At 46.1% G+C, this 1153433-nt stretch overlaps 1 protein-coding gene and 1 long non-coding RNA gene across 2 annotated transcripts; one reads left to right on the top strand and one right to left on the bottom strand.

Moving 5' to 3' along the window:
* Window positions 1–309299: 309299 nt before the first annotated feature.
* On the top strand, window positions 309300–1021575 carry LOC138285869 (LHFPL tetraspan subfamily member 7 protein-like). Its single transcript, XM_069226352.1, has 3 exons — window positions 309300–310770; window positions 566734–566872; window positions 1020003–1021575. Exons 1-3 carry the CDS (start codon window positions 310531–310533, stop codon window positions 1020227–1020229), a joined length of 606 nt encoding a protein of 201 aa, XP_069082453.1. The 5' UTR covers window positions 309300–310530; the 3' UTR covers window positions 1020230–1021575.
* LOC138283494 (uncharacterized) lies at window positions 367624–492946 on the bottom strand. Its single transcript, XR_011201273.1, has 4 exons — window positions 492894–492946; window positions 376776–376896; window positions 371482–371621; window positions 367624–368920 (listed from the first exon to the last, which is right to left on the bottom strand). It is a non-coding gene; the product is annotated as an uncharacterized lncRNA (long non-coding RNA).
* Window positions 1021576–1153433: the final 131858 nt, after the last annotated feature.

Genomic DNA, 1153433 nt, shown 5'->3' with positions numbered 1-1153433 from the left:
TGCCACCAAAAGCCTGACAGAAACAGAACACAGAAAACGAAAGACTCACCAACAGGTACATAGAGGGGTCCGCCCCCGCCATGGAACCGGAACTTCATGTCTTCCCGATGCTCTTCTACGGCATGGTCCTTCGGAACACCAACACTGACGAAGACGACGACAGTGAGTACAGCTGCCTAGCACACAAGGGAGGGAGGGACACATGCACAACACACACCATTCACACACACAACATACACACAACCAGCTGCAGAGTAAAACTAATGTCACGGGACCCACGTCTAATTAAAACAAGAACCACATTGTTATTTGATGCCAACAGCCACCATATTGCCCATGCGAAAACAAAAACATTCGTCAATGTTCAGAAAGGGCCAATGGCCAGTCCAAAGTCCAAAAGGCTCACATGGCCACAGGGCACAGTCCAAGGCCCAACTTGACTCCTGACTATCCGGACTGCACTGTGCAGGGGCATCATGTTGGAAATGGGCAGGCACCTCAGAGGAGGTAGGGGAGGGGCCACCTCAGCCTACTGGTTCTGGAGGGGGATCTATGCCCAATTGTCCCTGGTGGGTGGCCTACATGCCCTCTGCTAGAGGTGGGGGCTCCTTGCCCACTGCTGGTAGAGGTGTTACTGTGGCTGCCTCTGCTGGAGGTGAGGGCTCCTTGCTCACTGCTGGTGGAGGTGTTACCCTGGCTACCTCTGCTGGAGGTGAGGGCTCCTTGCCCACTGCTGGTGGAGGTGTTACCCTGGCTGCCTCTGCTGGAGGTGAAGGCACCTTGCCTACTGCTGGAGGAGGAGGCCTCTTGCCTCTCTTTGCTGGTGGAGTGGGAACCTTGGTTTTCTTGGGTGGTGGAGTGGGTACCTTCCCTTTCTTGGGTGGTGGAGTGGGAACTTTCCCTTTCTTGCCTCCAGGACTAGGAGGTGCCTCCACTGCCCCGTCTCCTGTCCCTTGGTTTTTACGACCCTATTCCTCCCTTTTTGAGGCGGAGGTGTGCTCACAGTAGGAGTGGCAGCCATCACACTCTGGGGCCCCTTTGTGCTAGCAGCTGAGGATCTGATGGGAGCAGTGGCAGACTGTTCGGCTGAGGTGCTGTGCTGGGTCGTTGGGACCCCGCTCTTACGGGCAGGATGGGGGTGGAGGTGGAAGCAAGAGGTCAAGATGGGCAAGGAAAAGCTTCTTAGGTACGTTGGGGCGGGATGTGGGAGTAGGGATGGGAGTGGAGGTTGAGGGAGTGGTTGTCGGAGGTGTACGTCTGCTGGACTTGGGTGCAGGTGCATGGACAGTGTACGTGTGTGAGGTGGATGGCTGTTGGGAGTCTGAGTGCGTGCGTTTGTGTCTTTCAGGAGAGGGGCAGACAAGGTGGGAGAGGACAAAGGGGAGGCGTGAATGGATGTTGTGAAGGTGTCTGCAAGTGAGATGTGTGTGCTACATTATGTGGTGATGGTGGTGGTGGCTGTTGATGCAGTGCATGCAGGTGTGAGTGCGGATGTGACTGTGAGGGAGGAGGGGGAGACAGTGGAGGCAGTGAATGTGGTTGTGTGTACAACTGTCTGTTGTTTGTGTGAGTGCTTGTGACCTGAAGTGTGTTTCCTGTGTTTGACTGTGCTACTCTTGTCTGATGTTTTGTGTGTATGCTTGTCTGTATGTGTGCATGGGATGGGTTGGGGTTGAGGAGACTGGGACTGGGAAGTGGTAGTTGGAGGGGGGACGGTAGGAACAGGGACACTGGCTGCCATCAGAGAAGAGGCCAGAGCCTGAAATGTTCTCTGTAGGGCCGCCAACCCACTGGGGATGCTCTCTGGAACACATTGCATTGCTGCATCTGGGATGCCAGCCCCTGGATGGCATTCACTATGGTTGACTGCCCTACAGAGATGGATATCAGGAGGTCAATAGCCTCCTCACTGAGGGCAGCAGGGCTGACTGGGTCAGGGCCTGAGGTGTCTGGGGCGAAGGAGATGCCCACCCTTCTGGGTGAGTGGGCACAGGCAACTCGGTGGAGGGCTACTGGGAGGGCAGTGCTGGTATGGGGGGTGGCTGCTGTACCTGTAGATGGGGTGGTTCCAAAGGTGTCCGCCACCACCAGGGAACTTCCATCGGAGGAGGTATCAGAGTCAGTGTTGTCACCTCCTGTCTCCGCTGTGGTGCTCCCCTCGCCCTCTGTCCCACTGGTTCCCTCAGTGTCGGTGGACTCTGCCTTCTGGGTTTTGTGGGATGCAGCTCCCTCAGTCGCCGGTGCCTCTGCCCCTACGCCAGATGATGCTAATGCACACATGGACAGGAATACATAAGAAATAGGGGAGAGAGAGAGAAAGGGAGCACTGGTTCAATCACAGCACCAACACCACAGATGGCATACATATTACCTTCACACACAGGGGCCACGATTGGGCACTATGCATTGCACTGGCATTCCGTTGGCTAGGTACCACAGCAAGATGAGAGCCAACCACCGCCAACTGCACCCCTCCTGGGACCCACTAAGCCCTGTCTGACCTGGATTGCCACCTAGCTGGAATACAAGATTTTGCTATTCACCCATTTATCTTGTGCTGGACCACGCAGCAATGTCTGAGCTGGCGTTAAGGGGCACCCACTTACTGAAACCCACCACCTGGATCCCATGACAACCAAAAACAATGGTTGTCACGCTCACTGTACTCATCCCCTTGTGGCTGCTGTGCTGACCTCAAGCACCCATCCAGCTCTGGGTAGGCCACCGCCAGTATGCGGGCCATCAGTGGGGTCAGGTTCAGACGGGCACCCCGCCCTCGTTGGGAGGCCATCCCCAGCTGGGCCTCCGCGGTCTTCCGGGTCCAGCGTCTCAGGTCCTCCCACCTTAACCTACAGTGGGTGCTCCACCTGCTATAGACCCAAGGGGTCTGCATGTCCTTGGCAACAGCACGTCACAATCCCTTCTTCTGATGGGCGCTGACCTGCAGAGGTAATACAGACTGGAGGACACCATTAACCAGACAATCTGGCCTGTCACACATATGGCCCACAAATTACATGTCCATCTCCATTGGCACACACATCATCCGGAGCTCTGCATGTACACTACCACCAGACATACCCCACACCTTGTCACATGCATCGTCCCCATGGTGTACTCACCTGTTGGTCTGGAGGCCCATACAACTGTCCATACAGGGGTAGGACCCCATCCGACAGGTGTTCTAACTCCTCTTAAGTTAAGGCAGGGGCCCTTTCTCCTGGGCCATGGCAGGATTCAGACACAGGTCACAGCAGCACAGGCAGTGTAGGTGTTGTCCTGTGTTAAGTCAGGAATCAAGTGAGGTTATAGATATAAAAGTGCGGTCACGCCTGCGGCGGTGTACACCGTCACCACCGCCGGTGATCCTCATTGGATGCTGTACTCCATAGACCCCCGTTTAGCCAATGAGGAATAGCACGGCGGTGAAAGACCATCTTCCGCCATGATGCCCAATGCTGGTGGAGTTACATCACCTCCACCTGTCCATACTTACAGGACAGGTGGTCACCATTTCATGGTGGTGGACAACAATCAGAAATTTGAAACTGTGTCATTGCTGTGAATTGTACATACATTGCCATTCACATCATCAGATTACATACATGTCCAGTTGCACTGGGCTGGTGGATTCATTGTCAGGTTGTGATACTTTTCACACTCTTGTGTCCCTTGGATACTTACCACTGCGGAGGAATAGGAGGAGGAGGCACGCCACCATGTACAGACCCCTTGTGGACTTGGCTATACTGGAGGAGAGCCATGTAATACTGACCTATAAACTGGACAGGGCCACAATCACAGAGATGTTTACTCAATTGGAGCCTGATCTGCTATCAGGCCCCCGTCATCCCACTGGGATCCCCCCTCTTGTGCAAGTTCTATCAGTGCTCCATTTCCTGGCAACTGGTTCTTTCCAAGTGACAGGGGGCTTGGCAGCAGGAATGTCACAGCCAATGTTCTCAATCGTGCTGGCAAGGGTTTTGTCTGCCTTGCTCAAACACATGTGCAGCTACATCACTTTCCCCCAAGTGGAAGATTCGACCACTGTGAAGGCTGGATTCTATGCAATGGTACATATTCCCAATATTATTGGGGCTATTGATGGAACACATATTGCATTTGTGCCCCCCGGCACAATGATCAGGTGTTCAGGAACCAGAAGAGTTTCCACTCACTCAATGTGCAAATGACGTGCCTGGCTGACCAGTACATCTCCCACATCACTGCCAAGTATCCTGGGTCGGTGCACGACAACTTCGTCCTGGGGTATAGCAGCATCCCAAATGTGATAGCACAATCACAGAGGCACAGGTTGTGGCTGATAGGTGAGCCTGAGTCCCCAGCCAAGATATTATTATTATTATTATTAGAAATTTGTAGAGCGCATGGCTACCCGGAGGCCTCCCAGCGCTAATGCAGGACCTTTGAACAGATAAAGCTGACAGACTATAAAGGAAAAAGAAAGACCTTGAGTTTTTTATATGAAACTGAAGTTCTGAGTTTTCTGATCGAAGCTCCGGTAGTAAAGTATTCCATAGGTGATCCGTCTTGAAGGGAAACGACCTGCCTCTCCATCTCACTTTATTAAACCAAAGTGTATTGATCAAAGAGGCGGAGGAAGATCTAAGTGATCTCTGAGGGTTGTAAGGAGTTATAATATGCCTAAGAAAGGCCAGACCCCTATTGTGGAGTGCAAGATTGCACATAACAGGCGGCTTTAAAGTTAACGCGCTGTTCTATAGGGAGCCAGTATGGGGAACACAGAGCAGAGTTTGCCGAGTAGTGTCTCGGGGTACATGTTAGAAGGTGGGCAGCAGCAATCTGCACCTCCTGTACTCTCTTTAGCACATAGGAAGGATAACTGAAGGACAAAACATTCCCATAGTCTAGGCGAGACAGTATCAGGGCCTGGACAATGAGCCTTTTTGCTGCAAAGGGAAGGAATGTGAAAATCTTCCTATAGGTCCTCAATAAGTAAAAGCAAGTGGCCACCAGTTTCTTCGAGTGGCATTCCATTGTGAGGCGAGAGTCCAGCCAAAAACCGAGACTCTTTATATCATGTTTGGGCAGGGGAAGGTCATTTAGTCCACCTGAGACTAAGGCAGGGGGCTTCAAGCATTAAGAATTTCCTACCAACATCAGCTTTGTTTTTTCCTCATTTAGCTTGAGTTTGCTGTTTGCCCTCCATTTAGCTACATTGGATAGGCATGAAGAGAGAGTGGCAAAATGTGAGAAACATATGTCAGTGTATGCATTCTGGAATTATACCCATTCTGCCTTCTGGAGTAATCCCCCATACAATTGTGTAAGGCTAAAGCTTGTCCCTCAATTCTTGCAGGTGACTCTGGCTACCCAAACCTGACCTTTGTGAGGAATGCCAGGACAGGAGCCGAGAATCGGTATAATGATCCACATGGGCGAACCAGACAAATCATAGAATGTACCTGCGGCCTCCTGAAGGCCAGGTTCAGATGCCTCCTTCTGACAGGTAGATCCCTGTGCTATGCCCCTGAGAAGGTCTGCCAGACAGTTGTAGTATGCTGCATGTTGCACAACCTGGCCCTCAGATGACATGTGCCTTATCTGCAGGAGTAGGAGATTGGAAATGCCCCTGTGGAAGCAGTGGACCTTGAGGACAGTGAGGATGAGGAGGCAGAGGATGAGGATGTAGACAACAGAACATCAGTAATACAGCAGTACATCCAATGACACACAGGTGAGACAGTGGAACTGACCATTCCTCTAGTTTTTAATGTTTTCAGTGTGGCTGTAGCAGGATGGCAGTCGCTTCCTTTGCATCTCAACTGACTGTCACCTATGCCTTTTCAATTTACAGATGTTGGTGTTATTACAACTGTGTACTGATGTGATGACTACAGACGGCTACAGGTCAATATTTGTATGCTATCACACATTCAGGTCAATTGTACAAGATGTAACTGTGAATATAATTGCAAATTTTCATCACATAAAGCACTATCACTCAAGTGGTGTCTAAGGGTGTTTATTGTAGTGACATATATAGAAGGAATAGTGCAATGGAATAGGGTGATGGTAGAGGTAAGTCCAGGGTATTGGTCCAGCCTGTTTGTAGCACAGGTCCAGTGTCCAAGGGGCCATAGGAAGGGGAGCAATGGCAGTTCAAGGTGGACAAGGTGAGACAGTGGAACACAAGGGGGGCATTCAGGAGGGTCTCATTTCCTGGCGATGGTCTTGGTCTTGGCAACTGTCTCTGGCATCTGTCTAGGTCGCAGGGACCATTTGCTGGTGGTTCACCTTCTGCCGGGGGAGGGGTGCTGGTGGCCTATGGGTCCTGTGGCAGGGCCTCCTGCCCACTAGCTGCAGACGATGTGGTGGGCTGTTCAGTTGACTGTCTAGTGAAAGGGGCCTGCTGGTGGGCTGTATATTCCCTCGTGATGTTGATCATATCAGCCACCACCCCTGCTATGGAGACCATGGTGGTGTTGAGGGCCTGCAAATCTTTCCTGATACCCTGATGGTGTACCTCCTGCAGCCGCTGGTTCTCCTGTATGTTGTTAAGAATCTGGCCCATCCTGTCCTGGGATTGTTGGTAAGCCCCCAGGACATTAGTGAGTGCCTCCTGGAGAGTTGTTTCCCTGGGCCTGACCTCCCCCTTGAGCACAGCTGTCTTCCAAGTGTCCCTGTCCCCCTGTGCCTGTGTCCCCTGAACGGTGTGCCCACTGCCACTGACCCAAGAACCTTGATTGTCTTAGCTGTGAGGTGGGGACTGGGGTCCCTGTACAGATGGGCACACTGCTGATTTACGTGTCCTGGGGACAGAGGTGTGGGGACGTTCGGTGGGTGCTATGGTGTTGGATACTGAGGGGGGAGGCTCTGTGGTGGACTGGGAGTGGGCTAGGGTGGCCAACTGACCAGTGGTCCCTGATGGGCCAGGCAGGTCATCCAGATCCAGAAGTCCAGAGTTACTGTCATCACTGGGGACATCTTCTGTTAGGGGACTGGATAGTCGTGACACCTCCTCACCACTGGGATTGGCTGGGGCACCTGTGGGGATGTAAGTGATGTTTCATGCTTCATGTCTCTGACACATTCTTCATCCCTAGCTTACCCTATATCATTGCTGTTGCCCTGCCACCTTTGTCTGTGTACGGTGATGTAATGTGGGATTGTCAGTTCTCCATGCTGTGCCTGCATTGGTGGTGGGTGTACATGCAGGGATGTGAGGGCTGTACATGCATTGGTATGGCATGCAGGGCCTGGCATTGAGGTTAGTCACATGTGTAGGTGCACTCTATGGAATGGGGTGGAGTGATGGAAATCAGGGTGAGATGGCATGCAGGCATGGGGGGTGATAAGTAGTACATTTTGACTCACCAGTGTCCAGTCCTCTGACTACTCCAGTGAGTCCCTCATGATGTAGGATTGTCATGACTTGCTCCTCCCATGCTATAAGCTGTGGTGGAGGAGGTGGGGGTCCACCTCCAGTCCTCTGGATGGCGAGCTGGTGCCTTGCTGCCACAGAACGTACCTTTACCCATAGGTCGTTCCACCTCTTCCTGATGTCGTCCCTTGTTCTTGGATGCTGTCCCACGGCGTTCACCCTGTCCACGATTGTCCGCCATAGCTCCATCTTTCTGGCAATGGATATTTGCTGTCCCTGTGCTCAGAAGAGCTGTGGCTCTACCCAGACTATTTCCTCCACCATGACCCGCAACTCCTCATCTGTGATATGGGGGTGTCTTAGTGGGGACATGGATGTTTTGTGGTGTGTGTTGTGCAGAGGGTGTTGAGTAATGTAGTGGGGTGTGGGATGTGCAGTGCCTGATGGATGGATGGCTGGTTGTGGTGGGTGGGTGTAGTTGCCTCTGTGATTTGCGTGGCTAGGTATTGCAGTCTTTTCGTGTTGACAAAAGTTTGTGTGTAATGTGGGTGTGTGTTTTATAGTGCTGTGGTAGGTGGATGTGGTGTTTGTATGAGTGTCAAATGTGTGATTTTAGTTTTGGCCAATTTTGTGTTGTTTTGTATTTGGGTGGTCATTCTCACCATGCCGGTGTGTACCGCCAATCTTTTACCGCCGTTAAATGTTCGCCGTGGTGATTCGTGGGACATAATGTGGTCGCCGTTGTTTTGTTGGCATAACGGTATGGGTGTTCATACCAACACTTTACCACTGACCTTTGGTCTGGCGGAATTGTGTTTGTGGCAGTATTCTGTCGGTTTCATGTGTGTTTGTCATAATATGGCAAACAGATGTTCACCTCCTCGATGGTATGTTGGCGGCCGTCACCGCGGCTGTAAGCGGCATTTACCACCAATGTCATAATGACCACCAAACTGTCTAACAGTTGTGTTGAGATATGTATATCTTTGTTTTTATGTCAAAACCAATAAACACATTTTTTTTTTAAAAGGTTGCATTTTGTACACTTTGCACATTAGGTTGCTTAGTAGATGACCCTTAATGTTAAACATTTTGCTGTTAAATTTAAATGTTGTATTCATTAGAGTTCTTTAGAACTAATCTCATCATGTGTCACTCAAAGCAGGAAAAAATTCATAATCAACTGCTCCTGTGACAGGACTCACTAGCCTCCTTTTGGGCACTTGTTCTATACCAACGCTTTGAACTTGAGAAAGTTGGGATTGTGGCCATCTGACTATATCCTTTTTCAAAATCTCATTAGACGTATTCTTGAAGGATTTGAGTGTGGCACTTTCAGTGGACTTGAAGAATGACATGGGATGGAGAAAGTGATCTGAGGTATGCTTACATCAGAGCTATGTTTTTGGGCTGTCTTAGGCCCACAGGGAAGACTCTGTTAACAGGACCAGACTGGGAACCAGAAGTGCCCTGACAAATGTGATCTGGCCCTACTTCCTTTCTCCCATTCTCTATCTCTATCCATCCATCAATCCATCCATCCATCTATCCATCCGTTCCATTTGTTCTCCTTCTTTCCTCTCTCTCTTCGATTCTTGCGCTCTGATCTCACTCCTCTTTTTGTCTCCCTCTCTCTCTCTTTCCCTCCCTGATTCCTCTTGCCTCTATCTATCCTTTGCTTTGCTGCTGCAATTAACCTGAGGGAGCTGGCGAAAGTGACAGAGGTGCCTGCAGCAGCCTTGGGGCTTCAAAAAACAGTCTTGAATGGCTTCAGCCTCTCAGGGAAAAGCCTGAAGGGGTAAATGGCTAGTCTTGCCCTGTCTGTCAATGGCTAAACAGGGATCATCCCTTCCCAGGACATGACCCAGTAAGTGCTGGCAAGTGGAAAAACATTGGCCCTCATTATGACATTGGCGGTAAGTCCCGCTTACCGCCATGCCGACTGCCGCCAACATACCGCGACCACGGCGGTGTAGCGCTAACCATGTTATGTCCCACACAGAGCACTCCATCACTATATAGACACACACACAAGTCCGCCAGCCCAAAGGTCAGTGATAAAATGGCGGTAGCAAAACCCACATCGTTACGCCAACAGAACTACGCCCACAACATTATGACCCACAAATCACCGCAGCAGACATTCAACTGCGGTAAACCATTGGCGGTGCATACTGCCGCGCTCAAAATACACACACACATACAAAACAACACCACATTGAACAATTCAAACTACACATACCTGACACACATACACACACCACACCCACACCACTATAAAACACACCCACACTACACACATCCCTTTACAACTAACAACATTTGCAACTCGAGAGAGATACAGCAAGAGCACCCACACAACTAGAGCCACAGAACACCATCACCAATACACCATCCACTCACCTCACAGAACACACCCCAACACATCACCCCACACACCCTCACACACACCACTGACACTATACCCATGGCACCACAAAGACACCCCAGGTTCTCAGAGGAGGAGCTAAGAGTCATGGTGGAGGAAATCATCCGGGTAGAGCCACAGCTAATTGGATCACAGGTGCAGCAGACATCCATTGCAAGGAAGATGGAGCTAAGGCGGAGAATCGTGGACAGGGTCAACGCCGTGAGACAGCACCCCAGAGCAAGGGATGACATCAGGAAGAGGTGGAACGACCTACGGTGTTACGTACTGCGCTGGACTTCTCACCTCTGGATACCGAGTTGGCAAATACACCAGGTCTTCTACAGGTTCTGGATACTCCCAGATAAGGGCGACCCCTGCTAGAAGTCCAGTGCAGCTCGACAGGCTACGCCAAAGCAGACCGTACCCTCCAGAAGGAGTCCCAGAGGGAAAAAAAACAACACTGGGGAAAAACCTCAAACAGGAACTCCTGAAGAAAAAACAAGAAAAAACAGGACTTGACAACAGGAACAAAAATAGGCAAAATCTCCCAAGGCAAAAAGCAGGAACAAAGAACAGGCAAAATCTCCCAAGGCAAAAACAGGAACAAAGAACAGGAGCGAACAGCACAACCAGAAGGAAGTGTTTGCAACGCAAGGTAGAACAAGACTGACTGACTTACATACTAAGAAAAGGGAAGGGACATCACAGGAAAGGGAAAGAACACCATCTTGAATTGGGAAGAGCCCATAGACAAGAATAGGAAAAAGAAAGTGGTAGAAAAGAAAACCAGAGCATGCTGGGACAAAACAAGAAGAAGACAGAATGGACACAACATGGACAGAGACAGGAAAGGAGACCAGACAAACCCACCACCAACAACAAAAAAGAAGAAAAAAGTGCTACAGGTAAGTGTAGCGTGACCGGGAGCGGAATATATGCTTCCCAGGATGTGTAATCAAAAAACACGGGGAACGGCGCTCTGAGTGTTGGCAGCGCGTTCCATCAGCGAGGACAGAAAGAGATGCCGCGTCTAAGTGTGGCGTTACATACGGGGGAAGGTGCGTTCCGTGGTTGCAAGACACCAGATAGCTGCACAGAGGACTGGCAGTGGACCCCCACTTCCTCCCCCACAACTAACAACATGGGAGGAGCAAGTACTGGCAATACTGCATCCTGAGGGCATGGCAGAAGTAGCAGGAGGACTGGAGTCTGGTAAGTCAACTCACTATTTCTATCACCCCCCTACCTGCATGCCATCACATACCCCCACCCTTACCCTCACCCTCACTCCCATCACTCCACCACCTCCCACACACCCCACCATCACAACCCACCCATCCCAATACCCAGCACTGCATGCAACAATAATGCATGGACACCACTCACAGCCCTGCATGGACACCCATCACCACAGCATGCACACTAGGGAGAATCACCTAGCCCACAAAATAACTACTCACACAAGGCAAAGCTGACAGGGCACTCACAACCATAGAGGCCAACACACTCATGCACAAAATGTCACATGCAGAAACAATAACATTGCATTTACATCCCCACTGGTCCCACACCCAACGTCACTGGAGAGGAGGTGCCAGCAACAACCAGTCCCCCCCCGAAGAAGCCCACAGTGATGACAGCAGCTCTGCTCACCTGGATCTGGATGACCAACCTGGCCCATGAGGGACCTCCGGACAGTTGGTTATCCAGGCACAGTCCCATACCACCACAGAGCCTCCCCCCTCAGGAAACACCAGCACAGCACCCACCCAGCGGGCCCATACCTCTGTCCCCAGGACACGTCAATCCGCAGTGTGTCCACCACTACAGGGACTCCAGGACACCCCACAAATACAGGACGATCAGGGACCTGGGGTCAGTGGCAGTGGGCACCCGGTTCAGGGGGCAGAGGAACAGGACAACAGGGAAGCTGGGAGGACTGCTGTGTGACAGGGTGAGGACAGGCCCAGGGAATTGACTCTCTACGAGGCACTCACCAACATCCTGGGAGCATACCGCCATTCCCAGGAGACAATGGGCCAGATACTGGCCAAGTTGCTGGAGACCCAGCGGCTGCAGGAGGGACAACCTGGGGATCAGGGAGGACCTGAGGGTCATCCACACCACCTTGATCACTATTCCAGGGGCGCTGGCAGACATGGCCAAGACCATGAGGGAGGCAGTGGCACACCAACGGGTCCCTGACAGTAGCCACACCAATGAACAGCCCTCCACCTCCGCTGACTCTAGTGGACAGGATGCCCCACCACAGGAACAACAGGCCACCAACACCCCTCGCCCTGCAGAAGGAGAACCACCCCGCAAACGGTCCCTGCAATCCAGGCAGAAGCCAGAGAACATTGCCAAGACCACCCGCCAGGAAATAAGACTCTCCTGAATGTCACCCTTGTGTCCCACTCTGTTACCCTGTCCAACTTGAACTGCCATTGCTCACCTTCCTATGCCCCATTGGACAATGCACCTGTGCTACAAATAGACTGGAACAATACCCTGGACTTTCCTCTATCATCACCCAAGCCCATTGCACATCCCCATTTAATTCTCAGCAATTAAATAAACACCCTTTGAAAAAATACAAGTATGTAGTATGTCAAATGATTTAAGTATGTATTTGTTTAACAATCTGTAGACATTGCAATTAGACTGTACAGTAATGTATACATAGGTATGACCTGTATTTTTCTGCAGTCAACACACCAGGAGCCAGAGTAAGGCACAGATATCTGTGAATAGACATGTCAAAGGGTACAGTAATGGCCATAATAGTGGGAACAGCAGCCTGCCAGTGAAAATTTACAACACAAAACTGCAATGGAAGGTGAAGTTACAGTGTCTTACCTGTGTGTCACTGGAAGAATTGTCAAATGTTAATGTTCTGTTGTCCACATCCTCATCCTCATCCTCTGCCTCCTCTTCGTCACTGTCCACAGGCTCCACCGCTGCCACACGCCCATCTCGAGCCTCATCCTCCTGCAGAAAAGGCACCTGGCGACGTAAGGCAAGTTTGTGCAACATGCATAATGCCATGATGATCTGGCACACCTTCTTGGGTAAGTAGCACAGGGAACTACCTGTTAGATGGAGGCACCGAAAGCTGGCCTTCAGAAGGCCAAAGGTTTGCTCTAATTCTTCTTGTTCGCCCATGTGCCTCATTGTAACATTCCTCTGCCCTTGTCCTGGGATTCCTCACTGGGGCCAGTAGCCATGAGAGGTTGGGGTAACCAGAATCACCTGCAAATATCAAAGTATACCTGGTAGCCAGACACTAACCCTTAGGGCCAACCCGACACCCATATACCAACATACACTGGGTGGGGACCATGGGCTCACCTATTAGCTACCGGTGGCTCTGGTGTTGGGCCATTAAATTTGGGATGCTGCTATTCCTTAGGATAAAGGCATCATGCACAGACCCAGGATACTTTGCATTCACATGGGAGATGTACTGGTCCGCCAGGCACACTATCTGCACATTCATAGAGTGAAAGCTCTTTCGATTTCTGAACACCTGTTCATTTCTCCGGGGTGGGGGGGGGGACAAAGGCAGTATGTGTACCATCTATTGCCCCAATAATGTTGGGGATATGTCCCATTGCATAGAAATCAGCTTTCACTGTGGCCAGATCCTCCACCTGGGGGAAAACAATGTAGCTGTGCATATGTTTCACCAGGGCACACAACACTCTGGTCAGTACGTTTGAGAACATTGGCTGAGACATTTCTGCTGCCAAGGCCACTGTCACTTGGAAGGAGCCAGTTGCCAAGAAATGGAGCACAGATAGGACTTTTACAAGAGGGGGGATCCCAGTGGGATGACAGATAGGTGAGATCAGGTCTGGCTCCAATTGTGCACACAGCTCTTGGATTGTGGCCTATCAATTATGTAGGTGAGGATAATGTGCCTGTCCTCCATTGTTGCCAAGTCCACCAGGGGCCTGTACACGGGGGGATGTCTCCATCTCCTATTCATCCTCAGCGGTTGTAATCTAGGGGGCAAAATTATGAGCATCTGGTCAGTTTCCGACATTTCCTCAATGTACAATGCATTCCATGTTGTGACAGAAACAGTATGTTGATGTTTAGCCCCAAAATGTGCTTATGTCTGCTGTGACGCAGTTAGGTGCCATGGCCTGCCCCCCCTGAAATGGCAGATGTCTGTCCTGTGTGGATGGACAGGTGGAAAGGAGGTAACGCCCCTGATGTTGTGCGCCGTTGCGGGAGGCGGTCGAGTACCTCCGTGCAGCTCCTCATTGGTTAACATTGGGCCCTATTGGTTCAAGTAGCCAATGGTGATGTACGCCGGCGGTGACGGTACGCACTGCCGCGGATGTGACCGCCATTTTCTATCTGTTTACTCACTTGCTACCTGACGTTCAACAGGAGAGGACCTACACTGGAAGTGCTGCTGTGACCTGTGTCGGGAACCAACCATGGCTTGAGTCACTGTGGAAAGGGCCCCTGCCTTCACCGCTGCGGAGTTGGAGAGACTAGTGGATGGGGTCCTACCCCAGTACCGAATGCTTTATGGGCCTCCAGACCAGCAGGTGAGTACACTGTGAGCACGATGCATGGGGCATGAATGCATGGAGTGCTGTGTGTGAAGGCCTCGTGTAAGGGGAGGGTGGTTGAGGGGTCCTGGGCAGCGTGCTGCATGTATGGTGGGCAATGTATGTGCATAAGGGGATGGGAGGGATATGTTGGGCCATGAGTGTAACAGGCCGGACAGTATGACTGATACCATTTTCTATTTTTATTTCTCTGCAGGTCAGCGCCCATCAGAAAAAGGGTATATGGTGTGCCATCGCAAAGGACGTGCAGACCCTGGGGGTCTACGGCAGGCGAAGCACCCACTGTTGCAAATGGTGGGAGGACCTGAGATGCTGGGCAAGGAAGACAGTGGAGGCCCAGCTGGGGATGGCCTCCCAATGAGGAAGGGGTGCCCATCGAACCCTGACCCCCCTGATGTTCCGCAAACTGGCGGTGGCCTATCCGGAGCTGGATGAGCGCTTGAGGACATCACAGAAGCCACAAGGGGGTGAGTACAGTTCCCAATATAGTACTTGCACGTGGTGTGGTGGTCTCTGGGTGGAGGATGTGCGTCTGTTGGTGCCCCTAGGCCAGTCCCGACATTGCAGGGTAGGTTCCATGTTGGGCAGGGACTGATGAACTCAACCTCCAAACAAGCTAGTGGGCATCCACTACTGGGCAGGGCTCTGTGGGTCTCAGGTATGCTGCAACTGGTGTTAGGTATTACTGTCCAGGGCCTGGTGACTAGCATTGTGACTGGTAGTATATTGCCTAGTGCGTAGGGCTGTCCACTGTGTGTTGTGTACGCCAACGGTGGTGTTGTTGCTGGCATTGACCAAGTGTATCCTCTGTCTCTCCCCCCCTTTTGTTTTGTCATCCTGTCCTTCTGTGCACTAGCATCATCTGGCAGAGGAGCAGAGGCACCGGCGATGGAGGGAGCTGCATCCCACAGGGCCCAGGAGGCCGAATCCACAGACGGTGAGGGCACCGGTGGGATAGAGGGTGAGGGGAGCACCACGGCAGAGACAGGAGGGGACAGTTCTGAAAGTGATACCTCCTCCGATGGAAGCTCCCTTTTGGTGGCGGACACCTCTGTGGCCACCCCAACAACAGGTACAGCCACCACCCCCATACCAGCACCGTCCTCCCAGCAGCCCCTCAGCATGTTTCCCGTGCCCGCTCACCCAGGAGGGTGGGCATCTCCTTTGACCCAGGCACCTCAGGCCCTGCCCCAGTTAGCCATGCTGTCCGGAGTGAGGAGGCTATTGACCTCCTGCGATCCATCTCTGTTGGGCAGTCAACCATTGTGAATGCCATCCAGGGCCTGGCAGGGCGTTTGCAACATACAAATGCGTTCCTGGAGGGCATTTACTCTGGCATGGCGGCCCAACAGAGATCATTCCATGCTCTGGCCTCCTCCCTGATGGCAGCCATTGTCCCTGTCTCTAGCCTCCCCTCTCCAACTTCCTCCACCCAGTCCCATTCCCCTGAACCCCAACCTATCCCAAGCACACACTCAGACCAGCATGCACCCAAGACAACACACAGGAGTGGCTCAGGCAAACACAAGCACCACACATCATCCCACAGGCACTCACACAAACACCATCCAGATGCAGAAATACCAACATCAACTGCCTCCACTGTGTCCCCCTCCTCCTCCTCCTCGTCCACCTCTCGCTACACTCACGCCCGCATGCACTACATCCATGCCCACTGCCTCCATCACCATCACGCCTATTAGTACACGATCCTCACTGGCAGTCACCACCCCCACATCCATGCACACGTCCCCTGTGTCCTCTCCCACTGTGTCTGTGTCGTCTCCTCCCAAAGTACACAAGCGCAAGCACTCAGACACCCAACAGCCAACCACCTCACAACAGCATCCAGCCCATGCACCTGTACCCAAACACAGCAGACAGACATCTCCTACAACCACTCCCTCTTCCCCCACTCCCAAACCTTCACCCTCTTCCCGCCCCAGTGTCCCTAAGGAGCTTTTCCTCTCCACCCTTGACCTCTTCCCTACCCCTCCCCATCCCGTCCTTCACGTCATGCCATGGTGGGCAGAACCCAGGCCAGCACCTCAGACACCAAATCCACGGCCACTGTAGTTTCGGCAGCTACTGCAGGTGTGAGAGGCTCCAAGGAGACACCCATCAGCACTGGCAGTGTGCCTACACCAGCTGCCAAGGGGAAGGGTAAGGATGTACCACCAGCTGCCAAAGGCAAGGAGGCACCACCACACAGCAAGGGAAAGGGGGCACCACCACACAGCAATGGTAAGGGCAGGGAGACACCACCATACGGCAAGGGCAAGGGCAAAGGGCCGGCCCCAGCAGGCAGGAGGGACAGGAGGCCTGGTGCTATGACAGAATATGAGCCCCCACCACCAACCATGGCACTTCAGCCGTCCGAGGCTGCAGGGGAAGGGCTGGAGCCTTCCCCCACCAGTGGCAGCACTGCCACCTGCACCGCCATCAGCACCTCCATATGCACTGCCACCAGCACCATCACCATCACCAGCAGCAGCAGCCCCAGTGGGTACACGTCTGAGGCTGCAGGGGAAGGGCTGGAGCCTCCCCCACCACTGGCAGCACCTCCTCGTGCACCGCCATCAGCACCGCCACATGCACCGCCACCAGCACCACTGCCAGCAGCAGCAACCCCACTGGGCAGCCATCCGAGGCTGCAGGGAAAGGACTGGAGCCTCCCACCACCACTGGCAGCACCGTCACATGCACCGCCATCAGCACCACCACATGCACCACCACCAGCACCACTGGCAGCGGCAGCAGCCCCAGTGGGCAGCCATCCAAGGCTGTAGGGGAAGGGCTGGAGCCTCCCCCCACCACTGGCAGCACCCACACCAGCACCGGTACTGCCACCACTGTGCAGCCGTCACCGCCGGCCGATGGATTGTAGTCCTGCCTCCAGGGAGTATTATGCATACTGCCCACTGCAAATCTTGTGGGTCTGACACCCAGGTGAAATACTGTGACCTTGCACTCCCAAAAATCTGCATCACAGGCACAATGCGCCCTCCAGAACCAGTGGAAGAAGGCATCCACTCACCTCCCATCCACTCACTTCCTCCTTGCCAGGATGAAGCACACTGGGCACAAGGCCCCCTTCAGAACCAGTGGAAGAAGCCATCCACTCACCCCTTCCTTGCCAGCATGAAGTACACTGGGCACAAGGCCCCCTCCAGAACCAGTGGGGAAGCCACCCACTAGAGAGACTGTGGCTTTGCACTCCCCAGGACCAAGCAGTGGGCAAACCACCCACTAGAGAGACTGTGGCTTTGCACTCCCCAGGACCAAGCAATGGGCAAACCACCCACTTGAGAGACTGTGGCCTTGCACTCCCCAGGACCAAGCAGTGGGAAAACCACACACTTGGGAGACTGGGCCCCTGCACTCCCCAGGACATCGCACAGGGCATGTAGCCCCCTCCAGGAGCAGTGGTGTTGTACCATCTTCCGGCTGAGGTGTCCCCCCAATTCCCCGTCCCCCTGAGGTGCCTGTGTATTTGTGACCTGATGCCCCAGCAGTGTTCTCTTCGCGTTGATGCAGGAGTCAAGTGGGGCCTTGGCCTATGTGATGTGGCCCTGTGGCCCACGTACATTGTGGACTGGGCAGTGTCCCTCTATTTGCATATCTGTAAATACTGTTTTGAATTTTGAGGATGTTTTTCTGGATTTTTATATTATTACACTCACTTTAATCGCTTCCTTTTGTCCTTGAATTATTGGGGGTGGGGGTGTTGCATGTGTGTGTCACTTTCTTTTTCCTCCCCCTCCCCCTCCCCTGTGTGCTAGGCAGCAGTAATCACTGTGATCGTCGTCGCCGGCGTTGGTATTCCTGGTGTAGGAGGAGGTAGACCAGCATGGGGAATGTCTGCAGTTCAAGCTCCATGGCGTCGTGGTTCTTCCTTGAGTCTCCAGAGGTGAGTCCTTTGCCTTTTGTGTACTGTTTCTGCTGTGCTTTTATTGTCCTTGGTACCGCCCCCGAAAAGGTGGCGGATAGGCCGGTCATAATAGAGTGGGCGGTAGATTGTCTTCCGCCTGGCTGTTGGCAGATACTGCTGCGGTGCTTGTTGCTACCACCGTGGTGGTCGGTGTGTTAAAGTGGCTGTCTGTATTTCCGGTTTCCGCCATGGTCATAATTCCCTTTTTTTACTGCTGGCTTCTTGGTGGTATTACTGCCGGTTTATCACCGACGGTCAGGGTTGTAATGAGGGGCATTGTGTTTATGTTTGTCACTTGTCACTTGTCATCTCACTAAGAAAACAGGATCATCAGAAATTCTGGTAACACTATGGACAATCATGAAATTCCTGCAACTTGTACATCACATATGTGTAGCCAAGTGCCCCTTGCCTCAGGGGTGCTGAAGGGAGTGGCAGGAATAGGAAGCACGCACTGGTCTGAGAGGCATTAGTACATTTGATAGTTTCTATTCTTGCCCTTATTTGTACTCTTATAAGAAAAATTGAGCTGTGTGTAAGGCCTCTGAGTAAGACATACATTCAACCCTGTTTTGAAATTAGTAGCTAAAGGCTCTGTCATATTATTTCTGTGACCTCTAGTACTTCGATGAGTTGATGTGCATGGCCTGCAGGATCATTGATTTGTGAAAATGATGTGAATGCGTTTTTTGATCTTAGGTTATCATTAGGTGCATACATAGTTGATAAAGATTGACTACATATGACACAGGTCACAATTAAATCTGAAACTCAGGCATCTATATTAAATACTATAACTTGGTAAAGAGTACCATAAGGTACTAACTAGTTTTTAATCAAAAGCAATCTCTATGAACAAATTATATAATTCAGTCAAATAAAATACTAACAATTAGCTGCTTTTTGCATTTTTAGGAATTTCAAAGGGTCCACGTTTAGTTTCAAACTGTCTCAGTTTGAAAAACTGAAATTATTTAAAAAATTGAAGACTTTCAGCCTTTTCAGATCTGATAAATATTGATTTTTAGATACTTTTTGTAAATGTTTATGATATGTTTATCATATGTTTAAAATGAAAGCTAAGACTACAAAAGCAGCTAATTGTTTGTTACAATTCTTACAACCCCTATAATTTAAAACATTACTCTGAAGTATAGCTAAATAGTTATATTATGTTTTTTGTTGTATGTTAATGTTAAACCTCACAGCCATAGGGTGGTCATCCCCCAACCTTTTGCCTGCCTCCCTCCACTTTTCTGACACTGTTTTTGCTGGTTTTAGGACTCTGTGCACTTTACCACTGCTGACCGGAGCTCAAGTGCATATGCTCTCTCCCTTAAACATGGTAACATTGGTTCATCCCCAATTGGCATATTTGATTTACTTATAAGTCCCTAGTAAAGTGCACTACATGTGCCCAGAGCCTGCAAATTAAATGCTACTAGTGGGCCTGCAGCACTGATTGTGCCATACACATAAGTAGCCCCTTAAAAATGTTTCAGGCCTGCCATTGCAAGGCATGTGTGTGCAGTTTCACTGCCACTTCGACTTGGTATTTAAAGGTTCTTGTCAAGCCTTAAACTCCCCCTTTTCTGCATATAAATCACCCCTAAGGAAGGCCCTAGGTAACCCCTATGTAGGTAAAAGGCATGACATGTACATATGTGTTTTATATGTCCTGGTATTGAAAAACACCTAAATTCGTTTTCCACTTCTGTGAGGCCTGTTCCTTTCATAGACTAGCATTAGGACTGTCCTCATATACTTTTTGAGTACTAGATTCTGATCTGAAAGGGGTAACCAGGTCATATTTAGTATGGCCAGAATGGTAATAGAAAATCCTGCTTATTGGTGAGGTTGGATTTTATTTTACTATTTTAGGAATACCACTTTTTGAAAGTGAGCATTTCTCTACTCTTAAACCCATCTGTGCCTTACAGCCTGTCTCCAATCAACATCTGATCTGTGCTGGTTGACACCTCCCTGGTGCATTTCACCGAGATAACCACAAACACAGGACATTCAGTCACATCAGCATTCATATACATACTGATTGGGTCTTCCTGGGCTGGAAGGGTGGAGGGCCTGACACTTACATTTCAAAGGCCAGTGGCCTGCCCTCACACAAAGGACTGATAACCCTCCACAGGGTCCCTGGCAGACAGGACTGGGCTGAAAGGGGAACATGTGAACTTCAAAACCACTCTTTGAAGTCTACCCCACTTCAAAGGCATTTTTGGGTACATGAACAGGGTCTCTGACCCCACCAACTCAGACCCTTCTGGACCTAAACCTGCACCCTGTCAGAGGAGCTGCCTGGCTGCCCACAGGAATCATCTGGACTGCTTTGCTGAGAAGGACTGCTGCCCTTCTGTTGTCCTGCTGCCCTGCTGGCCTCTGACTTTGCTGGAAGGACTCTGCCTTCCCTGGAAGTGATCTCCAAGGGCTTGGATTGAGATTGCCTCCTGTATCTGAAGTCTCAGGGTCAACAAAGACTTCACCTCTTCAAGAAACTCCTTGTGCATCTAGAATCGATGCAATGCTTGCAGAAATGGATGCAAAGCCTGCACGGCTGACCAGAATGACGCACACTGACTTCCCAACTGGAAATTCGATGCACGGTCTGCCTTGCGACAGAGAACTCAATGCATCGCTTACCGGATCGATGCAGCACCTGCACCTTCTTACAGTGCATCAAGGATTTTCAACACATGGTCCCTGGGTGTCAAAATATCCCCGCTTCCCAGTGAGGAACCAAGACTGCGCGCCGAAAAATGATGCAAACCCGTGCAGCGTGGAAAGTAACAAAGCACACCTTTTTCCACCCATCTCAACCTCTGCGGTCTCCATGCATCATTATTTTTTACTCATCCCAGGTACTGTGTGTAACAAAGAAACAACTGTTTATTTCTAAAGATTGAGACTCTTTTAAACCTTTTAAAAGTGATATTTCAACTTGTGCTTATTGGATCTTTGTCATTTTGACCTTATTTTATTCAGATAAATACTATCTATTTTTCTAAACCTGTGTGGTGTATTTTTGTGGGGTTTTCACTGTGGTACTGTATGACTTATTGCACTAATACTTTAAACATTGCCTTCTAAGTTAAGCCTGACTGCTCAGTGGCAAGCTACCAGAGGGTCTGCACAGGATAATGTGGATTGTGTTGTGACTTACCCTGTCTAGAATTGTGGTCCCTACTTGGACAAGGGTGTATACCACTGTCAACTAGAGACCCCATTTCTAACATTGGTGATCAGCGGTGAGGATAGGACTTGTGTTTATCCTGTGCTTTACAATAGCTACGTGTACACTACCTATCCACACTTAAAGGTCAACTTGATTTGTTTTCTTTCTTGCTACAATTTTCCTGCTTGACATTCTTTAATCAATCCTATACATCATGTCTCTGGCTGGGTCCACAAGTGGAGCTGGGGAGTTTGACCTGGCTAAGCTGAAGGGATACACAGTTAACCAGCTGAAGGGCTTACGCAAGGGAATGTGGGTACCCACCGGTGGAGCCTCCAAGAAGAAGTATCAAAAGGTGCTGAGGGCCTAGGCAGAAGCCCGCTCACATAAGCATGGTGAGTTGGGGGAGCAAGTGGATGGCTCTCCCGAGGAGCTGCCAACAGCAGTGGGGGATGACATGACTGAATTTGTACCCCCTGTGAAACCAGGGAGCAGTGACTCAAATCACAGCCTGACTGCAGAGGAAAGGAGGGAGGAGAGAGAATTCCAGCTGCAGTTGGCAAGATTAAAAATAGAGGCAGAGGAGAGGAGAGCTGAAAAGCAGGCTGAGGCTGAAAGAGCGTTAGCCGAGAAGAAACTTATCTTGGCTCATGAACTGAGTCTGAAAGAGCTGGAGCTCAAGTCTAGGCAGTCTGAGTCCAGCAGTGATGGTGGCAGCATACTTACAGGACCTGCTAGAGATAAAAAGGTTTGTATGCCCAAGGATTTGGTGCCAAGTTATGCGGTGGGAGATGACATTGATAAGTAGTTTTCTGCCTATGTAGTTGCACTGAGAGCACATGGAGTTCCTGAAGAGCAGTGGGAGGCAGGCTTGTGGAAACATGTGTCCATACTTTGGAGGGACACACTTCTTACACTAGAGGTTGGGGACCAACCAAGTATGCCCCTATGAAAGCCATTTTGATTGCCAAATTTGGACTGACCCCTGAAAAGTATTGCCAAAGATTCAGGGACAGTAGCAAGCTCCCCAACCAAACCTGGGCAGACTATATTGATTTTTCCATAAGGCACTGAATGGCTGGGTGTGGGGCAGCAAAGTCAAAGATTATGTTGGGTTGTACAATTTAATTCTGAGAGAGCATATGCTCAGTATTTGCTTTGCAGAAGTGCACCAGCACCTAGTTGACAGGAAGCTGACTGATCACAGGAAGTGTGCTGAGGAGGTGGACCTCTGGGCTAGCACCAGAGTGTCCAAAAAGGTATGTTGGGTGGACACCCACAAAGGTGGTGAGGGTTCCTAATACAAGAAAGAGGGGGTAGAAAAACTTAAAGATAGGGAGTTCTCTAAAGGCCCCCAAAATAATTCCCAAGGGAATAGTGGAAACCAGTCCCAGTCTGATTCCAAAAAGGATTATTTGACCATAAGATAGGGAGGTTTGTACCCCAATGTGCAGAGTGCTCCAAGTATGGTCACTCTAGGGGTGACTACAAATGTCCAAAGAGGGCAATACCTCCCACTGGTGGGCAGACACCTGGGTTGGCAAGTGTAGCGCTCGGGAAGGAGGTAGTCCCAGATAGTTTTAGGGAACAGACAGAGTTAACCCTAGTGTCCCTGGGGAAAGCAGAAATAGTGCCAAAAGCCCACATGCCTGCCAATATTTCTAAGTATAGGCAGTGGGTCACCATTAATGGGTAATGGGTGGATGCTCTGCGTGACACAGGAGCCAACATGACTACTGTCAGGGGTCAGCTTGTGTCAGCAGAGCAGGTCCTACCAAACACATTCCACCAAGTCATAGTCGCTGACAATCGTGAGAGCCATCTACCGGTAGCTCTGGTTCCCTTTGAGTGGGGAAAGGGGTCTCTGGTACTCTGAAAGTTGCTGTGAGTCCTGCCATGCTTGTAGATTGTCTGTTAGGCAATGACCTTGAGCACACTACCTGGAAGGAGGTAGAGTTCAGGTCTCACTTGGAGATGATGAGATTGCCTGAGTGGGTCTGCAATACCATATGGTCCTTGGCTGCTCGGGAGGGAAGTAACCGGAAAATACATTTCTGCCCTGGGTGACTTACCTGAGCTTGCTGGCTGGCTAGTTGGGTGGGCCAACCAGGGAGGAATTCTGCAAGGCCCAGAAGGAGTGTCCCACTCTTGAGGGCTTGAGGCAACAGGCCACAGTCCAAGCAGCAGGTGAAGCTTCTGGGGATCACTTTATCTACTGGGAGAATGATCTCCTTTACAGTGAGCCCTAGGCTCAGGGTACTGTAGTAGCATGTGTGCTGGTGGTCTCCCAGTGTTACCGGGCCTTACTACAGGGCCTGGTTCATGACATACCCCTGGCAGGACATTTAGGGCAAGACAAGACCTTTGCCAGGCTTGTCACCCACTTTTATTGGCTCTGAATGCGGACAGTCTCAGATACATTCTGTAGGTCCTGTCCCACCTGCCAGGCCAGTGGGAAGACAGGATAGAAACTAAAGGCTCCCCTGATCCCATTTCCCATCATTGGCACCCCCTTTGAAAGGGTGGGCATCAATGGCATTGGTCCATTTGACCCCAAAACTGCTCTTGACAACAGGTTTATCTTGGTTTTGGTGGATCATGCCACCCCCTACCCAGAGGCAATCCTCTGAGGATGGAGACTGTACAAGGAAATAGTGTCTGACAGAGGCACTAACTTTATGTCTGCATACTTGAAGTCCATGTGGGATGCATGTGGTGTAACCTACAAGTTCACCACAACCTATCATCCTCAATCCAATGGTCTTGTTGAGAGATTTAACAAGACCTTGAAGGGCATGATCACAGGCCTGCCTGAGGCCATGAGGCGTAAGTGGGACGTCCTCTTACCATGCCTTCTCTTTGCTTATAGAGAAGTACCCCAGAAGTGGGCAGGGTTCAGTCCCTTTGAGCTTCTCTATCTGTACCCTGTTAGAGGACCTCTAAGCATTGTCAGGGAGGGGTGGGAGAAAGCTTCCAGAAAGCCCCCCAGCATGTGGTCAACTACATGTTGGCCCACTGCAAGCAGATGTACCGCTTCTGGAAAAAGGCCAAGAGCAACCTCGAGGCCAGTCAAGAGGTTATGAAATGCTGGTATGACCAGAAAACACTCTGGTGGTGTTTCAACCTGGAGACAAAGTGTGGGTTATGGAACCAGTAAAGCCCAGAGCTCTCCAGGATCGCTGCACTGGTCCATATGAGATCAAGGAGCTTAAGGGGGAGGCCACTAACTTAGTGGACCTCCAGTCCCCTAGGAAGCCGCTAAGGGTGCTCCATGTCAACAGGCTGAAGCTTCATTTTGAGAGGTTTGAAGTCAGCATGCTCCTGGTGAAAGATAAGGTTGTGGTCTGTTGTTTGACCTTTAGCTGACATTGGAGAGGTGTTCGACATTACCATGTTTTCTATGCTGATGATGCTCAAATTATTTTTTCTCTGTCCTCTACTGAGGGCAATTGTGGCTCCAAGTTAAGGCCCTGCCTAACAGCAGTGGTCCACTGAATGAAAGACAAATGTTTATGTTGAATGGCAATAAAACTGAGGTTCTTGTGGTGGGTAACCGTCAGGTTGGCCTGAGGATTTAGGCCCTGTCCCTACTCCTAAGTAAGTCATAAAAGAATTGAGTTTTTTGGGGCAGTAGAACGAGGATGGATTCCCAGAATAATAAAGTGTCTACCACGTGTTTCAGATTTCTGGGGCATCACCCTGTTTTGGCTTAATAAACGTTTATATGTGTATTAATAACATCACACCTGGACTTTGGAAACTTTCTAGAAATGGGATTCTGAAAGTCTTTATTGAATAGACTGCAAACTGTGCAGATCCCCGCTGTCAGACTTCAATGCCATGTCCCTTGGCATGTCTCAGTTTCCTTCTGCGTGAGTTTCACTGGCTGACCATTGAGAAACTGATCAATTTCAAAAGGACTGGCCTTTGTGTACAAGGCTATGACTCAGTAGGCTTCTAATTTCATAAACTGTCTGGTCACCCAAAATGTCCCTAATTGCTCCTTACAATCATTCAGTATGGTGCTCGTGGTCATCCCTTGGGAGAAATTGGTCAGGCGTGGTGGGTTGGGGGGGTGATCTTTCAAATATTTAAGCCCCAAATTATGGAACGTGAAGACTTGCCTATTTTAGTCATTTTATGGTACTCTTTCTAATCTGTCTGTGTAAGCACTGGGAAGCCTTCTTTGGGCAGCAATGTGCTTTACAAATTTTAAAAAACAAAAAAAACTTGTAGGACTTCTTGGCATCAACCAGAAGCACCTGCATACGTCATGGCGGGTGCTCCTCCACTTATGCATATGAGGCCAATGAGAATGAAGGTAAACACCATATTCATGAGCCTTAGAAAAAAAGGCCTGATGCCATTAGGCTTCAAAGACAAATAAATGTTCCTGATGGTCTAAACCAAGAGCCCTGGGTGCCTGCATAAAATTATAAAATGAGTTAGTTACGGGATGTATCAGTGGGTTGTGTCAGTGAGAAAATTGGAATAAACCTTCTGGATTAGAATCATGCACATCAGCTGTGACTATGTCCAAGAGACAGAAAATTGGTAGTAGTGCATAGTTTACTAGACACTTCTACCCTCTACTCCACCGGTCTAGTAGTCCACCGTGAAACACACATCACTGCAGGGTTGCAGCAGAAGGAACAATTTTGATTCTGTGCACATCACACTAGAATTTGAAAGGAAAGTCCCAGGAGTGAACACCAGCAGGCCAGGAAGTTGCAAGAAGTGAAAAGCTTATCCTGGAATTAGGAACTTGGAACTAGGTGGATGCACTAAAGGAAAGAACCACAGTTGTTCGCAGTTTTGCTGTTGCTGATGTGAATTTTCATTTTCTTCGAAGCATGGAAAAATGTGCTGTCTCCAAAATATGTCTCCTTGCAGGGACAAGAAGATCACATTGGGTTTGGTATGTGGTTTGGGCCCTAATGAACAAGCCTCATATGTGCCAAGCAGGAAACCTGTTATGGGGTTTGAAGCAAGAATGAGCTCTAGCAGTTTTGATCTACACTAAAGAGGCAACCAACACTTCTCCAATACTCAGTTTTGATGCCTACCCACACCATAGTAGACAAGAAGTCAGGAACTGCCCACTGCCATCACTCAAAGATCCTGCATGGAAGTTGCAAAGAGATGCCTCTTTGTTCTGAATTGTCACAGATATCAGAAATATTGAATCTAATTCTCCAAGCGATTTTGCGCTTTCAGCAGTGAACTTGTCCAGGGAAACACAACAGGTCAGGAACTGTGTTTATTGGATCTTTTAATGCTGATGGGGCATCCAACATTAGAATTACAGAGGAACTCACAACGAAGGTTCAGAGGTCAGGAAGTTAGTGGAAAAATGGAAAGGGGCATTCACAAGGGAAGCATAAAATAGAAGTGACTGCATATGAGGAATAAAAATTGAGGCACCTGGAATGCAGAGGTTGAGATCGTTAGATGCATTGAGGATTGGGGTCCTGAATGGGGTGTGCACAGGAGAGGGTGAGTTAAGAATGGTAATAGAAAAAGGAAACAATGCCAAATTGGTCAATAGATGGATAAAGCCAAGTGGAGAAGAACTGCAAGGAATGCTTAACCACAGTCACCATTTACAGTGCAACCACATTTTGTCAGCGCCTAATCAGCTTTATCTTTCTAACCCACTAGTGTATTTATCAGATTTAGCTGTCTTTTATCAACAAAGCTACTTGGTCCAAAGTAAACTTAGAGTGGGCTTTGTGTCTACCATTTGATCATAATTTGATGGTTTTCATATCTATCTTGCTTCGAACCTCCCTTTTCAGTTTTCTTTGCACTTGTTTTTGTGCTTGGCCCACCCAGAGATCATTTTGGTCTCACAGTGTTTTGATTAAATGAGTTGTATCCTTCCACTGCTGACATCAGAACTACTGCATATGAAGGATAATTTCCCTCCCTCCCTGCTCCCTCTCCTTTCCCCAACCTGTTCTGTATATGAACAAAATTGTGCCCCCCCGCCGAGACCGCTTTCCCCCACAGCCGCCTTTTACTCCGAATGCTGCTGTATCTGTGGGCAACTACCTTTAAATCGTTTGCAAGCCATTCCAATATAGTCCCCTGTGTGTCTGCATGCATCCGCTTGCCACCGTTTATATGTGCATATGCATGGAAGTCATCTTGCAACGCTTTCTGATGCAAAGGTAAAAAAAAAGTATTGTACTAGAGCTTCATTGCATGTGCAAAACAAACGTATTTGCAGTCGACTAGTTTTAATTCTGTTGTTATGAGCAAGAACAAATGCTTTTCTTTTTTTACCAATGATTGCTTTATTATGCACAGATTATTTGCTTGCCTTCCTAATTTGTTCTACCTACTTCTACCTGTTAACATTTTATTTCTACTTCTGTGCATCTCACTATTACTCCAATTAAGTCTGTCTTCTAGTGAATGCATCATTATTTTTAAACTGGAGTTGCTGCCCTATTATGCAGAAACAAAATTAGATGTCCTGTAAAATGGGAATCCCAAAGAAATCCCCCTGCATTGCATTTATAAATAAAGGCTATTAAGAAAAACATTATGGCCCTCATTACAACCCTGGAGGTCGGTGTTAAAGCGGCAGTAATACCACCAACAGGCCGGCAGTAACAAAAATGGGATCACGACCACATCGGAAACCGCCAACAGAGACAACCACTTTAACACACTGACCACCACGGCGGTAGCAACAAACACCGCGGCGGTCATCGCCAACAGACTGGCGGAAGACAATGTACCGCCCATAACATTACAACCCGCCAATCTGCCAGCTTTTCCGGGGCTGTACCAACGCCATCAAAAGCACAACGGAAACAGCCTTTGGAAGGGAAACCACTCACCTTCCGACAATCAACGAAAAACCAGGACGCCATGAAGCCCGAGCTGCAGGTCCTCCCCATGCTGGTCTACCTCCTCATACACAAGGAATATCACAGGAGGTGGCGGTGACGACCACGGTGAGTACTGAACCTAGCACACAGGGGAGGGGGGAGGAAAAAGAGATTGACACACATGCAACACACAACACCCCCACCCCCACCCACAACACCATACACACAAACACATGCCTCAACATTACATTTACACCCCGTTAGCCCCTGGAAGAACGCAAGGACAAAAGGAATTTAGTTAAATCAGTGATATTTTAGAAATAGGCAGGTATACTTAAAGAATAGAAAAACAATATATACAATTATTTACAATATGTACAGAAGGCCGTACACTGTCCTTTGCAAATGTCCGTGGCCTACTGGGCCAAAAATCATGGGCCAAGCCCACACTTGACTCCTGCCGCAATACGGAGAGAACACTGCAGGGGCATCAGGTCAAAAACACACAGGCACCTCAGGGGAACGGGGAAGGGCGGGGGCACCTCAGCCGGAAGATGGCACTACGCCACTGCTCCTCGAGGGTGGCTCCATATCCACAGCGATGTCCTGGGAAGTGCAAAGCAATAGTCTCTCAAGTGGGTGGTTTCCCACTGCTTGGTCCTGGGGAGTGTAAAGCCACAGTCTCTCAAGTCTCTCAAGTGGGTGGGTTGCCCACTGCTTGCTCCTGGGGAATGCAAAGCCACAGTCTCTCAAGTGGGTGGGTTGCCCACTGCTTGCTCCTGGGGAGTGCAAAGCCACAGTCTCTCAAGTCTCTCAAGTGGGTGGGTTGCCCACTGCTTGCTCCTGGGGAGTGCAAAGCCACAGTCTCTCAAGGGGGTGGCATCTCCACTGGTTCTGGAGGGTGCTTTGTGCCCAGTGTGCTTCATCCTGCCAAGGATAGGGGAGTGGATGCATTTCTCCACTGGTTCTGGAGGGGGCGTTGGGCCCAGTGTGCTTCATCCTGCCAAGGATAGGGGGAGTGGATGCACTTGAGGTGTGGCAGTTCACATTCCCTCACCTGGGTGTCTAAGGCACGAGATTTGCAGGGAACAGGTAGGATGATACTCCATGGACGCAGTGCCAAACTCCATCCTGCGGCGGCTAAGGCTGCATACTGGTGGTAGTGCCGGTGCTGGTGGGGGTGCTTCCAGTGGTGGTGGGAGGCTCCAGGCCATCTCCTGCAGCCTCGGACAGATGCCCACTGGGGATGCTGCTGCTGACAGTGTTGTGGCAGCGGCGGGGTAAGTGGCGGTGCAGGTGGCGGTGCCTGTGGCGGTGCTTGCCGCGGTACAGGTGGCGGGGCTGTCGGTTCTGATGGTGGGCACCAGGCCCTCACCTGGAGCCTCGGAGGCCTGAAGTGCCCTGCCTTGGCTTTTCTGCCCCTTCCTCACCTTGGCAGATGCTGCTGGGACCTTGGCACTGGCAGCCTGAGTTTTGGAGGCGGCCTTGCTGGGTGGGTCGTGCTCCTTGGCCGTGCTGCATGCTGGCCCCTTCTTCACCTTGGCAGGTGGCGGAATCGGTTGGTCCTTTGCAGGGATCAGTGGCACACTGCCTGGCCTGACAGATGCCCCCTTTGATCCTCTGGGAGTTGCAGTGACCACAGCGGACGCCGACTTGGTGGCTGAGGTGCTGGCCTGAGATCTTGACACCCTGCCCCGAGGGGAAGGACGGGTGGGGGGGTGGATAGGGAAGATGTCAACGTTAGCCAGGAAAAGTTTTTTAGACACACTGGGATGGGAAGATGGAGAGGGTTTGGGAGTGGAAGAAGAGGGAGTGGTTGTAGGAGGTGTCTGTCTGCTGAGTTTGGGTGAAGGTGCATGGGCTGGATGCTGTTGTGAGGTGGATGCCTGTTGGGTGGGTAGGTGCTTGCGTCTGCGTACTTTGGGAGGAGGGGTCACAGACACACTGGCAGAGGACACAGGAGACGTGTGCATGGTTGTTGGGGTGGTGGCTGCTAGTGAGGGGTGTGTTGTGATGGGCGTGCTGGTGATGGAGGTAGTGGATGAGGATGTAGTGCATGCAGGTGTGAGTGGAGACAATACTGGGATGGAGGTGGACGATGAGGAGGAGGGGGACACAGTGGAGGCAGTGGATATTGGTGTGTGTGCATGCGCATGGTGCTTGTGTGAGTGCCTGTGAGATGAAGTGTGGTGCTTATGTTTGCCTGAGCCACTTTTGTGTGTTGATTTGGGTGAATGCTTTCTGAAGGTGTGCTTGGGATAGGATGAGGTTGAAGGGATTGGGACTGGCTAGAGGAAGTTGGAGGGCGGAGGCTAGACACAGGGACAATGGCTGCCATCAGTGCTGATGCCAGAGCCTGAAATGCTCTCTGTTGGGCTGCCACACCAGAGTGAATGCCCACCAGGTATGCATTTGTTTGTTGCAAATGCCTCTCGACACCCTGGATGGCATTCACAATGGTTGACTGCCCAACAGACAGGGATCTCAGGAGGTCAATGGCCTCCTCACTGAGGGCAGCAGGTTTGACTGGGGCAGGGCCTGAGGTGCCTGGGGCGAAGGAGATGCCAACCCTCCTGGGTGAGCGGGCACAGAAAACCCGCTGAGGGGCTGCTGGGAGGGGGGTGCCGGTGGGGGGTGGTGGCGGCTGTACATGTTGTTGGGGTGGGCACAGAGGTGTCCGCCACTGCCAGGGAGCTTCCATCGGAGGAGGAGTCGCTGTCTGTGGTCTCCCCTCCTGCCCCCGTCATGGTGCTCCTCTCGCCCTCTGTCCCACTGGTGCCTTCACCCTCGGTGGATTCGGCCTCCAGGCCCATGTGGGATGCAGCTCCCTCCATCGTCGGTATCTCTGCTCCCTCCGACAGATGATGCTAATGCACACAAGGACAGGGTGACAAAACAAAAAAGAGGGGGGAGAGGATACACTCAATGCCAGCAACACACCACCGTTGGCGTACACTACACACAGGGAGCAGCCCTATGCACTAAGCCATGCACTACCAGTTACACAGCTAGTCACCAGCCCATGGAGTACAATGCCTAACGCCAGCATCTGCACACCAGAAACCCACAGGACCCTGCTCAGTAGTAGATGGCCACTTACACTATTGGGGTAGGATTACTGCAGAGCCTGCCCAACAAGTGACCTACACTGCCATGTTCACCCTGGCCTAGGGGCACCCACAGCCCACATCCCCCACCCAGGTAACACCTTAATGCGCGCAAAGTCATGATTCTGAATCTGTACTCACCCCCTTGTGGCTGCTGTGATGCCCTCAAGTGCCCATCCAACTCCGGATAGGCCACCGCCAGGATGCGGAACATTAGGGGCGTCATGGTGCGACAGGCACCTCTTCCACATTGGGAGGCCCAGTGGGAGGCCAGCCCCAGCTGGGCCTCTGCCGTCTTCATTGACCAGCGGCGCAGGTCCTCCCATCTCTTGCGGCAGTGGGTACTTCACCTGTGAAAGACCCCCAGGGTCCTCACCTCCTTGGCGATGGCACCCTAGTTCAGGATATTTAGCGAACATGTGAACGTTAACGGCTTGTGGGCATGAGGTACGTGGATGTTGAAGTTAATTGTACCATTTTGAGTTTATATGAGATGTTATAAAAATTGTACAACATACAAAATAATTCTGCTGTTAGTCAAGCAGATATGAAGTATACTGAATTCAGTGGTTCAGAACTGACTTAATTTATTAATTAGCTTGAGTATTTTTTTGTACTATTAATACATTAGGTGATATAGTCAGCAACAGTAATACTTAATGCCAGCAGATTCTATGAGTAGGTAATTAGTCCCTGCTGTGAACACACAGGACTTGGCTTACAAATTATCCAACTTTTTAGACGATAAAATCTCTTCTATTTGCAATTCGCTAGCGTCTCCAATTGAGAATATACCTTTGTCCAAATACTCTATGGTTGCCCTGTCTGATCTACGTATTGAGACTCCCTATTCAGGATCTTTTGCTGTTGAAGGGGAAAAACAGGCAAATTTACTGGCCAGCATTCCTTGTTTGAATCAGTTGAGCCACTTTCACTAAAGCATTTGATCTCTATCCCAACCTTTGTATTGTCTGGCTCCCCTTTGGGTCCCATACCTCCGGACTGTTGCAAAGCCGCTATTACAGTTCTGCAATAGCTCACAAATAAGTGCTATTGTTCTGCCGGATTGGAAAAATGACTTGATTGTCCCTTTATTAGAAACCCCCCCCCCCCATAAAAACCGAATGCTGACTTGTCCGCTTTGTCTAACATTTGATTCTTATCCATGTTGCCTTTTGCTATCAAAATTCTCGAGAAGCATGTTAACCAACTCCTGTCAGTGTGTTTGGATCAAAATCAGTTCTTTGAGCTGGTTCTTGTGGGATTCTGACCACTACATAGCACAGAGACTGCTTTGCTATCTGTGGTTGATGATTTACGAAAGCTGGAAGACCGGGCAAAGCCAACAGCACTTCTGCTGCTAAACCTACCTGCAGCCTTCAATACAGTATCTAAATTAAGAAAGAGGGGTATCAGTGGGAAGGCACTTCAGTGATGTAAATCCTGTTTTAAGATTAGGTCTCAAGCCATATATTTACTTCCTTTCATCTCACAATTAAAGACACTGAACCCCAGTTGCATCCCCTGATGTCGGCCCAAAGCCCGACACTTTTCAGTATATTTATTTGTTCTTTGGAACAACTTGGAAAATCTTCTGGTCTCAACTACATGAACTATGCAGTCGACAGACAATTTATTATTGCCACGGACAAATCGCTCACTGCCCCTTTCAAGCAAATTCATCAGTGTATGACTGCTGTATCATCTTGGCTGTAGCTTAATTTACTAAAATTCAACTCTGAACAAATGGAAGTGGTTTGGATAAATCACACAGGTCCTCCAAGCCTTAACCTGCATTATCTTTGGCCTAAGGCTTGTCCTTCCACCTAGTCACAACAGCAGCTGTAAAAAGAAATCTAGGTGTTTACTTTGAGCCATAGTGTTCTTAAGAAAAGCAGATCACCCATCTTGTCTCCACTTATTCCTTCCTCCTGAGGATTATAATGAAGATTCTACCTCTGCTGCCGCAGTGTCCATCGTGTGGTGATCCTGGCAACTATTTTGAGCTGGCTGGATTACTGTGACTCTGGTTTGTGGCATGTAGAGACACATGCTTTACACACTTGTGCCATCTAGTGTTGGACTTGGATGTGTGCAAGTTGGTTTTCTTCCAAAAAGTATTTTAAAACACCAGTGATATATGATTCCACCTACTGCTGGTAATGCTCCTGGGCATCGGCTTCGTTGTTAAACTGTTGTTTCGCCAGCCTTGGTTTCAGACTTGTCCCTCCGAAGACCCATTGCTCAGATTACAATTGGCTTCCGATTGTGGGTCGAAACGTCGATAGCCTACACCCAGTTCTTGGTCTGTACTGACCTCCTGATCCTCCCCTCAGGGATGGTTTATGAACTATTCTGCTATTGTTTCAGACTGACTGTTTAAAAATGTATCATGAATCTCAATGAAGTAAGGCACTGAAGGACTGTTGAAGATTTTGAATAATATATTTCGATTCTTACCTTTTCACAAGACCTTTTCCAGCACTTAGTTCTTTTCTCAAGGAGCAACCTTTATACTCTTATATTGTGTATAAAATATTTATGTTTAATCAGAATGTGTTTTTGCGTCCTATACCCATATCCCTATATCAAGGTTTTTCCCAAGGCCTCCCCTCCCCATATCAAGAATAGGGCACTACTTCCCTCTACAATATGCTGGACCAACTTCCCTCACCCTCAACGTATAACCCTTATCCGGAGGTCATTCAGAGCTACCTTCTTCTCATTATCAAAAGTCGTTCTCCTATAACATTCTTTGTATACCCACCCCCCTCATTTATTTAGCTTATCAAGGGGAGGGTTATTCCCCACCCCAGAAGAAAACCACCTACATGACTCCTTCCTGGTGATATGGGACAGAGCAGTGAGAGATTATTTGACTGTTATCAGACCCGCCTACTAGTATAACGATGCCGCACTACAGTTACATCACAGAGCGAGTGTGTTCTCCCCTCATAGATCTGTTATAATAAGATATGGTTTGAGACCCCGCTTGTATTACTTTATGGTAACCATCTCTCTACTATGAAGATATACAGTACTGGTGATAATAGTTGTAAGCCAGGAAAGTAAATACCTGCTCAAGTTGTTTAGTAATTTAACGTGTGTATGTAACAGATCACAAAAAGTATGTGTCAAATAAGCCTAGAGGAGCTAAGATTAAGATTGGTATACATTTCTTTTTGTATGCTGTTTAAAGTTGTGAAAACAATAAAAAAGTACAACACAAAAAAATAAATAAAAGAATGTGTTTTTGATTTAGTGTCTGTATTTTTCTTTACCTCTTCCTGGAAGTATTTCTATATATTATCGTTACAATTCATCTAACATTGTTTTTGTATGAATTGCTGCTTGATTCGGGGGCCGCCTGTTAAATGTACCACACCAAGGCTGAGAATCACCTTTGAGAAGGTTGAGCATCACGCACCTAGGCCCATCATGAGGACTCAATCCGTTTTCTGCACAAATTTCCTAGTACCCTACATCCTCCCAGCCATTGGGCCCACATTGTCCTCAAAGCCAGCATCAAAGTCAAGACCTGGGGAGCTGAACACCAGCTCGGTGATACCAGGACAATGGCCGCCTTCGGCACCCAAACCGCTTCTTCCACCGTTTCTGAGGAACGAGAACCCATCCTCCAGTGCCTTCAAGAGGAATTTGACATTTGCCAGCAGCGAATACTCATTCATCCTGAGACCGGGTGATCGTCGCTCAGCCATCTCCTAAGACAAAAGACCCTGTTCCTCCCCCCAAAAAAACAATCCCCAGTTGGAGTCTGTTCCCAAGAAGCCTCTCTGCTATGATAGAGGGACCTCTCCACCGTCACTGTTACCTAGTGTTTCCACCTCCCTCTCCTCCTCCTCCTCTACGTCTCCCTCCCCACAACTTCTATGCCTCCCTCCCCACCTATAGCAGTAGGCCCCTCGCCTGATTTTTTGTTATTTGAGGTGATAGTCCTAGGTCTCCATATGAATCCATATATGCCATTGGATCTGTGCTCCCAGGACGACTATAATGTTGATGCCCCTGGGGATACCAACCCTGGCCTTCCCCATTGGCCATCACTACTGCTTACCATGGGGCCTTTCAAATGGCAGACACCTTTCATAAAGTGGAAATACATAAATATCAAGAGGAGGATGACTTCCTCATGCAAATCCTCTCCTCCACTTAGAGGTCCTTGCAATACTTGCCCATGTTAAAGAGTATGCTTAAGCCCGCTCCCAACATCTTTAAAGAACCAGTAAAGGGCTGAGTGCTCACACCTAGGGTTGATAAGATTTATAAACCATTCCCATCTGACCCTCCTTTTATCAGGGGTCAACTTCCACCTGATGCCATGGTAGTACACAAAATATGTCAACATACAAGGCACTGGGGATGCACCCTCTCCACACCAGGAGAGTAAAAAGATAGCTGCAGCAGGGAAATGCGTTGCTGTCCCGTCTGCACCCAACAGTGTCCCTCGGTTAACTCCTCTGGTACAATGGGATTCACTGGGAAAAAATGGAGGAGTTTCTTCAACACCTCCTGGACCAGTACAAAAAAAGGTGCAGGAACTGATAGCTGAGGCAAGACCATATCCAATATAAACATTTGGTGTGCCCTAGATGTGGCAAGTACCGCTGTCTGTGGTGTAAACACCAGTGTCGTCCTCTGCCGCCATGCCTGACCTCATTTTTCTGGTATTAAGCTAGAGGAGCAGCACCATTTGGTCAACTTGTTTTTTTTATGGAGAGCACCTGTTCGTCCTGCAAGTTGACCAGATTAGAGAAAGTAAAGGAGTGCACTGAGCTGGCAAAGGCCATAAGTACCTTTTGACCCCATCTACTTTGGGCTCCTTTTGCCACTCACAGATCCGTGGAGAGGCCAAAACCACAAAGCATCCACGGATGTCCCTGGGTGACTACAGCAGCATACACCCTCTCAAGGCTATTAGAGGGGAGGGGAAAATTATAGCAATGGTAGAGGCAAGGGCAAAACCCCAAAGGGGCCTCATCTGCCAAACAGTGACATATCCTCCCTCAACCATCTAACACCTGTCGGGTGAAGACTCCAAGGTTTTCTGTCCAACTGGATGGAGATCATCTGGGATCATTGGGTTCTCAACATAATAGCGGGGGGTTCTGCCTAGATCTCACATGTACACCACCAAACATTTGTCCCCCCCCCTTAGACATTCACTCTCCCTGGAACATCAGGTCACTGCTTCAAGAGGAGATGCATTTGCTACTCGGCAGTGGAGTCATAAAACCCGTGCTGCCACATCAACCTGAAAAAGGGCTATACTTCGTCATTCCAAAGAAGGTTGGATCACAAAGGCCTATTCTAGACATCAGGCCCCTCAACAAGAACATCCTGTCAGAATGCTACCATATGGTGGGTACTCAAGGATGTCATTCTTCTGCAATAGAAGGCGACTTCATGATCTCTTTCAACCTGAAGGACGCCTTCTTCCACATCCCCATATACCTTGCACATCGCCGGTTCCTCCCGTTTGCAGTAAGGTTGGCATTATTAGTTTAAACTGCTGTCCTTTGGCTTTTGGGTTGAACGCAGCTCCTGGGGCGTTTACAAATTGTCTTGCTGTGGTAGCCTCATACCTCCGAAGAAACAATATCCATGTCTTCCCTTTCATAGAAAATGGGCTGATCAAGAGTGCAATGGAACAGCAGTGTTAGAGCACACACAAGCCACCATACATATCATGCACAGTCTAGGCTTTATCATCAATACCACAATATTCTCATCTCCAGCACCTTCAGGTCCAGCCCTTCATAGCAGCAACACTCTGCTCTGTCATGGGGAAAGATACAATTAAAGAACTTATTTTATTGTTATATATACAGAATGAAAACACAATCATACAAATCAAAAAGAGTCCCCATCGCAACACCCTAAAATAGAAGGACAGAAAAAGTGCAAAGATCAAGTGCTCGTGTTCAGAATAAGAAACCAGAGATAACGAATCTCATATCCATCTAATATAACAAATACTAAAACATATATAAAGCCTGTTGGTTAATTTCTGCATTCAACCAATCCTTAATTCAGAAGGCATTAAATTGCCATTTTGGGCCTTCATCCATACAGCAACCAACAACAGGCTAGAGCATCATCGTCGATGTTTCGACCCCCTTTACGCTCTTAGGAAAACTCAAAAGCTCCTCCACGGGTCATCTTCAGGACTACACGATAGGGACCCCACTTAGTCCAATTTAATTTGTACCATCTTATTTATCTCCAAGCAGAGTTTACCAATCCAGATCAATCTTGTCACTCATTGTGAATTAATTCCCAAGGGTACATCTCCCATATTATTCCTTGAATAGTCCCTGTTTCCTTATGGCCATTAATGTCTCTCCTCCCCAGATCCCGTCATTATTTTGATCGTACTGTTTGTTATTGTAAGACAATCTGTTTGTTAATAATGTGGTCTCCTATGGGGACATTGTAGTTTATGTAATGAAGTTTCCACCCAGTCCCCTGGGTTTATTTTGGGTTACCCTTTGTGGTTTGTAATATATACTGTCATGGGGAAAAGCAGACCCCCAGCCCTGCAAGGGTCCAAATTTTCCAAGCTCTGCTCCCTCTTTTGCAGCTGCATTGTCTGGTAACAATCAGAAAGGACATGCACCTCTTTGGCATGATTGCTTCATGCATTGCTATAGTCCTACATGCCAGGTTACACATGCTCCAGTTTCAGGAGTGCGTAGAGCTCACTGGTCGCAAGGGGATGGTCATTGGGAGGATCTAATGTTGATCTGGGGTCCTGTTTATTGCACTCTGCAGTTGTGGAATATCACTGGTTGGGGGACACACTTAAAGGAGTTAAATGTTCGAGGTGTGTGGACGCCCCATCAACAAGGTCTCTCCATCATCCACCTGGAGTTGCTACTTATCCAGCTAGCCCTCAAACCTTTCTTCACTCGCATCCAACACAAGGTGTTACTTGTTCACACAGACAACACAACATCCATATTCTACTTACAAAATCAGGACAGACCACACTCTCTGCAGCTGCCTGCTCTAGCCCAGGACATTTGGTGGTCACACAGTTCATCTAATGATAGACACATACTGGGAGTGAATAACGATTTTGCAGACCTCCTCAGCAGGAAGCAGCATTAAGTTCCCAAGTCTGAGCTCCACTCACAAGTCTTATTCCTGTACTTCCATCATTGGGGTTTTTGCGACTGCCAAAAATGCAAAATGCCCAAACTTCTCCCCCCAGGGTCACAGACTCAGTCCATGGTAATGCACTATGAATGAACTGGTCAGGGATATTTGACCTCCATTTTGTGAGCCTCAGCATCTTGCCTGTGTCCTAATACAGCCCAGTGTTCAAGAATTGCTAAAAGACCTAGGTAAGGAGCCCACAGACATTTCTGGGTAAATAGTCATATTTGTTCAAAAGTGTTTTTTCAGCTACCCATGCCTGTTTTACTGTTGACTCTCTGTGTTTCAGGCAGCTTGACCTATTAAAGTGGTGTTTTTTAAAACAAAAATTGCCATGATTGTGTGAATGACCTTTCTAGTTTGTGGCCCATGACTTCATAACCCCCCTCCCCTTTTCTAAGTAAAAAAGGCTGCATACATCTTGCAGAGTGTGTTTTAGGAGACTGTTTAGAAACTGTCTGCTCCCCCTGTTTTTTGCCTTAAAAAAGCCACATTTCAGAGTCCACGACAAGCAGTATTCCAGTGTTTGTTTTTCAACAGTCTCTCCATTACCTGTAAAGTAGACTCTGCTGGCTTGGAAGTGTGGGTTCAGCCTGTCTGTATCCACGGAGATTCTGAATAGGGCAGCAGCTGCCTCCTCCCTGGCCACAGGGACTGGACCTCAGTTAACTTGCTCCCTATATAAGTTGCTATTGGTTGTTGCATATGTTGTTGTGATAGGTTGTTGGGAGCTGGTCTTTCCATTGGTTTCTGGTTCCAGGGTTGGGGCTGTGATTGGTGGATAGGGCTGAGATTCTGATTGGTTGCTGGTTCTAGGGCTGTGATTGGTGGATAGGGCTGAGATTCTGATTGGTTGCTGGTTCTAGGGCTGTGATTGGTGGATAGGGCTGAGATTCTGATTGGTTGCTGGTTCTAGGGCTGTGATTGGTGGATAGTGGTGGGAATCTGATTGGTTGTTTGTTCTGGGGCCGGGGCTGTGATTGGTGGTTAGGATTAGGGGTATGAATGGTGATTAGGGCTGGGTTTCCCATTAGTTGTTTGAATCAGGGTTACAAATCGGATTGGTTAGGGTTGGGACCAGGTTCCTTCTGGCCAGTAGGGCTATTCAAGCCTAGGACTCAGGGCGTCTCAGCCCTGGCGTCGAGGCCAAGGGCAGTTGTCTGTTTGGGCCTGTTTGGGGCAGGTACGGCCTAGGGCCAGAAATCCTGCCCAATTCTCTATTGACCAGGAATGATTACAGTCCCTACACATCCGTCAACATGCAAACACATTATCTGCAAAGACATCCAACTCATGCATCACAAACTGACCACAGACAGATTGCAATGTCTCATCACCCAACACAATACCCATTATACAACACATACACACATATCCTCCACCACTACAACAGTCAAACACCTGCATTCTCACAACAAAGACTACTCTGTCCACTCCCACTAACACAACCTGCCATCACCCACACAACACAAAACCACACTATACATTTCTCTCAGCCTTCCAGATACACACTCCCTGTTCATACTAACCAACAACACTATCCTCTGTTTGCTCCACACATCCCACCTTTCATCATAACAATGCCCAAACCCAGCCTTCAAACACACCATCTACAAACACCCTTCCTCTCTCTTCACCAATTACACACAACCATACAATCCCCACACTTCACTCCACCACACATATTACCTCTTCCAGTCATCACAACTAACAATAACTCCCCTGACACACATTCATCCCCTCTTACACACCTCATACATTTATCTCCAAAAACATCAACACCTCCTCTAACACTCTAATTCCACTCACCAGCACTAACTCACATACAAATCCCTCACCAAAAACAACTACATCAATATCCCCTCTCACTATTCCACAAAAACAATGCAGACCACTCACATCAGCACATCAAATCAACACAAACTTTCATTATACTTATCGCCACATCCACTCCCACCCTCAAGACTACACAAAGAATACATGTCCCGTCCTATCTTTACCCCTACTTTTTCACTCTTCACAAACACCTACCACGAGCACCCCAATCCAGCATCTTTCATCCACTCGCCTCTCCTCCATTGCACAATTTAGAGCATTACATCATGATCCACATACTCCTCCACCACCCCTAATCCATACTCCATCCACACTAAACAGATGCAAACAAAATAAACAACATGCCACTTATAACAACCTTGCATTGCCTTGTCTATTACATAATAAGACTACGTTGCAAAACTCAGTACACTCTTCATGTCTCTCTCAGCCACCAAGTCCACCACCCACACACACAGACCCAACAAAATGCCTCCTTAACCTGCTGGAAGAGGAACACTATATTGAAAAGCAAGAGTATTGTGAGCCTCACACAGTTATCACAACTATCACTCCTGCTTCAAGCTCATATTATACTACTTACCCTTCTCCTAAACAAAACAACACCACCACTAACACACCTTTTCTAAACTGCCAGCTCATAAATGCTCGATCACTCTAAAAAAATAAGCACCACATCTACGACCTGCTCAGACACACAACCTGACTTACTATTCATAACAGAATCTTGGTTGGGAGATGGCATGGCCCCGGTGTTGCACAAAGCCCTTCCTCCGGGCTATCAAAACATCACACAAAACCGTATAGGCAAAAGAGGAGGAGGACTAGCTATCATATTCAAACAGGCAATAAAGCTCAGTAAAACAGACAACATTTCCATAAAAGGTTGTGAAGCCCTCCTCACCAGATGCCACCCTACTCTAACTTCCTCCTGTAACATTCCCCTCGTTTACAGACCTCCACCTCACAACTCGACATTCCCAGATACTTTTCTACACAGTCTCAAACCTTGTTACACAATACTCCAACCTATGCATTCTTGGGGATCTAAACATTTGGTTTGACAAACCCAATATGCCCCATCGAAAAGCTATCACCACTGGCCTAGTCGAATTGAACCTACATCAGATTGTATCCAGTCCCACACACATCGCTGGACACATCCTAGATGTCATTTTTGCTAAGCCTGAACTAGTTATCGTTCATAGCATCAAGCCAATCACATGGTCAGACCACCATTTGATAACTTTCCGACATAAAACTTCACAAATCAACACATCCCACAACTACTTACATACATGCACCTATCGACCATGGAGAAAACTCAATTTTGATGACTTAGAAACACAACTAAGAGCCAACACAGATCTAGATACAATTAATTCTGTTCCAAAACTTTGAGTGGCTACAGGAAGCTTTTGATATCCTAATACCACTCAGAAAAACTAAACACAACAAAAGAAAACCAACACCTTGGAGAAACACAGAACTTAAAAAGATAAAGCAACATATCAGAAAGTTGCAGTGGACCTGGCTCAAAACAAACAACAGTCAAGACAAACTGCAGCTACACAAACTTAATAGAATATACAAATCATCAATCAAAAAAGCTAAAAAAAAAGTTACCACTCAGACAGAATTCAAAATGCTAAATCTACAACAAAGGAATTTTATAAAATTCTCAATTAATTTTGAAAACCTACATGCATGGAAGGAAGTCATCCCACTACTCAAGATTTCACAAACAAACTGGCAACTCATTACACAACCAAGGTAGACACATTGGACTCCTATTTAAAACAGAAGAAAACCATCAGCACCAACCCCTTTCCTAAAACACCCTCTAAGAATAAACTAACCCAGCCTCTACAGTCCTTCCTACAAATATGCCAACGTGAATTTATGGATTTGGTCAAAGCAAGCAGGCCTTTCCGTTGCCTTTCTGACCCTTGTCCACCACAAATCATCAAGAACATTACATTCTTTTATCTACTTCTGCTGCCACACCTGTAAGAAGAATCATCAACAACTCTTTAACTACAGGACCTTTTCCTGTAGACCTGAAAAAGGCATGCATACAACAGTTATTAAAGAAAACAAACCTAGACCTGCAGGACCCCAACAACTACAGACCAATCACAAAGGGACCTTTCCTAGGCAAACTGATAGAAAGAGAAGCATTCTCCCAGATGTCACAATTCATTGAACACAATTCTATACTTTCAGACTTCCAAACTGGATTACACCCAGGAAGAGGTACTGAATCGGCACTCATAGCAATCTGGGATGATCTTAACAACACAGTCGACCGCAATAGAGTTGCTGCACTACTTCTCTTGGACCTCTCGGCTGCCTTTGATACGGTTGGCCATGACACCCTAATTCAAAGACTCCACGAAGCCAGCATACAAGGGACTGCTCTCGACTGGATTACTTCCTATCTTCAAAAAAGATCTAATATCATCTACTCGCCCTCCTTCTCGTCCAAACCGTACCTCACAAAAGCAGAGGTCCCCCAAAGATCAATCATCTTACTTTTGCTTTTCAACATCTACATGATATCATTGCCAGAACTGATCAATGATTTTCATCTCACATGCTACAACTATGCAGATGACACACAAATACTACTTAAATTAGAATGCCCCAAAAACATTGAAAACTCAGAAATCTTCAGATGCCTCAGAGCCATTGATCAGTAGATGACCTGGAGCCAAACTAAATACCTCCAAAAGAGAAATACTCATATGTGGTGACTGGAAAAGTTATGACCCTCTGTGCGTCTAGCCTGACAATTGTGGACCACCTCCTCAATTATCCAAGGAAGTTAAAAACCTTGGAATCACCATGGACTCCAAGTTAATTATGTGGACAAATTAGCACGAAAAAGCTTCATCACCTTGAAGCCTCTATGACGCATCTTCTCCCACCTCGGATTTCCACACAAGGTGCAAGCTACTATCTTGCTTGTACTATTCAAACTGGGTATTGCCAATGGCCTCTACCACGGATCATCTCTACCTATTATAAAAAAACTACAACATATTCAGAACTCCACAGCCAGGCTACTATTACATGTAAAGCCGTGAGCCCACATCTCCCCTGCCTTGAGAGCACTACACTGGTTACCCGTTGCCAGAAGATGCACTTTCAAGCTGCTTTGTATCACCCACAAAGCTATACATGAAACAGGACGGCTTTTTATCAGAAACAAAATAACCAAATACATCCAACAAAGAAACCTCCGCTCAAGATTTGCACCCCGCCTTAGAACACCACCATTCAAGAAAAAGACTATAGTTGGTACATCCTTATCCGTTCAAGCAGCCAAACTATGGAATTCATTACCCCCAACTATAAGAGCCACAGGTAACTTTCTTGTCTTCAGAAAACTACTCAAGAGTTGGCTCTTTCCTTCATAACCACCATATTCGAACAACTATGGACTGCATATGCCTATGTTGATAAATATGTTTTCTGATTATGTGTATATTTCTAGTTATGTATAGTTCTTTAGAAAATATGTATCGCTACTATGTCATAGCAATAAAATACACACACACTCTTTAGACCTGTTTAACTAAGCATATTTACCCATGGTTCTAAATATGTATTGTATGTACATGTATGTGTGCATATGTGTGTGTATTCATGTGTGTATGTGTGTGTTTGTATGTATATGTATATATCTGTATGTATGTGTGTATGTTGTTCTGTGCTTGGCATGTTCGTGGGTCATTGCATGGCTTCTGGGTGGGTTGTTATACAAGATATCTATGAATCCCTGCTCTCATCTTATATCAAACTTATCTACCCATCATCATATGTCATGTCTCTATCAATCTATCCTCCATTCCAACTCTGACTCATCCCAAATCCATTCTACTACTTTCATCTCCTAAATAACTCTGCCTAAGCTCTTCCCTCTGCTTCCACATCTAACTCACCAAACCTCACTTTACTACCATGACCTCCCAAACAACCCTACTAAATTCACCCTCATTTATCTCACCCTGCTACTATGATCTGCCTAACCTCTTCCACAGACTCTTCCCTCATCCACCCCCCTTTACTCATCCCAAGCCTAAATCCTATTACCATAGACTCCCAATTAACACTTCAAGATTCTTTCCTCCTCCACCCCCATTACTCCAGTCAATCTAACTAACAACCTCTCATATCTGCGGCTTAAATTAACTCATAATAATACTAAAACTGTACTAATCCATCACTAATTCTTGTTGGGTTCCGGAGTAGCCTGCTACTTGCCAAAAAGTGATTTGACGCCTCGTCAGGGGTAGTAAGCGCTATATAAATACTTTTACAATACAATACAATACAAATACCCTTTTTCTGGTGGGCTCTGACCTGGAGGGAAAAGACAGCAGAAATGGAAATCACTCACCCGTCCAGACCATCATACTCATTGCCCACCAGTTCCCACCCATGCCCTGATGCACATACACTGACCACCTTACATGCTGCACTCTGGCCAGGACACCTCAGCACCCCCCAATATGTGGCTTACATTCACAGCACTCCATACATTCATGGCCCACGCATCATGCTCACAGTGTACTCACCTGTTTGTCTGGAGGACCGTAGAGTAATGTGTACTGGGGTAGGACCCCATCCACCACTTTCTCCAACTCCTCTGTAGAGAAGGCAGGGGCCCTTTGCCCAGACACATGCGCCATTGTCCCTTGCAGACACAGGGCACATCAGCACTTGCAGTGTAGGTCCTCTCCTGTTGAAGGTCAGGTAGCAAGTGAGTGAATAGTTAGAAAATGGCGGTCACCTCCGCGGCGGTGCGTACCGTCACCGCCGGCGTACATTGCCATTGGCTCCTGGAACCCATAGGGCCCAATAATAACCAATGCGAAGTTGTGTGGCGGTCATCGACCGCCTACCGCGACGGCACACAATGCCAGCGCAATTACCTCATTTCCACTTGTCCCTCCTCACAAGTCAGGCAGCTGCCATTTCAGGGGGGCACAGGGCATGGCACCTAACTGCGTCACAGCAGACATTGGCACATTAACTGAATTTTGAGTTCACATACTGCTTCTGTAAAGTAAATTATTCAACATTAGTGCCAAAGATGTGGAAATATGACTCTCTGCTCACCGTTCTCTTCCACAGGCTTCAACTGCTGAGGCAGCATGTGAGATGGCGGCATCCTCCAGTGTAAAGACCCCTGGTGGACCTGGCGACAATGGAGGACAGACAAATTATCATCACACACAGACTTGATCGTGCCACAATCCAAGAACTGTGTGCCCAATTGGAGCCAGACCTGATGTCAGCTATCTGCCAGCCCACAGGAATCCTCCTCTAGTGCAGGTCCTGTCAGTGCTCCATTTCCTGGCAAGTGGTTCCTTCCAAACAACAGTGGCCATGGCATCAGGGATGTCTCAGCCAATGTTCTCCAACGTGTTGACCAGAGTGTTGTCTGCCCTGCTGAAACACATGCACAGCTACATTGTGTTCCCCCAGGTGAATATTTTGGCCACAGTGAAGGCTGACTTTTATGCCCTTGGACATATCCCCAACATCATTGGTGCCATTGATGGTACACATGTAGCATTTGCCCCCCTCCCCGGAGAAATGACAGGATTACAGGAATAGAAAAAGCTATCACAGGATGAATGTGCAGATGGTGTGTTTGGCGGACCAGTACATCTCCCATGTGAATGCCAAATATCCTGGCTCTGTGCATGGCGCCTTTATCTTGAGGAGTAGCAACATCCCATATGTGATGGACCAACTCCGGAGGCACCGGGTGTGGCTAATAGGTGAGCTAAAGGTCCCCACACAGTATATGTTGATGTCTGGGTATGGGATTGCCCCTAAGGGTTAGTGTGTGTCTAACAGTTGTCACCCTATATTTACAGGTGACTCTGGTTACCCTAACCTCTCATGGCTACCGACCCCAGTGAGGAATTCCAAGACAAGGGCAGAGGAACGTTACAGTGAGGCACATGGACGTACAAGGAGGATTATAGAAAGAACCTTTGGCCTCCTGAAGGCCAGGTTCCGGTGCCTCCGTCTAACAGGTGGCTCCCTGTACTACTCACCCAAGAAGGTGTGCCAGATCATCGTTGCATGCTGCGTGTTGCACAACCTGGCCTTGAGACTCCAGGTGCCTTTTCTGCAGAAGGATGTGCCTGGAGATGGTCTTGTGGCAGCAGTGGAGCCTGTGGACAGTGAGGAAGAGGAGGCAGAGGAAGAAGATGTTGACAACAGAACAAATATTATACAACAGTACTTCCAGTGACACACAGGTAAGACATTGTAACTGCACTTAACATTTCAGTAACCTGTTGGACATTGACAAGGCAGCCTCTTATCCTATGTCTATGGCCACTGACTGTTAACTTTGGATTCTCTATTTTCAGATCTGTGTGCTCCATTCTGGCTCCTGCTCTATGTACTGCTGCCCACCAAAGGTCATCCTGTAGTATATTTTACTGTACATATATGTTGCAATGCTTTGATAATGTTGTACTAATACATTTGTGAATCATTAGACTGACTCCAGATTAGTATTTGTTTTAAGGGTATTTATTAAGGCACTAATAAGTATTGCTGTATGTGCCAGGGGCTGGGGTGATGGTGGAGGAAAGTCCAGGGTAGAGTCCAGACTCTTGGTATCACAGGTGCATTGTCCAAGGGGGCATAGGAAGGGGAGCAATGGCAGTTCAAGGTGGACAGGGTAACAGAGTGGGACAGAAGGGTGACTATCAGGAGAGTCTTATTTCATGGCGGGGGTCTTGGCAATGTTCTCTGTCTTCTGCTGGGATTGCAGGGACCGTTTGTGGGGTGGTTCTCCTTCTGCAGGGGGTGGGGTGCTGGTAGCTGTTGGTCCTGTGGCAGGGTCTCCTGTCCACTAGCGCCGGCGGAGTTGGAAGGCTGTTCCTCGGTTTGGCTAGTGTCAGGCACCCTTTGTTGTGCCACTGCCTCCCTCATGGTCTTGCCCATGTCAGCTAGTACCCCTGCAATGGTGACCAGGATGGTGTATATTTTTGTTAGGTCATCCCTGATCCCTAGGTACTGTCCCACCTGCAGCCGCTGGGTCTCCTGCAACTTGGCCAGTATCTGGCCCATGGTCTCCTGGGAATGGTGGTGTGCTCCCAGGATGTTTGAGAGTGCCTCGTGGAGAGTGGGTTTTCTGGGGCTGTCCTCCCCCATCGCACAGCAGTCCTCCCAGCTTCCCTGTTGTCCTGTGCCTCTGTCCCCTGAACCGTGTGCCCACTGCCACTGACCCCAGATCTCCGATCGTCCTGTGTTTGTGGGGTTGCCTGGGGTCCCTGTAGTGGTGGACACACTGCTGATTGGTGTGTCCTGGGGACTGTGCCATGGGCCCGCTGGGTGGGTGCTGGTGTTTTCTGAGGGGGGAAGCTCTGTGGTGGGTTGGGACTGTGGGAGGGGAACTGACTGTCCAGAGGCCCATGATGGGCCAGGTTGGTCATCCTGATCCAGGCGTGCAGAGCTGCTGTCGTCGCTGTGGGCCTCTTCAGGTGGGGGACTGGATGTAGCTGGCACCTCCTCTCCGGTAACGCTGAGTAGGGGTCCTGTGGGGCTGCAAATGCATTGTTAATGTATCTGCGTGGGCCATATTGAGCATGGGTGTGTTTCCATCTATGATTGTGATTTCCATCTATGATTGTGATTTCCCTGTCGGCTTGGCCTTGTGTGAGTGGTGATTTTGTGGGCTGAGTGAGTCTCTCTACTGCGCATGCTGGGGTGATGGGTGTCCATTCAAGTCTGTGATGGGGTCCATGCATTTGTGTTACATGCAGCTGCTGTCATCACTGTGGGCCTCTTCTGTGGGGGGACTGGACATAGCTGGCACCTCCTGTCCGGTGACATTGGGTAGGGGTCCTGTTGGGATGCAAATGCATTGTTATTGTATCTGTGTGTGCCATCTTGTGCAATGGGTGTGTTTCCCTGTATAAATGTGCTTGCACTGTCGCCTTGGCCTTGTGTGATTGCTGATTAGGTGGGCTGGGTGAGTCTATCTAGTGTGCATGCTGTGGTGATGGGTGTCCATGCAGGTCTGTGATGGGTGTCCATGCATTGGTGTGGCATGCAAGGCTTGGTATTGGGATGGGTGGGTTGTGATAGTGGGGTATATGTGAGGTGTTGGAGTGATGGGGCTGAGGGTAGGAGTAGGATTTAGTGATGGCATACAGGTAGGGTGGGAGGGATGAAGAAGTTCAGATTTGACTTACCAGAGTCCAGTCCTCCTACTACTCCTGCGAGGCCCTCAGGATGCATGACCGCCAAGACTTGCTCCTCCCATGTTGTTAGTTGTGGGGGAGGAGGTGGGGGTCCGCAGCCAGTACTCTGTACAGCAATCTGGTGTCTTGCAACCACGGAACGCACCTTCCCCGTAGGTCATTCCACCTCTTCCTGATGTCATCCCTGGTTCTTGGGTGCTGTCCCACGGCGTTGACCCTGTCCGCTATTCTCCGCCATAGCTCCATCTTCTTTGCAATGGATGTCTGCTGCACCTGTGATGATTTCCTTCACCATTACCCTTAGCTCCTCCTCTGAAAACCTGGGGTGTCTTTGGGGTGCCAAGGATGTGGTGCGAGTGATATGTGTGAGGATGTGTGGCGTGATGTGTGGGGTGATGGGTTGTGGTGTATGCTGTGATGTGCGTGAAGGGTGTATGGGTGATGGTGTTCTGTGCCTCTGATTGAGTGGTTGATCCTTGCTTGTCTCTCTCTGTTCGCAATCTTTTTTTTCGTGGAAGGGGTTGTGGGTAATGTGGGTGTGTATTTTATAGTGGTCTGAGTGTGTGGGTGTGGTGTGTGTATGTGTGCCAGGTGTGTGTAGTTTCAATTGTCCAATGTGGTGTTGTTTTGTAAGTGTGTGTGTATTTTGAGGGCGGGGTGTGTACCACCAATGGTTTACCACGATTGAAAGACCGCCGCGGTGATTCGTGGGTTGTGATGCTTTGGGCGTATTCCTGTTGGCGTAACGGTGTGGGTATTGCTATTGCCAGTTTATCACTGACCTTTGGTCTAGCGGAATTGTGTGGATGTCTGTATAGTGGCGGATTTCTATGTGTGGGTCATAATACCCGTGGCGGATTACCGCCGCTGTCACGGTATGTTGGCGGCCGTCAGCATGGCGGTAGGCGGCATTTAACGCCAGGGTTTTAATGAGGGCCTACGTTTGGAACATTAAATATCCCACACGAGAGCCATGAAGGGTCAGTTCAGTATGTTGTACCACAGTCCTAAAAAAACTAAAATTAACATATGCAAAGCACAATAGCGTCTCGAGAACTAACCATGCAAGGAGTGACGTCCCAGCCCTTTCATAACCATTAATTAAATCCTAAGAGAGCATTTAACAGTCAATCTACTAAACAAACATTGCGGTAGTTCTTTATTTTAATTTAGACATGTATTTAATATATTTGTCTATAGATAAATTACACATTTGCATCTTTTCTGTAAATGAAAAAGAGGCTCTATCCATGACTCCACGCTTAACAAATAATGCATTTCCTTCTACATATTTCATCATTTGCAAACTTTTATTTAAAGAACAAATTCCTACATCTTCTACAGCACTTAACGTATGTAAAATTAGTAAGTTATTTTTAGTAGCTAAGGCCTCTTAAACTATTGTAACTTACATTTGAGAGGTCAAAGCCCCCTAAAAACATTTAAACTTTAAATTTAGCAATAGGTTTAAACCTATTATCATTTACATGTTAAACTCATCAAGCTTACATGGTGCGTTAGGGTTAAGTAATGTTTTTTAGTGCTTAGAAGTCGTCTCCGTTCTGCGTAAGCACTGCACAAAACAACAAATAAAATAAATACAATCATACCTAAGTATATGAAAATAACCCTGTTTTAATTTTTACTTGCTAATGGAATGAGTGCTTTCACACTGTTTTCAGACAGAAATAACTGGACGCTCGAAAAGTGTTGTGATTCTGCAACATTTCACTGTGATTGCAGATGCCAGCAGGTTTTGTGGTGGGTTACAAGGTGAGGCCATCAGTTCACAATAGGGAGGACAAGTCCTTTTAAAGATCGATCTAGTGGGAATGGCGTCTGCTGTTTAAAACCTGGGTATGAATACAGTCTAAGTGTGGCAACCTTCAAATTGTGCCTTCTTAAAAGCAGACAGTACGGAGAGGCGGCTTTTTGATAGTCCTTTCACTATTGATTATGAGTCATGCTCCGTTGGAATGCATAGAAAAGCAAAGGCAGTTTGCAATCACCATAGGCCTGATGTACTAAGGCCTGATTTATACTTTTTGGGGCAAAACGTTTAGCACCAAAAGGTTTAGCACCGGCTTGCACCATTTCTGTGCACCAGCCGGGCACCATATTTATGGAATGGTGCAGGCCGATGCAAAGGGTAGGCTAGTGTAAAAAAAAAATGACATTAGTCGGGTGGGGCTGGTGGTATGGAAGAAGGGGGTTTTTGCACCCAGTAACAAAAATGACTCTAACCTGCCTAGAGTCATTTTCTGACGCAAAACCATCCATACCACATGACTCCTGTCTGAGAAAAGACAGGACTCATGCCCACCACCACAATGGCCAGCACAGGGGACCAGGGTCCCCTGGGCGTGGCCATTGCACCCCATGCAATATATGGGGGCCCATTTCAGGGCCCTTATGGCACTTTAAAAAAAGAAAAAAAAATACTTACCTGTACTTACCTATACTTACCCCCATCCTCCGCTGTCCCTCTGGTTTGGGTGAGGGTGTACCTGGGGCCTGGGAAGGGCACCTGTGGGCCTATTCCATTATTTGACCCCCCCATGCGTGATTTTAGCACGGCAAATAAATATGGCGTTAAGGCCATAGAGTCATTTTTTGCACGGGAACGCCTACTTTGCATCTCATTGACGCAAAGTAGGTCTCTATGTCCAAAAAATGACTTTAACTCATAAATTTGGCGCTAGACAGGTCTAAAACCAAAGTATAAATATGGAGTTAGTTTTGTACCAAATTGGAGTAAAACAAATGGCGCAAATTCAGAGCAAACAGAGTATAAATATGCTCCTAGCAGTCTTGTGAGGGATAATTCTGCACCAACAATTTGCGAACTGTTTAATTATGTGATGTGACCTATGTTCTAATAGGGGAAGTTACAAAGTATCCTGCTACAGAGGGCTGCAGAATGGCTTGCCTTATGAATAATAATTAGGGAAGTCACTATTTGTAACCCCCGTTATTAGTTAAAAACACAGGGATGGTGGTCCTGCAAGGAATAGCAAACCACTAGCCCTGTATTGGCAATCCCAAACTGGACACTTTTTTAAAAAAATCAGCCCACTTTCTTAAAGGAACTGGTGTTCTTTTAAAAAATGTTACCCATTTGAGAAGTCATCAAGAGAAGATTATTGCCTATTTCCACAGAGGCCACATGACACAATTTTTAAAGTGGAAGTTGTCCAACAGGGACAGTTCTTCTTTGAAAATTAGTTACCACCTCCTTTGCGATGTTGGTGACTTTTCAAAGGTTCGCAATTGCAGACACAACCTGTGATAAATCTCATCGTGAATCACAATTATGAGAAGATGCCATTGTCATGCCTCCGAAATGTGATACAAAATAAGTAACAAAGTGCTTTTACAGGTCGCATATGGCCCATCGACCCGTTTGAGACTGGTAAAATGCATTTCACTATATACCATCCCTATTTTGCGAGTTGGTAGCAATTAATGACTTGCAAAATAGGGTTTGCGAGTCCCTATTATGTAGGAGGGAGTATAAAGGGTGTCCCTTCCTAATAGCGAGTCTCATTGGTATGTATGAATGTTTTGCGACCGGGAAAGCGGTTGCAAAACATTCAAACTTTACTGACTCCTTGAAGAAGGCAGTCACCCATTCGCAAATGGGAAGGGGTCCCCAAGAGACCCCTTCCCCTCTATGAATGGGGGTGCCAACATTTTGTCAGAGCAGGCAGTGTTCCCACAAATAACTACCCATTCTAAAAAAACAGAAAAGAAAACTTTTCATTTTTATTTTTGAAATGCATCCAGTTTGTCTTTAAGGAAAACAGGCTGCATTTAAAAAAAAACAGCTTTATTTAAAAAGCAGTCACGGACATGGTGGTCTGCTGACCCCAACAGGACACCATCCCTGTGAGTGCTGGTCATTCCCAATGGGTCGCAAATTGCGACCTGCCTCATGAATATTAATGAGGCAGGTCCATTGCGACCCACTTGGGAATCACAAACAACGTCTTAGACACTGTTGTGCATCAAAACAATGCAAATTGCGAGTTGCAAACTCTGAGGGTAGTACATCTGGCCCAAAACTCATTTTGCAATTTGGTAGGGCGTTTCCAAATCTTAAAGGAGGGTTTTACAGTGGAAAACACACTTTTGTGGTCCCAATCATGTTATTTTGTGAATGATGTAGTTTCCAACCACAACATACTTACATACATCTATCCCCTAGATTCCTTGGAATCGGACTTTGCAGTGGCACAAAACCTTAGCTTTTGGAGAACTATTTGGTGATGATGCAAATAAGTGATGTGCATGTCTCAGAAAGTAAGAATACATCACACATTTGGAAAGAAAACTAGATACATTTTCTAGGTGTATGCATACAGGGCACCTTGTAATGGATTATTATGCAGGATACTCAAAAATACTTTAGAAAGTTTGGCATAGAGAGTTATTTTGCCTTTACCGTTGTTGCAGTAGTTTATTATGTAAAACAAAACACCAAAATCATTAGGTATAAGTTTTAAGCACAAGTTTGTAGTGATTCTGAAAATTAACCAATTAAACTACCATAAGGGGATGTTTCTGTTAGAAATGGGGTATCTAACTGGCAGTGGTTCGCACCCTGTCCAGTCCCTGTCTAGTCAGGGTAAGGAAGCCACACAGCTAAGATAACCTCTGCTCACCCCTTTAGTAGCTGGGCAAAAGCAGTCAGGCTTATCTCAGAGGCAATGTGTAAAGTATTTGTACACACACACACACACACTGTAACACAGTGAAAACACCACAAAAGTACTCCACATCAGATTAGAAAAATAGCCAATATTTATCTGAGCAAAAAAAGACCAAAACGACAAAATATCCAACATACACAAGCAAAGATATCACTTTTAAAAGATTAAATGTAACTGTAGTTTCTTGAATTCAATGAAGCACTTGACTGAGGTAAAGTACCTGAGATGCGTCAAAAACAAAGACGATGTGGACTGCAGGGGAGGTGATGCATCTGTTCCTTACTGTTGCAGGAGAGGTGATGTGTCAGTTCCATACTGCTAGGCAGGGGAGGTGATGCATTAGTTCCTTTCCGTAACAGAGAGGTGATGCGTGGTTTGCGGCATGAAGTGCTGGTTCATTACTGCTGTGTTGTGCTGATTAAGAAAATGGCACCCAAGGATAATGCGTCGGTGATGCGTCGGAAGTCAAGCCGTGATGGGTCGATCTCACAGCGATGAAGCAAGCTCTGAGACGAAGTCAGGGTGGTGCGTCACAGACTGCATTGATGTGGTGCTCGAACCCCATGCAGCGGGGGTTCTTCTAACGCGCTGCTACAGAAAGCTAGGGCCTGCTTTGAAAACTGTGCTTGTTCCATCAAGCGGGGACATGCTCCGATGCAGGCAGTGGTGATGCAGTGAATCCTTCCAGTGATGCGTTGGTTCAAAATGACGCAGTGCGTCAATGTGTGGATTTTATCTTGTAGCACCAAAAACCTCCATCAGGGGACCAGACTGGATTTGGAACCACTTGGCAGGACAGGGCTCTTAGCAGAGGAGCCCAGGTGCTGGAAGATGAAGTCTTTGATATCCCGGAGACTTCCTAATAGGAGGCAAGCTCAACTCAAGCCCTTGGAGAACCTTGAAAAGCAGGATGTAGAGTCCAGTCCTTTCACTCCCAGGTCAGAAGCAACAAGCACCAGGCCAGCACAACAAAGCAATAGGCAGAGTGGCAGTCCCTCCTACAGCATCCAGCTCTTCTTCCTGGCAGAATGTCCTCAGTCCAGAAGTGTTCTAACTTCGTGGGATCAGAGGTCCAGTACCTATACCCATTTCTCTCTTTGAAGTAGGCAAACTTCAAAGAGAAGTCTTTGTTGTGCACAAGACTCTGCCTTTCCCTGCCCTGGCCCCAGACACACTCCAGGGGGTTGGAGTCTGCTACGTGTAAGGACAAGCACATCCCTATTCAGGTGCAAGTGTCAGCTTCTCCCACCACTCTAGGCCAGGAAGAACCACCAGGATGTGTAGGGCACACCTCATCTCACTTTGTGTGACTGTCCAGAGTGAGTTCACAAACAGCCCAACTGTCATCCTGACCCAGATGTGTATTCCACAGCCAGGCAGAGGCCCAAAGTGGTTACGCAAGAAAATACCACTTTCTAAAAGTGGCATTTTCAAGCTCACAGTTCAAAAAGCCAACTTCACCAAAAGATCTGTTTTTAAACTGCGAGGTCAGAGATCCCAAACTCTACACCGCTATCTGCTCCCAATGGAAATTACACTTAAACTATATTTCAAGGCATTCCCCAGGTTACCCTATGATAGAAAGAGTCCTTGCAATAGTGAAAAACAAATGTATCAGTATTGCATTATCAGGACATGTAAATCACACCAGTACATGTCCAACCTTTTAAATACACTGTGCCCTGCCCTGGGGCTGCTAGGTCCTACCTTAGGGGTGACTTACATGTAGTAAAAGGGAGGATTTGTGCCTGGCAAGTGGGCACACTGGTCAGGTTAAAATGGAAGTTTAAAACTGCCCACACAGACACTGCAGTGGCAGGTCTGAGGCATGTTTACAGGGCTACTCCGGTGGGTGTCACAGTCAGTGCTGCAGGCCCACTGGTAGCACTTGATTTACAGGCCATGGGCATACTAGTAAATCAAAAGCAAGAAGACAGGGGAGACCACGCCAAGAGCTGACAGGTCAAACAGTTTCCTTCTGCATTGATGAAAGCATCCTTTAACTTTTCCTTGATTTCCCTGCCCTGGCCCCAGACACACTCCAGGGGGTTGGAGTCTGCTACGTGTAAGGACAGGTACATCCCTATTCAGGTGCAAGTGTCAGCTTCTCCCACCACTGTAGGCCAGGAAGAACCACCAGGATGTGCAGGGAACACCTCATCTCACTTTGTGTGACTGTCCAGAGTGAGTTCATAAACAGCCCAATGTCATCCTGACCCAGATGTGTATTCCACAGCCAGGCAGAGGCCCAAAGTGGTTACGCAAGCAAATACCACTTTCTAAAAGTGGCATTTTCAAGCTCACAGTTCAAAAAGCCAACTTCACCAAAATATCTGTTTTTAAATTGTGAGGTCAGAGATCCCAAACTCTACCCCGCTATCTGCTCCCAATGGGAAATTACACTTAAACTATATTTCAAGGCATTCCCCAGGTTACCCTATGATAGAAAGAGTCCTTGCAATAGTGAAAAACAAATGTATCAGTATTGCATTATCAGGACATGTAAATCACACCAGTACATGTCCAACCTTTTAAATACACTGTGCCCTGCCCTGGGGCTGCTAGGTCCTACCTTAGGGGTGACTTACATGTAGTAAAAGGGAGGATTTGGGCCTGGCAAGTGGGCACACTGGTCAGGTTAAAATGGAAGTTTAAAACTGCCCACACAGACACTGCAGTGGCAGGTCTGAGGCATATTTACAGGGCTACTCCGGTGGGTGTCACAGTCAGTGCTGCAGGCCCACTGGTAGCACTTGATTTACAGGCCATGGGCATACTAGTAAATCAAAAGCAAGAAGACAGGGGAGACCACGCCAAGAGCTGACAGGTCAAACAGTGTCCTTCTGCATTGATGAAAGCATCCTTTAACTTTTCCTTGATTTATGATCAAAACTCATAAATGTTTTAATGTAATGGGATTGTTTCACAGAAGTTTTGAAATAAAAGGGTTTATTAATATTTACAAATCCACCTTGGGCACAGCAGTTCTAGAGAATGTTGTTGTTCGTTTATACAGGGACCCCTATCTCCAAGGAACAGCTACATCCGAAAGTGAACATCTACATAACTCAACCACAGAGACTCTGTAGCACAAAACATTACACACACACACACCTATTCATATACACACAGATTTCCCATAGATCTTATGTAGGTGCCAGATGTTCAACGTATGAATACCCTGTTTTCTCCCACATCACATTGTCCCATCACAAGCCATTTGTCCCCTCCTCCAATCTGTTCTCTGGTGCCTCCCTATTTCGCAACAACTCCTTAATGCCCACTCTCCCAGTCAAGTCATAAAAACTTAGCTCAGGTCATGTATACTTTGATTCCAAAAAGGTAACAAGCAGCTCCTGAAATGTAACACAAACAACAGATGGTGCTTTCATCTATTTTTACAGTGTTTTTCCAGATTTTAAAAGTGGAACATTTTAGAAATGGTAGCAGCTATTTACCTGTACGACAGGTTATGTAGTAAATTTTCTCTGCTATTTACTTGCCCGCTGGATAAATAGTAGAATCTTTAGCCTGTAGCCTTGAAAATAGCAGAGAAACCACACTTTTTACCCAGCCCCTGGCTAAATAATAGAGAGTCTGCACATTATTAGCTGGCAGCCAGTTAAATAGCAGAAATATTTCAGTATTTTACTGACTACTGGCTAAGTAGTAGAGATTCTGCACTGTTTGGCCACAAGCATGTAAAGAGCACAGACATTTCACTACTTACCTGGTCACTGGCTAAATTGCAGAGTTTTTGTAATATTTTTGACTGCAGACAAGCAAACAAACAACTTAACTCATTAAACACCTGCTGGCAAAACAGCAGATCTGTACAATTCTGGCAGCAGCCATGCAAATAGCAAATAAACATTAATATTTTTGGGCTGCTGGTTAAATAGCAGAAATTACATATAATTTGTCCATTAGCCTGGAGGGTTGCAAAAAGATTTCAATATTTACCTGGCATCTAGCTAAATATGAAAAATTATATACTGTATTGCCAGTGGACATGGAAATAATAATAATAAAGAATAATAATAAAAATGTAGCTATATTTCCCGAAATCTGCCGGGACAGCTGGTGAAAAAACGGTGGTGATTAGCATGTGTGAGTTATATACACCATCTGGTGTGCAGTGACTTGCCCCCTATGGATCCCTTCGCTGACGATCACTACAAGCCTGTGGTGTGTATTCGTTTTGCACTTTTTCACAGCTGCGTATCAATCAATCAATCAGTTATAGCATTTGTAAAGCGCACTACTCACCCGTGAGGGTCTCAAGGTGCTGAGGGGAGGGTGCTGCTACTGCTCAAACAGCCAGGTCTTGCGGTGTCTCCTGAAGGTTAGCAGGTCCTGTGGTTGTTGCAGGTGGATAGGAAGGGTGTCCCATGTCTTGGCGGCGAGGTGAGAGAACAATCTGCCACCAGCGATCATTCTATGGATGTGTGGAAAGATGGCGAGGGCAAGGTCAGCAAAGCTGGCGGGTCGGGGTGTAGAAAGTGAGTATTCTGTTGAGGTATTCGGGTCCGGTGTTGTGCAGTGCTTTGTGAGCATGGGTGAGGAGCTTGAACGTGATTCTCTTGTTGATGGGGAGCCAGTGAAGGTCTCTCAGGTGGGCTGTGATGTGGCTGTGGTGGGGGGGTTGTCCAGGGTGAGGCATGCGGGGGTGTTCTGTATGCGTTGCAGTCTTTTCTGGAGCTTGGCCGTGGTTCCTGCTTAGAGGGCGTTGCCGTAGTCCAGTCTGGTGCTTACAAGGGCTTGGGTGACCGTCCTTCTGGTTCTGGTGGGGATCCATCTGTAGATCTTCCAAAGCATGCAGAGGGTTTTGAAGCAGGAGGAAGAGACGACATTGACTTGTTATGACATATAGTGCTTCATGCCCCGGGTGAGGCGTCATCTCGCTTGGAGTGGACGGATTGAACACTAATCCACATGTTTTGGACCATGACTGGAAAGTGGAAAGGCACTTATTGCAGTGTAGACTTTTCCCAATATGTCTCTGGAAGAACATTGATATTTGAATGGTAAAGCTGGATTTCCAGTGCCCGCTGAGTTCGACATCACGCCCTGCAGATGAGGTTAGTGACGCGCAGTGTTCCTAAGGCTGCCTTCCTGAGAGGGTCATGTGGAGGGAGGGAGAGCTGCCTCACAGAGTGCACAGTTATGCCGCAGGAGTGGGAGGCAGTGCCAGTGTGTGATGGGAGGCAGCGCCAGTGTGGCAGCGAGGGAGGCAGCGCGCTAATGTGGGAGACAGCAGCACCAGTGCGTGAGGGACAAGGATGTAGCTGAGGGGGAGGTGTTTGGGGTGTAACACACCCCTCTAATAACTATATTTTCTGATAAATAGTTGGGCAGAGGAGCTTTCAGTTGAATATGGTGAGGTGTGTCAGATTTTACCACAGATTTTCACATACACACTGTCTGACAGTCTGTCAGAAAGTCTTCAAAAAATGTTGGTTATTTTTTTTGACAAAATCTTCTGTTTTCTCTAATTTAGTAACCCTTCCAGTCTGAATTCCACTCCCTTTCCAGTGCACCTTAAGCCCCTCTTGTGTGCAATCCTTCTTGTATGATGTTTTTATCATCAAATGCCAGTCTGATTGTTGAGAATCTGAACCTCACACCCCCACACCCTCAATGTCACTGACCAAGGTATGCCCCTGGTCTGGGAGGCAGCGCCACTGGGCCAGTGTGGGAGTCAGTGCCAGCGTGTGATGGGAGGCATTGCCAGTGTGGGCATCAGTGCTAGCGTGTGATGGGCGGCAGTGCCTTTATTAGTACCACTGTGTGGTGGGAGGTAGTGCCAGTGTGGGTAGCAGCACCAGGGTGTCATGGCAGTCAGCATCAGGATGGGTACCAGTGCCAGGGTGTGATGGGAGGCAGCCCCAGGGTGGATATCAGCTCCAGGGTGTGATGGGAGGCAGCACCAATGTGGGTACCAGTGCGAGTGTGTGATGGGAGGCAGTGCCTGTGTGGGTACCAGCGCCTGTGTACCAGCACCAGGGTGTGATGGGAGGCATCGCCAGGGTGTGATGGGAAGCAGTGCCAGTGTATGATGGGAGATAGCACCAGTGAGGGTACCAGTGCCAGGGTGTGATGGGAGGTAGCAGCAGGATGGGTACCAGTGCCATGTGTGATGGGAGACAGCGCTTGTATGGTTACCAGCGCCTGTGTGTGATGGGCAGTAATGCCTGTGTGGGCACCAGTGCCAGAGTGTAATGGGAGGCAGCACCAGGATGTGATGAGAGGCGTTGCCAGAGTGTGGTGGGAGGGAGCGCCAGGGTATGATGGGAGGCAGCGCCACAGTGTGATGGGAGGTAGCACCAGAGTGTGATGTGAGGCAGCGCACACGCACGGCCGACGGTGCCAAGGCGACGGAAACCCTTCTGCCTCTTGCTGCATCATGAGGGGACAAACAGCCTCGGGATGAGGCCACTGCCACTCTGTGAAGTTCTTGCCGAAGGAGACTGTTTACAGCGGAAACCTCTTGTTTTTCCAGCATGTTTATTTGTGCAAGTGTGACCTCTGTCTCTATACTAAGGGTGTTTTACAGCGCAGGCACACATGCCAATAGACCCGACTCAGACGGGAGACTCCTGATTTTTAGAACAAAAATGAATACAGTTTGGCTGTCTCCCACCTGAAATTGCTTCCAGCTCTCATAGAAGTCAATGTGTGAAATACATTCTCCCGATTAGTGTTTCCCTGGTCTAACTAGTTCTGGTCACCCTGCTACTGGTTTCCTGAATCTGGGTTTTTCGTTGTAGTCAATCCTGACCCTGGTCTTCCTGCCCCTGCTCCTGGCTCATCCTTGTATTAGCCCTTCCAGGGCTTCCTGATCCTGGTACTACTGATCCACATTCTGATCCTGCTAACCTGCCAGGCTCTACCTAGCCCTGTTGTCCTGGTTCTCCTAGGGCTGGCACCCCTAGTCTTCCTGGTTTGGGTTATCCTGATTCTCCTTGCCCTGCTCCTTGTGGTCCTCCTAGTACTGCCTCCACCAATCCTGGTCCTTCTTATTAGGTCCTCTTGGACTGGACCTGGTCATTTTGGTCCCCGTGGCTTTCGTTGTCATGGTTTCTGTTGATCCTAACCAGCCTGGCCCTTATACCCCAGCTCCTAGTCCTCCTGCTCCACTTGGAACTTCAGGTCCTAGTCCTTTTGTTCTAGCCTCTCTGGTACTCCTAGCCCTGTTCTTGATCCTGCTTATTCTGGAACTCCTAGTCCACCTAATCTCCCCCAACTGATTCCTGGCGTTAATGGCCCCACTTCACCAATGCCTGACTGTTTTTTCAGGTCCTCTTCCAATATGTCATGTTTCTCTTTGCCCTGGTCCTCCTGCTTGATATCATCTTGGACGTACTTGTCCTCTTTATCTTGATCTTCCTTGTTCAGGTCATCCTGTTCTTAGTTGTTCTTAGCCATCTAGTTTGGTCATCATGGCTCCTGTCATCCTGGCCTTCCTTGTTTTGTTCCTCCCTTACCTCCTCATCCTGTTCTTGTTGGTTGGAATGCCAGGTCTTTATACTCTCGGCCTCTGTGAATTACACTTCCTTTTCCCCTCGATTGTGGTGCCACTGGCTCTCATTGCCCTGGTCCTCATAACTCTGGTTGCCAGGCCATCTCCTCTTTATTCTTCGGGTTCTGTTCTCCTAGTCTTCCTCACTCTCAATCTGGTTGCCTAGCAAAGATCTTTCCATTTCTGGTCTTCACAATCAGTGTTCTCTTACAGGTGGTGTGCTCACTAGGCTTGATCCTTTTGTTTCTGGTCCTCCTTGCACACATAATCTGCTTGATTCTGCTTTCCTGTTCCTTTCAGGACCCCCTTCGTCTAGCTCTGTATTTTCTTTCCTGATCCTCCTTACCATTGTCCATTTAAATTGGTTCTTCTGATCCTTCTCAGTGTGTTCATCTGATTTCCAGTACACCAGTTCCTGGTCGTGCTGGTCCCCGTGGTCTACCTGGCCTTCTTAGGCCTTGTCCTATTAGCTCTTGTCCTTCTGCATTGGATTAACTTTGTACTCCTGGTCCCTGTGCCTTGTCCTCATAGTCCTTCTAGCACTGCATGTAATGGTCTGGGCCTTCTTGGTTATAGTTCTCTTTGTTTGGGTCCTTCTGAGCCTCGTCATTTTGGTCCACCTCCTGGACATCCAGAATGAGGCGGGTGGCTTTGACTGTTTTGGTTCTGTTTTGGTCCTCCTGATCTTCCTCACCCTGGTCCTTCTACCCCCATTTCCTAGTCTTTCTGTTCCACTTGGTACTCTAGGCCCTGGTTCTCCGATTATGGTCTCCCTGCCACTCCAAGGCCTGTTCCTGGTCTTATTGGTGCTGGTCCTTGTATGTCCTTGTTGCTCTGGTCCTCCTGGTATTGTTGGTACTGACCTGCTTGTCGTCCTTGCTTATTCTGGCCCCTGGTCCTATTGGCCTGGATCTTGTCTTTCGAGCTCTGGTCCTGATCCTCTTGGCCCTGATCTTCCTGCTGCTTGTCTTTCTGCTGTTACACAAACTCATCATGGTCCTACGTTATCTGGTCTCTTGGGCCGGGCCATCCTGTTGCTCATCTTCCTAGGCACCCTGTTCCTAACCCTGTGGCCTGGACCTCCAAGCTATGATCATCCTGGTCCTGATGTCCCTGGTCCAGATCCTCCTTTTCCTCTTCACCCTGGTCCTTCTAGTTCTAGTACTCTAGGCCCTGATCCTCTTTTCCCTGATCTTCCTGGTCCCCTTAGGCCTTTGTTTCCTGATCCTCTAAACTTTTCCTTCTGACTCCGCCTGTTTGTGTCCCTGGTCTCAGCTACCTGGCACTCCAGTCAAGGTCGTGCTGTTTTTGCTTTTCATAGCCCTAGTCCTTCTCGAGATTCTGTGACTATTGTCCCTGATCTTCTTGGTCATGTTCCTTATGGTTTGGGTTCTCCTGGACCTAGTTCTCCCGGACCTGATCCACCTGCAATCCTAGTATTGGACTCCTTGGTCCTGGCTCTTCTTTTTCTATTGTGCTTGCTATCATAAACTTTGTCTTTTAGCCATCATGGCCCTTCCTGGTTCCCCAAGTCTTGGCCCATCTGACCCTCTTCCTTTGCCACCCTCTTTGACCTTGTCACCTTGTACTGGTTCTCCTCACCGTCAACCTCTTAGCCCTGGTACTGCAGGTCTTGGTCCATCTTGCTTCTCATGTCCTGGCACCCTTAGGGGCATATTTATGGAAAAGTGGTGCATCACTCATGATGCACCACTTTTCTACCACCCCATTGGGCCCCCTAATGACACCATGTGTGCGCTGTGTTTGCAATATGCTGCACCATGGTGGTCGTGTCCAAATTAGTGTCATAAATGATGGCGCTAATGTGGCAGGGAGGCCCATTGTTTTCTAAGGGAGTGTCATCTTAACATCTGCCTTAGGCAGGCATTTAAATGACGCTAAAAATGGCACAGTGAAATCTAGTAAATTTCACTGTGCCATTTTTCTGGGCCTCCCTATGTGGGAACGTCCCTCTTGCATACATTATGCCTGGTGCAGGCATAATGTGGGTCAAGGGTTTACAAAGTGGTGCAATGCTTGCATTGCGCTACTTTTTAAATATGACACGTGGTAAATGCCACCTTAATGCCACATTTGCGTTAAACAAATGATGCAAATGTGGTGAAAGGTGGCGCTAGGGGCATCATAAATATCCCCCTTAGTTTTTGGAATGTCTTTGTTCTCTGGGATCTGTTCCTTGCCTATTTAGTTATACCGGTACTGCAGCCATTGATCCAGGTCCTGTTGATTCAGCTACTCCTTGTTCTAGTTTTCCTGAGCCTAGTTATTTTGGTCCTGGTTCTCCTGCCCATATTTGGTTTTCCAGATGATGCTTCTTTACTTAAGATCCTCCTCACTCTGATCCTGATACTTATAACTATTACTCTGTACCACCTGCTAATCCGAGCCTGTGTCCCCTGGGTTCTGATCTTCATGACCCTCTAGGTTCTGTTTTTAGTTCTCCAGGTCATGATCTTTTTAGTTTACCTAGTCCTCTTGTTCTGGCCTTCTGAATGCCCTTGGTACTGCTCCCTGCAATCTTGCTTATCACCATCCTGCTTAACCTAGTATGCCTCAAGAAAGGGGTGTTAAGTTAGGGATCCTATATCAAGCAAGTTAGTATTAAAAAATGAGAGGTGCCAACACAGGGGAAACACCCAATCCCTTAAGGTTAAAAACCAAGCAGAAAGAAGAAACAATGCGTGGCAACTCTCTCATCAAAGAAAAATATTAACAAACAATTGTCGAACAAAAACACAATCCAAATTTAATTAAGGTTTGATGTATCATGTTAGACAAATACCTAACCGTAGTAATACAAATATAACCTAATAGTTTAGTTACAGCCCAATAAATTTAAACAATTGAAAAAACAGCAACTGAAAAATCTTTCCATAGTGTTGAAATAATGTTTCGGTGTAATTATTGCAGCTTGATGACAAATTTTCAGCCAACACGTGTTTCGTCAAGGGAAATCTCCTATTGAATTCCCGAACGACTTCTTCAGGGCTATAATTTACAAGCACAAAGCAAAACATTTTAAGAACCAAAATGCTCCAAATTTTATAATTTAAAAATGTGTTGGGGGAACCCTGAAACACCCAGTGTCTCTGCCAGACACTACACCAAGATGGCAAGTGCATCAATTAATGACATAAGGCATGCAACACACTAATAAAATTCTGCCAAAGTGCTCCTTAAACAAAACCCACAGTAGTGTTGTGCTTACACACATTTAAATAACACCAAAAGTGCCAACTAGAAAACCTCCAATTAACAAAGATATATCACCCCACATGCTGAAAAGAATGACTCTCTTCAGAAATACAAACAGGAAATCTCAAATACCTTTTATTTAGACCACTCTCAGAAAATCAATATTAGCCAACCGTTATTAAAGCAATGGTCAATATAACGGTAATCTAACACAAAAGACAAAAAAGAAAAGAAACAGGCCAAGTGATCTATTAAAATTCGGTTGCCACTAAGTGAGCCATAAAGCTCCGAACTTATCATCTCCCAAACGGAAATTTCGACGAAGACCCAAATAAAATACCTTCCGTCCAGAATCAAGAAGAAGAAATGTACACCCGTCTGCTATATCAAGCCGTAAACGAAGTTAGAGGAGAAAAGCTCTGAGTACCGAGTGTATACATAGATACTGTGCTGTTGCAAGCTCATAAGCGCACACAGTTCTACCAGAAAGTCAAAAAATCCAGCATTCCCAACTTACCTCCAACTCATAATGATGCCGTATCAGCGTTATTCTTGCACGGAACCGCTACGACGCGAGTGCGCGTCTCCTCCGTCCTCCGTCCCTCTGGTCCAGGTCAATTTGCACAGGCCCTCATAGCCCTTTTTGTCATAAAGGTCAAGGGCCTCCTGTTCCTTCTAACTTTGATCCTTCTTTTCTTTGGGGCTATTGACAACTGGGTCCAGATCCCTCTGTTCCACATCCTCCTAGCCCTCCTGATCCCTCTCACCCTGGTCCTGGTACCCCTAGTGTTGTTTGTCATTGGTAACGCTGGCCCTCATAGATTAGGTGTGCCTAGGACTGGTTCGTCTTGTCCTAGTCCTCATGGCATTATTCATTCTAGCCCTCCTATTTGTTCAACTCTTGGCCCATATTCTCCTACTTTTCATCCTCCTTCTCCTACTGATTCCTTCCCCAGAGCCCCCTCGACAATGACTTTAGTCAGGTACAGCCTCCAAGCCTATCACACAGATTTATTTTGGCTTCCAGATTTCTTTTGAGAGACAGCACTGTCAAGTACAGAAATGATTGTCCAGTAGAGACAGGACCCTGCCCACTTAAAACACTGCATGACATGGTTAAAATCAAAGCTACCATTCACATGCATTACTTACCTATCTCCTGCTGTCACTTTCAAATTACACAAAAGCCCCAATTCAGGGTCTCACTCAATTTACCTCCTTAAAGTTCACCAAAACACTGTACCACCAACCACCAATTACCTATTGTACATGTACACCAATCGGTTGCCTTAAGCTTGTTAAATGCTGCTGTGTCGCAGATTTGAAATACTAAGCAAGCACAATCTCCCATAAACAGAAGCCCAAAAAGAGCCCAGACCTAAAAAATAATTAAAAGAAGCTTCATGAACATTAAAACAAAACAATGTATTGTGATGAGAACATTTATATATCATGCTTTAAAACCATAATCAGTATTCTTTGCTGACAGACAAATATTCCCTGGCTATTTTTTTTTACAAAGTATTGTACATTTGTATATGTACTTACTTTCAAATACTTCATACATGTTGCGACCTCATTACAAGATGGCTACCACCCTACCATTGCCTGCAGTCCCTTTTTACTTTATAGCCAGCTAAATAAAGACCTCCTTCACACTATTTACCCAGCCGCTGGTAAATTTGTTCATCATCTCTACTATTTAGTCTATGACTGGATAAACAGCAGATATTATGTACTTTTTTGACGGCTACTGGGTAAATAACAGAGATGTTGTACCATATGTCTGATGGCCAGGTAAACGGATAATTCTGTATTCAATTGGCTAGTATATACAGAAAGCTAAAGGCTGTAAATCACATCAGAACTGTGCTAAACATGTGAATCAAGTGAGCCTGCCTTCCAGCAGAGTTTGTTAATGTGGGGATTCAACCCCAATAAACCTTTAAAACGAGCATTGGCAAAGTCAGTAGGTCTGTCTTTAATACACTATGGCATGCAAACACTGGTATATCTTTATGCAACCTGCTTCTTTTGTGGGTCTCATTTTGTATGCCCTATTTTTCATTCCCCATGTATCTGTTAGCATGCATTAGTGCAACAAAACAAACAACCTGGCTCTGTCAATGCTTGTTTTAATTTACTGTTGTAAAATGGCCATCGGGCCACGTTGGAACATTTAATCAAAAATAGCAAAATGTCTACCACTTTGCTACGACACATGCACATGTATCGGTGGCCATCTTGGAATACCATTTCTTTATTACAAAACACATTCCGAAATGGCTGCTCATGCATCTACAGTCATTGTCATCCCCCACCAGTGCTCATTATGATACTTTTTCGCCTTGTGCTCCAGAGTTCCTCAACTTTGAGGGAGAAATCGCCTGGGACAGGCAATGCAAATCTAGTTCAGAAAATCATACTTCATGTTCCTAATGGTATAGATTGCATTCTTCTGTATAACTGATAATAATGTGAATGCCGATAATATCATTAAGATTACTAGTGGTAGTTGGGTCTCCTGTTATTTTGTCACTTGAATAAAAGAGATTATTACATATTGAGGTACAATTACTTTATTTCAAGCAATCCTGGCTTCTGCATTTGTCTTTATAGAAGAACCTGTGTAAGCAAGGTATTCAGACATTTACATCAGGGGCAGATAATCCTGTGATGCAGGTCTTATATAATGGTGGCTAATGCTGAAATACCTTAGATTCTGCAACAGGGTCAGCCGTGTTGATGTGTAACTGTCTCTGAACAAAGCGGCTTGTGGGGAATTCTGATTGACTTGTAGAGGCAGATAATGTAGAAATGTGGGAACGCCAAATGAGTCTGCTTGTGCGTGCGGGGCTACTCTAAAGAGGTCGCTAATGCGATTGAGCGGGGCAGGCATGTTTGCACCGGCAGTCAAAACTGCTTTGCCCACTGTGGCAGTGAAAGTTACCCAACTGTAAGGGGCCCCTTCCAGTGTGGCGATTCAACCCTCTCATCAGGTGGTTAAGGAGCTATCATGCCCAGCTGACTACAAAGGTTGTACCCCCTGTACAAATGTGGTCCACTATTTTGCCATATTGCAAAGTATTCAAAGAGGGATTTAAATCCTACCTCAAGGGACACAGATGAAATGAGAACACACCTTTCCCAGAAGCTTAATCAGTGCATTTAAGTGGGCAGGAGACTGTCATTTTGCCGCCCTATACAGCACTGCCAATGCAAGCACTTCTTAAATTTATGTGAACCAATAAAGGATTTGAAGGCACTCAAATGTTACCCCTATTACAGTGGAGAGTAAAGCAATAGATTGGAGCTCACCTTATCAGCATTACTGAGGTTAAGTATTCCTGAGAACGTGAAGTCCACAAAAAACCCTACAATAGGGGTTTTGTATCCTCTCCGGTAAGATCACATATCTTCTCTTTTCTTTTTTTCCGGCACCTCCACCTTGTGTACATTTTAACCTAGGAATATAAACTTTAGTGACTGAAAAAGAGACTGCGATGCCAAGTTGCGGTGCCATTTATTTTCTTAATAAGAAACTCTCCCCATCTATAATTTGTGTAACTAGTTCTATTTTTCCTTACATTTTAGCACATAACAATACAGTATTATGGGTCAATGATTTGTTTGACATGAGGTTTGGCATCTTTTATCACTAAAATAAATGCATTCACTTTGGACAAGCTTACACGGCTATCATTTCATAGCAATTCTGAGAAACCAGCCTGAGCAAAAATTGAAATATCTTGCACTTAATGAAACTGGCACACCTATAATGCATGGTCATTGCACCACTATCAAGCAGTCTGGGGCGGTTCCTCTGTAATAGCGGAGGTGCGCCGCCCCCCTGCTCAGAGTCAGCCAGAGAAAAAGAAAATGATAATAAAACATTTTTATTATCATTTGATTTTTGACTGACTGAGCCGATGGAATGCAGGGCGGGGCGATGCCACGGCAGGGAGGAGGAGTGGTGAGAACCGTAAGTGCACATGTCGGTTTGGCCGGCCGTCTTAGTATGGCCAAACCAACATTTACATTTCTCCTACCCAGCTGTGTTAATCAGCCTGGAGGAGAAAAAGGCACAGGCTCCCTTTGCCTGAACGTGAGTTAGATTAGCCCACTCAGGCCAATCCCAGCGCTGCTCTCATGCTTGGGACAGCATGAGAGCAGCATTTGCCTGTTCTTGTCGCCCATGCCCGAATGAGAGGAGCACCGAGGTGGCCGGCAGCGGCAGGTTAGTCTTTTTTCAAAATTATTAATCCCCTAACTCTCCCCCCCGCCCCTCAGCCCCACCACTTTAGATTGGCGGCAGCTGCCACTGCAAGCAGTGCTATGTGATCTCTATTTAGGCCTTGTAGAAATCCCTCACGTGACGTTTGCTAATTGTTACCTTTAGATGGTAAATGACTCATTTCTGTGACTGAACAAGACGCATTTCCTTGAGTGGTCAGAACTTTTCCTGCACTCTCAGTTTGCTAGTATACGTTCTATCTGTGACCCTCACTAAACATCCCCTGCAGTTCATTCATTCTGCATTTTCTCTCAGTCCTACCTGTGCATCTTCTGTTACTGTCATTGAAAGGTCTATCGTATCTCAGTGCTCCCTAAATAATTAAATCCTGATGGTTTTCTTGGGCACAAGTTATTACATCCTCGAGCATGACTGCAAGGAGATAGGTTACACCTGGAGTCAGACTGAAAGAAAAGCCCAGGACAGAGGTGGCTGGAGAGTCCTGGTTCATGGCCTACACCTCAGGAGGGGTAGTAGACATAAGTAAGTTATTACAGGGTTCACCTCCCACCTGCAGCTCTAAAGCTGAGAAAGGGAGTTTGACTCACCGGATGCAGTTTGTGGTTTCGGGAGGGTCGGCATTCCACAGGATAAGTCTGAGATATGCCACAGATAGCGCTTTACATAGAAGAGCTACCCCAGGCACTATCTGGTTGAAGACTTACAGGTCCTGGCTTAAGCCCTTTGCAATGGCAGTCTCAAAATGTGCACGTTTGATTCTTTCGCTCTACTCTGCAACTACCAAAACTTCACCTTAGTATGAGGCCCAGGACTCCAATCATAATATCAAAGGAGGATTCAACTCCCACTGGCATGGAAACACTTTACCTGCAGCACAGAAACATACTTAGGTATTTCTTACAGGTGAACAAATAGTAATATTTAGGGAAACGCACTCTCACTATGTAAATAAAGCAACTGTTTATATGAACCCTCTTAAAAAGTTATTCCTTCGCAAACCCATGGATAATAACCAGGGCACAGAACTGTCACTGATCTACTGGCTCTGCAAAGACAATAGTTTTCAGACAGTATCCTTGGATAAAAAGGAAAAATAAAAAGGAAGACATCCAACCATTGTCCAGGCATATTTCCTCATAATACATTTTTAAATGTATTGTTCTAAGCCAGCTGGACCCATGTAATCATAATACAAGACAAATAAGCATGCATATTTAATGTGGGATAAAGAGCCTGGGGCACTTACTCAGCATTTATAATGTGGAAGAATGAAATATCACTGCATTTGGCAAAGACCTGAGGACATTAGCCACTATTAGATGTTGTCAGTAATTACAAGTAAATTGATGTACTTCTTTATTTAAAAAGGAATGAACACATGAGGAGGATCTCAGTGCATAAATCATTATTGCTTGAATGCAATACATTACAAACACGCCAGACCACACTCAGCTCACCAAAGAACAATAGGCAATGCACCTTAAAATGACTCTCTGCAGCAACAAGGCCCTGTTCATCTTAACCAAATTCATCTGACATAGGGCAAAAAGAAGCTTAAAGAACAGGGGGCCAGATGTAGCAAAGTATTTGCACGTCGCAAACGGCGAAAATCGCCGTTTGCGAGGTGCAAATACCTCTTTGCTATGCAGAAATGCATATTGCGAGTCGGTACCGACTCGCAATATGCATTTCCGACTTGCAAATAGGAAGGGGTGTTCCCTTCCTATTTGCGAGTCAGAGTGGTATGCAATACCATTTGCGACCGCATACGCGGTCGCAAATGGCATCGCAGTTACCATCCACTTGAAGTGGATGGTAACCCACTCGCAAATTGGAAGGGGTCCCCATGGGACCCCTTCCACTTTGTGACTGGACCCACAAATATTTTTTCAGGGCAGGGATGGTCCAAGGGACCACTCCCTGCCCTGAAAAAATACCGAAACTAAAGGTTTCGGTTTTTTTTTAAGTGCAGCTCGTTTTCCTATAAGGAAAACGGGATACACTTAAAAAAAAAAAACTGCTTTATTTAAAAGCAGTCACGAACATGGAGGTCTGCTGACGACAGCAGGCCTACATGTTTGCGAGTGCCTATACTCGCTATGGGGCCGCAATTTGCGACCCACCTCATGAATATTCATGAGGTGGGTCATTGCGACCCCATAGCGAGTTGCAGTCGGTGTCTGAGACACCGTACTGCATACCAATTTGCAAGGTGCAAAGTGCGAGTCGCATGGACTCGCACTTTGCACCTCGCAAATTTTAAATTTGCTACATCTGGCCCAGGAAGTCATAAAAGTGTCATGTGCCCTTTGTGTGCCGCACAAGCAGCTGGCTGTCCTCTTCCTGCATCTGCCTCTCTTCTATTGGAAATAACATTGTTATCCCTAAGTTATTGGCTAGTAGCTAGTCACAAACGTGAACCGTGGGGCCCACTTGGAAAGCTGTTTGTAGCTGGCCAATTTCCTCACCTCAAATGCCACCTCTGTTCATCTTTACCTATGCAACATCAACAAGATTTGGCCCAACATCTCATTCCACTCAAACAAGCCCATACCTAATGATCCAGCCTAAGCAAAGCAGAATATTGCAACACAATTGTCAGCCTCTCTTTTGTTGAAATTGGCAAAGGGGTCAAGAGCAGTATTCAATAAATAGTAGGCCAAGAAGTTACAAATCGCTGGTTCATTATTGGTTCATTGACTTCACATAATACTATTTCCTCACATTTGCAAAGGAGCAGAGTAAAATAACCTAGGATTCCTTCAGTAATGTTGAGTTAAGAGACCAGCACTGAATGCCTGCCTAACAGCAGTAAATGTGGTAATACACAAGACATTTTGCCAGATGAGACTGCTGATGCTGGAAGTGACATCTTTATGAGTATCTATGACTACTCTTTGGAGTGCAATACATTCCGCACCCCTTAAGAGAAACCATCTATTCACTATACACAGACCTTACTGGACACCGAAAAATCTGGCAAACCTTGGAGATCAAGAGAACAAAGTTTGCTTGAAGTGTGGTGTGGAGATGGCCGATGATGTGCATAATTGTTGGCAGTGTTCCACAATCCAGCGTTTTGGACAGTGGCGGACGGCAGCTTTAGGAGGGAGGAGGGCGGGCGGGGCACACACACACACACACACACTCATTCTTTCACACACAGACACGCACGCACATCCATTAACAACACTCATACCATTCAAACATGCACGCACCAAACATTCATTTTAAAACATCACACACACTCATTCTTTCACACACGCACGCACATCCATTAACAACATTCATACCATTCAAACATGCACGCACGCACCAAACATTCAATTTGAAACATCACACACATACACACACGCACTTACCTTCGGCCTTCAGGTCCCAGGAGGGTTGGGACTGCTGCCTTCTCTCGGGAAGGCAGCAGTGACAGCCTCGTCACAGAGTGGGATGGGGTCAGTGAGACTGCTGACCCCACCCAACTCTGTGACGAAGTGTCACTGATTGACACTCGCCCTGGGCGCTTCAGGGCTTAAACTGAAGCGCCCAGGGAGAGTGTCAATTGGTGACGCTTTCCTCGTCACCCAGGGGAGGGCCTCGAGGCACCTTTGCTGGGCCGAGGAGGTCACGCCCATAGGAGCTGTGATCTCCTCAGCCCAGCAAAGTTCAGCTCAGGCAGCCAGGAGTCTGCCCAAATCGCGCATGTCTGCTCCTGGCTGCCTGACCTGAACATGAAGAGTGTCTGTCAGGCTGACCTTTGTTCAGCCTGACAGACACACTTCATGGGGGGCAAAAGGTGGGGGGGCGTGGCCCCTCCGCCCTAAAGGACGGGCCGCCACTGGTTTTGGAACAAAGTGGGTAAGTCTCTGTCGTATGTAATGGGCAGATACATTAAGGTAAACTTAGCACTGGTGATTTTTGGAATCACATAGGGTGATGGGTCCACGTTAAGGCTACATAAGAAACAGAGAGCACTTCTATTCACCTTAGGTCTGCTTGCATAGTGGGAGATTTGCTTGAAATGGGTATCTGGTTTATCACCGGGTTTGAAGAATGGTAATTTATGCTCAAAGATTTAGTAAACTTGACAGTAAATGTGTGTCCACTAAAAGGTCAGAAATGTGGGGAGTAATGGAGGAATGGTGGCTGGGAAGGACAGAAGCATTCAATAACCTACAAGGGAGCATTCCGGTGTCCAATGATTACGACTCAAGAACCAACATGTAAGGATACTGGGGCCGACTCAGTATCCTGTCAAATGTTCGAGAAGGTCTTGACAAGGAGAGGTGGTAAAGGATAAGAAAAGGGCGCCAGTTTCAAATAGTGCGTCACCTGAGTTTGTGCTTTCAGTCACAATGAGGACATACAAAAAACTGGTTCCCTGCTGTGTGTGCCTCTCCATCTTCATCACCTCAAATGCCACCTCTGCCAAACCCTGCCTGTTCAATATCAGTAAAATTGGGAAAACATCTTAGTCCACTCCCCAAGGATTTTTATCTTTTGATCTTTGTGCTAGCCATATGCAGACTAGATTACTGCACCAAGATCCTTACTAGACTCTCATAACGTTCCTTTCCCCCAGTCAAGATAGCGCTCAGATTTAACACCAATACTTAGAGCTACTTCCACTTCCTTTCTTCACCATGCTGGGGGGTTCTCAAATCATAATAATACAGTGTAATGATTTCTCACTTTGGACATGCTAACTACTCGTGCCAATGAACTGCAAGTTCTCATAGACCATCATATTCAAATCAAATCAAATCATTAACATTTATAAAGCGCGCTACTCACCCGTGCGGGTCTCAAGGCGCTAGGGACCTCAAACCGTATGCTCACAAACCAGAACATCCTTACCACTACCAAACCTCCTTTGCCTGCCTAGAGCCTGTTTCCTAGAATGTCCGCTGCTCTGGATTTGAAGTTGTCTGCTCTCTGCCCACCTTCAAACAAAATAATAATGGCACCTTATAAATAGATTTATAATGCATTTCTGCACGTTCTCGCCTACTGAAATAACAGGCGTTACTATAACCCTATTAAGTGGTTGCTTATCCTTGGATTGACAGAAGACTGAAGGGCTAATTTAGAGTTTGGCAAATGAGGTAGTTCCATCAAATATCGTCTGTAAAACCATCTTCCGTCATGGAGTTCCGTCCGCATAATTTAGTGTTCGGCACTTTCAAGCAGAAACTCAGTTAAACCACTGTCAACTCTGACGTTTTTTTCTTCCTCCATCAGAGCAATAATCCTGCAGATACAGTGGATGGAGTAACATCAGCCACAGCTTTGGTTGCTGTATTTGGTCTTCCCTTTCCATTAACATACATATGGTAGTGCCACCTCAACAGCTGGGATGGCAAAACAAACTAAAAGAAGATCACAAATCAGCAAAAATAATCTCCATTATGAATCTGGAGGTATGTTGCTGCTTTTGCAATGCATCGGGGTGTACCTCGCTATGGTGGAACAGGAGGAAGTCAATCACCTCAAAAGTGAATGTATGTTCTAATTGTTGTCTTTTACTATGCAAAGACATGCATTTTATTTTGGGTTCTAAACCATACCTTGCTGCTTTCTTCGATGCATTGCAGGTTGGATACACAAACCAAGTTTAAGGGGGTAATCTGGCCTTTTTTACATGTACAATATTAGCTGAGTTTCTGAATATAGGTAGCATTTTATTAAGTGTTTAAAATGTTACCCATCATTAATTAAACCATCATTTTATACTCTGCACATATAAGGCCAATAAAATTAAAATTTAGAGTATTTACTTTTCAGTACATCTTTATATATTTAAATCGCTTTTTATGTATTTTGTCATATGTTATCACTGTATTGTTCATTACTTTAATATGTTTTATGTAATTGAATTCTGATTTTTCATATGCTGGTCAACAATCCTTGTATGTGTTATTTAGATATATTGCCATTTTTCTTTCCATTTCTACAAAGGGGAATTTTCTGGTTTAGCAGTTCAAAAAAACTATTTGGTAAAATATTCCAATTCTACTTATGCATTGTTTATTAAAGGTATGTAGTCATTGTTAGCTGATGAAATTATTATTCTACCCAACTGGGGGTACTCAAATTATGGTGAGTGTTAGAAATAACCATATTTTGACTAGTATTCCCAAATATGTTTTGCCATTACTGTTTTTGTTGGCCTTGCAACTCTGTGCACTTTTTCCCCATGCTAGCCAGTGGTAAAATGACTGCACTCTTCCTTTAAACATGATGTAATTGGTACACCCGATTGGCACAGTTAACATACCTCAAATTCAGTAGTATATGGTGCAAAGTGCACCTAGTTCTGTAGGTTAAATGTCAACAATGGGCTTCAGTACCCACTGTGCCTCCCACTGCAGTCCCACAGGAAACCCCAACCCAGACCTATTGTTGTAGCCTGACTCTGCATTTTATAGCTGCCTTTTCGATCCATCAAGAAAACCCTTTGGATAAGCATAAACCTACCTTTAAAATATTAAGTAGACCTTAACACCCATACAACAAGCTACCTGTCATTTAAAAGTATGGCAGGTAAAGGTTTAATGTTAAACATTTCATTACTACGAAAGGTCCCCAAAAGCTATTTTCACTGTAGCAAGGCTGGCTGCTCCACACAAAAACACTAGAGTACATTGCTACACTTAATAATGCTAAATGTGTTTTGGTAGCAGCTACAAAAATAATTTAAGGACATTTTTATATTATTTCGAATTCCGTTTTAATGATAAACTCAGATTTTGATTAATCTATTAAGGAAAAGGCACTTTTAAAAAGTTACTTTTTCCCTGCCTAAAAACTTTGGAGGCCTTTCTGCCAGGATCCAACTGTCACCTAACTGCTCAAAGCTCCCCTCCCACTGGTATTGGTGCCAGCTGACTAGAAGAACAATAGCGCAGGGAGGCCCAGGTGTGAGATACATCCACCTACGATAGGGTAGTCATCCATTTAAGCTAATTTACTTCTTGGACTCAGCCAGTAGGCCATCCTGTCAAGGGAAGTACATACAACACCTCCCCACACAAAAGTCCTTTGTCCCTGTTATGGGAGTATTTCACATCTCAAGTGGCTGTTCTAACAACTTTCCTAAATGTGGGGCACTGTTATTCGGCTCAAGCTGCAAAGGGCCTCAATCTTTTCCTGTAATGCAGACTGCAGTCCCTTTAAATCCCCAGCTGTTAAACTTTTCTTGCAGTGGTTCTTTTTGATGAGGGCTGACCTAATGAATACAAAAAAGGTACAAACAACTAACAATGATTTCAGAATTATTGGCAAGAGAAATAGTTTTCATTTTAATAAAAACAATTGTCAGGACCAAAATTGTTTTTGTACAATTTTTGTATTCTTAATCATCCTTACACCTTATACCTTACATTTAGGTCTTTCATGCATACATCTGAAAAAATAGGTACAAATTAAGAAATCATTTTTTATATTTTATTGAGCATTTTACATTTTGAAATAAGTATGTTACAACATACTTTTTTCTAATTTGTTGTTACATTTATTGATGTTTTTGTCATCTGCGTTTTAGCAAAATAAAAAAAAAATCTGATTTTCAAAATGATAAGTAATGATTTATACTGTTTTTAGTCATTTGAAAGTTGTGAAGTGTATTCTAGTCTGATAATATTTAATAAATCATCTAGCACAACTAGGACAATAACATAACAATCATGATTTAAAAGTGTCTTTGGTAACTCTTCGAGGAGGAGAAAATTGAATAATTAGCATACAGCAATTGTAATAAAAACAATTGGAATTACTTTTACCTAAATGTAGGTTACAGATTAATAGTAAAAAATATGTTTAGCAAAATCATTTAAAGACATGAGTTAGGACACATCCTGGTGGACATGCCCAACACTTGGCTAATCGAGCGTGCGGACCATTTATTGGGTGGAGCAAGTAGCCTCTAAGGCTGGATGCTGCACCACGGGCAACCACTTGTTGTCCTGGAAACACTGCCAGCGTTTCAAAGCTTACCTGCATCTTTCTGTCCACTTGGCATCTTTGGCGTCCTATGCTCTTCGTTGGAGTCAGTGGGTTGTCGCCGTGGTCATCGCCCTGTCTGCATCAGGTCCCGTCGGGCTTTCATTTCCCCTGTTGCCTGGTTGGAAGTCGCGTGCCCTGAAAGAAAGAGAAATTACACAAAAATTGGTAAAGTCTGAAACTTTCCTACTTGGATAAAATACTTGGTGACACTTATCTGATGGATTCCTTGTGAACTGATTTCTTGGAAGTATTCTGTGTACTGGATTCCTAACAAAACAAATGACATTTGATTATTCCTCATTCACAGTGCAGACTCTACCACGATAAAGCATGATATGACGTACTGCACATAATTTGGAACTGACATGTGTATGAGTATGTGATGGAAAGTTATGCCACTGTACATGTAGAAATGTACAGCATGCAAACTCCGTCACAGAATGTGTGCACCAGCTACCAATTGAAGATAGACTAGCAAATCTGGTTACACTGAGTTAAAGTGTCTGTCTTCAATGATGGAAACTTGAAGCATCCTACATGTATATTATTTATTGGGTAGTAATAATATCTTTACCTGGCCTTATGACACACACAATTCATGCAAAGTTGTGTCAGTATTTAGTTGGGTCAATTAGAAACACACTATTCCTCTACACCTGCACAAAGTCTAACTTACTAGTACTAAAGTTAGACTTTTGAACTAAGTTTAGACTTTTAGTATAAGATTAGACCAAAAGTCTAAACTTAGACCATACATCTAACTTTACTTGTAGGCTCTCTATTTCAGAGTGGTAGTCCATTCTTAAAATAACCTTTTTAGTATTATTCATGATATATTTAGAATGAGGGAGGTAGTAGTTGTCCATCATTAGATAAGCACAAATAGGTTTGCCATCTAGGAATGATTTTTCTAAATGCACCCAGACTGGTAGGTAGTTTGACCCATCAAGGACCAGTTAGTGCCCTGTTTAACCATAAATGCTCTTTGGTGGTTCTAAAAGTGAGGGCTGGCTTATGCTACCTTTACCTTTAGAGAGCCTGAGGGTTTTTAGTGAGATTCTTGGTTTTTCGTCTTGCCATAAAAATTATTTGAAGGTATTGTCAATTTTGGCTCAGAATTTGGCAGAGATTGTCATAAGAAGGATACTGATTAAATAATTAACTAGAGGGGTAATCATCATTTTAAGGGATTTGGCCCTTTGTCACCATGAAAGAAAAGTCATCAAAAAGTTTGCTGATCTTCTTGAGGGTGGATTCTTCGTTATGTTTTAAAGTGGTAATAAGATAATTTGAGAATTCTATCCCTAAGTATTTAATGCAACCTGGTTGCCAAGCAAGGCCTGACTTGCCCAAAAATGTTATTTTTTCCAATGTTATTGAGAAGTTTAACTCAGACTTTTCTCTATTAAGCATATAGCTTGATTCCTCTGTGAATTCCTCAATTGATGTCATTAAATCAGAAATGGAAGCAGAGGCGTCTTCGGTAGTAATTAAAATATCATTTGCATAGGCAGTTATTTTTATGGTGGTATTACCAACCGGTACACCAGATATCCATTCATTTTCTCCTAATTAATAGAGAAATGGCTCTAGTGCTAGGAGGAAGAGGGGAGGCGAGAAGAGGCAGCCTTCGCTGGCTCCTTGCTTCAAGGAAAATGTGTTAGGAATAGTAACCCCGGCTCCCACTCTAACGACAGGGTTGTGATAGAGTGCCATTATCATTCGTATCAAAGGTTCACCCAAGTTAAATTTTTCAAGGACCAAATTTAAATAGTGCCAATCTACTTTTATCAAATGCTTTTTCTGTGTCAAGGGTGATTGCTACTGTAGAGGTGTTTGATAGTTTGGCTTTTTTCCATTTTTTTAACACAAACTTTATTGCATTTTCTTGTTTCTTAAAGGCAAATGTATCACCATAATTGAGCTGATATGCATGAACAAGAGCAGTTTCAGCAGTGTCACAGGCAAAGAAACAAATCCCTATGCAGTTGAAGTTTGTGGGAGAGAAATAACAATGCAATATATTCTCAAAAATGAGCAAGGTGAACCACCCCCCAGCCTCCTTAAACTAGGCATTGCCACTTAATAACAAGCATGTCAAAAGCCATACATTTGTTAATTTGGTGCCATTACATTGGCATGAGCTTAGGGGAGGTCAGGGGCAGTTGAGATAATATGATGTGATAGGGATCCCAGTATGGCCTAGGCGCTATGGTGGTCATTACGAGGCTGGCGGTCTTTAGACCGCCAGCATCACGGAGGTGAGCACCTCCTGTCCGGCGGCAGAGTGAGTCCGCAAGCGGTATTATGACCGGGCAGACCACCAGGCTTTGCATGGCGGTCGCACGGTCATGAAAACCCTGGTGGTAATGCACCCAGCGACAGGAACCTTCATTCCTGTCGATGGCACCCTCCTCCCACACATCCACTCACATGCACACACCCTTACCCCCACTTCCACGCACATTCATGCACCTTCCACCCCACATCCACGCACATGCACGCACCTTCCCCACCCAACCGCACACAACCATACACACAACCCCACTCGCACTCACACATATGCACCCCCTTCCCCAATCATGAACACCCCCATCCCCCACCGCATCCATTCACACACTCCCCCTCTCCACATTCGTTCACACACCCAGACACCACATCCATTCACGCACCCAGACACCCCTATTCACACACATACATGCACCAAGACATCCCCATTCGCCCACATACACGCACCCAGACACCCACATTCGCACACATACACGCACCCAAACCACACACATGCACTCAACATCCCTCTCCCCTTTCGGACGATCAACTTACCTTTTCCAGTGAGGTGGTTGTCTGGGAGGGTATGGGTCCTGGCATTTCCACTGCCACACCACACTACCGACAGGACTCCGCCATGTCGTACTGCATATCGTAATATGGCGGGCGGAGTCTTGTTGGCGTGGCAGTGCTGGTGGTAGAACCGCCTCTCTTCCTCCGTCGGCCAGGTCAACGGGGTCGGATGTCCTACCTAACTCAAAATACGGTGGTCTTAGGACAGGCGGTTTGTTGGCGGCAGCGGCTTCTGCGGTCTTGGAAAAAGACCACTGAAGTCATAATGACCACCTATGTGTTTAACGTATGTCTATGTATTGTTTAGCTTCCTTTGTAAGATATGGCAGAGAGACTTTGTAGCGGGTTGGGGTACAGCAGTCTAACAATTTGTGTTGTCTAAACCTTTAAAGGATTCCAACATGGCATCCCATTCCAGTAATATGGGTCTTTTCCATAGGCCATGATACTCTTCGCGGCATAGTGCAACACTCTCCTCTAGGCCTCATGTCTCCACTTCTTCCCACCACTGGGAGATCAGTGGCGTGGAGTGTGATTACCAATGTCTCGTCAGGAGGCGTTTAGCCAAAAATAGTGCCAAATCAATAAAACCTGAAGTCACTCTAGTGTTCTTGGGTCTAGGGAAGGGGCCAAGTATAGAACATACTAGTGTATGCCATTGATTCAGATCAGTGAGATCTGAAAGGATAGCAGTAATACCTCCCAAGCAGGAGGTAGTATGGGGCAGTCCCATAGCATGTGTAGCAGGGTAGCGTCTGGTGTTCGACATCGTGGGCAAGGCGAAGGTGCAGTTGGGAAAATGGTGTGTATTCTGTGTGGGGTGAGATAAGCTTGATGTAAAATGACAAATTGTATAAATTTTAAACTTGAGTTTCAGAGATTGTTCGGTGATACTCTATCAGAAATTACCATTCCTTGTGACTTAGGGTCTGTGCTAGGTCCACGTCCTATTTGGCCCTTGAAGTGGTCAAAGAGGTCTGTGAATGCGCATGAATGCCCTGATAATGCCATTGAAATAAGTGACGACCATGCCCCATTATGTGTATAGCCCAGAGTAATTGTTCTGGGGTAGGTTTGGTTCCTTCAGGGGCCTAATGGTGACAGATATAGTAGGTAATACTGGCATGGGCATAAAATAGAGTATCTAGTAGGCCTTGTGTGGGTGGAAAGTCGGTGTGATGCAATTGACTGCCTTCCAATAACAAATCACCCATTGTTTACACTCCACTCTGTACCCAAGGCTGTAGTGTACGTACTGTAAGAGTCCCAGAAGCAGTAGGGAGGCCGATCAATGGTTTATTTGGAGCTTAAGGCATTTGGGGAAGGTGTAATGTAAGGCCAATCTCCAACAGGAGAGGGTGCTGCTCAGCAATAGAGGGCCGTCTGTAGGGAAGGAGGAGCCTGGGCACATCATACTGTGTAGTTTGCCTTGTTTAAACATAGGGATAGTATAGACAACCTCGGGCAGGTTGCGGCTGGCTAGCCAGTAGGAGAGCCATTGCAGTTTTCCTATGATACTGTAAGACCTGAAATCAGGAGCACCGATTCCTCCTTTGTCAGGGGGAGCTTAAGCTTGGAAAGGGCAACTCTATGGGATAAATCAGTTAGGAGAGTGTTCAACATTTTAAAGATCCAAATAGGGATGAGTACCCGGATAATCACGAAATAAAGTAAGCCAGGTAGCAAAACCATTTTAGCTAGGGCCAATATTCCCACCACTGATAATGGTAAGGTAGTCCAGAAGTGAACCTGTGACTTGAGGGTCCTGACAGTTTTAAGAAGGTTACCTTCTAGTACACTGAGTGTCTCTCTGTAAAGTTGGACTCCTAGGTAGTGAAACGTCTGGCCCATCACCTGTAGAGACATTTCCCCAAATGGCAAAGAGGGCTGGTTGTAAAGAAAAAGCATACAATTTATTTACATTAATTTGGAGGCCAGAAAGGGATGCAAAAATTGTGAAGTGTCTAGCCACATCTGCTAGGTTCAGGCGGCGGTCTTTACTGTATAAAATCATATCATCAGCATATAATGAAATTGTATGTGCTGTGGGTCCAATTGGGATACCCCATCTTTGGGAATCTTGCTGTATCCACTGTGCCAGGTGCTCCAGTGCCAAGACAAAAAGAAGCGGCGACAGAGGGAAGCTTTGTTGTCTGCCACGCTGTATCAACTAAGGAGCAGAAATGTGTTGGCCTGTCTGTGCTCGTGCTGTGGGAGCATTATAAAGTAATTTTACATACCAAATATATTCTGGAGGAATGCCATAATGTTCAAGGGTGACAATCATAAAATCCCAGCTTAGCGTATTAAATGCTTGTCTTAAATCTACTGAAATACATCCCGCCCATCTGAGTCGCCCACGGCAGCATCCATAATGTGGTGCAGCCGACATATGTTAAGTAAGGTATTGAAATTGCGAACAAAGTTGCACTGATTGTTGTGAAGGAGTTTGGGAAGCATGGGAAGTAAGCAGCATGCCAGGAATTTACTGAAGATTTTGCATTCAGTATTCATTATAGAGAGGGGCCTACAAGAGGACATGCCAGAGGGATACTTCACTGGTTTTAATAGGGAGGTGGCCAGTGTTTGGGCTGTGGTGAAAGGCAAAGTACCCGTGTCCAACAAGGATTTAAAGGTTGCTCCATTAGTGGGGCGAGTTGGGTAGCAAAGGTAGAGTAGAACTCTGTGGGGAGGTCGTCCACTGCAGGGGTCTTGTTCCTGGCTAAGTCCTTAATTGCTCCTCAGATCTCCTTGGCTGTGATATGAGCTGTCAGCTCATCTCTCTCTTTGACTGTCACCCTGGGGATGGTCAGGGCATCCAGAAACCTTGGATTGTTTCTCGATCTGCAACTGGTGGGGAGGGGGCTGTCTAGAAAGTTAAATAGAAATCAAGGAATGCCACATTTGTGTCCAGTTGGGAAGTGACTTAATTCCTGTGTGGTGTAGTGATAGAAAGGATTGGGGTGGCCATGGGTTGGGGTTTTATTAGACAAACTAGTAATGCCCCTAATTTATCGGCTTCGGTATGTGTCCTCAATATGTACGCCCTATAATCCCCTGTGAGTAATCGCTCCAATCATTCCATAAATTCTATCTTGGAATCTTGTAACTTGCCTGTGTGTTCCTCGTTATTGGCTGCTCCCCTCTTTAGGGGTCCCAGACTTTCCTCCACTTGGGTAAGCTCTCTAAGGATAGTTTTCCGTGCTCCTACTATTGTACTTCTGGATGTGATATGTATCACCACTTTAAAAGCCTCCCATTCTGTTAAAACAGATGAGGTGGAGCCAGTGTTCTCTGTGGATTAAGTATCTATGGTGGTAGCCAGTGTATTACGAAAGGCCGAATCTTCCAATGACATGGGCTGGAGACGTCAAGTGGGGATGGGGACAGGTATGCATCCCAATGTGATTGCTATTTCTAAAGGATTGTGATCAGAGAGGGTTTTTCCCAAATACGTTCCATGTGTAACATTGGATTGGAGTGGGGTTGTGCACAGTGGCGGTTTCTTTGTGAGGGTGCGGGGGCACCGCCCCCCTGTTTGTTTGCCACATTAAAAAGTATAATAAAACTGTTGATGCATTCCATTTTTTTGCCGGAGAGCGCGACTTGCCCGGTCAAAGAAGTTCCATGAGTGGGGGTGGCGGAGCCTCCGCTTGCTCTGAGCCGAGGACTGAGCCTGTTTATAGATTTGCAGGTGCCGGGCCTCCTTGGGGTGAAGTGCGCATGTCTGTTTGGACAGATGCCTTGCTCCGACCAGCCAGACATGCACACTTTATCCCTCGCGAGGCTCTGCTATGTGGGAGCTCGGGGGATTGGTACCAAAACCCCCAAGGCTCCATGTGAGCGTTGGCAGCCCCTTTCCCAACCAATCCTCATGTTGATAGAATAGTGGGATGGGACCAACATAGGCCTGAGGGTGGTGAGTTGATGAGGTGACTTTGATAACTACTAACTAGTGGCGCACACGAGTCACGGCTGGAGTGGAGCATGAGGTGCTGCGTGGTCTGTGCTGAAAGCGCTGGGACCTGACGGTGAGTGTATTTAAACTTTAGTCCCTGGTCTTTGAGCTTTAAAAAGTGGATTTGATGTTCTTGTGTATTTTTGAAGTGGCTCACTGTGTAATGTACCAGAAAATAACTTTCTTTATTCTGCCTTATCGTGCTATGACAGACCTACCCAGGTTAATTTCCCTTAACACCGCCCATATCTAATAAACAAGAAAAACCATTAAGTCATCAAATGCATGTGATGTTTGCATATGCGGGCGCATATCCATTAGGGGGACATACAGACTCAATGGTCTCAGCGGTTGCGTTCTGCTATCACTCTCAATAAGTCTTAGCAAGCAGCAAGGTTATCAACAGCTGTACCCAAAGAAGGCTCACTCAGGAAGCAAGATGGCTCCATTACCAGTCCATCACCATTGTAAGTGATTATCATGCATTACTTACATCAGTTCCATGCAGTGTAATAAAACGGCACTATTAACACTACGTCAATGTAGGATACTCAATTTACCAACCTCAGAAGGATTGAAGGCAGAGTCAGCCTTGACACGATCCAAACTCGTGACATCTGTTCACCATTTTTGTAAGCAGGGAACATTCAGCTCACAGAGCCATCCTCCCTGCAATCAGCATTAGTCCTAAAGAGTTATTGTTAAATATGGCAATAGTTGTAAATACGAATGGAGATTTTCTTAGCTTTAGTGAAAGAAAGTCTTGATTGGATTAAGCACACTGAGGCGAGTATTATCCTATCTTCTCTTGCTTTATTTTGAATAGCAGCCAAGACAAAAACTACAAATCCCAAGAAACCTAGCTGGTAAACTACTGAAATATGTCATACAGGAAATAACCAATCAGAATAACAGGTAAGTATAAACATCCTGACTGAGAGCAACAAGTCCTCTTTTCTTGCAGAGCAGTTAATCCACTCTGAATAAGGGAACAATCAGAAGTAAAATAACACATGCCAACAGAACGAAAATAAGGCTTCAAAACGATAAACAATATTAACAGTCTTTTCATCGAGGTCTGGATGAAAAAGGGAAAGATGGAAGTCCTGAAGTAGAGTCTTCTTCTGCATAAAAGAAGGTGTCTCAGTCGAAGCATCATGGTGTCGTGAAGGAAAAACTTTAAGACGTCTGGTTGGTAGAGGTAGATGTACCTGCTGAAACAAAGGGAGGGTTAAATGCAGGAATAAAGTGGTGGGATAATACTCGCCTCTGTGTGTTTAATAAAATCAAGACTTTCTTTCACTAAAGGTAAGAAAATCTCCATTTTATTACAAACACGGAGGCTCCTATTATGCTAGTTCAAAGCATAGAAATCACTGAACTGGCAACATGAGAAACAGGCTTACAATAAAAAGTTCTAAAAGTTGAAACATTTGACCAATCTGCTGATTTGAGAATGCTGACCGAACTCAATCCTGCCCAGAAGGCCTTGGAAGCCATAGCTCCCCTAGTGGAATGGGCCCCAAAAAGGGAAATATCAATGCCAGCCAAGTTCATAATCAATTTCACCCAACGGGCCAAAGTAGTGGACGAGACAGGATTGTGAGGGGACCTGAAGGAGACGAGGAGTTGAGTTTCGGAATGCCTTCTCAAATCTTGTGTTCTTGATATATATTTTTTCAAACAAGTTCCTACGTGTAAATTAGCATAACCAGGAAAGTATGGGTAAAAAACTGACATTAGATTAGTCTTTGTCCGTCTTCGAACCTGGAAGAAAACACCTTGAGGAGTATATTGTACAGAAGTTACATCCAAGGCTCTAACATCAGAAATGCGTTTGAGAGAAACTAGACAGAGGAGAATGGTAAGTTTAGCAGAAAGAAATTTTAGAGATAGAAGAGAATTTGATTGTTGAGAAAGAAGAAACTGTAAAATCACATTGACATCCCACATAGAATTATACTTAGGTAAAGGAGGTTTGGCAAAACGTACTCCCATTAACAGTCGACAAATTAGAGGATGTTCGCCAACAGGCTTGTTGTTGACTCGATCATGTTCAGCGGAAATCGCGGACCTGTACATATTCACCGTTCTGTATGCTTTGCCCTGGGCTGCCAGGGAGGCTAAGAAATTAACGATAAGAACTACATCCGCTGAAGAGGGATCGGCACCCCTGACCAGACACCAACTATGCCAGACTGACCAGGCTGACTTGTAAGCTTTAGTTGTGCCGGGAGCCCAGGCTTGACGTATGAATCTAACAGCTTCCTGCGTAATTCCTGGGGTTCTCCAGGCAGACCTGAAACCATCCATGCAACTAACTGAAGTAAATGGTTGAGTATCAGATCGTGAGGTTGTCCCTGGGGATTTAACAAAAGAGAGGGAAAGAGAGGAAGAAGAACAGGGAAGTCTACTAGTAATTCGAGAGCTGAGGGGAACCAAGGCTGTCCCTGCCAAAGGGGAGCAATCAATAAGATTCTTGTGGATTGACGGCGGACCTGCGCCAAAACTCTGGAGATTATAATGAAGGGAGGGAAAGCGTAATTTGTTTGGTTGGACCAATCCTGTTGAAAAGTGTTGGTTGCCAAAGCTTGAGGGTCTGGTCGCCAACTGTAGAATTGAGGGATTTGAGAGTTTAAACGAGAGGCAAAGAGATCGACAGAGAACGGACCGAATTTGGAAGAGAGATTCTTGAAGATAGAAGGGTGAAGACGCCAATCGCTGGAGTCTTGGAGGTACCTGGAGCACCAATCTGCGATTGTGTTCAAAGTTTCCCGGAAGATATTCCGCTCGTAGGGAAATTTGATTTTGAAGACAAAATTCCCACAGACTTTTTGCTAGCTCGGCGAGGGGTTTCGACCGAGTACCTCCCAGATGATTTATATACCGAACTGCAGAAAGGTTGTCCATCCGGAGGAGAATAGAACATCTTACCCTGTCTTTGGCGAAGGTTTGGATCGCAAAGGAACCTGCAAGAATCTCTAAACAATATATGTGCAGAGATGACTCCTCTCTTGACCATAAACCTCCAGTCGAGAATTGAGCACATCTTGCGCCCCAACCAGTCCGACTTGCATCGAATTCTAAGACAAGATCTTGTGCTGTAGAGAATATTGCCCGGCCATTCCAAGCGTCTAGGTGGTCGAGCCACCATTGGAGTTCGATCCGGGACTCGTGATCTAGCAAAAGTAGATCTTCGTATCCGAAACCTTTGCGAAGATGGCGAATTTTTAATCGTTGAAGCGCTCGATAATGAAGAGGGCCTGGAAATATGGCCTGAATAGATGAGGCTAGAAGACCGATTATGCGGGCCAGACCTTTGATTGTAAGTTGTGACTTGTTCAAAACTGACCGAATTTCCTTTTTAATGTGGGAAATCTTTTGAGCTGTAAGGTGAAGGTGAAGAGTAGCCTTGATGGAATCTATGAGAAACCCCAAAAACTCCATTTGACGGGACGGAATAAGGTCGGATTTGTCTCTGTTGATGAGGAATCCTAGGCTCTGAAGGAGGGAAATGAAGGTGTCTAAGTGTTGTATTAGTAAAGATTTGTAAAATGACGAAATCGTCTAGGTAGACTATAATCCTGACCCCATGCACTCTCATGTGCGTTACCACTGGTTTTAATACCTTGGAAGGAAGACATGTGAAGCGATAAAATTGGTCCTTCCATTGTAACTGAAGAAATTTCCTGGAGGACTGATGAATAGGGATGGAGAGATAAGCGTCTTGAAGGTCCAAACAAACCATCCAATCGTTTGTCAATAGCGCATCCCGAAGATGGAGAATAGTTTCCAACTTGAAGTGATGATAAACCACAAATTTGTTGAAAGACCTGAGATTGATAACTGGACGACATTTTTTGTTCTTTTTTTTAACTAGGAATAGCGTACTGGTGAACCCTGAAGGGTGAGGGGAGCATAGCTCTATTGCTTGTTTGAGAATGAGAGAATAAATCTTGTGAGAGATCAGACAGTCTTGTTATTTGGAAAAAATTAAGGGTTTTGGAACACAATGTTGGATTGGAGTGGAATAGAGTTCTAAACAATAACCTGAAACTGTCTGCAGAACCCATGTGTTAGAAATGGGGTTTTTGGTTGGCAGTCAGGTTGCCCTCTGTCCAAGCAAGAACCCTCACTCTAGTCAGGGTAAGTCACACACAATCCAAAATCAGCCTGTGCCCACCCTCTGGTAGCTTGGCACGAGCAGTCAGGCTTAACTTAGAAGGCAATGTGTAAAGCATTTGTGCAATAAATCATACAACACCATAGCATAACACCACAAAAATACACCACGCAGTGTTTAGAAAAATATATAATATTTATCTGAGTATCTTCAGGTCAAAACGATCAAAGTTGCAATATGAATTTGTAAAGATATCACTGAAAAGTGATATAAAGTGTCTTAAGTCTTTAGAAAGTAAACAAAGTCTCTTTCAAACACAAAGTACCTGGTTTCTGGTGGAAAATCTCCTCAGAGGGTCACAGGAGAAGAGATACGTGGAAAACTGGTGTGTGCGTCGATTTCTCCTCAGCACACACGCACTTGCGTCGTTATTTTCCACGCGGGGAGTCGTGCGTCGTTTTCCGGCGCGCGGACAGTCTCTTTCTGTGGTTCGCGGGGAGTACCAGATGTCCCTGGTCTGTGCGTGGATTTTCCTGCTTGTTTTCCGGCTGCGCGTCGTTCTGCGGGGCTGTGCGTCGAAGTTTCGATCTCACGGCAGGCGTCGCGTCGATTTCTCCTGGGGAGTCGGGCGGCGTTGTCCTTGCGAGGCCGTGCGTCAAAGTTTTGATCTCACGGCAGGCGTCGCGTCGATTTCTCCTGGGAAGTCGGGCGGCGTTGTCCTTGCGAGGCCGTGCGTCAAAGTTTCGATCTCACAGCAGGCGTTGCGTCGATTTCTCCCGGGAAGTCGGGCGGCGTTGTCCTTGCGAGGCCGTGCGTCAAAGTTTCGGTCGTCCCGAAGGCGTCGCGTCGATCAGCGTCGGTGTGCGGTGTTTTTCTTGCCGCGGAACAAGCTGTGCGTCGAAAATTTCGGCGCACGGAGCGTCCAAGTGGAAGAGAGAAGTCTTTTTGGTCCTGAGACTTCAGGGAACAGGAGGCAAGCTTTATCCAAGCGCTTGGAGAGCACTTTTACAGCCAGACAAGAGTTCAGCAAGGCAGCAGGCCAACAGCAAGGCAGCAGTCCTTTGTAGAAAAGCAGACAGGTGAGTCCTTTGAGCAGCTAGGCAGTTCTTCTTGGCAGGATGTAGTTTCTGGTTCAGGTTTCTTCTCCAGCAAGTGTCTCATGAGGTAGGGCAGAGGCCCTGTTTTATACTAAGTTGTGCCTTTGAAGTGGGGGTGACTTCAAAGAGTGTCTAAGAAATGCACCAAGCCCCCTTTCAGTTCAATCCTGTCTGCCAGAGTCCCAGTAGGGGGTGTGGCAGTCCTTTGTGTGAGGGCAGGCCCTCCACCCTCCCAGCCCAGGAAGACCCATTCAAAATGCAGATGTATGCAAGTGAGGCTGAGTACCCTGTGTTTGGGGTGTGTCTGAGTGAATGCACAAGGAGCTGTCAACTAAACCTAGCCAGACGTGGATTGAAGGGCACAACAAGATTTTAGTGCAAAGAAATGCTCACTTTCTAAAAGTGGCATTTCTAGAATAGTAATATTAAATCCGACTTCACCAGTCAGCAGGACTCTATATTACCATTCTGGCCATACTAAATATGACCTTCCTGCTCCTTTCAGATCAGCAGCTGCCACTTCAACAGTGTATGAGGGCAGCCCCAATGTTAGCCTATGAAGGGAGCAGGCCTCACGGTAGTGTAAAAACGAATTTAGGAGTTTTACACTACCAGGACATATAACTACACAGGTACATGTCCTGCCTTTTACCTACACAGCACCCTGCTCTAGGGGTTACCTAGAGCACACATTAGGGATGACTTATATGTAGAAAAAGGGGAGTTCTAGGCTTGGCAAGTACTTTTAAATGCCAAGTCGAAGTGGCAGTGAAACTGCACACACAGGCCTTGCAATGGCAGGCCTGAGACAGGGTTAAGGGGCTACTGAAGTGGGTGGCACAACCAGTGCTGCAGGCCCACTAGCAGCATTTAATCTACAGGCCCTAGGCACATATAGTGCACTCTACTAGGGACTTATAAGTAAATTAAATAGCCAATCATGGATAAACCAATCAATAGTACCATTTACACAGAGAGCATATGCACTTTAGCACTGGTTAGCAGTGGTAAAGTGCCCAGAGGTCAAAAGCCAACAACAACAGGTCAGAAAAAGTAGGAGGAAGGAGGCAAAAAGTTTGGGAATGACCCCGTCAAAAAGCCAGGTCCAACATGACCCCCTACCAGCCTAAAGCCAGGGGAGAACAATCACTATCCTGATGTACTTCCCTGTTTGAGGCGTCAGAACAAGGACCCAGGCCCACAACAGCAGGGGCATACTCCAGTTCTTCACCTTCCTGACTCCAATTGGATCCCTCTGTCCATACTCTCAGGGCCCACTAAGTCAACCCATGGGGAACCTTTCTCCTTACCTGCGGATCCCATCTGTGCAGCACCTAACCTTACTTTGCTCACAGATGTATCCCAGGAGCAGGATAGTACCACCATGACCAACACAGTGGTGTTGCCCACTCTACCCCCAGGGTGTGACACTTGTCCCCCCCCCCCCCCAGGGATAACTCTGTCCACCCGGACAGCAAGCCACAGGGGTTACTGACAGCTGCCAGGGATGAGAGCCAGGCCCCAGGCCTCTCAACGCTCTCCCACCACTGTGGCTGTGGGGAGTGGGGGGCGGTAGCCCCAGGTGCTGGGCACCCTTTAACCACTCTCCCTTCCACCAGGTCAGGGATGACAGCCTGAACCTGGTCCTCCCCTCTGGGGCTCTGTACCCTCCCTCCTGGAGCGGTACCCCCAGAGTCCAACATGGTCAGGGTGCTTATAGAAGTCGCCCTGTACCATTCCTCCACCAGTGCAGGGCTGTTAACCTGCAACTGGCCCTCCAACCTGGGGTCTGTACCTTCAGGTTGGACTAGGGCCCGGGGTGAGGCTTCCCTCCCCCTGCCCTCCCTTCTGGGGTCCAGCACCCTCCAACTAGGAGTGGCCTCCTCAGAAGACAACATGGTAGGGGCACTGTTATCAGTAGCCCCTCCCTCCAGGTCCGGGGGAACACCCTGAACCTGGTCTTCCAGCCCAGGGTCTGTACCCTCAGACTGGATCACTGCCTGGCAAACCAGGACTTTCTGGGAGGCACACCTACCCCCCACCAGGTCAGAGTTTAACCTCTGCACCTGACCATTCACCTCAGAGTCACCACCCTGAAGTTGAACAATTGCCTGGCACGCCAGGACTTCCTGGAGGGCACACTGACCCTCCACCAGGTCAGAGTTTAACCTCGGACTTTGGCCATCCAACTCAGAGTCACCACCCTGAAGTTGAACAATTGCCTGGCACACCAGGACTTTCTGGGAGGCACACCTACCTCCCACCAGGTCAGAGGTTAACCTCTGAACCTGGTTCTCCAACCCAGGGTCACCACCCTGAGGTTGAACAATTGCCTGGCACGCCAGGACTTTCTGGGGGGCACACCTACCCCCCACCAGGTCAGAGTTTAACCTCTGAACCTGGCCATCCAACCCAGAGTCAACACCCTGAGGTTGGACAATTGCCTGGCATATCAGGACTTCCTGGGAGGCACACCTACCTCCCACCAGGTCAGAGGTTAACCTCTGAACCTGGGTATCCAACCCAGAGTCACCACCCTGAGGTTGAACCATTGCCTGGCATACCAGGACTTTCTGGGGGGCACACCTACCCCCCAACAGGTCAGAGTTTATCCTCTGAACCGGGTTAGCCAACCCAGAGTCACCACCCTGAGGTTGAACCATTGCCTGGCAGGCCAGGACTTCCAGGGAGGCACACCTACATCCCACCAGGTCAGAGTTTAACCTTTGAGCCTGGTTCTCCAACCCAGAGTCACCACCCTGAGGTTGGGCAATTGCCTGGCACACCAGGACTTTCTGGGAGGCACACCTACCTCCCACCAGGTCAGAGTTTAACCTCTGAACCTGGCCATCCAACCCAGAGTCAACACCCTGAGGTTGGACAACTGCCTGGCACGCCAGGACTTTCTGGGGGGCACACCTACCCCCCACCAGGTCAGAGTTTAACCTCTGAACCTGGCTATCCAACCCAGAGTCAACACCCTGAGGTTGGACAATTGCCTGGCACAGCAGGACTTCTGGGGAGGCACACCTACCTCCCACCAGGTCAGAGTTTAACCTCTGAACCTGGGTATCCAACCCAGAGTCACCACCCTGAGGTTGAATCTTTGCCTGGCATGCCAGAACTTCCTGGGGGGCACTCTCACCCCCCACAAGGGACACACCGTCCCCAAGGGCCACACAAGAGTCTGGTTGGCGCAGGTCTCCCGACCTCTGCCCATCCGGCAGAGTCTGGGTTTCCCCCAAACCAGAAACAGTTTCACCTGGGTCATTCCTGGGGGGCTCTGCTCTCAGAGCTGACCCCTGACTCTCAAGGTCCTACACTGAGGTCTGGAACCCCCTCTCAACCCTATGTCTGGACTTCTGCACCCCCTCACTAGGAGTGGTACTGCCAGACACCAGAACTGTTGGGATGCTGGCTACAGTCACCACCCCCAAGTTCTTCTGACACTGCGGGGCTTCCCTCAAAAGGTGGCCCTACGGTACAGGCTAGGCTTCCCTCCTGGTGTTCCCTCATGGAACCCTCTAGGACCTGGGACCTACCTGGGACACTACAATCCTCTCCCACCTCACTTGGTTGGGAACCACCTAGACCACTCCCTTCATGAGCACCCCCAAATGCCTCTTCAGACTCCCTGGTACTCACCCAGAAGTCTGCCTCCATTGTAAGCTCCCTGGGGTCAGAGAACTCACACTCCACCTGGTGTTGGCGTAGCTCTGGAAAATAAGGACCAGACATATGCTCTCCAGCAATTACATCACTCTGCCCTTCACATGTATTAACCACAGTACCCTTCACCCAACCATCCAGTAACTCAGCCTTGGAAAAGCACTCTACATCACCCTCCTGAGACTGGTGAGACAGTATCTGCCTGTCTCTGACACTCAACCCATACTCTTCTGGGATGTCTCTACACTCTATATCCAGGATGTCCACCAGGGGGGAACCCTTTTCTCTGTCACTCTCTGCTAGAGTCAGTAAAGTGTCCCTCCCCCCAGTAGATATATGACTCCCTGTGCCAGTTCCCCAATCCTTCTCAGGGACCCTGTGCATAACGGGAACTACCTCATACTCTTGAACCACCTGGGGTGTGTCAACTCCCTTCTTCAAGTTGGGCACCACATCTCTGGGCTTGTGCCCTTCTTCAGCAGTACTAGATGCAAGATTTTTGCTGCCACCATCTGAACTGGACTCATCCCTTCCGGCCTCCAGTTTCAGCTCTTTACAGCTCAGCTCTTGAGCTGCAACCTTTTCTTCTTCCAGGGCTAAGAGTCTTTTTGCCTCAACCCTTGTAAGATACTCCTCTAATTGTTGCTCCTGTCGCCTTTGACCTCGGAGCCATTCATCTATCTCTGGGTCTCTTTCCTCATCTGAGTAGTCTTCCTCCTCATGTGAGCAGTCTTCCTCCTCATGTGCGTAGTCCTCCTCCTCATCTGAGGGGTACTTAGTCATTTGGTTTCTTGCTGCCTCTCTCTCTGCCCATCTTTCCTCCCCCCAGATTATGTAGTTATGTAGCATCTCCGCCTTAGTAGATCTCCTTGCTACAGGAAGGCCCCATTTTCTGCAAAGCTTCCTTAGTGAGGTGGTCAGTACGAACAAAGAATGAGTAGGTAAGTAATCCCATTCTGATAAGATCTTACCAGCAAAAAACAAAATCCAAAGTCCAAAATATCAATAGTATATCCAGGAGGACATCAGAGAATCAAAAGCCAAAAAAGATGAAAAATCAAGTTGACCTTCAACTGTGGGTAGGTAGTGAAATACTTAGCTACTGTATGTCACTGCACAAACACAAGTCCTATCCTCACCGCTGATCACCAATGTTAGAAATGGGGTTTTTGGTTGGCAGTCAGGTTGCCCTCTGTCCAAGCAAGAACCCTCACTCTAGTCAGGGTAAGTCACAAAAAATCCAAAATCAGCCTCTGCCCACCCTCTGGTAGCTTGGCACGAGCAGTCAGGCTTAACTTAGAAGACAATGTGTAAAGCATTTGTGCAATAAATCATGCAACACCATAGCATAACACCACAAAAATACACCACGCAGTGTTTAGAAAAATATATAATATTTATCTGGGTATCTTCAGGTCAAAACGATCAAAGTTGCAATATGAATTTGTAAAGATATCACTGAAAAGTGATATAAAGTGTCTTAAGTCTGTAGAAAGTAAACAAAGTCTCTTTCAAACACAGAGTACCTGGTTTCTGGTGGAAAATCTCCTCAGAGGGCCACAGGAGAAGAGATACGTGGAAAACTGGTGTGTGCGTCGATTTCTCCTCAGCACACACGGACTTGCGTCGTTATTTTCCACACGGGGAGTCGTGCGTCGTTTTCCGGCGCGCGGACAGTCTCTGTCTGTGGTTCGCGGGGAGTACCAGATGTCCCGGGTCTGTGCGTGGATTTTCCTGCTTGTTTTCCGGCTGCGCGTCGTTCTGCGGGGCTGTGCGTCGAAGTTTCGATCTCACGGCAGGCGTCGCGTCGATTTCTCCTGGGGAGTCGGGCAGCGTTGTCCTTGCGAGGCCGTGCGTCAAAGTTTTGATCTCACGGCAGGCGTCACGTCGATTTCTCCTGGGAAGTCGGGCGGCGTTGTCCTTGCGAGGCCGTGCGTCAAAGTTTCGATCTCACGGCAGGCGTTGCGTCGATTTCTCCCGGGAAGTCGGGTGGCGTTGTCCTTGCGAGGCCGTGCGTCAAAGTTTCGGTCGTCCCGAAGGCGTCGCGTCGATCAGCGTCGGTGTGCAGCGTTTTTCTTGCCGCGGAGCAAGCTGTGCGTCGAAAATTTCGGCGCACGGAGCGTCCAAGTGGAAGAGAAAAGTCTTTTTGGTCCTGAGACTTCAGGGAACAGGAGGCAAGCTCTATCAAAGCCCTTGGAGAGCACTTTTACAGCCAGACAAGAGTTCAGCAAGGCAGCAGGCCAGCAGCAAGGCAGCAGTCCTTTGTAGAAAAGCAGACAGGTGAGTCCTTTGAGCAGCTAGGCAGTTCTTCTTGGCAGGATGTAGTTTCTGGTTCAGGTTTCTTCTCCAGCAAGTGTCTCATGAGGTAGGGCAGAGGCCCTGTTTTATACTAAGTTGTGCCTTTGAAGTGGGGGTGACTTCAAAGAGTGTCTAAGAAATGCACCAAGCCCCCTTTCAGTTCAATCCTGTCTGCCAGAGTCCCAGTAGGGGGTGTAGCAGTCCTTTGTGTGAGGGCAGGCCCTCCACCCTCCCAGCCCAGGAAGACCCATTCAAAATGCAGATGTATGCAAGTGAGGCTGAGTACCCTGTGTTTGAGGTGTGTCTGAGTGAATGCACAAGGAGCTGTCAACTAAACCTAGCCAGACGTGGATTGAAGGGCACAACAAGATTTTAGTGCAAAGAAATGCTCACTTTCTAAAAGTGGCATTTCTAGAATAGTAATATTAAATCCGACTTCACCAGTCAGCAGGACTCTATATTACCATTCTGGCCATACTAAATATGACCTTCCTGCTCCTTTCAGATCAGCAGCTGCCACTTCAACAGTGTATGAGGGCAGCCCCAATGTTAGCCTATGAAGGGAGCAGGCCTCACAGTAGTGTAAAAACGAATTTAGGAGTTTTACACTACCAGGACATATAACTACACAGGTACATGTCCTGCCTTTTACCTACACAGCACCCTGCTCTAGGGGTTACCTAGGGCACACATTAGGGATGACTTATATGTAGAAAAAGGGGAGTTCTAGGCTTGGCAAGTACTTTTAAATGCCAAGTCGAAGTGGCAGTGAAACTGCACACACAGGCCTTGCAATGGCAGGCCTGAGACAGGGTTAAGGGGCTACTGAAGTGGGTGGCACAACCAGTGCTGCAGGCCCACTAGCAGCATTTAATCTACAGGCCCTAGGCACATATAGTGCACTCTACTAGGGACTTATAAGTAAATTAAATAGCCAATCATGGATAAACCAATCAATAGTACCATTTACACAGAGAGCATATGCACTTTAGCACTGGTTAGCAGTAGTAAAGTGCCCAGAGGTCAAAAGCCAACAACAACAGGTCAGAAAAAATAGGAGGAAGGAGGCAAAAAGTTTGGGGATGACCCCGTCAAAAAGCCAGGTCCAACACCATGGGTCTGCTGTTATAATCTGCCAGTTTGTCAGAAATAATGCTGTCCGGCCTCCCACCAACAATGGACCATAAACAGGAGGGCTTACCTGAGTTTTGTGTGCCTCTGGATCTGAAGCCACGTCTGAAGGAACAATACCTCTGTGGGTAGAACTGTGGCTTAAATTCCTGCTGATAGGAAGTGGAGCCTCTGGTCTGGTTGACCGCACCCCTATGGGTGTATCGGCCGACAAAGCGGCTCCTGCCTTTGCCGGCTCTTCCAAAAACATGTGAATGAAAAATCTTCTGCATTGAAGATTGCCCTTTGCCCATAGAAGTAAAGGTTTGAACATATTTGCTAAGCTCCTTGATAAAGGAGTCCCCAAACAACAGACCCTTGGCTTCTGGACCCATCTCTTTGGAGGCGAGACTGTTGAGTTTAGGGTCAATTTTCAGTAAAAGGCTTTTGCGTCTTTCCTGTGCCATAGAGGCGTTTGTGTTGCCAAGGAGGCAAATCGCCCTTTGGTGCCCAATTGGAAAGGATGACCGGGTCAACCTTCTTGCCCTCCATTCTGGCTGCTTCAGCCAAATCCAAAATTCTTGTGAGAGGACCAGAGAGATCCAGCAACCTGTCCTGGCAGTTGGTCCAGGCCCTGTCTACCCCTTTCTTGGGATCTTTTCCAAATCTGGTAAAGAACATTAACATGTTGGGATCAATAACAGGAGTGGCTGTAATGTTGCTGGGGAGGGAGGGTCTGGGGCATTCCGATTTGAGTCTGTTACGCACTAATTTATCTAAAGGTTGTCGTAAATTTCTTGAAACATATTCTGCCACATGATCACAGGGAGTCCATTCGGTGGAGTTAGGGTGACGGATAAGCGATGGATCAAACATTGGTTGACCCGCAAAATCCAATAAGGAATTATTTTCATTTGATTTAGATTTAGATGACTCTCCCAATAAGTTTAGAGAAGTTTTACGCCTCTTCTCCACAGGCCCTGACCAGATCATTATGCCTGGATCATCCTTATCCGTGTCAGAATCACCCATGTCGTCATCTGTGTCTCCCAGGTTAGTGATCTGGATGGGGAAAGTGGCATTGGAGGAAGTGGACGGTTGGTTAGAAATATCTTTCGACGGAGAGTCAGAGTTAATGGCGATATTGTATGCCTTTCTTTTTCTTGACTTGGAAGGGGTAGAGGTAGAATCCAAAGACAATAGTTTTTTGACGGAGGCTTCAAATGTCTTAGAGAAATCAGAAATTGAGTTGGAAACCGCCTTCTGAACAGAGTCTTGAATAAAAGAATCTAAATCCTCCTTGAATTGCTGTGCGTCTTCATCTTCAGAATAATTTTCCATTGTGGGAAAAAAATCTTTTAAGTAATTATTTAAATAATAATATAAATTGTAAAATGTAAAAGGTAATTGCCTGATATCTATAAATTAGCAGGTTTAAAATTGAGGAAAAACTGAGCCAGGCAATGGGAATGAGAAATTAAAAAAGGGCTTTGAAATGTTGAAAAACGGTTGGGTCAAAGGAGGGAGAACAGCTGAAGAAAAACAGCTGATTTCCTTGAAGCGAAAGCAAGGAAAGAGCTCACCAGGTGCAGAGAGTTGTTTGATAGCGGTCGCGCTTGAAAAAGCGTGACCGCGGTGAGGAAACAGCTGAGGAGAGACGCGCTGTGCCGGCAAGCGTTTGAGCTGCCAAACGCTGCCGTGTACAGCGCGCGCGCCGAGGGCGTTCGGTTTAGAACGCCAGGAGCGGGATAAATGTAGAATTACCGAAGGTTAAGAAAACAGAAGAAAACAAGCGGAAGGAAATATTCGAAATAGCGTGAATACATTAAGATAAAGTAAAACATGTAATAAGACAACGAATAACAGCATTAAAATTTACTAATAATCTGAAGAAGAAAGATAGTACTTATCTTGACTGCGAGCAGCAAGAAAAGAGGACTTGTTGCTCTCAGTCAGGATGTTTATACTTACCTGTTATTCTGATTGGTTATTCCCTGTATGACATATTTCAGTAGTTTCCCAGCTAGGTTTCCTGGGATTTGTAGTTTTTGTCTTGGCTGCTATTCAAAATAAAGCAAGAGAAGATAGCATAATAGGAGCCTCCGTGTTTGTAATAAAATCACATTCCTTAAATGCATGGGCCGGCTACAACATGTGCTGGGTGAGTAAAGTGCAGTATATCACACACATTAGACATTGAAATGGCACTGCATGTACAGCTTTCATCAAGGTATATAAATGCACATCACACACAATAAAGTGTTGTGGCACACGTGATATAAAATGGCACGGAACGACTCCAGTAAGAGATGGAACGACAGGGCTCAGTTCCAGTCACTGCTGCTGTCTCCGAGCCATGGGAGCTCTCTCCGAGGGCAATGCCAAGGCCTAGCTACAGTGACTTAACATTACAAGAAGTACTCTGCCCACAGGGTGCAAGGGACAGAGCTTCCGCTGTTGTTATGGTGCTTGCTGCACGGTTCCTCAGTGCGACACAAGCACTGCGGGCTTACAACAATCAAAGTCTAAACCTTGAAAATATATCAATATCACTCAAATTCGTTGAACAGCAGACTAGGCTGTGCATACCTCGCTCTGCCATGCTGCCCTGCACAGTTATAGGTGCTAACATGAAGTAACATCAAGGATTGGTGGGAGACGTCCAGTGTCTGTGTCCTTTGCACTACTGCAGTGACTGACGCTGTGTAACCTCAGGCCTGAGTGAAAACTCACACTGAGTTGACCCCATAGTCTGGGGTGCAATCAACAACACAGCAGAAAATACTGCACCATAGCAGGTACTTTTATGAATGTTCACCACTCTGCATCCTGGGAGACACTTCGCTTTAACCAAAAGCTAGTAATATAGCTCAGTGAGCTGAACCGTTGATCCTGTCACAATGCAATGTATCCTCGGTCATGAGTTGCAAATGTGCATGTGGTATTTCCAGCCACTTATGAACATTTCATAACAGTCAGCTAATTATAGAGGCAAGTGTGCAGCTGATGTTATACTAATATTTCTCTTGTGAATGTCAGATTATGTTTAATGACTTCAGCTCTCATAAAATATCTTGTCACCTTTGTAATTCTAAACCGTGCGACATGTAATATGCTGGTTTCAAACAATCACATTCTCTATGTGGATTCGGAATGAAAATAAACCCTCAAACATTGTGTATTGATGCACACTCGGAAACATCAGGTTCACATTATATTTGGGCCTACATTTAACAGAAATATTGCTTGTTGTTGGCATCCACCCCTCATAGAGTGACTGGCTGAGTGACAAGTATGAATGATCAACTGAGTTAATCCTTAGGGGAGATTGACTACTTGAGTTATGAGTGAGTGAATAAGAGAGTGATCATCCAAATTAATCTTTGATCGAGCGAATGTGTCAATGAATGGGTGAGTATGGCAGTAGGTGAGTGAGTTATCAGTGAGTGGCTAAGTAGAAGAGTGACTGGATCGATAAGTGATTGCATGAGTGGACAAAAGGATGCCTGAGAGAGTGAGTGACTGGGAACCTTTTATGAAAGAGAGAGCGAAAGAAAGACTGTGTGTGAAAGAGTGTGTGGGTTATTATCACCAATTGCTCTTTAGAGGCCATACAAGCATCGTAGGCAAACAGTGCTGGTTGTAGAGGTACTGTACTGTAACATTTATATAGTGCTTACTACCCCTGTGTAGGGCACTAATACTGTCTAAGCTGTACTTTAGGGAGGGGGAGGTTGGTGGTCATTAGCTAAGTGGAGCTTTCAATACTGCCTATAAACAGCAGCTTAGCAGCTCCTGTCAATCTTTTTTCAATTTGTTCTTGGGAGGAGGACCTAACCTGGATCCCATGTTTGTCCATTAAGCTTGCTTGCTTTGCTCGCTACATAAAAGTAATGCCCAACGTTTAGGCCCCACCACTTTCAAACGTCACCAGCCACCACTGGTTGTGCATAGAATCCTATCAATTCGTGTATGGAGCAAATGTGTGGGAGAGTAATAGGAATACCCATGCATGCCAGCATTGCAGTTGTGCCAATCATTAAGTGACCATCACTCCACCCATTGTCGTAGGGCTTCAGCTTGATGTATTGAGGCAGCAGCTGGAAGAGGAGGGTGTGATCTATTGAGGTCTAAGTCTAGTATTGCTTTATAACCCACGCCTAGTAGACATGGGTAATGTGTCCAGTCCACTAAGGTTGCAGATAGGTGAGCTAGGAAAGTGTCTTGCTCTAGGATGTGTTATCAAGTGTACCGCATAGTAGGACATATCTCCCCCGTCTATCAACCCTAGTTTCCACTGCTGTGAGGGGGATGCCTGCTTTGGTCCATTCTGCTGCCCCAAGTGAAAATGTTGAATAAGACGTGTGAAAAATTTGACCTCTCCATTTTTTGCAAATTTTGGGGGCTTTCCTGGCCATGAGGTGGGTTTCCTGCAAGCACACCACATGCGCTTGGCGACGGTGTAATGGGCCAGGATCCTGTACCGCTTCTGTATGGATCCCATGCCTCTGACTTTCCAGGTGATTTATGTTATAATCATGCAGTACTGACATTGGTAATGGGTAGGGATAAAAATATACATGAAGATCGGAGTCTTAAATTGAAATTAATTAAAATATAATTGTGAATTGATGATGTCACATTCCCATAATCAAGATGCAAAGCATAATGGCCCTCATTCCAACTCTGGCGGTCGGTGATAAAGCGGCGGTACTACTGTCAACAGGCCGGTGGTAACAAAAATGGAGTCATAACCACAGTGGAAACCGCTCAGAAAGACAGCCACTTTAACACACCGACCACCAGGGCGGAATCAACAAGCACCACGGCGGTAACCGCCAACAGCCAGGTGGAAGACAATGTACCGCCCACTCTATTATGACCGGCCTATCTGCCACCTTTTCCGGGGTGGTACCAACGACATCAAAAGCCTGACGGAAACAGATCTCAGAAGTCAAAGGGCTCACCTGTGGAGACTCAGGGAACAACCACGACGCCATGGAGCCCGAGCTGCAAGTTTTCCCCATGCTCGTCTACCTTCTGCTTCATTATGAACACCAACGCCAGCGAAGACGACCACGGTGAGTACTTCCGCCTAGCACACAAGGGAGGGGGGAGGAAAAAGAGAGTGACATACACACGTAACACACACCCTCCCACCCCCAACACCATACACACAACCAGAAGCAGCAACATAACATATCTGCCCCGTACCCCTCAGGAATAACGCAAGGACAAAATGATTCGAAGAAAGTGAGTGTAATACGATAAAATGCTATGAATAAGTGCATCAAAATCCAAACGTATACACATATTTACAAATGTAGGGACACTGCCCACTCCTCAATGTCCGTGGGCCACAGGGCCACAACATATAGGCCAACGCCCCACCTCACTCCTGCAACAACACGGAGAGAACACTGCAGGGGCATTAGGTCCAAAATAGACAGGCACCTCAGGGGGATGGGGAGTGGGGCAGCACCTCACCCGGAAGATGGCACAAAACCACTGATCCTGGAGGGGGCAACATGCCCTGTGCACTGTCCTGGGGAGTGCAAGGCCACAGACTCTCAAGTGGGTGGTTTGCCTACTGCTTCGTCCTGGGTAGTGCAAGGCCACAGTCTCTCAATTGAGTGGTCTGCCCACTGCTTGGTCATAGGGAGTGCAAGGTCACAGTCTCTCAGCTGGGTGTCAGACCCACAGGATTCGCAAGGGCCAGGCCGCACAACAGCCCATGGATGAAGGACTACACACTATCCGCCGGCAGTGACGACTGCTCAGTGGTGGCAGTGGTGATGGTGGCAGTGCTGGCAGTGGTGGGGGGAGGCTCCAGCCCTTCCCCTGCAGCCTCGGACGGCTTCCCACTGGGGCTGCTGCTGCGGCCAGTGGTGCTGGGGGCGGTGCTGGGGGGAGGCTCCAGCCCTTCCCCTACAGCCTCGGACAGCTGCCCACTGGGGCTGCTGCTGCTGGCAGTGGTGCTGGTGGTGGTGCTGGCAGCAGTGGGGGAGGCTCCAGCCCTTCCCCTGCAGCCTCGAATGGCTGAACCACTATGGTTGGTGGTGGGGACTCCGAATGTCCTTCCTGCCTGCTGGTGCAGGCCCCTTGCCCTTCCTGTCAGCAGCCGGGCATTGCTCCTTGCCCTTCCCTGTAGCAGCTGGGGTGCCTCCTTGCCCTTCCCTGTAGCAGCTGGGGTGCCTCCTTGCCCTTCCCTGTAGCAGCTGGGGGTGCCTCCTTGCCCTTCCTTGAAGCAGCGGGGGATGCCTCCTTGCCCTTCCTTGAAGCAGCTGCTGGTGCCTCCTTAGCCTTCCTGCAGCACCTGGTGCAAGCACCCTTTCGGTGTGGCTGCCTGGTGCCCTGTATCCTCTCCCACCTAGAGTAGCTGTTGACACTACTGTGGCCGTGGACTGGGTGGCTGAGGTGCTCACCTGGGTTCTGACCCCCTGGCCCGACGTGAAGGAAGGGGGGGCGGAGTGGTAGGGAAAAGGTCAACCATGGAGAGGAAAAGCTTCTTAGGGACATTAGGACGGGAAGAGGGTGAAGGTTTGGGAGTGGAGGAAGAGGAAGTGGTTGTAGGAGGTGTCTGCTGATTTTGGGTGCAGGTGCATGGGCTGGATGCTGTTGTGAGGTGGATTGCTGGTGGGTGTCTGAGTGCTTGCGTTTGTGTACTTTGGGAGGAGAGGGCACAGACACAGTGGGAGAGGACATAGGGGACGTGTGAATTGATGTGGGGTTGGTGACTGCCAGTGAGGAGCGTGTAGTGATAGGCGTGATGGTGGTGTTGGTAGTGGATGAGGATGTAGTGTATGCAGGTGTGAGTGTAGACGCAACTGGGAGGGAGGTGGATGAGGAGGAGGAGGGGGAAACAGTGGAGGCAGTGGATGTTGGTATGTCTGCATCTGGATGGTGTTTGTGTGAGTGCCTGTGGGATGATGTGTGGTGTTTGTGTTTCCCTGAACCACTCCTGTGTGATGCCTTGTGTGCATGCTGGTCTGCCTGTGTGCTTGGGATAGGTTGGGGTTGAGGGGAATAGGATTGGGTAGAGGAAGTTGGAGGGGGGAGGCTAGAAACAGGGACAATGGCTGCCATCGGAGAGGAGGCCAGAGCCTGGATTGTTCTCTGTTGGGCCGACCATGCCAGTGTGAATGCCCTCCAGGAATGCATTGATCTGTTGGCCCCTGGATGGCATTCACAATGGTTGACGGCCCAACAGAGATGGATCGCAGGAGGTCAATAGTCTCCTCACTCAGGGCAGCAGGGCTAACCGGGGCAGGGCATGAGGTGCCTGGGGCGAAAGAGATGCCCACCCTCCTGGGTGAGCGGGCACGGTAAACACGCTGAGGGGCTGCTGGGAGGGCGGTGCTGGTACGGGGTGGCGGCTGTACCTGTAGTTGGGGTGGGCACAGAGGTGTCCGCCACCACCAGGGAGATTCCATCGGAGGAGGTATCACTGTCCGAAATGTCCACTCCAGTCTCTGCCGTGGTGCTCCCCTCGCCCTCCGTCCCACTGGTGCCCTCACCGTCTGTGAATTTGGCCTCTATTTCATGGGGGGGGCAGGCCATGGCACCTGCGTCACAGTACACATAAGCACCATTTGGACCTATCCAACAATATACTGTTACAATCACAACATGCAATGAAGTGTAGTGTTTGGAAATATGAGATGCGGACCAGCTGCTCACCGTTTTGCCCCATAGATTGTAACGGCTGCGGATGAATAGGAGATGGAGACATCCCCCGTGTACAGACCCCTGGTGGACTTGGCAACAATGGAGGACAGGCACATTATCCTTACCTATAGACTGGACAGGGTCACAATCCCAGAGCAGTGTGTCCAATTGGAGCCTGACCTGATTTCTGCTATCCATCAGCCCACTGGAATCCCCCCTCTTGTGCAAGTCCTATCTGTCATCCATTTCCTGGCAACTGGCTCCTTCCAAGTGACAGTGGGCTTGGCAGCAGGAATGTCATAGCCAATGTTCTCAATAGTGCTGACCAGAGTGTTGCCTGCCCTGATTAAAAACATGCACAGCTGTATCATTTTCCCCCAGGTGGAAGATTTGGCCACAGTGAAAGCTGATTTCTATGCAATGGAACTTATCCCCAACATAATTGGGGCAATTGATAGTACACATATTGCATTTGTCCCTCCCCCCCCGGAGAAATGAACAGGTGTTCAGAAATCAAAAGAGCTTTCACTCAATGAATGTGCAGATAGTGTGCCTGGCGGACCAGTACATCTCCCATGTCAATGCAAAGTATCCTGGGTCCGTGCATGATGCCTTTATCCTGAGGAATAGCAGCATCCCCTATGTGATGGCTCAACTCTAGAGGCACCGGGTGTGACTAATAGGAGAGCCCTGGTTCCCACCTAGTGGATGTTGGTGTGTCGGTATAGTGTGGGCCCTAAGGGTTAGTGTGTGTCTAACAGGTGTCCCTCGATATTTGCAGGTGACTCTGGTTACCCCAACCTCTCATGGCTACTGACCCCTGTGAGAAATCCCAGGACCAGGGCAGAGGAATGTTACAATGAGGCACATGGGCAAACAAGAAGAATTATAGAGAGGCTATTCCGCCTCCTTAACGCTTGGTTTCGTTGCCTCCATCTCACAGGTGGTTCCCTGTGCTACTCACCCAAGAAGGTCTGCCAGATCATCGTGGCATGCTGTATGTTGCACAACCTTGCCTTACGTCGCCAGGTGCATTTTCTGCAGGAGGATGAGGCTGGAGATAGGCATGTGGCAGCAGTGGACCCTGAGGACAGTGAAGATGAGGAGGCAGAGGATGAGGACAACAGAAGTGCAATCATTTGTCAATACTTCCAATGACACACAGGTAAGACAGTGTAACTTCACTTTTAATTGACAGTTTTGTGTTTGACATTGTCACTGGCAGGCTGATTTTCCCACTTCTATGGTCACTCACTGTACCCTTTGGCATCTCTATTTGCAGATATTTTTGCCCCACTATCACTCCTGGTGTGTTGACTGCAGCCAACTACAGGGCATTCCTATGTATACATTACTGTACAGTTGTATTGTAGTGTTTATACCTTGTTAAACAAATACATAGTTAAATCATTTGACATACTCCATCATTGTATTTTTCTTTCAAAGGGTGTTTATTTAAGTGCTAATAGGTAGAGGGGGATGTGCAATGGGCTGGGGTGATGGTGGAGGAAAGTCCAGGATAACATCCAGTCTATGTGGATCATAGGTGCATTGTCCAAGGGGGCATAGGAAGGGGAGCCATGGCAGTTCAAGGTGGACAGGGTGACAGGGTGGGACACAAGGGTGACATTCAGGAGAGTCTTATTTCCTGGCGGGGTCTTGGCAGTAGTCTCTGGCTTCTGCCTGGATCGCAGGGACCGTTTGTGGGGTGGTTCTCCTTCTGCAGGGGGAAGGGTGCTGGTGGCCTGTTGTTCTTGTGGCCGGGCCTCCTGTCCACTAGCTGCAGCGGAGGTGGAGGCCTATTCATCGGTTTGGCTAGTGGTAAGGGCCCGGTGGTGTGCCACTGCCTCCCTCATTGTGTTGGCCATGTCTGCCAGCAACCCTGCAATTGTGACCAGGGTGGTGTTTATCTCCTTCAAGTCCTCCCTGATCTCCAGGTACTGTCCCTCTTGCAGCTGCTGGTTCTCCTGCATTTTGTGCAGTATCTGGCCCATCGTCTCCTGGGAATGGTGGTATGCTCCCAGGATCTTGGTGAGTGCCTCCTGGAGAGTCGGTTCCCTGGGTCTGTCCTCCCACTGTCGCACAGCAGTCCTCCCAGCTTCCCTGTTGTCCTGTGCCTCTGTCTCCTGAACCGTGTGCCCACTGCCACTGACCCTAGGTCCCTGATCGTCCTGTGTTTGTGGGGTGGCCTGGGGTCCCTATAATGGTGGACACACTGCTGATTGACGTGTCCTGGGGACAGAGGAATGGGCCAGCTGGATGGGCACTGTGCTGGTGTTTCCTGAGGGGGGAGGCTCTGTGGTGGTATGGGACTGTGCCTGGGTAACCGACTGTCTGGAGAGCCCTGATGGGCCAGGTTGGTCATCCAGATCCAGGCATCCAGAGCTGCTGTCATCACTGTGGGCCTCTTCTGGGGGAGGACTGGACGTTGCTGGAACTTCCTCTCCAATGATGTTGGCTGGGGGACCTGTAGGGATGTAAATGCAGTGTTATTGTTTCTGCGTGTGACATCTTGTGCATGGGTGTGCTGCTCTCTAAGGTTGTTTTTGCCCTGGCAGCTTTGCCTTGTGTGAGTTGTTATTTGGTGGGCTAGCTGTTTCCCTCTAGTGTGAATGCTTTAGTGATAGGTGTCCATGCAGGTCTGTGATGGGTGTCCATGCATTGGTGTTGCATGCAGGGCTTGGTATTAGGATGGGTGGGGTGTGTGGGAGGTGGTGGAGTGAAGGGAGTGAGGGTAAGGGTAGGGGTATGTGTCAAAACTCCAACTGCGTGTGGGTACCATCGCTCATTTGTGTGTGGGTGCAACCGCTCATTTATTGCAGCCACCCTGTTTGTTAGGCCACAATCCCTTTATGGCAGCAGTCACCTGCCCTGGCGATCGGGCCATTGGTGGTTTCATTGTTCCCAACATTATCCTTGAAAACTACTGAAAGCTGTCAGGAAGCTGAGAGGGACTTCATTTCCCAGCTTTCCTTATGACAGCCATTTTGGGTGTGATCAGGCTATAAATAGCTGCCACACCCTTTAACCGTTGCTTCCTATTCTGGATTCCTGCAGTGAGCTGTTGTCTTCCGTGCTGCTGTCCGAACCCGTACAGACTTGCCTATTTTATTGCGAGCGGCCGGCTCGCGGCGGTGAGAACATTCCTTTTCCGGGCTCCCTTGCCGTGAACTCCGTATTCGGATTCTTTGAACAATTGGAACGCTTTGATGATGTTGCTTAGCAACATCGTTTCACTCTATTGTTTCATTATTTCAGAGTAGCGATTTCTCTGTGTTTCTCATTTTAAAGAAAGCTCGCTACATGAATGTTTGGATTTCAACGCTGTTCAGTGAAATGTGTTGTTTACCTTGCGTGGTGTCACGCTGATGCAAGCTGTGAAGTTGGGAAAAACCAGTGATATTGTATCTTGGGCCCAATATTGGTTTATTAATATTTATTAACATCTTGTTGTGTAATTTTCAGCCAGAAAACAAAAGGACCATTTACCAATTTTACACAGTACGAGAGACATTGAACAAAACTCTAGTTTTCAGATTGTTTTTAGTAATTCATAAAGAAAAAACCAATAGGTTTTATTGAGAGAGATTCTCGTTTGGGTTTAAAGTCCTTGTTTTGCGAGACGCATTGTTCTGTGAGCTTTCCTGGATTTCTAGTGTAAGAATAGTGCAAGTCTTCATGCCACAATTCCCTTAGAAGGAATTAGCTTCTTTGTTGACATTTTGAAACTAGCTAGATTATTGTGAGGAAGTGATTTATTGTTGCATAATCGTTTATTGTATTCTTGTATATTCTGTATTAACCTTTTCCCTTTCAGATCTCCCTCCAAGCTGATCCTTCCCGACTACCCCTTCCCCCGGCTGCGCCCCTCCAAAGTTCAACGCCATACCGGCATCTGACTTGGTGTTGCCTGGAGGTGGGCTCATTTATCAGCATCGTGCAGATCCCGAGAATTTGGGCCGTCTGACAGTATGTGATGGCATGCAGGTAGGAGGGTGATAGTAATAGAGATTTGACTTACCAGAAGCCAGTCCTCCTCGTACTCCTGCCAGGCCCTCAGGATGCATAATTGCCAAGACTTGCTCCTCCCACGTTGTTAGTTGTGGGGGAGGAGGTGGTGTCTTGCTGCCACGGAATGCACCTTCCTCCGTAGGTCATTCCACCTCTTCCTGATGTCATCCCTTGGTCTGGGGTGCTGTCCCACAGCATTGACCCTGTCCACGATTCTCCGCCATAGCTCCATCTTCCTTGCAATGGATGTCTGCTGCACCTGTGATCCGAATAGCTGTGGCTCTACCTGGATGATTTCCTCCACCATGACCCTTAGCTCCTCCTCTGAGATCCTGGGGTGTCGTTGTAGTGCCATGGGTATAGTGTGAGTGGTGTGGCTGAAAGTGTGTAGGGTGATGTGTTGGGGTGTGATGTAAGGTGCATGGATGGTGTATAGGTGATGGTGGTGTGTGGCTGTGGTCTTGTCTGTGGTCTTGCTATCTCTCTTGTGGCACTTGTTTGTAATCGTAAAGGGTTGTGGGTAATGTGGGTGTGTGTTTTATAGTGGTGTGGGTGTGTTGTGTGAATGGGTGTCAGGTGTGTGTAGTTTGAATTCTCCAATGTGGTGTTGTTTTGTTAGTGTGTGTGTATTTTGAGCGCAGTGGTATGTGCCACCAATGGTTTACCGCCATTGAATGTCCGCTGTGGTGATTTGTGGGTCATAATGTTGTGGACGTAGTTCTGTTGGCGTAACGGTGTGGGTTTTGCTACCGCCAGTTTATCACCGACCTTTGGGCAGGCGGATTTGTGTGTGTGGCTGTATAGTGACGGATTGCTATGTGTGTGTCATAATATGGGTAGCGGTGATCCACGGCAGCGGAGGTATGTTGGCAGCAGTCAGCATGGCAGTTTGCGGTACTTACCGCCAATGTCATAATGAGGGCCAATGTATTTCTAATACAAGGTCCAACGATATAACTTCTTTAGACCAAAACTGTGAACGTTAACAGAAAACAGCATGACAGTGTGTACAATCTCCTTTGAGGTACATGGCGCGCAGTTCGTGGATATGAGGTAGAGGTAGTTATATTGTCAGGGGCTGACATCTACCCGGTCCCAGACCCATAGTCTTGGGAGGCATCCTAACAGAGGATGATGTCTCGTGTGGTCCATGCTCAACAGTGAAGGAGTGAATGAAGGAATAACATTGAGCACACTGGACTGGATCAGAGCCCAAGTTGCAGTGGGACAGTTAGTGCTTGTGTATTATGAAGAGATGTTCTCCACCAGGTGGGTCAGTCATGTAGTTAGAGATGGCATGTGGGTAAGGGATTGCCATGTAGGAATGAGCAACATATTGATGTGTGGGTGTATGTGCACAGCACCCCAGAGAGTAAGGAGAGTGCCTCCAACAAGAAACCATGTCAGCCTCCAACAAGAAACCATATCATAAGGGTGGTGGGATTAATTACCGAACAGCCGCAGTGGACATACCAGGCGGGCTCCCCATAAGGATTAGAACCTTAGCCCATCAGGTTGTCAGTCATTTGTGGGGTGATTGGGGAGAACAACGCCAAACTGCCATCTGAGGCTGAGGCACTGTCCTGAGAGGAACTGGGACTGATGGTTGTGTGGATGGTACGGAAGGAGGTTACTGAAAGGATTGCTGCCTTCTGGCCTACAAGGGCTTGTTGATGGGATGGAATTGTGCCTCTGCCTTTGGAGTAGGGTGGTTTCCTCCGCTGGTTTCGAGGTGGGTGCTGAGTGGTTGACACCGTTGGCTGTGCAGGCTTAGGTCTGTGGCTGTCAGGGAAGTGGTGTTCAATCCAGTCCCATGTTTGTTCCGGGCCCTCAAAGAAATAGGATTGCCTTGAGCCTCACCGGGAACAGGAGAGCATAGGTAAGGCCTGCAGTGTGTAGCTGATTTTTACCTGCTTGAAAAGAGGCTCGGTTATGCTGCACCATATGTGTATGGTCAGGGAAAACAGAAACCCAGTCATCGTCCATTAAGATGGGTATCTTCTCATGTGCTTTATGGAGAATTGTATTCCTGTCTTTAAATATGAATGCGAGCTACAATTGGACGCGGGCGGAGCACCTGGGTCAGTTCTTTTGGTTGAGACTCGGTGAGCCCTTTCAACCATAAACAGGTCAGAAAGGTCCTCTGGTACTACCTTAGTACAGAGCCAATGCCTGATGTACTGTGTGGCATTGGATCTCTCTCAACCCTGCGGCATGCCATTAATTCTGATATTATAACGGCGCACCTGCCCTTCTGCGTCTTTGGCGCGGTTCTGTTGTATTTAAACCTATTATTGTAGGGGTGTGGTATCAACCATTTGCTCTTTTTGCCATGGAGATAAGGAAGTTATGGTTGTTTCCGCCATCTTGACCCTATCTTTCACCTTGTTGTGGTCATCTTTGAGGACAGTAAGATCTGAGGTGAGAACTACTAAACACTGCTCGATGGCCAGTCCTGAGTCTCGGATTTCTTGTAGGATGATATCTAGCTTGCCGATACATGGGTTTGTCAAAGTAGGTGAGATACAAAGATTAGCCCTCAGATGGTGGAGATGGAGCTTGTGGTTCTATTGTGGGCTTAATTGCTTTTGCTGTAGTGCAACCCATTGTATATGAGCTGGGATGGCATTACGTGTAGACAATCTGGCCATCTGCAGGTGTGGTCCTCAGGTAGCTGGTGACAGTGGGAGCCCATAGCAAGCATAGCAGTGCTAGCAGCAGGCTGATGGGGAAACGTTTGCTAGAGTTCAGTAGGAGACCGTAAGGGGGGGGCACAACGTAGGCACTGTCTTCAGCAGTTGCTTAGTAACGGCTTTAGGGTGTACCATACATTAGTCATTTGCAGCATGATGTTATTATTGAGGTGACAGTCCTATCTGAGGCAGCCCAGGATGAGAAGCACTTTGCCAGGTGAGTATGTACGTGTGGCAAGCTGAAAGTATTAATTCAGGGCTGTAGAACAGAAAAACACTCTGGGCCTAGTGTATTTAGTGTCTGCAGAGTGTCAAGAAGACCATCAATGGGGGGGTCTGCACCATCCCTCGTGCATGGGCCTTGGAGGGCAGGGCGTCAATCCAATAGACACTTCACAGCTTAATGTGGAGGTGGTTTGGGGGGGGGGGCATGCATGATATGGCAGAGCCTGAGTTTCGCAGTAACCTTGAGGATAGTGCCTGTGATAGTCAGATTTTATACTTGTAGACAGATGCAGCCTTAAAACCATGCTCGCTGCATCTCCACCGCCTGGCATGCGACGGACTGGTTGCTTAGGCATAAATGTTAAGGGAGCACCATGCCCCAGTTTTTGAGTTTCTTGGGGGGTCCAGCCAGTGTTATCTTGCAGCACTTAATGGGCAGTTGATAAGAAAATGGCGTAACACTGCGACTCGAAGCAGCAGCGCCGTAGGGGTTCACCTCAGGGCAGGTCGGGGCTTCTAGCAGGCCCACAGAGGACACCGCTCGACACCATGTCCACGACCGTCTACTTGGGAGTTCTCTGGGTAGGTCCGGCTGGTGGTGCCACCTCAGAGTATGTCTCTCCCCCACGCTATAGACTGTCAGGTCATGTCCCCCGGGAGGGCTCACCGGGTGTGGGTGTTGTGCAAGTTCTGTTCTTTTCCCTTTGGGCAGTACCTTCAGGAGTCAAAGTCGTAGCCCCATTCCTCCTCTAATTTCGGAGAGGAATTATAGATGCAGTGGTCAGAGTTGGGCTCCTGTCTCGGCCCCCAGCTCATAGAGACAACGATTCGCTCTGGGTCAGTGCTGCTGTAGAAGGCCGAGACACCACACGTTCAGGCCCGACATCACCGAGTGCATGTAATGGATTAGGTGCCCATCAGAACTGGGGGTGGTTCAGGGTACGGGATGGCTTAGTGTTGAGCTAGATAGCAGTAGATGAGCGTTCCGGGCTAAGGAACTCAGCAATCATGCTTCCTGTCAGAGTCACCAGATCCTCGGGGTCTGTGCACGTTCTCAACACTTCCACCACAAGACAGCTCCAATACTCTGATTAGAATTATTACAGAGTCTAAGCGAGTCCAAATGGGGAAAAGTGGATTAGGAAGGGGAACAGCTGGGAAGGAGACCTTTAGGAAGCAAAAGGTTAAAACACACAATATCAAGATTATATCATATTAATCAATACTAGATTATAACTCTAAGCATTTTCGTTCTGAGATTATAGACATCCTAAGTATGGACTTAAAATAACTAGGCTTCAAGAATACTGGATACCTGAGAAGGAATCAAGGAATGGTTAATTGCAATGTTCAGATTCAAACATTATCTTTTGCACGAAGATCAGGAAAAAACATCTGCATAATTTCTAAAACATCTTATTAACCAGTTTTGAGGAACTTCTTATATACATACTATATCACATCTAGAACTCTAGCATTTTGTTTTCTCAAAATTGTTGGAACATGAATTGTGCACCTTGTATACTTTCACAAAGGCTGTAAATACCATAGAATGATTGTGCACCATCAATAACATAAGTTTAGACTCGAGAAATAAATCACGCGTCTTGCTGACTAGAAAGCCACCTTGTAAATGCCATGAAGAGGCAGCACATTATGAACACCGTGTTAATAAACACAAGAAAAGAATCGTGCTTCCTGCCGATTTGAATGTCACCATAAAAATGCCAGGAAATGGTAGCGCACAATGAACAGCATGAATTACACACGAGAACTGAATCGCGCGTTTCGCCGATTCGAATGCCACCATGTAAATGCCAGGAAATGGTAGCACACAATGAAGAACATGAATTACACACGAGAAATTAATCGCGCATCTCGCCGATTCAAATGCTACCATGTAAATGCCAGGAAATGGTAGTGCACAATGAACAACCTGAATTACACACGAGAAATTAATTGCGCGCCTCGCCGATTCAAATGCCACCATGTAAATGCCAGGAAATGGTAGCGCACAATGAATATCAAGGGTTAAAGCACGAGGGGTGAATCGCGCGTCTTGCCGATTCGAATGTCACCATATGAATGCCTGGAAATGGTAATGCACAATGAATATCAAGGGTTAAAGCACGAGGAAAGAATTGCGCGTCTTGCCGATTCGAATGTCACCATATAAATGTCTGGAAATGGTTACGCACAATGAATAACATGAATTAAACACGAGTAAGGAATCGCACGTCTAGCGGCTTCGAATGTCACCATATAAATGTCTGGAAATGGTAACGCACAATGAATAACATGAATGAAACACGAGTCAGGAATTGCGCGTCTAGCAGATTCGAATGCCAGCATGTAAATGCCCAATGAAACATCAAGCGCACATTCACACGTACAGGGGTCACAAGATCTTATCATGATAATTAGGCCCAAGAACTCGAAATCCTTTGAGAACGGAGTTGGGGGCCCAGCCCAACCTCATTCTTACCGCCCTGATCAAGAATCACCACGCGAAGTGAAAGGGCGAGGCCTGGAAGATCCAAGTAGGCCTCCGGAACAGGAGCTCAGGAAGTTGCTGCTGCTATGCACCGGGACCTCTGAATAGTGAGCACGTGGAGCTGGGCTGGCTCCCTTTTATAGAGTCTTAGCCCAGCCCACCAACCACACCTAGGCATGCTGCAGGGAAACTTCTAGAAGGCCCTGGAAGGGGACCACACCCCGACACAGTCTGAAAGCCTGCAGCAGTACATTACATGTGAACAGTATTTATATGCATGTTGAACATAAGTCTTCAGGGTGGATCTCTGCAATGCAAAAGGTTAAAAAATATTATATCAGCACAATGCATCAATTATGTTAGCTTGAAATCATAAGGTTTTTGCATTCTGGTCGCCCGTAGAGCGCGCACTACCCTGATGTTGACACTTCTGCCATCTCCCCTAGTTTGGCTTTCTTCAGTATTCTTGTATTGTCATTGGATGTTCTGTTCTTTAGAAATCCAACGTGTAAAGGGTGGATTAGTTTTGATATGTATTTTTGAAGCCTGGTGGAAAATATCATAGCATAGATTTTGCAGTGTAGGTTAAGTAATGAGATTGGTCTGTAGTTTTATTGGAAGCTTAGTGTCTTTCCCTTCGTTAAAGATCACAGTTACGATGGCTTCCGCGAAGGTGCCTGTGACTTGTCCAGTATTGGCAAAGTGGGTATAGAATTTTAATAGAAGTGGGATAATTCTTGTGGAGAAAGATTGAAAGAATTGTGCTGTTTATCTGTCCTGGCCAGGTGTTTCAGCTATTTTGAGCTTTTTGATAGTACTGGCTATTTCCTCTTTTGCTATTGGGCCAATAACCATTTCCATTTTTTCTTATGTTGGTTTGGATAAGTTGGCCTTATCTAGATGTACCTCATAATTCTTGTGATCTATTGATATGCTGTTTATATAAAATTCCTTGTAAAAATCTTTGAAGATATCAGAAATTTTATTCAGGTTAGTGTGGATGAGACATTTGTTGTCTTTAATTGCGTTTATGGACTATCTTTGTAATCTGTGTTTCAAGTACCCTGCTAGGGTTTTGTCCTCTTTGTTCACTTTCCATAGTCTAATGCCTTTTTTGTTTATTGACCCAGATACCTGCTCTACTACTTAGAATTTTGATGTATTTGTATTTTTTCTCTGCACTCTTGTATAGTATATGTTTAGTGTTAGAAGTGATTGGCACTGCTCTAATTCTATGATTTGTTACTCTAGCTCCACGAGTTTGCTGTTAGCCTCTTTGTTCACATTAGAACTAATTCTATTAATCACACCTTCTAGTGTGACTTTAAGTGCTGCTCATCTAGTGAGATCAGAGGAGTCATTTTCTTTGCTTTAACTATGGAAATTCTGTAAGGATTCTTCAATGATTTGCACATTATGTTGGTGTTTAAGTATTTCATCACTGAATCTCCATTGCGTGTTTTGTGTCCAGTAAAGTATCAGTGATTGACAGAGTGATCCACAAATGCTCGGAGATCACCTTTGGTTCAATTGTTGTTTAGTCACCCCTTCTATTAGAGTGTCCCGACAATAGTAAGTGATCTACTCCAGAGTATGAGTTGTGCGGGGTTGAGTAAAAGGTATAATCCCTTTATCTGGGTTTTATGTTCTCCAAGCGTCAATTAGATTGTGTCTAGATCACAGGTTCTTTAGGGTGTTATGGCTTTTGTCAGGGCGGCATGTACATTGCAAATTTCTATCTAGTCTAGGATCCATGGGAGATTTAAATCACCTGCAAAAATAGCCATGGCATTACCTAGGATTACTTTAAGCCAAGACGAAAGATCTTTACAGAAGGTGGGATCGTCAGCAGTGGCATATAGACATTGACCACAAAGAAGACATTATTGTTATTGTTACATTTTGAGATAATCCATCTCCCTTGTTTATCAGAATGATTGGACAACAGAGCTATATGTGACTTCTTAAAGATCAAGGTTAAGACGCCAATTTTCTTCCCAGCTACGGAGGAGCATGCCACGTCACTAAATTGATTATTTCTGAGTGATGAGCTGTGTGTGGAGTCAACTTTGGTTTCCTTGAGTAGGATGATGTTCCCCCATAGTTTGTATAAGCAGTCCATGATTTAACTTTTTTTTTAATACAATGGTTGATCCCTTTTATTGTTGATATTATCTTTATATTCTGCTTAGAGTTAGTCATTAGTGTACATCCTGGATTTCATAGCTCCCTTGCGTGACATCGTGGATTTAGCTAGAACGTTGTGGTGTTATGAGAGGGAGAAAGTTACGTGTATAGTGTGGCTTACTTAATAATTCGTGATGATCAGAAGTTATAGTATAACAGAAACAAATGCAGGTCCAAATGTTGTATCCCGTAATGTGAGGACATGCTTAAAGTTGAGTTCTGTTATGTCCATTTTGATACTGAATTCTCACTCGTATGAGGTAGTGCTTTCTTTTGAAAGTGTAGACAAATCATAATGTTAATGATAAAGGTAAACAATAGCAAATCAAGAGTAAATAAAACAAAATGATCAAACAAACCCTCCCATATATCAGCCCTAGCCCCCAGCACCCAAGTATACAACAGGGATGAAGAGAGGAGAAAACACACCCACAGGGAAACGGATAGTCAAGAGCACAACAATGAAAAGTAAATAATATTATTGTCAGAAAAGGTGTACAAACAACATATCATAAGACCGTTATAACAGTAATGACTAGGAGTAATTAGGTCTCAATTAGATGAATTAAGTTATTTCCCAGTTTGCATTTAGAAACATGCGTGGCTGATATGGAAGGACTTCCTAGTAGGACTTCTGTAACCATGACACAGTGGTCATAGAACAAACAGTCTGACTATATGCATATTTGGTATAGGAATAGTATTCAAATCACCTGAGAAACCATAAGAAGGCATGACATACTGTATCAAAACATTTTGAGTTATTAAAGTCTCTCACATTTAGTTTTTATGGAAATCATTAGACCTTATTTGCACAGACAGCTAAGATATTGTAGTAACTAATTTCCAATCTGCTATATACAGGTGATTGCTCGCAGAAGAGTGTGTGGGCTAGAATACCTGCAATTTTAAGTACTAAGACACCAAAATAAGTCTTGAAGATCATTACAGTTTCTTCTTGGTGGACATGATCCTCTCGATAAAGGCGACATTAAGAAAGTGAAAGTGGAGACCGTTGGTTGAGACATTTCAGCATGTGGAAGAAGGAGATAATTGGTCTTGAGTGATTTTGTGGTCATTATTGAGTTACTGTTTGTTTGCTGAGGATGCAGCCTTGTGCGATTAAGTGTCAATCTCTGACTCAGCTTTGTCATCCAGGAACTTTGTGAGGACATTATGGTTGGTGAAGATGTGAGTCATATCCTGAATTGTTACTTGGCTGGACCTGCAAAGGAAAACTGACAGTTTTCCTTTAGTGTTGGGTGCAGGGCAACAAAGCCTTTCCTCATCTCTATTGTGGACTTAGAATAGTCTTATAAAATGAAAACCTTGCTACCCTTCCCTTGTATGTGATTGGGTTTCTTTATGAATACTAGTATATTTTCCACATGTTGATGGCGAAGTGGTTTACATACAAATGGGTGAGGATGAGTTTGGTTAGGGAGCTTCCTTGTTCATACTCTATGCGCTATCTCAAATTCTAGATCTTTATCAAACACAATGTCTATGTTTTGAAAGAACCACTTTACTAAGAGCAAGATGCACGGCCCTTGTGCTTCTTCTGGGATGCCAAAGATACAGAGGCTCCCCTGCCTCTTCCTGTCTTCCAAAATGGCAAGTTCTTTGGATTGAGACTGAGATGTGAAATGAAGGGTTGACATAGTTTTATTGGATTTGATTTTGGAGTCCTCTAGATTACTAATTCTATTTTGGGTTTCTGTAATCCTGCTGTTGATTTGTTTGATGTCAGTTTGGATGGTTCAGATTTCATTCTGCATTGCCTCTACTTATCTTTTGTGGATTTGGCCAGATTGTGAACTTCTGCTAATTCCTTGAGGATCATCTCAATTGTAGCATTAATGTAATTTTTGTTTTTGAGGAGTGAGTCAGGTTTGGGTGGATCTACTTGACCCGTTTCAGACTTGCTTTGGTTTCTATGTCTCCCGTGTTGTGTCAGGAATGTCCCACTGAGTGATCTTATGAATCCTGTCAGGGGGTATGTGGATGTTATACTATCCCACCTGTATTTGAATCTATGTTCCCATGTATGTGGAGGATAATGGCTGTGGGCAGAGCTGTCAAAAAGCAATCGAGTAGTCTTGAGTCAAAGGGTAGCTATTTTCAAGGCAAGTGAAAGCACTGTTAGCACTTTCAGCACTATCAGTCAAGAGAAAGAATGCTGTGCACTTAAGTGGAGCCGGGTGTTAATTTCTGAGCTGGCAAAGTGGTAGGATGGTTGTTGACACCTGATTATGCATGATATTACAATATTACCATATTAGGTAGTAAACCACTCTGCATTGGTAGGCACTGTCAGCTACGTTAGCCAAGAGAAACAGTGGTGTGCACTTATCAGAAAGTAAAATGTAGCTCTAGTAGGTCTTAATCTTGGGCCAAGCATTCCTTGACTCCCACCATGGCAATCGATTTTCAAACCACTTTCATTTCAGTTCCAAACAGTGCTAGATGGGCTACTTGGCTCCAGATGGTCTCAATTTTTGACAAGACATTCCCTGCCACCACACTCGTTAGACAGTTTTTGAACCACTCTCTGATTTTTGAACCACCATCTTTGCATTTACTGTGCAGTGTGCTTGGTTCCTTGTTTCTTTATCAGTATGTTCAATATGCTCAATATGTTAGCTGATCATTCTGTTTTGTGTTACTGGCAGCCATTTTGGATTGCTACAAGAGAGTTTTGTACTGCCTGAGGAGGTATGTTTTGCAATGTTTGCACTGTTTCAGGATGATGCCTCTGAGGACATTGGTCACTGATCTCTAATCACTAATCACATGTTTACTCAGCGCAGTGGTTGCAGTGATGGCAGGCCACCATTTTAGACTGATTCAAGAGCGCTTACATAGATTAGACACATTGCATGTGGAAGCATGTAAGAAGTACAAGCCAATGGTGACAATTATAGTCAATACTTCTATGCATCAGACAAATGCAGCACGGCCAGCACAATGGGTAATACCTTCCTTTGGTATGTCTCAAAGATGTGGAGCCATAGATATCGCCACAGTTGTCGCTCTAGCGCAGGTCATACAGTTGCTTAAGAAAAGCCACTCAGATACAGAAATTCTTATTTTGAATGGTGTAATGTTATTTCACTTAGTCATTCGTAAGTTTCAGTTTGATTTCAGTTCAGAGATTCAAATGCTATAAGTCCCCATAAAGTGTGTCAAGCTCCACTGCTGTTGCCGCTGCCACTTATTAGTGGGCACCCGGTTGGAGAGTGTTTCTACGTTTCAGCTGATTGGAGAGTCTTGGGACCACAGTGTAGATTAGAGCGTCTAAGCTTCTGAGCACTTCTGAGGAACCATCCTCATTCAGTTATTCGTACGGAGTCACCGAATGTATATCGATTTACTGGTTTCTTAACTCCATGCAATGCGTATGGGGCCTTAATTTGAGTTTTTCCGATAGAAGTTCCATGCTGCCTCGCTAGTGCTACCTAGCAAAACCATACCAAAGCAGATGGCAGACCGGGCAGCACTGAGGACGTGGCTTTTTGTGTTTAAATGACCATTGGTCTGTACAAACTAGTTTCAACAATGAATGATGAATAAAATGCTTTTATACCAACACTGAACCAAAATGTAAAAACGTCTTGTCAAAGTCTATCACAGGTGATTCTGCCTTTATAAATCATACATGACTTCTAACACCTCTTCCAAACCCAACAATGCCAGAGGAAGTCCTCTTCAGTTAAAATATATGCTTTTATTTTATTTTTTGAGGAATAAATAAATGTGTTATCATTTGTGTATGTGTTTTGATGAAATGCTTGTTTCAGTTTTTTTGTGTATTATATTGCAGATCAAATCACCAACAATGTTTAGGACTGGGTCCCTGGCTGCCACTAAGGACTGAGTAGGGGTCCCTGGATTCCAATAAGGATGCCCGGGGGGTCCACAGGTTTCAGTAACGATAAGGTGGAGGTCCACAGAAGTCAAAAGGTTGGGAACCACTGGTCTAGACCTAAAGGCAATTTGTATAGATAAACTGGACAGTTGCAGGAAATGGTTTTTGAAGCTTGCTGTATCCCTGTAAGTTAGAAGTGAAGGTGAGCCTTGTAGTTTTGTTGTCTTAGGTATAATGAGAACAGGCCCGGTACTTTTATGACTCTTCACAGGTCATAAACAGCAGGTTCAGGACTCTTGTGATTTCTCCACAGGTCTAGGATTGTTTTGGAGTGGGTGGCTGGAGATGTCACATTTATGCCTGGCACGAGCTTGTGGTTGGAAATGGCCCCTGGTCACATCCTAAGCAAAGTTGTAAAAAGTTGCCTAACCGTAATCACTTTTGGACCTTTCAAGATGATGAAAGTCTTCATCCACATTAAACTTTGTCCATGAAGGCTGGGAATGTATTTGTGGAGTGTACTATGTAAATCCTACTGTCTGTTCTCCCACAAATAACAATGAAATATTTTTTTTACAGATCTGTTACCCACAACAAGCTCAGAGACAGAAGCCTCTTAGAACAAATGCTGATTTTTAGAGCAACCAGACAGTGGATACACAAGGGTAGTTGTGATATCATGCTTTCACCATTTAAAGTATAATATGTAAAACACCAGCAGACATAGCAAGCATTTTTGCAGAATCCAACAAGATTTCACACTATGATATCACCAAAAGGCCAACTTTGATTGAGGACGGTCAGGCTGGGGGAACAAAAGAAGGCTTGAGTTCTGGGTGTTAGGTACATCTGGTTGCATCAGGGTAGGCCTCATTTGTGTAATTCTAGTTCCTGGGCCAATGCCACAGGCCATCCTGTCAAGGGTACTACAACTCTTCAACATCCCCAATGGCTTTTGTCACAGTCCTGGGAAGACGTTCAAACCTCAGTCACGCCTACTGAAATGTATTGCTATAGCAAAATTCTTGCTTTCCAAGGAATTCTGACATTGAAAAGGTAACTTGTAAATAAAAGTTAAAATGTGATATTAATGCAATTTTACTTTGAGTTTTCATTTCTAAAGTGAATAACTACAACAGCAGGTACTTACAATTTTTGTTTTTGTTCCAAAAACAAGATTCTCATTCTTAAATGTAATATTGTAAATTAGTGATTTCCTAAAGAACAGACAGCCTTGATACATTATAGAAAGATATTGGATTTTTTCAACTTTGTTTATTGATTTAACATCATAACATAACATATATCATACAGCACATGTCACTAGTCCGGGCATAATCAAACATGACATTAATTCAATGAGTATGTTGTAATCCTGAAGTATACAAAACCCGGACTTTATTGCTGGTTCCACCACAAGTTCCTTATTGTATTGTATTTGTTCATACACCCTCTCAATTTTATAAGCCTAGTCCTCTGCTTTCTCGCAATAGTCCATCCCATAAGACTACTTCTTCAGTGAAGGTATATGATCACCAGTGCCTGGCAATATCCCTCCTAGCCACTAGGAATCCCAATTGCAATAAGTATCCTAGTGGCCCTCGGTCGTCCCCATTCATCCGTAAGTCCCAGTGTCATTCTTTTGGGATCAGGTTCTATTGCCCTACTCACCATCTTAGAAATTGCGTTGTGTATGCATGACCAGTATCTCGGAATGACCAAGCATTCCCAGATTGTATAATAAAAGGTGTCCAGGACCTCTCCACATCTTAGACATTGCGGGTCCGTACCAGGTTTTATTTTACTTAATCGGGATGGGCTATATTACCCCCAGTGTAGACATTTCAGCTGGATGAGTCATGAGGTCCCTGGGGCCACTTTAGCCTCTGTTCAGTCCATATCATCCAGATCATCCACATCTTGGGACCATCTGTATCTTAACTACAGGAAGTGGGGCAGTTTATTATTCACTACAGTACTGTATATCCTAGAAATGCATTTATCCTCTAGACGCTCCCAAGACCCTAATGGGTTGTGGTTGAGTGAAATCATGGGCATGGGCCTCCAATGTGTGTTTTATCTGAAGACAGTGATGGAATTGCTTCTTTTGCAAATCATGTGTCTGCATGAGATGTGTGAATGAGGTCCCAGCCCCAGTGGTGTCTCCATGGCCCTGTGTCCTTCTGTGTGTGGCTACAGATAGTATCTACCCTGGCTGAGCTACAGTTTATCTTGTTAGTGTACAAACGTGTGTCAGAACAGGGGTAGCTACATTTGGTGTTGTAGTGAGGACATAATATGGGATGGGTGCAACAGCACGCTCCAAAAAGAGCTATATTTACTGAATGCATAGGCCTGGCTGCTCCTCAAGGTATTGAAATTGGCAGAGAGACACCCAATCACTGATGTCATCCTGATTTCCTGCTCCACCTGAGTGGACACCTGAGGAATAGCAGTTCCATGTCTTTGTTGTGAATCTAATAAATACAAAAAAAACATTAAATATTATTATATTTTTTAAATAAGCTTAAAAATATTACAATGTACACAATTTAAACTACAGAATAAAATACAGTAGCTGGTTTATTTAAAGTACAGAAATGCAAATGTGTTCAACAAATCCATTTTAGGTGCACTGTAGGTATGCAAAACATTGGATGTCAAAAAGATTTACTATACTTGTTACCAGTTTCTGGCCTTAAAGAAAACTTCACATATTCAAACTTTTTAATGAAAAAGAATTCGATTTGTTATTGAGGTCTGCTAAATATTTTTTGTTTCTTTCTAATATGCACCCCTTTAGTACCATAAGGCAGGTTGTATATTTTCAAATAAATAAACCTTCTAAATGCTATGCTAACACATGCCCTTACATTCAAGAAAAACTCAGGGCCTCATTTTATTTTGACAGTCCTAGGACCACTTGAATCGCAGCGACGGTCAGACTGCAGCACTCCTGGCAGTCTGACCGCCACATTACAACCCTGACGGTTGGACCGCCAGTGGACAGCCATCACCCCCTGGAACGAGGTTCCCGACAGGCTGACAGCGGTTGGACTCTTAGTCCCGTCATGGAAAGGATGGCAGAAACACAGTGCAGGGTGCACATTCCAGAGGTGCTGTAGTGCTATGGTATTGGCCTCAGTTCGACCAATAGCATAGCACTGTCCCCGCCAGTCTGATCGGCAGGAACATTGTAATATGATGTTCCCACCGGTGAGTCCGGCGGGAACATCGTAATATGACCAGAGGGGAGACAGCCGGTATGACAGCTGCCTCCTCCCTACGAGTTTGGCGATCTGAGTTTTCCGACCATCAAACCCATAATGAGGGCCTAAATGCTATTTGGAGTGTACCATGACTTGCTGCTGGACATGCAAATCATGTGTAACATTTATTTTTTTAAGTTAAAATGATTTTGAAGCACCAACGAATACTTTTCAGTAAGTATTTTAAAAATGATTTTGAAGCACCAACAAATACTTTTCAGTAAGTATTTTAAAGACACACACCAATGTTATGTTCCAAGACATTGTATAAACATTACATTCTGATTCCTGAGTTTATGCTTCCCCAGACCAAACACTCATAAAAATGCAAACCAATTGGCTGACATGTGAATCCTACACCTTGTAGTCCCCTCTGTCAACATTTTCTATACACTGATCTACACATGTATGATCCCTTGTCTGTGTGTGTGATAGAAAGTGCTCCAACACCATATACTTGTAAGAGAGGTGCTATAAAACAAATGAAATACATGTGAGAGTGGGGCTATGGAGAGATGAGAGGCACTGTTAGAGGGTGATAGTAAATGAATCACTGAATAACCCGAATAAAGATTGTTGTATCCTGGTGCACTATAAGGTCATTATTAACTGTGCTTTAAAAACTAATATAATTGAATATTTTTTGAATGTGTTGTAGAATGCATCTTTTTGAAATTTTTCATCAATTTTCTTGGGGTGGGAGAATGGAGAACTGCCTAACCCCATTGTAGTGGCTAGGCGAGCTCGATGTGCACCCTGAGGGGGCCGGTCTGACAACATTTGCCGGGCTGCTTTGGTTTCCCTATCCGACTGTGTTACCAAGGAGTGGAACGGTAGAATGGATAAAGGAAACAGAGACAGACAGAAAAGATAGAAAAGAAAGAAGTACTAGCATGAGAGGTTCTGAACAGGAAGGGTATGAGCCAGGGAGGAAAAAATGTAAACAAATGCAACCCTGAGGAGAAGGAAGAAAGAGAAAAGAGACAAACAGGAGGCATATGTGAGGAGGCATGTGCATAGGGGAGGAAACGAGTAAGGATGCAGGATACTCAGCTGACTGGGCTGACAGAGTCAGAAGACGATAGGCCCGACGAGGGAGAGGAGGAAGAGTCTGACATGTGGTCTGAGGAGTGATGGATTGCTCCAGAGGCAGCCCAAATGGACTGACCTGCTACAATCCAGTAGTGCTGTGGCCTAAGCAGGTGTGTTGGAGGTGGGATCATAAGAGTGGGTGTGAGTACTGAAATTAACATTAATAATTATATTTTACGCAATCATACTTATGTATTATTATAGGAGATGTTTAACGATGAAATGAATGTGACACATAATGTGCATTCTTTATTGGCCAACATCAAGTGCAAGGCCTGCACATGCACTTTATAAATAATGCACTAACGTTGTATTGAGAACCATGTTTCTTTAAAAGCATTTCTCTGTCAAATGAATAGTTGAAATAATATGAGTAATTCTTGTTTTCTGCTGGGCCTCAAGCAGACAAGGCCACAGCGAGAAGTTATCTAATTACCAATTTTCTAGCTACTGTTACATTTGTGTGATTTCACGTCTGCTGAATAACAGGTTCCATTGATTGAATTGCACATCAGTCTGAAGTTATGTTTCTAACTCATGTTTTTCTTCCGAACACGTGATGTAAATCCTGCATTCTCTGTTACCACTGTCTAACAGCATATTTGAAATGTGCCGAACAAAAGAGTCTAGTGAATGTGGATGGAAGGAAGAGTGGGATGATAAATTTAGTATCGTTTGGAGTTACATAAATGGAAGAAGACCCAATCACACTGCCAATTTTAAGCGTAACTTTTCTAATGCATTGCCAATATCTAATGTTTTTGTAGCTGGATGTTCTTTCTTTGCCTGACATTTCTGACAAATAGCAAATGTGCAGTGGTTTTAATTTAATGTTTAGGTGCTGAGGAGTTGAGAGTCATTTTTTGACAGGCTTCTTATGAAGCCATTCTTCTTTCATACTTTGCCACTCACCTTTGATGATCTGTCACTTTGACACTTCATGCCTTGCCAGATAGTCTACTGACGTTTTGGTACTTTATTATTTTCTGAGTTTACTTTACCTGTTCAATGCTGAACTAATGATCTGATGGTTTAGTAATCTTATCGACCAAATTCTAAACTGTCCCCCTTTTTCCCTGCTCCTGTCCTTATGCTGAAGCTGCTGTACCCAAGATGAAGCCAAAGCTATTTTGCTGATATCCTTAGGGATAGGTAATATGAATGATCTGTGCATTGCTGTTTTTCAGGTACCAACTGCTACTGTTTTGATACTGCTGCTGGTTTGATAGCGCCACAGCTAGATGTTTTCTAAATTAGTGTTACTAAATACTAAAACATTTGCATGAAGCTCAACATGCTAATGCTAATCTGAAGTTAGTGAGGTGTTTTTCTCTATACCTATGATCTGATGTCATTTAATTTCTGAACAAATGTATGTTATTTCTCTTGCTCAAATATTGCTGCTATTAATTAGTGTTTTCGCCATTAAAATTGTCGTTCTTATTGCTTTGTTTAAGTTGAGATTCTTTACAAGGTTTGGACAACCTGTGATGTTTCTTTACTTGTACCATTTGGTATTGAGACTAATTTTCGTGACTTTAGCATTGTTAATATAGGGAAATAAACATTTTAATTGATACTAAAGGTGTGATTATTCGTGGCCAAATGGATCATGGTGTGTTCTTTACTGACTCTCTAATGATTAGTATTGTTTAATACTGTTGTGCTTTATGACTGCTAACAATATTAATTTAAACGAATCAAAAGATTCAGCGATCTTAAGCAAAGCTGTCCGCTTAATATTACTATTAGTATAACAAAATAGATAAGCCAAAAGCACACTAACATGGGTAAGGGCAGTCGGGGAATCATGCCAGGTGGTCTATGCTGCATGTTAGACCTCCCACCTAATGAAGTAACTGCTCAAGGGATATGTTTACCCTGTTTCTAAGAAGAAAACCATGTAAGGCAATTAAGGCAAACCCATGGCTCAACAGAGTATTTCCTGGTTATAATGGTTAACTTCTCTGTTGAGAACTCCTGATTGGGCATGTCACCCAAAGCGACCCTAGTTTAGTGGTGCCGTGCGTGTGTGTTTTTACTTAATGGCCAGGATGTGGGTTTAAATTCCCCTGCGAAACCACTCCCGGTTCATTGGGCTGCTGGTTATTGGGGTTTAAATGTGTGGAAGGACTAGTGTTATAGGAATTATCTTTAAGAAAGGGAGGCCATTCTGTCAAGACAGACATGATTTATTTATTTAAGATTTAATTTTCCCTTATGCCTTACTTACGTGATAACTTGTTCTGTTTGAAATGGGATTCAGCAGTGGGACTGTTACTCTTATTGTGTTGTGGTCATCAGACATATATATATATGTACATAGATATTGACAAAATAAATGGAAAGATTAGCCATTGTGTAGATCCTGTATTGACTCTTTGGTACCCGACCTACCACACTATTTTACTTCTTTTTTCTTATTTTAGCTCCTCTTCTTTAATTGTGATCTTTTTTTAAAGTTTTTTGTTGTCTTTGTTCCTTATTAGTTATAACAACTTAGATCTGATTTGTTTGCCAGTGAGTATGTTACTGCACACTCTTGTAAGTATGAAAGGGAGAGTGTGACTTTTTTGTCCCTGTTCATGCGTATTGTAGAATTGTTAATTATGGAATAGCTGGTATAACTGTATAACCTGTACTTATGTGTGAGCTGTAGTTTGGAACGATTGACACGCCCGTACTCATACTTACTTCTATGTAAACCATTGGACATATAGAGCCTTATTACGAGTTTGAGGGTGAGTTGACCACCATGGCAGTGGTGGTGGTCAGACCACTGTCAGGTTGGCAGTGGGACCGCCGTACGACGAGTTATGTGGGCCTATGCAGTAACGACCGCCATGGTTCCGCCAGCACCACCACGGTCATGAGAAAGTGCAAACAGGCTGGCAGAGACAGTGTTTCCGCCGGACACATTACGATGTTGCACACTGCCAATGTGACCGTGGCAGTCCAACCACCATGTCTCAGCAGGCAGAAACCGAGAGTATAAAGGGAGACACTCATCTCCAGGCAGCTTTACACATCTAATGCCGCCATAGAGCCCATCATACACACCCTGGCGCTGCTGGTCATCATCAAAGGAGACCAAAAATTAACCCTGTTGCGGACGCCAGCAACCATAAGTACACACACCTACATCTGAGATTAGCTGATTTACAGATCGTAGCGTCGTCGTCCACATCATATGGGGGGAACGCTCCAGGCAGCAAGTACACTTGGCATTGTGTTGCGTGTCTGAACCAGATACCATGGTGGACACATGCACAGTCACAATACGCCCCCTTTTTGCAGGTCATCACACTGCACCACAACACTACACCAAAAACATACGGCCACACATCTCAGGCATAGGGACAGTGAAGGCTACACAACTTTCTCATACACATCACCAACAACACACAAACATCACACATACAAATACAACTCACACACCCACATTCCACACAGGCCACGGACTGTCATCACATATAACATACATATGTAACAATGTGGCATTAAAAACAAACAACACCACCATTAAACAACCCTGCAATGGGCACACACTTCAGTAGAAGGACAATGGCATGCACAATACACAGAGAGACAAATAGACAAACGGCAATATCAACACAATACTTGCACTATTGGTATGGGGGTACCAGGAACACTCAGGGAAGGAGGATGCACTGGGACACATATATTTTGCATATGCCCATAAAACAACATGTGCACAGGAAAGGGTCCTACATGTGTCTCAGGGGCAAACAGTACTATACCCAAATGGCACGGCCGTCTGAACAATGTGAAAGTACAAGTCTACAAAACGCATATGACTACAAATGCATGGGGCATACCCCTACAGGAACCAGCTGCAAGGGAAACACAGCTAAATGGACACATGCACAGGCAACCACAAACCAAGCTAGCACAATTGAACACATTCCATGTCGGCACTAACAAAACTCAAGCTGACACACATCAGATGAATACATGAGCCATTTCAGGGAACACGTCCAACACCTTGCATGCTCACACTGGACAACACAAGATGAAATACTCACCATAACAAACACCACACAATGCCATGACACCACCATTGCATTCACACCCACATATACATACACTCAACATATGCCTTCCTCTTGCCCACAAAGTAAGATAATGCAAACAATAGCAAGAGGAGCAGAAAGCAGGCTGAAACACACACAACTGTAGGCACACAACACAAGTCACTCAGGAACAAAGTTATGGTAATAAAGGAATTGCAGGACAAATGTTTACCCAAACCAAAACAACTTTTTTGGTTTATTAATTAGGAGATTCAAAAAAGTCCAAAGCCATTGGGCAGTCCATATCAGCCATAATAAAACAACACAGTGTTGTGCGTAAACTTGACTCCCAGCTGCCATGGAACCTCCTCGGGAAGGGGCATCAAGGGGTCAGGCATGCACCGTAGGGATTATCCAGGTGGTGAATCAGATTTGGGAGGGGGGGTTTGGGCTTGGGGGAGTGGTCTTCTTCATGGGAGGGGTGGGCTTCCTTTTGTGGGGAGAGGTGTGGGTACTTGCAGGGGGCAGGGGAGGCCTTGGAGGTGGAAGGGACAGGCTGGGAGCTGGGTGGGGGCCTCTTGGGTTTGGGACAGGGTGGAGGAAACAGGGGGAAGAGCAAGGCCAAACAAAAAAACATTCTTAGGAACACAGGGACGATCATCAGAAGGGGGTTGAGATTTGGAGGTTGAGGGGGTGATTGTAGGCTGTGTAGGCGTGCATGCTTCTGGGAGGTAAGCTTGTGTGTGGAGGGTGTCTGTTGGTGGGTGAGTCAGGGAGTTTATGTGTCTTGGGTTTGGGGGGGTGGAGGTACTAGGGGGTGCCGTGTGTCAGGAATAAGGCCATGCGCGGTCCAGGTCTCGCCCGAAACTCCGCTGCGCGGCTCTGCGGTGCTTTATGCGCACCACTTGTCATCCCCCCTTGTTCAAAAAGTGCCCATCAGCGTCGTCTGCCCCGTGGCAAAGCTCATAGACTGCAGGTTCAGGACATTGGTGAACAAGATGCACTTATCAGTGCTATTCCATGAAGGGACTACAATTCCCATGTTTTTAGAGGCAGTAGCCATCTTGGGGTGTGGCAGGCCTATAAAGACCAGCCACACCCAAGCACGTTGCTCACTATTTTGAAGACTTCGATGCAGTCAGACTTCGTGGGGGTTTCTCTGAAGAAGAGCAGAGTTCCTGCATGGCAGAGTGACATCCAACCCAAGTATCCTTGTTTCCATGGTGCATTCAAAAACGAGTAGGTCGTAATCGTAGCGATAAGGCCTTGATGAACCCAATTTTGGAGGAAGTAGTTACTTCCAGAAATAAAGCGCCCCTTAGCACAACGAACAAAGGGGGTCATTACAACATTGGCGGTAAAAGGCGCTTACCGCCGTGCAGAAGACCGCCAAAACACCGCGGCGGCGGCGGGAGCCCGCCACAGCTATTATGACACACATCTCGGAATCCGCCGAAAGTCAGACACCCACACAATCCCGCCACACCAAAGGTCAGCGATAAACATGCGGAAACAAATCCTCCACCTCCACGCCAACAGAAACACGCCCATGCCATTATGACCCACGAATCACGCGGCGGTCTTTCAACCGCGGTATTCCTTTGGCGGTACACACCGCCGCGCTTAAAATACACACACAGCTCCAAAACACCGCCACATTGGCCAATTACAAATACACACACCTGATACACATACAAACAACACTCCCACACATCTAACACAATATAAAACACACACCCACATCACCCACAAACCCCTACGACAACATTACCGAGAGAAGGCCAGAGAGAGACAGCACAGAATAGAGAACCCCATCACACAGAGGCACACTACACCATCACCCACACAACACCCACGCACAAAACACCACATACCACTACACTCACCACACTCATCAACACATACACCACCCCACACCTCACACACACCACCCCATGTCACGCCAAAGACACCCCCGCTTCTCTGAGGAGGAGCTCAGGGTCATGGTGGAGGAAATCATACGGGTAGAGCCACAGCTATTTGGCTCACAGGTACAGCACACATCCATAGCCAGGAAGATGGAGCTATGGCAACGAATAGTCGACAGGGTCAACGCTGTGGGACAGCACCCAAGAAATAGGGAGGGCATCAGGAAGAGGTGGAACGACCTACGGGGGAAGGTGCGTTCAACGGTATCCAGGCACCACATCGCGGTACAGCTCCCCCACAACTAACAACATGGGAGGAGCAAGTCTTGACCATCTTGCATCCTGAGGGCCTCGCAGGAGTCGTTGGAGGAACGGACACTGGTAAGTCAAATCTTAACTACCATATCCCCCACCCTACCTGCATGCTATCACACACCCACACCCTCACACCCTCCCCTATCACCCCAAATCCTCAATAATCTACCCATAACACCAACCACCCATCCCAACCCCAAGACCTGCATGACATAACTAAGCATGGATACCCAACACTAAAGCATGCCCACTGCACAGACCCAGAACACCCCCCCCCAACCATCAGCACACAAGCCCCCACACAGGAATGCCTGCACTGGGGTACACGCACACCCAAACATTGCACACCATGAAACACACACATGCAATAATCATGTACTCATACCCCCGCAGGAACCCGAAGGAACGTCACCACACCAGAGGGTCCAGACAACACCACTCCACCCCCAGAAGAGGCCCACAGTGACGACAGCAGCCCTGCCCTACTGGATCTTGATGACCAGCCCGGACCATCGTGGGCCTCAGGACAGTCGGTTCCCCTTGCCCAGCCACAGCCCAACACCGAGCTTCCACCCTCTGGGAACACCAGCACAGCACCCACCCAGCGGGCCCATACCTCCCTACCCAGGACAGGTCAATCAGCGGTGTGTCCACCACTACAGGGAACCCAGGCTAACCCACCACCCCAACAACAACAGGGACCTGGGGGCAGTGGTAGTGGGCACACGGTCCAGGGGACGGAGGCACTGGAACACAGGGGAACTGGGAGGGCTACTGTGCGACAGAGGGAAGACAGGCCAAGGGAACCCACTCTCAACGAGGCCCTCTCCTCCATCATGGGAGCATACCACCACTCCCAGGAGACGATGGAAACGGTCCTGGACAAGTTGCAGGAGACCCTGCGCCTGCAGGAGGAGCAGTATTTGTGGTTCAGGGAGGAGCTCAGGACCATAGGCTCCGCCCTGGGCACCATTGTAGGGGTCCTGACGGACATTCAAAAGACCTTGAGGGACACCGTGGCACTCCAAGGGGCCCCTGACACTAGCCACGACGATGAAATGCCCACCACCTCCGCCGGCGCTAGTGAACAGGACGCCCTGCCACAGGACCAACACACCAGCACCCCACTCCCTGCAGACGGACAACCACCACGAAAGCGGTCCCTGAGATCCAGGAACAGGACAGAGCAAGATGGCAAGACCCCGCTAGGAAATAAGACCACCCTGATTGTCCTCCCACTGTCCCACTTTGTTACCCTGTCCAGATTGGAACTGGCCCAGCTCTACTTCCAATGCCCAGATGTGCAATGTACCTGTGAGACTAATAGACTGGACTCTGCCATGGACATTCTTCCACCATAACCCATCACCATTTCACAACCCCCCTTCATTTTTTAGCACTTAAATAAACACCCTTGAAACACCAATAAAACTGGAGTCAGTCTATAATTTTGAAATTTGTATTGTCAATTACTGTGTCCAAAAGGGTTACCCATTGGAAGGCCAACATACCAATGTCACACATCACAAGCCCTTCAAGGGTGCAAGCTGTTGACACGTAGGTTACCACATTTGTGAAACTGAAATGGAAGGGGACAACTCAGTTAACAAATAGTGAGTGAAATGTAGGTACAGGATAGAGGTAGACGTGTGAAAGTTAATGTAATGTTAAACATGAAAATGTACTCACCTGTGTCTCACTGGAAATATTGCTGTATGACTGACTCCCGGTTGTCGTTTTCTTCTTCCTCAGCTTCATCCTCATCACTGTCCACAGGCTCCACAGGCTCCACAGCTGCTACAACACCGTCATCTGGATCATCCTCCTGCAGAAAAGGCACCTGGCGTCGCAATGCCAAGTTATGGAGCATGGAGCAGGCGATCATGATGTCGCACACCTTCTTCGGTGAGTAGAATAGGGACCCACCTGTCATATGGAGGCACCTGAACCTGGCCTTCAGGAGGCCGAAGGTGCGTTCGATCACCCTCCTAGTCTGCCCATGGGCCTCATTGTACCGTTCCTCTGCCCTGGTCCTGGGATTCCTCACTGGGGTTAGTAGCCAGGAAAGGTTGGGGTAACCAGAGTCCCCCAATAGCCATATACGGTGCCTCTGGAGTTGACCCATCATATCAGGGATGCTGCTATTCCGCAGGATGTAGGCGTCATGCACTGAGCCAGGGAACATTGCATTTACCTGAGAGATGTACTGGTCTGCCAAACAGACCATCTGGACATTCATGGAATGATAACTCTTCCTGTTCCTGTACACCTGTTCACTCCTGCGGGGGGGACCAGAGCTACATGGGTCCCATCAATAGCCCCTATGACGTTGGGGATATGTCCAAGGGCTTAGAAGTCACCTTTCACTGTAGGCAAATCCTCCACCTCAGGGAAAATGATGTATCTCCTTACGTGTTTCAGTAGGGCAGACAACACTCTGGACAAGACGTTGGAAAACATAGGCTGGGACATCCCTGATGCCATGGCCACAGTTGTCTGAAATGACCCACTTGCTAGGAAATGGAGCACTGACAGCACCTGCACGTCAGGGGGGATTCCAGTCGGATGGCAGATCGGTGACATCAGGTCTGGCTCCAACTGGGTACATAGTTCCTGGATTGTAGCACGGTCAAACCGGTAGGTGACGATGATATGTCTTTCTTCCATTGTCAACAGGTCCACCAGCGGTCGGTACACCGGAGGATTCCGCCATCTTCTCATATGTCCCAGCTGACGGTGCCTAAGAAGGACAACAGCGAAGAACCAGTCACTATTCCTCCAGGTATGTACCCACTGTTACACACAAGACTACACCAGACACAAAACCCTTCCTGTATGTGTGTTGAGTATAGGCCTAGCTATGCGTGACGCAGTAGTAAATGAAGCCATGTGGGCCCCTGAAATGGCGGCTGCCTGACCTCTAAACTGGGACAATGGGATTGTGGGGTAACTGCGCTGGCGTTGCACACCGTCGCGGTAGGCGGTCATAGACCGCGGCGCAATGCTGCATTGGTTCACATAGGACCCTATGGGTCCAAGGAGCCAATGAACAGGTGCGCTGGCGGTGATGATGTGCGCCGCCGCGGACGTCACCGCCATTTTCTATCTGTTCAATCACTAGATACCTGACCTTCGACAGGAGAGGACCTACACTGCTAGTGCTGCTGTGACCTCGGTCTGGAAGCGACGATGGCTGCTGCGTCTGGGGAAAGGGCCCCTGCCTTCACTGCACAGGAGTTGGAGAAACTTGTGGATGGGGTCCTCCCCCAGTACACGCTACTCTACTGTCCTCCAGACCAACAGGTCAGTACACTGGGAGCACGTTGGATGGGCTAGGCCGGGGTGGACAGGGCTGGGTGGGAGAGGGAAGGGGGCAGAGTTCTAAGAACAGAAATGCATGGGGATGAATGGGCCACATGGCCAGAGTAGGGGGGGGGACACTCACATTGACGGTGCAGTTGGTAATGACTGTTCCTCTTTCCTTGTGCATGTCATGTAGGTCAGCGCCCACCAGAAGAGGGACATTTGGCGTGCCATCGCCAAGGAGGTCCGGACCCTGGGGGCCCACCAGAGACGGGGCACCCACTGCCGGAAGAGATGGGAGGACATTCGCTGCTGCAGCAAGAAGACGGCGGAGGCTCAGCTGGGGATGGCCTCCCAACGTGGGAGGGGTGCCCATCGCACCATGACCCCCCCTGATGTTCCGGATCCTGGCGGTGGCCTACCCGGAGTTGGATGGGCGCTTGAGGACATCACAGCAGGCACAAGGGGGTGAGTACAACCTCATTCTGTGGACTTTGCGCGCAGTAGAGGGGTCTGGGTGGGGGATGTGGGCTGTGGGTGTCCCTAGGCCAGGGCGAGTTAGGTAGGCAAGGCCCCTCCGTAATGTAGGCCATGTGGCACTCTACTCCAGCTCAGAACAGTGGCAAGTTGAGGTATAGTTGCCCCTTTGCCATCCATGTGCCAGATTTCTACCATTGCCATGTAGGCCATATCCCAGAAATTGCATGTGCAGAGGGCAGGAGCACTGCGTAATGCATGGGGCTGCTGCGTCTGTCTTGTCCGCCAACGGTAGCGGTATGCCATGCACTAAAACTCTCTTTCTTCTGTCTCCCCCTCTTTTCCTGCTCTCCCTGTCCTTTTGTACATCAGCATCATCAGGCGGAGGTACAGTGGCACTGTAGTATGAGGGAGCTGCATCCCACATGGCCATGGAGGGCCATACCACAGACTCTGAATACACCAGTGGGACGGAGGGCGAGGGGAGCTTCACATCGGCCACAGGATCACCAAGCAGCGACACGGACTCGTCCGCCGATGGGAGCTCCCTTGTGGTGGCGGCACCATCTGTGCCCCCCACTTCAACAGGTACAGCCGCCACCCCCCCTACCAGCACCGCCCTCCCAGCAGCCCCTCAGCGTTCGCCCCGTGCCCGCTCACCCAGGAGGGTGGGCATCACCTTCGCCCCAGGCACCTCAGGCCCTGCCCCAGTCACCCCTGCTGCCCTCAGTGAGGAGGCCATTGACCTCCTCAGGTCACTCACTGTTGGGCAGTCTACCATTGTGAATGCCATCCAGGGTGTAGAAAGGGAGTTGCAACACGGTAATGCATTCCTGGAGGGCATTCATTCTGGTCAGGCTGCCCTTCAGCGAACCCTGCAATCTCTGGCCTCAGCACTGATGGCAGCCATTGTCCCTGTGTCCAGCCTCCCCCCTCCAACCTCCTCCACCCAGACCCAATCCCCTGTACCCCAGCCCATCCCAAGCACACCTACAGACCAGCATGCACACAAGTCAACACCCCAAAGTAGCTCAAGCAAACATAGGCACCACACACACCACAGGCACTCACACAAGCATCACACCCATACAGACACAGCAACATCCACTGCCTCCACTGTGTCCCCCTCCTCCTCTTCTCCCTCCTCCCTCCCAGTGTCGTCTACACACACACCTGCATGCACCACATCTACAGGCACTAGGACTCGCACCAGGACACCCAGCACCACAAGCCGCTCACCTGCACTCACCACCTCCACTGCCATTTACACGTCCCCTGTGTCCTCTCCCAGTGTGTCTGTGACGCCCCCTCCCAAAGTACACAAACGCCGGCAATCACTCACCCAACATCCATCCACCTCACGACAGCCTCCAGTACCTGCACCTGCACCCAAAACAGCTAAAATGACACCTCCTACAACCACCTCCTCTTCCTCCACTCCCAGACCCCCTCCAGCTACCCATCCCAGTGTCTGTCAGAAACTGTCCCTCTGTCAAATTGACCTTTTTGCCCCCACCCCCCCCTCCAATTCATCAGTCCCGTCGTAGCGCCTCAGCCAAAAAGCCTCCAGTACCAGTGGTGCGTGTTCCAGGTTTTTGGAGTGCACCGTCCACCAGGGCAGGCAGTAGGACCCGGAGCCAAGGCACTGTCAGCCCACCCCCTGTAAAGGCTCTGAAATTGGAGAGTGGACGACGGGACCGTGTCAAGACTCCTGGTGGGACAACAAGTGAAATGGGATCGAAGGCGATTGGTGAGTCAGCTGTAACTCCAAAGAAGGTGGGGAAGGTCCCGAGGAAGTCTCCCCAGCCTGTTGTGAGTGTCACGGCGGAGAAGTGCGCCATCATTTCCGGCGGTCCAGACACAACCGCCAGCACCATCGTCACTGGTCAGGAGACCACCGCCAGAGTCAGTGCCCAGGAGGGCCCAAGTATCGTTACTGGTTAGGAGACCACCGCCAGAGTCAGTGCCCAGGAGGGCCCAAGTATCGTCACTGGTCAGGAGACCACCGCCAGAGTCAGTGCCCAGGAGAGCCCAAGTATCGTCACTGGTCAGGAGACCACCGCCAGAGTAAGTATCATTACTGGTCAGGAGACCACCGCCATAGTCAGTGCCCAGGAGGGCCCAAGTATCGTCACTGGTCAGGAGACCACCGCCGGAGTCATTGCCCAGGAGGGCCCAAGTATCGTTACTGGTCAGGAGACCACCGCCAGAGTCAGTGCCCAGGAGGGCCCAAGTATCGTTACTGGTCAGGAGACCACCGTCAGAGTCAGTGCCCAGGAGGGCCCAAGTATCGTCACTGGTCAGGAGACCACCGCCAGAGTCAGTGCCCAGGAGGGCCCAAGTATCATCACTGGTCAGGAGACCACCGCGAGAGTCATTGTACAGGAGGGCCCAAGTATCGTTACTGGTCAGGAGACCACCGCCAGAGTAAGTGCCCAGGAGGGCCCAAGTATCGTTACTGGTCAGGAGACCACCGCCAGAGTCAGTGCCCAGGAGGGCCCAAGTATCGTCACTGGTCAGGAGACCACCGCCGGAGTCAGTGCCCAGGAGGGCCCAAGTATCGTTACTGGTCAGGAGACCACCGCCAGAGTCAGTGCCCAGGAGGGCCCAAGTATCGTCACTGGTCAGGAGACCACCGCCGGAGTCATTGCCCAGAAGGGCCCAAGTATAGTTACTGGTCAGGAGACCACCGCCATAGTCAGTGCCCAGGAGGGCCCAAGTATCGTCACTGGTCAGGAGACCACCGCCGGAGTCAGTGCCCAGGAGGGACCAGGATCCCACAGCCCCGCTGGGCGATGATGGAACGTCAAGCCATACACCAATGTCCAGTGTGGAGTTCGTCATGCCACACACCAATTTCCAGTGTGGAGTTTGTCATGCCACACACCAATGTCAGTATCCGAACCGCCATGTCAGAGCACCGCTGAACAAGGCCAAGACCGCCATGGCAAAGCCCCGCTGAACAAGGCCAAGACTGCCATGGTGAAGACCGCTGAACAGGGCAAAGACCGCCATGTCAGAGCACCGCTGAACAGGGCAAAGACCGCCATGTCAGAGCACCGCTGAACAAGGCCAAGACCGCCATGGCAAAGCACCGCTGAACAAGGCCAAGACCGCCATGGCAAAGCACCGCTGAACAAGGCCAAGACTGCCATGGTGAAGACCGCTGAACAGGGCAAACACCGTGTGGGTATGAATAGGCCGCCACATCAGGCATCCTTATCCCATGTGCAGCTGGGACAGTGACAGGACAGGAACTTTCACGGGGAGACTCATCCAGTCTGTGCACCAGTCCCACCCAGTACCAGTTGAGAACTGCATCTACTTGCGATAATGTGGCTTTGCACTCCCCAGGATGGCACAGTGGGAAAACCACCCACTGTAGAGACTTGTGAGACTGTGGCTTTGCACTCCCCAGGATAAAGCAGTGGGCACCCCACCCACTGTAGAGACTTGTGAGACTGTGGCTTTGCACTCCCCAGGATAAAGCAGTGGGCATGGAGCCCCGTCGTGGATCTGGCTTTGCAGTCATCTGGCTGAGGTGCCCCCCCTTCCCTTCCCCCTGAGGTGCCTGTAGTGTTTCAATCTGATGCCCCGGCAGTGTTCTCTCGGATTTTGGTCAGGTATCTATTGTGAGCCTCGCCCATGCATTTTTGGACAGTTGGTGCACGGACATTGTTGTGTACACATCTGCACTACTTCTTGTATTGTATATATAATTATGACAGATTTCGAGATATAAATCAGTATATTTTTGTATGACATGTATATTGGCACATTACAATGTTTGACCGCAATTCGCTTTGTGTATTCATTCTTCCGGGGGGATTGTGGGTTGTTAATGTGATTTTTGTAACTGCATTGGTGTGTATGTTGTGATATGCGAGGGTGGGGGTGGGGGTATTTGGTGGGTGTCCCCCTAACTTTTGCCTCCCCTCTCCCCGTGTCGTAGATGCAGTACTCACCGGTATGTTCTGCGCCTACGTCGCTGTTGTTCGTAGAGGAGCAGAAAGACAAGGGCAGGTAGGATTTGGAGTTCCGGCTCCATGGAGTTGTCGTTCCTCGTGGAGTGTGTTCAGGTGAGCGTTTTCCCATAGCAAAAGCTGTTTCCGCCGTGTTTTTATCCACGGTGAATCCGCCCCGGAAAAGGTGGCGGAATGGTGTGTTGTGATACTGTGGGCGGTACATTGTGTTCCGCCTGTCTGTTGGCGGTGACCGCCGTGCTGTTTGTCTGTACCGCCGTGGCGGGCGAAGTGTTAAAGTGGCTGTCTTTGTTGGCGGTTTCTGCCAGGGTCATAATTCCGCCGGCCTGTTTGCGGTATTTCCGCAGCTTTAACGCCGTCCGCCAGGGTCGTAATGACCCCCAAAGTGTTTTCAGTTTCCAGAGTACGGCGGCCTTGGTGCGACTATCAAAGGTGTTTCAGTTCACAGATGTAAAGCGCTCTTGGCACGACAATTCAAGCGCTTCAGTTCACAGATGTAAAGCACTCTAGGTGAGGCAATTCAATCGCTTCAATTCACAGATGTAAAGCGCTCTTGGCACGACAATTCAAATGCTTCAGTTCACAGATGTAAAGCGCTCTTGGCACGACAATTCAAGAGCTTCATTTCAGAGATGTAAAGCACTCTTGGCACGCCAATTCCAGCGCTTCAGTTCACAGATGTAAAGCGCTCTTGGCACAGCAATTCAAGCGCTTCAGTTCACAGATGTAAAGCACTCTTGGCACGGCAATTCAAGCTCTTCAGTCCACAGGTGTAAAGCACTCTTGGCTCGGCAATTCAAGCGCTTCAGTCCACAGGTGTAAAGCGCTCTTGGCACGACAATCAAAGTGATTAAATCCACAGGAGTAAAAGGTTCTTGCCACAACAATCAGAGTGAATCAGGCCACATGAGTAAAAGCGCCCCCTTAGCATAATAAGCGTAGCGCTTTAAGGCAAGACAAGTAAAAGCGCTTCCTGGTATTATAAGTAAAGCGCTTCAAGTTCAATGAGTAAACTCTTTTCTGCCTTTATAGTTGTGAATGTGAAAGTAATTTTGGAGATAAGCAAATCATAGTTTTCCTTGTTCTTTGGAAAGCTTAATATGTGAAAAGCATATTTAATTCTTTGAGATTTTCTAGGTCGTGATCAAAGGTTTATGTTATGAACGGATAGATGTTACAGGATTGATATTCTGAGTATAAACATAGTCCAAAGCTCTTGCCATCTCTTGGTTCTGAGGTCGTAGTTTATTCTTGTTCCATGTTTCAAAGAAGGGGCTTTGCCCTCATTTCAAAAGGGGTCTCCATCTGATATCTCGGAGACGCATTTAGTCAAGAGTCTATTGATGAGTTACATTTCTATGAATGAGTAAATGCATATTTGTTCTAACCTTTTCTTTTCAGATCTCTCTCCCTGCTGTTCCCTACCCTAATTCCCTTCCCCCGACTGGCTTCATCATAACTCTGTGCTATAATAGCTTTCTCAGTTGTTGACGCCGGAAGGTGGGACTTTTGTTCAGCGACATGCAGATCCCAAGGAGTTTATACTATCCTTTTGGTCTGTACGTGAGCTGCGCAAAATGGTTACCCTAGATACCCTTATGCAAGTAGTCACCCAAATGCAAAGGGATTTGACAGACTCAAAATAATGTTACAGCTGATTTAGTGAATAAAGTAACTCAGTTACAGAGTAAGGTGAATGGTTCTGAATCTGAGTCTCGTCCTACGCCTTCCGCACCTACTAACATAGCTGTGAATGTGCCGACATAGATTCCTTTAGCTGCACCAGAGAGGTTTTCTGGGGACCCCAATAAGGTTAAAAATGTTCTCACACAGGTGGAACTACATTTTACTTGTCGGCCTAGTGCCTTTCCGGATGCACAATCTAGAACTGCATTCCTTATATCATATCTGAATGGTGATGCAGCTACTTGGGCAGTGCCATTAGTCTGATTAGACAGTCCTCTTTTATATAACTGGCGTCGTTTTGTAGAAGAATTCGTAAAGGTTTTTGACAGACGCACAATCACTATGTCTGCAGACAAAGAGCTACTAGAATTACGTCAAGGAAATAAAGACCTGATAACGTATTTGTCACACTTCAACCGGTTAGTGGTGGAAACCTCTTGGCCTGAGGAAAAAAGGTCAGCAGTATTTTATCAAGGGCTAAAAGATTAATGAAAAGACGTATTGGCCCAAGCTGAATCACAACCAGAAACTTGCACTGATTTAATTAATCTAACCCTACGGATAGATCACAGACTTTCTGAAAGAAAAGGAGTAAGGAAAAAATGGGAAAAAACAAACTGGCGAATGGAAAGATCCAGGCACTTTCAATTGTCTTCATATTCTATGATAAAACCAATGGATATCGGAACTGTTCGCCCACCACTGACCAAAGAGGAGAAAGACATGCGACAAAAAAAAGGTCAGTGTCTGTATTGTGGGAAAAAGGGTCATTTCGTAAAAGAATTTCAAAAGAAACCCAAAGGTAAAATTGACCCAACATTTGTGACTAAGAAAAAGATAGTGGTTGCTTTGGAAAATTCACAGGAAAACTATATTGCCCAAGAAAAAACTAAGGGGACCTCTTGGGCAAATTGACAATCCCTTCAGTGTGCTCTTGCACAAATCGTTATGTCAAACATTTCCGAATTTTAGTACAAGTGACATAATGTAAAAAAATACATAATGTACAAGTTCTAATTGATTCAGGGGCAACAGGAAATTTTGTGGACCAACAAACTGCACTAAACTTGCATATACCCAGTGTCAAGAAAAAGGTTCCAGAAGCTGTGTATGCAGTTGATGGTAGTGAGATGGCAGGAGGCCCCGTTACTAAACAAACCTCACAAATACAAATGATTTGCAAAGATGATGAGAATCAGAACCACTGTGAGATAATTCTCTTTGATATAATCCAAGCACCTCAATATGGTTTTATTTTAGGAATGCCGTGATTAATGTTACATAATCCTTGCATAAACTGGCGCAACCAGGTTTTGCGTTTTTCTTCTTCCAGTGATATCAATGCTCTCTCAGCATAGATGTACACAAAATGTAACACTTAGGGCCTCATTACAAGTTTGGCAGTCGAATGACTGCCAAACAACCAGTAGCAGTTGGACTGCTGCTCTCCTGGTGGTCTGACCACCAGATAACAACACCGGCAGTCGGACTGCCATGGGACCGCAGGCACCGCCGGGATCATGGATCCCGATGGGGTAGCGGCGGTCAGTCACTGCAGTGCCCATGGCAGCACCGTTGTGCTGATCATGAGTCCACTTTCCACCAGCCTTTCCATGGAAGTTTCATCGCCATGGAAAGGCTGGAGGAAAGCCAATGCTGAGGAGATCTGGGGGAGACCTTCACTGCCCAGACCAATGGCATGGGCAGTGCAGGGCCCCACCTACCAGCACCCTTGAGCTGCAGACAGTGCGCACTCCGAGAGTGCTGTTGTGCAATGGTATTGGCATTGGCTCAAGGCCAATACCGTGGCATTGTTTCTACCGGACTGACCAGCAGAAACGTCGTAATATGGTCAGCCTGCTGGAAACATCATAATACGACTGGGGGTGAGGCTGCAGGTATGGTGACAACCTCACCTCGCGAGTTTGGCAGTCTGTTGGCCGGACTGTTAAACTCATAATGAAGCCCTTAATCATATTTCTTAGTCCTCCCAAACAGGAAGAATGTATTTCAGAAGGATTGCCATTGGAAACCTGGCACTTCCCAGTTCTAAGTAAAGACAGAGAACTGCGAGTTTGATGGATGGGCATGGGTCTCTTTTTGGTGGATGACCTGCATCTGCCAAGCTTGAAATGCTTCTGACACATTCACTTGTGACAACTCTGAGTGCCTGTAGGTGAATTCACAAGCCACACTGGGATAATCCCATTTATTGTTGTGAATCTGTGTCCATATTTAATCAAAACAGTTTCCCAAAATATATATCACTACTAGTGGGCCTGCAGCACTTATAGTGCTATCCACATAAGTAGCCCCTTAAGACATGCGATAGGCCTTCCATTGCAGCCTGAATGGAGTTTAAATTGCCAATTTGAGTTGCCAATATAACCCCCTTGTCAAGATTTAAACTCCCGTTTTATTACATATAAGTCACACGTAAGGTAGGCCATATGTAGCCCTTAGGGCAGGGGGCACTGTAATTAAAAGTTTGGACATGGAGTTTAAAGTTTGACATGTCCTGGTAGTGAAAAACTCCTAAATTCATTTTTCACTACTGTGAGGCCTACATGTCCCATAGGATACCATTGAGCTGCCTTATTACATTTAATATGTGCTAACTTTTGATTGGGGACAGATTAGCATGTCATGTTTTGTTTCGATTAAATTATAATTAAACATCCTCTTTAATGGAAAAGTATGATTTTTAAATTACTATTATGAAAATGCCACTTTTAGAACGTTGGTATTTTCATGCCCTCTGCCATTTGGTGACTGCAGTCTCCCCCTGGGTCACATGACTGGGTATAGTTTGCAGTTAGACTTTGTGAGTTACTCCCAGGTAGTCACACAATAGAGAGATTAGGTGTGCCTGAATGGACCATCTACTGGCGGGATGGGGTGGCAGAGCTGAGCACAGGCCCATTTGCAAATGAATAGGCTTTATGTACTCTGCCTTCTAACAAAGGGTTTGTCACCACTACTTTGTCTCTACAGCCAGCTTGGAGCCTGAGCACGGCAATTGGAAATTCCCAGCACTTAAAAGAGAAACATGAAGAAACTTATCACACATCCAAAAAAGCACCAGGTATGACCTGGGGTCCACTATTCAGTTCTAACCTCCTCCCCCCAAGTGGTGGCTTTCCAGTCCTGGACCCTTGATGGTGGTTCTAAAGGTGCCCAGTTAGCAAAATCCAAAACTTGGGAATTATTTTTTTGGGCTACTCTAAGAACCTAAGGAAGACTAGCACCATCCTGCTCGTTTACCCTCCCAGGGTGCATCACCGGTCAGCCTGACTTCACGGTAGCTCTTGCTACGTTCTTCTCTGCAGTAGCAAATGCTGATCAGCTGTCCTTCACCAAAGGGGATACAGATTCCTGGAACACTTGTTAGCTGTAGCTTCCTGCCTCGTCCCACTGGAGAGTTTCAACTTTCCTAAAAGTGACTAAGTCCAAACATAGAAATCTTTACCTCAGCTTTGTACAGTGGCTCCTTTACATACGAAGGGCACCGCCTGTACCCTTGTCCCACTGAACTTTGCCTTCTCTGAACATTTGTCTTGAAAATTCTTCTAAGTCTGATGTTATGCGCCGACCGGGCCCAATCCACTTCTTGTATCTGACCCGGTCTTGCGTGATTAGGTGTCCGCAGTTGGCGCTTTGATATTTAAGGCACTAGTTTATACTAAAAGAATTAAATTCATAACTCGGGTTCTGCTGATTGGACTTTTGTCATTTTGGTGTCAAATAATGTATTAAAATGTACTCTATTTTTCTTAATTGATGTGAATTTTTTCTTATGCTGTGCTATTACTGTTTGTGTGCTGCATAAATACTTCACACATTGCCTCTAAGTTAAGCGTGACTGCTTTTTGTGGCAAGCTATCTAGGGTTAAGCACAAATTAATTTAGTGACTTTTTGAGGTTCACCCTGCCAGAGATGGTGGCATGGCTAACACCCTAGTCAAACGACAACCCAAATTCTCACACAGGGGTATTCCTAATTTCTTATCACATTAAGTGAGTGAAAACAAAGAAATGCTTTACACAAAATGTCAGACTTGGAAAGCTGAATCCCTGATCAGTCCTAGGCCATACATGTATGTTTATAAATACTAAAATCGTCATGTGAGTAAGGCCCCCATTATGACATTGGCGGTCCCACCACGGGACCGCCAATGCCGCGGGGAGGACACCACTGCTATGTCAGTGACGCCCCCACCCTATTACAATGTTCCCACCGGGCTGACCAGCTGGAACATTGTAATAGAGCATTCCTGCTGGTCAGTCTGGTGGGAAAAATGCTATGATATAGGACTCAGCTCCCTTAAGGGAGCCGAGACCTACACCGTAGCAGAGAGGGGGCATGGCCAGTTCATGGGCCCCCTGTGGCCCCCAGCACACCCTTACCGCCAACCTTCCCTTTCCGGTCAGACCGCCATGGAAAGGCTGGCGGTAAGGGGAGTTGTAATCAGCCAGGCGGTGCTGAGTTCAGCGTCACCTTGGCTGAGTATAACTCCAACTGCTGCCAATGCGTTGGGAACCATGTTCCTGGCGTAGTCAGCAGTCCCCTGGCGAGTTCGCCCACCAGGGTTTAATTGGCAGTCGGACTGCCTGGAGTGTGGTGGTCAGACCGTCAAGGTGAGTGTGTTGGTCCTAGGACCACCCGCACTCGTAATAAGGCCCTAAATCTTTTACGAGCTCGGAACTCGATTTTGTAAATTCCAAAAACTGGTTTTCCTCTTATAAAAAACTATCTGCATGTGCATGTCAAACTTACAATTATCTTTCTGGATTGAATCCTCAGAAACTATCACAGACTCCTCTGTTCTGCACTGGTTGAGTATGTTAGAGTATCATATGTTAATTTACATGCAGACTGCTTGTCAAATACAACACACCTGTCAAATAAATACTAAAATATACTCAACCCTCACTCTGGGCACAGAACATAATGTGCCGCACTTACTGTTCAGCTCAGACTGAAAACACACACTACCCCCCTACTGTTTACAGATACCAAATAGACATCCTTACTTACACACATGGGTATGTGCACTAATGCTGAAAATATATAGTTATATAATGGACACTTATCAGAAACAGATTGGTGCTGATATGATCCAAATTGCTTCATAAAAGCAGAACAAGAAAATTCACTGTAAAAATATTTTACAATTGGTTAGGATTATAATAAAAAATAATTAGTCTAAAAGCTCGGGAAATTTAGAGGTTAAGGTACCAATACTATCTAAAATTGCCATGAGTCACTGATTAGGAATGAAAATACAAATTTACTGAAAGATAAAGATGTTTATTTATTTATACTGAGTTTTATGAAGCACTGACTCGTCACTTTGGCGATCCCATGGTAAAGAAATAAAAGAAAAATAACTCTGTTTAGGTGGTTTGAATCCTATCCGATGTGCAGACATTTCCCTAAAGCCTTCATTCTTCAGTCACTCTTCTAATATATATACATAGAAGATGAATTGAGAAGTTCAGTTTCCTGAACTGGAGATAGCTGCTTGGTGGATTCTAAAAGTGGCGGGGCACTGAATGAAAAAGCCAGCACCTCTGAAATGAAGGCGGGTGTTGCAGGATTTTTACTTTTTTGTTAACAGTCTATTAAATTCTGTGTCTCCGTTTAAAAAAGTAGTGTAGTAAATCAAATGGGGCTTGATCAAAGCATCGTATCATTGCTGCCTTTAAACGAAGATGTTCACTAAGTCAGCTTTTGGATTCCTGAAAATCAACCGAGCAGCAATTTACACTTGTTTTTTAGGTAGTGATGTAAACAAGTGTAGCTGTGAAAAAGTAAACTTCCACTCACCGAGCTTCTGGGAACTGCACATAGCTTTTAATTTATGCAGTGATGAAAAGAGGCCTGGGCTAATGGTGGCCCCACCCCAGCCCCCAGACACTGCCAGAACCACCCAGAGAGAGGGAGGAATAGGGGCGGTGATGAACAGCTCCCCCTTAGCACACTTCTGCAAGCTGCATATGCTCTCCACTCCTTGAGGACAGCCTTCCAAGGCTGGAGCTTGCTGCCACATTCCTCCCCCAACACAACCTCTCAGCACCACCCACTCTCACATTCACACTGTAAGCAAGTCCTGGCCCTGGAATTTCACTTGCAAGAAGTTCTGCGGACTCCACATTGGGCCACAACATTAGATCCCCATGGCAGATTTGTTCAGATCTGCTAAATCAGGCCATGCCCACCGGTTCTGACGTCACTACACTGGCCTAGACCTTTAGGGTGAGTGAAACATTGCCTGTCACATTTGTTGAAGTACCCATTCCACCCCCTTCCCTCACTTTAAACAAACACAACCTTGTCTGGTTCACTGTGAGCAACTGCCCCCTTTAGCCTTGACCTGCTCCGAGTGCTCCTTCTCCTCCATGAATAGTAGGGCAATGCTCCTAATGCTCCTTCACATCAGCCACCAGTGCCTCACAGGCGTCTGAGGGTGTTCCAGAGTTCAAACTCCTGGGCTCCTAAGGATCTTCAAACATGTGTTAGTCTCTGGAATGAGCACACAACTGGTGCCTGGTAGGGATGTGGTGATGAGCAGTGCTTAATTCGTGACACTGTTTTCCAGGGCTCAGCACCTATCATGGGATTACACCACATGGTGGTGCTGTGTGCCTATTCTGCTGAATTTATTATTGCAGAGTTTACAACTGATAAAACTAGCACATATGTAATGCTGGTACTGGCCTTTGGGAGCAGTGGCAGGGCTGTTGGTGGTGCCAGCTCCATTGGATCCCTATGACGCGCCTTGGCCCTGGGACTTACAGTTTTACATATTAAGCACTGGTGGTGAGTCACCTTTGAAGGTACATATGGTCTTTGTTCCAGGATGCTTTGGCATTGATGTACATTATAAACATTATTCTGAACTCTATGAGTCAGCAGAGTGCTCTTAAGGTTGCTTGAAATTGATTGACATAGCTTTGTCTCCGTATGTACAGGGATATTTTTTATGCCTGTTTTTGCATTTTTTGAAGCATAATGGTAAGCTGGGGAGACTAGTAAATACCATATAATTATAGTTCAGGCATTCCAGCACCAGAATTACTAGCACTAGCACTGTTCAAAGATTTGTTTGCTTAAAGCAGTAGAATTTTCTATCAATGAGATTGTTGAAAGTGTGTGACACCTGAATTGATTTGATGAATTAATTTGAGCTCAGCATCAACCAGCAATGGCAAAGCCAGTTGGTCTGGCACTGGCTGCCAGACTTTCAGCTTCCTAAATGCTTGTTTTGTTATGTTTTTTTCAAAACGTTATTGTTGGGGAAGCTGCAGGGCCTCATCACTCTAAAACAAACAGTTGTTAAAGGCAAACATATTTCTGAGGCTCAAACAGCTTTCATTGCCACTGTACGACCTGGCACTGTGGTAAACAACTTTTTGTGTGGATGTGTCCCTCGTGAAAGGGCATAAGGCCTTCACACACAGTGAAATTAGCCAACGATTGAAGTGGGTTTACCCACTGCTCCATGTTTTAGTGGGTGGAGTTAAAATGTGAATGACACATTAACAAACCAATGGATGAAGGGGGTGGTCTGAATCTGGACAAAATCAGTGTCTATTTGGAGCTCTATGTGTTGCAAGCCAGGTATTTGTTTCCGGAGTTGCATGTAGATGCTGGATAAAAGAGAGGAAAAGGGTAAGCCCTGTGGCACACTGAAGGGAAGAGCTTTCGGTATCTTTAAGTTACGTTTGTTAATGTAACAGCAGGCCAAGACAGCCCTCCTCTCCGTACATAGCTCCAGTCCGCTCCAGCCCCAACCACCACCAATCGAATCCTCTGGCCATCCGCATTCTCATTACACAACACAATAGCTCTAATGCACGAGAACGTCGCGCTCTGGCAACATACAACCAGGCACACACCAGACTGCATTTTTTGGATGAGAAACGCAGAAGATCCTTTGCATATTTGCTGGCTCAAATTGTGCAGGGGTGATCAAATACAATCAAAGGGCTTCCATGATGCCCCTGCTTAAAACTTGAGCTTATACTCAAGAACGTTATACTCTGCCATGTAATAGGTTGCTGGGAGTTCCAAAGGAATCAATGCCTTTTAATTGCCTTCATTAACAGAGACAAGAAGGTATTCTCTGATATCTGTCAGAGATTATTCTTTCCCTCATAGTCTCTGTATCCAAGCTAGTGGTGAAAGATGTGGTTTGTTTCATGTATTTTAGAGAGTGTCTGATAACTTATCTTTCCAAGATTTTGCTTGAGTACAAGTGGTTGGAAATTGATTGGTAATGGGAAAGAACTTGGAGGCTCTGTTTTTTTCTTGAGGTAAGTGATGATCGATCTGGGATTACACCCCCTGAAGAAAGAGACATATGTTAGATATGTAACATTCACTGAGGGAATACTTTTTCATGCATGCTTCTGGGCATCGTTCCATGAATATCTTTGGAGTTTTATTTCCTTGACTAGATATGTAGATTTCTCCTCCATTTTAAGATTAAAGATGTGAGAGTAGATTGGAGTGCTGGTGCTGAGGGTGAGGGGTGGGAGGATATGGCCAACACAGTTAAAATATTGTACTGTTAGCAAAGGCTTCATGGAGGTTAATGATCTTTCTTTCAAAGAAAAATCCACAGATCTTTATTGTGTTGCTGGGATGTACTATGTGAGCCATTCAGAACTTTGTGGCTTAATAATACTTAGAAGATACTGAAGATTTTTATTTTTTCGTTTGGGGCTGCCAGGATGAGTTTGACAAGATGGGCCATTTTATATACTTTGTGGCATCCTTTCTTCTGAATACTGCACACAGCCTTGCCTGTTTCTGATGCAGAGGTGCTCCTTTTTACTTTCTAGATAATGGCATTTTCTTTTAATTTTGACTGGCATACTTTACCTCCATTTAACAAAGGATTTATTCCAGGAATCTTTTCCTCAGACAAATGAGAGCCACTATATCCAGTGTATGACTCATTTTGTAATTTAAGGTGTCAAGTGCGATCACTGGATGGGATTGAATTGATGTTTTTTGTGTCAGCTGCTTTGTAAACTTTGTTATATTCCTATTTGCATAATTGTTCAACTGCCTGGTTGCAATAAGATTCCGATATAGGTTGTTGTGAGGATAATGCAGGTATATGAGGTTCCAGAAAAGCAGTGTTATTGGCGAGTAGCAAGAGCGCACTTGGAGCTACACATTTAACACCTCAGATTCAGTATTATGAATGAATCCCAGATCTAGAGTGCGGCCAGCTGTGTGAATGTGAGCCAACCACCAACTTGAACCAACTTTAATGACATGGACGTATCCCTCTAATGTCTTATTTCTGTTCAATTATCAGGATATGTTCTGTCTGGCTTTCTGCCCACACATTGAATAGTGCCATATTGTTTTAATATCTTCTTTTTGACGCCTGTGTTTCAGCATAGAAAGAAAAACAAAGAAATTAAGGGGCATATTTATACTCTGTTTGCGCCGGATTTGCGTCGTTTTTTTTTACGCAAATCCAACGCAAAACTAACTCCATATTTATACTTTGGCGTTAGACCCGTCTAGCGCCAAAGATCTTGGAGTTTGCGTCATTTTTTAGCGTGGACACCTTCCTTGCGTTAATGATATGCAAGGTAGGCGTTCCCTTCTAAAAAATGACTCCGAGGCATGTGCGCCGTATTTATACTCCCGGGCAAAAATGACGCCCGGGAGTGGGCGGGTCAAAAAAAATGACGTCCAGCCGCTTTTGCGTCATTTCTTAACGCCTGGTCAGGGCAGGCGTTAAGGGACCTCTGGGCTCGGAAGGAGCCCAGAGGTGCCCTCACATGCCCCCAGGGACACCCCCTGCCACCCTTGCCCACCCCAGGAGGACGCCCAAGGATGGAGGGACCCATCCCAGGGAACTTAAGGTAAGTTCAGGTAAGTATTGGTTTTTTTTTTGTGGCATAGGGGGGGCTGATTTGTGCCCCCCTACATGCCACTATGCCCAATGACCATGCCCAGGGGACAGAAGTCCCCTGGGCATGGCCATTGGGCAAGGGGGCATGACTCCTGTCTTTGCTAAGACAGGAGTCATGTCAATGGAGGGTGGGAGTAAAAAAAAATGGCGCTAATCGCGTAGAGGCAGATTTTTTGCCTCAGACCGACTTGCCCCATTCTTTGACGCCCAAGCTCCATTTTCCCCTACGCCGGCGCTGCCTGGTGTGGGTCATTTTTTTGGCGCACACCAGTCAGCTCCACCGGCTAACGTCATTCCATAAATAAGGCGCCCGCATGGCGCTTTGGAATGGCGTTAGCCGGTGTTAAATTTTTTGACGCACAACTGCGTTGGCTCAGTTGTGCGCCAAAAAGTCTAAATACGGCCCTAAGTACACACAACTTCCAGACGATTACTCATGTGCCAGGGGTTTGAATACATTGTAAATAATACCACATACAATGGTCAATGTGTGATGTTTATTGCCAACTGCTATTGATCTAATGCATGGTCAACACATTTTATTGGTACAAAGTCACAGAGGATTCATGGGGGTTCTCTTATCCGAGGGGAGGAAGTAAATGAAATTGCATGCTGTAAGAGTACCATTAAATATTGTGATATTGGAGGCTAAGGTGGGGGAACTATTTGGGTTGATAACATAGTAACACTTTGTGTAATTATGCATGCCAAGGAGAAGTATAGGCCTTTGATTCTACAGCATATATGCAAATGAGATTTAGGTGGGGTCTGGAGAGACAAGCTTATGTTGTTTCAACTACTGAAATCCGCCTCACCTGGAAGGTCCATTATAGAAGGCTGAGCTGGGAATCCATAGCCTACATGGTGCTACTATGCACAAATCTAAACTGTGTAAACACTGATGTTATAGTCTTAACATTGACCTAGTAGAAGGGATTTGTTGTCCAAGGAAACTTTTCAAGCATAAAGGGTGGCAGACAGCTATAGAAGAAAAGTCACAGAAAGTTTGCCGAATTTAAAATACAGATGTAGAGCAATCAACACAAGGGATGTTGAAAGCAAAACTTCCGTTCGCCATTTTTATCAATGTTGTGCGTAAACCTGCACAAAGACTTACTACCCTCCGAGACTGGCTGGCCGTTCCCAGGGCAGAAACCTCGTGAGGCTCTCTGATTCGAATCTAGACAATGCAAAGTAACATTCTAGTACTGTGTCTCTCACCCTTTTGACTTTTGTGGACCCCACAGAATCATTACTAGAATCTGGGGTGCACCACTGAATATTTTTTGGAATCTGTGGCCCCTACTGAGTCATTACTAGAAGTCGGGGACCCCACCCTAAGCAGATTCAGTGATTTGACCTGCAAAAAAATACACCAAAAAACAGAAACGACAGTTCATCAAAACAAATGAATAAATATTGTATCTAATTCGCGAACAAATATTTAAAAATACTACAATTTAATGCACTAACACTCCCCCCACAAATAAATCTGAGAATACGGTCTTATTTTTCAGCCTCTAGTTCCGAATTCCTTCGCCTTTTATAGTATTTGCGTGTTGCTTCTTTATGTATATACACTTTATTAATCTGTTAACATTATTTACCTTTCCAAGCCGTGGATTACACCGAGTGGGTTTTGCGGAACCCCAGGGGTTCAGGAACAGAGGTTAAGAACATCTCTTCTAACACAAAAAGTGATGGCAGGTTCACAATTTTTTCTTAGCGTAGCGGACCTGCAGTTGCTGTGTCATTTAACATCCGCAATTTCTACTAGCATGAAAGCTCGCCCTCGGCTATCGGCAGTGCTTAATTTGTAAATAAAAAGGTGCAGTGCCCAAAGCCCTCCTCTTAAACACGTGGCTGCTGCAATTAAATTTGCGAGCACGGAATACTGAGGCAGGGTAATCCTGATGCCAATTTGGGTTTCTTTACTCCATGAACAGGCACTCCCTGCCCCTCCAGCTAATTTTTGCAGCTTTCTGCTGTCTCCCATTGTGAAGCATTTCCGTCTGTCCCGTGTGTTTTTGCTCGCAGTAAATGCTGAGGCAGAAAAATAAGCGCCAGCCATCAAAAATAAGTGCCGGCGCTCAGCACCGGAAACAAGCACAAATTAAGGCACTGGCTATGGGGAAAACATTTGTTTGCGGGTTGTGTGTATATATTTAAATACATTTAGTCGCTCGCCCAACTATAAATCAGATGAGACTTAAAATACGCGATGAGCTATGAGTAAAAATATCACGATAAAACGATGACTATTTTCTTTAGGCTTGCCTTTGTTAATTATTTTGCCAGTCACAGTTTTTTTTTTTTTTTAGGAAGCATCTAATTAAATAACTCTATGAAGGACATTGCTTTCAGAGCCTGAACAGGGTTGCACTTTAGGTCAATACATAACTATGTCTCTGCTTTACCCGAAGCGCCCTCTAGTGTACTAGAAAGATATACACCGGGTGCTTGTTGAAGCTGTTTATATTTCGCTAGTATCCCAAGAAAATGAATGCTATATTTCTGAATGTATTACGGTGTAGAGCTACAAGGGCTCCCCCCACCCCCTAATGTGCTGAGGGCTCCTCACGCCTTTGATATCGCACATTTATTCATTCATTGGCCTTGGGCAGAATAGTGGCCCCTTGAATAGTTGGGGGCTCCCGGATGGTTGGGGGCTCCCCTGCCGAGCAGGGGATGTAAGGCTCTGCATTATGTGCCTAGTTTGAGAGGAGTCAAACACTGTGCCCGAGAGTGATGGCGCTGGAGTTTTGAAAACAACGTCAGGAGATCTGATAACAGAATCTCCATCCTCCTGTGCGCCAGATCTGAATCACCGCCTTGGCAGTTAACTCTGCTGCATTTTGAATCATTCTGCACGGCTATGGGTATTTCACCGCCTTGAGCGGAGCCACGTGGTGGTGAAAACACTGGCGTAAATTCCGACAAGGCCAGTGGCAGGTGATAGAAATTCCATCTACAAATGTGGGTTCCGGCAACGTAGACTAAAAACCCCTTCGCTGCCAGTCCTTTTCCCCCTCTTGTGCCGAGCCTTTTTTTGGCTATTTGGGGCAGTTCGCGCTTAGGCCCTCATAACTTTTTGTTCACATAAGCTACCCACGACAAATTTGCGTCCTTTTTTCCCAACATCCTAGGGATTCTAGAGGTACTCAGACTTTGTGGGTTCCCCAGAAGGAGGCCAATAAATTAGCCAAAATAGAGTGAAAATTTAGTTTTTTTCAAAAAAATGGGAAAGAGGGGCTACAGAGGAAGGCTTGTGTTTTTTTCCCTGAAAATGGCATCAACAAAGGGATTAGGGTGCTAAAATCACCAGCTTCCCACTTTTCAGGAACAGGCAGACTTGAATCAGAAAACCCAATTTTTCAACACAATTTTGGCATTTTACTGGGACATACCCCATTTTTACGATGTTTTGTGCTTTCAGCCTCCTTCCAGTCAGTGACAGAAATGGGCATGAAACCAATGCTGGATCCCAGAAACCGAAACATTTCTGAAAAGTAGACAAAATTCTGAATTCAGCAAGGGGTAATTTGTGTAGATCCTACAAGGGTTTCCTACAGAAAATAACAACTGAAAAAAAATATTGAAATTGAGTTGAAAAAAACTGCAATTTTTCTCTATGTTTTACTCTGTAACTTTTTCCTGCAATGTCAGATTTTTTAAAGCAATATACCGTTATGTCTGCTGAACTCTTCTGGTTGCGGGGATATATAGGGCTTGTAGGTTCATCAAGAACTCTAGGTACCCAGAGCCAATAAATGACCTGCACCCTGCAGTGGGTTTTCATTCTATACAGGGTATAGAGCAATTCATTTGCTGAAATATGAAGAGTAAAAAACAGCTATCAAGAAAACCTTTGTATTTCCAAAATGGGCACAAGATAAGGTATTGAGGAGCAGTGGTTATTTGCACATCTCTGAATTCCGGGGTGCACATACTAGCATGTGAATTACAGGGCATTTCTCAAATAGATGTCTTTTTTACACACTCTCTTATCTTTGTAAGGAAAAAATGTAGAGAAAGACAAGGGGCAATAACACTTGTTTTACTTTTCTATGTTGCCCCAAGTCTCTCGATAAAAATGATACCTCACTTGTGTCGGTAGGCCTAGCGCCTGCAACAGGAAATGCCCCAAAACACAACGTGGACACATCCCATTTTTGGACAGAAAACAGAGGTGTTTTTTGCAAAGTGCCTACCTGTAGATTTTGGCCTCTAGCTCAGCCGGCACCTAGGGATACCTACCAAACCTGTGCAGTTTTGAAAACTAGAGACCTAGGGGAATCCAAGATGGGGTGACTTGTGGGGCTCTGACCAGGTTCTGTTACCCAGAATCCTTTGCAAACCTCAAGATTTGGCTAAAAAAACACATTTTCCTCACATTTCTGTTACAGAAAGTTCTGGAATCTGAGAGGAGCCACAAATTTCCTTCCACCCAGCGTTCCCCCAAGACTCCAGATAAAAATGATACCTCACTTGTGTGGGTAGGCCTAGCGCCTGCGACAGGAAATGCCCCAAAACACAACATGAACACATCCCATTTTTTGACAGAAAACAGAGGTGTTTTTTTCAACGTGCCTACCTGTAGATTTTGGCCTCTAGATCAGCCGGCACCTAGGGAAACCTACCAAACCTGTGCATTTTTGAAAACTAGAGACATAGGGGAATCCAAGATGGGGTGACTTGTGGGGCTCAGACCAGCTTCTGCTACCCAGAATCCTTTTCAAACCTCAAAATTTGGCTAAAAAAACACATTTTCCTCACATTTCGGTGACAGAAAGTTCTGGAATCTGAGAGGAGCCACAAATTTCCTTCTACCCAGCGTTCCCCCAAGTCTCCCGATAAAAATGATACCTCACCTGTGTGGGTAGGACTAGCGCCCATGAAAGGAAATGGCCCAAAACACAACGTGGATACATCCCATTTTTTGACAGAAAACAGAGGTGTTTTTTGCAAAGTGCCTACCTGTAGATTTTGGCCTGTAGCTCAGCCGTCACCTAGGGAAACCTACCAAACCTGTGCATGTTTGAAAACTAGAGACCTAGGGGAATCCAAGATGGGGTGACTTGTGGGGCTCTGACCAGGTTCTGTTACCCAGAATCCTTTTCAAACCTCAAAATTTGGCTAAAAAAACACCTTTTCCTCTCATTTCGGTGACAGAAAGTTCTGGAATCTGAGAGGAGCCACAAATGTCCTTCCACCCAGCGTTCCCCCAAGTCTCCCGATAAAAATTGTACCTCACTTGTGTGGATGGGCCTAGCACCCACAAAAGGAAATGGCCAAAAACACAATGTGGACACATCATATTTTTTCACAGAAAACAGAGGTGTTTTTTGCAAAGTGCCTACCTGTGGATTTTGGCCTCTAGCTCAGCCGGCCCCAGGGGGGACAGAAATGGCCTCAAATAAATTTGCCCCCTCCAACCCCTCTGGTGAGCAACCTTTGCCTACGGGGTCGCTCCCCTTGCGTGACGGCGCAAAAAAAAAGATCCCCGGTGCCTAGTGGTTTCTACCTCCCTTGGGGGCAGATTGACCTAAAATCACCTGATTTTCCCCCAAGGAGGGCAGAAATGGTCTAAAAAAAATTTGCCCCTCCAGGGGAGCGACTTCTCTAAAAAAAAAAAAAAACAAACAAAAAAACACAAAAAAGAAATTCGCCCTGTCGCTGAGGTTTCTGCCCCCCGAGGCAGATCGCCTAGTAACAATAGGCTGATCTGCCCCCAGGGAGGGCAGAAATGGCCTAAAATAAATTTGCCTCCCTCTCCTCCCCCCCCGGGGAGCGACCCTTGCCTACGGGGTCGCTCCCCTTACGTGACAGCGCAAAAAAAAAGATCCCTGGTGCCTCGTGGTTTCTGCCCCCCTTGGGGGCAGATTGACCTAAAATCGTCCGATCTGCCCCCAAAGCGGGCAGAAATGGCCTAAATACAATTTGCCCCTCCAGGGGAGCGACCCTTGCCTAAGGGGTCGCTCCCCATCTGTAAAACAACAACAACAAAAAAATCCCCGGTGCCTAGTGGTTTCTGCCCCCCTTGGGGGCAGATCGGCCTAATTAAAATAGGCTGATCTGCCCCCCTGGGGGCAGAAATGGCCTAAAATAAATTTGTCCCCCAGGGGAACGACCCTTGCCTAAGGGGTTGCTCCCCTTACGTGAAATTCACGAACAAAAAAAAAAACTCCCTGATGTCTAGTGGTTTCTGTCCCCCTTGGGGGCAGATTGGCCTCATAAAAATAGGCCAATCTGCCCCCAGGGGGGGCAGAAATGGCCTAAATATAATTTGCCCGGTATGGGAGCGACCCTTGCCTAAGGGGTCGCTCCCCACCTCTAAAACAAAAAACAAAACAAAAACAAACAAAAAATAAAAAAAAATATCCCTGGTGCCTAGAGGTTTCTGACCCCCCTGGGGGCAGATCCCCCTAATAATAGGCCGATCTGCCCCCAGGGGGGGCAGAAAAGGCCTTAAAAAAAATGGCCCCCCTGGGAGCCACCCTTGCTCAAGGGGTCGCTCCCTCATGCCAGTTTCCTTTTTAAAATAAAATCCCTGGTGTATAGTGGGTGTTTTGACAGCCGGATTGCTTGCAATCCGGCTGCCAAAACGCAGAGAGAGACTTCAAAGGGAAGGAAATAATGTTCCTTCCCGTTGAAGCCTCTCTCGGACTCCCCCACGTGATCAGAAGAGAAATGCAAAGCATTTCTCTTCCGATCGCGGTGGAAGCTGAGCTTCCAGCGCGATGGGAGGAGGTCCTGTGACAAAGAGTGCGCGATCGCGCGCTGACATCACGGGGATGGGGGGGTCGGGGATGGAAGGTGAAGGGCTTCCACTTCCATCCCTGCCTTGGGGGGATGGGGGGAACCCCACAGAGGGAGCGCTAGCTCTCACTCTGGGCTGTGTGCCCAGGACGTAATGGTTACGTCCTGGGCACAGCAGCACTGTGCCTCAGGACGTAACCATTACGTCCTGGGCACAGAAGGGGATAAGGGCAAGGGCACATTATCAGTACTCATATTTCTAGTTTTCTTAAGTTCATTGAGTTAACAACCCCCAGAATCTTTTCCCTCTCACCAGGAGTCCCTGACTTCTAGTAATGACTCAGTAGGGGCCCCAGGGATTAAAAGAACCAGCAGGAATGTGATGAGGGAGAAAAGTGTCTAATGGTGGATGAAAGAGGCATGAGGTGCAAGTACAATTAGGCATCGTTGATATTTGGCACACCAACGCTTGATAGTGCAGGCTGCAGGCTTCTGAGCAAAACTTTGGGCCCTGTCACTTCTTCTTTTATAAATTAGGCACTGTGTTGAGGAGTCTGGGTGAAACACACTAGATCCATGGAATTACCACGGACACCCAAGCTGAGTAGGAGCTCCCGTCATGTTCCGCGGCTAAGCCATCGACGCAGAGGGAGGATGCGCATCAGGAGCTGGATGCGCTATGGCTGTGCCGTGGCTTGATTGATTGGGAAACCGCTGGGGAAAGCGTTAGTTTCCCATAGTTTAGGCGAAACGCCGCAACGCATGCACTCCGGCTGGAACCTGGACACCGCCCGGCGCTCCGCCAGACGCACATCTGTCCCTGTGCCAGAAGCGACCTTCGGGCTGCTCGGAGGTGTAGCAACGCCCCCAGTGAAGACGGCGAGCCGATCACGCCGTAAGGAGAAGGGAGGCGAGGCATGGGTTGGGTTCAGTAGGTGGACTGTAGAGGGGGGAAAGGTGCTTCCTCCCACAATAAATTTATTTGTAAAGAAACAACAAGGGGGAAGGAAGGAAAAAAAAAGAGAAGAAAAAGACAGAGAAGCTCCAGTTTTTGCAGAACTTTGGAAATCTATATTTCTGGACATTAAGTCATTGTTAGGATCCAGTAACTGCTAAGGAACCTTCATCTCTTTTTAGGGGGCGCTAACTAATGCCAGACTTCCTGGTAACTTTACTCGAACATCCCTGAGCAGCTACAGTAGCAGACTGTCCAGCTACGGGCACAGCTGCGTCTCTGACTCTCCGGCTAAGAACATAGAAACATAGAAAGAGGCTCACGGTGCTTAACGCATGGGACAGGGGGCAGCATTCATTAACAATGCTCCGATCTCTTTGCAAACTACTGGGCAATGAACGCCTTGTTTCAAGGACAATATGACAGAACTTCAAGGCTAAGTGCCTAATTCCCTTTGATAACCCAACAAATATGGATTTAAATGCAAGCACTACTCCACCGGCAGCTACTGACTCAACTCTTAGCCTCGCCTGCCTCACAGCATATCACCTTTGATGATGGATACGGCAGATCTTAGTTCCTGCTCTGTGTTGAAGAGGACCACAAAGGGGGCCAATGGAGAGCAGGACCTGAACTTAGTTAATAATCCTAGAATGGTTTCTAATCTATCATCAAGCTCTAACTGTGAAATTAACTGCAGTAAAACCCAGGATACGGGTTTGACACTTAAGCAGCTATATCCCCTGTTAAATGGTGGGGATGGTAGGGGGTTCAAAGATGCTATTTATGGGCCGATGAATGACTTCATCCCCATCCCCCTGGCAGGCAGCCTTCTCTCGGTCTCGCAACATGGCTCAACCGTATTTCTGTGGGAGAGACTACAACGGGGTCCCTTGCAAATGTTTTCGTAAGTAGGTCCCTCCAGCTGGAACATGAGCAAGAGAGACTACAGCCAGACCCTCCGCCTCAGGAGCATAGAGACAAAGCTGGCACTGGCATCCCTTCAGAAACGTTGCTCCTCCAGATTCTAAGTGAACTGAAGATTTTGCAAGAAGAAGCAAATCAGAGAACGGAATCACAGCTAAATTCAATTTGCAGCAATATACAGCAACTCAATTCTCGCATTAAGGAGGTAAAGCAGCGAGTTTCTGATCTGGAGGATGTTCGTTCTCACTTAGTGCCATCAGTTGCAAAATGTCAAGTAGATCTTTTGGACTTGCAGATACGGTTAGATGATGCTGAGAACCGTTCACGCAGATCTAATTTGAGATATATGTGGGTGCCTGTAGGGCGTGAAAATGGGCAGACTGTCACAGACTTAATCACCGATCTCATCACACAACAAGTTCTTTCAGAGCCAATGGATAAACATCTAGATCTCTCTTATGCAGGCCCATCAGGTCCCTGCAGTACAGTATCCTAACGCAAAATACCCTTGAAATATACGGGTAAACTTTGGTGGCTTTCGCATCAAGGAACGCATCTTGCAGCAGGCAATCAAGAGTAAAGTACATCAGAACCCCGGTGACTTTACTTTTAAAATGTTCCCAGAAATGTCTGCTGCTGCTGCTCATCGGCGGAGAGAACTGAAGGGGATGATCTCTGCATTTCAAAAAGCCGGTGCTCCAGCAGGACTAATGCAACAATCTAAACTCAAAGGTTTTTTCAGGGTCACTCGAATATAGTTCATACAGTTGCTGCTGCTAAGACTCTTTTGCATTCAATTCAAAATAAGGGTCAGTTAGGGTGGAAAAAAAAGGGAGGCACACTGTATTCAGACTGGTGTCTCGTATAGAAATTATTGTTTTTTCTAGGTTATACATCGCACACCACTTTGGCACTTCTTTTCCAATCCCTCTGCAGTCTATGGTGACTAGGGGGCCATGCAAAGGCGCCCGATCACGGGAGAGGGGGTCAGGGGGCGGGTGGTGGTCCCGGATTTCCCAGATGGGAGGGCCCCAGGTGTTGGCCACCAAAGGGGGGAGGGAGGTCTAGGGGGTGGGGCGTCAGGGAAAGTAAGAGGAACGAGATCTCTCTACACCACACAAGAATTTTGCTATGTAGAATCAAGAGTAGCAAAGTTCACAGTGTAGATTATAGTACCTAATGCAGGCCAGGGCCATAGCTTTCTGGCAGGTCTAGTCTGTCTATTTCTTAGGCAGTCTATAAAAAGAATCCAATGGTAGGGCCAAACCCTTTATTAAGAATCGTTTCTTGGAATGTCATTGGGTTAAATAATAGGAGGAAGAAGGGTGCAATCGAAGAACGGATTAAAACATTAAACCCCTCTGTAATTCTATTACAAGAAACCCATATTTCAGCTAAAAAAATCAGGGGCTTTATTATGTTTAAAAAAATCAGTCGATCATAAGGTGGTTGCCGCAGCCCCAGCCGCTCACAGAGATGCTGTGGTTTTCCTAGCCAGAGATTTGGGGGCTTGGGTTCTTGATTTTCTTAGTGATCCAGATGGATAGTGGTGCTGGGTACACTGTCAAGTTTATAAGGTAAGATTTACCTTTGTGAGCTTTTACGTACCTTTGACGGATGATCCCGGTCTGTATGTGGAACTTTTTCAATCCCTTTTACAGCTCCCAGGTAAAATTATTATCAGCAGGGATTTTAACTTTCTTCAGGACCCATAAATGGATTCTTCAGTAAAGGGTAAAAACCTAAGGTTGCCAAAATCGTTAAGTATTACGTCAGAGTTTTGTTGCTATGTGACCCTTAGAGAGTAAATGCTCCAAATAAGAGAGAGAGAGTATACTTGTGTCTCTAGCAGATTTAAAAGTGCCTCCCGTATTGATTTCTTTTTGATATCCAAAACAATGCACTTTACGAACCAATCTGTATTGCATTCAGGTCTTTTGGACCATGCTATCCTTATTTTGCGAATGTTTTTTTCTCCTGAATGTGGCATGCTTCAGCATAGGAGGTGGGTTTTTGATCAACAACTTCTCCAAGAGAAGGGGTGGGTGCAGGCCTCTGGAGTTAAATTGGGGAATTCTTCAAAAGTAATCGGGGTTCTTCAACTCCGTCTATGGCCTGGGACGCGTTTAAGGCTTTATTTAGGGGCACTGTAATCACTAAGGGGGAAGCAGATAAACTCTGTGAGGAACAACAAAGTTGGGCTCTGGAAGCAGCAGTTCAGAGGAGCCTAGATATCTATCTGTGATCTCCTATGGATAATAATAGAAAATCCTTTGAACTCGCCAAGCAGGCACTGTCCGATGGTTTTGTGAAGAAGGTCAATATAGGATACCAGGCCCATAGACAGAAGGTATATTAAGGAAAGCAATTTCATAGGCAGATTCCTGGCCTGGCAAACTCGGGACCAAGTTGCTAGTAACATGATACATGCAATGAGATGCCTTATCACGGGGAAAGATATACTGAGTCTAGGGCAGTGGGAGAAGTCATGTTAGAACATTATAGACAACTCTATAGCCAAACCCAGCATATTGACCTCAAGATTATTAGGGATTTTTTGGGGAAATTAGATATCCCCACTCTGTCAAAAGAAGACGGAGGTGCCCTCTCAAAGCCATTTACGAAGCTAGAACTTCTCGAGGTGGTCAAAATCCTCCCCATTGGGAAAGCTTTCGGCCCTGATGGTTTCTCGGCTGAATTCTACAAAATGTTTATTAATGTATTTGTAGACGATTTTTTGTCTCTAATTAATAGCCTGTTAGAGGGCAGGATTATCCCTAATTCTTGTCATATGGGGAATGTTTTCAGTTTTCCCCAAAAAAATAAGGATAAAGAAGACCCTAATGAATATTGCCCAATTTCACTTCATAAAATCATTATGAAACTCCTGGCTAACTGGCTTAATGGGGTTGTCACTAACTTGGTACATCCCGATCAAAATGGGTTTATCGCTGGCAGACAGCTCGCAACCAACACACATTATCTGGCCGAGGCTTTGGACTATTTTGCCTCCAATAAAATCCCCGCTATCATTCTTTTATTTGATTCTGAAAAAGCTTTTGATCTAGTAGTTTGGGATACACTGTTTGAAATATTATCTAGATTCAGGCTTCCCCCCAGGTTTCTGCACTAATTCAAAGGATGTATCAAAACAGAAGCCAATATTATAATCAATTCTGTAAGCATTGGTCAGCTCCAAGTTTGGCATGGAACCCGTGAAGGGGTCCCCTCTCCCCTATTCTCTTTGCTCTTTTTATCGAACCGTTAGCTATTACAATTGGACAGAACAACCGGATTCATCCCCCTTTGAAGTCAATGGGGAAGATCAAACTCTACGCAGATGATATTATCATGTTTCTGGATGAGGAGCGGGGCTCTCAGGAGGAGGTTTTTAATGTTTTTTTCCAAATTCGAGCAAATTGGCAGGTATAAGGTAAACAGGAATAAAAACAATATTATCCTCTGTGGCACTGCTCCCAATAGATTAATTCCTGAATTATCGCTCTGCCTGAATGCTAGGCTGAAGAGATACCTTGGGATACATTTTTCATCCGATATAGGAGATCTGTATGATCTCAACTACACTCCCTTGCTCTTGAAAACCCAGGTGTTGCTTGCACGCTGGGGATCATTTCCGCGCTCTATTCTTGGTAGAATTGCGCTGATCATAATGTCTATATTACCACTATTTAATGTTTAGTTTTCTGTCACTCCTTGTGCATTAACGTCCGCATTTTGTAAGAAATTAGATTCTATGTTTAGCTCATTCATTTGGCACAATCAAAAGGCACTTATTGCACTAATTACGCTATTAATTGATAGAGGGTGGGTTGGCATTAACGAACTTGAAAGATTATTACTTCGCTTTTTTTGCGTACTATATGGCCAATTTTAAAGCCATACAGTCCACAGACAGCCTTTTTATTCAGGATTTTTGTGAATTAATTTGCAGGGAGCGTGACATAAGGAATCCTGCAATATTCGTGAAATCCCCCCAAAAAGTTCAATATAAGATTTTTAAATGGTTTTTCAGAAAGAAGTATATCTTTATAGAAGATATTCAATTCCGTAGTTGAATTTTTTTACCCCTCTTTCACAGCTGACGTTGCGGTCTGGTTCTCACCTTGACTCAGAGATAGCGAGGAAATGGGAATATGCTGCATTCAGGAAAATTGGTGACTTTCGCGTCAATGACAGCTGGGAAACGCTCTCAAACATTTGGACTGCGGTCCAAAATGATTTTTTGTTGATGGGATCATACAGTATCATGCTCCATAGCCTTAGCGATCTGGACACCGATCTAATCTATGACACACAGACATTAGTTAAAGAACTGGCAGACCCCTTTGGGGCAAGGCGAGGAGGTGCGTGGAGAAGGTTCTTTATGGAGGGAAAAAAAATGGACCCTTGGGTAAAAGCAGCGAGAAAATGGGATAGGCTAGAGTGTCTGGAATTGACAAGGGATTGCTGGGAGAAAGTTAATCAATTACATTTCTGAGTACTCAGGGGCGCAAATTGGCATTGTATGATATTTTCCAGTAAATGGCTGCACTATCGCTCCCCGCAAGCATTGTCCCGGATAACCTCCAGTTGCCCCGATGTCTGTTTTTGCTGCCAAGCAGAAGGCACAGCAAACTGGACGCATGTGAATGGCACATGCCGGCTTATCCAAGATTACTTGGACAGGGTATTTAATTTGTTAACAACCACCGTCCAGATTTCCATAATTCCTAGAATTTGTTTTTTTGTCCTGAGTTATGGTCCCGCGGCAAGGCTTCGATGTAGGTGGGCAAAACAATTTTCTATTGCCACTGCAATCGCCAGATCTCTTTTATTGAAAAACTGACGCTCCGTGCAGATTCCTGCTTCTGTAGAATGGCTGAATAAAATGGTTTTGGTCAGAAATCAGGAAATGTGGTATGCAAAGAGAGTGGGTGGGCTCAAGATGCTTTCCCAAACCAGGGGCTAATGTTTCCAAGACAACTGATAGTAACTATATTTAGGTCAGATAATAAAACTTGGGGTGTTAGTTAGATTGACTGCATTAAAAGGGTGCTATCACTTTGGAAATTTTGTATATGGTAAACTATGTACCAGAAACTGGTTATGTTATTTTGCTGGATCTCGGTAGAACTAATAAAAAAAAAAGGAATTACCACAGATCTCGTAATCCTGATGAAACCGCTAACTTCATCATTGGCATTTGCCTAGAACTCATAAATGAAGCTAGATGGACCACTGGTCCAGCTTTATTTCAGTGGATTAATGACCACATGTTGGCCGATGGAAAAGCCAGGATGTCCACCATAGGGGCAAAGCCTAATACGGCAATTCAACAGCAGGAATTGAGGAGAAAGGATCTGCCGTTATGTGACAAATTCACTATTGCCACCCTCCGTAATGCAAATGGTTTGTCTAATGGCGGTGAGGTAAAACGTCAGTTTGTTAGTGGTGCAGTAACTCTGTTGAAGGTGTTGTACAATTTCAGTCTGTTTTTGGCAGGGTTTTAAGTGGGATGAAAAAATTGGGGGTCTCTAACATGTGCACAGCCTAAGACGCATAGTTGGGAATACCTTCCCAGGGGAAGGGCATATATAATTGAGCGCATAGCTTAAAACTTGAAAAGTAAAATCATGTGCTTCCCACAGTGCCACTAAACCAGTATTTTGGCACCTCTCTGGGACCTTTCATCAATGAAATATCAGAAAGTAATGAACCTGCACCTAAACCAAGTCGTACCTGTTGACTTTGCCAATTCTTGATACTAGTATCAGGTAAATCAGTGACAATGATGATTTTATTGTAAATAACTGGAATTAAAAAATGTTTCTATTTTGAAAGTATGGGTGATTTAAACATTAGAGGGTCTGTCGGAGTGACAGAAGCTTTCAGAGTGTCTCCAGCACTCTGTTCTTCCAGTCACATCACTTTTCTCTCTTATCTCTTTGTTAGCCACCCATGCCCCTTTTTCACTACATTTTTCACATCCCACACCTCATCTCTTTCTGCAGCACACTATTTTTACTCTGTTCTGCATGTACTTCCTTGTATTTTCTTCACTTCACTGTCCCTACACACAATTCACCCTCTCAGCTGTTAGCACTGCTTTTTCTTTTACTTTTGCACTGTCAATATTTCAATAGCTGTGTACCTCCTTCACACACTTTTGCCTATAATTACTATTTTAAGTTGCACTGTGTGCTCTTTAGAGAGGCCAAGGATAGGATGAACATGTATTCTAAACCTCTTTATAAAATCGCTGGTAGGCACTGTGAGAAATTCACACTGCCTCAGTCTGAACTTCAGAGCTCTCAATTGTGGCCCGATATAAACAAACATACACCTAGAGAAGACTCTGTTCACATTAAGCAGTATAGAAGGTTAATATGCATGAAAAACATTACAACATTTTTGCAAAAGCAAACGCTTTTAGAGAATAGAAGATTAAGAAAAATGTGTGAAACATAAGCATTAACTACTATACTGACATGGATTACCTTTACGGTTCTTAATCAGTCAGTACTTGTACAGCACAACCCAGTCACCCTGGGGGTATCTGGGCGCTGGGTTACGATGTCTTCATCAAAAAGCTTGTTCTTGAGTTTCTTTCTGAAATCCGCAAGGGAGGGTACTGTTTGGAGGTGAAGGGGAAGGTCGGTCCATGCATTTGCGCTGATGTTAGACAATGATTGGCTGCTTCTGTGATGAATGTAGGGGGTGCGTGCTAGGGCCAGCGAGGAGGAGCGCAGGAGTCTGGTGGGTTGATAGAAACCAGACCCTTATCCTGGAGGGCCGTGTAGGCGTGCGCAAGGATCTTGAACTGGCATCTCTTCTGGATTGGGAGCCAGTGGAGGTTCCTGAAGTAGGTGATGATGTGTGTCTGTTATGGATGGTCCAGGATGAGTCTAGCCACTGCATTCTGTATGGTCAGGAGCCTTCTGAGGAGTTGGGTAGGAATATCGGAGTAGAATGTGTTGCCATAGTCGAAGCGGCTGGTGACTAGGGCCTGGGTGATGGTCTTTCTGGTGCTGATTGAGATCCATTTGAAGATTCTGCAGAGCATGTGGAGGGTGTGGAAACCGGAGGAGGCAACAGTGTTGATCTGTTGCTTCAATGTCAGTTTGCTGTCAAGGATGATGTGGAGGTTGCGTCGTGGTCTGTTGGCACGGGCGTGGGTCCTTGTTCTCCTGGCCACCCGCTATGGTCCCAAATGGATGTGTTTCCCCCGAAGATCAGTACTTCTGTCTTGTCGGAGTTTAATTTGAGGCAGTTGGCTTTCACCTAGTTGGCTATGTTGAACATGACATCGCAAAGTTTGTTCTTTTGGTGGGTGTGTCTTTGGTGAGCGAGAGCATGAGTTGAGTTTTGTCTTCATAGGATATGATGTTAGGACCATGGGATTTGATGAGGACTGCTATGGGTGTCATGTAGTTGTTGAACAGTGTGGGGCTGAGGGAAGAGCCTTTGGGTATGCCGCAGTTGATGTTCTTGAGTTTGGAGGAGATGGGAGACAGACGGATGCATCCTGTGAGGATGGAGGCATTTCATTTGAGGGTGTTCTCCTGTATGCCGATGCTATGGAGTCTGTTAATGAGGGTGTGGTGGAATACAGTGTTGAACACAGCTCCAAGGCTGCAGTCTCCATGCAGTCAAGGAGGGCTCTGATGTTGTCTGTGTCTGTGATCAATGATGTTACCGTACTGTCGTTGGCTTGGAATCCTGATTGGGAGATGTCAAGCAGGTTGTTATGTTCCAGGTATTCAGTGAGCTGCTGGTTAATGGCTTTTTCAAGTACTTTGGTGGGGTAGGGTCTGATCTCTGGAGGTTTTCATTTGTCTGGGAAGGATGCCATGGTGATGGATGTGTTGAGGATGCAGTAAGTTCCATGCTGATTCTTTTGGATCCAAGGTTGTAGAAATGGTGTGGGCAGGGATCGGTGGACTGGATGGACGACATGGTGGTCAGTGTGGTGAGCTGGGTCCATGTGATGATTGTACTGCAAATGTTCGTTGGCTGGTCGAGGTTGTTGAAGTTGAGAACTGTGGGTTAGGGGTTGATGTTGTTGTAGATAGAGGCGATCTTGCTGTGGAAACAATCTGAGACGATGTTGCAGAGTTCTTGTGAAGGATGGATTGTGTTCTGTGTGGCTGCTGCGTTTGAGTATTCCTTAAATTTTCGCAATCCTTGCTTTCTTACAGTCATTGCTCATTCAATCCGTGTTTTTTTTCCCTGTAAAGTTAGGAACGTCATTATAGGGCCAATAAGGGGCCTGTTTCAATGCCCCTTTTAAACTACTGACGGGTCTGAGACATGGAGGGACTCGGCCCACTTAAAGCCCTGGTGCTTGGTGAGTTGAAGTTTGAGACTATGGTCCCAAATAAGGGACCCCAAATGAAAGTGCCATATTTATCACACCAGATAAAGTCCAGTACTGAAAGGATAAGAATTAATTAGGTTTGATAAATAGCGTTGATTATGGGTTTGATCTAAAAACAAGCATAACAAGCACATTTTTAGTGGGTGTCTGCAACAAAATCTGAATGTCCTGCTATTTATCAGGAATTTATCCTCCAGTAAATTCTGATATGTTTAACCTGCCATAATTTCTTTGAGGAAAATAATGGGAGCATAGAGTTTTTGCTGCCACGGTCTTATTCCAAGTTTGATGGTGATGGGCAAACCTAAATTATGTTAGCCTTGAAGTAACCATTGTGTATGGTCCTAATGAGATATAGGGCCTCCTTATGTGTCCGTCATGGAAGCGGTGGTGGTCAGACCACCGTCAGATTGGCCGTCAGACCATTGTGTTATGAGTCATTGGGGCTTATGGAGCAAAGACTGCAGCAGTTCTGCCGGCACCGCCAGGCAGGACAGACTGCCATAGTCAGGAGGCTTCACCAGTAGCCCAGCGGAGCCTGTATTTCTGCCAGACCAATTACGAGGTTGCACACCGCCAATGTGACTGTGGTGGGCCAACCACCTTATCTCAGAAGGCAGTAATGGACAGTATAAAGGAAGATATTCATCTGCAGGCAGTCTCACTCATCTGATGCCGCCATGGAGCCCATCACACATGTCCTGCCGCTTCTGATGGTCCTCAAAGGTGCAGGAACCCAGTGCCACCATGGACACCACCGACCGTAAGTACACACACCTACCCATCTTAGAATGCTTAATATTGGTAGTAGCACCGTTGTACACATCATGGGGGGGCATGCAACGACCACCAAGTAGACGTCACATTCCATACACAGTCTGAAACATACGTCAGACAGACACATTCACAATCACAATACGCCCCTTTTGGAGAGCTCAATCACACTGCACTGCAACATCACATAAAAACACACAACCACACATCTCTGCAACAGGGACAGTGAAGCCTACACAACATTCACCCACACGTCACCTACTACACACAAACATCACGTATACAAAAACAAACCACAAACTCACATTCCACACAGGACTTTCATCATGTACAACTCACAAATGTATAAAATGTATCAATGTGTCATGAAACACAAACAACGCCACCATTAAACAGCCCTACAACGGACACACACATCACAGCACAATGGAAGCACAATGGCATGCACAATATACAGAGAGAAAATTAGACAAAGAGAACTATGCCTACAATACCCACTCAATTGCGGTGGTGGCACCAGGAACACTCAGGGAAGGAGGCTGCATGGGACTCCTTGCAACTGCCCACTATGCAACATCTGCACAGTACATGGCCCTACATGTGTCTCAAGGACAAACAGTACTATACACAAATGACATGCCCATCTGCACAATGTGGAAGTGCAAGTCAACAAGCACAAACAACTCCAACTGCATGGGGCATAGCTCTATAAGAACTAGCTGCAAGGGACACACAGACAAATGGACACATGCACAATCTAATGCAAACAAAGCTAGCACAACTGAACACACTCCATGTCTGCACTAACAAAACTCAAGCTGACACACATCAGAAAAATACATAAGCCATATCAGGGGATAAGTCTGACACCATGCATGCTCACATTGGGCAACACAAGATGAAATACTTACCATAACAAACAATACACAATGCCAAGGCACCACAATTGCATGTACATACACATATACATACACTCAACATGTATCCTCGTTTTGGGGGACAATAGCCCTGCCCACAAAGTCACACACTGCAAACAACAGCAAATGGAGCTGCAAGCAGGCACCAACACACACAACTGTAGGCACAAAACACAAGTTACTCAGGAACAACAAAAAGGTAGGAAAGGAATTGCAGGAAAAACATATATCCAAGGAAACAAACTGTTTGGGTTTATTGAACAGGAAATATCAAAGCCCAAAGGCCATTGGCCGATCCATAGAAATGTGCCCTAAAGTAGCACAGTGCTGTGCCAAACTTGACTCCCACCTGCCATTGAACCTCCACAGGAAGGGGCATCAAGAGAGTAGGAAGGCATCTCAGGGATTATCCGGGGGTGGGGAATGGAGGGGCCGGATTGGATTTGGGAGGGGGGTTGTGCTTGGGCTTGGGAGAGGTGGTTTTCTTCTTTGGAGGGATAGGCTTCTTCTTGGGAGGGGTGGGCTTCTTCTGAGGGGGTAAAGGTATGGGTGCTTTGAGGGGGGCAGGGGAGGCCTTGGAGATGGAATGGACAGCCTGGGATGTGGGTGGGGCCTCTTGGGTTTGGTGCAGGGGGTGGAGGAATAGGGCAAAGCTCAAGGCTAAACAAAAACATTTTCTTAGGGACACAGGGACAGTCATCAGGAGGGGGTTGGGATTTGGCGGTTGAGAGTGGTTGTATGTTGTGTTGGGATGCATGTCGTGGGTGTGTGCTTATGGGAAGTCTGCTTGTGTTTGCTTGTGTTTGGTGTGTGTCCGTTGGGTGGCTGAGTGTAGGCATTTGTGTGCCTTGTGGGCCTGGGAGGCGGAGGTGGAGGGGGATGCAGTGGTGGCTGGGTGTGATATCCTGTCTGCACTTGGGAGCACTTCCTTGGATATGTACCTATTTTTCAGTGTTTCTTCACAATTGGTTTGATTATTGTGGTAATCTATAATAAATGTTGTTGTATAAATTTAGTACTGGGGAAAAAACAGATTATTTTTGACAGAATCACCACTGTCCGAAGCAAAGAATTGATTGATTGATTAATTGGAAAAAAATTCTGCCTGATTGCAAAAATAAATTTTGAATGAGTTTCATGTGAATGTCTGCCATTCCCTGGATGGCATTCACAATGGCTATCTGACCCACAGAGATACTTCTCAGGAGGTGTTAGAAATGGGGTTTTTGGTTGGCAGTCAGGTTACCCTCTGTCCAAGCAAGAACCCTCACTCTAGTCAGGGTAAGTCACACACAATCCAAAATTATCCTGTGCCCACCCTCTGGTAGCTTGGCATGAGCCGTCAGGCTTAACTTAGAAGGTAATGTGTAAAGTATTTGTGCAATAAATCATACAATAACACCATATAGCACCACAAAAATACACCACACAGTGTTTGGAAAAATATAGAATATTTATCTGGATAATTGTAGGTCAAAACCAATGAAGATGCAATGTGAAATTGTAGAGATATCACTGAAAAGTGATTTAAAGTGTCTTAACTCTTTAAAAAGCAAAGTCTCTTTCAAGCACAAAGTACCTGGTTTACAGTGGAAAATCTCAGCAAAGGGCCGCAGAGATACGTGGAAAAAAGGTGTGTGCATCGATTTCTCACCTGCACACACGGACTTGCGTCATTATTTTTCATGCGGGGAAGTCGTGCGTCGTTTTACGGCGCGCGGACAGTCTCCTTCTGTGGTTTGCGGGATTACCAGATGTCCCAGGGTCTGTGCGTGGATTCTTCAGCTTGTTTTCCGGCTGCGCGTCGTTCCGGGAGGCTGTGCGTGGAATTTTTGTTCTCACGGCAGGCGTCACGTCGATTTCCCCTCTGGAAGTCGGGCCCCGTTGTCCTTGCGAGGCCGTGCGTCGAAGTTCCGGTCGCCCCGAAGGCGTCGCGTCAATCAGCGTCGGTGTGCGCCAATTTTCTCGCAGCGGAGCAAGCTGTTAGTCGAAACTTTCAGCGCACGAAGAGTCCAAATGAAAAAGATAAGTCTTTTTGGTCCTGAGACTTCAGGGAACAGGAGGCAAGCTCTATCCAAGCCCTTGGAGAGCACTTTTACAGCCAGACAAGAGTTCAGCAAGGCAGCAGGCCAACAGCAAGGCAGCAGTCCTTTGTAGAAAGCAGACAGGTGAGTCCTTTGAGCAGCCAGGCAGTTCTTCTTGGCAGGATGCAGGTTCTGGTTCAGGTTTCTTCTCCAGCAAGTGTCTGATGTAATAGAGCAGATGCCCTGTTTTATACCCAAATGTGCCTTTGAAGTGGGGGAGACTTCAAAGAGTGGCTAAGAAGTGCACCAGGTCCCCTTTCAGTTCAATCCTGTCTGCCAGGGTCCTAGTAGGGGGTGTGGCAGTCCTATGTGTGAGGGCAGGCCCTCCACCCTCCCAGCCCAGGAAGACCCATTCAAAATGCAGATGTTTGCAAGTGAGGCTGAGTACCCTGTGTTTGGGGTGTGTCTGAGTGAATGCACAAGGAGCTGTCAACTAAACCTAGCCAGACCTGGATTGTAAGGCACAGAAAGATTTAAGTGCAAAGAAATGCTCATTTTCTAAAAGTAGCATTTCTAGAATAGCAATATTAAATCCGACTTCACCAGTCAGCTGGATTTTGTATTACCATTCTGGCCATACTAAATATGACCTTCCTGCTCCTTTCAGATCAGCAGCTGCCACCTCAACAATGTATTAGGGAAGCCCCAGTGTTAGCCTATGAAGGGGGCAGGCCTCACAGTAGTGAAAAAACAAATTTAGGAGTTTTACACTACCAGGACATATAAACTATCCAGGTACATGTCCTGCCTTTTACCCACACAACACCCTGCTCTAGGGGTTACCTAGAGCAAACATTAGGGGTGACTTATGTGTAGAAAAAAGGGAGTTTTAGGCTTGGCAAGTACTTTTAAATGCCAAGTCGAAGTGGCAGTGAAACTGCACACACAGGCCTTGCAATGGAAGGCCTGAGACAAGGGGAAGTGGCTACTTAAGTGGGTGGCACAACCAGTGCTGCAGGCCCACTAGTAGCATTTAATCTACAGGCCCTAGGCACATACAGTGCACATTACTAGGGACTTATAGGTAAATTAAATAGTCCAATTGGGTATGATCCAATGTTACCACGTTCAAAGGGAGAGAGCATATGCACTTTAGCACTGGTTAGCAGTGGTAAAGTGCACAGAGTCTAGAAACCAGCAAAAATGAGGTCAGAAAAAGAGAAGGAGGAAGGCAAAAGTCTTGGGATAACCCTGCAGAAGGGCCATTTCCATCAAGAGGTCAATAGCCTCTTCACTGAGAGCAGCAGGGGCTACAGGGGCTTGGGGCGGAGGTAACTGCAGCAAAGGAGACGCCCACTCTCTTGGGTGAGCAGGCACGGCCAACTGGGTGGGGAGCAACAGGGAAGGCGGTAATAGAACCGGGGTGGTGGACCAAGATGGCACTGTGGGATATCCCGATGGTTCCACCACCACTAGGGAGTGGCCACTGGAGGAGTAATCCGATGATGAGGATGTTCCAGTCTTCCCCGTGGCACTCCTCTCGCCCTCTGTGTCCATGGTGTCTTGACCCAAGGTCCCATGGACCGATGCTTACCCACTTAGCTCGGCCCCCTCTCCTTCGCTTACTTGTGCTACAAAGACAAAGAGGAATAGGGCCATCACATGTCCATGAACACACTTGGACAACAACTCTGATTAGCAAACATGTTCATGATGTCAAGTAGACCCCAGGAACAAACTCCACCTAAGTAGACCATACATGGGCCATACCATACGCATGCATATTATCTGAACTGGCAACAGTTGCCAGCAGGAAAATCAGGAGCTCACAATACTACAATTGAATGGCTGAAGTTGTGCAATCACCATAATCAGTCAACCATTTGGAGACAACATCACCCACAAAGCGTTGCCCCCTGGAGCAGACTTCAGTCACCTATTGGCATACAAATGTAGAACAATGCAAAGTTAATTCCCACAGATCCCACACAAGGCTATGCACACATCCATTTGTCACATACACCATCACCCTACAATAAGAAACCATCTACAGTTTACACCTCACCAAGCGATTATTGTCCCAAAAGAGACAAGGAGGTAGTATCAATGTCTTACAGATGGGCCACACATGTGGCATGGAAATGAATACTGCAGATATCATGTCCAATATGTTAGGGAGAGGTGTCCCTCCAAAAACAACACAATGAATCAACAACCACTAATGTCTGGCACACCTTACAATGACACTCTGAGTGCTTCAGTAGAAGTCATCAGTCCTTTACATGTTGGAGAGACACAGAAGTAGCAAGGACTTCTAGGAGGCCCACAACACGTTGCCCAATGGGAAGCTACATCACCATCCCCATCATGGTCATGCAAACCCAGTTGTCTGTGGATGTATGCCTGTACCCAAAGACTTGTGTCTAGAACATAACTGTAAGTCACTCCATGATGCTTGCCAACAGTCAGGGCACATACCTTATCCTTTACACATGTGCAGCACATTTTTCCACATAATGCTACATCAAGTTCAAAGATATTCAGATTGTGGCTCTGAACCTTAGCCCTACCTGTCATGTTCCTCATTGCTACTACAGTAGGGCATGCCAAATAATATGCTATGATGCCTGAGGGTATTGTGTGAGCAAATGAACAGTGGTGACACACTCCTCTATATGGCACAACGTGAGATGTAAACCCATTGAAATGTCCTATTCCACAAACAGTTTGGCATACACAGATAGGTGAGGGACTACAGACATCATCCCACCAACATAGGTAGACCATCCATGAAACTTCAGCTTACAAATGTTTCCTAAAGAGGAAGGGACACATGCTGACATGTAGGCACAAGGAATGTTGGCAACAATGATGGCACATAATTCATGTCAAAAGAAATTCCCCACTTACCAAGGGAAAGTAGTGATCAATAGCTGTACACAAAGAACAGTGTAAGCCCCGTCACATGTATGTTGAACACCTCCAAAATTACAGACTACAGTGAGGCAAAAGCAACCACATTACACTGAGAAAACATGCTTCTGGGTGGCAGATGCCAACATACACATTTACACAGATGTATGGCTGAGGACAGTGATCCATCACCTACTTCCCTGAGGACTGGAACACTGAGGAGTAGTGGCTTGTTGGTTAGAAATTACACACACTACAACAAGAAACGGTGTATGATTAACTGTACACAGCCATATGTGGTCTTTTCCGAGCAAGTGGTATGAGGATTCCACCCATATTTTTCCTAGTTCCATGCTCCAATAGGCAAGGCATATCAATACAGAACACATGATATGTCAACACAAACCTCACTCAATCACTTGGCAATGGGACAGGCAAGAATATGCCCTGTACTTACCCCCTTGTGGCTGTTGTGCTGCCTTCAAATGCCCACCAAGCTCTGGATAGAACACCACTAGAAAGCGGGCCATTGGAGGGGGGTTCATGGTCCAATGGGTACCCCACCCATGTTGGGAGGACAGCCCGAGCTGGGCCTCTGCGATCTGCAGGGACCAGCGTCTCAGGTCCTCCTACCTTTTTCTGCAGTAGGCGCTCCACCGGCATTATACCCCCAGGGTCCGCACCTTCTTGGCAATGGCTCTCCATATCATTTTCTTTTGATGGCCATTGACGTGGATGGATGCAAAAGACAAACAAAGAGATCATGAACACAAATATCATCACAAATGGTTCGGTCACAGACATGCCAGTTACATCAAAATATAACTTTCCTACATTGTCAATATTCCCCAATTGTGACAAATACAAGCCAATAAGTACAGGGACATGACTTAAGGCACACATTTTCCAATCTGCAGATCAACCCATGACCCTGCTCATGCCCTACAATGACTAGGCAGGCTTACTGACATTTGTGGGATGTGCCTTAGCAACCTAAATGAGATATGAGCCACTATAAGACACATCACACCTCTCTGGCTTCTGCAAGGTTGACTCCTTAGGCATGACTGGACCAACACATTCACATTCTGTAATGATAACTCTCTGCATACAGTCCCTACAGGCTACTGCCAGAGTACAAACTTCAAAATCACAAATAGGTAAAAATGGAAGGACTGACATGGAGGGCACAGAAAGTGTTTACCCTGTCCATGTGTGGACATTTGCTATAAACAATACAGACTCATGCCACTTCAGGGGGTGGGGGTCTGTGGTATCTACCTGTACCACAGAACATGCTTTCAGATAGTTGTGTCTATCCTGCAGAACCGGCATCCAAAAACAAAAAGGCATGCCATGAACAGTTTCTGCTATGTGAGCAAGCTACAGAAACATACATCATGTTCTCCCTGGAATCAGCAGACTGTCTGCACTGTGGGACTGTCATTTATGCAATAAGCAAGCACAGGACAAATATGACCTGTGTGAAGGTGACAACAGGGCTGTGGGAGTAAGGTACCTGTTAGTAGTCAGGGACACACATTGACAATGATAACAAGTGCACATGTGGACTAGATCAGTAACTTATCTCTGGACCCATTCCTAATCTGAGCAAAGGAATGAGCCATTTTTGGCAGCACCTTACAACGGAGCCTCATATTTGCCACATCACAGGATCTGTTCGTGTACAGGGAGTGGGCACAGTGCCACAGTTGCATAACCACAGAGACCCCGTGCAAGCCTAGACTATGACCCATGCTGGGAGATACATGTGACAGGCGCTGGTCTCTGCAGGCTGAGCAGTCAGAACATATATGAAATCTTGTTTCATTCACCTCAATGCATAACAGTACATCATGTAGCCACTAGCAAATTGGTATTTGGAGTGTATGGCAACACGGAGGACAGAGACAGTAATGCCATGAATTACAAACAACAGTCTACCAAGGGCAGATGTGCAGAGATATCTGTGGCAACATACACAAAGCTCACATTATTTGCAACTGACTCATACAAGATGCATGCTCAGCTCATGCTTTTATGCACATATATATAGTCTCACATATGCAACATTATTGAGGAAAGAGATATAAGTGGATGACTTTAATGTTACCTCACCTAGTTATGTGCATCCAACACAAGGTGGATATTGGAACACAATTAACACACACACTACAACATGACTGAAGTGAACATATGGCATTGGCCACCAATACACGGACATTGAGTCTCCCATTGATGGCACGCAGACCACACCTATAGGCACATGAGTACTCGATCTGCCACACATGGGCACATTCTAGCATGTGAGGAGGGAAAGGATGGTTAACTACAGAGAAAACTGTGCACATGTGACACTTACCTGCTCCTCTGGTGCACCATAGAGCTGTTCATAGAGGGGTAGGACCTCAGTAACCAGCTTCTCCAACTCCTCTGGTAAGAAGTCAGGGTCCCTATCACCTGCTGGACGTGGCATGTGTGCTCCCAGAAGTGACACACAGCAGCTCGGTAGTGGAGGTCTTGCTGTCAGCAGTGTCAGGAGTCAAGTGAGGGATTTAGCACACCACGGTGGCAAGTTCACAGTCGTCACCACCGGCAGACACAGCCATTGGCCCGCGATCGCCACTGGCAACAATGTTAGCCTATGGTTGTGTCCACCACGGTTGCAACTGCCTACCGCCATGACGACTTCCGCCAGCGGTCGCCAGTAGAGTAGGTCAGGCATCCACCATTTTGGCAGCCTGAAAATGCAGGATTGGGTTATTAACACTGTGCCACACAGCAAAAATTCTGTCTTATTATGTAGGTCCCACCACTCAAACACCATTGTTGTATGTTGCAGGGCACAGATGGTAATTCACAGTGGGGCACAGTCTACTCCTGTTAATGCTAATTTTTGTGCTTGGTACATTCAGTCACATTCCAAGGGACATTTGTGATGCACAATTTGGATTTAGGTCCACTTACATGTGGTCTACAAGTGTGGCAAAGCAAGGGGGTAACATGTGAACCTTGTGTCATTGACAGCTGTGATGTGTACTGTTTGCCATGACCATCTCTAATAATATGTCATGTCACATGTTAACCTGGACATGCATCATGTATGTTGCTGTGGACACAATGACTGTCAGAACTCATTTCCTGTTTTATTCAGGTACCAAGAGAGAGGGAGGATGTGACAACCACCTGTCTACCGTCCCCTACTAGACCTACAGGCCATGGAACAAAGACATTTTACTCCATGTCCTTAGGAGCATGCTCATTGCCGTGAGAGAGGTCCCAGCGTACTGGTCGTCGCCTTGGAAGGTGCCTGCTTGGAGCAGGGGAGTGACTCTATCACTCCACAGGAGATTTATTCAGACCTTCTGGTGCAGGATGAAGACAGGGAGTCCCCAGAGCATGCACACCATGGAAACTGTTGCAGTTGCTGACTTGGAGCTGAGGTTGCTGAAGAAAAGTGTCTCTTCTAGACACTTTGTTGCAGTTACAGCTTTTCTTGGAGCAGGCTGCGGTTGATCCGAGGTCAGAGGATGCTGAAGTTGTTTCAGAGGATTCCTGAAGGAAACTTGCAAGCAGAATCTGAAGAGAACCCACAGGAGAGACCTCAAATAGCCCTGAGAGGGGGATTGGCTACGTTATCGGGTATGGACCTATCAGGAGGGGTCTCTGACGTCACCTGCTGGCAATGGCCACTCAGAGCCCTCCAGAGTGCCCCCACACCTTGCAAAGCAAGATGGCTGAAGTCTGGGACACACTGGAGGAGCTCTGGGCACCACCCCTGGGGAGGTGATCGACAGGGGAGTGATCACTCCCCTTTCCTTTGTCCAGATCCCGCCAGAGCAGGAGAGAAGGGGTCCCTGGGCCGTTGTAGACTGGCTTATGCAAGGAGGGCACCATCTGTGCCCTTCAAAGCATTTCCAGAGGCTGGGGGAGGCTACCCCTCCCCAACCTGTAACACCTATTTCCAAAGGGAGAGGGTGTAACACCCTGCTCTCAGAGGAAATGCTTTGTTCTACCTTCCTGGGACTGGGCTGCCCAGACCCCAGGAGGGCAGAACCCTGTCTGTGAGGTGGCAGCAGTTGCAGCTGCAGTGCAAGCCTCAGAGAGCTGGTTTGGCAGTACTGGGGGTCCATGGTGGAGCCCCCAGGATGCATGGAATTGGCTCCCCAATACTAGATTTGGAATGGGGGGACAATTCCATGATCTTAGACATGTTACATGGCCATATTCGGAGTTGCCATTGTGAACTACATATAGGTATTGACCTATATATAGTGCACGCGTGTAAGGGTGTCCCCGCACTCACAAAGTCCGGGGAAATGGCCCTGAACTATGTGGGGGCACCTTTGCTAGTGCAAAGGTGCCCTCAAATTTAGTAACTTTGCACCTAACCTTCAGCAAGTGAAGGTTAGACATATAGGTGGCAGTCCTGTGTAAGGGGTTGTCTCTCTATGGGTGGCAAAAGAAATGCTGCAGCCCATATGGATCTCCTGGAACCCAATACCCTGGGTACCTAGGTACCATATACTATGGACTTACAAGGGGGGTCCAGTATGCCAATTGAAATTGGTAAATGAAGTCACTGGCCTACAGTGACAAATTTAAAGGCAGAGAGAACATAAGCTCTGAGGTTCTGATTATCAGAGCCCCAATGACACAGTTACGCTCTACACAGGCATACACATTAGGCCACAAACTATGAGCACTGGGGTCCTGGCTAGCAGGATCCCAGTGAGACAGGCAAAACCCAATGACATATAGGTTTTTATCTATGAGCACTGGGGTCCTGGCTAGCAGGATCCCAGTGACACAGTAAAAACACACTGACACACACTCACAAACAGGCCAAAAGTGGGGGTAACCATGCTAGAAAGAGGCTACGTTCCTACAGTGATGTTGGATGACTTGGTTTTGGTGTGTTATAAGGCTCAAACTGGTGACCATTCACTTCTCTGTTTGCTTATTCTACAGGACATTTTCTGACAGGGCCCTTCCTGTCTGTGGTCCTGGGGACTGTACCTCTATATATCTACCCTGATCCAAAATGAATCAGGCATTCTTGGCTCTGACAGTCCAGACATATGGACAGCCCATGTGCTTTATGATGCAATAAAATGTTTGGTGTGACTAGACACTTGTAGTAATGTGTTTGTGTGTGTTGTAATCCTTAGCAGGACACTGTACTTGTAGCACATCCCTCCTTGCTCTAGTATCTTGTGTCTTCATCATTTGCTTCACATGCTCTTACATCTCTACATAGCAACAATTGAAACAGTAGCAAACAGACACACACATTGTGAGAGGTCGGTTTATGGAACATTTGTGCATAAAATGACAATGGGGCATGATGGAAAAGGAAATTGAAGGGTTCAGCCATGGTTGTTTTAATCATTAGAGTAGATGCCACAGCATTGTAAGTCCAAAGTGCAGTGTATCCCTCCAATAGGAAATGGAAGGTGGTTGATGAACAGTCAACGAGTGAAAATGTGGCACACAAAGGAGTTCTTTCAGGAACAAGTCACTTGTTGGCAGTGGTTGGTATCTGGCCATCTGCACCTCCTGAATTCCTTGCTGGACGTCTTCGCTTGTGTGGGGGTTGAGCTGTAGCTACAGAGGCAGGGGTGTCTGTGATGGGTTTTTCCTCTGACAGAGCCTCCCTTCCAGTGGCTGGCACTGATGGCAATGGCCTGGTTTTGCTGTGCCAAAGGAAGGGGTAGAGTGTTGTTCACGATCTCTGATCAGGGTACTGCTAATGTCCCTCAACACCCCTTTTAGGGGGGCCAGGTTGGTATTGGTGGCCTCCTACTGCTCATGCATATCCCTGTTGATATCCCAAAGGACTCACCTGGACTGCTCTGCGGTGAAGGATTGCTACCCTGCTGTTGCCCTGCTGCCTTGGTGGCCTCTAACTTTACTGAGAAGTGCTCTACAAGGGCTTGGATTGAGCTTGCCTCCTGTTTTCTGAAGTCTCAGGATCAAAAAAACTTTGGCCCTCATTATGACATTGGCGGTAAATCCCACTTACCACCATGCTGACTGCCGGAAACATACTGCCACTGCAGAGGATATCCGTTCACCGTAAAATAACACACACACACACCAATCCGTCACTATTCAGCCACACACACAAGTCTGCCACACCAAAGGTCCGTGATAAACTGGCGGTAGCAAAACCCACACCGTTACACCAACAGTACTACGCCCACAACATTATGACCCACGAATCACCACGGCGGACATGCAATGGCGGTAACCATTGGTGGTATATACCGCTGCGCTCAAAATACACACACATAAACAAAACAACACCACATTGGACAATTCTAACTACACACACCTGACATACATACCCACACCACTATAAAACACACATACATATTACCCACAGCCCTTTACGACTACAAACAATTGCCACGAGACAAACCCTACGACCACAGACAAGACCAGAGACACACACCACCTACACCTATACACCACCCATACACCCCACATCACACACCCTAACACATCACCCTACACACCCTCATCCACAATACTCACTCAACACCCATGGCACCACAACGACACCCCAGATTCTCTGAGGAGGAGCTAAGGGTCATGGTGGAGGAAATCATCAGGGTAGAGCCACAGCTATTTGGAGCACAGGTGCAGCAGATATCCATTGCTAGGAAGATGGAGCTATGGCGGAGGATTTTGGACAGGGTCAATGCAGTGGAAAAAACCCCTACCTGCATGCCATCACATACCCCCACCCTCACCCTCAATCCCATCACTCCACCACTTCCCACACACCCCACCATCACATCTCACTCATCTCAGTGCCAAGCCCTGCATGCACCACCAATGCATGGACACCCATCACAGCCCTGCATGGGCCCATATCACTAAAGCATGCACGCTAAAGAGAACCAATCATCCCACCATACACCAACGTACACAAGTAAAAGCTGCCAGGGCAATAACAACCATAGAGGGCAACCCACCCATGCACAATATGTCACACACAGAAACAATAACACTGCATTTACATCCCCACAGGTATCCCAGCCAATGTCACTGGAGAAGAGGTGCCAGCAACATCCAGTCCCCCCACAGAAGAGGCCCACAGTGATGACAGCGACTCTGTTGGCCCATCAGGGACCTCCGGACAGTCGGTTACCCAGGCACAGTCACACACCACCACAGAGCCTCCCTCCTCAGGAAACACCACCACAGCACCCACCCAGCGTGCCCATACCTCTGTCCCCAGAACACATCAATCAGCAGTTTGTCCACCACTACAGGGACCCCCAGGGCACACCACACACCCAAGACAATCAGGGACCTGGGGTCAATGGCAGTGGGAACATGGTTCAGGGGACAGAGGCACAGGACAACAGGGAAGCTGGGAGGACTGCTATGTGCCGGTGGGAGGACAGGCCCAGGGAATCGACTCTCCAGGAGGCACTCACTGAGATCCTGGGAGCATACCAACATTCCCAGGATACTCTGGGCCAGATCCTGGACAATGTGCAGGAGAACAGGCGGCTGCAGGAGGGACAGTACCAGGGGATCAGGGAGGACTTGAAGGCCATTAACACCACCCTGGTCTCCATTGCAGGGGTGCTGGCAGGCATGGCCAACAGTATAAGGGAGGCAGTCTCACACCAGCGGGCCCCTGCCACTACTCAGACTACTGAACTGACCTCCACCTCCGCTGCCGCTAGTGGACAGGAGGCCCCACCACAGGACCAAAAGGCCACCAGCACCCCTCCCCCTGCAGAAGGAGAACCACCCTGCAGACGTTCCCTGCGATCCAGGCAGAAGCCAGACACTATTGCCAAGACCCCAGCCAAGAAATGAGACTCTCCTGATTGTCGCCCTTGTGTCCCACTCTGTCACCCTGTACACCTTGAACTACCATTGCTCCCCTTCCTATGTCCCCATGGACACTACGCCTGTGCCAAAAATAGACTGGAACTATACCCTGGACTTTCCTCCATTATCAACCCCAGCCCATTGCACTTCTCCCTTTTCTTCACAGCACAGCAATAAACACACTTTGAAAAAAAGATGGCGTATGTCAAATGATTTCAGTATGTATTCGTTTAACAAGGTTTAAACATTACAATTCAACTGTACAGTAATGTTTACATAGGAAAGACCTGTAGTTGGCTGCAGTGAACACACCAGGAGCGATAGTGGGGCAGCAACATCTGCAAAGAGTTGCCAAAGGGTACTGTGAGTGGGCATAGAAGTGGGAAATCACAGCCTGACAGTTGCAATTTGAAACAAAACACTGACATTGAAATGTGAAGTTACACTATCTTACCTGTGTGTCACTGGAAGTATTGTCGTATCACTGCTGTTCTGTTGTCCTCATCCTCTGCCTCCTCATCTTCACTGTCCACAGGGTCCACTGCTGCTACACGGCCACCTCCAGCCTCCTCCTCCTGCAGAAAAGGCACATGGCGTCTCAAGGTAAGGTTATGCAATATGCAGCATGCCACGATTATCTGGCAGACCTTTTTGGGTGAGTAGCACAGGGATCCACCAGTCAGATGGAGGCACCGAAACCTGGCCTTCAGGAGCCCAAATGTACATTCAATGATCCTTCTAGTTCGCCCATGTGCCTCATTGTAATGTTCCTCAGCCCTTGTCCTGGGATTCCTCACAGGGGTCAGTAGCCATGATAAGTTGGGGTAACCTGAGTCACCTGCAAATATCGTTGGACAACTGTTAGCCACACACTATCCCTTATGGCCCACACCATACCCATACACCAACATCTACTGGGTGGGAGCCAGGGCTCACCTATTAGCCACACCCTGTGCCTCTGTAGTTGGCCCATCACATTTGGGATGCTGCTAATCCTCAGGAAAAAGGCATCATGCACCGACCCAGGACACTTAGCATTGACATGGGAGATGTACTGGTCTGCCAAACACACCATCTGCACATTCATCGAGTGAAAACTTTTTTGATCTCTGAAGACCTGTTCATTTTTGCCAGGGGGGGAACAAATGCTGTATGTGTTCCATCAATTGCCCCAATTATGTTGGGGATATGTCCCATTGCATAGAAGTCAGCCTTCACCGTGGGCAAATCCTCCACCTGAGGGAAAACAATGTAGCTGCACATGTGTTTAATCAGGGCAGCCAACACTCTTGTCAGCTTTATTGAGAACATTAGCTGTGACATTCCTGCTGCCAAGCCCACTGTCACTTGGAAAAAACCAGTTGCCAAGAAATAGAGCACTGATAGGACTTGCAGAATAAGGGGAATCCCAGTGGGGTGACAGATAGCAGATATCAGGTCAGGCTCCAATTGGGCACACAGCTCCATGATTGTGACCCTGTCAAGTCTGTAGGGGAGATAATGTTCCTGTCTTCCATTGTTGCCAAGTCCACCAGGGGTCTGTACACAGGGGGATGTCTCCATCTCCTATTCAAGTGTATTAGTGGCATAGGTCCTATATGTACAATTGTGATCTGTGATGCAGTTATGATCCATGCACTGCCCCACTCACACCCCCCCTAGATTGGGCCTCCGGACCAACAGTTGAGTAGACTGTGAGCACGATGCATGGGGCATTAATGCATGGAGTGCTGATTGTGAAGGCCTCGTGTTGGGGAGGTTGGTGGATGGGCCCTGGGCAGCCTGCAGCATGTATGCTGGGCCACGTCTGTGCAAAAGGGAATGGGAAGGACTATGGTGGGCCATGAGTGTAACAGCCAGGACGGTCTAACTAATACCTTTTCCTGTGCACATTTCCTCTGCAGGTCAGCGCCCATCAAAAGAAGGGTATATGGTGTGCCATCGCCAAGGACGTGAAGACCCTGGGGGTCTACAGCAGGCAGAGCACCCACTGTTGGAAACAGTGGGAGGACCTGTGATGCTGGGCACGGAAGACGGCAGAGGCCCAGCTGGGGATGGCCTCCCCAGGAGGAAGGGGTGCCCGTTGAACCTTGACCCCCTTGATGGCCCCCATACTGGCAGTGGCCTATCCAGAGCTGAATGGGTGCTTGAAGGCATCACAGCAGCCAGAAGGGGGTGAGTACAGTGCCCTTCATTACTACTTATGCATGGTGGGGTGGTATCCGGTTGGGGGATGTGTGTCTGTGGGTGCCCCTAGGCCAGGCCTGACATTGCAGAGTAGGTTCCATGTTGGGCAGGGATCCGTAGTAAAATTCCTCCAACCTAGCTAGTAGGCATCCTCTACTGGGCAGGGCTGTGTGGGTCCCAGGTGTGCTGCAGTTGGCGGTACATGTCCCTCCCCATGCCCTGGTGACTGGCAATGTTACTGGTAGTGCATTGCATAGTGCGTAGGGCTGTTCCCTATTTGTGAGTGTGCTGTGTACGATTACGGTGGTGCTGGTGCCGCCATTGACCCAGTGTATCCTTTGTCTCCCCCACCACCTTTTTGTTCTGTCATTCTGTCCTTATGTGCATTAGCATCATCTGGTGGAGGAGCAGAGGCACCGGTGACGGAGGGAGCTGCATCCCACAGGACCCAGGAGGCAGAGTCCACCGATGGTGAGGGCACCAGTGGGATGGAGGGGAGCACCACAGCACAGACAGGAGGGGACAGTTCGGACACAGATACCTCCTCCGATGGAAGCTCCCTGGTGGTGGTTGACACCTCTGTGCCCACCCCAGCTACAGGTACAGCCGCCACCCCTGTACCATCACCACACTCCCAGCAGCCCCTCATCGAGTTGCCCGTGCTCGCTCATCCAGGAGGGTGGGCATCTCCTTCTCCCCAGGCACCTCAGGCCCTGCCCCAGTTAGCCCTGCTGCCCAGAGTGAGGAGGCTATTGACCTTGTGAGATCCATCTCTGTTGGGAAGTCAACCATTGTGAATGCCATCCAGGAGCTGTCGGCCCAATTGCAACAGACCAATGCATTTCTGGAGGGCATTCACACTGGCTTGGTGGCCCAACAGAGATCAATCCAGGCTCTGGCCTCCTCTCTGATGGCAGCAATTGTCCCTGTTTCCACCCTCCCCACTCCAACTTCCTCTACCCAAACCCAATCCCGTTCCCCTCAACCCCAACCTATCCCAAGCACACAGGCAGACGAGCATACACACAGGACAACACACAAGAGTGGCACAGGCAAACACAGACACCACACTTCATCCCACAGGCACTCACACAAACACCATCCAGATGCAGACATACCAACATCTACTGCCTCCACTGTGACCCCCCCTCCTCCTCGTCCTCCACCTCCCTCCCAGTTGTATCTACACTCACACCTGCATGCACAACATCCTCATCCACTACCTCCATCACCAGCACACCTACCAGAAGACACACCTCACTGGCAGTCACCACCCCAACATCCATGCACACGTCCCTTGTGTCCTCTCCCACTGTGTCTGTTCCCCCTTCTCAAGGTACACAAACGAAAGCACTCAGACACCCAACAGCCATCCACCTCACAACAGCATCTAGCCCATGCACCTGCACCCAAACACAGCAGCCAGACACCTCCTACAACCACTCCCTCTTCCTCCACTCCCAGACCTTCTCACTCTTCCCACCCCAATGTCCCTAAGTAGCTTTTCCTCTCCACCCTTGACCCCTTCCTGACCCCTCCCCCCCATCCTTCACGTCTGGCCAGGGTGGGTAAAACCCAGGCAAGCACCTCAGCCACCCAGTCCATGGGCCCAGTAGTGTCCACAGAAACTCGTGGTGGGAAAGGATCCCGGGCAACAGGCAGCCACACGGAAAGGGTGCCTGCCCCAAGTGCTGCCAGGAAGGGTAAGAAGCCCTCCCCAGCTGCGGCCAGGAAGGTCAAGGTGCCACCCCCAGCTGCTGCAAGGAAGGGCAAGGGGCCACCCCTAGCTGCTGCAAGGAAGGGAAAGGAGCAATCCCCAGCTGCTGCCAGGAAGGGCAAGGGGCCTGCACCATCAGGCAGAAAGGACAAGGGGCCTGGTGCTGGGACTCAGTCGGAGCCCCCACCAACAACCATGGTGGTGCAACTGTCCGAGGCTGCAGGGGATGGGCTGGAGCCTCCCCCCCCCCACCAGCAGCAGCACCACCACCATCACCACCAGCAGCAGTGGGCAGCTGTCCGAGGCTCCAGGGGAAGGGCTGGAGCCTCCCCCCCCACCACCAGCAGCAGCAGCACCACCACTAGCACCACCAGCAGCAAAGAGCAGCAGTCCGAGGCTGCAGCGGATGGGCAGGAGCCTTCCCTCACCACCACCACCAGCACCACAACCAGCACCACCAGCAGCAATGGGCAACCGTTCGAGGCTGCAGGGGATGGGCTGGAGCCTCCCCCCTCCACCAGCAGCAGCACCACCACTGAGCAGCCGTCACCGCCTGCGGACATTCTGTAGACCTGCCTCCATGGGCTGTTGTGCGAGCTTCCCCCTGCAAATCCTGTGGGTATAATACCCACCTGAGAGACTGTGACCTTGCACTCCCCAAGATCTGAATCACGGGGCTCGATGCCCCCTCCAGAACCAGCGGGTATGGCACCCACTCACCCCATCCTCTCCGCGACGAAGATCACAGGGCACGATGCCCCCTCCAGAACTAGTGGATATGGCACCCAATCACCCCATCCTCTCCAGGATGAAGATCACGGGGCATAATGCCCCCTACAGAACCAGTGGTAAAGACAACCACTTACCCCATCCACTCCAGGATGAAGATCACAGGGCACAGTTCCCCCTCCAGAACCAGTGGGTATGGCACCCACTCACCCCATCCTCTCCAGGATGAAGATCACAGGGCACGGTGCCCCCTCCAGAACCAGTCATAAAGACTACCACTTGAGAGACTGTGGCCTTGCACTCGCCAGGATCAAGCACAGGGCATTTTGCCCCCTCCACAGCATGTGGGCAAGTCACCCACTTGAGACTCTGTGGCCTTGCACTCCCCAGGATCAAGCACAGGGCATGTTGCCCCCTCCAGGGCATGTGGGCCAGTCATCCACTTGAGAGACTGTTGCCTTGCACTCCCCAGGACAGTGCACAGGGCATGTTGCCCCCTCCAGGACCAGTGGTGTTGTTCCATTTGCCAGCTGAAGTGCCGCCGTTCCCCGTCCCCCTGAGGTGCCTGCCTATTTTCAAACTGATGCCCCTGCAGTGTTCTCTCAGTGTTGTTGCAGGAGTCAAGTAGGGCCTTGGACTTTGTAATGTGGCCCTATGGCCCACGCACATTGAAGACTGGGCAGTGTCCCTTGTTTGTACATATGTATATACTTTTAAATAGAATTTTCATATTTCTACTTTATTTATATTATTACACTCACTTTCATCTATTCCTGTAGTCCTTGCATTATTCCTGAGGGGTACGGGGTAACTATGTTATGTTACTGCATCTGCTTGTGTGTATGGTGTTGGGGGTGATGCGAGTTGCGTGTGAGTGTCACTCTCATTTTCCTCCCCCCGTGTGCTAGGCGTCTGTACTCACCGTGTTCGTCTTCGCCGTCGTTGGTGTTTGTGGTGGAGCAGGACGTAGAAAATCGTGGGGAAGATCTGCAGTTCGGGCTCCATGGTGGCGTGGTTCTTTCTTGAGTCTCCAATGGTTAGTCGTTTCCCTTCTGAGTAGTGTTTTCGCCAAGCTTTTGATGTCGTTGGTACCACCTCGGAAAATGTGGTGGATTGGCCTGTCATAATACAGTGAGCAGAACATTTGCTTCTGCCTGGCTGTTGGCGGCTACCGCCCTGGCGGTCATTGTGGTAAAGTGGCTGTCTGTCTGCGCTCTTTCCAGCATGGTCATAATTTGGCCGTATTACCGCCGCTTTATCACCGACCGCCAGGGTTGTAATGAGGGCCTTCATCTCTTCAAGGGAGCTCCTTATTCGCCGAAAATTGATGCTGTGTTGGTGGTTTGTTTTCCAGAAACTTGGCCTCCTGGCATTACCAGTCAGATCACTCGCTGTACTACAGAAACTTTACAAATGGTTTCCTCCCAGGTGACTACACTTCAATAGAGAATTAAGACACAGGGGCGGTCATTACAACATTGGCGGTAAAAACCGCTTACCGATGTGCAGAAGACTGCCAACACGCCCGCCGCGGCCGCGGAATTCCGCCACAGCTATTATGACCCACAGCACGGAATCCGCCAAAATTCAGACACCCACAAAAGTCCGCCACACCAAAGGTCAGTGATAAACTGGCAAAAACAAATCCTCCACCGTCACACCAACAGAAATACGGCCACACTATCACAACACACGAATCCATGCAGCGGTCTTTCAACCGCGGTATTCCATTGGCGGCACACACCGCCGCGCTCAAAATACACACACACTTACAAAACCGCTATTATCCTCCTTGACCTGAGTGCGGCATTCGATACAGTTGACCTAAACATCCTCATAGACAGATTGCGAGGATGTGGAATTGCCGGAGTCGCACTAGAATGGATTTGCTCATTTTTACATGGGAGGTCCTTTCAGGTACTCGAGAGAGAGTATATCTCCAGGAGCACCTTCAGTAGTTGTGGTGTTCCTCAGGGTTCGGCTCTAAGTCCATTACTTTTTAACATCTATATGCGGCCACTAGCAGGAATAGTTGAGCCATTCGGACTGAACCTGGTATCATATGCAGACGATCCGCAACTGATAGTCTCCTTTTCCAATGCCCGCTCAGACATGGGCACAGCACTAGGTCCCTGTCTGAAAGCAGTTGCATCCTGGATGTCTGAAAGTAAATTAAAGCTCAACGATGATAAAACTGAAGTTATGTTTTTCGGAAATAAAATGCCCTTAATCAATTCCAGCCTACTGAGAGGGGTGCCTACCCTCCCGCCCCCTAAATGTCTTATTAAAAGCTTGGGGGTATGGTTGGACCCTCTCCTCTCAATGGCCCAACATGCGAATAGAATAGCAGGAACTGCATTTGCTCTGCTAAGGACCTTGAGGAAGGTTTTAACTATTTTACCGTTTTCAGCCAGAAGAATGGTTATTCAGGCACTGATAGGCTCTTGGATTGACTAAGGCAATGCCTTGTTTATAGGTTCACCGAGATATGTGATTCAAAGATTACAAAGGGTACAAAATGCAGCGGCTCGTCTGCTGCTAAATATTCCTAGACAGCACTCGATACGGACAGGAATCGCTTCCCTACACTGGCTCCCTGTAGCGGAAAGGATTCAGTTCAAGACCCTTTGTCACATTCATAGATCCATATTTGATCATGGGCCTGAAATGCTGAAAACATTGGCACAGGTCTATATTCCAGCCAGGCTACTTAGATCCTCCTCAGCTAATCTGGCCATAGTCCCAATAGCGAGGAAAGCCAGATGGGGAGGAAGATCACTAGCATACCAAGGTGCTTTGCTTTGGAATAATATCCCTCTCAAGATGAGAGCAAACCCTCAAGAGATGTCGTTTAGGAAGGATCTGAAGGCTTGGCTATTTAAAAAAATGTAAATCTCCTGTATAAACATAAACAGTATGTCACCGCCATGGCAGTATAAGCGCTACGAGGCCGCTGGGCAGTTAGGCGCTATATAAACCATTATAACATAACATAACATAACATAAAACACTACCACATTGGACAATTCCAAATACACACACCTGATACACATACACACACCACTCCCACACACCCAATACAATATAAAACACCCCCCCATCACCCACAAACCCCTACGACCAGAATCACTGAGAGAAGGCCAGAGAGAGACACTACAAACTACTACCAAGCATCCACAGGCACACAATACCAGCACCCACAGAACTTCCACGCACCTCACACAACACACCACTACATATCAGCACAATTATCACCACACACACCACCCCACACATCACCCACACCTCCCCATGGCATGGCAAAGACACCCCAGGTTCTCTGAGGAGGAGCTCAGGGTCATTGTGGAGGAAGTCGTCTGGGTAGAGCCACAGCTATTCGGAGCACAGGTGCAGCAGACCTCCAAAGCTAGGAAGATGGAGCTATGGCGAAGAATAGTGGACAGGGTCAACACAGTGGGACAGCACCCAAGAAGTAGGGATGACATCAGGAAGAGGTGGAACGACCTACGGGGGAAGGTGCGTTCGGTGGTCTCAAGACACCACCTTGCGGTTCAGAGGACTGGCAGGGGACCCCCACCTCCTCCCCCACAACTAACAACATGGTAGGAGCAGGTCTTGGCGATTCTGCATCCTGAGGGCCTCTCAGGAGTAGATGGAGGAATGGACTCTGGTAAGACAAAGCTTTACTATTACATCCCCCACCCTACCTGCATGCCATAACATACCCCCACCCTCACCCCCATCACTCCAACTCCTCACAATGTCCCAATATCACAAACCACCCATCCCAACACCAAGCCCTGCATGCAACAACAAAGCATGGACACCCACCACCAAAGCATGGCCACTGCACATACCCATACATCCCCCTAAACCGCCATCACACAAGGTTCCACACAGGAATGCAAGCACTGGGGTACACGGTCACCCACCTATTGCACACCATGCCATACACAGATGTAATAAACATCCTTTTATACCCCTGCAGAACCCCTACCCAACGTCACTGGACAGGAGGGTCCACACATGTCCACACCACCAACAGAAGAGGCCCACAGTGATGACAGCACCTCTGTCCAACTGGATCTAGATGACCAGCCCGGCCCATCGGGGACCTCGGAACAGTCGGTTCCCCTCACACAGTCACAGGCCACTACAGAGCTTCCTCCCTATGGAAACACCAGCACAGCACCCACCCAGCGGACCCATACCTCTGTCCCCAGGACATGTCAAGCAGCAGTGTGTCCACCACTACAGGGAACCCAGGATAACCCACTACCCCAACAACAACAGGGACCTGGGGGCAGTGGTAGTGGGCACACGGACCAGGGGATGGAGGCCCAGGAACACAGAGGAACTGGGAGGGCTGCTGTGCGACAGGGGGAGGACAGGCCAAGGGAACCCACTCTCCACAAGGCCCTCTCCTCCATCATGGGAGCCTACCACCACTCCCGGGAGATGATGGCAACGGTACCGGCCAAGTTTCGGGAGACCCAGCGCCTGCAGGAGGAACAGTATTTGGGCTTCAGGGAGAAGCTCAGAACCATCAATTCCACCCTGGGCACCATCATAGGGGTGCTGAAGGAAGTACTAAACACCAGGAGGGACACTGTGGCACAACAAGGGGCCCCTGACACTAGCATGGACGATGAACTGCCCACCACCTCTGCCTGCGCTAGTGGACAGGAGGCACCGCCACAGGACCACAACACCAGCACCCCACCCCCTGCAGATGGAGAGCCACCCCACAAACAGTCCCTGAGATCCAGGACAAAGACAGAGAACGATGCCAAGACCCCGCCAAGAAATGAGACCACCCTGAAAGTCATCTTTCTGTCCCACTTTGTCACCCTGTCCATCTTCAAACTGCCCCAGCTCCACTTCCTATGCCCATTTGGGCAATGCACCTGTGAGAAGAATAGACTGGACTCTCCATGGACATTCCTCCACCATACCCCCTCACCATTTTACAACCCCCTCCAATATTTATCACTTAAATAAACACCCTTGAAGCACAAAACAATCTGGAGTCAGTCTGTGATTTCGAAATTGTGTATTAGCAATTACAGTGACAAAATGCTCTTTCAATTGTAATGTCAACATACCTATGTCACACAGCTCTAGTCCATGAGGAAAAAACGCAGATGTCACACTGTGGGACCCACATCTGTGAAATCGTAAGGGAAAGTGACAACTCAGTGACCATACACTGGGTGAAAACGACAGACAGTAGAGAGGTAGTATTGTTAAAGTACATGTAGTAGGCAGGTCTGTATTCTTACCTGTGTCTCACTGGAAATATTGCAGGATCACCGAGATCCTGTTGTCCATGTCCTCTTCTTCTGCTTCCTCGTCTTCAATGTCCACAGGCTCCACAGATGCAACAACACTGCCATCTGGACCATCCTCCTGCAGAAAAGGCACCTGTCGTCGCAAAGCTAAGTTGTGAAGCATACAGCAGACCACGATGATCTGGCAAACCTTCTTTGGTGAGTAAAATAGGGATCCACCTGTCATATGGAGGCACCTGAACCTGGCCTTGAGGAGGCCGAAGGTCCGCTCTATAACCCGCCGAGTTCGCCCATGGGCCTCATTGTAGCGTTCCTCTGCCCCTGTCCTGGGATTCCTCTCTGGGGTCAGTAGCCATGACAGTTTGGGGTAACCAGAGTCACCTGCAAATGGTGAGGGAGAAAAGTTCGACACACACTAACCTGTAGGGATATCCACAGACAACCATTCCCACTGTCTTGCTCCCAGGTGCTCACCTAATAGCCACACACGGTGCCTCTGGAGTTGACCCATCACCTAAGGGATGCTGCTATTCTGCAGGATGTAGGCATCATGCACTGAGCCAGGGAACTTGGCATTCACATGGGAGATGTACTGGTCTGCCAAACACACCATCTGCACATTCATGGAATGATAACTATTCTGGTTTCTGCACACCTGTTCACTCCTGCTGGGGGTACTAAAGCCACATGGGTCCCATCAATGGCACCTATGACGTTGTGGATATGTCCCAGGGCATAGAAATCACCTTTCACTGAAGGCAAATCCTCAACCTGAGGGAAAACGATGTAGCTCCGCATGTGTTTCAGCAGGGCAGACAACAGTCTGGACAACACGTTGGAAAACATAGGCTGGGACATCCCTGATGCGATGGCCACTGTTGTTTGAAATTACCCACATGCAAGGAAATGGATTACTGACAGCACCTGCACTTGAGGGTGGATTCCTGTGGGATGGCGGATAGCTGACATCAGGTCTGGCTCCAGCTGGGTACACAGTTCCTGGATAGTGGCATGGTCAATCCTGTAGGTGATGATCACATGTCTTTCCTCCATTGTCGACAGGTCCACCAGCGGTCTGTACACCGGAGGATGCCACCATCTCCTCACATGTCCCATCGGACGGTGCTTATAAAGGACAACAGCGAGCACAGAGTCAACCAACTCAGAGGTACGTACCCACAGCTTACACAGAACACGAATCATAATCCGAAAAGTGGCCTGTATGTGTGTTGAGACTAGGCCTAGGTATGTGTGACACAGTTAAAAATTAAGCCATGTGGGCACCTGAAATGGCGGCTGCCTGACCTGTAAAGTGGGACAATCGGATGTGAGGTAACTGCGCTGGCTTTGTACACCGTCGCAGTAGGCGGTTGAAGACCGCGGCGCAATGCTGCATTGGTTAACATTGGACCTATGGGTCCCAGGAGCCAATGACGATGTACGCCGGCGGTGACAGTACGCACCACCGCGGACGTGACCACCATTTTCTATCTGTTCAATCACTCGATACCTGATCTTCGACAGGAGAGAACCTACACTGCAAGTGCTGCTGTGACCTCGGTCTGGAAGAGACAATGGCTCGAGTGTCTGGGGAAAGGGCTACTGCCTTCACATCGGAGCAGTTGGAGAAACTTGTGAATGGGGTCCTTCCCCAGTACACGCCAGTCTACGGTCCTCCAGACAAACAGGTAAGTACACTGGGAGCATGCTGTATGGGCTGTGCCTGTGTGGAGTGGGGTGGATGAAAGATGGGGGGGGGAGATTGAGGCGTGCATGAAATGACGATGAGTGCATGTGCCACAGGGCAAGGGTAGGGATGGGGGCAATGACTGTGACGGTGCAGTTGGTAATAACTTTTCTTTTCCCCCTGTACAATTCATGTAGGTCAGCGCCCACCAGAAAAAAGATATTTGGCGTGCCATCGCCAAGGACGTCTGGACCCTGGAGGTCTACCACAGACGGAGCACCCACTGCTGGAAAAGATGGGAGGACATTCGCTGCTGGAGAAAGAAGGCGGCGGAGGCTCAGCTGGGGATGGCCTCCCAACGTGGGAGGGGGTTGCCATCGCACCATGACCTCCCTGATGTTCAGGATCCTGGAGGTGGCCTACCCGGAGATGGATGGGCGCTTGGGGGCATCACAGCAGCCACAAGGGGGTGAGTGTGCACTCACCCTGCTGAGTTTGCGTGCAGTGGAGGTGTCTGGGTGGGGGAGGTGGACTGTGGGTTTCCCTAAGCCAGGGCAAGTTTAGTAGGCAAGGTCCCTCTGTAAGTCAGGCCATGTGGCACCCCACCCCACCTCTGTAGAGTGCCAAGTACACCTAGTCATGCTCTTGTGTCATCCATGTGTGCAGATGTCGTCCATAGCCTTGTAGGCCACACCACAGGGATTGAACAGTGGAGCCCAAGTGCGCAGCGCAGTGCAGGGGGCTTCTGTGTCTGTCGTGTCCGCCAACTGTAGCGGTAATGCATGCACTCAACATGTCTTTCATCTGTAATTCCCACCCCCCCTTTTTGTGGTCTCCCTGTTCTTGTGTGCATTAGCATCATCAGGCGGAGGAGCAGTGGCACCGGAGCAGGAGGGAGCTGCATCCCACATGGCCCTGGACGGCGACACTACGGAGTCTGATTTCACCAGTTGGACGGAGGGCGAGGGGAGCTCCACGGCGTGGACAGAAGCTGACAACAGTGACACGGACTCATCCTCTGATGGGAGCTCCCTTGTGGTGGCAGCAACATCTGTGCCCCCGCATCTACAGGTACAGCCGCCACCCCCCTACCAGCACCGCCCTCCCAGCAGCCCCTCAGCCTTTGCCCCGTGCCCGCTCACCCAGGTGGGTGGGCATCACCTTCGCCCCAGGCACCTTAGGCCCTGCCCCGGTCACCCCTGCTGCCCTCAGTGAGGAGGCCATTGACCTCCTCAGGTCCCTAACTGTTGGGCAATCTACCATTTTGAATGCTATTTAGAGTGTAGAAAGGCAGTTGCAACAAACAAATGCATTCCTGGAGGGCATTCATTCTGGTCAGGCAGCCCAACAGAGAGCTTTTCAGACTCCGGCCTCAGCACTGATGGCAGCCATTGTCCCTGTCTCTAGCCTCCCCCCTCCAACTTCCTCCACCCAGACCCAATCCCCTCTACCTCAGCCTATCCCAAGCACACCTTCAGACCAGCATGCACACACGTCATTTTTACCAGTGCCAACATTTCCCAGGTTTAACATCATTAGTACCACTTTAACACCCAAACACACTAATGAATCACTGACAGGTGATCAGTCAACTTTTGCAAAGAGCCTTGCACAGCAAAGCAACATGCATTGCTGCTGTTTTAGTAACTTTCGATCCGTTTGAACTATAAACAATATTTTTGTTACAATCTGCAAGTAATGCAGCAGATGATGGATTACGTAGGGAATGTGGCCAATCCATAATTATGCGGAAAACGCTACAACTCAACCATTTATCTGGCCATTTAATTCCTATGGGCCAAGTAAGGGTCATTTTTTGGCTAGGAAATATCAGGGATTTTAATTGAATTTCATAATGAAGACCTAAGTGCATACCTAATTTGTTGAAGAAGTGCCCCTGCTCAAAGCTTTCCTCATAAAGCCAGCACCAGCGCATAGAATACCAAGGCTGCATATTCTGTAATCGACCTCATGCCTTTTTGTTCCGACTTCCACACACTCTCTGCCTCTCTGTCACTCTCTTGCAGGTTCGTGCATTCTGTATTTATGATGGGTTTTCCGTCCTTCTCTTCCTCATTTCTCGGTTATGCTTTTTGCCTCTTTTGACAGGGAAATGTTGGGTGTGGGAAAAAATGGCAGTCCACAAAAATGAATGCCGATGAGCTCCACCGGCCCCAAAAATGAGTGCTGGTGGCCCCCACCGGCTCAAATTAAGCACTGCCTAAGTGATGAGGTAAGTCACAACCCTTTGTGTGGGGTCCACTCTTGATGCCTCTGAGATCACAACTAACAAGGCTATTAGTCATGTAAATAACTGCCGCGGCTGACGTGGGCTGTGCACAAACAAAGAGGGAACAACTTTCCCCAGATGAGACATTGAGGTGTCTTTGCGATTTACGGAGATTTTCATGCATTTTAAACGAAAACTGACCTTGGGCAGATATTGAACTCGGAATTGTCTGTAATTATTAACATTGCTCTGCATTGGCAACATTTTTTCTCAGGGCTGTTTTTCACAACACAGCACGATCCATTCCTTCAGTAGCGATTTATGTGACAGGCTTCTGCTGCTTGTATTTTTTTCCATCTTTAGCGCAGACGGGGAGACTCTGCCCTTTAAGGTACAATGAAGAGTGTGATTTGTGGCTTTACGTGGTTGTCCCGCTGCTCTGCTCGATAACACCCCTTGGGTACTTGACTATTATAGAGGCGCCCTTGTGCATATACACAAAATATTCGTAACTCCTACCAAGTACTGACGAAACCAATATGCGTGGCGGTTTTGTGAATGAAAGTGAATATTTATTGACTTTGTGTGTGGTTGTGTGAATTATTGAATGATGCATGAATGGCTGCATGGGCTAGGCCGAATGCATGGCTGCATGGGGTATAGGGGGCATAAAGAATGGATGATGCATGGATGTATTGGGTAGATGAATGGGTGAATGACTGAGATTGACGACGAGGGCGGTGGATTGTGTGTGGTGATTGAAGCGCCTGGGCGTGGAGAGTGTAGTTTTGGAGCAATCACAGTGTATGGGAGCAAGGGCAGTATGTGAGGGAGCCTTCCAAAGAGGGGTAATGTATGGTGGCAAGGAGATTGTATGGATGTAAAGAGCAGGGGCAGTGTGTTTTGAGCAAGTTGAATGCGGAGAGGGCAGAGTGCGTAGGCAGTGCTTAATTTGTAAATAAAAGGTTTGTTGGAAATCAGGCAAGGGGTCGGTGGTGGGCGTTTGTAGGAAGCTGGTGTTTGTAGTCAGTGGTGTGTAGTGGGTACCTAAGGTACTTACATCTTATATCAGGTTCAGGTATCCTCTATTAGTGAAGTGTATGCAGTGTCTAGAAACCAGGCTCTCTAGAGGTAGCTGTGGATGAGCAGCCAAGGCTTATCTAGGAGACATGCAAAGCTCATGCAATACCACAGTAGTCACACAGCACTTACACACATGAAAGAATACACTCAGTGTTACAAAAATAAAGGTACTTTATTATGGTAACACAACACCAAAATTACTATAGAGGCAACACTCCCTTAGAAGGTAAATAATAAACAAATTATATACACTAGTTGTCAGAAATAGGCATAAGAATAGTTAGAAAACAGTGCAAATGGTGTAAAACACAATAGAGAATAGTGGACGTAGGGGGAGCGCAAACCATATACTAAAAAAATGGAATGCGAGAGCGTCACCCCCACCCAGGTAAGTGGAGTGTGTAGAGGGTCGCTGAGGGTACCAGGAAACACAAATGTAAGTACCACAACATCCCCCTGCAACCAGGAAAGCAGGAGTAAATGACTAGAATTTTTCCCAGAACACCCACCTAGAACAAAAGAAGAGAATTCGAAAACCCAGAGATGACTGCAAGAAACCCACGGTGGATTCCTGAAGAGGAAGGCCTGTGGAAAGAGGGGACCAAGTCCAGAAGGCACAGCAGAGTCCAGTGGGTGCAGGAGCCCCTACCCACCGAGCTGAGGATAGCAGGAGTTGGTGGACAGTGAGGATGAAGAGTCAGCACTGCAGCCCTGGAGCGGGTGTCGAGTTCCTGGAGGATGCAGGTGATGTCTCATGCCGGAAAGGAAGATTGCAGTTAGGTTTGCGTGTCTGGATTCCACCAACAAGCCTTGGCACAGGCAAAACTCATGGTTGGTGGAAAGTGGTGCTGCTGGGGACCTGCAAGGCCCAGGAGAACTCAACCCAGAAGGGGTAGACAGAGGGGGCTCTCATTGTCGCAGGCATAGGCAACACTCACAGGAGTCCAACAGGATGGCGACACAGAAGGTGCAAGTGGAGCCCACGCAGCACTATGAAAAGGAGTCCCTTGCTGCAGGAGAGTCACTCAGGGAGCTGTAAGTCGCAGGAAGGAGTGCTGGAGCTATATGAAGACTGAAGACCCCTTGAAAGAAGTGCCAAGAAGCCTTGGCAGCTGCAAAGGACGGGGTGCACGGGAGAAGTGTCCTGTGCTGGAAGGCAAGGACTCACCTCCACCCAAGTTAGACAGCTGGTAGAGAGGACCGTCTGGACCACTTCCGACCACCACCCATGTTGTAGGATCCAAGCAGCTCAGCGGGAGAGGGGATCCATGCAACTGGTCGTCGTTGCTGTTGGTGCCTACAGATGCAGGGGAGTGACTCCTTCACTCCAAGGGATATTCCTTCTTCTTTCCTGTGCAGACTGAAGACGGGCTGTCCTCAGAGGATGCACGACTGGGGAAATGTTGCAAAAGCTGGAAGGAGCAGATGAAACAATGTTGCAGGCGAAGTCTTTGTCCTTTTTGTTTGAATCTTTATTTAATTTTCAAAGAGAGAATACAAATACATTTCTTGTACGTCAGCTATTGTATGGGCATTAGAGTTACAACATCTTGGGTGTATCATTTTTACATTCCTTTGCCTTCCAGTTCTTTTGGTTGGTAGTAAATCCAGTCTCTATTAGCAGTTAGGATGTACATTCAGAGCTAAGGTGACAGTTTTGAAGACTGTGATATATCATACGCCACCAGTCTGCGGGGCGGTTATCAACGTGAGATGGAGAATACGTCATTGATTCTGTTCATTAGGTGGCTGTTGCACATCACACAGTAAGGGAGGTAAGATTCAGCATAAATTTCATATACAACAACAATACAGTAACATAACAAGAACTTTGGCTACCGCCTGCCCCCAGTCACCCACTCCACCCCTCTCCTTCCATAGACCATCATGTTTGCTCTCTGCCATTCAATCGAAGCACACCGGCACGCCACTGTAAGCCCCCATATCGCTTGTCCCACCCAGACCCACCCCCATAGGGGGTGAGTGTCCGGCTCGCCACCCAACCAGGGCGTTATCAATCCACCCCTTCCAACCAGCCAAGCTCCCCTCCACCAGCATGGTCAGCGCATGCGCCGCATCTGCGTCAGTCATTACTCCTGTTCCTAGAGTTCCTGCAACATCGCGTCCCAGCTAGAGGCCAAGGGAAATTTCAGCAGTCCCAGGTGATCTTTCCTCCGCCCATATCCCAAACGTCCTCCTCCATGCTTCTATTGAAGGGGGTTCTGCAGATTTCCATCTCTTGGTGATGAGCCGCTTAGCCGTCAAGAGGCCCAGGTCTAGAAATCTTGTGGACACTTTATTGCTTTTTTAGTTCTGGGAAAAAGGCCCAGATACATGCCTCCCATGTGGTTAGCTGCGGGCGTGTCGTGCACTCAGACAGCTGTGCCGACACTGCACACCAATAAGTACCTAGTGAGAGCCATAACATGTGCAGCAGATTGGCCGCCACTAACACGCATCAAGGGCATGCTGCATTTGTGCGCTGAAAGTATTGATTAATATTCGCTAGTATAAGGTATGACCTATGTAGGAAATAGAATTGGATCAGACGAAAGTGTGCATTGTGCGGGTCCTTAACGTGGCTTTTCAAGGCAGCTTCCCATTCCTTATCCCTATAGGGCCTATCCAGATCACCCTCTCAGGCAGTCTGCAGCGAGGCATAGGCATGTACAGTGTGTGATCGGAGCGCGCCTGTGATCCATCATACTAAATGGCTACCATGTCCCATAACATGTAAGTATTGTATCAGAAGGTGCATTGGTGGTTCAGCGGATGTGTCCCCCCAGTGTCGAGACAGCGACGCTATCAGGGAATTATGTAAAAGGAACTGTCCCGGCGAGAGGTTCATCTCCTCCACCAGTGCGTCAAATGGGGTTAGCATCCCCTCTGTGTATAAATCCCCCAACGTGTGCAAGTCTGCAGCATGCCAAGGCTCTGGCGAAGTCTTCGTCTTTGTTGCAGATTGTCGGATCCCGGAGAGTCCAGATGCAGTTTCTTTGGTCAAACGTCGAAGTAAGGGATGCAGAGGAATCCTGCTGGAATCTTGCAAGCAGAATCTGAGGAACCACCCAAAAGAGAGAACCTAAACAGCCCTGAAAGGGGGATTGGTCACCTAGCTAGGTGACTACTGTTGGACCTGGCTTTTTGACAGGGTCATCCCCAAACTTTTTGCCTCCTTCCTCCTATTTTTTTCTGACCTGTTGTTGTTGGCTTTTGACCTCTGGGCACTTTACCACTGCTAATCAGTGCTAAGGTGCATATGCTCTCTGTGTAAATTGTACTATTGATTGGTTTATCCGTGATTGGCTATTTAATTTACTTATAAGTCCCTAGTAGAGTGCACTATATGTGTCTAGGGCCTGTAGATTAAATGCTACTAGTGGGCCTGCAGCATTGGTTGTGCCACCCACTTCAGTAGCCCCTAAACCTTGTCTCAGGCCTGCCATTGCAAGGCCTGTATGTGCAGTTTCACTGCCACTTCGACTTGGCATTTAAAAGTACTTGCCAAGCCTAGAACTCCCCTTTTTCTACATATAAGTCACCCCTAATGTGTGCCCTAGGTAACCCCTAGAGCAGGGTGCTGTGTGGGTAAAAGGCAGGACATGTACATGTGTAGCTATATGTCCTGGTAGTGTAAAACTCCTAAATTCGTTTTTACATTACTGTGAGGCCTGCTCCCTTCATAGGCTAACATTGGGGCTGCCCTCATACATTGTTGAAGTGGCAGCTGCTGGTCTGAAAGGAGCAGGAAGGTCATATTTTGTATGGCCAGAATGGTAATACAAAATCCTGCTGACTGGTGAAGTCGGATTTAATATTACTATTCTAGAAATGCCACTTTTAGAAAGTGAGCATTTCTTTGCACTTAAATCTTTCTGTGCCCTTAAATCCACGTCTGGCTAGGTTTAGTTGATAGTTCCTTTTGCATTCACTCAGACACACCCCAAACACTGGGTACTCAGCTTCACTTGCATACATCTGCATTTTGAATGGGTCTTCCTGGGCTGGGAGGGTGGAGGGCCTGCCCTCACACAAAGGACTGCCACACCCCCTACTGGGCCCCTGGCAGACAGGTTTGAACTGAAAGGGGACCTGGTGCATTTCTTAGACACTCTTTGAAGTCAAACCCACTTCAAAGGCACAATTCAGTATAAAACAGGGCCTCTGCCCTACCTCATCACACACTTGCTGGAGAAGAAACCTGAACCAGAAACTACATCCTGCCAAGAAGAACTGCCTGGCTGCTCAAAGGACTCACCTGTCTGCTTTTCTACAAAGGACTGCTGCCTTGCTGTTGGCCTGCTGCCTTGCTGAACTCTTGTCTGTCTGTAAAGGTGCTCTCCAAAGGCTTGGATAGAGCTTGCCTCCTGTTCCCTGAAGTCTCAGGACCAAAAAGTCTTCTCTTTTTCATTTGGACTCTTCGTGCGCCAAACATTTCGACGCACAGCTTGTTCCGCGGCAAGAAATACGCCGCACACCGATGCTGATCGACACGACGCCTTCAGGGCGACCGGAACTTCGACGCACGGCCTCGCAAGGACAACACCGCCCGACTTCCAGAGGGGAAATCGATGCAACGCCTGCCGTGAGAGCGAAACTTCGATGCACAGCCCCGCGGAACGACGCGCAGCCGGAAAACAAGCAGGAGAATCCACACACAGACCCGGGATATCTGGTAATCCCCGCGACCCACAGAAAGAGACTGTCCGCGCGCCGGAAAATGACGCACGACTTCCTCGCGTGAAAAATAACAACGCAAGTCTGTGTGTGCTGGGGAGAAATCGACGCACACACCATTTTTCCACGTATCTCTTCTTCTGCGGCCCTTTGCAGAGATTTTCCACTCCAAACCAGGTACTTTGTGCTTGAAAGAGACTTTGTTTGCTTTTTAAAGACTTAAGACACTTTATATCACTTTTCAGTGATATCTTTACAAATTCATATTGCATCTTTGATCGTTTTGACCTGCAAATAACCAGATAAATATTATATATTTTTCTAAACACTGTGTGGTGTATTTTTGTGGTGCTATATTATGGTATTGTATGATTTATTGCACAAATGCTTTACACATTGCCTTCTAAGTTAAGCCTGACTGCTCGTGCCAAACTACCATAGGGTGGGCACAGGCTAATTTTTGGATTGTGTGTGACTTACCCCGACTACAGTGACGGTTCTTTCTTGGACAGAGGGCAACCTGACTGCCAACTAAAAACCCCATTTCTAACAACCACCTATCAGGAATGGGCTCTAACATCACCTGTCTGGCCACTCAGATGCTCACAGAGTTCCCTGCCAACCTTGGATTCGAACCAGGGAGCCTCTGGAGGAGCTCTGGGCACGACCCCCGGGGTGGTGATGGACAGGGGAGTGGTCACTACCCTTTCTATTGTCCAGTTTTGTGCCAGAGCATGGAGTGGAGGTTCCTGAAGCGGTGTAGACTGGTTTATGCATGGAGGCCACTATGGGGGTCATTATGACCCTGGCGGAAGGTGGAGAAGTGGCGGTAAGACCGCCAACAGGCTGGCGGTCTTTTTTTTTGTATTATGACCATGGCGGTTACCGCCATGGTCATCCACTGCTTCTCCGTTCCGCCCGCTGGGCTGGAGACCTGGGTCTCCAGCCCGGCAGCCGTCACTATACCGCCGGCGGTATTTGGACCCGGCTGACCGCCATGGATTTCATGCAGTTTGAAACCGCCATGAAATCCATGGCGATGAGCACTATCAGTGCCAGGGAATTCCTTCCCTGACACTGATAGGGGTCTCCACCACCCCCCACCCCCACCCCCACCCCGACTCCTTCCCCTACCCCCCCAACACCCCTGCCACCCCCCAAAGGTGGCAGGACCCCCCTCCCCACCCCGACCCCAACATAACATCACTCATACACACACGACACACACGCAGGCACCACCAACACCCATACACGCACACACACCGACATACATGCCAACATCCACACACACAGTCAGACACGCACACCCACATTCAAACATACACGCACACATCCATACAGACATACCTACAGACATACACGCACTCATTCCCAAACACACAACACCCCCGCAAGCACACTCGCACTCACACACCCCCTCTACATACACACATGCACCCCCCCATGCACGCACACAACACACAACACACCCCCACCCTTCTCCCCTCATGGACGATCGACTTACCTGGTCCGACGATCCTCCGGGAGGGGACGGAAGCCATGGGGGCTGCTCCGCCGACACCACACCGTCAACAGAACACGGCCACGGCGAATCACAGGACGTGATTCGCTGGGCGGTGTTCTGTTTACATGGCGGTGGAGGTGCAGCAACCTCCACTTCCCCGCCACCCGTCAGTATTGCTGTTGGCAGCTCTCCGTCCGTAAAAGGACGGAGAGCTGCCAACGGTCATAATAGGCCGAGCGGCAAACCGCCACCACTGGCGGTTTTCCGCATGGCGGTCCCTCGGCGGTCTTGGAAAAAGACCTCTGAGGTCAAAATGACTACCTAAATCTGCTCTTTAAAGCAAACCAGTGGCTTGGGGAGGCTACACCTCCCATGCCATGAAACACCTATTTCCAAAGGGAGAGGGTGTAACACCCCACTCCCAAAGGAAATCCTTTGTTCTGCCTTCCTGGGCTAAAGCTGCTTAAGCAACGGGAGGGCAGAAACCTGTCTGTGAGGTGGCAGCAGCTGGGCCTGCCTGAAAAACCTCAGAAGACTGTGGAAGCAATGCTGGGTGTCCTCTAAGGAGCCACCAGAGTGCATGAAATCATACAAACAATACTTGCATGTTTAATACCAAACATGCCTAGGTTCGGAGTTACAATTATGTAGCTTGACATAGGTAGTGACCTAAGCCCAGTACAGGCGTAAAATGGCATTTCCTCACTCACAAAGTCCAGGAAAGTGGTTCTGGAGTTTGTGGGGGTATCTCTGCTAGTGCAGGGGTTCCTTCACACACAGGTACATACACCCTGCCCTCTGGGCTGAGAGGGCCTACCACAGGGGTGACTTATAGTGACCTGGTTCAGTGACCCGTAGTGAAAACGGGTGTATGCACCCGGTTCATGCAGACTGCAATGGCAGGCCTGCAGAACCCTGTGAATGGGCTCCCTATGGGTGGCAGAATAACTGCTGCAGCCCATAGGGATCCCCGGAACCCCAATGTCCTGGGTACCTAGGCACCATATACTAGGGGCTTACCTGGGGGCACCAGTATGCCAATTATAGGATGAAATACAGAGTTTTGGGAAAGTGAGCATAATCACTGGGGTCCTGGTTAGCAGGATCCCAGGCAGAAAAGGGGGTAACCATGCCGAGAAAGAGGGTACTTTCCTACAGCGTTTTGCGGTCACAACAAAGGACATACTGTCTGGCCTTTTTCTATAGACCCGGCCACCAATAGCATTTTTGCAATAGTAGCTGCCACACCTGCATGGGCAGATGCAATCCCCTCATGCACTGCTTTAATTATTTCTTGTCTTTGGTCTTGGTTGGGGATCACAGGATTACCCACCCCTAGTATGCTGACAAAGTAATATTTTGAGCACTTATATGGTAGGAATATTAAGTGGGATATGCCTTTGGAAAGGGCTTGCTGTCAGCAAAATCTTTCACCGCAGCCTGACTTTTATCATCCAATCTTGTCTTGGAACAAGTAACCACTGCAACAGAAGCCATAGCAACCGCTGACTTTACTGCTTTACCAGCCCAAGTATTTCCAACAATGTGTATTCCAACATGTTAGTGGCCTATGGTGTGTACAACATGGGCATTTGGTAGCGTCTCCTTTAGATTTGCTACCTTCCCCCACAGGAGCCTGTGTTTAATGGTGCTCCCTTTTGAGTGACTGAATTCATTCTGTTGCCAATAATGAAAGTATTCATTGAAGGACTAGACACAATAGTACAAATCACATGCCATGTGTGCTCTTATGCTTGGATCTGTAAGTTCCAGTGCCATCAGGAGAGCTTTAAGCTCGGCCAGTTGTGCAGGACCCTAGGGTCTGTGTGTATGTGTTCTGAGGGTGGAACTGGCCATATTCTATTACACCACTCACTGCTGTGCAAGCAGCAGAGAACTGGTGTTTTGTGCCTACTGTCGGTTGGGCTTAACTATCTGTGTAAATGATTATCTGATATTGGTCAAGTGGCAAAATGTTAGCAGGCGTGTGGCATTCCAGTGCATATTTGAGGAACTCTTGTGTCTGTAATTTAGGGTCAAAAACATCATCAACACCAGTGGATGTCAGAGAGGTGGCCCATTGTATCCAGCGCGAATGTAACGCTTTTGCATTTGGAACGCTGGCTTTGGTAATTGCTTCAAGGGCCTGTATCAGGGTCACAACCAAAATGAGTTTCCTCTTTAATGACAGCCATCTGAACAGCAGTTACAATCTTTACAATGGGAGCAAAGTGTTGTTCAGGTATGGAGTATGGGTGTGATTTGTATGCTATTGGGACAGTGTCACCTTCATTGAATGTTACATAAGTGAACCCCATGGCACCAGCAATTACTCTGATGACAAAATCTGTTTTATTGTCCCATCTGAGTAAGTGTTTTGCTTCCAACATGTCTTGTTGTAAAGCTCTGAGAATGTGTGTGTGTTCCACTGTACAGAATTTTCTTGTGGAATCTGGACATTTCAGATTCTACAGTGGTTTTATGCACTGTGCATAATCTGGAATATAAATTCTGCCAACATTTAAAAAGCCCAAAAATGATTGCAGCTTTTTTATTGTGTTTGGTGGTTGTAATTACACACACTTGTTTAGAAAGGCGGCACTAGGCTCTTTCCTTCATCTGACTACTTGTATCCCGAACACAGTACACTGAGTAAGGCAATTTTTGTTTTCTTGAAATCGAATTTGTAGTCAAATTCTTATATCCCACCTGTATGGTACACCCCTCCTAGGTGTTGGACCAGGTCATCGTCCGTCAAGTAAATATCGTCAACATAGGACAATGTATCAGGGTCAATCTTTTGCAATATAGAAGTTACATGTGCTGGAAACAGTCCAGGACTGTTTTTCTACCCTTGGTGTGAAAATTTCCTTTGTGAGCCTAATGCGCTGAAGGCTATCAACTCCCTGCTTTCAGGTGCTATATTTTGGCAGAGGAACCCATTTGAAATAATTAGGGTCATTTGTACTTTTTGCACGTTAAATTATTGATAAGTGCTGTGAGAATTTTGTAGTGCAAACATGCGTGTGTGACTCTTCAAATGTCAGTAATCTAAGACTATTCTGTACAAATGGTCCGACTTTGCTACGGGAATAAAGAGTTATTTTTAGGAGATAAATAGAGTTCTTTCACACCCTAGTACTCAAGTTGTGTGAGGATTTCTCTCAGAGGTGCTTTAGCTTCATGTTTAATTTGATATTGTTGTGGTAATGGAGCAGATCTTACAAGTATTACGTGGTAGGGGAATCCCTATCCCAACTGACATGGTTGTGATACAGTGCAGGAGCTTGTGCCAAAGCCCATTCTACTGCGCAGGCTTCTCCTAATTCCCTAGGATCAAGAGGTGAGAAAGAAGGCGTAATAACTTCTTCTCCGAATGGAAAATTGTGTGTACATTCTAGTGACCAATCCTTTTTTGCCAATAGGATATCATAGAACTGTTCCAGTTTTTCCCAGAATATTACTTTAATTGTGTGCTAAATGTCTAATTCGAGTTGCAATTTCAGTTTGTAAACACTGTCGGAGATAAACAAGCATGTCTGCAGTTTCGACTTCTAAATTGTTGTTAGTCCTGTTGCATCCAGCAGCCCTTGAAGATTCCGGCGAACTGTTGTGACCTCTGCTGCACTGTTTAGCAGAGTCAGTGCTCACTTCCTGTTCTTCATTAAAACTCTTAAAATGCGTGACATTTCGGGCCAAAATAGCTGCCACCTATTTCTTTTTGAACTGCGCTTTCTGTTGGCGAGGTCTCGCTTTCTTTTTATGGAAGTTTCAGCCGAGCGTTGTGAATCTTTTCTTGGTTTCACATACTACCTTCGTTGTTCAGAATGCCCACCTCTTGTCTGCTGAGTCCTAGAAGGAACGAGGTTGGCGCGTATTAATATATTGGTATCTATCAGGAGTTTTCAAATTTTCTCTATTTCTGGACAGGGAGATTCTTCTCTTTGTTTAACATCCTCTTTATTTTGCTTTTGTTTATCCCACCGTTTTTTAGGCCACTCAGCCACTTGCTTGATAGAGTCCTTATTAGATTTACCTTGTAGTGGGGTTTTCTAGGTCTGGCTCTCTGACTATCCTGATCTATACTACTATAGGTCTTTGCAATAATCTTTGGCAGCTCACATTCCTGATCCTGTAACAGAAAATCCTGGATCCGCTGGTGTACTGCCAGAGCAACTGCCTTTCCTTTAAGGTTGCTTAAAATGATTGAGGACACTGTAGCAAAATTGCCTATTAATTGCATCCCCAAATCCAGAGACAGAGCAGGCCCATACTCATCTTGAATTTGTTTTAACACTTATGGTAAATTTGCAGGTGTCAGTGTACTGTTGGAGGTAGTATAGAGAGCAGCAAATACTGTCCCCCATGTTGTGCAGTTGTCTGCTGAGGGAACCATCCCAAACAGCAAGCACACTGTGAGAATTTGGTGTTTATCTTGGGGTCCCATATGGAGAAATACTGCTATCAAAGCGTTAATTTTCTTAGCTACCCAAAATGGAATGTCTTCACGTTTGGAGGTACTTTATCCATTATTGAGTGCACTGTTGCATGGTTGACGTCTGCTGTTGCCACATGCGGTTGCGCTTGAGTGGCCGTTGCTGGGGCGGTGTTTAACGTCAGCATTACAAATGGAATTAAACGTCTGTATATTTCTACTAGATTAGTGTATAGGCAGCATATTTCTGCTACCGCCATTGTATCTATTTGTCGGTGTGGTGCATACATGGACAACTCTGTCCACACAAGACCCAGGACCTCCTGACATTCAGAAAACACCTCAAGACATGGCTTTTTGAGCAGTAATCGGCATGCTCCCACCCCCCCCCCCCCCCCCAGCACCTTGAGACCCTACCGGGTGAGTAGCGCGCTTAATAAATTTTTTTGATTGATTGGTTGATTGGTCCATCATTACTTAATGGACCTTAATGGATCTAGTCTAACATTCTGTTAGATATGTGGTAGGGTGCCATCAAGCCAATTCTGGTGTTCTTTATAAGAAAGAGATATTTCTAAATGTGCACAAGGTCTGTATTATGCGGGTGCATTTGCTGGATTGTAATGATGAAATGTATGTGTGTTCCCATCTGCTGCTGGAAATGTGACCCATGAGTAAAAAGAATTATGTTCTGTAAGCTGCGTGTGCCTCAGCCACAAAGGTTACTTCTCACTCCTCTGTGAGGCCATGTTGCAATAACTACATTGTGAAGGGGGAGTCTCGTATTGGCTTCAATTGTGATCCTATTGCAGTCTGCCATTATAATAAAAGTAATAATGTAATACCTTGCTCATAGACAGATACATCAAGTGGGAATAATCCTCTTAAAAGGTTCAAGCTTGAACAACCTGCAGCTAACAGTCGGCACTACCTACTTAGCTGAGGAGGATGTCCCTAATACCACGGACGTCTCTGTCTACAGTAATTAGGTTGCCTATACACGTAGTGAGACAGAGATACTTGGGAGATCCATAAAAACAGTGCCTAACCAATGTTGGCAGTGCCATGTTGTGAGACTGTCATGTAAATAACGAGACTGCTGAGCTCTGGACGGCAGCACCACTGAGTACGGGGAACTGAGTCCAATCCAAACCGTGTGGCAGCTGTCAGCCTAACCCTTTCAGCTAACTAACAGCACCTCACAGATACCATAGGAAAAAGTGGTTTGTGGCAGCCCATTGCATGACACTCTTAGACCCCTCGGGGAAGTAGTGGTGGAAACAGATCATGCCCCATGTGGGCCTGCAGCACTGGTTGTGCCACCCACTTCAGTAGCCCCTAAACCTTGTCTCAGGCCTGCCATTGCAAGGCCTGTATGTGCAGTTTCACTGCCACTTCGACTTGGCATTTAAAAGTACTTGCCAAGCCTAGAACTCCCCTTTTTCTACATATAAGTCACCCCTAATGTGTGCCCTAGGTAACCCCTAGAGCAGGGTGCTGTGTGGGTAAAAGGCAGGACATGTACATGTGTAGTTATATGTCCTGGTAGTGTAAAACTCCTAAATTCGTTTTTACACTACTGTGAGGTCTGCTCCCTTCATAGGCTAACATTGGGGCTGCCCTTATACACTGTTGAAGTGGCAGCTGCTGGTATGAAAGGAGCAGGAAGGTCATATTTTGTAAGGCCAGAATGGTAATACAAAATCCTGCTGACTGGTGAAGTCGGATTTAATATTACTATTCTAGAAATGCCACTTTTAGAAAGTGAGCATTTCTTTGCACTTAAATCTTTCTGTGCCCTTAAATCCACGTCTGGCTAGGTTTAGTTGACAGTTCCTTTTGCATTCACTCAGACACACCCCAAACACTGGGTACACAGCTTCACTTGCATACATCTGCATTTTGAATGGGTCTTCCTGGGCTAGGAGGGTGGAGGGCCTGCCCTCACACAAAGGACTGCCACACCCCCTACTGGGCCCCTGGCAGACAGGTTTGAACTGAAAGGGGACCTGGTGCATTTCTTAGACACTCTTTGAAGTCAAACCCACTTCAAAGGCACAATTTAGTATAAAACAGGGCCTCTGCCCTACCTCATCACACACTTGCTGGAGAAGAAACCTGAACCAGAAACTACATCCTGCCAAGAAGAACTGCCTGGCTGCTCAAAGGACTCACCTGTCTACTTTTCTACAAAGGACTGCTGCCTTGCTATTGGCCTGCTGCCTTGCTGAACTCTTGTCTGTCTGTAAAGGTGCTCTCCAAAGGCTTGGATAGAGCTTGCCTCCTGTTCCCTGAAGTCTCAGGACCAAAAAGACTTCTCTTTTTCATTTGGACTCTTCGTGCGCTGAACGTTTAGACGCACAGCTTGTTCCGCGGCAAGAAATACGCTGCACACCGACGCTGATCGACACAACGCCTTCAGGGCGACCGGAACTTCGACGCACGGCCTCGCAAGGACAACACCACCCAACTTCCAGAGGGGAAATCGACGCAACGCCTGCCGTGAGAGCGAAACTTCGACGCACAGCCCCGCGGAACGACGCGCAGCCGGAAAACAAGCAGGAGAATCCACACACAGACCCGGGACATCTGGTAATCCCCGCGACCCACAGAAAGAGACTGTCCGCGCGCCGGAAAATGACGCACGACTTCCTCGCGTGAAAAATAACAGCGCAAGTCTGTGTGTGCTGGGGAGAAATCGACGCACACACCATTTTTCCACGTATCTCTTGTTCTGCTGCCCTTTGCAGAGATTTTCCACTCCAAACCAGGTACTTTGTGCTTGAAAGAGACTTTGTTTGCTTTTTAAAGACTTAAGACACTTTATATCACTTTTCAGTGATATCTTTACAAATTCATATTGCATCTTTGATCGTTTTGACCTGCAAATAACCAGATAAATATTACATATTTTTCTAAACACTGTGTGGTGTATTTTTGTGGTGCTATATTATGGTATGGTATGATTTATTGCACAAATGCTTTACACATTGCCTTCTAAGTTAAGCCTGACTGCTCGTGCCAAGCTACCATAGGGTGGGCACAGGCTAATTTTTGGATTGTGTGTGACTTACCCCGACTACAGTGAGGGTTCTTTCTTGGACAGAGGGCAACCTGACTGCCAACTAAAAACCCCATTTCTAACAACCACCTATCAGGAATGGGCTCTAACATCACCTGTCTGGCCACTCAGATGCTCACAGAGTTCCCTGCCAACCTTGGATTCGAACCAGGGAGCCTCTGGAGGAGCTCTGGGCATGACCCCCGGGGTGGTGATGGACAGGGGAGTGGTCACTACCCTTTCTATTGTCCAGTTTTGTGCCAGAGCATGGAGTGGAGGTTCCTGAAGACGTGTAGACTGGTTTATGCACGGAGGGCACTATGGGGGTCATTATGACCCTGGCGGAAGGTGGAGAAGTGACGGTAAGACCGCCAACAGGCTGGCGGTCTTTTTTTTTGTATTATGACCATGGCGGTTACCGCCATGGTCATCCACGGCTTCTCCGTTCCGCCCGCTGGGCTGGAGACCTGGGTCTCCAGCCCGGCAGCCGTCACTATACCGCCGGCGGTATTTGGACCCGGCTGACCGCCATGGATTTCATGCGGTTTGAAACCGCCATGAAATCCATGGCGGTGAGCACTATCAGTGCCAGGGAATTCCTTCCCTGACACTGATAGGGGTCTCCACCACTCCCCACCCCCACCCCGACTCCTTCCCCTACCCCCCCAACACCCCTGCCACCCCCCAAAGGTGGCAGGATGCCCCTCCCCACCCCGACCCCAACATAAAATCACTCATACACACACGACACACATGCAGGCACCACCAACACCCATACACGCACACACACCGACATACATGCCAACATCCACACACACAGTCAGACACGCACACCCACATTCAAACATACACGCACACATCCATACAGACATACCTACAGACATACACGCACTCATTCCCAAACACACAACACCCCCGCAAGCATACTCGCACTGACACACCCCCTCTACATACACACACGCACACCCCCATGCACGCGCACAACACACAACACACAACACCCCCCCACCCATCTCCCCTCATGGACGATCGACTTACCTGGTCCGACGATCCTCCGGGAGGGGACGGAAGCCATGGGGGCTGCTCCGCCGACACCACACCATCAACAGAACACGGCCACGGCGAATCACAGGACGTGATTCGCTGGGCGGTGTTCTGTTGACGTGGCGGTGGAGGTGGAGCAACCTCCACTTCCCCGACACCCGCCAGTATGGCTGTTGGCAGCTCTCCGTCCGTAAAAGGACAGAGAGCTGCCAACGGTCATAATAGGCCGAGCGGCAAACCGCCACCACTGGCGGTTTTCCGCACGGCGGTCCCTCGGCGGTCTTGGAAAAAGACCTCTGAGGTCAAAATGACTACCTAAATCTGCTCTTTAAAGCAAACCAGTGGCTTGGGGAGGCTACCCCTCCCATGCCATGAAACACCTATTTCCAAAGGGAGAGGGTGTAACACCCCACTCCCAAAGGAAATCCTTTGTTCTGCCTTCCTGGGCTAAAGCTGCTTAAGCAACGGGAGGGCAGAAACCTGTCTGTGAGGTGGCAGCAGCTGGGCCTGCCTGAAAAACCTCAGAAGACTGTGGAAGCAATGCTGGGTGTCCTCTAAGGAGCCACCAGAGTGCATGAAATCATACAAACAATTCTTGCATGTTTAATACCAAACATGTCTAGGTTCGGAGTTACCATTATGTAGCTGGACATAGGTAGTGACCTAAGCCCAGTACAGGCGTGAAATGGCATTCCCTCACCCACAAAGTCCAGGAAAGTGGTTCTGGAGTTTGTGGGGGTATCTCTGCTAGTGCAGGGGTTCCTTCACACACAGGTACATACACCCTGCCCTCTGGGCTGAGAGGGCCTACCACAAGGGTGACTTATAGTGACCTGGTTCAGTGACCTATAGTGAAAACGGGTGTATGCACCCGGTTCATGCAGACTGCAATGGCAGGCCTGCAGAACCCTGTGAATGGGCTCCCTATGGGTGGCAGAATAACCGCTGCAGCCCATAGGGATCCCCGGAACCCCAATGTCCTGGGTACCTAGGCACCATATACTAGGGGCTTACCTGGGGGCACCAGTATGCCAATTATAGGATGAAATACAGAGTTTTGGGAAAGTGAGCATAATCACTGGGGTCCTGGTTAGCAGGATCCCAGGCAGAAAAGGGGGTAACCATGCCAAGAAAGAGGGTACTTTCCTACAGCGTTTTGCGGTCACAACAAAGGACATACTGTCTGGCATTTTTCTATAGACCCGGCCACCAATAGCATTTTTGCAATAGTAGCTGCCACACCTGCATGGGCAGATGCAATCCCCTCATGCACTGCTTTAATTATTTCTTGTCTTTGGTCTTGGTTGGGGATCACAGGATTACCCACCCCTAGTATGCTGACAAAGTAATATTTTGAGCACTTATATGGTAGGAATATTAAGTGGGATATGCCTTTGGAAAGGGCTTGCTGTCAGCAAAATCTTTCACCGCAGCCTGACTTTTATCATCCAATCTTGTCTTGGAACAAGTAACCACTGCAACAGAAGCCATAGCAACCGCTGACTTTACTGCTTTACCAGCCCAAGTATTTCCAACAATGTGTATTCCAACACGTTGGTGGCCTATGGTGTGTACAACATGGGCATTTGGTAGCGTCTCCTTTAGATTTGCTACCTTCCCCCACAGGAGCCTGTGTTTAATGGTGCTCCCTTTTGAGTGACTGAATTCATTCTGTTGCCAATAATGAAAGTATTCATTGAAGAACTAGACACAATAGTACAAATCACATGCCATGTGTGCCCTTATGCTTGGATCTGTAAGTTCCAGTGCCATCAGGAGAGCTTTAAGCTCGGCCAGTTGGGCAGGACCCTAGGGTCTGTGTGTATGTGTTCTGAGGGTGGAACTGGCCATATTCTATTACACCACTCACTGCTGTGCAAGCAGCAGAGAACTGGTGTTTTGTGCCTACTGTCGGTTGGGCTTAACTATCTGTGTAAATGATTATCTGATATTGGTCAAGTGGCAAAATGTTAGCAGGCGTGTGGTATTCCAGTGCATATTTGAGGAACTCTTGTGTCTGTAATTTAGGGTCAAAAACATCATCAACACCAGTGGATGTCAGAGAGGTGGCCCATTGTATCCAGCGCGAATGTAACGCTTTTGCATTTGGAACGCTGGCTTTGGTAATTGCTTCAAGGGCCTGTATCAGGGTCACGACCAAAATGAGTTTCCTCTTTAATGACAGCCATCTGAACAGCAGTTAAAATCTTTACAATGGGAGCAAAGTGTTGTTCAGCTGTGGAGTATGGGTGTGATTTGTATGCTATTGGGACAGTGTCACCTTCATTGAATGTTACATAAGTGAACCCCATGGCACCAGCAATTACTCTGATGACAAAATCTGTTTTATTGTCCCATCTGAGTAAGTGTTTTGCTTCCAACATGTCTTGTTGTAAAGCTCTGAGAATGCGTGTGTGTTCCACTGTACAGAATTTTCTTGTGGAATCTTGACATTTCAGATTCTACAGTGGTTTTATGCACTGTGCATAATCTGGAATATAAATTCTGCCAACATTTAAAAAGCCCAATAATGATTGCAGCTTTTTTATTGTGTTTGGTGGTTGTAATTACACACACTTTTTTAGAAAGGCGGCACTAGGCTCTTTCCTTCATCTGACTACTTGTATCCCGAAAACAGTACACTGAGTAAGGCAATTTTTGTTTTCTTGAAATCGAATTTGTAGTCAAATTCTTATATCCCACCTGTATGGTGCACCCCTCTTAGGTGTTGGACCAGGTCATCGTCCGTCAAGTAAATATCGTCAACATAGGACAATGTATCAGGGTCAATCTTTTGCAATATAGAAGTTACATGTGCTGGAAACAGTCCAGGACTGTTTTTCTACCCTTGGTGTGAAAATTTCCTTTGTGAGCCTAATGCGCTGAAGGCTATCAACTCCCTGCTTTCAGGTGCTATATTTTGGCAGAGGAACCCATTTGAAATAATTAGGGTCATTTGTACTTTTTGCACGTTAAATTATTGATAAGTGCTGTGAGAATTTTGTATTGCAAACATGCATGTGTGACTCTTCAAATGTCTGTAATCTAAGACTATTCTGTACAAATGGTCCGACTTTGCTACAGGAATAAAGAGTTATTTTTAGGAGATAAATAGAGTTCTTTCACACCCTAGTACTCAAGTTGTGTGAGGATTTCTCTCAGAGGTGCTTTAGCTTCATGTTTAATTTGATATTGTTTTGGTAATGGAGTAGATCTTACAAGTATTACGTGGTAGGGGAATCCCTATCCCAACTGACATGGTTGTGATACAGTGCAGGAGCTTGTGCCAAAGCCCATTCTACTGCGCAGGCTTCTCCTAATTCCCTAGGAACAAGAGGTGAGAAAGAAGGCGTAATAACTTCTTCTCCGAATGGAAAATTGTGGGTACATTCTAGTGACCAATCCTTTTTTGCCAATAGGATATCATAGAACTGTTCCAGTTTTTCCCAGAATATTACTTTAATTGTGTGCTAAATGTCTAATTCGAGTTGCAATTTCAGTTTGTAAAAACTGTCGGAGGTAAACAAGCATGTCTGCAGTTTCGACTTCTAAATTGTTGTTAGTCCTGTTGCATCCAGGAGCCCTTGAAGATTCCGGCGAACTGTTGTGACCTCTGCTGCGCTGTTTAGCAGAGTCAGTGCTCACTTCCTGTTCTTCATTAAAACTCTTAAAATGCGTGACATTTCGGGCCAAAATAGCTGCCACCTATTTCTTTTTGAACTGTGCTTTCTGTTGGTGAGGTCTCTCTTTCTTTTTATGGAAGTTTCAGCCGAGCGTTGTGAATCTTTTCTTGGTTTCACATACTACCTTCGCTGTTCAGAATGCCCACCTCTTGTCCGCTGAGTCCTAGAAGGAACGAGGTTGGCGCGTATTAATATATTGGTATCTATCAGGAGTTTTCAAATTTTCTCTATTTCTGGACAGGGAGATTCTTCTCTTTGTTTAACATCATCTTTATTTTGCTTTTGTTTATCCCACCGTTTTTTAGGCCACTCAGCCACTTGCTTGATAGAGTCCTTATTAGATTTACCTTGTAGTGGGGTTTACTAGGTCTGGCTCTCTGACTATCCTGACCTATACTACTATAGGTCTCTGCAATAATCTTTGGCAGCTCACATTCCTGATCCTGTAACAGAAAATCCTGGATCCGCTGGTGTACTGCCAGAGCAACTGCCTTTCCTTTAAGGTTGCTTAAAATGATTGAGGACACTGTAGCAAAATTGCCTATTAATTGCATCCCCAAATCCAGAGACAGGGCAGGCCCATACTCATCTTTAATTTGTTTTAACACTTATGGTAAATTTGCAGGTGTCAGTGTACTGTTGGCGGTAGTATAGAGAGCAGCGAATACTGTCCCCCATGTTGTGCAGTTGTCTGCTGAGGGAACCATCCCAAACAGCAAGCACACTGTGAGAATTTGGTGTTTATCTTGGGGTCCCATATGGAGAAATACTGCTATCAAAGCGTTAATTTTCTTAGCTACCCAAAATGGAATGTCTTCACGTTTGGAGGTAGTTTATCCATTATTGAGTGCACTGTTGCATGGTTGACGTCTGCTGTTGCCACATGCGGTTGCGCTTGAGTGGCCGTTGCTGGGGCGGTGTTTAACGTCAGCTTTACAAATGGAATTAAACGTCTGTATATTTCTACTAGATTAGTGTATAGGCAGCATATTTTTGCTACCGCCATTGTATCTATTTGTGGGTGTGGTGCATACATGGACAACTCTGTCCACACAAGACCCAGGACCTCCTGACATTCAGAAAACACCTCAAGACATGGCTTTTTAAATAGTAATCGGCATGCTCCCCTCCCCCCCCCCCCAGCACCTTGAGACCCTACCGGGTGAGTAGCGCGCTTAATATCATTTTTTTTATTGATTGGTTGATTGGTCCGTCATTACTTAATGGACCTTAATGGATCTAGTCTAACATTCTGTTAGATATGTGGTAGGGTGCCATCAAGCCAATTCTGGTGTTCTTTATAAGAAAGAGATATTTCTAAATGTGCATAAGGTCTGTATTATGCGGGTGCATTTGCTGGATTGTAATGACGAAATGTATGTGTGTTCCCATCTGCTGCTGGAAATGTGACCCATGAGTAAAAAGAATTATGTTCTGTAAGCTGCGTGTGCCTTAGCCACAAAGGTTACTTCTCACTCCTCTGTGAGGCCATGTTGCAATAACTACATTGTGAAGGGGGAGTCTCGTATTGGCTTCAATTGTGATCCTATTGCAGTCTGCCATTATAATAAAAGTAATAATGTAATACCTTGCTCATAGACAGATACATCAAGTGGGAATAATCCTCTTAAAAGGTTCAAGCTTGAACAACCTGCAGCTAACAGTCGGCACTACCTACTTAGCTGAGGAGGATGTCCCTAATACCACGGACGTCTCTGTATACAGTAATTAGGTTGCCTATACACGTAGTGAGACAGAGATACTTGGGAGATCCATAAAAACAGTGCCTAACCAATGTTGGCAGTGCCATGTTGTGAGACTGTCATGTAAATAACGAGACTGCTGAGCTCTGGACGGCAGCACCACTGAGTACGGGGAACTGAGTCCAATCCAAACCGTGTGGCAGCTGTCAGCCTAACCCTTTCAGCTAACTAGCAGCACCTCACAGATACCATAGGAAAAAGTGGTTTGTGGCAGCCCATTGCATGACACTCTTAGACCCCTCGGGGAAGTAGTGGTGGAAACAGATCATGCCCCATTCTCTCAGTTACACAAGTCTCAAACATGCAATGTTGAAACAAATGCCTTCTATGAAAAAAGACATGAAGTGTGATTATAAGGATGATGAAACCAGACACTATTACAACGATGAACAAGAAAGTGAAACATAGAAACAGTCCCACCATATTTGTCACAATAGCATTAATTATATTCCTACACACACTATTAAGATTCCTACAAGAGAGCAAGTAGCAGTGATAGCCCTAATCCACCCTTTTAGTCCCGGAAGTGCAGCGTAAGCCCCATACATACCTGTGTTGTAGGTAAAGGAGAGGTTGGTTAGTGTGCCAGAAATCCTCCTCTGCAAAGTCGACGGGTAGCATAAGATGGTGATCTGACTGGCATGTCCCCTCTAACGATAGTAAGGCAGCCTGATGTTTTATAATACACATTGTGTTATTCTAGGAACTGCCCTGATGTGACATGTCCCTTTCTGTGTAAGGAAGACATTGTATTCTGAGCCTGCAATAACTGGGAACTTGTTATATGTAACCTTGATGTGAGCACAGAATGAAATGTTGTGTAAAGAAATGAATAACAGCATTCTGCAGAGAAGGACAATAGGTAAGAATTATAAAACATCACCTCTAAAATGGTGCCTTGCTAAAATAATAAAAGAAATAAAATGCCAAGTGACTTAGTGAAGGGTCACAGGTCTCAGGCCTAAGCTAGAATAGGCCAAAACAAATGTGAGCATGTGTTTAACAATTAACCTCATGACTCTCTCTCCATTGTCGGTTCAATAGTGCAATGTGGTCTAAAAATCCTGCAGTTAATGTTGCTGCAAACTGATTAAAAACATGTTCAAAATATACATGAACACAGATAAAAATGTCTACCCTGACATGCCAGGCTTACTAAGAGCTAGTCAAATTATGTAACAGGACAATTTACAACTTTAGAATTGATACAAAAAAGCCATTAAAATAACGAAAAAGTAAAATATCAGATCAGTGACAATAATCGTGATCCTGTAAAAAAAATTCCCAATATCTTCAAATCTACATGCATTTAGAGAGATCTCCATTTCGGCAGATGACAAGTTAAACGGTTTGGTCAGAAAGAAGGCGAGGGAGCACTCGTTCCTGGGCTTCAGCCAGTGGTCCAGCCAAAGTAGCAGCACCCCATTAAATGTCAGGTGCAATAGCATCTTGCCCTACTTGATTTACAAATGGTGGCTCATAGGGAGCTTTTTACAGCAATCGCAATCTCAATGTGCACATCTGGTGATGTGCCCTCATCGAGAACAACAACAGACCTGCATCCAAAGAAGGTGCGCAGGGCATAGCAAGAATCTAATGTACAAAATGCACAACACATCGGAATGATAATTTACAAGAGGCAAGGTAACAGTGTGATTTCTCTGCATAAAAAACGGTACCAACTGCATGACAGTATGCATGAGAAATCAAACCTGGAGGTCACGGGCAGTAAAAATTTCAAAATAACACCCATGCCATGGGAGAAATCTTCCATGTCAAGGAGGTCATTTTGTTGCTTTATTCTCAAAATAAAAATCACGCATTGGGATTTCCTTTTTTTTAATTAAAAAAAGTTGAAAGTTTGACCTGCGGCTCTGTCATGTTGACAGAGCCATCCATCAACCATTCAATGCAATTACAAGTACCACCTTGGCGGACGTTCCCATATATGCAAGAGATGTCAGCTGGGTTGGTGGACATCGCAACATTTGGTGAACAGTTACTCTCCCAAGGCACTGGAGTAATTTTTCATGCCCAAACTCAAAATCAGGCCCTACATTTGTGGAGAGGGCTAAACAGAAAGAAGCTCTTGTTTCACTCAAGGATAATAAGGCTCATACTCTGTGTCTGAAGACATTTGTTGTGGGAAGCAGTGCATTGTTGCAGTGAATGCAAATGGATGTGGTCGGGGTGCCTTCTTGGAACAGCACAACTGCAGAGTGAGTGGATTGTAGTTTAAGGATCCAGGGCATTAGGTGAATCAGAGAAAAATTACCCCATTACTGAAAGAGAATTTTTCACATGCACCTTGTCCGTACGGCATTTCCATATGTTTTTGTTACCAAGATATATCACAAGCCTTTGTTATCAAGATAGGTCACAAGTCTCTGGTAGACATGCTTGTGCCAACGGTGAGAGACTAAGGAAAGGCTAAGGAGAATTGTCATGGGAGAGTGAGACCCTCATCATCAGCACTCACCAAGTAAATTCCAAAGAAGAAAGGAATGAAAAGGGCATCATGCAGCAACAAAAGTATGGTGTGTCTCCCCTCCTCCAGCTGGTTCTCTAACTGCCATAGAAATATGAATGATTCTTATGTGATACAATTGGGTTTGAGCTTGCTTGTAGTTAGATGTTTTCTGGTAACTAGATTGGATGCGAGCCTTAGAAAGCGGCAGCATGCTGCGAAATGTGTTTTTAATGACCTCAGGTTCATTTCTGTAAATTACTTCAGCTCTTTCACTTAATCTTATATTGGTGAAATAATCATAACTTTGAGGTTGTGTCTCCAGTTTGGATTTTTTCGAGTATACAAAGCAACTTGAAGTTGAGATTGAAGTCATTAATCTTTAAGATTAAGGCCTGATTTAGAGTTTGGCGGAGGGGTTACTCAATTACAACGGTGACAGACATCCCGTTAGCTAAAATAGAAATCTCATACAATATAATGTCTTCCAAAATATAAACCTCATTGAGATCTATATTTCGGCGGAAGGGATATCTGTCACCATTGTGACGGATTAACCCATATGCCGAAATCTAAATCAGGCCCTAAATCTTGACTTTGGAGAAGGACTCTTCATGAAAGTAATGAAGACTGATTTTGAAAGAAATGTTTTCAAATTCTTGGTTTACAAAATAAGATACCATGTAGTAATGTGCTTCGTGTAAGGTGCTCCCCTTGAGTAGTGCATACCATAATAAGTATACACCTGATGTATAGTTTTGGTATCAATGATGCCTCAGACCTAATAAAACAGTGATTGATGGTCATTGTACATTGCTCCTGCTTTTGCTAACAGGACTTCATTGCTCCAACTCCTGTAGCCTGTTTCAGTCCATCCTGGCCTCTACCTGCCTCATCATGATTCCACACACAGGTACTCACAAACAGTTCCACGCGACCGACCCCTGGTTTCTGCTGTCCATTTTGGAACTTAAGGCTGTTTTGATAAATTCTTCTTCCATGGATGTCTGCTAATGATAGATATTAGAGACCTCATGGCGATCCTGGTATTAATTGAGGATCAAAACAGCGTTGACTGATTTTACAGCAGAGCCACTTTTGAATAAATTATTTGTTATGATAGGCTGTGTTGTTCTTGGTACTTCGACACACAAGATGATCATATTTATTACATGCATGCGTCACTTATGAAGGCCCACTGAGCAGGTTGTTCTGCAGTAGCACTCATAGAACTATTTTTGTGACTTTAATTGTTTAATTGATTAAAATTGTCATTTGACTGTACCTAATTTCTGCATATTGCTTGAACTAGGACCTCTGTTCCTTTTTCTACCTATTGCCGTAGGCCCCTGGCAATTATCTGATTTCTGTTGTGTTAGAAACAAACTCATAAATGCTGGTTTCACTCTCAATGCATGATCAATCTGTCACTACCCAGGTGACTATGGTATGCTTTCCCTGCCATGGACATCCCTTCACCCCTGCTCTGCTTACTATTAGGGTTTTATTGTCCTCCAGTGGTGAGAGTGGGGTTATGTGCCCTTGCGGGTATTTCTCCAGTATTTTTCCAGTACATGCCTTATCTATGGTATTCGGGGTTGCTGATGAGTCCACCAGTGCCTTTAAAGGGATTAAAGGGAGAAGGAGCCACAATTGTCTTGATTTACCTGGAGGTGACATATAGTGAAAACTAGCCATGTGTTCCCCCACTCTAAATTGGGGCGGGCGAACACATAGCCAAACCTCCGATGGCCCTTATTCCTTTGGGATGCTGGAGGTGTATGTAGGCAGTACAGACGGAGTAGCTTCTGTCATCTACATACTCATGTTCCACCCGACTCTACGACTCTAAATGAGGTGTTCAGAACTTCGCTTTAGAGAACCCCCTCTGCCAAAGACTCAATCTGGCCTTTAAGTAAATATCTTAAGGAATTCCACCTTTGAAGTGTGGTCCTCCGCAAACAGCATAGAATTGCATAAGTCCCAGACGGGACATCAGTCGGTCCTTGGACAGAGGCTCAGAAGGTTGCAAGCAGCATTAACAAGGCAACCTTTGGGTTGGATCCCATCTTTAGAAATAGTACGATTTCAATATTCCACACTGTCAGACCTGACTCAACAGCTAGGCCCTTGTTTGACAAAGCTTAAAGAACCATTTGCAGTCTCCAGCCATGCTGTTCCATGTAAACACCAAAAACAGCATATCATCTTGAAAGGAAAAAGCAGTGTCAATCCATCCAGAGTCTGTTTCATAATGTGTTGGAAAAAGGAGACAGTGCTTGTGAGACTGAAAGTCATCCAGTTATATTGGTAAATACATTCCAAAGTCATGAATTCCATCAAACAGGTCGGTCCCTCTGCCAAGACAACCTGATGATAGGTGCTGGTAAAGGTCAGAATTGAAAACCTGCCTGTGCCTGCCAAAGTAGAAATCATTTTATTCATATTAGGAAGGGAATGGCTATCAACCCCTATTGCACTGTTTGGCAGCCGGTCAAAATGACCAATGCACCTACCCCTATCACCTATTGCAGTAAAAGTAAAGCAAAAATGTTAAGCTAAAATTTAGTCGTTCCATGTGTGCACTTATCACAGCACCTGCCGCCAAATAACAAACCCCAGGGGGATTACAAATGGAAAATATTTTGATAGTGCACCACTTATAGATATATCATAAAGTCCAGAAATTATATAACGTCACATTGTTGTCTTCTTTTTATTCAACTTTTTCTTGAAACATATTCATAAAAACATCAGCCAACGCGTTTTGTCCTCAACACAGGACTTCTTCAGGGCTGTAATACAATGAAAACAATGTCCTCAATACGACAAAAAGTACAGTAAATGAATACTCAAAGAAAAAAGTGCTCTTTTTCTAAAAATATAAAGAAAAAACAAACCATCCTAAACAGTGCAAAAAACAACATAAACCCCAATAACAGAAAAAAGAAAAGAAAAGGCAAGGGACACTCACATTCAATATTAAGCACTAGAACAAACATATGTACAAACTAAATATATGACAAGGAAAACAGCAATTGTTGCTTCCTTTCACATCTAATTACAAATATATACATAACCATATATCCAAAGACAAAGAAAATATAAACACAAAAAACATTAGCCATAGAAAAACATAAGATATATATACATACATATAACATCAAAACATGTACAACACATTAAAAACTAACTCCGTGAGAGACAATAAAAAAAATTTAATTTCAAGATTATCAATAATTAAATATAGAAATAACACCAATATTTATTTCCATAACAGTCTTTGCTATCCATAATACTACTAGTTGCATAATGTTAGATGGGCCAACCAACATGTGTATACACACATGCTGATAACTAATAAATATATTAACACTCAAATTGGCATAGATAACAATACCCTAACTAAAGAAATGGAAAGTTCATACCTTGTATGTGTATAACTTTTATGGTTGTCACCAAAATGAATATAAGGGTCAATCTAGTTCATATGATATAGCCTAAGTGTGGGCCAACGTGCCAAAAAGGCAAACAAAGAAGATAACAACAAGTACCAAGGCTGAGCGCTCAAATAAAAATAACAGAAGTTACTCATAGTAAACAAAACACCTGCACGATAATCACCGCCATTACACACCAACGGTGTATATAGTTATTATATTTTGGCCAGTATGGGCAACAGAATAGGAGTTACAGGTCATTTTGCCCATGTTGTTAGTAATAATAATCTCACTGGAAATGCCATATGTCAACTGCTTACCTCTGTAGATTCAATAGTATCTGCACATGAGCACAACCGTAGCGTTCAACACCGTACAGATAAGGCCAAGGTGCCAGCCAGACCTACCAAAACGACAAAGCAAACAGATAACACCAAGACCAAACGCTCAAGACCTAATGACAAATAATCTATCACAAAAGTTCCTAATAATGTGAAAAACGTGCAATAACCACCGTCGTTACACAACAATGGTGTATGTAATTTCTATATTTGAAGCACTATGGGCAGCAGAACACGAATTACCGGTCATTTCGCCCATGTATCTATATTAATAATCTCACCCCAGACGCTGTGTAACAATTGCTTACCTTTGCATGTTATGTTTCATCTGCATGTACACACAACCACAGCGTTCCATGCCGTAACGGCAAGTGAAACCGAGCAAGCATCAATGCTGTGGTTAGAAACAGAGCCTGGCTCCCCGATAGGTCCAGCGTATACGAATGTTACCATAGCGACCAAACTACTTGAAGACGTGTGAAAAGAGAAACACCAAAGTGGCGGTCATTTTGTAATGGCAAAGAATGACCTATTTACACTTATGGATAGAGTACAGGGATAGTGCTTCCCGTTGAAAAGTATAGCGCTCACTATTGTTGTATGTCAATAATCCCATAGATTTAGAAGCTAAAATACAATAAAAAGCACAAAAATAATAGTAAAGAACAAAAATCGAAAAAAAACACTAATCCATTACTCAAAATCAAGAGGAAATGTGCCAACTGTCCCAAAAGGATAAATATTATACACATAACAACAAAATATTCCAAAAGCCAAATATTCATTTTGGAAGCCTTAAATAACTTCAATAACCAAAAAACACAAATATGATCATACCAGCACACAAGAACCAGTGTATACAGATATCCATCATATCTATATGAAATCACCATGGATAGGATAGCCGTAATTCCCAAACACCAACAACTACAGAAAATAATGTAATTCCTCATCAGTATTATGACCCATATCAACGGCCCTTAGGTGGCAAATCCATGCTGCCTCTTTGCATCGTAGGGCCAATTCTCTATCACCCCCTCTCACGTTGGGAGATGCCTGGTCCACTCCATGAAACCAGATCTTGCAATCATCAGGGTGTAGTTCCATCATGTGGAGTGCCAATGGATATCTAATCTCCTTGTTTTTTATAGCCCGAATATGCTCCTGTATCCGAAGTTTAGGGGCCTGATTGTACTGCCCACATAGATTTTACCACAGTTGCTACCAACAATATAGATATAATTACTTTTTTAGCAATTAATGAAATATCTAATTTCATATCTTTTGCAGTATTATAACAAAAGTTTTTTTTAGCTTATCAACACCAAAACTACAAACATTGCATTCATGACATATAAAAAATCCCTTCGGACCTGTTGGTAGCCAAGTCAGCATTCTGATCGTGGTGATATAACTAGGACACAGATGATCTCTGAGTGTACAGCCTCTCCAGTAAGTGATCTTTGGTTTCCTGGTCAAAAACTTGCCAGTACTAGGGACTTCCATCAACAAATGCCAGTGTCTATAACGAATCTTATAAGTATCATTGCTCAATGTGGAGTATTGAGTGACAAATGACAAATGCCTAGGCTTGTCATTCCTTTTGTTCTTGTTGGTTTCAAGTGTAGTGCTTCGCTTTACTGTGCCAATATGTTTTTCTGTATTCCACAGTATAAGGGCCGTTGATATGGGTCATAATACTGATGAGGAATTACATTATTTTCTGTACTTGATGGTTAAACAATTTGTTGGTGTTTGGGAATTATGGCTATCCTATCCTTGGTGATAACATATAGATATGGTGGATATCTGTATACACTGGCTCTCGTGTGCTGGTATGATCGTATTTGTGTTTTTTGGTTATTGAAGTTATTTAAGGCTTCCAAAACGAATATTTGGCTTTTGGAATACTTTGTTGTTATGTGTATAATATTTATCCTTTTGGGACAGTAGGCACATTTCCACTGGATTTTGAGTATAGGATTAGTGGGTGTTTTTCGATTTTTGTTCTTTACTATTATGTTCGCGTTTTTTCTTGTATTTTAGCTTCTACATCTATGGGATTATTGACATACAACAATAGTGAGTGCTACACTTTTCAATGGGAAGCGCTGTCCCTGTACTCTATTCATAATTGTTAAGCAGTCATTCTTTGCCATTACAAAATAGCAGCCACTTTGGTGTTTCTCTTTTCGCGCATCTTGAAGTAGTTTGGTCGCTATGGTAACATTCGTATATGCTGGACCTATTGGGGAGCCAGGCTCTGTTTATAACCGCAGCGCTGATGCTTGCTCAGTTTCACTTGCCATTACGGCATGGAACGATATGGTCGTGTGTACATGCAGACGTAACCTAATATGCAGAGGTAAGCAGCTGTTACACGGCATCTGGGGTGAGATTATTAATATAGATACATGGGCGAAATTACCAGTTATTCGTGTTCTGCTGCCCATAGCGTTTGAAATATAGAAATTACATACACCATTGTTGTGTTACGACGGTGGTTATTGCGCGTTTTTCACATTATTAGGAACTTTTGTGATAGATTATTTGTCATTAGGTCTTGAGCGTTTGGTCTTGGTGTTATCTGTTTGCTTTGTCGTTTTGGTAGTTCTGGCTGGCACCTTGGCCTTATCTGTACTGTGTTGAACGCTATGGTTGTTCTCATGTGCGGATACTATTGAGACTGCAGAGGTAAGCAGTTGACATATGGCATTTACAGTAAGATTATTATTACTACCAACATGGGCAAAATGGTAGTTGCCCATAGTGGCCAAAATATAATAACTATATACACCATTGGTGTGTAATGGCGGTGATTATCGTGCAGGTGTTTTGTTTACTATGAGTAACTTCTGTTATTTTTCTTTGAGCGCTCAGCCTTGGTACTAGTTGTTATCTTCTTTGTTTGCCTTTTTGGCAGGTTGGCCCACACTTAAGCTATATCGTATGAACAAGATTGACCCTGATATTCATTTTGATGACAACCATAAAAGTTATACACATACAAGGTATGAACTTTGCATGTCTTTAGTTAGGGTATTATTATCTATGCCAATTTGCGTGTTAATATATTTATTAGTTATCGGCATGTGCGTATACACATGTTGGTTGGCTCATCTAACATTATGCAACTAGTAGTATTATGGATGGCAAAGGCTGTTAAGGGAATAAATATTGGTGTTATTTCTATATTTAATTATTGATAATCTTGAAATTAACTTTTTTATTGTCACTCATGGAGTTAGTTTTTAATGTATTTTACATGTTTGATGTTATATGTATGTATATATATTTTATATTTTTCTATGGCTCATGTTTTTTGTGTTTATATTTTCTTTGTCTTTGGATATATGGTTATGTATATATTTGTAATTAGATGTGAAGGGAAGCAACAATTGCTGTTTTCCTTGTCATATATTTAGTTTGTAAATATGTTTGTTCTAGTGCTTAATATTGAATGCGAGTGTCCCTTGCCTTTTCTTTCCTTTTTTTCTGTTATTGGGGTTTATGTTGTTTTTTGCACTGTTTAGAATGGTTTGTTTTTTCTTTATATTTTTAGAAAAAGAGCACTTTTTTCTTTGAGTATTCATTTAATATACTTTTTTATCATATTGAGGACATTATTTTCATTGTATTACAGCCCTGAAGAAGTCCTGTGTTGTGAACGAAACCCGTTGGGTGATGTTTTTATGAATATGTTTCAAGAAAAAGTTGAATAAAAAGAAGACAACAATGTGACGTTATATAATTTCTGGACTTTTATGATATATCTATAAGTGATGCACTATCAAAATATTTTCCAATCCCCAATGCACCTTTTAGACAGCGAAGATATATAAATAATTACAGGTCCTGAGAACTCCTAAGAAAATCCCTACTAATGCAACCTAATAAGACAAAGAGGACAATAGAGGAGGTTCACATACATACATGGGCAAAAGTCCTCCAGAGTACCTTTCAACTTACTTCTATAGGACAAAGGCAATTCCTCACTCCATGCATGATGTGAATAGCACCCTCTTTTAATATTATGCTGTGTCCAAAATTCCTGTATCTTTCTAGCTCATTTGTGAAAACATTACTAATCTTGTGCAAAGCTTTTACGTAGACGTTATTCTCCTCTCCATTGGCACCATTAAGACACCTAGGCTCCTTAAAACCCACCTTCCATCATTTATGTAAACTGTGTCAGCCCTGTGATCTACCTTAATCCTCTTCTTGTCTTGATGTGGCCAGCTCAGACTGGATCGCCCCTTTCTGCCACCTAGATCTTCCCCCATCCTACCCTGTTTAAAATCAATATCAACCCAGAAATAGTCTAGTTTGTTTATCCTGTGTCCAGTGTAACTAGCTGATTTTATAACAGCTGAGAGTAATTTCCTCTCTCTCCACACCTCTTCAACAAGATTCTATCCAAGGATAGAAAACCAAGCACATAAGTCTACCGTAACACGTACTTGTTGCCCATCTAAGAAAATTGGGACCCCTGGATATAGCTGCACTTAAATCTCTGATGGGTTTTCAACCTACAGCATCAACATCCTTCTCTTGAGAGATCATGTTGATTTTCCCTCTTCTACAAACTGCACCAAACTGCCCCTACTATTTGCATCTATTGCAATATTTGCCCATGTCTAGGCAATTTTTTAGTTTCTGTTATGTCCTTTAAGACCACACATGTGGCATGACATTTGAAACTTTATCTTTATCAAAGTTTACATATTTTTTATTCATATTGAGGTTTGAAAACATATGACTTATACTAAAAGCACGATTTTACTGTCAGACAATATGACCTCCAAGTGTCCAAAATGTTTACAACCATGACATGCTTGCTATGTAACATTTACAGTAAAGCTGAAAACTAGAGCCGCCAACCAGAGGCAAAAACATAAACATTCAAACAGAATTTTCTTAAGGTGTGCTTTCATCTTCAATGGACGTCATCTATTGCCTTGTTTACAACGCCCCACTTACGCTCATGGACCCTAGGAAAGAAAACTTTAACCTCTTAAGTGCGGGCGTCGGCCACTTGCCGACGCCCACACACCCTCCCTGGTGCGGGTCACGACCAGTGGCCAACACCAGGAAGGGCACTAATAAATCCTCGGGTGCGTCGCACCCGAGGATTTTTTTATTTTTTTTTTACTCCCCCCGGGAGACACGGAAGCTACTGTGTCTCCCCCCGCCTCCCACCCGCCCCTTTGTGACGTCAGCGCGCCTTACGAGACGCCTTACGAGGCCTTCCTGAAAGTGTTTCCTGGCCCCCGGTCGCAGCTGTGCTGCGATCGGGGGCCAGGAAACACTTTCAGGTTTCCTGGCTCCCCCGATCGCAGCACAGCTGCGATCGGGGGGGTCAGGAAACATTTTGAAAAGGCCTCGTAAGAAAGGGGAGAGTCTCCCCTTTCTTACGAGGCCTTCTGAAACGGTTTCCTGGCCCCCGATTGCAGCACAGCTGCGATCGGGGGCCAGGAAACCCCACTAGACACCAGGGATTTCACTTTTGGGGGGCGGCCCCCCCCAGAAAACGGGCCGCCCCCCCCCGGCATAATTTTTTTTTATAAAAAAAAAGGTAGGTGCCCCCTAGGGGGGGGGGGGCATAATCGCGGCCCCCCCCCCCCCCCCCAGGGGATTTTTAAAAAAAAATATATAAAAAATAATGAAATGACAGGGGGTCGCCCGTGGGCAGGGTGACCCCCTGTGGGGGCAATTTTTTTTTTAGATGTTGTAGGGTTTCCCTGGGGGCCATTTTGGCCCCCAAGGAAACCATACAGCAACTAAAAAAATATATATGTATATATCTATATATATATATCTATGTAGATAGATATATCTAGGTACATGGATATATCTATAGATATATCTATGTAGATATATATATATATATATTTATATATATATATATATAGGTAGATCTGTATCAAAGAGATTTATAAAGCGCGCTACTCACCTGTGAGGGTCTCAAGGCGCTGGGGGGGGACGGGGGGAGGGAAAGGGGCTAGGAGGTTCACTGTTCAAAAAGCCAGGTTTTGAGGCCCTTCCTGAAAAGAAGTAGGTTTTGGGTCTTGCGAATGTGGGTTGTGAGTGCGTTCCATGTTTTGGGTGCAATGTAGGAGAAGGATCTGCCCCCGGTGGTGGTGTGTTTGATGCGGGGGACAGAGGCGAGAGAGAGGTCAGCTGAGCGGACGTTTCGTGTGGGGGTGTGGAAGGTGACTCTCGTTGAGGTAGGCAGGGCCTGTGTTGTGGAGTGATTTGTGTGCGAGGATGAGGATCTTGAAGGTGATCCTTTTGTCAATGGGGAGCCAGTGGAGGGATTTGAGGTGTGGAGAGATGTGTTCGTGTCGGCAGAGGTCGAGGATGAGTCGTGCTGCTGAGTTCTGGATGCGTGTAGTTTGCACTTGAGTTTTAGAGTGGTGCCGGCGTAGAGGGCGTTTCTGTAATCAAGCCTGCTGCTGATGAGTGCGTGAGTGACAGTTTTTCTGGTCTCTGTGGGGATCCATTTGAATGTTTTTCAGTATACGGAGTTTGTTGAAGCATGAGGAGGTAAGAGCGTTGATTTGTTGGGTCATAGAGAGGGAGGAGTCTAGGATGATGCTGAGGTTGCGTGCGTAGTTGGCGGGGGTGGGTGCAGGGCCTAGCGTGGTGGGCCACCATGGGGGGTCCCAGGTTTTTTTGGTGAGGGCCAAAGAGGATTATTTCGGTTTTGCTTGAGTTGAGTTTCAGGTGGTTGGCTGTCATATATACATCACTTTTGTCAATATGTGTGTGGTTTCCCTGGGGGGAAAAGGGTCCGACTTGTCTAGTGGCAGTTTTAGTGCCATAAAGAAGCGCAGAAGGTTTATATGCCTACTGCAAAGAGCACATCTGTATTTTATGTAAATAGCTGAGTACATTAGTAAAGTCTATGGAGAGATGAAGGGCACTTTTGCTGGGTGGTAATGAGGGAATCCGAGGAGGAGGGAGTGGAAGCACCAATAATGATTGTTGGACTGGGCGCAGGAGGTGCTAAAGACTGTGACGAATGGTATGTGACAAGGTGTTTTTTGAGTGTCTTGAAAGTACGTGCTGATTGAGGGAAGAAGCGCAGGTAAGGTGGCCTCTACTGTTGCACGTATCTCACACACACCATCGATTTTGTGACTGTCTACGTAGGCTAGTGTTTTAGAGCAACAGTTTAGCCAATAGCAGAGATGGCATCTTGATGGATGACTGCTGCCTGCACTCGGGTTATAGAGGACCGCTCTGACATAGGATCAGAGACTGAGACATCAGATACTGAGACAGCATCTGAGGGATAGGACAATGGCGCAGACTCTGGGAGTGATTTTTCAGTCAGAGGAGTCCCATTCGAAAACTCCTCTTCCAGTACATTATGAGGGAGGTGATGAGGACAGTCCTGCTGTCCCTTCGCAAGCTGTTCGTGCAACTGGGTAATAGTGGGTTAGGCCAACCCAGAGAGCAGGTGAATGCGGTGGCAAGCAGAGAGAGAGTGCTCTCTTGGGAGCTCACCAATTTAGTTCAGCCCCAAATTCCACCACCCAAATCATATTGTGGAGACATCAAAATTGTCTATGGCAAAACAAACTGGTTTTGTAAGGCAGGCACCTGTGTTTTTGGTCCTGGATTCGGCGGCCATATAGAGAAACACACTAAACCCAAACATTTCTGGAAACTAGACATTCGGGGGAGTCCACAGAGGTGTGACTTGTGTGGATTCCCCAAAGTTTTCTTACCCAGAATACCCTGCAAAGCTGAAATGTTGAAAAAAAACTCTATTTTTCTCGCATTTCTGTCACACAAACTACAGGAATATGCTGGGATCCACAACATTCCTACCACCCAGTGACTCCTCACCTGTCCTGATAAAAACACTACCCCACTTGAGTGCCTACACCTAGTGCCTGTGTCAGGAATGGATCACCCCAGGGTCAACAGCTGCCTCACGTAAGGACCAACATTGACCGTTGTGTGATCTATTCCTGTCGCAGGCACCAGGCCTAACCACACAAGTGAGGTATCATATTTATCAGGAGACTTGGGGGAACGCCGGGTGGAAGGAAATTTGTGGCTCCTCTCAGATTCCAGAACTTTCTGTCACCGAAATGTGAGGAAAACTTGTTTGTTTAGCCACTTTTTGAGGTTTGCAAAGGATTCTGGGTAACAGAACCTGGTCCGAGCCCCGCAAGTCACCCCTCCTTGGATTCCCCTAGGTCTCTAGTTTTCAGAAATGCACAGGTTTGGTAGGTTTCCCTATGTGCCGGCTGAGCTAGAGGCCAAAATCTACAGGTAGGCACTTCTCAAAAAACACCTCTGTTTTCTTCCAAAAATTTGGATGTGTCCACGTTGCGCTTTGGGGCGTTTCCTGTCGCGGGCGCTAGGCCTACCCACACAAGTGAGGTATCATTTTTATCGGGAGACTTGGGGGAACGCCGGGTGGAAGAAAATTTGTGGCTCCTCTCAGATTCCAGAACTTTCTGTCACCGAAATGTGAGGAAAACTTGTTTTTTTAGCCACTTTTTGAGGTTTGCAAAGGATTCTGGGTAACAGAACCTGGTCCGAGCCCCGCGAGTCACCCCTCCTTGGATTCCCCTAGGTCTCTAGTTTTCAGAAATGCACAGGTTTGGTAGGTTTCCCTATGTGCCGGCTGAGCTAGAGGCCAAAATCTACAGGTAGGCACTTCTCAAAAAACACCTCTGTTTTCTTCCAAAAATTTGGATGTGTCCACGTTGCGCTTTGGGGCATTTCCTGTCGCGGGCGCTAGGCCTACCCACACAAGTGAGGTATCATTTTTATCGGGAGACTTGGGGGAACGCCGGGTGGAAGAAAATTTGTGGCTCCTCTCAGATTCCAGAACTTTCTGTCACCGAAATGTGAGGAAAACTTGTTTTTTTAGCCACTTTTTGAGGTTTGCAAAGGATTCTGGGTAACAGAACCTGGTCCGAGCCCCGCGAGTCACCCCTCCTTGGATTCCCCTAGGTCTCTAGTTTTCAGAAATGCACAGGTTTGGTAGGTTTCCCTAGGTGCTGGCTGAGCTAGAGGCCAAAATCTACAGGTAGGCACTTCTCAAAAAACACCTCTGTTTTCTTCCAAAAATTTGGATGTGTCCACGTTGCGCTTTGGGGCGTTTCCTGTCGCGGGCGCTAGGCCTACCCACACAAGTGAGGTATCATTTTTATCGGGAGACTTGGGGGAATGCCGGGTGGAAGGAAATTTGTGGCTCCTCTCAGATTCCAGAACTTTCTGTCACCGAAATGTGAGGAAAACTTGTTTTTTTAGCCACTTTTTGAGGTTTGCAAAGGATTCTGGGTAACAGAACCTGGTCCGAGCCCCGCAAGTCACCCCTCCTTGGATTCCCCTAGGTCTCTAGTTTTCAGAAATGCACAGGTTTGGTAGGTTTCCCTATGTGCCGGCTGAGCTAGAGGCCAAAATCTACAGGTAGGCACTTTGGAAAAAACAGCTGTGTTTTCTATAAAAAAAATAGGATGTGTCCATGTTGTGTTTTGGGGCATTTCCTGTCGCGGGCACTAGGCCTACCCACACAAGTGAGGTATCATTTTTATCGGGAGACTTGGGGGAACACAGAATAGCAAAACAAGTGTTATTGCCCCTTATCTTTCTCTATATTTTTTCCTTCCAAATATAAGAGAGTGTGTAAAAAAGACGTCTATTTGAGAAATGCCCTGCAATTCACATGCTAGTATGGGCACCTCGGAATTCAGCGATGTGCAAATAACCACTGCTCCTCAAAACCTTATCTTGATCCCATTTTGGAAATGCAAAGGTTTTCTTGATACCTCTTTTTCACTCTTCATATTTCAGCAAATGAATTGCTGTATACCCAGTATAGAATGAAAAACATCTGCAAGGTGCAGCTCATTTATTGGCTCTGGGTACCTAGGGTTCTTGATGAACCTACAAGCCCTTTATATCCCCGCAACCAGAAGAGTCCAGCAGACAAAACGGTATATTGCTTTCAGAAATCTGACATCGCAGGAAAAAGTTACAGAGTAAAACATAAAGAAAAATGGCTGTTGTTTTCAGCTCAATTTCAATATTTTTTTATTTCAGCTGTTATTCTCTGTAGGAAAACCTTGTAGGATCTACACAAATGACCCCTTGCTGAATTCAGAATTTTGTCTAGTTTTCAGAAATGTTTAGCATTCCGGGATCCAGCATTGGTTTCACACCCATTCCTGTCACTAACTGGAAGGAGGCTGAAAGCACCAAATATAGTAGAAATGGGGTATGTCCCAGTAAAATGCCAAATTTGTGTTGAAAAATTTGGTTTTCTGATTCAAGTCTGCCCGTTCCTGAAAGGTGGGAAGATAGTGATTTCAGCACCAGAAACCCTTTGTTGATGGCATTTTCAGGGAAAAACCACAAGCCTTCTTCGGCAGCCCTTTTTTCCCATTTTTTTGGAAAAAACTAAATTTTCACTGTATTTTGGCTATTTTCTTGGTCTCCTCCAGGGGAAACCACCAACTCTGGGTACTATTAGAATCCCTAGGATGTTGGAAAAAAAGGACGCAAATTTGGCGTGGTTAGCTTATGTGGACAAAAAGTTATGAAGCCCTAAGCGCGAACTACCCCAAATAGCCAAAAAAGGGCTCAGCACTGGGGGGGAAAGGCCCAGCAGCTAAGGGGTTAAGGTCAGCTTCGACTCCGCTATCCAGCACCTTTGCCGTATGACAGTGGATTTCCTTCCAAAATGTTTGCATATAAATGCATTCTCAAATGTATATATTGTCATGCCCACTGAGACATCACATCTCCAAGATTGTTTTGCATATAGCTGGGTCCAAACTGAGGTGGCAAGGTGAGCAAAAGAAGGATGGGATGGGACGGGATGCAACCCTGAGCGTTTGCCAGTGACTAGACAAATTGCAAGCATTCCTTCCTACACCTTTTGTCTGTTTCATGTATCACCTGAAGAGCCATGAGTCTGCAGTGACATGGGTCCTGTGCTAACTGTGCCACTGGAACCAAGCTGGTGAGCCCATAACTAGGGAGAAACCTGTCCTGATTTGCTTGCATTCCGCTTTAGGGTGGATCTGGACTGGCAGTCAGGCTGCAGTGTGCCCTTGAGACGCAAGGTCGAGACTGATTTGTATATGGCTGGGTCCAAGCTGAGGTGACATGCTCAGTAAAAGAATGATGAGTTGGGATGCTACCCTGAGCAATTGCCATTGGCTCGACAAATTACAGGCATTCCTCCCATCACAAGCCAATTTTTCAGTAAATGCGTAATTTCCTTATGCTATCCTTTCCCAAACAACCACATAGAATTGGCACTTAATTGAGTTCTATCAGGAATGACATCATCCTAACCTATTTCTGAGCATTTTAGTGACAATATTTCAGCAATATTTAATAAAGCAGCTTGCCAGCAGGCATTGCAGTCCTCTCTGCCCTTGCCTGGTGTAGGGATAAGGTTAATTTCTGACTCTCGCATTGCAGCTTTCACTGCTGTTGCCTGCTAAACTGAACTAAACAGGGATGCAGAGGCTTGATGTAAGAATTGCCCTACAACATAATCAACCACCTGCTGATAGACAGGCCTTACTCAGAAAAGGCCCCAAAGAGAGTGCACAGAACAGACTTGTAGAGATCAGTTAAGGTCAGGTTGAAGACTTTTGTAGATTGGAAGCATGGTGATAAAACAAAGGCAGGCTAGCGCTCTGGTGGTAGAACAGCAACCAATGGGACACTTTCAGGGTCAAAGTTGATTCACTTCCGGCTTATAGTAGTAGTGTCAGTACCAGAGGGATACTCAAAAAGTAACACATTCTTCCACATTCTTCAGTGCATTGATGGGAGGAAGTCAGGTAAGTGTTGAGCATGACACGTGATGATATATTTTCTCATTGCGTTGCATGCTGATTTATGTTATGCCTCAGTTGCTCAGCTTTCAGTCCTGAGATGCTTCCGACTCTAGAAGGTTTGCAGCAGTGACAGACTGAAACACTGGTTTCACTTTCTTCTTCCTCTTAGTCCCCTGAAGTAACCAGACTATTCCTATTGTCTTAAAGTTTAATGATAGATACAGGTTGAAAGGAGAGAATTGGGGCTCACTCCAGGACATCACATTCTCACTTACTAACACCTGCTGAGAGCAATAGAAAATGTTTTATAGAAATAGGTTTTGAACCTAGGCCTGAGGTTTTATTTGGATCCATGTCTCTGCTAGCCATTAATGTTTCTGGAGGTTCTATCAATCCGTCTACTACAGCTTGCTATAGTGATGGCATTTGGATGGACTCAAGATAGTTGCAAAGTGCATCCCATAGGTCCTATCATTGGTATATAGTTGCCATTATAAGGAGACAAAGAGTTCTCTTTTGGCCTTGGCTCCCATTCATAATCTTGAATTTCTGAGCTCATAGACCAACCGCATCCTCAACCCCTCCCCATCCAGATTCAAGAGCAACCACAGCACTGAAACCGCACTCCTAGCAGCCACGGATGACATCCATACTCTACTGGACTGCAGCGAAACAGCAGCTCTCATCCTCCTTGACCTCTCTGCCACCTTCAACATAGTCTCCCACACCACCTTGTGCACCAGACTACACGATGACGGCATCCACTGCAAAGCCCTGGAGTGGATCCGCTCCTTCCACATTGGCCAAACCCAGAGAGTCAGGGTCCCACCCTTCACCTCGAAGCTGATGGAAAGCAGATGTGGAGTTCACCAGGACTTCTCCCTGACCCCCACCCTCTTCAACATCTACATGACGGCGATGACCAAGATCGTGAGACACCACGGGTTCAATATTGTCGACGATACACAGCTCATTCTCTCCCTCACCGATGAACCATTAACAGCGGAAAAGAACTTTCACAACGGAATGAAGACAGTCACCGACTGGATGAGAGACAGCTGCCTCAAGCTCAACTCAAACAAGATGGAGATCTTCATCCCCTGCCCAACCACTACTGCCTGGGATGACTCCTGGTGGCCCTGTGCTCTTGGAACTGCCTCATCTCCTACCGATCACGCCTGCAACCTCTGCATCATTCTCGACTCGTCACTGTCCATGGCCTGCCAAGTCAACGCCGTCTCTTCTTTGTGCTTCCACACTCTCCACCTGATCCAGAAGATTTTTAAGTGGATACCCACTGATGCAAGAAGGACAGTCACCCAAGCACTCGTCAGCAGTAAACTCAACTATGACAATGCACTCTATGCCAGAATCAACAGGAAACTCCAAACTAGATTTCAGAGACTACAGAATGTCATGGCCTGTCTGATCCTGGACATCCCCCGCCTAGGGTGACCACCCGTTGGTAATTTTGAGGGACTGCCTGTAATTTCACCCTGCCGTCCGTTGTCCGTGATGAAAGGCTTAACGGACAGAATTTGGCTGTGATTTTAGCCTTTCATCTAAAGGACAAAATGTAATTAGGTCCGATCAGTTTCCCCAGTTGGATTCAAGGAAGGGAGTCTCCTGTGCTCTGAGCAAGGGAGGGGCAGACAGATAAGAAAAGGCCTTCTTGCCAGGGTATCTCCTTCCTTAAAGAAATGCAAATGTACACAACTGGTAAATCTGCAAATGTAAAGGGGCTTGGGAACCTGCATTGACTTTAATCAAAGGAGCCACTTGAAGCTTTCTGATGACAAAGGTATTTTCTTTTAGAGAGGAACTGTAAGGGTGTTCCAAGGTAAGCTGTGGAGTGTTTGGTTTTATTGGACTGTTATTAAAAAACATGTTAGTACTAGGTATGAACTATATGTTATTCAAATCTGTATTTTAGACAGACTTTTTTTACTTAACCAAAATGAATTTGCACATTTTGTAGTAGCGTATATTATGATGTGTATAATGCATGTTAAAAATAAGGATTTACACAGTCACCTCGGTACTTCATAGTACTAACAAACATTGGCAAAGCCAATAGGTCTTGTCTACGCAAGAGTTATTGGCTTTGTCAATGTGTTTTAGCCATGTTATACACCTGAGTGGCGGCTGTTCAGCATCGCTAAAAGTTAGTGGCATAGTGGTGTAGAGTGGAGTGCACTGGGGTACAGTGCAGTTGTTTAGAGTGCATTGGCATGGGGTGCAGTGGTTTAGAGTGCAGTGGCATGGAGTGACGTGGGGCAGAGTAGAGTGGCATAGAGTGCAGTGAAGTGGAGTGGCATACACTAGAGTGGCAGAGAGTGCAGTAGTGAAGAGTGGTGCTGTGGCATAGAGTGCAAAATAGATGCGCATGGCATAGAATGCAGTGGCGTAGAGTAGTGCAGAATAGAGTATAGTGCTGTAGAGTGCATTGGCTTAAAATGGAATGATGTAGAGCAGAGTGGCATACAGTGCAGTGGCATAGAATGTAGTAGTACAGAGTAGAGTGGTGTAGAGCACAGTGGCGGAGAGTGCAATATTGCAGAGTAGAGTGTCAATGCAGTGGTGTTGAGTGGTACAGAAAGCAGTGGTGTAGGGTACAGTGGGGCAGAGTAAAGAGCAGTGACGTACAGTGTAGTTGTTTAGAGTGCATTGGCATAGAGTGTAGTGGCATAGAGTGGCATGGGGCAGAGTGAAGTGGCATAGAGTGTAGTGGAGTAGAGTGGCATACAATAGAGTGGCAGAGAATGCAGCAGTGTAGAGTGGTGCAGTGGCATAGATTGCAAAGTAGATTTGAGTGGCATAGAGTACATTGACATAGAGTGGTGCAGAGTGGAGTAGTGTAGAGTGATGCAGTGCAGTGCAGAGTATAGTGCTGTAAAGTGCAGTGACGTGGAGTGGAGTTATGCAGAGTAGAGTACTATAGAGTGCAGTGGAATATAGTGTATTGGTGCAGATTGCAGTACTACAGAGTAGAGTGGTGTAGAGTATAGTGGTGGCAAGTGCAGTGTTGCAGAGTAGAGTGTCAGATTGCAGTGGCATATAGTGCAGTTGTTTAGAGTGCATTGGCGTAGAGTGCATTGAAGTGGAGTGCAGTGGTTTAGAGTGCAGTGGGGCAGAATGGCATAGAGTGCAGTGGCGTAGAACAGATTGTTTCAGAGTAAAGTGCAGTGGCATAGAGTGGATAGGTGTAGGGTAGAGTGCAGTGGCATAGAATGCTGTGGCGTAAAGTAGATTGTTTCACAGTAGAGTGGAGAGGTGCAGGGTAGAGTGTAGTTGCCTATAGCAGCATAGAATGTGATGGCATAGAGTAAAGTGGTGTAGAGTGCCTTGGCATAGAGTAGTTTAGAGTGACGTACAGTGTACTGATGTAGAGTGCAGGGCTATAGAGTTTAGTGTTACAGAGTAAAGTGCACTAGCATAGAGTATATTAGCATAGTGCTATGGTGTACAGTGCAGTCTTGCAGAGTGGCATAGAGTGGAGTTGTGAGTACTAGATTGGTGTTGCCTAGACAGGAGTAGTATAGCATGCAGAGACGCAGAACGCATTGGTGTAAAGAGGCGTAAAGTGCATTGGCATAGAGTAGAGTGGTACAGAGTAGAGTAGAGAGGCGTAGTGTGGCCATGTAAGGTGTCTAAGATCATGGAATTGTCCCCCCATTCAAATCTGGTATTGGGGAGCCAATTCCATGCATCCTGGGGGCTCCACCATGGACCTCCAGTACTGCCAAACTAGCTCTCTGAGACTTGCACTGCAGCTACAGCTGCTGTCCCCTCACAGACAGGGTTCTAAGAACTGATAGCGGCTGTGGTTTCAGCCATTGAAAAGAAAATTTCCTCTGCAGAACCATCAGCAGATATTCTACAATCGTTGACCCTATTGCATAATTCATCCTGAGATGAAGGCATGAGGTCCTGTTGTAAGGTAAGGCATAGAGCTCGGAAAAGTGGGCCACCCATCTTTCAGGCTGGATGTGCATACTAACAGTATCGTTGCCCCCTCTGTCTAGCGGCCAACAGCCTCCAAAAAGACCTATTATCTTGGTTCTGGATTGCATTCAGCATCCTCTGCCAAATATCATGTTCCCAATCTTTCTTGGCTAGTTCCAAAGCCTTGTTATGCCTAAGTCTAGCATTCCTAATCGCCCCCTGGGAGTATGTTTCGAGGGCAGATTTTAGATTAAACTATGGATGAATACAGTCCTTATTAAACCATTCTTTTGATTGAGTATAATCGGGGGAGTGCCTAGACGTGATTTCCTTGTAAAAAATGTCCTGTAGGATGCTTGCCATTTCTGCATGGATACTTAAAATTGGAATGTTACCAGCCTCTTGCTCATCAAAACTGGAGAAGAGTTTTACAAAGGATGAGTAGAGTTCCTTGACCAAGTATGGGTTTGACATTACATTTAGCCAGCTGATGCGGGTTTGTCTATGATTCAAAAGAGGACTCGGAACGTCAGTGATCTCAGAGCTCTGAACTCTCCTAAACGCGTGACTGGTTAAAGTAAGACTTAGAGGTTGTGATCACTATCATGGCGGTGTTCTACCTTCATATGTAGAGTACTTGACCAAAGCCTAATATCCACTAGGAAACAGTCAATGGTGCTGGAAGAGGTTCCTCGCTTAAAAGTGGGGGCATTGTGCCAACAGTTATTATTATCCAAGAAAAGTGCTGGAGCATCCCAGTGTTCTTCTACCACTCCCCTGCCCATATCAGAAAGAGAGATTCAGTTTCAAGGAAGTTGAGTGCACTAACTCCACTATCACTTTGTCGACAATGACCCGCCCCCCCGAAGATACAGGGTGCCTGGCTGGAATGGCAAGACGTGGCAGTGTTTTGTCCCTTTCTCTTCCACTCCCCCTTTCCTTTTGGGACACCTGCCGGAGTTTCTGTGTCCACCAGGAAGTGCCAAGAGGTGTTCCAGGAGGTCAGGGGGCATACCATCGCCCCTGCAGACATCCTGCTTTTCAGGTGAGTGGCCCGTCTCGACATTTAAACACTACTAACACACACATTAGGCCATAAACTATGAGCACTGGGGTCTTGGCTGGCAGGATCTCAGTGAGACATGCAAAACACACTGACATATAGGGTTTTCACTATGAGCACTGGGGGTCCTGGCTAGCAGGATCCCAGTGACACAGTAAAAACACACTGACACACACTCACAAACAGGCCAAAAGTGGAGGTAATCATGCTAGAAAGAGGCTACTTTCTCACACCATTACATTGCACAGACATACAGTTTTTCAAATAAAACTATACAGTGCTCAGACGATGTTGTGTGGGGATTGCATCACCTAATGCAATGATTTGTTTTAATCATATAAAAGTATTTGTTTCCAGTACATTTCAGAATTAACAAAAATGGGCTTCATTTGTACTTCTAATTCTGATATACTGTGAAGTTTATTTAAATCTTGTCATGTGATAGAAATAACTCTTTCCTAACCCCAGTATTCAGTAAGATTGTCACATAAACCCTCTCACTTTGAGGTCAGAGAAAGAAAAGTAAACACTAAGGGCCAGATGTATCAAATGATTTTGCACTCGCACACGGCGAAATCGGCCGTTTGTGAGTGCAAAATCGTGGTCTGCAATGCATCAAAGGCATTAGCAGACCACAAAATGAAAATCGCAAAAATTTCGATTTTCAGCGTTGCGACCTGGATTTTGCGAATCGCAAATTGCGATTCGCAAAATCCAGGTCGCAAGGCTATTCTGCAAAAAATCGCAAATTGTGATTTTTTGCAGAATGGTCTTTTGCACATGCAAAATACCATTGTCTGCAACCAGGTGGTAACCTGGTGCAAAATTTAAAAATGCAGTAAAACTGCATTTTTAAATTTAATATGTAAAGCACACATGCCCTTTTGGCATGTGTGTACTTTGCATTGTAAAAAAATTGGGGTGCCGGAGAGGGGGCCTTAAGCCCCCAGCACCCTGCCCTTTTGCATTTCCCAAATTGCGATTTCTGGTTCAGAAATCGCAATTTAGGAAATGCAAAAAATTGGGCCAACAGGCCATAGCTGCAATAGCTCCTAAAAATCGCAATTACCGAATCGCAATGGGCCAGAATCATACATCTGGCCCTAAGTTCCCATGGAAGACACAGCCTGACATTTGACCTTGTTCTTTGAATGCACAGAAAATGTGATGCGATAAGAACAAGATTTACAGGCCTGTTTACAGAAAGGGAGCACTTGGAAGGATAGTGTAATTAAGGTTTGGGCAAGGGAAGGGACAGACTCACGTTGCATAGCCTAAAAAAAATAAAGCTAGCAAACTGAAAGCAACGATATGTGCCAGTGGCAAGCAGCGGGCGGAATGCATTCCCGTGGAAGCTCTATTAAGGTACTTAAAGTGACAGCCGTGGGATACTTTGTAGGGAAAGTCCAGTATTTTAGTCCAGTACTTATCTTGCAGAGGTGTGGCCACATCAATAACCCAGGTAGGATGACGAGAAGACCTGGAGTGGTCTCATTGTTGCAGGAAAGTTCTGTACACCCATTCTATCAGTTTGCCACCAGTCCTATGGTGTAGAGCCTCTGGCACACCTCATGAAGGGTTAGTGCTAAGTGGCAGACATGAAATAGGGCATTTAATGATGGTTTAAAGGGGTTATAAGTAAGTAGTTGACCAGGGAGAAGATGGTAGTCTGCCCCAAGGGTTTGGAAATTTAGTAGCTCACGGTCCAGAAACAAATTCCCCAATTTTAAGACACCTGCAGCATGCCACTGAAGCAGTTGCTCTGAACACAGCCGTCCTGTGCAAGTGGGAAGGCTTAGCAAATATAGTGCAGGAGCACAGGGTTTCTTTGTGTCAGTGAGTTTACAGGTTCTAGCAAGGCAAGAGAATGCTGTGCAGGATAACCCCGCATGGTGATCCGTAGAATGGTCAGTAGGAAACAATGAGCAGTGCAGTAAGACATCCTTATAAGTCTTTACGGATAAACCCCATCTCATGCAGGGGTGGCGGGTAGAAAGCCAGCGAGGCACCCATTGGACCTGTGCAGCTGAATAATAGCGTTCTAAGTCCAGAAGGCCTAATCCACCTTCAGTCATGGGTAGCTTTAGAGTGGAAAGAGCTACCTGACTGTGCCCCAGTGACCAAATCAAATGTGTGGCATGTCTGAAAAAGGAAAGAATGATGAGGAGGGGAAGGTTTGCAAAATAATACTATCATCGGATAGTACACCATCTTCACTAGTGCCATGTGGCCCTCTAAAGAAAGCAGAAGAGAAGACCAAAAAGCAAATTGGGCTCGAAGGGGCCATTACGCTCTGCCGAGATTTCCATCCTGCAAATCAGTGGGAGAATGGTAGATATTGATCACTATGGTCCTCATTATGAACTTGGCGGCAATCACCGCCGACCCCCGTGCTGGCAATGAACAAAAGACCGCCAGTGGTGGTGAACTGCACACCGCCGTATAATGATGCCAAAAAGACAAACCTCCAAAAATCTTGCAGCCTCCACCCACCGCCAGGGCCAACGACGGCAGAAAGGCAGTACACCTCAGCCCACCACCACCATGCAGACAAATCCCCCGCCCACCAAATAATGATGCCCAAATCAGCTTGACGGACAGTGAATGCTGGATGACCATTGGCGGTACGGACCACCACAGGCAGCAATGGGACCCGCCAACAACAAATGCACACATTGGCATGTTCGAAAACCACACACCTGACACACATCCACAACACTATAAAACACACACATACACACCACACAACCCTTTTCAATGCCAATAGCATAACAGATAGTGACAACACGCATACACTGAACAAACCATCACACAAGTCACATACTCAAAAACACCACCAAAACCCATACATTGCATACCCACCATCACAAGCCACACACCCAACCACACAACAGCACCCTCACCAATACACTTACAACACACCACCCACAACACACACCATGGCACCCCCTAAGCACCCCACTTCACAGACAGGGAGCTAAGGACCATGGTGGACGAAATACCCAGGGTTGAACCACACCTATTCGGGGCACAGGTGCAGGAGACACCCGTGGCCAGGAACAGGAGCTATGGCAGATGATTGTCAACAAAGTCAACACAGTAGGAAACCATCCACGCACAAGGGAGGACATCAGGAAGAGATGGAACGACCTGCGCAGGAAGGTCAGGTCCATGGCATCCAGGCAGTAAAGAAGACTGGTGGTGGTCCCCCACTTCCTCCACCCGAATACACCGACTGGGAGGAGATGGAGGACTGGACTCTGGTAAGTGAAATTCAATACCTTAACAGTCATCACATCTGTAATGCATGTGTCACCCCGTCCCCTCACCACCACCAGGACCCCATCCCCTACACAGTCCACAACACCCACACACCCACATCCAAGTCCCCTGCATGCCCACAATCCCCCCCAAAAAATCACCACCCAGCCCCCTGTGCACAGTCACCTACCCCTGCATGGAATCCCATTGGCGCTACAGCACCCACAATGCACCTCCACCCACCTCACAAAATGCACCTAAATGTACACAAAGGGACCTTGCATGCCACTACATGAGAATTTAAGCCTCAATTAGCGCTGACCAGAGCTGCAATTGACAAAAAAGTACAGGACACCCACATCTCTATTCTCTTACACATAGGCTCCACCACCCATGCCACCCGGACTGAGATGTCAAGGAGTGCCAGTCCTCCACCTGAAGACAGATGCCCCACTCAGGAAAGTGCAGAGGGAAGTCTGGAGACAGAGAAAATCCCTGGCCCATCCCACACCCCTTGACAGTCAACCTCCAGAAGCCCCACTCAGGACACCACTGACACCCATACCACTCAGCCACTAACCTCAGCTCTGCCCAAACAACCCCACACCAGTGTCACCAGGCCATGGAGTGGCTGCCCACATGTACAGAAGCCAGAGTCTCAACCCACCACCAGGCAGGATGATGAAGGGCCAACTGCAAGTGAAACTGCAATACCTGTGCAGGGGACACAGGCACAGGGGGCTAGGGCCAGTGGGACGGCTTCAGTGGCCCTTGGGGGTGGCCAAAGGATGGATGCAGCAGTCCAGGAGGTGCTATCTGAGGTACTGGGAGCATACCACCATTCCCAGGACAGGATGGGCCAGATCCTGGCCACCTTGGAGCAGAATCAGAGGCTGAAGATAGCACACCACTAGCAATACGGCAGGGCAGTATTTCCCGCCATGTTCATAATGACCACCTATGTATGGAAAGGTAACTGGTTCCCAGTTCAATCTGAGGTCTAATAGTATATAAAGGGGAAAACAATGCCAGATGTTAAAGAAACACTAATTACATTAAAAAAAAAAAAACATTGTTTGTGCTATTTACATTTCAAATATTTTGAAGATTCTATATGTACTTGACACCTAAAGATAACTCAGATCACTAGTTTGGCTTTTGCTCAATTTCAAAACCATTTTAAGACATGGACAAAGCGGGTAATTGCCTTGTACAACCTTGCAAGGTGTCTGGCCCCTGCTAACCCCTTCACAAGCATGAACAGCGGACCATTGCAACAGAAGAGTTTGCCTAGGTGGGTGGGTGCTGCTTGTTCAACCACTTGACAGTGCCTCTTCTATTTCTCTCCTGTCTGCAGAGACAACTCCTGAGGTACCCAATACCTTCTGATAGTCTTGGTGGAACCATTTTGTCTGATTTTAGGAATTGTTCCACCATTTGATCTCAATTTCATCCTTCTCTTTAATTATCTTTGATTGGTAGACCAGGCTCCCAGATCTGAGATATATGTAGAGTCCCAGACTTACACTCTAGTGCTGTGAGACTATGTAGTGAATCCTTTCTTGTTTTGATGGGAAACAGGAGTTAGCTTAGCCTTATGGCTTGCGGACCTGTGGCCCCGTCACCTACTGACTTTTATCCTACTTAGCTTGCTCTGTTTTAGTGCAATTATTTAATTATATGTTTCCAAGATGGCTGCATTGTTTCTAGTTAGGCCAATGTTTTAGTTTCACGTTATCAGTGCCACCGCGCTGAGGCGCCAATATCAAGCAACAAAGATAAACAAACTGTAGGTATTCACATTAGGTACTTTCCCTCTTCACACCTTCGAGGGAATTATTTACATAAATTGCCGTCCCAACCATGTCTTGCTGTCTGTTGTTTGGGAAAAGACCTACGTCAGGGGTCCGAGCAGAACTGCATAAATGCACCTTACTTACACAGATAGTAAGAGGGATTCCGACAAGATGCTGACAAGATGCCATTGCTGCTATCGATGCTGCACGTCACCTTGACACCGAACCAGTCTTTATGTCCTTACGGAGTCTGACCTAGAGACATCATTCCAAGGTAATGAGGGTTGTGTGGCTCTTCTCATGGACATGGCATTGTCAAATTAGGTTTAACACACCTAGCTCTCTTTAGGCTAGAGATTAGGTTCCTCATGCTAGGGTACTAGGACGTATTCCATATTTCATGTAATTTTATGTTATTGCAAGATGGTGGGGGTCTTTGTATTAATGACTCTCGTCTTTATAATTTTTTTCTTGCATTGTTCATTATATTTATCATTGCAGCCCATGCAACGTATTGTAGCTTGCAGTTTTGTTAATAAAACCTATTGAAGCTTTACTGCATCTCCTTCATTGCCTGTGTTTGATTGAGACATGTTGTTTATGTGAGAAAGGGGTAATCTCAGTTTAACCACGACACTCCCTGAGATGTCACACTCTTGAGTCCATGTGTAAAGGCTGCCACAAATCACCTTTTACTGTTTGGGTTTTTGGTGAGGTGCTGCTTGTGAGCCGGAAGGGTTGGGGCGACAGTTGCGACTTGTTGTAGACTAGCATAGTCGCCCACAAACAAAAGCACTGTCATCCTTAAACCAGCAGTCTTGCCTAGAGCAAGAGTCAAACTACAACAACTACAGACAAGTTGTGGGTACCTCATATCCTGACATTAGGTGTGAGACTGCCGCCCACACCATTTGCCCTGCCTCATTAAACTTTTTTTAGTTTGAAAGTCCATGGGCTGTTGGGGAGAGCCAGATGTTTTTGTTCAATTTGTTTAAACTAGCATAAGGTTAACTGTCCTACTGTTTCCCAAACTGTTTGCCAAGGGTTTTAAAATGCTCAGAAACATAATCCAATTTTTTTTCTTACTTTCTCCTTAAGAAAGATTGGGTAGATTTGGGTAGGGGTGATGGCCTTGACACAGTGATGAAGGGCATTAATTTATTAATGAACAAGGACGTAATGTGATACCTGAATGTAGCATAACAGGATGCAATCACAAAAAGACCACATTGAATAAATAGTGCTATGTTAAAAAAGTGTAAATAAATGCAATGATAATGTAATGGGGTATGGCCTTTCTTGGGTGTGTCTGTAAAAAAGACGTTTCTTCTTGAATTTTTGTCCTGAATTTTGACCATTTGTCCTGAATTTTTGTCCTGAATTTTGACCCTTTGTCCTGAATTTTTTACAGTCCTGTCCAGAATTTGCCTCAATGCCAGGTAGTCACCCTACCCCTGCCACAGCCACATCTCTGCCCACCTGAGAGACCTACACCCCGTCAACAAACTAGTACCCCGTCAACAAACTCATCACTTTCAAGCTCCTGGACATGCATACAAGGCCCTTCACAACATTGGACCTGCCTACCTTAACCACCGCCTCTCCTTCTACACACTCTCTAGGCAACTCAGTTCTGCTCAACTGGCCCTCACCACCATCCCCAGGATCCGGAAGAACAGGGCTAGAGGAAGATCCTTCTCCTACCTCGCCGCTAGACCTGGAACAAGATGCCGCTCCACCTCAGGCACTCCTGCTTGCTGGCTCAGTTCAGGAAGAACCTCAAGACCTGGCTCTTCTACTGACCTGCGTCCCTCAGCTAGCATCTAAAGACAGCCCCAAGAGGTGCTGCCGAGCCTCTATCATTACCCAAAAGTCAGTATATATTCACCTCTGCAAATTCAGGTGTGACTCTCCAATGTTTAACACCAAAAGTGCTGAGGGCACATCTTGAAGTTTCTACTTGTGTTTCATGGTTTGTGTAGACTAGACCAATCACAGTGTTCTTGCTGGAGTTCATTAATTTAGGACCTTGTATTGTGTTCCATCACTCTCTGTGCTATGCACTGCGTCTCCCTCTTCATATATGCAGCTGTGTGAAAGGGTTGCATTTTTTCAATGCCCTGTGCACAGATCATCCCCTTCATCTGGGCCTCTCCGGCAGAGACTAGTGACAATCTAAGTGACTGTCTTGCTGGCAGTCTAATCTATATTTTAAGTAATCCCCTCAGAAGAGAGTGGTTTGCTAGCATCCCATTTACCCTAGGTGTGTACTCAGCAGTTTGCTTCAATTTCTCAATTGTCTATCTGCCTCAAACCACACTGGTTTCAGATGCCGTGGCTCACGTTTGCCTGGCAGACGTCACTTGGATCATGGAGCAGTTTGGCATCAGCACTCACCTTTAGGAACAGATTTGTAGCAACAGTAGTCCAAATGAAAAAAGATCTGCAAAATGGATATGGTTTACATCAGTAAATTCATTTGTTATGATTGGCTGTAGCGCCCTGGCTAGGTGCTCCAAAGCAGACTGGGAGCCTGGGCTGGCTCTTTCCAACTCGGCAACACAGTGCTGAGTTGGAGAGAGCCTTTGTGTGCTGAGACAACCAGCTAAACACACAAGCGCACTGAGGGGAGTGCTCTGTGCACTCCCCTCACTCTCATCACCCCCATGGCCCCGCCCCCTTTAAAAATAAAACAATGATAAATATGGTTTATTATTGTTTTATTTTGAAAGGTCTTGCAGCTCTTGCTGCTGGCGGGGGCAACACTTCTCCGCCCTAATGGAGGAGCCGCCCCTGCTTATATTTCCGCACAAGTACAAGTTATTTTAAAAGGAGGCAGTAGTAACATTCATAGTTGCTCCTTGGTGAAACCCAATTATAGCCCTGGCTGTACAGACGTGTTGATGTTTCGACCTGACAAGATGTGAAGATGGGGCCAAACTAAGCCTCAAAAGCAGGTCTTCATCAGGACTGGAGAAATCTTCAAGATAGGGAGAAATCTAACAAAATAAGGTCAAATGCCAATAATACTGTCTGTGTGTGGGTCAAAGTCCACCCATGATTCACAACTGCTCATCTGGAAATAACATCCACTGCTGAGCTCAAAGAAGTAATCATGAAATTAGCATGGACACACTAGCACCTAAGTAGTGGTGAAATAATATCAGACTTGAGGTAGACAATTGGTGACGCTTTCAAAGGAAAATCATACAATCTTGCAGAACCATTCTGCTGATATCATAGAAAACATAAAACTGGAAAAGGATTTTTTAAATATTTGATATCCATACCCAAGGTCTAAAATCATCATGGCAAATACAAAAAGAAATTAATCAAACAAACTCACTGAAACAGTGCGGTTGAGTTGAAAACCTAAACAATTTAATCCGGCCTCTTTTTTACCAAATAAACACCAGCTCTGAAAGACTAAAGAACAGGAACTATTCCTCCAAAGTCAGAATGTGATATTCCTTAAATTATTAAATAATAACAAGCGGCCTCCTTGCCAAGTTGCTTAACTCCTTGTGAAGCTGTAAATCTGTTACCACAGCAGCTCATAGAGCGTTGTGATTGATGGCAGTGATAAAGCCTTCATTGCGTCCACGTGCACGTAAAAGCACAATCAGAATGCTGCATTGATGTAGTATGTCTGTGCTGTCAATCCGAAGGGAATCCTCTTAACCCCTCGGATGCCGGTACAAGCTGGCCTTGTCCATGGCCACGGCTGCCGTGTGCTGAGGACGGGTCCAGCTCGTCCTGCACCCGACTCATGTGGGGAGCGCATAGGCAGAGGCATGAAAGGAAAGGAAAGGCCTTTCCTTTCATGTCTCTGTAGGCATTTCTGCAGCCCTATCGTGAAGCGATCGGGCTGCAGAAATGCTCATTAGACACCAGGAATGTTTTTTTTTATATTTGTGCATAAGGGGAGTGGCCCCTTTGGCAAGGGCCGCTCCCGGGGGGGGGGGGGATTTTTAATTAGGACTTTTTTGCCCCCCTGGGGGTACGTCGGCCTACTGTGATTAGGCAGAAACCCCTAAACACCAGGGATTTTTTTATTTATTTATTGTTCACATGTGGGGAGTGACCCCTTAGGCAAGGGTCGCTCCCCTGGGGGGGCAAATTGTATTTTGGCCATTTCTGTCCCCCTTGGGAGCAGATTGGCCTACTGTAATTTTAAGGTCAGTTTCACGCAAGGGAAGCAACCCCTTAGGCAAGATTCGCTTACCTGGGGGGGGGGATATTTTAGGCCATTTCTGCCCCCCATGGAGCAGATCAGCCTATTTTTATTAGGCCGATCTGTCGCCAAGGGGGGCAGAAGCCACTTAGGCACCAGGGATTGGTGTGTGTGTGTTTTTTGTTTAGGGGGGCATCCCCTTGGGCAAGGGTCGTTCCCCATGTGGGCACGTTACTATTGGCTATTTCTGCCCCCCTTGGGCAGAAAGCCCACCAGAGACCAGGGAAGAATTTTTTTCCCCAAAAAAATAGGGTGGGGATACGGCTACACCCCCACCCCAAATGAATGGGGACAAAGTTGTGCTGCCCACTGGTGGGCAGACAGGGCAATTACCCCTGATCCACTCCCCGGGGGGCAGAAAGCCTACTGGATGCCAGGGAATTAAAAAAAAAATAATAACGGGGTGGTGGCTACCAACCAGTATGGGCATGGTTATTCCCCCACCCCAACTGAAGATGGTAACAGTCTTTCAGCTCTTCCCCCGCACACTAAAACATCTTATCCCATGGCAAGCAAGAGGACAGTTGATTATTTTGGGTTTTGGTTTTACATTTGGGCAATGAGAGCTTGTCTAACTCTCAAAATCGTCCCACTTGGAATGGTGAGGGCTGCACTTTTTGGACTTTGGGATGCTACCATGTAGAAAAATCTACGAGACCTAGACACATCTGAAAAGTAAACATCTGGGTGGTGTGCTTCACATGCACCCGCACCATTTTCTTACCCATAATGCCCTGCAAACCTTCAGCTTTGCTGGAAATCACACATTTTCCCACATTTTTGTGATGGAACCTTCCGGAATCTGCAGGAATCCATAAAATTCCTACCACCCAGCATTGTTGCATCTATACCGACAAAAATTCTGCCCCACTTGTCAGCCTAAAAATGTTTTTTTTCAAACTGCCCTTTTGGACCCGCTTTGGTTCCCCCTCATTTTCAACATGTTTTTGGTTCTTCCCTGTCACAAAAACTTAGCCCACCTACACACCGAGGTATCATTTTACCGGGAGACTGAGGGGAACTTTGAATGCTAGGCCATTTTTGCTAGTGCGGTGATTCCACACAAAAATGTGGGAAAAATTTGATTTTTTAGCTAAATTTGAGGTTTGCTGAGGATTCTTGGTAAGAAAACACTGGGGGATCCATGCAAGTCACACCTCCCTGGACTCCCTTGGGTGTTTAGTTTTCAGAAATGTTTGGGTTTGGTAGGTTTCCCTAGATGGCTGCTGAGCCCAGGACCAAAAACGCAGGTGCCACTGCAAAAACAGGTAGTTTTGATAATTTTGATGTGTTCATATAGTGTTTTGGGGCATTTCTTTTCGCGGACACTAGGACTCCACACAAGTGAGGTACCATTTTTATCGGGAGCCCTGGGGGAACGCTGGGTACATGGAAGTTTGTGGCTCCCCACAGATTCCAGAACTTTGCAGAACCAAAATGTGAGGAAAAAGTTTTTTTTGCCACATTTTGAGGATTGCTAAGGATTCTGGGTAACATATCCTGGTGAGAGCACCACAAGTTACCCAATCCTGCGTTCCCCTAGGTGTCTAGTTTTCAGAAATGTCCTAGTGTTGGCTGAGGTAGAGGCCAAAATCCACAGCTAGGGACTTTGCAAAAAAAAGGTCTGTTTTCTTTGGGAAAATGTGATGTGTCCATGTTGTGTTTTGGGACATTTCCTGTTGCGGGCACTAGGCCTACCCCACCTCTCAGATTCTGTCACCGAAATGTAAGGAAAAATGTTTTTTTGCCAAATTTTGAGGTTTGCAAAGGATTCTGGATAACAGAACCTGGTGAGAGCCCCACAAGTCACCCCATCTTGGATTCCTCTAGGTGTCAATTTTAAAAAAATGCACAGGTTTGGTAGGTTTCTCTAGGTGCCGGCTGAGCTAGAGGCCAAAATCCATAGGTAGGCACTTTGCAAAAAACAGGTCTATTTTCTTTGGGAAAAAGTGATGTGTCCATGCTGTGTTTTGAGGCATTTCCAGTCGCAGGCACTAGGCCTACCCACATAAGTGAGGCACCATTTGTATCGAGAGACTTAGGGTAATACTGGATGGAAGGAAATGTGTGGCTCCTCTCAGATTCCAGAACTTTCTGTCATCGAAATGTGAGGAAAAAGTGTTTTCGCCAAATTTTGAGGTGTGCAAAGGATTCTGGGTAGCAGAACCTGGTAAGAGCCCCACAAGTCACCCCATTCTGAATTTCCCTAGGTGTCTAGTTTTGAAAAATGTATAGGTTTTGCCAGGTTTCCCTAGGGGCCGACTGAGCTAAAGGCCAAAATCCACAGCTAGACTCTTTCCAAAAAACACGTCAGATTTCAATGTAAAAATGTGATGTGTCCATGTTGCGTTTCCTGTCGCGAGCATTAGGCCTACCCACGCAAGTGAAGTACCATTTTTATCGGGAGACTTGGGGGGACACAGAATATAAGAACAAATGTTATTTGCCCTTATTCCTCTCTACATTTGTTCCTTCCAAATGTAAGACAGTGTGTAAAAAAGACGACTGTTTGAGAAATGCCCTGTAATTCACATGCTAGTATGGGGACCCTGGAATTCAGAGATGTGCAAATAACCACTGATTCTCAACACCTTATCTTGTGCCCATTTTGGAAATACAAAGGTTTCCTTGATACCTATTTTTCACTCTTTATATTTCACCAAATGAATTGCTATATACCCGGTATACAATGAAAACCCATTGCAAGGTGCAGCTCCTTTATTGGCTCTGGGTACCTAGAGTTCTTGATGAACCTACAAGCCCTATATATCCCTGCAACCAGCAGAGTCCAGCAGACATAACGGTGGAGAAAAAGGGCTGTTTTTTATCTCAGTTTCAATATTTTTTTATTTCAGTTGTTATTTTCTGTAGAAACACCTTGTAGGATCTACACAATGACCCCTTGCTAAATTTAGAATTTTGTCTATTGTTTAGAAATGTTTAGCTGTCCGGGATCCAGCATTGGTTTTATGCCCATTTCTGTCACTAACTGGAAGGAGGCTAAAAGCACAAAATTAGTTAAAATTGGGCATGTCCTAGTAAAATGCTAACATTGTGTTGAAAATGTGATTTTCTGATTCAAAGCTGGTGATTTTGCCACCACAAACCTTTTGTTGATGACATTTTCAGCGTAAAAAACCACAAGCCATCTTATGCAGTCCTTTTTTCCCATTTTTTTAAAACACATTTTCCCTGTATTTTGGATAATTTCTTCGAGGCCTCTAGGGGTACCCACAAACTCTGTGTACCTCTAGAATCCCTAGGATGTTGGCAAAAAAGGATGCAAATTTAGCATAGGTAGCTTATGTGGACAAAACATTATGAGCGCCTAAACGGGAACTGCCCCAAACAGCCAAACAAATGCCTGGCACCTAAGGGGGAGTGGCCTGGCAACGAGGGGGTTAAAGAAATATGGTGAATTAATTATTGGCAGTATACACAAACTGCCCGAGAGTGACTAGAGATAAAATTTATGACAACGTTGATTAGAAACCATCGCGACTCCATGGGTGGTATGTAAAAGTAAACTACTTACTGTGCCCCCATGTGTAAAACAGCTCACAGCATCTCCAATATCACAAATTAAATGGTCCCCTGCTCTCCCACAATCCACCACAATCATAAGAACCTTCTATTGGTGGAAGATTGTTGGTGGACAACATGCAGGTCGATAAGAGGAAGCCTAAACCCATGTCATTTGTTAAAAAACATATTTAACAATAACGGCAGACACATAAACACAAGATGTATGGCTGGTATACATTGCATAAGCCAGCTTTACACGCTTAACAAGAAATAATACTACGGGCATATATCTCCCATTACTGTCACTACCTAAACCCATGGGATTTGTTAAAAAATATGTCATTAGTTAAAAACAATGGCAGACAGATAAACACACAATGTATGGCTGGTATTCATTGAAATCTTGCATTCTATCTCAGTGAACAGAGTCTGGTCACTATGGACATTACGGGGTTCATTACAACTTTGGCGGTCTATTGGTAAGACGAGTCACACACCCAGGACTGCCAAAACACAGCCAAAATCCTGACACTGCCAGGACTCAGGACGGCGGGAAAGAGGCGGTTCCACCACCAGCACTGCCAGCCCGCCAAAGATCCTCTGAACCAATTACGACCCACAATGACAACAGCGGTTCTTCCATGGTGGAAAACCCATGGTGGTGCACACCACGGCGGTCACCACAGTAAAAGACTACACCACATTGAAGAGTTTGAATTCCACACACCTGACACACATCCACACACCCGACACATCTACATACTGCACTATAAATCACACCCCTTCTCACACCACAATCATTTGCAACCAGAACGTCACACAGACACACAGAAGACAGAGCACCATTTAAAAATACAGTACCATAGAATAGGCACCCCTCCATATTTAAGATACCAGTCATCCCACACCTGCACATCATACACATCACACAAATATTTAGCCACACATTATACAATACCTGTCAGCCACTCACAACAGAGCACCCACACCTCATCACCTGTTTTTGTTAGCTTTTCGTGACGTCCACCACTACCATGTCCCCACAAAAACAGCCCAGCTTCACTCACAATGAATTGAGGGTTATGGTGGACGATATCATCAGAGCAGAGCTGCACCTATATGGAGCCCAAGTCAAACAAACCTCAATTGCCGGAAAAAAGGGAGATGTGGCAAAGAATAGTCGACAGGGTGAATTCTGTCGGCAACTATCCACGCACAAGGGAGGACATCAGAAAGAGGTGGAACAACATCAGGGAAAGGTACGTTCCTTGGCCGCCAGGCACCAGCTGGCGCCCCTCAAGGCTGGCGTTGGGCCCCTCCAAGTCCTCCCCCAACATTCACATCATGGGAGGAGAAGGTCTTGGACATCCTGCATCCTGAGGGCCTGACAGGAATACCTGGGGAACTGGAGTTGGGTAAGTCACAACACTGAAAATGTCACCTTAAAGTTCCATCTTGCATGCTTACTTCTCACCTGTTGACATCTTAACAGCCAACACACTCACCACCCATGTGTCAAACTGTCCAAATACTCCTCCTTGGCATTCAACATGTAAAGTAAAGTCACCTGGGGGCACAGTGTCTGCGAATGGAATGGGTAGTACAGGGAGCTCACAATGGTGAGGACAGACTTCAGTAATATGGGCACCCAGTTAAAAGAATCAGAAGATTCCCTTGCGGTCCTCTAAATGGAAACTGCTTATCTTTGAAAACAAGTTAAGGAGCTTCGCTCTACCGCGGAGATCCTTGGAGCAAAACTCAAAGATCTTGAAGGTCACTTGCAGAGCAAAAACATGCACATGTCAGGGAGGGGTACTGGAGAGAGCAGAGAGCCCAGTTGTTGATCGCTCTGTTGAACACTTTGGGGGTCATTCTGACTCCCGCCGGCCGCGGTAACCGCAGGGCTGGCGGGAGCCGCCAGAATACCGCTGCGCGGTCAGAAGACCGCTGCGGTTATTCTGAGTTTCCCGCTGGGCGGGCGGGCGGGCGACCGCCAGAAGGCCGCCCGCCCGCCCAGCGGGAAACCCACTTCCACGAGGATGCCGGCTCAGAATGGAGCCGGCGGAGTGGAAAGGGTGCGACGGGTGCAGTTGCACCCGTCGCGATTTTCAGTGTCTGCCTGGCAGACACTGAAAATCTTGGTGGCCCATGCCATTGGCATGGGCACTGCAGGGGCCCCCAGGGGCCCCACAACACCCCTTACCGCCATCCTGTTCCTGGCGGCCAAAACCGCTTGTATCTTCAATTTCACGGATTGCAATGTAAACCTGCAAATGACATACAGTGCCCCTCCAGTCAAATATGAGAATGCATCCATCAGTTTCTTTCCAGACTTCCTACTCCGTGTCGAATGGCTGTGCCTGCAGCTTCCTGAAACGTGCCCTCCAAGACCAGGGTTTCAAGTATGCCATGCTATTCCTGGTGCAACTGCAATTGGGGCAGCTGAGAAGACTGGGCACATCTCCACTCCTGAGGAGGTCTGGACTGGCACGACAGATGAAGGCAAGCTGGTGGGATGTGACCCAAGAACCAATCCAACCAACAGCACAGGAAATGGGACGCCTTGGCTCCAGGAAATCAACCGACTACCCAACAACCTAGGCATGGTTTACCGCAAAGCAAAGCTATGGAAGCAGACCTCGCCTGGAGCAACAAAACAAACACAGCATTGGTCCAACAGAGTGGGATGACGAAGAATGCAGCCACGACTTGTGTGACTTGTGTGATTATACTGTGATTATACTGTTTTGAAGCGAGGAGGACCTCTGCTTGCTTCCTTTCTTTTCTCTCTCCCCTCTTCCTTTCCTCTATACTTAGGATGCTGGCCCGATGCTGATGCTGATATAGCCAATCAAGTTATCCATGCAGACAATGGACCAATGGTAACAAGTGAGCATGCTGAGTTGGAGAGGGCAGGTGGGGGATTGTTTCTGGTGGGTGCCACTTTTACCCTTTCTTTTTGGACCATTTTGGGGTGAAAGGTACTCTGGAATGTTGGTGGTTGGCAGTTCAAAGCCCGCTATGCAGGAAGGCAGAGAGGTAGGGAGGAGGGCTACAATTTAATGGGTTCTGTTTGTATTTTTTTGTATTTGTTTTTTTTTGTTTTTGACGGTAAGATTATCCTGTTGCATGGTAGGGATTCACACATGTTCTTATAAGCCCCCTGGCATATCAGGACAGGGGGCGAGCCACTATGCAGCTTGGCTTCTTGATTTTCCACACGCATAGATAATCCATCATATAGGTCCAAAATAAAGTTCCTCTCCTGGAATGTAAATGGCCTTGTAGATAAGATTAAATGAAGTGCCATGATGCAGTACATTAAGCATCCTAAACCTGATATTGTTCTCCTCCAGGAGACCAATATGATGGGCAACACCTGTTGTGTACTGGATAGATGGGGATACAAAATTGCCAAACATTTGGGATATACCTCGTGTTACACGGGAGAGAGGATCCTGATATGTAAATAACCCCATTCATTATCCACCACACATAGTCAGACGCCCAGGGGCGCTAAGCTGCTCTGACTGGGAGCTGGGAGGGAATGATGATAAAAGTGTTCTCAGACTCTTGCAGGGAGTCTGCTTTTGCAGAACTGTGCCTTTGGACAACAGGATGTCAGAATGCAGGAGCTGCACCATTTCTGCCAAATCGGTACTATCACAACAAAATACCTGATTAGCTCACAGTGCCTTACTTATCCTCTGAACCTTATGGAGGGCAAGTGATTGTGGCAACCCAAAAGGCAGGGCACTCTAGCCTCCTCTCTCAGAGAAAAATGCAAAACAGTTCAGTCCTTTTCATACATTACCTCAGTCATATATATCCATAGCAACAGTAAAAAAGACACAATGAAAGGACAAAATACACTTGTTGCAACTAACATAGTCTAATACGAAGCAAATTACAATACTGTCAATAACTATGAAAATCAGAATAGAAGTTAGAAAACTGTATACCACAAATAGTGCCATCATACTTCAAATCTAGTGGCCTGGGCCTACCCTGTAATTGTATGTGCAGGAAGACTTATTATTATTTATGATCTCTGGGAGTGGAGAACCCAATATCTCTCTGCATGTCCCTGAGGTCCTCTGTTCCCCAGACGTGCCAGCTCTGCCGGAATCCTCCTCTCTAAAAATAAACCTTACGGGACCTAGCTTATAATGTTAGTTTGATACAGTGAAAAGATACTATGTTATGTCTTTAGGAGCCTGGGAACGATTGGTGAATGGACACGAAACAACACCTGGCACTTGTTGTGCCCACTGAGCAGTTGGAACTCAGGAAGGTGGCTGCACAGGAAGTGAAATTACAGTCTGTTTCAAAACAATGGCACAAAAGCAAAAATGTGCAATGTACAACAATGCAAGGCAAAGACATTGCGATTTCTACGGCGCTAAAAAATTAGGCATAACTATAATGAGTCCAGGCACAGGCCTTATGACTTCGCCCCATGGATGAAACAGCAATCTAACACATGAATGAAATTAAAAATAAATTAATAAGCCAAGCAATCTCAACGCAATAATAAAAGCGTAATATAAAAAATTATAAAGACTATTTACAAAGGGCCAGAAAGAGACTTTAGAAAAACTAGCCAAATTAGGTGGGGTTGGAGGCACCCAAGATCTCTTCCACCAAGTGAGTGGTTAGTAAATCCAGGACGAATTCCGTCTCTGCAGGCGATTGATAAACAGCCCCATTCAGTAGCTCAAGAGAACAAATATGATCTTCATTAACAGCTGATGCTGAGGAAATGGCCAGTTGTGCTGCCTCCTTGTTATATAAATTTGAGATGAGTAATCCTGGTGCCATTGCACCCATATCCCTGGTGGGAAGAAACTCATACCAAGCATCTTGAAACAAGTGCAAGTTCATTAGACAACTTCGGAAATGTGTATTTACGGGGCTCATCAACCGATTTATGTCCATAAGGACAGGAGGTTGCAGAACAAGGCAGATATCCGGTGCCCAGTCAAAGGGACACCACAGGCAGTGGAACACGGGTTGAACACAGGCCAGTCGGATTTGACAATGACCAGTCAAAGTTTAGTTTCTGAAGTAACGGGGCTCCGAGCCGCTGGATCATGTGCTTACGGCACAGCTGGATTGTTGGCAGGTCAAGCATTAGAGGGCTTTGGGCAGGCACATCCATTGTGGAGTAACAAAAATAGGACCAAAATGCCAAAGATGAGGAATAACACCAAGGGAATGCCTCCAAAATATTGGAAAATAATGAATGAATGAATGAATGAAAGCCAGTATAATTCCAAAAATATGCTGGAAGGAACTGAGCAAGCCAGTGCCTATGATTTAAAAAAACAAAAAAAGTGATATGCCGGCAGTATTGGAAGCATTAAAGATGCATTTAACTAATGTGCCAAAATGTAATGGGAGGTTTGTAGATAAGAGTGACTTACTTCATTAGATGTCCTTGCGACTTGAAATTCAAAAGTATATCTAGCCGGAGTTAATGCTACCTCTTTTTGAAACAATAAGGCTTTGAGTCTGCTTAGCTTATTGAAATCTACCTTCAAAGTTGGAATGGAAGGCCATAATGAACTATCAAGAACTGCATGTGTGAGTGGGAAAAGGATGTTATTACAACATTTCACTAGTTGGGAAACCGGAACAATATAGGGGATCCCAGCTTTCATTCCGCAACAGTCCTGATCATTTAAAATTGGAACAGACGCATTACAGGAGCCGTGAAAGGTAACATGTTTGCACACAAGTGAGTGGCCAACAGAAGAGTCACACTCATTTCCAGTAAGGAACACTTCCCTACCCAGTCATTCACAATGATATTCAAAGGGGAGTGACCATAAGTTGTGGATAAAGCTCCCTCCCAGGGTCTCATATCTACCCACGGGGAAATGTTTCATGCAAGAAATGAACTAGAATGTTGAAATAAGGAGCAATATTACTCCACATATTAGCCAAACTGTGGATGGTGTTTCTGCAGTGGTAAGAGGTAGCTTGTCTAAGTTCTCAATATGAAAAGTTACGTATGTAGTGTTTTTTTGATCCATTAGCCCATTGTTTATGGGTCAGATTCAATGGCAGAAATAAGTGACTCAAATTAAGGTACGCCAATGTATGTGACCATTTTTAAGGACCTGAAGTGTCCAACTAATTGCACAATTGATCTAAGCTGACTTTGCCATGGTACAATACAGATATAGCATTTTGCATAATCAATGACAGATAACACAACATTATTCAAACTGTAAATTCGAGAAGAGAATGTGTTAATGCTATTATCAACAACAGCAAGTACTTCAGCCAAATTATCTTGATCAATTTGTTTTAAAAGTGCAGCGACTTTCATTGCAACAATTTCCAAAATCCAATATAAGTTGCATAAATAAATCTTTTTGAATGAATAGACCCAGGACCCAACAAGAAATCAGAGAGGTCCATGTACTCCAATGGGAGAAAAAGATGTTGTTTTACTGCAGACAGTGTGGCATGTTCTAACCATTGTTGACATACCTTCCCCACTTGAATATGTGGTGACTATGTCTGAGTGTTGAGATGGGGAATAACGAGGCCTGGCCTGCTTGCCTTGAACCCTTGTGAGGAATTTACAAAATGAGCATCACAACCATTTGTGCCCTGTGGCCACAATAACCACCTGTTTGGGCCTGCAAGTGTAGAGTTAAAAGTGCCATTTTCTACCATTTCATTGCGCTGTTCTTCAGTGTAATTTAACCCCTTCGCTGCCAGGCCTTTTCCCCCTCCTGTGCCGAGCCTTTTTTTGGCTATTTGGGGCAGTTCGCGCTTAGGCCCTTATAACTTTTTGTTCACATAAGCTACCCACGCCAATTTGCGTCCTTTTTTTCCAACATCCTAGGGATTCTAGAGGTACCCAGACTTTGTGGGTTCCCCAGAAGGAGGCCAAGAAATTAGCCAAAATACAGTGAAAATTTCGTTTTTTTTTTTAAATTGGGAAAAAGGGGCTGCAGATGAAGGCTTGTGGTTTTTCCCCTGAAAATGGCATCAACAAAGGGTTTGCGGTGCTAAAATTACCAGCTTCCCAGCTTTCAGGAACAGGCAGACTTGAATCAGAAAACCCAATTTTTCAGCACAATTTTGGCATTTTACTGGAACATACCCCATTTTTACGATTTTTTGTGCTTTCAGCCTCCTTCCAGTCAGTGACAGAAATGGGCATGAAACCAATGCTGGATCCCAGAAACCGCAACATTTCTGAAAAGTAGACAAAATTCTGAATTCAGCAAGGGGTAATTTGTGTAAATCCTACAAGGGTTTCCTACAGAACATAACAACTGAAAAAGAAATGGAAATTGAGGTGAAAAAATCTTTAATTTTTCTCTACGTTTTACTCTGTAACTTTTTCCTGCAATATCAGATTTTTGAAAGCAATATACCGTTACGTCTGCTGGACTCTTCTGGTTGCGGGGATATATAGGGCTTGTAGGTTCCTCAAGAACTCTAGGTACCCAGAGCCAATAAATGACCTGCACCCTGCAGTGGGTTTTCATTCTATACCGGGTATACAGCAATTAATTTGCTGAAATATAAAGAGTAAAAGATAGCTATCAAGAAAACCTTTGTATTTCCAAAATGGGCACAAGATAAGGTGTTGAGGAGCAGTGGTTATTTGCACATCTCTGAATTCCGGGGTGCCCATACTAGCATGTGAATTACAGGGCATTTCTCAAATAGACGTCTTTTTTACACACTCTCTTATATTTGGAAGGACAAAATGTAGAGAAAGACAAGGGGCAATAACACTTGTTTTGCTATTCTATGTTCCCCCAAGTCTCCCGATAAAAATGATACCTCACTTGTGTGGGTAGGCCTAGCGCCCGCGACAGGAAATGCCCCAAAACACAACGTGGACACATCCCATTTTTTGACAGAGGTGTTTTTTGCCAAGTGCCTACCTGTAGATTTTGGCCCCTAGCTCAGCCGGCACCTAGGGAAACCTACCAAACCTGTGCATTTTTGAAAACTAGAGACCTAGGGGAATCCAAGATGGGGTGACTTGTGGGGCTCTGACCAGGTTCTGTTACTCAGAATCCTTTGCAAACCTCAAAAATTGGCTAAAAAAACACATTTTCCTCACATTTTGGTGGCAGAAAGTTCTGGAATCAGAGAGGAGCCACAAATGTCCTTCCACTCAGCGTTCCCCTAAGTCTCCCGATAAAAATGATACCTCACTTGTGTGGGTAGGCCTAGCGCCCGTGACAGGAAATGCCCAAAACGCAACGTGGACACAGCACATTTTTTTAAAGAAAACAGAGGTGTTTTTTGCAAAGTGCCTACCTGTAGATTTTGGCCTCTAGCTCAGCCGTCACCAAAAAATTAGCCCTGGCGCCTAGAGGTTTCATAACAATAGGCCGATCTGCTCCCAGGGAGGGCAGAAACGGCCTAAAATAAATTTGCCCCCTCACCCCCCACCCGGGGATCGACCCTTGCCTACGGGGTCACTCCCCTTGTGTGACGGCGCAAAAAAAAAGATCCCTGGTGCCTAGTGGTTTATTGACCTAAAATCTGCCAATCTGCCCCCAAAGCGGGCAGAAATGGCCTTAATACAATTTGCCCCTCCGGGGGAGCGACCCTTGCCTAAGGGGTCGCTCCCCATCTCTAAAAAAACAAACAAATTTAAAAAAATTTAAAACAAATTGCCCTGGCGCCTAGAGGTTTCTGCCCCCCCCGGGGGCAGATCCGCCTAATAACAATAGGCCGATATGCCCCCAGGGGGGGCAGAAATGGCTTAAAATAAATTTGCCCCCCCACCCTCCCTGGGGAGCGACCCTTGCCTACAAGGTCGCTCCCCTTGCGTGACGGCGCAAAAAAAAGATCCCTGGTGCCTAGTGGTTTCTGCCCCCCTTGGGGGCAGATTGACCTAAAATCGGCCGGTCTGCCAGAAATGGCCTAAATTAAATTTGTCCCTCCAGGGGAGCGACCCTTGCCTAAGGGGTCGCTCCCCATCTCTAAAAAAACAAAAACAAAAAAAAAAATCCCCTGGTGCCTAGTGGTTTCTGCCCCCCTTGGGGACAGATTGACCTAAAATCGGCCGATCTGCCCCCAAAGCGGGCAGAAATGGCCTAAATACAATTTGCCCCTCCAGGGGAGCGACCCTTGCCTAAGGGGACGCTCCCTATCTGTAAAACAACAACAACAAAAATAATCCCCGGTGCCTAGTGGTTTCTGCCCCACTTGAGGGCAGATCGGCCTAATTAAAATAGGCTTATCTGCCCCCAATGGGGGCAGAAATGGCCTAAATATAATTTGCCCCCTAGGGGAGCGACCCTTGCCTAAGGGGTCGCTCCCCACCTCAAAAAAATAAAACTAAACAAAAAAAACAAAAAAAAATAATTAAAACACAAGAATACAAATCACACACAATAAGTGTGGGGAATTCAGGATCTGTATTTTCTAGCGCTAAAATCAAAGCTTTTAACTCAGCTAACTGCACAGTGTGAGATTTCTGAGGTTGGAACTTACCTTCCAACATAATACCATGAATTGAGGTGCACGCAACCGAATATTGGTGTTTAGTCCCTTTAGCAGGTTGAGCCGAACCATCACTATAAACTATACATTTATACAGTTCAAGAGAAAAAAATAAATCTGTGGGTATGGGGTAAACATGCTCATGTTGCATAAATTATTGTGTCTGCAAAAATGGGCCAAAGACGAAGGCCCTCATTATGACCGTGGCAGTGATAACTCCCATGGACAGCCAATGTACCATACCAATGGCCACGGCGGAAACAACAGTCACCACGGCGGTAGTCAACAACAGCCAGGCAGGAAACAAAATACCGCCCACCATATAATGACACACGAAACCGCCACCTTTTCTGGGGGGTATCAATGCCAACAAAAGCCTGGTGGAAACAGAGCTCAGAAGTGAAAAGACTCACCATTGGAGACACAGGGAAGAACCACGCCACCATGGAACCTGAACTGCAAGTTTTCCCGATGATCTTCTACGTCATGCTCCACCTGGAACACCAACGCCGATGAAGACGACAACGGTGAGTACAGCCGCCTAGCACACAAGGGAGGAAGGGAGGAAAACAAGAGTGACACACACGCGCACAACACACACCATACACACACACACCATACACACAACCAGCTGCACACGTAAACCAATGGCACACAACACACGGCATAATAAAACAAGGACCACAATGCTGGAGTAACGACAATGTATTAGCATAGCAAAATCCACCAACACACCAAATATATACAAATGTCCATAAAGGGCCAATGCCCAGTCCAAAGTCATGAGGGTACACGAGGCCACAGGGCACAGTCCAAGGCCCAACCTATATCCTGACACATCTGGAGAGAACAATGCAGGGGCATCATTTTGCATGTGGGAAGGCACCTCAGGGGGATGGGAGCCACCTCAGCCGAATAAGGGAACATCCCCACTGGTTCCGGAGGGGGCTCCATGCCCATTGCTTTGTCCTGGGGAGTGCAGGCCACAGTCTCTGGTGTGGGTGACTTGCCCACTGGTTTTGAAGGGGACTCCATGCCCATTCCTCTGTTCTGGGAAGTGCAAGGCCAAAGTCTCTGAAGTGGGTGAGTTGCCCACTTGTTCTGGAGGGGGCTCCATACCCATTTCTCTGTCCTCGGGAGTGCAAGGCCACAGTCTCTGAAGTGGGTGACTTTCCCACTGGTTCTAGAGGAGGCTCCATGCCCATTTATCTGTCCTGGGGAGTACAAGGCCACAGTCTCTGAAGTGGGTGACTTTTCCACTGGTTCTGGAGGGGGTTCCATGCCCATTACTCTGTACTGGGGAGTGCAAGGCCACAGTCTCTGAAGTGGGTGAGTTGCCCACTGGTTCTAGAGTGGGCTCCATGCCCATTGCTTGGTCCTGGGGAGTGCAAGGCACAGTCTCTGATGTGGGTGACTTGCCCACTGGCTCTGGAGGGGGCTCCAAGCCCATTTCTCTGTCTTGGGGAGTGCAAGACCACAGTCTCTGAAATGGGTGAGTTGCCCACTGATTCTGGAGGGGGCTCCATGCCCATTTCTCTGTCCTGGGGAGTACAAGGCCACAGTATTTCAGGTGGGTGACTTTTCCACTGGTTCTGGAGGGGGTGTTAGGGTTTGTGCACAGCAAAGAGCATGTCCCCTCTCACTGCACTAGTGGGTTCTGTAATAGCTCCCTTTTAAACTTACTATTCAAACCCTTTCTTGTTATCTCACCTTCCCCCCCCCTTAGGCTTCTGTGTATGTTGTTTAATGTGCTGTTTTGTTTACACATTGGGCCTTGCTTTTACCAAGGCTTCTTTAAAACACTCCTCCTTAGGCCATGTGTTAATTCAACTCATTTGCATAATAACTGAAACTCTGCACACCTTTCAAGAACATGTGCAGCATGTGAGGACCACACCCAGCCCTTCAAACCACACCCAGCTCTTCGAACCACACCCAGCCCTGTCTATAAAAGGCAGCCCCCGAGCCTCACCCAGTGCTTGTGCTCGTCTACCTCCCGCTTACCTGAGAACAGATCCCTCGGCGCTGGCACTCCTGCTCTCTACAGACTTTCATTGGCTTCAATGCGCGCAGCTGCTGGCTCTTCCTTCTTCTGGTTTCCGGTTCCTCCTTGCCTCAGCCTCTCTCCTACAAACAACCTGCAAAAGAGAAAGAAGACAAGGTTAGACTGATCAGTATCTCTTGCCAGCAACAAGTAAGTGCAAAACTTTTTATTACCTGAAGGAACTTTGACAACAATTTCTGGATTCGTGTGTGGACGGTTTGAAGCAAGATACCTTCCACGAACATTGTGATTCAGGCTCTTTGTTGCAAGAATACCTTGCGGAGCTTTGTGAAACAAACATTGTTTTTTTTTTATGGAACTTTTAAGAATCGAACAGTGGAAACCATTAACAGCAAGGCAAACAGTAAATCAAGGACTTGCACAAATTACATGCTGTATTTTGATGTAAAAGTACAGTATTTGTTTTCCAAAAGATTCTGGAGATATGGGAAAAGTGAGTCTGCTATTGGGAATTTAGGCTTTAGTTATATTAAGATGAATGTTTGATATTGGTAATTCTGATAACGGTATTTGTTTAATGTTTTAGAAGCTTTACAGTAATAGAAAGCACATCCCAGAGCAGTAACACATTCCAAACCTGGAAACTCGAGACCAGGATCCAAGAGGTACTTTTAGAAGAGAATTTCTAATAAATAAAGGGATAGTCAGGAACCCATTTAGGAATAGGTTGCACTTATCTGTTCTTTGTTTATGTTTCATTAGGCACCAGTTTCTACGGAAGTCAGAAAGGGCCGCAGATTTGTGCAGCACTTCAACAGTGGAAACGCAAGAACAGTGTTGTCTCTCTTTTTTTATTTTATCCACTTCCCCCCTACCCTTGAGCTTCTGTTCTTAGTGCACTGTGTTAAAAACTAGTGTGCTGGAACAAGCAGTTTCAGGGTGGGGTCGGATTGTCTTCAACCTCCATCAGAACTGAACAAGAACTCAGGTGAGCTGGGCTTTGACAGAAGCACAAGCCTTAAAAAAATTCAGTTCTGGTGGACGATGAATACTGGGGAAGAAATAGAGGGCATTGACGTCACGGATATGGCGCAGGCCCTAAATGAGGACTTGGCTCATAATGAATCAGTGTCTGGCATCTTACAACATATGCAAGAGGAAATAGAGAGATTAAAGATGGAGAATACCTCTTTAAAACAGGATTTAAGCAGGTATAAATTTAGGGGATCTCAGTGGAACACAGCTTTTACGCCTTTGTTTAAAACCACCTCAGAAACAGGGGCGCCATCAAAACATACAACTTTGCCTCCCCCAGTTGAGGTTACTGTTAATGTTCCTAATGCTGTGCCCTTAGCAGCACCTGAACGTTTTCATGGAGATAGTAACAAATTCCATGTTTTTATCCATCAATGTCAATTACACTTCGTTTGTAAGCCACAACAGTTCCCTACTGATGCTACGAAAGTGGCATTCGTCTTGTCTTATTTGGGTGGCACAGCAGCCAATTGGTCAATTCCTTTCGTGGATAGAGATGATCCCATCCTCCATAATTGGAATCAATTTAAACGTACCATGACCAGCCTTTTTGCAAAACACACTTTCATGCAGGCAAGTGATAATGAGCTTTTAAATCTTAAACAAGGTAACAAGGATTTATTGACCTATCTCACTAGTTTTAATCGTTTACTCACCGAGACACAGTGGCCAGAAGGAAAGCGTGTCTCCCTTTTTTATAAAGGTTTGAGAGACGAGTTAAAAGACGCGCTGGCTCATATCGTTGATTTGCCAGAAGACTATTCGGACTTTGTAGATTTAGTTGTGAAATTAGAACATAGACTAGGAGAAAGAAAGGGAGATAAATACAAACTGGAATCACGGTTAACTTTTATTAAACACGAGAAGAAAGACACAGATAATAAACTCCCTGAACCTGAGCCTATGCAAATAGGGACACTCAGAGGTCCACTCACATCAGAGGAAAAAGAAAGAAGGAGAAAACTTCAATTATGTTTATATTGTGGCAGGGCAGGTCACTTTGCCAGAGAATGTCCAGTAAAGCCTAAAACTCCACAAAAGGGTGCTGTTTCCTCCACCTCCTCAACTGAATCGGGAAACGATTAAGCTCGACAAGGGGAGAGGTTACTTGTTCGAGAAAACATCTTAATCAAACCTCTAATGCTGCAGCCTTCATGGTACCGCACATTCCTAGACATTTCATAATTCAGGTCGTTTTAATTGTTACTACCCAAGTGAGGCATTCTCTCCCTGTCCTACTGGACTCAGGCGCGACAGGAAATTTTGTGGATAATAAGTTAGCTGAAAACTTAGGACTTCCTATGTGCCTAAAGCCTTGTCCAGAAGCAGTATGTGCAGTGGATGGGTCAGAATTGACCTCTGGATTAATCACAAAACAAACAAGTCCACTTGTTATGGTCTGTCAGAACGGGCACACAGAGGTGATTAGCTTTGATCTGATAGATACTCCTAATTTTGGTTTGATTCTCGGGGTACCCTGGTTAACAACTCATAACCCAAAAATTGACTGGGTGAATAGAACTGTTACTTTGGATTCCTCTTTCTGTAGAACCAATTGCTATCAAGAAGCAGGTACAGAACAGAGCACAGTATTACACTGTGCTAGTGTTACACAAGATGAACCAAGTCTCCCTCCTGAATATTCTGACTTTAAAGACGTCTTTGATCCAGTAAAGGCTAGTGTGCTGCCCCCACATCGGTCTTATGACTGCCGTATAGATCTTATCCCAGGGGCCCCTTTACCTAATAACAGAGTATATGCTTTGACTGACGAAGAAACCAAATACTTAAGAACCTACCTAGATGACCTACTACAGTCTGGGTTCATCCGTCATTCCACATCTCCGGTATCATCTCCACTCTTTTTTATCCCGAAGCCGGATAAATCCCTGCGCGCGTGTATCGATTATAGAGGACTAAATAAGGCTACAATAAAGAATAAATATCCTCTTCCTCTAATACCTGTGTTGTTGGATCAATTAAGACATTCTACTGTATACACTAAACTAGATCTGCGGGGAGCTTACCACCTGGTCCGAGTAAAAGAGGGGGATGAGTGGAAGACAGCTTTCAAGACAAAGTTTGGTTTATTTGAGTACACAGTAATGCCCTTTGGGTTATGTAATGCCCCTGCGGCCTTTCAGTTCTTTATAAATGAGGTCCTACACGAATTCCTGGACGTTTGTGTCATAGTATACATAGACGACATCCTCATTTACTCTAAGAACTCAGAAGAACATACCCAACATGTTCGTGCAGTATTATCAAAGTTAAAAGAAAATCATCTTTTTGCTAAGTTAGAAAAGTGTACTTTTAATGTCAGCAAGGTGGACTTTTTAGGATACTGCCTGTCACCTCAAGGAATAACTATGGATGTAAAGAAAATCAGTGCTATTGCTGATTGGCCAGAACCATCCTCTGTAAAAGATATTCAGAAATTTCTGGGTTTCGCCAATTTTTATAGGAGGTTTATTGCACATTTTGCAGACATTGCGGCCCCAATAACTACCTTGTTGCGGAAAGGGCAACGATTTCTTTGGACTGATGAGGCGGCACACGCCTTTCAACTCCTAAAACAAAAGTTCACTTCAGCCCCAATTCTGAAACATCCTGATCCTGACTTGCCCTTTTTTGTTGAAGCGGATGCTTCACAAGTAGCTTTAGGAGGAGTTCTCTCTCAACGAGATATAGTAGATGGCCAGTTACATCCTATAGCCTTCTATTCCAAAAAGTTATTACCAGCTGAACAAAATTACACTGTGGCTGAAAGGGAACTACTAGCTATCAAAGTAGCCTTTTCAGAATGGAGGCATCATTTAATGGGAGCCAAGTACCCAGTTACAATCTTTTCTGACCATAAGAACCTACAGTTTTTTGGATCACTTAAAGCACTAACACCACGTCAGATGCGCTGGTTAAATTTTTTTAGCACATTTGACTTTGTTATAACCTATAGACCAGGTGCACAACAAATTCAATCTGATGTGTTATCTAGATACGGACATACCTCAGACATGAAACAAGATAAAATAGGAGAACCCATTATTCCTCCCCAAAAGTTTTTGGCACCAGTACAACAGAAGGATTTCATCACAGATCTATATAATGCACACATGCAAATAGCACCTCAGGATTGGTTAAAGGATTCCCATAACACAATACAACGAGGTTTATTGTATCACGACAACATGCTGTTAGTGCCCACCTCTGAATTACAAACACAGGTGATAATTTGGCATCACGCCTCACCATTGGCAGGTCATCCTGGTTGGGTAAAAACCCTGGAAAATGTGCAAAAACACTTTTGGTGGGACACTATAAGAAAGGACATTAAGCAATTTGTCACTACCTGTCCAATTTGTGCAAGACATAAATCTTCTCATAAGGCCCCTGACGGCTTGTTAATACCAATGCCAACACCCAAGCAACCTTGGCACACTGTGAGCGTAGACTTTATTGTAGGCTTACCACCTGTAAAATCCTTCACAACAGTGTTGGTTATAGTGGATTTTTTATCTAAAATGGCACATTTTGTACCATTACGGAAATTACCCACGGCGGCAGAATTTGCCGATATTTTTATAAGGGAAATTGTGCGTTTACATGGTTTGCCAAGCAAAGTGGTGTCAGATCGAGGGAGCCAGTTCAACTCTAGATTTTGGAAAAAATTATGTGAAAAACTGAAAATAGATGTGGCATTATCCACTGCTTTCCACCCAGAGACAGATGGACAGACTGAACGACTGAACCAAACCTTACTTCAAACGCTACGTTGTTTATTGGCTGATTATTCTAGTGAATGGTTGGAAGCTCTCCCTGTAGCGGAGTTTGTTTATAATAATACTGAGCATTCAGCTCTACTTTGCTCACCATTCTATTTCTTGCAGGGGTATCATCCAAGAGCTATACCCATTTTGTTAGAAGAGTCCCTGTTGCCTACAGTAACGGATAGACTAACGAGGTTAGGTGACATACAAGACAAAGCCAGGAAACATTTATTAAAGTACAAGGAAAGCATGAAAAGACAAGCAGACAAACACAGATCTGAGGCCCCAATGTATAAAATTGGTGACAAGGTATGGCTCTCCACAAAGAACCTAAACATAGAGGGATCCCGAAAGCTGCAACCACGTTTCATTGGACCCTTTAGTATAACTGCCATAGTAAACCCGGTAACAGTAAAATTAGATTTACCAAAAGAATATCCAGTACATACTACATTCCATGTGTCCTTGCTTAAGCCGTACAACCCAAAAACCCGACCTGAACCACCACCTCCACCCATACCAATTAAGGGAAATCTAGAATATGAAGTGAAAAGCATAAAAGACTCAAAAAGAATTAGTGGACGTCTGTTTTATTTAGTAGAATGGAAAGGATATGATGAATCTGAGAATTCATGGGAACCAGCATCATATGTACATGCCCCACAGCTGATTAGACGGTTTTATTTAAAAAACCCAGGAAAACCCCGTCCTGTAGGAGGGCCTTTGAGGGGGGCAACTGTTAGGGTTTGTGCACAGCAAAGAGCATGTCCCCTCTCACTGCACTAGTGGGTTCTGTAATAGCTCCCTTTTAAACTTACTATTCAAACCCTTTCTTGTTATCTCACCTTCCCCCCCCCCTTAGGCTTCTGTGTATGTTGTTTAATGTGCTGTTTTGTTTACACATTGGGCCTTGCTTTTACCAAGGCTTCTTTAAAACACTCCTCCTTAGGCCATGTGTTAATTCAACTCATTTGCATAATAACTGAAACTCTGCACACCTTTCAAGAACATGTGCAGCATGTGAGGACCACACCCAGCCCTTCAAACCACACCCAGCTCTTCGAACCACACCCAGCCCTGTCTATAAAAGGCAGCCCCCGAGCCTCACCCAGTGCTTGTGCTCGTCTACCTCCCGCTTACCTGAGAACAGATCCCTCGGCGCTGGCACTCCTGCTCTCTACAGACTTTCATTGGCTTCAATGCGCGCAGCTGCTGGCTCTTCCTTCTTCTGGTTTCCGGTTCCTCCTTGCCTCAGCCTCTCTCCTACAAACAACCTGCAAAAGAGAAAGAAGACAAGGTTAGACTGATCAGTATCTCTTGCCAGCAACAAGTAAGTGCAAAACTTTTTATTACCTGAAGGAACTTTGACAACAATTTCTGGATTCGTGTGTGGACGGTTTGAAGCAAGATACCTTCCACGAACATTGTGATTCAGGCTCTTTGTTGCAAGAATACCTTGCGGAGCTTTGTGAAACAAACATTGTTTTTTTTTTATGGAACTTTTAAGAATCGAACAGTGGAAACCATTAACAGCAAGGCAAACAGTAAATCAAGGACTTGCACAAATTACATGCTGTATTTTGATGTAAAAGTACAGTATTTGTTTTCCAAAAGATTCTGGAGATATGGGAAAAGTGAGTCTGCTATTGGGAATTTAGGCTTTAGTTATATTAAGATGAATGTTTGATATTGGTAATTCTGATAACGGTATTTGTTTAATGTTTTAGAAGCTTTACAGTAATAGAAAGCACATCCCAGAGCAGTAACACATTCCAAACCTGGAAACTCGAGACCAGGATCCAAGAGGTACTTTTAGAAGAGAATTTCTAATAAATAAAGGGATAGTCAGGAACCCATTTAGGAATAGGTTGCACTTATCTGTTCTTTGTTTATGTTTCATTAGGCACCAGTTTCTACGGAAGTCAGAAAGGGCCGCAGATTTGTGCAGCACTTCAACAGTGGAAACGCAAGAACAGTGTTGTCTCTCTTTTTTTATTTTATCCACTTCCCCCCTACCCTTGAGCTTCTGTTCTTAGTGCACTGTGTTAAAAACTAGTGTGCTGGAACAAGCAGTTTCAGGGTGGGGTCGGATTGTCTTCAACCTCCATCAGAACTGAACAAGAACTCAGGTGAGCTGGGCTTTGACAGGGGGTTCCATGCCCATTTCTCTGTCCTCGGGAGTGCAAGGCCACAGTCTCTGGAGTGGGTGACTTTCCCACTGGTTCTGGAGGGGCTCCATGCCCATTACTCCGTCCTGGGGAGTGCAAGGCCACAGTCTCTGAAGTGGGTGAGTTGCCCACCAGTTCTGGAGGGGGCAGCCCGCACAGCAGCCCCTAGAGGGTGGCCTACATGGCGTCCGCTAGTGGTGGTGGCTGCACTGTGGTGGTGTTTGGAGGAGCCTCCTGGGCAGCCTCTGCACTGTCCGATGGTTGCACTGTGGTGGTGGTTGGAGTAGCCTCCTGGGCAGCCTCAGCACTGTCCGATGGCTGCACTGTGGTGGTGGTTGGAGGAGCCTTCTGGGCAGTCTCTGCACTGTCCGATGGCTGCACTGTGGTGGTGGTTGGAGAAGCCTCCTGGGCAGCCTCTGCACTCACTGATGGCTGCACTTCGACAGCTGGCGGTGGGGGGCCCTTGGCAGCTGGTGGTGGTGGTGTCAGCCTAACAGCTTCCGCTGGCGTAGATTGCCTCGTCTCCTCCTGTACATGGGTCGTGGATCTTTTATCCTTCCTTGCAGGGGTGGATGGGCTCTTCCCCTCTCTGCCTGGTGGTGCAGGCTCCTTCCCCTTCTTCACAGGTGTGCAGGCCCCTTTCCCTTCTTCACAGGTGGTGCAGGCCCCTTCACACTCTTCCCTGGTGCACCAGGCCCCTTCACACTCTTCCCTGGTGGTGCTGGCTCCTTCGCCTTCAGGGATGGAGGTCTGGTATCCATCCCACCACGAGTATGTGGTGCTACCAGTGTCCACGTGGACTGTTTTGGCTGAGCTGCTGGGCTGTGTCCTTAGTACTCAGCCCATACGTGCAGGATGGGGGAGGGGAAGGGAAGAGGTCAATTTGGGAAAGGAAAAGCTTCTTAAGGACGTTGGGGCAGGAGGCGGGAGGAGTAGTGGGAGTGGAGGATGAGGGAGTGGTTGTTGGAGGTGTATGTCGGATGGACTTGAGCGCAGGTGCATGGGTAGTATGCTGATGTGAGGTGGGTGGCTGCTGGGTGTGTGAATGCTTGCGTTTATGTTCTTTAGGAGCGGGGAAGGACACGGTGGGAGAGGACACAGGGGACACATTCATGGTATAATGTGGAGGTGCCTGCTAGTGAGGTGTGTGTTCTGCTTGGTGTGGTGATGCTGGTAGTGGATGCTGATGTAGTGCATGCAGGTGTGAGTATGGACGTGAGTGGGAGGGAGGTGGTGGAGGGGAAGCGGGGGAGACAATGGAGGCAGTGGATGTTGTCATATCTGCAAATATATGGTGTTTGTGTGAGTGCCTGTGGGATGAAGTGTGGTGCTTGTGTTTGCCTGTGCCACTCTTGTGTGTTGCCTTGTGTGCATGCTCGTCTGTATGTGTGCCTGGGATGGGTTGGTGTTGAGGGGAGTGGGACTAGGAAGAGGTAGTTGGAGGGAGGACGGTAGAAACAGGAACAATGGCTGCCATCAGAGAGGAGGCCAGAGCCTGAATCGATCCCGGTTGGGCCGCCAATCCACTGTGAATGCCCTCCAGGAATGCATTGCTGCATCTGGGATTGCTTTGCTGCTATGGAACGTACCTTCCCCCGTAGGCCATTCCACGTTTTCCTGATGTCGTCCCTTGTTCTTGGGTGCTGTCCCACGGCGTTCACCCTGTCCACGATTCTCTGCCATAGCTCCATCTTCCTTGCAATGGAAATCTGCTGTACCTGTGCTCCAAAGAGCCAAAGAGCTGTGGCTCTACCCTGACAATTTCCTCCACCATGACCTTTAACTCCTCCTCAGTGAAATGGGGGTGCCTTTGTGGTGCCATGGGTGTTGTGTGATGTGTGTTGGTGAGGGTGTGTTGGGTAATGTGGTGGGTGTGTAATGTGGAGTGCGTGAGGGGTGTATGTGTATGATTGGTGTATGTGTCTAGCTGTCTCTGTGCTTTTCTTCTCAGTCTCCTGGTAGCAATTGGTGTTTGTTAGGGGTTGTGTGTGTGTGTTTTATAGTGGTGTGGGTGTGTGTGTGGGTGTGGTGTGTGTATGAGTGTCAGGTGTGTGTTTTTAGTATTGGCCAATGTGGTGCTGTTTTGTATGTGGGTGTCCAATCTCAGTGCGGCAGTATGTACCCCCAATGATTTACCGCTGTTGAATGTCTGCCGTGGTGATTTGTGGGTCACAATGTGATGTGTGTTGTTCTGTCGGTGTAACTGTATGGGTGTTGGTCTCTCCACTTTATCCCTGACCTTTGGTCTGGCGGATTTGTGTATGTGGCTGTATTCTGTCAGATCGGTGTGTGTGTGATAATATGGTGAACGGATATCCGCCGCGGTAAGTTGACAGCTGTCAGCATGGCGGTAAGCGGGATTTACTGCCAATGTCATAATGAGGGCCAAAGTCTACATATGTGGCTGTTAAAGATGTGGCCCACTAAATCCACCTAGGATGCAGGTCTTTAGCGTTTGGAAAGCTAGCTTTTGCAACAGCCTGTAAGTCTGGAATTGGTGTAACAACAATTATGAGTTTTCCTTATGTAAGAAGCCTTTTTTTTAGGTTGGCCATCTGCACCTCAGTCAGCCTTATCTCAGTGGATGCAAAACCATTTCTGCATTGGAATATAAAAGTAATTTATATGCAATGGCACGGTTTCACCCTCTTGAAGGAAATGTAAGCAAACCCAATGGCACCCGCAATTATGCAGATGACAAGGTTTGTAGTGTTGACACGTGTATGTCAATGTGGTATAGCAAGTAAGTCAGATTATATTGATCTGGAGTATGTCAGTGTGGTCAGATGTCCAATGTGAACTGGAAAAATCTGCATGTATTAATTAATACAAAGGTTTTATGTGTCCAGCAAAGTCAGGAATGTATGTTCTGCCAAAAGTAAGGAAACGCAAAAGCAATAGAAACTTCGGGAGAGTATTAGGTGGTTTTAGGAGTGCACACTTCTCTAGGAAGTTAGGTGCAAGGCTTATGCCTTCATTTGTAAGTTCATATCTCAAGAATATGACACTTTAAAATGCAATGTGAGATTTCTTAAAATTACATTTGTAGCCAGTGACAGCAAATCCCAAATAATACAATCTACTCTGGTTAAGTGTCCGTTAGGTAGATATCATCTACATAATACAATGCATCTAGGTAAATATCATTAAGAAGTGACACTATAAGGGCAGCAAACAGTCCTGGACTGTTCTTGTACCCCATGGCCAGTCATGCAAAGCGATGCTGGAAGCCAAGCGCAGAGAAGGCAGTTAAGTCCCTACTCTCTGGTGCTAGATTTTGACTGAAAAAAACATTGGAAATATGAAAGGTTATTTTGTATTTTTTATGGACATTATTATTAATAAGTGCCGTTCTGTGTGTATTTTGTATTGAAAAAGTGTGTGTATGACTTTTCAAATGTCTATAGTCTATTACCTTTCTGTAGGAATGATCTGGGTAGGAAAAAGTGGATTGTTCATTTGAGAGATATAGGGTTCAATTACTCCCTGGTGCTCCAACTGGGATAGGATGTCCCTAATGGGAGCTTTAGCATCCTGATCAATAGTATATTTTGGTTGCGCTTGCGAGCTGGACCTTAAGGGGATTATGTGATAAGGAGAGTCCTTTTCCCAGCCTACATGATTGCGATATAATGTTGGGGCTTGAGCAAGAGCCCATTTCACTGCATAAGGTTGTTTGATTTCCTCAGGAAAGAAGGAAGGATTACTACATCATCCCTGTGGGGGACGGCGGACAAACTCTGGGAGCCAATCAACCTCCACTAAGCAAATGTCATAGGTTAATGTTAAATAATCTCAGACAATTACACAAATAGGCCTCATGACAAGTATACATTCCACCCGTCTTCATGACTTACTGTTGTCCGACCTAGGATCCCTTCTGCTCCAGTTGCTAGAGGGTAAACTGTTTTTGGGGGGTGATTTCAACTTGGTGTTATGTGAGGAGCAAGACTGTTTACCTCCGAGATAGATACCAACCTCCCGTCACCCACTTCCAGACTTTCTCACAGCCTTTGGCCTGATAGATCCTTGGCAGACCTACAACCCTAATATATGCTTCACTTTTCACTCAGGGCACACAGCAGTCTCTCTTGGATCGATCACATCCTAACCCTCAGACATCAACTCCACCACTATTCAGAAGTCCAACACTTGGCCAGGGGCATCTAAGGCCAGTCTCTGATCTGGATGACCTTTGGCCCTTGCATGAGTCCTGACTAGAACAAAATCATACTTAACTCCCTGGCACCTGTGTCAGGGAGGGTATTGTAGAAGCAACAGGCAACTATTTCACCAAAAACAAGACTTTGTTTGACTCACCACAGACCCTTTGGAAACAATCATTACAGGGCAGGCCGTCTCCTAGATAATGGGCCACAAAAGGGACAAGCAAGCTCAACTTGAGAACCTCCTGGAAGGAGAATTCCAGGAACTCAAAAGGGATCTTGTGTCCCAAGACTCCACCAACACCTGACACCCTTTGTAGCTAAATCAAAAAGAATACAGAGATGAAGCCACTAAAGCAGCCAAAGTGAGTCATTGAGCAACGCAACACCGCCCCCATAAGGTTGATGACAAAGCGGGTAAACTCCTGGCTGGACAAAAAGGAACAGGCAATTTTTTGGGTGTCAAAGGTACAGTCGATCTCTGAAACACTAGTAGGAGACCCACATTATGTCCATTTATTATAGTCAGATATACTCCCTAGTGGTTACTACCACGGCTGGAGGATGCTAGGAAATTCCTTGCCGACATCCAGAGCCCAACCATTGATCTGACTGACAGAGCTTTCTTAGGTGATGAGTTAACTGAGGCCGAGATTATACAGGCAATATGGGATTTTACCCCAGGCAAAGCCATTGGCCCAAACAGTGTGCCAGCCGAGCTCTATAAATTAATAGCCCCAAAACTGGCCTCTTACATGCTGCATATGTTAAAAGGCTGTAGACATCTCAAATCCCTACCCAGGTACAAACGCCTGGCCACTATTGTGGTCATAAGCAAGGAGGCGAAGCCCCCCGAGCACTGTGCCTCATATCGGCCTATTTCACTCCTCAATGGCGAGGTAAAGATTCTGGCCAAGGTGTTGGCGTCCCACTTGCTCAAGGTAGTCACCACTCTGGTCCACCTGGACTAGTCAGGTGTCATGCCATTCTGCAGTACCACTCTTAACTTGGCTCCTTCACAGGGTGATGTGTCAGTCTGACAACTTTCAGGAAGATGCCCTAGTGCTTTTCTATGATTTCAAAATGGCATTTGACATAGTGGAATGGCCCTACATGTTCGAAGTCCTGTTCTGACTTGGTTTTGGCCCATGCTTCACTAGGTGAGTGCATTGAAGCTGCTTTGTATGAACCCATTGGCCCAGGTGAGGGTGAATGGGGTACTGTCCCGGGTCTTTTGCATTAAGCATGGCAGCTGTCAGGGTTGCACCTTGTCACTGCTGATCTTTGCCCTTATACTAGAGTCCTTGGTGACCAGGGTTAGACAGGAACCTTTGGTCAGAGGTCTGTACTGCTATGATAGCCGGGAAGACATAATATTGTTGTGTGCGTACAATAGCCTGCTATACGTTACAGACAACATCAATATGCTCAGTAAACTCACGAAATAATCACCACTTTTGGCAGTTACTCGGAATACACTATAAACTGGAGAAAATCGCTGATGTACCTCCTATGGGGCCAGGTCAAGAGCCCTGACTGCCTCGGGACTGTGAGGCAATAATAGTCACAGAAGGGTTTCGTTTTTTGGGCATATATATCACTACGGAACCCGAGGTTTTCTACATCAAAGATCTCCTACCGCCGTTAGATAGGTTAAAGCATGATACTGAACACTGGAAGTCCCAACTCCTCCTTTTCTGGGCAGAGGGGCACTCTTTAAAATGATGTCCCTTCCTCGTTTTTTGTATGTCCTGCAGAACACACCATACCTGGTGCGTGCTTCCTATCTCAAGACTATTGAGAAAGAACTTAGGACACTGCTTTGGGATGGGGGCCTGGCCAGAATTGCACTGCATAAACTCACCAGAGGGTGGTATGACAGGAGGAAACCCCTGCCAGAAATCCAGAAATACTATTGAGCGGCACAGCTTACCGCCATAAACAGTTGGGCTCACCTTCCTCCCGATGAACCTGCATTTTGCATGGACAGATTCATTATGCAACCCTGAGGTTATCTCAGGGTCCTTTATTGCTCCCGCAAACACTTCTCCCTTTCTGCCCCTGTGGCTACTGTGGTTACCATTTGGCTTAGAGCTCTGAAAGTGCTGGAATGGGAGGGTAAAATTACACAAGCTACACTCATATGGGATACTGCGGTGCTGGGCACCGTGGGCACACAGCCGGGATTTGACAAATAGGACTTAATCGGTTTCTCCGAAGTGGGACCCCAAGGAGACATCATCCCATGGTTGGACCTCCAATGCACCTATCAGCTAGTTCCTGCTGAGGTGTTTCTTCACATCTAGATACATCACTCCATCAGGGAGCACCGTTCCCCAAGGCAATACTGCCTGAGTGCTCACCCTTGGAAGACCATCTATTAGATGAACATATGCCTAGGAACGCGACTTCCCGTACATATAAAAAGCTACCGAGCAATACTTCTGACACTCTGCAACAGTTGAGGGAGCAATGGACCCAAGATCTTTGGGAGCAGGGGGATGATGATTGGGCAGAGTCTCTAGCATCCTCGCAGAAGGTGGCCATAGGGGTGGGGTTTCAATTGGTACAGTTAAAAATATTACATTGACCATACTATGCGCAAACCACACTGTTTAAAATGGGTAGAGTGGTGAAGGAAAGTTGTTGGCGTGGGTGTAGGCAACCAGGCACATTCTATCACAGTATGCGGGACTGCCCTGCAATTCAAGGTTTCTGGGCAGAGGTGGTAGAGTGTATGGATGAAGTAAACTGGAGTTCACTGACCGTCTCTGCACATTGGTGTTTCCTTAATATCTGGAGTGCGACGAAGTTGTATCGCATGATGTAAATATGGTGGACACTGGGACTAATGTTTGCCAAATGAAACATCACAAGACTGTAGTATATTGGCTGACAAGGTGGTGTATGAGGGACGGGGGTCCCACTAAAAATGGACAAAAGGGAATTGTAATTTGGTTACTCGGAAATGTGTAACTGTATTTACTGATTCAAGTATGTGCCCAAACCTTCAGTCTTTTCTGGATGCAATGAGGTTTTCTTTATTCTGCAGTCACTCCCATGACTGGGAATGGATCCCATGTAAAAGCGTGCAACCGCCGAAGAAGCTTGCAATTGTTAAGTGTGCTGATCATTAATCTGTTGAAGATGAAGGGCCAGATGTAGGAAGCCTTTTGCACGTCGCAAACTGCGAAAAACGCAGTTTGCGACGTGCAAAAGGCCTTTAGCGATGCAGAGTCACATTTTGCGAGTCGGTTCCGACTCGCAAAATGTGATTCTGACTCGCAAATAGGAAGGGGTGTTCCCTTCCTATTTGCGACCACATCGCGATGCTGTGTTGCTTTGTGACCGCGAAAGTGGTCGCAAACCAACTCGCAGTTACCATCCACTTGAAGTGGGTGGTAACGCATTCGCAAAAGGGAAGGGGTCCCCATGGCACCCCTTCCCCTTTGAGAATGTCGCTGAAAATATTTTTTCAGAGCAGGCAGTGGTCCATTGGACCACTGCCTACTCTGAAAAAATGAAACCAAATGGTTTCATTATTTTTTTGAATTGCAACTCGTTTTCCTTTAAGGAAAACGGGCTGCAATAAAAAAAAAAAAACTGCTTTATTAAAAAAAGCAGTCACAGACATGGAGGTCTGCTGTCTCCAGCAGGCCACCATCCCTGTGAATGCAGGGACTCGTTTTGGGGTCGCAATTTGCGACCCACCTCATTAATATTCACGAGGTGGGTCTTTGCGACCCCATAGCGAGTCGCAGAAGGTGTCTGAGACACCTTTCTGCATAATATTTTGCGAGTTGCAAATTGCGAATCGCTATGACTCGCAATTTGCAAGTCGCAAAATATTTTTTTGCTACATCTGGCCCGAAGTGTCCAAAGGTACTACTTTCAATAGCAAAACTGCTAAAGTTACTGTTTTAGTCCCTAATTCTAATTTGAGCCTGTATGTGTCCCCAACTGCTGAATTCTTCATGACCTAGTTACAGGATCTTGCAGACTTATAAGCAGTGCTAAATTTGTAAAACACTGATTACCGGTGCCCAAAGCTTTGTCCCCAAAAATGAACGCCGAGGGTCCCCAGAGGCCGGCCTCCAGCTCCAATGAAGCACTGTTTACAAGTGCAAGCAACTGAAAATAAAAGATAGCCTGGACGGACAAGATATGGCTGTCATAGACATTTACATGGTTTATGGATTGACAAGAATTGTGAATGGTTCCTCTCTAAATACTGTTACAAAATCTATGTAGGGAATTGTCCCTTACCTGGGTTAGGATAGTGCTTTCGGCAGCTTCTGTCCAGGATTATCTCCGTCTCCTGTAGGTCAGTGTTACTGTTTTCTTTTTTGTACCAGAGAAATTATTAAATTATTAAACTACACAGATTTTTTTGGCACATAGTTCTCTTAACGATATTAAAGCCTTCCCAATCCAAGATGGTTTCTCTTTTCAGGTCATATCCTTTACTTCAGTTAATAATCCTTAGTGGGCGAGGGGGAATTCAAGCATTGGTTGGCGGTAATAATAAATGAGTGCCAGGACATTAGGTATTTTTAGATTGAAGGGGTATGATTTGCTAAAGGAGAAGATGTGTTCTCTGATATGATATGTGGGCAATTTGCAGAGATACAATAATAGGGATTAAGACAAACATGCATGTGACTTAGAGTAAGCTGTCCTTAGAGGACGCATACAGAGGATTGAAAGGAAGTAAAGAGTCATTTGAAAGAAAAAGGAGTCTAGAACAAAAAGTTTTAAGTCAAACTCAGTTTTCATTATGAGTTTTTTAGGAATATTGTGAAGGCTATTTGAGACTGCTGCAGACCTGTGGAAAGAAATAGCATTATTTGCATATGTTGCCACACCATTGTAATTCATAAGAACACCAGTGCACACGCATGACCATCACCAGCAGGTAAACAGAATAAAAAAATGGTTTCATTTTGCCATAAAATCCAAAGGAAGGAAAACAAGAACCAGGAATGTTGTATTTACAAAGTTTGTGCTAGAGGTGTGCCTCCTTTTTCCCTCTGATGATCAGGGCAGGATGGAGGAAAACAGTCAGTTTTAGTGATTTTGTGTAAAGTAGTGCTTCCCAGGGCAGGTAGCACTGGGGCTGTCTCTAATCTGGAGCACCCACAACATAGGCGCAACATAGGCACAACATAGGCACAACAGTGATATGTGGGATTTGGATCCGGTTGTCATTCAGCCTTCCTGTAGCACTAATCACAGAAAAGGAAAGGCCCTGCTTAGAAAGTTCCTGAGCTGAACAATAGAAATTGCAGTCTTAGCCCTCACACTCAGTACCAAACCTGCAATGCTCAGGGAAACTAGTAATCAGCAACCCCTCCCACCAAGGCCCATTTCTAAGGGGAGCCATGTCTTAATTTTTACTAACTTCAGTGACTGGCCTGGTGCGCTACCTCCCTACTTTGCTCTCTATGCAGGGTATTGTGTCCCTCTTTGTGTTTCCTCCACGGAGCCTACTCTCTGTTTACGTTTAGCGCAGAGCACACTTGTGCCCTTAAAGTCACATGCAGACCTAGCTTCAGTGATTAGAGAAGAATATTTGAAAGAACATTTTTATTGTAGCAGGGAGATCTCAGGCATGTGTTGCTGTATGTGGAACAGCACAGTTTATGAGGTCAAACAGGGACCAGATTACAGACCCCTGGGTGTGATGATGGGCAAAGGGGTATGAGGTTAGGGCAGCACTATTCGGTGCATTGCTAATTTGGAATTGGAACAAATGTATTAATCGCTCCTTCATCAAAAATGGAATTCCCTGTCACCAGTAGGGCCTACCGCCATGGTTGCCGTGACGTTGCTAATGCCATGGAAACCATGGCAGTAGGCCAGCTCATAATGCCGCCGCCGGTACTCTGTGAGTCGCAAGGTCAGAGATTGATATCTCCGGCCTGGTGGCTCATACCGCCATGACGGTATGAGTGCAGAGGATCTGGCCTGGCAGTTCGGGCTGGACTGTTCCCATAAGGAGCAGGGTCAAGACTGATTTGCATATGGCTAGGTCCAAACTGGGGTGGTGCAGTGAGCAAAAAAACCGATGCATTAAACCCAGATCTGTGACTCAGGGTGAATGTTCGATTTGTTCAGCATTCCGTTCATCATCTGTTCTTTTTGCTTCTGAAGTGGATGCGGGTAAGGCAGCCTCATTCAACGTGCAGGTAGGCACTGTGGGTGGGTATCTCCCGGAGAGGATATTGGCAGCATTAAGGGCAGATCTGGTGAAGTGGCGCCATTCAGTCCTGTCTCTTTTTCCAAGCTAACTCACACTGATTTCTGCATCGGATCTGGGGCCCCGTTAACAGAGATGCTTCACCAAAAACTTCAGGATTATTTTTCATGTCCCTTGATAGGGCTGAAAGCTGTGTGGAAAGCACAGAGGCTTTCACTTTGTGTTCTCTGCCATTACAATTGTTAAGGGCCCCCAAGAGATTGGGCTTCTTCCTGAACTGTGGGGGCTGCTGGGACTTTTGTTACGCCTCTGGTGTAACATGATAATATTTAAACAATCCGTCCAAATCTTTCTCCATCTTTACACAAGTTGAGATACTGAGAACTATTTTCCCACCTGGTTTGTTGTTCACTCTTAGGGATCTCTCCTAGTCAACTGAGAGTTACTAGGTTTGTGGCAATAAGCCTGTGTGTGGTTTCCCTAAGAATGGTCTGGATATTACTACCTTGGATATGATGCTGGCATTTCCACACACAACCATCCACCTTGCATGGGAGAAAGAAAATATCATTATTAGAGACTGCATGATTCATTGGTATCTCGATACCCTGCTGTGGAATGTGCCTATCCCTACCTGAAACTCATCGCTTTGCTAAAGCACTGCTCTTGAGTTAATAACTGCCAGATAGGGGCACAAAGCACTGTGATCCTACAGATCCACATGGCTCTCAATTTCATTTTAACTGCTACGGGTAGGATCCAAACCCCAGCAGCAGCAGCAGGAACTGCAAAATGTTTATAGAAACAACATAATAAACTCAGTTTATTATGCTCTCTCTATAAAAGTGGGCGGGACCATGGGCGTGACAAGAACAGAGAGACCTTTGTAAACCTGTCAGTCTTGGGGTGGTTTTTCCTGAAAACTTTTCCCTGCTTGCCTCCATTTTTCTGGACTTTTGCTTCTGTTGGTCCTGGTACTCTGGGCACTCCACTACTGCTAACAAGTGCTAATGTGCTTGTGCTCACTCCCCTAAACATGGCATATACCTGACTGGCATATTTAATTTACATGTAAGTCCCTTGTAGAGTGGTATATCATATACTCAGGGCCAGGAAATTAAATACTCCGAGTGGGCCTGCAGCACTTATTGTGCCACCCACACAAGTAGCACTTTAAATCATGTCTCAGGCCTGCCATTGCAGCATGAATGCAGTGTCCTACTGCCATGTCAACTTGCCATTTAAAACCCTTTGCCAAGCCTTAAAAATCCTGTATGTTACATACAAGTCACCCCTAAGGTGGGGCATAGCATGAGCAGCCAACATGGCAGACGCTCTTTAATTGAGCTCTGCTGCTCACCCCACTTACCCTACAATTATCTTCCCAGGTGCCCACCATCAGCACACCTAACCAACCTTCCTGTATTTGTTGTTACCATCGCTGCCTCCAATGATGAAATTGCTGTTGCGGGAGGCCACGGCAAAAGGCTGAAGGCAAGAATCACCAAGGCCGAGAATCACTGAGGCCTGAGAATGGTGCTATGGCCTACGAAGTTCGAGAACAGACGGGACGCTATGAGTATATTGACGTGACTACTGTCTATTGTTGGCAGCCGTGAGTAACAAGCTTAGTGGAGCATGGGGCCATGGAAGCGCTAAGCACTGGAATGCTTTGCTGTGACCTGGTGGATTGTGCAGCACTGCCAGGGGAGAAGTTTGACTGCCACAGTGGCCTTTGACTGTTAGGCTGAAGGGATCCCCCTCTTGCCGTGGTTCGGAGAGGCCCAAGTGGGGTGGCTAAATCCACAGGTGCGTGGAACTGGTGCTTGGCACTGTGGCTCTGCCTCCTCACGGTGCAAAAGAACTAATAAGCTGGCACGTGGTGGGCCACTGCATGTGGAGTGGGTGCCAGCATCTGTTGATTGCTCTAATTTCGGAGACATGCAGCAGAGGGTGTCTGCAGCTCACTTGAGGCTAATACGAATACTGGAAGCCTCCATACTGCCAGGTCCCCACACCTGGAGAAGGAATGACGCTTCTGGAAAGGGACATTGATACCGCCACTCTGGCCACCGAGGTACCAGCAATCATTCACATTTAACCAAGGCACCAGCAATCATTTATACTTGCCTGCCTTGACCTCATGAGTCAGGAACAGGCAGGGGGCACACATGCATAGATTAAAGCGACCACTCCAACACTGACACAGAGTCGGGTACTGTGGAGAACAGGGAGGTTACATTATTGCCCTAGCTGCTGGCCCCACCTGCTAATTCCCACCAAAACTGTTGATGGGGCCATCACTCTCTCCATTGTGAGGGCTGCTCGTGCTACTGCACCCAGGGGACTTGGCTGGTGCTGGTAAGTGGGCCCTCTCACCTACAACTACACTACTATTGTTGGACCTAGTGACTGGTGCCTGCATATGGCTCCATCCACATGGGCTGCACCTTCACCGAGCCCACTAGCACCTATGCTACCTTTGCCCTGCTGGACGTATGTAGTAGCTGTTAATGCGCTTCTGGGGCTGTTATACCTTGGACTGGTCAGCCAAACTAGGGAACAATAGGCAGACCAGATGCAGTCACACAGGGGGCACCATCGAGATCCCCCATGGATCACAAACTCCTGGCATCCTTGGATGTTGCTGCTCCCCTTCTTTCTTTAAATGACAAACTTGACCCTGTCCTGGCAGCGATGGAGAAGATTGAAACCACTCTGGAGATCACGCGGACCTCCCTCAAAAACAAAATAGACACGGTTACAACAGATTTTATGCTACTTTATGCAGACCATTGCAAACTTGTAGACAGGGTACACTCTGATAAGTTAACCATAGTGGAGCTTCAGCCAAAGACCCATGATATTGACTCTTCTTTGTATAAGCTGACTGAGCACAACGTGGCCCTCGTGGCCACGTGTGTTCTGTGCGAGCCACTCACCTGAATTCCAGGCATTCTGATGGGACGATGACAATTCCTCTATCCCGGTGACGACTAATGTGACCACGATGAAGAGTACATTGCCCTCTTGCAAGTCTTCAAGGGGAGGGAAGATAAAAAGAGAAAATACCAGATTCTGCTTTGTGGACTGTAGAATCAGTCTGCTGGACCCTGGACTGCATGTTGTGTTGGGCTTCAGGACTTTTAATTTCTCAAAATACTGGGTTCTTGTTTTTAGGATTCTGGGCTGCAAAATAATTACTTCATTAATACATTGAACATGCATAAACCATTATACATAGCATAATGTCAGTTATTGTTGACGCATTGCGCATACGTTTCTGTAAGGCTGAACAAGCCTCTTCATCTTTTTACAATACTTTCAGAGCCTCTGAAGCAATGTCTAAACTCAAAAACAATCATCTTGACTAAAGGGCTTCTTTGGGTTCTGGTGTAATCTCTTGCCAATCATAGTTTTGATAAACTTGCTCTATTTGCTCTCAAGTCTCTCCAGTGGGTGGTTTGCCCACTGCTGTATCCTGAAAGGGGAACTTGTGAACTTCAAAACCACTCTTTCAAGTCTCCCCCACTTCAAAGGCATTTTTGGGTATACAAACTGGGCCTCTGACCTCCACCAAATCAGACACTTCTGGCCCTGAACCAGCAACCTGTCAAGAGGAACTGCCTGGCTGCCCAAAGGACTCATCTGGACTGATTTGCTGAGAAGTCCTGCTGCCCTGCTGTTGCCCTACTGCCCTGCTGCCCTCTAACTTTGCTGAGAAGTGCTCTCCAAGGTCTTGGATTGAGCTTGCCTCCTTTTTTCTGAAGTCTTAGGGCCAAAAAGACTTAGGCCCTCATTGCAACCCTGGCGGTCGGTGTTAAAGCAGCGGTAATACCGCCAGCAGGCCGGCGGATAAAAAAATGGAATCACAACCATGGCGGAAACCGGCAACATAGACAGCCACTTTAACACTCAGACCGCCATGGTGATAGAAACAAACACTGCGGCGGTAATCTCCAACAGAGAAGCGGAAGACAAGGTTCCGCCCACTGTATTACAAGAGGCCTATCAGCCATCTTTTCTGGGGCGGTACCAACGCTATCAAAAGCACGGCGGAAACAGGACTTGGAACGGTAACCATTCACCTCTCTACACCGAATGAGGAACCAGGATGCCATGGAGCCCGAACTACAGGTCCTGCCCATGCTGGTCTTCCTCCTCTTGTATCAGGAGGAGGAAAGACGCCGTCGATGGCCACGGTGAGTACTGCACCTACAGCACAGGGTAGGGGGGAGGGAAAGAGAGTGACACACACACGCAACATGCAACACCCCCCACCCCCTTCCTCACCCACAACACCATACACACAAATACATGCAGCAACATTACATATACACGCCCTCACCGCCTGGAAGAATGCGAGGACAAAAGGAAATTATTGTAACGAGTGTATTCAATAAAAATCAGATAGGGCAATTTCAAAAATCAGTATACTGTATACAAATATGTACACTAACTACACAAGTCCGGATATTAATCAAATCGTTGTCCGTGGATCAGTGTCCCAAAATGCATGGGCGAAGGCCACACAAAATACCTGACTTGAAACAGAGAGAACACTGCAGGGGCATCAGATGGAAAATAAACAGGCACCTCAGGGGGAGGGGGGGGGCACCTCAGCCGGATGAACGGACGACGCCACTGCTCCACGAGGGGGCTCCATGCCCACTGATTGGTCCTGGGGAGTGCAAAGCCACAGTCTCTCAAGTCTCTCCAGTGGGTGGTTTGCCCACTGCTGTATCCTGGGGTGTGCAAAGCCACAGTCTCTCAAGTCTTTCCAGTGGGTGGTTTGGCCACTGCTGTATTTTGGGGAGTGCAAAGCCATAGTCTCTCAGGTCTTTCCAGTGGGTGGTTTGCCCACTGCTGTATCCTGGGGAGTGCAAAGCCATAGTCTCTCAAGTCTTTCCAGTGGGTGGTTTGCCCACTGCTGTATCATGGGGAGTGCAAAGCCACAGTCTCTCAAGTCTTTCCAGTGGGTTGTTTGCCCACTGCTGTATCCTGGGGAGTGCAAAGCCACAGTCTCTCAAGTGGATGTCAGTTTCCACTGGTTCTGGAGGGGACATTGTACCCAGAGTGCTTCATCCTGCCAAGGACTGAGGTAGTGGATGTATCTCTCCACTGATTCTGGAGGGGGATTTGTGCCCAGAGTGCTTCATCCTGCCAAGGACTGAGGTAGTGGATGTGAATCTCCAATGGTTCTGGAGGGGGCTTTGTGTCCAGAGTGCTTCATCCTGCAAAGTACTGAGGTAGTGGATGTATCTTTCCACTGGTTCTGGAGGGGGCTTTGTGCCCAGAGTGGTTCACATGCAGTGTGGTAGGTCCCATTCCCTCACCTGGGTGTGTGTGCCACGAGATTGCTTGGGAACAGGTAGAATGATACGCCATGGAGGCAGAGACACACTCCACCCTGCTGCGACTTCGCCTGCCACCTGCAGGTACAAACAGTGCTGGGAGTCATGCCTCATGGACACTGGGCAGGGTCCAGGACGTCTCCTGCAGCCTCGAACGGCTGCCCACTGGGGATGATTGCCATGTCAGCTGTGGTGGCACTGTCTGAGCATGTCGCGGGGCCGGTGGCGGTGGTTGCAGCGGTGTTTGTGGCGGAAGTGCTGGCGGTGGTGCATGTGTCTGCACCTGTTGAGGGACACAGCAGGACGTTTCCTGCAGCCTCGGATGGCTGCCCGCTGGGGATGATGCTGGGGACTGTTGTTGAGGCAGCACACGTGCAGGTGGCGGTTCTGGTGGCGGTGTTGGTGGCGGTGCAGGTGGCAGTGGCGGTGTCCACTGCCGTACAGGTTGATGTTGTGGTTGACAGAAGGGGTGACTCTGGTCCCTCAGCCAGAGCCACTGTGCCCTGTCCTGACCTGCTCTTCGGCTTGTGTCCCTCCGCCACCTTTGATGTTGCTGCTGGTGTCTTGCCACTGTTCCTTTTTGGTTTGGAGGAGCCCTTGCTTGCTGGTAGGTGCGGCTTCTCCCTCTGGCATGTGGGCACCTTCTTCACCTTGGTAGGTGACGGAATGGCCAGCTCCTTGACCTCGCTAGGTGGCACACTGGCAGCCCTGATGGGTGGCGCCTGCGATGAGACCAGAGTTGCTGGGACCACTGTGCTTGAGGATTTGGTGGCTGAGGTGCTGGGCTGGGCTGGGACCTGGACAGCCTGGCCCTATGGGAAGGACGGGGGGGAGGTGTAGGGAAGAGGTCAGTGTTAGCCAGGAAAAGTTTAATGACACACTGGGACGGGAAGATGGAGGGGGTTTGGGAGTGGAGGAAGAGGTAGTGGTTGTAAGAGGTGTACGTTTGCTGAATTTGGGTGAAGGTGCATGGGCCAGAGGCTGTTGTGAGGTGGATGACCGTTGGGTGGGTGTGTGCCTGCGTTTGTGTAGTTTGGGAGGAGTGTTCACAGACACACTGGGAGAGGACACAGGGGATGTGTGAATGGTAGTGGGGGTGGTGAGTGCACATGAGCGGTGTGTGATGGGCATGCTGGTGTTGGAGGTAGTGGCTGAGGATGTAGTGCATGCATGTGTGAGTGGAGACAGGACAGGGAGGGAGGAGGTGGGCGTGGAAGAGGGGGACACAGTGGAGGCAGTAGATGTTGGTGTGTCTGCATGGGGATGGTGCTTGTGTGAGTGCCTGTGGGATGTGTGGTGCTTATCATTGCCATGTCCACTCTTGTGTGTTGATGAGTGTGCATGCTGGTCTGATGGTGTGCTTGGGATAGACTGAGGTACAGGGGACTGGGTCTGGGTGGAGGACGTTGGAGGGGGGATGCTGGACACAGGGACAATGGATACCATCAGTGCTGATGCCAGAGCCTGAAATGCTCTCTGTTGTGCCGCCTGGCCAGAATGAATGCCCTCCAGGGATGCATTTGTTTGCTGCAATGCCTCTCAACACCCTGGATGGCATTCAAAATGGTAGATTGCCCAACAGTGAGAGATCTCAGGAGGTCAATAGCCTCCTCACTGAGGGCAGCAGGGCTGACTGGGGCAGGGCCTGAGGTGACTGGGGCGAAGGAGATGCCCACCCTCCTGGGTGAGTGGGCACGGGAAACACGCTGAGGGGCTGCTGGGATGGCAGTGCTGGTAGGGGGGTGGCGGATGTACCTGTTGATGGAGTGGGCACAGAGGTGCCCGCCACCGCAAGGGAGCTCCTATCATAGGAGGAGTCGCTGTCGCTGGTGTATGCTCTTGTCCCCGTTGTGGAGCTCCCCTCGCCCTCCGTCCCACTGGTGCATTCAGACTCTGTTACTTCACCCTCCAGGGCCATGTGGGATGCAGCTCCCTCCTGTTCCGGTGCCACTGCTCCTCCACTAGATGGTGCTAATGCATGCAAGAACAGGGTGACAAAACAAAAAGGGGGGGAGACCGAAGAGACACATGGTCAGTGCACGCAACACCACTACCGTTGGCGGACACAACACACAGGGAGCAGCCCTATGCACTAAGCCATGCACTAACAGTGCAGGGGAAAAGCACATGCCCAAGGGGGACTCCATCTAGACCCATTTCATGCACAGCTGGAACCCATGGGAGCCTGACTAGGTGTAGAGGCCAAATACCACCTTTAGGGTTGGAGTGGGAATGAGGCTGCAAAACAATGGATCTACCTTTGCGCGTCTGCACTGGCCTAGGGGAACCCACAGGCCACCACCCCCACCCAGAAACCTTGTCAAGCATGCAGAGTCAGCAGAATGACAGTGCACTCACCCCCTTGTGGCTGCTGTGATGCCCTCAAGCACCCATGCAACTCCGGATATGCCACCGCCAGGATCCGGTACATTCGGGGGGTCATGGTGTGACGGGCACCCCTTCCAAGTTGGGAGGCCATCCCCAGCTGGGCCTCCACCGTCTTCTTGCTCCAGCAGCGCAGGTCCTCCCATCTTTTCCAGCAGTGGGCGCTCCGTCTATGGTAGGCCCCCAGGGTCTGCACTCACTTGGCAATGGCACGCCAACACCCTTCTTCTGGTGGGTGCTGACCTAGAGGAAAAGTGAAGTGATAATGGATGTTACTCTCCCGTACAGTTCTTCTCATGCATTGCCTAAAAACCTCCCACCCTGGCCCAGACATACATACACACACACTATCCTCACATGCTGGCCTGTCTCCCCCCCCTCTTCCATCCACGACACTCCATACAATCATGTGCCATCCACCATGCTCACAGTGTACTCACCTGTCTGTCTAGAGGACCGTACAGTTGCGTTTACTGGGGGGGGGGACCCCATCCACTAGTTTCTCCAACTCCTCCGAAGTGAAGGCAAGGGCCCTTTCCCCAGACACTGTAGCCATTGTCGCTTCCAGACACAGGTCACAGCAGCACTTGCAGTGTAGGTCCTCTCCTGTTGAAGTTCAGGTATCAAGTGAGGGAACAGATGGAAAATGGCGGTCACGTCCGCGGCGGTGCATACTGTCACCGCCGGCGTACATCGTCATTGGCTCCTGGAACCCATAGGGCCCAATGTTAACCAATGCTGAATTGCGCCGCGGTCTTTGTCCGCCTACCGCCACGGTGTACAACGCCAGTGCAGTTACCTCATTTCCCCTTGTCCCACCTTACAGGTCAGGCAGCCTCCATTTCAGGGGGCCACATGGCAGGCCAAATAACTGTGTCACACCTATTTAGGCCAGGAATACGGACAGAAAAAGGCACATAGAGAAAATGTAACGTTTTTGCAAAACAGCATTGTGATACCTAAGTGTTGTATGACCCTCTGCTCACAGTTCTCCTCCATAGGGCACGTCCGCTGGGGCAGGTGATGAGATGGCGGCATCCTCCGGTGTACAGACCCCTGGTAGACCTGTTGACAATGGAAGACAGACACATTAGTATCACTTACAGACTTGATCGTGCAACAATCCAGGAACTGTGTGCCCAGTTGGAGCCTGACCTGATGTCAGCTATCCGCCATCCCACAGGAACACCCCCTCTAGTGCAGGTCCTGTCTGTACTCCGTTTCCTGGCCAGTAGGTATTTTCAAACAACAGTAGCCATGGTATCAGGGATGTCCCAGCCAATCTTCTCTAAGGTGTTGTTTAGAGTGTTGTCTGCCCTGCTGAAACGCATGCGCAGCTACATCGTTTTCCCTCAAGTGGAGGATTTACCCACAGTGAAAGGTTACTTCTATGCCCTGGGACATATCCCCAACATCATTGGGGCCATTGATGGTACACATGTGGCATTTGTCCCCCCCGCAGGAATGAACATGTGTACAGAAACCTGAAAAGCTCCCATTCTATGAATGTGAAGATGGTGTGTTTGGTAGACTAGTACATCTCCCATGTGAATGCCAAGTATCCAGGCTCAGTGCATGACACTTACATTTTGAGGAATAGCAGCATCCCTTATGTGATGGGGCAACTCCAGAGGCACCGTGTGTGGCTAATAGGTGAGCCTAAAGTCCCCACACAGTTTCATTTGCTGTGTGGGTATGGGAGATTCCCTAATGTTTGGAGGATGTCTAACAGTTGTCCCTCGATATTTGCAGGTGACTCTGGTTACCCCAATCTGTCATGGCTACTGACCCCAGTGAGGAATCCCAGGACAAGGGCAGAGGAACGCTACAATGAGGCACATGGGCGAACTAGGAGGATAATAGAGTGCACCTTCGGCCTCCTGAAGGCCAGATTCCGGTGCCTCAATCTGACAGGTGGCTCCCTATACCACTCACCAAAGAAGGTGTGCCAGATAATCGTGGCCTGCTGTATGTTGCACAACCTGGCTTTGTGACGCCAGGTGCCTTTTCTGCAGGAGGATGGGCCTGATGCTGGTCTTGTGGCAGCTGTGGAGCCTGTGGACAGTAAAGAAGAGGAGGCAGAAGAAGAAGATGTAGACAACTGAAACAACATCACCATTCAATACTTCCAGTGAGACACAGGTAAGAAGATGGAACTGCTTCCCACATCTCATGCTATTGTAGGACCTAGCATAAATCTACCTTTTTACCTCTGCGTATGGACCCTGACTTGTCACTTTGGCTTTCCATTTCACAGATCTTGGTCCCAAATTGTGCCCTCTGCTATGTTTATTCCTGGCCTACAGCTGTGTAACATTGGTATGTGATCAAGTACATTGACATTGCTATATTCTAGAGATTTTGCAATTAGACATTTGTGAAAGCACAGACTGACTCCAGATTGTTTGGTGATTCAAGGGTGTTTATTTCTATGCAAATAAGTGGAGGGGGGTGTGAAATGGGCTGGGGTGATGGTGGAGGAATGTCCATAGCCGAGTCCAGTCTCTTGGTCTCACAGGTGCATTGTCCAATGGGGCATAGGAATTGGAACTATGGCAGTTTAAGGTGGACAGGGTGACAAAAGTGGGACAGAAGGGTGACATTCAGGAGGGTTTTATTTCCTGGTGGGGGTTTTGGCAATGTTCTCTCTCTTGTTCCTGGATCTCAGGGACCGTTTGCGGGGTGGTTCTCCTTCTGCAGGGGGTGGGGTGCTGGTGGCCTGTTGGTCCTGTGGTGGTGCCTCCTGTCCACTAGCGCTGGCGCAAGAGGAGGGCTGTTCATCGTCCAAGCTAGTGTCAGCGTTAGTGTGACACTGTGTTCCTCATGGTGTTGACAAGGTCTGCCAGCACCCCTGCAATGGTGACCAGGGTGGTGTTAATGGACTTCAAGTCCTCCCTGATCCCCAGGTAGTGTTCCTCCTGGAGCCGCTGGGTCTCCTGAAACTTGGCCAGTACCGTGCCCATGGTCTCCTGGGAATGGTGGTAAGCTCCCATGATGTTGGAGAGTGCCTCGTGGAGTGTCGGGTCCCTGGGCCTGTCCTCCCCCTGTCCCACAGCAGTTCTCCCAGCTTCCCTGTTATCCTGTGCCTCTGTCCCCTGAACCGTGTGCCCACTGCCACTGACCCCAGGTCCCTGATTTTCTTGGGTTGGTGGGTTTGCCTGGGTTCCCTGTAGTGGTGGACACACTGCTAATTGACGTGTCCTGGGGACAGAGAGATGGGCCTGCTGGGTGGGTGCTGTAGTGGTGTTTCCTGAGGGGGGAGGTTCAGTGGTGGTTTGGGACTGTGTCAGGGGAACCAACTGTCCCGAGGTCCCTGATTGGCCGGGCTGGTCATCTTGATCCAGGCGTGCAGAGCTGCTGTCATCACTGTGGGCCTCTTTTGTGGGGGGACTGGATATGTCTGGCACCTCCTGTCCGGTGACGTTGGGTATGGGTCCTGTTGGGGTGTAAATGCATAGTTTTAGTATATGTGTGTGCCATCTTGTACATTGGGTGAGGTACCCTCTACTCCTGTTCTTGCATAATTGTGTTAGCCCTTTTGTGATAGTTGGTTTGGGTTCTGTGTGGGTATCTGTATTGGACATGCTTTGGTGACGGTGGTTCATGTATAGGTGTTGCATGCAGGGCCTTGGTATTGAGATGTGTGGGTTGTGATAGTGGGACATATGTGAGATGATGGTGTGATGGGAGTGAGGATAAGGGTGGGGGTATGTGATGGCATGCAGGTGGGGTGGGGGGGGATAATATAGTTAAGATATGACTTACCAGAATCCAGTCCTCCTGCTACTCCTGCGAGGCCCTCAGGATGCAGTATTGCCAAGACTTGCTCCTCCCATGTTGTTAGTTGTGGGCGAGGAGGTGGGGATCTGCACAGCAATCTGGTGTCTGGATACCAGGGAATGCACCTTCTCCCGTAGGTTGTTCCACCTCTTCCTGATGTCATCCCGTGTTCTTGGATGCTGTCCCACTGCATTGACCCTGTCGACGATTCTCCGCCATAGCTCCATCTTCATCGCAATGGAGGTGTGCTGCACCTGTGATCCGAATAGCTGTGGCTCTACCTAAATGTTTTCCTCCACCATGACCCTGAGCTCCTCCTCAGAAAACCTGGGGTGTCTTTGAGGTGTCATGATGCGGTGTGGGTGATGTGTGAGGTGCTGTCTGTTGTGATGTGTGGGGGATGTGTTGGTGTGTGTTGTTTGAGGTGTGTGGATGTTGTCTAATTGATGGTGTTGTGTGTTTGTGGATGCTGGTGTTGTGTTTGCTAATCTCTCTCTCTGGGCTTCTTTAAAATTTTAGGTTGTAAGGGTTTGTGGGTAATGTGGGTGTGTGTTTTATAGTGGAGTGTGTGGGTGTGGTGTGTATATGTGTGTCAGGTGTGTGTATTTTGAATTGTCCAATGTGGTTGTGTTTTGTAAGTGTGTGTGTATTTTGAGCGTGGCAGTGGGTACCGCCAATGGATTACTGCGGTTGAAAGACTGCTGCGTTGATTCGTGGGTCGTGATAGTGTGGGCATATTCTTGTTGACGTGACGGTGTGGGTTTTGGTATCGCCAGTTTATCACTGACCTTTGGTGTGGCAGACTTGTGTGGGTGTCTGTATTGTGGCAGATTCCGAGATGTGGGTCGTAATACCTGTAGTGGAATTCTGCCACTGCAACGGTATGTTGGCGGCCTTCAGTACGGCGGACAGCGGGATTTACCGACAGGGTTGTAATGAGGGCCTTAATCTTTTCAGGACACTCCTTGTGTGGTGTAAATCGCGGTACACAGCCTGCCCGAAATAACGCACAGCTGTCATCGCCGAACCGGAACAACGCAACCTCTCTTCCCGAGTGAAGATTCCATGCAGCGCCTGCCTTGTGACAGAAAATTAGACGCACAGCCCTACCGGATCACCGCACAGCCAAACCGGAACGGCACAGCCGATTCCCTGAGTGGTAAATCGACGCAGCACCTGCTGTGCAACAGAAAATTCGACCCACTGCCCTACCGGATTGATGCAATGTCTGTGACTCCTTCCAGGACGCTCAGGATTTCCCTGCATCGTCCATGGGTGTCAAAAAGATCCCTGCATCGCAGTGAGGAACCAAGACTGCGCGCCGAAAAGCGACGCGAGCCCCTCGCAGCATGGAAAGAAACAACGCACCGTCTGTACCATATCAGAAAATCCAACGGACACCGTCTGTGGTCTCCGTGCGTGTTATTTTTGACACAAACCAGGTACTTTGTGTAATCAAGAGACAACTGTTGATTTCTCTTTAGGGGCAGTGGTTGGGAGAATGCTGCCAGCGTCTCCATATTCTTCCTGGTTTTTTTATCCCAGAGGCCTCTAGTGAGGATTTCTGGGTTACTGAATACTTCAAAATGGCAGCTCCACATACCTTTAACATATTTTCCCAATCTATTGTAGTGGCTAGCAATTTCCTGGAATTTATTTCCTGCTCTAACAGTGTGAAAGACCCTTTTCCTTTCTGCTCCCTGCGTTTTAACACTTCTTTGTTCCTGTAGGTGTGCATTCTCGCTTCTGTTGCCTCCAGCTATTTCTGCATTGATTTCCTTAAGTAGTTTTTCTGCTTTTACTGTCCCCTCTGCCTTCTGGGGTCCTGCCTCTGGTTACCATCTACCTGGAACATTCCTACCATCAGGAGCTTTTTGCCCTAGGGCTTTTAACTTCTTGGGACGCCTTCTGAAAGGCACCATCTACTTAGGTGCTTTTAGGTGTCGGAAGCATTGTGACTACTGGAAGGAGTGGCTCTTACCTATAGCAGACCAAGACAATAAAAAAACCTAGGCTACTCAAGGAACCTGGATTCAAATGTTGCTCATGGAGCGGCCATTTTCTGAAATGCCTGACAGATTGAGATGCCCAAATATTGGCCCTGAGTCAGATGTCATGGAAGCCGAACAGACTGTGCAGATTGATCTAGCCCAAGTCTTAGTCCAGACAGTCCAGCAACATTGTGAAGAGAACTTACATCAGTTTCCGATGAGTTTTTGGATTCATAAACAGTTTTTTTTGCCTTCTGCCCAGCTCTTTTTTCACAAGAAAAGGCAAAGGTTGGGACATTTGATTAGTTCCTTATCTGGCCCAGCATTAGCTTGGACAACCCCTTTAGTAGCAACAGAAGATCCATGTTTATCAGACTATTCAACATTTCTAAACATGTCAAACAAATATTTGAGACGCTCAATCTTCAGTTTTCTGCCAAGGAAGCCCCATGTGACATCCAGCAGGACAATCAAGATGTTCTATCCTACATAACCTGTTTTTACCAGTTAGCGGAAGAGACCGCCTTGGTTGAGCAGACTCTGGTTACCCTCTTTCACAGAGGTCTTATAGAAGAAATCAAGGATGAGCTAGTACACTCAGTCTGAGACAAGACCATGTCTGTATTAATGGATCCGTCATTAACTACTGAACACTGAATATGTGATCGGCGATCCAAGAGACATAGGTCCGGACTTCCCTTTGGTCAAAGGTTATCTGAGTACCAGTCCGGAAAGCAGAGGCCACTCCTGAAAAATCAATCACCTCTCCAAGAGAGGAACCTATGCAAATGGGGATAGCCCGAGGAACTCTTTCGGAAACTGAAAGAGAACATAACTGCAAACATGGACTATGTCTATACTGTGGTTCACCTGAGTATCTGATCCGTACCTGTCCAGTTCACCCTTGTGAGGTCTTGGGAAATGCCAGCTCCTGTCCTTTTTAAAAAGGGGAAAGGATGGAGTATATTCTATCCCTTTGATTGGTTTCTTGGGAGACATGCAAGCTTCATTGTTCCTTTTACCCATGCAGCTGGAGTTACCTAATGGGCAAACTGGGCCCCCTATTTATACTTTTTTAGCGCCACATTTGCGCCGCTTTTTGACGCAAAAACGGTGCAAACTTACAAAATACAATTGTATTTTGCAAGTTTGCGCCGCTTTTGCGTCACAAAAAAACACAAATGCAGTGCTAAAAAAGTACAAATATGGGCCTGAGTGTATACCAGCCCTCTTGATAGAGGAGCTAGTGGAATGTACTTGGATTCCGACCAGGCTCAGGAAAAGAATATCTTATGGGTCACTGTGAAGACTCTAAAACAGGTATAAACCATTGATGGTACACCTCTGGCCTTTGATCCTACTGAGGAGATGACAATACGTCTAAAGCTAACCTACAGGAAACATTGTGAGATTGTGTCATTCAACCTAATTGGAACTTCAAATCATATATTGATATTAGGAATTCCATGGCTGATCCATCCTATTCCTTTTATAACCATATCCCTGTCTTCTCAGTTTTGTCACCAGTTTTGTTTTGCTAATGAATACTACCCGACTCCCAAAGAAGTTCCAAAGAATCCCGGATACAACAGTAGTTCAATCAACCTCCTCCAACGGCTTCCTGCACTTTTTTAGAAATTTAATTTATTGCAATTTTTAATCATGAAAACAGCATTACATCATAAAATACTTTTGTATTATGTGTGACTCCGGTTGATGAAAGTCCAACCAAGCAAATTGAAAAAATAAAAGACATGAGTAGTACCTTTATGGCTAAAATGCCAGTTCATTATATGTAGTTATCACATAGTAAATGGTTTTCAGCATATTTGTTGGACATGGCCCTTCTTAGGGTATTTCCCTGAAACATTTTCCTCAGGACCTCATGTGAGCCATTGATCATGCCTTCTCAGGGTCATGTTCAATCTCTCAGCATGATCACACTCCTTCCACATGGCCTGCATGTAGGCCGACATGCAGTTCGTGCCACTATCAGACACCACCTCCTTGGTGAACCCCGCTCAGGTATAAATCCTCATCAGGGCCTTTGCCACTGCCGGTGCAGTCTTGGTCTTCAGAGGGATTGCCTCTGTGTATCGAGTGGTATGATCCACCATGTAAACCTGTGCCTGGCGGCCGTCTAGGGATCTATAGGCCATACAATGTTGATGCCCACCCTCTCAAAGGGGGTGTCAAGGACGGGCAAGGGGCTTAGGGGAGCTTTAAGTTTCTGCCCTGCCTTGCAGGTCATACAGGTCCTGCATAATGCACCTGAGGACACCCTGAGTCTGGGACAATAAAACTGAGGAGCAAGCCACACAAAGCTCTTGTTCCAGCCAAAATGTCCTGCCAAGGGAAAGTCATGGGTGAATTCCAGTAGAAAGGCCCGATCACACCGGGGGGCCAGGAGTCCCAGGCTCATTGTACAGAAGATCGTCCTCCCAGTAAAGGTGATTAATCACAAGTTCATCACCGGCTGCTTCGGCTTCAGCTTACTGCCTCAGGCCCTTGAAGGTGGGGCACTCCCTTTGTGCCCTATAGAACTCCTCCCTGGTAGGGCCTCTTTTCACTTGCCACTCAGCAAACTCGGGTAGAGCACCAGCAGGAGCAATGTACTTTTCAGTGGACGCTGGGGTGGCCGTGGCCTGTTCCCCATCCATCTTACTGTCTTACTGGAGGTACATTCTGAGGCAGGTATCCCCTGTCCTCACCCTCTTCCTTTCTTAGCAGGGGGCTGAGCCATTGTTCCAGACTCCAGCCCCTTCTGGCTCCCTTCTCGGGTAGCCATGGACCGTGTAGTAGTACAGATCCAGTTGGGTAGCCCCAACATCTCTACATGAGCCAGGAGCTCAACTTCTTTCCAGGTAGTGTGCTCCAGGTCATTACACAACAGACAAGCCACTGGCATGGCACTGCTCATGGTGATCTTTAACAGGCCCAAAATCCCCCCGTTCAAATGACACCTGGGCCACTAGGAAATGACCCTCTCTGGTGTGAGCCACCACCACCAAGTGGGTGGCTTAGAGAATTACCTGCTGAATTACCCAGCTGACTCCTTACCATAGTCATGCTGGTCCCTGTATCCCTGAGATCCTCCACCCCTGCCCATTGATGGTGACCCTCTGCCTATACATTGCTATATTATCAGGCACTTGGATCCTGGGAACCAACTCACTGTCACCCAGGGACACTAGAGTAATACCACTAACCTTGTAGTGTCTGTACCCGTAACACTCATATCACCTAGGGGTCTTTGGCAGCGGACTCTTGCCCAACCCTGAGTGGGCCTTACACTACCCTTAGAGAACCCCCTGAATGGTGGAGCAGGAGGTAGGTGGAAGGTAGGCAGGTACGCATGGGTGTTCCATTCCCAGTAGTGAAGAACCTACACATGGGTTTTTCCCTACCTAGGAGATTGGGTCTTTCCATAGGTTTTGTTGGTGCTCTATTAGTAGTCTTAGGGCCCTGGACACTTTCCTACGGCAAGTACAGTGTGAAAGTTTGCGGGCCCTTCCTACATATGTAAGGAAGTGGTGCTAATTAGTGTGTACTGAGCCTGCCATTGCAGGCCAGTGTGCACGCGCTTGCATAATAGTGTTTTAACATGGGTCCAGCATGCCATTTCAGGCCCATGTGTGCTCATACACAATGGTGTTCTAACATGTGCCCAGCCCACCATGCCATTTCAGGCCTGTGTGTGCGCTTGCACAATGGTGTTTTAACATGTGTCCAGCCTACCATTGAAGGCCAATGTGTGCTTGCACAATGGTGTTTTAACATGTGTCCAGCCTGTCATTGCAGGCCTGTGTGTGCGCGTTTGCACAATGGTGTTTTAACATGTGTCCAGGCTGCCACCACAGGCCAGTGTATGCGCACTTGCAGCAAGGGTGTTTCTAACCGTTGTGAAGATTATTCATGTGTGTCCTCACTACTTCTGAGGGTTGTTTTCCCCATAGGCTAACATGGAGGAATGATTGAAATCACTCCCAACTGCAATAGTGGATTGCAGTGGGGCAGCCTCATGATGTTTCCTATCATTGGATTCGCAGTGATAACGCCCTTCCCATGGTAAGGGTAATTTTGTAATTAAAAGAGGAGAAATTCCACTTCTGGCATTTCTCTGCTCTATAAAGTTCGTTGTGTGCCTTTCTGCCTGGCTCCAGTTGATACCAGAGGTTGGGGGAGCACATCTGTACATTCCCCATTGACAGCTATAAACAATGGTCATGCAACTGAAATGGCAGACCTCTGCCATTTGAGGGCCTGGCTGGATAGATTGGAGGGAGAGATTTTGACACTTGGCCTCTGGGCGCCAGATCATTGCCCCATTAAAGATTAAGATCTGCATTTCACGACCTCATGGCAGGTAGGTCTGAAATTTAGGGGAGACATCTGTGGTTCAAGGAGAGAACCTTTGAACCACCCACATCTTCAAAGGCACACTACAGTATAACCACAGATGCCATACTGCAGCAGGGTAGAGGTACACTTGCAGGGACATGGAACCGGAGACCCAGGACCATGTGGTGTACACTACCAGAGTATTGCTGCCCTTGGAAAGGACCGTGCACCCTTCCTGAATCGTGGCTGGTGTGGGCAGACTGACTGCTGCTGTGTGGCACCCTGAAGTGTGTTCTCCAAGGGCTTGTCGACTTGCCCACTGTTCTGTTGTGGAGATCTCAGGGACATCAAAGACATCCTGCGTGGGATCCACACTATCTGCTTGTGACACCCAGAGAGTGGTGCCCCCATAAGTGCTCACATCATATACTGGGTTCCAACTGATAGCACAGAGTAAGTGTGAAACTACAGATTGTGCCTGGAGTCGAGCCCCCAAATCATTGGCCGCATCTAAGGAGTGTGGCTCCCGCATCGTGAGGCTTCACCACACGTAAGCGTCTTGTTTGTGGTGAGCAGATTCACTGGTTGCGGTACCCCGCATGGCCTCCTTCATCGATCATGCTGCATCTCTCTCGTGCTTCACCCTGACTGCATGCTCATTGTGTGCGGTGCCCGATGCACAGATTGTGAACTTCACAGGTGAGGGCGTAACCGTAGTAGTGCCTCATTCTAACTCGTGCAGCACTACTGAACTTGTGCCTATGTGTGGGACCGGAACTGTCTGGTGCGACCAAAATCAACACGCAGTGGACATTGTGCCTCATTTCCAGGTAGGTACTGAATTTGCATCTTATCAATTTTGTCTGATTGGAACTGTCTATTGAGACTCATTTCATTGCGAACCAGGCATTGTGCCTCACTTCTCAGGAGGCACTGGATAGGTAACTCTTCATCGTATGTGACTGGCGCTGTCTAGTGTGACTCGTATCAACATGCACTTGGTGTTGCAATTATACAGAATAGAGGTGCACCACAACAATTATATACACAAAGGATTCCCAGTCAGAATCCAAATGTATTTAGTCCATCACTTTATTTTCTTGTAGTCATTCTTATAAAACATTACACGTTCACAACAAAGACAGCCAGTGCATAGCGTCCAAGAGAATGGACTTCTTCAGGGCACAATCAGGTTCAATATTCATGTTTCCTCTTCAAATTCACAAAAATACCACCACTCGTCATCACACGATGATTGGTGTGTATGCATTAACTCGCATAACAGCCCAGTTGCTTGCACCAAGAATGTCACAAGACATCCAATATTCTACCGACATCCATCAATCAAGATCCAAAAGCATATAGATTAAAACATGTTTATATTTATGTTTAAAAATCGTGGGGCGCAATCCACCCCATACCGGTACTTAAATTGGTGTCGCAAGCCACAAACAGAGACACACTCCTCTGTCTCCCATGCAGGGAAATGAAGCAATGGGCGTTGTGCCTCATTTCAAGGGAGGCATGGAATTTGCAACTCATTGATGTGTGTGAAGTCGGAATTGTCTGGTTCGACTCAAATCATTGCATACCAGACATTGTATCCGGATTGCCTGGGTGCAACTCTGATCAGTGTTTAGCTGACAGGGTGCCTCTACCTTCCGAGAGTTTACCTGCTACATTCCCCTCTTCGTCAATCGTTCCTTTTGGGCCCTCTGAGTGGCTCACTACCTGCCCTTCGCTCACCCGGCCCCCAATAACAGTGTGCGCCAGGTAGTATTGCCTTGATCAGGCCTGGGTGATGAGACAAATTGACTGGGCTGGAGGAACGCTTCTGAGAGTGATCAGAAGTGGATAAAGAGATTGCGTGATCCCTTTCTCCCCCTGCCCTCCCTGGTGCTTTGAAGAACTGGGCTGGTGCCTAAACAAACTATTGCCCTAAGCCTCTTCTGCTCCGCATCCTGTGGGTGAACTTCCTGAGTGGTGGCCAATCCCCTTTTTGTTTATCAACTGCCTCCTAATCAGTCCTCCTACCTACCCCCACCTTCTTCCCTAGGACCTCAAATAAGTGCAATTCTGGCGCAGAGCGGGCTCATCTTGGGGGTGTGTGATCTCTTTCTAATCAGCCGGTGAGGGGTAGTCAGGGTGAGACAGAGGGTGAAGGAGGGTTTGGGCCACAGGATCTGCATTGAGCTACCAATTGACCAGCTTGATATCAGTTTCATCGCATTAAAGTGCTGCATGCGTGTATGGGGGGGTACATGTGTGCTTCAAACAAACCTGCCTGATATCCATAGCATTGCATAGCGGTGCTGAGTGAATGTGTGCATGTGGGAGTGCCTGCATGAAGACCACCTGCCTGTGATTACATCGACCCACAGTGCTGCTTTACACGTTGATTTCTTACCATCGGAATACTATGTTGTACCTTGCTTCCAACCGTGCAGCCTTGGCCCACAGTGCTGCTAAAAGGATTGTTATTAACTGTGTATACATATTCTTGATATCATTGTGATGTGGGGCACATCCTATAACTGTGTGTGGTGTTGCATTATATTAATTTCCAGGGCGGACCTAGTTCTGACAAGGTTTCGTACCGCATACGGGTGCTGGTGGAGTAACGTAGGATTTCTTCCAAGTGTACTTGCTACTGATGTCATTTTAACATAGTTGGCATAATATGGTTAGTAATATTAACAAGTGTGATTTATGCCCAGAAGTTCATGATTTTTATGTTGTGCTAATGTGCGTATTGAATACAAACTGTGTTTACCTACCACACGTGTGAAGTCTCTTTTGTGACACGCAGGGCCTTATTATGACCCTGGTGGTCTAATGACAGCCAGGGTCATGGTGCCAGTCGGACCGCCGCCAATGGGGGGGTAGCACCATGGTGGGACCGCCAGCACTGCCAGTTTTCCTCCACAGGACGTTCTGGCGGTGCTGGCAGTCCAAATCCACTAGGGCTGCCCTGCAAGCAGAGCCGCTCTGGGGATTATGGTTCCTCTCTCCCTCAGCGGTTTCATGGCGGTAACCCCTCCATGAAAAGGCTGGTGGAGACAGGGAGCAGGGTGCCCCGGGGGGGGGCCTGCACTGCGCATGCACTTGGCACGGACAGTGCTGGGGCCCCCCTGGGTAGCTCAGTTGCAAAGTTCACTTTCTGCTTTGCAGAGAGTGAACTTTGTGACAGGTGCTGGTGGTCCCTACACACTACAACATTACCGCTGGCTGACCCAGCAAGAAACTCATAATGGGGCAAATGGGGAGGCGGCCGCACTGGCGGCAACCTACCCGTTGGGACTTCAGTCGATGGGCCTTTCCGTCTGCAGAAGTTGTAAGGACCCCCTTAGTGTATTTATTGCGTAAGAGTGCTATGCCAATGCCTTACACATTGCTGCTGTGATAAGCCTGACTGTGCAGTGTCAAGGTTCCCAAGGGTGAGCCCAGGTTATACAGTGAGTGTAATCACCCACCCCTGATGGGTGTGGTAGGTTCTGCCTGGCTTGAGCCCCACCACAGCCAACCAGATCATGCCGCCTCCGACAATATTTCAATAGAAAAACAATGAGCTGAACACTTCGCCCTCCACCCTCACTCGCACCCAAATGCATTCACCAATATAGTCCAGCTGTCAACATCCTGCCAGAATATCATAGAAAGGTATGAACTGTCCCTGCTTATGCAAGACTTAATCATCAATAACCAACATATGCAGCAAATATGAGGGGAACATCAGTCAGAGTCCAAATGTATAAAGGTTGGAAGGTCACATCAAGCATCATTGAGCATCATCAACCTGTCCCTTGAACTGCTGCAGGAGGGTGTCCCACAACATAGCTATAGGACTTTGCATAGTCCACAATATTCCTCCCTACGCTGCTCTGAACTGTCGGCCAAAACCCCTTGACAAACTTCTTCGCTCCATCTCAGTATGGGAGGCGGAGAGAAGGGCTTCCTGCTCTTTATCAGACATATGCTAATCTCTTTCGGAAACTAAGAAGTGTCCTTATCACCACTTCAGGAATTTGATTGTGCCTAGAAGTGTCCTTACCACCACATCCCATTAGAACCAGGAGCTGTTATTCCCTTTAGTCATATTTATTCTCTGTCTGAGTCAAAGAAGGAGGCCGTGAGGCAATACTTTAAGGAACACCTTCAGAATGGGCTAATAACTTGATCCTGCTTGAATGTTGGGGCTTCTATGTTTTTTGTTAATTAAAAGACAAACATCTTAAGAGCTTGCACTGACTTTATGTTTAAGTAAGATTACCATTGCCCCTTATCAAGGATATATTAGAATTTGTTTAAGGTGCCTGGATTTTCACCAAACTTTACCTTCATGGGCACACCATCTACTGCATTTTAACAAAGGGGGTGAGTGGAAGACAGCTTTCAGAACCTCTCTCGGACACTTTGAGTATCTTGTTATGGCATTGGGATTGAGTAATGCCCCAGCAATCTTTTAGCATTTTATGGGCCATATATTTGCTGATAAACTAATCAACTTTGTAGTAACCTACTTATATGGCATCTTGGTTTATTCATAGGGCCCTACACATCACCATAATTATGGCTGTCAAGTCCTCGAAAGGCTCTGTCAAAATCAGTTATTGTGCAAACTAGAGAAGCGTGAGTTTGATTAGCCCAAAGTATAATATCTAGGCTTCTGATTAAATAACACAGGTATGTCTTTGGACCATTGGAAAATATCTGTCAAACTAGACTGGTCAACTCCCTTTAACATGAAAGAAACAAAGTGCTTCCTTGACTTTGCTAACTTTTACGGAAAATGTATTGGGAGGTTTGCTCTATAAACCAGCGATATCACCTGAGTCCCTAAAAAGGAGATGCTTTACATTAGCTTTTGGTGGGATGCTAAAGCTGCCTTTATTAAGTTGAAGCTATCTTTTACTGAAACTCCGATGCTAATCCACCTGGACACTTAAAATAAATTAATTGTAGAAATCAATGCCTCTGATTGTGCCACAGGGGCTGTTCTCCTGCAACAGCAGGATGACTTACAACCTTAAACATCGTGCCTTCTATCTATCACACATTCCATCTGAGTCAGAAAGGGACTATTAAGTTCTGGAGCAATAACTTCGGGCCATGAAGATGGTCTGTGTTGAATGGGTGAATTTTCTAATTGGGACCAGAGACGCCTTTGAAATACGGACATATCACTGTAATTGCTAGTGTCTTTGGACTCTGAAAGGCAGAAACAGGTGACAAGCCTGCTGGGCCTATTTCCTCAACCAATACAACTTTTTTGTCACCTACATTCCAGGCAGCAAGAATATATTGGTGATGCTTTCTCGTTAATATCCTGGATCACCACCCTTTTTCAATCACAGTGTCCTCTTACCACAATGAACCATTGGAGTTACTCAAACCTTTCTTGACAGAATATTCCAAGATCTCCATGAAAGGCAAGACATTGTAACATGGACAACTCAGGAAACAAGCCAACCTATTGTTCAACGGGAAGCTCTTTACATACTCACCAAGCTACTCAGAATCGAAGCACTTAACATATGTCATAACTCTCCTATTGCCGGTCACAGAGGCATTAAATCTACCTTTGAACTTTTACTCTGCTCTTTCTGGTGGCTTTCAGTCCAAAAAGACACAGAACTTTATTTCAGCTCCTGTCAAGTCTGTGCTCAACATACACCTTCTCGCAGCAAACCTTCTGGGTTGCTTCACTCTTTACCAGTCCTTCCTGAACCCTGGCATACTGCATCTACTGACTTCATGAATGCCCTTCCTCCTTCAGGTGGGAATCGAGTTATCATGGTGACAGTTGTTTCCTTTTTTTTTAAATGATTCACTTCACAGCTCTTAAACAACTATCTTCAGCTAAAACCCCGGGTCATATATTTAAGCAAGAGATTTTTCGCCTTCATGGGCTACCTCAAGTTATCATTTCAGACAGAGGCCCTCCATATGTTTCCCTTTTTTGAAAGTTGTTCTGCAAATCTTTTACAGATTGGTGTGGCTCTATCCTCTAGTTTTCATCCACAGACTAATGGGCAGATGGAGTGTTTGAACCAGGGTCTCGAACAATTTATCTGTTGCTTTTGTAGTTCCTCACAGAGTGACTGGTTCACATTTTTGCCCTTGCCTGAGTGTTTTTATAATAACTCTTTTCATAGCTCCACCAAGTCCACACCTTTCTTTTGTCTTCACGGTTTCATGCTCAAGCTTTCCCTTCCAGTTCTCAAGCTTCTCTTTTTGTTCCTGCAGCAGCTAATTTCTTTTGCTTTCTCAATACGGATTGACAATGCTTTCTATGTAACCTGCGTCCTTCTAAGTAGAAGATGAAGGGCATTATTTATACTCTGTTTGCACGGGATTTGCGTCATTTATTTTGGCGCAAATTCCACGCAAACCTAACTCCATATTTATACTTTGGCGCTAGACCCGTCCAGCGCCAAAGTTATGGAATTTGAGTCATTTTTTGTATGTGAAAACCTACCTTGCACTAATGACATGCAATGTAGGTGTTCCCGTGCAAAAAATGACTCTAAGGCATGCAAGCCTTATTTATCCTCCGGTGTCAAAATGATGCACAGGAGGAGGGCGTCCTTAAAACAAGGTGCCCAGCCAATTTTGCACCATTTTTTAACGCCTGGGTCAGGGCAGGTGTTAAGGGACCTGTGGGCTCATTTCTATGGTGGGAGACCATGGAAGTAGTCCACAGGTGCCCTTCTCTGCACCCAGGGACACCCTCAGCCACCCTCGCCCACCACTGGAGGACACCCATGGATGGGGGGACCCATCCATGGTGAGTGCAGGTAAGTGAAGGTAAGTATAATTGTTTTTTTAAGTGGCATAGGGGGGCCTAACTTGGGACCCCCTACATGCCACTCTGCCCAACGGCCATGCCCAGGGGACTTCTGTCCCCTGGACATGGCCGTTGGGCAGGGGGGCATGACTCCTGTATTTGCTAAGACATGGGGTAAATTCCATTGGGGTTGTGCGCCAAAAAATGGCGCTAGTCTGGTTAGATCCAATATTTTTTACTCTAACCTGACTTGAACCATTGTTTGGCGCACAACCCCTAGTTTTCCCTTTGCCTCCGGTTACCATCAATTATTTTGACACTAACCAGGCCGCAGTGCCGGCTAATGTCATTCCATAAATAAGGCGCCCGGCTGGCGTGTTGGAATGGGTTTAGCCGGCTGTAAACCTTTTGACGCAAATCTGCGCTAGCACTGATTTGCGTCAAAAAGTATAAATATGGGCCAAAGTCCTTTGTTGATGCCTATCAGCGCCCTTCTGCTTACTGTCTTGGAGGATATGGTGTGACCCTCTTTTAGATTCCTGCTTAGTCATCCTTCTCGGAGCAAGTTCAAACCCTACTACTATGGTACTTTTAAGATTCATCAAATTATAAATCCTGTTGCCTATAGGGTCCAGCAGCCTTTGCCCTGAAAATCCATCCTGTGTTTCATTCTTCACAGTTGAAATGATATCAATGTGATCCTTTTCATCACTTTTTTCCTCAACCTCCTCCACTCATGGTGAATGGTGCACCTGAGTTTGAGGTCCAGGAAATATGTGATTCATGTTTTTTAATGAAGAAGCTTCAGTTTTCCAACCGCTGGAACAGTTCTGCACCGAGTGAACATTTCTGAGAAGATGCTTCCTCTGTCCATGCCCCTGTCCTGGTTCGCTGTTTTTTTCCACTTGTTTCCAGATAAATCCGGTGCTTCGGGGAGGGGCATAATGTTGCACCAGTGTTTGTACGGCGACAACTCCAGCATTGCTTAGGGGTGGATGGCTCACCTGTACCATCTCCTGTGCATCCATTCTTCTCCTTGGAGGGTTAGGGGTTGATTAGGAGAATGCTACCAGTGTTTCCATCTTCTTCCTGGTTTTTCTTACCAGAATCCTCTAGTGAGGATGTCTGAGTTATTGAAAAACCCAATCCAAAATGGCTGCTCTGCTTACCTTTAACATATTGTCCCAATCAATCATGGAACTAAGCACCTTTCTGTGATGTACTTAGTATTAAAGGCCTTTTTCCTTTCTGCTCCTTGCATCGCAACACTTCTTTGTTCATGTAGTTGTGTTTCCTTGCTCCTGTTGCATCCAGCTGTTTCTGCAATGATTTTCTTAAGTTATTTTCCTGATTCTCCTGTCTCCCTCTGTCTCCCTCTGCCGTCTGGGGTCCTTCCTCTGGTTACCATCTACCTGTGACATTCTTTGCATCAGGAGGTTTTTACCTTATAGCTTTTTCCTCCTTGGGACTCCTTCTGGATGGCACCATCTGCTTAACTGCTTTTAAGTGTCAGGGCATCATGGCTACTGGAAGGGGTTGCCCATATCTCTGGAAGACTTAAAAGCTGGGCTACTTGGGTCACCCAAAGTAAAAGGCTGCTCACTCAGCATCAATCTTCTGAAAGGCCTGACGTTTGTGGTATACCACTTTACTAAGGACCTATAAGTAAATTAAATATGCCAATCAGGAATAAGTGGTTAACCATGGTAAAGTGCATAGAGTCCTAAAGCCAACAAAAACTAATTCAGCAAGAAGTAGAGGGTAAAGACAAAAGGTTTGGGGGTGACCTGACAGAAAAGGATAAGCCCAACTGTTTTTTTGTGAAGGGGAATGTAAATTAGCAGACCGAGTTAGGAGGCTGTACCCATGACCGTTCCTTGCTCACATAGTAGATTGGGCTAAAGCATATTTATGCACTTTCTGATCATCTATGCTCAATTGGAGGTGGCAGGCCATTGGGGAGAAAGAAGGCAGAGGGTGAGAAAGGGAAACCAATTGAAAAAGGTATTACAGAAAGAAAGCAAAAAGATGTATAGAGAGGCAAGAAGACAATGAGCAGGCAAAAGCATTATGGAATTGTGATTAAAAGCAATTTGGTAGGTAAGCTGCTTGTGCCCATCTGAAGCAAGGCGCCTTGGGCCTGGGCCCAGCTCTCTCATGCTTAAAAGTGGCCCTGGGTGTACCTATACTTTGATCAGTTTTTCACTGTAGCTACTTAAGGCAACACCAAATAAAATGAATGCTCTTATATGGGCGTTCTGAACACATACACACAACACACACAGCCTAGCTCTCTCTTTTTCTAGCTCTCTGTCTCCCCTCCTCTCTATAATGTACTGTGTCTTGAAAAGTTATGCTTAAAGTGATTGCACTAAGGACTGGGGATGTTCTGTAATACTGATTTAGCACTTTAGGCCGCCTGGAGTCGCCTCGAAGCACTGTTTGTGATAGGGGAGGTGAAATTAGAAACTAGGAGATAAAGAGTGAATTATACACACCCAAACATACAACAGTATGCTACTTTTATGGTTTATATTGGAGACTTGTATGTAGGGTACTTGCACCATGTACTAGACAAACACACACTCTCTCCACTTGTACTGTGGATTTGGGAATGATATACGGCGCTTGTCCTGTGCGTTAGCGGGTATGAGTGGGGGGTCTCAAAAGAATGACACTGCCCCCAGACTGTCCGCTGCCCCCACACCCTTTGTGTGACGGTCCTGAGTAGTATGTTCTGGCTGCCCTCCTCTGCTGCCCACCCCTCCTCAGGGGTAGTAAGCGCTGTATAAATGCTATTTCATACTCACTGGCTTCCAGCCCTGGGGCTAGGGGGCATCTGGCTGCTTACTGGGAATTTAATCACTTGCTTCTTTGATCGCTTGTCTGTCTAGTGTTCCAGTGGGACTATCTGGAGGGGAGGGGCTGGCAGTGTGACACCGCGTACTACAATACCACCAGTGACGTAGCACAAAATGACGGGGCTCCCTGCAGGATGGGATGAGGAGACCCTGGGTCTACTGTATCAGAGAGATATTAATTGGCCTTCGGCTGAAAGGGCCCCCTTGAAGCGATGGGGGTCCCCGGGGGTTGCCTGCGGCGCCTGCGTTACGCCGCTGAATACCACCCCTCTCCCTGGCAGCGAGTACTAACATATCGGAGTTCGGCTTTATGTCCACCCGAAGCCTTGAGCTGGGGGCGGGCGAGTCCCTGAGCGCAGCCACCACGGGCTATCCGTGTGTTGCAGCTCAGGGTGGCATCGCACTCTTAGTGTGCACGGGTACCTGTGTGCCCATCCTGCCAGCGCTGCTCTGTGTACATCTGCCACCGCTGCTGACACCGACCTCTTAGTGTGCACTATACGTCGTGTGCACATTCTGCTCGCGCTACAGTTTGCACAGCTCCTCATGTGAACCCAGGGTCGTCACCCACTGGCAGCCGAGGTGCAGTGGACACTAGTATACGTGTGAAGAGCATGCCAGCCATGCCCTCTGCCTGGTCCGTGGTGTGGCTTTAAACCTGAATGCAGAGTTCACGCCCCTGCCCCAGCTCCCGGTGTCACTTTTGCTTATAGCAGCGCCCATCCCCGCCCTGACACCTTGTTATCACTCTGTATGGCTGCTGCTTGCGTCCTGGCTGTCTCTGGACAGTCTTCCTTCACTGCCCTGTGTGTGGCACCTGGTTTTTCGTTGTATCTGCGTTCCCCATCCTCCCTGCCTGGAGCACCCGCCACTCATGTCTTGTAGCTAGCTACTAGTGTGACTGTGTTTGTGGTTGCATCCCTGTCTGTTTCTGAGCAGCTCCGGACCCTGCCCCTGCCTCCTGGTGTGACCCTGTATCTGTGCTTCCATTCCTGTCTGTTTGTGAGCAGCCCCTCACCCTGCGCCTGTCTCTTGGCGTGACCCCTGCATCTGTGCTTGCATCCCTGTCTGTTTCTGAGCAGCCCCTCATCCTGCGCCTGCCTCTTGGTGTGACCCCTGCATCTGAGCAGCCCTCACCCTGCGCCTCTTGGTGTGACCCCTGCATCTGTGCTTGCATCCCTGTCTGTTTCTGAGCAGCCCCTCACACTGCACTTGTCTCCTGCTGTGACTTCGTAACTGTGCACTTGCACTTCTACATGTCTCCAGGGGGCCTCTACCCATTGCCCTGTCTCCTGGGGTGAGGTGTGCTTGCACTCCAGCTTGCCGAGTAGCCACTCATTCCTGCTCTGTTTCCTGGTGTGACCCTGTCTGTATCTGTCTGTCTGGGGTGACTGTATCCGTGCTTGCATCTCTGCCTGTCTCCGAGAAGTCTCTCACCCTGTGCTGTCTCTGGGGTGACTGTGTCTGTTTTGCAGTTCTGCCTGTCTCCGGGAAACGCTACTCCCCGCGCCTAGCCCTTTGTGACCCTGTATCTGTGCTTGCAGTTTTGTCTGTCTCCGTGGACTCTCACATTCATACCCTGTCTCCTGGAGTGATTATATCTGTGCTTGTAGTCCTGCTGTCTTCGAGCATTCTCTGCCCTGTCTCCTGGTGTGACCCTGTATCTATGCTTGCAGTCCAGTTTGTCTCCGCTAAGTTTGTCATCCCTGCCCCATCGCCTGGTATGGCTGTGTCTGTTCTTGCTGTTCCGTCTGTCTCAGATGAGTCTTTCATTCCTACCCTGTCTCCTGCTCTGACCCTGTATCTGTGATCGCAGCCCCGTCTGTATCCGAGGAGTCTTTCATCCCTGCCCCATCTCCTGGTGTGACCCTGGATCTGTGCTTGCAGCTCTGGCTGCCTCCGAGGAGCTCCCTCTCCTTGCACCTAGGTTGATGCGACCCTGTATCTGTGCTTGTATCTCTGCCTTTCTCCGAGGACTCTCTCATCCCTGCCTTATCTCCTGGAGTGATTATATCTGTAGTTGCAGTCCTGCCTGTCTCCGAGCAGTTCCTGCCCTGTCCCATAGTGTGATCCTGTATCGGTGCTTGCCGCCCTTTCGAGCCGTCTCTCATCCCTGCCCTGCCTCCTGGTGTGACCCTGTATCTCTGTGCTTGCAGCTGTCTGCCTCCGAGAAGCCTCTACTCCCTGCGCCTAAGACTTCGTGATCCCGCATCTATGCCTTCAGCTCCGCCTGTCTCCGAAGAGTCTCTTATCCCTGCCCTGACTCCCCATGGGACTGTATCTGTGCTTGCAGTCCTACCTATCTTCGAGCAGTCTCTGTGCTGTCTCCCGTTGTGACCCTGTATCAGTGCTCCGGTCCTTTCTGTCTCCGAGGAGTCGTTCCTCCCCAAGCCAGGCTCCTTGTGTGACGGTATCTGTGCTGCATCTCTGACTGTCTCTGAGGAGTCTCTCCTCCCTCCTCTAGCTCTGTGACACCCTGCAGCTGTGCCTGCAGCTCCGCCTCTTCGAGCACTCTCAGCTCTGCCTGTCTCCAAGCAGTCTCTCATCCCTACCCCATCTCCTGTTGTGACTGTCTGTGCCTGCAGCTCCGCCTCTTCGAGCACTCTCAGCTCTGCCTGTCTCCAAGCAGTCTCTCATCCCTGCCCCATCTCCTGTTGTGACTGTCTGTGCCTGCAGCTCCGCCCGTCTCCGAGGAGTCCCTGCGCCCGGCTCCGGTCGTGACTGGAAGGATGTCTCTGCGCTCTCCGCTTCCAGCATAGCCTGCGCATTTCCCGTCTGCGCGCACTCCTGCTCTGACCCGCGGCTGTGCTCACGTGGGCGCTAGGATGTGCAAGTGGTGCTGGCAGTGAGCGCAGCGCTGCCTCCTGCACCCCGGGCTCGGTGTACTGCCTCTGTGTGCACAGTCCCCCCTTGAGTGCAGTTCCCCAGTCTGCGCACTCCTGGAGTGACCTGCCTGTGCTGATGGGGATGCTGGTCCGTCCCGGGGTTCCGTGCCCGCTCCTCTGGCAGTGATCAGCCCGCGCCCTGAGGCGGCGTGCACCGACCCCTGTCCCCAGGATGCTGGGCTGCGTGGGATGCTTCTGGGTGCTGCTGTCCTCCTGCCTGGTGGCGGTGTGCAGCTTCAGCTTCCTGTCCCCGGCCTGGATCGTGAAGGGGGGCAGCAGCCTCCACAACCGGGAGCCGGTGAGCTTCGGACTGCTCTGGAACTGCCCGCACACCCCAGTGGTCCAGATTTACCAGTGCTACACCTTCGGGGGGCTGGCGAGCTTCAACCGGATCCCGTCCAGCTCCTGGCAGGTAGGCAGGGGGCCGGGTACACCCTGTTCTGTATGAGTGCGGGACGGAGTGAGAGCGCCTAGAGTGCCGGGCGCGTGTGCAGTGCCCAGTGTCCGCTCGCTGACCAGACATATACAGGGCACTCTCACGGCTTTAAGTGGGCCCTAAAAAGCAGGTGCTGAAACGGGTCTCTACCGGGCTCTCCATTTTTGCCCTCACCATCTGGGGAAAAAAAATCTCAACTGAGCAGCAGTACCTCCCTGCGCTGCCATTGAAGTAACTTCAAAGATACTCGTTATAGTTCTTTCACAGTCTCATCATTCCAGAACTCAAGCATTTTCAATATTTCATACAAAGGAGCCATTCTTGTTACTTATTTATCTCATTGAACTTATAACCAGTGACAAAGCCAATAGTCCTGACATACTGTAGGCGTAATGCACTTACTGTATGATATCTCTGGATGTATAGACACTGTGCCAAGCACAGATTTTAGCTGATGTGTTTTATGTCACGCCCTTAATTACATCGAGTACACCCCTTTGAGAGACACCCCTTTTTTTCATCCCACTTAGAGCCCTGGGCCCTCTATTTTCATGGCAGTGTGCATGGGCACTGCTAAGTGCGTGTAGGGTGCCGAGTGCATTAGGGTGCTGGGTACCTTTACATTTCAGGGTGCACATACGCAGCTAGGCGCATGTACGGTACAGAGTGCCTGGGCACCGCTAAGTGCTTGTACAGTGCCGGCATATTCACAGTACCGAGTGCTTGTCCATCGTGTGTGAGTGAACATTGCTAAGTGCCTGTCACTGCAGATGGGATGTCCAAGGCCTGGCACACGCACCGTGGTATATCCTGCGGTTACGGGGTTCTGTGCTGCTCGCCACCTGTGCTTCCGTCAGTCCCTGGGCACAAGTGTACCACAGCTCCGAGGGAGAGTACTGGCCGGTCTGCGCCGCTCCCCCTGAGCTGTCCAGTGTCCAGCGAGGACTCGCACAGCGATTAACGCACGGCTACTCAGGAGGAGCATCTACAGCGCCAAGAACGCCCCCATTCATCATCTGGCGCCTCTGTACATGCTCCTAGTACAGAACCGAGTAAATGTACAGCCCACAATGTAAACGATGCATTCCTCTGTTATTTTGGGTGGTTTATCTGGGACCCGTAAAGTGTTGGGATCACCTATAGTCTCTCCTCCCCTCAACGTCCTGCATTATTTGTTTACGTTTCTATCTGTGCAGAGTATTGTGGAATAAAAGGTGCACAACTTTAATTCCGGATTTCGAAGCCGTATTCAAAAGTAACATGGTATTCTTTGTGCTAGTCTTTAGGCCTCTGACTTAGAATAAAAAACAAAGGGTGCGAGTGTTTCACAAAGCACCCAAAGGGGTGCAGGGGAAGCAAACGGGGGTACTTTAGAATATCAGAATTGCTTCCAGTAGAAATGAAATACACATCTGGATGGTGCAGTGAATTATTAATGACTGACGGGGGTCCAGCATTTCACCAGGACAGTACTGCTACTTGTACTGAACCCCTAGTTTCCAAGCTGCATGTTGTCCAATAATGGGGAGTGATGTAACTTATACAGTACTGCTACTTTTCCATGGTGCTTGCGGTCCAGGTATAGGGATGTAATGTTACTTATACAGTACTGCTACATTTCCACGGTGCATGCGGTCCAATAATAGGGAGTAATGTTACTTATACATTACTGCTACTTTTCCATGCTGCACGTGGCCCAGTAATAGGGGAGTGCTGCTACTTCTACAGCACTGCTACTTTTCCAAGGTTTTTGCTGTAAAATAGTAGGAGTACTGCTACTTTTACAGTACTACTACTTTTCCATGGTGCATGCGGTCCAGCAAAAGGGAAGTACTGCTCCTTTCACAATACCACTAGTTCCCAGGTGCATGCGGTCCAATAACAAAGAAGTGCTGCTACTTTCAGAGTACTATATTTCCATGCTGCATGTGGTCCACTAATGGGGGAGTACTGCTACTTGTACACTACTGTTACGGTTCCATGGTGCATGCGGTCCACTAATAGGAGTACTGCTACTTTTACAGTACTGCTACTTTTCCATGGTGCATGCGGCCCAGTAATAGGGAAGTACTGCTACTTTCACAATTCCACTAGTTCCCAGGTGCATGTGGTCCAATAATAGAGAAGTGCTGCTACTTTCAGAGTACTACATTTACATGCTGCATGTGGTCCACTAGTGGGGGAGTACAGCTACTTGTCCAGTACTGCTACGGTTCCATGGTGCACGCGGCCCACTAACATGAGCACTGCTACTTTTACAGTACTGCTACTTTCCCATGGTGCATGCGGTCCAGTAATAGGGAAGTACTGCTACTTTCACAATTCCACTAGTTTTCCATGGTGCATGTGGTCCAATAATAGAGACGTGCTGCTACTTTCAGAGTACTACATTTCCATGCTGCATGCGGTCCAATAATAGGGGAGTACTGCTACATTCCCAGTTCTGGTACTTTTCCATAGTCCATGCGGTTAATAATAGGGGAGTGCAGCTACGTTCATAATACTACTAAATTCCCATGCTGCACGTGGTCCAATAATAGTGAGTAATGTTACTTATACATTACTTCTACTTTTCCATGGTGCACGTGGCCCAGTAATAGGGGAGTGCTGCTACTTCTACAGCACTGCTACGTTTCCAAGGTTCTTGCTGTAAAATAGTAGGAGTACTGCTACTTTTACATTACTGCTACTTTTCCATGGTGCATGCGGTCCAGCAACAGGGAAGTACTGCTCCTTTCACAATACCACTAGTTCCCAGGTGCATGCGGTCCATTAACAAAGAAGTGCTGCTACTTTCAGAGTACTATATTTCCATGCTGCATGTGGGCCACTAATGGGGGAGTACTGCTACTTGTACAGTACTGTTACGGTTCCATGGTGCATGCAGTCCACTAATAGGAGTACTGCTACTTTTACAGTACTGCTACTTTTCCATGGTGCATGCGGCCCAGTAATAGGGAAGTACTGCTACTTTCACAATTCCACTAGTTCCCAGGTGCATGTGGTCCAATAATAGAGAAGTGCTGCTACTTTCAGAGTACTACATTTACATGCTGCATGTGGTCCACTAGTGGGGGAGTACTGCTACTTGTACAGTACTGCTACGGTTCCATGGTGCACGCGGTCCACTAACATGAGCACTGCTACTTTTACAGTACTGCTACTTTCCCATGGTGCATGCGGTCCAGTAATAGGGAAGTACTGCTACTTTCACAATTCCACTAGTTTTCCATGGTGCATGTGGTCCAATAATAGAGAAGGGCTGCTGCTTTCATGGTACTACATTTCCATGCTGCACGCGGTCCAATAATAGGGGAGTACTGCTACATTCCCAGTTCTGGTACTTTTCCATAGTGCATGCGGTTAATAATAGGGGAGTGCAGCTACGTTCATAATACTACTAAATTTCCATGCTGCACGTGGTCCAATAATAGAGGAGTACTGCTACTTTTAAATACTGGTACCTTTCTGTGGTGGATGCGGTCCATTAACAGGGAAATGCTGCTACTTATACGGTACCACTTTTCCATGATGTATGTGGTCCAATAACAGGAGAGTACTGCTACTTTAACAATACCGCCACTATGGTGAATGCAGATAAGTAATAAGGTACTACTGCTACTGATACAGCATTGCCACTGTTCAATGGTGCATGCGGTCCATTAATAGGGGACTACTGCTATCTCTGCAGCACTGCTACTTTTCCATGGTGTCTGCGGTCCAATAATAGGGGAGTAAAATTACTTGTACAGTACTGATAGTTTTTCATGGTGCATGCGGTCTAACAATAGGGGAGTACTGTTACTTTCAACAAACAGGTATTTTTCGATGGTGTACCTGACACAATATTAGGGTGCATTGCTACTTACAGAGCACTGAGACATTTCCATGGGGCGAAAGGCCTGAAACTAGAGTACTGCTACTAATACACTACTCATACTTTTACATAGTGGGTCAAGCCAATAAAATCTTAGGCAGCAGCACTAGGGCAGTGCTCTCACAGTTGCAATGTTACAGCAACACCGCATTTAGTTTTTAGATGCACTCTGTGAATGCTTCGGCAGGTCTGCTACTTTTACTAGTTAGGGCAGCCTACAAACAATACAGGAGTACTCCTGCATTACACAGTGGATTTGGTCTACCAATGTTACGTTTAGTAGATGGGGATTGTATAAAAAATGTATCACAAAATGTACCACTACTTCTATATTTAAATGGTAGGTGTAGTCTCGATACAGTAGGGATGCATTATTACTTTTACTAGAAGGGGCCGTATAAATAATACTTTAGTACTTCTGCATTTAAGTGGAGAGTGTAGTCTAGGTATAATAGGGATGTACCATTAATTTTACTAGGCGGGGATTGTATAAATAATACGGTGGTACTCCTTTATTTAGATGACAGACGTAGGCTAGATATACTAGAAATGTACTATTACATTTACTAGGTGGGGGTTATGTAAATAATGCAGCAGTACACCTACATTTAAATGGTGGGTGTAGCATAGCTATAGCAGGGCTGCACTATTACTTTTACTGGATAGGGGATTGTATAAATAATTCAGCGGTACTGCTATTTTTAAACAGTGGATTGAGTGTACGTATAGTATGGATGTACAATTTATGAATTAGGTGAGGTTTGAATGCGTAATACAGCAGTACTCCTACATTTAAATGGTAGGGTGGGTGTACTGTAGCCACAGTAGGGGCGTGCTATTACGTTTTCAAGGTGGGGGCAGCCTATAAATACTACATCTGTCAGTACGCCTACATTTACATGGTGGGTGTAGTCTAAGATTCTAGGGCTGTATTATTATTAATAATTTTACTAGATGAGGTATTGTAAAACTATACACCACTGCTCCCACATTTAAATGGTGGCTGTAGTTTAGGTATAGTACCGCTGCACTATTACTTTTACTAGATGGGGGATTGTATAAATAAAACAGCAGTACTGCTGCATTTAAGTGGTGGGTGTAGTTTAGACATACTAGCGCTATTCTATTACTTTTATTAGATGAGGGAGGCTGTACATAATACAGCACTACTCCTACATGTACATGGTGAGTGTGGGCTATGAAAGCCAATGTCGTACTGCTCTATTTAAATGTTGAGTGTGGTCTATAAACCCATTGCAGTACTTCTGCATTTAAATGGTGGGTGTGGAATATAAACCCATTGCAGTCCTGCTACATTGACATGATGGGTGTGGTCATAAAACCCATTGCAGTACTGCTACATTTACATGGTGGGTGTGGTCATAAAATCCATTGCAGTCCTGCTACATTTACATGGTGGGTGTGGTCTATGGAATTCATTGTAGTACTGCTACATTTGAGTGACAGCTGTGGCCTGTCTATCCTAGGACAGTGCTGTTCCTTTTGCCTGGTGGGTGCAGTGTTACCTAGCAAAGTACTGCTGTGGTGACGTTGTAGAGTCTGTCTAACTAATTCCTTTGGCTGCACTGTACCATGGCAACTTTGGTGCAGTTTATGAATAAAAGGACAGTAGTGGTATTTTGACTTCGTACTTGGTGCAGTATGAAGGTATCACAGCAGTAATGCTGATTATACATGGGGAGTTTCGTCTCCGTGTGATAGGACAGCACCCATACCTCTACCTGATGGCTGAAAAGTATCAATATTAAGTCACCCTAACCCGTTTGCGGGCGGGTGCGGTTTTTAAATAATAGGGGAGTGCTGCTACGTTAGCCTAATCGGAGCAGCTTATAAAAGCGTTACTCCAATTCTTTTATGTGGCCCCTTTACATGCTGGAGTGCGGTATAATAACAGGGTACAGCTCCTACTCTCGCCTGGCCGGTGCAGTTCATAAACAACAGACCGCGTCGCTTTTTATACACGATTGGTGCGGTCTGCGTTCCGTATGACAGCACCACTCTTTTTACACGGTGGGTGCAGCCCACGTTACCTGCGGCAGGACCTCTTCTTTCACACGGTGGGTGCGGCCTGTAATGTGGGCCCCCACCCGCTCCGCTAATAACGTAGACCCTACTCGCATCTAGGTGCTCAAACGGGCTGCCGGGTCAGCAGTCGTATCTTTATTTATTAAGTCGGGCTTACGCCCGCCCCCTTGCCCTCCGAGGGCAACAACGTATAGGAGAGCCCGGGTGGCTCTCAGCATAGACCACGTTACCTGCGGCATCACAGCTCCTTTTACACACTGGGTGCAGTCTATAAATCCAAGGTTACTGCTTCTGCTTTTGCCTGATTTATGCAGTTTACAAATAAAAGGAAATAATGCTAATTTTAGGTGGTGGGTACAGTCTAGTAATACTTCTTCCTAACTTTCATTAGGTGAGTGCAGTCAATAAATAATGAGGCAATACTACTTTTACAAGGTGGGTGTGGTTATAAGCCCCAGGGAAGTAATGCTACTTTTGCAAGGTGGGTGTGGTGTGTAGGTTCCGGGGAAGTAATGCTACTTTTGCAAGGTGGGTGTGGTCTGTAGGTTCCGGGGAAGTACTGCTGCTTTTCCATTGTGGGTGTGGTCTATGAGCCCTAGGAAAGTACTGTTACTTTTCTATTGTGGGTGTGGTCTGTAAATCCCAGGAAAATATTACTACTTTTTCATTGTGGGTGTGATCTGCATGTCCCAGGGGAGTACTGCTACTTTTACATATTGAGTGCAGTCAATAGTCTAGTACTGTGGTCTAAATATCCCAGACCAGTCCTGTTCTTTGTGCAAGGTGGGTGCAGTATGCGTTATCCAAGACAATGCTACTACTTTTACACTGTTGACTCTGTCCAGTAACTGATAAGGACAGTTACTGCTGCGTTTAAGCGAACGGCACAGTTGTAATACTGACTAGGAAAACCAAAAAAGCAAAGGCACAAAAGTGAAGAGTGGAGTGCCTGAACTAAATCCAGCCACTGGTAACTACCATGACACATACCAATCCATCATTTTTTGTTTGTTTTGTGCACTGGGCCCCTACAGTCAGGGACCAACCTTAAGCAAATCTGTTTTGGTCCTGCACTAATAGAAAACGTCAGTCTGAGCTGCTTGGCAGTGCCCTCTCTGAACAGGAGCAAAAGAAACCCAGAGAAGTCCGTGTTGGCTTTATTGAGTCACATAAGTAACATGCAGCATGTGTCCTGTGGCACTGCGAACGTGGGACCTACGTCTAGGCATGTGTGTTGAAATTAGAGAATCTTGCTGAAAAAAGCAAACACGTTCTGGAACCAAAACTGATTTAATTCTGTGTGGTTGGCCCCTGCCTGTAATGCCATAGCTGATCTAAACAATACATTGGACTGAAGCCCAGAGTAATTATTAATGGCTGAGATCAGTTCAAGTATTCAATCCATCCCTTTTTGTGATACCCAAGTCTCACTAAATGAAATATATTGGTCCCAAGTTTGTTGCACCATAGGACCCAGGAGGCACATCATGGATGTGACCCAACAAGGAAGAAGCCAGTCTTTTTCCTGTTTAGCAGGGGCCAATAGTGCTGAGCTTTCTGGCCTGTCTTTTTTGGCAGGGTGCTAAGACTGATCTGTTTTCTATGTGTTCGGTCCCTGACTGTATTGGCGCAGAGTAATGCACCCAATACACTCAGGGACCAAACACCAATTACCAATGGGTAACATCATGGAAACATTCCATACATCACTTCTTCTGCTGTGTATGCCAATCTCCCTACGTTGGAAAGCACTGCAATGGCACAGGAAAGCTACAAATGATGCATTAGAATGCAAGCTAGACTAATTACCAGTGGCTTAAATTAAGTCAAACATTCCGTCTATCACTCTTTCTACCAAGTGAGTCTCTTCGAGCAGGCTGGTTACGCCCAGACGTCAGTGCAAGCTCAATGTGCAATTAGAATCAAGTTGCACATGAATGACAGGCCTAACAAGGCCGAAATGGGTTCAAGAGGGCTTGTGCTCCCATTTAAAGGGATGTGGTGTAGGGGTTCAGTCTCGACTGTCCCTTTTATGGCAGTGCCAAGACTGATTTGCATCTGATTGGTCCCTGCCTGTACTGGCACGGTAAGTTAAAAAGTAATGGATTGGAATGAGACCCACAATAATTACCATTGGCTGAGGTTGATGGAAGCACTCTATCTGCTGCTGTTTGTTGACTAGGTAAAGTAAGGTTCAGTCAAAGTGTTGATTATGGTGGTCCTGCTACTTTTACTTTGTTAGCTTAAGTCTAGGCTCTGATGGTGGCAGTCCGGTTACTTTTACTTGGTGAGGGTCAGTCTAACTGTTGATTAAGGTAGTGCCACTATAGTTATTTGGTGAGGTAATGGCTAGTGGTAAGATTTATCGTCTGGCAAACAAAGTACAGCGTGTCAGCGTGGCAAATGACATTACCTCTGCCACCCTGATGGACTGTCATCCACCATATCTGGAGATGTCTGCTGGCCCAGCAAACATCTCTGTACATTGAAAGGAACCGCTGTCACATAGGTTCCTTTCAATGTACAAAAAGTTTTTGTTTATCAGAAACAAACTCCAAAAGTTGGAGTTTGTTTCTGAGAAACAAAAAGTGATGACGCCCCAGGAGTGGGCGTCATTAGTTATCTTTTTCCTGTCCCTCACAACCAGGATTTTCCTGGTGGTGTATGACAGAAAATAAAAAGATATTACACCATCCGTACTACATAGGGCGGGTGGTGTAATGCCCAGTGGAACAGAGGCCACCAAAGGAAGAATTCTATCGACAGAGCCAACAGGGTCCCAATCTCAGTATACCTAAGGTACCCATCTCTACACGAGGCAGGTAGGCAGAGGGTTTGCTGGCAGGGTACCCTGGCGTGTGTGCCATGGAGTACCCTGTACATAAAGCTCTAAATCAGGCCCTCGGTGTTGACTGAAGTAGTTCTCCTATTTTTGGTTGGTGAGGTTCAGTCTAACCGGTGATTAAGGCAGCCCTGCTACTTTTACTTGGTGAGGTTGAGTCTCACTGTTTACTGTGCAGATTTACATTTACTTGGTGTGGTTTAGCCTAACTGGTAACTAACTGGCAGTTATGATACTTTTGCTTGGTGAGGATTATTCTCTAGCACCTCCCTGCATGATCGCAACTGAGAGGGAGCAAAATGCAGGGGGTCTCTGGGGTAATTATTACTCTATGTGCTTGGGTTTCCAGGAGTAGGGGGCTGGGACAGGGGATTAGAGGAGAGGCACAGGACAGGGTGCTGAGGTCTTGGCTCTGAAAACATCACACTGGGATGCCCAACTATCTGCTCGATGATGTGGTCATCTCTGGCAAGGTCTGAGTTGGGCTAGGACAGGGGGTTTGCCTACCGGACATTTTACCCTGTTCATTTCGCTGCAGGACTTCTGGGGTGATGACAAGGGGACGGGTAGGCTAGAAATCAGTCGAGACAGTATTGCAAGGAAATACAAATAAAAGAAAGAATCATTTATTGCCATGCTCTGAGATGTTAAAGACCAATGACCGATGATTAGATGTCACCGGAATGAATGGCTGATTATCGACACAAAGGAACTGACCTTTGACCTTTTTTTCTCTATATCGTCACGGAACTCAGTAACTTGTAAAACTGTAATAGTATCGCAGAGGGTATCTTATCCTATATTACTTGTTCGTATAATTAGAAATGAATTATGGAAGGCTTGGGGCATTAGAGCGGTGAACAAGACATAAAGGGTGTCCGAGCATCAGGAGACTAGTTTAAATGCAGCACGTGATATGAAGCGTGATATAAAATACATGCTATCATTCAAACTTTATCATGAGGAGAGGAAGACCACGGTCAAGCAGACTCCAGTCATTGTAATAAAATGGAACCTGGACCCGAGCCACGCGGAAAGCAAAATTAGTTTTGAAGTTGCTTGTAATTCAGAGTGAGCGATTTCATCAGTTTTACTTCCTCGCCTTCCATTAAAATTGTTAATATGATTAGAGTAGCTGGCTGTCGGCGCTGGCGCTGCCAATCTCGCCACTGAGTTATGTCCGAATGTCTCATGAGTTTTATTCATTTCGGGACAGTTTTTTGCAGAAGTAATCTGATATAATATATAGCTTGCTCCCTAGACATTATGGAGCATAAACATGCACGGGGTGGGGAATATTTGTGAAATTTACAAGTCCACCCTTCGGTAACAAGCACTGGCAAAACCAGTCTACCTGGTAATTGGCTACCAGCCTTTCGGACTTTTCAATGCTCTTCTTGTGGTGACATATTTTTTGTAAAACGTTATTGTTGGGGGAGCAGCCAGGCCCTCGCCAATATAAAAGGAGTAGGATAGAAGCAAAAATATTGTTGTGGTCTCAAAAAGCACATTGCCATGATAGTGCCTGGTACTGAAGGGAATCACTTTCGCCATTGAAGTGCCATAATAGTGGCTGCCACTGAAGGGAATCACTTTGTGTGCAGAAGTGCCATAATAGTGCCTGGCAGTGAAGGGAATTACTTTGTGTGTGGAAGTGCTCCTTGTGAAAGAGCAGAATGCCGTCACTCACAGTGAAGCTAGCCAATGGCTGAAGCGTGCTGACCCCCTGCCCCATGCTGGATGCGGTAATGGGCAGAAGAAAAATGTGACTAACACAACCACAGACTAATGGATGAGGAGGGATTGCCTGAAAGCCCCTATTAGTATATTACACATGCAATTTCAGTAAGATCAAAAGAGCTCGGCTAATGCCAGACCTAATAAAGAATTGTGCTGAGGAAGTAAGAGTTATCAGTATACAGCTCTCAAGTGGCGAATGGTATTTACTTGATATAATCTACAGCTTCAAGCATTGTAAAAGCATGAATAAACGTGCAGCTTTCAGGGTAGTGAATGCCTGGGGTATCCACAAGCCCACCTCCTGATGATCACAGGCCTGTTCTGAGGAATCTGGACTTAGAAACATGCAATCTCGGGTGGTGACTGTTATTTTCAGACCTACCCTGAGATAATATATAGCATATGCCCAGGCATTGTAAAGGTATAAGCATGCTGCTTTTAAGTTAGGGAGTGCTCAGAGTATTTACGTGCGTACCCTAAAGAACTAAATTATATATTCAGAGGCATTAAAAAGGTATGGGCGTGCATATCTCAGATAGCAACCGGTTGGGTTTTTCACTGGAACATTATCCAATTATGATTATAGATCCTGTTCACAGACATTACAGGAGTATAAACTGGTAGCTTTCAGGGAAGTGGATGCCTTATTTACAGACCTACCACAAGAGAGTAAATGGCCTGTTCCCTACCATCATACGAGTAGTCTAGACATGCAGCTGTCAGGGCGATGCATGCATTGGTTATGCCTGGGATAACACACTGTCTTATGAAGTTACAACTATGCTTCTTTTAGAGGCGAATGCGTTGTTTACTTACCAACCCTAAAATATTAAATGCTTTTTGAGGTATCATAGCAGTATAAACATGTAGCTGTCAGGATGGTGAATGCTTCAGTTATTTACCTGCTGTAAGAAATAATTTCTCTGCATTACACGCACATAACCATACAGCTACCATGACAATACATGATTTGGTTATTTACACACATACTCTGAGATAATATAGACGTGTTCCCGAGCATGAGCGGTGTATAATCATGCAGTGCTCAGCTTGGTGAAGGCATTGGTTGACAACAAACATTTCACAACATTGTACTGCCTGCTCCCAGGCATTATAGAGATCCACCAATGCATCTTCTCTCAGGGTGGTGAATTCTTTGTTATTTACAGACCATCCCTGACAGTGCACAGTCTGCTCACAGACAGTCTCAGTGTGGTGACTGTACTGGGAAGTTGACATGTTTGGATTGTTATGTTATGCTATGTTATGACGATTTGTATGGCACAGCTAATGGCCTATGAGGGCATCCAGGCGCTGGAGCAGGAATGTAGGCCGGCGGTGCTCCTAATTGAACAGCCAGGTCTTCAGTTTCTTGTGGAAATTGAGAAATGAAGTAGCAGTTCTGATGTTTTGAGGAACTTCATTCCAGAATACCAGAAATGGCATATGATATCATATGGTGATGTGGTTTATATCAGATTGAGACTTGGAGAACTGTCAGAAAGACTAGAATTACTATCACCCATTGTGGGTAGAGGTAGGACAGACATTGTTTACTGTTTCTGTGATCCGAACCCTGCTCGTCTGAGGAAAAACAGCAGCCCTGATCCTCGGTGACCTCTCGGCACCCTTCAACACCTTATTCCCCCCACACGCTGATAGAAAGACTAAACCACGTTGGCATCTAAGGGGATGCACTCAGATGGATCACCTCCTTTCACACTGGAAGAACACAGACGAGCCACCTATCACCTTTCACCTCCTAACCAAAGATTATTGTCTGCAGTGTCCCCCAGGGCTCATCCCTCAGCCCTACTCTTTTCATACATGATCCCGCAGGCCAAAATTGCAGATCTCATAGTCTCAACATTATATCCTACACAGGCAGCACTCAACTCATCCTCTCGCTCACCGATTACCCTACTATCATCAGGACCAACTTCCACAGATGCATGACAAGTATAACCTAATGGATGAACAACAACTGCTTGAAGCTGAACACTGGCAAGAGGGAAGTCCTGATCTATAGCAAAAACAACCACCCACAGAACGACTCCTGGTGGCCATCAGACCTGGGACTCGCACCCACAACCTCTGAGCATGCCAGAAACCTTGGAATCATCGACAACAAACTCACCATGAAATCACAGATCAAAGCCGTCTTGTCCGCCTTATTCTTCAGTCTGCACATGCTACGTAAGGGCCCTCAAGACCTGGCTGTTCGAATGAACCCCGGTACCGGCAAGCACCTGGATCTGCATACTGTATCGGGTGATTAGCTGCACTATATAAATCCTGATTGATTGATTGATGTGTCGGGCTATGATTTGAGTCTCCCATCTTGTTATTCGAGATGTCGGTTTTCAGATGATGAGTGCCAATGGCTACATCTAATATTGAGAGGAATGGCCTATTATATGGTTGGGATGGGGTAGTTATTATGTCCCACCCATATGTTGAGGTGATTGTGAGGCTCTTTTTGGTTAAAAGTCCCCAGTTTCGCAGGCTGCCTGTGTCTGTCTTCTAAGCATGGTGTACTGGTTGGGACTGTTCTATAGCTCTGGACCTGAAGTGCACTGATAGGAGGGATTATCATTCATGTGTTCTATACCAGGGCTAGTGACTGATGTAATTATTTCATGAGCAATCATGTTTTTATGTTCCCGGATGCTTCACATTTTGGCTTGCAACGAATTCTAGAGCTCAAAAACTTGTACTGAAAAAGTGGAGCCTCTATGCCTTTCATATTGTAAATCAATATGATGAGCTGTGGTGCTAACCTGTAATGGATTGTTCTATTTTTATTCTCATGGCTTAAACTTCATTTATAGGTGTAGTGGTCCCATTCTTTGAGAGGTTCTGTGGGTGATGCATAGTACTTTGAACATTGACTGTTTAGCGACAGGTAACTATTGGAGTGTTTGCAGGACTGGCATCCTCTGTTATCTGTGATTAGGGTGGAGTAGGAGTCTTGCAGCAGCCTTTTAGATCCGTTGTATTTTATGTGTGATTTCACAGGGGGCGCCAATGTAGAGGCTATTGCCATAGTCAGCTTAGGACAACTTCGGAGCTATCGTACCATATGAGCAATACCTATTTTATCAATTCATATGGCACATCACTTTGAACTATAATACCTTTTAGGCAGTAGGACTTTTCATATTAAGACTGCCCACAATGCAAGGCGCTGTACACCAAGAAAAAGCAGGACAAAGCGAAAGTGTCAAACGCGACATTGAGACATTTGGCAGCGCTAGCCTTAGTGCCTCTTGAAGCATCACAAGCTAGAGAAGAATTCTGGAGTTTTTATCCGACCATTTTCTCTAGAAGGCTGGTAGGGCTGTGCTCCGGACAGCCGCATTTCAGGTCACGTGTGCCAAGAAGGGCTCCAAACATCATGGGGCACTTGCTGAGACGGTAGTGCCTTAGAAGTCTCACAGGCCTGGGCGCTCACCATGCCCACTCGAGACATACTGGGAAGGCACACAAGATCTCATTTATATTTTATTGCACCTTCCCATGTGAGGATTATGCAAAAGAGCCACATAAAGGTACTGCAGGGATCACGAGAGAGGGGCTCGGCAAAGCCGCAGTAAACAACGATTATGGTTTTCCTTCATCTCTGAGCGGGGTTAATCTCTTCACAAATTACTCTTTGAAAACCATCTAGAGCTTAATTAGCATTTTTCATTTTCTCCAAGCAGGGCCTTCGGTCCTTCTCAATATGACACACGTCCTTTTCTTTTTTAATTCTTGCTTATAATTCCGCCCGCCATTAGGTATTTTTTTTCTAAAAGCCGCAGTACAGAGCATCACTGCTGAACGCTCTTAAAATGTGCCCAGAGCTTACATAGTGCTTATTGCAGGGCGTTACTCTTTTCTGCTCTCAATTTCCCCAGGTCAGAGAACAATGGCACATGACAATTACAATAAGTTATAAAATGTGCTTTATTTGAAAACTGTAAAGGATGTAAATAACCATCCACCAACCAAGGAGGATATTTTCCTATGACTGAGTGATTGACTGATTGATTGATTAGTTGATTGATTGAAAAACATATGAAGCGCCCTGATACCAAAATGGCTTCCTGGTTCTGACGGTACCATACAATAGATCGAGGAGAGAGTACAAGAACAGATGAGATTGAGGGCCTTGCTAAAGGAAAGGTGTTATTGAACTTGCCTTAACTCTACATTGAGGCTGGGCTCCTACTAATCTAAGGTTTACCCTCTTTTCATCAACGAGGGACTTTGAAGCCTCCGACTTTAAACTGTGTCTGGCTTGTAGAAATAAATTCAATTGCACACGTGACAATAATACAAAAATACAAAAAGAAACCTAGTCTTAATACAGTAATCAGATTATATCATATACACATATTATACAGAAAACAAGTTGAATAACACAGTTGAGACATTGAATCATGGCGGCTTCGGCTTAAAACACGTTAGCGATTAAACACGTGCGGTCGGCGTTTTAGCGTACTCGCATCACTAAGAATATAATTAACCGTAAGTCCTGATGAAATCCTGGGGGTACTCCCTGGATGAAACACGTGTTGACAAAGGGACTAAAGACAAAGACAAAGGGATTAAAGATAAAGGACAAAGGGACTAAAGACAAAGACAAAGGGATCAAAGATAAAGATAAAGGGACTAAAGACAAAGACAAAGAGACTAAAGACAAAGGGAGAAGAGAAGAAGCGACTGGATGGGATATCATTTGGCAACTTAGAACCAAACCAAATAAGGATACTAATTTGGATTGATGGACATAAAATTTGGGACATTGGATAGACATCAAATTTGGGACATTGGATAGGACAACAAAGAAATTATACATTTTGTGTAGAATTTTGGGAAACCTAGGTAATAGGGTAGTATTCAATGGATGTCTCAACTGTGTTATTCAACTTGTTTTCTGTATAATATGTGTATATGATATAATCTGATTACTGTATTAAGACTAGGTTTCTTTTTGTATTTTTGTATTATTGTCACGTGTGCAATTGAATTTATTTCTATATTTTGACAATAGGTGGTTGTCGTTTTAGGGTTTTCAGAGGGTGTAACCTTAGCCAGCTGCACCGTGAGACTTAAATGAGATTCAAGAGTATAGAAATAGAGTAGGGAGCGCTCACTACTCATCACTCACCCTCTTTTTGTATGTATGTGTCTGGCTTGTAATGGATTCTTTTTGTTATGCTTGATGTTTTGACAGAATGGAAAGCTTTATGTATACGTCAGAGGCATTTTAACTAAATTCATTGCCTTATAAGCATCCAACTGATCATTCTGCAGGCTTAAGACGCATGATCATATTGTTTCAAGGAGCATACTGTGCGAACAGCTGAGTTCGGCATTCTTTGAAATTTGTGCCGGACATTTGTTGAAAAGCCTAGGAAGAGGGTGCTACATTACTCAGATTTATATAGCATGCAAGCAGAGATAGCTATAGGATGCCTCTTTTTTAGAGGACAAAGGAAGTGACTTGTATGAAGTAGCTAGAACAGTACAGGGCACTTATTTGAGGATAGAAGGAGAGAGCTGTGTCAATCATAATTCCAAGGGATTTCACCATTGATGGTGTAGAGAGATGGAGGCCCATGCTCACGGGCCAGCTTTTGATTACCAGTGGTTTAGTTTTTTTCCCCAAAGATAGCAAACTTATTAGCATTACGTTTTAAAGAGTCTGTTATAAGGTTTGAGGCTACCCAGCACTGAACTGTCTTCAAAAAAATATTGAAGTGAGATGAGTGACGCTTTTGAATATTGATCAAAGATCCATGTCCAACTCCAGAAGTAATTGTCACTTCCTCTGAATAAAAGGATGATAGCTTAACCTTTGATGTCATGACATAGAAGAAGGAGTTTATCCAGTCATGTACCTTTCCCTTCATGCCTATTTCAACAGGTCCTTTGATGAGGATTTTATAATCAACAGTTTCAAAAGCTGCAGTGAGATCCAAACGGATCACTACTATGGCCCTGATCTACTGGCTCTCTTAATTCCTCCAATGCTACAAGCAGGGCGCATTCTGTTCCCCCCATTAAACTGAAAACTGGATGGATATGATTTCATATAAAAACTATTTAATGGAATACCATTACTGAGAAATGATTTCATCTGAATAGTTTGATGGAAATTTTCAGAATGAATGGAATTTACCTTTTTGTAGAAACCAATTAATAGTATTTCTTTTTGGTCGAAATTGGGTTTTGAATGCGTATGTTTCAAGTGTAAATGCAATGTTTGCAGATCTTATTTTCAGAAACAGTTTTGTTGAGAAATTTATTTCAGTGCTTCACTTCAGAGAACATTACGGCACATTTATATATTTTAACTTGTCAAACAATTACTTCGGATGCTTTTAATTTGCTGACCCATCACCGCCTGTAAACACCATCCATCATTGACCTCTCACAACCCCTAAAAACTATCAACACCTACCCCCTAACCCCTTCACCACACCTAAACTACACTCATCCCTGAAGCATAAAAGCCCTTTCTACCCCAAATATCAACCATCCCTTAACCATAAAATCACCCAGTACCCCTAACTCCATCCATTTCTGAACCCTAAAACCTCCTTTCTACACCTAAGCCCTGTCCATCCCATATCCCTTAAAATATTTCAGCCCACCAAAACTCAACCCATCCCTGAACCCTAAAAAACCCTCACCTCACTAGCCAGCCAATGCCCATAAGTACTCCTCATCACCCTAAACTACTAATCTCTGAACCCTAGAAACTCATTTCTACATCTAAATTCCACCCATCCCTGAATCCTTAAAACCCCTCACCACCCTGGACTCCACCCCATCCTGAACCCTAAAAACTCTTCACCCCCCAAACCGCTACCCATAATTCAACCTTAAAAACCCTCACCAGCCCTATACTCTGCCCATCCATGAACTCTAAACACCTCAACACCCTTACACTCCAACCATCCCTGAAACCTAAAAACACCTCATACTCCTCACCACCCCTACACTCCACCCATTTCTGAACCCTCAAAATCAATTTCTATGACGGAACTCTGTTATTATTCCTGACACCCATAACCTCTCATCACTGTAAAAATTACCCTGAACTCAAAAACCACACAGTAGTCCTAAACTCTAACCAAGTTTAATCTAAGTTTAGAGTTTCCTCAACATTATCTTTCCTTTAAAATATTTCCTTTAACTAAACATCTTTTTGTATTTCCTTAAAATTGTCTTTCTTTATGGTTGGTTTTCCATGATTTGGTTTCCTCCAATGAGTTTTCTCAGTTTTTGTTTTCCATTAATTCACACACATCACTCTAAAACCAAACTAGAGGGTCTGATTTAGATGTTGGCAGTCGCACTGGCAAGCCATGTTGGCAGCGGACCTGAGAAGAGCCCCAAGTCAACGGTCTTCTGCCTGCCGTATTTAGATGTATTGCGGCTGACCTGAAGACCGCCACAAAGGAGTTCTCATCCTAGCTATCAGGCAGGCGATTCCCGCCAGCCGCATTCAGATGTTACAGTTGGACAGGCGGTGTTCTAGCAGCAGTTCACTGACAGAGGGAGGACATCGATGCACCCAGTGGACATTGGTCTATGCCATGGCCATTGAATAGAGTAAGTCTCTCACACACACCCACACAGACACACACTAACCTTCACATATGCGTTCCCCTGCATCACACAGGGCACAACACACCACATAAATACCATCATCCATTGCCATTACACTACAACTCAACACCTACATGCCACAAACATACATACATGTACTTCCATCACATAACATACACACACTAGTGGTACTGCACACACACATGACACAACCACAAAAACCAACACACTCATTTACACAAACACATGAACACACAAGCACAACTACACACATCAAAACAGCGACTGCCACACAACAACATGCACCTGAATTCTGCATGCAGCAACACAACATGCACAACAACAGACACAACCATATCACCCCCTACTCCTCCCTCCACCTCATCCAACCTATCACATCACCTATACACATACTGACTCAGACACACAACTCAAGCACAACATGACAGGTCCCATTGCAATGTGCACACATCGGCACAGTTGACAAGTGTTGGAAATAACCCTTTTTGCAGGGTTATCACCAAACTTTCTGCCTTCCTTCTCCTATTTGTTCAGGTCTGTTTTTGCTAGTTTATTGTCTCTGCGCACTTTACCACTGCTAATCAGCGCTAAAGTGCAGGTGCTCCCAAGGTAAATTGTATTGGTGATTGGTTTATCCATGGCATTTTTGATTTACTGGTAAGTCCCTAGAACAGTGCACTTCAGGTGCCCAGGGCCTGTAAATGAAATTCTACTGGTAGGCCTGCAGCACTGGTTGTGCCACCCAAATTAGTAGTCCTGTAAACATGGCTCAGACCTGCCAATGCAGTGTCTGTGTGTGCAGTTTTAAACTGCCAATTCGACTTGGCAAGTGTACCCACTTGCCAGGCCTAAACCTTCCCTTTTTATACATATAAGGCACCCCTAAGGTGGGCCCTAGGTAGCCCCATGGGCAGGGTGCTGTGTATTTAAAAGGTAGGGCATGTACTGGTGTGTTTGACATGTTCTAACAGTGAAATACTGTCAAATTTAGGGTTCACTGTTGTAAGGCCTATCTCTCATAGGTTAACATGGGGGGCTGCCTTTAAATAACTGGCCTATCTCTCATAGGTTAACATGGGGGGCTGCCTTTAAATAACTTTAAAGCACATATTCCCTTTGAGAGCAGATAGAAATCTGGAGTTTAGGTTCTCTGAACTCACAATTTAAAAATACATCTTTCAATGAAGTTGGTTTTTGGATTGTGAATTTGAAAATGCCACTTTTAGAAAGTAGGCATTTTCTTGCTTTAACCATTCTGTGACTCTGCCTGTTTGTGGATTGCCGTCTGGGCCAGTTTGACAGTTGGGCTGTTTACACTTCCCCTCTAGACAGTGACACAAAGGGAGCTGGGGTGTAGCCTGCATATCCTGATGAGCCATCGGAGCTAGAGTGGAGGGAAGAGTGGTTGCTCGCACCTGAAAGGACTGTGCCTTCCCTCACACAATGCAGTCGCCAACCCCCTGGTGTGTGTCTGGGGCCTGGCCTGGACAAGGAAGGATCTTGCAAACACTTGAGACTTTGCTTTGAAGTTTGCCAACTTCAAAGGCAGAAAGGGGTATAAGAAGATGATCCAAAACCCCAGATTTTTAGAATCTTGGTAGAACCAAGAGGAACCTCTACCCAGAAGAAGAGCTGAAGAGCTGGAGGAGGAGTACTGTCCCTTTGCTGTGTGTCTTTGCTGCACTGGCCTGCAGTTACTTTTTCTGCCTGGAAAGAGTTCAAAGGGTGAACTTTACTGTGTGTCCTGCTTGAGAAAGTTCTTCAAGGGCTTGGAGTAGAGCTTACCTCCTGTTGGAAATATCAGGGATATCAAAGATTTCCGTTTCCTCTTCCTACAACAGTGGGAACTGTGTGTTTTGTGCTGTTCAAGGAGAAAAGCCACTGCGATGCCATCAACAACGCCGCTGGCCTGCACGGTGTCCTGCCGACGGCGCATGGAGCAGCACTGCCCCGCTTCGAACCATGACCCTGGTCTCACCGACGCCATCATTGGATGACTTCACCGAGCCGCTGCTCGCACCACGACCTGTGGGCCTGAACTCCGGCATCGCCTGCTCACACCGCAGCCTTGGCATCCCTGACACTGCTGCTCCTGCTGACACTGGCTCCGCTGCCTCCACCTTGGCCTGTGGACACCACTCGTGTGGTGCATGAAGCACTGTCCCGCACCGCAGCCCCGGTCCACCAACACCAGCACCATCGACTCCAGTGTCATCACTAGGCATCCCTGCCTGCACGTGGCATGTGTAACCAAATAAAGATGTTTACCCAATGATCACCCTACCTGACCTGGGTAAGGACATATGTATACAAAAAACAATTGGTCAAAGGCTGGGAAAAATTACTCAATTATCTATCAAGAAGAGTGCCAAATACTCTTTTTGAAAACATAATTTCTTTATAAAAACAATGTATTTATTCATTAATGTAGCTGTAAAACGAAGGGAATCTGATACAAAACTGGCTTACACACTTAGGTGAACAAATAAACCATATAAACCTCACACTAACATCATATCTACAAAATGTACAAATATATACATATAAACATGTAGTCAAACATACATTGACAATAAAACATCAACAAAAGAGTCCCAACTCAATAGCCCCCTTTGGGGGCAGTGGTACGAGGAATACTTAGAAACGAAATCCACTTGAAAGCGGTGGTCGTGGTTAGTTAACCCAATAAATGCAGCACCCAAATCAACACTTTCTTGGGGTTTCTTGCATTGTCCAATTTTTGGAAAATCATTTGTACTTTCTACCAAGACCTGGCGCAAATCACAAGGTGTCGACGCGTGGCACGTGGCATGTGGACACTGCTTGTGAGGGTCACAAAGCACCGTCCCGTCCCACACCACTTGGGCCTACGGATGCCGTTGGACGGCGTCACCAAGCTGCTTCCTGCACCGTGACCTGTGGGCACCGCATGTCGCATCATCCTGCATCGCACCGCAGCCCCGACACCATCCACACCAGTGCTCCTGCATTAATCAGCCCAGAATTCAATCTGCAACGCGTGTGACTTCAAGGGCCCGACGACTTCAGCACTGACTCCAGAACCGTCACTGCAACGCTAGCAACACCTCTCTCTGGATCTCATTGCGAGGATCACGACGCCCTGTACTGTTTGCAGGTCTTCCCCACACCATAGCTGGCCTGCAACGCATGCACGGCCGGCCTGAACTGTTGGTTTTGTTGATCACGACACGTGATAGCCCAAGGTGGAGCTATCGACTTCAAGGAACTGTATTTTTGAGTACATCTTGCAGAATTCACATTTTTATTATTGTATGTTGGATTTTTATGGTATTTGGTCTTATATAGATAAATATTGGCTATTTTTCTAAAACTGGGTTGGTGTCCTTTTGTAGTGTTTTCACTGTGTTACTGTGTGTTATGTGAAAATGCTTTACACATAGTTTCTGAGATAAGCTTGTCTGCTCGTGCCAAGCTACCAAGTGGGTGAGCAGGGGTTATCTGAGTGGTATCTCCCTTACCTGACTAGAGTTAGGGTCCCTACTTGGACAGGGTGCAAACCGACTGCCAACTAGAGACCGCATTTATAACTACAAGTGTGAATGTACCATCATTCTGGTGCCAACATTCATATGGCAATGAATACTGGCACCATAATGACAGTTGTGTATGTGTTCGATGTGTGTTGTGTACCAGTGTGTCCCCACCTGTGCGTGGCCCACCCATGTCCCGACATATGCATGTCACAGTAATTAAAAAAAATTATTGTAACATGTATATGTCTCCATTGGTCCCGTGCCCATGTGCAGTGATCCCCCAATGTACACAGCCAGTGGGGGTTGCCTACCCTCGTATCCAGCGACAGGGTAGTTGTGTTTTCTCTGGAGTCCCGTGGCTGCAGTGACAGAGGGTCCTGTTCAGTCGTGTCTAGCCTGAAATGGAAGTTAAATCTGAAGAAAAGGTGAGTTTTCACCTCCTTACCCCCAATCTGCCAACTCAGAAGTAGAGGTCGGACCGCCACTTTTTGCTTGGCAATATAGCATATCCAAATCTGGTCAGCAGTAGGTGTGGCTGGAGTCCCACCATTAGCCACTCTTTTCTATGGCGACGTGGCGGTGGATGGGATTCCTTGGCAGAGTCGGGTGGGTTGAAGTCCATGGGACCACCAACATTTAAACATGGTGAGTGGTCTGTCATGGCGGCAGACAGGTTTTCAGTCAAAAACCTACAGCAGGACTGTTACCGTTAACATCTAAATCAGGCCCTGAGTTGTCAAGAATGTAATTCGCCTCCAGATATTCTAAAATCTTTTTGGTCACCACTTCCTCAAAGACTTTTCTGAAACATCTTGTGTTCCTAATAAAGGGGGTTGGGGAGTCACTAACCCCCTTTTTCAGGCATCATGCCAATTGCAAGTAAGGCGGAAAGTACTGACTGAATTCTATAATTTCATTCAAACTTGCTTTTAGAAATTAAAATGCTCATTTATTATAAAAGAAAGATTAAAAAGTTATCAAATTGCCCTGAATATTAAGTCCATACCTCTGACCCCCTTTAATTGAGTGTTTGAAGCCACTGTTGTGGTAGATTGTTGAAAAAAGCACAAGGTAGGCTGGTATGCAGTGACATTATGGAAGAGATAAGTAAGGAAACTTAAGTGGTGTCGTGTCTTGACATCCACGAATTAGTCCGCTACCAAAAGAAATGTGGCATACGGCCTAGCTTTCACACCGGTACACTACAATGATCACAATCTATTTTTGAAAACAGCACATGCCATTATGGTGTTTAGGAGATATCTTCTGTAGCGTCTTCATTGTTGAAAGAATGTCTTTTATTTAAGATTGTCTACATGGAACTACATCACTTTTAACGAGTGTCAATTTACCTCAGCATTTTAGAAAGTGTTGTGTCAGTTGTTGAAAATTCACTTTTGTATTGTATCCACAGTCATCTGGGCAGACTAAGACAACAAATAAGCATGTTTTATAAATGCCCATCAAGATAATCGGATGAAGTTATTGGCCTTGCAGAACAACACACATTAATGCAAATAACTCTTCTGTAGGAACTTTTGCCATTTTTCTCTGTACAACAGTTGTGTTCAAATGTGCACCAGTGATTTTGCTTGTGAGTTACTTCAAGAACCTAAAACATGAGAATTCAAATTAAAGATATCCATTGTGATTCAGTGGCATGTTTAACAAAGGCGAGTTACCTTACATATATATTGATGTTAAGAGGAACCAGGCTCAGGACTACCAGGTTGAGGATAATGTTTTGCCTAACAGAGCAGTTCTTAACCTTTTCACTTTTGTGGACACCCACTTAATCATTTCTGGAATGTGGGGATCTCCAGTGAACAAGAATCCAGGAACTCCCACTGAGACATAACTGCAAGCCCGGACTGTGGCCTAAGCCAGTGGATCCCAACCTGTGGTCTGGGGACACCTGGGGTTCCACAAAGCCTCCTTAGGGGGGGTCTTTGACTGCTTAGAAAATGACATAATATTAACAGATTAATAAAGAGTATATAATTAAGGTGGCTAAATGTAAAATTGAAAATGTACTCATACACTTAAATGTCAAGGAATTTGAAATTGGAGACTAAAAATTAAATTAGTATCCTCAGTCTAATTCGTGGGAGCAGCACAGGCGCATCAAACAGGATATAGTATGATTGTATGGACAATGTGTGGCTTCAATTGAATTAAGAAAAGCTCCAACCTTCCTATTAAAACTGTTATTTTGTATTTATATTTGTTTGCAAATTAAATAAAATGTGTTCTCATTTGTGTATGTGTTTGATGAATGTTTCTGTATTTTTGGTGTATTGTTTTGTTGTTCACATCATCAACAATATTTAGGACGGGGTCCCTGGCTTCCAGTAGTGACTCAGCAGGATGGTCCCTGGATTCCAATAATGATTCAGTGGGGGTCCCTGGGTTTCAGTAATGATAAAGTGAGGTTCCACAGAAGTTAAACGGTTGAGATCCACTGGCTTAAGAAATTTTGATGATTTGCACCTCAAAACAATGCACACAAATGTAGAAACAAGCATTTGTTAAAGGAATGCAAAGATCATTATTTTTTTTTAATTCACAAATATAAAAAATCAAAATTTTGATTTTATTGGGAAGGGTGGATCTTTTATACCTTCAGCTGAGGCCACTCTTCGTCCGTACCATATTCCGTTTGATGTACTTGCACTGCTCCTACTAATCAATCTGAGGATACCAACTTAATTTTTGTTCGTCCATTGCAAATTTCTTTATACTGACAGAATGTTTTCAATTTTTTTATTTTACTTCCTTTTAGTTTATTATTCTGGTATTATTTAATTTTCTAAGCTGTTACGGATCCCCTATGTAGGCGCTGTGTACCCCAGGGGTCCGAGGACCATCGGTTAAGAACCACTGCTGAATCTGCATATACCTTCCCATATGTTATCTTCTATTTTAAAACTTAGGTGCTCATTACTGGGACTGCCAGACTCACGGTGGCGGTCAGACCACCACCAAAGCAGTGGTCCGGCCTCCACATTATGACCCTGGCAGAGCCGCCACAGTCCGACCGCTGGCACTGTCCGGTTGCCGCCAGTCGAAAGCCTGGTGGTGCTGGCAGTTTTGATCCAACAAGGCAGCGCTGCAAGCAGTGCTGCCCTGGGGATTACCACTCCCTTCTCTTCCGCCATTTGCATGGTTGACCAACCTCCATGCAAAGGCTGGTGGAGACGGGGTGCCTGGGGCCCCATGGGGGCCCCTGCACTGCTCATGCACTTGGCATGGGCAGTGCAGGTGCCCCCGTGGACAGCCCCGTTGCGCTTTTGCCCTAATTACGGGCAGTGAAAAGTGCGAAGGGTGCTGTCGCACCTGACGCACTGCAACATTGCTGCTTGCTCGATTACAAGCCAGCGTCAATGTTGTGGTGAGTTTCCCGCTGGGCCAGCTCATAATTCTGCCAGCAGGTGGAAAACCAGAGTGGTGGTTTTCCGACCCAACGAGTTTTCCGACCCAAAGAGACAGGCAGCCTCCGCCGCCCGTCAAACTCTTAATAAGGGCCTTAGAATCCATAGTATTCCCTTGAGGAATCTTCAAGCCCCAATTACGCAACAAAAAGTGGAATCCATTGCTGGCAAATCTACAGGTTCTCTGCCATTTCCTGCATGCTGCCGAACACTTTTAAAAGAAGTATGGGAACTCAATCTGGAAAACCAAATATAGTTCAGAAGAGATCCTTAAAAGTGTCCAATCTGGGGAAAAATTTTCCTTGAGAAATCTGTTTTCAGAGGATTCAATAAAGCCACAAACCCCTTTCAATGTTCAACCTAGTTCTGATGTACCATGTTTCCAAATTTTGTATGTAGTTAAAAATGAATCTTGTCACTCAGGAGAGTTGGACATGTTACAGGGGGGTGGTAAAGTTAACCCTCAAAGTAAACATACTGGGAGTAAAGGGAAAAGGAACAAGCTTAAAATATGTAGAAAGATTTAAATTCGGTAGAAAAAGCAACTCCAATTCTGCCACCTAACACTTGTAATTAGATTTGCCGGGGTTCTTCCGAAGGTGTGCATTCTAATACTCTGGAAATAGCAATCATACAATTTTGAAAGTCTCTATCAAGCTCTTAATCCAGTACACATTGGATTGGTCCCTGGAATTAGGTAATGGTCAGGCCGATGTAGCTCCTAAGAAGGGCCGTCTTCACTGGAACTCTAGTGATATAAATTTGTTCAATGGAAATCTTTCAGGAGGTTTGGTGTTAGACAATGACAAGGACGACAACATAATTTCAGAGTTCGAGAAATGTATTGCTATGTCTTGAAAAAAGCACAACGATGAAGAGACTGTGGTAGTAAAGATGTCACAGATACAGAGTTTTCCAAAAAAATCAATAAGTGAACAAGGAAACAGTTTTTGTATCAAATGGAACTGCGGAGCAGAGAAATTCAGGCTTTAAGGGAAAAAAGAAAGACATTACCTCCCTTGCCAATGGAAATTACATGATCAAAACTGGATTGACTTTCATCAAGCCTCAGCTACAAAATATTCTCGACAATAATGGAGGCTCGTGTTCTTGAGTTGCAGGTCAAAAAGAAACTTTGGTTATTTCCATTTCTCCATTGACATGATCTGATTACATCGCTCAACTATATGCTGCAAATACAAATGACCAAGCTCAGGTTCTGTCTCCTGACCAATATATAACACTAACCCAAGATTCTAAGGACACCCCGACAATTATGCAGATTATTGAAAACATAAAAAGTGCCAGATCTTCTGAGCTATAAGTCCAGATCATGCTCCAGTACTATTCTTGAAAGCTAACCCAGAATTATAGGGAACGGTGTTAGCTCCATTATACAAATACTGTTATAATACAGGATGTATTCCTAATTCGTGGAAAAGAAGTATAATGATCCCACTGCTGAAAAAGGAGACAGATCAAGTCCAAGCAACTACAGGCAAATTGCACTACTTGATACAACTGGGAAGATTTTTACAAGAAGTATTTCAGATCATTTGCAATACTGGGCTTTTTAAAAAGAATTCATTCCTTTAGAACAATCTGGTTTTAGACCTAAGTGTTCTGTTGTTCACAATATTGCTGTTGTTCAAAGATGAATTGGTAAATATGTACATTTTAAATCTCAGATGATTTATTCTAGGTTTATTGACGTTTTTACACCTTTGACGGAGTTGACAGACCTCTTTTATGGAAACAAATACTTGCTGATCTGGGTATTCACTCGAATCTCCCAAGAGTAATAACTGCACTCCACAATTCTACATGGTGGAAAGTTTTGATGGATGGATATAAGGGGTTAACCAGCAGATACAAAACAGAGAATGGATTGAAACAGGGTTTGTGTATTGGCAAAACTTTTATTTTCACTCTTTGTATGATCTTCCCTGACAATTTAAGAAACTTAGAAACTTCCCCCCTAGATTGGAAAGTCCTTGCATCTTTTAATGTATGTAGATGATGCGGTTTTATTTGATTTGGCTCCAAAACGGCTGCAGGGAAGCTTGGAAGAACCCTTTATTCACACAGAACAACATCACCTTAAAATGAGTAACACTAAACCTAAGATATTAGCTTTCCTGGGGAAAAAACAGAGTACATCTCATAGTCGTTTTTAGAGTGCTGAGAAATTAGAGCAAGTTAATTTTTACACCTATCTTGGCAGACTTCTCATAACCTTGACAGCAAGCAACATTTTATTCAGAATGGTAGTAATGCACTAGCTATGCAGGCGCATTAAACACATTTTATAAATCTAATAAGTGTGAAGATATTTTACACACTAGAAATCTACATCTAATTTAAACTATGCCCAAAGTATATACCTATAGTAAAGTGGTCTCGTTTTAATGTTTCTGAGGGGAAAATCCTACTGCCATTCCTGTGCAGGCCTTACTCTTAGAACTAGGCCTTGCCAGTACATTTGCTATGGCAATTGCAAAACTGATAATATGGGCATAAAGCCTAATGCATGTGGATGAATGATCGCCCAGGGAACTATTAAGACAGGAAGTCTTATCAGTCTTGCATAAGTAGGACTCCTTTACACTGGATTTGCAATTTGCATTAAAAACTGGGTTGTACCTTATCTCACTTGGATTCATGGTCCCCTGGCAGATGCATCTATATTTAAGACAGGCTATCCAAAGATTAAATTTTGCATCAGATATGGAACACTGTGGTAGCCTGGAAAAGTAATCTGTGGTACGAAGCAGGATTATTTGTCCCTGTCCCTTGATCATAGTTCTTACAAAGGTAATAGGCTGACCAGGAATGTGACCCTTTCAAATGTCATCTCTGCAATAGTGGCAATCAGGCTCTGAATCATGTTATCTTTATTGCCTGGCATTTGTTGAACCTGGAAAGCAGTATTTAACACTCTTGTATTGCAGATACAATTTAACTAACATTGATGATTTTTTTCACTTCATTCTGTCTTCTCCTAATGAATATGTGTGTTTTAATCTTTTTAAAAATGTTAAGAATTTTATTGAGCTATTTTAACAGAGATACTATAAGCTTTGTATTTTTATTTAGTATAGTTTTATGATTCGATTGTTGATCACTGTTGGGGTCTTAATCAATCTTGAATAAACTTTGAATGTGCATATCCCTTCCCTGTGAACCAGAATTTCTTCTTTTTGGGAGATCCAGCACATATTCACTACATTGCATCGAAATCGAAACCAACTAAGGGAATTATGGGTTCAGAAGGACCTGCAAGTGCAAGTATAGAGGAATGTGCATTTCAATATTACGTTAAGGATATTCCTGATTATCATTTATCTAAATGGAAGGAATCACGTGATTGGTTGGGAAAGAATAGAATATAACACAGAAAGTTATCCCTGGGTGTCAGGGGGTGGGAGTTTGCACTGGTCAGATTCTACAGCATTTTAAAACTTGTCATCCTAGTAAATGTAACATTTTCCATATTCAGAAGGTAGACTTTTTGACTGTGTGCTTTCTCGGTGTTGGGTTTGCTGATAAGAGTCAACACAAGACATCTCCTGCTTTTCTACGGGAGTTGGAGGTTATAGCCACTGAGACGTCTATGTTTTGCTGACCCCGCCTACGATGCGCAAAGGAAGAATTAAGTGGAGACTTACAGTTCGCATAGGTTGTTGGTGAGAGGAGGGACCAGTCCTTGTTGAAGATGGTCGGAAGTTATTTGAGTTCAACACAGAGCCTTAAAGAGATGGCACTTCAATAATAGTAATAGTCCTATCATTATTTTTTGTAATCATATTGATAATAATAACGATTGCATCTCAGTAGAATAGGTTAACACACGGCTGCCTTCTCTAAAGGCCCTGGTGATCAGGGAGATTCGTCAAGTCTAAGGGACCCCTAAAACCGTACCTACATCAACATCTGTTCTAAAGAAACTCTTTGTTTATGTTAGGATGTGAGAAAGTGTAGTATGAAAGTGAAGATATTCTTTGGTTGTTTCCAGCATAAACTCAAAATGGTTAATTCACCTACAGGACTTAACTGTATAGAAAGTAAAGAGTTTCTATATTAAAAAATATTTTTTTACGGAGTGTAATCACACAGCAGTGAGATGAGGCACGTCGCACGACATGCTTCTTTGTACATCATCCCACCCACACCACCAAAACCGAGCAAAACAGTGCTAGGGTACACAATAAGAGAATGTGAGTGGTTTTTTTAATTCCATTAAGACGGCTTTCGTAGTATGCTTGGAATTTGACCGTATTGACCTCTTGTAGGGCTAATATTCCTTATAATAAGCTGCTTTCAGTTAAATAGCGCAGGATCCATTAGTTGTCCAATTTCAATGATGAAGCTACTTCTATTACACGCGGTGACTACAGGGCCATATTAGTCCACATCCCTTTTTTTCTTTTTAAATTTGTATTAGGGAGGCAGAAATAATGAATCACATAGCCAACCACTTCACAGTTTTGAACACCATGCAACCCTGCTCCACGGGTAAAACCAATTACCTGGGATACAATTAAATCCAAATGCTCCAGCAAACAATACCAGCAAAAGAGCTCGGGGGGAGCCCACATAGCAACATGTGTTGCTGGTGAGGAGTGAAGCATGCTATGATGAAGCATGCTGTGTATTGTGGGTGAGTGGTCAGCATCCTTTTCATAACAAACCTCAGACTTCAGCAGCATGAAGGTCCCTTGTATTATTCACAGCTGAGGCCAGGGGACCAGTATCTTCGGTGGATTATCCATCCCTTTATTGCCTTGCACCAGGTCGAAAAATGAAATACTTTTATTTATTATAGCCACTCTCTGGCTGTTATCGACTTTGTGAACTCCTTGCACATTATTCATCTATGTCAGGTACACAAAATTCATTATGATCCCCGCTTGTTATGCGGCATCCAGACATCCTTTCTCACTTCCATAATTATGAAAATGAAACCTGTGATAGATGAGCTCAGGGTTTCACGAGTTAATCAGACGGTGGATCCAGGGGCTCTGCGTCCTGCCCCTTGAAGTATGAGGAGGATTGTGGAGAAGATTGATATTGCAACAAGGTAGCCTGATTGCCACAACATATAGACTGTTCATCATTACAGATTGGTAGCCACAGCATAAAAAACAGTTTATTGAGTAATTACCTCATTTTGCCTCTAATCTTAGAAAGCTGCAACCAAATAAACTAGTGTACAGTAAGCTGGAGAGAGCAGCAACAACAGTCCATGCTGAAATAATGCAAAGAGATGGGGAGACTCTCACACACTCTTGATTTTTAGCGTGTAATTCTATGAGCATCCATCACAAATGCAGTTGTAATTCTTAAGCAGTAATTTTACATCCAATATGATTGATGGCACAGGTAATTCTTGGACTGCGAAATGACCATGTCATTACGTATAATTCCCTAGGGATTACATTAGAAATCTGTGTCCATGCACAGATTTCTGCATGTCATAATCAAATTACAGAAGATTTAGGGCCTCATTATGAGTTGGGCGGACAGAAAACTCCTGATCTCAACTGCCGGAGCTATTATGGGTTTCCTGCTAGATCTGCGGGTGCCTAGTGCATGGGCAGTGCAGGGGCCACTGCACCTGTTCTCTGCCAGCCTTTTCATGGTGGTGTTACTGCCATGAAACTGCTTGCAAAGAACGAGGTCATAATCCCCAGGGCAGCGTTGCTTTCAGTGCTGCCCTGGCGGATTAGGACCTCTGACACTTCCATCCCGCCAGGATTCAAGATCCTGGTGGAAGTTCCAATGTGGCAGTTGGACTGCTGCATTGGCGGCCGTCCAGACCACCACCCGAGTGTGGCAGTCTATAGCCTTAATGTATTGGAGAAGTCATGTATACAGTTTTGCATAACAGAACACATATAAATGAAACTTTGGCATGCAGTTACATTTTATGGGAGCTGTAAGACATTAGGTTTCTTTATTGTATATCAAGTCGTGAAACTCTTCGAATAAGAACAATGGTTGTTATTGGAATAGTGAAACATCACTTTACGGTATGGGTGTTTCCAATATCACACACAATTGCAGGGTAGATGCATTATGTTCTTTAGTTCAATGCAGAGCAGCAACCAACGTTGCTAGGCTGCGTTGCGCAAGGGGGTGTAAGCAATGCGCAGCCATATTTAATTTTAAAAAATGGCCTGGTGCTGCTCACTGCCCCTGAGCTGGTGCACTAACAGGCTGCCTAGGTGCAGAGGTGTGTAACTCCTGTCTAGCGTAGGATGTGTGAAGGAAGCATGCTCTTCTAGTACAAATTCCTATTCCTGAACAAATTCTGAAACATTGGACATATATGTCTGGTCTGCTGTACAGTTCATTACACATACAACTAATGGAATGTTTGGAGAAATTATGACTTTTCTCTTTGTTAGCACCTGCTTAAAAGAGGCATTCATTTTTTATAGAAAGTCTGATTTGACTATTTTTGTGTAGATCCGGCTGTGTGCCAAAAACTATGAGTTCTTGGACAGATCCACCCAAGTAATGCCCCCTGGAGGCAAAGTGGAAAAGGGCAGTGCAAAGACCTATTGTACTGATAAAAGGGCACCTTTCCAGTGTAAAAGATGTTTTCCACTGGAAAGTAAGAGTTTATGTCGCTTTGTGGGTTGCGGTACCAACACAAAGGGCCTGATAAGGAGTTTGGTGGCCGGGTTACTCCGTTATAAAAGAGACGGATATCCTGTCCACGGTTTTACGATCTCCACAGGCAAAATAGGATCATAATTCGGCAGACAGGATATCCCTCAAGTTTGTGACAGAGTAACCCCCTCAACCAAACTATAAATCAGACCCAACTGTTTATTTAATCACAGCTCTGGGTGAGAAGGCAAACAATGAGGAATACTTCATTTGTCCTGAGGTAGTGCATTCACAAGAGTAGAGGGTTTGAGGGTAGTGCATGACGTTTATTTGCACTGGTCTATAAAGTGTATTTATGTCATATAGCCATTAAATGGTATTTTAGCCCTTCCAGGAATACTTCTGAGACGGCAGGAGGTGGAGAAAACTAAGAAGAGTCTATTTTTTCATACAGAGATAAGGTTCCCTTTGTAAGACTAAACATGCCCTAGTTTCTAGGCGCACTTCCATTATCAGCATGTGGGTGCTAGCGCCACCTAGTGATGAGACTGGAAAGAGCTTTTAACAGTGGGAGATAGAGCTTGGCATCTTCATACACACCACTTCCCCTGCGGGGGTGCCTTTATAGAAAAGCGATTCATAAACGTTTTGTTTTTATCTGATTAGTGGTAGATAGTTGGGAGGGTGTTGGTAAATGAAAGACAGCTTCCAGTCTAGAAGTCACATAATTAACACAAGCAACTTTATTCTGCTCTTACGTCCTTGGGCTCTCTTAGGTTCCAATCTATGGGAAGCTTCCACAGTACAGAGAATACAGGAGCAAAAGAAGGCAGCACTGGGCAGGTTAGACTGATTCAAAGAAGTCCCATCAGGCCTTGTGGCTGAGTGCACACGGCTTTGGAAGAAGTCTCAAGAGTGTAATGTTTGTATCTCTGAGAGGAGTAAGATCGAGCCTCAGTGCTGAAAGAGGCGGCCTCTTTCGCTTTACCTGAGGCTTCTCATCTGGCCACTTGGCATCCTTCTCCTCCTCAGCAGTCTCTCACAGTGGGTCGGGGCTAGTGTCAACCACAGAGGAGAAGAGCTTGAGGGCCTTTTAGTTTTTAAATGCAATAGAGGGCACACTCGTGAGTGAGTTAATCTCTACTCTCTGGAGCAACCAAGGGAGTCAACAGAGTGAACCCTCGGGCTCGCTTCCAGGCAGAGGCATGCTCTACCACCTAGAGCATCGAATCAGCAGCATTGAGGCCAGAAACAGAAAGTTCTCAGCCACAATGTGCAACAGCATCATGGGACACCTGCACCCAGGCAGAGAGTGAGACCTGATTGACAGTGCAATTGAGTAACTAGGCCAAGAGGGAGCTTTGACTCAGTGTGCAACAGCAGCTCGGGGCACCCACACCCAGGCAGGGACTAAGACCTGAGCAACAATGCACATCTGAGAAACAAGATCAAGAAAGGGCTTGGACCCAAAGTGCATCAGCAGCAAGGGACAAAGAAACCCAGGCAGGGAGTGAGACCTGACTGACAGTGCAGCTGAGTAACTAGGGCAAGCGAGAACTTGGACCTAATGTGCAACAGCAGCTTGGGACACCCACACCCCACCAAATAAGACCTCACAGACAGTGCAACTGAGAAACTAGGGCAAGAGAGGGCTTGGATCCAATGTGCACCTGCTGCGAAGGACATCCACACCCAGGCAGGGAGTGAGATCTGACCGATGGTGCAACTGAGTAACTAGTTCAAGAGAGGGGCTGGCCCCAATATGCAACAGCAGCTCGGGACACCCTCACCTAGACAGGGAGTGAGCCCTGACCGACAGTGCAACTGAGTAACTGGGGCAAGAGGGGACTTGGATCCAATGTGCAACAGCTGTGCAGGACACCCACACCTAGGCAGGGAGTGAGGTCTTACTAACAGTGCAACTGAGTAACTAGGGCAAGAGCGGGCTTGGACCCAATGTGCAACAGCAGCTCTGGATGCCCCCACCCAGGTAGGGAGTGAGGTCTGACTGGCAATACAACTGAGTAATTAGGCCACGAGGGAGCTTGGATCCAATGTGCAACAGCAGCTCGGGACACTCCACCAAGTAAGAACAGACCGACGGTGCATCTGAGTATCTGTGGCAAGATGGGCTTGGATCCAATGTGCAACAGCAGCTGAGGACACTCACACCCAGGCAGGAAGTGAGTCCTGACCAACAATGCATCAGAGTAACTGGGGCAAGAGGAAGGTTGGACCCAATGTGTAACTTCCTGTCTAGAGTAAGTTGGTCAGTCCTCACTCGAGGCAGGGAGTGAGACCTGACCAACTGTGCAAGTGAGGCAAGGGAGATCTTGGACCTTGAAGTTGCCCCCTTTCTCTGGAAAACCAGATCCAGTTGAAATAATCTGTCAGGTACTGGTGAAAGGTTAGTCACATAACCAGGCAGTAACAACTACAGAAACAATTTCCAGTGCTGCCTTAAGACGGTGCCAGTACCCAAAGCTTGAGACTCAGAGCGAACCGATGTAGAAGGTAGCTGTATCAACAATTCTGACTAACAGTTTTCATCTTTGTCATTTTTACATATAATTAGGAGTGCAGAAACAAGGCTGTTTGACATAAGGGCACTTGGTATCCGTTTGGTAGACACAACTATGCGGTAGGTGAATGGCTATGGTGTGAGTGTACTGAGAAGTCACACAAAAATACACTTATATCTTGACGTACATGGCCACCGTTACTCAGTGATCTGTGGTCTGTGCCTGCCAATGTTTGGGCTGTTGTGTAGCTTTGTGAGGCGTCACACTTGTCATGCTTCCTTGTTGAGACATTTCAGGAAGAGTAGCATTTTCTTGTTTTGGAGGTTTTGTGCAGTCTAAGGCATGCTGTAGGAGCTGTTTTTTGCTGCGTAAGGAATTGTATTTTGGAGCACTGAGCCTTGTAGTGTGTTTTAGAAATTACATGAATTGGTCCTGCAGTCAGGCTAAAGCAATTCACATAATATTTCTTGGCGCACACGTACCCACCTGAAATATGTCATGTTTGAGCCCAATTGGCTTGGTGTTCATGCGCCTACAATTTGTGGCAGAGCGAACACTCGGACGAGTGGGTGTGGATCTGCACCTGGTAAAACCGTGGTCCCCAGGGCAGGGTCTGCGGGAAAACTCACAGTCCAGTCCATGCTCTGTCCTCCCCAACACCATGAGGGGGTAGGCAATGCTTCCTGAGAGAGGTCACGGTCTACCATGGTCCAGGACATCTGTACCACCTCATGTGGATATTCCTCAGGTAATCCAGAATCTGCATACTTATTCCCCTTTCGAGGACCTATAACTTGTAAAGGACAGATTTAGATGCAGGGATACCAGCAAGAAGCAGAGATTCAGGCCCTGGGCTATGTTCGCTCTTACATCTAACCAATGTGTAATGGAAATCTTTGTGTATTTTGGTTAATGCCTGTGGTGGGTGTTGTGAAAACGGGTGTGGGCCATGCCATGAACTGCAGAACCCATTGATGGATAGAATGTAGCATGTTGTGTGTGGTTCTTTGGTGTCCTATCATACTGCAGTGAGGTCTCTGAGTCTGCAAGTTGTGGGTGGTCACAATAAGGTTGTTATAAAGTGGGAAAATTGGGGAGGGCCTTGCAAGCTTCCTATGAACAATGGCCTGTCATCGGCAATTGAAGTGTTGTACATCTACTTTGGTTTGTCAGTGTCATGTGGGTGTCACAGATAAGTGCTTGTAAAGGCTCTGTGCTGTACTGAACAGCAGTATGTTTGTTGTGGTTTGTTCAAAGGGAGGGAGCTATGAAAGGGCGGTGGGACGTTGCCTTCTGTAGAACCCGTTCACATGGGAGTGTACGACAAGGGTTGTGAACGCTCTATAGATGGCTTTTTGCCTAAAAAAAGCAGGTGTGGTCTGTAGGTCTGAGTCTTGTGAATAACCCCAATGGAAGGGATGGGCTTTTAGGACTTACCTTTGCACCCCAGTCTGTGATTAGCGAGTTCTGTATGTGGATAGCGGTCACTTATTGTTTAACGATTAATAGAAGGCGGAGAAGCAATGCTGTGTGAATGTGTGGACAGAGATGGAGGTTGCGAGGTTTGCGAGGTTCAGGGAGATGCTGGGAGGCGGTGGTCTGGTAAGGGCTGAGTGATGAGGTGCAAAGTTATGAAGGTTTGCGCGACAAGGGCCCAACCAATAATTTATGTTGAAAGCCCAAGGGTAGGCCAGGACCTTTCACATTGTTTATCCTCCTTGGACCTGCCTGAAGTTTGAGGCTTTGACAGGCGCCTGTTCTGCGGAAGACTAGGTGCACAATAGAAATTAGCATATACAGAGCCGGTGGGATCGGGGACACATGTGTGGCTGAAATTGGAGACACATGTGTGGCTGAAATTGGCAGCCTTTGCCCATTTATCAAACCGCAGGCACCAATGCGTTCTAATATGAAATGCAGAACATTTATTTTACTCATTAATAACGGCCTTTTAATGTGCCAACCAAGCATATCGCCCCTTTTACTATAAAAGGCTGCCATTTTGAGTATTTTTAAAGATATTCCCCCCTTAAAATGTGAAAAGAATTTAGAGTGAGGAAAACAACTTTTAAATGTTATTTTTTTCACTTTTCCATTTTCGGTAAATTCTAGGTTATTATTTATTTTTATAGTGCTCATATGGTGAGAAAGTCGCTTCAGAACATTAAAAAAACAACACATGTCCAAGCTCTTCATCTTGTCTGAACAGAACTGCTCCAGTGCTGTGGCCTGGCCCCTGACAGTAAACTGGTGAAGATGCCGCTCCTGGCTACATTTACTTTTCAGCTGCTTGTAGCTCGGGCTCCCAGTTTTATGGTATTTAATTTTTTGACATTTATTTTATCCATGTTTAATTTGAGTTTTGTGGAAAATCTATGATGAAACTAGTATATTTCCACATTTATGTAGCCAATAAATGTATACTGATAGCTGAACGCTTGCCAGGCTTCAGTGATATGAATAACCATACGGACGCTATATCAATATATTCATATGAAGACATGCATATTTTAGTATCAACTTCGAACACATCTGCTGTTTAAGCCTCATTAGGGCATTTCTCTCTTTTTAACTGCTTTCCCTATCATTCTGCATAGCTACTGGCCTAGCAGTCATTAATAATAGCATTTAGAATCACTAGAAAGAAATCTAATTTCTTGTCTTATTCATATTTAAAAATAGAGACTGTCTGTATTTATCTTTAAAAATCAGTCAAAATGGTAACCTGGGAGCCTTACTTGTAATGCTACTAGTGCAACATCCGGCCACAAGGAAGGGATTACTAAAACTGAGGTCTAGAAATGATCAGTTTATCAGTACCAATGAACGACCTTAGTCATGTAACAAGATGATAAATGGTTTGCCTTTTCATTCAGAAAACAATATCCCCTGGATGCAGTTATGAAGGATTTTTTTCTGAATCAATGCTGAAGAAGCAATATTCAAACTTTCATCAAAGAATACGCCTATTATGGCATGAGTTTCCTGTTCTGGCATCAGAATACTTCAACAGACAGTAGCACTTTAAATAGACCATCGACCAAAGGTAAATAGCTCTCAAAGATGTTAATTGTTTTTATCAGCATTGGGTATATAGTGTGGACGTAACTCTATGCTCAAACAAGTAACATTATATTGCAGCAGGAGTGTCTCATATCGCAAGCATGCCTTGTTTTGCCTGAGACAGCATAGTGTACAGGGACGGGACAGGTGATACCAGCAGCATGCAAACATCAGGCCGTGACCGAGGCATGAATCTGGACTTCACTAGACAGTGCACTCTGTCCATTGCTTATTTAGATTTTGAGGGGCGGTACAATTTGCAGTTTGTGAAAAATTGCAATAGTGTTTTATTTTGAGCATAAAGCTTTTGGGGAAGTTCTAATGGACTTTAAAGTGGATGTTTTTCCACTTTGTTGTTTTAGATCTGGTGTTAGCCAAGAACCTTTGCTTCTACCACAAATATACATATAACATTCTTATATGGCCTTTCAGCCAGACCTCTGTTCTTTGTTCTGTTGTTGTGGCATTCACATTCCACTTCCACTTTCTGCAACAAACAGCATGGTGCAGTGGGTCAACCACCTTCAGTCACTGGCTAACTTCACTGTGAGTCATTACCTTTCACAATGAAAACAGCCACACACAAACGAGTTCCCTCAAATGCCAGGGACTGTGATTTTGAGACCAAAAAATGCTTTTAGCCAATATTGTTTTATATTGTAAAATTCATAGTAGTTCCCACAACAAAAAAGTATTACAAATACCATGACAAAACAGACCAGCCAATGCCAGACCTGTTGGCTTTGCCAATGCTTGTTACTTCTCATCTACTAGACAGCGCATGCACTGTCTGTTGCGAGATGTATTGTCTGCTTTCACTGGGATGTATTGTCAGCTTTCACTGGGATTACAGACCACCAATGTCTTACCTTTGGTTGGCTTCATTGTCACTCTCATTTGCGTGCTTCTTATTTGTTAGCTTGTGTGGGCTCTACTTTCTTTCATGCAGTTTTCCCTCCCCTGGAGCATGGATGCATTACTTGCACCCCTCCACTCCTCACTTTTCAAGTGCTACTTTTTTTTAAGCACTTTATGAGTGCCTCGTGTACTTCCCCACTGTTTCACTCATGCTGCTCTTTTTATACCCATATGCTTCTCCCCTCAGATCCAAGTTGTGATCTCTCTTGTGTGCTTCCCTGCTCCATGTCCCTCACTCATCATTTGCTTACTGCGCCGTGCCTTCCTTGTTGCTTTCCCTCACCTGCGCTGCCATGTTATTTTACTGGCCGTACTGTTGCTTTCCCACCTCAGTGATTCCTTCCCCCACCATGTTTACACTACTTTCTCATTTTGCTTATTGATCCAACACGCATCTATGACTAAAACCATTGGCAAAGCCAACAGAACCCATAGAGATGGCCTATTGGGTTTGCCAGTGCTTGTTGTAGCTTGCTGCAGCATTGAACTTGTTTTGCGTTTCGCTTTTTCTTAATTGTGCTGCAGGACTCCTACTGCTGGTACTGGTCAGTGGCATGCCCTGTCAGGTGTTGATATGTTGTTGCAGGGACGCCTGGCCTTGGGTAGGGCTTCAGTTCCAGTCAGGCCATAGTTATCATGCAAGACATGCAAACCATGAGCTCAGCGACCGGCTGGACATCACGTGACGTACAGTATTGTCCGTCCAGGGTTGCCTTTTCCCCGCATGGCGTCTTTTGAAAGCGAGGCATTCAGCCCAGAGAGAGCCCTCCTTTACCAGCCTCACGCTCTATTTACCAATTCCAGCCGCGCGCTGCTCCTTCCTCTGTGAGCAGAGAGCTCTGCAGGTGACGTGTGTAGCATCAACCGAGTGTCGAGCTCGCGCTCACCAGTAAACACATCCTCTGGAGTAACATCGGTACCTAGATCCTAGATTTAATCCCCTACCCCGGACCTACAGTCATGTTTGACCCTTACACCCTTTAAATAATCACACTATATCCCCTTATCCGAGCACCTGCGTGTAACAGGCATATCTTGCGTTATCTGCCACAAAACCAAACATCACTGCAGCATTCGCCATAGATTATGGTTCTTTCGGATCCATCCGAAATAGCATCCATATTAAGAAAGCGCTTCGAGGCGATGTAGTTGGCGCTACGCAAGTAGCAATAAAGCAGCTATAGAGAACTCAGCGCCACACTTATTATTCAACTCCCCCCGTTCCCCCCACCAACCCCCGAAGTATCGTCAGGTTCACCGAACCGCGCTCTGACAACTCTTATGCCAATAGTAACAAAACATTCCAAGAGCTTAATCTGAACCAATGGCTGCGGGCGGGAGGAGCGGTCTGGGGTGCGCACCGACGCTCATTTTTGGGAACTTGGACTTATTTTTCATATATTGACCGCTAGCAGGAAAGGAAAAACCTACAAACGGAAAAGGAAGAGGATGCGAAAGACGGGAAAGCAGGGACCTATAACAATGAGACAAAGGGGCAGAAGGGCCTGGCTGTGGATTAAAGAGGCATGAGGTGAATTCAACACTATGCAACCTTCCCTTGTATTTGGCGCGCCGATTTTTACCAGCACAACCTAAGCAGAGATTTGCAGGCAGGGGATTAGCTTGGTCAGTAAAATTGCTTGGTGGGTTGGGGGCTAAGAGGCAGTGGAAAGCGAGAAGAATGTGGATTGGTAGGGGTACTAAGAGAGGGAAAACTTGTTATGTAAAATTACCAGTATTTTCGACTACTTTAAAAACTGAGAGGGGAAGAGTGTTACCTGGAAAAATCTGGAAGACATCTCAGCATGCCCGACTAAAAGCAGCTGTACCCTACCATTTATCAGAAAAGTAATTTATTATGGAGGTGTAGCCCCCTCCCCCACACCCAAAGCTACTCCCCTAGAGATTTGGGTACCATCACTCATCCTTTTACAAATGAATCACTGGTTACCTGATAATATTCACTGCTTCAGTACACTTTTTCATGTTACTGACATCATTCATTGCAATTAAACACATATTTCCTTGCACAGGAGTAGCCCCGAAGGACTCTTTTGTCCTGGGATTAACATGTTTGTCAGGTGACAACTGGAAGTATTTGTTTTATTTCCGGTAGTACTGAAGATTACACACAAAATAAAGACATTCATAGATCAGATAACATGGCTCATTGCAAACCGACCAGTCTGCTCTGTTTGCCCTATTCTCCTGACCATCTGTGCTGGAAGAAAGACACAATTACTGTGTTTTTTGTTTCTAATACAGTACAGTCGAATTGAATAGCCTTTAGATCAGCACAGAGGGATGGATGCCCGAATAATAAACATGAAACTGTTTCACCTCTGTATGTATAAATATAAACTATATGGACATTATGGACCATGGTCAGGTTAGAGGCAATAGCTGGGAGTAAAATATTATGAGTAAATCTATTATCGCATGACATCTTCGGTGTCCTGGCTACCAGGATGGCCACCCTACAGTGCCTATGTGACACTGTTTCTGACAAGAGACAATTTAATATAGGACATAGGCAGCTAAATCACACACTTTTTTTTGGCAGGCTGGTGCCAGTTTTGTTTTTATTATTTTTTTAAAGGCATTCTTTGCTGGTAACACACCCGACTTTTAGGAGTAGGGTATTTTTATTAGAAAAGGGTTTTTGGTAGCGGTGCCCAAGCCACTGATAGCGTGAGTCAGGCTAAAATGTGATGCTCTGTTCTTCTTGGATCTGCAAGCGCAAAATGAGGTGAGCTTTTACAGAGACCATGTGGCCTAATGGCTACAGCTGCCGACCATATAACACGAGGGCCAGGTTTGAATATTGGCCTAAATTCAACATCCTGTGGAACCCACCAAATTTCTCTATGCTGAATTTTTTTTATAACATGTCTGTTGTCAAGCTCTCTTTTGTCACCTGGCAAGGTTGTGCTCTGTAAAACTGACAAAAATAAAATGTGGATTCTGACTGATGCCCAGGCACTAATTTCATTCTCCAAGAATTAAGGGAAAAACCTCATTAAGCTTTGCTGTCAGAAGAATATGTATCTAGTGGCTCAAATCCAGAGTGTGAAACTGGAAAATCTGGGGTCACTCCTGGCTTGACCAAATAGTGTGATTCTAGGTATATATTTTATTTCACCGAGCCTCTTCTTTGTTCATTATCATATAAGATAACACCTTCAAATAGGAGAATTCAGGATGTGGGATGTACAAAAAACTCTTTGGTGTTTGAGTGAACAACCTATAATATTACAACATCCCTAACAAGAATGTAGGCCACTTATAGGGCACACACAACAGTTGACTTGTCTCCTAGTTCACTAATACTATTGCCGTCAGTGCAGGGTCAGGAATGTTTCTGGGTTTATGTTTAAAAACTCTCACATTCAATAAATATCTGTCAAATAATCTAACGTATTATGGTAAAACTCTTCCATGTGTTATAGAAAGACTCTTTTTTAATTTTGAAGACACCTTATCACATTCTGACTTGATCTTTGTTGCATGATTTACATGCCAAATGTTTTTAAGGCTCAGCTCATGCATGGGCTTCCAGAGCCGACCCTTGGCTCAGCAGTGCTTCGCTTTCCCTGTTGATCTGTTGGCCCACCCACCTCCAGCTTTTAGTGGGCTGCGCGAGAAGCCATTTTGTAAAATTGTCACTATGAAGATGCTCTCACTTGATGCATCCATAATGCCTACAATTCCTTTTGGGTCATGGTCAAGTTGTATGAGACAGATCGAAGTGGGCATGTTGTGGATAAGGCAATATGGATATATGTCAAACTGGGATGCTGTTTATGGAGCTTTCCAGGTAGAGTAGTGTAAGATGACTGTCAATTTTCATATGATGGGTGGCTATCAATTGCCGTGTTGAAGTCACAACTTGGAAGCGGTATGCATGAATGTGGCATTTGTGTAGCGCAGAGATAAAAAGGCAGTGGAGTGCTGCATAGAAGGATGTTTGCTAGAGAACAGCTGATGTAGACGGTGTAAGCTGCATGCTGGCTACAACGTAAGAGATTGTTTACGCCACGAGATAGCAGAGTTGAGTGCAGTTTCCGTTTGTTTCACCTCAGAGCAGACACTGTTTTAGAGACCGATGGGTGGAATTCAACATTCCTGGGTATACTTAGGGCCCCCCCTTCTTCTCAGAAGGAGAACTACTCATGCAGTATATCTGAGAGTGGTGTGTGTTGCCTACTCTCCTGGATGAGAGGCAGACTCAACAATAAATGGAATTTCCTCATACTTCACTGCACAGAGTCCCCTTAAAATAATTTCACTTATTGGCAGTTAAAAAAATTATGGGCCTCATTTACGAGAAGTTGGTGCATCGGAATTAATGCACAATGAAACAGTTTTCTTGCCCCAGCCCTGGACCCCTTAACAACGCCATTGTAGCACTGTATTTATGATACAGTGCTCTATGGTGCACGTTTCCACAGATAGGTCAGAAATTCTGACGCATCTGTGGCACTAAACTGACGCATTTCTGGACTAGCGTTAAAAAAAATTATGCTTCTCCAACATTGAATGGAAGGCTCCATTTTAAAAAGCTGTGTGTCAGTTTAATGCCTGCTCTGAACAGGTGTTAATTTTTTGAGGCAGTGAAGTTGCAGAATGACACAGTGAAATGTAGTAAATTTCACTGCACCAGCATTTATGATGCAGGGATCAATGGTGCACATTTCGACAGATGGGTCAGAAATTCTGATGCATCTCTGGCTCTAAATTGACGCATTGCTGGATTACTGTAAAAATATGATGCTACTCCTGCAATGCTTGGAAGACTCCATGTTAAAAAGCTGTGTGTCAGTTTATTTAACGCCTGCTCTGAGCAGGCGTTAATTTTCTGACGCAGTGAAGTTGCAGAATGACACAGTGAAATGTAGTAAGTTTCACTGCGCCAATTCTGCATGGCTTTTAATGTGGGAACCCCCACCCTCCATACATTATACCTGACACAGGTATATCGCGGCGCAGGGCTTTACAAACTGGTGCAGTGGTCCAATTGCGCCAGTTTGTAACTGTGGCACAGTGTAGGCCTCTGCTTGCGCCACCGCAACATCACAAAAAAGTTACCCTACGGCGGCGCAAGGGACTAGTAAATAAGCCCCAATGTTTTTTCATTATTCGTCTATGGTGTAAAAGTATATGTTTCTCAGCATTCCAATTTAAATGTTCTTTCAATCAAAACCGCTCCGTGTTTCGCAAGAGCACATCACTTTAGTATAATATGTAAAGTGATGTTGTATCGTGCCATGAGGAATAGAGATGATGCGCCTGTGAAACCCTGAAAAAGGAGGGAGGTTGCTGTCCCCAAACACGTCGTGTTGAAACGCAGCTGTTTCGATGGAAAGGGCTTTTAAATTGGAATGCTGAAAAACATATTTTGTACCATAGCTTAATAAAGAATATATTTTGAAACCACCAATAATTGAAATGGTTTTCGGCGGAGTGTGTGTGGTGAAAAATGTCACCACCCGAGGGCTGGAGTATGAAGAAATGGAATTCTATGGTTGCCCGTTACTACTCCCTTCACCTGCCCCACAGTCGACTTCCGAGCATTTTAGAAACTGCAGAGTGTCGGCGAAACGTAATAAAAGTAATTTGGTGGAACTCGTCTCCAGTTTCTACTTTGTCTCCAGCCACTGTAAGGAGACCAGATTGCCAGAGGGATCCGGAAGGAAGGGCACGCTGGTCAGTGGGGCGGGTGGACCGGTCCTAGCTCCCCGGGGCATGTAGCTCGCTGAGATTGTGCCTCCTGAAGGAGGGAGATTGATCGTGCATGTTTGGTTATCAGAGGTTGTTGGAGCAATCCCTCACAGAGATGGAAAGGTGAGGCGGAGAGCTGTAGACGGGTGATCAACCTGGCAGGATGAATGTATTGGCTGAACGTGTGAAGGTCACGCAGTTACCCCTGCTGGCTAAAAGTTCGCATTTGTCTACAATGACTCATTTCCAAAAGAAAAAAAAAATGAAGATTGCACAGTTCAAGTATGTGAATTCCATTATATTCCCAGCCTGATGGTGGGGTACAGTGCACGTGAAAGAGGAATAGTGAGAGAGGATCGTTGCCTACCTGGGGGTGTTACCCACACACCTAGCCACACTGATCAGGGGCACAGGTGTCACCCGCTAAGGTTCCACTTATTCAGTTTATGGAGGTAGACCGGTGCACACAGACCTCTCAGTATTTCTGACAGTAATGCAATGACAAGTCATGATGCTGCGTTACGTCTTGGAAGAATGAAGCGGCTCTTCTGCTGTTACTTGTTGCAGAGAGCGCTTAACGTGGACTGATGCAAATAATAGGGAAGGGACGCATGGGGTTCCCTTTAGTTTGAATGTATTGAACTCTGGGCCAATAGCTCACATACAAAAGTTAGTGCAATTATGTTATTCTTGAAAATAAATGTTGCATCTCATCACCCAATATTAAAGCACAGAATTTTCAATGTATGTCCATGCACATTATGTAATTACCGATGTATGTGTGCGCATTACTTATATCTTTCAACCCCTCGTCAGGGGTAGTATGCATTATATAAATACAATTACAATTAAGTGCCTGCAAAAATCCAAATATGCATAAAAATGGTATCCACATTGTTTGTTGAATGTCATATTACAGAACCAGTAGTCTAGATAATGCTCTATTACGTACCAGTGATCTTCATTACTCCTGGTCCTGTTGTCCTCGTTCCATTCATTACTAGTGAGATAACCCTATCTTGCTGACAGAAAAAAAGAACAAGGAATGCTGGGAACCCTACCCTCCTACCCCCTCCCACTGGGAGTACATAAGGGGCACTTACCTAAAATTCCACTAGAACTGCCAAGCCCACTGAAAAAGATTGGGCGTCCGTGAAGAAGGGAGGGTCGTAATGAATAGGATGAGGACAACAGGACAAGAAGTAATGAAGATTACTGGGAAGATATGGAGCATTACCTCCAGGTACCTCCTGTCCTCGTCCCATTCATTACTAGTGAGCATACCCAAGCCAAGAATCCAGCCTTCAGGAAAAAAACAGCCCCATGAAGAAGGCCACCTCAGAAACAAGGAAAAGCAGCACTTCAAAGGGAAACCACAGACAGCCCAGAAACCACTGTGGAGTACATCGACCAGGAAACGCTTGGCAGAACCCCCAGCAGGGGCAGGGGAAGATGAGCGACAAAGAGAATTCCAAACAGTGACCAAACAGCCAAGAGAGAACCCACCAAAAAGTCAGAGACATATTCCACCGGGACCACAAAACAATCCAAGAGGACCCCAAACTGGAAGGAACTGCAATGGAGAACTCCAATCCACAACAGGGACACTCCAAGGAACCGAGAAAACCCCAGTCAGATGTAGCTGAGACAAAAGAAGAGAGGCAAAAGAAAGGAAAAGCTGGGCAAGCAAGAAAGACCCCTAATAGGACACAAACCCCCCAAGTGAACCAGCTAAGCAAACAGGGGGACAGGGGAGAAACACCAAACCAGGCTCCAGACTGAACCATCCCAACTGCAGAGGACCCCAACGACTAAAGATAAGGGGGAACTACAGTGAAGAGAGGCCAGCTGCGAGACATGCCAGGCACACCACCAACACAACCACACAGGAGGGAACTTGTAAAGACAAACCACCAAGACCCCAAGAAGGGGCAGGCAAAACACCAGAACCAGAAACGTGGAAACATCACCCAAAAAACCAGCAGGAAAGCCCAAGCAAACAGAGAGGCCAAAATAGGCCCCCTGGAAGACCTAGCGCAGACACGGAGCACCCAGGGCGAGCCCCAAGACAGGTGGGAGCCCACGACTGTCGCAGAAGAGAGACAGACACTGAACAGGAAGGAACACCACAGAGAAACCCCACAGGTGAAAAATGGGGTAACTGGACCCTCCCTCAAAAAATAGCCCCTATGGAAAAGAAAAAGAATTAACATCAGGTGGCCAGCCCAAAAGACAGCCGAAGAGGCCCACAAAAGAAGAGAGAGAGAGGCACTAAACCGGTCTCTGGAGGAGAATAGGGAGCAAGAAATACCAGCCACAAGGCCTCCAAAACCATCAAAAGGCCACGCACACCCCACGAGTCAGAACTCCAGGTGGGAGAGTAGAAAGCTTCCCTACCCCTCGCCGAACAAGCAGAAGAGAGCCAACACGGGCGCACATCCCCTGACAAAACAGGAATCGCCCACAGGGACCCTACCTGAAATTGGGGAGGACCCCGGCACTAAAGCAACACACCCACAAGGGTGAAACCAAGTCCTGGGCAGACGCTCAGACACAGGAGAGCCCATGGCCAAAACAAAGATCCCAACACACCCCTGGAAGCCGGTAGGCAAGCCGGGTGTCAGAAAAGGGGGAAAACACTGTAATCAAGGCCCAAAAAAAGAGAAAGCCATGGTCCTCAGAAGACACACCTCAGGTGTACTGATGGACCAACTGACTGACTGCCAAAGGCACAGGTTCAATGCAAATTTTAAGGCGAAGTACGGAGAGGAGAACACGCTTATTGGTGAGCCCAGGCTCAGCTCGATGGTGGTGTGACTGGAGCCACCACAGTGGGTTCAGACATAGGTCCAAGCAAGGGAACCTCCACCCCCAGGAAGGAAAGTATAAAGGGCATTGGTTGGATTCGAACCCCTGAACAGGGGTAGCCTGCACCACCAGAGGCACCAGAATGTGCCACTGATGTATAGCTCAATGATGTGGCAAAAAGAGGACAAGACCGGAAGAAACAAACAACAGAATGGTATGAGGACCAGTCCGAAAAGAAACAAAGGAGACTGACCTACACACTGTCCGAGGGAGCTAAAATCGAGACCCAGAAGCCCGCTCAATAGAAAAAAAGAAACAAACCCAGGGCCCCAACACACCATGCCTGGCCAGAGATTAGCCGGGAGTAGCAGGAAGATGAGCAAAACACACACCCAAACCCGGACCAGAAGCCTGAATCTCCATTGCTAGGCACTGACCCCGCAGCCAAGAGACGAAATGGTACCTCTATATGACCCCCCCACGAAACATCATTTGGGCTGCTGCAGAAATGTGCCAGGGGGAGAAGGGTGACAGTGTGGCGCACAGGTGACTGATCTCCGACGCCACACAACCTATTCCGCTATGGTTGGACCACTAGGCGCAAGCTGCCGGGGTGCATGGCATTCGCACTGCTGGGCATGGCAAAGGCCCCTGCGAATGGCAGGCCCCCGAGTTGGGAGGTCCCGACGGGGTGGAACGAAAGAAACCCATGAAACCTTGGGACGCAGGGCGGCCAGGCAGTGCAGAGCAGAAAACAGAAAAGCAGACAACCCTAACCTGAAGAGTGGCAGGCCCCCGGGGGGAAACACGGCACACTAAGACTTGTGCAAGCAGCAGGACCATGACCGGACCTCACAAGGCAGCATGGAACCGAAGCACACATTGCCTAACTTCCGGATGTACAGGAGGCCCGAAAACGCAGGCCCTTCTGAACAGCATGCTGACAGCAGCCCCGCCCAAAGTAGGCTAGACATCAGCCGGGAAGAAAATGTACCCGACCTGGCAGAGCCACACCCATGGATGGTGGGGAGCCACAGGTCTCACAGGCTGCACGGTTGTGTGCAGTGCAGCCAATCAGAACCAGGACCAGCAAGCCACAAACATAGGTGGTAAGCTGGACCAGCTAACCCCAGAAGCGGACTGCATAGGCAGGAATAGCCCATGCCAGAACAGCATGGCAGAAGAAGAACCTGCCAAAAAACGCCCGTAGCCTACCCCTCAATCCAGGCCCATAACGCACCAAGGCCATGTGCATCCACAGCACAGCAGGGCCCTGTGTCCCCCTCACCACAACAAGTAGAGGACAAGGTCACTTGCTGGAAAGGCAGCAACGATCCTGCCCCGCGGGGGCCTCCGCTCAAGGTGCACTAACCACAAACAGGCACCAGTAATACTCACCACGAGGAAGCAGCAGCACATGACCACCTGCGATTCAACGCCCTGACACCACCAGCAACAGCAAGGGCACCTGGCCACTCGTTGCACAACACCACTCCCTCCAAGCTACGCAGGGAGGGAGGTGGGAATCCAGCCAGCAGACACCCCCGCCCAGGTGGGATGCTGGCTGTGACGAAAAACGCAATCCAGGAGGAGCCCCAGCCCTGCAAGAGCCACCATCCTTCCTTGTGCAGAACATCCTGTCGGCAGACAGAAAAATGAATAGATGGAATTCTGGGTAAGTACGCCTTATGTACTCCCTTTGGGGGCGAATAGGGTTCCCTGCATTCCTTGTTCTTTTTTTTCTTTTGGTGAGATAGGGGTATCTCACTAGTAATGAATGGGACAAGGACAGGAGGGACCCGGAGGCAATCCCTAGTAGAGCCCTGAGGATGAGTATATTCACATCCCCTACCTTCACAAGGATGAGGGTCATGCCTTTATGAGTCACGTTGCAGCCCCAGTGTGGTAATACGGGATCTCACCATAGCCAAAGTAATAGCTGGTGCACCAAATCACTGGTCATAGGTTTAGTGTGGGCCCAAGGGAAATAGGCTCCATGTGCAGGGATGAATTCACAATTTTTTTTTGCACTTGGTCAGAATGGATACCGTTAGCTTTATGTCACTCTAGTGCTCCTGTTTCAAGGCTTTCACTTGTTCTGAACATATGCATCTTGCCACCTGGTGAAGGGACAGGGCACTGCTGCACTACAGATAAATATTCCCCTGAACAGGAACCATTTGTGTATTGAAACCTGCTCAATGGAAGTGCCTTCCCGTATCTGCTATGAGCTAACTGCTCATAGCAGATGTGTGACCGAAAGGACTCATGACACCACCTTTACTCATCAGAGTAGTCACCCACTGTAGCTGTCCTAGGTGGATCACCAGCTGACCCTCTCTGGTATCAGAACTTGCGATCCTGGCACCGTGCGCTTCCTACAGTCTTCAACATCAGACTCATAGGAGATGAGCAAAGTTTGCCAAAACCACGTCAAACATCTTCTGTTGGGCTTGGAAGACTATGTTTCAATTTTTTTTAATTGTTCTGGTCACATCAACACTGCAAATTACTTCCTTAAAACACAGGCCAATCCTGCAGGCATACAGACACTCTTTCATTGCTGTTCTTGAGTAGTGTGTGATAACATCGGTTCAAGTTTAGTTACTAGCATTTCAGGAATCTGCCAATGTGAAGGACCTCGTTTACACACGAGTAATCAGAGAGTACCAAAAAGATATAATGAGAATTGATTACCTTATTTCTGAATAGCACATGCGTGGTTGGAGGAGTTATTTAAGTAAGAGGAAGAATATATTCTAGAAATTCTGTAATCTGAATTATTTAATTCTGTGCTAAAGATTCTCAATGTTTGTGTTTTCTGCTGAGGAGAAGCAAACCAAGAGTTATTGCACATAATATGAGCCTCTGGCCTTGCCATAAAATCCCTAGCAGGAGCATAACTCATTTTGCAATCTAGTAGTGCCAAGTTGATAAGGACTGTAAAAACCTTATCTGTGCTTCCACCCCCAGAATACTAAGTGTGGGTCACCTGCAGCATTCTGGTAGAGCATGAGAGGGAAGTGTGGAGATGCACTGGGAGGAGAGACTAGACACAGGGCCATAGCTATCAACAGTTGAGTGGATGCTGTGGCACCGGGGCCCCAGGGCATTAGGGGCCCAATGTCCCAAATCACGTCTGTATTTTACTGATCAGCCCCTGGATGGGAGCCCATTTACTTGCCTGCTTCAGGGCCAATGGCACCATTGTGCCCTTTCTCACCCTGGTGTGCCTTCTCATTCCTTTTGTGCTTTTAACAGTATTCTCACTGTTCGGTGTCTTTCCACTTTTGCGCCTTTATGCGCTCTCTCAGTCTTGTGTCTTCGCTTCTTTTGTTACCTCGCCACTCTCTCTCACACTTCTGTTGCCTTTTTGCTCTTTCTTGCTATTTTTCACCCTTCTATTGCCTTTTTGAGTTTGTGTCCCTTTGTCACTATCTTGTGCCCTTTTGTCACCCTTTCGTGTCTTTTTGCTTTTTCCACCCTTCTGTTGCCATTTTTTGCCGCCCTCACTGCGTTTCTTCCCTCTCACCTTCTGCACCACTCTCTCCCCACTCCTTACTTGTTCCTTTCTGCACTGCTATTCCTGTCTGTGCTCCTGACAAGCCCCACTCACCACCCTCTTCGCCCCTCCCCCCCTGACTGTGCCTACTTAATGGCAGCCGCAGCGCGGACCAGCCATTAAGCAGGTGCCCAGGTCCTGACTTTATTTAGATACCTGGTAGAGACACTCTTGGTCTGGCTCTAGCACCTTGAAGCTCCCACCTCCTCTCCTGCTCACGGTCTCTCTTATGCATGTGCCGCCTTTTGCTCTTCCTTTCTCTCACACTTTTGCCTCTCACTCGCTGCTGTTAGGTTGTCATTTTGCCTTTATTTGGCTTTCCTGTGCATTACTCTTGCTCTTTGTCATCCTTCTTGCCCTTTCCCCTTTCTCACCCTTGTGTGCATTCTTGCTCTTTTTGTGCTTTTTTCTCTCTCTCACCTTTTCGTGCCTTTTTGCTCCTTTTGTTACCTTTCTGCTCTGTCACCCTTCTGTTGCCTTTTTGCCTTTTTTTGCTTTCTCACACTTCTATTGCCTTTTTGCTCCTTTGTCACCATTTTGTGCCTTTTCGTCACCATTTTGTGCCTTTTTGCTCTTTTCCACCCTTCTTTTGACTTTTCTGCCTCCCCTCAATCCCCTTCCTGCATCCCCTCTCTCTCTCCACCACTCATGTGTTCCTTCCCGTGCCGCTGCTTCTTCCTGTGCTACTAATAAGCCTCGCTCCTGCATTCCTCTCCTCCTCCTGGAACCTACTTAATGCCAGCTGCAGTGCAGACGTGCTGGTGGTGTGTCAAAGGTGTACCAAATGCAAGCTCATCTGTCCCCTGTGCACCTGAACTGTGCCAAGCGCCGCAAACCCTGGTCCTCAAGCCATTCTGCAGAGCTTCTCTGATTTCTGAAGCTGGGGCACCCATCCACTTGCCGCTGCCGTGCCGCACCACACCAGGTAGAGAGAGTTTGCTTGTACCCATTGCTGCTTCTCTTGTAACACATACTCTGTCACACCTACACCACCCATGCAACCCAACCCACAAGCAGTGTACATCCTGCACCCACCCACAAACACGCCCTCCAAGACAAAGTATTATGAAAGCTCCTCAACACCGCTCATTCAGCAAACATGCTACAGATCTCTGGGATATCCTCGACAATAAAGCCCCAGATCTCCTCTTCCTTTCAGAAACATGGCTGATCTCTGAGTCAGGACCCAACTTCACCACGGCTATCCTAGTGGGATACAAGCTTGCACGTCAAGACTGCCAACACAAACCAGGAGCCGGAATCACTATAATATTTAAAGACACCTTCAGCTACACTAAAACCACAGACACTGCAACCCCCTACATTGAGCACCTACATTTAAAGCTAAAAGCATCAGCAACATACACCCTGAGCGGAACCCTCGTCTATTGATACTGGGACCCCAAGCCACCTCCATTGACAACATTGCTAACTTCATCGGCCCCCTCAGCATCGATTCAAACACTTACATCCTCCTAGGAGACTTCAACTTCCACCTAGAAGACAAAAGTGGCATCAACACCACCGGACTTCTTGGGAGCCTAGGGAACCTAGGACTGACACATTATTTCACTGGGCCCACACACACACACAAACCCCACTAGACACAACTTCGACCCTGTTTTCACTTCCACCAACAGCATTTAAATCACCACAGGGGATTGGGCACTCTACTGGTGGTGCGACTCAGAGATGGCCCGCGCTCCAAGTGTGCAGAGTTCACCGGAGAAAGAATGGAGTGTGCTAGTTGGTCAAATGGGAGGTCTGGGGGTCTGCTGCTTCACGGCAGTGATACCGGGTATTGGGACCACATGTGGTCTACGCTTTGTGCCTGATTATTCCGTAAGGGTTCTGCGGTAAGGTGCTGGAAAGCTCTTCGATAGTTGCTGCCTGACCAGGGGCGAGAGCCTATAAGGTCCTTTGACTTTTGATAGAGTAGCTGTGGGTCTGTTACCTGGTAATAATGGAAGCACTAGGACCTGCTTACAGGAGAAGGGGCATATGCTTACTGTTACTGGTTGGAAGCGTCTTCTGTGGGCTTGATTATGGGAAAAAAATTGAGCTTGCTGCTTTGTATTTGTTGTTGGAATGTAGCTTGGGGATGGGTCAGTTTATGGGGACTGGAAAAAGGGGCTCTGTCTGGGTATGGTAACGGATCTCTTCGGTGACTGTCTTATGGCTGTGTTGGCTCTCAGGAATCTAGTATGCATTGGTGACTCTAAAGGGAGTCTAGATTTTAGTGATGGGGAATTTCATAGCTGTCTGGCTTGTGTTGGTGGAGAAGCCAATCGTCGGACGTAGAAGGGGATAGATCCCATCAATGTCTGGTTTACAACGACCGAATCGCACGGGGATGGGGATGATGGATCAAGTGCGAGTTTGGCTCAAAGTGATAGTGGTTCCGCTGCACATTTCTGATAACATCTTATATGTCACACTTTGTCTACCTATCACCAAATGTCATGTCTCTTTCAATCTCCATTCCCTCTGACTCATCCCAAATCCATTCTACTACTTCCATCTCCTAAATAACCCTGCCTAAACTCTTCCCTCCTCTTCCACATCTAACTCACCCAAACCTCACTTTACTACCATCATCTCCCAAACAACCCTACTAAATTCTCCCTCATTTATCTCAACATGCTACTATGATCTCCCTAACCCTTTCTACAGACTCTTCCCTCCTCCATCCCCCCCTTTACTCATCCCAAGCCTAAATCCTATTACATAAACTCCCATTTAACACTTCTGGATTCTTCCCTCCTCCACCCCTCCATTACTCCAGTCAATCCAACTAACAAACTCACATATCCGCGGCTCAAATTAACTCATAATACTAAAACTGTACTCATATTTCCCTATACTAATCCACCACTATTTCGTTTTGGGCTCCGGAGTAGCGTGCTACTCGCCGAAAAGCACTTCGATGCCTCGTCAGGGGTAGTAAGCGCTAAATAAATATTATTACAATACAATTACAATACAACCACCCTGCTCACCTGGACCACCCACATCACTATCCAATTCCAAATCAATATCCTCTGCCTAACCAATGCTGCCACCGCAAGCATGGCCACACTCAACTGGAGTAACATCTGAGAATCCAACTGGCTACACACCCTGCATCTGAATTAACCATCTTCTACCAAAGCTCTAAACAGCGATATCAAAGATCTGGATGAGTAGATCACAAAATGCACTGACTCCCTGGCACCTCGTAAGACAACACACAGAGGAGAACATGGAAACAGGAGAACATGGAAATAGGCCAACTGGTACACTGAGGATCTTTGTGCAACAAAACAACACTGTAAACAATTGGAAAGAAGATGGAGAAGGAACCACCTAGAAAAAGACAAAATGACATACAAGGCAGCCTTGAGACGCTACCACCAACAAATAAAAGAAACCAACACGAACGCCCCAGCAGAGTGCATAAAAAAGCAGCTCCAAAAGTGACAAAAAAACCTTCGTAATCATCATATACTTCATTTTACCGACTGTCACCACAAAAAGCATCACTCACTTCCAAGAACTATGTGACAACCTTTTGGAATCATCAGCAAGAAAATTGAAGCCATCTTTAACAACTTTGAACCCCAGTGTAACCCATGCACCCTCACCCCTAGCCTATCCATAAACCACCATGGAAAGTCCATGACTTCCTGGGAAACTATTACCGAAGAAGAAACAGCTAACATCATGAGGACCATCCACTCCGAGGCACCAAAGGACCCCTGCACCACCAAATCTACTAAATGGGCACCACTCCTATCAGCAAAGTCCTCACCCACATACCGACCAGCTCCATCACCTCTGAGACGTTCCTGGATGCCTTGAAACACCCAATGGTCAACCCATTGCTAAAAAAAAACCTTGGCAGACCCCACACAACTAGCAAACTACTGCTCGATCTCCCTAGCTGGCCAAGGCCATGGAAAAAGCCATAAACAACAAACTCTCTCAGTGCCTCACGCACACCAGGTCTTAGACACTACGCAATCAGGTTTCCTGCCCAACCTCAGCACCGAGACTGCCCTCATCGTAGCAACTGAAGACATCAGGCTAATCCTCAACCATGGAGATACAGCGGCCTTTATACTGCTTGACCTCTCTGCAGCTTTAAACATGGTCTCTCACACCATCCTGATCAGAAGCCAACACTAAACAGGCATCCAAGGACCTGTCCTCCACTGGATCTGCTCCATCCTCACAGGAAGAACACAAAGAGTCAACCTGCCATCCTACACGTTGGAGGCCAATAACATGTTATGAAGAGTCCCCCAAAAGTAATCTCTCAATGCAACATTATTTAATGTATATATGACTCTGCTGGCGGATCTCATCAGATCACGTAACATCAACATACTCTACTATGCAGATGGTGCTCAACTGATACTCTCCCTGTCAGTCAAGCCCCCCACTACAAAAAACAATTTTGCCACCTGCATGACCGTGGAAACCACTTTGATGAAATCCAACTGCCTAAAACTAAACATCAGACAAAACTGAAGTGGTGATCCTCAGAAGAAAAGTCTCTGCTTTGGACTTCACCTGGTCGCCAACTGACTTCGGCCCTTCACTCACAATCCGTGCAAGAAATCTTGGAATCATCTTAGACAGCAAGTTTGCCATGACAACCCAAGTAAACGCAGTGAGCTCCACTTGATCCCACATCCTTAGGATGCTGCGTAAAATCTTCAAATGGTTACCAGAGAACACCAGGAAATGGTTACACAGGCCCTGATTATCAGTAGACTTGACTACAGCAACACACTCTGTGCAGAAACCACCAATAAGCTCTTGAAAGGGTTCCAAACCATTCAAAATGCAGCAGCAAGATTCATCCTCAATCTACCTCGTCTCACTCACCTCACCTCACATGTCAGAGAACAGCACTGGCTCCCAATCCACAAACACACGTAGTTCAATCTGCTCACACACACATACAAGGCACTACACAACACTGGCCATGCCTACCTTAACAGCTGCATTCACTTCCACATACCTCTCAGACACCTTCGCCCACTGGCACGCATGCCCCTCCTCCACAAAGTCAAAGCCGAAGGCCACGCCTTTTCCTATATCTCCCCCCAAGCACAGAACGATCTCCCTCGCCACACCAGAGCCTCCTCATCACTTTTAGAGTTCCTTAAGACATGGCTCTTTGACGATCTTCACCAAGGAGACAGCTGCCTAACCCGCCTGCAAAGCACGTGGATGCCGTCAACGGTGACTAGCGCGTTATACAAATACATATACCATAACATAGCTCTACTGACCAGAGATTACCTTCTCATGTGAAGAATTACGCTGTACAGCGTATTTGATCTACTGGTACCAGTTGATTTTTTTTCACACCAAGACTGCTATGGATTTTTTCCTCAAGCTCAATTTGCTACATTGTTCTTGCTTAATGATCATTTACTTTGCAACACTGCTTTCCAGATTTATTTATTTACGGCCTCCTTCCCTTACTCATTGATAGCGGCATTGGTGGCCAAGTTTTCCACACAGTGTATCAGTGATTTAATCATTTAACAATGTTTTTGTCAAGATAACATTTCTCCGTGATGGCCTTTTAGGATGGTTTCTCTTATGCTGCATAAAACAATCTATTGGAGGCTTATTGTTAGCTGGGATAGGTGACTTTATAGGCAATGTTCTGGGTTGCATTTAGCAGTATAATGCTGGGAATTTTGTGTAGCACTTGTTGACTGTCCACATACAGGAGAACATCGCCGATCCCCTTTTTAATGACAGTGCAGTCCTTGCAGGTGTCTGCTGTGTGCTGCTGTCGGATGCTGTGCATGGTCCCGCTTTTATTGAATCTCTTTCAAACGTGGTAGCTAGAGTCCCCAGAACTGCTTGTGACAGAATCAAGTGCTACTGTTAACAAAGATGTCTTTGCCTGCCCCCATTGTTGAGTAGAATGAGAGTCAATCATGCTTGGTAATTTATAGTTCTTACTTTTGTAGTGTTTGGTTTCAAATGTTTCACTAAATGAATGTGCGTTGTTTCTTGAGCTGGTGACAACAAAGCTCATTTTGAACTCCTCTGGGTACATTTACTATGTGATTTTCTGTTGTTTATTACAACAGTCATTGGTATACCTCACACAAATAGACCATGGCTAAAGCGCTGTAGGCTCATCAGTCCATGCCAGTAGTGCTTGGCACCATTACAAATTTGGCGTGCGCCCATTAAAACTCACAGTGCAATCCCAGCTAAAAATCTTTCTACTTAAACTGTGTAAACTTGCTGTTGATAAATACCATAGATACTCACACACATTACCCCAGGGGACAGAAATTTTAGTCTGTCTTTTGTACACATTGGTGCCAATAGGGTAGTGATGGGGGCGAGTAAGGTGAGGGGAGAGAGGCATGTACATGGTGTGGTCTGTGAGTCATGGAGTTACATGGCCCAGTATCGATGAGGCCTCCCCAATTGACACTTCACCTCTTCCCAAAACACACGCACTCCACCCCACCTTAGGCAGACACAAAAAAATTACATTTCTTTTGGGTTAGGGTTTGGGAAACCCTGGCCGTGTTTTATTAAAAGCACAAAATTTGCAGTTAAACACAAAACCTTTCCCATTATTATATACTGTAATCCTTCATACTTATAGCTTTATTTACATGTGTTGATGGCAAGCCTCAACAGGGACGCTAATACATCAGATTTCCTAACCATATATAGACGTGTTCCTGTGTATCCACAATTTCGGTCTTTGAGTGAGATAATGACTGGTCCCAGTGGTGTCTCCTGCTCCTGAACTTCCCTTTCCTGTCAATGCACCTGGGGTGGGTCCCTTCTTAGGGAAGGACCCCACCCACCCGCATACCCTCCCAGGGTACGCCTGTGCAGGGGGCCCACTTGCCCACGAGGATACCTACCATGGGCACCGCCTACACCCATCATTATCCCACCCAAGGGCCAGTGCTTGCTCTGCCCCCAATGCGCCTATACCCATGATTGGCCAGAAGGACCAGGTGTCAGCATTCACTTCCAACCCCCGCACTCCTGCAACCTCCATTCAACTTGCTGCAAGCACCCTTCAGAGGGCCCCATGACATGGCTGTTATGTTTATCTAAGGAAAAGGTATGCCTTATAGGGACCCAAACTGTCCCACCAATCATGACCTCACCCTCCACAAGCCAGCATATTTCACCTACTATCTGGCCTCCCCCGATCAATCACCCTAAGGCAGGCGGTGAATCAACCAGCCCAGCAGACCCTCTAGGAACATCTCGTTACTGATCTTTGACAAATTAAGTCTGTCCTATAGGAAGAAACATTCATCTTTTATACAGCCATGAGGTATGAACAACAGCCTAGGCGACCTGAACAACTTACCAGTTTTGTTATTTATTCCCTTCACTGAGTCATTTAAAGCCCTGACCAAGTTACCTCCCCTCCACTGTAGCCTTGGAATGATGTTAGACCATGCATGCACAATGTGCAAAAACTTCTTTGCAAGCCACCCAATCTCAGAGATCAAGACTTTGAACAGATACTTCCAGACAATGTGCACCAAATCGTTGCCACTGAGATGCATTACAATGAACCCCAGGGTTGTGTACCCCGTGGGTAACGTTTTGTCCAGCAAAGCTCTCAAATGGGCCAAATGCAGCCTTCCTCGACCATAAAAGGACAGGTGGTAATCTGCCTGCTGCGTCCTGACTGCAAAACGAACTGCAAAATAAACATCTTTAGTGCAATCCACATACAAATAGCTCAGAACCAGCACTTCTGTACTTCTTGTTGCCTGCGCGATGACAGGGGTCACCAAGAAATCCAGCAGTTGACTTGAATCTCCGTGCCCACCACCTGTGTCCATAGGAGAGAAAAAGTGGAGAAAAGACAGGGATTAGATGTAGTGGCTCCAACATGTTCAATCTAACATAGCGATTGTAGCAATCCGAGGACCACCTGCCAATTTTTTGCACTGCTGAGCTCTTGAGCCCCATTGCTGCTATTACAGTGGCCGCACCTATCCTAAAGGAGTGAGAGCCAAACTCAGCAGGGTTCTACCGCGCCGCCCGTAGGGCCCCATTAAGTATTCTGCAGAACTGAAACTTGGTCAAAGGAGTCCCATCAGCATGAACCAGGAGGGACCTCCCATTTCCCGGGGCCGACGAGCTAGAAATGACAAAAGGTTACTCAAGGGGCAATATGCATTACCCGGGGCCATGAGTAATAGAGTGTGGTCACCCCTACCAGCCTGGTATGCCTTGGAGTGGGGGATATTAATCACCAGGGACCCCTCCAACCACTAAATATGTGCCAGCTGCGAATCCCCACCAAAATCCCTCTTGTTTTTGGCCACTAACTCTCTCCCGCTGAGGGCACCATAGCAAGCCAGGGTAAATGCCGCCCTAATGAGGTGGACCTCATCCGGTCACCTGCAGATGGCCCCCATTTTTGCAAAAAAGAATATTGCCGTGTTGTGTTATCTGGCACAGGACTGAAATGGAGGCAAACCAATCCACCTCCCGTACGTGCCCCAAGAACTTGCAATATGTTTAAAATGCCCCATCATAGGCACGCTTGGTCCTGGGTGCTAAGCTGGCTGTCTGATAAACTTGGATACCAAGCCACCACAGATTGTCTGGGAAAGGCAAAGGGGACTCCATTGCTCCTGGGTGATGGAACCTGAAAGCCTGCATCTTGAAATGAGATAATGCATCAGCAGCGTTTTCAACATGCCAGGAACATGTTTGGCTTCAAACAGGACATTTAGCCTTGTATACTGCAATACAGTCCCCTTTAACAACCTCAGAATCATTTTGCATGTTGCTGCCTGTCGAATGATGCATTCTACTACTGTCATATTGCCTGGTAAATTGAGAAACCTCTTACCCAGTTTACCCGTATTTCTTTCTCTTTCTTTTTGCAAGGCTAATGGCCACAGTCCCTTGAGTGAGAACGTTCCCTGCAGCGCTTAGCCTCCACTCTTTCGGGCTTATCAACAAGCAACTCATAAAAGTCTAAGTATGCCCCCTTCCAAATTTTTACTTTTACATCCATTGAAAAATGCCTGCCCAGCTGTTCATGCTCAAACCGTACATCGCCCAAAACCATGGCCGGTAATTATGTCCCCGTACATGAATCTGTGGGTTCCCGTGTAGAGGGAGCCATCACCTTTGCAGTTGTGCCCCTGGGTGTACAGCCCACTGAACACCATGCCTGATGCTGAAGGTACTTGCGCCACTGGCTGGGGGTGGCCCACCAACCCCTGTCACAGGGGTGACCCTGACCGGCCCCACCTGACTCCCGGACAGGGCTGCAGAATTGACCGGTGACATCCCACTAACCCCAGCAATACCCACTACAGACATGGCACTCTCCTGTGTACCCCTACTAACCATACTGACAAAGTGTGCAACCAATTGCCTAGCATTCTCCAGATCATCAACAACACCGACAAGGAACCCCCAAAAAGGGGGGCAGACAACATCCCCACCTTGGAGAGCCAAAGCAACACACTGGGTAAATTAGCTACCAAGTCTGGTTGGCCAGAGCCCACCGCAGGTGTAACCCCAATTGCCATATAGTTGTCACCATTCTGGACAATATCAATGCCAGCCACAGGCCCCATTACTGCTGTGATATTACCTTGAGGCACCACTTGGCCTGAGTTATCTGCCACCAGGGTCTGACCCACCATGCCACTTCCACTCTGACACAGACCTGGGCCCCATTGTTCTAGGGTTAGCTGCTGACTGTATCAGAGAATCCCCCTGTTGTGTACCCTGCCCCCGGGCCATCTTCAGAACCGGGGGAAATGCCACCCTCAGAGCCACACCTGGCCTTCTAGGCCTCTCTGCTGGCTCTGCTGACTCTGCAGGCATGTTGCACTGGCTGGCAGAAGTCTGCAGCCTCATCAATGCAAAAGCCTCATCCATGGTGTCCATTCCACGCTTTAATGCCTCCAGAACCACCTCAGTGCACAGGTGCTTAGCACCTTTCCGCGCATCACAAGGCATTGTCGGAACGTAAACAAGGGGTCCCAAAGCAAGCACAAGACAGTGTAGATAAAAGCCTGACCCCACAAAATTAAACCTGCAGCCTACCAAACCTGCAGCCTACCAACCTGTGTCCTTTGACTAACACACCTAAAGGCTAGACTCACCTCCTAGGACACACACCTCAAAAATGGCAGGACACAAATGCCCCAAACAATGCCACTATACTAGGTATATTGCCTTCTCACAGCAACACAATAAAACACGTACAGGCCCTTTATTCAGAGACTACACAGACTCAGTAACCATGAACTGCCAAGTGCACCAGGATCCCAGATACTAAAAATGATGGGGCTGTTTTGGCCCACAAAGAAATCCACCCTACCCAGCAAAAAAACACTTTAGACTTGGACTCCCAAATACCTTCTCACATGCAACAGCAGCGACCCCCTACAGGTGCTGCCACTGGTCAGGTGAGACACCCTCTAGCCCACGGGCAGGAGAAGGCTTGTTCTGCTCAAGGTATCTGCAGTGTGCGGAGTGGAGCACACTGAGTCTTGGACCTGAAGGAAAGGGAAACAAAAAGGAACAAAAGAAAATCATCAGGTGAAAAATAAAATCCCTTGTTGGGTGCGATGTGTGAGTGTGGGGATTTCACAAGGTGACGAGTGGGAAACAGAGACACCCTCGCAGCTTCTCAGTGCAGGGGGTTTGGCACAATCACAAGTGCTATCAGTGCCACAACCTTGATAGGACACAATCACCTCCTGCTTTACTGCGAGGCAGTGAGGCAGCGATGCATCACACTGCCGGCCCCCGGCTTCAGGCCCGGTGAAAACCACCGTATGTGCTGTTCCTCTAAGTTGGGGGGAGCCTTTGCCATTTTTAGAGTTTCTTTCCACTGCCCTCTAACTTAAGCCCCTCGTCTCAAGACGAGTCAGAGATTTGACAATACTTTTATGCTGTATCTCAGTTGCTATCTCTTTCTCACACACTGAATCAAGCCTTCTCTGCTTGCTATTTTTACCGTTAACGAGTTAAGTATACATGGAAGTAACAACTGTTGAACTGGAATGATATGGAATCTTAGGCCTCTCAGTCTCCTCATGTCTTTAGACTCTTATCTGTAAATATTAGGAGTGCTTAGAAATATGAGGCTTGATTTGGAGATTGTGGGTACTCTTTTAAAAAAGTGATGGATATCCTGTCCGCTGTATTACAATTTCCATAGGCTATTACGGGATTGCAATATGGCGGACGGGATATCTGTCACATTTGTGATGGAGTAACCCCCTCTGCCAAACTCTAAATCAGGCCCGTAATCATTTACGTTGCAAGTGCTACAACAAACCCTTGACAAGTCCTCCCCAACAAGGTGTGTAATCCACTGAGGTGAACAGCCACAAACACTCAACCTCCACTGCTAGACATGGGACAGTGGGAAAGTTTTAGCCATGAAATTCGGAGACATGCACCAGATGTCACACAAGTGATGCAAACAAGCACCTATATTTTTTTAGTAATTTACTTTCCAGCACAAAGTTTGTTTTGCACTAAAAAGTAGTCTGAAAGTAACACAAATCAGTGCCAAGCACTGCTTTTCATTACTTAGCATCACGGGGCTTTTCCATGGATGAGTGTTGTTCACATGCAACTACCCATAGATTTTTAAGTAACCCTACCTACCAAAAATTTGAGGCAGGGTTTTCAGTCAAAATTTAACGCCAATTGAAATAAGGTGTTAAAAGGAGAAATTTTTTCAGTTCTCCTTTCTTTTCCAACTTCGCATGTGTGCTGCACTGTGCAGTACACATACAAAGTAGGAAACGTTTTCAAAGTTGCCTAGGCATAGTATTTTCTACTGGAAGGGAACCCTTCTGGTATAAAGCCTATGTTAGACTCATGCACACACCCTTGCGCTATGGTGCAAAGCTGTGTGCGTGGTGCTCAGCAGCAAAATTCTGCACTAGTGCAAAGGAGAGAGGAAGAGAGGGCTATATCTTTGTAAATATGGCACGCTTCTACTCTCTCCCTGTCCCACAATGCAGAGCAGCATTGCTGACTGCTGCACTGCATGGCATTGGGTGACACATTGGTAAATCTGGCTCTTGATGTTTAATTCTGGCTAAGACTTTGCAGTTGTGAACTCTGTATTTACGTTCTGGGCAGCTTCAACAACAGAGTAGCCCCCTAGTCTCACCATCTATCCACTCACATCCCAGTTGTGTAATGAGCAAGATGCAAACTATGGGACCAGAAGTCATGTTTTTTATTAATCTGTGCCTTCCCTTATGACAAACAGTGGGCAATCACTTTCTGAACATATTGCTTTGCTCCTTTTTTTTAAACAAAGACAGGACAAGCATAAATCAATGAAAACACTGGTCGTAAGTATATGGTAAGAAAATAGGACTGTAACCAAACAATCATTTGATTTTACCCATAGGGGTGAGAACACCCAGTCTCCTAGTCCACTCACTGAAACGTGTTGTAGTGAAAACGTATGAAATTTGAAATAAGGAATCCTGTACAGTGATGTTGGTATTCCTGTTTCACCCAATTGGTAATGGACAAACAAATCATGTCCTTCCTATGCATTTGTTCTTTTAATTGCTTATGTGATAGAGATGGGTGAACCACTGAAGGCTCGAGCCAGGTGCCTTGCTCTAACTAAGCTCTAGATTATCTTGGATCCTCAAGTCCAAACAAACCGAGCCTTTATGTGGCTGGCACCATTCTTAAACTTCACATGGCAAGAATTAATGACAAAGAATTAGCTTTTGATATAAAATGAGAGGTGAAAAGAGCGGCTCATCTAGTAGCTGAATTGCACAATGTGAAACTAGAAAACCTGCCTTCCTCGTGTAACCAAATTGCCTGATCCTAGACAATTATTTTATTTTACTTTGCCTCAATTTTCTTCACTTTAAATGAGAGCACCTTTAAATACATGAGTTCAGTGTGTGCATTGTACAAAACATTCTCTTTTGATCGTTTTAATAATCTAGAGCATTGTTAGATGTATAACAATAACCTCACTCACAAAGAGGGTGCACATGAAAACTGACTTACCTTTTGGTTCGATAATGGCATTGTCATGGGGCAAAAGGAGGCTTGAAAGTTTCTAATTTCATGTTTGAAAACAAACACTTTTAATACATGCCTCTCAGTGCAGTGATATCATTTGATGTACTAAGGTAAAAAGCTTCCAAAGTTTAAAGAAATACACTCTTGAATTTTGAAGAAACTTTATCACATTTTTACATGTATGTTACACAATGTGTTTAAACATGAAGATGTTCCTAAAAATAAGTGGTATAGGACACCTTCTGTGCTTCTTTTCCTTTCCTTCAGTTAAGATGTAAACAAATGCTTGCATGCTTAACATATTTCTGAATGTTAAACCTCAATCAAGTAAACATCAGTCCAATGCGGCTGTAAGACAAGGGGCCGCATGTAGAAGTCAGGAAGGCCGCCACCGTCCAATCAGGCCGTACAACGAGTATCCCTGATATAGATGATAACATACACAAACAGTTTGTCCCTTGGTGTAACTCATCTCATTGTCATTGGAAGAATAAAATTGTGAATAGGCCCAGCTGCTTGCACCTGAAGCTCTGCTGGAAGTTCTAATTCCAATGAGTAGTGTAACTGGCACAAAAGTAAACTTTGTTCAGGTTTTGTACCTCTGTTGCTTGTGACGAAACATATTCCCTTCTCCTGTCATTCTCTGGTAAGAAGTGTCATATTACTATTCATTCCCCATTTTCTATAGCAATACTGTACCTAAGGTGTAAGTGCACTTTACAAATAACCGGAGAAATACAACTCAATTAAGGAAGGAGAAACAATAGAAAGTAAAGTAAGAGGAAATGTGACGATAAGGCACTTAGGCAGATTATACAGAACAGCCAGTTAAGGTGGAGCTGTAATAGATAGGTTTTCAGTAGCTTACTGAATGTGAACAGATCCGGTTGGATTCTGAGTGACAGCTGGAGGGAGTTCCAGAGGCAAGGCCTACCACTGGTGGAGGACTGTTTAGTGTCAAAGAAGTGTCCAAGGTCAATGTGTGAAGGTGAAAGCCCTTGCTCTGAAGCAGTCTCTGTCCTTCTCACTCTCCTCCTCTTCAAGAAAGTGGTGATCCATTATGCCAACAGGTGTGATCCCTTTCACCAACACTCAGAAGAAATAGCCAGTAGGGCATGGGTACCCACAAACATTTTCCCAGGGGCCAAAAAGTTTGGTCTGTGATGTGCCCGAGGGGCGCATTGATGCCAGGGGGTGGCGGTTGGGTGAGGAGTTGGGAGATTGGCAGTAAGGTAGGGGTAAGCGAAGGGAAGGATATACTTCTAGTGGCTAAATTGAACAATGTGAAACAAGAAAACCTGGGATTAATCCCAACTTCCCCACTTTTCCAAATTGTGGGCCAGATGTAGCAAAGGGTTTTACCCATTTTGTGTCTATGGGAAAATGTGTTCGTACATATGGCCCTGTGTTATCCTATGCAATTGTTTAATTTCACCTTCCATCCTTTTACTTTATTATCATATATGAGAGGATCTCGAAGTGCATGATTTCATGGTGTGCACTGTACAAAACCTGCTCATGTGTTTGATTTATTAAACTATAATGTTGTTCATGTCTAATAGGAACCCAGGCCACCCAAAATGTGATGACAACTGACTTGCCTCTTTAATTTGCCATTGGCGTTGTTGTCAGGGTGGTGGGAAGAATTAATGTTTTTAAATTCATGTTTGAAAATGATCACTTTTAAATCACTTCTCAATACGCTGATATAATAAATTGCATTAAGGGGAAATGTCCCTGCATGTTAACTAAATGCACTTTTTTTTATTAAAGATGACTGTCATCTTTTCAAACTTTTGCTTCAAGACGTCTTTAAAAATGAAGGTGTTTCTAAAGTTAAGTACAGGACTCCCTCGTTGCCTTCTTTCTCTAACAACAATGAAGCTTGAAATAATCAATTGCCTGTCTATTTAATATTTTTTATTGTTAGTGCTGAATTGAGTAAACAGCTGCCCAGTGCTCCTGTTGCCCAGGGGACCACATGTAAAGGTCACAGGGGCCGCATGCGGCCTGCAGCCACACTCTGATTTTCCATGCACTAGGGAGTCCATCTGCGACAGGACTGCCCAACACCCTTGAAGAGAATGCTTTCAGCCCTCACGTCATGTGTCGAAGGATACTCCTTTGTGAAGAGCATGCAAACTCTGCAGTATCCAGTCATAATTTGTATTTTTAGTTGTCTGACATATTTAGGATTGTGAATACACTTTGCTTCTTCCTTGTTCATGCATAGTGTTTGGGACGGTTGCGTTGGTGCTTTTGGTTGATTGTTTCAATGGTAGTTGTGTTTCACTATGTTCAAAAAGACGTGTTTCACTATTTCCAGAAATCGGTGAAGTTTGGATCAGATTTTACAGGGGATGACAGTGTCTCTGACGCATGGCATCATGTACAACATAAGCCCACTAAAGCATCACATTTTCTAAAACCTTTTGAAGAAACTGATAAAGGACACACAAATTGTATGACGTACTGACCAATATCAAGTCTATCAAATTTCAGTCAAAATGTGGAAGGGGAGCTGACTTGCTAATTATAGGAAATCTCATTGTCTATGAGCAACAGTTAGGTTTCAGACCAGGAAGAGGAAATTAAATCACTCTGAAAGGAATCAGACAGGAACATCTTACCAAGCATATTCATGCTTCTTGAGTTTTCAGAAGCGTCTGACACCGCCAACCATGTTTCTCATCTCAAAAGGCTAAAGGTCAGCATCTGGAAAATTCTTCTGATACACTTTCTAGGTAAGTTCTGGGGAAACATCATGTACATTTTCAATTATACATAGAGGCCACTGAGATTCTTAAACATCTGAAGAACTACTTTTTAATTAACCAAGCATATCAAATGTCTTCACCACATCTACCAATAGATGAAACAGAGCTTTTTCTTTGTATATGTAGCAAAACTGATAGTTTATTTCTGGGTTTGGTTAAACCTGATTCCTGCCACTCTAAGGGGCTTGTAACCCTGGAGCTCATTTCAGAAAGGAAAACATGTGAGATCAACCCAGATCTTAGATTTGCACCCCAGGTCAATAGAGTGGTAAAGGGTGTCAGTTTCCAGCTATCCCATCTTCTTGACACGCCCAGATTCCCTTAAACCCAGCACAGAGTGGAGCTAACCAGAACCTTGGTAATGGAATGCTTTGATGACTGCAGCATCGCCTACACTGGATTACCCAATACAGTTATAATCAGAGTTCTGAATCAGGTAGCCGCTTATGTGTCAATTTCTGGAAACTGAACCATGTGGCAGATTGTATACACCACACATAAAACCTAGTGGTATAGAAACTGGCAGTGTCACCACACTTCTCCAGAGCTCATAGATCAGTCACTTCCGATCTGATATTCAGTGACAAGGGTTCAATTGACTGAAAAAAGGAGGCAGGTGACTGGGACTACAGAAATCCAAACTCCAGAAAGGTCTAAATACTAGCTTTAGAGCAGACCCCAATTGCATGCAATTAAGTAATCTCCTGGAAACAGAACTGCTGTGTCTGGCATTAGACTGAGAACCTTCTACAAAGAGGACAGTTGCTGAAGATTACTTGATAGGAAATCCTTCTTCACTTCCGGTTGGAGTCTGTTGATGCATGTCAGATTTCCACTAATTCTGCTCTATACCCAGCACTCAGAAGTGTCCTCAAAACCTGTTATAACTGATAATGAGTCCGTTACCATCACCGAGAAGAGATGACCACTCCAGATGTCTTGTATGGGGAGATAACCCATCATGAAATCCTGTCACCCCCTAGGTATCTTGGTCTCACAGAGGAGTTAATCTCCTCCAGTTAGATCTATAGAACATCCACTACAGCTGTTGCCTGTAGGAGAAATAAACTTGCCTTAGCAAGAACAATCTCTCCAGCCAGTGGATACAATCCTAGTACAAGATGTCTGACAAGGTCTTCCAAGTGATCATATACCTGATTCATTGGTGGATGTGATAACAAGAGGAATGAGGAAATGTCTGTCCTGTGAAACTGAAGGAAAGCTGTGACAGCGCAAGCAACGTACACATAGATGCCAAGGCATTTATCACAGCTGTACCGTGCATGCATCTTAAAAGGCGCATCATTAGGTCATTTGAATAAATATTGCTTTACAAGAACGGGTCCAGATACACACTTATCAATATAAATCCATGTACACATAAGGTACAAAATGAGTGCAAAACAGAGAAAGAGTTCGGATTCATAGTCACAATGGCAAGATGATATTCTTTGAAACAGTGATAGAGCAATTTAGCATTGGTAAGATGGGCAGTTTTGCATTCCACATTAGCCCTGGCCAACCAGCGCAAAATTAGTTTTGCACGGACTGATCAGTGGGAAAATGACATTTGCTAACTACAAATTACATTTTGCACTAATCGATCGGTGCAGGTGCTGGTGCAAACTTTTCCGGTGAACAGTGAAAAACTGCCGAGTCAGTGGTGCAAAGCATGCAGCCTGACCAAGAGCCTAACTTCCCTCAAAAACAATTTTATGTTGAAAGAGTTAAACAATCCAATCAATTGCAGTGGGACTAATCCAACCAATTGCAATGTGAAGTTAAATGGCACGCCCGTGAGATTTCACAAACTACAGCCGCTCAGCGCTCAACTGAATGGAATCATTCATTAATTTAGGAGTTTTGAATAGAGTCAAAAACATAATCTCTTGGGACATTCGTTGTAAAGGGTTTTCACCGAATAAAGGCACCAAGCAGAAGTCTAGGTCTTAACATTTTCAGCGGGAACCGCCTACCATCCAGCCTCATGGTTCCAAGCAGAAGCCGAGAAGAATGTCAGTCTCTGAAGCCCGTGTCACCTTCAGGCAGGGTAACATGGGCTACCCAAGACAGACACCTCTCAAAAGTTGTTTAACAGCCACTGATGCGTGAAACCTAAAGTGCAAGAGAGTCAGCGCGGGCCTTTTGTGGAAAAACAAAACTTGCCTTTGGGATAACGTGACTTTTCCAAGTCCATGATTTCACGCAGAAAAGAGCCGCGCCCAGTCTTCAAAAGACATCTTCTTTTTTGACTGCGTGTTTGTGGCTATTCGGGTGTACTTCTATCTCAGCATGTTGTGATCCTGTCTGCGTCTTCTGTGGGTTTGTGTCTGTTTCTCTCTCTCAAGTGTGAGCTTGTGCGATCTTTTGCCTGTGTTTTTGTGAAATTCAAGCTTGTACGTTTGTCTATCCGTGTGCGCTATACGGTGGGTGTGTCAATCTCTCTGTGTGTCCGTGTGTGACAGCGCGCGAGTATTTAAATTCGTTGGCTAACCAAAAAATATTTCTCCGCAACTTTTGCAGCGCTAAACACATCGAAAGGCGCCATAATAGAGTCACTCCAAAGTGAAATACCTAGTCCTACCCTTCGCAGCTCAGGCCCATGTGCCAGCTTGATGCCTTCTAGTCACACTGCGGACGGTCGTGCAAACGCGCTGTTAAAAACAGTGATTATTTGTCAAGGAAAGGCTGGCGGTGTCCAGTGTTTTCTCAGAAGTCCATCAGCGCCGCTGAATGTCTTATTTTTCCAATACCAAGGCTATCTAGTGCTGATTTCACTTCCTGCCTCTTTCATCCACCACCAGCCACGCCCTACCCTTTTATTTCACTCTTGCCAGCTCGTTTTCATCCCTGCTTTCTTCCTTTATCACCGTTTATCTGAGTTTATTTCATCTTGCTTTCATCCTTTGCCTGCTTCTCACTCTTCTTCTGGGAGAAAGTCTGATGATGGAAAAAAAATAGGTCTCAGTCCCCAAAAAGAATGCTGCTGGACCCCGCCTGCAACCACCGGCTCAAATTAAGCACTAGTTAAGACGTAGCTCGGACAACACAATTACAGAAGAGACTCGTACGTATCGCGGGTGCATGAAGATATATTGTCAAACATTCTAATGGAGTCAGAAAGTTAAACCGGGCCTAGACGGCGGCCGCGTGCCGCGGTTTTGATGTCGAGCCGCGGCACAGCACGCAGTCCGGCTTTGCCTCACCCCAGGCCGGGTACTTCTCGTTAAGAGGCGGTGATAGCAGACCGTCCAGCAGCTAATACTGCCTGCAGCGCGGCACCTAATTAACATTTCATTAACCAGGGGTTTACGTCTCCTGATGGAGGCCAAGCTCGCGCCATTGATGTGCTAATTCTCTCTTCCCTACCATTTTTCTTTCTCTTTCACCGCCATCCACCGCCCCCTACATAAAACAGCATCATTAGCGCCCCCTCCCCGCCCCAACCCCCGACTTTCTGAGGCAGCGGGCCCTTTGCCCTCCACATCCCTTCTAGAGAGGACACGGTGTTTAGTTAGCTCTTGTTTTTATTACAATAACTCAAGTTGGTGAAGCATGGAAGGAGTGGCGGACGGCGATGTGTGCCCCTTTTGTGGGAGCAGCTGCCGCGCATCCCCAATCACCGCACAGCCCCCCTGAGATTGCACGTATGTCACCATTAAGTGCTGACTATATCAATCAGAGTCGTACGGAAAACACCACGGGGGCGGAAGGGGGGATTCAAGAAGGTAATAATCGCATGTGGTGTACCTTATTGTGCGATAGATGTCGGCAGGAGCGCGGCTCGGCTCCGGGTCTGGGAGGGCCATGAAGTACCACGGATGGGTCACCAAGACGAGTGGGGGACCAGGAAAAAATCAAACGGTCTAATGGAAAGGCCGTGCGCCCGGCGACCATTGCATAATGTGCATGGTGGTTCTGTGCACAGGCCATGCCCCCAGGGGCGTAACACAGACCCCTGCAGGCTCTGCAGCGCAGGAGGCTTCCAACTCATCAGGGGTTCCCAAACCATTCGGAGGGGCCACATTCTGCTCAAGACCAATGAATATCTGTAAGATATGAGAGAATCCGACTCCTTCACATTCTCCAGGGGGGCACAATCATTTTACATTACACCACTGCATGCCATCCGCCCGTTACCTGCTATGTATGGCCATATCCAGAGCTGTGCACAAGCAAGAACATCTTTATATAGGGCATGTCTGGAATGCATAAGCTGTGAAATTAGGTGTGCTACAGTATGTTAGCTCACTACACAAGGAGGGTCAGGTCTTCCTGTGAGTTCTCTGGTTTGCCCACCTCTAGCGCTGTGCCTCAGAACATAATAGTCCATTATTTATCCTACCCACACACAAGCATATAGATATTGTATTGTAGCAGTGCAATAGTGCCATATGGCTGGGAATATGTTACGCTTTCAGTAACAAATTCAAATACCTTTTTGGCTAAACGATTCATGTCTTTGACTAAAGTTCATGCTATCACTAATCGAAAGTGAGAGAAAATCACCCAGTCACGTTCTCCCAAACAGTAAACAATATCACGCCATAATAACTAGGTTGAGGGAGTTATAAAGCAACCAGGATCATTCGTCCAAATGGGGTTTATTGTTGAGCCTAACCTCTCATTAGATTCACCGGATAAATTCCTCCAAAAATTGGAATAGACGCCTCACCTGCTAAATAGTGGCATGCTTCATCATCAACTGTTGAGCCACGTCCCGGTAAGATGATACTACCGGGGTGGACTCAACCAAGAACTTTTGCGAGTACTATATAAAATGTCAACTGGACAATAGCAGGGGTCCAGATCATACTTAAAAATACCTATTGGTATATCCCAATAATTGTTCTTTATTTTAGTGTACCAAAGGTATAGATAAAACCAAGTCATTTTTTGTTTCCTATGCGTTAACTATGCTCCCTGGAAACATTAATCCAGAGCCAACATGTTTCAGCCCTCTCTAAGAGCCCAATCTGATCTAGGGGCCTTCACCAGCGCCAATAACAACTTTCCCTGCCTTGCACACCAAAGCGTCATTCATACGTGTGAGGCCTATTGCTCTCACTTGATTTTAATTTTAAGACGCCTTCTCTTTTTAAAGTACCCTGTCCGTGGGCTAGCCATAAATTATGCATGTCTGGCGGAGTTACGGTCCTGTAGTCACACATTCGTCAAGAATCATGCACCACCATCAAACCTATAGTCACCGTCACAGACTGCCGATTTTTTGAGTAGCACTTTGAAGTTTTTTAAAAGCACTTTAAGCAAAGTGTGTCACTACTCAAACATGTTCTTTATTAATTTGTCATCTGCCACTGAAACCTTGTTTGTTCAATTAACAATTACATGAATTGTGTTTTTTACGTAGCACACACTACTGCATATTTTCTTGTTATGTACTACTGTGAATAAAAAAGAATCCTGGTAGCTCAGTGTTATCCATTTTATAAATTTTACAAATATGAAATGTAGCGATATCCCTGCAAGGATTCAACACAATGGGCCTCATTTCGAGTTTGGTGGATGGAAAACTCTGCCCACCAAACTCCTGACAGGGTGTCCACCACCTACTCAACGACTTCCCCACCAGAGTCATTAAGAATTTCCCGCTCGGTTGGAGGGTGGAACCTAAGTTTCTGCCCTCTGCCCTAGCATGAAACAGGCTAAATAAGTATCTCCAGCTTGTAATTCAGCCAACGGAAATGCTGTAGCCAGCATGGTGCACCAGCACCCTTGGAATGTTCACTGTCTGCAAAAGCAGACCGTTAACATTGCAATGCTGCTGGGCGGGGGGGGGGGGCTGCACTCCCAATGCCAATTGCATGGGCAGTGCAGGGGCCTCCCTGTGGCCCCTGCACCTGCTCTCTACCAGCCTTTTCATGGTGGTGTTATCACCATGAAAAGACTGGCAGAGAACAAGGTCGTAATCCGCAGGGCAGCGCTGCCTTGATGGATTTGGATCTCTGCCACTTCCAGGATCCAAGATCCTGGTGGAGCTGGCGGTTCCCTGGTGGCCGGACTGCCAGGGTTGTTATGTGGCAGTCAGACTGTCCAGACCACCACCGCGAGTGTGGCGGTCGTAAGACTGCCACACTCATAATCAGGCCCAGTGTCTTGCCAGTTACACATAGATTCTTGCAAAAGGCATTTATACCCCTTTCCATAGCTGCAGGAAATTGGAGTCTGGGGTGTAGCAGCACCCCCAAAATAACCGTACTGGAGCTCAGAAGGTGAATAATCGATAAAGATGCATTTCAGTTTTATTTTTATGTTGTCACATTTGCTGTGTGCTCATGTACAGAGGTTAAATGTCAGGCTCTGTCTTCTAACAAATTGCTGCTTGTTCTTTTAACCCAGAGACTGGTGTTTACTTTTCTTTCTCTGACCACAAAGTCAGAGGATTTTGTAAGGTGAACCATGTGACAATCTTGCCTGTGGACAGGAAGTGTGAAAGAAAAGGCTGCATGGTGTTGACTCTTTTTCTAATACACAACAAAATGTACATACCTGTGAATGAACAGTACAAACATTTCAAAATATACCAGCAGTTAGTAAAGCACAAATAAAGCAGACATTTTTTTGTAATTCTGAATGTGATGGAAGCAGAAATTTTAATAGCAGCAAAACAAATCAAGATATTTATCTTGGTGATGTGCAAATGATAACCATTTGCTAAAACTTGATTTGCTACACTTGTTCTTTGCGAAACAATTGAATTTTTCACAGTCCCTGTGACTACAGTGATATGATACTGATGGCAGCACACCCACTCGGAAATGTTCCAGCACCACTGCCATCTTCATACACATTAATGTCACTTGAATTAAGTAGGAACCATAGAGTGTTCTTTATTTAACACTATATAGGGCCTGATAACGAGTGTGAGCCACACTCGTGGTGGCTGTTGGACCGCCGCGGTTGTGGCAGTCTGCCGGCCACGTTACGAGGTTGGCTGGCAGCCCTGCCAACCTACCCCTATCTCCGACAGGATCTTAGATGCTGATGGGCTGATGGTGGTGGAGGTAGGAATCAGCCAGGGTAGCTCTGAAGTCTGAACCACCCTGCTGATTACAACCAGGTTCCCCACCATCCTTTTCATGGTGGCCTCACTGCCATAAAAAGGCTGGTGGAGAACAGCTCTAAGAGCCACAGGGGGGCTCTGCACTGCCTATGCACTTGGCATGGGCAGGGCAGGAGTCCCCCTGCCCAGCTTCCTCGCAATGCTCACTGTCTGCTGTGCAGACAGTGAACATTGCATGAGTGATGGTGCTCCCTGCTGGCGGCAGCATTGCTGCCGGCTCGATTATGAGCCAGAGACAATGCTGCCGCCACATTCCCGCTAGGCTGACAGCCCTTGGTTGCCCGTCAGCCCAGCGGTAAAGTCGTAATTGGCCCAGTCAGGAGGTAGCCAGTATGGCGGCAGCCTCCCCGTCGGAAGTTTGGCATACAGGTCATCCCATCCGCCGAACTCGTGATCAGGCCCACAGTCAGGATGCAACATTTCTTTTGTTGATGTTTATTTAATTGATATTTTTCATATAACTCCCATTTTAGGAATGGCTTCACTGCAGCAATAAAATAAAGTGGATTACTGACATAATGTCGAGTAGAATACTATTGTGACACATAAATAGTGTGTCGAAGATATTGATGGCACAAATATTGTTTCCCTAAGCTTATAATGGTAAATACATAAATAATGAAAAAAAATCATTTCACAATAATATAGTTAAAAATAATACAACATTTTGTGTGTGTATATATATATATATATATATATATATATATATATACTACATTTGGAAAGGAGATTAGGGCTATGTCACAAAGATTTTTAGAGAGAGGGATAGCCATAAAAATTTCTTATTGATGCGCAGAATAGAGTGAAATGTAAGGCAAGAGAGGAATTGCTTTTTAAGAATTAGTATGTTAATGAGTACACAGCAATAAGTAGATCCCCATCCAAGACTCTTTTTAGAATATAATCACTAACATCTAGCATTTAAGAATATTTGCAACGTAACTGGCATGTTTTACAACAAGATTAACACATTAAAGGGGAAATTGGCCAACATCCACAAATTACATATCGGAAGACTTGCTCGTTAGGAGATCATCTAACTAAGAGTCTATTTGTTAAAAATAAGAAAAAAGATAACACATTGTGGTTGACTAAAAAGAGCATGGGATTTTGGAAATGTGGTCACTGTAAAGTCTGCAAATATGCTGTAAACATGCAGAGTTTCCAGACATTTGAAGGAAGAAAGTGCATGATGAGAGCCAGAATTACATGTGAAACTGAATATGTGATTTATTTTATTGAGTGTGGATGCCAGAAGAAATATGTAGGTACCACTATTCACAAACTAAAAATCTGTTTTTTGCAACATCTTAGAGCTTCAAAAACCAAGATAGACCCTATTCACTGGCTAAACATTTCTGGGACACCCATGAAGGAGAGTGTAGTACTTTAACCTTCCATAGGATTAGATCAATCAAATTAGGTCCCAGGTTGGGTGATAGGACGCTAGAATTCAGACGGATGGAATCAAAGATGATTTTATTGCTTGGTTCAGAGAATCCTTGGGAACACAATCTTGATGCCAAACTATATGTGCATTTATGAAGGAGGCTGTGGATAGTAGATTCCAATAGAACCTTAGGGAAAAAGGGACTCGCTAGATGTGTGTACACAGACTCCTTCCATATATAGACTTGATATATTGGTTATACGTTCCAGGATACATCAAGGTTGTTGTCTGCATGAATATTGCACCTAAATGTCTTATATGTTGAAAGTAGAAATCATGATTGCTGATACTGTGGATATGATTTTCTATTATATATTTTTTAAATTTTGATCTCACCTTTTCTTCACACGGCAATTTATCTATTGTGTTTTTTTTTGTTTAATTAAGACACAATTTTTCTATGAGGCTACGTAGAGCTTATTGGTGCAGACAGTTGAATGTGGTCTATTACTATTTATGTACATTAGGGAGCCAAATATGATATGTATTATCATATACATTGCAATATAAGCATGAGATCACCTTTGCTGAAGGAAAGACACAATGTCACTTTAAAAATATACTATACATATCAAAATATTGAGACAGGTATATCATCTGAGGATAGAATGCCATAGGCCATGCAATTGATTGGTTAGTACACCTTCAATTCTCAGGATAAGATTATGCATTTGTCACTTTACTTTTAATAAGTTGTGGTATTCAAATATACATGTAGAAAAAAAGAAATAAAGAAAAAACTATGATTTTATATTTATGCATGTATTTGAATTGATAGATCAGACATTGAAGATACTTTAAATGTGATCTATAACATGACTATATGGTATTTATTTATTTATTTACTTATTTATTCATTCAATTCATATCATGACCCATCCGATAATAGTAATGTGCACAGTATATTTGATATATATGCTATTATGTGACCATTGGGGAATATGAGTAAATATGATATAGGATGACTATCTATGAGACATTATATATGTTATAAGATGGCCGCTCCATATATCTGCACCTTGTAGCAGTAAGAATAGATAAGGGATAAATGATATTTGAGGAGGTTTCGATCATGGGGGGAGTGTCCAGTAGAAGGCGTTTGCCGAAATGCGTTGACATTCCAGTTTTGCTTGGGAGTAGCACTGTATTTGCACTTTATTTGGAATAAAACAGATGAACATCAATGAATGGCAAGATTGTCTTTTTTACGTGGTGGCAGCTGTGAAATCATATTATGGTGCAACCGTATGATGAGTGAAATCTCATTATTTTGGAATATATATATGTATATATATATATATATATATATATATATATATATATATATATATATATGTAGTTTAAAATAGTCAATCTTGAATTTTTATACAGAATATAAATATAACGTATATTAAATACATTAAGTAACATTTAATACTGAATATAGATATAATTATATAAACCTACACACATAAATACATGTGGTTGTGTGTTCATATATACATACATATAAATAATATACCACTGTTATAAAAAATATATTTTACATTATATTAATTTTTTGTATTTTTTCCAATTTATTACAATAAAAAGCATATACATATCTATATATACATATAAATATATAAAGCATAAAAAGTAACAAAATCAAATACAAAACATTAAGGGCCAGATGTAGCAAGGCTTTTACGCCTCGCAAACAGCGAAAATCACTGTTTGCGAAGCGCAAAACCCACATTGCGATGCCCATTCCCATTTTGCGAGTCGGTAACCTGGTTGCCGACTCGCAAAATGGGACTGCGTGTCGCAAATAGGAAGGAGTGTTCCCCTTCCTATTTGCGAGTCACATCGCGATGTAAGATTGCTTTGTGACTGCGAACGCAGTTGCAAAGCAATCTCAGTTACCACCAGTGTCCCCATGGCACCCCTTCCCCTTTGTGAATGGCCTTGAAAACATTTTGTTCAGAGCAGGCAGTGGTCCTATGGACCACTGCCTGCTTTGAAAAAAATGAAACTGAAACGTTTCATTTTTCATTCTGTAATGAATCTGGTTTCCTTTAAGGAAAATGGGCTGCATTACAAAAAAAACAAACTGCTTTATATAAAAAACAGTCACAGACATGCTGGTCTGCTGTCTCCAGCAGGCCACCATCCCTGTGAGTGCTGCGACTCGCAAGGGGGTTGCAAATTGCAACCCACCTCATTAATATTAATGAGGTGGGCCTTTGCGACCCCCTTGCAACTCGCAGATGGTGTCAGGGACACCATCCTGCATCCGGCATTGCGACTCGCAATTTGCGTCTCGCAATGCCGGAATTTCCTACATCTGGCCCCAAATAATTTACCAAAATAATTAAACATAAATGAACAAAAACACACATTTACTAAACAGTAAACAACATATGTACAAATAATATACAATTAAACACATAATGAAATATGAATATTACATACATTTAAATAATATTAGGAAAACATTAAAGCCTGGGAATAATAGATATACCATTCCCTCTCCAACCTGTGCAACAGTAGAGAAAGGTTTGGACTTTGGAGGGGTACAATTTACTATTCAAACTCCACTCTGTGTAACATTATGGAAAATGTTGGATTTCCGAGGGATAAAATTTACTATCTCACTCCAATCTGTGCATTAGTAGGGAAAGTGTTGAACTTTTGTAGGGTAAAATTTACTATTCCCACTCCAGTCTGTACAACAGTAGGGAAAGTGTTGGACTTCAGAGGGGTTCAATTTACTATTCCCACTCCAGTCTGCTCTACAGTAGGGAAAGCATTAGAGTTCGGAGGAGTAAAACTTACTATTCCCACTCAACCCTATACAACAGTAGGGAAGGTGTTAGTCTTAGGAAGGGTTAAACTTACTGTTCCAACTCCAGCCTGTGTAACAGTAGGGAAAGTACTTCACTTCAAATGCATAGTATATTTTAATAAACCTATTAGCTGACCAGAAATGTAAAACTTTTATTAGGAAAGATTTGTATATAATTAACTTTCCATCCTCTACCCCTCGAAACCCAGCAACCCACACCTAATATATAACTAAAAAAATAGAAATATTACACAATTTACATAATTAATAATCAATCAAATAAATAATAAATCAATTACTACTTAATTAACTTACTACTCTATAACCCTACAAATCCAACAAACCACACCTAATATATAACTTAAAAATATAATTATGTAAATTACATACTTAGTAATCAATTGAACATTTATTATTACATTCATTAATTATTACTTAATTAACTACCCATCATATACCCCTATAAATCAAGCAATCGCCACCTAGTATATAACTGCAAAATATAATACCTACACAATTTACATAATTAATATTCAGTTAAATGATTAATAATACATTTCTAATTAATTGTTAATTAATTATTCTTAATTAACTTCCTACCATGTATCCCTACAAACCTCACATCATGCTACAGCACTATAAATTACTATTAAAAATTATAAATCACTTGAAATTACAAGCTATATTTAAAAATATTGCCAACAATTATATAAACAATATTTAACAGATAAAATTAATATATCACCTAAAATGCATATAGGTCATTAAAAAACGATATGTTTTACAACCAAATTATAGAAAACAATATTAACAACACAGATATTCTTGAAAACGATACTACTTACTTTAAAAAATCGCTATTCTTGTCAACGATATTTCTGCATCACGATATTTTTGTATCACAACATTTTTTTCGGATAATCCTGTAACTTGATATTTAAAACTCGATATGTTGTGCAAAGACCAATAAAGCAACCCCATTTATTTACTTTACTTGATGAGGAAAAGACATCCTTTTTCATTTGTTTCCATCATTTCACTGCCATTGACTCATCACTACTTGGTGATGGGAGAATACATTCCCTATTTTATGTTGTACAGTATAGGGAGTGTTACAGGACTCCATGCTGTTATAAGTGGATTGGTAAAGAGGTGATAACATAAGCTACCATATCTGTTGACTTCACATCTATACTCACAAACACTTGAAATGTCTCAAATCATTGCTACTTAATATGCAATGAAAGTCATGAGGCTGAGAGAGTGAGGCCCACGGACCCACAATAAGCATTAAAATAAAACAAACAAATGTTTTTCCAATTTTGAGTGGACTTTATGTGGGGTAGGGGATTCCCCTAGTTCACCTTTTCTAGAAGGGCCCTGGCAGGAGTACACATAGATGTAACATTGCATAGAGGATCATATGTGGCAGTGATGTGCAACATATATATGAGGACCTCTTTGTACATCGCTTTGCCTATGGAATAATGACCCATCAACCCTCACTCTTCTAACAGGCCAGCACTGTTCTCCATACGACTGTTAACTCAGTGCCATCTCTCTGCTATCTCACAATGTTCGCACTATTTGCCCATTGTCAAGATTTTTGTTTTGGCTTGCAGGTCCATGTAGCTGCGGCTATAACTCAAAAAGTGAGGATGCAAGCGAGCCCAATTAACCAGAGCTCCAATTGCTAGTTCTTAGATGGAGACCAAACTTGTCTTTGCTCTCTAGGTGGACGTGGATAAACAGTCAAGGCCTAGATCAAGGGAGGTACTGATGGGCCACAATTATCACAGCTGCAATAAAAAATATCAATCTACAGCTACTGTTGTGTGCATTCATCCATATTTTTTTTCACAGTTCATCTCTCCATACTTAACGTTTTGTTAAAAAATTAAGCTAACGCTAGTACAATTCTGTATCTATTTAACTGCTAAATGTACACTCATACTTAAATGCCTGACAGACCTCCATGCTTTCAATACCTACAGATGATAAATTAGCAGACTTGCATGAACACATGCACATTTCTGTATACACCTTGTGCATGTCTACAGATATTTAAGCCTCATTAGGAAATGTTATCTCTCTTTTTTTAACTTGCTTACCTGTTAATCCGCACAGCGTATGGCCTCTCAGTCATGACTGACAGCATTAAGAATCATTCAAAATACAACCTAATTTGCATTTTTCTCCAAGTTTAAAAATAAATACGGAAAGGAAAATAGATGTTTTTCTGCCTATATTTATCTGTAGTAATAAGTAAAAATTGAAAACTAAACTAGGAGTCACATATAATGTTCTCAATCTCTAGATGGACACAAAGAAAAGCACGAACTTGCAATGAAATGCAAAGTATCCTAAATGATACAGTTACAAAACAATTATTAAGAGTAATTGTGGCTTTTAAACAATCTACAGTCATAATCATTGCGACCTCGATTAGTACCTTTCGAAATGGAGTACTCTGTAAAACCTCAACTCAAAATGTAAGCTTTCCCCCTGGGTTTGGGGTAGTGTCAGTGGTCCCGCATTGTAACTTGCACAAATATTGACTTCCACTATACCATCAACGTAGTTATAGACAGGGAAGTGAAGATTTACTAGTTTACTCCACATCTACTTTGACAATATAGGGCTAGTTAATAGTGTGGTGCTGATATTGATGCAGATTAATAATAAAGCATCCATCTAATAACTCCCCACCTTCTGTCATACAAGCATGTGATGGGAGCCCACATTTTCATAGGACTTGCCACAGACAACACGGGTCTCTCTCAATTATTGCAACAAAAGCAAATTAAACTGAAGAAAATAGAAAAATTGCAATAACAAATATAAAACTTGGTGCAGTGATTAAGGTGATCGCCCTGCAGTCATCATTCAGCTCCCCTGCACTTGTAGTATTAGAATTTTTGGACATCAGTCCTCTGGTCTCTGGTGATGGGGAGAGAGGACTTCAAGATGTCGGCATCACTGGTCCTTTTCGGCTGTCCGTGTGCTGCCATGCAGTTAAGGTGAGTAGCAGCTGAGTTCCAGTACAGACTTCAGGCTTATTCTCAACCAACAGTAATAATGTAACACTAAGCCCCACAGCCAGGAGTCACCAGCAATAACAGGGACCACATTGGTCTAGGTCTGAAAAGGAGCCTGTTTTTTAATTTTGCCCTGGATATAATACTTAGTAATCTTCAAGGCCGTTTTCCACATACATGTTTTTTGTTTACCATATAATGACACCATCATCACAAAACATTTTTGACTGGTGCTATCACATGTCCATGGTGATAAGTAACGTAGGGCTTGGTGCAAGCCTCAAGTGTAATAAGAATATTTACGCAGATTTGTTGTGGTGCTTTTTGTTGTGGGAATATGTTTTTTGTGATGTTTTTTATGCTGCATTTACCACCTGTTATTGTTGTGCTGTACTTTCATTGTTGCACTAGGCTCTATTTTGACTGTTGTTTTTGTTTTACCCTGTTATGCTTTTGTTGTGCCGGTATTCTACTTTGTGTGATGTAACTGTTTTGTGTTCAGTTGTGCTCTTTAATTATTTTCGGGAGTTCAAGAAATAGTGCTACATTTCCAGCCAAATGGGGCACTGAATAGTAAGTTATCTGAAATAATGCATACAATAGATAGGCCTTATAGTCTATTACACCAGTTTGTAGTTAATGCACTAAGGGCAAATGACGTCTTTTGGTGGCATGAGACTGTACACAAAATATTAGCCATTATTCTTTGTTAGAAATGGGGTTTTTGGTTGGCAGTCAGGTTACCTCCTGTCCAAGCAAAAGCCCTCACTCTAGTCAGGGTAAGTCACACACTATCCAAGATTATCCTGTGCCCACCCTCTGGTAGCTTGGCACGAGCAGTCAGGCTTAACTTAGAAGGCAATGTGTAAAGTATTTGTGCAATAAATCATACAATACCACCATATAGCACCACAAAAATACACCACACAGTGTTTAGAAAAATATATAATATTTATCAGGATAATTGTAGGTCAAAAAGAATAAAGTTGCAATGGAAAATTGTAGAAATATCACAGGGAAGTGATATAGAGTGTCTTAAGTCTTTAGAATGCAATACAGTGTCTTTCAAGCACAAAGTACCTGGTTTCTGGTGGAAAATCTCCTCAGAGGGCCACAGGAGAAGAGATGCGTGGAAAAAGGGGTGTGTGCGTCGATTTCTCCTCAGCACACACAGACTTGCGTCGGTCTTTTCCACGCGGGGAAGTCGGGCGTCGTTTTCCGGCGCGCAGACAGTCTCTTTTTGTGGATCGCGGGGATTACCAGATGCCCCGGGTCTGTGCGTGGATTCTCCTGCTTGTTTTCCGGCTGCGCGTCGTTCTGCGGGGCTGCGCGTCGAAGTTTCGATCTCACGGTAGGCGTCGCGTCGATTTCTCCTTGGAAGTCGGGCGGCGTTGTCCTTGCGAGGCCGTGCGTCGAATGTTTGGTCTCACGGCAGGCGTCGCGTCGATTTCTCCTTGGAAGTCGGGCGGCGTTGTCCTTGCGAGGCCGTGCGTCAAAGTTTCGCACTCACGGTGGGCGTCGCGTCGATTTCTCCTGGAAAGTCGAGCGGCTTTGTCCTTGCGAGGTTGTGCGTCGAAGTCTCGATCGCCCCGAGGGCGTCGCGTCGATCAGCGTCGGTGTGCGGCGTTTTTCTCGCCGCGAAACAAGCTGTGCGTCGAAATTTTCGGCGCACGGAGCGTCCAAGTGAAAGGAAGAAGTCTTTTTGGTCCTGAGACTTCAAGGAACAGGAGGCAAGCTCTATCCAAGCCCTTGGAGAGCACTTTCACAGCCAGACAAGAGTTCAGCAAGGCAGCAGGGCAACAGCAAGACAGCAGTCCTTTGTAGAAAGCAGACAGGTGAGTCCTTTGAGCAGCCAGGCAGTTCTTCTTGGCAGGATGTAGTTTCTGGTTCCGGTTTCTTATCCAGCAAGTGTCTGATGAGGTAGGGCAGAGGCCCTGTTTTATACCCAAATGTGCCTTTGAAGTGGGGGAGACTTCAAAGAGTGGCTAAGAAGTGCACCAGGTCCCCTTTCAGTTCAATCCTGTCTGCCAGGGTCCCAGTAGGGGGTGTGGCAGTCCTTTGTGTGAGGGCAGGCCCTCCACCCTCCCAGCCCAGGAAGACCCATTCAAAATGCAGATGTATGCAAGTGAGGCTGAGTACCCTGTGTTTGGGGTGTGTCTGAGTGAATGCACAAGGAGCTGTCAACTAAACCTAGCCAGACGTGGATTGTAAGGCACAGAAGGATTTAAGTGCAAAGAAATGCTCACTTTCTAAAAGTGGCATTTCTAGAATAGTAATATTAAATCCGACTTCACCAGTCAGTAGGATTTTGTATTACCATTCTGGCCATACTAAATATGACCTCCCTGCTCCTTTCAGATCAGCAGCTGCTACTTCAACAGTGTATGAGGGCAGCCCCAATGTTAGCCTATGAAGGGAGCAGGTCTCCCAGTAGTGCAAAAACGAATTTAGGAGTTTTACACTACCAGGACATATAACTACACAGGTACATGTCCTGTCTTTTACCTACACAGCACCCTGCTCTAGGGGATACCCAGGGCACACATTAAGGGTGACTTATATGCAGAAAAAGGGGAGTTCTAGGCTTGGCAAGTACTTTTAAATGCCAAGTCGAGGTGGCAGTGAAACTGCACACACAGGCCTAGCAATGGTAGGCCTGAGACAAGGAAAAGGGGCTACTTAAGTGGGTGGCACAATCCGTGCTGCAGGTCCACTAGTAGCATTTAATCTATATGCCCTAGGCACCTGGAGTGCACATGACTGGGGACTTATAAGTAGATTAAATAGTTCAATCAGGTATGATCCAAAGTTACCATGTTTACAGAGAGAGAGCATATACACTTTATCACTGGTTAGCAGTGGTAAAGTGCGCAGAGTCTAAAAACCAGCAAGAACAGTATCCAAAACGAGGAGGGAGGCAGGCAAAAAGTTAGGGGTGACTACCCTAAGGCTGTCAGGTCTAACATGTGTCCCCCCCAGCTGAAAGTGGGGAGAGCTACCCGACCTCCTGGGAGCTCTCATCGCTAAGGCGGAAGTACCTGGAGAGACCATCAGCATTGGCGTGGTCAACCCCTGGGCGATGTTCCACCGTAAAGTCCATCCCCTGTAGGGAAATGGACCACCTCAGAAGTTTTGGATTCTCACCCCTCATCTGCATGAGCCATCTGAGGGGCCTGTGGTCTGTCTGAACTAGGAAGTGAGTCCCAAACAGGTAGGGCCTCAGCTTCTTCAGTGCCCAGACCACAGCAAAAGCTTCTCTTTCAATAGCACTCCACCTCTGTTCCCGTGGTAATAGCCTTCTGCTAATAAAGACTACCGGTTGATCTTGGCCCTCCTCATTTAGCTGTGCTAGGACTGCCCCTATGCCATGCTCTGAAGCGTCTGTCTGCACGATAAATTCCTGGGAGTAGTCAGGGGCCTTGAGCACGGGGGCCGTGCACATGGCTTCCTTTAGGGCGTCAAAGGCTTTCTGACAAGCCTCTGTCCAATTCACCAACCTAGGTTGCTTCTTGGACGTGAGTTCTGTCAAGGGGGACACAATGGTACCATAGCCCTTGACAAACCTGCGGTAGTATCCGGTGAGGCCTAAAAAGGCTCTCACCTCAGTCTGGGTTCGAGGTGGTTGCCAGGCCTTGATAGTTTCGATCTTGGCCTGGAGTGGCTGCACCTTGCCACCACCTACTAGGTGTCCCAAGTACACCACGGAACCCTGCCCAATCTGGCACTTACTAGCCTTGATGGTCAGGCCTGCCTGTTGCAGGGCCTGAAGCACCTCCTTGAGGTGGAGCAGGTGTTCCTCCCAGCTGGAACTGTAGACAGCTATGTCATCCAGGTAGGCTGCACAGAAGGCATCCTTGCCAGCCAGGACCCCGTTAACCAACCGTTGGAAGGTAGCGGGGGCATTTTTCAATCCAAACGGCATCACCCGGAACTGGTAATGGCCGTCAGGGGTGGAAAAGGCGGACCTTTCCTTAGCCCCCTCAGTCAGGGCGATCTGCCAGTACCCTGAAGTAAGATCAAACGTACTCAGGAACTTGGCAGCGCCTAGCCTGTCCACGAGCTCATCAGCTCGGGGGATGGGGTGAGCATCAGTCCGTGTGACTGAGTTGAGACCCCGGTAGTCCACGCAGAACCGGAGTTCTGGCTTCGCGCCTGGGGCAGTAGCCTTGGGGACCAACACCACTGGGCTGGTCCAGGGACTACTGGACTTCTCAATAACCCCTAGCGTCAACATCTTGGAGACCTCCTCCTTGATGCTGGCCTTCACCTTATCTGACAACCTGTAAATTTTGTTCTTCACAGGGAGACTGTCACCGGTGTCAATATCATGAACACAGAGGTGGGTCAGTCCCGGAGTAAGGGAGAAGAGGGGGGAGAACTGCTCCAACAGCTCATAGCAGTCTCCTTTCTGGTTTAGAGTCAGGGAGTCAGACAGAATGACCCCGCTTACGGACCCATCACCTTCTTGGGCAGAGAGGAGGTCCGGGAGAGGTTCACTCTCCTCTTCCATTCCTTCATCTGTGACCAGAAGCATGTTGATCTCCGACCTCTCAAAATGAGCTTTTAGTCGGTTCACGTGGAGCACCCTTAGGGGGTTCCTAGGGGTTTGGAGGTCCACTAGGTAAGTGGCCTCCCCTTTCCGCTCCTTTATTTCAAAGGGGCCAGTCCAGCGGTCCTGGAGAGCTCTGGGCTCTACTGGCTCCATTACCCACACTTTGTCTCCAGGTTGAAACTCTACCAGAGTGGCCTTCTGGTCATACCATTGTTTCATCACCTCTTGACTGGCCTCCAGGTTACTTTGGGCCTCTTTCCAGAAGCGGGTCATCTGATTGCGGAGGGCCAACATGTAGCTGACCACGTCCTGAGGGGGTGTCTTTGGAGCGTTCTCCAATCCCTCCTTGACAATGCTTAAGGGTCCCCTGACGGGGTACCCATAGAGAAGCTCAAAGGGACTGAACCCTACCCCCCTCTGGGGGACCTCTCTGTAAGCAAAGAGAAGGCATGGTAAGAGGACGTCCCATTTACGCCTCATGGCCTCAGGGAGGCCACCAATCATGCCTTTCAGGGTCTTGTTGAATCTCTCCACAAGCCCATTAGACTGGGGGTGATAGGGTGTGGTGAACTTGTAGGTTACACCACACGCATCCCACAGATGCTTCATGTACGCGGACATGAAGTTAGTGCCTCTGTCAGACACTATCTCCTTGGGGAATCCCACACGGGTAAATATCCCCATCAGGGTTCTGGCTACCACCGATGCAGTTACGGTCCTCAGAGGGATTGCCTCTGGGTACCGGGTGGCATGGTCCACCAAAACCAGGATAAACCTGTTGCCTAAGGCAGTTTTGGGGTCCAAGGGGCCAACAATGTCGACGCCCACCCTTTCAAAGGGGGTGCCAACGACAGGAAGTGGAATCAGGGGGGTTTTAACCCTCTTTCCTGCTTTACCACTAGCCTGGCAGGTAGGACAAGCCCTGCAGAATTTGTCTGAGTGTGTCCTCATTTTGGGCCAGTGAAAGTGGGTGACAAGCCTGTTGAAGGTCTTGTCTTGTCCCAAATGTCCTGCCAGGGGAATGTCGTGAGCCAGACCCAGTAGGAAGGCTCGGTAACATTGGGGGACCACCAGCACACGTGCTGCCCCAAAGACCGGAACCCTAAGCTCACTGTAGAGGAGATCATTCTCCCAATATAGGTGGTGATTGCCAGAGGCGTCACCTGCTGCCTGGTTTAAGGCTTGTTTCCTCAACCCTTCTAGAGTGGGACACTCTTTCTGCGCCTTGCAGAATTCCTCCCTGGTGGGTCCACCCTCAACTTGCCAGCCAGCAAGCTCCGGTAAGTCACCTAGGGTGGCAATGTCTTCCCCAGTTGGCTCGGGAGTCTCCTCCTCAGGAGCCCCGTCAGCCACTGTGGGAACTTCTGGGGCCGGTTTCCCGCGCCCCTCGCCCCTCCTCTTGGCAGCTCCCTGGGCCATCGTTCCAGGCTCCAGATGCCCTTGACTTCCCTCTCGGTCAGCCATGGACCGGGTGGTCATGCAGACCCACTCAGGTAACCCTAACATCTCCAGGTGAGATCTGAGCTCTACTTCTTTCCAAGCAGTATGCTCTAGATCATTGCCTAACAGACAATCTACAGGCATGGCAGGACTCACAGCTACTTTCAGAGTACCAGAGACCCCCCCCCACTCAAAGGGAACCCGAGCCACCGGTAGGTGACTCTCGCGATTGTCAGCGACTATGACCTGGTGGAATGTATTAGGGATTATCTGCTCTGTGGACACCAGCTGACTCTTGATAGTAGTCATACTGGCTCCTGTGTCACGCAGAGCCTCCACCTTCTGCCCATCAATGAGGACCCACTGCCGGTACTTGGAAGTATTTTTAGGCATGTGGACCTTGGACATCATTTCTCCTTCTCCCAGGGACACTAGGGAAATCTCTACCTGCTCCCCAAAGCTAGTGGGGTCCATCTCCCCCCCGAGTGCTACACTAGTCAACCCAGGTGCCTGTCCGGTAGTGGACGGTGCCCTCTTGGGGCACTGTGGATCGCCCTTGTAGTGACCATATTGGTAACACTCCATGCATTTGGGGCTAGATTTTCCTGACCTGTCAAATGTCCCTGGTTTCTTCCCAAATTTGGAAAAGGAAGGGTTGCCACCCCCTCCCTGGGAATTCTTTTGGGGGCCTTTAGAGAGTTCCTTATCTGTAAGTTTATCTCCCCCCTCTTTCTTCTGTTGGGAACCCTGACCACCTTTGTGGGAGTCCCCCCCAGGTACCTTTTTGGACACTCTGGTGCTAACCCAGAGGTCCGCCTCCTCAGCAAGCTTCCTGGGATCAGTCAGCTTACTATCCACTAGGTGCTGGCGCAAATCGGTATAAGTAACATTAAGCATATGCTCTCTCAGGATCAAGTCATATAAACCTTTATAATCTTCTACTTTGTTGCCCCGCACCCATCCATTCAGTGCCTTACTAGAGAAATCAAAGAAATCTACCCATGTTTGTGTGGTTTGTTTGGTGCTGTCCCTGAACCTCTGACGGTATCCCTCAGGGGTCAGCCCAAACTTGGCAAGTAAAGTGGCTTTCTGGAGTGGGTATGTGTTTTGATCCGGTGGATCCAATGTGAGAAGTGTGTCCCTCCCCAATGGCGGCACATAACCCCACATAGCTACCCCCCATTGCCCTTCAGGAACCTCATGAGCCCTTAGTGCAACTTCATAAGCAGCTAACCATTTATCTATGTCATCTCCCACCACAAAACTGGGCACCACATTTTTGGGTATACGAACCTTCTTTTCTCCAGCAGGTCCTGTCTGTATGCTGCCACCATTATTGCTGGATTCAGACTGTCTTGCCTTGATCTCCAGCTCCTTGAGACTCAGTTCATGAGCCAACAATAGTTTCTTTTCAGCCAACGCTCTTTCAGCTTCCACTTGTTTGGCTGCTCTTTCAGCTTCTGCTTGTTTGGCTGTTCTTTCAGCTTCAATCTGTTTGGCTGCTCTTTCAGCCTCAGCTTGTTTGGCTTCTCTTTCTGCCCTCCTCTCCTCCTGTTGTGCCTCAATTTTCAGTTTTGCCATTTGCAATTGGAACTCCCTTTCCTCTCTCCTTTCCTCTGCGGTCAGGCTTTGCATGGAGACACTGCTCCCTGGTCTGGAAGGGTGCACAATTGCAGTGGTAACACCATCCATAGATAGTGAAAGTCCTTCTGAGGGGCCATTTTCTGGCTCCTCTTCCTCATCATCCTCTAAATGGGCTTCTGCCCAGGCCCTCAGCGCCACTTGAAAGTCCTCCTTTCTGGAGGCCCCTTGGGTGGGTACCCTTAATGCCCTGCAGAATCCTCTTAGTTGTTTGACCGTGTATGTATCCAACTGGACTAGGTCAAAGTCCCCTGTCTGAGACCCAGTCAGAGACATGTTGAGTGAGGATTTAGTTTTTGAAAATTGTCAGGAAAAAACGGATTTTCAAAAAGAGATAAAAACCAAGTTGACCTTCAACTGTGGGTATGTAGTGAAATACTTAGCTACTGTATGTCACTGCACAAATACAAGTCCTATCCTCACCGCTGATCACCAATGTTAGAAATGGGGTTTTTGGTTGGCAGTCAGGTTACCTCCTGTCCAAGCAAAAGCCCTCACTCTAGTCAGGGTAAGTCACACACTATCCAAGATTATCCTGTGCCCACCCTCTGGTAGCTTGGCACGAGCAGTCAGGCTTAACTTAGAAGGCAATGTGTAAAGTATTTGTGCAATAAATCATACAATACCACCATATAGCACCACAAAAATACACCACACAGTGTTTAGAAAAATATATAATATTTATCAGGATAATTGTAGGTCAAAAAGAATAAAGTTGCAATGGAAAATTGTAGAAATATCACAGGGAAGTGATATAGAGTGTCTTAAGTCTTTAGAATGCAATACAGTGTCTTTCAAGCACAAAGTACCTGGTTTCTGGTGGAAAATCTCCTCAGAGGGCCACAGGAGAAGAGATGCGTGGAAAAAGGGGTGTGTGCGTCGATTTCTCCTCAGCACACACAGACTTGCGTCGGTCTTTTCCACGCGGGGAAGTCGGGCGTCGTTTTCCGGCGCGCAGACAGTCTCTTTTTGTGGATCGCGGGGATTACCAGATGCCCCGGGTCTGTGCGTGGATTCTCCTGCTTGTTTTCCGGCTGCGCGTCGTTCTGCGGGGCTGCGCGTCGAAGTTTCGATCTCACGGTAGGCGTCGCGTCGATTTCTCCTTGGAAGTCGGGCGGCGTTGTCCTTGCGAGGCCGTGCGTCGAAAGTTTGGTCTCACGGCAGGCGTCGCGTCGATTTCTCCTTGGAAGTCGGGCGGCGTTGTCCTTGCGAGGCCGTGCGTCAAAGTTTCGCACTCACGGTGGGCGTCGCGTCGATTTCTCCTGGAAAGTCGAGCGGCTTTGTCCTTGCGAGGTTGTGCGTCGAAGTCTCGATCGCCCCGAGGGCGTCGCATCGATCAGCGTCGGTGTGCGGCGTTTTTCTCGCCGCGAAACAAGCTGTGCGTCGAAATTTTCGGCGCACGGAGCGTCCAAGTGAAAGGAAGAAGTCTTTTTGGTCCTGAGACTTCAAGGAACAGGAGGCAAGCTCTATCCAAGCCCTTGGAGAGCACTTTCACAGCCAGACAAGAGTTCAGCAAGGCAGCAGGGCAACAGCAAGACAGCAGTCCTTTGTAGAAAGCAGACAGGTGAGTCCTTTGAGCAGCCAGGCAGTTCTTCTTGGCAGGATGTAGTTTCTGGTTCCGGTTTCTTCTCCAGCAAGTGTCTGATGAGGTAGGGCAGAGGCCCTGTTTTATACCCAAATGTGCCTTTGAAGTGGGGGAGACTTCAAAGAGTGGCTAAGAAGTGCACCAGGTCCCCTTTCAGTTCAATCCTGTCTGCCAGGGTCCCAGTAGGGGGTGTGGCAGTCCTTTGTGTGAGGGCAGGCCCTCCACCCTCCCAGCCCAGGAAGACCCATTCAAAATGCAGATGTATGCAAGTGAGGCTGAGTACCCTGTGTTTGGGGTGTGTCTGAGTGAATGCACAAGGAGCTGTCAACTAAACCTAGCCAGACGTGGATTGTAAGGCACAGAAGGATTTAAGTGCAAAGAAATGCTCACTTTCTAAAAGTGGCATTTCTAGAATAGTAATATTAAATCCGACTTCACCAGTCAGTAGGATTTTGTATTACCATTCTGGCCATACTAAATATGACCTCCCTGCTCCTTTCAGATCAGCAGCTGCTACTTCAACAGTGTATGAGGGCAGCCCCAATGTTAGCCTATGAAGGGAGCAGGTCTCCCAGTAGTGCAAAAACGAATTTAGGAGTTTTACACTACCAGGACATATAACTACACAGGTACATGTCCTGTCTTTTACCTACACAGCACCCTGCTCTAGGGGATACCCAGGGCACACATTAAGGGTGACTTATATGCAGAAAAAGGGGAGTTCTAGGCTTGGCAAGTACTTTTAAATGCCAAGTCGAGGTGGCAGTGAACCTAGGCCTGAGACAAGGAAAAGGGGCTACTTAAGTGGGTGGCACAATCCGTGCTGCAGGTCCACTAGTAGCATTTAATCTATATGCCCTAGGCACCTGGAGTGCACATGACTGGGGACTTATAAGTAGATTAAATAGTTCAATCAGGTATGATCCAAAGTTACCATGTTTACAGAGAGAGAGCATATACACTTTATCACTGGTTAGCAGTGGTAAAGTGCGCAGAGTCTAAAAACCAGCAAGAACAGTATCCAAAACGAGGAGGGAGGCAGGCAAAAAGTTAGGGGTGACTACCCTAAGGCTGTCAGGTCTAACATTCTTGTTCTAGTGTACTATAACTGTAGTAAACCCGAATATAAAGGAACATGAAACCACGGATACCACACAGGTATGCACCAAAAAATTACACCTTTTCACAACATACACACTGCAACACTCAAACACAATACACACCTCTCTCTCTCACACACACACACACACACAACAAATGTATTTTGTTATAAACAGTTGAGTGCAGGTGTTCTCAGCTGGGTATGGCAAGCGTCTGTCAGAGTTCATCAGGACTTTTTACATAAACTTAGACAAAAACGCACACACACTCTCTCCCTCTGTTTGGAAAGAATTCAAAAATGTTTATTTCACAAAATAATACGCTTTCTCCCACCTAATACTCCTACCAATCTGCATTCCTCTCCCTTTCCACAGCTTCTTAAGCCTCTCTGTGCACCTTGCTTGTTATATAATGTATTTTAACATTCTAAAACAGTGTGATTGTCGGGAAATATAAAGCTAACACCCCCCCAAACATACTGGCCAAGCTACACCCCTAAAACTGGCTCACATATCAACACACTACAATAAAAACAGAGACTCATAACAGAAAACACAGCACACAAAGAAAGACATGCACAGATTGGCAGTCATATCAGATACACGTGCGTGCGCACACACACAAATACAGCACATTAACCCCTTGGGTGCCTTGGACGAGCTGGTCTCTCCCTCGGCCACAGCGCTCATGTGCCGAGGACGAGACCTCCACTGGGCCTCCCACCCACACCCCCGTCAGGGATGGAAGAGGAATCGCGATGCGATCGGGCTGCAGAAATGCCCACTAAACACCAGAAAATGTGTGGTTTTTTTTTGTTTGTGTAGAAGGGGAGCGGCCCCTTAGGCAAGGGCCGCTCCCCGAGGGTGCAAATAATTATTAGGCCTTTTCTGTCCCCCCAGGGGCAGATTAGGCTGATCTGCCCCCGGGGTGCAGAATCCACTAGATACCAGGGATTGTTTTTGTTTTGTGTCATAACGGGAGCGACCCCTTAGGCAAGGGTCGCTCCCCAGGGGGCAATAATTTTGTTAGGGGTATTTCTGCCGCCCCTGGGGGCAGATCAGGCTATATTGATTAGGCCGATCTGCCCCCGGGAGGGCAGCAGCCACTAGACACCAGGATTTAAAAAAAAATGAAATTGGCATAAGGGGAGCGACCCCTTAGGCAAGGATCACTCTCTAGGGGCCAATTTTTTTATTAGGCCTTTTCTGCCCCCCCCGGAGGCAAATCGGCCTATATTGATTAGGCCGATCTGCCCCAAAGGGGTGCACAAGCCACTCGACACCAGGGATTTTTGTTTTGTTTAATTGATAAGGGGAATGACCCCTTAGGCAAGGGTCGCTCCCCTAGGGACCAAATTGTTTTTAGGCCATTTCTGTTTTTATGAAGCCAATCTGCCCCTAGACACCTGGTGAGTTTAAAAAAAATGAAATTGGCATAAGGGGAGCGACCCCTTAGGCAACGGTTGCACCCCAGGGGGCAATTTTTTTATTAGGCCTTTTCTGCCCCCCTGGGAGCAGATTGCCTATTTTTATTAAACCACTTAGACACCAAGGATTTTTTTTAGGTCAGTTTCATGCAAAGGGAGTGATCCCTTAGGAAAGGGTTGCTTCCCTGGGGGGAGGCAGGGTGCAAATTTATTTTAAGTCATTTCTGCCCCCTTTGGGGGCAAATCAGCCTATTTGAATTAGGCCGATCTGCCCCAAGGGGGGGCAGAAACCCCACCAGACACCAAGGAAGATTTTTTTTTTTAAAAAGAGGGTGTGGATATGACCATACCCCCACCCCATATAAATGGGGACAAACTTGTTGGGCAGATGGGGCAATTACTTGTGAGGTATCATTTTTACCGGGAGACTGAGGGGAACATTGGGTGGTAGGAAATTTGTCCCGGTGCAGTCATCCCACAAAGAAATGTGGGAAAATTTGATATTTTTGCTAAATTTGAGCTTTGCTGAGGATTCTGGGTAAGAAAACACTGGGAGACCCATGCAAGTCACACCTCCCTGGACCCCCTTGAGTATCTACTTTTCAGAAATGTTTGGGTTTGGTAGGCTTCCCTATATGGCTGCTGAGCCTAGGACCCAAAACGCAGGGGCTCCACCGCAAAAACAGGTAGTTTTGTATTTGATAATTTTGATGTGTCCAGATAGAGTTTTGGGGCATTCCTTTCCGGGGCACTAGGCCTACCCACATAAGTGAGGTACCATGTTTATCAGGAGACTTGGGAGAACGCTGGGTGGTCAGCGAAATGTGAGAAAAAGGTGTTTTTTAGCCAAATGTTGAGGGTAACAACCTTGTGAGAGCCCTACAAGTCACCCCATCCTGGATTCCCCTAGGTGTCTAGTTTTAAAAAATGCACAGGTTTGGTAGGTTTCCCTAGGTGCCGGCTGAGCTAGAGGCCAAAATCCACAGCTAGGCACTTTGCAAAAAACACGTCAAATTTCAATGTAAAAACTGTGATGTGTCCATGTTGTGTTTCCTGTCGCGAGCATTATGCCTACCCATGCACTTGAGGTACCATTTTTATCAGGAGACTTGGAGGAACACAGAATAGCAGAACAAGTGTTATTGCCCCTTGTCTTTCTCTAAATTTTTTCCTTCCTAATGTAAGAAAGTCTGTAAAAAAAGACACCTATTTGAGAAATGCTCTGTAATTCACAGGCTGGTATGGTCACCCCGGAATTCAGAGATGTGCAAATAATCACTGCTTCTCAGCACCTTATCTTGTGCCCATTTTGGAAACACAAAGGTTTTCTTGATACCTATTTTTCACTCTTTATATTTCAGCAAATTAATTGCTGTATACCTGTTACAGAATGAAAACCCATTGCAAGGTGCAGCTGATTTATTGGCTCTCGGTACCTAGGGTTCTTGTTGAACCTACAAGCCCTATATATCTGCGCAATCAGAAGAGTACAGCAGACGTAACGGTATATTGCTTTCAAACATCTGAGATTGATGATGAAAGTTACAGAGTAAAAAAACAGATGTTTTTTTCACGTCAATTTCAATCTTTTTTTTATTTCAGCTGTTATTTTCTACAGGAAACCTTTGTAGGATCTACACAAGTTACCCCTTGCTGAATTCAGAATGTTGTCTATTTTTCAGACATATTTAGCTTCCTGGGATCTAGCATTGGGTTCACACCCATTTCTGTCACTAACTGGAAGGAGGCTGAAAGCACAAAAAATAGTAAAATGGGGTATGTCCCAGTAAAATGCCAAAATTGTGTTGAAAAATTGTTTTTTCTTATTCAGGTCTGCCTGTTCCTGAAAGCTGGGAAGATGGTCATTTTAGCACCGCAAAGCCTTTGTTGATGCCATTTTGAGGGAAAAAACCACAAGCCTTCTTCTGCAGCCCTTTTTTCTCATTTTGTTTTAAACTAAACGAAATTTTAGCTGTATTTTGGCTAATTTCTTGGTCTCCTTCGGGGGAACCCACAAACTCTGGGTACCTCCAGAATCCCTAGGATGTTGGAAAAAAGGACGCAAATTTGGTGTGGGTAGATTATGTGGACAAAAAGTTATGAGGGCCTAAGTGCCAACTGCCCCAAATAACCAAAAGGGCTGGCACCTGAAGGGGAAAAAACCTGGCAGCGAAGGGGTTAAATACACACCATGCACAGCACACTTGAAACAATTGCACACCACTGATGTACAGTCCGTCCCAAACACTCCGTATGCTCATACCGCATACAGCACAAACTGGAATAAATGCTTCCCTCTCGCAGCGTGTTAGGCGAGTCCCGTTGGTAATGCTCCTGACGGGGTATTTCTTCAGGGAAAATACAGACTTTTTAATCTCTGACTTTTACTTCTTTAGTAGATATATTATTGAAAACCGTGTCGGGAAACTGAGCACGAAGTGTCACATGGATGGTGTGTGTGAGGCGGCTGCGTGTGGGGGTGGAGCAGGAGATTGGAAGCCTAGAGGCAGAGTAGAGGAACATTTGGGATTTCATGTTTTTCCAATAGTATATTATCGGAAAAGAATAACAACCATCTGAGGAACTAATCAGCTCTTTACGCTTTTGCCCCAACGCTGGTGAATCAACTTGTATCGCACACACCATGGGGTCAACGAGTGCAAATATCTCATAGGGACAGACATTAAACAGCACCGGTATCTCTGGGGACAGAAATGTACTACAAGCTCGGAATATAGAAATCCTACTCATCTGTAGGGCACATGCATCTTCCGGTTCATGCCTTTCACCTTATATCTTTCACACATAGCTCTTAAGGTGCTATGCTTTGACATTTTCATTTTTGTGCGCACATATACTAGGGCTCATCTCTTAGGCTATAGAGGTATCTTACCCATGCCCCACTTCACATAGTGTAGTTTTCACTCAAACTATACTTCCTTGGGGTTCACGGGAGGAAAGTGCCCCAGAAACCCTCATCAGCATTTATGACACTACATTGGAGAGGGACACACTGTACCTTGTCACCATGAATAACTCCTGCACCACTAATATTATGCATACCGACATGGGGGCACGTACAGGATATGCAAAAACTATGGGTCAAGGAAAACAAACAAAGCAGCAAAAAGGCGTAAGAAATTTGGCAAGAAAGGACATACATTAAAGTCCCAACTCAAGTTTTTGGAGGGATGGTAATTCCAAGTAGTTTACTGCACCTGGTAATTATCGAGTGCAATAAACTCGAACACCCTAAAATTTTCCCTATGTCATTATCAGCAGGGTACATCTATCAATACTTTCCTGGGGGGAAATGGTAATTACCTGCACCTGGGGTATCCATTGTTGTAGGCCTCCAATTCTGTGTTTTATGCCATGTTCCTTGTTTCAACTTGCAATAGGAGGTACTTACTGGACCTGGTAACTATCTCATTCAGTGGTGTCCGTCTACACCCTTGTGCAAGTTGATGGAAGGTCAGTCAAGGCTCCTTGAAACACTCCATTGTTAAAGAAACCCCAGTAAAACATCTGCTAACTTCACCTCCTCACAATAAATTTGCCATGGTTGAGTATAGACTTAAAAAAATGCATTGCCAACAAAAAACCCATGCACATTAAACAAGAGAAACTGCTGACCCCCGTATCGAGCCAACTTTCACTAAGGATCCAGTACCAAAACTGCCACACTTCCAATCTTGGATGACATTAACTTCCTACTGGACACTAGTGATGTCTTCTTTCTTAACATTTTTCATAAATATGCGGTGTTCAATACGAATACCAGCAGAAGCTCATCCCCGGTATGCAATCGTGCACATGCTTCAAAGGGGATGTCCAAGGATGACTCTTCTCATTCTTACCATATTTGGGCAACAATCACCTTCAAATCTGATCAGCTCTAGTCATGCTAGGTGCATCCAGGAATCGACCAATCCACCCTGGGTCTATGCTGTTCAACATTTGCAAGGACGCACTAAGAATGTTGATGTAGGAAGGTTATGTAGGTAATCACCAGCATGATGACAAAGCCCAATTTTATATGTATAGCTACAAATTTGATCTCCATAGAATGTCTATGCCTACATTTTAATAAAAGGTTTAGCTAGCCTTTGGAAATTGATGCTAAATCCACAGAAAAGCAGCAAACCTCATTAGAAGACTTCTTGATTTCGAAGTTAATGTGAAATGGGTTTCTCAGGTCTACATTGGTGGCTTCACACTCATCCTGGCTGATGAAGCAAAACCGCTGTGTTGACAATCGACAACCATCTGTCCATGAACTCACAAATCGCAAACACTGATCAAGCTGCAAGAAATTCCCTTCACTAACTGAAAATACGTAAACCTTTCCTGCATCCTATAATCGTCACCACTGTTGGCCACTGTCCTCTCTCACTTGGACTAATGCAACTCCGTTCTCTCATTTTACTGAAAACAAGGGAACCCAAGGGTACCTAGGAACCAAGGGTGGAAGCTATTTTAAAGGAACACAAGCCCCTACAAAAAGCATAATTAGTTTCAAATCATATCAATGAATTTACCACTGACACAATGTCAAAATCTCAATTTCTTTAAAAAAACATATTTATGAACAATCCAAAATAGAGGATAGTGCCAAAGAGAATTGTAACTTAGTTACTCATGCAGTTTCAAAGTCACATTTATAAGCATTATTCTATGCATGTCACAATACACAAAACCACAAACCAGCCCTAGCAGGGTTGTCTCCCGCTCCCTATATATTCTGGGAGGTACAAATGGAAGCCCCCCTGCTCCAATCGTTTTGATAGGTTAAGTGGGCAACACATGATATTTTTCATGAGGTCAGCATATCATTAATATGCCTTTGTTACTCACTGCCACCTTTTATGCTGCTGTATCTCAGGCATTGAATTTGAAATGTTCTGATGACCCCCTAAATTGTAAGAGGATCGAAATGTCATCAACCCCGCACACAGACCCTTAATTGTATATGTAACTTGATAGGGCTGGTTTGTGGTTTTGTGACATATATGGAATATTGCTTATAAATGTCACTTGGAAATTGCTTGAGTAAATAAGTTCAAATTCTTTTTGGGACTACCCACTATTTTGGATTGCTAATAAATGTTTTTAAAAAAAAAGAAATAGACATTGTGTCAGTAGTAAATTCTTTGATATGAATGGGGATTAACTCTGCTTTTTGCAGGGACCAGTGTTCCTTTAAATAACTCCATTCTCTCAGGCATTCAAAGTTTCTCATTCGAGCCTATGAAAACAATTCTACATTTAGTGTTAGGCTGATCGTTTGGAACCAGGATGTGTGGCAGCACCTTGTCAGTTCTGGAAGACCGTCATTAGGTTTCTATAGAATCCATGATAAGTTTAGATTAGAAACCAAAACAATTCAGATCCTGTAAACCTAACATGCAATCTTTCATTTGGAAGTCACTAGCAGTTGACCTAAGATGTTCAAATGACTTTTTCCACTTCAGTAAAAGAGCAAAAACATACCTGTTTGGTCTACCCACATTCATGTATCTCCAGATAATCTTTCCATCTCTTTTGGCTACCGTATCCCTCTCCACTTTCATTTTTAAATTGAGCCCCTTCTTTTATTTCCTGTTTTTTCTAAACTCTTTCTACTCTAGTCACTCTGCTATCTCTCATGTACCCTCTACTCTAGTTGTTGGTCCCCCTTCATTTCCTTAGCTTTCATTTCCAATTTCAACTTCCCCATATATCCCTGTCTCAGATTCAACCTCTCCCCCTTTTACTATTCTCAGATCTGTGGTTCTTTATCCCCTCCACTGGCAACCCTGCGCCTTCTCAACTCTGTTTCTTTGTTCAAAATCCCACCCATTGGCGAACAGACATCACTTACCATATTAATCTTTGATGTCTGTGAATCTTTGCCGCTGTTGAATTCTTTATCTCTTTTTAATTGTATAATTTACTTAGCATTTGATCATCCTATATCTTTGTAGGATGGTGCTATGTGCCCCCATTTTGTTCTGATATACAGAGTGCTGATACACGTGCAGACATGAAATAAAAGGTCACAAGACTTGAACGTTTCATCAACATACTCTAGTAGCTACCCAGTGTTAACCACTTCAGGGGGGGGCGGTGGGTCAAGGGGAAAGGAAGTGTAAGACATGACCTCCCATTTCACTTAGGCATTACACAAAAGGTATCCTACAATTTATATTGCCACGGATTGGCAAACCTATAATTTAATGAAGACTGATTGGCCATATAAGAAAAAAGCAATTGCCTTTCGTGTTAAACACCCCTCCCACTCTGTTAGTGGCATGCTTCATCATTGGCTCTCACCTTAGTTCCTAAAAACCAGTATGGACTCGACCATTTTAAAGGGAGCACATTGGATAATTTCCTAGCGGGATCTTCTAGAAAAATTAAAATACCTTGGAACACCTAAGTATTCATTTCTTGATGATGTTCCTGGTATGATTGAAAAAGATCCAATTAGTGAGGAAGTTTATGGGAATTCATGGCCGTACACCCTCTGTAGTGTCAACATGTTTCAGTCCTATATCAGTGGCCCTGGTGTTTTGGGCTTTCATCAGGATTACGTTTTTTATGCCCTATAATTCTAAATTTTAAAGTTAGTCAGCTTGCCTAACTAGGTCGGTTCTATTTCTTCACAAACCCCCAAATAATTAGTATTCAGAAACTTCTTGTGCTGATAAACTTTGACATAAGCCAGGCAGCTGTTGCTTACCGTTTTCTCCACAACTCAAAAGTGAGCTGCAGTCAAACTTGTTGAATGTCCTTTCTTTTTTTATTTTCTTTATGGCACCATGTCCCCTCATGAAACTTTTTAAATTAAGAGCCGCATTGGTGAGGCATGGCCAAGATGGCGACTGGGACAAACAGTGGGACGGACTTATTTTGAACAGCTGTGCACTCTCCCGCCGCCCAGCACCATTTTGATGTTTAGCAGATCCATCCCTACCTGCGTAGGGGGCAATGGATGATAGATGGAGCTGGCGGGCAGAGCATGGTATTGTGGGGCTACACAGGTCCGATGGTGGTCTGAATGGCGGGTCTATGGGCTAATGTGAGCAGTGGCTGCATTCTTGCATGCCTGTCTTACTGGACTGCACTTCTGGGCTGGAGTTGTGAGACTGCAGAGCTGCGGCAACTGGCCTGTGCTGTGTGGTCACCCTCAGACGGGACAACTTTCTACCCCCCAGATGCCCCACCAGGATTTGGAGCCAGGAAAAGAGACCTGCAGGATGTGAATGTGGCATGTGCGGAGGGGCAGCCTGAGTGATTCCCCGCCCCCCCCGGATGCCTTATTTGTATTCAACATTAGGGACTGAGCAGCCACAACAGAGGACCACAAGGTGAGATTGTGGCCTGAGCTGCATGGCAGCTGGGGGTTTGGGCAATCTCCCCGCCTGGACTCTTCAGCTGAATTCTGCACTGGGGAGCTGCGGCAGAGAGTTGTGAGGTGAGACTGGTGTCTGTGCTGCACAGCAGCTACGGGCCTGGACAATCTTTTACCCTCTAGACACCTCGCCGGTATTCAACTCCAGGGGGCTGAGGATCACAAGATAGGACTGCGACCTAAAGTGAGCCGGCTTTGTAGGCCCCATGATCTTTCTTTACAAACTTTCCCCCTACAGATGCCTTGACATCAGGGACGATCCTGGACCTCATCCTGACTTCTTTTATTGCCCCTCCACCTTGTCAAGAGCGGATGCAGGGGTGGTGACAGCGGAGAAGTGCGGCTTTCACTGGGGGGGGGGGTGGATTGTAATCTGTGGGATTTAGCCATCCCCCACAGTGCTGAAGTTTGCCTTGCCACTGCCTGTAGCGGTAACTACCAGAAGATCCCTACCAACAGCGAGGTAAGTGCACACTGCTAGGGTGGTAGAACCTTGTCCCGCCAGTTCATCTGTGAGGTAGGGGACTACATAGAGCACAGACATTGATAGCTCAAATGAGGCCTTACACAGTTTGACCAATTATGAGGCCCTTGAGCTTAAGATGCACGGGGGGCATAAATGGGGTGCTGGACCTTCTACTACCCTCCCATATCCCCAACCAGATGACCTAAGAGGCATCCAGACACAGGGGGGAGCCCCCATTCGCTTCCACTCCTTACACAGCAGGAGACATGGAGGGCACTGCTGCTCTTGCTGGGGCCACATGGGCGTACAGGCCATCAAAGATGTCAAGACCACATTGGAACCCAAGTCGGATGCCCAGCCGATAGAAATGGGCCTGCTGAGGGCCGACAAAGTCAAAATGCTGGAAGAATGGAATGTTATGAATGTGTCTTAGCAGGCATGAGGCCGTCGATGGCAGATATGCAGTCCTAACTAAAGGTCATACAAGCTGAAGTGATTTTGCTACACAACAGAGCAGACGACAAGGAAGGCCAATCACACTGCAAGAACATTCCCTGTGAGAGCAGAGGACCCCAATGCAGACGTATGTCTTGAGGACTGGTTGCTCAACACAATGGTGGGAGGCAAAAGATCTACCTTCATCTTGGCTGAAACGGCCCACCGGGTCCTTGGCTGGGCACCTCCCCTGGTGGCTTCGGCCAGACTGCTGGTGGAACGTGTCTTTAATTACAGAGACCGCAATCATATCTTACAAGTTACTTGCATGAATGGCCCCTGGCAAGTAGATAACAGTCCAGTGAGCAGCTATCAGGACTACATGGCGGATGCCCAAACCTGGCTGGGCTCGTTCATGTTGGTTAAACAGAAACATCACCAACTAGGTCTATGATATTCTCCCATGTTCCCAGTCATATTACGTGTCATAGACTTTGGACATACGCTTTACTTTATGATACCGATAGAGGCCTGGGAGTGACTGGAATCAAAGGAAGTGACCCCACTGCCATGTGACTCACTATTGCCCAGCAACGGGCAACACCAGAAGCCAAGATGATGGAAATACAGAACCCCACAGGCAGGCCCATAGAGGAACAGGCGGTGAAGGAGAATGCACAATTAATAGTTTAACTGGCGCCCCATCATAATCAGTCTGTGAGTTCACCTGACCACACAGAGAACTCCCCAGAGAGGGAATTAGCCTTTGCTCTGGAAGATATCTCACTGGAACTCCAGTCCCCTGCTCTCACTCCCATTACAGTGGATCAAGTGATCTGAACTGTGGTGCCCTTTTTTTCATATCTGTATACCAAGGCCATGTGCTTGTGTGAGGTGGGGATCTATCTGCTGTTATACCATAGGCGTGGAATGGTTACAGCTCCTTACCACACATGGATATTCCACTCCCCAGTTTTTAAAGGAAACCTTTACTTTTGTTGTATTGTACAGTTTATATTTGGTCCGGGGCTTGTTGCTGTCCTGACCTTGGGATGGGAGTTAGGGTTTATGTTATTCCCTTGTTTTTGTGTTTGACCCAACAACAATACATGTGTTGATATGGGGGGACCTGGGAGTACCAGTGGGTATAGGGGGCCTCGCTGATTGGAAGGGTGGTGGAAAGATAACACGTGGTTCATGACAACAGGCTTAACAGATTCTCGACCCACATATAACATTATGACCTGAAATATGCGGCGTGTGGCACGACCTAGATGCTGCCACCAAGTATACTCTTATTTGAAACACCGACAGATCCACGTAGCATACTTAAGGAAACCCAATGATGGCCATGGAACTCCTTATGTTTGGCTGCCATAGAGAGGTGAGATAGCTGGCAACTAATATCCAGCATATGCAAGTGGGGTGCTTCTGTGGGTGGCATCAGCAGTACCGTTGGGGCTCACATGCAAGACAGTGGATCACAAAGGGCGCTATGTGGTAGTCAAGAAGAGGCTAGAATGTGCATCAATAACTAGCGATGCTGTATGCTGCCAATGTTGGTCCGTCCCAATTCCCAGCCATAGTAGCCCACACAATGATACATGACCTAAATGCTCTGAGTATATGGGGCAGAGACTTCAACTGTGTGCAGAACACTAATCTGGATAGATAAATCCCCCTGCTACATGTCACTCCACCAACAAGAAGTGCACACACCTTTGTAGTTTGGTTACAACACAACCACCTGACAGACGTGTTGCTCCATGCACCCCTTCGCAAGTGAATATTCTTTCTTTTCCCCATATCCATCAATTGCACGCCAGAATAGACCTTCTTCATTGCAACCCTGACATGGCCTGTTTTGTTGCAGCTATTGAATATCTTGGCAGCATGCTCTCAGATCACAGCCTCCTCAAGATGACGATACATTGGGGCAGACAATGAACACCCTTCCCTACCTAGTGATTACACATGATGACACATTTCGTGAGTCTATAGTCACATCACCCAAATTGCTTTGAGGAAAATGTTGGAACAGCATCCTTGTGATGGGTGAAGTGGGGTGCCTTCAAGGTGGTCATGTGGGCACTATGTATTAGGATTGAATATGGCATGAAACTCAGGCCAGAGAGAATACTATTCGTGAAGCAGAGGTGCAGGCTGGAGAAGGCTTAGGGCCTGTAGATAAAGTAGCCTATTTTAGGGCAGATTACAGGGCCCAAGTGGGTAGGCTTGGGAAACTGGATTATGCAGAATATGTAGCCACACAACTTGTGGAAGGTGAGAGAGTAGTTTGTATACTGGCTTGGCTGTCTGCTCTCAGAGGCTGACTGACCCCAATTGAATGCTATCAGAGCAAAGACCGGAGACATTCTAAATGCAGAAGCAGACATTAACACAATCTTCCTCAATTACTACAGCTCTCTATATCAGGAGGGGGAGAGACTCCCTGCAATGCCAGTCTCGTGATGAACAGCTCACGGTGGACTAAGTCCGATTTTTGATAGACCAAATGGCATGCACAAAACCCCAGGGACAGATAGGCTCTCTGGAACCAAAAGGACCCTAGTGTGTATGTCCAGAGGCAGACTTTTACAATATGGGGATGGCCTTCCAGGAAATTGAGCGGTATTGGACAGATGCTGTGGTAACACTAATGGGCATCATGGGAGGTTACCAACAGCTGAATGCCCTACACGGTTTACTGGGTCTGGCATCCTGTACAAGCAAGAACTAATATGTGACAAGGTTTGTAGACCTAGAGCATATCCTGTTAAAACGCTGAATAGCAATGACTTGGAAGTTCACCATGCCCTCCTAATGTCAAAGTGGCTTAAAGACCTTTTCAAATGGGGGACTCCGGAGACCTCTGCCTTGCGCTCACATCCACCACAGCAGGGAGCAGTGACACAATAAGATGCCAGGGACAAGTATTTCGACAAACTGGTGGCGAAGGCAGACGAACAGCTATCTTGGGGATCTGCATTCATCGGCTGCCATGCTCCTGTGCAGTTGGTAGTGGGCGTTGAGTTTACCGACTCGTGGCAGGTGACACAACATGTATGACCGTGGGCTGGACATTGGTGTCTTGCTTCTCACCACTTGACATGGTGACTATAGCACCTCCTTTCTTATTCTGTCTCCACTCCATGGACCCGCCGCACCCTCCCCATTTCCAGTGACCGACAATGTGACACAGTGAGGGTTAGTGCTTTTCCAGAAAGAGGCACTAGACAGGTTTCAGACAACTGTTCTCATGGGTTAAGCCTCGTTTGGGGGAAGGAGAATTGTTATTACTTATCACATAACGCTGCAGTAGCTCTCACGCAACAGACACCCGTGCGCTCTAACCCAACTACCTACTGACTACATAGGCCCTGGGCAACAGAAAAGAGGACTGAATGCTTTTGGGAACCTGAGATGAAGAGGACCACACGATGTAGATATGAAGCATAATATGCAATGCATGATATGTACTACTGTACCATGAGTTGCTCAATGTCCTCCGTGTATCTGAATATAAGATGAAAACTCAATAAAGAACTACTGTGCAAAAAGGTGCATTGGTGCGAGGCACTCAAGTCTCTTAGTTGTATTCTTGTATGATACTACAACTGGAGACCCAAGACCACTGGAATCCCCCTTACAGCCTCCATTTTTAAGCAAATGCCACCTAACCAATTTAATTAAATTCAAAATAATTTATTGGTAATTGAATAATTACAAGCTGGCCCTCTGTGCGTGTGCATGCATACCGATACATGTGCCCCCATTATGTATATCTTTATGGTTTTCCTTTTACTTTACTAAAAACGATTCAAAAGAAACACACATTGGGAAAGTCAATAGCTCTGTGGTCAAATGCAGACTTTTTTGTTTTGCCAGTGCTTGTTTTTCCTGGGGTTTGGAACCCCACCTGCCAATTGCAGGTCTATATCTATGAATTTGCAGCTGGTCACAAGAATATGTGAAAGAATCCTGCTGCATGAATATTGATGAGGCAGGATTTTTTCAAATTCTGGTGACCAGCTTCATTGCGCTGTAATGGATTGATACATCAATGGTATACATCGCTGAAGTAGTTTGATTTACCTGCTAGCCGTGGTATTAGGCTTCAACTTAATGGTCACATAGTAGTGCACTGAAGTGCAATGTTATGTCAAGGTTCTGGAAGGGTACTCATTGCCATGTCGCTATGGGAATACAAAAGACCCTTTGCTATGCAAGGGAAGAATCTTCCACCTGCAGTGCAAACTAAAAATGAAAGTCCCCTGTTCTGGCATTTGAGAAGGGAACCACAGCCTGGAGAGGCATGAATCTCGAGCAGCATGCTGAACCCTTCTTCACTACCCCTCCTGTCTACCCCGTCTACTACTACTGAGGGATTCTATATTGACTCCTCTCCCGAAAGCACTGTGTCTGCCTCTACATCATGAACGATCGCTTGACATAACTGCCTTCTAGTGATATTAGGCATAGATCAGAGCTAGTTGTAGGGCAGATGACAACTACCAGATAGAACATGCTGAAACCTGCAAAAATGAGGCCACAGCACACATCCCAATCCTTGAGCATTTATAAGCTGTACCACGGAACTACTAAAGTTTTGTGGCATACCAGTGCTGCAGGAGATGCTTCAGCAGGAAAAGCAGTGCGCTAAACTGGTGCCTGAAGAGAGGATGGAGGCAGAGCATCACAGAGCAGCCAGAGAATGGAGGCAAATCTATCTGGTGGAAGTAATCACAGCGTGAGGGGTTGTCTGAAGAGCTCTGAGCACTCACTCTAGTACAATGCTGGCAATTTCTTCCATATTGCGGGTAGCCATGGCACAATGGTGTTTTTGGTAGTATGGTGGTACTTCTTGCCGTACTGTGGGTATCCATTGCACTGTGGTGGCAATTCACGATATTTTGAGCATGCATGGCATAATAATGCCATCCCCACCATAATGCTGGCCCTGGCTTAATGATGTTAATTCCGGGCATCCATGGTACTATGACACCAAGGCACAAATGTAAATCATTTTCAATGCATTAAAGATTAAGCAGGCTAACCAAAGAGCGGTGCAAGTGAACATATACAATATGTCCGCTAATGCACATGATTAGCTAACCCTTTCTTTCAAAACCAAGTACAGAGATATCTTTACCAATGGCTAGGATTTGAAGAGGAGGCTGGGAAAAGTGAACCTGTTGCATTAGTAAGTGGTTGTTTAAAGTGAAATGGTGCAAATGGCACAATACAAAGCATTGATCAGCACTGAGATGGGACCTGGCCAATAATAGATGCAGCTCACAGCACAGGTACCTTGACCAAGCGGCATACAGGTGTGCTATATATAAATAGTCCTGCTACTCTGAGTGACTAATGAAAGGGAACGTACCAGAATAATGTGCACTAAATATCATCTGCGTCCTAAATATTTTTGACAAAAATATCGCAGCCACCGTAGTAAATAATGTAAATATTAAATCCACACCCGACGGGGAACTATAGTTTGGAATACGATATTTAGGGCACGTATTTAAGGGAGATGATAGTGCTAATGATAATTTGACATACAACCTTATGGAAATGTTCAATGACGTAACAAACTCGGAACGGTGGCTTGATCTAAGGTGGCTACCCAACCGGTCTCAGCCCCTATTTACAGCTGGACCCTGGGCTACAAGAAAGTTAATACCCATTGACTTGAATTATTGGGAGGGAAGAAAGCAATCCCACCAAGGAGTGAAAATACAAGCACCTTGGGACTGGCGGGAACAGATGGGGCAGGATGGAGCTCTGGAGGAAAGGCGCCTAGTGTCGCGAGCCCCAGATGGCTCATGTCGCTTTGCTGTTTGCATCTCGGAGAAGAAGAAGCTTTTTCCACCGACCTATGCGCTGTGTGCAAAAAACATACATATATATATAAATAAATCTGGTCTTTGGCCATCTGGAGTTTTTTGCTTCAATAATTACTTTTTCAATTTCAAAATCAAGAAATGTGGAAACGAACACTGACTTGAATGGTGTTAATTTTCAATTCTGCGATCCTGTGTAACTGCGTTCAGCTCACTCAAGTACAGTTCGTCTATAGAATACCATAGCAACAGGTCTAGATTGGAATTGCATTACTGAAGGTGTAAATTGGATGGAACCATTTTTCAAGACTGTGAAAGGAGTCACTGTGAAAGTGAAGATCTTTAGGAAAGTTGCTGCGGACTGAAGGATGGGCCTAATGTTCAGACCCATGTTCAGAACCACACAAATTACTTAGAAATGCTAGTAAGACACAAGCTGCTCTACAGTGCTTGATAGGCTCTGCTCAGGTTGGGAACAGTGCTTCCTGGGCTGCTGCCCTCGAAGAGGAGAGCAGTGGAATGTATCTGCATCTCTGTTCACTTCTGTAGATGAAGAGAGATCCCAGGATAGGAAGGAAGTTGTATGGGTAGCTCTATTAAGAGGCATAAATGGCCCAAACGTTCGTGGGTGTGCAGGAGGCAACGCTTAGGAACAACCTGAACATTTTAGGGACATGTCTTGTGGGGCTGCATACCGTTTGAACTCTCGTATATTGGAACAAACGGGACAGTAACATCTATTGCTATAGTTCTCCAACATGCTAACCACAAGCAAATAACTGTGAGTATACTGCAACTTAGGAAACTGTATCCGGCAAGAATAAACAGTGAAACTCAACATTACACTTTTCAAACTACTAAGCACACTATCACACAATAGGACTCATTTACCAGACCCTATCGCACAGTGTCACTGGATTGTCACTTTTTTGACGCCGTGGTTGCGCAGTGTGCCAGTCCATATTTACAAGGCCACGCAAAGCCACATTGTGTGGCTTTTCATGGCCTTGTAAATATGGACCCCTTTCACGCATAACACTGCGTGAAGGGGGCGTTCTATGGGTGTTGCTTGGGGTGTTCCCACGCAACACCCATGGAACCCGAAGGAATCTGACGCATTCCCAGATTTGCTAGTATGGGAATGTGTCAGATTCCTAGGCTACCTCTTGTGGCATAAGAATGATGCAATGGGGAGAAATATCTTTATTTCTCTCCATGTTTTCTTTTTTCTATGTGTGTTCCAGAATGTAGCACACATAGAATGAGGAAAACACCTCTTGTGATTGTTTTTTGTGCAGGAAGGTATCCCTTCCTGCACAAAAACAATCATCATCGCAATGCAGGCATCCTTGCACCATGGCAGCAATTTGTGCGCCAGCGCATGGGGAGAGGACAGAAATGCACTATATCTTGTAGATATGGCACATTTATGCTCTTTCCCAGTGGTGCAGGGTGGTGCAGCAAGGCACTTGCTGCATCGCCTGCTCCACGGCCCTTGTGAATGAGGCCCAATGTGTCCACATGGCTCGATGTCTTTATGTGTGCTGTGAATTAATTTGTATCCTAAACAGCTAATATACGAGCTTTAGTTCTGATTTTTCACCTTTCTAGTCAGCAAAACTAATTTGGAAGTTCAAGCTTTTAGTTCTTCAAATGGTAGCCTGTAAGTATTCATGTCATACGCTTTCTAGCACGCTTTATTATACACTGTCTCTAGACTAAAAGAAAAGTTCTGTATGTTATCTGTTTGTCCATGTTCTGAGGATAAATGTGCATGTGTGACTGAACATTACGCACAATGAAGCAGCAATTAAGAACAGACAAAAAGGCAGGCCTGGCTCAGAAACACTTTGAAGAAGAGAAACTACTTCCCACACTCACCCAGCCATCCACCAAATGACAGCACAACAACTATTCAGTAGCCTCTTGCTAACAAAGTCTTCATGGATTTTCTAAGGGTGTCTGTTTCTCGATTATCCCAACTTCAGTGTCTGGGTTTTCACCCTCCAGTCACAGAATGCAAGCAATCACCTTCCACTGACTGGAGAGGCTATCTTCACTCCGATCTGGTGCAATGCTACCACAGTGGCATCCAAATGGCTCCCTCTTTGCTTTTCTAATCAATACTGCAAGCCCACTTTAGCATTTGCAGACCCTCATTTACATTATTTACCCCACATATTTTGTTTATGTTGCTACATTTATGAGGATACTGATTCCTGCAAGTGCAGGTTAATGTTCTTGATATTTTACTACATACATCCAGCTATTACTATATGATTTCATCCCCTCTGCTTAGCTGCCCTTGCTGAACTGGTGGTTTACAGGCAGCATAGCAGAAGACAGAATGTTTGACTGCTTCTACTGTCTATCAAAAGTACCTAATAGAACACTATCTCAAGTGCAAATAATGCTGTCCTTTCTACAGTTTTGCATCCTCAGATTGCATTGTCTCAAAAAACCTCCTCTATTTTCATAAAACCTGCATGAAAAACTGACCTTGAATTAAACCAATTATCGCCTCTCCTTTTTTCTTTCGAATGCCTCTTTCTTTACTAATCCATCCTCTGCATGCCTCCTCTCTCTGAGCACAGCCTATTGTAATCCGGATGCATTATTACTTTAATTTGATGTATTTCTGCAAATTGTCACACCTCATTTCCAAGACCAAAACATTTCTTTTGAATGCCATACCCTTGCATCTTAGAATACCTAAAGTCCTATAGCTTATCTGTTAACCCCACCAACCATCTGAATGAAGGCACATAACCCCCCGATAATGATCACACCTAACCCCTATAATTTTTTTTTAAATAAATCTGTTTATTGATTTTTGTGCAATAGATATATAACAACCGCTTAAGGTCTTATAAAGACATGTGTTGGTGACAACAAATAAAGCGATCATCAAACTCGACAGCCCCAAGACGAAATCGAGAAAAAAAATACAACATTGTAGCCCATAACTGAGGTGCATTAGTAATCATCATATTGGGAGTCCAATATCCACGGTCCCCAGATCTTCAGGATTCTTTTTTGGTGCAGCCCCGCAATTTATATATTTCTTTTTCTGTTTTGCAACAGAAGGGCATTCCCCAACTCCTAATAAATTAATTTACTAAAAAGAAACTGCAGTAAATGCATGGAATAAAATAAATCCTTAAAATCACAAAAATAATCCCAACACCACTTAATTAACTAACCTTTGGTTCCGGAGCAGTGTGCTGTCTGACATAAAACATACATCTGTAATAAGTGCGTCTAGACGTTGATGTGCACAGAAGCTCTCTATTTTGGCACACATATTAGGAAAATGAATAAGTTCTTTACTTGAGAGACTTGCCCATATTCAGGAGACATACTTTGATGCTCATCATAGAGCAGCAATGCCTCCTAATTAATATGAAGATGTCAAATACTTAGTTTTCCCATTGTCTTTCAGACTTCCACACCAAGTGCAAGGAACATAATTGCTGGAGTCAGCAGGTGTTGCTTCTTGTTGTGCACGTCACAGAGTTCGTATTATTTCTATACTATTTAGAGTAAAAATAAATGTTGTTGGTGGGAAGATCGCTGCCACCAACCAAGATCGCCATGCGCTGACAGTGCTCCAGCACTGCGGGGTCAATAAACCCCCTAAAATCAAGCAAAATCCTGCAGACGGCAGGGCTCGTGGTATGCCCGGAGCCCCATAACCCTGGGAGAACTGACTCAGCCCTCGGTGGGGTTGGCCAAGGGCCGCAAGTGATGAACAAGCTCAAACCACCTCTGGCCAAAATGGTGGGCTGAGCAGAGTGGTCCTGATTGCAGCGAGGCGCCCGATGTGCGAGGGCCCCTGCTGCTGCCACCTGCCTCTCTGTCTGCCCCCGATGGGGCTGAGGGACAATACTGAACTGCGGCTGCGGCTGGGGGCGGCGATCCAGTCACTTAGCTGAGGTTGGAGGGGGATGCACGGGGACATGGTAAACGGCGCCCTTCACACAGCCTGCACTCTGCGGCCTGCACTCCACGGCCGGCACTCCGCGGCCAGCACTCCGTGGCTGGCACTCTGTGGCCTGCACCCTGCACCGGGGCACCCCCCCCCCCCCAGAAGGAAGGAGCAAGAGGGACATGCGATCTGCACTCGGCGGTGCCCCCAGAAAGTGTTGGGCGGCACCAATAGGTAGGCAGCTGGCACCAGAGAAAAACACCAGGAGGCTCCCCAGGCAGCGGAGGTAACACGTGGGGCCAGGGGACCCACACGAGGAGGCCGGACAGCAGAGGGGACAGACGCGGGCAGGAGAGAGGTGAGGAGTGGTCTCCCTCTGCCCAGAGCGACTCTCAGACAACAAATAGCTGGAACACCACCGGAGCCCCCAAAGTGGCAGAAAAAACAGGAACCGCTTGAGGGGGTTGCGGCCGCACAGCTAGGACCTGAGGCCACCTATAACAACATCACCACAGCTGGGAGGGAGGCTCCAACAGCGGAGGAGGAGTGGTGAACGATGCCTCGCAAGACTGGAGTCCAGCGGATACTCCTAGGAACTGGAAGAGGAAAGAACTACCAGACTGCAGTGGGGCCAAACGATGAGCTGGTTCACGATACAGGGAGCCTCTGGATAAGGTAAGAACAGCAGTGAAGGTCCCAGGGGCAGAGTGGGGGCCTCAAGAGTGATTTGGGCACATCCAAAGGGGTGAATGGAGGAGCACCTGGGGGAAAGCGCAGACCAGTGAGAGTGACATTGTGAGGGGACGGCCGGGGGCCGCTCAGCACTAGCACTAACATGTGCCCTTAAAAGAGAGATACAGAAGATGGAGACCATGGTCAAAGGCCGCACTCTCAAGCAGCAGCAAACAAACAGCCTGGAGGGAGGCGGCGAGGGACTCCTCTCAGGACAGGGATGGAGGAACCTCTGGAGAGGACTTAGGTCCGGGGACAGAGCCCTCACTAAGAACCATCATGGTGGCCCTACTGGACCTCCGGGGTTCCATTGCTCCCCTGGAAGTGAAGCTAGATACAGTTCAGATCAATATTAACCTCCTCTGGGCTGACATGGGCATGATTTCTGTGAAAGTAGCAGCAGCAGAAACCCAAATAGGTGGCCGACAGGCTACAACAAAACGATTGGAGGAGCAGGTCCAGTCACTCACCAAAAAGAGTGAAATAATGGAAGCCAGGCTTGAAGACCAGGAGGGACGATTCCGAAGGAATAATGTGAGGGTGGTAGGGGTGCCGGAGGGCATGGAGGCCCAAGCACAGACTTATTTGTGGAGGAGTTAGTCCTAAATAAGCTCAAGCCAAACCACCTGTCTAACTTCTTCTCGGTGGAAAAGGTGCACAGGGTACCTGGCCCCCCGCCCAAACCAGGAGCGCCACCGCAGACAATAGTCCCCAGGATCCTTAATTACAGAGACAAAGATGCCATACTACAGGCGGCTAGAACCTTTGGGAACCTGCGGCAAAACAACGCTGTAATCCATTTCTTTCCGGACTTCACCCTCTAAATACAGCGGCAACAGAAAAATCTTTGAGGAAGTTAAAAGAGCACTAAGGGCCAAGGAACTGAGATATATGATGTTATTTCCAGCGAAACTAAGAGTGGAAGCGGAAGGAAAGACATGGCACTTTGGCACCCATGAGGAGGCGTGGGACTAGCTGAAGGGCTGGAGGCCTGGACACAAGCTGGGTACTGGAAGGAGAGCTTGCTCCAATGGCGCAACAGGTGCTGGAACCTGGACCGTGTGGGAAGACTGGAAAGCGCCCACTGCCGGAAGAGGACTGAGAACAATCTGATTGAGCAGATACTGAAGTGACAAGATGCCTTCACACGGGGAGGACTGGGGTGGGGGGGCGTCTTGACTCATAGCAACCAGGGCAATGGCAAACAGCCAGGGTAAAGGGGGGAGACATTGGTTGTGACCTCACATTTGATCCGTTGAGCGACGCCTCAAGTTTTTTCAGGGCGACAGGTGCCCTGCAAGTTGGGGGGTTGGGCAGTTCAGAGCTCACGGCGCAGAGTAGCTGGGAGGGGGGGAGTTGCGAATGCAAGCGGTTTCAAATAAGGATTTAGGGATAGTCATGTTTTCAGTGCCACACATTGGGGGCATTTGGGGTACACATAGCGCAGTTCAGCAGGAGGACTCTCCCTGGCAGGGGATAGGAAGACACATCGAGAAGTGTGAGGGCCAGACTCTATATAGACTAAACAAGATGAGATGGTTGGTCCGGTATGCAACTTGACCATATGGTCATGGAACGTCAATGAGCTGGAGAGCAGGATTAAACGCACGTTGGTATTACAGCACATAAAGCATCACTCCCCAGACATGGTCCTACCTCAGGAAACACACTTAAGAGGGAATCACTATAAGGCACTGGATAGATTTGTTTATATCCTCAAAGCGCACGCAGGGTACACAACTGACACCAGGTGAGTGGGCATCCTAGTGAAAAAAACAACACCCCTGATCGTCCATCAGTTGTGGCATAACCACATGGGCCACTACATGGCTCTCTCAGGCTCCTGGGAGGACACTGCGTCCAGCCTATGCTCAGTGTACATTCCTCCTCAACTACAGGCAGCGACCCTCATGGAGGTGGGGGCTCTGTTACTACATCTACCCACTGGGAACCATATTTTGGGTGGCGACTTGAATCAGGCCATGAACTCGGAGCTGGACAGATCTGGGACTTCGGGGGGGGGGGGGGGGGGAGGCCTGCGATCCCTTTCCCAGGTTCCCAGGGCGCTGGACCTGACTGACCTTTGGAAGGAAGGCAACCCACATGTGAGACAATACACATACTTTTCAGCAGCCCACGGCAGTTTCTCCAAATTGGATTACATCTTCACCCAGTGTGCTAACACTCACCAGTTTTGCAAAGCGACTATACATGCAAGGGGTGTCTCTGACCTCTCCTCTGTCGAGATTAAAATACTGGGCCCACAACGTGACTATACACTAACGGGCAAACTGGACGTCTGGGGTCTGAAGGAGCCTGGGGTTAGAGAGAATCTGCGGGAGGGAGCATCCCTTTACTTTGCGGAGAATCAGGCTACAGTAGAGTCAGGTGGAGCTTTATAGGAAGCCTTCAAGACAGTCTTGAGGGTACAAGCACAGGCGGCCCTTGGGGTAACAAGGAAGGAGACGCTGCTAGCATGCACTACCATAGAGAAAGACATAGTCAGCCTGGAGGTGACAGCCCTGGCCTCCAACAGTCCAGAAGACTGTCAGAAATTGCAACTGAGACAATCAGAGCTGAGAGCTCTGGCAGGGAACCAGGCCAAGCAATATGCTATAGTGGTCCAGCGTAGGCTATACGATGTGAGCCACAAGCAGTAAGGTTGTTAGCATGGCTCGAGCGGAGGGACAGAGAGCGCACATGTGTATTGAGGGTGGAGAATTCAGAGCGGGGCACACAAACGATTGCGGCAGCCATAGCGCAGACCTTCGCAGACTATTACGAAAACCTGTATGCCACTATGACGTAAATGTCCGCTGAGGACTGCAAGGATTTCCTTAGGGATATACAGCTACTGGTACTGACGATGGAAGACAGAGATGCACAGGAAGCCACTATGACGCAGGAGGTAACTCTAGCGTTACGATACTTGCAGACGGGGAAGGCCACGGGTCCCAATAGGATCCCATTTGAACTGTATAAGGGAATGGCCAACGTGATTGCCGGTCCACTCCTGGGAATGTTTAAGGAAGCCAGGGACATCAGCTGTTTGCCGGCTGACCAAAGGGCGGCAACAATTGTGGTGATTCATAAGGAAGGGAAACCCCCGGAGGTGGATAGCTCATATAGACTGATATCCCTCCTCACTATGGAAGCTCAGGTGCTGGCCAAAGTGCTAGCCAATAGATTGGGGGGGTGTAATAGGACACCTAGTGCATCCAGATCAGTCAGGCTATATGCTGGACAGAAGCACAAGAGTAAATCTTAGGTGCTTATTTGGGGTTCTGCACTTAACAGTACAGAGGGCAGATCAGGCTGATCTGATGCCGTTGGACACCAAAATAACGTTTAACTCTCTGGAGTGGAACTACATGTTTGCGGTTCTGGAGCGACTGGGGTTTGGGCTGCTGTTCTGTAGGTGGATCCAGCTGCTGTCTGCTGCCTCTGCGGCGCAAGTGAAGGTCAGTGGAGTAGTGTCACAGGAGTTAAAGCTGGGGAGGGGCACTAGGTAGGGCTGCCCACTATCCCCCCTGCTCTTTGCTCTGGCACTGGAGCCATTGGCAGCATGGATCCGTCAGGACCCTTTGATGCAGGGCAGCCAAACATCAGGAGGCTGGGAGGAACGTATATCTTTATATGCGGATGATATCCTGTTATACGTCTCACGGCCCTCACTGACAATAGGCAGGCTCATGCAAATATTTGGAATCTTTGGCGACCTTTCAGGATATACAATAAATTGGTCCAAGTCAGTGGTATATTCCCTGGCGGGAGGGTAACCCAGCCTCCAGGGATACTGTGGAGCTCTGGTGGTGACTGAGGGCTTACCCTACTTAGGAATATATGTAACCAGGGACCCCGGGGACTTCATGAGAAAAAACTTGACTGTTCAATTGGAAAGACTTAAGGGAGATGTGACACTCTGGCGAGATCTCCCTTTGACCTTGATGGGAAAAGCAGCGCTTTATAAGATGATGAGCCTGCCACACCTCCTCTATGCCCTACAAAACACCCTGTATAGTATTCCGTGTGAAGTGTTTGGTACAATCACATCGGAGGTGCGGAGATTGCTGTGGGGGTGGGGGACACTGAGGACTGCCCCCTAGAGAGGGGAACCAACGAGGGGGGATTGGCAATACCGGGCATTCAGAAATACTACTGGGCAGCGCACCTTTGGTGGTCAACGACTGGATGTTTGGGGACCAACAGGATCCGGGATATAGCCTAGAAAAACATCTGATGGGACCAGGGGGGCCTGAGGCCCTGTTACAAGACAGTCGAAAGGAGCGGGAACTGCCGTCCCACACGAGGGCAGTGACCCGGGCATGGAGAGAGACAACTAAACACCTGTGGTGGTGGGGGAAGCTCACTGGTCTTACCCCGCTGTGGCACAGTGACTAGTTATCCGTGGTAGGAGGCCTAGCGGGATTCCGGACATGGGAGACAACTGGTGTAGAACACTTGAGGGATGTGTGGAGGATACAGGTGTTTGTTGGCTTCGAAACACTTAGAGAGGAGTACGCTCTAGCTCCCAACGGACATTTTTGATACATGCAGCTAGGGCACGCACTAAGGAGGCAAATACGGGAAGGGGAAAGCCTGCCGGATGCTTCTCCGTTGGAAGATCGCATCCTGCTGGAGCCACTTCATGGACCGAGTATTTCTGTAATCTACAAAAAACAAATTAATAATTCCCCTGACCCACTGCGTAATTTGAAGGAGAAATGGGTAACAGACCTGGGGCCATTAGAGGAGGAGGAGTGGGGAGAGGCCATTGGTAGTGCCAGGGACATAGCCATTAGGGCTAGATCCAGACTGGTGCAATTTAAAATCATCCATAGAGTATACTAACCATGTACTATGCTATTTAAGATTGGCAGGGTAGAAAATCCATGCTGTCTGAGGCACTGTGGCGAAGATGGTCCATTCATGCATATATTATGGGAATGTCCTCGCATGAAGGAATACTGGACAGGAGTGGTGGAGGAGCTGTCACATTTCACTGCGCTGGAAGTTCCGTTAGATCCCAAATAGCTAATCCTAGGAATATCAGGGGAATACACCTGGCCTAGATACACAGAAATATGGCTGAGACTGGTAGCTGGAGTAGCGAAACGTAATATTACAAGGCCTGGGGTAGCGCGGTTACCCCACAGGTGTCGGACTAGCAACATGACTTGGACTGGTGCCAGCGGGTGGAGAAGGTCATATATGAGGGTAGAGGCTGCCTGAAGAAATAGGAAAAAGTATGGGGGGCCTGGGCAGCTGCTCGGGTTCTCCGGCAGAGACTGAGGCATGTGAGAGTGAAGGGAGGGTAGACGATGAGGTGGGGGAACATTCACTTTTCGGGACAGGCAGAGGTTGTGTGAAGGGCCAAAAAACAACTGTATGATATGCCTTCTATAATGAGTCATGATGTTAGGTAACTCATGTATGTACCCTTGATGCATTGCTTGAAGCGAAAATATGAACCCTGTTTATGCATTGCTTGATGTGAAAATATGAGCTCTGTTTATGGTTTGAAAAAACAATAAAAAGAAGTTATAAAAATAAATGTTGTGGAGATGTACTGATGCTTTACATATTAGTAGTTTAACAGTGCATTTGCAATCTGCATAGGGGTCGAAGGTGACCTATGATACAGGACAATAGAATTACCAACTGTCCATTGTTTACACAGACTGTACATGGTGGTACTACGAAGAGTATTTGTCCATAATTTTAAAACTGTTTATTTGAAATGGCCCTTTCTGCAGCATTATCTGCAAACCTTTTGTCTTTCTCCTCCTATTTTTCTGACCTTCTCTTTGTTGGTTTTAGGACTCTGGGCACTTTATCACTGCTAATCAGTACTAAAGTGCATGTGCTTTTTCCCCTAAAAACTTACGCCCATATTTATACTTTTTTAGCTCTGCACTTGTGCCGCCTTCTGACGCAAAAACAGCGCAAACTTACAAAATACATTTGTATTTTGGAAGTTTGCGCCGCTTTTGCTTAAAAAAATGACGCAAATGTAGCGCTAAAGAAGTATAAATATGGCCTTAGTATTTTTGGCTTACACCTGTGAGGCATATTTAATTTACCTGTAAATCCCTTGTAAAGTGGTGTACCATATACCCAGGCCCTGTAAATTAAATACTACTAGTGTGCCTACAGCACTGATTGCACCACCCACAGAAGCAGCCTTTCAAACCTGTCTCCCGGTTCGGTCCACCGATGCTTGCCACAGCTTCTGACTGGGATACTCCCACTGCAGCCAAGGTACCATGGCCGAGCGGGAGAAGAGTGACAACAGTTGCGCAGCAGTATTCTCCTGATGTTGGGGATCCTGGCAACACCTTCCCGCCACGGACGACCCCAGGTGTGACGACATTCCACCACTGTAATCCGCGGGGTCCCAGAGGGGTCTGGACATGTTGAGGGTTGAAGACTGCCCCGTGTTGCTAAAGGAGGCAGCATCTGGGTTTGGAAATTGCTTTCACCTTCCTTGAGTGTGGAGGACCTCGTGAGGTCTCCCCACTGACTCCCACCAGTTGCGTTCCCGCGTCAACACAGACCTTGGGGGAGCGCTGGTTCTTTGCTGGTGGTATTTTGAAGGAAGTCTTAGATGGATGTCTCTCCCTTCCCCCCGTCAGGAGGTTACCACATCCAAAAGCCTGGGGAGTTACTGTATTCCTCATAGTAGGCTCAAACAGACAGCCACTTCAACACACCGACAGCCACGGCTGTAGCAACAAGCACCGCGCTTGTAACCGCCAACAGCCAGGCAGAAGACAATGTACCACCCACACTATTATGACACACCTATCCGCCACCTTTTCCGGAGCGGTACCAATGACATCAAAAGCACAGCGGAAACAGTACACAGAAGGCAAAGGACTCACCCCTGGAGACACAAGGAAGAACCACGACACCATGGAGCCCGAGTTGCAGGTGTTCCCTATGCTCATCTATCTCCTTCTTCACTATGAACACCAACGCCGGCGAAGACAACTACGGCGAGTACTGCTGCCTAGCACACGGGGGGAGAGAGTGACACACACACGCAACACCCAACACCCCAACACCATACACACAAACAAATGCAGTAACATTACATATCCACCCCGTACCCCTCAGGAATAATGCAAGGACAAAAGGAATTGATTAAAGTGAGTGTAATAATATAAAATTGTAGTAAATCGTGCTTCAAAATCAAAACAGTATATACATATATACAAATGGAGGGACACAGCCCAGTCCACAATGTCCGTGGGCAACAGGGCCACATCTCATAGGCCAAGGCCCCACTTGACTCCTGCAACAACACAGAGAGAACACCGCAGGGGCATCAGGTCAAAAATACACAGGCACCTCAAGGGGACAGGGACCAAGGGGGCACCTCAGCCGGAAGATGGTACGACACCACTAGTCCTCGAGGGGGCTACATGCCCTCTGCGATGTCCTGGGGAGTGCAAGGCCACAGTCTCTCAAGCGGGTGGTCTGCCCACTGCTTGGTCCTGGGGAGTGCAAAGCCACAGTCTCTCTAGTGGGTGGTCTGCCCACTGGTTCTGGAGGGGGCTTTGTACCCAGTGTGCTTCATCCTGGCAAGGATGCGGTGAGTGGATGACTTCTTCCACTGGTTCTGGCTTTGCGCCCTGTGATGCAGCACTTGGGGAGTGCACGGTCATAGTCTCTCACCTGGGTGTCACACCCACAGGATTTGCAGGGTCCAGGATGCACTACAGTCCATGGAGGCAGGACTACACACTGCCCTCCGGCAATGACGGCTGCTCAGTGGTGGCAGTGGCGGTGCTGGTGTCAGTGCTGGCAGTGGTGGGAGGAGGCTCCAGCCCTTACCCTCCAGCCTCGGATGGCCTCCCACTGGGGCTGCTGCTGCTGGCAGTGCTGCAGGCACTGGTGGCGGTGCTGGTGTCTGGAATGCCAGTGGTGGGGAGAGGCTCCAGCCCTTCCCCTGCAGCCACAGACAGCTGCCCACTGGGGCTGCTGCTGCTGGTAGTGCTGCAGGCAGTGGTGCTGGTGGCAGTGCTGGTGTCCGGAATGCCAGTGGTGGGGGGAGGCTCCAGCCCTTCCCCTGCAGCCTCGGACGGCTGCCCAGTGGGGCTGCTGCTGCTGGTAGTGCTGCAGGCAGTGGTGCTGTTGGCGGTGCTGGTGTCCGGAATGCCAGTGGTGGGGGGAGGCTCCAGCCCTTCCCCTGCAGCCTCGGACGGCTGCCCAGTGGGGCTGCTGTTGCTGGCAGTGCAGCAGGCAGTGGTGCTGGTGGCAGTGCTGGTGTCGGGAATGCCAGTGGTGGGGGAGGCTCCAGCCCTTCCCCTGCAGCCTCAGACAGCTGAACCGCCATGGTTGGTGTTGGGGGCTCTGAATCAGTCCCAGCACCAGGCCTCCTGTCCTTCCTGCCTGCAGGGGAAGGCCCCTTGCCCTTGGCAGGTGGTGGTGCCTCCTCCCCTTTCCCCTTGGCAGCTGGTGGTGCCTCCTTGCCTTTCCCCTTGGCAGCTGGTGGTCCCTTCTTGCCTTTCCCCTTGGCAGCTGGTGCAGGCACACTGTCAGTACTGATGGCTGGTTCCCTGGAGGAAAAGCTTCTTAGGGACACTGGGGCAGGAAGAAGGTGAAGGTTTGGGAGTGGAGGAAGAGGGAGTGGTTGTTGGAGCTGTCAGTCTGCTGTGTTTGGGTGCAGGTGCATGGGATGGATGCTGTTGTGAGGTGAATGGCTGTTAGGTGTCTGAGTGCTTGCGTTTGTGTACTTTGGGAGGAGGGGGCACAGACACAGTGTGAGAGGACACATGGGACGTGGGTATGGATGCAGGAGTGGTGACTGCCAGTGAGGGGTGTGTAATGATAGGCGTGATGGTGATGGGTATAGTGGATGAGGATGTAGTGCATGCAGGTGTGAGTGGAGACGCTACTGAGAGGGTGGTAGATGATGAGAAGGAGGGGGACACATCTGGATGGTGTTTGTGTGAGTGCCTGTGGGAAGATGTGTGGTGCTTATGTTTGCCTGAGTCACTCCTGTGTGTTGTCTTGGGTGCATGCTGGTCTGAATGTGTGCTTGGGATAGGTTGGGGTTGAGGGAAATGGGACTGGGTTTAGGAAGCTGGAGGGGGGAGGCTAGAGACAGGGACAATGGCTGCCATCAGATAGAAGGCCAGAGCCTGGATTGATCTCTGTTGGGCCGCCATGCCAGAGTGAATGCCCTCCAGGAATGCATTTGTTTTTTGCAAATGGCCTGCCAGCCCCTGGATGGCATTCACTATGGTTGACTGCCCAACAGAGATGGATCGCAGGAGGTCAACAGCCTCCTTACTCAGGGCAGCAGGTCTGACTGGGGCAATGCCTGAGGTGAAGGAGATGCCCACCCTCCTGGGTGAGCAGGCACGGGAAACTCGCTGAGGGGCTGCTGGGAGGGCAGTGCTGGTACAGGGTGGTGGTGGCTGTACCTGTAGTTGGGGTGGCCACAGAGGTGTCCGCCACCACCAGGGAGCTTCCATCGGAGGAGGTATCACTGTCTGAACTGTCCCCTCCTGTCTCCGCTGTGGTGCTCCCCTCACCCTACGTCCCACTGGTGCCCTCACCGTCTGGATTCGGCCTCATGGGCCATGTGGGAGGCAGCTCTCTCCATCGCCGGTGCCTCTACTCCTCCGCCAGATGATGCTAATGCACATAAGGACATGGTGACAAAAACAAAAGGGCGGGGTAAGAGACAAAGGATACACTTGGTCAATGGTTGCCCCAACAACACCGTTGGCGTACACAGCACCCTCACACAGAGAACAAGCCTACGCACTATGCGATGCACTACCAGTCACAATGCTAGTCACCAGCCCAAGGACAGGAATACCTAACGCCACTAGCAGCATACCTGACACCCACAGACCCCTGCCCAGTAGTGGATGCCTACTAGCTTTGTAGGAGGTGGTGCTCATCAGCCCAAGTCCAACATGGGACCAACACTGCAATGTCCGGCCTGGCCCAGGGTCACCCACAGTCCCACATCCCCCACCCATAGACCACCCCACCACGCGCAAGTGGTAGATTTGGAAACTGTAGTCACCCCCTTGTGGCTGCTGTGACGGCCTCCAGCTCCGGATAGGCCACCGCCAGTATGCGGAACATCAGTGGGGTCAGGGTTTGACAGGCACCCCTTCCTCATTGGGAGGCCATCCCCAGCTGGGCATCCGCCATATTCTGTGCCCAGCGTCTCAGGTCCTCCCACCGTTTGCGACAGTGGGTGCTCCGCCTGCCGTAGACCCCCAGGGTCCACACGTCCTTGGCGATGGCACGCCATATACCCTTTTTCTGATGGGTGCTGACCTGCAGACAATTAAACATAGAAAAAGGTATCAGCCATACCGTCTGGCCTCTTACACTCATGGCCCACCATAGCCCTCACATCCTCTGACGCACAGACATTGCCCACCATACATGAAGCACACTGCCCAGGACCCTTCCACCAACCCCCCTTACACGAGGCCCTCACCCACAGCACTACATTCATTCATGTCCCATGCATTGTGCTCACAGTGCACTCACCTGTTGGTCTGGAGGCCCACACAGCATTTGGTACAGGCAGCATTGTAACCGCACTGTGCAGTTTTTAAAGGCTTTTAATATAAATAACATAAGCCATAAAATTCATCCGACTTATTTCACAAATCTTTATGTTACCTGTTTATTATTACGTTGGACAAATCAGTCTTTTGATTTGACCACTCATTTCGAAATTCCCCTTTTTTTCTCTAACTCTCTTCTCTTGTATCTCTCTCATGGCAGTCGTGGTGAAGTTTGATAGCTGGACACGTGGGTTCTAGAGTTGTTTTGCAGAGTAAGTTACTTAGAGGATGAATACGCAATGGCTGAATGAATGAAAACAATGATATAGTATGGCACTGTGAATTGACCTTTGGACTATGTTCCTGGAATTGTGATTGGAAAAGATGGGCCTAAAAGCAAGTTTTGACTTTTGAGCAACTTTCTCAAAGAGGATGAAGTTGTTGGCCTTAATAAGAGGTTGTGAAGGCTGTTATAAGGTGGTCTTCTTTGCTGCATGGTGAAGAGCTTTGCAGCTTTGTGATTGGCTTTGGTGTGTTGTGCATGTCATACTTGTGAGACGGCTGATCATGCTGTAAGGTCATTGTTGCATGATGCTCGGCTTTGTTGTGAAGTTGTCAGCACTATAGCAAGGGAATGTAATTGCTTCATTGCAAGGTAATTGCTTTGGTGGTGTGGTAGTCACTTGTTGCAAGTCGGATGGCTGTGTTCTGGGGTGGTCGGCTGCAGCAATGTTGTTGGCATTGTTGAAGATGTTAATTAAGTGTATTCCAGAATAAAGGCTTTTGACTAGAAAAGCATCAGCATCCTGATGTGGGTTCTTAAGATCTGGAGAAGGCTTTTGTCAGAGGAGTGTATGTCATATCCAGATTTGTGGCAGTGTAATTTGTTGTTGAGGTAGTTTATAGGGAACTACAGCAGGGATTTTAGTGTCAGCAAAATAGCATACCGGTAATCCTACCCCACTTATAGCCCGGTAGCAGTGTTCTGGATCAATCAGAGGTGGGAGGTTGGCTGTCTGGACACTCCAGGGTGGAATGAGTTAACTTAATTGGGAGTTGAAGGTGGACTACTTCTATGAGGTGGCTCTGAGAGAGGAGGTGTCCGAGAGATGGAAGTAGTGGTGGACCACCAAGGACATCTGGGAGTCAAGGGTGACTTTGGAGTCAGGAATGACTTCTATTTTTTTTATCCGCCACCTTGATGTGAGGGGTTGGGAGGAGGTCGTTGATTGATTGAGTGTAGGGGGTTGAGTTGGTTGAAGGGTGGTAGTTTGCTTGGTGTCAAGCAGCAGACATTACACCATTCTTGTAATGGCTTTCAAGAAACTCCCTGTTAAGCCTGGGCTAATACAATCAGGCATGTTTCCTGGGAATGTCAATGGTTTCGCATCCTTGTGAATTCAACATCATTAGCAGTGGAGTGAGCGAATTAATCAGCAGTTATACAATAGCGATCTGTTCCAATAAGCTGTATTGCAAAGGGTGTATCTAGAGACAGCAACCTTGGCGTTAGTCCTCTCCCCTCCATGGTGAGAAATAAGTAGGGGAAGGAAATTGGTGGAACCCTTACTTCAGTGAGAGGAACAACCAATGAAAGGAGACTTCCTCAGATATCTGGTTTGCAACTTTCCCCCTAAGTAAGTGTGTTATGATATTCTGATCCTAGGCAGGGTGATGATTAGTCACATTTCGATTTATGTGATCTGCACACTAAGAGTCCCACAGGGCATTTTTCCACATTAGTGGGATTGCAGGGCATGGTTCCATATTTGTGGGTGACCTGAAGCACACTTTCTTGGTGGCGGTTTTTCTGGTCCTGATTAACTTTTGGTGGATTACCTCTCTTACATTTCAACATTAGCTGAGACTGGTAACTATTATCCTCCTAGGCTATTACCTATCATATGTGTCTTTGCTGGTGGATTTCCTAACACACCTTTCCTTCTTGGTTGGTTACCTTGAGTGCTTTTCATTTAGGTGGTTTCCTAGCATGTGTTTACCTGTTCTCTGGAATGTATCTCACTATTGGTTGGTTCCCGGGGATGTGATTCTCTTTTAGTAGTATATCTGATATGCATGTTACAATGTATGGCGTCTCTACATTGAATCCTAGCACAGGTCAAGGCCTGGTTGGCATATTCCCGTTGGTTATTAACTAGATGCATTCAGCTGTTGCTGAGTCACCTGATGTACCATTTTCTGTTAGTCGGTTATCTGACTCATGTTTCCCAGCTGGCATTTTACCTCTGCAGGGGCTCCCTCCTCCTTTCCCTGTTTGTGTTTACTTGAATTGTGTTCACTCTGGCAGAGTACCGTGGGGAACAAGAGACTCTCCTAAGCGACAGCCTCCAAGCATATACCAAGAGAATGTAGTAAAATGTTATAGTGTTACGTCTTCTATAAAACAGGCAAAAGAGGGAAAAGCAGGCTATGTATATGTTTGCTACGTTTTTTATTCTTTAAGGAAGTCCAGTTACACATTAAGGTTTGCTCAGTACTGCTATGTATTATTCAGACAAAAGAAAATAGTTTTTGAATTTTACCAGTGCAGACATTCATTTATTTACATTTATACTATTGCTTGACCTCCACAGATGGGTCTGCAAAATTTACATTTTGTCCTGGTATTTTGCTCAGAATTTTGGCAATCACTATCCAGAATTTTGGACTAGATGTATGAAGCATTTCTTCTGTCAGAAACAGACCGATTTGCAGAATGAGCTGTTTACTCCTGCAAACATGCTTTTTGTGATGTGCAAACATTAAATTGCTGTTCCATAACTTGTTATAGAATCACAGTTTGGGTTTGCAAACAAAAACAGAATTGCTATTTGGAAGGGGCGTGTTCAAGACACTCTATCTGAATAGGGAAGGTGAATGGTATGTACTAATGTTTTGTGACTGAAATGCGAATGGAAAGCATTCACACTTTACCACCAATTAAAAGTTGATGGTAACCATTCACAAATAGAAAGGGATTCCCTTGGGACCCTTTTTCACTTTGAGTATGTTTAAAAACATATTTTTGAGAGCAAGCAGCAGTCCCATGGACCATTGCCTACGCTTAAAAAATAAAAATGAAATATTTTATTTTTTATTTTTTAACACATTTGGCTTTCCTTGGAAGACGGCTGACCCAGTAGGTCACCATCACTGTGATGGCAGCAAATCCTAGTGGGTCTCAACCTACCTCATTAATATTCATAAGGTAGGGCTATTTGAGACCCGTCAGGAAATGGCATTTTGGAAATCAGGGCCAGAATTCACTCTAGTACATTAGTAATAACAATTACCAAACTGCGATTTGCAAAAAAACGCTATTTGGTAATCACTATTACTAATGTTTGTGGGTCTAGCCTTTGGCTCCAGACCAGGTGGTCACCCTTCAAGGCAACCAGAGAGCAGGTTTTATCACAGCTTATTTCAAGGCAAAAAATGAATGGGGTGCATATGCCCTCTCAGATTAGTGAATGCATTTGGAAAGATGAAATGGGAAGCATTCAACCCGAAGAAAGGGGCGGACAGAGAGGAGAACACCAGGTTTTAGTCCGTTTGCGGTAAAACCAACAAATAACTTACAAAAAAACTTTGAACAAATTGATTTAAATAAAATGCATTTTCAGTACATCTTTTCGAAGCAGTTGTATCTGAGCCACTTGATTCGAAAAATGTTGTTTTCAAAGGAAGCGATCCTAATTTGAAACCATTATTATTGATTTGTGGGATGAGTAGTTCATTTGGACTTGGTTTAAGTGAATTGCGAACATTGGGTTGAGCACTATGCGCAACCTGGGGCCAAATTATGGATACACTCTGTGCCAACAAAATGGAGCTGTGCTCTCATTTATCAAGAAATCATGCTGTCTACAGCGCTTGCACTAATTCAGTGACTCTGCAGGCATGCCTGGTCTGTCTGTTTATTCCAAATGGCATTTCCCCGGTGGGCTGGAGCCATTAAAAGACGTTTTTTGAAAGCAGAGGGCCGCTGCTGGTGCCTCTGCCACTTTCTCCAGTTCCCTCGGTTAATTACAGCATACACAGGAGGGTGCTGTGAAAGAAAGAGAGAAAAAGAGCGCGGAGAGAGAAATTGCAAGAGAGAAATGAAAACAGAGGAAGGAAATGAGACTGGTTTCAGTCGCGGCGCGCTTCGCTCGAAAGGAGCGGGGAGGGTGCGGCACGTGGGGTTGGGGGATAGAGGGGTGGTTGGGCAGGGCACCTAACATTTAATAAAATATAATTTGAAAAACGAAACACTTACCTTTATGGCACGGTCTCGTGCTGCACTCATATTCCCTCCTAACTGCACACACAGGCACAGGCTCCCAGCCTGCCCTGTGGCCAATTCTGACGCTGCTCAAAGCAGCGTCAGCATTGGTTGGGAGTGCCCTGGCTGGGCGCTCCCAAGCAGACTGGGATCCTGTGCAGGCCCTCTCAGTTGCCGGGCTGGAGAAAGCCTACCGCACATGTGTGTTTGGCTGGCCCGACCCGGCCGGCCAAACATACATGCGCAGTGAGGGGGAGTGTTGAGCACTCCCTCTCACAGATCCTCACCCCGGATGCCCTTCCCATTTCACAATGAGGGGATAATAAACATAGTTTATTATCCCCTCGTTGTAAAAGGTTTGCAGTTTTTGCTGCTGGCGAGGGGGTGACGCTCGGAGGAGCCACCCCTGCCTGGTTTGAGTATTATTTCCAGGGCTACATTTGATTCCCAGTCTGGTCCTGTCTGCATGTTAGTGCATCTTCTCAGGACTTTGCTGTTTGCAAGCACAGAGCTGTGACCATCATTCCCTGTTTCTGATTAGTACTGTCTATATTGCCTGCACTACTTGCGTAGTTACAGCATGCAGTGAACACAGCAACTAGTGCTCGATTCAGTTCTGTATCTGTGCACTGTGTATCACTGTACAGTACATTGGTTGAGGCCTGCTGGCTGGCCCCATCACCCTGCATATACCACGGATAGGTGTTTAGTGTGGACACTTTGCAGTTAGCTCACAGGGACCTGTGAGTGCCATTAAAGTACAAGGCACTATTCATCCACAGAGCAGCTTGTGGTAAACAGTGGTTCTGTGTATTGCAACACACCATGACCAGGTATTTGCTGAAGGGAGGCACTGGTTCACCTCCTTAGCAGACAAAAAGGGTGCACTGCTCGGGGGCCATGGCTGGCATACTGGCTACCGAACCATTTGCCATCTTTGGGCACCCTTGAACACAAGCACCCAAATAGATGCTTTGGGTACAGAGATAAAACATATACTTCACTGCCACTGAAGTTGAAGAGGAGCGGGAAAGGGCACTAGTCCTGCACCTGTCAATGGCAGACATCTACAAACTGTCCCTCACAGTGCAAAAGGCAGAGCCCCCACATACCTACACCAAGATGGTCACAGTACTCAACACCTATGTTGAGCCGACGGCGAACCCTAATTATGATAGATTCATCTTGTAACACGCCCATGAAGAAGTGGAGCAGTCATTGGACTTATTCCATGCCAGGATCAAAGACCTTGCCAGTACCTGCACATTCAAGAATGAGTTTGAGGAGATATGCACGCAAGTCTTCCGGGGGGAGTGCCCTCCATGCTAAGGAAGCACATTCTACAGGTGCCAGGGATGCCACTCAATGCCATCCTGACATTGGGTTGTTCCAAGGAACTGCTGAAGGCCTGAGCCTCACATATGTGTTGCACAAGCCTCTAAAAGCTGAACCTGTCAACCTGTTCCTGCCAAGGAACTCCACTGATAACAGCAGACATCGGCTGCTGTCGAAAGAATCCTGTGGTTACTAATGAGGTCCAATCCATCGACCAGACAAGTGACCTGTGCGGGGCAAGACATGCTCTTCCTGCAGAAAACCCAATCACTTTGCGAAGGTATGCCGGTCAACCTGAAACCCAAAGGATAGCCACAGAAAAACCTGAACTGGATGACCAGCTCCGCAGGGAAAGCAGACGAGGAAGGCGGAATAGATGACATGTATGATAACAACACTGAAGGGGCAATTCACACAGTACTGCTGTGGAGCACATCCACCCACTGACCCAGTCACCACTACAATGCCAAATCACTGTGGGATCCACCAAGACAAAGGCCATCAGAGATACTAGAGTACACCTAATGACCAAGGACACCTCCGAGACCATATGCGCTCAACCAGTTCTTGGCCTGGCGAAGGCCAGAGTGTATCTGTGCAGACAAAAACAGCTGGTGGTGGTGAAAAAGTGATTTTCAACAATTGCACACGCTCATCAGATGACTACAACCATAGTCTAAGTCACCCTGGGGGGTACTGGCATGCTGCTGTGCTGCAAAGACCACGGAAGAGCTACGGCTGGTTCAGTTTGCATTGAAAAAATTTGTTTTCAAGGGAAGTGATCCTAATTTGAACCCATTACTATGGATTTGTGAGATTAATCATTTATTTGGACAGGGTTTAAGTGAATTGCCAACATTGGGTTGGGCACTAAGCGCAACCTGGGGCCATATTATGGATATGCTCTGTGCCACAGGCAGGTGCAGAATAGAGCTGTGCTCCCATTTTTTAGGAAACCATGCTATCTACAGTGCATGCACTAACTCAGTGACTCTGCCATGAACTTGGAAGATATTCTGGCAGAACTCAAAGATTTGTTCGAGGGTACAGGGTGCATGAAAGGCAAGACTGTCGCCTTCCACATTGAGCAATCAGTGTAACTCGTTGTCCTAAGACACCAACGGGTAGCCTTTCTCTTTAGACCCAAAGTGGGGACGCAGATTAACAAACTCAAGAAAGAGGATATTATTTAGAAAGTTGAAGGTCCCACACTATTGGCATTGCCCATTGTTGTTACCAAGAAACCTAAGCAGCCGGAAGAGGTGAGACTGTGAGCAGACATGCGCCTGCTAAATATGGCCATCAAAAGAGAAAGGCACATCACCACCATAGTGGTCAAGAAAGACAGTGAGTTTAGTGGAGCTGGGTGACTTTCAAAAATGGATTTCCGCTCTGGATACCATCAGTTGCACCCTGCACCATGGGACATTAGCACTTTCTCCACACATGGGCTCCCATTGCTACAAACAGCTTAACTTTGGGATATTGAGGCCAGCCAAAGTATACCAGATCACAATGCAACATGAGCTTTCTGGACTCCCTGGAGCCATAAATGTATGTGATAATAATTTTGTCTATGTCGCCTCCCTTGAGGAACACAGTGACATGCTGAGGCAGGTACTCCAGAGACTCTGAGAGAACTGATAATCTACAGAGAGAAAAGTGAGAGCTTCTCTGTTTCTTTGGGTACCAATTCTCAGCTGCCTGGTGGCCCCTGACCCTGCCAAAGAATGCAACATCAAGACAGCTCTGGCCCCATCATGTGTATCGGAAGTTCACCATTTTTTAGGGATCGTGAATTGCTGTGGACAATTCATCAAAGGCCTCACATCCCTAACACTACCCTTGAGAGAGCTAACCAAAGCTGCTGTGATGTGGAGGTGGGGGAGCTCTCCATGAAGATGCATTCCAACTGACAAAGAAAGTACTGTCAGCTGACCCCCCCCCAGTGTATTTCCATCCCCTCAAAGCCAGCGAGCTGTAGATCGATGCCAGCCCCATGGCACTAGGGCCAGTACAGACACAAAAGCAGGAGTGTGGGGCATTGGCCTCTCTTGCTTATGCAAGTAGAGTGCTCACTCCCCCTGAGCAGCATTACTCCAAATAGAGCGAGAGGTGATTGCCATCCACTGGAGGTGCCACTGTCTTCATCTCTATGTGTTTGGGCACCCTTTTGTGGTGTGTAACCACAAAACAGTGATCCACCTCTTGCAGGGATCATCATCGAAACCTCCGCCATGCATGGAAAATGGGTCTTCCAGCTGCAGGCTACGCATTCAAGGTGGAGTATGAGTCAGGTTCCCAAAATCCAACAGACCACTTGTCCAGGCATCCCCAGGCAGCAACGTGGCCAGAAGAACAAGAGGTGCAAGAAACGGAAGAGGACATTGGGTACATAAGTGAAAGATCCCGAACACTTCCTATGTTTCTGAGTTCCATTGCAAAGGCTAAGCTGCAGGACTGCTTACTGATGAATCATACAGAAATGGCCACACCCAGTGGGATAGACAGTGGACCTGGGAAGCCCCGAAGCTATTAGAAGCGCTGTAGAATGTGAACCATGAACTGGTTGCAGAGGCAGAAAACTGTCTACTTTGTGGTCACTGCCTGGTAATTCCAAGCAGCCTGGTGATGCAGGATATACAACTGGCCCAAACAGGTCACCAAGGCGTGGTGAAGACCAAGAGTCATTTAAGAAGCAAAGTGTGGTTTCTGTCATTGGATGAGCTAGTGGAGATAGCAGTCAGAAACAGTGTTACTTGCCAAGCTACTGACAACCTGATACGAAGGCCACCATAATCACAGAAGCCGGGCCTTGGCAACTGTGGGTCTCAACCCGCATGGATTTTGGTACACTCCTTGATGGACAGCACATGAAGATCGTAATGTATGACTACTCAAAATATCCTGAAATGAAATCTTACCCAAGTTGGAAAAAGTGATGGATACTCATGGCTTGTAACAAGAGCTGAGGACTGACAATGAATCTCGATTTCAGGGTCAGGAAACGGCTGAGTATCTGAAATCATGAAACATCGTTTGCACAAAAATAACACCAAGATAGCCAGAAACCAGTGGCAAAGTGGAACATTTTGTACATTTAACAGTGGGCCATCCACTCCTTTCTGAGGGACTATCGTCAAACACCCCATACCACCACTGGAAAGGCTCCAGCTAAGCATGTATGGGATGAGTTGTCAAATATGTCATTCCCAACCACCCGAGTTTGGTGTCAATGACCATTGAACACCACCAGCCTTTCAGAGGCGTCAACGGAACAATGCTCACAACTGCATTCAACGAAAAGCAAAGCTGCAAAATATTCAAGTTGGAGATGGTGCGCTTGTCAAGTACAGGTACCCCAGTAACAAGTTCAGAATGTCTTGCGACCTTGAGCCATGGATAGTGATTTGTCAATATACCATGATAACTCTAAGGCGAGGTAAGGAATAAGTCACCAGGAACCTATCCTTTTTCAAGAGGTACTATGAGAGTGAGTCTGATGAGACCTGAAAACTGGGGGTGAGATACTTGTAGGCCGCACAGAACCCAGTCTGCCCCAAGCAGGACATTGTTGCTACTTCAGCAGCCAGCAGCTCCGAGTTGACCGGTACAAGAGGGACTCGGTCACAGTACCAGATGAGGAACAATCCAAATCTATTGATTCACTTAGAGGATTTCCTAGTATGTGTATGTTTAAACTGTTGATCAGGAGATGAACATTGTTGTGTGATGCTGAATGTGATAGTGTGGCTCACTCCCAAAGTGAAGGGAGTATTCCACTCTTTTTGGGTGGTTTGGAATGCTACCCCCAGAGAACAGGATGCACAGTGGTTACACCGGGATATGACGTGTGAGCTAAAAAAGAGGCTGCAGACTTTCTGGGATGGCAGTTCTAACCTGTGTGTGCACATGATTATGCAGCTATCACGCTTACCGACATTGGAGCAGGGATGCAGGCTGACACACATCAGACCCTGGTGCATTGCACCAGCTGCACCACCGGTAGCTATGCCCTTGGGTTGAAGGCCATTGGTCCTGATTATGTTTAGAAATCCTAAGCCTGCACCTGCAGGTTTGCTACTTCCCAGAGGTGCAGATTTGAGACGTCTTGGAATTCACAAAATGTTTCCAATATTATGCCACATTCCAGCATAATCCTGAAATAGTTTTAAGAATTCCATTTTCTTGTGTAAAAATATAACTGAAGCTTTGCATGAGATTTTTTTCTTCACGGTCTCCTCAAAGAAAACCCTTCTCCTACACCCCAGTCCAACCGATTCTGTGGGGCGTTCCCTTTCTCTTTCCGCCTTGGAGAGGGATTTACCTCCACAGAAGCAGATGTATTCACCCAGATGCTTCTATTACTAAATTAATAACAAGTGGAACACCCGCTTTTGTAAACTGCACTAATGAATTGAACAATATGCATATGTCAAACTTACATGTACAAGTAGGTTGTGGAACAAAGTCCAATATTTTGAGTTATTTAGGAAACAGAGAGGAATTCTAACGATTGTAGCAGACACCACCCACACTTCATCTTTCCTTTTGTGATCCAATGCACAAGTTGCAGACTTCATCAAATGCCCACATGTTTGAGATAGATTTCTTTTTTTCTACAGACTTCTCTGCCATTACATTCAAGTGACCACGTAAAAAGTCCACCCTAGACCCTGTCCATTCCCTTTCATCTTAATGCAGCAACAGGTGGCAATTGGCAAATTTGTTGGAAATTTCATCCAAGCAGTTACAAATAATTTCTCCTAGAATTGGTTGCTGGCATACAGGTGTTTGGATAGCTTCTGAACAGGAGGCATAGGTGGGGGTAGGGCTTGTACACTTACCAGTAAAGGCAACATACATTGCCACACCAAGGACTCTATACTCTGAGGTACGTGCTGTGAGAGTTTCTAAGAGAATTCTGAAGTAAAGGCCCACAATCAGGACCAGGTGGAGACATTCCACAAGGATACAAATAGACCATGGGGGTGTTTGGAGTAATTGGCACTACAATGCAATAAGTTACAGTCAGAGGCATCAACACTACTGGAACACCAGCAATCAAGGATTTTGTTACAGCTCTGTAGATATTGTGTAACCGGCTGGTGAAAGGGTGTCATGAGATATCACAGTCACCTTTGTGAAAGGAAAGTATTAATGCCCAGCACCATCCTGGAGACCTGCATCTGACACTTTTATGAGACACAGTGTGCTACCACTGTAGTGGTCATGCAACAGGTGCATGCCCCCAAGTGGAGCTATTCACATTTCCAAATTCTGTACAATTGCATTTGTTGTGGCACATCACTTGCACATTTTTGAGGAGCCATTTGTGTGTGTGTGTATCTGTATATGGGTGTGTGTGTATATAAATATATATATATATATATATTCACTTAAAAAAAAAAAGATTATAGGGACATTATAGTTGGGTTCTGAATTTACTTACACAAAACCAGAGAAATTCAGCAATTATAGTTAGAGGTATTTCAAATAATTATAACTTGCAAGCAAAGGTAACTATAACTTGTGCCCCCGCCATGCCCAGTTCTTTGTTCAATAATTTGACTGCTAATGTTCCATTGGTATTTTTATTGACGTTATAAAAGTTGTCATGAGTGCTGTAATATCTGTAGTAATTAGCAATGCATAGGGATGCGAGCTACAGTTACCTTAGGCCACGAGTTGTAGTTACTTCTAATAACTCTACCTAGAACTGCAGAATTTCTCTGGTTGTGTGTGAGTAAGTTCAGAACCTAACTATAACGACCCTGTAACCTTTGGTTTTTTAAGTGAATTTCAATGTTTTTTTAAAATTCTAGTTCCTAACTATATCGTCCCTGTAACTTTTGTTTTTTCAGTGAATTTCTATGTTTTTTTAAAATGTAAAGCAATTTTCATTAGTATACGTTAATCCATCCACCGCCATGCGTGGCCAAAGACCGTGCGCGGTGAAGGTTAGCTGCAGGGCATGGCTTACCGCCAGTCCCTGCAGCCAACCCCCCTAACAACCCAAAGCCACACTGCTCATGGCTTTTGGCTGTGTGCGGCAGGAGTTGACCGCAGCGCCTGTCTCTCTGGGTGTGAAAATAGGTGTGAAAGGGTGTCTCTGTGTGTAAGAGTGGGCGTGAGAGTGCCTGTCTTGATCTAAGAGTGGGTGTGAGAGGGTCTATGTGGATGTGATGGTGGGTGTGAGAGTGTCTGTCTGGGTGTGATGGTAGGTGTAAGATGGTGTCTCTAGGTGTGACAGTGGGTTTGAGACTGTTTCTGTGAGTGGGTGTGTGAGTGTCTGTGTGAGTCTGTGAGTGTATGTGTGAGAGGCTGAGTGGGTCTGTGAGTGAGTGCGTGATTGTCTGAGTGGGTCTCTGAGAGGGTTCCTGAGTGTCCCAGTGGGTCTGTAAGTGGGTGCTTGAGTGTATGAGTGGGTCTGTGCATCGGTGCATGAATCTCTGAGTGAGTCTGTGAGTGGGTGCACAAGTGTCTGTGTGGGTCTATGAGTGGATGCGTGAGTCTCTGAGTGGGTCTGTGAGTGGGTGTGTGAGTCTCTGAGTGGGTCTGTGAGTTGGTGCGTGAGTCTTTGAGTGCATCTGTGAGTGGGTGCATGACTGTGTAAGCGGGTCTGTAAGTGGGTGCGTGAGTGTCTGGGTCTGTGAGTGAATGCGTGAATCTCTGAGTGGGTCTGTGAGTGTCTGAGTGAGTGTCTGAGTGTATCTGTGAGTGGGTGTGTGAGTGCTTGTGTGGGTGTGTCAATAGTAGTGTGAGTGACTCTGCCACAAAGGAACCTCAACTGCCCTTTTATCCAACAATGCATGAAATATCTACCCAAGGGGAATTCTTTCTACCTCCTTGGGTAAATGTCCAGTAGGTACTCTACACTACAGCTGCACAATGAAACACAAGGAAATGTCATCAGTGACCTTGTGTGTGTTTGGCAATGTGATTGTTCCTCATGCATCTTTCTTCAGAATTCTGTGATAACGTGAATCCCTCTATAGAGAGGCCAACGAGGCTACAGAGATGTAAATCTCCACCAAACCAGGGTCCTCCCTCTTATCTTTATGAAGTAAGTGCTTCTATGTTTTGTGGAGATGTCCTCATATTCCTCAGCATCAAGAACATGTCATCAAAATCGGAAGGAAACACACTGGGGTGCCTTTGGGAAGCTGTCCATCATCCTGGCAAAAAGGGGGGAAGACATATGCATACTACTAAGGTAGACAGTGTGGGGCAAGCAGGTGCAGTTTCAGGGTGATTTACCTATTTGCATAGTCTTAGCAATTTAAAGGGAGAACCATGGGGAAGGGGAGCTATGCGGCCCTCTCTCCCCAGGCCGATTTCGTCTCCTGGGAACTCCATCCCCCAGGCCCTGCCTCTATTCAATGAGAGAGAGGGGCAAGGCAGCCTCCCTCCCCTGGCTCACTTTGGCCCCGGGGACCCCATCTCCCACCAGGCCCACCTCTATTCAGTGGGTGAGGGGGGTCCATGGTCCTCTTTCCTCAGCCTATTTTGGCCCCAGAGACCCCATCCCCTGGGGCCTGGCCTTAAGTAAATGGAGGAGGGGCCTGTGCACCTTCACTCCTGGGTCTGATTTTGACCCTGGAGACCTCATCCCCCAGGACCCCACCATATTTCCTGGGTGTCCTGCAGGGCACCCAGTGTGCAATGGAACCATGGGGGGAGCCTGAAGGCCCCATGGTTGCAGCCGGGTCTGCGCCTCCTGCTGGAGTCGGCATTGCTTTTTCACACAGGGAGCTACTAAACATGCAGCTCCCTGTCTGTAAAAGCAAGTGTTTCCTCTGTTTCCTTGCCAGCATCTCTGCAGGCAGGAAAACAGAGGAAACCTCTGCTTCCAGCGGGTGAGAGTACTTTGACAGCTCTCGCCCGCTGGAAGCAGAGTGTTTGTCTGACTTGGCGGGACCTGCTAAAGCTCCTGCCAAGTCAGAGCAAACAGCTATGTCTTGGGTTGGGCACCCTGGGACAAAGCAGGAGCCAGCCCTGGGGGTGGCAGTCCCCAGGGCCATTATTGGCTCCACGAGGGAGAGCCACGGTGCCCCCTCCAGTGTTTCAATAGCTCTGGGGAGGTGTTGGTCCCCTGGGCCAGCCATGGAGCCCTTCATAACTTAATGTAAACCCCGGGGAGTTAACGGTCCTTGGAGTTGTGTGGGGGGGCACCCTGCCCCCCCCTTAATTGATCAAATTGCCCCAGGGTTGGCAGTCCCCAAGGCTGTGGGAGGGCCATGTGGGCCTCCTGCATTCCTTTCACATTTAGCCCCGGAGAAGTGGCGATCCCCCGGGGCTGAAGGGGAGGCCGTACGGGCCTCCCCCACTGGAAATTAATGTTTTGTCCCAGGGAGGTGGTAGTCCCCTAGGTGCAGGGGGCTGCACAGCCCCCTGCACATTTCTCTGTTATCGCCCTGGAGAGGTGGCAGTCCCCGGGGCTAATACAAGCCCTAGAAGGGGAGGGGCCCATGCGACCCCCCCTCCTCTTTCAATCCCTCAATGTCCCCAGGGCCTGGCCCACCCGGGGGCAAAATAAAACAAGGGCTGAGGACCACCCTTTTTTATGTCAGGATAATCTGTGGATCTTGATACACCAATTTTTCCGAGATTTAAAAAAAATGCTTTTTAGCCCGGGCGGCATCTGTAAGGGACCCCTAGACAAAAGCTAGGGGCTCAGGGTGACCCAACCCTGGCCCCTTTTTTCACTTTTTAACTGGGATTCGGCTGAAGCTGAGTCCCAAGATGGCTACCAACACTTCCTTGATGAAGTGTTGGCAGCCAGTCAGATATCAGCCCAGGGAGAGCTGGATCCATGAAGAATCCATGTCCCTAAATATCTATATAGTTTACCTTCAATATCTCTAAAACTACTGAACTGATTTACACCAAATCACAAAAAGCACTGTTTCTGGACTAAGAGCTAGCTTTCTGCCAAATTTGGTGTAATTCCGTCCAGTGGTTCAGGCTGTAGTTGTGTTCAAAATCCCTATGGGAAAATGCATAGGGAGAACAAATTTTAGGACCCGCCCTTTTTCTTGCCCCCCCCGACTTGATGGATAAACCCTGAAACTTTCAAGACAGCAGCTGAAGTGACCAAAGTATACGTTTTAAAAATATTGTGAAGACTCGTCAAGCGGCACCAAAGTTATTGGCAAAACAAAAAACACTCTTCATATGGAAACTAGGTCTTAACTCTATAAACCACCTACTGGCGACCACCAGTATGTAATAAAAAAATATATATAAATAGATATATAGTATATATATATATATATATATATATTTACATATATATATATATATATACTTTTTATCTATTTATATAGTATATATATATATGTATATATATATGTGAATCCAACAACTACTCCATCCTAGGAGCCCCCAACCCTACAGGGCGGCTTCGGCTGACGGGGCGGAGATCCCATTGAAACATACAACAAGAAAAGAAATGCAGAGGCCCAACTGCTGAAACATCCCATGTTTTTATTTTCCAGTGTCAAATAGCACCATGCTATGTCATCTGACACGTTTCCACTTCCACAATACAGCCTTGATCACAGGTGAGTCGGTCCACAATGCATAATGAAAACTTCCTTTTAAATTCAGGCTGGCACATGACTGTTGTACTGACAAGCGTCCTTCAATGACCATAGTTAATCATGTAATGACAGTCACCTTGTGTCCCCCCCTCCTAAAAATAATTCCTGGAGATACCACTGCCAAGCTCACTTTCTTATTTTGCATAGATAATCCCCTCATTCTTATTACACCGACCGAAAATGCACGCTTTTGCCAGCAATTTGCAAAACTTGTGCAGTTGTGCAGATTTCCGCACTAGTACTATTTAACTTCTGCACCTGTAAACCTGGGTTTTTCACGTTGTGACTCACGCCCCTCCTGCATCCGATCTGGAAGGCTCGCGTTGGGGCCTTTCATTCCTGCTGAATAAAGCTGTGGCCCCGGCTTTGCCTGACAGGCTGAGAGTTCGCGGATATTACACTCTGAATGGCTTATGTGGGGGCAGAGGAAGGATTTGGGCCATGTGAACTTCAGGAGGTCAAGCCTCTTGGTGATTTATGATGCATTGATCCCCAGGTCAACGAGGTCCCTTTAATCAGTGTCAGGGAAGGGGGTGGGGGGGGGGGGCGTAAAGACCAGGAGGGTAAAAATCGATGAGCAATTGTCAGAGCTACGGAGAAGCAAGTCTTGTAGTGAAATTGGGAGCACTCCTCACAGGTGGGTGCTTCGAAAGGTAACCGGTAGGGTTGTCCCTTCCCGGCTGTAGCTAGCGGCCTTTACCGCCCTATTCATCACACATTATTCCTCGTTGTTCTGTTCTGAATGCACAATTTCCTACAGGTATCGCCTGTAGAAAAATCCGAGGTAGGACAATGTTTGCAGCACTCTTGAGTTAATATCGGGCTCAAACGCCGTTCGCCCCTGATTTTAAAGTCAGCGCTGTGCTCATAATGAGTCCTAGATTAAGTTGTCACACCCCCTGTAAGACTGAATTTCATAGGCCCTCTTGCTGTATGTGGGCAAGGCACAGTGTAGGCTGGTGACACTAACTGTCAATCAGTATGTAGGTCATGGGCAGGGCGTGAGTTGAAGATCACTGTTGCATGTGAACAAATCAGATGAGCAAAAGGCCACCAATATATATGGAAAAGGTAACTATGGTATAGTTGTGATATGGTACCAGAATATCGAGTTTTAAATAATGTGGTGCCAAAATATCTCAATAAAAACAGAGACGACCAAAATATTAACAAGGTACTTATACGTAGGTAACTATAGGTTTACTATTCTCAACTCTGCGTCTATGTACCTTGACGATATATATATATATATATAAATATATATATATGTATATATATTATTGTTTTTTTCACCAAAAAAAAGGTCACAGGGGAATTATAGTTAGGCTCACAGGCTCACATTTTAAACGTACAAAACCTTAGAAATTTGCCAGTTAAAGTTAGAGTTATCTAAACTAACTATAACTCGTGCCCTAAGGTAACTATAACTAGCACCCCCACCAGGAACAGTTTTTTCCTCAAAACTTTTCCTGCAAATATTACATTGATACTATCAATGATGTTATCAAAGATGTCAAGAGTGCAATCATTTGTGGGTAATAAGCAGTTCATGGAGAGGGCGCAAGTTATAGTTACCTTGGGGGACGGGTTATAGTTAGTTTAGAAAACTCTAACTTATAACTGCCAATTTTTTTATGTTTTGTACATTTAACATGTGAGCCTAACTATAACATCCCTGTAACCTTTGTTTTTTCTTTAGTGAATTTATATGTTTTTTTAAAACTCTATTTCCTAACTATAACGTCTCTGTAACTTCTGTTTTTTTCAGTAAATTTCTATGTTTTTTTTTTAACGTATAGTAATTTTCATTACTATATGTTAATCCAACTACCTTCATGAGCGTTGGTGATTGGCCACAGGGTCTAGCCTGTGTCCGGGCCCTGTGGCCAACCCCCTATAAGAACCCAACCTTATACTGTGCACAGCCTTCATCCATGTACACTGGAGGTTGCCCGCAAGACCTAGCCTGGAGCCAGATCATGCAGCCATCCTCCCTAACCACCCAGCCCCATGCTACTCATTGACCTTTGGCCGTGCGTGACGGGAGTTGTCCGTCACCTCCCTGGGTGTGAGAATAGGTGTGAGAGGGTGTATCTGGGGGTGAGAGTGGCTGTCAGATTGTCTGGGTTGACAGTGCGTACATCAGTGTTTTAGTGGGTGCGTCAGTGTGTGTGGGGGTCTGTGAGTGGGTGCATGACAATATCAGTGGGTCTGTGAGTAGGTGTGTGAAAGTCTGAGTGGGTGCGTGAGTGGATGGGTAACTGTCTGACTGTGTCTGTGAGTGGGTGCATGAGGGTCTGACTGGGGCTATGAGTGAGTGAGCGCATGAGGGTCCGAATGGGTCTGTGAGTGGGTGCTTGACTGACTGTGTATGTGAGTGGGTGCATGAGTGACTGAGTGGGTCTGTGAGTGGGTGTGTAAGTGACTGAGTGGGTGTGGGAGAAATTGATTGAAAGAGAGACAGAAAGAGAGAAAGAAAGTGAGAGGAAGAGATATAATTTTTCAGGCATTGATGTCTGATATACTTAGAATGAGATATTTCTGTAGAATATACAATAAGAAATGTATTTGTTACTTCTATTTTGTAAAAAAAAAAAAAAACAGTAAATGAGTCCAACTGGGCTCAAATCCCAATGCTCATTGTGAAGGTCTGTGACTTTCACACTGAGCTATGTTTTTTAAAAATATTTTATGTTTTTTTCCAGCCCTTTATGGGCTATCTGGGACCGCGATGGAGCCCTCAAGGGCTTCCCCACTGTACCTCCTTATTTATTTATTCATTTATTTATCAATCATTTTTTTAATAAAAAGCCTTACGGGCAAACCTGGCATTGTGGGGGGAAGACTTAAAGCTTCCCTCGCAGTGCCATTGCTGAAGCATTTTATCTCTGTCCTCAGCAGGCGTGCAGGGGATAGAGATGAAAGCTTTGGATTTTGACAGTGGGACCTACTTTATTGGCTCCGCTTTCAAAACCTAAAGCGTTTGCTGTGGGCTGGCTGAAGCTGCAGAGCTGCAGCCAAGCCACAACAAACAGCTATGTCCTGGGGTGGGCACCCTGGGACATAGTAGGAGCCGTCCCCGAGGGCCATCTGTGGCTCCAAGAGGGGGGCCATAGCTCTGGGGGTGGTGGTCCCTGGGGCGCGAGGGTCCCAAAGGGACCCCCTTTCTTATTTTAAATATTTGCCCCTGGAGGTGGTGGCCCCTGCGGCAGCGAGAGGCTCGTGTGGCCCCGCAAATAAATAGCATTTTTCCCCTGTGGCAGAGGTCCCAGGGTGCAGGGGGCCACAGGCCCCTCTGCTTATTATTGCCTGAATGCCCCGGGGCGGTGGTGGTCCCCGGGGCAGCGGTAGGGGGCTGAGCGCCCCCTTCACATTAGATAGCAGCCCTGGGGAGGTGGAGGTCCCCAGGGCAGAGGAGTGGCGCGCTGCCCCCCGCAAAAATTAATCTCTGGGGAGGTGGTGGTCCCCGGGGCAGCGGGAGGGGCCAAGAGGTACCACCCTGGGGGGGAGGGGGACAAATAGAAAGCGCCAGAGACTGTGTTTTTTTTTTAATCTCAGAAAAATTTGCAGACTCATCTGCTGATTTTTCCTATTTTTTTTTTTTTAAATGCTTTTAAGCCCTGGTGTGGTCCCTCAGAAACCCCAGGGCTAGGGGATCAGGGAGAGTCTACCCTGGCCCTGTTCTTTTTGGGCTTTTTTTCTGGGACTCCTTCTGAAGCCGAGTCCCAAGATGGCTACCAACACTTCCTTGTTGAAGTGTTGGCAGCCAATCAGATATCAGCACAGGGACAGTTGGATCCGCGGGGCATCCACATCCCTATATATCTATATTTTTGGGCCTTAAATTACTCAGAAACTACTGAACGTTTTCCCCCCCAAACAACAAACAGTGTTATCTGTGGACCATAATCTAGCTTCGTGCAAAATTTGGTGTGATTCTGTTCAGTGGTTCAAGCTGTAGGCGTGTCTAAAGGTCCTATGGAAAAATGAATGAAGAAAGTGCTTTTTGGGACTCCCCCTTTTTCAGATCACCCCAAAACTTTCCAGAGTCCAAATTATAGGTTTTGAAAAATTCGTGAAGATTGATCAAACGGTGCCAAAGTTATTAGCAAAATAAAAAATGCTTTTTCCATGGAAACTAGGTCCTAATTATAACTACCTAGTGGCGACTGCCACTAGGTAATATATATATCGTCAAGGTACATAGATGTGGCATTCAGATTAGTCAGTCCCCTATAAGATTTAAAGGTGCTGTGCTATGCTTCAGAAACTGTGACTTTTGCCACTAATGGTATAACCAAAGCATCAGGTATCAGCGCCCTCAAAGGGGGGGGGAGAACCTATAACCATATTTAATGATAACAAGATGTTGAAATTCTAGAGATGAGTTAAAAGAGTCTTAGGAATGACAGCAGAGTTAGTTGAATAAAGCTAACCAACAGGCTAAGGTCAAGGAAGAGAAACAAAGGGACAAAAGCATGTGCATGGCTAACCAAACGTCTGCCTTCCCCTTATAGATCATACTGAAGGAGATGAAGAAGAACCAGAAAACAGTGTCCCTCTAGCATGACTTCCATACTTGGGGTGTGTAAAATTAGCATAATTTGCTTTTACGTGATTCTGCGAAATGTTTGAAAAATGAAAAACTAGCATGTGGTGCCCTATGTTAGGGAAAAATGCATCCTTATGTCCATTTTGGATGTGAGAATGCATTTCCACTAAAAAAGTAATACAAAACAAAATTCTGCAAAAGCTACTTGTGTTGCGTTGCTTGCATTGTTCCTGCACGTTCATAGTAAATGTTTACAGAGAATGTCACATTCTCTGTAAATTTTAAACCACAAATGGCATATAATTACATGACATGGTGTAAGATTTTTGTTTGCGGAATCACATGTAAAAAAAGTAAAACAAAATTACCAAATGTATGCTATATTATGTAGATGTAACAAACATTTTACCTGAGCTTACTCCACACCTGGAAATCTAGTTTAGGATTAAGGAGCCACATAATTGCCACTAGGAGGAACTCTCAGGCAGATATTGGCTGTACCTAAGATCTCTAGAAATGCATGTTTTCAGGTAATTCAATTCAGTTACATACACCAAGTAAACCTAACACCCAAATGAATATATAACATGTACCCTTGTATCCTGCGTGAATGCCTTTGATGCAAAGCTGAAAGAAGACACTCTTTACCACATGATAGGGAGTTGCCCAATAATACAAATGTATTTATAACATGTAACTGAACAAACTGCTCACCTAACCTGTAGAATCCAGAATTATGCCTATTGGGTCCCAGAACAAGACCCAAACTAGAGAAGCACAGCCATAGATTCATAGATCTGTGTTCATGTTAATGGCAACAGAGGCTATTATCGCCAACTGGAAATTGACAGACACTCCACTCAAAGTAGCACAGGGAAGGGAGGTGGTGCAGCAGAACAGACACAAAACTTAGAATGAGAAGAGGGCGACAAGCTGTAAGAGTGAGCTGGTACTCTCTCCTACTCGAGTTAGCCCCAAAACCCAAAGGCTGATGATAAATCTACTTGAGACACAAACAAGCAGAACTATAGGGAGGCCCTGCTCCTTGCACCATGGTGTCACTAACTATGAAACAATGTAGAACATTCTAAAAGTTAAAACAAAAGATGTTCTCACAGCTGCTGCCATAGATCCAAGATGTATGCAAACTACGGATTATAGCCTGAAATGCTAACTTACAGCTTTCTGTTAATTAATAGATGTATCTTCAGCAACCATAAGCGCGCCTAAATGTACACTTTGCAAAACCAAGAACGAGCAACCAGGGCACTCCAAGATGGGTAAATTTGCAGAAGATGCTTTAATCCTTAGAAATGAGAAGTCAAAAAGATATACAGAGATAATAAAAGTCCATGTAATCGAACAGGTATGTGGGAGTTCGGTAACAGCCAACACGTGTTTCGTCCTCACGCACTTCTTCAAGGCTCAAAGACTCAATTTTTGGGTAACAAAGTGTTTCTGTTAACTCTCCATAGGTAATACAATATCAGGGAACCGATGAGTATTGCATCCAAGTAAAAACGGGTCCCTTGTCATACAGGGAAAATTAGTTATTTCCAAGGCAGAAGGACTATCCCGTAGAGTGTATCTGTAGTACAGGATAAACACTCCGTCAATGGTCTAGTTAGACCCAGTCAGTGATTCCCCAGGATCCGGGAGTCAGGAAAACATTGGTGCGTGTGAAGTGTCACAGCGTGTGATAATGCTGCCGTGTACGGTAAGCACGGTAAACTCCCGGATCCTGGGGAATCACTGACTGGGTCATGAATATGGAATCAAAGTTTAACAAAAAAGTAGTGTAACTATAATAGGATGGGACTGGATGTTGTAGGGAAGAACCTGGACCGACACCGGACGTTAGTCTAAATAGATGACAGTTTTATCCTCACAGCTTGGTCAGGGGTACATGTGAAACAATTCGCTTTCCAGACGGTATCAAGTACACTTGTAAAATATACACAGGGCTGTTTATTGCAAAATAAGAAGTACAGTAACAGTGAAAATGCTTGTGAAAAGTGGTAGAGCTGCCTAACAGAACAAGCATTGTCAATGGCAAAAAACTGTATTTAGTGTGCTAACTGGTACAGCTGGGGTACATCAGAGCGAGACACTCAAGAGGGAGCAAGCAGAAATGGCCAGAGAGAGTTATGGTACTAAACTGTTCCCTCATACACCTCAATGGAAGCACTGGTGTGGAAACTGAAGGATACACACACACAGCCAATAGCATTAGGTGAGCCAATTCCTGAATGACCAACTTTTCAGCAAATGGCTGAAATATGTCATTCAAAGAAAAACAATGGTTGAAAGAGGCCGCCCAAGCACAGCCTATGCATATTGCTAACAATAGGCTGGTTGACTTATGGGCTGCCAAAACTCAGACCTAAAAAATGCAGTAAAAGTCGGGTCCTGCTGTCTTCGACCTTTTTATAGAATCAAGCCCCAGGAGTTGGAATTCGAATTTCTCCACTTGATCACATTTTATACTGACCCTATTATAGCCAGCTTGGGGTGCATGTAAACAGCATGAGTGTCGGTTCACAAAAATGTTAGGGGTAGCGGAAGTGGCATCACCCATCATTTGACCTCATTGACATTATAGGAAGTAATTTTATATGATCTTTGCCCCTGACGTTAAGAACCTTATTCACAGCTAGTATAACACAGCAGCTGCTAATACAAATACATTTCTATTTGATATGCAGCTGTATTCTAATAAGGATATGCCAGTAAAGCTTTACACATTTCTTTTGACCTGGAGGGTATTGTGCTATAAAACCAGAAATGTTATTGGCTTACAGTATCCTAGGTTTGGTAAAACCTTTCTTTATGATCACTAGATGACTCTAAGCACAAAGGTGGAGGTATGGCTCTAACATAACAAAAAAACATGACAAGTTATTCATCAATTTGTGTTTTTATTTTACTTTTTTCTTTATTCAGAAGAGTGGCATTCCTCGCCAAATCTACTTATTTTAAAGAAGTTGATCCCAGTGGGAGCAGCAGAACGCAAACAGCACTCATAAGGAGTCTGGATGCCTTCTTATTTGAGACGGCTTTTGCCACCTCTGAGGCCAGAAGTGACAAAGGAAGTGCCAGGGCTTGCAGGGAGCAAGCCAGGGTTCACAGCTGCGACCCCCTAAATGACTCCCATGGTAAACTGTTAAATGCAACTCAGAAGAGTTATATGAAGCCAGGGGGCACTAGCTGTGGGTCATACTGTTAGTGAATTAAGTGGTTTACGTCAGACAGTATGCTCCGCCTGCTCAGAGACATCTTGTGTGTGTGTAGGAAAGACTCAAGGCTCCCACCAGTCTCTTATCTTGGAAACCTTTTCCACGCTCTAAGATAGCTGCACAATTTGATCACAAACTGCAAGATCTACATACATATGCAAATTATGTTTATGCAAATTTGGTTTCCTCGGTTAAATGGGCTGTATAATCTGCTAACTTTTTTTAGTTCAAAGTAATATTTGCTTTAATCCTCAGAGACAATCCGTTCTCGTTTTTTTTTCAATGTGAAAACATGTGTGAGACACTCAATCAAGAGTGAAGGAAAGTAGTAATAGCGCCGGCTCGTGCTTCTGTCTTCGGGGATGTGTGGCTAAAAGAACTGGCGACTGCTATTCCCCACCCCCTTTTAAAGACAACCCTTGCAACCAAAGGGACTTGACAGACAACTCAAGGAAGGCACCACCTAATACCACACGCAGTGAACTTTAGTCAGTGGCGGCCGGCATCTTTAGGAGGGGGGTGGGCTGGAAGCACACACACACTCATTCTTTCACACACACACGCACATCCACTAACAAAACTCATAACATTCAAACATGCACACACGCACCAAACATTCATTTTAAACGATCACACACACTCATTCTTTCACACACGCATGCACATCAATTAATAACACTCATAACATTCAAACATGCACGCACGCACCAAACATTCATTTTAAAAGATCACACACACACACAGACACTCATTCTTTCACACACACATGCACACACATCCATTAACAACACTCATAACATTCAAGCATGCACGCACGCACCAAACATTCATTTTAAAAGATCACACACACACTTACCTTCAGCCTCAGAGGTCCCAGTAGGGTTGAGACTGCTGCCTTCCCTCGCTGGCTGATCACACACACTCATTCTTTCACACACGCATGCACATCAATTAATAACACTCATAACATTCAAACATGCACGCACGCACCAAACATTCATTTTAAAAGATCACACACACACACAGACACTCATTCTTTCACACACACATGCACACACATCCATTAACAACACTCATAACATTCAAGCATGCACGCACGCACCAAACATTCATTTTAAAAGATCACACACACACTTACCTTCAGCCTCAGAGGTCCCAGTAGGGTTGAGACTGCTGCCTTCCCTCGCTGGCTGACCTTAGGTCAGCCAATGAGGGAAGGCAGCAGCCCCAGCTTCGTCACAGAGTGGGATGGGTTCAGCGAGACTGCTGACCCCACCCCACTCTGTGACGAAGTGTCACTGATTGTCACTCGCCCTGGGCACTTCAGGGCTTAAACCTGAAGCGCCCAGGTCGAAGTCAATGGGTTATGCTTTCCTCGTCACCCAGCGGAGGGCCTAGAGGCACTTTTGCTGAGCCGAGGATGTCACGCCCATAGGAGCTGTGACCTCTTCAGCCCAGCAAAGTTCAGCTCAGGCAGCCAGGAGTCTGAGCAAATCGCACAGGTCTGCTCCTGGCTGCCTGACCTGAACATGAAGAGTGTCTGTCAGGCTGACCTTTGTTCAGCCTGACAGAACCGCTTCACGAGGGGCAAAAGGTGGGGTGGCGTGGCCCCTCCGCCCTAAAGGACGGACCGCGCCTGACTTTAGTACAAAATACAAGATGCAACTGTGGATACAATCATCTTGAATCAACAGTAAACTTCATCTACAGTTGTTGAAGGACACCAAATGCAACCATGCAGACATCAACTTCTTTCACTGCACTGTCTCACCAACAACCACTTGAGTACGTCACAACTACCATGCAAATACATCACATCCAATCACTGAGATACATTAGCTTCAATAATTCAAAGTCGTTATTGCAGACATTAAAAAGTGTCACCTACAAGCATTGGATTATCCCGCCTAACATTCAAATTAATCACCTGTAACCATGCAAGCACATCAACTTCAAACACCGGGTAATACCACCCACAACTACTCAAAGACATTGCAATAAGCTTTCAAAGATATTACATTCAGTCTTGAAGGCACCTACTAGCATTGTACTAAGACTGCTTAAAGTTACTGAAATACACCACCTGCATCCACACAAAGACAGTCCCTTCTATCAACAGCATGATCACCTTGTGTCACTGAAAGGCATCACAGGCAGCTATAGAAAGGCACCACCCACAATTATTGGTCTGAATTGTATCACCTGCAATCATGGCAAGACATTACCTACAAAGACTGGAAGACCTCACTGATGAAAACCAAAAGACATCATCAACAATCTTTGGCAGATATCGCCTACTGCCTTTAGAGGACAAATCCTACACACATTGAGTTCTCAAGTTGCCCCATGTCAGGTGTGGTAGCACACCCAGTTCTGTCATTTCCTTTGCATTCTCTCCCTTGTAATTGGGAAACAAAACCTACATGTTTCAAAATTAAAGTAAAATATGGAAGGTAATGAACTGCCTTCCAATGACATAGGTCAACTTCATTATGGTCCCACATTTGTACACTTGCGCTTTGACTGTTCCTAGGGAACTGCAGGAAAGGTATTTGAGCACTGTAGAGTAAGCACTGTTTAGCGGAGGTACAGATCTGGAATAGAGTCATAAAAAAGTCTTCTTCTGTGGAAATGGTGTGTGCATTGGAGTCTAGGAGTAATGTAACAATGTCCTTGTACTGTGCGACTCATGTCCAGCAAGACCATTGGATGCAATGTCTCTAACAGAAGTTTAAAAAAAGAGTCTTGGGCATCAGCAGCAGAGTAATTGAGAACAATACATATCTACAGATTAAGTATAATTTACAGTGTTGCAGTGGGCAGGGACAAAAGCAGACTGGATAGCCAAAAAGGCAAAATTATCCCGCAGTCAGGACATCTCTTTCCCTTCCTACAACCATCCTCTGGTCCCTGGAGACTTTGTTTCAATCGTTTCTTCTGGTGTCAAATCTTAATACATTTTGCAGCAGGTGCAGAGCTGTAACTATTTTCGGAATAATAATCTCTGAGCATAATTCAGTCCTTACTAGGCCTCAGGATTTCAAACTGACAGTCTGCTGTTAAGCCCTACCTTCCACTATAAAGGTATTATAAAATAAGACAAAGGGAGATTTCTCCAGCAACCTTTGAAAAACAGCACCTTGAGACATCTGACGACAGACCTGACCTCCACATTTAGTCACTGAGGAATTGCTACATGCTCACACACACACACGCATGTCTGTGTATGTGTGTGTTTATTTATTTATATATATATATATATATATATATATATATATATATATATATATATATTCACACAAAAAATCAAAGGTTACAGGGAAATTATAGTAAGGTTCAGATTATACATGCAAAAAGCCATATAAATTCAGCTGTTAGAGTTATTTCAAGTAACTAGGGGCCCTAGTTTGCAGGTCTGTTTGCGAATCCCAAATTTTGAGTCTCAAAACAAAATGTACAACAGTGTGAACCACTCTGTTTGCGATTCCCAACTGGGTCGCAAGGGACCTGCCTCAATAATATTCATGAGGCAGATCGCAATTTGTGACCCATTTGGGAATGGCTGCAATCACAGGAATGGTGGCCTCCTGGGCACTGCATGTCCTTATAGGAAAACGGGATGCATTTCAAAAAGAAAACTGAAAAGTTTCCTTTTCATGTTTTTTCAGAGTAGACCACTGCCTGCTCTGAAAAAATATATTTGCATGCATTCACAAAGGGGAGAGGGTCCCATGAGGACCCCTTCCCGTTTGCGAATGGGCTAACACCAATTTGAAATTGGTGTTAACTGCGATTGTTTTGCGACCCCATTCATAAACAATCATACATACCACTGTGACTCCAAATAGGAAGGGACACCCTTAGGACATATACCATTCCTATTTTGCGAATCGCTTACTGCATACCGACTTGCGAAATAGGGATGGTACATCATACCTGGCCATTTTGAAGTCGCAAAATGGAGATTTTCTCCTTTTGTGTCCACAAAAAGGCATCATACTTCAGGTCTATAACTCGTGCCATAACGTAGCTATAACTCGCACCCACGCTATGCAGTTTTCTCATCATTAATTTTACTGCACATGTAACAGTGATATTATCAGTGATGTCATAGAAGATGTCATGAGTGATGTAATATCTGGGGTAATTAGCAGTGCATGGCGAGGCACGAGTTATAGTTACCTTAGGGCACGAGTAGCTAGTTATAGTAGAACCTAGTTTCCATAGGAAAACCGATTTTTGGCACCGTTGGCCGAATCTTCACGAACTTTTCAAAACTAGTTTGCCACTCACATCAGCTGCTGTCTGGAAAGTTTCAAGGTGATTTGTAAAGCGAGGGCAGAGAAAAGGGGGTGGTCCCAAAAGGAATTTTCCCTATGCAATTTCCCATTGGGATTTTAGACATGACTAAATCCCAAACCGCTGGATGGAATTACACCAAATTTGGTAGAAAGCAAGATCTTAGTCCAGAAAGATCTCTTTTTGTAATTTGGTGTAAATCTGGTCAGTAGTTTTGGAGTTATTAAATAATATGTTTTCTGTATATTTAGAAACTCAGATCCGCTGCAGTGGATCTGTGGATCCACGCGCCAACAGCAATGCTATGGTTGGCTGGCCACAACCTGCGAGAAAAGTTGCGGCTGCCATTTTGGGTATCATCACTTGGTCCCGGGTGTGGGGGGAAATACAACTTAAAACTGATAGAACTGATAGAAGGGGTCAGGGTAGCTGTACCCTGACCCCATGGGACTAATGGAGGTGAAGGACACCTCATGTGCAAGAATTTGCCCAAAAATGTGTTTGTTAGGAGTGCATGAGGATCTGCAGATCCTCCGCAGTGCTCAGCATGGCCTCCGTGTGCATTCACGGTCCAGACTGCAATTAAAACATACACCCACTCACAGACCCACTTACACACTCACTCACCCATTCACACGCTCACATACCCACTCACAGGCCCACAAAACCACTACCAAACCCATTCACAAACCCACACAGCCACTCACACACTCACTCAAACACCTATTTACATACTCACTTACACACCCACACAACCAATCACTTGGCCACTCACACACCCATACAGCCACACACACACCTAGTCACTGACCCACAAAACCACTCACAGACCCACACAGGCACTCATACACCTACTCACAAACTCACTCAGAGACACACAAAACCACTACCAAACTGAGTCACAGACCCACACAGCCATGCACACACCCACTCACACACCCACTTACACACCTACACAACCACTCACACACCCACTTACACATCCATACAGCCACTCACACATCCACCCACAGACCCACAAACCACTTTCACCCCCACTCACAGACCACACAGCCACTTATACACCCACTCTCACATCCACTCACACACCCACTAATACACTCACACACCCACTCAGCCAGTAAGACACCTACTCACAGACCGACAAAACCACTCACACATCCACTCACAGACCCACACAGCCACTCACACACCTGCAGGTCGGCTGGAGGAAGGCCAGACCCTGCGGACAACACCCCACCACAGCAGGTGGATTAACATATGGTAATTAAATGTTACTTTATATAGTTATAGTTACCTTAGGGCACGAGTTATAGTTTCTTGAGATAAGTATAACTATAACTGCTGAATTTCCATGGTTTTGTGGGTGTAAAAGCTTAACCTAATTAAAACGTTTCTGAAACCTTTGGTTTTTAGTCTTGCTCTCTCTTTCTACATATATATATATATATATATATATATATATATATATATATATATATATATCCTCAAACAAAGTCTGAAAGTTGCTGGGTGGCGCACTCCACTGCCGGTGCCAGTGACGGAGAGGACCAGTGAACAAGATTCCTGAGGGAGTTGAAACGCGTTGGTGGTTGTTATTGGAATAAATATGCACTATTGATACCTCGTGGAGTGCAGTGAATATTTTGTGTGATTTATACATATATATATATATATATAAATATATATGCATATATATATATATATATGTATATATATATATATATATATATATATAGATAGATAGATAGATATATATATACATATTAGTACATTGAGGGATACTATCTACTCGCAATTTGCAAATACTTGTGAGTTACAATACAAACTGTACAACAGTGTCCTCTACACTGTTAGCGATTCGCAGTGGGTCGCAAAGGGACCTGCCTCATCAATATTCATGATGCAAGTCTTCATTTGCACCCCATTGTGAATGGCTACAATCACAAGGATGGTAAAGCATTTTTTTGTAATGCATTTCTTTTCATTTTTGAAGAGTAGGCAGTGGTTCCTGGGACCACTGCCTGCTCTTAAAAAATGTTTGCACTCCCATTTGTAAAGGCTAAGGGGTCCCTTGGGGACCACTTCCTATTTGCGAATGGGTTACCACCAACTTGAAGTTGGTGGTAATTGCAATTGTTTTGCAACTGCATTCCAGGCCGCAAAACAATCATACATGTGCCTGCGAGTCGCTATTAGAAAGGGATGTCCTTGGCACACTCCTACCTAATAGTGAGTTGCAAACCCATTTTGCGAGTTGGTCTCGGTTACTGACTGGCAAAATGGAGATGGTATATGCCAAACAGCCTTTTACTGGTCACAAACGGCCCAATGGGCCATTTGCAACCGTCAAAATATCTTTAAACATCTGGCCCTAAGATTTTTATGTTTTTCAGTGACATAACCCTTTAAGATTTACACACGCACACACACGCACACAGATAACATACAGACATACAGACACACAAAGAACAAGCACAGACATTAGTTAATGCACATAAAATAAATAAAATAAAAAATCTAAGCTAAATTTAAGTAACTTTTTTATCAATTAAAATTAATTATTAAAACTATAGTACATTTAAGTCATTTTTATTACATAAAATTGTCAAAGAAATTAAGTTTAAGTAATTAATAAATGTCCATCTATGTATATAGATTTACATTTTTTAAGTCCTCTTAGGAGAATGTATTAAGGGGCAATACAGCACTTTTAGGGCTCATTGATGGGTAGTGTAGAGGAGCAGTAAGGGTTTTTTAAAGCTTAAAGGTAGGTATTGTTAAGGGGTTGTAATGGTTTTTAGGGAAAATATGTAAGTGTGTGTGTGTGTGCGTGTATGTGTGTGTAGATGTTTAAGTTTGTATAGAAATACTACTTACCTCCTCAAATGTGAAGTAAAGTATCCACAAAGTAAAACATTGTGATGTAGCAGTAGTCACAATGTGATTACCGTGATGTAATGTACCACTATGCAAAAAACATTGAGGTAACAACTGACCTTCACCCAAAGAGCTAATAGAATTAGGTGAAAGATGAGTACTCTAGTGGGTGAGCCACAACATGACTGGCAAAGTGGCAAGCCAATGACTGAAAGAAGAAGGCTGAAAAAAGCCAATGGGTAAAGGTGGCAATTAAAAAGTCGACTCTATATATTGTTAGTAATAAGTCTGTTGTCAGCCATGCTGTCAAACCCAGACCTAAAAGGACTGCAAATCCATATAACCATTTTTGTCACTACTGTAATATTAACTAGAAAACATGATATTTTCACAAGGGCAAAACCAACAGCAATTTGATTTCACACTACTTTTCCGTTATACATCGAAATCACTGGATAAGATGTAGGTTTCTTTTTTATACTTTTTAAAAAGTGAAACACTGATCTGAGATACAGGACTGTCAAAAATGAATGTGTCCGTTCATTAATACATATGCGGAAACGTTGTGCAAAATCGTAAAGGTTGTGTCTTTCTTTTTTCTTTAAATGGGGATCTGCCAGGTAATCTTGATAGCAAAACTACAGGTACTAAAATCAGATTTGCTAAAACCTTTGTGACTTGCTTCAGCTTAATTGTGAGCAATACATGTTTTTTCAGTGGATTTCACAATCCATTTCCTCAGTTTTACCCAGCATTAAATATATTTTTGTGATATGGACCGAAAATGTATTTGTTCTGTTTTGTAGTACTTCAAAGGAAACGGTGGAAACAGAACCATTAATTCTCATTTATTAGGTCTGAGTCTTACTCCTAATGGGACAGTCTTATTTATTATGTGTGAGTCTCAGACCCAGGAGTATGGTTTTACTCACTGGAAGAGATTCTATCAATCATCTTTCAGCTCAGTCTTACTGATTAAATGTGAGTCTGATCTTGGATCTATAATTAGGTTAAAGATTCCTTGTGGGTTTCCAAATAAGTTCCAAGTAATGTTTGTGCCGTTTGACGAATCTTCACAAAATGTTCCAAAAGCAGTTCATCTACCTTGGCTTCCTCAAGGAAAGTTTTACACCAAGCCATCAAACTGGGGCCAAGAAATAGAGGCCCCAAAATGTTTATTTCCTATGTTGATTCCCACAGCAATCTTTGCTCTCCGATACAAAAAAACCTGAATGCAATTACAAAATGGGGCAGATTTACCCTCCTTCCTGGCAGCGCAGCAGGCACAAAATCTGTGCTGCGTTGCGCGAGAAGGAAGGAGCAGGAGAGTTCCATAGCTGGAGAGATATGGCTCTCTCCTCCCCTTTCTCTAGCACCGGCACTGATTTCAGTTGCCGTGCGCCACGCTCACACCTTTGCACCTTAGTGCAAGGGTGTGTGCGAGGGTCTAGCATAGGTTTTGTACAGTAAGGGCACCCTTCTAGTACAAAATACTAGGCCTGGACAACTTCTAAAACATTTTCTACTTTGTTTTAAAAGGTGTTCATTTTTTACGCAAAACCCCGTCTCACATTTTTGATAGATAGGGGTTTGCGTCAAGAGGGGTGGGTGGTTGCGTGGGAACACCCCTTGACACAAAGAAATGTAAAGCAGAGTCTTGCGCTATTTTACATTACTTATCATTGTCATGACGCAGACCCAGCGCAAAATGTTGGTAGGTTTTCCCCTAAATTTGCTAAAAAGTTGGATCTTTACTCAGAAAAATGTTTTTGGGATATGGTGTAAATCCGTTCACTAATTTTTATAAACTTGCATAAAAAGAGGGTCTTGGAGTGGGCATGAAGTGGGTAAAAAGTTAGGTTTATCTGGACAGTTGGGTGTTGGGGGGGGTTATCTGTGGCCGTGTGGACGCAGTGCTTTGCAACAGACCTCCCACTGCGCAAGGGTGCATTGGGGTTTGGTGTAGGACCTGGCCAGAAACTGTGGAGAACCAACCATAAACCAGTACAAGCACTGGACCTGTATTAATAACACCACCACAGGATCATGATGTCATTGGTGCTTACAATATCCAGTGCATCACCATCACACAAAAGTAGTGAGCATTCTTTAGAGCCAAGTACTGCTCTTTGAATGTGAATTTTACACCTTGACACAATAGTCTCAATCAGTGAGTGCAAGGTTAACAGTTGGGAGCACAGACTCTATGCTTAGGTGTGGTTTTCAAAGACTGGAGCTTAGATGTGAGTGTCATATAATGGAATCCAGCTTTGTTTCCTAAAAGTATCAATATTCAACCAATCTGATGCCTCAAACGTCCTCTAGATATTAAAACTTTGTTTGCCATCGCACCCCTTGTTGAGTGAGCTGTATATATAGTCACATTGACTCCTGAGTCCTTCATTGCAGATTATATCCATCAAGCAATTGTAGAATTTGAAACCCTTTTATAAGGTTTAACATAAGAAATAAGCAATTGATCTTCTGCATATCCCTTACCAGCACCCTAGTCTCATACTCTTTCAAACACCATACCACACATAATTTTGGACTGTCATCAAAAATTTGATAAAATACAGACTTAATCATAGTTTTTTCTCAATCTCACAAATACACAATGTGGTTGATAAAACCTGCTTGAAACCTCCAAAGCACCTACATCAGATACCCTTCTAATTGAAATTAAGCATAACAAGGTTGCTAATTTCCAAGAAAGTTCTCGTGTCTCTAGATTCTTATTGCTTGGCCAATCTTGAAACAATTTCAAAACTACATTAACATCCTATAAAGTATGATATCTAGACATAGGAGGTCTTCTATGTCTCATTTCTTTCATTACTCTGCATACTAAAGGACTCCTACCAATGGATAGCCCCTGAACTATACAATGTTCGGCGGCTAATGCTGATCTATAACAATTAACCCTTCTATATGACAAACCTTTTTAGCCATCTCTACTTCATCAGCTTTTTGGAATCCAAATCCCTTTCCATGCACCGAAATACCCACACTGACCATATCCCTCTATATCTTTTCCTGATACCTAGTACCCATAATTCATTGAGTAAATCTGAAGCTGTCTCCGAAAGGCCTGAGAATCTTCCTGAACACCTGATATTTTCCATACTAGAAGGTTCAGTAAACCCTTTTGAACTAAAGGATGATCCTCAATCTATTCAAGAGTCCTCGACATTTCCAAGAGTGTGGGAAACCAAGGTTGTGTTTTTCAAAATGGGGCCACCAGAACAATCTGACATTCCTGTCTCCTCACCTGAACCAACACTCTCAGAATAATTGAAAAGGGGTGAAAAGCATAACCCATCCATCACTATTGCACCTGGATCTGGCCTCCAGCTCATATAACTGTCTAACTTATAAGGCAGACTTGATGCAAAAAGGTCTACTCCAAAAGGATCCCATGCTATTTGAATCTTCTGAAAAAGATCCACCCTCTACTTCCAATTGCTGTAATCTTTCAGAGTTCTCGAATTCCAATCTGCTATTACATTTGAAATTCCTGGAATATACTCTACATATAGGGGGTGATTCTAACTTCGGCGGGCGGCGGAGGCCGCCCGCCGAAGTTCCCCCACCAAAATACCGCTCCGCGGTCGAAAGACCGCTGAGGGTATTTTGGGATTTGCCCTGGGCTGGCGGGCCTTCCCACTAAGATGCCGGCTCAGAATTGAGCCGGTGGAGTGGGAAGGTGCGACGGGTGCAGTTGCACCCATCGCGTATTTCAGTGTCTGCTAGGCAGACACTGAAATACTTTGTGGGGCCCTCTTACGGGGGCCCCAGGGGCCCCGCGGCACCCCCTACCGCCAAGCTGCGCCGCCATGGGGGATTCTAAGGGCAGCGGTAACGGTTTACCCTTTCTGACCGCGGCCAAACCGCCGTGGTCAGAATGCCCTGCGGGGCACCGCCGGTCTGTCGGCGGTGCTCCCGCCGACCCTGGCCCCGGCGGTCTGAGACCGCCAGGGTTAGAATGAGGGCCATAGTGTTATGTTGTGCTCTAAACAGTATTCCCACTTTTCTTGTGTCAAATCCAACAGTTTCCTTGACCTCATTCCTCCTAACTTGTTGATATAAGTTAATGCTGAAATATTGTCCATCTTCAAAAGAACAACCTGACCCTCCAACTATTTCTTGAAACTCTGAAGGGCAAACAAACCTGCTCACAACTCTAAGCATTTTATGTGATTTTGTCTTTCCTCTGCATTTCACAAACCTCCAGTTTCTTGTCCGAAACAACAGGCTTCCCAACCTAAATTGCGTTTTTTTGTTTCCAGAATGAAATCTACTTTTTTCCCCAAAATAGCTGTTCGATTCCATGCTTCCAAATTTTCCTTCCATCTCTCTAATTCTAGTCCCACTTCCTGATCCAATTCTATTTTGTCTCCATACCAAAGACCTCTGGACAAACCTTTTGTCTTTAATATTTGAAGCACCCAATAATGTAACGGCCCTGGAAATATCACCCGTATCGAAGAAGATAGCAGACCAATGATTCGGGCTAGATCTCTCAACTGAATCCTGCTCTTCCTCAACATTGAAGATACCTTGTGTGTTATCTTCTTTATCTTTTGCTCTGGTAACTGTTATTGACACATCGGTGTGCCCACCATAAATCCCCCAAACTCCTTTGTTGGTACTAAAACTGACTTTTCTAGATTCACTATAAGACCTACATCTTCCAACCAATTCTGTTCAATCTACATCTGTTGTTTTAAATCGGTTCACATTCTGTTCCATTATCAGAATGTCGTCCAAATAGATTATCAATCTGATACCCCTCTCTCTTAAAAACCCTACCACTGGCTGCAAATCTTTTGTAAAACACCAAGGGGCCACAGATAAACCAAATGGAAGACATAAAAACAGATACAGGGTTTGTTTCCATCTGAATCTTAAGAAATGTTGATCCTCTTTCCCCATGAGAATTGTGAAATATGTATCTTTGAGATCCATCTTCACCAACCAATCTCCTTCCTGAGGAAGATCCCGTAAATAATGAATGCCCTCCATTTTGAAATGTCTGTAAATTATGAATTGATTTAAGTGTCTCAAATTTATAACCGTTCTTCACCCTTTCTCCTTCTTTTCCAGTGGGAAAAGAGTACTTACAAATCCTTTTCCTTCTGAGAATGCCACTTTCTGAATCACAACTTTCCCTAACATTTTCTGTATCTCCTCCATGACAATGCTCTCCAATTCTGTGCTGAACACCAATTGCTTTGGTTCCTTTTCTTGAAGACGTATTTCTATAAATTCTATTTGATAACCTCAAACCGCCTCTAACACCCATGCATCCTTTGTGTTTTCTTTCCAGCGGTTTTGAAATAGCCTTAACGGGCAAAACCAGAACATGTCCTCACACTCACCTTGTGAAACAGTGGCAGTTTGTCCACTTCCTTTGTTGGACCGATATCTCCCTGATCTCCCCCTTCTGGGATAAAAATCTCCTTGGCTTCCTCAGTTACTCTCTTGGAATCCACTGGAGTTATTTCCATAGTACTTGGACTTATATGTTGCACAGCTGGAAGGTTGCGCTCCCCTTCCAGCCTGTCCAGAAAAATAAATTGCTATTCCTGTTAAAAACTCTGCCCATGTTGAACTGGGCCTTATCAAGGCTTGTGAAATTCTGCACATATTTTCCTAGCGATTTCACCATGCCTTCTCCAAACAAAAGGCCTTTGGGGTGGTCACTTAGGGCCAGATGTAGCAAATAACCAATTTGCGACTTGCAAATTGCGAGTCCCTGCAACTCGCAATTTGCAAGTCGCAAATTGGTATGCAGTACGGTGTCTCAGACACCGTCTGCGACTCGCTATGGGGTCGCAATGACCCACCTCATGAATATTCATGAGGTGGGTCGCAAATTGCGGCCCCATAGCGAGTCTAGGCACTCGCAAACATGGAGGCCTGCTGTTGTCAGCAGACCTCCATGTTCATGACTGCTTTCAATAAAGCAGTTTTTTTTTTTTTTTAAGTGTAGCCCGTTTTCCTTAAAGGAAAACGAGCTGCACTTAAAAAAAAAAACGAAACCTTTAGTTTCGGTATTTTTTCAGGGCAGGGAGTGGTCCCTTGGACCACTCCCTGCCCTGAAAAAATATTTGTGGGTCCATTCACAAAGTGGAAGGGGTCCCATCCAATTTGCGAGTGAGTTACCATCCACTTCAAGTGGATGGTAAGTGCGACTCCATTTGCGACCGCATATGCGGTCGCAAATGGAATTGCATTCCACTCCGAATCGCAAATAGGAAGGGAACACCCCTTCCTATTTGCGATTCTGAAATGCATATTGCGAGTCGGTCCCGACTCGCAATATGCATTTCTGAATAGCAAAGAGGCTTTTGCGCCTCGCAAACGGCGTTTTTCGCTGTTTGCGAGGCGCAAACACTTTGCTACATCTGGCCCTTAGCTCTTTTTTAGCCAAATCACCCAACTTTGGGTAATTCGCATTAGAATTGATTTCCTCTGTTCTGCTAACAAACCCACATTGGCATTCTCCCAAAACCATATTGTGCATTGGCACAAACCCCGGGGAAATGTATATCCATATCTGAGCCTTTCATATCAGCATCTTCAATAAGATCAAACATCTGTGCTAGTGGTCACTAAATATCCAAAAGCCTATCTTGGCATTGCTTGAGAGATCTTTCCAGACCTTTTCTGGGATCTCTTCCCATTTTAAACATGTGGGTAATTAAATCTGGATCCAGATTGGGAGTCATAGTGACTTGTCGTCTATGATTAGCCTTAAGCATTCTGCTCTCATAATATTATGTTCACCTTTTCCTAATGACCTTCTTAACCAGTGACGAATATATATTGACACATGGTCCAATGGCCACTAGTCCTTACCCCTGGGATGTCTTATATCATGTGGATTAAATAAACATTCTCCCCTTGGATCTCTTATCTTTTTTAATCCCTCAAGTCTTTTATCTATGAGGTCTCCAAATTCCTCATCAACATTATCATTTTAAGATAAATCTACAATACATCATCCAAACTGAATGGTTGTTCTTTCATCTCCATCTTATCAGATGATAAATCATCTGCAGCAGGTAGGTGCCTTTCCTGCGTGCAGCTTCGGGCACCATCCCCTTTTGAGTTGCTTAGAACTCCTTTCATTTTAGAAACACTTCTGTGTGCTTTCTTTTCTTTACACATTTCCCTCCTGTTCCTCTATGCCCTTCTTCAGGTTCTGATAAAGAAAAATATTCTTCCTCATTATGAGGTCTCATTTCCTTTTTATCCAATATTTTCTTTACGGAGTTCTGCACAACAGCACTTAACTCCTCAGTTATCATTTTCCTTATTAAAGCCTCCTGGGATCTTACCTCAGAACTCTCACCTTCCATGATGCCAACAGTTTTTTGTAAATATACTTTTTTTAAACTCAAATATTCATTATAACAATACTTAAACTGAAAATATTCAACAATTTCCAATGGTATAATTGTAAAAAAAATTTACTCAGGTCGTTTAAAACTCACTCACGATCTTCCCTGAGGTGAAAAACTAATCCGAGAAATCGTTGCCTAGCACGTGACTCAAAAATCAAATTCCTTTAAAAACAACAGCTGGTGTTTCCTAAACTAGCCCAATCTCCTCTCAACAATGACCAGCAAGCCACCCCATTGCTAAGCAATGAGAGTATCTCTCTCATGCGAGCGAGTGCGTGTCTGAGATGTGAAAAGGCAATGGCAGCAAACTACTGTTGACTCCGGCCCGATGCTCTTGCCCAAATGGACGTGGCGTCACATGCAGGGTCAACAAAACTAAGCGATCCTCGGCGTGCCACCGCATCCACAGAGCCCCAGAACCTAAAACGCTTTGGATGATTGCAGAAGCATTGTAAATACAGCCTAATGCAAAACGGAAGTGGAAAAACAACTCTGCATAAACGAAACTGTCAAGGTCAAGTATAATTTTTTTAAACAAATTGATCGGATGTATAGTAAAATAAATATAAAATTAACAGATTAATAAAAATAAACCTGACGAAACCAAACTACTCTAAGAAATACCACTACTTATCATTGTGTCAAAATCCATACATTGGGTTTTAGAAATAACTCTGTAATATACAGTATTGTAATAATGAATTTATAAAGACACAATGTCAAAAAACAATATGTCACACCCAAAATATAAATGCACTTATCTGCTCAGAAGCAGCAAACAAAATATATTTTCAGTGTTCCATTTTGAAAGCTTTTAATGGCTGCTTGAAAGGAGTGAATACAAGATTTATGAATAATGCTAGCCTTCTGTCTTGACATAAAATTCAGCTTTGTTCAACTGGGGTCAGTCACTCACCTTAATTCACAATCTCATTTGTTCAATGTGTGTTTTGCACTTGAAAGCACATTTTCATTATTTCAAGTGCCATGGGATATAATGAACATGTAATATGACAGACGGGATATCTGTCATGGGTGTGCTGGAGTCACTGGTATGCCATTCTCTATATCAGGCCTGCAGTCTCTTATACAACCTAAAGTTGGTAAATCTTAATAGCTTCACTGATCAATGAAATCTCATATCTCTGATCCATGTTTTTGAAGAACATTAACTTAATTCAGAATAGTCCTGTCTCACTCTTGTAGACTCATTGATATGGATATAAGACATGACTGATTATGAAAACAGTTGATTTCTCTCTGTGGTGACAAATTAAAAAGGTTCATACGAATGTCTATGACTGCAAACACCAAGATTACTGCCCTATGTGTCTTTGCAAAGAGATGCATGCTGTAATTATAGAGAAAATTGATGACAAGCAGAAAAAACTACTTCTAATAGCGATCTACCCTGTCATCCTTGGGCACTAATCCTTGGGCACTAAGTGCTGCTAGATTAACATCTATTTTCTGGTAGAATTCTTACTTACCTTCCTCTGAGTATCTCTGAAGAGTTTGGGAAAGATACAGTAGATGGTAATTGAGTTGTCTTTGCTACTTGATCAAGTATCAAGATGTTGTAGTATGTTGCACTATTTATCAGGAGCTGATCATTTTTTTATTCACACAGTATACCCGGTCACAAAAAGTAGGCAACAATCTAAAGACATATTTTATTGCTACAGGTATCCCCTCACTGTGAACCTCACTTAGTAAAGTGTGCCTCAGCATAACCTCAGTGACTGGTCCATTTTCTGTGAGTTTGCAGCAGTGCCGAGTTCCACCATTAACAAAATGGTTGATCACCTATATACTTTTGCAATGCCCTTACTTGCATACAATGTAAACAAATTCCATCCAGCAGTGATGCAGCTCACCATGAGGCTTATCAGTGCAATACTCAATTATGACTTTACCCTTTAGGAATTCAAGTACTCCCTTCTAACTTGCCCACTAAAACAAACACTGACAAAGCCAATATCTCTTGACCTAAAAGCATAGCTATTGGCTTTGCTAATGATTGTTTGCATGAATGAGAAAGAAAAAATGGTCTCGAGAAGAGAGCAGTGGAAGGATACAACTCACCCAATAAGAACAATGTCAGACTGAAATGCTCCTTTGTGGAACAAACACAAAAATAATGAGGAAACCCATCAAATCAATAGTATAGACCTATGGTAGACAACAAAGCAATCCAATAATGAGCAAGGGGCTGTCCTGAACCCACTCTAAGTATATGTTTAGGTCTAAAGAAGACCTAAAAATGACTGTAAACCTTGACAGAACTGCAGACTTTGCACCAATTAACAGCAGTCATTGCATTGGAAAGATTCTTAAAATGGGACTGACAGCACAAATTTCCATTCCACATTATTTTTCAAAAGTGACGACAAGCTAGGCTTTTACCCATGAGAGATCAATGACAAGGCCCTTATGAACTCTAGCAGGTTACTCTTTAATGTGATAGTCTGTCGTGAAACGTTTGCTCTGATACTCCTTAACTCAATTTAACACTGTTGAGAGCATCCTCAGGAGAAGCACAACTTCATTGGTGTGTGTCTTTTTTACATTGTTTTACACATCAGCCCCACTCATATTCCCTCCTCCTCCAGATGTTTAGGATTTCTGTTGAGTGCCTCACTAGCCAGCATGGTAATACTCTTCAATTCCTAACTGACGTCTCTTGTGGCCATTCTTAGTTATCATCCACACTATTGAATACCACAGGTCAACGAGCTCACAACAGCACCCTCCATAATAAAAAAACACATGTAACTCTGCACACTTCCAGAGCGGCACTAGTAAGGGCAGAGCTCAGCAGATGCAAATGGTACATCTATCTTATTTTGATCACTTACCAAATCATCACACTTCCTTTTCCTGTTTCTCTGTACGGGATCAACTACTGCAAAGGTCTCTATTACGTTCCATTACTAAAGATGAAGTACAAGCTCTGAATTGTGTATCAATCAATCAATCAATCAAAAAAATGTATAGAGCGCGCTACTTACCCGTGAGGGTCTCAAGGCGCTTGGGGGGGGTAAGAGGGGGTAAGGAGGGTCACTGTTCGAACAACCATGTCTTGAGGTTCTTTCTGAAGAGCAGGAGGTCTTTGGTTTTGCGGAGGTTGGTGGGGAGGGAGTTCCAGGTTTTGGGGGTGAGGTAGGAGAAGGACCTGCCTCCTGTGGTGGTGTGTTGGATGCGGGGGACTGTGGCTAGGGCGAGGTCGGCTGATCGGAGGTTGCGGGTGGGAGTGTTGAAGTTCACTCTGTCGTTGAGGTAGGTTGGGCGGTGTTGTGGAGGGATTTGTGTGCGTGGATGAGGATCTTGAATGTGATTCTCTTGTCTATGGGGAGCCAGTGAAGGGATCTGAGGTGTGGTGAGATTCGTTTGTGGCGGGGGAGGCCAAGGACGAGGCGTGTGGCTGTGTTCTGGATTCTCTGGAGTTTGCTTTTGAGTTTGAGTGTGGTGCCGGTGTAGAGGACGTTACCGTAGTCTAGTCTGCTGCTGATGAGTCCATGGGTGACTGTCTTCCTGGTCTCTGTGGGAATCCATTTGAAGGATTTTTTTAGAGTGCGGAGTGTGTGGAAGCAGGAGGAGGTTAGAGCATTGATTTGCTGTGTCATGGAGAGGGAGGGGTCCAGGATGATGCAGAGGTTGCGTGCATGGTTTGCGGGGGTGGGTGCAGGCGTAGGGCGGTGGGCCACCAGGAGTCGTCCCATATGGTTTTGTTGGAGCCAAAGATGATGATCTCGGTTTTGTTGGAGTTAAGCTTCAGGTGGTTAGTTGTCATCCAGTTGGCGGTGTCGAGGAGAGCAGCGTGTAGGTTGGTTTTGACGGTGGTGGGGTTGCGGGTAAGGGAGAGGATGAGTTGGGTGTCATCTGCGTAGGAGAGGATAGTGATTCTGTGTGATCGGAGGATGTTGGCTAGGAGGGTCATGTAAATGTTGAAGAGTGTGGGGCTGAGGGAGGACCCTTTGGGGGACTCCGCAAATGATCTTGGTAGCGGTGGAGTGGAAAGGTGGAAAGCGGACTCTCTAGGTCCGGTCGGTGAGGAAGGAGGTGAGCCAGTCTAAGGCTTTGTGGCAAATTCCTATGTTGTGGAGGCGTGTGCGGAGTGTGTGGTGGCAGACAGTGTCAAAGGCTGTGGAGAGGTCTAGGAGGATGAGTGCGACGGTCTTGCCTTTGTCGACTTTGGTCCTGATGTCGTCAGTGCATGCGATGAGGGCAGTTTCCGTGCTGTGGTTCTTGCAGAACCCAGATTGTGAGGGGTCAAGAGTGTTGTTTTCTTCGAGGAAGTGGGACAGGCGGGCATTGACTAGTTTCTCAGCAACCTTGGCGGGGAAAGGGAGTAGGGAGATGGGGCGATAGTTGGAGAGGGTCTCTGTGTCAGCTTTGTTTTTTTTTAGGAGAGCTGTGATTTCCGCGTGCTTCCAGGGGTCTGGGTAGGTGGCGCAGTCGAAAGAAGAGTTGATTATGTCACAGAGTATGGGGGCAATGGTTGGGCTGGCTTTGTTGTAGATGCGATGTGGGCAGGGGTCGGTGGTGGATCCGGAGTGGATGGGGCTGGGGCTGGGGCCGGAGCCGGATCCGGAGTGGATGGATCTGCAGCACACCACATCCATGATCTAAAGGAACTGACCACATGCTGTCAGCATTAATAAGTTCCCATTGGTTGTAAGTCATGCAGCGTATTGAGTATGAAACATATTTGACTTGTCCACAAACAGGGCAAGATTGGAAATCAAAATCAGCCCTATCAAAAATGTCCAAACCAGCCCCACAGTGTGGTTGGCAGAAACTAGTGTAGTTGCATCATGGCTGTCCACCCTGCTCTGAACGCAACCTCCTAGCCTGCAGTCCACTAGGAAAACTCCCTATTTGCAGTATGGCCCATCAGGCCCTGTTCAGAATGAAACTTCAAAGAACTTCTGAATCTTATGTCCCAGTAGCACCCAACAAATGGCTAAGGCCAGCACCTAAAATCGTTTCTTGCAAATTAGATACAGATGTTTTGATGGGAGAAGCCTGCATTCTCAAGGCACCTCCTTTTGAAACACCCTTCCTGGGCTCTCTGTAGGGAAGACAATACCGGTAGGGACTTGAAACATAATTTTTGACTAGTTATCAGGTAACTAATTTGCATGCAAAGAGTAGCCTCTTAACCCCCTCCGAGTTCCCTTGTTAAGCGTTCAGAAGCTGCCCTGCTTATTGGTAGCACTTCACAAAAATATTAAGTACAAATAATAAATGTTCCTTGAAGTTTAAGATATTCCTGTTGAAGGTATATTACTGTATGTACATTTATGGCAAACAATACTCCCTCTGCTGAGCCTATGTGCTTTACAACATTTGTAGGCGAACTGCAACTTCCTGCAGGATGTGTGCTAATTTTATCAACCTCGAAATGATGAAAGCCTGAATCAGAATTTGGTCCTATGTCCACCCGAAGAAACACACACACACGCAGGCGTGCTTACACACACAGGCATCAGAAGAGGACGATGTAAACCCCCTAAATTAAGTATGAATGTAGTTAAATATTCAAAGTGAATAAGGAGCATCTTCCCCAGCAGTCTGCCGGAGTCACATCTTGCTGTATTCCTGTAGCTACCCCTTGGATTCGAGCTTTGCCCTTGCTCTTATAATGTGCCTTGCTGCGGTATTTAAATACTATGTTATGAGTAGTAGGTAACACACATGTTGCCATTACTATGGCCGTGCAGCGCTGTTGTCGTCCAGTTACCCTTGCGCCCTAGTACTGCAGATTCCTTCAAAGGGCTGGGTCCGATTTCTGGTTGACCTAATTGAATCATCACTAGTATGTATGCATGCGTCATATTCTTCGTTCTTTTGTAAGTTTTGTTCATATATGGGTCATAGTGGCTACCGGGGCTTGGTGCACGTAGCTGGGGATCGTTAAGATACAAGCCGCCTTACTTGACTTAAAACATGTGATTGAGGTAATTAAGACTAGAGAGTTTTGTTAAAAGTCAATAGTGCCCCTTTTTTCCAGACTACATTTGGTTTCTCTGGTGTAGCTATCCTTCTGTCCCCTGCAGCTTCACTGGATAGGTATTCCAATGTTTTTCTCTGTTGTATTTACCTCAGTGAGATATATAAATGCCTCTTTCACATCTCCCTTTTCTCCCTGTTGCTATGTTTTTACTGCTCATGTAATTAGTTACATTGGGCCCAATTCACAAAGGTACTTTCAGTGATAAACATGTTTATGGCTGAAAATGTCTCAATTTACGCCTGTCTGGAATTTAAAAAAGTATCCTGGAAGGTATAAATGGATTTCCTGCTGCAGGTATCTCCGCCTCGAGAAATGAAATATACGCAACAATAAATACCACGCAAGGGTCGGAAAGTGCGTGTTCAAAGGCGGTTCGCCTTACAAGTTTGTGATTGCCCACAAAGGAACATTTGTGAGCATTTACAACACCTCTGCGACCAAGTTCCACCTTGGAAATGGTCAGACATTTACTCCAACCAAGCCCACTGCCCTTGCACAATGGGAAAGGTAATGCATGCCTTTCTCAGTAGCATGCCTGGAAACCTGTCCTTTCCAGGGGTACTACTGGGAAAACTTGCGGACTGGCAAAAACAAGGAAAAGTACGTTCAAGACAAGATTGGCCCAGTATCGCTATCATATCGCCACTCGCCCTCCTCACCTGTACCCCTGATCTGCCTATTAATGTTTATTTTCACATGAAAGCCTGAAGTTAAAGTGCCAAGGCCCTTGCACGGTTGCTCCCAATGGCAGCCTATTTAAAACCACCATCTACTGGACCCAAACGGAGTCCAGAGGTTTAGTATTGAAAGGCAAGCGAGCAAGCCGATGGCCTCATTGCAGAATGTACGCAATGAAATGGCCATAATGTAAAATAACATAACACTTCGTAACGTAATGTATTGTGACATAATGTAATGTAAATAACATTTCATCAACCCATGTCTAGGTCACATTGGGATTGCTGTGTTGGTTGAGCACTGAAAACGAATATTACCAAGACTTGTGGGCCTGTATCCTGTGGTAAACAGGCTCTGCTGTCAAAAGTATGGAGAGACACAAATATCATGTCAGCAAACATAATTTACAGCAATATTATATTCTTACAATTATAATGGGGACAACAAACTATAGTGTCAAAAATATTGTGGAATTTGAATATTGGCCAGAACAGGTAAGAATAATGCTTTTATTAAATAAATATGGACTTTAAATTAATTTATTTAAAATAATTACATAAATATATATATATATCTATTTAAGTATATATACAACAGCATTATACAACAAAATATATACTTAACAACAATAAGTGAATTTGAGATGCATTTAATTCTAAAAATTAACAGTAAACTAATCTGAAAATTAGCAAACATATACAGTCAACAATTATATTAGCCTAATTTAAGTATTAAAATATATAAAAAATAATTTTATGTAATACTGTAGAGTAAATATAGAAAATATTAAACACATATTGTAAAAAACACAATAACAATATTTGAACAATTTAAAACAATTACAAAAAGAATATCAACAGAAACAAAATATGAATCTAAAAGTACATATATAAAACAATGATTGATTAAGTATTGGATAAATAATATACTAAATATAAAAAATGAATTAAAAAACATGTATACATATTTAAAAAACAAAATATAAAAACAAACAAATACAAGCAAACAACAAGGATAAAATAATAACAATCCCCTCTAACCAACATTAGGAAAAGTTTTGGAATTCGGAGGGGTTTGATTTACTATTCTAACTCCAGCCTTAGTAGCAATATGGAAAGTGTTGAACTTCAACAGGTTAGATTTACTATTCCCACTCCAGCATAAGCAACACTAAGGAAAGCACCAGATCTCAAAGAGGCTAGAGTTTCTATTCCCACTCCAGTCTAAGCAACAGTTGATTTTGGAAGGGTTCAATTTAATATTTCATTTTTGATATCATAAATGATGACTTAGAACATGGCATGAGTGAGGTAATATGTGTGGTCATAAGCAGTGCATGGCAGGGACACAAGTTATAGTTAGCTCTTCTATCTATAACTGGTGCATTTCTCTGTTTTCTAGTTCAAAACTTTAATGTTGTCACTGACATATTCACTTATCTATAATGTTACTTTAACCTTTGATTTTTTCAGTGAATTTCTAAAGTTTTTTAAAACAAAAATAGAACTTTTCATCACACCTAACTATAATGTTACATCAAGCTTTGTTTTTTCATTGAATTTCTAGATTTTTTTTAACATAAAGTAATATTTTAATACCGTATGTAAGCCCAGCCCTGTGTCAAACCCCCACAGGCTGCCAACCCTACACTGTGCATGGCCTTTGGCCAACCCACTTGCAACCAGCACCATTGCTTACTACTAAAAGGGATGGGTCCAAATTGGTGGAGCTTGTAGGTGATTTGGCGCCTTTGCATGCTCAACAGTAATTAAAAGGGAGAACCATAGACAGTCACTAAAGAAGAGATTGTGCTCCAATAAATCAACGATGCATTCACCTCCATCAAGGATTTCAGATAGTTTTTCGGTGCGCAATTGTAAAGAAAATACACTGTCCATTACCGTGGAAAATGGTGGGAATGGAGCTTGTAGGTGGTTTGGGACCTTGCATACTCAGAAGCAATTAAAAGGGAAAATCATGGACTGCTTTTTTTAAAGGAGAGGGGGTGTAGCGTGCTCCCCCTCCCTGAGTCTATTGTGACCCTGGGGACCCCATACCACATGGTCTCCTTTTTAGAAAGAAAGGTACCCCGATGCTCTCCCAAGGCACCCACCATGCAGGCGCTGGGGCCATGAGGTGAGCCCCAGGGCCTCTGCATGCTGCAGAAGCCGACATTACTCCCAATTCTAGGATGCAGCTGTTAATGCTGCTCCCTCAGTGTAGGAACAGTATCTTGATCTCTTCCCCTATCTGCATTATGTATTTTAATGAATAGTTGGGTACAGGTTCTTTCATTTGGGTATTTTGGAAGTGTATGTCGGATTTCACCTGCGATTTTTACATGCACTCACTGACAAAAACACTCACACAGACTCTCTCTCCTCTGTTTTGAAAGTCCTCAAAAGGTTTTGTTATTCTTCAAAATGTTGTGTTTCTCTCACTTATAACTCCAAGCATTCCACATTTCTCTCCCTTTCCACTGCCCATTGAGTCCCTTTCATGCGCCCTGCTTGTTGTATAATGTATTTGAACATTATATGCCAACATGTTTGTTGGGAAATCTTAAACTCACCCCTCCCCCGCCACAATCTTAATGACCAGGCTGCGCCCCAGACCAACATGACATACAAGAGTGTAGTTATAAATGCACTTCATTGTGTTCATGGTAAAAAAGAGAATAACTTTATAAAAAACAGTTTCAAATGTACACAATCTTGTATGCTGTGAAATACCAGTAGGCAGGTAAACAAAAGCCCTCTAAAATGAATTTACAACAGTATTAGGAGGAGGCAGGAAGTGATACATTTTGTAATTGCCCTGTGCTCAAATCTAAAGCAACAAAAATGAACACTAAAGTAATAATGAAATAAAAACAAACACACTAGCATTGAAGTGAACTACCTTGCATGCAGATGTGTTCCTTGTGAAAGAACAAAATGCAGTCACTCAAAGTGAAGATAGCCACTGGCTAAAGTAGGATGACCTATGGTCCCGTTTTTTTTAACTGTTATGGGCTGAATCAAGATGTAAAGAATACAACAGCAGGCCAATGGATTAAAAAAACCTGAAAGAAAGCCTTTTTTTTAGTAAGTAGATTATACGGATAACTTTAGTAAAATCAAAAGGTCCTGGCTAATGCTAGGCCTCACAAAAGGGTTTTCTCTAGTACTTTCTGGTGCTCCTTGAAACAAGGTATCTGAAAGATGTGTAAGCAGCTGGTAAAGTCCCCCATTTTCACTATTAGATACCAAAGGATACAATCACATATATGAATAAGGCATAGCCTCAAAACTTCGAGATGTACCAATGGACAAGATAACACATCATCACAAGCTGGATGAGACTTAGGTATACGACGAAGACCCCAGAAGCTCCAGGACAAGTGACCTGTGGGCTGACTAAGGCACCATACCACAGGCAGGTTTTGCACAATATGAATGTCAATAACTTAACATACATTAAAAATGCAGTGGTGAACTGTTAACCTGATGGTCCCAGGTTTGCATTCTGACAGAGCTGAATGTGCATGGCATCCTTAGAGGTCTACTAAATGGAGTACCATTTGGACTAGTGATAATCACATTGCTTATGTGTGCTTGAGGTGTTTGGGGCGCCTTTAATTATACATAAATATAACAATCATTTGTTGTCAGTCAGTCTTCCATTACTTCCCAGCTCTTTTTAGCTTTTTATATGTTTTGAGTTTCTTTCTCTTCACCTCTCGCGCTCTGCTGGAAGCACTGCATCTTGAAAAGTTTTATCTTAAACCCTTATGACTTCTGCTTTTCCCGTCTATAAAGCTGTGAGTTTGGGCCTGTGAGAGCACAGTGAGCACAGCTGCCCCCGGATTTATCACCTCATGAGTGAAGGGATAAAGAAGGCTCCTGCCTTGCTGTCAGACCACCCAGCTAATAAAATAATTGATATAGGATTGTTGTTAATCCGAATTTATAGTGCAGCATAAAACGATATTTACTGCTCTGCAGTGAGACTATTAATTTGTTTTAGGGTAAACAATTAATCTCCCTGGGAGTGGGAACAGAAAATACGACACATTTTATGTCTTTTTTCCTGGAATGGCCTGCCAGTGGGAGTGAAATAATTCTAGGTTACAGGCGAGCTGAGCAACCGAGATCAATACCTACCCAGGAAGGAGGGTACAGCTACTCTTGGAGATTTCTATTGGGTGTCACTTTCAATTCGCTCATGAAAGTGACCATTTATATAGCAAGCGCCGCAAACAGAATGGTGTCTTGGCGCTTAATAATATGTGATATTTTAGAAATAAAAATATACTGATTGAATTGTCTTTGGAAGTGAGAACGGCTGTCACAGCCCTGCTTAAATTCAAACCTTTAACCTGTAAATTATGCACCCACTCTCCTGGGTCCAAGGCCTTTATTAAAAAGTCTCTGTCGGGGTCGTCTACTGGCGGCGCTCCCCATGCAGCCCTTATCATTCTGTTCCTTTCTATGACTCATTCCCTATGTCAGCCATCTGATTGTGTAGTGACCCTTGATTACCAACTACATGTGCACAGTACTATAGAAATGCCAACCCATGTCATTGCATTTTACCATTTGTTTCAAATAAACAGTGTTCCACATTTATGCAATGATAGACTCGCCCTGAACTGCTCCATTCTGGTGTGAGTACCTTGCCAGTGTTGATTTTTTCTTTGCATTCTATTCTTCTAGTTCAGCAGTTATAGTGGAAATGCAAACTACAAATATTCTATGGAAAAAAAGAGGGCTTGATAGTTAACTTGACATTTAATTTGATCAGCTTCGGAATTCCTATTTCTTTTGGTTTGAATCCTAAATCTAAATGTGAATCTTGCCATGCTTATGCCTGTTAGGTCCACATTGGTGAAAGCTTCAACAGGAGACATGTAGCAAGTATTTGCAAGATCTGTCCCAACCTGGCTCAAGGTCGCCAATGGGAGTCAAGCCTGTGGCTTTCAAGCTCGGAGATGTGGTGGAGCTGCCAGAGGTATTGTTTGCCATTGGTGCCACTGCCTCTTTGCCTTAGTCGCTGAGCCATTCTTGAAATAAAAATATGTGTCTATCTCACAATTAGTAATACTGATGCAGAACAAGCTGTTCTTTCTCGTTACTAATACAACTGGCTGGCCCCTGTGCAGTGATTGCATTCTTGAATACAAGAGCCTCGGTACTTTTAAATTAGTTCAGGGAATGAGCCCTGGTAAACACCTGCTCAAATCAAGCACTGCAACTTTGGAAAGGGAACACCAGCACAGTCACAAGAGTTGCAAAACACAATCTCCTTAAGAAGCCATTTCTATTGGGATAAACCACAAGCAGAAGACAAGTTTCACCACATTAGAGACACAACAATGCCAAGCGGTTATGGGAACAGAAAACACTGAGCTATATACAAATAATTGTAATTTAACATAACATGACATAACATTTTGAAGGATCAACCATGGAAGTGTCCTCTCTGTGGCGTGGTAACACTAAAAACATTTTCTAAATCCAGAAACAAAACAGGTTCACATGTCAATATGTCTTTGGCCTATTTACACACCACATAATACTAATTCAGAGCTTGTTAATTTTTTGTCAGAAAAGGTAAATAAGACCATGGTACTAGTGGCCACTCACCAACTGTGAGACGTCTATGCCTTCATACCCAGCTATCAGCTATGCAGTAAGATCTGAGTTTGGCTGGGCGGCCCATATGTGAAAGTCATCCACCACCATCATTATATAGGCTTTGGCCTGCAGATGGAGTGTCACTTCAAGAAACTCTTTAATTAATCTTGGGGTACCCAGAAGGGCTGTTCCACAATGCTGCAATGAGTAGGGTGACCAGGTGTCCCAGATTTGCTGGGACAGGCCCTGTTTTTCACCAGCTGTTCCAGCGGATTTTGGCAAATTTGGCTCATGTCCCGGATTTAAGAGGGAGGTCGACTGAAAACATTGAAAGGCACTTTTTTAGGTGTTCTAAAGCTGTGCTAGTTAGTAATTGTTATAAATAAGTGTAGGAGGCTGGCCTGGTTTGTAGTGGTACCAAGGGGTACTTACACTCTGCACCAGGTCCAGTTATCCCTTATTAGTGTAGAAGAGGTGTCTAGCAGCTTAGGCTGATAGAAAAGGTAGTTTAGCAGAGCAGCTTAGGCTGAACTAGGAGACGTGTGAAGCTCCTACTATACCACTGGTGTCATATGCACAATATCATAAGAAAACACAATACACAGATATACTAAAAATAAAGGTACTTTATTTTTATGACAATATGCCAAAAGTATCTCAGTGAGTACCCTCAGTATGAGGATAGCAAATATACACAAGATATATGTAAACAATACCAAAAATATGCAGTAATAGCAAAAGGAAGTAATGCAAGCAATGTACAGTCACAATAGATTGCAATGAGAGCACATAGGTATAGGAGCAACACAAACCATATACTCCAAAAGTGGAATGCGAATAACGTATGGACCCCAAACCTATGTGAGCTTGTAGAGGGTGGCTGGGACTGTAAGAAAACAGTGAGGGTTAGAAAAATAGCCCACCCCAAGACCCTGAAAAGTAGGTGTAAAGTGCACCTAAGTTCCCCAGAGGGCACAGAAGTCGTGATAGGGGAATTCTGCAAGGAAGACCAACACCAGCAATGCAACAACAATGGATTTCCAGACGAGAGAACCTGTGGAACTAGGGGACCAAGTCCACGAGTCACACTCAAGTCGGGAGTGGGCAGATGCCCAGGAAATGCCAGCTGTGGGTGCAAAGAAGCTGCCACCAGATGGTAGAAGCTGTGGATTCTGCAAGAACGAAAAGGACTAGGAACTTCCCCTTTGGAGGATGGATGTCCCACGTCGTGAAGAAGCTTGCAGAGGTGTTTCCGTGCAGAAAGACCGCAAACAAGCCTTGCTAGCTGCAATGCTCGCAGTTAGGGTTTTTGGATGCTGCTGTGGCCCAGGAGGGACCAGGATGTCGCCAATTGCGTGAGGAGAAAGAGGGGGCGCCCAGCAAGACAAGGAGCCTGCTCAGAAGCAAGCAGCACCTGCAGAAGTGCCGGAACAGGCACTACGAAGAGGAGTGAACTGGAGCTCACCCAAAGTCACAAAGGAAGGTCCCACGACGCCGGAGGACAACTCAGGAGGTCGTGCACTGCAGGTTAGAGTGTCGGGGACCCAGGCTTGGCTGTGCACAAAGGAAATCCTGGAAGAGTGCACAGGAGCCGGAGGAGCTGCAAATCACGCGGTACCCAGCAATGCAGTCTAGCGTGGGGAGGCAAGGACTTACCTCCACCAAACTTGGACTGAAGAGTCACTGGACTGTGGGAGTCACTTGGACAGAGTTGCTGAGTTCCAGGGACCACACTCGTTGTGCTGAGAGGGGACCCAGAGGACCGGTGATGCAGTCTTTTGGTGCCTGCGGTTGCAGGGGGAAGATTCCGTCGACCCACGGGAGATTTCTTCAGAGCTTCTAGTGCAGAGAGGAGGCAGACTACCCCCACAGCATGCACCACCAGGAAAGCAGTCGAGAAGGCGGCTGGATCAGCGATACAAGGTTGCAGTAGTCGTCTTTGCTACTTTGTTGCAGTTTTGCAGGCGTCCAGAGCAGTCAGCGGTCGATTCCTTGTCAGAAGGTGAAGAGAGAGATGCAGGGGAACTCTGATGAGCTCTTGCATTCGTTATCTAAAGAATTCCCCAAGGCAGAGACCCTAAATAGCCAGAAAAGGAGGTTTGGCTACCTAGGAAGGAGGATAGGCTAGCAACACAGGTAAGAGCCTATCAGAAGGAGTCTCTGACGTCACCTGCTGGCACTGGCCACTCAGAGCAGTCCAGTGTGCCAGCAACACCTCTGTTTCCAATATGGCAGAGGTCTGGAGCACACTGGAGGAGCTCTGGGCACCTCCCAGGGGAGCTGCAGGTCAGGGGAGTGGTCACTCCCCTTTCCTTTGACCAGTTTCGCGCCAGAGCAGGGCTGGGGGATCCCTGAACCGGCGTAGACTGGCTTATGCAGATATGGGCACCATCTGTGCCCATCAAAGCATTTCCAGAGGCTGGGGGAGGCTACTCCTCCTCAGCCCTGACACCTTTTTCCAAAGGGAGAGGGTGTAACACCCTCTCTCTGAGGAAGTCCTTTGTTCTGCCTTCCTGGGCCAAGCCTGGCTGGACCCCAGGAGGGCAGAAACCTGTCTGAGGGGTTGGCAGCAGCAGCAGCTGCAGTGAAACCCCGGGAAAGGTAGTTTGGCAGTCCCCGGGTCTGTGCTAGAGACTCGGGGGATCATGGAATTGTCTCCCCAATGCCAGAATGGCATTGGGGTGACAATTCCATGATCTTAGACATGTTACATGGCCATGTTCAGAGTTACCATTGTGACGCTGTACATAGGTAGTGACCTATGTACAGTGCACGCGTGTAATGGTATCCCCGCACTCACAAAGTCCGGGGAATTTGCCCTGAACAATGTGGGGGTACCTTGGCTAGTGCCAGGGTGCCCACACACTAAGTAACTTAGCACCCAACCTTTACCAGGTAAAGGTTAGACATATAGGTGACTTATAAGTTACTTAAGTGCAGTGGTAAATGGCTGTGAAATAACGTGGACGTTATTTCACTCAGGCTGCAGTGGCAGGTCTGTGTGAGAATTGTCAGAGCTCCCTATGGGTGGCAAAAGAAATGCTGCAGCCCATAGGGATCTCCTGGAACCCCAATACCCTGGGTACCTCAGTACCATATACTAAGGAATTATAAGGGTGTTCCAGTATGCCAATGTGAATTGGTGAAATTGGTCACTAGCCTGTTAGTGACAATTTGTACAGAGAGAGCATAACCACTGAGGTTCTGGTTAGCAGAGCCTCAGTGAGACAGTTAGGCATCACACAGGGAACACATACATATAGGTCACAAACTTATGAGCACTGGGGTCCTGGCTAGCAGGGTCCCAGTGACACATAACAAACATACTGAAAACATAGGGTTTTCACTTAAAGCACTGGGCCCTGGCTAGCAGGATCCCAGTGAGACAGTGAAAACACCCTGACATACACTCACAAACAGGCCAAAAGTGGGGGTAACAAGGCTAGAAAGAGGCTACTTTCTCACACAACTCCCCCCAAACGAAGGACAATAAGGCTAACCTTGGCCAGTTGAGACTTTATTGTCTAAGTGGTGATTAGTAGAGAGTAGCTCTGCAATAGACTGGTTACTCCCTTTATCATCCACTACATGATTACTTCCCTGTGGGGATGTAAACCACCCTGTTTGAAGTTTTTTAGCTAAGCAACAATGTGAAGATATATTTTCAGAGTTTCTATCAGTAAGTTTTAGTTTAGAGCAGTGGGAATTGTCCACTGAACCTATTTGTAGTGATGAGAATGCCAGACAGGGATGCTATCTCAGTAAAGCCATAGCTGGGCAAAAACTTTGTCCATATGGCTGGAAGAGGGAAGAGGGATGCTGTTTCTCTTGAGTTGGAGCAGGGCAGGGATGCTGTCCTATGAGCTCCACACTAGGGCAGGGATGCTGTCCTAAGTGTTGTGAGGCAGTGCAGGGTTTCTGCACTAAAGTTTCTCTGGGAGGGTTGGAGGGATGCTCCATGTTAACTAAAATGGTGCTCTTTTTCTCACCAATGTTAGTTATCCTACAGAGAGGTACTTCCACCTCAGGGAGTACAGCTATGCCAGCTTATGATTCCCTTGGAACAGGTGCCACCCCAGGAGAGGTTTCTCCCACCACACGAATGGTATCCTGAATGGCAGGGTGGTTAGGGGATTCTGTGATACCCTTTTTACCTGTTGTTGGAGAGGGATCCTGAGTTTTCAGGCCTTCTCTCCTTTGCTTTTTCATTTCAGTAGAAATGAGAGGGAACAATTCCTCAGGGATACCCAGCATGGCTGCATGGGTATAAAACTCTACATCAGCCCAACCTGAGGCCTCAAGGTCATTACCTAAGAGACAATCTACAGGTAAGCTAGGTGATACTACCACCTGCTTAGGGCCAGTAACTCCACCCCAACTAAGCTGAACTATAGCTAAGGGAAGAAACTTAGTGGAGTTATGGACATCAATAATCTTGTACTGTTGTCCAATGATGTGTTGTTCAGGAGGCACTAGGTTTTCAGTCACCAAAGTGATACTGGCACCTGTGTCCCTGTAGGCCTGGGCCTCAACACCATTTATTGAAACTGTCTACCTGTACTTATCCATTGTAAGGGGACAAGCAGCCAGTGTGGCAAGGCCAATGCCACTAGGTGTGACAGAAACTGTCTTGGGACTGACTACCCCAGTTTCTATGATGGACCCATAAGTGAACCCAACTACACTCTTAGTTTGACTGTTGCCAGCAGCCCCACCACTATTACCACTACTACTAGGGGCACTAGAGCTTGATGTATCAGTGGTGGTAGGCTCAGGGGGTTTACCTGGACAGGACTTATCCCCTAGCCTATGGCCTCTGTTTTTACACACAAAGCACCAAGGCTTTTTAATGTGTGCAGGTTGTGAAGAAGAGGAAGAATTTGTTTTATCCCCACCCCCTGAAGAGTGTTTAGGATTTGAAGAAGGATCTTTGGCTTTACCCTTATCCCCATGCTTATCCTGAGATTTCTCACCATCTTTCTTCTTGCCATCCTTGTCACCACCTGTATGACCTTTTCTGTTCAGTCTTGTTCTGACCCATTTGTCTGCCTTCTTTCCCAATTCTTGGGGAGAGGTCATATCTGAGTCCACTAGATATTGGTGTAACAAATCAGACACACAGTTATTAAGAATATGCTCTCTCAGGATCAAGTTATACAGGCTTTCATAGTCAGAAACTTTACTGCCATGTAACCACCCCTCCAAGGCCTTCACTGAATGGTCAACAAAGTCTACCCAGTCTTGCGAAGACTCCTTTTTGGTTTCTCTGAACTTAATCCTGTATTGTTCAGTGGTTACGCCATAACCATCCAGGAGTGCATTCTTTAAAACTGTAAAATTATTGGCATCACTTTCCTTCACAGTAAGGAGCCTATCCCTACCCTTTCCACTGAAAGATAGCCATAGGATAGCAGCCCACTGACTTTGAGGGACCCCCTGTACAACACAGGCCCTCTCAAGTGCAGCAAACCACTTGTTAATGTCATCCCCCTCCTTATAAGGGGGAACTATCTTGTGCAGATTCCTAGAATCATGCTCTTTCACAGGATTACTATCTGTAATACTGCTGCTGCCACCATGGGGTCCAAACCCCAACCTCTGCCTTTCTTTTTCTAAGTCAAATGCTCTCCTGTCTAGATCCAGCTGTTGCTTTTTCAGCTTCAGCCTGGACTCTTCCACTCTCAATCTATTGAGTTCCCTTTCTAACACTCTGTCATCAGGGTGGGTGGGTTGGGCATGCTTAGACACAGAAGAATGGTGTGAATGGACAGAAGGAGACCTGTCCCTAACAGATGGCACTCTAACAACCTGGCCTAAAGGAGTGATATTCCTACTGTGATGAGAGCTCACATTAGTACCAGCCATGCTAGGTGGCCTGCTAAGGGGCAGGTTGGGAAGGTTCCCATCTAACACTTTTACTGGGGCTACCCCAGAGTCAGAGTGTGAACCATCAGCTAATCTGTCACCTGATGTGCCAGCTAAGGCCTTATCATTTTCTATGAGCATATTAACTAACAATTCTCTAGAGGGATTCTTCCCTAACCCTAAACCTCTATCAATGCAGAGACTCCTTACACCTTTCCAGTTAAGGTGGTCATAAGCTGTGCTGGCCAGATCCAGAGTTTGACCTGTACCAGACATGATAGAAAAGGGTTTAAGGGACAGAAAAAGAAAGAAAAAGTTTCAGAACTTTTTAAGGGAACAGAAAAAAACTTTTTCAACTTTTAAGAAACTTTTTGAAAGTTTAGAGGTACTTTTCAGCACTTAGCAATAGAGTAAGAGAAGAAAAGCAAAACCTTTTGGTTAGGTGTACATACACTGAACTTGTTTTGTATATTTTTCTCTTATGAAAAGTACAAAATGACAAAGTGGTAAGTAGTTGCAAGTACTTATCCCACCGCTGCACAACCAATGTAGGAGGCTGGCCTGTTTTGTAGTGGTACCAAGGGGTACTTACACTCTGCACCAGGTCCAGTTATCCCTTATTAGTGTAGAAGAGGTGTCTAGCAGCTTAGGCTGATAGAAAAGGTAGCTTAGCAGAGCAGCTTAGGCTGAACTAGGAGACGTGGGAAGCTCCTACTATACCACTGGTGTCATATGCACAATATCATAAGAAAACACAATACACAAATATACTAAAAATAAAGGTACTTTATTTTTATGACAATATGCCAAAAGTATCTCAGTGAGTACCCTCAGTATGAGGATAGCAAATATACACAAGATATATGTACACAATACCAAAAATATGCAATAATAGCAAAAGGATGTAATGCAAGCAATGTACAGTCACAATAGATTGCAATGAGAGCACATAGGTATAGGGGCAACATAAACCATATACTCCAAAAGTGGAATGCGAATAACGTATGGACCCCAAACCTATGTGAGCTTGTAGAGGGTCGCTGGGACTGTAAGAAAACAGTGAGGGTTAGAAAAATAGCCCACCTCAAGACCCTGAAAAGTAGGTGTAAAGTGCACCTAAGTTCCCCAGAGAGCACAGAAGTCGTGATAGGGGAATTCTGCAAGGAAGACCAACACCAGCAATGCAACAACAATGGATTTCCAGACGAGAGAACCTGTGGAACAAGGGGACCAAGTCCAAGAGTCACACTCAAGTCGGGAGTGGGCAGATGCCCAGGAAATGCCAGCTGTGGGTGCAAAGAAGCTGCCACCGGATGGTAGAAGCTGTGGATTCTGCAAGAACGAAGAGGACTAGGAACTTCCCCTTTGGAGGATGGATGTTCCACATCGTGAAGAAGCTTGCAGAGGTGTTTCCGTGCAGAAAGACTGCAAACAAGCCTTGCTAGCTGCAAGGGTCGCGGTTAGGGTTTTTGGATGCTGCTGTGGCCCAGGAGGGACCAGGATGTCGCCAATTGCGTGAGGAGAAAGAGGGGGCGCCCAGCAAGACAAGGAGCCCACTCAGAAGCAAGCAGCACCTCCAGAAGTGCCGGAACAGGCACTACGAAGAGGAGTGAACTGGAGCTCACCCGAAGTCACAAAGGAAGGTCCCACGACGCCGGAGGACAACTCAGGAGGTCGTGCACTGCAGGTTAGAGTGTCGGGGACCCAGGCTTGGCTGTGCACAAAGGAAATCCTGGAAGAGTGCACAGGAGCCGGAGCAGATGCAAATCACGCGGTACCCAGCAATGCAGTCTAGCGTGGGGAGGCAAGGACTTACCTCCACCAAACTTGGACTGAAGAGTCACTGGACTGTGGGAGTCACTTGGACAGAATTGCTGAGTTCCAGGGACCACGCTCGTCGTGCTGAGAGGGGACCCAGAGGACCGGTGATGCAGTCTTTTGGTAGCTGCAGTTGCAGGGGGAAGATTCCGTCAACCCACAGGAGATTTCTTCTGAGCTTCTAGTGCAGAGAGGAGGCAGACTACCCCCACAGCATGCACCACCAGGAAAGCAGTCGAGAAGGCGGCTGAATCAGCGATACAAGGTTGCAGTAGTCATCTTTGCTACTTTGTTGCGGTTTTGCAGGCGTCCAGAGCAGTCAGCGGTCGATTCCTTGGCAGAAGGTGAAGAGAGAGATGCAGAGGAACTCTGATGAGCTCTTGCATTCGTTATCTAAAGAATTCCCCAAAGCAGAGACCCTAAATAGCCAGAAAAGGTGGTTTGGCTACCTAGGAAGGAGGATAGGCTGGCAACACAGGTAAGAGCCTATAAGGAGTCTCTGACGTCACCTGCTGGCACTGGCCACTCAGAGCAGTCCAGTGTGCCAGCAGCACCTCTGTTTCCAAAATGGCAGAGGTCTGGAGCACACTGGAGGAGCTCTGGGCACCTCCCAGGGGAGGTGCAGGTCAGGGGAGTGGTCACTCCCCTTTCCTTTGTCCAGTTTCGCACCAGAGCAGGGCTGGGGGATCCCTGAACCGGTGTAGACTGGCTTATGCAGAGATGGGCACCATCTGTGCCCATCAAAGCATTTCCAGAGGCTGGGGGAGGCTACTCCTCCCCAGCCCTGACACCTTTTTCCAAAGGGAGAGGGTGTAACACCCTCTCTCTTAGGAAGTCCTTTGTTCTGCCTTCCTGGGCCAAGCCTGGCTGGACCCCAGGAGGGCAGAAACCTGTCTGAGGGGTTGGCAGCAGCTGCAGTGAAACCCCGGGAAAGGTAGTTTGGCAGTACCCGGATCTGTGCTAGAGACTCGGGGGATCATGGAATTGTCTCCCCAATGCCAGAATGGCATTGGGGTGACAATTCCATGATCTTAGACATGTTACATGGCCATGTTCGGAGTTACCATTGTGACGCTGTACATAGGTAGTGACCTATGTACAGTGCACGCGTGTAATGGTGTCCCCGCACTCACAAAGTCCGGGGAATGTGCCCTGAACAATGTGGGGGTACCTTGGCTAGTGCCAGGGTGCCCACACACTAAGTAACTTAGCACCCAACCTTTACCAGGTAAAGGTTAGACATATAGGTGACTTATAAGTTACTTAAGTGCAGTGGTAAATGGTTGTGAAATAACGTGGACGTTATTTCACTCAGGCTGCAGTGGCAGGCCTGTGTGAGAATTGTCAGAGCTCCCTATGGGTGGCAAAAGAAATGCTGCAGCACATAGGGATCTCCTGGAACCCCAATACCCTGGGTACCTCAGTACCATATACTAGGGAATTATAAGGGTGTTCCAGTATGCCAATGTGAATTGGTGAAATTGGTCACTAGCCTGTTAGTGACAATTTGTACAGAGAGAGCATAACCACTGAGGTTCTGGTTAGCAGAGCCTCAGTGAGACAGTTAGGCATCACACAGGGAACACATACATATAGGTCACAAACTTATGAGCACTGGGGTCCTGGCTAGCAGGGTCCCAGTGACACATAACAAACATACTGAAAACATAGGGTTTTCACTATGAGCACTGGGCCCTGGCTAGCAGGATCCCAGTGAGACAGTGAAAACACCCTGACATACACTCACAAACAGGCCAAAAGTGGGGGTAACAAGGCTAGAAAGAGGCTACTTTCTCACAGTAAGCAATTTATTTAACAGGTATTGTGCTGGTTTTCAAAATGACATTTTATTTCTTTTGAGAGTGCTTCTTCTGTATTGACGAGAGCTGATGTAAAATTGTAGTCCTTCTTCTATTTTTGCAAAATGTCCCGGTTTTTGGTTCTCAAGATCTGGTCACCCTAGCAATGAGAGAGCCAGGGGCATAGCTTGAGGGGTGTGTGTGGGGTGTTACACCCCCCCTCATAAATGTATTTTCTGATAAATAGTTGGGTACAGGTGCTTTCAGTGGGGTATTGTGAAGTGTCTGTCGGATTTCACCAGGGATGTTTACAGACCTGCCAACTCACATGGTGGCACAGCATATTGCCTCCCCACACATGGTCTCCTGGTGAGGAGCCAATATCACACAGTGGCTGAAAATGTTTCAGCTCCTTTTTGGAGGCTTTTATCTTCTGATGACCATTAATGGGTGTTAAAAATACCCCAGGGAATGGGCAGCAGCCTCTCAGCAGCTTTTGTTTGTTTTGTTTTTTGAGGAGGAGGTTTGGGGCCAGGGTGGTGACAAATGTGCCGCTTGAGGCCATGCTCCTTCCTCACAATGTGAGGTTTTTTGGTGAAGTTGACAGGTCTGTGTTTACACACACACACACACACACACACCGTACACTCTCTCCCTTTCTGTTTGAAAATCCTATTTTATATAATATTGTCTTTTCTCCCATTTAACACTCATTCCTCTCCCTTTCCACTGCCCCTTAGGCCCCTCTCATGCACCCTGCTTGTTGTACAATGTATCTTTACATTATATACCAGTGTGATTGTTGTAAAAATCTGAACACACCCACACACCAGTCTTACTGACCAGGCTACGCCCATGGAGAGAACGAAGCTTCAAGTAAGTGAGCACTAAAATGGTGGACAGGAACCTATGAAGAAAGAGCAGTGTCGAACAAGACAGACACAGCAGTAACCAGTTGAGTAAGAACCTGGCATATTGCAGGAACAAATACCTGGACAGAATGCATGTTGTGACTTTCTGACGGGACACATTTCCAGCCAGTTAATTTATTCATATGACAATCACAGCCACGGCACTAGCGCCAGTTCAAATAACCTTTGGAGTTAAGGAAAACTTACCAAGTGTGCCTCTGCTCGTCCTTGCTGCCCCCTTCACAGTACGCCCCTTCTTTCCTCCCCCACTCGCCCCTCCCCCCCCCCCCCCCCAATCGCAGTCACAGGCTGAGCAGCGTAAACCGCGCCATTACTGACGTTCTAATTTGTCTGCCTGCCTCGCGCCAAAGCCCATAAATCTCGCTTTGATGAGGCGGTAAGATCGTCGGGTACTAAAACAGAGATGCCTCGCGCCACAGAGCGGGCGCTGCTTACAAGGCTCAGGCACCTCATGTCCCCACTCCACCCGTCATCTGTGCCAGTCGGGTACGATGGGCAGAGTGAGCCATGCGGTTCACCTACAGAGCTTCATTTTGATCAACATCTGGAAGGAGTCGCAGATGCAAGAGGACTGCAGCATTTCGGTTTCTGGTCAACTGCAAGTCAGCTTTCTTAGTGGACTGGAGATGGGCGTTGCCCAGTGCGAAGCCTATTAACTAAAGCAGGTGTGTCCAAAGTAGGCACAGAAGGGGTGGATCAATGTCAGGTTGAACACTAGCTGACTTATAATTACATTTATTGTATGTAAATTCAACCTAAGTGGATATCCAGAAAATCTGGCAAAGAGCTGCACCCTTTGAACCTATGTCCGATTACAGTGGCCTTGAAATCATTTTCTTTTAAAAATGAAAGCCTGTCACTCTCAATGTTTTGGCTTCTTTGGTTGGATTTGTGCTTGTTTTGGTGTTTTCTATGGCGCTGTCAAGTCGCCTTATGGTTGCTTCAGACACTCCATATACAGACCTGCTGAACACATTACCAGAAGGCGAATGCAAATGGAAAGGGTATAAGTTGGTTGTAAACTGAAGGCATGTATCACAGTGTACTTATATGCACTACCTGTGGATTCTCCAAGAAGATCACAAGACCAACAGCAATATTCCCTATAATTATTATTGTTATTGTCTATGTATGGAAACTGAAACTTTACGTGCACATGTTTCCCAGTCACAATATTGTGCAACCAAGTGATCAATTTAGGTATTATGTGAAGCAGAGTGAGGAAGCTACACCTTTCTAGGGAGGGTTTTGAGATCTCATCAATTTTGTCATATTAACTAGTACAAAATGGATCTTTTCCAAAAATTTCTAAACAATTTTCTCTTGCCACTTCAAATCTTTTATGGCTGGGATTTCCTTTCTAATAGTCTGTTTAAATGATTGAAATACCCAGTGCATTTAGTTAGGTCAAAAAGTCGGAGGAGACTTTAAAAGCGCCATTTGGATGACCAAGTAAACATATATGACCCAGAATCACACCAGTGAATTCCTTCTCTTCCACGTCCTCATGGTCCTTGGTCTTCTTGGTCATTGTCTTCCTGGCTGTGCTCCTACTGATCCAAGTTCTCCTAGCTCTTTTCCTACTGGTTGTGGTCTTCTTGATCCCTATAGTCCTGGTATTTATCATCCTATTCATGTTCCTGATGGTGTCCTGGAGCTCTGCGTCCTCTTCTTTATGGTCCTCCCTCCCCCTCTCCCGGTTCAGGTCCTTCTCCCTTTCTTGGCCCTTCTGCTCTACGTCCTCCTGCTCACCCTGATTTGGACTTGCTGATCCTTGTCATCATAACCTTGCTATTCATTGCCTAGTCCTTTTGGTCCTGGACCATCTGGTGGTCCTGTTGTTCTGTTTCTTCCTCCTTCTAGTCATCCTCATTCTGGTCCTTCTCTTGGTCTCTCTGGCCCAAGCTATGCTGAATTGGTTTCTGGTTTTCCCCATGATCAGGTTCCTGACACTCTTGCCCTACTTACACTACAGAAACCATGGAACGCCTTTTATCATGAGCAACACCCTCTGTCAGACCTGGCTCTTTAGCAGAACTTTGCATGTTGGAATTATTAAGCACATGCGTGTGATGTTAAAAACATTCATTCTATTCCTGGTCCTCTTGGTTCTTGGTCTTCTTGGTCTTTGTCTTCCTGGCTGTGCTCCTCCTGGTCCTAGTTCTCCTAGCCCTTGTCATACTGGTTGTGGTCTTCTTGAGCCCTTTAGTCTTGGTTCTCATCATCTTGTTCCTGTTCCGCATCATGGTCCTAGGCCTCCGAGTCCTCTTCTTCATGGTCCTCCCTTTACTGGGTAAGATCCTTTTCCCTTTCAGGTTTTCCCAGTGGTAGGGTTCCCGGCCTTGCTGTTCTACTTTCAATACAGAGACCAAGTACTGCCTCTTGTCATGAGTGACACATACTGTCAGTCCTAGCTTCTTAGCAAAACTTTACAAGCTGGAATTATTGAGCATATACCTGTGATTGTTAGAAAACAAAACTACAAAGTGCACATTACAATATGCTAGTCTTTAAAAAGCTAGGAATGGCGGATGGTATCACACATTTCACACTTGATTTGGGTAGGTACACGTCTCAGCAAAACCTTTTGAAAGAAGAGTGCTGAAATTTCAGACCCAGGTATTCCCTCTACAATGCAGCAAGGGCATCCCAAACATGACAAAGTAGTAATGATACCTCACAGCTAGCAAGTTTCCCAGTTACAATTGTAAATATCTCATCTAATCCAGGTTTTGTTATGCCCTCTGGAGCTTGTAGTCCAGTTTGTTACATTAGAACATAAGGAATACAAGTCCCAGAATAAGAACCCCATATAGTTTTGTAGGAAAGAAAAATTAACACAACTGAAAGGTATTCTCAAAACAACATTGCTCTGTAAAACAATATATCACACAAGTTTTGTAAAAGAAAGTTATGCGCTTAATTGAGAGCAGCCCTTAAATTTGTATTTTCTACGTCTGGTACTTTACAAGCACTATATTCTTGAAAAGGCATGTGCCTTTTTTGCACACAATATCAATCAAAAAATAAGACTATAGTTTCCAAAAGTCCACCGATTTTTTAAAGGACTTTTTTTAAAAGGCGAAAGTTCAGCTATAGGCACATTGATTGCTGAGAGGCATCTGTGGACTAGTTTTAGAAAAGTTTGACATAGCTGTAAGACTGATGGAGCACAGCCAGGTTTTGCACAGGAAGTTGACGTCACTTGAGATGGATACAAGGATTGCACTGAGTTTACAATATATTGTTCATATCAGGATACAACAAGGGAAGCCAAACTCATTAGTAAGAATAAAATAACAAACTTTGCTGTAGAGAAACGTTAAAGACCTTTAAATTAATTGATGTAGTGGTTGAACCAAGAAATACTTCACCACAGAATGATTTAAGCAGATTTCTTACCTTACAGTCACTACTCAGGCACTTCACTGGCACTTATCGTAACTCTTGCATCAGGGGAAACTGAGATTGTTTGATGTGAAGTCAGGACATGGAAGTACCAGAGAGTTGGCACTAAATGGTGCTGTGACCTTCTTTGCAAGGAACAAGAGATACCAGCCTGCATCAAAATATTGTAGTATTTCTCAGTAAGGTTCAATGTTGTCCAAAGAGAAAACATAGTTTTTTCTCTGAAACAAAAAAAAAAGAAAAGCACTTCCAGAAAAAAGATACACTTGCAGCACGATATTTGGAATCAGCAGTCACTGAGTGATCAGTGATGAGGGGCCATGCTGAAGCAGCCTGGAACACATATGCAAAGCTCAGCTTCTTTTTCTGTTGCAGCTTTATGTAATGCAAACTCAGACTAAGCACATTACATGAGAACCAGCTATATATCACAAGGTCAGGTTCATTTTTTAGGTTGAGCGTAAGTGTACGACCTCTTGTATACTTTTAAGTATACTTGCTCTGTGGGCTTAATTTGTTAATTTCAGTATTATTTAAAAATTCTTGCTTGCTAGTGGTCAGTCATGCCTCTTTGTCCCACCTTTTTCTCTTTGGGAGCAGGGACCAACTGCTGTATAATTACGCTTTGTTGTGTTTATCTGTTCTTTGGGGGACTTTTATTTCTTTGTTTCCTGCTGGTGTTTTACATGAGTCTAACAGGCATTGTGGGCTTCCCCCATTGAAATAATACAAACAAGAGAAACAGCCAAGAGAAGTGTTCACATTCCACCTATAATTTGTTTTCTGTAAAGTAAATATTGCACCACGTTCGTCCTTTTATCAACTTCTTGGGCATGAATGACGGAATGCCAATGGCCGGACCAGATGGTTTGGAACTGTGGCAGCCGTCCTTTTTTTTCCGGGTTTATATAGACCCGATGGCATTGGGGCGTTTTACATGAGCCCAGTTATGGATACAAGGACACATTCCTTTTTGGTAGGCGTAGGGAGACTAAGTGATTTGCTCACAATCACAGGATGTGGAGCCAACGCCGAGGCTCGAACCTGGCTCCCCAGCTCCAAAGTCAGCAGCTCTGGCCATTACGCCACATCCTCAAGAAGTTCTGGGTAATATAGTAGGTCTGGTCCAAATCCAGACAGAGCAATGAAAACAGGAATCTACAGTCTAACACACATTGTGGGCTCCATTCAGCAGTCATTTCAAGTGCTGAACTGCTCCCTGGACAAGCATGGCAATGGATTTCTTGGCTGGCTGTGCAGGAAGCAAGAGCTTTTCTGCAGAGTTGTGAATGCGTCTCTCTCCTATTGGCAGTAAAAGCAGGCATTTATGAACTATTCTGGAGGCATGTCAGCATTTGCAGAGTTCGGGGCTCTGTACATATTCTGACACACTCATAATGTACATCTGTTTTCTTTGATTTTATATAAAGAATAAATGGTGTGACAACAAGGAGCTCACTGAGCCCTGTGCAACAGGCACGATAAGTTATTTAATATTCCGATATATGTTATACACAATCCTCACAGGGGCAGCAGTTCATTCTTGTTTGGGAAGACCCTAGACCATGGTCGCCGAGTTAGGCAAATAAATATTTTTTAAGAAAGAGACCATGAGATTCGCAACTCCCTCTTAAAACATTTCAGTATTGTATTGAGTTGTATGTATATTTTTATTAGTTTATAGCACGTTGGACATTGTGTATTTGCAATAAGCCACCTTTATTTTACTGCTTATCACAGTGGTGTAAATGTTATGCTTACATTGCTGATGAATGTTGTCCCCATGCTACTTTTTGGGCAGCTTTCTTTTTTTTGTGCAAAATGGATAAGTATATGGGCAGGCTCCAGGCCATGAAGGGTGGAGGTATACTTGGCTATCCAGTAGCAACGTGATTGCTGTAGGTAGTGGAAGGCAGTTAAGAATCCTTAGGAAACAAATCCAGCATTGAAATGTTCACATTTCATGTTGTTGCTCGATTGCTTTTTATATATAAAAGCAAATATACATTCACATTTGCAGTAAAATCTGGAGAGAAAAAACAAGTTTCACTTTTTGAAGCAGTGGTGTTATATTGCTGTTCAGGACTGCTTCTAGGCCCCCACTTGTCTGCCAAATACATGAACACAGTTGTTATGCAGTTATCCATCTTGCAAAAATTACAGTGATATCTACACATTGGTAAATTTAATAGGGAGTGGGTGATAATCATCCAGCTACATGACCAACAATAGGTTCCAACTTCTGAATTTAAGTGATAGGCCTTCTTCCACAGCACCACCCAGTTTGCTGATACTCTAAAAGATGTATTTCCTTCATTTTATACATGGTAAGAAGAGGATGCTGTTCATGTGCCAACTCCTGAAAGATAGCTTTTCTGCTTTTGATAAGCTGACATACCTCTTTGGGGTGTTTTCCAGAGTGCCACCCATGTCAGACTCTTGCAAAAGGCTGCAAAGCTGCCACCTACCTCACCAATCCACTGCATACAGATTTGAGTCTCCATTCACCTTGCCACCATTGATGGTTGCATTCACAACTCATGTTTGTATTACTAACCACTTGGCAACAGATGCGTTGGAGGAAGAAGATAAATGGAAGTGCTTTAGTTATATGCAAGGCCACTGGAATTATGTGGCATGAAAGGATCAAGTTTTGAGGCAGGGTAGACCAAGTTATGTGGCAAGAAAAGTCCAATTAGGCATATACAACACCAATAGCTCTAACTCTCGCAGATGTGAGACCTATTGCATTGCAAATGTTTGTTTATTTTTTAGGCACAGGAGATCAAATAGTTTGCCCAGGATCACATGATATTGAGCCGAAACCGGTAATTGACCTGGTTCCTCGTTCCAAAGTCGTCATCTCTGGGGTAACGACACATCCTCTGCCTGATCAAGATGCTGAAGGAAACGAGCCTTGTGGAATAATGCAACAAAATAACAATGGAAAGACTTGATGGATAGTCAGTCCATTCTCCCTTTATCTGCACTTTCCACAGATTAAGAAAATACCATCAGGCCCGCAAGCAGTCCTTTCACCACTTATCTGCAGTATCACAGAGATCAGAACAACCATCAAGCCCATTCACCACTTATATGTACTCCCTACAGATTTATAAAGATTACTAGACCAACAATCAGTCTGTTCAGCACTTTCAGGCACATCTCGTTAATTCACAAAGAAGATCACCAGAATGACATCAAGTCCATTCACCAATTATATACCCTACCTATGGATTCATAAAAAAGATCACCAGACCCGCAGTTTGTCCATTCAACACTTATATAGACTACCTGTGGATTCATAAAAAAGATCACCAGACCCACAGTCAGTTCACTCAACGCTTATGTGCGCTTCCTGCAGTTTCATAAAGAAGGTCGCCAGAACCACTGTCAGCCCACTCAACACTTATAAGCGCATCCTGCGGACTAAAAGAGAAGATCACCTGATCACAGTCAGTCAATTCACCACTTAAATGTACTTCCTACAGATTCATAGAGAAGATCACCAGACACACAGTCAGTCCACTCACCACTTACATGGACCACTTATGTGCACTTCCCACAGATTAAAAAGGGATCCTCAGACCCACAATAGGGCCACTTTTTGTAATTTTGTAATGGAGATCACCAGACTAACAGACCAATTACTGGCCATTGCGGTTGACAAGTAAAGATCCAGTCTAGTGTCTGGTATTAGCCCAGCTGTCCATCAACTCCTATTTCTTTTTATAAAATGAAAGCCATTTGAATTTGTTTGTTTGCTTGTCACCTTTCTTATATATAGTGTTTTTCCACTTACTGTGTTCAGAACTTCTTCTTGTCAATGGAGGATTATTCTGGGTGGGATTGATCTCAGGCCTCCCAACCCCTCTACAAGGTGGACCATGTCCTTCCAGCTGCTACAATTTAGGCCGGCACTAGTGATCTTAAATTGTGTGGATAGAGCACAGAGCATTCCAATGCATGAAAGGTCCGTAGCTGCTGCTGTTGTCTCCATGGACCAAATCATATTTAAGCACAACGGAAAATGGTGAAGACCAACCAGAAGAAGAGGAAATTAGCAGAGAAGCCATCTCTTTAAACCTTTCCTGAAGGTAACTAGAAACTGTATTTTTTCACAAGTGGAAATAGAGATGATTCCACAGTTGATGGCTTAACATAAGAAACTGCGATCCCACCCTACTTACTGTTGGTTCTACAAACTGTCAGCAAATAAAAATCCCTAAAACACAGTGAGCGATCTGGTGGTACCAACAATTCTTGGTGTTTCAGAACTGATTTCCATCCTTTCTGAGGCTATGAGCCCAACTTGTGGGTCTGACTCCATGACCTCAGCTGACCTGAGTATATCATTACTTCTTGAAGATCCAGAGAATGTGGATCAACACATCCAAACTGTGCCCCACACCCAAGTAATACTATGATCACTTTCATGCTATTTGTAAAAACTGGACTACGTTAGATGAGGTGGCCATGAGTACTCTGTTAATATGAACCAAAAGGACCATTTGAGTATGTATTCCAATATGTGTGCCTTACACGCACCTCACATCCAGCACCCCTCACTGGGATCTCGCCCATACATCGGACCAGCATTTTTCCTGAGCTAATGTACTTCTTACTTCAATATCGCTCGTGTTTCACTTTACAGTCCAATTTCTAAGTATTTCCAAGCATCATTACACTCTCTCGTGCCTACAACTAGTAGGGTAATTAAGTTCAATCAGATGAGCTCTTACCCAAAAACCTGTAGGCCACTAATTTAAATCTGCGGAAAAGAATGACAACATTTCATCCTTTAGGCGGCATTGGGCCTAGTTTTAATCTCACCCGCCAAGATTCAAGCACCAAAACCCAATTCAGTTTGATGTGCGGCGAGGGCTGTGTAAATAGACATTCTTCATAGCCAGCTTCATCTTTGCAGTGGATTGTACTACTGAATATCAACACCACCAATATTGTGGCATACTAATATCAAGGAAAGAATAATGAAGGAAAAGACATCGAAAGGGAAGTGCATATAGGGAAGTATAGATTTACTGTTTCTAACTACACATCTCCATACCTCACAGATGTATGTATCGTGAAGGGCCATATTTATGGAGTTTGGTATAGACTTACTTGTCGATATTTTATTTTCGATGATCTTTCCTTGATTCATATTCAGTGGGCACACCTTGTAGTGCCTTCTTCCTTTCACAGTTTCTTTATTGCAATCCCTCATTCGCCTCACCTCGGCGCCTCCCACCTCACTCAGCTCATCGCCCCCAGGCAACAGGCCCTGCATGCTCTCAAGCAGCCGTGCACTAGCTGATCGGACTGTATCCATCATGCTACATAATTTAGTCTCATTTGTTTGAAATGACAGCAGTGCTTCTGCACTCACTAATTTGAAATAAAAAAATGCCCGACTCTCACCTTTGTCGTCTATGCTCGGTAATTAATCTTATGGGCAGAGGCCCCTGACAGACAGCGTCTTATTATTAATAAATCGGCAGGTGCATCCGTGCTCTCCGACTGATCATCTCATTTCTGATCTGCCACCGTGATGTATTATTTACTGGAAAGAAGTGAGGGATTCTTCATCGCTTTAATCCTGGAATACCTTCTTTGCTGGAGAGTTTTGCTGAATATAGGGCATGAGATGTGGACTTGGAAACGGAGATTTATCAACAGGTGTCCCTGACATGGAATGTGCCCCAGTCCACCAATCCACCCAGATCGTGAGCGAAATTCACAGAATTTTCTTTTGTGTACATTTACAAAGGTTCAGAATAATTACGTGAAATTATGCGAAATGAAATCCTGTATGTACTGGTTTATTTAGTAAAAAATGCGTCCTTGTGTACAGTTTGGATGTAAGAATGCATTTTGTGTAATAAAATAGCGCAAAATCGCAAGTGCTGCAAACAGCAACTGCTCACATTCTGGTCATTCCTGTTGTTCCCATACCCCAGACACTACGGCCCATATTTATACTCTGTTTGCGCAGGATTTGCGTCATTTTTTCTAATGCAAATTTGGCGCCAACTGAACTCCATATTTATACTTTGGCGCTAAACCCGTCTAGCGCCAAAGTTATAGAGTTTGAGTCATTTTTTGTACTTGAAAACCTAACTTGTGCTAATGACATGCAAGGAAGGCGTTCCCGTGCAAAAAATGACTCTAAGGCATGTGTGCCTTGTTTATCCTCTGGCGTCAAAATGACGCACAGGAGGAGGCGGGCCTTAAAACATGGCGCCCAGCCGGATTTGCGCTGTTTTTATCACCTGGGTCAGGGCAGGTGTTAAGGGACCTGTGGGCTCATTTCCATGGTGGGAGACCATGAAGCAGTCCACAAGTGCCCTTCCCTGCACCCAGGGACACCCCCTGCCACCCTCTCCCACCCCTGGAGGATACCCATGGATGGGGGAATCCATCCATGGTAAGTGCAGGTAAGTATAATTTTTTTTTAAGTGGCATGGGGGGGCTAACTTGGGCCCCCTTACATGCCACTGTGCCCAATGGCCATGCCCAGGGGACAGTAGTCCCCTAGGCATGGCCATAGGGCAGGGGGGCATGACTCCTGTCTTTGCTAAGACAGGAGTCATTTCCATGGGGGTTGTGCATCAAAAAATGGCGCAAGTCAGGTTAGAGCCAATATTTTTGACTCTAACCTGACTTGCACCATTCTTTGGTGCACAACCCCCAGTCTTCCCTTCGCCGCCGCTGCCCGGTTACATCATTTATTTTGACGCTAACCAGGCTGCAGCGCCGGCTAACGTCATTCCATAAATAAGGCGCCCGGCTGGCGCGTTGGAATGGTGTTAGCCGGCGGTAAACCTTTTGACGTAAATCTGCCCAAGCGCTGATTTGCGTAAAAAAGTATAAATATGGGCCTCAGGTGTTTTAACCCAGCGGTCTTTAAATGAGTAACCCCTGATCCTGTTTTAAAGCCAGGTTTCACTCTCTATATATATATATACGCTGCGCAGCTCCCCCTGTCTGCCACCGTGCCCCCGACCCCGCCCTCGCTGCTGCTGCGAGTTTGAGGCCCTCCACCACCCGCCTGCGCCTCAATCCTGGTGTCTAGTGGTTGCCGTAAGTATTGTGTGTGTGTCCTGTAATTTGTCATCGTGTTATTTGTGCCATTTTTTCTACCTTCTGTGCCTTTTCTGTTTCTCTGTCTTAGTGCCTTTCCTGTTTTTTACTCTGTTTTAGTGCCTTTTCTGTTTTTTTGTCTGTTTTCGCCAGTTCTTCCTCTCTCCTGTTCCAGCCGCTGCGTCGCCTGCGGCCCCGCCCCCTTGCATCCCCAGTTGCCACCACTCCCTGCCTCCCAGCTGCTCCTCCCTCCCACCTCCCCTTCTTAATGGTGACTGCTGCGCCTAGACCACACCTAGCGCCAGTCTCCCTGTCCCTGGAGCCCCCCACGCCGCCAGATGCTGCTACACCACCAAAGAACTCCACGCGATCAACCCTGGCTGTCCCACCGCCTGCGTCCAGACCTCCCCTAGGCACACCCATGGACCCTTCTCGTGCCGGACATGCAACTTCACCTGCGCTCAAGCCACTAAACACCACAACAACACCACCCACAACACCCACCTAATCTGCATCCTCCTCAAGACCCGCTCCATCCACAAGCACGCCATCGAACTCAGGAACCTGCTTACATCAACTTCCCCAGACATCGCCTTCCTCACCGGAACCTGGATGAACCCCTCCTCTGAACCCGACATCGCCATAGCCATCGCTCAGGGCTACAAAATCATCCGTAGAGACCGCACCAACAAACAGGAGGAGGAATCGCCATCATCCACAGGAGCACCATCAGGATCTCAACCAACACCCACGACGCCCCAGATGCCACAGAACACCTGCACTTCCAGATCCACATCAACGCCAACACCACCCAGAGAGGAACCCTTGTCTACAGACCCCCGGGCCCCCACCCACAATTCTGCGACGCCATCGCGACTCAATCAGCTCCCACGTCCTCGCCTCCACCGACTACATGCTCCTCGGCGACCTGAATTTTCATCTGGAAAACACCGGCAACAGCAACTCCTTAGCCCTGCTCGACAACCTCGGCCTCAAGCAACTAGTCACAAAGCCCACTCAACCGGCCACACACTCGATACCATCTTCTCCACCAGCAGCCACATCACCTTCACCCACACCACCGAACTCCACTGGACCGACCACCGCTGTGTCCATTTCTCCTTCCAGAAACCCACTGCCCACCACCACCAGCATCGGACCCGTCACCGCAAATGGAACAAGATCTCCAAGGACCAACTGATCTCCACCCTCGCCCACGCCCCACCACCTAACACCAGCGACTCCCAACACTGCCGCCCACAACTTCAAACAATGACTCGACGACTGCGCCAACATCCTCGCCCCACTTAGGAAAACTACTAACACCTGCACCAGCAAGAAAGCTCCCTGGTTCACCGCCGACCTTCAGACCTTCAAGCGGGAATGCCGGAAAGCTGAGAAGATCTGGCACCAAGAACAAACAGAAAGCAACCACGCCGCCCTCAAAACTGCCATCCGCAAACATCACCAGCTCATCCGGACCACCAAAAGATCATTCTACAATGAGCGAATTGACAACAACGCACACAACAGCAAGGAGCTCTTCAGCATCATCAAGAACCTCACTAACCCCAAGTCCTGTTCTGCCGACCCCCCACACTCGCAAGACCTCTGCGACTCCCTCGCCACCTTTTTTCACCGCAAGATTACAGACATCCATGGCAGCTTCGCACCGCGACCACCACTGCCAACACCAATCCCAACGCACCCATCCACACCAACATCCTGAGTGCCTGGACCCACACCAATGATGAGGAAACCACCAAGACCATAAGCACCATCCACTCCGGTTCACCCGCCGACCCCTGCCCTCACCACGTCTTCAATAAAGCCAGCCAAATCATTGCTCCCCAGCTCTGTACATTCATCAACAGCTCATTCGGGGCCACTATCTTACCGGAGAGTTGGAAACCCGCCGAAGTCAATGCCCTGCTCAAAAAACCCAAAGCCAACCCCGAAGACCTAAAAAACTACCGACCCATCTCCCTACTCCCCTTCCCTGCAAAGGTCATCGAGAAGATGGTCAACAGCCAACTATCTCACTTCCTGGAGGACAACAGCCTACTCGACATCTCCCAGTCTGGCTTCCGCAAGAACCACAGCACTGAGACCACTCTCATCGCTGCTACTGACGTCCTCAGGAGCAGACTTGACAAAGGTGAAACCCCTGCCCTCATCCTCCTTGACCTTTCTGCAGCCTTCAACACCGTTTGTCACCACACACTTCGCACACGCCTCCACGACGCTGGAATCCGCCACAGGGCCCTGGATTGGCTCACATCCTTCCTCTCTGGCAGAACCCAAAGAGTCCACCTCCCCGTTCCTGTCAAAAGCCACCAAGACCATCTGCGGAGTTCCCCAGGAATCCTCTCTCAGCCCCACCCTCTTCAATGTCTACATAGCCCCACTCGTCAACATCGTCCGATCCCACGGCCTCAACATCGTCTCCTACGTGGACGACACACAGCTGATCCTCTCACTCACAAAGGACCCCGCAACCGCCAAGACCAACCTCCACAGCGGACTTCACGTCATCGCCAACTGGATGGAGGCAAGACCGAGATCATCATCTTCGGCTCCAACAAATCAGCATGGGACAACTCCTGGTGGCCTACCAGTCTAGGAGCCGCCCCAATGCCCACCACCCACGCACGCAACCTCGGCTTCATAATGGACTCATTGCTCACTATGACCCAGCAAGTCAACGCCATCTCATCCTCATGTTTTAACACCCTGCGCATGCTTCGCAAGACCTTCAGATGGAGCCCCATTGAAACCAGAAGAACGGTCACCCACTCCCTCGTCAGCAGTAGACTGGACTACGGCAATGCACTCTACGCGGGAACAATGGCCAAGCTCCAAAGAAAACTTCAGCGCATTCAGAATGCCTCAGCACGACTCATCCTTAACCTCCCTCGCCACAAACACATCTGAGCCCACCTCAGAGACCTCCACTGGCTCCCCGTCAACAAATGGATCATCTTCAAACTCCTGATCCACGTTCACAAGGCTCTCCACGATGCCGGACCTGCCTACTCAACAAGCGTCTCAACTTCCACATCCCGACACGCCAGCTCTGCCAACCTCGCCCTCGCTACCGTCCCCCGCATCCACAGTACCACAACCAGCGGCAGATCCTTCTTTCACCTTGCCGCCAAAATCTGGAACTCCCTCCCCGTCAATCTACGTCTGACCCAGGACCTCCTGACCTTCAGGAAGCGTCTCAAGGCTTGGCTCTCCGAGCAGTAGCACCCCCCCAGTGCCTTGAGACCCTACTGGGTGAGTAGCGCACTTAACAAATTACTGATTGATTGATTGATTGATTTAAATGCACAACCAGGCATAATAGCTTTATTGTTGGAACTTTACATAACAAGCGTAAGGAGAAATGGCAGAAACTATGCAAGATTATGTCGAGGTAATGAAAACGTAACTTGGCTCAAGCCAGAGGTGCTGTCTTAAAGATACTCTCCTTAATTCTCATGCAGGCTGTGCTGCCTCTGAGGATCAGCAGGGGAGCCAGCGAAGGGCTTTTCAGTTTTGCAAACCTTAGTAAAAACTCTGGAGCATTTCTATGTGGTTAGCAGGTGAAAATAAGCTGAAAAAACATATTTTTTTAACTATGGACTCCAAAACACAGATTACCAAAATCTTGACCTTACATAAAAATTTGCAAAAAATTTGCCCTGTGGCTTAACCCACTATCAAGCACATGCCTTCAGATAAGTTTGGACAGAAGTTAGAATAGTGAATTAACTCCGAGCAGTAAGCCTGGCTCTGTTTAGGACGTAAATCCAGGTGTATAGTTATGTGGGGGTATACTTCTGCAAGGTTGAAACTTTGTCAGTCTACATTTTTGAGCCTTCTGTATTGCAAAATATGTTTTTGCATTCTGTTTTTTCACATAGAACTGCTCATGTGGCCCTATTCCACACTGGTTCCCTGCAACACCTGATTCTGCCAGAAATTGTGTTCTTTTCAAATCGGAATTTACAAGGAATGCAGTTTTGCCACTTTCCCATTAATTTCTCACCCTTCTAGTGACTTCACCATCTCCAGGTGGAAAAAGGACCCAAAATGTGTGACTTCCAGAGGAACTGAACTGGTGCACTATTTCTGATTCCTGTGGTGACTCCCCATTTCTGTGGAGTCTTTTTGGGGCAAACTTTGAACCCTAGCAATATTCCAAAGGGGCTAGTGATGGAGAATTAGTGTCAGTGTTTTCAACTTGAGTACGCTTGAACTCATGAGATGATGGGCATAAGCATCCTTCCTGTGTCGAAAAAGTCAGGATATTAGCTTGCAGTTTTAGAAGCAACACTCGGACAGTCTTCAGGACCCCAGGTATTGTCACTTCTGCCTATTAGACCCTGTACCAGGTCTATCACAACAAAGAAATTGTAATTTTACTGCTGTTGTCCCCATCCATTTCACCAAAGGCTGTGGTTGGTGTTGCACATCATCAGAAGGAATGATCTATGCTACAGCCCAACCGTGTGGGGCTGTTCTATTCAGACTTAAAGGTGTAGCCTTCTTCATCTCTGCTTTCCATTTGGAACATCCGAGTTTTGCCCCTGTATGGACCTCCAGCTAGTAATGCAGTTTTAGGTGTTCACAGATCGTGGCAAGGATTGGGATTAGCACTGTACTTGTAGATGGGATAGTACTGGAATATCCACTTTGAAATACATATATATTTATATATCCTCAAGCAAATGTGGTCTAAAAGTTGTTGGGCGGTGCACTCCACTGCCGGTGCCAGTGACGGAGAGGACCAGTCTCGAAAAATATAAATCACAAAAAGTATTCACTGCACTCCACGAGCTATCAATAGTGCATATTTAATCCAAATAACAACCACCAACGCGTTTCAACTCCCTCAGGAGTCTTGTTCACAGTGAAGTTGAAACGGGTTGGTGGTTGTTATTTGGATTAAATATGCACTATTGATACCTCGTGGAGTGCAGTGAATACTTTTTGTGATTTATATATATAGTTGGAAATTGCCTTTCTTCCGGGTCACCCCCAAACATTTTGCCTTCCTCCTTCTCTTTTTCTGACCTAATTTTTGCTGGCTTTAGGACTCTGCGCACTTTACCACTGCTGACCAATGCTAAAGTGTCTATGCTCTCTCCTTAAAACATTGTGACATTGGCTCATACCCAATTGGCTTATTTAATGTACTTGTAAGTCCCTAGCCAAGTGCACTACATGTGCCCAGGGCCTGTAAATTAAATGCTACTAGTGGGCTGCAGCACTGGTAGTAGCCCCCTAACCATGTCTCAGGACTGCCTCTGCCGTGCCTGTGTGTGCAGTTTCACTGCCACTTCGACTTGGCATTTAAAAGTACTTGCCAAGCCTTAAACTCCCCTTTTTCTATATATAAGTCATCCCTAAGGTAGGCCCTAGGTAGCCCATAGGGCAGAGTGCTATGTAGGTAAAAGGCAGGACATGAACATGTGTGTTCTATATGTCCTGGTAGTGTAAACCTCCTAAATTCGTTTTCACACTACTGTGAGGCCTGCTCCTTTCATAGGATAGCACTGGGGCTACCCTCATATATTGTTTGAGTGGTAGATCCTGATCTGAAAGGAGTAGCCAGGTCATATTTAGTATGGCCAGAATGGTGATACAAACTCCTGCTTAATGGTGAAGTTTGATTTAATATTACTATTTGAGAAATGCCACTTTTAGAAAGTGAGCATTTATCTGCACTGAAATCCTTCTGTGCCTGACAATCCACGTCTGGCTGGGTTTAGTTGACAGCTCCCTTGTGCATTCACTCAGACACGCCCCAAACACAGGATATTCAGCCTCACTTGCATACATCTACATTTTGAATGGGTCTTCCTGGGCTGGGAGGGTGGAGGGCCTGACACTTGCATGTCAAAGGACACTAGCCTGCCCTCACACAAACAACTGCCACACCCCCTACTGGGACCCTGGCAGACAGGATTGAACTGAAAGGGGACCTTGTGCACTTCTAAGCCACTCTTTGAAGTCTCCTCCACTTCAAAGGCACATTTGGGTATTTAAACAGGGCCTCTGCCCCTACCAACTCAGACACTCCTTGGGGTAGACACTCTACCTCACAGACACTTCTTGGAGATGAAACTTGAACCAGTACCTCCATCCTGCCAAGAAGAACTGCCTGGCTGCCCAAATGACTCACCTGTCTGCTTTCTGTGAAGCACTGATGCCTTTCTGTTGCCCTGCTGCCTTGCTGCTCTCTGGCTGTGGTGAAGAAGTGCCCTCCAAGGGCTTGGATAGAGCTTGCCTCCTGTTGCCTGAAGTCTCAGGACTAAAAAGACTTTCTCTCTACAAGAAGGACTACTTGTGTGGCGAAATCTGACTCACAGCCTGCCAGAAACTACGCACAGCCTGCACCGCAGTGAAAAATTCACTGCACGCCGAACCAGAATGACACAGCCCGACTTCGCATCGAGAAGATCAATGCAGGGCCAGCGTAGCGATCGGAAATTTGACACACTGGATCAACGCACCCCCGAGTCGGAATGACACAGCCCGACTTCCAGAGAGGAATCAATGCAGCACTTGCCGTGTGGTAGAAATTTGGACACAATGCCCACTGAATCAATGCAGTTCCTGTGACTTCGTCCTGCCAGCGCAGGAAATCCACGCATCATCCCCGGGGCATCCGAAAACCCCGCAACCTGAAGAGGTTCCATGACGAACGCCGGAAATCGGCGCGCAGCCGTCCCTGCTTGAAAACTAAACGATGCATTGCCATGTGCGGCCCGAGAAATTGACGCTCAACCCTTTGTTTCCCCGCATCTCCTCCTCTGCGGTTCTTTGCAGAGATTTTGCATGCAAACCAGGTACTTTGTGCTTGAAAGAGACTTTGATTGCTTTTAAAATGTTGAAGAAACTTTATATCACTTTTACAGTGATATCGCAACATATACTTATTGCATTTTAATCTCTTTGACCTGCATCTTATCAGATAAATATTATATTTTTTTCTAAACACTGTGTAGTGTATTTTTGTGGTGCTATACTGTGTTCTTGCATGACTTATTGCACAAATACTTTGGACATTTCCTTCTAAGTTAAGCCTGACTGCTCAGTGCCAAGCTACCAGAGAGTGGGCACAGGATAATTTGGATTGTGTGTGACTTACCCTGACTAGAGTGAGGGTCCTTGCTTGGACAGGGGGTAACCTGACTGCCAACCAAAGACCCCATTTCTAACATATATATATATATATATATATATATATATATATATATATATATATATATATACATATATATATATATATATATATATATAATAATAGTTACATGAATATGTCAGTTAAAACATTACATTTTAAACTCAAATAAACACTGAAATCCACCAGTTATAGACTGAAGAAACAATAACTTACACCCACATCATGCACAGTGCTGCCATTTCAGATGTCATGATTGATGTTATCCATTATGTCATAGAACATTTCATGAGTAATGTAATATGTGAGGTAATAAGCAGTGCATGGCAAGGGAATGAGTTATATTTCCTTAAGTTAACTGTAAGTGGTGAATGTCTGTGTTTTTTAAAAGTTTAGAATGTTACATTTTAACTGAGATTTTCACCTAACTATAATGTCACTTTAACCTTTGGTTTCTTTCAAGAAATTTCTAAGGTTTTTGTTTCATGTAAGATAAAATATTATCAATATACCTAATCATAATGTCGCTGTAACCTTTGTTTTTTTTTTGGTGAATTTCTATGTTATATTTTTTAAACATAAAATAAGATTTTATTTTGGCTGTATGCAGCATAAGTAGGCTTCATCTCCTGGCCTGTGGTCAAGCTCTGTGAACAGTCGCCTGCGGTGGCCACTCATACATCACATATGGGCTTCAACACCATGCTTTGCTTGCGATCTCCCCATCGTCCCCTCTGTGGACAGTCAAACCCTCGCCACCCACAGTCCTTTTATTAAATCTTGCAAAACTCTTGCTTACCCAACCATCTAGATATCTCTAGATTTTTTATATCAGTTTCTCAAAACCTACTGAACAGATTTACAAAAAATCATAAAAAGTATGCCTTTTGTGTAGATATCTAGCTTTCTGTAAACTTTGGTGTAATTCCATTCAGTAATTTTGGGTGTAGTGCTGTCTAAAATCTTCTAAGAAAATTGCATGGGGATATTGCATTTTGGGACCCCTGCCTTTTTCTTGGCCCCCATCTGATGGACCATCACACACCTGTTCAGGAAGGAGCTGAGTCATATCAACTTTTTTTTGGAAAGTTTCATGAAGATTAGTCAAGTACCAAGGTACATAGATGTGGAGTAAAGAATAGTAAAATAGTAAATCTATACTTCCCAATATTTTTTTACATCTGCAATATAATGGTTGTCGATAATTTTTCTATGATACTTTGGAAGCGCAAAATTTCTGTAGCCGATATTTTGACATAAATCCTTGCAGGTAGATTACAGCGGCTTGATGAAACTCTTTGACAGACACTTGTTGTGCTGTTTTACTGCAAGGTTCATTTAGTGCCGTATGTGGTGTGTGGATGCTTTTCTGTGGTTTTATAATTGACTGAATGCTGTTGACACTGAAGCCAATAATACCTGCAAATGAACTTTATAAGGATATTACACAACACTGAGGCAACTGGCGCAAGCTGTAGGCTGGTCAAACTGTTGGCGTATCATCAAGAGATGACCTGCATGCTGGCTCTGTGACGTTAGCTCTCTATCATGATAAATATTTACCCTATACTGGACTCCCTTTATATATGCCAGACTGTGGTGAAAGTTGGGGCTCAAATGAAACATCTTCAATTTATATATAATAAGTCACTCTAGTACAGGTAGGATTCTGCAAGTGCACCAGGCTTTTCTCATCCTGCACCCAGGAACCAGTTGGCACATGTCAGTGAACCTCTGTATTGTTGCAAAAAAAGAAAAAAAGCCGAAAACAATGCTAAACAATTTGCACTCCGTGTTAAGGTTGTACCGCAAATTCTGGGCAAATTTTTGCCAACCGCCATGTGGCGGAGTTTTTCTTGCACGGGGCTTGCCAACAGTAAGATGGTGAGTGCAAGGTGAAAATCTACTCGAGCGGCATCAAAATCAACTTGAGCAGCAGCGCCCTCTGGTGCGCCATGTGGTGCCGTTTGCAATGATTTTTTTAGTGCAGAACGAACTCCCGACACTAAAAGTCAGCACAAGCAGGGTGACGTGCCGATTTCCGCCAGTTCGCGGAACTCCGTGGAATCTCGTGGAGTTTTCATGTACGCCGCAGAATTCAGCAGAGTGAAACTCCACGAGTTGTTGCCGCACTCCTCCTTTCATAAATAATACATACAGTTGAAAGTCACTTTATTTTATTTTTTGGGGAAATATTTAACTATTCATTCAATAATTAAAATGATCATTTAAAACAATTTACAAGAAATACAGATCTTTTTCAATTTGTTCCTCTATTTTCGCCTTCGTGCAAAAATCATGGATACGGGTTTAAGCAAACTCCTTTTGTTTTTCCACCAGTTTAGTGCCTATGTTATTACCCCAGTGCTCTTCCTTTAGAGGCAACACCTTGGAAGCATCATATTAATGTGAATAAAGCTCTTCCTCACTGAGCACATGTGTCACAAGCCCAATATTTATGAATGAATGAATGAACCTTTATTGCCTGATTAATTAAAATCATTACAACATATTAAAATAAAAATACAAATATAAAATAAACCGCTAAAGAAAATACCCTTCCGCAACAAAAACAGGTGCCTAGTCAAATCACCTTCTATAAATACTATAAATGTACTATAATGACCAGGGGATTGCCCCAACCTAGGGAACCCAGGTGTTACCACAAGTTTTTACACAGGTAAATACCCATAATGCAGCCTTCTGCAAGCACCAACCATTTGTTTGCCTGTTAACCCAGACCCGTTACCAATGTCCAAGACCATTAGGTGACGGGGGGATGACTTGTGCGGCAGGAGCCATCTTGTCAGAGCCGTTTCTTTGAGGGCCCCCGCCCTCCACAGGGACCCTTACTAGATTGGCTCCTTGCCTGGCATAGGGCTGAACACAGCTTATGAAAGAATTTTCCAAAACGGGCTAGTTCCACGGGGACTACTGTGGTAAAAATAAGGCTTAGAGCTTCTCTGCATGTCCTCACCACAAGTTTTAAGAACAATGGTTTTAGTAGACGATGCCGTTCAGATGCCAGACTGGGGTAACAACAGACAAGGTGTTTTATTGATTGTGTGTGATATTTACACAACGAGCATTCATGCATGTGCCCTTGTGCGGTTTTCCACTTCCATCGGTATTCCCAGGCAGGTAAGGTTAGCAGGCGCATCTAGAGGATGTTCTGGAATGCTCGATCTCCTAGCGGGGCTTTTAGGTAGGGCTGGCCTTTGGTAGTTGCATACGATTTATGCAGGCCATCAGCTCCACGGATGTCCCTAACTGACAGAGATTCTCACTGACCTGAGCATAGATACCAATCCAAGGACTTATAGTGGTTTTAAGACAAGCTCCAAATTCACACCCATAATTCCCAGGGACTTTGCAATTGACTCTTTTTGCAACAAGGTCACCAGGGAGCTATACCATATGGAGGAACAATATCTGTCGGGACATAAATCCATCCCCTGGCACAACATCACTTTGGCCGAAAGGCAAGCCTTAATCTCACTTGGTACTTGTAACAACATAATAATCAAAGAAGCTGACAAGGGTGGGAATATCGTGATTATGGACAGGGTGGACTATATTTCAGAAGTAGATCGACAAGTATCAGATCACTCTGCATATCTCAAACTCACCTCCAATCCTATGCCGGAAGTAAATAGATGCATTTTACGCAAACTTCAAACATACCGGGACCAGGATCTGATATCTGACATGGAGTTTAAATACTTGTATAATAACACACCCACCTTGCCGTGCATATATATCCTACCAAAAATACACAAACCGGGTTTGTTTCCCCCGGGTAGACCCATTATTTCCGGGATTGGCTCTCCAACGGAGAAACTTTCGGAATACATAGACATTTTCTTACAGCCCTTTGTGCGAAATCTACCCTCTTACATTAGGGACACCAAGGACCTACTATGTAAAATCACCGACTACGACTGGAAGGACGGTCACTATTTAGTGACTTTGGATGTCACTTCTCTGTACACGAGTATCCCGAGAACAGAAGGACCCTCTGCCATCCTACATTACCTGGATACCAGGGATGCAGCCTTACTGGATCACACTAACATGCTCATGGACCTTATTAGTTTAGTCTTAGACAACAATGTTTTTTTACACAATGGATGCTGGTATCGCCAGATACAGGGGGTGGCAATGGGAGCCAAGTTCTCCCCTTCATATGCTAACCTTTATATGGGCTATCTAGAAAAAGTACATGTGTGGCGTTCCTGTCCTCCACCTCTCACACAACACATCCTATACTGGGGCAGGTACATTGATGATATTTTGATGTTTTGGTCGGGAGATGTACATTCACTCCTACTGTTTACGGAACACCTTAACAACAACATATTCAACATCAAGTTCACACATGAGACTAGCCAATCTTGCATCAATTATCTTGACCTCACTATCTACATAGAGAATGGTAAACTATGTACCAGACTTTTCAGAAAGCCAACAGCATGCAACGCGTTACTTCATGCTACTAGCTCACATCCTAAATCCCAAATTGATGCCATTCCATATGGGGAAGCTACCAGGATTAGACGCAATTGTAGTGAGGAACTGACATTCCGTAAAGAACTACACAACATGGAACATCGTTTTAGGCACAGAGGATATCATCCTCAGACCCTGACCAAAGCTGTTAATAAGATCATGAAAGTGAAACGTTCCAACCTTCTTACTGACACAAAAAAGAATGGGTCACAGGAACACATATCCTTGGTTATTAAACACAGTGCACTTAGCTCCCAAATCTACAAGACTGTACGTAAACATTGGTCCACATTACTAACAGACGGCATTCTAAAAAATGGACTCACCACTAATCCTAGTATTATTTATATGAGAGGCACCACCCTACGGGACAAATTATGTCATAGTTTCCTGCCACCAGAGAATAGGGACACTTGGATGCCCAAACCGCCACCTGGTACGTACAGGTGTGGACACTGTAACATATGTGGATACATCAAAGACAAGACAGTGAACTTCCAGTACAACACACAGGCTACGTATAAACTCAAGCAGTTTATTAATTGCAACACAAGCTTTGTGGTGTATTGCATTATCTGCACTTGTGGACTCATTTATGTGGGCAGCACCATCCGGCCTTTGAAAGAGAGAATCCAAGAACACCTGAGGGCTATCTGCTCTTCAAACATTAATTATCCCTTTGCGTCCCATTATAACGAAACACATGGACATAGAGAAGTCCTTGGCATTTCTGTCCACGGAATTGACTCTGTAAAAAAGCTGCCTCGAGGAGGTAACCACACTTTGGCCCTTAGACGCCTTGAAAGTAGGTGGATCATTAAGCTACGAGCAGTAGAACAGGGCCTCAATATGAACAAAGACCTTCATGTTTTTCTCTAAAATTGATGCAATACCCCACTTTTGTATAATGTCATCCCCCTATGAGTCTTCTGTTTCACTAGTAGATTTAAACTTCTGGTCTCTACACAGTGTTTTCTAGTTCTTTTCAGACAGGCTATATGCGAATGATTTAAACTTAAATTAATGAAAAGACAACCCAATAACAGTTTGCGTGTCCCTAGCCTATCTCATCTTTTTGTTATCGCAACATTGTCATGCCCACTACAACTCTTACAGCATCCTTGATTTCATCCCTTTTGTACATTAGGCTATCGGCACAATTGTGAATAATTTTGTTGTATTAATCCTCTGAACTTTTACGTTTTCTGTCTTGTTTTTAAGATTTGAGGAGTGTTTTTTGGTTGTTGTATTGCCATCCAATGGATACTTACACTTGTAACCTAGTACGGAAATTATTGTTAAACCACCATGTTAATTTCTCAACAAAATGTATAATATATGGATGTAATTTCCCGATTGTATCTCATGTATTCTCTAATCATTCGTTCGTTTACCTCTCTCCTGTTTTTCCTACTTTTCCGTTTTTTCACTTTAATCTCGCCTGCATGTAGTCCGTGTTTTTTGTGTTCACTACCCTTGCATCGAACTGCACTCGTGGACTAACCATATTGGAGAAAGGGTGCTTTTGTTAGACGGGGAAATCTGGGTTCGTTTTTCTTTTTTGCCAGTACTCTTCATTTTCCGTTTGCTTCTTTGTGGGTAACCCACTCTCCTTAACTCAGTATGACCATGCTCCTTCACCTAACCCTCGTGGTCTCTGTCACTCTATCTTTCGTTTCATTTCCTTCCCAACATGTCGTCCATAGAGTGCTCCCACCATGGAGCCTGCATCTCCACGCACGAATGCGGACTAGACGCTAGTCCCCTTTTCTGTTTTCATGTTCGGAGTCCGTGCATACATATGCCGACACTCCTAAACGCTCTGCTGTTCGGACATGATACGGCAGCGTTAGCACGCGCTGGTATTCTCGTGTACACACACTGGTGTACTATTTTCCCGGATTCTGGGGAAACACTGGTAAGTGTTTCTACTGTTTTCTTCGTAGTGGGATATACTCCCCTTTTTCTATACGCCCAGGTGCATGTTATTACTAGTATTTTTACATTGTCCATCTAGCAGGGGATTGACTTTATCTGCATTTAGTGAGTGGCGTTTCTTTTGTCCACGGGACTGACTTAAAGCAAGGTCCTCATGGACCCGGTTTGCCTGATAGAGTTTTGTCCGTTTTTCTGTTGCCGCTCCTGCATACCTGATTGCTGACTAAATTCTGCCGTACTTGTTCTAAAAGTTGATGCTCCCGGTTCGTATGCAACGTATATAATTTGGAATGCTTTCTCCCTATTATCCTCTGCGTTTATATTTATTTTTACAGACTGCTCTCATCAAGACTACAACCAGAGTGTTCCTTATATTACGGACACACTCGATCTCTATCACTTACTACTCGCGTTTTACAACACTCGTCTCTGGATTATTAAGGGACTTTGTGACCATGACGGAGAACCCCTTGGTCTCCCTGGTAGGTCGCTTTTTTGACTCTAATAAATTCTCCTTTTACACTTACTCATACGAGCCCTTCACATTAGTAATGTACTATCTGTCTGGGCCTTTTTTTACCACTCCAGACCTGTCATTTGGAACTCCAACTGAAACTTTGCGATTCCTAAAATACAGATTAGTTCTTGAGGTAATTGTATTTGCCGACGGGCGTCATGATATTTCACATGAATGCATGAAATATTAACCCTAGTACGAACCCCGATTTTTATTATTTATTATTATTTTCTCTGACAATAACCTACACCCACCTTTATATCCTGTCTTGATGGGTGTCACTATCTTCACTATTCACCAATTGCTTGTCTGGGTTTTCTCACTTGTCACGCACTATTTTGGGGTACCTAAAAGGATTTTTCTTTGGACTTTACACATCATGAACAAATGGTTTTCCTCTATCCGGATTGCACACTATTCATAAGGGGTATCTACACTTGACTTCTACCTAATGCTCACTTCTCTACTATATATTCTTTTAACTTAAAACTAATAGGTTTTTTTACCCTTTAATGTTATCTACCGGTTGGTAGATCATTCTATTGTGTTTAAGAGCTCCAATTTGTCTTTGTTTCCAGCCTTGAAGAAGTCCATTGAGGACGAAACACGTGTTGGCTGTTACCGATTTTGCATGTATTGGTCACTACTTATGTGACATGATTATTCCTGTATGAACAGGATTTTACTGAACTCCTCATGCATTGACCATAAGATTTCGAAAGTATCATCATGGAGCTTTACCAATAAATCTTTCTGTTATTCGACGTATCTCGATTCCATGAGTTTGGAGTGCCCTGGTCGCCTTTTTTATTAACTGTTAGGATGTCTTTGGCTCTTGAAGCTTGCATACCAAGCACATTCATTTTTTTCTTCAAAACAGCTTTCGTGATGGCAGGATCTGTGGAATAGGAAGGGGCCAGATTAAACTGGTTCTCAGCCTTTGATAGATAGATGGCCCAATTACTTGTTTCATTTTTGAAAATTAGTTTCAAAGCACCCCTAAAGCTACAATCCCCTGCCCTACTGACACTTTGATAAAATGTTATCATATCTATTTTGCACAACAAGTCCATGCATATTATGTCTAATTCCAAACGTATCCCTGCATGCCTTGTTGATCTAGGGATCTTAAGGATCCTTTTGTAAGCTCTCATCTGGGCATTCTCTAGAGTGGCTGTCAACTTGCCCGGAAAAGCCAAGTGGCCATAACTAATTGAGGGTAATAGTTTTGCTCTTATCACCCTCCCTAAGTGTTCAAATGTGGGTGCTTTGAGCCATTGATAGAGTTTTGTTAATACGTGGGAGATTTTTACTGCTTTAGAAGTCAATGCCGCTGCCTGATGAGTTATTCTCCCCGTATTTGATAGCCAGACCCCCAAGTAGTGATATTTATCTTCCAGCTCCATACTTAGAGGACCGAGTTTCGATCTTCTATACAAATTTCTTGACTGACGGCTAAAAACCTAAACTTTAGTTTTTTCTGCATTCACTTTCAAAGCATTTCTTTCATTGTAGCTATGCAGTATGTCAAGGCCCTTTGTAAGCCTGATCCGGGTTCGAGCAAGCAAAACCATGTTGTCCGCATATTGTATTATGGGGAGCACCAGTTGCCCCAGCCTCAGAGGAAACGTATTTCCTCTGAGAAGCTCAGTACCCAGGTCAGCTGTATATAAATTAAAGAGCGTGGGCGCTATAACGCAGCCCTGTTTTAGGCCTTCGTTGGTAAAAATCTTCCTAGTCACGCGTGATTTTGTGATTTTTATTCTCACCCAGGTGTCCGAGTAAAGGGCAATTATTGAGGCTAACAATTTCCTTGGGATCCCCCAGGATGCTAGTTTCTTCTACAGGATGTGGTGCACCACCCCATCGAAGGTCGCACTATAGTCAATAAAGCATGCAAAAAGCAGTGGGGACGTTGGTTTTAGTGCTTGTTGTCCAAGATATGAGAGTGCCAGGACATTTTCTAACGTGTAGGAACTAGGTCTAAAACCTGTTTGATAAAGTGGAATTATGCCATTTGCTGAGATCCATTCTTCCAGCTCTTGTAATAAGACCCTTGCATATGCTTTACCATCTACATCCAACAAGGCCTGTAGTTTTCAGGGCAAGTAATGACCCCTTTTTTGTAAATAGGTTGAAGTATCGATCCCTTCCATGCAGCCGGGACCACTGAAAGATATAAGTAGTCATTGAATAAAGCGGTTAGGGGTGCGTCCCAGTAGGCTTTGTTGTCTCTGAAAATGCGGCCTGGCAAACCATTGGGTCCAGGGGCCCCATCCCGCCTCATTTTGCCAAGGATAGTTTGCACAGTTTTAATAGTGATGGGGTGATTTTGTCGTCTAATACTTCCAATTTGTAGGGACCAGGGCTATGGGCTTGATCTCCTATATTTGTTTTGTCTACATACAGATTTCCGACATGCCTTTCCCAGTCGCTGGCCGAGATCACGTTAGTGTTTGTTTTGAAATCGTAAACCAATGTGCTGATAAAGTCCCAAAATTCTCTGCTTTTGGTGGACGGAAGCAATGTTACCAGTTGTTTCCAGTGTTCTGCGTCTCTTTGGTCTTTAACATCCATAAGGCTTTTTTAGAATCTTTCCCTGCCGACTTCCTTAATGTATCTGAGGCTGGAGTTTTGAGCCTCTTGTAAAGTCTTTTTGCCTGCGGATATCTCTTTTTATGCTGTGACCATTCCATGGGTACTAGCTGCTTAACCGCCCTATTCTGATTACCCCCAGTTTGACCGGGTTGCACTCTAATGCAGAGGTGAGATTGAAGTTATTTAAGCACCAGCCCCCATTGATCAATTATTTGACCAACCCACTTATGAAGGTTTATTGGACCATTTGCCTTCTTCCATTCCTCATATTTTGTTTTACAGGGAGCAGACCATTGAATGCATTTTATAGTGGGTCCTCCTGTGAGTTGACGACCACTTGCTTTATACAGGTCATGTCTTGTAGCCCCTAGATCAACTTTTATTACCACCGGGTTGTGGTCACTTTCAGGTCTGTGAGTCACCTTATGGCTTAGGCACTGGCTCAGGAGTGCTGGGCTTAGAAAAATATAATCTATTGTGGATATATTTCTAAAAGTAGGAATGCAGGTACCCTCTGCTATATTGCTATGATCAGTTGTTTTTATGTCATATTCATTAAAAAAAGCTTCTAAGGCCAGTCATACAGGATCTCGCGAATGACCCCCTTCCTGGCCAAGTTGGCGAGTAATATATTCCCCACCCAGCACATACTCATGACCTGGGTGGTCATGAACAAACTCTTTCAGTAGGGCTAGAATGGATTTGGCCATCTTCAATTTCTTGCCTTGGTATGGATTAATGTATATGTTTATCACTGTGACTGGAATAGTTTTTTTTACATATGTATAAGCCATGTATTGTTAGCAATAACATGTTACAAGTAGATTTCTCCCACATTACTAATTTAACTGCCAGATCTAACTTAACATATGTGGCAAGGCCTCCAATACGTCTACCAAACACATTTGTTTTGTAAGCAGGGGACTGACATCTTATGAAGCCCTCTATAGCCAGTGGTTCTGACGACCATGTTTCTTGAAAGCGCATTATGTCTACCTCATTTGCAAAGGTATTAAAGCCCACTCTGGTTAGTAGTGAAGCTAGACCAGCCACATTCCAGCAAATTATTCTAACTGGATTAAATTCACATTTATTGGAAGTGTGTACATGGCAAAATACACTTCTTCATTTTGGTAGACAATGCTGCAGGGAGCCAATCCCAACCTTGCCCCCTCAGAGTATCATGGCTCTCATTTAGCCCACCAGATTCAGCCCTACCTCTATCCTTAAGCCCATCCTGGTTGGGATCACCAGTTTCTCTTATCAGGTGTATGGTTATGTTTTCCCCTGAGAGTAGTGGATTCATAACCGAGGTACCTCTCAATACATTGAGATTTTCTCTCGCCAGAGATGGAGCTTGATCTCCAGCGGCTTGTGGGTACCAGTCTCTGACTTCCTTACTAATTCTTATGCCCCAGTTTTCTAAGAGGCCCTCATATTAAAAAATTCTATCAATATTACTTTGTGCCGACCATGTGGTCAATGTAGACTCAAGCTCACTAATCCATGTGAGAGTACTAATGTTTACCTCTATTAGGTCTTCTGACATTAAGTTTGCAAATGCCGATATGTGATGTAGTAATCATAGGATATTCGATCTATTGAGAATATCCCATAACCCCTGAGTGGCATATAATGGAGTAAAAATGATGATCGACAGAGCCGTATGTTGTTGATAGATTGCAGGCTTTATCTTTAATACCCTAGTGTATTCAAAGTGTGATTCTGGACGAGTCTGACATCTGTTCTCACTACTCCAGACACCCTCCTGGCCTGGCCTTAACTTTCCTGTTAAATGAGGCCCCCTTTTAACAGGCCCCAAGTCCCCATGTAATGCAGAAGAGGAATCTACAAAGCTCAGATGCTGGTCGATTGCATATTTATGGGAATAAAAATAAAGCCCTTTATCACTCAGATACTCCACCCACAGGATGCTCGCGCCCCCCTCGGAGTGCATCCCAAGGTACTTGACAGACAGCAGGACAGGAGTGGGATTCCGGAGAGCCGGTGCCAGTGCTTAATTTGTAAATAAAAAGGTGCCGGTGCTCAAAGCTCTTCTCTTAAACACGCGGCTGCCGCAATTAAAAGTGCAAGCCCATAATACTGAGGCAGCGTAATCCCGAAGCCACCTCGCCGCTCCAGTCCATTTACAGCCACTCCCTGCCCCTTCTGCTCACTCTGTCAGCTTCCTGCTTTTCCCCTTTCTGACGCTTTTTCGTTTTTCTCTTCCTCCGTCTTTCCCACGGTCTTTTGCTCACAGTAAATGCTTGAGACAGAAAACTAAGCGCCAGCCCTCTGAAATAAGTGCCAGTGCTCCGCACCAGAAGCAACAAGCACAAATTAAGCACTGCCCGGTGCTAACAAAAACAGAATGCAAAGTCTGCATCATTCAAAGTAAAACAGCAGCTATGTCATAGGGTGAAAAAGGGCAAGAGAATTGCCCGGGGAAGATCCTGTATGATTAAATATTTATCCCTGTGAATATTTTATGTGCAGACCACCTTGGCAGGTCCAGCGGCAGATTACTAACTAGCCGATGGTTCCTTCCACAGGAGCGATCATCCTGTCTGTGGTGCAGTGGCGTAACGCACGACGTATCTCACAGACATTTCCTAGCCTTCGGCTGAATGGGGCACACTGAATTACATGGTAGCTGGAGGGGGAGGGTACCTGAAGATTTACGGGCCTGCTTTACCTGCATTACCAATTGCACGGCGTGGAGTGAAAAATCACACAGAATCACTCGGTTCCTGTGTGGAGTCAACGATTCAAATGTCTGCCATCAACAGACCCCATGGATGCTAATCAGCAGCCTAACCCGGCCTGGTAGATAAGGCACCGTAGACTTGAAATACTCATACCTAGCCTGGTTTCCATGCTTTGCCAGTTCCCGGTGCACATAATAACTTGTGGTATAATGTGTGACAAGGCCGTTCAGCCTTCTCGCAGTACTGTAAATACCAGTTTAAAAGTACTCAATTTACCAACCTTGGAAGAACAGAAGGACTCTGCCTTGCAGGATGCAAGCCCATGACTTGTAGATCACCACATATCTGATTGGTGAACTTTGCCCGGGGTAAGATCTGTCACGGTCTTGCTCACTTGTGACATGTTCCATTTCATCCTGGGTGACCACCTCTGCCAGGGCCTGGTGCTTTGATGAGAAATTGGTACGATACAAGCATGTATGTATGTATGTATCTATCTGTTATTTGTATAGCATAGACCTAGCCCAAGGGCAACAGGGCGGAGGTATAGATACAGTCAACCAGTGACTGCAAGTAGCTGGGCTCTGACAGCAGAAGCGGTCAGTTACTGTCTGGTGATGTAGCGTTCTTTTAAGACGTGCACACTTTGTTTTTCTTTCTTCCTGCGTCAGTTGTGTGGGGCCAAACGTGACATATTCATGCCAATCTGGGTCTGTATCACTGAAATGCTCTGGGGTTGAGCTGGTGTGTTGTGGACACCCAGGGCATACAGGTGGCATCCCCCAAGCGTATGCCAATGATCCCGCTGGGCTGAACGCTGGGAACATTGTACTGCGTGTTCCCTGGGGCTGACTGGTAGGAACACTGCTACAATACTGGCCTCGGCTCCTTGAAGGGAGCTGAGGCCAATATCGTAGCACACCAGCACCATCGGAATGCGCAAAGCATTCTGATGGTGCTGGGCAGGGGTGCCCCCAGCACTGGCTTTCTGGTAGCCTTTCCATGGCAGGTTCCCCACCTAGGAAAAGCTGGTGGAAAGCTGAGATGTAATCAGCCAGGCGGTGCTGAGTTCAGTGCTGCCATGTCCAAGTACAACTCAGGCCACCGTCAGCCCATTGGGAACGATGTTCCTGGCGTAGACGGTGGTTCCCTGGTGGGTCTTCCCGCCAGGGTTGTAATGTGGCGTTCAGACCGCCTGGAGTGCGGCGGTCTGACCGTCACTGCGAGTGTGGTGGTCTTCAGATTGCCACACTCAGAATGTAGTCCTTAGTCTAGATTTAATTGTTCTTGGATGAGCTCTCCAGGGTCTTACACATTAATGACTTATTCATACCAAGCCTGGTTTCCTGGCACTGCCAGGAACTGGTGTAGTCGTGGTATATTATATTTTAGCCTGATTTCCTTTGTTACCGAGTCTGGTCCTCTTGAATACTTGTGACATATTCATGCCTAGGTTGGTTTCCCAGCTCAGACAGAATTGGCACAGTCATAACGTATTACTTTACACCTGGTTTCCTTTATATTTGGGCTAGCTGCCTGGGCAAGGCACACTTATGACATATTTGTATAGAACTTGGTTTCCCTGATTTATTGGTGAGTTCTTCCAGTGCCTGACACATTCATAAAATAATAATTTTTAGTCTTATTTCACTAATTGGGAGTCAGTTCTGCCAGTCCCTGGCCCCCTGATGACATATTCATACTAGACCAGTTTAACTTATGTCTGGTTCAGCTTTGCCAGTTGGAGCAGGTGCTATCCACACAGTTCATAGGGAGCCTGGTTTTCCTGGTTTCTGGGCCAGCTCCTCCAGGGCCCAGTGCACACAGGACATATTTCAAGATAGCTTGGTTTAACTTACATCTAGTTCAGTTATATTAGGGCCTGGTGCACTGCGGACATATTCATGCTCCGGGTCATTCAAGATCTAATCATACTTGGCCCAGTATCCCTTCTATCTTGTTGAGCTCTGTCAGGGCAAGCTAGCCTAGTTTCCAGATTTCTGGCTGAGCTCTGCCGTAGCCTGCTTCACTCATAGCATATTCATGCATAGGCCAGTTTCACTTAGAATTCGTTCAGATCTGCCGGGACTTGACGTCACCCACCATATCATTGTTTCCTGCTCTTTTATTTACCCCTGGCTGAGCTCTGCAGGGCCTGGTACACTCAGAGCATGTTCATATAAAACAAAGACAGTTGCCCTTGTTTCTGGTTAAGCTCTGCCACGGCCTGACAGAGGCGTGACACACTTACATCAACATGAGCTTTTTGTAGGTTATTCTTTTTATTTGTGATTTTTTTGTATTGCTTGAGATTCTATAACCTTTAATGACTGTTGCACTGGCACTTTATGTGTGCTTGATGATATTTGCCGTTCTAAATCTTTTTATATGTAGTATATCTAATTTTAATCTGTGATATTTTTATTCTACTGTGTTTTTTTGGATAACAATATCCAAATAAACGTAAACAACAACATGTACAGCAAAGCCTGATTTTGCTGATATTTGGATGAACTTTGCCGGGGGCTGGCACACTCATGACATGTTCATGCTTAGGAAAGTTTCCTTTGTGCCTAGTTCAGTTCTTCCAGGGCCTGGTCACTCACCATAGAGTCATACTGGGTCAGGTTTCTCTGGCTACTCATAACATGATCATGCTCAGTCCCGTTTTTTTACATCTGGTTCATCTCTGTAAGGGCCTGGCATGCCATATTAATTCTTACCTGATTCCCTTATACCTGGGTTCACTCTACAAGGATCTTATGCACAGATACAAACCCTTTTCGTTTGTATCTGGTTTAGCTCTGCCCCAGCCTGGCTTGTCATGACATATTCATATCAAGCGTGGTTTCCCTGATTTCCGAATCAACTCCGCCAGGGCCTGGCTTACTCCTGGTAACGTATTCATGTTTATCCTGGTTTCCCTGACACTCTCATGAAATGGTCACGCTTACCCCAGAGCCCTGGTTCACTCATGATATATTCATATTTTGCACATATCTGGTTCATCCATGGCAGGACTTGGCATCCCATAGGATATCTATTTTTATCTGGTTTCCCATATATCTGGGTCAGCCTATCCCTGCTAGGGCCTGGCTCGCTCATGACATATTCATGCTTAGCCTGTTTTCCCTTATTTCTGTGTCATGATGTGTTTGCTCGGCTCCCCGGAGTTTTATCCGAACTACATTCCAAAGGATGCTACAGGCACTCTCCGATTGCATCTTAAGCTCGTGAGAGGTTGGCGTGGGCGTGTTGCTCGAATTATGTTTATTAATGAAGAATATCATTGCATGAGCCATTGGTTATTCCATATTTAAACTTTCAGAGCACCCTTCGCTAGTGCGATCAAACCAAAATACTGCCACCACCTGTTTGGACACTTGTATTGCACTCTCAATAGGTGGAGTTCATTAAGACGTTCTGAGACAGAACCTCTTTCACAGGACTCCATTTAGGATCTTGCAGCCCGACCACGATGGGACGCTTTAAGCAGGCAAACTGTTCGCCAACAGCTCCAATGGTGGCAAAAGAAAATGTGAGGCAAATGCAAGCCAATGTAGCGCTGGTGCATGTTAAAAAAGAGGCTGTAAAGTGTACCAAAAGGGAAGCGTTTATTTTTCAATTAGTTTGGAGATAAATGCGTTTGCTCTAACAGAAAGTAAGCGGAAGTGAAGAAATTAAGAGGAAGTGAATAAAAATGATGTTGCAGCTCCCTTCTCTCTTCTGACCTAGCAGGAAACTCTTAATGGGGCCGGCGGGGAGGTCGCCACTATGGCAGCAACCTCCCTGTCAGAGGTCAGTCGAACTCATAATCAGCCCCAATGTGTGTAAAGTGTTTATGCAGTACTCAAATAGTAATAAAGTGAAAACACAACACAGGAAAAATACCAAATCAGTTTAGAAAAATAGAATAACATTTAATGAATACAATTACACCAAAACAGCAAAAATACAATCAGTAGAACTTGAGCTAAGAGGTTTTAAAGTTTTATGTAAAAATAGCGCCAAGAAGTACCAAGCACCATACATGAGTATCTGGTAATAATATACCAAGTCAAAGTCAAAAGTTCAGGCTGATTGCGATGGAGCGGTTAGGTCAGATGCAGGGACCTGGTTCATCCCTTCTGACATTGAAGTCGGTGTGGAGATAGAAGATCTCCAGCAGAGGCAGACAGGAGGTTGGGTCCAAAGAGAGGCTTGGCGATGATGGAGGGCAGCTGCATGAGGTCTCAGAGTCACCCGGATGCTGCTCAGTAGGGTTCGGCGTCTGGGGCCACTCATTGCTGCGGTCCGTAAAGCCATCGATCAGCTGCCTATCACCGTCAGAGACAGTAGAACTGTCAATTGTGTGTCGCTTGGTGTGGTGTCAAAGTTGGAGAGGTCTTCAATTGGGTGTTGTTTGGTGTTGCTTGGCCTCGAGTTGAAAGAAGCTTTCCTTTAGGCCTGACAAAATGCAATGACACCTGCCAAGGGCCCAGGACTCTGGGACAATGTTTGGGGGTCAAGACTCACTCTCACAGAGGCCAGAAGAGAGGACCAGGTCAGGTCCAGTTCAGTCTTATCAGCTGGAAAGCAGGAAGCTTGTTGTGTTCCTGTAGATCAAAGAGGAGGTCAGCCACTGCCTGCTAGAGTCACTTCTGGAGTCCTAGATTCAAGGAAAGCAGCTCCAATCTTCCTTCTTCAGAGAGCAGGGCCTTCCTTTTTCTGAATCTTCTCAGGTGCAAGAGTGATCTGATGAGACGTTGTCATGTGTTTGGGGGACACACCATTTGTCTAACGCTTAACTAGTACTGCTCAGTTCTTCCCTTTTCCTAAAGTGTGGTGTTAATCTGTCTAAGGAAAAAAGGGCAGGCAAGCCCAGGTGTGAGCTTCATATGCCAGTGACAGAGCAGACATCTTCAGGAGTGAAGAAGGGGCTGAGTACAGCCTTCAGGCTACTCTTTGAAGCTCAGGAAAGGGCAGGTTACAACCTCCTCTGTGACGTCCTGCTCAGGCGAGGAACACTACCCCCACACCAAAAGCCTTTATGTCCCCTGTCTGAAATAGGCATACTTCACACCAGAAGAGAGCCATTGACAGTCCTGTGACCCTGGAAACTGGAAGAAAGGCACATCTGTTTAGGTAGAAAAATGCCATCTTTCTAAAAGTGGCATTTTCAAAATAGTGATTCAAAATTTGACTTTACCATTAAAGAGGATTTTAAATTACAATTTCAGTCAGTGAAATAAGCATTTATCTAGCTCTTCCCAAACTGAACTAATCACATATTAAATGTAATAAGTTAACCCACTGTTAGCCTATGGAAGAGCTCTCCTTGTTGCAGTGAAAAACTATAGGGGGCTTCACTTCTAGAACATGTAAAACGTAAGCACACAATGTCTCACTTTTTGAACCTGTTGGGCCTAGTCGAAGGATGACTCACAAGTACTAAAAAGGAAAGTTTAGGCCTAACAAAAGGGTTATTTTGCCAGTTCGAAATGACAGTTTAAAACTGCACCACAGACCGCAGTGCAGGCCTGAGACACGTCTTGCAATGTTACTTTAGTAGGTGGCACAGTGAGTGCTGCAGCCCCCCTACAGCATTTAATTTAAAGGCTCCGGGCATAGGTAGTACCATTTACTAGGGAAGTACAAGCAAACTAAATGTGGCATTTAGGTGTATACCAATCTTACCATGTTTGTAAGGTCTGCCTATTTTATCTATACACCCCCAACAATGAGGACGGAGAGTTTTATAGCCAATTGGAAGGCAGAACTAATGCCTTACATGGGAATGCCGATCAAGTAGGCGGGAGACTTTAATTGTGTCCTTGATAGAAGGATGGACAGGCACCCCCCAGGAAGGATAATGAGCCCTGCATGGTGGCCGGGTTGCGGGAGATGGTGGACAGGTTGCAACTGGTGGACATATAGAGGAATCTCCACCCCACTACCAAAGAATACTCTTGTTACACACCAACTCATGGGACCTAAAGTGGCCTAGACTGTTTCTTACTAACAAATGATAGGTCTTTAAATGTTAAGGCAGTAAAATACCAAGGCCCTCATTACGAGCCTGGCGGTCTGTGACCGCCAGGCTCGCGGTTGGCGGGAGCACCGCCGACAGCCTGGCGGTGCCCCTTAGGGCATTCTGACCGCGGCGCTTTGGCCGCGGTCAGTGCAGGAAAACCGGCAGTCTCCCGCCGGTTTTCCGCTGCCCGTCAGAATCCTCCAAGGCGGCGCAGCTTGCTGCGCCGCCTTGGGGATTCTGACACCCCCTACCGCCATCCTGTTCCTGGCGGTTCGCCCGCCAGGAACAGGATGGCGGTAGGGGGTGTCGCGGGGCCCCTGGGGGCCCCTGCAGTGCCCATGCCAATGGCATGGGCACTGCAGGGGCACCCGTAAGAGGGCCCCGCTTGTATTTCACTGTCTGCATAGCAGACAGTGAAATACGCGACGGGTGCAGTAGCACCCGTCGCACCTTCCCACTCCGCCGGCTCGATTCCGAGCCGGCGTCCTCGTGGGAAGGTTGTTTCCCGCTGGGCTGGCGGGCGGCCTTAAGGCGGCCGCCCGCCTGCCCAGCGGGAAACTCAGAATGCCGGCCGCGGTCTTCAGACCGCGGTGCGGTATTCCTGCGGCGCAACTTTGGCGGGCGGCCTCCGCCGCCCGTCAACGTTGTAATGAGGGCCCAAGTCTGTTTTCTGTCGGGCCATGTTCTCTTGCTGTTGATGTGTGGTCTGAGAGGAAGTAGGCCAGACATTCCACTGTGGCGATTGTGACCAGAGTCCCTGGGTGACCCTGAATATTGAACAGATATGTAACTTGCAGGGTTACATTGACACCATTTGGCACTTGACAGGGTCACGAGGAGAAAAGTGAGAAGCACTGAAGGTAGTGATCAGAGGTAAAAGCGTCTGCAAGACCTATGGCACCAGATGTAAGCTAAAGCGTGACCTGCAGGAAGGAAAGGATTCTTTTACCAGACTGCAGCAGAACTTGCCGGGACCGGTGACAGGAGGTGCTGAACTGACAGAAGCACAGAGATGCACGGCTAAAGCGTGGGACATATTGGACTGCCATATGCGTAAAGACTAGAGGCAGAGACTACACAGGGAGGGTGACACCTCTGGGCACATGTTGGCCTGGCTCCTCAAGCAGGAGCAGCCCCGCTGACGATTCTAGCACTTTAGTGACCGGAAGGTGGGGCGGCGATGGGGCAAGTAGTGTTTAATTCCCGACTGAGAGACCACTTAGCTGGTACATATGCAAGGCTGATGGGATTGGGACACATGAGATAGCGGGTTCCCTGGACCAGTTCAAGATCACCTGTCTAACGCAGGCCTACATGGAGGGCTTAGAGGAGGATATTCAGTTAGAGGAGCTACAAGGGGCTCATTGAGACATGGCCCAAGGTAACTGTCCGGGTTCCAATGGTCATCCAGTTGAGTATTATCAGGCCTACTCTGCTTCTTTGTGAATAGCACTGCTGGAGACCCTAGGTGAGGCCCGTACAAATGTTATCCTATCGACCCATATGCAGAAGGCCCTTTTAATTATGCTGTTGAAACCTAGTAAAGACCCTGCGGACTCTGGCTCATATCGGCTGTTGTCCATGTTTAATATGGATGTCAAGCTCCTTGTGAAAGTCCTGGTATTACGCTTAGGCAGGTTAGTCACCCACCTGCTACACACTGACCAGTGTGGTTTTATGCTGGGCAGACGCACCCACATGGACTCCAGAGGCTTTCGCACGTGATGCACGAGACCAGGAGCATTGTAATGGAGGTAACACTGGTGGCCTTAGACACAAAGAATGCATTCAACAACCTCTATCAATGGGAGGTGCTGGAACGAATGGGAGTGGGACTGAATTATTTGGCATAGGCCCACCTTCTCCACCATTCACCCAGGGCAGGGGGCACATGGGGCACATGGTGTCCGATGCGTTCGGCATCAAAAGAGGAAGTAGACAGGGGTGCCCATTGTCCGTGCCCCTGTTCACGATTGCCATGGAGCCAATTGTGATACACTTTAGATCTGTACTGGGTGAATGAGGCATACGCGTGGGTGACACGATGCAAACCATCTCAATGTACGCAGATGACACATTGATACACGTGATTGACCCAGGATAGTTGGTGCCTCACAACCTACATTTTATGGCTGGGTTTGGAGAGGTGTCACGACTCCATATTAACATACAAAAAAAACAGTAATATTCTCCTTGGCGTCGCTTGCAGAGAAGGAGAAGGCTAATCTTCCAAAGGTTGGTCTGGCTTGGGAAACACAACAATTTTGTTACCTGGGGATGCAGGTGACATATGACACATGCCTACAATTTGAACTTTACATGGGGAAAGAGATGGAGGGCTTCTAACACTGCCACTGTCTGCTATAGGCAAGGTAGCACTGAGTAAAATGGTACTCCTGCCTAGATGCCTTTATGTTATGCAGAACTTGTTTTGCATACTACTAGTCTCCCTTTTCAAAAGGCTAGATGCCCTATTGGTGTCCTTGGTGTGGTTGGGGCGGCGGAGCAGGGTCCGGCTGTCGACCCTAAAATTGGTGGATGGAAGCCTGGGTCTCCCGGACCTACAGCTATACTTCCTGGTGGGGTTGCTCCAATACTCAGCCATGTGGAGCGACAACAACACTAAATGGGAAAGGTTACTGCTGAGGGGCATGACCGATATAGAACACCTCACCATATTGTTTATGAAAGGCTGTAGATAGCCAGTGGACACCCCCTTTCTAATCAGACAGGTCTCATAGGCCTGGGAAAGGGCAGTCAACCTCATCTTGCGGCACACACCCTATGCAAAATTACTTACTATATGGAAGCTACACACATTTATACGTATACGGGACTCAATGGATGTCACATGTTGGGTGGAGGGTGGTTGTCAGACAACAAGCAATTTATACCTGAATAATGCATTTATCACATTGGAGGAGGAGGGCAAACACTATGGCATAGGCCCTGGGCAGTTTCTGCAATGTGCCAGCATATCACACACAACACAGGAATTGTGGACTACTTTTCCAGGCGAACCCAAAGAATAGAACAGCCTGAGGGGGATGCTGGACCCCGGCTCCACCAAGGCCATTATCTCCCGGCTATGTATAGCTCTCAAGGCAGATAGGCAGGTAGATTTGATGGCTGCAAGGGCCAACTGGGACAGGGATCTGGACGATCCCCTCTCTGATGGGGAGTGGAGGCTGGTGCAGGCCTTGGTGAAGGAGGTAGCCAGTAATACTAGATTCAAACTGTTATATTTCTATTACCTACACAGCCTACCTTAACACCACATCAATTACATAGGGCATACCCAATGCACTCCGCTGGGTTCCCGAGATGCTGAGACAGCCCCACAAATGCTATGGGAGCCTGTAGGAGAATAGGTTCATTTTGGGAGGGAGTAATGCACCACATAAGGAGAGTGACGCTACCTTCACAGTGCGTTACTGCCTGTTGGGGGTTACTGCCACTCCCAAAAACCGGGAACAAGATGAGGTATAGGTTTGCTCAGCTGATGCTGCTCTTGGCCAGACGTTGCATGGCTATCCACTCGGGCAAGCCCGGCGGCGTGATTTAAAACAAATGGAGGGCAGACCTACTAAAGTGAGCCATGGCTGAGGAGTGTTGACTTCGTAGAGTCAACACTGATAGAAATACATAACGAGATATAGAACTATGGGGCGACATGATAGAACACCTTGGTCCCAACAGCGATTGGGTGACTCGGACAATAAAACCGGACTCTCTGTCAACTAAAGATGCACTGGACTCTGGGATGGGCCCCGCAGGCTGGTCTGGCTCTTCCTCCCTCTTCCCCTCCTTTTCAAGGGCTCCGGTGGACAACAAGCTGTCTAACAAGGGTACTTATGCGGCAGCAGATGCTGGGGGGATGGCACTTTTCTGTCTCCCCAGTCTGGCACTCCCCTCTTGCCCTCATGCCCATTCACTGGGCAGATCGATCCCTTTCCCCCCTTCCTCTTTTTCGCCCTGATTGCATACCTACTGCACACTTAGGTGGGGTGGGTATATGAGTGCCAGAGAAACTTTTTTTTTCCACCCATCCTTTTCATCATTTTAGGAGATGTGAGTTATTACTGAGCTGCGAAATATTCTTGTTTAAATTTTAATGCTGTCATCAGGATGTTATTCTGTCGATTTCTTTTTTTGGAATAGTACCATTGTTAAATCTGAATAAAGAACATTTGTGATAATATATCTGAAAGGAAGAGCAAAAACACTCTACCACTGGTTAGCAGGAGTAAAAAGTGCACAGTCCTAATGCCAACAAAAACAGGTTCAGCAAAAATAGGATTGCGAACACAAAAAATCTGTTGGAATACCAAACAGAAGATGATCATTTCCAACACCGTTCAACAACCAAGATTCCAAGGCCAGATGTTCTAATGTTTTTAGCAGTCATAAACCCATCCGTTTGCTAAAAGAGAGTTTGTGGCCACTAAAACATTTTTGGAATGTACTAAACCCTTTTAATAAATGAGGAAAGTATTTCCAAATTGTTAAATGAGTTTAGAAATTAATACCATTTGCAATTTGAAAGGGGCATATTTTGAGCGCCCCCTCTAAAAGTTAAATCAGTATCCTATGTACCAATGGTTTGCCACCATAATTTGTAGTTGTGCACTATTAAATAGGTGCTGACTCCCAAGTTGGAGTAGTAATTGATTCGCAAAGTGGAAGGGGTATCCACACCACCAACCACATGGAAGATTATTAAATACACAGCAACACTAGGGATCGATACACAAAACAATACAGATCTCAACACCTACCCTTTCTCAGAGGCAAGGGAAGCAACCAGCATCACAGATAACTGTAAAAGGTGGAAAGAACCACCACAAGGGAACAAAGCCTTCCGAATCTAGGAGCCAATGATCCAAGAGAGGCAACACCAAGTCCACGGATGAGAACATGTTTATGGCACCTGGGACACTATGAAGGCCATTAGAACCTACTCTGCATTCTACTAAGGCTGGAAACAAGAGCAAGAGTACAAGGACACACCACACTAAAAGAACACCTGGCTCAGGATAGTGCAAACAGTCCACCGCCGAATCACAGCAAGATGGACGGGGTGCACTGGAAGAAGGAGCAAGAATCCATGCCTCATCGGCAACCCACACATCTAGTGAGGATTTAGAACTACCAGAGGGAACAAATGAGTGTGTAGGAATCAATTGTCGAAGCAAGGAAGGACTCCATTGTCCCTGCCATCCAACAGACTGCCCACCAGGGTCAATGGAATGCCAAACACCCTGCGATGAAATAGGTGATCAGACAGTAATATGTGGAACCGAATGACATCCATAAATGGGATACTGCAGATATTGCAGATGAGACCACCAGAAGAGCATATGGTGGCAGATGCCTTGAGGAATAACAGTCATCAAGAAGCTTGAGAGCACAAAGCCAAGAACCGCTGCTACAAGCACTCCAACCAAACATAGAGAATGGGAATCGAGCCATTAAGGCATTGCAGTTAAATTGTACACCTGACCTAGCTGGGCTTACCAAAATATATTAAAAACAGGAGCAAAAAACAAAGCTCTACAGTGGAACTGTAATCAGGGCTCTGTACCTGGCCATAACCTTGGACAGGGCAATCCACAAAACGAAAAGACCAGCAACAGGACACGCAAGACCTGTCACTGTTGAGCACACACACTTGCAAGAAACCTTCACAATGTGGAATTCCAGCAATGGAGGGAGGAAAAGAATTGAACATGCTCACACACTTTCTGCCCCACAGCTGACACTCCTAGTGCAGTGAAACCCAGAATACATTTACCATATATCCATGTATCCATGAGTATTAGATCTGAAGGTCTCTTTATTGTGCTGGTAATTTTTCTGTTTCATGCTCTCAATCCAATTTCCTATCTTGGCTGTGGCATGGGGTTGTCTCCTGTGAGATATTTTGGATCTGTGGGAAGTAATAGTTGGAGAGATAGAGCAAAGGGCATCAGAGATATGCCCAGACAGCACTTCAATCCACCTTATATGATTGTCATTTTGAGATGTAAATTAGGTATATCAGCCAAGATACAATGCCGCATATTTATTCATGTTATCATTGACATTAAGTTGGTCCTCAGAGTATGTGACTACATGGTGCCTGCTGAATGGACGTTAGAGTGCTTCGTTGACCAGCTTTCAGTCTTTGCAGGTCTGTCTGGGTTGTATTGAGTGATTAGTTGTGTAGGTTGGTATAGACTGTACTTGCAACCACCAGTTGTCACCAAGGCTTCACAGGGCCTTTCATACTTTAAACGCCTATCACAAAAAAAATGAGGGATCAGGTAGTGAATTGGTATACGAGATCATAAGGTGATGCAATTTATATCAGATTGAGATAAGGATCACTGTCAAAATGACTAGAGTTACTAACTTCATTTTGTGGTTGAAGTTAAGAGGTGGGGCATATATTATTTCCTATGTGTATGTTATGTGAGGAGGGACTATGGCTAGCGTCCTCCCTCTCATTAGTCAGGAGGTGGGTGATAGCAGGTACTTCTAATAGTGAGTGGAGAGGCATGTCATAGTTGGAATAGAGTACTTATTATTCACCTCTCTTCTGAATTGTGAATGTTCCTGAAGTCTTTGAATCACAGCTAGCCAAGAGGTCCACAGTTTGATGGCTTGTAGAGAGCAGAGCCTCCAGTGAATCTCATTGTAAGACTGTATGACGATCTGTGGTGCTAGTCTGGAGGGCAGTGTCTTGTTTATTGTTTAAATTTAATTTGTAGGTACAGTGGTAATTTTCCTTGGAAACGTATCATCTAGCTACAGTTAGCCAGTGGAGGGGTTGCAGCACTGGCTTCACTGAGGTGAAGGAGAAGAAGAAGTCATGCTGCAGCATTCTGGTTTTGTTGAATTTTTGGTACTACAAGTTGTTATCCTTGCACCTACCATAATATGAAGTGTCATTGTGGTGACTTCCACGAGCTTCCAAAGGAATACAAAAACAGAAAGATATGTTGCGTTGCTTGGACAATCTTGCATATCTGGGGGAGGCCACAAGGCATTTAAAGAGGTGTAATGACCATGATACAGAGGTAAACATGGGACACATAGGACAGGGGTATTACTGACTGGAGGATGAAGGGGCTACTGGGTGAAAAGTAGGGTACAGGAGAGTGCCATTATTGGTCGAAAGACTGAGATTATGTGACTGTAGCCTATTGTGGCAACCCTGTCAAAATGGAGCTGACTTTGGCCATATGCTTAAAGGAGATAGTTCTACATTCTGTTGGGAAAGACATTGAAAAAATGACACAACAGAAAAAAATTAAAAGAAGTGGGAAGCAAGGAGATTGAGAAAAATTGATGGAGAGGACAGTTGCATCATTTAGGTGCAGTAAAGGGTTCTTATAAAGTTTTTACTTGCAAACCCTCTGTACCACTTTGCAAGTCATTTTGTTTGAATAAATTACAGCATAACAGCTAATTTTGTACCTGGTGGTATGTGTCTATTGCCAGACTCTGCAAATGTTTCCCTTTGACACAAAAAAAGATTTTACAGGCAGAACATTTGATATGAGATTTTACATGACCTTTCAATTGCAGCGGCAGCTCCTCCGCTATGGCGAAGGTTCGTCGCCTCCCCTCCCCCCCTTGAGCAGCAGCAGCTGCAAGCCTTTAATAGTGAAACAATAATAAACTGTGTTTAATATTGTTTCGTTGTTAAAGGGACGGGGCACTTGGGATGACGGAGACAAGGGGAGGGCACTGTGCACTCCCCTCAGTGCGCATGTGTGTTTGGTTGACTGTCTCGGGCCGGACAAATACACATGCTCACTGTGCTCTCTCCAGCCCAGCACTGTGTTGCCAGGCTGGAGAGAGCGGGGACAGGATTCCAGTTTGCCTGGCAGCACTCTGGCTAGGCGTTCCAGTCAATCTGTCAGAATTGCCTGCTGGGCAGGCTGGCAGCCTGTGCCTGCAGTGACAAGAAAAGAGGGAAAGAGGAGTGGCGCAGCGGCAGAACAGGTACGTTTTTATTTATTTTTTTGATTCAATGTTTTTGTTTCCCCCGTTCGCCCGCCGCCCCGCCCATTTAGCATGCTGCGAACTGCGACTGATCAATTATCAAAACTAGTAGAATTTCACTGTTCACTTTTGCATTCCACTCCTTTCGGTCAACCATCCTGCCTCTTCCAAGTAGATTATCTGTCATATCTTAAGACTGAGTCCCCACTTGGAAGTGGCATGGTGGAAAAATATAAGTTACACAGATCTCACAATCTTAGGCTGTAAACAGCAGATTTAGACTGATCTTACACGCATGTTCAGTAGGGCTAGTGCTCAGGTTAAACGGGACATATAGGTTCAGACAACAAAACAGGTTTCATAATTATTAAAGGCTCAGATCTCATAAGACTTTTTAAATATTTTTAGTTTTCATTTTCTCATTCAAATGCACTATGCTGTGAATAACTCAATGCACAGGCATATTCCATGGACACTACGAGAAGAAGAAATGAAGTTCCAAGTGTAAGCAGACACCACTCTTAGGGCCAGATGTAGCAAAGGGTTGTATCCATTCTGTGTCTATGGGAAAATGTGTTCGTACATATGGCCCTTAGTGAGGTAATCTTCATATAATATGTGATTGCTTCCTCCTTACATTGATTTGTCTTTATTCTAATGAACACAGGGGTCACTCTTTACACCTCTTAATCTGAAAGCGCTTCCAAGTTAGTAACGTATCACTTTGGCCATTCCACAACGTCTCTTCTGCCAGGCATGCATTCCTACTCCCTGCTCCCATGTACCTCAACATCTGTCTTCTTTAAGCCACTGGGAATCATTTCTAATCCAAAGCCCTGGCACTCATAGTATCTGGGACCTCGCTCTCTTTGTTCACCTCCCATCTCTCAACATACTGCACAATATTTTGACTTGTTAACTTTTCTTCCCACAACAATTAGATCCTCTCAGCGGCCTAGTGTTCTTGGATCTGATCATTTCTGCACAATCATTGCCCACGCAGTTAAGTCCCCAGTTAGTTTGTGGCGCTTTCTGGTAAATTGCATGTGACTTTCCTCTGCTAACTCCCATTCCATTATTGTACAAAAGTGGTCTCTCTGCTTGCCATTCTCTGCCACCTGAAGTGCGTAGAGAACCCCGACACAGTGAATTGACTGGGTGAGCTCTCCACCTTCCTCTACTCACTCCACCTTCGGTATTTTATTGATGGAATAGTTATACGCCATGTTATACTACTGGACATGATGTATTTGAACCCAAGACAATTGTGGAGGGCTGGGCCCGGGAAAGGGCCAAAAACCGACTAGACAAATTACACCTAGTTCCCACCAGGCAGCCTTGCACCACGTACCCCAGGGGCAATTGCACGCTATGTTATGCTATTTAGTTTTACTTTCCAGTTATGGTTGAGTGAAGTTCCATCGCTGGACCTAACGTTGAGAATGGTTATGATAATTTTGACTAATTGTTGTTATGAGACATCTTCACCTAAAGCTCCTACTGTAGCTGTAAAAAGTTCATACTGGGTGCACTGCCGCACTGAACACTAATGTCTACCATAAATAATTATAAAATGGTAACGTGGAATGTTAGGGGCGTAGGGTAAAAATAAAAACAATATAAGTTCCTAGCGCAGCTCCATTGTTGTCAAGTACAGATAGCATGTCTACAAGAGACTCACTTGATCGCTAGTGAAGCCCTTTAAATTCACAAGACGTGGAGCAGCCAATTTTTCACATTACACACTATGCATTTGAATGAGGAGCAGCAATATTGATCAGGGTGGGTACCCTCTTTAAAGTGGTTGAGACTAGAATAGATATGCATGGACGTTGTGTACTACTTAACGGCATGCAAGATGGCAAACCTGTTTTATTGGGCAGTATATATGCCCCTGATATAGACCAGGAAGCCTATCTAACTCATGTATCCACAGTCCTAGCAGACTGAGTGCATTATCCTAGGAGGTGATTTTAGACCTGGACAGATCACACCCTCCATTACCCAATGTCACTTTGGTATGACAGGCCAAAGCCCTGCAACAATGGACAGAGGGATTGTCCCCTGTTGATATCTGGTTACGCCAGAATGAAGGCATGCGCAAGTACTCATTCTACTCCTATACAGTACACATCAGCTTCATACACGGCTGAATAGGTTCCTATGCCAGACCTCCTTGCAATCTCATATAGTACATGCAATATATCTCAGAAAAACCCTGTTAGATCGTAACTCCCTAGTGATTACAATCGCATGGGGTTCGGATTCCATCTCCCATTCCAACATGGCAATTGCCACGTCAATTGTTGGAAGACTCGGTATTCAGAGACACAATAGCAACTGTGATAGACAATTATTTCAACGAAAACACCAACATTACCTCCTCAACTTTAATGGAATGGGAGGCTCTCAAAATAGTAATAGGAAGAGTATCTATAATTACGATTGCGGGAGCCCCCATAACAGCCCTTAAAGACCTTAACGGCATAGAGCAGAGCCTAGCCCAACTGGAAAGGGAGGCGGCTGAGATTACTATACATGAGCAACAATTACAAGAGGCGAATATCACATATGCAGAATTACTAGCCTTAGTAGAATTACTTGCATGTAATTGATGATAGAGCTTACCTACAAAAGACCCACACTGAGGCAGATAAATCAGGTGCCTTACTCGCTCATCTAATCCAAGCAACACCCTCGCCCACACTGATCTCACTATCACTACCTTGCAAAACATGCAGACTGTTACGGAACACAATTTTAATATGCATTCCATGATTTTTATACGAACCTATATGCAACTCCCCCATCTGTAGAACCTGAAGTATATCTACTTTCTTGGACCAATTGACCCTACCTAAAATGACGAACAAAGAATATAACCTCCTAGGTGGCCCTATAGCAGTCAATGAGATTTGAGGAGCGATCAAAAAATTGGCCAGGAATAAAACACCAGGCTCAGGTGGCCTTCCTACTGAACTCTACGCCACGTTTGCATCTCGATTGGCCCCACAATTGGAACATATAAAGCATCTATGGCCATAGACTACTGCACAAGCTATAGTCACCTTTCTACTAAAACCCAATAAGCCACCATCAGACACGTCTTCGCACAGACCCCTGTCTCTCCTCAATACGAAAAATAAACTTCTAAGCAAAATACTAGCCCGTCGATTACTCCCTATGCTCCCCAAACTCATCCATGGTGATCAATGTGGTTTTGTACCTAATTGCAAAACTTAACTCAATATAGACCGTTTGTACCCCTGGTCTGGTTGCCTATCCCTAGATATAGTCATGCTTTTGACACCATAACTTATTTTATAGCCACCTTCCAGCAATACAACATCCCCCTTGCATATGTGTGTGATTATTATATACAGACCCTACGGCACGAACAAGGACAGGTCAGCACATTTCAGCCACAATTCTGATCTGCCGTGGTACAAGACAAGGCTGCCCCCTCACCACTTTTGTTTATTTTGGCCCTAGAACCCCTCGCACAACACATCAGAAAGGACGTCTTGCCCTGGGGCATCCCCATAGGACCAACGATCCACTCAATTTCATTAGATGTGGATGACATTAATGTGAATGTCAAAGACTTTTGCACTGACCTCACGGATGTTGCCAAACTTTTTACCGTATTTGCACGACTATCAGGACTCCAAGTCAATACTGGTTAATCTTATGCTTTCTACTTTGAAAACACATATGACTGACCACATCTGCTGTTTGGCAATATGGCCATTCCAGTGTTGCCACGGACATTCCATTGTTTGGAAATCCATATTTATCGAGAAATGGACGATGTCCTGGAGGGCAGCCTCTGAAAAACAATCACAAGTCTCTAATCACAAACAACCTTCTGGAAAACATTGCCACCGTTTGGCACTCGCCAAGATGGTGATGTTTCCCCATTTACTCTATCATTTTGTAAAACTCCCAGTGATTATCCCCCTCAAATATTCAAACTATTGACTTCATCTGGGCCAAAGGACTCTGTAGAGTCAGTCTCTCCAAGCTCCAATTACCTCCTGATAAAGGAGGGATGAGAGCCCCAGATCTCAAATCCTACTGTATAGTAGGATAGGCTACACAAATGCCATGCAACTACACAGTATGTTGTGACTTGGATCCACTCTCCCTACAGACAACCCCATTTTACTACTGATTTCCATTGCATACTGGAAGATAGCTTTGCGCTACACCAACTCACAGAGAGCTTATGCTCCAAATATACCCCTACTCGTCCTTCCTACTACATCCAGAATACTCACTTCACACAGATTATAACCCTGGTTATGGGGAGGGATTACCACGATTGTACCTCTTTGAAACTGCAATTTTATTGAGACATGCTGACTTTACACACTCCCAGGACCTGACAGATGCACTGTTTCTAACTCATCCCAGTTTAACCGGCAATATACAAAAGTCTTGGACGCAGGATAGAAACGAATCCCCCAAACACAAATTGCTAAAAACCATGCATACAATGGGACATGGCAGACATTTGGTTAGATTGCTATATCAAGGACTCCGTGCACAGCTGTTGACCTCTCTAGCCCCTTTAAAAGCCAAATGGGAAGCAGCAGATCTGACCCGAACTCTCCAAGACAAGGAATATAATTTAGTATTTCCCCGGAAAATATATTGCAACTCCAGATTTAAATTTATACAATTTATTAAATTACACCAAGCTTATCTCGTGCCACAGAGACTGCACAGAGTGTTCCCTGAAACCTTATCACCATGCCCTGGAGGTCACACACCAGATGCCCAACTGCTACACATGCTGTGGGACTGTCCAGTTCTGACCCCCTACTGGATGCAAATTACAAAGACACTGTAGGAAACCACAGGACTTAACCACTGGCAGTCTTGGGAACACTGTTTACTAGGTTTATTCCTGAGGGCCAAAAATATGAGTAATGTCGTGGATCGTCGATTTGGCACTATTGTTTGTGAAGCATCTCATAACAAGATGCTAAAAAAGCCCCACACTGCACCCATGATCTCGACGTAGCGTGAAGAAGTGGAGAAGTGGGGCCTAGCAGCGAGCAGAGCATACACCAGAGGAATGCAGAGAGTTAAAGAGAAAACCCATTTCCATGTAGTGGGGTGCTCTCCTAGAATCCTTCAAGACATTGGACATTGAAGATCCTTGAAGTAGGTGGCTCAAAATCAAATACAGCTAAATATGGTAACAACAAGCTCCACTGGACCAATAGCTTGTATACAGGTCACAGCCCGACAGACCCGAATGGCTGGAGGGCTCCAGACTACACATACTGTCAATGAGGAGCCTACCTATGTTTATGCCTCCACTGCAAAACACTTACCTCCAGACCCGGGACAGTTGTATGTTAAGTGGCTTATATATTAATAATAGTGACGATGTACAGTTTGGGGGGGTGGATGTGAGATGGGTTTTTGATTGTGACTGTTGAATGATTCCAACGATTAAAGATAGTACACATATTAGGGAATTCCTCCCTGTTAAGCTTTTTCGCACCATAGCAAAAGAACATTTGTAAATCAAAACATTGGCCGGTTTATTAAGTGAATGTGATTTGTAATGTACCAATTATGGATGCTTGCAAATGTCACAAAAAAAATCAATAAAGTTTGTGTTAAAAAAAGAACAACTTTTATGTTTTTAATAAATACATTTTGGTCCCCAAAAGTCAGTTTGTCATTTTAATCAGGTGCTTGCGTGCAAAGGAGCCAGGCTCGCTAAGTTATTGCTGAGGTGCAAGTCACAGAAGCAGCTCCCTCGAGGTGAACTGCCGAATGTATCCCATTGAATGCCCTAGCTCATACAGCCCATGGTCTACGGAAACGACCCCTCAGTGGACTGATTGCTCCTGACTAAGACACTACAACCAGCGCTGGACAAGCAAACTGCCTTCCTCTTAACCCCCAAAACGGAGAGATTTAAAAATGGGTGGGAGAATATTATAAAGAATGTGCACAGCGCAACAATATCTGTTCATCATACGAACGTTGATCACAACCTTCGCACACTATATTTGCAGTTGCAGCCGATGTAAAAACTATTAAATGTATATTAAGAATGTCTCTAAATCTGTGATCTGCAATGTATATTTTTATTTAGAAACCACATGCGGATGAATGCCAGATGTGTTTTTATTAGTGCTTTTTCGAGAACTTCTGAATGTATGAAGACTGCAAAAAACAATAAGATAGATATATGACAAATGGGCATGTGGAAAAAATATGTAGAAATTATTTTACTTATTCTAAATCACATTTGCATTTTCCACATATTCAGGTTCAGTAGATTTAATATATATCACTAAATACCAACAATTTCAATAAAAACGGGATAGTGTTTGTCAAAATGTATCGGTGGGGTCCAAGCCCCACAGGTCATTATCACTTCTCACCTATAGCTTCTGACCAAGCATTATTGCCACGCTTGGACACAGTCGCCTTCTGAACACCAGTTAAATATGCCACATTTATTGAGACTATGATACTTGCTGTTAGCAGTAAGATAGTTTAAAACTAGAATTCCGGTTACATTCTGAAAGGATGAGGAATAGAGGATGCTCTTAGTGTAGAATAAAAAATAAAGATACAAAACTTGGAGAATTCACACATATTTTAGCAGCCGGTCTGTGAAGAAAAGCAACTAGAACAAGAGTAATATTTTATGTTGGAGTGGCTGTTTGAACATGATTGAATGATATGGGTGTCAGAACAACATCATGGATTGGAGTGCATAAAACAACTGGACTGATGGCCAGTCTTAAAATGGGTGGTAGTAGAAATCCTCTGATTTCTGCAGGGAGAGCTAATCCAGAGGAAACCCTAAGGGAGTAGGAATGATGTTTAGACAAAATATCAAAGAAAAAAAATTGTGTGGACTAAATATTGGGCCAAGAATATCGAGGACCAAAATTTCATGAAGGTTACGTTTCAATAGATAAGCAAAGATTTTACATACATAACTTCACATGTATGTACCTTGACTATATATCTTTATGGTACATAGAAGTGGAGTTAAAACTAGTAAATCTATACTTACCTTTTTGCACATACTGTGTCAATATTTTGTTCCTCAATATTTTTGACAGGATATTCTGCCCACACAATATTTCTGTTTCAGATATGCTATCAGTGATCTGTAGTAATGGCTTGGTTGTGCTGACTTCACAGGTATCCTACTCTAAGTTTAACATATCCTCCAGAAATTGGAGAACTTTTCGTTAGTACTCAAAATTCAAACAGGACCTGAGTTTTGTGTGGTTATAACAAAAGTAGAAGGTTAATTATGAGTAGGGTAGCATTTGAGAATTCAACAAAACAACAGTGATTACCTATTTGTACCTCCTGTGGTACAACCATTCTGTTTAGTGAACCCCAGGTGGCAGATGTACCACGTGCAGACTATGTCTCAGGCTCCACCAACAAGTCCTCCAATTTACAGAGTTGACCGTTCCAAATATGTTGGCAGAACAACCATGTGCTGTAGGATAACTAGCCCTCAACCACGCCTGACACAGTTAAATCCATATAACCCCACCATGCAAATAGTATCAGAATTTCATGAAAATGTAAGTCTAGTGTCCCTATTATCCTGCAATGTACCCCTCTTGCATGTTATGGAGGTTAATGTGTGGACATTGATTGTGTACTCCCACGTCAGCAGTCATTCTCAGATGCTTGTGGAATGTCAAACGTTGACAGCCATTGGTGGATTTTGCACTGAAGTATTTCTTTGATAAAGTGGCTCTACCCATGGTTGATACTGCTGCTTTGTTGGGGAAACCAATGCTGTACTACGGAGGAACCTTAAATACTATGGAAAATCTAACTTCCATGCTCAAAAGCAACTGTAATGGGTTTATTCAGAGTGTAGAGGTAACAGAGTACCGAATAACCTCAGGTGCCTTGTTTTGCTTTCCTTGCAGTTCCACTATATCAATTAGCAATGCTTGATTTCCTACAGCAGAGCTTTAGTTGGCTATGGTTCTAGCACCTCCATGGTGGCATTTCAGCTGCCACAGGACTGCCAACTACAATATCTCAGAAGAATTATGATATTTAGGGTGGGGCTCCTGATGCTCATGTTTCTTGCCAGGGCCACCATGTGAAGCATGGTTGCCTCAAAATAAAAAAAAAAGCTATCCCACCCCTGGCTAGGAGAAATTTCCCAGCTAGTCAGGAACATTCATTGTTTGTTTTTCAGAAAAAAGAATGCTTTGGTTGGCTGGGCCACTGCCATTGCATAGTAGTCAAAAGTAATCCCACTGTGTTGGCAGGAGGCCTTTTGGTGAAAATTTCCCATGTTATTTGGCAGGCAACCTGCCAAACTTTTAATGAGAAGTCATTGCCATGAACACGATACTGCCAAAATAAAAGTGTCTGCTGTAATGTCAAAGCAAGACTGGGGCCTAGATTTACTAATACTTTAGCCAGGTTTTCGTTACTTTTGTAACCCAAATTCCTACGCAAAGTGTCATGTTGAGATTTACTATCTAAGGTCAATTAGGATTTGTGGTGGATAGTTTCCCAAAATAATGCATAGTTGTGCAATGTGCTGCTTTGCCTTACACTTCTTCAAGAGAGCATTCCATGGTTGGTTCACGGGCATTCCAGTGGGACCATCCATGGGTTTAAACACATATCCCTATCCACAAACAACCATAAACAGCTATTTGCGTCAAAATCCTACACCTTGAAGCAGGCGCAAGAAAGATAAATGTTTTCATTTTTCTTCGTTGCCTGCATGCTGCATTGCATAGCACACATGCAAAGCAGGAAGAATGTTAAAGGATGGCATTTGTATTGGATAGGTCCCCTATTCCTCACAGAAAGCAGACACCCTGGCACCATGGCGCAAGTATGTGTGTATTGGACATGGCAGCCTTAATGAGTGCCAGAGCGGGGAGAGAGGAACACAGTTCCACATCTTAGTACATATGGCGCTGTACTGCTCTCTCCCTTGCACATAAGGCAACGAAGCAACTGTGCTGCACTGAATTACTTCTTGGTAAATCTGGACCGGAGGGTCTCAACGGGTGAGAGAGGACCAAAGAGAAAAAGTGAAGAGCACAGAAAAGAGAGGAAGAGAGCGAGAGATGGAGAAAGGGAAGGTAAAGAGTTAAACGTGCTGCTGTCTTACTCAGAGTAGGTTCCTGGTAATAGCTTGTTTCTTCCTTTCAAAGAAAAGCACAGATTGAAATTAGTAAATACATCCTCTGCTTCAGGAACTGAGAGGATGCACTTGACCGACAGTGAAGCTCTCACATGAATAAGACATTCCACAGCGAGGCCCAGTGGCTGCCGACCAGTCCCCTGTTTGAACAGGAGCAGAGTATATCGTTTTTTAATATATGTCAGTCCTTCAGTAGCTGAGTGTATAACCGAGCTGGCACTGCGAGACGATCAAAGGAAAGCAGAAGGTGAGAGAAGGAAAATGTAACAGGGAGATATGCAACCAACATATCTTCCTGCGCCTAAAAATCCTGTTTTTGGGCGCTGGATTTAATATAAAGAACAAGGCAGCTAGACTGATGGTTTGTATTCCAGCTCAGGTGAATGAGTTTTTAAATGACGATCAATTTCGAATACTGAATCAAGCGCTTTGTCCAACGCATTATATACATAACAGTATATTTGTATCCGTTTCAACAAACTGTTGTTTTCTTTCCGAGGTTGCTAAAATAACCACTGCTGGTTAACATGGTTACATTGTGTTTACAGCGCTATGAAGCTGAGTGTGTTATAGAGAAATAAGGGCCTCATTCAGAGTGTGACGCCGTTAGGGTGGTGGAGATAATTACCTCCACCACCCAGGACAGTCTACCATCCACCATATGTAGAGATCTCTGCCAGCCCTGCTTAGCTCTCTGGGCCATCACAGCTTCTCTGAAGACAATGAAAATTTCCAGGGAGGAGGGTTGAATATTTCAGACAGAAGCTCAGCAAACTTTTTTATTTTTCTAAAAGAAACTCCTAAAGCGGAATTTGCTTTTAAAAACAAAAAAACTAATGACTGACACCCTGAAAGTTTTTTCTTAGGGTGGTGGGCTCATTTTATTTCTGATTTGGGCCACCAGGATTTCCCCTATAGTCATAAACTGAAAAACAGTACTGCAGACCATCTGCTCTAAACATGGGGGACGGTCTGATGCACCTAAACCAACAGCCTCAACTCCGTCGGGCAGCATATGGTTTCTGCCAGTGGAACCCGAGGCTCAATTGCTATTGAAACATGACGGCCTGTCCAACACTAAACCGAGCGGGCGGCACGCCATTTGGCTGACAGGGTACTTCAGCAGACGTTACATCATAAAACTTGTCACAACCTATGAATAAATCCCGCCTACAGATACCTTGGTCCCATATATTGTAGCAACCAAAAAAGCACGGGAGCATAATTCAAAGAATAGTTTATTAAGCTCACCATTCCGTGCGATGTATTTGCTGGCATTATTCTGTTTTATATATTGCTCAGTACTTATGTTACCCTTCCTTATTTCTAACACCACACGGTTGGGGCATATAAGACAAGAAGCCAGAATGAAATAACTCTTTGAAACAAGACCAGTTCTGTATAAAACACGCTCTTTGCCCGGTAAAACGGATTCGTAATTCTGCTGCGAGCTCATCATATGGTACGCCCAAATTCAATATAAACCACAGGGTGCGCGCGCCAAGTTTCTGCTGTTCCCTTCCTGAGGCGTGGAAGACAGAAGACGCCTCAGCGCCGCCGCGTGACAGGCACGCGCGCTCAGTATGTATAATCGCCTGCACTGGGTTGGGTAGTAACCTGTACTCTCTCTCCCAGGTGCTTTGCCCTGATCCTCACCGGCCCTTGGCTTTATTGCCTCTCTACTGCCTCGTATGCACTGATGATGGTATTTCATCCAATCCTGATTTACAACCGTTCCTAGGAGAGGGTTTTATTGGGATGGTTTCTATGGTAACCGTAGTTGCCCATAAAGTGAATGTTAAAAAAAGAGAGAACATTGTGCGTGAGTGGTGGGTTTTTAAGCAGCCCTGACACCCGGCTTGAAATCACCTGGAGACTGGAATGTTTTAAGCGGGTGCCTAACGCCTCTGACTTCTCTGAAGGTCTTGCGCTTGTTTAAGAAATACATCTTCCGAGCTTGTACCTCGAGTTCAGCACTGTACTGTAAGAAAATAAAAACCACGACATTTTATTTTGGCATCACACCCTTGATGTTCAAAGCTTGCGCAGGCACTGGAGAACAGACAAACAATGGCGCGGCATGTCTGTCAGTGGTAAATGGGTGATAAGAGTGTCTATCAATGATACATGTGTGCCAGGTATGTCAATAAATGGCACCTGTGTAGTAGGCATCAGTGGTAAATGGGTGATTGGAGTGTCTACCAATGGTACATGTGTGCCAGGAATGTCTATGAATGGCACCTGTGTAATAGGTGTGGCTATCAGTGGTAAATGGGTGATAGGAGTGTCTACCAATGGTACATCTGTGCTAGGAGTGTCTCTCGATGAAAAACGGATGATAGAAGTCAGGGTCGGAAAGGCCTATAAGGCAATCAGGCAGTACCCGAAGAGCTGCTCGGTAAAGTCAGTGTGTGGGCCGGTTTTTGGCTGTTTGCCAGCCTGTTTTATGGTCTCGTGGACAGTTTCTACCGTTGATTTCTCTGATATTACCACAAACTTTGCTTGTAGCAAGTACAAAAGCATTCAGTCTCCCACACCACACAAAACACCTATAATATCATGTCTTCACAAGTTCAAAACTGTGTTGATTTGCAAATGTGGGACACTTTTTTTAGCTGTCTGATTTACTAATAGGGACCTCGTTTTTTTTGGTGCCTAGTTTCTATCCCAGTCCGAACCTGATAGGAGTGTCTGTCAATGGTACATGTCTCGAAGTAGTGTCTATCAATGGTAAATGGGTGCTAAGAGTGCCTACTGAAGGTACAGGGGTGCATATCAATCGTAAATGGGTGAAAGGCATGGCTCGCTGGAGGGAAAAGGAGCGGAGTGGTGCGTGGCAGGGAGAGTGGGGGGAGCCAAACAAAAATAAAATAAAAGTAAAACGTACCGTTTTTCCATGCCGTGCCGCTCCATCTGTTCTGCTCTCCTCCGTCATTGCAGGCACAGGCTCCCACCCTGCCCTGCAGCCAATCCTGACACTGCTCAAAGCAGCATCAGGATTGGCTGGGAGAGCCCAGCCAGGGCACTCCCAGGCAGACTGGGAGCCCCTGCCTGGTCTCTCCAACCCGGCAATGCAGTGGCAGTTTTACGAGACCCTACTGCCCATGTATGTTTGGCTGGCACGAGACAGCCGGCCAAACATACAAGCGCATTGAGGGAGAGTGCTGTGCACTCCCTCTCCAGCCCCGTCACGTCTGTGGCCCCACCCATTTTTATAATAAAAACATAATAAAAATAGTTTATTATGTTTTTACTATAAAGGTTTTGCAGTTCCTGCTGCTGGCAGGTGGGCGGAGGGGGGGGTCGACCCCTGAAAGGCATGTTCATTAAGGGTGCATGTGTGTTAGGAGGGTTCATTAATGGAAAGTGGGTGATAGGAGTGTTTATAAATGGTACATGTGCACGAGGAGTGTCTATCAATGGTAAATGGTTACTAGGAGTGTCTACCAAAGGTACATTGGTCATGGAAGTGGCTGAGGCAACTATGTGAGCAGGAAGAGAGTATATCAGTGCTACACGGGTGCTGGGGATTTCTACCAATGGCATGGGTGCTGGAAGTATGGGTGTGGGGTGCAGCACCCACTGAAACGACCATGCTGGAGTTTGGAAGGTGAATGAGCAATAAAGATGCCCTGAAATTTTGTCTTAATCTTGTTACATTGGCTGTGCGTCTCTGCCAGAGGTCAAACGTCAGGCTACATCTTCTTATTCGTTGAACATGGAGATTAGTGTTTACTTTTTGTTTTCTGACTCCAAAGTGAGAAGATTTTGTAAAGTGAACAATGTGGCAATCTTGCATGAGTACAAGGAGAGTGGAAGGAAACAAATATTTCAAAATATACCAGCAGTTTAAAAACCACAAAGAAGCACTGTTTTGGTAATTTAGAAGTATGACAGAAGCACAAATCAAAGTAATTTGACTTAGTGATGTGCAAATGATGATTTGTCACTGAAACCCTATTTCCACACATTATCGCTGGTGCGGTATATATAGTTTTACCAGTAAAACTGCATGTCTGTGAAATATAGTGACAATTTCAATGGAAAATGTGTTGTCTGTAAAAGACGGTGTGCTACCGTACCATGCTGTATTAATATATTTGTAACAATGTGCTCCAAAATGCACCACCGGCTTCAACCCGCACCCTTACTACTTTCCTCCCGGGTGGGTGTGGCTCATTTGCTACACTTGTTCTTTATGTGACACTAGAATTTTTCACAATCTTTATGAATTTGGTGATGTAACAGTGATGGCAGCAGCCCCCCTGTGAAAATTGTTCTAGCATCTCTGACCAATGGTATTTAGGCAATTTCAGTGTGTATCAATAATATATGAATATTAGAAGTGTCTGTCAATGGTAGATGCGTGATGGAAGTGTCTGATGTGTATATGTAAGCACATGCAGTGTTTTTCAATGGTACTTGATTGCTAAGGGCATCTACCAATAGTACAGGGGTGATAGTTGTGTTCCAGGTGAACATGTAAGCGTGAAGAGTGGCTATCAGTAGTACATGAATTCTATTATAGTTTATCAATAGTACATAGGAGCTAGGGTTGTTTCCCACTGACGCATGGGTTTTAGGTATGTCTATCAATGGTACAGGAGTGTTAGGAGTGGCTATTACTGGTAAGGGGTGAAAGTAGTGTCTGTAGTGGATATGTGAGCACAAACAATATCAATTGTAGATGAGTGTTGTTAGTATCTGGCAAGAGTACATGGGTAATGGGAGTGTCTGAGATGGATATGTGAGTTAAATAAGTGTATATCAATTCCACACTGGTGCTAGGAGCGTTTATCAATGTACATATGTGCTAGCAATGTGTATCATCATAGCACAAGGATGCTACAAGCATCTTTGAAAGGGTGCTAGGGGTGCCATTTCATAGCACATGGCTGAGAAGTGTGCCAGAGGTGCATATGTGGAGTGACACAACAGTCTGTGAAATGGAGTCTTCGGAGTACCACCCTTAGAGGAGTCATCACATTTCTTTTGAGACTGTTTGTGTCCCTACTGCCCTCACCTGAATCTCTAACCAAATTAGCACACATTCACTCAACACAGTAGTTGTTAGTGAACTTCATGTGTAAACATCTACAGCTGTTTACTTAAAACATGCCAATTGTCCCACATGCTGATATGTTTTGCATTAAAGAGTACCTATTAGTAAGGCAGGAGTTTTTCTTGAAGTGCATGGTGTAAGCTGGTATCAGAATAATACATGCTGTGTTTAGGGAGTCGAATTGTATGTTTTGTTTCATGCTTATTAGGATCGAGCAAGCACAAGCACTCTGGAGCATGTTGTAATCTCTCTGTGGGCTTCTAACCATGCCCATGTCATGCCCATCACTTTCATTAGTTTGTGGGCTTGCCTTTTAAAAATTTATTGATTCCATTTGTGAAAGGGATGCATATGTCATGCCTTTTCCGGTGTTCAGCCCTCATCGAGCGCACCGGTAAACTGCTGAAAACAAACAAGGCTCTGTGTTTTTTTTTAGCTGGTTTCTGGACTACTTTATCTTTTCATTTCCTGCGCAGCATGATCTCGCTGGGCAGAAGTCGAGCACTTTGCATGACATTGACCCTGTTACATGGATAATGGCACTTTTGCTGGTTACATGGCTAATTGCACTTTTGCCGATAAGTTTAACTGCGAGCGAACTACTGTTTCCTTTTCTGTGTCTCCTTCACGCTCATGGTGACCATCCGCTCACATGTGTGGAACTGTTTTACTTTTCATTATTAGTTTATGTGGCAAGAAAAGTCTGGTTAGGTGTTTACAATGCTAATAGCTCTAACGTGAGCAAACAAGAGACCTGTTGCATTGCAAATGCTTGTTTATTTTTAGGGTCAAGCGCAAAGCACTCTGTCCCTGGTGTAATCTCTCTATGGGTTTTTATCCACGCTCATGAGTTTGGTTGGTTCGTGGGTTTGCCTTTCACAAATCCCTTCATTTAATTACTGGAGGACATGCATAAGTCATGCCTTTTCCGGTGTTTGTCCCTCCTCGAGCGCACCAGCCAACTATCGAAAACATACGAGGCTCCCTGTTTTCCGTATGGTTTCTGGCTACTTTTTCTGTTTATTTCTCAGGCAGTGTGATCTCGCTGGGCAGTAGTCAAGCGCTTTGCATGACATCAACCTTGTTACATGGCTAATTGCACTTTTGCCGGTTACATGGATAATTGCACTTTTGCCGATATGTTTCACTGCAAGCGAACTTCTGTTTCCTTTTGTGTGTCTCCTTCATGCTTCATGGTGGCCGTGGGCTCACTTATGTGAAACTATTTTACTTTTCAGTTTGTGTGACAAGAAAAGTCCAGTTAGGAGTTTAAAATGCAAATAGTTCTAACTTGGGCAAATGCGAGACCTGTTGCATTGCAAATGCTTGTTCCTCATATGCATCTCTACTGAGACGTTTGCACCTCAATACACCTCACTTATTTAATTCTTTCTTAATTGAGTCCCATCGCCTGGGTATCCAGGAGAAGGCAGAAGGTTAAGAGTGTCTTCCTGTGGGTTACCTGTATTTAGACCTGGAAATGGCCTGGAGCCACAACCACTACATTTTTTCCTTCATGTCCTTTCCTTAACATCTCCTCGCTCAATCCTGGGACCTTTGGTGTTTAACAGTGCTTCCAATGGATTACTCTTCTGTCGCTTATATGTAGACCCTATATCATACTCATTGGTGGTTTAACAGTGCCTCAATGGGCTGTTTATATGTTGCTCTACTGTTTCTCACATAGAAGACTCTGTATAATACTCTGGTGGTTTCATAATGCTGCCAATGGGTTGCTCTTTTGTTGTTCCTCTGTTGCTCCTGAGTAGGTACCATATAACGCTTCTTGCAGATAAAACATTGCCTTCAATTTCCAGTCCCTTGTGAATGCAAAGACATTTTTTGTTGTGGAGTGGGCTCAGTGGCCCAGGGGACCATTGTAAACTCTCAAAGAAACTTATAAAAAAAGAAAATGCTCTTTGTTTAGATGCTACCAATTTTCACCATTTAAAGGTGATCACAGATAGGGTGGTCTATTGACCCTAGCAGGCCACTATCGCTGTGATGGCCACAAATTGGAAATGTGACCTACCTTATTAATATTCATGAGGTTGGTCAGATTACAAGTCACTCCTTATTGGGATTTTACGTAACAATCCAATAGTGCAAAGATTAGTTTGTAAAATTCTGTAGTGGTTGCCAAAATACTGCTTGCACATTGCAATTATTTCTTTGTGGCCAGTACTTAGTACATACGGCCCATCATCGCAAACAACTTCCTACCAGGTGCATTTGGTGTCCAAATACTGTCAATGTACAGTATAACAGTGAGATACAAGGAAGTAAAACGTGCAAAATCTCTAACTGTAATACCAGCTAAGGTGAATGTTCATCTCATGGCTCCTAACACCAAGTCAATGAATTGTCCACTATTCAGGCTTCAAAATGGCAATAAAACAGAGATCAGAAATGGGCCATGACATGACAGCAACAGGAGATCTTCTGGAGAGCGTCAATGAGTTGATGCAATGAAGCAAAAATCGGAAATGGGTTATGAGATAATTTCAACAGAGTTGAGGTCAGAGATGATCTATGAGGTGACTGGACAGAGCAGAGACTAAATAGGGTGCTTAAGAAGACGGCAATGGAGCAGATGTCAGTAATGTTTCATTAGATGACAGTGACATCTCAGACATGGGATAGGGTCTATTACAGCACAGCAGGTAGGCAATGGTTGAGGAGGGACGTAAGAAGTTGGTAATGTCACTGTAGATGAGTGCAACTTGTCCTAGTGTCTTTCTATTTTTTTAACATTCTTTTTAACGTTCATTTCCCACATCCCTTCAAGACTGCCTTAACTGTCCTATTGATTGGTCTAATGGCATGGTTCGATTTAATTGCATTTTTGAAAACTTTCAATATTGACATTTTACCGAAAATTCTCCTCAAATGTCCTTTGAGTTTTGACATTTATATACTACATCATGGTCAAACAAATAGAGAATTAAATGTATGAAATCTTGCATATTTCTTTTTTGCACTGGTGTAAAGGACTTCTAGGGAAGGTACCCAGAACACCACAGAAACTGATAAAATAAGACGCAGAATCTGCCAAATTGATGTGGAAAGTGGTAACCATGAAGCTTTGGATATATAGCTGAAGGAGATTACAGACATGACTTGGGGAACGCCTTGGGGACTTAATATTTCATAAAATCTGTAGGAAAGTCAATCTTTTTGGCATAGTTACCCCCCCCCCCTGCTAACCAGGACCCCAGTGATTGTGCTCTCTCCTGTAAATTTGGTTGCCTTGGTACCCTTTACGCCCCACAATTGGCACATGGGCGTACCCCTGTAAGTTTCTAGTATATGGTACTTAGGTACCCAGGGCATTGGTACACAAGGGGTCCCCCATGGGCTGCAGCATGCATTAGACCACCCATGGGAGCCCATGCAAACTGTGTCTTCAGGCCTGCCTTTGCAACCTGTGTGAAAAGGCGCATGCACCCTTTAACTGCTGGTCACTGCATTAGGTCACTGTAAGTCACCTCTATGATAGGCTCTCCTAGCCCAGAGGGCAGGTTGCAGGTTCCTGTGTGTGAGGGCACCCCTGCATGAGCAGAGGTACCCCTATGAACTCCAGTTTTAATGCACTGGACTTCGTAAGTGCAGAGAAGCCATTTTACCCATGAACTGGCCACAGGTCACTCACTACCTGTGGTTCAGCAACCTAATGGTAACTCTGTATCAAACATGTTGGAATCATACCCCACTACTAATGCCAGTATTGGTGGCATGATTCCATGCACTCTGGGGCTCCTTACAAGGCCCCCCGTATTGCTCCTACCAATCTTTGAGGGTATGTGGGCAGCAGGCGCTGCAGCAGCCCCTCAAACAGGGTTCTGCTCTCCTGCTGCCTGACCAGCTCAAGCAAGAGAAGGCAGAACAAAGGATTTCCTCTGGGAGAGGGAGGCAACACCCTCTCCCTTGGAAATAGTTGTTAGAAGGCTGGGGAGGGGTATCCTCCCCAAGCCACCAGCTTGCTTTGAAGGACACATTTGGTGCCCTCCTTGCATAATTTGGTTTGCACCAGTCCTTGCTCTAGTGCGAAAGCACACAAAGGAAAGGAGAGTGACCACTCCCCTGTCCATCACCCCCTCCCCCGGAGTGGTACCCAGAGCTCCTCCAGGTGGCCCCTTGATTCTGCCATCTTGAAAACAAGATGTGCAGAGTCCCTGGGAGCATCTGGTTGGTCAGGACAGGTGACTGACGTCAGTGACCCGCTCTGATAGGTGGTCACCCTGCAGAGTGACCAAGCTCCCTGTTAGGACTGTTTGGGCACTCACTTGTGGGTGGATTTTCAGAACTCCACCACGACTCCTCTGCATTGACCTCTTTTGCTCCTGGCCACGGAACCGCTGCTGGACTCTTCAGGAACTAACCAAGCCTGCAACCCCAGATAGGACCTGCAACATTGTTTCTTCCAGAATTTGCAACATTTCCATCCACTGTGCATCCACTAGGGCTGGCAAGACTTCAGCTGCACCAAAGAAGCAAGAAGGAATCTCCCTTGGAGTGAAGGAGTCACTCCCCTGCATCCACAGGCACCCAAGGCAACGACTTCCGGCTGCTCAGACCTTCTGTCCTCTGGAACTGCAGAGATGCTGCAACACAGGTGGTAGTGATGAGTGGTCCTCTCTGCCCTCTGTCCAACTTGGGAGATAGTGAGCCCTGCCTTCACCTTGCAGGACAGTACACTTTTGCACTGCAACTTTTGCAGTGACCAAGGCTTGTTGACTCTGGCTCCAAGGGATCTTCAGGATCCAAGTAGCCCCAGCCTCCAGCATTTCATCCTTGCAAGGACAGTCTCTACTCTGCTGCTCCATCGACATTTTACTCCTCTCAAGTGTGCTGATTGGGCTTCACTGCAACTTACTCTGCCTGCTGCCAGTGGGTTGCCTGTGAGGCCTGCAACTGTTTCTACTGGCTGTCCCAACTGCTGAGGGTCAGCCCGGACTCCCCTCCAAGGGTTGACTCCCCTGGAACTTGGTGGTCTTCTTCTTCTCTGCAAATCATCTTCTATCCAAATTTGCATTTGTCAAGGCTTGTTGGTGGTCCTCCTGACCACTGCAACCTCTGCAACCTGACGACCAGTATGGGACATCATCTTCAGAACTCCAAGGACCTCCCTGCAGCTCCTGTCCCCCACAGCTGATCTTCATCTTCCCTCATCGACACAGATCTTCATCCTCAGAAGGGTGGGTAGCTCCTGCCCCACATGGACACTCCTGCATGGACTGGACTCTGTCCCCTTCTTTTGCAGGTTCTCTTCTTCTGGAATCCATCATTGGCTTCCACTGGACTGGTCCTAGTCTTGCAATCTTCCTTTTCTATGTCCCCTTATTAGTCTTTGTAAAAACCAGGTAACTTATCTCTACTCTTCTGGTCACTGGGGGTCACCTCGTTACTCATCTCTTGGGGTCCCGAGTTCTCCCAGCTCCCTTCTATCTAGTCCACATCCTTGGGTGGGGGACCTCACTTCGCATTCCACTATTTTAGTATATGGTTTGGCCACCCCATAGGGCCAGGCCTACTTGTCACAATTTCTTGCCAGTGCTTGTTGATTCTATATGCTAATTCCTAATAATTACTGTGTATATATAAATAGTGTATACCTACCTCAAGTTGAGGTACTGCCTATAAGTAATCTAGTTCAGTGCTATTGCAATAAAGTATCTTTATTTTTCTAACACTGTCTGGTTCCTTTCATGTGTGATAAGTTACTGTGTGACTGCTGTGGTATTGCAAGTGCTTTACACGCCTCCTAAATAAGTCTTGGCTGCTCACCACGGCTACCAATAGTGAGCCCTGGCTCCCTAGACACTATTTCACTAATTAATACGGGTTGCCTGGACCTGGTATAAGGTGCAAACACCATAGGTGTCTACCACCCAACAGGCCAGCTTCCTATAATGTCAATTTTTGATGACTTGAGGATGGGAGAGAATGAAGGTTGAACAAGTCTAGAATTTTGTAACCTCCTGACAGTCTTCAGTGTTGTGGATCATAGCAATTGACATCCATCTGGTGCACTCCAGAAAGAGTTATTCATGATAACATCTTCTCCCTCATGATCTGAAAGACTGAGTAAAAATTCAAAAACCAAGTCTCTCCAACTGGACCTAGAAGGCTAGAAAACACCCAAAACCTTAACGACAACCACTATGCCCCAGCCTCACACAACAGTAATATTCTGGAACAGCAGCACCAGGAAAGGACAGTCATCTTTAAGTACCTGCCTTAGGCACTCACCTATTCTATCAAAACCACCCTTTGAATCTTCTGGCATCACAATCCCAGAGAAAGTTAAAACATTACATTTAAGTATCTAAAATGCAAGATATTTTTGCTTTTGATGCAAGATATTTTGAGGTGGTTTTATTTGCCCAAGATATTATCACTGGGTAATTATCATGGGTTGCCCTCAACTCCTCAAGATTTTACTTTTCCAGTTTCCTGTTCAGCAACTAAGCTGTTGGGTACAACATGGATATGTTCTGACCCAAATGCCATTTAACATTTAACTAGTGCCGTTAAAGCATTTCAAATTCTCACATGATCATATCTGCCATACATACATCCTCCTGGACCTCTCGGATGCTTCAACACCGTCTCCCACCACTCCCACCACACCATCTGCGGAAGACTCCACGACGCCGGCATCGGCGGCAAAACCTTGGAATGGATCCTCTCCTTCCTCACTGGCTAAACCCAGAGAGTCAGGCTCCCACCGTTCTCATCCAAACCTACAGAGATCAGCTGCGGCGTCACGCAGGGCTCCTCCCTGATCCCTACCTTCTTCAACATTTACATGGCCCCACTAGCAGACATTGTCAGAAACCACAGACTCAACTGATCCTCTCCCCCACCGACTAACCTACAGTCGCAAAGAACAACTTCCACACCAGGATGAAGGCAGTCGCCATCTGGATGAAAGATAGCTGCTTCAAGCTCAACTCTGACAAGACAGAAGTCCTCATTTTGGGCACCACCCCCTCTGCCTTGCACGACTCGTGGAGGCCCTCCGAGCTTGGAGCCCCCCCACACCGACTGACCATCCACGTAACCTCGGCATCATCCTTGACTCCTCGCTCTCTATGAACCACCAAGTCAACGCCATCTCATCCTCCTGCTTCCACATGCTCTGCCTGCTCCGAAAGATCTTCAAGTGGATCCCAGTCAAATCCAGAAGAACAGTCACCAAGGTGCTCTTCATCAGCAAGCTCAACGCTGGCACCTCCCAGAAGCTCCAAAAGAAGCTGTGAAGAATCCAGAACGCCGCCACTAGACTCATCCTAGACATCCCTCGCCGCAGCCACATCTCCAGGCACCTGAGACACCTCCACTGACTCCTGATCAACAAAAGAATCCCCTTTAAGCTCCTCACGCACGCCTACAAGGCCCTGCACAACATCGGGCTTGCATACCTCAACCACTGCCTCGTCTTCCACATGCCCACCAGACAACTCCATTCCGCTCACGTGGCCCTGGCCACCATACCACGGATCCGCAAGAGCACAGCCGGAAGAAGATCCTTCTCCCACCTCGCTGCTAAGACCTGGAACTCTCTCCCCCTTCATCTCAGGAAATTACCCTGTCTGTTTTAATTCAGAAAGGAAATCCGGCCCCCCCACCCCCAGCACCTTGAGACCCGAAGAGGTGATTAGCCACGCTCTATAAGAATCCTGATTGATTGAAATATGCAGATGACATTTTCCCAAGATTAGTTAAAAGTTGCTGCTTTCCAACAAAATGTATTTAGGTTATGAAAATGGGTGAAAATACACAAACTCTGCAAGTGTGTTATTATAGAAGTTGAGAAACCAGGAGACCAGCACAATACGTAAATGTACATGTACATTAAGCATTGAGCTATAAATCTATTTACGAATGTAGATATACAGCTCCAGTATTCATCTAACAATTCAAGAACCATATACTGTAATCATACTCCTCTGTAACTATGTAGGCATACAACATACTACGAAAGTAAGCTTAATTGATGTACGTAGATGCAAAAAACCTAACTTGCGAAAGTAAAACCACTACCCTATTAAAAAGAATTATGGTGTTTGAATTTTAACCCTCACAAATGAGACTTACCAATACAGATATTTTCAAAGCGCAATGGAATTTACGCAGTAGTAAAATTAGGGTTAGGGTGGGGACTGTGGCCCACTATGTGTGGCAAAGGTATGTGAATTCCCACAGACTCGTGAGTTTTGGGATAGTCTAATACCCTTAACAGGTAGCGTCCCGGGCGGGAATTACTCAAATGTACGCCTGCCAATGGAAAGAAGGAGTAACTGTGTATTGTTCACCATCTCGGCCGTGGCAGTCCCTGCCAAACAGACAATCTTTTCATGAAAAAAGCTATAGCCTCCTCAGTGCGTGGTTACCTGATAGCGGTGAATTCTGGAGAGAATTTCCCACAATCCACTATTCTTCCCCTCAGAGATGCAATACATCGCCTCTGTACGCGCACCTGATCCCATCAGCGGGTTATTTCCTGTGACGCGTGTTTTTGAATACTGAGCAATATCTTCCTCGACTACGTTTCAATTAAGCAACTCCCAGGCATGTGAGCAGTAGGCAGAACCATTGTATCTGCCTGTCAAGGCACTGGGACACGGCAGAGCCCTCTAATGGGTTTTGTGTTGGTTACATAATGCCGCCATGCATGTAATAATACATTTGTGATGATGCATGCTAATAACCCTGGGGAGCGCGGGACCAAGTGACGGGGAACCGCTGTTACAGCGGATCTGAGTGCTGTGACATGGCGGAGGTGGGGGTCCCGGGCGGAAGAAGAGGAGGCTGATAGAAGATGGAACACAAGAGATTTGCCTCTGATTGAAGAGCAGACCAAACGCTAAATTGTCTTGAAAACCGTGGCCCGGACTCAGAAGCCAAAAATTTGCATTTGGGAAATCGCAAAGGTGATCTTCACCAAATATACACCCAAGTCCAAAAGCTGACGTCAGCAACTGAGTGGTGACCACAATGTCGAAGGAAGTTCTTGTGGAGCACAGGCAAAGATGAGAAAAGCTGAACAAAGTGAAGTGCCATCACTTCCGGATGTGACATCCACATGACATATTCTAATGTCATTGGCGCTTCAACATGACCACTTCCAGTTAGAAAAGAACGAGGAACTAGTGCTGAAAAAATGCAACGCGCAGGTGCACGCCGCTCTAAAACCAATAATACCACAGTGATTAAAATGACACCCTCTGGCACCGCCACACTAGCCCAGATCGAACACTCATCAAAGTCTCCCCGCGCCCCCCGCAGACAGACGCACATGGCAAAAGCCAAACAAACATTATGCCAGCTGAGCCTTGCTTAATTAACATGACCAATCAGTCAAGACCATCCATCCGTTTTACATAGCACACATATTAACAATCAAAATATAACCTGAAAAATGTTTTAAAAAATGGATGTAAGTGCCTTTAGCTCCCACACTCCAATTTCCAAGCACATAATACAGGGGCCCCAACCATGACTCCTCAGTGCCCTAAGCAATTGTGTGCACTAAGAGAGCGTTAAGCTTTACGCCTGGCAACCAGGGGAGCTGATGCAGACAGCATCTGATATTATGTGATGTTTGAGCTGGAAGCCTACATCAGCTCTTAAGAGCAGATTCCAGCAAGCCAGATACTAAGGGGCATATTTACAAGCCCCTTGCACCACCTTGTGTTACATTGCCGTCATTGTTTTTTACACTAAAGTGGCAATAAGGTGGCTTTTTCATTCCGCCATACTGACGAAGAGGCGCAATGTATGTATTGCGCCACTTTGTAACACCTTGCACCACATTATATCTGCACCAGGCATAATGTATGCAATGGGGGCGTTCCCCAATTAGGAGTCCCATAAAAATGGTGCAGTGAAATTTACAAGCTTTCACTGAACCATGTTTAGTGTTATTTTTAAGCATGCCTAAGGCAGGCATTAAAATTGTGCTCCCGTTGTTTTCAAAGGGCCTCCCTTTACTTTGCAGGATTGCTATAATTTTTGGAGCTAATCCTGCAAAGCGCCACAATAGCATCAACATTTTTGATGCTATTGTCCTAACGATCACCATGGTGCACCGTATTATAAATACGGCACAACCATGGTGTTGTTAGGTTTCGGTAGGGGCATGCAAGAAAAGTGGAGCATCAGGAAAGATGCACCACTTTCTTGTAAATATGCCTCTGAGTGTCACAATTGTCTACTTGCAACACCAGGCATAAGCCATTAGGGAGTGAAGTCTTGTGGACAAATAAGGGCCCACTGCCCCCAGAGTGCTCACGGCGGAGACACAGAAAAGGTTTGGAGTTCATGTGATCAGTGAAGAAGCTCAAATATTTTGTGACCCCTTCTGCAGCCATAAAGAATGAAAGGGTTACCCCACAGCTGAGGGCCGGGGGCGAGCTTTGGCAAAGGGTCTTCTGCCTGTTTCTGACAACTTCCCCGTTGCATGAAATTTCTGCCAGATTTCACGTTCCGCGTGAGCTGCGGGCATTAGGAGGAGCAAGCAGTGGCACTAAGAGTGCAGCCTTCTCTCCTATGTCTCTTTCACAATGCGTCAGGTTTCAAGGTATGTTTCAAGGCACTTTGAGGGATGGGCCTCTCTGTCGGTGCACCACTCAATTGACAGGTGAGACTGGGCCTATTAGTTAATTAGAAGTTCCATATGTTGCCTGGTGAGAGTATGGGCACACTTTCTGGCAGGGTGTTGGCACCAGCGCTCTTGCTCTAGCATTCAGGCCAATGTCTGTTCCTACTGATCTTAGCAATGATATGTGCACTTCACCCACTGCTGCCCCTTTGCCTTCCTTTTCAGCCTGCTGTGAGTGAGTAAATGTAAATGTAAATTAGCACTTGTATAGCGCACTACTCACCCGTTAGGGTCTCAAGGCGCTGTACTCATACCGCTATGGAACCCCTCCTGGCTTTTCCCTGTTAGGCGCCCACTCCTGAGCACCCCCAGGGTGAAGCCAGGCATCCAAGCGCTGTTGGGGCCGTTGTGGAGATTAAGCAAGCTATTGCCCAGAGTTGCAGAGTGGGACCCATGAATTAGATTAGGCACCGAGGCGAGAATTATCTGGTCAAGGGGAATTGAGCCCAAGACCTGCCAAAGCAGGACTTGAACCCTGGTCTTGAGCCAGATCTCTGCTTCAGGGTCTGCCGCTCTAACCATTGAGCCACACTTCTCCACAGTGAGTGGACTGGGTGATGTGGCGCTAGGCTGCAGCCCCTATGTGACGGGACGTGCCATTGCCATACACATCCCTTGTCAGCAGCTAAGTGACTCCAGACGCTTCAGCATTCTCTGTGCTCATTTCAGTTGTGTTACGGAATAATCAGCATTGGCTTTAAGGGGGAGCCACTATCCACTGCGGATTACCACAGGGAATCATAAGCTAGTGGTGTAGTGTTAAGGAGTGCAGTGTTCTGTGTGTCTATGTGCGCAACTTACCAGGTAGGCCACTGTCCACGTATCTTTGTCTTCGCAGGTGTGCCAATGATGCAGTGATGTGCAGGATTGCTGCATCATGCCATAACTTGGGAAAGATTTGGAGTATGTGGTGAAGTCTACTTGTACATGACAAACCAACTATATGTTGAGGCAGGTGTATGCTTTGCATGTACAGCAGATGAAGGGTAGTCTCTGTGACTGTTTTACGATGAGGTGTTTACATTAGTGGCCCGCATAGTGAAGGAGAAACCCAATGTTGTAGAAGTCTTTCTCTGCTCATTGTATCTACTCTTGTCTAGGGGTGAAGGTTGCATGGCACGCAACTTGGACTTTGAGTACATTCATGATGTATCCTAGTGCCTTGAAGATGGATGGATGTGATACCCAAAGCTGGACTGGTCGTACCAAGCATCAGGCATTTCCCCGGGGGACTGGAAGGGTGGGAGGCCACTTTTGTTACTAGGTTGCTGGTTTTGCAGCAGTGCAGCAGTTTTAAAAGCACTGCAAAGTTCCTTGTATATCCAAAAGTTTTCAGACACCATTAAAAGTGCTAAGATAACTTCTGGAGAGAGAGATTGGGGTTTTGTATAGTGGCAGTTTTAACTCATCTAGGGAAGCAGAGATTGGTAATTTGCTGGCTGCAAAGAACATGTACTATTCAGATCACAGAGCAGTATTTTATGTGCATAGCTGAATGGCTTACTACTTTTATCACAAGAATCCTTTGGTTATTGCGCAGTTCATAAGTTTCAATCATAATCTAGCACAGTGAGCTACAAACTGCCATCGAAGAGCAGCATGCAAACTGCATGATATAGGTTTGAAAGTTATGTTTTTCCCAGTCTTTGACTATCCTCAGTTTGCTAAAAAGTGGTTGTCTGGATAGAAATAAATTGGTATTAGTAAAGTCAACCCTAACTCCTGTGTTACATTCTGAATCCCGAGTTTATGCTTCCCCAGACCAATCACCCTTGAAAAATATGTCTACCAGTATGGATGACATGTGAATCCTACACCTTGTAGTCCCTATTGTCTTATATAACATTTTCTATACACTAATTTACACAGGCATTATTCATTGACTCTGTATGTGTGCTGTAAAGTGCTCCAACACGCTACACTGGTAATAGAGGACCTATAAAACAAATGAAATACATGTGACAGAGGGGCTATAGAGAAATGAGGGGCACTGTTAGAGGGTGATGATGAGGGAATCATTGAAGAGCCCCAGTAAAGACTGCTGTGGTGCACTGTAAGGTCATCCTTTACTATACTTTAAAAACAAATACAACTGAATATTTAATGAAAAACGTGTTGTAGAATGCACACTTTTGCCACTTTTATCAAAATGTTCTTGTGGAGGTGGATCCCCCTGAAAAGCCCCTTTGTAGTAGTCAGACTCGCTCACTAAACACCTTATGGGGGCTGGTCTTACAAAGTTTGCCAAGGCTGCTATAATGTTCCCAGTCCAGCCTTGGTGATACCCCAGTGAGAAACAAAACAGCACAGTATAGTAGTGCATACAGCAGCTTTGTCTTGGCTGCAGAATGTCTGCGATGTGGCCATTACCCACTGCCAGTCGCAGCAGAGTTTTTATGCCCGTGGTGGGTAGGCAACATTTCCACACCACTCTGGCAATGGCCAGCAGCTGTGCACAATGAAAGATGGCTGCCCATGTTGAGTTATTTGCAGGCCCTCCAGCCAATCGCTGCAGCATTGGGCTCAGCACTGTGCACAGTGGATGCTGGAAATTAAGTACATCATAAAAAAACAGTGGAATTCACTTATAAAAAGCACAGTTAAAAACGAAGTTATGGTTATGGTTTTGGCTCAAACATGCAAAACCATTGAAATTCATTAGTTATGGGTTCCAACATATACAAACGTACCATAACTGGTGCTGCCTGATATCCTCAAAATTTTAATTGACAATGGCATAGAAACAAAGAAAAGAGCTATCAAGAGAACATGGCGGGTGACGTGAGCTATGGCACACCTTTCTCTATCCATGCCCTAGTGTCTTATAACCCTAGAATCCTACCTTTTGCTCCTTTTGCTTCACAGTACTCCAAGGTGCTAGAACTAAAGAAAGCAAAACAAAAAATGATCACAACTGTGATCATTGTGCACAACATCTAAACACTTCATACTTTGGCCACACCAAAGACCCATACTGTTTCTTCCCAGCACAACCAGAGGGCAGCATGCTACTTGTTTGTAAATGCACGTCTGTACTGATCATGTATATGAATCACTGTAAAAGTGGAACTACGCTATGATACAAAACAATACACCGCTGCCACCCCAAACAGCCCAGTCAGGTCTCCCTTAATAACCCTGCTCCATGGTTGAGCCCACTCCAACTCACAAGATCAGAACATGTTAATACCAACTGGATCCTTTTGTACTTAAGGTAAACTAGTGCAAAATACTGATGGCCTATATCTTGCGTGACACAACCAATATATAGGTATCTCAGTTTGCAATGACAGATACGTATTTCTTGTTTTATCTGTTAGTTTTTTTATATTTGCTGATCATAATTCTACATTGATCGCCCACCTACCATCTGTTTTCCAGAGATACAAATCTCAGAGTGAAATTCTTGGGAATGTTCAAACTTAGCTTTAAGGAGAGAGGGTGGGAGAGAAATTGGAGGGAGCCAGCCAGGTTTCATCATGGTGTATGCACAGCATGAAAGCATACATTGAACATTTGATGTTAGAACAGGAGCTGATGAAAAGGATGTGTGCATTGGTAGTTGCGTTCTCCTTACCTGTGGTGGTGAATTAACTGGTGCATATCTGTCTACTAGTGCATAGATGAACATCCAGTCATGATATGCAGTCTACATAGGGGCACAGGTATGGTGCAGACTGACCTGGAGTGATATTGGAACATTATGTCACAGGCTGGTGCCTCAGTGTCTGTCGGAGAGTTGACCATAGGCAGGCTACCGCACGCCACCCACGCTGCCTGTCACCTCACAGTCACAGACAGACAGACACCGGCCTGCCAGATCATCTCCCCATTTCCCTTTACCTCTGACTCAGGGAGGTCCTTTGCTGGGAAGAGGTGGATGTCCCGGCCTCAAAGAACCACTGAGACGACAAAAAGGACTTATCTTTCTGGTACAGTCTGCCGTAACATGCATACCTTTTTGTAGTGATGATTTCATCCCAAATCTTTAGGAGGCACCATTTGTTTAAAACTGCTTGGGGGTCCAGGGTGAAAGTTAAGGGCTGACAGATGGAACAACGTGTTGAAAAAAAGGGTTTGTAAATGCAAACATCTCCAGCAGGATTGTTGTGAAATAGCAGAACAGTGTTAAAAAAAAGTGCGGAACTGAGATGATATTGCCTTCGCAGTCAGGAACTAATGGATCTCTTAAGGAAGGTCCGTTGTCTCTTACCTCATTGCTAGTTGATTTCTCTGTTTCTTTTATCATTGCAAACCCTAAATCTGGATACCAGGCAGGTATGCTAGCCCCTGGCACAATATTGTTTGGGGCACCCTCTCTGGTTTGTTATTCAAAGGATACTGCTTATTCCGGGGCAAAACACAGTGAGCATATTTACAAGAAAGTGGTGCATTGGCTCTGCTGCGCACTTTTCAAGTATCGGCCCTGTCCCACCTAACAACACCTTGAATGCACCGTATTTACAATGTGGAGCACCAAGTTGGTCATTAGGACAATAGCATCAATATTTTGACACTATTGTGGCGCATTGCTGCACTAGCATCAAAAATGTTGATGCTAGTGCAGCAAAGCACAGGGAGGCCCATTGATTAAAATGGGTGCATTATTTGAACGCCTGCTCTGAGCAGGCATTAAAAATGATGGAAAAAATGGCAAAAGTAAAAGTTGAACATTTCTCTGCACCATTTCTTCGGGCCTCCGTGCGTCTAAACGGCCCCCTTGCATACATTATGCCTGGTGCAGGCATAATGTAGCGCAAGGGTTTCCAAAGTGGTGCAATGCAAGCTTTGCGCCACTTTGTAAATACGGCGTGGGAGAAAGGCCTCCCTAATGCTTCCTTAGTGTAAACAAAATGATGCTGGGGGGGCGCAAGGTGGTGCTAGGGGCTTGTAAATATACCCCCTTGAGGTTAAGAAAACACAGCATTGACCACCGCCTAGTGGTGTGACCACGTTAGCTGCATCATGAAGGAGTAGGCCAGGCTTGTTTATTTGTATATAAATGTATTTTATTCATAGAGAGTTTTCATGGAGTTCTATATCATAAATGTATTTTATATCAGGAGTATGGACCCCATAAACTAAGGAGCCCCGGCTTGCACTTCCCTTGTGACGGCCCTGGTGCAGACTGTAATGGTGACTGTGCTCTCTCTCTGCTCTTTCAGACCAGTGCTGTCCTCTGCTCCGGAGGGTGTGTGCTTTTGGCCCTCAGCTCCCTGCTGGCAATCATCATAGTCTTCCTGCCAAGAGGACTCTGTGAGAGAAGGACCTGCACCCTGGCAGGATACATGCAGACAGCCGCAGGTAGGACATCTTTTTATTCATAACACTACGAATTGCTTTCGCATCTTCATTCAAAACCGTGGCACAGATTTACTAATAACTAGCGCGAGCACTTGTGACACTTAATCCAATGTGACTCAAACTGCAGGACCGATCAACTTTCTGGTGCAAAATCTGATTAGCGCGGAAAGTTGATGCGAGCACAGCACACATGTCTTTGCATCATAGAGCAGCAGCCCCCCTGGTTACCTATGCAAAGAGGGTGCATTGATGCTGGAACAGTGCATAAGATTTCATAGAAATCAAATCTATTGAAAAAGCGTGGCCTAGCTTTGCATGAAATTCGAACGTAAACTAAAACCAAGAACATACAAGAGTGAACGGAATGTTGTGATATTCCTAGGTGTACATTTGTAATTACTTCAGTATTACACATTTTACGTGGGTTACCTGTGGATAGTAGTCTTTGCATTGAAACGTATATGGTAGTGTTCACTTCGAGTACAAATGTCACGCAAGGCACACACAGCTGATGACATCATTGCACCTTTTTAATAAATATGACGCGCTATGAAGTGCTGCCCCTCAAGAAGTTTAGTAAATTTGGGCATTGGCTTCTGAGTACACAACTCAGAGGTTGGCCCATGTCAGAAGTGAGTAGCTTATGAATCCTTGAATATTTCTTGCAATCGCCTACTGAGTACTGTGGACTACGTTGACTAAAATTCGTGTAGCGCTGTGAGAAAATCAGCAGCGCTGGGTTGTGGGAATGGTAATAGATTGAGCAGCACCATGTTCATTAAGATTTGCATGCCAATGATGGAATCTGCTACACTTGAGTTTAGACGCTGTTTTTTCCACTATGTTAAGCATCGTGCGTAGAGCATCAGGTGGATCCAGTGCTTCCTTGCATGAGATGTGCACTTCAAGGTACACCCTGCAACACAAAGTTTCAACGTGAGAACTATGTCCAAGGGCAAGCCATGACAAATGTGTAATTCCACTGTTACAAATTTTACAATTGGGACTATCACATGATATTCACTTGCCCCTGTGCTTGTGTTTGGTTTAATTTTGTTTTATGCGTTCATATATTTAGTGTCACACTATTTTAGTAGATCTGAGCGTGCATGAAAACCTACTAATGTGTGTTCTGCTCCTGTTTTGTTACGCCATCTTTGCACAGAAAATGAGGGCGTTTGTGCTGTGTGACGGAAAACAGTTAGTGTTGAGCATTCACCATCTTCCTAGGGCAAAGGGCACAAAATATTTTGTAATGCTGATAACCGCTGGCATTTGTGTGGCTTTGGGTTAGGCAGCCTGTGTTAAATAATAGTAAATTTGATCCTGTGCCATTCCATTTGTGAATTTGGAACTATATCACCGGGATGCAAAGAGAAAACAAAATTGCATAAGTTCTTCAGATCTGACTTGGGACAACTTAAGATCTTTGAAAACCAGCAGAGGAGCACTGCATCGCCACAGATATTCCCAGTGGCCACATTCAAGTTTGGAGTCATTGGTACAATGCAGCAGGTGGGCCGTGAGCACTTTGTTGATTCTAGGAAATGTTCCTTTTTAAACAATGTATACATTATTAGACCTATGCTTCCCTATGCTTCCTTTGGTTTGTACTGTTATCTCTCTGTAATTATTTACTCGCTGTTAGGATTAGACTTTGTCGATGAAACATCAGTGTAGATTAATTGAAACTTTGCGTCAGGTTTGCATCAGTTTTGTAAAGCAAACCAGAATCAAAATGCTGTTGAGGTATTACCTTTCCAAGTCAAATCAGGATTTTCATGTAAAGTTGAGCAAAGAAAAAGTAGTGATATGCGTTACTTTGCGCTACTTTGCGCTACTTTGCGCCTAGGGACCATTCCATCTGTGGTACATGGACATTCCTATATAACCACTCATGGGCTTTTACACAAATGCCTAGTGTTAGAAATGGGGTCTCTAGTTGGCAGTTGGTTTGCACCCTGTCCAATTAGGGACCCTCACTCCAGTCAGGATAAGGGAGATACCCGCTCAGATAACCCCTGCTCACCCCCTTGGTAGCTTGGCTCGAGCAGTCAGGCTTAGCTCAGAAGCAATGTGTAAAGCATTTGCACATAACACACATAAATAAGTGAAAACACTACAAAAGTACACCACACCAGTTTTAGAAAAATAGCCAATATTTATCTATATAAAACAAGACCAAATACGATAAAAAATCCAACATACAGTAAGAAAAATGGGAATTCTGCAAGATTTACTCAAAACTACAGTTCCTTGAAGTCGATAGCACCACCTGGGGCTATCATGGCGTTGTGATCAACAAAACCAACAGTTCAGGCCGGCTGCGGCGTTGCGGGCCAGCTACGGTGTCGGGAAGACCCACAAACAGTACCTTGGATTTGCAGGGCGTCGTGATCCTCGCAGTGAGCTCTGGAGAGCGCCATCACTGACGTTGCGTGTCGGTGCCGGAGTCGTCGGGCCCTTGCAGTCACGCGCGTTGCAGATCGAACTCCAGGCTGATGAAGTCAGGTGCGCCAGTGTGGATGGCGTCGGACCTGCGGTGCAATGCAGGACGATGCGACGTGCGGTGCCCACAGCTCATGGTGCAGGCAGCGGCTCGGTGACGGCATCCAGCGGCGGCAGTGAGACCAGGGCTGCGGTGTGAAGCGGGGTGGTGCGATGTGCGGTGTCCACAGGTCACGGTGCAGGCAGCAGTGGCGTCGTTGCTGAAGCGCTGTCATCGGTAGGCCCAAGCCAGCGGTGCGGGATGGGACGGTGCTTCGTGACCCCCATGGTGCAGGAAGGATGCCTGGTGACGACACAGGAGTCGATGGTGCTGGCGTAGGTAGACCGGATGGGTGGGTGCTTTGTGTACCTCACGAGTGGTGTCCAAAGGCCACGGTACAGGCAGCGGCGCCAGTGACAGCAGGAGCGGTGTCATCAGGGATGCCCAGGCTGCGGTGTGAGCAGGTGATGCCAGAGTGTGGGGCCCACAGGTCGAGTAGTGGCTCGGTGAAGTCATCCGATGACGGCATTGGTGAGACCTTGGTCGCGGTGCGAAGCAGGGCAATGCGACTCAGTGTGGCGTCGGCAGGTCATGATACAGGCCAGCGGCGTCATTGGCGTCGTCGCAGTGGTTTCTCCTCTTGAACAGCACAAATCACACAGTTCCCAGTGCTGCAGTCGAGGAAACTGAAGTCTTTGGTGTCCCTGAGACTTCCAACAGGAGGCAAGCTCTATTTCAAGCCCTTGGAGAACTTTCTCAAGCAGGACACACAGCAAAGTTCACCCTTTGCACTCTTTTCAGGCAGAGGCAGCAACTGCAGGCCAGTCCAGCAGAGCAACACAGCAAAGGGACAGTACTACTCCTCCAGCTCTTCAGCTCTTCTCCTTGCAGAGGTTTCTCTTGATTTCAGAAAGATTCTAAAAGTCTGGGGTTTTGGGTCTTCTTCTTCTACCCAGTTCTGTCTTTGAAGTTGGCAAACTTCAAAGCAAAGTCCCAAGTGTTTGCAAGATCCTTCCTTGTCCAGGTCAGGCCCCAGACACACACCAGGGGGTCGGAGACTGCATTGTGTGAGGGCAGGCACAGTCCTTTCAGGTGTGAACAACCAATTTCTGAAAGTGGTATTTTCAAACAGACAATTTAAAAAACAACTTCACTAAAAGATGTATTTTTAAATTGTGAGTTCAGAGACCCTAAACTCCACATTTTTATCTACTCTCAAAGGGAATCTGCGCTTTAAGGATATTTAAAGGCAGCCCCCATGATAACCTATGAGAGAGATAGGCCTTGCACAGTGAAAAACGAATTTGGCAGTATTTCACTCTGGGACATATAAAACACACTAGTGTATGTCCTACCTTAAACATACACTGCACCCTGCCCCTGCGGCTACCTAGGGCCTAACTTAGGGGTGACTTACATGTAGTAAAAGGGAAGGTTGAGGCCTGGCAAGTGGGTACACTTGCAAAGTGGAATTTGCAGTTTAAAACTGCACACACAGACACTGCAGTTGCAGGTCTGAGCCATTTTTCCAGGGCTACTAATGTGGGTGGCATAACCAGTGCTGCAGACCCACTAGTAGCATTTGATTTACAAGCCCTGGGCACCTCTAGTGCACTTTACTAGGGACTTACCAGTAATTCAAATATGCCAGTCATGGATAAACCAATCAACAGCACAATTTCTATAGGGAGCACGTGCACTTTAGCACTGATTAGCAGTGGTAAAGTGCGCAGAGACAATAAACCAGCAAAAACAGACCTGAAAAAAATAGGAGGAAGAAGGCAAAAAGTTTGGGGATACCCCTGCAAAAAGGGCCATTTCCAACACCTAGCTACTAACACTGGTAGCAAGGGATTTGTGCCAGAAACGTATGCCTCCTCGAAGAGGAGGGACTGTGGAGAAAGTTTTAAAACTCTCCACATTTTTCCATCTTTGCATCTGTGTTGCACTGTACTGCACATGTACACAGTGCGAAAAGTATTACAGCATACATTTTGTACTGGGCGCCCTTCCAATACAAAAAAAAATGCTTGAAAGAATGCACACACACTTGCATATATATGTGTGATGGTGCATGGCACCCTAAGGTGTGCCAGTGCAGCGAGCGAGGAAAACAATGCCATATCATAGTACACATGGCACTATTCTGCTCTTTCCCTTTCATACAGTACAGCAAGTTCTGCATTATGTCAAAAGTTAGTCGATCTGCCCCACTCTCCCCAGGTTTAGGCGCACTGATGCTGCTTGCTGTGGCATATTGCATTCTAAGCAACCTTCCTTCACTTGTATGTACGTTGGGAATCATAGCTTATTTACAACTTTTCTTTTTTGCCCAGAAGTCACAGATAATCTATTCGTATACTGACACAGGGTACTACTTAAGTACTACTTAAGCCCCGGTGTGTCAGTGTACATGGTGCAAAGATCTGTATACAGTTTGCAGATGACACGCCTCAGTACCAATCAAGGTAGAAGAAGCCGTGTATCCTTCAGTAGTTCTTCAGGCAATTTCCACTGAGATGGATATTAGTAATATATAGGGTAGGAAAATTAATTGCACTGTTTCCAGTGTAATTTTGCACTGACCAACTGAGCCACCAATATACATGGTGCCCCAGGGCGCAATGCTGATTTGTGCCCCGTTTTGTATCCCGGGGGCTATGGTATTGCAGAGGGGGCCACAGATGCTTGTGCGGCCCCTTCTGTTATATAAATTGCACCACTGCTAACTATCAGCTGTGTGACCCCAAGGGGACATACCCTCATTTGCATGAGGAACGGCATCCTTTGTCCTTCCGAGACATGGGCGCAGAGGAGAAGAGGCAGTCAAGAGGTGCACTGACTGTGCACTACAGAGAGGTACTGGGGGAGTACCAGACGTCTCCCTGAAGGTTGGTGCAGTCACTCACTGCAACCGCGGCCAGGGGGATCTCTGCCCCCTCTAAAGAATGAGGGCCAGACCAGCAGCTCTATGCGCCCTTCTGACTTTTACTAATGCCCTGTTCCGAGGGCATTTGCGGGTTTGTCTACCGTGGGAGCACCACTTTGGCTTTTAAGGGTGTGCTGAGGTACAGAGTGGAACGATGCGCTGTTCTGTATTGTGGCCCCAGATGCAAAATATTGTGTTTGGTCAGAATATTTGGCGCACATTTAGTTTTTCTACTAGTCGGTTTTGCACATTTCAGTAGAAATGGTGAGCCACACCACTGTGCCAGTGAAATAAGTGTAACGCAGAAATACATATGCAAAACTACCCTGGCTCCCGTATCAAATCTATATTCACCTTCATATTTAAAGCGCTATGAAGCTTCGATGATGTAGCATCAGGCACCTTAGAAAAATAAACGGATCAGCCAGCGCTCGCGTGCCCTAAGGTTGTAGGTAGCAGTACCAAAGACAGCAAGCATTTCTATACTTCGAGACGAATCTGGATTCACACACAAAATGATATTCCACTAAAAAGAGCGAATAAAATTCTCAAACATGCAAAAATATCTCTTGAATACTGGCACTCCTCACTTGAATACATGCAAGGACGAAAGGACGGCTTTTGATTGGACGGACGCTTTAAAACGTGAGACTTTACAGACGAGCGAGGCAGTCAACTTCAGGAGCAGAGACTGATAATCACATCCACAGCTCTGCGCCCGGGGATCTGTCACACAGCGCACTGTTTAAGGATCCGCGAGGGACAGGAGGGCTTTGTCTCGGCGAGCAATTAGAGCCTTGTAAGGGATTATGGGGAATCCAGCAGCCTTACCCTGGATTTTACCTGTCCCCATCCTCCCCTTAGTGCTCTCCAGCTGCTTCACTCTCCGTGGACGTCCTGGGTGTGAGTGACATGCCTCAGTCTCACAGGGTGGCTTTGTGGGTTTTCACTTCTGGTTATTGGAGAAAAGCGACATTAATCATCACTGGAGCAGCAGGAGGAAGATGACATTTGTGAAAAATGATACATTTTATTGGAGACAGAACTGAGTTCACAGCAATATAACTCTCAGAACCAGCACCTCCGTAATTAAAAAAACACAAAAGGTAAACAGTGTTTTAACTAGGGGAGTTCGAAATTCACGTAATTTGCAGAATTACGCAAAAGTTAATGAAAAGTATGCAAAATCACTTGTAAATACATGTAATCGTTTAGCTCTATATTTTAGTGTAAAATGTATCTTTTATTCAATTCTTGACATTATGATGAATTTTGCTGTCAAAAAATAGTGCGACAAATGCATGCATCCTGACCGTTTGCTTTATTCCTGCACACTTGCCATGCAGTTTTACCGCAAACAGTACATAATCATGCAGCGTAATTGTGTAATTTCATGAATTTCACGTAATGTGTGTAATCTGAAATTCCTGAAATTACGCTGGTGTAATTAAGTTTCACCTAGGCCTAGTTTTAACATTATTTTCTATCTTTTTTTCCCATAAGTCTTTATTGAGTTAAGAAACAAAAAGGGCGCACAATACGGGAAATATTATCTGCTATTGGTGTCACATATGTATGTGTCGGCATTTTAACGTCACATTATTATAGACTGGTCTAGTAGCGTTACACATCCCATTTATAATACATATGGCATTACTACACAACCTATCGGTGCGTGCTGTAGCGCTGCGTTTTACCAACTTATCTGTAGAACAAACACGTTCAACCTGAAACTTTGGAATGTGTGTATTGGGGGTTACAATTGAACAATACTATGTGTATAATGCTGTGATACGGTTCTGGCGGTAAGGAGCCATGTGCTTTGGGTCCCCTGTAAAATGTGTCCATCCTGTACCATTGCGTGTTCGAATGTCTTTCGACTTCTTCTAGTAGTCTTGCCAGTCGGGTGATCTGGTCGGGGGATTGCGATGTGTGCTAGCTACATGCACCAATTGCTGCTCCTCAAGTATCCCTGTCCACAGGTCAGATAACCACCCACCCTGCAATAGGTGGAACTGCGCTTCACTTCCAGAACATTGCTAGACGGTGGTTTACCAGGATCATTGTGAGGTCTATAAATTTGTTAGTAGGTTTTCGTTGTATTGTACGGATTGTGATCCCTAAAATTTAGTATGTCCCTTCCTCGTGTATTTGCCCTCCTATGACTGTGTTTAGTATTTCAGTAATGGACTCCCAGTAATTGGTCACATGGGCGCATGTCCATACCATGTGTAAGAAATCGGCGTCATTTGATTGACATCTCAGGCGTATGTCCTCCACTCCAGGGTACATACTCGCCAGTCTCTTGGGAGTGAGGTAAGTTTGGTGCAGGTAATTAAATTGTGTATATTTGAACCTAGTGTTCGTGGATACGATCTTCGATATTAAGAGGGCCTGCGACCGTTGTTTAATTGGGAGCGGTATATCGAAAGCGGATTCCAAGTAGGTTCTGAGCACTTGAAGGGGTTGTTCTTTGTTTGTGTGTATAGCACTATATATATCAGTGACAGCTCACTGTGTACCCTACTGAGTCAGTAAAATCTGTAACATTGTGGATCTGGGCGGTTCCCCTTGCGTTTTGGCCCAATAGTGCATGATGTATTGTGTTAGCGCAGCATGTCAGGAATGTGCTGGGGGGTATGCCATAATCGTCGACTAGACTATCAAACGTAACTAAAATCTGATCCTCAGATAGGTCTCCCCATTCCATCACACCGATCCTGAGTGCATGTCTGCACATCCTGGCAGAACTCACAGTGGCAGTCCTTGTGCATATGGGAATTTTTGGTGTTTGGTGCGCTGTATGTGTTCCAACATTTCTTGGCAGTTCTCAGTATCTTGGTGGGGGTAGTGTCGGAAGCTGCCACCTAATTCTTGCAGGTTATGTGTTGCCAGCCAGTGCGTAGGCCATTGAAGCTGGGCAGCAGCACAGTAGTGCTCATAATTTGGCGCACCAAGACCCCCCCTTGTGGCATGTATAACTTGTCTATTGCCACCCGTCTTCTTCCCTTACCCAATATCAGCGTTAGTATGGAGTGCATTTCGGTGAACATTTTGCGCGGAACTAAGGCCAGGGTGGCTGAGAAGTAATATAATAGCCTGGGAAGCACTAACATTTTGGAGATGGCAATTCTGCCCATTGGGGAAAGAGGAAGGGACGTCCAGAACTGCAGTGAGGACCTCATATCTGTTAAAGCCCTACCAATGTTTGTGTCTATGAGGTCCCATTCCGAGTGGTATATTTTGACCCTAAAGTACTATATGGTGTCGCAGGTCCATGTCAGGGGAGTGGGTGGTAATCGGTGTTCTTCTGTCAGGGGAACTAGGGGGAACAGACAAGATTTCTCCCAGTTTACCTTCAGGCCAGACACCCTGCCAAAGTGGTGTAATAGCGGCATCAGTTGGTTCAGTACCCTGACCTCATTACAGAGGTATACTAGAGCATCGTCAGCGAACAGCAATATATTATGCCAGCTATCTCCCACTCATAGGCCCCAATTGGGCGCATGCATCCGCAGGGTGTGTGCCAGGGGCTCCATCACCAATCCAAAGAGCAGTGGTGACAGGGGGCATCCCCGGTGGGTCCCTCGTTCAATAAAGAACGGGTCTGATATCATGGTGCCTGTTTTGACATGTGCCAGTGGTGTGGTGTGGAGAAGGGTGATCCAATTAAGGAACCAAGGGCCAATGCCCATTGTTTTTAATACCCACATCAGATATTCCTAGCCCAGTGTGTCACGACTTGAGTGCTTCTTACTGCTATAATCAGCCAGTCTCTGGGCACCACTTGGTTTCTTGCTTGTTCTAGATTGACCAAGGTAGGGCGACCCTTTCCAGTAGCCACAGTTCTGCCGATAATAAAACATCAAGCAGGCCGTAACTTCCAGAAGGAGTCCCAGAGGAAAAAACCCAATGTGGGAAAAACCTCTGAATCAAGGACTCCTGAAAAAAGAAGAACAAAAGCAAAAAAAAAGAACTGGAACAAGCTGCAGACGGTAAAAGAACAGGAGAAATCCAAAATCACAGGATACAGGAGCGAGGAGCACAACCACGAAGGGAATGTTTGCAAAGCAAGGAACAGAAGACCAACTGTGCTTATATTCTGACAAACAGGAAGTGACATGCAAGAAGTATTGAAGACACCATCTTGGATTGGGAAAGACCACATCTATGTGAATGGAAAAATAGCCATATTATAGAAAGGTAGTGAGCAAAGTTTGCAGGGAAAGGAACACAGACTCTTGGGAAGAAGAAACATGGCTAAGGCAAGGAAAAGAAAAAAGGAAGAAAAAAGAAGAAAAGAGGAAAACAGCAAGAACAGGTAAGCAACTTAAGAGGGTAAAGAGCGAGGGCAGCGTAAACAGTGCCCAAAGGGAAAGTTTAGCCAAAAAAGTGGACCGCAGCAGAAGCGGCCATCCAAGAAGCGGACCACCGATCTGACCGCGGCCTGTAAGTGAGACGCTGCTGGTCTTCGCAGCATCACACAGTGTATTGAATGCTTTTTTCTATGTCAAGTGACGCAATCCAGGACTTAACACCTTAATTTTTCGCCTAGCTCATAAGTAGGTGCAAGTGACGGAGATTCAGAAACGTATTTCTGCCCGGAATTAATCCATTTTGTATCAGGGTGAATCATCCCTTTAATTATGGGTGTCAACCTATTTGCCAGTACTAGGCCAAGTATTTTATAGTCTGTCTTGAGCAGGGATAATGGGAGGTAAGAGACGATCAGTAATGGGTCTCCACACGACTTAGGAAACACTACCAGTGTCGCCGCACGCATACATGATATGCAAAGACCATTCAAAAATGTTACAGCATGGTCACCCTCAGTGTCAGCCTCAGAGGTGGTGTATAATTTGGAGTAAAACGTACAGGAGGCGGATTTCATAGACACCTGCGTGTTGAGTAACTGTCCAACCCGTCTCGAATAGCAGTGATTGGGACACAAGTGGCCTCTGAGTTCAGAAGCCAAGCCAACAGTTTTCCAGCTTTATCACCCTCAGCGTGTTTCCGTGCTTGGTATTCCTTATAGTCACCTTACCAAGCCTATTTCAAGCATCCTTATAGGCGATGCATGCATTTGCTAGGGGGGAGGCCGCAGCCCCGTCTTTTGGTATGAATTGTTCATAGTACCGCAATTTGGACTCTAGTTCCTAAAGTTCCCTGTATAATGGTGATCTTGTGCTGTAGGCCATTTTTATCCCATGGCCCCTAAGTACTACCTTGAATGCATCCCACTCGATCCCCTGCGTCGGTCGCCGAATCTGTGTTCAACGTTCAATGTCAGAAAAGAGTATTGTGACATTTGAATCTTGAATTAATAGTTTCAAAGGCATTCTGTAATGTACCGTTTAAACCATCCTGAGGTCTTGCCCCATCCCCACCAGCCCCTCGTCTACTACCAATCCGTCCCCCTCCAACTACACACTCTGATATGCACAACCAAATGGAACTATTTTGAACAATTAAAACAGTCCCTCGGCCGTAATCCAGGTATGACAGTAAACTCCCCATCCCAGGCTGTTGCGCTAACGGGCGACCAGCCAATAGCGCTATAATGCTTACAAGTAACATTATTAACATCTGTTCAACTTTGAATACACCTTTAGTGTATGTGGGGGGAGCAAGGCCTAAAGGCCAGGTGAACACTCTTTAAAATCCTATACTACAATAGTACTCAGCTCTTAGGGTATGGACATTGTTCCCATCTCTCATCGTGTGTGTATGTAAGTATGTAAGTGGAGCCCCCCGTACTGGAAGTTCCTTTATCAAGTCATCTGCTGTTTGTGGAGTCACGAGCAGGCCGCTGCCCAACAGCGCATGTGCCAGGTCGCCATCCACCCCTAAGTTGTTGTCATCCATATGTTCCTGTACTGATGAGGGTGGAGACGGGGACCTCACACAGTGCTCCACATCTGCCACCACCTGGGCTCTCTTTCTGGCTGTTTGCTCATTAGACAGGCATGTCTGCACCCACCGCTGGCACAGTCCATGATTCCCACGTCTCAGGTTCCCTGTTGCCCGAGCCAATGTCTCCGGTGTCTCACTAGAGATGCCTCTGTTTCCCAACCATGTCCCTGCCTCCTCCGGTGGGTGCAGAATGTGGTGGCTGCGTCATGTGTGATCTGGAGGGTTGCTGGAAACTGCAGTGCATATTGTACATTATGATCTCTGAGGGTGTTTAACCAACAGGAATGAAGACCACTTCTGTTGCACCTCCAAAGTGTAATCCAGGTAAATATGGACCTCCGAGTCCAGCACCTTCCACAGGCTTTGGCACGGCGACCTGCAGTATATGGTCCCTATCCCGATAATTAAAGAGGCAAGCCACAATAAGATGCGGGGGGATCCCGGGAGGGGAGGTCTGCCCGGCACTCTATGAGCTCTCTCAACTGAGAAGAAAGTTGACTGTTTACCCTGAAGTACCGTTTCTGAGAGCCATTCTTCAATATATAAGTCCATGCTAGGGCCCTCCACCAAATCAAAAGACCCACTATGTGTATATTATTGTGGCAGAATCTACCCTCTTGATCCTCTGCTCGTTGTTGCAGTTGAGCCACCTCCTTCTGCAGAGCTCTTATCTGAGAGGTGGCTTCTGCAACTGTTGGCCTGAGGCAGAACATTGTAGACTCCATAGTGTCAACTCGTTCCTTCAGTTTTTCGATGGTCTTCCCGCATGTGGCCCATATCTATTCGCAGTGCATCAATCTTGGGCTCCAGTGTGGATTTGATGTGAAGTACAGCACTTAGTATCTCTTAGTATCTCATCGAATCTTTGGGAGTGCTCCGCTAGAGTTTCCACCAGGGACTCAGGCTGGGGGCGCCTATGTTCTCCACTCGTTTCACCCTCCTGCGACCTGGGCGCACTCATCGTAGGTCTGTCTGTCTGTCTTAGTACGGCCCATACCCGTTCTGTCATCCGCACCAATGTGATATTACTTGATGCAGCAAGGTAAGCAACAGGCGCCACTATTTTTGTGTGATGAGGACCCACTGGGGCAAGGCCGCCTCGTGTGCCCACGCCTCCCTCCCCCCCGGGGGGACCAGGCGAGCTGACAGGGACACACACATGTCTCTCATATGAAGGGAACCCACAACTTCTGTCCATTGGGATGTTCTTTGTGCACTTCATACGTTGCGTAGAGGTGAGGGGGGACAACCAGCGAGGCACAGGACAGGTATCCTCCCCAGTTCCTTGCTGCAGGAAAATGTGTGTCCCACACCCTTGTGTTAGTGTTGTTGACCTTCACACACCCGTCTCTTAAATCCTCCTTACTTTCAGTCGGTAGCTGCTGATGCCATACTCCGTCTTGCCTGGTCGATACCTGCTCCAGCCGGTAGTGCATTGTCCGATTGGGGTGTAGGGAACGCACCACCTCAATCTCCATTTCCGGTGTCTCCATTTCTTGCTCTGCCACACTGAGCTCGGTTCAGTAGCTTAGCCTCGTTCTCCCGTGGGCGCACCCCTCCACTACACACCAGTGGTTTCCGGTGCCTAAACCCAGGTAATCTTTCTCACATGCCTCTCGCTCTCTGCGGCAGACCCCCTCTGGGCCTCAGCGGGACTGCCATCACATTGGGCCTTAGAAGCTGGTGGTTATCAAATGCTCTGGGAGGTCCCAGGTCTGCGAAGGCGCCGGGTCAGGTGCCCCTGCCTTCAGGTTCCTGACAGGAGGTCCATCGGTGAGGGTGCTCGGGATGGTCACCGGTTCTGTGTCGTGCCCTCTCACCCGGCGAGGGCCGCTGTGGCACCCCGTTGCTCCCAGCACACCTGGCAACGGGCCCAGGGAAGTCCGCCAGCGCTCCACAGCACCACACCTTGCTTCCCAGGAGTCACTGCACATGTGACCCCCAGAGGGAGTTGCTCAGCTCTGCAGACGAAGCCCTAGGCGCTGTTCCGGCAGATCAGGCGCTTCTGCTCCGGCCCCTCATCAGTAGGCCCGGCCACGGGGCACCCGATCATGTGCCGCGGCCGCACTCCCGCAGCCGGCTGCAGCGAAGTTCCTCTGTTCGTGCCGCAGGCCTAATGCATTCCGGCCCACTCTGAGGAGGCCAGGTCTTAGCTGGTGGTGGGGGCACCCGTTTCAGTCAGTTCAGAGGTCTGATTGAGACAATATAGACAGGATATTCTTATGGCCTTGAGCAGAGTCGGATTCAAGCATCTGCTCCGGTTGCCATCTTGGTCACGCCCCCCCAGGCCTAGTTTTAATATAGTCACAATCCTGTTCCTACTGCCTTCACAAGCATGATTTGGTTAGAAATCACTAGCATATGATGGAAATCCTTGGTATTTGAAGGTTATAACATGCTACTGTTTCATGACAAAAATGTAGTCAACAAAAATGCAAAGCTGATATTTTCAAACAAATGATATTCGGCACAGGCACTTAACCCCTCGGGTGCCTGGGGCGAGCTTGTCTCGTCCTCGCATACAGTTCCCGTGTGCCAGGGACGAGACCAGCTCACCCTACACCCGGCTCACACACCTCAGTCGGGGATGGAAGAGGAATCACTTCCACTTCCACCCCCGACCCCCGTGGCCCCCAAGTGACGCCTAATGACATCAGCACACAATTGCGTGCTGACCTAATCAGAGGTCACCTCCCATCGGGCTGGAAGCATGCTTGGGCAAGGGCCGCTCACCACGGGGGGGAATATTTTAAGGCCATTTCTGCCCCCCCGGGGGCAGATCGGCCTAATATAATTAGGCCGATCTGCCCCCGGGGGGGCAGAAACCCCCTATACACCAGGGATTTCTTTTTGTGGAGAGCGACTCCTTAGGCAAGGGTCACTCCCCAGGGGGGCAAATTATTTTTAGGCCGTTTTAAACCACTAGACACCAGGGATTGTGTTTTTTATACTTGGGCAAGGGCCGCTCCCTGGGGGGAAAAATATTTATAGGCCTTTTCTGTCTCCCGGGGGCAGATCAGCCTATTATAATTAGGCTGATCTGTCCCCAGGGGGGGGGCAGAAACCCGAAGACACCAGGGATATATTTTTGTTTATGTTTACTTTTGCTTTTTTATATATGGGGAGCGACCCCTTAGGCAAGGGTCGCTCCCCTTGGGGGAAAATTGTATTTAGGTCATTTCTGCCTCCGTTAGGGGCAGATCGGCTTAGTTTTGTTAGGCCAATCTGCCCCACTAGACACCAGGGATTTTTATTCTTTTGTGCCAATTTCAAGCAAGGGGAGCGACCCCTTAGGCAAGGGTCGCTCCCCTGGGGCGGCAAGTTTATATTAGGCAATTTCTGCTCCCTTTGGGGGCAGATTGCTTATTTCTATGAGGCCGATCTGCCCCCGTGGGGGCAGAAACCACTTAGGCACCAGGGATTGGTGTGTGTGTATGTGTGTGTTTTGTTTGGGTAGCAGCCCCTTGGGAAAGGGTCGCACGCCATGGGAGCACATTACTGTTGGCCATATCTGCCCCCCTTGGGGACAGATCGGCCTATTTTTGGAAGGCCCATCTGCCCCCAAGGGTGGAAAAAAGCCCACCAGAGACCAGGGAAGATTTTTTTTTCAAAATAGGAGGGTGGGGTATGGCCATACCCCCACCCCAAATAAATGGGACCAAAGTAGTGCTGCCTACCAGTGGGCAAATGGGGGAATTACCCCCAATCTACACCCTGTGGAGGCAGATAGTCTATTAGATGCCAGGGAAATAAAAAAATAAATAGTGGGGTGGTGGCTACCAACCAGTATGGGCCTGGTTATGCCCCCACCCCAGCTGAAGGGGGTAACAGTCTTTCAGCTCTCCCCCCACACACTAAAACATCTTATCCCATGGCAAGCAAGAGGACATTTGATTATTTTGGGTTCTGGTTTTACATTTGGGCCATGAGAGCTTGGCTAACTCTCAAAATCGTCCCACTTGGAATGGTGAGGGCTGCACTTTTTGGACTTTGGGACGCTGCCATGTAGATAAATCCACAAGACCTAGACACATCTAAAAACTAAACATCTGGGTGATTCCAGGGAGGACCTGCAAACCTCTAACTTAGCTGGAAATCACACATTTTTCTCACATTTTTGTGATGGAACATTCAGGAATCTGCAGGAACCCACAAAATTCCTACCACCTAGCATTGTCTCATCTATACCGATAAAAATTATGCTGCCCTTGTCAGCCTAATTTTTTTTTTTTTAAACTGCCCTTTTGGACCCGCTTTGGTTCCCACTCAATTTCAACATGTTTTTGGCTCTTCCCTGTCACAAACACTTGGTCCACCTACACAAGTGAGGTATCATTTGTACCGGGAGACTGAGGGGAATGTTGGGTGGCAGGAAATTTGTCCCGGTACCGTGATCCCACACAGAAATGTGGGAAAAATTTGATTTTTTTTAGCTAAATTTGAGGTTTGCTGAGGATACTGGGTAAAAAAAACATTGGGGGATCCATGCATGTCACACCTACCTGGACTCCCTCGGGTGTCTAGTTTTCAGAAATATCTGTGTTTGGTAGGTTTCCCTAGATGGCTGCTGAGCGCAGGACCAAAAACGCAGGCGCCCTCCCACCCCCTCCCTGCAAAAACAGGTAGTTTTGTTTTTGATAATTTTAATGTGTCCAGATGGGGTTTTGGGGCATTTCCTTTTGCGGCACTAGGCCTACCCACTCAAGTGAGGTACCATTTGTATCGGGAGACATGGGGGAACGAAGGGTAGGAGGAAATTTGTGGCTCCACTCAGATTCCAGAACTTTCTGTCACCGAAATGAGAGGAAAAAGTGTTTTTTTGGCCAAATTGTGAGATTTGCAAAGGATTCTGGGTAACAGAACCTGGTGAGAGCCCCACAAGTCACCCCATCTTGGATACAACTAGGTGTATAGTTTTCAAAAATGCACAGGTTGGGTAGGTTTCCCTAGGTTCTGGCTGAGGTAGAGGCCAAAATCCACAGCTAGGCACTTTGCAAAAAATAGCCCTGTTTTCTTTGGGAAAATGTGATGTGTCCACGTTGTATTTTGGGGCATTTCCTGTCAGGGGCGCTAGGCCTACCCACACAAGTGAGGTACCATTTTTATCTGGAGACTTAGGGGAACGCTGGGTGGAAGGAAATTTGTGGCTTCTCTCAGATTCCAGAACTTTCTGTCACCAAAATGAGAGGAAAAAGTGTTTTTTGGCCAAATTTTGAGGTTTGCAAAGGATTCAGGGTAACAGAACCTCGTGAGAGCACCACAAGTCACCCCATCTTCGATTCCCCTAGGTGTCTAGTTTTAAAAAATGTGCAGGTTTGGTAGGTTTCCCATGGTGCCGGGTGAACTAGAAGCCAAAATTCAGAGCTAGGCACTTTGCAAAAAACAGCTCTGATTCCTTTGGGAAAATGTGATGTGTCCACATTGTATTTTGGGACATTTCCTGTCATGGGCGCTAGGCCTACCCACACAAGTAAGGTACCATTTTTATCGGGAGACTTGGGGGAACGCTGGGTGGAAGGACATTTGTGGCTCCTCTCAGATTCCAGAATTATCTGTCACCAAAATGTGAGTAAAAAGTGTTTTTTGAGCCAAATGTTGAGGTTTGCAAAGGATTCTGGGTAACAGAACCTGGTGAGAGCCCCTCAAGTCACCCCATCTTGGATTCCCCTATTTGTCTAGTTTTAAAAAATGCACAGGTTTGGTAGGTTTCCCTAAGTGCCGGCAGAGCTAGGGGCCACACTCTACAGCTAGGCACTTTGCAAAACACACGTCAGATTTAAATGTAAAAATGTGATGTGTCCATGTTGCGTTTCCTGTCACGAGCCTTAGGCCTACCCACGCAAGTGAGGTACCATTTCTATCGGAAGACTTTGGAGAACACAGAATAGCAAAACAAGTGTTATTGCCCCTTGTCTTTCTCTACATTTTTTCCTTCCAAATGTAAGACAGTGTGTAAAAAAGACATCTATTTGAGAAATGCCATGTAATTCACATGCTTGTATGGGCACCATGGAATTCAGAGATGTGCAAATAACCACTGTCTCTCAACACCTTATCTTGTGCCCATTTTGGAAATAGAAAGGTTTTCTTGATACCTATTTTTCACTCTTTATATTTCAGCAAATGAATTGCTGTATACCCGGTATAGAATGAAAACCCCTTGCAAGGTGCAGCTCATTAATTGGCTCTGGTTACCTAGGGTTCTTGATGAACCTACAAGCCCTGTTTATCCCCGCAACCAGAAGAGTCTAGCAGATGTAACAGTATATTGCTTTTAAAAATCTGACATAGCAGGGAAAAGTTACAGAATAAAATGTGGAGAAAAATGGCTGTTTTTTTCACTTCAAATTCAATATTTTTTATTTCAGCTGTTATTTTCTGTAGGAAACACTTGTAGGATCTACACAAATTACCCCTTGCTGAATTTGGAATTTTGTATACTTTTCAGAAATGTTTAGGTTTCTGGGATCCAGCATTGGTTTAACACCCATTCCTGTCACTAACTGGAAGGAGGCTGAAAGCACAAACAATAGTAAAAATGGGGTATGTCCCAGTAAAATGCGAAAATTGTGTTGGGAAATTGTGTTTTCTGATTCAAGACTGCCTGTTCCTGAAAGCTGAGGGGATGGTGATTTTAGCACCACAAACCCTTTGTTGATGCCATTTTCAGGGAAAAAAACACAAGCATTCTTCTGCGGCTCTTTTAAAAAAAAAAAAAAAAAAATGTTTGCTGTATTTTGGCTAATTTATTGGTCTCCTTCAGGGGAACCTACAAAGTCTGGGTACCTCTAGGATCCCTAGGATGTTGGAAAGAAAGGACGCAAATTTGGTGTTGGTAGCTTATGTGGACAAAAAGTTATGAGGGTCTAAGCGCGAACTGCCCCAAACAGCCAAAAAAAGGCTTGGCACCTGAGGGGGAAAAGGCATGGCAGCAAAGGGGTTAATTGTCAGCACTGGCTCTAGTAACAGTCCACCACATGGTGGCGCTGTCTTATTTTATATGAGCACAGCAACAGTGTTTAATAAGTCAATATACAGTACAAAATTATTAATACCTGCTGCTCTCACTATTATTATAGCGTTGGGTGGCCTTACGTAATCTGAATTGTCACACTTTTAGGAGAGCAGTAATTAGTTGTTGTGATGGTACTGTCACTGGCATCGCTGGCAGGAGCAATGGGTGGTGCAGGCTACAGTGACCCCTCCTGAGAAGTGCGTTGGCAACTATTTTTCTACAAATTAAGCACTGCACAATATGAAAAGCTTTTATTTGAGGGGAATCAAGTTTACTTATCCAATATGAAAAGCTTGTTTTTGATAGCAGCAGGGGTCAACAATGAACTACTGCAGTCACTCTTAGACTTTCGGCACACCTTGGGTTGCATCAAAAGTCCCTCCTAAAACGCCAGAGCTTTCAGAATGATGGCGCAAGAACAATCGTTGAGTTGAAGAAATCTGACTATATTTCCCTCAAACTACGCGAACTTCATAGGCCTCTCAGTTAGAGATGGAGCCAATTTAAATCTAGAATTGCTTGTGCATCGAACAACTTGGAGCGGTTTTCCTAGGGAATGCTCAATGCTTTTCCACATACACTCCTGAGAGAGTTGTGCACTCTGCTTCACACAGCTTGCCAACTGTGCCAAATTCAGATAGCAAAGATGGAAGGGCACCACATTGTGAAACAGACTGACAACCTCTCTTGGACTGACTTCTAGTCACCATGTTTTAGGAGCCGTCTTAAAACATAGTCATTTGACCTAGACTAGGAGTCTCTCTGTAATGAATGGAGATTTCTGCCATATACAATGTCCCAGCCCTCCTATAGTGCCAAGAGTCTTTTCTGGGGTGGACAATCTTAAGAAATAGCTCCATGGTCAAACGAGCAGCATGCAAAACTTCACATAGCAGTCTCAGAACTTTATCTGATCAACCACTGGACAAGGTCAGCAAATCTAGACTAGAGAAACCCTAAGTCTTGTCTGTTTCTCACTGTTTAGTTTCTGCAGGTGGTTGCAAGTACTGCCTATTGGCACTCATGTTCATCATCAGATGAGCAGCAAGAAAGAGAAAGGTAGAAAAAGTAACACGAGAAGAAAGAAACAAAAAGTTATGAGGGTCTAAGCGTGAACTGCCCCAAACAGCCAAAAAAAGGCTTGGCACCTGAGGGGGAAAAGGCATGGCAGCAAAGGGGTTAATTGTCAGCACTGGCTCTAGTAACAGTCCACCACATGGTGGCGCTGTCTTATTTTATATGAGCACTGTCTTATTTTATATGAGCACAGCAACAGTGTTTAATAAGTCAATATACAGTACAAAATTAATACTGTGCCAAATTCAGATAGCAAAGATGGAAGGGCACCACATTGTGAAACAGACTGACAACCTCTCTTGGACTGACTTCTAGTCACCATGTTTTAGGAGCCGTCTTAAAACATAGTCATTTGACTTAGACTAGGGGTCTCTCTGTAATGAATGGAGATTTCTGCCATATACAATGTCCCAGCCCTCCTATAATGCCAAGAGTCTTTTCTTGGGTGGACAATCTTAAGAAATAGCTCCATGGTCAAACGAGCAGCATGCAAAACTTCACATAGCAGTCTCAGAACTTTATCTGATCAACCACTGGACAAGGTCAGCAAATCTAGACTAGAGATACCCTATGTCTTGTGTGTTTCTCACTGTTTAGTTTCTGCAGGTGGTTGCAAGTACTGCCTATTGGCACTCATGTTCATCATCAGATGAGCAGCAAGAAAGAGAAAGGTAGAAAAAGTAACACGAGAAGAAAGAAACAAAAAGTTATGAGGGTCTAAGCGCAAACTGCCCCAAACAGCCAAAAAAAGGCTTGGCACCTGAGTGGGAAAAGGCCTGGCAGCAAAGGGGTTAATTGTCAGCACTGGCTCTAGTGACAGTCCACCACATGTTGGCGCTGTCTTATTTTATATGAGCACAGCAACAGTGTTTAATAAGTCAATATACAGTACAAAATTAATAATACCTGCTGCTCTCACTATTATTATAGCGTTGGGTGGCCTTACGTAATCTGAATTGTCACACTTTTAGGAGAGCAGTGATTAGTTGTTGTGATGGTACTGTCACTGGCATCGCTGGCAGGAGCAATGGGTGGTGCAGGCTACAGTGTCCTCCTGAGAAGTGCCTTGGCAACTATTTTTCTACAAATTAAGCACTGCACAATATGAAAAGCTTTTATTTGAGGGGAATCAAGTTTATTTATCCAATATGAAAAGCTTGTTTTTGATAGCAGCACAATGCATATATTTTCAAAAACTGTCAAGGTAGTGTTTGGGAACAAAATGATTACATTTTCAAAATGTATTTAAAGATGATAATATGGCCATAATTTGAAGACATACTGCTGCTGTTGGTCCCTTGGTGTCAGAGGGAAAGCTATGGCTGTTGTTTTCTACCGAGAGTCTTTCTAGGATCTCACAATATATTAAAACTGAGGGAGAGTAAACTTGGTAGTGGTGGGCAGAGTTCTCCATTTTCTCTGTCTCTCTCTCCCTCTCTCTCTTTCTGTCAAAGAGTTATGGTCAACAATGAACTACTGCAGTCACTCTTAGACTTTCGGCACACCTTGGGTTGCATCAAAAGTCCCTCCTAAAACGTCAGAGCTTTCAGAATGATGGCGCAAGAACAATCGTTGAGTTGAAGAAATCTGACTATATTTCCCTCAAACTATGCCAACTTCATAGGCCTCTCAGTTAGAGATGGAGCCAATTTAAATCTAGAATTGCCTGTGCATCGAACAACTTGGAGCGGTTTTCCTAGGGAATGCTTAATGCTTTTCCACATACACTCCTGAGAGACTTGTGCACTCTGCCTCACACAGCTTGCCAACTGTACCAAATTCAGATAGCAAAGATGGAAGGGCACCACATTGTGAAACAGACTGACAACCTCTCTTGGACTGACTTCTAGTCACCATGTTTTAGGAGCCGCCATAAAACATGGTAATTTGACCTAGACTAGGGGTCTCTCTGTAATGAATGGAGATTTCTGCCATATACAATGGGTCAGCCCTCCTATAATGCCAAGAGTATTTTCTGGGGTGGACAATCTTAAGAAATAGCTCCATGGTCAAACGAGCAGCATGCAAAACTCCACATAGCAGTCTCAGAACTTTATCTGATCACCACTGGACAAGGTCAGCAAATGTAGACTAGAGATACCCTATGTCTTGTGTGTTTCTCACTGTTTAGTTTCTGCAGGTGGTTGCAAGTACTGCCTATTGGCACTCATGTTCATCATCAGATGAGCAGCAAGAAAGAGAAAGGTAGAAAAAGTAACACGAGAAGAAAGAGGAAGTGAGAGAGAGGAACATGCTGACGATAAATGGAGGAAGCAGGGCTGAAGAAGAACAGGAAATTTATGGTGGCTGACAAAAGAGGCGTGAGGTGCAATTATGAGTAAACCGCCTTGGATATTTGACAATAGTGGCATTGGGCAGTGGCAGGCTCCTAAGAAACCTTTTGGTCCCTGCACTTATTTGGTGCAGGGCAGTGCAGCAAGTCGCCTTGCTGCGCTGCTTCAAAGGGAAAGAGCTGTATTTAAGTGATGTTTCACATTCCTGTCCTTTCCCCCTGCACTGGTACCATTTTGGTAGCTGAGTACCAACGCAGGCACCCTTGTGCCATGGTGCGAGGGTGTCTGTGTTGCATGCAGGATTGGTTTTGTGCAGGAAGGGTCACCTTCCTGCACAAAAACAATCCTGAGAGACTATTTCCTCTTTCGATGTGTGCTGCATAATGCAGCACACATAGAAAGATGGAAAAACAAAGAGAAATAAAGATATTTCTCCCCATTGCGCCTCCCCTGGAGAGGTGTAAGGTTTTGCACAACCCTAGGTTTACATGGTCTTGTAACTCTGGGGATGCGCCAAAATCCATGGATGTTGCTTAGGAACACCCACCGCAATTCCCAGGGAATGCCTACCTAGGGCAGAGTAGCGAAACACGACTTGCTACTGCACTCCGCTACTCCAGATTTATGAGGCCACTCAAAGTGGCTTTGCATGGTTTCATAAATCTGACTTAGAGCCTTGCGTCACGCATGTATCACTTTGCATGGTGCAAATGTGATGCAATGCTCTCATAAATATGCCCCTATGTTTCTTCTTTCTTTAGTTTCCAGAGTTAACTCAGTGAATTGGCCTGAGGCCAAGGACCCAGTCGTGGTGCTGCTGGTGTCTGTTTTATGATAAACGCTTGTGGAGCCACGGAACTCACACTGATCCTTTCCTTCAAGCATCTGTCGACCTCTGCCGGGGAGGCAGGGTGGGCTTGGTCTTGTGTGGGACCGGTTGTGGGTGAAGGAGACCAGAAGTGATAACAGTGGCCAGCCTGGCTTTGTTTTCACCCGACCTTTGGTCTGTTAAACAGTGGATAAAATGTACAAACCGGGACCAAGCAGGCTGAAAGAGAAGGGAGAGTGGCTTTCTGAAATCCTGTTCTGTATATTCAGGGTTTGAGGGTGACAAGCTCTAAATACTAGATGAAAAGGTGTATTCGACCTCAGGTGTCTACTGCTCAGGTCTAGCTGCAGGTTACTGAGAAAACCTGCAGTGAGATATGCCACTGTGTAAAGGTACCAAATGTAGAAGTTAACCCCCACCCCAAGTCACAAGTTAGAATAACAGTGAGGGCGCTCTGTGGATTAATGTGCCCACTGCAGTGATCTGCATAAGGTCACAGGTTCTTTTCTCTGTCTTGTTTTGGCCCTTACCATGCCCACATTCAGGGCACTCTTTCATTGGAGCCTCCATGACCCTTTCCTTTAAATCTATCACTGTCCCGGAGCATCCCAGACCACCCTTGACCTCATAGGCTAACTGTCCGGGCAGAGTTCACCAGAAGCCTCTGTACCATGGAAGAAGACTGACTGCTATTTTTTAACATGTAAGGAAACTGACTAACACACAAAATGTTACATATGAAAGTCACTGCTACTTAACTCCTGGAGTAGTCAAACACCACTCGACTAGGAATGTAGACTGTTTACACTTTGGACATCTTCAAGTGCCCAAAACCTATGGCCAGCCCAGAGCACAAGGAAGACACAAGAGTTACCGGTTGGCTGCTTCTATGTGTGCATTACTACTACAGAGGAATTTACTCTTAGGCTGTCGCAGACGCGGAAGTAAACGTGTCGGCATTTGGACACAGCTTTCATCCCATCCCCCCTCCTAAAAGAAGAATCCTGAGTGCAATGGCATTGAACATCTTTGCAGGATTGCTTTTGGTGCCAAATTAATCAGTCATTGTTTGGAAGTGGACGCTTTGGTCATCTACACTAGGGCCCATGAAATGAAACTCTCTGTATGCAAGAGAAGACCAATTGATGGAACCTAAAAAAAAAATGAAAATGTATAAGCGAGGCCACACCTACCCAACCACTATGATTATACATGTTCTTAATCAAAATCACATGATAGATAGATAGATAGATAGATAGATAGATAGATAGATAGATAGATAGATAGATAGATAGATAGATAGATAGATAGATGTTTTTGTTTCCCTAGCTTGGGCCTTGCTAACATGGACAGTGAAGTTCTTTATAGACACCCTAAAATTAGTTGCAGGGAAAACAACCTATGAACAAGGAAGATGGGAGGTAAACCGAGGTAAGGTGACCTTGGAATGGGTAGATGGCTGAAAAAAATATTTTATTGTAGAATTTACATATCGCGTCGTACCCACCTGAGGCCGCAAAGAGTTCCGGTTTACATCAGGATCCTCGGGCGCCTTGTCAGAACGCATGGTTGAAAGGATACTGTTGGTAGTTTGTCCTGTATGGGAGTTTTTAAGTAGACATATTGATAAGTAGGTCAGATAATTCAGCTCACAGAGAGGTAGGTAGGTAAGAAGAGAGGCAGAAGGTGCCCTTTCAGGGGTTTCAAGGTGATTGAGAAACACCTACCACATGGTCCTGCAACAACCATGCGCCCCAGACAGCAAGCGCTGCGAAGAAGTTCAAGTATCATCCACCTTATGACACTGGAATTAAAATGGGAATCCAGGGAAGCTTTAGTGATATCGAGCAGGCTGTAAATAATCCTGAGCCTAAGCGGTATTGACAAATTAAAATTTAGTAGGTTCACTTGATCAAACTAATGGGCCACTTACAGTTCCGCTGTGCCGCAGTAAGCGTTTTGCGCGCTGCCTTTTAATTCCAGCTCTCTCTGCCGTCAGTGCCATTTACCCTCAGATGGCCTGAGTCAACAGAATCCAGGTGCGGTGAATTCATTTTCATGCAGACTGGCCTGGGCGTTCGGCCTCTGTCTGTACAATCTGGTCCTAGAGAACCCTGCATGGCTCTCAAGGCGCCAAAGCGGAGAGTGCGGCTGGGACTGCTCCTTGGTGACAGCACGAGCCACACAAACATTACGGATAGAATTTAGCCAATGAGAGATGGGTACGAACAGCCAGTGCTTGAAATGGAAAAAAATAAAGTGCAGGCTCTCTGTGTCAGAGTACTTGCTTGTTTCTGAGAAGTGCCGGTACTCTCCAATTAAAAGTATTACGTTTTTCTTGAGATGTGCCGGTACTCTCCCGCTCAAAATAAAAAAGTGCCGGTACTCAGTACCGGACAGTACCGGCCCATATAAAGCACTGTGAACAGCAACATTTTCCACTCATTTTCACTGATATGTCCTTCTAAAGAACTGACAACCAATAAACGTGGGAAGATATAAATTCACCTTTCGTATACAAAAAGGCCAAATTATAATTCAATAGACAGATGACTGTCTTTAAGGCTTTGAGAAAGTAAAAAGGGACACACAGTACTGAAGAATAGGGAGAAACAAACACCAAGGGGCCGGAGAAATACTTGCAGGCATATGGGGTTTATAGTGTGAACCCGCTAAAAAACAACACGACTGAGCCCTGTGCAGCACACAGAGGAGGGGATGGGCTCTCGGGTCACCAGACATAGGTGGAAAAGGTTGGTTTCTTACTTGTAGAATCAGGAATGTTCTGGTAAGTGTTTCTTTACAGGTTTGTGTAAGCGTACATGTTTGTTTATCAGGCAAAAACGCAGCAGGTAGTTCTAGAGAAAAGTATGTTATTGGGACATTACAGAGACCAGTGCATATTTTGATCACGTGGAGGGCACCAGCAGTCATTTTTTAGGCCAGGACTTATTTTTCATCATCAAACTTTGACCCAGAACAAAAAATGGGCAAAACAGAGAAAGGAGAAACAATGTGGTGAAGAATGATAAGAGAACAGTGACAAAGGGAGAAAGCAGGGATGAAAAAGAACCTGCGAGTGAGAGATAAGAGTTGGGAAGTATGGAGCGGTGGAAGAAAGAGGCGTAAGTTGGAATCAACACTAGGGCGTTGCTTTTCAGCAGCTCCAGCATTCGGCAGCCCTGCTCCAAGTCCCTATGTATTTTTAAAAACAAACTAAAAGCTGGCAAATCATTATGTGACCAGAAGAGAGGATCATTCACCATGTTGTTTGGCTGGTCTTCTCTATAAGTTGGTTCCTGTCTCTAGTCATCCGTTTCAAGGCATGTGACCTCGGGGTACTCTCGGGTTTTCTTGAGACTCTGACACTGGCAAGTGCACTGGTGGGACCTCCTGTCATCAATTACAGTGACTATCTTCCTGTTTCATAATTTTACTTTTACCAGTGGGGGAAATTAACTTTCTCTGCTCAAATCTTGGCATTTGTAATGGGCAGAGAGCAAGTGTGTCATGTACTCTCACAACCGCCTTGCAGCTGTGCTCTTATTAAGGGAGCGCTGTTCTTCTTCATTCACTTTCTTCTATCTGTTTCAAGGATACCTGAATTCAACCAGTCAGCGATATGAGACATCTGACCAGACTGCATCCCAGTATCACATATGTCGATTTTTCATGTTAAACTTCTATGCTTGACATGAATTAGTAACTTCCTGACAACAGATCTCAGAGTTGTATTGTCCATACTTGGCATCAGCATCTTGAAACAATGTCACCAATGGCAAATTAGTCGATTTCACCCCAAACCGAGAGTTGTCTTATTGTGGCCAACTGAAGACCAACTGAAGACCAGCGGTGACAACAATGATGGTATTCGATGATACCCTGTTCAGAAAAAAGAAAATCTAACCCTACAAAGTTCATCTTCATTCTTTTAACAGTCTTGGACACCCTGAGAAGCCAATTTATCTGAGGAATACGTCACTTTTGCACCATGCAATGGGGTGCAAAAGTGGCACAACCTTTAAAATGTGATTTATCAATACACGCAAAGCCACCTTGTGTGGCCCAAGTGGCTTGATAAATCTAGAGTAATGCAACACAGCGCACATCTCTGCATTGAGTTCTGTGCCCAAGGGAGGAGTTCCATGGGTGGTGTGTGGGTGTTGGTGTTTCCACGCAACACTCATGGGCTTTGGCGCATTCCCAGATATACCATAAGTAGTAAACCTAGGAATGTGCCAATACTGCTACGCCTCCTCATGTGAGGTATAACAATAAGTAATATGTTTATTTCTCCTCGGATTTTCCTCATTCTATGTGTGCCGCATTTTGCAGCAGACAGAGATAGAGAAAAAAGACTCAGGTGGTTGTTTCTTTGCATGAAAGTGCCCTTTCCTGCACAAAAAACAATCTGGCTTACAACGCAGGAACCCTTGCACCATGCACCAATTGGCAATTCCTTTGGCCAGCTAAACTTGAACATGCCCTGCCTCATTTAGAGGTAGGGAACCCAGTGGGTTTCCCAAGGCAGACCTTCAAACTACTATGTCATGGGAAACACTTCCCTACAAGCATGTCTGCTACAGAGGCAGCCATTTTCAGAGCATCAGAAGGCCGTCTCATTTACGGCAAGCCTTCCAATTTCTTTTTTTCCCGTCCACTAACACCACAAAAGGCGCAGTGGCTGTGGACTGAATAAAAATCAGTGGCCCTAGTAGAAGGCAAAACTGTTATTTTTGAACCTATGATACACAAATGCAATACTTTAGGCAATTTTGCCACTTTCTGCTGGTTTCGCCTCTGCCTGCAGCCTCTTGCCCTGAGTTAAAAACAGGCAGAACGGAGTGAGAATGCCCCACAGCACAAGAATTCACTGTTACTCGCTGGGAGGAATGCAAGGAATGAGAAATACTTATCCCGTCCAGCACAAGTATATCTCATTCCTTGCATTGTTAGGGGCCAGACAGCACAATGACTCTAATGGAAACTACATTAGGTTGACAGTGCTTGTAAGCACGTTCCCCTGAGGGGGGCCTGTGCCTGGCTCCTGCCTGCTAGGGTGCCATGAGAACACTGCAGCCAGGTGCTGCACTAAGGCTTCCCTGCTAGGGAACTTGCTTTCTGGAACCCTGTGTCAGGAGCCTGAGGAAAATAATTATGTTAATGCAATTATCGTTAAGGTAATTACATTGTCTAGTCACTCATAATGCTCTTGAAGACAACTGCTTTCGCTGTTTTCTTCCACCTGCAAGGCAACCCTAATTCTGCTCCGCAGTTGGAAATAAAACTGTGAATGTCTCCCGTTCTGAAATTCACCTGAAAGTTTTGCACAACACTACAATTTACAAGTCAGGTAGTTTTCTGCGTGGGTTTTCCCCTAAAGCCGCCAAGGTGGCAGGTATCAGTAATTCTGGAATGGTGGGCGAGGCACAGGAACAGAAGAGGCAGCAATACTCCCAATTATAGGTTTTTGAGGAGTATCATATGGGTATTGGAACCAATACGCTGATTCCTGCGTATTTTATTCCTGTATTTCAACAGGAGACTTCTTTCATCATAATTTTAGGATTAACACGACACTCAGAATGAGGACATAGGATTAGTAACAAGTTGTTACATAAATTAAGACATTCTCTTCCCAGCCACAAATAAAGAAAGTTCACCAAATCTCCTGCTACAATCACACGCACACCAACCAAAATATAGGAATGATATCCACAATGCAAATTCCATGAATGTGCAAACATCTGGATGAAGGAGTAATGGTGGGCAAGCCACTGAAAGCTCAAGCCATGCTCGAGCAAGACACCTGGCTCTGGTTCAGCTTGAGGTTCTCTTGGCATCTTGAGTCCAAAACGAGCCTCGTGTCCCATCTTCGCACCTCATTCTCAAAGCCTCCAGTAGTCTCCCTTCCACCCGTGCAGCTGCTGGCCAGCAGCGTGTGGTCAGATCTTTCTGCATTTTTTATTACGCCCTCGTGAATCATTTGAGCTGCTGGGGAGGATGCCAGGGCCTGCTGCGAGCACACAGTAATGCACAGCCTTTTTATGACCCGCCCATAAACCGCGGCCCCAACCCCAGCAGGTAATCAAAATGTTAAAAGCCTGATCAGCCCAGGAACCGCCATCTGACTGCAGCTCAGCACTGCACTTCACCTTTAACTATGTGGAAACCCTTAACTCCTTGAGGCAGTCTTTGTTTGATAAGACATATAACTTTATTACATATAGGTGTTGAACGTCTACTGATACTGGCGTCTTTGTTAAATACACGGAACCTAAGAACACCAAAATGAAAAGAAATGAATGCCGAGTCGCTCCTTGACTTAGTTCTTTTTTCTAGAAAAACTTCTTGTGTGAGTTTGATTTAAGCTGCAATGGGAATGAAATGGGAATATTTAACACAGTGCATGAATTTAGCCTCTGAAACAAACACAAAGGGGCGGATTTATTAACATTTTGTGCAAGGTTTACATCACAATTATAATGCAAACCAGTACAAAATGTTTATTTGGAATTTACCTTTCAGCTTTTGTGCTGGAAAGTTGCCTGGAACTAACACAAAGCAGCGTTTTGCGCTGCTTTGCATAGATTTGTCTGAGAGCGTTCCATGGTTGGCACATGGGTGTTCCTACGCAACCAGCCTTTGTTTTTCAAGGACAGTCTTATCTACTCACAATAGTAGGCAGGGGGTTGTGGCAAACAAAAAATGCTTCCTTCAGGTTGGAATTAACTTTGAGAAAGGCACTTATTTCTCCAAACGTTTTCGACTTTGCATGTAGGCTGCACTGTACAGCACACATCCAAGTGTTAAAAGTTTTAAAGTGTTCAGTTTGTCTAGGCATAGTGTTTTGTACTGGAAGGGAACCTTTCCAGTACAAAGCCTATGATACACATGACGCAGACACCTTTGCACTGTAGTGTAAAGGTCTATGCAGGGTGCTAGGCATACGGTTCACGAGTGCTATGGAGAGGACAGAACAGTGACATATACTATTGTATATGGCTCTGTCCTGCCCTCTCACTCTCATGCAAAGCAGCACAGCACACAAGATTGCACTGTGAGGCAACATTGTACATCTGCCGACCCAATGTACTGGACTTTGGTGGTACCCATCCAAAGGCTGAAGCACATAATGCATATCAAAGAAACTTGGGTTCAAATCCAAACGTTCCCACTAGACCACATTACTGGATCCGACGCAGATCACTTTACCTCACTGTTCCTCACTTTAATTGAGCGTCAAATCTGAGACAACCTTGAAGAAATTCATTCCAGAATGTGGGCTATTTAAAAAAAACTCTTGGGTAAGGTTTCATAGACAATAAGGTAGTTCTGCAAACACCAATATTAGCCATGTCTTCAATGCACATGGCAAACTGACAGCTCTTGGTTCATACATGGCAGTGTTGTTGGGATCATTGGTGGGGAACATTTGATGCCTAAAACCTTACTTTTAACTAGAGGCAGAAGAGTCCTTGAAGGCTTGAGGTTGGTTTGAGCCGTATGCCTGTCTCTGACTCAAGTAGGGGTCCTCTTGGAGGAAAGAGCCCTAAATGAACCAAGTCTAGGTCTGATGGAAAATAAATAGGAAGACAGCAACCCTTCAACCTCTCCAGTCTATAACTGTGTTTTCCCAGTGTGTTGAAGTGCAGTAGGTTGTACTTTATGTGTTATTGGTTTGAAGTTAACAATGGTAATGCCAAACCATAGGTAGTGGATCACAGGAAGAAGGAGATTTGAAGGAGATGCAGGCTACAGTTGCTGACTTTGGAAGTGAGGCACAAGGTTCAAATCCCAGCCTTGCCTCTACATTCTGTGATTCTGGACAATTCATTTAATTGCCATGTGCCTAAAAGACAAATGTGTTACATATTTTGGTGATCATGTACAGTGCTACAAAGACCTTGAGCCAGGATTCCGCTGTATAAAGCTACAAAAATAAAACAGGAAACACTTGTAAACCAAGGCCTGATATCCCTCACAACCGCAGTTATTCTCATACACTGAATCAGAGGTGAGCGGGAAGGTGCACCATGAATGTAATGTGTATTATTATTGACAACTGGGACATAAAGTGTGTGGTTAGAGGCAGAGTAGACACCATGCTTAAAACCTTCATGTTGAAATGTTTACCTTTGATATTAACAAGCTATGCAATTGTTAAAAAAGTTGAAGCAGTAAATAAAAATGTATTTTCACCAGTAAGGAGTCTTGGTCTTATTTTTACACCTATTTAGGGGTAATTTCCAAAATAATATGATTCCTTTGCTGATTTTTTCTGCCGAGTTGGCTCATACCTAGGCTCTTAGACTAAAGCTTGAACCCTGGTTCAGCTCTTTTCATCAATTCTCTGGTCCGGCCACTTCTACTTTTAACTGATGTCAACAGTATTATACTGTAACACAAGCATAGAAGCAATACCCTATTTTTAATTTAAAGCATTTTTACTGTGTGTTTACTTGACACATGCAGTAATCATGTTCATGGTGCATCTGCTGATGGCTTGATTCGTTTTTTACCTCTGGTTTGGCTCTGGCTCGGCTCGCCCTACAAATTTCCTGGCTTGCCCACCTCTAATCAGGATTTACAAGTTCACCAGAAAGGGTTCAAGGAGTTTAAAAAGACCTGGATGTCTGCCATCTTATTCATAAAGGTATTTTAAAAATAACATAAAGTTGTGAACCTCGGAAGCATGACAGGTTAAAAAGGCTTGAAGGGATTAAAAACATGAAGCGAGCTCTGCACTGGACAAAGGCTGTGGTGTAATGCAAAATGATAGGCCCCTGCAGGATATGATGATGGGCCCTTGAATATCCCATATCTCACAGATAGCCAGTCATTGATCCTGGGCTGAATGGGGACCCCTGCAGGGCTGGGGACCACCTGAGGTGCCGGAGGCCCCTGGCACTGCAGGCCCTACTTTATGCCCCTGGGCAAAGGAGAGCACTTTGCCTGTCACTGCAGCTGGAGCGGTAATTGAGTATTCCAGACTACAGCCTTTTCAATGTAACATCTTGCTTCCTCCTCCCAATTTGCAAGCGGGCCAATGGTCTGTCTGATGTCTGCATTTATAGCGCAGTGATCGTGAATGTCCGCTGCTTCCACACTCATGCATTTTCCATCTAATATTTTTCTCTGTTTTGATAACTCGGTATTCCATTGATGATGGTTTATATTAACTAGCCGTAGACCTTCATAACTCTCAATACGGTAGCCACTGGATCACACTGCAAGACCCAATTAGGCTGAAATAGCTGTGATTGGAGAACACTTTGAGAGATGTTTTAGGCGTAGTTGAAAAAGACCCTGCCTTTTTTTGGCTGGGATCATTGAAGGTGGAAGCGTGGATTTATGGATCCTCACCTTTGACATGTGACTTGTATCAGGGGTGGCATCACTTGATAGAAGCCTTCTTTGTGGCAGAGTAGCTGAGCAGTTTGTAGATAACCAAACCAAAGGAGTTGCTTTATTTCGTTTAAGCAATACAATATCCATTATCTACCCGGATACCACGTGACTCAGAAACTCCCCAGAGGATGAACAATGTAGCAGCAGAAACATTCATGTTGAGATGACAGCTATTAAGCCTCATGCACAAGACAAAGGGGATGCATTGTTCACCCAATCAAAGGCGAAAATTCTGTGTAAAAGCATGTTTTCGCAAAGTGATGTGTGTGTTTCGAGATTATGTATGTCAGTGTTTTTATTGTCCTATTCTGACTATTGTGTGGCAGACTGTGGTTCTCAATTAACGTGCTGCAGTATTTGAGGTGGTAACTTAAATACCACAGAGTGTGGTATCTACTACTTGCGGCATTAAGTTCCCATTCCATATTCTACACCTTGGAATGGGGTTAACGTAGTAATAGTAACGTTTTTTGCCTGTTTCAAGCTGCATCTCTCAGAATGTGCATCAGTTTCCCTGCACACATTTCTCTAGGCAAATTTTGCACAGGGGAAAACGTGTGGTATTACTTCGCCAACTTTGATCTAAGTTTAGTTTTAAACTCCTGTTTGACCTCAATTCAGGATTACTAGCCCATTTGCAATAAGCAGATTTGTTTTTGATATTTTCTTTTAAAAAAGCTGGACACACACTTAGCAACATAAGCAACTAATATTTGAGAAATACCTTTTACATTAGGTAGAAATGATACCTACAATGTGTAATTCTTTACAGGCGTTATGACATGCCCACACTCCTGTGAGACGGTATCAGGGCGCTTAGGGCAGGTGGGACAGTATTAAAGTATACAAAGCTGAATCAAGTTGGCCGGTGGAAAACTAGAAGCCCCCAAGCCTTTGTGTCATCTTATGTTACGGGGACATGTACAGTGCGCATTGTGCCATCTGTACAACTTTGTTGTGTTTCCGGAAGTCCGGTGACTTCCCTGGTCTAGGGTTACCGTTGCAGATAGAGCCATGCAGCATCATGGACCAATGGCTACAGAAGTCATGGCTCTTCTTGATTTCTTATGGTGTAGTTTCACGTAAGGGAGTGGGAGAATGGACCTCTGGACTGTGGAGTCCTAGGAGGAGTTATTCATTTGTAATCCTTGCCCCTCCTCCTGTGGAGGGAGAGCAGATCACCCAGGCATGTATCTTTAGGCATCCGGGGTGGGGGGGGCTGGCAAAGTTGGAACACCCCAGTGAGATAGTTCGGCATCAGCTCATGAAGTGTTCTGTATGTCAGATACGAGACCCTACAAGGCATCAAAGTATTCATGCACCTTAACTGATGGCCAGTGCAAGATTTAGGAGATTTAGTGACCTTCAAAATGTAGTTGTATGCAAAAATGAAACATTTTCTGCGTTAACAGATGTGGAGGCAAAGCTAAAAAGTTTGAAGAGGACATACTTAGTATGTCTCATTGGTCACTGCTTCCACAAGCAATGATACATAGGTTTCTAGTGTTTGTCTATGCAATCTTGACTTCTGATTTATTGATTGCAATATGTTTTTACTTGAGTTGTGATGTTATTTATGCCTGAAACTCATCCAGTAAGAGCCAATTGTAACTGGCTTTTCCATCGGGGTATGAAAACAAAAAGAGCAATTTGGAAAGATGAAGGATAACAATTGATGGGAATGGTCAGATCTTAGAACCAGGATAAGACAAAACGTGCTGGATCAAAGGGGCATTTGTGAAGGGCGATATTAATGAGAACTGATGTTTGTCAGCCTCAAGGTCCTACCAAGCATGCTTCAGAGATAAGCATAAGAAGGCGGGAAAACTAGCACTGCCTAATGTTGGCGGGCAGACCAAACTAATTTTGTTTTTTCGTCACTAAAAGGCAAAAGCAATGCATTGTATCCTGACTTCTTTGTCAGAGATGATCAGGGATCCGATGAAGAACGTCCTTTGTGGCTAGCAAAGAGCGGAATAACTTGTCAGTGCGTGAAGCTTGTGGGCCAATCGGGGCACGCCAGCTGTCAGCAGCAGGTTATCCCCACATCCCCCAAGGCGGCTTCTTCACATGACACCATTTGATCTGCCACAAGAACAGAGATGTTGCTCACTGATTTCTTTACTACTACTGAACGGGCTGGCGGCTATGGTGGGAAGAGGAAATAAAGAGGTTCTGTTTGTTGGGAATGTCTAGCTAACATAAATAGGAAAATAAGGCTTTCATGTAAGAGCCCCATACAGTCAGAGCAAAAGTTACATTCTCTGAGACAATGCAAGCTTCTTGTTTTACAGTGACCACGGACATGTTCAGGCTCCGTAACAAACTCTTATAACTGTCAGATTCAAACAAAGATAGATTTTTGACCGATATTGTACGATGGCATAATCTGAGACACACATTTTGTAACGGAGGGTATGATTTGGGTATTGTATAGGTCATGCAGCGGACTGAATGTTTCTAGGCGCTTTATTACATAAAAGAGCTTAGTCTATGAACAAAAACTCTCTAAAACAGCAATTATTTTGGGCAAGTCTTAAAAGTAGAATTAGATGTCTAGGATCCTAAATTGGAGACGTGTATTCCACCAGTGGAGACAGAAGAGAGACCCACTGACCCACCTTCCAACGAAGACTGCTTGCCAAGAACCTGCATCAATGCATGATTAGCTGTAGGGAAAATTCCCCAGAGCAATCTCTTATGTCAACCCTACCACACATTTATGAATGTTGTACTATAGAGGCTGCCAGAAAGTGGATCTTCAGGTCATAGAGATGCAAAGACTACAATCACTATATATTCTGAAAGGGTTTGAGCATAAATCTCTTTGATGTGATCAAACAATTTCGAGTATATACTGAGTGTGTGCGGGTGGGTGAGTGCGTAAGTGTGTGTGCTTGCCTTTGTGTACCTGTGAGACTGTGAAGGAGAGGGCACACGTAGTATATTCGAAATTAGTGGGGGCATTTTATGATCTATCAGAATAGCGGTGGTCTCTCAAAGTTTGAAGTCAAGACAAAATTGTTGGCAGCCATTCTTGGAGTGAGAGGAATAATGTCTCCCTCTGCAGGAGAGTGATATTCTCGGTGGCTGAAATAAACCAGCTAATAGCCATTTCCACTGTCTACATCTTGTCAGATTTCGCAAATCAAAGTTAGGTGGACCTCAGTGAAGAGCTGGATGGAGACTCAACACAGAAGACTCATAACTGTGTACTTCTGGATATCAACATCATTAAAGATCACTGGTCGAACACAGTCTTTCAAATCCCAGGCCACTATACTGTGGAGGGCACAGAGAATTCCACAGCCTTTTAAATGTTGCATCTTGGCGGACAAACAATATCAGGCTGATTCCAAGAGGGTGGTAGCTGTTAATCATATGTCCTTCCTTGGTACAAGCACGTCGTCCTATAGGTCCCTTTCCAGCAAGTAAGGAGCTAAATAGTATGGTGGTGAAGTGTGCAAGAAAGGAGGTGGCTATTGTAGCCTCTTAGGAGGGAGTTGTTAATATGGCTCCTTTTGAACACAAGTCTAGACTTCAAGGAAGATGAAAGTGTATTTGTTTGGTCTATGGTATGGAAGGGCATGTTGGCACAGTTATGCCTTCCACCTTGACAAGCAGATACTACGAATGAATGTGGTCATTCAACCTGCCTTTGCTCTCCCACTTGATAAAGTGATTAGAGCTCTCAGCAGTAGGAGCCCTGTTCCAATGACACATTAGCTTACAGATCACTGCTCCGTCCGGTCTGCGGTGTCCAGCGGGGGAAAATATACCCTTTAGTGTGGACATTGATTTTCTTCAGTCTCATATTGATCGCTTCTGTGACATTTAGGGAGCATGCAATTAGTGACAATCACAATCTTGAAGCAACAGGATGGTCACCTGATGAGTCAAGGCAAAGAATGTGAAACTAATTGCCTGCGGACCGTGGTGCAATCTGAGTAAATAAAATGAGAATTGCGTCTTATTGGACATATCCACAGGGACATGCACCTGTGTGTGTCAATTGCTGTTCCACCGTTGACCTTGTTATGGAAGGTTCTGAGAAGATATCTCAAGGGGTGGCTGTGAAATATGCAGGCAACACCACAGCAGTGGCGTTCTATAGGTGTATGAAGGGAAAAAAGGTATCCAAACGAGACCCAGTGTGCCAAAGGGGAATTTGGGGTCCTTTCTGATAAGAGTAAAAAATGGCTGCTTTTTTAGGCAGCAACTGTGCTGCACTGTGCAGTACGGAATGCATCCTTTGACATTCATGCTTCCACAGCGATACACAACAAGGAGATGGCAATACATATGTGGTTCTTCCATTGACTCTCTATGACAGCAAAAGGAAGAATTAAAACAAGTCTCCAGTGCTTAATTTGTGGGGGTGGCTGAAGGTGGTGGGTATCACAATTTATGTTTGGGAACTTGGACTTATTTTTTAATTATTAGGCTTTGACCCAGGTTAAGAGAGAAAAAGACAGCAAAGAAATAAAGAAGAGGATTAAGAAAATAGGAAAACAGTGACAAAGGGATGAAAAACCTGCGAGGGATAGCAAGTGTAGGGTGGGAGAAGAAAGAGGCATGATTAGGGAGCACTGGTATTTCATAACTCCAACATTCTGCAGCAATGCTGGGGGGAGAGTCCCAAGAAAAGCTTTGGGCCCCTGCACATATATTGTTTACAAACTAAGTGGTAGCAATGCGTTGCATACGTTCATTCAGGATTCAACAGTAGCATACCTGACTCAGATAATCTTCAAGTAAGCCCCATCAGGCCGGTTCAGCTCTCCAAATAAACAGCCGGTATTCAACGGAACCATCATAGTCTCTAATTCTGAGCTGCAAGTCCTGGTGGGGCAGTAAATTCGCTTATGAATTTACCTTTGCCATGCAATAAGTCTGCACTAGTATTGGCAATTACAAGTTAAGGTCCATGGAATAAGAAATTACTGCATGGGACTGAATTTACCAGTCGTAAACCATAAGCAATTTTCAATTCCTTGCTTCCCCCATCCGGAAATAATAGGGGAAGGAGGCAAAATGTAAAATCTCATGTGATTTTTCACAGCAAAACTACGACCCAGAAATATCAGGTTCAGTGTTCCCACACCCTGGAAAACTGGGCGCGGGAACGCCAGCCCACTCAGAATCACGCATAGTAGAATTCCAGATGGCAATTCTGCTCCGCCTGATTCCAGATCAGGGCTACAGCAGTTTAGAGATAGGTACTCTTCTGTCCCTGGCAGCCATTTTGCAGCAGTGTAGCCTTTCTGCCTGCACAGCACACCCAGCTTTAAGAAGCTTATCTCATTAACAACATCAAGTAGGCTTTTGCAGACTTTCTTTTCTTAACACTAGCAGTATACACTGTTAAGTGTATACTGGACGCATTGCCATTAATCTATTCATTCAACATGGTCGAAAGGCAGAAAAGGGCATCACAAGAATGTGGTCGTTTGGATACACTATGAGATATTAAAAGTGTCAGAAAGAAGGCCGCCTGGTGTGCTAACCCCGAGGGAAGAAGTACTGATGCTTTTATGCAGTATAGAAGAAAGCCTATTTTAAAATGTTGTGTTAAAATGAGGGGTCTCACAATGACCACATCACGTCTATGACAACTGTAATACTGAATATCACAACCAATATCATGGTACAAGAATATAAAGGGCAGAATATTGAAAGGTAAGTATAGGTTTACTATTCCTAACTCCCCATCTACATACCCGGAAGATATATGTACTATTGTCCATATATATGGAGTGACGTATAGAAAATCTAGACTGACTTACCTGTCAGTAGTTTATTTTCAATATTATTTCCTCGATATTAATTCTCATTCATACTTCAGTTTTGATAATTAGGGGGCACACAGACTGAAACCCAAGAAAAATATTCATTTCATATTAGAAAGTGCTTCACTTTAATAATAAAGACCTGTGCTGTGCACTTTTTTAGTATTACAGTAATGGGCCCCTTTCAATAAAAGGTGTATTTTTTATACAGAATGCATGGCAATCAGCATTGGCTGCTCCGCTATGGTGGACGAGCATCACTCCTCCCGCCCCCAACAGCAGCAGCTGCAACCCTCTAACAATAAAACAATAATGAACTATGATTGTTATTGTTTTATTGTTAAAGGGCTGGGGCCATGGGGTGTGACAGGGACAGAGGAGCCTCAGTGCACATGCATGTTTGGCCGGCCGTCTCGGGCCAGCCAAACACACATGCGCACTGTGCTTTCTCCCACCCGTGTGTTGCCGGGTGGAGGCTCCAAGTTTGCCTGGGAGCACCAAGTCAGGGCGCTCCAGCCAGTCCTAACGCTGCTTCCAGCAGCGTCAGGATTGGCTGCAGGGCAGTTTGTGCCTGCAGTGACTGAGGACAGAGAAGCGGCGCCGCGGCGAGTCAGGTAAGTTTTTTTTTTTTTTTTTTTAACATTTAATGTTAGTTGTTTATTTTGTTGTCCCCCCTTACCGCATGCCGCCCCACCCTTTCACCGCGCAGCAAGCCACGACTGAATGCAATATTTAGTACGTGTGATTATCACTGTCATAAGGTAAAGCCTCCATATTCCGGTAAATAAGTGCACACACCAAAAGTGAGATGTCCCCTCACGCACAGGCACACAGAAAGGTATGCACAACTTAAATAACACTAGCCGTTCTTTTAAGGAGGAGAGGATGATGTATTCCCCTCCTCGCCTTCGCTGTCTCCTAATTCTCTGACAAGAGCTGACCTGTGGGTTGTTATGGGGTGAGAATTCCCTTGGCCGGGCTCCCTGTCTTGCCGCTGATTGACATGTTGGATGTGTGCGCGTTCCCAAGGAAGCAGGGCTCCGGATAAACCGGCACAGGCCGAGAATGACAAGTGATGTGGAGAGGCGTGCCAGGGGCAGGGAGGGCCACAATCCAACCTCTGTCCCCTGCCTCGCACGAGGCGCACGGCCAAACATTCCGCTGCGCTCTGCCGACCCAAGGCTTTCAGACATGTTGGAGTGACAAAGTGACGCTGAAATGTCCATCCATCCTTTCTTTTTTCTAATGCAACCAGACATAGGCAGCTGCTGCAGTTCTCATCGTTCTGACCTGCTCCATCACATGAAGCTTACTTGATGTATCTGGTATGAAGTATTTCTTTAGCGTGAACATAGCATAGGGGCAGTGGATCTCTGCAGAGGATCACACTCAAAGAAACAGTCAACGAGGGGTTAGAGAGGTAGCTGGGTTCCAAAAGCACCGGCTCAAAATAAGCACTGTTTTTGATGTGAATGGTTTCATTTTGAGCATTTTGGATAGAAAGTGTAACACGAAATTCCTGAAATTGCACGAAGTACATCACACCCGGGCCTAGTTATAGCGCTAAATAAAACGTATCAGGTCTACAGTCTACCAATCTTTCACTGCAAGGCCCTCCTTCCATCTCCTTCAGGGGAACGCCTCATTTCTTCTTGTTTTCAAACGGGAATTCCTTGGTATAGATAGTGTCTGTGCAGCTATTATTAACAGCATTTTTACTCTGGAAACACAATGAGGTCAGCTGGCGCTGCCTTGGTACAGTTTGTGGGAAAGAGGAATGTGCCCTATGGAAATCCCAAGATAGGAAGGACTTGTCTGTGTGCAGGAAGGGCGGCCTTTGTTGCCTCACAGATGGCACTATTTTCAGTGATCCCGTTCAAGCAACAACCGATTACTAACACTCGGCCAAGAACGGGCTTAGATATTATTAAAAAAGACCACATTGCAATTTATAGTAGGCTCCCTGACAATTCTTGCAGCATTTATGTTCTGTTGTTACAGGTGTGACTACCCCCGAGCTTAGGGAGGGATGCTAGAAGGTCTCCTCACTCATGCTCACTAGACATGCAGTTTACACACAGATCTTGCATCTTGAAAATTCAGTTGCTTTAAGTCATGTTTCCAAACAGGTCTTCTGTCGGGAATACCATTGTGTCTGACTTCTAAATGAATTGGGGGATGTGTGGGGGGAGCAGATGGCACCACCACCAGTTTTTGTTTTACCTGCTGTTTCCACCTACCTTCACTTAAGGTCCTTAGCGGCAAATTTATGAAAAGTGGCGCTGCATCCAATTTCAGCGCCACATTTCTTGCGCCCTATGGTGCCCTCGTAACTCCACCATGTGTGTGTTGTACTTAAGAAATAGCGCGCCATGGCGGTAGTTAGGGAACTAACTTCAATTTTTAAAATTTTAGTTTGGCACTTTGCAGGATTAGCATAAAAAATGTTGACGCTAATCCTACAAAGCACATTGAGGCCCATTATAAATAATGGCGTGCCTGCTTTTAATGCCTGATCTGTGCAGACATTAAAAATGCAGCAAAAAATGGTGCAAAGAAATCTTTTAGATCAATTTTTTCACTCCCCCCCTAACAGAGGAACACCCCCCTTGCGTACATTATGCCTGGTGCATGCATAATGAGGCGCAAGAGGTTACAAAGTGGCCCAATACATGCATTGCAACACTTTGTAAATCTCGCGCAGTGATTTTGGCCTCGTTAGGCCATATTAGCGAAAATAAAATTATTCTAATGTGGCGCAAAGAGGCTCTAGGGTCTCTTAAATCTGGGCCTTAGTGTTCAAGTAAAACGGACAGAAAATATCCTGGCTGGAGCTGACTGTAAGAAAGTTAATATTTTTCATTTTGGATATCTTCCGGCAGTCAGCACTGGACTGTCCTCTTCTAGCGTCTTGAAAGGGTCTTGGAAGGTCTTGCTGAAATCTTCAAGGAAGATTTCCAGCTGGCAGAGTCCTGCTGTTTTTCTCAGTCCTTAAGCAAACCCCCAATATTCAGGTTTATCGGACCAAAATTAGCCTATCGGTGTTAAATTGAAAAAATGACAATGATAATAAAATAAGTGCTGAGAATTAGTGTTCTTAGGAGCCCACGCCAGCGCTGCAAAACACCAGCATTGCCGAATGCCAAGGCTGCCTAGTTTTTATCATACATTGCTTCTCTCTCGACCGCCCTACGCTTTCCCTCTCTTAAACTCACTCTTGCAGGTTCTTTTTCATCCCCGATTTCTCAATTTCTCGCTATTTTCCTGTCTTTATTTTGATCATTCTTTTTCTATCTTCTTCCTTCCCCTTTCTTTCTCTGAATGAAAGTCTGATGATGAAAAATGAATCCAGGACCCCAAAATTGAATGCCTGTGTTAACCACCTGCCCGCATTATGACCAGGCTCTATGCCAGAACTTTCTGTGCCAATTATCCCCTCCAGGAGCATTATTTCTGAGCACTCAGACCATATCCCTGGAAATTCAAGGACAAGAAAGTATTGCTTTGAAGAGCCCTCTTTCGTTTCTCATGTGAGGGTCTGATATGCCAGCTCTCCCTAACACCATCCCACCCACCCAGCCAAGGTGTGTTATACTGATGTATTATGAACACGGACCCGTCGTAATATGTAGTTATTGTTATCCTCTCTTTCTTATTGTGATGCATTGAAGTATTAGTTTATCGCAGGAATTTATATCCTCACTGCTGTAGTCTCAACCCCAGGCGCGAGAGGCCAGATGCAACAAAGAGGCAAACAAGGAAAGATTTGCCAATATATTATATTTTTATGATTATCATATGTAAATCACCTTCTGGAAACAAAAGAACATTTTCAACATGTTTGAAGTTTGTCTTTGTGTCCCTCCACGTTCCTGAAGCAGATATTTATAGTTTCAGGCTGGGACCCTTTGATAACAACCTCAGAAATGTTTGCAGGGGGTGTGTGAGAGTGGCAGCTGGCTTGTATTTACAATGGAGGGGTGGGGGTACAATAATAATAATAATAATTAAAAAAAAGTCTCTCACTTTACGGTGTCTTCCTTGTAATGATGTAACATGGCTCCATGCCAGAACCCTGGGCATGGAACCAGCTTGTTCTGAGGTTCTGTCATGCAGGGTTCTCTGCATGACAGTTGATATGCTGGCTGTTGGTTGAGGCTGTAATAAATACCTCCTACCTCATATCTTCATCTGGTGTGGATTCACTTTATTACACTGGCGACGCTTGGGCGGAGAAAGGAACACAGAGGTAGGGACAGCCTCAACAACAACAAAGAAGGAAGAGCTTGGATTATTTAAGAGAAAAACGGAGATAACTTACAGAGATCGAGCGTCTTGCAGCATGTTCTAGCGGAGAAAAGTGTGAAATTGCGGTTGTAGGGGCTTTGTGGAAAGCTGTTTGAGCATTTACTGAGGATCAAAGTGGTCTCTGTATGCTTCACGACGTCAGAAGGTCAGTGAGCAATTGGAAAAGGACTGAAAGCTGTGGGAATTGTTGGCGGCCATCTTGAGTGTGGTGAAAGGAGAAAAACAAGCCAGATTGACTGAAGAAAATAGACTGGATGTTTGGTTGTGGCCATTTTGAGTGAGGAAAACGATCCGAGATTGCTCAAAGAGAAAGCAAGCCCAACTGCCTGAAGAAAACGGACCAAATGTTTCGTGGCGGCCATCTTAGATGAGGAAGAAGGAATGTTTTTATTTTATTTTTTTTAATTTTTACAGCGCAATTGTTGGAGGACATCGAAGAAGAACATCGACGGTCTATTGGAAGTTGAAACTTAGACGGAGACTGGATAAGGATCACTATATTGGTTTGTGGTCACGGGAATATACATTTCTTTGGAAACTTTATTGCACTTGTGGAATACAAGTATTGGGCGTTGTAAAATGAATTAAACTGAAAAGGTCGTCTCTGCGGTGTCAAACACACCTGAAGACCCGTGTTTGATATAGCGGCATCGTGCTGGGACATACAGTGACTGGCACACATTTTGGACTTTAAGTACTTTTAGCAACTAGTAGGGTTTGGAATATTGTGGGGAAGAAGTGTTTTACACCTCTTGTGAGTATGAAGAATGTTACGGCGCCGCCGTTTTTCTTGTCAGATCCAGGAGAACCGGTTATTAAGTGGAAGAAATGGAAAAAGATTTTTGAGAATTATGCCAGGGTGTGTGGTACGAATTTGAGTGGTGAAAGGAAGCAGGCACTTTTGTTACATTGTTTAGGGGGTGAAGGACAGGAGGTGTTGGAAAATCTACCTCCATTGTCGCAAGCTGATCAGAGGGGGTTGAATGAATACGAAATATGTGCAAGTCAACTAGATTTACATTACTTGCCAAAGATTAGTACTATTATGGAAAGGTACCATTTTGGTTTGCGGGAGCAAGGGAAAGAGGAGAGTGTTGAAGAATATATTACGGCTTTACGAAAGTTGGCTTCAAGTTGTAAATTTGGGGCGTTGGTAGAAGAAAGGATTAGAGATCAGTTTGTGCTGAGGTGTTGCAGTGATAAAGTGAGGGAAGAACTCTGGCTAAAGGACGAGCCACCGTTGGATGAGGTTGTTAATATTGCAAAAAGGGTAGAGCATATGTTAAAGTGTGCTGGAGAACTAAGTAAAGCACATAAAGAAGACAAGGTCAGTGTAAAAGCACAAGAAGTGGAGTGTCAAGTCATACAAAAAGATGAGAAGGAAAAAAAATATGAGGGTGTCCGTGAGAAAGGTGTTGTAATAGAAAATAGCGCAGGAAAGACACAGGGGAATAGGAGGTTTGCAACACCTTTTCAAGGAAATTGCTACAGATGTGGAAGATTTGGACACATGGCTAATGCAAGTGAGTGTCCTGCTAATAGGATTACTTGTAATGTTTGCGGAAAAAGAGGACATTTTGGAAAAAATTGTAGGATAAGGAATAGGAGAGATTCTAGATCAGAAATAAAGGAAGTCAGTTTTCAAGTTAGTGAGAGTGAGGTGGAACATCCCTCTGAGTGGGTTTTGGTGGGGGATGTTAGAGTCAAAATGAAATTTTATTCGTGCTCTCACATCACGTTTCTCTCAAAGGATTTTTTTATGAAGAATTTTCAAGGAAGGAAGAAACTGTTCAAACCTAATATTAAACCTACGGGTTATGGTGGGTTGCCAATTAAGTTATTAGGTTATTTTGATGTCTGCATTGAGTACAATGGTAGGTTCACTGATGCTAGGATTTATGTTGCTGAGAGGGGTGATAATTTGTTGAGCTGGAGTCATCAAGCACGCTTGGGTGTCATTCTCAATCCTAATGCACATCCATCTGTTCAGGTACAATCTATTGAGGGTGACGAAAACAAGTTTGTGAGAGCTTTTGGTGAATTGTTCAGTGACACCTTGGGATGTTTAAAGGGGTACAATCACCATATTAAGTTGAAACAGGGCGCAGTACCAGTTGTGGCAAAAGTTAGACGCATTCCCATTTGTGTCTAAGATGCTGTACAAAAAGAGATAGATAAATTGTTGTCCACTGGTGTTATACAGCCTGTAGAGGCAACGGAGTGGTTAGCTCCCATTGTTGTGGCACGTAAACCAAATAATGAAATCCGTCTATGTGTGGATCTTCGTGCCTTAAATAAAGAAGTGGTGGTTGACAAGTTCCCACTTCCCAATATTGAGGAATTAGTATCATCGTTGGATGGTGCTTACTATTTTACCACTCTGGATATGGCATCAGCATACCATCAGGTTCCGTTGAGTAAAGAGTGTCAAGAATTAACGGCTTTTATTACGCCAAGGGGGGCCTTCAAGTTTTTGCGTATGCCGTTTGGGCTGGTTTCTGTGGCCTCAGTATTCCAGAGGATTATGGAAGATCTTTTTAAAGGCATTTCAGGCGTAAAGTGCTACCAGGATGATGTATTAATATGTGGGAGAAATGTGAGAGAACATGATGAGAGGGTGCATGCTGTGCTTAAAAGGATGCTTGATGCTGGGTTATCTCTTAGGCGAAGCAAATGTAAATTTGGAGTCACTGAACTGGACTATTTGGGTCATCATATTTCACGGCAGGGGGTGAGTCCTAAAAAGGATTTGGTGGACACTATTGAAATGTTAAAAGAACCGTGTACAAAAGATGAGGTTTCTTCATTCTTAGGTATGGCAGAATTTTATAACAAATTTATACAAAATTTTGCAGATAAGACAGTAAATCTAAGGAAGTTGATGTGTAAGAATGCAGAGTTTGTTTGGACGGAAGAGTGTGGTACAGAATTTAAACAAGTAAAAAATGATCTCAGGAATGCACCAAACTTACAAGCTTTTGTACCTGGGAATCCCACTTTCATTGTTACTGATGCGAGTATAAAGGGGCTGGGTGCTCTTCTTTTTCAGATCAGGAAGGGCCAAGAGGTGCTAATAGCTTGTGCTTCAAGATGCTTGAAAGGGGCAGAGATATGTTATTCTGTTATAGAGAAGGAAGCGTTGGCAATTTTCTGGGCCATAAACAAGTTCAGAAAATTTGTGTGGGGATCTTCTTTCGTAGTCAGGTCTGATCATAAACCCCTGAAAGAAATTTTTGAGAAGAAGGGTTTGGACTCGATTTCCTCGAGGATCAGGAGATGGGTCATTTCCTTACAGGAGTATAACTTCATGTTTGAATACATTCCGGGAAAGACAAATGTAACGGCAGACTGTCTGTCGAGATTGGTGGAGGTGGTAGAGAATGATAAATCTCAGGATGAAAATGATCAATGTGATGCTGAGTGTGGCATAAGAGTTTGTGATGTTACGCTGGGGGCTGTAAAGGAAGATGAATGGAGGGATGAGTTGCAAAAGGATAGTGAATTGTGTTCTGTGATGTCTCTTTTGGATCAGCATAAGTCTCGAAGTCTGGTTAAACCTTGGTCGTTAGTTGCGAATGAGTTAGCCGTTGTTGATGGTGTTCTAATGAGGGGCACAAGAATGATTCCCCCATTGAGTTTGAGAGAAGTCATCGTGAACATGGCTCATGAAGGGCATATGGGCATTTCTAAAACCAAAGAGCGCATCCGTCAGGATTTCTGGTGGCCTGGATTAGATTTGATGGTGGAACGTACTGTTAGGGAGTGTACACCTTGTCAAGCTAGTGATAAGGTACTCAAACCAAGATGTTCACCTATGGTTTGTAGAAGTTTACCAAAAAGTCCATGGGATGAATTAGCTATCGATATTGTGGGGCCATTGCATGGAGAACATCAGACTCCTTACCTGTTGGTGTTGCTGGATTTGTATTCACGATGGGTGGAGGTGAGTTTGGTGAGAGAGATCACTTCTCAATCTGTGATCAGTTTTTTAGAATCTGTGTTCAAACGCGAGAGTTTTCCTAACTATATTCTTTCTGACAATGGTCCGCAGTTCTGTTCTGCTCAGATGGAGGAGTATTTTGTAAAATGTGGAATTGTACATAAAAAAATTGCGTTATATCATCCAGAGGCGAATGGTGCTTTGGAGAGATTGAACAGGACTTTAAAGGAGAGTATACAATTAGCAAAGGTAAACTGTTTAGATTGGAGAAAAGAACTGCAGGGTCGTATAACAGCTTACAGGTACACTCCTCATGCATCAACGGGGAAGACTCCTTTTGAACTGCTCAGGGGAAGGTCTCCAAATACTTGTTTGTGTCCTGGCTGGATGGTTGCTGGGAAGGGTTTGAAAAACAATGGTATTGGGGAATGGAGAGACAAAGAAGTGTCTCTGCAAAGCAAAAGGAAGATTTATGTTGATAAAAGGAATAATGCGAAAGTTACAAATTTTGAGGTTGGAGATAAAGTAAAGGTCAAAGCTCCTGTTGGGTGTCAAAATTGGTCAAAATATACCTCTCCAAAAACTATCATTAAGCTGTTTAAAAATGCTGTCAAGACGGATGATGGTCGCATCTGGAATCATAGTCGTGTAGCACATTTTGGGGGGTGTGGTGTGGCCGACAGGAGAGATGATACTTCTTATCGTTTTCCCTCTGACATTGATTTAAGGTCTGATAATACTCGTAGGAGTGTCAGAACACGCAGGTTTCCTTTACATTTGCGTGATTTTGTGTAGTTCTTTCTACCCTCTTTTTCTTTCTGTTCAAATGTGTTTTTTGTTCTCATGTTATTTCTGTTCTAATGTAAAGAGGAAGAAGTGTAATGATGTAACATGGCTCCATGCCAGAACACTGGGCATGGAACCAGCTTGTTCTGAGGTTCTGTCATGCAGGGTTCTCTGCATGACAGTTGATATGCTGGCTGTTGGTTGAGGCTGTAATAAATACCTCCTACCTCATATCTTCATCTGGTGTGGATTCACTTTATTACATTCCTCTCCTCTCATCTCTCTCCACTCCTGGAAGCTCCAACACGGGACCCAGGAAACTGTATTAACCAATCCTGGTGCTGCTTTCATGCTGGTAACCAGCATGAAAGAAGCATCAGGATTGGAGGGAGTGGCCTCTCTCAGAGCTCATAAGAGCACTGGAGGTCTGTACTTTCTCTAACCCAGCTGTTAGAGATGTTTAAAGCGCATGTGTCAGGCTGGCTGCCGCAAGACGGCCAGCCAAAGGGACGTGCACTTTAAACATAGTTCACAGCTCCCTGCTGCCACTCAGAAGCAACTGCCCCACCTTGTCCTGACACTCAGTTGAGGACAGGGTGCTGAAAAAAATGGTAATACATAAAGTTTATTACCAGTTTATTTTTCAGGTCAGGGGCATTTTTTTTAGCAGGGCGATGCTCCTCCGTTCTTGTGGACGGGCCGGCCCTGGCACCACCTCCCTTCAGCAGGCAGCTGGGAACGCTGGCTATTGAAAGTACTACTGCTTTTTGATGACTGCATCAAGCTAATGATAACAACTTTCTAGCTAAAAACTCTGGGGATGCACATAAGCAACGAGGAATGAAAGAGGGATATTCGACAGTCGTGTGTCCTGAAGCTGAACACATAGATTCCGATTAAACTTTCCATTTATTCAACAGATTATTCCGAGCACCTCAATTTGTTTAACACCCACTTTTGTGAATTTAGTGGTGGCACAAACTACCAGATTGAATTGGCTGGGATTTATAACACAGCATGAGGATACAAAGTAGGCATAGCCATAAGTGGGGGGTGCGTGTCATTCACACAATTAAGAAAAACGATTGTCATCGTATACTGAGTTGAAGAGAACCTACACAAGCTGCTTGATGGAGTAAGGGCTCTTGGTGTACTAACATTAGCCCACCCTATTTAAAGCAGGCAGCCTGGTGTTCTCTTTTTTTCTGTTCTGGACCTCTAGGGAAAGTCTTCTGCCACCACGACGGACGGACGGCGTTTTGCTCACCTAACAATAAATCAAACCTTAGGTTTTACAGGATGATTGACACTGAAGAACTACTTGACAAAGCACACAAACCTCTCAGTTAAGCTGCCATCCACTTATAACCTTGAAAGGATGGCACCCACACACAAAGGGTGAGGAATCCTCCTAATTGAGATCTAGATGAAGAATGCCCCAACAAGCATGGCCACTTTCTACTCTTTTCCCAACCAAAAAACGGCGACTGTTTAAGGAGATTCAGGACTAAAGTCCATATTCAGTCTGCATGGCTAAATCAAGTGTGCCTGATACATGTTCAGTCCAGGAAGGCCAGATCTAGGCTCGATTTCATATGAGTAGGAACAATCCAGACAATCTCTTACTATTGTCACAATTGGACCATCCAGATTGGACCACAAGTAGTCAGAGCTAAACCTGGATATAACTGTAGTCATAACCAATGTCATTCACAGGGCAACTCAACCAAACAACCACCTGCAACCATAGGAGGAATCAGCCATTTTACATTAGCATCTTTCTCAAACCCAAACTCATCTCATATAATCTCAAAACACTACAATGCAGGGTAAAATTTCTAAGTCTTGCCTTCCCATGTAAAGTTTCAAATTCCTGCCTGCTTTCCTTTATTTAATCCCCATCTTCCTTCAAAAACACCTACTCCCTCATGTTTTACTTACACCACACCTTCAGTGACCATAAATGCATGTTTTAACTCTTTTTATTTTCTACTGTACAAGCAGTTGCAATAAATATTTTAAGCATAATTCACAATAACTTGGCCATAATCTACAGTGACAGCCCATTTCTGCCATTGGCAAAATAAGTTGTATATGCTGTCTAATTCCTTTTTCATGAAAACTTTATTTATTGATTTGCAATCTCTGAATTTTAAAGTTGGTGCACCATACATACAGGATACAGACTTACTTAATGCCAAGGTCCTTCAAGTACTTATTTGTCTATGAAAAAGCTATTTAACTTCATCCTTCAAAATGTATTTGAAGCAATTGTGACAGTTCTGTTTCAGCTTTCCTCTGTAAGGAGTGAAGCTATGACATGTGAGCCAACATTTAAGATGGTGTTGCAGGTTTCTCTTTTTGAATGTCAAGTTTAGGTTCATTCTTTGTTGCTAGAAATTCTCCAGCACACCTCATACACCAAATTCTGCACCCTTGTCTTGTAACCCCTTTTGGGAGCCACAGTGTGGAACGTGACAAAGTGAGAATGTAAAAGTAATGTGGCCACGCCACCCTCTGCCACTTTATGCCCAGGATAGGTGTTTTATATATGAACGTATGCATGTATATGGCATTTCTATTTTGTGAACCTAGCCAAAGGCAGCAGAGACCTGTACATAGTCAAACACAAGCATAAAATCAAGAGGTAAGAAGAGATGGAGCTGGGTTGAGGAGGGTTAATGCACTATGATGTAGTGATACCCATCTTCGTCTCCTGGCTCTCTGTCTCATCTCTGTTGATCCTTCTATGATCCTCTATGGCCTGGACATGAAACCACACCAGGGCTATAGAGGGGAAAGAAGCAGATGAATGAAGACACCTGTGGATTTCATATCTATACAATTGTGTGATATTTGTATTATAGAAACAAATCAATGCCCAGACTCTTGTGCTTTCCTGTCCCCTGCACCAGTGTCACGAGCCATGTTCTGCAGCCATTGCGTAACACCGATCTCTGTGTACTATCAGGACTGTGTGGCCCCCCTGGGTGATCTCTGTTTGCTTCATCCAGAGAAGGGCGGTATCCTGGTAACCTCACAGGTAGCCCCATGATCAGGAACATAACCTGGAGCATTCTGTATGGGAGGAAGCAAGTAGACAGAGAAACCAAGGACAGAAACTTTATTACACAGCATGAACATGCAGAAGGAAAGGGTTGGGTGTGTCCATGATACATCATGCACATCTTTCCTTCCTCACTCTCTGTTTTCCTTCGCGATGATATGGTTATACTTAATTTATGAATATTCTAGCTGCCTATAGAAGCTCATAAGCCCTTGTTTATCCAGAAGGAATCACACAAAGGTAACTGCAGCACAATTAGTGAACAGGGCCTTACTCTTCAATGGTTGCACAATAAGTGTAGGAAAATGCATCTCATGACATGGTTACCCCGTAAAGTTTTGCCTTTTGTTGATGCTAGTTATGATTAAAAATGTGCTGGGATCCTTCTAACCAGGCCCCAGCACCAGTTTTCTTTCCCTAAACTGTATGTTTGTTCCCACAGTTGGCAGAGCCCTGGTAAACAGATAAGTCCCTTGTAACTGGTACCCCTGGTACCAAGGGTCCTGTGGCCAGGGAAGGTCTCTAAGGGCTGCAGCATGTATTATTCCACCCTGGAGACCCCTCACTCAGCACATGCACACTGCGTCAGCTTGTGTGTGCTGGTGGGGAGAAAATGACTAAGTTGACATGGAACTCCCCTCAGAGTGCCATGTCCACAACCCACTGCCTGTGGCATAGATAAGATTACAGCCCTAAGACAGGGTGCACTATACCACAGGTGAGGGCAGAGTTGCATGAGCACTATGCCCCTACAGTGTCTAAGCCAAATTTTAGACATTGTAAGTGCAGGGTAGCCATAAAGAGTATATGGTCTGGGCTTTGTCAAGCACGAACTCCTTAGTTCCATAATGGCTACACTGAATTCTGGGAAGTCTGGTATCAAACTTCTCAGCACAATAAATCCACACTGATGCCAGTGTTGGATTTATTGAAAAATGCACACAGAGGGCGTCTTAGAGATGCCCCCTGTATACCAGTTCAAATGCTAGTGTTAGGCTGACCAGTTCCTGCAAGCCTGCCACATCCAAATGGGTTCCTGGCTACATGGGGAGAGTGCCTTTGTCACTCTGTGGCCAGGAACAAAGCCTGCACTGGGTGGAGGTGATTCTCACCTCCCCCTGCAGGAACTGTAACACCTGGTGGTGAGCCTCAAAGGCTCTAGCCTGGTGTTCCAGCACCCCAGGGAACTCCAGCTAGTGGAGATGCCTGCCCCTCTGGACACAGCCCCCACTTTTGGTGGCAAGTCCGGAGGAGATAATGAGAAAAACAAGGAGGAGTCACCCACCAGTTAGGACAGCACCTAAGGTGTCCTGAGCTGAGGTGACCCCTGCCTTAAGAAATCCTCCATCTTGTTTTGGGGAATACCCTCAATAGGATTAGGGATGTGCCCCCCTCCCTTCAGGGAGGAGGCACAAATAAGGTGTAGCCACCCTCCAGGACAGTAGCCATTGGCTACTACCCCCCAGACCTAAACGCACCCCTAAATTGAGTATTTAGGGGTGACCCTGAACCCAGGAAATCAGATTCCTGCAACCTGAAGAAAGAAGAAGGACTGCTGACCTGCAAGCCCCGCAGAGATGACGGAGACGACAACTGACTTGGCCCCAGCTCAACCGTCCTGTCTCCAGGCTCACAGAACCTGCACAGCGACGCATCCAGCTGGACCAGCGACCTCTGAGGACTCAGAGGAGTTCCCTACACATAAAAGATCAAGAACCTCCGGAGAACAGCAGCTCTGTTCAAAAACAGCAACAAGAAACCAACCTTAAAGGGACTCTCGCCTCACTCCAGAAGCGTGAGCCTCACACTCTGCACCTGACGCCCCCGGCTCAAGTTCAGGAGAACCAACACCGCAGAGAGGACCCCGAGATGATTCCAACAACTAGGACACCTTGTGCCAACCTCCCTGCACCCCCACAGCGACGCCTGCAGAGAGGATCCAGAGGCTCCCCCTGACCGCGACTGCCTGGTAACAAAGGAAACCGACGCCTGGACCAAGCACTGCACCCGCAGCCCCCAGGACCGAGGGGAACCCTACCAGTGCAGGAGTGACCAGCAGGTGGCCCTCATCCTAGCCCAGTTGGTGGCTGTGCCCTGCTTGTCACCAGAGTGACATTGCTTTCAACGCAAAACCCGACACCTACTTTGCACACTGCACCCGGCTGCCCCTGTGCTGCTGAGGGTGTAGTTTGTGTGCCTGAGTGTGTCCCCCCAGTGTTCTACAAAACCCCCCTGGTCTGCTCCCAGAGGACGCAGGTACTTACCTGCTAGCAGACTGGAACCTGAGCACCCCTGTTCTCCATAGGCGCCTATGTTATTTGGGCCCTCCTTTGGCCTCTGCACCTGAGCAGCCCTGTGTTGCTGGTGCTGTTGGTTTGGGGTTGCCTTGAACCCCCAACAGTGGGCTGCCTATGATCAGGAGACTGAACTTGTAAGTGCTTTACTTACCTGAGAAACTAGAACTTACTTACCTTCCCAAGGACCTGTTGATTTTTGCAGTGTTCACTTTTAAAATAGCTATTTGCCATTTATACCAAAACTGTGTATACTACTGTTTTAATTCAAAGTTCCATACTTACCTGTGTGAAGTACCTTACAATTTATGCACCTACCTAAATTCTGAATCTTGTGGTTCTATAATAAATTAAGAAAATAATATTTTTCTATATGAAAACCTATTGGCCTGGAGTTAAGTCTTTGAGTGTGTGTTCTCATTTATTGCCTGTGTGTGTACAACAAATGCTTAACACTACCCTCTGATAAGCCTACTGCTCGACCACACTACCACAAAATAGAGCATTGGTGTTATCTAATTTTGCCACTATCAACCTCTAAGGGGAACCCTTGGACTCTGTGCACACTATCTCTCACTTTGAGATAGTATATACAGAGCCAACTTCCTACAGTAAGCATGCATGATAAGCCTGGGTTATCCACTGAGAGCAGTTGCTTCCTTCCTCTCCTGCAATGCCAGCCCAGAGGGCTCCGAGAAACAGTGCACTTGCTGACTGGAGACAGAGCCTTCCCTGTAATTTGCGTCCCTCTCCTCTGCAGATTCGTTTTGAATCAGAATAAAGCATATCATTTTACTGAAAGAATGTCTTGAATTGCATCTAAAATGAAAATGCAGCATCCACAGTGCTCTCTGCACACTCGGGGCCAATGTCACTGCCGGAAGAAATGGGTTTGCGACGCTCCTAATGTGAATAAAACAAAATGGACATCAGCATTCAGACTGCAATAGTTATTGAGAGGAACAGAAGAGGAAGAATACGTTCGCTCTCTTCAGGCCTTTCTTACTCCCTTCCAACGATGCCCCTCCAGTCCACATTAAAACTCTTGTGCAAACCAAGCATATAAGAACAAACATTAGCAAAGCCAATAGGTCTTAGTTCTAATAGGCCGAGCTATAGTCTTTGCCAATGTGTTTTTTGATTGATGTTATCATGTGTGATGATACCTGGACATGTGAGGACCATTCCAAGATGGCCACTGATGCGGACACATGCGTCATGACGTACACAAGGGTGCGCATGAATTATGACCTACAGTTAACATTTTTGTATTTTTCATTTACCGTTCTTAAATGCAATATAACTGGGGTGAGGAGGTGGAGCTGGACTGGGATTACTAAGGGAGTGGAGCAAAAACAAAAATATGCACGGGTGGGGAGGCAGCAGAACAACTGTACAAGCACTCCCAAGGCTAAATCGTAAAGAGAAAAATAAGTCCCATAAAGTTAGGAGTGTAAGGATACAACTGATGCAATCACAACACTGTGAGACCTAAATACTCTTGGGCAGAACAAACAAGAATAGTGCAGTACTATCAAAACAACACCACAACAACTGAGATAGGCAGCAAAACCATCCAATAATGAGCAATGGACTGACCCAAAGTCCACTATAAGTACAGTGCGTGGACAATGTGCAATTCACCCCCCCTTACCAGGAAAGATACCAGGCAGCTTAAAGTTTGTGGAAAACCCACTCGTAGCCCTTTATTATAGTATCACAATAAGGCACATTAAATATTATATAGCATTAAAATAGCATACACCACATGTGAACCATCAACCCAAAGAACAACCAAGGGACAGCATAATTCAACAGACAAATACTTAGGAGACATCCAAGATGAAAGATATGGCTTCAAGCATTTAAAGGTTTACACAAGGACAGGAGCCAGTCGATTGGTTACAGCACACATGGAAACAGTCTCTTGGCCACTAGGGCTGCAGCACACATTGTGCCGGCAAGCCCCAACCGCATCTCCACCTGGGCTTTTACATCAGCCAGCAGAGGACATCACCATAACACCTTTGGCACAAAAACTGTGCATCCCTTCCTTCCAGAAGGGTGGTCCCAGCAAATCCCAAGGCACCCCATAGCGCATCGGCCCGCCAGGTTACCTGATCACAGGCGTAGCCCCCAAAAGTTCCAACCATGCATCTAGGGCAGGGCAAGAGAGTCAGGGCCACCAGTAGGTAAACCCTCCTCTCTTGCCAGCCCAGTGCCCACTTAAATGCACCCCTCTCAGGGGACAGTGCAGCCAAGAGTCCATATTCGGAGTATTTTCTGCTGTTTCTCGCCCTGGGCCTCTGCCACAGGGTGAGTAGCTACTCAGTGAAGTTGCACTCCCCCCAACGGCAGCGGGCGAGTTCGACTATAGCCCCCAAAATGGTCTGAATTAACAACTCTTGGCCCCTGCTGGACATCGTCACAGTGAAAGAACTCAGGCCTAGCCACATGTATCAAATTGTGCCGCACCTTGCACATAGACAAACCTGCCATGATTTTCTCGACCGAGCGGTTTAATTTCCTTACTAAGTAATTGATTGCCCTGGTGGACACCCCCCCCGAGCCACTCCAATCGTGGGATAATTTCAGACCACAGCAAGGTCGCTGTTGGCAGCTGATTCCTTACCTTAGACAAGGCAGAAAAGACAGCCTCCCTAACACCCTGCCTACTAAGAGACACCATATTTTTGCCTCCTCGTGAATAACAATGATGTCAGAGGAAGAGACCACGCCTTCGTCCAAGGCCTTTGCAAGATGATAAAAAAAATCTCCTAGCTTGAGGCCTCCAACACCCACCTAGTGGTGTTGGAAACCCACCTCCCGTTGGCCCATCTCCAGGCCAGAGTCAGTGAAATATTGAGCGGCTCTCTGAATGAAAGAGTGTCCACACCAGAACACACGAATTGTACCACACCCGACCACTGGAACAGAGGGAAAGTTCTTCCCAGGGCACGACGATGACTGACCTTCCAGGATCGGAGGGGCAAGGAGGGTGAGGCAAGGGTCCCATCATTTAAATATCCTCCCCTGCGCCCCCTGATGTCGCGCTTCCGGGATGACGTTGCCTCTTTGTCGTACAATACGCCTCCACTAGGGAGAGGGAGGAGGAAGAAGGGCTCCTGCCTGTGGCGTGACTAAAGGCACCTCTCCCCTAGGCTCTGGGGGGGGCACCTGGGTGTATTGGAAAGAATAGGTCTGCCTATAGGCAGCTGAAGCTGTAGCTGAATCCCTCTCTTTTGAATACAAAATTTTCTAGTGTAGCGTTTAGAATTTTAGATTCTATTAAGGACACAGAGGTGAGGAATATGCTTCTCAATTATTTACTACTCAAAAACAACAGCCAATGACAAAACAATAAACATTAAAGAGGCTTTGAACCCTGCCTCCCATAACCACCAATAGCAGACCAACATAAACAGGGGAGGCACCAACTGACGTCCTCTTTCTTTGAATAATCAGAAAAACCATACAGTGACCAAGTCCATTAAAAGTCTCTGGAACGAAGAACAATCCACCAAAATTCCAGTTTGCCAAGAACAACCAAACAACGGTTTCTCAAAACTTCATCCTTGTTTGGCATCCGTGTCTGAAAGAAAAATCCACTATAAGACTCAAGAATAATACGACCAAAATTTCCAGGGCGGGAAACAAAAACTATAATACAAATCATTGAATAATATCATTCAATTCAACTTACATAATGGATGGGATAACCCTCGCCTCCGTGTCCTTAATAGAATCTAAAATTCTTAACGCTACACTAGAAAATGTTGTATTCAAAATCAGGACCGGAGGCTCCGATTATGCTGGTTCAAAGCTGATCCACCACCAAATTAGACACATGTACTATTGGTTTATATTAAAACATTTTAAACATAGAATCACTAGACCAATTGGCCGCTCTAAGAACATCCTCCAATCTGGAAACCAAAAGAAAAGTTTTTGATGCCATGGGCCCCCTGGTAGAATGGGCCCCATATAGAGACATATCAATACCTGCCTCTGACATCACCCAAGGAACCCAGCGTGCCAGAGTAGCAGCTGAAACTGGTTTGAAAGGTTTCTGGGTGGAAATAAGAAGAGGACCCACTGGATCTACTCTGTAACTTGCAGTGCGTTCTTCATATACCTTTAAACATTTGACTACACACAGATTTGCATCATGTGGAAATGCTGGGTAATCCACAGAAGAAGACATGCATTTAGTACACCTAGAAAGAAGGAGAAAATAACCGCCCTCCTAAATCTAGTGCTTTCACATCTGACACCCTGCAACAAGAAATTAAACAGAATAACATGGTTAACTTTACGGACAATTGTTTCACAGATAACAAATGATTCTCCGGCCAATTAGACCAAAAAGATAAAACAACATTCACATCCCAAAGCTGTGAATAACGTGGTCTAGGTGGATTGGCCACTCTGATACCTTTCAGCAATTTACAAACCAAAGGGTGTTGCCCAGCCGGGTTATTATTAATCCAAGAATGTCCAGCTGAAATAGCCAATCTCAAATTATTTACCGACCTGTAACATAGACCAGAATCGCACACTCAGACAGGAAATTTATAATATCCTTGACTTCGGATCCCACAGGATCCACATAATCTTGCATGCACCAATCCACCCACTTCTTCCATGCCAGGGAGTATCGTTTGTGGGTAGAAGGAGCCCAAGCTTGTCGTATAAACAAGGAAGCTGAAGCCGAAAGGCCCTGCACTTGTGAGTGTCTCCTGATATCTTCCAGGCCATGAGACACAGCTTACCTGATAGAAGAAGAGGATGCAGGGAAGCCACTAGATCCAGAAGGAGCTGCGAAAACACCAGGAGCTGAAGAGGAAGGGCAATCGAGAGTTCCAGAAGGGATGGAAACTAGGGTTGACTCTTCCAAAAGGGGGTTATGAGAACTGCAGACGCAGCTTGACGTCGCAAGCATGTTGCGACTCGAGGAATCATGGCAAACAGAGGAAACGCATAAGTCATCTGACATGAAAAATCCTGCAGAAACCCATCTGTCGCCATGGCCAGAGGGCCTGGCCTCCAACTGAAAAATTTCGGGATCTGGAAATTGAGGCGAGACGCAAATAGATCCACTTGACAAGGTCCCAACAACCCCATGACATTCTGAAAGACAGACGGTAGAAGTTTCCAATCGCTGGAATCCCTCAGGAATCGAGAATTCCAATCTGCCACTAAGTTGTCTTTGCCTAGAAGGAATTCCGCTATCACCGTGATTTTCCGATCCAGTCAAAGATCCCAGAACGCCCTGGCAATATTCACCAGAGGCGAGACCTCGTTCCCCTCAGACGGTTGATATACTGGACTGCGGACACATTGTCCATTTTCAGAAGAATACAACAATTGCTCCTGAGGGGGGACAGAGATCTGATGGCAAAAGAACCCGCTAACATTTCCAGACAATTGATGTGGCGATGCAATTCCTCTGAGGACCACCTCCCCCCTGTCGGAAATGGACCGCATCTCGCTCCCCAGCCCCAGCAACTGGCATCCGACTCTATCACCACCTCGGGGATTTTGCCAAAAATGGCCCTGACGTTCCACGCCTCCATGTGGGAGAGCCACCACTGAAGCTCTTCTCGGGCTTCCAGAGAGAGTGGAACCAGGTGTTCGTATGAGAAACCCTGTTGAAGGAAATGGATCTTCAATCTCTGCAAGGCTCTGTAATGGAGAGGACCCGGAAAAACCGCCTGATTTGAAGAGGCCAAAAGGCCTAAAATCCAAGGTAGGGACCTCAAAGAACCCATCTGTTTCGATAACGACATCCTCAACTCTCTCTTTATCATTTCTATTTTCTGAGGAGGGAGAAGCAACTGGGATAGTAAAGAATCTACCTGGAATCCCAGGAGCTCCAAGCGTTGGGATGGAATCATGCAGGATTTCTTGTGATTGATCACAAACCCCAGATCTTGAAGAAGAGAACCTACCCAAAGTAGGTGGGTCAATAACAGAGATCGATCTTGAGCCATGATAATCATGTCTAGATAGATTATCAATCGATTTTCCACTACTGGTTTCAAGAGTTTGATGAACACCCAAGGAGCTGAAGACAGCCCGAAAGGGAGCGTCAGGTATTCGTACCAACTGTTTCTCCACTGAAATTGAAGGATCTGTCAGTGGGAAGGCGCTCTGGGGACTGATAAATTAGCGTCCTTCAGTTCTATACGAACCATCCAATCTCCCTTTTGAAGAAGATCTGTCAACAGATGGATGCCCTCCATCTTGAAGTGACGGTATACCACAAAGGGGTTGAAGTGCCTTAAATTGAGTACTAATCTCTGACCACCTCCCTTCTTTTGCACCAAGAAAACGTTGCTGCAGAAACCCCTTGGGCGACAAGAAGTGATAGCAATGGCCTTCTTTGCTAACAATTCCTGAATTTCGCCATCTATAAAGGATTTGTCTAGTTGGGAAAAAAGGACAGGATGAGGTAAGGCGTGTTGTCGAGGGACCGATACCAGCTCTATGGAATACCCCTGAACAGTATCTAGAACCCATAAGTCTGAGGAAATGGAAGCCCATTTTTGAATGAAAAATTTCAGTCTGCCTCCTAAGGGGATAGAAGGAAGAGGAAGGTGAATTACCTGTGGGGGTGTTATCAATGGCTCTGTAATCTCTATGTGCACCTCGATTTTTACGGTTGTGTGCTCCTCTATACCTGGAGGGGTAGAAACCTGCTTGGAAAGGGTCCTGGGTGAACCCCCTGCGTCTTGGACAAGTACCTCTTGCAGGACCTTGTTGAAAGCCCCGGCTGGTAGAGCGTCCTCCAAATCGACCGGCCTGTCCAAAATGTGGGTTAAACATTCTTTTAAGGGAAGATTGTGATTTATCCAAAGACCTGAAAGTGTTAACAAATTTCTCAATGTCCTTCACAAACTTGTCCCCAAAAAGTTGTCCCTCAGCTAGAGGGCCTGCTTCAGCCAAAGCCAAACCTGTCAGCTGAGGGTCAATATGCAGAAAGACCGACTTTCTACGTTCTGGCGCTAACGAGCAATTAGCATTGCCAAGGAAACATATGGCACATTGAGTCCACCCAGCCAGCACCTCCAGATGGATGGCTGCCCCGGTTTCCTGAGCCTGAAGAGCCAATTCGAGGATTTTTGTGATGGGACTGGACACATCTAGCAATTTATCTTCACAAGCCTTGAGGGCCCTGTCTATTCCTTTCTTTGGGTCCTTGTTGTATTTTTTAAGGAATGTCACCATTGTGTTGTCAATCTCAGGGGTGAGCGCAGTTTTATGTGGTAAATCTGGTTGCGGACACTCCGATCTCAATCTGGATCTGACCTCCTTCTAAAACCCTTTACGAATATGCAGATGCATATAATCTGCTACAGCAGGGGCAGGAGCCCAGTCTGATGATTTAGGATGAATAATATCAGATTGCTTGAAAGAAAAGGAGAGGGGCAGAAAGAAGAGGAAAGTTTACGCTTTTTCGTGCATTTCTTAGGTGGAGCGGAATCCTAAGAAGAAACAGAAACAGAATCAGAAACAGTTGTAGGCAAAGTAATAGGCGTGGAAGGATCTGAGGCATAAGTGTGTTCAGAGGTAGAAGGAAAAGGAATATTGGCCAATTTGCTCTTATGAGGCCACAGGTGTTCAGTAGAGGGGACAGATGGAGATGAAGTATCCCCAAAAGGAATAGACGGAGAAGGGCCAGCCAGGTCATTAATCTTTTTGGATAATGGTACAAGAGCCGATAAAATTGCTTTATCCAAAGACTTCTGTATGGAAGAGTCAATAACCTGTTCAAAACAGGGGTCAAAATAGTAATCTTCGTCTTCATAAGGGCCATACATCTCCAGGCCCTGACCATAATACTCTTCATCAGACATGGTATGACCACTGTCAAAACTTCAATGATTGAAGTGCTCACAATTGCTGGAAAAAGCAAGTTTTCAATTGTTCCAACTCCAGCCAGCACAGGTCACGGGCGTCAGAAAATCCAAAAAACTAAGTTATCTAGATTGCCAGATGTGGTGCACCAGGAGTGCCTTCACAGTAAAAGGCAATAGCAGATGCTATTTTAAGTAGAAGGAGGCACAGAAGGGTAAATAATGTTGTAAATCACTGCCTCTGTTAAATCAGCCCGGGTTCAGCGTCCGTGGTCCGACGAGAGAGGGAAGTTGACACACGTCACTTCCCTCCCTCGTGGGATGTATGTGCGCGTGAATAACCCAATTGGGCTATAAATGCACGTCTCCTGGTGCGGAGCAACAACTTCGCGACCCCGAAGTCAGGCAAGCGTGCCTGACCTTCCGGTCGCTACCAGTGTACTGATGCGCAAAGCGTATTAAAGGAACAAGCGGCGAAGCTAACGTTGCCGCCGCGATGCGGCGAAGAAAATAAATAAAGAAAAAAAGCCAATTGTCTACTGGCAGAACACTTGATGCCCACCCACCCATTTGTACAAAAGAATATACCCTTCATGAACAGCATTAACTGTGAAAATAATTACTGATTTACAAGAACAGTCTGTAACCTTCCTATACTTTGCTATAGACAGAGAAGTTGCAATCATTTAATTTTCCTGAAAATCGCATGGAATAGAACACCTTTTGCCAACGCTTTTCCCTTGCCAGTAGCAAAGAATATCAGTATTGACACTGCACTTCTCAGAGACATGAGTAACTTACAATGTCATTGGATTCACTGCATTTTGGTTTTTCACATTCTGAAAGCCCCCCGCTTGGCTGAGGGTAAAGAAACTGTTAATACTTCGAACCCCTTATGTCCTCTGTGCTCAGAGAGAATGTCAGCACTGTGAAGTAGCTTCATGGTGGCATGAGTGGAATACAAATGGCAGAACAGTTATTAACTTTAACAGCGTGAATTGTAAAACGCGGTCTAGCACTGGGTCCACCGGGGCTTGACAGTGTCTGTCGTTCAAGACCTACGAAATAAAGAGGTTATAGAGGTGCGGATAACACTGGGGAAGGGGCAGTTGTGAGTTGTCGTCCATGTTTCTGTACACTAGGAGGTTGTAAATAGGCGCTTTATATAGCAGAAACCTAAGGTGGAACGAGATGCTCTCGGAGGAGCTAAAGTCTCTCTTCAGAGTTGCCTCAGCGACCAAACGAAACTAGAGGGGCCCCCTGCAAAGGACATGGATGGGGGGCTCCTCCAGACTCACTCAGGCCAGGCTCTGTGCTAAGGGGTCCCCTGGAGCTCCGCCCCCCGTGCACCGTGGGACTTCGGGGGCCTTTGTGACGCAAGGGTTATACTGTATTGAATTGTAAATGTATTTACTTAGCTCTTCATCCCCCTAACAAAGCCACAGAGCGCATTTATTAAAGAACAAAGTAAATAAGAAGGCAGAGGCAAGCAACAAAGCAGGGAGTTTTAGAGGTGCAATTAGAACAAACATTGGCACAGTCAATAAGTAAAGGCTTTATGAGTTGAGCTATCGCTTTTGCTAATGCTTGTTGGCACTGCCATGCAGACGTATGCATCAAAAGGTATTAGAGGTGGCCATGCACAAGCCGAGCCCTGAAAATGTTGGCATGTAGACTCTGCAACAAACACCATATGATAAAGACTTCAAAATTTAAAAAAAGCGAGTTTCTTGAACATGCAGAAGCATTTCAAGGTAGTAGAATAGATTATATCACTGCATGGAGAGGCATTCTTAAGAAAGTGACAGTTTTTAGATCTGAACTAAAAAACATTAATTTACCCCAGCACTGCCATGCCATTAGTGAATTAAGAGCCATCAGTTGTCATATACATCCTGTAAGTGGCCTAGATTCTCACATGGAGCAACATTATAGCTTTTTAAATCAGAAGCGAGAGATGTGCTTATATAGCACACACCTTGAACTCACATATTTCAAAGTGCTCTCAAAAGCAATAATGGAAAAATGATGCTCAGTGAAATAAAATATTTGCCCAGGGTCACACAATTCGTTGAAACAAGGAAGCTGGGAAAACGCCTACCTTTTCTGATTTCACTTTGCACCACTCAGCCATTAGATGGGTATCTATTTCCCGCTCCTTCTTTTACATCAAAAGTTGTTATTAATTCTTGGTGCATTCAGTTAGAGCGTGGGTGTCAGTGCATAATTTGAGTCAGTGGTTGCCGTTGGAGGGGACCGGCAATTCTTTTTGAGGGCCAGCTCTTATTTTTCTCGCTCAAGCATTTACTGCGAGCAAAAGACACATATGGGAAAGACGGAGGAAGAGAAAAACGAAAATGCGTGACAATAGGAGAAAGCAAAAAGCTGCAAGAGTGAGCTGAAGGGACAGAGAGTAGCTGTAAATGGATTAAAGAGGACCGAGGTGGCTTTAGGATTACGCTACCTCAGTATTCTGTGCTCGCATATTTAAATGCAGCAGCCACCTGTTTCAGAGGAGAACTTTGGTCACCGGCACGTTTTTATTTACAAATTAACATCTGGTGACTCGCAGCCAAGCTGCACCAATGCTCAGCTCATTTTGGCTCAAGGGTCCAAGAGGACATCAAGCTAAGTCAGAGCCAAGCACCTAGCTCGAGCCTGGCCCGACTCCTTATTTTTTTCAAGTTTTAATTTACTGTTATAATATGGCTACCCCAATGCTAGAATGGTCATTTAAAATGTCCACCATGCATCAAGGCACATGCACACAATGGTCAGCATTGTTAGAATGAACGTTCCAATGAAGAAAAGCCATTCCAAGATGGGCACCGATGCACATGAGTATCTCATGATGCATGTGCAAGTTTGCATCAAAATGCTATGCGCATATTTGTCATGGCACTTTCATGTGCCTCGATGCATGGCAGACATTTTAAATGACCATTCTAGCATTGGGGTAGCCATGTTAGAATAGTGAATTAAAACTTGAAAAAATAAAGAGTCAAGCAGCACTTTGCAGCTGCCATTTCCCCATAGAAATAAAAAAAGAAAGTAAACCTACTTAAATAAAACGGGAGCAGTATGGGCGGCGAGGCAGGAAGCGTTGGGGAGAGGGTGGGTGAAAGTGAAAATAGCGTGGGGAGTCAAAGAGCATGACAACAAAAGCGAGCAGCACTTTGCAGCTGCCTCGCACTTGTAAAAACAATGTATATAAACATAACAAGCATTTGCAATGCAATGGATCTCGCGTTTGCTCGAGTTATAGCTATTTGCGTTGTAAATTCCTTAATGGACTTTTCTTGCCACACAAACGGAAAATGAAAAGTTAAACAGTTGACATAAGCGAGCGGATTCAATGCGCCACTGCCGCCACGAGCGCAAAGGAGAGACACAAAAACAAAAAGAAGTGCCATTAGCCATGTAACAGGGTCGATGTAAACGTAAAGCATTTACCAACGAAAACAAAGGATTTTTGAAAGTCAAGCCCATGAGCAAGTGATAGTGATGGGCATGCGGTGGGCATGGTTAAAAGCCCAGATACTTACCAACATGTCGGAAAAGCAGCGCTTGCGCACTGCTATGCTCAACCTAAAAAGGAATACTTAACACAGAGAGGTCAGCGAGGGAAACAAAATATAAAGTGCATTGGGTGGGGATGGCTAGTGAGGGAAAGAGCAAGGAAATACATTCACTCCCATGCAGTGATCAATAATAAGTAAACAAAATAGTTCCCTCAAGTAAGCCCTGGAAGGAAATAATTATTTCCTATAAGAAAACTTAGAAACTTAAATTCTCCTGGGTAGGGGTGTTGTGACCGCACCCCCCATCCACCCCCCCCCCGCTCCGCTCTTTAACAGCAGGCAGCAGGAGTGGAGTTATTGTTGGGCCTATTCTGTCTGCTCATAAATAACAGGGGTGAGTGAGTCACTGAAAGCATGGATGGATGAATGGGAGGGTGGATGGATGAAAGGATGGATGGGTGAGTGAACAGGTGGGCATATAATGAGAGAAACAATGTATGCATGAGTGAGTGAAAGTATGGATGACTGAGTGAAACGGTTGATGGATGAGTGAATGGTTAGATGGATGATGAGAGAAAGCATGGATGCATAAGTGAGTGAAAGTATGAATGGTTGAGTGAAAGGGGCTGGATGGGTAGAGTGAACGTCTGGATGAATGAATGGAGTAAAAGGATGGATACATGGATGAGCAAAAGAATAGATGGATAGATGAGTGAAAGGATGGATGCTTGGGCGGTGTGAACCCCTAACTTTAGTAGCTACAACAGGGGTGACGTTCTTGATTGGCCTATTCTGTCTGCAACTTGGCAGACAAAGGTGAGTGAGTGAAAGGATGGGTGGATGTGTGAGTAAATGGGTGGATAGATGAGTGAATGGATGGATGGGCACATGAATAAATGAATGAAAGGATGGATAGAAGAATGGATGAGTGAAATAATCGATAGGTTAGTGAAAGGTAGAGTTTGTGAATGGATGGATGAGTGAAAGGGAGGGTGGATGGATGAAAGGGTGGATGGATGGATGAGTGAAAGGATTAATGATAAGAGAATGGATGGATGAGTGAAAGGGTGGATGGATGGATGATAAGAGAAATAATGAATGAATGGTTGGATGGATGAAGGAAAGGATGGATGGATGAGAGAAAGAATGGATGACTGAAAGAATGGATGAATGAGTGAAAGGCACAATGGATGGATTGATGATAAAAGGGTGGATGAATGGATGGGTGAAAGGGAGGATGGACGAATGAAAGGATGGATGGATGAGTGAAAGGGTGGATGGATGGAGGATGAGAAAAAAGACAGATGAATGGATGAGTGAAAGGACTGATGAATGAAAGAATGGATGGATGAGAGGAAGGTCAGGTTGGTGGATGGATGAGTGAAAAAATGAATGGATTAGTGAAAGGAAGGATGGATGGACGAAAGGGTGGATGGATGAGTGAAAGAATGGATGGATGAGTGAAAGGGAGGATGATTGATGAGTGAGTGAAAGGATGGATGGGTGAGAAAAAGGGTAAATGGTTGGATGATTGGAAGAACGGGTGGAAGCGGGATGGATGAGTGAAAGGATGGATGGATGACTGAAAGGGTGATTGGAGAGATGGATGAGTGAAAGGATGGATGGATAGGTTTGATGGATAAGTTTGAAGATGGATGGATAGCTTAGAATATGGTTGGACAGACTGATTGAATGGTGATAGACTGAATGATGGATGAAAGAATAAATGGATACCAACATGCAAAGATGAAATGGTGGATATCAGCAGGTGGATGGAAGAATGAATGGATAGATGCTTGGATGGAAGAGACAAGAAAGCTCTTCTGGGGAAGGTCTTAATGACTTGCTTTGTTTGCTTGGTGCCATAAAAGCTTTAGTTCAAAGTGGGTGATGCTTTGATTTTCTGGCTACTCCCTCGCTTCTGGGTGGGACAAACACTGGTATATGGAGAAAAGCGTTTGAATCAAGAGCAAGGAAGTGAGATAGACAACAAAGTTATCAAATCATGAGCAACACTCAAACCCCCTCTAAGTATGTGTTCTGCATTAAAAACAATCATTAGCAAGACTCAAACCCCCTCTAAGTATATGTTCTGCATTAAAAACAATAGCTCCTACCAACTGATAGCAAAGGCTGTCTGTAACTGAGACTTAAAAGGGGGAGGGTGGAACACACAGCAATTTGTCAGGAACAGCCAGATAACAAATGAACAAGTACGGTTCGTCTGCACTGTGGGAGAACATTAGCCTGGGGGCTTAGTGTCTTTTTTGCATACATTATGAGATTATGGTAATTGTGTTATTACTGAGCTTCCGCGTGCCTCGCTGATGGTGTGCACTGAAAGCAGCAGACCATCAGCTCCTTTTCCCTTTCTTATATCGAGTGCACGGGTTCAGCCTGCAGCTCTTATGAATATCAACTTTTTTCCTCCTCTGGGTACTGTCAGGGGACCATCAGTGGGGTTTTACAATGGACTTTATACTGTGATTGGTTTGAGCATGCCAAGGGTGTTAGGGAAAGAAGAGAGGAAGAGCAGCAAGCAGAGAGACTGGGGTGGGTGTGCGAGAGACAACGATTTACATGAATAATTTCTAAATAGTTTCACACTAAATGGTTCTCATACATTTACTGGCTTCTGAAAGAGAGCCGCACTACTGACCACAGCTATCATGGCGTGCACCATTAACCCAGACATCATCGTTCACAAACCACCTACTTTGAAGAGGATTGAGGATTGTGTTCAGCACTTCCCTTGATGTGTGTGTGACTTGTGTGACTCGTACAAGTACGTCGTGGGTAGGCTATTAGTGGTATTGCAGCTGCCTAAGGTCCTTCCTGACACTACAGTCCAAATCCACCCTTGTTGGCCACATGCACATTGCCATGGAAACAGTGGATGGTTGATCCCACTTGGGCACAGATGCACTACACAGCTATCATGGTTCCCAACACCACTCACCAGCAAGAAGCACCACACACACATATCCACCCTCCAATCAATAGCAATGCCTACCAAGCCTATAAACTAGTTGCAAAGCCCTGCGGCCTTAAGCATCAAAATCATACATCCATAGCAAAATGACTTAGACATTGCCACCCAACCGAGAATGCAACCAAAACACAACATCACTGAGATACTAACACAAGCTGACTCCGACACTAGTCTGTGATGGTAGCCATGGGGAAGTCACTGGACCGCAGATCAGGCCATGCCAATGGCAGACTAGATGCTTTACAGTTGTCAGTAAGAGTACATGTTCATCGGCCTACTGAACACTCTGCATGCCGCTACTCTGTATTCAAAAGATTTCCATCAGTGCCTTTTTCTCTCTCTAGACTCACTGAAGCAGCTTAAACTCAGTTTGCTAGAGCTATGTTCATGCAGAAACAAATAAATGATGCAGAGCGTACATGGGAACCTGCAAAACCCAGTGGGTATATGGCAGTTATGGTCTGGATCAAGGCTTCTTGTTAGGGCTGGGACTAGAGCCATCCCTGTGTTTTGTAGAGGAAGCTGTCACAACGGCTATTCCCTCATAGTATAAACGTTTTTATTCAAGGCTCACAGCTTAAATGTTCCAGACAACAGCTTAGGTTAGGTTTGATAAAACAAGCCTTCTACCAAATCTATGCCATGCTTGTGCGGTGACCAAACAAAGTGAAAATGTATTGGCGGAAAGTTTGGCAGGCTGAGAAGATACCACTTAATTGACACGACGTTCTGGATTTGCTGGAGGCCTGAGGAGAGGAGGGTGACATTGGACAGAACTGATCAGCCTCGTGCTGCTACGGCAGTAACCTACCAACCTTGTCTTGTCTTCTCTTGTCTTCAAAAGTGTAAGGTGCAAATTTGACTGATATTGGAGGTTTTATGCATTTTTATCTCTATTTACTGTTTTATTGAATGTTTGGTTCTTGTGTATGCTTTTATGGTTTGTGTATCTACACCCAATAACGCTTATTTGATTTGATTTGACTAGGCATTACCCATCTATGGCTTCAATCTTCTGCCTATGGAGGCATGAAAAGAATTTGTGGGGTGAACTCCTTTTTAAAAATGGCTTATTTTAACTTCAGAGAATTTAGGGAATTCTCTGCCTTTATAAGTTTGCTTCGATTCTTGTCCTATCACTATATTTCATTAGTGTTCCAATTCTTCTTGTGCTTATTTGGTGTAAGTGTACAGTTTTAATTAATACCAAACCCTACTATAATGGGTCATGTCTAGCATAGATTGAGACTCTGGTCTGAATGACACTCTTGGAACAATGTGCAAATCCACCAGAAGACCAAAGCTGCTACGAGCTATTTCAGTGGAAGACAGTATGCCATAAAATTGCACTTATTATAACAAAACAGATCGTAACCTAAATAACATAACATAACCTAACCACGTGATGCATGCAACGATTGATATGTAAACACATATGCCTGTGAGGCTTGGCAGGCAAAGAATGTTATCAAAGTGAACCTATGGGTTATTTCTCAAAACAGATCAATGTTTCCCTCTTTATGGACCCATAGGTTCTCCAGACAGCCACGGTTCTGCTTGACGGCCTGTTCACCAAGGTATTATGCAGTGAGCTTGTGTTAGTGGGTAAAGACATTTTGGGAGCTGCATATATAAATCGGAGTAAAACATGGGGAGTGTAAGTAGGGCTAAAAGGTACAAGAAATAAACTCGACAAGTAAAGTTAATAAGAAGGAACATTTTCGAATAAGTTTTGTGCTTCCAATTGCAAAGAGTCACCTTTGGGGTTATTTTTGGCAGTATAAAGTACCTGCATGACTGTGAAGTTATCAGAGCTCCCACTATTGCATGGTCTACTTATGGTTCCCATGAAATGCCAGACCACACCATTGAACTCTACTACAGGGTTTTTGGTTCCTAAGATAAGAAGTGCACCATGGACTCCAGATGAGATAGACTGGCCTTCCAACAGTGTTACCAGTCTCAGTTTAGAGGAATGTACCTACTGTTGGAGGGCTGAGAAGATGATGTGAGAGAAGTCAATAGGTGGCCAAGAGAGACCAGAACTCGTAGTTCCTTCACTGGAAATTAAAACACGGCAACATGCACCCTTACACTTCTCACTGGCACAAGACCTAATTATGCCAAAAAGATCTATAGCACTGGGGTAATACTGGATGGTGTTCAGCATAAAGTGTGGGACACACAATAGTGCCCTCCAAGTAGGATAGCTAAGCTCCTGAGCTGCTCATGTGTTCTTTGTCAAACAGTAGTGTGTCTCTGTCCATCACTATAAATATTGTTTGCCAGAGACATGACATTTACAGGTGGGTGTCACATGTGGGGTAGGCCCAAGCTTAGGATCCTGAAAAATCTTACTGCTGTGAACTGCCTAAAGAGGAGATGGGTCGTACACTGAAAAGCAGAAAGATGTGCACGAGGCCCACCTGACTGAAGATCAGTCACCAAGAACTGTCATCTCAAAGACAAAACAGCATAGGTTAGGGAGTTGCAGATTAGATTATTGGGACAGACTTGCACCATTCTTGGCCACTCTGGTACCCTTATGGAGCCCATAACCGCTCCTCCAGCCACACTGGGGCACAAATATCTTTCTTTTTCACCCCAGTCACTGGGGAGATTTTCTGCTGGCTGCAATCCGGCATCTTGATACTGGAATAATTTTAACTCTCTTGCATATATGGCTCTGGAGATATGACATTTTAAAGGTGCAGTTGGACTTTAGCCCCATATTCCAGTTCACAATTAGGACAGGTGGAGCCTGTGGATCCAGTGAGTCCCCTTGGTCCCTTGAGTACCCCATCAATTGAAAGACTTGATGTTAACTGGCCCATTTCGAGATACTGATTATTACACGGGATGTTTAATCAATGTAGCCTAATGCTTCATTTCAGTATCTTCTGCACTTTACTTGCTGCCCTTGGGATTCCTATCACTAGAGCAGATGGCTGTAGCTTTTCTATTTATTCTTGTTGCTGAGATTTCGCTTTGCCTGCACAGTTCTTTTCGAAGTATTAAAGATGAAATGCTCTTGGACAGGGTTAAGTCTTTCCTTGGGATTCAAGTTGTTGTTGGATTTTTTTCTTTTAACGCTTGGATGCCATCAGGTTTTATACTGCTTTATACGTGACAATGGAGTGGATTTTGTGGCACCTCAGCCACACAATACAATCTGCCAAATTCGCTATAGAACCCTGATGAGTCTTGAAGCTGTCTGATGAAAGGTTGAATACTGACATATGGGATAAAATTGGCCATAGGATCCGTTGCTTATGTAACATCTAGCGCTAAACACTATTAATAATTTTGGGTCACATATCTGATAAAAGAAGTGTATAATTTTCGGTTTTTCTTTATGCATTATATTTTTAGCATCACTATTTTATTCATGCAAGGAATAAAAGTCCGATTCTTCTTTGAAGATGTATCAATAGCGGGGTTTCGCGTTTATGGAGTGTTATCTACTTTATAATTCTGTACATAAGCTTCTAATCTAACAACTACCTGCTTGTCTTTCCTACCTATGAAAAGCCACGATCTTAAAAGGGGGTAGTCTGGTTATTCAACTGGGGTGCAGTAACATTTTCAGCCCTACAACATCAGTGGTAAACTACTACACTCACCAGATATCCTCAGTGCTGCTGTCACGTACACATTTTGCTCTGTTCAAAACTCAATTGTTTTATTTCTATTGATTTAGAAAGGACAAAAGTCTGAGCTGGCCTGGCTGAATTTGAACCTGGGCCTGCAGGTGAAACACAGATTTCTCCAGAACGTGCACTGCACCACTGAGCAAATTCCTGGAGTTTAGCCACGGTGCAATAATGAAAGAGCAGGAAGGATGTAGGTTCACATAACAAGTGTGGGTTACAGAGAAGAGGGCCTGATTATTGGCAAGAGGAAGAACCCTCAACTGAGTGGTTAGCAGCATTAGGCATTCTTTTGAGATCCAGATTGGTAGTGTAGCTGTCTGCAAGCCCGATTGTTTACAATATGTATAATGCGGGCTATGTCAACCCCCTTCAACCACTGGCTTATTGGGATCAGCCTCTCTAATCCATTTTCTTGAGACATTGTGAATCACATCCTAGCTCAGCCAAGCTCTTGACTGTTGCAATGCTTAATTTGTAAAAATAAAAATGTGTCAGGGCCCTTCTCAGGAGGCCACTGCAGCTTGGACTACCAATTACCCCTGCAGCGCTGCCAATGACAGCACCAACACAACTACTAACCATCGCACTCCAACAAGGGTGACAATTCAGACTATTCTAGCCCACCCAAAGTTATAAAAATAGAGTGGGCATCACATATTAGTATTTTTTAATCCATATTGAATTATTATACACTGTTGTTGTCCTCATCCCAAAATTTGACCGCCATGTGGTTGATCGTCATTAGTGTCGGTGTTGAGAATTAGGTGCTGGTGCCGAGCACCGGAAGCCACCCGCTCAAATTAAACACTGCAATGTTGGCTGTTTGGTATGTCATTCTGTTGGTTACGGAGTGCCTGCATTGCAGAGCACGAGAGAATACTGAACATTTAAAAGGTACACACAACCATCACTTTTTGTCACCATCACTTCTTTGTCTCATATGTGCATTTGTATTACTTTAACAGGTTTTTATTGAATGCTTTAATCGTGACTCAAGTGGAGGCAGGACTCTAACAGAGCCTTCTAATTGCATTTTATTTATCGTCTAGCATTTTGTTTGTCATTTCCTCCAATAGGTTTATTTCAGCATCTAGACACCTTTGGGCATTAGTGGGCTTTATAAATTTAAATTTTATTTCATTTTATTTATTAGATCAGACAACCATTTTGGGGTCAGTCTCGATGTGAAAAACAAAAATCAATTAGGATCTACATTAGATGTACACTTGTATTCTAATTTGTGGGCAGTTGACTATAATATTGTAAAGCCATACTGAAGAGTTAAATGATGGCTCCCTTTGCTTTCTCTAATGACCAGTGATACCTCTACCAATCTCAATAACACCACTACCAATACCCACAATGCCCTCACCACCACAATACCTCCATCAATACCATGCTACCCCACTGCTACCACCAAGTTCACCATCATACCACACACCACCAATACCACATCAACAATACCACCACCAATAATAGCATCAGCAATACCACCAATTTCAATGCCACCAACATCATCACCACCAATCAACGCCAATACCATAACAGCAGCACCATTACCACCATCAGAACCACCAATAACACTAACAACCAAATGAATGCCTCCACCACCGCTAAAACAACCACCTAAAATACCACCACCATCAGACACCAACATAACACCAACAATACTACAACCACCACCAGCACCACTTGCAATACTACAACCACTACCAATACCACAACACTAATACCACCACTAACATCCCCAATACTACCACCTTCAACACCACTATTACACCAACACTACAATGCCAACACCACGACAATCACTACTACTGTCACTACCAAGCATTTGCAAAACTAATCAGTCTTATTTTAGTGCACTATCACATAGAAAGATTATCTCTGCTGCCTGCGTTTGCATGCATTGTCACACTAAACCCACGCATAATCAAGATGGTGGCAGTGGGAGGGAGTTCCATTCCTCCTGACACCGGACTGCATTGAGGACCCTCCTGCAGCCCACCCCTACCATCTCCTCCACTGCCAATTTATCATGGAAGATGAGGGGGCTTTGTAGGAGAGTCCGCAGTCCTGGTTTGACTGGGCTGCCATATTGCAGGTTTGGTGTTGCCACTGACTGCAACTGGGACACTCCCTCCCTCTGGCGCTCTTCAGCCATTTATCGTGTGGCCCTTTGCACTCTACGAGGATGATAGCTTTCTCTAGGGTACAGATCGTGGTGAAAGCTGATGGACCTGCTGGTGGGTTTTCTAACCCTGATTCTTCCTGCTGGGCCCATTGTCAGAAGTGGATTGTGGTGAGTCGATGCTTGGTGGTGTGAGGGATGTGGGGCACTCCCCACCTTCTGGCAGCCTGTGCCGAGCCTGGCGCAGTGGTTCCCCTTTTGTTCGGGCTGCAGTATGGTGATAAAAATGCTTTTACAAGTCAGGGAGAGTTGATGCAGAGACACCAAAGTATTGAGGGCCCTGAAATCTGGTCTCAGGCATGAGGGTAATGCATGGATGTGGCCATGAGGTGACAATTGAATCTTAATGACTAGATTGCTAACTTCCTATGTATCTCCTCCTAGGATAACAACAGCAACGTTATTAGTGTTAAGGTGTATTACGATAGATTAGAATGGCAAGCAACATTCACCAGGCAGCTCACTATCCTTTATGCAAAAAGTCTGTTGGTAGCAAAAATGGCCGCCTGCTTATCTTGTCTACTGCATACTGCTTTGGCACAATCTGGATTCCCCTGCGATAATTTGTTTTTCTTTTTGCTTTTGTAATTCTGATTTTTATAACATTAGACCTCAAGTGTTCTCGTGTAAACTGCTTAAATGCAGTAGTAACTGTTCTCCATTAAAGCACTCGGATACCTTTTGTGTCTTCTGTATACATTTGCAAAAATACATTATTAAGCGTGGGCTTGTTGGATTTGCCAATGCTCATCTGCAGTGTGATTCTTTTGAGCTTTTGTGGTTCACGTGCGAGAGGAACTGTTTTTTAGTTATTGGCCTAGATGCTGCCTGCAGACACCTCCAAAGCAGTCTCCTCCTGTGACAACTCCCACGGAATCCTTACGCAGGTTAGCAGAACGCAGAGCCATTTTTAGCACATTATTTATTTACTCTCTGGATTCCCGCTGCTTCTATATATAGATTCAGAGTTCTTGGCTTCTGTGTGTGTAACGTACTGAGTGATGGAGGCTTCCACCTGTACTGAGAGCTAAAAGCAGCGCTGGAAAATGTATGAAATACCCGCCCCATACTTCAGCTAGAGTAGCACATGGGTTACCTGACGCGGCCAAATAATCTATTGTTAAAAGTAGGGCCAGTCGATTTATGGTGCAGGGCTACTGTCCACTTCATTAAATATTCCAAAAAGCTGGGTATAGAAAGGCATACAGGAGCACTTCTCCGGAGCATCAAGAGATGAATGTGGCCATAAGAAAAGCAGGCTGTGCTGGGCCACCTAACTGCATCCCTAAGAGCATGCACGTGCCTCCCCCAACATAGCATCCCATTTCCAGGAGTTCCTAATGGCCATTGCACCCCTGCATCTGACCAGAAAAATTATGATTTAAAAGTAGCCCTCCTGCAAACAAGAACTTGGGGCGCACCAGGGGCGCAACTAGACCCGAACGTCGGTGGGGTGTTGGTGGGGGGGAGCTAACGCTTCCAGCAAGTGGTGTGTGTCATGCATTTCCAGCAATGCGGGCAGAGGTATCTTTGTTGCCAATATGAGGGAAAGAAGCAACAAACTATGCAGTATAAACATAGGAGACAAACCCAATCCGAATATGATTGAAAGATTGGAGTCTGTGGTTACTCAGGTTTCTCACTTGGCTGAGATGTTTGGTGGCAGGTCATCTTGTGGCATTTGATCCATTTGCTGCATATGAATATTTCAAATTGGTACATGTTTATTTTCCTGTGATTTGAGATCTTCCTTTATTTGGCCATTTGAGGCATTGCCTATTTAAGTATGGGCCAAAGTTCGATGGGTTTTAATACTTAAATGTGATTTTTGTATTATCTGCATAACAGTAATAGTTGAATTTCAAAAGGGAGATTAGGGCCCAAATTTATACTTTTTTAGCGCTGCATTTGCGTCATTTTTTTATGCAAAAGCGGTGCAAACTTACAAAATACAATTGTATTTTGTAAGTTTGCGCCATTTTTGCGTCAAAAAGCGGCACAAATGCAGCGCTAAAAAAAGTATAAATATGGGCCTAGGTTCAGTGTAGAGCGAACGCAAGTGCTATAGAGGAAGTAGAACTGTTATGTACATTAGTTGTGAATTGAATGGAGCTGAACTGTAGGGATAAAATGAGATGATGATCTGTCTGATTGAAAAGATGCAATCTGCTTCATTTGTTTGTTTTGAAGTCTCCGGAGAAGACTTTGATGATGAATAGCATCAAAGGCAAAGAACACTTCAAGTAATGAGCATGCTGGTACTCCAATCCAGATATTTGTCTTAAAGCAGAACTTTGTAGCTTGTTTTACTAAAATAGCCTGTTATTGACCAGAAATAAAAAGGATCTCTTATTTCAAGGCATGTTTGTTATAGCAAAGGTTTATGTAAGACATTTAGGCCCTCATTCCGACCCTGGCGGTTTCAAACCGCCAGGGTGGAGGGCAGAGGAAGCACCGCCAACAGGCTGGCGGTGCTTCTCGGGCCATTCTGACCGCGGCGGTAAAGCCGCAGTCAGAAAAGGGGAACCAGCGGTTTCCCGCCGGTTTTCCCCTGGCCCAGGGAATCCTCCATGGCGGCGCTGCTTGCAGCGCCGCCATGGGGATTCCGACCCCCTTTCCGCCAGCCTGTTCCTGGCGGTTTACACCGCCAGGAAGAGGCTGGCGGGAACGGGTGTCGTGGGGCCCCTGGGGGCCCCTGCACTGCCCATGCCACTGGCATGGGCAGTGCAGGGGCCCCTAACTGGGCCCCACAAAGATTTTCAGTGTCTGCTTTGCAGACACTGAAAATCGCGACGGGTGCCACTGCACCCATCGCACCCCTGCAAATCCACTGGCTCCATTCGGAGCCGGCTTCCTCTTTGCAGGGGCTTTCCCGCTGGGCCGGCGGACGATCTTTTGGAGATCGCCCGCCGGCCCAGCGGGAAAGTTGTAATGACCCCCGCGGTCATTTGACCGCGGTGCGGTCTTTTGGAGGTTTCCGCCCGGCGGGCAGCGCCCGCCGCCCGCCGGGGTCGGAATGACCCCCTTAGAGTTTTTTTGGGAAGATATCTATATTCAAGGAGTTGTTGACAGTTCTGGCTAGAACAGCTACAGAGCTATTTAAGAGTACATTGGTCTGCAGAGACGTAGCTTAGTCGGTGAGACTCAGGGGATGTGAATCTCACATGTCCCAACTAAACAAGTGGGAAAAACCAACACAGGTGTAACCAACCCAATTCTGGGTCTTTCCTCTTGGACCTGCCCTGGGTCCCCAGACCAAACTGTCAAGCTAAGAATGCATTTATTTAGGGGAGGTGTCACACCCCATAAACCATCCCTGTTGGTCTGCTGGTGATTGTGCTGGCCTACAAGTGTTTGCAGTATTGATTAAGTCTTCTGTGTTCAGGAGATTTGAAGGGGTTATTTGTAGCTGTATTTGTGTTTTGTTATCTAGTGAACTGAGCTGGGCTGTTAGAATTGTGGTTCAGCAGTGGGAAGGCAAGGAGGGAGACTGACTTTGGTGGGTAGGAAGCAATTCCGGTGTGATGTGCAATCCGCAAGGGTCAGTGATGAGGAGGCCCTTTGCTGTGCAGCCAAGAAACCAAGGTGCCGTAAGGTACTACTACTTCAGGTGTTGAGGTTGAATGACCCTTTTTATTCTGAACTAGAGGAGCTGTTGTTTGTGAGGTTTGGGACCCTCATCAGGTCGACAGGTTGCTCAACAGCTCTCCCTATACAGATCTCCTTTCCTGTGGTATGTGCTCTTGGGCACTGACAGCTCACCAGAATATAGAGCAGGTATCCTTGAAGCAAGGCAGACATCAGGTATTGTGGTTTGTTAACTTTACTTGCTCCAGTCAGCTTTTCTCACTACCCTCTCCAGAAGAAAACAAAATGAAACATCCACCTCGCTCACCATATCAACGCTGTGGAGTGACTATTACTGCATGTGTGCACAGAAATAATGTATATTTAGACGAACGACTGGTATCCACAAAACATCAGATTTACGGGAGTCAGCTAAACATCTACAGAGTGAAAAGACCATGAGAGAAGTCATATTAATTTAGAAAAACATAATATTGCCTGAACATGGTGTTGGGATGGGAATGTCCCCTGTGAGGTATACAGTCATGTTGTCCTATCCTGAATGCAGAACTGTATGTATCTAGTTTCCCAGATTATATCTCTAGCTTCATGCTAATCTACTCTATAGAATCCTATACTGTCCCTTGACATGACTGAGGTCTTAGATCTGTCCTGTGACCTGGAGGGGCACACTAAGCATGTCCCCATTTTGTTGACAGTGGACTACTGGCTTGTCACAGGTTTGGAGTCGGACTGCGACAGAAAATAAGCTCAAGCATCAAAATATAAGTGGCCCCCTTTATTGAATTTGATAGCTAAAAAGTGGCCCATATTTGCAAATTGGGTCAGTTTGAACTTGTAAAAACATGCTGTATATTTATTTTTAAAGATATGGAAGACTGCATGGATTTACCACAAGCAATGTTTGTTTTAATATAAGAGAAATCTACAGTAAAAACTGATCTAGAAGGCTATAAAACAGGCCCAAAGACAAAGAAAAACCAGCCCACAAAGTGAACTGTCAGAGCAGCCTATTGGGCACTGCCTGATTGCCCTGCAGGCCAGTCCAACCCCGCACAGGTTTAGCATGTAGATCGATGGTGCAGCATACCGTGTTTTGTGAATCCATAGTCATGGCCAGAAATGTTTATCTGCGTCACTGGAGTGGAGGCCCCACTTGTGTAAAGTTGTACTTCAATGCACTAATCCTAATCCCTATGTTAACATTCCAAACGTGTAATACACACAGCTTTTGTGGTACATGCAATATGAGCATGAATGTGACAAAGTAATGGAGACCCACAGATTCCTTTTTAGAAACCTCTAACCTGCTCTTGTGGACAAGATGGAAGTGAGATTGTTTACACGCATGATGGAAGTGTTTCACTGACATTCCTGAAGCCGGAGGGAGGAGACCTAGACAATGGAGTGGGTACAAAGAAGAGTAGACCCTTTAGAATTTCACTGAGGTCGTTTTGCTGGGAGGAGTTGTTGATTAGTCTTTCTGCAGTACTGTAATGTGGAAATAGTTGGGGTGAAGTTTGGGACAGAAGTTTCTTTTCAGTGTTGAAAGGATTTTTTTAGGTGAGCCAGCCTTTTGTATTTCCCATGATCACTGTACAGTGTGGCTGTTGATAAGCCAAGCATAGAGAGTGCATGCCTATTTGTGTCTTTGCTGTTGGCACTCCAGGCTGGAGACTACCCTGCTATGAGGAGTATCACTCTGCTTTGCAGCATAAAATGATGACTGCTATGCACCCAGAGCTGGTTTCTGACTGACAGCCAGCTTCTCAGGTGAGAGAGGTCATTCCCTGGAGTCTTGACTAACTAGAAAAACTGTATCTCTGAACTTAGAGCCTTGAAGCCAGCCTGCCTACTGAGATAGGGAAAGTTCCAGCCAGAAAGCGGTGCTGATGGTCTACCCAGGGGAAAGGAGACTGCACAGAGAGATTGGTGAGCCTGAAAGTATGGGCGCAGTCTATCCAGAAGTGAATTGCCAAGTGGGAATTGCAAATTGATGGCTAACCTCGCTGCTGTACAAGAAGAAAAATTGTGACTGAAGGGATTGAAGCCAAGGCCTGTGCCTATGGCTGTCACCAATGCTACTAGCATGCCACCATGTCCCTGCCTACATGGCAGCCCATCAGCTGCTGAACACCAAGTGACCAAGAAGTGGGCCCAATGCATAACCCCTGCATTCATCAAAGGGCTCTGGGCTAACACTGTGGCTACCAATCACTGCCAACCCCCACGCTACCTCTCCCCCGAGATGCTTGTCACTACTTTCCATGGCAACCACTGAGCCCCAAGTGCTGACGCTGATGTACTTGGCCCTGTTTGCACAGCTGTAATAGGAGATATTCCTGGACAGCAGAGGCAAACAATCCTGACACCAATGATGAGACCCAATAGCCCTTGCTTGCCCCATGGCACCCTAAACATGGTCTTACTGGTCCTCTAATAGAAAGGGTATATAGTCAAACTGATACACTTTGCACTGTGTGCCTCCTAACCCTATAAAGTCACTGCAATTCACTTAATACTAAATTTTCAGTGGGGGCTGAGGGGACAATGGGTTCAGAAAGATTCTCTGCATTAAATGCATTCAGGCACAGGAGTGAAAAAAGGGTGAGTTTGAATAAAACTAATAGTGTTATGAAAACCAGTTCACTGATTCTGGATACCACAATGCAGGCCAATGAGACACAGATGGTAGTCTACAGTGTGGCTTCAGAAGCAGCAAAAGTAGTCTGGCCACCACCCACCGCCTCCGTCACAGCAGCCAGTATGAAGGGCAGTAGGGCTAAAGTGTACGACCAACAGGTAGATCTACAGGCTGTGCCCACACACACACAGCCTGCAGTACTCACTCAATTCTCACACCAGTCCACGGCCTCAGTTGCAGTGCTTCACTCGTAGACTGCTGTGCTCGCTCCCCTCCAGCAGCTTTTGCCAGCATTCCACTCTTGTACCACAATACCAGTCCCTCCCGGATCATCCTCACAGACTGAGACTGATCTCACCCCCACAACAGCCCACTCAGCCTCGGCCCAATCACCCTTCCCATTCTATCCACCTCAGAATACTCTTTCCTCTTGCACCCGCCCTGTGGTTGTGGATGGAACTAAATAGACATTTAGGCCCATATTTATACTTTTTGATGCACAACTGCGCCAACGCAGTTGTGCGTCAACATTTTTACCGCCGGCTAACGCCATTCCAACGCGCCATGCGGGCGCCTTATTAATGGAATGACGTTAGCCGGCTCTGCGGACTGGTGTGTGTAAAAAAAAAAGACTCACACCAGGCAGCGCCGGCGTATGGGAAAATGGGGGTTGTGCATCAAAAAATGGTGCACGTCAGGTCTGAGGCAAAATTCAGGCCTCAAACCGGATTTGCGCCATTTTTTTTGACGCCCAACCTCCATTGACATGACTCCTGTCTTAGCAAAGACAGGAGTCATACCCCCTTGCCCAATGGCCATGCCCAGGGGACTTACGTCCCCTGGGCATGGTCATTGGGCATAGTGGCATGTAGGGGGGCCCAAATCAGGCCCCCCTATGCCACAAAATAAATCGGAAAAAAATACTTACCCGAACTTACCTTTACTTCCCTGGGATGGGTCCCTCCATCCTTGGGTGTCCTCCTGGAGTGGGCAAGGGTGGCAGGGGGTGTCCCTGGGGGCAGGGGAAGGCACCTATGGGCTCCTTCCAAGCCCACAGGTCCCTTAACGCCTGCCCTGACCCAGGTGTTAAAAAACGGCGCACATCAGGCTGTGCGCCGTTTTTTTAAGGCCCACCCCCTCCTGTGCATCAAAATGACGTCAGAGTATAAATAAGGGGCACAGGCCTTAAAGTCATTTTTTGGAAGGGAACGCCTACCTTGCATATAATTAACGCAAAGCTGGTTCCCCCTTCCAAAAAATGACGCACATGGTGGAATTTTGACGCCCGCGGGGTCGGACGTCAAAGTATAAATATGGGGCAGGGTTTGCGTCGATTGTGCGTCAAACATTTTGACGCATATTCGGCGCAAACAGAGTATAAATATGCCCCTTAGTACTATGGGGAGAACAGATATTCTGTAAATTCATTTGTGGGCATATGTGCATGTTTATGAGTGTTGGGTAATTTAATGTATGATGTGTGAGAGGTGTTCCCATGTAAGTGCTGAATGACTGTGAGTTATGTGAATGCATACTTAGCATTGTGAGTGCTGAGTGAAAGTGTGCCTATATGAGTGCTAAGTTAGTGGTATGCCCATATAACAGCTGGATGACCATTGTGTGTATATCTGTATGTAAGAGGACAGTGAGCTATGTGGCTAATGGCTGAGCGGACAGCCATTGTGAATGCAAGACGAGGTACCTTGAGGCGCTTTTGAAGAACTCACTATGTCATTGACAGTTGATGTATTTTTGAAACCTCCAGCCCAGACTTTATGTGGCCTCTACCACCCAACTCACTTTGTAAGTAACCAAGCCCCCAGCCCCTTTATCTAGTGACTAAATTCTAAAACATGAAACAAGGATCCTGGGATTGAACGGTTTACCAGCTTGACTAAATTGTAGGATCCTAGGCAATTACCGTATGTCTATATGCTTCCTTTACCTTTGTCCTCTCATTTGAGAGTGCCTTTAGAAAAAATCATGAGGATGCATGCTCTACAAAAACCTCACTTGTATGTGTTTGATACATTTTATTGTTGCTCCATATGTTATTAAAACTCTTGCAAGGTTAACATATTAATTTACTTGTATCTTGGTTCACTTACAGCAAAATCATTGGAGGCATTAATATATTGCAAAACTGCAGCACTCCATTGCGTGAGAGTAGGGAGCAGGACAGCGCCATATCTATTAAGTTAGCGCTGATGAACAATCAGTGCAATACACACATCTTTGCACGATAGTGCAAGGCTGTGTACGCAATGTGTGGTGTACATTATGCACTGTGGACAAAATACTATATCTAGGCAAAATGTAAAACTTTTCCCACTTTGGATGCATGCTGTACACTGCAGCACAGATGCTAAGTGAGAAAAAGTTTGGAGAAATAAAAATATTTTCTCCTTTTTAACACTTGCCTCAAAGCGGCAATATTTTTTGGCACAAAGCCCTCTCTACTATAGTTAGAAGACAGGGCTTTGTATTAAAACCCATGGAAGCATAGAGCATTAATGTACTGCCCTTGGAACAGCCCTTTGACATAAAGTAAAGTGAAGCAGAACAAAGCATTTCTTTTGCATTACTTTCAGGCAATTTGCAGTGCAAAGCACGTTTTGCACTCAACCTTGAATTCCAAATAAATATTTACAAACCCAGTGCATAAAGTTAGTAAATCTGCTCTAAGACCTTTGATAAAATTCTCTTAATGCAGCAGTTCATTGTAGTGTTCTGCAGTGAAAGGCCGACACATTAAATAAATACACTTTTTGAAGAGTCTTTAGCACATTTTTTACATGACCATTTACATACCATGCAGAGGGCTTTGTTTGCATTATAGCGCTTGGCGTCAAGCCTGATAATTTGCTGAGTTCTGGCTTGACACTCTCTATTTACAGTTTGCTTACCCACCTCTATATTGTCCCTGAAATATGCTCACGGCCACTGGAATTATGCCGTTATGTGCCTCTGCCATTTTCACATAATTGTAGATTTGCCGCATTTGCCACCCAATCCATTGTCTGCCACATAATCTGCAGAATTAAAACAAAAAAAATCTGCTTCTAACTCAAACAGTTCAAAAGTTACGAAAAACGCAGTGACACGAATTGTTGCGCAGTGGAAGGGCCATTGCAAAGGTTGACCAGTCACCTTTCTGTAGCTTGTTGCCATATTTAGATGTTAAACTGGAACTAATGAGGTGCAACTAATTCCCATGCGGTAACGTGTTTAAGAATTACAAAATAATGAAGTCATTTTATCACAAAACATGCAGCGTAATTTGCCTTTCCTTTCTGCACAATTCACTTAACACATCCGCATATTTTGGCCCTTCTCTGCCGCATAATTAAAGTAGCCTTGAATATACTTCCCCACTGTGGCAGCAACAGGCCTTACACGAAAGGGGAGGGCAGGGAGCACAGGATGAAGTGAAAGCAGACAGAAGTCTCGTTTACATTTAAATTGCCTTTCTAGACCTGCAAAATAGTACCAATGGGACTCAGGCTTCAGCCCCCTTTCCTCACCTCAAAGTAGCATTGTGCTTAAGGAGGTACACTAAAAGCTGCCCCACCTGGGGCTGCAGCTGCCGCTGGCCCAACTGAGGACAGAAGAATACACATAAAGTGAACTCTGAGGCGCCCTGACCTCCTCAATGCCCCGCGCTCAGTCAGACGTTCAGTGAAAGGGACACGTAGGACAGATGCGGGCGGTTTAAGTCTTGGAGTGCATGCCCCAGACTCCGGCAGCACAATGGTGACCGCCTCAGTGTGGAAGTGCGCACCCGTGCGTCAGCATCCATCCTGCAACATGCACCTCCCTCACAGTGGCGGCTGGTGAAATTTGACAGTGGTGGGGCGTAAAGGTTGGGCATGACTTTTAGGTAGTGACCCAGACATGGCCTCCCTGAGCCCAAGGGCTGCTTTCACATCATGCAACAGTGACATGCAGGGTGCAATAGCTGCACTAGAATATTTCACATAACATGTGGACTCTTTTGCCAGACTCAGTTAAAAAGGTTTAAATACCTGGACAACAGAACAGTCCTTTATAGCTGCTTATGGCAAGTCTTACTGCGCAGACCGTCTCCTCTCGTTATACAACAGACGCAGCAGTGCTTAATTTGTAAATAAAAATGTGCCGGTGCCCAAAGTCCTCCTCTTAAACACGCAGCTGCTGCAATTAAATGTGCGAACACGGTATACTGAGGCAGCGTAAAACTGAAGCCACCTCGGGCCTTTTTAATCCATTTACAGCCGCTCCCTGCCACCTCAGCTCACTCATGCATCTTTCTCCTTTCTCTATTTGTGATCCTTTTTCCTTTTTCTCTTCCTCCGTCTTTCCCATATGTGTCTTTTACTCGCAGTAAATGCTTGAGGCAGAAAAATAAGTGCCGGGGCCCCGCACCGGAAACAAGCACAAATTAAGCACTGAGGCGCAGCAGTCACCTACTGGGAACCTCCAGTCCTTCCAGCCGCTGTGCTGGACTTCGAAGCGCACACAGCAGCACTCTGCCTCACAGTCACTGTCCTGGGCTGTGGGGTAGCCAAGTCGTGCTGGCAGTGCTGAGGTTACATCCTTTTCACTTCGCTGCCCAGACAGCCTTCCATTTTCACTTTTCGCCACCAGTTCTAATAAAAAGATGCACATCCTGTGATCTCTCAGGCAGCCAGCCCGTCGCTTTAAGCGCTGCGGCTACGGGTGGCTCTGGGAGCCTTGCAGCCTGCAGTCACAGCACTGCACAGGGTGAAAGCCAGTCCATTACCCCCCCTGGCCCTGATTTAAAAGGGCATATTTCAGAAGCGGGCCTTCTGATAAAAACTAACAAATTATCCTGCTGTAATCTTGGGGCGGCCCCGCTGAGGGTGTCAGGCCTGTTTATCTGCAGTGCAGGCGCAACAAGAGGCGCTCGACGGTTCCAAAAGTGGACTCTCTCCAAGCGTTTAGACGGTCACCTCACAGAAGTGAATGCCCACTTTTCAGGTATAGCCTTCAGTGGAAAGTATTAATATTGCTCATTTTTTATTGGTCATACATGGCGCCACAAACAGCGCCAACACTAGGGGCTTCAGGGTGCTTTGATTGAATGCTATTTTATGTCATCGACATTTGCACTGTCAGGGTCACAGCCGCTTGTCTGGCTTCTGGGCACTTGTGATCACTCAAGGGACCACAAACTCTTGTTTTGGGCTGCCTGACAAGTGATTTAATGTACATATCTGGGCTGAAGTAGTGAGCGTTCGCAGGCATTACCGCACATACCTAAAGGGCTGCCTCAGTGTTCATTACCGCACGTTTCTGAGCTGCATTAGTGTGTATTACCGCACATACCTAAAGGGCTGCCTAAGTACTTCCTATTTTGCAGTGCTCTGGAGCCCCCTTTGGTTTCACGTGGGCTTCTGATAGTGTGTTCTTTATAGTCAGTCTGAAAACGAGTGATCTTGTTTCGCAACAAGTAATCGAAACAAGTACTGGTAAAGACAACAGGTCTTGCTTTTTTGACCTATCAGCTTTCCAACTGCTTTTGCCGGGAAAAAACAAGCACAATTCCGTGAATGCAAGCATACCGATCGCGATGCTATTGGCAGCCACGCCATCCCATATGCACGCACTTGCACGAGGGTGAGCCCGGCAGCTGTTAATTTATTAGGTCTTTCTTACCTGGTGCTGATCTGCTGAGTGCCGGCCGGCGGCCAGACTCCTTAAGATATATGCTATTCCGATGGTCCACGACGAGTCACAACTCGCAACAGGCACCTGTCCTGCAGTGCTTTCGGTCCGGGTCTTTCCGCCTGCCACACCCTTTCCCAGCTCTCACAGGGTGAGGTCCCACCCATGCCCTGTGGCAAGTTGGGAAAAGGGGGGGTGACAATGCTCTCCACTCTCTGATTGATGTGGAGGCTAAGCGCTTCAGGGCTTGAATCAAAAACGCCCGGGGCTAACTTGACCTCCACGTCATCAGGGGGTGGAGACTATGCCTTGATGCTGGGTCTTTGCTGAGCTGATGACCTCACAGACCCCAGGGCTGTGAGACTTTCAACCCTGCAAATAGACTCACTTTGGGCTTGCCTACAGGGGAGCAGCTAAAGTGATCATGTGACTTCACGTCACTTGTCCGAAGTGTCGAGCACAGCAACAACAATGCTGGTGTTGGTGAATGGGGGAGATAGTGCCCCCTGTTTTATAAAGTTACAAAAGAGGGTATTAGTTTTTAATTAAAAAATAAATGATCGCTTTGTTTTTATTGTGATTGTAAAGGGGGCGGAGTCCTGCCGCCCATGTACAGAAACCGCCACTGCTCCCTCGCATACCACACCCCAGCACGTGCTGGCTCCTAGAAGCTGTGGACTGCACTGACCTACGTAACAACCTCACCTAATCTGGGCCACTGCGCACACACTTCACTGAATCCACTGACTAGTACGCCACTCAGAGTATGGCCACCTGCAGTGGACCTCAGCGTAAGAGTACTCCACACCCACAGAGTAAATACACATCCGCGGCACAGCTCAGTGGAGTTATGCAAAATAAAGTGGCCCCTAAAGAATATGAAGACGGGCCGCTGAGCCTCCCACATCTCCCATATATTCATGGTTCTTGGGCTAAATGAGGGCCCCCTGAAGGGTTAGCGCCCCCTGCACCGCAGGGCCCGCATTACGCCCCTGTCACAGCTTCCACAAGGACCGAAGGTTGCTTGACTTTTCCTTGTAGTTTCCTGTAGTGCAACAACACAGCAATACCGCTACAACAACCTCTTGCAGTTTCATTTCAAGGTACATTAGAAAATGTTGATGTTCATTCCTTTAGCACACTAGTCTTCTAATTTAATTTACTGAAATAGACTGCTCCTAGGTTTGACAAAACACTTTTTAAAATGCCAACATCCCCTGCAACACTCAGCTGTCTGCCTAATAACGGTGGTCGCTGGTAGATTTCACATCAAGCTGATCTTAAGGCCACTTTATTTTTTTAGATAAATCAATCTTAGTCCCTTTGCTTGGAGCACGACCCCTGGCGTGGAACTGACCATGTTCGGATTAATGACCTCCATTCTGTCCCGCCTTTGAGATCTGCAGTGAGTTCTCCCTTTTTCAAAGTAAGATTGGGCAACAGGTCCTCTGGAATAGATGCCACAATTCTTCTTCACGGCACGGATATATCGCAGCCAAAATATCGACTGATAAAAGTATCATGCTCTAAATATCATTTACAAAAATACTGCCCTGATGCATGTAAAAATAGAAAACATACAACCAATGGGATGATAGTTTTGTCAATAATACACAGAATACAATAATTCTGCCGGACTATATTTTAGCTAATACTGTACTGACATACAGTCATGGAACTGGTGGACAAGCTCAATGCCAGCAGCATGACTTACAAAGAGTGGAAATGGTAAACAGACTGGTTTTTGGGTTCTCACTTCCAACAGGACACCTAGGTAATAAATAACACAGCATGACCTAGCTCCCCCATTCTAACCCAACCGAAGCCCTTCTGACTGTCTAGCCCAGGGGTCTCCAAACTTTTAATGCTGTGCCCTCCCATTTGAAGAATAGAAATCATTGGGCCCCCCTCAGAATTTTTCACAATTATTTTATAAAGATGGCAATGTTTAAATATGTCTAGACCTATCTAAACATTGCGGTTAAGTACTGTTATATTTGGTTTAATGCAATAACATGCTTCTTCTTAAAACAAAGGTCTTTTATCTGTATAATGCTTCTTTTGGTAAGAGTCTGGCGCCCCCCCTGAGATCACTTGAGGTCCCCCTAGGGGGGCCCGCCCCCCAGTTTGAAGACCTCTGGTCAGATGCGGACAGCGGCGCTCACAACTGCTGCATGTGTGTGTGGGCAGGTCTTCAACCTGTTGAGGCCGAGGCTGATCGATCTAAAGCAGGTAAAGACAGCCTGTACTGTAAACTCGCCAAGCTGTTGTTTCCTCCTCTTCCAAAGCGGATATTTCTTCATTGTGCAGCTTGCGCATCCATCGTGGTGACGGATGGTATTGTCAGATAATGATGGCACCGTTTTATTTGTAAAACTAGACTCATCGGCCAGAGACAGCCCATTAAACCTGATCGTAAAAGGAGAGGGGTTGGCAGCTGTCCTAATGGCCAGGCTGCCTGCCACAGGTTAAGTGTGCATTACCCTTTGGTGGTATTTAAACTTGGCTTGGACAGGGGACACTCCAGACTCTGAAATGCAAGAGTAAGAAATGGCAGTCTCTTTTGTCATTAAGCCACGTGTTACATTCGTTAATCCTGAAAGTGCTGATTTTTAAGGACGATCTCATTGGGTGTGCATGCTGTAGAGGTTACTTTGCAAGTGTTTTCAACTACTCTGCATTTTGTTTGCATTTCATCCTGACTAGGCACCGGTCGCACAAGCTTCCCATGCATGAAAAAAACAGGAATTAAATTGGCATCGGCAATTCAAGTTTTCGCGATATGAGCCTCAGCGGTTCAAGCTTCCATCAGACATACAGAACAGGTAACAAATTGGCATCAGTAATGCAGGCTCCCCGCCATCACACATACCAATCTGGAACTGAATGAGCATCGGCAGTGCAAACCTCCCTCGCATACACAGAACAAGAATAGAATAGGCAATTGAGGTTCAAGCTTCCCCCACACACACACAAACAGCGACTGACTAGGCATCAGCAATAGAACATGCAAGCACACTCTCAGAACAGGAACCATTATGGGCATCAGCTGTACGAGCCTTCCCCGCACACTAAGAACAGTAACTGTAATAGTATCAGTAGCGCAAGCTTCCTGCACACGCTTGAACAGGTACTGGTAGTTAGACATGTCAGCATTGGGGTGGTCGCCACCCAAATGTTTTGCCTGCTTTGCCTTACTTTTGCTGATTGTTTTTTTGTTGGCCTTAGGAGTCTGGACAGTTTTCCACTGCTAACCAGTGCTAAATTTCATGTGCTCGCTCCCCTAAAACATGAAAACATTGATGTACCCACAATTGGCATGTTTAATTTACTTATAAATCCTTAGTAAAGGACTATGGCCCTCATTCGGACCTTGGCGGGCGGCGGAGGCCGCCCGCCAAAGTCCCGCCGTCAAAATACCGTACCGCCGAAAGGCCGCCCGCCAGCCCAGGGGAAAACGACCTTCCCACCATGAAGCCGGCTCGTAATCGAGCCGGCGGAGTGGGAAGGTGCGACGGGTGCTACTGCACCCGTCGCGTATTTCACTGTCTGCTATGCAGACAGTGAAATACTTGCGGGGCCCTTACGGCCCCAGGGGCCCCGCGACACCCCCTACCGCCATCCTGTTCCTGGCGGGTGAACCGCCAGGAGCAGGATGGCGGTAGGGGGTGTCAGAATCCCCAAGGCGGCGCAGCATGCTGCGCCGCCTTGGAGGATTCATTTGGGCAGCGGGAAACTGGTGGGAGACCGCCAGTTGTCCCGGTCCGACCGCGGCGTTACCGCCGCGGTCGGAATGCCCAAGGGAGCACCGCCAGCCTGTCGGCGGTGCTCCCGCCCCCGTTGACCCTGGCGGTTCTGTACCGCCAGGGTCATAATGAGGCCCTATATGTGCCCAGAGCCTGTAAATTAAATGCTACTAGGGGGCCTGCAGCACAGATTGAGGCACTCACTTATGTAGCCATTCACACATGTTTCAGGTCTGCCAGTGCAGAGCCTGTGTGTGCAGTTTGACTTCCACATCGACATGGCATTTAAAACCCAATTGCAAAGCCTTAAACTCCCCTTTTATTGCATATAGGTCACCCCTAAGACATGCCCCAGTTAGCCCACAGAGCAGGGTGTTATGTAACTAAAAAGCAGGGCATATACTTTTAAGGTTTACATGTTCTGGTAGTGAAAAACACCCAAACTCATTTTTAACTACTGTAAGGCCTACCCCTTTCATAGGTTAACAACGGGGATTCCTTATCACATTTAATAACATGTAATTCCTGATTGGGAAGGAGTACAGCTATCATGTTTAGTACCTATGGAATTGTAATGATAAATCCTCTAGTTGGATTTACTATTACTATTTTGAAAATGCCACTTTTGGAAAGTTGGCATTTTCCTGTTCTTAGCCCTGCTTGCCTGCACCCTGTCTCCAATACATGTGTGGGCTGGGGTGACAGATGGTTTCCTGCATTCCCTCTAGACAGCCTCACACAAAGTAAGGGTATGTGTGACTGAGTGGCCATCTGCATCTTGATGGGTCATCCTGGGCAGGATGGGAAGGAGGAGCTGACACTTACACCTGACTAGGCAGTGTCCTGCTTCCACACAAAGGACTGCATAGCCCCCCTGTATTGAGTCTGGAGCCAGGTAAGGAAGGACCTCTGTGCACTTCAAATACCCCTCTTTGGAGTCACCCCCTTGAAAGGCACCACAGGGTATATGTAATGTACCTTTGACCCTACCAAATAAGTACACTGGACCTGTAGATACACTGCCAGGAAGGACAGCTGTGCTACTGAAGGACTGCTACGCTGCTGGACCGCTGATCTGGAATAACAGGTTTTCTGCTGTGCTGACCTGCCTGCTGCCCTCTCTACCTGGGTGAGAAGGGCTGGACCTACACCACTTGAACCCAGAGTGACTTCAATGGGTTGTCTGTTTGCCTCCTGTTCTGAAGTCTCAAGGATGAGACTTCCAGCAACTCTGCAACAGCACCTGGACGCTGCCAACTATCCAGTCCTGGGCCCCTGGAACTAGGTTTCCTTGTGCCGAACTAGCAAAATCCTTGCATCACTGCTGTTGTGCTAGTTGGAACCTACACATCTCCTTCGATGACGCATCGATGCTGGAGGACTTCACATCGCTGGCTGCAGGGCTCAACCACAAAGCTTCACTTTCATCACCAAAGTATTGGCTGGCGATGCGTTCCTAACTGCACAGATCGGAACTGCCCCATCGCTTGCGCATAGCCTCCTCTGCTCCTCGCATCAGGTCTTCGACGACAACGCATCTTCCATCCAAAGGTACTTTTGCAGTGGCACAAGGTTGGTCCCTGTATCCGATCTGCATCTCCATCGTGGTCGGCTTGAATTTTCAGATTTGACCCAGTCTAGATCGACCAGGTAGCCCCAGCTGACGTTTTGAGCTTCTAAGCACTTTATTTGCAGATATCATAAAAAAATCATATCTCAGCTTCTACATATTGGATTTTTGTTGTTTTGGTCTTGTTTTACTCCTAAAAATATAATCTATTGTTCTAACGTTGAGTGGAGTCTTTTTGTGGTGTTTTCACTATTACTGCTTCAAATGTTGCACAAATACTTTACATATTACCTCATAAGCTAAACTTGCCTACTCTGTGCCAAGCAATCAGAGGGTGAGCACAGGTTAGTGTATGGTGTGTAACTGACTGTGGTCCCTACTTAGACAGAGTGCATTCCTCTGCCACTTAGATACCCAACACTGGTCATCAGCAGTGCAAGACAGGTACCACATGGGCATCAGCCGTGCAAGCATCCCTTGCAGAATCAAAGCTTCCCTCACATACACAGTTACCCCACTGCCTTTTCTCACATTCTCATCTCACCATTTTTCATTCAAAACTAGATGGTGTTAGTAACATTGTTATATTAATGAGTATAATAACTACCTGCCTTGTGTTTGTGGCTTACATAGGGGGAGGATGCACTTGAAGTCCCACGGTAAGGCAGCACAAATGGAGCGCTCCCTAAGCCTCACAGCACCATTTTACTTAATAAAAGACATTGTGTAGGAACAATTGCAGCCTCTACCAATTCCTGGCAAAATTGCCAAGCACCAGAGGAAAACAACAGTCAGGGGCAGTGTTGTGAAAAAGGTACACGTTTCTTGGCACCTTCTTCATGGCCATCAACAGAAGTAAGACTGGGGAGGGAGAGATGCACAATAGTGCCAATAGAATCTGCATGTGTGTATGAAATAATAAATATACAAGTAGAATACAAGATAGTATATAGTGTTGCCAGGATTTCCTGGTGCAGAGTACATTCGAGGTATGAGAAGGCCCTCTTGGGAGTGTCTCATGTGGCTCTTGTAGAAAGGGCACCTGTGGATTGCAGGGGTGTCTGGGTGAACACTTCTGTCACTGAACTAACTACCTTTTCCCTTCTCGATACGCACTGTAAGGAACAGCAATGCTTGGAACTAGTTTACTGTGTAGGATTGTGCTTTACAAATAGGGCTCTCGGTTTTATGGTATTTATTTAGTTAATATATCAATCTATATTTATTCATATTTATTTTAGGACTCTCTTATCGCTATTTCTCCATATTTCTTTTGTTATTTTGTTGTATTTATTCACACCAAAGCAAACCAAAGCTCATATATTTCCATATTTATTTAACTTATAAATGTGCACTCATACTTTGATGACTGTTGGGTTTTGTCAAGAGCCAAATATAATAAGACAATTACACCCACACACAAATCCTGATCCTGAGGGCATTAGTGCCTACTGAACTCTGGATTTCATTGTTGGGGCTTCATTGATGGTCATATTGTCTTGCTCTAATTCTGTGTGTGCTCCATGTCCCACTGACATATTGTCACATAGTTCTCTATAGGGGGCCTGGTCTTGTGACTATTCCAAGGATACACGAAGAGGGGGACCGGGAGATTAATGGTCCAGTGTACAGCCTCCCAATACAAGTGTTTAAAGACAAAGAGGTACACTGTTCCAAGGAAAAAGAATAAGAGCAAACCTAATTCTACAGGAGCGAGAACCCTCTTGCATCACACTGGATGACTGGCTTCATCATTGGGAAGGCTTCTCGTCAGGCCGGTGCTGCAATGCCTAACGGGCTCCCCAAGGTTTTATAACCACATCTTAACACCTCCTATCCGATTATGTAATTCCTGTCTAGAGTCCACCCAGGACCGTGAGGGCCCTGATGTGCATGCTATCAAAGACACTACATCTCCCCTTTTGTCAAATAAAAAGTGCAAACAACATTAGCATCGTATTTCCTCAATGAGCCACCGAGGCGCTTGCACTGGTCTGCCACATCAGGTGGTATGAGGTAGTTGAGATGCACTGCCAATATGCATCAATAACATAAGCTCACATGTGTGATATGGACATTCAGGCAGGGTCGCCTCGCTTGTGATTTCAGGAGCTGAAGAACATTGAGGTAGGTGTTTAAAGTGTGACAAGTCCTTTGTGATAGATTTTCTGAGGTGATGGGCTGTCTCCATGTGTCCTTTGCACGTCACGACCCTTAAAGGGGCAACAGCAAACGGAGTGTGTTTTTTCTGCTTCCATTTCTGTTTGACCAGTACCAAGTCCCTTTTCTCAAAGACTGTTTCCTGGCCAAATCAGAGCTGATTGGCATATGGTTAGATTTTTTGTTTTGAGAAGTATCTGTGACACGAACCTTATGGGCATTCATCAATTGGTCTGATGTCCATTGGTAGCTTGGTTACGATGGCTCTCAAAAATAGTAAGGTGGCAGAGATCTCACCAATTGTGGAGTGAAAAGTTGATCAATAGGCACGAAGGGCTGAGCACAGAGCTTGATTTAGATTGATTCCCTTCATTGATGCTCGCTGAATTACCCTGTTGAGGGTGTCCACAAGTCGTTCCACAACACCATTAGCTTGGTGCCAAAGAGGTGTACTCTTTCGGTGCTTTACATTGAGTCGACCAAGAAATTCCTTCAGTTCTTTCCCATTGAAAGATGGACCATTATCAAATTTGAGAATAGTGGGGATGCCCCACACTGCAAAGATGTAATCAAGCCACTCAATGACTTTATCTTGGGTTGTCGCTGATAACTCTTCTACCAAAGGTAAACGCGAGTATTCAGCAATGACTATCATGAGATGATGTCCATTTCTAGAGGTCCAAAGAAATCAACTGCAACTCTCTCCATGCGCAAGAAGGTCAGCCATTGTCGATGTATGCTGTGTCACCTTGGGGGATAAACAGTTACAAAGATGGTATGCTTTTAGCTCTCTCAACACGTTCATGTAAGCAACGGAACACACTTGGGAGCAGATTTCAGAAAAGGGTTGCTGCATCCACTGCAGTGTCGCTTTTCCTGTGCCCCTTAGCGCCCCCCTAATGCCACCATGTATGCGCTATATTTAATATACAGCACACAACAGCGGTAGTTAGGGAATAAGCATCAAATATTTTGACACTAGTTTGGCGCTTTGCAGGATTAGCGTAAAAAATGTTGATGCTAATCCTGCAAAGCACATTGAGGCCCATTAGAATTAATGGTGTGCCTCCTTTCAATACCTGCTCTGTGCAGGCAGTTACAATTGCCACAAATAATGGCACAAAGAAATCTTTTAAATTTGCGCCTTTTTTTTGCCCCCCCCCTAATGGGGGAACGTCCCCCCTTACATACATTATGCCTGGTGCAGGCATAATGTGGCACAAGGGGTTACAAAGTGGCACAATGCATGTAATGCGCCACTTTGTAAATCTGGTGCAGCGATATTGGCCTTGTTGGGACACATTTGCATTTGCATTAAAATAAATGATGCTAATGTGGCACAGGAAGGCGCTAGGACCTCTTAAATCTGGGCCTTGGTCTCTTGGGGCTCTTTTGGTGACTACAATGCCACAATGTCCTTCATGGGCTAGTTCAATGACTTGCTGTCTCAGGGTCTCAGGTATTACAATTCTTGAGCCTCTCAATGTGAAACCCTCATGGATGATGGATTGCTCACCCTGTACATTTTTTAAGTTTTGGAATTCAACAATATCAGCAAAAGATTGAACACATGTCTTCCAAGATTGCATTGTAATGAGGTCTTTGAGGCTGAGCATGTCTTTATCTGCTTTGGTAGCAGCAATAATCTGTTCAATGGAGAGAGCTGCTGGTGTGCTGGACCTCACAAAGAAGTTGAGACACTCTTCAGCCATTTTGGATATCAAACTGTGGTGATTTAGCAGTACTCATGAAAATAATTCTGTAGGTTTTTTGTCTTTTTCCAGCTTGTGTACAATCATGTAGTCATACTCTTAAAGTTGCAACCCCGCCTCTTGAAGTAAGGGAGCATCTTAGCTTTTAGGTTTCCAGCAATAGTAAGCAATGTATGGTGGTCTGTGATGATAGTTAAAATTTCTGTTAGAAATAGGGTCTCTAGTTGGCAGAGGTTTGCACTCTGTTCAAGTAGGGGCCACAGTCCTAGTCAGGGCAAATAAGATACACACTAAAAGTTTACCTGTGCTCACCCTCTGGTAGGTTGGTAGGTTGGCACAGAGCAGTCAGGCTAAACTAAAGAGGCAATGCGTAAAGTATTTGTGTGTACACACACTAACACAGTGAAGACACCACAAAAGTACTCTACACCAGTTTAGAAAAATAGCCAATATTTATCTGAATAAAACAAGATAAAAATGTCAAAAATCCAACATACACAGCCAAGTAATGAATTTTCAAACTTTAAATCAAAACACCGTGCTTAGAAGTCAGTAGCTCCAACCGGGGCTTTCCGGTCGTGCTGGACCGCGCAAATCCAAACGTTCAGTCCTACCACAATGGAGCGTGGGCCGGGTAGAGGAGTCACATAGACTCACTGACAGTACATTGGTTGCGTTGAAGCTCAGATTTGATGGGTTGATCCAAAGGAGGGGATGAGTTGCGTTTGCAGACAGTGCGTCATTTCCTGATCAGGCAATGCCGTTGATGTCCAGAAGTGATGTGGGCTGGTTTTGATGCATTGGTGTTGCCTCGGCCAAGTCGGAGCTGCGTTGAAAGTCAGGGTGGTTGCATCGCACAGTCACCAAGTGGTGTCCGCGGCTTCGGTGCAGGCAGCAGCAAAGCGCTGTTTCTGCAGCAGGATGCATCAGTTCTAGTTGATGCACCAGTGTTGATGCGTCAGTTTCTTGTGTTGCAGCACCACACTCACCTCCAAGGGCCCAGGGCTGGTTTTTGCACCACTCTGGCAGAGCAGGGCTCACAGCAATGTAGCCCAGGTGCTGGTAGCAAGATGCAGGTGAAGTCTTTGATGTCCCAGAGACTTCAGAAACAGGAGGAAAGCACAGTCGGGCTCTTGGAGAAACTTTAGATTGCAGGATGTAGAGTTAAGTCCCACCCCCAGGCAAGAAGTAGCATGCTAACATAGCAAAGCAAACAGCAAAGTAGCAGTCCCTCCTGGCAGCAGAGCAGTCTTTCTTCCTGGCAGAATGTCCTTAGTCCACAAGTGTTCTGAGTACCTGGTATCAGAGGTCCAGTGCTTAAACCAAAAAAAGCCTTTGATGTCAGGGTAACTTCAAAGGATTTCTCTGAAGTGCACAAGGATCCCTTTCAAATCAACCTTGGCTCCAGACTACCAGTAGGGGGTAATCATCCCTATGCGTGAGGGCAGGCCAGAACTTATTCAGATGTTAGTGTGAACTACCTCTTCCTCTCCCTGCCTAGGAAGGCTATCAGGCCCATTTTTTAAAATGCAAAAGCAGCGCAAACTTACAAAATACAATTGTATTCTGTAAGTTAGCGTCGATTTTGCGTAAAACAACGATGCAAATGCGGCGCCCAAAAAGTATAAATATGGGCCTCAGTATGCAAATGAATGCAGATGTATCCCCTGTCACACGTAACCCCTCCTGTTTTGTGGCTGTCTAGAGCGTATGCACAAGTGTAGCTGTCACCAAAACCTAGATGTGTATTCAGAGGCATGTTAAGGTACAGAACGGCTTAAGTAAAAAAAAATCCACATTTCTAAAAGTGGCATTTTCAGACCTGCAATTTAAAAATCAACTTACCAAAAGATGTGTTTTTAAATTGTGAGTCTAAAGACACCAAACTCAATCTATCTACCTTTTCCCAATTGGAAATTGCACTTAAAATATGCTTTAAGGTAACCCCAATGATAGCCTGTGAGAGGGATAGTCCTTGTTTTTCACAATCTGGACATGTTAAACTTAAAAGTGCATGTCCAACGTTTTAAATACACTGCACTCTGCCCTTGGAGCTAACTAGGGCCTACCTTAGGGGTGACTTGCATGCAATAAAAAGGTAGGTTTGGGCCTGGCAAGTGAATGCACTTGCCAGGTCAAAATGATGGTGTAAAGACTGCACACACAGGCTCTGCAGTGGCAGACCTGAGACATGTTTGAAAAGTTACTGTAGTGGGTGTCACAACCAGTGCTGCCAACCCACTAGTAGCATTTGACGTAAATGCCCTGTGCACTCACAGTGCACTTTACTAGGGGCTTACCAGTAAATCAAAATATGGCGTTTATGGAGAAGCCAATGTTACCATGTTTTGGAGACAGAGCACATGCACTTTAGCACTAGTCAGCAGTGAAAATCTGCCTATAGTCCTAAAGCCAGCAAAAATGAAGTTCAGCACACAGTCAAAACAGGAGGTCAGAAAGCATAAAGTTAGATGAAACCACGCCAAAAAAGGCCAGGTCTAACATATAAAAACATATGAAAATGTTTGCAGGCCCACGCCACAGCCATACTCTCCTTCTGTGACTGAAAGTAGGCATGTTCTTTTTCAGACAGACTTCTATTGGCATAGGCCACAATGTGTTTCTGAGCATTTAGACAGCTATTGTGTTGAGCAAGAGTTGCCCCCAGCACCACTGGGCTTGCATCTACTGTGGTCTCAGTATGTGACTTGGGTCAAAATACATAATTTTCAGTTGCATTCTCAATCGCATATTTTATTTCTTTGAAACTGTAATCACATTCAAGAGACCTCTGAAATGGGACATTCTACTTTGTTAAGTCTCTCAATGGGGCACTCATGGTAGTAGAGTCACACATGTACCTTGAGCGATAACTGGCCATGCCTGAGAAGGATCGTAGCATGGTTACATCTTGTGAGGACGGCAGATAGATGACAGTGCTTGCACCTTACCCAGGTCAGGGGTAATTTCCCCATCACAGAATATATGCCCAAATAAGTTAAGTTTGGTTTTGTGAAGCTCACACTTGCTGCATTCAGAATGAGACCTGCATCAGCAAGTAATTGACACACTTGTGTCAGAGCCCTGCCATGCTCCTTTTGTGTTGCCCCCAAATACCAGTTTGTCATCACTGTAATAAAAAGCAACCAGAGGAGTAGCCTCTGACCCAGGTCTGAGCACCGCTCCCCCAGCTGCCTCTCAACAGCTCCCCGTGATTGCAGCCTTGCGCTCAGTCCCCGAAGCCACCAGTTTGAGACTGCTGTTTCCCGCATGGCAATCCCCATAATATGTGCCCCTTGATTTGTATACTTGGGTTGTTTCTTTGCCTTGTTTGTTCTGCTTTTATTTGTGCCCCTTCACATTTGAATACTTGGGCTTTGCTTTGTTCTTACTTGTGCCCCTTGCTTTGTATACTTAGGTTGCTTTGTGCCCCTTCTGCCTGTCTTTGGACATTTGTGTTGTTCTGGTTTGTTTTTCCACTGTTGCTCCTCCCTCCGCTTCCCGCCCCCACCGTTTTCAGCTTGTCTCCCTCCTGCCTCCCTGGCTGCCACTTCCAGGACTACTCATGGAGGCCGCTGCGTGACCTCCAGTTAGTAGCCTCTGACCCCAGTTTCGGTGCCGCTTCCCCAGGTGATGCTGAACAACTCCTTTTGACTGCAGCCTCACGCTCAGGCCCAAGGCCACCAGTTTGAGCCTGCGGTTTCCCACCAGTCAATCTCTATCATTTGGGCACCTTGCTTTGTATACTTGGCTTGTTTTTTGCCTTGTTTGTTCTGCTTTTATTTGTGCCCCTTCACTTTTGAATACTTGGGTTTTGCTTTGTTCTTACTTGTGCCCCTTGCTTTGAATACTTAGGTTGCTTTGTGTCTCGTCTGCCTATTGTTGGACATTTGTGTTTATTTTTCCAATGTTACTGCCTCCACCACTTCCCACCATTTCCCGCTCATTGCCCTCCCGCCTCCCTGACAGCCTCTCCCACCTACCAGGACTACTTATGAAGACTGCAGCGCAAGGGTGCAGTGGGTGTGCCTTTGGCACACCAGAGACGCACCAAAGGTAAGCTCATATGCACCCATGTCTGCCAGGATCATGCCCAGCGCCAGGAACCCTGGCCCTCCTCAGATACTCATCCGCAGCTCTCCATGCCCCAGGACGCAACAACAACTGCTTCATTGCATCACCACATACCACAGCCGGACCATTCACCTACATCCAGTATGCCTCCAGCCCAGTATCTATCAACACTGCCATCACTAACGCAATGCCACCCTACCCATCTGAGCCGTCCCCAGACCAACTCAACTGCCTCCTGATCAATACCAGATCACTTTGCAAACACACAACCGAAGTCTGGGGCACCTTCACCACCCTCGCCCCCTACATAACGTTCATCACAGAGACCGGACTTACCCCACATAGGCCTCCGACATCGCCACGCAACACCCACCAGCTACAAGATGAAAAACCGCAAATGCACCAACAGCCCTAGAGGTGGCATCACCATCATACACAAGGAGTCAGTCACCTGCACCATCATCAATGACGAAACCACATTGTTCATGGAACACATGAACTTCTACCTTCACACCGACAACAACACCACCATCAGAGGCACCCTTGCATAAAGACCTCCTGGACCATGAACCAACCTCAGCGACACCATCACAGAACTGATCACCTCTCTTGCCATCTCAACTTTCACCTAGACAACCCAACAGACACCAACTCCACCGACCTCCAGGAAAGATTAAACAACATCGGCCTCAAGCAGCTAGCTACTGACCATACACACAAAGCCATACACATACTGGACCCCATATTTACATCCAATAACAGAATCAGGTACAACCACACCTCAGAACTTACCTGGTCGGACCACTCCATCATACACTTCTCCATTGCTGACCTGCCCGCTCTGCCCCCTACCATCACAGCACCACATCCTGAAACTGGACCAAGGACACCCAGCAACAATGGATGATGCCCTCATCACCACACAACCTGACATCACCACCAACCTGGAGATAGCAGTACAGAATTTCAACAACTGGCATCGCTGATCAAGTCGCTCCAACCACACCAGCCAAAATCCGCAGATCAGCACGTCAAAACGTAAATGCAAACAACTCAAAAGTAAAATGGCGCACCGACAAGAACCACTCCAACCAAATCACCTTCAAATCAGTCCTCAACAGTTACCACTGCTAGATCAAAGCAGCAAAAACAGCAGCCCTGTCTCACCAAATAGAGACCAGCACCAACCAAGCCAAGGAACTCTTCACCATTGTCAGAGAATTCACTAATCCGTCACACATCGAAAACTCCATCCCCTCCACCCACGAACTCTGTGATGCCCGAGCCGGCCCCTTCCACAACAAGATACAGACTGCAGAAACTTCGACCCCCAACCCTCTGCCCTCCACAACATCCCACCTACCTATATTGCCGACCACCGACTCATCGCTTGGAATCAACTTAGCACAGCCAACGCAGCAACACTTATGAATTTAATCCAATCGGGAGCACCCACCGACCCATACCCCCACTTCATTTTTAACCTGGGAAGAGACAAGATCACCACTATTTTCAACGCCTCGATAGACACAGCCTCCTTTCCTGAAGCCTGGAAACACACAGAGGTCAGAAACCCTCATCAAGAAGTCATCTGTAGACATGAAACAACTCCTGAACTACCGCCGATCCGTCTGGTCCCGTTCCCCACTAAAGCCCTTGAAAAGGCCATCAACCTCCAACTCTACAGAACACCTGGAGAGAAAATACTTACTGGACCTGTCCCAATCAGGTTTCAGATCTAATCACAGCACCAAGACAGCCTTGATCGCAAAGGACAACATCTGCACTCTACTCGACAGAGGAGAATCGGCCACTCTGATCCTGCTCGACCTCTCCTCAGTCTTCGACACAGTCTCTCACCGCACACCCATATTCAGACTTTGCCACATCGGGATCACAGACAATGTGCGCGTGTGGATTGCATCCTTTCTCACGGGCTGCACCTAGAGAGCCCGCCTCCCTCTTCACACTTCACAAGCCAAGCACACCACCTGTGGTGTCCCACAAGGATCTTCCCTCAGCCCAACCCTATTCAACGTCTACATGACACCCCTCGCAGACTTCATCAGATCACACAACATCAACTTCATTTCATAAGCAGATGACACACAACCCGTCCTCTTGCTCTCAGTCGACCCCTCTGTGATGAAAACAAACTTCCATAACTGTATGAAGAACGTCTGTACCTGGACGAGGGACAACTGTCTAAATCTCAAAATGGAAAAAACTGAAGGTCTGATCTTTGGCGAACACACTGCCCTCTGGAATGACTCATGGTGGCCATCTGAACTGGAACCAAACCCCACGCCGAAAGTCCACACCAGTAACCTAGGAATCATCCTCGACAGCAAACTCTCCATGACGCATCAAGTAAACGCCTTCTCCTCGGCATGTTTCCATGCGTTCCACATGCTTCACAAGATCTTCAAGTGGTTCCCCATGGACACAAGAAAAACTGTGACACAGCCCCTCATCACCGGCTGACTTGACTACAGCAACACACTCTACTGTATGTAGGCATCACCATAGAGCTCATACAAAGACTTAAGACAATCCTGGACGCAGCCACCAGACTAATCCTAAACCTGCCCAAAAGAACCCATATCACTCAGCATCTGAGAGACCTCTACTGGCTTCCAATCCAGAAGAGATGCCAATTCACACTCCTAACCCACGCGTACAAGGCCCTGCACAACTTAGGGCCCGCCTACATTAACCACCACCTGATCTTCCACTGACCCCCCTCAGGAACCACACACCACACCCTCACACAGATACCCCGCATATGATATTGCCACACCACAAGATGCTCCTTCTCTAATCTCGCTGCCAGAACCTGGAATGCCCTACTCCTCCAGCTCCGCACCCTCTTTATCCACTTCAGGAAGGGACTTAGGACCTGGCTTGTCCACGCCTCCACTAACACCTGCAACAAGTGCCTGGATACCATCTCGGGTGACAAGTAGCACTGTGCAAATACTACCTGGTTGATTGATTGATTGAAAGCATTCATATTAGGTTGAATTATTTGGTGACTAACATCCTGAAATATCTCCACAGCTGAAGAAACTCCAGAACTCAGTCTTTTGCATCTGAAGAAACCAACATGAGTCAAAAAAGTAGTAATGTACCTACAGTTCTCTTCTTGCTCAAGTTGATGATATCTTTTGTTCAGGTCAAGGCGGGAGAAGATTTTAGCTACATTCAGCTGAATGATCATGTCCACTATATGGAGTCCAGGATGTATTTTTCTCTCAAGTGAACGAATGGAGTATATCCTCTTATTACATGAATTGGTGGAGCATATGGAAAACGGAGGAATTAAAAACAAATATTGAAGTACGGGTGCAAGGAGTTGCTCTACAGGAGTGTGGGAGATATCCGTGCCCTGAGGAAGTTCACAGGAAGTGAACGAAACGTGTTGGCTGTGCTATGGTTTATTAATGGTGAAAAATAAAGAAGGTTGGACACACACTTTGGATTTGGACTAAAAATTTAAGAAAACATATCACGTTGGTGTACTAGCAGTTATATTTACTGGATGTTTGACCTCCTTTGGGGATGCACTCTGGGAGCAGCAGGTGCATCTGGTGTTGTGCACATATCTAGACTTTATACTTGGATGGACAATTGGTACTAAGGGGGGAGGTGCGGAGTTGTTAGGCTTGCTGCTCCTTGTTATGTTGAGAATTTATTTTTATGTCCTGTGCAAAGTACTCTGATTGTTCAAGTTTATGGTCAGCTGATATAAAGACTAATAATAAAATAAATTCAGTTCGGTGGTCTTTGTGCCTTAAGGCAATCTCACCTTTTCAGTATGCTTCTAAGTTCCATTCATTTCTCTCTGCCCCTCCCAACGCTTCTTTGAGCTATCCTGAGCTTCCAAGATTTCTTCCCCAGTTTCTGCCACTCTCCAAGCAGTGTCTGAAAAGCTCTCTAGCCCCCTGGAGCTTGTTCTGACCTTCCATTTTGTGATGGATCCACATTTTATGATTATATAGTGGTAATATCTACTAGCGGTGTGACTGCAATGCACAGCATATAATTCCAGATTCCACGGTTGACAGGAAATTTTTCAGCCAGCACGCACTGTGAATCTAATCAGTTGTAAATGCGTGGCCTTCAAGGCTCATAAAGGGTGAGGGAGTAAGGCTGCTAGATGCTAATGTTCTCTTTGGCACTGCATGCACCTTGTAATGCCTGTCCATGCCCCGCAAGCTCCTCACATTGTCTGGTTATGTGCCACAAGCTCCTTACCCTGTTGGTCCATTTACACCAAGTGGTATGGTACCAGAATATCGTAATCAAAACAACATCTGACAGAATTATTGTGTCCTAAATAACTTTTACAGAAGTATCCTCCCTTTGGAGTTATTAATAGAAAATATAAATGTGACAGAATGATACGTTTGTGAATATTGTTAGGGTCATTCCTTTTAAGAAAAATAATATTTGTGCTAACTATATTCAAATATATAGTCGCGCCAAGAAACCTGGCCTCTTTCAAAGCTCAGCTAGCTCCTATTAATGTCTGTCACTATGCCCCAACCTTGAACCCGCAATGGTTACCTCTGTACCTAAACTTACTCTTTTTGTATCATGGGCACACTGCCATGTGCTTTAAGCTCCTCACAATAGCACATGACCTTTCCATCTTTTGATCCTCGCTAAAGCTAAACAAGTGATTGCACCTTCACCAATACCAATAACTTGTTGTTTCAAAGAAACTCAGAGCCTCGTTCTTTCAAGTTAGCCAGGTGGTGGTTGACCGCAGCCTGCACGTAACCCAGCTCCTGAGCCTCCAGGACTGCATGGTCACCATCTGACCATCAAAGCTTGGAGATTGCACTTACCAGCTGCAGTCGGACCTGTCTCCAGCTCCTGCTCGGCTGTGCTCCAAGGTGGTGATAACGCGTCCCGTCTTAAATAATTAATTAGTCTGGGACTCGTTTTAGGCCAATGAATCTTTTGACCCTGATTGAAGACACCTTGGGACGAGACACTTAATCAACATAGCAATCAATAGATCAATAACATTCTCAATATTCACTATAGTAAATCGATTCAAATTGGATAATGGCATAGGTATGAATCAAAACACACCAAGACCTCTCAGTCATGAATAACCACACAATATTTTGTAAGATTTATGATATTTATTCCCTATGGATTACACTCTACTAGCAGGTTTATTAGTCTCAAAACCATAATACACATCAACACTGTTATAATATGGCAACTCAAATAAGATTTAATCAAAGCAAAAATCATAAACATTAGGACAAAGCACAACGTTAACATGGATTAATCTTAGCAGAGTATGGTCAGCGCATTATTCAACAAAGCATAGATTCAGTTGTTTGTCTATTTGTGTCCGTTTAGTGAACTCCTTAACTACCCTCAAATTAGCATTAGCATGTTGGGCTTCATGCAAAACAATTTAGCAACACAAATTTAGAAAACATCTAACTACGGTCTCTATCAAAAGGTAACAGTTGGTACCTAGAAAGGAAAGGCAAAGCAACAATTTCATTATCATATAGTTACCATCCGTAACGGGTCAGCATACAGAGTCAGTCTTCGTCCTCAGGACATCAGTTGATTCGCCATCCGCCAGGAAACTCAGCAAAGTTCAGCAGGACAGGCAATAAGGGAAACTTCCCTCATAAGGAGGATAAGAATGAATCGGGCAAGACAAAGATCAGGATGATTCGAAGTTTCAAACAGCAAAGTCAGAGTGACAAAGTGGCTGGGTAATAGCAAAAGGCACGTAATGGCTATGGCAAAAGAATGGCATATATTGGCTGATTTCTCCTGGTGTCAAAGGATTATATTAAACTTGTTGTACAGTCCCCTAATTTCCAATTGGGCAAGTTTTGGTGCACCATTATCTCCATCCAATGGTTTACTTGTCGCCTCATTAAGATTGTCACCTCATAACAGTTCTCACGTAGTTTATCTCCAACGGGCAGAATGTCAGGTACACTTTCATGCTCTGGCGGTCCTCTCACAGACCCAGTCAGTAGTTCCATTGTCTATACCAATTAAGGCGACCTTGTACCTGTTGCAAGTTTACACTGTTGCATTCGGCAAGAATGTCTCCTTGAGAAAGTCGAGTCTCATGAGAAAGAATTTACTACAGTTACACACATCTTCTAGTCTTCTGGAAAAGTACGGCTACATGTCCTTCAGCAAGTCAGCACATTGCACATTAGAAAAACACATTTAATATGAAACCAGACAGCTAGGCCCTGACTCATGCTAACTAAGGCCTAGTGGTTAATTAGCAAACCCTTAACATATAACTCTTAATACTAATATAAAATCATACATTAGTACATTAATGTTTCACTATTAGTCAGTTTCAATTATCATCGTATACGTTGGTGGCCACTCCTCGTGGGCACATTTCAAACACATGTTTAGTAAAAACACAGCAATACAGTTTTCTATGCGGTATCATTAGGCACTAATTCGCAAATATGTCATGTACATTTTTGATTATAATAACTACACTCCAACAGTGGCTACTGCTCAGAATCTCTCTCTCTCTCATGCTGGCTTCGCTCCACTGCTTGGTAGGAGGGGTATAGCCCTCGGCGTGCTGCGTTCTGGCCTATCAGACACACATAACCAATCTCAGAACCACCAGGGGCGGCTCCTCCACAATGGTGAAGGAGCGTCGCCTCACTTGCTGAGCCCAGCAGCTGAAAAATAAAACAATATTTCATTATTGTTTTATTTTTTAGCTGCTGGCTCAGCCAGCATGTGCAGGGAGGGGCGGGGCTGGGCCATGGAAGGTGGAGAGGTGGGGAGTGGAGTGCACCTAAGTACGCATGTTTGTTTGGCCGGCCGTCTTAGACATGCGCAGTTAGGTTTCTCCAAGCCGGGTTGGAGAAAGTGCACAGACTCTCATGCAGTGTCTGAGCGGCAGACCAAGCCGCTCAGACCAATCCTGGTGCTGCTCTCATGCTAGGTATGGCATAAGAGCAGCACCAGGATTGCATGGGGAGCCTGTGCTGGTGTCCCAGGGACTGCTGGGGCACCATCAGGAGAGCAGAGTAGTGAGGTGGCGTTGGGAATGGTAAGTTTTTAAAAATGTATTCTTAAAGTATTTCCCCCTGTCGTTGTCCCCTGCCCCTCCCCCTTGAGATTAGTGGCGGCCACAGCTGAGAACCACACAATATCAGTAAAAATGCTCCCAGAGAACCTCAAGGCACTGACATGCGCATCACACTACAACAATAAACCAAAGAAGTCATATCACAGCATGCATCCCCATCTCTCCTGGCTCACATAGGTATGGGATTAGTCACAAGAACAGTGATCTTATAAATAACTATGTGACAATCTGTCAGTGGGACATGGAGCACACAAAGAATATAGGAGCAAGACAATATGGCCATCAATGAACCACAGCAATGAAATCCATACTTCATTAGACACACATGCCCTCAGGATCAGGATGACATTTCTTAATTAACTGCATATCTCAACATTTATTTGGGATATACCACTAGAATTATCATGTGGGCGCATTTACCTTATTATACTTGGCTCCTGACAGTGGCAAAACCCAACAGTCATCAAAGCATAGGTGCCCATGTATCAGTTAAACCAGTGTAGAAATATACAAGCTAATGCTTCATTTATTAACAAATCATACAATTAACATTGAAAAATACTGATAAGATGGCCCATACATAAATATGGATAAATACAGACGTAAATGCTATTAAAATAAATAAATACCTTAAAATGAGGATCCCTATTTTATAAAGCACAACCCTTCAGAGTAAACTGGTCCCAAGCATTGCCATTCCTCACAGTCCATCTGCAGAGGTGTTGAAGTAGTTAGCGCTGAGACAGAAGTGTTCACCTAGATTCCCTTGGACTGCAGTCCATAGATGTCTCTTCCACAGGACACTCCCAAGAGGCCACTCTCACACCTCCAACGTACTCTGCACCAGGAAATCCTGGCAACGCTATATATACATACATCATCTTGTATTTTATTTCTTTATTTACCGAATCTTTGATTTAAAAAATACAAGCAGGTCCTGTTTCCAGTTTTGTGCACATCTCCCTCCCTCTTCTTTTGTACAGTGAGGGTGAGGAAGGACCCAGGAAACGTGTCTCCTTTCCAGAACACTGGTAGGTATGGAAGATTTTATCGTATAATTTAAGTTAAAAATCAATACATTATATAGGACATTGGCAGTCATTCACTTTCCAGACACCGTCCCTTCTCAGATGCTATCTTTTGAGAGAAGTTTCAAGAAGCATGCCTTCTCAGACCAGTGGAAGATGGCCAACAAACACTATGGCTTAAGCTTCCCAATCCAAGTTGGCTACTCAACCTCTTACTCTCCCTCCAGGAGGTATGTTTTTGGAGATTACTACATAAGAAGCAGGGAATGTATATATTATGCTTTGCAAAGTAATTGGGATTTTTCTTCCGTCCGTTTTATTGCCCCAGTAGATCTTTTTTTGTCCACCTCTTCTCTGTGATTTTTGCCCGGGAGTATAAATACGACGCATTTGTGTCGCAGTCATTTTTTTGGACGGGAACGCCTACCTTGCATCTCATTAACGCAAGGAAGGCGTTCACGCAAAAAAATGACGCTCTTTCCTCATACTTTGGCGCTAGACGCGTCTAACGCCAAAGTATAAATATGGCGTTAGTTTTGCGCCGAATTTGCGTCGAAAAAAACGACGCTAATTCGGCGCAAACGGAGTATAAATATGCCCCAATTGTATTTTGTAAGTTTGCGCCGTTTTTGCATCAAAAAGCGGCACAAATGCGGCGCTAAAAAAGTATAAATATGGGCCCAAATGTCTCTGTTTGTTGGAAACGGCAAAATATCCCTGCATGCATACCTACATACACCTGACATTTCTGCTCCATACTTTCCACGGTCACATTCTCTGTTACATATCATTGTGAAGAATCGTTCTGCTTTAATGAAGCAGTACAAGCAAACTATCTTCATATAGGTATAAAATTAAGTTTTAACCATGGCATAAGTAAAAAATATGGGCATTTGTGAATTTTATATCGCTTTGAGCCTGTATTTGGCGACTGCACACTTTTTGAGTGGGGGCTTTTTCATGGAAGTCGATTCACCGAAATGCCATGGCCAGTGGAGGTGACATCACAAGCCCTTTGACCTCCACTTTCACTCACGCACACATACTTACACAAACACAATAATGCACATTTACGAACACTGTCTCTCATATAAACACGCTCTCACCCACAAACACACAAAGCATTTTTTACTTACCTCAACTGCCATGGAAGGGCATATTCTAGCTATCTGAACACCATTTTTATTACACTAATAGTGAATAAGTTGTTATTATTCACTTTTAGTGCAGTAAAAACCTTGACAGAAAACAAAGAAGGTGGAGCCTCAACTGACGACCATATGAACGCCCTCCCACTGTGTTCCTGGCACTGAATTTGCCACCAGTGTGGCCAGGGGTCACAAAGGTAGTGCCAGGGTCGCAAAGGGCGACGTCCATGGGCTTCTGGACTCTCTTTAAAGGCGTTGGGAGAATAGGTGTGTCTTGAGTGATTTCCTCAAGGCTGTGAATTGCGCTGATGCAGTGAGGCGAAAGTAGAGTATGCTGACAGTGTTAGCAAAGTTGTCTTGGTCGGTGGGAAGCATGGCTGTTATTTCCCAATAGCTAAACAAATAGACAAAAATACACAAATGTAACCAAAAACTTGCAACAGCTTGCCTTTAAGTGCTGCACAAGAGCTGTTGTTTCATTCGCTTGCTCCTGCGGGTCATCGGTATGCCCTTTTCGCTGGTTTTTAACGGAGGTTGGCAGAAATATGTCCGCCTCGCCTTCCCGCCAGTCCCCCGGGGGCACCTGATTATCCGCTGCTGCTAAGTGGAGCGAAGATCTTAAGTGGATTTCATGCCTCCTGAAGCAATTGTCTACAGTTACTTTGCTCTTTATGGACTCATCCATCTGTACCAAACTCGGCACTGAGAGGGGACAGGAAGAGAGTTTAGAGGAAAGTGTAGTGTTGGGGGCCCTAGGCCCTCATGCTACTGATAAGTAACAAGACACATAGATAGGGTTCCAACAACTGGCCCAGGGCACGTGCACCCGGCCTCTTTTATTAGCAGGGTCACCTGACTGGTGACGCCTGTGATGGATGGGTGTGGGGTGAGTGTGGAAGCCAGCCCTCATCAGAGTAGCTGGTAGAAACACTAGAATGTGCATTAAGATCGAGGCCCAGAGATAAGTTTCACCATTCTTTATTTAAATAGTAAGCGCCTTAAAAAAGAAACATCGGATTCAGCAGAAGCGATGTCAGCCTCTGCACTCTGCTCTCTCCCTCTCTCAACTGCCACTCCTAGAATCCCCACTCTCCGCATTCTCGCTAAGGTGGATCGGATGTTGATCAACATTCGATCCACACTCGATCCACGCGCCACAATGTGTCCAGCAGGACACTACAGAAAGGGCAAGATTGAGAGAAGGCCAAAGCTAACTTCAGGCCGGAAGTTGTCACCTTTCTTTACTGTACGGCTGCCGACTTAGCCAGTATTTCATCTGTTCAGGGATGACCCTTTATCACCAGTGCTTAATTTGAGCCAGTGGTTTCTGGTGTGGGGCGCTGACACTTATTCTGGGGGCTAGCACTTATTTTTCTGCATCTGGCACATACTGCAAGCAAAAGAGGCATATGGGAAAGACGGAGGAAGAGGAAATATGGAAACGCGGCACAAAGGGAGAAAGCAGAAAGCTGTAAGAGTGAGCTGAAGGGCCAGGGAGTGGCTGTAAATGGCTTAAAGAGGCCCAAGATGGATTTAGGATTACGCTGCCTCAGTATTCAGTGCTTGCACATTTAAATGCAGCAGCCACATGTTTAAGAGGGGAGCTTTGGGCACTGGCACGTTTTTATTTACAAATTAAGCACTGCTAATCACCGAGCTGAGGTCGATAAAAAGAAGAGAATGACAGGGAGGAGGTTGATCTATTTCAGTTGGGTTTGTTATTCATTGTAGTTGACTTTGAAAGGGTTTGAACAGGGAGTTGAGCAGTCTTGAAACAGACATAAGTAAGCTAATGTATTTTTAAACTGCTTCTCTTTGAGGAACTCTGTTTTAATGGCTTGTGATTTCACAGCAGTTGTGTTTGCTAGACTGTGAACTTATAAGAACAAACACACACACACACACACACACACACACACTGGCACCTAATCTGCCTTTGCTGAGGCTGTGCTAGATGTAGGTGTTTGATCACGGTTTGAAATGGGAGGGTATAAAACCAGGGACTCAGCACCCTTGAGTCAAGGCCACTAGAATTATGCGATTGTGCAGCAATTGCGATTATTGTTGATTTGCCGCATTTGCCACATAATCCATTATCTGCTGCATAACCTGCAGATTTTAACAAAAAAAAATGTTTCGCGCTCAAACAGTTATTCAGTTAGTAACAATGCAGCAACACGTGTTGCCGCACAGTGGAAGGCCCTTCACAAAGTTTGACTGGCCACCTTTCTGCAGTTTATTGCTATATTGTGATGTTGAGCTGGTACTAATGAGGTACAACTAATGCCCAGACAGTGTTAAATTTGAAAATGACTAAATAATAAAGTGATAATGGCACACATTTTGTCACATAATGCAGCATAGTTTGCCTTCACTCAACTCTGCTGCATAAAATGACACTCCCCTGCCGCATAAATCCAGTGGTCCTGCCCTTGAGTACACATTTCCCACTGAGAAGTTCTCAATGATTGTACTGTAATAGCCACCAAGCTTTGTCTTTTTTTTCAGTTTTATTTTATACAGAAATATAAGAATTAAAAGCCTCTCGCCAAATGCTGATTGGAAAAAGCGACCTTTCAGAAAAAGAAGGGGTGGAGTGCAAAAAAAGTGCTGCATGCCTGCAAAGAGTGCATGTTTGCACTGAATGAAAAGTTCTGTGTGCCTTAAAAGGGACGACTGAACATCACAAGAAGATACCTCAGCATCAAACGTAGCTTATTTTTTGATAAAGAATAGAAACAAAACCATAACCCTCGTGGCTGAGATTTCCAGAAACTCATGGAACTCAGCCTTATATCTCGAAAAAATCGCCTTAATTCCTGTCCATTAAGAGGTGCAGGGGACTTTGCTACCAGTCGTACCACAGTCTAAAGCTATAATAGGGAAGACATACCATAAGCACGAGGTGGTCACAGTCAATGTGCTTGAGCTCACAACCGGACCAAAACACCAGCTATGTTTTTTACAGCGTTTTTCATCCGGAATTCAGCGCAGTGTACCCTCAGCATCTATCCAGCAAACCAAGAGCTGTTCTACCCATCTGCATGACAGAATGGCAGAGCAACCACCCATATTCATTTTCATCTGTCATGGTTCACCTATTACATGGATGTTCGATGTCACCAAACAAGAAAAGCCAGGCTCTTCTTTCTCTGGTAGTCACACCTTGAATTAAATATTTGATGGCCTTCTGTTTTAATAGACTTATATGCCGGACACTGTGTTTAATTTGTAAAATAATGGGCCAGATCTACTAAAAAGTGGCGCATCAGCCCCGATGCGCCACTTTTCTTGTGCCACCATCAGTCCCCCTAACGTCACCATAGTAGCGCTGTATTTACAATACAGCGCACCATGTTACAGGGCACCATGGCACATGTTACCACAATAGTTTCAGAATTTATAACGCTATTGTGGTGCTTTGCTGGATTAGCACCATTAATTATGGTGCTAGTGCAGCAAAGCACCGGGAGGCCCAGAGGTTATAATGGGCCTGTCACTTTAACGCCTTCAATGTGCCGGCGTTAAAAATGACAGAAAAAATGACACCGTGAAAACTTGTAGATTTCACTGCGCCATTTTTTTAGGCCCCCCTGCGGGGAACGCCCTCCTTGCATACATTATGCCTGGCGCAGGCATAATGTGGTGCAAGGGGTTATAAAGTGGTGCAGTGCAAGCACTGTGAATATGGGGTGTGGGAAATGCCTTCCTAACGCCACATTAGCGTAAAAAAAATGATGGTAATATGGCGCAAAGAGGCACAAGGGCCTTTTAAATCTGGCCCAATGACTGCTGGTGCACAAAGCGCTGCTCAGAAACTTGTGGCCAGCGCTATTAAATGTCAGCGTGCCGCATACTAAGGTTGCCTAGTCCTGAATCTACCTCAGACTCTCCCTGCCCATTTAGCTCACTTTTGCAGATTACTGCTATCTCCCTCTGTGACAGTTTTCCGCCTTTCTCTTCTTCCTTTTTTCCCGTTTGTGTGTTTTCCTTCCCTTCCTCTTGGAAAATGTCCGAAGATTAAAAATAAGTTACTGTCCCTTAAAATTAATACCGGTGGCCACCACGGGCAACCACCAGTACAAATTAGGCACTGACCCGACATGAGCAGAAAATGCTGCAGATCTTCGGCATTAAAAGCACAGCCAAGGCGACCATAAATTTGCATAAAGTTCATTTTTGCCGGGTGTGCAGCTAAAGTGTCATTCTTTCCAGGGCAAGGAATCTTCTTTCTTGACAGCTCAAAAGAGAACCGAAGTATGCTTGTAAACCGTGGCCTGCCCAAAATATACCAGTCCTTAAAATCCCTTAAAATGTTTCCCATTTAACATAGCGCCTCATTACTATGCATCCACTAATTTTCCTTTTTAATTGCTTTAAGTAGAGTCAATTTCTTGGAAAGCCAAAATGACGGACATCTGCCTTCCAGTGTCTAGAGCTGTCGAAAGTATTTACAGCTTCTGCAATATGTTTCTCTTTATGGTTCATTGACATGAGTTCCAACCAAGCTTTGCCAGAAAAACCCTGGTTGCTGGCCCCCTCCTCTTCATGGTGCAGTGTAGGGTTCCCTACTTCCTTGGTGGCATTTGACCCACCCCTGCATTATACTCTAAGGACACTGTGGGAAAACTGTTGGGAAGTGAAGCATCCTCCAACCTTTACTCTCCAAAACCTTCAAGTGATTGAATGATTTTTCTGCTCCCCCCCCCATATTTTTGTGCCATATGAAACGACTCATCCTACATTACATTGAAAGATGCTCGACTTACTAAATTAGTCTTTTTCATGCAGCCACACACCTTTTACATTCACTCTGCTTGCCAGGCATTACATTGAGGGTTTGCAGATGTATGAGAATGGAAATGAAACTTCTTCAGCTATCTATTTGCTCAGCATAGCTTTGGTAGTTGGTAGAAGGCCTACTGTTACGATCCTCAATTAAAAATATATCTATATTTGCACTTCTAGTATGCTTCTACAGCCACCAATTGTGGCTCTAGCTGTATTTTGTGTTCTGGCTGCAGTTACCGAGTCCCTTAACTCAAGCTGAATGTCTCACAGCGCAACACAGCCCCACACAATGCATTGTGCAATAGGAGATTAAATGTTTGCAGTGCACTATGATGTGACTTTCTTAGAAGGTTCTTTGATAACACTTTTATATCTTTCAGGCTCATTTATAGCCAAGTGGGCAGCATGCCAACCCAACAGATCTACAGTGGCCCCATCCTCAAACTCACTTTTAGAGGACCGCTAGCCTCGTTTAGATGGGGTCGTTTCAAAACACAAAAGAATCAATGGCCCTTATGGGCAGGGAGTTTTTCAAAGCTCGCCAAGAACATCTTTCGTGTATAACCTGCATGGCGGTGCCGGGCACGAAAAATGAGTAGCAGACCACGTGCCTTAATTAGGGCAGGACGCGCGCACCTGTGAAATGGCAGCCCTAGGGTGAACAGGTTACAGGGCCAGGGTTTGTGATGATGGAGCCAGACGAGGCTGTTGTGGGAGGCTTGCAAGTCCCTCAACTACAGATGTGGCGCGGGGCATGAGCTCCACCAGTCTCTGCAGGTCACGTGCTCTACCGAACCCTAAATCCCCCCCCCCTTTGTCTTTGTTTAGGTGCAGCAGTCTGCACCCATCGCACCTTCAACTGTTATTAAAAACTTTGGTTTTGCCAGTTCTGAAACGTATTTGTACATAGTATGGAAGATATTACCATTGTTAAGTGCAGGAGAGGGCCATGAGCCAGTAGAGCGGAATTCTTGGGCGAGTCACAGTACTCCCCTCCTCTCAAACAGCACATCTGATCTCAGCAGATCTGCATCTTGTTAGCCTCTGTCTCATCACAGACACCAATATATTTACAGTCAAACGAGAGGAACGAAAGGGGGAAAGGGACTGGATTTCTTCCAAAAATATGTCATATCCATGGTAAGTGGTAATGGAGCTGTGGCATGCATTTATTTTGTGGCGATCAACAGGAAGATTAAAAAAAAAGAAAGAAAATGCTGTCAGTTTATAGTATGGGTGGGATTAGCACCATAAAATCACCGTGAACATCTTAAAATGGAAGCGATTGTCAAACTCATTACATGATTTTGATTAAAATGAATAAATATCAGTATCAAACTAGAGTGGGGCTCTGGGCAAAGCAGACTGCCATGCCCCGTGCCTACTGCCTGTTGTACAAGACCAGTGGACATGTGGAGTGGTTTCTTTCACTTTAAGGGCAGGGAAGAAGGTGTGGCTGAAGGCCAGTAGTCAGGATGAGTCTTTGCTCCGTGGGAAAAATTATTTTTAAGGATGAGGCAAGAAGTGGCAAAGTACACTTTGCTATGATAACCCATAAAAATCAGGCCCAGATTTAAGAGGGTCTAGTGCCTCGTTGCACCACATTAGTGTCATTTTTTATGATGCTAATGTGGCCCAACAAGGCCAAACTCTCCGCTCCATATTAACAAAGTGGTGCAATGCATGCATTGCACCACTTTGTAACCCCTTAAGTCACATTATGCCTTCGCCAGACATAATGTATGCAAGGCGGGTGTTCCCCCGTTAGGGGGACTGCAAAAATGGCGCAGGGGAATCTGAAAGATTCCCCTGCGCCATTTTTTGCGGCTATTATTAACGCCTGCACAGAGCAGGCATTAAAAGGAGGCGTACGATTGTTTTCAATGGCCCCCTATGTACTCTGCAGGATTAGCAACAAAACTTTGGCACTAATCCTGCACAGTACATCAATAATGTAAAAAATGTTGGCGCTATTGCCCCTACCCTGCGTCATTGTGCGCCGTATATTAAAAATGGCATGCACATGGTGGCGGTAGATGGGCGCTAAGGGGTGCAAGAAAGTGGCACTGCATTGGATGCAGCACCACTTTTCTTAAATTTGGCCCTCAGTGTTCTACTTAGGGAATTTCTCCTCTACCAAAATGCTAGTTTTGTGGTGTAAAGATTTTTGAAAAGTAGTGTTGAGTTCCTGTGTCTGCAAACTAAGGGCCAGATTTAAAGTTTGATGGATCAAAAACTCTGTCACAAATGTGAACATAGATATCACGCACTGTTAATACAGCGGAGAGGACATCTGTCACGTTTGTGACACAGTATCCCATCTGGTAAGCTCTAACTCAGCCCTTTAGTCTGTTTTTTTCCTGGAAAACAGACAGTTGTCAGATCATAGACGCTATAGAGACTATCGAGCAGTATGTACGGTTAGCCTAAATGCAATCCTGGACACATTGGATACTGACTACTTGGTCTGAGATGGTAAATTTTGACCCCCAACGCCTCCTTGACTTACCTGGAGAGCTCAAGCAAGGACTAAAGCATGGGATGTGGTGTGAAGATAGCGACGTCCCCAGGGTGCTCGTTGTGCATGCGATGTAGAGGCCATGGATTATTAGGACAGCAGACCTGAAGACAGCAGCAGGTTGTCATTACCAAGGACTGGCCCCTCTTCCACTCTCTCTGTTCTTGTGGGGTTTGTGCAAACACTACAAATTGGCGGGCATAAAGAACCTATTTTATGGGACGCAACGACCATTACTTCTTTAAGGATGAATAATAAAAGAACTATTGTTTGGCGGTGTAATGTCTTTAATAAATCGTGTCGATAAAGCTCTCGCTATGGCACAAGCATTTGTCAGAATCACTTATAGATGGGAACACTTGACAGCTACTTAATAATGTCAGATATGCATTTTGTGTATGACCACAACAGAATACTACCTTTCAGTGTGTGTTTCTCATATACACGTGAGCCTACCCTCGCAAACACACAGAAACACACACACACAATATATGTTAGAGTGCTTTTTTGCACAAAATACAGCGTTATGAAAACCCATATTTTAGAGGAAATTGTGAAATGTGGAAAATATTTCATGGATGTTTGTGAAAGTTCGATTTCCTCATCATAAAGACAGCCTTCAAACCACTCTGCACAACCTTACCATTGTCAGGGATACTAGGATTATGTGGCAATGGTTATCTAGATGATTTATGTAATTTATGCGGCAAGGTTATTTAAATTATGCTGGAAGAATAGACTAATTATGAGGAAAGCTCACTGGCAGCATTATTTTCATCCATATGACCTAGGACCAACATTTTGGGGGTCATTCCGACCCTGGCGGTCCATGACCGCCAGGGCGGAGGGCAGCGGAAGCACCGCCAACAGGCTGGCGGTGCTTCTGATGAAGCAGAAATGAAGGTTTTACATTTATTTGCGCATAAACGTAGTGTGAAATAATCATGTGTGACTTTAACCGAACTAATAAAGATTGTACGGGGACAAAATGTGCCCTCAGAGTAGTTGCCAACATTTATAAGCGTGCTTTATATAACGTGATGTATTAGAATTGCACTAATCCGACATAATCATAAACGTGTGCTACGATTTGCTTGTTTGAAATGCTTTAGCTTAGCATTACTTTAGTAGAGGCTTTGGCCTAGTTGCCTGGTCTCACGGTTTAGATGCTCGTATTTTTCCAATGTGCTAATAAACGTGTATTTTTGCTTGAAGCTGTACTTTTCCACTGAGATCGTTCACATGCTTATCTTAAAGTTTCGTGCCAGCTTGGCATTTTTCTCTGCGGACAATGGAGGCTCTGAAAGTGAGCTAATTGGTATAAAATGTTGCAACTTGCGTACCCATCTCCAAGGATAATGTATGCTTAAGTAAAAGCTTGAGAACTGTCGTTTTTGATTGGACAATTTGAAGCTAACCTATGAACCCTCCAATGGAAGACCCTACTGGATTCGAACTGTTGTCTATAAAAACCAGGTGCACGAGAAGAAAGTTGCCATGGCCATTACCCAGCTATTACAGCCATTGCAGCCATTATTGGACATCCCGCCATTTTGTAGACTTCGTAGCTATTATGGCCCACCTTGCTGCGACGCCATTTTGAAAGAGACTTTGATGCTTTCTCTAATCGAGAGAAAGAGACTTTAAATGATTCTTGCCCTAGAGACTTTAACTTTGATTTGTCCCTTTGCATGAAGTAGTAGTTTTACCTTGCCGCCGTGAGGCAATTGCCCCGTCCACCCCTGCCCCTTTGCCCCGTCCCATGCTGATCGAGAAACGGTACCTGTGAGACGAAGACTTCCTTGTATGCTGATCGTAATTGGTAAATATGAAAGGAAATTGTACAATTGCATTGTGTTTCTTTTAGGTAACCAACTGCTGATTTTTGACAAGATCCCTAGCTAGGAGTTTTCTAAATTAATGTTGCTAAATTGTTTTTGCATGAAGTCCCACATGCCGATGCTAATTTGAGGTTAGATGAGGATTCCTTTTGTTGCATGATGCAATTTGAGACCTTGTTATGCTGACTAAATGTATGCAATTAGCTCGTTACAGATCATAGTATTAGTGATTTGCATTGCTATTATCGAATGCCTTGTTATTCAAATGCTGCATAGATTGCACTTGTTTCGCCGCTATGGACAGCTATTAATGTTCATTTATGTTTATCATTTGGTGTTGAGACATATCTATATTGTGCTAGCTTTGTTAATATAGGGAAATAAATTCACTAACTTTGAATAAACTGGTGTGGTTATTCCTGACTGAAAGGTCAGGGTTCGCCGAAATGTATTCTGGATTAATTGTTAAGTGTTATGTTGATCAGGGTATTGCTTATGTTCGTTATTGATTATTGATTTGATGCAATTGATCGATATAGAGAGTACGGAGAGTTCCACTTAGCCAAAAGATTCATCGGCCTAAAGAGCGTCCAGAAACAGGTAAATTATTAGTACGGAACGCTCTATCACTTCCTGGGTGATTCTGACCGCGGCGGTAAAGCCGCGGTCAGAAAAGGGGAGCCGGCGGTTTCCCGCCGGTTTCCCGCTGGCCCAGGGAATCCGCCATGGCGGCGCTGCTTGCAGCACCGCCATGGGGATTCCGACCCCCTTCCCGACAGAACCAGGATGGCGGGAACGGGTGCCGTGGGGCCCCTGGGGGCCCCTGCACTGCCCATGCCACTGGCATGGGCAGTGCAGGGGCCCCCTAACAGGGCCCCACAAAGATTTTCACTGTCTGCTTTGCAGACAGTGAAAATCGCGACGGGTGCCACTGCACCCGTCGCACACCTTCAACTCTGCCGGCTCCATTCGGAGCCGGCTTCATTGTTGAAGGGGCTTTCCCACTGGGCCGGCTGGCGGTCTTATGGCGGTCGCCTGCCATCCCAGCGGGAAAGCCGGAATGGCCGCTGCGGTCTTTCGGCGGGAACCGCTTGGCGGGCGGCGACCGCCGACCGCCGCGGTCAGAATGACCGCCTTTGTGTTCAAATCTACAAATTAGTTGAACACTGCTATGGCAAATGTGGTAAATTCATAAATGTTCGATACAAGCTGTGGCCACAAAATTCACATATTGCGTCTATAGAATTTGGTGATCTCATCTACCATGAGACCGAAGGCCGAGTGGTTTATGAATGTCGCCAGAATCATGAGATGGCAATATAGGACAATATTCCGTTACCAGTTTAGTATTTTTTGTGTTGCATGCTTATGTTAGGGTTGTTATCTTGAAAAAGCTATCCTTAACAAAATATGCATATCAATTTGCACAGATTGGAATTATAACAATTAGATTGTGTTTACCTTCCTAAATAAATTATTGCTAGAACAACGGGCAGTGGTGATGGCTAATGGATGCATGAGGTTCTGTGTCTGCAACTTTTACCTCATGCTTATGTCTATATTTCATTTGCCACATAATTTGCCACGTGATATGCAGTGCCACTGAAAATAATTGTCCAGAATCAGTTGGTGTATGAAATCAGCTGGGGCCATACTCACAAAGCTTAGTTATTGTGATGCTATTTCAGAGTAAAGTTGTACCCCTTGTGCTCTTGATATGATTATCTACCATTCTTTATAACTAATGCACTTGAAAAAAGCAGCACTGCATAAACTATACTTCTTCATCCTCATAGTGCATATACTGTTTATTAAAACTGTAGATAGAGTGGAGGGGCAGCATGACCCAATAGAGGCTTCAGCTTTCGTGAATCATGGCTTCTGCCCACACACTACAATGGTAATAAATAATGCATTTCATTCTGATTATCTACATATATGCTATACACATGCCCTTACATGTAGTCTGACACACAAAGTAAAATGCATCTCTTTGCCCCTAGGCCATCATCAACTGCTATGCTCTAAAACTCACAGAAGAAAATACTTGTTTCTGCATGCAGTGTCCGCTCAGGAATCATTATTGACTGGCTTGCCACCTCTTTCCTGGTTTTCTTGTCAATTTTATCTGACCTATCATGCTAGGAGCAGATGCTCTGGAGTCGCTCATTTTGGTGACTGCCATGACCTGAGAATTCGACTGTAAAGTCTAGGATGCTCACATGATGGTGAGAGTGGCGTGTGAGACCGCCTGATATGCTGCCTCTAGTTTAACTTTCTGGAGTAGTTTATGTAGTGGCAGTCCCGCTCAACAATCAACCATTTGGCCAGCTCTGCTCTGGTGTTTAATGTTTAAATTGTTCCTGAGTCCAGGATTTTCAGACTAGCACTTGTTAATGTTGTCACCAGGAAACACTAGTGCTTGCCTTAGTTTTAACAACCACAACTATGCTGCCACTGACACTCTCTGTACCAGCAAGCTGAGGACCAACCCCAACAACGTGACCAAATGACCACCATGTCGGATTTCTAACCATTTGGTGTAAGGACCTAGTTTAAGGCACTAACAGTTTTAGAAATCCAGTTGGACTGCGACCCATACCCAATTGACAAAGCAGTACTATGCAGGTGGTGTTTTCTGGTCACGTTTAGTCCCATTAGATGTGTTCAGGGATACAGCGGAATTCCAACCCCTCCTTCATAAATGAATAAGATGCATATAATAGCATTAAGAAAAACAGGATAAAACTTTAAAATGTTTATTTCTAAAACCCAAGCCTAGTGCATAAATTATGAATGGTACCCACACAAAATGAGAAAATAAATCCAGCAAAAATAAAACGAACATTCCTAACATGGTTGGCAAGATCCTAAGATCCTAACACCCTATAGCTACTTCTAAGCGCTATGCTAAATTTGAGCAAAAGTAGAAAATAACAAGCCTATTAGTCAAGCTTCTTAATATGGATTACACTGCATTGCTTCTCCCACTGACAAAGCTAGTGAGCTAATCTCTATCACAGACCTTTGCAGGGTATGATAAGCTTTGCCATGTAGAGAGCCACTTCTCTGCGCCAGTTCTGGAGCTCTGACGCAACCTCTGACTGGGGCTGGTTTGTCACAGCACACCAGTGTGTCCTCTGGCTTGCTAGTTCAGTTGTGAAGCCTCTCCAAGTAATGATCAGATACTTGAGTATTTATAATGTTCGACTGATGATTTTACATAATCTTTAGAAATGTGACAACACTTAAGTCTTAACAAGACAAAATAAGTACGGCAATAAATGCATCATCTCAATTTACTTTCAAATAATTTGACCCATAACTAAAACAATTGAAACATGTCAGTTCTCACAGCATGACTTGGCTAGCAAAAACAAAATGAACTTTCGTTGCATGGTTAGAAGCTCCTAGCATCCTAACACCCTATCACCTGTAAATCACATTTCGTAAGTTGTATCACACAGCCAAGATAGCAACAAAAATAGCTGTCTAGCTATTTTCTAACACAACCACTGCCCGAGTTGTGAAGCCTCTCCAATTAATGGTCAACTAGCTGAGCCCTTATAGTGTCTGATCCCAGATTTTACCTTATGTTTATACATTTAAAGACATTAAAGTCTCACCAAGACAAAATAAATATGTAGAAGCATGAGTCATTTCAATTTACATGTAGACAATTTGCTCCTATAACTGAAACAATTTAAACATGTCAGCTCTCTCTGTAAGAGTCCATAATGTTATAGCAGTCACTATAATATAAACAACAGAAATATGTCAGCATAGGAAAAAGAAATACCTGACGCTAGCATTTCTGCACGTGCCTAAAACGTCACGCTACCTTATAGAAAGCGATAAAAGAGTCTACACGGAGGTGAACAATAAACAGTAGAAGCTTTAATGCGCCCTGTCATAGTATTCACAACACTAGGATGCCCACCCTGGTTTAGATAGTGCTGTACATGTGTTGGGTGCTTTCATGATAAAATAATTGCTACACTTTATCCAACATCAACCTTTCATCAGGAGGTGACCACTGTGACCCACTTCTCTTCCAAAGATCTCCATATGAATGACAGTTTGGAAGTATTACTGTTTAATCTCGCGTGAGTGAGACCACAGGATGGTGAATAATATTGTTTTTTCTGTGCTAATGGAGGCGATTCATTGAGTGCTTAAGTTGTGTCAGTGACTGCAGGTGGGCCATACTGCCACTTTTGCGCACTAGGAGTCTTTTGGTCTCTCCGGCGGGCGACAGTCAGGCAGGTCTGACAAAACGGTCCTTGACCAGCTGCCTCTGGTTGAAAAAGTAGATGCCATCCTGTAACGTCACTAATTCATTTCTAGAGAAACGTAAGGTTTACTTTGTGGGGAAAAGCATTTCTATTAGGCCTTGTGATTTTTTGTTATGTGTTATGATATGTTCTGTGATATGTTTTTTTTCTTATAATGGTGTTATAAAACCTTGCAATTGCTCAGAAAATTGTGTATGGAGCTGTAACCTAGATGTGGTGTCAATGATAATGGATGTTTAACTAACATAGCTAAGTAGAATATGACAGGAAGGGAGGCAGTTTAATTTGAGCATGACTCCAGAACTGGTATTTATCTGAAGAGTCCAGATTGGAGGTCCCTGTCTTAATATAATATCCCAACAAAGTAGTTCTTGGGCCTAAACCAATAGGATCTCTTTAACCTAGATGGCGGAAATGGCCTGTGGGCTCCTTAAAAAGAAACTGGGCATATGCACCTATTTTGTTTTTAAGAAATTAAGCACTGCATTCATCAGTAATCTGCCCAGCCGACGAGGTTTGGCCATGTGTCCCCAAGTAAAGGGTCCTGCCTGTGTTGCCTGTCGGGTGAAGGGTACTTTCAGAGGTAATGTGTTGTTGACGTAGAGGTGGTTGGGTGCTAGATTTCCATTGCTCACATAGAAGCCTTGTGTTGTGCTGGAGGCTCTACAAGGTGGAAACTATACGATAGTGAGTGATTCAGTTATAACAATGTTCTTCATGTATAAAGCAGTTTTACAGTAGCAAAGGTCAAATGGGAGCAAATTGCGTTTTGTGTTTGCAAATTAATATTGAATCAGTAGTTGGAAGAGGTGTGTGAAAGGGCAAGCCTCCCAACTACTGATTCCCTAAGTTATATATTAATGCTGTGTGACCGAAGTCTGGTAGTAAAACATTAATATGTTACCAAGTCAAAAGAGGTGAAAACCATTTGCAAACAGTTCAAGCTAATTTCCATGCAGTCTTTCATAGTTTTCCAAACACTTAGAGAGGGTGTCAAAACTGCCCCAATTTGCAAATATTTGCAAATTTTCAGCTATCTAATTCACTAAAGGAGGTCACTTTTGCTTTGGTGTTGGGCTGCCACTTGGCTTTTTATGAATGTGGACAAAATATTTTTTGGGAGCAGGCAGTGGTCTCTCAGACCACTGTCTCCTCCTGTGTATGGTTGTAATTTTTTCATTTTTTAAAAAAAGCATCTGTAAGGAAATGCCTCCTTGGCATGGTTACCCCATGACTTTTTGCCTTTGCTGATGCTAAGTTATGACATGAAAGTGTGCTGGGACCCTGCTAACCAGGCCACAGCACCAGTGTTCTTTCCCTAAACTGTACCTTTGTCTCCACAATTGGCACAACCCTGGCACTCAGATAAGCCCCTTGTAAATGGTACCCCTGGTACCAGGGGCCCTGATGCCAGGGAAGGCCTCTAAGGGCTGCAGCATGGTTTATGCCACCCTGGGGACCCCTCAATCAGCACATGCACACTGCTTCTCAGCTTGTGTGTGCTGGTGGGGAGAAAATGACTAAGTCGACAGGGCACTCCCCTCAGAGTGCCATGCCAACCTCACACTGCCTGTGGCATAGGTAAGTCACCCCTCTAGCAGGCCTTACAGCCCTAAGGCAGGGTGCACTATACCACAGGTGAGGGCATAGGTGCATGAGCACTATGCCCCTACAGTGTCTAAGCAAAACCTTAGACATTGTAAGTGCAGGGTAGCCATAAGAGGATATGGTCTGGGAGTTTGTCATACACGAACTCCACAGTACTATAATGGCTACACTGAAAACTGGGAAGTTGGTATCCAACATCTCAGCACAATAAATGCACACTGATGCCAGTGTGCAATTTATTGTAAAACACACCCAGAGATGCCCCCTGAAAACATACCCGACGTCCAGTGTATGCTGACTAGTTTCTGCCAGCCTGCCACACACCAGACATGTTGCTGGCCACATGGGGAGAGGGCCTTTGTCACTCTGTGGCCAGGAACAAAGCCTGTACTGGGTGGAGGTGCTTCTCACCTCCCCCTGCAGGAACTGTAACACCTGGTGGTGAGCCTCAAAGGCTCACCCCTTTTGTTACAGCGCCACAGGGCATCCCAGCTAGTGGAGATACCCGCCCCTCCGGCCACTGCCCCCACTTTTGGGGGCAAGACCGGAGGAGATAATTAGAAAAACAAGGAGGAGTCGCCCACCAGTCAGGACAGCCCCTAAAGGTGTCCCGAGCTGAGGTGACCCTTACTTTTAGAAATGCTCCATCTTGTGGATGGAGGATTCCCCCAAAAGGATTAGGGATTTGCCCCCCTCCCCACAGGGAGGAGGCACAAAGAGGGTGTAGCCACCCTCAAGGACAGTAGCCATTGGTTACTGCTCTCCCAGACCTAAACACACCCCTAAATTCAGTATTTAGGGGCTCCCCAGAACCTAGGAAACTAGAAGCCCTGCAGTGAAGACGGAGACGACAAGTGCTTTGGCCGCAGCCCTACTGGCCCGTCTCCCAACTTCGAAGAAACCTGCAACAGCGACGCATTCAACAGGGACCAGCGATCTGCAACTTTCTTGCAACAAAGAAACAACTTTAAAGACTTCATGTTTCCCGCCGGAAGCGTGAGACTTTCCACTCTGCACCCGACGCCCCCGGCTTGACCTGCGGAAAACCAACACTTCAGGGAGGACTCCCCGGCGACTGCGAGCCCGTGAGTAGCCATATACGACCCCCCTGAGCCCCCACAGCGACCCCTGCAGAGGAAATCCAGAGGCTCCCCTTGACTGCGACTGCCTGTAACAAGGGACCCGACGCCTGGAACCAACACTGCACCCGCAGCCCCCAGGACCTGAAGGAACCGAACTCCAGTGCAGGAGCGTCCCCCAGGTGACCCTCTGCCTAGCCCAGGTGGTGGCTACCCCGAGGAGCCCCCACTGTGCCTACCTGCATCGTTGAAGAGACCCCCGGGTCTCCCCATTACTTCCTATCTAAAACCCGACGCCTGTTTGCACTCTGCACCCGGCCGCCCCTGTGTCGCTGAGGGTGTACTTTCTGTGCCTGTCTGTGTCCCCCCCCTGTGCCCTACAAAACCCCCCTGGTCTGCCCCCCGAGGACGCGGGTACTTACCTGCTGGCAGACTGGAACTGGGGCACCCCTGTTCTCCATTAAAGCCTATGTTTTTGGGCACCACTTTGACCTCTGCACCTGACCGGCCCTGAGCTGCTGGTGTGGCAACTTTGGGGTTGCCTTGAACCCCCAACGGTGGGCTACCTTGGACCCAACTTTGAGACTTGTAAGTGTTTTACTTACCTGCAAAACTAACTTTTACTTACCTCCCCCAGGAACTGTTGATTTTTGCACTGTGTCCACTTTTAAAATAGCTTATTGCCATTTTTACAAAGACTGTACACGATATTGTGATTATTCAAAGTTCCTAGAGTACCTAAGTGAAATACCTTTCATTTGAAGTATTACTTGTAAATCACTATCTTACCTCTAAGGGGAACCCTTGGACTCTGTGCACACTATTTCTTACTTTGAAATAGTATAAACAGAACCAACTTCCAACAGCATCCTTTTTTCTTTTTAGAAAAATGGGCTGCATTTTTTTTTTTTTTTTAAAGACTGCATTATTTAAAAGCAATTACAGACATGGTTAGGCCCGATGTTTCGTATGAATGTATTCACCTCGTGTACCTGTGTCTCTCCCAGTGCTTGTGTAACGCAATCACAACCAATTGCAGTTTCAATAGAAAATGTAATTGCGCAGCAAGACAGTGACAGTTGCTGTTGATGTAAGGGAAGGTAAAAAGGAATGTAAACACAGGCTTCAGGGTATCTTCCTAGGAGATATTCCCAGTGACACTCAGTAGACAGATGGAGATAGAATAAGGTTTAGACAATGGCAAGTATTTTATTTACTACCCTAGAAAACAGTGACTGCTTTCAACCTTTGAGTTTCTTATGTTTTCTTTGGTTGCTGGCATTATATTGCAGTAAAGTCAAAGTTACAATGTAAGTATGTGTATGGGGCCTGTCCTGCTTATGTAGGCCATATCCAGGAGCCAGTGGGTGAAAGGCTTTCCACAGTTACTTTCTGTCAAATATGAGGCTCTCCCAACCCCCTATTTCGAGTAGATATAACACTCAAACAATGGTGCAGGAGTTTCTGCTATGGTCACTCACAGAGTGTACATGAGCGGGGGCTGGATCCAGTTATTTGATAGTGTGGCCCCAGTGAGCAAGGCCAGCAGGCCTCACGCCTCCTGGCATTACCCGGTGGGCTAGGTCCCTTGGAGGCTGGTTTTGAAAGCTCAGAGCTGCTCCTGGTGTCTCTGAAATTTTCCCCAGCTCCCTAAGGTTAACTGTAGCTGACACAGGGAGGTTTTATGAGAGAGAGAGAGAGGGACAGAGGGAGGAGAAAGCGACTAGAGAGAGTAGAGTGAATTAGAAAATGGATGGATGGAAAGGTGGGTGGAAAAGAGAGAGCGTGAGGATATGAGGGGAGAGGGGCTGGTTTGAACAGTTTTGCATAGGCTGCTTTTGGTTCCCCTCTCGGGCCCTACTAGTGAGGCCTAAACCCGTAATCCGCATTACCAGACTGAAGTGGGAGAATCCAGGAAGGGTGTCAATCTGAGGCCTCAAAACAGATAGGCTACTGTCCACTGTCCCCTCCCTGTTCTCAAGAAGCCCTTAAAAAGGCATCTGCGGCCTACATTTGCACTGGAAACAACTATAGTTAAGATTTTTTGAGGCTAATAAAAGAACCTCAAAACATGAAATGCAACAGTGAAGGTATTATCTTCACTTCAATGTCCACCCCTGCCATACCACCTTTATAAACTCAAACCCGGCCTAATATTAAATATGGAATCATTTTTAACATACAAACAGACATCGTCGGCGTAAGACGAAAGCTTACTCGTCATCAACTCAATATAAGTAAATATAAATAGGTACAAAGCACAAAAATAAAGCGTGCACGTACTGCTGTGATTCTGACAGTGAGGGCCTCAGCTGGCCCACAGTATACACCGATGACCTCGGTGGTCCACCTGCCATCGGGCCGCCGGGTTAATGAGTTGGAAGGCCCGCCCTGTTGAGGGCTGACGTTTTGACGGATGTGTTTCCTGCCAGGGACTGCCATGCGAGGCATGGCAGGCCTGTGCAGGAGAAATTACCAATAGCCGCATGCTTATCAGAAAACTTCCTGCGTGTCAGAGCTATCATTCATCCATCTGCAGAAAAACCCTACTTGGTGAACAGAATAACTCCTAACCCGCCCAGCAATACATTTTTTTACAAAAGTTCTCCTGCCATCCTTTGCATGGCTGCATGAGGAGGCACATTTGTTAGACCCTGGTAACAGTAACGCAGAGAGGGAAGAGTGTAAACAACTGTTGACATGTTTGACGCAGCAGGCCAGGCGTGCAGGAGAGCAGGTGTGTCCCAATGTCCCCAGATCATGGTCAGTGCCAGAGTTCAGACTGCATCTGACGCCCCAAAATGAAATCAGGTAAAGTGAGTTAGATTCCATCTGATCCTGTACATTCCAGCCCTCATGGCATGCTGGCCATACCTCCATAACAAGCCAAAGCCAAGATGCTCAGCTTCCTGGATATAATTTTAAATTCGGAAAAGCATGTTGTCAGGACTCCTTTCAGAGGGCCACGGGCTACGCAGTCGCTACTGGGCCCAACAATGGTGGTTGAGGCCTATTGCTCCTAACGTCCCGGGGTCCAACCTACCTATGGATCCTGACCACTGGACCAAGTACCCCATCTACACTGGACTTTCAGTGGTAGCTGTGGACGATCAGTCAAAGGCTTCCTGAGGGAGCTGCTTTTGTAAGGAAAAGAATTATTATATTACTAACTCTACTCATGCAAAAGAATAACGACATTCAGAAGCAATAACACCATCCCTTTGAGGTCGGGGCTCAGTAGTTGGCAGACTAATCCCTCTTTCATCTTATTCATGTAAAGTGTTCAGGCTCATTCCCCATTCACCCATGGCCACATCCATGGAATGCTCACTACTAGGCCTTACTCAAGAGTTCCCCTTCAGGAATTAATCAAAAGCATTTATAGTCACAGTACCATTAGCAAGGAGCCTCTCGGGCCTGACATTCCCAGATGAAGTCTTATCCACTCCTGCAGCACAAGTCTCATCCACTCCTGAAGCATTGTAACAAATTCCTTCAGTTCGAGCACCTGTGAGTTATGATCCTGTTCGAAGACGTTGGGCTGCTTGCGACCCAAGCAGCAGCACCCGGTGGTGCAGGCTGCCTCTCCTGAGTGGCGCTGCTGGCATTCTGCAGTTGTTGGAGCTGTTCCCTGCTCGTGAAGAGGCCGTAAGTTGACCTTCCCCAGCAAGGGATAGGGCAGGGCTAGGAGGAATCCTTTCTGCTCCCGACTGGAGCCCATCGAGGGTGCGATGACATCTGCAGCATCCTCAACATTCCTCAGAGGTCCCTCAGAGGCAGTGTTTGGCACATGGCAATGTTTGGGGTCTCCATCTCCCCTTCTTGCAGTCCAGACCCCAAAATGTTATTTAGGGTCTGAGTCTTTGAAGTTTTATGTTGGGGTTCTGCTTCTTTTGAAGTGTCCACTTCTCTTTCCCTTCTTTACCCTTGAAAGGATGTCTGTCACAGCAAGCAAGGCTCCAAAGCTGATTGATCCACAACAAAGTTCAGTGGGAGTGACCAGAGTTGGCATTTGAATGTCAGCCACAGAGATATCTGTATGAAAAAGGCACCCAGCCTTCTGTTTTTGGTTCCCTTATCAGCCCCATTTCCTTCCTGAGATGTCGCCAGACCCCTTCCCTGTGATCTATCACTGACTCAAAGAGCAACCTTTTTAATTGTAAAGGGAGAGTCCCTTCCTCCCTTCCTCTAGCATGTGCTCCTCCAGTTCACAGGAATGCAGCAATGAACACATCTGTCTGGGGAGGTTCCTCTCCTCCTCCAGTCTTCACCATGCAGGCCTGAGCTTCCCAAAATGGAACTCAGGATTCTCCAGGTAATGTACCCGTGGGCTCAGTGTACATGCACAACACACATACTCCCCAGTACTGTTACCTCCAGGCATTGTGCCACTACAGACACACATGCATTCAGTACACACATTCAGTCTGCACACACTGCTCAGTACTGTTGCTTCTCTGCTTTGTGCCAAAGTGTGCTACTTACAAACACACACTGCTAACACACACACTTACCATGTGTGCGCTGTACAACACTTCACCTTTCATGATTGTACTTCATGCAAGCACACAAACACCCAGCACATGCTTTCATTGCACATGCACTGCACCGCACTACGTCTCTCATTTAATGTATTCCTTACGGGCATACATACACCTAGTACATTCACTAACCACACCCTTCCTAGGCACAAATATCCAGTGGACAGTCACTACTGCTGCGCTGCACAGCCCTCCACATCTACCTGATGTAGGCCAAGGGTGAGTTAAGCACACAGCAGCTGAACTTCTAAAAGGTGACTGAGCCTGTAGGCCTTACTCCAGTGACACAGGGTAACAAGGACAAGTTCACTACGACTGATCACTACATGGTAACCCCTTCTTCAGGGTAAAAGTTACTTTGAAATACCAAACTAGACATTCATTTGAGAAGTTCCAAGGGAGACACACAGGCTAAAATGTAAGAAGGGCGTAACACCATATTAACATCATTTTTTTATGCTAATGTGGCGTTGGGTTGACAAAAGCACCAAGCCAAATTTACAAAGTGGGGCAATGCCGGCACCAGGTATAATGTATGCAAGGAGGGCTTTCCTCCATTAGAAGGCCCAGAAAAATGGCGCAGCGGAAGCTCTTAGATTCCACTGCGCCATTTTTCTTGTCATTTTTAATGCCTGCTCAGTGCAGATGTTAAATTGTGGCACACTGTTGTTTATAATGGGCCTCTATGTGCTTTGCAGGATTAGCACCAACATTTTTTGGTGCTCTCCTGCCAATTACCACAATAGCGTCAGAAATGATGATACTATTGAACTTAAAGTGCGCCATGGTGCTCCGTATCATTAATACGGTGCACACGTGATGCATTAGGATGGCTCCATGGGGCACAAGAAAAGTGGCGCTTCATATAATGAATTGCCACTTTTCTTAGGTCTGGGCCATAGTATGTGAAAATGAGTTCCTTATATCCAGAGAATTCCCATTTCACATGCTAGACATAATCCCCAACTCATGCTTCCGCAAATGTTTTCACACATGATCCCGCCCAGATATTTTCACAAATAAGAGCTATAAAGTATCGGCCCCATCTCGCTAGACGACTACACAGTTTCAGATCAGTTAAAGCTACTGTTCATTCGCTTCCACATGTAAGTGCTACACAGTATCCATCCTTTGTCAGACGATTATTCTCTGAGATAACTCATGCTGGCTAACATTTTCAATCCCACAGTCATTCGGGAATTCTCTGAATATAAGGAACTGATTTTCATACACTATGTCTCCCTTGGAACTTCTCAAGTGAGTGTCTAGATTGGTATTTCAAAGTAACTTATGCCCTGAGAATGCGAATGTAACCGCAATACACGTGTCAGCATCTTCAGCATTTGTGTAAAATAATTTTGGATTGTCAATATCTGGCATCTTTAGCCTTTATGTATAATATTTTTTGGACTGGTAATATCTTATGCACTGTGAATTTACCTTTTCTTCTGTTATGTGTCATATTATATTTTCAAAGTTATTGATTCTGTAATATGTTTAAATTGAATACAGTATGTTTACTGATGCAGACAATACAAGCAGAAGAACAGAAGAACAAACTTTGTTGTATTGGTGGTTTGTGTTCCGATTGTGTATCCTTACTCCCCACTGTCCCCAGTGTTAATTTAATGTGTATGTCAGATGGATAACTGACTTCGTGGGTGAGTATGCAGGGCCTTACTGTTGGATTATCTATTATCACTACACGGTATGCTGCCACCACCGCACTCATGCTGCTTAACTCCTTCTGAAGGCTGTAGCCATCCACCACTATGAGGGGAGCTCTTTGGACGCCCCTTCCAGCCCAACAACACCACAGTCTATGAGACAGGCCTACGTCTTGGCATATATGCATGATCTGTTTTTACCTGTGACACAAAATCAACATTAGGGATACAGGCAACAGTACAGTTGGGCACTCATGACAGCAGTACACATCTCCAACCATGCAAAGGACGTTTCCATCCCAACACATGTTGTATAGTTTTTGAGTTTGTACCCTTTCAGCTTTGCATACTGCCAGTAGTCTTGTCAGTGTATAACAAATTAGTAAGGGCATGCACATTTTGTAAAAGGGGGGAGTGAGCACACTGCCTGGCATACCAACACAAAGGGCCGGCTTTAGGGCCTTGGGGCTGGTGCGGCCACACTGGGTTCTGATCTGGGGAGGGGGGCACTGACCTCAAGGGGGTGCTATGTTTAGCAATAACATGATTTAAAAAACCTGCTGCAGAGTTCCTTTTGTGTCCAACTTTCAGGCAGCAATACAAAAGTCAAGATAACTCTTGTGGTTAATGTTCCTGCTAGAGAGAGAGATTGGAGTTTTGTCTAGTGGCAGTTTTGACTCTACTTAAAGTAGCACAGAGGGTTAATATGCCTGTTGCAAAGAACGTGTTCAGTCCAGATCACAGCTCTGTATTTTCTGTGGATAGCTGAGTAGATTGATGCTTTCATCACAGAGATTCTTTTGTTACCACAGTTCATAAGACACAACCATAAAACAGAACAGTGCTTGTTATGAAAGGTCATCAAAGAGCTGCATGCAAACTTACGTTATGGCCCAGATTTATGTTAAAGTGGTGCAGTGTGGTGCTGCGCCAAAAATAGCAGTGCTGCGCTGCACCACTTTAGAAATGCAGAGGTGCGCCGCATTTAGAAGAATACGACGCACCCCTGCGTTTCCCCTTGCACAGGCACTGAATTAAGCTGCCTAGCACCAACGCAGGCATCCTTGCACCATAGTGCAAGGGTGTCTACGTTTAGGGGATAGAATGTTTATGTGCAGGAAGGTGTCTCTTCCTGCACGTAAACAATCTATAATGGTGATTTGGCAAAATGCAGCACACATAGAAGTACCAAAGCGTCATTTTGAATGACTGTTTATGTGCAGGCAGGTGTCATTTTCGGCATGTAAACAGTCGTCAATGGCATTTTGCTTCTTCTATGTGTGCTGCAGAATGCAGCATACATAGAAAAAGCCAAAAACGAGAAGGAATAAAAGCATTCCTCCTAGTTTTGCCATGCTAATGCCACCCCTCTGGTGGGGTTAGTTTTTGGCACTGCCTCAGGGTTACGACAACTCGTAAATCTGAGGCAGCGTCAAAAGCAAAGGGTGTTGCGGTGGAATGCCCACCGCAACACCCATTGCACGCCCCTCTAACGCAGAAAATTGCATTCGAGGGGCCCATATTTACAAGGAGGCGTAAGACCACAAAAAAGTGGCGTTACAACTCCTTGTAAATACTGAGCAGTGCTTAGCACCACCGGAGCATCACGAAAAGTGATACTCCAGTGGTGCTAGGGCCTCTTACATATGCCCCTCTGTTTTTTCCCCTAGTCTTTCATTATCTATTCATAATGTTGCTAAAAAGATATATATTCTTATTTGTAACGTCAGCCTTTACCAGTGCTTTCAAACATATGTAATGTATGTGCAAGAAGGGCTATAGAGAGACGAGGAGCACTTTTGCCCAGTGGTAGTGAGGGAATCTGAGTAGGAGGTCATGGGAAGTGCCAAAAATGATTGTTGCACTGGGAGCTAGCTGCCCTACAGCGGGCCCTGCCAACACAAAATTCACCCAGATGCATTGTGATAAATGCAGGGCATGATAATACTCACTTCAGTTGAATAAAAATAAATTGTGCAATTACCACCAAATTTCTGACAATCATCTGGCCCACAGTAGTAAACCGATGACTCGTTGGCCCATTTGCCATTGAGTCTCTGAGTTAATGAGTTGGTAGGTCCACCCTGTTGAGGGCTGGCCTTCTGGTGTGATATTTTCCTACCTGGGACTGCCATTTGAGGCATGGCAGACCTGTGCAGGAGAAATTACCAATGACTCCATACTCATCACAAAACTTCCTGCATATCAGAGCCATCAGTTCTTGACCTGCAGAGAGAGGCCCCACTTGGGGAATAAAAATAATGCCGAGGGGCTGCTGTAATGTGGTGACCCACCCAGCATTACATTTTTGACAAAAGTGCTCCCACCATTCTTTGCATGGCTGCACGAGGAGGAGCAAGTGTTAGTCCTTGTAATAGTAACATACCCAATAATAGCAGCGTACCCTTTCATGAAAGAGAGTAAATGAGTGTTGGCATGGTTGACTCAACATGCCTGATGTGCAGGGGCGTTGGTGTTTTCCAACCTTCCCAGATCACCTTGACCCAATATGGTATTCACGGCCTGTACCAGCGTTCAAAACCCCCCCTGACGCCCCAGAAACTCAGGTGAAGCGCCAGGATTCCACCTAATGCTGTAGCACCCAACCCTCATGCCATGCTGGCCACACCTCCGAAAGTGATCAAAACCAAGATACTCATCTTTCTGCTATCATTTTTAAATTCTGCAAAGCATTCTGTATAGTTGTTTAGTCTGAACCCTTCCAGCTGTGTAATCTGCTAGTGGTCTTGTCAGTACATAATAAATTAGTAAGCAAATAAAGCACATTTTGCAGGGCAGTTCATTGAAAAGATATTCCAAATTTGCCACAGAGGTTTCCCACTTGATGCCTTTGATGAGGCGTGCACGTGCCTTGCAGTGGTGACTGCAGGGCTCGTCCCTGTTAATGAAGGATGCAGGTTTTGAAGGGAAGTGGTGGCGCGTGATGACAGATGTTTCCTTGACCTTGTCTCGCATGAACGCTGCAGCCGCCTAACTTTTCTTCCCAGCGGATCTATTCATCTCCAAAGCGTCAATAAAGCCTAGTGAGGTATTGGCATCACGTCCAGGTGGCGGCCATGGCTCTGCATGGCAATGTTGCTGGCAGCTGGGTGGCTTATGTTTTATGATCCAGGGCACTGTAACAACTACCTGCTCACCAAGCCGTGGGTCACAGGCTGAGGCTACACTGCTAACGTAGCCGCTTTTAACCAGTCAGGCTGCTGCCCACCCCCATCTCCAGGTGACATACACTGTTACATTATCAGTTTGGAATCCTTTTTCTTTACTTATTAGGTTGAGGAAATGCAATAATCATACGCCGTGAATTCCTAGCACCATATTCCTGTACCAAAGTGGCTTCCTTCGAGGCAGGGAGCTCTTCCGTAGTGCGAGAGCGCTAAATGCAACAGGTTCCCCCACTTAGATTTAGATCCACTGTAGTAACAGTCAACAAGCATTTGCAATGGAACGGGTCTCGCATTTCGGCGCGTTAGAGCTATTAGCAGTTGTAAACTCCCAACCGGACTTTTCTTGCCTCATTAAATGGAAAAAAACGAGCGCGATTGCACTGCTAAACAAGCGAGATCGTGCTGCGAAAAAAAGAGAAAAAGTAGTCCACAAACCGGACAGAAAATAGCGAGCCTCGTATGTTTTCAGTACTTGGTCACTGCGATCGAGGGCTAACCACTGGAAAAGGCATGACATATGCATGCCTTCCACTAATGAAAGCAAGCAGATTTTAAAAGGCAAGCCCACAAAACAATGAAAGACACTGACGTGACATGGGCGGGGCTCCAATCCCTTTTCTAACTACTGCAGCATCTCGCAAGCCATGCTAAGCAGGGCCGACCCTAAAAATCAAACTAGCAAAACTGTACATCAGCCTACAAAGCATTCACCAAAGCAAACATCCAAAAGCAGCAATTCTAGCGGACAGCCCACCACACTGATAAGAAGGACACAGTTTCATTAAATTAATATATCACTGATAATATTTGAGAACTGTGCAACTTATTTCAGTTCTTGAAACAAGTAATTCACTTTTTTTGTGAATAAAAAGTAATGAAGTGTTTTCTGTCCCACAGCTAAAGTACCTGCATATCCTTGTTTTTACTTCCTGTTTCTTTAAATGCCTTCTGCCAAGGACTGAGAGTAGAACCAAACTTCCCTATGATTCTTATCTCACTTCCTGTGTTCAAATAAAAGAGCGAAATGACCTACATTTCCAGATAGTTGCTGTGACCAACATGTATGTACACAAAATCCCTCACAGTCATAGATTCACATCATTTATTCATAGCCTTTCTTGATTTCTTTCACATTGTACTATCTTTTTTGCCCGATGCGACAGTGTAGAGGGGTATCTGTTTTTCTGGCATTAAAACCGGTTCAGCTGAAAAGCGAGATTTCAGCTAGCACACTTTAGGTTTCTGCAAAGGACACACAATACCTGTGGTGTTTCGTAAAATCTTGCATGATCGTTGTTATGCTTGTCCCAGGTGTGGTGAGCTAATGCCCACCGTTAGGCACATAGGGGCAGATTTACAAGAAACTGGCACATCAGTCCCGTTGTGCCACTTTTCTTGCACCCCTCTTGCCCCACCTAACATCACCTTAGTTGCGCCATATTTACAATACACCGCATCACGGTTGTCATTACCACAACAGCCTCAACATTTTTTACGCTGTTGTGGCGCTTTGCTGCATGAGCATCCAAAATTTTGATGCTAGTGTTACAAAGCACAGGGAGGCCCATAGATTATTATGGGTGCATCACTATAACCCCTTCCCCGAGCAGGGGTTAAAAATCACTGTGCCATTTTTTCAGGCCTCCCTGCGTGGGAACGCCCCCCTTGCATACATTATGCCTGACGCAGGCATAAAGTGGCGCAAGGGGTTGCAAAGTGGCGCAATTCATGCATTGCACCACTTTGTAAATATGGTGTGGGGTAATGGCCACCTTAATTCCGCCTTAGCGTCATAAAGATGACGCTAAGGTGGCTTTAAAGCAGAGCTAGGGGCTTGTAAATCTGCCCCTCAGTGTGGATGTAAATTGTGATCCCAGACAATTGGGATTTTGTGATTAATAAGCAGAATGTGGTGGTCGGTAGTCTGGTTGACAAGAGTGTGGAGCATTGCCTTCTTGGACTTCATAAGAGTCCTCAGAAGAATGCATTGAAATATAAATGTGCCTTTTTCTCTTTGCTATTGATTCATCTCAGGGTTGATAATATACATATGGATGCAGACTGATGGATCTCCATTGGTGATTAGTGAGTTTTAATTACAATTATTTTACTAATGTTCAAATAAATGAAAACGTCTGTTTAGTTGATGGAACCCCCTATTCCTTGTGCAAAAAGTATTTTCCTAATGCTTCTAAAAATAACAGGAAACATAGGAATCTACTGTTCTTGGCACTGACAACCATTCAAAGAGTAGGAATGCCCACCCACTTTGACAAGTAAAAGCTCCCACAGTTTAGAGAATGTACTCCTTCAACCCATCCTTCCCATTGAGGTACAATGTTACTACTTCGAAGCACCTTGACGAAGGGGCAGATTTGAGGCTGACAGGTAAACCTAAAAGTCTGAGGAACAGCATAATAACTAGAAACTAAGGAACCACATTTTTTATTTGATATCATAATTAATGGCTGAATCCTGCCCCCCAATCCTCACAAGCCGAAAGACTGGTTAATGCTAGTAAAGAAAGTATACCTAATGGACCCTGGGAATCAGAGGCGTAAGAACAAAGTCGATTTATGGTTCCCAGCGGTTGAATAGTTGAGTGCTCTCATTCCTTCAGTGTAGTTTGGAGCAAAACCCAAAGACCTTTTGTGAAAATGAATGGCCCCATTTCCTGTGCCCCGGTGGGTGAGGAAGTATGTGGTTGGCTTTTGTTGACGAGTGAGTCAAGTGGTTTTGGTGATGAGAACTAATTTAAAAAAAAAAAAGTTTGAGAGGTAGGACCAAGGCTTTAAGTGGTACGAAAAAACTGGGTGGGGTCTCCAAAAGGGGTGGCTAAAACTTATTAAAGGGGTATGGCTTACATAATTATGGGTGTGGTCAAAATCTGGATGTGCGCTCTACAAAAACCTTTTGTGTGGTTTAAAAGACTATAACGTCACTCATGTGGTAATAATGGAAGCCAGAAATAGGATATACTCATATGCCTCTTAGTTCACTAATATCATTGTTTTCAGGGCGGGGCAGGAATATTTTGCACTGCATATTTAAAAATTCTCTCTTTTAATAAATGATTCTTCCTGCAGTGATGTAATGTGACGTACTAAGGTAAAACAAACATTCCAATCCTGACCAAGCAGGCACCGAGTACGTGGTCCTTGGAGGACACAAATGTATGCATTCAGAAGGCAAGGGCAAGCTTACCCAGCTGTAGTGCTTTAAATCCTGATATGTCCTTAAAATGTTGTATAATTGCTTAAATAGCACATGTGTGTCAGTTTGCTGAAGGCAATCCTCCATCTCATTGTTGGGTGTGCAGTGGGGCACCTGACACACTCCAAGTTTACCTGTCTGCTTTTGAGCAACAGTGTCATTCAATTAATGAATGACAGAACATATTGGCAATCAGTGCCCACATATGTGTTTCTCAGCCATGCCACATAAATATATGAAAAAAGTGTAATTGACCGAATCCCGGCTCATGCCTTGGATAACTTGTTTTCGTTAACCTAAAAGTGGCGCAGTTTAACATTCACGCAACCACTTCTCTCTCAGGGTCTCCGCCTCAACCTGGAAGGCTGCTGCATTTGTTTGACCCTGGAGGTGGTTACCACCAGCACCAGGATACATGAATGCATCCATCTCGGAAACTTGCCTCTGCAGCTAAAAAAATAATCCGGCAATATAAGGCTGTGAGGAGGAGGAAAAGGTGTGACAAAAAGGGGACACGCAGGAGGCTCCAAAGTGACTTGAGGCACGTTGCTCGAATCGAGCAGAGAAAAGAGTCCCTCCTTCTTCCAGTTACATTTCATTTTCCCGTTTTGTGACGAGACTCACGCAACGAGCCAAGTTTGCAAGGCCTGTCCATCAGTTGGTATTGTAAGACCAGGGCATAAAAAAAGATACCGGTAGGGAACTGTTTCGATGCCCCCTTTTTAGGGTCGAGCCTGTGTCGCATGCGCTCGCGCATGAGTATTGTTAGCGAGACGCTTTAGTTATTAGAAAAGGGCTTGGAGCCCTGTCAATGTCACGTCAGTGTCTTTCATTGGCACGTTGGCTTGCCTGTTTGAATCCGCTTCCTTTGATTAGTGGAAGGCACGCATACGTCATGCCTTTTCCGGTGGTTAGCCCTCCTCGAGCGCATCGACCAAGTACAGAAAATATGCGAGGCTCGCTGTTTCCCGTCAGGTTTGTGGACTACTTTTTCTCTATTTTCGCAGCGCGATCTCGCTGGGCAGAAGTCGAGCGCTTTGCATACTATTGACCTTGTTACACAGTTAATTGCACTTTTGCCGGTTACGTTCATAATTACACTTTTGCGGATAGGTATTATTACGTGTGAACTGTAGCAGCACGATTGCGCTGTTTTTTTCTTTTAAAGCAAGAAAAATCCGGTTGGGAGTTTACAGCTTGGAATAGCTGTAACTCCGACAAATGCGAGACCCTGATGCATTGCAAATGCTTGTTAAAATTGCAAGTGCTCAGCACCGACAGGACCTAGCCCACTTAAAGCCCTGGGTAGGATTTTGAATCGGAAGTGCCCCTTGTTTTGCTGTAACTCTGCTGTGGAAGATGGCTGCTGGCTTCCTCGGCCCATGAAGGTCTCATCTGGTCATGATGACACTGAGACAATTATGCCAGTAGTGCTGATGCATCATTATAAAGTTCTGAAGTTTTCCCGTTCTTTTTAGTGAGAAATTTTTTTGTTTTTCCTTCTTTCATCCTGTGCACCTCATCATCAGCATACAAACCAAACCGAGAAATTCCACGGAAAGGCAGATTCATTATTTTTGACTTGCATCTGGTTTAGGACCTGTGAGCCTGAGCCATGATAAGTGGCAAACAGCAAAGTTATGGCAATATCTCTAAGCATCAAACACTCAAAAGATGATGGGAGGAACACATGCAATCTGTTAACCACTGGAAGTTGCTTGGAGTAGAATTCCAACTGATCATTTTTTTGCCCTCAATGCTACTTCAGTTTGGACCCAGCCATATAGAAATTAGTCCGACCCTGCTCCAATAGGAACAGCCTAGTTGAGACTGCCAGGCCAAGTCCTCCGAGAACCAAAACAGAAGCAACCCAAGACCAATTTCACCCTGATTGGGACTTGTTAGAAAGAAGTAACTTGGCTACAGTGGCACAGTAAGCAAGGGACCTGTGTGTGGGCATACACATGGCTACTTATGGCGTTAAATCAAACACACAGAAGGTGATCAGAGAATGCTTCCAATAAGTCTAACCAATGGTAATCACTGTAGGTAGCATCCCAACCCAATGTTCTTTTACCCACCATGCCATCTCAGATTACACCCAGCCATATGTCAATCAGTCTTGCGCCTGCTGTATTCCACTAAGGCCCTAATTTAGAAGATAATGGAGTGTAAAATAATGTTGTTAAAAATGTACAATAATTGGGTTTGCATGCATCTAACATGCTTTTCCATTTAGAGGTCATTAGTATTGCCACATCAAAGAATGTGATACCGATCCACTGCACCAGATATACATGGCTGTTAACCTTAGCAAGACGTGGTGCTACCACTATACTTTGAAATGTGAGAAAACATAGATAAAACCATTTCCACAATTCATCCCTTATTACATTTTAACTTATTAGTAATATCAAGATATCTGGTTGGATTTAAGCAATAAAGACGTGAGGTATAACAGTGAACAATGTGCTGATATAACTATTATGCAATTGCAATGATTAACACATCCCAGGGAGTGCTTTCACAATGCTGTGTGGATTTGTTTTTGATGCTTCTCACCTTAAATCAGGATCTAGTGTTTTTTGTTTCCTCGTAATACTAAGGACTTGGGCGAGGAATAGAGTTTAATATAACATGACCTAATTATGGAATGATAACCTCCATGTCACAGCCCTTAAATCACCCACCCTTCTTTGTAGTTCTTGCTAGAGGTGGCTTTTCTCCTTGGCTGTTTGGAACAAGAGCTGAAAAGTGTTGCACGGCTATCTATGAAATCCTATTCTGGGTGTTGCTTTATAACAAAGGTCCCTCTGTTTTTTTAGGCAGAGATCAGCTGGGCACCTTTCTCTAGGCTGTAGACTTTCCTGACAATAAGCACTATGACAAAGAGTAGAAACAAGAGTGGTAATCATCATGTGGTCGAGCATGTATATAATTACAGCTAGGTAACTGTGAATGAGAAGAATGTTTTTCACTAGGTGCTCTGAGTGACATCAAACAAACAACAACAGAAAAGTTTGTTGTTTATACGTCATTCAGAACCCCGAGTCAAGGAGTCACGGGGAGCCATACATAAGAAGGCTTCATATGTATTGGCCCCTTGCCTTGATTTGAATCTAGTGTCTTGACTATCCACCCGACCACACTCTGGCCGTCCTTCCCCTCCACCTCCCAAATGCATACAATGGTACCTGGCGTCATGTCATAGTTATCTGTGGCACCATCAGAATTTCCTTCCTCTCCCCCTCCAAAATATTGTGAATAACTGGATTTCGATCTGGTTGTTCACAATGAAGTCCTCCAATGGAATCATAGCAACTCTTCCTTTCAACCTCATTCAGGTTTATTTTCTCCAGTCATAGCTCACAGGACCAAAAAACAACAAGCATTGACAAAGCAAATAGTTCTCACCTATGTGAGTGCTATTGGCTTTGAGAATGTGTTTAGCCATTATGTACATGAGTGTGGCTGCTGTTCAGCATGGCTAAAAGTTAGTGGCGTGGAATGGGGTAGGGTATATTGGAGTAGAGTAGATTGGGATAGAGTGGAATGGGGTGGATTGAGGTAGAGTAGAATGGGATAGATTGAGTTAAAGTGGAGTGGGGTAGATTGGAGTAGAGTGGAGTGGGGATAGAGTATCCTAGAATGGAGTGGGGTGGATTGGGGTAAATTGAGTCGGGTAAATTGGAGGGGGTTGATTGGAGGGGGTAGTTGGGTATATTAGCATGGTAGATTGGAATGGGTTAGACTGAGTTAAGGTGGATTGGGGTAGATTGGGGTGGAGTGGGGTAGGCTGGAGTGGGGTCGATTGGGGTAGATTAGAGTGGGGTAGATTGGAGTGGGGTAGATAGGAGTAGGGTATATCAGTAGATTGGGAAGAGTGGAGTGGGATATATTGGGGTAGATTGGAGTGGAGTAGGGTAGACTGGGGAAGAGTGGAGTCGGGTAGACTGTAGTGGAGTGGGTGGATTTGGAGTGGAGTGGGGTACATTGGGTGGATTATAGTAGGGTAAAATGGAATGGAGTGGGGTACATTGAGGTAGTTTGGAGTGGGGTAGTTTGGGGTAGATTGGAGTGAGGTAGATTGGGGAGCAGGGTGTATTGGAGTGGTGTGGGATAGATTGGGGTGGGGTAGATTGGAGTGGGGTAGAGTGAGGTAGATTGGGGCAAAGTGGGGTAGATTGAGGTAGAGTGGGACAAATTGTAGTGGTGTGGTGTAGATTGGAGTAGAGTAAATTGGGGCGGAGTGGAATGTAGATTGGATTGGGGTAGTTTGGGGTGAAGTGAGGTCAATTGGATTGGAGTGGGTTAGATTGGGATAGAGTGGAGTGGGATAGATTGGGGTGGATTGGAGATGGGTAGATTGGGGAAGAGTGGAGTACAGTAAATTGGGGTAGACTGGACTGGAGTGGGATAGATAGTAGTGGGGAGGAGTGGATAGCAGTGAAGAGGAGTAGACGAGTAGAGTGTGATCGATTAGGGAGGAGTGAGGTAGAGTGGATTGGGGTAGAGTAGAGTGGTGTAGATTGGAGTGGGGTACATTCAAGTAGGGTAGTTTGTGGTGGAGTGGGGTAGTTTGGAGTGAGTTGGAGTGCTATGGATTGGGGTGGAGTGGGTTAGATTAGACTGGAGTGGGGTAGATTTGGGTGGCATGTGGTAGATTGGAGTGAAAAAGAGTGAGGGGTTGATTTGAATGGAGTGTGGTAGATTGGAGTAGAGTGGAAGCGGCTAGATTGGGTTGACTGGAGTGGGGTGGACTTGGGTAGAGTGGAATGGGATAGAGTGGAGTTGGATAGATTGGAGTGGAGTCGAGATTAGAGTGGAGTGAGATAGATTGGGGAAGAGTGAACTGCAGTGGAGGTAGATTTGAGTGGAGGGTAGTGGGGTAGATTAAGGTGGAGTGGAGTAGATTGGGTGGATTAATGTAGAGTAGATTGGATTGGAATGGGGTAAATTGGAGTGGGGTAGATTGGAGTGGGGGCAATTGGAGTGGAATAAATAGGGGTAGATTGGAGTGGGCTAGATTGGTGTTGGGTAGATTGGGGAATGGCAGATTGGAGTAGAGTAGTTTGGGTAGAGAGGGGTCGATTACAATTGGGTGGAGTGGTTTGGATTGGGGTGAAGTGGGTTAGACTGGAGTGGAGTGGGTAGATTTGAGTGGAGTGTGATAGATTGGAGTAGATTGGAGTGAAGTGGAGTGGGGTAGATTTGGGAGGAGTGTAGAGTGGGAAAGTAGAGTGGAGTGGGATAGATTGGAGTGGAGTGGGGTAGACTGAGTGGATTGGAGTGTGGCGGATTGGTGTGGAGTGGGGTAGATTGTGGTAGACTGAAGTGGGGTAAAATGTGGTGGAGTGGGGTAGTTTGGAGTGGAGAGGAGCTGGATAGATTGCAGTGGAGCTGGATAGATTACAGTGGAGTTTGGAGTGGCGTCAGGTAGACTGGAGTGGAGTGGGGTAAATTGGACTGAGGTAGATTGGAGTAGAATGGGGTATTGGAGTGGAGTTGGATGGATTCAAGTGAAATGGGTTGGATTGGGGTAGGTTGGATTAGGGTAGAGTGGAGTTGATTGGAGTGGACTGGTGTAAACTGGGATAGATTGGAGCAGAGTAGGGCAGATTTGAGTGGAGTGTGATAGAATGGGGTGGGGTGGGCTGGAGTTGATTGGCTTAGGTTGAGTTAAGTGGGGTAAACTGGAGTGGAGTAGCATAGATTGGAGTAGAGTGGGGTAGGGTGGGGTAGAGTGGAGTGGAGTGAAGTGCAGTAGTTGAAGTGGGGTAGAATGTAGTGGAGGGATAGATTGGATTGTAGTTGAGTGGGGTAGATTGGAGTGGAGTAGGATAGATTGGGTTAGAGTGTAGTATACTGAAGTGGGATTGATTGGAGTGGGGTGGAATAGAGTAGGGTGGGTAAACTGTGGTGGGGTAGATTGGAGTGAAGTAGGTAGCTTGGAGTGGAGTACATTGTAGCAAGATGGGGTGGGGCAGATTGAGGTACATTGGAGTGGAGTAAAGTGGGATAGATTGGAGTTGAGTGGAGATAATTGGAGTGGAATAGATTGGAGGGAGGTAGAGTGGGGTGGGGAAGAGCGGGGTGGGTAGACTGAAGTGGAGTGGGGTGGATGGGTTAGAGTGGGGTAGACTGGAGTGGAGTAGATTGGAGTAGAGTAGATAGGGGCAGATTGGAGTGGGGTAGATTGGGGTGGAGTATATTTGGAGGGATAGATTGGAGTCGAGTGGATTGGGTTGGGGTGAACTGGGATGGAGTGGGTTAGATTGGAGTGGGGTAGATTTGAGTGGAGGGTCATAGAACAGAGTGAAGTAGGTTGAATTGAAGTAGAGTGAGGTAGAATCAGGTAGATTGTGGTGTAGTGTGGTAGAGTAAAGTGGAGTAGATTGGAGTGGAGTGGGGTAGATTGGGTGGATTGGAGTGTGGTAGGTTGAAGTGGCGTAGGGTAAATTGTGGTAGATTGGAGTGGGGTAGATTGTGGTAGATTGTAGTGGGGTAGATTGTAGTGGAGTAGAGTATATTAGAGTGGATGTGGTAGATCAGAGTGGAGAGAAGTTGGATAGATTGCAGTGGAGTATGAAGTTGGGAAGGGTAAATTAGAATGGAGAGGGTTAAATTGGACTAAGGTAGATCGAAGTGAAGTGAGGTAGAAATGAAGTGGAGTCAGGTAGACTGGAGTGTGTTAGATTGGGGTACATTAGAGTAGGGTTGATTGGGGTAGATTGGAGTGGATTGGAGTACAATGGTGTAGACTTGGGTAGATTGTAGCAGAGTGGAAGAGATTAGAGTGGAGTGTGGTAGACTTGGGGTGGAATGGGGTAGACTGGAGTGGGGTGAGGTTGACTGGGTTAGATTGAGTGGAGTGGGGCATATTGGAGTGGAGTAGATTGGAGTGAAGTGGCGTAGGTTGGAGTGGAGTGGGGTGCTTGGGGTAGAGCAGAGTGGAGTGAGGTAGATTGCAGTGGGGTAGATTGTAGTGGAGTAGGGTAGATTGGATCATGGTGGAGTGGATTAGGGTAGATTGGAGTGGGGTAGGATAGATTGGAGGGGGGTAGATTGGGGTGGAGTATTGTGGAGTGGGGTGGGTAACTTGGGGTGGGATAGATTGGGTGGAGATGAGTGGGGAAGATTGTAGTGGAGTGGATTAGATTGGTGTAGACTGGTGTGGAATGGAATAGATTGGAGTGGAGTGGGGTAGAGAAAGTGGGGGTAAGTGGTGTGGAGAGGAGGGGCGTAGAATGGAGTAGAATTTTGTGTTGTGGAGTGAGTGGTGTAGATTGGAGTGGCGTGAAGTCAAGTGCCGTGGTAAGTTGGAGGGTGTCTTAAAGTGGAGGGGTGTAGAGAGGAGAGGGGTGTTGTGGAGTGTCGTAGAATGGAGTACTGTGGAGTAGAGTGGAAGGGCATAGAGTGGAGTGGAGTGGTGTGGGTTATGCATGGTATGGTGTGCACCTACAAAACAGTTTGTTTTTTTCTTCAGAAAACTTTGCACCCGCTCATTAACGTTATAGACCAACTAACAAAAACTTACATTTGTATTGGCCAGTAACCTATACTACATCCCATCTGGGATATTGTTTTATGCTGTCATGACCAATTCATTACACAATTATTTATTTCACTAATGTTTTCTGTGAAATGCTTCTGACCATTCTTAGGTGGCCTCAGAGTGTTTTGGAGTTTTAATACATACAATAATGGTGTGTAGCATGATAATGTGTTCCGGAAATGTTGACAAAGAACCAACTAGTCCATCAGGAGTGGAGACATACACTGAATGTGCCCACCATTGAATGTGGTACAGGAAATGACACGGCCTTAAAGAACATGAAGCCAACAATGAATTACACATGCTTGTCTTAGGCACTGACTAGCCCAGTAGTATTATTATTTAACAGTAATGTCTATTTTTGTTATTTTTTTTATCATCCATTTTTAGTACATTCGTTATCTCTTTGACCATTTTGAACTATGTTGCACTGAATAGTGGTTCAAACATTTAGCTCAAACAAGCTCTTGTTTCGTGAACTATGGCTACTATAGGGGACCAGGTCTTCTCTGCCTACGGATAGCTTTTTCCACGTGCAGTGGCCGGTTAGTCTACTCTGCCTTTACTGTCTCCACCCAACTACTCAGTCAGGGAAATACAAGGAAGAACCAAACCTTCACACCCCTTGTATTCCTGTGTCTTGCATCAGTATCAAGACCTCTTCTCTTCGTTCTAGCCCCACAGCGATTCCCAGCGTCAGAGCACCCTCTGCGCAAGCGATCACACTATAAATAAATAACAATTTAATAAATATAAATAAAATAAATAAGGCCAAATTATCTCAAATGGGACATGTTGCCTATTGAGCTAAATTTCCCCCCAACTTGGATAATTAATATCTGAGGTCTGCAGAAGGGAATGCGGAGGAGATCTGATGGGAACTCTCAAGACAGAGTAGCAAATTGTTTCCCGAGTTAAAAAAACTCAGCATGTAATCACATTGTTAATGGTAAGTGTCAGTATCGGTGGCAGTCAGAAGCCATTCCTCACCTGAATGTCAGCGTAACAAGGACTCAGTCCAGGGACTTTTTTTATTGCTGTCTTTCTGGGAAACCTTTCTTCTCTTGCCTAGCGGAAATTGGATTTTGCCGAGCTGAGAGGATTTGCGCGTTGGGAAGAGAGCCGCTCAGAATGATAAAATGAAGCCTTTTTACAGAACAGCAGTCATTTCGACGTCACAATCAAGTTAGTTTGAGATGCTACTCTCAACTCTGCTCAATGTCCAAACTTTTACTGTATTTTTCGGGGACCCTCAATGCTGGACAACAGCCCTGTTGCCAGAAAGGGTGGTATGATAGCATGTAAAAACACCCCCACCGCACCTTTGCTATTAGAACATTGTATTATATCCAAATGTGAAAGCATTACATGTTCACCCTAGAAATTACGATTTCTTGCCAAAAAAGAGTGTCAAAGACACTAATAACAGATACGCCTTGTACAAAGTATTTAGTGGTGGTAACACACGTGCTTACACACACACACTCACTTGCATAGACTTACGTGCACCCATACAAACAAACATTTACCTGTATAGAGGAATATATAGGTGCCTGTGCCAAAAGGATGATGCCACTTACCAGAACATAGACTTAGACAAACGTTACTGTTTCAGAATACACATGTGAATAAGCACCCTGGCTGCGAATTCCATGACCCGTTCTCGTAACCCCTTTCTGATCTGTTTTTTACTCCTTTACTTCTGTGTGTCTCAGGTACTTTCTTTAGTGCCTGACTAACAGCTGTTCAGCACCTCCAGATGATGTTATTAATTCAAGTGGTTTCTTTTTACCCTTACACTGATGACACCCAAATCATGATAGGACTGGTTTCCAACCTGGCAGAGATGATCACCAGTTCCATGACTGCCTCCCTTCTATTGCCGCCCAGATGACTGAGAAGGCTCTGAAGTTAAACTCCAGTAAAACTCAGGTGTTGGCCCTGGGTGACAGCTCGTAAGCCTATAAGTCAGTATGGTGGTCCTCTTCATTTTGGCACACCAGTTACACTGGTCCCCAGGATTTGCATTTTAGGATTTATCTTTGATGATTCTTTGTTCCTGGCCCCATGTCAAAAAGGTTGCCCCTAGCTTCCTTACCTTCCCCTACCTTCAATGGTATTGGGGAAAATAATCCTACCTCTGCATGAGCAGTCATACCCGATTGTCTTGATTATGGGACCTCCATAACAATGCAGTGGCACATCATATTTTCAGTCTTAGTCACAGCATTTCCAATTACCTCAGTGTGGAGAAGGTGTCTTGGCTCCCAGTAGAGCTGAGTACTCAGACACCGTAGTGTGTAGAGCAACTATCAATCAGGAAATCACATTATCAGAGGGCCGCATTCAAATCATCACGCAGCATTTCTGTGTTCCAGTTAGTAAAATCGACTAGTAGACTTTGAGTACTCATCAAACATTTGTTATGGCAAAATAAGGATACCCAGAGTAAGTCTGATGAGTTGGATCTACTCGCTTTTTGAAATTTTGTGAAAGCCCTGATGAAGTCTTTGAGAGTATTTATCTCTTAGGACGAAACACGTGTTGCCTGTTGTTGCAATATGGATATTGGTTCCAAGGACGGCTATTGTTGCTCTGATGGACTTCCTATCTCAAGATTAAATTGAGTTGTTTTTTCTCACGAATCCCGGTCCGATTGATAATTTGATGCTATTTGCACTAAACAATAAGTTTGGACTAAAAACATGTATGAAGGATTGAGCTTCGATTCATGAGTGCCCTGACATCTGTTTATCACTATTTGGTTTCCGTTCGGAAACATTAGAGGAGAGAGGAAGATCCTCTTGCCAGGAGCACCGTGCTAGACTTTTGATTCACTTTTGATGTGATGATTCACTGTGAGCGCTGTTCCCTATGACTGTCTTCCTAATTGCTTTTGCTTTGCCCTTTTTCAGTTATGCACTGATTATGCAAATGTTGTTTTGCTTTGTGCCCCTTTGAAAATGCAGAACAACTTCCAATGATTTAGTATGTGGTGTTTCCAAAAACCTAACCCATCTCACCAATGCTGAACTCCACTGGCTTCAGGGTTGTGAAAGCATACTTTTCAAAACTTAGGCAGTTGTTCATCAGGCAATTTTGCAGCAGCTAATTGATTTTGTGACCGGTAAATCTAATTGGCATAATATGTCTCACAATCTGAAATGTAATATTAAATTCCTCTTGACGATCTCCACAATCAGCACTTCCACATTTTGGGGACTGGTCCTTTTCAATTGCTGCTGCAAAAAAACAGGGAATTCTTTACCACTAGCCATCTACGCTGTTCAAAGTTTCTTTCTGGCAGTTATAATTAGATATGTACATTATTTTGAGAAACTGGCACCTTGGTGCAGTACCCCCCACTTTTTGTCTGTTTTCTGAATGCACCTTGGACTGGAGTGCACTGGGATCCTGCTAACCAGGTTCCCAGTGCCAGTGTTCTTTCCCTAAAACATTGTAAAAGTAACAGTGTAAAAGATACTTAGGTACCCAGGGAATGGGGTACCATGGGTAAGCCCCTAAGGGCAGCAGCACTGATTGTGCCACCCTCTAGGGCCATGCATCCAGATGCACCCAGCACTTCCATAGCAGGCCGAGTGTTCTAGTGCAAACCTAACACACAAATTTGACATGGCACACTACCTGTGTACCCCGTCCACCATACACTGCAGTTACTGTGGGTATGACACCCCTCTAGCAGACCTTACAGTCCTAAGGCAGGGTGCTCCATATTATATGTGAGGGCATAGCTGCATGAGTAACATGCCCCAATGTGTCCCTGCCAAACCTGGGACATAGTGAGCAAACAGAGCAGCCATTTTAATGTATGTGCTGGACACTGATCAACACGAGTTTCCCTGCTACACAATGGCTACTCTGAACCCTGGGCTGTTTGGTATTGGTACTGGATTTATTATAAAATGTACCCAGGGGTCACCTTAAAGGTGTCCCTTACAAAAGCTAACTAACCTGGCATGGTTGCTGACTGGTTCCAGCCATCCTGCCACCTCCAGACAGCCAATACACAAATATTGAGGGAGAGACCTGACTCTCTGGTTTGTGGGACAATGCCTTTCCTGGATTAAGGAGCTAATGTCCCCTTCCTCAGGAATGTTCAACACCCTGGTAGCAGGCATGGCCCGTCCTTTAGGGCGGAGGGGCCACACACCCCTACCTTTTGCACCTCATGAAGAGTGTCTGTCAGGCTGAACAAAGGTCCTATGCGCGTGACCTCCTCGGCTCAACAAAGGTGCCTCAAGGCCCTCCCTTGGGTGACGTGGAAAGCGTCACCCATTGACTTCGACCTGGGCCCTTCAGGTTTAAGCTCTGAAGCGTCCAGGGCGAGTGTCAATCAGTGACACTTCATCACAGAGTGGTGTGGGGTCAGCAGTCTCACTGACCCCATCCCACTCTGTGAGGAGGCTGGGACTGCTGCCTTTCCTCATTGGCTGACCTAAGGTCAGGAAAGGAAGAAGTGCCAACCCTCCTGGGACCTCCGAGGCTGAAGGTAAGTGTGTGTGTGTGTGTGTGTGAGATCTTGTCAAATGAATGTTTGGTGCGTGCGTGCATGTTCGAATGTATGAGTGTTGTTAATTGATGTGTGTGCGTGCATGTGTGAAAGAAAGGGTGTGTGTGTGATCTTTTAAAATGAATGTTTGGTGCATAGGTGCATGTTTGAATGTTATGAGTGTTGTTAATGGATGTGCCTGCGTGTGTGTGAAAGAATGAGTGTGTGTGTGTGATCTTTTAAAATGAATGTTTGGTGCGTGAGTGCATGTCTGAATGTTATGAGTGTTGTCAATGGATATGCGTGCGTGCGTGTGTAAAAGAATGAGTGTGTGTGTGCTTCCCGCCTGCCCCCCTCCCTCCTAAAGCTGCAAGCCGCCACTGCCTGGTGGTGAGCTTCAAAGGGCTACAGCTCTTGAAACTTGAGCCCCCAGGCTTGCTGCTAGCAGCAGATGGCTTCCCCCTTTACAAACCCCTACTTTGAAGGGAGCAAAGGTGGGAAACCACACAAATGGTAGGAGGAGGGGTCTCACTGAGCATGCACCACTCCTAGGGGCTTGCAGGCGAAGTGGACCCCTCACTTAATTTTCCTCCATGTCGGATGGCAAGAAAATAGCCAATGAGGTTTAGGGTAGTGACCCTTTCCACAGGAAGTGGTCACTGTAGTGGATGTAGCCACCTAAGGGTAAGTGTCTCATTGAACACTACCAGGTTCCCCCTAAAACACCCACTAAATTCAGTATTCATTGGGCTCCCCTAGACCAAGAGATTATATTCATCAGGAAGGAAAGAAGACAGCACCAAAGAACTCGACAGGACAAGAACAGAGGACTTACTTCACCAGAACAGGCTCCAAGACCCCTGCTTTCTGCACCAGAGTCCCGACAATTGCTTCTGCAGAGGAGCTGACCACTGGACTGACCTCAAAAGACCCCGAGGACCTCCAGGCTTTGCAAATAGCCCAAGATCTTCCTCCTCAGTGGAGGCACCACTCAAGAAACTAAAGAAACCTGCAAAGAACCAGCAAACCAGTGAGGGTCACTTCACCGACTGGATGATATCTCTGCAACCGGAAGTCACAGCCAGACCGAACAACACAGCAACAACAGCCCAGATGAGACCTGCAAGTGTGCCAACTTTGGTGGCACAGCACCCTCCTGTGGCTAAGTTGAGTCAATAACCCAGGTACTAGTCAGTGCACGCCGGTCACCATCAAAAACAGCTCACCCATAGCTCATCCTGAAACTGGATCAGGAGGAACCCCCAGTCAAGGGACTTCAGGGACACCCTGGACCTCCCACCAGAGCACCCTCATCATCCTGCAAGGCCCACGGAAGACTTACCTCCTGTTCCAAAGGGTTCCATTGCGCACAGCATCCAAGACCTCCAACTTGCCCTGCACCCAGCCACCCTGAGCCCTGCATCGCGGAACCTGCTGTGTTCCCCGGGTCCCTAATCCCTTGCCACCTCAACAGCCCAAGGGGACCCAAAGACACCACCTTTACATCTGCAAACCAGCTACTTTTCCCGGTGGCCCCTCCAAGTGGCCCTGTGCCTGTGCCAAGAGACTTTCCAGCTCTGCTCCTGCCGGAACCGGGAGCCGCCTGAGGCTCTTCAGCTGGCACAGTATGCCCACCGACTACTTTGACATTCTGCGAAAGAAGAGACTGGTAACCCAACTGTACGATTTTTAATGCATTTTTAAAAGTGACTGCCTATTGATTCCTATTGTGCGTAATTACGCACAGAAAGACTAACTTTATAAAAACTTTGAAAAGTCATATCTCAAAAAGTACTTAACGTATCTTAAAGATCTTTGTATTAACAATTGTATAAAAGTCTGAAGTATTTTTATAAATTCTAGTCTTGAGTTATTCATTGAGTGTGTGTGTTGCATGATTGGATTTGTGAGTACAACAAATGCTTAGCACATATTCTGGATTAGCCTAACTGCTCGACCAGCTAACGTAAAAATTGGAGCATTAGGTGTTTTTTTACCTCTGGAAACCAAAGTGTGGTTGCCTGGACCCCCTGCACAGTGTGCCTAGTATTGCACACTGCATAGAGTGCCAGCATCCTACAATTATATTGTCAGAGGCCAGAGGCAATGCACTTGTAATAGGTCTTAACTATCTGACTTTGCCAAATATGTGAAAGGTGCAGTGAGCCCCATTGAGAAACATCACCAAAAGAAGTATCAAAACTTGTGGTATGAAAAGTACATCAGCACAAGCGGTGTGGCCTGTAGCCTTAAACAGCCATCTAGGTAACACGCAGTGAGGCCTGTAACCTGTGACATACATTAGAGCAGCAATCTATGAGGCCTGTAGCCTAAAGTATACAGCAGGACAGCGCGTGTTGAAGATTGTAGCCTCAAAAATACATTAGGGCAAAACGCATAGGTCAGGTCAATGGAGGCTGGTGAACTTTGAAACTGGTTAGGTAGTAAACAAAATCTTGAATTTGCCTGCTGGAACGAGCACAGGGAGTGAGCAGTAATATCCTGAAGTAGGATTAAGAGCGTTCACTGCTCATTTTGCAGAACCATTTCTATAACAAATTGACCACCAATCATTAGTATTCACAGGTGATTTCAAAGAAAGACTCATAAGTATTTGAATGAATTTCTTTTTTGCCAAGCAAGCCTGACTTACGCAATAGCCACATAATTTTCTTCAATTTTCCCTTGTCCCTTAGTTGGCTGTAGTTACATCCTACAACTCTTCCTTGGCGGCCATTTCAAAACCTCATCAATTATTACCTCATACCTTTAGGACTCACTCCTCACTGCTTTTCTGATTGTCACCTCTCCCATTCTTTTTTGTTCCTTTACCAGTTACTCCTCTGTTTCTCACCCCTTTCTTGTTAGTTCACTCTGTTGCTTGTGTCCTCAATCCCTTATTTAATTCTCTCCTCTTGCGCCCCTTTTCTGAAAAATATGTCAAGGCAACAAGCAGTGAGGTCTGTAACCCTGGTGATTTTGTAAATATTCCACCTAGGAGTAGGCTCTTATATTGTGAGTTCTTCAGTGTATGCAGCTGAAGCAGTAGTTTGGATTTGTAGAGATTTTCTGTTTGACAAGAATAAACACAATCAATGAACGTGTTGGGGATGCTGATGTATACATATAGTCAGAAGCTGAGTTGGGAGTCAGTGTAACATCCTGGGGCTTATTAAGAACTGTATTATAGCAGATATTGTTATTCAAAACCAGTTACAGTTTCGCACCTGCTACAAGATTTATGAAGATCTTACACTAGCAGGTCTCCAGGGACTCCAGGATAGTCGAGGGATGAAAAATGGATGGCCTGACAGAGATTAATCACTGTAAGTGTAGAAGGTGAAACAAGAGTTACAAACTATTAGATTTCAAGAAAACTCCACCTGAAGGCGAGAAGCCATGGTATATTGAGGGCAAAATGGGTTATAAAACGATAGATAACTCATAAGAGAGTTCAATATAGGGGCCACTGGGTTAATTTACCTGTCATAGAGGAAATTATGCCTGTAGCAGACTGGACTGTGGTTTGACTCCATTGAAGGGGTTAAGCATGGTAAAGGTTCTTAACCCCAGAACAGCTTCTGGTTGAAATCCCACCAGATCCCTACGTGACTGTGCGAATAGAGGTCAAGAGGTTTTCCACCTCAATAGTTGCCACGCTGAACTGTATTTCTTCAGTGGAGCATGCCCTAAGAACTCAAACCAAATTAGGGGGATTATGGCAAATAACAAATACATGGTTCTGCTGACTTTGGCATACCACCTTCTGTGCTTGTTAATGTACAGTGCTCGTTATGTGGAGGCTGTGGGACCAGGAGGAGGAGACTGCATTGACTTGTTGTTTCATGGTCAGTTGGCTGTCCAAGATTATGCAGAGGTTGCATGCGTGGTCAGTCGGTGTGGGAGAGGGTCTGAGTTTTTCCGGCCATCAGCTGTGGTCCCAAGCGGAGGTGTCCTTTCCAAAGATCAGTACCTTGGTTTTGTTGGAGTTAAATTTGAGGGAACTGTCTCTCATTCAGTTGGCTATGTCAGTCATGGCGTTGTAGAGGTTGGTTCTTGGGGACAAAGGAGAACGGAGGTAGGCAGACGCACTGTGTGTGCCCCGAGAGGAATGAGGTGATCCACTTCATGGCGTGTTGTTGAATTCCGATGTTGTGGAGTCTGTTGATGAGGATGTGCTGGGAGATGGTGTAGAATGCTGCTGACAGGTCGAGGAGAATCAGAGCCACTGGGGGTTGTGATGTTGTCTGTTGCAGCAATGAGCATGGTCTTGGTGCTGTTGTTGGCCCGGAAACCTGATTGTGATGCATCAAGCAAGTGGTTCCGTTTTAGGAAGTTGGTGAGCTGTCAGTTGCCAGCCTTCTCGAGTACTTTGGCTAGGTATGCGAGCAGGGAGATTGGCCGGTAGTTCTTGAGGCCACTCTGGTCGGCTGAGAGCTTCTTTAGGAGGGGTCTGATGTTTGCATGCTTCCATCCATCTGGGAAGGATGCTGTGGATATGGAAATGTTGAGGAGGTTGGTTAGTTCAGTGCTGATTATGTCGGATCCCAGGTTGAAGAGATGGTGGGGCAAGGGTGGGTAGGTGCCCCCGAATGGATGGAGGACATGATGGTAGCAGTGGACTGATATTGAGTGAAGACCAGGTGGTTATGGCTGGGCTGGGGTTTGCTGGTTGGACGCGGTTGTCGGGTCTGAACAAAGTGGGTTGAGGGTTAAAGTTGTTGTGGCATACCCTCCCAGCTCATCAGAAGGCTCCAGAAAATACAGAATGTGGCAGCCAGACTCATGCTAGTCCTCCTCAAGCTTAGCCACATCACTCCTCACCTCAGGAAACTCTACTGGCTCCCTGTCCAGAAAAGATGCCAGTTCAAGACGCTCACACATGCCTACAAAGCACTCCACAAACTGGAACCATCCTATATCAACTACTGGCTGAACTTCCATCTCCCCATGAGACAACTGGGCTTCTCTTCACTATCTCTCACACAACTCCCCTGCATCCATTTCACCCACAGCGGGGGCTGTGCATTCTCCTACATCGCCGCCAAAGCCTGGAATGACCTCCACCTCCGAATGGCACCCTCTCTGGCAGACTTCAGAAATCAACTCAAGACCTGGCTTTTCGATGCAGGCGCAGCAACCTCATCGCCCAGATACCACTAGAGGTGATAGTGTTGTGCTATACAAATGATTGATTGATTGACTGATTGAGAATTCCCAGGAGATGCAAAGGCATCTTTTCCTCAGGGAATAACCAAGAGTAGTGGAGTTGGGAGGACAGATCTTGCGGGCCAACTACAACTGTTCAGGGATTGCTAAGGCTAAACCTTTTTGGGAGTGTTGGTTTAGACTAACCTTCTAACCTTTGGGTGAGACAAACTGAATCCTTAACCTTTAAAACAGGCCCAGGTGAAATTTTTGTTAAGCAGCTTAATTTCACGTTATGCCTGTTACGTGAAATTCTGCCTTATGCCCTGTGGCAAACTTTTTGCATGGCAGCGCAGGAACGAACAACAAAAATGACCAAATGATGAGCGGCTGTTATTTGTAAAACTTGTGTTCTTTGTGCTTCTTTTTTTTTTTTTGCAGAAAACATTGTTTTTGCATTTCATGCTATTTTGCATGCGTCCACATACTTTTTGAGGGATTTTGTATAATTATTCAAAAACGAAGTACATGAATTTTTCACTCCCCTACACAAAAACATAGAGGAAAGGGTTAAGTGGGGAGGCAATGGGGGGCTGCAATGATATCCGTTGGGGGATGATAATTTTGTGTACATCTCTCCTCTTACTGGGCACAGTGGCAAGATTTCTTTTTTATACCCTATGTTCCTTTATTTTCTATCACTATACAGTTATGGGATCCATTTCACTATACAGTTCAGTTATATTTCAGGCAGTTCAAACATCCTGCTTCACTATTTGTCTTTCAGTGGTGTATATCTCTTATCCAAGACTATTTCCCACATAAAATCACCATCACAAATGGCGACTCCATGGGCAGCTTCTGCATTTGATAACTGGGCTGGACACGCAGGTGTCTGAACTCTGACCACACTGGGCAGGTATCTGGTGCATTGGTGGACTGTGTTTCAAAGGCTGATCTTGCTATGAACAACTGCAGCTCTAGAGCATTTTTAATGATGATCAGATCTACACCCTAATTTCATCCAAGTGCCTAAGGGTGTCCCACGTCTGAGTTAGCCAGGAAACTCACTCACTAACTTGTGTTACAGTTATTCACTTTCTCAATGAGATACAGTCATGTTGCTTTCGCAAGAGCTTTCTTTTGCGACATAATTGTCCAAACATCAAGCACCCTTTAGTTGTGTTGGAGCGCAGCTTTCAGCAATGCTTTTAGTGACCCAGATGTCAGCATTTGGTGACATTTATATTCATGTTTAAAGTCTAACATAGAAAAAAGGCTGCATTGACACATATGTTAAAAGTGTTCATGTTTTATTAATATGGTGGACATTTTGCCTACCAGAACTGCCAATGTGCTAACAAAATTAAATCAATGATGAAGTATATTTTATATTCTAGAGTAATATTAGAAGAGAAATGAATTTGATTTAGGATGATTAATTTGATGTATTGATATAAAGTCAAGTGCGCAGAAAAATAAATGCACTTCTCGGTCATACTTAATGTGATGCTTTAACACAGATTGCAATTATTAACTAAATGTTTTGCATATTCTGATGAGACATTAGTAATGCTGAATTTACAAGTTGCATACCATGTGTGTTTTATTAATAACAAAATTAATGTATTATATTTCCTTGTGTTAGCATAATTGGGCCTCAAGATTTCATATTTGCACTCACATTAAAAAAAAAAAATTCCTCTAACATGAATTTTTCCATAAGGCGGTTTTTCATGAATAGTAAAGAGCCCTATTGTTCAAATGCGTAAAATTTGTTTCCTAGTGACCTTGATTTTGGTACACTGAGACCTCGAGACTGAAAGATAAAGCAATTGCTATTGTTTAATGGAACTTTTCTCGTGTGAACTGTTAGAATTGTCCTACACCATGGGAAAGAATATGGATTGCAACAAGTGGTGTACAAAATTGTTAAACTATTGGATTCACACGGAAAGGAGAGACGACTTCCCACCAAACCTGGGAACTTCATGTGATGTTGCATATTGTTCTCAAGAGATTCGCGGATTCAATTTAAGGTCCACTGATCCGCTTATCAACAGCCATAGTGGCAAAAACACATAAAGTGAATAATGCATTTGATTTTAACATATACTTTAATATGACAGTCAAGACTGCAAAAAGATGAAGATTTTTAAGTTGATGATTTCCTCAGTTTTGTCAGTGGGTACCAAAGCTTTCCTTTCAGCAAGTTAAATGAGACTATCTGTGAACAGAAAAAAAAATCCAATTTTTTTCAGAGGTTGAAGCTGTGCAAATATTTTGAAAAAATTTAAGTATAAGAAGTACTTTTGTTTCCATTCTGCAGAACTTCACTTTATTAGATTGCCCGAGGGCATCCTTTGCTTTCATGCTTAGAACAAGTCCATACATTTCCTTAGTAATCAGTACATTTTGCGACAGTGAAACTGAAGGCACCTCCCCTTTAGGTGGACAGATAGGCCAGGTGTAACAAAAAGATGCCAAAATAAGGAAGGGAAGGACCTGCTGGGGACTACAGAGGGTAGGGCCCTCAAGAGCAGAAAGGAGCATTAGGTGGGAGACACAGAGGATCTGGTTAAACAATCTCTCTGTCTATAGTGAGATATGATATGTTTTAGGAATTATTTCATGTAATATCAATGGATTAATAAATCTCAAAAACATATTTCAATAATGCACTTGTTAGCAGTGGTAAGGTGCATAGAGTCCTAAGGCCAACAAAACGAGTTCAGCACAACTGGAGGGTAGATGGCAAAAGGTTAGGGGGAAGTCCACCCTAAGGCTGACAGGTCTAACACGTGTTCCTCCCTCCCCACAGCTTAAAGTTGGGAGAACTACCCAACTGCCTAGGATGTCATAACCCGGACATAATGCTCTTTGAGGATTCTTATATAGTCAAAACAAAGTAGAGACAATGATTAATTTGGTTGGCTTTTCATATGTCAGCACATGCTGCTCACAGCCATGTGACCATTTTCTTTAAGAAGGGTTTGGAGATAAGAGTACTTAAAACTTTTTTTAGATGGAAATGACCTTGGGTTGCATTCTCCATTAAATGCAAGCTCTTCACTATAGTGAAATTCTGTGGCCAAATAGAAGATAACCCTCTATTTCTGGAGGAGTTATTTATTTCTTTGATGACTGTGATGGGGGAATACATTTTTCGTTTATGTACAGTCTATTGGCCTGGGATCATGTGAAGAAGCTATCTCCACTGAATAAATCAAAAATAGCTATTGTGATTTCAAGCAGGATACCATAAAGCACTGTTTTTATTAATTAACTATTGGAAGGATTGTTACCCCTCAGCTAGAGACTATATCTATTTTTCTTCGAGGTTTAGTTTGGTTGCATTATTGGATTATTTCCATGTGGTAGGCACATTGAGGAAGAACAAGGTAATTAAAATTCCAAATAGTATTTCAGTTCTCATGTATATTTATGTGAGGCAGATCTAGAAAATCAGTTGTATATTTCTAAACTATGGCAATTCAATAAAATCTTACTTCAGGATGAGCAACAAGTAAATACGATGAGGAAGTATATTGGCTAATCTTTTAGAAAAATGGAAGCTCAGCCAATTTAATAATTGTCCTGATGTGTTGAAACCTAGACTACAGTGAAATAATCCATAATATATTGTAGCAATATCAAAAGTGAGGTCTAAGATTTTGGATATGGAGAGAAAGATCACCAGATCAGAGCAGGATATGGCTCTTACTCACCTCACTCGCAGGAGAGTAGACAAACTTGGGGTGAGACGAGAAGTGCACAGAAAGATTTCTGTTACAAAAAGCAGATGGTAAACTGAACGACCACATGCCAACAAACAAGATCAAATACAACAGGGAGCTATTCACTCTGTCTGAAAAAGCCAATTTGAGTAAAAATAGAATAGAGAAGATTTATGAGCTCAAATCAAATCAAATTACAGATGATTTGAAGAGGATTCAATATATTGTCTTAAAGCAGTATAGGGCAGTATATCAGACAAAAAATATAATAAATGAGTAATCAACTGTAGAATTTTTCAAACTTTTTTAGGAAATCTGCAAGGATTGTGGTGTATAATATGGTATGGTTGTGCAACCTTATCATGTAATACACTCACAAAACCATCTTGGGTCCAATCAGGCTCATTTTTAAAAGCCTCTAGTTTTAACCCTGGGTAGCTGTGGCTTCAAGAAGTAAGGCTTAAAGAAAGGAACTAGAGTAAAACATTTAGGAGCACCAAACAATGATATAAATAATTTACACAACACAAAAGAAACCTGACACCAATTTTTAAAAATGATCATAGTTTTATGAATATTTAGAGACCATAATGAGCATAATTTACCGGATGGTTCTGGAGACACAGATTTTTAAGTAAATCATAAATCTCAGCATTTTAGTCCAAAGTCCAAACCAGCATTGGTAACTGTAAAGGTTGGAAAGTTTAAAAAAGTTTGAAAGAGTTGTGTTCGGCCACTCCGGCCCAAGATCGGCAACCAATTCCAACTGGGAGAAGTCCAGGGGCCTGTAAGGAGTATTTGGGCAGTTACTTGGTCACCAAAGCAGTCTCAAGTCCATTTACGCACTTTACATCAAGACCAAGACTTCAATAGCATGGCTCTGGTGTTGGGGATGCAGGAGAGTGAGGATGCTGAAAGATACCCTGTGTGCTGTGCGGTCAATGAGGGTATTCCTGTGTTTACACCTCGTTCCACAGGTAAGGTGGGGTGAATTTGGCCACAAGGGTAAGAGTCCCCTAAAGCCCTGTTTGAGCCGGTAGAAGTCCAGCTGCAGCTGGGTTACCAAGCTCTGGCACAGAATGTCCAGTGATATCTTTTGATGAGGGCTAGTGTCCTTCTTTGGTGCCCAGTCCACACATTGACCCCTCTCCTGGGTCTGACAGACACGGTTACAGCTTTTGAGTCCAGGGTGTAGGTCTTCTTGGCTGCACATCAGCGGCAGTTCCTTGCAGGTGGCTACTGATTGTCCAGAACGGCAACTTCAGTTTTTATGGCCCTGGTGCTGGAACAGGGGGTCAGCAGACTGACTCTTGGAGTTACAGCTTTGGTCAAGGGCCCAGGAGCAACTTTTTCTGGTGCCAGGCACCACAGGCACAGTCCTCTCTTTGCTAGCCCAAGAAGAAGCAGGTACAGTCCTATGGTTGGTGCAGTCTCTCTTGCCAGGTCCAGGGGTCTGAAGGGCAGTCTTTCTTCAGTCCTCTCTCCAGTCCAGATGTGACTTGAGGTTCAGGGTGCCAGGGGTGCCTTATTTATTCCCAGAAAGTGCACTGGGGAATGGTTCAGTCACTGGCCAATGAGCTACCATGATCTCTCCCACCCTGTGATGGCTTTGTGTGGCATCTATCAATCCCAGAGTGCCCTATTCTGCCCACTTCCAAGATGTCTGAACCTTTCCCTGGATGTTAGGAGCTTCGAAGCCCACCCTAGAGGCCCATAGACCCAGAGGCCCACACCCACACAAAACACAGTTTGATGACTGGCTTCCCCTTTCTGTTCCCACTGCCAGCCATCTACCTGAATAATGGGGCAGCTCATCAAAGGTGGCTTCCCAATGAAGCTTGACTTTTGGGCCAACAGTTTGGTTTGCTTCCTGCAAGTGGGAGGTAACACCTCACACTGTGGCAGGCCTCTATTGGTCATGAGTCTTAGAGTCATTCACACTACTCCCCAGGAGGGCAGAAGGCCGTCAACTAGCAGTTTTAAAACTGCTCTTCCAGGCTGCAGATGCAGGCTGGGAGCTGTCTTGTACTTTGTCACATGCAGGGTGGCACAATCAGTGCAGGACACTCTAAGTTACTTCTTCTGGGTACCCTTGGTACCATATTCTAGGAACTTATAAGTAAGTCAGCTTATGCCAATTGAGGGTAGTCAATTTAACATACATGGGTTAGAACACCGACTGGCTCTGAGGTCTGGTCCTCAGGGCACTCTCAGAGTTGAAAAACCAACATCAGTCCAAAAGTTTGGGAATGATAATGCGTGAAAGGGCATTTCCTGGCAAAATCTATCAAAGGAACAGAGTCAGAATATAATTAGCTGTGTTAGTGAAGGAGAATTAGCTGAAATATTATTGGCCAATTTGAAAAATCTTAAAGACAGTGATGAAGATATAATGTGGCCCGAATTTTTCAGAACGTTTATTGAGAAATTATAGGAGAACTGAAAAAATACTTTCTAAATTATTCAATCATTATTTGGAAGAAGGCATGATCCATCCCCATTACAGCAGGACATATTGGTGATCTTTTAAAAACTCATTAAAAGAGCAGTGGACCTTAACTCATTTAAGCTGATAACCCTCCTCAAAACAGGTCTACAAACTGATACAATTCTAGATAATAGGTTAACAATTCAGACTGATATTTGATACACAGTGATCAAAATGGGTTCATTATGGGCACCGGCTTGATTTGTAAAAGAACGTGTACAGGTTTCCAAAGTTCTGCTCAGAAGCCTGTGGCTGGTGAAATTAAATTGTCAGTGCACCCAGCATCATGAATGTATAGTATTGAATCCCACTCATGCCTCTTTAATCTAACAGACACATTCCTGCCCCATTATATCCCTCTTGCAGGCTCATGCTTTCTCCCTTTACGACGTATTTCCAGTCTTTCTGTTCCAGCATCTTTCCATTTTGCTTGTTTTTCCATCTCTTGTTCTCTGTGAATGTCTGCTGCAGAACAACAAGTGTTGGTCCCCACAAATGAGTGCTGGTGGCGCCCACTGGCAATCACCAGCTCAAATTAAGCACTGATTCTGGGACAATATCAGGCCATAAATGCTAATTATCTCCTTGATGCAATAGATGTTTCCAAGTTACAGGGTCAGGCAACAGTTATAATGCTTTATGCAGAAACACAATAAAGAACAGATATCTCTTGTGGTAATAGTAAGCAATGTAATACTCATAAAAGCACCATTTCATGAATTGCATTTCATCAAAAGCATCTTATCAACAAAAAAGAGTGCATCCATCTGCTGCAAACAAAGAACAGATTTGATTTCATTTATCAGATTCCTTGCTCATTGCCCAAGTGCTCACATAGCACATAAATAAAAACATTCACAGACTGTTCATAATGTAAAATGGCAATGGCCCGTACAAATAATAGCCAATGTTAGTACAAACATGCCCAAAATGTCCAAATTGACATAGGAACCCAGTTCAGTAATCCCGTTTCCAAAGTAGTTGATAGTGTTTCAACCTAAGATAATTTGAAAGATCATCACCAGGACTGACAGGGTGTAAACACCATCTGTGGTCAGAGAATTACCTGGTATATTATTAAGGGGTAAATGTATATTTGGCCATGTCAAGGGATGGGAGAGAATTGTAATTACTGATATAGACCAACCCAAAGTATGTTCTTTCATGCTGATTTTCAGACTGTATTAATGTGCCACATTTGGGAATATTATTTCTAAGGGACATATGATTATGATCACTCATGTTGGAATGCATCTGACTTACTTAGTCTTACCTTGATTTACCAAGGAATCTGCTGTCTGAAGGAAGTCTGGTTCAACTCTACCACTTCTTTAGTAAATAGGAGAGATGTATATTTTAAATATTTCAGTATCCCTATTATCCACATAAAAAACACATTAAAGTATTGTAATAGGTTACTCCCCTCATTAGAAGCACAGTTCATTGGAAGATGGAGGACAATTGGAAGGAACTTGTTGCTTATTTTTGGGTCAGCAGTTGCTGGAAAACTTGGATCCAACTCAAGCCTTTGCGTGCCAAGAATAAAAGCTGAAATTGACTTTCCTATAAGTAGATTAAAGGTATTTTAACACCAGTATTGAGGATAGTGTTGAAACGTCTTCAGGGGTCATCATTTTTTTATTTGTGTAAAAAATATTTTTAAAGGGTATTGGTTGATGTTATTGTGTGACACCAAAAAAACAAAAAAACTCCAAAGTACTCCAAAGAGGTGGAACAAAGCAAAAGCAAGTTAGAAGTATCTTGTCTCACTGTCCCAGATTCCATGAATGAGCGCATTGGAGAGTGGTTGCATACGCCTTGGAGTTGTCCAACTTTAGCAGAGTGGTGGAGGAAAACATTTGACTTTTGAAGAATTCATATACATTTATATTTTGAACCTTGCCAATCAATCAATAACTTTGCTGGGTGGCACTTCACAAATAATTAGGGCTACGTCTGACAGCAAGGAAATGTATTTTTGCAGCTATGCTTGTGGCATAATCTTTAATAAACAACAGTGAAAATCAGTTACGGTACCATTCTTTCAGCATTGGTTAAAGATGCATAAAATTTAAATAAAATAGTTTATCTATATGGATGTAGGGTAGAGCAACAAAAGAATCTTATGTTTGGCAATATTTTCTCGATTCCCTTGATTGGTCATAGTTATCGTTGTTATCTGAATAACCGGGTGCCTGAGCAGAACACCCATCTTCCTACGTGTACATAATGAATTTCATGGCATACAAGTATCTTTCTTCTTGCAATACGCATTTTTCTCAATATACATGCAATAAAATAAATATTGCCTTCACATGGCTACTCCTTGCAAGTAAGGCGTACATGTGCCATCAAAGCTCAAATTAACCCTTGGAGTGATAGCTTAGTTCTTGGTAATTCGCAGCCATACCTACAACATTATGCCCAATGGAATGTCATTCAAGCAAGGGCTGCAGCAGTCATACATCCGGTTGAGCCAGCCTAGCTCTTTCATTCAAGGACTAAATGTTGGGATCAGTCTATTTTCTTGGGAGGCTCGGGCTGACTCCTGCCTGTTTCAACGGCCTTTCTTTAAAATACTGGTAGAGAAGTACGAAGAAAAACAGATCTGTTATCTCCCCTCTAGTTAGTAGTCAAGGGGCACTTACTGTCATAACAAACAGGCCCCGAAGGTTTTCAAGCGCAGTTTTCATGATTTATCTGAAACTCTCAGTTTGAAAGAGCATGTGGCAGACGCCATCTTTATTCATGAGAATACAACTTGGAAATCGCTCTGTTTCGGAGCCGCTGGATGCTTCGGGTGCTTCAGTACAACAATTACTCTCCCTCCTCCAACAATAAGGTTTTGGGGTCCGTCTTCTCATGCCCCATTATCTCTGAGCTGTGTCAGAAGTAAATGGCACAGGGCGGCTGTGCGCCTCCTGCATTTGTACCGGCTGAAAAGAATGCCTGAAGGAAATTCTTGCCTCGTGAGAACTAAAGCGTCAGAATCTATCTCAAACTGGATTAAGTAGAGGCTTTTACAGCAGTTATTACAGTTGATTAGACCATGTGTGGCAGAAAATTCGTAGACGTGGTGCTGAAAAAAATTGAGTTTTATTAGTAATTTTCCTATAATTTTTATGTAGACGTTTGAGCATGAAACCTACAGACACCACGAGCAACCAAACACTGGAGTCTCTAGATAGGCGGACAAGATGAGGCCCATGCCCTTTTCACATTTGTCCATTTGTCCTGGACTCTCTCTCTTGGGCCTCACCACCTAAGCTTCTTAATCTACCAGGAGGGGAACACACAAAAAAAAAAAAACATATGGCACCTATCTGCACATTCATTTGTCCACCTACTTTTCACTGCAAAGCACTGTTGATTGTTTACATTTAAATTTAGGTATGTGTTTATATGTCTATATAAATGTGTGTCTATATATATATATATATATATATATATGCACATATATATATATATATATATATATATATATATATATATATATATATATATATAAAATCCTCAACAGATGGAACCATATCCACCCAACGGCTGCACTAATCCCTTGATCGTCTCAATATATATATATTCACTAAAAAAACAAAGGTTAGAGGGATGTTATAGTTAGGCTCACATTTTAAATGTACAAAACAATAGAAATTCACCTGTTATAGTTATCTCAAGTAAATATAACTTGTGCTGTAAGGTAACTATCACTCACCATGCACAGATTTTTCTTCAAACATTTTACTGCAAATATTACATTGATATTATCAATTATGTTATCAAAGATGTCATGAGTGCAATAATTTGTGGGGTAATTAGCAGTGCATGGTGAGGGCACGAGTTATAGTTACCTTAGGGGAGGTAGTGGTCCCCAGGGCTTCAGCAAGCCCTGGGAGGGGAGGCCTATGCACCCTCTCCTTATTTTTGACATGCCCCCGGACCTGGCCCACCCGGGGACTGCATTAAAATAAGAGCTTTAAAAAAACAAAAATGTTATACTTTTTGCCTCGGACTTGCGACCATTTAAAAATGTTTTTAAAAAATGGTTTTTTTGCCCTGGGGGTCCCCCAGTACCCCAGCACCAGCTAAGGAGTCAGGATGCCCCTACCCTGGCCCCTTTTCTTATTTATTACCCTTTTTTCTGGGAATTGTTCCAACGATGATGACGCTCAAACAAAATGTCAAGAAACCAAACAAAGATTCAGAGCAAAAGATGACAAAGTGTTCTGAACAACAGCAACAAGAAAATAAAGTTAAAAACTCAGAATAACACTTTTGATCAGCAATGACAAATCATGCAGTGAATCAGACGAGGAACAGTCACTAAGAATGATCACCACCTACAGCAAAGAGAGTGAAACGATTTGTAGAATCTTGCAAAAACATTGGAACCTGATATCTAAAGATTGTGATATGGGTCCACGAGTTGGTAATAAACCTTTATTAACCTTTCAAAAAGCTCAGTCACTGAAAGATAAGTTGGTTAGAAGTCAATTCTCATTATAAATGATAGTAACTGATTACAACAACAGCAACATGGTTTTATTAAAGGTAATAACTGCAAAGTATGCAAGATCGGTCAAACCACCTAAATCTTTTTAAACAAGGACAATTTGGCAATTCCAATTGAACACAGGATCGCTTGTGATTCAAAATGTGTAGTATATTTAATTGACTGTCCGTGTGGATTGAAATACATTGGACGTACCACATACATGCTCAAAAAAGGATCTTGGAACATATCAGAGCAGTTAAAAATAACAATCGAGCATATGCATGGGTGAAACATTTACGTTTACATCAGAATATGGACTTGAAATCTTTATTATGGTATGGTATTGATCACATACCGAACATGAGAGAGGAGGCAACTGAACAAACAAACTGAAACAACTTTAATCAAAATACATTATCCAATTCAGAACTAAGATGCCTTTTGGTTTGAACAATGACGAGGAGCTTAATTTCCATTTGTAATTACTGCCTTTGTGTTAGTCTTCTATTTAGCATTTAAACACAAAACGTATTAGGAACAATAGGACACCATAATCAGTCTGAATTTCTTTCATCCACCAGCTATGAACAATTACTAATTTACTGTGACCAGATATCATCACTTGGTTAAGTTACACATTGGGAGCAAATAATTTTATGTTGGTGCAATTATTAATATGATACAGGAAAGTGATATGTGCTTTTTAAATGTACTTCAAAAAACGCAGTACACACATTTTCTCATATATCTATAAGGTACTATACTAATATTTGTGGAGGTGTTTTACGATTTAAGTGGCACTACTATAAAGTGCTGTTACTGTTTCATACTACTAAATGACACACTGGGTCTTGTGGAAGGCCAGTTGAGCTGGTGGATAGAGTGAACCCACATGCAGGTGTTTCTTAAGTTAACAACTAATATGTTGGCTATGACAATCTGGTGACAATTGCAGTGCATGTTTTGAAGAGGCTATCAGTAAAACGACTGCTTTCTAGATTGTTTTATGTTTTTCATTATCTTTTGATTTGCACTACAAGATCCATAATGCCTCATTATGGGCTAGCTGGCTAGTTGAATAAAAGACAAACAAGTGAAAGGACTCACCAACTGTGAGAAAGACCACAATGGTTAAAGCGCATTGGTGCAGTTGTGTTTCTTCTTAAATAAAGGAGCATTAACAGTTAACGGAGTGCAATGCATCTTTTCTTGGAAATTAATTTGATATTCGCTGAAAGAAAATAAGGTAAAAGTGATGTTATAGTTAGGTATGGTAAGAACATCTTCCCTTATGTTTAAAAAAAAACTAAATTTGCTGAAAAAAACAAAGGTAAATGATAATATAGTTAGGTATGTTATGTTCCAAACTGAGGTGGCATGGTGGACGAAACAGGATGGATTGTCCGATTGCCTGTGGCTCAGATGAATTCAAACATGCTACCCATCACCTTTTTATTGTAGTTGATGTCTTAAGTGACAGCCAGACGTGGGTCCCATCGATGCTCACTGTGTCTCAGGAACCAAGATATACCTAACTGATGATCCTAGTCAGGGTGACACCAGCCTTGGTTTTGCTTCTGTTGTGGTACTGGGAGGATCTGGCCTGGCATTTCAGGCTAGGCTGTTCCTATTGGAGCAGGTCAAAACTGATTTGCCTATGGCTGGGTCTAAACAGTGGTGGCATGGTGGGAAACAAATGATGGACTTGGATGCAGCCCCAAGCAATTGCCAGAGGCAGAGAATAATTAAAGTATTTCATCCATCACCTTGTTGTTCTTGCCTTGGAAAGTAGCAGCTGAAAAAGACCACAATGTACAACACGCCTCCATCTTTCTCCTCTTATCGCGGAATAGGGATGCCCTTGCTTTATCATATCATAGCAGGATTTGTAACCCTCGTCCTTGCACCTCACGAATGCTCTGAAACATAAACAAACCTGTGCTGTGCCCTCATTGGACTTTCTGCCCTGTATGCAAGCCTAGCAAGCAGTCTGAAAACACAAGGGCGGGACTAGATTTAGAGATGTGAATGACTTGTGCATGTACCTGACCAACACAGGCCAACTGTTGCCTTCCACTTGTCCTTATAGTATAAACTGTTTACGCACCTAGAAAAACGTAAGGGGTATGAGGTAACATCGTTTGCAACCACCTCTTTTCAGCCTCGCTGTCAAGACACAATATAGTCTATGGAGTGACTATTGTCTGTTAAAGGATAGAGACATAGCTGTGTAGCTCTAGGGAGTGTGCAAAAGAGTGTTTCACTCAGCTTTCACCACTCCGGAGTAGACACCTTTGCAGCATGGAGGACGCAATCATAGAGAAATTTTGTTTTTCTCTTTTCCCCAGCAAAGCCAGTTCTTCTCTCCCATTGCACTTTTTTTTCAATTTGGCGGGATACACTACGTGGGTACACTATATCACTAATTTTTCACCACTAGGAGGTGCGAGGGGGACACTAATACACTGTGAGTGTTGTTTTTATTTTAGAAAAAACTATTTCGTAAAAATGTTGTTTCTTGGGATGACAACTGTTCTAATGTAATGGGTGTAATGCCGATGATTGTGCTGTTTGTTGCTGTGTGTGGTTTATTTAAATTACAACATTTCTTACAATGTCCAAGCGTGCGGCAAAGGGGCTGGGATCTGCCAAGCCGCTGCAGTCCTTCTGGAAAGAAAAAAAACATAATTGGCAAAATTGTTCTCTTGGCTTTCAATCAAAAGCTCGGTCACTAATGCAAGCGACCATTTCATTAGATTACTATACTTTTAAAGAAGTCCAGCAAGCAATTTAGAGGAAGGCTTCGGAAAATTGTACAAGATTACATTTTATCATTTTTCATATAATTCTGAGGCTGATAACGGGTTGCTGTGGAGATATGATTCCCTGAGCTCCCTCAGACCTAATACATTTTCTTCATTGTGGACAAGTGAGGAAACGGATATGTGAGAATGAGACCAGCCCCATCACTGTTTCTTTATGCCCGTTATGGCTAATAAAATTAATAGTCTTATGCCCGGTCATAGGTGGAAAATGTGCTCATTCCATCGGCACTAGTTCTGGAAAGTAGGGGATCTGAGTTGGATCCCAGTACTGACAGCTATTTCTGGGCCAGATCTGGAATCTGGCAGACCCAGGGAAATATGCTATATTTGACCTGGTGTCATTTTCTTACACCAGGGCACAATTCAGCAACGCCCGCACATTGTGTGCATCTTTTCTTTTAATTTCAAAATATAATTACAAAAATTTGACCATCACATTGAGAGCTCATCATGATCTATTTTTTTAGGGTCAAGCATACAAGCGCTCTGTCCCTGTTGTAATCTCTCTTTGGGGTTTTAACCACACCCATGTCATGCCTGTCATTTTCATTGGTTAGTGGGCTTGCCTTTTAACATCCGCTTGATTATATTAGTGAAAGGCATGCATACGACATGCCTTTTCTGGTGTTTAACCCTCCTCGAGCGCACGGCCGACTACTGAAAACATACAAGGATCCTTGTTTTCAGCATGGTTTCCAGACTACTTTATCTTTTTATTTTCCACGCAGCACGATCACGCTGGGTTTTACATAGCACGATCACGCTCAGTTTTTTAATTTTTAAATTCAGCGCAATCGCACTCGTTTTTTCTCTTCTCATTTGTGTGGCAAGAAAAGTCCTGTTAGGAGTTTACAACTCTAATAGCTCTAACTCGAGAAAATGCGAGACCCACTGTAATGCAAATGCTTGTTTCTCTTATTTTCTATTCTTCTAGCAAATGCTTGCAATTACAAGTAACTAAACAATTAACCATCTCACTAGTTGCCACAACCAGACATGTTGACTTTTCCAGTGCTTGTGTTAATTAATTGTGTACAAATTTTTGTGCAAATACAATATGCTAGATAGAGAACACTGGAAACGTAAAAACTGTTTTCCAGCTGTCACTCGTTCACGCATCATTTATGACATCTTCAGGTACTGCTAACTTTTTTGCCAAAATCACTACATAATCTGAGACTTGCTGGCTATGTGTCACAATCTCTACGCATGGAAACTACAGATGGCTGAAAGGTACTGGCTGAAGATGTCTTGCATGACACTGCTATCTTTATACATTTTATAATCGACTAATAATAATTGCAACCTGGCAATTACTGATATTAATGGGTCTGTATAGCCGGGCGAAAAATGAAATGGCCCAAAGAGTCAGAATAGTAAGAGGAGAGACGTTCCAAATGGCACACACTACCTACCACCGGTCAACATTGACCACCGATTTGTGCTGTCCTGAACTGATGCAGCCTGAACGACCAACGGAGAACTGAGCCTTTTTGGGCGGCCTGAGTCTTCCATGCTGGTAATTTAGGAAGACCTAGGTGCCATGAGTTGAGGTATCCCAAACTAAAGCGCATCTTAGCTGAACCAAGGTGCTTGCGTTTTGAAAAGGCGATATTTTTCTCAGATGAAAACCATAGAAAAAATCTCAGGAGACATCAGAGCGGGAATCAAATCTCCCCCTCCCTCCGCCTGACGCATAGAGGTAGCAGGAGCGGAACGCATAGTCCATTCTCAATGCCCAATCGTTCTTCAGGGAAGCGGATTGAAATCACCAGCAGTGAGGATCCTCATTCAGACAGTGGGCAGGCGTCATTCCTTGGCCTGCCTCCTTCAAACAACACTGGAAAGACCCCCTTGCAGTCATGCAGCCAGGTGAGCCGTTGTATTGTGGACCCAAATAAACATGGCACGGGTGATTTTGGGCGAAGTTCTTTATTGGCATACACACTGATCACTGACCAGAAAAGACCCCACCTATTCCCCTGTTCCGCTTTTTAAACGCACCAATGGCGTTGTCCAGGACCGGACCCACCAGGGGACACACCGCAGGGGAGTCTTACCTTTTCCCCCTGTTGGCGTGGCGGGTGATGTGGGTGAACGGCACTACATCCCTCCCACCTTTCAAAAGAAACAAACAAAGATTTAGGCAAACATCACCTAATCCATACCCTATAACAGAACACATTATCACAGGGCAGATAGCATGGTTATGGCACTACAAAGTCAGCATACCGCCTGGAGAGGTCAGGATTTGACCGCAGATGGTAGTGTCCAGTCCTGGCACGCCCAGATGAGTTATCAGCAACTCTGCTCTGGACAGGGGCTTGGGCAATCGGTATGCTGGGTGTCAACCCTTGTGGTGTGGCTGACGACCCTGCCAGATTCGGGGCTTCCGGAACACAGTGCCTGGCAATGGTGTTGCTCCCAGAGGGAGTCGCTGCAAGGGAGTCAACCCAAGGGTCATCACTTTTTAGGAGCTCGTTGGGGTCCTCCACTGAACTGCTGGGTGGCAGTTTCTTGAACATTAATACATTACTTGTGACAACCTCACCATTCCGCTCCGCTGTAACCATAGTACCTTTCACCCTGGTCACCATCCACGGGTCCTATTAGAAAGGCAACCTGAACTTGCCTCCTGGGTGGCTGTCTTTAACAAGCATGAGGTTGCCTCTCTCAATGAGACTCTGTCTAGCTCTTCGCTTCTTTGAGGCGTAGTCATTGTTTCGAGCTCCGCGGGCTTCTGAGCTATTCACAGGACGTGGTTGTGCAGCCCATGTGGGATGATGGGGTATCGAGTCATTCACTGCTCGCCCAAAACACAGTTGGCTGGGAGCAACTCCTGTTGTGGAAGGGGAGTGACCCAATATTCTCGTAGGAAGTTTTAGGTGGCTCGTTCCACACTGCGATCTTCTGCCACTGCTACACGGATCGTCTTGCAGAGCGTCTTGACGAAATGCTCCACTTCCCTATTGGCTTGGAGCCACGGGATGTCACTCGCCGATGTTTGACGTTCTGGGTCTTTAGGAATTCAGTCCACTCGTAGCCGCTGAATGGGGGTCCATTGTCCAGGCCTCTTGTGGCATGACTGGGCATGCATGCCTGGACAAGAAGTCTGCGGGTTCCTTGCTCCTGGTTGGTACTCAACAGTGAAGTCAATCTCTTGTAGTTGGAGGATCCACATTTCCATCTTCAGGGTGGCTTTGAGGATGACCCCTGGCATAGTGGGAGAAGTGGCTGGGGGTCAGTCAGCACAGTGAAGGGTTTCCCATATAGATACAGATGGAAGTGCCTGCAACCCCAGCCCAACTATTTCCTCCCTTTTGATCTGCAAGTATCGCTGTTCGGTTGGTGTCAAGGTTCTGCTGGCAAAGGCCACGGGTGACCACTCTTCATTGTCCTGTTTCTGAGTGAGTACAGCGGCAACTTCGATGGGGCTGGCATCAACGACCGACTGCGACTCTCGTTGCGGATCAAAGTATGCCAGTGTAGATTTGGCAGAGAGGGCTTGTTTGGTGTTATGAAATGCTTGTTCTTGGTCCTCCCCCCACACCCAAGGACTATTGGCTTTGGTCAGGTCTCGCAGTGGGCCTGTCAGATCGGATAGATTTTTCATGAATCTTCGGCAGAAGTTGACCATGCCTAGAAAGCTTCACACCCCCGATACGGAGGTTGGGGCTGGGGCTTCTTGGATGTCTTTTACCTTGGCGGGGTCACGCCCAACCCTGGACTCAGAGAACCTGTATCCAAAGAAGCTGATGTCCCTTCTTAAGAACTCGCACTTGTCTCTGTGGAGTGTCAGCCCGCAGTCTCTTAGCTTGGTGAAAACCATCCACAGGCGGGCAAGGTGGTCTTGCAAGGTGGGGGTGTGCACCAAGATGTCATCACTGACATTTAGGACTCCCGGTATGTCCTGTATAATTTCCCTGATGGTGTGTTGGAAGATTTTGGCTGCACTGGATATACCGAAGTTCAAATGAGTGTACCTCCGTAGGCCAGTATGGATGGAGAAGGTGGTTACTGGTTGGGAGTCAGGGTGCAGCGGGATCTGATGATAGCCCGACAGCAGGTCCATCTTTGAGAACCACTTCCAGCCAGCCAGTCCGCTGATTATGTTGTTGATCGTTTGGGTTGGATACCTCTCCCGCTTGATAGCCTTGTTTGGTAGCCTCATGTCTATGCAGATGTGCCCGGCGTCAGGCTGTTTCGGTTTCTTGGCAACCACTATCAGGGATAGACATGGGGTCAGCCCTGATAACCTTTTGATGACTCGGCTTCCTCTAGAACTTGGAGTTCTCTCTACTTTCAGGCGTAGGTGGAAGGCGAATCTCCAGTGCCTCAGTGCAACTGGAGCGACAGATTCATCAACGTGTAGCCGGAGCGGGGGACCTCGCAGACATCTGATGCCTTCAAAGAGAGAGGCAAACTCTTGAACCAGGTTTTCCAGGTTGCCAAGGGGGATGCTGAAAGCAAACTGGATGAGACTTAGGGGGTCATTCTGACCTCGGCGGTAAAAGTCGCTTACCGCCGGCCAGAAGGCCGCCATAACACCGCCGCGGCAAACCGCCACGGTCATTCTGACCCGCAACTGGCAAACCGCCAAAAACCCGACATCCACAAAAGTCCGCCACCCAAAGGTCAGCGCAAAAATTTCAATGACCAAACCTCCACCGTCACGCCAACAGAAATACGCCCATACCATTCCGACCCACAAATCCACGCGGCGGTCTTTCAAACGCGGTATTCCATTGGCGGTACACACCGCCGCGGTCAAAATACACACACACATAGAAAACTCAGCAACATTGGCCAGTTCGAAATACACACACCTGATACACATACTAACACCACTCCCACGCACCCAACACAATATAAAACACACACCCACATCACCCACAAGCCCCTATGACCCGAAATCATTGACGAAGGCTAGAGAGAGAGCACAGAATAGAGAATCCCACAACACAGAGGCACACAACACCATCACCCACACAGAATCCACGCACCAAACACCACACACCACCACACGCACCACACTCATCACCACAAACGCCACCCCACACCTCAACCACACCACCCCAAGGCACCCCAAAGACACACCAGGTTCAGTGTTGCCGAACTCAGGGTCATGGTGGAGGAAATAGTCCGTGTAGAGCCCCAGCTCTTCGGGGCACAGGTGCAGCACACCACAATTGCCAGGAAGATGGAGCTATGGCAAAGGATAGTGGACAGGGTTAACGCGGTGGGACAGCATTCACGCAATCGGGAGGACATCAGGAAGAGATGGAACGACCTACTGGGGAAGGTGCATTCCATGGTATCAAAGCACAACATTGCGGTGCAGAAGACTGGCGGCGGACCCCCACCTACTCCCCCAGAATTTACCGCGTGGGAGGAGGAAGTCTTGCACATCCTGCATCCTGAGGGCCTCGCAGGAGTGGGCGGAGGAATGGACTCTGGTAAGGCAAATCTTCACTACTGCTTCCCACCCCCACCCCACATGCATGCCAAATCATACCCCCACCCTCACCCCCTCCCCCATCACACCAACCCCTAGCAAAAGGCTCACCATCACAACTCACCCATCCCAACACCAAGCCCTGCATGCGACCCCAAAGCATGGACACCCATCACCAAAGCATGCCCACTGCACACACACATCACCCCCACAAGCCACCGTCACAAAAGCCCCCACAAGGAAATGCCTGCACATGGGTACACGGACACCCACCCATCACACGAAATGCCACACACAGAAGCAATAACCATACCTTTATACCCCTGCAGGACCCGAACGCCACCACACCGCCACGGAGGGTCCAGAGATGTCCATCCCACCCCCAGAAGAGGCCCCCAGCGATGACAGCAGCTCTGTCTCCCTGGAGCCAGACGACCAGCCCGGCCCATCGGGGACCTCTGGACAGTCGGTTCCCCACAGACAGCCACAGGCTACACCAGACCCAACCCCCTCTGGGAACACCAGCACATCTCCCACCCAGCGGGCCCATGCCTCTGTCTCCAGGACACGTCAATCAGCGGTGTGTCCACCACTACAGGGCACCCAGGTTGACCCACCACCCCAACAACAACAGGGACCTGGGGGCATTGGTAGTGGGCACACCGTCCAGGGGACAGAGGCCCAGGAACACAGGGGAACTGGGAGGGCTGCTGTGCGACAGGGGGGGGGGCAGGCCCGGGGAACCGACTCTCCAAGAGGCCCTCTCCTCCATCATGGGAGCATACCACCGCTCCCAGGAGACGATGGCGACGGTACTGGCCCGGTTCCAGGAGATCCAGGAACTGCAGGAGGAACGGTACATGGGGTTCAGGGAGGAACTGAGGAACATCGGTTCCGCAATGGGGACCATTGTCCTGGCCCTTACCCAGATCGTCACCACATTGCGGGACCTTGTGGCACCCCAAAGGGCCCCTGTCACTAGCCCACGCCAGGAACAGCCTACCACCTCCGCCGGCGCTAGTGGACAGGAGGCCCCCACACAACGACAGGCCACCAGAACCCCACCTCCTGCAGAAGAAGAACCACCCCGCAAGCGGAACCTGAGATCTCACAAGAAGACAGAGTAGGATTGCAAGACCCCCGCCAGCCTAAGATACCCCCTGATGTCATCCCACTGTCCCACATTGTCACCCTGTCCAACCTTGAACTGCCCTTGCTCCATCCTTCCACAGGCATATGGACAATGCACCTGTGCGACTGAGAACTGGACTCTGCCATGGACATTACTCCACCCCCACCCATCCCCGCTTCCCAATCATTTACCTATATGTCGCACTTAAAATAAATCACTTATTCCACATAAAAAAACAGGAGTCTGCTTGTATTCTTAACAAATGTATTACACATAACGGTGCAATAATGTCCAGTTACTTTGTGATGACAACATACCAATTTCAATAAGCTTTAGTCCATGTGCAAACAAAGCTGAAGTCAGGCAGTGGGTCATACAGCTCTGAAAAGGGAAGGGAAAGTCACAAATCGGTTAACAGGAACTGGGGGGAAACACAGACAGTGGTGACGTATGAGGCCTCAAGTAAATGTAAATTGGGGTGGCTGTTTCTTACCTGTGTGCTACTGAAAGTATTGTTGTATGACTGTATCCCTGTTGTCCGTGTCGTCCCCGTCGTCTTCCTCCTCTTCACTGTCCACAGGCTCCACAGCTGCAACAACACCACCATCTGGACCATCCTCCTGCAGAAAAGGCACCTGGCGTCGCAATGCAAGATTGTGAAGCATACAGCAGGCCACGATGATCTGCCACACCTTCTTTGGTGAGTACATGAGGGATCCCCCTGTCATATGCAGGCACCTAAACCTGGCCTTCAGGACCCCGAAGGTCCTTTCTATGATCCTCCTAGATCGCCCATGGGCCTCATTGTACCGTTCCTCTGCCCTGGTCCGGGGATTCCTCACTGGGGTCAGTAGCCACGACAGGTTGGGGTAACCAGAGGCACCAATTAGCCACACACGGTGTCTCTGTAGCTGTTCCATCACATAAGGGATGCTGCTATTTCGCATGACATACGCGTCATGCACTGACCCAGGGAACTTGGCATTTACATGGGAGATGTACTGGTCAGCCAAACAGACCACCTGTACATTCATCGAATGATAACTTTTTCTGTTTCTGTACACCTGCTCACTTTCTTTGGGGGGAACCAAAGCCACATGGGTCCCATCAATGGCACCAATGATGTTGGGGATATGTCCAAGGGCATAGAAATCACCCTTCACTGTAGCCAATTCGCCCACCTCAGGGAAAATAATGTAGCTCTGCATGTATTTCATCAGGGCAGACAACACTCTGGACAAAACCTTAGAAAACATAGGCTGAGACATCCCAGATGATAGGGCCACTGTTGTCTGAAAAGACCCACTTGCCAAAAAATGAAGTACTGACAGAACCTGCACCAGAGGGGGAATCCCCGTGGGTTGGCGGATGGGTGACATCAGGTCTGGCTCCAGCTGGGCACATAGTTCATGTATAGTTGCTCTGTCAAGCCGGTATGTAAGTATGATATGTCGTTCTTCCATTGTCGACAGGTCCACCAGCGGTCGGTACACAGGAGGATTCATCCTTCTCCTCGCAAGTCCCAGCGGACGGTGCCTAGGAAGGACAACATGGAGCACAGAGTCAAGCAACCCACAGGTTAGTTCACACAGCTTGCACAGTACACGAATCGCTATGCACGGAACGGCATGTATGAGTGGCAATGCAAGGCCTAGGCCTGTGTGACGCAGTAGAAATCATGCCATGTGGGCCCTTGAAATGGCGGCTGCCTGACCTGTGAAGTGTGACAGTGGGATGTGAGGTCACTGCGCTGGCGTGGTACACCGTGGCGGTAGGCGGTCGAAGACCGCGGCGCATAGCAGCATTGGTTAACATTGAACCCTATGGGTCTCAGGAGCCAATGACGATGTGCGCCGGCGGTCGCGGTACGCACCGCCGCGGTACGCACCGCCGCGGGCGTGACCGCCATTTTTGATCTGATTAATCATTCGAGACCTGATCATCCACAGGAGAGGACCTATACTGCAAGTGCTGCTGTGACCTCGGTCTGGGAGATACAATGGCTGCTGCGACTGGGGAAAGGGCCCCTGCCTTCACTGCCGAAGAATTGGAGAAACTTGTTGATGGGGTCCTCCCCCAGTATGCGCTACTCTACGGTCCTCCAGACCAACAGGTTACACAGGGTGCACGTTGATTGGCCTATGCTTGTTTTGAGTGGGGTGTATGTAAGATGGTGGGGAGGGGAGCGAATGAGGAGTGCAACGTACGAAAGATGAGAGCATGTGCCACATGGCAAGGTTGGGGAGGGGGGGGCACTCACATTGACCAGGCAGAAAACTGATGCGATTTCCTTTACCACCCTGTACATGTCACATAGGTCAGCGCCCATCAGAAGATCGACATTTGGCGTGCCATCGCCAAGGACGTCCGGGCCCTGGGGGTCCGCAACAGATGGGGCACCCACTGCCGAAAGAGGTGGGAGGACATCTGCCGCGGGACCAGAAAGACCACCGAGTCTCTGCTGGGGATGGCCTCCCAACGTAGGAGGGGTGCCAGCCGGCAATTGACCCCGCTGATGTCCTGTATCCTGGCGGTGGCCTACCCCGATTTGGATGGGCGCGTGAGGACATCACAGCAGACACAAGGGGGTGAGTATCAGCACATTCTGCTATCTTTGCGCGCAGTGAAGGTGTCTGGGTGGGGGAGGAGGGCTGTGGCTATCTCCAGGCCAGGGCGCATTCTGTAGGCTAGGCCCCTCTGTTAGACACAGCCCTGCGCCCCTCCCCCCACCTCTGTAGGGTGCCAAGTACAGCTAGCCATGGTCCGGCCCCACCCATGTGTGCATCTGTCGTCCATAGACCCGTAGGCCTAGTCACAATAACTGAGTAGTGTACACCCATTGCGCGGCCTAGTTCAGAGGGCTTCTGTGTCTGTCCTCGCCGCCAACGGTGTTGCCAATGCATGCACTCAACCTGTCTTCATTTCTCCCCCCCCCCATTTTCTTTGTCTTCCTGTTCATGTGTGCATTAGCATCATCAGGCGGAGGAGAAGTGGCATCGGCGCACGAGGTAGCTGCATCTCACATGGCCCCGGAGGGCCATACAACAGACTCCGAGTACACCAGTGAGATGGAGGGCGAGTGGAGCTCCACAACGGGGACCCGTGGAGACATCAGCGACACCGACACGTCCTCGGAAGGGAGCTCCCTAGCGGTGGCGGCAACATCCGTGCCCACCGCCACAACAGGTACAGCCGCCACCCAGCGCACCAGCCCCGCCCTCCCAGCAGCCCCTCAGCCTTCGCTCCGTGCCCGCACACCCAGGAAGGCGGGCATCTCCTTCGCCCCAGGCACCTCAGGCCCTGTCCCAGTTACCCCTGCTGCCCTCAGTGAGGAGGTCATTGACCTCCTCAGGACACTCATTGTTGGGCAGTCTACCCTTTTGAATGCCATCCAGGGTGTAGAAAGGGAGGTGCATCAGAGCAATGCATACCTGGAGGGCATTCATTCGGGTCAGGCTGCCCATCAGCGATCGTTCAACGCTCTGGCCTCAGCACTGACGGCAGCCATTGTCCCTGTCTCCAGCCTCCCTCTTCTTACTCCCTCCACCCAGACCCAGTCTCCTGTTCCTCTGCCTATCCCATCCACACCATCAGACCAGCCTGCACACACCTCTACACCCAAGGGCAGATCATCCAGACATAAGCACCACAGATCCCACAAACATTCACCCAAGCAACATCCAGATGCAGACATGGCAACAATCACTACCACCTCTGTGTCCCCCACCTCCTCATCTCCCTCCTCCCTCCCTGTGACGTCTCCACTCACACCTGCATGCACACCACCATCAGCCAGTACTTCCATCACCAGCACACCCTCCATTACAGTCCGCACACGTGCAGTCACCACCCCCACTGCCATTTACACGTCCCCTGTGTCCTCTCCTAGTGTGTCTGTCACCCCCTCTTCCAAAGCACACAAACGCAGGCAGCCACCCACCCAACAGCCATCCACCTCACGACAGCCTCCGTCACAAGCACCTGCACCCAAAGACAGCACACTTGACTCTCCTACAACCACATCCTCTTCCTCCACTCCCATACCCACTACAGCTACCCGTCCCTGTCCTTCCCAAGTCCTTTTCCTTTCCAACCTTGAGCTCATTCCAATCCCTGACCCACCCCCTCCATCTGGTAAGAGTAAAAAAAGCACCTCAGCCACCACCAGCCCTGCATCTACTGTGACCATAGTGCAGGGCTATTTGAGTCCACCAGATCCTAGGGCAGGAACATCGGCCAGCAGCAAGGGGACAGCCAGCCCCCCCCCTGGGAAGAGGACAAAAAAGAAGGGCCGGCGCGACAAGCCTGAGACGGCTGCCACCAAGGACAGTAGCATTGCCCCGTCACCTGCCACATCATCCAAGGGAGGCAAGGGCCACAGAGCTCCAGCGAAGGAGGGCAAGGGCAGCAGGGCGGAGAAGTCAGGCAGCAGGCGAGCTGCCCAGGAGGGCCCCACCAGCCCCATTCCGGATGTGACGGACGACACCCACGGGCCCAGGACTCCATCACAGGAGGGCGCCGCGACCGCAAGCTCGGATGGTGAATGAGCGGGAAGTCTTGCCCAGGTCTGGCTCCCTAGACACACAGGACAAGCACCGCTGAACAGGGCCCCGCCGGGAGGAGAACCGCTGAACAGGGCCCCGCCGGGAGGAGCACCGCTGAACAGGGCCCCGCCGGGAGGAGCACCGCTGAACAGGGCCCCGCCGGGAGGAGCACCGCTGAACAGGGCCCCGCCGGGACAAGAACCGCTGAACAGGGCCCCGCCGGGAGGAGAACCGCTGAACAGGGCCCCGCCGGGAGGAGCACCGCTGAACAGGGCCCCGCCGGGAGGAGCACCGCTGAACAGGGCCCCGCCGGGAGGAGCACCGCTGAACAGGGCCCCGCCGGGACAAGAACCGGTGAACAGGGCCCCGCCGGGAGGAGCACCGCTGAACAGGGCCCCGCCGGGAGGAGCACCGCTGAACAGGGCCCCGCCGGGAGGAGCACCGCTGAACAGGGCCCCGTCGGGACAAGAACCGCTGAACAGGGCCCCGCCGGGAGGAACACTGCTGAACAGGGCCCCGCCGGGACAAGAACCGCTGAACAGGGCCCCGCCGGGACAAGAGCCGCTGAACAGGGCCCCACCGGGACAAGAACCGCTCCGCTGGGCCCTTCATCTCAAGCACCGCACCGCTGGGCCCTTCATCTCAAGCACCGCTCCGCTGGGCCCTTCATCTCAAGCACCGCTCCGCTGGGCCCTTCCTGCCAAGCACCGCTCCGCTGGGCCCTGCCGTCTCAAGCACCGCTCCGCTGGGCCCTTCCTGTCAAACACCGCTCCGCTGGGCCCCGCCGTCTCAAGCACCGCTCCGCTGGGCCCTTCATCTCAAGCACCGCTCCGCTGGGCCCCGCCGTCTCAAGCACCGCTCCGCTGGGCCCCGCCGTCTCAAGCACCGCTCCGCTGGGCCCTTCCTGTTAAGCACCGCTCCGCTGGGCCCCGCCGTCTCAAGCACCGCTCCGCTGGGCCCTTCCTGTCAAGCACCGCTCCGCTGGGCCCCGCCGTCTCAAGCACCGCTCCGCTGGGCTCTTCCTGTCAAGCACCGCTCCGCTGGGCCCCGCCGTCTCCTGTCAGGCACCGCTCCGCTGGGCCCTTCATCTCAAGCACCGCTCCGCTGGGCCCCGCCGTCTCAAGCACCGCTCCGCTGGGCCCTTCCTGTCAAGCACCGCTCCGCTGGGCCCCGCCGTCTCCTGTCAGGCACCGCTCCGCTGGGCCCTTCCTGTCAAGCACCGCTCCGCTGGGCCCCGCCGTCTCAAGCACCGCTCCGCTGGGCCCTTCCTGTCAAGCACCGCTCCGCTGGGCCCCGCCGTCTCCTGTCAGGCACCGCTCCGCTGGGCCCTTCATCTCAAGCACCGCTCCGCTGGGCCCCGCCGTCTCAAGCACCGCTCCGCTGGGCCCTTCCTGTCAAGCACCGCTCCGCTGGGCCCCGCCGTCTCCTGTCAGGCACCGCTCCGCTGGGCCCTTCATCTCAAGCACCGCTCCGCTGGGCCCTTCCTGTCAAGCACCGCTCCGCTGGGCCCTTCATCTCAAGCACCGCTCCGCTGGGCCCTTCCTGCCAAGCACCGCTCCGCTGGGCCCTGCCGTCTCAAGCACCGCTCCGCTGGGCCCTTCCTGTCAAACACCGCTCCGCTGGGCCCTTCATCTCAAGCACCGCTCCGCTGGGCCCCGCCGTCTCAAGCACCGCTCCGCTGGGCCCCGCCGTCTCAAGCACCGCTCCGCTGGGCCCTTCCTGTTAAGCACCGCTCCGCTGGGCCCCGCCGTCTCAAGCACCGCTCCGCTGGGCCCTTCCTGTCAAGCACCGCTCCGCTGGGCCCCGCCGTCTCAAGCACCGCTCCGCTGGGCTCTTCCTGTCAAGCACCGCTCCGCTGGGCCCCGCCGTCTCCTGTCAGGCACCGCTCCGCTGGGCCCTTCATCTCAAGCACCGCTCCGCTGGGCCCCGCCGTCTCAAGCACCGCTCCGCTGGGCCCTTCCTGTCAAGCACCGCTCCGCTGGGCCCCGCCGTCTCCTGTCAGGCACCGCTCCGCTGGGCCCTTCCTGTCAAGCACCGCTCCGCTGGGCCCCGCCGTCTCAAGCACCGCTCCGCTGGGCCCTTCCTGTCAAGCACCGCTCCGCTGGGCCCCGCCGTCTCCTGTCAGGCACCGCTCCGCTGGGCCCTTCATCTCAAGCACCGCTCCGCTGGGCCCCGCCGTCTCAAGCACCGCTCCGCTGGGCCCTTCCTGTCAAGCACCGCTCCGCTGGGCCCCGCCGTCTCCTGTCAGGCACCGCTCCGCTGGGCCCTTCATCTCAAGCACCGCTCCGCTGGGCCCTTCCTGTCAAGCACCGCTCCGCTGGGCCCTTCCTGTCAAGCACCGCTCCGCTGGGCCCCGCCGTCTCAAGCACCGCTCCGCTGGGCCCTTCCTGTCAAGCACCACTCCGCTGGGCCCCGCCGTCTCAAGCACCGCTCTGCTGGGCCCTTCATCTCAAGCACCGCTCCGCTGGGCACCGCCGTCTCAAGCACCGTTCCGCTGGGCCCTTCCTGTCAAGCACCGCTCCGCTGGGCCCCGCCGTCTCAAGCACCGCTCCGCTGGGCCCTTCCTGTCAAGCACCGCTCCGCTGGGCCCCGACGTCTCCTGTCAGGCACCGCTCCGCTGGGCCCTTCCTGTCAAGCACCGCTCCGCTGGGCCCCGCCGGGCCCCGCCGTCTCAAGCACCGCTCTGCTGGGCCCTTCCTGTCAAGCACCGCTCCGCTGGGCCCCGCCGTCTTAAGCACCGCTCCGCTGGGCCCTTCCTGTCAAGCACCGCTCCACTGGGCCCCGCCGTCTCAAGCACCGCTCCGCTGGGCACCGCCGTCTCAAGCACCGCTCCGCTGGGCCCTTCCTGTCAAGCACCGCTCCGCTGGGCCCCGCCGTCTCAAGCACCGCTCCACTGGGCTCTTCCTGTCAAGCACCGCTCCGCTGGGCCCCGCCGTCTCCTGTCAGGCACCTCTCCGCTGGGCCCCGCCGTCTCAAGCACCGCTCCGCTGGGCCCTTCCTGTCAAGCACCGCTCCGCTGGGCCCTGCCGTCTCCTGTCAGGCACCGCTCCGCTGTGCCCTTCATCTCAAGCACCGCTGGCCCATTGACAGTGCCGGTTCTGTGTCGAGCAGGGCTTCAGGAAGCACTCTGGGCACCATGCCTCCTCCAATAACAGTGGAGTCGGTAATCCATCTGATGGATTGTGGCTTTGCACTCCCCAGGATGGTCCAGTGGGCAAGCCTCCCACTGTAGGGACTTGTGAGACTGTGGCTTTGCACTCCCCAGGATGGGACAGTGGGCATGGAGGCCCCTCGTGGATCTGGCGTCGTGGACTCATGTGGCTGAGGTGCCCCCCCTTCCCTTCCCCCTGAGGTGCCTGTAGTTTTATCATCTGATGCCCCTGCAGTGTTCTCTCCAATGGTATCTGGTCTCCTGTGTGGGCTTTGCCCATGTGTTTGTGCACATTGGCCCACGGACTATGGAACTTTGACGGAATGTGCTGGACTTTTTGACCAAGGATATATTGTTGCCTATGTTCATTCCTTATTTTTGTATCTTTTATATGGCATATTTGCCATTCCTTCAATGGAGCTATTTATACATATATTTTATAGATCATTTAAATTGTGTCTTTGCATTATTCCGGGGGGTTTGTGTGGTGTCACTCTGACTTGTTGCTCTGCATTGGGGTGTAGGTATTTGTGGTGGGGGGGTGGGTGTATGGCGCATGTGTGTGCCCGTAAGCTTTCCTCCTCCCCCTCGCCTGTGTCGTAGGTGCAGTACTCACCGTTGTCGTCTGCGCCGGCGTTCGTACTCCTGGTAGATGAGCAGGTAGACAATAGCTGGTAGGATGTGTAATTCGGGCTCCATGCTGTCCTCCTTCCTCGTGGAGTGTGTATAGGTGAGCGTTTTCCCGTTCGTAGTCTGTTTCCGCCGTGTTTTTATCGGCGGGGCTCCCGCCCCGGAAAAGGTGGCGGATTGGTGAGTTGTGATAGGGTGGGCGGTACATTGTCTGCCGCCTGCCTGTTGGCGGTGACCGCCGCGCTGTTTGTCGGTCCCGCCGTGGCGGTCGGAGTGTTAAAGTGGCGGCCTGTGTTGGCGGTTCCCGCCAGGGTTAGAATTCCATTTTTTTGACCGCCGGCCTGTTTGCGGGTTGGCCGCCGCTTTTTCACCGACCGCCAGGGTCAGAATGACCCCCTTAGTCTTTGTGTGGCCTGGCAGCCTAGCAGGAATCCAGACCCATCTTGCGACACATATATTTTTGTGGTCGCGCTGGCAGCTTCCTGAGAAACATTTGTCGTGAATATGCCGGTGATCTGTAGCGGTTCGGTGTTTCCAAAAGTGTAGACTTGCACTTTGGTTGGTCAAAGGCTGAGGGGTTCTGGCAGGTGTCTGTATACCATAGCGGCCATGAGATTGATTAACACCCCTTGTGTATGACCAGAGCTGATACAGGATGTCCGTTTAGTTTTACCTGGCACGTGGACAGTTACCATTGATGGGTGCTGGCCGAGCTCACAGTCTTTACCACATGGACTGTTTCCATATCATCGTCCATGTCGTCATCTGAGGATGCCCTGGAGGGGGCAGCGATGACTTTTACAGGCTTCTTGAGGCCAGATGGTCCTGCGCAGGGTGTTGAGCGGCATACCTTTGCGAAATGATTTACCTTCCGGCATGCACTGCATCTCTTACCCTTTGTGGGGCATTCTTCTGGGTGCGGTAGGGGGCCTCAGCACCATCATCAGGGATGGTTCTTGTGTTTTGGCCTGGGCCATTCGCCTTTGTTTTTTAGCGTGTTCCTTGAAGATGGCATTGACTGGTTCAGTCTTGACCATGGGGGCTGGCGCTTGCTCCATATGTGCCGCTTGGGCTTTCTACAACTCTTTTGACCGCCCTAAAGTTAGGATGTCCCTCATGCTCATGTTGGGCTGTTGAAGGATTCCCTCGCGCAACTTGGAGGGTGCACATCTCTGGATGAATTGAGTCCTCACCTCCTCTTCTTCATCCGGCAGCATGCAGGTGCTGGCCAGTTCCCTCAATCTGGTGTAGAAGACGTCCACAGATTCATCTGGGTTTTGGTGGGATGCCTGAGCAGGAACCTTTTGTAGTCAGGATTGGCAAAGGGCTCGAAGTGTTGTGTGATGGCATCTCTCAGTGTGGCATACGTGTGTGGTGCTACTTCAACTACGGTTCTGGCGATTTTGTATATGTCCGCACCTCCTAGGTGAAGGAGTAGTGGGCGTCTCCTTCCTTCTGACGCGCCATTGGCTTCGAAATAGGTCTCGAGGCGTTCAACCCAAGCTCTCCAGCGCGCAGCTGTTTGTCTGGGTGGGGCACCTGTTACGGCAAAAGTTTCTATGGCTGATATGCTGGCCATCCTGGAGGGTGTCGGTTAGCTGGTATGGTTTGATGGGGATAAGTATTGCACAGTACTCTGTGTGGTGAGAGTGGGCCTTTTACTTCAGTCCCATATGTGTTATATTCTCTTTTTTTATTTAAAAAAAAAAAAATTGAGCACGGTGAATTTGCTGGTGGGAGAGTGCAGGGTTGGTTTCTCATCTCAGAGACAGTAGCCGGGTTTCAGGGCGTGGCTTGTAGTCGGGCCGGTGTGGCACCACATGGGGGAAACAATCCTGTCGAGTGACAGACCGCGTACAGGCTGCTAACCTAAGTCCTGGAAATACGTGTGGAGGAGTCCCACATGGTAGAGGCCGCGGGTCGTTGCGTGCTCCGTGCACACGTCGACATCTGACTAGCCGGAGTCTGCAGGCTGGGCGAGAGTCAGCAGTCGAGCAGCTAAGGCACGTGAGAGAGCACGCGGCCCCCCTCGTCGCCAGTGTAGCGTGGGCCCAAAATAAACACGGCACATGTGATTTTGGGTGAAATTCTTTATTAACATACACACTGATCACTGACCAGAAAAGACCCCACCTATTCCTCCATTCCGCTTTTTAAACCCACCAGTGACGTCGTCCAGGGCCGGATCCACCAGAGGACACACTGCAGGGGAGTCTGACCTTTTCCCACTGTTGACGTGGTGGGTGATGGGGTTGCCCACCGCTGACGACACTACAGCCTTCATTGAGCTGCATGGCTCAAGAGGCATCGGCACGTTTGACACAGGACACAGCCACTCAGCTGCCTTTCCTGTTGTACTGTTTGTACCAGACGAGAACTACAGGACCAGAGATAAAATACTACGACTGTGACCGTGCCAATCCAAGTGTCTACTTGAAAGTGAAAACCATATTACCTTCTATTTTTATGAATATTTTAGCATCTGAAAACTGGAGTCCTTTGGGGCTCAAGTCTAAAACTATTCCTAAACCTAAACTGCACATTTTTAGAGTTCAGGGGATTATTTAAAATTCGAATTCGAACCCAATAGAGCTATGGCGTCGGTGCAAAATCATATACTTCGCTAGTAAATGCTCTCTTATCACAGCCGTTGTTGGAGTGCTGGGCAACTCGTCCGGCAAATGTACACCAACCAGTGCACATGTTTGAGTTTTGCATTTGAAAGCAAGAGGGTATTTCACTCCACAGAAATACCGTGCATGGTGTCTACCAACATAACGCAGGTGAACACATGGAAAGTTGATTGAAACACGTCTCTAGTAATGTGGTGGAATGGAAGAAATGTCCCCTAACGAGGTTAATACACCTTTTGGTTTTCCACTCAACACCATTTAATGCTCACAAATTATAAGTTTCCGGAAATAGGATTCAGAAATGCTTGGGGGAACAATGTAACTCAGTTATTTCCCAAATTAATGTGCGTCCGCTACACATGGCAGTAATTGCTTCTTGTAATGCTATTACCTGATCAGCCAGTTGCTTCATATTTATCAACCGGATCCTAATATTCGTGGCTCAAAATCACAAATATGCGCGGTTAATCTTGCTGTAACGCAGACTATATCTGCAGGGTATTTATTTCATGTTTTGCACCACACTCTGAACGATAGCGACTTTATGCTATCATATGAACAGGTTAATGGGAACTATCGCCATCTCCTGGCTGAACTGCAAATTGTCCCTCAGGCCTGCTAATCTGTTATGAAGATGGTGCCTCGAATTTATATTGTCCTCATGCATCTCTCTTCCTTATTTTCACTTCTAGTCCTTCTCCTTGCGTCTTCAACCAACATGGAAACTGTTGAGAAGTGATAGGCGAGAAAGGAGTCAACCGTTTTATGTCATCAGGGATCAAAGAGTGTGTGATGCTACTTCTTTCCTTGGCATTTCCTTGTCTGGGCATCGATGCTTGCCGGACAGCACATGAAACCATGAAAGAATACTCAATTTTAGGGGCGATCCTGAATGACTGGGACCTTATCTTCTTTCAATAACCTGAGTTAGTGGAAAGTAACATTCCTTGCTTCTTTAATGACACATTTCATAGGATTTATATGTGTTATACCAATTCACGGCGATTGTTTTTATCCCTACTACATCTGACCACAAGTGGAATAGGACAAATAATGTCTTTGGTTTAGCCCAATATGACCAAACAGTTATTAAAAGAAAAAGCTGAGTACTTTGCCACATGTTTCATTGTGAAAGGCCAAAGAATGGCATTGATTCACCAAAATGCCAAAGGTAACAGAAGTGATAGTACAAGCCCTTGGAAGTTAATGATATCACAGGAAGTGACATCACGTGACCCTTAACCCTAATATTTTCTAGGAAGGCATGTCACGTGACCCTAACATCGCAATAATTGACAACGCTGAAGTTCCATAATAACTGCATGATTAATATAACATAGAAATTGTCTATTTTAGATACCATCTTTACTATGGTGCTAACTTGATCTTTGTAAGTTCAGTAATAATACTTGATCTGAACTGTGATGAGTGAGCAAAGTGAGTGAGCCAGACATCTTCTTTGGGGTTCCCCCAACCAAGAAAAGTTTGAAAACAATGGGGTGAAATAGTACATTTTAAAGCACAATTTTATTGTAAATGTACTAAAATGCCACAGATGCTGAATGGAAAACTATGTTATGCGTACCCCATTAGTCAAAACAATACCCCCAGTGTGCCAGGACCAGCATTTTGTTATGAATGCCCTCATATTTTATGAACCCCCTTACATAAAAAAAATAATCAGGAAATATGCTAGTGGTAGAATTGTGCAATGTGCGCTGGTCATATATCATCGATGACCCGTATATAAAAAATGGCCTCAGTATATCAGAGCCAACATTTTGTCATGGTTGCCACCCACACATCAGGTTATCTACCTTTATGCCAAGAATTAGCTCCATTGTGCTAGTACCGGCATGTTGCCTGTAGTGTCCAAATGCCATAAATGTACTCAAGTATGCCAGTATTTTACCACAGATACCTTTTATGCCATGAATTACTCCTAGTATGCCAGTACCAGTATTTCAACATTGGAGCCCTTTGTACGACGAATTAACCTCAGTCTGCCAGTGCCAGTATTTCTTTGCAGATCTTTGTCATACTAAGAATTACTGCAAGTAAGCCAGTGCAAGTATTTTGCCCTGGGTGTTTCTATGAGAATAATTACATTCAGTATGTCAGAGCCAAAAACAAACATGCACGCATCACTTCACACTTTCACTCACACATATTCTCTCACTCACACTCACACTCTTACACACCTTTATGCTCATTATCACTCAATCACTTGCATTCAATTTTAATCTCACTCATTCTCATTCATTCATACTTACTGACACTCAGGTCAGGTTTACTAATATTTTGAGCCGGTTTTGCATTACTTTTGGTAAAAATTGACGTAATAATTGTTCTTCTTCTTGCCAAATGGGAAAAGTATGGCATTTGTGTGAACATAAATTAAATATTAGAAACACAAAAATTCATTTAACAAAACAAAATAACTCAAACGAATGTGAATAGCATTTTCTTGTATTTTCTTTTAATTTTGTCAAATCTCAAGATGCATTTAGATTATTTCAAAGCAGAAATACATACATGAGTAAATATCTAGCTAGTTTGCATCATGTTTTCAATTCCAGGCATGTGCTTGTCTTTAACTAATCAGTGCCTCTTGGGAGCTGTGGCCTTAATTTTCTCAAACTAATCAATGCATTTGATGACAATGGTTTGTAAATTAAACGCCCATGACTGCATACATAATGCTTAGTGTAGGAGGGGTAATCTGGAAAACCTACCTGTGTCACACATTAGTATGACAGAAATTAAGTTAATGAATTGCAGTGGTACACACTTCTCATTAAAGAACAAAGTGAAGGATGGAATTGCATGCCGAGAGCACTATATTCGCACTGACACATGTTTATTCTAAAGAGGCCAATGATTGAATGGAAACAGAGACTGACTTATTCCATGATCCATTAGAAATAATTTCATTAAGGAGAGGCCAAGGCTTGATTAGACATTACCAACAATCTTTCCTCTACCTCAAATTTGATTAGGACAATACAGTGTCTAAGGGTTAAATTAACTTGAAACCTATATCACTACATCAGTCCTTCTTTCTTTCTGTCTGCTCCTCTCCTGGCCAGCTATTAGTGTTGTGTGCTGTCTATTTCCATGCCACGAGGGACTTGCTACAACTTGTGAAGAGTCGTGTGTAGAGAAAGGTCTCTGGTGCTAATCCACCAGACTCCACCCAGTAACAACCGTAAGGGAAGAACAGAGACTCTCACCTATACTGGCTCGTAATACGGGAAAATTGCAAAGGCGAAACAAAAGAGAACCACACTAGAGCATATGGTACACCTCTCAGTGGGTTGATGGTACGGCTCTCTTTAAGTTTCTCCCTACTTGTGTCTTAGAGGGACCACCCACACCAGGTTTTCTTCTGGTCTGAGAAAATAAATGAGACCGGTGTAACATTTCCCTAAGTGGTGTAACCTTTAATAAAATACAGTGGCAGCCCCCTCCTACCTTACTCAGTGCCCGTAGACAAGGTGTTAAATAAGTTCAGGAAAATTCTGAGACCTTCCCTGAGTTCGAGAGCACTAGGACAGACTGGAGAATGGCAGGTAAATCTAATCAAGTGTGAATGCAGATCCAGGTGGGAATAGATTTGTAGGAATATGAATCACAATGGTAGAGAAACACAAGAAAAAGAGAAGAAGAAAGGATGTGCCAAGCAGTGAACAGACTGAACGAATGGGAACCATACACGTAGGAGCTGCGAGGTAACATGTTCCAGCCTTTGTGTTGCTTTAATTAGCCGAAAAACTCAATTTGACCTGGTTGGTTACACTTTTCTGTTTGATCTGGAAGACTTAGCTCCTGCACCTCAGTCCCAGTCACTTATGAACCTGTTTCCATAGACACCACAACTATGAACATTTCTTCTTGTCAATTCCTTTTTGAATCCCTCACAACAGGACTGTATCTTTGATCTGTGCATATCAGCCTGGATGCCTGTGTTGGTTTGTGGGCATGTCTATTTGGCTCTTCCTGACTTGACACCTTTCAAACAGTCAACCATTCCTAACTCTCTGCCAGGTCCTGCTTCCGAACGCTGTATTCCTGCCCTTATTTTATACTTTCTGCCACCTTTTTCCTCTTTTGCTTCCACATTGCCAGCAAGGGGGCATATTACAGAATGCAGTCTGGGGCACAACAGGCATTTGCACCAATTCTTTGCACCACCAGGGCACTTTGGAATAACAGAAGGAGCCTCATACACTTGTGCATCCCCTTCTGTAACAAAGATTGTACCAGTGCACATTTAGCACCTGCACAATTTTAAGAGAGTTTTGTCTTATTTGCATGGGGCATTAGCTATGCAAATTAGAGAACAGATCTGCTCCAGTGCTACACTTTATTACAAATAATTGCAAATGGGAAAACAAGTGGTTAAGAGGTGCACTGATTATGTGTACACCACATACTATGTGGTGCACAGTCAATGACCCCCCTCCACCAGTGCCTCTTGGATTAGGATTGTTGGGGTCCCAGGAACCCACTTGGGACTCCCCCACTATTAAGTAAAGTCACACACTACACTCACCTGTATGGGGGATCTCCGAGCCCTTCAAAATACTGTTGGCCCTTCTTCATTAAAAGATGGACCTACAATTTGAAACTGTATATCTGCCATTTAATCCTGTGTAAGCTGCATGTCTGCAGGGGACAGTGTAGCATTAATGTAGAGATCAGTGATTTGGAATTGCCATCCCTTCCACGTCCTTTCCCTAGCTCAGGGAACAGTGTACTCTCCATGTAATATAGGAAATTTGGAGCATTTCAGATAATGCAGCCACAGACACCAAAAGATGGCGACCAACTACTTAAACAGTGATGACGATGAGAGGGTTGCTTGAATTAAACTCACCATTAATTATTTAGGCCCCATTCCAGTGCATTCCTTTTATGCCCACCATGCCAGTCTAGGCAGAAACCATTTATATGTAAATTAGTCTTGGTTCTACTCTAATAGGTACATTGAATCTGACATGCCAGACTAGGTCTCCACCAGACAGAAATACAACTAACCACAGACTGGTTTCAGCCTTTGGATCTCATCAGTGAGGGATAGCTGGAGTCCAATGACACAATATGCACCAGATCAGCTCAGCATAGCTGGCTGTTACACTTATGGTACCTCTGTTAGAAAACCAAATAAGTGCTGGGTGGGAAGCTTCAATTATTCTCAGCCTCTAGTTAATCTACTAATTCTAAGCAGCATTCCAGTCCATCGTTTACTTAGCTCACTATAGCAGTCTTGGCAGAGGCAAGTTTTTGGCTTCTCCAACAGGAAGAGTTGTTTTTCTTTTGCTCATTTCATTAACAAGATTACATCCTCAATCTCTATTTATTGTCATCTCCTCTTTACTTTCATGCCATGTCTAGTACATTGCGAACACTTGCCAGCATTATGCAAGCAAACAAAATGTCTCCGTCTGTATGGATGACTGTATGGGTGGTTTTAGGTCTGTGTGTATGGGTGCCTTTTTAGTCTGCTGATCTATGTGCCTAGGCGGTTGTAGCTGTTTTGGTCTGTGTATAAATGGCCATCTGCATGGAAATTGCTCTGCCTTCATATTTGCATGTTTGTGGGACTGATGTGTTTGTCTTTGTTTTGCATGCCCTATACAGAAGTCAAATATATTGAGCCTCATTACGACTCCACTCCAGGCAGTCTGACCACCACATTACAACCCAGGCCGTTGGACTGCCAGGGGACTGCTGTCCCCACCAGGGACATGGTGCCCCACGGTTGGTGTCATGCTCAGACATGGCGGTGCTGAGTTGAGTGTCACTGCGCTGATCACAAGTCCAGTTTCTGCCAGTCTTTTCATGGCGGGGACCCCACCATGAGAAGGCTGGGGGAAACCTGGTGCCAGGGGCCACAGGCAGTGCCCACAACCATGTTGTGGGCAGTGCAGGGGCCCCCCTGTCCAGCACCCTCGCAATGTGCACTGTCCAGACAGTGTGCATTCAGCAAGTGCTGGGGGCACCCTCTGTGAGACAACATTGGCTTCGGCTCCATGACGAGAGAGCCGGGACCAATGCCGCCACATGGTTTCCACTGGGCTGACAGGCGGAAAACTCTGATTTTAGAGGCTTCCGCCGGTGAGACCCAGTGGAAACCTTGTAATAGGGCCGAGGGTGGAGACCGACAACTTCGTAGCGGTCTCCTCTCCTCGAGTCTGGCGGTCCAGGTTTCGGACCACCAGACTCGTAATGAGATCCATTGCTTTGCTAACTTTTGTTTCTATTCCTTTAGGGCACTGTGAGGCATGCCCCTTTTCTGTTTCCATAACAAACTATTAATCGTGTGTTGCACTTTTACGCTTATCTGTATAGACTCTCCTTTTTCAGCGTCTCTCCCAGCGCTATAAGTAAAGTTTGCACTGGTGCTCGATGTGTTGTAGGGAAGAAGTTTGCACTAAGGTTGCCTGTGCCGAAGCTGTTCTGTGTGTAAGGAACTTTGAGCTTCTGCTGTACTTCTGCTGTGTGGTGGAAGTCTATACTGCTTCTGTCTATCATGTATGTCGGGAGGCTTGCACCCCTGCTTGCTAAGTAAACTTCCCACCTCTTTGTGGTGCTTGAGAAAACCTTAGCATTATACAAAAGCTATAACTTTTGGCTTTGTCAATACTTGTTTTCAAAATGGCTTAGATACTTCTCAGTTCTTTGTTTGACTTCAGAAATTGTCGGTTTTTGGTAAAAGAGAGAGTCAGCGGGGTCAAGAGGTGAGGCGGCCAGAAGGCTCTAACAATTCAAAGACTCATTCTCATGTCTCCACGGGTTTCCTTCTGTGACAAGCAAAAAATGCAGGCGACAGGGTAAAGCTAAGCGCCTCTGCCAGTTCTCCGATAAAGCTTGCAAAGCCACCTTTCTCAAGCAGTGCTTTTGCTAAGTGGCCCGTTTAGATATTTGCACTTGATACGATTGTAAATGGAGCTGGAAAGGACTGGGGTTTCTTTGGTTATTTTAACATTCAGGCACTTATACAATAAAATGTATTAGTTCAGGGCTAACCCTTGGTTGTGAGTGAGAACTGTTGGCTCACACTGCAGTGGGAACTTGAAACAAATTCAAAAATTAAAATTTTAAGCATTTGAACTCAAACAAAGCGTTAATAACATGTCTTACTTTAAACATCTATCATAGAGGGAACCATGGTAACGGTGCAGTGTGGAAACACAAAGCTACACAATAAAAGTGACATTTAGGAACCTTTCAAAATGGTTCGATTCAAAAACAGCAAACATTCACACAGCATGGTCAACAATCAGGAGTTATCCCCCACAACAAGCCTGCTCATTATACTGCTAGTGCTACCCACTACTCACATCCTTGGATGCAAATGTGCCTGCTGAACTGAGTCCAGCATCTAACATGTAGCCTTTTTTAGACTAGCAGGGCAAAGAATGTTCTACATATATATGTCATAGCCTAAATATTCACCACAAAAATATTGCGATGCCAATTATATACAGACAAGCACAGATTTACATTTTTTAACTCCACATCTATCTACCTTGAAGATATATATCAACAGAATACATATATGAGAAGTTAAGTATAGTAAACTTATATTTACTTATAGTGTCTGTCCACGATATTCTGATAGACACCGCTTTAGGGCCACAGCCCACCATAACTGCTGCAACACACTCTATAGTGACCTCCCAAACAACTGACAAACAAACTGAGGTGCATTCATGTTTAGTCAGTTGGCTTCGCCCTGAATTTTAAAAATGAAGAACACAGAAAGGCGGCCTTGAAAGTCTTTTTTAACGACTCCTGTACTTCAACATTGATGGCACAAGATGCCGGCAAACGCTGCCCCCTCCTCAAACTGAAACCCAATCAGAAAACTAGGAATTGGAAACACACAAGCGGAGTAATTTTTTTGTTTTTATAAAGCTGCTCTGCCTTGTTGGAGTCTGCCCTACCCTGAGGGACTTATAAAAGCCCAGCACTCCTGCACCCTGCCCCTCCTTCTCCTGTGAACCCCAAACTTTCTTTAAAAACGTTTTTCGGTTTCAAAGACCTTTAATCACCCGAAAACTGTGGCCGGTGTTTCGTCCACTCAAGAGTATTTATAATCATGTAGACAATCAGAAGAAATCATTAAATTCATAATAAATAGATGTAATGATTAATGGAAACTGTTCCTTAAGTGGAAAAACATTCAATATTAGTAGGGCTACCTAAGGCATACAAGAGAGAGAAACTGTTTGCATTAAAACCGATTTTGTTTAGCAGCTAGTGATATGAATGTAATATGCAAGTAACAGACATGTGATGGGTGTACTTAATGTCAGCATGCAGATACTCTTCCCTACCATCAGGTTATTCCCCCAAAATTAGGACCCAAACTAACCACGTTAGGTACTGAAATATGGACCCATCAAAGTCACCAATTCACAATTTTTCGTAGGCAAGTGACCAGTGCTCTCTCCCCATCAGATCTCTAAACTAGTAGAACTACAAACATTACTACAAACTGCTAATTACAAACTGCACTTTTATAGTAATTTAGACTTTTGTAACAACTGATACATGTAACTTACACTTTTGTAGTAACTTACACGTGCACCTAGACCTTCGTAGCAACCTACACTTTTGTAGTAAGACCAGCACTACACAGGGACAACCATTGCTACAGCAACACCTCCCATAGAAAATAATGGAGGCAGGGAAATAAAATAAAACCCCATAGGAATTAATGTTAAATTCAATTAGATTATTTAAAATAGTTAAAATATAATAAGTATTAAATTAATGGTAAATATAACTTAATGATGAAAATACATAGTTATATTTTCATTTTGTTCCTCATTTAAAGTAAATATATGCAATGAATTTACATTATTATTTAAAAGAAACATCTTTGCAACATTTATTTTTGAGTCAAATAAACTTATAATAAATCATCTTTCACATACTTTATTAAAATAGAAAAATGCTACAACACTATTAATTTTGAACTAAAACGTTATTAATTAAAATATATTAATTTAAAAGTATTTTTCTGACCTTTAAATAAAAAAAAATACCCAACTGAATAATTGTTTTAAATATGCATGAATACTTATTAAAAGTGATGTACAGAATTAACTACAATTAATATAATTATTTTAATGAAATGTAATATGTTTTAAATTGAAAGTGTGCACTATGTTTGTATATTTTAGATTAATGTATATTTAATTATATTTTATAACTATTTTAAATAATCCATTTTAATTTAACATTATTTTCTACGAGGTTTTAGTTTAATTCCCTACCTCCAATTTCTAATGGTGGGTGTAGCAGTACCAGTTTTGGCCAGGTGTAGTGCTGGACTTACTAAAAAAAAGTCTAAATTACTACAAAAGCATAAATTACGCATATAAATTACTACAAAAGTGTAAATTACAATAAAAGTGTAAGTGAAAAAAAGTGCATTTTGGGAATACAAAAAAGTGACTACTGAAAGTAGTAAACTTACTCAAAAGTATAGACTTACTCGAAAGTGTAAGTTACCTCAGTGAATCAGGTCCTTAGTGTGTTACAACCATCAAGACAGTTAACTGCCTGCTGGGTTTGGTGTATTTGAACGACCTACAAAGTGCCATCTGCAGGACAGAGCCTGCATAATGTACGTAATACAAACATGCACAGAACATAAACCACATCCAAACAATGGGTTATGTGCAATGTGATGAAGCATGTAGGCATCTTTGCTGTATCTGAATGGCAAGCATGGGATCTGTCCCATTGCCAGAGGCTTTGTTTTGAGTTTGCCGTATCCGAATAGTACACAATATGCACAAAATGCTGGAGGTTGCAGTATTGTATTTGAGTGGAGCATACAAATACATCCAATATGGTCTCAAACCAAGGGTCAACACTATGATTGTTTTTGTTGCGCAGTGATTGTATAATGCATATTCACAAGGTTCAATCCTTTCTTTGAGTTTGGAATATCTGCATAGCTATAAAAACAACAAGCAAATAAATAATAGGTCTGGCTTATAATTGGGCCCAAATAAAATCTCATTCCACAATCATATTCTAGTGTAAATTCCTGCATTTCGCATTACTCTGGTTACGAAAAATGCCCGAGATTACTTTACGTTGCGTAATTGTGACTTACTTCAGTTAAAAATCCTACCACTTGAGCATGGGAACAATGGGGGTTATTCCAATTTTGGAGGAGGTGTTAATCCGTCCCAAAAGTGACGGTAAAGTGACGGATATACCACCAGCCGAATTACGAGTGCATTATATCCTATGGAACTCATAATACAGCTGGTGGTATATCCGTCACTTTACTGTCACTTTTGGGACGGATTAACACCTCCTCCAAAATTGGAATAACCCCCAATGAGTAAATTTGTTGTTCACGTTCTGTTTGTTTTTGTGCGAATGCAAATTTGTTTTTTTGGCATATTTATCACACATGTGTCTTGATTTGTTTTTATCCTATTAAAACCAGTGTATCCATCACAATTCAGAATTATAAAAAATATCCTTTATTTGCTATTTATTTACTACTGATATAGTTTGAAATATTTGTAAAGTTAATTTACAAGTATTTCAATTTTGTGTATTAGAAAACATTTGATATATTGCAGTCTTCTCCTTTCAGCACTCAGTAACCCAAGAGGAATGTCACTTGGTTTCAGAATTCATTCATTTAGCAGGAAGAAAAGGAACAAGTAAGCAGCAAATTCTATGTTAAAAAAGATTGATAAATTTTTCAGAGGAGATCGCTTGGCATTTGATAGACCTCTTTATTGATCATTCTCCTTTTGAACACCTATAGGGTTATTTTGTGGGTGCTGCAGCACCGCCCAGTTTATAGTTCCAGCACCCCTGCTCTTGTCTCCTCTTATCTTCCACCAGGCATCAGATCCGTGCCCCAGTCTGGTTTTGGGTTCAGTCTTGACAGTGGTTTAGCAAAGGTGCTAAGGGACAATGCGCAGGCAAGAAAAATGGGACCCCTGACCAGAAGTTCAGTAGTAAAATATACCAATAATAAGGAATTAGAGGGCCCCGCAGGCCACAGGGCCCTGTGCCTCTGCACCTTTGATAGCTGTGAACCCAGATTGTGCGGCTGGAACATGCCTTGCTCCTCAACACAGGATGGGCAAACCCTTCTACTTGCAAAGGGGTTGGCATCGGGGTGAGGGTGGGAGAAAGAGGAAAAGTGGCAAGCTAGGTGTGGACCGGCCTGGTGCTCCTTTCATTGTACACGGTGTGACTTGATGCGCAGTATTTTCGGCCCTGTCGTGTTGGTTCGAGCTTCAGTTTATGCACATTATATCATTTTATTACCATTAATTTTATATGATGTGTTCCGTGCTTCTCGTGTTGAAGGGAGAACTGGGGCATTGGGTGAGTGGTAAGCTCTGTTTGGCAGAAAAGTTAAGGCACTGCTCATTCCAGCATCTGAAAGTCACCAGCACAAATGTTTCTGTCTACCACAAACCAGACATTTTTGTCGGTGACCCGATCAATGCCAGACTGGAGGGCTAGAAAAAACTCCCAAAATCCCCTTCTGACCTTCCATTTGTGTCCCCGCTCTCACAGATAATACAATAGGATTCAATATCTGCAGAAGCTCCTTTCGGAAATCCCTCCAAAAACGGAATCCCTCATTGATTACAGCAACTAACAAAGTGTCCACAAAGGAAGCAATTTACCCAGCAGCAACACAGCAGATGAAGCTGGGCCAACCACAATGTCTGCTAGAGTGGATGTAAGGTAAACTGGACCCAGAGGGTGATAGGGCTGATGTTGAGGCTCTTGGACTAAGGGCCTGACCAGAGAAAATAGGGGAGGAGCACTTCATGCCCACTAATGCGTGCATAATAGAAAGTAAAGTGATTGACAAGTGCCAGCAGGGCATAGCCCGGGACATAAAAAGGCCACCCCATAATGCGTAGGCAGAGGATCATGCGGCATGACCGAGTTCCTTTATATAGTCATGGAACTCTGAGCTGACTTCTAAGTAGGAAAATATTTCCTTCACTCTGCCATCTCATAACTGAACTTTGTGTAAATGTGAAAAACGTGTGCACAGCTTCTCTCATGAAAGTGTCAAGGAAACTTGAAATCAGATCTGGTTCATTTTCTCATGGCACTTTACATCTTTTGGAATCTGCTCACGAGGCTCTAGCTAGTCCAGAGGGCAAATACTAGGGCACCTATTTACACCCCCTAGCGCCTCTGTTGCATCATTTTCTTGAAGCAGCGTTGGAGCTAAGCAGTCCCATACAGTGCTCCACATTTACAAACAGGCGCAACGGGACCATTGCACCAGTTTGTAAAGCCTTGTGCCGCATTGTACATGCGGCAGGTATAATGTATGCAAGGTAGGTATTCCCCCGTTAAGAGCCACGCAGAACTGGCTTTCCACTGTGTTGTTCTGCGCCTTCACTGAATCAAAAATTTTACGCCTGCTCTGACTGACGCAAGTTTTTTTTTTTTTAACGCTAGTCCAGCAACGCATGACTTTAGCGCCACAGATGCGTCAGAATTTCTGATGCATCTGTGGAAAAGGTACACCATGGTGCTCTGTATAGTAAATCAGTGCTACCATGGTGTCGTTGGGCGAGCAGAGGAGGCAGCACAAGAAATCTGACACATTGGAGCCGATGCATAATATTCTTGTAAATGAGGCTCTAGGTGTCCATAGTAAAAGAAGAAAAAATAAAAAAATGGGGAAAATGTGTAGTAGGTGCTGCTGAGCCTGCAGTAGGTGTGGTCATACTGAATATCATGGTTATCTTTGCTCTGATACTTTCACTTTATTATCCTGTCCATTCCACAGTGAAATGCTTCTTCAGTTCGAGTTTTTGTGAAGGTGCCGGAGGGACAAACCCCCTTAGCGCCTTGAGACCCTTACGGGTGAGTAGCTGCACTTTATAAACCTTGATTTTATTTGGTTTCACTCTGCATACTGGTGTGCTAATGGTATTGGTGTCGGCTCCCTTAAGGAAGCCGAAACCAATATCATAGAACTGTTTTCGCCACCCGGTGTAATACAATGTTCCCGCGGTCAGCCTGATGGGAACATTGTAATATGCTTGGGGGGACGCCACCACCATGGCGGAGGCGTCCTCTCTGTGAGTTTGGCAGTCAGCCTGTCCGACTGCCAAACTCTTAATGAGGACCTCGAACATCCCTAATAGCAATGGCATGTTCAAATGAAGGATGATCTACCAATCAAATATAATGTGAGACACTTTTAAAATGATCCTTTCTTCCTTGACAGTACCCCCTTTTCTCTAGTGTCTCCTACAATGCATGTGCCCTACCTTCCGATTGTATTGTATTGTATTGTAATCATATTTATATAGCGCTTACTACCCCTGATGAGGCGTCAAAGTGCTTTTCGGTGAGTAGCATGCTACTCTGGAACCCAACAAGAATTAGTGATGGATTAGTATCAGGAAATAATGAGTACAGTTTTAGTATTATTATGAGTTAATTTGAGCCGCGGATATGAGAGTTTGTTAGTTAGATTGACTGGAGTAATGGAGGGGTGGAGGAGGAAAGGAATCCAGAAGTGTTAATTGGGAGTATATCCTTAATTTACTCAACCCAAAGGCTTGGGATGAGTAAAGGGGGATGGAGGAGGGAAGAGTATGTGGAAGGGTTAGGGACAGCATAGTAGCAGGGTGAGATAAATGCGGGAGAATTTAGTAGGGTTGTGTGGGAGGTCACGGTAGTAGAGTGAGGTTTGGTGAGTTAGATGTGGAAGCGGAGGGAAGAGCTTAGGCAGAGTTATTTAGGAGATGAAAGTAGTAGAAAAGATTTGGGATGCGTCAGAGTGAGAATGGAGGATAGTTTGATATAGACATGGCATATGATGATGGGCAGATAAGTGTGATAAGATGAGAGCAGGAATTCATAGATATCTAGTATAACAACCCACCCAGGAGCCATGCAATGACCTACGAACATGCCAAGCACAGAAACAACATATACACACACATACATACATATATATATATATATACATACACACATACACATACAACCACACATGAATACACACACATATGCACATACAATACATAATTAGAACCACAGGTAAAATATACTTAGTCGAACAGGTTTAAAGAGTGTGTGTGTATTTTATTGTTATGACATAGTAGCGATACATATTTTCTAAAGAACTATACATAACTAGAAATATACACATAATCTGAAAAAAATATTTATCAACATAGGCATATGCAGTCCGTAGTTGTATAAATATGGTGGTTATGAAGGAAACAGTCAACTCTTGAGTAGTTTTCTGAAGACAAGAAAGTTATCTGTGGCTCTTATAGTTAGGGGTAATGAATTCCATAGTTTGGCTGCTTGAATGGAGAAGGATATACCACCTATAGTCTTTTTCTTGTATGGTGGTGTTCTAAGGCGGGGTGCCAATCTTGAGCGAAGGTTTCTTTGTTGGATGTATTTGGTTATTTTGTTTCTGATAAAATGCGGTCCTGTTCCATGTGTAGCTTTGTGGGTGATCCAAAGCAGCTTGAAAGTGCATCTTCTGGCAACGGTGATTAACATTTGGTTATAATTGTAAAATCATTTCAAAGATGTGGACATTTTGTGCACTTGCTTGTTCTCTCTTTTCTCTTTATGTCTTATAATTTACTGTTACTTTTTATGTAAGAAAAAGAAAAAAGGCTGAATGTTAATAAAAATCATTTAAAACTTCTTTCATAGAGGTCATAAATTTGAAAACCCAAGACTACTGCTAATGTCTCATAATACAATCCTGGCAATATTTGGACAACGATGTACAGACTGAAAGCCTGATTTAGAACTTGGTCTACAGGGTTACTCCATCACAAAAGTGACAGATATCCATTATAGGATTTAGATTTCGTTGGATGGGATAAAATGTTACCATAGTGATGGAGTAACCTGTCCACCCAGTTCTAAATCAGGTCCTTAATCTGTGAACCTGCTGCTGGAGATAGGTCATTCTGTAACCAGAAATTAAGGGCCTCATTAAGACCCTGGCGGCCGACGGTAAGCTGGCGGTAACACCGCCAACAGGCTGGCGGTGTTCCACCAGCTATTATGACCATGGCGCAATAGCCACAGCCATACCGCCGGCCCCTCCAACATACCGCCAGGCGGTCATAATCCCCAAGGCAGCGGGAATTATGAGTCCCCAACCACCAACCTGTCCACGGTGGTAAACACCGCCATGGAAAGGCTGGCGGTAAGGGGGACTCGGGGTGCCCCTGGGGGCCCCTGCACTGCCCATGAACTTGGCACTGTCCGAATTTTGGGCTGTGAAATGAGCGACGGGTGCTACTGCACCCGCTGCACATCAACATTGCCACCAGCTCTATTACGAGCCAGCTGCAATGTTGATGTGGTTTTCCTGCTGGGCCAGCGGACGGAAACACTGTTACCGTCCGCTGGCCCAGAGGAAAAGTCATAAAAGGGAGCCAGATATACCGCCAGCACTGGCGGTATACTGGTGCCAGCAGCTTCGGCGCTCTTTGTGAAAGACCGCCGAAGTTGTAATGAGCGCCTAAGTTTTAAATGAGACTGCTTTCAGAAGCAGGACAAATAGGTACATCACTTAATGAAGCATTAAGCTTGGCAAAATGTGATTACATTGCTGCATTTGTAAACATTAAGGGCCTGATTTAGATCCTGTCGGTGGGATTACTCAGTCACAAATGCCTGCCGTATTAAGATCTCCATAGCATATAATGGGATCCTAGTACAGTGGATGGGATATCCGTCATGTTTGTGACAGAGCATTCCTCGCTGCCAAGATCTAAATCAGGCCCTAAGTCTAGCTTCAGATCAACTATCACCAACTGCAGGTTCACTCATTTGCTTATTAATCGTTTCCCATCACAGAGTTCTTTTCCCATAAGGCAGTGCTTTTTCCCTGCTTCCTACTTACAGTTTGCTCTTGTGAATTACAGGCTTTTAATTGAAAGTCCTGCTCTCTTGCCAATTAGTGTTTTCTCTGTCTCTTTTTAGCCCAGATCTTTTGGACTATTGTCTTTAGTCTGATATCATCAAAAACATATCATGGACCTTTGTGTTGTTACGTTTAATTATATGTACACTATCACTATGTTTCCCTGATGTCACATTATTTGTCATATATTCCTGTCCTGGTGAAAGCCCATGTGTGTCAAGTGTTAAGGAATGAAACTTCATTAGGTGGCCCTCACGGTCCAGTAAAAATGAACCTGTATTGTTGATTTCCAATTGGCAAATTTATGTTTTTATAAACTATGTTAATGTTGCAATCCGTCGCTTGCCAAAACATCCCAAAAACGAAACGTGTAAATGTCTTTCATTAAATTTTAAATTAATTTAAAAACTATAATAAAATGTGAGGTTCTATTTAAACACATGGGGGCATATTTATACTCTGTTTGCGCCGGATTTGCGTCTTTTTTTTTACGCAAATCCGACGCAAAGCTAACTCCATATTTATACTTTGGCGTTAGACCCGTCTAGCACCAAAGATCTTGGAGTTTGCGTCATTTTTTAGCGTGGACACCTACCTTGTGTTAATGATATGCAAGGTAGGCGTTCCCTTCTAAAAAATGACTCCAAGGCATGTGCGCCTTATTTAAACTCCCGTGCAAAAATGACGCACGGGAGTGGGCGGGCCTTAAAAAATGACATCCAGCTGCTTTTGCGTCATTTTTTAACGCCTGGTCAGGGCAGGCGTTAAGGGACCTGTGGGCTCGTAAGGAGCCAAGAGGTGCCCTCCCATGCCCCCAGGGACACCCCCTGCCACCCATGCCCACCCCAGGAGGACGCCCAAGGATGGAGGGACCCATCCCAGGGAACTTAAGGTAAGTTCAGGTAAGTTTTTTTTTTTTTTTGTGGCATAGGAGGGCCTGATTTGTGCCCCCCTACATGCCACTATGCCCAATGGCCATGCCCAGGGGACATAAGTCCCCTGGGCATGGCCATTGGGCAAGAGGGCATGACTCCTGTCTGTGCTAAGACAGGAGTCATTTCAATGGGGGTTGGGAGTCAAAAAAAATGGCGCAAATAGGGTTGAGGACAATATTTTGCCTCAGACCTGACTTGCCCCATTTTTTGACGCCCAAGCTCCATTTTCCCCTACGCCGGCGCTGCCTGGTGTGGGTCATTTTTTTTGACGCACACCAGTCAGCTGTGCCGGCTAACGTCATTCAATAAATAAGGCGCCCGCATGGCGCTTTGGAATGGCGTTAGCCGGCGTTACATTTTTTGACGCACAACTGCGTTGGCGCAGTTGTGCGTCAAAAAGTATAAATATGGCCCATGGTTTCTTTTTGAAAGTCGGCTTGTGAATGGCTTTTTATGTAGGACTGGCCCTGTGTGCAGATCTGTGTGTGGTTTTATTTGTTTAAGCTCAAGCAATGCATATTCTGTAGATTTTGCATTGCTGTGTTGGTACTTTTTGTATTGTTTTACAGCTTTTCTTTCAGTATACACACATACAGGAATTTTTACCACTTGCTTTTGAATGGAGGTATTTTACAGTGGTATATACCACTGGTTTTCACTGAACTCTTATACTTGTAAATGGGTGCTATTTACCATATGCGTTATTATTTTCCATGTGGTAAGTATCACAGGAGGTGCACAGCACTTGTGATAAATAGTGCATGTGGACCACAGACATGCGGTATATAACAAATGTGAAAAATAAAACGTGTGTTTTTTATCTCGTAATCAGACTAGTCCTTAAAATCATGCATTATTTACCCTGGCATATGATAATTACCACTTTGCCACACTCATAATCAGGGGCTTCCTATCCTATCCACAACTTTCAATCTTATAATCCTTGTACCCAGTCCTTCTCCATAGTCATCAATGACATTTGCACTGTAGTCTCAGAAGTTTGCTCAAAATGCAAAGAACATTTGGTCAGGTGTATGAAGCCATTAAGCAGTCACAAACCCGCGATTCACTAGATCACAGGGTTTGACACTGGTAAATGGCTTTTTGGAATGTACTAATTCCATTTTGCAGTTTAGAAAGGCATAGCAAATCGCTGTTTGAAAGTGGATTGTTTAGGGCATCCGTTCCAAATAGCTATTTTGTATGGTATGCATCAATGTTTTCTGATGATAGCCAATAGCAAAACATTGAAATATTACAGACTCCTAGAACGGAGTGGTAAAACATTCTCAAAAGGGAGGGGGTCTTGTTTGTTAGAGAGTAGGCAGTGATGCACAAGTCTATTGTCTACTCGCAAACATACTTTAAAAAAGCTCAAACATGTTTTTATTAATACAGCCCTGTTTCCCTTAAGCTGCGTTTAAAAAATATATTTACAAAGCAATCACAGACATGGTGGGTTGCTGACCTCAGCAGGCACCCTGCCTGTGATGGCTACCAATAATAGTGAATAGCTTTTTACAACCTACCTCATGAATATTGTTGCGGTAGTTCGAATTGTGACTCACTTGATTCGTAATTTTGTGAACCAACCTATTAGTACATAGGTTTGTTCACACTTTTCTACACTTGTTGCAAAAATACTGGTCACAATTTGAACCAGCATTTTGTGTCTAGTGGTTTGTACATCTGGTCCATATTTAGCAACATTTGTGAATGTAAAGGGAATTTATCTTTTACACATCTGTCTAGTTTTTCCTTTCTTTCTCTTGCCCGTGCACAATTAATGTTGAACAGAGTTGTTTATGCATAGGTGCATTTCTCATCAGGTATGTCAATATGGAGTATTAAAATATTTGTTATTGGAAGTGTGTCTTTGTTTAAAATAACCATTCCAAAACCAGTAGGTCTGGCTTTAATGTGCTACCACTTGCAAACCCAGACATCTATACAGTCTGTTTGAATTTCTTAGCACAAAATAGTCAGCTCTACTGTTTTTGCAGTGCTTGTTTAAAATGGGATTTTGATGTGTCTATGCTGAATAACGCACAGACATGGTGCATTATTTTTTTGTAAGTACGCGTTTTGCTTACTGCTGCTGCTTACTGCTGCCTGACTCCTAAATGTATGTATTGTGTCACAAAGACAAACCTATATGCCCACGGGTGCCAGGGTCAGGATTAACTAGATGTACAGAGTCCAACATGCGTCTCTTTTAAAGACATAGGCCCTAATTACAACATTGGCGGTATTGACCACTCACCACCACGGCGACGGTTGCCAACATTCTGCCGCCGTAGCTACCAGCCATCTACGCATATCATGACCGCCGACGGTATTCTGCCAGAATGCTGGTGGAACACCGCCGACGGTCATGGCGGCGGATGGAGGTAAGGCGGCAAAACACCGCCGACCATATCATGAGCAATGATCCGGCCTGGCGGTGTTTTGCTGGCGGACGCTGCTGCTGACAGCAGCGCTGCGGACCGTCTCCAGCCGGAGAACCCCCTGCAAGCAGGTAAGTCGGGTTCTCTGACCGGAGAGGGGGGTGTAGGGTGTTGTGTGTATGTGGGGGTGTTGTGTGTATGTTTTGGTATGCATGCATGTGGGTCTGAGTCGAGTAGGATGCATGCATGAATGAGTGATTGTGAGTGTTGTGTGTTGTGAATGCATGTGACAAGGTATGCTGGTGTGTGTTGTGGTGTGTGGTTATATATGTGTGCATGCGTGGGTGGTGGTGGGTATGCATGTGTGCATGTGTGTAAATGGGTGAGCGTGTGGGTGTGTATATGTGCGAGGGGCAGGAGAGGGAGGTGGAGAGTGGGGGCGGCCTCTGGGAGGGGGATAGGGGAAGGGGAGACCCTATCTGGCACTGATAGTGCCTACCGCCATGGTTTTCGTGGCAGTAAGTTTGGCACGAATACCATGACGGTAGGCCGGGTCGTAATCCCGAGGGTGGGATTGTGACAGCCGCCGGGCTGGAGACCGAAGTCTCCAGCCCAGCGGCCGTTACCACCCTGTGTTAAAGTGGCGGTCTTGAATGGCGGTAACCGCCATGGTCAAAATCCCTTACCGCCGCTTTAACACGGACCGCCAGGGTTGTAATGAGGGCCATAGTTCGCTACTGTATCTATCTGGGGAAATCAACAATGAATGTATTACTCAACCAACCTAGTGTTATGTGCACACTTGAGTTGTATATAAAAAACCCACAGTCAGATTGAGGTTTCTGTTGTTGCTCTATATTTTCCTCCAATATAGATATAGAAATGACAGTGTAACATACATCACAAAAGTGCAGACAACGGAGTGCTCAAGTGTGTACATAAAAACCTAAAATATACACAAAATACACCATCAATGCTCCCTGGTTCTTAACAAAGTTATTCTAATAATACATGTGCGTACACCATAACAGAATGTGGATTATAACTAATCTGGGAACCAAGGGAGGTTTGTCGACATTTCCCTAATGAGTGGTAGGGTCTCCTCAGGACAAAAAGTGATCTGGTTCAGTATCTGTATATGTAGGGTGATCGAAACCCAGACCAAAAATCAGCCTTTATCATCTCTTTCTCAATCACTGTCAAAAATACCCATGATGGTATGCTTACATGACTAACCATTAAGGAGTGTAATGTGCAGGGTGTGAGCAATATCAATCAATATCAATCAATACGAGTCTTAGACTCCACAACTGTAATGATATTAGTCAGACATACCACACCCTCTGTAAGTATTAAAACTCCTACTCCAACAGCACCTTCTACTAATGCTGCCCAATTCTTTGTCTTCCGAAGGATAACTGGTGCCCAATCAATGATCTTTACTTGAGACTCCTGAAATACAGGGGCCCAAGTCCACTACTAGTCACTCGTCAGTCAACCGAGACCATCATCATGTGGGTAAAAAGAATCCTTGCTAGGTATCACATCACCGTGAGAGAATCATGTGAGATTGCCATGCTACTATGTCTATAATTCGGAGCACAAACCTATACAATAGCACTATGCTGTTATTAACCATGCTCAAAACATCATGAAAAAAATGTGCTCATACTCAAGGTGGCTGATGGACACTCAGACATACGATGCAATGTATCAAGAATCATCCGCACTGCTATATCCCATGCAGCCATCTGTCCCACACATACCAATGAAAAAACATACATTAGGAAAATTGATGTACAAAGCATAGATAACTTGTGCCATGTATGCTCATGAAGCAAGGCGAACCTGAAAGCATGCTCAAACATTATAAGAGGTGTCTAACATACAATCTCTCAGTGTACATATCCCTAGGACTGGCGTGAGAAAATGCGCTTTAATATCAACCTCGTGACTTCCTCAAATCAGATACCATTTGAGAGCAGATGTCTTCATGTATCCTTCATTATTGGTCTTTATTTATCTCCAGTGTGTGGCAACGGGGAGTGCCACCCTCATCGGACCATTACTAGTTTGAACCTCCCTAAGTTCAGGTTAAGCGAATGTGGCAAGAGTGTATGCATGTTTTTTACACTGTAACATGCTTACGTGTGGAGTGTGTCGCAGAAACGTTTTGCAGTGTTTATTGCACGTTTCTGCACTATTACACTAAGGGCACCATTATGAGTGTGGCAGTCTGAGGATTGCTACACTCGTGGTGACGATCAGACCGCCATACCCCAGACGGGACCACCAGGGGAATGCCATCACCACCAGGAACATAGTTCCCGAAGGACTGACAGCGTTCTGAGTTGTACTCTGCCACGGCAGCGCTAAACTCAGCACTGCTGTGCTGATTACAACTCAGCTTTCTGCCAGGCAGTGCTGGGGGCCACATGGGGGCCCATGCACTGCCCATGTCCAGGCCATGGGCAGTGCAGGGGCCCCCCTGCCCAGCACCATTGGAATGCCCATTCCGATGGTGCTATCAGTATTAGCGAGACCAATACCATAGCACTGTCCCTGCCGGTGAGCCCGGCAGGAATGGCGTAATACAATGTTCCCGCCAGTCAGCCCAGCGGGAACATTGTAATACGCTTCAGGGGGTGGGGGAGTCCATGGTGTTGGCGTCCTCCCTGAGAGTTTGGCAGTTGACTCGTCCAACTGCCAACTCGTATTGAGGCCCTAAGTTGCGTTCCACACAGAATGGAGTGGGTTCTGCAGAGTTTTATTCCCAAGAAATCAGGTGCTTCTACTGCAGCATCTACAACAGTGATACTCAAAGTATGGCCCGGGGCCCGCATGCGGCCCTCTTGACCTTTATATGCGCCCCCCTGGTCATCAGCAGCACTGGGCTGCTGCTTAATCGACTCAGCACTAACATCAAAAAGAGGCTAAATAAACCGGCAAGCGTTTATTTAAAGCTTAATGGAGTTAAAGAAACAAAGTAAGACTGGTGTCCTGCACTAGATAACTTTAAGAACACCTTCATTTTTAAAGACTTGCAGAAAAAGAATACACATATGATAAAGTATCTTTAGCATTCAAAAAGTGTATTACATTAACATCCATAACCGTTTCATTTTATCACATAAGATTATCAGTGCAAAGAGAAGTATTTTTTTTAATATTGATAGTTTTCAGATATGGATTTAGAAACATAAATTCCTCCCCCCACAATGACAACAATGCCAAAAATGAAGTAAGAGACAAGTGATTTATTATGTGCACTCTTTGGGTGCCCTGGGTTACTATTACAAATTAACAACAGTTTATTTCATCAAAAAGAGGATAATATTTTTACAGCACACATCCTTAAGTCATATATTTTAATGTCCACTTATATGTGAATAAAGAAAAGAGAGGGAAAGTGAAATAAAACAATTAGCTTGGATCACATAATTTGGTTAAGTGGGGAAGCTGGGCTTAATCCCAGGTTTTTTGGTTTCACGTTGTGCAATTGATCCACTAGATGTAAGTTTGTAGTTTCCCCTACACCTACTTGACTGCCATCCCCGAACCCCCGACCAAACGCTTTGGCCCCTGGGAAAATGTTTGCCAGTACCCATGATCTATGCAGTTCTGTGAGTTTCATAGCTATATAGTACTAGTATAGTTATGACTTTTTCCCCCCATGTTTTAACTATTTTTCACAGGTTTATCTCTTAAAGAACAGATCAAGAGAAGTGAAAGCATTAGGCCTCATATGACTGCATGGAATACATGTGTAGTTTGGCAGGGATTTAGTGGCCCTATTAAAGGCCAGAGACTCGAGTGGGCTTTTTGAATGGCTGAAACATGTTGGCTTAATCATACAGCTGGATGAGGCATTGTATCTCATCGGACACCTGGAACAGTGGTGTTTTTAGTCATATCTGTGGTACCCATAAAAAACATAAAATCCACCGGATACGTCAAGATATTTTTACTTTCAAATTGTATACCTACAATCATCCAATATCAATTTATCTAAGAACTCCCAGCAGTGGTTAAGTCCACTGTGGTGTTATTTACCTACCATGAATTCATACCTGTAAATGATAATGCACTACCACACAGTCATTGTTCAGCATTCTACCCATCATCTGCTCTTTTTGAATAAATAGTTTTGTAGCGGTTTTTTATTTGTTTTTTTCAGGGTGGTAGTTTTCTCAGGTAGTAGGGTGGGAAGTATTTGTTAATGTTTTACATTGGTGATTTTTTTTTAAATATTATTTTGCTTAAAATCTTAATTTTTAATGCAGTTCTTTTAATTATTTATATATTTATATAATGGCATAAATAATACATACTTTTATATAAATATTTTTTAAATTTAGTAGTAGAAATAGTAAATGTGAGCCTTCCAAATTCCTACATTTGCCCTACTGAAGCTTACGCTACAGTGGGAATCATAAATCTGACCCATCCAAAGTCCAGCACTGCCTTACTGCTGCTCAGGTTGGACTTAGGTTAGAATTGTAAATATGATCCCTACTGTTGCTAGATTGGAGTAGGAATAGTAAATCCGACCTCACTAAATTTCAACACTTTCCATTCTGTTGCTAAGTATGGAGGGGAAATAGTGAACCTACCCCTCCATGTCCAGTTATTTTTTCATTGATTTTCTTTCTTTTCTAAACATATTTTTGATTTGATTTTAATTTTAATATTATTTTAATTTTATATTTTTACAAGGAATAGTATTTGCATTGTTTATTTTGTAATTTTAATAATTTACTTTGTTTTTTGATAATTTGTAATATATAGGCCCTCATTCTGACCTTGGCGGTCGGCGGAGAGGCGGCGGTCGGACCGCGAACAGACCGGCGGTATTAAAAATGGCATTCTGACCGCGGCGGTCACCGCCGCGACCGACCGCCACTTCCCCACTCCGACAGCCACGGCGGTCATGACCGACGGGCTGGAGTCTGCGCACTCCGGTCCGGCGGTCGACCCAAGACCGCCAACGGTATCATGACCCTGCTTACCGCCGCGGTTTCTGGTGTTCGGGAACCGCCATGCGAACCATGGCGGTAGGCACTATCGGGGCCAGGGAATTCCTTCCCTGGCACTGATAGGGGTCTCCCCCACCCCCCACTGCCCCCCCGAGTCCTCCCCCCACACCCTCCACCCCCCTGCCACCCCCCAGAGGTGGTACGAACCCCCTCCCCACCCCCACCCCGACATGCACATACACGCACCCCGACATGCACACACCCCCAACATGCACATATACACACCCCCTACACACACACATACACAACGGGGACACACACCCGCACACATACATGCCGACATGCGCACCCGCCGAACTACACACATTGCCCATAGGCACAGCAGCACTCCCCGCCCGCATGCACGCACTCACACACCCCCTCTACACACTCACACGCACACCCCCATGCACGCACACATCACACAACACCCCCCCACCCCCTCCCCTCACGGACGATCAACTTACCTTGTGCGTTGGTCCTCCGGGAGGTGACAGGAGCCATGGGGAGGTGACCGCCAACAGAAGACCGCCAACAGAAGACCGCCACACAGAAATGTGGGTCGTAATTCTGTGGGCGGTGTTCTGCTGGCGTGGCGGTGGAGGTTGACCAGTCTCCACTTTCCCGCCGACCGCCAGTGTGGCTGCTGGCGGTTTTCCGGCGGAACGCTCCCAGCGGTCAGAATGCGCACAGCGGCATACCGCCGCGGTCGGCGGTCTTCACCGCGGCGGTAACTCGGCGGTCTTGCGAAAAGACCGCCAAGGTCAGAATGACCCCCATAGTGTTTCATAATTATTTTTAAATATTATCAGTATTTTTATTTTAGTATTTTGTTTTAATGATTTAAAATGTTTTCATATTATGTTATTATTTGTTTTACATGTATTTTGAAATGCATATTCATATGTTAAAACATATTTTAATTTTAAATTTGTAAAGATTTTTTTAAGTGTAATGTTTTTTAAGGGTAGTTTATTTTTAAAAGTGAATATAATGTTAAATATTTTAACTTCAAAATATTTACATATTTAAAGATGATGTGTTGGTCAACTATATTTTGTAGTGAATAGTAAGGAAAGTTGATATGTGTGGCAATATTTAGTATTGCAGTATTTTTATCTGTGATATTATGGCATTGAAGCGTTGATTTGCTAACTAACATCAGTGCGATGTTCAGCTTGCAGTGGACTTTTGTTGACGCCAGGGCCGAAAGACACATATTGATGCACGGTGGCCGCCATATTTGTGTAAAACGCTAGACAGCTAGACAGCACGGGACAGTCTGCTACACTTAGGGCCTCATTACGGCCTTAAAGAAGCGGAGAGGAGGCAGCCGTCATATCGGCTGCCTCCCCCCAGTCGTATCATGATGTCCGATCTAACGGCCTCAACATCATCTCCCACGCAGCTGACACTCAGCTCATCCTCTCCCTCACGAGGAACCCCACAGCCGCCAAGAACAACCTCCACACCGGACTCTTCGCTATCGCTAGCTGGTTGACAACAAGCCACCTCAAGCTGAATTCAGAAATGACAGAGATCATCATCTTCGGCCCCAACAAGTCAGCATGGGATGACTCCTGGTGGCCGCCCACCCTGGGGCCGCCCCCAACGCCCACCATCCACACACGCAACCTCGGCTTCATTCTAGACTCTTCTCTCCCCATGACCCAGCAAGTCAACGCCATTTCGTCCTCATGCTTCAACACCCTTCGAATGCTCCGCAAGACCTTCAGGGGGATTCCCGTGGAAACCAGAAGAACGGTCACCCACACCCTCGTTAGCAGCAGACTGGACTACGGCAACGCTCTCTATGCGGGAACAAAGGCCAAGCTCCCGAAAAAACTCCAGTGCATTCAGAACGCCTCAGCACATCTCATCCTCAACCTCCCTCGCTACAAACACATCTCTGCCCACCTCAGGGACCTCCACTGGCTACCCGTGAACAAAAGGATCATCTTCAAAATCCTAATCCACGCTCTCAAAGCTCTCCACGACACCGGACCGGCCTACCTCAATGATCGACTCAACTTCCCTAACCTGACATGCCAGCTCCGCTCCGCCAACCTCAACCTGGCAACAGTCCCTCGCATCCACTGTACCACTACCGGCGGTAGATCCTTCTCCCACCTCGCCGCCAAAACCTGGAACTCCCTCCCTGCCAACCAACGCAAGAACCAGGACCTCCTGTCCTTCAAAAAGCGCCTCAAGACCTGGCTCTTCAAGCAGTAGCACCCCCCCAGCACCTTGAGACCCTTCCGGGTGAGTAGCGCGCTCAACAAATTGATTGATTGATTGATGTTCCTGCTGGGCTGAGCATCGAAAACATCGTATTATGACGTCCCACCAGTCAGACCAGCGGGAACAGTGCTACAGTATTGAGACAGTGCTCATTCTGAGGGTGCTGGGCACAGGGGGCACTGTACTGGCAATGCCTTTGGCAGTGCAGGGGCCCCCCTGTTGCCCCCTGCACTGTGTTGCCACCAGTCTTTCCATAGCGGGGTCCCCGCCATGGAAAGGCTGGCGGAAACAGGAGTCGTTATCAGCACGGCGGAGCTGAGTTCAGCGCCGCAGTGGCTGACCATGAGTCCGACCGACATCAGTCCATCAGGAACCATGTTCTTGGTGGTGACAGCAGTTCCCTGGCGGTTTAACCACCAGAATTGTAATGTGGTGGTAGACCCGCCTGGAGTGCGGCGGTCCTACCACCACTGCGAGACTGGTGGCTCATAATCAGGCCCTTAGTGAGGGACAGCCCTATTCTGTACCTTACCCTGTCAGAAACTGCTTTACTCACTGGCATGTCCAACAGTATCAGGGAGCATCACAAAAGTAATATTTTGCAACTGGAATACATATTCAACAGAACAGAACACCAGATGTTTTTTTGGTCAGTGAAGGTTTTGATTGACACGTTTCGCAGCAAGTTTATTTTGACTTTGTAGGCTCGGTAGAGATTTCCTTAGAACAGACCATACGGCTTCTACCTAATATCTCTACTGCCTGAGCCTGAGGCAAGAGAGAGACATGCAGAAGGGAGGGAGAAGAGATTACCTGAGAGGATATTTATGCAAATTGTGTTACGCTTCCAATAGTTCGACATGTGTTACACACAATTAAAGCTCTCCCACCAGACCGGGGAAAAGAATATAATTAAGTTAATATGTTCAAATGAAGCATATTGGCACGTGCGCAGGAATGCAGACTATCGGCCTCTCTGTGTAGTTGAGCAATGTTATGGGTCCCTGCAGATTGGCTCCATTTACAGTTAACGAGGCAAGCTGTTTTATGAAACCAGCAATTAAAAATTGTAAGCTTGAGATTTCACTTGAGTATGTGCATTTTCTTTGCCTTTTACAATGCAAGTCCAATTAACCTTTGCACTTTCTGTAGTTACTCCAAGACTTCCCTTTATTCCACTAAACACTCTGAGTAAATTTGGAAAAAAACAAAAAAACTTATCTCCGCGCCGCTGCTCCTCCATCTCCTCAGCAGGCATAGGCTCCCAGCCTGCCCTGCCGCCAATCCTAACGCAGGCAGACTGGGAGCCTGTGCCTGTTCTCTACAGCCCAGCAACACAGTGCTGAGTTGGAGAGAGCACAGTGCGCACTAAAGGGAGTGAACAGTGCACTCCCCTCATCCCCGTCCTCCCACATGGCCCCTCCCCTTTCACAACGAAAGGATAATAAACATAGTTTACAAGCATGCACACAATGTACATTTTAAAGCATTTGTACTTACCTCAGCTGCCATGGAAAGGCATATTCACATTTTTATTACACTAATAGTGAATAATATATTATGATTCACTTTTAGTGTAATAAAAAATGTACAAAAACCAAAGGGAGCAGAGCCCTGACTGACATCCATAAGGACGAGCTGCCACTTTGTTCCTGCACTGAATTTTCCACCTCTGAAGCCAGAGGTCGCAAAGGCAGTGGCAGGGGTCGCAAAGGACAGGCAGGGGTCACATCTGTGACCCCTGGCAACCCCTAAGTGACATCCATGGAAACGGGCAAGGAATGCTCCCCTCTCCCGGTGCAGAGTAAGACAAGGCAGTGACTTGCGCTGCTTTGTCTTACTCTATATCTATGAGGTCATTAAAAGCCACGCAAAGTGCCTTTGCGTGGCCTCATATATATGGTTGAGAGGTCTGCACTGCCAGAGTGTCCAAAAAGTGATGCTCCGGCAGTGCAATCCTCTTGTAAATATGCCCCTAAATGTATTAAAATAAAGAACAAAATGTACTTTGGTCTATAGAAAGTTTCTTTACTTGTTCTATAATCAGTAATTTTAAGATTTCCTAACGTGCTGGAAAAGTGTTTGGTTTCCTTAAGAGGGGATGTAAACCCCTCTCGTACACTAGGTAACAAGCTTCATCGGCTTGGTCCCTCACCAGGGTGCTCTCCAAGGACTTTTTGGTTATTTTTTATTTTTGCTAATGTTGTGGAGTGGCTTTAGTAGTGGGTGCTAGTATTGAGTATCTGGATTTTTTCTTGCTAAAATTGCGTGTAGCTTAGGACAACTACTTTATTTGGTTTCCCTTCCTACCAGAAGATCAAAAAAGAAACTGGGTGTGGCTAATACAGCCCATGCCTGCCTGAATGTATTGATTCAAAGCTTATGCAGTGGGATCAGACCACCTCTTGGCTCCACAGGCAGATCCATACTTGCTGCACCCTTTCTGTGCTACATAATCATATAACAATAATATAAGGGGTAGGCCAGTGCCTTACATTCCTCTATGTAGCTTCAGCTCCCTTCCAAGTACTTATGTGTGCAGAAGAGAAGAAGGCTGCAATGGAAGAGAAACAGCCCTGGATATCCAACAAACACAGATAAGCAACTAATAATGACAGTAACATGCAGAACATGCTTCTAAACATGCTCAACCTACAAACGAGAACATGAACTTTTATCTGATGAGTTTTGAATTGATACAATGTAAAAACATGATATTTGGCTAATTGTTCTTTGTTTTGGTTACTAGTTGAGGTATGCAGAATTTTGTGAGGTTTGAGATGATGCTTTACATGCAGAAATTGGTGATACTTAGGGCTTCATTTAGGTCTTGGCAGAGGGGAATACTGTCCGCCTTTTTACGATCGAATGATATCCTATGGAGATCGTAATAAGGCAGATGGGATATTCGTCACGTTTGTGACAGAGTATTCCCTCTGCCAAGACCTAAATCAGGCCCTTTGTTTTTTATTTTGCATTTGTAAATATTATTGAAAACGACAAACAGTACGGATTGGAATGCGGTTTCTCCATTATTTGCCATACATGATAAAGGAGCTGATTTGTGTGTATATATAAGTAGTGTGGTTATACGTAAGTCAGGATTTACATAACAAGAGTGTTTTGTGTTTTATGTTTGCTAATAACTCTTTACTGGGACGTTTTGAGGTGATCAGTCAAGCGAGGGCCAAAAAAGGGGTTGTTCAAAAACACTTTTTTACCAATGCAATTTCCATAAGGAAAACTGAACAGCAATATATAGTAAACGGCTGAACAGAGTTTCACCAAATTTTGCAGAAAGCTATATATTTATCTAGAAGCCTTTCTTTTTGCGATTTGGTGTGATTTTGATCAGTTGTTTTTAAGAAATTCAAGACTTATAGAAAATGATATCTGTTTCAGAGGGTCTTCAGCGGGAAAAACATTGAAAACAGGAAGATGTGTGAAGAGGAGGGTTGGGCACCCACCGGGGGAGCTGGGTGCAAGGCCTTGCCGCAAGCCCGGCTGCCAAAGGTCAGGCACAGCAGGTGGTTGGACCCTAGCTGGGGTTGGGTGCAGAGGTATCATAATAAGATATTATTTTATGCTAAAAAAACATGAAAATTCACTGAAAAAACAAAGGGTAAAGTTTAGTTATACGTAAGCAAGGTAGTAAGACTGTAAATTACATTAAACCTTAGAAATTAACTGAAAAAACACAACTGTTTTAAAACCAAAATAACACTGAAATTCACCAGTGATATGTAAATGACCTACGTGTAACTTGTGCTGCTATGATACACTTCTCATGACATCATATATTACATCACTGATGACAATTGAAATCTATGGCAGTGCAAGTTATACTTAGGTAGTTTATGTATTACTGATGAATTTCAGTGCTGTTTTGGTTTTAAAATGGTAGTGAATTTCTAAGGTTTTTTAAATGTAAAATCTTACTACTTTACTTACATATAACTCCACTTTAACATTTAGGGCCTAATTACGAGTCTGGCTGTCAATAGACCGCAAGACTCGCGGTGGCGGTCATGACCACTGCTGGTTCAGTGGTCCGACTGCCAAATTAAGAGTTTGGCGGTCAGACTGCCAAACGACCACCGTCTCTGCCGGGAACAGTGTTCCTGATGGGCTGAGGGCAGTGCAGGTTGGAATCAGCCAGTGCGGCACTCAACTCGGCGCTGCCCTGCTGATTACAACCTGGTTCTCCGCCAGCCTTTTCATGGCAGAAAAGGCTGGTGGAGAACAGGTGCAGGGGGGCCCCTGCACTGCCCATGCATGTGGCATGGGCAGTGCGGGGGTCCCCTGCCCAGCACTCTCATGATGCGCACTGTCTGCGATTACGAGCCGGCGACAATGCTGTTGCCACTTTCCTGCTGGGCTGATGGGTGGAAACCTTGATTTTTCCCCATCATCCCTGCAGCAAAATCATAATGGGGCTGGCGGGGAGGTAGCCAGTAAGGCAGCAACCTCCAGGTCTGACCGCCCGCCGAACTTGTAATCAGCCCCTTAGTTTCTTCAGGGAATATATATGCACCCATGTGTTTCTTGCCACTTACCAATATTCGAAACAGTGTTAATATTGAGAATCTAAGGTGAAGAGCCAGTGTTTAATTGATTGGTGAACTTCAAGTGATCTAGAGTGCTTTTTACATAAGTTTGCCCGCTTCAGACTTTGAATGGGGTATCCCCTGGTGCCACCCAAAACCAGAAAACATTAAGACACTTTACAGAATAGGTGAGAACGGACTCCATATCGGGGCCTGGCATGTGACCGACTATGCCCATCTCTGCACCTGGCCTGGGAAGCAGTCTGCAAGTTTTCTTAAAGGCCAGTCTATCACTGAACATGCGTTTGAAAATGGATGATAGGAGTTAAGTTGTATGGGAAACCCAGAAGAATGCCCTTCTGCTAAAAAAGGTCACGATACATTGGGCATTTTCTCATTCTGCATTGTCTCGCTCATTTTCCTTGATAACCACATTGGAGAGAGCTCAATAAGCGTTTTGTAGAGCAAAGGCATGCACGGGTACAGCTATCCTTAGTGCAGCAGTTGCAGTGGCACCAGTACCCAGATGCATTTGGGACCTACTGCAGCCCTATTATGGCTGCTGCTCCCTAACCAGTGGAGGTAATTATCCTGCCTGCTTTAGGGCTGCGACACTGATGGCATGATTATGTCCTACACAGTGATACCTACAAGTACAACAGATTTTACTAAAATGATATAATGGAACAGGGAAACGCACAGAAGAGACAGCTGGTATTTACACAATTGTGAGAACCCCGAGGCCTACTTTCCAACTGTGCTGCTCAAACGAATGTCTCTGTCCCATACTTGCCAACATTTTAGACAAGAAAAGTCGGAGAATTGCAAAACATAATCGGATGAATGTTCTTTCCCCATTGACTCCTATTGAAGGAGAGGCAATTCGAGGCGGGAAACAACTAAAATGAAGCTATTTTAAGCTTCAACAATCGGGAGTCTCCCTCTTGAATCGGGCCTTTTGGCATGTATGCCTGTATGCCTGTCCTGACCTGCCTGTCTCACAAGCTGCTCTTACTATTCTGCAGGGATACACGACATTGATATGCAGCCGACATCACCACCATGCGCCAGTAATCCATGCCATTCGTTTCGCTTTCCTCACTCGGTAGGGAGTTTTGTTCACAGTTAAATCTTTGCATTGCTATCTCATCTTCTGTATTAACACTAAACCGGTGCCAGCCGCTCAGATGCGCGTCCAAAACCACTGACAAACCATGGCCATCCAGGGCTCGCCATTCTACAAATGACCATGGTTTGTTAATGAACAGAAAAACAGGGCGCACCAGGAACAGTAGACAAGCAACCTCCCTCTTCCCCGAATTTGACTCTAAGGTGGTCATTCTGACCCTGGCGGTCTTTGACCGCCAGGGCGGAGGACCGCGGGAGCACCGCCGACAGGCCGGCGGTGCTCCAATGGGGATTCCGACCGCGGCGGTAAAGCCGCGGTCGGACCGGCACCACTGGCGGGGTCCCGCCAGTGTACCGCGGCCCCATTGAATCCTCCGCGGCGGCGCAGCTTGCTGCACCGCCGCGGGGATTCCGACCCCCCCTACCGCCATCCAGATCCCGGCGGTCGGACCGCCGAGATCCGGATGGCGGTAGGGGGGGTCGCGGGGCCCCTGGGGGCCCCTGCAGTGCCCATGCCACTGGCATGGGCATTGCAGGGGCCCCCGTAAGAGGGCCCCTACATGTATTTCACTGTCTGCTGCGCAGACAGTGAAATACGCGACGGGTGCAACTGCACCCGTCGCACAGCTTCCACTCCGCCGGCTCGATTCCGAGCCGGCTTCATCGTGGAAGCCTCTTTCCCGCTGGGCTGGCTGGCGGTCTGAAGGCGACCGCCCGCCAGCCCAGCGGGAAAGTCAGAATTACCGCCGCGGTCTTTCGACCGCGGAACGGTAACCTGACGGCGGGACTTTGGCGGGCGGCCTCCGCCGCCCGCCAAGGTCAGAATGAGGGCCTAACTCTCTGTTGCTGCAGAACGGTTTCAAATTAAATCGGTGCAGGGTTTCGCCGGTGCATCTTCTGTAACCCCTCAAGATCCCATACACAAAGCCGAAGGGAAATGAATTGGCTACCCAGGATTAAGGATATTATATGCAAAGTGAGAAGCTGTCACTCCTTGCTGCGCTAGCAGACATTTAGGGACAGACAAATTTCATCTGCAAGGCCTCTGTTAAAAACATTGTTTATCTTCCTGAAATTCAGTTTACTTCCATATAGTTGCTTTATGGAATATTTAATCCATGCCTCGCCTTTTGGAGATGTCATACATGCACATACACTTTCCAGATTTGTTGAAACACTTAAAGACATTGGGGGTTATTCCAACTTTGGAGGAAGTGGTAATCCGTCCCAAAAGTGACGGTAAAGTGACGGATATACCACCAGCCGTATTACGAGTCCATTATATCCTATGGAACTCGTAATACGGCTGGTGGTAAATCCGTCACATTTGGGACGGATTACCACCTCCTCCAAAGTTGGAATAACCCCCATTATGTGCAAATGGAAACGTCTTGAATCAGGGCAATGTAAAGTAGAAAAATATCTCTTTAGATGTTTGCCCATTATTCCTAGAAAAAATCGACAGAAAGGGAAATACTTTGGCCTCTATTTACAAATGCAATATCGATCATAAACATAGGTTTATGGCCAAAATTACCTTTTTTGTGTGTGTCAGAAATCCACAAATAGCTTTCTGGTGGACCTAAATGGATTAAATGTTGCATATTTGTAGCAGGCTGCAGATAAATCCGCTTCAGTAAATACCACACAAGGGGTGGAAGTGGGTGTACCAAGGCATGGTTTGCCTTTGAGTTTGACAAGGCCATCAAAATGTATGTTTTGGGCATTTTCTGATCCCTGTCTAGCCTGGAAATTTTGTCCAGCCAGGCAGCTGGAGTAACTTCCCTTCAAGGATGGAAAAGGAAACTGATCACCGGACCCACTGGTGGTGGAAAGTGAAAACTTTCTCCATGGAGAAAAATAATCTCCTAGCAGAGGAAACAAACAAGCATTGGTGCTAGACCTGTCAGTCTTAGGGTGATGGTCCCCCAAATGTTTTGCCGTCTCCCTTCTTGTTTCATTGAATTTGTGTTTGTTTGCCTTAGGAATGCATGCACTTTACCACTGCAAATCGGTGCTAAAGTGCTTGTGGTCACTCCCTCAAACATGGCAAAATTGGGTTATATCTGATTGGCACAGGTAATTTGTAAAGTGGTATACCTAATACCCAGGGCCATTGCAGCCTGTGTGCAGTTATAAACTGTCAATTCAACTTGGCAAAATAAACCATTTATGAAGCCTACAACACCCTTTTTAATACACATGTCACCAAAGGGGTAGGCCCTAAACAGTCCATGAGACAGGGTGTGTGCGTTTAAAAAGTTGGACATGGACTTTTAAGTTTTAAATGACCTGGTATTGAAAAGCACACAAATTCATTTTTCAGTACCACAAGGCCTACCTCTTCAATAGGATAATACTGGGTTATATTGATATATTTAATAAGTGATACTTTTATTTGGGAGCAGATAGAAATATCATGTTTGGAGTCTAAGGAATCATAATATTAAATCCCCTTTAACTGTAAAGTCAAATTATAAGTCACATTTCTGAAACTTCCACTTTTAGAAACTTGTAATTTTCTTGTCCTAACCCTTTGGTGCTGCAGTCTGTTTGCTGGGTCACATGACTAGGTGTATTCCCCCCAAACAGCCACACAATAGTGGGACTGAGTGTTTGCAGGATGGGTTATACCAGTAGGATGCATGTGGTACAGCTGTATACAGCCCCATTTACACTTCAAAGCAGCTGCCTCAGCCCTCACACAAAGAACTCCACACTTACCTTTTGTACCATCAGACCTCCTGGGACCAGGGTAGAGTCAGGAAATTGTAGATACTTCGGTGGAGGGAAGACTCCAGAAGCTTTTTCCACTTCAAAGCCGGCACCCAGTATAAAATGAATACTCCCAGCCCCGCTCTTCATTTTTCTGGATCTGTGGAGGACTTGCAGAGGACTTTCCTATTGTCCGTGGCCTGCTGTGTACTTTAGAGGACTGAGCTGCTGCACAAAGAGGACTGATTTGTTGCCTGAAACCTGCCTTGTACCCAAGAGGACTGGTCTGCTGGTTGAGACTTGATTTTCTGCTTGAACCCAGGACTTTCAGAGTGACTCCAAGTGCTAGTTAGCTGGCCTTCTGATCTTAGCCTTGGGGACAGAAAAGATTCCAACCATCCTGAACCCACACCTGGAGTGAGCGTGAGTGAGTTCTGACCCTCCAAGTGGTTCCCTAGAGTCCTTAACCCTTGGAAGTGGTGATAAAGGTGCCCAGATATCCAAAATCCAATCCTTGGGATTTAGAACATTTTCAGTCAAAATGTGATCTGAGAACTCCAGTTCAGTGACCCAGACCCAACTGCTGGCTGATCCACCTAAGGGTTATCGGTGGTCAGCCTGACTTCGCAGTAGCTCCCACTACTTTCTTCTCTGCACCAGAAAATCCTGTTCAGTGTCTTCTTACATAAGGGATATCCAGCCTCGTGGAGCCCTCGTCGGCTACAGCCTGCAGCTTCTTCCGGCCGGAGATCTATGACTTCTAATAAAGAGACTAAAGGCCTGATTTAGAGTTTGACAGACAAGTTACTCCATCACAAACGTTACGGATATCCTGTCTGCCGTATTACGATGTCCATAAGATATAATGGACTCATAATTCTGCGGACGGGATAGCTATCATGTTTGTGACGGAGTAATCCCATCCGCCAAACTCTAAATCAGGCCCTAAGTCCGAAAAATAACTCTTCACCATGCTTCACCCAGCTGCTTCCCAACGACGATGCTTCCTCCTTGGACACTACCTGTTGCCTTAACAACTGAACTTTACCTTCTCAAACATTTTTTTTTCAAAATTTCTTCTAAGTCCGAAGTAAAGCAGAGATCAAGCCCACTCCACTTCATGTAGCCGAAACACGCTCCCTCACAATCGGCCATAGCTTTTGACTTTCTCCCAGTCTTGCACAATTAGATGACAGTGAGTGGGGGTTTGATCTTTTAGGTGCTCTTTTTCACTTCAATCTTTAAAACATCATAACTCTGGTTCTGCTGGTTGGATTTTTGTCATTTTGGTGTCATAATTTATTACCTTTTGCAGTAGTTTCTAAATTGATGTGGGATTTTCTGTGTGCTGTGTTCATACTTTATTACTGTTTAAGGGCTTCATAAATATTTTTACATTGCTTCTAAGTTAAGTCTGACTGCCTTGTGCCAAAGTACCAGAGGGTTAAGCACAGGTTATTTTAGTGACTATTTGTGGTTCACACTGACAATGATTGTGACTGTTGCTTGAGTAGGGTTTCACTCCCTTGAACCAACAATCCAGTTTCTTTCAACTGGTAAAAGCAGTTGTTTTGTATTCTATTTATACTTATACAGACATACATACATAAAATGTGGCTGAAAACAAAAATATGTTTTTGGTTGTCAAACAGTGCACATTGCTATAGTAGTTTGTGACATTGGAGTGAAAGAGAAGCCTGCCATCTCTCAGAGTAAATTAACCAGTACATGAAGTAGGTTACCCTATTGTCTCATGCTGTATGCTGTGATGGGCAGAAAAAAATATGTGGAAGGTTCAACATTAGATTGGTGTGACCACTCCCCTGTCCTTCACCACCTCAGAGGTGGTGCCCAGAGCTCCTCCAGTGTGTCCCAGACCTTAGCTATCTTATTTTCCAAGGTGTGGTGACACTCTGGAGGCCTCTGAGTGGCCAGTGCCAGCAGATGACGTCAGAGACCCCTCCTGATAGGTCCATACCTGATAAGGTAGCCAATCCCCCTCCGAGGGCTATTTAGGGTCTCTCCGGTGGGTTTCTCTTCAGATTCTACTTGCAAGTTTCCAGCAGGAAGCCTCTGCAACTACTACTTCATCCTCTGACCTCGGATCAGCGGCAGACTGCTCCAGGAACCGCTGTAACAGCAACAAAGTATCCAGAAAGACTACTTTTCCTCTGCAACTTCAGCTCCAGCCAGCAACTGCAACAGTTTCCATGATGTGCACGCTCTGGAGACTCCCTGTCTTCACCCTGCACCAGAAGGACCAAAGAAATCTCCCGTGGAGTGACGGAATCACTTCCCTCTTGCAGGCACCTCCTAAGTCGACGACCGGTTCTCTTGGACTCTTCTCCTGGCGACGTGTGTGCTCCTTGGAACACAGGTGGTGGATCCCTTTGACACAGACTATCCTAAGGTCCTGCTGTCCACATTTGGAGGAGGTAAGCGCTTTCCTTCCCCATTAGTGACAGTACACCTGTGCACCACATCATCTTCACCTCCTGAGGCCTCTGTGCACTATTTGCAAGAATCCTTCATGCACAGCCTGGCCCAGGTCCCCAGCACTCTATCCTGCAACGCTCAACTCACTGAGTTTTCCTCCGGCGACATGGGACCTTCTTATGTAGTGCTGCAACAACCTCAATTTGCACCTTCTTTGTCCCCATGTCCTGGGACCTCCGTGCGTGCTGCCTGGTCATCTGTGGGTTCCCTCCAGTGTTGGGAGCGCCCTCTGCCTCCTCAGTCTTAGTTGAGGCCCCCAGGTCCTTCCTGGGTCCAGGCAGCGCAACTTTCACACAAAACGCGACTTTTCTTGAACCAAGGCTTGTTTGTTGAATCCAGTGCTGAAACTCGCCTGCATCCAGCATCTCTTTGTGGGACATCCACTGCATCATGCAGGAACCGACAGCCATCTTCCTTTGGTGAAGTTCTGCAGTCTTTGTCCAACCGGGGACTCTACTTTTACATCCTCTTCTAGGTTGGCAGGGGCTCCTGTCCTTCCTGGAACCTCTTCCGACTTCTGGACTTGGTCTCCTCTCTTTGCAGGTCTTCAGGTCCAGGAATCCACCAGTTGTTGCTTGCAGTCTTGCTTGGTTCTTGCAATAACTCTAATTACGACTTGTAGTGTGTCCTAAGGTAAACTTGCAGTACTTTACTCCTACTTTCCTGGGCCCTGGGGTGGGGTATTTTACTCACCTTTGTGGTTTTCTTACTCTTCCTAGGATTCTCTACACACTACACTTGTCTAGGAGGGAATTTGTGATTCGCATTCCACTGTCTTAGTATATGGTTTGTGTTGTCCCTAGACCTATTTTCTCACATTGCATTCTATATAGCATTTCCTATTGTTTGCACTATTCGGTGTCTAATTACTTACCTTATTTTGGTGTCTAGTGTATATATTGTGTATAATACTTACCTCCAGAAGTAATATTGCCTCTAAGATATTTTTGGCCTTGTGTCACCCAAATAAACTACCTTTATTTTTGGTAACACTGAGTATTGTCTTTACTTGTGTATAAGTACTGTGTAACTATAAGTGGTATTGCAGGAACTTTGCATGTCTCCCAGTTCAGCTTAAGCTGCTCTGCTACAGCTACCTCTTTCAGCCTAAGCTGCTAGACCACTACTACATTTCACTAATAAGGGTTAACTGGACCTGGTATAAGGTGTAAGTACCCAAGGTACCCACTTCAAACCAGGCCAGCCTCCTACAACCTCCCTTTCCACTACCCCCTCATGTCCTGATTGCCCTATAATGTATTTTAACATTAAATGCCGATGTGATTATTGGAAAATCGGAACCTCACACCCACCAATCTTACTGATGAAGCTACGACCCTTTATCTACCTGGATTGCTACGTTATCTACAAGTCATTGATATAAAAAGTTTTGCACTCATAACTACAGCTCAGATATGCAAAGCATGCTGTCTCTGGGTGAAAATGATAGATCCTGAGTCATAGAATGAGAATTTGAGGACATGTTTACCTGCAGATGGATCGTAAAACCTTGAAGCACAGACGAGCTCATAAGCCAACACGTCAGTCCATCCCAACGACAAACGTTTGGCAGCACCAACATATACAAGAACACTCACCTGCCGAATGTCCTCTTTCAAAAGACACTCATGCCATTGGCCAACTAAACCCACTGGACAACTGGAGAATCACTCAAACATCACATAGTTCATGCCGAGATTCACTCTGTCTTAAAAGAAAAAAAAGGTGGGAATCCTCGGGGAAAAAACCCTTGATTCAACAAAATACTACTCCTTGTGTGGCAGGAAAGCAGAAGTTGCTTTGAATGCCTGCTGGTAGTTAAGACCCTCCTGAGGCATTCATCTTAAATTTAGTAAGGATCGACACAAGGATATTGATGAAGAGGCAATGGCATATTACCCTCTGCTGATCTGCACTTACAAGTTATATCATGCTGGGTTTTCCTGTGCAGTAGTATAAACAAAAGCATTTAACCAGAACTAGGGCACAGGTGGTTATATTCTTGCAGCAAAACAAAATCACATTCAATAGCCTTTATGAGTGTTAGCAAAATCGCTTTCCTCTTTAAAGTGACAGGAACGTTCACTATATGAGAACGTATGTAATGTTTCCTCACATTAATTAACCTGTAGCATGGTAATACAATGGAATTTGATATTTGCACTCTAGTAGCAAATGCTGCAACGTACAGTTGATAGTATGCTTGTTCCAAGTAATCTGCATTATTAGGCCAAGTTTATTTTCACTTGCCATGGCACAAATGGAAGTTTGTGTTGTAATGTTATTCACTTATAAAAAGTGTGCTATGCCTCTTTTTGTGCTGCTTTAAGGCACTTATGGTGATCTGATTCCGGAACTTCTCTTTGTCCCAGAAAGCAAGCAGATGTTTAAAAGCATCGACAAAGTGGGCAGTTGCCCATGGCCTCAACCTTCCAAGAGGACCCTAGAAAAATGAACTTTCTCTTTATTTGACTTCTGTCTATTCTATTTGTCTATCTAAACCCCTCTCTCTCTCTCTCTCTCTCTTTCTCTCTCTCTGTCTATATTTAGCTCTGACTCTCTCTTTCTCTCTACCAAGTGGCATCTTAAGGATTTTTGGAGTCCTGGGCAAGACCTATTTCAGCTTGTTTTGTGTGACCCTGTTTGCGTTTAACATACATTTTAGTATTGTTTCACATCATGTAGATTTAAATTATCAAGAAATGGATAATATAATGGCAAATTTATTCTGTACAGAGGTCCATAAAAATTGCCTTGTCAGGGGTCTTCAAAATCCTTAATTTGATACTCTGTTGATAAAGCCATGGTCAAGATAGCAGCATAATTGGACCACAGCTGTGCATATGCTTCTGAGAATGCAAGTGATGAGGCCTTCTTAAAGATCTAAACAGTCATATGATATTACTCAGTATATGCACAGCACCTCTGAGCCATTGGCATTACCCAATGAAGCTGTCAGCTGTTTAAGGAAGTAACATTGAGTTTTATGAATAGAAACTGCTTAAAACAAACATTGACAAAGCCAAAGGTTTGTGCCTAGGAGCTATTGGCTTTGCCAATGTGTTTTAGCCATGTTGTACATCAGCCTGGCTGCTGTTCAGCATGGCTAAAAGTTAGTGGTGTAGAGGAGAGTGGCATGGACTGTTGTAGAGTGGAATGGCGAAAAGTGGAGTAGAGTTTAGGAGAGTGGAGTGGCAGAGAGTGTTGTGTATTGGAGTGGCATAGAATGGAGCCGCGTAGAGCGGCATACACTGGAGGCATAGAGTAGAGTGGACTGGTGTAGAGTGCATTGGCATAGAGTGTTGCAGAATATAGTGGTGTAGAGTGCAGTGGCACTGTGTGCAGTTTCATTTAAATCAGCAGCGTACAATGCAGTATCATAGAATGAAGTGCCGTAGATTAGAGTGGTGCATAGTAGAGTGAAGTGGTGCAGAGTGGAACTGTGCAGAGAGGTGTGGCGCAGAGTGGAGTAGAGTGGCGTAGAGTTCAGTGATGCAGAAGACAGTGGTGCAGAGTAGAGTAGAGTGGCATAGCGTGCAGTGGTGTAGAGTGTAGATTAGAGTTGAGTGGGAAAAAGTGCAGTGGCATAGAGTGGTGTAGAGTAGAGTAGCATAAACTGGTGCAAAGTAGAGTGTAGTGCCATAGAGTTCAGTGGCATTGAGTGCAATGGCGTAAAGTGGAGTAGCAGAGTGGAGTAACGCAGAGTAGAGTGGCATAGAGTTCAGCGGTGGAAAGTGCAGTGTTGCAGAGTAGAGTGTCAGAGTGCAGTGGTGGAAAGTGGAGTAGAGAGGCATAGAGAGCAGTGGTGCAGAGAACACTGATGCAGAGTAGAGTGCAGTGGCATAGAGTGCAGCCTAGACTGGAATGGGCTAGAGTAGAGTGGCAAAGAAGAGTGCATTGGCATAGAGTAGAGTGGTACGTGGTAGAGTAGAAAGGCATAGAATGAAGTGGCATAGAGTGCAGTGGCGTAGATTGGAGTGGTGCAGAGTGCAGTGGTGTGATGTAAAATGGATTGGTGTGGAGTAGAGTGCAGTGATGGGGAGTGGTGCAGAGTAGAGTGAAGTGGAGTATTCATGGTGTGGTAGCACACTGCCATTACAGACAACACATTTTCAATTGCAATGACCATTACATTTGCACAGACATACAGGTTTACTAATAAAATATACAATGCACAGACGAAAATGTGAGGAAATTGCATCACCTAGTGTAATGATTTGTTTTGATCATATTAAAGTATTTATTTCCAACACACTTTCGAAATAACAAAAAATGTGCTTCATTTGTGTTCCTAATTCTGATATAAATACTTACACAGTTTATTTAAATGTTGCTGTGTGCTAGAAAAATTCCTTCCTACCCCCAGTATCCAGCAAGATTGTCATATAAATCCTCTCACTTTGAAGTCAGAGAAAGAATAGTAAACAAGCATCCTTGGAAGACAGCACCTGACATTTGACCCCAGTCTTTGAATGCACAGCAAATGTGACGAGATAAGAACAAGATTTACAGGCCTATTTACAGAAAGGGGGCATTCTGAAGGATACTGTAAATAAGGTTTGGGTAAGGGAACGTACATACTCAAGCTGGACAGCCTAAAGCAAATTAAGCCAGCAAATGAAAAGCAAGAAATATGTAAGTTACAAACTACAAACCCCATGGCAAGCAATGGGCAGAATGCTTTCTTAGGTCAGTTTTCTGAATGTCCCCAAGATGTTTTTAGCAAACCAGACAGCTGTGCTGTCTGGTAAGCTGCGACCTAAAAATAATTTCCTAATATTATATGCTATCCAACTTGTGTCCATGTCCAGATATCTCCCAGACAGCAGTGAATACTTGCCTTTTTAATCAAATATTTTTCCTCACAAATCATGACTCAATTAATGACCAAAAATGTTTCTAAGACTAATGGATATTATTTCGTTCATTGTCCTAATATGTCCCCATTATCTAAAATGTTCAAAGGACTGGCAGAAACTGAGGCAAATAGAAGCCCTTTACAAAAAAGAGGACTGAAGGCTACTCTACACAGCTAACATAACCACTGGTAGCAGCCTCGATTGGTAGTGTCTCAATAAAGTATATAGAGAATTTCTTAGGACAATTCTGATGAAAGTTGAGGCAGATGCAATGCAAAGGGAATTGGAATGTTAGGTTATGAAGAAGAGGGATCACAGTTTTAATTTGGGTTGTGCTTACACTTGCATGATGCCCAAACAATTTAAAAATAAACTGGTTTCTGGGGAGGATTGCTTGGATCAGCGTACTAAGTTTGGCGCAAGAACCATGGCATTAAGCGTATGGTGTGACAGCACAATTAGACACACAATAACGTTTAGAAATGTAGAAATTAAATGCTTGGAACTAAGTGTATGAAATATGTAAAATGCAGTAGGAAAAACAGTGTCACAAAAATAAAGAAAATCAGATGTAGTAATCTACGAAAACGGTTCCATAAAAAATATGGGTAGGTCAAGTAAATGAAAGTCACCTGGGTGCTGTTGACTGGCACCTAGGGGCACTTTGGGGCTGGAATGTAAGTTCATGCAGTTGGCTGAAACTTGGCTAGAGTTATTAATTTCGAACTTTGAAACTTTTCTAAAGGAAAAATATCTTCAGTGTGACTAACGTGTAAGCTGCATCCGACAAGAGAACAATAAAGTTGGATACATTGACCCGGTAGTTCCATAATTCCCTAGGAAAATCAAGAAAGTTGAGACCAATGAGGGTCCATATTTTTGGGGTTGAATTAGCAGGTTCTTCTTTCTTCTGTTGGAAGGCTTATACAAAATCCAATTTATTTAATCAACTTCTGGAAGAAGTACTTAAATAGATATTCTAAACTCGTTAGGCATTGCATATGACACTCCAGTCTATTTATTTTTATTCCATTCAAGTCCATACAACTCTATTGCAGGTCCACATGGATGCCTGCTTTCCACCCTGAACCCTCTCATTTAGAAGTAGTAAAGTAGGGGATTTGCCTTGCGTCAAATGGTTCTGTTTTTTAGGAACATTCAGTTTATGACTCATTCGAGTCTTCTACCTTGGAAGTTTGACACGTGGATACTTGGTCTATCACTGTAAAATTGATCACCTCCATGGGCTGGACCAAGACATAGGTCCCCTGTCTGCTGATGTAATACATACAAGTGACACTGTCTGACAGAATCAGAATATGATTGCTATGACCCGAGAATTCCTTAGTATATTTTTAAGGTGGAATTCCTGATCAGAAAGGAGTAGCTGTATCATGTTTCATATAATTGGAATGGTAATGATAAATCCTCTTTAGTGGTAAAGGTGAATTTAACATTCCTGTTTTAGAAATGCCACTTTTAGTAAGTGGGCATTTATCTACTCTTACAGCTCTGTGTGCCGCAGCCTGTCTCCAATACATGTCTGAGTGGGTGACAGCAACACTTTGTGCATTCCTTCTAGATAGCCACAATCACAGGAAGATTAGTTGTGTCTGAGCACTCATCTGCATTAATCTGCATTATGATGGCTCAGCCTGGCCAGGAAGGGAGGAGGAGGGCTGACACCTACACCTGAATAGCCAGTGCCTGTCCCCACACAAAGGACTGATTATCCCTACTGATAGGCTGGAGCCAGGGCTAGGAAGAAAGGACCTCTTTGTACTTCAAAGACCCTTCTTTGAAGTCAACCCCACTTCAAAGGCGCATTTGAGTATAAGAAGAACTGGATATCTGACCCTACCAAATCAGTACAGTACTGGACATGTGAAGAACTCTGCCAGGAATGAGGACTGCTGTGCTACAAGGAGTGCCACTCTGCTTGATTGCTTTTCAAGAGGGACTGCTGTCTGCTTTCAGAAGTTACCCTGCTGCCTGCTGATCTCTGCCCTGCTGAGAAAGAACTGGACCCCTTTCACCTGAACCCAAAGTGACTCCAAGGGCTTGTTGGCTTGCCCCCGTTCGCCTGCAGGTTCAGAGACATCAAAGACTTCCTGCAACCTGCAAGCAGCACCTGGACTCTGTCTGCTGTGAGTCTTGCTCTGCCACATTGTGCCAATCCAGTCCTGGGCCCTTGTAAGTGAGTCTCTGTTCTGCAACTGAAGAAAAACAATGTTTCAATGACATTGCGGTGATCAGAACTAGCCTATTTCCTTGCGATGCTGACACATTACCACTGCTACCTGAGTCACGGACACCGCTTTGCCAAGTGTGCGATGCATTGTCTACGGATTTTGGTGCATCTTCGACCTTGCACGGCTGGGTGACAACGATTTGCTCCAACCCAGTGGTTCGACGACGACACATTGCTTTTACTCCTAACAGAGCCTGATCTTCAACACAACCGCAATGCTGCGCAGCTCAGAACTGATGTATCTCCTACATCACCCCAATCAACAGCAATGCATCTCCTCCTCTACTCCACGCATCGAGTCCTCAACCTCGACGCTTCTTCCATCCAAGGTACATTCCCAGCAGGCCCTGCATGGGTTCTGTAGCCAGCCTGCCCACCATATCGTTCGGCCTGAACTTTGGATTTACTCCAGTCTAGGTAGACCTAAAGTAACCTTTAAGGACCATTACTTTTAAGCACTATTTTTCATTTATTCTTTAAAAATTCATAACTCCGCTTCTACTTGTTTGATTTTTGTCATTTTGGTCTTGTTTTATTCATAAAAATAATATCTATTTTTCTAAACAGATGTGGAGTACTTTTTATGATGTTTTCATTATGTTACCAAATGTGTGTATTGCACAAATACTTTACATATTGCCTCTTTAGGTAAGCCTGACTGCTCTGTGCCAGCTAATAGAGGGTAAGCACAGGTTATCTCTAAGTGTGTATGTAGCTTACCCTGACTAGAATGGTGGTTCCTGCTTGTACAGGATGCATACTCTGACAATAAGAAACCCCATTTCTAACAGTAACCCACTTGTTATGTTTTCTAGATTCCTAATTAAAATAGGCAGCAAACTCATCAATTGAATAAATGTGAAGTGCTGTTTGTGTAGTCTTTGCTTGAATTTGCTGCAGCTGCAGTTTAGACTTCATGAGAGCTGTTGCAAATTGTGAGCTAATAAAGGTAAGGGTGAGGGAATTCAGAGTCGTGATGTCCCTTATGAGATGCCGGATGCGATGCGGACGCTCCTTCTTCAGTCCTATTCTTCCCCACTGTTTTCTGCTGCGCTCACAAAGTACATGTCAATGCTTCTTATCGTGACAGTCAGGATAGTGGCATCACATCAGGCGCCATCACTGGAGCAGCTCTTTCTGAGACAAGTCCTTGAGACTCTTAGCTGCAATGACAGCTTGTGTGATTAGTCTGGCATATCTACTGCACAGATTGGAAAGGTAGTAAAAACACTACTCTGGCTGCATGTTAAAACAGGTGTCAATGTGACCCGAGGAAGGAGTGCAGTGACTTACAAGTCCGTGACTGGCAAAACATTCCAATCATTTTGCCGCGTGTTTCCTCTTTCTCTCCATCCCTTCTCCTTTCCCCGGTTCTCTTTCCGAGCCTTCACTCTTCAGACCTTTTGTTTTGCTGTTGCTGCTGGCACTCCATGTGTACTGCAATAAACATGAGTTTATATTGTGCCCTCAGGCACACTGAGGTAATGTCTCCTTTCCCACAGAGGATAACACTTTAGATCCTTGTACTTTACAGCATAGTTTCTAGGTATATTTCTACTGGCACTCAATATGGTCTCTATTCTGGGCTTTGCTGCAAACAATGATATAGTGTGTCTGTTACTTTCGTTTTTACATTTAAATTCTGAGGAGATGCAGAAAGATATCCTTTGCAGCAAGGTACGCGTAGGGATTTGAGGGACGTGCTTCAGGTGTTTTGATGTGATCATATTTCTTTATAACTGTAGCGAAGGAGTCATTACACATGATGCTACATCACATAGCACGTGCATTGCCACCGAGTTAAAAGGTAATGTGACGTTTGCCAGGTCGGTGTCTGAACTGTTCCGTGGCTTTGGAGGTTTCTGTGATCTGAATAAAAGATATGGAGGAACATTAGTTCCTATCTGGTATTTCTCCATTAACCATTGCAAGGTTTTGGCGATGAGGATGGGATGTGATCTGAATAAAAGATCTGGAAAAACATTAGTTCTTGTATGGAGTTTCTTGCTTGACCACAGCATGTTTCCCCTCAGGTTCTGTCTCTTAAAACAGCAGCTATGAAATAGTCATTTACTTGGGCATTTGATATTGAATATGGAGAATTACATAACAGTTAGCAATCATTCAGCTCGTCTGTTTAGCTCTCATAAGAGTGAAATACGTCAGAAGGTGCGTCTACCAACCAAAAAAGACTATGGCCCTCATTATGAACACGGTGATGAAAACCGCCGTGTTCATGTTGGCGGTCTTCTCCATGACCGCCAGCGCCCCCGGAACCCTGCCGGCCGTATTATGAACATTCCTCTGGGCCGGCGGGTGGAAACATTGTTTCCGCCCGCTGGCCCAGAGGAATGCCTGGCTAGGACATTGACGGCGGCTGCACATGGAACCGCCGCCAATGCCTCTGTGCAACAGGTGCAGCTGCACCCGTCGCGCAGATCACGTCCCATAAATCGGGCAGTGACCTGCGTGATGGGGCACTGCACAGGGGACCCTGCACTGCCCATGCCAAGTGCATGGGCAGTGTAGTGGCCCCCAGGGGTGCCCCGGTGCACCCCTTCCGCGAGCCTTTCCCTGGCGGGGAAACCCACCAGGGAAAGGCTGGATGCTAAGGGATCATTATCCGAGGGGCAGCACCGCTGCCCTGTCGGATAACAATGCCGACCACCGCCAGGCGGCCTGACCGAGGCAGCCTGGCTGTGAGTGAGGGCCGCCTATGGCGTCCCTCCATGGGTTCATTATGTGGCGGTGTGGGCTGCCATGCCGGCTGGGGGGATTTCCCACCACCACCGGCATGGCGGCCCACACCGCCGAGTTCATAATGACCGCCTATAATTTAAGAAATACACGACAGTAAATGAAAATTTGTTTGTGATTAAAATAAAACAATTATTCTGTCCAGAATTAACAGAAAAAGAAAGCAAGATGAAGGCCCACATTTTAAAGTATTTGCTCATCAATGAAGAGTATGTTTGCTTTTCTTTTTTATGCTTGATTTTTGGGTAATCTAGAACCTATACCACAGCGTACTTCAGAGATGCCACTGTAAGATGTGCTTCAAGTTTTTAACCCACAAGTGATGATGTGTTGATATAGTTTACATTTCCTCTGGAGCATGCCCAGTAACCTGTGCTGAGCTTTGATCTCCAGTTCTATGATTTTTTCTAATGATAATGGACAAGATAATCACCTAATTAACTGACACAAAAGGTCATATTAATCAGCATCAACTATAGATTGATAAAAACGAGAGAACAGATATTGTAAGAAAATGGGTTATTGGTTGAAGGGGGGTGGAAGACCCATTGAGGCAACAGCCACAGTCCTTGCTACTCAGTTAATGTAGGCGGCTGGCCTGGCTTGTATTGGGTACCAAAGGTACTTACACTCTGTGCCAGATCCAGTTATCCCTTATTAGTAGAATAGAGGTGTTTCTAGCAGCTTAGACTGATAGAAGGTAGCTATGGCAAAGCAGCGTAGGCTGAACTAGGAGACATGCAAAGCTCCTACTATACCACTTATATGCACAATATCATAAGAAAACACAATACACGGAGTTACTAAAAATAAAGGTACTTTATTTTTATGACAATATGCCAAAAGTATCTCAGTGAGTGCCCTCAGTAAGAAGGTAAGTAATTTACACAATTTATATGTACACAAAGCCAATACAGGTAAGTAAGATTCATAAAAGTAATGCAAACAGTGTTGAATTACCATAGGTTGCAATAGGTGAACATAGGTCTAGGTGCAACACAAACATATACTCCAAAAGTGGAATGCGAATCACAAATGGACCCCAGACCTATGGGAGCTTGTAGAGGGTTGCTGGGACTGTAAGAAAACAGTCAGGGTGTCCAAGATACCCCACCCCAAGACCATGAAAAGTAAGAGTAAAGTACACCTACTACCCCAAACCCAAAAGAGCACAGAAGTCGTGATAGGGGGATTCTGCAAGAACAACAAACACCAGCAAGGCACTGAAGGTGGATTCCTGGACCTGAGGACCTGTAAGGCAAGGGGACCAAGTCCAAGAGTCGCGATAGTGTCCGGGGGGGCAGGAGCCCAGAAAACCCCGGATGAAGGTTCAAGGAAGCTACCTCCGGGTGGAAGAAGCGTGGAGTTCTGCAACAACGAAGAGGACTAAGAACTTCTCCTTTGGATGGAAGATGTCCTACGTCGCGATGAAGGTTGCAGAAGTGTTCCCACGCAGAAAAACCACAAACAAGCCTTGCTAGCTGCAAGGGTTGCAGTAGAGGTTTTTGGGTGCTGCTGGGGACCAGGAAGGACCACGATGTCGCCCCTTGGAGGAGGACACAGAGGGGGCGCTCAGCAACCCAGAGAGCCCCCACAGAAGCAGGCAGCACCCACAGAAGTACCCGAACAGAGCTGGCTCAGATTCACAAAGGAGGGTCCCACGACGCCGGAGGCCAACTCAGAGGGTTGAGCACTGCAGAACGGAGTGCTGGGGACCCAGGCTAGGCTGCGTACGAAGGAAATCCTGGAAGAGTGCACAGGAGCCGGAGCAGCTGCAAATCACGCAGTACACAGGTTTGCAGTCTAGCGTGGGGAGGCAAGGACTTACCTCCACCAAACTTGGAATGAAGGATCACTGGACTGTGGGAGTCACTTGGATAGAGTTCCTGTTTTCCAGGGACCACGCTCGTCAGGATGAGAGGGGACCCAAAGGACCGGTGATGCAGTCTTTTGGTGCCTGCGTTAGCAGGGGGAAGATTCCGTCGACCCATGGGAGATTTCTTCTTGGCTTCCAGTGCAGGGTGAAGGCAGGTGACCCCCAGAGCATGCACCACCAGGAAACAGTCGAGAAAGCCAGCAGGATGAGGCGCTACAATGTTGCTGGTAGTCATCTTGCTACTTTGTTGCAGTTTTGCAAGCGTCCTGGAGCAGTCAGCAGTCGATCCTTGGTAGAAGTCAAAGAGGGAGATGCAGAGGAACTCTGGTGAGCTCTTGCATTCATTATCTGAAGAATTCCCCAGAGGAAAGACCCTAAATAGCCAGAAAAGGAGGTTTGGCTACGAAGAAAGGAGGATTGGCTACCAAGAAAGGTAAGAGCCTATCAGCGGGGCTGGCACTGGCCAGGCAGAGCAGTCCAGTGTACCCCCAACACCTCTGTTTCCAAGATGGCAGAGGTCGGGGACACACTGGAGGAGCTCTGGGCACCTCCCCTGGGAGGTACTGGTCAGGGGAGTGGTCACTCCCCTTTCCTTTGTCCAGTTTCGCGCCAGAGCAGGGCTGGGGGATCCCTGAACCGGTGTAAACTGGCTTATGCAGAGATGGGCACCATCTGTGCTCATCAAAGCATTTCCAGAGGCTGGGGAAGGCTACTCCTCCCCAGCCCTTCACACCTATTTCCAAAGGGAGAGGGTGTAACACCCTCTCTCAGAGGAAATCCTTTGTTCTGCCTTCCTGGGCCAGGGCTGCCTGGACCCCAGGAGGGCAGAAACCTGTCTGAGGGGTTGGCAGCAGCAGCAGCTGCAGCGGAAACCCCGGAAAGGCAGTTTGGCAGTACCCGGGTTCTGTGCTAGCGACCCGGGGGATCATGGATTTGTCCCCCCAATACCAGAATGGCATTGGGGTGACAATTCCAGGATCTTAGACATGTTACATGGCCATGTGCGGAGTTACCATTGTGACGCTATACATAGGTAGTGACCTATGTATAGTGCACATGTGTAATGGTGTCCCCGCACTCACAAAGTCAGAGGAATTTGCCATGAATGATGTGGGGGCACCTTGGCTAGGGCCAGGGTACCCACACACTATGGGGGTCATTCTGACCCTGGCGGCCGGTGACCGCCAGGGTCACCGACCACGGGAGCACCGCCAACAGGCTGGCGGTGCTCCCAAGGGCATTCTGACCGCGGCGGTTCAGCCGCGGCCAGAAAGGGTAAACCGGCGGTCTCCCGCCGGTTTACCACTGCCCTTGAGAATCCTCCATGGCGGCGGAGCACGCTCCGCCGCCATGGGGATTCTGACACCCCCTACCGCCATCCTGTTCCTGGCGGGTCTCCCGCCAGGAACAGGATGGCGGTAGGGGGTGCCGCGGGGCCCCTGGCATGGGCACTGCAGGGGCCCCCGTAAGAGGGCCCCACAAAGTATTTCAGTGTCTGCAAAGCAGACACTGAAATAGACGACGGGTGCAACTGCACCCGTCGCACCTTCCCACTACGCCGGCTCCATTCGGAGCCGGCGTCCTCGTGGGAAGGTAGATTTGCCCTGGGCTGGCGGGCGGCCTTTTGGCGGCCGCCCGCCAGCCCAGGGCAAATCTCAAAATACCCTCAGCGGTCTTGTGACCACGGAGCGGTATTTTGACGGGGGAACATTGGCGGGCGGCCTCCGCCGCCCGCCAATGTTAGAATCACCCCCTATGTAACTTGGCACCCAACCTTCACCAGGTGAAGGTTAGACATATAGGTGACTTATAAGTTACTTATGTGCAGTGAACAATGGCTGTGAAATAACGTGAACGTTATTTCACTCAGGCTGCAGTGGCAGGCCTGTGTAAGAATTGTCAGAGCTCCCTATGGGTGGCAAAAGAAATGCTGCAGCCCATAGGGATCTCCTGAAACCCCAATACCCTGGGTACCTAAGTACCATATACAAGGGAATTATATGGGTGTACCAGTGTGTCAATGAGAATTGGCAAATTTAGTCACTAGCCTGCAGTGACAAATTTAGAAAGCAGAGAGAGCATAAACACTGAGGTTCTGGTTAGCAGAGCCTCAGTGATACAGTTAGGCACCACACAGGGAACACATACAGGGCACATACTATGAGCACTGGGGTCCCAGTGACACAGGGGCTAAAACATACATACATACAGTGAAAATGGGGGTAACATGCAAGGCAAGATGGTACTTTCCTACACAACCCCCCCACCAAACGAAGGACAATAAGACTAGCCATGTCCAGATGAGTCTTCATTGTCTAAGTGGAAAATATCTGGAGAGTCCATCTGCATTGGAGTGGGTACTCCCAGGTCTATGTTCCACTGTATAGTCCATTCCCTGTAGAGATATGGACCACCTCAACAATTTAGGATTTTCACCTTTCATTTGTTTTAGCCAAAGTAGAGGTTTTTGGTCTGACTGAACAATAAAGTGAGTGCCAAACAGGTATGGCCTCAACTTTTTCAGTGCCCAGACCACAGCAAAGGCATCCCTCTCTATGGCAGACCAACGCTTTTCTCTAGGGGTAAACCTTCTGTTGATTAAAGCAACAGGGTGATCCTGGCCCTCAGAATTCAGTTGTGATAAGACTGCCCCTACCCCTAATTCAGATGCATCAGTTTGAACAATGAATTTCTTGGAGTAGCATGGGCTTTTTAGGACAGGCGCAGAGCACATGGCCTGTTTGAGCTCCTCAAAAACTTTCTGACAGCTAGCTGTCCATAACACCTTCTTGGGCATTTTATTGCTTGTGAGATCATTAGGAGGGGCTGCTATGGAGCCATAATTCTCTATGAATCTCCTGTAGTACCCTGTGAGGCCTAAAAAGGCTCTCACCTGGGTCTGAGTTGTAGGGGGAACCCAATCCATGATTGTCTGGATTTTCCCCTGTTGTGGTGCAATCTGTTCTCCACCTACCAGGTGGCCCAGATAAACCACTTTCCCCTGCCCTATCTGGCACTATGAGGCTTTGATAGTGAGGTCTGCCTTTTGCAGGGCCTCCAAAACGTTCCAAAGGTGGACCAGGTGCTCATCCCAGGTTGAGCTAAAGACAGCAATATCATCAAGATATGCTGCACTGAAAGCCTCCAACCCTTGCAGGACTGTGTTCACCAACCTCTGAAAAGTGGCAGGTGCATTTTTCAAACTAAAGGGCATTACTGTGAATTGGTTGTGCCCTCTTATAGTAGAAAATGCAGTCTTTGGTTTAGCATCTTCTGCCAATCTGATCTGCCAATATCCTGCAGTCAGATCAAAAGTGCTAAGATACTTGGCAGAAGCCAGTGTATCAATGAGCTCATCTGCCCTGGGTATAGGGTGAGCATCAGTTTTTGTTACCTGATTGAGCCCTCTGTAATCTACACAAAACCTAATCTCCCTATTTCCATATTTGGTGTGAGGTTTTGGTACAAGCACCACTGGGCTAGCCCATGGGCTTTCAGAAGGTTCAATCACCCCCAAATCCAACATTTTCTGCGCCTCTTGTTTAATGCAGTCTTTGACATGGTCAGGCTGCCTAAAATTTTTCCTTTTGACAGGCAGGCTGTCTCCAGTGTCAATTATGTGTTCACACCAGGATATGGTACCTAGTACAAGTGAAAAGAGGTCTGAAAATTGGCTTAGGAGATTGATGCAGTTGTCTTTCTGGTCTGCAGTCAGAAAATCTGCTAAAACTACTCCCTCCACTAAGGCATCTGCTTCAGTGGTGGAGAAGAGATCAGGGAGAGGGTCACTCTCTTCTTCCTGTCCCTCATCTGTTGCCATGATCAGGGGGAGATCAGCCCTGTCATAGTAGGGTTTCAGGCGGTTGACATGAATCACCCTAAGAGGACTCCTGGCAGTGCCCAGGCCCACCAAATAAGTAACCTCACCATTTTTCTCAACAATTAGATGGGGTCCACTCCATTTGTCTTGGAGTGCTCTTGGGGCCACAGGCTCCAATACCCACACCTTCTGTCCTGGTTGGTACTGGATCAGAACAGCCTTCTGGTCATGCCATTGCTTTTGCAGCTCCAGGCTGGCCTGAAGGTTTTTACTGGCCTTTTTCATGTACTCAGCCATTCTGGATCTTAGGCCAAGTACATAATCCACTATGTCCTGTTTAGGAGCTTTTAAAGGTTGTTCCCAACCCTCCTTTACAAGAGTAAGTGGACCTCTTACAGGGTGCCGAAAGAGGAGTTCAAAGGGGCTGAAGCCCACTCCTTTTTGGGGTACCTCCCTGTAAGCAAAAAGGAGGCAAGGTAACAGGACATCCCATCTCCTCCTGAGTTTTTCAGGGAGTCCCATTATCATTCCTTTGAGAGTTTTATTAAACCTCTCAACCATACCATTTGTTTGTGGATGATAAGGGGTGGTGAACTTGTAGGTAACACCACACTCCTTCCACATTGCTTTCAAGTATGCAGACATGAAGTTGCTACCTCTGTCTGATACTACCTCTTTAGGAAAACCCACCCTGGAAAAGATTCCTAGGAGGGCCTTTGCCACTGCAGGAGCTGTAGTGGTCCTTAAAGGTATGGCTTCAGGATATCTTGTGGCATGGTCCACTACCACCAAGATAAATCTATTGCATGAAGCAGTAGGTGGGTCAAGGTGGCCAACTATGTCAACCACTGCCCTTTCAAAGGGCACCCCAACCACTGCAAGTGGAATTAGTGGGGCCTTTGGAGTACCACCAGTCTTGCTACTGGCTTGGCAGGTCACACAGGACATACAAAAGTCTTTGGTGTCCTCTGACATATGAGGCCAGTGAAACAAGGGGACAAGTCTTTCCCAAGTTTTCGTCTGGCCCAAATACCCAGCCAAAGGAATGTCATGTGCTAGAGTGAGAAGAAACTCTCTGTACTGCTGGGGAATGACCAATCTCCTGGCTGCTCCAGGTTTTGGGTCCCTTGACTCTGTGTACAAGAGGTTATCTTTCCAGTACAATCTATGACTGTCTCTGACATCCCCATTTTGCTGCTTGCTGTCTGAGACCCTCTAATGTGGGACAGGTTTGCTGTGCTACACTCAGCTCTTCTCTGGCAGGCCCCCTCCACCCAAAAGCTCAGCAGTGTCTGCTGCCAGCTCCTCTGGTGTAGGTTCTGCACAAGGAGGAAATTCCTCTTCCTCAGGAGGGGAATCATCTGTAGAGGGAGCGATAATGGGTAGGGATTTACCCTTTTTACCCCTAGCTTTAGGGAGCACTTGGTCCATTGTTCCAGGATCCAAGTCACCCTGTCCTTTTTGCTTTTTGGCCTGAGCCCTGGTTAAAGCAAAAATATGCCCAGGAATGCCCAGCATTGCTGCATGGGCCTCCAACTCCACTTCTGCCCAAGCTGATATCTCTAAATTCCGTAGTAGACAGTCTACAGGTAAATCTGAGGCAACCACAACTTTCTTTGGACCAGTAATCCCCCCCAGTTGAGATTTACAACAGCCATGGGGTGGCTAAGAATGACCAAGTAGGTGTTGTTCAGGGTGGACCAGTTTTTCTATCACCACAGTTACACTGGCTCCTGTGTCCCTGTAGGTCTGAACCTCAACACCATTTATTAGGGGAAGTTGCTTGTACTTATCCATATTAAGGGGACAAGCAACCAAGGTGGCAAAATCAATGCCACCATCAGAGACTAAAACAGCCTCTGTGGTCTCCCTAACAAGACCAACCCCAACTACATTGACAATAGTGAGCCCAGCTACACCCTTGGATTGGCTATTAGTAGTAGATTTCCCACCACCACTGCTATTACTAGGGGCACTAGAATTTGCAGCAGGGGTTGTGGTGGAGGGAGGTTTGGTGTTTTTCTTTGGGAAGCTGGAATCAGTTGCCCAATGGCCTTTGACTTTACATAAATAACACCAAGGCTTTTTAGGTTGATTATTAGAAGAGGATTTGGACCCACCACCCCAAGACGATTTTTGTGGGCCTGATGAAGACTCAGAATGCTTACTTTTGTCCCCACCCTTCTCAGAAGATGTACCATCCTTTTTCTTGCCATCCTTGTCACCCCCTGTATGACCTTTTCTGTTCACCCTTGTTCTGACACACTTGTCTGCCTTCTTTCCCAATTCTTGGGAAGAGGTCAGATCCAAGTCCACTAGGTATTGGTGCAACAAGTCAGACACATAGTTGTTCAGAATATGCTCTCTTAGAATAAGATTGTACAGGCTTTCATAGTCAGATACCTTACTGCCATGTAACCACCCTTCCAAGGCCTTCACTGAACAGTCCACAAAATCTGTCCAGTCTTGAGAAGACTCGTTTCTGGTGTCTCTGAACTTAATCCTGTATTGTCCAGTGGTTAAGCCAAATCCATCCAAGAGTGCATCTTTCAAAACTTTGTAGTTGTTGGCTTCACTTTCTCTAACAGTAAGGAGCCTATCCCTACCCTTTCCAGTGAAAGATAGCCACAAAATAGCAGCCCACTGCCTTTGAGGGACCAACTGTACCATACAGGCCCTCTCAAGTGCAGCAAAGCACTTATTAATATCATCCCCCTCCTTGTAAGGGGGGACTATCTTGTGCAGATTCCTGGAATCTTGCTCTCTAACAGGATTGCTATCAGGAATACTGCTGCTGCCACCATGGGGAACTAACCCCAACCTCTGTTTTTCCCTTCCAATGTCTAGGGATTCCCTTTCTAAGGCCAGCTGTTGCTGTCTAAGCTTCACTCTGGTCTCTTCAACCCTCAACCTTTTGAGTTCCCTTTCTAACAAGTTATCCTCAGGGTGGGTGGGTAGGGAATGCTTTGACACAGATGAAATCTGGGAAGTTACAGAGGGGGACCTGCACCTAACTGTCTGGACCCTGGTAACCTGGCCTCTAGGGAAAAAGGATGCCCTACTGTGATGGGAACCTTTCTCACTACCAGCATCACTAGGTGCCCTGCTAGGGGTCAGACCCTTGTCAGAACCCTCCCCAGCTTCTTCAGGGGACTCCTCTGAATCAGAATGGGAAGCTTCTCCCTTTTCTAATCTCTCATGTGATGGTCCAGACTGGTTCTGGTCATCCACAATAAGCATATTAAAGAGAAACTCTTTTGTAGGGTTCTTTCCTATAAACCTCTAACCAGGCAGAGACCCCTTAAACTCCTGTAGTTCAAACTCTCATAGGTTGCATTAACAGTTTTGACAGTGGAATCTACAACAGACATGATAGTATAGGTTCAAGGATAGTGAGAAGAGAGAAAAAGTTTTAGACCTTTTGAAAGCACAGAGAAAAAAACTTTTTCTAACTTTTAGAAAACTTTTAGAAGTTTTAAGAAACTTTTCAGAACTTTGTAAAAAGTTTTAGGATAGAAAAGGTAACTTTTTGGGTTAAGTGTACATACACTGAACTGTTTGGTATATGATTCTCTTACGAAAAGTACAAAATGACAAAGTGGTAAAGCAGATACAAGTACTTATCCCACCGCTGCACCACCAATGTAGGAGGCTGGCCTGGCTTGTAGTGGGTACCAAAGGTACTAACACTCTGTGCCAGATCCAGTTATCCCTTATTAGTAGAAAAGAGCTGTTTCTAGCATCTTAGACTGATAGAAGGTAGCTATGGCAAAGCAGCTTAGGCTGAACTAGGAGACATGCAAAGCTCCTACTATACCACTTATATCATATGCACAATATCATAAGAAAACACAATACACAGAGAGGGTCATTCTGACCCTGGCGGCCGGTGGCCGCCAGGGCCACCGACCACAGGAGCACCGCCGACAGGCTGGCGGTGCTCCAATGAGCATTCTGACCGCGGCGGTTCAGCCGCGGTCAGAAGCGGAAAGTCAGCGGTCTCCCGCTGACTTTCCGCTGCTCATTGGAATCCTCCATGGCTGCGGAGCGCGCTCCGCAGCCATGAGGATTCTGACCCCCCCTACCGCCATCCAGTTCATGGCGGGAAAGCCGCCATGAACAGGATGGCGGTAGGGGGGGTCGCGGGGCCCCTGGGGGCCCCTGCCGTGCCCATGCCAATGGCATGGGCACGGCAGGGGCCACCGTAAGAGGGCCCCAAAATGTATTTCACTGTCTGCCTTGCAGACAGTGAAATACGCGACGGGTGCAGTAGCACCCGTCGCACCTTCCCACTCCGCCGGCTCGATTACGAGCCGGCATCCTCGTGGGAAGGTCGTTTTCCCCTGGGCTGGCGGGCGGTTTAACTGGAACCGCCCGCCAGCCCAGGGGAAAACTCGTAATACCCGCCGCGGTCTTTTGACCGCGGCGCGGTAATTTGGAGGGCGGGATCCTGGCGGGCGGCCTCCGCCGCCCGCCAGGGTCATAATGAGGCCCAGAGTTACTAAAAATAAAGGTACTTTATTTTTATGACAATATGCCAAAAGTATCTCAGTGAGTGCCCTCAGTAAGAAGGTAAGTAATATACACAAGTTATATGTACACAAACCCAAAACAGGTAAGTAAGAGTCAGAAAAGTAATGCAAACAGTGTAGAATTGCAATAGGTTGCAATAGGTGAACATAGGTCTAGGGGCAACACAAACCATATACTCCAAAAGTGGAATGCGAATCACAAATGGACCCCAGACCTATGAGAGCTTGTAGAGGGTTGCTGGGACTGTAAGAAAACAGTCAGGGTGTCCAGGATACCCCACCCCAAGACCCTGAAAAGTAGGAGTAAAGTACACCTCCTGCCCCAAAAGAGCACAAAAGTCGTGATAGGGGTATTCTGCAAGAACAACAAACACCAGCAAGGCACTGAAGGTGGATTCCTGGACCTGAGGACCTGCAAGGCAAGGGGACCAAGTACAAGAGTCGCGATAGTGTCCGGGGGGGCAGGAGCCCAGAAAACCCCGGATGAAGGTGCAAGGAAGCTGCCTCCGGGTGGAAGAAGCTTGGAGTTCTGCAACAACGAAGAGGACTAGGAACTTCTCCTTTGGATGGAAGATGTCCCACATCGCGATGAAGGTTGCAGAAGTGTACCCATGCAGAAATACCACAAACAAGCCTTGCTAGCTGCAAGGGTTGTGGTAGAGGTTTTTGGGTGCTGCTGGGGACCAGGAAGGACCAGGATGTCGCCCCTTAGACGAGGAGACAGGGGGGGCGCGCAGCAACTCATAGAGCCCCCACAGAAGCTGGCAGCACCCGCAGAAGTACCCAAACAGGCACTTAGAAGGCTTGTGAACCAGAGCTGGCTCAGAGTCACAAAGGAGGGTCCCACAACGCCGGAAGCCAAATCAGAGGGTTGAGCACTGCAGGATGGAGTGCTGGGGACCCAGGCTAGGCTGTGCATGAAGGAAATCCTGGAAGAGTGCACAGGAGCCGGAGCAGCTGCAAATCACGCAGTACACGGGTTTGCAGTCTAGCATGGGGAGGCAAGGACTTACCTCCACCAAACTTGGACTGAAGGATCACTGGACTGTGGGAGTCACTTGGATAGAGTTCCTGTGTTCCAGGGAACACGCTCGTCAGGATGAGAGGGGACCCAGAGGACCGGTGATGCAGTCTTTTGGTGCCTGCGTTAGCAGGGTGAAGATTCCGTCGACCCACAGGAGATTTCTTCTTGGCTTCCAGTGCAGGGTGAAGGCAGGTGACCCCTAGAGCATGTACCACCAGGAAACAGTCGAGAAAGCTGGCAGGATGAGGCGCTACAATGTTGCTGGTAGTCGTCTTGCTACTTTGTTGCAGTTTTGCAGGCGTCCTGGAGCAGTCAGCGGTCGATCCTTGGTAGAAGTTGAAGAGGGAGATGCAGAGGAACTCTGGTGAGCTCTTGCATTCGTTATCTGAAGAATTCCGCAGAGGAGAGACCCTAAATAGCCAGAAAAGGAGGTTTGGCTACGAAGAAAGGAGGATTGGCTACCAAGAAAGGTAAGAGCCTATCAGAGGGGGTCTCTGATGTCACCTGCTGGCACTGGCCACTCAGAGCAGTCCAGTGTGCCCCCTACACCTCTGTTTCCAAGATGGCAGAGGTCTGGGACACACTGGAGGAGCTCTGGGCACCTCCCCTGGGAGGTACTGGTCAGGGGAGTGGTCACTCCCCTTTCTTTTGTCCAGTTTCGTGCCAGAGCAGGGCTAGGGGACCCCTGTACCGGTGTAGACTGGCTTTTGCAGAGATGGGCACCATCTGTGCCCATCAAAGCATTACCAGAGGCTGGGGGAGGCTACTCCTCCCCAGCCCTTCACACCTATTTCCAAAGGGAGAGGGTGTAACACCCTCTCTCAGAGGAAATCCTTTGTTCTGCCTTCCTGGGCCAGGGCTGCCTGGACCCCAGGAGGGCAGAAAGCTGTCTGAGGGGTTTGCAGCAGCAGCTGCAGTGGAAACCCCGGAAAGGGAGTTTGGCAGTACCTGGGTTCTGTGCTAGAGACCCGGGGGATCATGGAATTGTCCCCCCAATACCAGAATGGTACTGGGGGTGACAATTCCATGACCTTAGACATGTTACATGGCCCTGTTCGGAGTTACCATTGTGACCTATGTATAGTGCACATGTGTAATGGTGTCCCTGCACTCACAAAGTCTGGGGAATTTGCCCTGAACGATGTGGGGGCACCTTGGCTAGGGCCAGGGTGCCCACACACTAAGTGACTTGGCACCCAACCTTCACCAGGTGAAGGTTAGACATATAGGCGACTTATAAGTTGCTTATGTGCAGTGAAAAATGGCTGTGAAATAAGGTGGACGTTATTTCACTCAGGCTGCAGTGGCAGGCCTGTGTAAGAATTGTCAGAGCTCCCTATGGGTGGCAAAAGAAATTCTGCAGCCCATAGGGATCTCCTGGAACCCCAATACCCTGGGTGACTAAGTACCATATACAAGGGAATTATATGGGTTTACCAGTGTGTCAATGAGAATTGGTAAATTTAGTCACTAGCCTGCAGTGACAAATTTAGAAAGCAGAGAGAACATAAACACTGAGTTTCTGGTTAGCAGAGCCTCAGTGATACAGTTAGGCACCACAGAGGGAACACATACAGGGCACGTACTATGAGCACTGGGGTCCTGCCTAGCAGGATCCCAGTAACACAGGGACTAAAACATACATACATACAGTGAAAATGGGGGTAACATGCCAGGCAAGATGGTACTTTCATACAGTTAAACTATGCTTAACTCTCTTGTAGCTTGGCACAAAGCAGCCAGACTTAACATAGAGACAATGTGTAAAGTATTTATGCATCACACAAACAATAACAAAGTGAAAACACACCACAAAAAAAATCCCAAATCAATTTAGAAAAATAGAGTAAATTAAAACAAAGGGGGTCATTCTAACATTGGCGGGCGGCAGAGGCCGCCCGCCAATGTTCCCCCGTCAAAATACCGCTCCGCGGTCACAAGACCGCTGAGGGTATTTTGAGATTTGCCCTGGGCTGGCGGGCGGCCGCCAAAAGGCCGCCCGCCAGCCCAGGGCAAATCTACTTTCCCACGAGGACGCCGGCTCCGAATGGAGCCGGCGTAGTGGGAAGGTGCGACGGGTGCAGTTGCACCCGTCGCGTATTTCAGTGTCTGCTTTGCAGACACTGAAATACACAGTGGGGCCCTCTTACGGGGGCCCCTGCAGTGCCCATGCCATGGGCATGGGCACTGCAGGGGTCCCCAGGGGCCCCGCGGCACCCCCTACCGCCATCCTGTTCCTGGCGGGAGACCCGCCAGGAACAGGATGGCGGTAGGGGGTGTCAGAATCCCCATGGCTGCGGAGCGCGCTCCGCAGCCATGGAGGATTCACCCGAGCAGCGGAAAGTCGGCGGGAGACCGCCGACTTTCCGTTTCTGACTGCGGCTGAACCGCCGTGGTCAGAATGCTCGAGGGAGCACCGCCAGCCTGTTGGCGGTGCTCCCGTGGTCGGTGACCCTGGCGGTCACCGGCCGCCAGGGTAAGAATGACCCCCAAAATGTTACTAGAACAAAATAAACTTCCATCATTAGAACCGGAGCTATTCAGTTTCAAAGTTTTAAGTGGAAATACCTAAAAGCATAAAGCGCCACTTGCGGTCATCAGGTCACTCTAGACCGGGGAAAATCACAACTTCAGGCTAACAGCTGTACAGAGTGGGTCAAATACAGGGACCAAGTTAGTGCAATGGAAGAGGTACCTTTTGAAGAGTCACGTCTTGGGGACCGGGGACTCACTCCAGTAGAGGCCGGCAGTGCTCAGGTAGGTTTAGTTGCAGGTCCTGTCAGATCAGCTGGGCAGTTGCAGGGAGGCCTCTGAAGTTTGTTGTGTTCCTATAGCTCACACAGGATGTTAAACAACTGACCCTTGCAGTCAATCAGGTTAGCCTGGGATAAAGGTAAGCAGGTCCAGTCTTCCTTTTCAGACAGCAAGGCAGTCCTCAAGCAGCAGGGCAGTCCTTCTTCTGTAATGTCTACAGCTAGCTTAAGGAGTGTTATGATGAGTGGCTCTAGAAGTCCAATACTTTTACAGAGTGCTAGCATTTGAGTGGGGGGACTCCCTGCCCTACCCCCACATCTGGTTCAGGAAAGGTCTACCTCTTCCTCTGTCAAGGCTCCTCTAAACTGTCTAGGGGGAGCCAAAAAACAGGGCAGGCCTGGTGTCTGGCTCCTTTGAGTGTGCAGGATGTGAAGAACTTTGAAGAGTAAGTTGGGCTAGGTACAGCCCCTCCCAGGCATTCCGCCAGGATGGCACATCCTCTCCACACGTAAGCCCCCTTTGTGTTACTGTCTGGAAGCAAAACAGGAACTCAGACAGCAGAGCCATTCACAGTCATGTATCCTAGGAAATTGGTAAAAGGCATTGTTATTTTAGGGAACTGGGTTATGTATGCAACACTTCAAACAGTAATAAAGTGAGAATACAATCCATAAAAAATACTACACCAATTTAATTGAGACCAAAACAACAAAAATACAATTAGTAGAACCAGAGACATGTAATTTCAAGGTTTGAAGTAACAATTGCACTTCTGAGCACAAAGCACCAACAGTGGTTATCTGGTCATTCCAGACTGGGAAAAACTCACAAATTTAGGACAACTGTGATGGAATGTAGGGCAGGTGCAAGGACAAAGTTAGGCCCGCTGAACAAAGTACCTTAAATTTTGGTTGCAGAACACTGAGAGATCATGCGTTGAGGATGCATCACGCACCAGCAGTTGCAAGACAGCTGTGGGGCTGCGAAGTGGAGTCCTGCGATGTCGTCAAGGATGCCACCAACGAGGGGCTTATGATGCAAAGTCTTGCTTCGAAGATGTGTCCTATACCTGCAGTTCCTAAGAAGCTGTGGGGCTGCAATACAAAATGCTGCATCATTAATGATGTCGTCAACAAGGGGCTTGCAATGCGAAGGCCTGCAGTGAGGATGTGTCCCGCAGTGGTGGTTCCAAGGGGACTGCAACTACAACACGAGGACCAGCATCATGGATGTGTTGGCTGCAGCGGTTCAGAAACGGAGTTGCATGGAGATGTGTGACACTGCATTAGCTCTGTCCACAGGACTACAGCTGGCTCGGCAGAGATCCTTCAGGCCCACTTCCAAGTGTCCAGGATTGGGGTGCCACCACATGGGGGTTAGGACTCACAACAGACAGAGTTCAGGTGCTCGGCTCAAGGTGGTTGTAGCCTTTTCTGTCATTGAGGCCTTGATCAGGAGGCCAGCCAACTAGACCTTGGAGTCACTCTGGTGGTCCTAGGTTCAGGAGGCAGGCCCAGTCCTATTCACACAGGCAGCAGGGCAATAGAGTCGCAGTTCTTCTTTCAGAGCAGCACTGCATTCCTTCAGAGTCTTACACGGGTCCAGAGGTGTACTGAAAATTTAGGTCTGAGGGTCCACTATTTATACCTGGTGCCACCTTGAAGTAGGATAATATTCTGGAGGTTTCTGTCCGCAGAAGTGCTTATCATTTCCTGCCTCCCTGCCCAGGTCCTATCCTGTCTGAGGACACAAGAGGACACAAGAGTAGTGTCAAAACCCTTTGTGAGTGTGCTGGGTAAAGCCTTCTTAATGTGCAAGCGTGGCAGGTGGAAGCTCCTCCGCCTCATCAAGTCAGAGATGAGCCATTCTGCCAACACCTATTTCCCTTTGTCTCACTGTCTGGGAGCAATATAGAAAGACCAAGTATCAGCTACACCTAGTCATGTGACCCAGGCTACGGGCAACAAATAAATGGTTGAGACAAGACAATGCTAACTTTCTAAAAGTGGTGTTTCCAGAATTGTGACTTAAAATCCGTCTATACCATTACAGAGTGTTTTAAATTACAACTCTTTAGACACCAAACATGACATTCCTACTTGCTCCCAATTGAAAGTTAGCAGTTCTTAAATGTACAAGTTAATTCAATGTTATCCTATCGGAGAGGCAGGTCTTGCAGTACTTAAAAACAAATTTGAGTTTTTCACTACCAGGACATGTAAAGCTTAAAAGTACATGTCCAACTTTTAATATATACTGCACCCTGCCCTCTGAGTTGTTTAGGACCTAACCTAGGGGTGACTTGTATGTATTAAAAAGGAAGGTCTAGGCCAGGCAGAAGGGTTATTTTGCCAGGTTGAAATGGTAGTTTAAAACTGCACACACATGCTGTAATGGCAGACCTGAGACATGTTTAAAAGGGCTACTTAAGTGGTGGCAAAATTAGTGCTGCAGGTCCACTAGTAGCATTCAACCTAAATGCCCTTGGTACATCTAGTACCATTTACTAAGGACTTACAATCAAATTAAATGTGGCTAACATTCCTCCTTTCATCTTTTTTGTTTTCGATGGAATGCCCTGAATCGCCAGTTGGATATCCAGATGTGGGTCCCTTGCACACTGTTCCACAAGATCCAAGGCTGTACCTCACTGATGAGGTCTTACAAAGTTGTTACTAGTAGGTTAGACTATGTGCAAGCATTTCCCCATCATTGTATTTTTGTTTACCAACATGTTTTGAGTCTATCTATATTGGTATTGGTTTGGCTTTTGAGTATGGAAGACATAACCTCAACATGTGTTTTTGTAAGCTGCCTTGCAGGCTTATATTGTCAGCAATCTTTCTTTTCTCATTGAGTTCAACATAAAGTCAGTAGGAGAGTACCCTTAACTTCAGCCATTAATGGAGGCACAGTTGTTAAGGACATGGTTAGATTCTTGGCATTTCAAATGAGATGAAACATTAGTCCTCACATCAGTAATATTCTGAAGAGCAAAAAACATGCCAGAGGGCAATCCAACATGCATTTTCAGGAAAAGAGCTTATGTCATATTGGTGGGAGCATTTTCACAAAAACGATCCTCACCAAACTGTTTGGCAGATTGCCCTGTCCTAGGCCAGCAGTGGCAGAGATCTCTGCCATCATGGCAGGCTGTGGCCTGCCTGCCAGTGTCTAAATGACCTCAAATGAATGAATGAATTTTAGACTTATAGAGTGAACTCCTACCCAACAATGGGTGTTCTAGTGCCATGTCTACAGATATGGGAGAAGAGGGTGTGAGTTATGGTGGAAAATTGTTCCAAGCTTGAGATGTAACAGACTGGAAGAAACAACCACCCTTTCTGGCCTTCAAAAAGTAGGGCATCACCAAGAGGTTGGCTAAGGTAGAACTTAGCCTCCTTGAGGGGCATATCTGGAAAGCGGTTTGGAAAATAAGAGGGCAGATTTGGTGAACGGCACAATGATCCCTGCAAAATGCTTTAAAGATTCAATCTTTCTGCATGGGAAGCCAAAGGAGTGAAGCAGTATTAGGGGAGATGTAGCAATATCCTTTACTATTTAAATTGAGACCGGATACTGCATTCTGCATAATCTGGAAGTGATTAAGTAGACATTGTAGGATGTGATAAGCAATGCATTCTAGTTGAACCAAAAGGAGAAAAGGAAGAACCTTTTCCAATACGTTTTCAAGATAGAAGAAACAAGAGAAGAGAAGTTTTGAAATATGAAACTCAAAAGTAGGTTTGTAGGTTTGGTGTGAAAGATGATGCCTACACTCCTTATAGTAGAGTCTGTAAGTAGAAAAGAGCCTAGTTCTGCTGTCCACCAGTCAGGATTCCCAATAGAAGAGAGACAAAAAACCAAGGGGCATATTTATGGGGATTTGGCACACGGCAGTGCAGCAAGTCACCTTGCTGCGCTGCCTTGCATGAAAGTGAAAGGGCAGGAAAGCACTGTATCTATTATTGTCCTTTCCCTTTGCACTGTTGCACAATGGGCTGTCTAATGCTAAAGCAGGCACCTTTGCACCATGGTGCAAGAGTGTCTGCATTGCATGTAGAACTGTTTTTGTGCAGAAAGGGACAACTTCCTGCACAAAACCAATTCTGGGAGGCTTTTTCCTGTTTCTATGTGTGCTGCAGAATTCAGCACATGTAGAAAGGATAAACAAACAAGGAGAAATAAAGATATTTCTAAAGTTTGGCGCGTCCCCAGGTTTTCAAGTTCTTGTAAATCTTGGGATGGGTCAAAATCCATGGGGGTTGTGTGGAAGCACCCACCGCAATGCCCATAGAACGCCTCCCTTGTTCAGTGTAAGGCAATGTAGCAATTTGAGCTGCCTTGTCTTACTCCATAGCTATGAAGCCATTCAAAGCCATGAAAGTGGCTTTGCGTGGCCTCATAGATATAAGTTCAAGGTTTGCATCACAGGTGCGTCACAAAAAGTGACACAAGGTGGCGCAAGGAACTCATAAATATGTCCCCAAATTTGTGGTCTTGGAATAGTAAAGATGTATGTTAGACCTGTCAGCTCTTGGCATGGTATCCCCTGTCTTTTTGGCTTACGACCTCCTGTTTTGATTCTGTGCTGCCTCTGGGAACTTTACCACTGCTGACCAGTGCTAAAAAGCAACTGCTATCTGTCTAAATTGTATTGGTAATGGGTTTACTCTTGATTGCCATATTTGATGTACCAGTAAGTCCCCTATAAAGTGGACTATGTGTAGCCAGGGCATTTAAATCTAATGCTGCTAGTGGGCCTGCAGCACTGATGGTCTGTGCGTGCAAAAACTGCTGAATTCAGTTTTCACTATTGCAAGGCCTATCTCTCTCGTAGGTTAACATGGGGATTGCCTTGAAATACTTTTTAAGTGTAATTTCTCATTGGGAGCAGATGGAGATGTGGAGTTTGGGGGCTCTGAACTCACAATTTTAAAATAATCTTTTCATGAAGTTGGTTGTTAAATTGTTAGTTTGGAAATGACACTTTTTGAAAGTGGCCGTTTTCTTGTTTAACCATTGTTTGCCTCTACCTGGCTGTGGAATAGACTTCTGTGTCAGGATGACATTTGGGCTCTTTGTGAATTCACTTTAGACAATCGCACAGAGGGACCTGAGGTGTGCCCTGCATATGCTGATGGGTCTTCCCAGGCTACAGTGGTGGGAGGAACTGACACGTGCACCTGAACAGGGTGGTTCCTGTCTGTACACAAAGCAGTCTCCACCCCCCTGGAGTGTGTCTGGAGAGGAAAGGCAGGGTATTGTGCACTAGAAACACTTTCCTTTGAAGTTTGCCTACTTTAAACAGAGAAATGACCTCTGAGACCCCAACTTGAGAACACTTCTGGACTGAGGACATTCTGCCAGGAAGAAGAGTTGGATGCTCTAGGAGAGACTGTCACTCTACCTGTTGCTTTGCTGTCCTGGCCTGCTGCTTGCTGCTTCTGTCCTGGGAGTGAAAGGTTTACATTTTGCTTTCTACATCCTGCTTTCCAATGTTCTTCAAGGGTTGAAGTGAGCTTGCCTCCTGTTACAAAGTCTCAAGGACATCAAATACTTCATCTGATAGTGCTTGGGCTCTTCTGCTGAGAGTCCTGACTTGTCAAGTGGTGCCAACTCCAGTCCTCGGACCCTTGGAAATGTAAGCTGGTGACCTGAAGCAGAGAATACATGCACTGATGCGCCGCAACAGAAGAATTTACGAAGCACCTGTCCCGCAGCTGGAGAATCAACGCAGTGCCGGTCTTGCAGCTGCAGAACTAATGAAGCACCTATTTCACCACAGCTCCAACAACACAGCACGCCTGGATTTTCAATGAATCGTCCCTGGGGCATCAATTTCTCATTGACCCTACACTGCAGTAAGGGACCGAGACTGCATGTCCGGAAATCAACGCATCCCCTTCTTGCGAGGAAAGAATCAATGCATCACCTCCCCCTAACAGTAAGGAACGGATGCATTGCTTTGCTTTTCCACGCCTCACCTCCCCAGCGGCCCGCATCATCTTTGTTTTTGACGCATCCCAGATACCTTGTGCTAAGAAAATACAAACATTGATTCCTATGGATTAAGACTCATTTCAAACTTTAAAAAATCATATTGAGGGGTGTGGCCAAGATTGAGGTGGGCTGAGATGTGTTCCCTCACCCTCCGTCCCGCTTTGCCCGCAGAGACCTACTGCGCTGCACCTGAGGGCCCCCGCTGTGTGGGTTGGGATCCCCACATTGTTGTGCCCAGCGTGGGGATGCAGAATTAGCCCCGTAGCGGCCCTTGTGGGGGAGGACAGGGATGTCGAAGCACATGACCCGACGGTCAGGATGACGGCTGTGCTGCCCTCAATCTGGGCCGCAACCATGTCAGGGAGGCTCATTCCCCACTGGGCGCGGACCTGTGGCTGCGGGGGCTGAGGGGCCCAGAAGCACCCAAGGAGAAAGCCAGGGGCGGTCCCTGAAACTGAGGTGCCCACAGAGGAGCAGAGGCATGCCGCGAATAAGAGGAGGAACAGACCATTGGGAGCTGTGGATGGCGCCTGGGTCTGCCACCCCGCGGGGCCCCACCGCACCTTGCCAGGGAAAATGAGATTGAGTGCAGGCCCCGGCAGTGGGCGGGATCGATGCCCCAGGCCGGGTGCCTTCACTGCATCAACTGGGGTTCACTGCAGACTGCAACGCCTGTCCCAGGAGAAGACCTCAGGTACTACCTTGAGCGTAGGGATGGTTGACCAGCCAGGGCTTTGGGACCTTCAGAACTTCATTCCACTGCTTCATGAGCCCAGGAGCAGTGCCGGTGGGCTTGGAAAGTGGGAAGACCCCTTTAGACGACACCTCATTGCTTTGTATCCTGGGGCTTAGGACCACACCCCCGGGACAGCCTAGGTGCTATGACACCCTCCCTGGGCCACCAGTCTTTCGCCACTGGAGCAGTGGTGAGCTCCAGGTCATAGTGCACGGATTGCTGGCTGGCCGCCTGTGACCGCCGTTGTGCTGAGGGCCTCTGACAACGGGGGTTGATAGAAAGAGTCAGGGGGAGAAAGGAGACTGTAGCAAGGGGGCTTTGGACTGGTCTGTTTACTTCCTGAGATTGCACCACACTGTTGCACGTTCCCCTAGGCACCGGGTGAAGGCCTGCCAGCCACATTGGAGACCGGGGTGGCCCCCTTGGATGGAACCTCCTCGCTTGGGGCCCGAGGACTCTAGGCCCAAGACCCTATCTCTAGAGCAGCCTGAGGGTCATGAGATTCACTCCGGCATACCAGCACCCTCCTATCGAAACCGGAGCGGGTCCGAGTCCCTTTGCCCATATTGTGGAACATTCATCTGTAATCAACACAGCCCTGAGGGTCCGGGCTACGGAGGAGGACAGAAGGAGTCGGAGGGAGAGCATGGGCACCAGAGGGGAGAGGAAACGACTGCTGAGCAAAGCTGCTGACCTGGACGCTGGCTGTCTTGAGCCATTGCTGACCTTTCTGGCCCCCAGTGCCAGCTATACCGAAGATACCACCGACCTCACAAGCATCACCGTCTTCCCCACAGATGTTAGTGAGGTGAGGAGGGACTAACCAAGTGACTTCACCCCCAGGAGACACTAAGGCGGTCATTGCCCGCCATGCGGTTACCGCCGAATGACCGCCCCGCGGTCAAAAGACCGCGGTGGCCATTCCAACTTTCCCACTGGGCCGGCGGGCGACCGCCAAAAGGCCGCCCAGCGGGAAAGCCCCTGCAACGAGGAAGCCGGCTCCGGAGTTGCAGGGGTGCGACGGGTGCAGTGGCACCCGTCGCGATTTTCACTGTCTGCAAAGCAGACAGTGAAAATCTGTAGGGGCCCCACGACACCCGTTCCCGCCATCCTGGTTCTGGTGGTGAAAACCGCCAGAAACAGGCTGGCGGGAAGGGGGTCAGAATCCCCATGGCAGCGCTGCAAGCAGCGCCGCCATGGAGGATTCCCTGGGCCAGGGGAAAACCGGCGGGAAACCGCCGGTTCCCCTTTTCTGACTGCGGCTTTACCGCCGCGGTCAGAATAGCCCAGGAAGCACCGCCAGCCTGTTGGCGGTGCTTCCGCTGCCCTCCGCCCTGGCGGTCAGAGACCGCCAGGGTCGGAATGAGGCCCTAAGTACAATCGATCGCTTGGCTGCTGCCCGCTCCAAGAAGGAACGATCCCTCAAGGACGTGCTGACAAAGACGACCACCCCTGAGCATCCCACCAGCTGGCCCAGGATCCACTCAGTGAGACAGAAGACACAGAGGGGCCAGGCACGATCTCCTTTCTTGAGGCGCTATTTACCTCTCTGAAAGACGATCTCAAAAGCATCAAGAGGGATCTGTCCCAAGACCGGAGATAGTCCAAAGAGACTTGCCCGATATCGGGGACAGAGTCTCAAATCTGGAGGATAATGCGACCAGCAAGTATAATGGAATTGAGGCCCTACCACAAGAAGTCATTCGCCTCCCCTAACAACATGTGGATCTACAGGCCCATGCTGAGAACCTGGAAAATAGGTCACAAAGCAACAACAGCTGCATAAGAGGAGCGCCCACAGTTGCAAACGGAAGTGACATCGGAGCCTATGTTCGAGCTCTCTTCGCTCATATAGTAGGGCCTGCCAAGCCTCCCATTCAGTTGGATAGGGTGGGCTCCCCTAAGTCCCCACCCTCCCACCTGGCGGATATCTTGGTGTTCATTCACAAATTTCCAGTAAAGGAACAGATCATGCATAAGGCGAGGGAGCTCCATCCCTTAAACTTTAAGTGCCACACGCCAATGCTACACCAGGACCTCACTGCCATCACCCTTCAGAAAAGAAGGGACACCCCATCTTCGCGTCCAGTGACACCCCATCTTCGGGAGAAGGGGATGTCCTACTCCTAGGACCACCCGTCCCACATTATTTTCCAATGGGAGGGTCAACTCCACTAGCTCAGTTCCCTGTCATCGGCATGCGCTCTTCTGGGCATAGATAAGGATGCAAGCCCTGACTTGCAGACCTGCAAAGTGCTTGCGTTGGCAGAAGCTCCTGCCATTCAACAGAGACCTGTGCCCTGACCCGAATGCCATGCCGCAAGAATGGCAGGCAGTGCTGGAAAGTTTGGCAGGAGACACAGACAGCCTGGGGCACACCTGAATTACCGATAAATCATTGGTTGACCCAGAGCTAAGGGGAGCACATTTGCGACTGAACTGCCTCTGCGGGTGGGGGAGGAGGGTGGGAGGCTGTAGGGAGGGTTATTTCGGCTCACAACCTCAGTCTCTTTATCTCCACTTGCAAAAAGGTGTGTTTGGGGAGCAAACACCTCTTGCCCTGGGACATTGTTCTGGTTGACATTTATGTTTACTTAAAGGGTTTCATGGTGGGGGCACTCAACAATGCAGATCGGGTCATACAAGAGGCATCTACCCTAGATATGGAGGACATGAAAGGAAGGGAGACAGTCGAGGGCAATGTGAGGAGCGCACAGACAGGGGCATCCATCCCACATCCGCCATACTTTCACATCTATGGAAACACTGCGCATAATCCCACTTAATGTAAAAGGCCTGAATTGCCCTGTCAAACGAAAGGCCATCCTCTCCTACCTAGACCAAACGAAAGCAGACATCTGTCTCTAGCATTAGACCCACCTCCCTGCTAAACACTGGCACCGCCTGAAGTCTCTGGCTTTTCCGCAACAACTGCACTCCTCTGGCGCGGTTAAGACAGCAGGTGGCACTATTGTTCTCAAGATTGTTCAAAGGGAAGGTAGAAGACAAGATAGTAGAGATTAGGGGATGGCTCCCAGCATATCACATCCGGGTGGTAGTTCACGTATTGGACCTGGGATCAATATAGCCCAAATGACAATCAAGAAACCTTTATTCGTAAAGCAGTCTCTGACACACTGGGCTCCAAACAGAAGCTGGTCCTGCTGGGGGGACCTTAACATAGTATTTAACAACACTGTGGACCGCTTGGTGCAATACCACAGTGTGTCTGGGGAGATCTCGGTGGGAGGGGCTCACTGCTACAGGACATGGGACTCCGAGATCTGTGGAGGCTGAACAATTCCCACTCCCAGGACTACACTTTCTATTCCCAGATCCATAAAACATATGCCAGGTTAGATCATCCCTTAGGGGTGAGAGCAATACACAAACTGACCACTGCTGTCGAAATTGAACCCTGCTTCTTATCTGACTATGCTGCAGTTGTGGTCTACCTCGCATTCCCCCGGTGGCTAGGGTGAGCCTCATGTGGTGATTGAGAGAGACTTTCTTGCATCGACCTGCAGTAGTCTCACAAATTGAAGGGGCAGTCGAAAAATATTTAACACTCAACTACACAACCAACACTTTGGTCGCAGTTTTATGGGAAACACTAAAAGTCGTAGTCAGGGAAGAGTTCATGGCCATCTCTGCGGCGGACAACAAACTATGCTGGCAAAAGAGGGAACAACTACAGCAACAAGTTAGGGAATTAGAGCACATCCATCATCACACAAGGGTCCCTAGGGTGTGGAGGCAACTAGAGGCATCCTGGAAATAACTAGCGCAACTAGACCTTGATGTTGAAGCGAACTCCATCCTCCAGCTGAAACACTATTTGTACCTGGAGGAAAATAAGTCGGCGACTGTTATATTATAGACTCCGCTCTCAGTGCCACGCTACATCTGACACACATGTCGCTGCCAAGTTCAGGGACTTTTATAGCGACCTTTACACTGCGCAACATATACCGTCCAACACCATCAAGGGATACCTAAAGTCAGCTAACATCTCACCCATGCCTCAGGCAAACGCGGAGGAGATTGATCAACCTATTCGCACAGAGGAGGTCATATTGGCAATCGCTTGATTACAACCCAACAAGTCACTGGGCTCTGAAGACTTTCCAGCAAGTTTTTATAAGACCTTTTGCCGTTTGCTGGCACCAGTCCCGACCAGGGTTTTTTACTCATAAAGGGCCCGCAAGACTATGAGTGCCGCATCCATTGTCGTAATCCCTAAACCCGGAAAGGTCAAGAAGAAATGTGAGTCCTACCGGTCGATCTCTCTCCTCAGCATCAATGCAAACGTTACTCATCTGCATTATAGCGGCTCGACTGAATCCTTTGATGGCAGGGATGGTAAGCTTTGATCAATCTGGGTTAATTCCTCAAAGACAATGAAATGACAACACAAAGAGAATATTTCACATCGTAGATAAAGCTAAAAGATCCGGAAAGAAATCATGCTGCTATCGGTTGACGCTGAAAAGGCCTTCGATCAGGTTCACTAGCCATACTTAATAGAGACACTCACCTGTTTTGGTATAGGACCCCACTTCTGAAATTGGATACTCAGCACATGTAGTCACCCAAGGGCAATTGTCACGGTTAACGGGTACACATTAACACCATTCCCCATAGGCAGAAGCACCCGTCAGAGGTGTCCGCTATCACCACTGTTATTCACACTCTACGCTCTACCGGAGGCCATCCAGGTATCACTGGGGTTCGGTTTGGGGAGAAGATCACACAATCTGCCTATAACCAGGTGATGTCATAGCGGCTCTCGACAACCCGGCCACTGCCCTAACAGCCTTCTTAGAAGAGGCGGGGGCGTTTGACACAGTGACAGGATTTCACAATAACGTTCAGAAATCTCAGGCCCTGAACATCTTGTGTCCCCATAAATGGCAATGCTACTCTCGGACAGCAGTCCAGTGTAGTCGACCACCGATACCATTCCCTCCCTAGAAATTCAGTTGACAACGACTGGAACTGCCACTGCACAGGTGAACTATAGAGCCCTCATGCTACAGATCAGGGGAGACCTTGCTAAATGGCGCCAGTATACCCTCTCCTGGTTATGCCACAAAACAGTGGTTAAAATGAATCACTTCCAAAACTCCTCTTCTTGTTTCAGATCCTGGCTGCCGCTCCACCACCCAGAACGATCAAGAAGCTACAAAAGGAGTTGACTCTCTGAGCCACCGACTCACAAAGGAAGGCAGGCTAGGCATCCCTAATCTCTGCACATATTATCAGACAGCACAGCTCTGCTACCTAGTTGTGTGGTCCGAGAAATCATGGCTCTTCATGGACCGGTCGATTGCTGGTTTACATTTGTGGAAGATGTCTTTCCTTAGAATGTCGCAGCCCCCCCCTAGGGTTTCTATTCTTCCTTATCCCCCCTGACGCCCATACTACACAATTCAGACTTCACGCCAGGACAAAACCGCCGGTCATTTAATTGGTGGTGGACTAGCAGGTCTATTGGTCTTCTGTACGATGTGGACAGGGTTGGCTCCTTTGTACAACTGAAGAGGGAGTCTGGACTGCCAGAGTCAGAGAGGCACCGCTATTTCAAAGTCCGACATTGGGTCACACACCCTGTGCTTTGACCCAGGACAGAGAGACCGGTGACATCCTTCGCACAATGGCTTCTTTGGAAGCTTACGGACAAAGGAAAGGTATCTGACTTATACACCACTCTCCCGAGATCCCGAGAACAGCGACGCTGGGAACAGGAGCTGGGCAGAAGTCTGACTCCTACAGAATGGGGAGAGATGTACTACAGAGCGCATCATATGGCTAGCAACTTGTCGAGCATAGACACAGCAGTTAAAATTACCCTTTACTGGTATCAAACACCCCCGACTACAACAATGCTACCCCACACGCTCAGCTCACTGTTGGAGACAATGCGATATGCAGGGAACGCTACTCCACATCTTGTGGGACTGTCCCAAAATCTCCCAATTCTGGGACCAGGTCCTTCAAGATATAGGCCCTGATTCTAAGCTTGGCGGGCGGCAGTAGCCGCCCGCCAAGCGGGAACCGCCAGAAGACCGTACCGCGGTCAAAAGACCGCGGCGGTCATTCTGGGTTTCCCACTGGGCTGGCGGGCGACCGCCGAAAGTCCGCCCGCCAGCCCAGCGGGAAACACCCTTCCCACGAGGAAGCTGGCTCAGAATGGAGCCGGCGGAGTGGGAAGGTGCGACGGGTGCAGTTGCACCCGTCGCGAATTTCAGTGCCTGCAAAGCAGACACTGAAATTCCTTGTGGGGCCCTCTTACGGGGGCCCCTGCAGTGCCCATGCCATTTGCATGGGCACTGCAGGGGCCCCCAGGGGCCCCACGACACCCCATACCGCCATCCTGTTCCTGGCGGGTGAACCGGGTGTCATTCCTGGCGGTATGGGGTGTCAGAATCCCCATGGCGGCGCAGCAAGCTGTGCCGCCATGGCGGATTCCCATGGGCAGCGGAAAGTTGGCGGTACACCGCCGGCTTTCCGCTTCTGGCCGCGGCTGTACCGCCGCGGTCAGAATGCCCGGCGGAGCACCGCCAGCCTGTTGGCGGTGCTACCGCCAACCTCCGCCATGGCGGTATTTACCGCCAGGGTCAGAATCACCCCCATAGATATCCACTTCAACACCCAGATACCCAGGTTCCTGGCTTATACCATACTTGGCCTCCCCAATTCACTCAGATTCCTGCTTAAGTTACGTGAGGGGCGACAGATTGGTCTAGCGCTGGGAGTGGCCCACCAAACAATACTTGCATTCTGGGTGACCACTACTGTCCCTACACATTGGGTCTGGCTTCATGGACTGGCATAAACTAGGAATGGAGAAACTCTCTCTGACATTGGTGTCCCAAAAGAACTCCTATAGCAACCTCTGAAGCCCATTTGTTGCATTACTTTCCCACACATTTACGGAACCGAAGGCTACCTAAGGCTGTTGAGACTCCAGGCCTTTCCATAGCTAGATTTGTATATTAGAATATAATGCTCTCACAGCAGTCCCGTCCTATTTTTTTTCTTTCTTTTTTTTTAATTCTGCCTGAATAGCCACCAGGGGGCGGGCCTGGGAGGGAGGAACGGTTTATAGTTCTCTGCATGTTTAAGGATGTTATATTTCCTTGTTTAATTTGTCTACTGCTCATGTTGTTATGAGGCCAACGTACTTTTGAACTACAGATAACAATAAAAAAGATTTAAACCATAAAAAATATCTTTACTTGTGCATGTTGGATTTTTGTTGTTTTGGTCTTGTTTACTCAGATAAATATTGGCTATTTTTCTAAACTGGTGTGGAGTACTTTTGTGGTGTTTTCACTGTGTTAGTGTGTGTGTGTGTGTGTGTGTGTAGGTAGGTAGGTGTGTGTGTACAAATACTTTATAGATTGCCTCTGAGATTAGCCTAACTTCTCATGCCAAGCTAACAGTAGGTGAGTAGTGGTTATTTTAGCTGTGTGACTCCCTTACCCAGCCTGGAGTGAGGGTCCCTACTTGAACCGGATGCAAACTACTGCCAAGTAGAGACCCCATTTCTAACAATGTAGGGATACTAAGGTTCACAGGTTGGCAATTACAGTCATGCAACTTTTAAACTGAGATTTCAAAGAAAGAATGTCCCCAATTAGTCTTAGTATGAGTTGTGTACTGTCAACATAAGAGAAATATCTCTGGTCGCATGAGATGAGTCCGATGTGAGCCCGTGCACCCGTCACTGAAAAGTGTAGTTGCAGTAATTCTGAATACTCTTGAACTGAGCGTAGTCTCTAAGGACAACAGCTACTCCATTCTCAAAGCTCTCATCAAGGTTGAGGAAAAAAACGCAATAGCCAAAAGCGAGTTGGAAGTGAACGTATAGAGCAGACTATTACTCTGCATAGTGAAACGGCATTCACGGGAAAACTCAGCACCAACGTCCAATGGTGAACGTACGCCCATGACAAATAAAGATGTTACACTGAAGGATAAATTCTGTTCAAGCCATTCAAGAAGTTTTAATTAACTTTATCCTCAGTGGCAAATGGCTTGAAAGGCTTTAAGTTCGTTTGCAAAGTTTCATATTGAACATTACGTTAATAAAGACAGATCTAGAGGGGGCAGGAGCCCTTCAGGTAGAATCCACTTTTTTGATGTGATATCTAATGGGGGGTTGTCCAGAGTAGGGAATGATGTTCAGAAGCTGTGTTTTAAACCACGTGGAGAAAATAATCCCTTTGCTCAGCATCAAAGGAATGTTTACTGTTGTCAGCCTGGGAAGGATACCACTAATTAGCTCTTCCACTATCTCCATTTTTTCAATGGGGTAGGTGCAGGAGAGTGTAAACAATTTTCCGAAATGCTTGATGAGTAAACCTTTTCTGAGAAGCAGGGAGCAATTTTTATAACGCGTTCATTAACTCATGCAAGTCCCAGTCTCCTCCCATCACTAACTAATCTTCGCTCAGCCAATGAAGGGAAACAGCGAGGGACCCGTGGCCTGGGCTTAGGTCTTTCCAGGGCGCTGAGAGCAAAGAACATTATGATCATAAGTGCTGGCAAGACTACCAGCAATGACAGTGGATCCCTGCCTTCACCCCTGCCTCTGACGCATGCTATGTGCATGTGAATCTGAGGCAGAATTGCAGGCAGCCCACACTCACATGCAGGGAGAGTGGGTATGTTTATGTAGTTTATTCTGTCAGGCCTGTTTGCAGGATTGTTGTAGAGTAGTCGAGTATAGCCTTCCTGACCTAGAGCAGCCAACCCTATGCTAACGTATACTTGCCCCTTTGCTCAGGTGATGTAATAACACAATAGTGACCACAGAGCACAACACACACTGAATTGTTCCATGGTGTGGGACTAATGAAGTATATTATTGGTATTTTTTTGCACTGACTTAGAATGAATAGGAGACTTAAGCAGTGGTGGTAGTACTACTGACACTAACAATATCAACACCAACAATATTGTGGTACAGGAATTTCGAAAACAGAATATCGAGGGACAAAATATTTAAATTTAACTGAACATAGGGAGGTATAGATTTAGTATTCTGAACTCACATCTACATACCTTAAAGATATATGTACCTTGTAGGTATATATATATATATATATATATATATATATACAGTGCTTAATTTGTGCTTGTTGTTTCCGGTGCTGAGCACCGGCACTTATTTTTGAGGGCCGGGGTTATTCTTCTGCCTCATGCATTTGCTGCGACCAAAGACACATATGGAAAAGACGGAGGAAGGGAAAAACCAAAAAGTGTCACAAAGGGAGAAAGTAGAAAGCTGCAAGAGTGAGCTGAAGGGGCAGGGAGTGGCTTTATATGGATTGTAGAGGCCCGAGATAGCTTCATGATTACACTGCCTCCGTATTCCATGTTCACACATTTAATTGCAGCAGCCGTGAGTTTAAGAGGAGGGCTTTGGGCACCGGCACCTTTTTATTTACAAATTAAGCACTGTATATATATATATATATATATATATATATATATATATATATATATATATATATATACATGGAGTTAGGTATAGAAAGTTAAGAGTTACTTACCTGTCAGCTATTGTGGGTTCGCTATTCATGGTGTACACCAGCAACAATAGGTTTCATACCTGTGACCTACATGGCCACAGATATATCCATATAAATGGGCAACAGGCGCTTGATTTGCCGAGTTATTTTAGTAAATCATGCAGTTCTTGTGTGGCATAAAATTTACCATGTTTTCATCAATGTTGTTAGATGGGGTCTGTTTAGGATTGTTATGTATTTATTGTTGTGTTCTATTAACCCTTGCATACACCTAAAGGTTATTGACATTAAGCAGCTCACTTCGTATTTATGCACATACACCTCTACAGTATTCTGATACAATGTTATATTAACTCGGACATCTATCCCTTTTTATCGTTTGGGAGAACCTAAAAGCTAGATTACTTTCTGTTGGTAATGTCCAGGCTGAAGGAGAAATCCTTCACCTGCACTTTACTTGGCTTTGGAAATAGCTCCAGGCTGACACTGATAACCAGAAAGCTTTGCACCATGGGGCATCAAACCTACCCCCGCGACTTTATCTCCATGGAAACAGTACATAGAGTACCTAATGTTCCTGATAAGTAAACAGAGCTGTCTGTGTGCCTTACATACATTCCAGCCCAATTTCCTCACACCATGGAGGTCAGGTAAGGGGAAACTGACAAGTGTGACAGATTTAGGGCAGCAAACAATTCAAGTGCACCCTAGAGTGAAGAAAGAAGGGTGATGAGGGATCTATGTGTATATATAACCACCAGAAAGACCATGGCCGAAAGCAAGTCACTTCTTCTAATAGATACCTTCCTCCCGCTGTTTGTTTGCCTTACTCCTAAAGCAATGCAAACTTCACAGAAAATAGGTAAAAGTAGCAATGAACTTCGCTACCATAAATCATAATATTCCGCACCCTCGCGGACTAACCCGAGACTTCAAACTCGCTGTACTCCCTAACACTATGGTTTTGACAGGCTACAAGGAAGTTAAGCATATCTGTAAAAAAAAAAAAAAGAAACCCCCTCTTTATAGTCGAGCGTTGGCACTTTCCCCATGGTTAAGTAATGCCTGATATCTTCTTGGTCAGCCTCGTTTATTGGTTCTTAGCAGGTGTTGATGCACATGATAATCCATTAAGAAACACCCTGCTTGCAATAGCCCTTCATTCTTGACATCAACATAACCCACAAATGGTTGGACGCCCTTTCTAAACTGCTTTGTTCTGCCTGGTCAATGAAACTTTCTCACCATTTTGAGAACAGTGAAAAGGTGAAAAGGTGACCCTTTGTTTATGTTGATGAAAGCTAGTAACTATTTTATTGGTGGTTGGATGACAAGTGTTTAACCCGTGACCAAGGCGTGCAAGATGCAGAAATCCGTTGGGTTGTTAGGTTGCATAGCTGCACGCAAGCGCTGCTTTTCCAATGTGTTGGTGTGTATCTGGGCTTTTAACTATGCCTACGGCACGCCCATCACTATCAGTCGTTCGTGGGCTTGCCTTTCAAAAATCCTTTGTTTTCGTTGGTAACTGCGAGCGGACTTCTTTTTCCTTTTGTCTCTCTTTTCGCGCTCATGGCAGCGCTTTGAATCAGCTCGCTTATGTCAACTGTTTTATTTTTTATTTTCCGTTTGTGTGGCAAGAAAAGCCCAGTTAGGAATTTACAGCGCTAATAGCTCTAACACGAACAAACGTGAGAACCATTGCATTGCAAATGCTTGTTTTTCTATCACTATGGATGGTCAATTGGAAATAAACTACTTCTGAGTTTAATTATGGAAACATTGTGCTCACTGGTGTGCGCTTTCCTGCTGCTGCGGGGTGTGTATTGATAGACTGTTTGGGTTCCTCACCCATGTGCCGCGAGGACTTCCAGACTTTGAGGACGCAGTGACTTGAATAAGTTAGAGAAGCCCGTCTGTTTAAAACAGAGGTTTTCAAACAAATAATTCCCATGACCCTTTTATATTAAGAACAAATTGGCAAAATGAACAAGCTTCAATGCCGAGACTGAGGCCCTCATTATAACTTTGGAGGTAACTGCCGCCTACCGCCACGGCGACGGCCGGCAACATGCCGCCGCCGTGGCTACCAGCTGTCTACGCGTATTATGACTGCCGACGTTATTCCGCCAGAATGCTGGCGAAATACCGCCGACGGTCATGGTGGCAGACGGAGGTAAGGCGGCGCTGCTGACAGCAGCACCGCCATGCCAGCAAAACACTGCCAACAGTATCATGACCAATGATACGGCCTGGTGGTGTTTTGCTGGCGGACGATGCTGCTAACAGCAGCGCTGCGGACCGTCTCCAGCCAGAGGACCCCCTGCAAGCAGGTAAGTCGGTTTCTCTGACATGAGAGGGGGTGGGGGTTGTTGTGTGTATGTGGGGGGTGTGTGTGTATGTTTTGGTATGCGTGCATGTGGGTGTGAGTCGCATTGAATGCGTGCATGAATGACTAAATGTGAGTGTATGTTGTGTATTGTTAATGTGTGTGTGCAACAAGGTATGTTGGTGTGTGTTGCGGTGTGTGGGTATGTGTGTGTGCATGCGTAGGTGGTGGTGGATATGCATGTGTGCATGTAGTATATGGGTGCGCGTGTGGGTGTGTATATGTGCGGGGGCAAGAGAGGGATGGGGAGGGTGGGTGAGGGCTTTGAGGAGGAAGAGCGGGGCGGGGGAGACCCCTATCAGTGCCAGGGAAAGCATTCCCTGGCACTGATAGTGCCTACCACCATGGGTTTCGTGGCGATAAGATTGGCACGAAAACCATGGTGGTAGGCCGGGTCTTAATCCCAAGGGTGGTATTGTGACGGCCACAGGGCTGGAGACCGAAGTCTCCAGCCCAGCGGCCGTTACCACCCTGGCGGTTGGTGTGTTAAAGTGGCTGTCGGTGATGGCGGTCACCGCCAGGGTCATAAACCCATTTTTTTTTTACTGCCGGCCTGTTCGCAGTATTAACACCGCTTTAACACTGACCGCCAGGGTCGTAATGAGGGCCTGAGTCTAGACTCTACATGCAATAACCATGTAGATCATTCACCAACGTCAACCTCTAACAGCCTTTACAATAAATGAAAATAAATGGAGGGATCTCATCTGTGGAACACAGATGAGATGTTGAGAGTTACGAAGCACAGGATGTTTTTCCTTCGCAATGCACAAGCTCTTTATACTGTCATTTATTCATCTAGGTACTTTGATGGCTTATGAATTGTCTTATGGACAACGTCAGTAAATACGACGATGTACCTGTTTTCAGTTTGGAGCTCCCCATAAGACTAGTCGCTGCATGGAGGACAGATTTGAAGATTTATAAACAAGAGGTAAACAAGGAAATACCATAAGGCCTGATGTAACATTCGATGGACTGGTTAATCATAAATGTGACAGGTATCGCGTCTGCCATATTACACGTAGCATGGAATATAATGCACTTGTACTACAGCAGATGGGATACCATTGCATTTGTGACTGAGCAACCTATCCGCCAAACTCTAAATCAGGCCCATAGTTGTTTCTTGACAACAGTAGTTGTATAACAACTATGGTGAATTGGACTCAGGTATGAAATGCTTCATTATTTTAAGGAGTCATAGCCGGTAGTGCACTGATTTAACCATATTCTTTACATGAAGATCAAGACAATTTGTCACCTAGGAGGAATCCCAAGGACATTGCATTTATAAATTTCACTGGAGGTATCTGTAGAGGTGAGAGCATCAATCTATTTCTGGAAAGGGGATGGAGAGGGAAGGATTTCTCTCTCTTCTTTTCAGCTCTAAGCAGCTTTCAGTTGGTATCTCCCTTCCAATGCGTTCATAAAAACAAAATGCATAATATCGACTCACATTTCTGAGCTGTTATTCAAGTAGCAGGTGAACCAGTCAAATGTTTTATGTCTAAGCCCCATGCACACATCAAGTGTTCTAAGGAGCACTTCGTTGTTGCAGTGTTGAAAGATCCCAACAAATCCAAGAGAATCAGAAAGCAGGTGTCTCCTTTTTCCAATATGCGTAGTCCTTCATCATAGATCTCGAGGGCCGCACTGTTGGTGCTGCATCTCTCCTTGAATTCAGATGGATGTTTGCCTAAAAGTTTATTTTCCTTGAGGTACTTATTTAATTCAGCTGAAATGAAACGTTCAAGTGTCTTGATAGACAAAATAATGGAAACTTCCTGACTCATTAGGGAAGAGTTAGATTTTCTAGTAGTGGCTTAACCTTACCCCACCAATTATGAGGCATTCGGGAAATAATCCTTATATCATGGATGTCAATCACATTAGAGGTTGAAATAGGGGAAGTGTTTTGGTTAGTAAAGCCACGGTTGGATACTCTGAACACCTTTAAAGCCTAACAGAGGCAATCACTTTGGTGAGGGTTTCTTGTGCAATGGTTTGAAAGGCAGAGCAAGTAGAGGTAGGCACTAGTTATTAGTAGCCACTAGTGAGAAATACTGGCCTTCTAAGAGTCGAGGTGGAGGTAGTATCTTTTCACTGAAGAGTGGAATATTTCTCCATCATGAATGAGAAGGAAAGTGCAAGTGCCAAGGTATCAGCGTTTTGAATCATCGCAAAGCCTTTGTGCAGAAGCAGTCTGAGATCTGTAGAAGTCTGCTTAGGCCACATATTTATGCTTCTTTTAAATTAACATCCAGTTTTGGCCTTTGACCTTTACTTGCATACATGACAACTGCTTGAGTACCTTACATGCACTCAAAACTTAACAATGCAAAGAGAGAGGTCATGGCTTGTAGGCAATGGCACAAACATCAGCCTACCACCATTTTGCCTAAGGATTTCGATTGCTCTCCAGCTCCATCAGAGAGGTAAGAAACCTAGGGATAAGAATGGATTAGGATCTATCCGTGATACCCTATGGCAGCAAGGTCACAAAGAGCAACTTCAACACAATGAAAACATTGTGACACCTCTCCTCATGCTTTTGATACCAACAACAGCTACAAACTAAATACACACTCCAAGCATGATTACGCCAACAGGCTATATCCGGGCACCCCCAGTTTCATCATATGTAAAATATAACAAATCCAAAACACTGCCGTAAAACTTCTATGCCTTGACCCAAGGGAGCATGTGAAAGTACTACACTGGTTACCTGTAGCTATAAGAACAATGTTAAAGGCATTGTGTACTGTCCACAGAGCCTACCACGGAAAAGGACCACTATACCTACAAATTAAATTGAAGCAATGCAAAGTAGGGCACTATGATTCAGGTTTGCACCACAGATCGTCATATCACCTTACTGTAAGAAACCCATAGGAGCCACTTTTTTCTCACCATAAACCAGCAAGCGTTGGAAGTCACTACCAGCCTAAATACAAAGTATCCAGGAACATTTCAAGTCAGAAGAGGCAAAAACATGGCTGTTTCCAATATAACTTAATCAACCTTTAAAAAACACTTTTACAAACATTCACAAAAGGGAAGGTAAACTGTGAATGTTTTGCGACCGCATTTGGGTCGCAAAACATTCATACATGCCATTGCGATTCGGTAGTAGGAAATGATCCCCTAAAGACGCTCCTTCTTAATACCGAATCGCAAAGTCTAATTGCAATTTGGTAACAGGTTACTAAATCAGAATTTGGCCTTGGTACATACCAAAATGCGTTTTAATGGTCACAAACGGCCCGATCCTGCATCGGGCTGTTTGCGCCCACTAAAAAGCTTTGTACATCTGGCCTTATTTACTAATGTTTTGTGCCGTTGATTGCACAACGCAAAGCACAACGTTAACTTACTAATCATTTTAAAATGTGGCATCACCTGTAAGTATAGGCTTTAATGAGTCCCCGGATACTCTGCGTTCATCCTGCAGCGTGCAGCTCTGGAAATTAGCATCCATTTTGCGCATGAGCTGTTGATACTGCTGTCTGCTCTGCTTATGCGGATCTGTTCACATGGGTCGCTACTCTCAAACAGTGACAGCTGGAACACTTGGTAAGTGGCCCTCTCTGTGATTTCACTAAGTGCATCTTCAAGACTTCTGTATTACAGCTGTGTACTTGAACTGTCAGATCTGAATGGGCTCTCCCCAGGCGTGCCCCATTTTTGACACTGTCTCATTGCAGGCACTTGAATGTTATTGCTTTTCCATGTCATCCATCAGGCTCGATGACAGCAGCAGGCTAATTTGTTTAATTCGGTTGAAAACAAGCGTGAGAATAGGTGAGTAGCCCTCCTGTATCAAAAATATGAGGCCGCTGGAAGGTGCACCAAGTGTCTCTGCTGGGGGCATTCATAGATGGAACAGATCATTTGTAGGTCATCTCCCATGACACTGACACATGCACGTGGCATACAACACCAGGCGGGGAAACGCTCATATGGGTACAGCGAGGTTCCTTCTCCAGTGCTGGCCTCAGCAGGAGCACAGTGCCAATGGGAAGAAGCAAGTTCACGGCCACCAATCAAAAACAGTTGGACCTGCTGCACTGACAGGCTACAAGAGGCCAGAACTCACTCCTACAGAACGCGGGGTTCACACACTCCACTGCAGGAGCACGTTTCACTGTTTTCACTCCACTCGCTCTGCTGTGGGAAGGACCAGCAGACCTTTCTAAGCAGGCATGTATTTCTTTCATTTGCTCGAAGAGTAAGGCCATCAGTGGAGCTTCGCTCATCACAGATTACAATAGAGATTACCTTTAGTTTACAGCTGATGACCCTAATACCATGAAGCAGAAATAAACCTTCCCAAGCGCAAGGTAAAAGACTGAACACGAGGGCATTGGTACAGAGGTGGCCGTGAATGGGCAGACAATGGTGGGTGTGCGAGTGTCTTTCCTCAGGGCAGGAGGAGGACGATGGTCCTCTGTACAACCATTAGTCTAATTTAGAAGTCATGAGAGGAACTGAAGGTACAGCACTTTGTCCAAACTGCTCCTGCAGCAAGTGCGTCAGATTCCCCATAAAGTGGGTTGGGGTTGCGTTAAGCAACAGGTCTTGGACCTTAGGAAGAGGGCTACGAGATTTTAAGAGGTAGGTTAAGATGCAGAAAAATTAATGGAATTATTTTTTTCTGGATAAACAATCTAATTTTTGCAGTTTGCGGATAATCGTTTTCATGTTGACCTTACATTTGCAAACGGGCCAATTTATTAACCGATTTTAATTTTCCTTCCCCACCAGGGAGGATCCAAATCTTGCATGTCTCAGTCTGCTTCTCCTCATCCTTGATGAAGCGGCTCTCCTGTACATCCCTATACACACTTCCACCTTCCACACATTTCCATTGTAGAAGTTCCACTTCCTTTGCTACATTGGCTATTTCCAGTTCTTGGAGTTTATAGGTGTGCTGCAGAGATTTGCTGAACAAACATGTCCATCGTTTTGAATCCCTCAGGTTCCAACTGAGCTTTTCAACCTTCCAAAAACAACAGAATTTTCCCAGTTTTAATGTACGAAAGTCATAATTATATGAAAGATAGGGAGGTCAGCATTATGTATTGAAGGCCACCATAAAACTGATAAAGCAGACATTAAAGTTTGTACGAATATTGACCAATGCCTGTCTTGCAGTCTGCAGGAGGTCATGTGCACTGGCTATAGTCTCGCTTCCGCCTCTAAACCAAAGCTGGTAGATTGGCAGAATGCTTGACTTCTCAGCAAAACTGTACTGATCTTTCAAGAGGACACATATGTTTTCCTCATTGTCCAAACTACAATACAATAGTTATAGTTGGTATAGAACGGAGCCACACCAAGAGTCAAGAATAATTTATGTGTTCCATAGAATTTATACAGGATTGTTATGAAAGGTACTCAGCGTCAGAGGTAATGTTTAAAGAGAGGCATCAGACCCACACTGGGGCAAGATGAGACAAGAACTTGCATCCTTCAAAAAAACTTAGAGCCCAGGTTCTAAAGAACCCAGTGGCTATATATACTGATGATGGAAATGTATCCAGAGGGGTTACAGACCACCTGGATATCCAAGACACAGGTATTTTGCAAGTTTGCGCCGTTTTTGCGTCAAAAAGCGGCACAAATGCGGTGCTAAAAAAGTATAAATATGGGCCACAATGACTAAATATGCCGAACCAAATAATTCATGGACATACAAGATCAGTAATAAACTTCCAAACGTGTTGTGATTCATTAAATTTAGAGAGTTAAAAAATATCCACTCATTCACTGTCCTGCTGCTTTCGGTTAGTATCTCCCATGTTTTATTAGGGTCGAGCCTGCGTCGCATGCGCTTGCGCATGCGTTTCTCTAAGCAAGACGCTTTAGTTATTAAAAAGGGCTCGGAGCCCCGTCCACGTCACGTCAGTGTCTGTCATTGGTTCGTGGGCTTGCCTGTTAGAATCTGCTTGATGTCATTAGTGGAATGCATGCATATGTCATGCCTTTTCCGGTGGATAGCCCTCCTCGAGCGCATCGACCAAGTGCAGAAAACATGCGAGGCTCGCTGTTTTCCGTCCAGCTCGTGGACTACTTTTTCTCTATTTTCCCAGCGCGATCTCGCTTGGCAGAGGTCGAGCGCTTTACATAATATCGACCCTGCTACACAGTTAATTGCACTTTTTCCGGTTAGTATATAAATGCACTTTTGCCGATAAGTTTCATTACTAGTGAAAAGTCGGGTTAGGAGTTTACAACGCTATCAGCTCTAACACGAGCAAACGCGAGACCCTTTGCATTGCAAATGCTTGTTTGTAACTGTGGCTAATCAAAACACAGGCCCACTATTATAAGCAGGTAAAATATGGGCCACAGTGCTTCAGTGGGAGCTCGTATTTGCTAAAGCGAAAAGTATAGATCCCTAGAGTCAGCATGATTCCTAAGGATCATAGATGAGTGAAAGGCTTTTAGTGAGAAGGTGTTTTTATTTTTTTATTTTGTGACTTTCAGCCTTTATTTTGTAATTTTTCCTTTTACACAGTTAACAGATTTGCACCACGAATGGAAGAGACCTGATTCATTTTTGTGTATTCCAAACCTGAGGAAAACTGATCAATGGGTCCAAAGTCTGTTTTGGGTGTGTGTGGATACGAAATCCCCATGTTACTTCTTGTTCTGTGCTGCAGCAAAAACTACATGAAAAGTGAGCTTGTACCAAAATATGTTATTGAGTTTAAATCTGTTCATTACTTTTTAAGAAAAGGTATTAAGAAAATATTTTTAAAATGCAGACTTAGAAATTGTAAGTATATCTCTACAGGTTTAAAAGTCCTCAGGCGTAATTTTAAACATAACATCAAACCTAGTTCATTAGCATAAACCCAATCATTTTAAGGCTGATTTGAAGGTGTGAACCCACTTTTTAAATTTCGATACTTACTTCCTGGGGATAGGTTGTGACTAGTTGAAGTAGATCGTCCATGTTATGTTTTTTTTTGCATATCAAGTTTTTTTTCTTAGGGGACTCTAGCAACACACTAAGGAATACACTCCTTTGCGAAAAAGGATTTTATTGAACGAGGGCTCATGCTGTAAAAACCCAAGTGTTTTTATTGGCACTTCTATTCTACTTTTAAACCCACGTTTGAAGCTCCTCCAAAGCACTCAATTTAGAGTGAAATATGAATCAGAAGTCGCACTGAAGAACAAAAGGGGACGAAATATATTATCATATGTATAATTACAATTACTGTAAAGAGATGCATTGACGGAAATGTATGGAAATGCGTCACCTTTTCAGTAAAAGCAATTACGAAAATACACTGGGGTTGGAGTAAATGGTTTTTATGCTAAAGACGAGACACAAATATGATGTGTCAGATTAAATATATGACCACAAGATCCACATCGGAATGGAATATCAGAAAGCGAGAAACGAGTATATAAGCCATGAAATGCACCTGAACGTTTTAGAGGCTGGTTTGATGGCATTCATCCGCATTATCCTTGCCACGATTGGTCAGCATGCATGTGGTCCCCTAACCCATATTCACTTTAGAGCAACCCATTCGATTTAAACGTCAGATTTGGACTGTCCTAACTGGTAATGTTGGAAGCGCTGGCCCAAAAGACACATGTGAACTCGGTTTGGCACAACATGCTGGGTTTGTGGCCAAGGGGAGCTCGTTCCCTAATAGCTTGGGCCCTAATTCTCTAGTAACTGTTGCAGATCATTAGAACAGTTGCTGGGGTTAGGTCTATTTTACCAGAAGGACCCCAATTAATGCACGCAGGCTGTGATGGGAAAACAGGGGGAGGCACGCTCACTCACTTCTCACCTTCCCCCATGTCTACCCTTACTGGGACAAGTTATAAACCTTTAGGAAGTGTATATTTACCGGCAGCGGCTGGCAACTTCTGAAAGTAGTGGGGGTCCAAACGTTGGTGACAAATTTGACTTTTCAAGCAATCCCAAGTGACATAAAAGAGTTCTCCCCAGTAACTTTTTGAAAACTAGAGGGTCAAGCGGTGAATTTTAAAGCAAATTTTGATACAGAAAATTAATAAGCAGGGCTGGACTGGGAGCTCAAAGCAGCTCTGGCAAATTTTGTCCGACCAGCCTCCATAGGGTGCATAGCGAGTGAGCATGAACATTTGGGAAAAAATGGCAAAAACGGTGCATCCTGCAAAACATTTTTTATTATATATTCAATTGCATTCGTTTTTAAAGCATAGTAAATGATTACTTTACAGTGCACCAGGATATGGCAATCTTCTTTGGGGCTCTTCAATATTTCCCTCACCATCACCCTCTAACAGTGCCTCTCATCTCTCCATAGCCCCTCTCTCAAATATATTTCATTTGTTTTATAGCGCCTCTTTTCCCAGCGTAGGGTGTTTGAACACTTTATCACACACACACATAGAGAGACAATCATATGTGTGTAAATCAGCGTATATAAAATGTTACAGAAGACAAAAGGGTTTACAAGGTGTAAGATTCACATGTCACCCATACTGATCTGCATTTTTTTAAGAGTGCTTGGACTGGGGAAGCAAAAACTCAGGATTCAGAATGTAACACAGTGGTTAGGGTTGATTTTAGTAATAATGTATTTCTACCCAAACAAACCCTTTTAGCAAAATTAGTATAATCAAAACTGGGGAAAAACATAACTTTCTAACCTGTACCATGCAGTGTGCATGCAGCTCTTTGATGGCAGTTCACAGCTCACAGTGCTAGATTATGAGTGTAGCTTATACAGTAACCAAAAGGATCTCTGTGACAAAAGCAGTATCCCACTGACCATTGCACATAAAATACTGTTCTCTGATCTGCATAGTACCTGTTCTTTCCAGCAGGCATATTAACCTCTGCGCTACCTTAGATGAGTCAAAACTGCCACTAAACAAAACTCAGTTCTATCTCCAGCAGGTACATTAACTACCACAGCTATCTTGGCACTTTTATTGTTGCCTGAAAACTGCTGAATATACAAGGAAATCTGCAGTGCATTTAAAACTGCTGCAGTGCTACAGTTCCCCCCACCCAGTAACAAAAGCACCCCACCCCCATTCCACCCTTCCAGCTTCCCGGGGAACCGCCACACTTTGTGGCGGTTTTTCCATGTTTCTCTTCTTCATTCTTCCCCGTTTGTGCATTTCCTTCTGTTGCTCATGGATAAATGTCTGATGAGAAAAGATAAGTGCCAGTCCCCAAAAATGAGTGCCAGTAGCCCCCAACGGCTCAAATTCAACACTGGTGGTACTAATATACAAAGGTATTTCACAAAGGACAGTGCTTCGAGAGGCGCTAATGCCCTGGGGTAAGTTACCTCACCAAGATAATTCATTGTTTCAGATTCAGTCAAAGAGAACCAGTGGCAGATCAAATTTCCCTTACGTTGCTACCAGTGCTGCAGATCATCCAACTCGCACGGTACCACCAAGTGTAACACAATTATGGCGTCCCTCATACGGGCTCATTGTGTGGAGCTGTAATCACACGGTCGCAGAGCAAATGAGCTGAAAACCACTGCACCCAATGGATTTCCATCTAGTTTTCAGGGGCAGTAAGCTGCCGATGTCCATTAAGTGTGAAATCACCCCAGAATATCGACAACAGCCCCAATGAACCTTTGGGTTTTTTAAGGTTTTTTTTGGGCAGCACATGAGGGGCTTGGTGAGGGGCAGAGTTCCTCTTAGGTGGCTCTCGGCATGAAACCCTGCCCCCTACTCACATGGTGAAGTGCATTTATAAGCTGGCAGATATGAGTGCTGTGCCTGTTTTGCATTTAAAAGGAGCTTGCACTGCTGTGTCTGGGCTGCAGAATGGTTTCTTGCCACTCAAACACTACCCACAGTTGTGGCCAAGACCAGGGACTGCCTCAGCCAGGGACTGTGCACAAGTGTCAGTGCTGCGGGTGAGGGAACGAGAAAATACAAAACACTGCAGGCTACTTACAACTGCAGGCACTCCCTCCTGCACATTGCCATCATTGGCACTGATTGCGAACTGTGCCAAACCAATATGGCCAATAACTGTGTGGCTTCAAAACAAAGCCACACTGTGAGCGACCATGTTTATCAGTTCTCCCACACCCATGCTGCCTGCCTGTAAAGATGTGTGTGGCCCATGGGAAGCCATGCACCACACATCTCGTCCTGTGCAGACACTGGTCTCATGCTGTTTATAATGGTACACATAGATGAGAAAAAACAAACAACTTATAGACAGGTTGTGTGAAATTAAAGCATGGTTATATCACTTGCCTTAGTGGTAAATTCAGTGGTAATCTGCAGCAGTGGTAATACCATTTTAAGGGACATTAGCAAAATGTTTAGCAGTCTCACAGAAAAGATGGGGAATAACCTGTGGCAATATCATGACTGCCTACGTCTTTCCTGAGTACTTTTACACCATCTTTTAACTGCCACATGGTCTCATGGTCACTGTTAAAATATAGCTGGATTGTACTACACAACAGCGACACCAACAGTTGTGGCATACTAATCTCAAAGACAGAATATCGAGACAGAATATTGAGGCACAAAATATCAAAGGTAATTGCATATGGGGAAGTATTGATTCGCTGTTCTTATCTAACATATCTATGTACCTTGAAGATATATGTACATAATAGGTATATTTATAAAGAGTTAGGCATAGAAAATCTAGACTCACCTGTTGATATTTTATTTTTGGTATTCTCGTCTCGATATTCTGTCCCATCAATATTGTTGATTCGATATTCAGAGGGCACACCATACAGCGGAACAGTACATACATACGGTATTGTCTTTCCATACAAAATATGTTTTTGACAGAACTGTAAGCTAAAATGAAGCATATTTCAGAGAAAAGTTTCTATGTATTTCTCTTTTCATGTTAACAACTGCTGTTGCCTCATGCGGTGAAGTTCTTCAGGGCCCTGTGGCTGCAATAATCGCTTTTCTCAAGCTTGCCTCATAGACAGGTGTTCTTTTAAAATTGTGTTTAGTCCAGCACAGTCATTTGGTAATAACATATACTTTTCAACTATTGAGTCGTGTAAATTAGTCATGGGTCCCCTGTGATCTGGTCTCCTTCCTACAGCTCGGTGACAGGTGGAGAGATACATCGGCAAGTGTTATTTACTATCTCATTTATTATCACATACCGTGTGGGGATCAGTGGTGCTATGGTGCACTCACACACTGGTATGATGTTCAGGTTGTAGTTGATCATCACTACATTTATATGAATACATTAAGCGTATATGTGACAACAGATTGATGGCTGTGTGAAGACAAGATTTAAAGATGGGGTCTACGGAAAGTGATGAAGTTAGAGGGCATGTGCGTAAAAGAGTGCAAAGTTTGAAGGTGGTGAGGGAAGGGCTCTTGCTTCTAAGTGAGACCGCTGGTTTAGGGGAGACAACACTTTTATTTGTAGGTGACTAAGCCACTCCTACAAGTCGCAACTGTGAGCTCAAGCCTCCCAGCTCACAAGCAGTAACTCTCCAAAGCGCAGAATCAAAGGTGTCATTCTGGCAGCCTTACCCATGGACTCTTAGATAAGACCTCTCAGGGAAGTCATGGTGGAACGGAAGTTACCCTTTTTTCACGTTATCAGCAAGTCTCAGTCACACATAGGCAATGAAGGAGATGCAGAAGAGTTTTCAATATATTTATTGGAAAAACTGCATTCCACAGTAAAATGCATGAGCTGCAATGATTAGGAAAATAACAGTAAAAGAAGCATAATTGTGAAGATGAGAGTTGTGAACCCCCCACCATCTTACAATAAACATGAAATATGAAATTCCTACCAAAGAGAACCTAATCTCTAACCTAATGAGAGCTAGGTATGATAAACCTAATCTGCCTGTGCCATGTTCATGAGAAGCACCCTCCAACCCTTGCTACCTTGGAATGAGGTCTTTAGGTCAGACTCCATGGTGACACAAAGGCTGAGTTCTGCAGCAAGGTGATGTGCAGCACAGATGGTGTCTGGAAGGAACCCCTCTAATGACCTTGTCCATGTGAGATGTATTTTTACAGATCATGTAGGATCCCTGACGCAGGTATGTTCCTAAACAACTGATAAGGAGGCAGACTTCTGGCGGCAATTATATAAACAGTCCCTAAAAAGTGTACATTATGTTTCTATCACATGTAAGTGAGAAAGGGACATGATAACAATACCTACGTACATCACTGATTATGGCGCTAATAATGGCACCTTCTCAGAGGGGCACTGATAATGCAAAAAAAAATCATGTTTATAAAATATAAACAATGGCAGCCATCTTAGAAGAAATAATAAAATAAATGAAATAAAACAGAGCAAGCTAAGTAGGTTAAAAGTCACTAGGTGACGGGGCACAGGCCTGCAAGCCAAAAGGCTACGCTAAACGTCTGAGTCCCAATAAGAACTAAAATGGATTCACCACAAGGCTTACATCCTTGTCACAACAGAGAGGTGGAAACATAAACACACAGAGGACTTTTACTAATCTCTTCATGGGTCTGTACATGACAAGTGCAGAAATCATGCAAAGGCCTTACTGACTGTGTGGAGCATCTCTATACAGAGGACCTCTAATTAAGGAGTCATGACCGAGCTGTCACCTGTACATTCAAAGACTGCCCCACTCCATGTGGCGTGAGGATGGTGGACTCCTGGAGCGATCTAGCCCCCAGTACCAAGGAAGGCAAGCTTAAAATGATCAGGCTTTGCTTAAAGGGCCTTACCACGATGATTTCTTACCTATGGACACCGCTATGTGTACGACTGTAAGAAGGTGAAACAGAGTGGAGCTGTTCTCACGCTGAACACGAGCGCAGCATCAGAGGGGCACAATTGGTCTCTATGTTCCTGTGAAATGTGCATGTGCCAAATTACCCGTAGGGCATCTGCTGTCAAAGAGAACCAGTGGCAGATCAAATCTCCCTTACGCTGCTACCAGTGCTGCAGACCTGCCAACTAATACAGTGCCACCATGTGTCACACAATTTTGGCTCCCTCAACAAAGTCACCCGGTAAGGAGCTGAAATCACATGCTGGTAAGGAAAACGAGGTAAGAACCACTCTAACCAGTGGATTTCTGTAGGTGTCTATTCTGTGCAAGACAGCAACAGATGCACAGTTCACAAAGCTCACCTTAACCCCCATACCAGCGGAGGCATCTTTCCAATGGAGATGACAATGCAGGGCTGGGTTAGAAAGAGATCAGACTCCAACACAAACACACACATTCAGTCACGTAGCTACATCATGTAATCAGTGAAAAAATATAAACTGAAATAAATAAATATCTTGGTACTTAAAATGCATCATGGAGTTTTGAGACAAATATAAAGCACTCTATGTTCGTTTCCATGATTTATCATAGTTCCTGAATTTCTGCCCCAGGAAAAGAGCTCAAGAGCTTTATGATTATCATAGGAACAACTGGACCTACGAGCTGATTCCCGGCCCACATAGACATGCCAACTCGTTGCAAGAGGTTTGACCCCAAAGACTTGGGCCCACTTCAAAGAGCACAAGGAACCTACCACTCAACAATACTGCCCTGTGGTAACAACCAATAGAAATCCCATCAGATGTGTTGGCACGTCAGGCATGGTCCAGAGATGCTCAGCGTACATCACTGGATCTGTGTAGAGAAGAGGGTAGATCTCAACAGCTTCCGCAGCGTTGTGGAGATCTTATCCCTTGGCTTGAAGGTCATCCCTTCTACCCAATGGGTAACATGCTTCCAGGCAGCTGTCTAAAAGCATGCTCTACTTTGAGTAGACGGTATTACATGAATATGCCCTTTCTCTATGGCTGAGATAGGAAACAGGAGTGTAAAATAAAATGTACTCTGGTGCCCCAATTTCCCTCTTAACATTTGTTGACTCAATGTAGATTATGGTTAGAGGGAAAGCAGAGTAAAAGGTAACTGATGCTCCTTCATCTTGACTAGTAGCAAGACCAGCATGTTAGTGAGACAGCTGATATCTGCAATGCCGCCACAGTGTAAATCAATACTGAAAACACAAGCTGAGTTTTTACAAAATGATTGAGGTACTGTGATTGAGGTTTTAGGGTTGGATAAATACCATAGAAACTACTGAATGCTACTAAATACCCCATCTGAGCCGACGCATGATAACAAAGAGGCATTTCCTTCTTCTACATACCTAAGGTACAATGCTGTTTGTATGTCCAAATGTATGTGCCTTCCCCTATCAACCAACTCAATATAGCCAAGGCCAATGGAATCCTGGGATTCTGCTTCAGTAGCATTTTCTAAAAAAATATTTACGAATTTAATTCTCTTGCCACATAATACACCACTTGTTGCATTATGTGCAGATTCCATCAATGACATTTTGTTCCTAGCTCAAACAAATCAATAGTTACTAAACAAAAGCACCACAAGTGGTGCTGCGCATTGGCAGACACCCTGCAAACGTTTACTGTTTTCATTTAGTTACTTTACCAAAGTGTTAATGAGGTGAAACTTTTGCCCAGCAGTGTTAATATATGTTAAAATGACAAAATGCAAGGATCTAAAAATTAAGGACAACCTTAAGTACAAAGGTGCAGAGGGTGCATCACAACCCAAGTGAGGTGGTGAGTGAATGTGGCCTAATGGCCAGAGCTGCTAACCCTGGAGCTGAGGAGCCAGGTTTGTCTCGGCTTTGGCCCAACATCCTGTGATTCTGGATGTTGGAAAGTGGGTTATTGGTAAGGACAGGTAGGTACCTTCAGTTTGCAATAGGCCACAAACCCCTACTAGGTCCAGTCAAAGTCTCAGTAAATTAATCCATGCCCAATCCTTGGCAGCTTGGTTAGGCTTAACTGAGGAGACAGGTGTGTAAATCATTTAATATCAACAAAACAGTAAATAAGTAAAACACAGCACAGAATAAAAATCCAACACCAATTTATAAATATAGGAAATATTTTTATCTTTAAAATGACACCACTTCGCAAAATGTAGGGAACAGGAGAAATTCATTTTTAATTTTAAAAGATTAAAAGTAAAACTAGTGCTTAGAAGCAAATAGCGCTCAAAGGGTTGAAAAGGGGTTGCACTGGACAGGGAAAAAAGTCCAGAGTTCAGGCCACCTATGCTGTACCACTGTTACACTTACATTCAGAAGTGTTTCTTGATTCAGGAAAGTGGTCCACAGTACCAGCCACGGGTTCAGAGGCTCTGGTTTGCCTCTTGGGGTGTGGGACTACAACTCCCCCAATGCACCTCTTTAATTTGTGGAGGTTTTTACAGCAGTTGCTCCAAACTTCTGGATCTTCCTTCAGAGGTTCTTTTTGGGTCCTTGAATTGTCCACAAACCTGATTCAAGGTTCCACAAGCTCTGATTTGTTCCATAGGAGTTGGGACTACAATTCCCAGAATGCACTTTGTCAGAATCTTCAAATGGCCACTAGATGCTGGTCAGCTTAGCTCTTCTTCAAGGACTTGATGCAGGGGACTCTGGTCAGCTCCTTTGTACTCACAGCTTATAGGGAGTCCACTCCTGCGGTTTCAGAAGCAAGGCAAAGTCCTTTTCTTGGTGAAGCGCACAGTGTGCAGCTGGTGCAGTCCTTGTGAGTGCAGATCTTCAGATGTAGACCAGGGGTTCAGCGGTGCAGTCCTTCTTCTCCAGTATCTTCTTCCAGCAGGGATATGAATTGTGGGTAGCTCTGCCATATTTATCCTAGCTCCTGGGTGGGGAAGCAGGGAGGTACTCCTTTCCAATGGGGAGAAGGGCGACACCCTCTCGGGTGACAATTTCCTGTGGAGTGTGGCAAAAATCAGTCCCATAATGCAACATTCTCTAAAAATCCAAGATGGGAAAAAATCATCCTTTGAGGTTAAAGCTGGTTGAGTCCAGCCACTGGTGTGCCTAAGTCTCCCTTAACACACCCTTTCCAGCCCATCTCCTAATCTAATCCGTGGGGCTCCCATCTGTCTGGGGGAGCAGGAAATGGGGGAGGTCCAGTTTCTGCCCCAAGTGGCTTTCTCTCCTTTGAAGACCAGTTTGGCTACTCTTCCCCCATCCTGCTCTGCCATCTGCTGCAGCAGTTCTCCGCCCACCAGATGCTTCCTTTATATCAGCTCAGGCCACTTCAGACCTCATCAAGGTAGGCTGGCTCAGGCTGCCAGAGGCTGACCAGTCAGGAAAGTGCACTACAGGGCTGAATTTGATCATTTTCAGAAAGAGTTCTAAAACTCTTTCCCTGTACTAGTTATATTAAATTCAATATTGGAAAGTTGTTGGATTTATTATAACATTTCATTTGGTACCACACTTGACATATTAAGATCATCTCTATTGGAAATAAGACTTTATTATTTTAAAATAAAGTCTCCCAATGTTAGCCTGTAGAGCCTGTTGACTACAATAGGGAAAACATATATGGCTGTTTTCCCTCACCAGGGCTTATAAAACATATTTTTAAAGTCTTTGCTTATATTTACACGTCACCCAAACCTGGGGATACTGAGGGCAGACCTTAGGGGTGACTTATTTGCAAAAATAAGGTAGTTTGAGACTTTGGAAGTACTTTTAATTCCAAAGTTGAATTTTGGGTTAATGTTAACATAAAAGCAGCCAGCAAGGAAGGCCTGTCCTTACAATGACACCAGGGACCACAGCAGTGCATCCAGGGGTTCCCTAAATATACTGGGATCCCTAAACCTACTTGCCCGACCATATACTAGGACTTATAGGTAGGTTGTGAGAGCCAATTATAATTATGCCTTATCTGCATAAACCTTATTAAACAAAGCACTGGCACTGGCACTGATCAGTAGGGCCCAGGGTACAGTCAGAGACAGAAACACCAGTATCATCTAAACATGGAGGTAAAAGGTGAGGGGGCTTCTGCAATCAGCCCAGTTTTCCCACACTGAACAAATCACGTAATCTCCTCGTGCCTGCCAAAAATGAATGTACTTGTGTTATGTAGCTGGTGCTCATGTAAATCTTCCAATACCTTTCGGTAGAGTTTGCACTATATAAAAGCTCAAAACAAACAAAAAAGTGAATACCAGATTTTGGTAGAAAAGAATGCTGAAGCAATGGTCTCAAACTCAACATCTAGTCTCAAACTACACAACATTGTGAGATAGGTAATAGATTATTGTGCACTAAATATTGCATCATATTTTGTCTGTTAATTGTTTACAAAAATACTGCCCCACTCGAGTAAATAATATAAACTCTATACTGGGCGCTATTTTGCAAACAATGTTTAGGACACGTCCCAGGTTCTCATATGTGCCCAAAAATGTTGCGCTGCGTGACAAGGAGATGCTCACAAAAAAGATATAGCAGGAGAGGGACAAATTAAATAATTATTACACAAAACCAATAATAACTCTTGGTTCGGAGGAATACAACTATTTTCCATTATTTATTATATTTGTCAATATACACACACATCTCAGGGTCAGAGGAAGACTTTCTGTCTATAAACAACTGACACTACAGTGAAGCTATATACACTTATCTATACATATTTACAACATAACAGACAAGTAAACCACATAATACATATAATATAAAAAATCTAAAACATATACATGTGCCCTACTCCAACGATTCATAGAATAGTCACAACACAACATACAGTAAACCAAGGTGATCAACAATTATATGGTGGCCAAGGATCTTGCACCCAGCTGTGTACTACCTTAATTTGCTTTATACAAGGTAGCAAGTAGTGCTATATAAGTTATTTAACAATCAATTTAATATTTGCTCAGACTCCTTGGACCCATTAGGGATATGTCGACGCGTTTCGGCCTAACAACTCAAGGCCTCATCAGGACTGTTGGAGAGCACTGGCACCTCTATAAAAATTGAAAAAAACTCACATTATACACAACCCTATATATTCATCTATTCCACCACCTAACACCAAATGTGCCTTGTATTCGAGTCAGAATACCTCTACTAATCTCCTATTTAAGATTCTGTGTTGTTTTAGACATCGCCTGTCATGCCCAAGTAGCCACTCTAGAATATACTTCATATCCACAATGCATGTTACTAGAAAGTATATGCACCCAGGTGACTGAAATTACCGACTGTGCAGACTACAGCCCCGAGTGCCACTCACAAGTTGTAGTACATACCTTCCCTTACAGTTGTGAGACATACAAGAGCTAAAATCCTCTGTTTTCAGGTACTGAAAAGAGGAACACAATGGTAGAATTAATCTCCATAGAACCAGCTACTGTGCCGTCGGAAAAAATGCTAAACACCCCCAAATGGTGTCTTACCTATCTCCTGGCGCCCCTCGTATACATGCCGGCAACTGTGTAATGATTTCATTGTGTTCTAAAAGCATTAAAACATCGAGGGCATGAAGATCTATTACAATCTAAAAATAGCTCTCTGCGTGTACTCCAAGGACTACACACCTCCTATGGCACAGACACTTACTTCATTTAACTTTTGAGTCACGCCACAAGTCCGCAAGATCTGTGTCAGCGCGCGCTGGTCAAGCGCCGCTCCTGCTCTTTCAAAACTGTCGGCAACTGTGGTTCTCCCGAAAGCATCTATAAAAACTAACAACGGACTCACGCTAGCCCGCGCCAATATATTAAAATGGACTGGTCTTGACGCCATATTGTAGATCCCGGGACGGTGCTCTCCGATTACTCGCCTCTTATGACAGTCTAATTGTGTATTTGTAATTTACCATGGAAACCTCGTCTGTAATGGATATCATCCCTTCCAAATAATATCCAATCCTTAAAGGCGTGCCAAGCTCTTCTTTCATAGAGAGTCCACTACAACAGCTCTCTTGGAAATGTTGGGCACCCACTAAACAGCGCTCCATACTCTCATATTTTACTCATTATTTCTAAAAATGTCCTCAAAATAGACCTATCATAGTATATCTGGGAACGTTTCTTGATACTTGCTTCTGGAACCACTCCAAGTGGTTATGTATACATTTAATGATTCAAAAACCATCCAAACAATATTTTGTATCAAAACTTGCTTGCATTTCAATTTCTCTGTGATAGTAATGGTCTAATAATAAACCAGATATAACTGTACTACGATGGCAAATCCATACATTTTGATATAAACATCTGTTACGTCACCTAATTAGCGCCCATGCTTCATCACAATCATTAAGACCCGTTTTAGCTGTTTGAAATTTCTCGATCATTCTTGCCTCCAATTTCAACAACCTTGTTAGAGTTGGAGGACCATCCATCTTTGGTTGAATCACAGCCAGTACTGTCCATTGAATATCGTCTGCTTTATGTTTGAATTCCACAAAATGGTGGACTAGCGGAGCACCTTTTATGGTGCATTTAATCCTTGATCGATGTTGTAGAATCCGACTTTTAACTATTTGTGAAGTCTGACCAATATATGTTTGGTTACATGGACAAGAAATACAATAAATAACATTTTTAGTGTTACAATTTGAAAAATCGACTTGTGCATGCCTTCTGCCATTTATTGTTACCTCTTTTGAGTCCAGTGTGAATTGGCATGCAGTACACTTGCCACATTTAAAATGTCCTTGCAGGGTAGGCAACTGAAGCATTGTCCTTAAATCTTTTCTCTCTGTTTTATTTTGAGCGGCTTGTACCAACTGGTCTTTCAAACTCCTTGCTCTCTTAAAGGAGAACAGTGGTTTCTCTATATTAAGATCTTTAATGATCCGCCAATTCCTTTCAATAATTGTACGTACTTTATTAGCCTTTGGGCTAAAGGTCAACACACACGTGAGTGGAATGTCAGTCGTTTGTTTCTTAGGTATCAAGAGTGTTTCTCTAGGGGTAACCCAGGCTCTTTTAGCTGCATTTTTAACCAACTTCTTTGGATACCCTCTCGCTATTAGTTTAGAAACCAATTCTTCAGCGTGAGTATGGAAATCATTCCTATCTGTACAATTTCTTCTTATCCTAAGAAACTGGCCATATGGAAGATTTTCTTTAAGAGTTCTCGGATGGCCACTCGAATAGTGTAGAAGTGTGTTACGGTCAGTAGGTTTTTTATACAGACTAACTTCCAATCTACCATTCCTGGCTAGGATCACCAAGTCCAAGAAATTAATTTTCCATCTATCCTTACTCATGTTAAATCTGAAGTCAGCAGCTCGCTGGTTGAGCCATTCAAAGAAAGTTACTAACATGGCTTACGTCCCTTGCCAAATCATTAGGATATCGTCTATATACCTAAACCATTGAGAGATGTAAATTTTAAAGGGGTTAGACTGCTCGTAGATCCATTTATGCTCAAAGCAATCCATAACCAAGTTGGCAATTTCTGGGGCAAAGCTGCACCCCATTGCTACTCCTTTTACCTGTCTATAGAGTTTTTCATTAAACTTAAAGAAATTACTTTTCAAGCATAATGAAGCCAACTCCACAAGAAAATCTGTGGGAGTATTGACTGGTTCCGTATTAGCATTTAGTACCTGCCTGATGATTTCTAATGCTTCATCCTGTGGAATATTAGTGTACAAGGATTCTATATCTAATGTGACAAGAATCTGATTGTCCTCACTGTATGCTAGATTTTCAAGCTTGTTAATAATATCCATGGAATCTCGAACATAAGCTGGCGTTTTCACTACAAACGGTTTCAGGAATACATCCACAAATTGCGCAAGAGGTTCCAGAATGGAGCCGCATGCAGAGACTATTGGTCTACCTGGTGGATCTTTTATATTCTTACGGATCTTTGGAAGGATATAAAAACAGGGGATCCTACCCTCACTTTGATTGAGGAATTCAAATTCCTTTTTATTAATCCAACCCTGGTCTCTAGCTCTCTGTGTCATTTCAGAAACCGAATGTTGAACTTGTTTTGGTGCATTAGCAGGCAAAACCCGATAATGTGTATTATTGTTCAGCTGCCTCATCACTTCTGCATTATACTGTTCTGCTCCCCAGATAACGATGCCACCACCTTTGTCCGCTGGATTAATTACGATGTCCCTATTTTCGGCAAGGTGGGCAATAGCTACTTTTTCTGTTTTGGAACAGTTATCTTTAAAGTATGTTTTTTTAGAGTTCAGGAGATCTAGTTCTTTAAGCACTAGATCTTCGAACACTTTAATTTCTCTGGGCATCTCATTTCTATCAGGCAAAAAAGTGGATTTAGGTTTAAAGCCACTATTCGAGCTGGCTTCTAGTGGAGTAGTTGAGCTAAAGAAAGATCTCAATCTCACTTTACGCAAGAAATTCAATACTTCTGTTTTGCTATCTATAGGGTCTTGTTTTTTTATTGGTACAAACGACAGACCCTTACTCAAAATCTGTTTCTCTACCTGTGACAGGGAGTACGATGACAGGTTATAAATAGGAATGCCATCTTCTGATTGCATTTTTGCCTCCTGTAGGCTCTTCTCCTTGTTCTGAAGAAATTCTGTTCTTGGAATTGACCCCTGGGGATCCCTCCTCCTCTTATCCCTCTGCGATTCCCTCTGCCTAAAAAAGGGTATGTCGGATGGGATATTGCCTGTGGTTCTAACTCAGAATCAGAAGAGGTGTCTGAAAAGGTAATGAATTTTTTGCATGATCGTGTTTGGTACTGAAAATTTAGATTACTAGGATTGTTATTCTTGTAAAAATCTGTTTTCAAGTAAGGGTAAACAATCGTAATATCAATTTTTTTTATATCTCGTGACAATTTCGTAGTTTTTTGGTTAACCGTATTCGTTTTAAACTCTACTATTATTTTGTTCACAGATTCCAACAATTGTTGAGCATTCTGTATTGTTTTATCTGAAAGGATTTCACTTTCCAATTCAGCAATTTCCTTTAGCTCAGCTTCGCTAATCCTCAGAGCTGTCTCAACTGAAAGTGCTAGCCAGTCTCAAGCGTGACAAGGAGATAGCAGGAGAGCACCATATTCTCATAGAAATTACCCTCTCCTTCCCCCTCCCTAGCGCTGGCACTGATTTCAGCTACAGTGCGCCACGCACACACTTTAGCGCCGTAGTGCTGTGGTGTGTGTGTGTGAGAGTCTAGAATAGGTTTTGTATAGGAAGGGTACCCTTCCTGTACAAATACTATGCCTAGACAAGTGCAAATGCATTTTCCACTTTGTATGTGTGCTGTACAGAGCAGCACACATGCAAAGTCAGAAAAGCAGGGAAAAATGAAAACATTTCCCTGTTTTGCGCCTGCTTTTTAAAGTCGCCAAACCCTTTACCTATTTGCGTTGGTTTGTGAATGCCAAAAAAACTTTAGCGTCGGTTTAGCATTAAAAAGCAACGCTAAACTGACGCTAAGGGGCATATTTATACTCTGTTTGCACCGAATTAGTGTCATTTTTTTTTACTCTAATTCGGTGCAAAACTAACTCCATATTTATACTTTGGTGCTAGACCCCTCTAGCACCAAATTTATGGAGTTAAAGTCATTTTTTGAAAGTGGAGACCTACTTTGCCTTAATGAGATGCAAGGTAGGCGTTCCCGTGCAAAAAATGACTCTATGGCCTTAATGCCATTTTAGGGGCATATTTATACTCTGCGGCATATTTATACTCTGTTTGCACCGAATTAGTGTCATTTGTTTTTACTCTAATTCGGTGCAAAACTAACTCCATATTTATACTTTGGTGCTAGACCCATCTAGCACCAAGGCCCTGATTTAAACTTTTTTTGCACCGCATTAACGTCATTTTATGACACAAAAGTGGTGCAAACTTACAAAATATTGGCCCTTATTTATACTTTTTGCTGCAAAACTGCACTAACTCAGTTCTGCACCAAAAAGTCTAGCACCGGCTTGCACCATTTCTGTGCACCAGCCGGGCACCATATTTATGGAATGGTGCAAGCCGGTGCAAACGGTAGGCTAGAGTTTTAAAAAATGACTTTAGTCGGGTGGGGCTGGCAGTATAGAATAAGAGGGTTTAGCACCAAAAAATGGCTTTAGGCAGGTTAGAGTAAAAAAAAAAGACCAGATTAGCGTCATTTTATGGTGCTAAACCTACCATGCCACATGACTCCTGCCTTTGAAAAGGCAGGAGTCATGCCCACCACCCCAGTGGCCAGCACAGAGGACAGGGGTCCCCTGGGCATGGCCATTGCACCCTGTGCCATGTATGGGGGCTCATTTCAGGGCCCCCTATGGCACTTTCAAAAATAAAATGCACTTACCTGTACTTACCTGGGATAGGGTCCCCCATCCTCGCAGTCCCTCTAGTGTTGGTGGGGGTGCCCCTAGGGCCTAGGGAGGGCACCTCTGGGCTTATTCCATGGTGTTCCACCATGGAAATAGGGCCACAGGTCCCCTAACGCCTGCCCTGACCCACGTCTTAAAAAATGGGGCAAAGCAAGCTTTGCCCCATTTTTTGACCCCTCCTGGTGTTAAGGCCATATAGTCATTTTTTTGCACGGGAACGCCTACCTTGCATCTCATTAAGGCAAGGTAGGTTTCCACTTCCAAAAAAATGACTTTAACTCCATAAATTTGGTGCTAGACGGGTCTAGCACCAAAGTATAAATATGGAGTTAGTTTTGCATTGAATTAGAGTTTTAAAAAATGACGCTAATTCAGTGCAAACGGAGTATAAATATGCCCCTTAGCATCAAAAAATGATGCTAATCTGGTCAGAATCATTTATTTTGACTCAAAACTGCCTAACGTCATTTTTTTTTTCAGCTAACCTACCCTTTGCACCGGCTTGCACCATTCCATAAATATGGTGCCCAGCTGGTGCTAACAAATGTTGCAAGCCGGTGCAAAACTTTTTGGGGCAAAACTGCCTTAGTGCAGTTTTGCACCAAAAGATATAAATAAGGCCCTAAATCTTTGAGAGTATGGGCCCTTATTTATGTTGGACTATGTTTTTGGTGATGTTCTATCATCAAGCCCACTCCTACAATGCTGGTTTCTGCGTTTACAGAATCGTTTAATTTCTGAGATAAAGGGTAGAAGAGAAAAGAAATTCCTGCATCACAAGATACATGGTAGGGTTAGGCTGACAGCATTAATAAGAGAGAGGGCCAATTGCCGATGTCCTTGAAAGTTAGCGGCTTTTTCAGAGATAAGGAGTGATTAATTGAGTCACGCCAGCGGTGGCTTTCAAGTGAGGGAATACACGGGCATGCCTCTCTCAGCAGTAAAGATTATTGTTTCTGTAATAGGAAAGTGTTGGATGCGTTCTGTCAGCAGGACACGACACCCAAAACATCTGCGCCCGTATGGCGACTGTCGTGATGATATTTACCGCACTGCCAAGAGACATGTTAGTAAATGTCACACTAGAGCAGGTTCCAGCGCTGTGTCGGTGACCGCATGACCTTTATGTCCAGTGTACTGGGCCAGGACAGTTGACTAAGGACAGTACTGCAACACAAAATGATAGCATTCAATGCAATATTCTGTGTAGGCTCCTAAAATGTTACGAAAGGCTTGTCACCTTTAAAACATACCTGGACCTTGGAATTCTTCAAAACTACCGTGAGATTGAAGGCTCCCCTCAAACTCATGTCCTATCCTACTCTGCTGAGAGGATCTTAGGCCCATATTTATACTTTTTTTTATAATTGTATTTTGTAAGTTTGCACCGCTTTTGCGTCAAAAAATTACGCAAATGCGGCGCAAAAAAATTATAAATATGGGCCCTAATTGTATTTTGTAAGTTTGCGCCACCTTTGCGTCAAAAAATGACGCAAGTGCAGCGCTGAAAAAAGTATTAAAATGGGCCTTAGTTTGACTTCTGCGCCTGCGTGCTCACTCTATTGTCGCAAATAATTATAGCACGCATTGATTTGTAATGTAGAGCTACAGACCACAGGCACGTCTGTTAGTACCTGATCCCAGTAATTTATTCACTTTCCTAATCTAAATATGTGTTTTTGTAAAATACATCTGAAATCTAAATCACCTGTAAAAGGCTAAAGCTGCACATTTAATCTTAAATAAAACAGAGTACCAGATCATAGAGAAGCTGTTTAAGCCCTTAGAAAGAGGAAAGGGCATAACTTTGAACCTTGTCCCCTTTCCTATACAAATAAGCTGTTGGGAGCACCAGTGACGACCCAAATAGAAATTATTGGGCATTAAGTACATCAAATTGGTGGACTTAGAAATTCATGGAGAAAAGCTAGAACCTTTCAGTCAGAGGCGAGTCAGAATATTGCACAGTGGAGGGTGAATTTTGTATCCTGGTTAGTGGGTGGTAATGCAAAGGGTTGAGGAAAGGTCAATGCAGTTCTCCCAACAGAGGAATCCCTTAAACTGGAAGGCGAAAGAACAGAGAGGACAGCCAGCATACACATGTGAATACAGTTTTAAGACTTTCCCAAGTTCAGGGTGAAGATCCGAGAGTAAGAATAGTCCATAACTTGTCAATTATCATATTTTATGTGATGTTGTATGATTTACATGAAAAACATTTTCAGGGCTTGGCTCGTGCACGGGCTCTAGCAGCCAAGCCAGACCCTTGGCTCAGCTCTGGTTCTGCCTGTTAATTTACTGGCTCTAGTTTGCACCCAGCCCCAGCAGCCAAGACTACGGGGGTCATTCTGACCCTGGCGGTCATTGACCGCCAGGGTCAACGACCACGAGAGCACCGCCAACAGGCTGGCGGTGCTCTCAAGGGCATTCTGACCGCGGCGGTTTGGCCGCGGTCAGAAAGGGAAAACCGGCGGTCTCCTGCCGGTTTTCCGCTGCCCTCAGGAATCCTCCATGGCTTGCTGCGCCGCCATGGGGATTCCGACACCCCATACCGCCATCCTGTTCCTGGCGGTTCGCCCGCCAGGAACAGGATGGCGGTATGGGGTGTCGTGGGGCCCCTGGGGGCCCCTGCAGTGCCCATGCCAATGGCATGGGCACTGCAGGGGCCCCCGTAAGAGGGCCCCACAAAGAATTTCAGTGTCTGCTTAGCAGACACTGAAATTCGCGACGGGTGCAACTGCACCCGTCGCACCTTCCCACTCCGCCGGCTCCATTCGGAGCCGGCTTCCTCGTGGGAAGGGGTTTCCCGCTGGGCTGGCGGGCGGCCTTCTGGCGGTCGCCCGCCAGCCCAGCGGGAAACACAGAATCACCGCGGCGGTCTTCAGACCGCGGAGCTGTGTTCTGTCGGGGGAACTCTGGCGGGCGGCCTCTGCCGCCCACCAGAGTTAGAATGACCCCCTACATCTCTTACTTAATGCTTAGATAGACGTTGGGACTGTGATAATGAATGAGGGCCAGCCAGGCATTAAAGATCATCAAAGAAGCAAAAATAAAATACTGTAATGGTACTGCACTAATATTTACAATAATGCTGATGCCTACGCCTGTACTTATTCTGCATCACCGTTGACATGAAGAATTCCTACACCTCGGCACAGTGTTGAAATATTGGTTTCACATATGAGGGCCCAGTTTCTGCATTATGTGTTGAAATGAGTCCCTACACGAGGGCCCAATACATCATAAATGTTGAAAGTCTGTGTGACGTGTAGTCGCTGCGTGCCCTTTTGTTGTACCGTCAGAAGCAGTGACTCTGATCGGATGTGCGTACACTGAACATGTCTGTCTCCAGTGCCCCTGGCAGAGAGAAGTGCTTTAGAAATGTAATAAAATTATTCATTGTGGGGCACGGACCCTAAGTCGTTCTTGCACACCAGGGCCCTGCTCCCCTTGCACACCTGAGCCCCTCTCAACAGTCCCTCCTCACCTCTCTGCCAGGAAGTACTAGCCACCGGTTGCTGTACAGATTAGACGTCCTTTCGTTTTGATTGTAATTGAAGGAGTAAAGTGCTGCCTTAGCTTCCTTACGCACAAGTTTCTCTACATCCCAGCAGCACGACAGAGGCCCTCTGGGAACTGGGAGAGCCGGGAGAGGTTAAAACCTAACAAAGAACTGGCATAATAGTTATAGAAACAGTAAAGGTAAGTGTTAGAAATGGGGTTTTTGGTTGGCAGTCAGGTTACTTCCTGTCCAAGCAAAAGCCCTCACTCTAGTCAGGGTAAGTCACACACTATCCAAGATTATCCTGTGCCCACCCTCTGGTAGCTTGGCACGAGCAGTCAGGCTTAACTTAGAAGGCAATGTGTAAAGTATTTGTGCAATAAATCATACAATACCACCATATAGCACCACAAAAATACACCACACAGTGTTTAGAAAAATATATAATATTTATCAGGATAATTGTAGGTCAAAAAGAATAAAGTTGCAATGGAAAATTGTAGAAATATCACAGGGAAGTGATATAAAGTGTCTTAAGTCTTTAGAATGCAATACAGTGTCTTTCAAGCACAAAGTACCTGGTTTCTGGTGGAAAATCTCCTCAGAGGGCCACAGGAGAAGAGATGCGTGGAAAAAGGGGTGTGTGCGTCGATTTCTCCTCAGCACACACAGACTTGCGTCGTTCTTTTCCACGCGGGGAAGTCGGGCGTCGTTTTCCGGCGCGCAGACAGTCTCTTTTTGTGGATCGCGGGGATTACCAGATGTCCCGGGTCTGTGCGTGGATTCTCCTGCTTGTTTTCCGGCTGCGCGTCGTTCTGCGGGGCTGCGCGTCGAAGTTTCGATCTCACGGTAGGCGTCGCGTCGATTTCTCCTTGGAAGTCGGGCGGCGTTGTCCTTGCGAGGCCGTGCGTCGAAAGTTTGGTCTCACGGCAGGCGTCGCGTCGATTTCTCCTTGGAAGTCGGGCGGCGTTGTCCTTGCGAGGCCGTGCGTCAAAGTTTCGCACTCACGGTGGGCGTCGCGTCGATTTCTCCTGGAAAGTCGAGCGGCTTTGTCCTTGCGAGGTTGTGCGTCGAAGTCTCGATCGTCCCGAGGGCGTCGCGTCGATCAGCGTCGGTGTGCGGCGTTTTTCTCGCCGCGAAACAAGCTGTGCGTCGAAATTTTCGGCGCACGGAGCGTCCAAGTGAAAGGAAGAAGTCTTTTTGGTCCTGAGACTTCAAGGAACAGGAGGCAAGCTCTATCCAAGCCCTTGGAGAGCACTTTCACAGCCAGACAAGAGTTCAGCAAGGCAGCAGGGCAACAGCAAGACAGCAGTCCTTTGTAGAAAGCAGACAGGTGAGGCCTTTGAGCAGCCAGGCAGTTCTTCTTGGCAGGATGTAGTTTCTGGTTCCGGTTTCTTCTCCAGCAAGTGTCTGATGAGGTAGGGCAGAGGCCCTGTTTTATACCCAAATGTGCCTTTGAAGTGGGGGAGACTTCAAAGAGGGGCTAAGAAGTGCACCAGGTCCCCTTTCAGTTCAATCCTGTCTGCCAGGGTCCCAGTAGGGGGTGTGGCAGTCCTTTGTGTGAGGGCAGGCCCTCCACCCTCCCAGCCCAGGAAGACCCATTCAAAATGCAGATGTATGCAAGTGAGGCTGAGTACCCTGTGTTTGGGGTGTGTCTGAGTGAATGCACAAGGAGCTGTCAACTAAACCTAGCCAGACGTGGATTGTAAGGCACAGAAGGATTTAAGTGCAAAGAAATGCTCACTTTCTAAAAGTGGCATTTCTAGAATAGTAATATTAAATCCGACTTCACCAGTCAGTAGGATTTTGTATTACCATTCTGGCCATACTAAATATGACCTCCCTGCTCCTTTCAGATCAGCAGCTGCCACTTCAACAGTGTATGAGGGCAGCCCCAATGTTAGCCTATGAAGGGAGCAGGTCTCCCAGTAGTGCAAAAACGAATTTAGGAGTTTTACACTACCAGGACATATAACTACACAGGTACATGTCCTGTCTTTTACCTACACAGCACCCTGCTCCAGGGGATACCCAGGGCACACATTAAGGGTGACTTATATGCAGAAAAAGGGGAGTTCTAGGCTTGGCAAGTACTTTTAAATGCCAAGTCGAGGTGGCAGTGAAACTGCACACACAGGCCTAGCAATGGTAGGCCTGAGACAAGGAAAAGGGGCTACTTAAGTGGGTGGCACAATCCGTGCTGCAGGTCCACTAGTAGCATTTAATCTATATGCCCTAGGCACCTGGAGTGCACATGACTGGGGACTTATAAGTAGATTAAATAGTTCAATCAGGTATGATCCAAGGTTACCATGTTTACAGAGAGAGAGCATATGCACTTTATCACTGGTTAGCAGTGGTAAAGTGTGCAGAGTCTAAAAACCAGCAAAAACAGTATCCAAAAAGAGGAGGGAGGCAGGCAAAAAGTTAGGGGTGACTACCCTAAGGCTGTCAGGTCTAACATGTGTCCCCCCCAGCTGAAAGTGGGGAGAGCTACCCGACCTCCTGGGAGCTCTCATCGCTAAGGCGGAAGTACCTGGAGAGACCATCAGCATTGGCGTGGTCAACCCCTGGGCGATGTTCCACCGTAAAGTCCATCCCCTGTAGGGAAATGGACCACCTCAGAAGTTTTGGATTCTCACCCCTCATCTGCATGAGCCATCTGAGGGGCCTGTGGTCTGTCTGAACTAGGAAGTGAGTCCCAAACAGGTAGGGCCTCAGCTTCTTCAGTGCCCAGACCACAGCAAAAGCTTCTCTTTCAATAGCACTCCACCTCTGTTCCCGTGGTAATAGCCTTCTGCTAATAAAGACTACCGGTTGATCTTGGCCCTCCTCATTTAGCTGTGCTAGGACCGCCCCTATGCCATGCTCTGAAGCGTCTGTCTGCACGATAAATTCCTGGGAGTAGTCAGGGGCCTTGAGCACGGGGGCCGTGCACATGGCTTCCTTCAGGGCGTCAAAGGCTTTCTGACAAGCCTCTGTCCAATTCACCAACCTAGGTTGCTTCTTGGACGTGAGTTCTGTCAAGGGGGACACAATGGTACCATAGCCCTTGACAAACCTGCGGTAGTATCCGGTGAGGCCTAAAAAGGCTCTCACCTCAGTCTGGGTTCGAGGTGGTTGCCAGGCCTTGATAGTTTCGATCTTGGCCTGGAGTGGCTGCACCTTGCCACCACCTACTAGGTGTCCCAAGTACACCACGGAACCCTGCCCAATCTGGCACTTACTAGCCTTGATGGTCAGGCCTGCCTGTTGCAGGGCCTGAAGCACCTCCTTGAGGTGGAGCAGGTGTTCCTCCCAGCTGGAACTGTAGACAGCTATGTCATCCAGGTAGGCTGCACAGAAGGCATCCTTGCCAGCCAGGACCCCGTTAACCAACCGTTGGAAGGTAGCGGGGGCATTTTTCAATCCAAACGGCATCACCCGGAACTGGTAATGGCCGTCAGGGGTGGAAAAGGCGGACCTTTCCTTAGCCCCCTCAGTCAGGGCGATCTGCCAGTACCCTGAAGTAAGATCAAACGTACTCAGGAACTTGGCAGCGCCTAGCCTGTCCACGAGCTCATCAGCTCGGGGGATGGGGTGAGCATCAGTCCGTGTGACTGAGTTGAGACCCCGGTAGTCCACGCAGAACCGGAGTTCTGGCTTCGCGCCTGGGGCAGTAGCCTTGGGGACCAACACCACTGGGCTGGCCCAGGGACTACTGGACTTCTCAATAACCCCTAGCGTCAACATCTTGGAGACCTCCTCCTTGATGCTGGCCTTCACCTTATCTGACAACCTGTAAATTTTGTTCTTCACAGGGAGACTGTCACCGGTGTCAATATCATGAACACAGAGGTGGGTCAGTCCAGGAGTAAGGGAGAAGAGGGGGGAGAACTGCTCCAACAGCTCATAGCAGTCTCCTTTCTGGTTTAGAGTCAGGGAGTCAGACAGAATGACCCTGCTTACGGACCCATCACCTTCTTGGGCAGAGAGGAGGTCAGGGAGAGGTTCACTCTCCTCTTCCATTCCTTCATCTGTGACCAGAAGCATGTTGATCTCCGACCTCTCAAAATGAGCTTTTAGTCGGTTCACGTGGAGCACCCTTAGGGGGTTCCTAGGGGTTTGGAGGTCCACTAGGTAAGTGGCCTCCCCTTTCCGCTCCTTTATTTCAAATGGGCCAGACCAGCGGTCCTGGAGAGCTCTGGGCTCTACTGGCTCCATTTCCCACACTTTGTCTCCAGGTTGAAACTCTACCAGAGTGGCCTTCTGGTCATACCATTGTTTCATCACCTCTTGACTGGCCTCCAGGTTACTTTGGGCCTCTTTCCAGAAGCGGGTCATCTGATTGCGGAGGGCCAACATGTAGCTGACCACGTCCTGAGGGGGTGTCTTTGGAGCGTTCTCCAATCCCTCCTTGACAATGCTTAAGGGTCCCCTGACGGGGTACCCATAGAGAAGCTCAAAGGGACTGATCCCTACCCCCCTCTGGGGGACCTCTCTGTAAGCAAAGAGAAGGCATGGTAAGAGGACGTCCCATTTACGCCTCATGGCCTCAGGGAGGCCACCAATCATGCCTTTCAGGGTCTTGTTGAATCTCTCCACAAGCCCATTAGACTGGGGGTGATAGGGTGTGGTGAACTTGTAGGTTACACCACACGCATCCCACAGATGCTTCATGTACGCGGACATGAAGTTAGTGCCTCTGTCAGACACTATCTCCTTGGGGAATCCCACACGGGTAAATATCCCCATCAGGGTTCTGGCTACCACCGATGCAGTTACGGTCCTCAGAGGGATTGCCTCTGGGTACCGGGTGGCATGGTCCACCAAAACCAGGATAAACCTGTTGCCTAAGGCAGTTTTGGGGTCCAAGGGGCCAACAATGTCGACGCCCACCCTTTCAAAGGGGGTGCCAACGACAGGAAGTGGAATCAGGGGGGTTTTAACCCTCTTTCCTGCTTTACCACTAGCCTGGCAGGTAGGACAAGCCCTGCAGAATTTGTCTGAGTGTGTCCTCATTTTGGGCCAGTGAAAGTGGGTGACAAGCCTGTTGAAGGTCTTGTCTTGTCCCAAATGTCCTGCCAGGGGAATGTCGTGAGCCAGACCCAGTAGGAAGGCTCGGTAACATTGGGGGACCACCAGCACACGTGCTGCCCCAAAGACCGGAACCCTAGGCTCACTATAGAGGAGATCATTCTCCCAATATAGGTGGTGATTGCCAGAGGCGTCACCTGCTGCCTGGTTTAAGGCTTGTTTCCTCAACCCTTCTAGAGTGGGACACTCTTTCTGCGCCTTGCAGAATTCCTCCCTGGTGGGTCCACCCTCAACTTGCCAGCCAGCAAGCTCCGGTAAGTCACCTAGGGTGGCAATGTCTTCCCCAGTTGGCTCGGGAGTCTCCTCCTCAGGAGCCCCGTCAGCCACTGTGGGAACTTCTGGGGCCGGTTTCCCGCGCCCCTTGTCCCTCCTCTTGGCAGCTCCCTGGGCCATCGTTCCAGGCTCCAGATGCCCTTGACTTCCCTCTCGGTCAGCCATGGACCGGGTGGTCATGCAGACCCACTCAGGTAACCCTAACATCTCCAGGTGAGATCTGAGCTCTACTTCTTTCCAAGCAGTATGCTCTAGATCATTGCCTAACAGACAATCTACAGGCATGGCAGGACTCACAGCTACTTTCAGAGTACCAGAGACCCCCCCCCACTCAAAGGGAACCCGAGCCACCGGTAGGTGACTCTCGCGATTGTCAGCGACTATGACCTGGTGGAATGTATTAGGGATTATCTGCTCTGTGGACACCAGCTGACTCTTGATAGTAGTCATACTGGCTCCTGTGTCACGCAGAGCCTCCACCTTCTGCCCATCAATGAGGACCCACTGCCGGTACTTGGAAGTATTTTTAGGCATGTGGACCTTGGACATCATTTCTCCTTCTCCCAGGGACACTAGGGAAATCTCTACCTGCTCCCCAAAGCTAGTTGGGTCCATCTCCCCCCCCGAGTGCTACACTAGTCAACCCAGGTGCCTGTCCGGTAGTGGACGGTGCCCTCTTGGGGCACTGTGGATCGCCTTTGTAGTGACCATATTGGTAACACTCCATGCATTTGGGGCTAGATTTTCCTGACCTGTCAAATGTCCCTGGCTTCTTCCCAAATTTGGAAAAGGAAGGGTTGCCACCCCCTCCCTGGGAATTCTTTTGGGGGCCTTTAGAGAGTTCCTTATCTGTAAGTTTATCTCCCCCCTCTTTCTTCTGTTGGGAACCCTGACCACCTTTGTGGGAGTCCCCCCCAGGTACCTTTTTGGACACTCTGGTGCTAACCCAGAGGTCCGCCTCCTCAGCAAGCTTCCTGGGATCAGTCAGCTTACTATCCACTAGGTGCTGGCGCAAATCGGTATAAGTAACATTAAGCATATGCTCTCTCAGGATCAAGTCATATAAACCTTTATAATCTGCTACTTTGTTGCCCCGCACCCATCCATTCAGTGCCTTACTAGAGAAATCAAAGAAATCTACCCATGTTTGTGTGGTTTGTTTGGTGCTGTCCCTGAACCTCTGACGGTATCCCTCAGGGGTCAGCCCAAACTTGGCAAGTAAAGTGGCTTTCTGGAGTGGGTATGTGTTTTGATCCGGTGGATCCAATGTGAGAAGTGTGTCCCTCCCCAATGGCGGCACATAACCCCACATAGCTACCCCCCATTGCCCTTCAGGAACCTCATGAGCCCTTAGTGCAACTTCATAAGCAGCTAACCATTTATCTATGTCATCTCCCACCACAAAACTGGGCACCACATTTTTGGGTATACGAACCTTCTTTTCTCCAGCAGGTCCTGTCTGTATGCTGCCACCATTATTGCTGGATTCAGACTGTCTTGCCTTGATCTCCAGCTCCTTGAGACTCAGTTCATGAGCCAACAATAGTTTCTTTTCAGCCAACACTCTTTCAGCTTCCACTTGTTTGGCTGCTCTTTCAGCTTCTGCTTGTTTGGCTGCCCTTTCAGCTTCTGCTTGAATCTGTTTGGCTGTTCTTTCAGCTTCAATCTGTTTGGCTGCTCTTTCAGCCTCAGCTTGTTTGGCTTCTCTTTCTGCCCTCCTCTCCTCCTGTTGTGCCTCAATTTTCAGTTTTGCCATTTGCAATTGGAACTCCCTTTCCTCTCTCCTTTCCTCTGCGGTCAGGCTTTGCATGGAGACACTGCTCCCTGGTCTGGCAGGGTGCACAATTGCAGTGGTAACACCATCCATAGATAGTGAAAATCCTTCTGAGGGGCCATTTTCTGGCTCCTCTTCCTCATCATCCTCTAAATGGGCTTCTGCCCAGGCCCTCAGCGCCACTTGAAAGTCCTCCTTTCTGGAGGCCCCTTGGGTGGGTACCCTTAATGCCCTGCAGAATCCTCTTAGTTGTTTGACCGTGTATGTATCCAACTGGACTAGGTCAAAGTCCCCTGACTGAGACCCAGTCAGAGACATGTTGAGTGAGGATTTAGTTTTTGAAAATTGTCAGGAAAAAACGGATTTTCAAAAAGAGATAAAAACCAAGTTGACCTTCAACTGTGGGTAGGTAGTGAAATACTTAGCTACTGTATGTCACTGCACAAATACAAGTCCTATCCTCACCGCTGATCACCAATGTTAGAAATGGGGTTTTTGGTTGGCAGTCAGGTTACTTCCTGTCCAAGCAAAAGCCCTCACTCTAGTCAGGGTAAGTCACACACTATCCAAGATTATCCTGTGCCCACCCTCTGGTAGCTTGGCACGAGCAGTCAGGCTTAACTTAGAAGGCAATGTGTAAAGTATTTGTGCAATAAATCATACAATACCACCATATAGCACCACAAAAATACACCACACAGTGTTTAGAAAAATATATAATATTTATCAGGATAATTGTAGGTCAAAAAGAATAAAGTTGCAGTGGAAAATTGTAGAAATATCACAGGGAAGTGATATAAAGTGTCTTAAGTCTTTAGAATGCAATACAGTGTCTTTCAAGCACAAAGTACCTGGTTTCTGGTGGAAAATCTCCTCAGAGGGCCACAGGAGAAGAGATGCGTGGAAAAAGGGGTGTGTGCGTCGATTTCTCCTCAGCACACACAGACTTGCGTCGTTCTTTTCCACGCGGGGAAGTCGGGCGTCGTTTTCCGGCACGCAGACAGTCTCTTTTTGTGGATCGCGGGGATTACCAGATGTCCCGGGTCTGTGCGTGGATTCTCCTGCTTGTTTTCCGGCTGCGCGTCGTTCTGCGGGGCTGCGCGTCGAAGTTTCGATCTCACGGTAGGCGTCGCGTCGATTTCTCCTTGGAAGTCGGGCGGCGTTGTCCTTGCGAGGCCGTGCGTCGAAAGTTTGGTCTCACGGCAGGCGTCGCGTCGATTTCTCCTTGGAAGTCGGGCGGCGTTGTCCTTGCGAGGCCGTGCGTCAAAGTTTCGCACTCACGGTGGGCGTCGCGTCGATTTCTCCTGGAAAGTCGAGCGGCTTTGTCCTTGCGAGGTTGTGCGTCGAAGTCTCGATCGTCCCGAGGGCGTTGCGTCGATCAGCGTCGGTGTGCGGCGTTTTTCTCGCCGCGAAACAAGCTGTGCGTCGAAATTTTCTGCGCACGGAGCGTCCAAGTGAAAGGAAGAAGTCTTTTTGGTCCTGAGACTTCAAGGAACAGGAGGCAAGCTCTATCCAAGCCCTTGGAGAGCACTTTCACAGCCAGACAAGAGTTCAGCAAGGCAGCAGGGCAACAGCAAGACAGCAGTCCTTTGTAGAAAGCAGACAGGTGAGGCCTTTGAGCAGCCAGGCAGTTCTTCTTGGCAGGATGTAGTTTCTGGTTCCGGTTTCTTCTCCAGCAAGTGTCTGATGAGGTAGGGCAGAGGCCCTGTTTTATACCCAAATGTGCCTTTGAAGTGGGGGAGACTTCAAAGAGGGGCTAAGAAGTGCACCAGGTCCCCTTTCAGTTCAATCCTGTCTGCCAGGGTCCCAGTAGGGGGTGTGGCAGTCCTTTGTGTGAGGGCAGGCCCTCCACCCTCCCAGCCCAGGAAGACCCATTCAAAATGCAGATGTATGCAAGTGAGGCTGAGTACCCTGTGTTTGGGGTGTGTCTGAGTGAATGCACAAGGAGCTGTCAACTAAACCTAGCCAGACGTGGATTGTAAGGCACAGAAGGATTTAAGTGCAAAGAAATGCTCACTTTCTAAAAGTGGCATTTCTAGAATAGTAATATTAAATCCGACTTCACCAGTCAGTAGGATTTTGTATTACCATTCTGGCCATACTAAATATGACCTCCCTGCTCCTTTCAGATCAGCAGCTGCCACTTCAACAGTGTATGAGGGCAGCCCCAATGTTAGCCTATGAAGGGAGCAGGTCTCCCAGTAGTGCAAAAACGAATTTAGGAGTTTTACACTACCAGGACATATAACTACACAGGTACATGTCCTGTCTTTTACCTACACAGCACCCTGCTCCAGGGGATACCCAGGGCACACATTAAGGGTGACTTATATGCAGAAAAAGGGGAGTTCTAGGCTTGGCAAGTACTTTTAAATGCCAAGTCGAGGTGGCAGTGAAACTGCACACACAGGCCTAGCAATGGTAGGCCTGAGACAAGGAAAAGGGGCTACTTAAGTGGGTGGCACAATCCGTGCTGCAGGTCCACTAGTAGCATTTAATCTATATGCCCTAGGCACCTGGAGTGCACATGACTGGGGACTTATAAGTAGATTAAATAGTTCAATCAGGTATGATCCAAGGTTACCATGTTTACAGAGAGAGAGCATATGCACTTTATCACTGGTTAGCAGTGGTAAAGTGCGCAGAGTCTAAAAACCAGCAAAAACAGTATCCAAAAAGAGGAGGGAGGCAGGCAAAAAGTTAGGGGTGACTACCCTAAGGCTGTCAGGTCTAACAGTAAGGTATCAAGAGCAGACCACAGAGGAAGAAAGCTTCACTTAATCTCTCTGACAAAAGCAGTTGGCACCATTATCTAGTATCTGGAGACCAGGCTGCCCCGTTTCCATCTTCTGACGTGAGTCATGGTAATAAGTCACTTCCAGATGAATACACAGTGGCGGTCATTCTGACCCTGGCGGTCAAAGACCGCCAGGGCGGAGGACCGCGGGAGCACAGCCGACAGGCCGGCGGTGCTCCAATGGGGATTCCGACCGCGGCGGTAAAGCCGCGGTCGGACCGGCAACACTGGCGGTCTCCCGCCAGTGTACCGCCGCCCCATTGAATCCTCCAAGGCGGCGCAGCTTGCTGCGCCGCCGAGGGGATTCCGACCCCCCCTACCGCCATCCAGATCCCGGCGGTCCGACCGCCGGGAACCGGATGGCGGTAGGGGGGGTCGCGGGGCCCCTGCAGTGCCCATGCCACTGGCATGGGCATTGCAGGGGCCCCCGTAAGAGGGCCCCTACAAGTATTTCACTGTCTGCTTGGCAGACAGTGAAATACGCGACGGGTGCCACTGCACCCGTCGCACAGCTTCCACTCCGCCGGCTCGATTCCGAGCCGGCTTCATCGTGGAAGCCTCTTTCCCGCTGGGGTGGCGGGCGGCCTGAAGGCGGCCACCCGCCAGCCCAGCGGGAATGTCAGAATTACCGCCGCGGTCTTTCGACCGCGGAACGGTAACCTGACGGCGGGACTTTGGCGGGCGGCCTCCGCCGCCCGCCAAGGTCAGAATGAGGGCCAGTGTCTGCAAAGTTGTTCTTGCTTTTTTGACAGACAGACTGATCTTAGAATGTGTAAAAGGAAACTTTCAAATGTGCATTGTGCAGGATTTGTGCTCCATGAGCCCTCCTCGGGTTAACTGTATTGTCACTGATGCCAAAAACTAAAGGGGCTTGTGAATCGTCTTTTCATACGTTTGTGCCTTTTGGCAGAGGTAGTTGTTCCTTTGTGTTTGGTCAAATTTTGTTAGTTCTAAGGGGCATATTTACTAGCCCCTAGTGCCACCAAAGCATCACTTTTTTTGACGCTTCGGTAGTGCTGCACCATATTTACAAGGAGGCGTTAAGTCACTTTTTGTGGCTTAACGCCGCCTTGTAAATAAGGGGCCCTCTGATGCAGTTTTCTGTGGCTAAGGGGCGTGCATTGCTTTTTGACGCTGGCCCACATTTACAAGGAAACATAAATATGAGGCAGCGCCAAAAACCCCAAGGATGGCGTTAGCATGGCACAACAAGGAGAAATGCTTTATTTCTCCTCGTATTTGCTTTTCCTATGTGTGCTGCATTCTGCAGCACACATAGAAAGAGAAAAAGGCCATTAATGATTGTCTATGTTCAGGAAGGTGTCCCTTCCTGCATATAAACAATCATTAAATAATTACGGTTTGCTACTTCTATGTGTGCTCCACCCTGCAGTACACATAGAAGTAACAAATCACCACTATTGATTATTTATGTGCAGGAAAGGACTCCTTCCTGCACATTGACAATCATCCCTGCAACGCAGGCACCCTTGCTCTATGGTGCAAGGGTTCCTGCATTGGCACTAGGCAGCTAAATTTGCTGCCAGCGCTAGGGAAAATACAGGGGTGCGCCGTTTGTTTTGTAAATATGGTGCATCCCTGTGTTTCTGAAGTGACGCCGCACTGCAACACTTCCCTCTAAATATGCCCTTAAGTCTTTTAAGTGGTAGAACTTCATTTTGTGGATGTGGTTTGGTGGATCATAGGTACCTACCTGATGGGCAAATGTTACTGAAAAGCCACCATTTATTTTCCTGATCAAGGCTCTATACATCTTCTTTCCTGGCGAGTAGTGTAGCAGTTTCTTCACTTGCCCTAATGAAAACAAGGACATTGGCCACCATCCTCTGATTTGGTAGTAAAAAAAAATTCATTGGATAGGGCAGGCTGGAGTGGGGCAGATTGTTTTGGATTCGAGTGTGGCAGAGTGTATTAGGGTTGATTGGAGTGGGGTGGATTGGGTTGTGTGGGGTGGGGTGGATTAGATGGGAGTGGAGTGGATCGGAGTGGGGTGAATTGGGATGGAGTGGGGTGGGGTGGATTGGATTGGGGTGAGGTGAGGTGAATTGGATTGGGGTGAGGTGGACTGGATTGGAGTGGGGTGTACTGTTTTGGATTGGAGTGGGGCAGACTGGAGTGGGATAGATTGTTTTGGATTGGTGTAGGGCAGACTGGAGTGGGGTAGTTTGGAGTAGGGCACATTGTTTTGGATTGGAGTGGGGCAGATTTGAGTGGAACATATTGTTTTGGATTGAAGTGGGGCAGATGAGAGTGGGGTGGATTAAAATGGAGCAGATTGTTTTGGATTAAAGTGGGGCAGATTGGAGTGAGGTGGACTGGAGTGGGACAAACTGTTTTGGATTGGAGTGGGGCAGCAGCAGATTGCAGTGGGGCAGACTGTTTTGTATTGGGCAGATTGGAGTGAGGCAGATTGTTTTGGATTGGAGTGGGGTAGATTGGTTTGGATTGGAGTGGATCACATTGTTTTGGAGTGGTGCAGATTGTTTTTGATTACAGTGGGGCAAACTGGAGTGGGGTGAGTTGGGAGGAGTGCATTAGGGTAGGTTGGAGTGGATTGATTGAGGTGAGTGGTTTGGATTGGAGTGGGGTAAAGTGATTGGGTGTTCTTCATGATTATGTGTTAAAGCATTGTTTCAGAAATTACACATAATGAAGTAACAATGTTGCTTTGCAATATTTCGAACAAGTTAATTTTCATCTTTTGAGAAGACCTCACATGAGCAAAAACAAAAGAAAACAAGAGTGGAAAGTGAGAAAAGTGGCAAAATAAAAAAGTTGCCTTTAAAAAACAAAACATTGCAATTTTGTTTGCCCTGCTGGGCACGTTTTTATCAGTCACAAGCCTTCTGTTTGCAGGTCACTTGAAGTTAAAAAGAACAAAATAGTACCTCGTTCACATCGGGAGCAGCAGACGGGCACTAATAAAGTTGAGTCAATCAGTGCTTAATCCCTACTTCACACAGAGGAACTTACAAGGCTGTAAAGAAGAGTGCCTTGCAAACCAACAAATGTTGAGTGACAGGCGGACTCTAAGCCCTTTACTGTACACCACAGAGTCTCGCAAGCAAGACACATGTGGTAATGCATGCACTCGCAGGCTCGACCCTAAAACAGTAGCATAGGCTTTCAGAAAGGTAATATATTTACTACCCTGTGTACTAGGTAGTATAGTTTACCAAATGTACTGGAAGACTGGGTTTCTACTAAACAACTCTATCTTTAGAAATAAATAATAGAACATATGAAAACAAAAGCACAGTGAGCGTGACTCAAACGCTTTGAATATGTGCTGCAGAATTCATTGTGCACAAACTATCTTTGCATGCAAAAGGTTTAATTTCTTTTTTTAAATCAGACACAATAATCAGAGTACCAGCGAAGAGGTTCCTTTAGTCAATCCGAGGGGGGCAGTTGTGTTTACCCTTTGTATTGTGGGAAGTCTTCCTTCTGTTCCTTGGTCCCATTTGCTGCCTTTGCTAAAAGGAGCAGCTCCCAGCAGAGTGGTCTACCTAGGTGACATCAGTAAATGGTAGGGGCAATTGGCTTATAACTTGAGTTGCACAGCTATTGCCATCTTTTGTCCTGCCAGTCTTTGAAGCAGACCACACTGAGGCTGCCCCCATCAATTCCCTGCTGCTGTAAAGACTGGATAATAGCGGTGTAAGTAAACGGAAAAAAATAGCATTATGACCTAAGGGCACAATACGTTTATTGATGTCTGTGTTGGCTATGTGTGGTTTTGGTGGGTGCAAGGCTAGCTGGAGTGGGGCAGGCCTGCTGGCTTTCCAGACCTTTAGGTCCCACTCAGTGGTTGCCCACAGTCAATTGGGGTGTGGTTGTGTTTATTCAAGGGTGTCCCGAGCAGGGATGTTGCCTGAAAGTTCCCTGTCAGCTCTCACTATGAGGTATTAGTAGGTGGGAGGCTGGATGGAGGGTGGATTGCCTGCTGGCTGTCCAGACCTTCTGACTATACCCCAGGGTTGAATTCCCCACAATCAGTGTAACACATAAATTCAGGGTGCACCCTGGTCCTAATGTTAGTAGCAAAATGCACATAAAAGGTTTAGAACACTTTCGTGTAGCACTGCAGCCGAAGTCACACTATTTAGATGTAATACCAGAGGTAATGACAGGATAAATGTGACCATCAGCACCACGATACTGCCTTCACATTCATCCATGCTCACTCCCACACATCCAATCTGCGCCACTGTGCAGTGCCACGGGTATCAGCTGGTGCGTGCACACACTCATTCATACACAATCACTCCTGGCACTCTAATGCGGTGCCCTGACACTCGGATAATTGGTACCACTGTATTTGCAAGCACTCCGAGTCCCCAAACCACTCCTCACCACCAACCAGGTTCAGCTATCCCACCCCTCCACGAACCAAAGATTGCATCAACCTTTCCCTGGTTACTGGGCCGGTCACAGCTAAGTAACCAGCCTCAGGGTTCTGGGATCAAGGTGGGGGAAAGGAAAGACAACTAAGGAGGAGACATTTGGCTCCCCGCAGGAGGTTCACTCAGAGGTATGAAAAACACAGGTGGAAGGTCACTGGGGGCACCGTTAGATACCAAGGTGCCCAGCCACACTTTTCAATATCACCAAATAGTTACCAATTTCAGGAATGGAATGGTGAAGCACAGTTGGGGCTTGTTGACATGAGTCGCCCTCAACACTTCCAGTCACACACGACAAGTTACTAGGCCTGCACCTCCTGTCCCAGGAGATCACATGTCTGGGGCACAGGGAGACTCAAGTGACCCCAGACAGTTATGATTCCACGTGAAAGGTACTCAGTGCTGTACCTCCACAGAAAGGAGTTGCCATGATAGTACAATCGTTCACAAGCCAGTTCCCACAATGGTACCTCCTCGAACTGAGGCACCTGTCTGGTGAGTGATGACTTGAACTGCACCAGACGTTTCCGGGCTCTCTCACAAAGGATGTAAATCCCTCACCGCTCTGGGAGGCTCAACGTCTAGCACACGATGACTTGAAATGCACTAGACCATTCCGTCATACACGTAACTTGGTTTGCTTACCTCTCTTGAATGAGGCATACTGTCCAGTACACAATAACTTGTAGTCACACCAGTCTCCACAGTCACACACTTCAACGCAAGTTCAGCCGTGCCATATGAGGCCAAGTACAGTACAACTCCGATCACACCCCCACCTCCGAGGGTTGCAACCAATGAACATGGCACTACACACAATGAGCATGCAGCCAAGGTTCACAGAAGAGAAATGCGACACACTCAACAATAATGGGCCCCACAAAGTCCCGCACTGGGTGATCCTGATCATATCAATGAGATGTTTTGGCATTCAGTGGTCACCACGGTGTAGGCCCACTCACCTGAAGTGCGGGCAGTCCTTGGTAAACTCCGCACCAGGCAATTCTGATGTCCAGGCACAAAAAGTAGGCCACGTCAATGCCGCTGCTGCCAGGTGAAGTTCAGCATACGATGTAGATGCAGCAGACAGCACCATTCGCCCGATATTACTGGCCATCGATGTAAGCCCCTCTCAAGAGGTCTTTGATGTCCCTTAGACCGCCACAGAGAACAGGGGGAAAGCCAACCTACCCAAGGAGAGTTACCATTCAGGATGCTACAGAGCAGCAGGCAATCAGCCCCAAGCCAGTCTCTAAACAGGAAGGGGGCTGGGGATCCCCTCCTCAGACAGTTATGCTCCTAGGCACTACAGATTCCTCTGCCAGTGTGCGCATGTGGTACAGCAGCACCGGTCCCTCATCACCAAAAAGGTTACTCTGCATTGCAGACATTGAGTATCCCTACTTATACTAGATGGTTCCTTTGACATTGGGGGTGGTTCAAAGGGTTCTCATTTGAACCACGGATGTCTCCCCTAAATGTCCTCCCTGTCCACCCTGAGGCACTGGAATACAGATCTTTATCTTTAGTGGGGCCATGTCCTGGCTCCAAGGCCAAGTGTCAAACCCTCTCTCCCTAATCTATCTATCCAGGCCCCAAATGTCAGAGATCTGTTGTTCTTGATGCCCGTGTTTTTTAGAAGTCACCTGGAGAATGCATAGATGTGCTCTTCCCCTATGACCTGTGGAATTAAGCAAGATTTATAAGACACCAGAACCACTTCAGAACCTAGAAATGCCAACTTCCCCAAAGTGACATTTCTACGGCATCAATGACAAAACCACCTTTACCATTAGAAGTGATTTGTCATCCTGAGTTCAATGATACAAAACGTCATGAGGCTGCTCCCCTGCAATTCACTAATGCAACCAGACCTAATAAGACTCATTCTCCCATGTTATCTTATGGGTACAGCAGCGCTCATAGGTTGTGCGAACACACATAAGTGTTCAGCACTCCCTCGGCACATATGTCCTGATCCATACCGATGCCCACCGGGGTATGTGGGACACTTTTGTTAAAGCCACCGCAAAGGTGCATGTGAGCCAATTACTGCCCTGCTCTATCACACTCAGTTCCTATGGTAAGGCACCCCTGCGCAAATGTGCACACCCTGGCAAATTATGCCAGCTCCCGTTCCTACATAGGAAAACCACCAGGGTGCAAGATACCCACCCAGGAAAGTGATTCTAGTTGTCGCTCACACATCCGTGTGCAAGTATGCACACACTGGCAAGTTGTGCCAGTCTCATTTAAGCGTATGTCGTCCTGGTGCAAGTAGCCGCCTTCAGATCAGCTATGCCAAGCTCCCAAATATATGAACTCCCACATGAACATGGCCACGGTAAGGTCCATTGGACCTGGCTCACTACATAATCCGGCGCACCTTGACAAGCTTGCCCCTATTGGCAAGCTGGGCCAGGTGCAACATATGAGATCCGCCATCGTGTAAGTGTGCCCCCACTGGCCTGTTATGCCAGGCTCAGTACCTCTGAAGGCCCCATGGCCTCTGTGCACACCTTGGGCCCTGTCCTGGCAGGACCACGCACATTGGTCAGCGCCACCTCCCTTCCAGCAGAGGACATGCACGCTCTTCCGCGCTGTCCATAAAGGGAGACAGTGCCCATGGCCCATGACTGCTAATAGATGGCAGGCCAACCCCCGCCCCCCCTATAGGTAGGGGACACCCACATGTGGGTGCTCTCCTCTCTGGATAGGGTACACCTTTGTATCCCCGCCCTACCCTCCACCTACCACCAGTGGCACCGTCGGGCCCTCCAGGGAAGACGTAAGGCAGCTTAGAGTTCCCCCCCCCCAATCTGGACTGCCACTTTGAGTGCAGGTGCAGTTCTCTTCCATAGATTTAGGACATGGTTAATGAGGTCTTCTAGGGAATGGTACACCCAGTGCAAGTCCCCTTAGTAGCCAGGGCTGCACCCATCCAGGGTATGTGGTAGAGCCCGCCTGGGTACAGCACCTCAACCATGTCTTGACCCACTCCCTCCTACCATATGGAGGACGGGTGCACCCACTTTCCCATTTACCAGATGGTGGAGAAGTGCCCAGAGTCCTATGGTCAGGAAAGGCTGAGAGAAAAAAAGCAAAACGTTTCAGGAAAATTCCCTCAGCAGAGATATGTCCAACAATCTGTCTTGTGTTTTGAATGTGTTTGGAAATTGAAGGGGTGTTATCAGCTGGGTATAAAAGTGATTGAATTATGTTGGGCTGGGATGTGATAACTGTTAGCCCATGAAGGCTGTGAGAACTGACGTTCTGGTGGCCAGTATCACTGAGATTGGACCGCTCAGTTCCCAATCTCCATCAAGTTTGACACACATGAACTGAAATAATTAGCAAGGTGTTGGTGATCCTGCCCAGATACTGTCCTTGGAGTAAACAGAGGTGGCACTGACTGGAGGTGAGGCAGATAAAATTACATCATCTGTGTGCTGCATCTTAACCAGGTTTGCAGGAAACCCAAGCAGACTCACAATGAGATAGGCAGGAAGAAAGGTAAGCCAGAGAAGAAATTTGCTCTCTCTGGAGCAAGAGAAGAAAGTTGCTCTTTCTGGTCTGTTAATGCCTCCCCCACACCACAGCACTGGGGCAGATGGAACTCGCTACTCTGCACCTCTTACTGGATTCCCCACCCACCTGGTTTTATCCTCAGTGGTGAGGCCTGAAAGGTAACACCAGCGCATTGCTGCACAGGGCCTTCACACATTGTCTGCTTTGCAGATGTTGTACCCTTGCCATGCAATGGTGGTGAAACAAAAATTCTGACTCGATTGACTGGGTGTAGACTAGGATTGGGAGCTGTTCATTAAAAATTCTCTGCTCCAAGTAAGGAGTGTCCCATAATGCCCTACAAGGGCTTTTTGTTAATATCTTTGGATGATGGTGGTGCCCTTAGCATGGTAATGTCCTTGGTCAAGCATTTTTTAAATTATTTTGGAGGTCTGCAGGGAGCGCAGCAACTCACCAGCAACATTAAAAATAAAATGCAGTAAATCTCCTGGGCCATTGAATCTATGACCCCAGGAGAGCTTACCAAGCTGGAGCTCTATGCTCTTCAGCTGGAGGGCAGGGATCCCTTGTGGTTGGTTCTATGGCTGCAATTTACTGCTAGAAAAATGTTTTAAAAAAGGCTCAAAGACATGTTTATTTATTTTTTATATTTTGTGACAATCACGATTATTAAACATTGCAATGTGTGAATTTATAAAACATACATTTGATTATAGTTATTGGTGACTTTTTGATAAAAACAATAAAAGGCGGATATAGAACTTGGCGGATGGGTTACTCCGTCACAACCGTGACGTTTATCCCATCCGCCGAAATCTAAATCTCACAGGACATCATGGGATTTACATTTCGATGTACGGGTTTTCCGTTACCATTGTGACGGAGTACCCCATCCGCCGAGTTCTAAACCAGGCATTAAGTCTGCTTGATGTATGTTGATGTGCTGACCTCATTATAAAGCCAATTAGCCTGTCGCTTTTTATATTTTGGTGTTCTCACCTCTTGACAAACCAGTAGGTCTACCTTACTTAAAATGACACCCTTTATATTGTTACATAACATAGTCAGCCATGCGCGGTGACAGAAGATTGAGCTCCCACAGGGCTTGGACGCAGGCAGTACTAATTACCCACACAAAACCATATAAATTCAGCAGTTATACTTATGTTATGAAACTATAACTCGTGGCCTAAAATTACTTCAGGTAAGTATAACTATAACTACTGAATTTCTATGGCTTTGTGTGGCTAAAACATCAACCCAACTATAACGACCCTGTAACCTTTGATGTTTTCAGTGAATTTCCATTTTTTTAAAAGTAAAGTATTATATAAATACCGTATGTTAATACAACAACTGCCAGCAATCCCTGTGGCCAACCTCCCTGCATGCACCCAACTCCACGTATGGTGTTTGAGGCTTTTTTCCCCATTGGGCTTCAGATCCACAGATCCATCAGGGAGTTACACTGGGGGTTGTGCTGTGGACTGCAGTAGGATCTGTGGATCAGCCCAAAAAACTTGGGTAATTTTTTGCTCATGAGGGGTCCTTTAGAGATCCATCCATGTGTCCTATGGGGTCAAGATACCTGTATCATGACACCTTGTGTGTGGGGGCCCAGCCAAGAAACAAAATGGCAGCCGCAGCTTACCTTTCAGGTTGCAGCCAGCCAATCTGAGCCTTACTTTTTGCAGGCATCTGCAAATGATCTGTGTCTGTAGAAAGCTATATCTTTCTTTCTTTAATAACTCCCAAACTACTGAACATATTTACACAAAATTACAAAAAGGGTTCTTTCTAGACCAAGATATACTTTTCTGCAAAATTTGATGTGACTCCGTTCAGTCGTTTGGGCAGTCGTCAAGTCTACAAACTGTGAAATCCCCATAGACATTGCATGAGGAAAAAAGAGTTTTGGGACCCCATTTTTGTCTGCCCCCACTTGATGAATCACCCCAAAACTTTCCAGAGAGCAGCTAAAGTAACTGGCATGCTAGTTTGAAAATGTTGTTAAGTATATATATATATATATATATATATATATATATATATATATATATATACTTTTTTTTTTTTTAAACGTAGAAATTCACTGAAAAAAACAAAGGTTAGAATAACATTATAGTTAGGTGAATTTGTCAGTGACAACACTAACATTTTGAAATAAAAAGAACACAGAAATTCACCAGTTATAGTTAGAAGTGCTAACTATAATTTATGCCTCCGCCATGCACTGCTTATGACCTCACATATGACACATCATTGATGACATGTTCTATGACATCATTTCTGACATCACTGTTGACATCTCAAATTACATCATTGATGACATCACTGATGACATCATTCAATGAGTGTGTTAGTTTGTTTTATAGTTTACATAGTAGTGGGTAACTACCACATTATTTTTCTAACTAATTTTGTACAGCCTGTGTCCACCAAATCAGTAAACGTGTTTACAAAACACATGTGCTCCCAGTGCACCATAGGTTTGTAGAGGTATTGAACCTGATGCGCATTAATAACTGTACTGGTCCATCTGAACACAGACTGCTGGTGTGGATCTGCTTGTATAGAGCATACATACTGCTCAAACACACAGTGCTTACTCATGGACATTCACAAGCAGTATAGGCTATGGATGAATTTAATTTAATGACACGGGTGCCATTAATCCTGTGACAAGGTGACCATACCACTGTTATATGTCCGTCAAGGAAGTAGACAGACGGCCCAGTGTATTTATTAAGGCCTATCATGGCCTTTACATAATACATTGGTATTACAACCTTTTGGCCAGTGTCAGACGGCAACTTCCATTGAAGAAAATATTTTAGCATTTACCTGTGATTACAGTTACCATTACATCAGAGCTACTGTCTGAAACAGAAATGCTTAATCATAATGTTGAGAGAATTCTTCCCTTTACTGGCATGGGTACAAAGCTGACAGGTCGTCCTTGACTTTCCAAGAGGTGGGTCTCTTTTATCTTATATGATCACAACCTTCTCCCAGATGGATAATATGAACACTTGAAAAAGTCACTTATAGACGAAACACATGTCGGCTGCTATAGTAATTCAGAAATCAGATATCTAAATAACACTTGTGGGCCTGTTAAAAAGGCAACCCATAACTACAAAACTACTTATCTTGGGCTGTTCTCAATAATAAATCATTTTGTTCTTTGTATCTACTGAGAAAAACTGTTTAATGTAACTTTTTACACAGTATCTTCAGTTTCCATCAAGATGGCATTCAGGGTGGCACACTTTTGTTATTAATACAGAATGTTAGCAGTCTAGTTGCTCATTAAAACACTATGGCAAAGCTGCAGTTGGTCACTAGGGAGTCAACTGACAGGCTGCTGCTAATGTTGAAAGTACATGTTTCAATCTGCATCACAGAATGTTTTACTGAAATGGACGAGGGAGGTACTTGAGAACTCAGAAAAATGTCCTCTAATTTTGTGCTCTACAGCACTAATCCTAATTTCAATTACATACCGTGCCCCTTATTTTGCTAATTTCTAAATGATATGTTCAAAGTTTTGCAGCTTTGATTCAATCAAGATGTCTTCAGGCATACCACACTACAGTATTGTCACAAATAAGAATGTTACTGCTCTCGTTGTCCATTAGAATACTGTGGGGGACTGCAGTAGAACACTGGGGTCAGCATTATTTTAGATGGTAAAATCACTCAGAACTCATCTGATTTCCTAAAATTAGTACAACACCACCAAAAAAGGATTTTTATTGTGACTAAAATATGCTATCACCGTTTATATGTGCTCCTTTTTGTGACCTTCACAAATTGTTATTCACTATAATGCATTTCAATGAGGACCATGGCTTCAAGTCCTTTAATGGCTGCCACAACATGTTGTACATGTTGTGGCAAGCCAATCATCCCCCTCATGCCTTACAGAGTCAGGGTGTGCTCACTCTTCCCCCTTAAATGTTATTTGCTCATTCTTTGGATGCAGCGACCATGTCCCTGAGCACTGTAATGGCTGCCACAACATATTACTCATGCTATGACCAGGTAATCAGGATGGATTAGTCCTCTTTAAAGTGGCCAGTAAGAGCATATCTGAAAGCCATCAGCAAAGATATACCTATTTTTAACCCCCTTCGTGACCACTCAAGCACCTCTTTAAACAAAAATTTCTTGAAACAGCTGAAAGGATTTACACCAAACTACAAAAAGCATCCTTTGTGAGTACATTTCAAACTTTCTGCCAACATCAGTGTAATTCCATTCAGCCATTTTTTCTGTATCTGTGACAATATTTTCCAATGGGAATTAACATGGGAAATTGGGCCCGTATTTATACTTTTTTTGAGCCGCATTTGCGTCGTTTTTTGACGCAAAAACGGCGCAAACTTGCAAAATGCCATTGTATTTTGTAGGTTTGCGCCGTTTTGCGTCAAAAAGCGGCGCAAATGCGGTGCTAAAAAAAGTATAAATACGGGCCTTAATGTTTTGGGATTCCCTTCCTTTCCCCTCTTGATGTATCATCCCAACATTTTTCAGAAAAAGATACATTTTTGGGAAAGTTTTGCACAGATTTGTCAAACAGCACCAAAGTTATAACTAAAAGATAAAATGTTTTTCCTACGGAAAATCTGACGTACCTAGAGCTACACAGCGGTGACTGCCATTGTGTAAAATATATCCATGGCAGTGAAAATGAATGTGCCCCAATAGCACATTACTTAGAGCAACTGTGATAGTAAATGCATCCTCATACCTTTATTATTACAGGTCAAAGATCAAAATCGAGTTTATTACCAAAGCAAGAAAAACTAATTTTAGTGCGTTAAAGACTGTATGTAACAATTGCTTTAAACAGCAAAACAACTCTTCTTAAAGTCATGAAGTCTCTTTAATGTGATTTTACCATACTGCACAAGTTCAACGCCTTGCATCCTTGTTTTAGTTAAATACCTTTCATGAAAGCAAGCAAGTGCTATGGCAGAAACCGAAATGAACGGCTAGTACTTGCCATGCATTCCATCTAAATGTTTCCCACATCTTTTTAAAACTGGATGTCTCACCTTTGTCTGTCACCAGTTCATACTGATTTGTAATCAGTCAGACCCTGCTGGCTTGGATGGATAAGTAACGAGTGCCTCAGAAGGTTTTTTTTCTGTTTCCCCAATGATCTCATCAACCTCTTCCCATTTACACAGCTGCCACTAGATTTATTGGCACTTTCATGCTAAACTCTACAGAAACTGAAATCATCTAGTTCCACTTTTTTAACACAGCAGCATCGCCACATGTTCCCATCATTTTCTCCTAACATTTAACCTTAGCCCACCCCCAGCCAAGAAACTTGGAGTGTGCCCTAAGTTTAATATCACCCTCACAGCGATACCTGCCATCGTCCGCATCCATATTACCTGCAAGATTCTGTCAGACCCTTTTGGGGGGAATTAATAGAGGTCAGCCTTGCTTCAAGAAGCGACGAAGTACTGGAGATAGAACTAATTATAATGAATCAAGGATAACGGGGATGACTCAGAGATCATTACAACAGTAAGGGCGGGGCTGAAAGAAGGAGAGGGAAAGATAAAAGGTGGATATGGAGTGAGGAGCAGGCCTTGGGAGTATGTGGTGGAGTTGTGTTTGTTCTAGAAGCATTTTTGCTTATTCTTCCTGACTGAGTCATCAAAATCAGCATTCTCATAAATTACCAAAACTCGCGACCATCTCTGCTAATGCCACGAGGACAGCAGGGTCCATTTAAGTTGTCCAACCTGGTCTAGAAGGTGGTCCATGACCTGAGCTGGGATGGGAATATACCTTGCATGGTATACAAATATGTGCCCCTGCTCGGATTTACCACACTGCATGTAAAATTGGTACACTGACTTTTTGTTGACCTAGGTTATGTTATGTTAGTAATATTATAAAGTGTGCAATTGCTCATTGGCATCTAATCACTACCGAACTGTGTAAAGACTAATAAGGTGTGGTTACGCAGAAAAAAGCCAGGTTTTCAGATGTTTTCTGAACAAGAGAAGATTGGACTGGTTTCTTAAACAATCAGATAACTGGTTCCAGAGCAGGCAGGTAGAACAGGAGAAACGTCACCCGCCCCAAGAGGCTTTGCACATTTTAAGGATGATTACCTTTTTCGCTGTCATGGAGTGTAGGGATTTTGTGGAAAAGTACCATGCAATTTTTTTTTTCAGGTGTTTGGGGCTGATGCAGAGGGCCTTAAAGGCTACTCTTTCTTTGATCAGAAGCAAGTGCAATTCTTTTCTGGTCTCAGAGACTACTTCATATTTCTTAATATTGTTCAAAAGCCTCAACGCTGCATTTTGTAATCTCTGGAGCTTTTTTATAATGCCCAGTGGTGCCCCTACGTAGAGGGCATTACAATAGTCCAATTTGAACAGGCCAAGGGATGTGACCATGGGTTTTTGTAGGTCCTGGGGAATAAAAGGCAACACTTTGTGCAAAGATTTTAGAAGGAAGCAGCAGGGCGAAGCCAGCTGATTTGCCTGATGGGAAAAATTAGACTTGACATCAATCTGCACTCCCAGGTTTCTGACTTTTTCTACCGGGGTGGGCAGTGCCCCCAATGATGAAGGCTACCAGGAATTGTTCCAAAAATGTGTGCTGTGGCCAAACAGCAGAACTTCACTTTGATCCAAATTTAGTTTCAGGGAGTGGCTGCTCATCCATTTAACAATTTCCATCATGCAGTTGCTAAAGCACGAGGCTGCCTCTTCCGCGTCCTCCAGGACGGGTATTACAATTTGCGAGCCATCAGCATAGGACACAGTCAAGAAGCCAAAGGACCTAATCAACTTCAGGAGTGGGGTCACGTAAATATTGAATAACGTGGAGCTCAAGGAAGATCCCTGTATGCCACACGGCAAAGTGAATGGTTTGAAGAGAAGTTTTCCAGAGAAACAATCTGTTCTTCAAAAAGGAACTAAAAAGCTTCCAGGCTGTGCCTATAACACCAATTTCTGCTATCCTATGTTTTAAAATATGATGGCTCATGGTGTCATAGGACGCGGATAGATCTAGTAAGATCACCGCTGCTTTGCCACCCTCATCCAGAATGTATCTGACAGTGATAAGCGCTGTCTCGGTTCTATGCTCCTTCCAGAAACGGAAGTGGTCACCATCCAGGATGTCATGCTGCCCTCGATAATCAGCTAAGGTGGAGTTGAGGTGTCTTTCTAAAAGTTTGGCTAAGAACAGGAGCCTTGAGTTTGGTCTATAATTTCTTTCTTCTTGGAGGTTGAGAGAGGTTTTTTTTAATAGCGGTAGAATGGAAGCCATTTTCCATCCTCTATGGAAGAGGCTCTTGTTCAGGATGTTATTTAGCAGAACTGAAATCAGGGCTGAGATATGTTCAGAGACTTCTGGAAACAACTTGGCCAGGCAAGGATCCAATGGAGAGCCAGATTTTGTCATTTTTTTATCAGATCAGTTACTCTCTCCACTGAGAGAGGAGGGGAATACTCAAGAGCAGGGTGACTTTGTTCTGTCGCAATAATCATAGGTTAATATAGTGCGTATGTTCAGTCCTAGGCTTGTCCATGGTAAAGCAATGGTCCAGAACCTGTTCTGAGACCTGGAGTAGGGTGCAAAGTATGCCCTCTTTAGAACCTAGGACTACTAAGCATTTTGTGGGTTGCTGACATAAAGCAGTGGTGGCAGTGTCTCGATTTTTGTAAAATATTGGTCCTGAACTGGCCTTTTTCCTGTTTAAGGTCGAAAATGTGACTTACCAGGCCCACTCCTTAAAAGTTCCTATAACACCCAGACCTTAGCACTTACGTTCCTGATGTGTCAAGTGCATGTGTGGCACATGTATGGTGGCAAGACTACATGTATGGTGAGAGTCTGTCTGCTTGGACCAGTGGAATCCATTTTGAATAGCTGCTAATTTAGCATGGCACAAAATGGAGGCTGGGGTACAGGTTTCTCAGACATTGGCAGTGTACCATATGCATTCTTGTAGCAACAGTGCACAGATTCAGACACTAAAGTGAGATAAGATGGCAAATGGGCTGCACTTACACTTTTTAGCAAAGGATTGCTGATTAGATTTTCCTGGGCACTTCCATTTGGCGATTGGTAGGGGAGGTTTAGTGAATCATCCGATTCTGCTGTTTAGGGTGAAAATGTTTCTAGGCAAAGTCTGTCCCTGATTGCTGCTTCAGGAAGGCTGATGACAGCCAGGTACAGAATCTTCACGCTTCTTTGTGCCCATGTTTTGGATACTCCTGCTTGGAGCCAGCATCATCACCTGCTGTGAAAACCATCTCCTTGTACGTAGGCTATGTCTACACTGCAGCCAGAAAATTATATTTGAAGGGAACCACCTCAAACCTTTCCCAGAGCTTAGACAGTGGATCAACATCCCTGTATGGAAAATTATTATAAAGTTGGGATCCAAACCATCCTATTTTGTTCCATTTCCCAGCTGCTTCCCTGACCAAGAAAGGGAACACTCTCCTGAGTACTGTTGAGCTACTGGTTGACTACGGCTAGTATCTGCATGACAGCCTATCTCCTTGAGTTGACGGGACATCACCTGAGGTCTGTGCAACTTGTTGGAGAAGATGACTGTAGGAAGTTGGCTCTGTATGCACTATTTCAAAGTAAGGAATAGTATGCACAGAGTCCAAGGGTTCCCCTTAGAGGTAAGATAGTGGCAAAAAGAGATAATACTAATGCTCTATTTTGTGGTAGTGTGGTCGAGCAGTAGGCTTATCCAAGGAGTAGTGTTAAGCATTTGTTGTACATACACATAGACAATAAATGAGGGACACACACTCAGAGACAAATCCAGCCAATAGGTTTTTGTATAGAAAAATATCTTTTCTTAGTTTATTTTAAGAACCACAGGTTCAAATTCTACATGTAATATCTCATTCGAAAGGTATTGCAGGTAAGTACTTTAGGAACTTCAATTCATCAAAATTGCATGTATACTTTTCAAGTTATTCACAAATAGCTGTTTTAAAAGTGGACACAGTGCAATTTTCACAGTTCCTAGGGGAGGTAAGTATTTGTTAGGTTAACCAGGTAAGTAAGACACTTACAGGGCTTAGTTCTTGGTCCAAGGTAGCCCACCGTTGGGGGTTCAGAGCAACCCCAAAGTCACCACACCAGCAGCTCAGGGCCGGTCAGGTGCAGGGTTCAAAGTGGTGCCCAAAACACATAGGCTAGAATGGAGAGAAGGGGGTGCCCCGGTTCCGGTCTGCTTGCAGGTAAGTACCCGCGTCTTCGGAGGGCAGACCAGGGGGGTTTTGTAGGGCACCGGGGGGGACACAAGTCCACACAGAAATTTCACCCTCAGCAGCGCGGGGGCGGCCGGGTGCAGTGTCGAAACAAGCGTCGGGTTCGCAATGTTAGTCTATGAGAGATCTCGGGATCTCTTCAGCGCTGCAGGCAGGCAAGGGGGGGGGTTCCTCGGGGAAACCTCCACTTGGGCAAGGGAGAGGGACTCCTGGGGGTCACTTCTCCAGTGAAAGTCCGGTCCTTCAGGTCCTGGGGGCTGCGGGTGCAGGGTCTCTCCCAGGCGTCGGGACTTTGGATTCAAAGAGTCGCGGTCAGGGGAAGCCTCGGGATTCCCTCTGCAGGCGGCGCTGTGGGGGCTCAGGGGGGACAGGTTTTGGTACTCACAGTATCAGAGTAGTCCTGGGGTCCCTCCTGGGGTGTTGGATCTCCACCAGCCGAGTCGGGGTCGCCGGGTGCAGTGTTGCAAGTCTCACGCTTCTTGCGGGGAGCTTGCAGGGTTCTTTAAAGCTGCTGGAAACAAAGTTTGCAGCCTTTCTTGGAGCAGGTCCGCTGTCCTCGGGAGTTTCTTGTCTTTTCGAAGCAGGGGCAGTCCTCAGAGGATGTCGAGGTCGCTGGTCCCTTCGGAAGGCGTCGCTGGAGCAGGATCTTTGGAAGGCAGGAGACAGGCCGGTGAGTTTCTGGAGCCAAGGCAGTTGTCGTCTTCTGGTCTTCCGCTGCAGGGGTTTTCAGCTGGGCAGTCCTTCTTCTTGTAGTTGCAGGAATCTAATTTTCTAGGGTTCAGGGTAGCCCTTAAATACTAAATTTAAGGGCGTGTTTAGGTCTGGGGGGTTAGTAGCCAATGGCTACTAGCCCTGAGGGTGGGTACACCCTCTTTGTGCCTCCTCCCAAGGGGAGGGGGTCACAATCCTAACCCTATTGGGGGAATCCTCCATCTGCAAGATGGAGGATTTCTAAAAGTTAGAGTCACTTCAGCTCAGGACACCTTAGGGGCTGTCCTGACTGGCCAGTGACTCCTCCTTGTTTTTCTCATTATTTTCTCCGGCCTTGCCGCCAAAAGTGGGGCCTGGCCGGAGGGGGCGGGCAACTCCACTAGCTGGAGTGTCCTGCTGGGTTGGCACAAAGGAGGTGAGCCTTTGAGGCTCACCGCCAGGTGTGACAATTCCTGCCTGGGGGAGGTGTTAGCATCTCCACCCAGTGCAGGCTTTGTTACTGGCCTCAGAGTGACAAAGGCACTCTCCCCATGGGGCCAGCAACATGTCTCGGTTTGTGGCAGGCTGCTAAAACTAGTCAGCCTACACAGATAGTCGGTTAAGTTTCAGGGGGCACCTCTAAGGTGCCCTCTGGGGTGTATTTTATAATAAAATGTACACTGGCATCAGTGTGCATTTATTGTGCTGAGAAGTTTGATACCAAACTTCCCAGTTTTCAGTGTAGCCATTATGGTGCTGTGGAGTTCGTGTTTGACAGACTCCCAGACCATATACTCTTATGGCTACCCTGCACTTACAATGTCTAAGGTTTTGTTTAGACACTGTAGGGGTACCATGCTCATGCACTGGTACCCTCACCTATGGTATAGTGCACCCTGCCTTAGGGCTGTAAGGCCTGCTAGAGGGGTGTCTTACCTATACTGCATAGGCAGTGAGAGGCTGGCATGGCACCCTGAGGGGAGTGCCATGTCGACTTACTCATTTTGTTCTCACTAGCACACACAGGCTTGTAAGCAGTGTGTCTGTGCTGAGTGAGGGGTCTCTAGGGTGGCATAAGACATGCTGCAGCCCTTAGAGACCTTTCCTTGGCATCAGGGCCCTTGGTACTAGAAGTACCAGTTTACAAGGGACTTATCTGAATGCCAGGGTGTGCCAATTGTGGATACAATGGTACATTTTAGGTGAAGGAACACTGGTGCTGGGGCCTGGTTAGCAGGGTCCCAGCACACTTCTCAGTCAAGTCAGCATCAGTATCAGGCAAAAAGTGGGGGGGGTAACTGCAACAGGGAGCCATTTCTTTACACAAGCCCCCCCCAGCCTACAGGCCAGGAGACTCAGCCCAAGCTGGGAGAGTCTTCCTAGTCTGTCAGGCGAGGAAGAGTAGGAGAAATAGGCTGGTTAGTTGCAGGGCCTACTCTGCCTTACATCCTTCTGTTCAGGTCATTCCCTTTGGGGAACTGACCCACTTCCACAGTGATAGGACCTAGTCTGAATTGCCTCTTGTCTGCCTCTTCAATGTCTCCACCCATTCTTTCTATTTTGGTCTTAGAGGTGTCCACCTCTGCTAACCTTATCTTGGCCAGGGTCACCCCTAGCTTACCCAGAGAGGTTACCCAGAGCTGGAGTAACCCCACCATGACCAATAGGGTCAGGGGGCCTAACTTGCTATTTGGCATGGGGTCAGACCACCATGCTAAGGATAGTGCAGCCATAAAGGCTAACACCCAGCAGAGGCCACTGACAGCTGTCAGTGCCCAGAACCACACCTTTAGCTCTTCACCTAAAAGGGAAGGGGCTAAGTTACAGGCTTCTTTGGGTTCAGGTTGCCTGTCTGCTGTATTGGAGTGGGGGGTTACCACATCTTGTAGTAAACACCCTTTTTCCACTCTTTCTTCTGTTAGCTGAGGAGCCACCCACTCAGGTTTAACAGTTGCCTGACTAGCCAGGACTTCTTGTGGGTCAGGTTGGACTTTATCAGGGCCATTTTTGGAGTTCTCCCCTACTGGAGCAGAATCTCCTTGGCTTGCTGTAACCTTGGCTAAAGGTTGTCCACCCTTCCTACTCTGTTTTCTTTTCTTCTTCTTCTGGGGCCTGCTTGCATTTACTGCAGAGGCAGGACTTCCAGAATCCTTGGGAGAGGACTGGCACTGGACCAGTTTCTCTCTTGGGCTCTGACTAACCTCTGGGTAGTCATTTCCAAGGAGACAATCAAGGGGGAGGTCTGTACTGACTACTACCCTTCTCCAGCTAAGAGTGCCACCCACTTCTATGGGCACTAAAGCCACAGGCCTCTTAGTGACCCTGTCTAGGCTAACTCTTACCCTGGCAGTCTCACCTGGGATGTACTGGTTTGAGAGCACCAGCCTGTCATGCACAATAGTGTGACTGGCACAAGTGTCTCTCAGGGCAGTGGTTGGGATTCCATTCACCAGTAGGTGGTGGAAGTGTCTACTTCCCTCTGGAATCTCCAACTCACCTGTTGGGCCCTGTTTCCAGTTGAAGGCTAGGAAGACCTCCTCATCTGAGGAGTCATCTCCCATGGCTACACTGGTTACCCCTGGAATTTTGTTCTGGGGTTTGTTTTTGGGACAAGAAGTGTCCTTGGTGTGGTGCCCAGACTGTTTACAGTTGTGGCACCATGCCTTAGTGGCATCCCAGTTCTTACCCTGGTACCCACCTTTGTTTTGGGTTGTGTCTTGGGGCCCACCCACCTGTTCTGGTTTTTGGGGGCCTACAGAGGACTCTTTTTCTTTGTTTCTAGTGTTACCCACTTTCTCCTGGGGAGTTTTTGTAACCCCTTTCTTTTGGTCACCCCCAGTGGAAGTTTTGGTTACCCTAGTCTTGACCCAGTGGTCTGCCTTCTTTCCCAATTCTTGGGGAGAAATTGGACCTAGGTCTACCAGATACTGATGCAACTTTTCATTGAAGCAGTTACTTAAAATGTGTTCTTTCATAAACAAATTATAAAGCCCAACATAGTCACACACTTCATTTCCAGTTAACCAACCATCTAGTGTTTTTACTGAGTAGTCTACAAAATCAACCCAGGTCTGGCTCGAGGATTTTTGAGCCCCCCTGAATCTAATTCTATACTCCTCAGTGGAGAATCCAAAGCCCTCAATCAGGGTACCCTTCATGAGGTCATAAGATTCTGCATCTTTTCCAGAGAGTGTGAGGAGTCTATCCCTACACTTTCCAGTGAACATTTCCCAAAGGAGAGCACCCCAGTGAGATCTGTTCACTTTTCTGGTTACACAAGCCCTCTCAAAAGCTGTGAACCATTTGGTGATGTCATCACCATCTTCATATTTTGTTACAATCCCTTTGGGGATTTTTAGGATGTCAGGAGAATCTCTGACCCTATTTAAGTTGCTGCCACCATTGATGGGACCTAGGCCCATCTCTTTTCTTTCCCTTTCTATGGCTAGGAGCTGCTTTTCCAAAGCCAATCTTTTGACCATCCTGGCTAACAGGGGGTCATCTTCACTGAGAGCATCCTCAGTGATTTCAGAAATGCTGGACCCTCCTGTGAGGGAAGCAACATTTCTGACTATCATTTTTGGAGACAGGGCTTGAGAGGCCCTGGTCTCCCTATTTAGGACTGGAAGGGGGGAATTGCCCTCCAAGTCACTAATTTCTTCCTCTGTGAAGTCATCCTCAGAGGGGTTGGCTTTTTCAAACTCTGCCAACAGCTCCTGGAGCTGAATTTTGGTAGGTCTGGAGCCAATGGTTATTTCCTTTATATTACAGAGAGACCTTAGCTCCCTCATCTTAAGATGGAGGTAAGGTGTGGTGTCGAGTTCCACCACCTGAATCTCTGTATCAGACATTATTTTGCTAAAAGTTGGAAGACTTTTTAAAGAATCTAAAACTGTTTCTAGAATCTAATTTCAAACCTTTAACAAACTTTTAAACTCTAAAAGACAATGCTAAACAGGGACTTAACACACAAGGCCCTAGCAGGACTTTTAAGAATTTAGAAAAATTTCAAATTGCAAAAATGAATTTCTAATGACAATTTTGGAATTTGTCGTGTGATCAGGTATTGGCTGAGTAGTCCAGCAAATGCAAAGTCTTGTACCCCACCGCTGATCCACCAATGTAGGAAGTTGGCTCTGTATGCACTATTTCAAAGTAAGGAATAGTATGCACAGAGTCCAAGGGTTCCCCTTAGAGGTAAGATAGTGGCAAAAAGAGATAATACTAATGCTCTATTTTGTGGTAGTGTGGTCGAGCAGTAGGCTTATCCAAGGAGTAGTGTTAAGCATTTGTTGTACATACACATAGACAATAAATGAGGGACACACACTCAGAGACAAATCCAGCCAATAGGTTTTTGTATAGAAAAATATCTTTTCTTAGTTTATTTTAAGAACCACAGGTTCAAATTCTACATGTAATATCTCATTCGATAGGTATTGCAGGTAAGTACTTTAGGAACTTCAATTCATCAAAATTGCATGTATACTTTTCAAGTTATTCACAAATAGCTGTTTTAAAAGTGGACACAGTGCAATTTTCACAGTTCCTAGGGGAGGTAAGTATTTGTTAGGTTAACCAGGTAAGTAAGACACTTACAGGGCTTAGTTCTTGGTCCAAGGTAGCCCACCGTTGGGGGTTCAGAGCAACCCCAAAGTCACCACACCAGCAGCTCAGGGCCGGTCAGGTGCAGGGTTCAAAGTGGTGCCCAAAACACATAGGCTAGAATGGAGAGAAGGGGGTGCCCCGGTTCCGGTCTGCTTGCAGGTAAGTACCCGCGTCTTCGGAGGGCAGACCAGGGGGGTTTTGTAGGGCACCGGGGGGGACACAAGTCCACACAGAAATTTCACCCTCAGCAGCGCGGGGGCGGCCGGGTGCAGTGTCGAAACAAGCGTCGGGTTCGCAATGTTAGTCTATGAGAGATCTCGGGATCTCTTCAGCGCTGCAGGCAGGCAAGGGGGGGGTTCCTCGGGGAAACCTCCACTTGGGCAAGGGAGAGGGACTCCTGGGGGTCACTTCTCCAGTGAAAGTCCGGTCCTTCAGGTCCTGGGGGCTGCGGGTGCAGGGTCTCTCCCAGGCGTCGGGACTTTGGATTCAAAGAGTCGCGGTCAGGGGAAGCCTCGGGATTCCCTCTGCAGGCGGCGCTGTGGGGGCTCAGGGGGGACAGGTTTTGGTACTCACAGTATCAGAGTAGTCCTGGGGTCCCTCCTGGGGTGTTGGATCTCCACCAGCCGAGTCGGGGTCGCCGGGTGCAGTGTTGCAAGTCTCACGCTTCTTGCGGGGAGCTTGCAGGGTTCTTTAAAGCTGCTGGAAACAAAGTTTGCAGCCTTTCTTGGAGCAGGTCCGCTGTCCTCGGGAGTTTCTTGTCTTTTCGAAGCAGGGGCAGTCCTCAGAGGATGTCGAGGTCGCTGGTCCCTTCGGAAGGCGTCGCTGGAGCAGGATCTTTGGAAGGCAGGAGACAGGCCGGTGAGTTTCTGGAGCCAAGGCAGTTGTCGTCTTCTGGTCTTCCGCTGCAGGGGTTTTCAGCTGGGCAGTCCTTCTTCTTGTAGTTGCAGGAATCTAATTTTCTAGGGTTCAGGGTAGCCCTTAAATACTAAATTTAAGGGCGTGTTTAGGTCTGGGGGGTTAGTAGCCAATGGCTACTAGCCCTGAGGGTGGGTACACCCTCTTTGTGCCTCCTCCCAAGGGGAGGGGGTCACAATCCTAACCCTATTGGGGGAATCCTCCATCTGCAAGATGGAGGATTTCTAAAAGTTAGAGTCACTTCAGCTCAGGACACCTTAGGGGCTGTCCTGACTGGCCAGTGACTCCTCCTTGTTTTTCTCATTATTTTCTCCGGCCTTGCCGCCAAAAGTGGGGCCTGGCCGGAGGGGGCGGGCAACTCCACTAGCTGGAGTGTCCTGCTGGGTTGGCACAAAGGAGGTGAGCCTTTGAGGCTCACCGCCAGGTGTGACAATTCCTGCCTGGGGGAGGTGTTAGCATCTCCACCCAGTGCAGGCTTTGTTACTGGCCTCAGAGTGACAAAGGCACTCTCCCCATGGGGCCAGCAACATGTCTCGGTTTGTGGCAGGCTGCTAAAACTAGTCAGCCTACACAGATAGTCGGTTAAGTTTCAGGGGGCACCTCTAAGGTGCCCTCTTGGGTGTATTTTATAATAAAATGTACACTGGCATCAGTGTGCATTTATTGTGCTGAGAAGTTTGATACCAAACTTCCCAGTTTTCAGTGTAGCCATTATGGTGCTGTGGAGTTCGTGTTTGACAGACTCCCAGACCATATACTCTTATGGCTACCCTGCACTTACAATGTCTAAGGTTTTGTTTAGACACTGTAGGGGTACCATGCTCATGCACTGGTACCCTCACCTATGGTATAGTGCACCCTGCCTTAGGGCTGTAAGGCCTGCTAGAGGGGTGTCTTACCTATACTGCATAGGCAGTGAGAGGCTGGCATGGCACCCTGAGGGGAGTGCCATGTCGACTTACTCATTTTGTTCTCACTAGCACACACAGGCTTGTAAGCAGTGTGTCTGTGCTGAGTGAGGGGTCTCTAGGGTGGCATAAGACATGCTGCAGCCCTTAGAGACCTTTCCTTGGCATCAGGGCCCTTGGTACTAGAAGTACCAGTTTACAAGGGACTTATCTGAATGCCAGGGTGTGCCAATTGTGGATACAATGGTACATTTTAGGTGAAGGAACACTGGTGCTGGGGCCTGGTTAGCAGGGTCCCAGCACACTTCTCAGTCAAGTCAGTATCAGTATCAGGCAAAAAGTGGGGGGGTAACTGCAACAGGGAGCCATTTCTTTACAATGACAGTCTGCCCAGCTCCTAGAAGCCTGCCTGCCTGCTCAGTGAGAAAATGACCCTGCAGAAGGAGAGACTGTCCATGAGGTGAAGCCCAGCTTTGTTCCTGCTGTTTGGAGCACCTAAAAGAAGTCAACTGCCATCAGAAGCACAACCTGCACTGAATATAACATGAAGGGTCAACTGATCTTCCTGTGAAGTTCATGTGACAAACTGCATGAAGAAAACTTGCAGCCTAAACCAGCAGAATACTGTGCGGCAGCCCCACAGTGTATCTAGAGGGACTGGTGCTGCCACTGTTCAAAATGAGGTGTATCCTGAAAAGATCCCTGTCTCTACATAAGCAAACCTATGTGAACAGTGTACTGATTTGAAGTTTTTCTATACTGGACTCCTTGTACTGTAATAGTCTCCTTCTTCTAGATCCAAGAACACCATACTACAGTCAAGTAGTACAGTTAAGAAGGCCCAAATTGTTCATATGATATGCAAAAATGCCTTTTTCTGCCCATTTACCCCCATGAACACATCAAAAGCCTTTTTTGACTTGTTTATGTATATAATATATGTTGTCTCTGGATGACAAATCAACCTCTTTTGGGCCTCACAGTCAACTAAAATCCAACTCATTTCCAACCTGGAAATGGTCAAAAAGTGTGCAGCCATTGACTAGAGTGGCTTCAAATTCAGAAGAAGAAGGGGAAAAAATCACCTTCAGATTTGATGGGAGAAGGGTTTTCTCTACAGGGAAATGTGCTTTTGCACATGCAGCTGCCCTTCACAGTACGCGGAATTGTATGCTATGTACAATCACTCACAAGGGGCCATGTAAAAATTATGTCAGGCGCAGCAGTATGCGTGGAAACCTGGCCTGATATGGCTTTCGGGATGCACTATTATACCTGTTTTGTGAATGGAAAAAGTGTAACAGTATGTTCTGGAATAGTTGAATGACTCCACCTGTATATTTAAATTTTTTCAACTTAATCAGGGCCCTGTATAGTTTTCTGAAGATGCTAAGCTTTTATCAAATTAATAAATAATAGTGATCACTGTAAAAAAAAATCTAATGTATTGTGTGACACATTGATGGAACTGTCCTCTCTTTCTTATAATGAAAAAATGGGCTAGGGTTTCAACTGTTTTGCCATTCGCATTTCACCCATCCCTTAGATTCATATATTCATCTGTGACTTGATGGGTCATCCTGGGCAGGATGGGAGGGAGGAGGTGGACAAAGCCTCATTTACACCCTGAATAGGCTGTGTCCTGTCCCTACACAAAGGGCTGTATACCCCCTGTAATTAGTTTGGATCAAGGACAGGGAGGGCAACACATTTGTGAACTTCCAAGTCATGTCTTTGAAGTATCAATTACTTCAAAGGCAGCACTGGATATAAGATCTGGACTTCTGACACCACCACTTCACTACACTTCTGGACCTGTGGAGACTCAACCAGGAAGACCGACTGCTGTGCTGCTGAAAGGACTGCCACTCTGCTGGACTGCAATCTGTTGGACTCCTGCTTTGTTGTGCTGACTTGTTGCCTGATGACCTTTTGCCTGGTAGTGAGAAGGACTGGACATGCATCTCTCCAACCCAGCACCCTGAGTACTACAAGGGCTAGTTGTCTGGCCTCCTGATTTGAAGTCTCAGAGACATAAAACACTTCCAACCACTCTGCACTTGGACTCTGCAATCTGTAAGACTACTCTGCCAAGTGGTGCCACCCCAGTTCTGGAAGCGGGCCCAAGGTGCTTTCCATATGAACTGATGCATCTTCCCTGCTGAACAGAACTGATGCATATCCTTGGCTGAGCAGGGCATCCTTGAGCAGAACTGATACATTGCCACTACTGCATGGATTTAACCCAGCGCATAGGGCTCACATCATCACAACACCCCGTCTCTTGGGTTCGACATATTGCCTTCGGAAACTCCACTGTGCGAGGCTTCCCTGGAGCAGGTCCTTACATCCCTGCCTAGTAATACTCTGAAATACAGGCAGTGGGTCAATCGGCAGAAGGTGGAGGCTCTGAGAGACACTGATGCCAGCATGACACCCGCAGATGTTATCCGGTGAGCTCAGAACAGATAGTCCCTAATGCATTTCACCAAGTTCTTGCAGCTGACAACTGTGAGAGTCACTATCCAGTGGCTCTGGGCTCTGGTTCTCTTTGAGTGGGGGTGTGGTCTCAGCTTCCTAAAGAGTAGTTGTGAGTCCATCCATGCCTGCTGACAATGACCTGGATCCACCATCTGGAAGGAGGTGGAGCTCAGGTCCTACTTGGAGATGTTAAGGTTGCCTGAGTGGGTGTGCCTGACCACACGGTCCATGGCAGCCAGAGAGGGTAGTCAGGAGGAACTGGAGCATAGAAAAATTGCCAAGTTACCTGCCAGGTACCTGCCAATAAGGAGAAGGGCTAGGGATGTAGGAAACACGCTTCTGACACTCGGTCCACGGTCGAGGAGGATGCTAACCCTCAGGAGAACCCACCTGAACTGACCAACTGGCAGAAGGAAAGAAGTCACACCATGGAAGAATTATGCAAGGCGCAGAGGGAACACCGTACTCTTGTGGGCCTGTGGCAGCAGGCTGAGGCCCAGGCAGCTGGTGACACATCTGGTGATCACCTGATGTACTTGCTGAATGGTCTCCTCTGTAGCAAGCCTAAGGTTCCTGAGCCTGGTGCAACCAGGTGTTGGTAGTCCCCCAGTGCTACAGGGCCTTCCTACTTGAGATGGCTCAAGATGTACCCCTGGCAGGTCATTTGGGGCAGAACAAGACTTTTTACAGGCTTGTTACCCACTTTTACTGGCCTCAAAAGAGGAAGGCCTCAGATGCATTCTGACGGTCTTTTCCCACCTACCAGACCATTAGCAAGTCAGGGGGAAGTGCAAGGCTCCCCTGGAACCTTTTCCTGTCACTGGCACCCACTTTGGAAGGGTGAGTATTGATGTCTGTGGGCCTTTGGACCCTAAGACAGCCATGGGCAACAGGTTCATCCTGGTCTTGGTGGACCATGTCACCCAGTACCCAGAGGTGATTCTTCTAAGGATGGTGACTGTGCCCGCTGTGGCCAGGGCACTAATGGGAATCTTTACCCTTGTGGGGTTCCCCAAGGAGGTGGAGTCAGACCGGGGCGCCAACTTCATGTCAGAGTACATGAAGGCCATAAGGAAGGAGTGTGGGGTAACCTACAAATTTTCCGCTCCTTACCACCCTCAAACTAATGGGCTTCTTGCAATGTTCAACTGGACAGTAAAAGGCATGATAATGGGTCTATCAGAACCTAGTAGACAGAAGTGGGACGTTCTCCTGCTGTGTCTTTTATTTGCCTACAGGGAGGTACCACAGAAGGGGGCTGGCTTCAGCCCCTTTGAACTTATGTATGGGCACCCTGTGAGAGGACCTCTCAGTCTAGTGAAGGAGGGCTGGAAGCAAGCTCCCAGGAAGGCCCCCTGGGATGCAGTCAGCTACATACTGGCACTCTGCAACCAGGCCAGAAGCTAGCTCAGGAAAATCTGGAAGCCAGTCGGGAGGACATGAAATGGAGGTATGACCAGAGTGCCACTCTGTTCAATTTTCATCATCATCAAAAAGTGTGGGTGATGGAGCCCAGGGACCTGCAAGACCGCTGGTCTGGGCCTTAGGAGGTAAAGGAGCACAAGAGTGATGTCATCCACCTGGTGGATCTCAAGACTCCCACAAACCCCTTGGGGGTACTGCATATCAATCCCCTCAAACCCCACTTTGAGAGGTCTGAGTTGACCATGCTCCTAGTCACGGCTGATGGGGTGGCAGAGTACAGTGAAACTCTCCCTGACCTCCTTTCTTCCAAGGAGCAGGATAGGTCAGTGATGGGTGTCAGCTTCTCCCCTAATTTGACTCGACATTTTGCCTCTTTGTACTCCCTTACCCTAGGATTAACTATATGGTGTAGCCATAAATTGATACTGGGGACATCATGCATGTGAAGAGTAAGATCTACAGGTTGTCTGATAAGGTGAGAGCCATTATTAAGGAGGAGGACTGAAAGATGCTGGAGTTAGAAGCTATTGGGCCCTCCAAATGCCCTTGGTCCAGCCTAGTGGTGTTGGTCCCCAAGGCTACCCCTCCAGGTGTCACTCTAGAACTTAGGTTGTGTGTGGGCTACTGTGGGCTCAATGCAGTCGCCAAGACTGATGAACACCCCAACCCCAACCATAGAGCTGATGAGCTCATAGATCGGCTAGGAGATGCCATGTTCCTCAGCATGTTTGATTTAACAACTGGTTACTGGCAGATTGCCCTGACCGAGGAGGCCAAAGAGAAGTCTCTGTCCGCTACCTCAGAAGGACACTTACAGTTCCTGGTAATGCCCTTCAGGTTGAAGAATTCCCCCCCCCCCCACCCCCCCACCCCCAGCACCTTCCAGAGGTTGGTAATCCAGGTCCTGGCTGGGTTGGAGAACTTTAGTGCCGCCTATTTGGATGACATTGCACTCTTCAGTTCTAGCTGGGAGGACCACCTGTGCCAACCCAAGCAAGTGCTTCAGGCTCTGCGGAGGGCAGGCCTGGGTATCAAGGCCAGCATGTGCCAGACAGGGCAGGGTTAAGTGGTGTACTTGGGTCACAAAGTGGGAGGAGGCAAGGTGCAGCCACTCTGGGCCAAGATTGAAACCATTCTGGCTTGGGAACCCCTCAAGACCAAGACAGACCTGAAAGCCTTCTTAGGATTCACCAGATACTACAGGAGATTTGTCAAGCGGTATGGCACAATTGTTGCATCCTTGACACACCTGACTTCCATGAAGCAGCAATTTCAGGTGATATGGGCAGGTACTTGCGAGAAAGCTTTTAATACCTGAAGGAGGCCATATACACAGCACTCGTGCTCAAGACCCCTGACTTCTCCCAAGAATTCATTGTGCAGATAGATGCCTCAGAGCATGGCAAAGCAACTGAGCTCTCACAGCCAAACGAAGAGGGCCTGGATCATACTGTAGTCTTACAAAATAGGAGGTTACTTCCCAGGGAAGAGAGGTGGAGCACAACAGAGAAGGAAGACTTTGCTGTGGTCTGGGCACTGATGAAGCTGAGACCATACATGTTTGGGACTCACTTCTGAGTTCAGACAGAACACAGGCACCTCAGATGCTTAATGCAAAAGAGGGGTGAGAATCCCAAACTGTTGAGGTGGTCCATCTCCCTACAGGGAGTGGACTTTACTGTGGAACACCGTCCTGACTATGCCAGTGCTGGTGGTCTCTCCAAGTCCTTCTGCCTTAGTGAAGAGAAATCCTAACAGGTTCAGTAGTTCTTCCCACTTTCAGCTGGGCAAGGCACATGTTAGACCTGGCATCCTTAACGTGGTTTCCCCTAAACTTTTTACCTTCAGACCTACTGTTTTTGTTGACTTTGTTTTTCCTGGCCTTCAGATTATGTGCACTTTACCACTGCTGACCAATACTAAAGTGCTTGTGCTCTTTCCTTAAAACATGGTAACTTTGGTACTTACCCAATGGGCTTAATTAATTTACTTTACTTATAAGTCCCTAGTAAAGTGCATTACCTGTGTCCAGGTCCTGTAAATGAAATGCTAATAGTGGGCATGGAGCACTGATTGTGCCACCCACATAAGTAGCCCTTTAAACATGTCTCAGGTCTGCCATTGCAGAGCCTCTGTATGAAGCTTTGAACTGCCATTTCCACCAAGCAAAATAAACCTCTGGCCAGGCCCAAACCTTATATTTTAATACATGTAAGTCACCCCTAGGGTATGGCCTGGACATAAAATGTAGGGCATTCACTTTTTTGTTTTACATGTCCTGGTGGTAAAAGAAAAACCCTTAAATTTGTTTTTTACCACTGCAAGGTATATCTCTACCGCAGGTTAACATTGGACTTGCCTTTTTACACTTTATACGCTTGATTTCCAAATGGGAAGCAATAACTCCTTCAAGTTTGGTGTCTCTGGAATCACAATTTAAAAAGTTATGGTGAACCTGGATTTTAAGTTGCCATTCTGAAAATGCCACTTTTAGAAAGTTGCAATTTTCTTGCCTTAGCCATTTTGGTGCCTGCCGCCTGTCTCTGGTCAAATAACAGAGTGCAATTGGCAGTTGGTCTTTGTGTATTCCCTCTAGACAGCCACACACCAAGGGAGCTTATGTGTGACCTGATGGGCCATCCTAAGCAGGATGGGAGGGAGGTGCCAGACACAGCCTCACTTGCACCAGGATGGGCTGTGTGTGTCCTGTCTCCACACAAAGGACTGCATAACCCATGTAGTTAGTCTGGAGTCAGGGCCGGGAGGGCAGGATATCTGAGCATTTCAAAGGCATGTGTTTGAAGTCTCCCCCAATTCAAAGGCACCACTGAGTCTAAGAACTGGACCTCAGACCCCACCCCTTCAGTACATCTCTGGACCTGTGGATACTCTGCCAGAACGAAGGACTGCAGTTCTGCTGAATGACTGCCACTCTGCTGGACTGCACTTTGCTGGACTTCTCCTTTGCTGTGCTGACCTGCTGCCTGATGCCCTATTGCCTGGGAGTGAGAAGGACTGGACCTGCATCTCTCCAACGAAGAACCCAGAGTGACTTCAAGGGCTAGTTGACTGGCCTCCTGATCTGAAGTCTCAGGAACATAAAACACTTCTAACCATTGCTTGCTTTTAATGGGTTTTAACCACTCTTGATAGTTACAGAGATGTGATTCATCCTCATGTCACCAGGTGATGCTGCAGGTCGCTCTGATCTTCAAGAATATCTTTCCTGAGTATTCCTCAGCAGAGGCTCATAAAGTCTCACATGACTACCCTTTTCCTCCTCCATTGTTCCCTAAGCTCCAACATGGCATTCCGCAAAAACAAGCGGCTGACTAAAGGAGGCAAGGAAGGCGCTAAAAATATGTACGTTCCCTCCTTTCCTGGCGTGGTGTTTGAAGGCCTGGGATGCGAATTAGATGCAGTTTTAAGCCTGCACGCTTCCTGTGGCAGTATGGCAGTGGGCGCAAGGAACAGAGGCCGGTGCAGCTTTACTTTGAGCAAGGCCACTCAGTGAAATGTCCCAACCAGCGTGCAGTGTGAAATTACATGTTATTGTATTGTTCCTGTTTAATTGTGGTCAGAACAGAAGCAGCCCTGGTTTGCTTTCCGTTCAATAGCAGTCATGGTTACATCCTACTCACCCCCAAAATGAGTGGGTGTTGACTTTGTACAATGTCAGTTTTCTTACACCAGCGTATATTATTGTCTAAGCAAATATATAATAAATGCAGATGTTTGCAAGAGTTATGTTCACATGATGTTGAAATGTTCCTCCTTTTAATTGTAAGTACTTCCGTTTCGAGTGGTATAGAAAAAAGATGCAGAACACGCGACTCTACCGGTGCAGAGTTAATGGAAGTAAGGAATTACACATTATTTGCAGTGATTGCCCAGATTTGAAGACAGTGATTCCCTTTTGGGTAGAGTGCTGCTTGTGGTGACTTCAGATGTGTTATACTTGGTCAGCCGTTGTTTACTAAACGGCACAAGTTTTTCTCATCTTTACTATGTTCATCTCGGGCCATTGATGTTACTGGTCTAACAAAAACATGCCTTTTATCAAATATTTTATTTAACATGATTTTGTTGAAGCTGTTATGGTTTTCACCTTTACCATTTGAACATGTGTTTCCTATTTTAAGGGCCTTGTTTGGTCTTATTTGTGTGCGAGGGCTCATACATTTTTTTTAATCCGTTGCATCTTGGTGTCAGTAAAGATTTCTGCAGTATATGATAACATCTGCCTAGATTCTCTAAGCTTTGGTATTTCACTTTTTGTAGTCTTGAAAGTAATTGGTGTGAGGCTGCTCCTATTGCTACTTTGGTGTTATGGCGTGAAATGTGGGATAACGTACCCCCATCCTTACATTATAAGAATAAAGCAAGTTACAGAGGAATTTCATGACTATACAGAGCAACAAGGCCGGAAGCAGGGCTCCTTTATATCATAGGTACTCGCAAGCATTTTCCCGGGGAACACAGTGTTTGGTCAGTGATGTAAATATAATAAATAATGGCAATTTTTTTCACTTTTGCTTCAGAAAGAGGAAGAATGTAAATGCTTTAGTAATATGCAAGGCCACTGGAATTATCTGTCAGAAAGGATGAAATTATGCAGCAAGGATGACCAATTTATGTGGCAAGAGAAGCCCAGTTATGCATTTACACCAATAGCTCTAACTCAAGCAAATGCGAGACCTATTGTATTGTAAATGCTTGTTATGTGGTGTTTTCACTGTTTTGCTCTTTGAAGTGTTGCCTAAATACTTTACACATTACCTTCAAGTTAAGCCTGACTGTTCTGTGCCAAGCTACTAGAGGGTGAGCACAGGTTATTTTGAGGTTTTCTTGTGCCTTACCCTGACAAGAATTGTGGGTGCTGCTTGGCCAGGGTCCACACCCCAGTCAAACAACAACCCAGTTTCTCACAGTGGTCTCCTAGTTGATCGTGCATTGTACAGACACCTGTGATACACACTGAAAGGTAAAAGTGTGTGCATGTTATGTATAAGCTTCTGTGGCTGTACAGAATTTTTTTCTCTTATGACCTCTGGTGTGTCTGATGCATGACTATTCTAGAACAGCGGAGGAACGCAAGCACTGTTAAACATCTTGGGCCATATGTACGAACACTTTTTCCCATAGCCACAAAATGGGTAAAAACGTTTGCTACATCTGTCCCCTTGTCTCATAAGTTGGAAGGGCCGCACACTGGTCTTTGCTGAAGGGGTCTTTCAGTGAGTCCTGGCCACGTGATGGATAGAAACCCTGGCTTTGACCCCATCAGGTGTTTATCAGATGGCAGGATTTCTTGCTATTAGGCTGCTCTCAGTTAGTGCTGTGCCACTGACAACAGCAGGGAGGAGAGGGGGGGTCGTAATGTTGGGGAAGATGGATGGTTTAATCTGAGCACTTCAGAAAGGATATATGATCATTTGAGCTTCATAGTCACTTGTTTTTATGGCTGCATTCTTGATAAAAAAGCAATTCCGTCATGGACTTTAATCACCTTCAGCCATTTATGTAAAATATGTGATTTCCAGAAAGGACAGAGGAGGTAATAATCCTTGGGTTGTAAATGGTTGGAATGAAAATCACCGTTATGTGACAGAGACATCCAAGCAGATCAGGGCTTCATTCCTCACCGTTAAGCCTACCTGACACCGGTCATTGCCTCTGCAATCTACCACAGTTCTGACAACACAGAAAGGAACACCGCCTCATTGAGCAACCAGAATTAAGGTAACATCCCCCATCCGTTCGACGGACGCGATAGCCTCCGGTCTACACTGCTGCAAGCAGATAAAAGACTGGTTCAGCGAGATAGTATAACGAGGAGGAATTGGGATGGAGCAGTGGCATAGCAAGGGTGCCATTGTCCCTAAGAGGAGCAAGGAAATTGGGCCCCCAACCCACAAGTTTTGTACTCCAAACAGCCAAGTGGGCTCCGGTGCCAAAGCACCTGCTGCATTATTAACAGTTACGCCCCTTTGATCGGTATGGGTGGATCTTCTACAGTGTAGTAGAGGCAATATTATTCGATAAATAATTGCTTTCTTTTTTTGCACTTGTTGAAAATCAGACCTCTTGAAAGGTGTTGTATTGAGGGCACTCGAAATGGAATTCCTTGCATTTTTTCAGCAAAGGTGCTACCTGGGAGGCTGTTCACATACAGTGCCTTACTATTATGCCTGATTACTACTGTGGAAGCGCACTCACGCTTGCACGTAACAAGAAAAGGAATAGAGTTCATTGCATCACCCCTCCCCCCCTCTCACCCCCCCCCCCCCCCCCCCCGATCCAGGGTGATAATGGAGCGGTCACTAAATAGGACACAGTATTTACTTCTGCTCTCACCTCTAGCAAGAGGCTTCGAACAAACGATAGTAGCCAAACACAAGACATTTGCTGTTCTCGACAATGCAGTTTTTCAGCCTCTCAGATTAATGGCTTCAGCCCGCAAAATGTGTTAATTGCCTTTGCTGGACACAGCAGCTCACGTCTGCCCTGAGAGGTGTTGCCTTTGTTTGTCTTGTTCATCCAAGAACTCCAACCTTCGGCCGCTGTGGGAACTTTTTAGGAAAAATCAAATGACCAACCTCTATTTCAAGGCTAGTCGCAAGGCCTCAGTTTGGCTTTCCTCATTGCTGGGCCCTTGGTCTCGTTCTGCTGACTCTCACCATTGCAGGAGCAACCTGTTTGTATCAGCATCTTAAGGTTGAAGTCCATCAAAAGTTATCAGCTAGTAACTTTGCACTCTCTGCTCTGCTCACGCATTACCGGTTGCAGATCGTGCACGTAAATATCAGCGGGGTGATGTATTTGTGCACAAGTCGCAATCTTTATTGGAGTCCAAACAGAAGTTTGAACCCAAATCGGGATTTCCTCATGGATGTATTGAGGACCTGTTAAGTAATGAAGAAGAAATACTGCACGCTGAGGGTTTATTTTAAGTTTGAAAAGTACAGACAGTCATCACCGTTGTATGCCCTTTCAAATATTTAATTTATTTATTCATGCTATACTGAAAACAAGACTTTTTAAATGTTTTGTAAAACGAATTTCTTTATTGTTCCTATCAGCGTTTCAGTGCGAGTCTGACCTTGCCATTGGCGCCATACCTGTTTTTTTCCTTTCATATCAGGGCAGACTAATCCTAAAATCAACAATAAAAGCTATGATCTCACTACACGTCGGGCTATCTTGAGGTCGGTGCCATCAGTCTCTGACCTCCTGCTCCTCAGTGCCCTGCATGGGGCGGTCAATTGCTTGCCCCATCACCATCAACGCCGCAGCACAAATGATTATTGGCCTGTATAGGCCAGGGCTCTCGGCTGCCTCTTGCCATACCCAAGGAAAAATACAGCAGTACGAGAACACAGAAGAAAGAGTGAAATAAATAACGAAAAGTAATTTTCTAATTGTGCGAAGAAATGTTCTAATTGGACCCATAAAGATTTGTAAAAAGTCAACTGAAGGAAGAGGCTTTGCTATTTTGCAAAAATACACATTCGGAAAATAATTTACATATTAAAAAAGAAGATGCATTTGTAGGGTGCCTTTAAATAGGAGGCTACATACGTTTCCACCCAAGGCTGGCAGCAGACTGTATGATAATTACAAGTACGAAAAGAAGATGCAATCCAGCCATCTTTTATCTCGATTATCGCTCTGCTTCACAATCAAGTGAGGACTTATGCCCCCAGCTCCCACTCCGCGATTCGGGAGCTCCTCTGACTAGTTTCACCGTCTGGGTGAGAGAGCTGAGCTTTCACCAGGTCAATTATTTTGCCAACCCCCATGCGCTTAGGTACACTGGAATTATGCAGCAGGTGAGATCCCTATTATGCTTTATGGGTTGACTAAATTATGCGTCAAGAAAAGACAAATTATGCATCATAATGCTGCATATTTCGTGATAGCATTAGTTTATTATTCTGTCATTTCTTCTCATGGTAGCACTGTCTGGACAAAGGTTTCACCTCATTGGCACTAGTTTAGGAACCAAATACAGCAATGAGCAATTGAAAGTTGACCACTCAAAATTTACAAAGTGCCTTCCACTGTGCATGAACATATGTCGGAGAGTTTTTAGTAACTTTTGATCCATTTGAGCTAGAAACAATTTTTTTGTTTACAAATCTGCAAATTACACAGCAGATGCTGGATTATGGGGCAAATCCTTAATTATGGGACAATGCCGCAACAGCAGAATCACTTAATTCCAGTGACTCTAGATCCACCTTCAAATTGTTTTAATTACAATACAAACATGTAAAATGAAACCTACAGGGGCGGCTCCTGTGCAATGGCAAAGGAGCGACACCCCCCTGGCTAAGCCAAGAGCTGAAAGACAAAGTGATATTTATTGTTTTATCTTTCAGCTGCTGGCTCAGCCAGCAGCATGTTCAGGGCGGGGCGTGCTGGGCTAAGGTAGGTGGGCACTGGGATGAGGAGAGAGTGCACCTAAGTGCGCATGTGTGTTTGGTCGGCCGTCTCAGGCCGGCCAAACACACATGCGCACTTAGGTTTCTCCAGCCTGGCTGTGTTGAACAGTTGGGCTAGACAAACTGCACAGACCCCAGGGTCAGCTTTCAGATGCATGGTGCGGCAACTAGAGCACGACTTCGAGTCGTGGTCGCACTCCGGATACTACAGGCAGACAAGGTGCGGGGCTGTCCCCGACATCGGCGATGAAAGATTCTGGAGGGCTTGAATCCTGTCTTCCCAGATGACATTCCTATCACACCAGGAAGAAGTTCCTGCCCAGTCAAAAAGTGACTGAGGGGTAGCTCTTCTCTGGATCTGTGCTGGGTAGCACCGAACTGAAGTCAGTGCACCTGGGTGACGTCCATATACATGCTGCAACATCACTTCTGTCATAGACAATTCCAAAGATGCACGAAGAGCCGATTGACCCTACCTACCGGCGCGCAGGAGTACTGCTCATGAAAAATCTTTCAGATCGAGTCTGACACCTGGGGAAATTTAAAGGTGAGGGACCTGCGGCTAGAAGTCTAGAAGTCTCTATCCGATAACTGATTTCCCAACATATGTTTTTGAACATAGATGTTTTAAAATATAGTGTTTTGTCTCGTTTCTCTGCATCTACTTCCATGAGATGCGCAGGTTCTACAGCATCGCCAGCACCACTGTGTCTATCCACCAATGAGAGAAATGGATGAGTGTCATTTCTGAACAAACCAGAGTCTTACCACAAAACACAAAAAATATCAGTGAGAAAACTGGGTTGATTGCAGAAGCCACGTCACTTGTTGTACTGATGTTTAGGAGATACTTGTGTTTTCTGACTCTGACTGTGCCCTGGGCACTGCTAACCAGTCCCAGGGCCAATGCTCTGTTTAAAATGGTATATGCAAATAAGGCATAATTATACTTGGCTCTGACAACCTACCTACAAGCCTCTAGTATTTGGTCGGGCATGTAGGTTTAGGGATCCCAGGGTAGATAGGGCACTGCTGTGGTCCCTGGTTTCATTGTAAAGGCAGGCCTGCCTTGCTGGCTGCTTTTAAGTTAAAATTTGACTTTGGATTTAGAAGTACTTTCAACGTCTCGAACTACCTTATTTTTGCAAACACGTCTTCCCTATGTGCCCCACAGGGCTGGGTGCAGTGTTAATATAAGCAGGAACTTTATAAAATATGTTTTATAAGTCCTGGTGAAAGATAAACAGCTACATTTGTAGTCAATGGGTTCCATAGGCTAACATTAGGAGTCGTTATTTTAAAATAATAAAGTATTTTTTCCAAAGGTGATGAGCTAAATATATCAGGTTTGGTACCAAATGGAATGTTATAATAAATCCAACAACCTGCCAATGTTAAATTTAATATAACTAGCACAGAGAAAGGATCTGGTGGGAGGATAACTGCTGCAACATATGACAGGGCAGGATGGGGGAAGAGTAGCCAAACTGGTCTTCAAAGGAGAGAAAACCACTTGGGACAGAAACTGGACCTCCTTCATCTCCTGCTCCCCCAGACAGATGGGAGCCCCACTGATTAGATAAGGAGAGGGGCTGGAAGGAGTGTGTTAAGGGAGACTTAGCCACACCAGTGGGTGGACTCAGCCAGATGTAACCTCCAAGGATTAATTTTCTCCATCTTGGATTTTTAGAGAATGTTACTTTCTGGGACTGACTTTTGCCACACTTCACAAGAAGTGGTCACCCCAGAGAGTGGTGGCCTTCACCCCATTGGACAGGAGCACCCACCCCCGCTTCCCACCCCAGGAGAAAGGATGACTATGACAGAGCTGCTCCCCAATTCAGATCCCTGCTGGAAGAAGATACTGGAGAAGAAAGACTGCACTGTTGGACCACTGCCCTGCACCTGAAGAACTGCACTCACAAGGACTGCACCAGCTGCACACTTTGGGCTTCACCAAGAAAAGCACTTTGCCTTGTGCAACTCCAGGAGTGGACTCCCTGTAAGCAACAGGTACAAAGGAGCTGTACAGAGTCCCCTGTATCAAGCCCTGCAAGAAGAGCCCAGCTGACCAGCGTCTAGTGGCCATTTGAGGATTCTGACTAGGTGCATTCTGGGAACTGTAGCCCCAACTTCTAAGGAGCAACACAGAGCTTCTGAAACCTTGGATCAAGTTTGTGGACACTTCAAGGACCCAAAAATGACCTCTGGAAGAAGATCCAGAAGTTTGGAGAGGTTTGGAATAACTGTTGTAAAAAACTCTATGAGTTAAAGAGGTTCATTGTGAAAATTGTAGTTTCAGACCCCAAGAAGCAAACCAGAGCCTCTGAACCCTTGACTGGTGCTGTGGACCACTTTCCTAAATCGAGAAACACTTTTGAAAGTAAGTGTAACAGTGTTTCATCATGGGTGGCACGAAATCTGGACTTTGTCCCTGTCCAGTGCCACCTTTTCTTTTTTATCCCTTTGAGCACTATTTGCACCTTCTTCCTTATCGATCCAATGGCAGAGAGCCAACAAAGCTACACACTGATTTAGTCCTATCTCATGCTAGGGGCACTGTTCCTTTTTAGAAGCCCAGAGCTACCGATTTTGTTTTTTTAACTCCGGGCATTCAGGTCACATGCTTCCAACTGGCACAATATACAGAAAGAACACTGGGCGCAGGTTTCAGAGTAGACTATCAAAAGCATTGCAATCGCTTCGATGTTTCCGCTACAAATAATTATACTAAATTGGAGCTAAATTGGAACTATGTTTGTGCATTAGCTAATTAATTTTATTTGTATACAGTTCCATTCTGCGGAGCCCGTAGCTCCGCCTTTTCAAACCGAGGCCTATAGGCTTTGCCAATGAGTGTTGCGATATTACAAATGAGACTAAATCTAGCCTAAAACGTGTTCGACCTATTTCTCATTTTGTAAGCCTTGAATGCTGGATTTTCCTCTGGCAGGTTCCGTTTTTGATATCTACATTTTTTTGAAGAATGTGGCAGATTAGATTTTGATTTGCCGCTGCAAGTGGGCTCCACGGTGTATGCAGTTCCTATGTTCGCAAAGTGCCAGGTGACAGCTATAGAGTCAACAATAAGGCAGGCACAAGGTTTGCAAATGTGTAAGAGTTGAATGCTGGCTTGTTGGGCGCGCATCAGTGGGCACCGCTACTGGGCACCAGGCCCATCAGTGAGTAACTCTGATGTGCACTACGGATTGCGATACATTGTGACTGGCTGTGTGCAGTCTACTGTTCTCTGCAGAGGAGGCAGCAGGACTTCGGGGATGGCAGTCTTTCGATACATACACACCTGGTGAAGCCGCACGTATGCCACTCCTCCTCCAGACACAGGCTTGGCATGAGAGAGCCGAGACAGGAGAATACAGCCATAAATTGTTCTTTTTGAAGTTGCGTGCACCTGCACAGACTGTGCTGAGACTTTACCAGTTACGTAGGATGCTTCGATTACTGTGGCTCCCTTTGTCTAGACGGAGCCACAATAGTGCCCTCAATGCATTTTTAGTTTTAGAAGAGCAGCCAACTAAAATTATCCTGGTGGATATGGCATGTATGTGAAAGTGTTGAAAGTAAGTTGGCATGAACCTTTCACCAGTACTACAGGTGTTTGAATATTCCTTGCTTCCCATCAGGGATCTTGAAAATATGAGAAAAGTAAGGGACTGGGAGATCTAGGACTCAAACCGTGTTAGCGCTGTTCTTCGGGCAAAAATACTTTAAATAAAATGAAACACATTAGGCTCGACAAGGAAGGCAGAGAATGGTTAAGTTTCACACCACAGAGTTTCGTTAAATGTTAACAGGTTCACTGATTCAAAATTACCAATTTATTGTCAATTAGTAATCAATATAATCATGTATTAGTAAATATGAAGTTCAAATAAATCAAAGTAATATAACCAAGAGGCTAACTTATCATCAAGTAGCCTCAAAGGATCAGTTATGCAGAAGCATTCTCCCATACAGACAGTACCCTAATCTCCTACTCTGCTCTGCTCAGTAAGTATTCTAAAAGCATTCTGAACTATAACCCACTCTGCACGTGCTTAAATCACACCTTTTTTTTAACATTGGCACATCTACACATAGTTCCCATAAACAGCCCAATCGGCTCAAAGTGTAAAGAGACAGTCTACAGCTCATTAGTGCCTCAGGATCCTTCAAAATGCGACGCCTCTAAGCGTCGTTCTTCAAACTTACAGTTATCTGCAATAAGACAAGATACATTGGACCCGCCTCTGCAGGTATACTGTTGCAACCAATTAGAATATTCTACAGTTATCATGTAAAGTTAAACATTTCGAATGAGAAAGACAGCAAAGAACATTTTGTTTAATAGGTCCTTTAGTTTCGCCTAGAAATAATATGCATGTGTGACATGAAACAAGATGGCACTAAAATGTTAGACATTTTAAATACACCCCTACATAAGCTAACATAAAAATACATGAATAATGCACAGTTAATGGCATTTGTGTGTTTACATCTCAATGCTGATATAATGCAAAACGTCTGAAATGAAAAACCCTTTCAAACACAAATCTTATATTTACACTTTAAAAGTTCACATCCATGGGCGTAGCAGAAACTGATTACATTACTCTTTAAGATACCAACAAATGGTACGAAAATGGTTCCTTGTTGTGTGCATCAGCAGAATTAGCAGCCACAGAAAAAGCCTGAAAGAAATGGCAGAAATCAAGGTTCTCCTACAGGCACTCTAATTTACGTTTCATAGGCAAATGAACATAAAGGGGGTCATTCTAACCCTGGGCTAAAATGACAGAAGCACCGCCAACAGGCTGGCGGTGCTTCCTTGGCCATTCTGACCGCGGCGGTAAAGCCGCGGTCAGAAAAGGGCAACTGGCGGTTTCCCGCCGGTTTACCCCTGGCCCAGGGAATCCTCCATGGCGGCGCTGCTTGCAGCGCCGCCATGGGGATTCCGACCCCCTTACCGCCATCCTGTTCCTGGCGGTTTTCACCGCCAGGAACAGGATGGCGGTAACGGGTGTTGTGGGGCCCCTGGGGGCCCCTGCAGTGCCCATGCCACTGGCATGGGCACTGCAGGGGCCCCCTAACAGGGCCCCACTAAGATTTTCACTGTCTGCAAATCAGACACTGAAAATCGCGACGGGTGCCACTGCACCCGTCGCACCCCTTCGACTCCGCCGGCTCCATTCGGAGCCGGCATCCTCGTAGAAGGGGGTTTCCCGCTGGGCCGGCGGGCGGCCTTCTGGCGGTCGCCCGCCGGGCCAGCGGGAAAGCCAGAATGGCCGCCGCGGTCTTTTGACCGCGGTGCAGTCATTCGGCGGTTCCCGCTTGCCAATGTAGGAATGACCCCCAAAGTGTGCAGTAACTGGATTCACGCACATTCCACTATTTGATCATAATCAGAGCTTTGAATGGGATGGTAAAAGTGTTGGCAGTGTCCCTAAAATGGGCATGAAAAAAGAAGTGTAACTAGGAATGCTTTAGAAGAGGCATGGCCTACAATTAAGAATGGCGTGGATTGAAACCTTCAAACCAAAATTGTAAACCCCATTGAGTGCTTAATTTGCCTGGGTCCTCATCAGGGGCCACTGCAGCATGCACCATCCACTGCCCTTGCCAGCACTGCCAAATGCCAATTCCAAGTATCTTCCAACCGCACACACTCTTACAAGTATGCCAATTCAGACTATTCCAGGCCCACAAAGCTATAAGACTGGCTTGGGTGGCAGGTATTAGTCAATTTTAACATATATTTTATTAGTAAATAACTGTTATTGTGCTCATCTCTAAATGCTCATCTCTAAATGAGACAGTGCCACCAAGTGGCAGACTGTTATAAGTGACTGTCATAAGTGGCAGTGTTGACAATCAAGTGCCAGTGTCGAGCACCGGAAACCACCGGCTTAAATTAAACACTGGTACCACCCAACCTGTATTCTGGTCCCTCTCTGTGAGCTTTCTGGTATTGCATTCAGATATATCACACAATAACCATCATACTCCTAAAACAAGCCAGGCTTATTGGATTTGTCAATGCATACACGCTGGATTAGATAAATGAGTAACAATGATTTTATTGTGCATACTTAGACTTGAAAATGCTTACATTCTGAAAATATAAGGCTGTGAATTAAATATAACAATGGCCTGTGTAAGTGATAGTGGTCGACAGTGTCTCAATCTTTCCTGTTCTTCCCTTGGCACCACTTTTCTCTGCATCATAACTCTGTGAAATACTTGCACTCTTTTTTCCCCCACATCTTTTTGAATTCCTCTATCCGCATACCTCAAATTTAATCGCTTTCCTCTTCAGCACCTTTTTCCACTCCCTCATGCACATATTTCCTTGCATCTCCTTCACTTCACCATCCCCACATACAAGCAACACACTCATTCATCTGTAAGCACTGCATTTTCTTTTAATTGCGCTCTTGTCAATATAGCCACACCTGTTACCATGTTCACACACTTTCACATACAATCATAATTACAATTGCACACATAACTATTTCTCTGTGCCTCTGCAGATAGGCCAAGAATTAGATGAGCATGTGTTCTGAACACATCTATGACCTACTGACAGGTACTGTGAGAAACTTGCACTGCCTTCAGCCTCACCATATAGATCTCAGTTATACCCCATTATAAACATCCACACACAACTTGAACTCGCACAGACACTTAGGGGCATATTTATACTCTGTTTGCGCCGAATATGTGTCAAATATTTTGACGCACATTCAGCGCAAACCTTGACACATATTTATACAATGACGCCCGACCCCGCGAACATCAAAATTCCTCTGTGTGCGTCATTTTCTGGATGCGGGAAACCGCCTTGCGTTAATGACATGCAAGGTCGGCTTTCCCGTCCCAAAAATTACTTTAAGGCATGTGCGCCTTATTTATACTCCTGCTTCATTTTGACACACAGGAGGGGGCGGGCCTTAAAAATTGTGCACAGCCTGATGTGCGCCTTTTTTTAACGCTTATTGAATCTCTATCATTTTGACCTTATTTTATTCAGATAAATATCATCTATTGTTTTAAACCTGTGTGGTGCATTTTTTGTGGTGTTTTCACTGTGTTACTGTATGATATATTGCACAAATACTTTACACCTTGCCTTCTAAGTTAAGCCTGACTGCTCAGTGCCAAGCTACCAGAGGGTGGGCACAGCATAATTTGGATTGTGTGTGACTTGCCCTTACTAGGATTATGGTCCTTACTTGGGCCAGGTTGCATACCCCTGCCAACTAGAGACCCCATATCTAACGAAGGGGATAACCGCAGGTCGATAGGCACTTCTGTAAGTAGAAGCAAGAGCCCTCACACACCGAATGGTTGTCATCCTTCTTCATTGGGCCTGCTCCTCGTCGGGCTGGTGCTGCAGTGCCTGACGGGACCTTCTAGGGGGCTCTTTGTCGGAGATCTTTTGATAAGTGTCGTAGTCAGCGGTACGAGTAGACTCAAACCTACAAGGAGAAGTGAAGTACTGGAGGTGGTGTGTTAAAATTTACTCTAGGCCCTACCGTCAATCAGTTTATCATCACCAGGGGTGCATATCTTTCTTAGGATGAAGCTATATCAATCTGTTGAGAAACCAGTAGATTCAAAATTAGATTTGATTGTTATCTGTAATACGCAACGTTTGCCAGGATACCTAAATAGAGCTGCACCTTTCTGACCCTGCCAATTCAATGTCACATGCTATAGTGAAGGTAAACAGGCAAAACACCAAATCAGATTTTGAGAACTGTGCAGGTAAATTTACATATATTTTCCCTTTTAGATGTCTATTAGGACATAATATTTTGTTGTTTTTAGTTCTGGTTTTCACTGTCTTATTATTATTAGACTTGTTTTCCCAAAAAACCTATACGTAATATAGAGACATTGAGCAGTTTGCTCAGCATGCTTCAACCATAGACCTGTTAACCCCTTTGTTCCGAAGCCCCCCTGTGCTAAGCCTTTTCTGGATATTTGGGGTAGTTTATGCTTCGCCCCCCTAGCTTTTTGTCCACTTAAGCTATTCATGCTACATTTGGGACCTTTTTTCCGACATCCTGGGGATTCTAAAGGTACTCAGGGTGTTGGGATTTCCCTGGAGAGGACTGAGAAGTACTGCAGAAGAAAGCGTCTGGTGTTTCTCCTGCAAAGGGTTTGAGGTGCTAAACTCACCACCTTCTCTGCTTTCAGGAACAGGCAGACTTGAATCAGAAAACCTAAATTTTCAACACAGTTTTGGCATTATACTGGGACAAGTTCAATTTTTCCTATTTTTTGGGCTTTCAACCTCCTTCCAGTTAGTGGTAGAAATCGGATGTGAAAAAAATGGTTGATCCCCAAAAACGATACATTTCTGTAAAGTAGATACATTTCTGAATTCAGCTAGGGGTCATTTGTGTAGATCCTTCACGGTTTTTCTTTTGAAAGTAACAGTTGAAATAAAAGAAATATTGAAATTGAGTTGAAAAAAACAGCCATTTGTGTCTAAGTTTTCATCTGTAATTTTTCCTAACTATGGCAGATTTTTAAAAGCAATATATCATTACACCTGCTCGACCCTTCTAGTTGTGGGGATATATAGGGCTTGCAAGATCACCAAGGACCAGAGGAACCCAGAGCCAATAACTGAGATGCACCTTGCAATGGTTTTTCATTGTGTACTGGGTATAAAGCAATTCATTTGGTAAACTATAAAGAGAGACAAATAGGTATCAAGGAAACTTATGTACTTCCGTAATGTGCACAAGATATGGAATTTAGAAGCAGTGGTTATTTGCACATCTCTGAATGTTTGGGTACCCATACTATTGTGTGAATTAGAGGGCATTTGTCAACATGACTTCTTTCTTACACACTGTCTTACATTTGGAAGGCATAAATGCAGAGAAAGACAATTGTTAATAACACTTGTTCTGCTATTCTGTGTTTCCACAAGTCTCCTGATAAAAATGGTACCTTACTTGTGTGGGTAGGCCTAGTGCTCGTGACAGGAAATGGCCCAAAACGTAACCTGGACAAATCACATTTTCCCACTAAAAACTGACTTGTTTTCTGCAATGTGCCTAGCTGTGGATTTTAGGTCCTAGCACAGATGGCACCTAGGGAATCCTAGCAAACCTGTAAAAAAATGTAAACTAGATACCTAGGGGAATCCAGGATGGGGTGATTTTGTGTGGCTCCCACCACATTTGTCTACCCAAAATCCCTTGCAAATCTCAAAATTTGTCTAAAAAACACATTTTCCTCACACTTCTGTGGTGGAGAATTCTGCAATCTGAGGGGAGTCACACATTTTCTACCACTTAGCGTTCCCCTCAGTCTCTCGATAAAAAATGATACCTTACTTGTGTGGGTGTGCCAAGTGACTGCGACAGGGAAATTCCAAAAACGTATAGAGCTTGAGGGGGAACCAAAGTGGGTCCAAAATGACAGGTTTCCTTAATACATTTTTAGTCTGACTCTACTTTTGGCACCCACACAAGTAAGGTATCATTTTTATCAGTAGGCAGAGGCTGACGCTCGATGGCAGGACATTTTTTGCTTATTTCTGTTTCTGGAAGAATATGGCACAGAAATGGAAGAAAAGTGTGCGATTTTAGTCACATTTTGAGACTTTCAGGGCATTGTGGGAAAGAAAACTTGTTTGGATCCACATGAGGCACACCACCCTGTGCTCCCTTGGGTGTCTAGTTTTCAAACATATCTAGAGTTGGTAGATTAGACAAGAAGCGAGCACGCTACATTCTTTCACTGCTGTGATGTCCCAAACACTCAAATTGTGAAAAAAACATCCTTAGATTCTGTTAAAAAGATCCCTCACCCACCAGCCAAGTTGGTGGCATGCTTCATCATTAGAGTCCCACCCAAGACACCTAGCGTGTCAGGGGTATGCTTTAAGGCTTGATTACTGCGGGCCGTGTTTTTTTGTGAGTTGAATCTCCAAATGAAAGGAAAAGTGCAATAAAATAGTCATGTCGGTACCCACCAATATGGCATGTTTTAGATTGTGATAACCTTGGACAAAGGTTAAAAACATGATTTTCATAATTTTAGTGTTTGGGACATTACAAAAGTAAGACACTTGGTAGCGTGATCGCTTCTTGTGGTTGTTGATATTAATTTGGGAAGGTGTGCAAGCTCTTTCTTCTCCCTCTCTTTATTGGTACACATACATACTGGTTGGATTTGGCATGAGGGTGAGAGATGTTACAATATATGCAATTTTATGAAAAAGAGATTTCACAAAAATGAAATGCATTGTTAATAATTGAAAGGTCAAAAAACTGAGCCAATGACACACAGCTCGTGAGCTGTAAACCTGCGACACGGCACCAACCGCTTTACAGACCATTCACACTCCTTTCATATGTAACACACACAAGACCATTCACACTGCCAGCCGCCTGCCCAGCACATTACAGCATTCACAACAAGAGACAATGCAGAGACAACCATCTATTCATCAAGTACACATACATGCTGGTTGGATTTGGCACGAGTATAAATGTTGGTTCAATATAAAAAAATGTAATAACTGAAAGGTCAAAAAACAAAACCAATGACTCACAGCTTGTGAACTGTAAAGCGTCGTCAAGGCACCAGCTACTTTACAGTACAGTCACACACCTTTCATATGTGACACACAGAAGACCATTCATGCCATAAGGGCCCAGCACATTACAACACTCACATCAACCAACAGCGCCATCCAAGGGCCCAACATGTCCATTCGCCCACATGCCTGACACAGCAACCACACTGGATGATGGAGTGTGTGTAGTGTGTGGACTGGTGTGTAGCTATGTGTGCAGTGACCATCAGCAAGTCACTACTCATACACCATCAGCCAAGCGCCAGCTCACAGACACTGCCAGCCAAGCGCCATTTCACACACATCACCAGCTAAATGGTAGTCAATGCACACCACCAGCCAAACATCAGTCCACGCACATGCCAGACAACCACCAGTCCATGCACACCATCAGCCAAGCACCAGTCTACACACAGCCGCAGTCCACGCCCAGTTCCAGCCAAGCACCAGTCCACACATGCCGCCATCACGTTTTTTAATAAAAAAGAAAACACAAACCAATTTTAAGTAAATACAAAACTACAAACACTACAGCTCTAACTAAATACATCACATTCATGCCAACCATGAACCTGAACAAAAAATCTAAAACGATACAGGCTAGGCAACGCTCACAGGTGCTCCCAAAAAGTGTTTTGCGTGTGGTACAATCTAAAACAGCTGGGCACACACAGTCCAGGTTTAGTAGGGCACTCAGGGCAGTTCATACAACTCTCTTTTCGCATGCCTTTTCGTATACAGACTCTAAATCTCTTACAGGAATTGTTTTTTTGGTTGTGAGAGGAATGTAATCAGCAAAGTGGCGATCTTTCCATCTAGCCACATCCTCCACCACTCCAACTATAGGAACACATGCCTGCTCCACTACAAGAGTACCTATCACAGACTTCTGAAACTGAGCAAATGTCATCTTTGACTCTGGAGAACAATCCTTCAACACCACAAAAGCATTAAAGGTTGCTAAAATGGAAAAGATGGATAGTCAACTTCTTATACCAAGTGTAAGCCCAACGAACAGCAGTGTAAGGTTCCAACCTCTGATCTGCTCTATCAGCACCACTCATTTGCTTATTAGAGTCTAAAATGCACACAGGTTTGTTCAGCAGCAACCTGCCCCAAACAGTCACAGGTGAAGTACTTTCATCATGGATGGTAGTCAGCATGTAGACATCTCCCCCGTCTGCAAACGTCACACCTAAAAGTTCATCACTATGCAAAAGCACTGCACTGTCCCCTCTCATGTTTTTTACAAACAAGCTCTGTTGGGTAACTTTTACGGTTAGAGCAGATTGTGCCACAAGCAAAAGTGTTCATTTTGACCAATTCCCTGTACAATTGCACACCAGGGTAGAAGTTATCTTCATATAAATGGTGACCTTCGTTAAAAAGTCCTCTACCAAAGTCCCACACAATTTTCTCACTAACTCCGAAAGTGGACAGACAACTGGGGGGGGAGGGTATTAATAGTGGAGTCCCTACAGTGTACACCCGGAAATTATAGACATATCCTGTACAACTCTCAGACAGCATATAGATCTTAATTTCATAATGTGCCCTCTTGCTAGGAGTGTACTACCTAAAACACTCATCCACAGCTATTTCTTTCCCTGGTACATAGATCTCCAGAAATCAATCTACAAAGTGATCAAGGACAGGCCAAATCAGAAAAATGCAGTCACAATCAGGGTGATCTCATGACAACGCTGAAGCATTATCAACAAAATGCAGCATCCGAAGCACAAACAAATACCGATCACGACTTATGATTGTAGGAAATATGTCAGTTGCCATCAAAGGACTGGTAGACCAATATGAAGACAGTGACGGCTTCCTTATCAAGCCCACCAAAAAGTTAAACCCAAGAACTTCTTCAACTTATCCAGATTTGTGGGTGTCCACCAGGTAGCTCTAGAGCAGGTCTTAAGTCTGGCACTGTTGTCCCTCAAATATTGTTCAATATACAAATTGGTCTGTTTAACAATTTCATCCAAAAATACATTGTCCATAAACAAATAAAATAAATTTACACGCAAAAGGTTTTCTGTATTCACTCTACACCCTGCGACACCAATAAAGGCAGGCAACACCAGTTGCACCATGTTTGGGGCAACTCAGAGTTCAGCTGTTCCAATGGGAAGCCTTGCAGCCCGAGGCTGCAATCAGTGCCCTCCTGTAAGACAGGCACTTCCTCCGCACTGAGAGTGGCTTCATCCTCAGATGATTCTTCTCGGACAGAAAATTCACTGCCAGAATTTTGCACCTCCTCCTCTGCCTCCGATGTAGAGTAAGTCTCATAATCATGGTAAGAGGAAGATTCAAAAAGCATACCAACAACCTGATGAGTGGTAATCCTTTGGCTAGCCATAATACTTACTAATAAAAGTACCTTGACAAATAAGTCAACAACAACCAACACTTTGTAAAATAGGTAATAAACAAAGTGTGGCTTTATCACAAAGACCTATACATTCAAAAATGATACCACTAACTTGCCAGAGACAGCTAGACTCACCAACACCTACTCTGCACAGACACAGCAAGCACCAACGATATCCCACTAAAAAGGAAAACCAAAATAAAATTAGACATAAGACAACACAATCCACATTGTGAACAAATCCAATGAGAAATAAACACACAATAAAATATAAGCTAAATATGCTGCTCTTATTACCCCATTTACAAAAAACTCATTCATTTATGGCGTTGATACTCATTTGGAGTAAACAATACAAATATATTTTTCTTACCAAACTCATGCAACTACGCAAATTGCAGATCTGCCACTGCTGAAACCGCAAGCAGGAGTCACAGCAAAGGAATCAAAAGTTTTGCACTAGAATAAAAAGGAGAAATAAAACATTGCAATCATAAATGCAAATAACGCGCCAGCCCACAACACCACCAGGCAAGCTGGGGTGCAGATGGGCCAAATATATGGGCCAAACGTTCACTCCCAAAAGGGGAGCAACCCTTGCCCACACATCAATATTTCCCAAAAATAAAATCCCTGGTGTCTAGTGGCTTCTGCCCTCCTGTTGAGAGCAGATGGGCCTAAAAGCATAAGCCTATTTGCCCCCAAGGGGGGCAGAAATGGCCAAAATAATCACCCCCTAAAGAGGAGCGACCCTTGCCCAAGGGGCCGCTCGCAACAGAAACAACTTGTTCAATAAAACATCCCTGGTGACTAGTGGCTTCTGCCCCTCTTGGAGGCAGATGGGCCTAACGGCATAAGGCCGATTTGTCCCCAAATGGGGCAGAAATGGCCAAAATAATCACCCCCTAAAGGGGAGCGACCCTTGCCCAAAGGCCACTCCCCAAACTGCAAAGACACACAAACAAACAAAAATCCCTAGCATCCAGTGGGGTTCCTGCTGCACGATCACGGCCCCATGCAGGATTGTGCAGCAGGAATGCTCCAAAGAGACATCGGAGAAAAGGAAAACCCTTTCCTTTCTCCTGATACTTCTTTGTTCCAAGCAAACCCTCCACCACGAGGAGAAACTCACCTTTCTCCTTCAACGCGCTGGAAGCAAATGGTTTACAGCGTGTCCCCTGCAACTTCTAATTATGTTGGCACATGGTGCACGCTGAAGTCATTGGATGCTGCGGGGAGGGTGTCTAGGGTGTCTGCGGAAGCAATTCCACTGTCATCCCTGGTTGAAGGGGGTCCACAAAGGCAGCCCATGGGGGGGAGCACCCCCGCTTTCCCGTGGGTGGATGCCAGGACGGCAGGAGCCATCCAACGCACATTCCCCCCGTGGGTTCGTATGGCTCCCGGCAGTCTAACACATGCAAGAGGTTAAACTGTCATTCACATTTTGTTTCTGCCACCTACAGCATACAGGAAGGGACAAAGGACCAGCCAGCTTTCCCCAGTGGCTCCCTTCGCTTTGAGTGACTGCACAAAAGTTGTGTATATTTGACACGTCTGCTTAAAAATAGCTCCTTTCTTTTCGGTGGTAAATCAGGTTTAAAGTGTGTTTTATTTATTTTTATTTACTTATTATATTAACTTTAAGTACAAGTTATTTGCTTTGCCAGCACTTCTGGTGCCCAGTTTGGTGGTATTTTTTCTAGTTCTCTTTTAAAGTTGCTTTAATATGTGTTTAAGTGACAGTGTAACATTGTAGCTACCTGCAATGGCTGCTTCGTTATTTGGTAATTTATTATTGTCTCCTTCACAAATTATAATAATAAAATGCATGAAGCTGAAAGGCTTGGAATTTAAAAGGATGGTGCTAGTAAAATGGGCACACCAGTGAATGTTTCATAATTTGAAAAAAATGTATTGCAAGCAAATGGTGCCTATCTTTAGGTGACTGCATGTTTTATTGTTTTGTCTTTCTATTTTTGGTCCAAAGCATATGGCAGCCCAATTTAGGTGGCTGCATGTTTTTTTTTTATTTCTGTGGTATATGCTTGCAATAAAAAATAAAATGTGGCTGTCACATAAGCTTGCCGAGGCCAGACCTTTTGTTTTTTCCAATGATTGTTTCAAACATGTTTTATACTCTCCAACTTTTGTTTCTATTGAAAACGTTACTCTGCTTTAAAGTGCAGCCTTTGAAAAACTAACAAGGCATCAACAGAGAGCTTTTGTTTCAAAAGTCATGTCATGGGGGTCCATAGTTTGCAAAAATACTTCTACTATTATGCCAAGGCCAGCATTCTGCTATGGATGGGTACCATAATGCCATAAGGTACACATTAGGCCTAGGAGAAGTAGCTAATTAAATGCCACCATTAAATTAACTTTCTAAAGCAAATGCATACAGACACATTGCCAGCACTCTTTAGATCGAAAGAATCAATTTCTTTAAGAAGCTAGATCAGTTTCAGACTCATCCCATGCATGGGAATACCAAAATGTGTGCTCACGGAAATTAAGGGCCAATTTCAGAAAGCTTATTTGCAAACATTAACAAGGAGCTGAGTAACAGCCTTTGAATACATGGGATTTTCTCAGTACAAAATAATGCAAGTAATCTAGCCATCTGGAAATAACTCGTGTAGTGAAGCCATCATTTATTAATGTAGTCCTCCAATCATTTGTACAGCAGAAAAGACTACTTTGGTTATTTAAAAGATGCAAACATTTTCTATCGGAGTTTGAGTAGGAAAAAAATTTGAAGTGGAGTATAGTTACTACTGTAAAACCAGAGAAAGCATTTATTAAGCGAACCAGCAAGATTTCAAGAACAATTTATTTTCATAAAACGCGTGAATCTAATGGTAAATACAAAGCGTGCAATTTCTTTACAACAGTTTACAGTTTGGTGTGTGAAGTGAATGTGTTTAAACTCTCACAAACATGAGTCATTGGAGCCTTTGTGAATGGCTGCTGATCATACATATATATATATATATATATATATATATATATATATATATATATATATATATATATGTTTTTTTTTGTATCAAGAATTAGCAGTGCACTCCGTCGAGGGAAAGTTTCTCGTTTTTATTACTCTTTTAAAGACTTGAAAACAAAAAAGAACAACGCGTTTCGACCGTCTGGTCTTCTTCGATTTCACATGTTGTTGCTATGGCGAGTCCTATTTATAGTGCCACTTCATTACTAATTACATTGCATTCTGGTAATCGTAGTTTCGTCTTCAGAGACATCTGTAAAAGGAGAGCATAATTTCAATTCTGCTTTGTATGACCTTTGTCCCAAAAACCGAAAGAAAACCACCGGGACAGTCCACAGAAAACCGGCACTGTTCGTGGAAATGCGGGACGCCTGGTCACCCTAGCCGTAAGGCACACGCTTTGTTGCATGTGACATTCCCGGAAAATATATATGTATATAGCGGTCACCAGTAGGTAGTTATAGTTAGGACCTTGTTTCCAATGAAAAAGCATGTTTTGACTTGCCTACATCTTTGGCACCGTTTGACGAAGCTTCACAAAATTTTCCCCCAAACCTTTGGGGGTGATCCGTCAAGCGGGTGCAGAGAAAAAGGGGTGATCAGAAAACTTGTGTTTCCCATATTAATTTCCATAGGACCTTTAGACACGACTACATGGTCGGAATTATACAAAATTTACCAGAAAGCTAGCTTTTGGTATGCAGATTATGATTTCACTTAATTGGTATAAATCCGTTTAGTAGTTTTTGAGATATTAAAGGAAATCCAAATTTGTATATCTGGGCTCACAAACAAATTGCGAATATTCATGAATTTTCACGAATGCGCGTGAGAAAAGAAGTGTTGTAATTGGCTGACCGCGACCTGACTAGAAAGTTTTGGCTGTCATTTTATTTCATGGGGGACAATCCCCAGGGGTGAAAATCCAAATTGAAAGTGGCATAAGGGTTCAGGGGGGATGTACCCTGATCCCAGGGGTGTAATATTGGTGTGTTTTAGGGGCGAATTATGGGTTTAAAATAATTTTGCGTCACCATGCGTGATATTCATGAATATTCACTAATTATTCACAGAATATTCACAAATATGAAAACAATTTGGAAGTGAAACCACACTCAGTCATACACTAATTCATACACTTATACATGCACCTAGAGACTCATGCGTCCACTCACACTCACTCACTTATGCACCCACTCAGACCCTTATGCACTCACTCACAGACCCACTGAGACACTGGTGCACCCACTCACAGACCCAGTGAGACACTGATGCACCCACACACAGACCCACTGAGACACTCATACACCCACTCACTGACCCACTGAAACCCTCACACATCCACTCATAGACCCAATCACACACTGATGCACCCACTCAGACCCACTCAGACACCCACGCACCCACTCACAGACCCACTCAGACCCTCATGACCCCACTCACACACCCATTCATACACTGATGCAACCACTCACAGACCTAGTGAGACACTGATGCACCCCCACACAGACCCATTGAGACACTCACACAGCCACTCACAGACCACTCAGAGCCTCATGCACCCACTCAGACACTGATGCACCCACTCGCCGACCCACTCAGATCCTCACCCACCCACTCACAGACCCACTCTGACACTCATGCTCCCACTCACAGACCCACTCAGACACTGATGCATCCATTCACCGACCCACTCAGTGACACATACACTCACAGACCCACTCTGACACTGATGCACCTTCTCACTGACCCACTCAGACCCTCATGCACCCACTCACAGATCCACACAGACACTGATGCACCCACTCACAGGCCCACACAGTCCCTTATACACCCCCTCACAAACCCATTGAGACCCTCACGCACCCACTCACAAATACACTCAGACTCTCATGCACCCAGTCACAGACACTGACACATCCACTCACAAACCTCCTCAGACCCTCATGCTTCCACTCACAGACCCATTCAGACCCTCATGCACCCACACACAAATCCACTCAGACCCTCATGCACCACACACAGACCCACTCAGACCCTCACGCACCCACTCACAAATCCACTCAGACTCTCATGCACCCAGTCACAGACACTGACACATCCACTCACAAACCTCCTCAGACCCTCATGCTCCCACTCACAGACCCATTCAGACCCTCATGCACCCACACACAAATCCACTCAGACCGTCATGCACCACTCACAGACCAACTTTATGTTAAAAAACTGAGGAAATTTACTGAAAAAAACAATGGTTACAGGGACGTTAAAGTTAGGTTCTGAATTTACTTGTGCAAAACCATAGAAATTCAGCAGTTAGAATTATTTCAGGCAACTGTAACTCACGCCCTAAGGTAACTATAACTTGCGCCCCCGCTATGCACAATCATCTGATCCATGATTTTACTTCAAATATTGCAGTGTCATTATCAATGATGTTATCAAAGATGTCATGGGTGCTAAAATTTGTGGGGTAATTAGCAGTACATGGCGAGGGTGCGAGTTATAGTTACCTTAGGGCGCAAGTTATAGTTCCTTGAAAGAACTCTAACTATAACTGCTGAATTGTTTAAAGGAATAATGAAGGAATCTTTACCCTTGGAGATGCAAAGGAGGGAGCACTTTTTCTATTGTTGTTGGAACTCCTCCACTTTCAGAAGAAGATGAAGATGTTGGTACTGCAAGACCTAAGAAACATAAGAAAACAGTTACTCCAGTAACACAGCCTGTTCGGTAGCCCTTTTTAGCATTTTTGGGTTCAGAGGTCAGAGTTCAAGACTGTCTCTCTCAGGTTGTACTAATGAGTACTGCGTCTAACCTGCTGAAATACCCGGTGAAGTTTGTACACGGAAAACAAGTCAGAAAGAGGGAAAGATGCGATTTCTGTGTCATAAGACGGATTCTGCATGTTAGCCCTCATTTTTATTGGTAATCTGAGGTACTCTGAAGTAAAATTGCCCCAGAGAAAATAAATATTTCCTGTGGTGATTTTGCACTTCACCCAGTCAGATTTAGGTTCCTCGTGTTTTTCTTCTGAGAGTGTCAGCTCTCTGACTTTTCTTGGAAGATTAATTAATTGCCGAGACATACCATTTATCATGGAAGTCGTCTATCGACAAGAAGTAGTATCAGGCTTGTATTGTTTTCCACCTGTATTGTCATTAATATCCTCCTTGAAACATTGATACACATACGTCAGCCATTTTGCTGAGTGTCGTCCCTTGGAGCAAACTGGTCCACTTAGCTCAACGAAGTGCATATTGGTACAAGCACTACACACTCGTAAACAAGTTTATATTGCATCCTTGTGATTATCTAGCTTATTCCTGTTAAGTAAGAGCCATATCGAAATCGTGATTTTACTTATGGAGTGCAACAGCTACTTTGGAAGAAAAAACTCATTTTTTTGGGTAAACAGCTCAAACCTCATTCAAAACCACATTATCGTTATCTGAAAAAGTGTTGTTTGCCAACAATGCTGCAAAGCAACCAGTGAATACAAAGTCAGCCCTTTTTAGGTCGAGCATAGCAGCGCACAAGCGCTCCTTTTTGAGCTATTCTAATCTATCTTGTGGGCTTTCAGCATGCCCATCGCTTTCATTCATTCCTGGGCCTGCCTTTCAAAATTCTCTTGATGTCATCGGTAAGGGCCACATGCACCAAGATCTGGTTTTGCGACTCCCAAACTGCGAGTTTAGCGACTCGCAATTTGCGAGTCGCAAAACTGGAGTGTTAATGACACTGTCTGCGATTCGCAATGGGGTCGCAAATGACGTACCTCATGAATATTCATGAGGTAGCTCGCAATTTGCGCCCCCAATGGCAATGGCGGCACTCACAGGTATGGTGGCCTGCTGGGGTCAGCAGACCACCATGTCTGTGACTGCTTTTAAATAAAGCAGTATTTATTTTTAAATGCAGCCCGTTTTCCTTAAAGGAAAACAGAATGCATTTCGAAAACAAAAATGAAAAGTTTTCTTTTCATTTTTTCAGGCAGGCAGTGGTCCATGAGACCACTGCCTGCTCTGAAAAACAGTTTTCGCATTCATTTACAAATTCACATACTACTTAGATTCGGTATTAGGAAGGGACGCCCTTGACATGCCCCGTCCTAATACCGAATCACAAAGCCCAAACTGTGATTCGGTAACAAGTTATCGAATCACAGTTTGGGCTTTGTACATCCCCCCCCAAAATTTTTTTGTTGCAAATGCCTCGATTCTATGAACTTGCGCCTTTGCGACTAGAAAAATGCTTCGTACATCTGGTCCTAAATGCTTTGGGCCGTATTTATACTCCGTTTGCGCCGAATTTGCGTCGTTTTTTTCGACGCAAATTCGACGCTAAACTAACGCCAACTAACGCCATATTTATACTATGGCGTTAGAGGCGAATAGCGCCAAAGTTCCCGGAATGTGCGTCATTTTTTAGCGTGAACCCCTTCCTTGCGTTAATGATATGCAAGGGAGGCGTTCCCGTCTAAAAAATGACTCCCAGGCCTTTACGTGGTATTTATACTCCCGGGCAAAAGAGACGCCCGGGAGTGGGCGTGGCTAAAAACGGCGCATTTGCGCCGCTTTTTAACGCCTGGGTCAGGCATGGCGTTAAGGGACAAGTGGGCTCAAAATGAGCCCAGAGTGCCCTCCCCTGCCCCCAGGGACCCCCCCTGCCACCCTTGCCCACCCCAGGAGGACACCCAAGGCTGGAGGGACCCACCCCAGGGACATTCAGGTAAGTATTTTTTTTTTTTTTTTTTATAATTTTTTTTGGCATAGGGGGGCATGATTTGTGCCCCCCTACATGCCACTATGCCCATTGACCATGCCCAGGGGACAGAAGTGCCCTGGGCATGGCCATTGGGCAAGGGGGCATGACTCCTATCTTTACAATGATAGGAGTCATGTTGATGGGGGATGGGCGTCGAAAATAAATGGCGCAAGTCGGGTTACGATGATTTTTTCGACGTAACCTGACTTGCCCCATTTTAAGACGCCCATGCGCCATTTTCCCCCTACGCCGGCGCTGCCTGGTGTACGTGGTTTTTCTCGCGCACACCAGGCAGCGCCGGTCTGCTTGCGCCGGCTAACGCCATTCAATAAATACGGCGCCCGCATGGCGCTTCAGAATGGCGTTAGCCGGCGCAAAACTTTTTGACGCTAAACTGCGTTAGCGCAGTTTAGCGTCAAAAAGTATAAATATGGGCCTTTATGTCTACGCCTTGGGGCGGTTTTGCAACTGCCTTGCAGACTGACCCGGTTACATGTATAATTGCACGATCGGCCAGATAGCTTTCTGTTGGCGCACTCATTTTTTCTTTTGTCTCTCTCCTTCGTGCTCCACGGCAGCCATGGCGCATTAAAGTCTCATATAGTGCAAACTCCATCAGAGGTATTGGAGCACTTTGTATAAGGGCATTGTTACCGAATCAGAGTAATTTTATTCAGAAGTAAGGTGAAACTTTTGCTGCATACTACATTTTATCCATCTCTCTCCATTTTTATTTGAGGAGTGGGTAATAGTGTGTTTTACATTTTTTTTAAAAGCTTTGGTGTGGTGGGACTGAGCCTGCCCGGCAGTGGATCCTGGCGAGGTCAACTATTCTGCTGGCCAAAATGACTTTTTAAAGTGGCTGTTTCTCTTTACGTGTCAATATGTAGTACTTTTGTTTGATTATCGGACATTATTTCATCTGCATGCTCTCCTCTTCTGCTTAAGGACGGCTTCCGAGGTAGCCCACCAAGAAAAGAGTAACTTAAATGAAAGCAGAAAACCACAAAAAACTCAGTTTAACTTGTTTTATTGAAAAATACACTTTCACTTCTCGGAACCCTGCACAGTGTAACACCAGGCTTCTAAATCACAACCCGCCTTTAAAATTATAAATAATAATTTTTATTTTTTTTCCTTTTATTCCTTTATTTAGTTATTTTCTTTTTTACTTAGATCTAGCACTACCTCTTCCCTAGGCGACTAAAGAGTGCTGATCAGTTAATTTGCTGCATATTTCACTTCCGATATCGATGCAATTTTTAGGTGAGCTGCTAAATCTTACCAAAAGTGTATTTCTCATAAATATTTTTATTGGACTTACATAATAATTGTATATGTTATATATATATATATATGCATATATATATATATATATATATATATATATATATATTTGCCATGCAACATCAATAGCTCTAACTCTTGGAAATGCGAGATCTATTGTATTGCAAATATTTGTTTATTTGTAGCTCGACGGAGCAGCTGTCGTAGACCTTATGTGATCAACAGAAAAATACTTTTCAGAAGTAGCTCTGAGAGAAGGGGTGTAACACAGTGTGACGCTGGCCCCTGCAGCAAAAGGATACCCTCAACCCTAACGGGCCCACAACCCCTTCAATTCAGTTGAAGACCAACAAATGTCTGAGATTTGGGAGGCTCGATCTCCCCCCATCACATTCTGCAGGAGGGGGGCATCATTTTGTGTTACACCACTGACAGAGAGAGGCTTGGGTTAAACCTGCATGTTGGATTCTTGAGTATAGCATTTGACTACATCCTAGTTATTGTAAAAGAGTGCTTGTAATGCACTTTTTACCTTATCGGAAAGCTTATGCTCAGTATAGCAGGACTGCATTGATTATCATAATGAGCAAAGCTAAAGGCTCGATCTGTTTGTTATAAAAAAAAGTTACACTAAATGTATATTAGCCCCTTTGCTGCCAGGCCTTTCCCCCCTCAAGTGCCAGGCCTTTTTATGGCTATTTGGGGCAGGGCGCGCCTAGGCCCTCATACCTTTTTGTCCACATAAGCTACCCACGCCAAATTTGCGTCCTTTTTTTCCAACATCCTAGGGTTTCTAGAGGTACCCAGACTTTGTGCGTTCCCCTGAACGTGACCAAAATACAGTAAAAATTTTGTTTTTTAAACAAAATTGGAAAAAAGGGCTGCAGAAGAAGGCTTGTGTTTTTTTTCCTGAAATTGGCATCAACAAAGGGTTTGCAGTGCTAAGATCACCAGCTTCCCAGCTTTCAGGAACAGGCAGACTTGAATCAGAAAATCCAATTTCTCAACACAATTTTGGCATTTTACTGGGACATACCCCATTTTTACGATTTTTTGTGCTTTCAGCCTCCTTCCAGTCAGTGACAGAAATGGGTGTCAAACCAATGCTGGATCACAGAACCCTAAACATTTCTGTAAAGTAGACAAAATTCTGAATTCAGCAATGGGTAATTTGTGTAGATCCTACAAGGGTTTCCTACAGAAAAAAACAACTGAAATAACAAAATATAGAAATTGAGGTGAAAAAAACTGCAATTTTTCTCTACGCTTTACTCTGTAACTTTTTCCTGCAATGTCAGATTATTGAAAGCAATATACCGTTACGTCTGCTGGACTCTTCTGGTTGCGGGGATATATAGGGCCTGTAGGTTCATCAAGAACCCTAGTTACCCAGAGCAAATAAATGAGCTGCACCTTGCAGTGGGTTTTCATTCTATACCGGGTATACAGCAATTCATTTGCTGAAATATAAAGAGTGAAAAATAGGTATCAAGAAAACCTTTGTATTTCCAAAATAGGCACAAGATAAGGTGTTGATGAGCAGTGGTTATTTGCACATCTCTGAATTCCGGGGTGCCCATACTAGCATGTGAATTACAGGGCAGTTCTCAAATAGACATCTTTTTTACACACTGTCTTATATTTAGAAGGAAAAAATGTAGAGAAAGACAAGGGGCAATAACACTTGTTTTGCTATTCTATATTCCCCCAAGTCTCCCGATACAAATGGTACCTCACTTGTGTGGGTAGGCCTAGCGCCCGTGACAGGAAGTGCCCCAAAACACAAAGTGGACACATCACATTTTCTCAAAGAAAACAGAGGTGTTTTTTGCAAAGTGCCTACCTGTGGATTTTGGCCTCTAGCTCAGCCGCCACCTAGGGAATAGCCAAAAACATGTCAAAATTGAGGGGAAACCAAAGTGGGTCCAAAAGGGCAGTTTGAAACAAAACATTTTTAGGCTGACAAGTGCAGCAGAAATGTTATTGGTATAGATGAGACAATGCTGAGTGGTAGGAATTTTGTGGATTCCTGCAGATTCCGGAAAGTTCCATCACAAAAATGTGGGAAAAGTGTGTGCTTTCCAGCAAAGTTGCACACCACCCTGGAATCAACTACATGTTTAGTTTTTAGATGTGTCTAGGTCTTGTGGATTTTTCTACATGTCAGCGTCCCAAAGTAAAAAGAAGTGCAGCCCTCAACATTCCAAGTGGGACGATTTTGAGAGTTACCAAGCTCTCATGGCCCAAATGTAAAACAAAAACCAAAAAAATCAAATGTCCTCTTGCTTGCCATGGGATAGGATGTTTTAGTGTGCGGGGGAGAGCTGAATGACTGTTAGCCCCTTCAGTTCGGGTGAGGGCATAACCAAGCCCATACTGGTTGGTAGTCACCACTCCACTATTTTTTTTATTTTTTTTTATTTCATGGCATCTAGTAGACTTTCTGCCCCCGGGATGTGGATCGGGGTAATTGCCCCATCTGCCCACTTGTGGGCAGAACAACTTTGGCCCCATTTATTTGGGCTGGGGGTATGGCCATAACCCCACCCTCTCATTTCGAAAAAAAATATCTTCCCTGGTCTCTGGTGAGCTTTCTGCCCCCCTTGGAGGCAGATATGACCAACAGTAATGTGTTCCCATGGAGAGCGACCCTTGCCCAAGGGACTGCCCCCCAAACAAAACACACACATACACACGCACCAATCCCTGGTGTCTAGTGGTTTCTGCCCCCCTTGGGGGCAGATTGGCCTAACAAAAATAGACTGATCTGCCCCCAAGGGGGGCAGAAATGGCCTAAATACAATTTGCCCCCAGGGGAGCGACCCTTGCCTAAGGGGTAGCTCCCCATGCATAAAAACATAAAGTAAATAAAAATATAAATATATCCCTGGTGACTAGAGGTTTCGCCCCTCCCCGCAGGCAGATCAGCCTAAATATATTAGGCCGATCTGCCTCCGGGGGGGGACAGAAATGGCCTAAAAATAATATCCCCCCCTAGGGAGCGACCCTTGCCTAAGGGGTCGCTTGCTGCACATAAAAGAAAGAAAAAAAAATTCCTGGTGTCTAGTGGGCATTTCAGCCCCCACTGGGGGCAGATCGGCCTAATTATATTAGGCTGATCTGCCCCCAGGGGGGCAGAAATGACCTATAAATTATTTGCCCCCCTAGGGAGCAACCCTTGCCCAAGTGGCCGCTCCCTTTATGTCCAGTGGGAATTTCTGCCACCCCCCCCCAACCCCCCGGTGGGCAGATCGGGCTAATTATGGCCCCCCCAAGGAGCGACAAAGCAAAAACAACAAGTGATGGACGGAATGCTGAACATTGTCAAACATTCACCCCCAGTACAGAGATCTGGGCCTAAATCCATCGTTTTTTTGCTGCCCATGCCATTCCAGTTTGGACCCAGCCATATGCAAATCAGTCTTGACCCTGTTCCCCATGGGAACAGTCCAGCCCGAACTGCTAGGCCAGGTCTTCACTGGACTGGAAACAAGCATCCTGGGACCGGTTTCGGGGTTTCACCCCTCATCAGCCAGGCTAGCTTGAATCCAGTGGCATGGGAAGCACGGGACCCACGTCTGGGCATACCCTTCCCACTTAGGGCGACAAAGCAAAAACAACAAGTTTTAGACCCTTGCCTAAGGAGTCGCTCCCTGCACATAAAAGAAAAACAAGAAAAAAAAAATCCCTGGTGTATAGTGGGCATTTCTGCCCCCCCGGGGGCAGATTGGCCTAATTATTTTAGGCCAATCTGCCCCCGGGGGCGGCAGAAATTACCTACAAATTATTATCCCCCCTAAGGAGCGACCCTTGCCCAAGGGGCCGCTCCCTTTATCAGAAAACATAAAGAAAAAAAATCCCTGATGTCTAGTGGGCAATTCTGCCCCATGGGGGCAGAAATGGCCTAAGCACAATTTGGCCCCCCAGGGAGCGACCCTTGCCTAAGGGGTAGCTCCCGACACATAAAAGAAAAAACAAAAAAAAATTCCCTGGTGTCTAGTGGGCATTTCTGCCCTCCCTGGGGGCAGATCGGCCAAATTATATTAGGCTGATCTGCCCCCGGGGGGGGCAGAAATGACCTAAAAATTATTTGCCCCCCTAGGGAGTGACCCTTGCCCAAGGGGCCGCTACCCTCATGTACATTTTTCAAAAAATGAAATTCCCTGGTGTCTAGCAGGCATTTCTGCGGCCCAATCGCATCACGATCGGGCAGTAGAAATGCTCAGAATTACATCGGAAGAAAGGAAAAGCCTTTCCTTTCTTCCGATGTCTCTCCCGCGCCCCTCCTCCCGAGCGGAAGAGAAATGCTAATCATTTCTCTTCCGCATCGCGCTGGAAGCAAGCGACGGGAGGCGATCTCTAATGAGGTCAGCACGCGATCGCGTGCTGACGTCATCAGATGTCACAGGGGATCGGGGGGGTCGGGGTGAAAGGGGAAGCGATTCCCCTTTCATCCCTGACAGGGGTGTGGGTGAGGGGCCCACGGGGAGCGCTAGCGCTTCCCCCGTGGGCCCAGTGCAGGACGAGGTGGTCTCGTCCCAGGCACATGGGAACCGTGAGATGGGACGAGACCACCTCGTCCAAGGCACCCGAGGGGTTAATTGTGAAAAACATATGTTACAGTCGCTAGGTATTTAGTGTTTGATTGTTTTTATTCTATATTAAAGTCAGCTAAGAGGTATTCCGTTACATGGACTCTACTCTCACAAGATTACTGTGGAAGGCAGGAATTTTGGTGCTGGTTACTCCTTCTGACGAATCGTGGGGACCAAAGATTTGCACTGTGACAATTCTTCTAGGTTCTCTTAAGAGAGATAGTATTTTGCTTTCCCAACTGTAATTATGTATGCATTTTTAATTTTATGACTGTATGCTCAACATTTGCCTTGTGGGAAATCTTATGCACAATAGAGTAGGCTTGAGTTAGCTATGGTGACAAGCCAATGATAAAGGTTATAGGCCTGATTGGCTCATTGGGGACAGTTATGCTCAATTCTATGGGTCTGATCTGTTTCTTTAAAAAAGTTATGAAAAAAGGCATTAGGCTTGGTTTATTTATTGTGAAACGTATTTGTTAAAGCCAACAGGCCTTTAACAGTGAGCTAGCACACTGTGTTACTGGATATAGACAGGTATTTTGTTACATGAATCTCACAGATTACTGTAGTAGGTGATGTGTTTGGTCCCCCGCTCTGACAAATCCTGGGGGAAGATTTTCACTGAGATAATCTTTTTAGACCTGACATATATTGTGAAAGGCATGAGTTAAAAGCAATGTGTTTTTAAAAGTGGATCATTATTACACTTTGGTTAAGCCAGTAGATAAGTAATTTTTTACATGGAATCTCACTGATTACCATAGCAGGCAAGAGTTCTTGTGTTAACTGAACAAACTGTGGAGAAAGAAGATCTGCATTATAGTAACCCTTATAAGTCCATCTTTTAAGTGATTTATATTATTTTGACCATTATAGGTTTGTATATATTTCTAATTTTATAATGGTATACCTGATGGTCGCCTTGTCAGAAAGCTTAGTTTTAACACAGTAGGTCTAAATGATTACTGTGACAAGGCAAAGCTAAAGGCTATATGCCTGATTATTTATTTGGAAAAGTTATTTCAGATGCCATTAGTCTGATCTGGTTGTTATTAAAAGTTTCAAAAAAGGCAATAGACCTGATTTAGGGCCAGATGTAGCAGAAATAAAAATTGCGACTCGCATTTTGCGAGTTGATGCGACTCGCAAAATGCGAGTCGCAAATTGGAATGCCAGAAAAAAAAAGATCCGATTTTGCGACTCGCAGCCGGACTCGCAACGCTGTGTGCGAGTCCGCAGTTTGCGAGGTCGCTGTTTGCGAGTGTGCAAAAAACAAACTCGCAATTATCGAGTAGGTGTCGCAAATTGCGATTACCTTCAAAATTGCTTGCAGGTGCAGCAGAACACTCCAGAAAGCATACCAGAACACTCTGGAAACACTTCCTGGCACATGATGATGACATCACAGCTAGGAAGTTAACAAATACACCTGGGAGGAGGCAGGACCACACCCTTTTATAACTGCCAGTCTTCACAGTGAACAAGCAGCAGCAGCCATGGAGGGAACCCCACGAAAAAGAAAAATCAAATTTTCTGAGAGGGAGCTGGAGGTGCTGACTGAGGAATGCTGTCAGCACCATGATGAGCTCTTTGGGAGAGCAGCCCTCACTGTTCCTGAGGCAACCAAAAAGAAACTCTGGCAGGACATGCAAGAAAAAATTAATTCCCTGGGTGTGAGCCACAGGACAATTGAGGACATTAAGAAGAGGTGGTATGACCTCCGCTCGCGGACCAAGGAGAGGGTGGCAGAAAGGCTCCGGGAGATGAGAGGCACTGGAGGGGGACCATCATCTGTGCCACCACCCACACCCCTGGAAGAAAGGGTTGAGGAAACATTTGAGCAGGAGGCAGTGTGTGGATTTGGGGACCTGGACACCTCAGAGCCCAGCACATCAACCGGTGAGTACCATGTGATAAGCCTGTACCCCTATCAATGTCATACCCCACCCACCATGTACACAGGTGCATGCACAACCGAATTAGCTCCATTTCAGGGTAGAAAAAGCCAGAATGATGCATTATGGGAAATGTAGTCAAAGAGGCAGTTCATAGGCAAATGTTTATTAGGAATTGTGCAATAGATACTAGACACTGACAGTGTGTTCCCCATGTCCCACAGGTCTCCAGCAAGACACCCCCAACACCCCAAGCACCCAGGCCCAGGAGGACACCCCAGGACCCGCCAGCACCCCCACCTGCACAGTCAGCAGCATTCCTGCAGTGGTAACGCCTGCTGCAACAATCACGCCAGGAGCTGCCCCAGCAACAGGCAGGGAGGATACAGGTGTGAGCACAGGGCAGCCACCGCTGCGCAGGCGGCGCAGGGCAAGACCATCTGGATCCGGGATACTTCCTCCAACCAGCAGTGAGGCACATCTGCTGCGGGGTCAGCGCCTGCAGAACAGAATATTGGGCAGGATTAGTGGTGTGCTGCACCGCTTTGTTAGAAACAACCATGCAGGCATGCAGCACCTCAACAGACGCATGGACCTGATGTGCCAGAACACTGGGGACATTGCCCTTGCCATCAGGGAACTGGCGGCCGGACTGCTGGGCCAGGCAGAGGCTGGGCGGCGCAGAGATCGCCAGATAATGCTAAGACTGGACAGGATGGCCACATCGATCGGCAGGCTAGCCATCAATACAACAGGCCTGTCGAGGAGCACAGTTGGCCTGCAAATAGAGATGGGCCATTTTGCTGGGGATGTTGCCAGGGGCCTGGGACGTCTCACCCACATAGTTGAACTTATGGAGACACGGGAGATGTCGAGGGCCACCGGGGAAACACCCCAAGACAGTGAGGAGGGCTCAACAGTGAGCAGTGTCTCTGCCACTGACATTAGGGTGCTCAGGAGTGGTAGGCAGAGCACCATGGACGCAGCAGGGACCAGCCAGGCTGGCAGGAGGGGCAGGAGATCATAGATAACAGCCAGGACATATTAATGTGGCACATGGCGCTAATGTGCCACATGACTGGTTGGCATTTTCCTGCCCATGGACAATTTCAACTTGTATATAGTTTCTTCATTACATTAATAAAACAGTTATTTTTGTTCCACTTAACAAATGGAGTTTATGGTTAATAGGTGAGTATGGTGGGAGTTGACACGTACCGTCCAAAATATTGCGTTGCAATGTGGTCCCGTCTCAGTCTGCCTTGATTAGCAATACTCCTATCCCCATGATGGCGATGTGGTTGTTCTTGCTCTTCATCATCAGGATCTGGGTCTGCAGGGGTGAGAGGTAGCCCACGTCGGGTGGCTATGTTGTGGAGGATGGCGCATGCGACCACAATTTTGAAAGCGGTAATGGGGGTGTATTGGAGGGCGCCTCCACTGCGGTGGAGGCATCTGAATCTTGCCTTCAGCAGTCCGAAGGTGCGCTCGATCAGGTTCCTGGTCCTCTTATGCGCACTGTTGTATTGCCTCTCAGATTCAGTTCTGGGTGTTAAAAACGGAGTCATGATCCAAGGCCTGAGAGCATATGCACTGTCACCTGTTGGGCACAAAAGTACACTGTTAGGAACTCCAGATAGTCGTGCACAGTGACCTGTATGTATGTCTGTAAGTGTCTGTGGCTCTACCTAGGAGGTAACCGTCTCCAAATTCCCCACGTTCCAGGCGTTGATGTATCCCACTATGCCTAAAAATGTATGAGTCATGGGTACTGCCAGGAAACTTAGCTACGATGTCCGTGATGACATAATGGGCATCACAAACAACCTGTATGTTGAGTGAGTGGGTACACTTCCTGTTGCGGAAAATGTGTTCCAGATTAGCAGGGGGGCATATATGAATGTGTGTCCCATCTACACACCCTATGACATGGGGAAAGTGGGCAATGCGGTAAAAGTCCAGCTTGGTGCTGTTAATTTCTGCCTCATTCCTTGGTAAGTATATGAAGTGAGACATGTGCGTGACTAAGGCATCTAGGAATGCCCTGAGGAACCTTGACACTGCACTTTGGGATACCCCACCTGCCACGGCAATGACCCCCTGATAGCTCCCTGAGGCCAAGAGGTGCAGTGCGCATAGTACTTGCACATGCGTAGGGATGGCGCAGCCACGCAGAGTCTTGTGTTCTAGCTGTGGTTTCAGTAAATCTATTAATTCTAGAATGGCTGCGCTGCTAAGGCGGTATTTGTCATAGATCTCCTCTTCAGTTTGCTGAAAAAGAGTCTGCCTGGTTCTATATATCTTCTCCTGTCTGTGGCCCCTCCTCCTCCTCTGCTGGGCTGCGTAGACTCTCCTCCTCACTGCTATCAGGTATATCTCCGCCATCTTGAGTAACCCAGATGCCTTCTGGGTCCCCTTTTATACTTTGGTAATGGTTACCACCTGCTCTGAGTTAGTGGTAAATGGGACATGCAAACTGGGCTTTTTGCGACTAGTCGCAATTTGCGAGTTGCTATTGCATATGGGTTGCGACTCGCAAATTGCGACTTGCAATTTGCGGGTCGCAAAATGGGGTCGCACCGGATGCGACTCGCAAACGGGTCCCATCGCATGTTGAGGGAGCGAGTTATAGTTACCTTAGGACAGGAGTTATAGGCGGTCATTCTGACCGCGGCGGGCGGCGGTTGCCGCCCGCCATGCGGTTACCGCCAAATGACCGCTCTGCGGTCAGGAGACCGCGGCGGCCATTCTGGCTTTCCCGCTGGGCCGGCAGGCGACCGCCAAAAGCCCGCCCGCCGGCCCAGCGGGAAAGCCCCTGCAACAAGGATGCCGGCTCCGAATGGAGCCGGCGGAGTTGCAGGGGTGCGACGGGTGCAGTGGGGCCCTGTTAGGGGGCCCCTGCACTGCCCATGCCAGTTTTCCCAATGGACCACTACCCCCCAGCGGGAAGCTGCCTGCCCCCCATGCCCCGGGAACCACCACCCCCTGGGGCAAATGTTTTTCTTTTAAAAAGAGGGTCTGTTTCAGACCCCCGTGCCCTGAGGACCACCACTCCCGGGGCAAGATTGTAGTTGGAGCTGGGGGACCATGTGTCCAGCCCTCCCAGGGGCCACCACCCCCCAGGGGCTGAGATCTCGTTGGAGGAGGACTGCATGGCCCCCCTCGAGGAGCCTCTGATGGCCCTGGGGACCGCCACCCCCCAGGGATGGCTCCTGCTATGTCCCGGGGTACCCACCCCTGGGACATAGCTGTTTGCTGTGGCTTGGCTGCAGCCAAGCCAAGCCACAGCAAGCACTTCAAGTTTTGAAAGTGGGACCTTTAAAGCAGGTCCTGCTGTCAAAATCCAAAGTTTCATCTCTGTCCTCTGAACGCGTGCAGAGGACAGAGATGAAAAGCTTCAGCAAGCACAGAGCTGTTGTCAAAGGTAGCCCCTAATGGCATTGTTTTTTATACAAAGCATTTTTTTTTTTTAAAGTAGGGACCGAGGGGGGGGGGGGGGGGCCTTGAGGGCTCCCTTGCGGTGCCACATAGCCCGTGAAGGACTTTATTATAAAAATTATTATAAAAATTAATTTTTGAAAATATAAATACAAATGAAAAAATAGGGACCAGGTGAGGGCCCTTGATGGCTCCCCACGTGGTCCCTATTTTTTTTTTTAATACAAAGCCCAGAAAGGGTGAAAAAAAAAAAAAAAGAAAGAAAAACCTCATAGCTCAGTGCGAAGGTCTGTGGGGGTTCGAGCCCAGCTGGACTCATTTCCATTATTTGTTTTTTGTTTTTTAAATTAAAAAAAATTGCACTTTTTAAAATATATTAGATACATTTGTTTTGTTAAATGTAACAAAAATTTCTCATTCTAAGTATATGAGATATTAAAGCCTAAAAAAAACTCTCTCTCTCTCACTTTCTTTCTGTCTTGCTTTCAATCAATTGCTCCCACTCACACACCAACTTAGACACTTATACATCCACTCACAGACCCACTCAGACATTCATGCACCCACTCACAGACCCACTGACGCCCTCATGCAGCCACTCACAGACCCGCACACAGACTGACGCACCCACTAAAACACTTATGTACGCACTCTCACACCAAGAAAGACAATCTGACAGCCACACTCATCCCCAGATACACCCTTTCAGACCTATTCTCACACCAAGAGAAGCTGCGGTTAACTCCTGCCATGCACGGTGAAAGGGCTGTGCACAGTGTGGGTTTGGGTGGTTAGGGAGTGTTGGCTGCAAGGGCTGGCTGCAGCCGAGGTCTTGCACGCATCCTCCCCTTCGCATGAGTGAAGGACATGCACTGTTGGTTGCTTATAGGGGCATGGCCTCAGGGCCTGGCCTCCACGCACGGCCAAAGGCTCTGGGCTGTGGTGGTTTGATTAACGTATGGTATTTAAAATTACTATATGTTCAAAAAAACATAGAGATTCACTGGTAAAAACAAAGGTTACAGGGATGTTATAGTTAGGAAATTGAATTAAAAAACCTTAGAAATTCACTGAAAAAAAACAAAGGTTACAGGGACGTTATAGTTAGGAAATAGAATTTAAAAAACTTACAAATTCAGTGAAAGAAACAAAGGTTGCATGGACGTTATAGTTAGGTTCTGAATTTACTCCTACAAAACCGTAGAAATTCAGCAGTTAAAGTTACCTAAGCTAACTGTAACTGGTGCTGTCCCAGTTTAGTAACGGAGTCTGTGGTGTTGCACCCCCATCCCTGCTTCAGAATGGAGGTGCTTTTCACACTGCATTGCTCTCAGGAGATAGTTCTTGATTTGTTTCAAGTTCATGCTTCTCCCAATGAGTAATAGGTGCACTGTTTAGAAAGAACGCATCTGGTCTTCTGGAAAGGTTGGGGGCTTTGCAACATTATTTATTTAACTTGTGGTTTCATGAAAGGTTTTTATGGTTTCCATTATGCGATTAGCAGGTGTCTTAATTCAACAATTTTCTTGGCCTATTCCTTGACAAAAGCACCACTTCCCAACAGTGGCGTAGCGTGGGTTGTCAGCACCCGGGGCAAGGCAAGTAATTTGCGCCCCCTAACCCGGGGCAAGGCAAGTAATTTGCGCCCCCTAACCTGTGGATTTAGTCTCTTCCAAGATGTTGCGCCCGGTGCGGCCGGCCCCCCCTTCACCCCCCACGCTACGCCACTGCTTCCCAAAGGTACTCAGGAATTGAACGACGATCAGCCACAAAACCTGGTAGGCCAGCTGCATGACCGTTTCCCCATGCAATTGGCAAATCTTATATTTTGACAGTTGAAAAAATATGTTTCTCATTCTTTGTGAGAAGAAGTTTTGAATTCTGTAGAGCTATTTAATAAAGTCACTTTCTGTGCAGCATCTGTTGAGCTGACGGTATAATTCTTCAACAGCTGAATCGTGACCTCTTTTTGGTATTCCTCTTGGAATGGGTTTGTTAGGAAAACGTTTGTAGGGGTAATACCTAGACTGCCTAATAACAAATATTAGTCGTAGCCTAACACTTTCCACTTTCTTGTCACTGTCTTTAGGTCCTATGCACCAGCCTTTGGTACATGTGGGTTCTTCGATCCTTTAGGGTGTGATTAAGGATAAAAAATACGTATGTGTAAGACTGGGGTATTTTCACCTTGCCCAGGGTGCGAAGGAGTCGGAGGGACCCCAGGAAAGACTAGAGGTTGAAACCCAGCATGAACATCAGCAACCAGACCCCGACACACAAAAAAGAGGAAAAACACTCTAAAAATGGTTAAAGAGGCTATTGTAACGATTTCTAGAGAGCGTGGGTGGAGTAAAGAGGAGTTTGTTTTACAAAGGAAACATCAAGTGGTTTCAGTGTGCCAGTGTATCCACGGCCTCTGACTTACAAGACCCAGGGATGGAGTAATGAAGAGTACCAGTAAGCAATCTAGGAATCTATAAGTACTGCAGTTTTGTGCCGCAGCTGACTGACTGATCAATGCATTGACAAAAAACATGTTTTCTGAAAAGAAACATAGGGGGTCATTCTGACCCTGGCGGCCGGTGACCGCCAGGGTCACCGACCACGGGAGCACCGCCAACAGGCTGGCGGTGCTCCCGAGGGCATTCTGACCGCGGCGGTTCAGCCGCGGCCAGAAAGGGTAAACCGGCGGTCTCCCGCCGGTTTACCACTGCCCTTGTGAATCCTCCATGGCTGCGGAGCGCGCTCCGCAGCCATGGGGATTCTGACACCCCCTACCGCCATCCTGTTCCTGGCGGGTCTCCCGCCAGGAACAGGATGGCGGTAGGGGGTGCCACGGGGCCCCCGTAAGAGGGCCCCGCAAAGTATTTCAGTGTCTGCTAAGCAGACACTGAAATATGCGACGGGTGCAACTGCACCCGTCGCACCCCTGCAACTACGCCGGCTCAATTCTGAGCCGGCGTCCTCGTTGCAGGGGCATTTCCTCTGGGCCGGCGGGCGCTCTTTTGGAGAGCGCCCGCCGGCCCAGAGGAAATGTCTGAATGGCCGCCGCGGTCTTTTGACCGCGGTGCGGTCATTCAGCGGCGGTACCTTGGCGGACGGCCTCCGCCGTCCGCCAAGGTCAAAATGACCCCCATAATGTTTTATATTACACTGCATTAACCCAATTGCTGCAGACATTCAATCGAAGTGAAATACATGGGTAGGATGATAGCTAGATTACATTGTACCACAAAACTACCATTTCCGGTGCTCTAAGTATTGTCTACTAACCAGCTGGTCATTACCTGATGGGCTTGCTCTGGCAAGCATACGGACATTGTGTATAAATGACGCATGATATCGATGTAACCAAAGAAAATATTTGCTGTGTTATCCCCTTCTAGCCCCTCCCCGCGTGCACAGACGTACATATAAAATGTTTTATTGTTAAACGGGTACTGGATTCTAATCTGATTTCTTCTAATGGAAGGATACATTCTGCATTGAATTCCTAATCACTTTGTGCCACAATCAGCTGCACTGCCTAGGAGCAGTAATTATTACAAATCTACTATCATTTGTGCCAGACATTGTTATTGGAAAGTACATCTCTGCCTCATGCGGATTTTTTGCATTATTTAATTAAGTCTATTTAAAAAAATAAGATATGAAATGTGATAGCTCTTGCATGTATTCAATTAAGCGTGCCCAACCCCGAGATGTTCCAGTTGAATATATTAAGAAAGTTGCTGTCGCATTTCTAAAGAAACGAAAGTTTGAATATTCTGACAGTCTTGTGTCAGGCATGCTCTGGGGGTGGGTGAAATGCCCAAGTCTGTATTCAGAGAGTACCCTGCGAGTGCAGGTGGTACCAAAGAACGCCGATTTGGAGCAGACAAACACTGGTTGTAGCAGAAAGAGAAGTGACGGACTAGAGGAAAATGCTCTTAACACGCTTTGCCTTTATTTCAGAACTCTTTAAGATTCCCCTAATTCCACAAGGTGCCAATATGACAAAGACATTCAAAATCCAGACACTTTTTACAGTATGGTATCGGTAAAGAAGGACGTTCAAGAATTGGCAGTTTGTCTCATTGGAAGTCCGATTTTGCAGAACGGCTTCGTGGTGACCATAAGGGAGAAGCAGATTGATAAGTGAAGTGGGAAATACAGAGACATGAGACCGAGACTATTAACAGCTCGCGGATGGCCAAAAAAGAATAGGCTGAAAGGTAAAGTCTCTGAACCTAGGGCTTCTCGGAGGATGCGCTACGTGTATGCGGTTAAGGGTTTCCACTAAGTATGTGTCCTTTGGTGCCTCTAGTGTGCCACCAAGCACCTGCGTCATACGCAACACCCATGCATATTTCCCACAGCTGGGCATGGCGAAGGGTACACATATTTAGCAGCAGGAGCACTCAGACATATGCTACTACAGCATCGTCTTTGTCATCTTTCCCGAGGCATGTCTGTCAGGCTGTGGATGGGCCCTGCAAGGCATTTTAAAGTATCAAGAAGGAAGTGTTTTTATGGTCCCGCCCCTTAGAGTCTGCAAATTAGTCAAGCTTCTACAATGTTTGTGTCTTACAACATCTGTCTCAGGGACAGACTGGGGAACCAAAAGCAGCACTCGCAAAAATGCACAAATCAGCCGCAATCCTTTTGTCTCCTTGCACTATCTTTCTCTTTCCATCTATCCATTCTCATTCTCACCCTGTCCCTCACTTCTCTCTTTGTAATCACTTTTTTTTTCTATATTCCCACTTCCTCCCTCTATTTCTCTCTCTCCTGAAGCCTCCTCTTGCTTGCTGTGATTAATGGTGGGGAGCTAGAGAAAGTGACAGAGGTACCATGGGGCATATTTATACTCCGTTTGCGCCGAATTAGCGTCGTTTTTTTCGACGCAAATTCGGCGCAAAACTAACGCCATATTTATACTTTGGCGTTAGACGCGTCTAGCGCCAAAGTATGAGGAAAGAGCGTCATTTTTTTGCGTGAACGCCTTCCTTGCGTTAATGACATGCAAGGTAGGCGTTCCCGTCTAAAAAAATGACTGCGCCGCATTTGCGCCGGATTTTAGCGCCTGGGTCAGGGCAGGCGTTAAGGGACCTGTGGGCTCAAAATGAGCCCACAGCTGCCCTCCCATGCCCCCAGGGACCCCCCCTGCCACCCTTGCCCACCCCAGGAGGACACCCAAGGCTGGAGGGACCCACCCCAGGGACATTCAGGTAAGTTCAGGTAAGTATAATTTTTTTTTTTTTTTAATAATTTGTTTTGGCATAGGGGGGCCTGATTTGTGCCCCCCTACATGCCTCAATGCCCAATGACCATGCCCAGGGGACATAAGTCCCCTGGGCATGGCCATTGGGCAAGGGGGCAGGACTCCTGTCTTTACTAAGACAGGAGTCATGTAAATGGCGTCTGGGCGTCGTTAAAAATGGCGCAAATCGGGTGGAGGCGATTTTTTGCGTCAACCTGACTTGCACCATTTTTAAGACGCCCTAGCGCCATTTTTCCCAACGCCGGTGCTGCCTGGTGTACGTGGTTTTTTTCCACGCACACCAGGCAGCGCCGGTCTGCTTGCGCCAGCTAACGCCATTCAATAAATACGGCGCCCGCATGGTGCTTCAGAATGGCGTTAGCCGGCGCAAAACTTTTTGACGCTAAACTGCGTTAGCGCAGTTTAGCGTCAAAAAGTATAAATACGGGCCCATGAGCGGCCTTGAGCTTTCAAAACTCAGTGCCTCGAAGGGCTACAACCCACCGGGAAATGCCCAGTGAAATAAAATGCCTGTTCGACCCTGCTTTCTTATGTATTTGGGTTTATGATGTGCTCTGGCAAAACACCATAAGCATTCGCCTCCTTTATGCTAGTTAGAAAACTTTACTTTTTGAGCATGTAGGAGACATCACCCAACCCCAAATATTTTTTTTAGTAATACATTGTGTTCTAGTTCTTTCTGTTACATGTCTAAGTAACAGCTTTGTATAGGTTTACATTTATCTGTTTGTTACAGGGCATGCATTTGTCTACAAATTTTACAAAATTTACAGTAGTGTGCTATTTGCTTGTATAAAGATTTGATCGTCTCACATGGGGTGTGGGTGCTTTACACATGCTACAATACAGTCAGGGCCACTGGAATTATCGTCAGGGGACTGCCAAATTATGTGGCAGAATTGAGTTAAATATCCCAGAAGAAAATGCAAATTATTTGGGGGTAATGCAGAATTACTTCATTATTTTGTCGTAAGAGGGCCCCGCAAAGTATTTCAGTGTCTGCTGTGCAGACACTGAAATACGCGACGGGTGCCACTGCACCCGTCGCACCTTCCCACTACGCCGGCTCCATTCGGAGCCGGCGTCCTTGTGGGAAGGTTAGTTTGCCCTGGGCTGGCGGGCGGCCTTTTGGCGCCCGCCCGCCAGCCCAGGGCAAACCTCAAAATACCGTCAGCGGTCTTTGGACCGCAGAGCGGTATTTTGACGGGGGAACTTCGGCGGGCGGCCTCCGCCGCCCGCCGAAGTCAGAATCACCCCCTAAATATCCAGCTTGAGGAATTCCATGTGTTGAACAGATTCATCACTCTTTTGCAATTTGTTTGCGGCTGGGAGGATTTTGTGGCATTTTACGATATGTTGTTCATTTATGAGGCTTTTCATCTTTTCTATGCTCAAGCAAACTACCACGCAACAACACACACCTCAAACTGGCAAAATATTTCAGATGCAGATGTCTTATTATTTTCCCTTGCATGTTTCATAAAAAATGCTCAAGCATAGTTGAGGAGCATCAAGCACAAACAGAGGCCTAGACCAAGGGCCTGATCTAGATTTTGGTGTATGGGTTACTGTTTCACAACCGAAGTATGAATCCCATAGGAAACAAGCATTTGTAATGAAATAGGTCTTGCATTTGTTTGAGTTAGAGCTATTGTTGCTGTAAATGCATAACTGGACTTTTCTTGCCACATAAATTGATCAACCCTGCCTCATAATTTGGTCCTCTCTGCCACATGCACTTCCATTTACCTTCTTCCTCTATCTGCAGCAAAAAATGAAAATAATGCCATTATTTATTATATTTATTATATTATTATTTTACCCCCCAACCTTGTTTGGAGACCCAGAGATGATCTAGATAGAAAGAACACATCCTGCTGACCGTTTTGATGGTGGTTCTGTAAAAGGAATGCCCGGAAAGCACTATGGGGCGAATTTCTGAGTGCAGCGAATATTGTATTATCTTCACTGTACTGCTCAGAACAGCCCTTTGAGGGCATCACAACAAAAAATAGCATTTGTAAGAAACATGGTCATGTAACCATGTAGCCAGTCTCCTAGAGAGAATAACCACATGAAAACAATGGCAGCACAGAATGCGTGTAACCATATATTTAGCCCCTAGGGGAAGTATTGCATTACATATTTTCAGACCTAGCAGGCTTACTAGAATAATATCACAAACAAGGCCCTTAAAACACAAACTACTCCCAGCTGTAAAACAAAAGTTCTAGCCATGAGAGAGTTTAAAAAGATATTGAATGGTGGGAGAGGTTATTATTTTGGGTTTTCTCCCAACCTAGTGTTGGGACCCAGAGATGACCTAGTTAGACAGAGCATGTTGCGCTGGACATTTTGACGGTGGTCCCATTGTCCTAGGACCACCATACAGTGAGTTATAGGCCAAAATGTTTTGCAAAAGGAATGCCTCGCAAAGCATTATGGGGTGAGCTTCTGAGTGCAGCAGATATTGTAGTATCTTGATTGTAATGCTCAGAACATCCCCTAGAGGACACCACAATAAGAATAGCATTTGTAAGAAACATGGTCATGTAATCATACAGTCAACCCCTAGATGGTATAAGCACAAGAAAAGAGAATGGCAGAAAGTAATGCAGTGTAACCATATATTTAGCCCCTAGAGAGCGTAGTGCCTTACGCATTCTCAGGCCTAGCAGGCTTACTGCAAAAATATTACAAACAAGGGCCTTAAAAACACAAACTAATCCCAACGGTAAAACAAAATTTCCAGACATGGTGAGCTTAAAAAGACACTGAATGGTGGGAGAGGTTACTATCCCCCCCCCCACCTAATGTAGGGACTCGGAGATGACGTAGACATAAAGAGGGTGTCGTGCTGAACAGTTTGATGGTGGTCCCATTGTTGTAGGACCACCACAGGCTGAGATATGGGCAAAAATGTTTTGAAAAAGAAATGCCCCGCAAAGCATTTTGGGGTGAGTTTCCGAAGTGCAGTAAATATTGTGGTATGAGCTCTCCCGCTGTGCCAGGAGAGCCGTGTTCATGATTTCAGTGCTTTTTTCTACTTTAAATGCACCAGTTTGTATAGTTTTCAAATGCTAAACTTGTACGTAAGTGATACTCAAGTGAAGCACTCCTTCGTTTGAGTTCGTACTATATGAAAGTTAAAAAAAATCGAAAAATAAAATTTTAAAAAAATTCAGAGGCATGCCCAAAAACAAGGAAATGGAAGAAACAACATAATGTCAAGGAGCGCAAATCGGAGAGACAAAAGAAAAAAGTAGTGCGCCACACTGAGATATCTGGCCAATCGTGCAATAATCTGTGTAACAGTGTCACTCCCCAAGGTGGTAACAAAGCAGCCCCTAGGCGGGACAAACATAAAGCATTTACCTAGGAAATCAAGGGAATTTTGAAAGGCAGGCCAAGGAACAACAGAAAGTGATGGGCGTGAGATGGGCGTGGTCAAAGCCCACAAAAGATGATTACAACATGTCGCAGACATTGCATGCACGCTGCCTAGGCTGTACCTAAAAATTGGATTTATATTTTGGTGGACGGGATATCTGTCACCGTTGTGACGGAGTAACCCGTCCACCAAAATGTAAATCAGGGCCTAAGTCACAAATGCGATACGAACTCAGTCTGTGCTGTGATTTGGCCAACAAACGGTCTGGCCCACAGTTTCTAAAAAATATCTTGCTTGTACTTTTCATATGTGGTAGAACATAACTTATCAAAGACGTTGTGCGGTTTTAGCTATCAGCAGAATATTAAAATGAAAAAAAGGGATCTTCCATAACTTTTTATTAATCAAAAAATTACCTCTCCTCTGCCTAATTGTCCCGATTCACCTTTGGCTTACTGCCCAGATCAGATGGGGATGATGTGGGACCTCGGTTCTTGCAAGTCCTACTCTGGCCGAGGTAGGGGCGACCCCTTCCGGTAGCCACGGTGCTGCTGACAGTAGTACGCCACCACAGTCCGTACCCTCTAGAAGGAGTCCCAGAGGAAAAACCCCGAAGGGAAAAAACCTCTAGACAGGAACTCCCTGGAACAGAAAAGAGAACACTAGAAAATCAGAACTTCAACGCCTGGATTGTCACTGGAAAGGCAGAGTAAAAACAGGAACAAAACTGGAATCCAAGAGAAGACCAGCCGGAGCGTGACCACCACAGGAGAAGTGTTGCAACGCAAAGAGAAGAAGAAGCTATCCCCTTATATACCTCTTAGCAGGAAGTGACATGCAGGAAGAAGTAGGAACGCCATCTTGGATTGGGAACGGGGCTATAGAACAAGGTAGAAAAGACACCATTGGAGTAAGGGGAACAGATGCATGCAGGGAAGGTGAAGGAGAATGGTATGCTGGGAAAAGGAAATCATGGCTCCTCCAAGAAGAAGAAAGAAGAGGAGAAGGCCCTAGATTGGGGCACCAGGTAACTGAAAGGACCGAGGGGGGGCTCGGGCACCCCGCGACAACCCCCTCGCCGTGCATTATACGTGGCGAGACCCGACCCCTAACACTGGGCCTCCGGCCTCGCCGCGGCCAAAGAAACAGGCTGTGGCCAGAAAAAAGGGCTGCGGCGGACCCCGCAACCTGGAAAACGGACCGCGGCTCCCACTGCGGCCCGAGAAGGAGAAACCACAGAAGCCTGCGGCATGACAGCAGGTCCCCCCGCCCGAGGCCCCAGGTTTGTCTGGGAAAAGACAGAAAAAGCAACAGACCTAAAGAGGGGCATGAACCGAAGAGGTGTCTTCCCAGGAGCATTCACTCATAGGATAGCCCTTCCAGTGGATGAGAAACTGGAGACGGCCGCAGAAGAACCAAGAGTCACAGATCTCTTGGACCTCGTATTCGGGCACATCATCAACCAACTGAGGAGGAGGACAGGAGAATTGTCTGTGAAAAGAATCAGGCACATAGGGCTTTAGCTGAGACACATGAAACACAGGATGTATCCTCCAAGTCTGAGGCTTTCAAGAGGTAAAAATTTAGAAGAAAGCCAGACTTTATCATTGATTTGATAAGACAGGGCATCACAACTTCTTTTATCAGCCATCCTTTTCATGTGTAGTTTGGTGGCTTGAAGATTAGAATGTATAACACGTTAAATACTGCGTAGTCGTCGAACAAATGTTGTAATGGCAGGGAGCGTGATTCTCTGAGAGTAACAGGAAAGGCTTTAGGATGGAACCCATAAGAGCAATAAAATGGAGAGACCCTGTGGCACTGTGCACTGCATTGTTATACGAGAATTCGGCGAGTGGTAAGTACATAGACCAATTGCTTTGCGTAGCATTGCAAAAACTACGTAAATATTGTTCAAGACCTTGATTTAGGCGTTCCGTTTGTCCATTTGTTTGTTGATGGAAACCAGATGACAGAGCCACGTCTGTTTGGAGTGTTTTACAAAATTGTTTCCAAAAGTGTGAAATGTATTGGGAACCACGGTCCGAGGCGATGACTTGAGGGAGGCCATGAGGCCGAAAGATTTCCTGAAGATTTGGCTCAATTCTTTTTCAGTGGGTAATTTCTCTAATGTAGTAAAATGCACCAATTTAGTGAATGAGTCAATTGTCACCATTATAACTAGATTTCTGGCTGAGGGAGGCAAAGAAACACATGAAGTCAGTGGATACAGTATGCCATGGAGCCGGTGCAACGGGTAAAGGACGAAGCAATCTGTCTGGTTTGTTACGAGGTGTCTTCGCTAGTGCGCGGATGGAACAAGAAGTCACATAGCTTTCAGTGTCCGTTTTAAGTGTGGGCCACCAAAAAGAGCGAAGAAGTAGGTCTTGGGTGGCTTTAAAACCACGATGACCAGCGATGGGAGAATCGTGGCACATTCGTAGGGCTTCTGTTTGGACTATCTTAGTAGGCAGTAAAAATGCTTTCTTGTAACAATAGTATTCCTTATCTTTACGTAAATGTGGACGTAAATTATTCATTTCATTTTTGTCGAGGTTTGAATACTCAGACTTTACTTTATCAAGAAAGGATTGTACTAATCCGATGATCCTCTCGGGTTCAATTAAGTTTTGCGTAGGAGAATCACTACATTCAGGATAGCGTCGTGACAGGGCATCTGCCAAAATATTTGGGCTTTCCGGGAACGCGGCCCGTGAGGAAGTCCTCTGACGCACAAATGACGGTATTAATAAACATCGATTGACTGCAGGCATGCATTTTCCATTTGGAGCCAGCTCCCGTGTTGCATCCGACATCCCCGCTGGGCCGGCGGGCGGAAACTAGGTTTCCGCCCAGCGGGGATCTCGAAATGGCCACTGCGGGAGTGCGGCCGCATTGGCGGCCGCGCAGCGGATACTACTTGGCGGGCAGCGCTTGCCACCCGCCTAAGTTGTAATGAGGGCCATAGTGTACTTTCACACTATAAGCTTTGGAGAAGATTGTGTCTAGTCCTGATGAAGCGCCAGGTGATCCGTTTGGACGTTTCAAGGCGCGAAACATGTTGACTTTCTATAGTGGTCAAAGTCATTATGCTTTTTCCTCTCGTTTTGTAGAGCGTAGGACCATTATTTCCCTCCCACTGTACATGCATTATACACAGCGTGACCCGAAGCCCAACCCTGGGCATCCGGCCCTGCCGCGGCCAAAGAAACAGTCCGTGGCTGGAAAAAAGGGCCACCGCGGGCCCCCGCGAGCCAGAAAACAGACCGAGGCCCCAAACGTGGCCCGAGCGGATGCCCGCGGCATGACACTAATGTGCTTAATGCAGGATTAGACAGGGAAGCACTGTGCACATAATAGATTCATATCCAATCATGCCTGCTTCATTGAGGCAGTACCTCGTAAGGGCACCAGCCCAGGTAGGTTGAAAAGTTGCACACAGAAGAATCTGAAAGCTACTGCCTACAAACATGAGTGATATGCATCTCCAAGGTTTGCAAATCCTCAGTATGTGGTATTGCAATTATGAATGTGCCAATTCAACCATGTTTAAAGGCGGAGTTTTTTAGCACCAGTTAGCACTGGTTAAAGTTCTAAAGCCACCAACAATATGGGATCCAGCAAAAGGAGAAAAACCCTAGGTGACCATGCAGAACTTACATTCAGAGGGCATAGAAGGAATTTGGAATGGTTTCTAGCATGGCAGGCACACTAAAAATTGTCTAAAAACTTGATTAAAACACTATGGCGGTCATTCTGACCCTGGCGGTTGAAAACCGCCAGGGCAGAGTGCCGCGGAAGCACCGCCAACAGGCTGGCGGTGCTTCATGGGCAATTCTGACCACGGCGGTTTCCTGCCGGTTTACCCCTGCCCCAAAGAATCCTCCATGGCGGCGCTGCTCGCAGCACCGCCATGGGGATTCCGACCCCCTTCACGCCATCCTGGTCCTGGCGGTAAAAACCGCCAGGAACAGGATGGCGGGAACGGGTGTCGTGGGGCCCCTGCGGGTCCCTGCACTGCCCATGCCACAGGCATGGGCAGTGCAGGGGCCCCCTAACAGGGCCCCATAATGATTTTCAGTGTCTGCCTAGCAGACACTGAAAATCGCGACGGGTGCCACTGCACCCGTCGCACACCAGCAACTCCGCCGGCTCCATTCGGAGCCGGCTTCATCGTTGCTGGGGCTTTCCCGCTGGGCGGGCGGGCGGCCTTTTGGCGGTCGCCCGCCCGCCCAGCGGGAAAGTTAGAATGACCACCGCGGTCATTTGACCGCGGTGCGGTCTTCTGGCGGTCTCCGCCCGGCGGGCGGTACCCGCCGCCCGCCGGGGTCGGAATGACCCCCTATGATTCTTAAACGAATACTCTTATCACAGATTCAAAAATAATATATGATGTGGGATGGCAGCATTATAAAACATTTGCCAACAAGAGCTAGATATTAGTAAATTACAGTTACTTTTAAAGTGACCCTGTTTGAAAACTGACAAGCATTAGGAAAACCGCTTACATTGAAAGATGTGGATACTATGCTTAAGTCTTTAGCGAATGGAGGGGTGGGGGGTGGCCAGCCACCGAAGCAAGATGGCGTGTTAGTGAGAAGCTTCCACTATCTACTAGCAAATCCTTCTTCATCCAGCAATATCCTGTACAAGGAGGAGTAAAAACGGCGTAGGCAATCACCCCTGCAGTACAGGGGAGTGAATTGCTGGTGATTTCAATTTCAACCGCCGTCGCAGTGCAAGCTGAAATCCGACTGAGCGAGGCAGCAAGGGGCTGAACTCTGGTGTTTGCCGAGCACAGATCACACGGATGCTGCGTCTGCTGTGGCTAGGCCGGCACCTGTGTGCAGCTTGGAGGGTCCGGTGGCATCAAAGTGCCCTATGCAGGCAGCAGGGATGGATTGGCAGCTGGCATATGAGAACCACCTCTTGCCCCCGAAGGCAGCCGTTGCTCTGCCACGAACGAGTTGGGGGCCACGCGGTGTGAACCTGGGCCGACAGGCGGTGAGTGGGCATACTCCCTGGGGCTGCAATAATGGGCTTTGAACCCCACAGGCTGACCCAGAGGTAAGAAGGGGAAGAGAGCAACTGGAGTAGCCACGCACTAAATGCCCAGAGTGAAAGTAACAGTGAGCTGGTCGTGAATACATGATGGAGCACCACAAAGAAACTTTTGAATATAAATTGAAGGAATGTTTTCTACATTTATTTCAGCCAATAAAGCACCTAAATTGGGAGGTTGGGGGCCTGGGAGCCAAGTAAAATGGCTGCTTAGATGTTCCCTCGCAATCTCCTGCACAAATTAAGATGATCTTGCTTTAATCCTTCATGCAGTTTGGCCGCCTTCACCTGTTTCTGACCCGCTTGGCCTCGGGGTGATCCCCTCGAGTCCGAGTGTGTTGATTGATTGGCATTCTGGCAGCAGCAGCCTGGGGCTCAAGGAGCCCCACGGGAGGCTGGCTGCAGCGTTGCTGCACCGCCGTGCGTAGTCTGAGAGGGGTGGCTTGGTTTGTGGTGACCCCCGCTGACCGCTGATCCTGTGGGCCCAGGCGAGGGCGCGGGGAGTACTCTCTGGCAGCAGGACGGCTGGTCGGGTGAGCGATCGGCTGGGCCCACAGGATCAGCGGTCAGCGGGGGTCACCACAAACCAAGCCACCCCTCTCAGACTACGCACGGCGGTGCAGCAACGCTGCAGCCAGCCTCCCGTGGGGCTCCTTGAGCCCCAGGCTGCTGCTGCCAGAATGCTGCGAGGGCGCGGGGAGTACTCTCTGGCAGCAGGACGGCTGGTCGGGTGAGCGATCGAGTGGGCAACGAGTCCAGCCGCCATTTTGCATCACCGGTCTATTTGTCTGCCTCCGCCGGCCTGGACCGGTGGACTGCGCCTGGAGTGTCTCCGGAGCACTTTTCCTCCCGCTTCGCCAAGTGGGGTGGAGTGAGCAGCCTTGAAGAGGCGGAGAGTAGAGACGGCCCAGCTTTGGACCACAACAGGTTGGGAGAGGTGACATGGGTGCCTGGGGTGTTTAGAGCCCAGGTAGGCCCTGAGGAGAGCTGTGCTCGGACCTGGCCTCGTCTGCGGCGGCCCCCTGGAGTGACGCCAGCTGTCTGGCCCTTTACTTGGATTCACTGGGTGAATGGGCGCCCCCTGAGACCTGGGCGACGATGAAGGGGAACTGTGCTAGAAGCAGTACCCTGTGGTAGCGGTGCGGAGAGCAGGGTGCCATGACCGTCACAACACACCTGGAAGCTGCACAGGGGGTGATCTCTCTTAACCCCTTTGGCCCCCCTGGACTCCACTGTGCAGGAACTAACAGGAGCATTGGACTTATCTCGAAGAGATCTTAGGGGGGTGGTGCCTGCGGACCTTCTCCTTTGTCCTTTACCCCGCACTTCTCCTTCCTGAGACTAAAGTGCAGACCCCCCGGATGGGAGGGCCACGTTGTGACCAATTGATGACCTTGCCTCGGGACCCTTGAGGTGACATTCTGCATGATTTGCTTGGGGAGTCTGGTTGCCCCCTCCCTGGGGAGCCTTCTGTGGACATTGCTGGGCCTTGGACACGGGTTATAGTGTAGCATAAAACCAATCATGGGAAAAGATAAGCACTTGAGACCAACCCAGGTGAATAGAGTAAGTAACTACACCCAATCGCTCCAGCCCCCAGATCATGGTGAGGTCTGGGGAGCCCCTAGTGTAGATATGTCCCCAACTGACCCAGCAAGACTGGAGTCCTCGCTGTTGGACCTGATGAAGGCAATCCGTGACTCTAAAACTGAAGAAGGGAACAAGATTGAGGAAGTGGACGTCACCCTTTTAAGAGCAGGCTCCGCAACGTGTCAGATAGAGTGTCTCAGAATGAGCACAATTGGATGATCTACACCAGGATGTTCGCAGTCTGCCACCACTGTCATATCAATCCTAAAACCTACGACCCGCCTTGATGAACACGCAGAAAACACCCAAGGAAGATCCAGGAGGAAGAATCTCTGATTTGTTGTGTTCCCCGAGAGGGCAGAAAGGCCTTCCGGCTGAGTTTTTTCTAGAGGACTGGATCACAACAACTCTCAAACCCAAATGCCTCTCTTAAAATTGAACGTGCCATAGAGCCCTGGTGCCGCCCGAGACCTGGAGCTCCTCCAAGGGCCATACTAGCCCATCTTTTTAACTTTTGAGATCGGGACTCTATACTGCAGAGCAGTGGGGCTCCGCACCCCCAGTGTATCAGGGGGGTTCCCATTGTCATCTTCCCAGACTACATGCGAGTGCAGAAGCAGCAAAAGACCTGTCAGTCAAAAATTTACTCCAGGGCCTTGATCTGAAATACAGCCTCCTCTTCCTGGCAAAGCTCCGGATTCAATACAAAGGCACAACTGCATTTATCTTTCATCTCCCAGAGGCGAGTGACTTGTTGTACACGCTTCCTCAGTCCCTTGAAGGGTCTCAATCTCTTGTTTCCCCACAGAGGCGTAGCTGTTCAGCCCGCTCTCATCGCTCTGAACAAAGGCTGAAAAAGACTGTTTCCAAACCTTCTCCGACTGGGAAAAATATTGTATACCCAGATGGCACGCTTTAACCAGTGAAAACAATCACAGACTCTGGAGACTCATACCTGGAGACAAGAGTTCCCTCCGGTTCCCATAGCAGGGGGTCCGAGGTGGAATAACCAGTGAACTTGGTGGTTGTGCAGGGAGGCTCGGGTTCATGACATGGAGTGGACTCCCCCACTCTGAAAGCTATCACTGATGGGTGGGACTTTGCCCAATTTTCACTGGGTCGATGGGGTCGCAGAACACATGTGAATGTCTTATTTGCTTGTGTGAATGTCTAGATTGTGTTATTGCACTACTGGTGAACTGCATATCCTGTTTTTCAGATTCTTCTGTTGGGAACCTTTAGGAGAGAGTTGTGTGGGAAGAGGTGGGTACTTGAGGTGGTACATCTTGTTCCCCCTGTCTCCTACCCACGACTCTAGCAAAGCAACTGTTTGTTTCTACTATAGCTTGTGTTATAGGTTTCTTTTTTGCCCTAGTTCACCTTTTTGGGATTTGGGAAATGGGGCGGTTGTTCTTATCCCCCAGGGATTCTTATCCCCCTGTCTCCTACCCATGATTCTAGCAAAGCAACTGTTTGTTTCTACTAAGCTTGTGTTGGTTTCTTTTTTGCCCTAGTTCACCTTTTTGGGATTTGGGAAATGGGGCGGTTGTTCTTATCCCCCTACCAGGACCACAGTGGGAGGGGGGGTGGGGGTGGTTGTAGCGCTACTGCCCAGAGTGAGGGGGGAGTTGGGTTCTTTTATGCAAGTGACTGAAGTTCTTTGGTTTGATGGGATATACTCTGCTCTTGTGTATTGTTGTGGCATTCAGCAACACCGACAGTGTCACCCTATAGACGGGAACCAAGAAATGCTCCGTTCTCAGGTCACGGAGGGATGGAAAACGGTATAAGTATACCTTATCACATTCTTGACGGTGCAGGTAACTAAACTGATGACCTGGAACATCAGCAGTATAGCCTGAATGGAAAAAGATGACTGGTGTATTCATACTTCAAGAGATAAAAAGTCTCTTTCACCCTCCTACAGAAGACCCACAAATGGGCCACCTGTATCCATTCTCTGCGTAAACAATGGAGGGGGCAGCTGTATGCAAAGACCTTTTCGGGCTATGCCCGAGGGGTTCTGATCTGGGTGGCACCAGGGGTCCAATTTATAAACCAACAACCATGTCCTGAGCCCAGGGGGGTGCTTCATTATACAACACTGATTTCTGGATGGTAGAGAGCTCTGCCTTATTAACATTTATGCCCCCAACACTGATTCTCCAGAATGTTATGCTACGGTTACATCTATGTGATGTTCATCAATTCTCCTGCTATATCTCGGCTACGGGCACACATAGTGGATTGGAATATGGCCTAATATTGGACTCCTTTGTGCCCTGGGTCCATTGTCAGGTACTTGTCTGATCCCTCCCTGGTCGTGTTTGAGGTAGGAAGATTAGAGGACAGACCCAAAATTCTACTCTAGAGGCTCTGTGCTAAAGCCCTTAGAGATCCACCCTTTGCACACATGATTAAGGAGCCATGACCCACTATTTCCAGGAGAACTGGGGTACCTCCTCTAGCAAAGTAAATGATTGGGACACAATAAAATTGGTAATCACAGGAGTCTGTCTCAAGACTACTTAAGGAGTAAAGAGCAAACTTGAGAGAGAGAGAGAGAGACAGATTACTCTGAATGAACAGACCTTCAGTACTATTGAAAGAGATCTCCCCTCACACCCGGAACACCTGGAGAATTGGCAGGAAGGGTGTAGGTCCTTATTAGATAACTGACGCCCTCTTGAAAAATATAATTTCTTGGCCTACCTGTAAGGAAATGCCTCCTTGGCATGGTTACCCCCTGACTTTTTGCCTTTGCTGATGCCAAGTTAGGATTTGAAAGTGTGCTGAGGCCTGCTAACCAGGCCCCAGCACCAGTGTTCTTTCCCTAAACTGTACCTTTGTCTCCACAATTGGCACACCCCTGGCACCCAGGTAAGTCCCTTGTAACTGGTACCCCTGGTACCAAGGGCCCTGATGCCAGGGAAGGTCTCTAAGGGCTGCAGCATGTCTTATGCCACCCTAGGGACCCCTCACTCAGCACAGACACACTGCTTGCCAGCTTGTGTGTGCTGGTGGGGAGAAAATGACTAAGTCGACATGGCTCTCCCCTCAGGGTGCCATGCCAACCTCACACTGCCTGTGGCATAGGTAAGTCACCCCTCTAGCAGGCCCTACAGCCCTAAGGCAGGGTGCACTATACCACAGGTGAGGGCATAGGTGCATGAGCACTATGCCCCTACAGTGTTTAAGCAAAACCTTAGACATTGTAAGGGCAGGGTAGCCATAAGAGTATATGGTCTGGGAGTCTGTCAAACACGAACTCCACAGCACCATAATGGCTACACTGAAAACTGTGAAGTTTGGTATCAAACTTCTCAGCACAATAAATGCACACTGATGCCAGTTTACTTTATTGTAAATATACACCCAGAGGGCATCTTAGATATGCCCCCTGAAAACATACCCGACTTCCAGTGTGGGCTGACTAGTTTTGCCAGGCTGCCACACACCAAGCATGTTGCTGGCCACATGGTGAAAGTGCCTTTGTCACTCTGTGGCTGGGAACAAAGCCTGTACTGGGTGGACGTGCTTCTCACCTCAAAGGATCACCCGCTTTGTTACAGCGCCACAGGGCATCCCAGCTAGTGGAGATGCCCGCCCCTCCGGCCACTGCCCCCACTTCTGGCGGCAAGGCTGGAGGAGATAATGAGCCCCTAAGGTGTCCTGAGCTGAGGTGACTCTGACTTTTAGAAATCCTCCATCTTGCACATGGAGGATTCCCCCAATAGGATTAGGGATGTGCCCCCCTCCCCACAGGGAGGAGGCACAAAGAGGGTGTTGCCACCCTCAGGGCTAGTAGCCATTGGCTACTAACCTCCCAGACCTAAACACACCCCTAAATTGAATATTTAGGAGCTCCCAGAACCGAGGAAGATAGATTCCTGCAACCTGAAGACGAAGAAGGACTGCTGACCTGAAGTCCTGCAGAGAAGACACCAACTGCTTTGGCCCCAGCCATACTGGCCTGTCTCCCCACTTCAAGAAAAACTGCAACAGCGACGCATCCCCCAGGGGTTTAGCGACCTCTGAAGCCTCAGAGGACTACCCTGCATCTAAAAGGACCAAGAAGCTCCCGAGAACAGCGGCCCTGTTCAACAAACCTGCAACTTTGCAACAAAGAAGCAACTTTTAAAGACCACACGTTTCCCGCCGTAAGCGTGAGACTTTCCACTCTGCACCCGACGCCCCCGGCTCGACCTGCGGAAAACTAACACTACAGGGAGGACTCCCCGGCGACTGTAAGCCCGTGAGTAGCCAGAGTTGACCCCCCTGAATTCCCACAGCGACGGCTGCAGAGGAAATCCAGAGGCTCTCCCCTGACCGCGACTGCCTGCTTCAAGGAACCCGACGCCTGGAAACCACACTGCACCCGCAGCCCCCAGGACCTGAAGGAACCGAACTCCAGTGCAGGAGCGACCCCCCCGGTGACCCTCTGCCTAGCCCAGGTGGTGGCTACCCTGAGGAGCCCTCCCCTGTGCCTGCCTACATCGTTGAAGAGACCCCCGGGACTCCCCATTGAATCCTATTGAAAACGCGACGCCTGTTTGCACTCTTCACCCGGCCGCCCCAGTGCCGCTGAGGGTGTACTTTCTGTGCCTACTTGTGTCCCCCCCGGTGCCCTACAAAACCCCCCTGGTCTGTCCTCCGAAGTCGCGGGTACTTACCTCCTGGCAGACTGGAACCAGGGCACCCCTATTTCCATTGAAGCCTATGTGTTTTGGGCACCACTTAGACCTCTGCACCTGACCGGCCCTGAGCTGCTGGTGTGGTAACTTTGGGGTTGCCTTGAACCCCCAACGGTGGGCTACCTTGGACCCAACTTTAAACCCTTTAAGTGTTGTCCTTACTTGTGAACTTAACATTTACTTATCTCCCCCAGGAATTGTTGATTTTTGCAGTGTCCACTTTTAAAATAGCTTATTGTCATGTTTGTCAAAACTGTACATGCTATTGTGATAATTCAAAGTTCCTAAGATACCTGAGTGAAATACCTTTCATTTAAAGTATTGTTTGTAAATCTTGAACCTGTGGTTCTTAAAATAAACTAAGAAAATATATTTTTCTATATAAACACCTATTGGCCTGTAATTGTCTTTGAGTTTGTGTTCCTCATTTATTGCCTGTGTGTGTACAACAAATGCTTAACACTACCCTCTGATAAGCCTACTGCTCGACCACACAAAATAGAGCATTAGAATTATCTCTTTTTGCCACTATCTTACCTCTAAGGGGAACCCTTGGACTCTGTGCACACTATTTCTTACTTTGAAATAGTATATACAGAGCCAACTTCCTACACTACCTCCAAAGGCTTCATCCAGAAGGGGACAAAATGGGTGCTTTGCTCGCCAGACTAATAGCGCAGGAGCACTCCAGAGTTCCAATCCTGTCCCCCCACACCAGGGCGGGTCTCCCTGTTTATACCCAAACAGCAATTAAGGACGCCTTCCGATCTCATCTGAGTGAGATGTATATGGCCCTAGACCAGTCCCAACCCAATAACATAACAGACTATGGCAGACATTATGAACTCGGCGGTGTGGGCCGCCATGCCGGCGGTGGCAGGAAATCCGGCCAGCCAGCATGGCGGCCCACACCGCCACATAATGAACCCACGGAGGGCCGCCATAGTGCTGCCCCTCGGATAATGATCCCTTAGCCTCCAGCCTTTCCATGAAATACTGGAAGGCTGGCAGAAGGGGTGCACCAGGGGACCCCTGGGGGCACCTGCACTGCCCATGCACTTGGCATGGGCAGTGCAGGGGCCCCTGTGCAGTGCCCCATCACGCAGGTCACTGCCCGATTTATGGGCAGTGATCTGTGCGACAGGTGCAGCTGCACTCGCCGCACAGAGGCATTGGCGCCAGGCAATGTTTCCACCCGCCGGCAAAGAGGAATGTTCATGATATGGCCGGCGGGTTTCCGGGGCTGCTGGCGGTCACGGAGAAGACCGCCAGCCTGAACACGGCGGTTTTCACCGCTGTGTTCATAATGAGTGCCTATGTTCTTGATGTGCTGTTACCTACTTTGTCTCCAGAAGATAGGGTGACCCTCAAGAGCCCTCTCACACGAGACAAGCTCCTTGTGGCTGTACCGGCAATGAAAACTGCCAAAACTCCAGGGAACAATGGCTTCCCGGTGGAATTTTATGTAAAATATTCAGCCATTCTGATTGACAAGCTCTTGGAGGTCTATCAGGAGGCTCTCCAGAGAGAGGTTCTTCCAACAACGCTTAGAGAAGCCGTGGTTTTGATGATACATAAGCCAGGCAAGGACCCAACTATGCCATCAGCATATCGTCCCATCTATCTACTTAATGTGGATATCAAAATCCTAAGTAGTGTCCTTGCCAATTTCCTCCGTCTGCATCTTGTGTCCCTCATACATTCGGACCAATCGGGACTCGTCCCTCAGAGAAACACGCTACACACGTATTCCACACCTCGCAACGCCTTAACAAGGACCTTGCCTTGGCTTTCCTGGATATCGAACAAGCGTTTGACTCCTTAAACTGGTTGTATCTTTGGCAGGTCCTGGGTAGAATGGGGTTTGGCCCCCAGTGTATCCAATGGATCTAATTATTATATATGAACCCTTGTGCCTGGGGTGCGGACTGGAGGACTAATCTCTGATCCATTTCGGTTAGATAGGGGCACCAGACAGGGTTGCCCACTCTTGCTAATTCTATTAGTGTTGGCAATGGAGCCCCTGGTGATCTATTTGCTCCATTTACTGCATCCTTGGGGAATTGTATTGGGAACTGCCACACATGTGGTCTCCCTTTACACAGATGATGCGTTAATCTACCTCCGGAATCCGTCCAGCCCTGTCCCACTGCTCGTAGGATCGATGCAGGAATTTGGAGCGGTTTCTGGGTTGTATGTTAACCTTTCTAAATCCAGTCTATATCCTCTGTGTGCCTTAGCGAGGGTTGAGGCCGAAGACTTGCCTTGCAGAGGAATTCCCTAGCGGACCCGAGATGTCTGATATCTAGGGATATATAGGGAGACAGAATTCTTAGAACTCCACATAGTCAGGGCTCTCACTTGCCTTAAGTCATCAGTCTGCTTCTGGAGAGACTTACCGCTCTCTGTTATGGGTAAAGTGGCAATCGCCAAAATGGTCATCTTTTTTAAAATCCCCAGGCATTTCTTCCACCAACTGGATGGTTTGCTGACTGACTTATTGTGGGCAGATAGGCATAAACGTGTCAGCCTCTCTACCCATAGAAGGCCCTGGGCTGGGTGGGTTTGAGGTCCTCCATTTGGAACTGTACTATATGTCTGCACATCTGCAGCATTCTATTAACTGTTTGGATGAGGGGTACTCGTGGGAAACACGCCTCCTGGAGGGTACCTATATGGACATACCACTTGCTGCCCTGTTGATGGTCGGCTCGAGACTTCCCCAGGATACATCCTGCATAATCTGTTTAGTGGCCAAGAAATAGGAATATGTAGTTAAGTGAGTGATTCAGAAAGCCCTATATGCCATAGAACTCCCTATATAGATCTTACAAACCTTTAAAAAAAATAGAGGTCTCCATGTAGGTGCAACGCTAGAAGGTGGGGGGGATGTTTAACATTGGGGGATCTATACCCTTGGGGTCGATTCATCTCCTATGCAGAGGCGATACAGACCTTTACCTTAGGTTCTGGACAATTTCTACAATATCAGAAAATCTCAGCTAAGTCCCATCAAATATGGCCTACATTCCCCGATGCTCCACCTACTACAACCACCCTCACAACGATGCTTCACATGGTCGAGGGAAGACACCTGATTACACACTTATATCGAGCATTACGTGCAGACCTCCCTCTCTGCCCGCTTCCAGTCCAAGCCAGAGGGGAGGAAACAATACACAAGGACTTGTCAGACAGGAACTGGGAACGTATGTATGAAGGGGTCCACACAGCAAGCACTAATGCTCGCTTTGAATTACACAGTATAACTTAGTTCACCAAACATATCTCTCCCCCAACACATTGCGTAGGATTTACCCCACACGCCCTGACAGATGGCCCCGTTGTCATACTATGAAAGTGCATTTTATGCACATCATATGGGACTGTAGCACCCTTTCTCCTTACTGGACCACAATTTTAGACAGCCTTCAAAAAGCCATGGGTTGGACAGTACCACCTGACATAAAGCACATAATTTTGGTACTCCTCCATTCCCAGTCAAATAGGAATCTTAGTAGGAAGTTCCTTGTGTTGGGTTTGACACTGGCCAAACACTGCATAGCCATTAAATGGTTGAGCCAAGCGCCACCCCATACACCACCTGGCTCAGGGATACCATAGAGTGAACCACAGCAGAAGAGATCAGAATGAAGCATGTATGCACTGACGATAAACTCGCGGATGACTTCATGGCATGGGCAACCATGCTGACAAACCTTAAAGACTGGAATGCTGGGGAAGAGCCCGGATATTCCGATAATCACTCACATTAACCGTTTCATTAAGTTTCACAGTACTAATTGATGTGTTTTACAAAGCTTTGTATGTATACAAATTACCTTCTCAAGAGTGGAGGCTGGGTGGGATGTTGTACTATTTGTTATGATCTTAGTGATGAATCGTATACTATGCTTATGTCACTGATGTCTTAATCCATGTTGGCACTTAACATACTATATAAAGCAACAAAGGAAGGGGAATTAGCCAATTTTGGACATTCATCCTCATCAGGCTACAATGGTAGGCCTGAAGCAATGTTTGCACTACTACTGTAGAGAAAGGCAATATAGGGGCTGCAGCCCACTAGTGGCATTTAACTTCCAAGCTCTAGGTACATTTTGTACCATACACTAGGAACTTATAGGCAAGTTAAATGTACCACTTAGGAGTTTGACCAAGCTTAAGGGGGGGGCATAGGCACTTTACCACTGGTTAGCAAGGTTAAAATGAAAAGAGTTCACAAGCCATTAAAAATATAGGGCACAGTAAAAAGGAGAAAAATCCAGGGTGAACAAGCAGAAAAAGTAGAGTTCCTACACATATCTTTTGTGTCTGCCTTCACTCTGGAGCGAAAAATCTTGATAAACAACTAGACGAAGTTTGCAAAGTATCTAGATTATCACGAGAAATATTATTTTTACAGTGAATAGTATAATGTATTGCTTTCCGTGTAATTAGATGAAACCCTTACGAGGTTTGGTGTGAACCAGCCTCCCTTTTTTCATGGACGAACGTGGACTACGTTACATAAATGACTCTTTAACTTTGTATGTGTGAACATATTTGAGAGATGTCCGTCTAACAGTGATAACGTTGGTTTCACCTGCAGTGGTTTTACATTTAATGATAAGAAATTTGCACACAAACCGAGAAGAACAGAGGCCCATATTTATACTTTTTGACGCAAAACTGCGCTAACGCAGTTTTGCGCCAAAAAAATTAGCGCCGGCTAACGCCATTCTGAAGCGCCATGTGGGCGCCGTATTTATTGAATGGCGTTAGCCGGCGTTAGCCGACCGGCGCTGCCTGGTGTGCGTGAAAAAAAACCACGTACACCAGGCAGCGCCGGCATAGGGAAAAAAGGCGTTTGGGCGTCCAAAAATGGGGCAAGTCAGGCTGAGGCAAAAAAATCGTCTTAACCCGATTTGCGCCATTTTTTGGGCGCCCGGACGCCATTAACATGACTCCTGTCTTAGCAAGGACAGGAGTCATGCCCCCTTGCCCAATGACCATGCCCAGGGGACTTCTGTCCCCTGGGCATGGTCATTGGGCATAGTGGCATGTAGGGGGGCACAAATCAGGCCCCCCTATGCCAAATTTTTTTAAAAAAAAAATACTTACCACAACTTACCTTTTCTTCCCTGGGATGGGTCCCTCCATCCTTGGGTGTCCTCTTGGGGTGGGTAAGGGTGGCAGGGGGTGTCCCTGGGGGCTTGGGAGGGCACCTCTGGGCTCATTCTGAGCCCACAGGTCCCTTAACGCCTGCCCTGACCGAGGCGCTAAAATCCGGCGCAAATGCAGGTTTTTTAGTCCCGCCCACTCCCGGGCGTCATTTTTGCCCGGGAGTATAAATACGACACTTATGCATCGCAGTCATTTTTTAAGACGGGAACGCCTACCTTGCATATCATTAACGCAAGGAAGGTGTTCACGCAAAAAAATGACGCTAACTCCATGAACTTTGGCGCTAGACGCGTCTAACGCCTAAGTATAAATATGGAGTTAGTTTTGCGTCGAATTTGCGTCGAAAAAAACTACGCAAATTCGGCGCAAACGGAGTATAAATATGCCCCAGAGTGTTTCGGGACTGTGAGAGCATGATCTGCAATTAGAGCCTCTTTACCCATTGCAAGCATGCAACGCAAAAGAGACAATCTAGAACTCCCTCCTTAAAGTTAGGTGATTATATAATACTGTATTGCTAAAGAAGCTGAAGCACTTAACCTCAAGGAGCCACCAACAAAGCCACAACATATTTGTTCTAGTCTTTGCTGTCCACTAAATGTCACATTTTGTTCTAAACAGAATAAGAAATCGTTATCCAGACCTAAAAGATGTCCAAACTTTAAGGTGCACACTGGAGCCATATTCCTAGCGCTCGTACGAAAGCAAAGAGTGTGCCTACTCGCAGCCTCATTAATTCTTTCTTTTTTACGCAAAATACGCGGTGATTACGAGGACAAAATGCGAATGGGAATCACATTTTTCCTCATATTGATAACCTGTCCGCTTTTACGTTAAATAGAGTTTCTTTTGAACACTTAAATACGGAATTTTTGAGGAAAATGTGGGGATATCGTGCAGTGAAACACAGCGGTACAAACCTGAGCTCCCCCCTTTTGCAAATTACATGAAGGCCCCATAAGCAGGGCCGGCTTTAGCACTGCTAGCCATGGTGCGACAGTCTTTTTTGGTGCCCCCCTCCCTCGTTACCTTCTTCTCCACATATTCCCTCATTGTCACTCTCCAACAGTGCCCCTGACCTCTTCACAGCCCCTCTCTGACATACATTTATTTTTCTTTTTTGAAGCCCTACTCATAGTTCACTCACAGTTTTGTGATCTCCATGGTACACGATCTTTGCAGCAGGCACATTATCCCTCTGTGCTAATTTATGATGAGTAAAAACTGCCAGCAATAACATTAATCACTAGAGTTATCTTGACATTTTTATTGTTGCCTGAAAACTGCTGGATCGACAAGCAAGTTCAGTGCTTCTAAACCCATAAGCTATTTTTAAACACATCGCTCATGATAGAGCGTTTCCGGCCTAATAATTTACCTGTAGTTGGACGCTCTTGGGTCGATGAATCTTTTGCCCAAGTGGGACTCTCCTTACTCGGGAGTAATCAGTCAAAATCAATAATCGATAATCAATAACGAACATAAGCAATGCCTTGATCAACATAACACTTCACAATTAATCCAGAATACATTTCGGCGAAACCATGACCTTTCGGTCATGAATAACCACACCAGTTTATGCAAAGTTAATGAATTTATTTCCCTATATTAACAAAGCTAGCACAATGTAGATGTGTCTCAACACCAAATGATATATGTAAATGAACATTAATAGCTGTCCATAACGGCGAAACAGATGCAATCTATGCAGCATTTGAATAACAATGCCTTCTATGATGGCAACGCAAACCACTAAAACTACAATCTGTAATGGGCTAATTGCATACATTTAGTCAACATAACAAGGTCTCAAATTGCATTGTGCATCAAATGAATCCTCATCTAACCTCAAATTAGCATCAGCATGTGGGACTTCATGCAAAAACAATTTAGCAACATCAATTTAGAAAACTCCTAACTAAGGCGCTTATCCAAAATCAGCAGTTGGTTACCTAAAAAGAAAACACAATGCAATTGTACAATTTTCCTTTCATATTTACCAAATTCAATCAGCATTCAAGGAAGTCTTCGTCTCACAGGTACCGGATTCAATCAGCATGGGACGGGGCAAAGGGGCAGGGTGGACGGGGGCAATTGCCTCACGGCGGCAAGATAAAACTAATACTCCATGCAAAGGGACAAATCAAAGTTAAAGTCTCTAGGGCGAGAATTACTTAAAGTCTCTTTCTCTCGATTAGAGAAAGCATCAAAGTCTTTCAAAATGGCGTCGAACATCAATTGGCATCGTAGAAGATAGGCAGTAATGTCCGATGGGTAATGGCCGCTTTCTTCCTTGTACACCTGGTTTAAATAGACAACAGTTCAAATCCAGTAGGGTCTTCCATTGGAGGGTTCATAGGTTAGCTTCAAATTGTCCAATCAAAAACAACAGTTCTCAAGCTTTTACTTAAGCATACATTATCCTTGGAGTCGGGAACGTAAGTTGCAACATATTTTACCAATTAACTCACTTTCAGAGCGTCCATTGTCTGCACCTGCAGATTGACCTTGGAGTGAAAAAAAAAGATGCCAGGCTGGCACGAAACCTTAAGATAAGCATGTGAACGGTCTCACTGGAAAAGTACAGCTTCAAGCAAGAATACACGTTTATTAGCACATTGGAAAAATACGAGCATCTAAACCGTGAGACATGGCAACTAGGCCAAAGCCTCCACTAAAGTTATGCTAAGCTAAAGCATTTCTAACAAGCAAATCATGGCACACGTTTACGATTATGTCAAACTAGTGCAATTCTAATACATCACGTTATATGAAGCACGCTTATAAATGTTGGCAAACTACTCTGAGGGCACATTTGTCCCCGTACAATCTTATTTAGTTCGATTAAAGTCACACTTGATTATTGCAGCACTACGTTTATGCACTAATAAATGTAAAACCTTCATTTCAGCTTCATCAATCCCTCCTCTGATGACTACTTGTCATCACACAAACTAATCCTACAAATTTTATTCCATTAAAATTCTGTCAGTTCCCTCTGCCTTTTAGTTCCCCTTGTCCTTGCTTTGTATTCTTCTGCCATTCTTTTCATCGTTTTCTCTTCCTTCCTTCTTTTAATTCTTTCCATTATCATTAATATTCCCCTTTTTATTCCCCAAATTCCAAATATGCAAATTAGAACTATTAGAATTCCCTGTATTATTTTCAGCAAAATTCCATTCCAAATGCCACCAAGCCAATTTCCCACTGAAGCAAGTCCCTTTCCAACCTTCTCCCATACTCCTGGTTCTTTCAGTTCCTTCAAATCTGCACTCTCTTTCGTTAGATTAGCAAGCATTGTTTTAATTTTCACACTATTGTCTGGAATATACGTGCAACAGTGTCGTGCACCAAGCATTTTGCAAACGCCGCCATCCTTTGCTAAAAGAATGTCTAAGGCAAGCCTGTTTTGAAGAGTCATAGCTCTTTCCGCTGCAAGTTCAGCATCTATCAGGATTATAGCACCTGAAAACTTTGTCAACATGTTATCCACTATAGTAGACAACTTTCTTATTTTTATGGAATTCAACACAACTCCCAATGAAGGAATCATGGCTCCAAATATATCTCCTACCACAGCAGCTGCGGTCTCTCTTTTCTGGATACGATGGGATCCAGATGTCTTTGGAATCATCGATAGGTCATCCAGTTGATAAACCTTTGGGAACACTATACCCAAATAACATCTCCCCCACCATCCTTTTGGAAGACGATAATAAGCATTATGCCCACAAATGTAATATACACCTGGTATGACAGGGTCAAGTCCGTTCAGCATGAATGTCCATTTGGCCTTAAAGATAAACGTATGTTTACACTCACTCGCTCCTACAAAAATGTTGTCATAATAAGATTCACCTTGATATATACAAAATTTCCCTACATGCCAAGCATCTAAAGCTATTCTCCCTTGTGTCTTTATTGCGGCAAAAGCATAATTATCTACTGAAGTCCTCTTATGTAGCTCCTTTTCTAATTTCGCATTCATGTGTGCCCTTCTATCATCTGTGCGATCTAAAAAGCTTATTTCTACTGCAGAGAGGGAGCAGGTAAGATTTTCCCTATGAGCATGAGCCGTTTCAAAAGGTTGCATTGGCTCGAAAAATTCTCTCATTATTTTAGCATCCCAATCTTTAGCAATCTGGCTTAGCTGCGTGATTATAGGAACATATGCAAAGGTAACATCATAATTTGAGTAAAAATACTGTATGTTGGTTTGACCATAAAATCTAGAAGTTACTATACTACATGTAATCCCATATGTAAGAGGCATGTGATGATAAGTCACCCCTTCCGTTACCGATGTCGGTATCTGTGTACACACATAACAATCTTTCGCATCCATAGTCTCAACATATTCTGTTAGCAAGCGATAGAAAACATTATACGAAAGCTCCTTTTTATCATGCAAGTGTCTCTCATCTAATTCTAGTCTTTTCAGTGCGGTTAGTTCAGTGACAGTAACAGGAGCAAAAGTAGAAGCATCAATTTTCTCATTCTCACCCTTGCCATGCATTCCAAGCACTACTGCCATTATTATTAGTACACATGCAATTACCAAGCCTATACACGCATATTTACAATATTTCTTTCTACTGTTTTGTGTCATGATCTGTATAGAATCAGAGAGCTAGAAGCACCTGTAAAAGACACGATTTAGCTATTCAGTTACAAAGCTGAACGAGCGCAATGTTCTTTTTCTTCAGAAGCCAAGTCAATTATCGGTTAGCAGCATTTGTCTCAATTCGGCAATAACTCAGTCTCAATTCGGCAATAACTCAGTCGTAATTCGACAATAACTCAGTTTTTTTTTTTGTTTTTTTTTCAAAGTTCAATAACTCACTCTCTTTTTTTTTTTTTTGTGTGTTTTTTTTTCTTTTTTTTCCCAGTTGGCAACGTTGTCTCAAATCGTGTTTAAGAGTCAATCAAGTTTTCAAAAGTCTTATCAGGTTAGCAAATGTCTCATCCGGTTTAGCAATGTCTCAGCTGGTTGAATCACGTTAGATTATAGCAAGCAATGTCATTTACCAGCTTTTCAATCAACAGTGTCCATAAAACTTTTCTTTTCTATTGGTATCTCTTCTTCTTCGTTCTCGAGGCTAAGAGATACAAATTCGTCAGTCCACTCGTCATGGACTACATATGCCCATTCAGGACCGGAATATCTTCTGTTTGGTATCCTTTTCCTTTTCAATTTTGCATCTCTCTTTGATTCTGCCTCACTGGTACTTTCCTCTTTGGCCAAGTCTTTTCCTTCACTTGATGTTGGTGTCACGACAGACACTTCCTTTCTTTTCTCTTTCACTTTTGGCCCTTCGTCATTCAATTTTTCTCTAGTTCCTAGTTTTACTGGCGATCTACTTTGTCTTTTCTTTGCACCGTGTCCACTTGAGGGACCTGCGATCTCTTCTGATGAAGTTTGAGCAGTTTCGTTCTGTTCTGCCTTGTCCCCTTGTTCTGGAGAGACAATCACGTTTTGCTTTTCTTTTTCTGTACCGTCTGCTTCTGGGAAAGCCCTCCTCTGATCAGGCTCTCCTGCTTTTTCACCTCTTTCGAGCCCTTTGTCACCGTTGCTCTCTTCAGGCTCTGTGTCACTTTCAGCTGCTTCAGGCTCTTTGTCACCTTCAGCTGCTTCAGACTCTTTGTTACCTTCAGCTGCTTCAGGTTCTTTGTCGCCCTCAGCTGCTTCGTCGCTGTTTGAGGTTTCTCCTTGGTCTTCCCCAAGTGAGTCAGTTGCTTCGTCCTCAGAGAATATTTCTCTCTCCTCTATGTCTGCCTGTTCGCTTCTAGTTCTGTTTTGCTCTGTCTCAGCGCTCGGCACTTTGTTATCAGCTACTGGCAGTTTCAGCGCTTCAACTTTCTCATCTGTGGGACACAACACTTTCTTTGTGTGACTGGCGTGAATCCAGTTGGGAACCCCCGCACACTTCACAGCGGTAGTTGTCGTCAGGATCACTTGGAAAGGGCCTTTCCAACGGGGTTCCAGACACGACTTCCTCACGTGCTTCTTTACCACGACCCAGTCACCTGCTTTCAGTGTGTGTCCTGGACCTTGGATCGGTGGCAAGGTGGTTGCTTCCACCTGGTGAGAGAAAGAGCGAACCACGTCAGCCAGACCTTTGCAGTAGTCTAACACCATATCATCTGTAATATTCAAAAGCGCGTTTGCGGGGACTGCAGGAAGTCTCATGGCCCTGCCCATGAGGATTTCGTGCGGGGACAGTCCAGTCTTTCTGTCAGGGGTGTTTCTCATTGACATTAACACCAAAGGCAATGAGTCAGGCCATTTCAAATTTGTCGATGCACATATTTTCGCCATTCTTGATTTCAGTGTACCATTCATTTGCTCCACCAGTCCTGAGGCTTCTGGGCGATAGCTACAATGCAGTTTTTGCTCAATGTTCAGCGCTTCGCAAAGTAACTTTATCACCTCGTTATTGAAGTGACTTCCCCTATCTGATTCTAAAGAGATCGGGAATCCGAAACGTGGTATCAACTCCCTCAACAATAGTTTTGCAACTGTAAGGCTGTCATTTCTACGTGTAGGGTATGCTTCAATCCAGTGACTAAAAATGCACACAATCACCAACACATACTTCAGACCTCCATGCACAGGCATCTCAATGAAGTCCATCTGCATTCTGCTGAACGGGCCACTGGCCCTGCCAATGTGGCTCGCGTTCACAACTGTTCCCTTTCCTGGGTTCATCTGCTGACAAATGACACAACGATGGCAAACTGCTTCTGCAGCTTGACGAAATCTGGGGTTAAACCAATCAGTTTTGAACAATCTTATCATGGCATCTCTCCCTAGGTGAGCCTGCCCATGATAGAACCGCGCTAGCTGCGATAAGAGACAATTTGGTAAAACATATTTTCCCTCATTTGAAACCCATAACTCATCTGGTCTCTGTGTACATTGTGACTTAATCCAGGAAGCCTTTTCATCCTCCCTGACACTATTCTGTAATGCTTTTAGTTCATCCATTGTATCCACGACCTTCAAGGCAAATGCTTCAGCTGGTTCAAGCTCTGGCTCACTTATCGAATTCCACTCATCCCTGAGCAATATACAGTTCAAGGCACAAAATCTTGCGACTTGATCCGCATATGCATTTCCCAGGGAAACATAGTCCTGTCCTTTTGTATGAGCACTACACTTTACCACTGCAATTTCGGCTGGCATTTGAATGGCGTGTAATAATTCCCTTATTCTCTCCCCGTTTTTCACTGGGGACCCTGAAGAAGTCAGGAAACCTCTCTGTGACCATAGTTGCCCAAAGTCGTGCACAATTCCAAACCCGTACTGACTATCAGTGTAAATAGTAACCTTCATCAATGTGGACAGTTGGCATGCTCTTGTAAGGGCTACAAGCTCTGCTACTTGTGCAGAATAGACTCCTTGAAGCCAGGACGCTTCCAAGACACCTGTTACAGTACATACAGCATATCCTGCTTTCAAAATTCCCATTGCATCTCTTAAACATGACCCATCAACAAAAATAATTTGGTCATTTTCATCAAGCTTAGTATCCTTAATGTCAGGTCGGGGTTTTGTGCAAAATTCAGTCACCTGAAGGCAGTCATGCTCGACGTCTTCAGCGTTCTCAATTTCAGCATTTTCACCGGGAAGCAAGGTTGCTGGATTCAACGTAGTGCACCTTTTCAGCTGCACATTCGGTGAGCCCAGAATTATTGTTTCATACCTTGTGAGTCTTGCTCCAGTCATGTGTTGAGTTCGGGAGTGGGTCAAAAGTATCTCAACTGAGTGAGGGACCATGACTGTTAATGGATGTCCCATCACTATTCCTTCACTCTGAGTGAGGCTGATACCAACTGCTGCTACGGCGCGCAAACACCCTGGAAGTGCTGCTGCGACCGGATCCAAAGTAGCTGAAAAATATGCTACTGGTCTGTTTACGCCACCATGGGCTTGAGTCAAGACAGACAGAGAACATACATCACGTTCATGACAAAACAATGTGAAAGGCTTTGTGTAATCAGGCATACCTAAAGCTGGAGCCCTGCACATGCATTCTTTCAATTCAATAAAAGCATCCATCTCATCTCCTTTCAGCTCAATTTCATCCAAGGCATCCTTCTGGGTCAGTTTCAGTAAAGGCTTTGCTAGAGTCGAAAAGTTGGGAATCCACTGGCGACAGTAGCTCACCATCCCCAAAAACTTCCTCACCTCCCTCCTTGTCTTTGGTGGACTCATTTGAAGTACACTTGTTATTCTTTCCTTCATTATTCTCCGTGACCCTTTCTCTGTTTGGTGAACAAATATTTCACTTTCTTCTGACAGAACTGCAATTTTGAAGGAGACACCTTGTGTCCATTCCTTCCCAAGTGGTTCAGTAGGGCAATGGTATCAGCTGTGCAGCCACTTTCTGTCTTAGATGCAATCAGTAAGTCATCAATGTACTGTACTAGGACTGACTCGAATGGCAATTCTAACGCTTCCAAGTCTTTCTTTAGAATCTGATTGAAAATTGACGGAGACTCAGAAAACCCTTGAGGAATTCGACACCAACTGTAAACTCTGTCCAAGAATTTGAAACAAAAGAGAAATTGGCTGTCCTCATGAAGAGGCACCGAAAAGAAAGCTTGTGACAAATCGATGACTGAGAACCACTCGGCATCGCAAGGGATTTGAAACATTATCACAGCTGGATTCGGTACTACAGGGCAGCATTTGACTATGATGTCATTTATTTTCCTCAAGTCCTGCACTATTCGGACCTTTCCACTCGGCTTTATCAGTCCCATTATTGGTGAATTACATGGACTGCTTAGCACTTCTTTCAGTACCCCCTGTTTTACAAACTCGTCAATGAGTTGGGCGACTTTCATGAGGGTGTCTTGTGCCATGTGGTATTGTGGGGTCTGGGGAAAGGTTGCATTGGGTTTCACTGTCACTTTCACTGGTTCCACTCCTTTCACCAATCCCACTTCCTTTCCTGTCAAATCCCACACTTCTTTTCCGACTGTTTCCCGTAATTCAGCTGGAATATCTTCTTCAGTTAACATCGGAAGAGGGGTAATCAGAGGATAATTTTCATCGACAACTTCCATCTCGTCCCCTTCTACACTGTCCTCCTCTTCCCCATCACTGCTCGTCTGAATTCTAATTCCATCGTACGAACACATAATCGAACATCCCAATTTGCACAATAGGTCTCTCCCTAACAGTGCTATCGGGCTTGAGTCACATACCACAAAATTATGTAACCCTTGGTAGTTACCAATGCTGATTGGTACTGGATCTGTTATTGGGTTCGTCAGGTACCTGTTTGCTACTCCCACCACTTGAACTGTTCTCCCCGAGAGGGGCAAATTTGGTACTTCAATGCTCCTAACAGTTGAGCGTGTGGCTCCTGTGTCAACCAAGAATGAAACACGATGACCCATAACTTTTCCCTCTACATATGGACCCTTTTGATCAACTTCCAAGGATGCTGCAAGCACACAATTTCCCTCCTCATCTGAACTTTCACTCTCCCATACATTGTTTATTCCACTCTCACTGTGTAATGGAAACTGTTGTACTGTGCCATTTGTATTCATCACCTGACTCGAGACCTGTGGAGGAACCATCACTTGCTGCTGATTCATTGGTGCCAAAGGTATTTGCATTTGCTGATTAGGTACCATGGGTAACTGCTGTTGCATCGGCTGCATTTGCGTCATCTGCATACGGGGCATCTGCTGCGGCTGCATAGGCTGTAATCCTTGCAGCAGATTTATGGTCTGAAAATTTGGGTTTGGACCTCTCATTTTCGGTCCCCTCATTGTCTGGAATGCATTGACATCATTGTTTTGCTGACCAACACCTGCACCTGCACCTTCCTGCACCATCATTGGGCACTCTCGTTTCCAATGTCCGACAATTCCGCACGCGTGACACAACATCACCCTTTTCATTGCCTGCATACCATTCGAAGTCACAACAGTATTCAAATCCGGCCCATTATTCACAAAACCTCCTCTGCCTCTGCCTCTCGCCTGTGGCTGGAACACCATATTTCCCTGCGGCTGCGGTATTTGCTGTTGGAACCCTTGCAACCCTTGCAAACCTGTCTGAGCTGCTTTAAGCTGCATCATCATCACTTTCTCTTTCAACCTTTTCTGTTTCACTTCAATTTCATCGCTACAGTATTTCACATAAGTCAACACTTCATCAATAGGTTTCGACTGCCAACAAATCAAATGCGTCTTTATCATCTGACTTATCTCTGGTCTCAGCCCTTCCACAAATCTAAACACAAAATGAAGCATGTCCTTCTCCTCTATTGTTTCCGTACCACTGTAGTTCTTGAACGCCTTCAACAACCTCTCATAGTAACCATGAATCGACTCTTTAGCCTCTTGGGCAGTTCTATCAATCTTCTGCCAATCCACATTTTTCGCGGCAACCTTCGTCTTCAAGTGCTCAATCACCTTGTGGTACAAGCTCATCACCATAGGTGATGGTGCACCCGTATCCCTGTCTCTCTCTGGTTCACTTGTCGGCCAACCTACAGCCCTTTTGCATTCTTCCCACAAGTCTGCCGGAACCACAATCTCAAAGAGGGTGTTCAGGTCTTCCCAAAGACATTTTGCAAGCTTCACAAACCTATCAGTCTGTTGATACCATTCAATCGGTTTCTCTCTCAGTTTGGGAAAATCATCCGTAAAAGACTGACTGTCGCTTCTGTGCCACGGTACATGTATTAATTTTCCCCCTGCTGTCTCCCTCATTGGTAACATGGTTACTGCATCACTACTCTGTGGTCTTTTCTCCTTGTGCTCTGGGACACTGTCTTTCTTCTTTTCCTTTTTCTTTGCCCATCTGCTTTCCCATTTGTCTAAGCACCTCCACACTTGTGCACTCTGCAGCAATTCTCTAAGGTGCGTCTTCATGCCTGCTGACCTCATGTGTTCAAAGTCTGCGGTCCCGAAATCCAATCTATAGCTCCTGCTCAAGTGTTTTGTCTTGTCTATCTCAACCCCGTTTTTGTCAGCTATTTCTTGCAATCTTCTGTGTACCTTATTCACTTCTTTCGTAATCCTGGGACATAGATACCTCAGCTCTTCTTCTGAGTAGGACTCTAGCCTATTCACACCCATAGTCCCTTCCACCAATTCTTCTGCTTCCATGCTCAACCTGACCCTATTCAGGTAGTCTTCTCCCTTCCCACTTGCTGAGCTTTGTTTGGAATTCAGGCTGTTGAACCACTGTGTCAGCTGTTGCGCATTCAACCCCATCAGTGTAGCATTCACATCGACTGCCATTGATGGTTGCGGCAACTTCTCAGTATTCGATGTTAGCGGTATCATCAGTGGGGGACTCGACCTCACCACTGTTGACTGAGCACATATGGGACTAAACTCCATCAAGGACCCAGATCCAGTTGGCTGAGCCGTTATTGGAGTTATCCCTGGAGTGTTTTCTATGCACCTCCTTTCCGTCCCATTCTGCACCATTAATCCCTGACCGCTCATACCTGAGTTAGGCTGACTGTACAAAGGTACCGGAGGACCTACAGTAATGGGTAGGGATATCGCATCTGGGTTCTGTCCATTCCCCATGTTCTGAGACATGTTCATTCCCACACTATGGGTCATCATTGCCGGCATGCCCGTCTGACTCCCCGTCATCTGAGCATGTGCGGTTCCCCACTGCATCTGCTTTTGAGGCATCAAAAACTGGTTTGATTCAGCTTGTGCCAATATTGGGTTGTGACCATTCTGTACTCCCATTACGGTTGGATCTAAAATCATTCCCGTACTGGTGTCACTGCTGTAGTACCTTGGGACCTGCGGCTGATAGTTTTCTGCTGGTTTCAACATAGGCACATCTGGGTATATTCTCCTAACCTGTGGTATCTGCGGGGTGAACAGTAAACTCGGGTCCTTAGATCCCGATGGCGTTTCTGAGTCTGGAGTTTCATTATTCTGTACCGGTGCCGGAGGGGCAGAACTGGTACTTGGACCTTGTCCACTCTCTGCATAGGGTGGTGGACGGTCGTTCAGCAATTGCATGATGAACTCCTCATCATCTGACTCATCTTCTCTATCTTTGGAACACCTCCTGTTTGTCTTACAGGTAGCTTTCTTGCCTGTCTCCTCTTCTTCCTTAGCAATTGCGGGGAACAATTTTATCCCCTGCAATACATCTGACCTCCACACCTTCTGTGCATTGTCCCACCTAGCGTCCGCTAGTGTCTTTTCTACCTTCCTCATCCTGGTGTCGAACTTCTTTTGCTGTTGCTGTCTAGCCATTAGTTCCCAAATTGCTAGAGCCTCAAACTGTGCTGGTCTTGGAGGTACCTTCATGTCGTACATCGCGAATCTCAAATTCTCTAGGATCCTTATATTGAATGTCCCATGAATCGGGAACGCTACGCTCCCATGTTTCTCTGTCAGTTTGTGCCATTGCTTTAGCCAAAGACACGGAGCTACCCCCTTTTCCTCCATTACAATGTAAGCTGGTGTACCTTCGGGTGGCGTCTCTTCTCCTACTCTCGCTTTAATGTAAGACTCTCCCTTCATCGCACTTTTTAATGCTTTAAAAAATTTCATTTTCTCGTCTTTTATTTCACAAAATTTGTAATCAATAGGTGACTTTAATTCCCGGAATACTCTTCGCTTGCCTTTCCCCTTCCAATCGAGCCCCACGGACTGCGTCCAATCCGTGCGCGACCCTTCTCTGCAACCAACCTATCCCAGCGCGGCTCCTAGTGACGTCACACTCACATACTCTGCGGCTGACAAAGCCTCGCGGCTTGTCCTCCTTCACTCAGCTCCTCTCGTAACAACTTCTAGCATATATCGCGAGCAACCAAAAATATAAAACAGATCTGTCGGTTTACTACTGGAAGGGTAACACAATCGCTTCAGGACCTTAGGGATTTTTCACTAGCCTTGGCAGTTATTCCATCTTTCTCGGTCCCCACGTTCGCAAGCAAATCTGACCCGCAGATTCTGCTCTCAACTTGTCAGTGATCTATTCTAGTGCACTTAGAATTTGTCAAAGCCCGAAGTCGAAGTTTCTTTCACTCCCTTAACACACGTACCGACTTGTTGACCACGCCCGACCAACCTACTAAACCGACCAGACCACAACATAAACAAGTGTCTCATACACTTTTTAACATACTCCGGAGTCTCTTGACCTCGCAGGGCCTGTCTCAACAACAACAACGACGTGGACCTTTTTCTGCACAAAGCGCCACATACACGTGAAGTTCGACGACTTCCCTACTCTCACACTCGGAGTCGCACCTCCGCTATTTCTATGAAGTTCGACGACTTCCCTACTTCTACACTCGGAGTCGCACCTCCGCTATTCTCTAAAATCCTCACAACCTTTTCACACAATCTGCGGCAATAAGCTGTGCAAGCGCAAAACCCTAACTTCACTCATACCGTCACTAGTACCGCCAACGCCGATCTCACACCTCCATTCTCTCCATTCGCAAGCTCCGAGATCCCGGGAAAGTCGCGGGGGACTTAGCCCATCATCATTCTCTCAATCTGTTTTATCCAAGAAAAATCTAATTCAACTTCTCGAGTGGGGTCTCAAAGGGCGTAACCGTTAATTCAACACCATGTACTTTAAGAGTACGGGGTCCCAAAAGGCGAAACCGTCCTCTGCTACCATCTACTGATAGAGCGTTTCCGGCCTAATAATTTACCTGTAGTTGGACGCTCTTGGGTCGATGAATCTTTTGCCCAAGTGGGACTCTCCTTACTCGGGAGTAATCAGTCAAAATCAATAATCGATAATCAATAACGAACATAAGAAATGCCTTGATCAACATAACACTTCACAATTAATCCAGAATACATTTTGGCGAAACCATGACCTTTCGGTCATGAATAACCACACCAGTTTATGCAAAGTTAATGAATTTATTTCCCTATATTAACAAAGCTAGCACAATGTAGATGTGTCTCAACACCAAATGATATATGTAAATGAACATTAATAGCTGTCCATAACGGCGAAACAGATGCAATCTATGCAGCATTTGAATAACAATGCCTTCTATGATGGCAACGCAAACCACTAAAACTACAATCTGTAATGGGCTAATTGCATACATTTAGTCAACATAACAAGGTCTCAAATTGCATTGTGCATCAAATGAATCCTCATCTAACCTCAAATTAGCATCAGCATGTGGGACTTCATGCAAAAACAATTTAGCAACATCAATTTAGAAAACTCCTAACTAAGGCGCTTTTCCAAAATCAGCAGTTGGTTACCTAAAAAGAAAACACAATGCAATTGTACAATTTTCCTTTCATATTTACCAAATTCAATCAGCATTCAAGGAAGTCTTCGTCTGACAGATACCGGATTCAATCAGCATGGGACGAGGCAAAGGGGCATGGTGGACGGGGGCAATTGCCTCACGGCGGCAAGATAAAACTAATACTCCATGCAAAGGGACAAATCAAAGTTAAAGTCTCTAGGGCGAGAATTACTTAAAGTCTCTTTCTCTCGATTAGAGAAAGCATCAAAGTCTTTCAAAATGGCGTCGAACATCAATTGGCATCGTAGAAGATAGGCAGTAATGTCCGATGGGTAATGGCCGCTTTCTTCCTTGTACACCTGGTTTAAATAGACAACAGTTCAAATCCAGTAGGGTCTTCCATTGGAGGGTTCATAGGTTAGCTTCAAATTGTCCAATCAAAAACAACAGTTCTCAAGCTTTTACTTAAGCATACATTATCCTTGGAGTCGGGAACGTAAGTTGCAACATATTTTACCAATTAACTCACTTTCAGAGCGTCCATTGTCTGCACCTGCAGATTGACCTTGGAGTGAAAAAAAAAGATGCCAGGCTGGCACGAAACCTTAAGATAAGCATGTGAACGGTCTCACTGGAAAAGTACAGCTTCAAGCAAGAATACACGTTTATTAGCACATTGGAAAAATACGAGCATCTAAACCGTGAGACATGGCAACTAGGCCAAAGCCTCCACTAAAGTTATGCTAAGCTAAAGCATTTCTAACAAGCAAATCATGGCACACGTTTACGATTATGTCAAACTAGTGCAATTCTAATACATCACGTTATATGAAGCACGCTTATAAATGTTGGCAAACTACTCTGAGGGCACATTTGTCCCCGTACAATCTTATTTAGTTCGATTAAAGTCACACTTGATTATTGCAGCACTACGTTTATGCACTAATAAATGTAAAACCTTCATTTCAGCTTCATCACTCACACCAAAGTCAGTGCACTGGCCCACGGCCTCCGCAGAAAGTTTTTCAGGGTGGGGGGGCATAACTTTAACGTCATCCCCACCCACCTTGACCCGCCCACGGCATCCCAGACTGTTTTTGCAGGGACGATGGCCGTACTAGTGCAGGGAGCATAACACTACGACTAGTGTTGCGCTGCAGTGTGAGCCTGCACACCAGGCTGAACTAATATCCAGGGGTTGCGGTGGGAGGGGGGCAAGAGACCCCCCCCGCAGACACCCATGCACCGGTTGCACCACCCTAAAGCTGGCCCTGTCCTCACGCTCAGACCCAGCCAGGAGCTTTCAGGCCAGGGGCTGTGCACAGTGCCTGAGGTGCCCCCTGGAGCTCGGGGGACTGCACCACAGGAGCTGCGAGTACTATTGTTACCACTGGTGAAACATTAGATCTTGTGAATGCAGTTTCACCACAGATTAACCACTGAAGATCACCATCGACATTTCTTCAGTAATAGTGCCTCAAACATGCTTTTCAAATTCTTCAGTACCTTTCAGGTCCGCGAGTAAAATAAATAATAGTTTTCGTCTCTGACTAAGAATTTCCTCGGATGAAGACAGTGAGAGGGGCCATAGAGCTGACAATGACATTACGGAAAAATGAAATGAGAGCCAGTAAAATTATTAAAAAACGTGGATCCGTTACTGTCAGAAGCTGACAGGAGGCCATTGACACATTTCCCAGCCTACTTTGTACCTTCATTCTTCGTAAAGGTTTGAGTTTTGCACTGTCGCTGGCTGCTCATACCTGCCACCACCTAACTGCACGCTTTACGGAGATTATCTGCCAGCTCAACATACCAGAAAACCGAGAGAAAACCGCATCTTTAAGTATAGATGTGCTTTTTTTTATAAATGTGTCAGGAAACCATTGTGCACTCATGTGGAATCGATAACATGCCCGAGTGTACAATGGGCGTAGAAAGGCAGCATTTGCGGTCAAATATTAATGATGGTGTCAGTGTCTTTCACAACACTCAATCAATCAATCAATCAAACATTTATAAAGTGAGACTTATCACTCAGGGGGTGTCAAGGTGCTAGCTTGGGGACACGGGTCAGTCGAATAGCCAGGTCTTGAGGTCCTTCCTGAACTGAGCCAGCGATGGGGACTGCCTGAGGTGGAGCTACATAGTGTTCCAGATCTGCACAGCGAGGTAGGAGAAGGATCTTCTTCCAGCCCTGCTCTTCCATATCCTAGGGATGGTAGTGAAAGCCAGTTGCGCTGAGCGGAGTTTCCTGGAGGGGGTGTAGAAGGAGAGGCGGTAGTTGAGGTAGCTAGGTCCAAAGTTGTAGAGGACCTTGTATGCATGGGTCAGGAGTTTGAAGGTGATGCGTTTGTTGACGGGGAGCAAGTGTAGGTCTCTCAGGTGGGCAGAGATGTGGCTGTGACGGGGGATGTGCAGGATCAGTCTGGCCACAGCTTTTTGAATTCTCTGGAGTCTTGTTTGGAGTTTTTTGTTGATTTGGGCATAAAATGCGTTGCCATAGTAAAGTTTACTTCTGACGAGTGCCTGGGTTGTCAATGGGAATCCACTTGAAGATCTTCCAGAGCAGGCAAAGGGTATCAAAGCATAATGAGGAGAAGGCGTTGAATTGGTGGGTCATGGACAGTGATGGGTTGCAAATGATGCTGAGGTTGCAGGCGTGGTCATTTGGAGGAGGGGCAGTACCGAGGCTACTGGGCCACCAGAAGTCGTCCCAGGCGGAAGTGGCAGGGCCCAGTATAAGGATCTCCATCTTGTCCAAGTCGAACTTGAGGCAGCTGTTCCTTGATTCAGTCGGCGACTGCCTTCATTCCGCTGTAAAAGTTCTTTTTGGCTGTTGATGGTTCGTCAGTGAGGGAGAGAATGAGGTGTGCTTCGTTGACGTATGAGACGATGTTGAACCTGTGGTGTCTGATGATCTCAGGGAGCGGGGTCATGTAGATGTTGAAGAGGGTGGAGCTCAGGGAGGAGCCCTGGGAAACTCCGCACCTGGTTTTCGCTGGCTTTGAGGTGAAAGGTGGAAGCCTGACTCTCTGGGTTCGGCCATTGAGAGAGGAGTGGATCCATTCCAGGGCTTTGCCGTGCATGCTGGCGTCGTGTAGTCTGGTGCACAGGGTAGTGTGGGAGATGGTGTTGAAGGTAGCAGAGAGGTCAAGGAGAATGAGGACAGCTGTCTCGCCACGGTCCAGTAGGGTGCGGATGTCATACGTGGCTGCTAGGTGGGCAGTATTAGTGTTGTGGTGGCTCCTGAATCCAGATTGGAAGGGATCAAGTATGTGGTGGGCTTCGATGAACTCTGTGAGCTGTGCGTTGAACACTTTTTCGAATACTTCGGCTGGAAAAGGGAACAATGAGATTTGGATGTAGTTTTTCAGCTTCGTTGGGTCTGCAGAAGGTTTCTTCAGGAGGGGGTTTATCTCCACGTGTTTCCAGGCATCTGGGAAGGTGGCGGTTTCAATGGAGTGGTTGATGGTATGGCATAGCTTGAGAGCGATGATGGCGCTAGCTTGATTAAAGATGTGTTGGGGGCATGGGTCCGAGAGTGCACCAGAGTGGGTGGTATCCAGGAGCATGAGGGTGTCTTACAGGGTGAGGAAGGTCCAGTGCTCCACGACTGGTTGGTGATAAGTGTCCGTGGTGGTGCTGGTGGGTGGGTCTTTTCTTGCAAATCCTTCATAGATGGCCTGAATTTTCCAGTGGAAGAAGGTGGAGAGGCTGTTGCAGAGGTCTTGGGAGGGTAGGATGTCTGTGGTGTCCGAGTTGACTATGGTGAAAAGTTCCTTGCTATTGTGCGCATTGGAGTAAATTCTGTCCTGAATGGCGGATTTTCCAGTCAATCTGATGAGCCGGTGGTGTGATGCAACAGCGTCTTTGAATGCTTTGTGGTCTGTGAGCTCTTACTGCTTATCCACTTTCTCTCAAGTCGTCTGCATGCGCTCTTGGATTCTTGAAAGTTGGGGGGAGAACCAGCTGGGTCTCCTGTGGTGTTGATTGCCAGCAGGTTTCCTTAGGGGGGCTACGGTGTTGATGCAGTTAGTGATCTATTGGTGGAGGCAGTGGGCCGAGGCATTGGCGTCCACGGTGTCTGGTGGTTGGGAATGGCGGAGTGCAGTGGTGAGCTGGGCTTTGGTGACCTTGGTCCAGTTTCTGCGCGGGGCGGGGGATGTAGTCCTGTTCGACCATCTTAGTGAAGGAGTAGTGGATGCAGTGGTGGTCGGTCCAGTGCAGTTCAGTGGTGTGTGAGAAGGACATGTGGTTTCTGGCGGAGAAGACAGGGTCCAGGGTGTGCCTTCCTGAGTGTGAGGGGAGGCTGACCAGTTGCTTGAGTCCTAGTGTGGTGAGGTTCTCCATGAGGGTAGAGGTGTCCATGTCACTCTGGTTGTCTATGTGAAAGTTTAGGTCGCCAAGGAGTATGTAGTCTATTGAGGTGAGGGCATGTGGAGAGATGAATTCGGCTAGTGCTTTGCTGGCGGGTGGGCAGGGTTCAGGGGGGTCTGTAGATGAGAGTTCCACAGAGGGTGGTGTTTGGATTAGTTTGGATCTGAAAGTGAAGGTGTTCGGCGATGGGGGTCTGGACATCGACGCTGGTCGAGAGGCGGAGTGATTTTTTGTGGATGATGGCAACACCTCCTCCTGGTCGGCTGACGTGATGTTGATGTATGATCATGTTACCACCTGGGATGGCAGTGGCTAAGTTTGGAGCTGAGGAGGTGTTTATCCAGTTCTCTGTGAAGAAGGTGACGTCGGAAGTGATGGAGTTGAGGAGGTACCAAACATCTATTGCGTGCTTGTTGAGGGAGCGAGTATTGATTAGTATACATCTGATGTGTCTGGGAGGACCAGCGGAAGGGGGGTTTAGGGTGTGAGGACAGGTGAAGGTGCAGATGCGGCAGGAGAACGGGCCTCGGGTGTTCTTAGGCGAGGCAAGAGGTAGGCGTTTAAGCCTCCAGTGTTGAGGAAATGCAGGGTGCTGGCATCGTATCGGTGGATGGAACGAGAACCAGGGTCCGTGGTGCTGGGTGCGGTCCAGGCCCAGATGGGAGTAGATGGGCCTGCCTTGGCGCACCCGCTGCACGCCCACTGGTGGGTCAGCTCAGCAGCCGCCATTAAGAAGGGGAGGGAGACCGGAGGAGTCACTCAGTTGGGAGGCGGGAGGGTGGGAAACACCGGGTTAGGAGGGGGGAAGGGCCGTAGGGGCAGCAGCGGCAGGGGAGGTGTGGGGATTGGAGAATGGATGAAAAAAAGGGAAAAAGGCAAAAAGAGTTAAAAAAAAGAAAGAAAGGCAACACAACAAAAAGGCAGAAAGGGGGCACAGAAAAGGCAGAAGGCAGCAGAAAGAAAGAGAGACAGAAGGCAACAACTAGTCCACCAGGGAGCCTGCAGGTGGAGGAAGGCCTTGAACAAAACGAGCCAGGCAGACTCACAGGGCGAAGGGCAGTAGCAGCAACAGATGGAGCTGCGCAGGGAAGTGAAGCTAAGGCTGACCAGATGTCAGTGAAGTCGCTCCTTTCACCGCGCAGCGGGCGCAATTAAGAAGGGGGAGGGGTCGGTCAGCTGGGAGGCGGGAGGGCGGATCTCACAGTTTTGGCTTGGGTGATGCACTATTAGTGCGAGGAAATATATAATCACAGCATGATTCCACAATGTTTCAATCTCTGTTGTCAAATGTTCTCACTTTAGTGAAATACCAGTCCGTATTAAGGAAAGGTTTTCCCCTGATATCTTGATTCTGCTGTTCCGTACTGTAACACCGAAAATTCAGTTTCGTGCCGTCTGTTTTTTTTTTCTGGTAGATCTGTTATCTATATTTAATTGATTCTACCATCTTCAAAGAAGCTTGTCTTTCAAGGATCCTTTTCCTTTTAAATTTCATTTTGAGAATTACTTTGGGAAGTTAATTTAAAGTTATCATTGAACTTTTCTTCTGAGAACAAACAGCAAGAAAATGTGTTTATTTGTAGGAGGCTGGCCCTCTATGTAGTGTGCAAAACTAGACACACCGTGCAGGGGGTCCAGGCAGCCACACGCTGGTTTACAAAGTTAAAAACTAGACCACCTCATGCTCTAATTTTTATGGTAGCTTGGTTGAGCAGTTAGGGTAATCTTGAAGAAGTGCAAAGCATTTGTTGTACTCACAGTATCAATAAATGAGACCACACACTCAAAAGAATAACTCAAGACCAATTTAAAAAATACTTCAGATTTTCATGAAAATTTTAAGACCAAGATCATCAAAATCAGGAAAGTTATTTTTAAGTTATGAATTTTTGAAGCTTTATTAAAAATAGTCTTCCTGTGCATAATTACGCATCATAGGAATCAATGGAGAAAATACTTTGAAAATGCATATAAAATTAGGCAGTGCATTTACCAGTGTCTCCTTTTGCAGGTATGTCGAGGTCATGGGTGGGCACAATCGACGAGCTGGAGAAGTTCGGGCAGCTCCTGGTTTCAGCGAGAGCAGCTGCAGAACATGTGGAGCTGGTACAAAGCTATTGCGGGGGACCACTTGGAAAAGCGCTGCACAGGTGGACTTAAAGGTAAGTCTGATTGGTCCCCTTGAAATGTGGAGGTCGAAAGGGGTGAGGGACCCTTAGGCCATAGCTGGATCTTCAGTGCAGGCCAGAGGGTGGCCGGGTGCAGAGCAAATCGGTGAGCCAGGTGCCCAAAGATGCTCTTGGCTGCAGGAGGTAGGTCACTCTGAGGGTCGCTTACAGGTCAGCAGGGGAGGTCCAGGCGATTCCTAAAGCACCTCGACTGGGGCTTCTTTCTGGTCCTTTTTCAGTCCAGAATGGATTGTCCTTCTGGGTGATCGACGTGAGGTGACCAATACATAGTACTATTGCACGGTCTGGCCACTTAAGGGTGCAGTGCCAACAAACTTGGCACGCTGGCAGGGTTTGTCCTCACAGTCCGAGGGGCAAAGTTTGGTCCATCAGCGGCATCGGGTTCCTCAGTCAGCAGCTGGTCAGGAAAGTGTCCTTTACTGGGTACTCAGTTACTTGGTGTTGTAGAGTGATGTCCTCACTCTGGAGGGAGATCTTTGGCAATTGTGAAGAGTGGTGGTCCTTTGGGGGTTTGTAGAGTCTGTCCAACATCCATGTAACCCCTCAGCAGAGATAATTGAGTCCTGGGTGCAGCAGGCAGGGATTGGCGCCTTTTCTTGGTGCTGCAGGACTTCAGTTCTTGAGTCTTGGGTCTTCTTTGTTGCTGGATTTTTTTGTCCTTGGAATCTGATTTCTTGGTCTAGGGATGCCCACTAAATACTGTATTTAGTGGCCATTTTAAGGGCTACCTAGTAGTGACGAATGGGTCATCTACCTTAGTGTGGCTACACCCACGAAGTGACCACTTCCTGTGGGCAGAGGTCACTTCCCTACACCTGATTAGCTATTTCCTTCAATGCAAGAGGGAGGAAAATGAAATGGAGAGGTCACCTAGCATGCAACATCTTAGGGGTGGTGCAAGCCAGGATTGACCACTCCTCCTATCCTTTGTCTAGTTTCCCACCGTTGCTCATGCCAGAAGTGGGGTTTGCAACAAGGGTGACCATCTTCTGCTAGCAATAGGCCTGGGGGGTTGAGTTTCAAGGACGGTAAGCCCTTTGAAGCTCACCAGCAGGATAGTGCACATTCCTGAGGGAGGGGGCGTTAGCACCTCTACCCAGTAAGGGCTTTGTTCTGAGTCCCAGAGAGCAGGATCTCTCACCCCAGGGGCTCAGAATCTTTTCTGGTGGTGGCAGGCTGGTTGTGACTGGCCAGCAACCTCTAAGGTGACCCCTTGGTACATTTTGTAATAAATTCAGTACTGGTACCAGTTTAGATTTATCATTATGAGTTGTTTGATACCATACAACTCAGAGTTCAGGGTAGCCATCATGTAGCTATGAAACATGTAGTGTCTAGCACATGCATTAAAATGCCTGCCCTGTTCCCTTACTAAGTCCCAGGTTTGACAAGGACACAGTAGGGGCATATTCCTCATGCATCTATGCCTACATGTACCATAAAATGCACCCTGACTCAGGGCTAGAAGGTTTGCCAGAGGGGTGACTTACCTATAGTGCATGCAGTGTGTGTGTGGACAGGGCACACAGCTGTGTGCTATGCTGAATATGTCCTTAAAGATCACATCAGAGCACTCAGCCTGCAATGGCAGTGCTGGGTGCTTCTGGATGCATGGCCCTAGAGGGTGGCACAATCTGTGTTGCTGCCCTCTGGTGCCTACATTTAGTACCCCATTCCCTGGGTACCTAAGTATCTTTCACTAGGGATTTATAGTGACAGCTAAAGGTTTTGCCAATTTTGCCAATGCATCACAACAGTTTTGGGGAAAGAGATGTGGCCAGGGAACCTTGTTAGTAGGGGCCTTGGGCACTGTCAACTTTGAAACTACATCAAATACCAGGCACAATATGGGGGCTAACCATGACAAAAGAGGGATTTTCTCACATTATTTAGAGTACTTTCAGCATTTTTGCTCTGTGATGCAAGTGCATCACAACTATGCTTCATTCTGCAGACCATTGGTCGCTATGGATGTGTCTGTTACCAGCCTAATGTTCTCAACCAAAATCAAGACTCTAATCCAGCATTCCACTCCTGAACCTCTGAAACTGAACTGTCATTGTCTACGTTTTTTTCCTGAAATTTTAGGTTTTTCCCTCTGGGGGCATGGTATCCAAGTCATCTTGAGCTCCAAATCCTTGCTTTTTTGGGACAATATCAGTGAAGGCTCTTACAAGGTATCAAAGCTTTCAACCTGGAGGATAACTTCAAACAAGTGGTGCAATATGTGCTGCCATTCAAACTGGTTTATGGAACCTCCCTTCTCACTGAACATTCAGAGCTTCATTCAGCCCCTCTTGAAGCTTGAAGTGGCACTAAATGCAGCAAGGAAGATGGCAATAGGCATGAGACAATTTTACCACATCTCTCCTATTATGATTACAATGAAATGGCTTCTAATGGAAGCAAGAATTTAACTATAAATTAGCATGCTTACCCCAGAAAGCTCTCCTCTCAAGAACTGACAATATCTGGTGGCCAACGGCAACTCAGGAGTGTCGTCACAACTCCTTCCTGAAATTGAATTGTTCCATAAAACTAAAACACTTACACCGTCACTCCATTCCCTGTTACTGAACCCCAAGGTTTGAAACACTGTTTCTCATAACATCAGGACACACCGTACATTGCTAAAATAACTAAAAGGCTATTGCTCCAGTGCTAAGAATGGTCCAGATTTTGTCACAAACTCATCCTGCCTAAGAACTCTCCTGAACGTAAACTTAACTATCTCAAAAGTATATGTATTATATTGTTGCTATCATTTTTTGTACTATTACACTTTACTTTGGGTTTATATGTCACAGATAACCTGTTCTCATGAGAGGCGCTTGTACACCTACCTGGTATGGTCCAAGCCATTCAAAAACAATCATACAAGGGTTGCTAATTCAAGTCAGCGACCTCAGACTAATACTCCAGCTCTCAATGTCTTTAAGCACAAAACCTATAGAATGGATAGCAGAAAGAGGCTGATATTTAGCATTTGCATCCTGTGTGATCATCACCTCGTGGCACTGGACCATTTACAGGGGTTACAGCAGACGGAGTCAGTACTAACTGGCTCTTTAACAAACCACACTAACTAATGAAAGCCCTCAGCTGGGGAAATTTGCAGACAGAAGGATTTCCATATTGGTGCTTTTTTAGAAAAAGGTTTGGGACACTAAAGGGGACTGATCATTAAGAACATTGTGAGGCTTAGGCAGAGATGCAGTGCTGCTTGTGAGGACCCCTCATGACTGGGCTCAGTCATCTAACCTGTCTACTTCAGGTGAAAGGAGTTTGGCTCCAACGTATATTATAGAGACCTGTGATGAGGCTTAGAAAAGAAACATATATTTAGTTCAATGTATAAAAAACATATTATTAACACCATATATATTATATTATATTATATTATAGACATTTTGCCATTAAGGAGTTGGCTTGGGTCTTTCAACTGTCTTCTTTGTCACATACTTTGAACGTCCTACCAGATAGTCTGCCAATGCCAAAAACTACTGCAGTAGGTAATTGAACCTTCATGAAGATGAAAACACTGATCTATTTATCACAGTTTCACCAATTAGATATTACCATTTCTTTCAGTCCAGTAACTTACACAGTGCTGCTGACAATTATTACATTGGAATGTTTCAAGCAGCTTTGAAGATAATGGAGCTGCAGCGGCCTATATAAACTGGTATAGGCCTGCTGCTCTCAATATTGCAATGTTCTAATCAACGGTCTCTGCTTCTCTCTTTCCCCTGCTCGCCAAAATATTAGGATTGGGCAGGGGAAAGCAAAAGGCAGAGCCAGTGCAGCAGGGCACATAGGACCTTCAGTCCCACGCTTCAGTTCCCTACTAGACGTGCAGAACTCTTCAGTTCCCTGCTGGAATGTTTTTACTTCCATTTCAGTGACTTAGTTTGTACGTAGAAATCTTCACTGCAGCTTTGACCCAAGGCCATCAGATGACAACGCTGTATCCTCAGACACCTCCTGATGCTTTGTCCCGCTGAACTTTACCTTCTCAGATACTGTTCTTCGAGGAAGTGTTTCAGTACGAAGGTAATCCCTGGCTGGGCGCAATCCACTTCTTGTATCCAAACCATGCTCCATCGTGGTCAGCCTTAACTTTCGACTTTGACCCAGTCTTGTGTGACTAGATGTCCACTGTTGGTGCTTTGATCTTTTAGGTGCCAAATTTCATTTAAAGTTTTAAAAAATCATAACTCAAGGTCTACTGATTGAATTGTTGATGTTTTGGTGTCAAATAATTTATTAATATTTACACTTTTTCTAAATTGGTTTGGGATTTTTCTTGTGTTGCGCTTTCACTTTATTATTGTTTGTGGGCTGCATAAATACTTTATACTTTGCCTCTAAGTTAATTCTGGGAGCTGTTTGTGCCTGGGTTAAGCACAGTTTAACTCAGTGACTTTTTGTGGTTCATCCTACAAGCGACTGCGGCTGTTGCTTCACTACAGCTCACACCCCAGTCACCTAACAACCCAATTTCTCACACTCCTGATGCCCCAGAGCCCGACCTACTATGCATTCTGCTCAGCTGGGCCAAATACCCCTTCTACACTTGACTCTTAATGGTAGCTGTGTTCAAGCAGTCAAGGCTCCCTCAGCGGGGATGTAGATACGGGTCAGTAAACATGATTCACAATTCAAAGTGCAAATAGTATGAACAATAAATCAATGTCCAGCCAAATATTTGCATTTATAAGCAAAGTGTTATTTTATTTCTAACTATACACATGCACAGGATGACATTCAGAAGCAGTAATACAATTCCTCTTGAGGTCGGGCTTTAGTAGTTGTCAGGCAAATCCATGTCCCACCCTCCTTCATGTCACTGGTTCAGGGGTATTCCCCATTCACTGGTGACCACATCAGGGAAGGTAACCTATTAGGCTGCACTCAAAAGTTCTCCCTTCGACTCTTTAGAAATTTAGGGTCATATTTATACTTTTCGACGCACAACTGCGCCAACGCAGTTGTGCGTCAAAAAATTTAACGCCATTCTGAAGCGCCCTGCGGGCGCCGTATTTATTCAATGACGTTAGCCGGCGTTAGCCGGCGGAGCTGCCTGGTGTGCGTAAAAAAAAAAGACTTATAACAGGCAGCGCCGGCGTAGGGGAAAATGGAGCTTGGGCGTCAAAAAATGGGGCAAGTCAGGCTGAGGCAAAATTTTCGCCTAAACCCGATTTGCGCCATTTTTTTTACTCCCAACCCCCATTGAAATGACTCCTGTCTTAGCAAAGACAGGAGTCATGCCCCCTTGCCCAATGGCCATGCCCAGGGGACTTATGTCCCCTGGGCATGGTCATTGGGCATAGTGGCATGTAGGGGGGCACAAATCAGGCCCCCCTATGCCACAAAAAAAAATACTTACCAGCACTTACCTTAATGTCCCAGGGGTGGGTCCCTCCATCCTTGTGCGTCCTCCTGGGGTGGGCAAGGGTGGCAGGGGTAGTCCCTGGGGGCCTGGCGGGGCACCTCTGGGCTCCTTCCGAGCCCACAGGTCCCTTAACGCCTGCCCTGACCAGGCGCTAAAAAATTACGCAAAAGCGGCTGGACGTCATTTTTTTTGACCCGCCCACTCCCGGGCGTCATTTTTGCCTGGGAGTATAAATACGGCGCACATGCCTCTGAGTAATTTTTTAGACGGGAACGCCTACCTTGCATATCATTAACGCAAGGAAGGTGTCCAGGCTAAAAAATGACGCAAACTCCATGAACTTTGGCGCTAGATGCATCTAACGCCAAAGTATAAATATGGAGTTCGTTTTGCGTTGAATTTGCGTAAAAAAAATGACGCAAATCTGGCGCAAACAGAGTATAAATATGGCCCTTAGTCAAAAGTGCCCATGGTGCTTCAGCACCTTTAGTAGCAAGTAGCCAGGGGCCCAGTTCATATCTTACCCACTCTCACAGCACAGAAGAGTTCAGCAATACAGCAGATTCCTTCACTGTGCATCCATGAGACCTGCTCATTTTGGAGAAGTCAGGCTACACACAGTCCATGCAGCAGCATATGGCGATGCAGGCTCCCTTGCTCGAGCAGTGCTGCCAAAGGTCTCTTAAATGTTGAGGCAGCTCCCTGCTCACGAGATGCAGTAAGCTGACTTTGCTCAATAGGGGGGAGGAGGAAGTATTCCTCTCTTCGCCACCCTACTGGAGCCATTAAGGGTGCGGCATCAGACACAGCTTTTCTAGCAGTCCTCACTGGTGAGCTGGGCGCAGTTCCTATGGAGTGTGCGTTCAACCCATTGATAGTAGCTTGAGCCTCTCCTTCGCGGCATACAGGGTTGCTGTGGTACGTGACTGTACAGGCACAGGCTCAACCAGCACAAGTGCGCCAGCCCAGACGGTCACAGGTCTTGGCACGCCTTGAAGTGGTAACCTCATTGGTGGACCCCTCTGGCATACAGGATCACTACAGCGCAGCAGTATGGGCATAACAAAATCCACACAGTGCACAACACATGGCTCAGTCTACAGCGGCCTTCTCCTGGCATACAAAGGTGTTAGAAATGGGGACTCTCGGCAGTCAGTTTGCACTCTGTCCAGGCAGGGACCCTCACTCTAGTCAGGGTAAGAGAGAGTCCAGATGCTGCCAGAGGTAGGCTTTGATGGCCCTGAGACTTCAGAATAGGGGGCAAGCTCGGTCCACGCCCTTGGAGACACTTCACAAGGAGGAAAGCACAGCAAATTCCAGTCTTTGTCCTCTAAAGGCAGAAGCAGCAACTGCAGACCAACCCAGAAAAGCACACTCACAGGCAAAGGGGCAGTAGTCCTCCTCCAGCTCTTCAGCTCTTCTCCTTGGCAGAGGTTCCTCTTTATCCAGAAGTAATCTAAAGGTCAGGGGTTTGGGGTGCACTACTTATACCCATTTCTGCCTTTAAAGTAGGCAAACTTCAAAGGAAAGTCTCTGTTGTTGACAAGACCCTGCCTTGCCCAGGCCTGGCCCCAGGCACAACTGGGGATCACATAATGCATTGTGTGAGAACAGGCACAGCCCTTTCAGGTGCAGGTGCAGGTGTTAGCTCCTCCCTCCCCACTCTAGCCTAGGAGACTCATCAGGATATGTAGGACACTCCCCAGCTCTCTTTGTGTCACTGTCTAGTGGGAATTCACAAACAGCCCAACTGTCAGTCTGACCCAGACGTAGATTCCACAGGCAGGCAGAGGCACAGAATGGTTAAGCAAGAAAATGGTGACTTCCTAAAAGTGGCATTTTCAAACAGACAATCTAAAAACTCTGTGAGTTCTGAGACCTCAAACTCCAAACCTCTATCTGCTCCCAATGGGAAACTGCACTTTAAATATATTTAAAGGCAGTCCCCATGTTAACCCATGAAAGAGATAGGCCTTGCTATAGTGAAAAACAAATTTGCCAGTATTTCACTATCAGGACATGTGGAACACATCAGTACATGTCCTACCTTTTAAATACACTGCACCCTGCCCACGGGGCTACCTAGGGCCTATCTTAGGGGTGACTTACATGTAGTAAAAGGGAAGCTTTGAGCCTGGCAAGTGGGTGGCACTGGCACAGGTTGAATTGGCAGTTTAAAACTGCACACACAGACACTGCAGTGGCAGGTCTGAGGCATGTTTACAGGGCTACTCATGTGGGTGGCACAATCAGTGCTGTAGGCCCACTAATAGCATTTGATTTACAGGCCCTGCGCACCTCTAGTGCACTTTACTAAGGACTTCCAGTAAATAAAAAATGCCACTCATGGATAAACCAATCACCAATACAATTTAGACAGAAAGCACATGCACTTTAGCACTGGTTAGCAGTGGTAAAGTGCCCAGAGTCCTAAAGCCAACAATACCTGGTCAGAATATATACGAGGAAGGATGCAAAATGTTTGGGAATGACCCTGCAAAAAGGGCCAGGTGCAATAAAGGGTCGCCGAAAACAATCCTGCACATGAGTGGCAGCCCAATACATGAACAGCTGAATCCTCACACCTGGTCCAGGAAGTCACAAACTCAATCTGCGTGCACTGTTCAGCACTGAAGCTTTAAACAGGGTGTGTTATTTACAAACACACAAACTGCCAGCACGCCCACATACTCACTGTAGGAAGCTGGCTATCTCTGCAGTGTACCAAATGCAGGTCTAAACTATGCAGATAGTGCAGGTGACCCTTATGCGCTTAAAGGGTAAAAGTATTAATCCCAAAGGCTCTCTTTTGTGGTAGTGTGGCTGAACAGGTAGACTTATCAAAGCATAGTGCTAAGCATTTGTTGGACACACAGAGTAAATAAATGAGACACACACTCAAGAAGGAATTCAAGACCAATGTTTAGAAAAATAGTTACTTTGTTTATATAATGATTCAAAACCAGAAAATGTCAAAGAAGATAAGTACTGTTGGAGTTGTGACAATTTAGCAAGCAAGTAACACATTTACTCAAGTGTGCTTTTATGCGCTAAAGGCTTGTAAGTTCTTTGACTGCAAAGGGGTCCTTGCAAATAGTTCTGGGGGGTCCCCTGTGGATTGTAGCATGCTAGGGGTGCAAGGTTACAAGCAAGACCAGTGGTACTGTTTTACCTACCCTAGGGCATCCAAGTGAACTGGTGCTGGTCGAGTCGGGTGTCTTGCGCAGAGCACGGTTAGCGAAGATGGGGGCCACCTAGAAAGAGACTGCAAAGGGCGACTTGGTCGGTGGGGGTCCGGGGAGCAAGGGAAAACCTTCTGATGTTGTGGACCCGGGCCGTGGAGCTCGGGTGCAGTGGGTCTTTTTCGTCGGTGGTCTTGTTTCAAGGCATCCACTGTTCTTCGGTGGATCTGCAAGAAGAGGGACAAAATAGGGGAACTGGACTAGTCTTGGTGATGTCCTCTGCAATGCTGATGTCTCTTGATGGCTGATCTTTGGATGTAATGTTAGAATCCAGTTTGGACTTCAAACAAGCTTTGGTTGCTGCAGTGGGTCTGATACCCCAGGTATTGGTGGAGGATGGCTCCGGTAGGCCCTGATGTTTTCTCACTTGGTGGGGAGATGGATCTGGCCTCTTGAAGCACAGTGACCTCCTCCTGGGCAGCTGCTGCATCGGTGGACCCGGTGGTCAGCAGAACATTGAACTGAATGTTGCGGTTGGTGCCTGCAGGGAGCAGATAAGTGGCTCCTCCACTCCAAGGGGGATGCTGACAGGTTGACAAAGTGCTGGAGAACTTCCAAGGCTCTTGGAGTCCCAGGCCTGCAGGAAGAGTCAGGATGTCATGATTGTCTGGACAGGAGCAGGGAGGCAGGCAGGGTTCTGCCCCAAAAGTCCACTGGTCGTTAAAAGTTCTCGCTCCTTCAGCTTTTCTTAGTCTTCTTCTTGGGTCAGACAAATCTGTTCTTCTGGTGTCAGGGGAGCCACCTAAATGCTCAATTTAGGGGTGTATAGGGGAGTGTAGAGTAGTAACCAATGGGCTACTTCCCTTTGGGGTCTCTACACCTGCTGTATGACTACTTCCTGGGAAAAGTGGGTATAACCCTGACCTAAAATTCCTAGTTCCACCCAAATCAAGATGGTGGAACCCTTCCTGGAGTGTCCACTTTTGGTAGCCCACCATAGGGGTATGGCTAGCCCAAAGGTGGAACATGCCTACTCCATAAGTTATTTTCCTACCTGTCCTTGTGCCAAGGGGACCTCAGGGCAGGGGGTGGCAACTCCCAGGTCTAGGGAAGCCGGGGTCACATACCAAAGGCAGCAGCGTCTTTGAAGTCCCTGGCCTTGGTGTGCAGAGTCACTAGCCATCCTGCTGGAGAAGGTGATAACACTTTTCTCCAAAGCAGGCATTGTTTCTGGCATCTGAGAGCGTGGGCGCTCACCTCCAGGGGGTCAGAAACATGTCTGTTGTGACAGGCTGCTCGATAGCAGTCAGCCAGCACACTAAGGGACTAGTAGGTTTCAGGGTGCACATCATAATAAATCCAAGGCTGGAATCAGCCTGGATTTATTAAGACAAGGTGTTTGATACCAAACCCCATAGGTTTCAGTGAAGCCATTAAGAAGCTAGGGGAGCTCGTAATGACAAGTGTCCAGTACAACCCTTAAGATGGCTTCCCTGTTCACTTGCAATATCCAGTAATCGAACCAGATATCACAGGGAAATATCTGCTCATGCAGATATCTCCTCACATCAAATATAATGCACCCTGCCTTGGGGCTGCAAGGTCTGCTCTAGGGGTGAATCACATACATTAAGATGCAGTGAGTGGCGCATGGCACACATGGGGTGTGCCATGTCGTGTTTTCGCCTAGCTTGCACCAGGACACGCAGTCTGCAATAGCAGTTGCATGCAACTTGTTTGGGGGTGGGGGGGTCCCTGAGGCTAGCACAAAGAATACTGCAGCCTTTAGGGACACTATCCAGTACCAGGCCCTAGGTATCGGGGGTACAATTTAGTAGGAACGTACAGAGGTACAGGAGTGTGTGACAATTTTATACATTTTGTCTTTTTTTTAGGGAAAGAGCACTGGCACTGGGGATTTAATTGGCAGGGACCCAGTGCACCTCAGGTGAAAAGCCTCAGTATCAGTGAGCAAAAAGTGGGAGTGACTATGTCCACTTTCCTACACTCACAATGTGCATGATACACAACACTTCACCCTTCATTTATTGTACTTTACAAAAGAACAAATGCCCCCTGCACATGCTCTCATTGGGCATGCACCTCACAGCATTATATCTTTCATGTCATGCATTCCTCATAGGCATACATACAGTCAGCACATGCACTAATTTCACATGTTCTGACAGGACTGCTCTGTCCCCGTACTGTACCCTTCCCAGGCACATATATAACCAGCACAGAGTCGCTACGGCTGTGCTATAAAGGACCATACATCTACCTCATTTAGGCTGAGGTTTAATTAAATACACAGCAGCTGAACTTTAAAAAGGTGAGTGAGCTTGTAGGCCTCACTCCAGTGACACAGTAAAAAGGTCCTGTTCAATAGTAATGTTCACAGCACTGTATGCTGCCAAAACAGTATGCTGCTTAACTCATGGCAAAGGCAGAAGCTCTTCCCTTCTATAAGAGTAGAGCTTTGCGCACCCCTCCCATTAAAAAATGACAACAATCTGTGAGACATGCCCATGTCATGGTGCACATGCATGATACGTATTCCCCTGTGACAAAACAATAGCAGCATTTGAGATCCAGGCAACAGTACAGTTGGGTAACTGGAACAGTGGTACACATCTTTACCATGCAGAGGACTGTTCGGTTTCAAGAGAAGCCCCTCCCATATCAGACCACCCTAAACCAACTTCTAACCTGGAGCGTCTGGATTGTCCGATTGGTAAAACCGGCGGGAAAGTCTATGACAATTCCTGTGGCTCATTCTGGCACTGTGCTCCACTATAAAGTCTAACTCTAGCAAAGATATATACCAACTCAACAATGTGTGATTTCCCCCTTCCACAGCCATCAACGTTTCAGTGGCTAATGAGTTGTTAGCACCACATACTTAGTGCAAAACTAATATGGGCACCACTTCTGCAAGGCTCACACTATGGCAAAGCACTCTTCTCAATTGCCGCCCAGTTCTGCTGTCTGGGTAGTAGCCTCCTAATGATAAATGCCACAGGACACACTCTACGTTTGTCATCCAGTTGAGCTAACACCACTCCTACTCCTTTGTCAGAGGCATCCAGCTGTAAAATGAAAGGTTGACTAGAGTCAGACGCTTTCAGTACCAGTGTAGTGCATAGTGTCTTCTTCAGTTCCTCAAATGCCTTTTGACACTCTGCAGTCCATATTAAGTTGCTGGGGAGCTCCCCAGAGGTCAAACCAGTCAATGGGGGCAATTATACTTCTATAGTTGGTCACAAAGTTTCGGTAATACCCGATGAGTCCTAAGAGGCCTTCATTTCACTCTTGGTAGTAGGCACCTCCCACTCAATCACAGACTGAATCTTGCCATCCAACAGGCGAATGTTCCCATTCCCCATCTCATGCCCAAGGTATACTACAGAGGATGCTCCATCTGACAATTAGTTGCCTTGATTGTCAGTTTTGTCTCCTGTATCCTTGTTAATACCTGTCCAAGGTGCCTCAGGAGGTCCTTCCACGAAATGCTAAATACTGCAATATCACCCAAACAGGCCACACAAAACTCCTCAAGCCCTGTAAGAACATGGTTCACCAGGCGTTGAAAAGTGTCAAGAGCATTGTTCAACCCAAAGGGCATCACCTTGAAAATGTACAGCCCCTCTAGCATAGAAAATACAGTCTTCAACTTAGCCTCTGGTGCCAAAGCTATCGACCAATACTCACTGGTCAGATCCAAAGTGCTCAAGTATCTTGCAGTACCCAACCAATCCAAAAACTCACCTGCTCTAGGGATTGGGTGGGCATAGATTTTTGTTACCTGATGGAGGGCTCAGTAGCCCACTCAGAACCGTAAATCAGTAAATCTTGGCTTTGGTTCCACAATCACAGGACAAGACAAAGGACTATGAGATCTCTCAATGACCCCCTGGTCCAATGTATTGGCAACTCCTGGCTTAATGCATCCCTGGACCCAATCAGATATTCTATACATTCAGCTCTTCACTGGCAGACTGTCACCCGTGTCTATGTCATGCACACAGACAGGTGTCAACTCTGGAGTCAACGAGAAGAGGTTTGAAACCATCCCAATACTTCTCTACACTCTCCCTGCTGCTCAGGTGTTAATTCAGGGGCTTACCAAACCCCTCCCACAATGCCATCCTTCATGTTACCCTGCAATAAGTCAGGAAGAGGATCATTGGCTTCCTCAGCTTCCTCTGCCATAGCCATGACATTCACTGTGTACTCTCTCCGGAGGTAAGTGTTCAGCCTGTACACATGGAACACCCTCTTGGGTTCCCTTGTGGCACTCGTGTCCACCAAGTAGTTTACCCCAGACACTTTCTGCACTACCTTGTATAGCCCATAACCTTTGTTCTTCAAGCTCTGGGACAAATAGGCTTTAGTACTAAAACCTCCTGACCTTCCAGATAACCAGTCAGCGTAGCTTTCTGGTCACAACATTCCTTCATCAGCGCGTGGCTAGCCTGAAAGTTTTCCTTTACCTGACTCATGTATTGCACCATCAGCTTCCTGATGACACTCACATAGTCCTCCTCACATCCTTTTCTGGAGACTCTGAGGTTCTCTCCCAACATAAGGCGAGTGGACCCAGTACCAAGTACCTATACAGAAGTTCAAACAAACTGAACCCTACTCCAGTATGATGAATCTCTTGGTAGGCAAACATGAGACATGGCAGGAGAAGACCCCACTTCCTCCTGAGGTTCTCCTGCAGAGCTCCCATCATGCTCTTCAGTGTTTTGTAAAACTGTTGTGGGTGGTATGCCGTGGAGAACTGGTATATCACACCAGCTTACTCCCACATCTCGCTCTTGTAAGAGATGTAGTTGGGTCCCCGTTCTGTGGAAATCTGACCCTAGAAAAAATCCCCAAAAGAGCTCTCACTGGCACCTTTGCAGTCATGCTCTTCAGAGGTACAGCTTCAGGGTACCTGGTGGTGTGATCCACCACAACCAAGATGTACTTGTTGCCTAACTGTGAGAGGGGGGTCAAACGGATCAACAATATCTATTCCCGTCCACTCAAATGTAACACCTACAACCGGTAGAGGCACTAACAGAGCCCTTGTCTTTCCTTATCTCTTACCACTCGTCTTACAATCAGAACAGGCTCTAGAGTACCCCTTTGCATCTCTGCACATCCCTGACCAATAGAACAGAAGGGTCAGCCTATCCTGGGTTTTACTAATACGCATGTGTGCCACTAATTGCACTTCATTGGCCAGTGACAACAGGAGGTTTCTGTACACTAATGGAACCACTAGCTTCTTGCTAGTTCCTGGCTCAGGATTTATCGATTCAGTATAAACAGGACCATCCTCCCAGCCAACATAGTGTTTTTAAAGCACTCCTTTGCTTACCTAATCCTGGGCTTCCTTCTGAAGTCCCACAAGCATAGGGCACTTCTGTGCCTTTCAGAAACCTTCCACACTAGGTCCTCCACACCCTAACAAACCCTGCAGCTCTGGAAGTGACCCAGACTCCAGCAAATGGTCTGCTTTAGGAGACTCATCTTCCTCTCCCTCTGGAACAGTAGTGATGGCCTCAACCGCCACTGCCTTCCCCGAGTCTACTCTTTCCTGCAAACTAGCTTGCCCTGGTACCTGCAAATCAGAGATGATCCCAGCCTTACTCTGAGATTTACATGCAACCTATGTTCCTTACTCTGAGATTGACATGCAGCCTATGTTCTGTTCAACACACAACACAGCTGACATTGTCTTAACCTTTAAGACTTCTGGACCTAGAACACCCTGGGGCAATGAAATCACTGCCCAGGAAACATTCAGCTCTTTGCTTTTTCTTTACCATCAACATTAATCATAGCCACCTTGCCATTAAACTCAATCTCAGCCCTGGCAAACAGATACTCCATGCCCTCTCCAATGGATACCAACCCTGAATCTTTGGTTCCCAGGAGGATCTGCTTAGGTTTATGGCACTTCCTCTCAACCATAGTGCAAAAGGCTCCAGTATCTTTCAGGGCAGACACTTCCTCCTGTTGATACTGATTTCATGCACAAACCACATTGGGTTGGGATGGATGCTCTTCAGAACATCGGAGTCCATCTTCCAAATGTCCAGGCAACTAGGTTGAGTGAAATTGGTCTCTTCTGGGTACCTTCACCCACATGTAACATGCTTGCTATCAGGTTTTGCTGTGTCAAGTTTCTTCTCTTGATAGCCTCTCTTGTAGTGTCCCAACTTGTGGCACTTAAAAGAAGTCACCACCATGGACTTAGACAGGCTTTCTTGCCTTCCCTTCTCATGATGTTCCTTCTTGGATACACCATTAGCATTCCCATGTGTCCTGGGCCCTCCTAGGGTCCCATGAGAAGTACCCTGGCCCTTATCCTCTGGTTTGGAACCAATCTGTGAAGAGTTCTTCTCCTCCTTTGGCTTAGAACCATGCTTTTCTAGTCCTTTGTGAACCCTATTAGCCAACCACTTAGCTCACTCTGCAAGTTATGATGGATACCTCTCTGTCGGATCACACAGGATTTGCCCAGGTGGTGTAGAGCACTCCTCCTTGAGTTCCTCTGTCACTATCAACTGATTGCGGAACTGAAAATACTTGTCCTCAATCCCTCTTACCCACTCATACCAATACACTATGAATCCAAGTCTCAAACGGAACACCGACTGCTCTCTTGCAGTCACAGAATCACTGTAGGTATTTAACTGACCTCAGTCCAAAACTTCTGAGAGCCTCCTTCATTCACTCACAGACCATTTGGTCTGCCACAGGTATCCTCCCAATGATGGCTGTCCCTTCCAATGGCATCCGCCCTATTAAGGCAGTTGTCTTACACATCTCATTTAAGACCTACACTTAACAAGCAACCCCAAAGCTCAAAGACCATTCCAAAGATCCTGACCTTCCACATCAACATGCACAAAATATTTTGGAACCCTGACCACAACCTGGGCTGAACTGGAAGCAGAGTTACTTGCCTCCGTTGGAGCTGTTGTTGCTGCCGTCCTAAGTTTCTCTCTCTCAAAGGCTATCCTTTCCCTTTCAAGCTCTCTTACCTTTTCCTTTTGTTTCTCCTCCCAGCCTCTCTGTTGTTCTTCTCTTTCTCTCTGTTTCTTCTTTCTGTCTTGCAATTTATCTTCCCGGGCCCATTCCTCCTGTTTCTCATTCCTCCTCTCCTCTTGTTCCTGGTGAGCTAGTCTCAGCTTCTCCCTCTGAAACAATCTGGTTTTCTTATCTTTCTCAGTCTGCCAACTGCAAGCTCAGGGTATCTGCTAGACTTAACCTACCCCAGTGATTTATTCCTGGAATTGGGGACAGTGGTACCTCAGAAATTCGAGGTGGTGTGCGCACCTGAGATATTCTAGAAACTAAAAGTGGTGAGTGTTTTGGTGAAACTCTGGAAAATGCATTAAGGGACACACTCAGCATGTGTTTAGGATACATCTATGCTAAGTGTAGTAAAGTACCCTTTTGTCATGGTTACCCCCACTTTTTGCCTGCTGTCAGTGTGTTTATGACTGTGTTCACAGGGATCCTGCTAACCAGGACCCCAGTGACTGTGGTCTCTCACTCTAAATTTGGTTGTCCCTGACTTTCTGGACCCCACAATTGGCATACTGGTGCCCCCATGTAATCCCCTAGTATTATGGTACCTAAGTCCCCAGGGCATTGGGGCACCATATGCAGCCTGCGTGAAAAGGTGCTTGCACCCTTTCACTAAAGGTCCCTGCACCAGGTCACTATAAGTCATCCCTATGGCAGGCCCTCCTAACCCAGAGGGCAAGGGCAAGTGTCTGTCTGTGAGGGCACCCCTGCATGAGCAGAAGTGCCCCCACGAACTCCAGCTCCATTTTCCTGAACTCCGTGAGTGCAGGGAAGCCATTTTAACAGTGTACTGGACATAGGTCACTACCTAGGTCCAGCCACATAAAGGTAACTCTGAACCTAGGCATGTTTGGTATCAAGCATGTCAGAAACATACCTCAATACTGTTGCCAGTATTGGTTGTATGACTCCATGCAGTCTGGCGGCTCCATGGAGGACCCCCAGCTGTGCTCCCACCAATTTTCAGGATTTTCCCAGGCATCCCGTGCTGATGTCATCCTACAGACGGGTTTCTGCTCTCCTCCTGCTTGTACAGCTCGAGCCCAGGAAGGAAGAACAAAGGATTTCCTTTGGGAGAGGGAGGCAACACTCCCTCCCTTTGGAAATAGATGTTACATGGTTTGGGAAGGGTAGCATTCCCAAGCCACTGGTATGCTTTGAAGGGCACATTTAGGGCCTCATATAACATTGGTGGTAAATCCCACCTACCTGATTACTAATGGGTATATAATAGTGTGTTTACTCACCTGCTAGTAGAGTATTGCCTACACAGTATTTTAGCAATTATGTCACTAAAATAAAGTATCTTTATTTTTGTAAAACTGTGTGGTTCTTTCATGTGTGTGAGAGCTGTGTGACTACAGTGGTATTGCATAAGCTTTGCATGTCTCCTAGATAAGTCTTGACTGCATCCACAGCTTCCTCTAGAGACCCCTGGTTTCCTAGACACTGTCTACACCTCACTAATAGGGGATACCTGGTATAAGGTGATAACACCATAGATGCTCACCACATACCAGGTCAGCTTCCTACTTTAAGCATATGGTACAGCCCGGGTCCACAGCACTCTCTTCCTGGGTTCCTACCATGGTTACCTTTCCAGAGCCAGCTACAAACCTGTCACTTTTACCCAGTATCTCAAACTGATCCCTAAACAAATCAGCAAGGACGTCCCTGTCCCTACTCCTGGGAATTCTCCACCATGTGCCCCTATATAAAACCTTCATATGATCTAAGGAAATGGTGCTGAAGTCAATTCACAAACCTGGGTTCTCCATTGCAGATGCATGTCACCTTTATGCGTAGAAGAATTTTTTTTTTTTTTACTTATTACAGTAGTGGCTCAGATTGAAAATGGCCAATGCCTCCTCTGTATCATTGGCTCCTAAACATTAGGCATTCCACCACTGCCACCAATTGTCACAACTGCTTTCAGAGGCCCACGGGGCATGCAGGGGGTACTGGGCCCAACTGTGGTGGTTGACGTCATTTACTACTGATGTTCCAGGGCCTGACATACTATGGACTCTGTTCAACGGGGTCAAGTACCCCTTCTGCATTTGACTCTCAGTGGTAGCTGTGGTCCAGCAGTCAAGGCTCCCTTGGGATGATTTAGATACATGCCACGACTAGTAATTTAAAGTGCAAAATCGGGCCAACTATAAATCAATGTCCAGCCAAATATTTGCTTTTATAAGAAAAGTTGTATTTTATTTCTCACCCTACGCATGCAAAGAAGGACGACATTCATAAGCAACAATACAATGCCCCTTGAAGTTGGAACTCTAGTAGTTCACACAAATCCTTGTCTCATCCTCCGTCGTGTAAAGTGTTCGGGATTTTTTTCCCATTCACTGGTGACCGGATTAAGGAATGCAAACCATTAGACCTTACTCAAGACTTCTCCCTTTGACTCTATAGAATTTATTCAAAAGTGTCAGTGGTGCACAGCATCATTTGCAGTGAGTTCCCAAGGGCCCAACTCACCCAGTTCATGTCTTACCAGCTCTTGCCGCATGGAAAAATTCAGAGACGTAGCGGGCACATTCAATGTCACCCACAAGTCTGCTCAGTTCAGAAAAGTCGGGATGCTCGCTGTCCAGGCAGCACCACCTGGCGGTGCAGGCTTTCTCTCTCTCTCCTCAGCAGCACTGCAGGAGATCTCACAAAAGTCAGAGCAGCCCCCTGCTCATGAAGATGCAGTAAATTGAGTTTGCACTGCCTGACTGGAGTTAGCGAAGGTGCAACATTGTCCATGGGTCTTCAGCAGTCCTCACTGGTGAGTCGGTGGCAGTTCCCTTGCAGTGAGGGTCAAAATCGTGGATTGTAGCTTCAGTCTTTTCTTCGGGCAGTGCCCCAAATTCTCTAGCAATGTACATACCTGCAACCACTCCTGGTATACGGGATTGTAACAGTACATGGTTATACATAGTTATAGGTGTGCAGGCTCTTCCACCACATGCACTGGGCCCAGACAATCACAAGTCTTACCACTCCTTGAAGGTGTAATTTTACTAGTGTCCCTCCTCAGGCATACGGAGTCACTGCAATGTGATAGTACAGGCATATTAAGACCCGCACAGCACTCAACACACAGCTCAGTCTACGATAGCCCACTCCTCACATATGGAGGTCACCAAAAACAATCCTGCACACAGACAATGGCCCGATTGGTGCACAGCCAAATCCTCAAACCTCGCCCAGGGAGTAACCAAGGTAAGGCTTCCCACTAGACCTTGCCCTCTCCACTACTCCTCTCTTTCTCAAAGGGCATTCTGGTCTTGGCAAGCAGGCAGGCACAGGTGCTCTGGGCAGGTGGTCTTGGTTTCCCTGCATGATGCTTCCTCGCCCAGCAGGTAGACTAGCAGGCCTTGGGTCCAAGTCCTGGTCACAGGTAGAAGTCTTGTAGAACTTCCGTTTCTCACACAGCCCATCCAGCTGCTTGACACATGGCAAATTTTTGGGGACTCAACCTCCCTTTCTTATAGTCCTTTTCCAGACACCAAATGTGATTTAGGGTCCAAATCATTGATGTTTTATGTTAGGATTCTACTTGTCTCTTTCTTCTTTCTTCATGAAAGATGTCTGTCACAGCAGGCATGATACCAGGGCTGACTGACCCACAACACAATTCATGGGAGTGACCAGAGTTCACACCTGGATGTCAGCCACAGTGATATGCGCATCAAAAGGCTAATCCCAGGCTCCAAGTTGTATTCCTTATGATTCCCTTATCAGCCCCAACTCCTTCTTTCCTGAGATGTGTCCAGGTGCCTGCCTTATGATCTATCACTGAATCAAAAAACAACTGCTTGAGTTCACAGGAAATCTCTCCCTTCCCTCCAGTGTATGTCCCTACCAGCTCACAAGAGTGAAGCAATCCACAAATCTATCTGGGGGAGATTCCTCTCCTTCTAATGTCTTGACCAGGAGGCAGGTCTGAGCTTCCCAAAATGGAACCCAAGGTCCTCCATGCAATGCACTATTGCAGACACACTCAATTAGTGTATATTCATAGCACACTTTGGGTCCAGCACTGTTACCTCTATGCATTGTACCGTTACGTGTACACATGCATTCAGTACACACTCTCAATCTGTGCACACTGTTCAGGACTGAAGCTTTTCTATCTTTAACCAGGGTATTTTATTTACATACACACACACTGCCAGTACACACACTCACAGCCAGCACTCACACTCTCCATGTGCGCTATGCACATCACTTCACTCTTCTTGCATGCACCCATCACATGTTCTCACTGTGCACACACTGACCATTTCATGTCATGTATCCCTCACAGTTAAACATACACTCAGCACATGCTCTAATCTCACATACACTAAACAGTACTGCCCTATCTCTGTATTGTATCCTTACCAGACACACAAACAACCATCGCAGAGCCACTACTCCTGTGCTATGCACATCTACCTGATGTAGGCCAAGGGTGAGTCAAGCACACAGCAGCAGAACATTTAAAAAGGTGAGTGAGCTGTATGCCTCACTCCAGTGATACAGTGAAAAAGGGTCATGTTCACTACTAACAATCACTACATAGTATGCTGCCACCACCAAACTTGTTCTGTTTAACTCTTGGTGAAGGCGGTAGCCTTCCACCACCACGAGGGTAGGGCTTTGGGCACCCTCCCGATCCAACAAGACTGGAATCCTGAGACAGGTTTATGTCAGGCGCACATGCATGATCTGTGTTCGCCTATGACAAATAAAATCAGCATTAGGGATCCAGACAACAATACAGTTGGGCACTCATGACAGGGGTACATGTCTTTACTATGCAGATAACTTTTCCGGCCCAACCAGGACAACCTCCCATAATAGGGCGAAAATTTAATCTGCCGTAGCAGGTCACACCAACCATTAAAGGCCTACTCCGTTGTTAAAGGCCCTCGCCTTCACTCAGGCCTTTAACGCTGGAGGAGGCCTTTAATGGCTGGAATAGTCTGCTACAGCAGGCTTTAAGGCTATTTTAGTGACTTTCTGATACATTTTGGTACCAGAGCACAAATAAAGTGATTTGTTTCCTGAATCCATAGTTGACACCATAACCATTACACAATACATCTCCTCTAGAATTGAACTAATCTAACTTTATTGAAAATTCCATTAAGGAGACTAACATTTTCATACATGTATTATGTCATATGTTTAGTTTGATAGAAAATATGCCTATTCCAGTTGTAATATAGCACTTTGGCCCTCATTGCGACTTTGGCGGTTAATTCCATTGACCCCCAAAGCCGAACCCGCCATTCGACCACCAGTGCTGGCGGTCAGCAGACCACCATATTATGAGTGGTTGCTGCTCACCACCATTTTTTAGGCGGAATGCAGCCATCATTCGTTCTGGTGGTCGGCGGTGCAGAGGCTGTTCCCTCACCGACACTGCCACGCCACCATGACTCTGCCCTCTGTATTACGAGCCGTAAAACGGTTCAGTGGTGTCCTTCTGGCATGGTGGTGGCAGAGAGGGAAGACCTCCAGAAGCCATCCCCTCCCAGGTGTCCTCCTTGACCGAAGAAGTAAGTGGGTGTCCGGAAGGAGGGGAAAGGGTCTCTGGTGTGTTTGGGTGTGTTTGTGTGTGTGTTTGCAGAGGGGGTGCTGAATGCATGTGTGTCTGCGAGTGTATGTATGTGTGTGGGTGTATGTGCGCGTGTATGGGGGTGTCTGTATGGATGAATGCGAGTGAGTGGATGTGTCTGAGTGCATGTATGCGTATGCTCAATGAGTGTGTATGTGAATGCATGCATGCGTGAAGGGATGGGGGGGGTGCCTGTGAGTGTATAGATGGGTGGGGGGGATGTGTGCATGTGTGGTGACATGTGTGTGAATGAAGATTCCTGTCAATGGGTGCGTGACCACCAGGCTTTTCGTGGTGGGGTGACCGCCACGGAAAGCCTGGCAGTGTGCAACCTCGTAATCCGGACAGTGGCCTGAGGCCAGCCGCCGGATTGGAGGAGGTCACCGCCGGCCGCAGCGGTGCAACTGTACTGGCGGGCCAGGCGGAGTTGTGGAGGTTTGGCTTCAGCCAAACCCCAGAACTCGTAATACGGCGGTCTTCACCGCCGGCTCCGCATCAGTGAGACCGCCACAGAGAGTCTGGCGGTCTCAAAACCGCCAGACTCATAATGAGGGCCTTTGTCTTGTAGCTTGTCTTTATCTGTAAGTTGAAGCACAGACAAATGATGTCATTTGCCCAAAATTGCACAATGTGATCAAGTGAAGAGGCTGTGATTCCAGGCCTTGAAACATGGATACCCACTTGATACGTCCCTCGCTGAGACCGCATAAAGAGAAAGAAAAAAACGCAAATGTATTATGGTGCAATTTCCATGTAAAATAGGTCGAGTTCAGGCGGCTAAATTGCAGTTAGATAAGTAGTCAATCTCTAACTACTTTGAGTTTTAACAAATTTGGCAACTAAAGCACAGGAAATAAAATCTGAGCCATGTCATAAAATATGGCAACATGAGGAAGTAAGAATTGAAGCCCAGGCCTCCATAGTTTGCAACTTAACCAAGAGCACTTTCGTACAACCCATGTGTCTCTTGCTGAACCTTGATGAAGATACAAACACACAGACATTTGTTATATTGTACTTTACCATTTTAAATACATAATTTTGAGTTCCCAGCTAATCCCGATTCAGCCATTTACTGGAGTACCCAGTCGTATCTGGCATATGAGATTTGCAGGAAAATCCAAACCTATTTTTTTGCCATACAGTTTTCACCAGTGGAAAAAAAAATTACATTTCGGGGGAAAGTGAGGAAGAAATATGTGGAGATCAGTTTGTACCAATATATGCAGTTCTCCCTCATTCCGAGGGCCAAAATCATAACGCTGTGGCAATTACTGAGGCCCATAGTACTGATAAATCGTGATGTGGAGTTATTTTTAACATGGGATCCATAATGAGTCCCATCATGCTCAGTTATCTATTTTTTCTCGACATAATGGACAAAATACCAGGCTCAAAATATGCTTTAGAAAATGAGTGCATGCCAGGGTAAATTGATTAGTGTAACTTTAAACAAAATTCAACGCACAACACCAAGGCACTTCTTGTGTAGCAGTTTCTGTGCTTCTAAGGGAGGGCCTAATGCACAAAACTCTTACAAAATTATTTACGAGCCAAAATATGGGGATTCATGCTATAAATAAAATTTGCAAAAGGTGAACTCCTTCATGAAATTATCTCAGATTAAGTGGGAATAATGCGTCACAATAAGTGCGGAGTGGGTGATTCAATACGTGCTAAACTCTGAAAGTTTCTAAACTCCCACAACCACTTTGGTTTATGCCATTCACAAACTTCACATGGTTGGAGAATTGCCACGGTGGAAGGGGAATCGATAACACTCAAACATCAGACAAACATTAGAAAATGTACTGGTGTTAAAACATTTCCCCAAATCTATGGACGTTTAGGTTAAACGCGTTAAAAAACGCTTATGTTATGTTAAGTTGAGTAAATTTAAAGAGCACTCAACCACACTTGAGGGTATCCAAGTGCTTTGTAGATCCCTTGGTGGCATTATTTGAAGAGCTAGGTCTTCAGCTTCTTGTGAAAATTCGAGGAGCTTGAGGAAGCTATGATGTGAGGCAGGAGGTCGTTCTATGCTTTGGGGGAGATGTATGAGAAGACGTGGCCTCTGACTTTTGATTTGTGCACGTGGGGTAGGTGCGCTAGGAGTCCAGCTGAGCTGAGGTGATTGGCAGGGGAGCGAAGCACACAGAGGGCCAGTGTTGTGACATGCCTTGTATGTGTGTGTGTGGAGTCTGAACTGGTTGTAGTCGTGTATGGGGAGCCAATAAAGTTTCCTGAGGTTTGGGCATGGATGTCATTTAGGAGTCACCAGGGGTCGCAGATGCAACCCCTGGTTTGCCCCTTGCAACCTCTGGCACTGGTTAATGCAGTGTGATCTGATGAGGTCTACCAGTGAGGTCATGTAGCAGTTGAATAGGGTTTGGCTGAGAGAAGAGACTTGGGGGACTCCGCAGATGAGGTTCTTAGCTTCCAATGTGAAATGTGGCAGGTTGACTTTTTGTGTTCATCTTGGGAGGAAGGAGCAGACCCAGGTGAGGGTGGGTTCTTTGATTCCTGTTTAATGTAACCTTTTGATCAGGGTGGAGTGGGAGAATGTGTCTAAGGCCGCTGAGAAGTCCAGCAGTATAAGGACTGCTATTTTTCCATGGTCAAGGGTCAACCTGATGCCTGTAGCTGCGATAAGGGTGATCTTGGTGCTGTGCTAGGGTCGGCAACGCAATTGAGAGCTGTCTAGGAGTTGATGTGTGTTGAGGTAGTGAGTGAGTTGCTTGCTGAAGGCTTTCTCCATGACCTTATCGGGGTACAGTAAAAGGGAGATCAGGGGTAGTTTGCTAGTTGAGAGGAGTCTGCTGAGGGCTTCTTTAACAAAGTGTTGACCACTGCATGTTTCCAGGAATCTGGGAATATCACAGTGGAGATGAAGGTGTTCAGGATGCAGGTAAGGACGTCACTAAAGGAGGAGGCACACAAATTGTAGACGTGGTGAGAGCAGGGGTCTGTTGGTAACTCTCAAGTGAATGGTCCTCCTGATGGTTATTTCTACTGTGGTGATTGTTTCCCAGGTAGTCAGGGAGTTTTTGTGGTTATTTTTTAGTAGGCTGGAGGTGAGGGTGCAGGGGTTTGGTTGATGCTCAAAGGTGTTGAAGATAGTTTTGATTTTTTTGCTGAAGAATTCCGATGGGTTATGGCATAGTTCCGGCAAAGGGGGTGATGCTGTTAGTGGTGAAATCTGGTGAGGCAAAGTCTTTGATGATCATGAAGAGTTATTTGCAGCTGTTGGAGCTTTTGTCTGTGCACTCTGCTACGGTCTTCCTTTTGGTGTCTCTGTTCATCTGGTGGTAGTGTCTCAGTGCTGCTTTGTAGGTTTCCTTGTCGTTTTCATGGTAGTTTTCTCTCCATCTTCTTTCAAGTTGTTTGCAGTATTATTTTGTTGCACAGCTGTCTTTGGTGTACCAGCTAGCCTGCTTCCAGGCTTTTTTCTGTGTGTTGTGTTTATGGGGTGCCAGGAAATTGGTACATTCATGTCAGTCTTGTCTTCCAAGGATAAGTCTCCTCATAGGCAGTCGCGGCTCACCAGGGTTACAGAGGGTGGTGCGCAATGGGGGGGGAGGGGAGGAATTTTAATACACTTTAAAAAATAATTACCTCTGCTCCGCTGTGTCGGCGCTCCTCAATCCTGCGTCTTGCAGTGCAGGCAAAGGCTCCCAGTCTGCCCTGCAGCCAATCCTTATGCTGCTTTGACACCTATCCAGGGTGCTCCGAGGCAGACTGGGAGCCTGTGTCTGCTCTCTCCAGCCCAGCAACACAGTGTCGAGCTGGAGAAAGCCTACTGCGAATGTGTGTTTGGCCAGCCCGAGACGGCCGGCCAAACATACATGCAAAGTGAGGGAAGTGCACAGTGAACTCCCCTCACTGTTCGTCATCCCATGGCCCCACCCCTTTCACAAAGAAGGGATAATAATCGTTTATTATCCCCTCTTTGTAAAAGTTTTGCAACTTCTAATGCTGGCAGGGGGGACGCTCCTCCGCCATAGCGGAGGAGCCGCCACTGCTAGTAGGATGTAGTCTTTTAATTTAAATGTTGAGGGGAGCAATGAAGTCTGCAATGTTGTCAGTGAAAGTAGCTTGTGGTCCCAGTAATCAGTAGACGAGTGTTCTGGTCAGGTTGTGTGTTGCTGAGATTCGAAGTTTGAAATGTAGGTGGCCTATGTAGGGGGTTAAGTTCTCTATGGTTGTGGTGTACTTGATGGGTTCCTTGAATATTATAGTGATTCTTCCCTCTGGTTTATGTTGAGCTTGGCAATGTCAGTACTAACTCAGAGGTTGTTTGCATGTGCAGTGTTTTAAATCCGTTGGTTTGAGAAGGGTTAGCTCTACACCTCCTCGTAATGTGCCCAGAGAGATCCATATGGTCAGAGTAGGACCTCTAGTCAAAAGGCCACAAGATTGCAGCAGCAAAAGAGAAGGCTAGAAAGAAAGGCAGAGGCCACGCTAGGCAAAAATGCAAAGTCGCTGAGAAAGTGGCATACCAAAAAGATAAATAAAAAGTGAAAAGAGAATAATGTACAACCATTATCACAGAGGAAACTATTAAGGATGTACACTGATTCGACGTATGACTTCTTAGTTGATTAAGAAAGCCACCTCTGTGTAGGTTTATTTATTATTGAAGGGTGGGGGCAGCAGAATGGTATTCAGTGCCTGGACACTAAGCAAAAACAAGCATTTGCAATGCAATGGGTCTCGCATTTGCTCGAGTTAGAGCTATTAGCGTTGTAAACTCCTAACCTGACTTTTCTTGCCACATAAAAATTAAAAATTGAAACTAAACCAGTTTCACATAAGGGAGCCTATTCAAACCTCCATGGCTGCCATGAGCATCAGCGTGAAGAAACACACAAAAGGAAAAAGAAGTTCGCTCGCAGTCAAACTTATCGGCAAAAGTGCAATTAGCCATGTAACAGGGGCGATGGCCAAGGCGGTAACAAAACCTCCCCAAGGAGGGACAAACATAAATCATTTAACAATGTCATCAAAGGATTTTTGAAGGGCAGTCCCACATACAAGTGGTAGTGATGGGCATGAGGTGGGCGTGGTTAAAAGCCCAGATACATACCAACACGTCGAAAAAGCAGCACTTGCACGCTGCTATGCTCAACCTAAAAAAGAAACACGCTGACATGAACAAGACCTTTTCTTATTTTTGCTCCCTCAATGTTAAGTCTTATATTTTAAAGAGTTTCATTTATCCAAGCATTATTGTCTTTAGCACTTAACTGTTTTATTATATTCTACATGTCCCAGCACTACTTACAAAATTAAGGTTTAGGTTTGGATTGGGTACTAAAAGGGAAGACAGATACATTATAGTGCCACGTCATCTGCAGGAAAGTAATAGACCAAGGCCCATATTTATACTTTTTGACGCTAAACTGCGCTAACGCAGTTTAGCGTCAAAAAATTTAGCGCCGTCTAACGCCATTCTGAAGCGCCATGCGGGCGCCGTATTTATGGAATGGCGTTAGCCGGCGCAAGCAGACCGGCGCTGCCTGGTTTGCGTGGAAAAAAACCACGTACACCAGACAGCGCCGGCGTAGGGGGAAAATGGCGTATGGGCGTCTTAAAATGGGGCAAGTCAGGTTACGTCGAAAAAATCGTCGTAACCCGACTTGCGCCATTTTTTTTCGACGCCCATCCCCCATCAACATGACTCCTATCATTGTAAAGATAGGAGTCATGCCCCCTTGCCCAATGGCCATGCCCAGGGGACTTATGTCCCCTGGGCATGGTCATTGGGCATAGTGGCATGTAGGGGGGCACAAATCAGGCCCCCCTATGCCACAAAAAATAAAAAAATAAAAACTTACCTGAACTTACCTTAATGTCCATGGGATGGGTCCCTCCGTCCTTGGGTGTCCTCCTGGGGTGGGCAAGGGTGGCAGGGGGGGTCCCTGGGGGCAGGGGAGGGCACTCTGGGCTCATTTTGAGCCCACTTGTCCCTTAACGCCATGCCTGACCCAGGCGTTAAAAAGCGGCGCAAATGCGCCGTTTTTGGCCACGCCCACTCCCGGGCGTCATTTTTGCCCGGGAGTATAAATACCACGTAAAGGCCTGGGAGTCATTTTTTAAGACGGGAACGCCTCCCTTGCATATCATTAACGCAAGGAAGGGGTTCACGCTAAAAAATGACGCACACTCCGGGCACTTTGGCGCCCGAAGCGTCTAACGCCATAGTATAAATATGGCGTTAGTTGGCGTTAGTTTAGCGTCGAATTTGCGTCGAAAAAAACGGCGCGCAAATTCGGTGCAACCAGAGTATAAATACGGCCCCAAGTATCACTTGAAGTTGAGCAATTTCAGTGTAAGATTGGCCATCAGTGTGAGATTTTTCATCTCATCTAAGATGTGATCCTTGAGATGCACTCTGTGAGAAAATGCCTACCAGCAAGCCCCAAAGTCCAGTCCACTGAGATAAGCAAGTTTCCATGAAGTCAACCATCTGCTTATTTTTATTAGCTTGTCTCGAGTGACAAGGGAAACGTGCAGATAGGCAGTGTGCAAAATAAACCAATAATACAACATTGTTAAATAAAAGCTCAGAATGTATTAAGAAAAAGAAACACACAAATGAAGCAAAGTGGATAAGGGTGTTGAAAGTTATTCCAAAAAGAACTTGATAGAAATATGGAGAAAAATAAAATAGAAGAAAGTAGTTATTTGGGGTGGTAAACATCACTTACAGCCAGTTTTGTTGCACACTAGTTAAATAGAAAGACAAAATGAAAGCCACGAGAAACAGTGACCTAAGGAGCCTTACAGAATGGGTAGATTACAGGGTCGTGTGGCTGATCTGACAAACGTCAGTCCCTGCCTTGGTAGGTGTGCAGAGAACAACTTATCTCAGGTGCTGTGCATGATTCTTTGAGGACAAACCAAACTAGGCCGCTGAGAACTTGACAGTGCTGCATTGATTCACAACATTAGCACAACTGGCACCAAACCTCAGGGGACTCGTAGGTAAAACAAGCATTAGCAATCAAATGGGTCTCGCATTTGCACGAGGTAGAGCTATTAACGTTGTAAATTCCGTAGAGGACTTTTCTTGCCACATAATTGGAAATAAAAAGTAAAACAGCTGACATAAGCGAGCCGATTCAATGTGCCAAGAGCATAGGCGCGAAGACGAGACACAAAAGGAAAAATAAGTTTGCTCTCAGTCACACGTATTGGCAATCGTGCAATTATCCATGTAACAGGGGCAGTCTGCAAGGCAGTAACAAAACCGCCCCAAGGAGCGACACAAGTAAAGCATTAGCTCTACGCAGCTCAGCGTTTACAAAGGAGATGTAGTGATTGGGTTACTACAAGGTTTCAAGATGCTACACGGACCCTTTACATTTTCCCCTACACCAGTCTTACAGATGGAATCCTAATGACTTTTAAGAGCTCTGAAATAACACCAATGCATAAGTACTTATTTGAACATTTAAAGTGGGCTTGTCCCTAGATCCTGATGATATTTAAATGGCTCAACAAAGACAGGGACACCCCATGGGAAACTCTCACATGTAAAACTGGGTAGACCTTCTGCGGTCGGAGAGTGGGCCTTGGTGGTTGGGACAGAGAGCCTACATTGGCATGGAATCTCGAAAGAAGGTGCAATTTCAATATTAGAGTTATGGGGCGACATTCCTTTGAAATTCCTACATGTTTAATGAAAAAAATATTAAACAGATCGATGTATTTAGAAATACCATTGTATCACTAAACAAATCAATGTATTTATATCTGCGTTGCATGTCCCAGGCTGCCTGTCCTGCCTCGCTCTGAACAATGAGCCGGAAGCCCAGCAATAAATCAGCTTTCTGCAGTGTGACATACGATGCAGGACTTACATTTCTAAAGTCCTTCTGGTTGTATTCATTTAGGTCAATGACTTTGAAACATCTTGGTTTCAGGCGTTGTAGGTTGCGTCCCTTTGTCAGGCCAGACGTCTGTCATTTACAGGTTTAGATCCCACCCTTTTCATTCGTCACAGGGTAGGACTGGATGCAAGCCTCATATTTGCGATTTGGCGCCTTGTCTTTGGTAATGGTATTATAACAACTAAAACTGTATTATGTATATTGTGCTGAGATGCCTGAGCACATTGACCTCCCCCACTGTGACTTCACAAGCCGTGGCGGTAGGTCGCTGGCCCTTTTAGAAATGGAGCTGCTGTATCTGTTCCCGAGTAGAGTTGATTTGAAAGACATGCAAGGCTTTTGTTTCCTTGCAAAGTTGCTTCAAATATCCCAGTCAAGAGTAAAGGAAGAAATATGTGTTTATAGTGTCCTGGTTTGTGGAATACCAGAAAATGTTAAAAAAAAAATTAGACGCTGTTAGTATGCATGCCCCGAATATGGAGTGCATTCTTGCTTCTTATTAAGGCCTTTTTTTATTTAGATTGATTAGCGCAATGATTCTAGACTGTTTTAACCCCACTCTTGACATGTTGGATTTTAAAGACAGTCACACACGGGGGCGTGGCTAGACAGGAGACCTGCCAAGACATGTCTCCCCTGAGCTCGGCATGAGAGCACCTTTCTCACCATTCTAGTGGTGTGTCTCCCAGCAAGAGTGGGCTCAAACTCGACCCCCTGGGACCAGCAGGCAGGGGTCACGTTAAGGAGGGGTCCAGAGGGGATGCCAGACCAGGGCGATGGTGAGCCTGCCGTGAAAGGCAGCTGACGGGTGAGCTGAGGCCATTTTCCTGGCACAAATGCATTCGGCCCTGGGACTTGACCATGCCGTTCCTGCTGTCCATGGGGCTGCAGCGAGAGCAGAGGCAGTGAGGAGGCAGAGGGGCGGCATCAGTAGTGGACCCCCCCTTATGGGGGCTCATGCAAGGCCCGAGCCTTTTTTCTAGTCCTGGGCCTGGCTGGGCATGTTGCAGTGCCGAGAGGTGGGCTGGGTGAAGATCCCAGAGCTGCTGCGATGCGGGTGGGCCCCGACTTGGCACTGGACCTGCGCTAAGTGCTGAAAAAGGCCAGGGGAAGTTGCCAGAGCTACAATGGTACAGTCAGGCCCATACGTGGTAGTGCCCCCCCCAACCCCTTGGAAGCAGCAGAGGTCAGGGGAAGATCCAGCAGTGCAAGCGGGCCCCTACCGAGCAGCAGGCCCACTCAGGAGGTCGGTAGAATCCAGAAAGAGATCCTGGGATCCAGAGGATGCAGGTCAGTCCCGGCTTGATGGCAGGCCTATCCAGCAGGCGAAAGGAAGAGTTGACCCCAAAGTAATCCCCTGCCCAGAACGAGTGTGGCCACCATGCCTTTGCTGGGAGACTCCCTGAGGAGTGTGTGGGACGGGACGTGGGGGTCCCACTGAGTTAGTAGCAGAACAACATTGGCCAGGGCTGTGCAGACTCCCTTTGTCTGACGATGTGAGGTATGACAGAGGACAGCGGTGGTCGATCCCATCCTGATGTTGGAGTCGGCAGAGACTTGGGAAGACCAGGTCAGTTGGGCTTGGGACTAGCAGCTACGTGGATGTGATCGGCAGGCCAGCTATGGTCTGGAACTGGAGGAATGGCTGGGGGAAATGGGGCTTTAAGGGGGTGCTCACCAAAGCCTTCACCCATGGGGATCTCTGGCGGTGAGTCCCATGGAGTCCCCAGATTTGGCAGGTTCAGGTCAGGAGGGGCTGTGTCTGATTTCCCTGAGATGTTCGGAGGTTGTTGCTGCTGCCCAGGGGACTTACTGTCCCAGACTGGTGAGTGCTGAAGGAAGGGCCATGTGTGATTTAACAGCGCTGTGCGCATTTTAGCACCCTTTCACCTCCCATTGCACAGGACATGTGCGGGGCGCACCCTGGTACAGCCCGGGCCAAAGACAGGCCCATCCTGTGCCCATCAGCACCAGGAAGAGGCAGGACAGGGCCAGCCCCCTTGGCTTTAAAACTGGCCATCCCTCACCACTTATGGTAAGAAGCTTACTATCATCTACCATACATCCTCACATTGTATTGATATTTGCCCCCTGGGATTGCTAGCTAACTGACACCAGCGAGACGAGGTCTTTAGCCCAAGACTGAAGGAGGTGGGAATTTGTCACTAACCGCTAGCTCAGGGTATTACTCAAGACCCTTTACACACTGTGGTATATAACGCACCTAGCGCTGACACCCAGTGACATACAGACTTTGGACCCTTGAAACCTTGTTTAGAGGGAAACATTAAGGCCCTCATTCCAAGTCTGGCGGACAGCGGTAAAATGGAGAAAAGTACTGCCAACAGGATGGCGGTACTTTTCCCCATTATATGACATTGGCGGTTTGGCCCAAGCCATACCGCCAATGTATCACACTGTCTGCCACGGCGGTAATGACCGCCGGGCTGGAGACTGCAGTCTTCAGCCAGGCGGCCGTCACTAGCCCATCTGCGGAATTAAGACCCACCTATCACCATGGTTTTGGTGGCAATCTTACCGCCACGAAAACCATGGCAGTAGGTGCTATCAGTGACAGGGAATTCCTTCCCTGTCACAGATAGGGGTCTTCCCAGCCCCCCTCCCCCTCCCCTTGCTCCCCCCCACTCACTCCAGGCCCCGCCATGACATACACGCACCTTCACACACCATCGAATACACGCATTTACACACTCATACCCACATTCATCCACGCATGCATACATCCATTCACACACACATCCACACACACTGACATATATACATGCACCCTCGCATGCGCTCAACACAACATTCACACACTCACACATCCATACATGCACACATGGACAACATGCATCTCACACCGCATATACGCACGCACAGATATACACACACACACACAAAACCCCCCACCCCCTTCCCCTGTCAGAGCACCCTACTTACCTGATTGGAGGGGGTCCTCCGGCAGGAGACGGGACGTCCGTCAGCAGAACACCACCAGGCCGTATCATGTGTCATGAAAGGGTCTGCGGCGGTCTACTGGCGTGGCACTGCTGCTGGCAGCAGCGCAACCTTACTGCCATTTGCCGCCATCCACCGCCATGGCCGCAGCCGGATTTCCACCATCCTTCTGGCGAAATTGTGGCTACGGTCATAATTTGGTGGACGGCTGGTAGCCGTGGCGATGGTCTTTTGGCGGCCGTCACTGCGGCGGTAGGCGGTATTTACCGCCAATGTTGTAATGACGGCCTAAGTCTTCCTTCAACAAGCTCCCCACACCCAACAGTACTGCTACTACTAGTATGTGGGCCACTAGTGAAACACCCCACAGGTAAAATCAAGACAATTGTTCATATGAATATTTAAGGGTTAGGGGCACTACCGCACCAATTGTGGTGTGGAGTGTAATTGGTCCGTGTGGTAGTGCCCCTAACCCTTATATACTCATATCAACAATTCTCTTAATTTACGTTTGACATCCTGGGTTCCATTGATGAATCTACTTCTGACAATATGCAACTGTCTTGTCCTAATAATAGTGCCCCGTCTCATTTAGTGACAATACCTGCATACAGTTAAACTTGCTTAAAAATGAGATGACAAGCCTAAGAACTGCATGGGTAGGTTGGCCAAAGTTCTCAGCGATAAAAAGGACAACCTAGCAAGTTTGCAGTTAAACATAATCCCCATTCTTTAACAAGGCAAGGGTAGAGATGACCCCCCATGCCCCACCTTGACCAAGCTACTGAGAGCTAGACCATCTGTGGAGCTAGCATCATGCTCAAAAGTGCAAAACCCTAAAACAAAAACACTAACTAGCTCTTGAGTAGGCAATGACTCCTTTTTACCTCCTGGGGACACGGAACATAATCAAAAGGCACCCACTGGGCGAGAGTGGAAGCTTAGACAAACTCTCAGGGACACAAGATTATTTGCCCACACCAATTCAAACATACTAATGCTGAATCCTAAAGAACCAAGACCCAGGTCACCAGCGTTAGTACTAAGCAACATGTCATATTCGTGACTGACGTTCCAAAATCAACAACAGGCACAAGAGAATCCCAAGAATCCCTAATTAGCAAAACTATCCACTGGCTTAGGAAAATTAGAGGCTGTAGGTCAATCATTAGGGAGGACATACTAAGAGCTTTTCATTTTGCAGATAAACATTCTGATTTTAGACCATATTGAACCATGACTTGAAAATTACAAGCTCCTGGAAAGACTTATAGCACTAGAACACAGGTTCAGCCCCACCTTATGGTTGAACATAAGCCTAATTTAAATCCTCCACAGACATTACTAATATCCGCAGCTTTCTGTCTTCTTCCTGTACACAACCAGCTCAAGATCCCCCTATGTGCCAAGCAGACCTTTCAGGAATAGATTGACTGCATAATCACAAGAGTGAGCGTGTTATTGTGCCATCACCACAGCAAAAACACCCCTCAACAGCTAAACCATCCCTGGATGTCACAAGGTGTGATGTTCATGCTAACAGGGGAAAGGTGCAACTAACAGTGTATGCTCTGCCTCTTCAAGAGGCAGATCAGCCACAGTGTATTAACTCAATCGCTAATAATCCTGAGTGGTATTCCTGCACAACCGGTAGCATAGGTACCATAAGGTTACTATCTTGGAATGTAGCAGGGGTGAGAGCCAGCTAACTGACCCATACTGGGGTACCTTTATAGATTAACATCATATTTTGCTGCTCCAGGAGACGTGGGCAACAGAGCTAATTGTTAGGCCGGGGTGTATTACATCCACAACAAATGGTACACCTTCACCAGCAGGCAGAGCCTCTGGTGGTTTGCGGATATGGTTAAAAATGTAAACGTTTCCCAAATCTAAAAGAATTACAGCTTAAAGTAAATATATATTGGGCATAGTTAACTCCACAAATAGTCTGTGTTAGTTTAGACACATCGTCATCATAACCATCTACGTGCATTTTCTTCCCTTTAACACAGTCATATACCATAGAGCATCACTCGGACATGATCGACCAGTTACATCATAACTGGCCTAAAATAATTGCAGGTGACTGCAACACACCAGTCTCAGCGGGGATTAGACTTCTATCTCAGACTGACGAAGAGCATCAATTCCGGGCGGTGTCATTTGCTGTTGCAGAAACAGACTATAGACAGTCCAAAGTTGCTGAACAGATTTCTGACCTGGCAGCCATACATGGGCTGAGGGCACAGAACAGGCACACTACCTCTGACTTACCACCCCTCTCTCTTTTAAAATGGGCAGTACACAAGCCAACTCTGGCTCCATATAGTCGATATGGAAGTGGTCCCTAGAATGGATAGTGAACATGAAGCCCTTTGCCCCCAAATCCAAGCTGGTCCCTTTACGAACACGTCTCATAGGCACAACACTTCTTTCTGCATACTCACCACTACAAATAATAGAAGGAATGTGAAATGGGCCCTGAATTTTGAAAATGTTACAACAGGGGTCTCCAACCTTTTGTATATTAGGAGCTACTTATGTTAGTTGAAAATAATTGTGAGCCATTAATACTGATAGTGTTGCACTAGTGACCACTTAGGACAAGATTACCTTAGGAGCCGCAGTATGCAAGACTACTAGCAGTAAATACCTAAGTGCACCAGACAGGGTTGCCAGTAGTAATGTAAACAAAGAGTTGTCATTTTGAAATACATCTACATAGGTAATATATATCTGCCAGAAAATGCAATGCCCCTGGTACAGAAGTAATAGTATTAGTGAAAATTCCCCCACTTGATTTATCACTCAAAAATCAGCTTTAACTATTATTTTAGAAATTCTGGGAGTTTTTCTCCTTGAACATCAGATTATGAGTTCTGAAATACACGCTTTTTTATCTTGGATACAACATTTAGGCATACATACATTAATTCAACCAAGAACAAGGTTATAATTTAGAAGGTTGGGATGCACACTGGAGAGCTACTTACAGGTAGCTGGAGAACTACCAGTACCTCACAAGCTACTCGTTGAAGAAGCCTGTGTTACAACCTTGGCCCAAATTCACCAATCATTTGTGGCAATATTAGACCACCATGAGCTAAAGTTAATTTATAATAGCTTGATCAATTCTGTAAGTAATCACTGCAAGCTGTTTGACCAGCTAAAGCACAATTTCATTAAGGAGGGGCAGAGGGGTCAGCTGCTGGTGACTCTCCCTGGGTGGTATGTGAATGAATGTAGATCTGCTAAAAAGAATTGTACTTGAAGCGGTCAGGAAGGGAGAACACACGGAGATAGCTGAGGCCAAAAGAAGATACAGAGCAATTTTGGTCAATTGCAAAAGCAGTTTGGAGGTGGCATAATGGGACAACCTCACAGATTCACCCCACAATAAGAACATGAAAGTTTTCTGGGAAAATAATAGCTAACAGGAGTCGCACCATAGATATTAATCCTGATGCGGTTGTACAACCAGGCTTATGGGTCTCCCACTTCTTAAAGCTCTAAAGCCAGTGGGCCCACTATCCATCTCCCTGTGACAGTGAACTCACAATGGCCCACAGAAAGCCAGATGAGAAGAATGAGGGTGGAACCACTATAGAATGTGTTCAGGCACTACATTTAATGAAGTAGGAGAAAGCCCCTGACCCCCATGGCATCCCAGGAGACATGTACGTATCCAAACCTAAATTCTGGGTAACTTACCTGAATACCTGTAATGATATTTATGTTTTGACCACTGACTCCACGTTGCACTTAGCCTAGCAGCACACCGTCACATTAGTGACCACCAGAGTCATTTTGCCTATTGACTTTATTTTAGCAGTAGCCACCGCCATGTTAAAAGCTGCAAGTAGTTTTCCACGTTGTACAATGTGCTCAGGTTTTTATTTTTTGTGTTCTTTCCCACCAAGGGCTTAGGCTGATAAGAATGTACTAAGACAGCAGGGAATGGTCTTGTTTTGAAGTGGCACCTTGGGATTGTGGCCAAGTCCCGACGTGTTATTTTCTAAGGTGTTTCCCCTGTCATCGTACCCCCCCCCTTGACATATGCGGTGGCCGCCGCTGAGTACAACTGGCCCTGAGTTCATATGACAGAAAGAGATATAGAAAATCCCTCTCAAGTCAATACAGTGGGTTTCATTCAACAACAAGTCTTTTGGTGGTTTCCTGAACTTCCCTCCTCAAACATTTTTGCTGCTGGTGTTCCAGATATCAGCCTGAAGCCACAACAGTGTACCTACCTCAGTTATCTACAGCACTGCAGCAGACAAAACTTGCCCCCTCAAACAAATAAAAACAACCCTTGCCTCATTCATGTACAGTACTGCAGCAGACAACCCCCCACCCCCAGAAAAAAACAATAAAAAGCTCTGCAGCAGGGGAAGGAAATGACACACAGGTACTATGAGGCAGAGGAGTAGAGCAAGTATGAGGTTCCATTGGGGATGAGTTCCTGGGCTTCTCTTGTACTTATCTCTGCAGCTTTTCTCCAAAACGAACTGCCTCAAAGAACCCAAACACAGATAACATTGCATGCACCATCCCTATGTAGAACCCCACCCCCTTTCCTACTCCCTATGGCACGAGTGCTTCTTCTGCTTAGACACTCATTTCCAATCATTCATCAGCCCTATAGAGAATGTTATTCTAAAATAGGCAAGCCTCAGTCTCTTAAGCAAAATGAAGGAATCACCATGACACTAACGAACGAGGGCTCACTGCAGTGGTGGCTGCAGACAATCTAAAGTGGGGGGTTGGAGGGGTTAGGGGAATACTGACAAAAATTGGAGGAAACAAACATACCTACCGTTCACTGTCCAGCTGTTGGCTGCCTCAGTGCTCCCCTCCTCCCGGCAGTCAGTGGGACACGAAAGCACAGGCTCCCATTCCAGACATTGCTCTCATGCTATACCAAGTATGAGAGTAACAGCGGGATTGGCCCGAGCGCGGTGGTCTAGCGCTTGTTCATGCAGAGGGAGTCTGTGCCATTTCTCCACCCGGCTGTGTAACACAGCTGGGTTGGAGAAATGTAAGTGCCCATGTCGGTCTGGTCGTCCTAAGACAGCCGACCAAACCGGCATGCACACTTTACAGTGCCCATAACTCCTCCTCCCTGACATGGCCCATCCACACCCCTCCTTAGATTCCATGGCTGTCAGAGAGACAGTGACAAAATGTTAATAAAATTGTCTTATTTTCATTTTTTTCACTGCCTGGCTCTGAGCAGGGTGTAAAGCTCCTTTGTTATTACAGAGGAGGCACCCCTGGATCACTGTCTATCAGTAATTCCTCATCACAAGTGGGAAAGGCTCAACAACTCTCACTAACCCCATTCTAGTCTGTGATGAGTTAGGGAAGATGGGCATCATCTCACTGGCTGAGCTATCACAGAGGAACCTTCCATCAGTCCTTTTCTTCCCAAAAGTCTCCAGGAGCCACTGAGGCCTTTCTGCTTCTCCACCACAGCAGCCAGCGACGTGTTTATTGAATGTTGGGTGCGTGTGTGTATGTATGAATGTATGTGTATTTATGCATGTGTGCCATAAAATGAGTATGCATGAGTGCCTGGGCGTGCGCTTGTGAATGGGTGGGTGTGAGTGTGCATGTGGATGGATGTACGTGAGTATGTGTGTGCTTGTAAGTGGATGGGTGGAAATCAGTGTGTGTGCCTACTGTGCATACAAATTACGGGCTGTCGCTGATAATGATAAATAAAGGTTCTAAATACTTCCCTCTTTGTGATTCAATTCTTAAAAGATACTCTGAAACACCACAATGCCAAAATGTAAAGATATGGGTTAAGAATGCATTACTATATTGAACCATTTGATTAAAGATGATTCTCGCTTGTTCAAAATAACTTTTAACAATAAACCCGATACATTAGCTACATTTTAAAATTATTTCCCTTAAAGTAATGTCTAATAAAAGTTTTTTTCCCATCCACAGTGTTCATCATGGCTTCAGGACTTCTGGTTTATCCTTTTGGTCTCAACTCTGCTACCGTGAAAGAATACTGTGAAAATTCAAGCATCTATTATGCCGGAGACTGTCAGATTGGATGGGGTTACATGCTGGCGATCGTTGGAGTCATGCTAGCTGTCTTTTTGCCGTTCTTTGCAAAATATGCACCGAAAGAGCACACGTCTCCAACGGCAATACCTACCATTCTATAGTCTGCTATCGTTGTTTAAATCGCAAACTTTTTGACTTAATGCAATGGACGCACAGTTTTGGAATTCTGTACTTTTAGCCGCACTTCTGAGCAAAAAGAGAAACCTACAAAGGCTGCGAGTGTACCATAGTCTTCCTTGTGCATGACAAGCTAATGGCTTAGGATGCGAATTGCAGCACTAGCTGTAAAAATGATTTGAAAACTACTGGCTTTCAGTGGTTTTGTTCAGTATTGGTTTCTCCTTGAGGCATCTCTCTACCTCCAACACCTGCCCCCCTGATTGACTCAAAAAAAGGAACATATTTGACAAGAGTTGGTTCTCTTTTGATTCACTACCCAATTTGACCGTACTAATGAACGGGAACATTTTTCTTCCAAGCATTGAAATAATCTACAACTACACTCCTAAAATTCAGATTTGTCAAACTTGCAGGTTTGGTAGCATAGTGAGGAAGAGGACGGGCCAGACGATAAGTCACATGGACAGAACTCATACGCTGGTCTGCTAGTTTAAAAAACAAAACAGTTCCAAAGGTATTAAATCCAGCTATTCTCTGCGGAGGCTGTTAGCTGAGCTGCCAACTGCAATGCTAACATTCAGTAATGTTGACTTGAGCCATATGTATCTATGAAACAGTGATTAAAGAACTTGTCACAATGAAATTATTTATTACAATATGCAGTGATATATCTGAACAATAGCAGTACCCTAGCATTTTGAAACAATTTGGAATAAGCAATATCGAAACATGTAAAATATGTCTTGTCACTTATAATTTTACTTCTGATGGGGATGATGGTTTTACGTTTTCTGATCTTTAGCCATTCCATTCATCAGTATCGAAAAAGTGAGCATACACTGCCAACTGCTCCACGTATGTATATAGACACCCAAACATGGGCATCTTTCTAACATTTATTCAAATGTAGGGATATTGATATACATTTGGAATTTACAGCTGATTAAGCCGAGCACTTTTTGATCTTTTTAAATTATGTACACATTATTGGGTTTTTTTCTATTTCAGAATAGTAAACCATTTCTCGAACACCTATTTGTTCATAAAATATATGGTTCCTCTTCGTCATATGTCATACATCAATAGTGTCCACAAAAGTATAAAACTCTCTTGTAGTAAAATATCAACTTAAATGTGATGCTTTTTGTGACTTTTGTTAACTCCAGTCAAGCAACTTTGTTATTGGTAAATCCATTGGCGCCAACATTTCACAAAAATGCACCATTTGCCTTAAAGGAAACACTAATCAGGTTTAAGGTTTAGCTGACTAACACGTCAGAACATGTTTCTCTTTTAAAATAATAAAATGTTCAGTTTATCTTTGAAACAGCTTTTTGTGTCTATGATTTATTTTGATGTTTAAAGGCATTGTTTTGAATATGTTTATAAAGAAGTAAATCCTTATTATTTAACCATTTTATAGTTTATAAAAAATCAAATTAAAATTTTAGGAAGAATTTGTAACATTTTCTTCACTATTTCCTGATAGCACTGCACAATATAAAATATGTTGCATTCATTCAGGGCAGCTATCCTTGTGATACTACAGAATGGGACCAACAGCAAAACATACTTCCAACTAAACTAATAAAAGCTCTAAATAAGAAAGAAGATGTCAAGATTGCAGTAAGGGAAAGCTACTGCAACGTGTTTCCCTCTTTATCATAGATTATAAAATGCAAAAAAGTAAAAGACTGTTTAAATTAGTCACATAGTGCACATCGTGAAACTAACAGGAACAACATAAAATAGTAGGGTAGTTTGCAAGTTGAAACATGTTTTAATATGCAAAAATGTAATACCTTGAAGGTTGTGGGTTCCATCGCTTAGGGGAGGTAGCTTGACTGAGGACTGTCACAAAGATAATGCTGTCTTTGAATCAATTTACTTATTGATGGTTGCTTGGATCACAATAGCAACTGGAAATGCTAATTATGAATTCGTTTTAAGACACCTAATTTAAACTTTCACCAAAATCTGGATGGCTTGCAGAATGAAGAGCCATGTTAAAAAACTCACAAAGAAAGAAAGCTAATATGCAACTCAAATAAGCAATTTGTTTGAAGAAACTAGATAGGTCCAATCTCAAGGGCACTCTGAGCATTAGAAACAGGTTTAAAAATGAATATATTTACAGAGATACATAGTATCCCTTCCAGACCACCATATACTTTAGCTAGCCTCGGAAGATACAAGAATCAGTGATCTCTTCGACCTCATAGTCTGGTGACCAATCGACCAACCGTGGTGGTAGTTTACTGATTGTGTCAGCAATCGCAGACTTAACACAGGACACTTGGAAACAGGATGTATGTGCTAATGGGAAGGTAGTGCTAACTGGAAGATAGATTTTCCTACTTTCCCTGCAATCATAAACAGCGCCACATATCGAGGTGTAAACTTATTGTGAGGTTTAGTAATCATCAGGTGTTTACAGGATAACTAAAACAGGTTATTTCTGTCAGTCAGGTGGCTATGGTGTCTACACATTTGGAGGATACATTGGCTTAGAAAAACAGGAATGGCAGAGGTCTCTGCATGAAGGGCAGTATTACTTTATGTACAACAAAATGCAGTTTGTGAATAGGCCCCCAAGTTTATGCATTATTGTGGTAACAGAGGAAACTGTTTAAGTGGAGACCTTTTGGGAATCATGTGTTGATGGTAGCCATCACAACAGAAGAAAAAGGATCTTCCCAAAGACAAGTGCAAAGAGTTACTGCATGCAAATTCAGCTAGCACAATCCATCAGTACCAGGCATATGCGTGATCCACGAGAAAACATCACGAATATTGCTACATCAGTTTGCAAGTGATAGCTGATTGACTTAAAATGCCTGGAACCAACCCTCGACATCAAATCTGTCCACAAAAGAAATGCTAATTGTGTTTCTTTGTCTCTGATGATGACCTCATGTAGACAATGGAGGAGGAAAATGTTGATAATAAAATCCCAGCCAATTCCACTGCTGTTGGAAGTCTTTTCAATGGAATAACAGACCATCTTCTTAAAATAGTCTATTAGCACAAACACAGGAGTATAACACTGAGTGTAAGGTAAAGTAACATTAAAAATAGTAGAGATCAAGTTCCATAGATTATAAGGAGCTGGGAGAGGTTGCAGGACTCAAGCTGTTATCATATGTAATGGTTTGGCCTTAGCACAGTCTAAATATTTCAACATATTGTTTGACCACTGATTTTATACCAGGCCACCACAGGTCTCTTGTGATTAATTCAAACTTTCCCCTCTGATCCGGATGTCCTGCTGCTAGGAAGTCATGATACCACTTAAGAATGATGGACTGTGTTGACTTACCTGGAAGTTACAAGGCATCAGGCTGATACAAAAGGCCATTCTTAGGAGATAGTCTCTGAGGTCCTTGTTCAATTCATTGTTGCAATATACTTATTTTCATACTTGCCTGATGAGATCAAAGATGTCATTAGAAGGTATTATGGAAAGAGCTAGACTATATGGTGCATCATTTTTAGTATTGTGTTCAAAATCCTTCTGTCGTGAAAGAGATCCATCACATAATCAAAATGGGAAAAGAACAGGATCCACCTTGCATGGCACAAATTAGGTCATTTCATTGTCATTAGTTATATCAAGTTCTTTTGATATAACCACACTGTCATCTGGTTCTGGGAGCCTTCCTGATGATGTCTCTTTGATAGCTAAGACTTTCCTATTGTATGTACTGCAGTTGTCCTCGGTGTCCGTTAAAGTTCGGGAGTGGTAGACTACCAGAGTGAGCTCAATGGTTTTAGGATCTCTGTGTGATAATAGTGCTCTATGGCAGTGGTTCTTACCTTTTGACTTCTGTGGACCGCCACTTAATCATTACTGGAACCTGGGGACCCCTACTGAATAATTGTTAGAATCTGGCAACCCCGAAAGATTCATTGCTCGAAGCCTGGAACTATAGCCTAAGCATTTTCTGTGATTTGCACCACAAACCAATACACAAAAAATACAGAAGCACGTATCCATCGCACAAATATCTACATTACATATTTTATTTAACTCACAAATATATAGAATCATAATTACAATTTTAATAAGAAGGTTGGATCTTTTCTAACTTCAATTTATGACACTCATTGTCCATACTGTATTCTGTTTGATGCACTTGCACTGCTCCCTCGAATCAATCTGAGCATACTAACCTAATTTTTAGCCTCCAATGTCAAATTGCTTTACTTTTACTGAATCTTTAAGAGTTTCAATTGTACATCTTACTTCTTTATTTAAATATACTTTTTAAATCAGTTAATACTTTTTATGGGCGAGCGCAAAGCGCTCCGTCCATTCTGTAATCTCTCTTTGGGCTTCAAACCATGCTCATGTCACGTCAGTCACTTACATTGGTTTGTGGGCTTGCCTTTTAAAATCCGCTTGCTTTTGTTTGTGAAAGGCATGCACACGTCATGCCTTTTCTGGTGTTTAGCCCACCTACACATCACTGGTAAACTACTAAAAACATCTGAGGCTCGATGTTTTCAGCCTGGGGTCTGGACTACTTTATCTGTTTATTTTCAACGCTGTGCGATCGAGCTGCATTTTACATAGCGCGATTGCGCTGCATTTTGTTTTTCTTTACAAAGCTAATAGTTCTAACTCGAGCAAATGCGAGAGCTGTTGCATTGAAAATGCTTGTTATTTCTAAGCAGCCGCAGACCCCCCGGGGTCCCTGGACCACAGGTTAAGAACCACTGCCCTATGGCAAAGGCAAAAGCATACATCTCTACCTCAAAAAGATATAAATCATTGTGATGTTATAAGACTGGAGCAGGTGTTAAAGTTCTCTTACGTTTTTTAAATGCTTAGTCCTGTTATTTACACCATACAAATTCCACACCCTTTTTAGTCAACAGTACAACAAGACTTTTGATGGTAGAAAAACTTTGTTTAAATTGCTGATGGAAGTTGGCAAATCCAATTAATCTTTTCCTTCACATTCTGTGGAGGTGGCCATTCAACATCTGCGTAGGCTCTCTCAGGATCCATACCAATACCCTGCCCAAAGGTTTTAAACCTACAAAGCAAATATACTGGCATAAACAGACTGCAGATATCCTTCTACTAAATACTGGAAGGCAGGGGATATTGCAGGGCCAAATGGCTCAACCAAGCACTTAAAGTGTACACAGTGGGTTACCCCCTCGGCCTGGAACGACTCGTGGTGGCCCCCCGCCCTGGGCCCCCCACCCACCCCAGCCAGCCACGCACGAAATCTCGGCTTCATCCTCGACTCCACCCTCATCATGTCCAAACAGGTCAACGCAGTCTCATCCTTCTGTTTTAACACCCTCCGAATGCTCCGCAGGATCTTCAAGTGGATTCCAACAGGAACCAGAAAGACAGTGACCCAAGCCCTCGTCAGTAGCAGACTCGACTACGGCAACGCACTCTACACAGGCATCCCAACAAAAGACATCAAACGACTCCAACGCATCCAGAACGCATCCGCCCGCCTGATCCTCGACATACCCCACCGATGTCACATCTCCCCTCACCTGAAGGACCTCCACTGGCTCCCCGTGGACAAGAGGATCACCTTTAAACTCGTCACCCACGCACACAAGGCTCTACACGACACCGGACCCGCCTACCTGAACACCAAACTCAACTTCTACGTTCCCTCACGACAACTACGCTCTGCCAACCTTGCCCTCGCCATCGTCCCCCGAATCCAGCGCAAGACCTCTGGCGGCAGATCCTTCTCCTACCTCGCCGCCAAAACCTGGAACTCACTCCCGACCTCACTGCGCCAGACCCAGGACCTCCTCACCTTCAGGAGACTCCTCAAGACATGGCTCTTCGAACGACAGCAGCACCCTATCCCCCCCAGCGCCTCGAAACCCTAACGGGTACATAGCGCGCTTTATAAATTATTGATTGATTGATTGATTGATTTCTGTGCATCCCTCTGACAAATTCATTCTAAATTATAAGTCCCGCTAAGATCTTGGCCGATTTCCATTGGCAAATAGTACAGCAATGAGAGGAAGATAATACTGATTTTGTTTGTCAACAGTATTCAGCTCTCTGTAATCTATGCACATTTGTGTTCTCAATTTGCTGTCATCACTAAGAAAAGTGTGATATTAAGTGATTAATGAAAGCCTTTTATAAGTTATTCTGTTAATATTGCAGAAGAAACTCAGCCTCTTCACTGTCAGGGCGTAGATCTTGCTGCTTGGAATGGGATACCCAGCATTCAGGACGATCGGGCACTCATACTCTTGAAGTGGACAAAGGGAATCAGCTCCCTTTTCACTGAAGACATCTGCAAATTTGTGTTACTGGAATGGAACGGTGCTTTGTTCAGTCAGTTTTAAGAAGTGTACACTAAATAATAAAGAGGCAAACACGATGAAATGGGATTTAGTAGGTTTACAATTATATTATGAAGGAGAATATACAACTTTTTGCTTTCATTGATATAAAAAGTATTTGATTCCACAGAATGAACCGTTTACAAAGCAGTTCCTTGTTAATGTGGTAATTTGAGCACCTATTCGTATTCTACAAATAAAATCTGTATGGGTTTCAAAAATGGGTGAAGACAAGGTTTTAAATGTTAGATGAACTATTCTAGAAGGGAATATTTATACCTCTCCAAGAGCCAAAGGAGGAGCCCAAAATACAGTGGCATCAGATGAAGTCGAAAGTTTTGGGTTATAACCATTATCTTGAATTGCTCTGTGTAAGCAAGCCCGAATTCCCCCAGGGCAGTTTAGGAGCCTTATTTCATAAGAAAAGAATTGGATAAATAGGGCCAAGCGGTGCACTGTAAAGTACAATTTTCAAGTGAATTTGCTAAAAACAGGTTTTGGAGCCATTTGAAGTACTGGGTTTTTCAGAACCCAGTGGTGCCAGGGAACACACCCTAAGACTTCGAGTCCTTCCTGTTTCAGACTACAGAAACACAGAGGGGGTCATTCTGACCCCGGCGGGCGGCGGGAGCCGCCCGCCTGGAGGGAACCGCCAGAAGACCGTACCGCAGTCGAAAGACCGCAGCGGTCATTCTGGGTTTCCCACTGGGCTGGCGGGCGACCGCCAAAAGGCCGCCCGCCAGCCCAGTGGGAAACAGCCCTCCATGAGGAGGCCGGCTCCGAATGGAGCCGGCGGAGTGGAGGGTGTGCGACGGGTGCAGTGGCACCCGTCGCGTATTTCAGTGTCTGCAATGCAGACACTGAAATACAAAGTGGGGCCCTCTTACGGGGGCCCCTTCAGTGCCCATGCCATGGGCACTGCAGGGGCCCCCAGGGGCCCCACGACACCCCCCACTGCCATCCTGTTCCTGGCGGGCGGAACCGCCAGGAACAGGATGGCGGTAAGGGGGTCGGAATCCCCCATGGCGGCGCAGCAAGCTGCGCCGCCATGGGGGATTCCCAGGGCAGCGGAAAACCGGCGGGAGACCGCCGGTTTTCCTCTTCTGACCGCGGCCGAACCGCCGCGGTCAGAATGCCCTAGGGAGCACCGCCAGCCTGTTGGCGGTGCTCCCGCGGTCCCCGGCCCTGGCGGTATTTACCGCCAGGGTCGGAATGACCCCCAGAGTCTTCTTGGTGAAGTCAAAGATCTTGTTTATTGGCTGCAGCCAGCAACAGGTATCCTAGAAGTACAACACAGTGTATATTCTCAGGAGACTGCTGCCTTTGCAAAGCTAACCTTCTCTTTTATACAAAATATTATGCTTTAGGCAAACATTCCTTATTTTACAGTTGATCATTCACATATTTTCACTACAAAGAAATAGCAGGTTTATGATGACAAGCCCATATTCCAGTTTGTCCAGCCCTCAATCAATTACCCGGCAAGGCTTAGTACTTTCATCAGATATCGACGGACCCCCAATATAAACGGGCACCTCCTCCTTGTAAAGCAAGTCATAAAGAAAGAAACAGGGACAGGTGTGTGTAAGATTAGGCATGGTTTGTGTGTGATGAAAGGTTTTATGATGTGTTGTGCCTTGATACTAATCTCATTCGGCCACTGGGAAAGAAACTGGCCGAACAGGTTTGGCTTCAGGCAGTGGAGTCAGCTTGCCCAGGTCACAGAGGAGTCAGCAAAGATGTACGTGTCCTTCAGACTCGTTTTCAGCATTAGACATTGGCCTATGTGAGGGCAATCATAAAATGGCTGTCGTTTAAATGGAACACGAGGGTTCAGGACGGAAACTCTGATATTCGGGTGATTTCGTTACCCGAATATGAATACAATGCTTGTGCATACTATTCTAATCATTCTCGGTCTGCTGATACCAAAATCGTTGTGATACGACGATGTTTATAACACGGGTCCAGAATTTTCAGTACCACACATTCAGAAGGGGCAGTCTACAAATAGCAACACTACCCTTGTTTGCCATGGAAACAAGACAACCCATAGTAAGTGTATATGGAAATCTGCCTCCAACGACCCCTCCCTTCAATGTATCGCTGTGCAGATTGGAAACAGTGCATTACCTCAGTTGCATGAACCAGAACCGACAAATGGGACCCCACTGTGCGGAGCGGAGTCTGTGTCTCGCCTCTCCAGTACAGATCAACTTTCGCTCATTGCCTTCAGAACTGCCACATCTTGTACCTGCCGTATCGCTGCTGCTGTGTGGAAAAGAATCAACCTTTCTGCACTACTGCATGGGAAGGATTGACACCACCTTCACTGCTGGGATCAACACTGATGCCTCCTTCCTGCTTCTTGGTAATCAATGCAACAAGGATTAAGGTACTTTTGTTCAATGGGTCCCTGAAGCCAGCCCGTGCTCCATTGTGGTTGGCCTGAACTTTTTACTTTGTCCCGGTCCGGCACAACCAGATCTCCCCAGTTGGCACTTCTTGTTTCTAAGCACTAGTGCATACTTGAAAAATTCATATCTCAAGTTCTCCTTATTGGATTTTTGTCATTTTAGTCTTTTTTGTTTTTCCAATTATGCTCTATTATTCTAACCAGGTGTGGTAACTTTTTGTGTGGTGTTTTCACTGCTATACTGTTTTAAGTGTTGCATATATACTTTACACATTGCCTCTTAAGTGAAGCCTGACTGCCCTGTGCCAAGCTACCACAGGGTTAGAACATGTTAATTTAGGGTGTGTTTGTGAATTACCCTGATTAGGATTATGGGTCCTGCTTGTACAGGGTACATACCTCTGTCAACCAGAAACCCAATTTCTAACATTAGTGGCAACGGTGGGATTGGACTTGTGTTTGTGCAGTGCCTTAACATGACTTGGTGTATACAACTGTTAGAAATGGGGTTTCTGGTTGGCTAGGGTATGCACCTAAGCCAGGCAGAAGCCACCCACTCTAGTCAGGGCAAGCAAGTTACACATCCAAGATAACCCCAGTTCACCCCATTGGTAGTTTGGCACAAGCAGTCAGGCCTATCCCAGAGGCAATGTGTAAAGCAGTTGCACAACACACACAAGTGATGCACTAGTCCCACCACAAAGGAAACACAACACCAAGTTATATAAAAATAAATAGTATTGTACACAACATATGATAATGATAATAAAAAATCCAACTACACCAATAAGCAGCATTTCTCACTACCATTACAACCATACCAAACATGCCTACACTACCCCTCATAAATCAGACAATACCCCCTACACATAAGGCAGGGCATTTCCAAAGCAATCCTATGAGAAGGCAGCACTCAGCAGTGAGAAACCAAATAGGCTGTTTGACACTACCAGGACAGACCATGCAACCAGGCACATGTTCTACCTTCTACATACACAGCACCCTGCCCATAGGGCTAGCTAAGCCCTACCTTGGGGGTGACGTACATGTCGTTAAAGGGGAGTTCTGGGCCTGGCAAGTAAATTTAAATACCAGGTCCCTGTGGCAGCAAACTGTGCACGCAGGCCCTGCGCTAGCAGGCCTGAGACAGGTTTGAAAGGCTACTTCTGTGGGTGGCGCAAGCAGCGCTGCAGGCCCACTAGTAGCATTTAATTTACAGGCCCTGGGTATAGGGATACCACTGTACAAGGGACTTACAGGTAAATTAAATGTGCCAATTAGGTATAAGCCAATCATACCAACTTCATAAGGGAGAGCACCTGCACTTTAGCACTGATCAGCAGTGACAAAGTGCTCAGAGTCATAAAGCCAACAGCAAGAAGTCAGAAAATGTAGGAGGAAGGAGGCAAACTGGCTGGGGCTGAACTTGCAAAAAGGGCCAGGTCAGACACAACCACCACCAGCCTAAAGCCAAGGGAGACCAATCAATACCTTAGTGGGCTTCCCTGGTTGGGGCGATAGAACATGGACGCTGGCCTGAAACTGCAGGGGCACGCTCTAGTTCTATGCCACTCTGGTACCAGTTGGGTCCCTCTTTCAATGCTTCCCAGGCAACCTAGGCAAACCCACGGGGGCTCCCTAGCTGGCAATGGCCAGAACCAGACCCCAGGCCATCTCGGGGCATCTCGCCTGTGAAACCACGAGTGGGGGGCAGTAGCCCCAGGTTCATAGCAACCTCTCTCCACTCCAATGGCAAGCAGTTTAGGGAGTCTACCCTGCCACTTATCCTCCAACCTAGGGTCTGCACCCATAGGGTCCACAGGGGCTGGAGGCAAGGTCCTCCTCCCCCTACCCATCCTTCTAGAGTCCCGCCACCTTCTCCTAGGAGTGGTACCACCAGAATCCACAACTTTAAGGGACCTGGGTACAAACGTTCTGCACAGTCCTCCCACCAGTTCAGGATCACCACCCAGCAACTGGCATCCCAACCCAGGGTCACCACCCATGGATTGCACCGGGGTCCAGGCATGCCTCACCCTCCCTGAACCCCACTCCCAGAGCACTGCACCTCCCCACAACAGGAAGTACCTCCAGAAGTCACACACGGGGGTGAGCACCTCCCCCCCCCCCCAACCAGGTCAGAGTTTACACCCAGTCCAGAATCACTGCCTCAGAATGGACCATTGCCCGGCGAAATAGGAATTCATGGGGAGCACACCTACCCCCACCAGGTCAGAGCTTACGACCTGAGCCTGACCATCCAACCCAGCATCACCACCCCGCGGCTGAACCACTGCCTGGCAAACCAGGACTTCATTGGGAGCACACCTACTCCCCATCAGGTCAGAGGTTACCCCCCTGAACCTGACTATCCACCCCAGAGTCACCACCCTGTGGCTGGACCACTGCCTGGCGCACCAGGACTTCCTGGGGGGTACACCTACCCCCCACAAGGTGTGACAAAGTAGCCTCTTTCTAGCATGGTGACCCCCACTTTTGGCCTGTTTGTGTGTTTGTCAGAGTGATTTTACTGTGCCACTGGGATTCTGCTAGCCAGGACCCAGTGCTCATAGATAAAAACCTATATGCCAGTATGTTTTGCCTGTCTCACTGGGATCCTGCTAGCCAGGACCCCAGTGCTCATAGATAAAAACCTATATGCCAGTATGTTTTGCCTGTCTCACTGGGATCCTGCTAGCCAGGACCCCAGTGCTCATAGTTTGTGGCCTAATGTGTATTGCTGCTGTGTAGTGCCTAACTGTGTCACTGAGGCTCTGCTAATCAGAACCTCAGTGCTTATGCTCTCTCTGCTTTTACCTTTGTCACTGTAGGCCAGTGACTTAATTTACCAATTTCAATTGGCACACTGGACCCCCCTTATAAGTCCCTAGTACATAGTACCTAGGTACACAGGGCATTGGGGTTCCAGGAGATTCATATGGGCTGCAGCATTTATTTTGCCACCCATAGGGAGCTCAGACAAACCATTACACAGGACTGCCATTACAGCCTGCGTGACATAGTGCACACAATATTTCACAGCCATTTTCACTGCACTTAAGTAACTTATAAGTCACCTATATGTCTAACCTTCATTTGCTGAAGGTTAGCTGCAAAGTTACTAAGTGTGAGGGCACCCTTGCACTAGCAAAGCTGCCCCGACATAGTTCAGGGCCATTTCCCTGGACTTTGTGACGCCATTACACGCGTGCACTACATATAGGTCAATACCTATATGTAGCTTCACAATGGTAACTCCGAATATGGCCATGTAACATGTCTAAGATCATGGAATTGTCCCCCATTCCAAATCTGGTATTTGGGAGGCAATTCCATGCATCCTGGGGGCCCCACCATGGTCCCCAGTACTGCCAAACCAGCTCTTTGAGGTTTGCACTGCAGCTACGGCTGCTGCCACCTCACAGACAGGGTTCTGCCCTCCTGGGGTCAGGGCAGCCCAGTCCCAGGAAGGCAGAACAAAGCATTTCTTCTGAGAGCAGGGTTTTACACCGTCTCCCTTTGGAAATAGGTGTTACAGGCTGGGAAAGGGTAGCCTCCCCCAGCCTCTGGAAATGCTTTGAAGGGCACAGATAGTGCCCTCCTTGCCTAAACCAGTCTACACCAGTTCAGGGACCCCTTCTCCCCTGCTCTGGTGGGAAACTGGAAAAAGGAAAGGCGAGTGGCCACTCCCCTGTCCATCATCACCCCAGGGGTGGTGCCCAGAGCTCCTCCAGTGTGTCCCAGACTTCAGCCATCTTGCTATGCAAGATGTGGGGGGACTCTGGAGGGCTCTGAGTGGCCAGTGCCAGCAGGTGACATCAGAGACCCCTCCTAATAGGTCCATACCTGATAAGGTAGTCGATCCCCTTCTCAGGGCTATTTAGGGTCTCTCCTGTGCGTTCTCTTCAGATTCTGATTGCAAGTTTCCTTCAGGAATCCTCTGCAACAACTTCTGACTCTTCTCACCTCGGATCAACCGCAGCCTGCTCCAAGAAACGCTATAACTGCAACAAAGTGTCTACAAGAGTCACTTTTCTTCACCAACCTCAGCTCCAAGTCAGCAACTGCAACAGTTTTCATGGTGTGCTTGCTCTGTGGACTCCCTGTCTTTATCCTGCACCAGAAGAACTGAAGAAATCTCCAGAGGAATGACGGAGTCACTCCTCTGCTCCAAACAGGCACCTTCCAAGGCGACGAACGGTACCCTGGGACTCCTCTCACGGTGATGAGCGTGCTCCTAAGGACACAGAGGGTGTACATCATCAACATAGACTTTCCTGAGGTCCTGCTGACGCAATTTGGAGGAGGTAATACCTTGCCTTCCCTGAGAACGATGGTACCCCTATGTATTATGTCTTCTTTGCCTCCTGAGGCCTCTGTGCACTCTTTGCAAAATCCCTTCATGCACAGCTTGGCCCAGGTCCCCAGCACTCCACCCTGTGACGCTCAACTCGCTGAGTTGTTCTCTGGTGGCGTGGGACCTTCTTTTGTTGTGCTTCATCAACCGTGTTTTGCACCTCCTTCAAACTCAGATCCTGTGGCTTCTGGGGGTGCTGGCTGGCATCCTGAGGGCTCTCTAAAGTGCTGAGAGCACCCTCTTCCTCTTCACACAGAGTTGAGGCCCGCAGGTCCCTCCTGGGTCCATCCAGCGCCATTTTGATGAAAAATGCACTTTTGTCATAGCCAATGATTGTTGGCGCCCTCCAACACGAAATCTCATCTGCAGCAATGTTTAAGCCGTGGGGCATCTTTTGCATCATGCAGGAACCCGCTGACATCTTCCTAGGGCGCATTTCTGAAGTCTTCTACTAACCAGGGACTCTTCTTTTGCACCCTCTGGGTTGGCAGGGGCTCCTGTCCTTCCTGGAACTTCTTTCAACTTCTGGACTTGGTCCCCTTCCTTTGAGGTCTTCAGGTCCAATAATCCAGCAGTTGTTCTTTGCAGACTTGGTTGGATGCTGCAAAATCCCCAAAACGAGGTGTAGTGTGTCCTAAGGAAACTGGCAGTACTTTACTCCTGCTTTTCTGGGCTTTGGGGTGGGGTGGAGTAATTTACTTATCTTTACTCTATTCTTACTCTCCCAGTGATTCTGCACACACTACACTTGTCTAGGGAGGAATTTGTGATTGATATTCCACTTTTTTAGTATATGGTTTGTGTTGCCCCTAGACCTATTTTCTCCCATTGCATTCTATAGGATTTCCTACTGTTTGCATTGTTCTATGACTATTTACTTGTCTAATTTTGGTGCCTAGTGTATATATTGTGTATAATACTTACCTCCAGAAGGAGCATTGTCTCTAAGATATTTTTGGTACTGTGTCACCCAAATAAATACCTTTATTTTTGGTAACACTGAGTATTGTCTTTACTTGTGTATAAGTACTGTGTAACTATAAGTGGCATTGCATGAGCTTTGCATGTCTCCTAGTTCAGCATAACCTGCTCTGCTATAGCTACCTCTATCAGCCTAAGCTGCTAGAACACTACTACTTCACTAATAAGGGATAACTGGACCTGGTATAAGGTGTAAGTACCCAAAGTACCCACCACAAACCAGGACAGCCTCCTACACAAGGGAAACACCTTCCCAAAGGGCTGCACTAGAGTCTGGCTGGTGCAGGTCTGCTGACCTCTGCCCATCTGGCAGAGTCTGGATTCTCCCCAGCCCAGATATGGTATCACCAAGGTCATTCCTGGGGGAATCTGACCCCTGACCCTCCAGGTTCTTCACGGGGACCCACAGCCCCCTCATAACTCTATGCCTGGATTTCCTCCTCCTCCACTCTGGATTTAGACTACAAGACACCAGGACTGGCGGAACGCTATCACCAACAATCACCCCAAGTCCTCCTGACAAACTGGGATCCCTCTGAGCAACTGACCGTACGGCGCAGGCTAGGCTCCTCTCCTGGCCTTCCCTCATGGAACCAACCAGGCTCTGAGACTGGGTCTCGGACATCCTAGGACACAGTACACCCCCACTCCCTTGCCTCTGAGACAAGACATGGGAACCCAAACCCATCCCACTACACTGGGACCTACCTGGGACACAAGCCTCTCCCACCACACCTGGTTGGGAAACACCTAGACCACTCTCTTTAGGAACCCCCCCAAATGTCACACTAGACCCTCTAGCAATCAACCAGACGTCTGCCTCCTTTGCAAGCTCCCTGGGGTCAGAGAGCTTACACACTGACAAGTGTTGGCGTAACCCTGAAAAACAACAACGAAGCAGGTGCTCTCTGACAATCAGATTGAACAGCCCTTCAAAATTGTTCACTGTGCTACTCTTCACCCATCCATCTAGTGCAAGGCAGCAATCCTCCACAAACTCCTCCCAAGACTGGTGGGACACTTTCTTACAGCCCCTGAACCTCTTTCTGTATTCCTCAGGGGAAAAACCATACTTCTCAATCAGTGCGTCCTTTATAGTGTAATACCCCTTCCTGTTACTCCCTTCTAGAGCCAGTAGACATCCCTTCCCTCCTCAGGAATATAGCTCTCTAGGCCAGTCCCCCAATCCTCAGGGATCCTGCGCTCTACCAGAGCCCTCTCATATTCCTTCAGCCACTGAAGTAGGTCACCCCCTTCGTGAAACCTAGGTACCAGATTTGTGAGGATGTGAGGAACATCTTTCCTACAGCACTCCACATTGCTGCCACCACTTGACTTCACCTGCAGCGCTGGTGAGTCCAGACCCTCTCTCTGGCAAAGGCCCTCCCTGCCTCTGCCATCCTCTCCTGCACTAAGGGCTTCTCCACCTCAGCCCTTCTCTCCTCCACAGCCAGTCATGCTATCTGCAACTTCAGGTCCCTCCCTTCCCGCCTATCTCTTAGCTCATCAGGCAACAAGGCATGAGAGGTAGCCCTGCTTCTTACACTGGACCCAGCAAGGGACTCCATATCACTAGGGCCTTCTCTGTCAACTGGCGTCCCCGCCTGGTCATTCTCAACCTCCTGGTCAGTCTCTTCACCACTCTCTAGGGATGAGGTCTGGGAGCCCTCCCATTGGGAATCCTCACTACAATCAGGATCCCTTGAGTACCCCCTAAGAACACTTCCCCTGGGTATATGCCACAAATCTTTCAAAGAAAATTCAGAGTTCTCCTGAGGTCCCTGCTCACTGGCAGTCCTTTCTCTCTACAGAATCCCTCTAATTGCTCCTACGTGTAAAATGGCAGGTCCTCTAGGTTAAAGGTTGGCCCCATTTTGAAAAGGTAAAGTAAACACAAGTGTGACAACCCAAATACCCAAGTGTAAGAACTGAAAACAGGAAAAATGACCAATGAGAGAAAATCAGGAGAAACAAAACATGTGATTGTCTAATATACAGTTTGTGGTGCAATAATGAGTCACAATGGGATTGTGCAAGCGCAAGCCCTATCCTCACCGCTGACAACCAATGTTAGAAATGGGGTTTCTGGCTGGCTAGGGTATGCACCTAAGCCAGGCAGAACCCACCCACTCTAGCCAGGGCAAGGGAGTTACACGTCCAAGATATCCCCTGCTCACCCCCTTGGTAGCTTGGTACAAGCAGTCAGGCTTATCCCAGAGGCAATGTGTAAATCATTTGCACAACACTCAACACATGTGACGCACTATCCCCACTACAAAGGAAACACAACACCAAGTTATATAAAAATAAACTGTATTGTATACAACATTATTAGGTCAAACATAACATGTCAGTAATACCCTGCTACCAAAGCAGTTGTCAGAATATTACACAGTACTATTACTCTGCGAAAGCCAGAAGTAGTCACGTAAAACATATAGGTTACTGGTTATCCTGCAACATAAGCAGTACTCAGGTAAATATTACTAGAAGATGGCACATGTCCTAATAAACATAAATGCCCCTACAATGAACATCAGGAAACACATGGCAAGTGATGAACACATATCATCATCAATGTGTGGGTCATAGTAAAAACATACTCACTAATGTCCGTAACAGGAACACAGATCCTACTGCACCCTCGTGCAAATAAAATTCATATGGTTCCTAGGGAGGGGGGCTTCTGTTAACCTAAAAGCCAGGGCTACCAGCAGGGATGTCTGGTCCCGAACTTGGAGCTCCTCTTCTCCGATCGTTATGTTGCCCCAACTGGTCCCCCGTGGGACGGGGGCTCCGCTGAGGCCTCCGTCCGTCCTGCCAATAATGCCATCTGAAGTCAAGGCTTCTCCCCGCGATCCTCGAACGATGGCCAGGAATGGGGTCGGTGCTAAGGGAGCCCATACTCAAAGAAAGGCGGCGACCCCACTCCTCCCACAGGGGTTGGCCTCTAAACCAGAACCTCCTGGCTCTTGGGAGATGGCACAATCTACACTGAGCCTTCTGGCTCTTAAGCCTCAATGCCGTGCTCCTGCTCAGCTGCGCGTCCATCTGCTGCAATCGGTGGGCAGCAGACAGGCGGACAGCTCACTTCGATGAGGGGGAAGCCTCCTGTGGCCTCATCTCCTCATGTAAAGGAAAAGGGAGGGGGCGCACCACCAGCCCTCTTGAGCCTGGTGCCTCACTACCATTTGCACACCTGATCCTGGTGCGCAAGCTCCTCTGATCAGCTGTCTTGGGTCACGGCGGTGATGCTGCCAGTAAGCTGTTCCTGCTGGTGCCCAGGGGGCACTCCCTTTCGAATGCCTCACCCCAGGGGTACCTCTAGGAGCGTGCTTGCTCCGGGTCTCCCTCTTCCCATGCCCCATAGGGCTAGCTGGGGCCTACCTTAGGGGTGACTTACATGTTGTAAAAGGGGAGTTCTGGGCCTGGCAAGTAAATGTAGATGCCAGATCCCTGTGGCAGGAAATTATAGACACAGGCCCTGCACTAGCAGGTCTGAGACAGCTTAGAAAGGCTACTTCTGTGGGTGGCGCAAGCTGTGCTGCAGGCTCAATAATAGCATTTTATTTACAGGCCCTGGGTATAGGGATACCACTGTACAAGGGACTTAAAGATAAATTAAATGTGTCAATTAGATATAAAGCCAATCATACCAACTTTAGAAGGGAGAGCACCTGCACTTTAGCACTGATCAGCAGTGATAAAGTGCTCAGAGTCCCAGAGCCAACAGCAAGAGGCCAGAAAAAGTAGGAGGAAAGAGGCAAAACGTCTAGAGATGAACCTGCAAAAAGGGCCAGGTCCAACAACTACCATTCCACATTAAATCAATTCGAGTCAATTCCCATGAGTGGCCTTGTTTGCTTTTTCCAAAGTCATTTTTTTCACCAACTGGCTATTGTTTCTGTGACCTCTACCTGCAAAGATGGAGTTTGAGCTGGCCAACCTGGAGAGCTACATTGTTGCCACACTTAAGGTGTTTTTTCAGAACAAGAGTTGCCTGCTAAGAGGAGCACTAGAAAAGCAGAGATCCAAAAAGCCTTGAGAGCATGGGCAGATGCCCACCAGACCCCAACAGATGAGGAGGAAGAGTTGGATGAAGGAGAAGCTGGATGATGAGGAGGAATTAGACCAGGGCCTACAGGAAGGTCTTGAACTGCGACCTGATGAAAAGGGCGGCAACATATTCTCAGGATTGGGTATTTCTCCAAGGGCAGGGAGCAGTGTGACTTCCAGGGGGCAGGCCCCCAGAAGAGCCAGAGGTTAAGTGGTAAGAGAGGAAGCTGAAGTTGAAGCATGAGCTAAGTTTTAACGAACTGGACATTAGAGCTAAGCAAGTGGAGTTCAGTGGTAAAGGTGACAATGTTCTCCCACAGCACTCTGGAGACAAGAGGGTCCACATTCCCAAGGGTCTGGTGCTTGAGTTTGCTGTGGGAGATGGCATAGAAAGATGGTTTGAGGGTTATGAGATTGGCCTGCAGATGCTCATGATGCCTAAGGGCGATTGGGGGGCTAGTCTGTGAAGGCATATCCCTATTGTGGGGAGGGACACCCTCCTGGCCCTACATGCGGGTGATAAGATGAGGTATCTTCCATGAAAGAAGCTCTGATCAGAAGATATGGTTTGAACCCAGAGAAATGTAGGCAGAACTTCAGGGACTGTCTAAAGCTTTCCCAACAGACCTTGGTGGATTGTGTTGATTCTTTTTTCAAGGTACTGGATGGCTGGGTGAGGGGAAGTGAAGTAAAGGATAACTTAATTGACAATAAGCTCTCTGACCTCAGGGAGCTTGCTGAGGAGGTGGACCACTGAGTCACCACCTGGGTCCACACGAAGGTATCTTGGGGGATCACAACCAGGGAAGGCAGAGTCCTGACCAGAAGAAGGAGGGGGCAAAAACAAAAACACGGAGGTCTCTAAAGGGCTCCAAAATAGATCTTCAGGTCAGGACTTCCATACCCCTACTAAGAAGAAAAATAGATATTTCCCTGACAGTAGGTCTGCAGGAAAGGCACCCTTTAAGTGCCTTGAATGCCAACAGTAAGGGCACTTCAGGGGGGATGCCAAGTATCCCAAGAGGGCACAGTCCCTGAGCAGAGGATAGTCACTGGGGTTGGCTAGCGCTTGGAGAGAAGATTATCCCAGATAGTGTGAGGGACAGAGTAGAGGTTACCCAAGTGTCCTAAGGTGATGGAGAAATGGTTTAGAGAAACCACATGTAATAGTAAGTGCAGGAAGTGGGTCACCAAAAATTGGCAGAGGGTGGAGGCTCTGAGTGACACTGGAGCCTGCTTGACAACTATCAGGTGTCATCTGACATCCTCAGAGCAGGTAGCCCCTAATGTATTCCACCAAGTTTTTGCAGCTCACAACCATGGGAGATCTGGTTCCCTTTGAATGTGGAGGGGATCTCAGGGTCGATAAGGGAAGCTGTGAGTCCATACATGCCTGCAGAGTGTCTGCTTGGCAATGGCCTGGAGCATAGAGCCTGGAAGGAGGAGCTCAGGTCCCACTTGGAGATGTTAGGGTTGCCTGAGTGGCTATGCCTGATCACATGGTCCATGGCAGCCCAAGAGGGAAGTCAAGAGGACCTGGGGCCTGGAAGAATGGCCCAGACATCTGCCAAGAGGAGAAGACACCATTCTTCCAAGCTCCAGGAGGAGGGGCAACAGGCATAGGAAACCCGCTCCTGAAACTCACACAGTCCAGAAGGAGGTTGGCACTAAGGGGTGTGCCCCAGAACCTACAGGCAAGGATGTGGCCAAACTGGGGAACCTACCTGAGCTGTCCAACTGGCAGCAAGATGTAGAGGGAATGCCCTACTCTTGTGGGTCTTCGCCAAGCAGCTAGTGATATCACTGGCAAACACCTGATATACTGGGAGAATGGTCTCCTATACAATGAGCCTAAGGTTCCTGAGCCTGGTGCGTGTGGTCCCCAGTGTACAGGTCCTTCCTACTGTGGCTGGCTCATGATGTACCCCTGGCAGGTCATTTAGGGCAGGACAAGACCTTTGACAGGCTCATCACGCACTTTTACTGGCCTCAAAAAAGGAAGGCCTCAGATACGTTCTGCAGGTTCTGTCCTACCTGCCAGGTAAGTGGAAAGACAGGAGGGACGTGCAAAGCCCCCCACAATATTTTCCTGTCACTGGTACTTCCTTTGAAACGCATTCCTATCACCGGGCCTCTGGAGCACAAGACAGCCATGGGCAACAGATTCATTCTGATCTTGGTGGACCATGCCACCCCTTACCCAAAGGCTATCCCTCTACGAAGTGTGACTGCGCCTTCAGTGGCCAGGGCACTGATAGGTATCTTTACCCATGTGGGTGTAACCAGGGAGGTGGTTTAGACCCGGGGTACTGAGTTAATGTTAGGGTACATGAAGGCCATGTGGAAGGAGTGTGGGGTAACCTACAAGTTTTCTATTCATTACCACCCACAAACCAATAGGCTTTATGAAAGGTTCAACAGGACTCTGAAGACATGATATGCTGGTATGACCAGAATGCCTCTCTGGTTGGGTTTCAGCCTGGTTTGAAAATGTTGGTCATAGAGCCTGTGGAGCCCAGGGCCCTACAAGACCATTGGTCTGGGTTAGCATTAAGGAGGAAGTCTCCAAGGTGCTGGTACTAGAGGTTAATTAGGGGATATTGAGCCCTCAAACAGCCCTTGGTGCAGCCCAGTGGTGTTGGTCCCCAGGGCTGCTCCTCCAAGTGAATGACTGGAGTTCTTGAGCATGCCCCATCTGTGGGCGCTCAGAGTGGCAGCAGCTGAATCAGGTGAGTTTCCCCGCACGTAATCCAGAAGGGCTACACTCAAAGGGCGCAGAATTCATCACACATGGTCACACCACTGAATCAACAGGAGGTTCTCTGCAGCTCCTCCTTTCAGGGTACGTTATCTTCTCTCATGTAGGTGAGGTGGGGGCAGTTGGAGGTTTTGATGTGAGGATCCTGAAGTTGGTCCCTCACCTTGATGACAGTGTGCATGTGCTCCCACAGAGGTATCACTTAACCGGCAGAGGTATGGATCAGGTTGCATGTCTTGTTGCTCCTAGTGACACCCCCTGGCACATATGGGCACCACTTCTTCTCTGAACATGGGCACAACAAAGTTCTCAGCGGCGGTCCCTCCTTGCATATGGGGTCACAGCTCACCATGGCATGAGGGCTAAGGCCCTCACAGCACAGCAATCTTGCGGCAACCCCTCCTGGCATATGGGGATGCCGGCTCCTAACTACGCAAAGGTTCTGGGCCGATCAGGGCAAGGATGCACAAGGCTCAATTCATGGCAGCCCTCCTCTGGCATACAAGGGTCACCAACTTCATCCTGCACATGGGCAAGAGCCTGATCAGTGCAGTAGCCATCTACTCACACCTCGCAAAGGAATTCCACTCAACAGAGTTACCCACTGGACCTCACTCCCTATAGCACTCTCCTCTTCCTCACAGGGCACACTGGTCTTGGCACGCAGGTAGGTACTGGTGCTCCAGGCCAGGTCCTCCCTTGGCCTTTAACCTTGTTCACCGGGGGTTAGCTGCAGGGTCTAGCACATGGCAAGGCCTGTCATTCCCTTGGCCAGAAACAGCTAACCCCCACACCTCACAAACTTCAGTGATGCATAGCAGGCCTTGAACAGTGGGGGTTTATCACAGGGTCTGGCCTATCACCACGCCCTGTACCTTATCCAGTGCCTCAATTAACCCTAAATGTGCCAGTCTCACTGTGCTACTGGATTCAAGCTAGCCTGGCCGATAAAGGGTGATAGCCTGAAACCGTTTCCAGGATGCTTGTTTCCAGTCCAGGAAGGGCCTGGCTTGGCAGTTCGGGCTAGACTGTTCCCATGAGGAACAGGGTTGTGACTGATTTGCATATGGCTTGGTCCAAACTGGGGTGGCATAATGAGCAAAAGACTGATGGATTAAACCCAGATCTATGACTGGGGGTGAGTGTTTGCATTGTTCAGCACTCCGTCCATCATCCTTTTGTGTTGCTAAAGTTGCCCTAAGTAGGAAGGGTATGCCCAGACATGGGTCCCTTGCTCACTGTGCCACTGGATTCAAGCAAGCCTGGCTGATGAAGGGAGATACCCAGAAACTGGTCCCAGGATGCTTGTTTCTGGTCCAGGGAGGACCTGGCTTGGCAGTTTGGGCTGGAAAGTTCCCATGAGGAACAGGGTCAAGACTGATTTGCATATGGCAGGGTCCAAACTGGGGTGGCATGGTGAGCAAAAGAACAATGGATTAAACCCAGATTTGGAACTGGGGGTGAGTGTTTGCACTGTTCAGCACTCTGTCCATCATCCTTTTTGTGGTGCCAAAACACATTGCCAAAACACATTACCACATAAGTCCAGGCATGAGCCTGGAGGCATACATCATGGGTGATCTTGGCGATAGATTGGGAAAACAACAATATAGCCTTGAGGGTAGGAGTCCCCCTACCTCCACTCCTGGCAGTGTGGTTCCAGAGCCTCAGCACTTCTTTTATCCAAAGAAGGAGGGAAGAGATGTATTCCTTCCCAGCCCAACCTGCCGGGAGGCCGCTCTGTGTCTCCCATACCTGGCCCAACATCCATTAGCTCAAAGGCAACTGCTGCGTCCTTGCAGTGTGGCTGCTGGTGCCTGGCTCCCTACCTAGAGAGCCACAAATCAGAGGTGAGCCTCCTGGTTCTGGAGGCACACAACGCTGCGCTCCGGCTCAGCCGCTCGTCCTCCCGTGGCGGTTGGAGAGTGGGAAGGCTAGCAGGGAAGCTCACCTTTCCAGAGGGATGGGGGAGGCCTCCTGCTGCCTCTTCTCCTTCCCCAATGTGGAAGGGAGGACCTGGTGACCAGCCCTCCTGGGCCCTTGGGTCCGATGCCTCGCTCCAGCGCCAGCACACTTGCACCCGATCTGGTGCGTGAGCTCCTTCATCTCACCGTCCCGGGCCACAATGATGATTGCAACAAAGCAGGTGCCTGCTTGTGCGCTGGGGCACTACACACAGTGCTCCTCACTCCAGGGGCACTACACGGATCGCATTCGCTCCAGGCAACGTTCTTTGCGACCCACCAGGGTCACAGCAGTGATTTCACACTCAGCAAGAAGATTTAAAACATCGCTCTTCACACGCTACCAGTAGAAAAAGGGCAAAGCCGTCAGAGCGCTCTTCTTGCGCTATGCTCCAACATAGGAGCATTCAAATATAGCGCTATCCTCACTGTCGGAGCAAACAGAATGCCATGCTTCCCTCATGCTGGGGAAGCAGAGAACACAGCACTCTGCTAGTGCTGTGTAACAGGAAACAGGGGCCTCAGCATGCATGTCCTGGAGACAGTCAAAGGGAACACAGGGTGCTAGGGCCCAAACAAGCAGGCCAGCACAAAGAGCTGCAGTCAGTGGCAGTTCCTCCTACTGACCCAGCAGGTCAGCACAACAGCAACAGTCTAAGGCGAGTCCCTCCAGCAGCATCCTGTGTCCAGTACAGTAGTCCATTAGTTTCTTTCTTTCAAGGGGGGAATCCCCCTGTACTTATACTCAGTTTTGCACAAGCTTTACAAAAGCGAGGAGAAGAGGTTCCAACCAATCCTAACTTGTTATAGGAGTGCCCCCTCCAGCCCACCCTCCATACATCAGTGGGGGGGGGGGTAATCAAGCCCCTGTGAGGCCAGGGCATAGCCTTTACAAATGCAGGTGTGACCCATCACTCCTTCTCTCAGCCCAGGAAGACCATTCAATATACAAATGCACCCCTGTGACACCTCCACCCTCCCTGTGTACAGACAGTCTGAAAATCATGCACAAAGCCCAGCTGTCACTCTGCCCCAGATGTGGATTGGAGTCAACCTGCAAAGTACCAGACTCATAAGACAGAGAAATGCTCACTTTCTAGAAGTGGCATTTTTATAATGGTAATAGCATAGAGCATAGAGCATAGAGCCTGGAAGGAGGAGCTCAGGTCCCAGTTGGAGATGTTAGGGTTGCCTGAGTGGCTATGCCTGATCACATGGTCCATGGCAGCCCAAGAGGGAAGTCAAGAGGACCTGGGGCCTGGAAGAATGGCCCAGACATCTGCCAAGAGGAGAAGACACCATTCTTCCAAGCTCCAGGAGGAGGGGCAACAGGCATAGGAAACCCGCTCCTGAAACTCACACAGTCCAGAAGGAGGTTGGCACTAAGGGGTGTGCCCCAGAACCTACAGGCAAGGATGTGGCCAAACTGGGGAACCTACCTGAGCTGTCCAACTGGCAGCAAGATGTAGAGGGAATGCCCTACTCTTGTGGGTCTTCGCCAAGCAGCTAGTGATATCACTGGCAAACACCTGATATACTGGGAGAATGGTCTCCTATACAATGAGCCTAAGGTTCCTGAGCCTGGTGCGTGTGGTCCCCAGTGTACAGGGCCTTCCTACTGTGGCTGGCTCATGATGTACCCCTGGCAGGTCATTTAGGGCAGGACAAGACCTTTGACAGGCTCATCACGCACTTTTACTGGCCTCAAAAAAGGAAGGCCTCAGATACGTTCTGCAGGTTCTGTCCTACCTGCCAGGTAAGTGGAAAGACAGGAGGGACGTGCAAAGCCCCCGACAATATTTTCCTGTCACTGGTACTTCCTTTGAAACGCATTCCTATCACCGGGCCTCTGGAGCACAAGACAGCCATGGGCAACAGATTCATTCTGATCTTGGTGGACCATGCCACCCCTTACCCAAAGGCTATCCCTCTACGAAGTGTGACTGCGCCTTCAGTGGCCAGGGCACTGATAGGTATCTTTACCCATGTGGGTGTAACCAGGGAGGTGGTTTAGACCCGGGGTACTGAGTTAATGTTAGGGTACATGAAGGCCATGTGGAAGGAGTGTGGGGTAACCTACAAGTTTTCTATTCATTACCACCCACAAACCAATAGGCTTTATGAAAGGTTCAACAGGACTCTGAAGACATGATATGCTGGTATGACCAGAATGCCTCTCTGGTTGGGTTTCAGCCTGGTTTGAAAATGTTGGTCATAGAGCCTGTGGAGCCCAGGGCCCTACAAGACCATTGGTCTGGGTTAGCATTAAGGAGGAAGTCTCCAAGGTGCTGGTACTAGAGGTTAATTAGGGGATATTGAGCCCTCAAACAGCCCTTGGTGCAGCCCAGTGGTGTTGGTCCCCAGGGCTGCTCCTCCAAGTGAATGACTGGAGTTCTTGAGCATGCCCCATCTGTGGGCGCTCAGAGTGGCAGCAGCTGAATCAGGTGAGTTTCCCCGCATGTAATCCAGAAGGGCTACACTCAAAGGGCGCAGAATTCATCACACATGGTCACACCACTGAATCAACAGGAGGTTCTCTGCAGCTCCTCCTTTCAGGGTACGTTATCTTCTCTCATGTAGGTGAGGTGGGGGCAGTTGGGGGTTTTGATGTGAGGATCCTGAAGTTGGTCCCTCACCTTGATGACAGTGTGCATGTGCTCCCACAGAGGTATCACTTAACCGGCAGAGGTATGGATCAGGTTGCATGTCTTGTTGCTCCTAGTGACACCCCCTGGCACATATGGGCACCACTTCTTCTCTGAACATGGGCACAACAAAGTTCTCAGCGGCGGTCCCTCCTTGCATATGGGGTCACAGCTCACCATGGCATGAGGGCTAAGGCCCTCACAGCACAGCAATCTTGCGGCAACCCCTCCTGGCATATGGGGATGCCGGCTCCTAACTACGCAAAGGTTCTGGGCCGATCAGGGCAAGGATGCACAAGGCTCAATTCATGGCAGCCCTCCTCTGGCATACAAGGGTCACCAACTTGATCCTGCACATGGGCAAGAGCCTGATCAGTGCAGTAGCCATCTACTCACACCTCGCAAAGGAATTCCACTCAACAGGGTTACCCACTGGACCTCACTCCCTATAGCACTCTCCTCTTCCTCACAGGGCACACTGGTCTTGGCACGCAGGTAGGTACTGGTGCTCCAGGCCAGGTCCTCCCTTGGCCTTCAACCTTGTTCACCGGGGGTTAGCTGCAGGGTCTAGCACATGGCAAGGCCTGTCATTCCCTTGGCCAGAAACAGCTAACCCCCACACCTCACAAACTTCAGTGATGCATAGCAGGCCTTGAACAGTGGGGGTTTATCACAGGGTCTGGCCTATCACCACGCCCTGTACCTTATCCAGTGCCTCAATTAACCCTAAATGTGCCAGTCTCACTGTGCTACTGGATTCAAGCTAGCCTTGCCGATAAAGGGTGATAGCCTGAAACCGTTTCCAGGATGCTTGTTTCCAGTCCAGGAAGGGCCTGGCTTGGCAGTTCGGGCTAGACTGTTCCCATGAGGAACAGGGTTGTGACTGATTTGCATATGGCTTGGTCCAAACTGGGGTGGCATAATGAGCAAAAGACTGATGGATTAAACCCAGATCTATGACTGGGGGTGAGTGTTTGCATTGTTCAGCACTCCGTCCATCATCCTTTTGTGTTGCTAAAGTTGCCCTAAGTAGGAAGGGTATGCCCAGACATGGGTCCCTTGCTCACTGTGCCACTGGATTCAAGCAAGCCTGGCTGATGAAGGGAGATACCCAGAAACTGGTCCCAGGATGCTTGTTTCTGGTCCAGGGAGGACCTGGCTTGGCAGTTTGGGCTGGAAAGTTCCCATGAGGTACAGGGTCAAGACTGATTTGCATATGGCAGGGTCCAAACTGGGGTGGCATGGTGAGCAAAAGAACAATGGATTAAACCCAGATTTGGAACTGGGGGTGAGTGTTTGCACTGTTCAGCACTCTGTCCATCATCCTTTTTGTGGTGCCAAAACACATTGCCAAAACACATTACCACATAAGTCCAGGCATGAGCCTGGAGGCATACATCATGGGTGATCTTGGCGATAGATTGGGAAAACAACAATATAGCCTTGAGGGTAGGAGTCCCCCTACCTCCACTCCTGGCAGTGTGGTTCCAGAGCCTCAGCACTTCTTTTATCCAAAGAAGGAGGGAAGAGATGTATTCCTTCCCAGCCCAACCTGCCGGGAGGCCGCTCTGTGTCTCCCATACCTGGCCCAACATCCATTAGCTCAAAGGCAACTGCTGCGTCCTTGCAGTGTGGCTGCTGGTGCCTGGCTCCCTACCTAGAGAGCCACAAATCAGAGGTGAGCCTCCTGGTTCTGGAGGCACACAACCCTGCGCTCTGGCTCAGCCGCTCGTCCTCCCGTGGCGGTTGGAGAGTGGGAAGGCTAGCAGGGAAGCTCACCTTTCTAGAGGGATGGGGGGAGGCCTCCTGCTGCCTCTTCTCCTTCCCCAATGTGGAAGGGAGGACCTGGTGACCAGCCCTCCTGGGCCCTTGGGTCCGATGCCTCGCTCCAGCGCCAGCACACTTGCACCCGATCTGGTGCGTGAGCTCCTTCATCTCACCGTCCCGGGCCACAATGATGATTGCAACAAAGCAGGTGCCTGCTTGTGCGCTGGGGCACTACACACAGTGCTCCTCACTCCAGGGGCACTACACGGATCGCATTCGCTCCAGGCAACGTTCTTTGCGACCCACCAGGGTCACAGCAGTGATTTCACACTCAGCAAGAAGATTTAAAACATCGCTCTTCACACGCTACCAGTAGAAAAAGGGCAAAGCCGTCAGAGCGCTCTTCCTGCGCTATGCTCCAACATAGGAGCATTCAAATATAGCACTATCCTCACTGTCAGAGCAAACAGAATGCCATGCTTCCCTCACGCTGGGGAAGCAGAGAACACAGCACTCTGCTAGTGCTGTGTAACAGGAAACAGGGGCCTCAGCATGCATGTCCTGGAGACAGTCAAAGGGAACACAGGGTGCTAGGGCCCAAACAAGCAGGCCAGCACAAAGAGTTGCAGTCAGTGGCAGTTCCTCCTAGTGACCCAGCAGGTCACAGGTCAGCACAACAGCAGCAGTCTAAGGTGAGTCCCTCCAGCAGCATCCTGTGTCCAGTACAGTAGTCCATTAGTGTCTTTCTTTCAAGGGGGGAATCCCCCTGTACTTATACTCCGTTTTGCACAAGCTTTACAAAAGCGAGGAGAAGAGGTTCCAACCAATCCTAACTTGTTATAGGAGTGCCCCCTCCAGCCCACCCTCCATACATCAGTGGGGGGGTGGGTAATCAAGCCCCTGTGAGGCCAGGGCATAGCCTTTACAAATGCAGGTGTGACCCATCACTCCTTCTCTCAGCCCAGGAAGACCATTCAATATCCAGATGCACCCCTGTGACACCTCCACCCTCCCTGTGTACAGACAGTCTGAAAAGCATGCACAAAGCCCAGCTGTCACTCTGCCCCAGATGTGGATTGGAGTCAAGCTACAAAATACCAGAGTCATAAGACAGAGAAATGCTCACTTTCTAGAAGTGGCATTTTTATAATGGTAATAAAAAATCCATCTGCACCAGTAAGCAGCATTTCTCACTACCATTGCAACCATACCAAACATGCCTACGCTACCCCTCATAGATCAGAGAATACCCCCTTGACATAAGCCAGGGCTTTTCCAATGCAATCCTATGAGCAAGGCAGCACTCACAGCAGTGGCTGTTTGTCACTACCAGGACAGGCCACACAACCAGGCACATGTCCTGCCTCCCACATAAATAAAACCCTGCCATAGAACTAGCTAGGGCCTACCTTACAGGTGACCTATATGCAGTAAAAGAGGAGTTCCAGGCCTAGCAGGTAAATTTAGATGCCAGGTCCCTGTGGCAGTAAACTGCGCATGCAGGCCCTGCGCTAGCAGGCCTCAGACAGGTTTGAAAGGCTACTTCTGTGGGTGGCGCAAGAAACACTGTAGGCCCACTAGTGGCAGTATTATTTACAGGCCCTGGGTATAGAGATACCACTGTACAAAGTACGTACAGGTAAATTAAATGTGCCAGTTAGGTATAAGCCAATCATACCAACTTTAGAAGTGATAAAGTGCTCAGAGTCCTACAGCCAACAACACGAGGTCAGAAAATATAGGAGGAGGAAGGCAAAAGTTTTGGGGATGACCCCTGTTAAATGGGCCAGGTCCAATATCCCCCTATTGCAAATCTACAAAACATAGTGTATACCATTAGCAACATAAGGAGCAGAGGTATGGGGTATCCAAAAATGTGATATAATCCAGACTGAAGAAAACAGGTTATGTAGAAATCTTCTGGCAATCCCCATTTCATTTTCACATCTGATTTGGCACAGGGAATTGGGTATTCCATATCCTGAAGATTACATCACAGCCCGTCCACTGCTATTATGGGTGGCAGTGTGGAAAAATAAGGAAGCAAGACTCACAAAAGATATTATCAGGGACTGCCTTACCTGTGATAAAGGCTCTGAGATTCCTTGGAATAGCCTGTGTGGAATCCAGCCCACGTAAGGTCTGTCTACACCACATCTTTACAGACCTTGAGGGAAATCTTAATACCAATAAAAAACAGTTGCAGAAGGCCTTGTTTAACCTGGCGGACAGTGAAAGAATGACCACAGAAAGGAGGAAGACCAGTGTGGCTGCCTATTTGAATTTTGGAATGGATAGCCGGCCTGGGGGGTACATGACCAGACCAATGGGCCAATGGGAGAGAAGCATGCTGTTTTGCTATAGGGTTGGCACAATAAGGCACTTTCTGTGTTTTCCTCTGGGTTTTAATGCCAATCTTGATTTTACGCTTGTCCTTGTGATGGGAAGTCTGGGCAAACAATGTCACACTTCACCTTCTTTTGTAGATGCTATTCTAGGTACTCAAAGCAATTTTTGTTTCACCTTTTAAAAAGGTGCAACATTAATAACTTCAGGGTATTTTTAACACTATTTTCAGGTCATGCGATGACAAAGTAGTTGCCAATGTAGGGGCATTCCTAAGAGCAGCAGTACAAGCTTGAAGAACCATGAATACTGAGTAAAGGCCCTCATTATGATCCTGGCGGAGTGGCGGTCAGACCGCCACATTTCAACCGCTGCAGTAATGCTGCGGTCGGACCAGCAGCACAGCCACTTTTCGTCGGTGTGGCGGTGCTGGTGGTCCTAATCCGCCAGGGAGATCACGACTCTTTTCTCTGCCAGCAATTTAATGGCGGTAGCACAGCAATGAAATGGCTGGCGGAGATGGGGTGCAAGGGAACCCAGGGGGGCCCATGCACTGCCCATGCACTTTGCAAGGGCAGTGCAGGGGCACCCCTGGCAAGTCCCATCGCAGTGTTCACTGTTAACATTGTGACAGGTGCTGGTTCACCCTACACGCTAAAGCATTGCCACCGGCTCTATTACGAGCTGGAGACATTGTTGTAGGCCGTTTCCTGCTGGGCCAGTGGGTGGAAACTCTGTTTTTGACCCCCTGACCCAGCGGGAAACTCGTAATGGGGCCGGCGGGGAGGTAGCCACACTTGCGACGACCTACCCATCCGGACTTTGGCGGACCGGCCTTTCTGACTGCTGGAGTCAAAATGAGGGCCTAAGTCTGCTGAAATTAGTACTGTATAGCTGTCTGCGCTGCCATTACAGCATTTGTTTTTAGCCATTAGTTTTTATGATCGTTTTTAACTATAGTTTATATGTATTTTACTGTGCTTGCTATGTACTTTTTTGGATACTTTAGGTATTCAAATAAAGTTATTGAAAATGGAAATTAAATGACTAATGTTCAGCATGGTAATCTCCAAGCAGATATAAGCAAGTGATGTGTAATGCATGCACAAAATGTATCAAATATATCAAATTGTTCCAACCCGCAAAAAAGCTTAACAAAATGGGCCAGAAAAAGGCTTAGAAATAAATCCAAGAAATAGGCAATAACTACAAGGGTTGAAGAGAAGATCAAATACTTTTACCCTATTTTCAAATCTAGTACCCAGAACAACCATCATACACAGCCAAAATCAGTAGCAACAGATGATGATCGTCCAGATTGGCATCCACTGATTGATACTAACCAGGCAAATGGAATTAATTCTCAACCCGGACAGCAGCGGAATGGTCAAACTAAGATATGAAGAAAAAAGGTTAAACTCCCCCTGCAAACAATGCTACCACGTCAGCTGACCTCGAGGCAGTTCAATTTAAGCAAGATCCACCTAATATTTCTCAGGAATCTACCCTTGTCACATGGTCAACCACTGCAATTGTAAACATAGTATTTGATTGCAGATTGCAGTTTGCAGAATGGGGCATTGAAGTCAAGAAAGATGTTCTCCTAAATTACCCAGCAATATTGATCCCCTCAGTGTCTTTAAGAAGGGAAAGGCAGCCCATACATACAACTGGTAGTTTAAAACAGTCTTTTACCAGGTGCTATCAGTCGACTCCTTAAACTAGCAAAAATGTCATGCCTCAAAATAACAAACACAGGGCCATATTTATACTTTTTGACGCAAAACTGCGCTAACGCAGTTTTGCGCCAAAAAAATTAGCGCCGGCTAACGCCATTCTGAAGCGCCATGCGGGCGCCGTATTTATTGAATGGCGTTAGCTGGCGTTAGCCGACCGGCGCTGCCTGGTGTGCGTGAAAAAAAACCACGTACACCAGGCAGCGCCGGCGTAGGGCAAAATGACGTTTGGGCGTCCAAAAATGGGGCAAGTCAGGCTGAGGCAAAAAAATCGTCTAAACCCGATTTGCGCCATTTTTTTTTGGCGCCCAGACGCCATTAACATGACTCCTGTCTTAGCAAAGACAGGAGTCATGCCCCCTTGCCCAATGGCCATGCCCAGGGGACTTCTGTCCCCTGGGTATGGTCATTGGGCATAGTGGCATGTAGGGGGGCACAAATCAGGCCCCCCTATGCCACAAAATAAAAATAAAAAAAATACTTACCACAACTTACCTTTTCTTCACTGGGATGGGTCCCTCCATCCTTGGGTGTCCTCCTGGGGTGGGCAAGGGTGGCAGGGGGTGTCCCTGGGGGCTTGGGAGGGCACCTCTGGGCTCATTCTGAGCCCACAGGTCCCTTAACGCCTGCCCTGACCCAGGCGCTAAAATCCGGCGCAAATGTGGGTTTTTTTTGTCCCGCCCACTCCCGGGCGTCATTTTTGCCCGGGAGTATAAATACGACGCATATGCATCGCAGTCATTTTTTAAGACGGGAACGCCTACCTTGCATATCATTAACGCAAGGAAGGTGTTCACGCAAAAAAATGACGCTAACTCCATGAACTTTGGCGCTAGACGCGTCTAACGCCAAAGTATAAATATGGAGTTCATTTTGCGTCGAATTTGCGTCGAAAAAAACGACGCAAATTCGGCGCAAACGGAGTATAAATATGCCCCTCAGTGTCCAGCTCTCGCACTTCTGAACAAATTGATAAGAGTAAAGTTTTAACTTGGCTCTTGTTGGTTTTATCTGGATCAAAAGCTTCTAGTAAGGACTGATGTGTAGCAAACTTCAACAAACAACAATTGCCCACAAGACTATGTTCTTGGAATGTGCACGGCCTCGCAAGGCTGTTAAAAGATCTAGAGACAATAATATCCTTACAAATCTCTGAAATACTGACAAGAAACATTGAGAGAGCAAAGTGCTCCAGTCATTGGCTACTAAGACTTTCTTATCAATGCCACTCGTACATCACATCAAGGTCGAGCTCCGGAGGGTTAGCAATATGTGTAGCCGTAGAATTAGATGTTAATGTCCAAGTACTTAACTTACAATTAACATGGCTGCAATGAGTGAAATTACAATTCCCATCTCCGATACTTCTATTAAATATTTATCTGAGTACAAGGAGAAATAACAAGATAACTCAGTTGTCCAGTTTTGTTGGAAATTGTTAAAACACTGGCTTTGCAACATCCGAATGCAAAGTTAATTATCTCTGGTGACTTTAATATCCGTCTATTATCAACAAATGCTTCTGGTAAGAATTACGATCATTTGACTTACAGATGCTCAATAAATGTATTCTGAAGGCTATAACTACACTTCCAATGGTTAAGAGTTCCTTCCATAGCTCCATAATAGAATATAACATCATATCAAAGGGCTTGGCTGCCAACGTCGTTGGCTAAGCTATAACACCAAGGGGCATATTTATACTCCGTTTGCGCCGGAATTGCGTCGTTTTTTTTTACGCAATTTCGACGCAAAACTAACTCCATATTTATACTTTGGCGTTAGACGCGTCTAGCGCCAAAGTCCATGGAGTTAGCGCCATTTTTTAGCGTGGACACCTACTTTGCGTTAATTATATGCAAGGTAGGTGTTCCCGTCTAAAAAATCGACTCCGAGGCATGTGCGTCGGATTTATACTCCCGGGCAAAATTCACGCCCGGGAGTGGGCGGGTCAAAAAAAATGACGTACGCCCGCTTTTGCGCCGTTTTTTAGCGCCTGCAAAAGGCAGACGTTAAGGGACCTGTGGGCTCTGAAGGAGCCCAGAGGTGCCCTCCCATGCCCCCAGGGACACCCCCTGTCACCCTTGCCCACCCCAGGAGGACAGCCAAGGCTGGAGGGACCCATCCTAGGGACATTAAGGTAAGTTCAAGTAAGTGTTTTTTTTTATTTTTTTTTGTGGCATAGGGGGGCCTGATTTGTGCCCCCCTACATGTCACTATGCCCAATGACCATGCCCAGGGGACATAAGTCCCCTGGGCATGGCCATTGGGCAAGGGGGCATGACTCCTGTCTTTGCTAAGACAGGAGTCATTTCTATGGGGGTTGGGAGTGAAAAAAAATGGCGCAAATTGGGTTGAGGCGAAAAAATTGCCTCAACCTGACTTGCCCCATTTCTTGACGCCCAAGCCCCATATCCCCTTACGCCGGCGCTGCCTGGTGTACGTCGTTTTTTTCCACGCACACCAGGCAGCGCCGGCGGCTAACGCCGGCTAACGTCATTGATTAAATACGGCGCCCGTATGGCGCTTCAGAATGGCGTTAGCCGGCGCTAATTTTTTTGACGCAAAACTGCGTTAGCGCAGTTTTGCGTCAAAAAGTATAAATATGGCACTAAATGTCTTAGAAATAGTGGTAACAGGGCTAGCAGTGCAAATATGACAGAAAATGCCTAGGCAGATCATTCCCTAACTTGTATGGATCATGAATGGCAATTGCTCCAAGGCATAGGTCCTTTCTGAACACTAAGGGGCATATTTATACTCTGTTTGCGCCGGATTTGCGTCATTTTTTTTAACGCAAATCCGACGCAAAACTAACTCCATATTTATACTTTGGCGTTAGACCCGTCTAGCGCCAAAGATCTAGGAGTTTGCGTAATTTTTTAGCGTGGACACCTTCCTTGCGTTAATGATATGCAAGGTAGGCGTTCCCATCTAAAAAATGACTCCGAGGCATGTGCGCCGTATTTACACTCCCGGGCAAAAATGACGCCCGGGAGTGGGCGGGTCAAAAAAAATGACGTCCTGCCGCTTTAGCGTCATTTTTTTATGCCTGGTCAGGGCATGCATTAAGGGACCTGTGGGCTCGGAAGGAGCCCAGAGGTGCCCTCCCATGCCCCCAGGGACACCCCCTGCCACCCTTGCCCACCCCAGGACGACGCCCAAGGATGGAGGGACCCATCCCAGGGAACTTAAGGTAAGTTCAGGTAAGTTTTTTTTTTTTTTTTGGGTGGCATAGGGGGGCCTGATTTGTGCCCCCCTACATGCCACTATGCCCAATGACCATGCCCAGGGGACATAAGTCCCCTGGGCATGGCCATTGGGCAAGGGGGCATGACTCCTGTCTTTGCTAAGACAGGAGTCATTTAAATGGGGGTTGGGAGTCAAAAAAAATGGCGCTAATCGGGTTGAGGCAAAAAATTTGCCTCAGCCTGACTTGCCCCATTTTTTGACACCCAAGCTCCATTTTCCCCTACGCCGGCGCTGCCTGGTGTAAGTCATTTTTTTTTACTCACACCAGGCAGCTCCGCCGGCTAACGTCATTCCATAAATAAGGCGCCCGCATGGCGCTTTGGAATGGCGTTAGCCGGCGTTAAATTTTTTGGCGCACAACTGCGTTGGCGCAGTTGTGCGCCAAAAAGTATAAATACGGCCCTAAATCACCAGAGAAACTTCGAGTAAAAATAGGAAGCACCCTCCATGAAAACAGGCAAAAATCTAATTGATGTACTCAGCATGGTCGCCATAACAACCTCACTGATATTTGAGCCACTAAATAAAGAAGAAACATCATCACTGCTCAAATGTATAAGATCAAATGGGCCACGAGGTCAAAACGGCCTCCCAAATGTTGTCTTTAGAGCAGATCGGGATCTGTGGGCAGAGAACCTGACTGCTTTATAATGAGATCTATTTGATGGAAACTGTAACTCAGCCATAGCAAGGAAGTATCCTGCAACCTATCTACAAAGGTAGACCTTCTGAAATTCCTAAAAACTATCGACTAATAGCTTTGACAGACATTGGGGCAAACGTTTTTGCCTCCCGTCTCTTAGAGGAACTGGAAGAATGGTCCTTTAAACAGCAATTAATTCATATGAATCAATCTGGATTTCACAAAGGCCAGTCAAACAATTACCAATTTGACAACCCTAATGTTGATGGCCGAGAGCGCAATTTCTAGGAGGCAACATGCATTCAACACAGTTCCTCGAGCTTTGCTATGGAAAGGTTAGTTGCATGGGGCGGTCCCCTTAAAATTACTTGATCTTATCATCCTCCTTTATATGAACACCTGGGTCAGGTCAAGCTGGGTGATGGAACCTGTCTTACACAGAGATTTGAAACTTCTAAAGGGTGTGTGCTTGCTCTGTGTTTATTTAACATTTTCATGGCGGATGTGAATCAACATCTGAATACAATAAACTCACGCCCCCCCCCATATTTGCATATAGCCCTTTAATATATTTACAATATGCTCATGATACTATATTACTCAGTGAGACACCATAGGTTTACAGCATTTAATCAACTCCTTTGAAGAATATATTTCATTTAATTATCTTAAACTGAACATTAACAAAACCAAAATCATGTCAATTGGGTCATCTACAACCAGATCGCAATCTTGGCATGCAAGGGGGAAGCCAATTGTACTGGTTAAGAGCTACAAGTATCTCTGCATTTTGTTTGATAAAAAAATCATTTTTAAGTGACATTTTGATCTGTTATGAGCTAAAACATCTTCCTGTATTTTGCTTCTAAATCACTTTAAGCTAAATTCAAGTGCCCCACTTATGATCATCTTGGGAACATTTTGGCTTCTAAACTAAGTCCAGTGTTAGCTTGTTGCTCAGTTATTTTCTGAGAGAAGGCTGCTAAACTAATGGATCTGTTGTAAACTAAGGCTATAACATTTGTCTTTATAATTCCCAAGAACATTGGTCATGAGGAAATTCGGTTTGAGTTTGGCTCCCAATGACAGGTTCTAGTGCAACAGGGTGCCTTTTTAAAATGCTTACATTCTGTGTATTCATCTGAACCTGGTTCCTTAGCGAATATGAGCAGGCAGGAATTTAACAATTCCTGATATATTAAACATAGAGGGCCTACTTATCAGAATGTTACCAAACATTTGACTTACAGGTACCTAAACCTCCAGAAATGAAGTGTTTGCTTTAAACGTCTTTTAAACAAAGCAGCCAAACAATGGCCCTTTAACTTTGAAAAAGGTGCACTATTAGCGAAAAAGCATGCTTGGACAGTGATAAACTCCAACGGAAAATTGGGTAATGAGCCTTATATGACCTACTCCTTTCCATCACGCATGAGGGATGCTTATCTGAAGCTAAGACCTAGCAGATACTCAACTAAGTATGGCATTCCAAAATGGCAATATGAATGGCAAACTAGTTGCTGCAGACTTTGTGGTTATTCACAAAAAACACTACTGCATTTAGTTTGTGTCTGCTGAAACCTGCGATGTGTTCGTCAAATTCTTTTAAAACCTGTACTTTAAAAGGCAGGAGTAAAAACATGCTACCAAGCACTTATCTTATGCTTACCCAGAAAGTCAGTTTATCATATTTGCCAGTTTGCTATATTCTTGACCGAGGTGGAAATAATTTTTTCAACCTTATCATAAAGCCCAACACCTTAAGCATTCTTTTTTTAATGTTTTGTGTATGTTTTATCTGTGCTCTATTGATAACCAGAAACTGATAGGAAGTTAAAAGATGGTGAATCAGTGTTAAGCACTTTAGTAACCTTTTACACAGGTCGTGTAATGAGCAGCTCATGAATATTGTCAAATAATGATTAATTGACGGAGTATTAACGTTAAGTATTTTAACAATTTTGTATAGGTTATGCGAATCATTAATTAGAAAGTAGTGATGGAGTATTAATGTTAAGCTCTTTAACAATCCCTCTGTAGGCTGTGAAGAATGTGTATTTGCTCCATTTTGAGACGTAATTTACTTCTGAGAGAAATGAGCTGCACAAGCATAGTATCAAACAACAATGGACCAGTTAAAGGACTGATAATTAGTACTAAGCACATCTTTTTGCACAGGTATTTGAGAATGAGTAGCACATGCCTAATCTTATTATTATACATGTATAGTTGTTCATGAGATCATTTTATTAATGTGTTTAAAAGGATTGTAATGATTTTAATTAATCAGACAAAAAGCTTAAAATTTAAACTTCCACTAACAAATATGTTTTCATTATTAATATGCAGTTCCAAGGAATCATTATGCTATAGTCCACTGGCCAACTGCCTTTCCTATCCCCCATTACTGTTGTGCTTGTCTTTGACCTGGCACAGCACTCTAGTGCCTTTCGGCTAAATGTGCACTATAGAAATACTACAAACATACACATACATATATGTTTTTTTTACTGAGGTTCGGGATAAAACAAGCAAAACCTATTAAATTCACCAGATAAGGTTTTCAATGCACACTAGTGCACCCAACATACACCATAACTAGTGCCAACGGCTATGTTGTTTTCTTGACAGCTTTTTTGGGGGGTTCTGTAGTTTTGGTAAATCAGTGTTTTGAGCATGGTGGCCTGCGCAAAGTACAGGTAGTGTTATTAACCATAACTGGTGAATTTCATTGGTTATGCCCATTTGAGCCAGAACCATAACTCTGTTTTTAACTGTCTTTTTCAGTAAATGTAAATGTTTTCCAGGATGTACTTCATTTTCAACCTTAGCTGGACTTCTGCAATGTGCAGAGGGGGCTGGCCCCAGGGCATGCCACCCCTTACAAGGTGGCCTGTCCTTGCAGGCACAGCCTTTGACCACGTGCAAGGGGGGTGAGGCATAAGGCCCAAACGTACTGTTAGACAACCCCTGCTGCACACACCTCAAAGCAATGCACACCAGTGCTTGAATGTAGAGGCTTGTTCCAACCTGCTGCCGACAGTCTTGTATTTTTCACACCTTTACTTTCCTCCTACCTGTGCACTGTAGTTGGACACTCAGGATAGTGCCTCTCCTTGCCTGTGGATTTTTTTTCCACCACCCGAAATTAGAATTTATTATAAATCATTTGGAAACTGTCAGATGAATTCAACATCTAAAATGGCAGCTTGTACTGGGACTGGATGGCCTCTGGCCAACGCTCCGTCGGACATCTGTTCAACGAGCGGGGCATACTTTCCTTCGAAGACCTTAGAAGGTCCCAGTCTCTCCCGGAGACAATGACCTACCTACAGATTTGGCACTGGGTGTTGCACCCCTCGAACAGGGAGAAGGCCAGTCGCCCCCTCACACAGTACAAAAAATGTTTGCTGACCAGGAAATCAGAAAAACACATTATATCGGAGTTATATGACCTACTACAGCACGCAGTCCTGATTCCTAGCATTCTGAGTCGGGCTCGTTGGGAGGCAGAACTGGGGAGATCCCTGGTGCCGAAGGACTGGGAGGCGATTCACTACAGGGCACAGCACACAGCGCACTGCGCCGCAAGCATGGAGACCGTGATAAAGATAGCCACTTATTGGTACCTCACGCAGGCCTGACTCCACCAAATGGACCGCACACGATCACCCCTCTGATGGAGGGGATGCAATAATATAGGCACTTTGACCCACTTACTATGGGAATGCCCGAAGCTGTCTGGGTACTGGGAGGGAATCCTACACAACATCAACACTCACATGAACACCCAACTTCCACGCTTCCCAGCTTATATCCTACTGCGTCTTCCAAATCCCCTAACGTTTCCGCTCAAATCTATACAGGGATGACAGATAGGTCTAGCGCTGGGGGGCGGCTCTCCAAAATATACTGACTCACTGGGGAACGCCTCGGATTCCTACACAGCTGGGGTGCTTACAAAGTCTTTGGCTGATTCTGGGGATGGAGAGGATCACCCTATCTCTTGCATCACACGGGGACTCCTATAGAGAGCTATGGAATTGACATGCCCTAGATATCTGCGACTTCTTCGTTTACAGGAAGAGGAGACTCCTTGACGCGTGAGCGGGGGGCGGGGATCTTAGCAGTTTCTTTATCTGTCCCATAGCCACAACTACAACGTAACGCTCCTGGGGGGGAGGGGTGGGTAGGGGGAAGGTCAAGGGGGGAACCGGCCTGTTGCCTGTTTCTCCTTGGGGAATGTTGGGTGCTGCAACACCCTCCTGTGTCTTTATCCCTTTCTTTCCCTTTCTCCGTTCCTTTACGTTTAAAATCCTCAATAAAGAAATCTGAACAATAAAATGGCAGCTTGCCCGATCTCAGTTGATTTTTGATTGTGGTTTACACACTGATTTCTATACTTTTTTTCCTGGTATGGGATTGGAGTATTTCTCCTCTCAACACTCATTTGGGTTGGACACCTGCCGCCATAGCCCTGGAATTGTTTCCACACACACAGATACCAAACTTGCATCAATCAAGAATTTCAAGATGAAGAAAAAAATGTATGGTCCTTTCTCCAGCCAATCTCATTCATAAAAAAATCTAAATTCCCTTTCTAGAAGTTGGGTATCATTATTTTAAACACCACAGCTATACAAAAGCTCGCTTCACAACTTTGTAAATGCTTATATCTCAAAAATTAATGAACAGATTTAAACAAACCAACACACTTTCTGTGTAAAATTCTACTTCCATGAGAAGTTTATTGTAAGTCCTTTCAGATGTTTGTGCTGTAAGTGCAAGCAAAATTTCTGATGGGCTAAGGTAGGAACAACATAACTTAGCTCCCACTTCCTTTTAACTTGTTTTCCCCGGCATGGGTCTGTACAAAAATTAACATGTTGGACCTTAGCCGATTATGCCCAATTATTGCCAAATTTGATGAAAATCCATCCAGGGAAGGCTGACTTTCTAGTGTGAGAGAATTGAAAACCTTTCTTTCCTAACCAGCCGGTGCCTTCAAACAAATGACCGATTTTGTACTGTGAGAGAATTGATAAACTCTTTCATAACAAGCCAGTGACTTCAGAAAAATGAAGGCCGACAACATAGAGTGAAGAGATTGGAAAACTTTTTTTGCCTAATCAACTTCTGTCTTCAAAAAACTAGATGAAAATAAATATCTAAATATATTTTGACATCCGTAGAAAATGCTGTACATTTTGCTAAATGATCATGATAATGATAGTTTGTAATAGTGTGTTAATGTATTTTTGTAAATGCTTGGTCTAATTGCTACTCAAAAAGAGTAACATCTGCCCATGCCAAACGGAAGCTTTATTTGCAATATTTTATACAAAATGCCATTCTTATTGTTGCAACAACATCATATTAACATGCATCTAGTGCTACAAGAGTTATCATAACTTTGTGTAAGGTATAAGAAACACATGCAATTAAAACCATAAATCACTCTTTATTATTTTGTAATTTACCATTGTTCTTTTTATCAAAATGTAACAATGTGTTTTCAACACATTTACAAATAAAAACAGAATTTCTGAAGTCTGTCCAAGAGGTTGTTCTTCACATTTTGTTCGTGAACTACATATTTCACTCTCTTGTGAAGAATATTTAACTCCCTTCTGCACTGAACTTGTTGAAAATACCGAATGGTTATTTTAAATGTGCACCTGTACACATAACAAGCCCTACAAGAAAACTGACCACCTGCTTCACTTTCAAAGATGCCTGTTTTTATTTGGAATCCAAAGTCCAAACTCTGAAACGGTCTGATTATTTACTGGTAATCCTCATGAGTTGTACTCCACAATATAAAAGTCCTAAAAGAATGATGGGGTGGCATGTTCAGGACACGTGCAACTCAATGAGCCCTTCCAGTAAAACAACAAATGATAGCTCCTGCCCCAGACTACGGACAAAAATAATTTACTTTTAGCCTGGAAGTTTTGTTTGAAAAACTCTCGCAGTATTGAGGGGCTAGAAAACACTGATTTCAAAGACACCACTCACGAAGGAAAGCTAATAAAAGGTCACGGGGCCTGTCATCATGAAGCCTAACTTTAGCACCTCAATACTGTACATACATTTGTAGGACAGGGTTGAAAACACCAAGATACCTTTAGTACGAAACCAACAAATGTAGTGATACAAAGTACGCCAGCAAGAGGACAATCAAGCAACCTCCCTCCGCAAGAAGACATACACAATGATTTTGCAGTCGCAAATCCTATGATTCTCAAAATTACTGGGTGTGAGACCACAAAACCCCTTTCTGTAACGTACAAAAACCATTTTGAGAACCAGAAAACTCAAAAATGGGTTCTGCGACACGTACAGAATTGCAATTTAGAAGATGTATCAATCGTTTTCGACCGGAATTCTGGTTACAAACCATTGACCAGTTTCCAACACATCCTTGGAGGTGATAACTAATTGTCAAAGAGGAGTTGCCTTAGCAAAAAGAGGCAGTGAACCTTTTCCATTTTGAAATGCAATGACAGGGACGGCGGCCTATTGCTCTTTGCAGGCCACCATCCCTGTCATTACAGCCAATGATGGTCGGACCACTGAAAACAGCAAACCAACCATATTATCATAGGAAGCATTCCAGCCAAAACGTGCACTGTGTAACAAGAGCTCCATGTCACGCCACCTGCGATTGCCAGGTGCTGGCTTTGGAGAAACCAGTAGTCTTGGACAAACACCCTAGGAAAACCAATGGTACGTAGAGGGATGGAATACAGAGTCAAAGCAACACCTGAATCTAAACACATAAAACATAGAGGTTTCTAAATTTATACCAAGGAAAAAGAAACTCAGTGATGCCAGAGGTGGGGTACAAACAGCCCCAGAGAAGGGAAGGAATAAACAAACTGATAACAGAAGGAAGACGTTTCTTTTGCACATCTCTGAGGTAAAACACTGATGCGCAGTAATAGACAGAAAAAGGTTCTGTTACAACCAGAACGCATGTAGGTGCACACACCACAGAACCATAATCATGAACATAAACATACTGGACCCGATTCACAAAGGTAAACTCTGACTTAGACCAAATTCTAAGTTTATGACTTTGGGAATTCACAAAGGGCATTTGTAAGTACTATCTTTAGGTCTGCACTTGTGGCGGGGATCCCCCAAGTCCGCCCTCTGCATGGATGAGTTGCTGGTTTTCCGATAGAGACCTGAGAAAAGAGTTGCCTGCACTTCTGTTTTGACTCTTTGGGAACAAAACACTGTCCCAAGACTAACTGCTTGTAATGGGCCACAACAGAACAGCAGTCTCTAGGATGAATCTAACCTGTTTTATTAGGGTATTTAAGACCAACATAGTAGTCTTCAATCAATCAATCAGAAATTTGTAACGCGCTATACTCACTGATACGGTCTCAAGGTGCTGAGAGATGACCTCAGAGATCAGTCGAAAAGCCAGGTCTTGAGGTCCTTCCTGAACTTATGCAGCGATGGTGGCTGTCTGAGGTGCGATGGTAAGGTATTCTATCCTTTTGCTGCCAGGTATGAAAACAATTTTCCACCCGCTGAGGACTTCTTCATGCTGGGTACGTTGGCAAGTGACTGTTGGGAAGAGCGGAGCGATCTAGAAGGGGTATGCCAGTTGATGCAGTTGTTGAGGTATTTGGGTCTGTTGTTGTGGTGGTCTCTGTCGGCGTGTATGAGGAATTCGAAGTTGACCCTCTTCTCGATCTTTAGCCAGTGGAGGTTTCTAAGGTGTACTGTGATGTGTTCTCGGCAGGGGATGTCTAGGATGAGTCTGGCGGCGGCACTTTGTTCAGGTTCTTCTTGAAAGTCTCCAGGGTAGAGGGAATTGGCATAGTCAAGTCTGCTTGTGACAAGGGTGTGTGTTACGGTTTTCCAGCAGTCGGTTGGTATTCACCTGGCTATCTTTCGTAGGAGTCGGAGGATGTGGAAGCAGGTGTAGGCGAAAGAGTTGACCTGCCTGGTCATGGTGAACGTTGAACCAAGGATGATGCTGAGGTTGCATGCATGGTCTGTGGGGAAGGGGGGTTTGCTGAGTGTGGAGGGCCACCAGGAGTCATCCCATGCTGACCTTGAGTATCCCATGACGAGGGTCTCGGTTTTATCAGAGTTCAGTTTGAAGCAGCTTTCCGTCATCCAATTGGCAACAGATTCCATCCTGTGTCTGAAATTCTTCCTGGCTGTTGATGGGTTCTCGTCAGGGAGATGGTCAGCTGGGTGTTATCGGCATAGGAGGTGATATTCATCACGTAGTTCCTGACAATGGTGGCGAGTGGGATCAGGTATATGTTGAACAGTGTGGGGCTCAACAATCAACCTTAGTGTACTCCACAGCTGATGTCGGTGGGCTCTGATCAATGAGGTGGGAGACTGACTCTGTGAGTTCTGCCAGTCAGGAAGGAGTGAATCCATTGAAGTATTTTGCCTCGTATGCCTGCTGCTTGTAGTCTGGTGCATAGTGTACTGTATCGAAGGTGGCTAAGAGATTGAGGAGGATGAGGGCTGCTGTTTGACACTGGTTGAGGAGGCAGCGTAAGTCATCTGTGGCTGCGAGCAGGGCCGTTTCGGTATTATGGTAGGTTCTGAATCCTAATTGGGAGACGTGTAGGATGTTGTTGACCTCGATGTGTTGGTGAAGCTGAGTGTTGATTGCTTTCTCAACGACTTTAGCTGGGAAAGGTTGCAGTGAGATGGGGTGGTAGTTCTTGATGTCAGTCAGGGTGGCTGTGAGTCTCTTTAAAAGTGGGTGAATCTCGGCGTGCTTCCATTCTTCGGGGTAGGTTGCTGCTTCAGGGAGCGGTTGATGGACATGCAGAGTTCTGGCGCAATCTCGGTGCTGGCCTTGTCGAAGACGTATTGTCAGGGGTCATTCGGGGCTCCAGAGTGGATGCTGCTCTTGATGGACAGCGTATTGTCCATCGTGAGGGAGGTCTAGGTGTACAGGAGTTGAATGGGTTTGGCCGATCCTGGGGGTGGTGTTTTTAGTGGGTTCAGAGCGTCTTGGGGTCCGAAACTGTCGTAGATGTCCCTGGTCTTCCTGTGGAACAAGGTGGCCAGTCTGTCGCAGAGTTCCTGAGATGGAGGGATTTCAGTGGTCCCAGCTTTTGGTTTGGCAAATTGTTCGATGATGTTAAAAAGATCTTTAGTGTTGTGAGAGGTGGAGTTGATGCGGTCTTGTAGGGCATCATTCCTGGTGGTCCTGATCAGGCTGTGGTGGGATCTTGTGGCAGTTCTGAAGGCTGTCAGGTCGTGTGGAGACTTGCTCTTCCCCAGCATCCTCCATGTGCGCTTAGATTCCTGGAGTACGGGAGTGAACCAGCTGGCTTTTTTTGGAGAAGTGTTTCTCTGTGGTCGTTTGGAATAGAGCTACGGTGTCTGTGCAGTTGATGATTGTAGGAAGCTGGCTCTGTATATACTACATCAACATGAGGTATAGGCCCTCATTACAACCCTGGCGGTTGGTGATAAAGCGGCGGTAACACTGCCAACATGCCAGCGGTAAAAAAAATTGAATCATGACCACGGCGGAAACCGCCAACACAAACAGCCACTTCAACACACCGACCGCCACGGCGGTAGCAACAAATACCGCGGTGGTAACCGCCAACAGCCAGGTGGAAGACAATGTACCACCCACAACATTACAACACGCCTATCCGCCAGCTTTTCTGGGGTGTTACCAACGCCATCAAAAGCACAGCGGAAACAGAACACTGAAGGGAAACGACTCACCTCCTGACACTCAAGGAAGAACCACGACGCCATTGAGCCCGAGCTGCGCTTTTTTCCAATGCTGGTGTACCTTCTCATATACCAGGAACACAAACGCTGGCGAAGACGACAACGGTGAGTACTGCACCTAGCACACAAGGGAGGAGGGGGAGGAAAAAGAGAGTGACACACACACGCAACACGCAACACCCCCATCCCCACCCCCAACACCATACAGACAAACAGATGCAACAACATTACATATACACCTCGTAACCCTCAGGAATAACACAAGGACTAAAGGAATGGAGTAAAATGAGTGTAATAGTACAGTTTTAGATATATACGTCCTTAAACAATAAACAATATGTACAATATATACAAAAGGAGGGACAATGCCCACTCCAAAATCTCCGTGGCCCACTGGGTCATAACACATAGGCCAAGGCCACACTTGACTCCTGCCTCAATACGGAGAGAACACTTCAGGGGCATCAGGTAGAAAACACACAGGCACCTGAGGGGGATGGGGAATGAGGGGGCACCTCAGCCAGAAGATGTTACAACGCCACTTGCCTGGAGAGGGATCCATGCCCACTGCTTGGTCCTAGGGAGTGCAAAGCCACAGTGTCGCAAGTGGGTGGTTTGCCCAGTGCTTGGCCCTGGGGAGTGCAAACCCACAGTCTCTCAAGTGGGTGGTTTGCCCACTGCTTGGTCCTGGGGAGTGCAAAGCCGCAGTCTCTCAAGTCTGATGCCTTCTTCCACTGGTTCTGGAGGAGGCCTTGTGGCCAGTGTGCTTCATCCTGGCAAGGAGGGGCTGAGTGGATGCCTTCTTCCACTGGTTCTGGAGGGGGCCTCGTGCCCAGAGTGCTTCATCCTGGCAAGGAGGGGCTGAGTGGATGCCTTCTTCCACTGGCTCTAGAGGGGGCCTCGTGCCCTGTGTGCTTCATCCTGGCAAGGAGGGGCTGAGTGGATGCCTTCTTCCATTGGTTCTGGAGGGGGCCCTGTGCCTAGTGTGCTTCATCCTGGCAAGGAGGGGCTAAGTGGATGCCTTCTCCCATTGGTTATGGAGGGGGGCTTGTGCCCAGTGTGCTTCATCCTGGATGGGGCAAGGTCACAGTCTCTCACCTTTGTGTCACACTGACAGGTGTCGCAGGGGACAGGGCCCACTGCAGCCCATGTAGTCACCATTACACACTGCTCGCCAGCGGTGACGGCTGCTCAGTGGATGCCAGTTGCGCTGCAGGTGGCGGTGCTGGCAGTGGTGGTAGTAGCCTCCAGGTCTTCACCTGCAGCCTCGCACGGCTGCCCACTGGGGCTGCTGCTGCTGGCAGTGGTGCTGCTGGCGGTGGTGCATGTGGCGGTGCTGGCTGTGGTGCTGGTAGTCTCCAGGCCTTCACCTGCAGCCTCGGACGGCTGAAGTGCCATGGCTGGTGTTTTGTGCCCCTTCCTGCCCTTGGCAGATGGTGGTGCCTCCTTGCTTCTGCTAGCTGGTGTCTTTTTATTGCCCTTGCTGGCTGGAGGTGCCTCCTTCCCCTTGCTGGCTGGTGTCCCCTTCTTGCCATTGCTAGGTGGCGGACCCTTCTTGGCCATGGCAGGTGGTGCTGGCACACTGGCTGGGCTGACAGGTGCCTCCTTGGAGCCTCTCACATCTGCAGTTGCTGCAGAAACCACAGTGGCCGTGGACTGGGTGGCTGAGGTGCTGGGCTGGGTTCTGCCCCCCCTGGCCCGAGGTGAAGGATGGGGGGGTAGGGAATAGGTCACTGTCGGCAAGGAAAAGCTTTTTAGGGACAATGGGGTGGGAGGAGGGTGAAGGTTTGAGTGTGGAGGAAGAGGGAGTGGCTGTAGGAGGTGTCAGTCTGCTGTGTTTGGGTGCAGGTGCATGGGCGGGATGCTGTTGTGAGGTGGATGGCTGTTGGGTGCCTGAGTACTTGCGTTTGTGTACTTTGGGAGGAGGGGTCACAGATGCAGTGGGAGAGGACACAGGGGACGTGTGCATCGATGTGGGGGTGGTGACTGCCAGTGTGGGGCGTGTAGTGAAAGGCATGCTGGTGATGGAGGTGGTGGATGAGGATGTAGTGCATGCAGGTGTGAGTGCAGATGCTACTGGGAGGCAGGTGGATGATGAGGAGGAGGGGGAACACAGTGGAGGCAGTGGATGTTGGTGTGTCTACATGTGGATGGTGCTTGTGCGAGTGCCTGTGAGGTGAAGTGTGGTGCTTGTGTTTGCCTGAGCCACTTCTGTGTATTGATTTCGGTGACTGCTGGTCTGAAGGTATGCTTGGGATAGGCTGAGATTGAGGGGATGGGGACTGGGTAGAGGAAGTTGGAGGGGGGAGGCTGGAGACAGGGACAATGGCTGCCATCAGTGAGTTGGCAAGAGCCTGGAATGCTCTCTCTTGGGCCGCCACACCAGAGTGAATGCCCTCCAGGTATGCATTTGTTTGTTGCAAATGCCCTGCTACACCCTGGATAGCATTCAGTATGGTTGACTGCCCAACAGTGAGGGATCTCAGGAGGTCAATAGCCTCCTCACTGAGGGCAGCAGGGCTGACTGGGGAAGGGCCTGAGGTGCCTGGGGTGAAGGAGATGCTCACCCTCCTGGGTGATCGGGCATGGGAAACACGCTGAGGGGCTGCTGGGAGGACAGTGCTGGTACGGGGGGTGGCAGCAGTACCTGTATTTGGGGTGGCCACAGACGTGTCCGCCACCGCCAAGGAGCTGCCATCAGAGGAGGTGTCGCTGTCGGAACTGTCCCCTCCTGTCTCCGTCGTGGTGCTCCCCTCGCTCACCCTTATCCTCACCGTTGGTGGATTCGGCCTCCAGGCCCATGTGGGATGCAGCTCCCTCCGTCGCCGGTGCCTCTGCTCCTCTGCCAGATGTAGCTAACGCACACAAGGACAGGGTGACAAAACAAAAAGGGGGGAGAGACAGAGGATACACTTGGTCAATGCCAGCAACAACACTTCGGTTGGTGTACACTACTCACAGGGAACAGCCCTATGCACTAGGCCATGCACTACCAGTTACAATGCTAGTCACCAGCCCATAGGGTACAATGCCTGAGGCCATTAGCTGCACACCTGAAACCCACAGGACCCTGCCCAGTAGTAGATGCCCACTAACATTATTGGGGTTGGAGTGCATCTGAGCTTGCCCATCATTGAACATACCCTGCCATGTTCGCCCTGGCCTAGGGGCACCCACAGCCCACATCCCCCACCCAGGTAATACCTTAACGCATGCAAAGTCATGATTCTGAATCTGTACTCACCCCCTTTGTGGCTGCTGTGATGCCGTCAAGCGCCCATCCAACTCCGGGTAGGCCACCGCCAGGATGCAGAAAATCAGGGGGGTCAGGGTATGACAGGCACCCCTTCCTCGTTGGGAGCCCATCCCCAGCTGGGCCTCCGCCGTCTTCCTTGCCCAGCAGTGCAGGACCTGCAGGAAAAAAACATCAGAAAAGGTATTAGTCATACCGTCCGGACTGTTATACTCATGGCCCACCATATCCCCCCAACCCCTTACGCACATGCATTGACCACCATACATGCAGCACCTTGCCCAGGACCCCTCAGACCCGTCCCACACAAGGCTTACACACACAGCAATCCATACATTCATGCCCCACGCATCATACTTACAGTGTACTCACCTGTATGTCTGGAGGACCATAGAGTAAAGGATACTGGGGAAGGACCCCATCCACCAGTCTCTCCAACTCCTCCGAAGTGAAGGCAGGGGCCCTTTCCCTAGACATTCAAGCCATTGTCACTTCCAGACACAGGTCACAGCAGACTTGCAGTGTAGGTCCTCTCCTGTTGAAGGTCAGGTAGCAAGTGACTGAACAGATAGAAAATGGCGGTCACGTCCGCGGCGGTGCGTACCGCCACTGCCGGCGTAAATCGTTATTGGCTCCTGGAACCCATACGCCCCATGATAACCAATGCAGTGTTGCACAGAAGTCGTCGACAGCAACGGCGCACAATGCCAGCGGAATTACTTCATTTCCACTTGTCCCTCCTCACAGGTCAGGCAGCAGCCATTTCAGGGGGGCACAGGCCATGGCACCTAACTGTGTCACAGCAGACATTGGCACATCAACTGACTTCCGAGTTCACATACTGTTTCTGTAAAGCAAAAATTGCATATTAATGTTGAAATATGTGTGAATATGACCTTCTGCTCACCGTTTTTCACCCTAGACTCACTGAGGATGAATAGAGATGGAGACATCCCCCGTATACAGACCCCTGGTGGACCTGGCGATAATGGAGGACAGGCAGACCTACAGACTTGATAAGGCCACAATCCAAGAACTGTGTACCCAATTGGAGCCAGACTTGATTTCTGCTATCCACCACCCCACAGGTATCCCTCCTCTAGTGCAGGTCCTGTAAGTGCTCCATTTCATGGGAAGTGGTTCCTTCCAAGCGACAGTGGCCATGGCATCAGGGATGTCACATTCTATGTTCTCAAACGTGCTGACCAGAGTGTTGTCTGCCCTGGTTGAGGATTTGGCCACAGTGAAGGCTGACTTCTATGCACTGGGACATATCCCCAACATCATTGGTACCATTGATGGTACACATATTGCATTTGTTCCCTCCCAGAGAAATTAACAAGTGTTCAGAAATAGAAAAAGCTTTCACTCACTGAATGTGCAGATGGTGTGTTTGGCAGACCAGTACATCTCCCATGTCAATACAAAGTATCCTGGCTCTGTGCATGATGCCTTTATCTTGTGGAATAGCAGCATCCCATATGTGATGTCTCAACTCCAGAGGCACCGGGTGTGGCTAATAGGTGAGCCCATGGTCCCCACCCAGTTGATGTAGGTATATGGGTGTGGGTTTGGCCCTAGGGGTGGATGTGTGGCTAACAGGTATGCCTCAATATTTGCAGGTGACTCTGGTTACCCCTACCTCTCATGGCTACTGACCTCAGTGAGGAATGCCTGGACAAGGGCAGAGGAACGTTACAATGAGGCACATGGGCGAACAAGGAGGATGATTTAGCGAATCTTTGGCCTCCTGAAGGCCAGAATCCAGTGCCTCCCTCTGACAGGTGGATCCCTGTACTACTCACCCAAGAAGGTGTGCCAGATCGTCGTTGCAAGTTGTATGTTGCACAACCTGGCCTTGAGACGCCAGGTGCCTTTTCTGCAGGAGGATGAGCCTGGGGATGGTCGTGTGGAAGCGGTGGAGCCTGTGGACAGTGACAAAGAGGAGGTAGAGGAAGAAGATGTGGACAACAGAGCTACACTAATTCAACAGTACTTCCAGTGACACACAGGTAAGACAGTGTAACTTCACCTTCCATTGCAGTTTTCTGTTTGACATTGAACATGGCAGCCTGATTTCCCTATTTTCATGGCCACTTACTGTACCATTTGGCATCTCTATTTTCAGATCACTGTGTCCCACTCTGGCTCCTGGTGTGTTAACTGCTGCACACTACAGGTCGTACCTATGTAGATACTACAGTACATTTGAATTGCAATGTTTACAGTTTGTGAAACTAATACATATGTCAAACAGTTGACAGACTCCATACTTGAATTTGTTCCAAGGGTGTTTATTTAGGTGCTAATATGTGGATGAGGTATTGAAATGGGCTGTGTTGCTGATGGGGGAAAGTCCAGGATAGAGTCCTGTCTATTTGTATCACAGGTGCATTGTCCAAGGGGGCATAGGTAGGGAAGCAATGGCAGTTCAAGGTGGACAGGGTGACAGAGTGGGACACAAGGGTGACAATCAGGAGAGTCTTATTTCCTGGCAGGGGTCTTGGCAATGTTCTCTGGCTTCTGCCTGGATCGCAGGGACCGTTTGCAGGGTGGTTCTCCTTCTGCAGGGGGTGGGGTGCTGGTGGTATTTTGTTCCTGTGGCGGGGCCTCCTGTCCACTAGCGTCAGTGGAGGTGGAGGGCTGTTCTTCGGTGTGGCTAGTGTCAGGGGCCCGTTGGTGTGCCACTGCCTCCCTCATGGTGTTGGCCATGTCTGCCAGCACCCCTGCAATGGTGACCAGGGTGGTGTGGATGTCCCTCAGGTCCTCCCTGATCCCCAGGTACTATCCCTCCTGCAGCCACTGGGTCTCCTGCAACTTGGCCAGTATCTGCCCCATGGTCTCCTGGGAATGGTGGTATGCTCCCAGGATGTTGGTGAGTGCCTCCTGGAGAGTTGGTTCCCTGGGCCTGTCCTCCCCCTATCGCACAGCAGTCCTCCTAGCTTCCCTGTTGTCCTGTGCCTCTGTCCCCTGAAAAGTGTGCCCACTGCCACTGACCCCAGGTCCCTGATCGTCCTGTGTTTGTGGGGTTGCCTGGGGTCCTTGTAGTGGTGGACACATTGCTGATTGACGTGTCCTGGGGACAGAAGGATGGGCCCGCTGGGTGGGTGCTGTGGTGGTGTTTCCTGAGGGGGGAGTCTCTGTGGTAGGTTGGGACTGTGCCTGGGTAACTGACTGTCCAGAGGTCCCTGATGGGCCAGGTTGGTCATCGTGATCCAGGCGTGCAGAGCTGCTGTCATCACTGTGGGCCTCTTCTGGGGGGGGGGGGAGCTGGATGTGGCTGGCACCTCCTCTCCGGTGACGTTGAGTGGGGGTCCTGTTGGGATGTAAATGCAGCGTTATTGTTTCTGCGTGTGCCATCTTGTGCTTGGGTATGTTTCCCTCTATGGTTGTTATTAGCAAGGCAGCTTTGGCTTGTGAGTTTGGCTAAGTGATTGTCACTAGTGTACATGCTGTGGTTATGGGTGTCCATGCAGGTCTGTGATGGGGGTCCATGCATCGGTGTTGCATGCTGGGCTTGGTATTGGGATGGGTGGGTTGTGATGGTGGGGCATATGTGAGGTGGTGGGGTGATGGGGGTGAGGGTAGGGGTTGTTGTTTGTGATGGCATGCAGGTAGGATGGGGGATAAAGTAGTAAGGATTTGACTTACCAGACTCCAGTCCTCCAGCTACTCCTGCCAGGCCCTCAGGATGCATGATCGCTAAGACTTGCTCCTCCCATGTTGTTAGTTGTGGGGGAGGAGGTGGGGGTCCACCGCCAGTCCTCTGTACAGCTATCTGGTGTCTTGCAACCACAGAACGTACCTTCCCCCGTAGTTCATTTCACCTCTTCCTGATGTAATTTCTTGTTCTTGAGTGCTGTCCCAGGGTGTAGAGCTGTGGCTCTACCCGGATGATTTCCTCCACCATGACCCTTAGCTCCTCTTCTGAGAACCTGGGGTGTCTTTGTGGTGCCATGGATGTAGTGTGAGTGGTGTGTGAGGGTGTGTGGGGTGATGTGTTAGGGTGTGTGCTGTGAGGTGCGTGGATGGAGCATGGGTGATGGTGTTTTGTGGCTCAGATTCAGATGGTGTTCCTGGCTTGTCTCTCTCTCTCTCACTTGCCAAAATCTTTGGGTCGTAAAGGGTTGTGGGTAGTGTGGGTGTATGTTTTATATTGTTGTGGGTGTGTGGGTGTGGTGTGTGTATGTGTGTTAGGTGTGTGTAGTTTGAATTGTCCAATGTGGTGTAGTTTTGGATGTGTGTGTGTATTTTGAGCGCAGCGGTGTGTCCCACTAATGGTTTACCGCGGTTGAATGAATGCCACAGTGACTCATGGGTCATGATGCTGTTGGCATACTTCTGTTGGCGTAACAGTGTGGGTTATGGTACCGCCAGTTTATCACTGACTTTTGGGCTGGCAGACTTGTGTGTGTGTCTGTATAGTGGCAGATTTCTATGTGTGGGTCATAATACGGGTAGAGGTATACCTCCGCGGTCGCTGTATGTTGGCGGCAGTCAGCATGGCAGTAAGTGGCACTTACCGCCAATGTTGTAATGACAGCCATAGGGTTCACAGAGTCTAGGGGTTCCCCAGAGGCTTGACAGAGGCAATAATACATAATACTAATGCTCTATTTGCGGTACTGTGGTCGAGCAGTTAGGCTTATCAGAGGGTAGTGTTAAGCATTTGTTGTACAAACACAAGCAATAGAAGAAACACACACTTAGGGGGTCATTCCGACCCTGGCGGTCATGGACCGCCAGGGCCGGGGTTGGAGGATGCACCGCCAACAGGCTGGCGGTGCATCAAGGGCAATTCTGACCGCAGCGGTAAAGCCGCGGTCAGAAAAGGGAAGCCGGCGGTTTCCCGCCGGTTTCCCGCTGGTTTCCCGCTGCCCCTGTGAATCCTCCAAGGCGGCGCTGCAAGCAGCGCTGCCATGGGGATTCCGACCCCCTTCCCGCCAGCCTGGTTCTGGCGGTTTTCACCGCCAGAACCAGGCTGGCGGGAACGGGTGTCGTGGGGCCCCTGGGGGCCCCTGCAGTGCATGGGCTGGCATGGGCACTGCAGGGGCCCCCTAACAGGGCCCCACATTGATTTTCAGTGTCTGCTTGGCATCGCGACGGGTGCAACTGCATCCGTCGCACACCAGCAACTCCGCCGGCTCCATTCGGAGCCGGCATCCTCGTTGCTGGTGCTTTCCCGCTGGGCGGGCGGGCGGCCTTTTGGCGGTCGCCCGCCAGCCCAGCGGGAAAGCCAGAATGACCGCTGCGGTCTTTTGACCGCGGTGCGGTCTTCTGGCGGGGGAACTTTGGCGGGCGGCCTCCGCCGCCCGCCAAAGTTGGAATGACCCCCTGTATGATTTAACTCCAGACCAATAGGTTTTTATATAGAAAAATATATTTTGTTAATTTATTACTAGAACCACAAGATTCAGTTTGCGGGTAAGTACCTAAAATGAAAGGTACTTTTCATAGTACTACTTAGAACTTTGAATGGAATCAACAATGTAAACAGTTTTCTTAAAAATGGCAAAAAGCTATTTTAAAAGTGGACACTGCAATTTTCAACAGTCCCTGGGGGAGGTACGTAAAGTGCTGTTTCTGAGGTCAGTAACAAACTTGCATGTTTAGTCTCCGGGTCATAGGTAGCCCACCATTGGGGGTTCAAGATAACCCCATGCATCCAGCACCAGCAACACTGGCCGGTTAGGTACATAGGTCACACAAGAGCCAAAATACCGTGGGCCCCTATGGAGACAGGAGGTACTCCGGTTCCGGTCTGCTTGCAGGTAAGTACCCTTGTTGTCGAGGGCAGACCAGGGGGGTTTAGAGGAGCACTGGAGGGGCCCAAGTAAATACCACTCCCACACTCTCAGCGGCACAGGGGCGGCCGGGTGCAGAGTGCAAACGGCGTTGGGTTTCCAATGGAATTCTATGGGGGGACCCCAGGGGTCACTTAGGCGCCCCAGGCAAAGCACAGTGGGGCTCCACTGGCAAGCCACCAACTGAATAGGGAAGAAGGCTACCTGCTGGTCATAGCTGCACCAGTGGTCGGTTTCTCATGAGTCTGGGGGCTGCGGTGCAGTGCTTCTCCAGGTGTCGGATATCTTTGTCCCAGGCAGTCGCGGTCAGGGGGGGGTCCTTCAGGATTCCCTTTGCAGGTGTCGTCATGGAGGGGTGGAGAGGTCAACCCAGGGTGGACACTCAGTCAAAATCACCTGGGGATCCTCTCTGGCTAGTTGGGCCACCTGGATGCGGGCTGTGGGCGTCGGCTGCAGAGTGGTTTAGGACTCTTGTGTCCACCGCCTTTGGGGAGGGTGGCACATTCCTATCCCTACTGGTCCTAATCCTCCAAAGCAAGATGGAGGATTTCTCAAGGAGGGGGATACCTTAGGGGCGGTCTTGGCTGAGGGGGTGACTCCTCCTTGTTTTTCTTAATTTTCCCTCTGGACTTGCCACCAAAAGTGGGGCTGTGTCTGGGTGGTGGGCAGCTCCACTAGCTGGAGTGCCCTGGGGGCAGTGTAATCCAAGGCTTAAGCCTTGGATGCTCACCACCAGGTGTTACAGTTCCTGCAGGGGGAGGTGTGAAGCACCTCCATCCAGGACTGGCTTTGTTTCTGACCACAGAGTGCACAAAGGCACTCACCCCATGTGATCAGAAACTCGTCTAAAAGTGGCAGGCTGGCACAGACCAGTCAGTCTTACACTAGCAGTTGGGCTAACATACAGGGGACATCTCTAAGATGCCCTCTGTGTGCATTTTTCAATAAATCCCGCACTGGCATCAGTGTGGGTTTATTGTGCTGAGAAGTTTGATACCAAACTTCCCAGTATTCAGTGAAGCCATTATGGTGCTGTAGAGTTCGTAATGACAAACTCCTATGGCTACAATGCACTTACAATGTCTAACAATAGGCTTCAACACTGTAGGGGCATATTGCTCATGCAGCTATGCCCTCACCTGTGGTATAGTGCACCCTGCTTTAGGGCTTTAAGGCCTGCTAGAGGGGTGAGTTACCTATGCCACAGGCAGTGGTTTGTGGGCATGGCACCCTGAAAGGGGCGCCATGTTACTTAGCCTTTTTCTCCCCACCAGCACACAAAAGCTGCAAGGCAGTGTGCATGTGCTGAGTGAGGGGTCCCCAGGGTGGCATAATACATATTGCAGCCCTTAGAGACCTTCCTTGGCCACAGGGCCTTTGGTACCATGGGTACCTTTTAAAGGGGACTTAACTGTGTGCCAGGGCTGTGCCGATTGTGGGAACAAAAGTACAGTTTTAGAGATAGTACACTGGTGCTGGGGCCTGGTTAGCAGGGTACTAGCACACTTTCAATCAAAGTTGGCATCAACACTAGGCAAAACGTGTGGGGGGTAACCATGCCACCAGTGGCATTTTGATACACAACCCCATCCCCCAAATGAAAGATGATGAGACTAACCTTTCCCAAGCGAGTCTTCATTGTCTAAGTGGAAGAACCTGGAAAGGCCATCTGCATTAGCATGGGCAGTCCCAGGTCTGTATTCCACTACAAAGTCCATTCCCTGTAGGGATATGGACCAACTCAAAAGTTTAGGGTTCTCACCTTTCATTTGCATTAGCCATCTGAGAGGTCTGTGGTCAGTTTGAACAACAAAGTGAGTGCCAAACAAGTAAGGCCTCAGCTTTTTCAGGGACCAAAGCACAGCAAAGGCCTCCGTTTCAATAGCAATCCAACGCTGCTTCCTGTGGAGTAACCTCCTGCTAATAAAAGCAACAGGCTGGTCAAAGCCAACATCATTAGTTTGGGACAGGACTGCTCCTGTACCATGTTCGGAGGCATCTGTCTGCACAATGAATTGCTTAGAATAACCTGGAGCTTTTGGAACTGGTGCTGAGCACATTGCTTCTTTTAGGGTGTCAAAGGCCTTTTGACAGTCAGGGGTCCAGTTTACCTTCTTGGGCATTTTCTTGGAGGTCAGTTCAGTGAGGGAAGTCAGAATGTACTCATATCCCTTCACAAACCTCCTGTAGTACCCAGTCAAGCCAAGGAATGCCCTGACTTGGGTTTGGGTGTTTGGAGCTTCCGAGTCTAGAATTGTCTGGATCTTGGATTGTAAAGGATACACTTGGCCCCCACCTACAAGGTGGCCCATGTATACAACTGCGCCCTGCCCTACCTGGCATTTAGATGCTTTGATAGAGAGGCCTGCTGCTTGCATGGCCTGCAAAACCTTCCCCAGGTGAACCAGGTGATCCTGCCAGCTGGAATTAAAGACAGCAATATCATCTAGATATGCTGCACTAAAGGACTCTTAACCAGCAAGGACTTGATTCATCAACCTTTGGAAGGTGGCAGGGGCATTCTTTAAGCCAAAGGGCATAACAGTGAACTGATAATGCTCATCAGGCGTTGAGAATGCTGTTTTCTATATGGCTCCAGGTGCCATCCTAATTTGCCAGTACTCTGCAGTTAAGTCAAAGGTACTCAGGAATTTGGATGCACTTAGGCCCGTATTTATACTTTTTGACGCTAAACTGCGCTAACGCAGTTTAGCGTCAAAAAATTTTGCGCCGGCTAACGCCATTCTGAAGCGCCATGCGGGCGCCGTATTTATTGAATGGCGTTAGCCGGCGCAAGCAGACCGGCGCTGCCTGGTGTGGGTGGAAAAAAAACACGTACACCAGGCAGCGCCGGCGTAGGGAAAAATGGCGTTAGGGCATCTTAAAAATGGCGCAAGTCAGGTTGACGCTAAAAAATCGTCTTAACCCGATTTGCGCCATTTTAAACGACGCCCAGACGCCATTTACATGACTCCTGTCTTAGTAAAGACAGGAGTCATGCCCCCTTGCCCAATGGCCATGCCCAGGGGACTTATGTCCCCTGGGCATGGTCATTGGGCATTGTGGCATGTAGGGGGGCACAAATCAGGCCCCCCTATGCCAAAAAAAAAATATTAAAAAAAAAAATGTACACTTACCTGAACTTACCTGAATGTCCCTGGGGTGGGTCCCTCCATCCTTGGGTGTCCTCCTGGGGTGGGCAAGGGTGGCAGGGGGGGTCCCTGGGGGCACGGGAGGGCAGCTGTGGGCTCATTTTGAGCCCACAGGTCCCTTAACGCCTGCCCTGACCCAGGCGTTAAAAAGAGGCGCAAATGCGGGGTTTTTTGACCCGACCACTCCCGGGCGTGATTTTTGCCCGGGAGTATAAATACGACGCATTTGCGTCGCAGACATTTTTTGGGACGGGAACGCCTACCTTGCATCTCATTAACGCAAGGAAGGCGTTCACGCAAAAAAATGACGCTCTTTACTCCTACTTTGGCGCTAGACGCGTCTAACGCCAAAGTATAAATATGGCGTTAGTTTTGCGCCGAATTTGCGTCGAAAAAAACGACGCTAATTCGGCGCAAACGGAGTATAAATATGCCCTTTAGTCCTCTGTAGTCCACACAGAACCTGATTTCTCTCATGCCATCTTTGGTATGAGGTTTGGGGACTAAGACCACTGGGCTAGCCCAGGGACTGTCAGACTGCTCTTTTATCCCTAACCACAGCATCTTGTGGACTTCCACTTTGATACTCTCTTTGACTTGGTCTGTATATTTTGTTTTTGACAGGCACTCTGTCTCCTGTGTCCACATCATGGTTACACAGTTGTGTCTGACCAGGGTTCAAAGAGAAGAGCTCAGCATACTGCTGTAGGACTCGTCTGCAGTCAGCTTGCTGTTGGGCAGCGAGGGTGTCTGAGTAGACAACTCCATCTACTGATCCATCTTTAGGGTCAGTTGAGAGGAGGTCAGGGAGAGGTTCACTCTCTGCTTCCTGATCCTCATCAGTAACCATCAGCATGGTTGTGTCTGCCCTATCATTATAGAGTTTCAGGCGGCTAACATGGATCACCTCTTTGGTGTCCTGCTAGTGCTCAGGTCCACTAAGTAAGTGGCCTGAATCTGTTTCTCAACAACTGGGTAAGGCCCACTCCATCGGTCCTGAAGTGCCCTGGGAGCCACAGGCTCCAGAGCCCAGATTTTCTGCCCTGGCTGGAATTCAACCATTGCAACCTTTTGGTCATACCACAACTTCTGGAGTTGTTGGCTGGCCTCAAGGTTTTTGGATGCCTTTTCCATGTATTCAGCCACCCTTGAGTGAAGGCCAAGTACATAGGCCACCACATCTTGTTTAGGTTCATGGAGAGGTCTCTCAAAGCCTTCTGTAACAAGTGCCAGTTCCCTTACAGAATGGCCAAAAGCAAGCTCAAAGGGGGAAAACCCTACTCCCTTCTGTGGCACCTCTCAGCAGGCCAAAAGCAAGCATGGCAGGAGGACATCCCATCTCCTTTTGAGTTCTTCAGGGAGCCCCATGATCATGCTCTTCAATGTCTTGTTAAACCTTTCAACTAGACCATTGGTTTGTGGATGATATGGTGAACTTTTAAGTCACCCCACACTCCTTCCACATGTGTTTCAGGTAAGTTGACATGAAGTTTGTACCTCTGTCAGAAACCACCTCCTTAGGGAAATCCACTCTGGTAAAAATACCAATTAGGGCCTTGGCTACTGCAGGGGCAGTAGTCGACCTAAGGGGAATTGCTTCATGGTATCTGGTAGCATGATCCACTACTACCAGTATGTATTGGTTCTCTGAGGTTGTGGGAGGTACAAGTGGACCCACTATGTCCACACCAACCCTTTCAAAGGGGACCTCCACCACTGGAAGTGGAATGAGGGGGGCCTTTGGATGGCCACCTGTCTTATCAATAGCCTGACAGGTGACACAGGAGCTGCAAAATTCCCTTACTTTCTGGGACATGTTGGGCCAATGGAAATGGTTCACTAATGTGTCCCATGTCTTGGTCTGTCCCAAATGCCCAGCTAAGGGGATGTCATAGGCCAATGTGAGGATAAACTATCTAAACTCCTGAGGCACTACCACTCTCCTAGTGGCACCAGGTTTGGATCTCTTGCCTCAGTGTAAAGGAGTCCATCCTCCTAATAGACCCTGTGGGAGCCACTGACATCTCCCTTCTCCTGTTTAGCAGCTTGCTGTCTCAGGCCTTCAAGAGTAGGACAAGTGTAGGACAAGTCTTTTGTCCCTGGCACAGCTGTTCCCTTGTGGGTCCCCCTGGGCCCAAGAGCTCCACCTGGTAAGGTTCCAGCTCTAAGGACTCAGTTCCGTCAGGGGATATGGATCTTCCTGAGAAGAGAAGTCCTCTTTCTTTTGCTTTTCAGAGGCTGGTCCCCCAGTCCTCTTACCTTTTCTCTTGGAAGGTTGGGCCATTATTCCAGGCTCCAACACTTCTTTTTCACCCTGAGCTCTGCGCTCTTGTTTTTACACAGACCAGTTCATGGATACCCAGCTTGGCTGCATGCGTTTTGGGTTCTACCTCAGCCCATGTTGAGGTCTCCAAATGATTCCCTAGCAATTCTACTGGGATTGCAGAAGAGATCACTACCTGTTTCAGGCAAGTAACCCCTCCCCATTCTAAAGTCACCATAGCCATGAGATGGATTTTAGTCACATTGTCAGCAATGGTAACTGAATACGTTTGTCCAACCAAATACTGTCCTGGAGAAACCACTTTCTCTGTCACCATAGTAATACTGGCACCTGTATCCCTCAGGGCTTCTACTTTTGTCCCATTTATCAAGAGCTGCTGCCTGTATTTTTGCATGTTATGCGGCCAGGCAGCCAGTGTGGCTATATCCACCCTACCCTCAGAGACTAAAGTAGCTTCAGTGTGAACCCTGATTTTCTCTGGGAACACTATTGATCCCACCTGGAGACTGGCTATTCCAGTGCTAGCTAGAGTAGTGTTAGTGGGATTCTTTTTGGGACAGGCCATATCTCCAGTTTGGTGTCCATGCTGTTTACAGTTTTGACACCAGGCCTTCTTGGGATCAAAGTTTTTACTCTTACACCCATTTGTGGACTGTGAAGAGGCTCAGGCCCACCCTTCTTTTTGGGGCCCTTGAGAAGACTCTTTAGTTCTGTCTTTGGATGTCTTGCCACCCTTCCCCTGGGGAGGCTTTGTGACCCCTTTCTTTTGGTCATCCCCTGTGGAAGTCTTGGTCACCCTTGTCTTGACCCACCCAATGGTCTACCTTCTTCCCCAATCCTTGGGGAGAAATTGGACCTAGGTCTAGCAGATGTTGATGCAACTTTTCATTGAAGCAGTTACTTAACAGGTGTTCCTTCATAAACAAATTATGAAGCCCATCATAGTCATGCACTCCACGGCCAGTTATCCAACCATCTAGTGTTTTTACTGAGTAGTCAACAAAATCAACCCAGGTCTGGCTCGAGGTTTTGTGAGCCCCCCTGAACCTAATCCTGTACTCCTTAGTAGTGAATCCAAAGCCCTCAATCAGGGTAGCCTTCATGAGGTCATAGGATTCATCATCTTTACCAGAGAGTGTAAGCAGTCCATCCCTACACTTACCAGTGAACATTTCTCAAAGGAGAGCTTCCCAGTGAGATCTGTTTGACTTTCTGGTTGCACAAGCCCTCTCAAAAGCTTTGAACCACCTGGTGATAACATGACCCTCTTCAATTTGTGAGACAATTCCTTTGGGGATTTTTAGGATGCCAGTGTTCTCTCTGACTCTATTTATGTTGCTGCCACCATTAATGGGTGCTAAGCCCATTTCTGTTCTCTCCCTTTCTATAGCTAGGAGTTGTTGCTCCAAAGCTAACCTTTTGGCCATCCTTGCTAAAAGGATGTTATCTTCATTGAGGCTGCCCTCAGTGTTCCCAGAGGGGCTGGACTCCCCTGTGGAAGATCCAGATCCAGTGAGTACTATCTGTGGAGACAGGGATCTTGGAACCCTGGTCTCCCTAGTTAGGTTAGGAGGGGGGAGTTCAACCTCCTGATCCCTAACGTCTTCCCCATCTGAGGGGAGATCTTCCTCCTCAGCAGGGTGGTCCCTGGTGTATTCTGCCAAGAGCTCCTGGAGCTTGACCTTGGTAGGTTTGGAACCAGTTCTAATCTTTTTCAGATTACAGAGGGATCCTAACTCTGCCATCCCTAGATGGAGGTGAGGAGTGAGGTTGGGTTTCATCACTATTTTGTCTGGGCTGCTCATTATGCTACTAAAGTTGGGATTACTTTTTAAAAACTAAAACTTACTTCTAGTAACTAAATCCTAACTTTTACAAAACTTTTAAAAAGAAATGCTAAAAGGGACTTAGCCAAGGCCCTAGCAGGACTTTTAAAATTTTATAAAAATGGTCAAAATTCCAAAATAAATTTTCTAATGACAATTTTGGAATTTAGTCGGGTGATCAGGTAGTGGCTGAGTAGTTCAGAAAATGCAAAGTCATAGACCCCACCGCTGATCCACCAATATAGGAAGCTGGCTCTGTATATACTATATCAAAATGTGATATAGTGTGCACACAGTCCAAGAGTTCCCCAGAGGCTTGACAGAGGCAATAATAGATAATATTAATGCTCTATTTGTGGTAGTGTGGTCAAGCAGTTAGGCTCATCAGAGGGTAGTGTTAAGCATTTGTTGTACAAACACAAGCAATAGAAGGAACATACACTCAGGGCCTCATTCTGACCCTGGCGGTCTATGACCGCCAGGGTGGAGGCCGGCTGAAGCACCGCCAACAGGCTGGCGGTGCTTCATTTTGTATTCCGACCGCGGCTGTGAAGCCGCGGTCGCCCAGCTGGGTCCGGCAGTTTTCTGCCGGATTTCCCCCGGCTGGGGGAATCCTCCATGGCGGCGCTGCTTGCAGCGCCACCATGGGGATTCCGACCCCCTTCCCGCCAGCCTATTTCTGGCGGTTTTCACCGCCAGAAACAGGATGGCGGGAACGGGTGTCGTGGGGCCCCTGGGGGCCCCTGCACTGCCCATGCCACTGGCATGGGCAGTGCAGGGGCCCCCTAACAGGGCCCCATAAAGATTTTCACTGTCTGCTTAGCAGACAGTGAAAATCGCGACGGGTGCAACTGCACCCGTCGCACCCCTGCAACTTCGCCGGCTCCATTCGGAGCCGGCTTCCTTGTTGCAGGGCCTTTCCCGCTGGGCCGGCGGGCGCTCTTTTGGCGGTCGCCCGCCGGCCCAGCAGGAAAGCCAGAATGGCATCCGCGGTCTTCTGACCGCGGAGCGGCCATTTGGCGGTTCCCGCCGCCCGCCAGGGTCAGAATGACCCTCTCAATGTCTTAACTCCAGACCAATAGGTTTTTATATAGAAAAATATATTTTGTTAATTTATTTCTAAAACCACAAGATTCAGTTTGCAGGTAAGTACGTACAATTAAAAGTACTTTGCATAGTAATACTTAGAACTTTGAATGGAATCAATAATGTATACAGTTTTCTTAAAAATGGCAAAAAGCTATTTTAAAAGTGGACACTACAATTTTCAACAGTAAAGTACTGTTTCTGAGGTAAGTAACAAACTTACAGGTTTAGTCTTCGGGGCGTGGTAGCCCACTATTGGGGATTCAAGATAACCCCAAGCACCCAGGACCAGCAACACGGGGTCAGTTAGGTGCAGAGGTCACACAAGAGCCAAAATAACGTGGGCACATATGGAGACAGGGGGGTACTCCGGATCCGGTCTGGTTGCAGGTAAGTACCCGTGTTGTCGGAGGGCAGACCAGGGGGGTTTAGAGGAGCACAGGAGAGGCCCCAAGAAGGCACCAATCCTGCACCCTCAGCGGCGGCTGGGTGCAGAGTGCAAATAGGGCATCAGGTTTCCAATGGAACTCTATGGGGGACCCCATGGGTCACTTAGGCGCTGCAGGCAAGGCACAGGGGGGCTTCTCGGGCAAGCCACCAACTGGATAGAAAGGAGGGCCGCCTGCTGGTCGTAGCTGCACCAGTGGTCGGTTTCTCTCGAGTCTGGGGGCTGTGGGTGCAGTGCTTCTCCAGGTGTCGGATGTCTTTGTCCCGTTCAGTCGCGGTCAGGGGGGTCCTCGGGATTCCCTCTGTAGGTGTGGTCTTGGAAGGGTGGAGAGGTCAGCCCTGGGTGGAAACTCAGTTAGATTTGCCTGGGGATCCTCTCTGGTTAGTTGGGCCACCTGGACATGGGCCGTGAGCATTGGGTGCAGAGTGGTTTAGGACTCACACTTCTGGAGTGAGGTGGGAGTATTTTAGAAGCAGTTTCTTCTTCCTTATTGTTGGATAGGTCCGCTGTCCACAGGAGTTTCTTGGTCCTCTGTGATGCAGGCAGTCCCCTGGAGGCTTTTCTGGGGTCAATGGACCTGCAGAACGCGTCACTCTTCCTTTGCAGCTTTTTTTAGCAGTAGACGGGCCAGTAGGGCTCTGGTGCCGATTCAGTTGTTGTCTCCTGCTCTTCTCTGCGGGGTTTTCAGCTCAGCAGTCCTTGGTCGTTCTTGAGGTCATCAGGAATCTAGTGAGCTGGGATAGGGGGGCCCTGAAATTCTAAATTTAGGGGCATGTTAGGGTCATGAAGCAGTAGCCAATGGCTACTGTCCCTGGGGGTGGCTACATCCTCCTTGTGTCCACTCCCTTTGAGGAAAAGGGCACATTCCTATCCCCATTGGTTCCTAATCCCCCAAAGCAAGATGGAGGATTTCTCAAGGAGGGGATCACTTCAGCTCTGGACACCTTAGGGGCGGTCCTGGCTGAGGGGGTGACTCCTCCTTGTTTTCCTAATTGTCCCGCTGGACTTGTCGCCAAAAGTGGGACTGTGTCCGGGGGGGCGGGCATTTTCACTAGCTGGAGTGCCCTGGGGACACTGTAATCCGAGGCATGAGCCTTTGAGGCTCACCGCCAGGTGCTACAGTTCCTGCAGGGGGAGTTGTGAAGCACCCCCACGCAGGACAGGCTTTGTTTCTGACCACAGGGTGCACAAAGGCACTCAACCCATGTGGTCAGAAACTCGTCTGAGAGTGGCAGGCTGGCACAGGCCGGTCAGTATTACACTAGCAGTTGAGCTAACACACAGGGGGCATCTCTAAGATGCCCCTCTGTGTGCATTTTGCAATAAATCCCACACTGGCATAAGTGTGGGTTTATTGTGCTGAGAAGTTTGATACCAAACTTCCCAGTATTCAGTGAAGCCATTATGGTGCTGTGGAGTTCGTAATGACAAACTCCTAGACCATATACTTAATATGGCTACACTGCACATACAATGTCTAAGAATGGGCTTAGACACGTAGGGGCATATTGCTCATGCAGCTATGCCCTCACCTGTGGTATAGTGCACCCTGCCTTAGGGCTTTAAGGCCTGCTAGAGGGGTGAGTTACCTATGCCACAGGCAGTGGTTTGTGGGCATGGCACCCTGAGAGGGGCGCCATATCACTTAGCCTTTTTCTCCCCACCAGCACACAAAAGCTGCAAGGCAGTGTGCATGTACTGAGTGAGGGGTCCCCAGGGTGGCATAATACATATTGCAGCCCTTAGAGACCTTCCTTGGCCACAGGGCCTTTGGTACCATGGGTACCTTTTAAAGGGGACTTAACTGTGTGCCAGGGCTGTGCCGATTGTGGGAACAAAGGTACAGTTTTAGAGATAGTACACTGGTGCTGGGGCCTGGTTAGCAGGGTACTAGCACACTTTCAATCAAAGTTGGCATCAACACTAGGCAAAACGTGTGGGGGGTAACCATGCCAACAGTGGCATTTTGATACACAACCCCATCCCCCAAATGAAAGATGATGAGACTAACCTTTCCCAAGGGAGTCTTCATTGTCTAAGTGAAAGAACCTGGAAAGGCCATCTGCATTAGCATGGGCAGTCCCAGGTCTGTATTCCACTACAAAGTCCATTCCCTGTAGGGATATGGACCAACTCAAAAGTTTAGGGTTCTCACCTTTCATTTGCATTAGCCAGCTGAGATGTCTATGGTCAGTTTGAACAACAAAGTAAGTACCAAACAAGTAAGGCCTCAGCTTTTTCAGGGACCAGAGCACAGCAAAGACCTCCGTTTCAATAGCACTCCAACGCTGCTTCCTGGGGAGTAACCTCCTGCTAATAAAAGCAACAGGCTGGCCAAGGCCAACATCATTTGTTTGGGACAGGACTGCTCCTGTCCCATGTTCGGAGGCACCTGTCTCCACAATGAATTGCTTAGAATAACCTGGAGCTTTTGGAACTGGTGTTAAGCACATTGCTTCTTTTAGTCCTTTTGACAGTCAAGGGTCCAGCTTACTTTCTTGGGCATGTTCTTGGAGGTCGGTTCAGTGAGTGAAGGGAGGCAGAATGTACCCATATCCCTTCACAAACCTCCTGTACTATCCAGTCAAGCCAAAGAATGCCCTGACTTGGGTTTGGGTTTTTGGAGCTTTCCAGTCTAGAATTGTCTGGATCTTGGGCTGTAAAGGTTGCACTTGGCCCCCACCTACAAGGTGGCCCAAGTATACAACTGTGCCCTGCCCTATCTGGCTTTTAGATGCTTTGATAGAGAGGCCTGCTGCTTGCATGGCCTGCAAAACCTTCCCCAGGTGGACCAGGTGATCCTGCCAGCTGGAATTAAAGACAGCAATATCATCTAGATATGCTGCACTAAAGGACTCTAAACCAGCAAGGACTTGATTCACCAACTTTTGGAAGGTGGCAGGGGCATTCTTTATGCCAAAGGGCATAACAGTGAACTGATAATACCCATCAGGTGTTGAGCATGCCGTTTTCTCTTTGGCTCCAGGTGCCATCCTAATTTGCCAGGACTCTACAGTTAAGTCAAAGGTACTTTGGAATTTAGGTGCACCTAGTTTGTCAATAAGTTCATCTGCTCTGGGTATGGGGCGAGCATCTGTCTTAGTGACAGCATTGAGTCCTCTGTAGTCCACACAGAACCTGATTTCTCTCATGCCATCTTTGGTATGAGGTTTGGGGACTAAGACCACTGGGCTAGCCCAGGGACTGTCAGAGTGCTCTGTTACCCCTAACTCCAGCATCTTGTGGACTTCCACTTTGATACTCTCTTTGACTTGGTCTGTATATTTTGTTTTTGACAGGCATACTGTCTCCTGTGTCCACATCATGGGTACACAAGTGTGTCTGACCAGGGTTCAAAGAGAAGAGTTCAGCATACTGCTATAGGACTTGCCTGCAGTCAGCTTGCTGTTGGGCAGCGAGGGTATCTGAGTCAACAACTCCATCTACTGATCCATCTTTAGGGTCAGTTGAGAGGAGGTCAGGGAGAGGTTCACTCTCTGCTTCCTGATCCTCATCAGTAACCATCAACATGGTTATGTCTTCCCTATCATTATAGAGTTTCAGGCGGCTAACATGGATCACCTCTTAGGTGTCCTGATAGTGCTCAGGTCCACTAAGTAAGTGACCTGAATCTGTTTCTCAAGAACTGGGTAAGGCCCACTCCATCTGCCCTGAAGTGCCCTGGGAGCCACAGGCTCCAGAACCCAGACTTTCTGCCCTGGATGGAATTCAACCATTGCATCCTATTGGTCATACCACAACTTCTGGAGTTGTTGGCTGGCCTCAAGGTTTTTAGATGCCTTTTCAATGTACTCAGCCAACCTTGAGCAAAGGCCAAACTCCTAGGCCACCACATCTTGTTTATGCTCATGGAGAGGTCTCTCCAAGCCTTCTCTAACAAGTGCCAGTGGCCCCCTTACAGAATGGCCAAACAGAAGCTCAAAGGGGGAAAACCCTGCTCCCTTCTGTGGCACCTCTCTATAGGCAAAAAGCAAGCATGACAGGAGGACATCCCATCTCCTTTTGAGTTTTTCAGGGAGCCCAATGATCATGCCCTTCAATGTCTTGTTAAACCTCTCAACAATACCATTGGTTTGTGCATGATATGGTGAACTTATAGGTCACCCCACACTCATTCCATATGTGTTTCAGGTAAGCTGACATGAAGTTTGTACCTCTGTCAGAAACCACCTCCTTAGGGAAATCCACTCTGGTAAAAATACCAATTATGTCCTTGGCTACTCCAGGGGCAGTAGTCGACCTAAGGAGACTTGCTTCAGGGTATCTGGTAGCATGATCCACTACTACCAGTATGTATTGGTTCCCTGAGGGTGTGGGAGGTACAAGTGGACCCACAATATCCACACCAACCCTTTCAAAGAGGACCTCCACCACTGGAAGTGGAATGAGGGGGCCTTTGGATGGCCACCTGTCTTACCAATAGCCTGACAGGTGACACAGGAGCTGCAAAACTCCCTTACTTTCTGGGACATGTTGGGCCAATAGAAATGGTTCACTTATGTGTCCCATGTCTTGGTCTGCCCCAAATGCCCAGCTAAGGGGATGTCATGGGCCAATGTGAGGATAAACTCTCTAAACTCCTGAGGCACTACCACTCTCCTAGTGGCACCAGGTTTGGATCTCTTGCCTCAGTGTAAAGGAGTCCATCCTCCTAATAGACCCTGTGGGAGCCCCTGACACCTCCCTTCTCCTGTTCAGCAGCTTGCTGTCTCAGGCATTCAAGAGTAGGACAAGTCTTTTGTCCCTGGCACAGCTGTTCCCTTGTTGGCCTCACTGGGCCCACGAGCTCCACCTGGCAAGGTTCCAGCTCTAAGGACTAAGGGGCATATTTATACTCTGTTTGCGCCGGATTTGCGTCGTTTTTTTTACGCAAATCCGACGCAAAGCTAACTCCATATTTATACTTTGGCGTTAGACCCGTCTAGCGCCAAAGATCTTGGAGTTTGCGTCATTTTTTAGCGTGGACACCTACCTTGCGTTAATGATATGCAAGGTAGGCGTTCCCTTCTAAAAAATGACTCCAAGGCATGTGCGCCTTATTTAAACTCCCGTGCAAAAATGACGCACAGGAGTGGGCGGGCCTTAAAAAATGACATCCAGCCGCTTTTGCGTCATTTTTTAACGCCTGGTCAGGGCAGGCGTTAAGGGACCTGTGGGCTCGGAAGGAGCCCAGAGGTGCCCTCCCATGCCCCCTGGGACACCCCCTGCTACCCTTGCCCACCCCAGGAGGACGCCCAAGGATGGAGGGACCCATCCCAGGGAACCTAAGGTAAGTGCAGGTAAGTATATATATTTTTTTTTTGTGGCATAGGGGGGCCTGATTTGTGCCCCCCTACATGCCACTATGCCCAATGACCATGCACAGGGGACATAAGTCCCCTGGGCATGGCCATTGGGCAAGGGGGCATGACTCCTGTCTGTGCTAAGACAGGAGTCATTTCAATGGGGGTTGGGAGTAAAAAAAAATGGCGCAAATCGGGTTGAGGCCAAAATTTTGCCTCAGACCTGACTTGCCCCATTTTTTGATGGCACAAGCTCCATTTTCCCCTACGCCGGCGCTGCCTGGTGTGAGTCATTTATTTTTACGCACACCAGTCAGCTGCGCCGGCTAACGACATTCAATAAATAAGGCGCCCGCATAGCGCTTTGGAATGGCGTTAGCCGGCGTTAAAATTTTTGACGCACAACTGCGTTGGCGCAGTTGTGCGTCAAGAAGTATAAATATGGCCCTCAGTTCCCTCAGGGGATAGGGCAGCTTCCAGAGAAGAGAGGTCCTGTTTCTTTTGCTGTTCAGAGGCTGGTCCCCCAGTCCTCTTACCTTTTCTCTTGGAAGGTTGGGCCATTATTCCAGGCTCCAACACTTCTTTTTCACCCTGGACTCTGCTCTGTGCTTTTGTTTTTACACAGACCAGTTTAGGGATACCCAGCTTGGCTGCATGCGTTTCGGGTTCTACCTCAGCCCATGTTGAGGATTCCAAATGATTCCCTAGCAATTCTACTGGGATTGCAGAAGAGACCACTACCTGTTTCAGGCCAGTAACCCCTCCCCATTCTAAAGTTACCACAGCTATGGGATGGACTTTAGTCACAGTATCAGCAATGGTAACTGAATATGTTTGTCCAACCAAATACTGTCCTGGAGAAACCACTTTCTCTGTCACCATAGTGATACTGGAACCTGTATCCCTCAGGGCTTCTACTTTTGTCCCATTTATCAAGAGCTGCTGCCTGTATTTTTGCATGTTAGGCGGCCAGGCAGCCAGTGTGGCTATATCCACCCTGCCCTCAGAGACTAAAGTAGCTTCAGTGTGAACCCTGATTTTCTCTGGGCACACTGTTGATCCCACCTGGAGACTGGCTATTCCAGTACTAACTGGAGTAGTGTTAGTGGGATTCCTTTTGGGACAGGCCATATCTCCAGTTTGGTGTCCATGCTGTTTACAGGTTTGACACCAGGCCTTCTTAGGATCAACGTTTTTACCCTTACACCCATTTGTGGACTGTGAAGAGGCTTGGGCCCACCCTCCTGAGCAAGTTTTTGGGGCTCTTGAGAAGACTCTTTAGGTTTGTCCTTGGATGTCTCACCACCCTCTCCATGGGAGGCTTTGTGACCCCTTTCTTTTAGTCACCCCCTTTGGAAGTCTTGGTCACCCTTGTCCTGACCCAATGGTCTGCCTTCTTTCCCAATTCTTGGGGAGAAATTGGGCCTAGGTCTACCAGATGTTGATGCAACTTATCATTGAAGCAGTTACTTAATAGGTGTTCCTTCATCAACAAATTATGAAGCCCATCATAGTCATGCACTCCAGTGCCAGTTATCCAACCATCTAGTGTCTTTACTGAGTAGTCAACAAAATCAACCCAGGTCTGGCTTGAGGTTTTGTGAGCCCCCCTGAACCTAATCCTGTACTCCTTAGTAGTGAATCCAAAGCCCTCAATCAGGGTAGCCTTCATGAGGTCATAGGATTCAGCATCTTTACCAGAGAGTGTGAGGAGTCTATCCCTACACTCACCAGTGAACATTTCTCAAAGGAGAGCTACAGTGAGATGTTTCTAAATTTCTGGTTGCACAAGCCCTCTCAAAAGCTGCGAGCCACTCAGTGATTTCATGATTCTCTTCAAATTGTGAGACAATTCCTTTGGGGATTTTTAGGATGCCAGTGTTCTCTCTGACTCTATTTATGTTGCTGCCACCATTAATGGGTGCTAAGCCCATTTCTGCTCTCTCCCTTTCTATAGCTAGGAGTTGTTGCTCCAAAGCTAACCTTTTGGCCATCCCTGCTAAAAGGATGTTATCTTCATTGAGGCTGACCTCAATGTTCCCAGAGGAACTGGACTCCCCTGTGGAAGATCCAGATCCAGTGAGTACTATCTGTGGAGACAGGGATCTTTGAACCCTGGTCTCCCTAGTTAGGTTAGGAGGGGGGAGTTCAACCTCCTGATCCCTAACTTCTTCCCCATCTGAGGGGAGATCTTCCTCCTCAGCAGGGTGGTCTCTGGTGTATTCTGCCAAGAGCTCCTGGAGCTTTACCTTGGTAGGGTTGGAACCAGTTCTAATCTTTTTCAGCTTACAGAGGGTTCTTAACTTTGCCATCGCTAGATGGAGGTGAGGAGTGAGGTTGGGTTCCATCACTATTTCACCTGAGCTGCTCATTATGCTACTAAAGTTGGGATTACTTTTTAGAAACTAAAACCTACTTCTAGTAACTAAATCCAAACTTTTGCAAAACTTTGAAACTTAAAAAAGGAATGCTAAAAGGGACTTAGCCAGGACTTTTAAAAATTTGGAAAAATGGTCAAAATTCCAAAATCAATTTTCTAATGCCAATTTTGGAATTTAGTCGTGTGATCAGGTAGTGGCTGAGTAGTCCAGCAAATGCAAAGTCATAGACCCCATCGCTGATCCACCAATATAGGATGCTGGCTCATTATATACTATATCAAAATGAGATATAGCATGTACAGAGTCCAAGGGTTACTCAGAGGCTTGACAAAGGCAATAATAGATAATATTAATGCTCTATTTGTGCTGTGTGGTCGAGCAGTTAGGCTTTTCAGAGGGTAGTGTTAAGCATTTGTTGTACAAACACAAGCAAAAGAAGACACTTCAATGTCTTAACTCCAGACCAATAGGTTTTTATATAGAAAAATATATTTTGTTAATTTATTTCTAGAACCACAAGAGTCAGTTTGCAGGTAAGTACATAAAATGAAAGGTACTTCGCGTAGTAATACTTAGAACTTTGAATGGAATCAATAAAGTATACAGTTTTCTTAAAAATGGCAAAAAGCTATTTTAAAAGTGGACACTGCAATTTTCAACAGTAAAGTACAGTTTCTGAGGTAAGTGACAAACTTACAGGTTTAGTCTCCGGGGCATAGGTAGCCCACCATTGAGGGTTCAAGATAACCCCAAGCACCCAGCACCACCAACACAGGGTCAGTTAGGTTCAGAGGTCACACAAGAGCCAAAATAATGTGGGCCCCTGTGGAGACAGAGGGGTGCTCCGGATCCGGTCTGGTTGCAGGTAAGTACCCGTGTTGTCAGAGGACAGACCAGGGGGGTTTAGTGGAGCACAGGAGAGGCCCCAAGAAGGCAACAATCCCACACCCTCAGCGGCACAGGGGCGGCTGAGTGCAGAGTGCAGACAGGGCATTGGGTTTCCAATGGAACTCTATGGGGGGACACTGGGGGTCACTTAGGCACTGCAGGCAAGGCACAGGGGGGCTTCTCGGGCAAGCCACCAACTGGATAGGGAGAAGGGCCGCCTGCTAGTCGTAGCTGCACCGCTGGTCGGTTTCTCTTGAGTCTAGGGGCTGTGGGTGCAGTGCTTCTCCAGGTGTCAGATATCTTCGTCCCGGGCAGTCGCGGTCAGGGGGTCCTCGGGATTCCCTCTGCAGGCATCGTCTTGGAGGGGTGGAGAGGTCTGCCCTGGGTAGAAACTCAGTCAGATTTGCCTGGGGATCCTCTCTGGTTAGTTGGGCCACCTGAACATGGGCTGTGAACGTTGGGTGCAGAGTGCAGAGTGGTTTAGGACTCACACTTCTGGAGTGAGGTGGGAGTACTTTAGAAGCAGTTTCTTCTTCCTTCTTGTTGGACAGGTCCACTGTCCACAGGAGTTTCTTGGTCCTCTGTGATTCAGGCAGTCCCCTAGAGGCTCTTCAGAGGTTGCTGGACCTGCAGAACGCGTCACTCTTCTTTTGAAGCAGAACGGGCACATTCATATCCCTATTCGTCCTAATCCCCCAAAGCAAGATGGAGGATTTCTCAAGGAGGGGGTCACTTCAGCTCTGGACACCTTAGGGAAGGTCCTGGCTGAGGGGGTGACTCCTCTTTATTTTCCTAATTTTCTCTCTGGACTTGTCGCCAAAAGTGGGGCTGTGTCAGGGGAGCGGGCATCTTCACTAGCTGGAGTGCCCTGGGGGCACTTTAATCCGAAGCTTGAGATTTTGAGGCTCACTGCCAGGTGCTACAGTTCCTGCAGGGGGAGGTGTGAAGCACCTCCACGCAGGACAGGCTTTGTTTCTGTTCACAGAGTGAGCAAAGGCACTCAACCCATGTGGTCAGAAACTCGTCTGACAGTGGGAGGCTGGCACAGGCTGGTCAGTATTACACTAGCAGTTGAGCTAACATACAGGGGGCATCTCTAAGATGCTCTCTGTGTGCATTTTGCAATAAATCCCTCACTAGCATCAGTGTGGGATTATTGTGCTGAGAAGTTTGATACCAAACTTCCCAGTATTCAGTGAAGCCATTATGGTGCTGTGGAGTTCGTAATGACAAGCTCCCAGACCATATACTAAATATGGCTACACTGCACTTACAATGTCTAAGAATGGGCTTAGACACTGTATGGGCATATTGCTCATGCACCTATGCCCTCACCTGCCGTTTACTGCACCCTGCCTTAGGGCTGTCAGACCTGCTAGAGGGGTGATTTACTTATGCATCAGGCAGTGGTTTGTGGGCATGGCACCCTGAGAGGGGTGCCAGGGATGCCATGTTCACTTAGCCTTTTTCTCCCCACCAGCACACACAAGCTGCAAGGCTGTGTGCATGTGCTGAGTGAGGGGTCCCCAGGGTGGCATGATACATGCTGCAGCCCTTAGAGACCGTCCCTTGCCACAGGGCCCTTGGTACCATGGGTACCTTTTAAACTGTTTGCCAGGGCTGTGCCAATTGTGGGAACAAAGGTACAGTTTTATGGAAAGAACACTGGTGCTGGGGCCTGGTTAGCAGGGTCTCAGCACACTTTCAGTCAAAGTTGGCATCAACACTAGGCAAAAAGTGGGGGGGTAACCATGTTAACCGTGGCATTTTCCTACAGTGATTCAGTTGCAGAGGTTCCGGGCTGATGTGTTGGCGACTGTTGTGTCAGGGGAGGAGAGTTGGCGAGGAAGCTGGTGAGTTGCTTCTCTGGGATGTGATTCCATCTTCTGTAGGCAGAGCGTGTTGATTGAGTGTGCGCTTTGGGCATGGAGATGGAAAAATTGAATCAGTGGTGATCGGTCCAGTGTAACGGGGTCAGGACACCGATGGTGACATTGCTGCTGGCGGAAAAGATGGGGTTGAGAGTGTGTGTTGGTGAAGTAACCAGTTGCTTGAGTCTGATTGTGTCCAGGTTCCTCGAGTAGAGTTGTGGTGTTGTGGTCGCTGAGATCGTTAAAATGGAATTTGAGGTCTCCTAGGAGCAGGTATTTGCTGGAGGCGAGTGCGTAGGAGGTGTGAAGTTGATGATGGTGTCATTGAATGCTGGTCGTGGTCTGGGTGGTCTGTATATGAGGATGCCATGGGTGGTGGTTTTTGGGGTGGTATGCACATGGAAGTGCAGTTGCTCCATGATGGGGGTGGATTCCTGTGTGTTTACTGTTAATAGGAGAGCGGAATTGTGGGTGATGACTATGCCTCCTCCAGGTCTGAAAGGGCGGTCCTTGTGTACCAGCTTGTAGTCTCTGGGGATGGCGATGGCGATGTCTGGGGTGGATGTTGTGTTGGTCCATGTCTCTGTGAAAAATGCAATGTCCAGTGTGGTGATCTCTAACAGGTCCCAAATCTCAATAGTGTGTTTTATGCAGGGAGTGGACGTTCAAGAGGATGCATTTGAGGTGATCCTGAGATGGTACTTGCATTGAGGCGGTAGGCTTTTGGTGAGTGCAGCAAGTGAGGTGACAATGGCGACAGGAGAAAGGTCCATAAGTGTTCTTGGGGAGGCAGAATGACAGTTGCCCCTGCGTCCAGGGTTCAGAATGGGCGCAGATGGGATTGCCTATGGCGTGCCATCGGCGTGACGGCGCAGCGGCCCCCCTTAAGAAGGAGAGAGGGGGTTTGGTCGGCTGGGAGGCAGGAGGGTGGGAAGCGATACGGGGGCGGGGCTGCGAGGGCAGCAGTGGCAGGGAAAGCACGAGGAGCGAACAGAGAATGAAAGAGAAGAAAAAGCAGCAAAGTAAAGCAAGAAAGAAAGAAAGTTAAAAGGCAGAAAGAGGCAAAGAAGAGCAAAAAGAGAGAAATAAAGATGCAAGGCAGACAGACCTGACAGATGGCGATGGTCACTAGGCCACCAAGGATGAGGCGCAGGTGGGTACCTGAAGGTGGAGGGAGTGCTTTGAACATAGAGCCGGCAGGCTCTGCGAGGAGACAGGCAACAGCAGTGGCCATGCAAGCGGAGCGACAGACGCTGGCCAAAAGATCAGTTCAGAGTCTTGATTTCTCCATCCCAAGTTCTTTCTCTTTGGGCTTGCCTTCACCCAATGAAGTTTCTGAGTTCCTCTCATTCCAGTGTTCCTCAGGAAAACATAAAACAAAGAGGGTCATTATGAACACGGCAGGATTCCCCGCCATGTTCATGCTGGCAGTCTAAACACAGACCCCCAGCCCGTTGATGGCCCCGCCGGCCCAATAATGAACATTCCCCTGGGCCGGCGGGCAGAAACAGTGTTTCCGCCAGCCGGCCCAGTGGAATACTGGGCCTGGACATTGCCGATGGCTCCACATGGAGCAGTCGTCAATGCCGCAATGCGGCGGGTGCAGCAGCACCCGTCGCGCATATCAGGGCCTGTAAATCTTGCAGTGACATGCGTGACGGGGCTGTGCACGGGGGCCCCGGAGAACCCCTTTCGCCAGCCTTTCTCTGCAGGGGGAAACTGCGAGGGAATGGCTGGAGGAACACGGTGTAGGAAAGTACCATCTTGCCTGGCATGTCACCCCCATTTTTACTTGTGTGTCAGTTTGTTTTTGCCTGTCTCACTGGGATCCTGCTAGACAGGACCAATAGTTGTGGCCTGAATGTGTTCCCTGTGTGGTGCCAACTGTGTCACTGAGGCTCTGCTAATCAGAACCTCAGTGCTTATGCTCTCTCTCCTTTTAAAATTGTCACTTCAGGCTAGTGACCATGTTTACTAATTCTGATTGGCACACTGGAACTCCCTTATAATTCCCTAGTATGTGGTACCTAGGTACCCAGGGTATTGGGGTTCCAGGAGATCCCTATGGGCTGCAGCATTTCTTTTGCCACCCATAGGGAGCTCAGACCAATATTACACAGGACTGCCACTGCAACCTGAGTAAAATAATATCCACGTTATTTCACAGCCAATTTACACTGCACTTAAGTAACTTGTAAGTCACCTATAAATCTGACCCTCACTTGGTGAAGGCTAGGTGCAAAGTTACTAAGTGTGAGGGCACCCTGGCACTAGCCAAGGTGCCCCAACATAGTTCAGGGCACTTTCCCCAGACTTTGTGAGTGCGGGGACACCATTATACGCGTTCACTTCATATAGGTCAATACCTATATATAGCTTCACAATGGTAACTCCGAATATGGCCATGTAACATGTCTAAGATCATGGAATTGTCCCCCCATGCCAAATCTGGTATTGGGGTGCCAATCCAATGCATCCCTGTGGCTCCAGCATGGACCCCGGGTACTGCCAAACCAGCTCTCTGGGGTTTTCACTGCAGCTACCGCTGCTGCCAACCCACAGACAGGCTTCTGCCCTGCTGGGGTCTGGGCAGCCCATTCCCAGGAAGGCAGAACAAAGGATTTCCTCTGAGAGAGGGTGTTACACCCTCTCCCTTTGGAAATAAGTGTTAAGGGCCTGAGAGGAGTAGCCTCTCCTGGCCTCTGGAAATGCTTTGAAGGGAACAGATGGTACCCTCCTTGCATAAACCAGTCTACACCGGTTCAGGGATCCCCCAGCCCCTGCTCTGGCGCGAAACTGGACAAGGGAAAGGGGAGTGACCACTCCGCTGTCCATCACCACCCCAGGGGTGGTGCCCAGAGCTCCTCCAGTGTGTCCCAGACCTCTGCCATCTTGAATGCAAAGGTGTGAGGGCACAATGGAGGCCTATGAGTGGCCAGTGCCAGCAGGTGACATCAGAGACCCCTCCTGATAGGTGCTTACCTGACTAGGTGGCCAATCCTCCTCTGAGGGCTATTTGGAGTCTCACCTGTGGGTTTCTCGTCAAATAACGAATGCAAGCAAGAGCTTACCAGAGTTCCTCTGCATCTCCCTCTTCAACTTCTGACTGCTCCAGGACTGTGGAGGTAAGTCCTTGCCTCCCCACGCCAGACAGTAATCCTGTGTACTGCGTGAACTGCAGCTGCTAGGGCTTCTGTGCACTTTTGCAAGGAATCCTTTGTGCACAGCACAGCCCTGGTCCCCAGCACTCCGTCCTGCATTGCTCAATTCGCCGAGTTGACCACCGGCTTCGTGGGACCCTCCTTCGTAGTGTTGAGACGACCGATGTGCTCAGTTTTCTTGAACCCATGTTCAGGTACTTCTGCAGGTGCTGCTTGCTTCTGCGTGGGTTTTTTGTATTGCTGAGTGCCCCCTCTATCTCCTCCTCCAAGGGGCGTCCTTCTGGTCCTTCCTGGGCCCGGGCAGTACCCATTTTCTTCAACTGCGACCTTTGCAGCTAGCAGGGCTTGTTTACGGTATTTCTGTGTGGAAACAACTCTGCATCCTCCAGCATGCTGTGGGACATCTTCTGTGCAAAGGAGAAGTTCCTGGCATCTTCCGTTGTTGCAGAATCTTCAGCTTCTTCCACCCAGAGGCAGCCATTTTGCACCTTCATCTGGGGTTTAGTGGGCTCCTGCCACCCCTGGACACTTTCGTGACTCTTGGACTTGCTCCCCTTCCTTTGCAGGTCCTCAGGTCCAGGAATCCATCTTCAGTGCTTTGCAGTCAGTTGTGGTCTTTGCAGAATTTCCTATCACGGCTATAGTGTGTTTCTGGAGAATTAGGGTCACTTTACTCCTACTTTTCAGGGTCTTGGAGTGGGGTATCTTGGACACCCTTAGTGTTTTCTCACACTCCCAGTGAAACTCTACACACTATACTAGGCCTGGGGTCTCTAACTGGTTCGCATTCCACTTTCTTAGTATATGGTTTGTGTTGCCCCTAGGCCGATTGCATCCTATTGTATTCTACAGTGTTTGCACTACTTTTCTAACTGCTACTTACCTGATTTTGGTTTGTGTGTATATTTTGTGTATTTTACTTACCTCCTAAGGGAGTATATCCTCTGAGATATTTTTGGCACATTGTCAATAAAATAAAGTACCTTTATTTTTAGTAACTCTGAGTATTGTGATTCTTTTGATATAGTGCTATGTGATATAAGAGGTATAGTAGGAGCTTTGCATGTCTCCTAGTTCAGCCTAAACTGCTCTGCTATAGCTACCTCTATCAGCCTGAGCTGCTAGAACACTACTAATCTACTAATAAGGGATAACTGGACCTGGAACAAGGTGTAAGTACCATCAGGTACCCACTATAAGCCAGGCCAGCCTCCTACACACAGGTTCATTATCCGGAGGGCAGCGCTGGTTGCAGCGCTGCCCTTTCGGATAGAGACCTCCGCCATCATCAGGCTGCCTGGTGGCAGTAGCCTGGCTGTAGCGGAGGGCCACCTGTCGCAGTCTCCCTGTGTTCATAATATGGCGGTCCAGACCGCCATGCTGGTGGCGGTATTTTCCGCCACCGCTGGCATGGCGGTCTGGACCGCCATGTTCATAATGAGGGCCAAAGAAATGTCAATTAAATTATAATGTTCAGGAAAACTTCACCACCACTGTCACCTGTTGATGCCCTAAATATAGACACTTTAGTTAGTTGGCAGTCGAAGTAAGCACAGAAACGTTCCCCAGTCACTGAAATATCTCTTGGTGAAGCCAGGAAGAAATGTGAGGACTTGCCCAGTAGATACACTGTAAGCAAGTATGGGCTCTTTTGTAGGCAGTATGCATTCGGCAGGATTTGTTGAGGCAAGGCATTCCCCATCAGCCATAAGCCCCTTGTCTGAGACAACAGCCCCATTCTGGGATCACAGCAACTTTAAAAAGGAACCGACCTAGCTCTTCCCTTAAGTGTCTTCCATCTAGGGGTAGGCCTTCCTAGTTGGTGACTTTGCTGTTCACATCTTCTCCATCAGACCATCCTCCATCTCTGACAGCCATGTATTTTTACACTTCTGGCTCCTTCTCCCACTTGCCTTCCACACACATTTCTTCTCCATTGCAGTTCATCCCCTTTTGGTAACGTACCTCCCCAGTTCTGATAGAAGCCTGACTTCCTGGTAGGGTCTCTTATCCCAGTGTTTACGGTTCTAGCTCTTCCAAACAATGGTAAGAAAACGAAGACCATCATAAGGAAACAGTTTGGGTCCCAGATGTATCCAGGAAAACGGGGTCGAACCAGTCACACGACACTGTCTTCTTGCCAACACCCCGAACTGCAAGGGTGGGATTTTTGCCAGTATTATTTCTGAGGGCACTATGAAACGTCTTTCCTGTGGCTGGTATTATAAGACGGCCCTGAAAAGAGAGGAAGATGTGCCCTGACTGGAAGAAAACGAGAGGACTGCAAATGGAAACTGTAGATCAGTGTCTGAGGTATCTTTTAGGAGAAACATTTCCTCTGGACTTTGGTTGCAACCACGACGTTTTTAATTGTTAAACACATATTTCCTATTAAACAAATCTTCTCAATAAGAGAGCTACTGGTGTACTTTCAATGCAAAAAATATTAAATGCAATCTTGTCCCTTGGTGTTGTGTCAATATTTTGATAGAGTTTTTTACCTTCATCCAAAGTGGACTTTTTCCAACAAGCATTCCACTTACCTTTTTGCTACAATTTCTGCTACATTGATCCCTACAGCAGATTCATTCGTTTCATGCATTTTACTTAAATTCTTATAGTTTTTAACTACGTTGAAAGCAAGGTGATTTTAGCTGCTCGTTGCACTTGTACCCCAAGTTCCTTTGCACTTGCAATTCAAGTTCCTTTCAACGAAGTAAGACATGCTACTCCAGCTAAGCTACCAAGGCTAAGCTTGTGATTAATCACAGATACCAGTTTACCTATTAAGGGACCTTTTTGAGCCTGACAGGTAATCAGTTACAGCTCACATCAAGACTTCAGCCTGACTCTCCCATTCCTTAGCGATCTCATTTTCTACATTGAACCTCAGTGATGAGAGGCCTTCTGGGTGCTGGTTATTAATGACCCTAAAATATATTTCCATAATACTTGTCATAGGCAGAATCATATTTTATACCTTATAAGTGTTAAATTATCCATCATTCATAGACATCAACTCAGCCAGCACAACAGCCTGTATGTTGTGACTATGCAACAAGAACAATCATAGAGCCATGAAACACCACTCCCGAAGAGCATGGGCAATAACTGCTATAGCCCCTTTGAGAAATGGGATGAGAAGGGAGTAGAGATAGAAGAACCACAGACAACCAGCAGTCAATTACATTGAAGGAATGAGAGCCACACAGAAATTTCCTATGCACTTCTAAGCAGCAAAATGTCCACTTACAGCATATCTAGAGGATTATCACTGTTCACCCCTCAAATAAACTGTACCCATCTGAAAGGGTAAGGGAAGAGTCAGCTTCCGGCGTGGCCGCCATGTTCTATAACAACAACTTCAAAGTTTGAATCTATCAAATGTAGATCCCAGTCAGACAGCTGTAGAAAAGAGGGTGAACCTGCACATCAAGGTCCCAAGACTAACAAGGGTTCTGCATAAAGCTCCCCATAAGATACATCCTACCACTCCAGTATTGAGACAAGGATGATTTTAATATATGGAGGAGCGGAGGCAATGGACACCCACTCCTTATAGCAGGAACCATCATTGATGGCATGGAGGGAGAATTCGAGACCAGGGATCAATCCCTAACCATCCGAGCTAAAAGGAATGGTTTCTTACCTGTAACTCCAGTTCTCTCGTAGGGGTATTTCCATGATAGTCATAAGCACTGAATAGTTCCGCGCGCCTGCGGGGACCCCGGAGCACTGTTGTGTAGTATATTCTTAAGTGCAATCATCAGCTCCTTGACAAAAAGGTCTGTGAAAAACACTTAAGAATAACAATGCACAGCCTATGTGAACAGCTACACAAGCCAAAATTGTTAGAAGAAAAAACAGTTGTAGTGTAAATTTCACATTTAAACCTCTATTTATTCTATAAATACATAAATAAATACATTCTCATATTTTATTTACACCTCTCATGAGAATAAAACAATGTAGGGCAGTGTAGCCCATAGGCAGCCATTATACAGAATGAAAATATAGCTGTGCCTTTAAGAAAGTAAAGTCTTCCTGTTTCCCATCATGCACAGCAAAAGGCAGTTGCCTCAGTTCTTTTTTGGAGGCTATTAACCTGACATGAAGAAAAACAAAACATTTGTTGGAGTACCAACCTCCATAATATTCATATTCTGTGTCAACTCCACCGGGGAGGAGGGAGGGTTGCTTATGACTATCATGGAAATACCCCTACGAGAGAACTGGAGTTACAGGTAAGAAACCATTCCTTCTCTCGTAGGGGATTTCCATGTATAGTCATAAGCACTGAATAGAGTAGCAAGCCCATCCCCATAACCGCGGTGGAGTAGATATAAGAATACTGAGAAAAAACATGAATCATGCAAACAAATTCTTGAGCAAAGCCTGTCCAACCTGAGCATCTGCCCTAGCGTCTGTATCAAGGCAGTAATGCTTAGTAAAGGTATGGACCGACCTCCAAGTGGCAGCCTTGCATATTTCTGCCAAAGGGACATTTCTCATCAAGGCTACAGTAGCTGCTTTCCCTCTGGTAGAGTGGGCTTTTGGCCTACCACCAAGGGATTTGTTTGCTAACTGATAACATAACATTATACATGAAACAATCCACCTGGATAAAGATTGTTTAGATGTGCCCAAACCTGTTCTGATTGGGCCATAGTTAATAAAAAGCTGTTGTGATTTTCGTAAGCTTTTTGTCCTGTCCAAGTAAAATTTCAATACTCTCTTTACATCCAGAGAGTGCAGAGTTCTCTCAGCAGGAGTAGCTGGATTCTGAAAGAAAGTCGGTAATGAAATTGTTTGGTTCACATGGAAGTCGGAGACTACCTTAGGTAGAAATTTTGGATGAGTTCTCATTACCACTTTTGTAGAATGAAAAACCGTGTAGGGTTCCTGCGCGCAAAGGGCCTGGATTTCGCTGACCCTACGCGCTGAAGTGATTGCCACTAGAAAAGCAGCTTTCCATGTGAGATGCTGCAGCGATGCCTTGTGTATCGGCTCGAATGGCGTCAGCATCAGACGTGATAAGACAACGTTCAGTTCCCATGGAGGAGAAGGCTTTCTAATGGGAGGAAAAACCTTCTTTAAACCTTCTAGGAAATCCTTAATAATCGGCATCCGAAAAAAGGACGTTTGTGAAGGACTCTTTCTCTATGCCGTTATCGCCGCCAAGTGAACTTTTATTGACGACAGTTGTAAGCCCGATTTTGCCAAACTTAACAGGTATGGCAGGATAGATTGTTCTCCACAGGAAACCGGGTCAATGTTGTTGTGTAAACACCAAATGCAGAATCTCTTCCACTTGCTTGCATAGGCTGATCGTGTGGAAGGGCGTTTTGCTTCCTTCAGAATTTCCATACAGTCCTGAGGTAGGTTCAAGTGTCCATATTGCACTAGCTCAGGAGCCATGCTGCCAAACTCAACGATGAGGGGTTGGGATGAGATATCTGCCCTCTGAACTTCGTGAGAAGGTCCGGACGATATGGTAGCCTGATGTGTGGTTTGAGTGACCGGTGAAGAAGGTCTGGGAACCACCACTGGCGTGGCCACTCCGGAGCAATTAGGATCATTTTGGTCTGAGCATTGGACAGCTTCTGGAGGACCGCCGGAATCAGGGGAAGCGGTGGAAAGGCGTAAAGAAATGCTCCTGACCAGCTTATCCACAGGGCATTCCCCAGTGTCCCTGGATGGTAATATCTGGAGGCGAAGTTTTGGCATTTTTTGTTTTCTGGGGTTGCGAATAGGTCTGTAGAGGGGGTACCCCAGAGTGCGAAAATGGAATGAACGACGTCGTCGTGTAGTACCCATTCGTGGTTCTCGTTCATTACCCGACTGAGGGCATCCGCTTGAACATTCTGGATGCCGGGCAGGTGAGTTGCCACTAGCGACAGGTTCCTGGCTAGAAGCCAATGCCAGATTGTCTGAGCCTCTCTGGATAAAACTCTGGACCTGGTGCCTCCTTGTTTGTTCACGTAGTACATAGTGGCCACGTTGTCTGTCTGAAGAAGGAGAGTTTCCGTTCTCAGAGAGGGAAGGAAGGCTTTGAGCGCAAGATGGACTGCGCGAAGTTCCAGCAGGTTGATGTGATAGAGACTCTCTCTCTGTGACCACTCGCCTTGGACTCGAAGATGTTCCATGTGCGCCCCCCATCCGAGCAGTGACGCATCTGTTACGATGGTTTGAGATGGAGGCCGTTGTTGGAACGGAATCCCCACCAAGAGATTGCTGGGTAAGCACCACCACTTCAGGGATTGTAGGGTGTGAGGAGAAAGAAGGACTTTGTTCTCCCAATCGTCCCTCAGTTGACACCACTGATCCTCTAGATTTTCCTGCAATGGTCTCATATGGAGGCGAGCATTGGGAACCAGATGGATACAAGACGCCATCGAGCCCAGTAGAGAAGCTATTATTCTTGCAGTGGCTTGAGGTCTTTCCTGCAGTTGTTTGCATTTTTGGAGAATCGATAACCGTCGTTCCTCCGAAGGAAACACCTTTCCTAGCCTGGCATCTACAATGGCCCCTAAGTAATGCAACCTCTGAACAGGTGTTGCTGTAGATTTCAGAAGATTGACTTGAAGACCAAGTTTTTGTAGCAGTTGTAGAGTCCATTCGAAATGGTGCTGTGCCTCGAGACAGCTGGAGGCCTTTATGAGCCAATCGTCTAAATAGGGGTAGACGAATATTCGCTGTTTCCTCAAGTGGGCGGCTACTACCGCCATGCATTTGGAAAAAGTTATTGGCGCTGATTTTAGGCCGAAAGGTAGAACTGCAAATTGGTAATGGCGTTTTCCGACGGTGAACCTTAGGAATTTTCGGTGTTTCTTGGTTACTGGGATATGAAAGTAAGCGTCGCAAAGATCTATCGCACATAGCCAGTCGCCCTGACGTAGATGTGGGTAAATTTGGTGTAAGGCTAACATCCTGAATTTTTCTTTGCGAATCCATTTGTTTGCTGTCCTCAGATCTAAGATGGGCCGAAACTCTTGTTTGTCTTTTTTCGGTACAAGGAAATATCTCGAATAAATCCCCTTCCCTTGTTGGCTGATGGGAACGGGTTCTATGGCTCTTTTCTGCAATAGGATATTGACCTCTAACTGCAGAGCTTCGAGATGGTGGTTGGCTGTTTTGGGTGGAACAGATGGTGGAGAACTGGTGAATCTGAGAGCGTAACCATGTCTCACAATATTCAATACCCAGGCGTCTGTTGTGATGCGTTGCCACTCGTCCAGATGATTTGCGATACTTCCCCCTACCGGAGTGGGTAACGGAGGAGGGGGAAGCAAAGATTCAGGGCTTAGACGTGGGAGCTTGTCGAGGTGTCTGGGTCTGAGGTGTTGAACGACCCCTTGTCGACCTTCTGGAGAAGCCCCTCTGATGCTGCTGCTGTTGCTGTTGCTGAGGGCGTGAAGACGTCCAATGTGGAGCCTGATACCTGTGGGTGAACAGTCTTCTTTGATATGGGCGGAATCCTTTTCGCTGTTCCTTAGGTCGCTCCATGCCTACCGCTTTCAGGGTATCCAGCTCCGACTTCATTCTGGCCATCTCATCATCGGCATGAGAGCCGAACAAAGTGGAGCCTGAGAAAGGCAGGTTCTGTATCCTCTGCTGTGCTTCGGGTTTAAGCGATGTAAGCCGCAGCCATGCATGTCTTCTGAGCGCTATACCATGAGCATAGTTATGTGCGGATAGTGTTGAAGAATCCGCCGCAGCACTTATAATCTGGTTAGAAACCATAGCTCCCTCGCTCACGACCTCTAGGAAATCTTCCCTTTTGTCCCTAGGGAGATGCTCCGCGAACTGCAGTATAGAGTCCCAGAGGGATCGATCATATCTCCCTAATAAAGCAGTGGCACTGGCTGCTTTCATGGTGATGGATGCCGTCGAGCATACTTTTCTTCCTGCAGCATCGATCTTTCTGCTCTCTTTGTCTGGGGGAGCAGAGGAAGACGGTGACGTCGAATGCGATTTCTTCGCTGCCACTATAACTACCGAGTCTGGTACTGGGTCCGACCTCAAGAATAGAGGATCTTGCTCTGGTGGACGGTACTTTTTAATGAGTCTGGAAGGAGCAGACTTTGTTGTAGCCGGCGTGAGAAAAATGTCCATTGCTGGCTCAATAAGACCCGGAACCAGTGGAAGTAAAGGTTGTGAAGATGTCCTTTGATGCAAGGTCTCAAAGATCACTGATGTCGATGGGGCCGGAGCTGCTAGCGGGATATTCAGCTTGGTTGCCCCTCTTACTAAGACCTCCTGAAAAGTGTTGACATCATCTATGGGAGACACTCTTGGGGATGGTGAGTCCGATAAGGTTGGAGAGTAGTCTCGTGTGGACGATGAAGAATGTCCATGATGTGATTCCTGACGACGGTGCCTAGAGGTAGATGTACGCCTCGAGGAATAACCAGAACGCCCTGCAGATCGCGTTGGAGTCCTCGGAACAGGTTCTGGAGGAGGCGCCGGAAGAGGAGCCGTAGGTGTTACCGGCGTCTGTGGTAACGGCGACTGCCTTTGCGAGAGCTGTGGCGATGCTGGAAGTAGGATAAGCGAGGCCGAGGATTCCGAGGTTGTATAAACCCTTCTAGGCCTCTTAGATGGTCTTCTCGACGTCGAAGCACTCCTCGACGTCGAACTGCGGTGACGGCGAGTGCCTCTAGACGTCGACTCGTCTCGCCGCTGAGAATCTCTCGACGACGAACCTCGACGTCGGTGCAGTGACGGTGAACGCCTCCGACAGCGAACACTCTCTCTCGACGGCGATCTCCCTCGCCGTGTCGACGGCGAGCCCGACTCGGATCTCCTTGACGTTGACTGTGTTCGCCGTGTCGACGGCGACCCAGATCCTCTCGACGTCGGGTGTCTTCGCCGCCTCGACGGCGAAATAGCTGTCGACGGCGAACGATGCCTTTTTCTCGCCGGCGAAGCACTCCTCGACGGCGAACATGTTGGCGCCGTTCCCTGCTTCGACGTCAACGCTCTCGACGTCGTCGGAGATCTATGTCGTTTTTCAGCAGGTCTGGAAGGAGTCATGGAGGAAACAGGTTGAGCCCTGGTAGAAGTCTGACCTTCTCCTCGCTCTGTAGTGGAATGGCCACTTTTTCTCCTGTCCTCTCTCGCCTGAAGTCGGATCTTCTCTCTATCACGAAGGGTTCTTCTAGAGAAGGTTTTACAAATGTCACACGACTCCGGTTTGTGGCTGGATGGAAGACAAATTATACAGACCCTATGTGGATCTGTTTTAGCCTTCTTTCTTCCACAAGAAGGACATTTATCAAAAAGTGAAGGCATTTCTAACTAGAAAAAACCTCCAAATTCTGTCAGAATTTGACAGAAATCAGTAGAAAATGATCACTCAAAGGTAAAAACGTCGAGTGAAAATGAAATTCAGAAGATATTTCAATGAATTTCTGTCACAAAAGCTTTTGTGAGGTAGAGCTCAATGCTTCAGGGTCCTGTCAGCAGGAGCCGGAAAAAAGAACTGAGGCAACTGCCTTTTGCTGTGCATGATGGGAAACAGGAAGACTTTACTTTCTTAAAGGCACAGCTCTATTTTCATTCTGTATAATGGCAGCCTATGGGCTACACTGCCCTACATTGTTTTATTCTCATGAGAGGTGTAAATAAAATATGAGAATGTATTTATTTATGTATTTATAGAATAAATAGAGGTTTAAATGTGAAATTTACACTACAACTGTTTTTTCTTCTAACAATTTTGGCTTGTGTAGCTGTTCACATAGGCTGCGCATTGTTATTCTTAAGTGTTTTTCACAGACCTTTTTGTCAAGGAGCTGATGATTGCACTTAAGAATATACTACACAACAGTGCTCCGGGGTCCCCGCAGGCGCGCGGAACTATTCAGTGCTTATGACTATACATGGAAATCCCCTACGAGAGAAGTGTCCCTTGCTCTTGATATTAGACTTAATGGCAAAAACAATCTAGCAATTAAAAATAAACCAATGGCTTCTGGATGTTTTCTCAAAAGGATGTCAGAAGCAGAACCTCTCTAAGGCATATTCCATATGCCAAATATGGCAAAAGATGCAAAACAACCAACAAAAGAAGGGAATCTAAAACGAATACAGAGCATCACCCAGCACTCATAGTTCTTTCGACATTCAACATTAAACAAACTCAACTTCCTGTTCTTCCATGTCTGCATTTCTATGTTGTCCAGGTACCATGGTTGAGCGTCTTATCCATAGCTGATTCCAGTCTTTTCTCTTTTCTCCCTATTTCTTTAGCATCTGTCTTAGAGAGTCCCTATATATATGGGTATCACCAGTGTATGGCTATAGTCCCTCTACCTATTTTTTTTAAATATGTGCATCTGTGTCACTCATCTATATGTACCTGTCCCCGTGTCATTTGCAGACAGAGGAAGAAGGGGAGAAAGGAAGAGGATGAAGAGGTGATGGTAAGGACAGAAGAGGAAAGCTTGTGGAAAGAGGAATGGGGCTTAAGGAGGAAGTGAGTGATAAGAGCTTGAACAAAGGACGAGGAAGTGATGAAGCAGGAAACGGGGGGAGGGGGAAAGACGGAGAGGGGAGGAATGGAAAAGAGAAAAGAAGTGGTAGATGAGGAAGTGGAGTATTATCAGTTGGACCCTGTGAGGGACCTCATTGAAACCTAGATGTCTGGCTACATCTTACACTCAACCCACACAAGACTATGCTATCCTAATAAATAGAGGAATCGCCTAGCCACTCATCCAAACTGCAAACTGGCTTATAAGTATTGGATTAAATGGCTTTTTCCCTTGCCTTTAGTCCTCTAGCGCTCACTGGGCTTTCTCGTTCATCATTTTCTCTTCTTTAATAACAATATACAAACGCAATAGGCACAAACAGTGTGGTTTCTGTTTAGTTTACTGCACAAACGTAGATGATAGCTCCCAGTCACGAACCGGGAATCCACAGTCCAGGCACTCATCTTGTCACGCATTGTCAGAGGTAATGTCTACATATTGGCATCCCTCAAAACTCTGGACTGACCTCACTTCAAGCCTCAGTCTTTCTCCCTCATTGGTGCAATTCGGGAGTAAACTAAAACACGCCTCTTTACAATTATCCTACAAACTATCCAGTATGCCTCTTCCCTCTGTCCTACCTTTCTTCCCTCGAAGATTTTCTCTTCGGAACTGTGCCTGTGTTGCTTAACCATTTATTGTAATAATACCTGCCTATCATAAGCTAACCTGTTTGTATGGAAGGAGGTTAGCTGCTCTATGGTGATGCTTCATTTACAGGTAACGCTGACAATGCTTCTTTTGTTTCAGAGTACTTGTTCTTTGTATCAAGTCTCACAACAACGATCAATTTGGGAATCAAGGTCTTGATAGTTGTGAGCAGGCCAGGTCTGCCTGATCGTAGGGCCCCAGGGGACAGAAGACAGAAGAGCACTGGACAAAGCTGGAGAGACACGGCAAAAGGTCAGACGTTGCAGAAGGAATAGAAATAATTAGGTGACGAGGTGAAGAGTGTGGTTAATAAATGAGGTTGTAAAGAGCGGGAGAAGTGGGAAGAAATAAGTCAAGGGAGGGAGAGAACGAAGGGTTAAGTGACGATGAGGGGTGAAAACAAAGTAAAAGTGGAGGGGCTGTGAGAGAGGAAGTACCAAAGAGGAAGTACCAAAGAAAGGGTAAGAAGAAGGGAAAAGTGAGAGGGCGGGGTGGGCTATCATTAACAGAGGTAGTCTTGGAGCAGAATGCAGGTTAAGGCCTCAAGACAGTACAGAAAGAAATACTGACAATGAAACGATTTGCATAAAAAGTTTAGAGTCACTGTCCTTGGGACTGGCCGAGCAGCTTGGAGCACGCGTTTGAATGGAAATCAATCTCATAGCATCCAGTGTTCACAATAAGTTTGTGCCGGTAGAATAAACAAATCAGTCGCATAGCATCCAGAGTTCACAAGAAGTTTGTGCCGGTAGAATAAACAAATCAGTCTCATAGCATCCAGTGTTCACAATACGTTTGTGCCGGCAGAATAAACATTAGGTCTCACAAAAAATATATTAAGCGGAAAATGCAGCATCTGATTGTAATAAGATTTAGCGAGTCTCACACAACATGAAGACCTGCACTGGCTCATCACAGAGCACCACACATGTTCTTTCGTGTGAAGTGTCTAACATTATCAAGTATCACAGAATTCCTCCAAATTAATGCATAAAATGCACAGATGGGAAATGGTGAGCAGGGATTGCCTCTCTGGTTCCAACTTGTGCTGTCTAAAGTTCATGTATTAGGCTCATTTTGTCGAGCCAAGAGAACATTTAAAGGAAGATCTCCCAGATCATTTGGATTCAACGGGCCTTGTGAAATCTTTACTCTTTCCAAAAAGACTTAACATTTCCAAGAATATATTGAGAAGGAATTACTGACTGTTCATAAGTGAATGCAGATTCTGTATACCAAAAGGACAAAGGGCCTCATTCCAACCCTGGCGGTCTCTGACCGCCAGGGCGGAGGGCAGCGGAAGCACCGCCAACAGGCTGGCGGTGCTTCCTGGGCTATTCCGACCGCGGCGGTGAAGCCGCGGTCAGAAAAGGGGAACCAGCGGTTTCCCGCCGGTTTTCCCCTGGCCCAGGGAATCCTCCATGGCCGCCATGGGGATTCCGACCCCCTTCCCGCCAGCCTGTTTCTGGCGGTTTTCACCGCCAGAACCAGGATGGCGGGAACGGGTGTCGTGGGGCCCCTGGGGGCCCCTGCACTGCCCATACCACTGGCATGGGCACTGAAGGGGCCCCCTAACAGGGCCCCATACAGATTTTCACTGTCTGCTTTGCAGACAGTGAAAATCGCGACGGGTGCCACTGCACCCGTCGCACCCCTGCAACTCTGCCGGCTCCATTCGGAGCCGGCTTCCTCGTTGCAGGGGCTTTCCCGCTGGGCCGGCGGGCGGCCTTTTGGCGGTCGCCCACCGGCCCAGCGGGAAAGCCAGAGTGGCCGCCGTGGTCTCCTGACCGCGGAGCGGCCATTCGGCGGTAACTGCATGGCGGGCGGCGACCGCCGCCCGCCGCGGTCAGAATGACTGCCAAAGTCTCTGCCAGCACATTTTTGACCCAGAAAAGTAAATGATGACAAAATCATACCGTGCAAGGAGAAATCCCCAATGTGCATGGCAAATAATCCTGCATGGAAGCACCTCAAAATGTAATGGCCAGTATGACAAAAGGCACTATAGGACACATCAGGAAATAAACTATCTTCCTTGCCCCAGAATACTTGCTCAAACAGTGAATAGTTGAATTCAGTCCTTTTCTATCATCTTCTAATTTTTGAAATAAAACTGCTTCTGTTTAAGGCACATTTGTTGCCACTGTAAACATCTTTGGGGTATGTGAATTATGTACAATAGGGTCCTGTACAAACATTTGTTTCAACAGACTGACGGCATTTTTAGAAACATCATCTTAAAGCAAACCTTTCTTTAATTGTTCGTTGTTTAGGTTCTGTATAATTAAACTTGTACGCTTTGCAAAATCTTTAATAAATCATTGATAGAAACGTCTTCCCAGGAAGGACAGGCATGTGGGATAAAATGAGTAAACAAACATTTGCAATGTAATGGGTCTCGCGTTTACTAGTTAAAGCTATTAGCGTTGTAGACTCCTAACCAGACTTTTCTTGCCACATAAACTGAAAAGTAAAACAGTTTCACATAAGCAAGCTTACGGCCGCTATTAGCGCAAATCAAACACACAAAAGGAAACATAAGTTCGCTCGCAGTGAAACGTATCGGCAAAAGTGCAATTATCCATGTAACCGGCGAAAGTACAATTATCCATGTAACCGAGTCGACGTCATGCAAAGCGCTCTACTACGGCCCAGCGAGATCGCGCTGTCGATGAACTAAAGAGAAGAAGTAGTCCAGAAACCATACGAAAAACATGGAGCCTCGTATGTTTTCAGTAGTTGGCCGGTGTGCTCGAGGCAGACTAAACACCTGAAAAGGCATGACCTATGCATGCCTTTCACTAATGAAATCAAGTGAATTGCAAAAGGCAAGCCGACGAACCAACCAAACTGATAGGCAGGACATGGGCGTGGTACAAGCCCGTAGAGAGATAACAATAGAGATGGAGCGCTTTTCGCTCGACCCTAAAAAGTCGTATTTTGCGTTGAACAGTGCATGGCGTGTTCATCTGTAACAAGTGTTCTGTGGGTCATTAATCACAGCATTTGATCAAGGGTGTGTGTGTGTGTGTCAGAGATAGAGCCTGAACATGCAATGAAGACAAGTGCTCTGACACACCATTAATAAAATGTGTGTTTTAAAACATGATAACTAAGCTTATAATAAATCATATCAATGACTCATTTTTTATGGTTTCATGGGCGGCAGATGACTTGGAGAGTTCAGTTATGAGAATTTTGCGTCCATCTGTATATGTGACCGACGGGGCAGGAATGTGTGGATCAGTGCTTAATTTGTAAATAAAAACGTGCCGGTGCCAAAAGCCCTCCTCTCAAAGACGCGGCTGCTGCATTTAAATGTGCGAGCACGGAATACTGCGGCAGCGTAATCCTGAAGCCATCACGGGCCTCTTCAATCCATTTACAGCCACTCCCTGCTCCTTCAGCTCACTCTTGCAGGTTCCTGCTTTCTACCTTTGTGATGCTTGTTCATTTTCCCCTTACTCCGTCTTCTTCATATGTGTCTTTTGCTCGCAGCAAATGCTTGAGGCAGAATAAGCGCTGGCCCTCAAAAATAAGTGCCGGTTCTCAGCACCGGAAACAATAAGTACAAATTAGGCACTGGACTGTGCATACTTTATTGATACAAAATTGCTAAAGCATAATAGTAATTGAATAAAATGTAAAATGCCTTACAAAGGCCAATACGCTAATAGCGCTAGCTAAATCTTATAAGTTCACAATAGACAACTATTTCAACATCGGAACGCGTTTCATTCTATGTTTAAAAAATGCGAATTCATTTTACTTCCGTTTGTCGATTTTATAGCATCGGTACTACTATAAATAATTATGCAATTAGAAGAAATATTACGTTCACGACTTGATACACCTGGCAAAAATAATCAAAAAAGCAAACGTTGGTTTTCAAATCCTAACGTGGACGTCTCTGCTTTTCACCTTTCCAGGATTTTCGCTGTAAGAAATTGAATTCCTTACATCGGAGGTGCCCTGGTTCTCCTCTTAGGTTAAAGGAGTGAATAAGGCTATATATGTATATAAATATATATATCTTTATGTTTATATATATATACCTAGTGGTGGTCGCCACTAGGTAGTTATATTTAGGACATTGTTTCTATATAAAAAGCATTTTTTACTTGCCTATATCTTTGGCGCCACTTGAAGAAACTTCACGAAACTTTCCAAAAATTGTTCCCAGTCCTGTCAGCTGCTGCCTACAAAGATTCAGGGTGATCCGTCCAGGGGGGGACAAGAAAAAGGGGGGGTTCCAAAACAGGTTTTCCCGTTCATTTTTCCATAGGGATTTTGAACAGCAATAGTGAAAAACTACTGGATGGAAGTACACCAAATTTGGCAGGAAGGTAGGTCCTGGTCCAGAAAGTGACCTTTTTTGTTTTGGTGTAATTCCGTTCAGTAGTTTTTGAGAAATCAAGAGGAAAACACATTTGCATCTCTAGGGACGTGAAGGATTCTCAGCCCCTCCCGATCTCGTGCAGAGATCTGATTGGCTGAAAGCACTTCAACAACATAAGTCATTGCAGTGTTTTCAGCCATCTTGGGACTCAGCTGAAACCGAGTCCCAAAAAAAAGGTTAAAAAACAAGAAAGAAAAAGGGCCAGGGTATGAACAGCCTAACCCCATAGTTCTGATGGTGGGCTCCCAAAGGGACACCCACAGGGCTAAAAAGCATTTCTTAAAAACTTTACAAGCAGAGACCAGGTGGCGCCGCAATCTGCTGTAAAATTTAAAACAAAACAAAGAAAAGTCTCCCACGCTTCGTTACTGCAAAATCCCCTGGGTAGGCCATGTCCCAGGGGCTTATGTGTATAAAAGCGCTATAACTGGTGAATTTCTGTGGTTTCGTACTTTTAAAATGTGAGCCTAACTAGAACGTCCCTGTAACCTTTTTTTTAACTGAATATCTATGTTTTTTTTATTCTATTTCCTAACTATTATGTCCCTGTAACCTTTGTTTTTTTCAGTGAATATATATATGTACACCTATATATAAGTAAACGTTTAAATATATTAATTGAGTTTCCCTTCCTTTTTAGAACCACAAGCCAATTTTTAGAAAGATCAACTTTCGTTACCCACCTAGCTTCAAGGTACATGAGATTGGGCCATTTTTTTATGTAATAACAGCAATTGTTTATAAATTTCACATTCTCAACAACACCCTTTGAGATATTGATCTGTCCATAAAACTGGCAGATAGTGAATTGCACTGGAGTTTGGAGCGGGAGCACGTTTCAGAATAAGGTGCTGGCCTGTGGCACTGGTTCAATAAAATCACAAGTCTTCTGAAAAATCTTGTTGTTGATACTAGTGATTTTAGCAAATTAGAGAACCCTCTTTTGTAGGTATGGGGTGAGGCATCATTCATTTTTGTGTCAAAACGAGGCGCAGTAATGTATTTTGGAGAATATATATATCAGATTTACATAGTGGCAAAATGCCTCAAGGGCACTCGAGCATTTTATGTGAGCACTAGATCACATTCTGCAAGGTCAGATTCATTTTATTTTAAGAACATGAGGGTAAGTGATCTGCCCAGAGATAAAGGTTGCTGAGCCAACGACAGTACTCAAATATGGTTCCCAACATCCAAAATCAGCAGCTCTGGCCATTAGGCCACATCCGTATTTCTCAATTTATATGTCAAAGCCATAAACAAATGGTACTTACTGGTTGTGTAATATCACATACAGTGAGCACATTCTGGGTGAAAGGGTTTCATGAAAAAAACTGCAGTATCAAACACAAAGGTTAATCAGGAGTATTGCTTGGGAATACTTGCAAATATTTGTTTAAAATTTGGACTTAGGGACATTGTTCAACACCTCTACTCTGGTTTTAAATATTAGTTACATTTAGACCAAGGTTTTTGTGGCCCACCAGTGGGTCACGACCCTTGTCTGGGAAATATTGATGTAATTACATTAATCTATGTATAAAATATAAATGCAGCAATATTTTTCATTTATTAAATATTAATGCACTTCTAGGATAAATGTATAGTCTTGTTTAGGCATTACTGCATTATTATGTTTTATTTTTAATTATAACAATGCATTGTATACCCAGGTTAGACAGTAAATACATTTATTTTTTTAATTACTTGGGGGAAAACGTTGGTAGCCTTTTGTTAACAGAATAAATTGTATTCCATTTATTTTTTTGGTCACTTTTAATATTTTTTACCCACAGAACGTTAATGTTTAGGCAGAACGCCAACATAAAAACAGGGAATGTTTGTTCTAAAAATAAGAATTGAGAAGAGGTGGCTTGTCCTATCACTGGGCTATACCCCATGCCTTAAAGGTCCCAAAAGTGTTTTTTGCCCACCCAAAGGGCCCATTATGTTTTTCCTCAACTTCCCCTCCCGCCCCCAACACAGATTCAGAAATTTCCCACACAGAAATGAGAGAAAAATGTATGATTTAAGCCAAAGTTTGAGATTTGCAGGGCATTCTAGGCAAGAAGACAGAGTGGGACCCACATCTAACACCATTCCGGATTTACCTGGGTGTCTAGTTTTCTAAAATACATGGTTTAGTAGGCTTCCCTGGGTTGTGCCTCCCACCATAGTGGTCTTGTTTTGCTCTAGTCTTTGCTTCTGGACTGCTTGCAAATTGTGTTTTGAGCAAGGCAGTCAATGCAAGTTATTGTGTGTATGCATTGGTAACCATTACTTGAGATTCCAGTGTTTTGTGGTGTTTGAGCAAGAACCATGACACAGTGTTGAACTGTGTTTTTCATTTTGAATTTCATTTTCTTCTACTTAGTACTTAATTTCTATATCTGCAAAGGCATGGCCTTCAACCTTGTTCAGCCGGGGTTGGCTGCAGGGTCTAGCACATGGCAAGGCTGTCATTCCCCCAACCAGAAACAGTTAACCCCCACACCTCACAAACTTCAGTGATGCATAACAGGCATTTTGCCATGAACAGTGGGGGTTTATCACAGGGTATGGCCTATCACCACGCCCTGTACCTTATCGAGTGCCTCAATTAATCCTAAACGTGCCGGTCTCACTGTGCCACTGGATTCAAGCTAGCCTGGCCGATGAAGGGTGATACCCTGAAACCGGTTCCAGGATGCTTGTTTCTGGCCAACAGAGGACCTGGCCTGGCAGTTCGGGCTGGACTGTTCACATGTGGAACAGGGTCAAGACTTATTTGCATATGGGTGGGTCCAAACTGGGGTGGCATGGTGAGCAAAAGAACGATGGATTTAACCCAGATCTGTGACTAGGGGTGAGTGTTTGAAACGTTTCAGCACTCTGTCCATCATCCTTTTGTGTTGATATATGTAGAGAAATCAGGTCTGGATGAAGGACCTGCCCATGATACATTGATAACATATCCTTCTGAGGCTTGAGCTGCACATGAGGTTTCTCCAACAAAAATAGGAGTTCCGTAAACCAATGCTGTCTGGGCCATCATGGAGCAATAAGTAGTAGCCAGCAAGGTTCCCTTTCCATTTTCTTGAGGAGTCAGGGAATTTGAGGAATCGGAGGAAAATCGTACGCAAAGATCCCTAAGCATCTTATCAAAAACGTATTCCCCCAAGACTCCTTGTGGGCATCCCAACTAGCATAGAATCAGCATTTTTTGTTGTCTTGGGTTGCAAAAAGATCCAGAGCCGGCCTTCCCTACTTTCTGAAAAAAGTGTTGAGAATAGTTTGATTCAACTCTCATTCATGACAAGTTTGATGCATTCTGCTTAACATGTCTGCTAAACAGTTGTTGCTGCCCGGCAGATGCTCCGCTCTGATGTTGATTCAATGAACCAAAGCTCATTTCCATGTGCATTGAGCTTCTTGTGAGAGGGCTTGACATTTCGTACCTCCCTGTTTGTTGAGGTAATGAATGCTTGAGGTATTGTTTAACAGAGATGACCCTTTTATCCTTAGAAGGAAAGCTTGAAGAGCAAGTGAAACCGCTCTGAGTTCCAAAATGTTGATGCAACTTTTCGACTGTTGTGAACTCCATTTGCCCTGTATTTGCAGGTCCTGCAATTGAGCTCCCCAGCTTTCCAGAGAGGCATCTTTTGTTATGATGTACTCCGAAATTGGGGAGAGGAAAGACATTTCCAATGCCAGATTGCTTGGATGCATCCACCAAGGGAGAGCTTTTTTCATTACTGGTGTAATATGCATTATGTTGTTGAACAAGCTGTCTACTTGGAGCTTTTGTGCATTCAGTTCATCTTGGACAGGTCTCATATTACAAGATCGCTGGCCAGCATCAACAGTTTCTTTTGTCTGTCTGTGGACAATAATACTTTGTCTTGTAGTGTGTCTATGGTTGCTCTCAGATAAGTGATCCTTGTTGAGGGGGAGAGGAGAGATTTTTGAAAGTTTACTGTGAATCCCAATGTTTAAAACATCTGAAGGGAAGTTGTTGTAATCCACAGATGATTAGTGAAAAGACAGTGCTTTTATGAGCCAGTTGTTGAGAAGTGGAAAAACTTGAAGGCCCTTTTGTCGTAAGCAACCCACTACTGAGGTGAGACATTTTGTAAATATTCGAGGTGTTAACCTGACACCAAATGGGAGCAATTGAACTGGTAATGAGTTCTGCTACTGTGAACCTGAGAAATTTTTAATGACTGGGATGGATGGGAATATGGAAATAAGCTTCTTGGAGATCGAGGCTTGACATAAAAACTCAGTGATTGAGAAGATTGAGAAATTCCTGGAGTGTAATCATACAAAGAAATGGCTTTTTCAGGTACTTGTTGAGTTTCCTGAGATCCAGAATGGGATGCCATTCTCCTGATTTCTTGAAGGTGAGGAAAACACAACAACAGAAACCCTTTCCTCTCTGTGACGATGGAACCTTTTCTATGGCACTTTTAGCTAGCACAGCCAATGCTTCCTTGCGAAGAAGATGGAAGTGGGTAGGCAAGGATTGTGTTTGTGGTGTGTTGGGCGGACTTTTGGTGAACTCCAGGGTGTGCATATATGTGATAAGATCCAGGACCCATTTGTCGGAAGTGATTCTGGCTCCTACTTGGTGCTGCTTTGTAGAGGTTGTAACCAGCACTAAAAGTTTGTCACTGTCTACTGCTGTTGTGTGTGTCTGAAGTTGTTTGCTTTCTCCTAGGCTGTTATTTGGAGTAAGCCGCTAATGGTGGTGTTTGATAGGTGTGACGCTGCTGAAAACAAAGTTAAAAGAGCTGTTTGAACGATTGATATGGCTAATACTACTGGTATCTTCCTCAAAAGGAATATGTTCCATGTCCAGAACCTCCACAATGGAGGTATTTGGGTACTAGAGAGTTGCTAAGGATTGAACAGTTTCTGTGTCTGGCTTGATAGCGAGCAGTGCATCGTCAATGTGCTTGCCAAATAAAGTCTTGCCATCATAGGGCATGTCTAAAATTTTAGTTTGAACCTCTGGGCTGAATGCTGTAGCTTTGATCCAGCCCTTCTGTCTGAGAGCTACTGATCCTGCTAACTGCATGAAGCCAATAGAGGCATTATCCATTGCACAATCAATAATTTCGGATGTTGACCTTTCACCCTCCTGCAAGATCATTCTTGCCTCCACTTTTTTGTCCTCTGGCAAAAATGTATGTGGCGATGTCCAACCACATCTGGCGATCGAATCTGCCAAGAACTGCCAGGGAATTAGCCACCCGAACAGACGTGACTGCCATAGTGAAGAATCTTTTCCCAATATTATTGAGGCATCTGCCTTCTTTGTCAAGAGTGCTAATCGGGGTGGATGGATTTTTCGATCAGCGCTGAGCTGACTGGGAAATCACCGAATCCGGTTTCAGGTGCCCTCTGAAGTAAGCAGGTGATCCTTCTGGCGCCTTATATTTTTTGTTGTATATGCGGCAGTCCCACTGTGAGCATAGTCGGCATTTTCATTATCTTGAGTACTTCCTTCCACATATAGGCCCATATTTATACTTTTTGACGCTAAACTGCGCTAACGCAGTTTAGCGTCAAAAACTTTTGCGCCGTCTAACGCCATTCTGAAGTGCCATGCGGGCGCCGTATTTATGGAATGGCGTTAGACGGCGCAATCAGACCGGCGCTGCCTGGTTTGCGTGGGAAAAAACCACGTAGACCAGACAGCGCCGGCGTAGGGGGAAAATGGCGTATGGGCGTCTTAAAATGGGGCAAGTCAGGTTACGTCGAAAAAATCGTCGTAACCCGACTTGCGCCATTTTTTTTCGACGCCCATCCCCCATCAACATGACTCCTATCATTGTAAAGATAGGAGTCATGCCCCCTTGCCCAATGGCCATGCCCAGGGGACTTCTGTCCCCTGGGCATGGTCATTGGGCATAGTGGCATGTAGGGGGGCACAAATCAGGCCCCCCTATGCCACAAAAAATAAAAAAAAAAATACTTACCTGAACTTACCTTAATGTCCATGGGATGGGTCCCTCCGTCCTTGGGTGTCCTCCTGGGGTGGCCAAGGGTGGCAGGGGGGGTCCCTGGGGGCAGGGGAGGGCACTCTGGGCTCATTTTGAGCCCACTTGTCCCTTAACGCCATGCCTGACCCAGGCGTTAAAAAGCGGCGCAAATGCGCCGTTTTTAGCCACGCCCACTCCCGGGCGTCTCTTTTGCCCGGGAGTATAAATACCACGTAAAGGCCTGGGAGTCATTTTTAAGACGGGAACGCCTCCCTTGCATATCATTAACGCAAGGAAGGGGTTCACGCTAAAAAATGACGCACATTCCGGGAACTTTGGCGCTAGACGCCTCTAACGCCATAGTATAAATATGGCGTTAGTTGGCGTTAGTTTAGCGTCGAATTTGCGTCGAAAAAAACGACGCAAATTCGGCGCAAACGGAGTATAAATACGGGCCATAATCTATTATAGGGATTGCCCATAGTGTCTTTCTAGCCTGCCCATTAAAATCATAAAGAAAGCAATCTGTTTGCTTTATGGTGATTGGTAAGTGAAAACGTGTTGCAGCTTTTTCCACGAGTGGTGAAATACGCCAATATCTTCAGGTAGGGAATCGAATCGGTTGTGGAGCTGGAGGAGAAGGTGTTGGAAAGAGATATTCATCCCACTCATTTGTTAAAGATCATGGGCCATATTTATACTTTTTGATGCACAACTGCGCCAACGCAGTTGTGCGTCACAAATTTTAACGCCGGCTAACGCCATTCCAAAGCGCCATGCGGGCGCCTTATTTATGGAATGACGTTAGCCGGCGCAGCTGACTGGTGTGCGTCAAAAAAAATGACCCACACCAGGCAGCGCCGGCGTAGGGGAAAATGGAGCTTGGGCGTCAAAAAATGGGGCAAGTCAGGGCTGAGGCAAAATATTGGCCTCAACCCGATTTGCGCCATTTTTTTTTACTCCCAACCCCCATTGAAATGACTCCTGTCTTAGCACAGACAGGAGTCATGCCCCCTTGCCCAATGGCCATGCCCAGGGGAGTTATGTCCCCTGGGCATGGTCATTGGGCATAGTGGCATGTAGGGGGGCACAAATCAGGCCCCCCTATGCCACAAAAAATAATAATAATAATACTTACCTGAACTTACCTTAAGTTCCCTGGGATGGGTCCCTCCATCCTTGGGTGTCCTCCTGGGGTGGGCAAGGGTGGCAGGGGGTGTCCCTGGGGGCATGGGAGGGCACCTCTGGCGTTAAAAAATGACGCAAAAGCGGCTGGACGTCATTTTTTTTGACCCACCCACTCCCGTGCGTCATTTTTGCACGGGAGTTTAAATAAGGCGCACTTGCCTTGGAGTCATTTTTTAGACGGGAACGCCTACCTTGCATCTCATTAACGCAAGGTAGGTGTCCACGCAAAAAAATGAAGCAAACTCCAAGATCTTTGGCGCTAGACGGGTCTAACGCCAAAGTATAAATATGGAATTAGCTTTGCGTCGGATTTGCGTAAAAAAAAATGACGCAATTCTGGCGCAAACAGAGTATAAATATGCCCCCATGTGTCACAAATTTCACCTTCTTCTCTGTCTTCTTCATCTTCAGGTGAAGACGAAGGTAATGGGTCAACCCGAAGAGACATAGCAATATGTGGTCTTGAAGTCATCATTGGAGTAGGTGGTGGCAGTGGCTGCAATGAGTGTGGTGTGGCAGCAGGAGTTTCAGAGGGAGGCTGCGCTTCTGCTGGTGCTGGAAATCATCTATAATAACCCTAAAGCATATCTATTAGATCTTAAACTAAGGTTGCTGGAACCTGAACCATACCCTGTGATGAAGGGTAATGCTGGTATCGCTCCATAGGTTGATATAGCTGGTTTGCATATTGATGGCCTTGATACATAGGCTCATACTACTACCCTTCCTCGTCCTAGTATTTTACAAGCAGCTCTGATGGGTTGTGAGCTGTATCAAAGGGACCTTGATCATCCACATCTGAATCTTCAACATCTAGCAAGTGGCTAGCTGGGAAAGGAGGCACCTTGCAGGGTGAGGTAAGCTCTGGACGCAGTATTAAAGGGGTAGACTGCAGCCTCAATGATCACGTCGTTGATGGGAGTGGTATAGATGGTGACTTCCTTGTTTTATTTTGTGAAAATGCTACATTCACACCTAATTGTCAAGTTGTTGGTCTCATCGACGGTGTCGTAGTCAATGGTACCGTCGATGTCTGTTTACAATGAGGCCCTCAACAGTGCGATCTTTGTCGACGGAGTGGGTCTCGTCAACGGAGTAGTCTTCTTCGAAGGTAAATCCATCATCGAAGGTGCTGTCGTTGCCAAGGTGGTTTTCATTGACGAAGTTGCTGTTGTAGTCATCGATGACGCAGTTGTCATCGTTGACGTTGTAGTCATCAGCAAGCTGGTTGTCGATGGTGCCATAGGAAGCATTTTAACCATCATCGACAATGATTTTGCCGTTGACAATGTCTTTTCTGTCAGATTTTGTTTTTTGAATAGTGGCTCAGAAGAGGATTTTACTGGTTTTATTGATAATACCAAAGAAGGAGTGGTAGGTTCACATCTGATTTCTGTCTTTCCAGTTTTTTCCACATGAGAGAAGCCTGTAGATGGCTGGTGGTGAATCTTTTTCAAGGCCTTTTTCTGTGCCTGAGGTAACCCATGGAGTGACCTCTCCCTCTTCTTAGATCTTGACTGAAAGGTGGCAGAACCATCACTATTCTCTTACCTCAGGCACACCCCTAGTTTTGTTTTTTTGCTTCTGGAGCCAAATAAAAAGACGCACCTCTCTACCTTTGAGTGTTTTTGTAGAAAAAGTCCTGCAGATTTTCAATCTTTTACCTGGTATGATGGGAGAAGGCAACAGATGCATTCCTTGTGAGGATCTTCTGAATGCAGCATTTTCTTACCACAGGTCCCACATTGTTTGCAGTGATCCTTTCCTCAGCATTTCTGACATACTAGAACACAGTTGAGAGTATTTTAGTTGAAATTCTAAAGAAAACAGGGCTGAGTGAGACTCTCTTTCACATGATGTGCAGCAGAAAATTTGAGAGAAGATGCCTCTCTCTGCTGAGAGTGTTCTGAAGGGTGCTCCTGCCTGATTAGCTGTCAATCAGTCAATCAATCAATCAGGTATTATGTCTATAGTGAGGCTTGTCACCCGAGTGGATATCAAGGCACTTGCTGCAGGTGTTTATGTGAAAAGCCAGGTTTTCAGTCTCCTTCTGAAGTGGGTCAGAGAGGGTGCGGTGCAGATGGTGTTCCAGGCTTAAGTGGCGAGGTGGGTGAAGGAGCATCCTCCGTTGCGGCAGGGGCGTATGCATGGAATCTTTGTGAGGGTGACGTGTGCCGAGCGGAGGTTCCTGGTCGGTTGGTGGAGGTGAAGGCAGTGGTTCAGGTAGGAGGGTCCTTGGTTATGAAGGACTTTGTAGGCCTCGGTCAGGAGCTTGACGTGGCATCTTTACGCGATCCGGAGCCAATGGAGGTCCTTCAGGTGCTGGGTGATGTGGGTTCTCTTTGGCAGGTTGAGGAACAGACAGTCTGGCAGCTGCACTCTAAATCATTTTGAGTCTTTGCATGACTTCGGTAGGGGTGCCTGTATAAAGTGTGTTGCTGTAGACCAGTCGGCTGGTGATGAGGGCCTGCGTCACTGTCTTCCTCATGTCTCATGGAGAGCCACTTAAAGATCTTGTGCAGCATGCAGAGCATGTGGAAGCAGGCTGAGGAAACATTGTTGGCCTGAGGTTTCATGGAGAGTTTGTTGACAAAAATGATGCCGAAGTTGCAGGTGTGATTTTTTGGTGTGGGTTCAAGCTCTGCTGGCCACCAGGAGTCATTCCAGAGGTTTCAGTGTCTGCTGAAGATCAGAACCTCCATTTTGTCCATGTTGAGCTTCAAGTAGCTGTCCTTCATCCAGGCGGAAATTTTCTTCATACAGTAATGCAAGTTGGTCTTCATCTTGGTGGGGTCTGTTGAGAGCGACAACATGAGCTGAGTGTCATCAGTGTAGGAGATGATGATGATGTTGTGCGATCTCACAATGTCTGTGAGTAGTTTCATGAGGATGTTGAATAGTGTTGGGCTTAGAGAGGAGCCTTGGTGGATGCTGCAGATGGTGTGCTTGACCTGTGAGGTGAACGTGGGGAGGCGGACTCTCTGGGTGCGTCCCATAAGGAAGGATGCCATCTATCTAATCGCTTTGTCTGTGATCCCAATCTTGCATAGTCTGTTGATCAGTGTGTGGCTGAAGTTTGGTTCTTTTTAAATGATGTGAATACGATTTTAAATTCAATGTCTTTTGCCTTTGTAAGCTATGCTAATTACTTCCACCGCTTGAGAATAAACCATGGGAGTCCCACCTCGACAACGGGGATATTCAAGTATGTGAATCTATGAAAGATATTCCAGTACTGATGAACCCTATTTACAGTTTACAGTATGGTCCACTGACCCACCGGGGACAGCAGCAGGATATAATTTACTCCATTGTCTCTACTGAAGACCAGTCACATTATTTAGAGTTCTCTGCCAGACAGATCTCTTCGCCTTCACTAGAGCCACCATTGTGGTGATTCCTTTAAAGGCACTGAAAGTGTAGTGAGCAATCTCCATATTTAATGCAGCTGTTCAACAAAGTTTGTGGTTCTTAATAAACAAATTTCCAACATGGAGTTCATTTAAAAAAAGAAACAGAAAATAAATGTTGACGACATGCTCAGAGCTTTCTCCCAGTGATTGGGGGTAATTTTTTGCTTTCCTTTTTTGTGTCCATTTAAAAAAAAAAACACTAAATAAATGTTGACAACATGCTCAGACCTTTCTCCCAGTGATTGGGGGTAATTTTTTGCTTTCATTTTTGGGCCCATCAGGCTATACCATGCAGTTGAAAAGAAGAAAAAAGTACACTGAAACATCTGTTCTACATAGTTTGGACTGTCTGAGCTACTTTGACTGATGGCCCAACGTCAACTAGGCCATCAGTCAAAGTTTTCCCACCGGTGGAGCCAGCTGAGGCTCCTCCAACAAAGTAATCCTCATGCTCTACACACAGTTTGACAGTTTACCCAGCTCTATGTACAGCAGGCGAACTGCGAGTTTGGTAGACAGGGTACTCTGTCACATACCCAATTCCAAAACTCAACAAATTATAATTATTCATCAGTTAATATTTGCTTAATAAAAACAGTGCTGAACGTAAATAATTATACATCAGTCTTTACAAATTTCTGTGCATTTTTCTAACCAACTGCAGCATTGAAATTAAATGATGAAACTCCTGTTCAAAGCTTTCACAGCCAAAAATCAGAGGGATATGTGTAGCTAAAATTAAGATTTTAATACATTTTTCGAAGTGCAAATAGGTGTCTTTTAAATAAAATGTCATGCATTTTGTGAATACCTGTTGTTTTGAAAGCGTGCTAAGTAAATGTATACCAATAAATAATATTTATGGATTTATATGATTCTCTGAACACTACAAACTTTTATTAACTAGGTCATCAAAGTACGTACAGTCATTTCAAGTCTTGTAAAATATGGTACAAAAATAATGCATGTTATGGCACTTTCTTATCAATGACCACAAGAACATTGAGAAACCAAGCAAAACTGATGCAGTTGTTAGTACCTGTAGGGTAATTGGCAGGTTGCACTTCTTTTCCAGTTGGGATCAATTTCCTAAATCCATTCAGCAATATTCAATGATTCTTTAGCTGGTCTGTACAGAGATGCTGATGATGGGACCCTACCATACAAGAGACTCAGGACATCAAATTTAACAAGATTCATATGACAATTGATGACTTAAATAGCCTTGAAACAACTCCCACTGCTACTCTGATACAGGTACTGGTGGTAATCAAAATCTACAAACAATTTTCTAAGAGTAAACTAATAGATCAGTCATAAATAAAAAAAGATCACTTGCTTTAAGAAACAACAAATTACCTCTTTATTTCAACATATTACTGACCGGATTTGGGGAATTATTTCCAGGAGGGAAAGATGTGCAACCTACCAACTACACTTTACGATTTATCTCCAAGTTTAGCTAAGAGAAAAAGCACATGGCGAACTTCATCACCAATAAAAGAAACTTCAAATAAATCACCGATCACCTTACTACTTGCAACTGTCTTGTAAAAAGAGCTGTAAGTATTGCCTGGAGTGTAATGACACTGGAACGTTACCTGTCTTAGACATATTTTACTGTAAAAACGCGACATAGAGTTGAAGTAACATGAAAGAAAAATTTCTTTCAAAAGTACAATTTAAAAGTTATGTACTGATATTGCGCTGGGTCTAAAAAACTAAATTTCATTTCAGAGTCCTAATTAAAGGACCTACTGCTAGATTTAAATAGGTCCAGCGCTAGTGGGTGACTTTACTTAAATGATGGGTGTTGGAAATGGCCTTTCTACAGGGTCACCCCCAAACTTTTTGCCTACCTCCTTCTCTTTTTCTGACCTCATTTTTGCTGGCTTTAGCTAATCAGTGCTGAAGTGCATATGCTCTCTCCCTAAAACATGGTGACATTGGCTTATACCCAATTGGCATATTTAATTTACCTGAAAGTTCCTAGCAAAGTGCACTACATGTGCCCAGGGCCTGTAAATGAAATACTACTAGTGGGCCTGCAGCACTGGTTGTGCCACCCACATAAGTAGCCCTTAACCATGTCTCAGGACTGCCACTGCAAGGCCTGTGTGTGCAGTTTCACTGCCACCTCAACTTGGCATTTAAAAGTACTTGCCAAGCCTTAAACTCCCTTTTTTCTACATAGAAGTCACCCCTAAGGTAGGCCTTAGGAAACCCATAGGGCAGGGTACTATGTAGGTATGAGGCAGGACATGTACCTATGTAGTGTTTATGTCCTGGCAGTTTAAAACCCCTAAATTTGTTTTCTACTACTGTGAGGCCTGCTCCTTTCATAGGGTAGCATTTGGGCTACCCTCATATACTGTTTGAGTGGTAGATTCTGATCTGAAAGGGGTAAACAGACTGGAACAATACCCTATACCTTCCTCTATCATCACCCCATTCCACTACACTTTTCTCTCAGTTTCATAGCACTACAATAAACACCCTTGACCACAACCTGACTACTAGTATTTTATGTTTTGAAAATGAGCATTTATGGAAACAGTCACATCTAGTGCAAATGATCTGAACACTATGGGAGCATAGAAATAAGTACCTGTAGCTGTCTGTAGTCGGCACATCAGTACAAAGGTGTTATATCACCAACATCTGTAAAATGACAAACCATAGGTGACAGTAAGTTGAGATGCAAATGAAGTTAATGCCATCATGCTACAGCCACACAGAATACACCAATAGTCATAGGAATAGTCAGTTGCAGTGTCTCACCTGTGTGTCATTGGAAGTATTGATGGATAAAAGATGTTCTGTTGTCCTCCTCCACAGCCTCTTCATCCTCACTGTCCTTAGGGTCTACTGCTGCCACAGGGGCATCTCCAGTCTCCTCCGCCTGCAGAAAGGGTACATGCCATCTGAGGGCCAGGTTGTGCAACATGCAGCATGCCACTACTATCTGGCAGACCTTCCTGGGTGAGTAGCACAGGGATCCACCTGTCAGATGGAGGCACCTGAACCTGGCCTTCAGGAGGCCGAAGGTCCTCTTGATGTTCTTTCTGGTTTGCCCATGTGCCTCATTATAATGTTCCTTTGCCCTTGTCCTGGCATTCCTCACACGGGTCAGCAGCCACGATAGGTTTTGGTAGACAGAGTCACCTGCAAGTATTGAGGGATAACATTTATCCTCACACAATGCTATTGGGATGACACCTGAAGGCATACACTAACATACAGTGGGTGGGGACCAAGACTCACCTATTAGCCACACCCTGTGCCTCTGTAGTTGGGCCATCACATTTGGGATGCTACTATTCCTCAGAACAAAGGCATCATGATCTGACCCACAATACTTAGCATTGACATGGGGGATGTACTGGTCCTCAAGGTACACCATTTGCACATTCAATGAGTGGAAACTCTTACGATTCCTGAACACCTGTTTATTTTGGTGGGGGAAGACAAACACAATGGGCCATATTTATACTTTTCGACGCACAACTGCGCCAACGCCGTTGTGCGTCAAAAAATCTAACGCCGGCTAACGCCATTCTGAAGCGCCATGCGGGCGCCATATTTATTCAATGACGTTAGCCGGCGTTAGCCGGCGGCGCTGCCTGGTGTGCGTAAAAAAAAATGACGTACACCAGACAGCGCCGGCGTATGGGAATATGGAGCTTGGGCGCCAAAAAATGGTGCAAGTCAGGCTGAGGCAAAATTATCGCCTCAACCCGATTTGCGCCATTTTTTTCGACTCCCAACCCCCATTGAAATGACTCCTGTCTTAGCAAAGACAGGAGTCATGCCCCCTTGCCCAATGGCCATGCCCAGGGGACTTCTGTCCCCTGGGCATGGTCAGTGGGCATAGTGGCATGTAGGGGGCACAAATCAGGCCCCCCTATGCCACAAAAATAAATAAATTAATACTTACCTGAACTTACCTTATGTTCCCTGGGATGGGTCCCTCCATCCTTAGGCGTCCTCCTGGGGTGGGCAAGGGTGACAGGGGGGGTCCCTGGGGGTATGGGAGGGCACCTCTGGGCTCCTTCCGAGCCCACAGGTCCCTTAACGCCTGCCCTGACCAGGCGCTAAAAAACGACGCAAAAGCGGCTGGACGTCATTTTTTTTGACCCGCCCACTCCCGGACGTGCTGTGTATGCAAACTGTGGTGTTGGTGCAGTAATTGACCCAGTGTTTCCTTTTTTTCTCCCCCCCCTCTTTTCTTCTGTCATCCTGTCCATGTGTGCATTAGCATCATCTGGCAGAGGAGCAGGGGCACTGGCGACAGAGGGAGCTGCATCCCACAGGACCCTGGAGGCAGAGTCCACAGACGCCGAGGGAACCAGTGGGACAGATGGCGAGGGGAGTATCGCGGCAGACACAGGAGGTGACAACACAGACTCAGATACCTCCTCCAATGGAAGCTCCCTGGTGGTGGTGGACAGCTCTGTGACCACCCCAGTTGCAGGTACAGCCACCACCCCTGCACCAGCACCGCTCAGTAGCCCCTCAGCGAGTTGCCCGTGCCCATTCACCCAGGAGGGTGGGTATCTCTATCACCCCAGACACCTCAGGCCCTGCCCAAGTGAGTCCTGCTGCCCTGAGTGAGGAGGCTATTGACCTCCTGAGATCCATCTCTGTAGGACAGTCAACCATTGTGAAACCATCCAGGGTCTGCCATCACAGATGCAGCAATGCAATGCATTCCTGGAGGGCATCCATGGTGGAGTGGTGGCCCAACAGAGATCGATACAGGCTCTGGCCTCTTCTCTGATGGCAGCCATTGTCCCTGTTGTTACCGTCCCCCCTCCAACTACCACTTCCTAGTCTCCTCAACCCCAACCCATCCCATGCACACATACAGACGAGCATGCACACATGACAACACCCAAGAGTGGCACAAGCACCACACTTCATCCCACAAGCACTCGGGCAAACACCAGACATTTGCAGACACAACCACATCCACTGCCTCCACTGTCTCCCCCTCCTCCTCCTCCTCCTCATTCTCTACCTCCCTCCCAGTCTCGTCCACACTCACACCTGCATGCAGTGCATCAACATCCACCACAAGCATCACCACACCAAGCAGCACGCACACTTCACTGGCAGACACCTCCACAACATCCATGCACGCTTCCCCTGTGTCCTCTCCCACCCTGTCTGTCCCCCCCAAAGGACACAAATGCAAGCACTCACACACCAAACAACCATCCACTTCACATCAGCATACTGCCCAGGCACCTGCAACCAAATCCAGCAGACATACACCTCCTACAACCACTCCCTCAACCTCAACTCCCATCCCTTCTCCCTCCTCCTGCTCCACCGTCCCTAAGAAGCTTTTCCTTGCCCAACTTGATCTCTTCCCTCCCCTCGTCCAGCCTGTAAGAGCAGGGTCCCACCGATCCAGCCCAGCACCTCAGCCACAGAGGCCACGCGGACAGTGGTGGCACCACCTAGTTGTGGTGGCAAGTCAGTGAAGGATCCCACTCCAGCAGCCAAGTAGCCTGCACCTCCTGCTTTGAAGGGGAAGAAGCCCTTGACTCCTGCCCTGAAGGCTAAGGAACACGTACAACCTGCCATGAAGGGGAAAAAGCCCTCAACCCTTGCCAGGAAGGGTAAGGATTCCATGCCTCATGCCATGAAGGGGGAGAAGCCCTCGACTCTAGTGGAGGCTGTCAGTGGTCACGGGGCCCCCACCCCCAGCTGAGAAAGTGCATCCCTCACCACCAGCAGGGGCTGCCCAGGAGACACCTCCTTCTGCCACCACAGGTCAGCCCTCGCCACCAGCAGAGGCTGCCCAGGAGGCACCTTCATCTGCCACCACCCTGCAGCCATCACCACCTGCAGAGGCTACCCAGGAGGCACCTGCATCTGCCACCACAGTTCAGCCCTCGCCACAAGTGGAAGCCATGTAGGCCACCCTCCAGTGTCTGCTGTACTCCAGAACCAGTGGGAAAGTCACCCACTAGAGAGATTGTGGCCTTGCACTCCCAAAGACAGATAATTGAGCATGGAGCCCCCTCCAGAACCAGTGGGAAAGTAACCCACCAGAGAGACTGTGGCCATGCACTCCACAGGACAGAGAAATGGACATGGAGCCCTCTCCAGAACCAGTGGGAAAGTTACCCACTAGAGAGACTGTGGCCTTGCACTCCCCAGGACAGAGAAATGGGCATGGAGCCCCCTCCAAAACCAGTGGGAAAGTCACCCACCTGAGAGACTGTGGCCTTTTACTCCCCTGGAGAGAGAAATGGGCATGGAGCCCCTTCAGAATTAGTGGAAAGTCAACCACTTCAGAGCCTGTGGCCTAGCACTCCCCATGACACAGAAATGGGCATGGAGCCTCCTCCAGAACCAGTGGACTTTTTCACTATTTGGCTGAGGTGCCCCCTCACCCCGACCCCCCTGAGGTGCGTGCCCACTTGCAAATTGATGCCCCTGCAGAGTTCTATCCGGATGAAGTCAGGATTCGAGTTGGGCCTTGGACTGTGCCCTGTGGCCATGTGGGCCCTTAGTACATTGGACTGAGCAGTGGCCCTTTGTGTACATTTGTACATATCTGTTTCACGTACAATTGGATTATTTATTAGCTGTTGTCATCAATATATTCTCCTTAGTGCATTCTTGTTGTCCTTGAATTATTCTGCAGTGTATCGTGTGCCATTGTTTTTCATGTGCAGCTGGTCGTGTGTGTCGGGTGTGTGTCGTGCGTGTGTGTGACACTCTTGTTTTCCTCCCTCCCTCCCTTGTGTGCTAGGCGGCTGTACTCACCGTCTTCGTCGGCATTGGTGTTCCAGGTGGAGCATGACGTAGAAGAGCATCGGAAAGACTTGCAGTTCGGGTTCCATGGCGGCCTTGTTCTTCCCTGTGTCTCCAATGGTGAGTCCATTCTCTTCTGTGATGCGTTTCCACCTGGCTTTTGATGGCATTGGTACTGTCCCAGAAAACGTTGCTGATTGATGTCTCAAAATATGGTGGGCGGTACTTTGTCTTCCGCCTGGCTGTTGACGGCTACCACCGCGGTGAATGTTGTTTCCGCCCTGGCGGTCGGGGTGGTAAATTGGCTGTCTATGCGAGTTATCACCGCCATAGTCATAATTTGGCGGTAATTACCACCAGCCTGTTGGTGGTATTACCACCACTTTATCACTCACGGCCAGGGTCATAATGAGGGCCTTAGTATTCTAAGGACCAATAGCTCAAGACTGGTAGTATTTGCTGTTGTGAGATAACTCAAGTCTGTTTGGACCTGGCGAGCCAAGTGCCTCAAAGCAAGTGAACGTGAAATGTTGTCATTCTGTGTCTCAATTGAGGTATTTCCTTGGGTGACATAACATTTTTTTGGTATGCTAGACATAAGAGGAGGAGCCTAAATAGAAAAGTTGCTTTTTTTTTTATTGGCCCATTGTTATAATGCCCATGTTATCACTGTTCAAAGGATTGAAAACTTGGGCTCCTACACTTTCTTGCAAACTTTACACAGGTTTTTAATAATATGTTATGTCATGATATGCCTGTACTCACAAAAAATATACAGAATTTTGTTTAGATAGCATGAGGACTAGTGGAAGTTCCGCTTGTAATAACCTTAAATTATAGCACATTATATATACACCTCTGATGCCTGACTTATACAGATTTTAGGTATACTGATATGCTGATTTTATGTGTTTTACGAGTATTTCTGCTTACTTACTTACTTGTTCAGTTGGTCAGGGATCTGACGTGATTACCTGTATGTAATGATTTAGACCTTTTTGCATAATGAAAAAACACTGATGTTTGTTTTTTATGGTTTTTATGTACAGTAATTTGTCCATTTTGTTATGACTTCCTGTGTACTTATTTGATGCTTCAAGATCAAAAGAAAGTAATGTAAAAAGAAAATATAGAAGATGGAAAATGATGGCCAGGAGAAGGTTCTAAACGTTTACGAGGAATATGTGGACTAGAAATATAATGTACCAATTTGAAACTGACTAATCCAATTGCAACCAAATAGGATCTGAAAATGGCTGGATGAGCCTTTTCTTAGTGTTGTACACTTTTTCTTTCTGAAGGAATGCATCCAGCTGAGCAAAGTACTGCACCACTACAAATCAATTACTTACTTTCAACATAATCTTTCTCTGACAACCCTTTCATCAAAAAACTAAATGTTTGCTTAGTTAACCTAGTAACATGTCAAGAATGTAACACCTATTTTGTAAGAGAACAATGTCTAATCGTATTTAGCCTTAGTTCAGTATGGCTAGATTATACCACACAAAAGCTGTGAGAATGTGCCAGTTAGCTAGGAGAAATAAAAGAAGATTGAGATTTATCGTTAGAGAGGATATCCTATATTGACTGCACCTTTCTATAAAATTGGTGGTAGTTATCTGATTGATAAATGATACCAGATACTCCGGTCCATTTCATGGATACATGTCCTACACATGTCATTTTCTGCTAGAAAATAACCCCTAAAATATTACCAAACTACATCTGATATAAGTGACTGCTAAATTTCAGATCAGGAGCAGAATAAATATTATAAAACCAAAGCAATGTTGGCCCCAGCTCTGGCTTATTTCGCCTACTGATCGCTGCATTTAGCAAGTGCTTCATCCCTTTACCAGTTTTTTTGTTCGGCTCAACATACCATTGCTGAGCCAGCTTGAAGGCGCATATTGAATTTAAATATTTGTAAGAACTGGACTAGTGGACGAGAGTGAATGATTTTCCGACCATCTTCCTTTTTTTCTCTAGGGTATGTGACCATTTTCCTATATCTGACGTAGTCTTCCTCATTAATTACTTCTAGCAATTTAGTGTTAGCATTCATTCAAAATGGATCAAGCCATTGTTTCAAGTAGACAATCTCATTGCAGAATAAAATACTTTTAATGCGATGTGGTTTGAAGATCCTTCTGTAAACACAGACACAATATTTTCCTGAATGATTCTCTCTAGCATCGTACAGTACTGCCACTGAATGAATTAATAACTTTGAAGAGAGGCTTCTCCTAGTAGAAAAAAGGTCTAATTGTTCAGTAGCCTCAAACCAACACAACTATATTTTAATGTCACACCAGCTAATACCCCCATCATTTGCTTTCCATAACAGTAAAAACATGGTGAAGTAGACATTACATTAATCATAGATTTTAGTCTATCAAAGATAGTTGAAAAACATTAAGGGGGTCATTACGATCTATCGGCGCTGAAGGTCAACAGAAGACCGTCAGGGCATAGAACCTCCTGCCGGCCACATAATAAACATCCAGCTGGGCCGGCGGGTGGAAACAGTGTTTCCCCCAGCAAGCCCAGCTGGTTGCAGGGCCTGAACATTGACGCCGGCAATTTAGCAGTGCATTTCACTGCCCGTAAATTGGGCAGTGAAATGTGCGACGGGCTGTGCATGGGGGCCCCTGCACTGCCCATGCCAATTGCATGGGCAGTGCAGAGGCCCCGGAGTCACTCATTCTGCCAGCTACACTGCCAGGGAAAGGCTGGTGGAATCTGACTCATTCTCCAGCGGGCATCGCTGCTTGCAGCGCTGCCCTGTTGGATCAGAAACGCTGCCACCACCAGGCTGCCTGGTGGCAGAAGCCTGGCGGTGGCGGTGTTTCAAACGTGGCGGTTCAGCCACGTTCATTATATGGCGGTCTGGACCGCCATGCCGCTGGCGGCAATTTCCGCCACCGCCGGCATGGCTTTTCAGACCTCCATGTTCATAATGAGGGCCTAAATGTTTTGGATACAGACCATAGGTTATTATCACAGTACCATTTGAGTAGCAGAATGGGAATCACATTTTCAGATAGCAACATATGATTTTCAGCTAACTTTAATGAGTGGTTTGGAAGCACACATATGCTTAGACTGTCTATTAACAAATGAAATTTATGGTTTTCAACTAAAGTGGCATAGTTACACCACCAAATGATGACAAACACCATTTTTGAGGCATTTTTAATGCGCTTTCATCAGGCAACAGCTTCCCAAATAGCTTTAGTGCTTGGTTTCAATGATGGTTTGTGGGTGGAGATAATTAAGGTTTTGACACGGTTCGAACAGACACAGTGCATAATTTCCCTTGGGAACACCATAATCCTTAGGTTAGATGTTACATATCATGCTTGGTAGAACTCTTGGAACACCATGAGGAGATTATGTTCTATTGAATGTGGTGAGCACAGGCTATGACAGTTGACTGGCCACTCCCTCTCTGAAACATCATAACAAGAAACCTCTTACCTCTTTATTTCTATTGGCTCCAAGGAGGTTCAATTCACTGGCAACGAGGATGGCCTAGGAAAAGTAAATCCTCTGTTTTTGCTGAGTTGTTCCATCCATCAGCAAAGAATTGTCTTTATTGGATGGTGTTGTTGGGGGATGAGTTGTTAATTGTACCTTAATTGAACCTTGAAGTTTAAAATGCATTATTTTGTAATTAGATCATGATGGACACTCAAGTACGAGTGCAACTAGGTGCAGGAATACGGCAAAATATTGTTGGGCAGGTCTTGACAGTGATGTGGAGAGATATATAAGAGACTACAAGTCACAGAAGACTGTAATATACCCTCCTGAGGAAACTGATAAAATGGGCAGTTTGTGGAAAAAAGCTGGGTTGGCTATTTTGGAGTCTTACAATATGCTGGGTACAGGTCCCTATTATGTTATGATAATAATTGATTATTTTTCCAGATGGCTGGGAGTCAAATTAAATAATCAGGTTACTACTCCAAACATTATTAAGTTCCTAGAGAAATTATGGGAGAGGGAGGGTATTCCAGAGATCATTGACGGACAATGGTGAGCAATTTGTGTCTCAGACAATGAAGGATTTTCTTAAAAGATGTTCTTCTGTATATTATCCCCAAAGTAATGGACTTGTAGCGATTTGGAACCACACTTTAAAGGAGGGTTTACAGTTGGCTGTTCAACAAGAAAGTCAATGGAGCAGCGCTATAAAAGAAAAGCTAGTGTCGGCATATTACACCACTTCCAAAGGTGTCACCGACAAAGTGCCTTTTGAATTAATGAAAGGAAGGCAGAAAAGGGTGTTATTGTCTAAGGATGTAAAAAGTTATTGTCTAAGGATGTAAAAAGTACATCCTTACACTGATCTCTTGAGTGATGGTAATGTGTGGAATAGTAAGAAAGTGCCGGAATGCACTGTAGAAGGTGAGAAGGATAGAATGTCAAGTGGAAGTACCACTCTTAGATCCCAAGCTCAGTGCCAAAGAAGGTTCATAAAGCAGCAGGATGTGCTAAGGTTTATGAGAGGCATTAACCTATGTAAATCGTGTCAATAAATGTTAGCTCAGTTTCCATACTTATTTGTTTTTCAAGGACTTTTATGTATGCTTAAATATTATTTGAGTCATATTTATTTGTTGTTTAACAATATTTGTTCATGTCAATTTAGTTCTGTTAATTGTTAAGGAGGGAGATGTGTTACATCTCGAGTTTGGGAGAACCCCTGGAACACCACAACAAAATTCAGTTCTATGGAATGTGGTGAGCGCTGGCTGTGACAGTTAACTAACAGCTCCCTCGAAGCAAAATCATATCCGATATACCCCTTTCTATATACTGGTTCCAAAGAGGTTCTTTTTACTAGGAATATAGGTACTAGTGATGTTCAATATTCTAAAATAGTTAGAAACTCACACAACGGATTACCAAGCTTAGAAGCAAATGTTCAATAATACACAGACGAAACATCCTACCATGGTATGTTTCTCTAGATGAAACAGTGCAGATCTCTCTGTTCTGCACAGATCTTCAGTTCAACTCCCCATGCACGACTTCCAGAACTACTTCTACAAAAGTATAATATCCTGGATGGGATGACAAAGTATACTACGTGGCACACTGACAAGACAACCATCGCACAGGCTATCCACCCATTGGTAAACAAAAATACAAAATAAAAGGTGGACAAGAAACCACACACTTTACCAACAAGCTCCGTTTAATGAATGCTAACACTTAACATCCTGTAACTTATCATTCGTTGTTTTGGAAAAGCTTTCATTTAGTTTTTGAGTTTATTGAGTCTTGTCACTCACCGGTCTTTGTCAAATCCACAGGAACCTGATTATGAATTTTCCGTGGCGCCACTGTTAATTAAGATCTCGGTGGTAAAGCAACTTAATTATGGCCAACATAAATAAGGCTAAGTGAAAGGAGTTGCTGTAACTCAATGTAATCTATTAGCAGTAATAATTCAGAATGGATCGTTTTTTAGAAACTTGGAGCAGGAGCCACTGGCAAAAATGATTTAATTTCTTTTTATCGAGGAGCTGTGCAACTCTGAATGCTTTGTAAACTACAATCAAGGTACTAAACCTAAAGCTCATAAGAAACACCTGAGGAAAAAGCAGGCAAAACATAGCTTCTAAGTTAAGGCTGCAAACAGACTATACGTGATGGTTATAATTTCTTTTGTGCTAATGTCCACTTTTCCTCCTCCACCATATAAGCTTAGCAAGCTTCTCTTAAAGGGTTTCAAATACACACTGCTATCTTAAGACAGCTGGGAAACAGGAAAAGCGAATCTTTTGAGGTTTGCATGTAAACTGATAACTTCGTAACAAAATAGCGCCATACTGGAATAATTTATTTTTGAAGGCTGATTTAACCAACCATTTGAGAGGTATAAACATACTATTGGTGAGGGGGGGGGGGGGTTATATTTCGGACAAACAGGAACACTAAGGAAGGAAGGAAAACATAATGGTGGTAACTAAGTTCTAACACGAGTTACTGATGAGACAATATGTTTTAATTAGCAGTATTTATCTGAAAAACTGTAAGATTGAAATAAATAAAATTAGGTGGGCTTAGTAACAATACTACTCAAAAGTGTAAACCAAGTATAATAATAAATGAAACATCTAGACCTCATGCAGCGATTTTACAAACTGCTTGATTTCAGCATCTGAAGCTTTAATGAATTCTGGGAAAGTTCTTTGCTCTGCTACTGAGGCTGGTCTTACTGAAACACACTTAAAAAGGTTTCTTTGCTTGTCATAATTTCCCATACACCTGTGGACTCGACCTCTTATTAGTCTTGGAAGATCCCGATCCTAAGTAGAAAAATGACAGAAAAAAAAACACATTATTTTTTAAGACGTGAGTGTGTCTTAGTAATACTTCACGGCATACACTTTGGATTCTCATCTATTATTGCTCAAGGGAATGGTTGTTATATTCAAAGTGCCTTTAATGGATGAAAGTGACTTTTGAATTATGTTGTAATACCAAGTGATTGGTTAAGTTCTGAACCCTATTTAAAGCAAGGTCAGGTCAGCAATCGGGCAATGTGTGTGTGTGTGTGTGTGTGTGGAGCGTATTCTAGTTGAGAGATTCTTCATATAATTTGAAAACACAATTAGATGTTAATGTCTAAAAGAGAATAGGTAACCTTAAGGTATCAATTTGTTTTTTATGTGACAGCCCTGAAAAAGCGACATGGTTGTGAAACACATGTTGGCCATGCTAAGTGAATAAAAAATTAACAAGTGGATTGGCTGTTGGAGAAGCATTTGTTTTGCACAGATGGTGGATATTTGTATATATGAACTCACACACACACACGCGTATCTCTTAAAGATTTTCCTGCAAATATATATAAAGAACCACCGCGTACTCCCAAAGATGCTGCTGAAATCATGTTTACTTAAGCTACAACTGCAAGCCCCGACACATTTCAGCATGTATCCTTTACCACCAGTCAATGAGCTAGCTACCAATTACACATTATCACTCCACATCATAGCATGTATTATACAACATCAACAACGGAATCAATATGGTGGCCACCTTGAAAATCTTTTTCTCCTATGTATAAAGGATGTCTGTAATTATAAAGCTTGATCATTACAGCAGTAAACAAATTAATCACGAAACAAAACGTAACAAGTTCATTATTATTATGATATGTACAGAAAATAACTGTGATTCCAATTGTTGGTGTGAACGGAAATAATGAAATAATTGCTCACCCCATAACAAAACATGACATGATTGTTAATATAACGAAATGACTCTGGACATATGAGATTCATTCAATTCGCTACAAGGTATTATCCAAGCTTTGTGACTGTATGTTTGATTATGCCACCACCATGCTGCAGCAGTCCATCAAGCCTTGACCTGGGAAACTTGACATTTATGGTAGTGATCAAACTGAGCATTCCTACTGAAACAATGCATTTCCACATATTAGTTTAACTTGCATTAGTTTTTCATTTAAGGTTTGTGTATGACATGCATATGCAGTTTCCTGTGGATTAAAGACAAACAAACTATTTACAGGCTATTTCTTTCTGGTACCTGGTGACCCACTCCCCTGCTCACTAACCCTAGACATTATACTTATGTTCTCATTTCCCATTGTGTTTCAATAGACTTTGAGAGAGCAATCAGATAAGATTTCACCTATGAGTAAGGTTGCCTAACTCGCAGTTCAAGCTGAACTAGCTTTAGAAATAAAACGCATAGCTAGAAGAGTGCAAACAAATGTACCCTCGCAACAGTGTTTTCTTTTTTTCTGATCCTGGGCCTTGTTTCTACAGTCATCTCAGCTTGTTCTATTAGCAAGGCAGCCCTGATCAGAACGTAAGTTGAACTATCTACAGAAAAAAAGTCTGAATCAGAAAACGAACCTGCTTGGTTGGCAATAATACCAGGGGAAAAAACAGAACTCAAACAGCTTTATTTCTTTGCTGCTCATTCCCAGAAGAAGGTCTGGGGGCCATAAAGTATGGTCTGCTGGGCCGCCAGTCGCCCACGGGCCCTACTTTGAGTGCCACTGACCTAAAGCATGTAACAGAAGCTACAATTGTTCATGCCTAATAACTGTGATATTCTTTGACCCTCATTTGGAGGGAGGAGGTGAGGAGGTAGTGGGACACCTGTCAAAACTAGTGCCTGTCCCATCCAGTCACATTTAGCATTCCCTGCTTCAGAGTGCAGGGGAAAATGAGTTACTTTCCTGTAACTGCAGTTGTCCAGTATTGATATCTTTCAGAGATTCACATGCTTGAATCACTCTCTGTCGTTGAAGTGGGAGTCACACAGTACCATAATAAAGCAGTATGGAAGAACTATAATAGGCTATAATGGCAGTAGGCCATAAGTTTAATAGCCTATCAATGTCCTTTTGAAAAAAGGACCAGGCTTGAAAAATGACCAATCAGGTGCTAGCACCCTCTAGAACACTCCCAAGATAGGCTAATTCCCTCACATTTCCGAGCACAAGTGGGAATAAGATCCTCAATTATAAAGGGAGCCTTTCTGAGGAGGAGGGTGGGTTGTATGTGAATCTATACAAATAATGGATAGCTGCAGTAATGAGTAATGAGTAAGTAACTCATTTTCTTATCAAGTATTGGATCTTTTATAGATTCACATGCTTGAAACAGAATAGCAGGCAGCATTTTAGGAAACTGAAGTACCCTCAGAGGATGGTGGGTAAAAACAAACATTTCCATAATAGTCAATACAATATATCCATTTATATGTCTCTAGACCTACATTTGATATTGTAAGCATTCATATTTGAATATTTAGGTAAATTAACGTTAATAGAACAAAAAAGCGGCAATATACAGCTGACTGAAAAAGCATTAAAATTTATATGAATAAACACCTCTATTTAAAGAGGCTCACCTTATTGGAATAGATGGCTTCACACAGCCTGTCCCACAGCCGAGTCACTGAGTGCTGCATTAACGAGTGGGTGCTCTTCCATGTGGCAGCTCGCCATATTTTCTCCAGTGGGGTGCCTGCAAAAGTAGCAGCTGAAGGGGATACTGCTCTTGTGGAATGCATCTTAGGTTTCCTCGTCAGGGGTTTGCCAGCCTTAGAGTGGCAAAACTGAATTGCTGCTGAAATCCAACATGCTATTGTGGCGATCTTCACTTCATACCCTTGATGCCCTTGACTATAGGAGACTAGCAGTTGATACGTTTTGTAAATCTGTGTACTACGGTGGAGGTAAAACTTGAGACATCGTTTGATGTCTAAAGTGTGGAGAATTCTTTCAGCCGCTGTAGAAGGATTAGGTAAAAAGGTTTCAAGTGTGATAGGTTCATTAAGGTGAAACTGGGAAAGAACCTTTGGGATGAACCTCAGATTCATTTTCAGAATGATAAATTCATCCATGAAGTGTAGGAAAGGCTCTTGAATTGTCAAAGCCGGTAAATCACTGACTCTTTTGGTGGATGTGAGAGAGAGTAAAATTGAGATCTTCCATGTAAGGAACATCAGTTCAGCCTTATAAATTGGTTTGAAAGGGGATTTCATCAATTGTGAAAGGACCACATTGAGATGCCATTTTGGGGAGGCGCTCGCTTGATGAGTCTTGTGGAACAGAGTGATGCAGTCTGTGCAGAACGCCTGTATCTTCACACTGCGACAAGGTGAACCTTAATTGATGCATGAACAAGGCCAGGCTTGGTCAATGGGAGAAGATTAGGAATGGTCTGTTCAGGAAAGGCCTCAAACGGCTGCATGTTGTTTTGCTGGCAACAAGAGAGAACCTTTTCCACTTTAGCCTGTAAGTCTTATTCGTACGCTCAGCTAGTGCTCTGTATAGTATAGTATAGTTCAGCATTCTTGATCAATGGTTAAGTTTCAGAACTCATAGAACTCAGGAGCTATGCATGTAATTGGAGAGAGGTGGGCTCCAGGCATAAGATTTGGCCCTGCTTCCTCGTTAGGAGGGATTGTTTCCTCAGAAGACAAATGGGATCGGTCACGGACAGCAGGATCAGCTCCATAAACCAGTGTTGTCTGTGCAATTTGGGAGCTATCAAGATGAGGCAACAATGCTCCTTTTTCATCTTTCTTACAATCCTGGGAAGCAATGGGAAGATGGGAAAAGCATATGCCTAGATCCCGGACCATTGCACCGAAAGGGCATTGCCCCACGACCCTGGGAGAGGGTATTAACTGGCACAGAACAAAAATTTGGCATCCTTGTCTGTGGAGAAGAGATCTCACACTGGTTTGCCGCAACATGAGAAGATCTTGTCCACTTCCAGTTGATCCAGTTCCCACTCCAAGCAATTGTTTTCTGTTCTTCGGAGTGTGTCTGCTAGAATTTTGTTTACGCCTTACACATGTTTGGCGTGAAGGGAGATTTTGCAAATTGTGAGCCAATTACAAAGATCTTGCGCTTCTCGAGAAAGAGATAGAGATCGGGTCCCTCCCTGTTTGTTGATGTAATACATGCTGGTCGTAGTGTCTGTACGGACCAGCTCAGAGGAGTCTGTTATTTGGGGTAGAAGAACCACTTGTAGAGTGAAGAATATTGCTTTTAATTCCAGGAGATTGATGCGCATCAGTTTCTGATGTTTGGACCATTTTCCTTGGATCTGCGGGCTCTGCATATGACCACCCCAGCCCTCCAAGGAAGTGTTAATTGTGAGGAAGTCTGGAACCGAAGTTAGGAATGTCAGACCCTGAGAGATATGATCTATGCAGGACCACCACTTTAGTGCTTTCATCATCCCTGGGGTAACACTGATCAAACCCTCAAAGGAGTCGTGAGATTGGATCCACTGCTTCTGTAGCTCTTCTTGTAGTGATCTCATCCTTAGTCGCGCTAGAGGTACCACGTTTATAGCGGAGGAGATCATCCCCAGGAGCAACTTGAAGACTCTTATGGAAATGGACTTTCTTTTGGAGATTTTGAGAGTGAGACTGGATAGTTTTTGTTGTCTGTCTTCCGAAAGAGAAGCTTTGTCCTTGATTGTGTTGAGTTTGGCACCCAGAAAGATCATCCTTTGGTGTGGTAGATGATTTTTGGTAGTTTATAGTGAGGCCCAGTCTGCAAAAAAGTGAGAGACAAGCCTTGGTTGCTTGGGATGCTTGTTGTGGTGATGAAGCTTTCAGCAGCCAATCGTCCAGTTAAGGGGACACTTGATAACCTTGTTTGCAAAGTGTAGCTGCCATTAGGGCAAGACATTTTGTGAAAATTTGAGGGGCTGACTTTAGACCAAAAGGAAGAACTCTGAATTAATAATGGGTACCGGCTACAGTAAAGCAGAGGTATTTGCCATGTTTGGGATGAATGGGGATGTGGAAGTAGGCATCCTGCAAATCCAATGATGTCATGTGGTCTCCACTTTTTACAAGGTGAAAGATATAACCATACAGAAAGATTGTTTGCGCAGAAATGTGTTTAACTTACTGAGGTCCAGTATGCGTCTTCATTTCCCTGTTTTCTTTCTCAACAGGAAGAATGGGGAATAAAAACCTAATCCTCACTGATGAGGGGGAACCTTCTCTATCACGCCCTTGAAAGGCATTAGTAACGCTTTCTTTCTCAGTAAGTGAAGATGGGGTGGGTGAGCTCCTCTCGGAGGATGGTTTGGTGGTCTTTGCACAAACTCCAAGGTATGACCATAGTTTACTAAATCCAACACCCATTTGTCTGATTTTATCTCCTTCATTGGTGGAGGTAGTTTGAGATGTTTGTGACCAACTGGGTGGAATGAGTGGAAGGAGAGGTTGTAGCTGGTACCTGATCCATGTCATTGTTTATGGCTTGTGTCACAACCTTGGTGGGGTTGTTTCAATCGTGTACCTTGTTTGCTGTAGGCTGCTGTGGTGGCTGGTGATAAGCCTGATGGTGGGAGGGCCTGTATTGGGATTGGGATGGAAATTGTTGGGGTCGCTGGTAGTCACCTCTTTAAGAAGAGAAACCTTTCTCTCTGGCACCTTGAAAGGGCAACTTCTTGAATTGTAAAGTGCTGAGAGACCTGACAGTGTCCGTGTATGTTTTAATTGTCAGTAAGGCATCATCAGTGTGTTTCCCAAATAAAGTTTTACCATCATATACCATGTCCAAGAGTTTAGATTGTTCCTCTGGTCGAAAGGTGGCATTCAACCATCGTTGACGTCAAAGGACTGCTGCTCCAGCTAACCGGCGGAAACCAGTGGAGCTGATGTCTAGGGTGCAATCGATGACCCTCCTGCAGTATCTTCTTCACCTCAGAACTTTTTTCCTCTGGAATGAGGTCGAATAAGCTGCCGACATCAGAGCATATCTGGCAATTGCATTGTCATAGGACTGCTAGGGTATTGGCTGCACGGATGGTGATGGCAGACACAAGGAAGAATATCTTCCCTATATTGTCTAGACGTCTTCGGGGGGAGCAGATATCGGCATGGAAGGGTTCTTGGAGCGCCTTTGATCAGCCTGGGAGACAAAAGAATCAGACTTGGGATGGCTAATTAAACAAGCTAGGGAATCTTCCGTAGCCTTATACTCTTTATCCCAGTGAGGTGGAACTGGAGGAACCGTATCTGGATTCTTCATAATTTAAGACCCTCGCTCCAGATGTAGTCCATGATGGCGAATGCTACTATTAATTTTCTGGCCTGCTCCTTAAAATCATGAAGAAAGCAGTCTGATTGAGTCACTGAATTTGGCAAATGAAAATGTGTTGCAGTCCTATCTATTAAGTTGTGGAAATCCCTGTTGTCCTCAGTGGGAGAGTCTGAGAGGTCGCAGTGACATGTTGAGGTTGCGAAGGCTGCTGCTCATCCTGGTTAGAGTCTGGGAACCTCCTTCTGTAGTCTTGCAGCATGGCCTGCAAATCTTGAACTAGGGAGGTTGGCATCTGTAGTACATCATGGGGGTCATTACGACCCCGGCGGTCGGTGTTAATGTGGCGGTAGTACCGCCAACAGGCTGGCGGTACTTACCGCCATATTATGATATTTACTGAAGCCAACCCGCTAATGTACCACTCCGAACGCCACAGCAGTAACAGCCGCTGGGCTGGAAATATCCATCTCCAGCCCGGCGGCGACCATTGTCCCGCCTGCGGGATTATGACCCCACCTACTGCCATGGTTTCCGTGGCATTCGTAACGCCACGAAAACCATGGCAGTAGGCCATATCAGTGACAAGGAATTCTTTTCCTGTCAATGATAGAGGACTCTCCCCCCTCCTCTCCAGTTACCCCCCCAAACTCCCTACCTCTCCAAACCCCCTGCCCATTCCCCCCTACATACACGCAACACACACCCGCATCCTCGCACACACAAGCATGCACACAGCCCCTCACACACAACACCCCCCCACACCCTCCCCTGTCGGAGACCCGACTTACCTGGATCCAGGGGGTCTTCCGGCAGGAGACGGGATGGGACCCTGCTACAGCCAGCAGCACCTGCCAGCAGAACACCGCTAGGCAGTATTATTGGTCATAATACGGCTGGCAACAGTGCCACCTTACCGTCATCCGCTGGCATGTCCACAGCTGGATTTCCACCAATCTTGTGGCGGAAATCCGTCTGTGGTCATAATATGGCAGACGACTGGGAGCCGCGTCGACGGTCTTTTGGCGCCCATCGCTGCGGCAGGTAGGCAGTTTGTACCGCTGAAGTTAAAATGAGGGCCCATGTCTGGATTGGGGATAATCATAATGTTCATAGTGTGTGCTATGTGGGGTGTTGTAGGAGTCATAGTGCTGGTCATCGTAGTCATCATTATCTTGATATTTAACATGAAGTTGTGAGGGGCTGTCTGCATCCTCAAAAGATCCTTCATCCCAGACTCTTCCCAGTCTAATATGTGGATTGGGAGCAAGGATGTAACTTTGCTTGAGGAAGTTTCCTCAGGATATAAAGCAGTCTTTGTGACCTCAGTGATCCTAATAGTATTTGTAGGATCGGTGGATGACAATATAGAGGAGGCAATAGTAAATTGAGGAGTTGTAGGTAATATTTTGTCTCGTTGAGGGTGTCGTCGATGACGGAGTTGTCTTCGGCGCTGATGCCGGTGCTGAAGGTCTCATCGAGGGTGGTGTCATAGATGGTGGAACAGTCAACATTGGGCCTACAGAAAATTGTGTAGACGTCACAGACGGTTCTTTAGTTGAAGATTGCTTTGACAAGGGTACCTTCTTTTTAGATGGCAGTGATATTACATCCATCGTCTCAGAGGATCTGGCGGTATAGACCTTAGTGGATGAGATGGGAGCATTAATGGCCGTTGTCAACGAAATGGCCTCTTCACGAAATGGTGGTGGTGGTCACTGTGGTAGCCCTCGTCGACACGCGTGTCGACCGTGGTGTCATAGTCAACTGAGTTTTAAGTAAGTATTTTGATCTCAACTTCAACGGTTCAGAAGATGGAGAATGGTGATGAGTCTCATTTTTCTAAAGGTAGAGAGTGGATGGTTGTGAGGAGACCGACCCTGAGGAGACCATAGGAATTTTCTCCTTTTTGTGAGGATCTTTTCAAAATCTTTCTGCTCGCCTCAGAAAACCCTTGGTCAAAGGAAGTTGACCTTTTATGGGTTTTTGCAGTGGTATCACTGCCCTCACCTGAAGAGCTGGATCTATGGGATCTTTTCTGTAGCCACAGAAGCAATCTTCCTTCTCTGTCTCTCAGCGTTTTTGAGAAGAAGGTTTAACATATCTTCCACTCCTTCACCTGATGTTCTGGGTTCAAGCAATATAGACAGTCTCTATGTGGGTCATCCACATGCAGCCTTTTCTTTCCACAGAACTTGCAGGAATGAAGAGACTTTTTTGGATGAGTCAGACATTGTAGACATACAAAGTGTTAGTTCTTCCAGGACAAAAACTATGCAGAGCTCATGGAGACTCAAAAATGATCTAGCTTCCGCGATAAGAATTTTCAATTCTGTTAAGGACACTTAAATGTGGAGTCTGATGACCAATCAGCTGCTGTCATTATATCCTCCAATCTGGATCCTGCATTAAAAGCTTTAGATGCCATAGCTCCTCTAACAGAATGAGCTCCAAAAATGGAAACATCTATGCCAGCTTCCTGCAACAACCCTCTGACCCATCTCGTAAGAGTAGCTGAAGAGACTGGCCCAAATGTTTTTGCAAAGAAATTAACAATTGTCTGTGTACATCTCTTCTTAATTCTCTAGTCACATCTTCATATGATTTCAAACAATTTACCACACAAAGGCCCTCATCACAACATTGGCGGTAAATCCCGCTTACTGCCGTGCAGAAGACCGCCAACACATCGCTGCGGCAGCGGAATTCCGCCACGGTCATTATGACCAACTGCTCGGAATCCGCCAAAATTCGGACACCCACACCAAAGGTCAGCGATAAACTGGCGAAAACAAAACCTCCACCGTCACGCCAACAAGAATACGCCCATACTATCATGACACACGAATCCACGCAGCGGTCTTCCAACCGCAGTATTCCATTGGCGGTACACACCGCCACGCTCAAAATACACACACATTTGCAAAACACTACCACATAGGACAATTCCAAATACACACAGCTGATACACATACACACACCACTCCCACACACCCATTACAATATAAAACACATACCCACATCACCCACAAACCCTTATGACAAAATTACAGAGAGAAGGACAGAGAGAGACACTACAAGCAACTACCAAGCATCCACAGGCACACAATACCATCACCCACATAACTTCCACGCACCTCACACAACACACCACTAAATATCAACCCACTTATCACTACACACACCACCCCACACATCACCCACACCACCCCATGGCACGGCAAAGACACCCCAGGTTCTCTGAGGAGAAGTTCATGGTCATGGTGGAGGAAATCGTCCGGGTAGAGCCACAGCTATTCGGATCACAGGTGCAGCACACTTCCATAGCTAGGAAGATGGAGCTATGGCGCAGAATAGTGGACAGGGTTAACACAGTGGGACAGCACCCAAGAAATAGGGATAACATCAGGAAGAGGTTGAACGACCTACGGGGGAAGGTGCGTTCTGTGGTCTCAAGACACCACATCGCGGTTCAGCGGACTGGAGGCAGACCTCCACCTCCTCCCCCACAACTAACAACATGGGAGGAGCAAGTCTTGGCGATTCTGCACCCTGAGGGCCTTGCAGGAGTTGATGGAGGAATGGACTCTAGTAAGTCAAATCTTAACTATTTCATCCCCCACCCTACCTGCATGCTATCACATACCACCACCCTCGCCCTCACCCCCATCACTCCAACTCCTCACAAATGTCCCAATATCACAAACCACACATCCCAACACCAAGCCCTGCATGCAACAACAAAGCATGGACACCCATCACCAATGCATGGCCACTGCACATACCCTTACACCCCCCTAAACCACCATCACACAAGGACCCACACAGGAATGCATGCACTGGGGTACACGGTCACCCACCCATTGCACACCATGGCACACATAGATGTAACAAACATCCTTTTATACCCCTGCAGGACCCTACCCAACGTCACCGGACAGGAGGGTCCACACGTGTCCACACCACCAACAGAAGAGGACCACAGTGATGACAGCAGCTCTGTACAACTGGATCTAGATGACCAGCCCGGCCCATCGGGGACCTCTGGACAGTCGGTTCCCCTGACACAGTCACAGGCCACCACAGAGCTCCCCCCCCACCCCCCCCACCCCCCGGAAACACCAGCACAGCACCCAACCAGCAGCCCATACCTCTGTCCCCAGGACATGTCAATCTGCAGTGTGTCCACCACTACAGGGAACTCAGGCTAACCCACCACCCCAACAACAACAAGGACCTTGGGGCAGTGGCAGTGGGCACACGGTCCAGGGGATGGAGGCCCAGGAACACAGGGGAACTGGGAGGGCTGTTGTGCGACATGGGGAGGACAGGCCAAGGGAACCCACTCTCCACAAGGCCCTCTCCAACATCATGGGAGCCTACCACCATTCCCAGGAGACGATGGCAACGGTACTGGCCAAGTTTCAGGAGACCCAGCGGCTGCAGGAGGAACAGTATTTGGGCTTCAGGGAGGAACTCAGATCCATCAATTCCACCCTGGGTACCATCGTAGGGGTGCTGAAGGAAGTCCTCAACACCAGGAGGGACACTGTGGCACAACAAGGGGCCCCTGACACTAGCCTGGACGATGAACTGCCCACCACCTCCGCTGGGCTAGTGGACAGGAGGCACCGCCACAGGACCACCACACCAGCACCCCACCCCCTGCAGAGGGCGAACCACCCCGCAAATAGTCCCTGAGATCCAGGACAAAGACAGAGAACGATGCCAAGACCCCCGCCAAGATATGAGACCACCCTGAATGTCATCCTTTTGTCCCACTTTGTCACCCTGTCCATCCTCAAACTGCCCCAGCTCCACTTCCTATGCCCATTTGGGCAATGCACCTGTGAGACTAATAGACTGGACCCTGCCATGGACATTCCTCCACCATCACCCCTCACTATTTTACAACCCCCTCCAATATTGAGCACTTGAATAAACACCCTTAAAGCACAAAACAATCTGGAGTCTATCTGTGATTTCGAAATAGTGTATTAGCAATTACAGTAACAAAATGCTCTTTCAAATGTAATGTCAACATACCTATGTCACACAGCTCTAGTCCATGAGGAAACAAAGCAGATGTCACAAAGTGGGACCCACATCTGTGAAATGGTAAGGGAAAGTGACAACTCAGTGACCATACACTGGGTGAAGACGACAGACAGTAGAAAGGTAGAAGTGTTAAAGTACATGTAGTAGGCAGGTCTGTCTTCTTACCTGTGTCTCACTGGAAGTATTGCAGGATTGCAGGATAATCGAGTTTCTATTGTCGATGTCCTCTTCTTCTGCTTCCTCGTCTTCACTGTCCACAGGCTCCACAGCTGCCACAACCCCGCCATTTGGACCATCCTCCTGCATAAAAGACACCTGTTGTCGCAAAGCCAAGTTGTGAAGCATACAGCAGGCTACGATGATCTGGCACACCTTCTTTGGTGAGTAGAATAGGGATCCACCTGTCATATGGAGGTGCCTGAACCTGTCCTTCTGGAGGACGATGGTCCGCTCTATAATCCGCCGAGTTTGCCCATGGGCCTCATTGTAGCGTTCCTCTGCCCTTGTCCTGGGATTCCTCACTGGGGTCAGTAGCCATGACAGGTTGGGGTAACCATAGTCACCTGCAAATGGCGAGGGCAACTGTTAGACACACACTAACCTGTAGGGATATCCCCAGACCCAGACAACCATTCCCACTGACTTGCTTCCAGGTGCTCACCTAATAGCCACACACAGTGCCTCTGGAGTTGACCCATCACATAAAGGATGCTGCTATTCCGTAGGATGTAAGCTTCATGCACTGAGCCAGGGAATTTGGCATTCACATGGGAGATGTACTGGTCTGCCAAACACACCATCTGCACATGCATAGAATGATAACTCTTCCGGTTTCTGTACACCTGTTTACTCCTGCGTGGGGGAACCACGGCCAGATGTGTCCCATCAATGGCACCTATGATGTTGGGGATATGTCCCAGGGCATAGAAGTCACCTTCCACTGTAGGCAAATCCTCCACCTGAGGGAAAATGATGTAGCTCCGCATGTGTTTCAGCAGGGCAGACAACACTCTGGACAACACGTTGGAAAACATAGGCTGGGACATCCCTGATGCTATGGCCACTGTTGTTTGAAAAGACCCTGTAGGGAATCCTAGTTTGTTTTAACGAGATAACAGGAGTTAGCTTAGCCGTAGGCTTGTAAACTCGTGCCCCCGTCACCCAGTGACTTTTAACCTACTTAGCTTGCTCTGTCTTAGTCCATTTAATTATTTATTTCCTTTAAGATGGCGGCCTTGTTTATAGTTAGGCCACTTGTTATGGGTTCTATTATCAGTGTCACTGCGCCAAGGCGTCAAGATCAAGCACGAAAGACAAACATACAGTAGGTATTCACACTTAGGGATTTTCCCTCTCTATACTTTCGAGGGATTGTTGATATTAATTGCCGTCCCAAGCATGCCTGTTATCTATTGTTATGAATAACACTTATGTCAGGGGACCTTATAGAGCTGTATAAATACAACACACTTTAGACAGATAATCAGAGGGATTCCGACCAGAGGGCATCGCCACCATCGCTGATACCGATGCTGCAGTCATCTTGACACTGACCCAGTCTTCGTGTCCCTGCGGAGTCTGAGATAGAGACCTCATTCCAAGGTAACGAGGGTTGGGGGCTCCTCTCATGGACACGGCTTTGGCAGATTAGGTTTAACAAACCCAGCTCTCCTTTTAGGTAGGAGGTTAGACCTATTCTCCTTAGGGTATTAGGGCATATTCCATCTTATACATATACATATATTTCTTTTATATATTGCACAATGGTGGGGGTCTTTATAACAATGACTCTCTTCTTCACAATACTGTTGCTTGGTATATTCATTATCCTAATCATTGCAGTTCATGCAACTTGCCACAAATTGCAGTTATGTTGAATAAAAACTATTATAACTTCACTGCATCTGTGTTATTGCCTTTGTTTGTATGAGACATAATAAATCTGTGAGAAAAGGGTAATTTCCGTTTAACCACGACAACCCTGAGAGATCTTACTTTGAGTCCATGCGTAAGAGACTTCTACAAATCACCTTTTACTATTGTGTTTCTGGTGAGGTACTGCTAGTAAGCCGGTAAGGTTTGGACAACAGTTACAACTAGTTGTAGGAAGAGACTTAGGGGCTCATTCCGAGTCTGGCGGGCGGTGGTTGCCGCCCGCCGGGTGGAAACCGCCCAAAGACCGCACCGCGGTCAAATGACCGCGGGGGTCATTTTGACTTTCCCGCCGGCCCAGCGGGAAAGCCCCTGCAACGAGGAAACCGGCTCCGAATGGAGCCGGCGGAGTTGCAGGGGTGCGACGGGTGCAGTAGCACCCGTCGCCATTTTCACTGTCTGCATAGCAGACAGTGAAAATCTTTGTGGGGCCCTGTTAGGGGGCCCCTGCACTGCCCATGCCACTGCCAGTGGCATGGGCAGTGCAGGGGCCCCCAGGGGCCCCACGACACCCGTTCCCGCCATCCTGTTCCTGGCGGGTTTTACCGCCAGGAACAGGCTGGCGGGAAGGGGGTCGGAATCCCCATGGCGGCGCTGCAAGCAGCGCCGCCATGGAGGATTCCCTTGGCCAGGGGAAAACCGGCGGGAAACCGGCGGGAAACCGGCGGGAAACCGGCGGGAAACCGGCGGGAAACCGGCGGGAAACCGCTGGTTCCCCTTTTCTGACCGCGGCGGCAGAATAGCCCTGGAAGCACCGCCAGCCTGTTGGCGGTGCTTCCGTTGCCCTCCACCCTGGCGGTTTCAAACCGCCAGGGTCGGAATGAGGGCCTTAGTCACCTACAAACTAAAGTACTGTCATCCTGAGACCAGCAGTCTTGCTCAGAGCAAGAGTCCAAACTACAACATGGCACCACCAACTGCTGTTTAGGCACTAATTTACGGATAGCTTGACTATCACTGTCTCACAGACAACAGGTACCCTCAGTACCATTATACAGAGACGTCCGTGGTCTTTGGGAGAATCCTCTTCAGCCAAACAGGTAACACCTAATTAGGCTGTAGGTTCGAGCTCAAACTCACAAAAGGAAGAACTTCCCCTATTTTGGTGTTCCGTTTCTCTAAACAACTATGGCTAATACTATAGACATTCCTGCAAATGCTAGACATGCACCTACACAACATTTATTAGCGCATGGCCTTACAGAAGAAGGCGGGGATGTTACTCTGATTATAGAAGCGACTGAAGCCTACCAAACAGAAACGTTTTACTGTTGGGTTGCCTTTCCTGAGGCTGACCAACGAACGCACACATTTCACACTTATGACATTGCGGACGTACCCGTAAGCTACGAAGCATACCAGTATCATGAAATATCGCTCACATATCAAGAGCATCAGAACTGGTTTGAAGGTGCCCTACCACATGTACTACGACGGGTGAGGCTGGGTCCTTTAAGTAATGAAGGGCCTACATGGCCCATGTTTGCCACATATACACCTCACCCAGGCATACAGACTATGCCGATCGTAGATTTACGAATATTATATAATGAATTAGTGGCATTATATAGACGATTGGTTCAGTTCGTAATGCGAACACTACACCAGCTCGTCCAGCACCACCAGTACCTGGTGGATATCAATTGGCTACTGGGATTAATCCACAAACAGTGCATACTATTATGGGTAAAGTGCCCACGGAACGTGAAAAAATAATGTTCTGGATTGCTCAGAAAACAAATCAGCTGGAAGCTGTTTTTCCCCATACGTGGCCACAGGAGAAACATAGATTGTTCACTATGTGCTTGCCGTTCGGGATGGTTCCCTCGGTGGTTGATGTGCCACTTGGGGTACAGTCTTCGCAGCCGTTTATACTACCACACATGGTACCCCTACACTTGCCAATTTACCGGAAGTGTTAAAACAAATACAAAATGAGCATGGGGCTGCACCGGCCCTGGATCTGGGGATGAAATTGATGCGTAACTTTGACGCCGTCTCCTCAATAATACTAAGTAATATTAAAGGGGAAGCGGTGGCACTGGCAATACGCCAGCGTCTCCGGGAAACTCCAAATATGGAACGAGAGAGACAGCTACCGAAAATAATCTCCGATACCTATACTAGTATAGGATGGGATGGTTTGGGAGCCAAACCTAAAAAATTTGACATACCGAGTACCGCCCATAAGGAAGGTACAAAGCAAGCACAAGAGGGCTCTAAAAAGCGCTGGGACAAACAAAAAGATTTCAAAGACAGAAGAAATAAAAGAGCTGATTCTCCACATCCGGAGTACTCCGAAAGGAGGTATTATCTCAGGAATAGGGATAACATTAGAACTCCAGATAGATATACTGATGCACGTCCTTCTCGTTCCTTTCAGGACGCACCGGATAAACGTAGCGAGAGAGGGGGCCGTCAAGATCGACGTCCGGAATACGTGAAATAAAAGGAAGACTCGCCACAGTCCATTAAAAAAGAAGAAAAGACTCCTCAACAAAAGCCACAATTAAAAAGAAGAAAGTGGCAGCACTGACCGTTAAAAATGCCTGTAGTATTGAGAACACTGTTGAGGAACAAGAGGTGGGCAGTGACTCTGTTGGACAGCGCGGCAGAGGTCACGATATGTCACCAGAGTCTGAAAGATCATCTGGATGCGACAGCAACTAGCGATTACATCTCGGTTGAGACAGCAGATGGTCGCGTTCTCCCACCCGATCAGGTTTATGATTTAACAATTCAGATAGAGGGATACGTGGAACGCATTATTAGTGTAATATTTTGGGATGAACTTACTAGTGATATCCTGTTGGCCGAGAGAGACTGGCCACCTGAACATGTCCGCAAGCTCCCACATGGGGAAGATGTCATTTTGCCTTCTTTCTCCGATCTCGTTCTGGAGGCAGACAAAAAAGCCTATGCTGCTGAATGGGCTTTAGCGCAGGCACCTGCACTATACCATAATCATGTAGGTTGGGACAAGGACTCTCCTTGTCATGTTATTCCCATTAGGTCTACACCGCACCCGCAGCCACAATACCCTGTTAAACATGAAGCGAGAGCTCCAGTGACGGAGATACTGTCACAACTTGAATACCAGGGAATAATTGAGCCATGTATATCGGCAATGAATAATCCGTTATTTCCCATTGCAAAACCTGATCATTCATATAGAATAGTGGTTGATTATAGACACTTTAATAGTCATGCACGCACATATGCTATACAAAATTCACACAGCACAGTGCTGATCAATAATATAGTGCGTAAAAAATATAAAACTACATTGGATATATCTAATGTTTTTTTTTGCCAGAATTTAGCACATGAAAGTAGGGACCTAAGTGCATTTTCCTTTGGCTCTCAAAAATGCTTTTGTCGTTTACCTCAAGGCTATAAAAACAGCCCAGGACTGTTTTCGGCCTGTGTAACATCAATTTTGCACGAGCTTGATTCCGATGCATTATCCTATGTGGATGATATCTATCTCACTGACGACACCCTCGACATTCATCTTGCAAGGGTCGATCGGATAATTTTGGGATTTGCAGCCTTCGGCTATAAATTTAATTTTAAGAAAAGCAAGATAGCCTTTCTCAGTGTATTGTTCCTGGGATATGAGCTATCAAACGAGGGGAAGAGCCTGGCCCCGCACTTCCTAGAAAAATGTGCTCAGCTACAGCCTCCAAACACGCTTAAGAAATTACAGTCATTACTGGGTTTCTTTAATTTTGGCAGAACATACATTCCAGATTATGCTGAACGCATCAAGCCTCTTTATGACTTAATTCAGCCCAATTTTTCTAGCAGGCGATGGACGATTGAACACACACACATCCTTAGGGACATACAACGGGATATGCTAGAAGCTAGACACCTATACACATGTGACAATAAAACAAATTTGGTCATCAGAATAATAGCTGGTGCCCTTGGATTTACCTATGTCACCTTTAATGAGGGTGACACGGTGCCGATAGCATACAAATCACATTTGTACTCCAATACTGAGAAAAGTTTTGCTCCTACTGAAAAAATTCTGACAGCAGTTCAGATGGCTGTCATAAAGGAGAGGCCACTTGCCCAGGGGAAACGCATTATTGTTGTCTCCCCGGTGCCGGCCTTAGAGGCTGTCACTAAAGCGAGCGTTCCAAACGCTAAGGCATTACATCCACGCTGGATTCAATGGGCAACGTCTCTGACCGCCACTGATGTTGAT

Source organism: Pleurodeles waltl, chromosome 3_1, assembly GCF_031143425.1.
Source record: "Pleurodeles waltl isolate 20211129_DDA chromosome 3_1, aPleWal1.hap1.20221129, whole genome shotgun sequence".
Taxonomy (NCBI): domain Eukaryota; kingdom Metazoa; phylum Chordata; class Amphibia; order Caudata; family Salamandridae; genus Pleurodeles; species Pleurodeles waltl.
This window is presented reverse-complemented; position numbering and strand designations above follow the sequence as displayed.

What these genes read in the sequence shown, in the direction of transcription:
- LOC138285869 (XM_069226352.1), top strand. Translation starts at nt 310,531, where the DNA reads ATGCTGGGCTGCGTGGGATGCTTCTGGGTGCTGCTGTCCTCCTGCCTG. An exon ending in TCCCGTCCAGCTCCTGGCAG is followed by an intron (nt 310,771 to 566,733) that starts GTAGGCAGGGGG and finishes CTGCTCTTTCAG; the next exon opens with ACCAGTGCTGTCCTCTGCTC. An exon ending in ATACATGCAGACAGCCGCAG is followed by an intron (nt 566,873 to 1,020,002) that starts GTAGGACATCTT and finishes TCCCATCCACAG; the next exon opens with TGTTCATCATGGCTTCAGGA.